General features: G+C 42.5%; 1 pseudogene across 1 annotated transcript; it reads right to left on the bottom strand.

Annotated features, from left to right (window-relative positions):
* Nucleotides 1-17328: 17328 nt before the first annotated feature.
* On the bottom strand, nt 17329-605245 carry LOC309548078 (lamina-associated polypeptide 2, isoforms alpha/zeta-like; annotated as a pseudogene). Its single transcript has 2 exons — nt 604493-605245; nt 17329-17505 (listed from the first exon to the last, which is right to left on the bottom strand). The product of its transcript is annotated as a lamina-associated polypeptide 2, isoforms alpha/zeta-like (transcript).
* Between the last annotated feature and the right edge of the window lie 548188 nt (nt 605246-1153433).

The raw sequence follows: 1153433 nt of genomic DNA on the forward strand, positions 1-1153433 counted from the left end.
CACCTTTCCAAGTTGTTGAGGTTCATCTCATACTTCTGAAGGTTTGAGGGTGCTGCCTGTTCCATACTCCCCCTACTCCTAGCCTTTTAGGGGTACAAACAATAGTAATTGGGGCCTAGTGTGGTTGTGTACGTGTGATATACATACACTTTTTTGGGATCATATTTTCTATTCCGCTATTTAATCAAAAACCTTTGGGGATCAGTTAAATTGGGGGATAGTCTGTGTTGGTACGTGTGAGAGAGATCCACCTTTCCAAGTTGTTGGGGTTCATCTCATACTTCTGAAGGTTTGAGGGTGCTGCCTGTTCCATACTCCCCCTACTCCTAGCCTTTTAGGGGTACAAACAATAGTAATTGGGGCCTAGTGTGGTTGTGTACGTGTGATATACATACACTTTTTTGGGATCATATTTTCTATTCCGCTATTTAATCAAAAACCTTTGGGGATCAGTTAAATTGGGGGATAGTCTGTGTTGGTACGTGTGAGAGAGATCCACCTTTCCAAGTTTTTGGGGTTCATCTCATACTTCTGAAGGTTTGAGGGTGCTGCCTGTTCCATACTCCCCCTACTCCTAGCCTTTTAGGGGTACAAACAATAGTAATTGGGGCCTAGTGTGGTTGTGTACGTGTGATATACATACACTTTTTTGGGATCATATTTTCTATTCCGCTATTTAATCAAAAACCTTTGGGGATCAGTTAAATTGGGGGATAGTCTGTGTTGGTACGTGTGAGAGAGATCCACCTTTCCAAGTTGTTGGGGTTCATCTCATACTTCTGAAGGTTTGAGGGTGCTGCCTGTTCCATACTCCCCCTACTCCTAGCCTTTTAGGGGTACAAACAATAGTAATTGGGGCCTAGTGTGGTTGTGTACGTGTGATATACATACACTTTTTTGGGATCATATTTTCTATTCCGCTATTTAATCAAAAACCTCTGGGGATCAGTTAAATTGGGGGATAGTCTGTGTTGGTACGTGTGAGAGAGATCCACCTTTCCAAGTTGTTGGGGTTCATCTCATACTTCTGAAGGTTTGAGGGTGCTGCCTGTTCCATACTCCCCCTACTCCTAGCCTTTTAGGGGTACAAACAATAGTAATTGGGGCCTAGTGTGGTTGTGTACGTGTGATATACATACACTTTTTTGGGATCATATTTTCTATTCCGCTATTTAATCAAAAACCTTTGGGGATCAGTTAAATTGGGGGATAGTCTGTGTTGGTACGTGTGAGAGAGATCCACCTTTCCAAGTTGTTGGGGTTCATCTCATACTTCTGAAGGTTTGAGGGTGCTGCCTGTTCCATACTCCCCCTACTCCTAGCCTTTTAGGGGTACAAACAATAGTAATTGGGGCCTAGTGTGGTTGTGTACGTGTGATATACATACACTTTTTTGGGATCATATTTTCTATTCCGCTATTTAATCAAAAACCTCTGGGGATCAGTTAAATTGGGGGATAGTCTGTGTTGGTACGTGTGAGAGAGATCCACCTTTCCAAGTTGTTGGGGTTCATCTCATACTTCTGAAGGTTTGAGGGTGCTGCCTGTTCCATACCCCCCCTACTCCTCATCTAGCCTTTTAGGGGTACAAACAATAGTAATTGGGGCCTAGTGTGGTTGTGTACGTGCGAGATACATACACTTTTTTTGATCATATTTCCTATTCCGCTATTCAATAAAAACCTTTGAGGATCAATTGAATTGCGGGATAGTCTGTGTCGGTACGTGTGAGAGAGATCCACCTTTCCAAGTTGTTGGGGTTCATCTCATACTTCTGAAGGTTTGAGGGTGCTGCCTGTTCCATACCCCCCCTACTCCTCATCTAGCCTTTTAGGGGTACAAACAATAGTAATTGGGGCCTAGTGTGGTTGTGTACGTGCGAGATACATACACTTTTTTTGATCATATTTCCTATTCCGCTATTCAATAAAAACCTTTGAGGATCAATTGAATTGCGGGATAGTCTGTGTCGGTACGTGTGAGAGAGATCCACCTTTCCAAGTTGTTGGGGTTCATCTCATACTTCTGAAGGTTTGAGGGTGCTGCCTGTTCCATACCCCCCCCTACTCCTCATCTAGCCTTTTAGGGGTACAAACAATAGTAATTGGGGCCTAGTGTGGTTGTGTACGTGCGAGATACATACACTTTTTTTGATCATATTTCCTATTCCGCTATTCAATAAAAACCTTTGAGGATCAATTGAATTGCGGGATAGTCTGTGTCGGTACGTGTGAGAGAGATCCACCTTTCCAAGTTGTTGGGGTTCATCTCATACTTCTGAAGGTTTGAGGGTGCTGCCTGTTCCATACCCCCCCTACTCCTCATCTAGCCTTTTAGGGGTACAAACAATAGTAATTGGGGCCTAGTGTGGTTGTGTACGTGCGAGATACATACACTTTTTTTGATCATATTTCCTATTCCGCTATTCAATAAAAACCTTTGAGGATCAATTGAATTGCGGGATAGTCTGTGTCGGTACGTGTGAGAGAGATCCACCTTTCCAAGTTGTTGGGGTTCATCTCATACTTCTGAAGGTTTGAGGGTGCTGCCTGTTCCATACCCCCCCTACTCCTCATCTAGCCTTTTAGGGGTACAAACAATAGTAATTGGGGCCTAGTGTGGTTGTGTACGTGCGAGATACATACACTTTTTTTGATCATATTTCCTATTCCGCTATTCAATAAAAACCTTTGAGGATCAATTGAATTGCGGGATAGTCTGTGTCGGTACGTGTGAGAGAGATCCACCTTTCCAAGTTGTTGGGGTTCATCTCATACTTCTGAAGGTTTGAGGGTGCTGCCTGTTCCATACCCCCCCTACTCCTCATCTAGCCTTTTAGGGGTACAAACAATAGTAATTGGGGCCTAGTGTGGTTGTGTACGTGCGAGATACATACACTTTTTTTGATCATATTTCCTATTCCGCTATTCAATAAAAACCTTTGAGGATCAATTGAATTGCGGGATAGTCTGTGTCGGTACGTGTGAGAGAGATCCACCTTTCCAAGTTGTTGGGGTTCATCTCATACTTCTGAAGGTTTGAGGGTGCTGCCTGTTCCATACCCCCCCTACTCCTCATCTAGCCTTTTAGGGGTACAAACAATAGTAATTGGGGCCTAGTGTGGTTGTGTACGTGCGAGATACATACACTTTTTTTGATCATATTTCCTATTCCGCTATTCAATAAAAACCTTTGAGGATCAATTGAATTGCGGGATAGTCTGTGTCGGTACGTGTGAGAGAGATCCACCTTTCCAAGTTGTTGGGGTTCATCTCATACTTCTGAAGGTTTGAGGGTGCTGCCTGTTCCATACTCCCCCTACTCCTCATCTAGCCTTTTAGGGGTACAAACAATAGTAATTGGGGCCTAGTGTGGTTGTGTACGTGTGATATACATACACTTTTTTTGGATCATATTTTCTATTCCGCTATTTAATTTAACTGGGCCTCCATGCGAGACCTGTGTGCCTTGTTGCGCTGTTTTGAGTACTCCACCAACATGGCCAGTGGCAATGACGCCGTTCTCAGCTTAACTATCCCACTTCTATGCCTCCTTGAAAAAACAATTCGGGCGATGATGGAAGAGGATGTGGCACAGGATGAGGAGGAGGAGGAGGATGAAGAGGTAACATTTCCAAGGCTTTCAGGGCAGTCATTCGCAAGGGGCTCCGAGGGTGGGTTCCTGCACACGCAAACGCCAGGGACGCAATTGTCCAGCAGGGGCACAGTTCTGGAGGATGAGGAGGATGAGGAGGAGGAGGAGCTGGAGGAGGAGATGGAACCATGTTCACAGCAGGGTGGCACCCAGGCCAGCTCATGGCCATCACTGGTGCGTGGCTGGGGGGATACAGAGGACACGGACCATACACCTCCCACAGAGGACAGCCTTTCGTTGCCTCTGGGCAGCCTGGCACACATGAGCGATTACATGCTGCAGTGTCTCCACAACGACCGCCGAGTTGCCCACATTCTAACTTGTGCTGATTACTGGGTGGCCACGCTGCTGGATCCCCGTTACAAGGACAACGTACCGTCCTTAATTCACTCACTGGAGCGCGATCGCAAGATGCGCGAGTACAAGCGCACGCTGGTAGACGCCATGCTGCTGGCATTCCCATCTGACAGCGGGGCCACAGTGGAAGCACAAGGCAGAGGAGGAGGAGGAGGAGGTCGCCAACGCAACCAGGGCACCGCCAGCACCTCAGAAGGCAGGGTTAGCATGGCCGAAATGTGGAAAAGCTTTGTCAGCACGCCACAACAAACAGCAGCACCAGCAGCTCAGATGGAACGTCTTAGCAGGAGGCAGCATTTTACCAACATGGTGGAGCAGTATGTGTGCACACGCCTACATGTAGTGAATGACGGGTCTGCCCCCTTCAACTTCTGGGTCTCCAAATTGGGCACATGGCCTGAGCTTGCCCTTTACGCCTTGGAGGTGCTGGCGTGCCCTGCAGCCAGTGTATTATCTGAACGGGTATTTAGCACGGCTGGGGGCGTTATAACAGACAAGCGCAGCCGCCTGTCCAGAGACAATGTGGACAAGCTCACGTTCATTAAAATGAACCAGGCATGGATCCCACGGGACTTTTCCGTACCTTATGCAGAATAGCAATGGATACTGACCTTACCCACCCATTGTTCCATTTTTGCTCTTTCTCACTCTTTTGGGGTGTACCCTCATTTAAAATTTGTGAAAAGAAGCAGTGTTGGCTACCTCGTCCTCCTCCTCAGGGCCAGATTAATGTAGGGGCTATTGGAGCTGCAGCTCCAGGCCCCTACCTTTTATATAGGCCCCGGGTTGGCCATATTCACTGTTACCGCTCTTCTGTCACTTGTAAACACAGAAGTCTGGCTTCTATGCTCGCTTCCCCAGGCAGCACCCTCAGAACCTCCCCACACAGCGTGAAGGCCGGACAAGGAGGGACAGTTGGCGATGCATGGATGTGTTTATGGGCTTCAGAGACAGCATCCCATGTTGAATTAGGCATGCATGGCTGCACCCTTCCTCCTCTGGGTGCATGGCAAGGCACGGCCCTAAGGCCCTTCAAAATCCTCAGCACCAAGCCCATGATGCTGTTAATCCGGCCCTGGTCCTCCTCCACCGCCGCTTCCACCTACACCGCCCATAGGTGTGCGCAGCCTATTGCATTAAGGTGTGCACCCCAAAGTTGAAATACACATGCATGTGTTTGCCAGCAGGGAGAGTAATGTATCGGGGCCATGTACCTGTAGGCAAGGAGAAATAGAGCAGAGCAGGTCCCAGGGAGATCTTTCCTATCTCCTCACTGGCAATGCTATGTGCCCTAGGTGATTAGGGTGTGCCCAGGCACACCCAGCACACCCTGTGCGCACGCCTATGTCACCGCCACATCCACCACCACCTTAACCTCCCTCCTACTCCATATGGGCCTCGTCCTTCAGAGATGAAGAAGAACATTGTTTTATTTTTCTGTTTTTTTTTGTTGTTTTAAGTTATTTCCCTATCCACATTTGTTTGCAGAGCACTTGCCATGCTCTTAATTACGTTTTGCTGCCATTTGCAGCACTCTAGCCCTTTCCTTTGGTGTTTTAGAGCCATTTTAGTGCCTTAAAGTTCGGGTCCCCATTGACTTCAATGGGGTTCGGTGTCCGGGAAAAGTTCGGTAAAAGTCCGGGACACGGACCCGGACTTTTTTTTAAAGTTCGGCCGAACCCGTCGAACACGGACATCTAGGTGTTCGCTCAACCCTACTCTTCACTGATGGCAGCCTCGTTGGGGTTGTGTCTCACCCTCACCCAAGTCATGTCATCATCTCCTCCATCCTCATCATCACTGGAGCCAACTTGGCAATACGCTGCAGTTGGGGGAACATAACTGCCAATTTGTTGTTTACTAGTGTCTCCCCTCTCTGTAGGCTCATGTTCCTACCTTCCCCAGCCTCAGAACCAACATCAGAATCAAATAATGCCTGTTCATTGTCAAGGAGCAAGTGGTTGATATTGTGTTCAAAAAACCAAGCTGACTCCTCCATGCATGATGCTGGGGCTCTGGCAGGAGTAACTGTGGGGATAAGGAGGCAGAAAAAGCCACTCTGGCAGCTGTGGTGGACTGCACAACAGTCTCTGCTTTGGTGATAGAGGATGAGGATGATTTTGTAAGCCAGTTGACCACCTTCTCTGCATGATTTGGCTGGATAGCACAGGCAACATCACTAAACAAAGGAAATGGTGCCCTGCCTGAGGAAAGACCACGTCCACCTTTGCCTGTGAACACATATCCATCTGGCCCCCTCACAGTGCCATGGGAATGTCTACCTCGCCTTGTTGTCTCCCAGGCATGATAGCGGGGCTTTTTACCGAGATGGAATAGAGACAGGGAAATGTGTACTTGGATGCACTTTAATCAATGGAAAGTGGTGTTTGGTGCACTTTAACATGAGCACTAGCTACACAGACACACTCAACTGAGGCACTACAATATATTGCAGTAAAACTGCACTAATGCACTTCAATATACTTCTGAAAAAGTGCACTAATGCACTTCAATATACTGCAGTTCCTATTCCTAAAAGCCAAGTAAGCCTAACCTATTGGTGCATGGCTGCCCCAATAGCACAATGCTATGTTCACTAGCCAGAAAGTATAGGAGGTTGAACAAAGGGGGAAAAAAAGATTACCTGTGGTCTGAAAAGATAATGGTCCAAGAAACAGGCAGATACATGGTCAGTAACAGCCAAAGGAATTGCCCAGGCAGCAGACAGGAATATGTTCTATAAACATGCCAGAGTCAGTACAGACAGCATGCAGAGATATGGTCAGCACTGCCAAAGTATAGGTCCAGGCAGCAGGCAGGAACATCAGGCTTTGGGCCTCGTTCAGGAATAAATGGGCACAGGGGTAGAGGCTTCTTCTCCCCACCAAATCTCATCGAAGCCTCTGGCCTCTAGACCCTAATCTGGGAATTACAAAACGCAGTGATAATCAAAAACAGTTTTTCTCTACTCAGAACACTATTCTGCACTATAATGCATTATACATGGCCAAATAATAAGGTAAAATGAAAATTGTTTGTACCAGAAACGGGACCGTCTTTTTACTAAATAGGGCTGTAGCATCTGATTAAAATCTATCCCCACCATGTAGAGATTATAATTTTGGATGGGACCGTGTCTTCCAGGGATTTCCACCAAGGTGTCATTGTGGATGGTGGATAGGATGTATTCAGGTCAGGGTTTTCTGGAGGTACAGGTTGCATAAAAGGGGCGGCAGACTTGTATAGAAGTTATCAAGGTAAATATGATAAGCCTTTTTGAAAAGTGAAAATGCCAGGTCCCAGACAATTTTTCCACTTGTGTCGATGTAAATTGGCACAGGGCTGGAGCTGGGAATCTTTGCCTTCGTACACATGCAATGCATACAAATATGATGTGGCTCTTTCACAAAGCTTTTAGAGCTTTATGACAATATCTGGCCCTTTTACTGGGAATGTATTGCTTGATTCCCAGCCAGCCAGTGAAGTGGACAAGGGACTTATCCACTCAGATGTTTTGGTCAGGGAATAAAAAGGTTCAGAAAATCTTTGGGAAAAAAATTAATAAATGGGTGCATTTTGTATAGTTTGTCATAGTTAGGATAAACTCAGGGAGGGCACTGGGCATTGTCACTGAAATGAAGGAAGTGAATGATCATTTCATAGCATTACCTGAGCATTACAGAAGAATAAATGGGCATGTGATGATGGGGTGAGTGGACCGATAAGCATGTCCAAAAATAACTTTAACTTCTCCACTGAAAGATATCTCTATTCAAATGGGACGGGTATAGGATTAATTAGAGTTGTTTGCAATTTCTTGTTGGGCAAAAGGTTAGTCTGGTCCACAATAAACTGAAGTAAACTGTCAGGCAAAAATAAATGAAAAATCAATTTCTGAAAAATTCTCAGAAAGATTTCTGGCTGTGTGGTGAAAGGGGAAATACTTGCTGATCCTGAGTTGAAGGGGAGCCATAATTGGTTCCCCAGTGCATCTGGGAGAGTTGTATGGACACTAATTCTTGGGGGGGCTGGTGTGATATTCCTGGGCCTATCATCCTGGGGTCTAGCCCTATTTGTGTTTGCCGAATGACCATTGGGGTGTATGGCACTGCTGATGGCTACCTGATTTTCAGAGCACCATATCCTTTTAGGAGTGGACCCTTTCCTTCTCTCATTCTGATTCTACTTTTGACCGGTTTGTATACCAAATTAGAATTTTTTCTCATCAGGTATACTTAGGATCTGAAATGCCTCCTCACTAGTGTAAACTGCTGATGGTGGCTGTGTGATGGGTAGTTTGGTGATGGGCGGCACTGATGGGTGATGTGGTACAGGTACACTGCTGATGGGCATTAGATTGGAAAATTATTGTAAATAATGTTACATATTACATGACATGAAAAGGACGATACAAAGTGCAGAGTTTACTTCCTTTTTAAATCATTTTTCCTTGCTTATTAGCTTTGAAAATAGACAGTATTGATTTTTCCAGATTTCCAGGACTTCAATGGGGTTTGCATTTAGATTCTTAAAAATAATGGTGCCTTGTTCCTAAACAATTATGACCAATTGTGATAAATTATGACAGACATTAAAAATAATCAGCTGAATCAAAAAGTGCAAATAAATAAACTTAGGCAGGTGAATCAAAAAGTGCAAATAAATAAACTTAGGCAGGTGAGTGCATATATCAAACTAAAATAAATGTAAACCACAAGGTGCATGAATCAAATATATACACATACTACAATAATATAAACTTATGCATAGATAAGGGTTTCAGTGCATAGTATGAAAAAAATCATATATTAAGTCCACAACTTCCCCACAAACATTTACTGTACAAACTAAGGTACATAGGTATGGACAATAGAGTGAGTACCTGGATTAAAAGTTGGCTTCAGGGGCGACTCCAAAGGGTGATGATAAATGGGGAGTACTCTGAATGGTCTGGTGTGGAAAGTGGGGTCCCTCAAGGATCTGTCCTGGGACCAATCCTATTTAATTTATTCATAAACTACCTAGAGGATGGAATAAACAGCTTAATCTCCGTATTTGCGGATGATACTAAATTAAGCAGAGCAATAATTTCTACGCAGGATGTGGAAACCTAACAAGAAGACCTGAACAAAATAATGGGGTGGGCATCTACATGGCAAATTAGGTTTAATGTTTTAATGTAAGGTAATGCATTTGGGTGCCAGAAATACAAACACAAGTTACTCACGAGCCTTTGGGAGAATCTAAGATGGAAACTGACCTGGGGGTCCTAGTAGACAACAAGTTCTGGGCACTGGTCCTCAGGAAGGATGTACTAGAACTGGAGAGAATCTAGAGAAGGGCAACAAAGCTAAAAAAGGAACTGGAGGATCTCAGCTATGAGGAAAGACTTCACGCATTGAACTTATTCTCTCTGGAGAAGAGACGCTTGAGAGGGGAATATGATATCAATGTACAAATACGATCCTGGTGACCCTAGCATAGGGAACAAACTATTCAGCGAAAGGGAATATGAAAGGACTCATGGCCATTCGCTAAAATTAGAAGAAAAGCATTTTAACCATAAACTGCATAAAGGGTTCTATATGATCAGAGTGGTAAGGATGTGGAATTCTCTTCCACAAGCAGTGGTGTCAGCGGGGAGCATCAATAGCTTTAAAAAACCACAACATGCAGGGGTATATAATGTACTATTGACATAAATACTTATTATACACACACTCATCATAGGTTGAACTGGTTGGACTGGTGTCTTTTTTCAACCTCACCAACTATGTAACTTCATGACAGTTCACATCTCAAGTAAAAAGAGTTCATAAATACTGAATATTCTGCTCCGTGTTCACCAGTGGTCTGAAATTGAGAAAGGTGCTCCTTCAACCAGATAAATTGGCCTCTTACTGAACACAATCGATCCCTATTACAGAGATCAAAGCCGCTTAGGAGGGAGTGACCACAGATGCAGATAATTCAAAAGCCGAATCTCCAAAATCTTGTAGAGATAGGCTCCATATATCCAGAGATCAAATATAAAAGCCTATCCCGCTGGACACATCCCACACTGCAGTACTGCATGGCCACAAGAGCCTCAGATAACAAGACTGCCCAGACGCACCTGGAACATCTCACATCCCTCCACAAGCTGGAGTTACACTTAAAATGCACTGTTCTTACAAACAAATTCAACCTAAGAACAAACCTACAGTCCCTATCGTGTTTGTAACCTGGGGACTGCTTGTACTTTGCTAAGTCACAACTCCATGGAAATATTTGCAGGGTAGCTTGCCTTGAGATATATAGCTTTGCTTCAAAATCTTCCCAGGCCTGCATTGTGTTCCCCTCAATGCCAGACTTAAACTCCATGCATATATACACTGTAACATATAATGATATTGTACACTTTTGTAAATGTTATAGGAGGAATGGCATTTCCAATCTCCAACTGTGAAATATATTTAAAATTCTTACATTACCTATGTCCACATACTGTACATAAGAGTGTGAAAAACAATTTATAGCTAGGATCTCCACAAATATTATGTAACATGCTTACACAGTTAATATCAGCTGTGCGATACCGCAGTGGTCGGTTTAGTATTTTCACTGAGCACTTGCAAATTGTGTCTATAGACCATCATTTCACATATAATTCTACAAATAATTTAGTTTGCTGAATAACATTGTTTTTGTTATATTTTTAGCTAACACGGTACAGAAAATATTACATACATAGATTAATACAAACATACTGTTTACATACACAAAAATAAAAAAATCAGTTTTTCCATAATTTAAATCAGATCTGAAGCTTCATTTATGTTTGCATGTGCAGATATTTAACTCCTCATGTTTTTTTTTTTTCCAGAGAACAATGCATAAAATATAAGACTAGCCCCGTGTTCTGTGCACGGCACACAGCAGAGATATTCTGCATTGGCAAATATTTATTGATTCAGCTTCACAGAACTCATTTCAGTAGAAAATACATACCTAAATCAGCAGCTGAATAATAATTTGGTTTGATTAGCATATCAACACAATCCTGAAAAATCAGCATGCAGGATGTTTTTGCAAGTGGAATGAAGTGTGAAAATATGGGGGATCTATAAAATGTTGGTCATTCTTTTTACACACATCAGTTAATTACCTTTTTTTAATCACAGTTTTATGGAAAAAAAATATTCATAATATTACGTATGGTTCGAAAATATTTTTTTTTACTATATAGTGCATGAGGGACCATCCATGTGTGTTCCTATGTTGCACTGGCACTCATTTATCTTCTCTGGGAGTACCTAGGTACTATAGATGTTCTTCCTTTTGGAATGTTTCTCCTTTTTATAGTCTCTGGCAATTCAACTAATGAATTTCTAACTAAAACACAATTAATGATTTATCCTTCTGTGGGCTGAACTTACCTGCTGGCTTTGTGTGTGATATTTAACTTACAAGCCTCTTTTGTAATATTTCTCTTTTAACCACTTAAGGACCGGAAGGTTTTACCTCCTAATAACCAGGCCATTTTTGCGCAATACGGCACTGAGTTATTTTAACTGACAATTGCACTGTACTGAAAGAAAATCAATGTCCTTTTTTTCCCCACAAATAGCGCTTTCTTTTGGTGGCATTTGATCACCTCTGAGTTTTATATTTTTTGCGCTATTAACAAAAAAGAGCGACAATTCTATTAAAAAAATCAATTTAGGCCAAAAATGTATTCTACCACATATTTTTGGCAAAAGAAATCCCAATAAGTGTATATTGATTGGTTTGCACAAAAGTGCAACCTACAAACTAGGTGATAGATTTATGTCAATTTTATTATTATATTTTACTAGTAATGGCAGCGATCAGCGTTTTTTAGCGGGACTGCGACATAGCGGTGGATAGATCGGACACCTAACTGACACTTTTGACACTTTTGGGGGGACCAGTGACATTACTAAAGTAATCAGTACTATAAATATGCACTGTTACTGTACTAATGACACTGGCAGGGAAGGGGTTAACACCAGGGATGATCAAAGGGTTAAGTGTGCTCCTAGGGAGTGCCATATAACTGTGTGGGGGTTGTAACTCACTGGATGAACATAGAGACCCGTGTTCCTAAATAGGAGGAACACAGGATCCCTGTGTTCATCTCTGACAGAACAGGGATCTACTTTGTTTACATAGGCAGATCGCCATTCTGTCTCCATGGGGAGTGATCGTTGGTGGCCGACGGACATCAGGTCCTCCGGACCTGCTGATTGACTCCCCCTATTGCCAATCAGCCCGTGTGCGCACGCCCCCACTATCTGTTACACAAAGCGATGTACAGGTACGTCGTTTCGCATAATAGAGCCGACCTGCCACAGTAAAACTACGGCGGCTGGTTGGCAAGTGGTTAATGACTGTACTGTGGGGATTTGTGGCTGCAGATCCTCTGCAGGCAATATTGCAATCCACAACTACTCTGCTTTCATGGTGGTTTCTGTTTTCATTTTGTGGTCTCTCGATAAATTTGAAAGGATTGATTTGGCTGTATTCATGAGTCAAGTTTTAGGCTATACTTAAGGATATCTGTTAATTTTAAATACTTTATCCCACTTAACCACTTTAAGACCGGAAGGATTTGCCCCCTTAATGACCAGGTCCTATTTTGCAATTCGGCACTGCGTTACTTTAACAGACAATGTCGCGGTCGTGCGATGCTGTACCCAAACAAAATTTACGTCCTTTTTTCCCACAAATAAAGCTTTCTTTTGGTGGTATTTTGATCACCTGTGCGATTTTTATTTTTTGCGCTATAAACAAAAAAAGAGCAACAATTTTGAAAAAAAAAAAACAATATTTTTCACATTTTGCTATATGACATTGTCAAAAAAAAATATTTAAAAATCAAAATATTTTAACATTTTAGGCCAATTTGTTTTCTGCTACATATTTTTGGTTTGCGCAAAAGTTATCGCGTCTACTAACTACGGGAAAGATTTATGTAATTTTTATTGTTTTTTTACTAGTAATGGTGGTGATTTTTGATTTTTTTGCGGGACTGCTACATTGCGGCGGACAGATCGGACCCCTGACTGACATTTTTGACACTTCTAGGGGTACCAGTGACATTACTACAGTAATCAGTGCTAAAAATATGCACTGTTACTGTAATAATGCCATTGGCAGGGAAGAGGTTAACCCTGTGTGTGATCAAGGGGTTAAGTGTGAGCCTAGGGGAGTGATTCTAACTGTGGGGGGGGTGTGGCTTGTGAAATGATCATAGAGACATGTGATCCTATATAGAAGGATCACATGATTTCTATGATCATCCCAGGGAGAAGAACAGTCAGCTGTGTTAACAACAGCCGACCGTCCTTCTCTCTCAGCGAGTCTCCCTGGTATGTCCCTGAGCTTGTCATGCAGAACCCTTAAGTTGCCTAAGGAGCAACTACGAATTGAACATGCATTACACACCTCTACCATCCTCATGAAGAAGCAGTCTTTATAGCAGCAAGATGTCTAGAGTGTTCTCCATTCCACCAACTGCTCTATTTAACTGAAAATTAGCTGTATGGAAATATAAGATTTGAATACATATCGTTTAACCTTTGAATATTAAAATAAAAGTGACCTTTTATTGATTGTATTGTGTAGTAGATACCTCAAAAGTCAATTTTTCTTTTTTTGAATTGCTATTTGGTAGTGGTGCCCATCATAATGATCTGTCCCATAATTATACCAAAAACTATAGCAGTCTGGAAAGTTGGTTGGTGACTGCTAACTGGGTACAATTTAAAACCAAAACCACACCTATTATACCATGTAAGTATTGGGGTTGTTACTAAAGGCAAATAGGTCAATATTTCCTATAACCTAGTGAAGAAAGTGAAGCTCTGCTAACTTCCATCATTAGTTCTTGTGCTAGTAAAAATACTGTTTTTTCATTTTAGTTTTCTTAACTAGGTATTCTGAATATAGAGATAAAATGGTGCCTCCTATAAAGCTCCAAATTTCTCATCAAGCAGCTGCCATCAATTTTGATATGTGACCAAGAAATGCATAAAAATCTTGTGTTGAGGCGCTAGCTATTAAACCAAAAATATATCCACATAAAAAAACCAACATAAAAACGGAAAATTGTATCATACTTACCGTAATTTTCCTTTCCTGGTGCCTATCCATGGCAGCATACTAGTGATAGAGCTCCGCCTCGACTCCACCTTCAGGATCAGTGAATAGCATAAATTAAAAGGTATAGCCCCCCCCATCATTCTCCGTAAATAGGAAAACCGAGGGAGGGATCGTATGCTGCCATGGATAGGCACCAGGAAAGGAAAATTACGGTAAGTATGATACAATTTTCCGTTTTCCTGGTGCCTCCATGGCAGCATACTAGTGATAAATAACTAGCTTACACGGGTGGGATAATGCTTAATCAAAAAATAAAGTTTAATTAGACAAAGACATTGCTGCTTGAACAACTCGTCTTCCAAATTCAACTGTCGTTAGAGCCCCTGGATCAACTCTATAGTGTCTGAGAAACGTGTGCTGTGACGACCAAGACGCCGCCCTGCATATTGTCTCCAATGAGACGTTTGCTCTCGTTGCCCATGAAGTTGACACTGCTCTTGTTGAGTGTGCGTTCACTCTGGAAGGAACATCCATGTTTTGTGCAGTATAGGCTTTTTGAATGGTCTTGACTACCCAGGATGCCAAGGTCCTTTTTGAGGCTTCCTTTCCTCTGTTTTTACCCCAAGGAATCACGAAAAGCTTTTCCGAATTCCTGAAGGCTGCTGTCATTTCCAGATAGGCTTTTAGTATCTTGGGAACATCTAGTTCCTGACACGAATCTGAGAAGACTGGTAATGCCCATGGTTCACTTAAGTTGTCTGGTGTAGTCACTTTCGGAGTGAAACCTCGAAGAGGCCGTAGCTCCACCCTGTCAGGGAAAAACGATATATGCTCCTCCCCTATTCCCAGGGAGTGCAAGTCTGAAATTCTTTTGCCGGACGTGATCGCCACTAGAAAAACTGTCTTCAAAGTCAGGTTCCATAGCGAAATTTGTTCCACCGGCACAAAAGGGTGTTTGGACAGCATCTCCAGAATCAGAGGAAGGTCCCACTGAGGAAAGGGACTTCTACTTGGAGGACGAATCTTAAGAACTCCTCTGAGAAAGGTGATTACCAGCGGATTATCTGCCCATCTGATGCTGGTTGCCGCTGAAATCGCTGACACCTGAACTTTAAGTGTACTCAAGCCGAGACCCCTGTCTAGGCCAGACTGAAGGAAGGCCAATACGTTTGAAACAGAAGGCGTGATGGGATCAAATTCTTCTGTTTCCGCGTAGGACACAAACCTATTCCAGATCTTAGCATATACGGAATTGGTTGCTGGCTTTCTGGCTTTGAGGAGAGTATTGATGACTTGCTGGGAGCATCCTAAGGATTCAAACCGCCTCCTCTCAACAGCCATATTCGAAGGTTCAGAGTCTGTGGTCTTGGATGGAACCTCCCCCCCTGTGATAGTAGGTGAGGAAAGGGAGGAATCTTGATCGGGGAGCATACGCTCATGCGTAGGGCCAATGGAAACCAAGGCCTCTTCGGCCAATACGGAAGGATTGCCAGTATCTGTACTGGTTCCCTCGTCAATCTCAGTAAGAACCTGTGAATTAGGGGACGTGGTGGAAAGGCGTAGCCTGTCGTGAACCGCCATGGGCAGGACAGAGCATCCACTTCCTCCGCTTGCGGGTAAGGGAGACGTGAGAAGAAACTCGGGAGCTTGGAGTTCTCTGGAGTTGCGAATAGATCCACTTGTGGGAGATCCCATAGGCTGAGGATCTGCTGAAAAATGTGCGGATGTATTGCCCATTCGTTGGCGTCCTCGAAGTCTCTTGATAAATGATCCGCCACTGTGTTCAATCTGCCTGGTAGATAGGCTGCTCTGAGGGCCACCAGATTCCTTTCTGCCCAGATCATAATGGGCTCTACTTCCCTCAGGAGGGTCCTGCTGCGGGTCCCTCCCTGCTTCTGGATGTATGAAACCGCTGCCCTGTTGTCTAGGCGTAGTAGGACCCTCTGCGCCCTCACCTGAGGAGCTAGTGAGGTTAGTGCCATGAATGCCGCCCTCAGCTCTAGAATGTTGGAAACCAAGTCTTTCACCGGAAAGGACCATCTCCCCTGAATCTGTATTGTTTCGCAATGCGCTCCCCATCCCTGGCTGCTCGCATCCGATGTGATCATGGTCCAGGAATGAGAACCCAGATGGTGAGGTTTGGCGAGATTCTCCGGATCTGTCCACCAATGAAGGCCTCTGCGCATTATCGATGTTATCTGGATCGTTTGCGAGAGTTGACGTGTGCGCCACTGGGACAGGAATCCCGACTGAAAGAACCTCAGGTGCCAATGTGACCATGGCACTAGAGGGATGCAGGAAGACATTGAGCCGATCAGACTCATACATTGTGAAGCTGACATGTAGTCCCTTCCTATGGCATGAAGTGTCTTTTGAATTATTGCTGTTGCCTTCATTTGGGGTAGAGAGACCGTGCCTCTGGCCGTGTTGAATTCTGCCCCTAAGTATACCATCACCTGGGTTGGAGATAGTTGACTCTTCTGCCGATTTACTAACCACCCTAGATCCTTCAGGGTTTGTAGTAGAATGTCCCTGTGGAGAATCAATTTCCGTGGACAGTCGGCTAGGAGGAGGATATCGTCCAGGTAATGATATACTCTTAACCCTTTCTCCCTTAGGGGGGCAAGGGCCGATATCAAGACCTTTGTGAAGACTCTTGGGGATGTGCACAGGCCGAAAGGCAGAGCTTGAAATTGTAGGTGGACATGACCTACTGCGAACCTTAGATATTTTTGGAAGGCGGGAAGTATAGGAATGTGTAGGTAGGCATCTTGCAGATCCACAGATATCAACCAATCCATAGGCTGTACTGTTTGGATTATTGTCTGTAAGGACTCCATCTTGAATCTTTCCAGATGAATATAGCGGTTTAGACCTTTCAAATCTATAACCGGCCTCCAACCCCCTGTCTTCTTCTCCACCAGGAACAGGGTTGAATAGAAACCTGTGAAGCGTTCCCCATAGGGTACCGGTACCGCCGCTTGTTGAAGTTGAAGTGAAACTAGAAAGTCCTTTAAGGCCTGTGCCTTCTGTGGGGATGATGGTAGTGTCGTCTTTTTGTAAGTCGCCCGAGGTGGTTGCTGTTGGAATGTCCAGAAGTGACCGTAACGGATGGTAGAAAGGACCCAAGGGTCCTGGCATTTTGTCATCCAATTTGGTAAGAAGTGGCGAAGTCGGGCTCCCACTGTATCGGTCACTTCTTTTCTGGCGTCAAAAGGACTTTGTCTCCCCTTGTGGGGTAGTGAGATTTTTATTTTTTCTGGATGCCAGAAAGGAAGACTGGGTACCTTTCCAGGGCCTCTTATTGTCCCTAAATGGACGGGTCTGTCTGTAGCCTCTAGAATTTGACTGGCGGAACCTTGAGAGGAAACCCCTTGTTCTGCGTTCCTTCCTATCTTGTGGAAGAATACCAGTCTTTCCTCCAGTGACCCTGGAAATGGCCTTCTCCAATCTTTCACCAAATAGCGATTTACCATCAAAAGGTATTTTGCACCAGCTCTGCTTTGATGCCAAGTCAGCCGTCCAAGGCCTTAACCATAGTGCCCTCTTAGCCATCACTGAGTGGAGCATTGAACGAGAGGCGCACCTAATTGTGTCAATGGCGGCTTCTCCCACGAAGTCTGCCGCTAACTTCAATTCCTCAAGTGACTTGATAATATCCTCTTTAGGGACATCCTGTCGCAGAGCTGTCTCAACGTTGTCAGTCCAGGAATGAATGGCACTTGAGACTGAAGTCAGCGCAATAGCGGGCTTACAAGCTGCCCCTGCGGCCAGATAGCATCTTTTTAGGTCAAGATCAATGCGCCTATCCAATGGATCTTTAAATGAAGTTGAATCTTCCATTGGAAGGGTCATGTTCTTCGCTAGACGCACCACCGCTGCATCCACTACTGGCATGGAGGATAAGGCTTGTATTCCTTCTTCCGGCAACGGATAAAATTTATTCACTCTGTTGAAGGAGAATTTTTTATCTGTCTTACTCCATTCATTCTCAATCACTTCCCTTATTTCTCCCATTAAAGGGAAAGCGACTTGTTTCCTCTTGAGGAAAGGGAAATATGACTTTGACTTAGGCCGGGGTTCCGCTGGTTCATCCCAGGCGATGGCCTGCTTAACCGCCTGAATAAACGGCTGAACTAAAGCAAAGTTGAAACCTGAAGGCTCTTCTTCATCTGAAGATTTGTCCGAATGTTCCTCCGAGGAAGGATCTCTAGTGGCTGGAACTGCGCTAACAGTGATAGCGGAAGGACCTGCGATCACCGGATCCGATTCCTGTGGCTGAGAAGCCTGTGGTATAGGACGAGCTGGGATGGTGGACACCAACTCTGCAATTGAGTCCTTCATTGTTTGTTTAAGTAGATCAACTACTTGGCGGCTCTCCGTGTCACAACTGGCCGCATAATCCCTGAGACAGTCTTTACAGACCAGCTTTCTCGGGAGGGGTTCCGCGCCACAAGACCAGCACTTTTTTCTTGAAGAATAATGTGGTGAAGGAGAGCGATAACGGCTTCTGGATCTTGATCTCTCTGGGTATCTTGAGGAATGTGACCTGCGATCAGGACTGTGGTCATCCCGTCTTCCCGATGATTTTTGAGATCTCTTCGATGGTACTGGACTGTGACAAACCAAAAATAATGGATGTCAGTGGCGCACTCTTTTTTTTTTTTTTTTATACTCACGAAAAGTTGGTCCCATACCTATTACGGTCAGGTGGATCTTGGTTTCGTGAGGAATGACTCATGGTAAGGGCAAGAGGATCAGCTGAAAAAGGAAAGATTATAGTAGAAAAACATGTATACATATATATATATACATATACACACATACACCTATATACAGAGAAAGAGTAAGAACCAAAGCATAAAAACCACCTACCGAGAGAGAGCAAACCAAAATGGTCTGCAGGGCAAGGCTAGTTGAAACCGAAGACACCGCCTCTCTAAACTTCCTGGTTTAAGTACATCAGGCTCCACTCCACCTGAGCCGAAGCACCAATAGAAAGGCAGGGAAACCATTGACTGGATTTTTTTTTTTTTTAAAACAACACTGCCCCTTTAAGACATAATTTGTAAATGTGCTGCCCTATACCTGAGCCAAAACCTAACTTCCTGTAACTTTTTTGAATTCTGCCTTCTTCAAAACAACACTACCCCTCTTTATTTCTTTATACTGCAGCTTTAAATAAATTATTCATTTATATACATATATTTTTTTTTTTTTTTTTTTTTTTGAGACCACGGCAAAATGGCCGCCGTTGTCTCTACCGCGCATGCGTCGTCCCGCAATTCTTACTGCGCATGCGCCGCAACCCGACATGTCGCCGCACAGAGACTCCCACCGAAAAGATGGCCGCTGTGGGAGTCAATGCGCATGTGCCGGCCGCCGCGTCATCACGGCGCGACCCGGCGCGAACAGGGGAACAGGACGCCGTAGCCATTAGAATGCTGCGTGGGGGAATCGCCCCCAATTGCCCAAACGCCAGACAAGGTAGCCATAACACACGCAATTAAGAATATAACTGGGAATAAACATCACAATCAGTGCCCACAAAACTATGCATAGTGATGGAAAGACAGAGAAGTGTAGAAGGGAAAGCTGATCTCTCTGCCACCATGAATCCCCACATTATACATGTATCCTTATCCACATACTCATGAATATTATATATATATACATATATATTTTATGAAAAGACGGCATATTTGTTCCACATTAGGAAACGCCGTTACTCACAGACCCCAGAAGATCCACAGAAGGGGTTCCCAGTCTTATTAGCGCGTTTAGCGGCCCAAGAACAGGGACTGCACACGGGAGAGGCTGAACCCGGTGGAAGCTGCCCGTTTTCACAGGCAGAGGTAGGGACATACTGCTGCAATCTTCACTGTTCAAGAGGTTTGAGGAAAAAAAGGAGAATGATGGGGGGGGCTATACCTTTTAATTTATGCTATTCACTGATCCTGAAGGTGGAGTCGAGGCGGAGCTCTATCACTAGTATGCTGCCATGGAGGCACCAGGAAAACCAAATACATAAAAGTAAAACAATTTCATGCTGTTGATAGTAATAAGTAAATATCCTGTAATCAATTACAGCAGTGACAGTTCTTTATGCAATTTCTATTGACACCATGTTCATTGGTGCTCCATGCTTTTCTTACCTAAAAGTGCTCCTTTTTATTAATTACTTTTTTATAATGCCTTCCTGTGAAATGCACTGAGATCCTAGTAGCAGTGATATTTCCCGTTTTCGTCACGTCCGACTTGCCAGCTCTAGATATAAGTGGCGAGGATTGTATATTGACCATGCGATTTACAGTGGGTGCAGCTTCATGGCACAAGGACATTTTAGTTTACTGGCTTATTTTTTTTATGGGAAATTTTTATAAATAAACATATTGCACAATTATCCATTATTGTTTTTTCATTTTGGGATACCCCTGCTTGTGACACTTGATGTATGCTGAGCCCATACCAACACAAAGGAATTCCATATAAACTGTAAGGGTCCTGGTGGCCCAAAGCCATTTGGTGAGTGGCCCCTCTTATTACAGGTGGTGGAGTACATTTATAAAGAGGGGCACTTTTAAGTAAGAATAGCATGGGGCACTAATGAACACATGGTGTCTAATAGAAATTGCATAAAGGACTGTCAATGCTGAAATTGATTACAGCCAGGATATTCACTTGCTATCAGCAGCACGGAATTGTTTTACTTTTATGTATTTCGTTTTTATGTTGGTTTTTATGTGGATATATTTTTGGTTTAATAGCTAGCGCCTTAACACAAGATTGTTAACTAGGTTTTCATTGCAAAGGTGAAATCAAAAAAAGACCAGGAGCTGGGGTACTGTCCCTGCTGAGAGAATGTTTGTCAGCTGCTGGCGGGACGCTGCTAACCCAAACTCAGTACCAATGAGATCAGTGAAACAGCAACAAATTGAGAAGGAAAGAGCTGTCCCATGGCAGAATGAACAAAGAATACCAAGTAAAAGTTCAGAATGTCAATTTTAATAAACGTGAAGAATGTCAATTTTAATAAAGAACCCATGGAGGGGGCAAGCCACTGATGTACATTGTAATGGACCACAGCAATGCAGGGGCTAGCTCTTGATCAGATAGAGTAGAAGGTACTGAACAGCCAGGAATGGTGGAAGAAGATAAATATCCAGGCAGGGAATGATCTCAAGGACCGGAATCCTGTGCGCTGTGGCGGCCATCTGATGGGTGCAGGTCAGAGACCCCTTGGGTATTAACTCAATAACTAAACATAAAAGTCCCTGCTGTTCCTGCCGTGGTGGGTTAAAACATGGTGGGGGACACTATGCAGATTTTTCCCTTTCTTGTTGAGCCGGCGGTGTTCACCAATCTGAGTGCGGAGGTGCCGAATGGTGCGACCCACGTATAGGAGATTGCAAGGACACCGGAGGCCATAGATGACAAACTGGATGCAACAAGTAATAAAGTGGTTAATGGAAAACCTATTCCCAGAAATGTGACATAAAGAATCTTGGCCATGGGAGATAAATTGACAGGTGAGACAACCTATCTTTTTACACTGAAACACACTCACCCTATTATCAAAATCGGTTCTGATATCCATACTCCTCACCTGTTTGGTCAGTTTGCTGGGGGAAATCTGGTTCTTGACAGTGCGAGCTCTCCTAAACACCACATTGGGGGCCGACGGTAAAACCGGGCCCAACTTGGGGTCTGCAAGTAAAATAGGCCAATGCCTCTTAAATACTTGAATGATAGCTTTAAAATTATTGTTAAAACCTGTAATGAACCTGGCCTGAGATATAGATGGAGACTTTTTTTTCAAGGGCCTTGTTACCAAATGTCAGGTGTGTCTCTAGGCATTAGGAGAAAGCCTCTTGAAGAAGCTCCTCTGGATAACCCTTCTCATGAAATTTAGCAAACAAAGTCTCATTCTGGGCAATAAAATCTTCCTTATGGGAACAGTTCCTCCGGAGCCTAAGGAACTGTCCTTTCTGGATGTTTTTCTTCCAAGTTGGGTGGTGGCAACTCCCAAAATGTAAATAGGAGTTGCCCCCAATTGGCTTGGAATGATTGAGGGTAATAATAAAGCCCTATGCATGTGTGAGCTCCAAATTAAAAAAAAAAAGACGAACTTGGTCAAGGATATGAGTAAACCTCAGCCCAAGGATGTTAGAATTACAATGGGTAACAAAGGCCTGAAAGGCATCGGTGTCACCATACCAAATAATAAGCACACCATCAATGTACCTCCCATAAAAGACAATATATCACAAAATGATTGTTGTGCCAAATGTTATGTTCCCCCGAGAATCCCATCGTCAGATTGGCGTAACAGGGCACAAAACTTGCCCCATGGCTGTGCCTCTAGTCTACAGATAACACTTTTCAAGAAAGGTAAAATAATTATGTTCAAGGCAAAACGCAGGACCTGCCAAGAATTAAACTGAGCTTCTTTGGTAAGTAAATGATTGAGAGCCTTCAAACCAACCTCACGAGGAATAGAAGTGTAAAGGGAGCACACGTCTGAAGATGCCCATAAATAGCAATTCTCCCATGTGTAGTTCTGAAGGATGTCTAGAACATGGCTGGAATCACAAATATAGAAAGGGAGTTGTTGCATTATGATTTGGAGAAACCAATCAATATACTGGGAGAGTCCACTAGTGAGGCTGACTATGCGTCTCCCAGGAGGATTCACTGTGACTTGTGGACCTTAGGGAGATGATAAAAATATGGGGTGCTGCAGATGGTAGGTAGCAGGAACTGACCTTCTTTTTTGCTAAGCACTTCATCATAGATTTCCTTTTGTATGAATGTACGGCCTAAGGGCCAGTTGAAAATCAGGGAGGGGGTCAAGAGGTAAGGTAGAATAAGGACTCCTGTCAGAAAGAAGTCTAAGGGACTCCTGGATATAGGCTGTACGATCTTGAATAACAACCCCCCCCCCCTGTCTGCCTGTTTGACAATAATGTCAAAGTTGGATTCCAGGGCTTTAAGAGCTTGCTGCTCACAGGAAGAGGAAAGGTTCAACTTCCGTTTGGGGGCATTGTCACACATATCGATTAAATCCTTGTATAACACATGGTAGTAAGTTTCTAGAAAGTGGCCTCTTGATTGGGAGGGATAAAAAATGGATCGGGGATAAAAGGACGTGTGTTGGACAGGGGGATTGAAGCAAGCCTCTAGGGGCTGACTATCAATGTGTCCCTCCTCCCATAGGTCCCATAGGTGCTTTAAGGTCGAGAGGTCATAATTGTCGGTGCTGGCACTTACATCAAGACTAGTTGTGATCTCAGGGGATGTTTGCAATGGAGTTGTGTCATGATTAATGTAATGATGCTGCACTGTGAGATTCCGCATGAAACGGTTAAGATCTTTAAACAGGTTAAACTTACTGGCCTTGGTGTGTGGTGCAAAGCTAAGGCCCTTGGTGAGAAGAGAATTCTCAGCCTCACTAAGGGTATGAGAGGAGAGGTTATACATTTTGATAGTACTCATACTCATTTGCTTTGTCTCCATCCCATCTTTCTTGTCTTTTTTGTTCCAGTTCGTTGCAATTGGAATTTTCCCCATATTCACTAAGCTAAAGAAAATTTCCATTACAAAGTACAAATTCTGTTGCACAGTGGCTATCCTATTTGTTTTTTATAAATCAGCCCCAGTGATTGCTCTCTTATGACACATAATGATCACAATTATATCCTATAGTTGGATGACTAGATCTAAAATTTAAAACGTATGAACTCACTAAAATATTTCAATTTAAAATGTAATTATTGTTTAATAGATACACTTTCAAAGGTGACCATTGTAAGCAGCCTTTGTAGAGTTACAGCTTGTCTCAACTCTTGAAATGTTATCTATGTTATGTTACATTATGCAAAATAAAAAAAAATATTAGTTATACTAAATATAATTACCTAATGTTTTAACACTGTTATGATATCAAAATACAACATTTGTTCTCGATAGTGGCCCTTTCAGTAATGCACAAGACATTGACAAATCATAAAGCTCATAAAGTGTCTAATATTCAGTCTGCTCTGTCTATTGTAAAGATAATGCTTTAGCCCTGTCATTCCATAAAAAGAGCACTCCATGATCAAGTGGTTAAAATCAATTTTGGCAAGGGAGTGATTTACTAAAGGCAAATAGACTGTTCACTTTGCAAGGAAATTTTCCCTTAGCTTAGTAATTGAGGTAAAGGTCCACTGAATTCCATCATCCAATCATATGCAAGCAAAAAACATGTTGAGTATTCTTTGAAAAGATACGGGTATTCTTTGCACATTCACCAAATTAGGAAAAATTCACCTGCAAAGTAAAAAAGTGAAAATCCTATTTGCCTTTTGTAAATCAACTCATTATGTCTTAATGATTGACTTCTATAGTCATATTAGGATTGGCCAGACAGAGCTTTGCAAGAGCAAAACATCATATATAGAAGCAGGTATTTCTTATCCTACTACTTTTCATGGGAGCTTCCTTCTTCCACTTTCAAGGTCTTTATGAAAGGATGACCTTAGCAATTAGTGACATCACCTGGCCCCATTCAATTTCTGGCCAGAAATATCCTTCAATGTAAACAAAGCAGCTGGTTAAAAAAAAAACCTGCTTGGGATTCTTCCCATGATTTATACCAGGCATTTCAGGTCTGGTATGAATTGTAAGGGGGGCCCCCATGCAAAAATCAATAAAAAATGTGGGGTTTCCTCTTAGGAGTCCACACCAGACTGCTATCTGAGCATGCATCCTGGAAGACCAAAAAGGAGGAGAGGGGAGTGTACTTACCGAACCATACCAGGCCACATGCTCTCAACATTGGGGGTACCTTTGGGTGGGGATCCTAATTAACATCTATACCAGTCCCTTATCTATGATACCAGGGTCTGGAATAAATGAAGGAAGCCTTTGTCCGTTTGTTTACAAACAGAAGTAAAGCAGCTAAAAGTGTAATTTACCCACAATTTAACTGCTTGCCACCCTCCCCCCCACAGTGCATTTACTGCGGACGGGCAGGACAGCCAGGCTAGGCAATGTACTGGTGTGTTGTCTAGTACATGCACACTAGTGCGCCCCATCGGGTGTGCAGCGGTGCCATTCCCTGACCTCCATGTCAAGCGGTGATCGGTACCCAGCTGCTTTGAGTGGCTGGGGTATCATGCGTGATCACTATGACTGGTCATAGCGATCAGGTGATTATAATGTGAACAAAACAGTGATGAATGGCTTCCATTCTGGACTGTATTGTGACGCTGTGATTGGCCTACAGCTATCACATGGTACCTGGGCCAATCAAAGCACCCTGTACCATGTGATTGCTGTAGCCAGTCACATCATGTCAACAGTAAGAAAGCTGTAATGAAGCCATTCATGACAGTTAACTTTTGCTTATAACAGTGATCATCACTGTTATAAGCAATAATAGTGTAAAAAAAAACCTGATCACCCCCCATGGTGACACTGAACTACTCTGATAAAAAAAAAAATATGTAAAGGCAAATTGTAAAAAAAAAACAAAAAAAAATGTTAAAAAAAACAAAAAAAAAGTTTAATAAAAAGTTTTTTTTTTTTTTTTTTTTTTAATACTGTCACCATTCAGTGTTCCTGGTTTTCACCACAACAGTCATATGATGTATTGCACTGGTTACAGTATGCAAAAAAAAATGTGAACATTTATTTATTTTCTTCATTTAAAAAAAATAGTGACAAAAATTACAACTTGCAAAAAACTTGCCATGCCAATTACCTAAATACCTTGGACTGCATACTTTCCAAAAAGTGGGGATTTGAGGGGTATATGTACTGTCCTGGCATTGCAGGGCCTCCAGAAATAAGATAGGCCATCAATACATTGGGACTGATCAATTTTCAAATATATTTACCATAGCTTGTAGACTCTATAACTTTCACATAGGCTATGTAATATACACTGATATTGGTTATTTTTTCCAAAGAAATGTAGCAGACAACATTTTGGCCTACATTTATGAAGAAAGATTGTTTGATTGCAAAATGTATATCAGACAAATTTTTTTTTTTTTCAACATTTTTAATATTTTTTCATTTATATCGCAAAAAACAAATAAACAAAAACACACACAGAAAGCTCTAATTGTGTTAATAAATTATAAAATGTATTTTGCGTACAGTATTGCATGACCACACAATTGCCAGTTTAAAGTAGCTGTATCAGTGCTGAATCGCAAAAAATGCCCTGGTCATGAAGGGGGTAACTACTTTTAGAGGTCAAATTGTTAAACAGTATTTTTTTTTCCTTGTAAATGTCAGTGTTGCTGTAGTAGATTGTATACATTGTAAAGATGCGTCACTTTACTGACAGCTTAAGAGCTCTGACTATAATGGGGTTTGTATTAGGCACCCAAACTTCAGTAATGTTTGCTGAACATACGTCCAAACCCAGGTACATTTTGCTTATCCCTAATTAGGACTAGTACATAATTTAAAGTATTTACACACACAAAAAACAATTAATGTTTTATATTCAAGCATACAAGTCCACGCTGCATTAGTTTCCCTTTTTTCCTTACATTTTCTGGTGATCCTGCGGCTAACATGCTTCCTGTCCTAGACTGAACATGCTTCCTTCCTGTACTGTATCCAGGGCCACTGATAGGGGGTAGCACTGGTCCTCCTGAAGGGGGCCCAGGAACACAGCTCACACTGTTTTAGAACCACAAGTCCTAGCTAACTTCTGCTAATCTTCCATAGAACCAATATTCTGTATATATTGTATATAGAACTTGTACAGTATTGTGGCCTTAACACTGTCCTGATGTGAGCTCCCTGACCGCTTTTTCTCCTTCCTTTAGGGTTGTCACCCAGACAATCCAAGTTTTGAATCATATGTCCAGGTCTCAGTCTGCCTGAAACCTGTACACATTATTAAGACAAGACCAATGGCATAGCTCTAGGGGAACGGTGTGGCTTCCCTGTCACACCTGAAAGGAGGGTTAGTGGCGGTGGCATTTACTGGAACCAATTGGCTGTTTTTTTCTCCTGAAGCATTCAGCCGCTGCAGAGGGAAAATACAAGTGACTGGTTCTAAAAAATGTCCCCCCTCTTATCCAGCTTCCTCTTCCTTCTGCTGTTCCAGGCCCCTGTGTGCTCCCCTGCCCCCCCCCCCCCAGCATGCCTGGCTTCCCTCCTCTCCTCTCCCGATGGCTGCTGTGGGGGATGTTTCAGGGGGTAATTGGGGAGAGTAGGGGAAAGGAGCTGGTAAATATGTAATTTATTGGACCCCTTCCTTTTCTGAATGGACACAGTGAGTGATCGGTACCAATCCCCCATTGTTTTTATTTATAACTGAAGTATAATAAGTTATATTTATGTCTGCTAATAAGGTCTTTAGTGTATTTTTAGTAAAAATATCATCTTGATATTTTTTTTTTGGGGGAGGGGGTCTGTCTGGTAGGCTGTACTGGGCCCCATAATTTCTAACAGCAGAACTGACTCTATCTATAGAGGAGCAGGCTTGTCACCATAGGACAGGACTATAGAACATTTTCATACCTCCTCCTCTCCATAACATAGAGGGTGGGTGTTTTGTGGTTCACAGAAGAATTTTTTCAGGGCTGATAATGTTGCTTGAGATTTCAGTGCATTAGAGGTAGGGAACACAAGAGGTTAGAAATTTACTGAATTTCTAGCAGAATTAATAGGTTCTTTTAGAACTTTAAAATAGATATAACACAATTTGTCGGTGAGGGTGGAATTTAGTGGAACTGATCTGTATTATCCTCCTGGCACAGCTGAAAGTAGGCTTCTCCTCCTCTCCCTCTCGCTGACATTCAACTGCCACAGGAGGAAAATACAGGAGATCTGTACAAATATATGCCCCCCTCACAACTCCTTCTGTCCTTGTTCCTCTTCTTTCTGCTACCTGGGTCCCCATGTGTGCTCCCTTACTCCCCCCATTGTTTCAGGATGGAGAGCCGGGAGGAGGCTGGTAAATATGTCGCACACGCATATGTGTTGGAGCTTTGAGGTGCACATACTAATGCAATAAGCTGCGCACACCTAAGCACAGGACCAAGACCAACATGTTTTTTATATTGTCTGGGTGTTGAATCCTGGCATTTGTGAGTAAGATCTACTCATATGTTTTTTGTTTCACAATCCAACATATCTGCACTACAAGTGCTGCCTGGAGGAGTGCATATGTGTTTGTCTGTGGTGCAAATGACTTTGTCCTTACATGTCAAGTCATGTCTATGGTGAGTATAAGGTATCAGTGCAAGTTCACATCAGATGTGTGAAAGCAGTGTAATAGTGAAACCTAGCAATACTTTGACAGATCACATTGCACTATTATTACAAGCTACCCTCTGTCCATGACCTTTTTGTCTTCCATAACTTTAACCTATTTACAATTACTGAAACCTCTCTGTTGCTGCCCTCTTCCGTGGAGGCCTCCACTGGACTCACTGACCCAAACTCAGTGGATGGAAAGAAGGTGAAGTTGGTTTGCTTCTATCCTTATTGAGTACCTTTAAAGTCCTTCCTACTCCTACCTCTCTATCCTTCTCTTCTTTTGAGACTCACTGTATTTGTCTTTTTTCTCCAATTTCTCTAAGGATTGGGAAGTTTTGATGCATTTGGTATGCGTTGGATGACTAGCCAATTTGGGTTCTCAAATATTGGGATTTTTCCTATATTTAATTTGTGAAGGATTATTTATATCTTTTCCTTCCTTTTCGTTTGATAGCCTTGTTGATAGCGCTGCATTTAGTGGATGGCTGTAATCTCTGCAGCCAGGTTAGATTTGGGGAAGTTCTATGAAAGATGTATATGTCCCCGAGTTGTCCTATGGATGTTTAAAGCACTTCCTGGTTGTGGTTAATGTTGTGGATAAAGTTATTGAGGGAGGAGGAGGAGCTGGCTGGAACGTATGCCACTCTCCCTCTTCCGGATTCATCGGCCAATAAAAGTGAGCAGATTGCGGAGGCTAGCCACGCCCCCTGAAGACGTCACCTTCTGACGAAACCGGTAGGGGAACCGGCATCTCGTGCATCTCTCCGGTGTATTGGCTTGGGTTGGAGTTATCAGCTATCCACGGTTTACTAACCACTCAAAGGGAACACCTCTGCAGGACATTGGTTATGCTGATTATGTTATCATGACATGTGAGTGCAAAATCTCTTATTCATTAAACTGAGTGTCTCTGCATACTTCACCATGAGGAGTTTATCTTTCTTTATCTTTGATAAACCCATATGTTATCTGCCCTGGTGAGACCATCCATGAGGGTTTAAATTGATTCAATTTGGAAAGTATCCCTGGAGTGTGAGCGGGTCTGAGGATAGGAGACAACATCTATATGGTTGATAGTTGTGCCCTGAGGTTAATTACCATTGGAGCTGGTGTGGATCTCTGTCATGGGGATCTACATATTCTGGTAAGCTGCCACACTATTTTAATATATTACTTTAGATGGTGTTCATTTCATTTTGGGATCATATGTGTATATTATTTAATAGTCATTGCGCACAGCTTGACTAACCTTTTGTTTGGTTTTATATTGAGCGCTGCACACCTTGTTATTATTTCTAGTGTTCAGTTGGGATTCAACAACTTTATGTGCCGGCTGCTAATATTTGCCAAAACCATTTATATACTTTTAGATATTGATCAAGCGCAGTGATTTATTGTTTTTTAAGAATAATCATCACTTAGGCGCGGTCATATTTTGCATTTTTTTCATACTCAACATCGTCTGGGGTGTGGAGCATTGTGTCCAGTCATTGGGTTTATATAAATTTAGCATCCAATGGAAATCAGAAATCATCCGTTTGGTATGACGGTAATAGCAAACTAGGATATATCATCCCGTTTCCCCAATAGTCATCAAAGATGGTGCCGAACATGCATTTCAAGCTTTGCTTTCGGCCCTCAATAGAGGTAATGGTAGTCTAAGATGGCACAAGACGTGCATGTCAAGCCTCACTTTTGGCTCCAGTTAAAAATAGTAATTATCTAAGATAAGGTAAACGTGCATCTCAAGTCTCACTCCAGAGACCAATTGCATCCACGGAGCGCCCGTTTCAATCCTCCTAATAGAGGCTCTTAAACCAGCGAGGACACACAACAAACAATCAAGGCACCAACTCCAATGAAAAGCGGGCATCAGCAGATGAAAAACTATATTTATAAAAAAAAACATTACTAGAAAACCTGGGCACATCAAAAAGTTAATTTAAATTATAACACTCAATTATATTAAAAAAGAATAGCGCGCAAATGCAAAAGAAATAACTACCAAATCTGAAGACAATCCATAAATAAAAATGGGGGTTTGGTCCCACCATATGGCCATATCGTGCTCAAGCCCACTACTGCGTCAAAGTACCCCATTATCAGTGGGTCCTACACTATCCATGAAAAAGAGATGAATCCAGCCTTTCTAACCCTTGGAGATAATACTCCTTGCTGGGAAGGATGTGCAAATGCACTACAGGGGACTCCTCCTATATCCACTTGATGGTGGACACTGATTGAGTACAGGTGTGTGTGGGGAGGTGGGGAGGGTTGCTCAACCTCGATAGTCTGGTCAGACCGAATACATAATAAACAGGCAAAAAATTTGGGGGAGCATACCCATATATTTCTAAAGCTGCTGCAGCCATGAACCAAAAGACATGTATATTAAAAAAGAATAGCGCGCAAATGCAAAAGAAATAACTACCAAATCTGAAGACAATCCATAAATAAAAATGGGGGTTTGGTCCCACCATATGGCCATATCGTGCTCAAGCCCACTACTGCGTCAAAGTACCCCATTATCAGTGGGTCCTACACTATACATGAAAAAGAGATGAATCCAGCCTTTCTAACCCTTGGAGATAATACTCCTTGCTGGGAAGGATGTGCAAATGCACTACAGGGGACTCCTCCTATATCCACTTGATGGTGGACACTGATTGAGTACAGGTGTGTGTGCGGGGGGGTGGGGAGGGTTGCTCAACCTCGATAGTCTGGTCAGACCGAATACATAATAAACAGGCAAAAAATTTGGGGGAGCATACCCATATATTTCTAAAGCTGCTGCAGCCATGAACCAAAAGACATGTATATTAAAAAAGAATAGCGCGCAAATGCAAAAGAAATAACTACCAAATCTGAAGACAATCCATAAATAAAAATGGGGGTTTGGTCCCACCATATGGCCATATCGTGCTCAAGCCCACTACTGCGTCAAAGTACCCCATTATCAGTGGGTCCTACACTATACATGAAAAAGAGATGAATCCAGCCTTTCTAACCCTTGGAGATAATACTCCTTGCTGGGAAGGATGTGCAAATGCACTACAGGGGACTCCAGCAAGGAGTATTATCTCCAAGGGTTAGAAAGGCTGGATTCATCTCTTTTTCATGGATAGTATAGGACCCACTGATAATGGGGTACTTTGACGCAGTAGTGGGCTTGAGCACGATATGGCCATATGGTGGGACCAAACCCCCATTTTTATTTATGGATTGTCTTCAGATTTGGTAGTTATTTCTTTTGCATTTGCGCGCTATTCTTTTTTAATATACATGTCTTTTGGTTCATAGCTGCAGCAGCTTTAGAAATATATGGGTATGCTCCCCCAAATTTTTTGCCTGTTTAACACTCAATTATAAACTGTATCAATTGGATGTATTATCAACTAGCAAAGATATAATGAACTGTCATCTAATGGTCGAAAGGCAAATATTACACAAAAACCTGATAATAAAAAGGGGCATAAAGAATGGAAAATGCATAAAATTACCAAAAGGTGGAAAATGTCCATCGTATTAGGTGAATTAAACATATCCCTAACCAATGACAATATAAATTTCTATATCAAGACGTTGCAAAGAAAATTAATGTGACAGTGTGAAAATTATGTATGTAATAAAACTAAAAACATTATGAAAAAAAAAAAGAAAGGAGAAAGAGGAAGGAAAAATGGAAAAAAAAAATAAAAAAAATAAAGGGAAGAGACAATCAAGATATATTGATTAATGCATTGATGTGCCATTTCCCATTCATGCCAAAGGGAAAATAGAACTTAAGTTTGTGTATCCAATAGGTTTCTAACTGTGACACACCCCTTTTAAAAGAACCTTCCTTAGGGTCTTGGTTGTGAAAACAGGTACAGTGTTTGCATACACTATGTTGTTTTTGTCCTTTTTTTAATATTGTAAATGTGTTTGTTTACTCTAGTTGAAAAGGTACGAGTAGTCCTTCCCACATAGTGTTTGCCACAGGAGCAAGTCAAAGGATACACTACGTTTTTTTTTTTCTTTTTCATTTGTCCAAATTTATATTAGAACCAAAACAAATTTGACATGTCTACCAAGCAGCAAACTATTACCTGCAGAAACCTTTGCCACGTTAATCCTTTTCTTTTCTACTCTGCAAACACCCATCTTTATGACAAAATTTTCCTGCCCATTTCTGTCTACATCAGTTCACTCTCATCCACACTGGACTCTCTTGCTCCTCTCACTACATGAAGTATCAGGCCCCGACAATTACAACCTTGGCTGACTGAGGACACTAGAAATCTTAAGAGACATAGCTGTGCACTGGAGCGATTGTGATGTAAAACCAAATTCCTGCAATTCCTGCACTTAATATACTATAGACGCACAAATAAATTAACCACTTTACAACCGGAGGATTTTGCTGTCTTCCGTCCAGGCCACTTTTTGCGATTCGGCGCTGTGCGACTTCAACTGACAATTGCGCGGTCGTGCGATGCCGTACCCAAACGAAATTTACGTCCTTTTTTTCCCACAAACAGAGCTTTCTTTTGGTGGTATTTGATCACCTGTGCGATTTTTACTTTTTGCGCTATAAACAAAAAAAGAGCGTTTATTTTTAAAAAATAACAATATTTTTCACATTTTTTTATATGAAATTCCCCCCAAAAAAGATGTAAAAACCAATTTTTTTAAAAGTTTTTGGCCAATTTGTTTTATGCTACATATGTTTGGTAAAAAAAATCGCAATAAGCGTATTTTGATTGGTTTGCGCAAAAGTTATTGCGTTTACTAACAAAGGGAAAGATTTCTGTCATTTTTGGTGTTTTTTTTTTAACGCGTAATGGCGGCGATCTGCGATTTTTTTTGCGGGACTGCGACATTGCGGCGGACAGACCGGACCCCTGACTGACATTTTTGACACTTTTGGGGGTACCAGTGACATTACTGCAGTAATCAGTGCTATATATATGCACTGTTACTGTAAAAATGACACTGGCAGGGAAGGGGTTAATTTTATTGGAGAGGGAGGGGTTAATGTATGCCTGGTGCTTACTGACGTGTAGGGGGGGAGGTGACTATGTGATTCATGGACAGATCGGATGTCCAGCTATGCTGAACAGTCCGATCTGTCACTCCCTGTCACTATGGAGATCCGCCCGCTGTGTTTACACACAGCGGGCGGATCTCCAGACTCGATCCCCGACGATCGGGTAAGAGCAGCGGCGATCGCCGCTGCTCCTCCCCTGGCCCGACTCCCGCTGTGAATGAAAACAGCAGGAGCGAGCCTCCGGCGGCGCGCAAGCGCCGCCCAGAAGGGGGAGTGTCCAGTCACGTTAATACTACGTGGCTGGACGATAACGAACCACTCTGCCGCAGTAGTATTGCTGTGAGCGGTTGCAGAGTGGTTAAACATCAAATAAATGCTTATGCAAATAACCATAGGACTGAGTGACCAGTAGTGATTAGAAAAAGAAGAAATCCTTCTGCAGAAATTGAGGTGCTTTTAAAGTGACTGTGAGGGTTATACACTAAGCCTGCATGATGCAAAATCTGGTGCAGCTCTGCAGAGTATCCAATCAGCTTCCAGGTCTTATTGCCAAAGCTTAATTGAACAAGTTGAAGTTAGAAGCTGAGTGGCTACCATAAATACTTGCATCAGATGCTGAGTGCTCTACTTTTAGTAAATCCACCCCGAGTGTCTTCAATCAATTCAAATATCCTTGATAAACCGGGTAAGGTGCAAATAACAACCAGGATACAGATTTAAAGTGCTACAGTGACTAGTTGTGAATAAGTTTCACCAAGAAGAGCAAGCCCCAAAGGGGCAAGTGCAAGTGAATACTGAGTAGTATCCCAACTAGTAGTATAAATGTATATAAATAAGAAGGTGCTATTAGAGCAAATAATTAATGGTGCAATGTGACACAATTCTAAAATCGCAAAATAAACGGAAGAGGTGAGTAAAATCAAATACAACAGGACATGTCCAGTAAGTTATCGATCACTCTCTTAGAGTGAAGTATAACTCTCCAACATTGATATATAATAGTCCCAATCGCCCAACAAGTGCTCCAGTGCAGGGTTAAATCAGTGCAGCATTGCTTCAAAGGTGACTTATGTGCTTCCAGTGATTCTTCAAGTGTGGCCAGTGTGATGGGTCAGCTGTGCTCCCCTCACCCCCAGGACCGCACTTACCAGAAAGGGGAACCCCTACAGGAGTAATGGGCCTATATTCCGGGTTAGATGGGGTTCCTATGTCCCTCAATGGTCCTCCCTCCCTGGATTCCTCTGGATATACCATCAGTAGGGATTCTATCACCATGGATGAATGAGAACTGCCAGTGGGGGTCTTATCGTGTAGTGTCTCAATATCCAGATGTACTGTTAGGCCAAACAAAGTGCTTCCTCCACTGTCATCTCTACCATCTTCAGGCTTCAAACATGAAATTCTCCTAAATATACTCTTTGGTTGCAAATATTTACAATTACTTTCTGTCTCAGTGATACAGTAATATTACCCAGAGTTTCACTCTAAAATATATAATTATCTCTTCCACACAAGAGCTTAAGGGGAAAACTAAACCACTGGAAGATGGAATGGCAGCAGTGAGTAATTTTCTTGACTGTACCATGTTAGGCATTACCACCGCTTATACTATACATTGCTATCAACTTCAGCCAATTGGTCAAAATTAAAGTATACCTATGTTTTTACTATAAACTGTGGATTTGTAGTTTTATCCGCAGGGACCAGAAAAAAGCTAGTATGAAGGGTTAACTGTTTCTAGCAGCACAACTTTTTGGCTCCTGACTATGCACTTACAACTTGCTTTGTACTGAATACAATTCTGGGAAAAGTTTTAGTCCACGGAAAGAATGGGTGGAAGTTTCCCTTGATTATCTTCAAAAAGAAAAATCTAGCATGGCAATGGTCCGCAAAGCTGTAATGCCTCCATTGAAGGATTCTTTGTTGATCCAAAAGCTTAATAAGGAGAACAAATATATGAAAATGGAAAAAAAAAAAAAAGTGTAATGAGAATTTCAATCTATGGACTATGCAGACAGTTTAGAGTTTAAGTAGTACCCTTTACCGACTCATCTACATTGTTAACACATACTGTATATTTCAAATATTGCCACACAGTAAAATCAAATCCCACATAATCAGTGCAAATCTGAAACTTCACCAAATTCTCTAAAGCAGTAGTTTGACATGTCAAATTGCATGTCAAATCGGCCCAATGTGAACAGGGGCTTAAACGGGGTCTTCCCTTCCAAGGATACCCAGCCCTTCTCAATTCCTCTCCATCCAGGTAATCCATAGGCATATTTATAACAGATGCTAAAAAAAAAAAAGAATATTCATAGTGCGTTCTGTATATGTACCACTATTGTTAATAAAAACCATAAAATCCAAAAATATACTCAACTTTAAAAGTACACAATATTTAGGTGCACTGCAGTATTAGGGCCAGTTCACACTGGTATGGCATGAGCTCCGACTTCGAGAGCACAAGTCACATAACATATCAAAATCAATGGTTTCATATGAGAGTCGTGTTAACTGGTCCAACTTGTATTGGTCCGACTTTGAAAAAAGTTCCTGCACTACTTTGGTCCGACTTGGGCGGAATTTCAGTCCATTGATTTGAATGTAGGTCTCATACAAGTGGGATCATCATCTTAACTGATCCGACTTGGATTTGACTTGCATGCGACTTGTGCTCTGAGGATCTTGAAAGGGAACCCTACGCCAAATTTATTAAAACAAAAAAACAACAGCGTGGGATCCCCCCCAGATCCATACCAGGCCCTTTGATTCTGGTATGGATCTCGAAGAGGAAACCCCATGCCAAGATTAAAAAAAAAAAGCGTAGAGTCCACCCCAAAATCCATACCAGACCCTTATCCGAGCATGCAGCCCGGCAGGTCAGGAAAATGGGGGGATGAGCAAGCCCCCCCCCATCCCAAAGCACCATGTCCCTATGTCAGAGAGAAACCAATCAGCACCCAGTTTTTGCTTTGTCAAAATCCTATTTGAACTAGCTGAAGTTAGAAGCTTATAGGCTACCATGCACAGTTCCACCAGATTTTGCACACTCCAGGTTTATTAATTCAACCCCACAGTTCCAGAATTTTGGATACTCTCTTGCAGTGTGCCACAAATTGTCCCGCAGGATTCAGGGCAACAGTGCAGAGTAATGCCCCGTACACACGTTCAGATAATCGGACGAATTATTGTTCGCATTTTGTCGCATGATACTAACATCGAATTCAACAATGCGTACATACCGTATGATTTTTGTCATTCGATTCTGAAAAAGCTTTCTGGTTGCTTAGCTACGTATCAGATGGTGCCAAACAAAAACAATGGCAGCCAGGCTTTTTCCGTGCTATTTTAGTGTTTCTGAGCATGCGCGGTATTTGTCGATCGATTTTTAGCGGACGCATAGTGTACTGATGAAACGATTGTCGTTCGCGAGGCTGTTGTAGGACAGAAGTTTTCCTGTTTGTCCCTTTGGATTTTATTGGATGAACTGTCGGGATCGGCTGTCGAAAGCTGTGTACCAACGATCAGATTATCGTGCGATCAGGTCGAAAGCGAGTTTTGTCGTACGATTATCGGAACGTGTCTACGGGGCATAAGGCTCGGTGCTGGAACAATCTCTGGGGCACTTAAATAACACCAGTACTGTGAGGTGGAGTCGTTTCCCCCTCACAATGATTGTATAGTTTCAGCCTGACATCACTGGGGGAGAGACAACAGTGAGGGAGCTTGTGATCAGGTAAATAAAACCACTGAACAACACCAATGTGTGTGTGTGTGTGTGTGTTCGTGTGTGTTTAATATTACTGCCATGACCATATAATAAAAGGTAATTTTACTATTGCTGCTACTGCTCACCAATGAATGGTGGTTTGTTTTTGCTCCCACTGACCCTATTGTTTGGGGTTATTATTGCATCCACAGACAACTTTGTTTGAGGGTTTTATTATTGTGTCCACTAACACCAATTCTGAAGGTTAATATTGTGTCCACTGTCACAAATGCTGCCACCAATGCTGGGGTTTATTATTGCATCCACTGACACCACAGTTAGGGCTTATCATTGTGTCCACTAACGCCAATGCTAGGGGGTATTATTTGGTCAACTGATGCCATTTTTGGGGGTTTTCGTTGAGCCCTGACACTGATACTGAGGTTTTTTTTGTGTTCACTGACTTCAATGCTTTGATGCTGTCACTAACACCACCAAGTTTATTTTACTCTCACATGCATGCACTGATTAGTGACATCACACGGGGGGTGGTGCCACCAGGTGATGTCGCCCGGGGACTCTGCCCCTAACCTTATTAAGAACTGTCAGATTGCAGAGCAGGCAGACTGTGGTTAGCCTTTAGCCTTTGTCGCAGGCGGAGCTTTTTTTTTTTTTTTTGGTGCTGCGAAGGGCATCGTGATCAGGGGACATTGTTTGTTTTTTGTTTTTTTGTCAAAAACTGTGTGTATGTTTTTATTTCTTTTGTTTTCTTTTTGACACTTTTCTGGTGAATGAGTAGGGATACAATGTACCCCATACTCATTTACATAGGGGAGACCTGGGGGCCCCCGTGTTAAAGGGGGCTTCTAGATTCTGATAAGCCCCTGTCTGCAGACCCCGACAACCACAGGCGAGGGTTGTCGGGAAGAGGCTCTTGTCCCCATCAATATGGTGACAAGGCCCAAAGCACCCCCAAATGTTGAGGGAATGTGGCCTGGTATGGTTAAGGAGGGGAGGGCGCTCGCCCAGGCTGCATGCTCAGAGAAGGGTCGGGTATGGATTTTGGGGGGGAATCCAAACCATTTCTTTTTTTTTAGCATGGGGTTCCCCCTAAAATCTATACCAGACCCAAAAGGCCTGGTATGGTTTGAGGGGGGCCCACACTGTTTTCTTTACATTTTTGTATCGCTGACAATGGCATGCAGCTGGGAATATCTATTTAAGTTCTTTTTTTTTTTTTAAGGCAGACTAAGGGGACCCCCCAGGCACTATATTTAAAGGAATTTTTCATTTTTATTGTTTGACTTTAAGCATCATTAAAAACACTGTTCCTAAAAAACTTTTTTTTTTAAAAAATGTTTGCATTGATATATGTCCCCCCAGGGCAGTACACAGTACATAACATATAAGCCTTCAAAATGCGGACTTTTAATTTTTCAAGTTCGGGTCCCATAGACTTTAATAGAGTTCATGGCTCTGGTCCGAGCTTTTTCCATGTTCGGGAGTTCTGGCATGAACCAAACCGGGGGGTTGTTCACCCCATCACTAGTCTTGAATGCATCTACTCAAATATGTACAACTAATTACCCATAGTGGCTAAAATCAATATTGAATTTTTGGGCCTATATGCTGGTGAAGTGAAGCCTTAAGTGTCCTGTAAGAGACATATCAAAATCAGTTTAAAAAGGGACAGTCCCAGTCCCAGTAATACTTGGGATAGATAAATATTGCATACTTTAGTCCAATCTTATACTTTAGTCCAATCTTAGTGTACAGTCTCTTATTTTGGAAAGGTTTACCTAAACTCTGAATATATTTAGAGCTGAACTCCAGACACACAAATAAATAAGGATTTGAAATACATTTAAGTAAGCTATCTTATTACCCAAAATGTTTGTAATTATTTTAATTTTGCAGGCACCCCTGCCAGACAATATAACCAAATCTCTGATGCACAGTTGCAATTAAAGTTGAACTCAGAAAATAAAAATGAAGAGTAACAGAAATGATGGTGGTGGAGGGGGGTGGACTGGTTATTGACAGCCTGGATAGGACAGTGCTAGAAGAGAGCACACTTGTAAGGTCAGTGCACAATATGGCAGTACAGCATGAAGCACATAGCGGTTTAGTTTGGCTTTAGGCACCAAAGCTTGGTTAATAAACCCTCCTTTTTTTTCACAATACAATTTATTGCAAATTAGAATACAGGTACAAAAATCAGTACAATCCTTTTTTTCAGTTTGTTGATTGAGCAATAAGTGAGTAGAATCCAAACCGTGCTTGTTTTTTTTTTTTTCAAAGTGTTTTCACAATGTTAGATTAGTAGCTGTGGACAAAGAAATGGAGCCCTTTTTGGCTAATATACTTGCTGTGCAGGGGATTGCAGGAAGCTCATTTGAAGACAAACCCCATGTACTAATATAAGCTCCATATAAAAACACATTTAATAAAATAAATAAATACAAAACTAGATTATATGGTGTTTTTCTATTTGCCCTAACTAAATTGTATGCTCAGTGGAATCGTAATGATTCCAGCAGCTCTTAGAAAAAAAATTACTTTTTACTACAGTATTTACAGTTCCCGCATGTTACGCAGTTAAAAATGGTAAGTCGGAAGCTTTCCTTTCAAAAGAATGAAAACTGGTGTATGTCCAAAGTTCAGTCTTTTGTACAAGTACAAATGTAAAAAAATATAATTTTAATTTTTTAGGCAATGGAAGGATGCTGGCACCAAAAGTGAGTAAATTTTAATGAAACAGTGCAAAAATGACATCATTTACTCAGAAATCATTAATTTGTCAGCATTAATATTTCAACTACAACATTGCCTGTCATTGCTTGCCTGCAATGACTGATACATCTATAAAAGTATGCTGCTAATTTACTGAATATTTATGTACAGTGTCATTTGTAGAGGATTGGAATTTATTTCTGTCAGCAATCAGCTTTTGTACGTGCCGAACAAAAGCTAAAATGGAAAAAAACACTCAAATGAAATAACAATAGTGTGTCATTTACCCTGACTTAATACTTCCGATCCATCTGCAGACCAATATCTATCTATCTATCTATCTATCTATCTATCTATCTATCTATCTATCTATCTATCTATCTATCTATCTATCTATCTATCTATCTATCTATCTATCTATCTATCTATCTATCTATCTATCTATCTATCTATCTATCTATCTATCTATCTATCTATCTATCTATCTATCTATCTATCTATCTATCTATCTATCATGTAAATGTACACTATTTGGATGCTAGACATTAGTAGACAATTAAAATTCTGTTGACATGAATATGTTCTGTGTGTTAGTACATATAATCCAACTGATTTGCAAATACATGTGTGTTTTTGTGAGTATGTGTGTACATACATGTCTTGTGTAATGATATGCAGTCACTCAAGTTAGGGTGGGTATTCCTGTGTATCTGGCAGGTACAGTCATTTGCAGTTAGAGCAGTAGTAAACTTTGACCCATCCCACCTAAATTTCAAAGAAGGAATTAAAGTCAATCATTTTAAACAAGTGTGCAGCAAATTTAAGCCCCATTGCATGTTTCTTATCATTATTTTCTTTGTTTGTTCATTTGTCCTTTCCGGGTGCAGCCGCCACCATCCTAACTGTTGTCTTCCACATCCAATGCACTCTGGAACTCCACCCTTTCTTCTACTACCAGTCTTTAGCTCTGGTTCACATTGATGCTACTTTGAAATCATGCTACTTCACACAAAGTAGCATGATTTCAAGGTAGCAGGTCAGTGTAATTTCAGTTGCTACTTGAAAGACATCTGCACAAATTTTTGCACAGATGTCTATTGAAGTCGAAACCTGAAATCAGCAAAAGTAGTGCACAAATGTGGAGTTACGCTTTAAATGAAAGGGCTGAAATTGCACTGAACCCGGATTGCATGTGAATCGCACAGAATCGCCCAGCCCGTTCCTGTGCTATTCATGGTGTGAACCAGCCCTTAAAGAATTTGTTTTTTTTGCATTAAAAAAATGTATAAACTTGACTACGCAGTAAAAGCAATTGAATATTGACACTAGTGATGGGTGAACATCGGCCGGGGTGGTTCGCGAACGTTAGCCGCAAACTTTCTCAAATTTCCGTTAACCGCAAGTTTGCGGCGGGCCCCATTGACTTTAATGGGAGACAAACTTTAAAAACCTTTAGGTCATATTTGCAGCCACAAAAGACGTACTAGCTGTGCACAAATAGACCCATCACATGGACAATGTCATAACAGAAGTATTGCAATTGGAAAAGTTGTCCTAAATTTTATTTTTATTTTTTACAGCAAAAAACATTATTTTTCCTAAATCAGCCAGAACTGACAGCAGCCGGTAAATACATGTCAAATACATATAGGGTCCATTCACACATCTGTAAAATGGGTCTGCATCATTCCACAATTTGGCGGAACGTTTACAGACCCATTGATTTTCAATTCCAGTCTGAAAAATTAGGCATTCACAGGATAAAGAAGTAAGTGTCGGCCATTCCAGGCCCCAAAAATTATCCCACATGTGTTTACCTGACAGCTAAGAACGTTGTATTCTGTGGCTGAAGGTACATTAGGCATTCACAGGATAAATAAGTAAGTGTTGGCCATGAAAGGCCCCAAAAATTGGCCCACATGGGTTTACCTGACAGCTAAGAACGTTGTATTCTGTGGCTGAAGGTAAATTAGGCATTCACTGGATACAGAAGTAAGTGTCTGCCATAAAAGGTCCCAAAAATTAGGCATTCAATGGACATGAAATCCCTTTTTTTGTATTTGCCGAAGACAAGGACCATGAATTGTTGTGGGTGGATGGCGGTCTGGCGGATATTTGTGGCCTGTCATGAGAAATTTAAATGAAACATGGTCTACTGGTCACATGTGTTGAATTCCTTTAAAGATCCATGCCTCATTCATTTTATAAATGTGAGGTAGTCTACACTGTCATGAGCTAGGGGAGTGCGCTTATCGGTCACAATCCCCCCTGCTGCGCTGAACGTCCTTTCGGACAGGACACTGGCAAGCCAACAGTTCTATTGCAAATTGTGCAAGCTCTGGCCAGAGGTCAAACCTGCCCACCCAGTAGTCCAGGGGTTCATCACTCCTCGGAGCATCCACATCAGCCGTTAACCCGATGTAGACGGACACCTGTCAGTCTAGGCGTTCCCTGATGCTGGATCCAGAGTACAGCTGTCGATGGGTCGGCTGAAAGAAGGATCTCATATCTGAAGTGACCAACGCATCTTCAAACCGCCCTCTTCTTGCAGGCGCCGTTGGATTGCTACCCACAACTGTCTATCTGTGACTGGAAATTCCTCTGCCAGTGCATGCAAAAGCAGAATGCAGCATTTTTCGCAGCAAGGCCTGGAAGTGCTGCATTCTGACAGCCCTCTGTGATGGTGGTAACATTTCCGCCATTTTTGGTTTGTACCGGGGGTCTAAGTACGTTGCCACCCAGTACTGGTCCTTGCCCTTTATGCTTTTTATACGTGGGTCCACCTTAAAACACTGGAGCATGAAGGCCCCCATTCGCACTAAACTGGACACGGTGAAGCGGCCTGGCTCCAGCTCATCATCCAGGATAATCTCGTCCTCGTTCCCCTCCCCCATCCACGGACAGCACCAGGGATCCCAGACAGGTTTAAAGCATGCTCTTCTTGCTCCTCCTCATCCGCCCCGGCACCATCTTCCTGTTGCTGACTTGACTCAGATGGAGTAGCACCCCCTGGGAATTCATCCAACATTGCGACTTCCTCATCTTCCTGCTCCTGCTCCTCGATGGCTTGATCAATGACACGATGCAATGCATGCTCCAGAAAGAAGGCGTAAGGTACAATGTCACTGATGGCGCCCTGGCCGTGACTGACCAGTTTGGTGATCTCATCAAATGGCTGCAGAAGTCTGCATTCGTCGCGCATGAGCAGCCACTGGCAAGGTGAAAAAAACCCAAGCTCCCCAGAAACTGTCCTGCCACAGAGTTCGTACAGGTAGTCGTTAACTGCACGTTTCTGCTGAAGCAGCCTATCAAGCATAAGCACGTTGAGTTCCATCGCATCAGGCAGTTACAAATAAGATTGTGTCGCCGCTGAATGTCAGCAAGGCGAGCCATGGCTGTGTAAGATCTTCTGAAATGGCCCGAGATTTTCCTGGCCTGCCACAAGACGTCCTGGACCCCAGGGTATTTGGCACCGAATCGCTGCACGACCAAGTTCAGGACGTGTGCCATGCATGGCACGTGTGTTATTTTACCCTGTTTCAGCACGCTCGGCAGATTGGCACCGTTGGATCATAAATTGGGGTGTCAGTATTAATTAGATAGCACTAAATTATAAATGTACCACCTTCCCAATATTTTTGAAAGAAAAAAGGAAAATGAAGGAGGCTGGAGGACTTTGAAGGTACAGTAAAGTAGGGATATCAATTCATAAAATCATTTACATTTATTAAATTATATTTAGAAAAAATTTACAAAAGAGACAAATATATAGTAATAAATCTAAAAGTCAAGCATTTATGAAACAATATGCTCTCATGCTACCACAATAGACATATAGGTCCAATGTGTATAGGTCTTGCCCGACATTTTTCGCTGTCCGCTTCTTCAGGGGTCTTATCCTAACAGAAAGTTTGTTTCACAGTTTATACAGAGAGCTTGTATTCATATATAGCTTGATTATGATCCTGGAATTTACCAAATTCCAAAATGAGCCAGTCAGGCCCCAGGGGAAGAGTAGAGAGGAGCAGCCTCAAAAGCCAGGACAGATATCAAAAACGCCTCCCCATGGGAGTCTAAAAGTAAAAAGGCTCAAAGCATATAAAGAGAAAAGGGCCGAGAACTAATTTGATGACTGGGTAGACATAGACATATGAAAAGCTTGAAATAACGGCCAGTCAATAGGATGCCATAAAGAGCACTATGCAGGACAACCCTGTGATCCAAATATGGAAAAGAGGGTGTAGTGACTGCACCTCAGAAGGAAGAGAGGGGTATTTCACTCCGGTCAGATGAGTGGCGTAGAGGCAGGGTGGAAATAAGCTATGGGTTCCTTGTGTCATATCCAATAGTCGTGGCTGCTGAGTGGCGGCTGTTGCTACCTCCTCTTCCTGATCCGATGCCAACAATGGCTGCGCATGGCAAATGTCTTGTGATGCATCGGAAAATAATTCCAGTGACTCAAGTGGAGGGTATATGGTGGTGGTGTTGGTGGTGGTGTCTTTGGGGGTGCACACAGCAGAGAGTGAAGAGGGTGCACATAGAGAGGATGAGGAGGGTGCAGAAGAGGAAGGCTGAGTGAGCCACTCAACCAAGTCTGGTGCGTCCTTTGACGTAATCGAACGCACCTTCTGAAACTTCACACTTTGCCTCCGGCCTCCGGCCTACTGCTCCTGCCCTACCCCTACCACCCCTGCGTAAGGGCCTGCCTCTTCCTCTGCCTGTCATTTTTTAAATTACCAAAAGTCTCTAGAGACAAAAGTCTCTAGAGAAGCGCAGTATATGAGGAACAATGTATATAACACCCCGCTTCAATCTGTGGTTTTGGGGGGCCACAGGTTTATCACACCAGTTTTACAAATAATTGGCCAGTAACTGTTGTCACAGTGTGTAGCACAGTTAATGCAGCAAAAGAGGCCAAATTTTTGCAGGACTAAAATACACTCTTAGAAAAGTATACTGTTAAATAACACCCCACTTCAATATGTGGTATTGGGGGGCCACTGGTCTATCACACCAGTTGTACAAAAAATTGGCCAGTGAGTTTGGCCCTGTGTGAAGCAGAGTTAATGCAGCAAAAGAGACAATATTGTTGCAGGACACAAATACACTTATAAAAGTATACTCAGATAACACCCCACTTCAATATGTGGTATTGGGGGGCTACAGGTTTATCACACCAGTTCTACAAATAATTGGCCAGTAACTGTTGTCACTGTTTGTAGCACAGTTGAAGCAGCAAAAGAGGCCCCATTTTTGCAGGACTAAAATACACTCTTAGAAAAGTATACTGTTAAATAACTCCCCACTTCAATATGTGGTATTGGGGGGCCACTGGTCTCTCACACCAGTTGTACAAAAAATTGGCCAGTGAGTTTGGCACTGTGTGTACCAGATTAAACGCAGCAAAAGAGGCAATATTGTTGCAGGACACAAATACACTTATACAAGTATACTCAGATAACACCCCACTTCAATATGTGGTATTGGGGGGCCACTGGTCTATCACACCAGTTATAATACTTTAAAAGTGCTTTTGTCACTGTTTGTAGTATTGCTGCAGAAACGCTCACCACACCAGTCACAATGCTGCACAGTGCACAAAACAAATCCACTATAATATGCTTTCTATATTACAAAGTATATTATAAGTGGATTACACCCCTATATAGTGCACTGCACACCTATAACAAAAACCAGTCCTTAAAATGACTTTTGTGGACCTTAACAGAGCGATTCATGTCACTGATGAATCTGTCCCTGGTGCACACAGCAGACCTCTCCCTACACTGACAAAAAGCAGAATTTGAAATGGCCGCCAGCTCAGGTCTATTTATAGGGTAGGGGGTATGTCCATGTGCTGCAATGTTTCAATTGGCTGTCCCGTTCCACCTGATGGCTGTGTCATGGGTCAAAGTTCTCCCCAATGTAAACTAATATGGCCACCGCGAACATGTGTTCACAAAATCGATGGGCTGCGAACAAGCAAAGTTCGCCACGAACCGACCGGCGGGCGAACCGCAAGGCCATCCCTAATTGACACCGCCATGGCATCAATTGAAAGAATAGACACTGGGACATATCAGGTGTCACATCGATTAGATTTACGCAGAAATCTTTTTATTAAAAACATTTAGATAATTATACATACAAAAAAAATCATATGGCAAGCATTTTTAGGAACATCGCCTATAAGGCAACAATATGCCAGCAGTTCTGTGATTGGTGAAAGATATAACAATAACACAATACATTGTTACATTAACACAAGAAAAAACATGTAAAAATGAAATAATTATCTGTGATGTAGGTGGATATAGCTGTCCTCCAAAGGGATCTGTAGGTGTGGTCATCGCAGGTACATATAATTAGTAGCGTGTGAGCTAAAACACTCAACATGTTTCGCATATGTGCCTTATCTGGAGTTTGAGTTCATAATTCTGTACTTTGCTTGTAAACAGTATAAAAAGGACAAGGAAGGTGAGACCAAAGGAGCCGGAAGAAGCATAAAGTGACTAGGAATCGCAGAACACTAATTCCTGTCAGTTAGATGATGATGATTCATATATGTCACAAATCATATAGACCCTTAATTGTATTGTAAGTAGGGTTGAGCAAACCCGGACTGTATTGTTCGGGATCGTACCGGACTTTTGGGTATTCGGTACCCGGACCCGAACATTTCACTGTATGTTCGGGATACTGTCCGTTGTTCGGTATGTTTTGGCGCGGTTTTAATGGCGCGGTTTCAACAGGTGCAAGGCAGCCAATCAGCAAGCGTTTAACTAGTGTACCCTTAGAAGCCGTCACAGCCATGCCTAATGGCATGGCTGTGATTGGCCCGTGCAGCATGTGACCCAGCCTCTATTTAAGCTGGAGTCACATAGCGCCGCGCGTCACTCTGCTCAAACTATACTAGGGAGAGGTTCCTGATGCTGCTGCTGAGGGAGAGATAGGAGATTATTGTACGGTCAGGCTGGAGATTGCTTTGAGGGAAAGAATAGGAAGAATCTTCATTAATCAGACAGCGATCTACATTGATTGTATTGTGTGGGGGTGCAGTGCATGATCTTTATGCCCTGACCTGAGCCCAGTGAGGAGCATAAAGGAGAAAAAAAACTTTTTTCTCTAGCGCTCATTGACAGACGTAGTCCTCGGTGATACAGCACCTTCGGGTTATGTTGCCTCCACAGGAGCAGGACTAGACAGGAAATTAAAAAGCTCTGGCCACACCCTAGGGGCAGTCCCAGAGGGTATATCCTCTCTCTCTCTGCCTCAGCAAATCAGTTATTTTCTGTCTAGTTAGGAGTAAGGACCTAGATACCTTGCTGGGATCTTCGGTCCTGGCAAGATTTTTTTCTTAAAAGATTTTTTAGACAGCTCTTTTTCACAGTGTTCCTGTGAGATCTTCAAGCAAGAAAGCTGAACTGGGCGACGGGCTGGATGTTGAGATCCGGTGGTCACCCCAGTTCAGCCTACGAGCGCGTGCAGGCCATAGCTCCGCGCTGGGTCGGCCGCGACAAAGTCCCATTAAGGGACTGACCCCGCGAGTTAAACGTCTCGCTGAAACGCCAAAGACCATGAGTCACGGCGTCCATATCGGTCGACAGCCCTCCCGCCCCGGTGGAGAGGGGTACTGTCAGGAGTTGGTCCCCGCCTGGTTCCGGTATGGTGAGTAGTATGTTCCCCCTTTTCCCCTGACGGGTCTTGTGGTGAACGCGGGCCCCTCTCTGTATGGTAAGATAGAGTCCCTCTCTATCCTATAACATGACACAGATCCTCCTACTTTGAGTGTGATTTTATGTGCAAAAAGCCAGGAGGCTTGGTTTGGGAGCTAACAATCTAATTGTATACATGTTTAAAAGATTGTAATCAGTGGCATTCTGGGAATCTTACTGTGATAAGAATAAGCTACCTACCAGTCAGAAGTCACGGACATGTAGACTGCCTTCCTAAATCAGATCTCCAGCTATAAGCAGGCCTCCCGAACGGCCATGCGGTCCGCCAGGGCCGGTACCGCCAACCACGCCAAATCCCCATGCAGAGAGAGTGTTGTGTGCCCTGCAGCACACCGCTATTCAGTACAGGCCGCCGCCATTTTTTTTTGCTGGATTGCACGAGCCGCCATCTTGGCGTAGCCTCGTGTCTCCAGCATGGGGGCGGCCATGTTTGAGGTGATCCAAACACCTCGTAGAGCTAGGGGAGGCGCCGGAAGGCGTGCAGAGGGGCGGAGCCGCCTCCTTTCTTCCTGGGCAGCCAGCCAAAAGACTTCCTGTTTGTCAAGACAGCGCTGTAACCTGTTGCAGTTAAACTCTGAGCATCAAGTGGTGAGCCTGGGGGTCTATTTCTCTCTCTCTCGATCGATAGGGATCCCTAGCAGGTAACACTAAGGGGTTTTTTGTGGCGCTGGGGGTCTGAAAAAAAAAAAAGAAAAGTTTTTTAATTTTGAATTATATTATCCAGGAAGTGACTGGAATTATCATGGACCCTGCCACACATATTCCCCCACCTGTTTCCCTCGAGGGGGCCACGGGACCTGCCGGTGCACAGAGTGTAGAGTCATTTACAGCAATTTTGGAGTCTATGGTGGCTCGGGTGGAGGCGGCCTGTCAGGGACGGGGGTCAAGGAAGCGACCCCCGCCTACCCCTATACTATCTGACACCTCTGACTCAGATTCAGAGATGGTCACTGCAGTTGCAGGTCCCTCTGCAAGGGCTGTTATCTCAGGTAAAGCTCCCTCAGACAGTGAGGAGGACGTTTCTTCTCCCGCTATAATTCAGGAAGAAGCATTGGTGGACGCACTAGTTGTGGCAGTGCAGGAAACCTTAAAACTTGAGGTTTTACCGGCAGAGGCAACTGAAACAGAGATTCCTTTTGGTACTAATAAGCCCATCAAAACGGTGAAGGTTTTTCCTGTACCCAAGTGTTTCGGTAATAAGATTAAAGGAGAATGGGAGCATTCTAAACGTACCTTTACTATTTCCAAGCGTATTGCTAGACGCTATCCGTTTGAGGAGTCCATCATTAAGAAATGGACGGTACCACCAGTGGTGGATCCACCTATTTCCAGGCTGAATAAAGCCACGGTTATCCCAGTGGAGGACACTTCGTCCTTTAAGGATCCGGTGGATCGAAAGATGGAAGCAGAGTCCCGCACCATCTTCTCTCTGATAGGGTCAGCATTTAGACCAGTAATTGTTATTGGTCTAGTTTCCCAGACACTTACGGAATGGGCGAGAATGGTACGCCAAGACCTTAGGGGAAAAGATATTCCCCAGGAGACATCTGATTTGATGGAACAGATTATACAAGGGCTACAGTTTATCTGTGACAAAGCCTTGGACACTACTCCCCTATTAGGGCATGCATCTATGTCAGCGGTCATCCTCAGACGTGTGCTGTGGTTAAAATGCTGGTCAGCTGACCTAGGTTCCAAAAAGACCTTGACAAATCTCCCCTTTCAGGGGAATCGTCTATTTGGGGCCAACCTAGATGAAATCATTAAGGATGCCACTGGGGGCAAGAGCACTTTTTTGCCACAGGCTGCTAAAGCTAAGGGACCTCGCAACAAGCGAGGACCTTTCTTTACCGCCCATAAAGGGCGCCCGGCTGGAACAAGCGGGAAAGGCAAGACTCCTCCAGGAGGGTTCAAGAAGGGCTGGTCGGACAAACAGAGGACCAACCCAGCCAAACCCGAAGCAAAGGAGTACACAGCCTGAAGGTGCGCCCCCACCCGGTTTCAGGGTGGGGGGACGTTTTCACCGGTATTCAGGACATTAGATCGAGCATCAACCACTACTACCGGTGCGATTCTTCCCTTCCAACATTTAAGTACTACAGGAAGCGGTAGTTACCGTTCCCTGAATAGATCTTTTCCTTTACCTTTTCCTAAGATTAGTCCCTATACCTCACAGGAATCGGATCTGGTTGACCAGATAGGCCAAGAAGCCTTTAGTCGGGTGACTTCGGTCCCTGAGGTTCAACCAGAAAAGATCACCCTTCCTGATAACAATCAGGTATCTGATAAATGTGTGGGAACAGAAAACAACCAGACTTTCTCGGATGGTCGGGGCCAGATACCTCTAGGGACGCCTGGTTCAGATCCAATCAGCGCCAGTGGTCCTAGAAATTCTAGGCTGGCCTCGTCAAGCCGGCCTGGCCGACTTGGACATGCTAGTCGCAGACGTTCCAAGGGGAACTTCGTCTCAGGGAGTGTCTGTGGTCTCAAGGACCAATTTACCATCGTGCTTTACAGTCGCTGGTTTTAATGGCCTGGCCATTGAGACCCAAGTACTGAAGGACAGAGGTTTGTCTACTTCAGTCATTCCTACCCTTATTAAAGCAAGGAAAGCGACTTCCAGCAAGGTCTATTATCACACATGGAAGACTTATATTGCATGGTGCGAATCTTTAGGATTTCCTCCACGTACCTATTCGGTGACTCGTATATTGGCCTTTTTGCAACAAGGGGTTGAGCAGAAGCTAGCCTTGAGCACCATCAAGGGTCAAGTTTCAGCATTAGCAATCTTCTTTCAGAAGCCTTTAGCTACCAAGTCCTTGGTGCGGAATTTCATCCAGGGGGTGCGGCACCTGGCTCCACCAGTCCGCGCGCCCTTACCGCCCTGGGATCTTAATTTGGTTTTGTCGGTTCTACAGAAACCTCCCTTTGAAAACATCAGGGAGATTCCCTTGCTTACTTTATCCCAGAAGGTGGCCTTCTTGGTGGCTATCACTTCTGCTCGCAGGGTGTCAGAACTGGCTGCATTATCATGCCAGTCCCCATACCTAGTGATTCATAGGGATAAGGTAGTACTTCATCCTAAGCCATCCTTTCTTCCTAAGGTGGTTTCAGATTTTCATCTGAATGAAGATATTGTACTACCTTCCTTGTGTCCTCAGCCCAAGCATCATCGGGAACACGCGTTGCATTCCTTAGATGTGGTTCGGGCAATCAGGGTATACCTGAAAGCTACGGAATCATTCCGTAAGACGGATTCACTTTTTGTGATCACGGATGGCCCCAGAAAGGGTTTGCCTGCATCTGCCGCGACCATTGCCAAATGGATTAGACAAACGGTGGTACAGGCTTATTCTATTAAGGGTCAGAGTCCTCCGTTCCCTGTTAGGGCGCACTCCACTCGAGCGCTCAGTACTTCCTGGGCCTTTCGCCATCAGGCGTCAGTGGTCCAGGTATGTAAGGCGGCCACCTGGTCGTCGGTACATACCTTTACAAAATTCTATAAAATTGATGTGACGGCATCGGCGGATGCCTCATTTGGCCGCAAGGTTTTGCAGGCCGCAATTTGAGGAGACCGGTGGTCTACCTCGAGGGTTTTTTTCTGTTTGAAAAAAAAATAAAAAATTTTTCTCTTTTTTGTTGAGTCTCATCATTAAGGATGAGCATTGTAAACTTCTAGTTGGCACCGGTTGGGCCTTCTAGATTGGGATTTGATTTTCATTTTCCCACCCCTCATTTGTGATACTGCTCTGGGACATCCCGAAGGTGCTGTATCACAGAGGACTACGTCTGTCAATGAGCGCTAGAGAAAAATGGATTTTTGTAAAATCTTACCGTAAAATCCTTTTCTCTTAGCTCATTGACAGACGTAGTCCCCGCCCCTCTGTTTTTTGAGTTGGGTTGGGTTAAAATCTCTAAAGACTGCTTTTTCACATAACTGATTTGCTGAGGCAGAGAGAGAGAGGATATACCCTCTGGGACTGCCCCTAGGGTGTGGCCAGAGCTTTTTAATTTCCTGTCTAGTCCTGCTCCTGTGGAGGCAACATAACCCGAAGGTGCTGTATCACCGAGGACTACGTCTGTCAATGAGCTAAGAGAAAAGGATTTTACGGTAAGTTTTTACAAAAATCCATTTATCAGTCTGTTAGGTGGGCGGCGTGCGGTGTGTAGCAGCCATTTAATGCAAGCTCAGTGCATATGTGTCTGCTTAATCTGCATTTAAAAAAGAAAAAAACTTTTTTTCCTTCATATTTTACTTTGACATACAGTGTTTAGACAGACACAGCTTTTTCTAATCTGCTCTTCAAAAAGCACCAATGTAAGGGAAAAATAATTAATTTTCAGTATTTAGGGAAAAAAAATATTTTTCAGTTTTTCATTCAAATGGGTTTTTTATATTCAATAGCGGAATAGAACAACAACAGTATCCAACCTGTTAGGCGTGCGGTGTGTAGCGGCCATTTAATGGAAGCTCAGTGCATATGTGTCTGCTTTTTTCCTTCATATTTTACTGTGACTTACAGCGTTTAGACAGACATTGCATTTCAAATCGGCTATTCAACAAGCACCAATTAAGGGGACAATTATTTTTCAGATTTTCATTCATACGTTACAGATAGCGGAATGAGAATGAGTTAAGATAGCAGATCGTTTTCCTAGTGCCTCAATGGCAGCATACATATGGTAAATAACTCACTCATAGGAAGGGATACTGCATAGAAATATAGTTTATTAGGATTCACAAGACCGCTAATTGCAACGCTTTCTTCCCAAAATCACAGGAAGTTAGAGCAGCTGGGTCCAGGCTATAATGGACCATGAAGGTGTTAAATGAGGACCAACTTGCCGCGCAACAAATAATTTCCGGAGAGACCTGTGCTAGAGCTGCCCAAGAAGAGGCTATCCCCCGCGTCGAGTGAGCATTGATTGCTTTAGGCACTGGAAGACCGCTAGCCCGATAAGCCCTTTGAATCAGACGTACAATCCAGCTTGCGATAGTTCTTTTTGAAGCTGCCAAGCCTTTCCTACCTCCGTTTGGAATGATAAATAGGCGTTGGTCCTTACGGAAAGACTGTGTTAAATCAATGTACCGACGTAGAGTTCTTGCAACATCCAGTTCATGCAGCTTTGATGTAGCTGGATCTTCTTCAAAGGCTGGGAGAACCCATTCCTGATTACAGTGGAAAGCGGTTGGCACTTTAGGTATGAATTGATGGATTGGTCGTAGGACGACCCTGTCTGGGAAGAACGTAATGTACGGGTCTTGAGCCCCCAAGGCTTGGATTTCCAAAACCCTATGGCCTGAAGTGACGGCTACGAGGAAAACCATTTTAAGGGTAATATCTTCCACAGTACAGTCCTCAGTAGGAGCAAATGGAAGTGCTGCTAGGGTATCCAGCACCAAAGGCAAATCCCACTTCGGGTACAATGTTTTTCTAGGTGGTCTCAACCTCAATACTGCCTTCAGAAACCACTCTACCAGAGGATGTAAGGCCCATCTGATGTCTGTCAGGGCTGATAAGGCTGAAACTTGCACTTTAAGGGTGTTGAGCCCTAAACCTAAATCCAGACCTTTCTGTAGAAACAGTAGAATGTCCTGCTCACCTGGCTTCAATGGGTTAAATTTGTTGGATTTGGCAAATTCCGAAAACTTCTGCCATATTCTGTAGTAGGAGCTATTAGTGGACGATTTCCTGGCCTGGAGCAACGTTTGGATTACATCATGAGAGCATCCGCATTCCTCCAACCTCTTCCGCTTAACTTTCAAGCCCTCAGATCCAGGATTTCAGGATGCGGGTGGGTGTAGTCCCCCTAAGACAAGAGACAGGGTAACTTTGAAAGGACCAAAGGGTTGCAAAGCGATAGCTGGGTCAGCAGCGTGAACCAAGGCCTCTTCGGCCAATAGGGAATCACTGCCAGGATGGTCACTTCCTCCTCTGTTAGGCGCTGAAGGAAAATGAGAATAAGTGGGGTAGGAGGGAACGCATACCCAACTTGGAAGGACCATGGTTGCACCAAGGCATCTACTCCCGCTGACTTCTGGGCAGGGCATCTTGTGAAGAAACGAGGTGTTTTGGCATTCTGTGGGGATGCAAAAAGGTCCCACTGAGGATTGCCCCAGTGTTCACAGATCCACTGAAACACAGAATTGTGTCATCTTTTGGGTCGGATGAGCTGGCTCTTTGTATAATTTATTGGCCATCCGTACCTCCTCAGTGTGTCCAAGACCCGTTGTACATGGATCTTCAGGAGTTCTTTGTCCTGCGATAGGACAAGAATATTGTCCAGATAATGTAAGACAAGGACCCCCCCCCCTCCCGGAGAGGTGCTAGGATTGCCGCCAACACTTTGGTGAAGGTTCTGGGGGCTGTGGATATGCCGAAAGGCAAACACCAAAACTGCAGGTGAAGTTCCCTATCTTGAACTTTAGGAATGACTTGAAGTCACAATGTATTGGTATATGCAGATAAGCATCCTGAAGATCTATAGAGACCATTCAATCGTTTGGTTGCACCATTAGGATGACCGTGTTGAGAGATTCCATCTTGAACCGTTCGAGGCGGATAAACCTGCTTCAGATCTAGAACCGGCCTCCATCCTCCAGACTTTTTGCGTACCAAAAAAACTGGGGAATAAAAGCCTAAGAGTCTTTCTGAGTCCGGAACCGGTACCACTGCTTGCTGCTGAACTAACGTCTGGACATATTGTAGGAGAATCTTGCGCTTCTCCTCTGATTTTGGAATCCTGGTGGGTAGAAAGGAAAACCGGGGCGGTTGGCGTTTGAACCTCCAAAAATGGCCCTGAAGGATCGTGGAGGTGACCCAATGATCCGAGCAGGTTTCCACCCAAACCCGAGCGAATGCCATGAGACGGGCACCCACTGGGCCGGTTTGGGTGGGCAAGAAGTCAAAAGGACTTCTGGCCTTCCTGTTTAGAGGTAGCTGTCTTCTGTTTCCCCATTCTCATAAAAGTAGCTTGGGAGCCCTTCCAACCTCTTCTATATTCTCTCCCTGGACGGTATGTCCTGGCTTCTCTGTCTTTCTGCTGGAAAACCGCTCTTGCTGCAAACTTCTTTCTCTTATTCCTATCCTGAGGAATCAGGCCGCTCTTGCCCCCCATAACTCTGGTAATTGCTGTATCCAGCTTTTCGCCAAATAGGGCCTTTCCATCGTAGGGTATGCAGCACCACATTTGCTTGGAGGAGGGATCCGCGGCCCATGGTTTTAGCTAAAGTGCTCTTCTCGCTGTGACTGAATATAGCATGGCTCTGGCGGAACATTTCAGAGTATCAAAAGCTGCTTCTGCCACAAAATCTGACGCCAATTTCAACTCATCCAGCGCTTTCACGATCTGGTCTGTGTCTAGGCCTTGCTTGAGGGCCAACTCTATATTATCAGTCCAGGCACGTGCTGCTCTGGATACTAAGGTTAGAGCCACTGCCGGCTTGCAAGCCCCCCCGGCCGCCTGATATGCTTTCTTTAGATCAGCATCTATCCTTTGATCTAAGACATCTCTAAAGGAGACTGCATCCTCTAAGGGTAATTGCTGACTGGCAACACTCCTCCCACTTTGGGTCCAACTGGAACATGAGCTAGCGGCTGCTCCTCTGTTCACCCAGATCTGGATTCCCTCGAAGGCCAGAACCTTCGCTGCTTCTCTCTCCCCTCTTACCAGTTCGGTCTTCCGCATTTTGGATGCACTCCACAAGTCCCATAACCTCCTGTACAACTCTCCTCTTATGCCAATACTGGGCCACCAGTATTTTTTGCCGGGTTTACATAATCCATCTTTCCAACAGTGGCTCCCTCACTCTGCAATATATCACCTCCACAGATGGGATACTGCCTGCAACCAAATTGATCTGATCCATGTCTTTCATGGATTATTGGAAATATCATCAGCTGAAACAGTTTGTTAGAGTTCTCCCTCAACCACTGCATTCCTTACACTCTCTGAATCCAGTTGAGCAAATCCTAGCTCATACGAAACCCGCAAGGGGTTACTATCACAGTTCTACAAAGTCTTGGAAACGCTGGTCCCCTGTTCCATGGACTGTCCTTTTCCACGACACCAAGGTTTCACCTGCCCGCTACCGCAAGTCTATTACCCCCCGCCTGCTAAACGCGGCTAAAGCTCTCATCCCTAAGTACTGGAAACAAACCATTGCCCCTCCCATACACCAATGGTTGAAATCTACCACCTGGAAAACATGTTCTTGGACTTCAGGGGTTTTGCTCCACTTGCGCACAAGATTTGGGCCTGTTGGTTAGCATTCACCCATTCCTCCACCTATGCTGCATATGTCCGTAGATTCTCATTGAACATGTCACATACCTTTTAGGACACACCGTGGTAGATCTAGCAATGCATTATATCTAGATGGGCAGCCACCAATTGACACATGAAGTTGTCCTGCAAGACATTTCCTAGTGCATCAAGCCTGTCTACTTACATAGTTACATAGTAGGTGAGGTTGAATAAAGACAATAGTCCATCCAGTTCAACCTGTGTAGGTGTGTGTGGCTGTAATCATCTCACATAGCCCTGAATGTTCTGATCCTTTAGATGTACGTCTAAGAGTCTTTTGAAAGCCACCATACTACTACACCAAAACTTCAGGTTACTGATTCAGAAACAGACAACATGTTCCTCTATGTCTATGTAGAATCAAAATTACAGTAGCACTCACAATAGGCTCTTGTAAACTCTGGCTTTGGAAACTAAAGAAAAGCCTAATGCAGGAAGAACAGACCAAACATCTGGCTTCACAGCAGGCACAGTGATTCTGGGAGGTGTTTTCAATGTGACTTTGGATACTCTGATCAACGTTTCAAGGAGAGTTCCCAATCTAGTGTACTATTACTTGAAGAATATCAAAAATCAACCCTTCAGAGAGGTTGATGTAAGTGTGGCATATTCAAAATATTAATACTAAAGACTATACCTTTTACTCACCTGTCCACAAATTTAAATTGAGAGGGGTCTCTAATGTGATATCCAGATCCCTGCTTCAGTAATTTGTAGAGGGCAGAAAACCTCTTTCTGAAGGACAAGATTCATGGGCAAAAATTCAAAACGGCCAATGTATAGTTCTCTTAATTCCTTCCTGCTCAGTTTTCTAGAATTCTGCTTGGAAGATTGTTCTGACATCACAGAAGGCACATTGATTCTATGAAGCGACTTCAGATACTCTAGTTGATGTCTCATGGGGAGCTTTTCATCTGTCATGCTTTTATTTAAAATTGTAAAAATTCAAGTAATAAATTATGCGGTGTAGGGGCCATAGTAAAAATACACTGCACGATATTGCAATATAGTCCTTAGTTTAAAAGATCTTGTAATTGTGTGACCAAACATGCCAAGACAATCATCTTGCTCCCACCAAAGTTAAATGAGTTGTAAACCAGAGACCCAAAGTTTTCTTTGACTTTTTTAATTCGCTTTTTTTTTTCTAGAAAGGCTTGTTGATTATAAAAGCCTATAATGTTTTGTACCTTGACGATTTTCAGTGTTTAGGAATTAATTATTTATCTGCTATTAACATTGCATTATTGATTGCTAGCTCTTGATATGTTTATATCTCAACAAATGCATGTAGAAAATACATCTTCTGATCAGTTAACACTGATTTGTTGAACACTAGGAAAATCAGTAGCTGCAAAAACTTTATATTTTTAATATTTACCCATGTTTGCATAAAACATGCCTTCATTACTTCATCTCCAACACTTTGTAGATTAATGTTTATTAAGCAGGTTTGAGGAAGTTGGAACCAATTATCATCTAGGTGGAATTTAAAACTGTAGTTCTTGATACTTTGAAACAATCCAGATTTTGTATGGTGCAATAATTACCCCCCCAGTTCGGTTCATGTCAGAACTCTCAAACATCGCAAAGTTTCGACCAAACTGGGAACCCTAATATAGTCTATGGGACCTGAATTTAAAAAAATCAAAAGTGCCCATTTTAAAGGCTTATATGCAAGCTATTGGCTATAAAATGGGCATGGGGGCCCGGGTACTACCCTGGGGGACATGTACCAACATTATTTTTTATTTTTTTAAAGGAGCATTGATTTTAATAATGCCTAAAGTGAAACAATAAAAATGAAAAATTCCATTAAATATAGTACCTGGGGGTCCCTTTAGTCTGCCTATAAAGTGGTGCATTTGTACTATGTATAAAAAAATTACATCTAAATTGATTTTCCCTGCATGCTTTCTTTATTTTGTAAACAACGACTTGGGGTGCTAGTCTGTATGATGAGGCCACAATTTAGTGCACTCAGAACAAGATTAGAGTTTTTTGGGATGAATTCTGGCGTGTCTTTGGCAGACTTTGGATGAAAATAACAAAGTTTTGCACCATAGTGAGCAAGCCTTATGTGAAGAAGCCAAATTATAGTGCACTCAGGCCAAGAATAACAATTTTCCTTTTAGATAGTCTGGTGTCACTTTGGCAGACTTTGGATAGGAGTAACAGGTGCAGAAAAATTGGGCTTTGGGTGTTAGTGGTGTCTTCACACCGTAACCCTATAGAGGTACTCTTGAAAAAAAAATATGTTTAATTTTCTTAACAAAACATACAAAAACAATGTCCAACAATACCCTCAAAAGAGAAGTTCCAAAATACATTTACAAAACTGTTACCCGTAGGGTATATTTTGAGATTATTATATCTCAGATATGATTTGGGTTAAAAAGGTTCCTTTGACCATGAGCGAAAGCTTTAACACAACAACAGAATTTTATTGGTAAATAGCAAGGAGGCCTGAACGAATACACAGCAATCTATCTATAATACAGAAAAGAAAAAAAAATCATAGGAATTCTCGGGTCCTTTTGCAGGCTTTAAGGGTAGGGGGAACCTGTGCACCGCAAGTTTATGGAGGCATGAGAAGCAGAGTCCTTAGTGTCACTAAGGATTACAGTATCTGAAATTGCCTCCGCCAAGCCACGTGCTACTCCCAAGGTTTCTAAGGACCTAAAGCACTCCTCTGAGGTTTGACGTATGTCTTCCTCTGCTTTAAAGCCTCCAAGACTGCTAGAATCGCCCTCCTTTTCCTGCCTCTCTTACATAGTTACATAGTAGGTGAGGTTGAATAAAGACAATAGTCTATCCAGTTCAACCTGTGTAGGTGTGTGTGACCCTAATCATCTCACATACCCCTGAACGTTCTGATCCTTGAGATATACGTCTAAGAGTCTTTTGAAGGCCACCATACTTCCCGCAGAAACCACCTCTCGTGGTAGAGAATTCCACAATCGTGTAGCCCTAACAGTAAAGAACCCCCTGCGTTGCCTGAGGTTAAATCGCTTCTCCTCGAATTGCATTGTATGCCCTCAAGTCCTCATGCAATCCCTTCGACTAAATAGCTTTTTTTCTATGCCGAGATCAACATTGAGATATTTATAAATTGCTATCATGTCCCCTCTCAGGCGTCTCTTCTCCAGGGAGAATAAATCAAGCAATTGCAGACACTCTTCATAATTAAGGTCCTCCAATCCCCTAATTAGTTTAGTTGCCCTTCTCTGGATTCTCTCCAGCTCCAACACATCCCTCCTGAGGACTGGCGACCAGAACTGGACAGAATACTCCAGATGCAGTCGGACCAGAGTTTTATAAAGTGGAAGGATTATAGTTTTATCTCTGGAATACATCCCTTTCTTTATGCATGCTAATATTCTGCTAGCTTTGGCAGCTGCCGCTTGACATTGCATGCTATTGCCTAGTCTATCCTCTATCAAGACTCCCAGATCTTTCTCCATTTTTGATTCCCTCAAGGGTTCCCCCCCTAACGTGTATTGTGACTTTTTTTTATAAATGGTATTTTTATTGAAGTATAAACAAGTACATTGAACAGACAAGGGGTGGGTTACCCCAAAAACAGAACATTGCAAAGCAGTCCATAGCAGTCCCAGTAGGTAAATGCACATAAAAGAGAACAAAATAATACAGAGCATGCAGCAGGCCAGAAGGACAAATAGGTAATTCACAGGGTGAAATGAGAAACTAATCAGCAGTGAACACAGGTACAATCCTATCACATTTGAATCTTGAAGGTCCCAATCTGCCAAGATAGCATTGAAGCGAAAAACTTAATCGTGTACTGTGGCTGTCAGGAATTCCATTCTCCGTATCTCCATCACCAAGCGATGAAAAAGAGCAGCGTAAGGAGGCCCCGTATGGTGCCAACATAGCGGGATTGCTCTCTGGACCGCAACCAGGAGGTAAGAAATCAAGCGCCTGTTGTGTTTGGAAACCCGGGGAAAGGAAGGCCCAAGAGATAATGAAGAGGGTCAAGCGGGAAGGACAGGCCCATCACCGATTGTATCTTGGACCCCACCATGGCCCAAAAGGGTTGTATGAGAGGACATTGCCAAAAAATATGATACAGCGTGCCCAAACCAGCATTGCAGCGCCAGCAAGTGTCCGGACATGATGGGTCAATTTTATGCAACTTAGGCAGGGTCTCAAAAATTTTAACGTTGTCTCTCTGCACCACACATCTGGAGGACTTGAAAGCCGCAGACCAGATTTTGTCCCAGAACTGCAGTGAAATGGGTTTCTGTAATATTTCAGACCATTTGCGCATATAGAGGTGAGTATCCTCCGCTAATGGCTGAGCATCATGTAAAATATTGTATATAGTAGATACCATGTGTCTCTTGTGGGGACCCTGAGCCACCAATTGTTCAAAGGCCTTAGGCCGCTCCAGAGTCAAGGACCTCATCATGGAATGGAAAAGGTGACGAACTTGCAGATAAAAATAAAAAGTGTGTTTAGGGATGTTCAATTTCTCCTTCAAGGTTTCAAAGGAGTAGAGTGTGCGCGAGACCGGGTGGACAAGATTGCGGAGCTGATATAGAGGAGCCCGCGTCCATGCCCACACCCGTCCCATCTGCAAGCCATCAGGTATAGAGTGGTTAAACAAAACGTTAGCAAGCGGTGGGCATGGTGAAGAGAAAGAGAACTTACAATAACACCTGAGCCATACATCTAAAGAACAGAGCATGGGTGCAAGGCACATACCCGTAGTATTTTATCCGTGTGCAGAGTGGCTGACCACAATAAAGAGCAAGGATGGACTGGAAAGATCGCACCCCGTTCTATCTCCGACCACCGGTTGGGAGCCATCAGGGAAGACCATGAGGCCGCCACCCGGAGGTGGGATGCAAAAAAATATTTAACTATATCCAGAGCCCCCAGCCCTCCTCTCCGTCGTGGGGAGAAAACTACCGAACTAGCTATTCTGTGCACCTTATCATTCCAAATAAAATTCAGGAAACTACGCTGTAAGGTTTTTGACATAGGAACCTGAACCGGCAGTGTGTCAAAGAAATAAAGCAGTCTAGGCAGGATGGACATTTTAAGGACATTGATCCGGCCCAATAGCGAAAGGGGTTATCCCATCCACTGATGCAGGGAACCCAAAATCTCCCGAAACAAGGGGACAAAGTTGTGCTTATATAGGGTATCGTATGAGGGCGTAAGTTTAATCCCCAAGTATGAAAGAGTGGACGTGCACCACCTATAGGGGTAAGACCCCTGAAATTGGGACAGGAGATCCTGGGGTATATGGAGTGGCAGTGCTTCTGTTTTTGTAGTATTAACTTTATACCCTGAGATGGCGCTAAAAGAGGACAACACAGCATGGAGGGATGGTAAAGACAGCAACAGATTGGTCAAGGTAAGCAGAATGTCGTCTGCAAATAATGATAAAGTATACTCCCTCTGTCTCATAAGCACCCCGCTGATGTCCGGGTGCTGTCTAATGGCCTCCGCCAGGGGCTCCAAGCAGAGTATAAAGAGCAGGGGGGACAAAGGGCACCCCTGACAGGTACCATTATGCATAACAAAGGTGGGAGACATAAATGCAGACGACATTCGTACCTGAGCCGTAGCAGGCGAGTACAAAGCCTCCAATGCCCTGTAAAAAGAGCTATAAAAGCCAAATCGCTGCAGGGTCGCAAAAAGATACGGCCAACTCAAGCGGTCAAATGCCTTCTGGGCATCCAGACTCAGCACCAAAGCCGGGCAGGGGAACCTGTTAAGGAGGTCGATCAAGTCTATAGTGCACCTGGTATTGTCACCCGCTTGCCGGGACAAAACAAAACCTACCTGGTCTCTATCGATCAATTTGGGAATAAGGAGCGACAACCTATTTGCGAGGATTTTTGTGAAAATGTTGTAGTCTGAGTTTAGCAGGGCTACAGGGCGATAATTGTCGGTGAGGGTCCTTCCCGGGTTTCGGGAGGATGGAAATGTACAAATGGATGAATTGGGGGTGTGGTTTTCTCCCCTGGAGCAGGGAGGTGTATAACGCTAATAAATGAGGTGCCAAAATGGGTTGGAAGGTTTTATAATAAAGGTACTGTAAGCCGTCTGGGCCAGGGGATTTTTGGGAAGGAAGCTTCTTAATCGTAGCAGCTAGTTTCTCCGCAGTTATGTCCACATTCAACTTAGATAGAGCAGAGGCGGACAACCTGGGAAGGGACAGATCCTTAAAAAACTCATCAAAACGATCCTGGGCAAAGGTAAAGCGGTTCTCAGGAGTGAGTCAGTTATAGAGTTTCCTATAGAAGGTACCAAACACTTTAGCCATACTATGGGGACAGTGCGTAGGGGTACCGTCCGGCAGAACTAAGAGATCAGGGACCGAGTGAAAGGGACGAGGTCTAAGTTTATTAACTAACATCCTATGAGGTTTGTTTGAGAATTCGTAAAATTTCTGCTTTGCTCAGGTCAAAGATTTGGCAATCTTTGACACGTCTAGGGACTTAATGCGTTCCCGAAGGTGCAAAACTTTCCTAAGCTTCAACACCGAGGGGGAGCCCACAAGCTGAGTTTCTGCTGATCCCAAATCGGCCAGCAGGGAGGCCCGGAGGCATCCGGCCTCCCTCTTCATCCTGGAGCTCTCATCTTCATCCTGGAGCTCTCAGCAATGCAAGAGCCCCAGAAAACAGCCTTGTGCGCCTCCAAAGCGTGGAAATATCATCCACAGAGCCCTCATTAAGAGTGAAAAATTCCGCCAGTCCAGTGGTCAGTCTATCACGGATGACCGGGGTCTGGAGGAGGTGGTCATTCAGACTCCAATGACAAGCCCTCGTGGAGGTAGGGGAGAGAGACAGGTCTAAGACCACAGGTGCATGGTCTGACCAGGTAATCAGGAATATTTCACAGTTTACTGTACAGGGGATCAGGGGGGAGGAGATAAAGAAGTGGTCTAGCCTGGAGTGCATTTTATGTGCTGCCGAGCAAAAGGTAAACTGTTTAGATGTAGGATGTTTAACCCGTGTATTGTGACTTTATGTTTTTAGTCCCCAAGTACAAAACCTTGCACTGTGCAGCATTGTGACAGGTGTGGTGACTAAGCGTTGCTGTAACAATACTACACACAGTGACAAAAGCACATAATGTATTATAACTGGTGTGATAGACCAATGGTCCCCTCAATACCACATATTGAAGTAGGGTGTTATCTGAATATACTTTTACAAGTGTATTTGTGTCCTGCAACAATATTGCCTCCTTTGCTGAGTTAAGTCTGATACACAGTGCCAAACTTACTGGCCAATTTTTTTGAACTGCTGTGATAGACCAGTGGCCCCCCAATACCACATATTGAAGTGGGGTGTTATTTAACAGTATAATTTTCTAAGAGTGTAGTTTAGTCCTGCAAACATTTGGCCTCTTGCTGTGTAAATTGTGCTACACACAGTGACAACAGTTACTGGCCAATTATTTGTAGAACTGGTGTAATAAACCTGTGGCCCCCCCAATACCACATATTGAAGTGAGGTGTTATTTAACAGTATAATTTTTTAAGAGTGTATTTTAGTCCTGCAAAAATTTGGCCTCTTGCTGTGTAAACTGTGCTACACACAGTGACAACAGATACTGGCCAATTATTTGTAGAACTGTTGTAATAAACCTGTGCCCCCCCAATACCACAGATTGAAGCGGGGTGTTATCTGAGTATACTTTTGCAAGTGTATTTGTGTCCTGCAACAATATTGCCTCTTTTGCTGAGTTAAGTCTGGTACACACAGTGCCAAACTCACTGGCTAATTTTTTTGAACTGTTGTGATAGACCAATGCCCCCCCAATACCACATATTGAAGTGGGGTGTTATCTGAGTAAATGTTTACAAGTGTATTTGTGCCCTGCAACAATATTGCCTCCTTTGCTGAGTTAAGTCTGATACACAGTGCCAAACTCACTGGCCAATTTGTTGAACTGCTGTGATAGACCAGTGGCCCCCCAATACCACAGAATGAAGCGGGGTGTTATCTGAGTATACTTTTACAAGTGTATTTGTGTCCTGCAACAATATTGCCTCTTTTGCTGAGTTGAGTCTGGTACACACAGTGCCAAACTCACTGGCCAATTTTTTTGAACTGCTGTGATAGACCAGTGGCCCCCCAATACCACATATTGAAGTGGAGTGTTATTTAACAGTATAATTTTCTAAGAGTGTATTTTAGTCCTGAAAAAATTTAGCCTCTTGCTGTGTAAACTGTGCTACACACAGTGACAACAGTTACTGGCCAACTATTTGTAGAACTGGTGTAATAAACCTGTGGCCCCCCAATACCACAGATTGAAGCGGGGTGTTATCTGAGTATACTTTTGCAAGTGTATTTGTATCCTGCAACAATATTGCCTCTTTTGCTGAGTTAAGTCTGGTACACACAGTGCCAAACTCACTGGCTAATTTTTTGAACTGGTGTGATACACCAATGGCCCCCCAATACCACATATTATAGTGGGGTGTTATCTGAGTAAACGTTTACAAGTGTATTTGTGTCCTGCAACAACTCAGCAAAAGAGGCAATATTAAGTCTGGTACACACAGTGCCAAACTCACTGGCCAATTTTTTGAACTGGTGTGATACACCAATGGCCCACCAATACCACATATTGAAGTGGGGTGTTATCTGAGTAAACCTTTACAAGTGTATATGTGTCCTGCAACAATATTGCCTCTTTTGCTGAGTTAAGTCTGGTAAACACAATGCCAAACTCACTGGCCAATTTTTGAACTGGTGTGATAGATTAGTGGCCCCCCAATACCACATAGTGAGGTGTTATGTAACAGTATAATTTTCTAAGATTGTATTTTAGTCCTGCAAAAATTTGGCCTCTTTTGCTATGTTAACTGCTACACACAGTGACAACAGTTACTGGCCAATTATTTGTAGAGCTGGTGGACTGACGGACCAGCAGATAGGGAGGAGAGGCAGGCAGAACTTGCATTGCACAAGAGGTAAAAAGCAGACTGCAAATGTATCAGGAGCGAGCCATCAACCATGTACAGTCACATCTGGCGCTACCAGGACGTCGTCACATGGCTCCGCAGTGTGGGCTTTTTTTAATGTGTCCGTTGCTGACAACAGTGTTGCCATCTGCAGCCTTTGCAGTCAACGCATAAGTTGCGGAAAGCCCAACACTCACCTAGGGACCACCACCTTAAGAAGGCACCTGAAATACCATTACCGAGCCCAATGGGAGCAACACCATCAGAACCCACAAAGCCACACTCCAGGCTCTCACTGTCCAGCCTCTTCTCCTTCTCCTGTCTCCTCACAGTTGTCCTATACTCCACCTTCCATAATGCCGTCATCACGTTGTTCTGGAAAAATGCAGGCTTCTGTGGCTCAAATGGTAGAGCGTAAAAAAAGGTGTCCGACAGGTGTCCGACTACATTGGGTTAACGGCCGATGTGGACGCTCTGAGGAGTGATGAACCCCTGGACTACTGGGTGGGCAGGCTTGACCTCTGGCCAGAGCTTGCACAATTTGCAATGGAACTGTTGGCTTGCCCCCCGTCCAGTGTCCTGTCCGAAAGGACGTTCAGCGCAGCAGGGGGGATCGTGACCGATAAGCGCACTCGCCTAGCTCATGACAGTGTAGACTACCTCACATTTATAAAAATGAATGAGGCATGGATCTCTGAAGAATTCAACACATGTGACCAGTAGACCATGTTTCATTGAAATTCCTCATCACAGGCCACAAATATCTGCCAGATCGCCATCCACCCACAACAATTCCTGGTTCTTGTCTTTGCTAAATACAGCGGCATAAAAGGCATATCATGTCCATTGAATGGCTAATTTTTGGGGCCTATACAGGCCGACACTTACTTCTGTATACTGTGAATGCCTAATGTACATCTAGCCATCAAATACACTATGTTCTTTGCTGTCAGTTAAACCGATGTGGGGAAATTTTTGGGGCCTATACAGGCCGACACTTACTTCTGTATACTGTGAATGCCTAATGTAACTCCAGCCATCAAATACACTACGTTCTTTGCTGTCAGTTAAACCCATGTGAGCTAATTTTTGGAGCCTATACAGGCCGACACTTACTTCTGTATACTTTGAATGCCTAATGTACCTCTAGCCATCAAATACACTATGTTCTTTGCTGTCAGTTAAACCCATGTGAGCTAATTTTTGTAGCCTATACAGGCCGACACTTACTTCTGTATACTGTGAATGCCTTAGGTACCTCTAGCCATCAAATACACTATGTTCTTTGCTGTCAGTTAAAACCCATGTGAGCTCATTTTTGGAGCCTATACAGGCCGACACTTACTTCTGTATACTTTGAATGCCTGATGTACCTCTAGCCATCAAATATACTACGTTCTTTGCTGTCAGTTAAACCCATGTGAGCTAATTTTTGGAGCCTATACAGGCCGACACTTACTTCTGTATGCTGTGAATGCCTAATGTACCTCTAGCTATCAAATACACTACGTTCTTTGCTGTCAGTTAAAACCCATGTGAGCTAATTTTTGGAGCCTATATAGGCCGACACTTACTTCTGTATCCTGTGAATGCCTAATGTACCTCTAGCCATCAAATACACTATGTTCTTTGCTGTCAGTTAAACCCATGTGGGCTAATTTTTGGCGTCTATACAGTCCGACACTTGCTTCTGTATATTGTGAATGCCTAATGTACCTCTAGCCATCAAATACACTACGTTCTTAGCTGTCAGTTATCCACTTGCCGACCGCCGCACGACTATTTACTGCGGCGGTCAACCCTGTACAGGCAAAGTGACATAGTACTATGTCGCTCGCCTGAGAGCCTCTAGGGGGTGAGCGCGCACCGCTGGAGGCACGCTCCTGCCACTGCTTGTTCCCTGACATGTCCACGCGTGTGACCGGCGGACCTGATGTCCGCCGGTCACTCGTGATCTCTCGGTGGAGAGGGAGAATGGCAGGTGGCTGATGTAAACAAAGCCTCCTGTCATTCTCCCTGATCTAACTGCAGAGATCATATGATCCTGCTATGTAGGATCGTATGTCTCTGTGGTTACATCACTAGCCACACCCCTTTACAGTTAGAAGCATGCCCCTAGGGACACACTTAACCCCTTGATCACTGATAAAGTTAACCACTTCCCTGCCAGTGTCATTTTTACAGTAACAGTGCATATGTATAGCACTGATTACTGTAGTAATGTCACTGGTACCCCCAAAAGTGTCAAAAATGTCAGTCAAGGGTCCGATCTGTCCGCCGCAATGTCACAGTCCCGCAAAAAAAATCGCAGATCGCCGCCATTACTCGTTAAAAAAAAACAATAAAAATTACAAAAATCTTTCCCTTAGTAAACGCAATAACTTTTGCGTAAACCAATCAAAATACACTTATTGCGATTTTTTTAACAAACATATGTAGCAGAAAACAAATTGGCCTAAAATGTTAAAAAATTTTGATTTTTACATTTTTTTGGGGGAATTTCATATAAAAAAATTTGAAAAATATTTTTATTTTTTCGAAATTGTCGCTCTTTTTTTGTTTATAGCGCAAAAAGTAAAAATTGCACAGGTGATCAAATACCACCAAAAGAAAGCTCTGTTTGTGGGAAAAAAAGTGCATCAATTTCATTTGGATACAGTGTCGCACAACCGCGCAATTGTCCGTTAAAATCACGCAGTGCCGAATCGCAAAATAGGGCCTGGTCAAGAAGGGGGTAAAATCTTCCGGGGCTTAAGTGGTTAAACCCATGTGGGCTAATTTTTGGGGCCTATACTGGCTGACACTTACTTCTGTATCCTGTGAATGCCTAATGTACCTTCAGCCACAGAATACTACGTTCTTAGCTGTCAGGTAAACCCATGTGGGCTAATTTTTGGGGCCTATACTGGCTGACACTTCTGTATACTGTGTGAATGCCTAATGTACCTCTAGCCATCAAATACTATGTTCTTTGCTTTCAGTTAAACCCATGTGAGCTAATTTTTGGGGCCTAGACAGGCCGACACTTACTTCTGTATCCTGTGAATGCCTAATGTACCTCTAGCCATCAAATACACTACGTTCTTTGCTGTAAGTTAAACCCATGTGGGCTAATTTTTGGGGCCTATACAGGCCGACACTTACTTCTGTGTACTGTGAATGCCTAATGTACCTCCAGCCATCAAATACACTACGTTCTTTGCTGTCAGTTAAACCCATGTGAGCTAATTTTTGCAGCCTATACAGGCAGACACTTACTTCTGTATACTGTGAATGCCTAATGTACCTCTAGCCATCAAATTCACTACGTTCTTAGCTGTTAGTTAAACCCATGTGGGCTAATTTTTGGGGCCTATACTGACTGACACTTACTTCTGTATCCTGTGAATGCCTAATGTACCTTCAGCCACAGAATGCATGTGGGCTAATTTTTGGGGCCTGGAATGGCCGACACTTACTTCTTTATCCTGTGAATGCCTAATTTTTCAGACTGGAATTGAAAATCAATGGGTCTGTAAAGGTTCCGCCAAATTGTGGAATGGATGCGGACCCATTTTACAGATGTGTGAATGGACCCTATATTTATTAGACATGTATTTACCGGCTGCTGTCAGTTCTGCCTGATTCATGAAAAATATATATATATTTTTTGCTGTAAAAAAAAAAATGTAGGGCAACTTTTTTAATTGCAATAATTCTGTTATGACATTGCCCATGTGCTAGGACTATTTGTGCACAGCTAGTACATCTTTTGTGGCTGCAAATAAGACCTAAAGGTTTTTAAAGTTCGCCTCCTATTAAAGTCAATGGGGCCCGCAGCGAACTTGCGGTTCGCAGGCTTTTGAGAAATTTTGCGGCTGACGTTTGCGAACCCCCCCCCCGGCTGATGTTCGTCCATCTCTATTAACCGCTTCAATACAGGGCACTTTCACCCCCTTCCTGCCCAGGCCAATTTTCAGCTTTTAGAGCTGCTGCAATTTGAATGACAAATGCATGGTTATGCAACACTGTACCTAAACCAAATGGATGTCATATTTTTCCCACAAATAGAGCTTTCTTTTGGTGGTATTTGATCACCGCAAGGTTTTTTATTTTTTGATAAACAAATAAAAAAAGACCGAAACGTTTGAAAAAAGTTTTTTGGTTTATGTTATAAAATTTTGTAAATAAATAAGTTTTTTCCTGCACTGATGAGGCCGCACTGACAGGCATTGATGAGGAGGCACTGATGGGGTGGCACTGATGGGGTGGCACTGATATGTAGCACTGATGGGCACTGATAGGTAGCACTGATATGCAGCACTGGTGGGCACTGATAGGTGGCACTGAGAGGTGGGAATGATGGGCACTGATGGGCACTGCTAGGCGGCACTGATGGGCAATGATGGGCAGCAACTATAGATGGCAATGATGGGCACTGGTGGGCAGCACTGATAGATGGCAGTGATGGACAGCACTGATGAGGAGGGCACTGACAGGCTCCCTGAGCACTGATTGGCATCCCTGGGGGCCATGGGTGGGCAATCAATGCTCTGATTACCAGCACAGACCCCCCCCCCCTGTCATTAGAGCTGCCGATCGGCTCTCCTCTACTCACGCCTTTCAGGCATGAACTGAGGGACACAGCTGGTCACATGGTAAAGAGCCTACAGCATAGGCTCTTTACCGGGATCGGAGATGCAGTGTGTCAGAGTGACACACCGCACCACAGATCGCCTTCATATGACGCCCAGCCAGGATAAAGCAACCACTTTGCGGTCATTATTTTGCTATATAACGGGCGGGAAGTGGTTAAACAAGTGTATGCGTGGTTGAAACCCACCTATTAACAAAGACATGTGGCTCGTTCCTGAGTTTGTAAATATGCTTATGCAGTGGTAAGTTGTTATTGATCATTTTTTATAAATCTCAAAAGTAGGTGGAGAGGATCCCTTCCATGTTAGGAGCAGTGAGACAAGTTCATCTAGAGCAGTGGTCTCCAAACTGCAGCCTGGGGGCCAAATGTAGCCCTTTGCCTGCTTTTATTTTTCCCTTGGGGCATTATTCCACCCCTACTGCCAACAACAGTGGAGCATAGTTCCTACCATGATTAAAACACTATTCCTTCCACTGACACCCATGATGAGTAACTATTCCTACCATCGATACGAACGATGGGGCACTATTCCTTCCACCAACCCCCATGTTGAGGAACTATTCCTCCTATCGATACCAATGATGGGGCATTATTCCTCTCATCGATACCTATGATGGGGCACTATTCATCCGATCAATACCAATAACGGGGCAGTATTCCTCCCATCAATACCAATGATGGGGCACTATTCTTTCCACTGAAACCTATGATGGGGCATTATTCTTTCCACTGACACCTATGATGGGGAACTATTCCTCCCATCAATACCAACGAAGGGGCACTATTCTTCCCACTGACACCATTGATGGGGCATTGTTTACTTTCACTTGCCACAGTTAAAACACAAAGGACAGTAAACTGAAGTTTGGAGAGCCCTGATCTAGAGCTTAGGGTGAACATGCCAACTTGCATCCCCACCAAGATGTATGAGCATTATGTGTCAGCAAAAATCCCCAACCCCCCAAAAAATAGAGAGCTAATCTTCATGCATACCCCCTGCTCAAATCCCCCCTCCTAGCACAAATCTTTGCCCCCCAAACCCACCAGCTATAATCCTCTCATTTCCTGTGAATCTATGCCACCAGCATAGATTCACCTCGCCCCCCCCCCCCCCCCCCGAAAAAACAAAATTAATCTCATAGTAAAAATCCTCTAAACCTCAAATTTTCCCTCTGAGCACAAATCCTCTCCCCTCACTCCAAATCCGCCCCAGCATGAATTCTTTCCAATCCCCAATCCTAGCACAGATCCCCACCAAAATTGCGCAAATACCCCAAATTAATCCGGCTAGCACAAATACCCTCACCCCCCCAAAAAAAAATTCCCCTCAAAGCACAAACCCCTTCCCTCCAACCATTTTACCTTTTCTAGCACAACCACCTCCCAACATTCCCCCTCCTAGCACAAATTTTCTTACCCCACCCCCCTCCCAACACAAATCCCCCCTAGAACACCTCTTCAAATTTCCCTCCTTGAACAATTCTTATCCCCTGCTGCCCCCCAATTTCCACCTCCCAACACAAATCCCCTCCCCCCAACCTCCATGTGGTGCCCCTCCACCTCACATGATACCACAATGCCCAGGGCAGCCGCTCCTACTGCCACCCCTTTTCTCAGCCCTGGTTAGGAGGATTGTCTTCCTAGAATAAAAAAAGAGTGTACAAAGTGGTACTTTAGCTTATTTAGAAATTGATAAGTCTCTAATATTGCCCATAAATAATAAACCAGATCTTAGGAAATAAAGTAATTGACCTTTATCCACAAATTTTGGACATATTGACAGATCCAGAGGCAATGGATCTGCAGTATCTGCATCACTGGAAGCAAAGTGCAGAAGGGAATAGATCCATTTTCTGCCACCTAGTAAGTTTAAAGTGGCTGCATTTGAACCGTTTCAGCTGTAATACTTAGTCCCTGAGCCCTTATATGTATCCTATAATTTCAATCAGCCTTGGTTAATGAGCTGAAGAGCAGGCAAAGACCACTTGAGTTGTGCTTGTTGATATTTGGCCGTAGAGATGTTAGTAAGAGTAGAGTAGTAAGCAGAGATTAGTTTCATGATATCTTCTCTTCTCAACAGTTGTTTAAAGGGGGTAATAATTGCACAGGTATTAGAAGTTCCTATACGTTCCAAGTTGTATACAAGTTGTGTAACAAACTTGACAATACTGAAATAAAAAAAATTGGAGGGGAGTTTGAATTCTTCCTCCGGTTGGGGGAACTACCCAAATTCTTGTATGACATACAAATGGCATAAAAATGTTATGCCAAATGCAGACTCTGCATCTCTGCACTCTATAGATTGAGGTTCTTGTAAACAGGGATTTGACCACAGGAAATTGGCAAGTTTGACCATTGTTCCCCAAAACATTTCAATATGCAGAGAAATATAGAAAGAGAGGTGTTTAACATAGTTCCTGGGAAAGGGGAGAACTGTACGTCTGTAATCTATGTTGTGAAGAGACATATAGGAGAACTGGCAGCTTCATTGGTGGTACTTGCATTGGATGTTGTTGGACTGAGCCAATCATGAATATTGACTAATTATGCAGCCAGGTAGTAGGCTTGGAAATCTGGGAAGGCCAATCCTGTCATGTGAGTGGAAAGCCTAAGTATTTCGAAATCAACCCTAGGGTTTTGCTTCTGCCAATGAAAAGTAGAACAGATAGCGACAATGTTTTAAAAAAGTATGTGTATAGGTATATTACAACGAGTATTTGCTAGGATGTATAACATTTTAATTAAGAAAATCATTTTTGTCAAATTGGCCCTACCCATGTGATCTAGAGGGAGATATATCCATTGCTTGATTTTCTGCTGTAATAAGGACATCAAAGGTTGGATATTATTATAAATGTAGGATTTGCAAGTGTACTTGTGCCACTGTCCAAGATATTTAAAGGAGTTTACAATTGTAACTGAGAACCCAGATGGCCTGTTTGGACAGCAGTATCACCTATCGGGAAGTGATTGGATTTCTCCCAGATAACACAGAAACTAGGGCATAAGCAGCATAATGAGTGTTCTTGAAAAAAGAAAAACAATTTTCCATACTGGCCACCTAACAGAAACAAAAAAAATATTTCTAATTTAAACCTATCATTTTTTTCTTCCTTTGTTTTTAGAAGTGATAAACACATATAGTGCAGGGCATTAGAAAATAATAGTTTACAATTTTTAAGGCTCATGGCTGTAATAAGTGGAGGTAAGGATTGAAATACAGCATGAGAGACAGATGCATGGGTGTTTTGTTTAGGCTTATGAAGATAACAAAATTCCCAAAGCCATTACCATAAGAACCTTAGTAAACATATTAAGTTACAGGTTTTTGTGTTTTTTAACCTCAAAATTTAGGTATAGTCTACAACAGAGTAAAAAAAAATACTAAATACTAAATGTGCAGCATGTGTGTTAGAGAGTTTAGATATGATAGCTATTGATTAAAGGAGACAGGTTGAATTGATTGCTGGCATTCATTTGATATCTTGGCTGAGTGAATAAGACTGGATTTCAAGCTTTACATGCTAATTGAATAGTATGTCTAATGAAAAATGCTAACTAGCCTTGAAAACTTAACTTGCAAGGCTAAAAACAGCAATTCAAGAGTTACATACAAAATAACATAGATTTAATAAATGGCGTCCATGGCTAATTTTTATCATGGGGTTGTACTATTACCTTTGCTAAGTTAAGGAAACAAATATCTATTTGCATATTTTTGAGATAGAAGTTCACACATTCTAATCTTGTGAAATCAAAAATTTTTTTTTTATCTTGAATAAATATTATCCATATAAAAACACAGATACATTGTAAGGCTGGTAACATCTGTCACAAATGTCTCATATACAATTTACCACATGTCTTATATTCAACATGCTAATGACATTTCAAACTGCATGCAGGGCCGGCCCTACCATGGGTCCCACTGGGTCCATTGGACCCAGGCGGCACTTTAAGAGGGGTGGCAAACTGATGCCCAAGTAGCAGTGGCGTATCATTCATGCGTGCGGTGCACACAGCGTTAAGGGCAGGTGGTCCCACTGACTTCTCTAGTTAGCTCGGGTTGGGAGAGGGAAACACTGCACCGCACAGCAGGCAGCTTACACAGCCTCTCCGCCGAGTCTGCCCAGTTATTTGTTCATCTGCATTCAGACCCGGTAAAGTAAAGGGGGAGAAGCTGGAGGAGCCCTGCAGGGTGCGGGGAGCCAGTAAATGCCGCTGACAGCTCCAACTAAAGTAGGAAGGACAGGTGAGAGAACTGGCCCAGCCCGCCCAGAACAAGTGCAGAGGACCGCTCGGTCCTGTCAAACGTATAGGTACCAGGGCTGGCAGCAGTGAGGGACATGGGGGGCGAGAGACCCTGGGACTCCTGAAGTGGGAATCCACAGGGGACAGTCCAGACTCACTAGATGAGTGAAGCTACCGGCATGAAACCCAGAGCTGCGGGCAGAGGATCGGGTGGCTGTGGAAGGTGTCAGAAGCCTTGGAAGGGCTAAGGCTCAGCTTGGGGGGCGGACAGGTGCATCTCCTTGCCCGGGAAGTCGTGAGCCTATCCAGGGGAACCGCATAGGATGGACCGCAAATCAGTTCACCAGATACAGTAAAGAGGGAGGAGCTGGAAAAGGTTGCAGATGCTGTGTAAAAGACCCAATCTCCTAATAGGTATCTGCTGAGCGGAGGGGCCTGAGAGACAACGTTTGCAGGGGAAAAGGAGTGTAAAACAGAAAGTAAGTGTCACTGATCTTAGCACCCAGCACTGCCAACCAATCCCCACCACCAAAGCTGCCACTGATGCCACCCCCCCCCAGCACTGCCCCTGATCCCATCCCCTCCCCCCACCACCACTGTCACTGAACCCATCAACTCCCCAGCACTACCACTGATCAAAGTGATGATCTGTGATGGGGGGGATCTGTGATAGAGAGGGGTCTGTGATTGGGGGGGGGGGGTCTGTGATTGGGGGGGGGTCTGTGATAGAGAGGGGTCTGTGATAGGTGGGGGATCTGTGATAAAGAGGGATCTGTGATAGGTGGGGGATCTGTAATAGAGAGGGGTCTGTGATAGGTGAGAATCTGTGATAGAGAGGGGTCTGTGATAGGTGAGAATCTGTGATAGAGAGGGGTCTGTGATAGAGAGGTGTCTGTGATAGGTGGGGGATCTGTGATAAAGAGGGGTCTGTGATAGGTGGGGGATCTGTGATAGAGAGGGGTCTGTGATAGGTGGGGGATCTGTGATAGAGAGGGGTCTTTGATAGAGAGGGGTCTGTGATAGGTGGGGGATCTGTGATAGAGAGGGGTCTCTGATAGAGAGGGGTCTGTGATAGGTGGGGGATCTGTGATAGAGAGGGGTCTGTGATAAGTGGTGGATCTGTGATAAAGAGGGGTCTGTGATAGGTGGGGGATCTGTGATAAAGAGGGGTCTGTGATGGGGGGGGGATCTGTGATAGAGAGGGGTCTGTGATAGGGGAGTAAATGTGATAGGGAGGGATCTGTGATGGAATAGTCTGTGAGGAGGGGAGTCTGTGATGGGGAGGGGGGGGGATCTGTGATGGGATGGTCTGTGATTAGGGCTTCTGTGATGGAGAGGGGTCTGTGATAGGGAGTTTGTGGTTTGGAATTGAACATAATGGTAGGTCATATAATTTTGCATATAGACAAGGTGCTGTTGCATGTAAATCTGACTTCCTGATACGTGTAATTTTTTTAATTATCATGACATAAAATAATAGATGTGTGGACATTTTAGTGGGCGTCATTTTTTTTTGTTTGTTTTTTTTTGTTGGGGGGGGGGGGGGCAGCATTTCATTCTTGGGCCAGCCCTGACTGCATGTATTGTGTGTATTCATTTAATAGAAATGTAGTAACTGTCTACACGTTACATGAAAGGCATTCACTCCTTCAGAATAGTGTAAGTATATGGTAGGTATCTAGAAAAATAAAAACAAAGCTACTATAAACATATTCTTCCTTTTTGATAAATCATGTTATTCCACAGCTTCATTTCTGTGTAAATACGCCTATGTCCTTATACATATCTATACCAATGCAATCACAAATGTATAAAACATATACTTACATGGACAATCAGCCTTAATGTTAAAAAATGACATGCTGTGTCTACATACAAAATATTTAATATGTTTTATACATTTTTTTTAGCTAAGAGAGAGAGATATTACTTATATAAGTAAACTATGGGATTTATTAAAACTGAAGAGTGCAAAATCTGGGGCAGCTGTGCATGGTAGCCAATCAGCTTCTAATTTCAGTTCAATTAGGCTTTGACAATAAAATCTGGAAGTTGATTGGTTTCTGTGCAGAGCTGCATCAGCTTTTGCATGCTTCTGTTTTAGTAAATCTCCCCCTATATGCAACGAAAAGGTATTAAAATGATTTTATCAATCAATACTTATTTCTGAAGAAATTCCTCTTTATATCATGTCCTTTCTGAATGGTAAGGCCAGCCTTCATTATAATCAGCTGAGCAATCTTATTTTTGACGTGACTGTATCTTTTTAGAGGTGGAGAGAGTCTCACTAAAAAAGTCCTGCCTCCCTACCCTTGGGGCACACTCCTCCAGTCCAGATATGGTCAAAATTGCCCAAGGCAAGACACAATAAGCTTTCACAATGTGAGGCAAGATTGCACTGTCAGCCATGCATCTGGGAAGTCTTTCTCCTTCTTTGTCTCTTTAGGATACCTGCACCTCACCGTCTTTGCTACTTCTTCTTCTCCACTAACACCAAAGTTCAAGCCCTCCATACTTTATTCACTGCCATATGCTGACATGCAGAAAGCGACCCCAGTTGCAGAGATCCGGAGGACCAGCTTGCAGAGTGCCAGGAAGAACCCAACCTGGTATTATGGATTTAGTCCAATACTGTGAAGTTGATTTTCCTAAAAATAAATAAAGTAAATAGGCTTTCAAGAGAAGTTGCACTTTGTAAAGGAATACTGTATTCCCCAGAGAATACTGAATGTGGTAAAATTTTACTTTGACAAGAATACCCAATCACGTGCAAGGAATATAAAAAACACAGTGTTTGCTTGCAAATGATTGGATAATGGAAGTCATCAGAATTTCCTTGCAAAGTGAACAGCCTATTTGTCTCAACTGCACTGTATTTGATAGCATCTCTAATATTTGCCAGAGTATTTGCCAAATCAACCCCTCACACTTCACCCTAGCCTCACCAATATAAAGAGTACATATTGATTTATCCATAATTAAACAGGATCCAAACCATTTGAGGGAAAGGGCTACTGAAATAAAAGGTAGAATTAATTTACTAGAGAACACTGTTCATCTGTTGTCTTAGGATACTCAAATACTTTTAACAGAACTCTCAACTTGTAAGCATAATTTAGATGACCTGGAGAGCTGTTAAAGGAGAAATAATTTAAATTTTCCTGAGCAATTTGAGGTAGAAATGCGCAGAACAGGAAAATCGGTTTTGTTTAGTTTCGGATAGATTTGTTATGTTACTAATTTCCTTTTGTTGATTTGTTTAGTTTAGTTTCATTTTTGTTAAATTTTGTTTTAATAATTCATTTTCTAATTTCAAATTTTCGGAATGATTCAAATTTGGTTTGGTCAAAAAACGTTTGACCAATTTGAATTCTTTGTGAAGAATAGCTAGTTGTCAAGCAGCAGATCAGGAAGCCAGCTGCCATATCTTTAACAACCGATGACCCGTCAGCTGTCAGCAGACTTCCCCGCTTAGAGCTGAAATGTAAACAAAAGAATGCTGGCAATAGAAAAATCTGAAATCCATACCAGGACCTTACATGAGCATGCAGCCCGGCAGGCCAGAAAAGGGGGGGGGAGGGGTGAGCAGGGCCCCTTCTTCTGAACCATATCAGGCCACATGGTCTCAACATGGGGGGCCACACCAAAGTATCTTGTCTGCATGTTGATGGGGACAAGGGAATCCACTTTAAGCAGCTCCCATGGGGGCAGTGCTACATTGGTCACAGCAGCTCTACCCATTACAAATATGACTTTTAGTGCCGGTTCACACTTATGCGATGCGGGAAGGCTGCGAATTCGCAGCCTGTTCCCGCATCGCAAACGCACCCTTGGCAGTTCACACTGCCATATGCGATACGCTGGGGGTGTCAATGAATTGTTAAGGACACCCCCAGTTTGATCGCATATCACAGTGCGATCTTTACAGTTCGCACAGGATCGGATCGCACAAGTGTGAACCACTGTGCGATCCGATCCTGATGCGGCTGAAAAAAAGGGTCATGTGTGACTTTGCTGCGAGTGCAGTGCGAATTTAGCCATACAAAGTGTATGGCTGAATTCGCACCGCACAGCCGATCGCATGTAATGAAGGAGCAGTGCGCTCCGATATTACATGCGATCACCGCAGCCACACTAGTGTGAACCGGCACGGAGAGATCAACTTGGATTATAATGTTGCACTCCTATCAGCTGTCCGTTTAAGCAACATTTTCACATCCTGGTAAGGCAAATAACAAGGCCTGAAAGAGCTGGCTTCTAAGTAATTTTTACTGTTTTTAAAAAAAATATTTTTCTAAATGATACAAAGCCAGGAAATATCAATAAAACCACTACTGTAAAAAAAATCTATTCTGCAGGGCTGCCACAGAAGTTCAAATATAAAAAAAAAAAAAGCATTTCTCTCTTTATGCAACCACTTTTTTAACAAACATATTGGGACAGTAGACAGGACTTTCTTACTTAATCTAATACTTATCTTATATAAAAAAGATGACACTCAGACAAACTGTTGGATTGAAAAAGGCCGCGGCCGTTTATTATTTATTTAAATAACATTAAAACTCATCAAAGCTTTCAGCTCATAAATAATAAACCCGACACTACGATCCAGGTTTATAATAATAAAATATTCAATAAAAAATATCCAAATCAAATCAATCATATAACTTAAACATATCGTCCCCCTTTGCAGCTTACAAAGGTGACCCAAAATAATAAAACTGGCCGCGACAAAAACAAAAGGGGAGGGGGGGAGGGGAACCGCTCGCTCCAGGCTTCTGAGGTGGTCTGAGGGTCCCGCTACCTGTGCGCCCCCTTAAATAAGGCTGGGCTGAGGTAAAGAAGGCGGGAAACTTATCTGGAAAAAACAAGTACCTTACACAATTTCCCTAGCTACCTAAACCTCTAACTATGATAGGGGCTTATTCAACCAATCAGCAACTGTAAATTTATTATTCCCCCTAGTAACTCAATTCTCCTCACAAAAACCAGCCAAACTGAATTCCTGTCATAGCTAACTGCCTGTCACTGTCCCATATAGAAAAGGGGCTTATGAAACCCCTTTTCTTTCTATTTTATTTGTAGAATTGTTTTAAGGACACAAAACACATATTAAAAACAAACTCTGATAGAAAGAAATTGTTGACTACACCTTAAAGCATAAATACGGTATATAATTATAATAAATCATAATAAGGGTAGGGGATGTATCACATAATGCAGAGATTGGATGCCCAGAAGTAGGATAAAAATCAGGACACTGTAGCGAGCAGCAGGGAGTGTTGTGACTGAATTGTATGAGATTTAGCATTTGCTCTGCAATGTGCATTATGCTGAGAGCATTGATTTTGTGGGTGCAATTTAAATTTTCCTACTTTATCAGTGTAACTTTGGATTGAGAAATGATTCTACTGCTGATGGAGTTGTAAACATGCCTAACCTAACTAATAAACATTTGTTTATGTCCAGGCACGAGGGTGAGTGGGATACCAAAAGGAGACATTTTGAGCGGTTTGGAGCGCAAACATATTGGATTATGTAAAGCACTGTGGAAGAAAGAAACTACACAAAGGGATTATTTTGTGGACTTGATATATGCACTTGATTCACAGTTTACCCATTTCAGCCCTGGAAGGTTTTACCCCTTAATGACCAGACCGTTTTTGCGATACGACACTGCATTGCTTTAAGTGACAATTGCGCGGTCGTGCAACGCTGCACCCAAATAAAATTGATGTCTTTGTTTCTCCACAAATAGAGATTTCTTTTGGTGGTGTTTGATCACCTCTGCAGTTTTTATTTTTTGCGCTATAAACAAGAAAACTGACAATTTTGAAAAAAACTATATTTTTTACTTTCTGCTATAAAACATTCCCAATAAAAAAATGTAAAAAAATGAATTTCTTTATCAATTTAGGCCAATTTGTATTCTGCTACATATTTTTGGTAAAAAAAATCCCAAAAAGCGTATATTAATTGGTTTGCGCAAAAGTTATAGCGCTATAGCGTACAAACTAGCGGATGGATTTATGGACTTTTTAAATTGCTTTTATTAGTAATGGCAGCGATCAGTGATTTTTAGTGGGACTGCAACATTGCGGCAGACAAATCTGACACGGGAGTGACAGTTTTTGGGGACCAGTGACACCAATACAGTGATCAGTGCTAAATAATATGCACTGGTACTGTATAAATGACACTGGCAGGGAGGGGGTTAACATCAGGGACGATCAAGGGGTTAAGTGTGTTCCTAAGGAGAGTTTTCTAACTGTGGGGGGATTGGACTAACTAATTACTAGGAACACGCAATCTCTCCCTTCCTGTCTGAGAGAACAGCCACCTGCCTTGTTTACATAGGCCAATGGTCGTTGTGTCAGTCTCTTTGACAATGGCAGGAGGCCGGTGGTGATCGCGGACGTCAGTCTCGCGAACTGGCTACCGATGTGTTTAATAACAGCAAAAGCACGGCTCTGGCGGTGCGTGTGCGCACCCCCTTGAGCCTTAAAGCAAAATCATGTACAGATATGTGCTTTTGCACTTAAGGGCTGCCCTGCCGCAGTATATGTACAGTGGGCGGTCCTTAATAGTTCTTCACTTTGATAGTGTCTGTGTACAAATGTTTTTGCTTGAATAATGTTGTGGACATAGGTGATCTAAATTAATAGTAGGGAACGCACTGCACTATTCATATATTATTATTTATAAAAACCAGCTTTCAGGACTAGGAGCTTTATTGGTGTTATGTGTCACCACACAACTTGAGCTGTGATATAGCTACCATGCTTAGACCACAGAGTATTGCATCCCACCGCTCATGAAAGGAACTTTTAAAGTTACAAATATTCATAATCTGCATTCATGTGATTATAGCACCCTGGATAATAGAACAAAAACAAGTCTATTTGCACCCTCATTGATAGTGGGAACTGGAAACTGGGTTAGAATTTACAGTGCTTGCTCATGTTCATCCCTAAGGCATGCATCTCCTGCATTTTACCTCTTGCAAGATTTGTTAGTAATAAGCTGAAATTGTTGTTAAATCTAAAGAAATTTGTCTTCCTCCAAAACCTAATGTAGGTATCATACTGGGTTAAAAAAAACTCTCACAGACTTTACTTTTTTCACCCGAAGCCAGCTCTTTCTATTGGTCTTGGATGGGCATTGTTTAAACATCAAATATGACTGAAAGACTTTGACACAGGCTTCCATATATTTAGTAATGGTCATTTTCTTTCAGGAAGTAACATAAGATAAACATTGGAGGTGTTAGCCTCTGCAGGGGTGACTACATTGGTGTTGTTTTGGAGGTCAGGGACTTGTGGAGAAAGAACGTTGTAAAATCCCCTCTGATGATGATACAATTTCTGGCTTGCTAAGTAACTATGAGTTGAAGTATTTCCTGGAAGAAAATGTATTTTTAGAAAACAAGAAAGGTTCATGCTAAACTTGGAAAAAATGGTACCACATCCCAAACAGTGTAGTACATTCTTGAATGGGATTTTATAGGGTCCAAAACAAAAAAATTCATAAAACATTCTTTCATTTTATTGATACAAAGCAATTAAAAACAACGATATGTCAAACGATACAACATCTGGTTAAAAACAGACCACTAATTTTGTCGTCATGTGACAAAAAATCATGGCTTTTACAACCATTGTTTGTATAGAGCATGAAGATCCCATTGCGTTTCAACTCAAAGGAGTGTTCATCGGAGAAACAACATGTTGGATTCTAAAATACAAACATAGGATCAAACATAATAAAGTACACATGAATTGCATGAATCATTTTATAATATATATAACAATCATAGAAATGATAAAGACAAATAAAACTAGAGCTCTCCCTCAAAGACTGCCCCCCCCCCCCCACAGCATAAAATGATATGAATGCAAGGGAGGCAATGTATTGCAGAATAAATGGTATATCATAAATAGTGTTGAGCGAACACGGACTGTATTATTCGGGTCTGTACCGGATAATTGGACTTTTGCTACCCGGACACGGACCCGAAAACTTTACTGTATGTTCGGGTTTAAAATCTGTGTTCGGTAATTTTATTTCCTGTTTTGTATGTAATGGCATGCTTTTAATGGCGGGCTTTCAACAGCCAATCAACAAGCGTTTAACTGGTGTGTCTTAAGCCATCCCAGCCATGCCTACTAATGTATTAATAGCTGTGATTGGCCATCTGAAGCATGTGAACCATGTCTTTCTAAGCTCGAGAGACACAGCGCGGTGCGTCAATCTGCTGTAGTGTAGGGAGAGAGCACACATCATACGTGCTGGCTGCTGCTGATTAGGGACAGACAGGGAAAAACAACATTGTGCCCGAAAAGAATGCAGGGACAGGTCGGAGTGTAGGCAGGGAAAGATATTTGAGCATTTTAGGGACAGGCTGGAGAGACTAGGCAGAGACAGATAGGAGACACACGATTTTGCTGTGTGGGGGGTGGTGCAGTGAACGATCTTTTTGCCCTCACTTGAGCCCACTGAGGAGGAGGAGGAGGGAGAAAAATATATATATATATATATTTTTATCAGTCTGTTGTGTGCAGCGTTCAGCTATATTTTACTAAAAATTGCTGTTCTAATCTGCTATTTAAAAATTACAAAGTTAAAGGGGAATTTTTTTTTTTCCCTTCATAGCCTGCTGCTGAGCTGACGTGACATAAAACATAAGACACTGCTGTGTTCACATGTGCTATTGAAAAATCACCAATTTTATATACATTTTTCTATTCCACTATTCAATATACACCCTTTTGGGTGAAAAAAATTAAATTGTGGCATAGTCTGTACTAATCTGCTATTTAAAAATTACAAATTTAAAGGGGAAATTTTTTTTTTTCCCTTCATAGCCTGCTGCTCACCGTGACATAAAACATAAGACACTGCTGTGTTCACATGTGCTATTGAAAAATCACCAATTTTATATACTTTTTTCTATTTCGCTATTCAATCTACACCCTTTTGGGGTAAAAAAAATTAAATTGCGGCATAGTCTGTACCGGTACGTGTGAGATACACCTTTCAAATTTTTTGGGCGCATCTTACACCGCCGAGGATTGCAGGGTGCTTCAGTTTGCCTCCTGTTCCGAACTCCTCCTACTCCTCATCCTCATCCTGCCTTTAGGGTACAAAAAATTGTAATCTGGGCCTAGTCTGGGTTTGTACGTGTGAGATACACCTTTTTATATCATATTTTCTATTCCGCTATTCAATCTACACCCTTTTGGGGTAAAAAAAATTAAATTGCGGCATAGTCTGTATCGGTACATGTGAGATACACCTTCCAAATTTTTGGGGCGCATCTTCCACCGCCGAGGATTGCAGGGTGCTTCAGTTTGACTCCTGTTCCGAACTCCTCATACTCTTCATCCAGCCTTTAGGGTACCACAAATTGTAATCGGGGCCTAGTCTGGGTTTGTACGTGTGAGATACACTTTTTTATATCATATTTTCTATTCCGCTATTTAATCTACACCCTTTTGGGGTAAAAAAAATTAAATTGCGGCATAGTCTGTATCGGTACGTGTGAAATACACCTTCCAAATTTTTGGGGTGCATCGTCCACCGCCGAGGATTGCAGGGTGCTTCAGTTTGCCTCCTGTTCCGAACTCCTCCTACTCCTCATCCTCATCCTGCCCTTAGGGTACAAAAAATTGTAATCGGGGCCTAGTCTGGGTTTGTACGTGTGAGATACACCTTTTTATATCATATTTTCTATTCCGCTATTCAATCTACACCCTTTTGGGGTAAAAAAATTAAATTGCGGCACAGTGTGTATCGGTACGTGTGAGATACACCTTTCAAATTTTTGGGGAGCATCTTCCACCACTGAGGATTGCAGGGTGCTTCAGTTTGCCTCCTGTTCAGAACTCCTCCTACTCCTCATCCTCATCCTGCCTTTAGGGTACAAAAAATTGTAATCGGGGCCTAATCTGGGTTAGTACGTGTGAGATACACCATTTTATATCCTTTTTTCTATTCCGCTATTCAATATACACCCTTTTGGGGTAAAAAAAATAAAATTGCGGCATAGTCTGTACTAATCTGCTATTTAAAAATTACAAATTTAAAGTGGATTTTTTTTTTTTTTCCCTTCATAGCCTGCTGCTGACCGTGACATAAAACATAAGACACTGCTGTGTTCACATGTGCTATTAAAAAATCACCAATTCTATATACTTTTTTCTATTCCGCTATTCAATATACACCCTTTTGGGGTGAAAAAAATTAAATTGCGGCATACTCTGTATCGATACGTGTAGATCCAGACCGCGAGCTGAGAGCGTCTCCTTCCACAGGAATATGACAGTGGAGCAAGCACTGTACATTCCAACCCAGTTTCCAGTTCCCACTATCAATGAGGGTGCAAATAGACTTGTTTTTGTTCTATTATCAGGGAAATTACATAATAAACATGGACTACATGGCAAACTGGTAAAGCGTCCTTAAAAACACATGCGGGCATCAAGGCTTACCAGTGTCTAGGATCAATATGGCATGCTTCCAACAGACAACATGAGGGACAACCTATATCACAGTACATAGGCACCACCCAGATCATTTATGGGAAAAATCCCAGTCAGGTGTCTATATTTGACCAATAGAAACAAGAATCAAAATTGCACTTGCCAATCCGAGAAGTAAAATAATTAGCCCAGCAAAAATTAGGCTTAGGAATATGTATCTACTGCTGTCTGATACAGGAGATGCAAACTCCATCTGGTGTCCCCTGCCTTCCCAGCACTCGCAGATGCGACAAAGGAGGCGCAGTCATGTGTAGGACATCCCAATCCACTGCCGCATGCCAACTAGAAATATGGGAGATGGAAAAAGATCCATCCATTAGGCCAGGAGGAAAAATCCCCACTTCACCAAGCAATTTCCCGCAGTGCAGGGGCAGTGCATGCCGGGCACTCAATCAGACCACCTAGGGACCAGCAGGTAAAAGAGAAGAGGGAGCTCTGCTTACATCACAACAAAAATAAAAAAACTAAGCAACATAGAATACAAAAATAGTACATAATTGCAAACCAATTCAATATTAATACTTTGACATTATGAATCCTACTGTAAAACTTAATATCTCATTAAGCCCAGGCAGGTCTTTGGCCCTCAAGGTGTTTATCCAGCAGGTTTACTTTTTGCAATGGCTCCTTATTCAAAGTCCCACAATGCATGTGAGGAGGAACACATTTAAAGGCCCAAAATACAAATTTTGGCATATCCTAATAGTGTGTGAAGGCAACATGTCTCCCAATAGGGGAGTATGTATTGTCCAGGGCGGCCTGAGTGTGCTCATTGACCCTGCACAAAAAAAAACTTTTTGTCTTGCTTATGTAAAAGGAGCTGCAGGGGCAATTCATAATATAGATGAATCCGGAGTTTAGCAATTTTTCAAAATGCTTAGGATGCAATAGTTTGCCATTATGTAAACGGGGATGCCATGCTGAACGAATGAATTAACAACATTTACAGGCACCACAAGGTTAAGTTCCTTTCATATCGGTTACATTTTCGTCTCTTTCTGAAGAGAACACACTAGGCACCAACTGGTCAGGCAAGGAAGGAGCTCGTCGGTATATAAACTGAGGTCTTAGCGGAATTACTTTCATAATTCAGGAAACAGATGTTAAAAAATTACAATATTTATGAATGCATTTGATGACCAAGGAATGTTTGTTATAATGATATGTAATGGTTGCCTGGCACCAGTATTGGTTTTGGCACCAAACAATTTGGTTCAGGATCTGTGAAAGGCCATGCAAAGACTTGATTTACACTATCCACATTCTAACAGCTAAAGTTTTAGTTCATAAGCTGCCTCTGACCTCTTGACCTCTGGAAGATTTACCTCCTTTAATGACCAGGCCCATTTTTGCGATACAGCACTGTGCTACTTTAACTGGCAATTGGGCAGTCATGTAACAATGTACCCAAATAAAATGTATGTCTTTTTTTCTCTACAAATATAGCTTTATTTTGGTGGTATTTGACAAAACAAAAAAAGACCAACAATTATAAAAAAAAAAAACAATACTTTCTGCTATAAAACACATTCAATAATAAAAAATAATAATAATAATAATAAAATGTCTTGATATATTTTTGCCAATATGTATTCTGCTACATGTTTTTGGTAAAAAAAATAGCAATAAGCGTATAATGATTGGTTTACATGAACATTATAGCATCTACAAACAATGGTAAATATTTATGAAATTTTTATATTAGTAATGGTGGGGATCAGCGACTTATAGCAAGATTGCAATATTGCGACAGACAATCAGACACTGAAACGTTTGACAGTTTTCAGGAACCAGTGACACTAATACAGTAATCGGTGCTAAAAATATGCACTGTACTAATGATACTGGCTGGGAAGGGGTTACACATCTAGGGTGATCAAAGGGTTAACTGTGTGCCTAGCCAGTGTTTTTGTGTACTGTATGTGCTGTTTTTACTAGGGGAAGAGATACATTTTATTCCCTTTGCAGGGAGAAAAAAATCCATCCCTTTCCCCCCCCTCAGAATGGAGATCTGCCTTGTTTACATAGTTTTACTGATGATTGGCAGGTGCTGGTAGACATCCAGTGCCTTGCACCTGCACATCGGCTTCTGCTGTAATAATCACAGCACAAGTGGCCCCGCCAGTGGTGTGCATGCCTCCTGAAGGCAGAAGTGCAGAATTACGTATATATATGTGATCCTGCACAGGAGGGCCACCCTGTAGCAGCAAATCTGCTATAGGGTGGTCCGGAAGTGGTTAAAGTGATTATAAAGTACCGTTTTTTTGTTAAAAAATACCAAAATTTTCATCATACTTACCTGCTCTGTACAGTGGTTTTGCACAGAGCAGCCCAGATCCTCCTCTTCTTGGGTCTCTCTTGGCACTCTTGGCCCCTCTTTACTGTTGAGTGCCCCCACAGCGAGCAGCTTTCTATGAGGACACCTGAGCTGAGCCGCAGCTCCCTGTGCCCATTCATACACAGAGCAGCAGCCTGGCCCGATCCCCTCTCTCTTTCCTCATTGGCTCAATGAACTTGATTGACAGCAGCAGGATCCAATGGCGCCGCGCTGCCGTCTCAGTCAATGAGGAGGGAGAGTCCCGGGCAGCTGAGTGAATCCAGCAATTGCTGGATCGAGATGGGCTCAGGTAAGTATTAGGTTGGCTGAGGGTGGCTGCTGAACACTGAAGGTTTTTCATCTTAATGCAAAGAATGATATAAAAAAAAAACCTTCTGACTTTACAACCACTTTAAACTTAGAGTCACCATCACAGTTTCGATGCAATCTCAAGTATTGCGAATATGGAATGGATCTTATAAGTGGCTAGGGATTAAAACTGTTAACCCTTAATATTGTGTTTCCTGCTGTGAGTTTGCAGAATATGTTGCTGGTAAGTATACCTTTCTGATTTATCTCTATTACAGCATCAAGGAATGTTGTTTTTTGCTGATCAAATAACATGGTACAAAACAAATTACAGTATATGCATTTGAATTCAAAAATTCTAGACACCTCTTCAACAAATCTACCGGACCATCTCAAACCAAAAAAGTTTCATTTAACCTCTTCCTGCCCATGCTATAGCCAAAAGACAGCTACAGTGCGGGCCTAAATTGCCAGGAGGGCGTCCATGTACTTCCTCCCATGCATGAGCTGACTGCGGTACCCCTGCAGGGCATGTGTGGCTCACTCTGTGATCAGCGAGTCCATGATCCCGGCCCCTTACCACAGTCAATGACAGCTGATCACGTGATGTAAACAGAGGCGGTAATCAGCTTTTTTTTTCTTGAGGAGAAAAAAAAAAGGCGATCACCGGCTTGTGTCAGATGGACATCGGTCCCAAAGTGAGAGAGGCACTGCCACCTCATCTGTGCCCACCAGTGCCCCCTACCAGTGCAAATCAGTACCGCCTATCAGTGCCTATAAGTGCCACCTACAAGTGCCCACCAGTGCCACCTATCAATGCCCACCAGTGCCACCAATCAGTGCTGCCAATCAGTGCCTCATCATCAGTGCTGCCAAAAAGTGTCACCTACCATTGTCCATCAGTGCCATCTATCAGTGCCAATCAGTGAACATCAGTGCCATCTATCAGTGCCATGTATTAGTGCCCTTCAGTGCCACCTATCAGTGCCGCCCATCAGTGCCTATTGGTGCCACCCATCAGTGTGAAGGCACCACTGATACCCAAAGCCCAATTTTTGCTTTCATCAAGATTACCTCTAGTCATTTCCTGCTCTCTCCATGTGTGTTCTCGAGAATTCCGAGGCAGCTCCAGTGGCAGAATTAGTTTGCCACTAAACCCAAAACCATTCCTTAATGGCCTTACTGGTGGTAAACTGAAGTGGGGTATGGAATACAAGGGATACCTGGTCTCTGCGGATGGCTACATGAACATGCAGCTCACGAATACAGAAGAGTATATTGATGGGACATTGTCTGGATATCTTGGAGAAGTTCTAAAAAGGTGTAATATCGTATTGTATATACGAGGGGTAGAAGAGTTAGTTTTCTAAATTTATTTTGAAACCTCTCTTTTGAGGTTATTGTTGGACATTGTTTTTGTATGATTTGTTAAGACAAATAAACAGATTTTATATATAATTTGGCTTCTTCACATAAGGCTTTCTCTCTGTGGAGTGAAGAGCAAAACTTTGTTATTTCCATCCAAAGTCTGTCAAAGAGACACCAAATTGTATCCAAAAAATCTCTAATCTTATTCCAAGTGCACTAAAATGTGGCCTCATCATACAGACTGGCCCCCCCAAGCCATTGTTTACAAAATAAAGAAAGCTTGTAGAGAAATTGTCATTTTATTTCTTTACAAATGTCATTTTCACTACAACAGGTTCTATACACAGTACAGATGCACTACTTTACAGGCAGACTAAGGAGATTCCCCAGGCACTATGTTTATTGAATTTTTTCATTTTTATTGTTTAACTTTAAACATCATTAAAATCACTGATCCTTTAAAAACAATATTTTAAAAAAAATATTTTTGCATTAATACATGTCCCTCAGAGCAGTACCTGGGCCCCCATATCATTTTTACTGCCAATAACTTGCATAAAAGCCTTCAAAATGGGCATTTTTTATTTTTCTAGTTCGGGTCTAAGGCTCCATGTACACGGGACGTTGTAAATGGCCGTTTAGGAGCAGTTGGGAGTTTTTTTTAGAAGCCCCTGAACCCATGTACATGTTATCTTATCTGTCCATGTACACAGGGTCGTTTACAGTCATTTGCAGGCAGTTGAGTTCAGGGACGTTTTTTGGTACGCAATTATTTGCGTTCGAACGTGTGTTTCCCGATGTTTCAAACGTTTTTTTTTCTTCCATTCAAAATCAATGGTTCCCTATGGGAGCCTATTGATTTGAATGGAAGTCGCACCGCAAGTCGGATCAGGATGATCCGTCCTGCGGCGCGACTTGCGCTGTGAGAATCTTAAGGGGGATTTTGGTCCCCCCCAAAATCCATACCAGACCCTTATCCGAGCATGCAGCCCGGTAGGGCAGGAAGGGGGAGGGGACGAGCGATCGGCCCCACCCCCCCTGTACCATACCAGGCCACATGCTCTCAACATGGGGGGTGTTGGTGCTTTGGGGCAGGGGGAGCTCTGCACCCCCCACCTCAAAGCACCTTGCCCCCATGTTGATGAGGACAAGGGCCTCTTCCCCACAACCCTGGCCGGTGGTTGTGGTGGTCTGCGGGCAGGGGGCTCAACGGAATCTGGAAGCCACCTTTAACAAGGGGGCCCCCCAGATCCCAGGCCCCTTACACTGTACCCCTACCCATTCACCCCATAAAAGGCAGTGTGTGTAAATAACGACAGGAGACGTTTTGGAAAGTTTATTAAAAATCTTCATCCGGTCTTCTCCTGCTCTGGTCTTCTGGTCTTCTCCCTCTCCGGTCTTCTTGTCTTCTCCTCTTTTGCTGTCCGCTCTTCTGCTGTCCAATCTTCTGCTCTTTTGCCTCCTCTGGTCTTCTTCTTCTTCCTCCGGTCCTCCTCCGACAATGTCTCTGGTGATTATGCCGGTCTCCGGTTTCTGCAGCTTGTTATATAGCCATTGTGGGCGTGGCCTCGCGATGACGTCACCGGAAGGCCCCACCCTCTCGTGTCACAGATGACGTCATCTGTGACACGAGGGGGCGGGGCCTCCCAGTGACGTCATCGGGAGGCCACGCCCACAATGGCTATATAACAAGCTGCAGAGACCGGCATAATCACCGGTGACATCGTCGGAGGAGGACCGGAGGAAGAAGAAGACCAGAGGAGGTAAAAGAGTAGAAGATTGGACAGCAGAAGAGCGGACAGCAAAAGAGCAGAAGACCAGAGCAGGAGAAGACCGGATGAAGATTTTTAATAAACTTTCCAAAACGTCTCCTGTCGTTATTTACACACACCTACCAGGCTGCATGCTCGGATAAGGGTCTGGTATGGATTTTGGGGGGGACCCCCACGTCGTTTTTTCGGCGTGGGGCTACCCTCAAATTCCATACCGGACCCGAAGGGCCTAGTTTGGAACCTGGGGGGGGCCCCCTACCCCGTTTTTTCCCATTTTTGGCGTGGAGTTCCCCCTTAAGATTCTCACAGCGCAAGTCGCGCCACAGGTCGGATCATCCTGATCCGACTTGCAGTGCGACTTCCATTTAAATCAATAGGCTCCCATAGGGAACCATTGATTTTGAATGGAGGCAGAAAAAACGCTGCTAAAAGCAACGTGGCCAAACGTGCAATAACGCCAGTGGAAAAAGCTACTGAAAGCACGTTTGACAGCTGCTTTTTCTTGGCGTCAGAACTGGCTTTGCAGCACGTTCTTTCTAACGTCCCGTGTACATGGAGCCTTAATTTTTTTTATTTTTAATATTTATATTGGGCATGTTTTATGATATTTTTAGTGTATATGTATGTATAATTTTTAAACATAGGCACCAACATTGCAGTCTAATTTATTCCCAGGAAAAACAACCAGATATTGTAGTGAGCATGCTCTAAGTTTTAATTAATTGGCAACCAAGCACCAGTTTTAATCAGACCGCCAACAGGCACCTTTAAATGTTGAAATTAAATATTAGGTGTTATTATGTATACAAAAAAACACCTCAAATGATTGTTTTACCTAAACTCACAGTAGTAAGTTATTGACACATGTTCCAATTTAAACAGGGCCCCAACTTACTTAATTTACTTACAAAATACCCTCCCCCCCAAATATTGTAGTGAGTATAATTCCAGGGTTGATTATTTGTACTCTAGCTCCAGTTTCAATAGGACTTCCTATGTTTAATTCCTGAAATCCAAATTTCTATTGTCAAATATTAGCATAAAAAAACACTGCAAAAATGTTGCCTATGCTCAGTATTACAGTTTTGGTGCCAGACCCCAGTTTGAATAAAATTCCCAACAGCCACTGTTAAATGTATGAATTATTACAATTTCATTTATTATCAGAAAGAAAACACCCTAAATTTTTTAGTAAGTACTTTTCCAAATTTGATGTCTTTACAATTAAGCCCCAGTTCAAATAGAACCACCAACAGCCATGTTTAAATCTACAAATCAACATTAAACTTTGATTTATTCCTAGGAAAAAACTAAAACATGTCCCCTCAAGCCCATATTTGAATAGGACTCCCAGCAGTCATTTTTAAATCTATAAATCAAATTTAGAGTGTCATTTATGTAAATAAAAAAATGCCCCAAAGGAATGTATTACATACACTTGCATTATAATATTATTGGGACTAGGCCCCCAATTTAAACTGCTCCCCCAACATTCACAAACCCAAATACTGTACTGAGTACACTGCACTGTTAGCAAAGGATACACATCAGCTAGCTTTTACTAAATTAAGTCCCAGTGTTTTTTTTAACTGACAAAAAAAAAATGGTTTTGTGCGTAAATGCAGTCTTCAAAAACTACAACCCCCACCCCCATTTTTTAAAATCTAGGTGAAAAAAATGAAATCAGTAACAGAAGAAGACCCCTCCCAAAAAGTGTGTGTGTGTGTGTGTGTGTGTGTGTGTGTGTGTGTGGGGGGGGGGTTAAAATAAAGTAGCCAAGCAGCAACTGAGGTTGGTATGTAACTAACTAACTAACTAACTGTCCCCAAGTATTGAAATTCTCTCCCTGATCTGTTATTACAGTGTGAAGTACTGTAAGTGTGTCTTTGACTGCATGTAAAAAATGCAAACATTAACGAAGGAAAACCCCCCATAAAAAAATGTGTATGGGGGGGGGGGGGGGCTAAACTAGCCAGGCAGCAACTGAGGTTGGTATTTAACTAACTGTTCCCAAAGTACTGAAAATCTCTCCCTGGTCTGTTATTACAGTGCAGATTTCTATGAGTGTGTCTTTGACTGCATGTAGAAATAGAGATACATTTTTTCACCTTCTCCAGTTTCTAACTTTCCCAGATAAAGCGCCCATTTCTCTCTTCAATCTGCCAGACACTTGTACGACACACACTTTGTGTGTCTGTGACTGCATGTAAACATTGATTTTTTTTCACAAGTACTGAGCACCAGCAGGTTCCTTTTGTGAGCTTTCTTATCTAATCCATATCTGTTGCAGTGCACTATGAATAAAGGCTCTTTGAAACATGGGTTTTTATAGGGAGGGGCTGGCATTTTGGAAAAACCCCATGCATGGTCTTTACAAGTCAACTGACCACAGTTCAGAGGCCAGAGTAGTAACATTTAAACATTTTTGACAATCTTAGAAAAATAGAAAAATATGCACACTAAGATGGAAAAATTATTAGTTTTCATTTAGTTTAAAAAAAAATATGTGCTTGTTTCAGGCATTGCCACTTTAAAAGTGACCGATTAAAGATTTACATATTTTTAGCCAGTCGTGGTCCATTTCAAGCTGTTCTTCTATTTTGCAGTTAGAAGGTATAGGTAACTATAGCACAATATTTAAATTGTAGTGTCCATTTTCCAGCTTTTTTTTTTTTTTTCACTTTTGAGAACCCCTATCTCAAATTAACAATGAAGGAAACTAAGATACAGTATTCTATGGTATATGGAAGTAGGTGAATTTATTTCTAGCAAAATTTACTACATGTAGACAAGCAAATTTGAGCCGTTTTATTAAAAGACTCCTGATTTAGGTTGACCATCTAATTTCTTGGCTATTACAGTAGTTGTATGTCTATGATCATAATCTCTGAGTTTTAAAGCTCACTCATATATAATGGAATATGGCATATAATTTATATAAACGTGCTACTAATACCAAATGGATTAATTAGCAATAGTTATATTGCACTGACTATTAAATGAATTAATAATATTATAGCAGAATGCTTAACCTAAAATGTTTTGGCAAATGTCTGTCACATAAAATTCTAATAGTAACAATTCATGTCAAATTGAGAGAATGTGACTTTCTAAAGCACCACTGAAAATTTTGTTTTAATGCCTTTTTTTTCTAAAGAACCATTTTTATAGATCTAGAATTAACTTGGCAAAGAAGGAATGTTTTACACAATATTTAAATAAACACATTGGCAAAAAAGCATTGCCAAATATTTAATAATCATGTTGACCTGAACATTTATGTAACGGTCTCCTGGACTTAAACTTTGGAATTAGTATACTTATTATGATTATTATATTTATTACTAATCTACATGCAAAATATTCCAGAATAGGTTAAATTTTTCTTTCTCAAAGGGACTTCACTAAACATACACAGGCCCAGATAGGTAGTTTTACTACTTTAGACGATGCACCTGTATCCCAACAATTGAATTTCCCTAATGTGGAGTTTAAGCACTGTAACAGCATCAGTCAGGGCTACTCACCTACTTTCTAATGGTCCAATCTCCCAAGGTCCCTTGCCAGAGCTGGCATCTTCTCCCCAACTTGACTGGCTGGTGCAGGATGATGTCACCCCCGTGCATGCACTGGCACTGTGCCAGAAATGTAAACAGAGATGAACAAGAGCAGTTCCGTGTAAATTTTGCAGAGGATTACAAACAGGTAGGCAAGTGTATTTTATTGTAGAAGAGCCATTGCATGTTTCTTCTGCATAAAGAGCCTGGATGCTCACAATTTTCTTCAGCCTCCATTTTAAATCTAACATTATTGACAGATGCTTGTGCCCAACCCAAGATCTCAGAATCTGTGACCACTTTTTCAAAATCAATGACACATCCAAATTTTCTCTAGTGAGTATGAGAAGCTCATAAGGGTTAAATTAGAGGGGAGGAATCTATTCAGCTTAAAAAAATAGAAACACTCTTTGACTCTTTATCAAGAAAATAGACACTTTAGAATAACTGCTCAAACAAGCCCTGGAGTAAGCAACCCTAACTGAATTAACTAACACTAGATAGGAACTTGAAACAACTGTCTAGGAAAATACACAGGTCACGTACCTACCATGATCATCTTTATTACAAATTGAGAAATAAAAGAGGATACTTACTAGCTAGGGCCATAACATCAAAACATATTCAAACTCATGTCTAATTGATTAAAACCTCTAAGGACATTCTGGCCCAGTGCCCCTAAGTAATTGTGACTGCATTTCATAACTAGTTCTCGTTATATATCCTTTCTATATCTTCTCTTTTTAGTGACCCTTCCACAAATTACTAGCTAAGAGAGGATATCCTGCAATTTCTCCAAAAAACAGGATGCAAAAAGTAAAGATGCTCATTATTTAATCCCTTAAAACTCCAATCATGGTTGAAGAACTGTTCTTTGCAATAGAACAAACTAATTGTTGGAAAATTCTGGACCCAGACTGACTCATTTCTCAATACACTAAAATGTTTGAAGACAATCTGGCCCTGTATTTTTTCAAATCATTTAACAGTTTAACACAGGACAATTGTAATTCTCTGGTCCCGTCATCAGAAAATGGAGACAACATTCCTCTCAACACACATGGAGAAGACCTTTCGGCAGGGTAGCATGCTGGCAATACTCCACTTTTTCAGGCAAAAAACAAATGTTAAAGTCAATGGCATTCTGTTCAATGCTATTACAATCTCAAATGGAACAAGACAATAGTTCATAAGTGCAGCGAAAAAAAATCAGCAGGTGATTCTATTGATGGAGGTGCCCAAACTTATTTGACGTGTTTGAGAATGGGTGTTTGAGAATGGGTAGGAGTGGTCCTCTTTAATGAACACATTTCTTTATATCAACAACTAAAACATGATTTATGGCTTTAAATCACCACTTTCTCAGTTCAGGGTGATACAATTCATGTTGCACATGAAGCGGTGATATCATCCAGTGAGGATGGATCTCCCTGAAATGTGTAAGTGTAATAAAAAAGTTCATGTTCATTAAAGCAGAGGACTCCTACCCATTCGTAGACACATATCTCCAGGCACCTCTGCTGATCAGACCATCAAGGGGCTTTTTTCACAGCACTTACAAATTTCCTACAACCCCCTGAGAATCCCACTGAGGACCCAAGATGGGAACCTCTGTGGCATAGAGAGCGAACATCTTTAGGTGGAATACTACCTTGAAGCTATTCCTCAATTTAAGCAGCGCATATCTTACCATACAAAAATGTGCATTTAAATTTAATAAATAAATACCTCTATGTGTTAATAAAGTGCTATAGTGACATTTAACGGGGTGATCTCCTATCTGTGATACCAATCCATTTTAAAAATTATATAATAAAGTGCATGTGTATCAATCAAATAAAGTGCTCTATTATAACTCAAATGATATACCAATCTTAAATGCATAAATACTCAAATGAATAAAAAGTAAAGTGCATACACATCAATCAATAAAGTGCTTATGTGCTCTGTGCAACTTAGATTGATCACTCAAAGTCCAGTGCATATATATTAAATAATGTACCAGTGAGGTATTCACGACCATACAGGGGAACAGTGGTGGTGGTTGTCTCCTATTCACTCATGCAGGGATGGCCAGAGTATAGGCTTACCAGATAAATCTGATCCCTGTTACCTTATGGCAACCTGGATCTTGTAACGCTTTTGGGGATATCAGATGTCAAATAGCCCTCTTGTCCACTTTCCTAGGTACCAGGGTCACCTGTATATCTTGGGGTGGGTATTTAGAGAAGAAACAAGGGACTCCTCATGGTGTAGTAATTTTGAACAATCATTCCATTTATTAAAAATTTATTAAAATCTTATACACAACAATAAAATGTATCAATGCCTATGTAGCATTAAGCTGTACAGGCCGCATGCACTATTACCGGGTGGAAGAAAGTAGCGAGCTCGTCAGGATACAAGTTACGTTGTTCCCTTCTGGCCTGCAGTCCACCACCCGGCGTGCGTTCCACGGCTATACTCCACAGTGAGGCGACGTGCGTGTCAGCTTGACATGTTTCGTCATTACGTTGACGTCTTCGGAAGCTGACACGCCATTGCCCTAGTCTATTACTTATACCGTGCCTCATTATACTATCTCCTCCCTTATTACTATAGAGGCATCCACCAGCAGATACACCTCACAGAGCTATCTGGGACTTATTCCTTTACATATTACGCAGCTATTAGGGGTTGTAAAACGGCTTTCACTCTATCTGTATATATTGCATTACATATGTTTGCATTAACGCATATATATGTTATTAATATTTTGGAATCGATATTTAAGAATCATATTGACTTACTCAATTACATATAATAATGTCATTTAAAATTTATTATCTAAAACCAATCATTTATGAATTAATTCTACAAGTTATAAAACTAAATTTAAATATAATCTGCTTCCTATTTCTGCTGACAACTTTATATTGCGTGATTTTTTATTATCTTTGGTTGCTGAGCAACACCACTCTATGTACAAGATGTTAATTAACCCTGTGCTATGTAGCACCTTTTATGTATATGATGTTACTTACATCTGTGGATAGTGGGTATGTATTAAGTATAATTATTTTAATTTATTTATTATTAATATTATTATTATTTCCCAATAGGACAGGGAGGTGTATACGTTACAGTAAAATATATAATATTATTATAGATTATTTTTAACCAAATATTCAAATATTAAAATATATAAAAATATTAAAAATCCGAAATAAAACAATTTATGTCAACATCTATGTCCATACCTTGCGGCTGAAGTGTGCCCAACTCATAAATCCAATATGTTTAGTTCTGCGATACGGCCTTACACATATCTTTTCCTCTCCAATTGTTCTCTATTCTATCTATTCCACAGAACGTGAGTAATCTCGGATCTTTATTGTGCTTGATTCTAAAATGGTTAGAGGCGCGAGTGTTATTATTTGCATCTTTAGCTGGAGACAGGTTTTCTCTACATGTCCAATCAGAAGGTTGTGTCTTTCCAACCCTCTTTCCAACCCCTTTGGGTGACCACAGAATCAACAGTTGTAAGTCATTTTTCAACTCTTTTCTTGCCACTGTTGAATCGTGCCTACTTATCTAGCTTTCTTGAAGCAATTTATTCTCTTTGAAGCAATTTACTACACTATAAGGGCTCTCCTGCCTTCCTCTTTTGTTTTGCGGTGGACACCCCGAGCCACACCAGAGACTCTGGGTCAGCTTTATAAGACTGAACCCTTTAGGCCAATTGTTGACCATCACACTATAGACCCTACAAGACAAGGGTGCCTCTTGTTGACGATTATCTTTATTTTAACCCTGGAGCTTTTCTTGGTTTGTTAGAAACAATCAACTCAACTTGTTTAAAACCTTGACAGAGCTTCGGAACTTAAGGTTTCAGAAGCCCTTAAATTACTTCTACCAAACTTTATTACCTTACTTACTTATTTACTTATACTTTACTTATTTACTTACTTACTTATTACTTTATTTATCTTAAAGCTTCTTTTTTTGTCAGTAACACTCCCTGCCTTACTTATCGATATCCACTCTTTATAAGGCAAATTATACCCACTTTTAAAAATTAGAAGAGAAGATGAACTTGTGGTCTACCTACTCTCATTTGTGGGTTGGCAGAAACACTATCCTAAAAAAAGACTTTGCTATCAAGAGTGTTGTCTTTCCACAATTTACCCAGCAACATTCCCCCGTTGCCTAAAGACCCTTGTTTGACCCCAAATCTTTTGGAGTTGTGGGAATCCTAAATCTTCCACAATATTTTAGGGTGGCAAAAACTGGCTCAATAAACACAGGTCTATACTACTGTCTACAAATATGATTGGACCAATATTGAATCTAAAGCAGATTCTCCTCACTAGGGATGATCGAACGGTTCGGGTCCACCATCGGTTCGGCCCGAACATTGGGTGTTCGAGGTTCAGCAGAATTTAGAACTTTTTGCCCAAAAAGTTCGGAATTCGGCAACCAGAACCGACCAAAATGCAATGCTTCAGGAAATGGGTTTTAAAAGCCGGTGATTGGACCAGAACCATTAGCAAAAGCCAATTGAGGGGGCAGGAGAATGCTAGGAATGTGATTGGAGTGACAAGGGGGTCCCTAGACCAATCATTAGTGAATACGCCCCCCAGTATATAAGATCGCCCCCGCCATATTCCTAGCATTCTTGTACGGGACATGGAAGAGAGTGGAAGCAGTTCTGTTAATTTTACTTTAAAAGTGTCATTTAGCTATTTTTAGTGTGAGGAAAGGGATATCTAGTGTAGTTAGAGTGCTCCTTTACACTTAAGTTAGCTTCAAAAATTTAGTTTCTGTAGGGAAAGTGTTAAGTGTAAGGGGACCGTAGTGTAGTGTAGGGTTAAAAAAATGCCAAAAAAACGCTAGCGTCAAAAACAAAATGCCCAGGTGTGTTTTTGCTGGCATTTTTTGGCGGTTTTTGGAGGCAGGCAAAACATCAGAACTTGTGCACAGTACCACTATACACAAGTTCAGATGTTTTTCCTGACTGCAAAGAACCCAAAAAAATGCCTTCTATTAAACCGGCAAGGTGTTACAGCAGCGAAGCCATACTCCTGTGCTGAAAGTTTTCTAATACAAACAATCTTTTTTTTAAAAATCAAAAAATCTCTTTTTTTTTTTTTTAATTTTTTCCAATAATTGGCTTTTTTTATCAAAAATGACAATTTTTAAGAACTTTTTTTGTGTGATTTTGTGTCTGGGGGGTCTAAAAGGTGTACCTGTGAAGTTTCAGCTCTGTAGCATGTCCAGAACCAGAAAAAAAAAAGGATTGTTTGTATTAGAAAACTTTCAGCTCAGGGGGTTAGCTTCTCTCCTCGGTTTTCACACCTTGCCGGTTTCAAAGCAGGCATTTTTTTGGGTTCTTTGCAGTCAGGAAAAACATCTGAACTTGTGTATAGTGGTACTGTGCACAAGTTCTGATGTTTTGCCTGCCTCCAAAACCCCCCAAAAAATGCCTGCAAAAACACACCTGGGCATTTTTTTTTTGACGCTAGCGTTTTTTTTGGCATTTTTTGGGGTTCTTTTGAGGCAGGCAAAACAACTGAACTTGTGTATAGTGGTATATATACACACATAATTATATGTATATAGACACCTAGCCATATATAGGTGTGATAGTAGCAGAAATATATTACTGTAAATGATTTCATTAGCGCAAGCATATATTTCTGCTGCTATCACACCTATATATGTCTAGGTGTGTATATAAATATATGTATGTGTGTATATACACCACTATACACAAGTTCAGATGTTTTGCCTGCCTCAAAAGAACCCCAAAAAATGCCCAAAAAAACGCTAGCGTCAAAAAAAAATGCCCAGGTGTGTTTTTGCTGGCATTTTTTGGGGGTTTTTGGAGGCAGGCAAAACATCAGAACTTGTGCACAGTACCACTATACACAAGTTCAGATGTTTTTCCTGACTGCTATTAAACCGGCAAGGTGTTACAGCAGCGAAGCCAACCTCCTGTGCTGAAAGTTTTCTAATACAAACAATCTTTTTTTTTATGGTCCTGGACATGCTACAGAGCTGAAATTTCACATGTACACTTTTTAGACCCCCCAGATACGAAATCCAAAGTAAAAATCAAAAAATCTCTTTTTTTTTTTTTTTTTTTTCAATAATTGGCTTTTTTTATCAAAAATGACAATTTTTAAGAACTTTTTTTGTGTGATTTTGTGTCTGGGGGGGGGGTCTAAAAGGTGTACCTGTGAAGTTTCAGCCCTGTAGCATGTCCAGAACCAGAAAAAAAGATCATATAGGTGTAAAAGGAGGGTCCCACATCCCTGTTCTACTGAAAAAGTATTTTTTTTTTCATGGTTCTGGACATGCTACAGAGCTGAAACTTCACATGTACACTTTTTAGACCCCCCAGATACTAAATCCAAAGTCAAAATAAAAAAAATCTCTCTTTTTTTTTTTTTTTCAATAATTGGCTTTTTTATCAAAAATGACAATTTTTAAGAACTTTTTTTTTGTGTGATTAATAGTTAATGGGGCATGACCCAGAACCCTAGGCACTTTTTAGGGGCATTTATTGGGTTTTAGGGCTTAAAAATTGTGTTTTTTGATTACCGAAGTTCGGGTCCCATTGATTTCAATGGGGTTCTGAAATCCGGGCCGAACTTTCGGGAAGTTCGGATGTTCTGGCCGAACCGAACTTTTCAAAAGTTCGATCATCCCTACTCCTCACCTCATAGATCCCTTCATTTGGCTTCACCCTAATTTCATAAAGCAATTTTATGCCTTATGCTTTCCCACTCATTACACTTCTAGAATAATACTTGCAAATAATACTTGCAAATTATCCTTGGTTAAATCACTACACAACCTAGTAGCCCCACTTTTTAACAATCCTGTGTTTCTACCTAGCCTACATCCTAGACAGTTTAAATAGGTGTTTAAACAAAATACTAAATACTAAATACTGTACACCTTTCCTCAGCCCCACAAAGGGGTACGGCCCCTAAAGTACTTCTCTCAAATGCTTTAAACACCCCCCCCCCCCCCCCCGAGACCTATCAAAAGCATTAAAGCCTCCATTTCTTATATACCATCAATTTTTAAATAAACAATATCATCATAAGGTATGTCTTTGAGAATGGTTGCCTGCAAGATACTAGCCAAAAATGTGGCATTTTAGGTGTTGTACCAGTTAGTCTCCACAATTTCCTCTAAACTCCCTTACAGCTTTGTGTGGGTTTAAGATTTATATTTAGAGATCAGTGAGATGTACTGGACCTGTTGAACTAAAAAAATAAGCAAATGGATACCTTATATGACCCTAATTAACCATCTCAGTACCTGACACTTTCACCTCCTTCCTGCCCACGTCAATTTTCAAATTTCTTTGCTATCACACTAAAGCTCCATTCACACCTGATCATATTGTTTTCAGGCATTTTTTTGGGGCTTTTTTTCAGGGGTTTTTTCAGGCGTTTTTCAGGCGTTTTTTGCAGGTGTTTGGAGGAAGGCATTGACATCTAACAAAATGCTTGTAATCTGCCAAAAAGAAGCTCATGTACTTTTTTGAGCTTCAGGCGTTTTGCTTCAGGCGACAAAAACGCTCATATGTGAACAGGGGCCATTGAAATGAATAGGATTTTGCAGTTGTTGGGTGTTTTGAGATTTTAGAGATGAGCATTTGACAAGCTGAAAAATGCTCAGGTGTAAACAGGGCCTTAGATTGACAAATACTCAGTAATGCAACACTGTAACCGAACTAATATTATATAATTTGAGCGCTGTTGCACCTTGCAAATAAATAATCTGTCTTCACAAATATAAGCCAAAATGTATTCTGCTACATTTGTTCAGTAAAAATAACCCAAACCAGTGTAAATGATTTATTCTGTGTAAAAGTAATAGAGTCTATAAACTATGGTATAGATATTTGAAAATGGGAAAATAAAGAATTTAAATAACACTTGCTTTTTTTTTTTTTTTCTGTTTTTCACAAAGTTGTCTTTATTTCTCACACACAGCAAAGGCATACTTAGAATTACACCTCAAAACAAATTCTGCTATGCCTTTTGAGTATGAGAATACCACATGTGTGAGAATTTTTCACAGCCTAGATGCATAGAGGGGCCCAAAATCTAAGGAACAGCATCCAAATTCCTGACTACCTAACACATTTTCAGAGGCCCTGGAGCATCTGGATAGTAAAAACACCCACAAAATTACCAAATGGATTGTGATGAGTAAACACCCCAAGGTATTTTTTAGGAGGCACGGTGAGTCTTTGGAAGACTTAATTATAGTGCCACAAGTTTCTGGAAATTGCGGAAGGAAATTAAAGTAATTTTTTAAACAAAGTTGCCAACTAAATAAGGTATTTCTCACAAACATCATGAGCATACATATAATTTCACCCAAAACACATTCTTCTACTCCTCCTGAGTATGGCAATACCACATGTGTAAGACTTCTTCAATGTCTGCACTAATTGTGTACCGGACATTGTATCTTGTATATCACACAAATCAACCAATTGTGTCAAAACCAATGTACTGTAATGATCACTTCTATATGAGTGGTCAGGGAATATAGTGTAGTGTAGCATCACCTATAGCAGTTTTACTACCTATTGTGATGGAACCGTCCAGCACCCTGCTTTGGTGTTTCCGTCAGTATACAGCTACCTCCAGGCTGGACATAGGAACCAGATATTATAGCTGCAGCATTCAAGACTACCTGGCAATGGCTTGTATGAGAACTGGAACTGTTTATTAAAAACTCACACAGAATTTATATACCATACCAGGTCAGGTGAGCCTAATTACATCGTATGCAAAGGAAATTGTATACAGAAATGTAATTAACATAACTAGTGTTGCCTTATAAAGGGGGTTTAGATGTAATCTCCATTAGAGTGTTGCCTGATGAGGAGTTATGTATAAATCTCCTATAGTAATTGTAAATAGATGGATGTAAATATTTATTCATAGTCATTTATTTTTCAAGATATTGAGTGTTGATGTCAAACACATAGATGAATATTAGTGTAGACTTTTAAGTCTGACCAGCAATAGTAATTTGATTAACAAGTCCGTTTGAAATGCCAGCCTGCTATTTACACAGGAAAACAAACTGATATGCAGAATAGTACCTGTACTTAAGTTCCTGTTAGCCAGACATTCTGGGGCCAAGGCAATAGTAATAATACTGTGGGCCATGTCATTCCCCTTGATATATCTTCGAAGACTCAGTCTTTAGATATGCAATGAAGTTGATTGTCTGTTCAGGGATGGGCAATTTTCCCAGCAGCTGACCTAGCATGATTAACCCCCCCCCCCCCCCCAGAGAGGAGGGCTATTGAGAGGCCGGGTTATGCTCAATATAGGGGATGGGGAAATTGTCCAATCCTGAATAAGATACGCCCAGAGGGAGGAGAAGGGTAGGGTTGCTACACCAATCAGCACGGCGATATGGATCCATATTAGTGAAGATGGGAAGGGGAGAAATTTCTCTTACAAGCAGACTAGGATGAAACTCTCATGGGGATGGTAAATATGGACAGGCATCATGTCCCAACCTGGAGTGGCAAGGTAAACTGACTCCCTGCTTATACATACATTGTATTGTAAATATGGCTAGTGTGGGTAATTTGTAAATATCATATAAGTCAGGGGATTTATACTAATAATGTGTTGTAAATACTGTTTGGTGTGTAATTTGTATATATATATAATATGTAACCCTTTCAATAAATGTGTATTGTGGATTGAACTACCTCTTTTGTGTAAAGATCTCTCAGGATCTAGATGTGTATAGGTGCATGCTACTACAATGGTTGGGGTGTATGCACATTTACACATAACAAAAGGCAACACTAGGAAACAGCCAACATAAACTATGCTAATTCACCTCTAGCAACTAATAGCTGACAGTGAACTTAAGCTAATTAACTAGGCACTTATACCAACCTAGGTGGTGGGGACAATAGTAGCAGACAGACAGAAACAATAGGACAATGGGAAAACACACAGAAGAGGCACATAATGGAGAAATGATTCAATGAGACAAATACACATAACACCTTAATAAACAGGCTCTAGCAATAGATCTACTTACAATAAACACATTATGACAGGGGACCCCAGTAGTTTGAGAAGATTACATTAACATCTACAGTCATTGCTGGTTTGAGGCACAGAGGCCCCAAATATGGCTATTGAACCTCCAGTTCCAAGAGTCTGCCTGTTTTGGGGAGACATGAACTTGAAACAGAAATAAGGCCCGTCCACGGATCCCCCAGGCACTCACCTCTGCCGCGGTTATTAAGGAGTGGGTGGCATTGATTGAGGACACTGTGTGTGGATTGCAGTGTTTAGGACACTATGAGTGGGTGATGGTGATTAGGAACACTGATTGGTCTGACAGTGATTAGAGACACTGACTGGCAGCAGCCATTGTACGTGATCACCGCCATTGCAGTACATTGTCACCATAGTGACATTGCACTTGCTCTGGTGACAGTATGTTCACAAAAAAATTTTGTACAGTTTTTTTTTTTACACATTGTCTGCAGAGCAGTGCAGTGCATTGCAGTGTTTTTACACTCTGATTTCTTATTATGGTGATGATCGCTATATAAGCAATCACCAACACTGTTCAAAGGTTTCATTCATTCGTAATTGGTCACAACTATCACAAGGTACATGGTCATTGTGATCGACTTTGGTACCATGTGATTACTGTGACCAATCAGAGAGATCACACAGTAGTAAGCAAGGCATCATGAATGACAGCCTTGTTTACTACTGTAACTGTGATCACTGTGATTAGTCAATGTGACCACATGGTACTAGTGGTCACATGGTACCAGGTCAGCTCACACCAGCCTGGTGCCATAAATGGTGAACCACTGTGTTGATCAGACACAGTGATCATAGACTACGCCCCTGCACACCCCAGGGGGCACACACTTCTGGGAGGACAATCCCCCACCTTGAATATATTCCCACCCCCTCGATACCTCCCACCTAGCACTAATCCTCTTCTCCTACTGCCATCTAGCACACTCTCATCCCTCAGCATAAATGTTTCTTATTCTGCTCCCTCCCCCGTGTACCCAGTGCAATTCCCCCACCCTCAAACACACAGACCTCAGATGCAGCACTGCAGATGGCTGTGTGATGTCCTTCCTGCTAGGCTCCTCCTCATTTTGGCATATCAGAGTTGAGGAGGAGCCTAGGGCAAGCTAACTTTTGACAGGCAGCAGGCTGGGAGAGATGACAGCTGCTGCAGGGGTATGGGATCGCAGCTCAGGGCACCACTGACTGTCAGGTCAGAAATTCACAGTGTTTGCTTACCTTCTCCCACCCACGTTCTTTGCTAGGAGGAGATGGGGGTGGGTAAGAAAACCCTGAGCAAACCTGATTTAACAGTCCAGATGCAGGAGTGCAGCAGTGGCAGCAGGAGGAGCTGGAGGAGACAGAGAGCACAGCCTGCACCTCCTCCCAGCTCTATTCTCCTCTCCAGATTCAGCTTGTCACTTAATAGTTATGCTACTGTCACTTAGATTCATGATTACATTGGTGTGTTTGTATTAGTGTTTATATCAACTTCATATTGAATTCAGCATCACCATGTTCCTTCAAACACACATAGGTAAGGAATCTCTGCCTTTTTTTTCCAGCAACCAATTTGACATTGCCATTTTATGCAGGTACTAGGACCTTGTATTTGGCTGTCAAACCTACCTAAAGTTAAACTCCAGGTAGGTATACAACTCTTTTAATGCAGGGGTATGTTCATATAAAAAGTTAAAGTTGACTCTTGATATCAGCCTCCTCTTATTCCCCGAACAGCACATCTAAAGATGGATACACACTATACAATTATCTTTAGATTTTTTTCCTTTAGATTCACCAAACCATATAATATGAGATCAGACCTAAACACTTTTATTTTGTATACAATTAGACAGGCTCTTGCACTACATAGTTGAAGGCAAATCTGTAGGAAATTGAACAACAAAAGTTGTATAGTGTGTATCCAGCTTTAGACTAGGAGAGGGAGGAATAGCATTAGGAACCAATGAAGCTACACTACATGCATATGTGCTGAGTGATTAGGGGCATGCTGACAGAGGTGTATAAATCACAATTGTGGCTGGGCAGAAATAAAACAGTTCACATACGAAAGTTTCAACTGTGTATTTAAGCTGTTTGAAATCCAAAATTTGAGACTGCACTCAAGGTATATGATGAAATCAAAAAGGTTTCTTTATTCCCCATGTATAAAGTAGACAGACAGTGTGCAAACAGACGTGCCTGGTTGACGCGTCAACCAGGCACGTCTGTTTGCACACTGTCTGTCTACTTTATACATGAGGAATAAAGAAACCTTTTTGATGTCATCATATACCTTGAGTGCGGTCTCGAATTTTGGATTTCTTCAGTTCTCGGATGACGGATCTGACCTGCACCGGGTTTGGAATACACACCTGAGCGGCTTTCCCCTTCTCATTGTTTAATTAAGCTGTTTGCCTGAAATTCAGATTTAAATCATTTTACGTTTTTTTTTTCTTTAGCAACCTGTATTGGTTATGAGTACCTACCAAACCATGGTTTCTCAAAGTACCATTAAAGGTTCAGATTTAAGAACAAAAACAAATGATATATTTACCTGCTGTGTGCAGTGGTTTTGCACAGAGCAGCCTCAATCCTCCTCTTCTCGGGTCCCCCGCCGGTGCTAGGGTCCCCCAACAGCAAATCGCTTGCTATAAGGGCACTGGTGTGTGCTTGTTCCTGAGCCTGGCTCTTTCTATCCATGAGACACAAAGAGCTGCAGCTCGGCTTCATACCTGCTCTCTCCTCATTGGCTCACTGGCTATGATTGACAGCAGTGGGAGCCAATGATGTTCACTGTTGTCTCAGCCAATGAGGAGAGGGAGGCCAGGGACAGACAGCAGTGGGGGCCAATGACATTTGCTGTTGTCTCAGCCAATGAGGAGAGGGAGCCCCAGGACAGCTGAGTCTCTCGTTGTAACGCTCTTGCGTTTTTTGTTAGTGAATGGATTTGCAGCTGCAGAATTATTACACTCAGTAGTCATGTAGAGATGTGTTGAACAAACATATCCAACTCTCAGGACTCATCACCGTACACAGCCTGCTTTATGCAAATATACATACACTCAATATGATGTTCCTGGAGTGATAGGATGTATATGATAGTATAGAGGTGAGAGACAGGCGTTAGAAATGGTGAGCACTCAGTAGTAATATTCAGGAGAGTGGTAGGTGATGATAGGTAGTATGCAGATAGGTTTAGCAATCATGTATAGTAACAGGTGGTAGGGGACAGCAGATGAAGTATACAAGAGAGAGTAACCTAGTGCAATGATGTAGATGATGGTAGGCTCAAGAGCTAGCAATCTATGAAGTTATGCAGATGATAGAAATAGTGCTTACATAGTAACAGTCCTTTAGTATGCAGAGGTAGATAGTGTAAGTTAGTTAGGAAGAAATCCCCTGTGGGGTACTTATCACTAGTTGGGTTAGTAGTAGCAAGGTCCAGTAGCAAGAGAGTGATCTGGTAGCGAGATACGGGATCGGTAGCGAGGTTCCGGTTTTGTTCAGGCAAAGGAATAGCTAGAAGCTCCGGCAGCATAGGACAAGACTGGTCAAGCATGCGGTTTGAACGAGCAATGAGTGAGAGAAAACCGGCGATTGAAATAGCCGCTCATAGCGGCGCTCGGCGATGATGTCATCGTTCTTAAAGGTGTATGCGTTCCACCTAGTTAGCAAGGTAGGACGCAATATTAAGGTAGAAATGGGAAATAAGGGTACCAAAGGTACCAGAATCTTACACTCGTGCACATCACTGGATCGAGAGGGCATCAGATGAATATTTTGGGGGGGCTGTGGGGGGAGCAGCATGAAGGTAGAGAGCCTTCAGTCTCTACCATCACTATAACCACTTGCGGACCACCAAACATACATTTACTGCAGCAGGGCGGCCGCTAGTACATGATCTGACACCTCCGGGTCTGGGGTGCACGCCAACACTGCCAGTGATCTGCTCCCACTGTGATAGGACACCATGGGAGTCAATCAATTGATTTTCCAGACAACGGCAATCATTCAGGACACAAGCAGAACAGTAGTCTGCCAATGTAAGCAAGGCAGACCGCCGTTCTGACAGAGGGGAAGGTACCAATCCTGTGTTTCTGCTAAGCAGGAACACGGATTATTGCCTTCCCCTAGTCAAAGCACCTCCTTCACAATTAGAAAGCACAACTTAGGCATACCATTTACCCTTTTGTTGCCCCTGCTGTTAATCCCTTCCGGGCCGGTGTCATTAGTACAGTGACAGTGCATATTTTTTAACACTGTTCACTGTATTAGTGTCACTGGTCCCCAAAAAGTGTCAATAGCGTCAGTTAGGTGTCCGATTGGTTCTCCACAATATCACAGTCCCACTTGAAGTCGCTGATTGTCGCCATTACCAGTAAAAATATAAATAAAAATATCCCATAGTTTGTAGATGCTATAACTTTTGTGCAAACAAGAAAGTGTATGCTTATTGGGATTTTTTTTTACAAAAATATATAGCAAAATACATATTGGCCTACATTTATGAAGAAATTTGATTTTTTACTGACCGAAATGGATATATTCCTCTGAGCAGTTGTCATCATAAAACGTGGCTCTGCAACATATCCAGAGGTCAGTTTATTTGCCTAAGGTGAAATTGTTCCTCTGAGGCAGATTTTTTGTCACAATGTAATAAGTTGTCGGAAAGGTTTGAGCAGAAAGGATACAAGAGGGGGGAATTGGAATTAGAAATAGGGAAGGTGAAAAAAAAAAAAAAAGAAAAAGAAATAGGGAAGGTGAAATCATTGGATAGGGCTACGCTCATCATGGGTTTAGAGGATCATTTCTGAGTACTGGGACATTTTGCTGAGGGACAGAGTGTTGGGGCCTGTTTTACCAGCTCATCCTCACTTTATATATATAGGAAGGCTCCAACCTTGAGGGACAAGATTGCCCCTGGGGTTGTTGACCCCCCCCCCCCCCTGAGCAGAGGCAAAATAGACTTTTTTCCTTCCTTTCGGGCTTTTACGCATGTGGACATTGCCCAGCATGTAAACAGTCTAATAGCAATATGAAGAAGAGAAACGATTTTACTGTAGCAGCTACGGAATAAGAACCAGATAAAGGAGCTCATTACTTGTTAAACACAGGGAGTTGTATACATGCTTGAATGCGATTGTGGCCTCCAATATGTAGGAAGAACTTCAAGGGCCTTACATGTACGCATTGGTGAACATGTTAACAATATTAAGAAAGGCAAACAAACCCACAATGTCTCTAAACATTTCAGACTTGTTCATAATAGGGACCCTAAAGGGCTAAGGTTCCGGGGTATTGAGAAGGTCGGGGTGGTCACTTTATCAGACACCTTAGCCAAAGGGAGTCGTATTGGATATATAAGACTAAGATGTTCACTCCAGTTGGATTGAATGTTGAGTTTGATCTGAACTGCTTTATATCGGATAGATAAGTATGTTGTATTGAGTCTCCTTTTCTGTGTTCATTTTAAATGCCTTTTTTTGCTGAATATTTTGTGTGTTTCAATTGTTTTTAATGTGTGATTTTTATCTGTGTAATACATTTTTTGATTAATATTGGAGGAATTTTATGAATTTATTTATCTTATAAGGATATTATTTTTCTGAATTTTATTGTAATTGCTTGACACAACAGCGGGTGTTTACTAATTCTTTTTTTATTATTTATATAATTTTTAAGGCATTGATTTTAAATAATCAGGTGAAGTACCTGTTTTTGGCCACAAGATGGCCGTCTTTTACACCTGTGCTTTGTTTCTCTCCTGTTCACATTGTAGTCATGGCAGCGGTTCTATTACTTTAATAGACGGGTGACTGATTGACTCCACCCCCGCTGATGAAGTCCCATAGGATGTAACGTGTACGGGAGGTGGAGCTAGTGACATCACCCGCTGCTGTCTCATGGGCCGAAGGAGGAAGCATCGGCTCCCAGCTCAATTTCTTTTTATGCTGCAATATGAGGAAATGTTCTGTAAGTGCAACAATACATCAATAAATGTGGAAGCTTTATATAGTATACACTTAGATCTTCTCCTTTGTGTCTTTTTTGATGCATTGGGTTTCTCATCTGAAATGTGGAGGAATATACCTCATTAAAGTGGAGGCTTTACCGTTTTCTGGACATCTCCCTGTACGATTATCTGAGCCTGTTTGACCCACTGGTGACACAGGGGGTCATACATTGAGGTGAGCGCATTGGAGTGCTTCTTAGTGAAGGGATTGTCACCGTATGTGAACATCTTTCTGGCACCCTACTGTGGTTTTCAACTGTTATTCTTCAGAAAGAATTTGAATGAACTTTTTAGATGAGCTTTTTAGATTATATTTTGTGCTGCACTGTTTTTCCTACAATGTCAGTCTGGGCTTTTCTGTAATGTACCTGGGTTAGTGTTCAGCTTGCAGATTTAGGTACGGTTAGTAGTGAATGCGCTAATTGGTTTGTTCTTTTCCTGGTGAACTCCATGCCCAAGAGAGTTAAGGCAGTGCTGGAAAATAATGATGGCCACACAAAATATTGCCACTTTGCGCCCAATTTGGAAATTTCCACTTAGGGGTGTACTCACTTTTGTTGCCTGCGGTTTAGACATTAATGACTGTGTGTTGTGTTATTTTGAGGGGACAGCACATTTATACTGTTATACAAGCTGTACACTCACTACTTTACATTGTAGTAAAGTGTCATTTCTTCAGTGTTGTCACATGAAAAGATATAATAAAATATTTAAAAAAATGTGAGGGGTGTACTCACTTTTGTGAGATACTGTATATACCGCCAACAGTTTGCGCAGCACTTTACAATATAAAGAGAGACAATACAGCAACAATACAATTCAATACAAGAAGGTTAGGAGGGCCCTGCTCCTGCGAGCTTACAATCGAATAATAATACTATTTACTAAGTGAGACAGGCTTTGCCATCACCTTTAAACAATTTTTTTTATTTTTTCCCTATACTACCTACCATCATTTTTGAGAAGCATCATTTTATAACTCTTGAAGGTATTATTATTTGCATTTGTTGCATTCCTTTCTTATTTTTTTTCTTCATGTTTTGCATATTTTTAAATTTTTTTACTTCTTACGCACATAATAACTGATCATAGGCAACTTGTTATTTTTTTTCCCATAAATATTTAATTATGATGGTACTGTTATTTTTTTTCCCTTAAACATTTTATTATGATGGTACAGATACAAGTAATACAGACACAAGTAAATTGCAATAACAACAAAACAATAGATTTCATCTCCCAGTGAGGGAGTCATCAGTGGAAACTTTAGGAAAAGGGGCTAAACAGACACAAAGATAACATTGTCCAAACCAACATTCAGAGCTCCAATCATCATACAGCCACACATAAAAAGTGATAATTCTATGTCATGGAGCATGAGGTTATCTATCAAATACAATTGCCTGCATCTTTTAGGTCCAAGGAGAAAACTGTTAAAGAGGAGCAGCTAGCTGTGAGCCTAAGAAGTATAAAGATAAGGGGAGGAAAAAAAGTAAAAAATGGAGAAGAGAATGAAACAGGGTACATACATAAATCCTTATATATACAAATATCACCTGTGGCATCCTGAATAATGTGATTCCATTAGTCATACATGAACTGATCCACCTCTATTGGTTTCTACTTAGGATAATTGGAATATAGATGAGCCAGATAGAGTTGCTAATCAATTCAAAGAACAGTCACATGGCAGGGGAGAGTCACATGATAAACAACATAAATCACGAGGGTGTTTAATTTGACCAATAAGAGAGAAGTTCTAAAAGTTGTAGCTTATAACAACACCATTAATGGAAAAATACAAGGGAAATAAACATCAAAAAGCAAATTTAAACCAGTTGCCGACCACCTGACACAGTTTTACAGTGGCAAGGTGGTTCGGCTGCGCCAACCAATATAACTGTACGTCAGTTGTGTGCGCCCGTCCCCGCGATGTGCTGATTCGGTTTAGAACCGATCAGTCATCAGGTGCAGGCCAATGATTTTTGGCCTGGAGCTGGTGATCGATCCTGACCAATTGTAGAACGTCTTGTGCCTGTGCAATTTAAACACAGGCACAGGAAATTATGCAATCTTCTCTCCTGGAGCCCTTTTTGGTTCCAGCGTGAGTGAAGAAAGCATCAGACAGTGAGTACACAAGCACTACACTGACACCAGTACACATAGGCACATTTGTCGACCCCTGATCACCCCCCAGTTAACCCTTTCACTCCCTGTCAGAGTGTCACTATATACAGTATATAGATAATTTACTGCTCACTGTATTAGTGTCACTTGTGACATCAGTTAGTTTGAGAGGCAGTTAGTGGTAGTTAACGGCAGTCCCATATAGGTATAGGGTACTCGCTATATATCCCCTAATAAAGATTTAACCCCCTGATCACCCCCGTTAACCCCTTTATTGCCCTGTCACAGTGTCACTATTATAGTGTACAGATCTTTTTTCTGATCACTGTATTAGTGTCACAGGTGATATCAGTTAGCATTAACGTTAGTTAGCATCAATCCAGAACAGTGTCAAAATGCCCACTATATATTTAGTAATAAATTTAACCCTTTAATTGCCATTTACACACACGCACACTAAACACCTCCATTACTAGTATAGTGTCTGAACGGATCAATATCTTGATCAGATCAGAACTATACTAGCGTCCCCAATAGTTTAGTATAGTGTTCCCAAAATGCAGCGTTAGCAGGATCAGCCCCGACACCTGCCAGCACCTAAGTTTAGCCCCTCCGCCCCCAACCCCCCCCCCCCCAAAAGTGCAGTATCAGCAGATTACTGTCACTTCCAATACACAGCACACTAAACCGCAGCGTTAGCAGAGTCAGGCCTGATCTCTGCTAGCATTAGTAGTTACATTTTTTGGTAGTGGCTCAAACAGTCCTTGACAACCAGATGATTTTTTACCTGTGAGTCACACTAGATACCTATAAAATGTATTGGCCAAAATGTCTAAACAGAGGTACACTAGTGAAGAGGCCTACATGATGCTGAGCATGACAGATGAGAGTGATTGGGAAGCCTCACTGTCAGAATCAGGCTCAGTATTCAAACCTGTAGAGAGCAGCGGCACCCTGACAGATAGCTCTGACGACAGAGAAGTGGTCCCTGGAAAAGGTCAGGCATACTTGACCCTGTTGCTGAGGTGCAACAATCACAGGGTTCTCGTATGCAGCAGAGTGTCGGTACTAGTGCCGCTCAACCTTCTGGTGACCTGGCAAGCACCAGTGGCCGAGTACATCCTGGTCCTAGTCAAACCAGCACTGCAGTAACACTTGGTGACGTGGCAAGTCCCAGAAGTGCAGTTCAAGTTGGTGCGATGGCTAGCACAAGTAGTGCCCCACAGCCACCAAGAATTTGAAGACAGGCCTGTAGAATGCATAGTGTCCTTCCTAATGCGCTTGAAAATCCTGATTGGGAGCCCACCACTTCTGCAGAGCCTGTACTTCGCACATTTACTAGGCAACCCATAATTTAGGTGGAAACAGACAATTTTACCACCCCTGGTTTTTATGAGCTGTTTTTCACTAAAGATCTTGTTGACCAAAGCAATTTGTATGCTGATCAATTCATCGCCCCAAAAGGCTAGACTCTCTTCGATTAACCAAATGGAAAAAAAATTCCATGTCATTTATAATTCAACAAAATTCTATGATAACAAATGGGAATCTTGGTTTGATCACTCTAACATTCTATTTCCACCAATGGCTTCCTAATCACAAATCTATCTATACGACGTGAATGTGAAAGATGTAGTTGGTAATTTGTAGTCATTTTGTATTTAACGATATGTTCTCTATATACTCTTGAATATTTACTGCTTCATGCAGTATTGTTGAAATTGCCATAGGTCCGCTACTCTGTACCACTCATACAAAGTCTTATTTTTTCTTGATCCTGTTGTTTAATTATATTTGACATAAGAACTTATACATACTTTCTGTAACAATGACTATTGTTTGTTGTTTACCCCACTGTTAATATATGCTTTTGTACCACAATTTTTTCACCCTAATAAAATAGTTTGTATACAAAAAAGAAAGCCTGAAGGCGGTTTTCAGGGTCCTGTACGCAGCTAGACTGCTAAAACGTCTTACACATGGGGTATCCCCATACTCACGAGAAGCAGCAGAATGCATTTTGGTGTGTCATTTCACATATACCCATGGCATATGTGAGCAATATATCATTTAAGTGACAACTTTGTGTAGAAAAAAATAAAACAAATTGTGTCATTTTCCCAAAACTTGTGGCAAAATAAAAAATATTCCATGGACTCAACATGCCTCTCAGCAAATAGCTTAGGGTGTCTACTATCCGAAAAGGGGTCATTTGGGGGGGGGGGGGGGGTGGTTGTGATATCTTGGCATTTTATGGCCTCTGAAACTGTGATAGGTAGTGAGGAGTGAAATCAACAATTTACGCCCTTAGAAAGCCTGAAGGCAGTGATTGGTTTTTGGGGTCCTGTACACCGCTAGACTGCCAAAAAGTCTCACACATGGGTTATCCCCATACTCAGGAGAAGCAGCAGAATGTATTTTGGGGTATCATTTCACATATACCCATGGCATTTGTGAGCAATAATAACATTTAAGTGACAGCTTGGTGTAAAAAAAAAAACATATTTTTTGTTTGGTCATTTTTCAAACACCTGTGACCAAAAAATGAAATATTGGATGGGCTCAACATGCCTCCATAGGAAATTAATTGGGGTGTCTACTTTCCAAAAAGGGGTAATTTGGGGGGGGGGGGGTTGTACTGCCCTGCCATTTTAGCACTTCAAGAAATGAGGCAGTCAAAAAGTAAAAGCTGCGTAAATTCCAGTATATACACCATAGTTTGTAGACGGTATGTCTTTTGCGCAAACCAATAAATATACGCTTACTGAGATTTTTTTTTATCAAAGATATGAAGCTAAAAACATTTTGGCCTAAATGTATGGCAAAAATTGGGTTTGGGTTTTAGGAATATCTTGTATAAGAAAAAGTAGAAAATGTATTTTTTCCGTTTATATTGCAAAAGAGGTGATCAAATACCACCAAAAGAAAGCTCTATTTGTGGGGAAAAAAGGACATCTATTTTGTTTAGGTACAGCATTGCATGACTGCACAAATACCAGTTAAAGTCATGCAATGCCAAATTGCAAAAAATTACCTGAGATTGAGATTCGGCACTGCGTTGTTATTTTAATGGACAATTGTGTGGTCGTGCGATGCTATACCCAAATAAACTTGATGTCCTTTTTCCCCACAAATAGAGCTTTCTTTTGGTGGTTTTTGATCACCTGTGCGATTTTCATTTATTACGCTATAAACAAAAGTTGAGCGACAATTCTGAAAAAAAAAACAATATTTTTTACTTTCTGCTATATAACATTCCCAAAAAAATTTAAAAATCTAATTTTTTGCAAATTTGTATTCTGCTACATATTTTTGGTAAAAAAAATCCCAATAAGGGTATTTTGATTGGTTTGCACAAAAGTTATCGCGCCTACAAACTAGGGGAAAGATTTATGTCATTTCTATTATCTTTTTTATTTTACTAGTAATGGCGGCGATCTGCGATTTTCAGCAGGACTGCAACATTGTGGTGGACAGATCTGACCCCTAACTGACATTTTTGACACGTTTGGGGAGACCAGTGACATTAATACAGTAATCAGTGCTAAAAATATGCACTGTTACTGTAATAATGACATTAGCAGGAAAGGGGTTAACCCAGGGGTGAATAAAGGGTTAAGTGTGAGCCGAGGGAAGTGTTTTCTAACTGTATGGGGGAGGGACTTGTGGAATCAACACAGAGACCCTAAATAGAAGGTATCTGCGGCGGGTGGTCGGTAAGTGGTTAAAGGGGTAAAACCTTCCGGTCCTTACGTGGTTAAGCAGTATAACCCATACAAGACAGTTACATGGTAAGATAATTACTATACATTTATAGTGTACTAGCTCAACACTGGAGCATTTATGAGACTGTTCTTTCACCTTTGGCGGTCCATGGCAGTTTAAATGTATTTATTGAAAAAGTGTTAAAAAGAAAGTATGAAGATTACGATAGGGGCTGCAAATGATATATTGTTGAATATTAGTAAATATAATGATTAATGAGGTGAGGCCCGGGGACCATTGTTACACGAGAGATCAGTGTCTGCTCTGCTTATGGTTGATGTATCTGGTGGGGTTGCTGGGTCGGATTATTGTATATTTTCCTGTTGCATATGGGGATCTCTGTTGGTAAACATGTATGCTATCACTGTGGGCTTTTCCATGCACTTGAGTATTGTACATGTTCTGGACTCTGTATTTCTGTTCTTTTTTTTTGTGTGTTGATGTTTTGTTTGACATCTTTAATAAAATTTTTGCCTGATTTAAAAAAAAAATATAATGATTAAAGTTATTATCACAACTAACAATGTATATAGTGAGTAGGGATGATCAAACGGTTCGGGTCGACCATCGGTTCGACCCAAACATTGGCTGGTCGAAATTCGGCCGAATTCCGAACTTTTTGTGGTAAAAGTTCGGAATTCGGCCACCAGAACCGCCCAAAATGCAATGGGACAGGAACTGGGCTTTAAAAGCCCGTGATTGGCCCAGAAACATCAGTAAAAGCCGATTGGAGTGACTAGGGGGTCCAGAGGCCAATAACGAGTGAATATGCCCCCCATACACCCCCCAGTATCTAACATAGCCCCGCCAAATCTCTAGCAGTGAAATAGAGAGGCTGTGGAATAGAGTGGAAGCATTTCTGTTACTCCTGCTGCTCCAGTGTCATTTTGCAATTATTAGTGTGAGGAAAGGGATATGCAGTGTAGTTAGGGTACTATATACCACTATAGTTAGATTCAATAATCTAGTTTTTGTAGGGAAAGTGTTAAGTGTCAGGGTGGCCATAGTGTAGTTTAGGGTGAATTGACTCTACTATGCCAGGGTGACCGAACTCTTCCATATTAGGGTGACCCTAATGTAGTTTAGGGTGAACTGACTCTGCTATGCCAGGATGACTGAACTCTTCTATGTCAGGGTGACTGTAATGTAGTTTAAGGTGAACTGACTCTGCTATGCCAGGGTGACTGAACTATATATATATATGGAATCAAAAAACACCATTTTGAAGCCCTAAAACCCAATAAATGTCCCTAAAAAGTTCCTAGGGTTCTGGGTCATGCCCCAGGGACTATTAATCACACAAAAAAAAGTTCTTAAAAATTGTTGTTTTTGATAGAGAGCCAATTATTGAAAAAATTATTGAAAAAAAATAAGATTTCTTTGGATTTAGGGTCTGGGGGGTCTAAAAGGTTTACCTGTGAAGTTTCAGCTCTGTAGCATGTCCAGAACCAGAAAAAAAAGATAATTTTTCTTAGAATTTCAGTAGCGCAGGGATGGTGTTACCCTCCTTTCACACCTGGGCGTTTTTGTTTCAGGCGTTTATTGGGCGTTTTTTGGGCGTCTTTGGAGGCAGGCATGACATCTGAACTCCTGTATAGGGATATATATATATATATATATATATATATATATATATATATATATATATATATATATACAGACACTAAATCCAAAGAAATCTCTTTTTTTTTTTCAATAATTTTTTCAATAATTGGCTTTCTATCAAAAACGACAATTTTTAAGAACTTTTTTTTGTGTGATTAATAGTCCCCGGGGCATGACCCAGAACCCGAGGCACTTTTTAGGGGCATTTATTGGGTTTTAGGGATTCAAATTTTGTTTTTTGATTATATATATATATATATATACATATACATATATATATATATATATATATATATATATATATATATATATATATATACACACACACACATATATTTATATATATATATATATATATATGTATACACATATATATGTATATATACACACACACACACATATATATATATATATATATATACACCCCTATACAGAAGTTCAGATGTCATGCCTGCCTCCAAAGACGCCCAAAAAACACCCAATAAATGCCTGAAACAAAAACGCCCCAATTCTAAGAAAATTATCATTTTTTTTTTCTGGTTCTGGACATGCTACAGAGCTGAAACTTCACAGGTACACTTTTTAGACCCCCCCCCCCCCCAGACACTAAATCCAAAGAAATCTCTTTTTTTTTTTTCAATAATTTTTTCAATAATTGGCTCTCTATCAAAAACGACAATTTTTAAGAACTTTTTTTTGTGTGATTAATAGTCCCTGGGGCATGACCCAGAACCCTAGGCACTTTTTAGGGCCATTTGTTGGGTTTTAGGGCTTCAAAATTGTGTTTTTTTGATTCCAGAAGTTTGGGTTCCATTGATTTCAATGGGGTTCTGGAATCCGAACCGAACTTTCGGGAAATTCGGGTGTTTTGGTCGAACCGAACTTTTCAAAAGTTCGATCATCCCTAATAGTTAGTGCACCACATTTACAAGCAGCTAGCAGTCAAGGTGACTATACAACCCTTGTAACCAATATACTCAATCAATTAGCATTGCACATTTAATTGAGTATACAGTTATCAACAGGTTTGTTTTTGCTTAATTCATAAACAGCATTGTGAGTTTTTGCAGCCATTTTTATTTAAAGCTTGTGCCACTTAAAATTATTTTTTTTTTTAGGCAAAACTTTTTTATTCTTTCTTTTTATATTGACGTTCTTGGCAATTTTGATGAACCACACTACTGAACATATGGCAATTTACTCCATCAAAATACCTTCTTTTTTTCTGTCATCATGAACTGGTTGGTAACATCCTGACAGGTGACTGACAAAGAATAGATCTTTAAAAAAATAGAAAAGCTAGTAAATGTTCTACCCATAATTCCCCGGGTTAAGCTATATCAGTCAATCTCAGGACTAATTCATGTCAGTGCTTGTTTCCAATCTCCTTGAGTCTCGAGCGGAAGGTTGATAAAATTGAAGTGGAAATGAAGTTGGTTGCACAGGAGGATACATACAACAATAGTCTTGTGAAATGGGTTTGTATCCCTGATGTACTCTGTGGAGCATCAGGGTTCCTTATGACCTTGTTTGTGTCATTGGCAAATATATGTATTTTTTATATTCTACATTGAATTAATCAGTGAGATTCCGTGCCTGATTTTTGTATAGATGTAGATACAAATGTTTTTACACTGCAATATATGCATGATCTGTGGAAAGAAAGAGCTCATTCATGAGAATAAATATGTATAGAACCAAGTATAAATGTGTTTTTCGTCATTTTAATCCCAGGTTAAGAACACATTGCAAAATATTTAATCCTAGCTTGTGAGGAATTCAATCTTTGCAGTTGTTGTTAGTTTGAAAATGTCACTTCTCTGCTCAAATCTATTTCATATTCATAAGTTAGGCAGGGAGTGACTGCTGTTTAGGATGAACAGGGAACTGCTGTGAAATCTGAACCACGTTGTATGTGACACAGAATGTTTTAGATTGATATTTATATTATATAATTCAATTATATTTTCCACAACAAACTCTCCCTTGGGTATATATGTTACATCTATTATATTGATCATTCTATTCATTGTTTCAGCTTATTCAGTTGTGCTGAATTACTTAAAGTACATGGTATTTAATTTGTTAAAACACACATTTTCATTGCTTTTTTTTTTTTTTTTTTAAATAAAATGCTATTTTTCTCTTTTTTATCTTTTGTTGTATCATGTGGTTTCCTCATTAAGACAAAAGTGGGCAATGTCTGTCTAATGTGTGTTAAAAAGATAAATAAATATTCATCGCTGACCTTTACACTAAAACGTATCTGAATAACGTGGATCCAAAAAAGGGGGGAAAAGGAAAAATGGTGCTGCTAGGTATAGGATAAATAAAGTAAATAGTGGATGAATGATAGGACTAAGTATGCATAAAACTAAAGTGTAGGATCAGAATGTTGGAGTAATGGAACCTCATATGTAGATCACAAAAGGGTAATATTAACCACTTGCCGACCGCCGCACGACTATATACTGCGGCGGTCAGCCCCTCCTGGGCAAAGTGACGTACCGGTACGTCACTCCCCACGAGCCTGTAGGGGGCGAGCGCGGGCCGCCGGAGGCACGCTCCTGCCCCCGCTCATTCCCTAACATCCCCGCGCGTGTGACCGGCGGCTCTAAGTTCTGCCGGTCACTCGCAATCTCCCGCAGGAGAGGGAGAAAGGCAGATGACTGATGTAAACACAGCCATCTGTCATTCTCCCTGATGTAAGTACAGAGACTATACGATCCTGCTATGTAGGATCGTATGTCTCTGTGGTTACATCACAAGCAATGCCCCCCCACAGTTAGAATCATGCCCCTAGGAATACATTTAACCCACTGATCACCAATAAAGTTAACCCCTTCCCTGCCAGTGTCATTTTTACAGTAACAGCAACAGTTTATAGCACTGATTACTGTAGTAATGTCACTGGTACTCCCAAAAGTGTCAAAAATGTAAGTCAGGTGTCCGATCTGTCCGCCACAATGTCGCAGTCCCGCAAAAAAATCGCAGATCGCCGCCATTACTAGTTAAAAAAAAAACAATAAAAATGACATAAATCTTTCCCGTAGTTAGTAAACGCAATCATTTTTGTGCAAACCAATCAAAATACGCTTATTGCAATTTTTTTTACCAAAAATATGTAGCAGAAAACAAATTGGCCTAAAATGTTAAAAAATTTAGATTTTTAAATTTTATTTTTGAGAATTTCATATAAAAAATGTGAAAAATATTGTTATTTTTTCAAAATTGTCGCTCTTTTTTTGTTTATAGCGCAAAAAGTAAAAATCGCACAGGTGATCAAATACCACCAAGCTCTGTTTGTGGCAAAAAAAAGGATGTCAATTTAATTTGGGTACAGCGTCGCACGACCGCGCAATTGTCCGTTACAGTCATGCATTGCCGAATCGCAAAATAGGGCCTGGTCTTTGAGTAACCAAATCCTCCGGAGCTTAAGTGGTTAATAACTTAGTACATCAATATGGTAGTGCAATAAGAATGTTAAATGAATAATAAAGAAAAACAATCAATGCATAAAATCAAATAAATCACATGTAGTACTTGCAAGGCATAAATACAAGAAGGTGAAAAGTGCCATGGTCTGAGCTGCAAGAAGATCAGCCCAGTAAAGTGACTAAGTGATTAGTGCAGTGGACTAGTGCAGTAGACTGGAAGGTCAGCCCAGTAAGGTGAATGTGTGACATAAATTAAAAATGGATAGTGTCAAAAAATAGCTAGTGGGAGGTATAGTAATAAATAATACTAGCTCAAAAATTGATGTGGCAAAAAACTGTGACAAAACAAAGAGGAATGGAGGGGAAATATATCCAGTGTTGGATAGTAATATAAAGTGACTAGTGCACCAGTGCAGCACCAATAATTAATATCTCAAACAATTCACAAAGGAATAAGTGCCAAGTGAATAACATACAAAAGTGGCATGTGCATATGATCCAATATCTAATCAATAGCCACTCCAGGTGGGGTGATTAAATGCACAGTGAAATATATAGTGCATAAATCATGGAAATAAAGTCCATAAATGGGGGTGTTCAATCTTCATGCGGCAATCCCAACGTTAAACGTGATACAAAGGAGGGTACCCGGGATAGCTCTATTGTAGATTGCACTCACCAGAGTGCCCAACCCTACACAGGGGTATTGGGCAGGGGTTAAATATACACTGTATAAACAGTGTGATGATGACTGGTCCTGTGGGTCCTGGGTGATGCTCCTACCTTCATAAAAATCTGGAATCAGAAGGGGGGGAAGATATTCCTCAACAACCGATATGTTCAAAGGTTAAACTCCAGCCACTCCAGCCATGGTGTATATGAAATGAACAAGGAGGGGACAAATAGTGTAATACTGCAACATATAGTGTTTATTGAAGAAGCAAAGTCGGGTACCCACATATAGATAGTAGTTTACAGCGTAAATAAATAGGGAACAGTGACAGATCAGTCAGAAGTGTAGAACTCCGGAACGCCGTGCATTCCACGATGAGATCAGGAAGTGATGTAACTATGCTGTACGCGTTTCGTCATAGATGTCCTCAGCAGCGTCACTTCACTTCCTGGTCGCTGCTATATGTACGCTGCGGATGCCCGGCAACTAACCAAGTGGAGTTTCGTGAGTCCGTGGTATCCGTAAACACGGAAGTGGGGCCATATACTATAATCGTACATATTGGGTGCATATTTATGTGAAAATGAAATGGCTAATTTCTGCAAAAGAGATCAAAGGTGTAAGAAAGAAGGATCACACCTGATCAATATAGACAGCCCATAGTTATATAATATACTAATGCAGCGCACATAATATTAACCCCATACATTGATATAATCACATGATCAATAAATAAAGAATAAAAAACAAATATAGACACATATAAAATATATATGTATATGAAAATTATTTATTATTTACAGTGGGTACGGAAAGTATTCAGACCCCCTTAAATTTTTCACTCTTTGTTATATTGCAGCCATTTGCTAAAATCATTTAGGTTCATTCTTCTTCCTCATGAATGTACACATAGCACCCCATACTGACAGAAAAACACAGAACTGTTGACATTGTTGCAGATTTATTAAAAAAGAAAAACTGAAATATCACATGGTCCTAAGTATTCAGACCATTTGCTCAGTATTTAGTAGAAGCCCCCTTTTGATCTAATACAGCCAGGAGTCTTTTTGGGAAAGATGCAACAAGTCTTTCATACCTGGATTTGGGGATCCTCTGCCATTCCTCCTTGAAGATTCTCTCCAGTTCTGTCAGGTTGGATGGTAAACGTTGGTGGACAGCCATTTTTAGGTCTCTCCAGAGATGCTCAATTGGGTTTAAGTCAGGGCTCTGGCTGGGCCATTCAAGAACAGTCACGGAGTTGTTGTAAAGCCACTCCTTGGTTATTTTAGCTGTGTGCTTAGGGTCATTGTCTTGTTGGAAGGTAAACCTCCGACCCAGTCTGAGGTCCAGAGCACTCTGGAGAAGGTTTTTGTCCAGGATATCCCTGTACTTGGCCACATTCATCTTTCCCTCGATTGCAACCAGTCGTCCTGTCCCTGCAGCTGAAAAACACCCGCACAGCATGATGCTGCCACCACCATGCTTCACTGTTGGGACTGTATTGGACAGGTGATGAGCAGTGCCTGGTTTTCTCCACACATACCGCTTAGAATTAAGGCCAAAAAGTTCTATTTTGGTCTCATCAGACCAGAGAATCTTATTTCTCACCATCTTGGAGTCCTTCAGGTGTTTTTTAGCAAACTCCATGCGGGCTTTCATGTGTCTTACACTGAGGAGAGGCTTCCGTCGGGCTACTCTGCCATAAAGCCCCGACTGGTGGAGGGCTGCAGTGATGGTTGACTTTCTACAACTTTCTCCCATGTCCTGACTGCATCTCTGGAGCTCAGCCACAGTGATCTTCCATTTGAGGATTATGGAGGCCACTGTGCTCTTAGGAACCTTAAGTGCAGCAGAAATCTTTTTGTAACCTTGGCCAGATCTGTGCCTTGCCACAATTCTGTCTCTGAGCTCTTCAGGCAGTTCCTTTGACCTCATGATTCTCATTTGCTCTGACATGCATTGTGATCTGGAAGGTCTTATATAGACAGGTGTGTGGCTTTCCTAATCAAGTCCAATCAGTATAATCAAACACAGCTGGACTAAAATGAAGGTGTAGAACCATCTCAAGGATGATCAGAAGAAATGGAAAGCACCTGAGTTAAATATATGAGTGTCACAGCAAAGGGTCTGAATACTTAGGACCATGTGATATTTCAGTTTTTCTTTTTTAAGAAATCTGCAACAATGTCAACAATTCTGTGTTTTTCTGTCAGTATGGGGTGCTATGTGTACATTCATGAGGAAGAAGAATGAACTTAAATGATTTTAGCAAATGGCTGCAATATAACAAAGAGTGAAAAATTTAAGGGGGTTTGAATACTTTCCGTACCCACTGTATATTAAAATTATTTATTATTTGTATAAAATTAATATTAAAATTAAAAAAGAGGTATGGTTTAAGTATGTGGATATGGGCCATAGTGGTAAAGAATTGTATAAGTACATCTATATAGGAGGGAAGACAATCCTTTAGAAAAAATTGAATTAAATATAAATATATTAAAAAATCTGAATAAAGATTACCAGCTGAACACTCAAGGGCAATCACATAAAACCTCCAATGGAACATAGGTAAGAAAGTGCAGCGCAATCATATAAAATTACACATTAAAACAACAATATATAAGAGCTGGTGCATCCAAGTCCACTTATAAGGAGACAGAATCTCCAATAAATCACATAAAAGGTGAGTGCAAAAATCTTCAACACATGAACTCCAATCTGTAAAGTGCAGGGATAGATGTAAGGAAAGTCCTTCCAAGATGGCCGCGGTGTCACTTGACTTCCCCCGTATGCGTTACGTCCTTGTGTGGGCAGGACTTCATCAGCCTGACTTCACCAGGGACTTCATCAGGCTGATGAAATCCTGCCCACACAAGGAAGAAATCCAGGAACACGTTGATGCACACCTTGTCTGCTGGTTTTATGCTTATATTCAATGTTTTAATGTAAGTGCAACCTTTACTTTAATAAAAAATCCTTCAATATACGGAGAGCGTTAGATCTTCTCTTTTCCCCTGCATATACCTACTGAGGAAGAGGTCCGGGATAGTTATCCCTAGTGGATGAGGAGTCTTATCAGGATACCTGGTTCAATGCTGTTTGACCCTGTGGGGTCTGTGTTTGAAGGTGAGAGGCAGAGAATGCCTTGGTGGTGGGATGATATGAGCACATAAAATATTGATTGCATGAATTTGTCAACAGCACCTTGGTCTCTGCTTCCTAAACCTAAGGAAGGACTTTCCTTACATTTATCCCTGCACTTTACAGTTCATGTGTTGAAGATTTTTACACTCACCTGTTATGTGACATATTGGAGATTCTGTCTCCTTATAAGTGGACTGGGATGCACCAGCTCTTATATATTGTTATTTTAATGTGTAATTTTATGCACTTTCTTACCCAATGTGTGTTAAACAAGCTTTTTTTTAGTCTCAAAGTGATGAGAAAGGGAGACAACACAGGAGCACAATTGGGTGTTGTTACCCTATGCAGGACATACCAAAACAAGACCCTTTATGGAGGGATCACCATGTATTATTTTAATAAACTGCTTTTTCAAATATTTGGAAAATACTTTTGAAATTACATTAACATGTTAATGCTTGCATGAGATTTTGATTGGATATTCTAATACTTTAAGGGGAAAAAAAAACATTTTACATTACTGTAGTCTGTGACCACACATACCAATGGTTCAAAGAAATAAAAAAAATTAAGACAATGAAAATAGTCCTTTTTGAGTGTGCCAAGTGGAAATTGGCCAGTGCTGAAGTTCTTTTGTGAATCAGATCTAATGTTTCTGCAAAATACAAAATCTGTAAGGATCAATACCTACATTTAAAATACAGAATATTTAAATCAACCCAAACACATATGACCCAACAACCTAACAGTAAGTGGCACTGTTACTTGCCAAGAGGAAAGCAGAAGTTCTGTCACTGAGACAGTGTGGTGTGGAGTGAGAGCTGCTGCTTGCCGGACCCCCCCCCCCCACTGAGAGCCCCCACCAAGACTGAGAGGCGGCAGTGGCTGTGGCTGATGACCCGGGGGAGGCAGCAGTGGTGGATGACCAGAGGACCAGGAGTGGCAGCAGGAGACCTTGGGATCAAGTGCGGCAGAAGTGACAGCGGGGTCTGGGAGGCCAAGAGGTGAAAAGCTGACTGGGGCGGCCGGTAAGTGATATTGCTGAGTAGGGGAGTGTGGAATAGTGACAGGCAAAGGTGGCGGGAGCAGAAAAGCAGGCTGACTGAGGGAGAAGGAATCCGTTGACAAGCCCTGCAAGTGTCTGTTTATGGGGGTGGCTGAGCAGGAACACAGAGACACAAACTAGTAAAAAAGACTTAGACTGTGACTGTGAAGACTGACTGTGTGTAGTGGGGACGCTGGCTGAGGACGGTGTAGTGTGAGTGCCTGAGTATTGTGAGTATCTGAGTATTGTAAGTATCTTAGTATTGTGAGTACCTGAGTAGTGTGAGTATCTGAGTATTGTGAGTACATGAGTATTGTGAGTACCTGAGTATTGTGAGTACCTGAGTAGTGTGAGTACCTGAGTAAGGTGAGTACCTGAGTAAGGTGAGTACCTGAGCATTGTGAGTATCTGAGTGGTGTGAGAACCTGAGTATTGTGAGTACCTGAGTAGTGTGAGTACTTGAGTATTGTGAGTACCTGAGTAGTGTGAGTACCTGAATAGTGTGAGTGCCTGAGTAAGGTGAGTTCCTGAGTATTGTGAGTATCGGACAATACTAAATTAGGCAGGTCAATAACTTCTACGCAGGATATGAAAACCTTACAAGAAGACCTGAGCAAAATAATGGGGTGGGCATCTACATGGCAAATGAGGTTAAATGTTGAAAAATGTAAGGTAAGGCATTTGGGTGCCAGAAATACGAACACAAGTTACTCACTAGGGGGAGAGCCTTTGGGGTAATCTAAGATTGAAAAGGACCTGGGGGTCCTAGTAGACGACAAGCTCAGCAATGGCATGCAATGTCTAGCTGCTGCAAGCAAAGCCAACAGAATACTGGCATGTATTAAAAAGGGGATTCACTCCAGAGATAAAACGATAATTCTCCCACTCTACAAGACTCTGGACCAGCCGCATCTCAAGTATGCCGCCCAGTTCTGGACGTGCTGGAACTGGAGAGAGTCCAGAGAAGGGCAACAAAGCTGATAGAGGGACTGGAGGATCTCAGCTATGAGGAAAGACTACAAGCATTGAACTTATTTTCTCTGGAGAAGAGGAGCTTGAGAGGAGATATAATATCAATGTACAAATACTGTACTGGCAACCCTAGCATAGGGATCAAACTATTCAGCGAAAGGGAATATAAAAGGACACAGGGCAATTCACTAAAATTTGAAGAAAAGTGGTTTAACCTTAAATTGCATAAAGGGTTATATACAGTCAGAGCAGTAAGGGTGTGGAATTCTCTTCCACAAGCAGTGGTGTCAGCCGGGAGCATTGATAGTTTGAAAAAACTATTAGATGGCACCTAACGATCACAACATACAGGGATATACAAGGTCCTATTGACATAAACACTTATTATACACAGACACAAATCAAAGGCTGAACTGGATGGACTGGTGTCTTTTTTCAACCTCACTATGTAACTATGAATCAAGAGAACCATTGATTCATTGCTTTTAGAGTCCCTTAAATAAATGATACAAATTACACCTAATCACGCTTTATAAATTGTAGAATTCTTAGCAAATGGGCCATTTCCATTACTGAATTCATATTGTAGTGATCAGAGCTTGAAAGGAGTGCACCTGCATGTCAGGTGGCATTTCAAGGCTTATTGCCCACCTTTATTTGTCCCCAAAACAAAAACACAAAAGTCCACCCTCTCAAAGAATATTATAATACAAAATTCCTGACCTTCTAAAGGTTCATTAAACTGTCAGCTCCGAGTCACAGCTTGTTCCTGGCACAGATCAGCTCTCCCTCTCCAGACTCTCACTATTACACTATATTAATCAGGTATGTAAAGGGGCGTTCAGCTGTTAATCCCCATCAACTGCTAAAAGCCAAATTGCAAGGGGTCAACTAGTTTACCTGATAAAACACAAAGGTCTGGGTCACACATACATGACCATGCCCTTGACTAACTTAGGCTATCATTCCCAATATATTTAGAAAACCAAAAAGTATTTGCTGATTTGCTTGGTTAACAGCCAAATAGCTCATGACTACTTAAAGTCATCATTAACCAGTTAATGATATGCTACACTGATAGCCACTGAAATGCTACACTGATATGCTGCATTAATTTGCTGCACTGATGGGGCTGCACTGATAATCAGGGCACTCATGATCATTGCCCTGATTATTAGTGTACTGTAAATTTCCCCTGTCAAAGGAAAGCCGCTTATTATTATTATTATACAAGATTTATTTAGCGCCAACAGTTTGCGCAGCGCTTTAACACAGAAGGGCAGACAGTACAATTACAATACAATTTAATAAAGGAGGAATCAGAGGGCCTTTCTCATTCTTTTCCTTACACACTGACAGCGCAGAGGAAAGGAAATGCCAATAATCAGCATTTGTTTACATGGGATCAGTTGTGATTGGACACAGCTGATCACATGGTAAAGAGGAAATATCACTGGCTCTTTACCCTGATTGGTGATGTATTGTGTCTGAGGGACGCAGCTCATCACTAATTGCTGCATTGTGCCCCCCCCGGAGGCACACATGAGTGCCATGAGGATGTCATATGATGTCCACCCAGTAGGAGGAGCGTCCTGCCCGGCCGTCAATTTGCTATAGGCCCTTCAATGCAGCATATAAGTGCATCATATGAGTCCATCAGTGCAGCATATCAGTTTATATTAGTGCCACTTATCAATGCCCATCAGTGTTGCATTATCAGTGCAGCCTCTTCAGTGCCCATCAGTGCTCATTAGTGCTGCCTCATCAGTGCCCATCAATGCAGTCTCATCAGTACCCATCAGTCCAGCCTCATCAGTGCCCATCAGTGCAGCCTCATCAGTGCCCATCAGTGCAGCCTCATCAGTATCCACCAGTCCAGCCTCATCAGTGCCCACCAGTGCAGCCTCATCAGTGCCCATCAGTGCAGCCTCATCAGCACACATCAGTGAAGAAGAAAAATTACTTATTTGCAAACATTTTTTAACAGAAACAAAGACATTTTTTTTCTTCCAAATGTTTGGTCTTTTTTATCTGTTTAGCAAAAGCTAAAACACCCAGTGGTGAATAAATACCACCAAATGAAAGCTCTATATGTAAAAAAAATGCTAAAAATTTAATATGGGTACAGTGTTGCATGACCACGCAATTGTCATTCAAAGTGTGACAGCACTGAAAGCTGAAAATTGCCCTGGACAGGAAGAGGGTAAAAGTGTCCAGTAGGCAATTGGTTAAGATTAAAGGAGAAGTACAGCCCCAAAGCTTGTTCAGCAGACAGTGGGCTGAAGCCCACTTATGGCTGATGTCACAGAACAGGTCCAGGCTGGGTAAGCGATCCACTGAGAGCCTGAGCCAGCCGTTCCCACCCGCTCCAAAGCCCAGTGATCCTGTGAAACTGACAGTCACCAGCTCTCTGCTCATGGAGCTCTGAGAACCAAGCGATCAGCGGTGTTTGATCCCTCTGTTCTCAGTCTTAGAGCCAGCAGGGGACAGAGGCAGCATTGGAGGGATGCAGCATCCCCCTAGGCAAGTATAGTACTTAAAATAAATCCCTTACTTCTCTTTTAAGTATAAAAAAAGTGCTGTAATAGATATATCTATTTGTATTGAAGCAGGTGGCTTTTGTGGTCTTAACTTCCAAGAATACATGGACATTAAAATGATCCTAAATACAGGAGGCCAAGCAAACTTAAGTTTAGAATGTAAAAGTGCACAGAAGGGAAGAATTTAGCCGGATATACATGCATCTAATTTTGGCTGGTTCAGCAGGGACCAGACAAATTTCGATCCATGTATGGTCAGGCTGGTTATACAGAAGTCGATCTACTGACAACCAGCCTTTTGGAAAATTCCCTTACTATCAATGCCCCCGGTTATAGCCAGCAGTGCTGATCTGTGTTTTTTGATGGTGGGAAGGTTTCTCACCATCTGAACACAATAGCTCAGCAGGAGTGATTCCCCCATCCACCTCAAGTGTATGGTGTAATTTTTTTCAGTAAACCCATTGATTGAATGAAAAAAGAGTCTAATGTATGAGCTGCCTTTCTTTATACTGTTTCAGTCAATGAATGTTCCAAAACATTTCTCTTGTTGTGTGTTTTAGGTTATCTGATCTTTTCAATATAAAATATACTGCCTGAATAAATAGAGTATAAAAGAAAAACACATAATCCCTGAAGGCAAACCTACACTGAGTGGACTACATAGACTATCTTTGCTAACCTCCCTGTTTGCCATGCTGATCCAAAGGCTTCAACAATTTTTTATTTTCAAAACATTTTATTGAAATTTCAAAATGAAGACATATATAAATTGCCAGGCTAATCCAAAGGCTTCAACAATTTTTTATTTCCAAAACATTTTATTGAAATTTCAAAATGAAGACATAGATAACAAGTCAACCAGCATTTGATAACAACAACATTACAATGGTGTGAGAAGGAACAACAAGGGGAGATACACAAAAATTATTACAGATTTCCTCTGTCGTTACCTTGAGAATTATGAACTAGAACCTTAAGTAGGGGGATACATACAGTAGATGCTAACACAAATAGCATTGCGGAGTCTGGCAATGGTATTTCGTCTATAGCTCAGATATCTAGAAGCTCGAGAGGCTTCAGCAATTTTTAAGTGACTGAAGTATAGTTAAGAAATTTCGACATACTTCTAACTGATGTATTGCACTTTTGCTCCAGTTCAGTGACCTAAAAAGAATGTAAGCCAGAGACCGCCAGAAAACAAGCAGTTTCAGAAGAAGGCTAGAAGTGGAAGCCCATAAAATCTCTCAATGCAGATCTCTTTCATTACACTCTCAGCACTTACAATATGATTTAAAATGTAAAGGTAGATGCATAACACAACATATATTGCAATTTATTTTAAAGTAAATAAAAATCTAAAAACATTAAAAATGCTATTTTTAATTAACTATAGATTAACTTAATTAGATATTCTGTCACTATGCCATGGCAATAATATCATTTTCCCAAGATTTTATGCTTTATAATGAAATTTGAATGTAACTTTGGTAGCAGATAGTCTTTCTCCAAAGCTGCTGTTATGGATCATGATACAGATAGCATTTTAGTAGCTAGTAAGGAAAACACCGCATTTAGAAGGCACAGGTGTTTTATTTGCTTTCATTATATTGGATTTGTGCATTCTGATTAAAAGTTGTACCCTATCTGGTCCAGTCGTCTCTTATTACAAAGAACTTGAGTTAGCTAATAAGAACCAGCTGTTTTGCCCTACTTGGAGAGCTGTGAGAAACTGATGACAACCTGTTTGAACCTTAACCTTTGAACTTGGCCTCTTGCTAATACCTTCAGCTGCTGATTGTTGTGGAAGTCTGACAGATCCTTTTGTCTTTTTGCAGTTTTGCACTGCAGACAGATAAATCATTTCTATTTGTCCTTTGGCACAACAGAAGATGTGATCAATACAGCCCAGGAATGATGTCAAGGATTTGACGCTACAGCTTATGAATGAGAAACCACTACCCAAAAAAAAAAAAAAAAACACCTTTTGGGGCAAAAGATGGAAAGGTGTAAAGGCTTATTGATTTTTTTTTTCTGTTTCTGAAATAGCAACTGGAGCCACAATAGAAAAAAAGAATGCTTTGTGTGCTAAGAAGTATAGAAAAGCTTGCTTGCAAACAGTGATTAGATCTAATGCTACTGCATTTAAGTATTGTGTCGGTCTTGAAAACGTGTGACTGCTCAATTTTTCCCCAGGATTTTCGGTAATTTTACTTTCTATTTCTGCTTCTCAAAGAAACTTTTTTCCATTTATGTCCAATAAAACAAAACCTATTTTGTTCCATTCACGTGATAGGAAACCTTTTGTTTAAGGAGAATTGTGCTATATAGAATATTGTGTACATTAAAAGAACTATAGATCACCTTGCAAGTGCAACCCCATAAATACGCATACAATGTTAGTAGAAATATGTGAAAATGTATATTATTATTGTGTGAGTACAATTAGGCGAAGCTGTCACAGAAAATGGGGAATTTAAATTTTTATAAACTTGTGTTAGAGTTGGAAGACTGGCACTGATATTTTTCAAAATTAGGTTCTTGTCACTGGCAAACCATGCAAATAATGGAGCTGACCAGTATTTTATCCTTTGCAAAAAACACAACTAACATTTAACCCATTAAGTGAGCTCCTAACATAAAGTCAACCTTTAAGCTGCATTTTCGAATGGGGGGGACCTTGAATTTTAAACACTTGCTGCAAGGCATCAATTTCTTAAAAATTATCACACAAATATTAAAATCTGCATTTTTGCCAGAAAATTACTAATAAACACCAAACATTATATAGTTTCTAAATGCAGGGCCTAGGGAAATAAAATGGTGGCTGTTGCAATGTTTTAATTTCACTCGATATTTATGCATCCATTGTCAGGAAAAAGAACACTGAAAAAAACATTAGCACACACATACACAATATAGCACTATTTGTTGGTAAAATATAAATGAGGGCACATCAAGTAAATACAGTCAGGGAAAAAAGTATTTGATGCCCTGCTGATTTTATACATTTGCCCACTGACAAAGAAATGATCAATCTATAATTTTAATGGTAGGGTTATTTTAACTGTGAGAGATTTAATAACAACAAAAATATCCAGAAAAACGCATTTAAAAAAAGTTATAAATTGATTTGCATTTTAATGAGTGAAATAAGTATTTAATCCTCCTATCAATCAGCAAGATTTCTGGCTCCCGGGTGTCTTCTATACAGGTAATGAGCTGAGATTAGGAGCACTCACTTAAAGGCTGTGCTCCTAATCTCAGCTTGTTACCTGTATAAAAGACACCTGTCCACAGAAGCAGTTAATCAATCAGATTCCAATCTCTCCACCATGGCCAAGACCATAGAGCTATCCAAGGATATCAGGGACAGGATTGTAGACATACACAAGGCTGGAATGGGCTACAAGACCATCACCAAACAGCTTTGTGAGAGGTTGACAACCATTGGTGCGATTATTTGCAAATTGAAGAAACACAAAATAACTGTCAATCTCCTCGGTCCAGGGTTTCATGCAAGAGCTCACCTTGTGGAGTATCAATGATGGTGCTGCAATCCCTGTGGCACTTTAACAGTTACAATCTCCCTAAGGGAATGGCAGCTCTGCACAATCAGCACAAAACACAGAGACTCCAGGCTGCACTACTCTGCAACAGCTTTGCAAAGTCTAAATCCAGGACTGCAAAGCATCCTTTGGGACTAGAAGTGAGTAATTTATATAACTCCCTAGATGATACTAGAGATTTAACCACTTGCCAACCAGCCACCGTTGCGTTATAGTGGCAGGTCGGCTCTGTCCCGCGAAACAACATACCTGTACATCGCTTTGCAGGACTTCTAGTGGGGGTGCACGAGCGCCAATTGCCCACAGGGGGAGCCAATCAGTGGGTCCAGTGGCCTCGATTTCCGCCGGGCACCCGCGATTGCTCCCCGTTGAGACCGCTGTTCTGTCAGTAATGTACACAGGGATCCTGTGTTCCTCTTATTTAGGAACACAGGTCTCTGTGTTCATCCAGCAAGCCCATCCCCCACACATTTAGAAAGCACCCCCTAGGGACACATTTAACCCTTTGATCGCCCCTGGTGATAACCCCTTCCCTGCCAGTGTCATTAGTATAGTAACAGTGCATATTTGTAACACTGATTACTGTAGTAATGTCGCTGATCCCCCAAATGTGTCAGTTAGGTGTCCGGTCTGTCCGCCGCAATGTTGCAGTCCCGCTAAAAATAATTGACACTGATCGCCGCCATTACTAGTAAAAAAAATTAAATAAATAAAAATGACATAAATCTATCCCCTAGTTTGTAGACGCGATAACTTTTGCTCAAACCAATCAATATACACGTATTGGGATTTTTTTTTACCAAAACATTTGTAGCAGAATACATATTGGCCTAAAATTAAGAAAACAATTGATTTTATTTTTTTATTTATTTTTTTATTGGGAATGTTATATAGCAGAAAGTAAAAAATATTGTTTTTTTTTCAGAATTATCGCTATTTTTTTGTTTATGGCGCAAAAAATAAAAATCGCAGAGGTGATCAAATATCACCAAAAGAAAGCTCTATTTGTGGGGAAAAAAGAACATCAATTCTGCTTGGGTACTGGCGTTGCATGACTGCGCAATTGTCAGTTAAATTAACACAGTACTGTATCGCAAAAAATGGTCTGGTCATTAAGGGAGTAAAACCTTCTGGTCCTTAAGGGGTTAAATTACAAGCCGGAAATCCCCCAATCTAATCAGCCACTTTGGATAGAATGCTTCTGTCTCCTAAAAGCTTTCTTATGCTGACATGATGTCCATAATGAGGAAGATTCAAAATGATGTTGCAGATCTGGGTGGCAGGGTAGATCATATCAAATAATCATAGCGAGGTGGTAGATTTACATTACAAAATAACCACCTGCCTTCTGGGGCAATTTTATTTTTTATACATTTTTTAGTAGAAAATTACTTAGAACCTCCACACATTATATTTACGTTTCTGAAAGCAGAGGCCCTGGGGAATAGAAGTGTTGATGTTGTAATCTTTTATGTTGCATGATTTTTGCGCAGCCATTTATCAAATGCAAATTTTCAAGATTAAATACACTTAAATGAATTTTAGTGCACATATACACCAAATAATGCTCAATTTAAAAAAAAAAAAAATATATATATATATATATAAATAAAAGAAAAAAACATAGTGAAAAACAGTGCAGCACAATTAAATATTTTCATGCTATATAAAAACATTCCAAATGCCTGAGCACTAGTTAAAAAAAGCCTTCCAGAACTGATTATCAGAGTGTAACAGTCCGTAATTTAGTAGAGATATCCGCATGAATGTAAAGAAATCCACTTGCACCCAGAGTGACTACGAGGCAAATGGCTTGCTCACCCCATAAGGTTGACCCCTGAGTAAACAAGGATGGTCAATAAGCGCTTGTCCCACCTCGGGGTATGCACATAGGAAAGAGAAGCTTCTTGAGGTTTACACACATCCCAATCACATGTAAAAAGATAAATAAAACAAAGCGCCTAATATAAAATCATAGATTTTAAAAGAAGGTAAAACACTCACAAATAATCCTCTTTATAAAATGCATGTAGCTGTAAACAGAGTGCCGATCTCGGGTCAGCAAGTCAGGATAGCAGCAGGTGACGTTGTAGCTCTTCCTCCCGAATTTTATTTTTAGTTTGAGATTATGTGAAGTTATCCTTCAGCTTGCAATATTACTCAAAATTTCTCCATAGGTGTATGTTGGCGTTGATTGTTTTCTGTCTGAAAACATAAAAGATGATGTTGCACAAAGTAAATAGACACCAGACATGTCAAGATTTAAAATTCCACATGCCACATGTGAATTGGTGACAAACTATGCTACCTAAAAATGTTCATAGGCAACAGTTTAAAATGTTTTACAGATTATTAGTTTAAAATTAAATGTCAGCTTTGGCACTAGATTTAATGCTCTCACTCTGACATTTGTGGTGATACCTTCCATGTGTGGTGCAATCACTGTGTACATATGAACTGACCTATGTGCGTGTTTGCATTTGCGCATGAGCACGGGGTGATACATTTATTTTTTTTTTACTTGATTTAATTTAAATTGTATTTGTTTATTTATTTTTTTACACTTTTTTTCTTTATTCAACTTTATTGCCACCACAATGGGTGGACACAACCCTTATGATAGCTTTGTGCAGTGACTTGTACTCTTTATGAAGTCCTCTGCCTTCCAAGGCAGCTGTTTAACCACTTCCCGCCATATAGCAAAATGACGGCCGGGAAAATATGACATCCAGCAGGATAGACCGCTCTACGCGCCCCCGGGGGCGTGCAGAGCGGCCATCGGTGGTGTGGTGTGTTACTCTGACACACCGCATCTCCAATCCCAGTAAAGAGCCTAATGACAGAGGCTCTTTAACATGTGACCAGCTGTATCCAATCACAACTGGTCACATAATAAATAGGAAGTGCTGTTGATCGGCTTTCCTCAGTTTGTGCCTGACAGGCACGAGTAGAAGAGAGCCGATCGGCAGCTCTCCTGATAGGGTGGGGGTCTGTGCTGGTAATCAGAGCATTGATTACCAGTGCAGACCCTTGGGGGGATGCCACTAGAGCCACCAAGGATTGCCAACCCATGGCCACCAAGGATTACCCACCCATGGCCACCAGGGATGCCCACCCATGGACTCCTGGGATGCCAATCAGGGCTCAGGGACCCTTTCAGTGCCCTCCTCATTAGAGCTGCCCATGATTGCCATCTATCAGTGTCGTCCACCAGTGCCCATCATTGCCATCTATCAGTGCCGCCCACTAGTGCCCATTATTGCCCATCAGTGCTGCCTATCAGTGCCTATCAGTCCCGCTTATCAGTGCCTATCAGTGCCCATCAGTGCCACCAATCAGTGCCCATTAGTGCCGCCATTTAGTGCCCATAAGTGCTGCCTATCAGTGTCCACCAATGCTGAATATCAGTGCTATCTATCAGTGCCACATATCAGTGTCCATTAGTGCTTCATATCAGTGCCCATCAGTGTTGCATATTAGTGCCTCATCATCAGTGCCACCCTATCAGTGCCTCCTCATCAGTGCCTGTCAGTGCAGTCTCATCAGTGCTCATCAGTGCAAGGAAAAAAACGTGTCTATTTACAAAATTTTATAACATAAACAAAAAACTTTTTTTTTTCAAACTTTTTGGTCTTTTTTTATTTGTGTACCAAAAAAGAAAAAACCTTACAGTGATCAAAAATGACCAAGAGAAAGCTCTATTTGTGGGGAAAAAATGACATCAATTTGGTTTAGGTACAGTGTTGCTTGACAATTGTCATTCAAAATGCAACAGCACTAAAAGCTGAAAATTGGCCTGGGCAGGAAGAGGGTGAAAGTGCCCTGTATTGAAGTGGTTAAACAGAGATCTGTTTGATTAGCTGCTTTCCTGGCTGGTAACACAGCACTGAAACCAGCAGTGACAAAATCCTTGTCCCTATAGTCATCACACAGGAGATCATGTAATGGATGTTTCCTCCATTTCCTCTGTGGGCAGCCAAACTGACCACTTATAGTGGTCCCAGGCTCCCTGGGGGCATGGGAGAGCCCGGAAATAGTGGTGATAGGGGGTGATATGGATGCTGTAAAATTGCTTTGATTACTTTTTCATGAAAGCCAATTGCTGGCTCTAAAAATAACAATACAAGGATCATGGCAGCAGCTGCAACCAAAATCCTGATAAAACTGTTTCCTGTTCAGGGCGTGAATATCTATATATATATATATATATATATATATATATATATATATATATATATATATATATATATATATATTACCATTCAAAAGTTTGGGGTCATGTAGAAATATCCTTATTTCTTAAAGAAAAGCACTGTTCTTTTCAATGAGGATTCGATTATACTCTCAAAATGGCCAGAAAAAGAAAACTTTCTTCTGAAACTCTACAGTCTCTTCTTGTTCTGAGAAATGAAGGCTATTCCAAGTGAGAACTTGCCAAGACACTGAAGATTTCCTACAACGGTGTGTACTACTCCCTTCAGAGAACAGCACAAACAGGCTCTAACCAGAATAGAAAGAGAAGTGGGAGGCCCAGATGCACATCTAAGCAAGAGGACAAGTACATTAGAGTCTCTAGTCTGAGAAATAGAAGCCTCACAGGTCCTCAACTGGCAGCTTCATTACAAAACCCCAGTCTCAACATCCACAGTGAAGAGGTGACTCCGGGATGCTGGCCTTCAAGGCAGAGTAGCAAAGAAAAAGCTATATCTGAGACTGGTCAATGAAAGGAAAAGATTAAGATTGGCAAAAGAACACAGACATTGGACAGAGGAAGATTGGAAAAAGTTTTATGGACTGACAAATCTAAGTTTGAGGTGTTTGGATCACACAGAAGAACATTTATGAGAAGCAGAACAAGTGAACAGATGCTGGAGGAGTGCCTGACGCCATCTGTCAAGTATGGTGGAGGTAATGTGCTGGTAAAGTGGGAGATTTGTACAAGGTAAAAGGGAAAAGGAAGGCTGTCACTCCATTTTGCAACACAGAAAATTAGATCCAGTAAAACCATGTTTTGGTAAATCGTTCATTTGTGTTATGTAACCAAATGGTTAGACTTTACATTTGCCCGATATCTTCCACTTTAAGAAGGTATTGCCGTAAAGTAGGTGGATAAGGTGATTTCCAGAGGAGCAGAATACACACTCTAGCAGATGTAATCAAATGTCTCACCACCGATTTCTTGTAAGGATGTGGGATCTACCACGTGGTGCAGTAGGTAAACGGAAGGTGTGAACAGTAGATATCTGTCAGTACATTTTTGTTTAAAAGAATATAAACCGTTGCAAAATGTGCTGAGCACTGGATGATCAGCTTTTATTAATTTATTCAAATAAATAAGGAAAATAAACTGTTTGCTGTAACTAATTTAACCACTTTGCCACCGGAGGATTTTGCTGTCTTACGTCTGGGCCACTTTTTGCGATTCGGCACTGTGCGACTTTAACTGACAATTGCGCGGTCATGCAATGCGGTACCCAAACAAAATTTACGTTCTTTTTTCCCACAAATAGAGCTTTCTTTTGGTGGTATTTGATCACCTGTGCGAATTTTACTTTTTGCGCTATAAACAAAAAAATAGCGACAATTTTGAAAAAATAACAATATTTTTCACATTTTTTTATATGAAATTCCCCCTCAAAAAAATGTAAAAATCTAAATTGTTTATCATTTTGGCCAATTTGTTTTCTGCTACATATTTTTGGTAAAAAAAAATCGCAATAAGCGTTTTTTGATTGGTTTGCGCAAAAGTTATTGCGTTTACTAACTAAGGGAAAGATTTCTGTCGTTTTTGGTGTATTTTTTTAACGAGTAATGTCGGCGATCTGCAATTTTTTTTGCGGGACTGCGACATTGCGGCGGACAGATCGGACCATTGACTGACATTTTTGACACTTTTGGGGGTACCAGTGACATTACTACAGTAATCAGTGCTATAAATATGCACTGTTACTGTAAAAATGACACTGGCAGGGAAGGGGTTAATTTTTATTGGTGATCAAGGGGTTAATGTATGCCTGGTGCTTACTGACGTGTGTGGGGGGGAGGGGACTATGTGACACAAGGACAGATCGCAGGTTCAGCTAAGCTGAATCCTGCAATCTGACCCTGCCTGTCACTTTGGAGATCCGCTCGCTTGTGTTTACACAAGCAAGCGGATCTCCACACTCCATTCCCCGCCGATCGGGGAAGAGCAGCGGCGATCGCTGCCGCTTCTCCCCTGGCCCGACTCCCGCTGTGACTGAATACAGCGGGAGCGAGCTTCTGGCGGAGAGAGGGGAATGTCTGCCGACGTAGGTCTACGTCGCCAGACGTTATCGAGCCACTTTGCCGCAGTAGAGCTCTAGTGAGCAGCGGCAAAGTGGTTAAAATATTAGATGGAGCATCAGTCTGTTACTGTATTTAAATCTGTTAGTACATTCAATGTTCCCCTCCCCCAGACTGACAATGCTGCTGTACAAAGGTGCCCCTGTGCTCCTCATCCAGAGTGGGGCCACTCTAATACAAGAGGTTTGTTATTTGCCAGATCACCAGGGGAAAACAGAGGGAAAAAAGCATAAGAAAAGGAAAACTGATGCAGCCCCCCACATCTAATGGTTGATAAGCTGCAACATACTGCATTACATTTTTGGTTTTGGGTTTAATACCACCATAAAGAAATATTAAATAAAAAAAAATGATTAGCACTAGTAAAGTCCTGTGTGGCAATTATATTGCCTAGAGATTGTGTTTTCCCATTAAGCTCAATACTATAAAGAATGGGAAATCCATGTTGTCCCCTCCATTGATGAGGGATTCAGTTGCTGAAAACATGAGGCATCGCATCAATTACATGCCCCTGTGCAATGATACTAACCAAGTATACAAACATCAGACTGGTCAAATAGATGGAGATAATTGACGCATAACAATTTGGGTACCACTTTTACCAAAACACGTTTTATGTAACTTGCAACAATTGCACTACTTTGTCCTGCTGCTGGTACTATTTCTTACCATCTGAGACTTTGCATATGTTGCCAAGATTGGAAGTGTACAATCTTTGCAGAACCTAGATGCATAGATCATTCACCTATGCATATCAATAAACATACACATGTGTTTACACCAAGGGTGGGGAACCTTTTTTCTGCCAAGGGCCATTTGGGTATTTATAAAACCATTCGGGGGCTGTACAAAATTATCACCTTAAAAATTAGCCTGTTATATTTGGTCAAACATTTAATTAACTCACCCCTAATGTGATGGCTGCAACTGCTTCTCTTTGGTGAGGTGTGTGAGGTTAGCTGGTATTGATGATGTTGCTACTCGCAACAGGTTTCCCAGGTTTGCGTCAGTCAGTCTGGAGCGCAGTCAACTTTTTTGTGGTTGTAAGTTTTGAAAAGAACTGCTGGCAGGTACTGCTGGTAGGTACTGTTGGCTCAGGCTGGTACTGCTGGCTTGTACTGTGCTGCGCCTGCGAGTACTGCTGGATGGTACTGCTGGCTCAGGCTGATACTGCTGGGGGTACTGCTGGCTGGTACTGCTGTGGGTACTGCTGACTCAGGCTGGTACTGTGCTGTAGGTACTGCTGGCTGGTACTGCTGTGGGTACTGCTGGCTCAGGCTGGTACTGATGGCTGGTACTGTGCTGTGGGTACTGCTGGCTCAGGCGGGTACTGCTGGCTCAGGTGGGTACTGCTGGCTCAGGCTGGTACTGCTGGCATGTACTGCTGGCTGGTACTGTGCTGTAGGTACTGCTGGCTGGTACTGTTGTAGGTACTGCTGACTCTAGCTGGTACTGCTGGTTCTGCTGTGTGTACTGCTGGTTCTGGCTGGTAAAGCTGGATAGGAGAAGTGTAGCAGCGCCACGCTGGAGGAACAGGTGATGTTTCCTATATTGGTTACAGGCGGAGTGCATTTGATATCACTCCGCCTGTGACTCACTCAGACTGTAATAACGGAGCAGGAACTTTATAGGAAGCATCGGCTCCATTCTGACAGATCAGCTGAGAGACACAGACTCAGCTGCATGGGGGGCCGGACCAGATGACTTCGGGGGCCGCATACGGCCCCCGAAACGTAGGTTCCCCACCCCTGGTTTACACTAACCATGATATGTTTAGAGGTGTGAGAGGTGTGTCTTTATGCATGCACTTGCATTTCTTTTTTTTTTTTTTTTTTTTTATGGAAAGCACATGAAGCAAAAACACAAAGGTGTGAATCTGACCTAGTCATTTACTGACTGTAGGTTGTGTATGATAGCCCAAACTCTCTAACATAGGGAAAACCTTCTGGTATGAAACATCAAAAATGCACCTCAAGCCAAATGGTTAAAGTAAGTCACCTAGGTCTAGTCTTAGTCCTTTCTTAAAACATAATTTTTATACAGATTACTGTAAATTACATTGATTGAGCTGTTAATTATATAAATAGAAAAATGATGTAAGTGACAGTGACCACAGAAAAAAAATGAGTAGTCCATTGAGTCTGCCAGTTTGTTTTTGATTGCTTTTTCTTTTTGTTTTTTTGTTTTTTTTTTGTTTGTCTTTTGTAACTTTTTTGTCTGAGTATAGATCTACAGTATGTTTGTCTCAAGCATGTTTGAAGCCATTTATTGTGGACAGTTTCACTACTTCTGCTGGGAGTTTATTCCAAGCATCAACTGCCCTTTTAGTAAAATAATACTTTCTAAAATTAGTTTTGAACTTTCTTCCAGTTAGTTTGAGGTCATGTCCCCGAGTTCTTGATTTTGGTTTCATATTCAAAAAACTGCCCTCCTGAACCTTATTCACCCCCTTGATGTATTTAAAGGTTTCAACCATGTCTCCCTTTTCCCTCCCTCCCTCCAGACTATACATGTTAAGTTCCTGAAATCGCTCTTGATATGTTTTATTCCCCAGACCTTTCGCCATTTTTGCTATCCATCTCTGGACTCGTTCTATCTTATCAATTTCTGTAAGTGAGGTCTCCAGAACTGGACTCAGTATTCTAAATGAGGTCTCACTAAAGATCTATATAGTGGAATCAAAACCTCCTTCCTTCTGCTGGTGATCCCTCTAGTAATGCAACCTAGACGTCTACTGCATTTGCTTTTCCGCACTTCCTGGCCACACTGTTTGCTCATTTTGTAATCATCTGAAATAAGTACCCCCAAATCTTTTTCTTGTGTAGTGCTGGCTAACAGTATTCCCACAATGTTATCCTCTCTCAGGGGATTATTGGACCAATCTTCCAGCAATGCCAAATCATGTTCTATGTTACAGACACCTCCAGGGATATCAACCCTAATACACACCTTGGTATTATCAGCAAAAATACATACCTTACCTGGCTTGTTCTTAATGCATAGATGTATCATATAGAGACTTATGATATGATCATGAATAAGTACAGAAAGGATGCATTTTTTCCCCCTATCATTGATATTAAGACATCTTACAACATTCCACAACATTCTGTAGAGAACAATGAATTATCCACATTAATTTATTCCCCTGGAAAAATGTACTGTCTTTAACCAAAATCTTATAGACATACACACTAGGGATAATTTGGACTAGAAAGAAATTGTCCTGTCATACATTTTGGACTATGTGAGCAAACTTGTATACATCACACATACGGACAAAATTATAGAACAATAATCCAACAGAAAAAATTAACTACTTCCCATCCATAGGTCATACCTGTACATCCTGGATCCTGATGGAAGTGGTTATACTGGGGCCATGGCTGCAGCTTCAGTCATGACCCCAGTATGAGTGTTTTCAGCCGGAGTTGCTGAATTGATTAAAAGTGATCCTAGCAGCTAAAAAGCTGCTTCATTTCTTTTACAGGTATATGTGTTGGAAGGGATCTTCCCACTCCCACTGCCTTCTGATGCCTTTCTGAGCTATCCTGTTCCACCAGGGAGCCCCCCGGGACTGGAGCCAGTGGTTCTGCCATCTTACCATAGAGATGACCAAGGACTGAAACTTTCCCGATCATCTCTAAGATCTAAGAAGTGACAAGGAATTTGTCACTACTGCTTTCGTTTGTAAAAAAAACATTACTAGCTTGTGAAGGCATCCGATCAAACCGACTCAAATGTGGAGTCATTGATGTACTAAGGGGTTCTCACCTATGCAGGGTGAGGTGTTACCAGGAAGTATGGTTAACAGAGAGGACTGATTTTCAGTGCTATCTTGTTTGATGTGTCTGTGTTGTTAGTCACGGGCTACTATGCTTCGTCATCACGCGCACTTGTTGATCGGCAGGAGAGTCCGGTGCAGCCACACAGCTTGCTGCTTTTTGGTAGAGCAATTATATCTGTTTTTATTGTTATATGCAAGTTTTTAAACCTATTGCCCAAGGATTTGCTTAGTGTGATTCCCTTTGCAATTTACACTTTTTTATGGGTTACACTATGGGCGTATATGCTTTTTATTTTTCATCCTGCTGATGAACCAACCCTGACTGGATCGCGTTTGGTGCTTTGGAGATTCCCTTCATAAGGAGATTTAACATGGGCATTATTTTTCATCCTGCTGATGAACCAACCCAGACTGGATCGCGTTCGGTGCTTTGGAGATTCCCTTCATAAGGAGATGTAACACGGGCATTTGACCATACTATATGGTGGTCCACAGGTTCTGGTAAGAGGCTTTAATACTTGGTGTCACCTGGTGGTGGAACCACTACGAATTTTGATTGTGGGGACACTGGTGGAGCAAGTAAATCGTGGACAATTTGTTTCCTTTGGACTTTCTCATTTCACATATATTTTTCCTTTTCAGCCCTTTTATATGGGTTCTTATGGACACTATTTATATATTTGGTGTGATTTCTTTATACACATTTTTCACCTAAAAAAGTTGATGTTATTATATTGATTATTTTTTGTGTTTTCCCAATATTGAGTTACATTTTTTAGCGCTGCTTCATATATTTATCACAATTCTTGCATCTAGTGTCACAGATTGCTTAAGCAACTTCTCATTTGTTTTATTTTATGTTTTAGCGCAGATATCCTATATGATTTTTGTCTGTTTTGAAAAAAATTTGGAGGTTCAGAGAGATCTGAGTGGGAAGAACCTTCAAACCCTGACTACCAGGACTCTGGTTCCAATGGAGTTAAATCCCAGGCAGGAGAGGCTTGAAAGGCAGCAGTGGGAAATCAGCACCTGTTTCAAGGAACCAGAGTGGAGAGAGAGGCTCACAAGCTGTGAGTAAGGGCCTTTCACACAGTGGAGTCCATCGGGGGACTCAGTTTTTCTCAGCCGGGGATAGATCCGCCGATCCTCTGCTGAGCAGGCGGATGGCAGCTGTGTCTCTGCTCTGTGTGCGGAGACAGAGCTGTCAGGTCCCGCTGTTCTCTATGGGGGAATCAGATGGGAACCGACCATCTGTCCATTCTTATCCGATCCGCTGGATGGATGAAAAATAGGGTTTCCATCCGTCCAGATTTGACGGACTGGAACAGATCGGATGTCAGCGGACATGTCTCCGCTGACATCCGATGCCCCATAGAGATGCATGGGGCATCCGTTCAGATCCGCCAAAAAAACTGACAGGCGGATCTGAACGGTCCGCCTGTGTGAAAAGGGCCTTAAGCATGAGCTCTCATACAAGCTGAGACCCTGGTTTTTGACCCCCCTTGTGGTCTGTCTGGCACCCTTGTCATGGAGGAACCCTACCCCAGTTCAGGTTTAAAGGTTTGGCGGTCAGACTGCTGTTTAGTTTGTTTTATCTGGACTTTGGATTGTTAACCTGTTTTTGCTGAACAAAGCTGTTTTTGGTTAACCATTTTTTAAAATAAATGAACTAGTAGCTTTTACCAACCAGCTGGCTACCATTCATGAGCTACCTCAGATCAAAATATATATAAATAATTTTTAATGCTTTTTAAACATGCTTGTCATACAGGCACCAAACATCACAGCCAGGCTAATCACCCCTAATCAACCCAGGCTGTTCGCAGTTTGCAAAACAGATAAACTTAGAGCATCTTCTTTCCAAAAAAAAAAAAGGGTAATTTGTGTGAATTTTGCACTGCCCTAGCATTATTATTTTTACAGAAAGTAAGAGAAAAATAATTTGTAGACCATGTTGCATAATGAAGTAATTGTCAGTCAAATGTAACAGCAATGGAAAAATGGCCCTTTAATAAAGGGTATCACAGACTCGTACTCATGTAGTAAAAGGAAATTTGTGGTTTGAATATTGTCCTTTAAAGTGGTTGTAAAACCACTTTATTATAATGATGCAATCCTCTCAGTTAAATAAGGACATGTGCCCCACTGCAGGTGTTTTATAAAAAAAAATATGCAGATTTCTACTTGATTTCAGAGCACTTCCAGGCGCTCACGTAACGGCTCGCCGCTCTCCTCTCCTGGGCTGACAGCTCCAGCAGGTGATGCAGATAATGGAGGCACGTAAAATGACCACGGCTTTAGGGCTCAGCAGCCATGATAAACAGTGGTCAGTTTACAGGGGGAGGGGACAACCATGCAGGATCATCTAGGTAGTTTAGGTTACACAAAGGCCTGAGTTATATAGCACAAGCAATGTGCTGTATAACATACTTTAATGGAACAGAATTATTATTTTTTTAGGGTAACAAACACTTTAAGCTCTATTAAAAGACCTGCTATTTTTTTTTTTTGGTATATTTCACCTATGGCAGTGATCATCTACCCATGTCATTTTTTACTGAAAGCTTGACATTGGCCTTACAACTACAAGATGTGACTCCCATACACTTTTGCTGGTTTTGGGCACTTTGTACGGGTGTTTGGGAATTTCAGGCTGGGTGCACTGATCCTCTTGCAAACCAAACACAGCCAGTTCACTCATTGCTAGTGATGTCAGCAGCCCCTGCTGACCCAGAGCTGTCATTCAAGTGACACTTCAGAGTATTCCACTTTGCTCCACACTCTGTAGTTGCATGAAAAGCTATGTATGGAGGTAAATCAGGGCAGACAGCAATTAAATACTTCCAGAGGTGGTCATATTTTATAACAAAAGCATTAGGCCTCTTTCACACACGGGAGTCTGTCGGTGGACTCCGTTTTTCTCAGCGGGGGATCGATACGCCGATACCCCGCTGAGCAGGCGGATGGCAGCTCTGTCTCTGCGCTGTGCCCCGCTGTTCTCTATGGGGGAATTGGATGAGAATGGACCGCCTGTCCATACTCATCCGATCCCATCTGATCCGCTGGATGGATGAAAAATAGGGTTTCCATCCGTCCAGATTTGACGGACTGGAACGAATCGGATGTCAGCGGACATGTCTCCGCTGACATCCGATGCCCCATAGAGATGCATGTCAGTTTTGCAGACGGTCCGCTAGTGTAAAAGGGGCCTTAACACTGTATTTTTGTTTTTCTACTTGTTTTTATTATCATTTGTTGGTAAATAAAAAATATGCTGACCTATGAACAGATCTGAAACCCAAATATTGCTAACTTATTAGGATTAAAAAATTATTCTGGAAATGTTACATACTTGAGGACATTATGACGTCTCTAGGTCCATCCCTACAGTAGGTTATGGAAACTGAAAGCTGTACATCTACAAGTTTAAGGCACGTTTATAAAATATGCATGCTATCTACAGTACATAATATAGAAAACACATACGCATGCATGTAAACTAATTACAGATTATCATTATAATAATAATTATAATAATTATAATAATAATATTAAAACATTTTCCTAACACCACATTATAAATTCAATTTCTGTCTGAAATGCAAAATACCATTTTAAATAGGCTGTATGTATTTTAATAGCTATGTTAACAGCAGCCTAACTTGTTAAGCTCATTGCTATAAATATATACTTTCAGAATATCAGCAAGGATTTTCTTCATTCTAGAAAAAAGTAAAAAAAAAAAAAATGATAAGCAGCATGTGTTTACTGAGAACCGTGAAGTCACTTTACAAACCTGAATCTACATTTACATTGCATTTTTTATATTCAAAGAAATATTTTTTGCACAGAAATGCTGCCATTCTTCAAAAGAGCTATATAAATGTTTCTTTCACATACCTCAAGCAAGCAGAGTGTGTTCTAGAGAAAAACTGTTTTAAATTATAGGGCTCCATAACAGTACTGGAATACTTGTACAGTATACGTTTCAAGCATTAAATAAAAACTGGAATAAGCTACAGGCACATCTTAAGGTGCCCATACATGTGGTAACTATAAAAGTAGATCAAGGTATTGTATGCTTAAGAAGAAATTCTAGCTCTGCAGCCAACTACATATTGTATAATGTAAGGATTTTTTGAAAACATGTTCCTGAATGCTTTTGTACTGATGGTACTCCTTTTCTCTACACTGAAAATTCATTATAAAAAAAAAAAAAAGATTCTATAATATTCCAGAAAGAAAGTCAGTGCAGGGTTTCTTTAGTCAGTCTCGCATTACTAAAACTTTTTAGAAACTTCTGGATTAGTTGCATGGAAATGTAACCCTGACCAGCTCAAAACCGATTTGGTTTATTAAAGCAAGGTGATTGTTTATGGTATTTATTTAAATTATTTTTTTAACCAAGAAGGAAAATATTATTAAATGGAATGACCAGGAAACACAATTGTATTATGGTCAGATATATCAACATACCGGTATGAGAGCATTATCTACCCTTTGTCAACTGTTGTCCAAATAAATATAGATGCACAACTAGATGTAGGGTTTGAAAAATCCTTATTCCAGAAGATTCATTTCAGCAACAATTTTCTCATAAGACTATATGCTCATGTAACTCAATTTAGGCATGATATCGACCTGTGAAAGCCTCACTTGCTTAGATATTCAAAAGCTATGAGACTACTGCTGGGTGCCGATATCTTAGATGTGATGTCAGTAGTCCAAGCAGACTTAGAGCTGCTACTTAAGCAACAATCTGTAGTATTTCTCTTTGCTCTCCCCCCCCCCCCTCCCCACATCCGCATAAAATGTTATGTAGGAAGGTGAAGGGAGAGCCAGAAAAACTGGGCCAGCACTCTCCAAAGAAAAAAGGGCCATGATTTGCAAAGGGGCTGTACTAAGGAATTGACTCTTCCTAAAGCAGTCAAACTGAACAAAAAAAAATAAAAATAATAATTTCATTAGGCTGAAAGCTGCCAAATGTGGAAGTGATAGAAAATCTGCTTTATATATGATGCTTGGCTCCCGCTGACTAGGGGGGCAAACATTCAAAACATTGTTTGTTCAAACAACTGAAAAAGCCAAAGTTTGTTCCTCGCCTAGGTTTAGACTGAATCATTGAACCAGATTGTTGAAAGCCTATAAATAGTCAACTATTACAGGGTACCAGCTTCCAGATGATAGACTATATCTGAAATGGGGTATGGGGATAAGAGAGACCTCAAGCTCCCCAGATCAAGAGGTGCTCAATGGGGTAAGGGAAGGGGGATGGGAATTGTTACTGGATTTTTGGGTACCGGTATCTATTGATTGTAATTCAACATAACATATAGATAAAAACAGTCTTTTATTTCATAAAAAAGTTGATACACAGACATACATAATGAAAAAACAAAAACGAGATTGGTATACAATCAAAATTAACTAAGGTTCATCTGACAAAATATTGAACTGTGGGGAGTAGTCGGGATGTCTCCACGGTTGATTCTCTACATGTTTCGCGGGCTGAGCCGCTTCTTCAGGAGAAACAATAATTAATTAAAAACGATTCTATGGAATAGAACAAAATTGAGTAAGTCACAGCATAATTTGTATAGATATTCACATCAACATCAAGATATGGGAGCCCATAACAAAGTGGGGAGAAATGTCCAAGTTACCTGAGGTCACCATAGGGCAGGATTGGCCAATGGGGGCGGCAGGATCATCACAAAGTCTCACCGGCGAGTATGGGAGACCTTAATATTATTGTATGAAATAGATATTTAAGAATATAAATTCGATATTGCTGTAAGTTATATCAATGTATAGGAAAAAGAGGGGGGGGGGAGAGGAGACAGAATAGAAAGGGGAAAGAACCAGGGAAGAAAAGAAAAGGAAATGGAAAGGGGTTGGAGAATAGGAAGGAGAGAAGAAGAAGAAAATAGGGGGAAAGGGGGAAAGAAGAGGGTAGGAGAAGGGAAGGGAGGGAAAAAAGGGGGGGAATGGGGGGGGGGGGAATAAGGGTGAGGATCAAGGGCAAGGAAGGGAATAGAGGGGGAAGCAGGGGAGAAGACAGAGTATACATTGACAACTCATATTAGAATATGATAATAATCACCTTTCAAAGATATCACACAAGTTACAACCATGCAGAGAGGGTGTGAGGACTTGATAGCCATGAGGTATAAGAGGTAGTTTAGTGTTCCAGCTTGAGAGTCTGGTCAATAGAAAGGCCTGGGGGGGCCCCCGTGGACTAAGTCCAGCCAGTAGTGACCCCTGAAAATAGCCTATTCTTTGTCAGCCCAAATAGCCATACAATGGTCCATTAATTTTCACAGTATCCCAAATAATTCAAAGAAAAGGGGATAATCCTGTAGAGAAATAGGTACACCGAGAATTAGTGGGATATCCCACAGTAAGAGGATGAATGTAGCTTGGGCAATGTCTATATATTATATTACCTGATGGACTGCCTCACAGTCATCCTCTCCGCATGGTGCATAAGACGCCGACGCCGCCATGATGGCCGCGTTGGCCTCTTATGTGTCTCCAAGCGTCTGTGACGTCATGACGCCGCTATCGCGGCGTCTCAAGTCACGCGCCCAGTCCCTCCTAAGTGTGCATGCTCATTGGTGCAATTGAACTCCGCCGGATATACGGCGGGACCAGCGGATGTCCGCTGGTAAGGGGGGACACATACCCGTCGAAGAGACCGGATCCAGCCGCAATGTCCCCAGGGCCCCATATCCAGGTGGCAACAGGAAACATCATAAACCATAGAAAAAGTTTTTAAAACAGTACAGCCCACAATACAACAAAATCATATGGATATGAATATGTATATAAGTGGATATAACATGCATTAACACTTGAATTAGTCCAAATACAGAGGTACCGATATTTGAAATTGACATTAATACAATGTGCGTAGTTAAGACAAGCGTATATAAGGGCTCATTGAAAAAACAAAACACTTATATTATGTTTAGACATCCATAGGAAAGACAATAAGGGAAAACGAAAAGGGGGGGATATATATATAAGAGATACATATATATTTGACGGAAGGAGGAAGAAGATAAGAGGGAGGAAAAGGGGGGAAAAAGGTGGAGAATCAAGTCTGGTCCCAAAACCTAATAAGGTATTTAAAGAAAGGGCTTGTATGAAACAATTTCATTCAAGCCAGGGGGGGTAGTGGCGTTCAACCTTTCAATCCACTGGGTCTCTTGTTGGAGCAATTTTTGGTCCCAATTGCCCCCACGTGGATCCTCTGGTATGGCATCAAGAACAAAGAATTTAACTATCTCAGGGTGGTATCTGTGATATAGGCCAATATGGAGCCCAACTGCTGTCAATTTGCCCCCTAAGGAATAATACAGGTGGTCTCCTATTCTCTGGCGCAGTTCTCGTCTTGTTTTTCAAACATAAAAAGAACTACACTGACAGATCATTAGATAAGTGACACCTCTTGTCCCACATTCATTGTGGCAATGAGGTGTCCACAGTTCCCCATTGGGGAGTCGGTATGTGGAACCCTCTAGTATCCAAGGGCAACGGGGGCAGTCCGACAAGGGAAGGTGCCCCTAGTGCCTATGGAACGAGGTCTGTCAATGGTATAGTGGCTATGGACCAACTGGTCACGAAGTGATGTAGCCCTTCTAAAGACCAGTTTTGGGGTTTCCCTAACGTAGTTCCTTAAAATGTGATGGTCAGTGAGTAGGTGCCAGTGACGGGTAATCACTGAGCGTAGTTGTTGATGATGGGCTGAATATTTAGTAATCAGTTTGACTGTTTGGGGTGTATTAGGTTGTCTGGATGGGTACAGTAAAGACGATCTGCTCCTGGCTCGGGCCTTATTAAAGGCCTTCCTAAGTATAGTGTGGGAGTAACCCCTTTGAAGGAGGTGCTCCCGAAGGGCATTGGCTTGTGTATGGAAATCATCATCTCTCGTACAGTTTCGCCTTAGGCGTAAATATTGAGCGAAAGGAATACTTTGTATTAATGGTTGAGGATGTGCGCTGGATGCATGTAATATAAAGTATTACCTGCAGATGGTTTTCGGTAGAGGTCCGTAAAAATAGTCCCATCCTCGGATTTTAAGATGGTGAGATCCAAAAAAGTGATTTGAGATGTATGATATACATATGTAAATCGTAGATTCCAATCATTTCTATTTAACTTCTCCAGAAATACATGTAGCATCTCAGTAGGGCCTGTCCAAGCCAGGAGCAGATCGTCTATATATCTGTACCAAAAGGGCACAAATATCAGGTAGTCTGCATAATTATCATTGGCAAAAATGAACCTCTCCCAGCCCCCCAGGTAGAGATTTGCATATGACGGTGCACATGTGGTCCCCATGGCCACGCCCTGCCTCTGTAAAAAATATATATGTATCTCTTATATATATATTCCCCCCCCCCCTTTTCGTTTTCCCTTATTGTCTTTTCCTATGGATGTCTAAACACAATATATGTGTTTTGTTTTTTCAATGAGCCCTTATATACGTCTTAACTACGCACATTGTAATAATGTCAATTTCAAATATCGGTACCTCGGTATTTGGACTAATTCAAGTGTTAACGCATGTTATATCCACTTATATACATATTCATATCCATATGATTTTGTTGTATTGTGGGCTGTACTGTTTTAAAAACTTTTTCTATGGTTTATGATGTTTCCTGTTGCCGCCTGGATATGGGGCCCTGGGGACATTGCGGCTGGATCCGGTCTCTTCGGCGGGTATGTGTCCCCCCTTACCAGCGGACAGTCGCTGGTCCCGCCGGATATCCAGCGGAGTTCGATTGCGCCAATGCGCATGCGCACTTAGGAGGGACTTGGTGCGTGACTCGAGACACAGCGATCGCGGCGTCATGACGTCACAGACGCTTGGAGACACATAAGAGGCCGACGCGGCCATCATGGTGGCGTCGGCCTCTTATGCACCATGCGGAGAGGACGACTGTGAGGCAGTCCATCAGGTAATATAATATATAGACATTGCCCATGCTGCCTTCATCCTCTTACTGTGGGATATCCCACTAATTCTCGGTGTACCTATTTCTCTACAGGATTATCCCCTTTTCTTTGAATTATTTGGGATATTGTGAAAATTAGTGGACCATTGTATGGCTATTTGGGCTGACAAAGAATAGGCTATTTTCAGGGGTCACTCCTAGCTGGACTTAGTCCACGGGGGCCCCCCCAGGCCTTTCTATTGACCAGACTCTCAAGCTGGAACACTAAACTACCCCTTATACCTCACGGCTATCAAGTCCTCACACCCTCTCTGCATGGTTGTAACTTGTGTGATATCTTTTGATTATTATCATATTCTAATATGAGTTGTCAATGTATACTCTGTCTTCTCCCCTGCTTCCCCCTCTATTCCCTTCCTTGCCCTTGATCCTCACCCTTATTTCCCCCCCCATTCCCCCCCCCATTTCCCCCCCCCCTTTTTTTCCCTCCCTTCCCCTCCTCCCTTCCCTTCTCCTACCCTCTTCTTTCCCCCTTTCCCCCTATTTTCTTCTTCTTCTCTCCTTCCTATTCTCCAACCCCTATCCATTTCCTTTTCTTTTCTTCCCTGGTTCTTTCCCCTTTCTATTCTGTCTCCTCTTCCCCCCCCCCCCCTCTTTTTCCTATACATTGATATAACTTACAGCAATATCGAATTTATATTCTTAAATATCTATTTCATACAATAATATTAAGGTCTCCCATACTCGCCGGTGAGACTTTGTGATGATCCTGCCGCCCCCATTGGCCAATCCTGCCCTATGGTGACCTCAGGTAACTTGGACATTTCTTCCCACTTTTTTATGGGCTCCCATATCTTGATGTTGATGTGAATATCTATACAAATTATGCTGTGACTTACTCAATTTTGTTCTATTCCATAGAATCGTTTTTAATTAATTATTGTTTCTCCTGAAGAAGTGTCTCAGCCCGCAAAACATGTAGAGAATCAACCGTGGAGACATCCCGACTACTCTCCACAGTTCAATATTTTGTCAGATGAACCTTAGTTAATTTTGATTGTATACCAATCTCGTTTTTGTTTTTTCATTATGTATGTCTATGTATCAACTTTTTTATGAAATAAAAGACTGTTTTTATCTATATGTTATGTTGAATTACAATCAATAGATACCGGTACCCAAAAATCCAGTAACAATTCCCATCCCCCTTCCCTTACCCCATTGAGCACCTCTTGATCTGGGGAGCTTGAGGTCTCTCTTATCCCCATACCCCATTTCAGATGAATCATTGAACCAGTTGGCTTATCCCTAATATTTACCAAAAACTCTTATCCCCACCCTAATCATGAAAAATGTGCAGAACCCCCGATGTAGCTGCAAGTACCACTGAACAAATACAGTGCAGTCCAGCTGTTTTGATAAAACTTAAAGTATAACTGTAGGCAAAAATAAACTTTTTCTTCTTTTTTTTTTTTTTGGACAGAGTGAAGAGGCACTAGAACACCTGCCAGTTTTTATTGCTGTCTGTGCCGTTAATGTGTTCCTAAACCCACAACAGTAAATCGGTCTGTATTTGCAGTACAGCATGCTTGTTATACTCACTATGAAACCTAAGGGGTTAATCCTACACATTGTGTAAAAAGGCTGTTTGATCATGTCTTCTCTGATCCTCCCCTTCTTCCACTGTCCCCTGATAATTTCCTGATAACACACAGTCTATGGAGTCAGGCTGCACATGCTCAGTTTGGTGTGTATTACTAGTGAAGTGTTTTTTTCTTGGGAGAGTGCATGTGATCAGCACAGGACCAATAAGCACTGTCCAGACAGAGGGTCAGTGGTCTTTCAGTCTCATAGGACAGTCAGAAAATTCCTCCTACAAGCTTTAACCCGTGCTTGGCTGGACACTGATAGAAGTCACTGCTCTAACTGCTGATGAGAAAAGGTATTTAGCAGATTAAATTTACTAAAATAACTGCATTTCCATGTTCTGTGTATTGTGGGAGATCAGATATAGTGAATGCAGGTTCTGGGTCTTATTAACACGTTAAGGAGATTCGCCCTCTCTTTTTGTCCTGCTTACAATTATCAATGAAAGTGAAAGTAAAAGAAAATCACAAATTTTGAATTGTCCCCAGAAAAATAATAGAGGGGAAATCTTCCAATGGGGACACTAGTTCTAGTGACCTGGGGATCCCCAATGTCCTGTCCCATTGCCTGTTTGCCTATGGGACAGGACATGAAGGGAGATCTCCTAAATAGAACACAGATGGCAAAAAAAATAAAAATCTGCCAGGGGTTATAACCCTCCCTTACTCTATCCAAAAAATAAATAAAAGTTTTACCTATAATTCTACATTAAATTCACTATATATAATACAATCTGATTGTACAAGTTCTAGACAGGTACATGAATTTGGTGCATGTTGCTTCTCTTTTGGAGTGCACGTGATGTGTGCACTATGATGTGTATTTTATTTTCCTCAAATGTAAACCCGAGCTAGAAAGCATAATAAATATTTGTGCCTAACTAGCAATTATTCCTAGATTATGCATTATGTGGTCTATGCTGATACACACTTAAACAAACAGCACCTGGCAGTCCAGGGATAAGGTCATGGATAGAGTTTACATGCTGCCTAGGTTGTGGAGTTTCATAAGATTAATTGCTTGCCGTATTAAGTCTTTAGCGGTATACAGGGAGCTTAGCATTGACCACACCTTTTCCCCTCACTTTGGACATAGGTTTTCTTCCCCTGTGATGAACTGCAAGGGTGTACTGGAAAAGACTGCATGTGGGCTGTGCAGAAACATGTCTGCAAGTCTGAGCAGACCCAATGTGGTCTCATAACTAGAGAGGAGGCTAAATAACTATCTGTTGTTTATTTAGCTGTGATTACTTACCCCTGTAAGGGAATCTCTTTGGGTGTGTTTACTGCAATGCTGATGAACAAGCATGAACAGGAAGCCCTTAAACACACTTTGGCATCTGTATTACCTCTCGACCTGAAGCTGTCCACACAAAACACCAAGAAAAGCATGATATTTCTCAAGCATCTGTTTTTTTCTTGTTCAAAGTATTTTATTAGAGTTATGTACATACAATAGATACAACAGAAGTGTAAAAAGGATACAACAAAAATGTAAAGAAGATAGAGTCCAAATATAGAGTGGGCAAATGGTATACAAGATATAGAGAGAGTCAATGAGAAATAATGAAAAGTTAATAAGTATAATAAATAATGTAGAAGTGGAAGTCAATGGGGTTGCAATAATAGGAATAGCGTGTCCGTGTCCTCCCTATGGGTCACCCCTAATGGGTTCAAGCTGTGACCCAGAAGGAGAACAGGTAATGGGAACCTTTTACAATTAAAGGATCTTCGAAAAAGTTACATATCTTGACTAATAAAAGTATCTCATAGAACATATGGAGAACAGCCTAATATAGCATGGCACATAGTCATGCAATTGTTCAAAATAAACGAGGACTCAAACCTAGTAGAGAAAGTAAATTGTTGTATCGAAAGATTACTAGACACCAAATAATAATAAAAAATAAAAATAAATAGAGGGAAGAAAACAGAAGGCAAGAATGCCAGAAAGGAAAAAGAGTGGAAGATAGAGAAAAGAAGTGGGAACAATTATCGGGAATAAGGCAAGGCAGAAGGAAACAATGTAATAGGTTGTGTAGGAATGTTACCAAGAAAGTAAAACAGCTTCATTGAAGTCTGGGGGAAGCATCTTGTAAATCCAAGGTTTCCAAAGAATGTCAAATTTATTCAAAGTGCCATTATCCAAGGCCGATATCTTGGCATGTATCATCGAAATGTTAACTCGTTGTTTAGTTTCACAAAATTTTAAGGAAGAGGATTTCCATGCTTTGGCAATAGTCTGTTTAGCGGCTGTTAAGAGTTGCATAAGGAGTTTAAACTGAGTGCGTGTAAGAATGTCTGGTTTTGCATTTAAAAGTGCAATCGTTGGGTCTGGCAGTAGTGGTATATCAAACAGCTTAAAGGTCAATCAAAAGACTTCTCCCCAAAACGAGGAAACAATCGGGCATAGCCACCAGGTGTGAACGTGGGTACCAACCTCCGAACAGTCGTGAAAACAGAGTGCTGAGAGTTGTGGTGAAAATTTAGCCATTCTGGAGGGCACCAAATACCAACGCATGAAGTCTTTATAAGAAGCCTCTAACGCAATAATGTTGGTGGAAGAGGATTTTGTATTAGACTATATATCAAACCATTCTGTGTTGTTCAAAAGGCAACCCAGATCAGATTCCCATTTTACTACATAATCAGGGGGTCCTTCTTCAGGTTTAACAAGAAGTTACAAGTATAGTTGCAAAATAAGGCCCTTAACGTGGGGTTCTTTATAGCAAACTCGTTCAAATGCCGAAAGCTGATTCAGAGGGCCAGTTCCAGATGGAAGTGGGGAAAAAAAGTTTTTAATTTGTAAAAATCGAAAACGTTCAGAGGAAGTGAGAGAAGTTGAAGCACTTAAATCCGGAAAATATATGAAATCGGATGCAGAGTCCAAATTGCAAAGTCTAGTTAGTCCCGATGTGACCCAGTTGCGGAAAGATGACGGGGATACCCAGGCTGGGTAGAAGTAAGGATTTCTAAGAAAGGAGAGTAAAAGGTTATGTGTTGATTAGAGGCTGTATGGTGTTTTCATTCTGTCTGGATTGAAAGAGTGTGTTTGATAATAGGGTTGCGAATAAGTGAACGAGATTTGGATTTTAGTCATATAAGATTGGAGATCAAGAGAGGATCAATTTCAGTAGATTCAATAGCAACCCACAATGGTATTTCCTGTGTTGCATGGTATTTGGTGACCAGTGCAATCTGAGCAGCTATATAGAAGGTATTAAAGTTAGGGTACCCTAAACCACCTCCAATTTTCGGAAGGAATAAAGTCTTACTAGCAATCCTTGGTCTAGTACCACCCCAAGGGAAATTCAAAGTTTCCCTTTGTAAAATACGGAGAAAATGAGCTGGTATTGGTATCGGAAGGACTCTGAATAGATACAGAAATTTAGGAAGTATCGACATTTTAATAACTGCAATCCTTCCAAACCAGGATAGGGGAAGAGATGTCCAATATTTAAAGAGATCATAAATCTTTTTCAGCAAGGGGGGGGTAGTTGGCCGAGAACAAACTAGATATGTCAGCTGTAAGTTTGATTCCAAGATAAGGAAGGTGGTGTGAGGACCAAGAAAAGGGTAATGTGGACTGGGTCAAGTGGAGTCCTTCTGTGGATAAGGAAATATTCAATGTTGTAGACTTATGAAGATTCACATATAGGCCTGAAATGTTACTAAATTTGTGCAAGTATGAATTAGGTTGGGTGCTGAGATATGAGGGGAAGAGAGAAATAGAAGAACAATATGGCCCCCCAATTCGATCCCTATGATAGAAGGGTTTAGTCTGATGTGTTGGGCGAGTGGTTCAATTAATAGGGCAAAAAGTAGGGGTGACAAGGGACAACCTTGTCGTGTACCCCTTTTCACAGGAAAAAGTTCAGATTTGTATCCAGCGTATTTTATGCATGCTCTAGGTTCATAGTATAAGGCAGCCACCCATGTTAAAAAATGAGGGCCAAAACCCCATTTAAGTAGGGCACAATCCATGTAAGACCAGGAGGAGACCGAGTCAAAAGCTTTTTTATTGTCTAAAGATAGGAAACAAGTGGGGATGTGTCTCTTTCTAGCAATGTGGGAAAGTAGTAACGCTCGACGAATATTATCACCTGCTTGACGGCCAGGAATAAAACCTACTTGGTCTCTGTAAATACGTTTTCCGATAATACTATTTAATCTTAAGGCTAGAATTTTTGCCAAGATTTTAATATCCAAATTTAAGAGGGATATAGGATGGTAGTTAGACCAGGTAGTGTCATGAGTATGAGGTTTAAGTATCATGCATATGGAGGCTGTGAGAGATTCTCCTCTAAAGGATGCACCATATAGAAGGGAATTAAAAGCATTAGCCAAAAGAGGAGTCAAAGTAGAGGAAAACGTTTGGTAATATAATGTAGAAAACCCATCTGGACCCAGTCTTTTATTAGGTTTGATAGCTGCTAATATTTCATCTTGTGAAAAATCTAGTTGTGGAGAAGGGATAGTAGGAAGATTTAGGTCAGAGAAAAAGGAATTTGCTCGGTCAAGGTCGAGAGAACCTCTGGAGTTATAAAGGGCAGCAAGATGAGATCTAAAGTTAGCTAGAATTTTAACAGGATTGCTAGAATAGGAATTGTCCGCAATCTTGAGTTTGATATGTTTGGAGGGATTGTGAGCTTTATTTAGCATGCATGCCAAAAGGGTATCAGGCTTATTAAATTTAAGATAGAAGTGGTGTCTAGCTCTACGAATTGTTTTGTCAGCCGTTTCGTAAGAAATAAATCAAATTCAAGCCTAGTGTTATCCTGATCATGTTTCCGGGCAGGTGTGGGGTCACATTGGAACGCAAGATAGCATTTGTTAAAAGTAGATTCCAATTTATCCCTAAAGGTTTTACATTATTTTTTCAAACGCAACATCTGTCGCATACAAATACCTCTTAGTACCGGTTTATGTGCTTCCCATAGGGTTAAGGGTGGGGTTTCAGGTAGGGAATTATGAGCTAAATAGTCTGACAAGGCATTAGCTATTTCGGAGCAGTGAGTCGGATTCTTAAGTAAGATGTCATTCAAATACCAAGTAGGGTCATGATGAGCTTTAGGGATGGCAGAAGCAAGAGTGGTGCCAACCACACTATGATCAGACCAAGGGATGGGGATAATGTTAGAAGAGAGGAGTTCTGGGAGCATACCAATGGAAAGGAAAATATGATCAATACGCAAAAAGGAGTTGTGGGGGATGAGAAAAATGTGTGACATTTTTTTTAGTTGGATTGGATTCTCTCCAAGAGTCAGCAAGGCTATATTGAGAAAGTAAACTGGACAAAGATAGTGTTCTCGAAGGGGATGAAGGAGCAGGTGGTGCCTTATCTAGAAAAGGTGAAATGACCTGGTTTGAGTCGCCAGCCAACAGAAGTGTACCTATTTTATGGGAGTCTATTATTTGTAAAAGTTGTGATAGAAAGGGTAAAGGGTTCTTATTGGGAGCATAATAAGAGACAATGGTGACAGCAGTGTCTAGAAGGTGCCCAGTTAAGATCAGGTATCGACCTTCAGGATCTTTTATCTCTTTAAGGACTAAAAAACGGTGTATTGTGGCAAAAGGCTATAAGAACCCCGCGTTGTTTAGTATCTGCAGAGGCTGTGTAAACCTGTGGAAATTTAGAGTTGAAAAATTTGGGAGTAGAATGGATTGAGAAGTGGGTTTCCTGAAGACACAGAATATGGGATTTCAAGGAGGCTTTGGTACGTTTATGCAGATTATTTAATCCCTGCACATTCAGGGATAAAATAGTCAGCGGAGCCATTTTGTATTAGTAAACATTATGACATTAAAATGTACATTTATAACAAGTCCAAAAGGTAAAAGTTTTATTCCCAAGGTCAAAGATAAGAGCAAAAGAGAAGGGAGGAAAAAAAGAAGAAGCAGAAAGGAGAAAAGAACAAAAAGTGATAATAAAAGCATATAGAAAAATAAAGACATATATAAATTTACAAAGAAAAAAGAAGAAAATAAGAAGAAAATTAGATGTCCATTAGTGGGAGAACAATGGTCCCCCACTAAGGGAAAGGAGGACAACGTCAGGAGTTCCGTGTAAATTGCAAACTCCTGAGGGAAACCGGTGGGAGCACACGGAGCAACCCTGGCAGAGACAGATAACCGAACCGTGATAAACAATACCAATGATAAGCTATGAAGGCAAAGCAAAAGAGAACACCCAAACTATGCCTATAGACCTTGATATATCACCTCAGGATCCCAAAGAGGGCTTAACAGGTTAACGGGGGTCTAAGGGCCTATACAAAAAATAATATTAGTAAAATTGGAGAAAGGGTGGTGTGGCATGGGGTTTATTGACCTGGGGTATAACAAATAGCTTTAAAAAAAACCCTAAAATGTAACCAAAAATGTGGGTTTAAAGAAGTCAAAGCTAGTATCAGCGAATGATGTAAAACAAAAAGTGTTGCATATTCACTATAAAAAATAGTGGGAAGAAAAAAAGAGAAAAAAGGATCCTTCAAACAAAGGGTTACTGAAAAATGACAAGCATTTATGCAAGAAATTTAAACAAGCAGGAGCACTATCAAAAGGGTGTAGCCACAAGATAGATTGAAATAACTCTGAGTCTGCTGGATCAGGTGTATGAGAGATGAAGCGGCCGCGCTTGTTTGGAGTTTGTTTGCCTTTCTTCTAATTCTTTCTGGGATGATTCTGTGGGGAATTCGAAGATGATCTGTGATGAGAGTTATCACTGACAGGTGGTGATTCAATTAACTGTAGATCATGAAGCGTGGATTGTAGGTCTTCAGCTGTGCGGCATACTTATTTAGTACCTTGGAAAGTGAAGCGAATGGAAAAGGGGGAAACCCCATTGATAAGGAATGTGGTGTTGCTGCAGTATTAGAAGATGCGGTTTCAGGGCTCTTCGCCTGTTAATGGTGATTGGAGAGATGTCTGCGAAGATTTGATAAGTATAACCTTAAAAATTCGGAATTTTTTTTCCCTTGCTGCAGACATGAGTTGTTCCTTAGTGCGATAATAGTGGAACTTAGCAATAATGTCGCGAGGCATTTCCCTGTGAGGATAAATTGTGGTTAAACTGATGAGAGAGTGACCCAGAGATCTGAGGAGAAATGGAACACTGGGCAGGCCTCACAGAGCGTACAGGCACACCTGCAGCAGCTGAGGTATTAGCTATAGCCGCTGCCATTTTAACAGGAGAGCGGGACAGTGTCTCTTTAAGGGATTTCGTTTTAATTTTGTGCCGGTTCCCAACTAAAACCATATCACCGTATTGACTGTTTTAGCTACCTTTTAGGGCAAATTGAGTTGAATTTTGCAATCAGTAGTCCTCTGTTCAATGTCGTTATCTTCCTGTCAGGAGCAGAGCTTCACCAAGACATTGCCGCCTCCACGCATGCAACCCCGCATCTGTTTTTTTCTTTTTTTTCTGCTGCAGTATATATTAGAACAGAATGGATCAGTTTAGCGTATAATAATTAAAATATAAGAGATAATCTGATAAATGCAAGACTCTGGGTCAATAACAATAAAGTACTTTGGCCAAAAACACCTGAATAGGGTTGAGCGAACACGGACTGTATTATTCGGGTCCGTACCAGAAAATTGGATTTTTGTTACCCGGACACGCACCCGAAAACTTTACTGTATATTCGGGTTTAAAATCCATGTTCGGTAATTTTATTTCCTGTTTTGTATGTAATGGCGCGCTTTTAATGGCGTGGTTTCAACAGCCAATCAACAAGCGTTTAACTGGTGTGCCATAGAAGCCATCACAGCCATGCCTACTAATGGCATGGCTGTGATTTGCCAGCTGAAGCATGTGACCCAGGTCTTTATAAGCTAGAGAGAGAGCGTGGTGTGCGTCAGTCTGTCTAGTGTAGGGAGAGAGCACACACAACAGTGCTGGCTGCTGCTGATTAGGGACAGAGACAGGAAAAAAAACATTGTGGCTAAAAGAATGTAGGGACGGGTCGGAGTGTAGGCAGGGAAAGATAGAAAAGCATTTTAGGGACAGGCTGGAGAGAGTAGGCAGGGAGAGATTTGGAGACACAGGACAGAACAATCGTCCGTTAGCGATCTACATCGATTTTGCTGTGTGGGGGGTGGTGCAGTGAACAATCTTTTTGCCCTCACTTGAGCCCACTGAGGGCTTAAATTTACAAATTTAAAGGGGAATTTTTTTTTCCCCTTCATAGCCTGCTGCTGACCGTGACATAAAACATAAGACACTGCTGTGTTCACAAGTGCTATTGAAAAATCACCAATTTAATATACTTTTTTCTATTCCGCTATTCAATATACACCCTTTTAGGGTGAAAAAAATTAAATTGTGGCATAGTCTGTATCAGTACGTGTGAGATACACCTTTTTATATACTTTTTTCTATTCCGCTATTCAATATACACCCTTTTGGGGTGAAAAAAATTAAATTGCGTCATTGTCTGTATCGGTACGTGTGAGATACACCGTTTTATATACTTTTTTCTATTCTGCTATTCAATATACACCCTTTTGGGGTGAAAAAAATTAAAATGCTGCACAGTCTGTATCGGTAAGTGTGAGATACACCTTTTTATATACTTTTTTCTATTCCGCTATTCAATATACACCCTTTTGGGGTGAAATAAATTAAATTGTGGCATAGTCTGTATCGGTACGTGTGAGATACACCTTTTAAATTTGTTTGGCACATCTCCTTCCACCGCCGAGGATTGCAGGGCGCTTCAGTTTGCCTCCTGTTCCGAACTCCTCCTACTTCTTTTCCTCACCCTCATCCTCCCTTTAGGGTACAAAAAATTGTAATCAGGGCCTAGTCTGTGTTTGTACATGTGAGATACACCGTTTTATATACTTTTTTCTATTCCGCTATTCAATATACACCCTTTTGGGGTGAAAAAATTAAATTGCGGCATAGTATGTATCGGTACGTGTGAGATAGACCTTTTTATATACTTTTTTCTATTCCGCTATTCAATATACACCCTTTTGGGGTGTAAAAAATTAAATTGCGGCATAGTCTGTATCGGTACGTGTGAGATAGACCTTTTAAATTTGTTTGGCGCATCTCCTTCCCCCACCGAGGATTGCAGGGCGCTTCAGTTTGCCTCCTGTTCCGAACTCCTCCTACTCCTCTTCCTCATCCTCCCTTTAGGGTACAAAAAATTGTAATCGGGGCCTAGTCTGTGTTTGTACGTGTGAGATACACCGTTTTATATACTTTTTTCTATGCCGCTATTCAATATACAACCTTTTGGGGTGAAAAAAATTAAATTGCGGCATACTTTGCATATTTGACTGTGAGATACACCCGTTGTATTTTTATACTGTTTTTCTATTCCGCTATTTAATAAACACCCTTTTGGGGTAAAAAAAATTAAATTGCGGCATAGTTTGCATATTTGACTGTGAGATACACCTGTGGGATACTGTTGTTGTTTTGTTCCGCTATTCAATAAACACCTTTCTAGGGCAAGACCATAAATTAAAAAAATATGAGGAGAACGTCAAATAGGGGCCGTGGCCTGGGTCATGGTGCTGCTGGTAGAGCTCCTGTTGCAAGGAGAGGACGTGGTCTACCTGTGCCAGCTACACGCACAAGTGAAACACCTTCCTCAAGTGTGAGTAGGCGACAGAACCTGCAGCAGTATTTGGTAGGGCATCATGCGCCTCTACAAGTGTTGAGGCAAGAACAAGTACAGGCGATAGTAGATTGGGTTGTTGACAGTGCCTCCAGTTCCTTCACATTGTCTCCCACCCAGTCTACTGCAGAAAGGTCAGAGTTGGCACCTGCAGCCGATGTCCAACCGTCTTTCACCTCACCCCCTTGCAAATCAGGCAAGCAGTCTGAGCCCCAAGTCATGCAGCAGTCTCTTCTTTTTGATGACTCTGTCAGCAGGGTTTCCCAGGGCCATCCACCTAGCCCTGCCCCAGAAGTGGAAGAGATTGAGTGCAGCGATGCCCAACCACTTATTTCTCAAGATGAGTACATGCAAGGACCATCGCAGCACGTCTCCGATGATGATGAAACGCAGGTGCCAACTGCTGCGACACTCAGAATTGTGGAGACCGACAAGGAGGGCAGGGGTGAAGACTGGGTGGAAGATGATGTGGAGGACGATGAGGTCCTCGACCCCACATGGAATGAACGTCATGCAGGTGACCTGAGTAGTTTGGAGGAAGAGGCGGTGGTTGCACAGAGCCACCAGCACAGCAGAAGAGGGAGCAGGGTGCAGAAGCAGAGCAGCCGTGCCCTAGACACTACACCTGCTACTGCCCACACAGCAAGGGACCGAGCGCACCAAAGCCAGGTCAAAGGAGTTCTCTAGCGTGGAAGTTCTTCAGACAATGTGCTGATGACAGGACACGAGTGGTTTGCACGCTGTGCAATCAGAGCCTGAAGCGAGGCATAAACATTTTCAACCTGAGCACAACCTGCATGATCAGGCATCTAAGTGCAAAGCACGAGCTGCAGTGGAGTAGACACCTTCAAAACGAAGAAAGGTCTCTGGCTCCTCCTGCTTCCTCTTCTGCTGCAGTCTCGGCCTCTTCATCCACCTCTGTAGTGATACCGGCACCTGCCACCCCGCAAACAGAGGATCTGTCAGCAACACCACCACCTGGGTCACCAACCATCTCCACAATGTCCCGTGGAAGCGTTCAGCTTTCCATCTCCCAAACACTTGAGAGGAAGAGGAAGTACCCCCCCTACCCACCCGCGATCCCTGGCCCTGAATGCCAGCATTTCAAAATTATTGGCCTTTGAAATGCTGTCATTCCGTCTGGTGGAGACGCACAGTTTTAAAAGCCTTATGTCGGTGGCTTTCCCACAGTACGTCGTGCCCAGCCGCCACTACTTTTCCAGGCAAGCCATCCCTTCCCTGCACAACCAAGTGGGGGGAAAAATCAGGTGTGCACTGCGCAACGCCATCTGTGGCAAGGTCCACCTAACTACCGATATGTGGACCAGTAAGCATGGTCAGGGGCATTATATCTCCCTAACGGCACACTGGGTAAATGCAGTGGCGGCTGGGCCTGAGGCGGATAGCAATTTGGCGCATGTCCTTCCACCACTGAGGATTGCAGGGCGCTTCAGTTTGCCTCTTGTTCCTTACTCCTCCTACTCCGCTTCCTCATCCTTTACCGCCTCTTTATCCGGTCAGCATAACACCTTCACCACCAACTTCAGCACAGCCAGGGGTAAACGACAGCAGGCAGTTTTAAAACTTACCTGTTTGGGGGAAAACCACACACCGCGCAGGAGTTGTGGAGGAGCATGAAACAGCAGACCGATGAGTGGTTGCTGCCAGCGAGCCTCAAGCCCGGCCTGGTGGTGTGCGATAACGGGCAAAATCTCATAGCAGCTCTGAACCCCCCCCCCCCGGTTCTCCACATCCCATGCTTGGCCTGGCGCATGTGCTGAATTTGGTGGTGCAGAGGTTCCTTAAAAATTACCCCGATATTTCAGAGCTGCTGCAGAAAGTGCGGGCCGTCTGTGCGCACTTTCGGCGTTCTCACCCTGCTGCTGCTCGCCTGTCAGCGCTGCAACGTAACTTCGGCCTTCCCGCTCACCGCCTCATATGTGACGTGCCCACAAGGTGGAACTCCACCTTGCACATGCTGGAAAGACTGTGCAAGCAGCAGCAGGCCATAGTGGAGTTTCAGCTGCAGCACGCACGCGTGAGTCGCTCTGCGAAACAGCACCACTTCACCACCAATAACTGGGCCTCCATGCGAGACCTGTGTGCCTTGTTGCACTGTTTTGAGTACTCCACCAACATGGCCAGTGCCGATGACGCCGTTGTCAGCTTAACTATCCCACTTCTATGCCTCCTTTAAAAAAATGATTTGGGCGATGATGGAAGAGAATGTGGCACAGGAGGAGGAAGAGTGATCATTTCCAAGGCTTTCAGGGCAGTCATTCACAAGTGGCTCCGAGGGTGGGTTCCTGCACCCACAAACGCCAGGTACACAATTGTCCAGCAGGGGCACAGTTCTGGAGGATGAGGAGGATGAGGAGGAGGAGATGGAGGAGGAGATGGAACCATGTTCACAGCAGGGTGGCACCCAGGCCAGCTCATGGCCGTCACTGGTGCGTGGCTGGGGGGATACAGAGGACACAGACGATACACCTCCCACAGAGGACAGCCTTTAGTTGCCTCTGGGCAGCCTGGCACACATGAGCAATTACATGCTGCAGTGTCTCCACAATGACCACCGAGTTACCCACATAATAACTTGTGCTGATTACTTGGGTGGCCACGCTGCTGGATCCCCATTACAAGGACAACGTACCGTCCTTAATTCACTTACTGGAGCGTGATCGCAAGATGCGCGAGTACAAGCGCACGCTGGTAGACGCGATGCTGCTGGCATTCCCACCTGACAGCGGGGCCACAGTGGAAGCACAAGGCCAAGGCAGAGGAGGAGGAGGAAGAGGTTGCCAACGCAACCAGGGCACCGCCAGCACCTCAGAAGGCAGGGTTAGCATGGCCGAAATGTGGAAAAGCTTTGTCAGCACGCCACAACAAACAGCAGCACCAGCAGCTCATATGGAACGTCTAAGCAGGAGGCAGCATTTCACCAACATGGTGGAGCAGTATGTGTGCACACGCCTACATGTAGTGAATGACGGGTCTGCCCCCTTCAACTTCTGGGTCTCCAAATTGGGCACATGGCCTGAGCTTGCCCTTTACACCTTGGAGGTGCTGGCGTGCCCTGCAGCCAGTGTATTATCTGAACGTGTATTTAGCACGGCTGGGGGCATTATCACAGACAAGCACAGCCGCCTGTCCAGAGACAATGTGGACAAGCTCACATTCATTAAAATGAACCAGGCATTGATCCCACAGGACTTTTCTGTACCTTGTGCAGAATAGAGATGGATACCGGCCTTACCCAGCCATTGTTATATTTTTGATCTTTCTCACTCTTTTGGGTTGTACCCTAATTTAAAATGACTAAAAAAAAGCAGTGTTGGCTACCTCGTCCCCCTCCACCGCCACTTCCACCTACACCGCCACATCCACCGCCACCTCAACCTCCCTCCTACTCCATACAGTATGGGCCTTGTCCTTCACAGATGAAGAAAATCTTTTTATTTTTCTGTTTTTTTTTGTTGTTTTAAGTTATTTCCCTATCCACATTTGTTTGCAGAGCACTTGCCATGCTCTTTACTACATTTTGCTGCCATTTGCAGCACTCTAGCCCTTTCCATTGTTTTTTTAGAGCCATTTTAGTGCCTGAAAGTTTGGGTCCCCATTGACTTCAATGGGGTTCGGTGTCCGGGTCAAGTTCGGAAAAAGTCCTGGTCACGGACCCGGACTTTTTTTTCAAGTTCGGCCGGACCCACCGAACACGGACATCCAGGTGTCCGCTCAACTCTACACCTGAATCTCATGATATGACTAAGTAGATTAACAATGTTTAATACTTAGATGTAGTGTTGAGCGAACACGGACTCTGTTTTAAATCCAATAATTGGATTTTTTTACCCGAACACTTTACTGTATATTCGGGTAAAAATCTGTGTTCGGTCGTTTTATTTCCGGGTTTTGTATGCTTTGGCGCGCTTTTCATGGCGGGCTTTCAACAGCCAATCAACAAGCGTTTAACTGGTGTGCCTAAGCCATCCCAGCCATGCCTGCAAATGTATCAGAAGCTGTGATTGGCCGTCTGAAGCATGTGACCAAGTCTTTATAAGTTCGAGGTAGCGCCGCTGCGGCGTCATTCTGCTTTTTAGATCAGGGAGAGAGCACACATCAACGTGCTGGCTGCTGATTAGGGACAGACAGGCAGGCAAAACTCATTTGTGTCCGCATAGAATTGAGGGACAGGTCGGAGTGTGTTAGGCAGGGCGAGTTGTAGGCATTTTAGGGAGAGAGTCTGCTGATTTTAGGGACAGTGCGTTCTACAAACTACAATCAACATTGCTGTGTGGGGTGGGGTTTGCAGTCACCCGATCTACGATCTTATAAATCCTGTTAGGGAGAGAGTCTGCTGATTTTTAGGGAAAGTGTGTTCTACAAACTACAATCAATATTGCTGTGTGGTGTGGGATAGGAGATAGGCAGGTGTCAGTGGTCCACATCCATTTTGCTGTGTGTGGGCTGCAGTGAACACAATCTTTTTGGGGTGCAATGAACACAATCTTTTTGGGGTGCAGTGAACGCAATCGTTTTGGGGTACAGTGAACACAAGCTTTTTGGGGTGCAGTGAACACAATCTTTTTTGCCCACTGAGGAGGAGGGAGAAAAGTATTTTTCTATCAGGCACTGTGTGCAGCCTATTTCCTTCAGCTGTGCTGTGCTGATTGACTGATCATACACTGCTGTGTTCAGTTCACATGTGCTAATATTGAGTTGGTTCAAAAATCATACACTTTTTTTCTATTCCACTATTCAATATACAGCCTTGGGTTAAAAAAAATTAAGTTGTGGCCTGCAGCAGAGCTGAATGATATTTGGGGTTTTTGGGGTTCATCTCATACTTCTGAAGATTTGAGGGTGCTGCCTGTTCCATACTCCCCCTACTCCTCATCCAGCCTTTTAGGGGTACAAACATTAGTAATTGGGGCCTAGTGTGGTTGTGTACGTGTGATATACATACACTTTTTTTGATCATATTTTCTATTCCGCTATTTAACCACTTGCCGACCGAGTACGGTAATAGTACTGCGGCAAAGTGGTTCGTTATCGTCTGACGACGTAGTATTAACGTCGTCAGACACTCCCCCTTCTGGGCGGCGCTTGCGCGCCGCCGGAGGCTCGCTCCCACTGTTTTCATTCACAGCGGGAGTCGGGCCAGGGGAGGAGCAGCGGCAATCGCCGCTGCTCTGCCCCGATCGCCGGGGATCTAGTGTGGAGATCCGCCCGCTGTGTGTAAACACAGCGGGCGGATCTCCATAGTGACAGGGACTGACAGATCGGACTGTTCAGCATAGCTGGACATCCGATCTGTCCATGACTCACTCAGTCACCTCCCCCCCTACACGTCAGTAAGCACCAGGCATACATTAACCCCTCCCTCTCCAATAAAATTAACCCCTTCCCTGCCAGTGTCATTTTTACAGTAACAGTGCATATATATAGCACTGATTACTGCAGTAATGTCACTGGTAACCCCAAAAGTGTCAAAAATGTCAGTCAAGGGTCCGATCTGTCCGCCGCAATGTCGCAGTCCCACAAAAAAAATCGCAGATCGCCGCCATTACGCGTTAAAAAAAAAAACACCAAAAATGACAGAAATCTTTCCCTTTGTTAGTAAACGCAATAACTTTTGCGCAAACCAATCTAAATACGCTTATTGTGATTTTTTTTACCAAACATAGGTAGCAGAAAACAAATTGGCCAAAAATGTTTTAAAAAATTGGTTTTTACATCTTTTTTGGGGGGAATTTCATATAAAAAAATGTTAAAAATATTGTTATTTTTTCAAAATAAACGCTCTTTTTTTGTTTATAGCGCAAAAAGTAAAAATCGCACAGGTGATCAAATACCACCAAAAGAAAGCTCTGTTTGTGGGAAAAAAAGGACGTAAATTTCGTTTGGGTACGGCGCAATTGTCAGTTGAAGTCGCACAGCGCCGAATCGCAAAAAGTGGCCTGGACGGAAGACAGCAAAATCCTCCGGTGGTAAAGTGGTTAATCAAAAACCTTTGGGGATCAGTTAAATTGGGGGATAGTCTGTGTTGGTACGTGTGAGAGAGATCCACCTTTCCAAGTTTTTGGGGTTCATCTCATACTTCTGAAGATTTGAGGGTGCTGCCTGTTCCATACTCCCCCTACTCCTCATCGAGCCTTTTAGGGGTACAAACAATAGTAATTGGGGCCTAGTGTGGTTGTGTATGTGTGATATACATACACTTTTTTTGATCATATTTTCTATTCCGCTATTTAATCAAAAACCTTTGGGGATCAGTTAAATTGGGGGATAGTCTGTGTTGGTACGTGTGAGAGAGATCCACCTTTCCAAGTTTTTGGGGTTCATCTCATACTTCTGAAGATTTAAGGGTGCTGCCTGTTCCATACTCCCCCTACTCCTCATCCAGCCTTTTAGGGGTACAAACAATAGTAATTGGGGCCTAGTGTGGTTGTGTACGTGTGATATACATACACTTTTTTTGATCATATTTTCTATTCCGCTATTTAATCAAAAACCTTTGGGGATCAGTTAAATTGGGGGATAGTCTGTGTTGGTACGTGTGAGAGAGATCCACCTTTCCAAGTTTTTGGGGTTCATCTCATACTTCTGAAGATTTGAGGGTGCTGCCTGTTCCATACTCCCCCTACTCCTCATCCAGCCTTTTAGGGGTACAAACAATAGTAATTGGGGCCTAGTGTGGTTGTGTACGTGTGATATACATACACTTTTTTTGATCATATTTTCTATTCCGCTATTTAATCAAAAACCTTTGGGGATCAGTTAAATTGGGGGATAGTCTGTGTTGGTACGTGTGAGAGAGATCCACCTTTCCAAGTTTTTGGGGTTCATCTCATACTTCTGAAGATTTGAGGGTGCTGCCTGTTCCATACTCCCCCTACTCCTCATCCAGCCTTTTAGGGGTACAAACAATAGTAATTGGGGCCTAGTGTGGTTGTGTACGTGTGATATACATACACTTTTTTGATCATATTTTCTATTCCGCTATTTAATCAAAAACCTTTGGGGATTAGGTAAATTGGGGGATAGTCTGTGTTGGTACGTGTGAGAGAGATCCACCTTTCCAAGTTTTTGGGGTTCATCTCATACTTCTGAAGATTTGAGGGTGCTGCCTGTTCCATACTCCCCCTACTCCTCACCCAGCCTTTTAGGGGTACAAACAATAGTAATTGGGGCCTAGTGTGGTTGTGTACGTGTGATATACATACACTTTTTTTGATCATATTTTCTATTCCGCTATTTAATCAAAAACCTTTGGGGATCAGTTAAATTGGGGGATAGTCTGTGTTGGTACGTGTGAGAGAGATCCACCTTTCCAAGTTTTTGGGGTTCATCTCATACTTCTGAAGATTTGAGGGTGCTGCCTGTTCCATACTCCCCCTACTCCTCATCCAGCCTTTTAGGGGTACAAACAATAGTAATTGGGGCCTAGTGTGGTTGTGTACGTGTGATATACATACACTTGTTTTGATCATATTTTCTATTCCACTATTTAATCAAAAACCTTTGGGGATCAGTTAAATTGGGGGATAGTCTGTGTTGGTACGTGTGAGAGAGATCCACCTTTCCAAGTTTTTGGGGTTCATCTCATACTTCTGAAGATTTGAGGGTGCTGCCTGTTCCATACTCCCCCTACTCCTCATCCAGCCTTTTAGGGGTACAAACAATAGTAATTGGGGCCTAGTGTGGTTGTGTACGTGTGATATACATATACTTTTTTTGATCATATTTTCTATTCCGCTATTCAATCAAAAACCTTTGGGGATCAGTTAAATTGGGGGATAGTCTGTGTTGGTACGTGTGAGAGAGATCCACCTTTCCAAGTTTTTGGGGTTCATCTCATACTTCTGAAGATTTGAGGGTGCTGCCTGTTCCATACTCCCCCTACTCCTCATCCAGCCTTTTAGGGGTACAAACAATAGTAATTGGGGCCTAGTGTGGTTGTGTACGTGTGATATACATACACTTTTTTTGATCATATTTTCTATTCCGCTATTTAATCAAAAACCTTTGGGGATCAGTTAAATTGGGGGATAGTCTGTGTTGGTACGTGTGAGAGAGATCCACCTTTCCAAGTTTTTGGGGTTCATCTCATACTTCTGAAGATTTGAGGGTGCTGCCTGTTCCATACTCCCCCTACTCCTCATCCAGCCTTTTAGGGGTACAAACAATAGTAATTGGGGCCTAGTGTGGTTGTGTACGTGTGATATACATACACTTTTTTTGATCATATTTTCTATTCCGCTATTTAATCAAAAACCTTTGGGGATCAGTTAAATTGGGGGATAGTCTGTGTTGGTACGTGTGAGAGAGATCCACCTTTCCAAGTTTTTGGGGTTCATCTCATACTTCTGAAGATTTGAGGGTGCTGCCTGTTCCATACTCCCCCTACTCCTCATCCAGCCTTTTAGGGGTACAAACAATAATAATTGGGGCCTAGTGTGGTTGTGTACGTGTGATATACATACACTTTTTTTGATCATATTTTCTATTCCGCTATTTAATCAAAAACCTTTGGGGATCAGTTAAATTGGGGGATGGTCTGTGTTGGTACGTGTGAGAGAGATCCACCTTTCCAAGTTTTTGGGGTTCATCTCATACTTCTGAAGATTTGAGGGTGCTGCCTGTTCCATACTCCTCCTACTCCTCATCCAGCCTTTTAGGGGTACAAACAATAGTAATTGGGGCTTAGTCTGCGTCTGTACGTGTGAGATACATACACTTTTTTTGATCATATTTCCTATTCCGCTATTCAATAAAAACCTTTGGGGATCAATTAAATTGCGGGATAGTCTGTGTTGGTATGTGTGAGATCCACCTTTCCAAGTTTTTGGGGTTCATCTCATACTTCTGAAGATTTGAGGGTGCTGCCTGTTCCATACTCCTCCTACTCCTCATCCTGCCTTTAGGGATACAAACAATAGTAATTGGGGCCTAGTGTGGTTGTGTACGTGTGAGATACATACACTTTTTTTGATCATATTTTCAATTCCGCTATTTAATAAAAACCTTTGGGGATCAATTAAATTGCGGGATAGTCTGTGTTAGTACTTGTGAGATCAACCTTTGCAAGTTTTTGGGGTTCACCTCATACTTCTAAAGATTTGAGGGTGCTGCCTGTTCCAAACTCCTCCTACTCCTCATCCTGCCTTTAGGGGTACAAACAATAGTAATTGGGGCCTAGTGTGGTTGTGTACGTGTGATATACATACACTTTTTTTGGATCATATTTTCTATTCCGCTATTTAATCAAAACCTTTTGGTATAAACAATTAAATTGCGTGATAGTCTGTGTCGGTACGTGTGAGATACACCTTTCCAATTTTTGGGGCGCATCTCATACTGCCGAGGATTTGAGGGTGCTTCAGTCTGCCTCCTGCCTGTTCCGAACTCCTCCTACTCCTCATCCTGCCTTTAGGGTAGAAAAAATTGTAATCTGGGCCTAGTTTGTGTTTGTACGTGTGAGATACACCGTTTTGTAAAATGTGTCCTATTCCGCTATTCAATATACACCTTCTTTGAGTGTAAAAAATTAAATTGCGGGATAGTCTGTACCGTTACATGTGAGATACACCTTTTTAAATTTGTTTGGCGCATCTCCTTCTACCGCCGAGGATTGCAGGGCGCTTCAGTTTGCCTCCTGTTCCCAACTCCTCCTACTCCTCTTCCTCATCCTGCCTTTAGGGTACAAAAAATTGTAATCGGGGCCTAGTTGGTGTTTGTACGTGTGAGATACACCGTTTTGTAAAATTTGTCCTATTCCGCTATTCAATATACACCCTGTTTGAGTGTAAAAAATTAAATTGCGGGATAGTCTGTATCGGTACATGTGAGATACACCTTTTTAAATTTGTTTGGCGCATCTCCTTCTACCGCCGAGGATTGCAGGGCGCTTCAGTTTGCCTCCTGTTCCCAACTCCTCCTACTCCTCTTCCTCATCCTGCCTTTAGAGTACAAAAAATTGTAATCGGGGCCTAGTCTGTGTTTGTACGTGTGAGATACACCGTATTATAAATTTTTTTCTATTCCGCTATTCAATATACACCATGTTTGAGTGTAAAAAATTAAATTGCGGGATAGTCTGTATCGGTACATGTGAGATACACCTTTTTAAATTTGTTTGGCGCATCTCCTTCTACCGCCGAGGATTGCAGGGCGCTTCAGTTTGCCTCCTGTTCCCAACTCCTCCTACTCCTCTTCCTCATCCTGCCTTTAGAAAACAAAAAAATTGTAATCGTGGCCTAGTCTGTGTTTGTACGTGTGAGATACACCGTATTATAAAAATTTTTCTATTCCGCTATTCAATATACACCCTTTTGGAGTGTAAGAAAATTAAATTACGACATAGTCTGTATCGTTACATGTGAGATACACCTTTTAAATTTGTTTGGCGCATTTCCTTCCACCGCCAAGGATTGCAGGGCGCTTCAGTTTGCCTCCTGTTCCCAACTCCTCCTACTCCTCTTCCTCATCCTCCCTTTAGGGTACAAAAATTTTTAATCGGGGCCTAGTCTCTGTTTGTACGTGTGAGATACACCGTTTTTTTATCCTTTTTCCTATTCCGCTATTCAATATACACCCTTTTGGGGTAAAAAACATTAAATTGTGGCATAGTTTGCATATTTGACTGTGAGATACACCCGTGCGATACTGTTGTTGTTTTGTTCCACTATTCAATAAACACCTTTCTAGGGCAAGATCATAAATTACAGAAATATGAGGAGACCGTCAAATAGGGGCCGTGGCCTGGGTCGTGGTGCTGCTGGTAGAGCTCCTGTTGCAAGGAGAGGACGTGGTCGATCTGTGCCAGCTACACGCACAAGTGAAACACCTTCCACAAGTGTGAGTAGGCGACAGAACCTGCATCAGTATTTGGTAGGGCATAATGCGCCTCTAGACGTGATGAGGCCTGAAGAAGTACAGGCGATAGTAGATTGGGTTGCTGACAGTGCCTCCAGTTCCTTCACATTGTCTCCCACCCAGTCTACTGCAGAAAGGTCAGAGTTGGCACCTGCAGCCAATGTCCAACCGTCTTTCACCACACCCCCTTGGAAATCAGGCAAGCAGTCTGAGCGCCAATCCATACAGCAGTCTCTTCTTCTTTTTGAGGACTCTGTCAGCAGGGTTTCCCAGGGCCATCCACCTAGCCCTGCCCCAGAAGTTGAAGAGATTGAGTGCAGCGATGCCCAACCACTTATTTCTCAAGATGAGTACATGCAAGGACCATCGCAGCACGTCTCCGATGATGACGAAATGCAGGTGCCAACTGCTGTGGCGTTCAGCCTTGTGGAGACCGACAAGGAGGGCAGGGGTGAAGACTGGGTGGAAGATGATGTGGAGGACGATGAGGTCCTCGACCCCACGTGGAATGAACGTCATGCAGGTGACCTGAGTGGTTTGGAGGAAGAGGCGGTGGTCGCACAGAGCCACCAGCACAGCAGAAGAGGGAGCAGGGTGCAGAAGCGGAGCGGCCGTGCCCTAGACACTACGCCCGCTACTGCCCAACGCAGCAAGGGAACGAGCGCACCAAAGTCAGCTCAAAGGAGTTCTCTAGCGTGGAAGTTCTTTAGAAAATGTGCTGATGACAGGACACGAGTGGTTTGCACCCTGTGCAATCAGAGCCTGAAGCGAGGCATAAACCTTCTCAACCTGAGCACAACCTGCATGATCAGGCATCTAAGTGCAAAGCACAAGCTGCAGTGGAGTAGACACCTTCAAAACCAAGAAACGTCTCTGGCTCATCCTGCTTCCTCTTCTGCTGCAGTCTCGGCCGCTCCAGCCACATCTGTAGTGATACCGGCACCTGCCACCCCGCAAACAGAGGATCTGTCAGCAACACCACCACCTGGGTCATCAACCATCTCCACAATGTCCCGTGGAAGCGTTCAGCTTTCCATCTCCCAAACACTTGAGAGGAAGAGGAAGTACCCCCCTACCCACCCGCGATCCCTGGCCCTGAATGCCAGCATTTCAAAATTCTTGGCCTTTGAAATGCTGTCATTCTGTCTGGTGGAGACGCACAGTTTTAAAAACCTTATGTCGGTGGCTGTCCCACAGTACGTCGTGCCCAGCCGCCACTACTTCTCCAGGCAAGCCATCCCTTCCCTGCACAACCAAGTGGGGGAAAAAATCAGGTGTGCACTGCGCAACGCCACCATCTGTGCCAAGGTCCACCTAACTACCGATACGTGGACCAGTAAGCACGGTCAGGGGCGTTATATCTCCCTAACGGCACACTGGGTAAATGCAGTGGCGGATGGGCCTGAGGCGGATAGCAATTTGGCGCATGTCCTTCCACCACCGAGGATTGCAGGGCGCTTCAGTTTGCCTCCTGTTCCTAACTCCTCCTACTCCGCTTCCTCATCCTCTACCGCCTCCTCATCCGGACAGCGTAACACCTTCACCACCAACTTCAGCACGGCCAGGGGTAAACGACAGTAGGCAGTTTTACAACTTGCCTGTTTGGGGGACAAACCACACACCGCGCAGGAGTTGTGGAGGAGCATGGAACAGCAGACAAATGAGTGGTTGCTGCCAGCGAGCCTCAAGCCCGGCCTGGTGGTGTGCAATAACGGGCGAAATCTCATAGCAGCTCTGGGCCTAGCTGGTTTGACGCACATCCCTTGCCTGGCGCATGTGCTGAATTTGGTGGTGCAGAGGTTCCTTAAAAACTACCCCGATATGTCAGAGCTGCTGCAGAAAGTGCGGGCCGTCTGTGCGCACTTTCGGCGTTCTCACCCTGCTGCTGCTCGCCTGTCAGCGCTGCAGTGTAACTTCGGCCTTCCTGCTCACCGCCTCATATGTGACGTGCCCACAAGGTGGAACTCCACCTTGCACATGCTGCAAAGACTGTGCGAGCAGCAGCAGGCCATAGTGGAGTTTCAGCTGCAGCATGCGCGCGTGAGTCGCTCTGCGGAACAGCACCACTTCACCACCAATAACTGGGCCTCCATGCGAGACCTGTGTGCCTTGTTGCGCTTTTTTGAGTACTCCACCAACATGGCCAGTGCCGATGATGCTGTTCTCAGCTTAACTATCCCACTTCTATGCCTCCTTGAAAAAACAATTCGGGTGATGATGGAAGAGGATGTGGCACAGGATGAGGAGGAGGAGGATGATGAGGAGGTAACATTTCCAAGGCTTTCAGGGCAGTCATTCGCAAGGGGCTCCGAGGGTGGGTTCCTGCACACACAAACGCCAGGGACACAATTGTCCAGCAGGGGCACAGTTCTGGAGGATGAGGAGGATGAGGAGGAGGAGCTGGAGGAGGAGATGGAACCATGTTCACAGCAGGGTGGCACCCAGGCCAGCTCATGGCCATCACTGGTGCGTGGCTGGGGGATACAGAGGACACGGACGATACACCTCCCACAGAGGACAGCCTTTCGTTGCCTCTGGGCAGCCTGACACACATGAGCGATTACATGCTGCAGTGTCTCCACAACGACCGCCGAGTTGCCCACATTCTAACTTGTGCTGATTACTGGGTGGCCACGCTGCTGGATCCCCGTTACAAGGACAACGTACCGTCCTTAATTCACTCACTGGAGCGCGATCGCAAGATGCGCGAGTACAAGCGCACGCTGGTAGATGCCATGCTGCTGGCATTCCCACCTGACAGCGGGGCCACAGTGGAAGCACAAGGCAGAGGAGGAGGAGAAGAGGTCGCCAATGCAACCAGGGCACCGCCAGCACCTCAGAAGGCAGGGTTAGGCCGAAATGTGGAAAAGCTTTGTCAGCACGCCACAACAAACAGCAGCACCAGCAGCTCAGATGGAACGTCTTAGCAGGAGGCAGCATTTTACCAACATGGTGGAGCAGTATGTGTGCACACGCCTACATGTAGTGAATGACGGGTCTGCCCCCTTCAACTTCTGGGTCTCCAAATTGGGCACATGGCCTGAGCTTGCCCTTTACGCCTTGGAGGTGCTGGCATGCCCTGCAGCCAGTGTATTATCTGAACGGGTATTTAGCACGGCTGGGGGCGTTATAACAGACAAGCGCAGCCGCCTGTCCAGAGACAATGTGGACAAGCTCACGTTCATTAAAATGGCTGCACCCTTCCTCCTCTGGGTGCATGCCAAGGCACGGCCCTTAAGGCCCTTCAAAATCCTCAGCACCAAGCCCATGATGCTCTTAATCCGGCCCTGGTCCTCCTCCACCGCCGCTTCCACCTACACCGCCCATAGGTGTGCGCAGCCTATTGCATTATGGTGTGCACCCCAAAGTTTAAATACACATGCATGTGTTTGCCTACATGTACATGGCCCCGATACATTACTCTCCCTGCTGGCAAAGTGAAATAGAGCAGAGCAGGTCCAAGGGAGATCTTTCCCATCTCCTCACTGGCAAACAGAGCGATAATGCTAATGTGCCCTAGGTGATTAGGGTGTGCCCAGGTACACCCGGCACACCCTGTGCGCACGCCTATGACACCGCCACATCCACCACCACTTCAACCTCCCTCCTACTCCATATGGGCCTCGTCCTTCAGAGATGAAGAACATTGTTTTATTTTTCTGTTTTTTTTTTGTTGTTTTAAGTTATTTCCCTATCCACATTTGTTTGCAGAGCACTTGCCATGCTCTTAATTACGTTTTGATGCAATTTGCAGCACTCTAGCCCTTTCCTTTGGTGTTTTAGAGCCATTTTAGTGCCTGAAAGTTTGGGTCCCCATTGACTTCAATGGGGTTCGGTGTCCGGGAAAAGTTCGGCAAAAGTCCGGGACACGGACCCGGACTTTTTTTTAAAGTTCGGCCGAACCCGCCGAACACGGACATCCAGGTGTCCGCTCAACTCTACTTAGATGCAATAATTATTTTCCTGATTTCTTGTCCCCACAAAGACTGAACAAGCCCACAATGTTTAAATTATCTATAGGCTAAAATGCATAAATTCAACACATAAAAGCCTTGTCCCATATTTATGTTATGTGTATTTTTTAGACATCTATTTATTTCAGTTACATTTTTTTTTATATTTAATACAGTTTGAGTTGAGGGATCAGAGCCTATTTAATTATATTCATCATCTCTATTTCATCTTCTATATTAATGTCAAATCCTGTACTCATTATATGATTTTGTAAAGTTGTATTGGATATTCACTGAGAAGAATGAATAACATCATTAAAGTGGACCTGAATTAGAAAAGTGAATACTTGATATGTTATAGGGAACATCTAGAAATATCAAAGTGTCTCTCAAGGCAAAAGTAAGAAAAAATCATGAGCAAGTTTCAGATAAAATGTGGACATTACATATAAGTTCATTTTTCACAGCTTAAGGACATGCAAAGCAATTACCTTGTGATTCTACTGTTTCCCTGCTAAGACCCATATTTCCAGCCCCAGTGTGATAATGCTACTCAGCTGCTTTTGAAATGGCTTATTCCCCCAGCTGTGTTGGGACATGGGGGTTGTGGTGCTTCATTATCCATTAATAGCTGCTGGGCTTTTTGTTTGTTTTGCATGCGCTTAATGAAGAGCAGACCTACAGCTAGTGTGCATGTGCTAGTTTTGCTCCGCATAGCTCACAACAGTGCAGGCAACAGCTACTTTTAGCGAAACGCGTAGTTCCAGCAACAGTTTGATCTACATACAGCCCATGTGGGCTTACCCAAATACAATGAGCAAATGGTCTTCTTGAAAATCTCTGTATTTCGTGTGACAATCACAGATTATTGTCATGTCTTTATATGTATGTTTGTTTTTAATGTATATTTAATACATTTTGTTATTCATTTAAAAAAAATGAGTTTTATGTTTGATATGGTCTTTTCAGAGGCACACTCAAATCCCCTTTGGTTCTAACTCCACCCGCCTAGGGTGGATTTAGAACACCCCCCCCCCCCCCCCCCCGGTTCTCCACAGTTTGACATTTATGGGGAAGGTGCCAATATATCCTAGCCTTTGTTTAAAGCCAATCGCTTCCCCTCCACAACCAAAAGCAACAGCTACTTCCCTCTTGACAGTGAAAAGAGAAAGCTCTGCCCACTGTTGGCAAAGCCAACAGTGATCAGTAGTGGTCAACTGGCCGCAAAGAGGAAACATCAAAACAAGGTATTTGAATGCCAATTTTTGACATAAATATCAAAGCAATGCTGGATGTAGCATTTGGAAGACTGTTTATATCTTTTCTTCTTCTTTTATTGTGTCCTAAGCACAACCAATCATTATCTTTGAAAAGAGGAAACAAAACCTTACCTTTACTAAGGAAGGCCATACATGGAGCAAATTTCTTTCCTGCAACCACGGACAGTGTTGATGCAGGAATCCCGCCTGCCAAGCTGTTCTCTTCTCCTGGCTGGGGGGGAGCCATCCTCAGCGAGAACAGACAGTGATTATTGCTAGTGGCTATAGCAGCCACTAGTGATAATCACAGGTAAAACCTAGCATGCTGGTTGTACTCAAGTTGATCGATTGATCAACTTGGTACATTCAACCTGCCCATACACTGTTTGATTCTCAACCGGTTCTTGCTGTACCACCCAAGATTCAAACTATGTTTGGCCTGCCTAAGATTGGTGCCTCCACAAAAAGACAGTGCAGAACAAAGTATGGGAAGTCAGTAATGAGAACACTATCAGCTGCACGAAGATCACAGGCAATACTGGTGTTAGGACCTGTTCAGAAGGATCTTTGCTGGTCAGTTTCTTATTTGCTCACTCACGCAGGGACATTGTACAGATGTCTGAGCATGCCGGTGCATGGGCATGCATGCCCAATTCCAGACTTGCAATTAAATGGCCAAAAGAACAGAGTTGACCTTGGAAGTTGCTGGATGATCTTCAGCTTTTTCCTTGTGATCCAAATTTACATTTGTTCCTTTGATCTGCTAACCTGTTGCTTACCCAGCTTGCCTCTGGTCTGGAATCTTCTCCTCTCTAACCTCTTTTTGTGATCTGGCCTAATGCTGATCTTGTCTCATCTGCCTACCCATTGCTGACCTGAATAGTTCTTTGCCTATCTTTGCAGATTTCCCAGTTCTGACGTTGGCCTGCCTCCTGACCACAGTTCTGCAGATTTCCTGGTTCTGACCTTGGCCTGCCTCCTGACCATGACACTGCTTTCTGTCCTGCCTGATACCTGTCTGGTGGCTTACTGCTCTCTACTGCAGGCTCCACTTTCAGCCTGTCATGAGTTCCATTGTTCCTGCCAGATCCTCTGCCTGGGAGCTTCTCACCTTCACCAAGGTCTTGCTTCTCTGTTGCATGCTCACTTCACCTGGTTCCTAGTTCAAATTGTCTACCTGAACTGAACACTAGCACCCATGCCACTTTATGCCCTTTTACTCCCTGCTACCTCCCTGCTGCCATTCCATACGTATTTGATCTAGAGGTGTAAGCAAGGCCCTCTTGTTACTTTGGCCATCCCCTGCCATGGAAGCAAATGAGTAAGGAATAGGGCCCTACATCATTGTCTAAATATGGCCACATGGCCATATTTGGTCCATGATTTTGCCACTTTTTCTGTCTCTTCCTTTATGAGGCCAATGGCAGCTGTCAATTGGCTAGTGTCACTGTTGGGGATCAGTCATCTTTGGTGGGTCATTGAGTTTTTTTTTTTCCTCAGAAGTGGGAATCATGATTGATGATGGATTTAGGACGAGGGACTTTTTAGCTTTTTTTTAAGGACTTGGTAAATGGTGCCTTTTGTTTCATAAATGAGGAAGCCTTCCTGGCTGGTGATCTCTCTCTCATTCTGGGGACTCCTACTTTGGAATACATATCTTTGTGGCACTTGGGCTGGGCTGCCTTTGCTAAAACATTGCCCCTCCAGGTGGGTGCATAAGTATTGTGTGGACTCCTTGGCATTTTTTGCTCTGCTGTAGGTTTCTCCCTTACTGGTATGCTGATGTCCTTTGCCAGCACATTAGAATGTCTCCGTTCGCAAAACGCGTCCGTATTAAATAGCTGTGCTAAAGATTAATCTTAATCTCTCCATTTCTGGAAGGCTTTAATTTGTTTCATACTTATGAGAGGGTATTAGATGTGCAATGGTGTCTGATATCACAAATGCTGTCAATAGTAGTACAGTAGTAGTTATCTTTTATATGTTTTTAATCCTTGTACATGATAAAAGGTGGGGATTTTATATTTTGTGTGCTGTCCATTCCTGAAGTCATTTTTGCACCTAAAAAGTCTAATAAATGTATGATGACATTTTTCAAATGTGCTACAGTAAAAACAACATTCACAAAGAAAAAAATGACAGTTAAATTGCTGTAGGAACTTTATTGCTGCCTAATTAAAAAAAACAGCACACAGACACCCTCCAAGTTCCCACACCATAAATAACAGTTTGGGGGACCCTAGGGGTCTGTGTGCCATTTGTTTCTCTTAAAAAAGAAGCAAGAGGTTGTTTGCATGCAATTTAAAACTGTTTGTAAATGTCAGTGCTAAAAAAACATGGCATTTTTTACATGGGTACATGGGTTCCTCAGGGTAGTTCCTACGCATTCCTATGCATTTTGAAACTTGAAGTTTGGTGAACACTGCCGAACTGAACTCAGGGCAATTTGACTCATCACTACTGATGACTATTCCTTTGCCTTTTTTGGACAAAGTACTACCAAAGTTTATATTTTTAATTATTGAAAAAAAAAGGCCCATGCTATCTACGTACAAACTTAAGACTGCACCTTACTTAAGTGTGTTAATAGACAGTACATATATTACAGCATGTGAGATCTGCAAAATGTGTTTAACCAAACTGCAATACATAGGCATCCACAAATTAAATTTAACATCAATCCCTAATAATTACACCAGTTTCTGAAATGGATAAATTACAGAAATATAATTTTTTATTAAACTGCATTTTTCACATTTGCTGGTTTATTAGAGATTTCACTATGGGGAAAAATGGAAGTATCTCCAAGTCCATGGTGGTAAGTTTGATGAAATTTGACTCAGACGCTTCCTTGCAACCCAGTTATTGCCACAATGTGAACTGGCATCTTACCTCTGATCCAGTTTTAGGAAGATGAAGCCAAGCTGTCACTAACAACCCATACTACTAATTAAATTTTGTTCTTCTTGTGACAGTTGTGTGCCACTGTGCTCTGCAGTCATCAGCAGGCTGGGGGAAAGTGGTTAAAAACGGATATTGACTTTTAATAATTGTCCATTTTTGAAATGGGTAAATTACACATATATAAGTTTTTACTAAACTGCATTTTTCACATTTGCAGGTTTATTAAGGATTTTACTATGGGGGAAAACAATGGAAGTATCTCCAAATTCATGGTGGTAAGTTTCATGAAATTTGGCTCAGACGCTTACCTGCAACCCAGTTATTACCACAATGTGAACTGCCATCTTACTTCTGATCCAGTTTTGAGTAGATGAAGCCAAGCTGTCACTAACAAACCAAACTACAAAGTAAGTTTTTTGTTTTTCATGTGCCACTGTGATCTGCTTATTGACTTTTGGTAATTGTCAAATTATGCATGATAGCAACACTGCTGCTTAATGTGCTTAGGCTACATGCATGTCTTGGAGATGTTAAGAATGTTTTTAAAAAGTTGCTGAAGCAAAACATCAAGGTACCACTATGTTGACATTCTTTAAGATTAGAGAGACTCACTTTAGGGTAACAGAGGTTTTGTGCCATGTCTGTATGTATGGTCAGTAATATAAATCTGTCAGCAATGGTTATGTTCAGTAATGAGTTACATTCACCTTAATAAAACACATTTTTTCCCCCAACTGTGTAGAAAGTATAAATGTTCTATTTAGAACATTAATAACTCTGGAATTTCTGGAAGACAGAACAAGACATTTCAGTCAATTACATTACGGTGGAAAACTGTCCTTTTCTATAATGAAAACATCTGGAATCTGGTCAAAAGCAACCTGTTACTATGAAAGTTTCTGGAAAATACTTGTTATTGTCACTTGCTGTCCGTTTCACATTATTTTATGCTATAATGAAAAAGGGTTGTACAGTCTAGATTATTCTTCAGTGGCTGTGCGCTGGGAATATCGGCTTACTTTAATAATTAAATTTGGAACATCTGCTGCTGCTGGATTTATGTATCATGTTTTGGTTGGACTTTCTCCTTTTACAGCACCCAATTTCAGTGCTTGTGTCAGCTATCATTATGTCCAAAGTATGAAAGCATTTGTCTTAACAATTGTTCAGGGTATTTTGTCTGTGAGAAACAGTCTCAATTAATCTGCTGTGATTATCATAATCAGAAAGACATCTGAAAAAACATAGTTAAAACTGAGATGGTAATTCAATGACTGAAAGCGCCATTTATGCACAATAATATTACATCTCACAGAAAATATTTATTTAAATCTTGCTTAGTTTTTGTCCTTAATTTATTGATAAAGCTAAACTTGTAACCTAAAACTACTACCCCCTAATTCATAGTTTCTTTATATGAACGCTATGAAGTTTTAAATGTGTTCTTTAAATAGTTTTTTTTAGGTGTGACTGACACATGTGTAAGACTTTAAATCACAGGAAAGTTGGGAGCTAAAAGTGAGGCAAAAAAACCCCACAAACTTTATTTTCCTCTGTATTATTCCCATAAAAATGTAGTTATACCATTATAGTAATACAAATATACAATGGTGATCGAAAGTTTGGGCTCCCCAGGTAAAAAATTGTATTAGGTGTACTTTTAATAAACAGAGAAAAGCCGTGATCCTCAGGACTAATCTCTGGTGAGTACCGGTTCAGGTAGCTGAGATGAGGAGCAAAGAACATTTTCTTCACTTCTCATCACAGTACATGACCGTTCTGACACAAACGGCCAGTTTAGAAAAGTGAGATCTGAAGATCTCACAGCCGTTTCTCTGAAATATCTCCATTTCAGATTCTCCAGCTCAGAGGTGGAGAATCAGGGGGAGAAGCTGGTGCGATCAGAGGAAGAAGACTTCTTTCTTCCCAAATATCAGCACTGGTGGGTTCAAAATTAATAATATATATATATATATATATATATATATATATATATATATATATATATATATATATATGTGTATTTATTGTGTGTATGTATGTATGTATGTGTGTTTGTGGGTGTATGTATGTATGTATATATATATATATATATATATATATATATATATATATATATATATATATATATATATACTGGTGTGTTTGTGTGTGTATATATATATATACTGTATGTACTGGTGTATATATACTGTATGTACTGGTGTGTATGTATATATATATATATATATATATATATACTGAACGTACTGGTGTGTGTATATATATATATTACCTGGTGTGTGTATATAATATATATACTGTATATATATATATATATATATATATATATATGTGTGTATATATATATATATATATATATATATATATATATATATATATATACTGTGCATGTGTGTGTGTATATATATTTTTTCATGTGTCAGAACATGTTATTACGAGTTCTTTTAAACTTTGGTTATACTTTTTAAACTTAGCGGCACTGTAATCTCACAATATCTCGTGAGATTACAGGCAGTCCACCCAGTTATACAGGGATCTCGGCCGTTTTCAGAGGAGTCTCCTCTGATCACCCTGTGAGAAGTGAAGTTCTCCGCCTTTTAAACTGGGTGCCAGAGGAGATATTTTTTCTCTGAGAACTGCTGAGAAGTGAACTGAGAGAAAACTTTAAAGTTTTAAGTTTATTAAACGTACACCTATATGTGCATAAAGAAGCCAAGGAAAGATGGAAAAATCTCCAAAAGGTATCAAATAACAGATTAGACATTCTTATAATATGTCAATAAAAGTTAGATATTATTTCCATCATTTACACTTACAAAATTACAGAAAACAAAAAAATGGTGTCTGCAAAAGTTTGGGCACCCTGCAGAGTTAATATCTTGTACTGCCCCCTTTGGCAAGTATCACAGCTTGTAAACGCTGTAGCCAGCCAAGAGTCTTTCAATTCTTGTTTGAGGTATCTTTGCCCATTCTTCCTTACAAAAGTCTTCCAGTTCTTTGAGATTTCAGGGCTGTCTGTCACACACAGCTCTTTTAAGGTCTATCCATAGATTTTCAATTATGTTGAGGTCAGGAGATTGTGAAGGCCATGGCAAAACCTTCAGTTTATGCCTCTTGATGTAATTCCCCATGGATTTCGAGGTGTGTTTAGGGTCATTATCCATTTGTTTTAACTTCAGCTTTTTCAAAGATGGCATCAAGTTACCATCCAAAATTTGCTGAAATTTTATTGAATCCATTTTTCCTTCTACTCGTGAGATGTTCCCTGTGCCACTGACTGCAATACAACCCCAAAGCATAATTGGTCCACCCCCATGCTTAACAGTTGTACAGAGGTTCTTTTCATTAAATTCTGTACCCCTTCTTCTCCAAACGTACCTTTGCTCATTCCGGCCAAAAGGTTAAATTTTAACCTCATCGGGCCACAGAACTTGTTTCCAAAATGCATCAGGCTTGTCTATATGTTCATTTGCAAAGTTCAAACGCTAATTTTTGTGGTGAGGACGTAGAAGAGGTTTCTTCTAATGACTCTTCCATGAAGACCATATTTGTACAAGTATCTCTTTATAGTGGAATAGTGTACCACAACTCCAGTGTCTGCCAGATCTTTCTGGAGGGATTCAGTCCAACGTGGGTTTTGAATTGTTTTTCTCACAATCCTGCAAGCTGTTCTGTCTGATATTTTTCTTGGTCTTCCAGATCTTGCTTTAACTTCCACTGTTGGATGACTGCCATTTCTTACATTTCTTTCTTAAATTACATTCTGAACAGAGGATATTGACATCTGAAAACGCTTTGCTATCTTCTTATAGCCTTCTCCAGCTTTGTGAGCGTCAACTATGTTCAGTTTCAGTTTTCTAGACAACTGCTTAGAAGATCCCATGGTGCTGATTGTTGGGGCAAGGTCAGATGAGTCTGGGCATTTAAAGGGGGCAGTGCATGCTATAAATTCTGCAGGGTGCCCAAACTTTTGCAGACGCAAATTTTTTGTTTTCTGTAATTTTGAAAGTGTCAATGATGAAAATAAAATCTAACTTTTGTTTGACATATTATAAGAATGTCTAATCTGTAATTTGATGCCTTTTAGAGATTTTTCCAACTTTCCTTGGCTTCTTTATGCACATTAATACAAATTTTTACCTGGGGTGCCCAAACTTTCGATCACCACTGTAAGTGCTCAAAGTGTGCCTTTTAGCTTTGAAAATGAGGAGAATGGAAGCATTAGCTTTTGCAATTCTTCTTTTCAATTTTTGTGACAAGTTTGGCAAAAATTTTTAAATAAATAAAGTATAAAACTCCCTATACAGAACCCTAGACCCACAATTTATTCAGAGGTAGCCAAAAAAAACCTTACATAGCATGGTCCAATTTGCTGTAATGGGAAAAAATTCCCTCTTGATTCACTAAGTAAATCAGAAAATCCTTGGATCAAAAATCTCTGGTGTTGTTACTTTTAAATGTTGATAGCTAGTACGGTATATTTAGTGCATCCAGCTTAAAAAAAAAAAAACAGCCGATTGAACTGGCTAGAAATAGCTCCTGAGAGAGTCTTTTCTACTTTTTCACAGAGACAATTGAGTACTGCCTGTGATACTTTTCTTATTTGCACTAACATACAATTTTTTAGGACAAGTTTTTGGGGTATGTCCCCTTCCTCAAGATTCAAGAAGTACTGATTCGACCTTGATGAAGGGGACATACCCCGAAAGAAAGCTTGTCCTGAAAATTGTTTATGTTAGTGCAAATAAAAAAGTATCACGGACAGTACTCAATTGTCTCTGCCACAAGTGCACTAATACGGCTACAATCATGTTACTTTTCACAGAACTTATTGTGAAAAACAGGGATGAGTCAAACATACCTGGGTTCAGTTGAAGGGAGGTTCCCTAAACATTACTGAAGTTTGGCTGCAAAATTTTTACCACAATTAAATTAATCAGAGCCAAATGTTAAAAAAAGAGTGATAACCTTTTTTTTATATCGATTAACAAGGGATTGTCAAACAAATGGCCCATAGCTGGGTAAAATCTGCAAAATCCTTTATTATAACATGCCTCGGACACGGCCTTAAAGTAATACTAAAGTCTAATTTTTTTTTCTTAGTTAAAAATAACCTATCTATACCAGCCCTTTATCCTAGATGAGGGTCTGTTATGGATGTTAAGGGGAAGCATCACAAAAAAATAAAAAAATAATAAAAGTGCCATGGTACCCCCCCCCCCCCAAAAAAAAAAATTAATACGAGATCATATGGTGAAAACAAAAACAAGAAAAAAGCTTTTGGTCCGCCACAAAAATCTATACCAGGCCCTTATCTGAGCATGCAACCTGAAAATTCAGGAAAGGAAGGGACAAGCGTGACGCCCTCCCCCTACTGAACCATACCAGGCCACATGTCCTCAAAATAGAGGGGAACCTTGTCAGGAGGGATCCCCTGGCATAGCCTGTTGTCCCCATGTTGATGAAGACAAAGGCTCTTCCACACAACTCTGATCCAGTGGCCATATTTAGTCAGTGATTTCAGATCTTATCCTAGATGGAGGTTCTGGTATGGATGTTAAGGGGAACCATCACAAAAAGAAAATGCTGTGGTACCCCCCAAAATTTCATATAAGATCATATGGGTATGGTAAAAAGAAAACAAGAAAAAAGCTTTGGGTCCACCACCAAAATCTATACCAGGCCCTTATCTGAGCATGCAACCTGGAAAGCCAGGAAAGGAAGGAACAAGCGTGATGCCCTCCCCCTACTGAACCATACCAGGCCACATGCCCTCAAAATAGAGAGGAACCTTGTCAGGAGGGATCCCCTGGCATAGCCTGTTGTCCCTATGTTAGTGAAGACAAAGGCTCTTCCACACAACTCTGGTCCAGTGGCCATATTTAGTCCGTAATGTCAGTGCTATCCCTTCCCCTTTTTTAACCACTTTAGGACAGCTTGCAGCCAATTTACTGTAGGCAGGTGGCATGGTCCGGCTGGATCATATACCTGTACATCATCCAGCCTGTTCAGGGTTAGGGGCACATTGCGTACCGTTCCTGTAAAGGCTGTGTCCACTGGACTCAGCTGATCACAATTGCCGCAAACTGGGTATCATGTGATCGCTATGATGGGTCAAAGCGATCACATAATACCAAATGTAAACAACTATCATGACTGGATTTCCATTCATGAACAGCTTGCTTACAGTTGTGATCTGTGATTGGCCCACAACAAACCTGGCTACCTGTACCATGTCACTAGTTATAGCCAACCACAGATCACACCTGTGACACCTAATTCTATTGCTTATACAGTGTTCATAACAGTATAAGCAATAACATTGTAAATAAAAATCCATGATCATCCCCCCAGAGTAGTATAGTGTCACCATGGTGACACTGAACTACTCTGATGACAGGATGAACAAAAAAAAAATAGTACAAAAAATGTTTAAAAAATGAAATTAAAAATTAATATGATTATTATTATTAACATACTGTAACCAGTTGTATCTCTGATTACCATCACACCAGTCATTTGATGATTCTGAACTGCACTGGTGGCAGCATTTAAAAAAATTGTAGAAAAAAAAGTTTTTTTTTTTTAGTTTTCCAAAAAATTACGACTTCAAAAACCTTGCCATGCTCCTTATTAAATACCTCAGAATATATGAATATTGGGTAAATTATCCTTAATACACAGAATAAAGTGCCTCCACAAAGCTATCCCAACATCCAATCAAAAATCTTTACCTCGGTGCTAACGGTGACCACCACCACCCTCAATACACCACACTCACCAAATGAAGTTACCTCTCATTTTGCTGATCGGTATATCTCATTTTGTTTGCACAACTTTTGTAGGGGGATCTTCCAGGCCAATACAATCACTTCTAATTGGAGAACATCTTCATTTCTAAGGCTCAAACAAAATGGTCCACATGGTGTAATCCCATTCAGACACTTTATTATATTTTGCACTTAGGTTTTAAAACACTCACAAAATTCAAATAAAAAATGCTCATTATTCTCTCTATATACATTGTAATTTAATCATGCAACATGGCTTGTGACGACAGCGTCTCACCATATCTGCCCTTGCTGCAGCTCCAGCGGTCCTCTTCACTTGCAGACAGTGTGCATCGGTTGACACATGGCCGCGCCCTGATGTGTTTCATCATTACAACTTCCACTGATGGTGTGGTCATACGTTCTACTTGGCTAGCATTTTAAGAGATCCATGGTCAGTGCTTACCATTTTAAAGCCTTCGGTACTTGAACAACTGAATTTTACAGCAAGGCCATCTAGTTTGCAAACACTGCATTGCACTTATTAATCCTTATTTCAAGGATTGAAGCCGATATACTTGTCAAGCACCGGCCATTCCCAGTTTTTCAAAAAATCCCCCTTCCTCTAATTAATGTTACTTGCTTTAAAAACTGCAGATTGGCATTGTAAGCTGGTAATAAGTCTATGATCTACCAGAACATGTACTCCATCTAGATATTTGATACATATATATTTTTGGCTTGCATTGTATAACATTATATGTAGAAACATTAAATCTTATTTCTCACATAATTACCCAATTCAAACATTGCATTCAGACCTGCTTGTAAGTTCACTACATGGATGTATTGATTTTCATTACATAGTTTGGTGCCATCTTCAAACACAAAAGTAGCACTTTTAATTCCAAACTCTATATTATTTATAAATAGGTAGAAAATAAGGGATCCAACACTGAACCTCGGGGTACTTCACAAACAACTTTAAACCATTCAGAGTTATTAAATATTCTCTGAATACGGCCTTTAAACCAGTTTTCTATCTAATCACAGTCTGAATTTTCCAAGCCTATGGACCTTAACCAGTTGTCTAATCGGCACTGTCACCCCCCTTCCTGCCCAGCTCAATTGTAATCTTTCAGTGCTGTTGCACTTTGAATGACAATTGAGCGGTCATGTAACACTGTACACATTTGACATTTTTATCATTTATTTTAGACAGATAGAGCTTTAATTTGGTATTTACCACTAGGTTTTCTTGTTTATCTTTTGCTAAACAAACAAAGAAAAAATGTAAAAAAAAAAAAAAAAAACACCTTTTCTAGAGTTGAGCGGACACCTGGATGTCCGTGTTCGACGGGTTCGGCCGAACTTTAAAAAAAAGTCCGGATCCGTGTCCCGGACTTTTGCCGAACTTTTCCCGGACACCGAACCCCATTGAAGTCAATGGGGACCCGAACTTTCAGGCACTAAAATGGCTCTAAAACACCAAAGGAAAGGGCTAGAGTGCTGCAAATGGCAGCAAAACGTAATTAAGAGCATGGCAAGTGCTCTGCAAACAAATGTGGATAGGGAAATAACTTAAAACAACAAAAAAAAAACAGAAAAATAAAACAATGTTCTTCATCTCTGAAGGACAAGGCCCATATGGAGTAGGAGGGAGGTTGAGGTGGTGGTGGATGTGGCGGTGTCATAGACGTGTGCGCACAGGGTGTGCCGGGTGTGCCTGGGCACACCCTAATCACCTAGGGCACATAGCATTATCACTCTGTTTGCCAGTGAGGAGATGGGAAAGATCTCCCTCGGACCTGCTCTGCTCTGTTTCTCTTTGCCAGCAGGGAGAGTAATGTATCGGGGCCATGTACATGTAGGCAAACACATGCATGTGTATTTAAACTTTGGGGTGCACACCCTAATGCAATAGGCTGCGCACACCTATGGGCGGTGTAGGTGGAAGCGGCGGTGGAGGAGGACCAGGGCCGGATTAAGAGCATCATGGGCTTGGTGCTGAGGATTTTGAAGGGCCTTAAGGGCCGTGCCTTGGCATGCACCCAGAGGAGGAAGGGTGCAGCCATGCATGCCTAATTCAACATGGGAGGCTGTCTCTGAAGCCCATAAACACATCCATGCATCGGCAACTGTCCCTCCTTGTCCGGCCTTTGCGCTGTGTGGGGAGGTTCTGAGGGTGCTGCCTGGGGAAGTGAGCATAGAAGCCAGACTTCTGTGTTTACAAGTGACAGAAGAGCGGTAACAGTGAATATGGCCAACCCGGGGCCTATATAAAAGGTAGGGGCCTGGAGCTGAAGCTCCAATAGCCCCTACGTTAATCTGGCCCTGAGGAGGACGAGGTAGCCAACACTGCTTCTTTTCACAAATTTTAAATGAGGGTACACCCCAAAAGAGTGAGAAAGAGCAAAAATGGAACAATGGGTGGGTAAGGTCGGTATCCATTGCTATTCTGCACAAGGTACTGAAAAGGCCCGTGGGATCCATGCCTGGTTCATTTTAATGAACGTGAGCTTGTCCACATTGTCTCTGGACAGGCGGCTGCGCTTGTCTGTTATAACGCCCCCAGCCGTGCTAAATACCCGTTCAGATAATACACTGGCTGCAGGGCACGCCAGCACCTCCAAGGCGTAAAGGGCAAGCTCAGGCCATGTACCCAATTTGGAGACCCAGAAGTTGAAGGGGGCAGACCCGTCATTCACTACATGTAGGCGTGTGCACACATACTGCTCCACCATGTTGCTCAAATGCTGCCTCCTGCTAAGACGTTCCATCTGAGGTGCTGGCGGTGCCCTGGTTGCGTTGGCGACCTCCTCCTCCTCCTCCTCCTCTGCCTTGTGCTTCCACTGTGGCCCCGCTGTCAGATGGGAATGCCAGCAGCATCGCGTCTACCAGCGTGCGCTTGTACTCGCGCATCTTGCGATCGCGCTCCAGTGAGTGAATTAAGGACGGTACGTTGTCCTTGTAATGGGGATCCAGCAGCGTGGCCACCCAGTAATCAGCACAAGTTAGAAAGTGGGCAACTCGGCGGTCGTTGTGGAGACACTGCAGCATGTAATCGCTCATGTGTGCCAGGCTGCCCAGAGGCAACGAAAGGCTGTCCTCTGTGGGAGGTGTATCGTCCGTGTCCTCTGTATCCCCCCAGCCACGCACCAGTGATGGCCATGAGCTGGCCTGGGTGCCACCCTGCTGTGAACATGGTTCCATCTCCTCCTCCAGCTCCTCCTCCTCCTCATCCTCCAGAACTGTGCCCCTGCTGGACAATTGTGTCCCTGGCGTTTGTGTGTGCAGGAACCCACCCTCGGAGCCCCTTGCGAATGACTGCCCTGAAAGCCTTGGAAATGTTACCTCTTCATCCTCCTCCTCCTCCTCATCCTGTGCCACATCCTCTTCCATCATCGCCCGAATTGTTTTTTCAAGGAGGCATAGAAGTGGGATAGTTAAGCTGAGAACAGCGTCATCGCCACTGGCCATGTTGGAGGAGTACTCAAAACAGCGCAACAAGGCACACAGGTCTCGCATGGAGGCCCAGTTATTGGTGGTGAAGTGGTGCTGTTCCGCAGAGCGACTCACGCGTGCATGCTGCAGCTGAAACTCCACTATGGCCTGCTGCTGCTCGCACAGTCTTTGCAGCATGTGCAAGGTGGAGTTCCACCTTGTGGGTACGTCACATATGAGGCAGCGAGGGGGAAGGCCAAAGTTACGCTGCAGCGCTGACAGGCGAGCAGCAGCAGGGTGAGAACGCCGAAAGTGCGCACAGACGGCCCGCACTTTCTGCAGCAGCTCTGACATATCGGGGTAGTTTTTAAGGAACCTCTGCACCACCAAATTCAGCACATGCGCCAGGCAAGGGATGTGCGTCAAACCGGCTAGGCCCAGAGCTGCTATGAGATTTCACCCGTTATCGCACACCACCAGGCCGGGCTTGAGGCTCGCTGGCAGCAACCACTCATTTGTCTGCTGTTCCATGCTCCTCCACAACTCCTGCACGGTGTGTGGTTTGTCCCCCAAACAGGCAAGTTGTAAAACTGCCTGCTGTCGTTTACCCCTGGCCGTGCTGAAGTTGGTGGTGAAGGTGTTACGCTGTCCGGATGAGGAGGCGGTAGAGGATGAGGAAGTGGAGTAGGAGGAGTTAGGAACAGGAGGCAAACTGAAGTGCCCTGCAATCCTCGGTGGTGGAAGGACATGCGCCAAATTGCTATCCGCCTCAGGCCCATCCGCCACTGCATTTACCCAGTGTGCCGTTAGGGAGATATAACGCCCCTGACCGTGCTTACTGGTCCACGTATCGGTAGTTAGGTGGACCTTGGCACAGATGGCGTTGCGCAGTGCACACCTGATTTTTTCCCCCACTTGGTTGTGCAGGGAAGGGATGGCTTGCCTGGAAAAGTAGTGGCGGCTGGGCACGACGTACTGTGGGACAGCCACCGACATAAGGTTTTTAAAACTGTGCGTCTCCACCAGACGGAATGACAGCATTTCAAAGGCCAATAATTTTGAAATGCTGGCATTCAGGGCCAGGGATCGCGGGTGGGTAGGGGGGTACTTCCTCTTCCTCTCAAGTGTTTGGGAGATGGAAAGCTGAACGCTTCCACGGGACATTGTGGAGATGGTTGTTGGTGACCCAGGTGGCGGTGTTGCTGACAGATCGTCTGTTTGCGGGGTGGCAGGTGCCGGTATCACTACAGATGTGGCTGGAGCGGCCGAGACTGCAGCAGAAGAGGAAGCAGGATGAGCCAGAGACGTTTCTTGGTTTTGAAGGTGTCTACTCCACTGCAGCTCGTGCTTTGCACTTAGATGCCTGATCATGCAGGTTGTGCTCAGGTTGAGAAGGTTTATGCCTCGCTTCAGGCTCTGATTGCACAGGGTGCAAACCACTCATGTCCTGTCATCAGCACATTTTCTAAAGAACTTCCACGCTAGAGAACTCCTTTGAGCTGACTTTGGTGCGCTCGTTCCCTTGCTGCGTTGGGCAGTAGCAGGCGTAGTGTCTAGGGCACGGCCGCTCCGCTTCTGCACCCTGCTCCCTCTTCTGCTGTGCTGGTGGCTCTGTGCGACCACCGCCTCTTCCTCCAAACTACTCAGGTCACCTGCATGACGTTCATTCCATGTGGGGTCGAGGACCTCATCGTCCTCCACATCATCTTCCACCCAGTCTTCACCCCTGCCCTCCTTGTCGGTCTCCACAATGCTGAACGCCGCAGCAGTTGGCACCTGCGTTTCGTCATCATCGGAGACGTGCTGCGATGGTCCTTGCATGTACTCATCTTGAGAAATAAGTGGTTGGGCATCGCTGCACTCAATCTCTTCCACTTCTGGGGCAGGGCTAGGTGGATGGCCCTGGGAAACCCTGCTGACAGAGTCATCAAAAAGAAGAAGAGACTGCTGTATGGCTTGGGGCTCAGACTGCTTGCCTGATTTGCAAGGGGGTGAGGTGAAAGACGGTTGGACATCGGCTTCAGGTGCCAACTCTGACCTTTCTGCAGTAGACTGGGTGGGAGACAATGTGAAGGAACTGGAGGCACTGTCAGCAGCAAACCAATCTACTATCGCCTCTCTGTGTTCTGGCCTCATCACTTCTAGATGCGTATGATGCCCTACCAAATACTGATGCAGGTTCTGTCGCCTACTCACACTTAAGGAAAGTGTTTGACTTGTGCGTGTAGCTGACACAGATCGACCACGTCCTCTCCTTGCAACAGCAACTCTACCAGCAGCACCACGACCCAGGCCACGGCCCTTATTTGACGGTCTCCTCATATTTCTGTAATTTAAGATCTTGCCCTAGAAAGGTGTTTATTGAATAGCGGAACAAAACAACAACAGTATCACACGGGTGTATCTCACAGTCAAATATGCAAACTATGCCGCAATTTAATGTTTTTTACACCAAAAGGGTGTATATTGAATAGCGGAATAGGATAAAAAACTGTGTATCTCACACGTAAAAACACAGACTAGGCCCGATTAAATTTTTTTCTACCCTAAAGGGAGGATGAGGAAGAGGAGTAGGAGGAGTTGGGAACAGGAGGCAAACTGAAGCGCCCTGCAATCTTTGGCGGGGGAAGGAGATGCGCCAAACTAATTTAAAAGGTGTATCTCACACGTATCGATACAGACTATGCCGTAATTTAATTTTTTACACTCCAAAAGGGTGTATATTGAATAGCGGAATAGGAAAAATTTCATAATACGGTGTATCTCACACGTACAAACACAGACTAGGCCCCGCCGATTACAATTTTTTGTACCCTAAAGGCAGGATGAGGAAGAGGAGTAGGAGGAGCAGGCAGGAGGCAGACTGAAGCACCCTCAAAACCTCTGCAGTATGAGATGCGCCCCAAAAATTGGAAAGGTGTATCTCACACGTACCGACACAGACTATCCCGCAATTTAATTGATCCCCAAAGGTTTTGTTTGTACCCCTAAAAGGCTGGATGAGGAGTAGGGGGAGTATGGAACAGGCAGCACCCTCAAATCTTCAGAAGTATGAGATGAACCTCAAAAACTTGGAAAGGTTGATCTCACACGTACCGACACAGACTATCCCACAATTTAATTGATCCCCAAAGGTTTTTATTGAATAGCGGAATAGGAAATATGATCAAAAAAAGTGTATGTATCTCACACGTACACTATCTTTTTGGGGTGCAGTGAACAAAATCCTTTTGGGGTGCAGTGAACACAATCTTTGTGGGGTGCAGTGAACACAATCTCATACTTTGATTTGAGGGTGCTGCCTGTTCCATCCATCCTTTTAGGGGTACAAACAATAGTAATTGGGGCCTAGTGTGGTTGTGTACGTGTGAGATACATACACTTTTTTTGATCATATTTCCTATTCCGCTATTCAATAAAAACCAGTGAACACAATATTTGTGGGGTGCAGTGAACACAATCCTTTTGGGGTGCAGTAAACACAATCTTTGTGGGGTGCAGTGAACACAATCTTTTTGGGGTGCAGTGAACAAAATCCTTTTGGGGTGCAGTGAACACAATCTTTGTGGGGTGCAGTGAACACAATCTTTTTGGGGTGCAGTGAACACAATCTTTTTGGAGTGCAGTGAACACAATCTTTGTGGGGTACAGTGAACACAATCTCATACTTTGATTTGAGGGTGCTGCCTGTTCCATCCATCCTTTTAGGGGTACAAACAATAGTAATTGGGGCCTAGTGTGGTTGTGTACGTGTGAGATACATACACTTTTTTTGATCATATTTCCTATTCCGCTATTCAATAAAAACCTTTGGGGATCAATTAAATTGCGGGATAGTCTGTGTCGGTACGTGTGAGATCAACCTTTCCAAGTTTTTTAATTTCATCTCATACTTCTGAAGATTTGAGGGTGCTGCCTGTTCCATACTCCTCCTACTCCTCATTCAGCCTTTTAGGGGTACAAACAATAGTAATTGGGGCCTAGTGTGGTTGTGTACGTGTGAGATACATACACTTTTTTGGATCATATTTCCTATTCCGCTATTCAATAAAAACCTTTGGGGATCAATTAAATTGTAGGATAGTCTGTGTCGGTACGTGTGAGATCAACCTTTCCAAGTTTTTGGGGTTCATCTCACACACCCCAAAAGGATTTTGTTCACTGCACCCCACAAAGATTGTGTTCACTGCACCCCAAAAGGATTTTGTTCACTGCACCCCACAAAGATTGTGTTCACTGCACCCCACAAAGATTGTGTTCACTGCACCTTAAAAGGATTTTGTTCACTGCACCCCAAAAAGATTGTGTTCACTGCACCCCACAAAGATTGTGTTCACTGCACCCCACAAAGATTGTGTTCACTGCACCCCAAAAGGATTTTGTTCACTGCACCCCAAAAAGATTGTGTTCTCTGCACCCCACAAAGATTGTGTTCACTGCACCCCAAAAGGATTTCGTTCACTGCACCCCAAAAAGATTGTGTTCACTGCACCAAGATTGTGTTCACTGCACCCCACAAAGATTGTGTTCACTGCACCCCAAAAAGATTGTGTTCACTGTACCCCAAAAAGATTGTGTTCACTGCACCCCAAAAATATTGTGTTCGCTGCAGCCCACACACAGCAAAATGGATGTGGATCACTGACACCTGCCTATCTCTTATCCCACACCACACAGCAATATCGATTGTAGTTTGTAGAACACACTTTCCCTAAAAATCAGCAAACTCTATCCCTAACAGGATTGATAAGAGATCGTAGATCGGGACTGAGTGCAGACCCCACCCCACACAGCAATATCGATTGTAGTTTGTAGAACACACTTTCCCTAAAAATCAGCAAACTCTATCCCTAACAGGATTGATAAGAGATCGTAGATCGGGACTGAGTGCAGACCCCACCCCACACAGCAATATCGATTGTAGTTTGTAGAACACACTTTCCCTAAAAATCAGCAGACTCTGTCCCTAACAGGATTGATAAGAGATCGTAGATCGGGACTAAGTGCAGACCCCACCCCACACAGCAATATCGATTGTAGTTTGTAGAACACACTGACCCTAAAAATCAGCAGCAGCCTCGCCCTAAAATGCCTACAACTCGCCCTGCCTAACACACTCCGACCTGTCCCTCAATTCTATCCGGACACAAATGGTTTTTTCCTGCCTGTCTGTCCCTAATCAGCAGCCAGCACATTGATGTGTGCTCTCTCCCTGATCTAAGCAGCAGAATGACGCCGCTGCGGCGCTGCCTTGAACTTATAAAGACTTGGTCATATGCTTCAGACGGCCAATCACAGCTACTGATACATTTGCAGGCATGGCTGGGATGGCTTAGGCACACCAGTTAAACGCTTGTTGATTGGCTGTTGAAAGCCCGCCATGAAAAGCGCGCCAAAGCATGCAAAACCCGGAAATAAAACGACCAAATGCGGATTTTTACCCGAATATACAGTAAAGTGTCCGTGTCCGTGTTCGGGTAACAAAAATCCAATTATTCGGTACGAACACGAATAATACAGTCCATGTTCGCTCAACACTAACCTTTTCTTATTTTCTGTTATAAAATTTTGCAAATTAGTAATTTTTCTTCTTCACTAATGTGCGCTGATGATGCTGCACTGATGGGCAATGATGAGGTGGCACTTATGTGCACTGGTGAGGCGTCGGGTGGCACTGATGGGCACTAATGAGGCAGCACTGATGGGCACTGATAAGCTGCACAGCTCTCTTTCGCATCCTGTCATTCGTTTAGAATTTTTGCAATCTTGTTTTTCTTTTTAAATCTTTTGTTTTATTCTTTGTCTTAAAAGTTTTTCTTTCTTTTTTAATTTTCTTAATGCTCGTTTCCTATTTTTTATAATTGTTTTACATTTTTTGAGCTTTGTAGGTTTTACTTTGAGCCTGGGTTAACACTGATGCGGTGCGGGACACCACATGTAATTCACACAGAAATCGTAGCACTTTGGGAACTACATGCGGTGTCTTTGTGGTGTGATTTGAGCCACAGATTTGTATGGGTCAAATCGCACCGCATTCGCACCAAACCCGTGCAGGACCTTTTTTTTTAACGCACCAGAATTGGATCACATACTGTAGGTGTGAACACCCATGCGATCTGATTCTGTAAATCGCACTGCATTTTGCAAACTGATTTCGGGTTGTCGATAACTTAACATACACTCCACAATTGGTTTGCATAAATGAGTTGCCATTTAGATGTGGTAAAGAATCCGTAGCGAATTTGCTGTGAATTCGCACTGCATCAAGTGTGACCTGAAGCTTATCCATTTAAATGTACTGCTACCTATATCACACCTGTAAACACCTAAAAATCCTAATTAGCAAACTTAAAGGGTAAGTTTACCTTTTGAAACAAAAATAATAAATGCAGATTTTTTTTGCAGGTTAAAAAAAAATGTGTATTTATTTATATTTTTTTCTAAAGAGTCTGCAGAGCATTGCACCCACATACTCTCGGAATCGGTGTCTGCCCGTACTTCCGATACGGGCAGTAGTTACTTGAGAGCAAGAAGATCAGTGAACTACAAGAGCACTCACCAGCACCATCAATGTTCATTGAGAACTACTAGCTGTCTGCTGCAATGACCTGTAGTACTTGTAGTCTATTCATTCACAGGAAACTGTGAATGAATGATGTGGCCTTGCGCTGTTTTCAAATTGTGACATTGGATGCAGAGAGAGTATTGCCCCGCTGCTGACAAAGGGGGGGGGCTACACATGTTACACCCTAAATATGGGTGAAACAGCTATGTTCATGTTCAGAAAGGTGAACTTAGCCTTTAAAGGAAGAAAAAAGTGATAAAAAATTAAGAGGGTAAAAAGTTAATAGTAAACACTACAAAAAAAGAAAACAGGTACCAAGCTTTCTGAAAAAAAAAAAAAAAAAAGTACAACCTTAGATTGTAAGCTCCTTCAGGGTAGGGACTGATGTGGATGTACAATGTATATGTAAAGCGCTGCGTAAATTGACGGCGCTATATAAGTACCTGAAATAAATAAAATAAATAAACTCCTGTGTTATTAGCTCCACCTATCCTAATCTATTTACGCCAGCCATACATGGATCAAAATTAGGCCGGTTCAGCAGGGGTAATGATGTATAAGCACTGTGGTTGTACAGATGTTGATCTACCGATTGACTTCTGTACAACACCTCTGTCAGATTTTCCCAGCTTCATCAGACTATAGCCTGCAACGCTGATCTGTATATTCTGAAGGTGAAATTCTCCCCACTGTCAGAAGACAATTTTGCAGCGGGTAGGATAACCTCATCCACCGCAGATATGTAAATAGTGGAAATGGGTCACTTTTTTGTCATTTGACACGCTGGTTAAATAAAAAAACAAACTCATCTATGGGCCACCTTGGTTCAAAACTCCACTGTGAGCCATGTTTCTGATTGTCCCATATTGCACTAATGCATCGTATAGCAGGTACATTACAGCAACATAAAAGTGTAAATGTGCTCCTAATATTTTATAGTCCACCTTATTTTTTTTTTTTATTTTTTTTTTTTTTATCTGCTTGTTCTATATCTAAGCTATATCATACTGAAGCCATACATATTTCTGGTTATAAAGTCAAGCATAAAAAGTGGCTTGAGTAGAAACCTATGATGAAATCCAGTCCTGTTCTAAACAGGTGCAATTTATTCCTTTCACACAAAGCAGAAATGGTTTCTCACGCCTCTCATTTCTGCTGAAGAAGTGCTACTTGTCAGGCTGGAGAGTGGTGGCCATAGCAACCTTATTTATTCAAGCGATACCTTTAATCAGAATTCTAGTTCAGTGGTTTAAAAATATATGTTTTCCTTTTTTTGGATATTATTATTATTATTAGCTTTATGTCCCACTGGTGGCTTGGCACAGCAGATAGTACATGTATGCTTTATATTTAAATGACAGAGACCATCCCATGCTTGTTCAATAGCACCCAAGCTTGTACTTTTATAGCTGTCAGCATATTAATACTTTATATTAAATGTGCCTTTCTTTACCTATGATAAAGAAGAGGAAAGCAAACCACTGTATTCTATATCTGAAATTTATAAATGATTTGTGATTCAAATACATACATCAAAACATACCTCCAGACATAATATTACCTTGTAAACTTTTGTAAGTGACCTAATATATATTAATAAACTTTCTAGTTTAAAGTGTATAGTAAATTTTTTATTTTTGTTATTGATAAATCAATATAAAATGCTTGGGCTAATATTATTAAACATTCAATACTATATTACTTTAGTCTTAGCAAAAAAAGCATTTGTAAACAGCTTACATGTGCTTTAAAAATATCGGAAAAATAATGCTTCTAATTTTCTCTGTATTAAATATACAGGAATCCAAGAGTTGGTCGAGAAAGCCTAAAAAATTTAAATGTGCTGCAAGAGGAAAATTCATCTTCTGCCTACAACATGGGTGAATACTGCAGATTAAAGATTATAATAATAGACTCCAACTCTATAAGGTATCTATCAAAATATTCCAATAGCTAAAGCGAAACCTCAGAACACAAGCTGGTGCTAGTCAATCTTTCTTTCAGTGCCTTCAAGAATCCCAGGTTCTCTTTCAAGTACTTGGGTAGAATAAAGAACAGAAAGGGATTTAACCATTTTTCTAAACCTGACGTGCAGCCAAACACATGTGCAACATTGTGCATTATGATTCATTCTGTAGCATTTTTTGCAGGTCTTTTGGACTTGGCAAAATATAGTAAAACTGACAGAAACTATATTGGAAATATCAAAGGTACAATTTGTACACAGGCTAGTGTTTTCCTTGATTAATTTTTACAATTATTTTTTGTTATTAAAGTTAATTATTATTTAAGGTAATTAAATGTTCAAAATTCAGCTCATTAGAGCATCCTGGAACCCTGTTGGGCCACCCTCAGGGTCCCTTCAGGCACACATTTGTGTTTCCCTATTGCAATATTATAACAAAGATATCTAGCAGTCTACTGTAATGTGTCTTAAGTTTATTACCGTCTCCTGAAGCATGTCTCCAGCAACTCCTATAATATAAAATAATATAATATAATATGTTCACAGACAGTCTTCTGCAGCATGCCTGTAGTCTCTGAACATATCTTGTATCATGCCTCTAGTGTCTAACCATCTCTTGTATCATGTCTGCAGACTCTGACTATCTCTAGTGGCATGCCTGTAGTCTCTAACCATCCGTTGTATCAAAGCCACCACTGCAGACTCCGCCCTGACATCTTTCATTCACTAGAACATCTTTGGCATCCCTTTGAAGACGTTTTTGTAAACCAAACATGTCAGGGTGGGGTCTGTAGCAGTGGTGTCATCATGCAGGAATGACTCAGTATTTTTGAATTGTAAATGCTTTGAATGCTGTGTTAAATTGTGAGTAAAGTTTTATTAATCAATAAACGGATCGTCTCATTCTCTTTTTCTGAGTCACATACGGTGAATGTTGGACATTGGAGAAAAGTCTTTCTTGGCATGTCAGTCTCTCACCCTTATAGATTTGTGGATGTTCCCTAATGCAGTCGAGCATGTGGAACCATTCATTGACAGGATTGAGGCTTCTGGCATGGTTTGACCTTCACGTTTGTGGGTTCTGAATATCTGGTAAGAGCATGCTGTTGGTGGAGGTGTTCACTGCATAGTTGGTGAAAATTTAGAAATATCATCACACCAATGGATACATTTTTTATGGATGGACACAAACACTATTATTTATTTAATGGACTTGTCATTATTTATTTATTTTTTCCCCAAAGTATTTTATTGGAATTTACAGAGAAAAAAGAAGTCAGTACAAAAATGGAGTTCTGTATATAAGCAAGCATAGAACAACATCCAAATAAAATAAAATGAGAGGGATAACAATGGCTGACATCTATGTGCCAAGTAGCATTAAGTAGGATGACATTTCAATGGCTATAATAACACATAGAGAAATAACCGATACTGAAGAAACCTTGTTTCGTGAGTTTTTCATTGCCATGAGAAGAGTGGGTTGTATTTGGGGTAGCATAAGTGCTAGTTTGTGTTATTTTCTGTCTAGCCCTTATATTCAGTCTTGACAAGTTATAGGGTCATGTGAGTGGTGTCAGGTACTGGAGTAGGGCTCAGTTTAAGTGATTGAAGGGAAGTCGAAGTTTGTGGCACTTTGTGAGTTAATTGTATCATTAAAAGAGAGGGGGGGGTTGAGGGTGCAATGAGAAGAGTGAGGTGAGAGTTTGCAGTATGTAGAGTGAGGGCGTGTGTTTATATGAGTCACTGTATTCATATGTTCAGGTCAGTAGGCCTGACTAAACTCGTGCACCCCCTAATTCAAACATGACCCACCTCTTTCTGCCAAGGCCACACCCCATCCTATTAAGGCCCCCACCATCATCTAAAAACCACACCCCTTCCTCTTTAGGCTTCACTAATGCAGCCGCTGGTGTAAATGGTGTTGAGAGACTTTTGCTTGCTTCAAATAGGCTTTCCATACCTATGCAAGTCTATTGGAATGCAAAATTTGCATTAAGCACAGGTAAATGCAGGTCAGAAGGAAGTCAAGTGCACCTCTCAATGAATTCTGAGTGATCACTGAAACATCTCAAATGGATGTCAGAACAACTGCCAGTGTTAATAAAAGCATTTCCAGTGGTGGAAGTGCTCATATTCACCTGCTAAAATACCCCTAAATGACATCACATTGGGCCAGCTGATAGGGTTGGGCTAAATCCATATTTGTGGATTATTGGACATACAATGCTGATCTGACAACACATGTACTGCTCTTGGCTGTCAGTGCCACTTATCCTAGGCGTAACACAGGGGATGGGGAATCTGCCCAACTGCAGTTCCATTTGAAGGTGGTCATGTGACATTCACAAACCAGTTTAAAAGTCAAAGCATTAGGATTCAATCAGGCCAAAAATTACCCCAAAATATGTCAGCACACAGACTGAAAGATCTTTTACCTGTGTATGTTTAATTACAATACATTTTACTAAATAAAACAGGATTAACTGACATTAAGATTTTCCTATAGAGAATAACCTAAGACAAATCAGCAGATGGCAAAAACCATGAGCAAAAAAAACTATATGTTCCAGCTTTACTTCTCATCCAGAAGACTACAAAAGCCTGGTATGCCGCAGAGGAGGGTATGCAGAGGCTGCTAAGACATGCTGCCAGTGCCACACTTACTAGTATTGGCGGCCGGCAGTTGTAATAGGTACGGTCGCCATTCTGTCCAAATGTCAGGCCTGTCATCGGCCACCAGCCAGTGTTATCATACTGGCTGTAGTGCAGCCGCTTTATGGGGGCGTCAGACCGATTTGCCTCCTAGTACTAGCGTCTACCGTTTTGTCCTGCACTCACAGTGTGTATGTATTATATTTTGCCGATTGCTTGATGTGGAATAAATACACTCCATTTTTGATCTTTATCGGAAGTGCGGTCATTTCTTTTTGCTTCATGTTCCTAGGCAATGCCACCCGGCCCAGTCTGACCCACTAAAAGTGTAGCGCAAGCAGTGGGGACTTTTTTTTTTCATGCAAGAGACATCAGAGAGGCTTTTTTTTTCATGCGGGGGCTACTTTTTTGTCACCCCCCCCCTGCAAAGTGCCACCCTAGGCCTGGGCTTTGTTGGCCTAGGCCAAGATACAGTGTTGGTTTAGGTAGGAGGAGGAAAACAGGTAGCTCAGAAAGTTTTAGTAGCCATTGTCATTATTTATTTTATGGACTTGTGATTATTTGTTTGAATAATTAGGATACTATTAGTGCAACACATTAAAAAGACTATTTGTTATTTATATGCTAAGGTGTTAAGGTACAGTATTTGTGATTGTGGCTGCAGGACTTGTACATTTGATGGGATATATGTTTGGCACTGAATTTCTACACGGAGTGCAATTTCTATAGACAATAACCTTTTGTGTGTCTGCTGTCTCTGAGACTGACTATTCACCTGATTTTATTTGTGTGGCCCTTTCATGACGCTGGGGGTTGCACTTGTGGCCACCACTGTCTACTTCAGAATCTACTCCTCTAATATATCATATTCCTTGTGTATTCACAAATATGTGAAATAGTCTACAAGTCTTGCTACCTTACAGAACATACATCTAGAAGTATAAAACAGAAAGAGCAAGGGAAAGGCATGTAGGTATATGTCCAATTTAATTTCATTATTTTCATGGTAAGGAAACTAGCTAGCATCAGGTCAATATATATTTTTAAATCTTATTCATTATCAGATAAACATATAAAAAATGTTTACATTTTACGATGTGTGGGTAAAACATTTTTGAACAGCATAAATACCTCAAAGTTTTAGATTAAATTCAGAAAACACAAACAATACATTTACATTATTTCCAGAACTACAGAATGCCTCCTCTTTATTTTATGGAGACGAGGAGAGGAGAGTTTTTGTAGTCCTGTCCTAAGGTCACAATGCTGCTTCTCCAAAGATACAGTACAGAAAGAGAGCATTGTCACCCTAAGACAGAAAGTGTGTTACTGGAGAAAACAAAAGTTGGAAATAAAGAAAAAAACATAGCACAGATAAGTTATTGAGTTTAGATACATTTGAAAATCCATATTTCAGGGGCAGTAATGGGCATTATGAACAGATTCTAGACAATATATTTTTACACATGCATGTATGAAGCCTCAGAAACATACTTGCTAAGACCCCTTTCCCATTTGCAGACTGAATGAGTCCACCTATCAGTTTTCAGGCTTACCTGATCAGGCTCTCTATCTTATATGGAGCTGTGAATGTAAAGGAACATGTGCCTGTTTACACCCAGTGATATCCAATCCGCTAAAAACAGATGGATGGGATCTGTCCCCCATCCATCTAGAGGATCGGATGGCAGTTGGATGTAAACTGACAGGCAGTCCGTTTACATCCTACCACCCATAGAGGAGACCGATGATTTTTGGTCTGGACCTGCTGATCTGTCCTGACCAATCACAGACCTAGCTGTGCCTGTGTAATGTAAACAGGCACAGAAATGACCCTCTCTTCCCTCCCCAAATCCTTTTTTAATTCCAGCGCGAGAGGAGAGAGGATCAAACTGTGAATACTGCACCAAGCACACACACACACATGTAGATAGGCACATTTACCCCCGAACACCCCCCGCCCACAGTTAACCCCTACAACCCCCTGTCACATTGCACACTATACACAGTATATATCGTTTTTTTATATTTCCGTTATAGTGTACCTTGTGACTTAGTTTAGTGCTAGCGACCATTACTTTTAGGCTTAGGATACCCGCCACTCCCCCATAAAGATTTAACCACCTGATCACCCCCAGTTAACCCCCTTCACCCCCTGTCACATTGCACACTAGATACAGGTATATAGTGGTTTTCTGTGTAGCTGTAATAGTGTGATTGTGACTTCAGTTAGCGCTAGTGAGTTAGTTTCTGTCCCAAGTAGGTTTAGCATCAGTCTGTTACAGCGCAGATCCCCGCCGCATAGTTATAAATATTAGTTAATCCCTTGATTACCAGTAACACATACACCTCCATTTCTAGTATAGTATAGGAACGGATCAATATCTTTGATCTGATCAGAACTTTATTAGTGTCCCCATTAGTTTAGGGTTCCCAAAACGCAGCGTTAGCAGGATTGGCCACGACACCTGCCAGCAGCTGCGTTTAGCCCCTCCGCCCAGCACTGCAGTAAGACTTGGTGACGTGGTGAGTCCAATAAGTGCAGTTGAAGCTGGTGCGGTGGCTAGCACAAGTAGTGGCCCGCAGCCACCGAGAATTCAAAGACAGGCCCGCAGAGTCCATAGTGCCCTCCCTCAAGCGCTGGCATATCCTAACTGGCAGCCCACAGATTCTACAGCGCCCGTATTTCCCCCATTCACTGCCCAACCCGGAATTCACGTGGAAACAGCAAATTTTACTCCACTTAATTTTTTTTAGCTGTTTTTCATGGAAGATCTTTACAGATCTATTGTGGACCAAAGCAATTTATATGCTGGTCAATTCATCGCCGCCTATCCAAATTCGCCCCTTGCCAGACCATTCAGCTGGAAACCTATAGCGGTTTCAGAATTTAAGACTTTTCTGGGCCTTTCCCTCAACATGGGTATAACTAAAAGGAGTGAGTTGCAGTTATATTGGTCCACTAACCCAATTCACCATATACCCGTGTTCTCTGTTTCCATCGCCAGGGTGAGATACGAGCAAATTCTACGGTTCATGCACTTCAGTGACAATGAACTATGCCGTCCTCGGGGGGAGACCCTGGATATGACCGGCTCCACAAAATTGGCCCCTTGTAAACCACTTCAATCAGCAGTTTGCAGCCTTGTTTACCCCCAACAAGTTGTCTGCGTTGATGAGTCCCTAATTAAGTTTACTGGCCACCTTTCTATCAAGCAGTATCTCCCCAGCAAGTGTGCCAGATATGGGGTCAAGCTGTATAAGCTGTGTGACAGGGCCACAGGCTATACAGTTAGTTTCCGTGTTTACGAGGGTAAACATAGCACTGTGGAGCCCCCCAACTGCCCAGACTACATAGCGAGCAGTGGCAAGATAGTTTGGTACTTGGTGTCACCCTTATTCAGAAAGGGGTACCATTTGTACGTAGACAATTTTTATTCAAGTGTGCCACTTTTTAGTCACCTGCTTGAATTTCAAATTGGCGCATGTGGCACTGTGTGACCTAATCACCGGGCCTTCCCCCAACGGCTTGTAGATTCCCAACTTAGTCAGGGGGGGTGAGAGCCTGCTTGAAAACTGACAAATTGCTTGCAGTGAATTGGAGGGATACACGGAATGTTTTCGTTCTGTCCTCCATTCACACAGATACAACGGTCCAAATTTATACGGCAACTAGTGTTTTGGAGAAGCCCCTCTGTGTCCACGAATATCACCTTAATATGGGAGGGGTGGACCTCAATGACCAGCTTTTGGCGCCATACTTACTTGCCCATAAAGAAAGACGCTTGTACAAAAAAGTGCGTCAGTGCACTTTTACTGAATTATATTGTAGTGCGTCAGTGCACTTTTACCAGATTATATTGTAGCGCGCCAGTGCACTTTTACAGCAGTATATTGTAGTGCGTCAGTGCACTTTTACAGCAGTATATTGTAGTGTGTCAGTGCACTTTTACAGCAGTATATTGTAGTGCATCAGTGCACTTTTACTTCAGTATATTGTAGTGCATCTGTGCACTTTTACTGCATTATATTGTAGTGCATTAGTGCACTTTTACTGCAGTATATTGTAGTGCGTCTGTGCTCTTTTACTGCATTATATTGTAGTGTGTCAGTGCACTTTTACTGCATTATATTGTGGCGCGTCAGTGCACGTTTACTGCAGTATACTGTAATGCTTCAGTTCACTTTTACTGCAGTATATTGTAGTGCGCCAGTGCACTTTTACTGCATCATAAAGTGGCGCATCAGTGAACTTTTACTGAATTGTATTGCGGTGTGTCAGTGCACATATACAGCAGTTTATTGAAGTGCGTCAGTGCATTTTTACTTCATTATATTGTGGTGCATCAGTGCACTTTTCCTGCAGTATATTGTGGTGCGTTGGTGCACTTTTACTGTAGTATATTGTAGTGTGTCAGTGCAATTTTACTGCATTATATTCTGGTTCATCAGTGCACTTTTACTGAATTTTATTGTGGTGCGTCAGTGCACTTTTACTGCAGTATTTTGCAGTGGGTCAGTGCACTTTTACTGCATTATATTGTAGTGCATCAGTGCACTTTTACTGCATTATATTGTGGTGCGTCAGTGCACTTTTACTGCAGTATATTGTAATGCGTCAGTGCAGTTTTACTGCAGTATATTGATGTGCATCAGTGCAGTTTTACTGCAGTATATTGTAGTGTCAGTGGAGTTTGTCTGTGTAGTGCAGTGTTTTACACCGCATTATATAACATTTAGTTTTAAAAATAAACAAAAAGTGTAATTGCACACTGCTATGTTATACTAAATTAATTTTCTGTAACAACAGTTAAAACATCTATGTGTTAATAGACAGATTGCTGACATCTATACACACTCTCAATACGTATATCAATGTACTAGATTATAATCATAAGTGGTGTAGCGCTCCTAAACCAAACAGTGTTAATATCTCTTTAAATCTATATACAAAAAAAACTATTTGCATAAAGACAACAAATCAAAAACATATCAGTGAAAATACATCGATAAATCAGTCTATAAATCATCTTTTAGTGCATACTTGCTTGCTTGCACTTGATATTTCATCAGTAAAACTTGTAATCACATCCAAACTTGTGTTTCCTTAATTAGTGTTCACCACTGTGTGATCCAATCATCCGCATGTATTGGTGATTATGCTCCCATCTGATGTGCCCTCACCTGGGGAAAAGACCAACCCATAATCTAAATGTGCTTTTTGTCCCTCTCTTGTGATTTATGTTGCAGTTGCATTTCTCTGATGGCAGCCTTAGAGTTAAAATCCTCCTTTATGCTTATCTCCATACATCCATGTCATAAAAAGAAAAAGCTGAACATAGTGCACATCCTTTAAAATAACCATTTTTTTTAAATGCTAAGGTATAAAAACACTCACATTTTTTAGATTGTAAACAGCATGCAATCCTCATGATACAGATAAAGCAGTGAGTTACCGCAGTATGCTCTCCGTGCGCACCTCAGTGTGATGTCAGACTGGCCCCTCCTCTGGGGCATCACACTGAGGCATGCATGGAGAGCATATTGAATACTGCACCCTCCCAAGTTGAGGGCAAGCAGTCTGGTATGGTTTTGGGGGGGGGGCGCTCGTTTGTGCCCTCCCTTTCTTGACCTGACTGGCCCACTGATATCTGAGGACTCACCGGTAGTGTTGAGCGAACACGGACTGTATTATTCGTGTTCGTACCGAATAATTGGATTTTTTGTACCCGAACACGGACACGGACACTTTACTGTATGTTCGGGTAAAAATCCGTGTTCGGTCGTTTTATTTCCGGGTTTTGCATGCTTTGGCGCTCTTTTCATGGCGGGCTTTCAACAGCCAATCAACAATCGTTTAACTGGTGTGCCTTAAGCCATCCCAGCCATGCCTGCAAATGTCTCAGTAGCTGTGATTGGCCGTCTGAAGCATGTGACCAAGTCTTTATAAGTTCGAGGCAGCCGCAGCGGCGTCATTATGCTGCTTAGATTCAGGGACAGAGCACACATCAACGTGCTGGCTGCTGATTAGGGAAAGATAGGCAGGAAAAAACCATTTGTGTCCGGATAGAATTGAGGGACAGGTCGGAGTGTTTAGGCAGGGCGAGTTGTAGGCATTTTAGGGATAGAGTCTGCTGAATTATATAGGGTCAGTGTCTTCTACAAACTACAATCGATATTGCTGTGTGGGGGGTGGGGTCTGCACTCAATCCTGATCTACGATCTCTTCTCAATCCTGTTAGGGACAGAGTCTGCTGAATTTTAGGGAAACTGTGTTCTACAAACTACAATCGATATTGCTGTGTGGTGTGGGATTGGAGATAGGCAGGTGTCAGTGATCCACATCCATTTTTCTGTGTGTGAGCTGCAGTGAACACAATCTTTTTGGGCTGCAGTGAACACAATCTTTTTGGGCTGCAGTGAACACAATCTTTTTGGGCTGCAGTGAACACAATCTTTTTGGGCTGCAGTGAACACAATCTTTTTGGGGTGCAGTGAACAAAATCTTTTTGGGGTGCAGTGAACACAATCCTTTTTGGTGTGCAGTGAACACAATCTTTGTGGGGTGCAGTGAACAAAATCCTTTGTGGGGTGCAGTGAACACAATCTTTTTGGGGTGCAGTGAACAAAATCCTTTTTGGGGTGCAGTGAACAACATCCTTTTTGGGGTGCAGTGAACACAATCTTTTTGGGGTGCAGTGAACAAAATCCTTTGTGGGGTGCAGTGAACACAATCTTTTTGGGGTGCAGTGAACACAATCTTTTTGGGGTGGAGTGAACAACATCCTTTTTGGGGTGCAGTGAACAAAATCCTTTTTGGGGTGCAGTGAACAAAATCATTTTTGGGGTGCAGTGAACACAATCTTTTTGGGGTGCAGTGAACACAATCTTTGTGGGGTGCAGTGAACACAATCTTTTTGGGGTGGAGTGAACAACATCCTTTTTGGGGTGCAGTGAACAACATCCTTTTTGGGGTGCAGTGAACACAATCTTTTTGGGGTGCAGTGAACACAATCTTTGTGGGGTACAGTGAACAGAATCTTTGTGGGGTGCAGTGAACACAATCTTTGGGGGGTACAGTGAACACAATCTTTGTGAGGTGCAGTGAACACAATCTTTGTGGGGTGCAGTGAACACAATCATTGTGGGGTGCAGTGAACTCAATCTTTGTGGGGTACAGTGAACACAATCTCATACTTCTGAAGGTTTGAGGGTGCTGCCTGTTCCATACTCCCCCTACTCCTCATCTAGCCTTTTAGGGGTACAAACAATAGTAATTGGGGCCTAGTGTGGTTGTGTACGTGTGATATACATACACTTTTTTGGGATCATATTTTCTATTCCGCTATTTAATCAAAAACCTTTGGGGATCAGTTAAATTGGGGGATAGTCTGTGTTGGTACGTGTGAGAGAGATCCACCTTTCCAAGTTGTTGGGGTTCATCTCATACTTCTGAAGGTTTGAGGGTGCTGCCTGTTCCATACTCCCCCTACTCCTAGCCTTTTAGGGGTACAAACAATAGTAATTGGGGCCTAGTGTGGTTGTGTACGTGTGATATACATACACTTTTTTGGGATCATATTTTCTATTCCGCTATTTAATCAAAAACCTTTGGGGATCAGTTAAATTGGGGGATAGTCTGTGTTGGTACGTGTGAGAGAGATCCACCTTTCCAAGTTGTTGGGGTTCATCTCATACTTCTGAAGGTTTGAGGGTGCTGCCTGTTCCATACTCCCCCTACTCCTAGCCTTTTAGGGGTACAAACAATAGTAATTGGGGCCTAGTGTGGTTGTGTACGTGTGATATACATACACTTTTTTGGGATCATATTTTCTATTCCGCTATTTAATCAAAAACCTCTGGGGATCAGTTAAATTGGGGGATAGTCTGTGTTGGTACGTGTGAGAGAGATCCACCTTTCCAAGTTGTTGGGGTTCATCTCATACTTCTGAAGGTTTGAGGGTGCTGCCTGTTCCATACTCCCCCTACTCCTAGCCTTTTAGGGGTACAAACAATAGTAATTGGGGCCTAGTGTGGTTGTGTACGTGTGATATACATACACTTTTTTGGGATCATATTTTCTATTCAGCTATTTAATCAAAAACCTTTGGGGATCAGTTAAATTGGGGGATAGTCTGTGTTGGTACGTGTGAGAGAGATCCACCTTTCCAAGTTGTTGGGGTTCATCTCATACTTCTGAAGGTTTGAGGGTGCTGCCTGTTCCATACTCCCCCTACTCCTAGCCTTTTAGGGGTACAAACAATAGTAATTGGGGCCTAGTGTGGTTGTGTACGTGTGATATACATACACTTTTTTGGGATCATATTTTCTATTCCGCTATTTAATCAAAAACCTCTGGGGATCAGTTAAATTGGGGGATAGTCTGTGTTGGTACGTGTGAGAGAGATCCACCTTTCCAAGTTGTTGGGGTTCATCTCATACTTCTGAAGGTTTGAGGGTGCTGCCTGTTCCATACTCCCCCTACTCCTAGCCTTTTAGGGGTACAAACAATAGTAATTGGGGCCTAGTGTGGTTGTGTACGTGTGATATACATACACTTTTTTGGGATCATATTTTCTATTCCGCTATTTAATCAAAAACCTTTGGGGATCAGTTAAATTGGGGGATAGTCTGTGTTGGTACGTGTGAGAGAGATCCACCTTTCCAAGTTGTTGGGGTTCATCTCATACTTCTGAAGGTTTGAGGGTGCTGCCTGTTCCATACCCCCCCTACTCCTCATCTAGCCTTTTAGGGGTACAAACAATAGTAATTGGGGCCTAGTGTGGTTGTGTACGTGTGATATACATACACTTTTTTTGGATCATATTTTCTATTCCGCTATTTAATCAAAAACCTTTGGGGATCAGTTAAATTGGGGGATAGTCTGTGTCGGTACGTGTGAGAGAGATCCACCTTTCCAAGTTGTTGGGGTTCATCTCATACTTCTGAAGGTTTGAGGGTGCTGCCTGTTCCATACTCCCCCTACTCCTCATCTAGCCTTTTAGGGGTACAAACAATAGTAATTGGGGCCTAGTGTGGTTGTGTACGTGTGATATACATACACTTTTTTTGGATCATATTTTCTATTCCGCTATTTAATCAAAAACCTTTGGGGATCAGTTAAATTGGGGGATAGTCTGTGTTGGTACGTGTGAGAGAGATCCACCTTTCCAAGTTGTTGGGGTTCATCTCATACTTCTGAAGGTTTGAGGGTGCTGCCTGTTCCATACTCCCCCTACTCCTCATCTAGCCTTTTAGGGGTACAAACAATAGTAATTGGGGCCCAGTGTGGTTGTGTACGTGTGATATACATACACTTTTTTGGGATCATATTTTCTATTCCGCTATTTAATCAAAAACCTTTGGGGATCAGTTAAATTGGGGGATAGTCTGTGTCGGTACGTGTGAGAGAGATCCACCTTTCCAAGTTGTTGGGGTTCATCTCATACTTCTGAAGGTTTGAGGGTGCTGCCTGTTCCATACCCCCCCTACTCCTCATCTAGCCTTTTAGGGGTACAAACAATAGTAATTGGGGCCTAGTGTGGTTGTGTACGTGCGAGATACATACACTTTTTTTGATCATATTTCCTACTCCGCTATTCAATAAAAACCTTTGAGGATCAATTGAATTGCGGGATAGTCTGTGTCGGTACGTGTGAGAGAGATCCACCTTTCCAAGTTGTTGGGGTTCATCTCATACTTCTGAAGGTTTGAGGGTGCTGCCTGTTCCATACTCCCCCTACTCCTCATCTAGCCTTTTAGGGGTACAAACAATAGTAATTGGGGCCCAGTGTGGTTGTGTACGTGTGATATACATACACTTTTTTGGGATCATATTTTCTATTCCGCTATTTAATCAAAAACCTTTGGGGATCAGTTAAATTGGGGGATAGTCTGTGTCGGTACGTGTGAGAGAGATCCACCTTTCCAAGTTGTTGGGGTTCATCTCATACTTCTGAAGGTTTGAGGGTGCTGCCTGTTCCATACCCCCCCTACTCCTCATCTAGCCTTTTAGGGGTACAAACAATAGTAATTGGGGCCTAGTGTGGTTGTGTACGTGCGAGATACATACACTTTTTTTGATCATATTTCCTACTCCGCTATTCAATAAAAACCTTTGAGGATCAATTGAATTGCGGGATAGTCTGTGTCGGTACGTGTGAGAGAGATCCACCTTTCCAAGTTGTTGGGGTTCATCTCATACTTCTGAAGGTTTGAGGGTGCTGCCTGTTCCATACTCCCCCTACTCCTCATCTAGCCTTTTAGGGGTACAAACAATAGTAATTGGGGCCCAGTGTGGTTGTGTACGTGTGATATACATACACTTTTTTGGGATCATATTTTCTATTCCGCTATTTAATCAAAAACCTTTGGGGATCAGTTAAATTGGGGGATAGTCTGTGTCGGTACGTGTGAGAGAGATCCACCTTTCCAAGTTGTTGGGGTTCATCTCATACTTCTGAAGGTTTGAGGGTGCTGCCTGTTCCATAACCCCCCTACTCCTCATCTAGCCTTTTAGGGGTACAAACAATAGTAATTGGGGCCTAGTGTGGTTGTGTACGTGCGAGATACATACACTTTTTTTGATCATATTTCCTATTCCGCTATTCAATAAAAACCTTTGAGGATCAATTGAATTGCGGGATAGTCTGTGTCGGTACGTGTGAGAGAGATCCACCTTTCCAAGTTGTTGGGGTTCATCTCATACTTCTGAAGGTTTGAGGGTGCTGCCTGTTCCATACCCCCCCTACTCCTCATCTAGCCTTTTAGGGGTACAAACAATAGTAATTGGGGCCTAGTGTGGTTGTGTACGTGCGAGATACATACACTTTTTTTGATCATATTTCCTATTCCGCTATTCAATAAAAACCTTTGAGGATCAATTGAATTGCGGGATAGTCTGTGTCGGTACGTGTGAGAGAGATCCACCTTTCCAAGTTGTTGGGGTTCATCTCATACTTCTGAAGGTTTGAGGGTGCTGCCTGTTCCATACTCCCCCTACTCCTCATCTAGCCTTTTAGGGGTACAAACAATAGTAATTGGGGCCCAGTGTGGTTGTGTACGTGTGATATACATACACTTTTTTTGGATCATATTTTCTATTCCGCTATTTAATTTAACTGGGCCTCCATGCGAGACCTGTGTGCCTTGTTGCGCTGTTTTGAGTACTCCACCAACATGGCCAGTGGCAATGACGCCGTTCTCAGCTTAACTATCCCACTTCCATGCCTCCTTGAAAAAACAATTCGGGCGATGATGGAAGAGGATGTGGCACAGGATGAGGAGGAGGAGGAGGATGAAGAGGTAACATTTCCAAGGCTTTCAGGGCAGTCATTCGCAAGGGGCTCCGAGGGTGGGTTCCTGCACACGCAAACGCCAGGGACGCAATTGTCCAGCAGGGGCACAGTTCTGGAGGATGAGGAGGATGAGGAGGAGGAGGAGCTGGAGGAGGAGATGGAACCATGTTCACAGCAGGGTGGCACCCAGGCCAGCTCATGGCCATCACTGGTGCGTGGCTGGGGGGATACAGAGGACACGGACGATACACCTCCCACAGAGGACAGCCTTTCGTTGCCTCTGGGCAGCCTGGCACACATGAGCGATTACATGCTGCAGTGTCTCCACAACGACCGCCGAGTTGCCCACATTCTAACTTGTGCTGATTACTGGGTGGCCACGCTGCTGGATCCCCGTTACAAGGACAACGTACCGTCCTTAATTCACTCACTGGAGCGCGATCGCAAGATGCGCGAGTACAAGCGCACGCTGGTAGACGCCATGCTGCTGGCATTCCCATCTGACAGCGGGGCCACAGTGGAAGCACAAGGCAGAGGAGGAGGAGGAGGAGGTCGCCAACGCAACCAGGGCACCGCCAGCACCTCAGAAGGCAGGGTTAGCATGGCCGAAATGTGGAAAAGCTTTGTCAGCACGCCACAACAAACAGCAGCACCAGCAGCTCAGATGGAACGTCTTAGCAGGAGGCAGCATTTTACCAACATGGTGGAGCAGTATGTGTGCACACGCCTACATGTAGTGAATGACGGGTCTGCCCCCTTCAACTTCTGGGTCTCCAAATTGGGCACATGGCTTGAGCTTGCCCTTTACGCCTTGGAGGTGCTGGCGTGCCCTGCAGCCAGTGTATTATCTGAACGGGTATTTAGCACGGCTGGGGGCGTTATAACAGACAAGCGCAGCCGCCTGTCCAGAGACAATGTGGACAAGCTCACGTTCATTAAAATGAACCAGGCATGGATCCCACGGGACTTTTCCGTACCTTATGCAGAATAGCAATGGATACCGACCTTACCCACCCATTGTTCCATTTTTGCTCTTTCTCACTCTTTTGGGGTGTACCCTCATTTAAAATTTTTGAAAAGAAGCAGTGTTGGCTACCTCGTCCTCCTCCTCAGGGCCAGATTAATGTAGGGGCTATTGGAGCTGCAGCTCCAGGCCCCTACCTTTTATATAGGCCCCGGGTTGGCCATATTCACTGTTACCGCTCTTCTGTCACTTGTAAACACAGAAGTCTGGCTTCTATGCTCGCTTCCCCAGGCAGCACCCTCAGAACCTCCCCACACAGCGTGAAGGCCGGACAAGGAGGGACAGTTGGCGATGCATGGATGTGTTTATGGGCTTCAGAGACAGCATCCCATGTTGAATTAGGCATGCATGGCTGCACCCTTCCTCCTCTGGGTGCATGGCAAGGCACGGCCCTTAAGGCCCTTCAAAATCCTCAGCACCAAGCCCATGATGCTGTTAATCCGGCCCTGGTCCTCCTCCACCGCCGCTTCCACCTACACCGCCCATAGGTGTGCGCAGCCTATTGCATTAAGGTGTGCACCCCAAAGTTGAAATACACATGCATGTGTTTGCCAGCAGGGAGAGTAATGTATCGGGGCCATGTACCTGTAGGCAAGGAGAAATAGAGCAGAGCAGGTCCCAGGGAGATCTTTCCCATCTCCTCACTGGCAATGCTATGTGCCCTAGGTGATTAGGGTGTGCCCAGGCACACCCAGCACACCCTGTGCGCACGCCTATGTCACCGCTAGGCTTGTGACGGTATCAGATTTTCATGCTGCGATTAATTGATTAAGGTTTTGCCACGGTATACGGTATTATCACGGTATTCTATTATTAAATTTAAATTATTAAATTTCCACCTCACTTCAATTTCATTGCTGAATTTAGGGGCTTTGGTTCACTTATGCACATTATTATATAGTCAGTCAGTACAGACTCTGTGAACCAGGCCTAAAATAGGTCATCAAGCAGTGTCTGGCCTAACTGGTGATAACTGGTTCTGGCGCTCGGCTCCGATCCGATGGCCTGGTCATTAAGAGGGCAAATCCTTGTGGTCAAGAAGTGGTTAAACCTGAAGGAGGTGTTGTTTATAAATTACTTTACTATTGCTTTAGGCCTGGTTCACATGTATGCGGGTTGGTGGTTCACATTTGCACAGGCATAGCAGCCCATTGATTTGAATGGGCTGCTATGCCCTCATTTTCCGCAGAAAAAAGGTGCATGCAGCATTTTTTTAAAATTCAGTGGCCTTGAAATCCATCCTGCTTTTGCACCATGCGACTAACCTGCAGTTCCTGCTCTGGCAAGCTTTCTGCATTTTTTGTATACGTGGGCACGGCATTTAAAAATAAACAGTTTGCGTGTGCAGCAACGGCAGGTAAGTCGCATGGTGCAAAAGAAGGATGGATTTCATGGCCACTGCATTTTTTTAAATTCTGCATGCACCTTTTTTCAGCTGAAAACGCAGGCATAGCAGCTCAAGCCCATTCACATCAATGGGCTGCTATGCCTGTGCAAATGTGGGCCCCCAACCCGCATACATGTGAACCAGGCCTAAAGCAATAGTAAAGTCATTAATTGGTTAAACCTGCAGGAGGACCGGTGTTTTTATCTATTAATGACTTTACTATTGCTTTAGGCCTGGTTCACATGTATGCGGGTTGGGGGCCCACATTTGCACAGGCATAGCAGCCCATTGATGTGAATGGGCTTGAGCTGCTATGCCTGCGTTTTCAGCTGAAAAAAGGTGCATGCAGAATTTAAAAAAATGCAGTGGCCATGAAATCCATCCTTCTTTTGCACCATGCGACTTACCTGCCGTTGCTGCACACGCAAACTGTTTATTTTTAAATGCCGTGCCCACGTATACAAAAAATGCAGAAAGCTTGCCAGAGCAGGAACTGCAGGTTAGTCGCATGGTGCAAAAGCAGGATGGATTTCAAGGCCACTGAATTTAAAAAAAATGCTGCATGCACCTTTTTTCTGCGGAAAATGAGGGCATAGCAGCCCGTTCAAATCAATGGGCTGCTATGCCTGTGCAAATGTGGGCCGCCAACCCGCATACATGTGAACCGCAAACCCGCATACATGTGAACCACCAACCCGCATACATGTGAACCAGGCCTAAAGCAATAGTAAAGTCATTAATAGATAAAAACACCGGTCCTCCTGCAGGTTTAACCACTTCTGGATCGCAAGGATTTGCCCCTTTAAAGACCAGGCCATCGGATCAGAGCGCCAGGACCAGTCATCACCAGGTAGGCCAGACACTGCTTGATGGCTATATAATAATGTAATGTGGGCTGCTAGGCGTGTGTGTGTGTATATATATATTTATTAGAGCTGCACGATTCTGGCCAAAATGAGAATCACGATTTTTTAGCTTGGAATAAAGATCACGATTCTCTCACGATTCTCTGTGTAACAAAAAAAAAAAAAATTGGGATAACTTTACTGTTACGTTTTTTTTTTTTTTTTTTATTCATTAAAGTCTAATCATTGCGTTTGAAAGACTGCTGCGCAAATACAGTGTGACATAAAATATTACAACAATCGCCATTTTATTCTGTAGGGTCTCTGCTAAAAAAATATATAAAATGTTTGGGGGTTCTAAGTACTTTTCTAGCAAAAAAAAAACTGATTTTAACTTGCAAACAGCAAGTGTCAGAAAAAGATCCAGTCTTTAAGAGGTTAAACTTCCTTTCTCCCTGGCAGAGGGAAGGAAAAGATACAAATGTAATCATTTTTGTTTATAGTTAGGAGACTTAATGCTGAAAGGTGTTAGCTGAGTGAGTGAATGAGTCATCCAGCTCACTGAAATGTATCAATTCACAAGTCAGGCAGACTTGACAGAGAAACTCGGTATTTTAAAAATGCCACAATAACAATACCGTGGCTATGCAATACCGCGATATATCGAATTACCGAAAACCGGCATATGTCTAGTCACCGCCACATCCACCACCACCTCAACCTCCCTCCTACTCCATATGGGCCTCGTCCTTCAGAGATGAAGAAGAACATTGTTTTATTTTTCTGGTTTTTTTTGTTGTTTTAAGTTATTTCCCTATCCACATTTGTTTGCAGAGCACTTGCCATGCTCTTAATTACGTTTTGCTGCCATTTGCAGCACTCTAGCCCTTTCCTTTGGTGTTTTAGAGCCATTTTAGTGCCTTAAAGTTCGGGTCCCCATTGACTTCAATGGGGTTCGGTGTCCGGGAAAAGTTCGGTAAAAGTCCGGGACACGGACCCGGACTTTTTTTTAAAGTTCGGCCGAACCCGTCGAACACGGACATCTAGGTGTTCGCTCAACCCTACTCACCGGTTGTTAAGGACGCGGAAGCTGGCATCCCGGCCCTTTTCTTAGCAACCAGCTTTATACAGTGTTTAAAGGGGAAAAATAAAGAATGCAAAACACACTTAAAAAATCATCACAAACACAACACTTGCGTTTCTGGTGCGATTCCATTGAAGTCTTTTACGCGCAAAACCTGGGAAAAAAGACCCAGACCCTTTCCTAAAATGTGCATGTTGCAAAAGGCATAGATGTGAACGCGTACCATAGCAAATTATGTTAAATGGACTGTAGTGTGTTTCTGCAAACTGCAAAATTCACTAAAACATGCATAGGTGTGAATGAAGGTTTAAAGAGATAATAATACCTTTTGGTTTAAGAGCACAGCACCACTTATGATTATAATCTAGTACATAACATTTAGCGTTGTATACAGGGCTGTACGCCCTTCTTTTTTTTTGGGGTTACTGCATGTTATCTGTCAGCGGCAGTCCTCATGTTAAAGTGTATCAAACACTACTTTCCATTGAATAAAGTGCATCCAATTACACATTTCCCCATGTCTATTAGATTTCGGTAATATGCCCCCCCCCCCATCATGTCTGAGAGGCCAGCAAGGAGAGGCAGGTGCTCCCGTGCCACTGTGAGAGGGCCTGCAGCATTTGTGTCCACAGACAAATGTAGACGTGGTCTGTCCTCAGGCAGGGCCCCATTTTCTCTGTTTAGTGATGTTGCCCGTGCTATTCAGCCACAGCATGCAGAGGAGGTGGTGGCCTGGCTTACTACACCATCCTCATCCTCCTCATCCTTTATTACCCAAGCAGAGATTAATGCGCAGTCCACCACACCTGCCAGATGCTTATTCTGCCTCCTTGTCCACAGCTACTCCTACCATAGCCCCAGCATCATGCATGGAAGAGTCAGTTGAGTTTTTTGAACACAGCGTCAGCCACTTGCTCCTTGATGATGCCCAGCATCTAAATTCCAGCTTGTGCAAATTTCTGGGTTTACTACTCCTGAGTCCTGACTTTCCATCTGGTGGATTCTGCCCCCTTCGGTGAATTTTCAGAATGTGCTGTACCACAATGGTAGGTTCCCAGTCACTATTTCTTTACACATAGGGCCATTCTAGCTTTGTACAGGCAATGTTGTGGCTTCATTGGGCAAGGCACCCAGCAGCAAGGTCTACGTTACTACTGACACGTGGTCCAGCAAGCATGGTCAGGGAAGATATATTTAGTTCACAGCACACTGGGTAACTATGCTTGCAACTAGGAAGGATGCAGGACAGGGCTCAGTGCTGGAGCATGTTTTGCTACTACATCTCCATACAGCTGGTGGTGATGATGCGAGATTTGTCAGCTTCACTGCCTCCTCCTCCCCATGCCCTTCTCTGCTGAATTGTCCTATAAACCAACAGTACCCTCTAAGCAGTCAAGGGGCTATTCAACGAGTCAGGCTAAAAGATGCCATGCAGTGCTTCAGCTGGTCTGTCTAGGGGACAGGAGCCACACCAGAGTAAAGATTCTTTCAGCTCTGTGGGGGCAGTTCCAGAGGTGTTTCATGCCATGCGATGCCAACTTGAGCCAGGAATGGCACTTACCTCCTGTCCACCCTTCAACAGCGAAAGTTGAAACATATGCCATGCCTGACACATCACCTCAAATTGGTGGTGCAGCATTTCTTAAACAGAGACCTAGGGTTGCAGGACAGAATAGTCTGTGGCCATGTCAGGTGGTCATATACAGCCAGTGCTCAGTTCGCTGAAATTCAGTGGGAATTCCCATAATTTGCCACTTGCCATCTTATTTGTGACATACCCATCAGGTAGAACTCAGCTTTGGCAATGCTGCAGTGGCTGCACATGCAGCAGAGGGCTGACAATAAGTACCTGTGTGAGCTTTTTTCCCCACGCTAATGGCTGCTGATAAAGGATGCATGCACTGTACTGTCACCATTTGAGGATGTGACCACGATAGTGAGCCATGGCAATGCATGTATCAATGACACAATCCCTCATGTAGTCCTGCTAGACCATACTTTGCATGGCATTATGGATAGGGCACTTGAGGCAGAGCAGCGAGAGAAAGAGGAGGACTTCCTTTCCTCTTAAGGCCCACTTTATGCAGACACCATTCTTGCATCACCACAAAACACAAAAGAGGAGAGGGAGGAGGAGGATTCTGGCAGTTTTTGAGGCATCAAAGTGGAGGAAGACATACATCAAACCTTAAGAGATGGTTTTCTGTCCCCAGAACCTTTGAGAGTAGTACGTGGCTGGGAGGAGGCAGTTCCAGATACGGTGATGCTCAGTGACCCCGAGGTATCTGCTTCTCATGCCTCTGTAAACTTGCGGTGCATGGCCTCCCTTTTGCTTCAAAGTCTGCGAAAGGACCTGAGAATTCATGGCATCAAGGAGAAGGATCATTATTGGTTGGAAACCCTCCATAACCACTGTTACAAGGAAAAAGTCTTGGAACTCATCCCATCCCCACAGAGGGAGCAGAGGATAAAATATCTTTAGGACACCAAAAAGAAGAGTTTATGTAACACCTTTCCAGTCTTTGTTAGGTTACAGTCTCACAGAAAAGCTAGTTTTCAAGGGAGGAGTGGTGGAGAAGGGGGCCGCCTCAGTAATAACTTTCAAAATGTTTTAGTCCTCGGTGCCCAGGGCTGTCAGCTTCCACATCCCATCAACAACATCTGCATAATATGGTGGAAGATTTTCAAGGGGCGAAAACTGACATGAAGAGCTTTCCATTCGATGATCCACTGGGTTACTGGGTCATGAGAATAGACTACTGCCCAGAACTTACCCAATATGCAATTGAGATGCTGAGCTTCCCTGCTTCCAGGATGTTTTCCGAACAGGCATTCAGTGCTGTCAGAGGTTTTAGGATAAAAGGTCTCATCTGTCCACAGACTCCGTTGGCCAGCTGACATTTATCAAAATGAATCACTCCTCGATTAGCAGCAGCTATCAAGCCCATGATGTGGATGTCACCAATTAAGTGTTTTTGGTATGTTGAATCTGTGCAAGACTGTTTAGGCTGCCTAGATTTGTAGGTGTTGATTTTATCGGGAAGACATTTTTTGGTATAGGTTTCATGGGCACATTTATCACCCAAGGACCAATTTCTCCACACCTGTTTGACAGGTGCATATAATTTTAATTGTTTACAGCAATGGCAATTCTTGCTTTAATAAAAAGTACTTCTATAGGGTTAAGGTGTGAAGGCACCACCGACACCCAAGCCCAATTTTTCAGCACCTGTTAATACTATCCAAAGTCTGAAAAACAGACACCAGAATTTATCCAAAAAATCTCTAATCTTGTTCCGAGCGCACTAAATTGTGGCCTTCTTACCATAAGTTATATTTTGAGATTTAATATATCTCAGATATGATTTGGGTTAATAGGAGTTCCTTGACCATGAGTGAAAAGAACAACAGGAGTCTATTGGTGAATAGTAAGGAGGTCTAAACTAATATACAGCAATCTATCCATTGTACAGGAAAAGGAAAAAAATCATAGAATAAATGAACTAATACAAAGTATATTATTCCATACATTAATATACAAAGAGCAAGACAGATAACACATAGGACAAGCATGTATACAAGTGCTAGGAGAATTCCTGATATTTACCAGTGATGTAGTATGAGACTGGTTGAATGTCTCCTTCCTTCCTCTCTCTCTCCCAAACTTAAACTAATATAGACCTATCTCTCTCAGACTTGCCCGGGGCCATTCTCATTGGTGGAACTATATTCCCCTCCCCTACCTCTGGGCATATCTCATCTAGGATTGGACAATTTCCCCATCTCCTAGATTTAGCCTAACTCAGCCCCTCAATAGCACCTCCTTTTTTTCTTGAATGGGGCATTAGTTATGCAAGGGAAAATTGTCTCTGAACAAATGGGCACCACATTGCATAACTAAAGAGAGCATCCTTTGAAGTGGATAAAAGAGAGAGAGGAGAGTGCCTCTTAGTGCAATTGCATTTAATATTGACAGAATAAACAGTAGTAACTCACATAGTGGTAACAAACGTTGCTCATCTAAGGATGTCCAATGATGCCGTGTAACCCACATCGAGACACTGTGTGCTACTTCAGCCATTCCCTGAAGTCACATGCCCTTACATCGCGGTCTGCGCCTCCCGCTGATACCAGCCCGCCTGGAAGACGCAGAGTGCCGGCTCCCTCATCGTCTCCTGAAATCCCGGGCTTTGCGGACTCGGTGTGGGCTACACCGCATCATTGGACATCCTTAGATGAGCAATGTTTGTTACCTCTATGTGAGTTACTACTGTTTATTCTGTCAATATTAAATACGATTGCACTCAGAGGTGCTCTCCTCTCTCTTTTAACTACATATCCAGAGTTGGCTTCGCTCTCCTGGAGAGCTTTTGTCCTTTGCTGCTGATCTGATACAGTCCCTTACATATGTTCTTCACCTATGTCCCTTATATATGCATATGGGTATTGATACAGTCCCTTTTATAATTGTCTTTTACTTATGTCCCTTATATGCTACCTTGAATTGATCTAACTTGCATATACACCTTGAGCGCTAACATTATTTTTTTTATTTTTTTTATCCTTTGAAGTGGATGTAGAGTTAATGAAGGGCCTTTAAAAGGCATGGTCTAGATATATACTTCGGCCATGTATAATCTGCAAAAAGGAACTTAATTTAGGTGTTGTCCTTTCTCCCATATCAGTTTATGACAGGTAAATAAAAAAGCATCCTCTGTGGCACCTAACATGTTTAGCCATCCTAACATTCCTGCACTTCAAAAAATACTGGCAAATCAATCTGGTTTTTAAACTAAAGCCTGTAAATCTTGTTCTTATAGATGTGTACATATACCTATTAACCCATAAAAAAATATCATATCTCTAATCCTTGCTACTTATTTAAAAATATATATACAAATGTTTACAGTTGCTAATGGAGATTACACATAAACTCCTCATAAGGCAACAGCCTCATCATACAGACTATAACAAAGTAAGCCGCGCTAAACTGTGAATCTATGCTATACCACACAAAATATTGAATATTGTGAAAAACCAAGTTATGCACTTGAAAATATGAAGTGAATAAGAATATAACTCAAATTGTGACACACACCCAACTTATAATGGGTATGTGTAAACTAAATAAATAATAATCAGCTGCGCTGAATTAATACTACGTGCCATGCTCACACGTGTAAATATAAAGTCCCAATAGTCTCTAGATATAGAAGTATTCTTTGATATACACAGATCTTCAACTGCTATAGGGCCTCCTCAAGTGATTCAATCTGCTTACCAGATTTAGGTGAAAATTGAGCCAAAGAGTTATTTCCAATGACGCCATAATGTCTCCCTCGTTAAGATGATCAGTTGTGTTCCCAAAAACGTGGGACCTCAAACGATGTTGGATCGTACATGTGGAAAAAGAAAGGATCCCATAGCGTAATACTGATAATGCATATACAAAAATAGGGAACCCAAAAAGTGCACATGTATAGTGTATTGTTCACACCAGAATTGTGATAAGACCAAAAGGAATAATGCAAAAAGTACACCAATAGTCCCACCACCAAGTGTACCAACTGCTTACCAGAACTGTAAAATAATACGCCAAACAGGATGATGACCACCATCGAAAGCACGATCTGCTTACCAAAACTAAAGATATTATAGCTAAACAGGATGATGACCACCACCGAAAGAACGACCTGCTTAATAGAATCAATAGTAAAAGAGCAGGATAAAAATATTATTATTATTATGGACCATCCAGAAAGTGAGCTGGACTACATCAATAGTGGATAATGACCATCACCCATTAATGCCAACCGCTTACCAGATGTTAATAAAGATATAGCCAAACAAAGGGAGATGACTTCAAATCCAGGACAATCCAGTATTTATGACCCGATATCCAATCCCTCCAGAGATGATAGATGGATCTCACAGGGTGGGCATCAATCCCCAGATCACATATGTAAATGAATATACAAACACCCCATAGTGTAAAACTGCTAGGTTTAATATTATAAAATAAAGAATAAAACTCACAAAGTATCAGTGAATGGAGAGCGTAAATGTAACAAGCTGCCGGCCGGTCGGCTCCTCCGCCCGTCCTAGTCTCGTTCCGATAACGTCAGCATGCCGTGACCGATGTACGTTTTGTCAAATATGACGTTTTCAAGGTGCGGCGTGCTGACGTCATCGGAACGAGACTAGGATGGGCGCAGGAGCCGACCGGCCGGCGGCTTGTTACATTTACGCTCTCCATTCACTGACACGGTGAGCTTTATTCTTTATTTTATAATATTAAACCTAGCAGTTTTACACTATGGGGTGTTTGTATATTCATTTACATATGTGATCTGGGGATTGATGCCCACCCTGTGAGATCCATCTATCATCTCTGGAGGGATTGGATATTGGGTCATAAATACTGGATTGTCCTGGATTTGGAGTCATCTCCCTTTGTTTGGCTATATCTTTATTAACATCTGGTAAGCGGTTGGCATTAATGGGTGATGGTCATTATCCACTGTTGATGTAGTCCGGCTCACTTTCTGGATGGTCCATAATAATAATAATATTTTTATCCTGCTCTTTTACTATTGATTCTGGTAAGCAGTTCGTGCTTTCGGTGGTGGTCATCATCCTGTTTAGCTATAATATCTTTAGTTTTGGTAAGCAGATTGTGCTTTTGGTGGTGGTCATCATCCTGTTTGGCATATTATTTTACAGTTCTGGTAAGCAGTTTGTACACTTGGTGGTGGGACTATTGGTGTACTTTCTGCATTATTCCTTTTGGTCTTATCACAATTCTGGTGTGAACAATACACTGTACACGTGCACTTTTTGGGTTCCCTATTTTTGTATATGCATTATCAGTATTACGGTATGGGACCCTTTCTTTTTCCACATGTACGATCCAACATTGTTTGAGGTCCCACGTTTTTGGGAACACAAAAGATCATCTTAACGAGGGAGACATTCTGGCGTCATTGGGAATAAATCTTTGGCTCAATTTTCACCTAAATCTGGTAAGCAGATTGAATCACTTGAGGAGGCCCTATAGCAGTTGAAGATCTGTGTATATAAAAGAATACTTCTATATTTAGAGACTATTGGGACTTTATATTTACACGTGTGAGCATAGCACGTATTATTAATTTAGCGCAGCTGATTATTATTTATTTACTTTACACGTTATAAGTTGGGTGTATGTCACAATTTGAGTTATATTCTTATTCACTTATTTTCAAGTGCATAACTTGGTTTTTCACAATATTCAATATTTTGTGTGGTATAGAATAGATTCACAGTTTAGCGTGGCTTACTTTGTTATAATTTGTGTTTAAGTGCCGGTTCACACTTGTGCGGTTTGCGAGATCGCATGTAATTCGGAGCGCACTGCTCCTTCATTACATGCGATCTCATGTGCGGATGCGAGTTCAGCCATACACTTTGTATGGCTGAATTCGCAGCGCATCTGCAGCAAACTCGCACATGAGGCTTTTTTTGAGCCGCATCAGAATCGGATTGCACAGTAGTTCACACTTGTGTGATCCGATTCTGTGTGAACTTGCAGATCGCACTGCGATATGCGATCGCAACTGGAGGTGTCGTTAACTTTTAATTGACACCCCCTGCGTATAGCAGATGGCAGTGTGAACTGCCAGATGTGCGGATGCGATGCGGGAACACGCTGCATATTCGCAGCGTTCCCGCATCGCACAAGTGTGAACCGAGCCTAAGTGTTTGTCACGCTATAGGCTGCTGCTCTTAGGGACATTAGCTTAGCGCGGTTATCCTTCAAACTTTCATCATACAGACTGGCTCCCCAAGCCATTGTTTACAAAATAAAGAAAGCTTGCAGGGAAAATTTATTTTTATTTTTTTATAAATGTCATATTTGCTGCAGCAGGTTATTTGCACAGTGCATATGCAGCACTTTACAGTCAGACTAAGGGGACACCCCCAGGCACTATATTTAAAGGAATTTTTATTGTTTAACTTTAAGCATCATAAAATCACTGCTCATTTAAAAATAAATTATCTTTATTACAACCTTTTTTGGATTGATACATGTCCCTTAGGGCATTGCCCGGACTCCTTAACCATTGTATGCCCAATTACTTGAATATAAGCCTTCAAAATGGGCATTTTTGATTTTTCCAGTTCAGGTCACATAGGCTTTAATGGGGTTTTAAAGTTCTGGCCCGAAACCGAACAGGGAGGTGTTCGGACCCATGTATACAGGAGAGACTTCAAGAAGCTAAAATCAGGACAGATTCAGAAACGTACATTATATAGTTTGGATTTTAAAGCCCTTCTCAGACTAGTTGTGCTATAAAATCTTGTATAATAATATTCTTAATTTGCATTTAAATATGCATATAATTATTTCTCATGAATATAATGAAACTGTGTGATTTATTATCCTACCTGGAATTCAGATTTAACTATCCACAATTAAAGTAGTTCTTTTTGTTTTATACATTAATTGTTTATTATTTAGTAAAGTTGTTCTCATTATCTTTTCAATTGTACTGTGAAAAACATGTATGAATTACTTTCCTGACTACTTCAGGGTGATTGCATTGCCTGTCAATGAGGATTCTTTAATATGGCAAGGGCAGTTTATATCTCACCACCTCATTTGGCTACTCTTATTTTTTTTATTTTTTTTTGGGCTTCCTTCTTTAGTAGCAACATTCCCCTGAGTGCGGGTTCACACTGAAGCGGCACGACTTCGGGGGCGACCTGTGAAGTCGCGTGCACCACGACTTCGGCACGACTTGCACGGACTTCATAAAATTAATGTCTATGCAAGTCGCTCCAGGTCGCCCCGAAGTAGTACAGGACCCTTTTTATAAGTCGGAGAGACTTGTGTCGCTCCTATTAGAGCGGTTCCTGTAGCAGTCAATGGACCGCTAAGGTGCGTGACTTGTCAGGCTGACCAAGTCGCCTGACAAGTCGTACTAGTGTGAATGGAGACTTATTATCTTCGTGATGTGTTTTCTGTTTGCTAGAGCTTTAGCTTCTTAGCTTTTTTCTGCTGCATAACATTCTTAGCAAAACACAGCAGGAGAGATCTTGTGTGCAAATAGAGGATTGTTACTTGACTTCTGTCATCCTTACATTGAATACAAAACTGATAATGTAATTCTTGATCCTGTTTTGATTTAAATCTAATGTATAGAGAAGAGAATTTACTAACACTGGAGGAGTTGTGCAAGGGAACAAATCCAGTCTTATAGTTTATTTCTAAATTAAAATTTAAATGAAAGATAAAACCTGGTTGCCCCCCCCCCCCCAAAGAATATCTAATGCTCTCAATTCTTTCTTTTCTAATGTGTACCAACAACTGAATTTTGCATATAAGAACAAAATATAATATGGGGGAAATGGGGATTATCAAAACTGGAGCAGCAAGAATCTTGAGCAATTGTGCATGGCAATAAATCAGCTTCTATCTTCAGCTTGTTCAGTTGAAGTGGTTGTAAAGGCTGGAGGTTGTTTTACCTTCATGTATAGAATGCATGAAGGTAAAAAACCTTCAGTGTGCAGTTCCCCCCTCAGCCCCCCTAATATTTACCTAAGCGGGATCTCACTACAGCAATGTGCACGAGACCCAAGGCTCTACTAGGTCTCCCCCTATTTGACTAGTGAATCTATCACAGCCAGCAAGGCGGGAGCGGGGGGCGGGGCTGAGCCAGGCTCTCTGTGTCTTATGGAGAGCCCGCTCGGGAGCGAGCACGCACAAGTGCCCCCACCAGTGGCGGCCGGTCAATAGGGGGCGCAGGGGCACCGCCCCCCAATCATCTTCAAAGAAAAAAAATTACCATGTAAAGTCCACTATGGGGCGCGGGACCTATTGCTGGCTATGGGGGGTGGGGTTTGGCATCCCACGTGGTGCCAGGCAGAGGCGCCGATTGGCGGCCATTCTGGGTGTCACCGGTGACACTCCCCACTAGTCCTGTCCTGGCTGTGATTGGTCCAGACTCCAGCCTGGACCAATCATTCAGGACATCCCAGCTGACGTCGTTGGGGGCGGTGCCAGTGTGTGCATCAGTCACTCACCATCACCGCCCGACTCCGTCACTTTTCCGCTGGTTCCCGCCGCTGTCAGAGCCGTCAGAGAGAAGAGAGAGGAGCAGCATGCCGTGGATGTCTCGCAGAGTGTGGAGTCACAGGACAGGAGTTTAGTCAGCGAGTCAGCGAGCCAGCCCAGGAGAGCAGGTAAGTGAAGAGTGATTGAAGCCGCTGCAGTGCGATGCCGTGCCCTTACCATGACCTGTGACATGCCTGTACCATGACCTGTGACATGCCCTTACCATGACCTGTGATGTGCCCTTACCATGACCTGTGCCATGCCTGTACCATGACCTGTGACATGCCTGTACCATGACCTGTGACATGCCTGTACCATGACCTGTGCCATGCTCTTACCAGTACATGTGACATGCCTGTACCATGACCTGTGACATGCCTGTACAGTAATCTGTTCCATGCCTATACCATCACCTGTACCATGACCTGTGACATGCCTGTACCATTACCTGTGACATGCCTGTACCATGACCTTTGACATGCCTATACCATCACCTGTGCCATGCCTGTACCATGACCTGTGAAATGCCTGTACCATGACCTGTGACATGCCTGTACCATGACCTGTGACATGCTTGTGCCATGACATAAGCCATGCCCTTACCATGACCTGTGACATGCCTGTACCATGACCTGTGACATGCCTGTACCATGACCTGTGCCATGCCTGTACCATGACCTGTGCCATGCCTGTACCATCACCTGTGCCATGCCTGTACCATGACCTGTGACATGCCTGTACCATGACCTGTGCCATGACCTGTGCCATGCCCTTACCATGACCTGTGACATGCCTGTACCATGACCTGTGACATGCCTGTACCATGACCTGTGCCATGCCTGTACCATGACCTGTGTCATGCCTGTACCATGACATGTGCCATGCCTGTGCCATGACCTGTGCCATGCCCATACCATGACCTGTGCCATGCCCGTACCATGACCTGTGCCATGCCCTTACCATGACCTGTGCCATGCCTGTACAATCACCTGTGCCATGCCTGTACCATCACCTGTGACATGCCTGTACCATCACCTGTGCCATGCCTGTGCCATGGCCTGTGCCATGCCCTTACCATGACCTGTGACATGCCTGTACCATGACATGTGATATGCCTATACCATCACCTGTGCCATGCCTGTACCATGACCTGTGACATGCCTGTACCATGACCTATGACATGCCTGTACCATGACCTGTGACATGCCCGTACCATCATCTGTGCCATGCCTATACCATCACCTGTGCCATGCCTATACCATCTTCTGTACCATGACCTGTGACATGCCTGTACCATGACCTGTGACATGCCTGTACCATGACCTGTGCCATGCCTATACCATAATCTGTGCCATGACCTGTGACATGCCTGTACCATGACCTGTGACATGCCTGTACCGTGACCTGTGACATGCCTGTACCATGACCTGTGACATGCCTATACCATCACCTGTGCCATGCCTGTACCATGACCTGTGACATGTCTGTACCTTGACTTGTGCCATGCCTATACCATCATCTGTACCATGCCTATACCATCATCTGTGCCATGACCTGTGACATGCCTGTACCATGACCTGTGACATGCCTGTACCATGACCTGTAACATGCCTATACCATCATCTGTGCCATGCCTATACCATCACCTGTGCCATGCCTATACCATCTTCTGTACCATGACCTGTGACATGCCTGTACCATGACCTGTGACATGCCTGTACCATGACCTGTGACATGCCTGTACCATCACCTGTGGCATGCCTATACCATCACCTGTGCCATGCCTGTACCATCACCTGTGACATGCCTGTACCTTGACCTGTGCCATGCCTATACCATCAACTGTGCCATGCCTATACCATCACTTGTGCCATGCCTATACCATCTTCTGTACCATGACCTGTGACATGCCTGTACCGTGACATGCCTGTACCATGACCTGTGCCATGCCTATACCATCACCTGTGCCATGCCTGTACCATGACCTGTGACATGCCTGTACCATGACCTATGACATGCCTGTACCATGACCTGTGACATGCCCGTACCATCATCTGTGCCATGCCTATACCATCACCTGTGCCATGCCTATACCATCTTCTGTACCATGACCTGTGACATGCCTGTACCATGACCTGTGACATGCCTGTACCATGACCTGTGCCATGCCTATACCATCACCTGTGCCATGCCTATACCATAATCTGTGCCATGACCTGTGACATGCCTGTACCATGACCTGTGACATGCCTGTACCGTGACCTGTGACATGCCTGTACCATGACCTGTGACATGCCTATACCATCACCTGTGCCATGCCTGTACCATGACCTGTGACATGTCTGTACCTTGACTTGTGCCATGCCTATACCATCATCTGTACCATGCCTATACCATCATCTGTGCCATGACCTGTGACATGCCTGTACCATGACCTGTGACATGCCTGTACCATGACCTGTAACATGCCTATACCATCATCTGTGCCATGCCTATACCATCACCTGTGCCATGCCTATACCATCTTCTGTACCATGACCTGTGACATGCCTGTACCATGACCTGTGACATGCCTGTACCATGACCTGTGACATGCCTGTACCATCACCTGTGGCATGCCTATACCATCACCTGTGCCATGCCTGTACCATCACCTGTGACATGCCTGTACCTTGACCTGTGCCATGCCTATACCATCAACTGTGCCATGCCTATACCATCACTTGTGCCATGCCTATACCATCTTCTGTACCATGACCTGTGACATGCCTGTACCGTGACATGCCTGTACCATGACCTGTGCCATGCCTATACCATCACCTGTGTCATGCCTATACCATCACCTGTGCAATGCCTAAACCATCATCTGTGCCATGCCTTTGCCATGCCTGCACCATGACCTGTGCCATGACCTGTGCCATGCCCTTACCATAACCTGTGCCATGCCTATATCATGACCTGTGACATGCCTATACCATGACCTGTGCCATGCCTGTGCCATGACCTGTGCCATGCCTGTACCATTACCTGTGCCATGCCTGTACCATGACCTGTGACATGCCTGTACCATCACCTGTGCCATGCCTATACCATAATCTGTGCCATGACCTGTGACATGCCTGTACCATGACCTGTGACATGCCTGTACCATCACCTGTGACATGCCTGTACAATCACCTGTGACATGCCTATACCATGACCTGTGCCATGCCTGTACCATGACCTGTGACATGCCTGTACCTTGACCTGTGCAATGCCTATACCATCATCTGTGCTATGCCTATACCATCACCTGTGTCATGACCTGTGACATGCCTGTACCATGACCTGTGCCATGCCTATACCATCACCTGTGCCATGCCTATACCATCTTCTGTACCACGACCTGTGACATGCCTGTACCATGACCTGTGACATGCCTGTACCATGACCTGTGACATGCCTGTACCATCACCTGTGGCATGCCTATACCATCACCTGTGCCATGCCTGTACCATGACCTGTGACATGCCTGTACCTTGACCTGTGCCATGCCTATACCATCATCTGTGCCATGCCTATACCATCACCTGTGCCATGCCTATACCATCTTCTGTACCATGACCTGTGACATGCCTGTACCATGACCTGTGACATGCCTGTACCATGACCTGTGACATGCCTGTACCATGACCTGTGCCATGCCTATACCATCACCTGTGTCATGCCTATACCATCACCTGTGCAGTGCCTAAACCATCATCTGTGCCATGCCTTTGCCATGCCTGTACCATGACCTGTGCCATGACCTTTGCCATGCCCTTACCATAACCTGTGCCATGCCTATATCATGACCTGTGACATGCCTATACCATCACCTGTTCCATGCCTATACCATCACCTGTGCTATGCCTGTACCATGACCTCAAAGTCACGCAATTTTTCACCACGTTTTTTGACATGAAGCAATACCTATTACATTTTTCTTTTTGCGCTCCCCCAAAAATTTTGAGCACCTGCTGCCACTGGCCCCCACATCAAGTTGTTTGCTATGGGGGCACTCGGCAAGGGGGAGGGGCCCAAGCATTGGCGGGGAACACGAGAAGAGGAGGAACGGGACTGCTCTGTACAAAACCACTACACAGAGCAGGTAAGTATAACATGTTTTTTTTCTTCTTCTTTACAATCACTTTGAACTTTGAAAATGAAATGATAGAAGCTGATGGTTGCAATGCAGTGCTGCTCCAGATTCTGGCTGCTCCAGTTTTGCTTTCTTCTGTGTTTTGTAATGTGACAACAAAATAGCAAACAACATAAATAGTTACATTGAAAGTTCTTTTTGTGATGATGTACCAAGAAGAGATTTGATTTTTTTTATTTAGAGATCATGATGCAGCAGGATAAGCAAATAAACTAAGGCTCCAGCACCAGTGATCCCCTTTGAAAGTATAATAGGACAAATGCATGGAGCATGGAGAGATGGTGTACACAAAAAGAAGTGGAAAGTATCTAAGTGAGGCTGGGGCTAAAGAGACACAATCTATCCTTCCAAAAATGTACAATCTTTATCAATCAGTGAAGCTGATACCCAGAAAACCTACACGAAGGTCTATATATACACTTAAAATACACACTTAATTACTTCCATACAGAGCAGTTAGACCCCTTCCTGCCCAGACCAATTTTCAGTTTTCAGCACTCTCACACTTTGTATCACAATTGCTCAGTCATGCTACACTGTAACCAAACAAAATTTGTATCATTTTTTTTCACACAAATAGAGCTTTCTTTTAGTGATATTTGATCACAACTGAGTTTTTTTTCGTGATATAAGCAAAAAAAGAGCAAACATTTTGAAAAAAAAAAAACACTTTTTTTTAGTTTCTATTATAACATTTTGCAAAAAATTTATTTTTCTTCATACATTTGGGCCACAATTTATACTGCTACATATCTCTGGTACAATTAAACCGAATTAGTGTATATTATTTAGTCTGTGTGAAAGTTATTGAGTCTAGAAGCTATGGTACCAATTACTGAAAATTGATCACACCAGATGTACTGACGGCCTATCTCCTTTCTTGAGGCCCTTGAAATTTCAGGACAGTACAAATACCCCCCAAATGACCCCTTTTTGTAAAGTAGACAGTCCAATGTATTTAGTAAGAGGCATGGTGAGTTTTTTGAAGTTATAATTTTTTCCCACAATTCTTGGGAAAATGAAGAAAACCTTTTTTTTTCATTTTTTTCCCCACAAAGTTGTAAATTTATAAGCTATTTCTAACACATAGCATGTACACAGCAAAAATGACACCCCAGAAGACATTCTGCTACTCCTTCTGAGTATGGTGATACCACATATGTGAGACTTTTACACAGCCTGGCTACAAAAAGAGACTCCACATCCAAGTAGCATCTTCAGGCATTCTAGGAGCATAAATACACATAAAACTTTCTTACTACCTATCACAATTTTGAAGGCCCTAGAGCACCAATCCAATGGAAAAGTCCACAAAATGACCCCATTTTGGAAAGCAAACACTCCAACGTATATTCTATGAGGCATTATGGGTCGTTTGAACATGTCATTTTTTTCCACAAATTTTTGGAAAATGTGGGAAAAAAATGAAAACTTTTTTTTTTTACACAAAGTTGTCAATTTATAGGATATTAATAACACATAGCATGTACACAGCAAAAATGACACCCCAAAATACATTCTGCCACTCCTCCTGAGTATGGTAATACCACATGTGTGAGACTTTTTCACAGCCTAGCCATATAGAGGGGCCCAACATCCAAGGAGCACCATCATGCATCCTAGCCACTTGCCTAGGCCTATTTTTGACATTTGGTGTTTACAAGCTAAAATCAGTTGTTTTTGCTAGAAAACTACTTAGAACCCCCAAACATTTTATATTTTTTTAGCAGAGACCCTAGAGAATAAAATGGAGGTTATTGCAATATTTTTTATCACACCGTATTTGCGCAGCGGTCTTCCAAACGCAATTTTTTTTTTAAAAATTCATTTTTGAATAAAAAAAATAAGAAACCAGTAAAGTTAGCCCAATTTTTTTCCATAATGTGAAAGATAATGTTATGTCGAGTAAATAGATACCCAACATGTCATGCTTCAAAATTGGGCACGCTCACGGAATGGCAACAAATTTTGGTACTTAAAAATCCCCATAGGAGACATTTTAAACATTTCTACAGGTTGCCATCTTAGAGTTACAGAGGAGGTCTAGGGCTCAAATTATTGCTCTTGCTCTAACGATCGCGGCGATACCTCACATGTGTGGTTTGAACACCGTTTACATATGTGGGCGGGGTTTCCATATGCTTTCGCTTCTGTGCGCGAGCCAACGGGGACAGGGCGCTTTAATTTTTTTTTTTTACTATTTATTTTATTTATTATTTTTTATTTTTACACTGTTTAAAAAAAAATTGATCATTTTTATTTCTATTACAAGGAATGTAAACATTCCTTGTAATAGAAATAGTCACGACAGGACCTCTTTTTGTGAGATATGGGGTCAAAAAGTCCTCAGATCTCACAAGTACACTAAAAGACAGAAAAAAATAAATAAAAATAAAATGAAAAAAAAAAGGACCTTTAAACGGTTGCTAGGCAACGACGTTTGCCGTAGCTCCAGTCCTCCAAGACCATAGAGTTGAGTGAGGGCAAGCTTGCCCTCACTCGACATCCTGTCTGTGAGGATCCGGGACTGGATCGTTTTCCCCGCTGCCGGCGGGTCCGGTAAGTGGGGAAAAGGACCGGAACGCGGTGGGATGGGGGGGGCCACCTCTTCTGCCATCCCGGAAGGGTGATCCCGGGGCGAATCCGCCACTAGGACCACCCTTATCGCAAAGCCAACCGTCCACCATTTAAAAAAATACCAGGGTTATGGCAGCTATCTGCTGCCATAACACCGGTATTTAGGTTGATCAGTTCTGATACTGATAGGTGATAGGTACTGATGGGTACTGATAAGTACTGATGACTAGTGATGGGTACTGATGAGCAGGCAGCAAGTACTCGGGTAATTCAGGCGTCAGGTACTCTGATGAGCAGGTGGAAGGTACTCGGGTACTATGATGGGTAGGTGACAGGTACTCGGGTACTCTGATGGGTAGGTGACAGGTACTCGGGTGCTCCGATGATGGGTACTCCGATGACGGGTACTCGGGTACTCCGGTGACAGGTACTCAAAGTACCCAAGTACCTGTCATCAGAGTACCCGAGTACCTGTCATCAGAGTACCCAAGTACCTGTCATCAGAGTACCCGAATACCTGACACCAGCCCATCAGAGTACCCGAGTACCTGTCATCAGAGTGCCCAAGTACCTGTCATCAGAGTACCCGAGTACCTGACACCAGCCCATCAGAGTACCCGAGTACCCGTCATCAGAGTACCCAAGTACCTGTCATCAGAGTACCCGTCATCAGAGTACCCAAGTACCTGTCATCAGGGTGCCCGAGTACCTGTTATCAGAGTACCTGTCATCAGAGTACCTAAGTATCTGTCATCAGAGTATCAGAATACCTGTCACCAGCCCATCAGAGTACCCGAGTACCTGTCATCAGAGTACCCAAGTACCTGTCATCAGAGTACCCGAGTACCCGTCATCAGAGTACCCAAGTACCTGTCATCAGAGTATCAGAATACCTGTCACCAGCCCATCAGCGTACCCGAGTACCTGTCATCAGAGTACCCAAGTACCTGTCATCAGAGTACCCGAGTACCCGTCATCAGAGTACCCAAGTACCTGTCATCAGAGTATCAGAATACCTGTCACCAGCCCATCAGAGTACCCGAGTACCTGTCATCAGAGTACCTGATGGGCTGGTGACAGGTACTCGGGTACTCTGATGGGCTAGTGACAGGTACTTTGATGGGCTAGTGACAGGTACTTTGATGGGCTAGTGACAGGTGCTCTTTATTGGGGGGGGGGAATCAGTGTGTTTTGGGGTGCACTGTAATTGGTAACTAGCTGTTACCACAATCTCCTCCTCACACAGGATCAGTGTGTGAGGAGGAGAACATGGTGACAGCTAGTTACCATGTTCTCTGTTGACATTCTGTGATCAGCTGTGAATGACAGCCGGTCACGTGGTAAGAAGCCAATTTCATTGGCTCTTTACCTAGATCGGGGATGGGCTCTGTCCGAGGAACTAGCCTCATCCCGAATCGCCGCGCTGCGCGCCCCGGGGGCGCGCATTGAAGAGAGAACGAGCGGCTCGCACTGGAGCCGCTCATGTGATCGGCTGTGATTGACACACCCGATCACTTGGTAAAAAGCCAATTTAATTGGCTGTTTACCTTGATCGGGGTTGGGCTCAGTCCCAGGGACAAGCCTCACCCCCGATCGGCGCGCTGCGTGCCCCCGGGGCGAGCAGTAGCGGTGAGAGTGGGCGGACATCATATGATGGCTGCCTGGATCTACAAAGCCACCCTGCTGGCGTCATTTGTCTATACGCCGGTAGGGAAGTGGTTAATATACATTTTTATCTTTTTTATGACAGATGTTCAAGCTAATGATTTAAAGTCTTGATCCTAGAGTAGGTTAACTAGACTTTCGATACATTAATTATGAAACTTGAATGTTCCTTATTACACCTTTTATTGCATCTACACATACTTTGACAGCAACAGAATTTGGGAAAACATGTAAAGATTGCAAGGCTTACCTAGAAATGAAAGCTTATTGAAAGTAAAAAAAAGTTGAGAATAAAATGACTGTAATTAAGATGAATGTTGGTTCATTTAGTTGAATCTTGACCTCTTGGCTTTTTGACATTATTACTACTTCAGCCTCAGAAGGTCTTTGGCTCGGTTTCCACTAGTGCAACTTGCTGTGCGACTTGACACATGTCAAGTCGCACAGCAAGTCAAAAGCCATTGATTTCTATCTGGCCCGTTTCCACTGCCGCGACTTGAGTTGCGGCGACTTCAAAAGTAGTTTGTGCACTACTTTTGAGCCGTCTTCAGTGCGACTTCCCTCTATAATGAGGGACAAGTCTCACTGAAAGCCGCAAACAACTTTAGCTACGAAGTTGCGCTAGAAGTAGCACGACTTCGTAGCCGCACTAGTGGAAACCGATCCTTACCCCCTTCCTGACCAGGCCATTTTTTGCGATATGGCATTGCGTTGCTTTAACTGACAATTGCGCGGTCTTGCGACACTGTACCCAAATAGAAATTTATGTCCTTTTTTTCTCTCACAAATAGAACTTTCTTTTAGTGGTATTTGATCACCTCTGTGGTTTTTATTTTTTGCACTCTAAACAAAAAAATACAGACGATTTTGAAAAAAAAAAACACAATATTTTTTACTTTCTGCTATAAAACAAAACCAATAAAACAAATGTAAAAAATCTAATTTCATCATAAATTTAGGCCAAAATGTATTCTGCTACATCAGGGTTTCCCCACCAGGGTTCCGCGGAACCCTAAGGTTCCTCCTGAGGTTGCTAGGGGTTCCTTAAGTAATGGGCAATTTCTGCCTCTCAGATAAGTTCCCAATGACACCTTTGTTCCTTTTAGCTATCTGTAAGGCGGTAATTCTTCCCACCCAATGATGACAAGAGTAAGGAGCATTCTTCCCACTGACTGTCACAATAATGAGTTGTAGATTTTTCATTTTTAGCAGGGGTTCCCTGAGACCAGAAATGTATTTCAAGGGTTCCTCTGTGTTGAAAAGGTTGAGAAAAGCTGTTCTACATGTTTTTGGTAAAGAAAATCCCTTTAAGTGTATATTGATTGGTTTGTGCAAAAGGTATTGTGTCTACAAACTATGGGATAGATTTATAGACTTTTTTAGTTTGTGACATTGCAGCGGACAAATCTGACATGGGTGACACTTTTTGGGGACCAGTGACACCAATACAGTGATCAGTGCTAAAAAAAAATGCACTGTCAATGTATAAATTACACGGGCAGAGAAGAGGTTAACATCAGGGGCGATCAAAGGGTTATATGTGCTCCTAGGGAGTGCTTGCTAACGGTGGGGGGAATGGATGCACTAGAAGAAAACAGAGATCCGTGTTTCTGCTAAGCAGAAACAATAGATCTGCATTTTCCTCTGTGACAGAACGGCGGTTTGCCTTGTTTACATAGGCAGACCGCCATTCTGCCTCTCCTCAGAACTGATTGGCTCTCGCTGTGTCCCAGATCTCATGCACAAAATCACGTACATGTACGTGATTTTGCGCAGCCAATGCCGCTGTGCCACAGTATATATGTGGCAGGCGGTCCGGAAGTGGTTAAAGCAGTTATAGAAACTATTACAATACCTTGAGGTAAGTTCCTACTTTACCATTACTAAAAATGAGTGGTTTGTAAGAATGGCATAAATTGTCCGTTTTGAAAAATACATTGTACAGAGTATGTACATTTTGCCAAGTACATGTTCACTTGTCATAGTAAATTACATGAAGATGTGGTCACTTCAATTCTCCTAGTATGTGCTATCAAAAGTCCTGTTTTATTTTTAATTTATTTTTCTTGTGATTGGGTATTTCAAGTGAAAACAGCTTCACCTTATTTACTAAACATTCACTTTGATAAGAGAACAGCTTATACTCCTTTAGCAAATCAACATTACTGTCAATAAATCTTTAGAGGTTGGTAGGAATCAGCAAAACTGAATTTGTTGGTTTAATGACCTCTTAGAAGATAAATATGATAAAGGGGTGAAAAGACATTGCTCATAGAAGTCAATAAATTAATGTAAATGGTAAAGCAATATTTTCCATGGAAACATGGAAAAATATTAACTTATTCCTCATAAGTAGGGATGAGCGTCAGGTTTAGGTTAAGCCCACCCAGTCTGCTGGCAGTTCAGCAAACAAGCACACAAGCTAATCCTTAACATTTTTGGCAAGTTCACTGCTCTGAATCCCCGTAAGATGTTTGCAGCTTTGCAACCAAAAATTCTGGTATGGGTCAGCCTGTGTCTACTTAATAATGGTGTCAATGCCTAATAGGAAGCCATTAGCGGTTATGGTCCACTATACCAGACATTGATGATGTGCAAGAAACAAAAATGACATGGACTACCCCACAAAATCAATACTAAACACTTATCCAAACATGCAGCCTGGATAGCCAGAAAAAGGATTGGCAACAATTAGGGATGATCGAAAGGTTCGGGTCGACCATCGGTTCGACCCAAACATTGGCTGTTCGAGGTTCTGCCGAATTTAGAACTTTTTGCTGAAAAAGTTCGGAATTCGGCAACCAGAACCGACCAAAATGCAATGGTTCCGGAAATGGGCTTTAAAAGCCCGTGATTGGACCAGAACCATCAGTAAAAGCCAATTGAGGGGGCAGGAGAATGCTAGGAATGTAATTGGAGTGACTAGGGAGTCCATAGGCCAATAATTAGTGAATACGCCCCCCAGTATATAAGATAGCCCCCGCCAAATTCCTAGCATTGTTATACAGGGACATGGAAGAGAGTGGAAGCAGTTCTGTGACTTTTGCTACAAAGTGTCATTTAGCATTTATTAGTGTTATCCACTATAGTTAGCTTTAATTATTCAGTTTCTGTAGGGAAAGTGTTAAGTGTAAGGGGACCGTAGTGTAGTGTAGGGTTAACTGACTGTGACTGCTATGGCAGGGTGACAAAACCCTTCCATAGCAGGGTGACCGCTATAGAGAAAAGATTGTTTCTCTTGTGTCACTTTCAGAGCACTAATATGGCTTCGCCCCTGTCAGCATTCTTTTTGCTGCAGGCGTTGATAGTGCTTTTTTGAGAACATGTTTGGAGTGCATGACATCTGAACATGTGTATAGGGGTATATATACACACACATGTCTGTGTATATATACACCTGCACATATATAGGTGTGAAAGGAGCAGAACACTATACTTTTGCTAATTAAATAATTTGCACTAATATGGCTCCGCTCCTAACACACCTATATATGTGTAAGTGTAAAATACATATAAGTGTGTGTGTATATATATATACCCCATACAGAAGTTCAGATGTTTTGCCTGCCTCCAAAGAACCCAAAAAAATGCCAAAAAAAATGCCAGCGCCAAAAAAAATGCCCAGGTTTGTTCTTGCAGGCGTTTTTTTGGGCATTTTTTTGGGTTCTTTGGAGGCAGGCATGACATCTGAACTTCTGTATAGGGGTATATATACACACCTACACATATATAGGTGTGAAAGTAGCAGAACACTATACTTGCGCTCATGAAATAATTAGCACTAATATGGCTCCCCTCCTAACACACCTATATATGTGTAAAATACAAATAAGTGTGTGTGTAAATATATGCCCCTATAAAGAAGTTCAGATGTTTTGCCTGCCTCCAAAGAACCCAAAAAAAAAGCAGCGATCACACCACACATGTGAGGTATTGCGGTGAACATCAAAGTGAGACTAATAATTCTATCTCCAGATCTCCCGTATAATCCTAAACGAGTAGCCTGTAAAAGCTTTTAATGTGTCACCCATGGGGATTTTAAGGTACCATAGCTTGGCGCCATTCCACGGGTGCAATTATAAAGCGTGACGCGTTTGGTATCTATTTATTCGTTGTTACATCATCTTTTATATTTTACCAAAAAATTGGGTATTATATTGTGTTTTTGTGCATTAAAACTCATTAACCACTTGCCGACCACTGAACGACCATTTACTGCGGCGGTCAGCCCCTCACAGGCAAAACGTCGCTAGCCTGTGAGGCTCTAGGGAGCGAGCGTGCGGCGCTGGAGGCGCGCTCCCGCTCGCTCACGGACCCCCCCGCGCATGTGAGCGGCGGACCCAATGTCCGCCGATCACTTGCGATCGGCCGTAACACCGGGAGAAAGGCAGGCGGCTAATGTAAACAAAGCCGCCTGTCATTCTCCCCTGTGTAACAGCACAGATCATGCTATGTAGGACCGTAGATCTCTGCTGTTACATGAAAAGTCACATCCAATCACAGTTAGAAGCATGCCCCTAGGGACACACTTAACCCCTCCTTCTCCAATAAAGTTAACCCCTTCCCTGCCAGTGTCATTTTTACAGTAACAGTGCATATGTATAGCACTGATTACTGTAGTAATGTCACTGGTACCCCCAAAAGTGTCAAAAATGTCAGTCAAGGGTCCGATCTGTCCGCCGCAATGTCGCAGTCCCGCAAAAAAATTTGCAGATCGTCGCCATTACTCGTTAAAAAAAAAACAATAAAAATGACAAAAATCTTTCCCTTAGTTAGTAAACGCAATACCTTTTGCACAAACCAATCAAAATATGCTTTTTGCGATTTTTTTTTAACAAACATATGTAGCAGAAAACAAATTGGCCTAAAATGTTAAAAAATTTAGATTTTTACATTTTTTTGGGGGGAAATTCATATAAAAAAATGTGAAAAATATTGTTATTTTTGCAAAATCTTTTTTTGTTTATAGCGCATGATCAAAAAAATCGCACAGGTGATCAAATAACACCAAAAGAAATCTCTGTTTGTGGGGAAAAAAAGGACGTCAATTTCATTTGGGTACAGCGTCGCACGACCGCGCAACTGTCTGTTAAATTCACGCAGTGCCGAATCACAAAATAGGCCCTGGTCGGGAAGGGGGTAAAATTGTTAATCTGTCCTATTACTTTTGGTCCCTTAAAAAGTGGGAGGCACATATACAAACTGTTGTAATTCCTACACTTCCTTTTACCTGATTTGGATGTAAATACCCTCAAATTAAAGCTGAAAGTCTGCAGTTAAAGCACATCTTGTTTGTTTCATTTCAAATCCATTGTGGTGGTGTATAGAGCCAAAAAGATTAGAATTGTGTCGATGTCCCAATATTTATGGACCTGACTGTATATGCCTGCTTCACTTTTTCTCTGGTAAGGAGATCGGATTAACATTGTGGTGTGGTGTGCTGTAATCTCACACTGAAGCTGGTGCAGGTATCCCATCTCTTCCTTTCATCATAATATATGGACTACTTTGTTTTTTGCATTTTAGTGCTGCATATGGACCATTTTATGTAGCTTTATGGAGATGCTGATCGCCTCCATGCCACACCACATTGATGCAGTAATTCATGCAAAAGAAGCCCTGACGAAGTGTTGAGTGCATACTATACTGTACATGGACATACTTTTCAGTAAGCCAACATTTCTGTATTAAAAATCCCTTTTTTTATTGGTCTTATGTAATATTATATTTTTCTGAGATACTTAATTTTTGGGTATGTAAGCCATAATCATCAAAATTAAAAGAAAGAAATGCTTGAAATATATCACTCTGTGTGTAATGCATCTATATAAAATATATGAGTTTCACTTTTTGAATTTTATTACCAAAATAAATTACTTTTTGGTGATATTGTAATTTTATGAGATGCACCTGTGTATATCTATAGATATATTTTTAAGTTGATTGATAAAATATGTTTACATACTTTATTGTTTGTTTTTGTTTTGCATTCATATAAAAGATTAACACGAATTTAGGAACATTAAAATACAAAATAAGGTATGCGCAATTATCACTTTTATTCTGTGATTGATGTAACAGAAAAAACACACAGAAATATCAATAGAGAAATATTGAAACCTGGCATTGTTCCTGGAAATCAGGGATCAGATTGCAAATATGCCTTGAGGCATAACTAGGCTTTGTATCCTCCCCTCTACAATTCATTAACACCTTTTACATGTTTTACTCCAAACACAAAGCCATTCATAAACTACATTAATAAAATGGTCAACGTCTCAAGTCATAGACTGCAGCAATAATTTAAACTAAATCAATATCCTTTGGTGCACCACTGAGAAAATAATTCACTGCAGGATATTAGGTTAGGGTGATCAATTAAACAGACTCTAGTAAAAATTAATTTACTTTTACCATCTCATTTTTTCTTTTTGATCATGTGTGTTACATGAATTATCGGCATGTTTTACATTTTACATACTTCTAAATAATTTATATGTAACAATAATTTTATAGAATTGAAGTACTGTTGTAAAGATATACAGTTGTTCGTAAAAAAAAAAAAATGCACTTTATAGTTTCCATAATATTTTTGTAAAGAGAGAATATCTTGATTTTTTTTTTTTGTTGTTGTTGTCTTTAAGACATAGTTTTTTTCAATGGTGAATGCAGCAATAAAGACTCAGTTTCTAAAATTATCTTCATATATTTTTTTTTATTTTACCTGCAGAAAATTCTTATTGTCAGTTGGAAACTTGTCTTGGACTCTTGAAATGAAAGCACACACATTTTCCTATCCACAATTGTTATTAGTGGCCACCAAATAATTATACTACTTCTCTATTCTATTCTCTTCTCTTCAATAATATTATATGGCATACTGTATCTCTGGCAATGATCATATGCATACTTGAAAAAAGCCTTCGTAGGACTTATGATACCTATTTGGTCAATATCAATATTTGCAGCTTTTTTACTTTTTACTCTGAATATGGATCATTCAGTGGATATTCACATTGTCCTGCCATTTTTAATTTAACAAAAAGTAAGGTAAAGGTGTTTTTGTAGTACAAATTAAAAACTCCAGTAGTTATTTAAGCCCTCTTCCTTTCCAGGCCGTTTTTTCAGTTTTGTTAGTGTGTGTGTGTTTAGTCTCTGTGAAGGTTTTTAATATAGTATATACTTTATATTTAAAATTTATCAGGCCTCATTTTTTGACTATTTCAATTTTTGAGGCTCTAAAATACCAGGATCATACAAAAATGCCCAAAAGTATGCATTTTTGGAAAGTAGACATTTCAAGATATTTATTAAGAAGCACAATGAATTGTTGAAGTTGTAATTTTCTGTCATGATATTTTGGAAAATAAAGAAAGTAAATAAACTTTGATTTTTTTTCACAAACTTTTCATCTTAACAGGTTATTTCTCACAAACGTATTCCCCAAAACACATTCCTCCACTTCTCCCAAATATGGGGATACCACATTTCCAAAACCCAAGGAGCATCTGTAGACTTTCATGGTGCATTTAGAATGCATCTAATTTTATGACAACCTATCACAGCTTTTGAGGCCCTGAAGTGCTAGGGCAGGAGAATTCCCCGCAAAATGATTACGTTTTGCAAAGTAGACTCCCCACCCTAAAGCTGAGTTCCAGCCTCAAAATCGAAAAAATCGATTTTGGGCCATCCGCTTACTGAGGGTCACCTGAAAAAGAAATGGATATTGCCGATTTTTTTTGGTTACTTACCTTATTATAGAAGAAAATATACTCACCTTCCTTTCACTTCCTCCCTTTACGGCCGCGGCCCACGCCGTCTCTTACGGTTTGCGATGACTCCTGGGAGCTGAACGTCATCGCTCCCAGGAATCAATGTGCCTGCACCGGCCCCGCTCGTCACTTCCAGTGCAAGCGTGGCAATCCCTGCTAAACAGCTTCTGGGCATGCCTATAAGCTGTGCAGGGATGCTGCGCCTGCACCGGAAGTGACGAGCGGGGCCGGTGCAGTGCATTGTGGGACTCCAATGTCACGGAAGAGGACACGAAGAGGGACGCTGCGGCTTCAGCTGCCCACACCTGAGATGGCAGCGCTGGAGAAGAACTTTTCTAGGTAAGTATTTCTTCTTACAGGTAAGTGCGACCCGGGACAGTTCAGAGCTATCCATTATGGAATGTACTAGCCCTGACTGTCCCGGGGGTATTTTTAGCTAAAATTGACCCCCGAGGCCGGAACTCCGCTTTAATTAGAGACATGATTAATCTTTTTTTAGGATCACTTTTTTCTGCTACAAGTTTACAATAAAATTGTGTGTGTGTTTTACATACAGCTGCAAATTGAAAAAAAAGATATTTCTCACACACAGCTTTGGCATATTTAGACCTACGTCACCAAACATTCTCTGCTATTCCTCTCGAGTATGCCGATACCACATACATGAGACTTTTTGCAGCCTAGACACATAGTGGGGACAAAACTTCAAGGATCACCTTCAAACTTTCAAGTGGCATAAATTAGACATCTAATTTCCTGACTGCCTATTACATGTTAAGAGGCCCTGGCCTCAGTTTTGTTGTAGTAGGGATTATACATTAAACAGATCAGATACTTCACAGTCAGCTTCAGGACAACCACAGAGATTTTATTTGAAATAATTTAGCATTTTTAATGTTTCTCTTAAATCACTGATTCCACCCCCTCACCAATATTCATATATTAAAAATTGTTTAATGTTTTTTTTTTTTGCTTTGCTACATGTTCCCCAGGACAGTGCCCAGCCACCATATTATTTGTTTGACAATCCCTTATCTATTAGCATAGAAAATGGGCTATATTGTTTTTTAACATTAAGATCCCTTTGACTTCTATAGGGTTCATATTCAGCACCAGAACTGCCATGATGGTTCCTTATATATGGAGGGTGATTGCTAAAAGTCCATCCCCAAACCGCATCCTCCACCATAATCATGGCAGTATATGCAACGCGATTGAATATGACACTAAGCAGGCATGGTCAAAGAAACTGGATATGCTCAGGGGTGGTGGGGAAGCATTAAGAGAGCCTGCTGAACTTCCAACTTGCTCGCGATATCCAAGAGTCAGAAGCCGCCTAGAGGATGGTTAAAAAATTGATGCTCACATTCTGGCCTGGTGTCTTTGTGGCTTCCAATTTAAAAATCCATTTAGTCTCTAATTGGATGAGTAATTTATTGGAGCCTTATATATAGGGAGTGATTGCTAGAGGTATGCCCCAACCTATAAAACAATAACTGTGGCGCTAAACCCTATGTAAAAAGTCCCAAATGAATGAGAACAAAAGCAGTTCATACAGATGTATCCCCACGTTTGTAGACAAATGAAGCCACTCCAGAGCTGAAGAACCACCACCAGAAAAGCACTCCAACACCACCACTGCTTACCAGCTGTAGTTGACCCCTATAACAGAGGTCACAAATGCCAAAAACGTAGGTTTGGAGACAGGGAACTTCTCACTCTGATCCCCGATAGACAGGCTCAAAAGATGGTATGATATGTGAAAAAAAGGGCAGGAACATCACATAGCGCAGACTGCTGTTAACATTTTATTCCCACACAAAGAATTGCACTTACAGAACATATAAGGTAATCTCGCATCCATAAATTATCATGTATTATGGATGCGAGACATCTGTATGGACTGCTTTTGTTCTCATTCATTTGGGACTTTTTACATAGGGTTTAGCGCCACAGTTATTGTTTTATCGTATTGTGATCTGACATATTCCAGATTAGTGTGGCTGCTTTACCTTTCTTTTTTAGTACGGACGATTCGTAATACAATTTATATGCATTATTTTTAGCGCAGCAATATTGTGTTTTTTATGCCCCAACCTATGTCTGCCATAATAACCATATATCCGGGGTAGTTGCATATGCTACCCAGCATGCACGGTCAAATAAATCGGACATGCTCATTGCTCAGTGGTGGTGGGGGAACATTGAAAAAAGTGCCCGCCAAACTTCCAACTCGTTCGCCTTACCTGAGAGGCGGAAGCTGGCAGGAGAATAGAGACATGTGGTGCGTGCACACGTCATGGGCCCCAGTGACCAAGCAACCAGGATGCCCCCAGAGGGGTGTGGGAGGGGAGGCGGGATACCCCACAGCCATGTCCTGCCATGAACCGTCTCACCCCTACTCATCGCACAATCCTAGATGCAAAAAAACCCCCAAAAAAATGATAATTTTTTTGAATGATAATTTTAAACAAATACATTTAAATGGATCAATCAAATAATAAAAAAAAGACAAATATATAGAACCACTCAACAGAAACAACCACAGTGGGAGAGAGGGAACATAGGCAAAGCTCACACCCCCCCCCCCAAACACAAAGCCCAATTCCCCAGGAACAACCACCCAAGAAGATGCGGACCTCTTCTCTAGTCTGTGCAGCAGTGTCACCCTTACAAAAAGGTCAAGCAAATACCGACATAAACCAAAAAAAAAAAATGAATGTCAAAAATGAATACTAAAGTGACCAAATGGTCACCAAATAAATAGATAAAATGCTTATTTCACGAACCAAGTATTAGGCTTCAATGTGGTAACTGATTTGTAACTGATGAGTCCACTGGATGAGACCACTGGCAATTCACCTATTAGAGGAATGGTTTGAAATTGATGTTTACATACTAGCCTGGTGTCTTGGTGGCTTCCAATTTAAAGATCCATTTAGTCTCTAACAAGATAAGTAATTTATTGGTTCCTTATATATAGGGAATGATTGCTAAAGGTATGACCCCAACCCGCATCCGTCATTATATTCATGGTGCTATATCCGGGCCAGTCAGATGTGCCACCCAGCATGCACAGTCAAAGAAACCATGCATGTTCAATGTTGGTGGGGGAACATGGAAAAAAGACCACCAAATTTCTCGATATCCGAGAGTGGGAAGCCGTTGGAAGCATGGAGACACGTGGCATGCTCTCATGCATGTTCCCCCACCAACATTGAACATGCATGGTTTCTTTGACTGCATATGATCATTGGCACACACGTCTATGCTGGTTAGACTGCAATGTAAATGGTGACAGACACAGGTTGGAGGCGGACCTCTAGCAATCACTCCCCATATACTTTCTAAGGAACCATCATGGCAATAGAGTTGTCTGCTTCATTTCAGATGGGGAGTTGTACCATTACTGCTGTTAAGGATAGAGGTAACTATAACTTGTAGCTCTGTGGGATCTCTGCTAAGCAGAACTAAGCTAAGGTTATCAAGATGATCTTGATTGCCTCTTCCTTTCTTTTTTTTTCTCTTTAGAATTTGAGTTTATCCTTTTGCCTTGGAACTTACCAGTGCATGGGATTTCCTTTCCAGCAGCATGTCTCTCCCCTCTGTGACCATGTTCCTATAGGATTTGCCTAGTACAATATATGTAATTAGATTTATTTAAGCCCATTTTTTGTCATATTTCATCAATGGGATGGCAAGATGTGACATTACTAAGGTCTGAGCCCCTTGACACCTGCCTGCCCACCCCCCGGGTTGATATGGCCTTGGCTTTCACTCCTCCTCTGTCTTGTGATTGTGCAGCACCACCTATCTTTGTTCACATATGGTCTTTGTGAATGATTTCTACATTGATGGACATTATGTGATCAATTGCTTTACATATCATGGCTGCATGTTGCTTTTAATGATATATACTTCACTGTTACCATTACCTTTAAGTCTCCTGAGGATGCGCAATCTGTGAAACACATTGAGGCAAAGTATCCCATTGTCCTCCACTTCTTAACAACACCGGAGTTGTGTTTGTTACTTTGTTTAACATCTACCATATGTTTATGTGTTTATTGAATTATTTACATTGTAGTGGGTGAAATATGCAAGGTGTTTGATCTTACAATATGAAAACTTTGGGGTTAATTTACTAAAGGTAAATAGACTGTGTACTTTGCAAAGTGCAGTTGCACTCTTCAAGTGCAATTGCTACAGAGCTTAGTAAATGAGCAGAAGCTCTGCTGACTTCCTTCATCCAATCATGTACAAGCAAAAATTCATTCTTTTTTAAATTTTCCCTGCATGTGATTGGGTATTCTTTACAAAGTATAGATTACCCTCATTTACTAAGCTCTAGAGCAACTGCATTTGCAGAGTGCACAGTCTATTTGTGTTTAATAAATCAACCCCTTTATGTGGCCTTCATGCACATTTTAGCCTTTTTTTGATTGTGTTTTTGACTACCTTGGTTCTTACTATATAAAACGTTGATAAATTATATTACATTTTTAGTATTGTAAAGATTTGTGTTCATGAGGTTGTAAGCACCTTTAAAATCCCACACTCTCTCTACTCATGGATCTGAAACTAAAAATACTCAGAGCCACGTGCTTCTGGATTCAGTCTAGACCAAAAAATAGAGGTTCCTCTATCTCCTTCCACCTATCATTCTGAGACAGTCTATTGTGGTCCTGGGCTCCCGAGAAGAGGGATAGAGCCTATGAAACACAGCCAGGGCGAGGGGGGCTAGGGGGGATCTACTGTTGCTGCCTGTTGTATGCTTCATAAAATCTGCATGGAACAGCACAAATCCCAACACTTCACTGAGCAAATGATGACAGAACTGCACCAGCTGCCTTCAGATTGCCAACTTCTTTACATTTATGTACTGATTGTAAGGATTTCATGTTATAATTTGACTTAACCTACAAATGTTTTGCAATGCTGAAGCCACTTTATGGGGTGTATTTGTTAAAACATTTGCCTAGAAAGTGCATGTACATTGAATAGAGGAAAAAATAAATGTTATATGGGCTATTTCTTGTGCTGGTTAAATATTTTTCATCTAAGCATTTGGCCACTAGTTGGCACTAAGTATCATATGGATTTTCTATGAATGCAAAACATTCGACCAGCACAGTAAATAGACTATTAACCTTTTTTTTTTTTTTTTTTGCCCTATTTTCAAAGAATGAACGTACATACATTTTCAATGACAACATTTCTATGCAATTTTATTTATAAATTAATCCCTATGTATTTGTCTTATAGGAACACAAACAATCTGCTCTATTTGTTTCTCTCATTCTCGTGCTGTCATTCTCTCATGCTCTTTTGTGCCGGGAAGGGGTTAAACATCTAGGGTGATCAAAGGGTTAAATGTGTGCCTAGCCAGTGTTTTTGTGTATTTGTGTGGTGCTTGTAGTAAGGGATCTGATGGAAATCAATCACTTCCTCCCTATCAGGATGGAGCTCTGCCTTGTTCATATGCGGCCTTTCTTCCTGAAGATCGGCGGGTGCTCGCAGGCATCCATTGGCCAGCACCCGCTGATTGGCTTCTGCTGTGACTAATCAGCAGAAGCGACATGCGCTCCCTAGAGTATATATACTGATTCTGCACAGAATGGCCACCCTGTAGCAGTAAATCTGGTTAAGCCCTGGGAAAATGCTCAAGATTTTTTAAATAGGTGGTATTTAACACCTTATAGGTTATCTAAGATGTTCTCTTCTTGTGATTCCACGTGTTGGAGATGTTAATGCCAAATAGGTATCCTACATTGTATTTTTTGGAGTTGTAAAAATATTCAGGGTTTCTGGAATTCCATATCATCATTTATAGTGTCCCTCACCAGTGTTATAACCCCACTTACACCAGCAATAGCACTCTTAAGCTTAAATCTAAACTTATACCCAATTCAACTTAGAACTATTGTTATACAAGTACTTATTGCTGCTAGATTTAAAACCCTGAGTCTGTGGAAATCGAACATTACACCTAATGTATACAAGGTTATAGATAGATTGAATACTCAGTGTAACTTTGAACTCTTGCATGTAAGAATTATAAACGTAATACATTTAAATTAATATGGCAAGTATAGATCTCTCATCTCAAAGCTTCTAAACAATTTAGAGAGCTTGGAAAAACATAATACAATTTCCTTTTCAGCTTTGCTTTACTTTTGTTGAGGAATCTTCTACCAATTAGGATACTTTCCTTAATTAGAATGATGTTACTTGTTAATCTAATGTATATTTCTTAACGTCAGATATACCTGTTACAGTGTGAGCCTGTTGGGGTAACAGGTATTTACATTACATTACATTATCATTCCTTATTGAAACTACCATGACACTTACGACTATTATTGTCTTGGAAAAATGGTTTAGGGATATAGTGTGATAAGCAATATTGTGCAGTCTGCCAGCATCCTAAATATAACTGAAAAAATACGAAGATGCACACCATGCATAAACACCTCATGGACTTTGAAGGCAGAACCACATATCAAGTTGTATCATTAAACAATATATATTTTATTTAGAAGACATCAGAAAAAACATCAGATAAAAAAAAGGAAATACTGTATAGTCCTAATGATAGGACATTGCAGTAGCATATCCAAGCATAAATATACTCATATACCCTAGTACATCATCAGATACATCCAAAGGACTGCTAATACTGGAGACCTGGTGCAGCCCTTAGGAATAGAAAAGATAAAGACCCGACATGTTTCCAACTTGTAGTCCTTCCCTAAAATATAGACATATAATAATCATTGATTACATAGAGATAAATCATTACTTTGTACATATTAGTAGGAACTTCTGTTTTTCTTACAAAAATATGTCACAACGTTAACAACAGTGTACATAAAACCAGATTGCACCCTGCTTGTCAGATTAGCTGTGTGATGGTACCCCAGATGGACAAAAATGTTGGGGGGCAGTGTGCAGAAAAGCGAGCACTCACAGGGACACAAAGGGGGCAGATTAAGCCCCTATGATGTCAGCCCCAAATAATAGAGTCTGTAATCAAGAAGTATATGTATACTGATAACCAGAGTTTGAGGGTAATATAGTGCATCCTTAGAGGGCCATATAAACAGTGATGGGGCCCATTGTATTATTAACCACTTAAAGACCGGAAGGATTTGCCCCCTTAATGACCAGGCCCTATTTTGTGATTCGCCACTGCATTACTATAACAGACAATTGTGCAGTCGTACAACACTGTACCCAAATAAAATTGATGTCCTTTTTTTCCCACAAATAGAGATTTCTTTTGGTGGTATTTCATCACCTGTGCGATTTTTATTTTTTGTGCTATAAACAAAAAAAGAGTGACAATTTTAAAAAAAAAGCAATATTTTTTACATTCTGCTCTATGACATTTAAAAAAAAAATAATTAAAAATCTAAATTTTTTAACATGTTAGGCCAATTTGTTTTCTGCTACATATTTTTGTAAAAAAAAATTGCAATAAGTGTATTTTGATTGGTTTGCACAAAAGTTATGGCATCTACTAACTACGGGAAAGATATATGTCATTTTTATTGTTTTTTTTTTTTTACTAGTAATGAAGGCAATTTGCAATTTTTTGCGGGACTGCGACATTGTGGCGGACAGATTGGACCCCTAACTATAATTTTTGACACTTTTGGGGATACCAGCGACATTACTACAGTAATCAGTGCTAAAAATATTCACTGTAATAATGACACTGACAGGGAAGGGGTTAACCCTATGAGTGATCAATGGGTTAAATGTGAGCCTAGGGGAGTTATTCTAACTGTGGGGGGGGGCGTGGCTTGTGAAATGACCATAGAGACATGTGATCCTATATAGAAGCATCCCATGAGCTCTGTGATCATTTCAGGGAAAAGGATGGTCGGCTGTGTTTACAACAGCCAACCGTCCTTCTCTCTCAGCGGGGGGCGATCACGGGTGTCAGGCAGCAATCGGAGCCCGCCTGGCCCATGCATCAGCTTCCCTGCTGCCGAGTGGGGGCAGGAGTGCGCTGGCGGCGGCACGCGCTCGCCCCCCAGCTTCCCGCGCAGGACCGACGTAGGTCTACATCGGTTTACGCAGGAGAGCCACCCTGCCGCAGTAAAAAAGCGGCGGTTGGTCGGGAAGTCGTTAATCATATGATAGTATATGTGTACAACAGACAATAACAAATGTGAACATTTCTTCATATCAAATAGTATAATATCAATGGTTGAATATCAAATTACATGAACCTGCTAATAGTCAAATTTGCAAAAATAAGATGCCCCAATAAAAAACGTCCTATACATAGGGAAATGAAGTAAATATATTACATTTTGGTGAGGAATAGATTGCCTGCTCTTGGTCAGCCTGCTCAAACCGTGACTGACCATCAAGGCTAAGTGCTTTAAATACCTATTCAATGTGGTAGGGGATTGCAGCAATCATCATAGATGCAGAAAAGCTGAGCATCACGGCATCTCCATGCAACCTCGGAAGGAAGAGGCCAGAGGTGGCATGGTGCATAGGTCCCCAGGCATGGCGGCGCACAGTGGGACCCCACCCATGGAGAGTGGAGCAGCATCCCACGTCATCAAGCCACTGACGTGCCAGCCCAGCCATTCTAGCGCTCCAGTGAAAAACAGAAGAGCACCTCTAAATGCAATATTTTATTGTTCATAAATAAGACAATCAGCCAAGTGACAGCTCACATGAAATACAGAAAACGCAGCCTCATCTGTAGTGACACTCCAGCAGTGGGGAGATCCATGCGTCCAGTCTGAGGGGTATGGAGCCGCCATATGGCGTGTACTCACCAGCGAGGATTAGGTGAATACAGTGGTGATCGAAAAGTTTGGACACCCCAGGTAAAAATTTGTATTAATGTGCATAAAGAAGTCAAGGAAAGATAGAAAAATCTCCAAAATGCATCAAATTACAGATTAGACATTCTTATAATTAGGGATGATGGAACTGTTCAAAAGTTCGGTTCAACCAGAACACCCGAACTTCCCGAAAGTTCGGCCCGGATTTCAGAACCCCATTGAAATCAATGGGACCCGAACTTCGGTAATCAAAAACACCATTTTGAAGCCCTAAAACCCAATAAATGCCCCTAAAAAGTGCCTAGGGTTCTGGGTCATGCCTCAGGGACTATTAATCACACAAAAAAAGTTCTTAAAAATTGTCATTTTTGATAGAGAGCCAATTATTGAAAAAACTATTGGAAAAAAAAAATGAGATTTCTTTGGATTTAGTGTCTGGGGGGTCTAAAAAGTGTACCTGTGAAGTTTCAGCTCTGTAGCATGTCCAGAACCAGAAAAAAAGTTTGTTTGTATTAGAATTAATACAGAACAGGTTAGTAGTTTCGCTACTTTTACACCCGGCTTTTTGTTGCAGGTGTTTTATTGGGCTTTTTTGAGGACATGTTTGGAGTCAGGCATGACATCAGAACTTCTGTGTAGGGGTATATATACACACACACATGTATGTATATATATATATACACATACACATATATAGGTGTGAAAGTAGCAGAAACCTATGCTTGCGCTAATGAAATAATTAACACCCATATGGCTTCTCTGCTATCACACCTATATAAAGACCCCCCAAAAAATGCCCAAAAAAACACATTTTTTGGGAGTCTATGGAGGCAGGCGTAACATCTGAACTTCTGTATAGGGGTATAAATACACACACACTTATATGTATTTATACACATACACATATATAGGTGTTACAGCAGAGAAGCCATATGGGTGTTAATTATTTCATTAGCGCAATCATAGGTTTCTGCCACTTTCACACCTATATATGTGTATGTGTATATATACATACATGTGTGTGTGTGTATATACCCCTACACAGAAGTTCTGATGTTATGCCGGCCTCCAAAGAGGCCCAAAAAATGCCCAAAAAAACGCCAGCTACAAAAACGCCCAGGTGTGTTTTTGCAGCAGGCGTTTTTTTTGGTCATTTTTTGGGGGTCTTTGGAGGCAGGCAAAACATCTGAAATTCTGTATAGGGGTATAAATACACACACACTTATATGTATTTATACACATACACATATATAGGTGTGATAGCAGAGAAGCCATGTGGGTGTTAATTATTTCATTAGCGCAAGCATAGGCTTCTGCTACTTTCAAACCTATATATGTGTATGTGTATATATACATACATGTGTGTGTGTATATATACCCCTACACAGAAGTTCAGATGTCATGCCTGACTCCAAACATGTCCTCAAAAAAGCCCTATAAACGCCTGCAACAAAAAGCCGGGTGACAGGGGTGAAGCCACTATCCGATTCTGTAAGTGTTCTAAGAGAAACAGTCTATTCTCTATAGCGGTCACCCTGACATGGAAGGGTTTTGTCAATAGATTATTAAATCTAACTATAGTGGAAAATAGTACCCTAACTACACTAGATATCCCTTTCCTCACACTAATAATTGCTAAATGACACTTTGAAGCAGAAGTAACAGAACTGCTTCCACTCTCTTCCACAGCCCTGTATTAAAATGGTAGAGATTTGGCGGGGGCTATCTTATATACTGGGGGGCGTATTAACTAATAGGGATGATCGAACAGTTCGGGTCCACCATCGGTTCGGCCCGAACATTGGGTGTTCGAGGTTCGGCCGAATTTAGAACTTTTTGCCCAAAAAGTTCGGAATTCGGCAACCAGAACCAACCAAAATGTACATATATTTATATACACCCCTAGACATATATAGGTGTGATAGTAGCAGAAATATATGCTTGCGCTAATGAAATCATTTACAGTAATATATTTCTGCTACTATCACACCTATATATGGCTAGGTGTCTATATACATATAATTATGCGTGTATATATACCACTATACACAAGTTCAGATGTTTTGCCTGCCTCAAAAGAACCCAAAAAAATGCCAAAAAAACGCTAGCGTCAAAAAAAAAAATGCCCAGGTATGTTTTGGCTGGCATTTTTTGGGAGTTTTTGGAGGCAGGCAAAACATCAGAACTTGTGCACAGTACCACTATACACAAGTTCAGATGTTTTTCCTGACTGCAAAGAACCCAAAAAAATGCCTGCTTTGAAACCGGCAAGGTGTGAAAACCGAGAAGAGAAGCTAACCCCCTGAGCTGAAAGTGTTCTAATACAAACAATCTTTTTTTTTATGGTTCTGGACATGCTACAGAGCTGAAACTTCACATGTACACTTTTTAGACCCCCCCCCCCCCCCAGATCTGAAATCCAAAGTAAAAATCAAAAAATATATTTTTTTTAAATTTTTTCAATAATTGTCTTTTTTATCAAAAATGACAATTTTTAAGAACTTTTTTTGTGTGATTTCGTATCTGGGGGGTCTAAAAGGTGTACCTGTGAAGTTTCAGCTCTCTAGCATGTCCAGAACTCGGCGATCGGCGGGGGAGAGGGAGAATGTCAGGCAGCTTGTGTAAACAAGCTGCCTGTCATTCTCCTCGCTGTAAAGACACTGATCACATGGATCTACTATGTAGATCCGTTGATCAGTGTCCTTACAGCTCAAGCCACAGCCAATCACAGTAGAAAGCACGCCCCTAGGGACACACACAGCCCCTCCCTCCCAAATAAAGTTAACCCCTTCACTACCAGTGTATTTTTACAGTAACAGTGCATATATATAGCACTGATTACTGTAGAAATGTCACTGGTAACCCCAAAAGTGTCAAAAATGTCAGTCAAGGGTCCGATCTGTCCGCCGCAATGTCGCAGTACCGCAAAAAAAATCGCAGATCGCCGCCATTACGCGTTAAAAAAAAAACAACAAAAATGACAAAAATCTTTCCCTTTGTTAGTAAACGCGATAACTTTTGCGCAAACCAATCAAAATACGCTTTTTGCGATTTTTTTTACCAAACATAGGTATCATAAAACAAATTGGCCGAAAATGTTAAAAAATTTTGATTTTTACATTTTTATGGGGGGGAATTTCATATAAAAAAATGTGAAAAATATTGCTATTTTTGCAAAATTGACGCTCTTTTTTTGTTTATAGCGCGTGATCAAAAAATCGCACAGGTGATCAAATACCACCAAAAGAAAGCTCTGTTTGTGGGAAAAAAAGGACGTCAAATTCATTTAGGTACAGCGTCGCACGACCGCGCAATTGTCCGTGAAAGTCACGCAGTGCCGAATCGCAAAATACCCCCTGGTCGGAATGGGGGTAAAATCTTCCGGGGCTTAAGTGGTTAATATCTTGTACTGCCCCCTTTGGCAAGTATCACAACGCTTTTTGTAGCCAGCCAAGAATCTTTCAATTCTTGTTTGAGGTATCTTTGCCCATTCTTCCTTACAAAAGTCTTCCAGTTCTTTGAGATTTCTGGGCTGTCTGTCACGCATTGCTCTTTGAAGGTCTATCCATAGATTTTCAATTATGTTGAGGTCAGGAGATTGTGAAGGCCATGGCAAAACCTTCAGTTTATGCCTCTAGATGTAATCCCCCATGGATTTTGAGGTGTGTTTAGGATCGTTATCTATTTGTAGAAGCCCTCCTCTTTTTAACTTCAACTTTTTCACAGATGGCATTAAGTTACCATCCAAAATTTGCTGAAATTTTATTGAATCCATTTTTCCTTCTACTCGTGAGATGTTCCCTGTGCCAATGGCTGCAATACAACCCCAAAGCATGATTGATCCACCCCCGTGCTTAAAAGTTGGACAGAGGTTCTTTTCATTAAATTCTGTGCCCCTTCTTCTCCAAACATACCTTTGCTCATTCCGGCCAAAAAGTTCAATTGTAACCTCATCGGTCCACAGAACTTTCCAAAATGCATCAGGCTTGTCTATATGTTCATTTGCAAAGTTCAAACGCTGATTTTTGTGGTTGAGGTTTTCTTCTGATGACTCTTCCATGAAGACCATATTTGTACAAGTATCTCTTTATAGTGGAATAGTGTGCCACAACTCCAGTGTCTGCCAGATCTTTCTGGAGGGATTGTGCAGTCGAACGTGGGTTTTGAATTGTTTTTCTCACAATCCAGAGAGCTGTTCTGTCTGATATTTTTCTTGGTCTTCCAGATCTTGCTTTAACTTCCACTGTTCCTGATGACTGCCATTTCTTAATTACATTCCGCACAGAGGATATTGACATCTGAAAACGCTTTGCTATCTTCTTATAGCAAATCCAGCTTTGTGAGCATCAACTATTTTCAGTTTCAGTTTTCTAGACAACTGCTTAGAAGATCCCATGGTGCTGATTGTTGGGGCAAGGTCAGATGAGTCTGGGCATTTAAAACCTTTGAGATTGACATCACCTGGTCTTCCCAGATGATAATTGAGAACAATCCATGACACTGGCAGGTCTCAGCCTTGCAAAGGGGGCAGTGCATGCTATAAATTCTGCAGGGTGCCCAAACTTTTGCAGACGCCATTTTTTGTTTTCTGTAATTTTGAAATTGTCAGTGATGGAAATAAAATTAACTTTTGTTGACATATTATAAGAATGTCTAATCTGTAATTTGATGCCTTTTGGAGATTTTTCCATCTTTCCTTGGCTTCTTTATGCACATTAATATACATTTTTACCTGGGGTGCCCAAACTTTCAATCACCACTGTAGGTGATCTTTTACTACAGATGAGCCTCCTTTTTCTGTATTTCATGTGAGTTTTCACTTGGCTGATTTTCTTATTTATTATGAACAATAAAATATTGCACTTAGAGGGGCTCTTCTGTTTTTCTCTTTACACTCTATCCAGAGTTGGCTTCACTCCAGAGGGGAGCTGTGCCTTAATGTATATTGATTATCTACAGCCAGGTTTACCAATTATAAATGGATATTATAATGGACTTTATGGACCTCTGATACCGTTATTTTTTCACGTCTCGAGTGCTAGCATTTTTATGTTTGTTTATTGTAGCGTTCCAGGATGGAATGCGAAGCGAGGAGGAGAGTGCATTGCGGAGTAGAGACTTCAGCTCACAAAAGCGAGGCAGGGGCAAACAAGTGCCCCCTCCCCCTATGGCTGAAAAAATAAAACCCCACCAGTTCAGACCAGGCCCAGAGGGATATGGCACGTTGGGTGACAGCACTGCCACACCTCTGCAGTTCCAAGTCCAACGAGGGGGAGAGAAAACTGAAGGAACATGATATGCAATGTGGTTCTGCCTTCAAAGTCCAATGGGGGGGTTTATGCATGGTGTGCATCTTCGTATTTGTTCAATTATTGTCTTGGAATGTTTGTTATTACCTTATTGTTTGTTATGAAATCTTTCAATACAAATGTATTCTTTAAAAAAAATTAAGCAAAATATTAAACAAAAATAGCTGTAACGTGACAAGCATCACAATTGCTTGCCAAGCAAAGACGCGTGCACATGGCAACCAAAGATGCAGGTCTAAAAAGCCCAAAGACCATGCTGTTGGAGTGTTTGTACAAGTATTTATCACTGTAAACCTGTTCAGAGGCAGCAGCATATGAAATTAAACACACATTTGTTGTGACGACAGTTTGCATATTGCCTCTGAACTGTATGTCCACTGTAACCCCTGCCCTCCCGACACTATGGATTCTTAAATTTTGTTGCTTTGTTACAGTCACCTATGTACTGTTATATTGTTCCTATGTGGGATGAACCTATATAATATCGAAGTATAAAAAATGTGGACCACTGATTATGCCACATCTAAATGTATATGCAAAGAACAAAAGGAAAACAGAGCCCCATCCTGTATCAGGAGGGCTTTACTGGCAGAGGTGTGAGACTATATCAAACATGTTGAATTATCAAAAAATATAGTTATTTGAACACATTTAAAAATGTATCACATGACATATAATCAAGCATTGATACATAATAAAAACATATGACAATAATACAGAAAACATATAGAACCTATGACCTCAAGGGGCCAATTGTGACACCTTCCCCAGGTAGGGGTAGTATCTTGGAGAACCCCGAATGGTGGTGTCTATAAGTAGAAATTACCTCTGTAGGTCGAATGGATTCTTAATTTTTGTTGCTTTGTTATAGTCACCTATGTAGGGTTATATTGTTCCTATGTGAGATGAACGTATAAAATATCTACAGGCAGTATCCACATGCATCGTGGACATATATTGGGGGGATATTTACTAAACAATAGAATCTGGTGCAGTTGTGCAAAGTAACCAGTCCACTTCTAGGTTTTATTGTCAAAGCTTAATTGAACATGCTGAAGTTAGAAGCTGATTGGTTACTCTGCACAGCTGCACCAGATTCTGTGTGCACCAGGTTTAGTAAACATCCCCCATAGTAAAGCTTTAGAAAATCAGGCTCAGTGCGTTTATGGGGAATCCTGTTGGGCTCCACAACAAAGAGAGCTTCATTTAACTAATGTAAAACACAAAAGAAAGACTAATCCTTTCCTTTGTGAAACATACAATGTATTAATTAAAATATAATTAAATGCATCTGTATTAAAATAACTTGAACTGGGTTTGAATTGAATTATAACATAAACATTCAAAATACTTAATCTCCATCATCTATGCACATGTAAATATATTTATATCATTTACTCACTTTACTATTCTGAGAAAATTGACTTTTGTGCAAACATAGCTCCGGTTTTCAAAGCCACCCATAAAATGTTCTGTTTTCATTTCCATTTTTTGCTGTAATGACACCTTTCAGTGGATTCTCTATGTCAGAATAGCATGATTGCGCATAAACCCTATGATTTTCTCTAAGACAGGTATTAATAGATAACATATTCTGATATAATTAGGGAGGCTGTGGACATTTCTATTCTTTAGAATTAATGTTATGCTTTGGTGTTTTGCCTTTTGCCTTTCACATATCGCGTACAAAAGTAACTTTATTGTGTAAATCTATTAAAAATTCTTTAGGATTTATTATGAGTAATTATGAAACACATAACACTATGTGGACAAAACACATTTTTTAAAAAAAATATTGATGCAGTTAGGTGTTGTACCATGCAAAAAAACAAAAAACAAAAACAAAGGTAATAAGTGCAACTTAAAAATCCTTTTATACTATAATGCAAATTAACTTTTATAAAACATTTTGCAAGATGCTGTGTTGAAGGATAGTCCTGGAGAGCAGATGGCTTTTCAAACCTTTTTTTTTCTGTAAGACTTAATCTTACACTAGCTGTAAATGTCAAATTTAAATTCATACTTAGTACCACCTTTGATTTCAAAGAGGATTACACCTACTTGCTGAAAGCAAAGCAACACCAACGTTACATGAAATGGAATTACCACTACTTAGGCCTTTTTTCTTGCTCTTTATATTGTTAACTCCTTCCAGTTCATTAAGTCTAATCCTTATTAGTCTAAGTAACACACATATGAATAGACAAGACTGGACACTAGAGCATATGTGCCTATTGTATCACCCCCTGCTTAATTCAGAACCCAGTGTGAGTACAGACACTATAGTGCATGACTGGCTGGTGCTCTTCACTGGGACTAGCAATGTGCTGCTCTGTGGGGCACCTCAGAGGGGTTCTGTGATTAGACAAACAAAATACATTGCATTGCGCTTCTTTGTTAATCAATCTGTCTTGCATAATGTAATGAAATTCTAGGCCAGTAAACAAAAAACATTTATATTACCTGCTTAAATGAAAAGATAAATAAGTAGTAAATACATAAATATTTAAGAAGAAATTATAGGCAAGATAATATATATATATATATACACACACATATATATATATATATATATATATATATATATATATATATATATATATATATATATATATATATACATAATGATGTCTATCAAAAGCATTAAGATGGCAGGGTTTTTTCTTTCATGTAAAAGCTTTTGACCCATTAATCCTGCTATTAAATTCATTGGTTGGGCCAAGCTGTCAATCAAAAGTGGCAGTTGGAGGATTTGAGGCAAACCATATTACACTAGAACGGTTGGATAACATCAAACAGAAATCTCCATCCCATGTAGCTCTTGCCCCATGCCATATGAACCCTGGATGCAAACTGACCACCTATGCTCACTGACTAGAAACAAATAGGAAAGCCAGTGCACACCGGATGTATCACAAAAGTCCTCATATATTGTTTAAATCATCCAAAAATATAGCAATGACAGTCCCACCCCTAAGGCAGTATAAGTAATTGGAATCCAAGGAGGCTGCTGGTTGCCTTAGATACCAGCTGGTCCCGCCTATTGCACACAGGAAAGAGGAGGAATTCATGTAAGTGAATTCTCTATATAGATGGGTCTGCTGAATGAAAGACCAGCTCTGAGGAAGGGAGCGTGACTCCTGAAACGCGTCAGCAGTCCAATTACAGGGACTTGTTCTTTTTCACATGGGGTGGACTCTCTAAATGCAATTTTTGCTCTTCATGTCTGTGAGTATGTTTTTGGCATTTTAATAAACTTTTTAAAGGTGTCCACGGGTAATGCACTAGGCGTTTGCACCTCCTTTTCCCTTTCATGTCCACCCCTTGATATCTCTGTGAGTAATCCCTAATTGGGTGAAATGTTTCAGAGTGTGGTCCCAGGGCGGGGGCTGCCATTGCCATGTGCAGCAGTTTACCTCTTTCACATTGGCATGGTGTTGAAAATGATACATTTTTTATTCATATAGTTTTAAGTTTAGTGAAATAAAAAATGAAACATCAGCTTAAATGATAATACTTACATTCAATGCAAAGTTTTGCTTTTACTGCTGGGCTTGTGAGATGCAAAGTTTCCCTCGTACTTCTGGGCTAGTGAGATGCAAAGTTTCCCTTGTACTGCTGGGCTTGTGAGATGCAAAGTTACCCTTGTGAGAGCACTGATCGGCAGACTTTTTATGGTCATGTCCCTTCGTCAGAAATGGAGCTAATGACCGGCTTTGGTCATACTGGCTGCAGTACACAGGGGCTGAATGTTGGCTAGTTTCAATTGAAGCAACCTATGCTGTCCAACATTTTGCCCATGTGTTTTTAGCTTAACCTCTTCACGCTGATGGAACGCAAATATGCGGCCTCAGATTCATGGGGTTGTGTCGGGGTGATGCCTGCAGCTAGAGGCATCACCCTGGTACCATTGTTTAGAGCTGACGGTTGGCTTTCTTGTAATGACAACCAATGTGGCTCAGCAGCCGCTCAGTTGTCATTACAAAGAGCTGAAAGGGACATCACCCCCCCTCCTGCCGCCTTCTGCGGCTTGCCAGGGTCTCCCATTCTGCGGGGAGACCCGAGTGACCAGCCGACACATCCGCCGGCTGGCTGAAGACGCGAACAAAGCCAGATTTGGCTCTGATCAGGTCTCCGATGTAAAATCCCAGAAGCAATGTCATGATATCACTTCCGATAACTGGAGCCTTAAAGGCCTTAAAGGAGCCAGATTAAAAAAAAAAAAATGACAGCATTCAAAACAGCCAAACTTGGCATTTTGAATGCTTTTAAGTGCAGAGGATGGGTTTGGGGTCTTTTGGACTGTCACAAGGGATGTTTACATTCCTTGTGACAGCAATAAAAGTGAAAAAATATCAATGATCTGATTACCAGTGCCGACCCCCCCCCCCCCTGTCAGGAGAGCCACAGATCGGCGCTCCTATACTCGTGCCTGTCAGGCACATACTGAGGAAAGCCGATCAACAGCTCTTCCTGTTTACTATGTGACCAGCTGTGATTGCGGGGAGTCAGACTGACACACGGAGGGGGGGCGTGCAGAGCGCATTATCCTGCCGCCGTCACATGACGTCTGGTCAGGATAATGCAACCACTTTCCCGACGTCAAACGCCTATAGGGTGGGTGGGAATTGGTTAAAGCTACATGTTCATGGCCATTTTTTGCTATTCGGCACTGCGTTATTTTAACAAACAATTGCGCGGTCGTGTGACGCTGTACCTGAATAAAATTTTTTACCACAAATAGAGCTTTCTTTTGGTGGTATTTGATCACCTGTGCGATTTTTATTTTTTGCGCTATAAACAAAAAAAGAGCAACAATTCTGAAAAAAAAAACAATATTTTTCACTTTCTTCTATATAACATTCCCAAAAAAAAAATGTATAACTCAAAATGTTTTAACATTTTAGGCCAATTTGTTTTTTGCTACATAGTTTTGGTAGAAAAAAATCGCAATTGGCATATTTTGTTTTATTTATTATTGTCAGGTACCTTGGTTGAGGCCGAAGTGCTGAGAGGGCTTCCCTTGCAGCTCGGTGCGGATCACCCCTGGAGGTGAGACAGGAGATGACACGTCCCAAGGAGCATTGGATGCTGGTGAAATCCGGCTGGATGGATGGTATGGTATGGACACCCAGGACCGCTTCCAGGAGATCTAAAGGTGCTCAGTGGAAAAAGACACAAGGTTAATGCCAGGCCGAGGGTCATACACAGTTAATCAGTCCGGAAGTAATGAGACAAGTGGAAGGTAGCAAAGGGGCAAGACAAGAGAGAGTCCGTGAGATCCAAGCCAAGGTCGGTACACAGGACATCCAGCAGGGGTGTCAGAGCAAAGAGTGGTCAAGTGGTCAAGGTCGATCAAGGGAGAAGATTCAGACAGGTTAAAGAAGCAAGCTGGGTCAAAACAGGAACACAGGTAAATGGACAGGTCACGGGTACAGGAGCTGACGATAAACCAGCACTGGAGCACACCGGAAGAGCGTCTTATATAGGGCCAGGGCTGGGGAGATGGGCGTGGTGACACACCTGCTCTGCATCCGGCGATCTATTGCTGCTGAATGGTGATTCCTTTCCTGACAATTATTTTATTGTATTGTTTTTTTTTGTTTTTTTTTTTACTAGTAATGGCGGCGATCTGCGATTTTTAGTGGGACTGCGACATTGCGGCAGACAGATCGGACCCCTAACTGACATTTTTGAACCTTTTGGGGGACCAGTGACATTACTACAGTAATCAGTGCTAAAAATATGCACTGTTACTGTAATAATGACACTGGCAGGGAAGGGATTAATACTGTGGGTGATCCAGGGGTTAAATGTGAGCCTAGGGGAGTGATTCTAACTGTATTGGGGTGGGGCTTGTGAAATGATCACAGAGACCTGTGATCCTACATAGAAGGATCACAGGCACTCTGTGATCATTCCAGAGAGAAGAACGATTAGCTGTGTTTACAACCATTCTTGTCTCTCAACAGGGAGCGATCGCGGGTGTCAGGCGGCAATGGGAGTCCCTACTGCCCCCTAGCTGCAGGCGCGCGACCGACGTATACCTATGTCGATTCACGCAGGAGGGGCTGCCTGCCGCAGTATAACTGCGGCGGGCTGTTTTTAAGTGGTTAAATATGATTTACTAAAGTACTTGAGAATGTTTGCTCAATAACCTGTGTGTTGATTCACTTCAAGTATTCAATCATTTGCAGATGAAATAAGTAAACTGTAGTTTTCTTTTCACAAGATTACATAGTTGCAGTGAATATTCACACTATTTACAAGGTGAACATCATCAACTCCTTTAGCAATTCAGCCTATTTTAGTTATGGCCCATGAGAAAGTTGATTGGATAAAATTAACTGGGGTCAGGCACAGTAAGTTCCCAGTATCAAAGTAAAACTAAACCAAAGAGTTACACAGAAGAGACTTTTATAGGTTTTAAAAATGAGAACAGGCTTATTTGTTGTCTGTTCTTAAGCTGGACTGTTGCTTTTAAATAAATGTTCATAGGCTAAAGGCTACTAAACTGTATTATTACACTGCTGCTGTAGTAATAAAAATGTTATCCTTCAAGACTTAAAAGGGCATAACAACAGGAGAAAAGTTGTGTTAAAGAAAAGTCTTGACATTCTACAAGTAATTCGTAAATGCAATTCGTTTTTTAATTTTTGTTCATGTTTTATATTTACAAAACCTACTGTAATTTAGAAAAATAAATGGTCTACTTTAGTATTCCAAGTAATTATACACAGACTGCTGAAAAAAATCCATCTTGTCAACAATTTTTTTGGGTGCTTCCAAAACAGAGTATCCAATTTTTCACCATGAGCCCTTAAAAAAGAAGGAAATAAGTACTTTTTAAAAATATTTTCAATGTTTAGGTACAATGCCGGCACAATAAAAAACATAAGAGCTTAAGAACATAAGCACATAAGTACTAGTAATAGTAAAATAGTATTAGTAAACACCTGTTTGTTTGACAGCATGCTATTCCAAGTAATAGGAAGTATGATAATGATCATATCCTTGTTCTGCTATTGTTCAGATGCATTCCACGATAAACGTATTTTCATTTACAGTTATAGAAGTACAAAAAATTGTTGGTGATCCTACCCTTTACTACCAAAAGCAATGAAAGTTAATTCTTATAAGAAAAATGTTTCTACATTTACACTGGGAAAAGGCAAGGTGGCTAGGGAGGGAACAGAATTGCTTCCCATCTACTATAATTTCATATTCACTTCAGAAGGGTCCCTGTTTCTCTGCTGATTAATGAATAGCAGGGGTAACTGGCTAACAAGCTGTTTATCTCAGTCAGTCATAAAAAAATGTAATTGCCCCCACTTCCACCACCACCCTGCACCTGGCAATGTCTATCACTGCCCCTGCGTCCATAGACTTTCTACTATGCACATCCTTCTGTTCCCTGAGTGCCCTTTGATTCCTACTGCTCTCACCCCGCCTGTACTGGTGGAGACAGCAGGTTTTGAAGTGTGGGCATTGGGAGATCAATCTAGGAAGGTGAGTAAAGAATTGGTAAATGCTTACCAATCCCTTCACTTCCGGTGTTCAGTACTGTTCACTTCTGTCTTCACTAGTAAGTGCAGGATGGTAGAGGGGAATGAAACTGGGGACTGTGAGATTTCCTCAAGGCCCCCTTTTGGCAAGCAAAATATATCCAAACATAAAATGCACTAAAGAAAAATCACCTAAGATTGTATAAACAGATATAAAGAGTATGTCAATTAATCTTTGTGGCACAATATGGTATAAAATACTCAAGGTACAGGGTTCCAGAAGAGTCCAGAATCCACAGCAAGTGAGGGGATATAGTCTGTTTTGTTGTGGTAGGACAGGCGAATGACATATCTTGAAACCTGATGCTGTCTGACTCTATCATAGTTCTGTGCGCACCTTCTTAATGTAAGCATATAGTGAATATTTTTAGATGTGGAAAATTTCTTATTAATATAATAATACACATCAGGTTGCTTTCTGCATTATATTTAATATATATATTTTAATATACAAAATATATAATATATATAATATATAATATATATATTTTACTTGTGATGGTCCGAACACCCCCCTGGTTTGCACCAGAACATCTCGATCTGGGGAAAAGTTCTAGCAACATTCGAACTCTATTAAAGTCTATCGGACATGAACATGAAAAATCAAAAGTCTTAATTTTAAAGGCTTTATAAGCAAGTTATTGCCATAAAAAGTGTATGGGGGTCTAAGTACTACCCTGGGGGACATGCATCAATGCAAATAAATGTTTTTAAAACCATTGTTTTAAATGAGCAATGATTTTAATTATGCTTAAAGTGAAACAATAAAAATGAAAAATTCCTTTGAATATCGAGCCTGAGGGGTCCCATTAATGCGCCTGTAAAGTGGCGCATCTGTACGATGTATGGAGCCTGCTGCAGCAATACTGAGATTTCTAAAGGAAAAAATGTCATTTAAACTTGCTCGCAGCTGTAATGTATTGTCAGCTCCCGGCAATACAGATAAAAAAAATATGAAAAAATGGGGTAGGTCCCTCCCTCTTTGGGTCTGGTATGGATTTAAAGGGGAACCCTACGCCAACATTTTTTTAAAAAAAGGTCCCCCAAGCTGTTTTTACCCCATTTTTTTTTCATTTACATTTTCTTTTTACAATTATTTTTTTTTTTTAATTCAGCTCTCAGCAGAGAAGCCTTGCTTTTTTGTTTAGCACTATTTACATGTTAATAATAATATAAAAAATATAAAAAAATGTAAAAAGTAAGATAAATAAACAGGACCCTCCCCCCCCCCAATACACACCCTTACACACACAAGTACGTACACATAACACATACAAAAAAACACATAAACGTGTGCACTACATGCCTTAGGGAGGATTTGCTAAAACTGGTGCACACAGAATCTGGTTCAGCTGTGCATAGTTACCAATCAGCTTCTAAGTTCAGCTTGTTCAAATAAGCTTTGACAGTAAAACCTAGAAGCTGATTGGTTACTATGCACAGCTGGACCAGATTCTGCGTGCATCAGTTTTAGTAAATCTCCCCCACTGTGGTAATGCACTGTACATATGTTTTTGTTTTGCATTGAACCAGCTCACTAAGTGCCCATTCACTCATTGGACTCATTCACACCAGCAGGTGTGTGTAATGTTGTGCATAACACGCCAACACTAGTATACATTGTGAATAGGTGTTGCAGTGCATTGTTAAAGCACATTACAGTGCCACCTGAGGTTAAAAGTAGTGATCGTCAGATTATCGGCAACACCGATATATCGGGGGCCGATATGCACTTTCCCCGATATATCGGAATGGGCCTTTTGATTTACAGATATTGCCGATATTTCGGGAAAGTGCTGTACCGGAGTGATGCCTGCAGCTAGAGACATCAGCCCGGTACCGGTGTCCATAGCCGCTGGTCGGCTGTCTTGTAATGATAACCGATGCAGCTGAGAAGCCACTCGCCTGCCATTCAAAGGAGCGGGAGGAGACGTCCCCCCCTCCCGCCGCCTTCCGCAGCTCACCCGGGTCTCCTGTCTCACCGGGAGACCCAGGAATCCTACCTTCACCGCCGCCGTCTGACCAGGTCTCTATTTCTTCGAATTCAGTGCTGCCAAGTACCCGGAAGTGATGTCATGACATCACATCACATCCAGGCGCCGAATTAAAAAAACTTAAAGCATTCTAAACAGCCAAACTTGGCATTTTGAATGCTTTTAAGTGCAGAGGAGGGGTTTGGGTTCTTTTAGAGCCCCAAATCCCTCCACAAGAGTACCTGTAGACATAAAAAAAAAATATTGTAATGTCCGAAAATATCGGCTAATATTGGGCGATACCGATACCCGATGACCAAAATATCGGTATCGATGGTAAAAAAAATGATATTGGTCGATCAATAGTTAAAAGTGGAGAGCAAGGCATGGAAGTGAAAGGGTTAAATTAGCATGGTGGCCTGGCAACCTACATATTTCTCTCAAGGCAAGTTTCCTTTCAAGGGAATTTGATCTGGCCCAAAAAGTACATATTATAGTGGCATTGCTGAAGTGCAAGCCTAGACCTAGGCCCTGCTCCCTTTCACTGAAGTATCTATGACTATATATACTTAGTGGGCAGTATTAGCCCCACACTTAACAATTTGAATGATAGGGTCGGGGCTTAGTGCCAAGGGGGAAAAGCCTAATTTTAATTTGGAGAGATGTCAAGGCTAGGTGAAGAATCTGTACTAGTATGAAAGGGGCACAGCTGATAATAAAAACAGGCTTTTGCATGAAAATCAGTGGCGTATCATCCATGTGTGCAGGGTGTTCACTGCACATGGGCCCCGGAGGCCAACACTGCACACATAGATCGTCCCCTGGTTTACAGCTGGGGATGATCAATGTGGCGGGAGGGACAGCTGTGAGCACCGATCTCCCTGCAAGGCTTTTCAGCTGACAGCCACTTCTACTCCTTTCCCTCCCACAGCTGTCAGCTGAAAAGCCATGCAGAGAGAGATCGGTGCTCACAGCTGTCCCTCCCACTGCACCAATCCCTGGCTGTTTACTGTGTCCTCCTCCTCTGGCCCCCCTCTTTTTTCTCCTTCTTTTTCCCCTGTGTGCTCCTCTGGCCCCCTGTGTGCTCCTCCAGCCCCATGTCCTCCTTCTTTAGCCCACTCTGTGCCCTCCTCCTCCTCCAGCCCCCTGTCCTCCTCCTCCGGCATCCCTGCCCCCCCCTTGTCCCCCACAGCCGGCTTCCCTCCTCTTCTCTCCCCACATCTGCTGGGGGGGGATGTGTCGGGATGGAGAGCAGAGGAAGGAAGAAAAGACAAACTGAAAAACATTACCAAAATCTGAATTACAGGGCAAATAGATATTGACCAAAATGTAGATACTAAACGAATGTGTAAATATTTATTTGCTTTCAATGCCTGCTTCATATAGTACTTGTATTTCTTTTTATGTGTGTTAGTTTATTGTCAGATTGGTTTAGCTTATTTTATTTTAAAAATTAACATATCACTGCATGTTATCTGCTTTGTTATTTGAGCTATGCTTTAATTTAAAAAAATGAATAAAAAAAGGTTACGTCCACAAAAGTCTTACTTTCTTTTAAAAATGTTAGTTGCCTGGCTGTCTCTGATTTTAATAGAGGGTGATTTTCCTAAAGAAGTTATGAAATCTTAATTCAATAAAGTTTTGCTACGTTCACTTTAAATTCTCAATCATGTACAGATGGAAAAAAAAGAAAGAAACTGAAATGTGCTTTTCACCTAATTGGATAATTGAAGTGAATCTTCACTTAGGGCTCTTTCACATGGAGCGGACCGCATTGCGATCCGCTCCGGCACTTTTTTTTTTTCACCGAGTGGATGACACTTGTGTCATCCGCTCCATATGTCCGCATATCATCCCATCTGTTTGCGGATGATATACGGACATAGTGTATGTCTATGGGATTGCGGATGTCAGCGGATGACACCGCTGACATCCGATTTTGCATCTGTTCCGTTTTTTAAACGGAACACAAATAGGGTTCTGTTCCGTTCCAGAAAACGGAACAGAACTGAAAGGATGAAAATCGGATGTCAGCGGATGGTCATCCGCTGACATCCGCAATGCCATTGACATACATTATGTCCCTATATCATCCGCAAAAAAATAGGATGATTTACGGACATGCGGAACGCCCGTGTGAAAGGGCCCTTAGTCTATTGCTTGAAGAATCTCAACTTCTTTTGTAAATTCATTGACCTGGAACAAGCAGATTAGTAAATAAGTATATATTTTATTTAAATGTGGCCCCATAGTTACAACATTATATGGGTTTCATCCTCTTTTTTATATTGTTGGCAATGAAAGTACTGTATACAGTTCCTAGAAAGATAACCTAACCATAGCTTATTATACCATGGGTGTAAGCCTAAACACCTGGATCTGTGGATAGATATGTTGTCAAAAGAACCACAAGCACACTTGGACTGATTTTTTTTAAAGAAAAATAGGCTATTCATTTTGCAAATTAAATTTCTCTTGGCTTAACAAATGAGGGAAAGTGCTATTGACTTCCATCCTCCACTCAAGTGCCAGGAAATACAGTTTTTTTTTCATGAACATGAGTATTTTTTGAAACGTGTTTTTTTACCACATTCACTAATATAAGGGAAATGACATTGCTAAGATAAAATTCCCATGCTAAGGAACAGCTTTTTTGCCTTAGTAAATTAAACCCATTGTCTCTTTCCCTTGTAGAAAGGGGCTTTATGTGTAGTTACAGTAGGACAGACTAGAATTTTTGTTACAGGGTGCTTTTATTGTTAAAGGTAAATATTTCCTTTCCTTTTCAATCTACAGCCGCTGTAATTTTCTGAAAATGCAATGCAATTTGGCTACCTGGGGGTGTTCTGTACACAGAATGTGTACTGATCACACCCCTCAGAAACATAATTTCCTGCTTGTATGATTGGCTCACCAATTTTCCCAGAAGTCTGCACTAAGATACAAGTCAGATTTCTGGTATCCCCTGCAACAAAAATGTCATTTTTGGTGAGATACTCCCAATAGGAACACATCTAAAGGGATGCAGGCCCAGCAGATTTCCTCATTAGTGCTCTGCAGCTGCACAGCTGGTTGATTAATATGAAATCACTCCCATTGGACCCACTCAGCACAGAGGAACAAACAGGGATTTCTTCAGAATAACAAAAGGTAGAAATCTGCAATAAAGGTTGTTATGATCCTTGCAATGTACAGAGATCACTCAGAGGGGAATATTTTTTTCTCAACAAAAGTGGAGTTACCCCTTTAATCTGAACCGAAGTGTGGCCTCTCCATACATATGTAAAAGTGTTTTTTTAGGCCACTTACCTCAAGTGGTTTCAAAGGCAGGGGTGCAGGTATTACAGTACATTTAGTAAACATTTACAATAGCTGTCAGTAATTGCATAACAGTGTGCATGCATTCATTTGAATTTTTATTTGCAAGCTAATGTGTTTTACAAATGGTAGTTAAAGTGGTTGTAAACTCCCAATTCCACCTTCAGCTCATTTCAGTCCTTATTATTAAGGCTACTGATCCCTGCCTTTCAAAGTCTTCCTACTTGTTTTTTTTTTCTCGAATTCCATTCCCCAATGTTTGATTATTTCACCAACGCATTCGCTTTCTGTCCTCCGATTCATGGAATGCTCTGTGAGCTGTTCCACCTTCAACATCATACCATGTCCGAGAGTTATGCTCTCTGCGGCACAGCTTAAAAGACACAGGGAGACTGGGCGGTCATTCACATCTTCCTTGCTTGGTTGCCATAGTAAAGTAGATTGGGAAGGAGGCTTGTAAAATCATGATCACGCATGCGCGGGATTTCAACAAGGACAAACAAGGAAGGGTGGAAATGACGTCCACAGGGGACTCAAAAAACAATACGCAAGATGGTGCAGCCTAATCCCAGAAGAAGAAAAACCAACTAAAATACAGTAAGTAAGAAGCGTTTTAAGATACATTTGACTGGGGCTAAGAATATGATCTGGTAAATCCCAAGCGTAATAATAGCATGATATGCCAAGCTGCAGTTTCCAAAGCAAGCAAAGTCCTTTCTTGTATTAACCGCTTGCCGACTGCGCACAGTATATTTACTGCGGCAGTCGGCCCCGGCCAGGCAGAGTGACGTAGGTCTACGTCGCTCGCCTGTCACTCCTTCCAGAGCCAATAGCGGGCGGGCGCGCGCCCGCCGAGGCGCGCGCCCGCCTCGGCTCGTTCACGGAGGAGTGCGGGAGTGTGACTGGCGGACCCGATGTCCGCCGGTCACACTACGATCGCCGCTACAGCGGGAGAAAGACAGAGCGGCTTGTGTAAACAAGCCACCTGTCAGCTCTCCCTGTGTAAAAGTGAAGATCAAACAGTTCTACTATGTAGAACTGTTGATCTTTGTTTTTACACTAGTAGACCTGTCCCTACACAGTTAGAATCACGCCCCTAGGACACACTTAACCCCTCCCTGTCCAATACTGTTAACCCCTTCCCTGCCAGTGTCATTTTTGCAGTAACAGTGCATATGTATAGCACTGATTACTGCAGTAATGTCACTGGTACCCCCAAAAGTGTCAAAAATGTCAGTCAAGGGTCCGATCTGTCCGCCGCAATGTCGCAGTACCGCAAAAAAAATCGCAGATCGCCGCCATTACTCGTTAAAAAAAAAAACACCAAAAATGACAAAAATCTTTCCCTTTGTTAGTAAACGCGATAACTTTTGCGCAAACCAATCAAAATACGCTTTTTGCGATTTTTTTTACCAAACATAGGTAGCGTAAAACAAATTGGCCGAAAATTTTAAAAAATTTTGATTTTTACATTTTTTTTTGGGGGAATTTCATATAAAAAAAAGTGAAAAATATTGTTGTTTTTGCAAAAATTACGCTCTTTTTTTGTTTATAGCGCGTGATCAAAAAATCGCACAGGTGATCAAATACCACCAAAAGAAAGCTCTGTTTGTGGGAAAAAAAGGACGTGAAATTCGTTTAGGTACAGCGTCGCACGACCGCGCGATTGTCCGTTAAAGTCACGCAGTAAAAAATCGCAAAATAACCCCTGGTCTTTTAGCAGGAAAATCCTCCGGTGGTAAAGTGGTTAACAGAGGCATGGACTCCAGAGAGAGAGGCATAATTTTGCCCCTGTACAAATCATTAGTAAGACCTCATCAGGAATATGCAGTTCAGTTTTGGGCACCAGTTCTTAAAAAGGATATCGGGGAAGTGGAGAAAGTGCAGAGAAGGGCAACCAAACTGATAAGAGGCATGGAGGAGCTCAGCTATGAGAAAAGATTAGACAAACTGAATTTATTCTCTCTTGAGAAGAGGAGATTAAGGGGGATATGATCAACATGTATAAATACATAAGGGGTCCATATAGTGAATCTAGTGTGGAGTTATTCAATTTAACCACTTTAAGACCGGAAGGATTTACCCCCTTAATAACCAGGCCATATTTTGTGATTCGGCACTGCATTAATTTAACAGACAATTGCACGGTCATGCGAAGCTGTACCTAAATAAAATTCATGTCCCTTTTTCCAAAAAAATAGAGCTTTCTATTGGTGGTAATTTTGAAAAAGAAAACAATATTTTTCACATTCTGCTATATGACATTCCCAAAAAAAATAAAAATGTAAAAATCAAAATTTTTTAACATTTTAGGCCAATTTGTTTTCTGCAACATATTTTTGGTAAAAAAAATCACAATAAGCATATTTTGATTAGTTTGCGAACAGATCAGACCCCTAACTGACATTTTTGACACTTTTAAGGGGACCTGTAACATCACTACAGTAATCAGTGCTAAAAGCATGCACTGTTACTGTAATAATGCCATTGGCAGGGAAGGGGTTATCCCTGTGGGTGATCAAGGGGTTAAATGTGAGCATAGAGGAGTGATTCTAACTGTGGGGGGGCATGGCTTCTGAAATTACCATAGAGTAGGGCTGCGGAATATAATCAAAAGATCGATGCATCGCGATTCGACCCTTCGCGATTCTGCATAAGTATATAAACAGTAAGAAAGCGAGGCCAGAACACATTGGCCCCATAAAAGATGACAAAGGAAATATGGCCACTGAGGATAGAGAAAAGGCGGAAGTGTTAAATAATTTCTTCTCTTCAGTCTTCACAAAAGAATCGGGGGACTACACAAACCTAGCTTGTAAGGCCGAACTAAACAACACACCTCAGGAAATACCGCCATGGCTAACAGAAGATAGACTTAAAACTAAACTAGAGAAACTTAACATAAATAAATCACCGGGACCGGATGGCTTGCACCCGAGGGTTCTGAAAGAGCTCAGCCAGGTGATTGCCAGACCATTATTCTTGATCTTTAACGATAGTTTACAGACGGGTATGGTGCCAGCTGATTGGAAAAAAGCCAACGTGGTACCAATATTTAAAAAGGGGCCGAGATGTATCCCGGGTAACTATAGGCCGGTCAGCCTAACATCAGTAGTCTGCAAGATTTTAGAGGGGATGTTAAGGGACCACATACAAGACTTTAGTAATGAAAACTGTATTATTAGTAGTAATCAGCATGGATTCATGAAAAATCGTTCTTGCCAAACCAATCTATTAACCTTCTACGATGAAGTGAGCTGCCACCTAGATAAAGGAAAGCCTGTGGATGTGGTGTATCTGGACTTTGCAAAGGCCTTTGACACCGTTCCCCACAAACGCTTACTGTACAAACTAAGGAAGGTAGGTATGGACCATAGGGTGAGTACCTGGATAGAGAACTGGCTCCAGGGGAGAGTCCAGAGGGTGGTGATTAATGGGGAGTACTCGGATTGGGCGGGTGTGGAAAGTGGGGTCCCCCAGGGTTCTGTCCTGGGACCAATCCTGTTTAATTTATTCATAAATGATCTAGAGGAGGGGATATCTAGTACAATCTCAGTATTTGCGGATGATACTAAACTAGGCATGCCAATATCTTCTATGCAGGATGTGGAAACCTTACAAGTGGACCTGAACAAAATAACGGGGTGGGCAACTACATGGCAGATGAGGTTTAATGTTGAAAAATGTAAAGTAATGCACTTGGGGGCCAGAAACCAGAAAGCAAGCTACTCACTAGGGGGGGAACCTCTGGGTGAGTCTAGGATGGAAAAGGACTTGGGGGTACTGGTAGACAACAGGCTTGGGAGTGGCATGCAATGCCAAGCCGCTGCAAGCAAAGCCAACAGAATACTGGGATGTATAAAAAAGGGGATTCACTCCAGAAATAAAGAGATTATTCTCCCGCTCTACAAGACTCTGGTCCGGCCACATTTGGAGTATGCTGTCCAGTTCTGGGCACCGGTCCTCAGGAAGGATGTGCTGGAATTGGAAAGAGTCCAGAGAAGGGCAACAAAAATAATTAGGGGAATGGAGGACATCGGCTATGAGGAAAGACTACAAGCACTGAACCTATTCTCTCTGGAGAAGAGACGATTGAGGGGGGATATGATATCAATGTACAAATACTGTACTGGCGACCCTAGCATAAGGAACAAACTATTCAGAGAGAGGAGATACAATAAGACACGTGGCCATTCACTAAAACTAGAGGAAAGGCGGTTTAACCTTAAAATGCGTAAGTGGTTCTTCACTGTAAGAGCGGTAAGGATGTGGAATTCTCTTCCACATGCAGTCGTATCAGCTGGGAGCATTGATAGTTTCAAAAAACTATTAGATGGGCACCTTGGAGACCACAACATACAGGGGTACACAATGTACGGTTAAAAGCAAACACACACACATCATAGGTTGAACTGGATGGACTGATGTCTTTTTTCAACCTCACTAACTATGTAACTATGTAACTATCGATGCGGGTTGCCGGCATAATCGATTAGGAAATGACGTCATCAGCCGCGGCCACGCCCTATCGCGCAAGGGAGAAAAAAATCACAAGATCGGCAGCTGATTGGTGGGTTAGTGGTGGGAGCTTAATAAAAAGGCTCCGCCCCTCCCCTTCCGTCTCTTTGACTCGGGCCGAGGCGCAGCAAGACATCCCCCGCGTGTATCGGCGTCCCACCTGCGGCCTTGCAGCCAAGAAGCCAGCAAGCCAAGCCACAAGCCAGAAGCCAGTCCACACTCCACACACAGGAGCCCCAAGTGCGTCCCCTTCGCAGCCAGCCAGTGCCGCCAGCCTCACCGTAGCCGACCGTCCCAGGCCCAGCCGCCATGCCACTGCCAGTGACGCCAGCCGCCCGCCACAGAGCCCAGAGAGCAGCACAGCACCTGTCCTCCTCTGCAATGCAGTGCACAACAACCCACACAGTCACACAGTAGCAGGTATGTAGTCCGAACAAATAATTGTATAATCATTCATGGGGGTCCCGTCTGTATCTCTGGGGGATGTCTGTGATGGGGGGGGCCTGGGACAGGGGACGGTCGGTCGGGGCCCGGGGGTACTGTTCTGCTGTGGCAGTCTGGCAGCCAGGGGGGCTCTCTCTGAGTGTCAGTGGGGGCTTGGGGGTCTCTGTCAGTGTCAGCTGTGGGGGTCTGGGCAAGGGGGGGACTCACTCAGTGTTTGTCAGTGCTGTGGGGGATTGGGGAAGGTGTGGGACAGTGGGACATCCAGGTCTCTGTCAGTGTCAGCTGTGGGGGTCTGGGCAAGGGGGGGACTCACTCTCAGTGTTTGTCAGTGCTGTGGGGGATTGGGGAAGGTGTGGGACAGTGGGACATCCAGGTCTCTGTCAGTTCAGTGTGTCAGGCTGTCAGCTCAGCTGTGGGGGGAGGGGGGTCTCTGTCAGTGTCACTGTCACAGGCAGATGTGGGGTAAGGGGGGGGGGGCCTGGGGGTTTTGGCTCAGTGCATGCATAAGAGGGAGTCTGACAGACAGACAGACAGACAGTCATATTTTATTAAAGATGTTGCTTGGTTCACTTGTTGCGGCTTAGTTTACAAGTGGTATTTTTTTTTTTTTTTTAAACACTGACAGAGTTTGGCAACTTACGTCATCCGTCTCCGTCACATATGTGGTAGTATGGTAATGGCAGAAGGAGAAAAAGATTGAGAGATAAAAAATGCACCTAGCGTTTTAAGAGCAAACATCTGGGCACATTTCGGATTTTAAGAACACACAGGGAAGCGTGAGTTGGACAAGACACACGCCGTATGTAAAGCCTGTCACACAAAAATTAAATACCTAGGGAATACTACGAACTTGAGAAACCATGTTAGCCGTTTTCACTCTGAGTTAGTAACACCTGTCGCCACCAGCAGTGCCACCACTGCCAAGGAAAGACTGCTAGACCCAGATCAGCCAAGAATTGATGCCATACTGTCAACTTATCCGCCCAACTCAGAAAAAGGGAAGAAACTAACCAAAGCTGTGGCAGCTTTCATCGCCAAGGACCTACGGCCTTACTCAGTTGTGGACAACGCCGGGTTTCGCTACCTTGTGAAGACGCTAGAGCCACGTTATAAGATCCCATCACGCAGTCACTTTACAGAAAAGGTTATACCTGTCCTGCACTCTACCATGACACCAAAGCTCAGGTACTTGCGTCAATGAACCAAGCCAGTTGAGTCGCAATAACGTGTGATTCATGGACTTCAGTCACAACGGAGTCCTATGTTACAATAACAGCACATTACGTTACTAAGGACTGGCAGGTCTTGTCACGTGTGTTGCAAACAACAGCCATTTATGAGTCTCACACAGGTGCTCATCTGGCAGAGCTACTGTCTCATGTCGTGGAAGAATGGCAGCTGTCTGATAAATCTGTAGTGCTTGTGACCGACAACGCGGCGAACACGATAGTTGCAGCTCAAGTTGGTAAATTTCCTCATGTTAAATGTTTTGCCCATACACTCAATCTTGCATGTCAGCGGGCACTGAAAGGGGCCACGCTCTCCAGGCTTCTCGCCAGAGTGCGACGAATATCCACATTCTTTCATCGCAGCACTAGAGCAAGCCACTGTCTAAAAGAGAAACAGAAATGTCTGGGCCTGAAGAATCATAAGCTAATAACTGATGTGCCAACAAGATGGAACAGCGCATATGACATGGTCGAAAGGTTCTTAGAACAACAACCTGCAGTTTGTGCCACCTTGCTGTCTCCAGAAGTCAGAAAAGGAGAGTCTGATCTCTGCACTCTCAATGAAACAGATGTGTCAAATGCAGAGGACGCTGTGAGTGCATTAAAGCCAATGAAGGATGCAACCTTGCTGATGTCAGAAGAGCGCAACCCAACAGTGTCTCTCATTGCCCCTCTAAATGCACAACTGCTCCAGAGCATGAAAGACACCATGGGAGACACAGCCATGACCCATGAGATCAAGAATGGCATCAAAACAGATCTCCTGAAGAGGTACAGCAGTGAGGCAGAGAAGAAGATCCTTCATACAGTCTCTGCACTGGATCCTTGCTTTAAAGGACTGCCTTTTATTCTCACAGAGGAGGAGAGATCGGAGATATACAGAGGAGTGACTGAGGAGGCTGCATCTTTGGAGGTAATTAGCAATTCATCATGTTTCCTCCCAGACAGATAGAAGCTCAGCTACATTGTGTTGTGTAATAACATGCCCTGATTCACTGATGCGGTGTGGGAAGTGGAACTGTATGGTATGGATTACAGTGCAGTTTCCCACACCTCATAAATGAATCACACTCTTAGTCAGTTCAGCTCTTCTTATACTATTATCTTTTGTTCAAACACACAGATTATATCTAATAGAAGGACAAATGTGGATGAAGTGCCTAGGGAAAAAGCAACTGTGGAAGAAGAAACACCCATTGAGGACAGCCATTCTCCTCCCAAAAAAAAGGCCACAACATCGCTGCTCATGACTTTGCTGGGCCAGTCTTTCACTGATGGTGCAATAGAACCTAAGACCCCCTATGCCAAGGCAGAAGACGAAATGGAAAAATATTGTAAAGCCCCACCTCTGCCTCTCACTGAGGACCCTTTGAAATGGTGGCGTGAGCATGAGGTCATATTCCCCCTCCTCTCTCAGCTGTCAAAGCAATACTTGTGTATCCCAGGTACAAGTGTATCTGCAGAGCGGGTTTTCTCTACTGCAGGAGATGTTATAACAGCGAAAAGAAGCAGTCTGAAACCTGTGCATGTGGATCATCTAGTGTTCTTACAGAAAAACCTACATTTTCCCAAATGCTAAGCACTGAAATAATTACTAATTCATGTTTTTAATGAATTAGTAATTACTAATTCAGTCTGCCGCCAGTCACCAGTCAGTCACACCACCAGTCTTGTTTTATAGCTTTATAGCACTGATGGTTTGATTTTGAAGATTGTCCTGTCCAATGTGTCCATTTCCAATCCATAATCCGTTCCGTTGCTTCACACTAAAAGTGTCTAGGCAAGTAAGCAGGGGTTCATTTAACCCTCAACCAAATAAATAATATTAAAGTGTATTTTCTTCTAGACAACTGACTGACACCAAGCCAGCCATGGTGCAGCATTATAGGAAAGAAAATCATTGAGAGAAATAACTTGTACATTTGAAGCTTAACCTCGAGTAAATCTTATCTTATTGGATCACAAATAAATACACCAATTGTGGATTCTTGTGTAATATACTATATTTGTGAGTTTGTGAATGTGACCCCCATAGGATTTCCTCAAGGTTAAGCTTCAGTTTACAATTTATTCTCTCAAGGATTTTCCTTCCTCTAATGGTGGCTTGTTGGATAGCTTGGCTTCAGTTACAGATGTAATCGACATGGTAGAGTGCTTCTCAGTGCAGTGCAGGTAAAGTTTTCTTTCTGTAACGTGACTGACTGACTGTCGTGACAACTCAAGAGCTTATAACGCAGCTCTAGCATTAACTCAACACACACACACACACAGTGTGTGTGTGTGTTGAGTTGATGCTGAGGCTGTGTATAAGCTTATGAGTTGTCACAAGTCACGACACACACACACTGTGTTTAGTTGACTGGCAATGGCAGGGGCAAACACAATCGCAGTGAACCTGGAACATTTTATATTTTTTACAGCTTTTCTGGCACTCGAGAGATGGAGAATGGCTTGTTTTCAAAATTGGTCCATTCACATAAGTGAATTGATATTTAAGCTTAAGCTTATATTTGTATAACTCCCCTCTAACAGCCATCAACTCACTTCACTTGAGTTGACTGGCAGTTGGAGGGGGAAACAAACATCACGGTGAACATGGAAGTTATGCAGCAGTGCACTATTGCCAGGTTCACCCTTGATGTTTGCTACTAGTCAGGAAGTGCTCTGTTTTGTAGAGGACAGGTTATGGCACACACCTGGAATTTATTGCAACGCATGTTTGTCTGCTGGTGTCTGTTGTACTCTGTAGCAATAGCAAGTGTAGGGGATTCCCTCAACCATACAAATACTAAAGGTAAAAGTGTATCTAGACAACTGAAGGCAAGCCAGCCACGGTACAGGAAAGGACATCCTTGAAAGATTAAATCAATCATACATTGAAGCGTAAAACCTTGATTAAATCTTTACTGGATCACAAATACACACAAACCTGACCTAACCTATATGCCTTGAGTTGTACCAGTGTGCCAATGCCAAACCTTTCTTCAGTTCTCATGATTCTGATGCAGACTGTTGTGTGTTTTTTTGTGATCCCATGAAGATTTACTCAAGGTTTAAGCTTCAGTTGGTGATTTACTCTGTCAAGGGTTTTCCTTCCTCTAATGGTGGCTTTGGCTTGGCTTCAGTTGGGTTTAATCGTGGTAGAGACAGAGACTGTCTGCAGGACAGGTAACGTTTTCTGTAAAGTAAGTGACATAAAAGTGACATAAGCGAATTGATAAGCTTAAAGCTTATATTTGTAACTCCCATCTAGCAGCCATCAACTCACTTGAGTTGACTGGCAGTTGCAGAGGGAAACAAACATCACGGTGAACATGGAAGTTATGCAGCAGTGCACTATTGCCAGGTTCACCCTTGATGTTTGCTACTAGTCAGGAAGTGCTCTGTTTTGTAGAGGACAGGTTATGGCACACCTGGAATTTATTGCAATGCATATTCACATAAAAGGATTTATATATAATGTTTTGTGGGAATTTATGATGACCATTTTCACAAGAATATTAGCTTGGCTGGCTGGCTGGCTTCTTCTATCTTGGCTTGCCTTTAAAGTACAACTATAGGCAAAACTTTATCCAAAATCAAAAAAGTTTTGCCTTTAGTTGTACTTTAAATGGTGGTAGACCTGGCTTATATTAATATTTTCTTTTATGAAGCAGTAAACTGCACTACTACCGTTTTTTACTAATTTCACTGTTACTTCTAGTAAAATACTAGTGTTTTTGTCTGTCTCTGCTATGCTGTTTGCATTTTCAGACCTTCCTATATGTTTGCAGTGCAAGTGCACTAAAGTATGCAGGGCTTGCAGGCCATGACAGGGTCCAGGAAAGTGTCCTTTGAAGCAAATGAAAATAAATAAATAATTTGTGACTGCTTGATTGTTTGTTTTTTTTAATAAAGTTTTGAAAACCATTGGGCAGGGGCTGGGCATGGGCATTGGGCAGTAATCGTAATGCATCGTGATGCATCGCGGAATCAAATCGTATCGAATCGCGACCCTAATAATCGTAATCGCATCGAATCGTGAGGTAAGTGAAGATGCGCAGCCCTACCATAGAGACCTCTGTTCCTATATAGAAGGATCACAGGGGCTCTATGATTATTCCAGGGAGAAGAACAGCTGACCGTTCTTCTCTCTCAGTGGGGAACGATCGCAGGTGTCAGGCGGCAATCAGAGCCACCTGCCCGCTGCATCAGCTTCCCCGCTGACAAGCGGGGGGTGGGGTGCGTCGCTGGTGGCGCTCGCTCGCCCCCTAGCCTCCTACTCATGACCGACATATACAGTGGGGATCAAAAGTTTGGGCACCCCAGGTAAAAATTTGTATTAATGTGCATAAAGAAGTGAAGGAAAGATGGAAAAGTCTCCAATAAGGCATCAAATTACAGATTAGACATTCTTATAATACGTCAACAAAAGTTAGATTTTATTTCCATCATTGACACTTTCAAAATTACAGAAAACAAAGAAATGGTGTCTGCAAAAGTTTGGGCACCCTGCAGAATTTATAGCATGCACTGCCCCCTTTGCAAGGCTGAGACCTGCCTGTGTCATGGATTGTTCTCAATCATCATCTGTGAAGACCAGGTGATGTCAATCTCAAAGGTTTTAAATGCACAGACTCATCTGACCTTTCCCCAACAATCAGCACCATGGGATCTTCTAAGCAGTTGTCTAGAAAACTGAAACTGAAAATATTTGACGCTCACAAAGCTGAAGAAGGTTATAAGAAGATAGCAAAGCGTTTTCAGATGTCAATATCCTCTGTTCGGAATGTAATTAAGAAATGACAGTCATCAGGAACAGTGGAAGTTAAAGCAAGATCTGGAAGACCAAGAAAAATATCAGACAGAACAGCTTTCAGGATTGTGAGAAAAACAATTGAAAACCCACGTTTGACTGCACGATCCCTCCAGAAAGATCTGGCAGACACTGGAGTTGTGGTACACTATTCCACTATAAAGAGATACTTGTACAAATATGGTCTTCATGGAAGAGTCATCAGAAGAAAACCTCTTCTACATCCTCACCACAAAAAATAGGCGTTTGAACTTTGCAAATGAACATATAGACAAGCCTGATGCATTTTGGAAACAAGTTCTGTGGACCGATGAGGTTAATATTGAACTTTTTTGCCGGACTGAACAAAGGTATGTTTGGAGAAGAAAAGGCACAGAATTTAATGAAAAGAACCTCTTTCCAACTGTTAAGCATGGGGGTGGATCAATCATGCTTTGGGGTTGTATTGCAGCCAGTGGCACAGGGAACATCTCACGAGTAGAAGGAAAAATGGATTCAATAAAATCTCAGCAAATTTTGGATGGTAACTTGATGCCATCTGTGAAAAAGCTGAAGTTAAAGGGAGGATGGCTTCTACAAATGGATAATGATCCTAAACACACCTCAAAATCCATGGGGAATTACATCAAGAGGCGTAAACTGAAGGTTTTGCCATGGCCTTCACAATCTCCTGACCTCAACATAATTGAAAATCTATGGATAGACCTTAAAAGAGCAGTGTGTGACAGACAGCCCAGAAATCTCAAAGAACTGGAAGACTTTTGTAAGGAATAATGGGCAAAGATACCTCAAACAATAATTGAAAGACTCTTGGCTGGCTACAAAAAGCGTTTACAAGTTGTGATACTTGCCAAAGGGGGCAGTACAAGATATTAACTTTGCAGGGTGCCCAAACGTTTGCAGACACCATTTTTTTGTTTTCTGTTATTGTGAAAGTGTAAATGATGGAAATAAAATCTAACTTTTGTTGACATATTATAAGAATGTCTAATCTGTAATTTGATGCCTTTTGGAGATTTTTCCATCTTTCCTTGGCTTCTTTATGCACATTAATACAAATTTTTACCTGGGGTGCCCAAACTTTTAACCCCCACTGTAGCTGCGTCGGTTTTCCCAGGAGCGGCTGCCTGCCGCAGTATAACTGCGGCAGGTCGTGGTAAAGCGGTTAAGGTCAACACAGAGGACAAGGGGGCACTCTTTGCATCTAGAGGAAAACAGATTTCGTCTCCAAATGCGGAAAGGTTTCTTCACTGTAAGAGCTGTATAAATGTGGAATAGACTCCCTCCAGAGGTGGTTCTGGTCGGCTCACTAGATTGCTTTAAAAACTCCTGGATTCTTTCCTAGGTGTACATCATTTAAATGGGTACTAATTTATATATAGGTAAAGTTGATCCAGGGAATATCAGATTGCCTCTCGGGGGATCAGGAAGGATTTTTTTCCCCTGCTGTAGCAAATTGGATCATGCTTTGCTGGGGTTTTTTTGCCTTCCTCTGGATCAACTGCGGGTATAGGAATATGTAAATGGGATTGTATGGTTGAGTTTTCTTTACTGTTTTTTTTTTTTGTTTGAGCCAGATGGACTTGTGTCTTTTTTCAACCTGACCAACAATGAAATTATTGTAAACAACGTTACATATTACAAAACAGGAAAAGGGTGATACAAAATGCAGAGTTTACTACCTCTTTAATACTAATGACTGAATACATTATAGTAATCATTTGTGCAAAGTAAACACATGTGCAAATATCCAGGTACACTAAAAAAATATGTTTTTACACTTTTGCTGTTCAAAAAACAATTCACATTTAAATTTAACAAAACCAACAAAATGCACAGACTTAAACACACCGAAATAAGGAACAAAGGAAGAAAAAGAATTATGCCAAAAAAGAAACTGGCAATTTAACCTAGCTTGAGACCATCCTCACATAGAAATAGAGTGTTTAACCTTTTATTTGTATCATGTACCAAATTGTTGCTTGATATGAAAGAAGGTCAACATGAGGTCACGTTCGCAACCACAGCCAATCACTCTAAATCATCCAGACTGTGATTAGGCTCTGACCAGAATGGTACAAGATCTGATTTCACAAAACTCACTTTCACTGCTGTTAATGGTGTTGGAATGATGATCAAGCAAGAGGAGTATGCTTACCCCAAGTACTTCAAGGAAAAATTGGAATAATCAGGAAGAAAGAAAAATCTTTCTTACCACGTTGGTAGTTTATATATCAACAGCAATTCTACAGGTTGTTTTATTCATCATCAGGTATCATTATGGTAAATAAAAATAAATGGTGTGTGCACAGGGAAGGGGGTTTACACAAAATAAACCAAATGCCATGAGAAAATAAAACATTTCTTATTAAAGAAGTTTATAAAAATGTATTCTAATCCAGGAATTTTCAACTCCAGTCCTTGAGAGCCCGAATTCAAACACAATAGAAAGTCCACAAAGGGACAGGGGGGATTGGGACTATGCAATACCAAGTGAAGAAAAATGTGATAAAAAATAGAAATATGTAATTTTTTGGTTGATATTCTAAAAAATAATTTTATTGGTATAAAAAACAGTAAAATACCTCAATGAAAGACCATTGTTAGGTAGTTAATAAAAAACCATGAAAGCATACAGAGAGACGTAAATATACATATATGGGGAAACCCCTGATGTAAATATAAATACAGATGTTGAAAGTAGTGGACACAGAAGCCTCAACACATTTCAACCTGAAGTCTTCTTCTGGGGGTAGATGTCCACTCTATACAGTTTTCAAAAATTATATATAAGAATTCAAACACATTTTTTGTATTTCTCCAACAGACAGGAGTACATTTAGTAAGGTATGGCTCACAAAGAATTTTAAAAAATCCAAATAAAGGACTAGAGTTGGACACATCTTCTTTAGTCAGTCTATAATATGGAGGCTTCTATGGGGTTGATTTACTAAAGGCAAATAAACTGTGAACTTTGAAAGTGCAGTTGGATTTTTTTCCCCCAGAGCTTAGTGATCGGGGTGAGGCTCTACTGATTTTCATCGTCTAACCATTTTTCTATTTTTCATTTCTCCTTGCACCTGTTTGGCTATTCTTTACAAAGTGATGCTTCACCACATTTGCTAAACTCTGGGGAAAATAAGTAAAACTGCACTTGCAAAGTTCAACCCCTATACCTTCCATAGCACCCTAGTAAACAAAACAGGATCTCAGTCCCACATATGTTTACATTGCTTCCAGTAAGTACACAGGAGGATTTGCTCACTAGTGAAAAGGCAGGGGGCTTGCTGAGGATTAAAACAGTAGGAATAGGATAGGTGCTGTTGTCAGAGGCTGAATGCGGGGCTGTTCTGGTGGCTGTAAATTACTGTATGGGACGCATATATTGCTTAGCATTGGAATATATGTGAGGTATGTGATTTTAGGGAAGAAGAAGATTTATATTGCAGGAAGGGAAAATAGAGCCGACATTTATTATGATGTTGGCTGATTTATGTATATCAAATCTCTTTGGCTGGATTGACAGGGAGTTTAAAAATGCTGTTTTTATTGTGTTTCTTGCTGCACTTTACTATGTGTTGCATGCTATCTTCTGTGTTTTAATGTTTAGGAAAACATGCAATAAAATGAAGAAATGCACATTAAAAAGCATGCATAGTAATGCAGCACTTAAAAATAATGCTGCATAAAACCAGCATGTATGGCACACCTGCTTGTGGCGATAAACAGAATTCAGTGCCATAGGTTTTGTGTACGGACACCAGCAGCCTTCCAGTAATGTTATCCATATGTCATTCTTAGGCAGGCAATACATTATGCAATTTTCTTTCCTTTAACCCCAGGTTGAAGTAAAGAAAATTGCTTGATTTTCCCATCAACACAGTCAGTGTTGATGATGGTATACCTCCCGCAGAGCTATTGTGTTCTGCCAGTGGGGAGCGTAGGAAGTCTTCCCCACCGGCAGAATACAATGATTAATACTGGTGGCTATAGCCACTGGCAGAGATCATGCAAAAAAAAAAAAAAACACAGACAGGTTGGTTGTACTAAAGTCAATCAATGGATCAACTTTAATACAATCTGCCTTCCCACAGATATATCGCAACTCATCCGGTTCCTGTTGAACCAGTCAAATTTCAATCCATCTATGGCCAGTCTTAGTCATGACTACCACAATCCCCTAACCTGGTAAACAACAACAATATAAACTCCCCTACTCTATGACTGATAGCTACATCCCAATTTCTCTTTTAGACTATTATCTACACCCCCCCCCCAGACTAAGGAATATTGGCTTTAAAAAACAGCTCAATGATCCCAGGAAAGACCCCACAAACACATGCCCCTTTGCCCCTATAGACTTATGGAGGTCGATTTAGTAAAGGCAAGTACACTGTTCATTTTGCAAATGAAATTTCCCATGCGCAAGGGAATTTTTTCCCGAGCTTAGTGAATATGTTAAATTTTTTACTTTTTAAAGAATACCCGATCATATGCAAGGCAAACCAAAAAAGCCGTGTGTTTTCTTGCACATGATTGGATGATGGAAGTCAGCAGAGCTTCACTTAATTCCCTAAGCTCTGAGAATAATCCCCTTGCAGAGTGCAACTGCACTTGGAAAGTAAACAGTCTATTTGTCTTTAGCAAACCAACCCCATGGTGACATCCTGCAGCCCCTGGATTTAAGGCATTTTTATAAAAAGGGCATATTATTCAAGAAATGTGTACCATATTTTTAAAAATTGTATTAAATATAGCAACACAAAAATTATGTTTAACATTAAGACTTTTATTTTTTTAACACACATGCATTCTTTTTTTTTCTTTCATTTTTCTTTATGCCTTTACCTCTCGATGAACAGATACACTTTTGCTAGTCATTTTTATAAATGTGAGCAAAGGCATTTATTAAGCAATGAAAGATGGCTTTACAAAACACACACACAAATGGGGTTGAATTTTTATATTTTCTATGTGCTCTTACTTGATGGCGTTGTCGGAGATATATTCATTATATTTGGCTAGATAATTATAGCATAAAATAATTTTAGCATGTTGACAGTTTGATAGAGTGTCATTAAAGGGAATGAAACATACTGTTTGTGCTAACAAAGAAAACACTTGTTTAGATTCATTTGAAAACTCAGCTCCAAAACTGAATATGCATATTTTATGTTGCTGTTTCCCGCACCTCCAATAATTTGTATGGCAGCAAAGGAAGCTAATCCTGAATCTGAAAAAAAACTATGTGATGGAGGATTTACAGTATTAGAAGGCAAACAGTGACAGGAGTAATTAGAAGAAGAATTTGTCATGCTCTTGACTCTGGTAGAGAATGAAAGGTCTGCAATAGCAATCTCCCAAGTGTTTACTCTATGTGAGCACACAGAAGATGGAAAGCACATTTCCGACCACGGACAGATTAATATTTGATGCCAGAAAGAAAAATGCATGCTGTACATGTTTATTTAGGATATTGTGAAATACAGTGAAATTTGCAATTTTATTGGATTTGCAGTTCCTTGTTTTTGCAAAGAGCTAAGCAATGTGATATAAGATGCACGCTGGTACAGTAAATGTTGATACTTGCTTGCCCCACATACCACATAAGTTTCCTTCAATTTAAATTAAAGAGCAGCAGGTGGATATTGTATAACCATAAAGATAGATGTCTGCATCTCTAAACACTAATTTTTGTGGCATTCGCGTGACAAAAGAAAACAAATCAGTTAATCAATGTTATACTGTCAATCAACTAAATTTTGGAGCTGTGGGTGCATTTTGATGGATTAAGCTGACATGCCTATTAAAATATGATATTCTCCTCTGCACAACAATGTCATTTATTTCATTTTAAGCATACTGTCACCAGCTGAATCTGCATTTTCTTAGCAAAGTTTTAAAACCTGTTCAATGAGATGTACTGCTATATCACTATGCCCAAATAAATAATCCATCATATTACTGCTACTCAACAGTGATGTATGACTGAGGATACTTGTCTGCCTTGTTATGCAGGTAAGTGCTGATAATATAAATGAAAACTGTTCACAATGAAAAGCTGTGTCACAAATACCAACAGGGTATTTTAGGGTTTTAAAAAAAAAAAAAAAAATCCATGTAAAAAGAAGAATAAGCTACCACTGCAGCCTTTGCCATTGCTCAGGACCACAAAGCACAAGAGAACCTATTATGTAAGCTGTCAAGAGTGAAAGAAACCCAACAGCAAGCCTCTTTATTAAAAGCCCGAACTCTAATGAAGATTTAACCTTAAGGGAGAACATTGGCAAGTCCACCAAAGAGTAGGAACTCATGGGAAGATTGATAACCAGAAACAGTGTGACATCACAGGTCTCACATGCATCACAGCAGTAAGGGAGTCATTTAGGTAGATGAAATGGAACAGCAAAAAAGTGGTGACTAGAATGTGCTTAAAGTGCATCTGCAGGCCTGACATTCCCCTTCCCCATCTCTCCTCACTCCCACCCACCTCTCACCCATTCTCTGGCTTAAAATAAAAAAAAATACCTTCTGTGTGTTATATAAGACTCAACTAAGTTCACCGATTAAGTCTTATACTGGAGCTGCTTCTGAAAGTCACAATAAGGGATCTAGTCCTGCAGTCTATAACCATCCAACAGTCACTTGTTCTTGATGTCATCTTTCAACTGCATCCTGAGAGGACCCTGCACTGTATGGCCAATAGGAAGTGTCACAGACATAAGAAAAAGAACCCTACTGGAAGGAAGATGAGAGAAAACTTGGAACCCAAATTGTCACTTGACTGCAGATATAGGTGATTATTTGAGACATTTAGATTAGGTTTTATTTTAAAATAACACAGCAACTTGTTTTTGGTGGTGGGTCAAAGGATGGGCAGAGGAGGAGTGACCAGAGTTTAGCTTTAAAAATGCAACAAGAATTCCAAGCAAGTTCTGATAGGATAGGCATCTGTTGCTACAGGTATGTTATCTTCATTTGGTTTGTATTTTCTCACCTTTATGCAATTTTTTCCCTGACCATCCAAATAGTTAAACACAAGGATAGAGTACTTGCAGTGCAAGCTATCCAGGGGTCAGGACAAGTGTATTTGATTTAGTGCAAAAAGCTCAGGTATTCGTTAGCCTCATGTATATGAGTACAATTAATACTGAGCTTTTTTTTTGTTTTTTTTGTTTTTTTAGAAAAACTGTAATGGGCTTTGATATGGACCAAACCATTGTTGTATACATTACATCCTACTGCTCCATAACATGATGGAGGTGATTGCATTATTGTCAAATGCTACTTAAAATTAAAATATTAAAATACAATTTTTTATTTGTTTTCTGCCAATTGTGTAAACTTGTAAAAATTGACCATTCATTTTACTTCATGTTCTCCTCAAATTTTCTGCTTAGAAGAGTATTCCAAACTTTCATTATTTATTGTTGCAGGATTGCTTTTCTAAAGTCTGTTCATTTAGAAAAATGTATGATCGCTCTTAAAAAATGTATGCTAAAATGAATAATAGTAAATACAGTCAACCTGTGTTCAATTTGAATACCCAACTCACACAGTTGCTATGGGGCATGAAAGTGGAAAGGGACTCCATTAAGGAAATAATCGAGAGAAAATTTGCAGTCTAAAAATTATCAAGATTGTTGCTCATCACAAATCACCTTTCTTTACATGCATGGTTAGTAGAATTTGTTTTGCTCTCTTTACAGTGCTAATTTATTGCCCTCAAAGCTTCTACTGCAGTCCAGACACTCTAAAATTAACCCTGTATTCCTAAAGCAGTCTTCTCGAGGGAGTCACCTCAGCTAAACCTGATAAGAGTAAAATTTTCTATGTGAACCCCAATGCTTTGCAGAACTGATATAGAGCCTAATTCACTGTACCTCCAACACTGATCTAGTTCTACTTTACCTCAATTTTGACTATTTTAAGGTGCAAATGCAATTCACTATACCTCCATCAGAAACGTTATGAGCAATGTCAAATTCACTAAGATCAAATAACCTCAGGGCTGGAGCTAAAAACAGTCCAGCTAAAAAATCTAAATCACAAAATATGGCAGGAAAAAAATAAAAAATGCTTGGGAAAGATGTGTTATAGGATCTTGAGATAAACTGCTTTTAAACTGTGTGAAAAAGTTAAGTAGAAAAAAAGATTTTAATAAAAGTGTAAAACGCAAAAATAGCTCCGGAGTCTATTTCTGGCAGATAGCCCAAGTGCGTATGCTCCATACCAAAAAGTAGGCTAAAAATAACGTTTTAGAAAACGTTAGTGGGAGTTATAGTGAATTGCGGCAAATACCGCGGTCAAAAGGCGTTATTCAGGCACTAAAGAGAGAAATGCACATATCTATGTATGTCTGTACATATATATATATATATATAAATCTCCAAAAAAAAAAATATATATATATATATATATACATATATACACACATATACACACACACACATATATATATATATGTAGATGCCAAAACAAATAATTATATATATATACTGTATATATATATGTTTTTTTATTGTTTTGCCTATGTGTATATATATATATATATAAGGAACACTAATATGGCTCCTCCCCAAAAATAAAACATTATATTGTGTGAAATTAATATATTTTTGGCTTGGTTAGATATAGAAAGTAACAATAATATATTGTTTTTTGCATATGCATATATATATATATATATATATATATGCATATTTGGGGAGGAGCCATATTAGTGTTGCTTGTCATATAGAACAACAGAGACAGTTGTAGGTAGTTCAGGGATTTGAACACCCAGGTACACTGTTGCACGGCAGATTTGCTAACCACTTAGCCACCTAGTGCTCATGACATTTCTGAAAAGCATGTGTGATTTGTGATTTCTTTAAAAAAATAAAAAAATATATAAATATCTATATATATATATACATATAGATATACACACAGATATATATATACATATAGATTTACACACAGATATATATATATATATATATATATATATATATTTTGCTTTTTTTTAACCACTTAAGCCCCGGAAGATTTTACCCCCTTCCTGACCAGGGAGTATTTTGTGATTCGGCACTGCGTGACTTTAATGGACAATTGCGCGGTCGTGCGACACCGACACTGTATCTAAACAAATTTGGCGTCCTTTTTTTCCCACAAACAGAGCTTTCTTTTGGTGGTATTTGATCACCTGTGCGATTTTTTGATCACGCGCTATAAACAAAAAAAGAGCTTCTATTTTGCAAAAATAGCAATATTTTTCACATTTTTTTATATGAAATTCCCCCCCAAAAAAATGTAAAAATCAAAATTTTTTAACATTTTCGGCCAATTTGTTTTATGCTACCTATGTTTGGTAAAAAAAATCGCAAAAAAGCGTATTTTGATTGGTTTGCGCAAAAGTTATCGCGTTTACTAACAAAGGGAAAGATTTTTGTCATTTTTGTTGTTTTTTTTAACGCGTAATGGCGGCGATCTGCGATATTTTTTGCGGTACTGCGACATTGCGGCGGACAGATCGGACCCTTGACTGACATTTTTGACACTTTTGGGGTTACCAGTGACATTTCTACAGTAATCAGTGCTATACATATGCACTGTTACTGTAAAAATACACTGGTAGTGAAGGGGTTAACTTTATTTGAGAGGGAGGGGCTGTGTGTGTCCCTAGGGGCGTGCTTTCTACTGTGATTGGCTGTGGCTTCAGATGTATGAAGAGTGATCAACGGTTCTACATAGTAGAACCGTATGATCATCCTTCATACACCGGGGAGAATGACAGGCAGCTTGTTTACACAAGCCGCCTGACTTTCTCCCTCTCCCCCGACAATCGCAGAGTGATCCAATGTCCGCCGGTCACACGCGCGGGGGGGGTGCGTGACCACGCGGGAGAGGGAGCACGCCTCCGGGGGCGCACGCTCGCTCCCAAGACCCTCACAGGCTAGCGACGTAGACCTACGTCGATTTGCCTGTGAGGGGCTGACTGCCGACGTAGATCTGCGTTAGGCAGTCGGCAAGTGGTTAAAGAAATCACTGGATTTCCCTACATGTTTTGGAATATTGAGAATTCCTTTTTCAAGCGGAGGTGTGATGAGCGCAATATACCTAAACTATGCTATAAACGTAGACACAGATATATACGTGTATGCAATCATTTAGTATGAAAATAGTATCATTACAGGTACATTCACATGGTTAAACACTGCCTATAAAATCCCAATGGGGGTTTCTTTCTTTTGTACAGTATATAGGGATGTGGCAGAGGGTCTTTGACTCATACAAACACTGAGCTTGACCTTCCTTTTTTTAATGATTTTATTATTCTCCACATACAGTATAAGTGTGTTTCCAACATCTATGCATATGATAGATATGCATCTGTATATATGTAAACAGTACAAACACAGATTACATTTGCCAGTGGATATTCCTTATATATTAACTGCCACACAGATGGGTGGCTTGTCACTTTTTGAAAGTGACAAACTTTATTATGTGTCCCAATATGGAGTGCTAAGGAAAAGAGTATTTGAGAAGTACTGCCAGGGATGAAGCAGCCAGGTAGCAGTGACCACTACGCAAAAGGTAATAACTACTTCTAGATACAGGGACCACAGCTAGAAAATAAATTACCGCTGTATATATTAACTACCGCAGCTAAGGTGTTTAATGGTCTGTACTTTTGCCCTTTTGTGCTAGAACACTATCTCCTTGAAGTTTGTACGGTCTTCCTTTAATCGTGTGGATTCTACTAGGTACACTAAACTTTTATTTTAACCAGATTTCAGTATGTAAATTGGCTTCTATCCCAACTGGTCTAGAATGCATGTCTATGACTGCGGTATGGACTTTAGAATGTGAGTTCTTTAGCGCTATGTGAATGAACACCTAATATATTTAAACATTCGATATCTGAAGGAGGACAATTTTTATTTTTTTCTTTGTGGTGTGGCACCTTATGTATGCTTTGTCATTTAAGATATAAAATATAAATAAACATTTAAATAAAACACATAAATATATAGTTCAAAATTAGTTTTCTGATTTTTTGTGGGGCACTTATGTTAAAAATGTTTTTTTTGTCTATAGAAAGGCTATAGGTTCTACTTTCCACTTCAATCTCCTGCATTGTGTTCTGGATGAACATCACAAACTATTAACAATTTAAGACATAATTTAAGACATAATTTAAAACTGATTTAAAAATACCTCCTGAAATAAACGCAACATTGGTATAAACAATGGATTCTTTAAAATAGGTTAATTATTACATTTGAAGGTGACCTTTGCTATAGTCTCAAGAGCTGATCTTATACCCCATGAATTGCCTTGTTAATAAATATCACCAGAGTATAAGTATTGATCTGGAATATAGATTTATATAAAGTAATCATATCTGCTCTTAGGTGCTCTAGTTCTATTATAAACAAATCCAACTGGGACTTTAGTTTCATATACATATAACATTAAACTCTTTTCATTAATCTGCTTATCATTCTCTGAACTTTGCCCTCTTCATAAATGTACAATTGTATATATTTTGTGTTCACTAAATCACCATTTACATGTTTTGTTTGCAAGGATCAACCATATTTTGTAACCAATAATTAGCATGCCACATATGAAAAGCACAGTTGAAGAATGAAGATGAAAGATATTTGCATGTAAAAATAAACAGGTTGCTTTATTTCCCTCTTTTTACTATGTATAATTTATATATTTAGGTTTATAATTTATAATTTAATTTATAATTTATGTATAAATTGCTATGTACAATTTAAGGGTCGATTTGTTAAGTGAAATATTCTCTGGAGTTATTGAAGTATGTTATATGTATAAAATATGTATTATTATTATTATAATAATACAGGATTTATATAGCGCCAACAGTTTGTGCAGCTCTTTACAACATAAGGGCAGCCAGTACAGTTACAATACAATTCGATACAGGAGGAATCAGAGGGCCCTGATCAGTAGAGCTTACAATCTAGGCGGGAGGGTCAAGTGATACAAAAGGTAATAACTGTGGGGGTAAGCTGATGGAGAAAATCAAAGTACAGTTGTATGGTGTGGGCAGTATAGGCTTTTCTGAAGAGGAGGGTTTTCAGGGATCTCTAAAAGTAAACAGAGTAGGAGATAATCAGACAGAATGGGTTACGGAGTTTCATAGGTTGGGAGAGGCTCTGGAAAAGTCCTGGAGGCAAGAATGGGAGGAGGTGACGAGGGAGCTAGAGAGCAGGAGATCTTGGGAGGAACAAAGAGAAAGATTAGGTTGGTATTTTCAAACTAGGCTAGGGATGTAGGTGGGGGATGAGTTGTGGATGGCTTTGTAAGTTGTTGGATGCCAATGGAGGGATTGGCAGGGAGTAATAGCAGACACGGAGCAGTTGGTAAGGTGAATGAGCCTGGCAGCACCATTCATGATGGACTGAAGGGGGGATAGCCTAGGTAATGGTAAGCCAATGAGAAGGGAGTTGCAGTAGTCGAGGCGAGAGATGACCAGGGAGTGAACTAGAAGCTTTTGTGATGTCATTTGTTTGAAAGGGGTGTATTTTGGAGATGTTGTAGAGGTTGAGATGGCAAGATTTGGACAGGGATTTGATGCGGGGCCTAAAGGATAGATCAGAGTCCAGGATTACATCTAGAACCTTGGCATGTGGGAATGCACTTATAGTTGTGCCATTGTTCTTGACAGAGAGATCAGGGGAAGAAGCACGTGAGGGTGGAATTATTATTAGCTCAGTTTGGATAGATTGAGTTTGAGGAAGTGGCACGATATCCAGATTGATATGTCTGTTAGTATATTAGTGATACATGAGGAGACTGAAGGAGTGAGCTGAGGGGTAGAGAGATAATTTGGGTATCGTCGGTGTAGAGATGGTATTGGAAGCCATGGGAGGCTGTATAAAAAATGTTATGCTGTACTAGCCTGCATGGTAAATGTGGCACTGATGTCAATTGATACTAAATAGATCAATCGACATCCAAATATTTTAAAATCTCAAATGAGGATATCTTTAAATTCTGGTCTTGACAATCCAAACAATGGAAAGCTTTGGCTGACCCTACCTCTATTAAAGCAAAACAATATCCTTTTTTCATTAAGCTGTACCAATATATTGCCTAAGAATAGCAATTCTATTGGTACATATAAAACAGCTGGGATATTTGTCCTACAAATAATTAAAATATACCTGCTTTATACCATTAGAATTATACAGCAGGACAAACATACAGTATATATACTGTATATGTATATGTATATATATATATATATATATATATATATATATATATATATATTGTGTGTGTGCCTGCGTGCTTATTACAACTTATTACCTGTCGATGGCAAAAAATACAAATAGGTAAACACTAAAATATTCTCTATATTTTAAATCAGAGAATGTGAATCTGCCAAATAATAGATCCAAGCAACCTTTCAGTCTCTCTTCTGCTGAACAGATACTATCAGATAGCACCCATATGCCACTAGTATTTTATCCCAAACCTTAATAACATACAGTAGATCCAAGTTCACTAGTCATCAAGGACTCTACACAATTACATGTGATTCCTCCTTCCCTGTACATTCTTTTCTTTTTTTTACATTTCTTTCTTTAATTGTTAGATCTTGGACTAATATTTTAATAAAACAACCCCTTCTAAATGCAGCCAAGAAGAGTGGTTTTAAAAACAACATAAAACAGACTCAAGACTCTTTTTTAGCTAGTGGATTGGAACAATTACAAGCTCAGGGACATACTCTTAAGAACTGTTTGCACTCACCTCCTGTTAGAAGCTCCTGAACTTTTGTATCTGTGGTCAGATTCCAATCCAGGTTGCATTCCTTGAATTCAGGAGATACTTTATTTTAACCCCCTAATGCTGCCTCCCAGCTACCCTTTAACCACTTGCCGACTATTTACTGCGGCAGTCAACCGCTTACAGGCAAAGTGACGTAGGGGTACGTCGCTTGTCCATGAGACTGTAGGGGGTTAGCGCGTGCCGCCACCAGCACGCTCCCACCCCCGCTCGTTCCCTGGGGAGCCAGCGCATGTGACCGGTGGCTCCGATGGCCGCCAGCCACTAGCAATCTCCCACAGGAGAGGGAGAAAGACAGACAGCTGATGTAAACACAGCTGTCTGTCATTTTCACTAAAGTAATCACAGAGGCTATGCAATCCTGCAATGTAGGATTGTATGTTTCTGTGATTACATCACAAGCCATGCCCCCCCACAGTTAGAATCACGCCCCTAGGGACATACTTAATCCCTTGATCACCAGTAAAGTTAACCCCTTCCCTGCCAGTGTTATTTTTACAGTAACAGTGCATATTTATAGCACTGATTACTGTAGTAATGTCTCTGGTACCCCCAAAAGTGTCAAAAATGTCAGTCAGGGGTCCGATCTGTCCACCACAAAGTCTCAGTCCCACAAAAAAAATTGCAGATTGAAGCCATTACTAGTTAAAAAAACTAGTTAAAAAAAACAATAAAAATTACATAAATCTTTCCCGTAGTTAGTAAACACAATAACCTTTGTGCAAACCAATCAAAAATTGCTTATTGCGATTTTTTTTACCAAAAATATGTAGCAGAAAACAAATTAGCCTAAAATGTTAAAAAATTTAGATTTTTACATTTTTTTGAGAATTTCATATAAAAAAATGTGAAAAATATTGTTATTTTTTCAAAATTGTCGCTTTTTTTGTTTATAGCGCGAAAAAAAAAATTGCACAGGTGATCAAATGCCACCAAAAGAAAACACTGTTTGTGGGAAAAAAAGGATGTCAATTTCATTTGGGTACAGTGTCGTACGACCGCGCAATTGTCCGTTAAAGTCACACAGTGCTGAATCGCAAAATAGGGCATGGTCTTTGAGCAGACAAATCCTCCGGGGCTTAAGTGGTTAAGTGGACTTTAATTTCCTGGAGATGGCACAGCTTCTGGGTTATGTGACATCTGTGATTGGCTCACACAGGTATCCCATGATTGGGAGCCCATTCTTTTGTATCCCCATCGGAAGCCCTGACCGAGAGCTGTCGGTGACTGTCGGTCAGTGTCACTGCTGGAAGTTTGCAGCGGTTGCATTCATAGCACACAACTAGTGTTGAGCGAACACGGACTGTATTATTCGTGTTCGTACCGAATAATTGGATTTTTTGTACCCGAACACGGACACGGACACTTTACTGTATGTTCGGGTAAAAATCCGTGTTCGGTCGTTTTATTTCCGGGTTTTGCATGCTTTGGCGCTCTTTTCATGGCGGGCTTTCAACAGCCAATCAACAATCGTTTAACTGGTGTGCCTTAAGCCATCCCAGCCATGCCTGCCAATGTCTCAGTAGCTGTGATTGGCCGTCTGAAGCATGTGACCAAGTCTTTATAAGTTCCAGGCAGCCGCAGCGTCTTCATTCTGCTGCTTAGATCAGGGACAGAGCACACATCAACGTGCTGGCTGCTGATTAGGGAAAGACAGGCAGGAAAAAACCATTTGTGTCCGGATAGAATTGAGGGACAGGTCGGAGTGTTTAGGCAGGGCGAGTTGTAGGCATTTTAGGGATAGAGTCTGCTGAATTATAGGGTCAGTGTCTTCTACAAAGTACAATCAATATTGCTGTGTGGGGGGTGGGGTGACTCTGCACTCAATCCTGATCTATGATCTCTACTCAATCCTGTTAGGGAGAGGCTGCTGCTGCTGAATTTTAGGGAAACTGTGTTCTACAAACTACAATCGATATTGCTGTGTGGTGTGGGATAGGAGATAGGCAGGTGTCAGTGATCCACATCCATTTTTCTGTGTGTGAGCTGCAGTGAACACAATCTTTTTGGGCTGCAGTGAACACAATCTTTTTGGGGTGCAGTGAACAACGTCCTTTTTGGGGTGCAGTGAACAAAATCTTTTTGGGGTGCAGTGAACAAAATCCTTTTTGGGGTGCAGTGAACAACATCCTTTTTGGGGTGCAGTGAACACAATCTTTTTGGGGTGCAGTGAACAAAATCCTTTGTGGGGTGCAGTGAACACAATCTTTGTGGGGTGCAGTGAACACAATCTTTTTGGGGTGCAGTGAACAACATCCTTTTTGGGGTGCAGTGAACAAAATCCTTTTTGGGGTGCAGTGAACACAATCTTTTTGGGGTGCAGTGAACAAAATCATTTGTGGGGTGCAGTGAACACAATCTTTGTGGGGTACAGTGAACACAATCTTTGTGGGGTGCAGTGAACACAATCTTTGGGGGGTACAGTGAACACAATCTTTTTGGGGTGCAGTGAACAAAATCCTTTGTGGGGTGCAGTGAACACAATCTTTGGGGGGTACAGTGAACACAATCTTTTTGGGGTGCAGTGAACAAAATCCTTTGTGGGGTGCAGTGAACACAATCTTTGGGGGGTACAGTGAACACAATCTTTTTGGGGTGCAGTGAACAAAATCCTTTGTGGGGTGCAGTGAACACAATCTTTGTGGGGTGCAGTGAACACAATCTTTTTGGGGTGCAGTGAACAAAATCCTCTTTTGGGGTGCAGTGAACAACATCCTTTTTGGGGTGCAGTGAACACAATCTTTTTGGGGTGCAGTGAACAAAATCCTTTGTGGGGTGCAGTGAACACAATCTTTGTGGGGTACAGTGAACAGAATCTTTGTGGGGTGCAGTGAACAAAATCATTTTTGGGGTGCAGTGAACAACATCCTTTTTGGGGTGTAGTGAACACAATCTTTTTGGGGTGCAGTGAACAAAATCCTTTGTGGGGTGCAGTGAACACAATCTTTGTGGGGTACAGTGAACACAATCTTTTTTGGGGTGCAGTGAACAAAATCCTTTGTGGGGTGCAGTGAACACAATCTTTGGGGGGTACAGTGAACACAATCTTTTTGGGGTGCAGTGAACAAAATCCTTTGTGGGGTGCAGTGAACACAATCTTTGTGGGGTGCAGTGAACACAATCTTTTTGGGGTGCAGTGAACAAAATCATTTTTGGGGTGCAGTGAACAACATCCTTTTTGGGGTGTAGTGAACACAATCTTTTTGGGGTGCAGTGAACAAAATCCTTTGTGGGGTGCAGTGAACACAATCTTTGTGGGGTACAGGGAACAGAATCTATGTGGGGTGCAGTGAACACAATCTTTGGGGGGTACAGTGAACACAATCTTTTTGGGGTGCAGTGAACAAAATCCTTTTAGGGTGCAGTGAACACAAACTTTGTGGGGTGCAGTGAACAAAATCCTTTTTGAGGTGCAGTGAACACAATCTTTGTGGGGTGCAGTGAACACAATCTTTGTGGGGTACAGTGAACACAATCTCATACTTCTGAAGATTTGAGGGTGCTGCCTGTTCCATACTCCTCCTCCTACTGCTCAACCATCCTTTTAGGGGTACAAACAATAGTAATTGGGGCCTAGTGTGGTGGTGTACGTGTGAGATACATACACTTTCTTTTTGATCATATTTTCTATTCCGCTATTCAATTAAATCCTTTGGGGATCAATTAAATTGCGTGATAGTCTGTGTCGGTACGTGTGAGATCCACCTTTCCAAGTTTTTGGGGTTCATCTCATACTTCTGAAGATTTGAGGGTGCTGCCTGTTCCATACTCCTCCTCCTACTGCTCAACCATCCTTTTAGGGGTACAAACAATAGTAATTGGGGCCTAGTGTGGTGGTGTACGTGTGAGATACATACACTTTCTTTTTGATCATATTTTCTATTCCGCTATTCAATTAAATCCTTTGGGGATCAATTAAATTGCGTGATAGTCTGTGTCGGTACGTGTGAGATCCACCTTTCCAAGTTTTTGGGGTTCATCTCATATTTCTGAAGATTTGAGGGTGCTGCCTGTTCCATACTCCTCCTCCTACTGCTCAACCATCCTTTTAGGGGTACAAACAATAGTAATTGGGGCCTAGTGTGGTGGTGTACGTGTGAGATACATACACTTTCTTTTTGATCATATTTTCTATTCCGCTATTCAATTAAAACCTTTGGGGATCAATTAAATTGCGTGATAGTCTGTGTCGGTACGTGTGAGATCCACCTTTCCAAGTTTTTGGGGTTCATCTCATACTTCTGAAGATTTGAGGGTGCTGCCTGTTCCATACTCCTCCTCCTACTGCTCAACCATCCTTTTAGGGGTACAAACAATAGTAATTGGGGCCTAGTGTGGTGGTGTACGTGTGAGATACATACACTTTCTTTTTGATCATAATTTCTATTCCGCTATTCAATTAAAACCTTTGGGGATCAATTAAATTGCGTGATAGTCTGTGTCGGTACGTGTGAGATCCACCTTTCCAAGTTTTTGGGGTTCATCTCATACTTCTGAAGATTTGAGGGTGCTGCCTGTTCCATACTCCTCCTCCTACTGCTCAACCATCCTTTTAGGGGTACAAACAATAGTAATTGGGGCCTAGTGTGGTGGTGTACGTGTGAGATACATACACTTTCTTTTTGATCATATTTTCTATTCCGCTATTCAATTAAAACCTTTGGGGATCAATTAAATTGCGTGATAGTCTGTGTCGGTACGTGTGAGATCCACCTTTCCAAGTTTTTGGGGTTCATCTCATATTTCTGAAGATTTGAGTGTGCTGCCTGTTCCATACTCCTCCTCCTACTGCTCAACCATCCTTTTAGGGGTACAAACAATAGTAATTGGGGCCTAGTGTGGTGGTGTACGTGTGAGATACATACACTTTCTTTTTGATCATATTTTCTATTCCGCTATTCAATTAAATCCTTTGGGGATCAATTAAATTGCGTGATAGTCTGTGTCGGTACGTGTGAGATCCACCTTTCCAAGTTTTTGGGGTTCATCTCATACTTCTGAAGATTTGAGGGTGCTGCCTGTTCCATACTCCTCCTCCTACTGCTCAACCATCCTTTTAGGGGTACAAACAATAGTAATTGGGGCCTAGTGTGGTGGTGTACGTGTGAGATACATACACTTTCTTTTTGATCATATTTTCTATTCCGCTATTCAATTAAAACCTTTGGGGATCAATTAAATTGCGTGATAGTCTGTGTCGGTACGTGTGAGATCCAGCTTTCCAAGTTTTTGGGGTTCATCTCATACTTCTGAAGATTTGAGGGTGCTGCCTGTTCCATACTCCTCCTCCTACTGCTCAACCATCCTTTTAGGGGTACAAACAATAGTAATTGGGGCCTAGTGTGGTGGTGTACGTGTGAGATACATACACTTTCTTTTTGATCATATTTTCTATTCCGCTATTCAATTAAAACCTTTGGGGATCAATTAAATTGCGTGATAGTCTGTGTCGGTACGTGTGAGATCCACCTTTCCAAGTTTTTGGGGTTCATCTCATACTTCTGAAGATTTGAGGGTGCTGCCTGTTCCATACTCCTCCTCCTACTGCTCAACCATCCTTTTAGGGGTACAAACAATAGTAATTGGGGCCTAGTGTGGTGGTGTACGTGTGAGATACATACACTTTCTTTTTGATCATATTTTCTATTCCGCTATTCAATTAAAACCTTTGGGGATCAATTAAATTGCGTGATAGTCTGTGTCGGTACGTGTGAGATCCACCTTTCCAAGTTTTTGGGGTTCATCTCATACTTCTGAAGATTTGAGGGTGCTGCCTGTTCCATACTCCTCCTCCTACTCCTCAACCATCCTTTTAGGGGTACAAACAATAGTAATTGGGGCCTAGTGTGGTGGTGTACGTGTGAGATACATACACTTTCTTTTTGATCATATTTTCTATTCCGCTATTCAATTAAGGGTGGGTTCCTGCACACACAAACGCCAGGGATACAATTGTCCAGCAGGGGCACAGTTCTGGAGGATGAGGAGGATGAGGAGGAGGAGGAGCTGGAGGAGGAGATGGAACCATGTTCACAGCAGGGTGGCACCCAGGCCAGCTCATGGCCATCACTGGTGCGTGGCTGGGGGGATACAGAGGACACGGACGATACACCTCCCACAGAGGACAGCCTTTCGTTGCCTCTGGGCAGCCTGGCACACATGAGCGATTACATGCTGCAGTGTCTCCACAACGACCGCCGAGTTGCCCACATTCTAACTTGTGCTGATTACTGGGTGGCCACGCTGCTGGATCCCCGTTACAAGGACAACTTACCATCCTTAATTCACTCACTGGAGCGCGATCGCAAGATGCGCGAGTACAAGCGCACGCTGGTAGACGCCATGCTGCTGGCATTCCCATCTGACAGCGGGGCCGCAGTGGAAGCACAAGGCAGAGGAGGAGGAGGAGGAGGTCGCCAACGCAACCAGGGCACCGCCAGCACCTCAGAAGGCAGGGTTAGCATGGCCGAAATGTGGAAAAGCTTTGTCAGCACGCCACAACAAACAGCAGCACCAGCAGCTCAGATGGAACGTCTTAGCAGGAGGCAGCATTTTACCAACATGGTGGAGCAGTATGTGTGCACACGCCTTCATGTAGTGAATGAGGGGTCTGCCCCCTTCAACTTCTGGGTCTCCAAATTGGGCACATGGCCTGAGCTTGCCCTTTACGCCTTGGAGGTGCTGGCGTGCCCTGCAGCCAGTGTATTATCTGAACGGGTATTTAGCACGGCTGGGGGCGTTATAACAGACAAGCGCAGCCGCCTGTCCAGAGACAATGTTGACAAGCTCACGTTCATTAAAATGAACCAGGCATGGATCCCACGGGACTTTTCCGTACCTTATGCAGAATAGCAATGGATACCGACCTTACCCACCCATTGTTCCATTTTTGCTCTTTCTCACTCTTTTGGGGTGTACCCTCATTTAAAATTTGTGAAAAGAAGCAGTGTTGGCTACCTCGTCCTCCTCCTCAGGGCCAGATTAACGTAGGGGCTTTTGGAGCTGCAGCTCCAGGCCCCTACCTTTTATATAGGCCCCGGGTTGGCCATATTCACTGTTACCGCTCTTCTGTCACTTGTAAACACAGAAGTCTGGCTTCTATGCTCGCTTCCCCAGGCAGCACCCTCAGAACCTCCCCACACAGCGCGAAGGCCGGACAAGGAGGGACAGTTGCCGATGCATGGATGTGTTTATGGGCTTCAGAGACAGCATCCCATGTTGAATTAGGCATGCATGGCTGCACCCTTCCTCCTCTGGGTGCATGGCAAGGCACGGCCCTTAAGGCCCTTTAAAATCCTCAGCACCAAGCCCATGATGCTCTTAATCCGGCCCTGGTCCTCCTCCACCGCCGCTTCCACCTACACCGCCCATAGGTGTGCGCAGCCTATTGCATTAAGGTGTGCACCCCAAAGTTGAAATACACATGCATGTGTTTGCCAGCAGGGAGAGTAATGTATCGGGGCCATGTACCTGTAGGCAAAGAGAAATAGAGCAGAGCAGGTCCGAGGGAGATCTTTCCCATCTCCTCACTGGCAATGCTATGTGCCCTAGGTGATTAGGGTGTGCCCAGGCACACCCGGCACACCCTGTGCGCATGCCTATGTCACCGCCACATCCACCACCACCTCAACCTCCCTCCTACTCCATATGGGCCTCGTCCTTCAGAGATGAAGAAGAACATTGTTTTATTTTTCTGTTTTTTTTTTGTTGTTTTAAGTTATTTCCCTATCCACATTTGTTTGCAGAGCACTTGCCATGCTCTTAATTACGTTTTGCTGCCATTTGCAGCACTCTAGCCCTTTCCTTTGGTGTTTTAGAGCCATTTTAGTGCCTTAAAGTTCGGGTCCCCATTGACTTCAATGGGGTTCGGTGTCCGGGAAAAGTTCGGTAAAAGTCCGGGACACGGACCCGGACTTTTTTTTAAAGTTCGGCCGAACCCGTCGAACACGGACATCTAGGTGTCCGCTCAACCCTACACACAACCTCTTGCTACTATGGACACATAGACTCACTGGTCACTTTATTATGTACACCTGTTCAATTGCCAAGTAACACAAATTGCTAATCAGCCAATCACATGGCAGCAACTCAATGCATTTAGACATCTAGACGACTTGCTCTAGTTCAAACCGAGCATCAGAATGGAAAAGATTTAAGTGACTTTGAATGTGGCATGGTTGTTGATGCCAGGCAAGCTGGTCTGAGTATTTAAAAAACTGCTGATCTACAGGGATTTTCATGCATAACCATCTCCTGTGTTATCAGAGAATGGTCCAAAAAAGAGAAAATATACAGTGAACGACAGTTGTGTGAATGAAAATGCCTTGTCAGAGGTCAGAGGAGAATGGCCAGACAGGTTTGAGATGATAGAAAGGCAAGAGTAACTCAAATAACTAATCGTTCCTTGAAGCAGAAGGGCTACAGCAGCAGAAGACCACACCGGGTATCACTCCTGTCAGCTAAGAACAGGAAACTGAGGCTACAATTCCCACAGGCTCACCAAAATTGGACAATAGAAGATTGGAAAAACATTGCCTGGTCTGATGAGTCTCGATTTCAGCTGCAACATTGAGATGGTAGCGTCAGAATTTGGTGTAAACAACATGGAAGCATGGATCTATCCTGCGTTGCATCAATGATTAAAGGTTCAGGCTTGTGGTGGTGGTGTAATGGTGTGGGGAATAGTTTCTTTGGGCCCCTTAGTACCAATTAGGCATTGTTTAAATGCCATGGCCTACCTGAGTATTTTTGCTAACCATGTCCATCCCTTTATGACTGCAGTGTACCCATCTTCTGATGGCTACATCCAGTAGGATAATGCATCATATCACAAAGCTCAAATCATCTCAAACTGGTTTCTTTAACATGACAATGAGTTCACTGTACTCCAATGGCCGCCACAGTTACCAGATCTCAATCCAATAGAGCACCTTTGGGATGTGGTGGAACAGGAGATTCACATAATAGATGTGCAGCCGACAAATCTGCAGCAACTGCATAATGCTATCATGTCAAAATGGAACAAAATCACTGAGGAATGTTTCCAACACCTTTTTGAATCTATTCCATGAAGAATTAAGGCAGTTCTGAAGACAAAAGGGGGTCAACCCAGTACTAGCAAGGTGTACCTAATAAAGTGGCCGGTGAGTGTATACAGTCGCAGGGTATTACATCCCACCTTTCTTGCTGCAACATTTACTGTATGCATTTTGTGGTCAGCAAAAGGTTATAGGCAACATGAAGAAAAAAATATCAAGATTTTACTATTTCCAGTTTTAAAGCAACCAAAATGTTTGTAGATTTAAAATACAATTTCTTTTTTTGCTATTTGTTGTGTTAATATTTACAAACATAAAATTCAAACAAAATATAGGAAATTTGAACTTTATTTTTTTAAATATAAATTTTAATGCAAATTAAAATGAGAGTGCAACAAATGTACATTTTAAAGATATCTGTATACTAGTTGTATAAAAAGATTTTAAAAATGCAGAAAAACTAGCTAACAACAGAGGGGTATATTTGCGTTAATTAAAAGTTATATAGGGTTAAATAGGAAAAATATAATGAAAACACAAGACAATTCTGTGATCTGCACAGTTAAAGAGGTTGTAAACCTATTAATTTTTTTTTTTCAACCTGAAAGAGAAACACATAATGAGCTAGTATGCATCGCAGTGCTACCTATCAGTGCTCATCAGTGCTGCATATCAGTGCTGCATATCAGTGCCCCCCCATCAGTGTCTCCTCATCAGTGCCTGTCAGTGCGGCATCATCAGTGCTCATCAGTGCAGGAAAAAACATATCTATTTACAAAATTTTATAACCTAAACAAAAAAACTTTTTTTTTTTTTTCAAACTTTTCAGTCTTTTTTTATTTGTGCACCAAAAAAGAAAAAACCTGACAGTGATCAAATACCACCAAAAGAAAGCTCTATTTGTGGGGAAAAAATGACACAAATTTGGTTTAGGTACAGCGTTGCATGACCGCGCAATTGTCATTCAAATTGCAACAGCGCTAAAAGCTGAAAATTGGTCTGGGAAGGAAGGGGGTGAAAGTGCCCTGTATTGAGGTGGTTGAACTATTCAACAATTTTACAAATTAAAAAATTAGTATTGCAATTTACTATTATAAATGGCACACAAAAATGTGGGCACTTAAAGCAGCATTCCACCCAAAAGTGGAACTTCCGCTTTAAATACTCCTGACCGCCTGACATGCCACATTTGGCATATCATTTTTTTTTTGGGGGGGGGGGATCGGGAACATAGATTTGACAGGTACCCGCTCCCACTTCCGCAAGCAATCACAGCCGGGTGCCCATGCTAGAGATGCCGGCGCCCCTGAGAGGATTGAGGCTTCGGGTGGCCGCATCTCTGGATCGTGGAACAGGTGAGCGTGTGTTTATTATAGGTCAGCAGCTACCCTTTTTGTAGCTGCTGACTTTTAATAAACACAAAAACTAGTAGAACTCCACTTTCAGGAGCACAAACAATATAGAAGTGATCTTCTAACTTATACAAGCACCCTTGAGGCTTAAATGAAGTCCTGTGGCACATTTATGTGAATACTGAATATTATTTTTCCATTTTAAAATCATTTGCTTTTAACTAAAATCATTTGCTTTTAAGTCTAACCTACTTTTGATTTTATTAATATAGATCAATTTACATGTACAGTCATTTGCATGCACAGTATATATGTTTCTAGTTCAAACATGTAACTCTGCATTAGAAGGGCAGATATTATTTTTTTAATTTATCACATTTTTTTTTGCTGTTGTTCACAACTTCTGAATGTTGGTGTATTATCTGGCTTTAATGTTGACATATTTAGAAAAATATATACAGTATATAAAAAAAAATATTGTTTATGTTAAAAAACAATATTGTTAATAGTAAACTCTGTGGTCCTGTCATATGGTCTATAAAAGTGTTCAATTAGTTGATGTGCCAGAATGGCTCACACATAAAAATATGCAGCTAAAACAAAAATCAGTTGTGTGTTATTGAAATTTATAAAAGTGGCACAGAATGTTCCCAATTGATATGGCTCTATGGTAAGAGCAGCAGCTGACCTTATTTTGTAAGCAGCATTCTGTTGATGGACTACACTTTAGGGGGAATAACCAGCACCACAGCTACAATACACATCCATAAATAAATAAATAATAAAGACAAATGGAGACAATGACGGTCATATTTTAGAAAAATATTTCAAAAAATATTCTCTGCACATATTATAGAATCCATTTAATTTAATGGTGGCAGACAATGGAATGTATTTACCAGTATATTAGTATTAGCACATTTAAATTTACCTTATATGGTTTCAATGAAACATTTTAGACAATGATTCAAATTAATTTTACCATCTTCTGGCCTCATATCATATATCAAATGTTTCAAACTTTTATCTCAGAAATTGAGGTAACTTGTAACAAAAATGGAAATGGCAGATCACATGAGCTGCAATCATTTTTCTTTAATGATAAAAAACAACATTAGTTGAGCTGATTTGCAATTGTAATGGCAATCTACAAATTGGTATGAAATTGAAGCTGTCAAAGCACAATGTAAAAATGCACTTGTCAACGAAGTGTTCCCATAGTCACCTCAGGCAAACCTCTGCCCAACCCTTTTCAAGTGACCTCCACATATTAGATACATCATTAGCAGGCTAAAAATGTTCAAGTGATTTTCATTCAAAGAATGAATAAAGCAAAACTCAGAGATGGTAATCCATTTGGAACATTTCCCCATTCCAAATAAAACACTCTGTCAGTCATTTTTTCTTGCACCAAACATAACAAACAGACTAAACCTAACTTAAAAATAAATTTGCAAGTCAATGTATAGTCTTTGTTTTGAAGGATCGGCCATATTTTGTAACCAAAAATCAGCATGCCACAATTTACAAACTCAGTTGAAGAATAAAGTTCAGATTTTTGCATGTAAAAATAAATATGCTGCTATATTTCTTTTTTGTTACCATTAGAGATGGGCAAACATTTCGAGCTATGCATAAGTTTGGCCCAAAACATTGCCTGTTCTGCGAACACCCTAATTTGCGGGGTGGCACAGTGCATTCTAAGCCCTGATTGGGCAAAGTGAATAGCTGGTTGTTAAGGAGTAGGGATGATCGAACTTTTGAAAAGTTCGGTTCGACCAGAACACCCGAACTTCACGAAAGTTCGGTTCGGATTTCAGAACCCCATTGAAATCAATGGGACCCGAACTTCTGTAATCAAAAAACACCATTTTTAAGCCCTAAAACCCAATAAATGCCCCTAAAAAGTGCCTAGGGTTCTGGGTCATGCCCCAGGGACTATTAATCACACAAAAAAAAGTTCTTAAAAATTGTCGTTTTTGATAGATAGCCAATTATTGAAAAAATTAAAAAAAAAAAAAAAAAAAGAGATTTCTTTGGATTTAGTGTCTGGGGGGTCTAAAAGGTGTACCTGTTAAGTTTCAGCTCTGTAGCATGTCCAGAACCAGAATTACAGCATACCAAACCTTCAAAAATGACTTTTTTGCTTAACCGCACCTTTCTTTTGCTCCTAATCAACGGCTCAGCCAATGTGTATGATGGGGACATAATGCAGTGCACTGGGAACAAGATTAGAGGTTTTTTTGGAAAAAGGTGCTGTCTCTTTAAATGTGCATATAATTAACGGGTGTATTTCCACAATGGGGCTTTTATTACCAAATGTTTCAAGAAGTCCAAAGATGTATGTAATTGCACTTTATTTCATGTAAAATGGTGTTTGGTGCACTTTAACTTGAAATCTCACAAGAAACAGACATATATGCACGGATACATTGAGGGTTAGGGGTAGGGGCCACAATGTAGTGCAGAGTGAACAAGATTAGAGATGTTTTGGATGAATACTGTTGTCTCTTGACTTTGAATAGAAGTAAAGGATGCTTAAAAATTGGGCATTTGGTGGTGCGGACGATGCCTTGACACCATATCCCTATGAAAGTGCTGGTAATGAAAGCAATAATTGCCTTTGTAAGGAAAAAAATTACAATGATATGCATCTGTGTGACAGGTGCGCAAAAATTGTTGTTTGGGTGTTGGCGGAGCCATACCACTGTAAGCCCAAAGAGCTGGTGTTGAAGAAGGCGTAAAAATTATGAAGGTGTGCACCTGTGGAACAGGTGCGCAAACATGGTAGTTTTGGTGTTGGCGGAGCCTCCCCACCATAACCCCAAAGAGCTGGCTTTGAAGGAGGCCCAAAAATTGTAAAGGTGTGCACCTGTGGAACAGGTTCGCAAACATGGTAGTTTTTGTTTAGCATAGCCTCCCCACCTTAACCCCAAAGAGCTGGTGTTGAAGGAGGCCCAAAAATTGTAAAGGTGTGCACCTGTGGAACAGGTGCGCAAACATTGTAGTTTTTGTTTTAGCATAGCCTCCCCACCTTAACCCCAAAGAGCTGGCGTTGAAGGAGGCCCAAAAATTGTAAAGGTGTGCACCTGTGGAACAGGTGCGCAAACATTGTAGTTTTTGTTTTAGCATAGCCTCCCCACCTTAACCCCAAAGAGCTGGTGTTGAAGGAGGCCCAAAAATTGTAAAGGTGTGCACCTGTGGAACAGGTGCGCAAACATTGTCGTTTTTGTTTTAGCATAGCCTCCCCACCTTAACCCCAAAGAGCTGGTGTTGAAGGAGGCCCAAAAATTGTAAAGGTGTGCACCTGTGGAACAGGTGCGCAAACATTGTCGTTTTTGTTTTAGTATAGCCTCCCCACCTTAACCCCAAAGAGCTGGTGTTGAAGGAGGCCCAAAAATTGTAAAGGTGTGCACCTGTGGAACAGGTGCGCAAACATTGTCGTTTTTGTTTTAGCATAGCCTCCCCACCTTAACCCCAAAGAGCTGGTGTTGAAGGAGGCCCAAAAATTGTAAAGGTGTGCACCTGTGGAACAGGTGCGCAAACATTGTCGTTTTTGTTTTAGTATAGCCTCCCCACCTTAACCCCAAAGAGCTGGTGTTGAAGGAGGCCCAAAAATTGTAAAGGTGTGCACCTGTGGAACAGGTGCGCAAACATTGTCGTTTTTGTTTTAGCATAGCCTCCCCACCTTAACCCCAAAGAGCTGGTGTTGAAGGAGGCCCAAAAATTGTAAAGGTGTGCACCTGTGGAACAGGTGCACAAACATTGTCGTTTTTGTTTTAGCATAGCCTCCCCACCTTAACCCCAAAGAGCTGGTGTTGAAGGAGGCCCAAAAATTGTAAAGGTGTGCACCTGTGGAACAGGTGCGCAAACATTGTCGTTTTTGTTTTAGCATAGCCTCCCCACCTTAACCCCAAAGAGCTGGTGTTGAAGGAGGCCCAAAAATTGTAAAGGTGTGCACCTGTGGAACAGGTGCGCAAACATTGTCGTTTTTGTTTTAGCATAGCCTCCCCACCTTAACCCCAAAGAGCTGGTGTTGAAGGAGGCCCAAAAATTGTAAAGGTGTGCACCTGTGGAACAGGTGCGCAAACATTGTCGTTTTTGTTTTAGCATAGCCTCCCCACCTTAACCCCAAAGAGCTGGTGTTGAAGGAGGCCCAAAAATTGTAAAGGTGTGCACCTGTGGAACAGGTGCGCAAACATTGTCGTTTTTGTCATAACCAAAATGAGGTTCTGTGAACGTAAAGAGAATGAGAGGAGGGTTTGAGGGTGGCACCATGGTCCAGGCTTAAACTGAGGCTCAACTGCCACATCACAACGATAGCCTAGTCTACAAGGTCTGCATCAGGTGCATCAAAGCTTGATATCCACGACTGATTCATCTTAATGAATGTCAAACGGTCGACTGAGTCGGTGGAGAGTCTAGTTCGATGGTCTGTGACGAATCCTCCTGCTGCGCTGAATGCCCGTTCCGATAGGACACTGGAAGCAGGGCAGGCCAACAACTCCATGGCATACTGGGCCAGTTCTGGCCAGTGGTCTAATCTTAAGACCCAGTATGCCAGTGGATCGGATTCGTCACATGAAAAGCCCTCTGTGTCACTTTGTGCCCTCACGTAATCGTCCACCATGTGATGCAGACGGTGTCGATGCGATGTGGCAGCTGAGAGGCCTGGGCGGTGAGGACTAAAAAAAGACCGAAAGGCATCCGTCAACCGCACGCCTTCTCCAACGCTCCTCTCGTGACCACCAGTAGAATCCATGGTAGGTTGTCCCCGCCCCTGCACCCTACGGGAGTCGGGGAACATGTTCACCAGATTCCTCTTGAGACTGTCCTCAAGGGATTTGATCCTGTGGACTCTATGGGTGGATGGGAAAAGCTCCGAGACTTTACACTTGTACCGGGGGTCAAGTAGGGTGGCCAACCAATAGTGGTTAGTCTCTTTAATGGCCTTGATTCTGGGGTCCTTTCGCAGGCTCTGGAGCATGATGTTTCCCATGCGTCGCAAATTAGCGAAGGCCTGAGAAGCTGACTCCTTGGGGTCACTCATAACGACATTATCTTCAACGGGCTCCTCCTCCTCCCAGCCACGTACTACTCCAAAGTGTCCCAAGGGAGTCAAACTAGGCCTTGCAGATTGCTGCATGTCTTCCTCCTCCTCCTCCTCAAACCCTGCAAAAGTTCCCGCAGAATCGTCCTCCTCCTCCTCTTCCACCCCTGGATCCTGCTCGGGCCTCTGGGAGCTAGGCATAATGGGGTCAGGATTCTCAGGATAAAGGGGGCCTTGAGAGGCAAGGAAGTCCTCCTCTTCCTCCTGCTGCTCTGCCTCCAGTGCCCTGTCCATAATGCCACGCAGAGTGTGCTCCAACAAAAACAGTACCGGTAGGGTGTCACTGATGCATGCGCTGTCCCGGCTGACCATCCTTGTGGCCTCCTCAAATGGCGAGAGGACAGCGCATGCATCCTTAATCAAAAGCCACTGCCGTGGTGAAAAGAAGCCCAGGCGCGCAGAGCCAGTGCTGGTGCCGTACTCGCATAGGTATTCATTGAGGGCCCTCTGCTGCGTGTACAGGCGCTGCAGCATAGCCAAGGTGGAGTTCCAGCGGGTGGGCATGTCACAGATGAGGCGGTGTACCGGCAGGTGAAACTCGCGCTGCACTTCGGCCAAACGTGCAGTGGCACTGTACGACCGCCTGAAGTGACTGCACACCCTTCTTGCCATCCTTAGCACATCCTGCATTCCCGGGTACGAGTTCAAAAACCGCTGTACCACGAGATTCAGGACATGCGCCAGGCATGGCACATGGGTTAACTTTCCCTGACGAAGGGCGGCCAGGAGGTTTGACCCATTATCAGTAACCACCATCCCTGGCTGCAGCTGGCGTGGTGTCAACCACCTCTGGGCCTGTGCCTGCAGAGCCCCAAGAATCTGAGGGGCAGTGTGCTGCCTGTCCCCTAGACACACAAGCTGCAGCACTGCGTGACACCTTTTGGCCTGAGACATAGAATAGCCCTTTGAACGTTTACGTGGTATCTCATCATATTCAAAGGACCATTCTGCAGAGGAGGGCATGGAGGAGGTAGAGGAGGAGGAGCAGGAGGGGGTAGAAGTGATCGATCTACCCGGATCAGCGACACCACCAGCTGTTTGCAGACGTGGGGGCAACACTGGCTGCAGCACCGAGCCCTGGCTACAATCCCTTCCACTGGCAAGCAGTGTCACCCAGTGAGCAGTGACAGAAATGTACCGTCCCTGCCCATGTTTGCTTGACCAAGTGTCAGCCGTCAAGTGTATCTTACGGCTGACTGACTTGGCCAGGGATGACACTACATTGCCTTCCACATGTTGGTATAGGGATGGCAGGGCCTTACGGGAAAAGTAATGCCGACTTGGCACCTGCCACTGTGGAACTGCACATTTTGCGAAGTCACGGAAGGGAGCAGACTCTACCAGGTTAAATGGTAATAGTTGCAGAGCCAGTAGTTTAGCCAAACTACTGTTTAGACGCTGGGCATGTGGGTGGCGGGGAGTATACATTTTTTTTCGTTCCAGCATGTGTGGAATCGAAATTTGGCGTCTAGATGATACAGCTGGTGGTGTGCTGGAGGTAGATGCGACACTGCCTGCTATATCATCATCCCTGCCAGTGGAGGCTGCCAACAGGTGACGAGTGACTATAGCAGGGCCAGGAACAGACTGATGTGCAGGTGGAGCAGGTGGAGCAGATGGAGCATGAGGAGGAGTGCGAGGAGAACTAGGAGGCCAACTGACCAATCTTTGGCCCTTTTGTGGGTTCTTTAAATGCTCCTGCCAACGGGCCGAGTGGTGGGTTGTCAAATGCCTGTTTAGGCAGCTTGTACCCAGGTGGTTGACATTTTTGCCACGTTTTATACCCTTCTTACAAATCTTGCAGATCGCAACTGTTTTATCTGCATGGGATGTCTCAAAAAAGGCCCAGCAAGATGAGGTGTGTATAGTGGCCCGGGAGACAACAGGTGCGGCCTTAGATGGAGTAGGCCGTCTGCTCTCCCCTCTTGCTTGCTCTGCCTCCTCCTCAACCTCAGACCCAACATCTGACTCCATCAAAGACTGAGCATCAGGCCTGGCCTGGGAGACAACAGGTGCGGCCTTAGATGGAGCGGGCCGTCTGCTCTCCCCTCTTGTTTGCTCTGCCTCCTCCTCAACCTCAGACCCAACATCTGATTCTATCAAAGACTGAGCATCAGGCCTGGCCTGGGAGACAACAGGTGCGGCCTTAGATGGAGCGGGCCGTCTGCTCTCCCCTCTTGTTTGCTCTGCCTCCTCCTCAAACTCAGACCCAACATCAGACTCCATAAAGGACTGAGCATCAGGCTGGAGTAGATGGCCGACACTGTGGTCAAACAGCTCAGCTGACTCCTCTGCCATGTCTGAAATTGGGTCTAAGGGAGGACATGAGGTGGACATGGACTCATCTGTATTTGTTCTGACAACTGCAGAAGACTGACCACTTTTCTCTGCCTGGGTCACTGTAGTTGCAGATGATGCCGATGATGAGGGTTTGTTCATATAGTCCACCACCTCCTGTACATACTGTGGACGTATAGCTTGGCCACTGCCGGAGAACAATCCAAATGGTGGCCTGGCTGAGGACTGACCACCACGTCCACCCCTGCCTCTAGACACCTTAGAAGCTGTGCCCCTTTCCGCAGCAGGGCCACGTATGCCTTTTCTTGGTCTACCAGGCATATTTCTCAATGATGCGTTGGCAACTGTGTGCGGTGAAAAACGCACACTGCTATGCGACCCACAGTTGTCGCTGGATACAGCACAGCAGTTGCGTGTCACGCACAGTTGCAAAGGCTTTTGTACAGTGCACCTAACGCTTTGAACAACAGGCGTTAAGTTGTCACTGTATTTTGCTGCCTAGCAAGCACGTATACCTGCTGTGATAGAGCAGCACTGTGCCACGTGCTCACTAAACAGAACCCTCACACTTTCCCTACAGAAACTAAATTTTCAAATCTAACTAATGTAGTACAAAGTTCCCTAACTACACTAGATATCCCTTTCCACTAAATAGAAAGCTCCATACAGCAGAAGACTGACACTGTCCCTTAAGTTTTTTTTTTTTTTTTTTAACTCTAAGAACCAGCACAATCGCTGTATCTAACTACACTGGCTGTAAGCTAAATACAATTCTGCTATATGGAGCTTTAGAACCACTCGATATGTAGGAAATGTAGTGTAGCAAGCAGGAGTCAGACAGAACTGCTTCAACTCTCTTCAACAGGCTCTGGATAACTGTGCTAGGGGTTAGGCGGGGCCATCTTATATAGTGTGGGGCGTATTCACTCCTGATTGGCCTCTGGTCCCCGTAGTCACTCCAATCACGTTCCTAGGAGACTCCTGCCCCCTCATTGGCTTTTGCAGACGTTTCTGGGCCAATCACGGGCTTTTAAAGCCCAGTTCCTGTCCCAGTGCATTTTGGGCGGTTCTGGTGGCCGAATACCGAACTTTTGCCGCAAAAAGTTTGGTATTCGGCCGAATATCGAACATCCAATGTTCGGGTCGAACCGATGGTCGACCCGAACCGTTCGATCATCCCTATTAAGGAGTGGGCCAGAAAGCCAGCTGCGGCATCCTTAACAAAAAATGAGTCATCAGCTGTCAACGGGCTTCCCTGCTGACAGCTGAATAAAAAAAATAAAAACATTGCTGGCAATAGAAAAATGTTGAAAAAGAAAAAAGCATGGGGGCCCCTCCAATCTATACCAGGCCCATTGGGTTGGATTTGGATTTTAAGGAGATACCTCATAACAAAATTGTAAAAAAAAAAAAAAAAAACAGCACGGCCCCCCCCCCAATCCATACCAGACCCTTATCTGAGCATGCAGCCTGACAGGCCAGGAAAGGGGGGGGGGGTGGGCGCCATACCAGGCCACATACCTTCAAAGTGGGAGGTGCTTTGGAGCAGAGGGGCTGATGTTGATGGAGACAGGGACCTCTTCGCCACAACCCTGGACCATGCTTGCGGGGGTCTGCAGGCAGGGGGCTTATCGATATCTGGAAGCCCTCTTCAACAAGGGGGCTCCCAGATCCCAGCCCCCCATGTGAATGAGTATGGGGTAAATTGTACCCCTATATTGTACCCCTACCCATTCACCAAAAAAAGTATGCACCAGCATGCACCTGTCGGTGACATCACATAGGGGTGGTGCCGCCAGGTGACATCGGAAAGGTGGCCCTTCCCCTTAACTATATAAGAACTGTCAAACAGCGGAGCCTGCAGTGGGTGGTTAGCCTTTCTCACAGGCAGAGCTTTTTTTCTCTTTTTTTGGGGTCCAGCGGTGACAGCAGCACCGTGATTGATGTTGAATCTACATCAGGGGACATTGTTTTTTATTTTTAATAAAGGTATTGTCAAAAACCCGGAAGGGGAAGAAGGGGCAGGGGGTGGGCTCCCAGCAGAAATCAACCAGCCCTTACTAATAGATTTGAGGTCCTTAGGGGTTATGAGCAATCCCCGGGTGACCGGTATATTACACAACACCCCAACAAAGGTTGGAATAGGCAGGATGATTATCCAAGAGACTATGAGAATTATGATGCATCCGGAACCCCTCCATATAGGGGTACCCCTAATTTTAGGAGACCCTATCAGGATAATTATAGGACTGACCCAACCTGATGATAGATCGTATGCCCCCTCAGGTCATGGTAAAAAAGGAAAATTAATGCTGCGCTATGGTGATAAGTAAACTAAATCCAAAAGTGCTGCTGTGCATAAAAATCAAAATGATTTTGAAAGTACAAATATAGTGAAGACAGTGCAGATTTGGGTATGATAATAATAATAAAGTGCTTGAAGTGCTAAGTATTGCAAATATAAATAAATACCACATAAAGTCTTAAATCAACAAAATGATACGCAAATAAATATCTAGATAAATAAATATATATGAAAATCCCTTAACATATATATTAAAAAGTGCAAATCACCACCTAATATATAGTGCAATTGATAAAAAACAAAAAATGACATATAGAAGTCCAATATCAAAAGCCAAAAAGTGCAGTAGCCAGCAAGTGGCAAGTGAAAGTCTTTAGGTTGTAAAAATAACCAGAAAAGGTGCTCAGGTGCTGGGAATAAGTGCATGCAACAATAGTGCGATGGTGATGATCCTCTCCTCTAGGTAGTTGACACTTACCGGACAGTGTGGACCCCTAAACTATACAGCGTAAGGGTCTCACAGGCTTGGTCCGGGTAAAGTACTGTGGATGCAACTAGCTGTCAAATGCGGGTTCACTGTGCAGTCTCACCGGATGGTCTCCATATGAAAGGAAAGGAATAATCCCAATAGCGTAATATTGCTTAAAAACTTGGATTTATTGGTCTCAACACAAGAATAAAACTCACATTTTAGTTGATAAAAACAGGCACTTTACAGAGCAGTAGATCCCTGAGATGACGGTGCGCAGCGGGGCTTGGCTCCGGCGTGCGTTCCACCGCTACCGGAAGTGACGTTTCCAAGGGGCTCGTAGCCGGAAATTGCGTCGGCGCGTTTCGCCTCCCACTGGGCGTTATCAAAGACGTATTTCCGGCTACATGATGGGTCATCTTATTTATACCCCTCCTTGTTTGATCTAGTTACACACTTCCTGTTTCCTGTTGGGTGTACCTGGCCTCATGTGCACCCAAAACAGGAAATCGTCATAGGTACTATTTATATACGGCTAAAAAATACTTACATATAGAAACAGATAGTTGGAAAACAACTTATTGCATCCTAACTAGGGTTGAGCGGACACCTAGATGTCCGTGTTCGACGGGTTCGGCCGAACTTTAAAAAAAAGTCCGGGTCCGTGTCCCGGACTTTTACCGAACTTTTCCCGGACACCGAACCCCATTGAAGTCAATGGGGACCCGAACTTTAAGGCACTAAAATGGCTCTAAAACACCAAAGGAAAGGGCTAGAGTGCTGCAAATGGCAGCAAAACGTAATTAAGAGCATGGCAAGTGCTCTGCAAACAAATGTGGATAGGGAAATAACTTAAAACAACAAAAAAAAACAGAAAAATAAAACAATGTTCTTCTTCATCTCTGAAGGACGAGGCCCATATGGAGTAGGAGGGAGGTTGAGGTGGTGGTGGATGTGGCGGTGACATAGGCGTGCGCACAGGGTGTGCTGGGTGTGCCTGGGCACACCCTAATCACCTAGGGCACATAGCATTGCCAGTGAGGAGATGGGAAAGATCTCCCTGGGACCTGCTCTGCTCTATTTCTCCTTGCCTACAGGTACATGGCCCCGATACATTACTCTCCCTGCTGGCAAACACATGCATGTGTATTTCAACTTTGGGGTGCACACCTTAATGCAATAGGCTGCACACACCTATGGGCGGTGTAGGTGGAAGCGGCGGTGGAGGAGGACCAGGGCCGGATTAACAGCATCATGGGCTTGGTGCTGAGGATTTTGAAGGGCCTTAGGGCCGTGCCTTGCCATGCACCCAGAGGAGGAAGGGTGCAGCCATGCCTAATTCAACATGGGATGCTGTCTCTGAAGCCCATAAACACATCCATGCATCGCCAACTGTCCCTCCTTGTCCGGCCTTCACGCTGTGTGGGGAGGTTCTGAGGGTGCTGCCTGGGGAAGCGAGCATAGAAGCCAGACTTCTGTGTTTACAAGTGACAGAAGAGCGGTAACAGTGAATATGGCCAACCCGGGGCCTATATAAAAGGTAGGGGCCTGGAGCTGCAGCTCCAATAGCCCCTACATTAATCTGGCCCTGAGGAGGAGGACGAGGTAGCCAACACTGCTTCTTTTCACAAATTTTAAATGAGGGTACACCCCAAAAGAGTGAGAAAGAGCAAAAATGGAACAATGGGTGGGTAAGGTCGGTATCCATTGCTATTCTGCATAAGGTACGGAAAAGTCCCGTGGGATCCATGCCTGGTTCATTTTAATGAACGTGAGCTTGTCCACATTGTCTCTGGACAGGCGGCTGCGCTTGTCTGTTATAACGCCCCCAGCCGTGCTAAATACCCGTTCAGATAATACACTGGCTGCAGGGCACGCCAGCACCTCCAAGGCGTAAAGGGCAAGCTCAGGCCATGTGCCCAATTTGGAGACCCAGAAGTTGAAGGGGGCAGACCCGTCATTCACTACATGTAGGCGTGTGCACACATACTGCTCCACCATGTTGGTAAAATGCTGCCTCCTGCTAAGACGTTCCATCTGAGCTGCTGGTGCTGCTGTTTGTTGTGGCGTGCTGACAAAGCTTTTCCACATTTCGGCCATGCTAACCCTGCCTTCTGAGGTGCTGGCGGTGCCCTGGTTGCGTTGGCGACCTCCTCCTCCTCCTCCTCTGCCTTGTGCTTCCACTGTGGCCCCGCTGTCAGATGGGAATGCCAGCAGCATGGCGTCTACCAGCGTGCGCTTGTACTCGCGCATCTTGCGATCGCGCTCCAGTGAGTGAATTAAGGACGGTACGTTGTCCTTGTAACGGGGATCCAGCAGCGTGGCCACCCAGTAATCAGCACAAGTTAGAATGTGGGCAACTCGGCGGTCGTTGTGGAGACACTGCAGCATGTAATCGCTCATGTGTGCCAGGCTGCCCAGAGGCAACGAAAGGCTGTCCTCTGTGGGAGGTGTATGGTCCGTGTCCTCTGTATCCCCCCAGCCACGCACCAGTGATGGCCATGAGCTGGCCTGGGTGCCACCCTGCTGTGAACATGGTTCCATCTCCTCCTCCAGCTCCTCCTCCTCCTCATCCTCCTCATCCTCCAGAACTGTGCCCCTGCTGGACAATTGCGTCCCTGGCGTTTGCGTGTGCAGGAACCCACCCTCGGAGCCCCTTGCGAATGACTGCCCTGAAAGCCTTGGAAATGTTACCTCTTCATCCTCCTCCTCCTCCTCATCCTGTGCCACATCCTCTTCCATCATCGCCCGAATTGTTTTTTCAAGGAGGCATAGAAGTGGGATAGTTAAGCTGAGAACGGCGTCATTGCCACTGGCCATGTTGGTGGAGTACTCAAAACAGCGCAACAAGGCACACAGGTCTCGCATGGAGGCCCAGTTATTGGTGGTGAAGTGGTGCTGTTCCGCAGAGCGACTCACGCGTGCGTGCTGCAGCTGAAACTCCACTATGGCCTGCTGCTGCTCGCACAGTCTTTCCAGCATGTGCAAGGTGGAGTTCCACCTTGTGGGCACGTCACATATGAGGCGGTGAGCGGGAAGGCCGAAGTTACGCTGCAGCGCTGCCAGGCGAGCAGCAGCAGGGTGAGAACGCCGAAAGTGCGCACAAACGGCCCGCACTTTCTGCAGCAGCTCTGACATATCGGGGTAGTTTTTAAGGAACCTCTGCACCACCAAATTCAGCACATGCGCCAGGCAAGGGATGTGCGTCAAACCGGCTAGGCCCAGAGCTGCTATGAGATTTCGCCCGTTATCGCACACCACCAGGCCGGGCTTGAGGCTCGCTGGCAGCAACCACTCATTTGTCTGCTGTTCCATGCTCCTCCACAACTCCTGCGCGGTGTGTGGTTTGTCCCCCAAACAGGCAAGTTGTAAAACTGCCTGCTGTCGTTTACCCCTGGCCGTGCTGAAGTTGGTGGTGAAGGTGTTACGCTGTCCGGATGAGGAGGCGGTAGAGGATGAGGAAGCGGAGTAGGAGGAGTTAGGAACAGGAGGCAAACTGAAGCGCCCTGCAATCCTCGGTGGTGGAAGGACATGCGCCAAATTGCTATCCGCCTCAGGCCCATCCGCCACTGCATTTACCCAGTGTGCCGTTAGGGAGATATAACGCCCCTGACCGTGCTTACTGGTCCACGTATCCGTAGTTAGGTGGACCTTGGCACAGATGGCGTTGCGCAGTGCACACCTGATTTTTTCCCCCACTTGGTTGTGCAGGGAAGGGATGGCTTGCCTGGAAAAGTAGTGGCGGCTGGGCACGACGTACTGTGGGACAGCCACCGACATAAGGTTTTTAAAACTGTGCGTCTCCACCAGACGGAATGACAGCATTTCAAAGGCCAATAATTTTGAAATGCTGGCATTCAGGGCCAGGGATCGCGGGTGGGTAGGGGGGTACTTCCTCTTCCTCTCAAGTGTTTGGGAGATGGAAAGCTGAACGCTTCCACGGGACATTGTGGAGATGGTTGTTGGTGACCCAGGTGGTGGTGTTGCTGACAGATCGTCTGTTTGCGGGGTGGCAGGTGCCGGTATCACTACAGATGTGGCTGGAGCGGCCGAGACTGCAGCAGAAGAGGAAGCAGGATGAGCCAGAGACGTTTCTTGGTTTTGAAGGTGTGTACTCCACTGCAGCTCGTGCTTTGCACTTAGATGCCTGATCATGCAGGTTGTGCTCAGGTTGAGAAGGTTCATGCCTCGCTTCAAGCTCTGATTGCACAGGGTGCAAACCACTCGTGTCCTGTCATCAGCACATTTTCTAAAGAACTTCCACGCTAGAGAACTCCTTTGAGCTGACTTTGGTGCGCTCGTTCCCTTGCTGCGTTGGGCAGTAGCGGGCGTAGTGTCTAGGGCACGGCCGCTCCGCTTCTGCACCCTGCTCCCTCTTCTGCTGTGCTGGTGGCTCTGTGCGACCACCGCCTCTTCCTCCAAACTACTCAGTTCACCTGCATGACGTTCATTCCATGTGGGGTCGAGGACCTCATCGTCCTCCACATCATCTTCCACCCAGTCTTCACCCCTGCCCTCCTTGTCGGTCTCCACAATGCTGAACGCCGCAGCAGTTGGCACCTGCGTTTCGTCATCATCGGAGACGTGCTGCGATGATCCTTGCATGTACTCATCTTGAGAAATAAGTGGTTGGGCATCGCTGCACTCAATCTCTTCCACTTCTGGGGCAGGGCTAGGTGGATGGCCCTGGGAAACCCTGCTGACAGAGTCCTCAAAAAGAATAAGAGACTGCTGTATGGCTTGGGGCTCAGACTGCTGGCCTGATTTGCAAGGGGGTGAGGTGAAAGACGGTTGGACATTGGCTGCAGGTGCCAACTCTGACCTTTCTGCAGTAGACTGGGTGGGAGACAATGTGAAGGAACTGGAGGCACTGTCAGCAGCAAACCAATCTACTATCGCCTCAACTTGTTCTGGCCTCATCACTTCTAGGGGCGTTTGATGCCCTACCAAATACTGATGCAGGTTCTGTCGCCTACTCACACTTGAGGAAGGTGTTTCACTTGTGCGTGTAGCTGGCACAGATCGACCATGTCCTCTCCTTGCAACAGGAGCTCTACCAGCAGCACCACGACCCAGGCCACGGCCCTTATTTGACGGTCTCCTCATATTTCTGTAATTTAAGATCTTGCCCTAGAAAGGTTTTTATTGAATAGCGGAATAGAAAATATGATCCAAAAAAAGTGTATGTATATCACACGTACACAACCACACTAGGCCCCAATTACTATTGTTTGTACCCCTAAAAGGCTAGATGAGGAGTAGGGGGAGTATGGAACAGGCAGCACCCTCAAACCTTCAGAAGTATGAGATGAACCCCAACAACTTGGAAAGGTGGATCTCTCTCACACGTACCGACACAGACTATCCCGCAATTCAATTGATCCTCAAAGGTTTTTATTGAATAGCGGAATAGGAAATATGATCAAAAAAAGTGTATGTATCTCGCACGTACACAACCACACTAGGCCCCAATTACTATTGTTTGTACCCCTAAAAGGCTAGATGAGGAGTAGGGGGGGTATGGAACAGGCAGCACCCTCAAACCTTCAGAAGTATGAGATGAACCCCAACAACTTGGAAAGGTGGATCTCTCTCACACGTACCGACACAGACTATCCCGCAATTCAATTGATCCTCAAAGGTTTTTATTGAATAGCGGAATAGGAAATATGATCAAAAAAAGTGTATGTATCTCGCACGTACACAACCACACTAGGCCCCAATTACTATTGTTTGTACCCCTAAAAGGCTAGATGAGGAGTAGGGGGGGTATGGAACAGGCAGCACCCTCAAACCTTCAGAAGTATGAGATGAACCCCAACAACTTGGAAAGGTGGATCTCTCTCACACGTACCGACACAGACTATCCCGCAATTCAATTGATCCTCAAAGGTTTTTATTGAATAGCGGAATAGGAAATATGATCAAAAAAAGTGTATGTATCTCGCACGTACACAACCACACTAGGCCCCAATTACTATTGTTTGTACCCCTAAAAGGCTAGATGAGGAGTAGGGGGGGTATGGAACAGGCAGCACCCTCAAACCTTCAGAAGTATGAGATGAACCCCAACAACTTGGAAAGGTGGATCTCTCTCACACGTACCGACACAGACTATCCCGCAATTCAATTGATCCTCAAAGGTTTTTATTGAATAGCGGAATAGGAAATATGATCAAAAAAAGTGTATGTATCTCGCACGTACACAACCACACTAGGCCCCAATTACTATTGTTTGTACCCCTAAAAGGCTAGATGAGGAGTAGGGGGGGTATGGAACAGGCAGCACCCTCAAACCTTCAGAAGTATGAGATGAACCCCAACAACTTGGAAAGGTGGATCTCTCTCACACGTACCGACACAGACTATCCCGCAATTCAATTGATCCTCAAAGGTTTTTATTGAATAGCGGAATAGGAAATATGATCAAAAAAAGTGTATGTATCTCGCACGTACACAACCACACTAGGCCCCAATTACTATTGTTTGTACCCCTAAAAGGCTAGATGAGGAGTAGGGGGGGTATGGAACAGGCAGCACCCTCAAACCTTCAGAAGTATGAGATGAACCCCAACAACTTGGAAAGGTGGATCTCTCTCACACGTACCGACACAGACTATCCCGCAATTCAATTGATCCTCAAAGGTTTTTATTGAATAGCGGAATAGGAAATATGATCAAAAAAAGTGTATGTATCTCGCACGTACACAACCACACTAGGCCCCAATTACTATTGTTTGTACCCCTAAAAGGCTAGATGAGGAGTAGGGGGGGTATGGAACAGGCAGCACCCTCAAACCTTCAGAAGTATGAGATGAACCCCAACAACTTGGAAAGGTGGATCTCTCTCACACGTACCGACACAGACTATCCCGCAATTCAATTGATCCTCAAAGGTTTTTATTGAATAGCGGAATAGGAAATATGATCAAAAAAAGTGTATGTATCTCGCACGTACACAACCACACTAGGCCCCAATTACTATTGTTTGTACCCCTAAAAGGCTAGATGAGGAGTAGGGGGGGTATGGAACAGGCAGCACCCTCAAACCTTCAGAAGTATGAGATGAACCCCAACAACTTGGAAAGGTGGATCTCTCTCACACGTACCGACACAGACTATCCCCCAATTTAACTGATCCCCAAAGGTTTTTGATTAAATAGCGGAATAGAAAATATGATCCCAAAAAAGTGTATGTATATCACACGTACACAACCACACTAGGCCCCAATTACTATTGTTTGTACCCCTAAAAGGCTAGGAGTAGGGGGAGTATGGAACAGGCAGCACCCTCAAACCTTCAGAAGTATGAGATGAACCCCAACAACTTGGAAAGGTGGATCTCTCTCACACGTACCAACACAGACTATCCCCCAATTTAACTGATCCCCAAAGGTTTTTGATTAAATAGCGGAATAGAAAATATGATCCCAAAAAAGTGTATGTATATCACACGTACACAACCACACTAGGCCCCAATTACTATTGTTTGTACCCCTAAAAGGCTAGGAGTAGGGGGAGTATGGAACAGGCAGCACCCTCAAACCTTCAGAAGTATGAGATGAACCCCAACAACTTGGAAAGGTGGATCTCTCTCACACGTACCAACACAGACTATCCCCCAATTTAACTGATCCCCAAAGGTTTTTGATTAAATAGCGGAATAGAAAATATGATCCCAAAAAAGTGTATGTATATCACACGTACACAACCACACTAGGCCCCAATTACTATTGTTTGTACCCCTAAAAGGCTAGGAGTAGGGGGAGTATGGAACAGGCAGCACCCTCAAACCTTCAGAAGTATGAGATGAACCTCAACAACTTGGAAAGGTGGATCTCTCTCACACGTACCAACACAGACTATCCCCCAATTTAACTGATCCCCAAAGGTTTTTGATTAAATAGCGGAATAGAAAATATGATCCCAAAAAAGTGTATGTATATCACACGTACACAACCACACTAGGCCCCAATTACTATTGTTTGTACCCCTAAAAGGCTAGGAGTAGGGGGAGTATGGAACAGGCAGCACCCTCAAACCTTCAGAAGTATGAGATGAACCCCAACAACTTGGAAAGGTGGATCTCTCTCACACGTACCAACACAGACTATCCCCCAATTTAACTGATCCCCAAAGGTTTTTGATTAAATAGCGGAATAGAAAATATGATCCCAAAAAAGTGTATGTATATCACACGTACACAACCACACTAGGCCCCAATTACTATTGTTTGTACCCCTAAAAGGCTAGGAGTAGGGGGAGTATGGAACAGGCAGCACCCTCAAACCTTCAGAAGTATGAGATGAACCCCAACAACTTGGAAAGGTGGATCTCTCTCACACGTACCAACACAGACTATCCCCCAATTTAACTGATCCCCAAAGGTTTTTGATTAAATAGCGGAATAGAAAATATGATCCCAAAAAAGTGTATGTATATCACACGTACACAACCACACTAGGCCCCAATTACTATTGTTTGTACCCCTAAAAGGCTAGATGAGGAGTAGGGGGAGTATGGAACAGGCAGCACCCTCAAACCTTCAGTATGAGATTGTGTTCACTGTACCCCACAAAGATTGAGTTCACTGCACCCCACAATGATTGTGTTCACTGCACCCCACAAAGATTGTGTTCACTGCACCTCACAAAGATTGTGTTCACTGTACCCCCCAAAGATTGTGTTCACTGCACCCCACAAAGATTCTGTTCACTGTACCCCACAAAGATTGTGTTCACTGCACCCCAAAAAGATTGTGTTCACTGCACCCCAAAAAGGATGTTGTTCACTGCACCCCAAAAAGGATGTTGTTCACTCCACCCCAAAAAGATTGTGTTCACTGCACCCCACAAAGATTGTGTTCACTGCACCCCAAAAAGATTGTGTTCACTGCACCCCAAAAATGATTTTGTTCACTGCACCCCAAAAAGGATTTTGTTCACTGCACCCCAAAAAGGATGTTGTTCACTCCACCCCAAAAAGATTGTGTTCACTGCACCCCAAAAAGATTGTGTTCACTGCACCCCACAAAGGATTTTGTTCACTGCACCCCAAAAAGATTGTGTTCACTGCACCCCAAAAAGGATGTTGTTCACTGCACCCCAAAAAGGATTTTGTTCACTGCACCCCAAAAAGGATTTTGTTCACTGCACCCCAAAAAGGATTTTGTTCACTGCACCCCACAAAGATTGTGTTCACTGCACACCAAAAAGGATTGTGTTCACTGCACCCCAAAAAGATTTTGTTCACTGCACCCCAAAAAGATTGTGTTCACTGCAGCCCAAAAAGATTGTGTTCACTGCAGCCCAAAAAGATTGTGTTCACTGCAGCCCAAAAAGATTGTGTTCACTGCAGCTCACACACAGAAAAATGGATGTGGATCACTGACACCTGCCTATCTCCAATCCCACACCACACAGCAATATCGATTGTAGTTTGTAGAACACAGTTTCCCTAAAATTCAGCAGACTCTGTCCCTAACAGGATTGAGAAGAGATCGTAGATCAGGATTGAGTGCAGACCCCACCCCCCACACAGCAATATCGATTGTAGTTTGTAGAAGACACTGACCCTATATAATTCAGCAGACTCTATCCCTAAAATGCCTACAACTCGCCCTGCCTAAACACTCCGACCTGTCCCTCAATTCTATCCGGACACAAATGGTTTTTTCCTGCCTATCTTTCCCTAATCAGCAGCCAGCACGTTGATGTGTGCTCTGTCCCTGAATCTAAGCAGCATAATGACGCCGCTGCGGCTGCCTCGAACTTATAAAGACTTGGTCACATGCTTCAGACGGCCAATCACAGCTACTGAGACATTTGCAGGCATGGCTGGGATGGCTTAAGGCACACCAGTTAAACGATTGTTGATTGGCTGTTGAAAGCCCGCCATGAAAAGAGCGCCAAAGCATGCAAAACCCGGAAATAAAACGACCGAACACGGATTTTTACCCGAACATACAGTAAAGTGTCCGTGTCCGTGTTCGGGTACAAAAAATCCAATTATTCGGTACGAACACGAATAATACAGTCCGTGTTCGCTCAACACTAATCCTAACATCTATATTTTAGAAATGAGCATTCCACTCGGAGGCACATACAAATAGTTATGTGACACCGATGCTATAATAAATATAGAAGATATAGAAAAAAGCAAACGGGGATATGCTCATCCACCTCCCCCAGGGTGGGATTGTAAGTAATAAGGGATTTTCATATATATTTATTTATCTAGATATTTATTTGCGTATCATTTTGTTGATTTAAGACTTTATGTGGTATTTATTTATATTTGCAATACTTAGCACTTCAAGCACTTTATTATTATTATCATACCCAAATCTGCGCTGTCTTCTCTATATTTGCACTTTCAAAATCATTTTGATTTTTATGCACAGCAGCATTTTTGGATTTAGTTTACTTATCACCATAGCGCAGCATTAATTTTCCTTTTTTACCATATTTCTCTCAGTTTCTACTGAGCGCCTGCTGCAGCAATGGAGGTTTTATCTTTTATAACAGCAAGAAAAATTGATGCTGATGAACTCTTTTCAAAAACCACCACAAATAATGATTTGACACAACACTTTAGACAGCTCAGAAATACTCTAGACAAACAGGTCAGAACATGGTGGGACATCTTCACCCTCAAAAAATATATTAAAGAGGGGATGACACCAAGGAGACTTAGGTGGGAAGTGTCCCCCAATGACGGCATGCTGGGTAAGGATTTAGAAGACGAGTGGTATGGGTTTTTTAACCACTCTGAAAGGAAATTATTACAACTGATAGTCTCTAGAAAAGAAAAAAAGCTCAAAACATTGGAAGAGAAGGTAAAAGGTCTCAAAGAGACTATGACCCCTTTTGAAGAAACAGGGGAATACAAAGATAAAATGAAACTTCTCCAGAACTTTATAGGGAAAGTAGATAGGGACACCCAAAACAAAAAAATAAAATTCAATAGGGACACTAATGACTACCTCACTAAAAAAGTATACAAATGGCAAGCTGATCCAGCTGCACCCCCTGAAACCTCTAGGACATCTGTGGTGGAGATGAGTTCACCTCCCCAACAAACACCTGTACCTAGGGGGCAGACTGTCCCAAGAACTACTAGCGATAGTAGTTCTAGTAGTGATGATGTTTTTACTACCCCACATTTTGGGAGATACCCTAATGATACTCCCTATCCAGAAACATCCCACTACAGAGAACGACAGCTAAGCACCCCGCAATATAGAGTACCTGTTCACAACAGATTTGATGCCCTCAGACAGGTGGTTACTATTATGGCAACCAGGGAGGTTTTCCCCCTCAACATCAATATGGTAACCCTAGGGGGAGAGGGAGAGGAAGAGGAAGAGGGAAACAACATGGACCGCCCAACCAAGGATATTATCAACAGTATAACCCACCGCCTTGGAATTATAATCAACCCCGGGGGGGTTTTCCCCAGAGGGGCCAAGGGGGACCCCCAACGAGAGGGAAAGGACAGACCCAACCTCGGGGGAGAGGTGGGCAGACCCGGAATCCACCGTGGGAAGAAGAGTGGACCCCATGGCAATATACGCCAGTACCGAACAGGGATACAGAGAAAAGAAACAGAGAACAAGAGGATGCAGAGGAGGTCGCAGGAAAAAGAAAAAGGGAGCACTAGGCCTAGGGATCTTTAACCTGAGTAATGCCACATTTACTGAGGAGGAACTCAAGGTTCTAGAACTAGGCCTTAAGTTTGCTCCAAACAAACAATTAAACAAATTCGAGGTTTTTATAGATCTGCAAAAGTTTTTACGGAAGATTAATATCAAAAAACATTTTTTTAACAAAGGAGATTTTAAACAATTGAACAATGGAAAATACAAGTACACGGAATTAAGGAACAAGTCAATTTTTAATCCCAAAACCAAGAATCCTGAATTCAGTGAGGTTTTTAAACCTTAGTAGAACAAGAGATTGAACTACTTAATACCAAAGCTGGGAAGAAGCAAGGAGACATAGACCTTGGAATCAAAAAGTTAGAGAATAAAAAGAACGTGGTAATCAGACCCGCTGACAAAGGGGGAGGTCTGGTCATTCTTAACAAACAGGATTACCTTGATGAACTCAATAGGTTGGTGGGAGACCAGGAAACCTATGAGAAACTCAAAGGAAACCCAACCAACAAAAATCGAGCTAAATTGAAGAGAATGATCAAGAGGGTGTTACATGATGAGCTTATCACTAAAAAAGAAGCAAAATATTTAGTCCCAAGTGCACCTCGAATACCTGTCATCTATCAGATTCCCAAGGTCCATAAGAACAAAGAAAAACCTCCAGGGCGACCAATCGTCAGTGGAATCGAGTCCGTATTTAGCAGACTAGGGGAATATTTGGATTGTTTTTTACAACCCCTAGCAAAAACCTTTCCGGCATATCTACAAGACAGCAAGGAGGTCATACAAGCATTGGAACAGATTGACACTAATCCACAACAGATTTTGGCAAGTGTGGATGTTGATTCTCTATATACCAACATACATCAATCGCACGCATTGGAGGCAGTAAAATGGGCCCTGAATAGATCCGAGATGTCTGAGGAACAAATCGATTTTCTTCTACAAGCCCTGGAATTGGCCATGAGCGAGAATTATTTTTGGCATAGTGGCAGCTATTACAGACAAAAAAAAGGCGTAGCCATGGGCGCCAAATATGCCCCATCAGTAGCGAACATCTTTCTTAGCAAATGGGAGGAAGAGGTCATCTATAGCAAGGATAGACCGCAATTACGTCTATACAAACGCTATATAGATGACATTTTAATTGTGTGGGAGGGGAGTCCTGAATCCTTCCAAGAGTTCATGGATGAGATCAGAACCAATGAGTATTCTATCTCTTTTTCCGACACTTGGAATAAAGATAATATTAACTTCCTCGACCTAACCATTTGCAAGAATAATGAAAAGCTATGCACTAGAACCCATTTCAAAGAAGTTGATCGAAATGGGTATATCTCAAAACATAGCTGCCATCACCCTAGATGGCTGAATGCGGTACCCAAAAGCCAACTGATTAGAATCTGACGGAATTGTAATGATGAAAACGATTATAACAAACAAGCCGATACAATTATTAGAAGATTCGAAGAAAAAGGATACAGCTTGCAACCCTTACTAAACACTAAGGAAGAAGTACGCCAACTTGACAGGAAGGAGATGATTAAGACCAGGACCAAGAATAAGAACAATACATATGGAACTGCCTTTATAACTGGTTTTTCCCATCAATATAGAGATTTAGAAAAAATAATCAACAAACACTGGCATGTATTACAAAAAGACACTATTTTTGAGAAAATATTGCCCAAAAAACCGCACTTTATTTATACCAAACCCACCACCCTAAGACATAGGCTTGCCAAGAATGTAGTCAATCCCCCTAAACTTACAGGGACATTCTTGGATTTGGTAGGGTTTTATTCTTGTGGTAGGTGTGTCATGTGCAAAACCTCTAGAAATAGGGTTAGGAAAACTACTTAATTCAGATCTACCAGCAATGGTAGAACTTTTGAAATTGACAAATTTATAACATGTAATACAACACATGTAACCTACCTATTGGAGTGTTCTTGCAAACTACAGTATGTGGGCCGTACTACCCGCCCACTAGGGGTTCGGCTAAGAGAACACGTAACTAACATTAAAAATGGTTTTAAAAAACATAGCCTCTCCAATCACTTTCGATTGGTCCACAATAGTGATCCCACTGGATTGAAGTTCTGTGGGATTGACAAGGTAGTACCCAATTGGAGAGGGGGCAATTTAACCCAGGGGATTTCACGTAACGAGGGGAGATGGATTTATTCTCTAAAGACCCTCGAGCCTCATGGGTTAAACAAAGACTTTGATTTGAATTGTTTTTATCCAATTGGTAGGGATTTTTAAATCATTTTAACATCTTTTGAATCGTTTTATTGTTCCATTAGTCTGGAAATTTTTTACATTTCGATGTTTGGATTCCTTCTGTTTTCCATCTTTTAGATATTTTTTATACAACAATTTTATATATATTCATAACTTGTTCCATTTTTTGGGATTTGTCATTTTGACGTCCCCATGCACTTTTAGGGATTTAGCCATAGTTCATAGTGTCCTTTGGACCTTTTCGTTATTTAAACCATTAATATTTTTATTTACATACTATTTATATTTAATTGATGTTGTTTCTTTTACGGTATTTCCTAGCAGATATATACACACCTCGAGTTGAGCATCTGCCGTAGTCATTCAATGTACCCATGAATTTTTACATGTCAAATGGAGATGGGCATTCCATTTCAGAGAGCCCACCCTGATTCTATTTATTAACTATTGTTTTGTAATTTATTGTATATTATATATTTTTTGTGTCTAATTACTTACAATCCCACCCTGGGGGAGGTGGATGAGCATATCCCCGTTTGCTTTTTTCTATATCTTCTATATTTATTATAGCATCGGTGTCACATAACTATTTGTATGTGCCTCCGGGTGGAATGCTCATTTCTAAAATATAGATGTTAAGATGCAATAAGTTGTTTTCCAACTATCTGTTTCTATATGTAAGTATTTTTTAGCCGTATATAAATAGTACCTATGACGATTTCCTGTTTTGGGTGCACATGAGGCCAGGTACACCCAACAGGAAACAGGAAGTGTGTAACTAGATCAAACAAGGAGGGGTATAAATAAGATGACCCATCATGTAGCCGGAAATACGTCTTTGATAACACCCAGTGGGAGGCGAAACGCGTCGACGCAATTTCCGGCTACGAGCCCCTTGGAAACGTCACTTCCGGTAGCGGTGGAACGCACGCCGGAGCCAAGCCCCGCTGCGCACCGTCATCTCAGGGATCTACCGCTTTGTAAAGTGCCTGTTTTTATCAACTAAAATGTGAGTTTTATTCTTGTGTTGAGACCAATAAATCCAAGTTTTTAAGCAATATTACGCTATTGGGATTATTCCTTTCCTTTCATATGGAGACCATCCGGTGAGACTGCACAGTGAACCCGCATTTGACAGCTAGTTGCATCCACAGTACTTTACCCGGATCATATGCCGGACCAAGCCTGTGAGACCCTTACGCTGTATAGTTTAGGGGTCCACACTGTCCGGTAAGTGTCAACTACCTAGGGGAGAGGATCATCACCATCACACTATTGTTGTATGCAACTATTCCCAGCACCTGAGCACCTTTTCGGGTTATTTTTACAACCTAAAGACTTTCACTTGCCACTTGCTGGCTACTGCACTTTTTGGCTTTTGATATTGGACTTCTATATGTCATTTTTTGTTTTTTATCAATTGCACTATATATTGCATTTTTTAATATATATGTTAAGGGATTTTCATATATATTTATTTATTTAGATATTTATTTGCATATCATTTTGTTGATTTAAGACTTTATGTGGTATTTATTTATATTTGCAATACTTAGCACTTCAAGCACTTTATTATTATTATCATACCCAAATCTGCGCTGTCTTCTCTATATTTGCCCCTCAGGTCATGGTCAACATTTTTTTCCCGAGGGAAAGAACAAATTCAAAAGAAGGCTAGACCAAAACGAGGGAACAGAGGGGGCAAACGACTCAGGGCAAAAAAGAACAAGGCGGGCCTGATTGATCAAGGCCTTTTTTTAACTTGAGCGATGCAGTACTGTGTAGTGAAGAAAAACTTGTTCTTGGAACGGGTATGAAGTTTGTACCTCCCCGTAGCCTAAACAAGTTTGATGTTTTCATTGACATACACAAGTACATTAGAAAATTGCACGTTCAGAGGTACTTAACTTCGAATCCTATAAGGAGCATCATTCCTAATGCGGATGGTTTTGAGCATTCGTCTCTGGCTAACGCATCCCTTTTCAATCCGCCAATGAATCTCCCCCCGTCCCTTAGTGTGTTTCGAGACGTGGTGGTTGCAGATTTGGAAAAGGCTAATTGTAAGAGGGTTTTTATGGATCCTAAATTCAAGGTGGGAATGGACTCCCTAAGGAAACGCAGTGACATTATAGTCCGCCCAGCTGATAAGGGCGGGGGGGTGGTTATTCTGAAAAAGACAGACTACTGTGCTGAGATGCACAAGATTCTGTCTGATCGGGACACCTACCGCCCTTTACCAGGGAATCCCACTACCAACTATAAGAAAAAACTAGTCTTACTAGTGGAGAAGGGCTACCAACACCAGATCCTGAATAGGAAGGAGAAGGCATTTTTGGTACCTGCAGCACCTCCCATACCAATTATGTACTATCTGCCGAAAGTCCATAAGGACCCCCTCCATCCTCCAGGACGGCCCATAATTAGTGGCATCAATTCTACAACGTCTAGAGTAGGGCATTACATTGACCACTATCTCCAGCCTATTGTCACCAGTATGCCTTCGTATATCAAGGATATGACACAGGTGGTTAGAACGTTGGATGCTTTCGAGTGGAGAGAGGGCCTGCTGCTGGCCACAGCAGATGTGAGCTCCCTCTACACTATCATCTCCCATCAGCATGGTCGGGAGGCAGTGCAATTTTTCCTTCGGGAGGATGCTTCTCTCCCTAGAAGGCAGCAAAATTTTATTCTTGAGCTCATGGATTATGTGATGGGGCATAATTTCTTTTGGTTCGGGGGTAACCACTACGTCCAATACAGAGGTGTGGCCATGGGGGCAAAATTTGCCCCTTCAATGGCCAACCTATTTATGGCAAGGTGGGAGGAGGAGGTGATTTATGAACCTAGTATCCCTGAACTTCTCTACTGGGGGCGCTATATCGACGATATATTGCTGATTTGGGGTGGAGATAGGGACTCCTTGGAGTCCTTTTTTTCCACTCTGAACAGCAATGATCGTGGTATAGCCCTCAAATATGACATCAGTGGGGAAGAAATATATTTCCTGGACTTGAAGATCCGGGTCCAGGATAATACACTCATTACATCCACGTTCTTCAAAGAAACGGATCGTAACAGGTTTATTAGTCTGGAGAGCTGCCACCACAGACCATGGCTGAAAGGAGTACCTAGGAGCCAATTTCGGCGACTTAGGAGAAATTGTACGTTATTGCAGGACTATCATGCAGAGGCTCAAGTCTTGAGGGAACGGTTTCTGGACAGAGGCTATGGTTCGGATGAACTTGACTCTTATCATCCAAACGGTGGCAGAGACTGATAGGAATCTGATTCTAAATCCAGTAAGGGAGAACCTTTCAAATGATACGATAGTGGCTGAATCCTCCAGGTTTTCGCCCAGGTTCTCTTTTTTTACATCTTTTTCTTCACACCATTATATGGTAAAGAGGATTCTGACTAGGCATTGGGACATTCTGAAGGGGGATAGGGTTCTGGGACCTATTATCCCGGATCACCCATCTGTAATTTTTAGGGGTGCCCCCCCTCTGAGGTTGACAATAGCTCCAAATATCATTGAGCCTCCTGTCAGACCTAAATTCTTTGTTGATAAAGATGGTTTTTATCCCTGCAGACATTGTGCCGTCTGCTCCATCAACCATTTGAAGCAGAGGAGGTACACCCAATTTTCGTGCAATAAGACCAGCATAACATATGACATCAAATGTTTTGCCACTTGCGCAACTAAAAGGGTGGTGTATTTGATAACTTGCCCCTGTGGGCTACACTACGTAGGGCGTACAATTAGAGAATTTAGAGTGCGAATGAATGAGCACATTGGGAATATCCGGAGGGGATTCCCGAAACACAATTTGTCTAAACATTATGACAAGCACCATGGGAGGGACCCCTCGGGGACCTCTTTTATGGTGATCGATCTCTTCCAATCCAACTGGAGAGGAGACCACCTACGTAGGGGTATCTCGCGGTTGGAGACTAAATGGATATATCTTCTAAAAAGTCTTAGGCCGTCAGGCCTCAATGTCGAACTTGACATCAATTCTTTTATCAACAATAGCTGATTCTGATTCGTTTAGTGTCATGTACTTACTGGTATTTTATATATTTATGATATATTTATATATTTTAATATTTTTATTCATGATATTTCACATTATGTCTTTTACATTCTTATGTAATGTGACAGATTTATGATATGTTAATAATGTGTGTCTTGTTTTGTTATAAGATTTCTTGCATTTTCCTGCTTGTGACCTCGTCCCTGCCACATGCTATATGTTTTCACTTTTAGCCTTTTAAATATATTAATTGCGGTCCACCAATTCCTTTTATTCCTTGTCTGTGGTTTAGAAGTAGTTCCGGGTCAAGGGCTCTAGCGGGCGTGTCCGGATGTTTATGCTTCCTCTTTCCTGTTTCAATCACTGTGGTTTACAGGAAGTTCCGGGTCAAGGGCTCCAGTGGGCGTGTCTGGATGTTTATGCTTCCTCTTTCCTGTTTCAATCACTGTGGTTTACAGGAAGTTCCGGGTCAAGGGCTCCAGCGGGCGTGTCCGGATGTTTATGCTTCCTCTTTCCTGTTTCAATCACTATTTAAGACGTCTCCCGATGCCGTTCCCTCCCCCCCTGATGACGCAGTTGCCTGCGAAACATGTAGGCGGAGCTTCAGCACGGTTCGACGTCACAAGCTGGAAGTGCTTTACTGCTACAGTGGTTTTATTGATTCAAGGCTGTTTTATGATGATGTATCTGGTGAGTGCATTTTACTTTCAATAAATATACACCTGTGAAAATGTACTTCACCATGGTCTTCCCCCTGTTTTTTAACTTTTGGGAGTGACTGTGCCTGGCTACTTCTACTTTGGGATCCGACATTTGAATTGGGAGCACCTATTGGAAGGCATTCAGGGTCGATTATCAATCTTTATAACAACAAGCGCTGTGTGACCATTGTGAGAGCGGTGGTCATACCCATCTGGTAAGAGGGCAGCAGGCTACTTTGTGTGTGGTGGAGGTCTTCACTGTCCCTGTGATTTCATAGACGGATTGTCACACATTAAGGGTGTTGTCGGTGGACTATACAACTCATTTCAACAGCTTGAAGTGGACTTTCATATATTCATTTACACCATATGTTATTCTATGAGCGCTGCATTTTTTGTCTATTGTCAAAAACTGCTTCCTGTCTTTATTTTTGACACTTTTTTAATAAATAGGTAGGGGTACAATGTACCACGTGCTCATTCACATAGGGAGGGGGCTAGGGGGATCTATGGACCCCCTTGTTAAAGGGGACTTCCAGATTCTGATAATGACCCTCACAACCACAGCCCAGGGTTGTTGGGAAAAGGCCCTTGTCACCCATCAACATGGGGACAAGGTACTTTGGGGTGGGGGTATAGCTACCCACTCCAAAGCATCCCCCCATGTTGAGGGCATGTGGCCTGGTATGGTTCGGAGGAGCGCTCACTTTTCCCCCCTTTGCTGAGTTGCTGGGATCCATGCTCTTGTTGCCTTTCGTTCTGTGTACCTGTGCATACACCCCCATTATTTTAGTAGCATGCACCTATACACATCTAGATCCAGAGAGATCTTTACACAAAAGAGGTAGTTCAATCAGCAATACAAATTTATTGAATGGGTTATATATATATATATATATATATATATATATATATATATATACAAATTACACACTAAACAGTATTTACAACACATTGTTAGTACAGATCTCTTGGCTTTTCAATGTTATTTACAAATTACCCACAATAGCCCTATTTACAATACCATGTACGTATTGAGCATGGAGTTAAGTTACCTTTTCACTTCAGGCATGGTGCCTGCAGTGTGTATTCAAACACTAATGAGAAAAAGCATGTATACATTCTAAGTGTGAGAGGTATCATCTATATTTACCATCCCCAGTATCTTCATCCTAGTCTGCTTGCCAGAGAGCGATATCTCTCCTCACCTATATTAATATAGACCCATCTCGCCTTGCTCAGAGCCATTCTGATTGGTGTACCCTATATTTAGCATAACTCAGCCTCTCGATAGCCCTCCTCTCTGGGTGGGGATTAATCATGCTAGGTCGTCTCCTGAGCCAAATTGTCCATCCTTGGACAGCCAACCAACTTCATTACATATCTAAAGAGACAGTCTTTGAAGTAGAGGGCTAGATAAAGGAATGACCTGTCATGGAAGATTAGCAATTATTTTCTGGCCCCGTAATGTCTGGGGAAAAGGAACATAATTACGGGGCTGTACTACCGTTTGTTTATCAGTGGAAATAGCAGACCCCTCCTAGGTAGCCCAGGCATGCATTTCAAACATACTTATCCATTTGAAATCAATACTCAATATCTTGAAAAATAAATATTTACATCCATCTATTTACAATTATTTTAGGAGATTTATACATAACTCCTCATCCTCACAACACGGTAAGGGAGAATACGCCTAAACGCCTAAGGCAACACTCTGATAAGGGACTGGTATGAATTTTGGGGGGACCCCACGCTTTGTTTTTTTAATTTTGGTCTGTGATTCTCTTTAAAATCCATACCAGACTCTAAGGGACTACCTCCTCGTTTTTTTTTTAAACATTTTTGTATTGCCGGCAATGTTAATGTAATGCCGGCAATTTAAATTACTTTTATAATGGTCAGTTTTGCTGCAGCAGGTTTTATACATGGTACAGATGCGCCACTTTACAGGAAGACTAAGGGGACCCCCCAGGAACTATATTTAAAAGAATTTTTATTTTTATTATTTCAAGTTAAGCATCATTAAATCCCTGCTCCTGTAAAACAATACTTTTTTAAAGTTTTTTTTTGCATTGATACATGTTCCACAGTGCAGCACCCAGGCCCCCTTTTATGTCCAATAACTTGCATAAAGCCTTAAAAATGGGGACTTTTGATTTTTCAAATTTGGGTCCTATAGAATTCAATGGGGTTCAGGGATTGGGTCTGATCTTTTCCAATGTTCAAGAGTTCTGGTGTGAACCAAACACAGGGGTGTTCGGCCCATCTCTAGTTACAATATATACACAATTTAAGGGTCGATTATGTGGGTGAAGTATTCTCTGGAGTCACTGAAGAACATGGATAACTTTTATATTAAAATATGCATCAAATAAGTTTTATGCTACACTGTATATAAGCCTACATTAAACTTTAAATATAACTAATTTATGGAAATCCACTACTCAGCCTGCTTGGTCAGTGATAATAAAAAATGTCAACAACCAATGTATGATGGAGAAGATGTTGGCATTCAAAAACAACACCTATAACACATTTTTACTTGCTTGAAATGTATGGACACATCATCTGTATAATTCAATAATTACAAGGTTCTCCTACTAAGAAGACTGGATTCAGCTTAGTTGGTAATGGATATATTGCATAGCAAGGGCATTTTTATTATGTGCATGTTAATATAGTGTGACAGGAAGTCAGGTAAATCTGGGAATGTAGTCACAAAGAGGAGACACATTCCCACCTGCTTTGGAAAGTTCACTAATTACTATAGGGTGTCGGCTGCCAAAGGCAGCAGGAAGGTGTAAAGAAGTTGAAAGGCCTTCAGCTGTTCAGAATGAGGAAATGAAGGCTTCTATAATTTGTCCAAAGGAAGTCCTATTGATTGCTGCCTCCTGTCGCTGTGTGAGCTGGGAAGAGGAGGGCAGACATACGTGTGCCTCCCGACGCTGTGTGGGCATGGGAGAAGGACTGCTGCCTCCTGTCGCCGTGTGGGCTGGGAGAGGGGGACAGTCAGATGTGTGCCTCCCGACAAGCTGGTGAGCATGGGAGAAGACCCCCTGAAGTGATATGCGCTAAGGAGGGTAACCAAGTGTGAAGACGTCTCAAAGGTGAGGACATGGACTGTTTTGCTATGTGGAAAGAAAACAAAGGGACATGTTCCATGTGAAGAGTGTGAAGAGTAAAGGGACCTGTTAAATGAACTGTGTTCAATGTGAAGAGTCTGAAGAGTAAAGGGACCTGTTATAAATGAACATGTGCTGTGTGAAGAGATAAAACATGGACTGTTGAGTATCCACTGGAGGATAAGAAAGTCTGCCCAACAGTAGGTTGGGGACAGACTCTTAGGTAGGTTCCAGCGTGAGAAGGTAGCCGCCCACAGAGGCAAGGATTAATTTTGTCTTTTATTTTATTTTGGCTGTTTTGACGCTTGCAATTGTGTGAAGTAAATTGCATGAATAAATCAGTCTTGTTTGCAACCTCTGCTCGGCTATCTCTCTGTGAAAACGCACCCCCAAAGGGGTCATCCACGCCTACTACCGAGCTAATCCCTTACATATGGTGGAGGTATGCAGTGGGCAGAAGCTGAGATCCCTGCAAAGAAGTGCATATGTTTGATGAACTTTGTCTGGTGCACGAGATTGCACAATCTATGTGTGCAGGAGAGAAGATCCTGAAAGAAAAAAAAAAAACGTGTTTTAAAGAGACAGCGGTCTCAAAATTGTTGATGAACTTTGTTGTGTCTGGTGCAAGGGACTGCACAAACTGTGTGCGCAGGAAAAGAGATCTTCTTGCAAGAGAGAGAAAAACTACATGTGTTAAAGAGACAGTGGTCTGAAAATATTTTGCTGGACTGTGAAAAATTTGTTTGTGGAGTTATTGAAGATGGGGCGATCCAAACGCCTTAAAAATGCAAAGATAGATGAAATGAGAGACCGGATTCTATGGATGGAGGGGATGCTACCGTTTGAACCAGCCCCATCCATACCTAAAGAGAGTCTACTAAAGAGGAAGGTTGTTGTCCCTAGCAACACTGATGAAACTGCTATGGAGACGCAGTGTGCTCAGATGAAAAGTAAACTCAAAATGGGGGAGATGCTGAAACAGCGGAGCTTTGCAGCTCAACAAAAGGCTCGCCAAGAGAGCATGGCAGGCTGGAAACAGAGACGCCAGCAGCCAATGGAGGTCATCGGTTTGGAGGAAACCGAGTATGTGTGCAGGGCTGAGTTGGATGCCTTGCAATGTAAAATGGAAGAAAAGGAACGAGCCCTGGAGTTGCTTAGGATGGAGCATAGAAACGTGCAGGCTCAGGTGTTCCAGTGGAAAGAATCCACTGCTCTTCTTTTTTCCGAGTTGCACAAACGCAGAGAGACTATAATGGAGAAAGATACCATCCTCATGGAAAAGGAAAGTGAAATTCAGACTTTGCAGAAGCAAGGTATGTGTGATATGTTGGAGTTGCGTAATCAGCTGGAAAAAAGTCTTCAGTGTTTGGAAGCTACAAAAAATGACCTGCAGGGGGTGCAGGAACAGAATGTCGCTCTGAAAACGACAGTGTCTCTCAGCGACAAGGAGAAAAGTGAGAGAGAGGCTAAATTACTGAGTACTGTGTATGAGCTCACCACTTTGAGCAATGTGGTAGATGAATTACGTGCAGACTGTGAAAGTTGGAAAGGTGAAGCCCAACGTTTCCAGCAGCAGTTAAAGGAGAAAGAAGCCTATGTGGCAGAATTACAGTCTCATTCCCAGAAGCTAGCCAATGAGTTGAAAGCTCTTATGCAGGGAAAAGGAGATTGTGAACATAAGAGGGAAAAAGTAGAGGCACAGCTTCTGGAATCGCAAGTCAAGGTGTCAGAAGGTGATCGAGTGTGTGCTAAGCTGTCAGAGAAGGCAAACCGACTGCAGGTTGAGCTGGACAATGTTACAAATCAGCTTTCTCAAGCAGACAGCAAATCTAGAGAAATTGCGGAAGATTTTTCTATCTTGGAATCGCAGCTGCAAGACACACAGGAACTCTTACAGGAAGAGAGGTGTCAAAGGCTGAGTTTTAGTACAAAGCTCAAACAAATGGAAGATGAGAAAAATGGCTTCCTGGAACAATTAAAAGAGGAGGAGGAAGCAAAGAAAAACCTATCAGAGCAAGTCGCAACATTGCAAGCTCAGATAGCGGATATGAAAAAACGCATGGAAGAAAGCGTTGGTTCATTAGAGTGTGTTGAAGATGTGAAAAAGAAGTTTGATCAGATGCTTGGTGAGGAGAAGACTGTGTCTGCAAAATATGCAGAAGAATGCGACCGTGCAAAAACGGAGGCGCGTGATAACGAGAGCAAAGCCCTGTTCTTGGCTCGCTCCTTGGAGGAAGCTTTAGAGTGTAAGGTTGAACTACAAAGAGTTAACCAACAGCTGTGTACAGAGATGGAAGAATTGGTCAGCTCCAAGGATGATGTTGTGAAAAACGTTCAGGAGCTAGAAGAGTCTAAGCGAGTCTTAGAACAGCAAGTGGAAGAGATGAAGATTCCGTTGCAGGAACTGGAAGAGGAATTACAGGCAACAGAGGATCTGTCCCAAAGAGGGGATAGTGTGCCTGATGCAGTTTTTAAAAGGATCAGTGTTTTGGGGTCTGTCCTGAGTGAGCCTCAGAAATGTGATGACATGTGGCTGGAATCACCCCTTTGGAATAAACCGTTCCTTCAAAAACTTCAAGCATTGGAAAATGTATCATTAGAGCTTCAGCAAACAAAGGAGCTGTGTAAGAAATGTGATGATTTCTCAGTTCAGGCTGAAAACCTAGTGGAGAAAACTAAAGCGGAGAAAACTAAAGCAAGTGATATAAATCTGGGAGAAAAAAGCAAACGCCACCTAGTGGAGAAAACTAAGTCTGTTGGTGAAAACGTGAAGCAAATGAATAAGTGCCTTTCAGGGAGTGTTTCCAAAATGGAACTGGTGAAAGACGGGTGGCAGAAGTTTGATCGTGATCTTGAGATGCATTCCATGTGGAATTCAGATAGAGAAAAGGAACTAGGTGACCTTGAGCGGTCAAATAGTTCAGCAGAAAGTGCATTGAAGAAACCTGTAAAAGAATGTGTTGCAGTTCCATGCTTCTTCACTGATGCAGAGAGGAGGTCTATAATGGATACCACCCAGATCGCTGGGTTCAACTGTGTTGTTGCCTTTGACCCATATGATGATGGAAGGAAAGTTGATAAAGTACAGACATTTCTTGGAACAAAGCTAAGTGAAGCAGAGGTTCTCAAAGTGTTGTGGAAATCATTTGTTGATTGCAGAGAGAGGCGTCTTAAGAATGTTGAAGACTTTAAGACTAGCAAAATTGAGTTGCCTATGGATCACGGTCCTCCATGGTGGATAGGACAGACGGTTATGAGGGACAAGCTGTCTGACATTTATGAGAAATCTGTCAATGAAGATGACAGAAACGAGAAGGAGCAAAATGATGCCAAAAATGCAGTTGAAGAATGTGTATATGAGATGAGAGACAAACTGTGTGGCATTTATGAGAAATCTGTCAATGAAGATGACAGAAACAGTTTCATCCGGAAGCTTGAGGATACTAAGAGGCGTATCAGTGAGTGTCAAGAGCAGTGCCTGACACGTGCGCGTCTGGAAATATGTGTCCCAGCCCTAGGGTTGAAACAAGAGGGGGGGGGGGGGTATGTGACAGGAAGTCAGGTAAATCTGGGAATGTAGTCACAAAGAGGAGACACATTCCCACCTGCTTTGGAAAGTTCACTAATTACTATAGGGTGTCGGCTGCCAAAGGCAGCAGGAAGGTGTAAAGAAGTTGAAAGGCCTTCAGCTGTTCAGAATGAGGAAATGAAGGCTTCTATAATTTGTCCAAAGGAAGTCCTATTGATTGCTGCCTCCTGTCGCTGTGTGAGCTGGGAAGAGGAGGGCAGACATACGTGTGCCTCCCGACGCCGTGTGGGCATGGGAGAAGGACTGCTGCCTCCTGTCGCCGCGTGGGCTGGGAGAGGGGGACAGTCAGATGTGTGCCTCCCGACAAGCTGGTGAGCATGGGAGAAGACCCCCTGGAGTGATATGCGCTAAGGAGGGTAACCAAGTGTGAAGACGTCTCAAAGGTGAGGACATGGACTGTTTTGCTATGTGGAAAGAAAACAAAGGGACATGTTCCATGTGAAGAGTGTGAAGAGTAAAGGGACCTGTTAAATGAACTGTGTTCAATGTGAAGAGTCTGAAGAGTAAAGGGACCTGTTATAAATGAACATGTGCTGTGTGAAGAGATAAAACATGGACTGTTGAGTATCCGCTGGAGGATAAGAAAGTCTGCCCAACAGTAGGTTGGGGACAGACTCTTAGGTAGGTTCCAGCGTGAGAAGGTAGCCGCCCACAGAGACAAGGATTTATTTTGTCTTTTATTTTATTTTATTTTGGCTGTTTTGACGCTTGCAATTGTGTGAAGTAAACTGCATGAATAAATCAGTCTTGTTTGCAACCTCTGCTCGGCTATCTCTCTGTGAAAACGCACCCCCAAAGGGGTCATCCACGCCTACTACCGAGCTAATCCCTCACAATAGCAATAAATGCAGATCTTGCTAGTGTTATTGAACATAATTGAAGGTTTTTAAATAACTGGCAACTCTTAATTGTTTATGAAAGCAACTTGAACTGAGAAAATTGCCTCATTCTCTCATCAATGAACATGTATCCTATCTTATTTATTTTACTACCTTTTTTATTTTTTCTGCCATTTTTTTTGAAACTTAGAAAAACATTGACAACTACAAGACTTGGTGTTTTAGCTCTTCACTGTTCCGAATTGCCACCTTTAACCCTTTTTATTACCCTTCCAATCTTTAAATGGCAGATCCATCCTGTCTCTTTGCATGTGACCTGTATTTTAACCACTTCACCCTTTATTCTCACATCTGACCTTTAACCCTCTCATCTCCATCCTCCCCATGACCTGCACATTATCCCCTTCACCTCCTTTCTCTGTGTATGAATTTATTAACTGTTTACATTTTATTTGTGAATGAGTAGTGGAACTATGTACTTATTCACATAGGGTAAGGGGCTAATATCTAGATGCCTCCTTTTTGTTAAAGGGAAATTTTAAACACTGATAAGCCCCCACCTCCCAGACACCCATTACAACTGGGCCAGGGTGCAAGCTGGGATAAGGGTCTAGTGTAGGTATTTGAGGTGGCCTGATGCCATTTTTTGTGTGGGGTTCACCTTGACATCAATAGCAGACCCTCAAAAAAGATGGAAATGATGACAAAAGGGGTATGGGATAAGGACTACTGGTACCAGATTAAGATGCCGTGTATTTTTATATTAAAACAGCAAATATTTATTACAAAAACATAATAGAATAATAATAATAATACAATAATACAAATTATTGTTAAAAAGAATACATTGTTGTACTCTCATAGTGTATATACAAAAAGGATAAGAAAAATCTCTATTGTAACATCCAAGAGGCTGACTTGTTTCACAAAGTCTGCTTCCTCAGGACCTTTTATCTTGGTAGTAGAGATATATCCTGTTCATACAAAAATAGTTTTTTTTACAAAATTTAACAAATAATGACAGTTACAATTTAAAGAACTATACATCTGTATGCTTCTGACCATCGCGCTTAGCATCAATAACATGACTTACATGACAACAATGGCCAATAGGTGCAACATCTAAAGTGCATAAGATAGGATATATTTGTTTTACACCAAATAGTTTCCTAAAAAACAAAAAATGACAAATCATAATAATAGGATTCAGCCAATATGTTTTTCTGTACTTGAAGCTAGCAAAAACAACCAGAAGAAGTACAATTCTCACTATGCCAGCCAGGGAAAAACAAACACTGGGATAAGGAAAAAAGAACATTTTCTATGGGCAAAATGAAGCAGCAAAAGGAAATAACAACCAGACATAATAGGTAGTGTTGAGCGAACACGGACTGTATTATTCGTGTTCGTACCGAATAATTGGATTTTTTGTACCCGAACACGGACACGGACACTTTACTGTATGTTCGGGTAAAAATCCGTGTTCGGTCGTTTTATTTCCGGGTTTTGCATGCTTTGGCGCTCTTTTCATGGCGGGCTTTCAACAGCCAATCAACAATCGTTTAACTGGTGTGCCTTAAGCCATCCCAGCCATGCCTGCAAATGTCTCAGTAGCTGTGATTGGCCGTCTGAAGCATGTGACCAAGTCTTTATAAGTTCGAGGCAGCCGCAGCGGCGTCATTATGCTGCTTAGATTCAGGGACAGAGCACACATCAACGTGCTGGCTGCTGATTAGGGAAAGATAGGCAGGAAAAAACCATTTGTGTCCGGATAGAATTGAGGGACAGGTCGGAGTGTTTAGGCAGGGCGAGTTGTAGGCATTTTAGGGATAGAGTCTGCTGAATTATATAGGGTCAGTGTCTTCTACAAACTACAATCGATATTGCTGTGTGGGGGGTGGGGTCTGCACTCAATCCTGATCTACGATCTCTTCTCAATCCTGTTAGGGACAGAGTCTGCTGAATTTTAGGGAAACTGTGTTCTACAAACTACAATCGATATTGCTGTGTGGTGTGGGATTGGAGATAGGCAGGTGTCAGTGATCCACATCCATTTTTCTGTGTGTGAGCTGCAGTGAACACAATCTTTTTGGGCTGCAGTGAACACAATCTTTTTGGGCTGCAGTGAACACAATCTTTTTGGGCTGCAGTGAACACAATCTTTTTGGGCTGCAGTGAACACAATCTTTTTGGGGTGCAGTGAACAAAATCTTTTTGGGGTGCAGTGAACACAATCCTTTTTGGTGTGCAGTGAACACAATCTTTGTGGGGTGCAGTGAACAAAATCCTTTGTGGGGTGCAGTGAACACAATCTTTTTGGGGTGCAGTGAACAAAATCCTTTTTGGGGTGCAGTGAACAACATCCTTTTTGGGGTGCAGTGAACACAATCTTTTTGGGGCGCAGTGAACAAAATCCTTTGTGGGGTGCAGTGAACACAATCTTTTTGGGGTGCAGTGAACACAATCTTTTTGGGGTGGAGTGAACAACATCCTTTTTGGGGTGCAGTGAACAAAATCCTTTTTGGGGTGCAGTGAACAAAATCATTTTTGGGGTGCAGTGAACACAATCTTTTTGGGGTGCAGTGAACACAATCTTTGTGGGGTGCAGTGAACACAATCTTTTTGGGGTGGAGTGAACAACATCCTTTTTGGGGTGCAGTGAACAACATCCTTTTTGGGGTGCAGTGAACACAATCTTTTTGGGGTGCAGTGAACACAATCTTTGTGGGGTACAGTGAACAGAATCTTTGTGGGGTGCAGTGAACACAATCTTTGGGGGGTACAGTGAACACAATCTTTGTGAGGTGCAGTGAACACAATCTTTGTGGGGTGCAGTGAACACAATCATTGTGGGGTGCAGTGAACTCAATCTTTGTGGGGTACAGTGAACACAATCTCATACTGAAGGTTTGAGGGTGCTGCCTGTTCCATACTCCCCCTACTCCTCATCTAGCCTTTTAGGGGTACAAACAATAGTAATTGGGGCCTAGTGTGGTTGTGTACGTGTGATATACATACACTTTTTTGGGATCATATTTTCTATTCCGCTATTTAATCAAAAACCTTTGGGGATCAGTTAAATTGGGGGATAGTCTGTGTTGGTACGTGTGAGAGAGATCCACCTTTCCAAGTTGTTGGGGTTCATCTCATACTTCTGAAGGTTTGAGGGTGCTGCCTGTTCCATACTCCCCCTACTCCTAGCCTTTTAGGGGTACAAACAATAGTAATTGGGGCCTAGTGTGGTTGTGTACGTGTGATATACATACACTTTTTTGGGATCATATTTTCTATTCCGCTATTTAATCAAAAACCTTTGGGGATCAGTTAAATTGGGGGATAGTCTGTGTTGGTACGTGTGAGAGAGATCCACCTTTCCAAGTTGTTGGGGTTCATCTCATACTTCTGAAGGTTTGAGGGTGCTGCCTGTTCCATACTCCCCCTACTCCTAGCCTTTTAGGGGTACAAACAATAGTAATTGGGGCCTAGTGTGGTTGTGTACGTGTGATATACATACACTTTTTTGGGATCATATTTTCTATTCCGCTATTTAATCAAAAACCTTTGGGGATCAGTTAAATTGGGGGATAGTCTGTGTTGGTACGTGTGAGAGAGATCCACCTTTCCAAGTTGTTGGGGTTCATCTCATACTTCTGAAGGTTTGAGGGTGCTGCCTGTTCCATACTCCCCCTACTCCTAGCCTTTTAGGGGTACAAACAATAGTAATTGGGGCCTAGTGTGGTTGTGTACGTGTGATATACATACACTTTTTTGGGATCATATTTTCTATTCCGCTATTTAATCAAAAACCTTTGGGGATCAGTTAAATTGGGGGATAGTCTGTGTTGGTACGTGTGAGAGAGATCCACCTTTCCAAGTTGTTGGGGTTCATCTCATACTTCTGAAGGTTTGAGGGTGCTGCCTGTTCCATACTCCCCCTACTCCTAGCCTTTTAGGGGTACAAACAATAGTAATTGGGGCCTAGTGTGGTTGTGTACGTGTGATATACATACACTTTTTTGGGATCATATTTTCTATTCCGCTATTTAATCAAAAACCTTTGGGGATCAGTTAAATTGGGGGATAGTCTGTGTTGGTACGTGTGAGAGAGATCCACCTTTCCAAGTTGTTGAGGTTCATCTCATACTTCTGAAGGTTTGAGGGTGCTGCCTGTTCCATACTCCCCCTACTCCTAGCCTTTTAGGGGTACAAACAATAGTAATTGGGGCCTAGTGTGGTTGTGTACGTGTGATATACATACACTTTTTTGGGATCATATTTTCTATTCCGCTATTTAATCAAAAACCTTTGGGGATCAGTTAAATTGGGGGATAGTCTGTGTTGGTACGTGTGAGAGAGATCCACCTTTCCAAGTTGTTGGGGTTCATCTCATACTTCTGAAGGTTTGAGGGTGCTGCCTGTTCCATACTCCCCCTACTCCTAGCCTTTTAGGGGTACAAACAATAGTAATTGGGGCCTAGTGTGGTTGTGTACGTGTGATATACATACACTTTTTTGGGATCATATTTTCTATTCCGCTATTTAATCAAAAACCTTTGGGGATCAGTTAAATTGGGGGATAGTCTGTGTTGGTACGTGTGAGAGAGATCCACCTTTCCAAGTTGTTGAGGTTCATCTCATACTTCTGAAGGTTTGAGGGTGCTGCCTGTTCCATACTCCCCCTACTCCTAGCCTTTTAGGGGTACAAACAATAGTAATTGGGGCCTAGTGTGGTTGTGTACGTGTGATATACATACACTTTTTTGGGATCATATTTTCTATTCCGCTATTTAATCAAAAACCTTTGGGGATCAGTTAAATTGGGGGATAGTCTGTGTTGGTACGTGTGAGAGAGATCCACCTTTCCAAGTTGTTGGGGTTCATCTCATACTTCTGAAGGTTTGAGGGTGCTGCCTGTTCCATACTCCCCCTACTCCTAGCCTTTTAGGGGTACAAACAATAGTAATTGGGGCCTAGTGTGGTTGTGTACGTGTGATATACATACACTTTTTTGGGATCATATTTTCTATTCCGCTATTTAATCAAAAACCTTTGGGGATCAGTTAAATTGGGGGATAGTCTGTGTTGGTACGTGTGAGAGAGATCCACCTTTCCAAGTTGTTGGGGTTCATCTCATACTTCTGAAGGTTTGAGGGTGCTGCCTGTTCCATACTCCCCCTACTCCTAGCCTTTTAGGGGTACAAACAATAGTAATTGGGGCCTAGTGTGGTTGTGTACGTGTGATATACATACACTTTTTTGGGATCATATTTTCTATTCCGCTATTTAATCAAAAACCTTTGGGGATCAGTTAAATTGGGGGATAGTCTGTGTTGGTACGTGTGAGAGAGATCCACCTTTCCAAGTTGTTGGGGTTCATCTCATACTTCTGAAGGTTTGAGGGTGCTGCCTGTTCCATACTCCCCCTACTCCTAGCCTTTTAGGGGTACAAACAATAGTAATTGGGGCCTAGTGTGGTTGTGTACGTGTGATATACATACACTTTTTTGGGATCATATTTTCTATTCCGCTATTTAATCAAAAACCTTTGGGGATCAGTTAAATTGGGGGATAGTCTGTGTTGGTACGTGTGAGAGAGATCCACCTTTCCAAGTTGTTGGGGTTCATCTCATACTTCTGAAGGTTTGAGGGTGCTGCCTGTTCCATACTCCCCCTACTCCTAGCCTTTTAGGGGTACAAACAATAGTAATTGGGGCCTAGTGTGGTTGTGTACGTGTGATATACATACACTTTTTTGGGATCATATTTTCTATTCCGCTATTTAATCAAAAACCTTTGGGGATCAGTTAAATTGGGGGATAGTCTGTGTTGGTACGTGTGAGAGAGATCCACCTTTCCAAGTTGTTGAGGTTCATCTCATACTTCTGAAGGTTTGAGGGTGCTGCCTGTTCCATACTCCCCCTACTCCTAGCCTTTTAGGGGTACAAACAATAGTAATTGGGGCCTAGTGTGGTTGTGTACGTGTGATATACATACACTTTTTTGGGATCATATTTTCTATTCCGCTATTTAATCAAAAACCTTTGGGGATCAGTTAAATTGGGGGATAGTCTGTGTTGGTACGTGTGAGAGAGATCCACCTTTCCAAGTTGTTGGGGTTCATCTCATACTTCTGAAGGTTTGAGGGTGCTGCCTGTTCCATACTCCCCCTACTCCTAGCCTTTTAGGGGTACAAACAATAGTAATTGGGGCCTAGTGTGGTTGTGTACGTGTGATATACATACACTTTTTTGGGATCATATTTTCTATTCCGCTATTTAATCAAAAACCTTTGGGGATCAGTTAAATTGGGGGATAGTCTGTGTTGGTACGTGTGAGAGAGATCCACCTTTCCAAGTTGTTGAGGTTCATCTCATACTTCTGAAGGTTTGAGGGTGCTGCCTGTTCCATACTCCCCCTACTCCTAGCCTTTTAGGGGTACAAACAATAGTAATTGGGGCCTAGTGTGGTTGTGTACGTGTGATATACATACACTTTTTTGGGATCATATTTTCTATTCCGCTATTTAATCAAAAACCTTTGGGGATCAGTTAAATTGGGGGATAGTCTGTGTTGGTACGTGTGAGAGAGATCCACCTTTCCAAGTTGTTGGGGTTCATCTCATACTTCTGAAGGTTTGAGGGTGCTGCCTGTTCCATACCCCCCCTACTCCTCATCTAGCCTTTTAGGGGTACAAACAATAGTAATTGGGGCCTAGTGTGGTTGTGTACGTGCGAGATACATACACTTTTTTTGATCATATTTCCTATTCCGCTATTCAATAAAAACCTTTGAGGATCAATTGAATTGCGGGATAGTCTGTGTCGGTACGTGTGAGAGAGATCCACCTTTCCAAGTTGTTGGGGTTCATCTCATACTTCTGAAGGTTTGAGGGTGCTGCCTGTTCCATACCCCCCCTACTCCTCATCTAGCCTTTTAGGGGTACAAACAATAGTAATTGGGGCCTAGTGTGGTTGTGTACGTGCGAGATACATACACTTTTTTTGATCATATTTCCTATTCCGCTATTCAATAAAAACCTTTGAGGATCAATTGAATTGCGGGATAGTCTGTGTCGGTACGTGTGAGAGAGATCCACCTTTCCAAGTTGTTGGGGTTCATCTCATACTTCTGAAGGTTTGAGGGTGCTGCCTGTTCCATACCCCCCCTACTCCTCATCTAGCCTTTTAGGGGTACAAACAATAGTAATTGGGGCCTAGTGTGGTTGTGTACGTGCGAGATACATACACTTTTTTTGATCATATTTCCTATTCCGCTATTCAATAAAAACCTTTGAGGATCAATTGAATTGCGGGATAGTCTGTGTCGGTACGTGTGAGAGAGATCCACCTTTCCAAGTTGTTGGGGTTCATCTCATACTTCTGAAGGTTTGAGGGTGCTGCCTGTTCCATACCCCCCCTACTCCTCATCTAGCCTTTTAGGGGTACAAACAATAGTAATTGGGGCCTAGTGTGGTTGTGTACGTGCGAGATACATACACTTTTTTTGATCATATTTCCTATTCCGCTATTCAATAAAAACCTTTGAGGATCAATTGAATTGCGGGATAGTCTGTGTCGGTACGTGTGAGAGAGATCCACCTTTCCAAGTTGTTGGGGTTCATCTCATACTTCTGAAGGTTTGAGGGTGCTGCCTGTTCCATACCCCCCCTACTCCTCATCTAGCCTTTTAGGGGTACAAACAATAGTAATTGGGGCCTAGTGTGGTTGTGTACGTGCGAGATACATACACTTTTTTTGATCATATTTCCTATTCCGCTATTCAATAAAAACCTTTGAGGATCAATTGAATTGCGGGATAGTCTGTGTCGGTACGTGTGAGAGAGATCCACCTTTCCAAGTTGTTGGGGTTCATCTCATACTTCTGAAGGTTTGAGGGTGCTGCCTGTTCCATACCCCCCCTACTCCTCATCTAGCCTTTTAGGGGTACAAACAATAGTAATTGGGGCCTAGTGTGGTTGTGTACGTGCGAGATACATACACTTTTTTTGATCATATTTCCTATTCCGCTATTCAATAAAAACCTTTGAGGATCAATTGAATTGCGGGATAGTCTGTGTCGGTACGTGTGAGAGAGATCCACCTTTCCAAGTTGTTGGGGTTCATCTCATACTTCTGAAGGTTTGAGGGTGCTGCCTGTTCCATACTCCCCCTACTCCTCATCTAGCCTTTTAGGGGTACAAACAATAGTAATTGGGGCCTAGTGTGGTTGTGTACGTGTGATATACATACACTTTTTTTGGATCATATTTTCTATTCCGCTATTCAATAAAAACCTTTCTAGGGCAAGATCTTAAATTACAGAAATATGAGGAGACCGTCAAATAAGGGCCGTGGCCTGGGTCGTGGTGCTGCTGGTAGAGCTCCTGTTGCAAGGAGAGGACATGGTCGATCTGTGCCAGCTACACGCACAAGTGAAACACCTTCCTCAAGTGTGAGTAGGCGACAGAACCTGCATCAGTATTTGGTAGGGCATCAAACGCCCCTAGAAGTGATGAGGCCAGAACAAGTTGAGGCGATAGTAGATTGGTTTGCTGCTGACAGTGCCTCCAGTTCCTTCACATTGTCTCCCACCCAGTCTACTGCAGAAAGGTCAGAGTTGGCACCTGCAGCCAATGTCCAACCGTCTTTCACCTCACCCCCTTGCAAATCAGGCCAGCAGTCTGAGCCCCAAGCCATACAGCAGTCTCTTATTCTTTTTGAGGACTCTGTCAGCAGGGTTTCCCAGGGCCATCCACCTAGCCCTGCCCCAGAAGTGGAAGAGATTGAGTGCAGCGATGCCCAACCACTTATTTCTCAAGATGAGTACATGCAAGGATCATCGCAGCACGTCTCCGATGATGACGAAACGCAGGTGCCAACTGCTGCGGCGTTCAGCATTGTGGAGACCGACAAGGAGGGCAGGGGTGAAGACTGGGTGGAAGATGATGTGGAGGACGATGAGGTCCTCGACCCCACATGGAATGAACGTCATGCAGGTGAACTGAGTAGTTTGGAGGAAGAGGCGGTGGTCGCACAGAGCCACCAGCACAGCAGAAGAGGGAGCAGGGTGCAGAAGCGGAGCGGCCGTGCCCTAGACACTACGCCCGCTACTGCCCAACGCAGCAAGGGAACGAGCGCACCAAAGTCAGCTCAAAGGAGTTCTCTAGCGTGGAAGTTCTTTAGAAAATGTGCTGATGACAGGACACGAGTGGTTTGCACCCTGTGCAATCAGAGCTTGAAGCGAGGCATGAACCTTCTCAACCTGAGCACAACCTGCATGATCAGGCATCTAAGTGCAAAGCACGAGCTGCAGTGGAGTACACACCTTCAAAACCAAGAAACGTCTCTGGCTCATCCTGCTTCCTCTTCTGCTGCAGTCTCGGCCGCTCCAGCCACATCTGTAGTGATACCGGCACCTGCCACCCCGCAAACAGACGATCTGTCAGCAACACCACCACCTGGGTCACCAACAACCATCTCCACAATGTCCCGTGGAAGCGTTCAGCTTTCCATCTCCCAAACACTTGAGAGGAAGAGGAAGTACCCCCCTACCCACCCGCGATCCCTGGCCCTGAATGCCAGCATTTCAAAATTATTGGCCTTTGAAATGCTGTCATTCCGTCTGGTGGAGACGCACAGTTTTAAAAACCTTATGTCGGTGGCTGTCCCACAGTACGTCGTGCCCAGCCGCCACTACTTTTCCAGGCAAGCCATCCCTTCCCTGCACAACCAAGTGGGGGAAAAAATCAGGTGTGCACTGCGCAACGCCATCTGTGCCAAGGTCCACCTAACTACGGATACGTGGACCAGTAAGCACGGTCAGGGGCGTTATATCTCCCTAACGGCACACTGGGTAAATGCAGTGGCGGATGGGCCTGAGGCGGATAGCAATTTGGCGCATGTCCTTCCACCACCGAGGATTGCAGGGCGCTTCAGTTTGCCTCCTGTTCCTAACTCCTCCTACTCCGCTTCCTCATCCTCTACCGCCTCCTCATCCGGACAGCGTAACACCTTCACCACCAACTTCAGCACGGCCAGGGGTAAACGACAGCAGGCAGTTTTACAACTTGCCTGTTTGGGGGACAAACCACACACCGCGCAGGAGTTGTGGAGGAGCATGGAACAGCAGACAAATGAGTGGTTGCTGCCAGCGAGCCTCAAGCCCGGCCTGGTGGTGTGCGATAACGGGCGAAATCTCATAGCAGCTCTGGGCCTAGCCGGTTTGACGCACATCCCTTGCCTGGCGCATGTGCTGAATTTGGTGGTGCAGAGGTTCCTTAAAAACTACCCCGATATGTCAGAGCTGCTGCAGAAAGTGCGGGCCGTTTGTGCGCACTTTCGGCGTTCTCACCCTGCTGCTGCTCGCCTGGCAGCGCTGCAGCGTAACTTCGGCCTTCCCGCTCACCGCCTCATATGTGACGTGCCCACAAGGTGGAACTCCACCTTGCACATGCTGGAAAGACTGTGCGAGCAGCAGCAGGCCATAGTGGAGTTTCAGCTGCAGCACGCACGCGTGAGTCGCTCTGCGGAACAGCACCACTTCACCACCAATAACTGGGCCTCCATGCGAGACCTGTGTGCCTTGTTGCGCTGTTTTGAGTACTCCACCAACATGGCCAGTGGCAATGACGCCGTTCTCAGCTTAACTATCCCACTTCTATGCCTCCTTGAAAAAACAATTCGGGCGATGATGGAAGAGGATGTGGCACAGGATGAGGAGGAGGAGGAGGATGAAGAGGTAACATTTCCAAGGCTTTCAGGGCAGTCATTCGCAAGGGGCTCCGAGGGTGGGTTCCTGCACACGCAAACGCCAGGGACGCAATTGTCCAGCAGGGGCACAGTTCTGGAGGATGAGGAGGATGAGGAGGAGGAGGAGCTGGAGGAGGAGATGGAACCATGTTCACAGCAGGGTGGCACCCAGGCCAGCTCATGGCCATCACTGGTGCGTGGCTGGGGGGATACAGAGGACACGGACCATACACCTCCCACAGAGGACAGCCTTTCGTTGCCTCTGGGCAGCCTGGCACACATGAGCGATTACATGCTGCAGTGTCTCCACAACGACCGCCGAGTTGCCCACATTCTAACTTGTGCTGATTACTGGGTGGCCACGCTGCTGGATCCCCGTTACAAGGACAACGTACCGTCCTTAATTCACTCACTGGAGCGCGATCGCAAGATGCGCGAGTACAAGCGCACGCTGGTAGACGCCATGCTGCTGGCATTCCCATCTGACAGCGGGGCCACAGTGGAAGCACAAGGCAGAGGAGGAGGAGGAGGAGGTCGCCAACGCAACCAGGGCACCGCCAGCACCTCAGAAGGCAGGGTTAGCATGGCCGAAATGTGGAAAAGCTTTGTCAGCACGCCACAACAAACAGCAGCACCAGCAGCTCAGATGGAACGTCTTAGCAGGAGGCAGCATTTTACCAACATGGTGGAGCAGTATGTGTGCACACGCCTACATGTAGTGAATGACGGGTCTGCCCCCTTCAACTTCTGGGTCTCCAAATTGGGCACATGGCCTGAGCTTGCCCTTTACGCCTTGGAGGTGCTGGCGTGCCCTGCAGCCAGTGTATTATCTGAACGGGTATTTAGCACGGCTGGGGGCGTTATAACAGACAAGCGCAGCCGCCTGTCCAGAGACAATGTGGACAAGCTCACGTTCATTAAAATGAACCAGGCATGGATCCCACGGGACTTTTCCGTACCTTATGCAGAATAGCAATGGATACCGACCTTACCCACCCATTGTTCCATTTTTGCTCTTTCTCACTCTTTTGGGGTGTACCCTCATTTAAAATTTGTGAAAAGAAGCAGTGTTGGCTACCTCGTCCTCCTCCTCAGGGCCAGATTAATGTAGGGGCTATTGGAGCTGCAGCTCCAGGCCCCTACCTTTTATATAGGCCCCGGGTTGGCCATATTCACTGTTACCGCTCTTCTGTCACTTGTAAACACAGAAGTCTGGCTTCTATGCTCGCTTCCCCAGGCAGCACCCTCAGAACCTCCCCACACAGCGTGAAGGCCGGACAAGGAGGGACAGTTGGCGATGCATGGATGTGTTTATGGGCTTCAGAGACAGCATCCCATGTTGAATTAGGCATGCATGGCTGCACCCTTCCTCCTCTGGGTGCATGGCAAGGCACGGCCCTAAGGCCCTTCAAAATCCTCAGCACCAAGCCCATGATGCTGTTAATCCGGCCCTGGTCCTCCTCCACCGCCGCTTCCACCTACACCGCCCATAGGTGTGCGCAGCCTATTGCATTAAGGTGTGCACCCCAAAGTTGAAATACACATGCATGTGTTTGCCAGCAGGGAGAGTAATGTATCGGGGCCATGTACCTGTAGGCAAGGAGAAATAGAGCAGAGCAGGTCCCAGGGAGATCTTTCCCATCTCCTCACTGGCAATGCTATGTGCCCTAGGTGATTAGGGTGTGCCCAGGCACACCCAGCACACCCTGTGCGCACGCCTATGTCACCGCCACATCCACCACCACCTCAACCTCCCTCCTACTCCATATGGGCCTCGTCCTTCAGAGATGAAGAAGAACATTGTTTTATTTTTCTGTTTTTTTTTGTTGTTTTAAGTTATTTCCCTATCCACATTTGTTTGCAGAGCACTTGCCATGCTCTTAATTACGTTTTGCTGCCATTTGCAGCACTCTAGCCCTTTCCTTTGGTGTTTTAGAGCCATTTTAGTGCCTTAAAGTTCGGGTCCCCATTGACTTCAATGGGGTTCGGTGTCCGGGAAAAGTTCGGTAAAAGTCCGGGACACGGACCCGGACTTTTTTTTAAAGTTCGGCCGAACCCGTCGAACACGGACATCTAGGTGTCCGCTCAACCCTAATAATAGGCCATCCTGCAATATAATGGCATGGGAAGTAAATACATGAAAGATAAACAAAAGCTATTAAGCCTTGGGTAAGAAAATGACCTAAAAAGTGTGGATATCTTATAGTTAATGCCTGTAAATATCCAGAAGAGGGGACTCAAGCTACAGATCTCGCAGATAAATAAAAGACACCAAATATCAATAACAGTGCCAAACAGCAGGGCCCCCAAATGAATCTATATGCACTCCTACATCCAAAAGCATATCTGTAAACAATAGAAACAGAAACTGTCTGTAGAAGCAAGGATCAACGATTATATCTTCCCTTAATACTCACAGCCTCATGCCTACCTGTTCGATGTGCACCATATCTTCGGCCATAAACATTGCCAGAGCTCACAATCAGTGTTTTTAATACCTGCATGGCACCAAATTGTGGCATCATCATTTTATGCCACAGTACGTGACTATCATCAGTCCAATGAGGATAGTAGCGGGCCCATCGTTTCCATGAGGAAAGACTAGAAGCAATGAACTTATTCTCTCTGGAGAAGAGACGCTTGAGAGGGGATATGATATCAATGTACAAATACTGTACTGGTGACTAGAGATGATCGAACGGTTCGGGTCGACCATCGGTTCGGCCCGAACATTGGGTGTTCGAGGTTCAGCCGAATTTAGAACTTTTTGCCCAAAAAGTTCGGAATTCGGCAACCACCCAAAATGCCCAAAATGCAATGCTTCAGGAAATGGGCTTTAAAAGCCCGTGATTGGACCAGAACCATTAGCAAAAGCCAATTGAGGGTGCAGGAGAATGCTAGGAATGTGATTGGAGTGACTAGGGGGTCCCTAGACCAATCATTAGTGAATACGCCCCCCAGTATATAAGATCGCCCCTGCCATATTCCTAGCATTGTTATACTGGACATGGAAGAGAGTGGAAGCAGTTCTGTTAATTTTACTTTAAAAGTGTCATTTAGCTATTTTTAGTGTGAGGAAAGGGATATCTAGTGTAGTTAGAGTGCTCCTTTACACTTTAGTTAGCTTCAAAAATTTAGTTTCTGTAGGGAAAGTGTTAAGTGTAAGGGGACCGTAGTGTAGTGTAGGGTTAACTGGCAGTGACTGCTATGGCAGGGTGACAAAACCCCTCCATAGCAGGGTGACCGCTATAGAGAAATGATAATTTCTCGGAATTGCTTCGGCACACCCATATGGCTTCTCACCAGCCAAGCATTTTTTATGCTGCAGGGGCTGCCACTGCCAGTGCTTTTTTGAGGATATGTTTGATGTCAGACATGACATCTGAACATGTGTATAGGGGGTATATATAGACATATATGTCTGTATATATACCCCTAGACATATATAGGTGTGATAGTAGCAGAAATATATGCTTGCGCTAATGAAATCATTTACAGTAATATATTTCTGCTACTATCACACCTATATATGTCTAGGGGTATATATTCAGACATATATGTGTATATATACCCTCTATACACATGTTCAGATGTTTTGCCTGTCTCAAAAGAACCCCAAAAAAATGCCAAAAAAACGCTAGCGTCAAAAAAAAAAAGCCCAGGTGTGTTTTTGCTGGCATTTTTTGGGGGGTTTTGGAGGCAGGCAAAACATCTGAACTTGTGTATAGTGGTGTATATACACACATCCATATATTTATATACACACCTAGACACTATACACAAGTTCAGATGTTTTGCCTGCCTCAAAAGAACCCAAAAAAATGCCAAAAAAACGATAGCGTCAAAAAAAATGCCCAGGTGTGTTTTTGCTGGCATTTTTTGGGGGGTTTTGGAGGCAGGCAAAACATCTGAACTTGTGCACAGTACCACTATACACAAGTTCAGATGTTTTTCCTGACTGCAAAGAACCCAAAAAAATGCCTTCTATTAAACCGGCAAGGTGTGAAAACCGAGAAGCCATATTGGTGAGCTTAAAGTTTTCTAATACAAACGATCTTTTTGGATTTCAGATATGGGGGGTCTAAAAGGTGTACATGTGAAGTTTCAGCTCTGTAGCATGTCCAGAACCATAAAAAAAAAGATTGTTTGTATTAGAAAACTTTCAGCTCAGGGGGTTGGCTTCAGTGCTGTAACACCTTGCCGGTTTAATAGAAGGCATTTTTTTGGTATAGAAATACTATGGAAAGTGACACATGAGGGTGAATGCATATAGAGGATAGGAGTACTAATTGAAGGTACCAAAGGAAACAATGAGATTTTAAGAATTACATAAAATAAATAAAAAATAAAATAAAATAGATGATAAAGAAGTGTGGGTTCAACTGTGGGATTGAGTGATGAAGAGGGATATTGTAATCTGGAGAGAGAATGATGATACAGTGTACCGAGATACAAGACCAATGCACGGGACTAAATGTGTTGATCTCAATTTCTTTATTTAGACCCACAGGGGACAAGGAGTCCAGATCGAAATTCCGAATGTTTCTTTTTCACATCGTTTTTTGAAACGTTAAGTTGGAGAGTATATTTGGAGATAAATTTGATGATCCAGGCACACAGACCTTCTGTGGATTTCTTACGGAATTAAACAAAATGTCAGGGTATGCTATATTTGGGGTTCCCTTCTTCTATGAATCTCTTATGTTCCCCTGAATCTGGCACAATTCTGCCGAAGTAGAAGGACACAAGGGCATGTTAGGTAATAGATTATGAATTGGGATGAGCAATTCTCAAAGGTGGTGATGAAGTAAATGTTCCCATTGGCTTTAAAAGGTCTTCTGTCCATGTTGAATATGCTTACATTTAAGGCACTTACATTTTTTTGCATTTATACATCCCAGTGAGATGTCTAAAGTGATGGGGTAATGTGGTGGATTCAGGAGCTGTTCTACTAAACCGCTGCATGGTCTTGGCCACCGTGCTGCAGCTCAGTTTCAGGGTCTTGGCAATCTTCTTATAGCCTAGACCATCTTTATGTAAAGCAACAATTTTTTTTTTTCAGATCCTTAGAGAGTTCTTTGCTATGAGGTGCCATGTTGATTGTTGAACTTCCAGTGATCAGAATGCGAGAGTGAAAGCGACAACACCAAGATTAACACAGCTGCTCCCCATTTACACCTGACACCTTGTAACACTAACGAGTCACATGACACTGGGGAGGGCTAATTGGGCCCACTTTGGACATTTTCAGTTAGGGGTGTACTCAATTTTGTTGCCAGCAGTTTAGACAATATTGGGTGTGTGTTGAGTTATTTTGAGGGGATAGCAAATTTATACTGTTATACAAGCTGTACACTCACTACTTTACATTGTAGCAAAGTGTAATTTCTTCAGTGTTGTCACATGAAAATATAGAATAAAATATTTACAAAAAGGTAAGGGGTGTACTTACTTTTGTGAGACACTGTACCTTATGATGTCTGATTTCTAAAATGTGTTCATTTTGTGGCTGTGTCTACTGTACTGGATTTCCACGGCCTCCAAAAACAGATAATCAGGAAATTACGTGCACAATTTATGCCTCTTGAAAGCTTAAAGTGGTTCTAAAGTCCAAATGTTTTTACCTTAATGCATTACGGTAAAAAATTCCCCACTACTTATCCTACTCCTACTTGGTAACATTTACCTGGCTCCAAGTCACTGCTCCAGTGCTGTCTCTGCCCCTTCCGCTGCTTCCTTCACTTCCTGCTTTCAAAGGAGAAACTGAGGGCAGCAAATCCATAGGCTCCTGCTGCTGGCGGTCAAACTTCTGTGATGAGGGAGCAGGGATGTGGCTTATTGGTGCTGTGTGTCTATAGACGCACACAGCCCAGCTCAGGTGTGAATATGCATGGGTGCCTTAGTACCTGACTTGCTACAGAAGCACCGATAGAAGGGAGAAGCTGACAACATCAGTAGGAGACTCCCCGAAAAGAAAGAAAGTGATCTTTCTGCGCAAAATGACTACACAGAGCAGTTACGTATTACCTTTAAATAATTTGTTTTAAAAATTGAGGTCTTTAGCATAACTTTAAAGGTGCTAATTGTATTTTGGGTCCCTCTATGAAGCTGACTGTGAAAAATGCTTACACTCCTTTCAGGAGGAGTAACAGAATGTATTTGGGGTGTAAGTATAATAGTACGCTCAGTGCCGGGAAAAGGTCATCCAGCGCCCAGGGCAAAGATGCCAAACTGCGTCTCCCTCCTTCCCATAGGGTTAGGATCAGGGCGCCCCCATCCCTGCAATACACTATTGTGCCCAGAGCAGCTGCCCCTCCTGCTCACCCCTTGTCCTGGCCCTTAGTATGCTCATGCTTTGCGTGGGAAACAGCTTATGTAACTTCTGTGTGTAACTGTGCGTAGGAAGTATCTTTATATTTGACAATTTTGTGTAAAAAAAAAAAATATTTTTTATTTTCTTTATTCATTTTCCAAAAACATGTGGTAAAAAAATGTGCTCTTTAAAAGAGTCACCATTGAAATATATTGGAGAAGCTGCTTTGAAAAATGCAGTCATTTTGTGGGTGTTTTTCTTGTCCTGGCATTGTCAAGGGCATCAAGAAATGTGACAGGTAGTTGGTTAATCAGATGCAAAATGGATGCCCCTTGAAAGCCTAAAGGTGCTCCTTGGAACCCTCTATGCATCCAAGCAGCAAAAACATCTCAAAGATGTGAAATTCTCTTGGGAGGAGCAGGAGAATGTGTTTTGGAGTGTAATTGTAAGCATGCCCATGCTGTGTGTGAGAAATAACAAAGCCTTAGCAATGAATTGTTTAGCAGCTGTGAAAAAGAATACCAACATTTTAAACTTATGAAAAGAGACACAGTTGCTTTTTTAAATTAACAAATACTTCTCCTGAGTCTACATTATTCAGGTGGCCTAAAACAATGGCTACTTGCAGATATATTTTAGTTCAAAATGCATAGGCCACAGGAAGCTCCCACTAAATATGTTTTCAAATATCAAGATCTGGACAGCTGTGAAAGCACATTGAGGGGTACCTGGGCAAAATTAGGTACAATCTTGAGTGGAATTTGAAGTTCATCTCTAATACATGGACATTTTAATTGTAAGATTTACTAGTCCCTCAAATTTGTGTCCATATTTCAACTCCCAAAGAATCATCCAAGTCAGTTTCCTATTTTGGGACTTACATCGGTTGTGGACTTTGAGGAGAAGTCAGCAATGATAAATATAACTTGGGCTGTGCAAGTCATTCTGACATTTCAGTTCAATTTGTACAACGGTATTGCAGGTTAGATTAGTGGTAGCTAAAATAAAATTCCAAATCTGAAGATAAGAAAACAGTAGACATGTGCAGAACGGAAACATTTTTTTTTGTTTCTGATAGATTCGTTATGATACTAATTTTGTTTCATTGATTCATTTTGGATTTTTTTTCTTTTAGTTTTGTTTAATTTCATTTTGTTTATATACTTTCTAATGAATTACAAATTTTCAGAATGATTAAAATATGGATAGGTCAAAAAATGATTGACCGATTCAAATTCTGTGTGAAGAATAGCTGGTTGTTAAGGAGCGGGTCGGGAAGCCGGCCACCACTTCCCTAACAAATGATGTCTCATCAGCTGGGCCTTTCCTGGCCTGCTGGGCTGCATTCTGGGATACGGACCTGCTATAGATTGGGGGAAAGACTCCACGCTGTTTTTTTTTTCTGAATTTGATTGATTGCCAGCATTCCTTTATTTACATTTCTTCTGTCAGTGGGGAAGCTAATGGGTCATCGATTGTTAAGGACACAGCGGTCGGCTTCCCGGCCCACTCCTTAACAACCAGTTATTCTTCAGACAGAATTTGAATCCGTAGATCATTTTTCACCCGATCCGAATTCGAATGCTTTCGAAAATGTGAAACCCGTTATAAAATGAATATACGAAACAAAATTAAATGAATTTTAACTAAATTTGTTACTACTTTATTCAGGGATTCGGATACATCTAAATCTCAGAATACCCAAAAAATTGTCCGAATTTATATATAGACTGAAACATATTGCACATGTTTATAACACAGCTCCATATAACAAAGCTGAAATTTATCTTGGAACCCAAAGGATAAGTTCACCTTTTAGGGCAGAATTTCACTTTCACCTTTTTGGGCAGAATTTCACTTTTCATAATAAATAAAACGCCATTTCTGGCTCAGCTATCCCAATGTGCTTTTCTCTCACTTACCTTATCCACGGGAGGTATAAAGTTTGTCAGTTTATTTGAATTTTTTAAATCATTTTCAGATTCCATCACTTCCTGTAGATCGTCTCTCAGCATTCATTTCCTGTAGGTCTTCTCCAAGAAGCTGTTACTTTATTGTTGCATCACAGAATAGGGCGTGTTCACCACTCTAGACCACACCTTCCTCATTTCAATACCATGTTCCACCCACTTTCTATACAATCTGATTGCAGAATCACATTTCTCCCATTAGCTATGTAGTACAAGGGCCTGCCTGATTTGATACAAATTGAATGGATTGGTCAGGTGGGTCATCCTATTCCATAGTTCAGTTAAATCTAAAGGAAATTGTACAGAGATTGTACAGTCAGGTTGCATAGCGTATGGCCATTAGTGATGGACGAACTTCGGCCGGGGTGGTTTGCGAACGTCAGCCGCAAATTTTCTCAAATGTCCCGGCGGTCCCCATTGACTTTAATGGGAGGCAAACTTTAAAAACCTTTAGGTCATATTTGCAGCCACAAAAGACTTATTAGCTGTGTACAAATAGCCCCACCACATGGACACAGAAGTATTACAACTGGAAAAATTGCCCTAATTTTTTTTTCTTTTACAGCAAAAAAAATGCATATTTTTTTTCATAAATCAGCCAGAACTGACAGCAGCCGGTAAATACATGTCAAATACATATAGGGTCCATGCACACATCTGTAATATGGGTCCGCATCCATTCCACAATTTGGCGGAATGTTTACAGACCCATTAATTTTCAATTCCAGTCTAAAAAATTAGGCATTCACAGGATAAAGAAGTAAGTGTCGGCCATTCCAGGCCCCAAAAATTAGCCCACATGTGTTTACCTGACAGCTAAGAACGTTGTATTCTGTGGCTGAAGGTACATTAGGCATTCACAGGATACAGAAGTAAGTGTCGGCCATGAAAGGCCCCAAAAATTAGCCCACATGGGTTTACCTGACAATGCGTATTCTGTGGCTGAAGGTATATTAGGCATTCACACAGGATACAGAAGTAAGTGTCAGCCAGTATAGGCCCCAAAAATTAGCCCACATGGGTTTATCTGACAGCTAAGAACGTAGTATTCTGTGGCTGGAGGTACATTAGGCGTTCACAGGATAAAGAAGTAAGTGTCGGCCAGTATAGGCCCCAAAAATGAGCCCACGTGGGTTTACCTGACAGCTAAGAACGTAGTATTCTGTGGCTGAAGGTTCATTAGGCATTGACAGAAAAAATAATTGTAGGCCATGAAAGGCCCCAAAAATTAGGCATTCAATGGACATGAAATGCCTTTTATGCCACTGTATTTAGCGAAGACAAGGACCAGGAATTGTTGTGGGTGGATGGCGGTCTGGCAGATATTTGTGGCCTGTCATAAGGAATTTCAATGAAACCTGGTCTACTGGTCACATGTGTTGAATTCCTCAAAGATCCATGCCTCATTCATTTTTATAAATGTGAGGTAGTCTACACTGGCATGAGCTAGGCGAGTGCGCTTATCGGTCACGATCCCCCCTGCTACGCTGAACGTAATTTCAGACAGGACACTGGACGGGGGACAAGCCAACAGTTCCATTGCAAATTGTGCAAGCTCTGGCCAGAGGTCAAGCCTGCCCACTTAGTAGTCCAAGGGCTCATCACTCCTCAGAGCGTCCACATAGGTGTCCGACTACATCGGGTTAATGGCCGGTCAGTCTAGGCATTCCCTGATGCTGGATCTGGAGTACAGCTGTCGATGGGTCGGCTGAAAGAAGGATCTCATATCTGAAATGACCAAGACATCTTCAAACCCCCCTCTTCTTGCAGGCGCTGTTGGATTGCTACCCGCAACTGTCTCTCTGTGACTGGAAATTCCTCTGCCAGTGCATGCAAAAGCAGAATGCAGCATTTCTAGCAGCAAGGCCTGGAAGTGCTGCATTCTGACCACCCTCTATGATGCTGGTAACATTTCTGCCATTTTTTGTTTGTACCGGGGGTCTAAGTACACTGCTACCCAGTACTGGTGGTTGGCCTTTATGCTTTTTATACGGGGGTCCCCCTTAAAACACTGGAGCATGAAGGCCCCCATTCGAACTAACCTGGAAGCGGTGTAGTGGCCTGGCTCCAGCTCATCATCCAGGATAATGTCGTCCTCGTTCTCCTCCCCCCCATCCACGGATAACACCAGGGATCCCAGAAAGGTTTAAAGCATGCTCTTCTTGCTCCTCTTCATCTGCCCTGGCACCATCCTCCTCTGATTCCTCTTCAGACTCCTGTTGATGACTTGTCTCAGATGGAGTAGCACCCACTGGGAATTCATCCAACATTGGGACTTCCTCATCTTCCTGCTCCTGCTCCTCGATGGCTTGATCAATGACACGACGCAATGCACGCTCCAGAAAAAAGGCGTAAGGTACGGTGATCTCATCGAATGGCCGCAGAAGTCTGCATGCGTCCCGCATGAGCAGCCACTGGCAAAGTGAAAAAAACCAAAGCTCCCCAGAACCTGTACTGCCACAGAGTTTGTACAGGTAGTCATTACTTGCACGTTTCTGCTGGAGCAGCCTTTCAAGCATATGCAACATCACTAGGGATGATCGAACTTTTGAAAAGTTTGGTTCGACCAGAACACCATTGAACTCAATGGGACCCGAACTTTGGTAATCAAAAAACATCATTTTGAAGCCCTAAAACCAAATAAATGCCCCTAAAAAGTGCCTAGGGTTCTGGGTCATGCCCCAGGGACTATTAATCACACAAAAAAAGTTCTTAGAAATTGTTGTTTTTGATAGAGAGACAATTATTGAAAAAATTAATGGGAAAAAAATGAGATTTATTTGGATTTAGTGTCTGGGGGGTCTAAAAAGTGTACCTGTGAAGTTTCAGCTCTGTAGCATGTCCAGAACCAGAAAAAAAAGATAATTTTTCTTAGAATTTTTATTAGCGCAGGGATGGGGTTCCACTACTTTCACCCTGGGCATTTTTGTTTGAGTCGTTTATTGGGCATTTTTTGGGCGTCTTTGGAGGCAGGCATGACATCTGAACTTCTGTATAGGGGTATATATACACACACACATATATATATATATATACACATACACACATATAGGTGTGAAAGTAGCGGAACCCCATCCCTGCGCTAATGAAATTATTTGCAGGGATGGAGTTCCGCTCCTATCACACCTATATGTGTGTATGTTTATATATACATATATGTGTGTGTGTATACTGTATATATACCCCTATAATACAGAAGTTCAGATGTTATGCCTGCCTCCAAAAATGCCCAAAAATGGGCGTTTTTGTTGCAGGCGTTTATTGGGCATTTCTTGGGCGTCTTGGGACCCGAACATTGACTGTTCGAAATTCGGCCGAATTCCGAACTTTTTGGGGGGGCCACATGTTTATCACACCAGTTCTACAAATAATTGGCCAGTAACTGTTGGTACTGTGTGTAGCACAGGTAACACAGCAAAAGAGGCCAAATTTTTGCAGGACTAAAATACACTCTTAGAAAAGTATACTGTTAAATAACACCCCACTTCAATATTTGGTATTGGGGGGCCACTGGTTTATCAAACCAGTTATTCAAAAAATTGGCCAGGGAGTTTGGCACTGTGTGTATCGGAGTTAACACAGCAAAAGAGGCAATATTGTTGCAGGACACAAATACACTTATGAAAGTATACTCAGATAACACCCCACTTCAATATGTGGTATTGGGGGGCCACTGGATTATCACAGTAGTTGTTCAAAAAATTGGCCAGGGAGTTTGGCACTGTGTGTATCAGAGTTAACACAGCAAAAGAGGCAATATTGTTGCAGGACACAAATACACTTATGAAAGTATACTCAGATAACACCCCACTTCAATATGTGGCATTGGGGGACCACTGGTTTATCACACCAGTTGTTCAAAAAATTGGCCAGGGAGTTTTTGCACTGTGTGTATCAGAGTTAACACAGCAAAAGAGGCAATATTGTTGCAGGACGCAAATACACTTATTGAAGTGGGTTTTATCTGAGTATACTTTCATAAGTGTATTTGCGTCCTGCAACAATATTGCCTCTTTTGCTGTGTTAACTCTGATACACACAGTGCAAAAACTCCCTGGCCAATTTTTTGAACAACTGGTGTGATAAACCAGTGGCCCCCCAATACCACATATTGAAGTGGGTGTTATCTGAGTATACTTTCATATGTGGTATTGGGGGGCCACTGGTTTATCACACCAGTTGTTCAAAAAATTGGCCAGGGAGTTTTTGCACTGTGTGTATCAGAGTTAACACAGCAAAAGAGGCAATATTGTTGCAGGACACAAATACACTTATGAAAGTATACTCAGATAACACCCCACTTCAATATGTGGTATTGGGGGGCCACAGGTTTATCACACCAGTTGTTCAAAAAATTGGCCAGGGAGTTTTTGCACTGTTTGTATCAGAGTTAACACAGCAAAAGAGGCAATATTGTTGCAGGACACAAATACACTTATGAAAGTATACTCAGATAACACCCCACTTCAATATGTGGTATTGGGGGGCCACTGGTTTATCACACCAGTTGTTCAAAAAATTGGCCAGGGAGTTTGGCACTGTGTGTATCAGAGTTAACACAGCAAAAGAGGCAATATTGTTGCAGGACACAAATACACTTATGAAAGTATACTCAGATAACACCCCACTTCAATATGTGGTATTGGGGGGCCACTGGTTTATAACACCAGTTGTTCAAAAAAATTGGCCAGGGAGTTTGGCACTGTGTGTATCAGAGTTAACACAGCAAAAGAGGCAATATTGTTGCAGGACACAAATACACTTATGAAAGTATACTCAGATAACACCCCACTTCAATATGTGGTATTGGGGGGCCACTGGTTTATCACACCAGTTGTTCAAAAAATTGGCCAGGGAGTTTGGCACTGTGTGTATCAGAGTTAACACAGCAAAAGAGGCAATATTGTTGCAGGACACAAATACACTTATGAAAGTATACTCAGATAACACCCCACTTCAATATGTGGTATTGGGGGGCCACTGGTTTATAACACCAGTTGTTCAAAAAAATTGGCCAGGGAGTTTGGCACTGTGTGTATCAGAGTTACCACAGCAAAAGAGGCAATATTGTTGCAGGACACAAATACACTTATGAAAGTATACTCAGATAACACCCCACTTCAATATGTGGTATTGGAGGGCCACTGCCAGGTTTATCACACCAGTTGTTCAAAAAATTGGCCAGTGAGTTTGGCACTGTGTGTATCAGACTTAACACAGCAAAATAGCCAATATTGTTGCAGGACACAAATACACTTATGAAAGTATACTCAGATAACACCCCACTTCAATATTTGGTATTGGGTGGCCACTGGTCTATCACACCAGTTGTACAAAAAATTGGCCAGTGAGTTTGGCACTGTGTGTATCAGAGTTAACACAGCAAAAGAGGCAATATTGTTGCAGGACACAAATACACTTATGAAAGTATACTCAGATAACACCCCACTTCAGTATTTGGTATTGGGTGGCCACTGGTCTATCACACCATTTGTACAAAAAATTGGCCAGTGAGTTTGGCACTGTGTGTAGCAGAGTAAATGCAGCAAAAGAGGCAATATTGTTGCAGGACACAAATACACTTGTGAAAGTATACTCAGATAACACCCCACTTCATTATGTGGTATTGGGGGGCCACTAGTCTATCACACCAGTTGTATAAAAAATTGTCCAGTGAGTTTGGCACTGTGTGTAGCAGAGTAAATGCAGCAAAAGAGGCAATATTGTTGCAAGACACAAATACACTTATAAAAGTATACTCAGATAATACCCCACTTCAATCTGTTGTATTGGGGGGGCCACAGTTTTATCACACCAGTTCTACAAATAATTGGTTAGTAACTGTTGTCACTGTGTGTAGCACAGTTAACGCAGCAAAAGAGGCCAAATTTATGCAGGACTACAATACACTCTTAGAAAAGTATACTTTTAAATAACACCCCACTTCAATATGTGGTGTCGGGGGGCCACTGGTCTATCACATGAGTTATAATACATTAAAAGTGCTTTTTTCACTGTTTGTAGTAGTGCTGCAGAAACGCTCACCACACCAGTCACAATGCTACGCAGTGCACAATACAAATCCACTATAATATGTTTTCTATATTACAGAGTATATTATACTTGGATTGCACCCCTATATAGTGCACTGCACAATCATACCAAATAGCAGCCCTTAAAAGGACTTTTGTGGACCTTAACAGAGCGATTTGTGTCACTGACGATCTGTCCCTGGTGCACACTGCATACCTGTCCCTACATTGACAAAAGACTGCACACCTTTACCAAATAGCAGCCCTTAAAATGACTTTTTTGGACCTTAACAGAGCGATTTGTGTCACTGACGATCTGTCCCTGATGAACACAGCATACCTGTCCCTACACAGAAAAGAGACTGTAGACCTATACCAAATACCAGCCCTGAAAAAGGACTTTTGTGGATCTTAACAGAGCTATTTGTGTCACTTGCAATCTGTCCCTGATGCACTCGCCAACCTCTCCCTACGATGACAAAAAGCAGAATGTGAAATGGCCGCCAGCTCTGGTCTATTCTTAAGGTAGGGGGCATGTCCATGTGCTGAAATGCTTCAATTGGCTGTGCCATTCCACCTGACGGCTGTGTCATGGGTCAAAGTTCTCCTCAATGTAAACTAATATGGCCGCCGCGAACAACACCATGTGTTCGCAAAATTGGCAGGCTGCGAACAAGCAAAATTCCCCGCGAACCAACCGCCGGGCGAACCGCAAGGCCATCGCTAATGGCCATCTATATGACCAATATATAGGAGGAAGGGGACGGAGACACTCAGTTGTCAGGCCTCATTCACATCTCCAGGTAATGAAAAACTCACATTCCTACATGCATTTTTTTTGGGGCGTTTTGGAGTGTTTTCTCTCATAACTCATAGGGCAGCCCATTCACTTGAATGGGCTGCCCTATGCACGACAATTAAACAGAGAAGTTGCAGAGCTTTTTTTAGAGTGTAGCAGGTAATATTTGGTTTCAGCAAATCGTTAAACATGGAGGGAAAACATGGAGGGAAAACTCAATGGGGTTGATATACTAAAGGCAAAAAGACTGTGAACTTTGCAAGCACAGTTGCACTTTGTAAGGAAATTTGCTCCAGAGTTTATTTAAATAAGTGAAGTTCTTCTGACCTCCATCATCCAAGCATGTGCAAGTAAAAATATATATATTTTTTTGCATGTGATTGGGTATTCTTTGGAAAATGAAGCTTCATCTCATTTACTAAGCTCTGGGGCAATTTCTCTTGCAGAAAGCAACTGCACTCTCAAGTGCACAATCTATTTGCTTTTAGTAAGTCAAACCCTATGAATTCTTAGCAAATTGAAAACAACTCAGTAACATATAGTGTTAAAGTGGTATTAAACCCAAAACCAAGTGGCTGAGTTTGTTTTCTTTTTTAGGCTTTTTTCCTCTGTTTTCGCCTGGTGATCGGGCCAGTATTACACCTCCTTTATTAGAGTGCCTACATTATAGGTGAAGGAGCAAATGGGCATAGCAGACAGCAGCATTGTTAATCTAGGGGGAGGGAAGTGTTAGATGTACTAGCAGATTTAGATACAATAACAAATTAAAGCCAAACTCCCGCTCATAGTGAAGTTACACAAGCAGTTACAGCAACAGTTTTTTTTTTTTTTGGGGGATAAAGGTTTAGCACAAATAAATACCTGATCATTGTAAGCACCCCTGTCGTTTGCAAATGGTTTGTCTCCACACTCTTAATTGATATGTTTGCAGAGCTTGTTCTGTCAAAAATCAGCAGATTGAATGGCTGGATCACCATGTGAAAAAAAAAGGAAGCCTAAAAAAGAAAACTTGGTAAGCTGCAATATAGTAAATGTTTGCTTTTGTGTTTAATACCATTTTAAATATACATGCATACAGTAAAACTGTGTTTAAAAAAACATTATTTACAACAAATACATAATTTAGCAAGTACAACGCCAGTGAAAACAACTATTTCAATTTTTTTAAATTGGTTACATGTTAACTAATATAAACAACTAGGAATATTTTAGTTATTGGAAGGAAAATTATTTAGAGTCCTGAAGTTTAAGCGCCCTGAAATGAATAGAAGGAATGCATTAAACTTTAAAAAAAATCAAGTTGAAAGCTAAAGAAAACAGATCGCTAATATTCAATAAATTGACAAAACATTGTACACCTATATAAACAGTAAATAAAATGAATGATAAAAGAGGCACACTAAATGATAACTGAGGAAACATAAATTTAGGCTATAAAAATGGTGACGCTAGATAATGTAATAAAGAGACACAGTTAATGCTCCCAATTCAACATTATTTGCCTAACACAAGCATCTACAGTACATCTAAACAAAATTAAGATAAATAAAGCACCTGGCTTTGATGGCATTGGTAATTGACAGATCACTATATCTCATTTTCTTAGCCCGTCTTTAAACTTTCTCAGTTCTAGAAGGCTGGTGTATGACTGATTGTTGAACCATAAATTAAGATGGGTAAAAAGCCAGAACTGAGAATTTTATGTAAATGATTTGGAGTACTAAGAGATGATGTACAAAAAATATCTTGTGGAATTAACTAATTACAGATAATCAGCATGTTGTATAACAGGTAAGTCATCATGTCCAGCCTGTGTGTGAAATAGTTTCAAATATGAGTGTTGGAAAGTCAATTCACATGCTAAATTTGGATTTTGCAAAGCTATTGATAATGTTCTTAATAGCCTGATTGGATAGTTAAACCAAGATAATGCAAAAATAGCTGGTTAAAGAAAAAGGCTAGCTGTAAAAATAAGATATTTGAATTAAGCTGTTTAGAGTTTAAGAGTTTTGCAGGTCTGTACCACTTAGTTTGGTATGATGCTCCGTTCTTTTCTTAGATAATGGAATAGATAATATTGTTACATAGTTACATAGTTAATCAGGTTGAAAAATGACACAAGTCCATCTAGTTCAACCAATAAAAAATAAACAAACAAACTAAAAAAAACTAACCATACAATCACATATACATAATCCTATACCCACAGTTGATCCAGAGGAAGGCGAAAAACCCCAGCAAAGCATGACCCAATTTGCTCCAGCAGGGGAAAAAATCCCTCCCTGATCCCCCGAGAGGCAATCAAATATTCCCTGGATCAACTTTACATATAAATATTGGTACCCAGTTATATTATATACACCTAGGAAAGAAGCCTTTTTTAAAGCAATCTACTGAGCTGGCCAGAACCACTCCTGGAGGAGGTGTTGCAATTTTGCTGACTATTCCAAATTATGTAAAACTTATTATTTCAAAAAACTGTCAACATTGACAATTTATTGCAAATTTATTTAGTGTTCAAAAAACCAAGGTTAGACACCTAGGCCTTGCATATACCCATTTTACCATATGCATAAAAAATATACAGTTAGGGAAAACACCTAAAAAGTACTGAGGATTTATAGTTAACATAATAAGCTTGATCAGGGAGCTCAGTCCCGCCCTGGCCCGAATTCTCCCCCTCTGTAGCCGGTATACAGCACAGCCCCGTACCGCAAAACCAGCCCACGACTCCAGAGGGACTGGGAAACATCCCTAAGCCCATGGGGCAAGCTAGAAGAGACCTCTCCTGTCAGCTGGGATCGACTCTCCCTGCCTCTGATGCCTCCAAGATGGCGGCTGCTCAGCAGCATGGCGAGGCAGCAGCAGGAGAGGAAGATATAGCAGATGCAGCCCCTGCACCGCTTGACAGGTCAGTCCTCTCCAGCCCCACTCTAGGCACCAGTGCCCTGGCCTTCTTTTCACCAGCCTCCACTGAATCCCTCCTCAAGAGGACCCTAGATGATCTGCTTCAGTCCCCCTCTGGAGACTTTATGGTCAGCCTTGCCTTCACAGGAGGCCTACCACCGAACTGCCCACTGAGTTCCACTGATTTCTCCTCCATTATGGCTACCTTTTCCAAATTGCTAGCCAGAGGTCTCACACAGGCTGCCACTCAAATCACCACAGCCATTCAAGCAGGTCTCCAGAATTAAGGGACAAGGATTGAGGCCATAGAGCAAAAAACAGACCAGGCTGTAGCAAGGGAAATGGCTGGGCTCTTCTAGGGTTGGGGAATTTACGTTTTTTTCTTCTTGCACTTTACTACCTCTCTTCTCTTTCCTTTTCCACTGCTCTCTTTCTAGTCCTTTCCTCACCTTGGTCTCTCCTTGCACTCGGCGTCTGGGGCTTGACTCCTGCTTCCAGCTCCCGGGCTCTACAGGTTTTGGATCCTCTCATGAACTCAGTTGCAACTGAGTCAAGTGTCCTTCATCTTCAGCACTCCCCCCATCTCCAGGTCCATGCTCTCACATGATCCAGTCAAATCCCATCTGAAGATAGCCTCCCATAATGTGCAAGGGCTGAACTCTCTGGTCAAGAGACGTAAGCTATTCCGACTGTATCATTCCCAAAAAAATAGATGTGCTTCAACTTCAGGAGACACATTTTCCTATATCGTATAGTCCTTCATTTACCCACCACAAAATACTCACAGTTCTATCTAGCAAATGCAGTAGATAAGACTAGAGGGATAGCAGTATTTTTTGCCAAACATCTGACTTTCTCTCTCACCCGAGTTATCAAAAACCCTAACGGGAGATATATTCTCCTTACGGGCTCCATTGATGGCACGGTCTACACATTTCTTTCCCTTTATGCCTTTTAACTGCGATCAAGCAGCGTTCTTCTCCTCTCTATTTCCGATCATTGCATCCCATGCAGAAGGCATAACAGTTCTTGCTATAGTCCTCCTATCGCTCACATGCTCAACGAACCTCAAAGGCCCATTTTGTTGGTGTTTTAATGAGTCCCTACTTAGCGATCTGGTCCAATGCACTGTCTTAGAGAAGGAACTTAAAGACTACTTTTTCACAAACGATTCCGGAGATGTCTCTCCAGAAACCCTTTGGGCAGCTCATAAGGCTGTAATCACAGGTAAAATTATTCATATTTCAGCTAACCTTAAGAGAGAGAGAGAGGAGATCAAGGATAAACAAGCTAGAGAAAGATTTTCAAAAATTGAGTACAGCACATAAAAGAAACCACACACAAACCTCATTGGCCCAATTGGATGAGACTTGTCTTACCTTAAACCTAGCCATGACTACCTAAGCCAAGAAAAATCTTCGGTGGTCTGGTGCTCAATATTATTTACCTGCTCACTCACTCCACTTTTTTTTATTTCCTATGGGATTCATATTTAACTGTGGATCATAAAAGGATGGCACAATCAAAATATGGTTTAATTGTAAATTTATTATATTATATACTTTTTATATACTGTATATATAATTTGTAAATAAGTAAAGAAATAAAATGACCCCTGTTTAAAAGTCTGCATACCCTTAGTCCTTAATACTGTGTTTTGCCTCCTTTAGCATAAATGATAGTGTGAAGTATTTTGTAATGTTTGTCTAAGAGGCCCTGAATTCTTGCAGGTGGTATAGCTGCCCATTTGCCTCTAGGTCATGCAAAGTCTTTGATCGTCTTGCATGAACCGCACGTTTGAGATCGCCCCAGAGTGGCTCAATGTTGTTAAGGTCAGGAGATTGTGATGGCCACTCCAGAACCTTCAATTTTTTTCTGCTGTAACCACTGGAGGGTCAACTTAGCCTTGTGCTTAGGGTCATTGTTGTGCTGCAACATTCAAGAACGTCCCATGTGCATCTTTCTTGCAGAAGAATGCAAATAGTCTTCAAGTATTTTCTGATAACATGCTGCATTCATCCTGCCAATAATTTTCACAAGCCTTTAGAATTCACACTTCCCCAAAACATAAGTGAGTCACCACCATACTTCACAGTGGGGATGGTATTCTTGTCACTATAGGCCTTGTTGACCACTCTCCAAACATAGCACCTATGGCTGTGACCATAAAGCTCTATTTTGGTCTCATCACTCCAGATTACAGTGTGCCTGAAGCTGTGAGGCATGTCAAGGTATTGTCAGGCATATTGTACCAGGCTTTTCTGTGGCATTTGTGCAGTAAAGGGTTCTTTCTGGCAACTTGACCATGCAGCTCATTTTTGTTCAAGTATCATCGAATTGTGCTCCTTAAAAACAACCATGCCATTTTTTTCCTCAGCAGCCTGAGGTTACCTGAGGGTTTTTCTTGAAACCTAAACAATAATTCCTGCAATTGTGGCTGCAGTCTTTCTTGGTCTACCTGACCTTAACTTTGTATCAAGAAATACCCAAATCTTCAACTTCTTAAAGTGGAAATAAACTTCCATCTCTGACTTTAACCTATTGGTAAGCCTAAAATAAGGCTTACCTACAGGTATTGTAAATGTCTACTAAACCTGCACCGTTTAGGAGATATTTACTGTACATGCAGTCAGTGACATCACTAGCACATGCCCTCTGAAGGAACGGCCACCCATGCGAGCCCAGAAGCAAGATGGGTGAAGATGGGAGCGCCTGCAGCTCTGACATCTTGGCGCTGGAGGGGCTTCATTTTAAGGTAAGTTTAACATAATGTGCTATACAAGCACATTATGACATTACCTTGCAGGGTACGAAAGGGAAAAAAAAAAAACAGCCAGCGGTTTTCCCCCGCTTTATTAAGAGATTGAACAGTACTGACTGGCATATTCAAGGCTTTGGATATCTTTTTATATCGTTTCCATCTTTATAAAAATTCCATTACCTTGTTATGCAGGTCTTTTGACAGATTTTTTTTTCTGCTCTCAATGGCTCAGTATCTAGCCTGCTCAGTGCATTCACGTGAGGCCTAACAAACTCATTGAGTTTGTATATGCAGACAATAATTGCAATTTAAAAAGTCACAGATGTGGGAAATTAAACTTTAATTGTCATTTTAACATGTGTGTTTGTCACCTTGTGTGTCTGTACCAAGGCCAAACATTCCTGGGAATGTACACTTTTAAACAGGGTCATTTGGATGATTTCTGTTATCATTATAATTTAAAAAGGAGCCAAACAACTATGTTTTTATGATCACTAACCTTAAATAAAAGACCTTTGTTAGTATGATCAGTTGTAATTTCAATGTCAATGCCAAAATCTTGCTATTTTTTGCCATGGTATGTAAACTTTTGAACACAACTTTTATGTACAACTGGTGGATAATAAGCCTCCCCCCCCCCCCCCCAAAAAAAAATAAATGACACCAATGTCACACCAAAGCAGGCTGAATCCAATAGAGAGTAAGAGATCACTTATTATTAGATCACTGAATGGACCTCTAGACCCACATTGATTTGTTTGATATTTATCAGCCCGCCTAGGAATTGCCATTTGTGGCGAGAGTGTGATGGGAGATATTGTTGTAACACTATTTATCATGGCCACAGGTGGTAAGGGCATCACTCATTGTGACAGACAATAGATCTACATCACTGGATGACATGATGGGCATTAGATCTACAATAGGGGGCTATGTTTATGTATTTATTTTAATAAATTACTTTTTTTCTATTTAACTTATTGTAAATGAGTAACAAGGGGTAATATGTATCCCCTACTCATTTACATAGGGAGAAAAACAGATATCTGGGGGTCTTTTATCTTAAAATGGGTTTCCAGATCTCAGTCCCACCCACAGACCTTCAAAGCCGCTGGGATAGAGATGTGGGAAGGAAGCCCTTTGCCTCTCAAAATGGCAATAAGCTGCTTTGGCAACATTGAGGGAATATTGCTTGGTATGGTTCAGGAAAGAGGGTTTTCATGCTTGCTGCCCTTCCCTTACAAGGCCAGTCAGGTTATAGCACTCACCTTTTTTGGGAGTTTTTCATAGGGTCCTCCTTGAAATACACACCAGGCTGTCATTCAGAAAGCAGCCTGGGTGAACAGGAAAGGAGGGGGCAGCAAGCATGCAGCACATATAAAAAAAAATGGAGTGCCAATTCTAGATAGGGTTTTGGTATGAATTGTTAAGGGGAACCCCATGTAAATACACAAAAATCATAGCATGTGATCTAATATGAGTTTGAAATCCCCTTCTAGAATAGGTAACCCTTCTGTGAAGGTGATCATTTTCTTGAGCATGCAGTCTAAAAATTGTATTTTGTTCTGGTTGAGAAGGTAGATGCCAAGGTCAATTTTTTGTACAAATGTAGCCTTTATACCTCGGTATCTTTTTACCCATCGATGATTGCTCAATTAATTGATTAAGCAAGGAGGATGCCCACTCCTCTTGAGTTTTTGAAAAAGGAACCAGAGTGGAAAAAGAAATAGTGAAGTATTGATCAAGGTGACAACGCAGGGAAATGTGCTTCCTGGAGAAAGGCTATCTTAAGCTTCTGTTTGTGAAACGAAAGGCAGAGGGACCAGGAGAAAAGACAGGACAGTAAAAAAAGAAGAGGTGGGGTTGAAAGTGAAAGGGGTGGTATCCAAACCATCAGTGTCACACTTACCTGTTCTATGCTTCATCTTCAGAACTTCTCCCCTGTGCCAGATGACTGAAGTGCAGCCAATCAGCAGCCACCAGCACCTCAGCCAATCCATAGCCAGGTTCTGTCTTAAAGAGCCAGTGTGCATGTGTTTTTATTGTTCACAAACTATTGTTTGGGTCTTTAGGATTATCATTAACCCTGTACCTGGACTGTAGCTTGATCATATGATACAATTAAAGTATTACTAAACCCAGGATCCTGCATTCACTATGTCTGGTCTCTCACAGTACACATAACATGGAAATGCAATTATTTTAGTAAATATAAACGGATAAATACCTTTTTCTCATTAGCAGTATATAACAGCCTTGTGACTTATATCAGTTCCTAATAAGGAGTATTAAGCCTGAAATGTATAGCAAACCAGGTAAAGGTTTTTTTTTTAAATAATTTTTTATTCAAAACAAAGAAACATAATCATTAAAAGGACAATAGTCCAACAATAGTTACAATGTATTGAAAGACACAAGTTGGCTGGTCGAAAAAAAACGAAAGTGCAATAAGAAACTCAAGCGTGCATTCCTCTAAATGTTTCACGGATTGACCGCTTCTTCAGGAGGATAAATGCGCACTCTGAATGACGACAACAATAGGACAAGATAAATGTTATATATGACATAGAAGACAGATATTGGAAATTGCAAAGATACAATGTTTATTATACATAAATATGTGGGGACGAGTTTGGGCTCACCTAAAGACAGCACGAATCACTGACCATTTAGATCGGTCAGCCACCAAACGCTCTCATCGGCGAACATGGCAGACACTAATAATGAATAAATAGCGGTGAAATATTTATTTTGATCCAAATCAATACCCATGGCTGGAATTCAAACAGGGGGTCAAAAATGAAAGTAATGAACAAAACAAGAAAGGGAGGGATAGAAAAAAGGGAAGGGGGAGAAGAAAGGGGGGGGGAAACACAGGGAGAAAAGGAAAAGAAGGTGGAACGGGGAAACCCAGAAGGAGGGGGTACACAAGAGGAGGATAAGGGAAGGAAGGAGGGACAAGATGGAGAGAGGGGAGGGGGAAAGAAAAAGGGGGGGAGTTCCTAGTAAAGCTTGTAGGAGGAGTTTTCATTCTCCCCTGATCATTTTTCATTCTCCCCCAAGAAAAAAAATTCTCTAGCAATACACAGCAAACTGAGCATGTGCAGCCTATCTGCTCTGTAAATATCAGGTTATTTTTGGAGACAGTGAAAGAAGAGCAGGATCAGGAGCAGAGAGACATGATCAAACAGCCCTTATACACAATCCAAAGTATTAATCCCTTAAGTTCCATGGTGAGTATAACAAGCATGCTTTACTGCATATACAAACAAATTTTACTGTTGTAGGTTTAGTAACACTTTAACTTTTTACGGTTATAAAAAATGCCCCCTTATACACAAGCTAGTATTAGGATTTCTGTTAGTGTCACTGATTTGCCAAGCCTTTACCCACTCCTATGTAGACGAAACTGGAAGTTTATAACACATATGACTCACTAACATTGGAAGAAGAACTACCAACTGCATGCACCAAGTTTTCAAACAACTCTAATAGGTTTGAGGTGTCTCAATCATCACATCCACATTTCTTGCAAACTGACAGTACTGTTTGTGAATATTTAGTTAGTGAGTAAAAACGTAATTTTTCCAATGTCCAAGATCTACATTATTTTTTGATAATTCAGTACCAGTTTTCCGATGTCTGTCTGCAGGATGTCCATGCTAAATCTGACACAGTTTAATCTCTACAATACAGCTGGTACCATACTGTTTATCATTCTTGCTATTCCAGTTAGGCAAGGGGAGTCAGCATTTTTATTCATAAAGATGTCCAGTTCTGCTGCATGCAGGCAGAGGTAGATAAATTAGGGAAACATATATTCTTACATTTCATGATTCTTAACAGTGTATGTATATTGGTAAATATCTGTAATTCCCTATTCTGGGAAAGCACTGTTAAAATATTCCGTTGGTGATTTCTTCAAGGTAATGAATCCAGTCTTAGCATTAAATAAGACTCTAGAAATTGGGAAGGTTGAATTCAGAAAGAGATTTTGCAGCTGATTCGCTGAACAATGTCAGAGTGCAGCCAAAGATCCTATTAATAAGATAACCCAAAAAGAAAACAGAAATGTCTTTTTTGCACAGCAGCGGTATTTCAACAAAGGGGAAAAACAGGATATCGGGTTGCTCCCCTCTGCTATTTCCAGAACCCTACAAACAGCAGCATATATTGGCTAATAAATTCCTAAAAAATGAATGTGTTTTCTAATGTGAAAAAAGTATTAACAATGGTTTACAATGATCTGTGAGACTTCCTAATCTATTTTAATTTATGGGATTTTAATATTTACCTGGACCAAATTTCAATGCCAGCATTTGATCTAGCAGAAGGCAAGCTTTTAGATGCTTTAGACTTAGAATTTGTCAGCCTGTAACAGGAAGTGTTGTTACTGGCAGGATCACCAGTAAGAAACTCTGCAACAAATGACAAAATGCAAAAGAATTTCACTTAAATAGAAACTGAGTGGTTATATTATTTAACCACTTGCTGACCGCCTGCTGCAGATATACTGCGGTAGGCTAGCTCGACTGCGCGAACCGCCGTACCTTTTCGCAGGAGCACCGCCTGAGGCACGTGCCCGCCCCCATTAGGAAGCGGGGAAGCCGATCCACCAGATCTACTGCCGCGATTGCTGCGGGGCACCCGCGATCGCTCCCAGTGGAGAGAGAACGACAGTCTGCTGTTGTAAACACAGCAGACCGTTGTTCTCTCTGGCATAAACAGAGGGCTTCTGATCCTCCTATTTAGGATCACAGGTCTCTATGTTCATTTCACAAGTCCCTCCCCCATACAGTTAAAAAACACTCCCCTAGGCTCACACTTAACCCTTTGATCACCCCTGTGTTAACCCCTTCCCTGCCAGTGTCATTATTACAGTAACAGTGTATATTTTTAGCACTGATTACTCTAGTCACTGGTCCCCCAAAAAGTGTCAAAAATGTCAGTTAGGCGTCGGATCTGTCTGCCACAATGTCACAGTACAGCTAAAAATCGCAGATCGCAGCCATTACTAGTAAAAAAGAAAAAATAAATAAAAATGACATAAAGCTTTCCCCTAGTTTGTTGACTCAATAACTTTTGTGCAAACCAATCAAAATACGCTTATTGGGATTTTAGTTAACAAAAATATGTAGCAGAATACAAATTGGCCTAAAAGGATGCAAAAGCTTTGATTTTTTTTTTTTAAATTATGTTATATAGCAGAAGGTGAAAAATATATTTATATATTTTTTATTTTCAGAATTGTCGCTCTTTTTTTTTGTTTATAGCGCAAAAAATAAAAATCGCACAGGTGATCAAATACCACCAAAAGAAAGCTATATTTGTGGGGAAAAAAGTACATCAATTTTATTAGGTTACAGCATCGCACGACCGTGAAATTTTTGGCCTGGTCATTAACCTTTCTAGCAGTATTCCCGAGCGTGGCTCGGGGTTAAATTTCAGAGCCAAAAGCAGGTAACCCCGAGCCACACTCGGGGTACCGCCAGAAGCATCGCTGGATCCTGTAAAAGAGGTTTCTTACCTTGTCACCGGGATCCAGCGATGTGTCCGGCGGTGTCTTGTGGCGGTTCTCCCTCCCGATCCTCTCCGTGCCCCGGCTTCCGTCTCCTGCGACGTGACGTTCGCAGGGGGGTGGAACCAGCGGCAAATTCAAATGTAAAAACACACCAAACACACTGATACCATTCAAAATAAAAAAAATCACATTAGTTTGCCCCCCAGTGCCCTTTCCTGCAGTTTTACTGTACTTTTTATGTAAATATATATATATATATATATATATATATATATATATATATATATATATATATATATACAGTATATATATATATATACACATATATATATATATATATAATATATGTATACATAATATATGTATACATACATATATATATATATATAATATATATAATAAATGTATACAGTTGGTTTGGGCTGCTCATTCACAAGAATTACATGCAAAATAATGGTACCGCTTTCAGCACCTAAAATTCAAAAGAATCATACCGCCAGGGAGGTTAAGGGGGCAAAACTTTGCAGTCCAGAAGTAGTTAAATTTTTTTTTACATTTTAAAACAAAGTCAAGTATACTAGCTATATATTCTTTCTTTTACAAATAAACATTCCATACAGGAACCACTCATGACACAGAGTTCCAAGACCACCATGTGTTTTCTAAAAAGAGAACACTGCAGTATCTGCTTCCTTTTAAACATGCTGTCTTTAATTGTAAACTTGTACAGAGCTAGAGTTAGAAGGATTACCCAACCACTTGAATGCGTAAATTTGAGCTAGAGCTATTGAGCTATGTTAATATGTTTTTTTTTTTCTATTAAAATCATTCACACACAAGCCATAATGCAATTTAATGTTATTAAGTTTACAGAACCTAAATTTTAAGTTTTTTTTTTTCAATCTGCAATACAGTAATGTTCTGTAAAATGCAATGCAATATGGCAACCTACAGAGTTGGTGTAGAGAACTTCACCAGAAATGTAATTTCCTGCTTGTTTGCTCGGCTGTTTTCCCAGAAGTCTTCACTAAGATACAAGTCAAATTTTAGGCATTCACTGTAGCACATTTTCATTTTTTGTGAGATACTCCCAAAGGGTAAATTGCTTATAAACAGATGCAAATACTGCAACTTTCCTCATTAGAACACTGAAAGTGCGTTAGCTGATTAATAATGAAAAATTAACTCTCATTCAGATTCTCTCTGCAAATTGACATAAATAATCACACAGCTTTTTCCTCAGGACAAAAACAGGTAGGAATCTGCGACAAAATTTGTTAAAATCCTTGCACTGCAATTTGATTTCCCAGAGGGGATTGCTCTATTGTCAACAAAGTGGAGTTACTCTTTAAATACTCTTTTTAACTGTGCCCATAATAAATAAACAAAACATACAAAACCTTTATATGTAAGGGTCACGCTTAAAAGAAGGACAACCCTGTAAAACATGGGTGTCCTTTTGGCTTCTCCGGGCCACAATGAGTGTAGAGAAATTTTCTCGGGCCACATATAAAATATATACTATAATTAAGGTATAGAAGTAATAAAACGCCACCCTGCACATGCTGGGATATTTACAGTTATGTGCTGGGGGCTAGCTGCACCCCTAGCACATATGACTTAGGCAGCCAGAAAATGTCATGTCCTTATTCATACATGTGTGAACAAGGACATGACATTATGACAAAACACAACTAGTTATTAAAAAACATATTGCAACAATTTACACATGCTAATGCACATATCTTTTCTACTTATTTTGCAGACTGCTGGCGGTTACTTCTTGCGGGTACTGCTGGTGTGGTTACTGCTGGCGGGTACTGCTTGCCATGCGGGTCCTGCTGGTCATGATGTCTGGTACTGCTGGAGGAAGCAGCGGCTGCAGCAGAGAGCAGACCTGCTGCTTCCTGTATGGCTCCTGTCACAGGCGTAGTGCATTTCATATCAATCTGCCTGTGACAGAGCTAGAACTATACAGCTCTGTCAATGACTGAAGACATCCTAAGTCTCCCGCAGCAGCTGGGAAATCATACAGGGCACTTGCAGCCTAGTGTGTGCCCATACAATGCAGCCTAAACAGTGCTCATCAAATGTAGCCTCACCAGTGTATGCCCATCCAATGCAGCCTCACTGGTGCATGCCCATCCATTGCAGCTTCACCAGTGCGTGCCCATCGAATGCAGTATGATCAGTGCCCATCCAATGCAGCCTCACAAGTGCATGCCCATCCAATGCAGCCTGATCAGTGCCCATCCAATGCAGCCTCACCAGTGCATGCCCATCCAATACAGCCTGATCAGTGCCCATCCAATGCAGCCTCACCAGTGCTTGCCTATCCAATGCATCCTCACTGGTGCATGCCCATCCAATGCAGCTTCACCAGTGCGTGCTCATCCAATGCAGCCTGATCAGTGCCCATCCAATGCAGCCTCACCAGTACATGCCCATCCAATGCAGCCTGATCAGTGCCCATCCAATGCAGTCTTACCAGTGCATGCCTATCCAATGCAGCTTCACCAGTGCATGCCCATCCAATGCAGCCTCATCAGTGCCCATCCAATGCAGCCTCACAATTTCATGCCCATCCAATGCAGCCTGATCAGTGTCCATCCAATGCAGCTTCACCATTGCATGCCCATCCAATGCAGCCTGATCAGTGCCCATCCAATGCAGCCTCACAAGTGCATGCCCATCCAATGCAGCCTGATCAGTGCCCATCCAATGCAGCTTCACCAGTGCATGCCCATCCAATGCAGCCTGCTCAGTGTTTATCCAATGTAGCCTCATCAGTGCATGCCCATCCAATGCAGCCTGATCAGTGTCCATTCAATGTAGCCTCACCAGTGCATGCCCATCCAATGTAGCCTCACCAGTGTGTACCCATCCAATGCAGCCTCGCCAGTGTATGCCCATCCAATGCACTCTCCAATGAAGAGAGAGGAGAGCCACTGGACTACACAGAGCGGGGATCTCCCACTTACCCGGTGACTGCTGTCATATGAAGTCCTGCCTCCTGGACTGGCTCCTATGATAGACAGCACCAATGTGCTGTCTATCATAGGAGCCGGTCCAGGAGGCAGGGCTTCGTATGACAGCGGCCGCCGGGTAAGCAGGTGATCCCCGCTCTGTTTGTAACCTGGCAGAGCTTGCCCCCCCTCCCCTCCAAAGGCAGCCTCTGAAGAAAATAAATTAAATGTTCCCTGCAAGCTTTCTTTATTTTGTAAACAATGGCTTGGGGAGCCAGTCTTTATGATGAGGCCACAATTTACTGCACTAGGAACAAGATTAGAAATTTTTTGGATAAAGTCTGGTGTCAGTTTCACAGACTTTGGATAGAAGTAACAGGTGGTGAAAAATTAGGCTTTGGGTGTTGGAAATGTCTTCACACTGTAACCCTATAGAGGTACTGTTGATTAATCAAGTAATGCCTGTCCATTGTCAAGGAGCAAGTGTCTGACGTTGTGTTTAACTCAGCTGACTCCTTCATGCATGATGCTGGCGCTATGGCAGGAGTAGCTGTGGACAAGGAGACAGAATAGGATGCTCTGGCAGCTGCAATACACTGTGCACTAGTCTCTGCTTGGGTGGTAAAGGATGAGGAGGGTGAGGATGGTTTAGTAAGCCAGTCCACCACCTCCTCTGCATGCTGTGGCTGGATAGCATGAGCAACATCACTAAACAGAGAAATGTCCACCTTTGCCTGTGGACACATACACTGCTGGCCCACTCACAGTGGCATGGGAACATCTGGCTTTCCTTGTTGGCCTCCTAGACATGATGGGGGGAGGGACTTATAACAGAAATGTAATAGAGACAGTGAAATGTGTAATTGGATGCACTTTAATCAATGGAACGTGGTATTTGGTGAACTTGAGGACTGCTGCTGACAGAAATGTCAAATTAATAAAAAATAAATAAAACAGGTGCAACAACAGTACTGCAGTCTGAAAACTGTGGCTCACAATTTCAAAAAAGGGGAAGGCACAGGACAAGAAAAAAAAATAAAAATAACACGCAGCTACCAAAAAAAAAAAAAAAAATGGGGATATACAGCCCTGTATACAGCACTAAATGTTATGTAATGTAGTCTAAAACACTACACTACACAGACACACTCCACTGACACTACAATATACTGCAGTAAAACTGCACTGATGCACTACACTGACACACTTCAACATACTGCTGTAAAACTGCCCTGACATACTACACTGACACTACAGTAAAACTGCACGGACACACTACACTGATGCTGCACTATTACTATATTCACACTACACAGACACTTCAATTACAAAAGAATCAGAATAGCACACTATAGCATACTAACTTGTAGCAATAAAAAGAGCCCCGTTCTATCTATCTCCACTCCAACATCAAACTGAAAAGGGCTCCTCTGGGAAGGAACCATTTATAGTGTGGGGTAGGTCTATGAGCAATGAGCCATGATTTGGCAAAGTCATCATGGCTTTCTCCAATCATGGCTCTAACCATGCTCTGTGCTCTGATTGGGCAAATCCTTCATTGCTTCAGCTAATCAGGGCTTATAATGCACTGTGCAGTACGCAGTGCATTATGGGGCCCTCAGCAGGCCGAACAGACGGTCGAACGTCCTGCCTTCCGGTGTTCACTGAACAGGCGAACAGCCAATGTTTGGGCTGAACTTTTGCTTGGCTCGAACTAACACTAGAGAGGAATAACTTTCCAACTTGGAACCTATCTAAGAGGGGAATTCCTCTAATTTTATAGAGAAATCTTAAAACTTTCTGTTGTGTCTCTGGTACAGAAACTAAAGGCAAATCTCCCAAACCAATAGGCCCCAGACAAAAACATTTAAAAAAACAACAGGGGTTTTAACCATTACCAGCTCTATTAATAAAAAAAGTTTTGGTTATACATACACTTTACATAAACCTTAATATATGTAAAGATTACCTTCTAGGTCAGAGGTGGTTAACCTTGTTTTAAATTAATAATTTTGTGTTTTCAGGGAGTGCATACTTTGGTTATTATTTCAAGGTTTACCTTAAAGAATATGTTACCCTGATATTTGTGAAAAGTATCCTGTTGTCTTTGTATTACTTCCCTCATGTGTCAAATACCTAGTGATCCTGCCAGTCCCCCTGCTCTCCTATTTCAAACTGACCATACGAGGCATGAGAGCGCATCCTTTCAAGCGTGGTCTTCCAATGATCAGACTCCTGCTGACATACCCCCCTGTACAGCCATTTATTGGTAAAAATCAGAGTTTAGCTATTTCTCCACCCCTATCTCTAATTCCCTTATGCAGCTGAGAACAGAGATGATGCAATCACTTATAAAATAAGTCTCTATCTCTCTCTCTCTCTCTCCCTATCTCTCTCTCTCTCACATAAATATATATATATATATATATATATATAGATATATATATAAATATATACACACACACACACACACACAATATATACACATATATATAGTATCACTGAAGGGGACAACACTGAAGAAATTACACTTTGCTACAATGTAAAGTAGTGAGTGTACAGCTTGTATAACAGTGTAAATGTGCTGTCCCCTTAAAATAACTCAAACCACACAGCCATTTTTGTCTAAACCGCTGGCAACAAAAGTGAGTACACCCCTAAGTGAAAATGTCCAAATTGGGCCCAATCAGCCATTTTTCCTCCCCGGTGTCATGTGACTCGTTAGTGTTACAAGGTCTCAGGTGTGAATGGGCAAAAGAAAGAGAAAGAAAAAAAAGGGAATATTAGAAGTGGGAATTTTTAATCTGAGTAATATTGAATTTAGTGAAGAGGAGATGAAAATCCTAGATCTGGGTTTGAAATATGCCCCAGATAAAAATCTTAATTAATTTGAAACATACATAGACCTTCAAAAATTCACTAGGAAGCTAACTATTAAAAAAAAAAAATGAAATAAAAAATAAAGGGGAAACTATCCAAGGAGACACAAAATATCAATATACAACTCCACGTTCAATCCCAGAAATCTGGGACATAGAGCATAGAGGTGTTTAAAAGGATGGTGGAAGAAGATATTAAACAGGAGGAAAAATATATGAAAAAGTGTGGAAAACAATCAAAACTATTAAAGACATAGAAAACAAAAAGGAAGTAGTAATCAGACCAGCTGACAAAGGAGGAGGGTTAGTTATTCTGAATAAGGCAGATTATGAGATAGAAATGGAAAAAATACTTAACATGGAGGGCATATATAAAAAATGGAGTAACAACCCAAAGAAAATGTATTAAAAAAAGTTAAAAGACTTTGTGAAGAAAGGTAGAGACAAAGGACTATTAACAAAAAAGGAGGCTAAGTACCTGGTTCCGGAGGCTGCCAAAACACCAGTTATTTATTATGTGCCCAAAATATATAAAAACCAACAAACACCCCCGAGAAGATTCAGGTGAATACCTGGACCAATTTCTGCAACCAGTTGTAAAAGAGGGCAAATCCTATCTAAAGGACAGTAGGGAACTGATCTCAGAGATAAAAAAAAATGTAATAGTGGAGGAATATTAAATATTAGTTACAATTGATGTAAATTCGCTATATATGAACATAGTGCAAGATGATGGACTGAAAGGAGTTAAATGGACGTTGCAGAAACATATGGACCTAAAGCAGGAGCAAATAAAATACATTGTTGAAGGGCTTAATCTGGCTATGACCAGTAATTATTTCTGGTACAAGGGTAAATACTATGTACAAACCAAAGGAGTGGCTATGGGAGCCAAATATGCCCCAAGTGTGGCAAACCTTTTTATGAACAAATGGGAAGAAGAACAAATATTTAATACACCAAAACATGAATTAAAATTTTATCGAAGGTTTATAGAGGATACTGTACTCATTTGGAAAGGTACAACTGAAACTGTACAGGAATTCTTTGAGGGAATTAATCATATTGCTTATTATAAAGGGTGTGTAGTCAACTACAGGGAGATGTGTTACCATAATCCCTAGACAAAGGTTTCAAAAAGGAACCCCCATAGTGTGGTGTTGGACTTTAAGGGTAACAATAAATTATATAATTAAAGTTGTTATTTCTAAAAGTTTTTATTTTGTTTTAAAGACTGAAAAATATTTGTATGTCTTATAGCACTAATACCTCAATATCACAAAGTACAAAATGGTGTAAACAAAATGGCCATATAACAAAAAATGGCTCATACATGAAATTGAAACGATACATGATACAATACAAACACAGTGTTGCTGTAGGAGTGGTACATTATCCAACGCGTTTCGATACATATGTGATAAATGACATTGATCTTTGTCAGGCATTTCTGAATCCACTCCTAGAGGAAGGGGGTACAACATCATATAAGCTTAATGAAATAATTTGCTTAGGCATAAACAACAAAATACTATGCATCTGTTATTCTTTCCTAGGGATCATCAGAGAAAGAGAGAAGTAAAAGAGAGAGAAAAAATGGAGAAGGGAGGAACAGAAGACCAGAAAGGAAACCACATACCTGACAACCCACACCTTGCCTTATCTCCTGTTGATATCCTTATATTGCTTATGGGATCACCTTCACAGGAAACTGGAGTCACAGGAATGTAAACTATTTGGATCTGCAAATTTATAAGAACAATAAGAGATTGGGAACAAGAACCTTCTTTAAACAAACTGACCGCAATGGATATATCCCTATAATGAGCTATTACCATCCAAAATGGATAGGGAACATACCCAAGGGACAATTACTAAGGATAAGGAGAAATTGCAGTACTCCTACTGACTATGACAACCAGGCCAATATCCTCAAAGGAAGATTTGCAGAGAAAGGATATGACAGAAGAGAACTGGAAAATTTAAAAGAGAAAATAAGAAATATGGATAGAGAGGCCCTTTTACAAGGAAAAAGTGAAAATATAGAAAAAAAACAATGGAATGGACATGGCTTATATTACAGTATAAGGATCTGGAAAAGATTATATTACAGTATAAGGATCTGGAAAAGATTATAAGGAAGCATTGGGGTATCTTAAGATCAGATAAAAATCTCCTGTGTACGGAGTATAGAGCGCTGAAAACGGCTGTTTTCTTAAGCCTCGTACACACGTAACGATTGGCCGTCTTTTGTCCAGTGTTGTTGTGTTGGTTGAAATGTGCTCTAGACTGCACACGAATTTTCTCGGCCAACAAAAACCAACTTCAGAAGTGATGTCATGTGCTGGTTTACTTTCCGTGTGTTTTTTCTTCTCTGAGCATGCCCATTCTTGGTCATCAGATTTTTGTCTGCCGAAATCTGTACTGACTGACGGAAAATCGGCCGTTCTGTTGACCGCCAACAAAAATTTTATAGCCTGCACACCAGATTTTGTTCGGCCGAAAAGTCGGAGACGGTTGTAGAAAGCATCATACTAACAAGCCGAAAATCGGCCGATCGGATGTGGCTGAAAATTCACGGCCAGCTATCAATGTGTGTGTACAAGGCTTTAGTGTATCTGTTTACTTAAATAAATTTAATTATACTGGTACACTATGGGCTATTGATATTGTCTTTTCCATGCAAACTAGCAAAACCCGCAAAACCCACTAAGCACGGACCCTAAATGAGAGACCCGGACACCACCACTTTGTTGAAGGGCTTGAGACCCTCTTGTGGAGTGTGGGACCATTGTGGGAGCACCATTTGATCACCATTTCATCACTGCAAACACAGAATATGTTCTTGAAGCGCTGTGAAGAGCACATGTCACTTTATTTGCTGATATAGATGAACTATTAATACCACCCATAATTACATTGGTTTATATTTTTCATTATCGTTATTTGGGACTGGTTGTTTACTGTGAGCACAGATATAATTTTGAAGCACTATGAAGAGCACTTGTCACTTTTATTTGATGATATAGATGGAATACTAACATTACTTATATTCATATATATTTACAGTGCCTTGCGAAAGTATTCGGCCCCCTTGAACTTTGCGACCTTTTGACACATTTCAGGCTTCAAACATAAAGATATAAAACTGTAATTTTTTGTGAAGAATCAACAACAAGTAGGACACAATCATGAAGTGGAACGAAATTTATTGGATATTTCAAACTTTTTTTAACAAATAAAAAACTGAAAAATTGGGCGTGCAAAATTATTCAGCCCCCTTAACCGGTTGCCGACCGCCGCACGACTATATACTGCGGCGGTCAGCCCCGGCCAGCCAGAGTGACGTATGGATACGTCACTCGCCTGTCACTGACTTAAGAGCCAATTGCGGGCGGATGCGCGCCCGCCGCGGCTCGTTCACTGACAAGTCAGTGCGTGTGACCGGCGGACCCGATGTCCGCCGCTCACACTACGATCGCTCCGGTGAAGGGAGAAAGGCGGAGCGGCTTATGTAAACAAGCCGCCCATCATTCTCCCTGGTGTAAAAATGAAGATCAGACGGTTCTACTATGTAGGACCGTTGATCTTTGTTTTTGCACCAATAGCAATGTCCCTATACAGTTAGAATCACGCCCCTAGGACACACTTAACCCCTCCCTGTCCAATACAGTTAACCCCTTCCCTGCCAGTGTCATTTTTGCAGTAACAGTGCATATGTATAGCACTGATTACTGCAGTGTCAAAGTGTCAAAAATGTCAGTCAAGGGTCCGATCTGTCCGCCGCAATGTCGCAGTACCGAAAAAAAATCGCAGATCGCCGCCATTACGCGTTAAAAAAAAACACCAAAAACGACAAAAATCTTTCCCTTTGTTAGTAAACGCGATAACTTTTGCGCAAACCAATCAAAATACGCTTTTTGCGATTTTTTTTTACCAAACATATGTAGCATAAAACAAATTGGCCGAAAATGTTAAAACATTTTGATTTTTACATTTTTTGGGGGGGAATTTCATATAAAAAAATGTGAAAAATATTGTTATTTTTGCAAAATTGACACTCTTTTTTTGTTTATAGCGCGTGATCAAAAAATCGCACAGGTGATCAAATACCACCAAAAGAAAGCTCTGTTTGTGGGAAAAAAAGGACGTCAAATTCGTTTAGGTACAGCGTCGCACGACCACGAAATTGTCTGTTAAAGTCACGCAGTAAAAAATCGCAAAAAACCCCCTGGTCTTTTAGCAGCCAAATCCTCCGGGGCTTAAGTGGTTAAGTTAATACTTTGTAGCGCCCCCTTTTGCTGCGATTACAGCTGTAAGTCGCTTGGGGTATGTCTCTATTAGTTTTGCACATCGAGAGACTGAAATTTTTGCCCATTCCTCCTTGCAAAACAGCTCGAGCTCAGTGAGGTTGGATGGAGAGCGTTTGTGAACAGCAGTTTTCAGTTCTTTCCACAGATTCTCGATTGGATTCAGGTCTGGACTTTGACTTGGCCATTCTAACACCTGGATATGTTTATTTGTGAACCATTCCATTGTAGATTTTGCTTTATGTTTTGGATCATTGTCTTGTTGGTAGAAAAATCTCCGTCCCAGTCTCAGGTCTTTTGCAGACTCCATCAGGTTTTCTTCCAGAATGGTCCTGTATTTGGCTCCATCCATCTTCCCATCAATTTTAACCACCTTCCCTGTCCCTGCTGAAGAAAAGCAGGCCCAAACCATGATGCTGCCACCACCATGTTTGACAGTGGGGATGGTGTGTTCAGGGTGATGAGCTGTGTTGCTTTTACGCCAAACATAAAGTTTTGCATTGTTGCCAAAAAGTTTGATTTTGGTTTCATCTGACCAGAGCACCTTCTTCCACATGTTTGGTGTGTCCCCAGGTGGCTTGTGGCAAACTTTAAACAACACTTTTTATAGATATCTTTAAGAAATTGCTTTCTTCTTGCCACTCTTCCATAAAGGCCAGATTTGTTCAGTATACTACTGATTGTTGTCCTATGGACAGAGTCTCCCACCTCAGCTGTAGATCTCTGCAGTTCATCCAGAGTGATCATGGGCCTCTTGGCTGCATCTCTGATCAGTCTTCTCCTTGTATGAGCTGAAAGTTTAGAGGGACGGCCAGGTCTTCGTAGATTTGCAGTGGTCTGATACTCCTTCCATTTCAATATTATCGCTTGCACAGTGCTCCTTGGGATGTTTAAAGCTTGGGAAATCTTTTTGTATCCAAATCCGGCTTTAAACTTCTCCACAACAGTATCTCGGACCTGCCTGGTGTGTTCCTTGTTCTTCATGATGCTCTCTGCGCTTTAAACGGACCTCTGAGACTATCACAGTGCAGGTGCATTTATACGGAGACTTGATTGCACACAGGTGGATTCTATTTATCATCATTAGTCATTTAGGTCAACATTGGATCATTCAGAGATCCTCACTGAACTTCTGGAGAGAGTTTGCTGCATTGAAAGTAAAGGGGCTGAATAATTTTGCACGCCCAATTTTTCAGTTTTTTATTTGTTAACAAAGTTTGAAATATCCAATAAATTTCGTTCCACTTCATGATTGTGTCCCACTTGTTGTTGATTCTTCACAAAAAATTACAGTTTTATATCTTTATGTTTGAAGCCTGAAATGTGGCAAAAGGTTGCAAAGTTCAAGGGGGCCGAATACTTTCGCAAGGCACTGTATATTTCTACACATATTTATTTACTATTATTGCTTATTCTATTGGGAACTGTGTATCTAGAGAACCTCCAGGAAATCTCTAATGAGTGGTGAGATTTCCAAACACAGGTATAACATTTAAAAAAAACATTTTCACATAAGCACTCACTTTACATGGAATAATATATATTATATTTAGCACTTTTGCATGTATAGCATTTTGGAGCACATAGGCACTTACAAATATACTCAAGCACTAGGAACCTTTGGGTTTATTTATAGTAGCACTGCATAAAAGAATAGACCTATACAGTATAATAACCATAGACATTTACCCATTGTTTGGACATTTCATATAGTTTTATATTTTTACAACACATTAACTGGACCACAGTAGGGGGGATATTAACCCTCACTTTTTATAGCAGCACCATAACCCATTAACTTTTTATTTTACTATTATACTTTCTTTAGAGGAAGTAGACAGGTGGGCAGCAGCTTTATTTTATGCACATTTATACACCTATACCTTTTGCTTTGGATTAAACTCAACTAATTATGTTTATAGAATAGCATCAATTAAAATTATTTGTTAAAAGAATCAAATTGTTGGGTCCTTCACCCATGATTTGAAGTAGCACATATAGAGACATCTGATATATAGCCCCTGCTGCTATACTGTACTTTCTTAACCCTATCAGTTTTTTTTTTTTTTTTTTAAATTACACTTGTCACCATCTATATGATAATTAGCAACAATACTCATGGCAGGATAAGGACTAAGGACTGAGCCGTTTCTTTTTTTTTTTTTACATGCATTTTTTAGAAATCATTAGAGAGTTCAGAGATACTGTTAGACAAAACAATTGAATAATATCATTATAGGACTTGGACCCATATGAACATACATTCTCAAACTACTTGTGAAGAAACCAAACTTATAACAGCGCTTACCACCTACGTGTGTATAAAAAATCTTTAAAGTGCAATCTTACCAATACATGTGCAATGAAGTATGCAGCTGCTGTACATCCAAACAATGATTGGAAAAACGTATGTGAAATAAATTAAAACAGCGCTAGGACTTGTAGTATCTGAGCTCCAATAATTCCTCCAAGGTATAGGAAGTACCTCTAATGGGATCGCTCCAATGGGGTATAGATCGTATATCCGGATATATAAAAATGAAAAAAGGGGCCAAGAGCTCAGATATTACAAGTCCCATCAGTATACTTCAAGCGCTGTCATTCCCACAGTGTGGTGAGTAGGGGACCTGGAGGGTCACTTATGAGAGCACCTTATTTATTCGGACGGATTTGCACCTGAGCACTTTTTTATCTATTACACCAAAGACTAAGGATTTGCACCTGAGCACTTTTACCATAGAACAAAGACTTTTTATAGCATTTTATCATTGTATATACAGGAAATAAATTATTATTATAATATTGTTTGTAACATTTATATAATATAATATTATTTGTGCTAGTGCTGTTTTAATTTATTTCACATATTCTCAAACTACTGGTCATTGACAGATCACACATACTGTATGGTCAAACCAATATTGTTGCTACTAACATTTAATTACCATTTACTAGAAGTACATATTGTTGTGAATGTGGTGAATGCTGCAACATCCAACTTAAAGCCCTCTGATTTGGGCCACAGGAAGGAAAATTCGTAATACTGAAAATGCAGTGATCTACAAAAGATTAATACCTTAGCTTACTGTCACAGCCAAAATGTTCCTGGCATTTCCAAAAGTTACAAAATTACAGTTTTAAGTGCAAATGGCAGTATTTAAGCTACAAACGAGTACAATATGCAATTAGCAATGTGAGTTAGGGTAGATATTAAGGTAAAAAACATATCTCTCATGTTATTTTCAATATACTAGGAGAGGGTTATTATAAGGGATGAGGGTGGTCCTCAGGGGATCTCCGGGGATGAGTGTGTCCCTCAGGGTAGAGGGCGGTCCTCAGAAGACCATCCTCAGGGGATTTCCAAGGATGAGGGTGGTCCTCAGGGGATCTCCACAGATGAGGGGTGGTCCTCAGGGGATCTCTAGGGATGAGGGTGGTCCTCAGGGGATCTCCAGGGATGAGGGAGGTCCTCCAGGGTATCTCCCATGACACAGAGGCCCTTTGGGGATCTCCAGGTGATTGGGGAGCTCTGAGAGTCTACTGGAATAGGCAGGGTCAGGTTAGAAGCCTGTTCTATCGTGTTTCCCGGCCTATAAAAATTCTACCATAGAAAATATGACAGATTTTGTCATAAATTTAAATTTTTTTTTTTGCATACGTCTAAAGATCAAATTTAAAAAAATGTTTATCCATTTGAAATGTTGTAAAATCTATATCCATTTGAAATGTTGTAAAATCTATTGAACAATAATTAAAACATGACCATAAAGTAAAATTTTTTTATTGATCAGATGTTTAAATTGCTGTATTTTGGGGTGCAATTTTGCTATGTACATGCTATGTGTTAGAAATAATGTATAAATGGACAATTTTTTGTAAAAAAAAGAAAATGCGTTTTCATTTTCTTTCCACGTTTTCCAAAAACTTGTGGAAAAAAATTACATGTTCAAAAGACTCATTATGCCTCAAAGATTATATGTTGGGGTGATTGCTTTCAAAAATAGGGTCATTTTGTGGGTGTTCCAGGGCCTTCAAAAGTGTGATAGACTTTCTAGGAGCATAAATTACACATATATTTTATTGACAACCTGACGGTACTACTTGGATGTTGGGCCTCTGTATGTGGCTAGGCTGTAAAAAAGTCTCACACGTGTGGTATCGCCATACTCAGGAGGAGTAGCAGAATGTATTTTGGGGTGTAGATGCATGTATACATACGCTGTGTGAGAGAAATAACCTGTTAATATGACAATTTTGTAAAAAAAAAAAAAAAAAAAATCTTCATTTTGAAAAGAATTGTGAGGAAAAATTACAACTTCAAAAAACTCACCCATGCCTAATGCTAAATACCTTGGAATGTTTACTTTCCAAAAAGGGGTCATTTGGGGGATATTTGTACTTTCCTGGCTTGTTAGTTTCTCAAGAAATTAGATAGGCCTTCAGTACATCAGGTGTGATCAATTTTCAATGATTGGCACCATAGCTTGTAAAACTCTATAACTTTCACAAAGACCAAATAATATACACTTATTTGGGTTATTTTTACCAAAGATATGTAGCAGTATCCATTTTGGCCAAGATTTATAAAGAAAAATTGCTAATTTGCAAAATATTATGACAGAAACAAAGAAATTATGTTTTTTTTTTTTTTAAACAGTGAGTTTTATTGATAGTTTGGTACAGTACAAAAAGAAATATAAATTGAATTCTTGCAAAGGTACAAAAATTGACAAAGAAGACATATAAAAAACTGTACAAGCACATATGGCAGGAAAATTGTCTAACAATATGCAGTCGATTATATAAATAGTAGTGAACATGACCATCAAGGGACAGCAATATCCAGTACTACCGGCCCGCATCCGGGCTTTGCACCCATCTGTCCCAGATCTTATTGAAATTTTGGGGACATCCCCTGTGTTTGTATAGGAGTTTATGGAAAGGGAGGATATTATTTACTTCCTTAAGCCAAAGTCCAAAAGTAGGGGGAGTAGTCCTCATCCACTGTCTGGCTATCAGTTTACGTGCAACGAACAGTGTTTCCTATAAGAATATTGTAGTGGATTTGGGCATCTCCGCATCAGGGTAAACCCCTAGGAGGCACTCCTTAGGGGAGAGCTGTAAGGGAGATCCCATTTTATCGTGGAGGAAAGTGACAATCTGGCGCCATAGATCCTGCAGTTGGGGGCAGCTCCAAAGTAAATGGAAAAAGGAGGCCTCAGGGTTTCCACACATAGGGCAAGAGGGGGCTAGGTTGGGTTTATATTTCGTCAGCCTAAGGGGGGTGAGATACGCCTGATGGAGTATAAAGGTCTGGGTCAAGCGGTCCGACAGCTTTGGCGAAACTCGTCGACATGTCTCAAGGGCATCCTCCAACTCCTCGTCCTCCAAAGCCCTCACACTCCGTTCCCATCGAGTCTTATGAGCATATGCTATCTTGGTGGAAGAGGGAGTGTAATTGCCATTCATAGTGTGAGAGCACTGAAAGCTGAAAATTGGTTTGGGCAGGAAGGGGGTGGAAGTGCCCTGTAATGAAGTGGTTAAAGTATATATTATTGAAAGCATTCTTACCAGGGCCGGTGCAAGGATTTTTGACACCCTAGGCAAAACTTAATTTTGGCGCCCCCATTGGCTCCGCCCCTGACTCCACCCCCTTGTCAGTGTTAAATGGTTTTATTCAACCCTCTAACTGCTACATCTGCAAGACGGCTTGTTCTTTTAAAAAACAATTGACTTACTAGCAGGATCAGTATGTGAAAACAAAAAAGTGAGAAAACCTAAAAGCAAGAAAGAAAATGAATGCAGCCACCCATCTAAGAACTAGTAAGCTGCAGTACTTTGCTTTACCACTTGCCGACTGTAAGCCGCAGTTTTACTGTGGCAAGCTGGCTAGGCTGCGCAAAACAACATAGCTCTAGCTCTATGTCAATCGCGCGCGTGGTGCTGGGGGCAAGCACGCGCTGCCATTGGCGCGCTCCCCTACTAGGCAGCAGGGATGCCAATCCATGGGACAGGCGGCCGTGAATGCCGATGGGCACCCGCGATTGGTCCCCACTAAGAGAGAAGAACGCTTAGCTGTTGTAAACACATCCGACCGTTCTTCTCTCTGGAATGATCACAGAGCGCCTGTGATCCTTCTATATAGGAACACATGTCTCTATGATCATTTCACAAGCCACGCCCCCCACAGTTAGAATCGCTCCCCTAGGCTCACATTTAACCCTTTGATCACCCTTCCCTGCCAGTGTCATTAGTACAGTAATAGTGCATATATATAGCACTGATTACTGTAGTAATGTCACTGGTCCCCCCAAAAGTGTCAAAAATGTCAGTCAGGGGTCCGATCTGTCCTCCACAATGACGCCGTCCCGCTAAATATCGCAGATCGCCGTCATTACTAGTAAAAAAATAAATAAAAATGACACAAATCTTTCCTCTAGTTTGTAGACGTGATAACTTTTGCGGAAACTAACCAAAATACGCTTATTGGGATCTTCTTTTACCAAAAATATGTAGCAAAAAACAAATTGGCCTAAAAGGATCAAAAATTTCGATTTTTAAAAATTTTTTTGGTAATGTTTTATAGCAGAATGGGAAAAATATTGTTTTATTTTTTCAGAATTGTCGCTCTTTTTTGTGTATAGCACAAAAAAATTAAATAAATCGCAGAGGTGATCAAATACCACCCAAAGAAAGCTCTGTTTGTGGGAAAAAAAGGACATCAATATTATTTGCCCAGATCACATGCAATGTCTGTGTGATGTGATTTCAGCCATACAAACTGTAATGCCCCGTACACACGTGCAGATTATCTGAAGACTTTTGTCTTCAGATTTACCTTTTCTATGTAGTGCAAGGGCCTGCCGGATTGCATACAAATTGAAAGTGTTTAGGTTTTGACCTCATATTATATGGTTTTGGTAAGTCTACAGACAAACGTCTTCAGATAATCTGCACGTGTGTACGGGGCATAAGGCTGAAATTGCATCGCATTTGAACCGAAATGGTGCAGGTCCCTATTTTTGGTCCACACTGGAATCGGATCGCTTAGATGTTCACACCTATGCGATCTGATTCCTGCACCATTTCACAGTTTGCACTGCTATCTTTGAACCAATCTGGGGGGTGTCATTAACCTTACATTAACATCCCCAGCGATTCGCAGATCTCAGTGTGAACCAGTGTGCAATTCTGATGTGATGCAGGAACTGTCACTGAATCGCAGGGTTTCCCGCATCGCACCAGTGTGAATTGGGACTAAGTGCCGGTTCACATTTGTGCGATGCGGGAACGATGCGAATATACAGCGTGTTCCCGCATCGCATCCACACCTCTGGCAGTTCACACTGCCATATGCGATACGCAGGGGGTGTCAATTAAAAGTTAAGGACACCCCCAGTTGAGATCGCATATTGCAGTGCGATCTGACAGTTAGCACAGAATCGGATTGCACTAGTGTGAACCACTATGCGATCCGATTCTGCTGCAGATAAAAAAAAAGCCTCATGTGCGAGTTTAGTGCGGATGCGGTGCGAATTCAGCCATACAAAATTTATGGCTGAAATTCGCACCGCACATGAGATCGCATGTAATGAAGGAGCAGTGCGCTCCGAATTACCTGCGATCTCTGTGATCGCACTAATGTAAACCGGGGCTTAATGGATAAAGTTAATAAAGTTATTCTGTACTAATACATCAATGTATAGGGAGATGATGGGAAGGAAGGAGTTTATTATTAACATTAACAGAAAGGGGTAAAGGTATTTCCAGTGCTGGCAAAGACAGAGAGAGAAGGGGGGGGAGAGGGGAGGGGGGGAGAGAACGGGGGGAGAGAAGGGAGACAGGGGGGGGGGATTTCAGGAGACAGGGAGAGAAGGGGGGGCAAGGTCTGGAGGGTCTGGTCAGTGAAAGTGTTACCTCATGTGGAATGATCCCCGGGCTCATTCAGCAGCTTCTCAGTGTGAGTGTCAGCTTGGCTTTTTAATCTTCCCGCCCACCTTCCTTCACAGACGGAGCTCAGCACACAGGAGGGGGAGGGGGGGAGAAGAGATGTGAGTGAATGCTGCAGCCGTGCTGGAGTGGAGCAGTGAGAGATACACAGACTGTCACCTCTCTCTCTCTCACTGATAATCATAGAGGCGCGGCACCGGCCGCCTCTGTTCTTGCACGGCACATCTCAGACGGTCAGGGACTCGGAGGGAGACCCTGATGAGTCTTTGCAGAGCTGAACGGAGAGGAGAGTGAGGGACATACTAAGAGGGGGAAATCAGCGGCCAGGCGCCCTAGGCGGCAGTGCGCTCTAGGCGACTGCCTAACTTGCCTAGTGGTAGCGCCGGCCCTGATTCTTACTATACAACATTTCTTTATACCAGCCTAAAACATTTGCCCAGTACTGTAAATCCTATTGCTATGATAATTCACTTACTTAATATAAATAAGAGTAAAGGAAGGTACTCAAAAGAAATAGTCACTACTATATGCCAGTGTAGGTTAGTGAGATTTCTGCAGGTTATTAACTAGCACTATCCATCATCAAAAATAGTTCCCCCAGCATATTTGTAAAATGAACCCAATGGGTATAGCAAAACTACAATTCCCCTTACAAAAGTACCTAATTAATTAAGTCTATAATAAAAGTGTACCTTTAGAGTCCAATATTGTAGAGGAACACATTTTGGTTGTCTAATTGAGGATAGGGTTTATTGTTTATATGGATATGGTACAGCGGAAGTTCAATAATATGTATTTGGAAAACAATGTTAATGTTACAGGTTGGTTCATTTATTACAGAACCAGTTTTAAGTTCCCCATCAGAAAGAAATTCTGAAAGAACTAACACAATCCATAAAGCTATACTGTTCAAAGAGGTTGCTATTTGTAATCATGATTTAAAGCTCAATGTTTGATTAAACAGATTGTACACTTCCAAATGTTTTTGCTGTTTTAACTAGGTATCCATGTAGATATATTTCCTGTGTTGTTTATTTGCCTTACCTTGTACTGATGGGTTCACATGTAGTGACTGCAATTCTAGGTGTCATGGCTGATCAATTCCCCTATGTTCTTGTATTAATTTACCTAGCTTGTCTCTATTCACTAAAGGGACAAGTAACTTCTTGTTCTGGATCATGCCAATCTATGACTGGTCATTTCCTTTGTCTTGCATCACAAAGGGAGTGCAAATGTTTTTAAACACATATTTTCCTTCATTGTTCAGCCTGCTTGAGCCTGTTTTGGCTATGCTAATTACTATGCAGCTTTCACTTTCAGAACTTGGACTGCGTGTAACTTCAGCTCTCCATCTCCTTTTTTCTGTCTGCTCAGACAAATTTCATACATTCTAGACTATGAATGGATGCAGTGAAAATAATACTGTAGATAAAGATGTACAACTTATGTAGGAGGATTTGTTTCATTTCTGTGTATCACCAGATGCCAGTCACTTCATTGGGTGTATGTAATGGTTTACAACCCCTTTAAGTCCTGGAAATCATCTATCTTTTGATATTTGTGTCCATTTTGTTTATGTTTTTAAGAGGAGGCATCAAATGAATGGTATAGTCCTTTATATCTACTGATGTTTTGATGTTACCTTTGGAAATCAAAAAAAAATCAAATTCAGAATAGTGTTTTAGGCAATGCAAGTACCTATCATAAGATATAAAACTCCCACAGTTTGGCAATTTATTTGGTATTTGGAGATCCATTTCAGTAGTTCCCATCTCAACACATTCTCCTTTAGTCCATGGGCATTAATTGAATGCCTCCCATACATAGATGCCTTTCCTTTCGTAAACATCTGAACACGTCACATACATCCATTGATCAAAGGCACCTGAGTAGAAGAGTAGATTTTTTTGAAAGAATATTGAAAAAGGGATTTTGATGGTGCGACAACACATAAATTATTGTAAAAACATTTTTATTTTGATCAAATTTAAAAGGATATGGGGCATAAAGTTCCTCCCCAATAGAATATTTCATAAAAAAGTTTTTTTCCCTACACAAACATGCAAACATATAGATACTATGTCAATCACAATGCTTGTTGAAAAAACAACTGTAAGGAAACAAAAGGGCTATATCGGTGCTGGACAACCAACTCTGGGAGACAAAACTGACTAGTTTGTATATTAAAAATATATTTTATTTGATACAATACTAATAAAATACCATACAACAATAGTACAGTAAAGACATGACAAAAACAAGTGTAAACCGCTTAATTCCACCCTGCCCTACCAAGCCCCACACAGGTGCACAAAGAAAATGCCCCAGGAGATGGCACAAGGCTAGGGAATCCAATGCATTTCATCTATAAGGCTTCCTCAGGGAATGATGGGTGTAGAGGATTCACAATGTCAATATACTAGAAAATGAAGAGAAAGAAAACAACAAATATAATAATAAGAAGAAAAAAGCAGACAAATCAACATATGGCGTAATCTCGAAAGAGATAGGCCATATACATAACATATGTTATACATATAACCGATTTTATATGCATTAATCATATATAATCATAAAATAATGATACTTACAAATCAGATATGGTCCCATATTAAAAGGAGCAAAAACCACTTGTAATAAGTTTTTGAAGCTGGATCGCCAGTATAAGAGACCGACTCACAGTTGTCCCAGAAGTTGTTGTAATAATTATATGATAATATTCATCGCCACCAGTACAGGGTAGATTGAAAAAGGGGATAAGAGGGGTCTCTCTAGATAAATACTCCACTGTAGTCAAAAACAGCATAGGGGAGAGCAGGAGCGCACGTCCAGGCGCAACATATAATTAATTCATTCTATCAATGGCCCATATGGTACCCTTATCAGGTACCCCTAAAAATAAATAAATAAAGCCACGTGGTGACGGATAACCGTGCATGCGCAGTAATGGCGGGACATGCGGTATCCTCTCCTCTGTCACCCGTTCTCACTAGGAGCCCGGGGAAAGACAGGGAAAGAGGGAATAGCCACCACGTCCCGCCCCAAGCCCGAAGGGGACACAGACACCCGCCGGAAACCGCCCGGATGCATAGCCTGCAGAGCCCAGCAGGAAATCCCCCTCCTCATACACAGGAAATGGAACAAATCAATAGAGAAGGGGGAACACATCCCCAAATAGGACACAATGCCCTCCTGTGGCAAAACAGTAAACTGCTCAACTAAGCCATCACCAAACTCCGCAATGTGCATACATACAAAGGACAAGGCCATACAACTGAACACCCCAACCTTATTAAAATTAAGTAGGTTCAATACCCCCACCCTGTAACATGTGAGGTCAGCCCACTCCCCAAGGGGATACATTAACACCCATGAAGGCTATTCTCAATGATCTAATATGGGGGTAATGAGAAAACTGTCATCCTTAATGTACTTAAATTTAATGTACTTAAATACTTACACCTTAAAAATGAAAAACAGTGGAGAAATGTGCAAAAGATCATATCTTCCTCTATAAATATCCCAAAGCAGCCCTGTAGGACAAAATTAATCTCTGAAATAAAAATAGATTAAGTATTGTCGATCTCAGTCCTGAAGCAATCCTGGTTAATTATACGGGATTTATAATAGTAAATGAGACCATACCTGATAAGTAGTTACATAGCCATACAGTGAACAATCTAATACATACACTGTTTCATTGGAGACAAGATACTCCTCTATTTGCCTAATAAGGTGACAGAGATAGAAAACTTCACATCTTCATATATGACTAATAGAAAATGTTAAAGGCTCATAAAAAGCATTTAAAGCTTATATATTAATTTAGGCCTGGAGACCTCGTGACATCCAAAAGGAAAATCCACTGGGTCTCCAATTGTAAGAGTTTCCAATATATGTCACCCCCCCCTAGGTGGCCCTTTTACATGCTCGAGAGGAAAGAATTTCATGCAGTCAAGTTATAAATTGTGGTAAAGTCTGATGTGGTGACTAATCGCTGACTCAATTTTCCCCGTGCTAATCTCATAGACATAGTCCCGTATACACTTCTGGAAGGGTCTCTTAGTCTTTCCAACATAGAAGGCCTTACACAGAGAACATTTCATAAAGTAGACTGCACCTACAGTACGACAGTTAATGAGCTCCTGAGGAGACCATTTTTGACTGATGGGTAATTGGATTCTCTCACTCTCCCAGATCCACTCACAATAATTACAGCTACCACAGCTAATAGTGCCTCTTGGGCGATCATGACTGGCTGTCCTAATTTCTGATTGTAGATGGCTGTGGGTCAGATGATCCCACAGGGATTTTGCCCTGCGGTATGTGATCTGAGGCTTTTCTCCTATATATTTGGTGACAATAGGATCATCCTTGAGGAGATGCCAATGCTGTGATAGAATGTGCTCAATCTGTCCATGTTTGTCCTAATATTGGGTGATAATCCGAGTCGGTTGATTAGTATTGGATTTCTTGTGTGTGTATAGGAGGGAGTCGCGAGATCTTAATTTGGTTTTGTTGAATGCCTTTTTTAGGCATTTCTTACTGTAGCCTCTTTCCAAAAGGTGGTTCTGTAGAAGTTTTGCTTGATGGAGGTTTTCTTCCTCTTTACTACAGTTTCTTTTGAGCCTCAGGTACTGACCGTATGGTATACTGTTTTTTAAAGTGCGCGGATGAGCACTAGAAGTATGTAGAACAGTATTGGCCTCCGAGGACTTACGAAATAGGTCCGTGCTTAGATTTCCCTTGTTGCTCAACTTGTTTTGCTTTTCTGCTTCTTCAGGGGCCATAAACCATGTGTAACTACAAGGAAACAAATACAATCAATACAATAAAACACACAGATAATCCAAATTCTCATTCATTACTGATATATTTTTTATATATATATATATGTATATAAGTGTAGAAATAAAAGATGCACGAATCAATAGAAATAAAGTAGAAGCAGCACTGAAAATAGTGATAAGATAGATGTAGAAAATATAATAAATAACGAATATAAATTATATAGAGTGCGCTTCAAAATATTGCCAAACAAAACTTTGTTCAAATCTCAATGTGGTAAAAACATTGTGATCACCAAGAACAACACAAAAGGAAAGTCTCTCAAATATAAAGGATGTCTGCGTCAACTTCAAATCAATGGTGAAGAATGAATCCGTGCCAAGGTGATGTGAAAAAAATGCAGACAAAAAGTGCTTCACAATCTTAAATAGTTGCTGTGCTCGGGTGGCCACTTACCGCAAACAAATCCAATAGTGACATAATAACTGGTGAAGTGGAAGTGCAGTGGGGAAGATGACACCCTGTGATGAAAGTGGATTCTTACCAAAATAAAGGGAGAAATGAGCTTAATACTGTTGTGGCAGAAGATCCAGTTGCTGGTCAGCTTGGAGTGATGTACTCTCACTGGGATGAATGGATCTACCCACTTCTCAAATGTATGGATCCGAAGTTGCTCAGGGTTCAAACGCCAAAAAGAAGTTCCCACAAGAAAGAGAGGGGGACTAATAGTGTATTACCCTTATAACTTTATTTAATAAAAAGGCAAACACTTACATAAAGTCCGTAGATACAATTGAGGACAGTGCTCTTTAAAAGTACATGGCCGCCTGCAGTGCGGTCCGTGGCGTGTGACAGTGCGGCTTGCTCCCTCCATCGCATTTCCACTAAGGAGTCGGCTTCTGGGATTGGAGCTAAAACCACACCGTCAATCTCCCTTGTTAAATATCTGTTTTGATGGAGGCTTCCGGTCCGGCCGTGGCGGGGTCCCGGAAGTGTGATGACGGAACACTTCCGGAGCTAAAACCAGCTGACGCCATGAGACGCAACCAGGTAGTAAACAACAGAAGGGCAATTGTGAAGCTGAGAAGAAACTGAAAAATAAAGATGTAGAAAACACTTCTCGCTGTTACACCAGGAGCATAAAGCCTGTGTAGAATGAATTGCCCTATTGAATGCTGATCCTACAAAGAGTCTTAAAGACTATAAATAAAAAACCAGGAAGTTGTTTACTTCCTGGTTGTGTCTCATGGTGTCAGGTGGTTTTAACTCTGGAAGTGTTCCGTCATCACACTTCCGGGGCCCCGCCACGGCCGGACCGGAAGCCTCCATTAAAACAGATATTTAACAAGGGAGATTGACGGCGTGGCTTTAGCTCCAATCCCAGAAGCCGACTCCTTAGTGGAAACGCGTCGAAGGGAGCAAACCGCGCTGTCACGCGCCACAGACCGCACTGCAGGTGGCCGTGTACTTTTAAAGAGCACTGTCTTCAATTGTATCTACGGACTTGATGTAAGTGTTTGCCTTTTCATTAAATAAAGTTATAAGGGTAATACACTATTAGTCTCCCTCTCTTTCTTGTGGGAACTTCATTTTGACGTTTGAACCCTGAGCAACTTCGGATCCATACATTTGAGGAGCGGGTAGATCTATTCATCCCAGTGAGAGTACATCACTCCAAGCTGACCAGCAGCTGGATCTTCTGCCACAACAGTATTAAGCTAATTTCTCCCTTTATTTCGGTAAGAATCCACCTTCATCACAGGGTGTCATCATCCCACTGCACTTCCACTTCACCAGTTATTATGTCACTATTGGATTTGTTTGCGGTAAGAGGCCACCCGAGCACAGCAACTATTTAAGATTGTGAAGCACTTTTTGTCTGCAGTTTTTTCATGTTTGGCAATATTTTGAAGCGCACTCTATATAATTTATGTTCATTATTTATTATATTTTCTACATATATATGTATATACTGCAAAAATATATATTCCATGGAATACATCAAATAAATAATAAATTATTACATCAAAATCAAAGACCTTTTCCATTACCCTCAATGATAGCCTGAGCGCAACACAGAAAGGCAAATGGTAAAGAAGCATTCACCATATGTACTGTATATATCACAATCACTCTATTAAGCACTGCTAGGAGTCCAAGAGTTGATATAAGAAGGAGGGCCAGCACCTAAGGTGGCAATAGATCATAGGGAGAGCACACCAGGCTAGTGTGGCTGAAAAAAGTTAAAGGATATATGTATATGTATAAAAATATATACGCGCAAATGAGCCCCAATCAGTTGGACTCAATCTCATAAGTGAAGGACACCAACTGTATACATATATCTTTAAACACCCTAAATACCTTTATATTCATCCCAGATATAGGGAACAAAATTGAAAAGTCTTAGGATGTCCATCCAGAGGTAAACAAGTTGTTACGAGAATAATAGTTGAAAGCAGAGCGGTCAGCAAAGCACACTCAGATAATCAAAGGTGTTCCATCTGATGGTAAACAAAGATCACAAGGAATGCAGTATGTAAATGTGTTCATAGAAAGCTTTAACAAAGCAAAATAAATCCAAATCCTACACTGCTCACCAATACAACAGGCATGGAGATATGACAGCACCCTTCGGCTCCAGGCAGGCACTAGGGCAATCGCCAACAGTGCTGCCTTATATTCTTCCCCCTGATCTGCCGGCGTCTGACATGCGTTCGCCCCAGCGCATGTGAGAACGTCACCATCTGATGACGTCATACGCGTACGCCACAAGTCCTCCACTGCCATCTTGGAAAATCCACCCTGAAAAATTGACACTTCCCAAATAGGAAATTGGAACAGCCAAGTACAATGGGGAAGGGACCAGGGCGGGAACATCCAGCCAGCAGGTCTAAACTCCGACCACTGCCCTGGACCCTTAGGGACCGGCAAGGACGGCGCAATGGGCAATGGTGCCCACCTCAAACAGGGTAGAGAGTACACCCCAAGGGTGCCACAGCCATCCTGCGAGGAGAAACACCCCGCGTGCCCGTACAATTAATGACCCCCCCCCAACCAGCGGTGGCTCTAATAAATAAAAAATAAAATTCAAAAACTAGAGCATATATATATAGGAGATTGCCACTAAATGAAACCTTCTGACAATCAAAATGAGAAGATATCATCCTTTTCCGTTTAAACGGACCTGAATGGAGGAACATGGATGTAAGCTGAGGATGTTAATATTTGCATTTATGTTTTCAACCATTTTTTATATTGGGTATTAGAAACACATATGGCTATGCATACTAGTGTGAACCTAGGTTCAATAGATGTAAAGGAGCCAACTTCCTGTCTCCCCATTTCATCTTCTAAGAAGGTAATCCTTTTTTTCATTTTTTTTTTAAATTTGAGTTTAAACCTGTTTGACCCCATGTAAGCCGCAAAGTTGTTTTACTACAAGTGTCTGTCCAGATCAAAAAACATTGTCGATGTACCTGTGCCAAGCTAACACATGGCACCGGTACATCTACATTGACTCATCAGAAATCAGACAATTTCACACACCGTCCAGGTGCAGTTTGGCATAGTAAGGGTCACAATGTGTCCCATTGCCACCCTCTGTATCTAGAGGTTCTTGAAGTCCTGAAACAAAAATATGTTTTTTGTAGGAATATGCCTAAGTAGTTCAATACAAAGGAATTATAGTGCCAGGAAGACTGCTCTAGTTTCCTCAGAAAATCTGCTATCACTTCAATTCACTTTTTGGTGCAAAATAGGACTATCCCGTGCCTCAATATCAATGGCTACTAGCCAGGACACCACTCAAATTTAAATATCTTCTATAATTTTGTCCTTTTGTATCTTTCACATTAAAGTGAAGAGAGACAGCATAAGACCTCAAGTGATTCACTACTAGCATGCTGGCATTTTTGCTCTGGCAACCATTGCTTGACATAATAGGTTGCCTTCTGTCTTATTGCTGATGACAGCTTGGGGAGCTGTCTTTTGATGAGTAGTATTGTCACATTTGATAGTTGGATTTTTTTTATTTTTGGGGTTTTAGTACTGTTATTTATGAGGATCTGCACTGTGGAGCTTTTTTTTTTTTTTTTTTTTTAAATAAAGGACTTGTCAAAAATGTGTTTTTTTTTTTTGTGTGTGTGTTTTTTTTTTTTTTTTTACACTTTACATTTTGTTTGTGAATTAGTAGGGGCATTAAGTACTCCTTATGTCTTCACATGGAGGGAGGAGGGGTGTTATCCGGGTGCCTCCTTATTGTTAAACATTCCCAAAATTGCTGCTTCCAGCCAAATGGAATTTTTACATTATTTTTCCTTTGGTGCTTGTACCACAGGGTAATGCCCTGCTCTCAATGCCATTTGTTTGTCAATCCCTTGCCTATTAACCTAAAATATTCCCAGAACTGTAAAACATTCTGCCCGCATTGATGTCATTGAGGTTCAGACTTGGCACTCGAACTTTAGTACTGTCCATTGAACCCTGCTTAAACATATCCCAAGTACCCAGATACTTCTTTTCAGCTACTGAGATAGTATTTTAAAAGCTTTCTTGCTGCATTTTGTCTTTCCATAAATTATTTTTAATTCACTTGCAATATTCCTCTAAACCTACATACAGTTTTGACTACTTCAGAAATGTAAAAGAAAAGGGATAGGAGGTTTCAAGATCCCCGGCCCCTTTTCTCATGGGACTGCAGCAGCTGAGGGGTTTCAAGGCTCCCTAAGAATAAGGTCACACAGAGGTAATGGGGTACTTTGTGACTGCTGTTTGGGGGAGCCTCAAAACTGATAGTCACATGGGCCAAAAAGTTCTAGAAGCCTTTGGGAGCCCTATAAAAGAGACAAGGCTTAACTGGCAGTCGTCTCAGGAAGTCTTCAGTGGCAGAGCTCTGCAGAAGAGCTATAATACTGTCCTTCTGGCGCTAACTCCTGAGGCGACATAAAGACTTTACTTCAGCAGCTGCTGAAACAAGCAGAGGCAGAAGGAGGGGACACCTGGATTCGGAAGTGCCTCACCTTACCAAATGGGCTGGAAACTGTAGGCTTGGCAGACAAAACAAGCGGTGGCAGACCGAGAAGAGACTGTGGACTTAAAGAGGAGGCCGGTGCAAAAGACAGCTACCTTCCAGTACCAGGTCAGCCAGGTCAAAATGCAGGAGGAGCTGGTGACTTTGAATGGCGGGCAAAAAGAAGGGGAAAGTCCCGGCGGCCGTACAGTCCCCCAGCGGCTGGACAAGGAGGTGCATCTGGGAGGCTGGCCTCGCCGGAGGCGGGGCAGACAGGGAGCAATGTCACTGAAGGCGTTGCCCCCGGAAGAGGCAAGGTCAGAGCTGAGTAGAGGTGGAAAGTGAAAGCCGGTTCCCTAGGCAACCGCAAATGCCAGAACAATGGTCTATTGCAAGTGGCGCCTGCAGTGACCCTGCAAGCAGACAGGAGAGTCCAGTCAGGCTAAATCAAATAGTAGAAGAAAAGGGTACAGAAATTCCCAGCTGCAGAGAGATGCCATTGGCTGCTTCAGAAGTATCTGGTGAGTTAATTAATGCTGAAGCTCTGAATAATCTTTGAATGCCTTTATCTCAACTAGTATCTTCTATATCAACTATAAAAGGACTATCAGTTAATGCAGTTAACAATAACATACAGGATGTGTTTAGTGTATGGGTAGTGCCAGAACAGCAAACCAATGCTGTTCCTAGAGCTGCAACTATTGCAGCTCCAGGTTCTGTACATCTAGACAGAAGTAATGTTAATATGTATGGTGTGCCAGAAATTTGTATAAAAGAAAGCATGCCTTGCACTCCATCACCATTAGGTTTTCATTTATTAGCAACAGTTAAAGAAAAGAAATAGAATGAAGAATGTATTGATTTATTATCATTACTTCCATCTAGCAAGGAATTTTTTAGACAGGACAAAGACAAAAATGAGGATGATAGAAGAAGGCCTGTGGCCCGATCTTTTAAAAACTGGCTTCAGGCTGTATTTATCCAAGTATTATCAGTGAAAAATTCCCAGAACACAGCACTGGTCTATTTCACCATATCAATATAATTCTGGAGGCGTATAAACATTTTGAAAGTTTGGGTTGGTTTAGTTATGATGAATCGTTTAGGCAAAAACTGGCTGAGCACAAAAACCTTATTTTTCTTTGTGGGAAGCAAAGATATTGGGTTATGGTAAATCTTGTATTACCACAAAAACCTCCAATGGTACGTCAACAGAATTTGCAAGTCAAAAGTAACACTGTATCATATAAAAAAAGGAATCTGTTTTACTTTTAATGATGCACAATGTAAAAGGTTCATGAATTGTCAGTATAGACATGAGTGTGCATTCTGTTTTGGCTCGCATCTCATCATGAAGTGCTTAAAGAAAATGTCTTCTTCTATGCAATCGCAGAATAAGGGATTCTTTCTTAAAGGCTCCATCACCGGTGATTCTGCCAAACATCCTGCCATGGCTGCGCAAGCATCCAGATCAGCAGACGACAGCACTCATGTGATTTTTCATTTTAAGGCTCTTCAGGGTCAGTGGATTGTCTACATTTGTTGCAGTTATTTTATGATACTTGTGAGAAATTTGGCATTCTGCTAGCAAAATAAAAATTGGAAAACATTTCTGGTTTACTAATAGGTTTAATTTGTAGGGAAAATGTATTATTACAAGAAATGTAGATTTTATTTGATTCATTAGCATTCGCAACTAGAGTTCTGCCTGGGGGTAGAATTTTTTCTAGAATTCTCTATTCTTCAATAGCAGGTTTAAAGAAGCCTTATTCACATGTGCGGGAAGACATGTTAGTAAGAATTCCATTTTTGGCACACTTCAATGGCAGAACTATTTTGCAGCATGAATTTATTTCAATTAAAGAATTTTGCTTATTTACTGATACGGCAGGTTCTGTTGGTTTTGCTGCAATATGGAGGAATCATTGGTGTGCTGAAAAATGTCCACTAGAGAGGAAAAATCATGGTTGGGTAAAAAATAGTATTTATTAGAGCTATTTCTGATTGTTGAGCGCTATAAATGTGGGGTAAATATTTCAGAAACCACCCCCTTCTTAAATTGTTTATCATCCAAATCACCACCAGTTACAACATTGCTACGTTATCTGGTGTCTAAATGTCTAATTCTAAATATTTGGTCATAGGCAAAATACATTCTAGAGAAAGATAATATAGTAGCAGACGCTCTCTCTCAGTTGCAGATGACAATTTTTTTTTACCTTCTCCCGAACGCAGACAAAATTGGTATGGTATGCCCACAGCATCTGTGGGAGATAATTAAATAAATAAAAATATAAAGAATTCCTTGGCGCCTGCCACGTGGCTTGGATATTCATCGGACAAACAAAAATAAAAATTCCCAGTTCAATTTGCTAACCAGTTTGCTTACCAACCAAATTAACCTGTCTAACAGTTTGCGTCAAAACAGGGGTTTAGATAGCACACATTTGCAAACGCATGTATAAGCTGCAGGGCCACTCCACGGCACCCTGTATTACCTGCAGTCCTAACTCTAGTAAATTTCTGAGAGTCTTCACAGTGGAAGCACAAGCATGCTAATGGATAGATAAGGGGCAGGTGAGCCTGAAGGTGACCCATCCCTCCTAAAGGTACTTGGGGGCATAATGGAAGCCCAGCCAGTGGTATTATAGCAAAGGCATCCAGTATGTCCACTCACCAGTATACATTAACAACAAAGAAAATGGCCTCTGCCCCCACCTATAACTGGCCTAGCAAATTGAACTGGGAATTTTTATTTTTGTTTGTCTCATGTGCGTTGTCCTTCCATGTGTTCTTTGCTATAAAGGCCAGTTATAGGTGGGGGCAGAGGCCATTTTCTTTGTAGGATATTCCTTGGCCTGGTTTTCATGGATAGCTTTTCCTAACGGAAAACATATTCCTTGATCATCTTTGGATGAGCGCTTTCATTTCTCAAATCATTATTATAAAAAAAAGTGTGGCTCTTGCCATAAATCTTGGCAGCTGATTATCTGCACTTACTCACTGAGCTCTCTGCCTGCGCTGCATTAAGTTCAAAAACAAGTGCATTTAGTGTTAAATGTACTTATGTACAGCAGTAGGGATGATCGAACTTTTGAAAAGTTTGGTTCAACCAGAACACCCGAACTTCCCAAAAGTTCGGCTCTGGATTCCAGAACCCCATTGAAATCAATGGGACCAGAACTTCGGTAATCAAAAAACACAATTTTGAAGCCCTAAAACCCAATAAATGCCCCTAAAAAGTGCCTAGGGTTCTGGGTCATGCCCCAGGGACTATTAATCACACAAAAAAAGTTCTTAAGAATTGTCGTTTTTAATAGAGAGACAATTATTGAAAAAATTATTGAAAAAAAAAAAAAAGAGATTTCTTTGGATTTAGTGTTTGGGGGGTCTAAAAAGTGTACCTGTGAAGTTTCAGCTCTGTAGCATGTCCAGAACCAGAAAAAAAAGATTGTTTGTCTTAGAATTGCAGTAGAGCAGGGATAGGGCTCCGCTACTTTCACACCTGGGCGTTTTTGTTACAGGCGTTTTTTTGGGCATTTTTTGGGCGTCTTTGGAGGCAGGCATAACATCTGAACTTCTGTATAGGGGTATATATACACACACACATATATGTATATATACACATACACACATATAGGTGTGAAAGTAGCAGAACCCTATGCCTGCGCTAATGAAATTATTTGCAGGGATGTGGCTCCGCTGCTATCACACCTGTATGTGTGTATGTGTATATATACATATATGTGTGTGTGTATATATACCCCTATACAGAAGTTCAGATGTTATGCCTGCCTCCAAAGACGCCCAAAAAATGCACAATAAACACCTGCAACAAAAACGCCCAGGTGTGTTGTTGCAGGCATTTTTAGGGGCATTTTTTGGGCATCTTTGGAGGCAGGCATAACATCTGAACATCTGTATAGGGTGTAAGGGATTAGCTCGGTGGTAGGCATGGATGACCCCATTGGGGGTGCGTTTTCACAGAGAGATAGCCGAGCAGTGGTTGCAAACAACACTTTGTTTTATTCATGCAATTTACTTCACACAATTGCAAGACTCAAAACAGCCAAAATAAAATAAAACAAAATAAATCCTTGCCACTGTGGGCGGCTACCTTCTCACACACTGGAACCTATCTAATGAAGTCTGTCCCCAACCTACTGTTGGGCAGACTTGGCTGGTCATACAGCAGACTCTCAATAGTCCATGTTTTATCTCTTCACACAGCACATGTTTATTTAACATGTCCCTTTTCCTCTTCATATGGAACATGTCCCTTTGTCTCTTCACACTCTTCACATTGAACACAGTTCATTTGCTTGTCTCTCCACATAGCAAGCAGTGCATTTATTTCTTTCCACATAGAAATAGTTTCTCTTCTCACCTTGAGACGATCCAAGACCTTACTTCGAGTAGTCTTCACACTTGTTTACCCTCCTTAGTGCACATCACTTCAGGGGGTCTTCTCCCATGCTCACCAGCTTGTCGGGAGGTACTCATCTGTCTGTCCTCCTCTCCCAGCCCACACGGCGACAGGAGGCAACAGTCCTTCTCCCATGCCCACACGGCATCGGGAGGCACACGTCTGTCTGTCCTCCTCTCCCAGCCCACATGACGACAGGAGGCAGCAATCCATAGACTTCCTTTGGACAAATTATAGAGGCCTTAACTTCCTCATTCCGAACAGCTGAAGGCCTTTCAACTTCCTTAGACAGTTCTGGCTACCTCTGCAGCTGACACCCTATAGTAATTGGTGATTTGTCTAACCCAGGTGGAAGTGTAGCTCCTGTCTGGGACTACATTCACAGATTTACCTGACTTCCTGTCACAAGGGGTATATATACACACACACACATATATGTACAGTACAGACCAAAAGTTTGGACACACCTTCTCATTCAAAGAGTTGTCTTTATTTTCATGACTATGAAAATTGTAGAGTCACACTTCAAGAGGTAGTCACCTGAAATGGTTTTCACTTCACAGGTGTGCCCTGTCAGGTTTAATAAGTGTGATTTCTTGCCTTATAAATGGGGTTGGGACCATCAGTTGTGTTGTGCAGAAGTCAGGTGGATACACAGCTGATAGTCCTACTGAATAGACTGTTAGAATTTGTATTATGGCAAGAAAAAAGCAGCTAAGTACAGGAAAACGAGTGGCCATCTTTACTTTAAGAAATGAAGGTCAGTCCGAAAAATTGGGAAAACTTTGAAAGTGCAGTCACAAAAACCATCAACCGCTACAAAGAAACTGGCTCACATGCGGACTGCCCCAGGAACCCAGAGGAGCCCAGAGTCACCTCCACTGCGGAGGATAAGTTCATCTGAGTCACCAGCCTCCGAAATCGCAGGTTAACAGCAGCTCAGATTAGAGACCAGGTCAATGGCACACGGAGTTCTAGCAGCAGACACATCTCTAGAACAACTGTTAAGAGGAGACTGTGTGAATCAGGCCTTCATGGTAGAATATCTGCTAGGAAACCACTGCTAAAGAAAGGCAACAAGCAGGAGAGACTTGTTTGGGCTAAATAACACAAGGAATGGACATTAGACCAGTGGAAATCTGTGCTTTGGTCTGATGAGTCCAAATTTGAGATCTTTAGTTCCAACCACTGTGTCTTTGTGCAACGCAGAAAAGGTGAACGGATGGACTCTACATGCCTGGTTCCCACCGTGAAGCATGGAGGAGGAGGTGTGATGGTGTGGGGTGCTTTGCTGCTGACACTGTTGGGGATTTATTCAAAATTGAAGGCATACTGGACCAGCATGGCTACCACAGCATCTTGCAGCGGCATGCTATTCCATCTGGGTTGCGTTTAGTTGGACCATTTATTTTTCAACAGGACAATGACCCCAAACACAACTCCAGGCTGTGTAAGGGCTATTTGAACAAGAAGGAGAGTGATGGGGTGCTGCGCCAGATGACCTGGCCTCCACAGTCACCGGACCTGAACCCAATCGAGATGGTTTGAGGTGAGCTGGACCGCAGATTTAAGGCAAAAGGGCCAACAAGTGCTAAGCATCTCTGGGAACTCCTTCAAGACTGTTGGAAGACCATTTCAGGTGACTACCTCTTGAAGCTCATCAAGAGAATGCCAAGAGTGTTCAAAGCAGTAATCAAAGCAAAAGGTGGCTACTTTGAAGAACCTAGAATATGACATATTTTCAGTTGTTTCACACTTTTTTGTTATGTATATAATTCCACATGTGTTAACTCATAGTTTTGATGCCTTCAGTGTGAATCTACAATTTTCATAGTCATGAAAATAAAGAAAACTCTTTGAATGAGAAGGTGTGTCCAAACTTTTGGTCTGTACTGTATATATACACATACACACATATAGGTGTGATAGGAGCGGAGCCACATGCCTCCAAATAATTTCATTAGCGCAGGCATAAGGTTCCGTATATATACATATATGTGTGTGTGTATATATACCCCTACACAGAAGTTCAGATGTCATGCCTGCCTCCAAAGACTTCCACAAAAAAGCCCAATAAACGCCTGCAACAAAAACGGCCAGGTGTGAAAGTAGCGGAGCCCTATGCCTGCTCTACTGCAATTCTAAGACAAACGATCTTTTTTCTATGGCGGTCACCCTGACATGGAAGAGTTTGGTCACCCTGCCATAGCAGTCAGAGTCAGTTCACCCTACACTACACTACGGTCACCCTGACACTTAACACTTTCCCTACAGAAATAAGATTATTGAATCTAACTATAGTGGAAAATAGTACCCTAACTACACTAGATATCCCTTTCCTCACACTAATAATTGCTAAATAACACTTTTGAAGCAGGAGTAACAGAACTGCTTCCACTCTCTTCCACAGCCCCTGTATTATAGTGCAGAGATTTGGCGGGGCTATGTTATATACTGGGGGGTGTATTCACTACTGATTGGCCTCAGGACCCCCTAGTCACTCCAATCACATTCCTAGCATCCTCCTGCCCCCTCAATTTGCTTTTTACTAATGTTTCTGGTCCAATCACGGGCTTTTAAAGCCCAGTTCCTGTCCCATTGCATTTTGGTCGGTTCTGGTTGCCGAATTCCGAACTTTTTCTGCAAAAAGTTCGGAATTCGGCCGAATTTCGAACAGTCAATGTTTGGGTCAAACCGATGGTCGACCCGAACCGTTCGATCTTTCCTATACAGCAGCACTCAAAAAACACTCAATACCAGTGCACTATATAAAAATACCACTTATTTGTTATGCTGTCCGTACGAAATGTGACATAGATGACAAAGCGCATTGGGGAGGAGCCTGTGCCTAAGCCATGACAACGCCCAGAATAGTGGCAGCGGCACTTTCTGTACAATACAATCTTGCACAATTTGTGAGTAGTTTATGGTATCATTCTCATTAAACTCAGAGGTATTATACTTTATGATTTATGTTTTCTTTACTGGACCTTTGCCTGTGATATGAGCCAGGAAGGTGATTGAAGGGGAATTTATCTGAAGTGAGCTGAGGTTCTCTGCTTCCCAACATATAGCTTTGTTGTGTATTCACCGATTTAAGACCTGCCTACAATTTGGAGGTCTTAACTAGCGATAAGAGGCAGAGTATAGCAGTGGTGGTGGAACTCATGTGGGAGAGCATTAGGATTAAGATTTTTTTTATGCACAATTTGGCTGATTGGCTTATTAATTGACTTTTGTTGATTTTTTTTGTCTATTATTGTTTTATATTAAGTTTCATACTGATAGCACAACAAATAAGTGATTATATACTGCTGCATTCTTATCAGTTACAATGCTCCTTGTTATCTCAGATTACAGAACCATGCCCCTGCATGTTGTGGAAAAAGAGAGGGGAAGGTTCCTGTAGCTTTGCCTTGTTTCTTGTGGCCTTATACAGTATGGGAAAAAGGGAAAAAAGGTTAAAAAATGAAGCCACCACACCAAAGTACTAGTAAACTTGCAATATGTATACATTTTTGTTTTTGGATTTATATATGTTTTATCAGCACAAAGGTAGCATATCTCTGTTTGCTAAACCTCCTTTTGTAAGTGAAACAGACACCACTGAAACTATTTAATAAACCAATGCAGAAATTTATGTTAGAAAAAAACATAATGGATTCCTACTGATTAGTTTTTATGTTTTATTGTACTTTACACATTGCTCTTTCCATTATTTAATAAGGCCTTCTCTGTAGCAAACATCAACGTTTGCATGTCAGCTGCCATTTATTACATTTAACCAAATGATTACTATTGGGTGGGTCGCCAAAATATTGTTACAGTGAATCTTTGCAGAGCCTTTTGAAAATGTATTCTACTTTCAAAATAAATGAAGATTTGTTTTGCTGGGTGCAGGCAGAAAATAGAATTTAAACTCCATCACATCCATAACAGCAATTAGCAGTAAACAGGAGATCTCATTAATGCTGCAGTAATTTACCTTAATATTCCACAAGCAAATTAATCACTTGTGAATTGATTAAGTAATGTCATCAGATTCTCTATTTAGCTTTTAAAATATTATAAAACATAAAAAAAACACGTTCAACATAAAGAATCCAATACATTTATTATGCTAACCATGTATACTGTAATAGCAGAGAATGATAAGCTATTAATTATAGCAATCTAACATAAGATATTGTAAAAAATAACATTAAAAAAAGTATTTTCTTTTCTTTATACACAATAGTCTTTTACTGACATGGCAGTAGAGCGACTTTTCCATGAACCCAGAGCAACCAAAATTAATATGAAAATGGAGGTGTTTCATAAAAAAAGATATGTAGGTGTCTCTAAGTGCCATTTTATTTCTCGGTGAGAGGATAAAGTGTTTTTTTTCTACATAATTTCTGATGTAGCAGCTAAATTAGGCCCAAGAAGAGGGACAATGCAACTTTACACATCATTAGTATTCAAGCTACATAACCCAACCAACAGCAGTTATGTATTTTTGCAAGTATGCATATAATTTATTGTGGAGAACACAATTTACATGGGTAGTCGATGCCTGTTTTATAGCCTCACAAATAGATGTATGAACTCAAGCATATAATGGCTCAACCAGCAGGCGCAAATACGTTCTAAATCTTCTAAATGTGCTTCACAAAAATGTAACTGAGGAATATAAAAGAGATCAATTCTTGCATGTTATATATTGGTTTTTGATTTACAAATCTAATCTGGCAAATTTCTATAGAAAATGAATGGATTTTCCGCAGAACTTCGTCTGTGAAGTTTTTTTTTTTTTCCATTTAAAGATGTTCTCCTTACAAATGCACAGACACACATACACACACTTATGCATGTTTTGTTCAGTGTGTTACTAAGTAAAATGCATGAAGACAAAATTGCGTATATGAGATCTGTTGCAGTTCTTGAATATAGATCTACAGGATTGCTAAAAAGAAAAAAAAATAAGTAAATTGGTTTCATGGATATACAGAAGTAGGAAGCATCTTTGCTAGGGGAATCACAATACAAGTCCAGCCTCTCACTCATCGAAAGCCTCGATCATTTTCTGGGCAGGTATTACAAGATATAAAAAAGATATAAAAAACCACAAGAACAAAAATTTAACATTTTGTGGCTTACTATTCCTGTTAAAGGGAAGTGAAGGTTATTTTGTCATCTGCCTCCCACTTAGGAGATTTCTTTTCATTTCTTGTCCTATAGCCAAAACAGGAAGTGAGAGGAAATCCCTCCAAATTAAGGAAAATCCCTGGTAGTCACCAGGATCACCAGAATTAGTGTCCCCATTGAAAGACATTCCCCTCTATTACTAGTGACCACTCCAGATTTGGGATCTTCTTTCAATTTTACTCTCAGTGAAAACTGTAAACAGGACAAATAGAGAGGGTGAATCTCCCTAACAGGGATACAGACAGCAATTAAAACCCACCAGACATTCCTTTTCTTCTCCACTCTTTAATAAACAAAAAAAAAATGATTTTGCCTTTAGTTAAAGTACCCGTAGTGACTTCGTTATTTTTCTTTTTTCAGCTAGTACAGAAAATTCCTGATATCATTTCAGAAATGCAGTGCCCATGTCACTTGTTCTGTGAACTAAACTAAAAGCACAAACAGTGTAAGCCTTCATAATATTTGTGTGTGTAATTGTGTTTTGGGGTTAAAATACACATTAGGAGGAAATCCAAAGCATCCATAGGAATCAAAGTTTCTAAGCTTGTTTGGAAATTCACAGTTTTAGCCTTCAGAGCTCAATTTTTTATTTAGGTAATGTGTAGACTTTTGAAAATTGAAGAGCTACTGTATATAAAGAGAGCAAAATTATGTAACTTTTCTTATCAAAGTTTCTCAATGTTTACCATAAAAAACCTTGTTTCACTTGTCTCATGTATAATACAATAAAAGAAATTGAAAATCAAAAAAAGAGAAAGCACTCAAAGTACATATAGGAAGGCTGACCAGCCTATTATGTTTAGTAATCTTTCCATTTTGGATTTTGGGCTGGATGGGGCTCTAAGTAATTTCTTCCCTGTTGATTGTCCCAACCAATCATAGAGCTTGGTGCTCTTACATATTCTCGTTCCCCTGAGGAAGAAATGCAGTCTATTCAAAACGCGTTGGGAGTGAAGAGAACTGTACATATTCTGATCATTATCATGGCCTGATATATTGTTTTTATTGTTTTTCTATGTTATTTTTATATATTTTTTTTAATCAATGACACTTTATAAAATTACATGTGTGTGTAAAAGCAGAATGCCTGAAAAGTCTTATCTAAACACAGTGTCATTTCACTATCACCATTATGTGGTATTTACCTCAAAAAGCAAAAACACTCAATAATTACCTAAAAAAACTGTGTTAAAGTCTATTCACTAAAGGAAATAAATAAATAAATGCATGAGTTAAATAAATAGGGCTCCAGGCTTGCGTATTTAACCACTTGGTGACCACCAGCAGTACATACACTGTGAAAGGGTAGCTCTGTCCCGCCAAATGATGTTACTGTACGTCAGTTTGTGGGACAGCTAGTGGGGGCACGCGCACAATTGGCTACAGGGGGAGCCAATGAGTGGGTCTGGCAGCCGGGATGTTCGCTGGGCACTCGCGATCACTCCCCATGGAAACAGAACTGTGATCTGCCGTTGTAAACAAGATAGACCATTGTTCTGTCAGTGATGATTACAGGGATCCTGTGTTCCTCTTGTTTAGGAACACAGGTCCCTGTGTTCATTCAGTAAATACATCCTCCCCACAGTTAAAAAGCACCCCCTAGGGACACACTTAACCCTTTGATCACCCCTGGTGTCAACCCCTTCCCTGCCAATGTCATTAGTACAGCAACAGTGCATATTTCTAGCACTGATTACTGTAGTAATGTCACTGGTCCCCCCAAAAGTGTTAAAAATGCCAGTTAGTTGCCATATCTGTTCACCGCAACCTCACAGTCTCGTTAAAAATTGCTGATCGTCGCCATTACTAGTAAAAAATAAATAAATAAAAATGACTTAAATCTTTCCCCTAGTTTGTAGACGTGATAACTTTTTGCAAACCAATTAATATACACTTATTGTGATTTTTTTTACCAAAAATATGTAGCAGAATACATATTGGTATAAAATGATGAAAACATTTGGTTTTTTAATTTTTTTTATTGGGAATGTTTTATAGCAAAAAGTAAAAAATATAGTTTTTTTTTTTTTAGAATGTTTTTGTTTATAGCACAAAAGATAAAAATTGCCGAGGTGATCAAATACTACCAAAAGAAAGCTCTATTTGTGGGGAAAAAAAGGACATCAATTTTATTTGGGTACAGTGTCGCACGACCGCACAATTGTCAGGTAAAAAAAAAGCAATGCCATTTTGCAAAAAATGGCCTGGTCATTAAGGGGGTAAAACCTTCCGGTCCAGTGGTATTTTGTGTTTATTTTTTTATTTTAGCTGTTTTTGATACGCCGCACCACGTGTGTCCTGTAAAACAACAACTTCCCTTTGAGTGGTATTCCAGTCACTTTTTTTCTTTTGTATTAATATTTATGCTGCATGAGATAAATACCTCACATTTCAATGAAATGCTGCATGCCTTATTTTAGTCATTTCTTATTTATTTGTTTGTGAATTGAGCCAGTAAGGTATATTTAAAGATTCAGGGATATGGACATTCATAATTGAGGTGTGACCACTTGGTTATTGTGTCCGGTGATGCTGGAGCTTATTATGCATGATGAGATTACATCTTCAAGCACCTACAAAGCTAAAGTCCGATTACCAGATTTTTAAAGTGAAATGTTTAACCATACCCACAAAATCACACCTCTTTTTAACCATTTTCCCCAGGTTTACATCATATGACGTCAGGGACTTGAAGCTGGAATCATCATCCAAATATCATTCTTTTCATCTGGCAATTTCTTGCACAGTAAAAACAATTATAGCAGCTGTTTCACCGTTTTTACAGGTGGCTAGAAAGGATGTCCGCCACTCTCTGGTGCTTCTTCGGTCTCGCCCGCGTGATCCGATAGCCAGAGAATGAACCCATTGGCGGTGAAAGTTTACCATAGAGCTGACTGAGGACCAGATGGTCCCCAGTCATCTCTATGACTTTCAGAGGCCAGAAGTGACTTCATGACATCACTTCCAATGCCAGCAGATGCAAACACTGACGTTTAATTAGTTAGAAAGCCTGAGATTGATTTTTTTCTCAGGCTTTCCAGCCTAGAGGAGAGATCTGGGGTCTTATGGTTCCTCATCCTCAACTGCGCCTGGTTCCCTAGAGTTATCAGTCTAGTGTCCTTCCCCCCACCCCTTTTCTTTCCCAGGAAAAAGGCAGAAATTGCCCAGGCGCCAGCAGTTTCTGGCAAGCATCAGGCAGGTTTTTCAACCATGCAGGTTGAAACCCTTTCACTTTATCTTGTCCTTCCCTGACAAGAGGCAGAGTCTGCAGAGGCACTTCCACAATATAACGATATAAGATGAGTGGCAGGCAAGGTTTTCAACTATGCAGCAACACACCTGATATTGCAGAGAAGCTTTGCCATAATGAGTTGGTGTCTGTGCAGTGTGGCTGTTGAGTTGGTGCTTGCGCAGTTGTGATGATTGCTGTATATAGTTTACAGTGATTGCCTTTGTTCAGGGATAGAGATGGTAGAGGGCTGGCACCGATGCAGTGTGACTGTTGAGTTGATACCTGCTCAAAGCAATATTTATGCTAGACTGCAAAGCAGTCAGAAACATTTATTTGCAAGGGGAAGACCTCTTAAATGGGGACTGCCCTCAGCAAACAGGAATATAATAGTAACTATAGGCTAAAGGAGGGCCAAATAGTAGACAAAGAACATGCATAATTAGGGAAATTAGCAGGTCTTTTCAAGTAATAAAAAGAGTAATTTATAGAATATGGAAATCCTCTTAGAGCCGGTTCACACTAATCCGACTCAAAGTTGCCCCAACTTCGGGTGACTTTGAAGTTGCCCATACAGCGCAAAATCATTGCGGCTTGCAAACGACTTCTCATAATAGACTTGAGTCGCTCTGATTAGAACGGTTCCATTGCACAGCATTGGGAGCTAATTGTCAGGCGACCAAGTCACCTGACAAGTTGAAGTAGTGTGAACCGGCTCTTAAAGTGATTGTAAAGTGTTGTTTTTTTAGTTAAAAATAACAAACATAGTTACATAGTGAGGTTGAAAAAAGACACCAGTCCATCCAATTCAATCTATGATGTGTGTGTGTTTACAGTTAACAGTACATCGTATACCCCTGTATGTTGTGCTTGTTAAGGTGCCCATTTAATAGTTTTTTGTAACTATCGATGCTCCCTGCTGATACCATTGCATGTGGAAGAGAATTCCACATCCTTACCGTTCTGACAGTAAAGAATCCTTTATGCAGTTTAAGGTTAAATCGCTTCTCTTCCAGTTTTAGTAAATTCCCTTTTGCTGAAAAGTTTGTTCCCTATGCTAGGGTCGCCAGTATGGTATTTGTACATTTATATCATATCCCCTCTCAAGCGTCTCTTTTCCAGAGTGAATACGTTCTAAGCTTGTAGTCTTTCCTCATAGCTGATGTCCTCCATTCCCCTAATTATTTTTGTTGCTCTTCTCTGGACTCTCTCCTGTTCCAGCACATCCTTCCTGAGGACCGGTGCCCAGAACTCGACGGCATACTCGAGATGCGGTCTGACCAGAGTCTTGTAGAGTGGGAGAATAATCTCTTTATCTCTGGAGAGAATCCCCTTTTTATACATGCCAGTATTCTGTTGGCTTTGCTTTCAGCAGCTTGGCATTGCATGCCACTGCGGAGCTTGTTGTCTACTAGGACCCCCAGGTCCTTTTCCATCTTAGATTGCCCCAGAGGTTCTCCCCCTAGCGACTAACTTGCGTTCCTACTTCTGGCACCCAAGTGCATTAACTTACATTTTTCAACATTAAACCACATTTGCCATGCAGATACCCACTTTGTTTAGGTCTTGTAAATTTTCCACATCCTGTGAAGAAGATATTTCCCTGCAAAGCTTAGTATCATCCGCAAATACTGAGATTGTGCTGGTCATCCCATCCTCCAGATATTTTATGAATAAATTAAACAGGATTGGTCCCAGGACAGATCCTTTGGGACCCCACTTTCCACACCCGACCAAACCGAGTACTCTTGATTTATTACCACCCTCTGGACTCGCCCCTGAAGCCAGTTTTCAGTCCAGGTACTCCCCCTATGCTCCATTAGGCACCTTAGTTTGTACAGTAAGCGTTTACAAAGATGTTTGATACAATTACCCACAAAGTCCAGATACACGACACCTACAGTCTTTCCTTTATCTAGATGGCAGCTCACTTCTTCATAAAAGGTTAATAGATTGGTCTGGGAGAATGTTTCTTCATGAATCCATGCTCATTACTACTAATGATACTGTTTTTATTTCTAAAATCTTGGATATACTGTACTCCCTTATTATCCCCTTGCAGACTATTGATGTTAGGCTAACCTGCCTGTAGTTCCCAGGGATATATCTCGGCCCTTTTTGGTGCCACGTTGGCTTTTCTCCAATCAGCTGGTACCATTCCCGTCAGTAGACTGTCCTTTAAAAATTAGGAACAATGGTCTGGATATTTCTGAGTCTGTCTTCTGTTAACCATGAGGGTGCTTCCTGTGATGTGTTATTAACTTTAACATTACAGTCTAAGTTACTGTATCCCCCCAATTCTTTTGTGAAGACTGAGGAGAAGAATTTATTCAGAACCTCTGCATTCTCTCTGTTCTTTATAGCCAGATTCCCTTCAATAACCTTTATGGGGCCAATATGTTCTGGTCACACTTTCTTACTATTTATATACTTAAAGAATGTCTTGGGGTTTTTCTTACTCTCTTCTGCTATGTGCCTTTCGTGTTCTATCTTAGCTGCCTTGATTGCACTCTTATATTTCTTATTGCATTTTTTGTAGTGCTGGAATGCTGCCAATGACCCCTCTGCTTTGTAATTCTTAAAGACCTTTTCTTTTGTTTTTATATGCATTTTTACATTGGAGTTTAGCCACCCAGGGTTTATTTTAGCTTTTAAACTTATTCCCTGTTGGAATGCACTGGCCAATACTTTTATGAGGTATGTTCTTAAAGCACTCCCATTTTTCCCCAGTGTTATTTGTTCCCAGGATTTTATCATATTTAATATCGTCTAGCATAGCGTGCAGTTTAGGGAAATTGGCTCTTTTGAAGTTCAGTGTCTGTTTGTCTCCCATTTTTTGGTTTATACTGAAACTAATTGACCTATGGTCACTGTTTCCTAAGTTGCTCCTTATTTCTAAATCCACAATCAGGTCTGTATTATTCGTAATTAGTAGGTCTAGTAATGCATTATTTCTCGTTGGTGCGCTCACCATCTGACCCATGAAAGTATCCTGCAAAACCTTAAGGAAATGGCGAGCCTTAGAGAAATGCGCAGTTTCTTCTGCCCAGTCTATATCTGGATAATTAAAATCCCTCATTATAATGACATTTCCCATCCTTGCTACCATTCCAAACTGTGATAGAAGGTCCGACTCCCCCTCCTCCCTCTGGTTGGGGGGCCTATAGCATACACCCAATATTACTTTCCCCCTAGTATCTTCCATTTGAAGCTCTACCCATAGGGATTCTACCTCCTCCCTAGCTCCATTAGTGATATTGTCCCTCATATGCACTGGCACATCATTCTTAAAATACAGGCATACACCTCCCCCTTTTTTACCTTCCCTATCTCTGTAAAAAAGGGAATACCTCTGAATGGTTGCCAGCCAATCATGAGAGCTGTCAAACCAAGTTTCTGAAATTCCCACAAAATCAAAATCCTCCTCATACATTAGCAGCTCTAGTTCTCCCATCTTGTTAGCCAGACTTCTAGCATTAGTATACAAACCTCATAATTTTGTCCGGTTGCATACTATACCCTTGTTAGGATTATTGGATTTGTCAACTTACCTACCTTGGGTTTTGGTTCTATGGTCACCCTACCACTAATGCCCCCAATATTGCCTGCTGTACCTTGTTCCCCGCTGGCTAGCTCTACATCCGGACCTTCCCCCCCATCATCTAGTTTTAAAGCCCCTCTAACCTTTCGGCCATCTTCTCCCCCAGTACGGCTGCACCTTCCCCATTTAGGTGCAGTCCGTCCCTTCTAAAAAGGCCGGTAACCGAAGTCGGCCCAGTTCTCCAGGAACTCAAACCCCTCCTTTCTACACCAGTTCCTCAGCCACTTGTTAACTTCCCTAATCTCTCTGGCATGGCTCGAGGTACAGGTAGTATTTCCGAGAATACTACCTTAGAGGTCCTACTCCTCAATTTAGCTCCTAAGTCCCTGAAATAGTTTTTTAGGACTCTCCACCTTCCTCTAACTTTGTCATTGGTACCCATGTGTACCATAACAGCTGGGTCCTCCCCAGGCCCACCCAATAATCTGTCCACCAGATCCATGATGTGCCGAACCCGAGCCCCCGGTAAACAGCATACTGTTTGGCACTTACGGTCTTTGTGACAGAATGCCCTCTCTGTCCTTCTAATAATTAAGTCCCCTACCACCAGAATCTGTCTATCCTTACCCTTAACCCCGCTCCCGTTCTCACTGGAGGAGTTCTTACCTTGGCAGCTAGGGGCGTCGCTCTGCTCCAGCAATGCTGGTCCCTGACTGGTTTCCCCAACATCACGCAACAGGGGTCTACTGTAGAAGTCATTGCCGATGTAACGCGTATAGGGGACGGAGCCTGTTTGTCCATTTGACTATGGCCACGAGAGTTATCTGATGCCTGTAAAGCTCGCACAGCTGTTTGTGCCTGTCCTGTGAGTACATACTATTTGAATAAACTGTACGGTGATTTTGAATTTACGGAGAACACTCGATTTTTCTTTCTGCTGTATATGTGGATCATCATAGTTTTTCTATGAGAAAACTGCTTAATCTGACCCACTGGTAAAACAGAGGTCAGATAGTGAGGTGAGAGATTCATCTTTAAGGGTGGTGGAGAAGCACTGAGCACTTAGTGTTTTTGTGGATTTTGCACTGAAGTATCACCCACGGGAAATATCACTTTATGTTATATGGACTATTTTTGCACATTATCGATTCAATTTTTTTATGTCATTTATTGATAAAGTATTACTGTCAGCACTTTGCACCTATTGCACCTTATAGACTATATTTGCACATTATTGATTTATTTTTGATGTTTGTATTGTTAAATTATTAATTGGTAGCACTTTCTCTGGCACAGCATAATTGGATATTTATTATGTTCATGTGAAGTGGTATGTACATTTAGTTTTGGCAGCCAGATATTTATGCACTACACATTTTACAGTCACTTATTCGGTATTGTTTTTGATTGCGCTGATTGTACTTTTTATCTAGATTTAACTAGCTACCTGACTCAAATTTCTCAGCGCACAGTTACTCCACAGTCACAGACAGTTACTCAGCAGTATTCAACACTCAACAATAATCAGTTACGCCACAATACTCTACAATACACAGGTACTCAACAATACACAACAATGCACAGGTACTCGACAATACTCAGTCACTCGCAATACTTACAAAATACTCAGATACTCAACACTACTCCATTACTCAACAATACCCAGTACTCAACAATACTCAACAATACTCAGTTACTCAACCCTACTCAGTTACTCAATACTCCTGAACAATACACAGGTACTTAAAAATACACAGGTACTAAATTCTACTCAACAATACACAAGTACTCATAAAATACTCAGTTACTCAACAATAATCAGTTACTCAACAATACACAGATACTCAACAATACACAGGTACTAAATACTATGCAACAATACACGGGTACTCAATACTACTCAACAATACACAGGTACTCAAACAATACTCAGTTACTCAACAATAATCAGGTACTCAACAATACACAGGTACTCAACAATACTAAGTTACTCAACAATAATCAGGTACTCAAAAATACACAGGTACTCAATACTACTCAACAATACACAGGTACTCAACAACATACAGGTACTCAACAATAATCAGTTACTCAACAATACACAAGTACTCAACAATAATCAGTTACTCGATAATACACTGGCACTCAATAGTACACAGGTACTCAAAAATTACTCAGGTACTCCGCAGCACACAGGTACTCAACAATACTCAGGTACTCAGCAGTACAAAGGTACTCAAAAATACGCAGGTACTCAGCAGTACACAGGTACTCAACAATACTCAGGTACTCAGCAGTACACCGGTACTCAACAGTACACAGGTACTCAACAATACACAGGTACTCAACAATGCTCAGGTACTCAAAAATAATCAGTTACTCAACAATACACAGGTACTCGACAATACACAGGTACTCAACAATAATCAGTTACTCAACAATACACAGGTACTCAACAATACACAGGTACTCAAACAATACTCAGTTACTCAGTCAACAATAATCAGGTACTCAACAATACACAGGTACTCAACAATACTAAGTTACTCAACAATAATCAGGTACTCAAAAATACACAGGTACTCAATACTACTCAACAATACACAGGTACTCAACAACATACAGGTACTCAACAATAATCAGTTACTCAACAATACACAAGTACTCAACAATAATCAGTTACTCGACAATACACTGGTACTCAATACTACACAGGTACTCAAAAATTACTCAGGTACTCAGCAGCACACAGGTACTCAACAATACTCAGGTACTCAGCAGTACAAAGGTACTCAAAAATACGCAGGTACTCAGCAGTACACAGGTACTCAACAATACTCAGGTACTCAGCAGTACATCGGTACTCAACAGTACACAGGTACTCAACAATACACAGGTACTCAACAATGCTCAGGTACTCAAAAATAATCAGTTACTCAACAATACACAGGTACTCGACAATACACAGGTACTCAACAATAATCAGTTACTCAACAATACACAGGTACTCAATAGTACACAGGTACTCAACAATACTGAGGTACTCAGCAGTACACATGTACTCAACAATACTCAGGTGATCAGCAGTACACAGGTACTCAACAATACTCAGATACTCAGCAGTACACCGGTACTCAACAGTACACAGGTACTCAACAATACTCAGATACTCACAGTACTCAGTAGTACTCAGTTGCTCACACTACTCCTCCTCAGCCAGGGTCCCCACTACACACAGTCAGTCAGTCTTTTCTATATATGTCTATCTGCTCTTGCTCAGCCGCCCGGTAAACTGACACTTGTCAGCAGCTTCTTTTGGTCATGTTATACTTACCTGCTCTGTGCAGTGGTTTTGCACAGAGCAGCCTTGATCCTCCTTTTCTCGGGTCTGTTTTTGGTGCTCATGGCCCCTCCCTCCTGTTGAGTGCCCCCACAGCAAGCAGCTTGCTATTGGGGCACCCAAGCCAAGCCACAGCTCCCTGAGTCCATTCAGACATGGAACCGTGGCCCGACCCGGCCCGGCCCGGCCCCCTTTCTCTGCTCACTGGCTGACTGACTTTGACTGACAGCAGCGGGGGCTATATCAGCCAATAAGCAGGGAAGTCCCAGACAGCCGAGTCTCTCGTGCAACATCGCTGGATAGAGATGGGGCTCAGGTAAGCATTAGGGGGGCTGAGAGGGGCTGCTGCACATGGAAGGTTTTTATCTTAATGCATAGAATGCTTTTAATATAAAAAACCTTCTGCCTTTACAATCACTTTAAAGATGCACATATGTATTGGATATAATGAAAAATGAGCAGTAAAGCTATATTTGTCATTCATGCCAACAATACTGCTTTAATAATTCTCCCAGTCAATAATAGTATGTGTTTATAAGTGTGAAAATTGAACACAGTCGTTTACTCCAAGTAGCAATTACAACCAAACAACCTCTTGCCCCCCACTGAATTTTGATGCTGGATTTGTCCATAGATGTCCACAGGAGACAAAAACAAAATTGAAGGTAACAAAATAATCATTATTCTAGACATGTGCAGAACAAAAAAGTTAGTTTAATTTCTTTTTGGATCGATTCGTTAAGTTACTTGGTTACCTTTTTAAAATTGCATTCGTAAAAATGCATCTGGATTGTCCCAGAAACAATGTTTCTTTGGATTGTGAACACTTGTGTTGGTTTGGTGTGCTGCAAGCACCTGTAAAGAGTAAGTTCCCTGTGATTTATTTAATAAATGCAATTTTAAAAAGGGTTTAAGAAGCACTATTGGCTTTTCTTATCTTTCAATCAGTATATCGGGATACTACAATCCATAATGAGAGGAAAACACAGGAAAAGAGGAAACCGCTCAATTGAATAAATGTCCTGAATGATCAAGCAGGGTGCTGGTTAGGTCCGCAAACCATGGTTATGACTAAGCGAAAGTGATTTCGTGAAACGCGTCAACTGTGTTTGTCCCCTGTCTCTGATCTTGTCACTATGGATTGTTTGGATCAATTGGATCTTCAATAAATGGATTTTATCATTTCATACCTTCAACCTGGAGTGCGGTTGCCTTTTTCAATTTATGTACATAATGAGAGGAGCCTAGAAGGAGGTTGGAGAAGTTAGATATAGCCAACAGTGGGCTAAAAAGCTGGTTTGGATCATGCTTAATAACGGTGATCACCTTACCCCAGGTGAGAATACTCCTGGTGAGTGGGACACACTATTGTTTTTTGCACTGAGAAGGCAGAACAAGCACTGTGTGTTTTTTTTTGATTTTTTGACTTTTGCTTTATATTTTCGTTGCAAGCAATCATTTGCATGGACTCTTTCATTGTTACATGGTGTTTGGACAATATTTCACTATATGTTGGACAATTTTTCACTAAATGTATGCACTTTTTAATATTGTTTTGATATTGTTATATTCTGGTTGTACAGTAATTTAGCATTCACATAGTGCAGCATTTATTGTGTATTCAAAGGAGGTAACCATTTGAATTTGTTGAGCACATGGAGGTAGAGTTATGTGGTCAATTAAAAAGGGAATGATATTTGCGCTTAAGACAGAAAAATACTAAGACTATATAAAATATATGTACACAAGGCTGCTAGCTCAATAGGAAGATCACAGTCCATATAAAGTAGTAGATGTATATTAGGAGCTGCGCCAGACATATATTAAACAATCTATCACAGTAATACAGTCCATGAACAATCTAATGGAGTAGAACTGCAGGTAGAAAGAAAGGACCCGATCCAATCAGCCAATCACCAGTGAATAGTGAGACAGATGAGTTACACCCTGTGCTGACACCCGTAGCCTCTAACCGGAACTTTTGACCCTCCTGTCACAGAGTGGTCAAACAGACATAAAAGCAAACAGCGCTCAGCGTAAATGATGGTTCCTAGTCACATTCCTCACCTTCATAGTAGACATCATATAACAGCATCAATGGATAAAACCGCGGTATGTAGCGTGCTCAGCTCCGATACGTCTGCCTTACGCGTATCGTCAAACATCTATGACATCTTCAGAGGCGTGAAGATGTCATAGATGTTTGACGATACGCGTAAGGCAGACGTCTAGGAGCTGAGCACGCTACATACCGCGGTTTTATCCATTGATGCTGTTATATGATGTCTACTATGAATGTGAGGAATGTGACTAGGAACCATCATTTACGCCGAGCGCTGTTTGCTTTTATGCCTGTTTGACCACTCTGTGACAGGAGGGTCAAAAGTTCCGGTAAGAGGCTACGGGTGTCAGCACAGGGTGTAACTCATCTCTCTCACTATTCACTGGTGATTGGCTGACTGGATCGGGTCCTTTCTTTCTACCTGCAGTTCTACTCCATTAGATTGTTCATGGACTGTATTACTGTGATAGATTATGTGGTCAATTGCCAACAAGGCTGATTTATTCCATGTTATATAAAAACACTGAGAATAAGCCAGATTTGGATATGAGAGACATAATGGCCTGTTGGAATTCAGAAGCATTACCCAAATATAAAAGTGCATTTTCAAAGAGATTAAAAGAGATATTTTCATCCATTTGCCCTCTATGAAAGCCTATAATTTCAGTACAATCTCTAATTCTGGCAACTAGAGATTTCAATGCCAAAACGAACTGAAGGGGCTATAATGGGCATCCTTGTCTTTTTCCTCTCTGCAAAGAAAAGGGGTCAGATTAAGTAAAGTATTTGGAAACCTGCAGGCAGACTGTGTTTACCACCTATTTTGTCTGGTAGCTGCTTTCAAAATCTTTCTGGAATTGCTGCACAGTAAACACATTATCAGAGATCTGTAGACTATGCTTAAATTAGGAATCAGCAAGGTATTTTTGAAATCAGAAAATATTTTTATATGTTTGGACTAGTTCTTTAACCACTTAAGCCCCGGAGGATTTTCCTGCTAAACGACCAGGGGGTATTTTGCGATTCGGCACTGCGTGACTTTAACAGACAATTGCGCGGTCGTGCGACGCTGTATCTAAACAAATTTGGCGTCCTTTTTTCCCACAAACAGAGCTTTCTTTTGGTGGTATTTGATCACCCGTGCGATTTTTACTTTTTGCGCTATAAACAAAAAAAAGCGTACATTTTGCAAAAATAACAATATTTTTCACATTTTTTTATATGAAATTCCCCAAAAAAAATGTAAAAATCAAAATTTTTTAAAATTTTCAGCCAATTTGTTTTATGCTACCTATGTTTGGTAAAAAAAATCACAAAAAGCGTATTTTGATTGGTTTGCGCAAAAGTTATCGCGTTTACTAACAAAGGGAAAGATTTCTGTCATTTTTGGTGTTTTTTTTTTAACGTGTAATGGCGGCGATCTGCGATTTTTTTTGCGGTACTGCGACATTGGGGCGGACAGATCGGACCCTTGACTGACATTTTTGACACTTTTGGGGTTACCAGTGACATTTCTACAGTAATCAGTGCTATACATATGCACTGTTACTGTAAAAATACACTGGTAGTGAAGGGGTTAACTTTATTTGGGAGGGAGGGGCTGTGTGTGTCCCTAGGGGCGTGCTTTCTACTGTGATTGGCTGTGGCTTGAGCTGTAAGGACACTGATCAACGGATCTACATACTAGATCCGAGTGATCAGTGTCTTTACAGCGAGGAGAATGACAGGTGGCTTGTTTACACAAGCTGCCTGACATTCTCCCTCTCCCCCGCCGATCGCCGAGTGACCGGCGGACATCGGGTCCGCTGGTCACACGCGCGGGGGGGTCCGTGACCGCGCGGGAGCGCGCCTCCGCGGGCGCGCGCTCGCTCCCCAGAGCCTCACAGGCGAGCGACGTAGAACTACGTCACTCTGCCTGTGAGGGGCCGACTGCCGCTGTAAATATACTGTGAGCAGTCGGCAAGCGGTTAAAAGATGAAATCTGCAAGCAACTCACCAAAACTCACCTTACTGCATACATACTTTCATTTTATCAGTCCCTCATGCGTTTATTCTCCTAAACATTTATGTAATTATTTCATTTTTTCTTTAAACGTAAAGTCTAAGTTTAAAAATACTAAATCAGCACAAGTTCCTTGTGCTTCTATCTTTCAGTTCAGTAAATCTTCTGTCCTCCAATGGTCCACCACCCCCATCCCACTACCACCACAGTAGTTTTCTGGTGCAGTGGGAATTAATAAAACTGAGGAGTTGTCACAAGCTGCCATCAAGAGTGCCTGCCTAGGCTCATCTTTTTTTCACCTAGCTCCTCTATTCATAGAAGCCATAGATGAAACACGATCTATGAATTGAGGGGAACATCTTTCATCCAATTGCCCATACTTCACTCATAGATCAATCAGACCACAGTCACTGTACTGCTGTGTGTGTTTTATGAAAGAAATCAACCCTGACATCCTTTTAAATGTGCTTGCTCCTTTCTTTAGATGCGCAAAATGATTTCTATTGGCCACTGGGTGGTGCAGACTTTAGCTGTACAATTTGCTGATCAATTCCTTGATTAAAATCTGACATAGTGTAAAAGCAACTGATTAGCAGATTGCACAGCTAAAGTCTGTACCATATAGTGACCATCAGGAAGGATCATGCATGTCTAAAGAGATGCCAGTTTTTTTTTTTTGTTAATATTCAATAACACTCAGGCTCCAAGTTGTAGTCTTTAACACTTGACCTCCAAAAGGTCTTACCCCCTACATGACTAGGGATGATCGAACTTTTGAAAAGTTCGGTTCGACCAGAACACCCGAACTTCCCGAAAGTTTGGGTCCGGATTCCAGAACCCCATTGAAATCAATGGGACCCCGAACTTCGGTAATCAAAAAACACCATTTTGAAGCCCTAAACCCCAATAAATGAACCTAAAAAGTGTCTAGGGTTCTGGGTCATTCCCCAGGGACTATTAATCACACAAAAAAAGTTCTTAAAAATTGTCGTTTTTGTTAGAGAGCCAATTATTGAAAAAAAATATTGAAAAAAAAAATTAGATTTCTTTGGATTTAGTGTCTGTGGGGTCTAAAAAGTGTACCTGTGAAGTTTCAGCTCTGTAGCATGTCCAGAACCAGAAAAAAAAGATAATTTTTCTTAGAATTTTTATTAGCGCAGGGATGTGGCTCCGCTCCTATCACACCTATATGTGTGTATGTGTATATATTGTGACAGGAAGTCAGGTAAATCTGGGAATGTAGTCACTGAGAGGAGACACATTCCCACCTGCTTTGAAAGTTCACTGATACTATAGGGTGTTGGCTGCAGAGAGAGCCAGCAGGAAGTTGAAAACCATTCAGCTGTTCAGAATGAGGAGATCAAGGACTCTATAATTTGTCCAGAGAAAATCTATTGAGTGCTGCCTCCTGTCGCTGTGTGAGCTGGGAAGAGGAGGACAGACATACGTGTACCTCCCGACGCCGTGTGGGCATGGGAGAAGGACTGCTGCCGCCTGTCGCCGTGTGGGCTGGGAGAGGGGGACAGTCGGATGTGTGCCTCCCGACAAGCTGGTGAGCATGGGAGAAGACCCCCTACAGCGATGTGAAGCTAAGGAGGGTAACCACGAGTGAAGACGTCTCAAAGGTGAGAAGACAAAGTGTTCCATGTGAAGAGTGTGAAGAGTAAAGGGACCTGTTAAATGAACTGTGTTCAATATGAAGAATCTGAAGAGTAAAGGATCCTGTTATAAATGAACATGTGCTGTGTGAAAGAAAACAAAGGGACATGTTCAATGGACAATGTTTGTGCTGTGTGAAAAGCAAACAAATGGACATTTGAGTGTCTGCTGTAGGATCAGCAGTGTCGGCCCAACAGTAGGTTGGAAAGACTTCTTAGGTAGGTTCCAGCGTGAGAAGGTAGCCGCCCACAGAGGCAAGGATTTATTTTGTCTTTTATTTTATTTTGGCTGTTTTGATGCTTGCAATTGTGTTAAGTAAATTGCATGAATAAATCAGTCTTGTTTTCAACCTCTAATCGGCTATCTCTCTGTGAAAACGCACCCCCAAAGGGGTCATCCACGCCCGCCACCGAGCTAATCCCTTACATATGGTGGAGGTATGCAGTGGGCATAAGCAGAGATCCCTGCAAGGAAGTGCAAATGTTTGATGAACTTTATCTGGTGCATGAGATTGCACAATCTATGTGTGCAGGAGAGAAGATCCTGACAGAAAAAAAAAAAAAAAAAAGTGTTTTAAAGAGACAGCGGTCTCAAAATTATTTGATGAACTTTGTTGTGTCTGGTGCAAGTGACTGCACAAACTGTGTGTGCAGGAAAAGAGATCTTGCAAGAGAGAGAAAAACTACATGTGTTAAAGAGACAGTGGTCTGAAAATTTTTTGCTGGACTGTGAAAAATTTGTTTGTGGAGTTATTGAAGATGGGGCGTTCAAAACGCCTGAAGAATGCAAAGATAGATGAAATGAGAGACCGGATTCTATGGATGGAGGGGATGTTGCCGTCTGAACCAGCCCCATCCATGCCTAAAGAGAGTCTACTAAAGAGGAAGGTTGTTGTCCCTAGCAACACTGATGAAACTGCTATGGAGACGCAGTGTGCTCAGATGAAAAGTAAACTCAAAATGGAGGAGATGTTGAAACATCTGATTATATCAAATGCAGCTCAACAGCAAGCAAATGCAGCTCAACAGCAGGCAAATGCGGATTTTCAGCAGAGCTTTGCAGCTCAACAAAAGGCTCATCAAGAGAGCATGGCAGGCTGGAAACAGAGACGCCAGCAGCCAATGGAGGCCATCGGTTTGGAAGAAACCGAGTATGTGTGCAGGGCTGAGTTGGATGCCTTGCAACGGAAAATGGAAGAAAAGGAACAAGCCTTGGAATTGCTTAAAATGGAGCATAGAAACTTGCAGGAAATGAATGAACTACTCAAGTCTCATGTGTTACAGTGGGAAGAATCCACTGCTCTTCTTTTGGTCGAGTTGCAAAAACGCAGAGAGACTATAATGGAGAAAGATACCATCCTCATGGAAAAGGAAAGTGAAATTCAGACTTTGCAGAAGCAAAGTATGGCTGATATGTTGGAGTTGCGTAATCAGCTGGAAAAAAGTCTTCAGTCTTTGGGAGCTACAAAAATAGACCTGCAGGAGTCGCAGGAACAGAATGTTGCTCTGAAAGCGACATTGTCTCTCAGCGACAAAGAGAAAAGTGAAAGAGAAGCTAAATTACTGAGTACTGTGTATGAGCTCACTACTTTAAGCAATGTGGTAAATGAATGGCGTGCGGACTGTGAAAGTTGGAAAGGGGAAGCCCAACGTGTCCAGCAGCAGTTAAAGGAGAAAGAAGCCTGTGTGGCAGAATTACATTCTTATTCCCAGATGCTAGCCAATGAGGTGAAGGCTCTTATGCAGGGAAAAGAAGATTGTGAACATAAGAGGGAAAAAGTAGAGGCACAGCTTCTGGAATCGCAAGTCAAGGTGTCAGAAGGTGACCGATTGTGTGCTAAGCTGTCAGAGAAGGCAAACCGACTGCAGGTTGAGTTGGACAATGTTACAAATCAGCTTTCTCAAGCAGACAGCAAATCTAGAGAAATTGCGGAAGATTTTTCTATCTTGGAATCGCAGCTGCAAGACACGCAGGAACTCTTACAGGAAGAGAGGTGTCAAAGGCTGAGTTTTAGCACAAAGCTCAAACAAATGGAAGATGAGAAAAATGGCTTCCTGGAACAATTAAAAGAGGAGGCGGAAGCAAAGAAAAACCTATCAGAGCAAGTCGCAACATTGCAAGCTCAGATAGCGGATATGAAAAAACGCATGGAAGAAAGCGTTGGTTCATTACAGTGTGTTGAAGATGTGAAAAAGAAGTTTGATCAGATGCTTGGTGAAGAGAAGACTGTGTCTGCAAAATATGCAGAAGAACGCGCCCGTGCAGAAACGGAGGTGCGTGATAACGAGAGCAAAGCCCTGTTCTTGGCTCGCTCTTTGGAGGAAGCTCTAGAGTGTAAGGCTGAACTAGAAAGTGTTAACAAACAGCTGCGTACAGAAATGGAAGAATTGGTCAGCTCCAAGGATGATGTTGTGAAAAGAGTTCAGGAGCTAGAAAAGTCTAAGCGAGCCTTAGAACAGCAAGTAGAAGAGATGAAGATTCCGTTGCAGGAACTGGAAGAGGAATTCCAGGCAACAGAGGATCTGTCCCAAAGAGGGGATAGTGTGCCTGATGCAGTTTTTAAAAGGATCAGTGTTTTGGGGTCTGTCCTGAGTGAGCCTCAGAAATGTGATGACATGTGGCTTGAATCACCCCTTTGGAATAAACCGTTCCTTCAAAAACTTCAAGCATTGGAAAATGTATCATTAGAGCTTCAGCAAACAAAGGAGCTGAGTAAGAAATGTGATGATTTCTCAGTTCAGGCTGAAAACCTAGTGGGGAAAACTAAGGCTGTTGGTGAAAACGTGAAGCAAATGAATAAGTGCCTTTCAGGGAGTGTTTCCAAAATGGAACTGGTGAAAGACGGGTGGCAGAAGTTTGATCGTGATCTTGAGATGCATTCCATGTGGAATTCAGATAGAGAAAAAGAACTAGGTGACCTTGAGCGGTCAAATAGTTCAGCAGAAAGTGCATTGAAGAAACCTGTAAAAGAATGTGTTGCAGTTCCATGCTTCTTCACTGATGCAGAGAGGAGGTCTATAATGGATACCACCCAGATCGCTGGGTTCAACTGTGTTGTTGCCTTTAACACCTATGTTGGTGTAAGGAAAGTTGATGATGTTCTGGTTGACTACTTCTGTGAAGAGTTTGGCAAGAAATATAAACTGAATATCAAATCAAATAGTAGGCCTTTACTGCGACTCGCTCAGGAGGGCGAAAAGTTTAAGAAGTTGATGAGTGCAAATGCTTCCGATCTGCCTATGAATATGAAATGTTTGGTGAATGATATTGATATCTCTGGGAAAAGGAACAGGGGTCACTTTGAAGAAATGTGTGACAGCCTGTTGTCTCAATTGGAAAATCCTCTGCACAGCATCTTAGAGCAAGCAAAGCTCAAGAAGGAAGATCATTCCCTTTTACAACAAAAAGTCAATGATTGTGTACAGATGTATGGAGAGGCAACTCAAGTCACAGAGGGATGTCAAGAGTCCCTACTTGGAACAAAGCTTAGTGAAGCAAAGGTTCTCAAAGTTTTGTGGAAAACATTTATGGATTGCAGAGAGAGGCGTCTTAAGAATGTTGAAGACATTAAGACTAGCCCAATTGAGTTGCCTATGGATCACGGTCCTCCATGGTGGATTGGACAGACGGTTATGAGGGACAAGCTGTCTGACATTTATGAGAAAGCTGTCAATGAAGATGACAGAAACGAGAAGGAGCAAAATGATGCCAAAAATGCAGTTGAAGAATGTGTATATGAGATGAGAGACAAACTGTGTGGCATTTATGAGAAATCTGTCAATGAAGATGACAAAACAGTTTCATCCAGAAGCTTGAGGATAATAGGAGGCTTATCAGTGAGTCAGCAGTGCCTGACACATGCGTGCCTGGAAATATGTGTCCCAACCCTAGGGTTGAAACAAGAGGGGGGGGTATGTGACAGGAAGTCAGGTAAATCTGGGAATGTAGTCACTGAGAGGAGACACATTCCCACCTGCTTTGAAAGTTCACTGATACTATAGGGTGTTGGCTGCAGAGAGAGCCAGCAGGAAGTTGAAAACCATTCAGCTGTTCAGAATGAGGAGATCAAGGACTCTATAATTTGTCCAGAGAAAATCTATTGAGTGCTGCCTCCTGTCGCTGTGTGAGCTGGGAAGAGGAGGACAGACATACGTGTACCTCCCGACGCCGTGTGGGCATGGGAGAAGGACTGCTGCCGCCTGTCGCCGTGTGGGCTGGGAGAGGGGGACAGTCGGATGTGTGCCTCCCGACAAGCTGGTGAGCATGGGAGAAGACCCCCTACAGCGATGTGAAGCTAAGGAGGGTAACCACGAGTGAAGACGTCTCAAAGGTGAGAAGACAAAGTGTTCCATGTGAAGAGTGTGAAGAGTAAAGGGACCTGTTAAATGAACTGTGTTCAATATGAAGAATCTGAAGAGTAAAGGATCCTGTTATAAATGAACATGTGCTGTGTGAAAGAAAACAAAGGGACATGTTCAATGGACAATGTTTGTGCTGTGTGAAAAGCAAACAAATGGACATTTGAGTGTCTGCTGTAGGATCAGCAGTGTCGGCCCAACAGTAGGTTGGAAAGACTTCTTAGGTAGGTTCCAGCGTGAGAAGGTAGCCGCCCACAGAGGCAAGGATTTATTTTGTCTTTTATTTTATTTTGGCTGTTTTGATGCTTGCAATTGTGTTAAGTAAATTGCATGAATAAATCAGTCTTGTTTTCAACCTCTAATCGGCTATCTCTCTGTGAAAACGCACCCCCAAAGGGGTCATCCACGCCCGCCACCGAGCTAATCCCTTACAATATACATATATGCGTGTGTGTGTATTGTGACAGGAAGTCAGGTAAATCTGGGAATGTAGTCACTGAGAGGAGACACATTCCCACCTGCTTTGAAAAGTTCACTGATACTATAGGGTGTTGGCTGCAAAAAGAGCCAGCAGGAAGTTGAAAACCATTCAGCTGTTCAGAATGAGGAGATCAAGGCCTCTATAATTTGTCCAGAGAAAGTTTATGCATTGCTGCCTCCTGTCGCTGTGTGAGCTGGGAAGAGGAGGACAGACATACGTGTACCTCCCGACGCCGTGTGGGCATGGGAGAAGGACTGCTGCCGCCTGTCGCCGTGTGGGCTGGGAGAGGGGGACAGTCGGATGTGTGCCTCCCGACAAGCTGGTGAGCATGGGAGAAGACCCCCTACAGCGATGTGAAGCTAAGGAGGGTAACCACGAGTGAAGACGTCTCAAAGGTGAGAAGACAAAGTGTTCCATGTGAAGAGTGTGAAGAGTAAAGGGACCTGTTAAATGAACTGTGTTCAATGTGAAGAATCTGAAGTGTAAAGGATCCTGTTATAAATGAACATGTGCTGTGTGAAAGAAAACAAAGGGACATGTTCAATGGACAATGTTTGTGCTGTGTGAAAAGCAAACAAATGGACATTTGAGTGTCTGCTGTAGGATCAGCAGTGTCGGCCCAACAGTAGGTTGGAAAGACTTCTTAGGTAGGTTCCAGCTGTGAGAAGGTAGCCGCCCACAGAGGCAAGGATTTATTTTGTCTTTTATTTTATTTTGGCTGTTTTGATGCTTGCAATTGTGTTAAGTAAATTGCATGAATAAATCAGTCTTGTTTTCAACCTCTAATCGGCTATCTCTCTGTGAAAACGCACCCCCAAAGGGGTCATCCACGCCTACCACCGAGCTAATCCCTTACATATGGTGGAGGTATGCAGTGGGCAGAAGCAGCAAGATCCCTGCAAGGAAGTGCAAATGTTTGATGAACTTTGTTGTGTCTGGTGCAAGTGACTGCACAAACTGTGTGTGCAGGAAAAGAGATCTTGCAAGAGAGAGAAAAACTACATGTGTTAAAGAGACAGTGGTCTGAAAATTTTTTGCTGGACTGTGAAAAATTTGTGGAGTTATTGAAGATGGGGCGATCCAAACGCCTGAAAAATGCAAAGATAGATGAAATGAGAGACCGGATTCTATGGATGGAGGGGATGTTACCGTCTGAACCAGCCCCATCCATGCCTAAAGAGAGTCTACTAAAGAGGAAGGTTGTTGTCCCTAGCAACACTGATGAAACTGCTATGGAGACGCAGTGTGCTCAGATGAAAAGTAAACCCAAAATGGGGGAGATGCTGAAACAACGGAGCTTTGCAGCTCAACAAAAGGCTCATCAAGAGAGCATGGCAGGCTGGAAACAGAGACGCCAGCAGCCAATGGAGGCCATCGGTTTGGAGGAAACCGAGTATGTGTGCAGGGCTGAGTTGGATGCCTTGCAACGGAAAATGGAAGAAAAGGAACAAGCCTTGGAATTGCTTAAAATGGAGCATAGAAACTTGCAGGAAATGAATGAACTACTCAAGTCTCATGTGTTACAGTGGGAAGAATCCACTGCTCTTCTTTTGGTCGAGTTGCAAAAATGTCAAGACACTATAAAGGAGAAAGATACCATCCTCATGGAAAAGGAAATTGAAATTCAGACTTTGCAGAAGCAAAGCATGTGTGAAATGTTGGAGTTGCGTAATCAGCTGGAAAAAAGTCTTCAGTGTTTGGAAGCTACAAAAATAGACCTGCAGGAGTCGCAGGAACAGAATGTCGCTCTGAAAACGACATTGTCTCTCAGCGACAACGAGAAAAGTGAAAGAGAGGCTAAATTACTGAGTACTGTGTATGAGCTCACCACTTTGAGCAATGTGGTAGATGAATTACGTGCAGACTGTGAAAGTTGGAAAGGTGAAGCCCAACGTTTCCAGCAGCAGTTAAAGGAGAAAGAAGCCTGTGTGGCAGAATTACAGTCTCATTCCCAGAAACTAGCCAATGAGGTGAAGGCTCTTATGCAGGGAAAAGGAGATTGTGAACATAAGAGGGAAAAAGTAGAGGCACGGCTTCTGGAATCGCAAGTCAAGGTGTCAGAAGGTGACCGATTGTGTGCTAAGCTGTTAGAGAAGGCAAACCGACTGCAGGTTGAGTTGGACAATGTTACAAATCAGCTTTCTCAAGCAGACAGCAAATCTAGAGAAATTGCGGAAGATTTTTCTATCTTGGAATCGCAGCTGCAAGACACGCAGGAACTCTTACAGGAAGAGAGGTGTCAAAGGCTGAGTTTTAGCACAAAGCTCAAACAAATGGAAGATGAGAAAAATGGCTTCCTGGAACAATTAAAAGAGGAGGCGGAAGAAAAGAAAAACCTATCAGAGCAAGTCGCAACATTGCAAGCTCAGATAGCGGATATGAAAAAACGCATGGAAGAAAGCGTTGGTTCATTACAGTGTGTTGAAGATGTGAAAAAGAAGTTTGATCAGATGCTTGGTGAAGAGAAGACTGTGTCTGCAAAATATGCAGAAGAACGCGCACGTGAAGAAACGGAGGTGCGTGATAACGAGAGCAAAGCCCTGTTCTTGGCTCGCTCTTTGGAGGAAGCTCTAGAGTGTAAGGCTGAACTAGAAAGAGTTAACCAACAGCTGTGTACAGAAATGGAAGATTTGGTCCGCTCCAAGGATGATGTTGTGAAAAGAGTTCAGGAGCTAGAAAAGTCTAAGCGAGCCTTAGAACAGCAAGTAGAAGAGATGAAGATTCCGTTGCAGGAACTGGAAGAGGAATTCCAGGCAACAGAGGATCTGTCCCAAAGAGGGGATAGTGTGCCTGATGCAGTTTTTAAAAGGATCAGTGTTTTGGGGTCTGTCCTGAGTGAGCCTCAGAAATGTGATGACACGTGGCTTGAATCACCCCTTTGGAATAAACCGTTCCTTCAAAAACTTCAAGCATTGGAAAATGTATCATTAGAGCTTCAGCAAACAAAAGAGTTGTGTAAGAAATGTGATGATTTCTCAGTTCAGGCTGAAAACCTAGTGGAGAAAACTAAAGCGGAGAAAACTAAAGCAAGTGATATAAATCTGGGAGAAAAAAGCAAACGCCACCTAGTGGAGAAAACTAAGGCTGTTGGTGAAAACGTGAAGCAAATGAATAAGTGCCTTTCAGGGAGTGTTTCCAAAATGGAACTGGTGAAAGACGGGTGGCAGAAGTTTGATCGTGATCTTGAGATACATTCCATGTGGAATTCAGATAGAGAAAAGGAACTAGGTGACCTTGAGCGGTCAAATAGTTCAGCAGAAAGTGCATTGAAGAAACCTGTAAAAGAATGTGTTGCAGTTCCATGCTTCTTCACTGATGCAGAGAGGAGGTCTATAATGGATACCACCCAGATCGCTGGGTTCAACTGTGTTGTTGCCTTTAACCCCTATGTTGGTGGAAGGAAAGTTGATGATGTTCTGGTTGGCTACTTCTGTGAAGAGTTTGGCAAGAAATATAAACTGAATATCAAATCAAATAGTAGGCCTTTACTGCGACTCGCTCAGGAGGGCGAAAAGTTTAAGAAGTTGATGAGTGCAAATGCTTCAGATCTGCCTATGAATATGAAATGTTTGAATGATATTGATATCTCTGGGAAAAGGAACAGGGGTCACTTTGAAGAAATGTGTGACAGCCTGTTGTCTCAATTGGAAAATCCTCTGCACAGCATCTTAGAGCAAGCAAAGCTCAAGAAGGAAGATCATTCCCTTTTACAACAAAAAGTCAATGATTGTGTACAGCTGTATGGAGAGGCAACTCAAGTCACAGAGGGATGTCAAGAGTCCCTACTTGGAACAAAGCTTAGTGAAGCAAAGGTTCTCAAAGTTTTGTGGAAAACATTTATGGATTGCAGAGAGAGGCGTCTTAAGAATGTTGAAGACATTAAGACTAGCCCAATTGAGTTGCCTATGGATCACGGTCCTCCATGGTGGATTGGACAGACGGTTATGAGGGACAAGCTGTCTGACATTTATGAGAAAGCTGTCAATGAAGATGACAGAAACGAGAAGGAGCAAAATTATGCCAAAAATGCAGTTGAAGAATGTGTATATGAGATGAGAGACAAACTGTGTGGCATTTATGAGAAATCTGTCAGTGAAGATGACAGAAACAGTTTCATCCGGAAGCTTGAGGATAATAGGAGGCTTATCAGTGAGTCAGCAGTGCCTGACACATGCGTGCCTGGAAATATGTGTCCCAACCCTAGGGTTGAAACAAGAGGGGGGGGTATGTGACAGGAAGTCAGGTAAATCTGGGAATGTAGTCACTGAGAGGAGACACATTCCCACCTGCTTTGAAAAGTTCACTGATACTATAGGGTGTTGGCTGCAAAAAGAGCCAGCAGGAAGTTGAAAACCATTCAGCTGTTCAGAATGAGGAGATCAAGGCCTCTATAATTTGTCCAGAGAAAGTTTATGCATTGCTGCCTCCTGTCGCTGTGTGAGCTGGGAAGAGGAGGACAGACATACGTGTACCTCCCGACGCCGTGTGGGCATGGGAGAAGGACTGCTGCCGCCTGTCGCCGTGTGGGCTGGGAGAGGGGGACAGTCGGATGTGTGCCTCCCGACAAGCTGGTGAGCATGGGAGAAGACCCCCTACAGCGATGTGAAGCTAAGGAGGGTAACCACGAGTGAAGACGTCTCAAAGGTGAGAAGACAAAGTGTTCCATGTGAAGAGTGTGAAGAGTAAAGGGACCTGTTAAATGAACTGTGTTCAATGTGAAGAATCTGAAGTGTAAAGGATCCTGTTATAAATGAACATGTGCTGTGTGAAAGAAAACAAAGGGACATGTTCAATGGACAATGTTTGTGCTGTGTGAAAAGCAAACAAATGGACATTTGAGTTTCTGCTGTAGGATCAGCAGTGTCGGCCCAACAGTAGGTTGGAAAGACTTCTTAGGTAGGTTCCAGCTGTGAGAAGGTAGCCGCCCACAGAGGCAAGGATTTATTTTGTCTTTTATTTTATTTTGGCTGTTTTGATGCTTGCAATTGTGTTAAGTAAATTGCATGAATAAATCAGTCTTGTTTTCAACCTCTAATCGGCTATCTCTCTGTGAAAACGCACCCCCAAAGGGGTCATCCACGCCTACCACCGAGCTAATCCCTTACAGTATATATACCCCTATACAGAAGTTCAGATGTTATGCCTGCCTCCAAAGATGCCCAAAAAATGCCCAAAAAAATGCCTGCAACAACACACCTGGGCGTTTTTGTTGCAGGCGTTTATTGGGCATTTTTTGGGTGTCTTTGGAGGCAGGCATAACATCTGAACTTCTGTATAGGGGTATATACACACACACACACACATATATGTATATATACACATACACACATATAGGTGTGGAAGTAGCAGAACCCCATCCATGCGCTAATGAAATTATTTGCAGGGATGTGGCTCTGCTCCTATCACACCTATATGTGTGTATGTGTATATTTACATATATGTGTGTGTGTGTATATATATACCCCTATTCAGAAGTTCAGATGTTATGCCTGCCTCCAAAGACGCCCAAAAAATGCACAATAAATGCCTGCAACAACACACCTGGGCGTTTTTGTTGCAGGCGTTTATTGTGCATTTTTTGGGCGTCTTCCCCATCCTGCTCTACTAAAAATTCTAAGAAAAATGATCTTTTTCTTATGGCGGTCACCCTGACATGGAAGAGTATGGTCACCCTGGCATAGCAGTCAGAGTCAGTTCACCCTACACTACACTACGGTCACCCTGACACTTAACAGTTTCCCTACAGAAACTAGATTATTGAATCTAACTATAGTGGTATATAGTACCCTAACTACACTAGATATCCTTTCCTCACACTAATAATTGCTAAATGACACTTTTGCAGCAGGAGTAACAGAACTGCTTCCACTCTCTTCCACAGCCCCTGTATTACAGTGCTAGAGATTTGGCGGGGCTATGTTATATACTGGGGGGCGTATTCACTACTGATTGGCCTCTGGACCCCCTAGTCACTCCAATCACATTCCTAGCATCCTCCTGCCCACTCAATTGTCTTTTATTGATGTTTCTGGTCCAATCACGGGCTTTTAAAGCCCAGTTCCTGTCCCATTGCATTTTGGTCGGTTCTGGTTGCCGAATTCCGAACTTTTTCCGCAAAAAGTTCGGAATTCGGCCGAATTTCGAACAGTCAATGTTCGGGTAGAACCGAACCATTTGATCATCCCTATTCATGACCAGACCATTTTCTGCTATTTAGCACTGTGCTACTTGCTAACTGTCAATTGCAGATTGATGCAACACTGTACCCAAATTAAATTTATATAATTCTTTCACACAAATAGAGCTTTCTTTTGATGGTATTTTATCACCACTGGGCTTTTATTTTGTTCTATTTAAACAAAAAAGAACAAAAATTCTGAAAAAAAAAACCCAATATTTTCAACTTTGTTAAAAACCATATCCAATAAAATCAGATTTTGTCATAAATTTAGCGCAACATGTATTCTGTTACATGTCTTTGGTTAAAAAAAAAAAAAAGAAGATCCCATTAAGTGTTCAATTATTAGTTTGTGTGAAAGGTATAGTGTCTACAAACTACATCTTTTCATGCTACAACACTGAAGAAATTACACTTTGCTACAATGTAAAGTAGTGAGTGTACAGCTTGTATAACAGTGTTAATTTCATAGTCATTAATTTCTAAACAGCTGGCAACAAAAGTGAGTACATCCCTAAGTGGAAATGTCTAAATTGGGCCCAAAGTGTCAATATTTTTTGTGGCCACCATTTTTTTACTGCATTGTCTTAACCCTCTTGGGCATGAAGTTCACCAGAGCTTAACAGGTTTCCACTGGAGTCCTCTTCCACTCCTCCATGAGGACACCAGAGGGTTGGTAGATGTTAGAGACCTTGCGCTCCTCCACCTTCCGTTTGAGGATTCCGCACAGATGCTCAATAGGGTTTAGGTCTGGAGACATGCTTGGCCAGTCCATCACGTTTGCCCTCAGCTTCTTTAGCAAGGCAGTGGTCGTCTTGGAGGTGTGTTTGGGGTCATTATCATGTTGGAATACTGCCCTGCTACCCAGTCTCCGAAGAGAGGGGATCATGCTCTGCTTCAGTATGTCACAGTACATGTTGGCATTCATGGTTCCCTCAATGAATTGTAGATCCCCAGTGTCGGAAGCACTTATGCAGCCACAGACCATGACACTCCCACCACCATGCTTGACTGTAGGCAAGACACACTTGTCTTTGTACTCCTCACTTGGTTGCCGCCACACACGCTTGACCCCATCTGAACCAAATACGTTTATATTGATCTCATCAGACAACAGGACATGGTTCCACTAATCCATGTCCTTAAGTCTGCTTGGCTTTAGCAAACTGTTTGCAGGCCTTCTTGTGCATCATCTGTAGAAGAGGCTTCCATCTGGGACGACAGCCATGCAGACCAATTTTATGCAGTGTATGGCACATGGTCTGAGCACTGACAGGCTGACTCCCCACCCCTTCAACCTCTGCAGCAATGCTGGCAGCACTCATACATCTATTTCCCAAAGACAACCTCTGGATATGAAGCTGAGCATGTGCACTCAACTTTCTTGGTTGACCATGGCAAGGCCTGTTCTGAGTGGAACCTGTCCTGTTAACCACATAACAACCGCCCACCGCAGATAAACTGCGGCAGGCATCCGCTGCTGGGCAAAGTGATGTAGGGGTACGTCACTTGCCCATGAGCCTCTAGGGGGCGAGCGCGCACCGCCGGAGGCACGCTCCTGCCCCCGCTTGTTCCCTGACATCCCTGCACGAGTGACCGGCGGTTTCGATGTCCGCCGGTCACTCGCGATCTCCCCCTGGAGAGGGAGAGAGGCAGATGGCTGATGTAAACACAGCCGTCTGTCATTCTCCCTGATGTAACTGCAGTGACTATACGATCCTGCTATGTAGGATCGTATGTCTCTGTGGTTACATCACAAGCCACGCCCCCCCCCCCCACAGTTAGGATCATGCCCCTAGGGATACATTTAAGCCACTGATCACCAATAAAGTTAACCCCTTCCCTGCCAGTGTCATTTTTACAGTAACAGTGCATATGTATAGCACTGATTACTGTAGTAATGTCACTGGTACCCCCAAAAGTGTCAAAAATGTCAGTCAAGGGTCCAATCTGTCCGCAGCAATGTCGCAGTCCCGCAAAAAAAATCGCAGATCGCCGCCATTACTAGTTAAAAAAAAACAATGAAAATTACATAAATCTTTCCCATAGTTAGTAAACGCAATAACTTTTGCGCAAACCAATCAAAATACGCTTATTGCAATTTTTTACCAAAAATATGTAGCAGAAAACAAATTGGCCTAAAATGTTAAAAAATTTTGATTTTTACATTTTTTGGGGGGAATTTCATATAAGAAAATGTGAAAAATATTGTTATTTTTTCAAAATTGTCGCTCTTTTTTTGTTTATAGCGCAAAAAGTAAAGATTGCACAGGTGATCAAATGACACAAAACGAAAGCTCTGTTTGTGGGAAAAAAAGGACGTCAATTTAATTTAGGTACAGCGTCGCACGACCACGCAATTGTCCGTTACAGTCAAGCAGTGCCGAATCGCAAAATAGGCCCTGGTCTTTGAGCAGCCAAATCCTCCGGGGCTTAAGTCTTTAAACCGCTGTATGGTCTTGGGCACTGTGCTGCAGCTCAGTTTCAGGGTCTTGGCAATCTTCATATAGCCTAGGCCATCTTTATGTAGAGCAACGATTTTTTTTTCAGATCCTCAGAGAGTTCTTTACCATGAGGTGCCATGTTGAACTTCCAGTGACCAGTATGAGAGAGTGAGAGCGATAACACCAAATTTAACACACCTGCTCCCCATTCACACCTGAAACCTTGTAATACTAATGAGTCACATGACACCGGGGAGGGAAAATGGCTAATTGGGCCCAATTTAGGCATTTCCACTTAGGGGTGTACTCGCTTTTATTGGCAGATAATCTCAAATGATCCCAAACACACCTCCAAGACGACCACTGCCTTGCTGAAGAAGCTGAGGGTAAAGGGAGGGGGTTGGGGTGATCAGTGTGATCAGGGACTTTCTTTTGTTTTTTACACTTTGATTGCTGTTACAGTGATGATCACTGTAACAGCAATGTTTTGAACTGTCATAAATGGATTACAATTATAACAGCTGTGATTACTATTCTGTACTGTAATTGGCGCACAACTATCACATGGTACAGGGTGCGGTGCCTGGCCCAGGTGTTATGTGATAGCTGGGGGCCAATCGCAGCATCACAATACTAAACACAGCTGTTATAAATGAAACCCATTCATAACAGTTGTGTTTACATTGTGATCACATGATTGCATAGCTATCACGTAATACCCTGGGAGCTCAAAGCCCATAAGCTGGTTACATACACGTACATAATCAAGCCTGCCTGTGCTTCCCACCTGCAGTAAATGTCCTGTGGGCAAGTGGGAACTGGTTAATGTGGTTAATGTTATTGTTTTGTATATAAAGGTATGGATATATGTAATTACAGTTATAGATGTATCTTGTTTAAGTGCTTCCTTATGATTTTTTGATTTGCCAATCAGTTTTGAGCTAAACACTTCCTCTAGGCAATTAAGCACATAATCCCCCTCCTCAGTCTGAACACACATGCTGATAAATAATAACCTTTTTTTAATATTTGTGAAAATTCATCCTGTTACTTAAAACAAACAATTTGAATCTAGATTCAAATTTAAACTTTTATGTTTTAACTTATTAGGTTACCGTAATTATTATTTCTAATTCAAAATGATAAAGGGCCCAGTTGCATTTTTTGTGTTGCAGTGACATGTAGTAAAATACAGGTTTTTTCATGCACACCACAACAATGTGTTGCAGTTAAATTTATATTGAATGACAATGAAGCACACTTTTACAATAACGAGCAATGCACCCACACTGCAGCGCAACACAATGCACATGCAGTACTTTGTGGTTTGCCGCATAAAAGAAAAAAAATGGGGAGGTTTCCAAAAAAGTAACACAATTTTATTAGACATTTACTGCCACATTGATGGTGACAAATAATCAACCATGTGTAGGGTTGAGCGGACACCTAGATGTCCGTGTTCGACGGGTTCGGCCGAACTTTAAAAAAAAGTCCGGGTCCGTGTCCCGGACTTTTACCGAACTTTTCCCGGACACCGAACCCCATTGAAGTCAATGGGGACCCGAACTTTAAGGCACTAAAATGGCTCTAAAACACCAAAGGAAAGGGCTAGAGTGCTGCAAATGGCAGCAAAACGTAATTAAGAGCATGGCAAGTGCTCTGCAAACAAATGTGGATAGGGAAATAACTTAAAACAACAAAAAAAAACAGAAAAATAAAACAATGTTCTTCTTCATCTCTGAAGGACGAGGCCCATATGGAGTAGGAGGGAGGTTGAGGTGGTGGTGGATGTGGCGGTGACATAGGCGTGCGCACAGGGTGTGCTGGGTGTGCCTGGGCACACCCTAATCACCTAGGGCACATAGCATTGCCAGTGAGGAGATGGGAAAGATCTCCCTGGGACCTGCTCTGCTCTATTTCTCCTTGCCTACAGGTACATGGCCCCGATACATTACTCTCCCTGCTGGCAAACACATGCATGTGTATTTCAACTTTGGGGTGCACACCTTAATGCAATAGGCTGCGCACACCTATGGGCGGTGTAGGTGGAAGCGGCGGTGGAGGAGGACCAGGGCCGGATTAACAGCATCATGGGCTTGGTGCTGAGGATTTTGAAGGGCCTTAAGGGCCGTGCCTTGCCATGCACCCAGAGGAGGAAGGGTGCAGCCATGCATGCCTAATTCAACATGGGATGCTGTCTCTGAAGCCCATAAACACATCCATGCATCGCCAACTGTCCCTCCTTGTCCGGCCTTCACGCTGTGTGGGGAGGTTCTGAGGGTGCTGCCTGGGGAAGCGAGCATAGAAGCCAGACTTCTGTGTTTACAAGTGACAGAAGAGCGGTAACAGTGAATATGGCCAACCCGGGGCCTATATAAAAGGTAGGGGCCTGGAGCTGCAGCTCCAATAGCCCCTACATTAATCTGGCCCTGAGGAGGAGGACGAGGTAGCCAACACTGCTTCTTTTCAAAAATTTTAAATGAGGGTACACCCCAAAAGAGTGAGAAAGAGCAAAAATGGAACAATGGGTGGGTAAGGTCGGTATCCATTGCTATTCTGCATAAGGTACGGAAAAGTCCCGTGGGATCCATGCCTGGTTCATTTTAATGAACGTGAGCTTGTCCACATTGTCTCTGGACAGGCGGCTGCGCTTGTCTGTTATAACGCCCCCAGCCGTGCTAAATACCCGTTCAGATAATACACTGGCTGCAGGGCACGCCAGCACCTCCAAGGCGTAAAGGGCAAGCTCAGGCCATGTGCCCAATTTGGAGACCCAGAAGTTGAAGGGGGCAGACCCGTCATTCACTACATGTAGGCGTGTGCACACATACTGCTCCACCATGTTGGTAAAATGCTGCCTCCTGCTAAGACGTTCCATCTGAGCTGCTGGTGCTGCTGTTTGTTGTGGCGTGCTGACAAAGCTTTTCCACATTTCGGCCATGCTAACCCTGCCTTCTGAGGTGCTGGCGGTGCCCTGGTTGCGTTGGCGACCTCCTCCTCCTCCTCCTCTGCCTTGTGCTTCCACTGTGGCCCCGCTGTCAGATGGGAATGCCAGCAGCATGGCGTCTACCAGCGTGCGCTTGTACTCGCGCATCTTGCGATCGCGCTCCAGTGAGTGAATTAAGGACGGTACGTTGTCCTTGTAACGGGGATCCAGCAGCGTGGCCACCCAGTAATCAGCACAAGTTAGAATGTGGGCAACTCGGCGGTCGTTGTGGAGACACTGCAGCATGTAATCGCTCATGTGTGCCAGGCTGCCCAGAGGCGACGAAAGGCTGTCCTCTGTGGGAGGTGTATCGTCCGTGTCCTCTGTATCCCCCCAGCCACGCACCAGTGATGGCCATGAGCTGGCCTGGGTGCCACCCTGCTGTGAACATGGTTCCATCTCCTCCTCCAGCTCCTCCTCCTCCTCATCCTCCTCATCCTCCAGAACTGTGCCCCTGCTGGACAATTGCGTCCCTGGCGTTTGCGTGTGCAGGAACCCACCCTCGGAGCCCCTTGCGAATGACTGCCCTGAAAGCCTTGGAAATGTTACCTCTTCATCCTCCTCCTCCTCCTCATCCTGTGCCACATCCTCTTCCATCATCGCCCGAATTGTTTTTTCAAGGAGGCATAGAAGTGGGATAGTTAAGCTGAGAACGGCGTCATTGCCACTGGCCATGTTGGTGGAGTACTCAAAACAGCGCAACAAGGCACACAGGTCTCGCATGGAGGCCCAGTTAAATTAAATAGCGGAATAGAAAATATGATCCAAAAAAAGTGTATGTATATCACACGTACACAACCACACTAGGCCCCAATTACTATTGTTTGTACCCCTAAAAGGCTAGATGAGGAGTAGGGGGAGTATGGAACAGGCAGCACCCTCAAATCTTCAGAAGTATGAGATGAACCCCAAAAACTTGGAAAGGTGGATCTCTCTCACACGTACCAACACAGACTATCCCCCAATTTAACTGATCCCCAAAGGTTTTTGATTAAATAGCGGAATAGAAAATATGATCCAAAAAAAGTGTATGTATATCACACGTACACAACCACACTAGGCCCCAATTACTATTGTTTGTACCCCTAAAAGGCTAGATGAGGAGTAGGGGGAGTATGGAACAGGCAGCACCCTCAAACCTTCAGAAGTATGAGATGAACCCCAACAACTTGGAAAGGTGGATCTCTCTCACACGTACCAACACAGACTATCCCCCAATTTAACTGATCCCCAAAGGTTTTTGATTAAATAGCGGAATAGAAAATATGATCCAAAAAAAGTGTATGTATATCACACGTACACAACCACACTAGGCCCCAATTACTATTGTTTGTACCCCTAAAAGGCTAGATGAGGAGTAGGGGGGGTATGGAACAGGCAGCACCCTCAAACCTTCAGAAGTATGAGATGAACCCCAACAACTTGGAAAGGTGGATCTCTCTCACACGTACCAACACAGACTATCCCCCAATTTAACTGATCCCCAAAGGTTTTTGATTAAATAGCGGAATAGAAAATATGATCCAAAAAAAGTGTATGTATATCACACGTACACAACCACACTGGGCCCCAATTACTATTGTTTGTACCCCTAAAAGGCTAGATGAGGAGTAGGGGGAGTATGGAACAGGCAGCACCCTCAAACCTTCAGAAGTATGAGATGAACCCCAACAACTTGGAAAGGTGGATCTCTCTCACACGTACCAACACAGACTATCCCCCAATTTAACTGATCCCCAAAGGTTTTTGATTAAATAGCGGAATAGAAAATATGATCCAAAAAAAGTGTATGTATATCACACGTACACAACCACACTAGGCCCCAATTACTATTGTTTGTACCCCTAAAAGGCTAGATGAGGAGTAGGGGGGGTATGGAACAGGCAGCACCCTCAAACCTTCAGAAGTATGAGATGAACCCCAACAACTTGGAAAGGTGGATCTCTCTCACACGTACCAACACAGACTATCCCCCAATTTAACTGATCCCCAAAGGTTTTTGATTAAATAGCGGAATAGAAAATATGATCCAAAAAAAGTGTATGTATATCACACGTACACAACCACACTAGGCCCCAATTACTATTGTTTGTACCCCTAAAAGGCTAGATGAGGAGTAGGGGGGGTATGGAACAGGCAGCACCCTCAAACCTTCAGAAGTATGAGATGAACCCCAACAACTTGGAAAGGTGGATCTCTCTCACACGTACCAACACAGACTATCCCCCAATTTAACTGATCCCCAAAGGTTTTTGATTAAATAGCGGAATAGAAAATATGATCCAAAAAAAAGTGTATGTATATCACACGTACACAACCACACTAGGCCCCAATTACTATTGTTTGTACCCCTAAAAGGCTAGATGAGGAGTAGGGGGAGTATGGAACAGGCAGCACCCTCAAACCTTCAGAAGTATGAGATGAACCCCAACAACTTGGAAAGGTGGATCTCTCTCACACGTACCAACACAGACTATCCCCCAATTTAACTGATCCCCAAAGGTTTTTGATTAAATAGCGGAATAGAAAATATGATCCAAAAAAAGTGTATGTATATCACACGTACACAACCACACTAGGCCCCAATTACTATTGTTTGTACCCCTAAAAGGCTAGGAGTAGGGGGGGTATGGAACAGGCAGCACCCTCAAATCTTCAGAAGTATGAGATGAACCCCAAAAACTTGGAAAGGTGGATCTCTCTCACACGTACCAACACAGACTATCCCCCAATTTAACTGATCCCCAAAGGTTTTTGATTAAATAGCGGAATAGAAAATATGATCCAAAAAAAGTGTATGTATATCACACGTACACAACCACACTAGGCCCCAATTACTATTGTTTGTACCCCTAAAAGGCTAGATGAGGAGTAGGGGGGGTATGGAACAGGCAGCACCCTCAAACCTTCAGAAGTATGAGATGAACCCCAACAACTTGGAAAGGTGGATCTCTCTCACACGTACCAACACAGACTATCCCCCAATTTAACTGATCCCCAAAGGTTTTTGATTAAATAGCGGAATAGAAAATATGATCCAAAAAAAGTGTATGTATATCACACGTACACAACCACACTAGGCCCCAATTACTATTGTTTGTACCCCTAAAAGGCTAGATGAGGAGTAGGGGGGGTATGGAACAGGCAGCACCCTCAAACCTTCAGAAGTATGAGATGAACCCCAACAACTTGGAAAGGTGGATCTCTCTCACACGTACCAACACAGACTATCCCCCAATTTAACTGATCCCCAAAGGTTTTTGATTAAATAGCGGAATAGAAAATATGATCCAAAAAAAGTGTATGTATATCACACGTACACAACCACACTAGGCCCCAATTACTATTGTTTGTACCCCTAAAAGGCTAGATGAGGAGTAGGGGGGGTATGGAACAGGCAGCACCCTCAAACCTTCAGAAGTATGAGATGAACCCCAACAACTTGGAAAGGTGGATCTCTCTCACACGTACCAACACAGACTATCCCCCAATTTAACTGATCCCCAAAGGTTTTTGATTAAATAGCGGAATAGAAAATATGATCCAAAAAAAGTGTATGTATATCACACGTACACAACCACACTAGGCCCCAATTACTATTGTTTGTACCCCTAAAAGGCTAGATGAGGAGTAGGGGGGGTATGGAACAGGCAGCACCCTCAAACCTTCAGAAGTATGAGATGAACCCCAACAACTTGGAAAGGTGGATCTCTCTCACACGTACCAACACAGACTATCCCCCAATTTAACTGATCCCCAAAGGTTTTTGATTAAATAGCGGAATAGAAAATATGATCCAAAAAAAGTGTATGTATATCACACGTACACAACCACACTAGGCCCCAATTACTATTGTTTGTACCCCTAAAAGGCTAGGAGTAGGGGGAGTATGGAACAGGCAGCACCCTCAAACCTTCAGAAGTATGAGATGAACCCCAACAACTTGGAAAGGTGGATCTCTCTCACACGTACCAACACAGACTATCCCCCAATTTAACTGATCCCCAAAGGTTTTTGATTAAATAGCGGAATAGAAAATATGATCCAAAAAAAGTGTATGTATATCACACGTACACAACCACACTAGGCCCCAATTACTATTGTTTGTACCCCTAAAAGGCTAGATGAGGAGTAGGGGGAGTATGGAACAGGCAGCACCCTCAAATCTTCAGAAGTATGAGATTGTGTTCACTGTACCCCACAAAGATTGAGTTCACTGCACCCCACAATGATTGTGTTCACTGCACCCCACAAAGATTGTGTTCACTGCACCTCACAAAGATTGTGTTCACTGTACCCCCCAAAGATTGTGTTCACTGCACCCCACAAAGATTCTGTTCACTGTACCCCACAAAGATTGTGTTCACTGCACCCTAAAAGGATGTTGTTCACTGCACCCCACAAAGATTGTGTTCACTGCACCCTAAAAGGATGTTGTTCACTGCACCCCAAAAAGATTGTGTTCACTGTACCCCCCCAAAGATTGTGTTCACTGCACCCCACAAAGATTGTGTTCACTGCACCCCAAAAAGATTGTGTTCACTGTACCCCCCAAAGATTGTGTTCACTGCACCCCAAAAAGATTGTGTTCACTGTACCCCCCAAAGATTGTGTTCACTGCACCCCACAAAGATTCTGTTCACTGTACCCCACAAAGATTGTGTTCACTGCACCCCAAAAAGATTGTGTTCACTGTACCCCCCCAAAGATTGTGTTCACTGCACCCCACAAAGATTCTGTTCACTGCACCCCACAAAGGATTTTGTTCACTGCACCCCAAAAAGATTGTGTTCACTGCACCCCAAAAAGGATTTTGATCACTGCACCCCAAAAAGGATGTTGTTCACTGCACCCCAAAAATGATTTTGTTCACTCCACCCCAAAAAGATTGTGTTCACTGCACCCCACAAAGATTGTGTTCACTGCACCCCAAAAAGATTGTGTTCACTGTACCCCCCAAAGATTGTGTTCACTGCACCCCACAAAGATTCTGTTCACTGTACCCCACAAAGATTGTGTTCACTGCACCCCAAAAAGATTGTGTTCACTGCACCCCAAAAAGGATGTTGTTCACTGCACCCCAAAAAGATTGTGTTCACTGCACCCCAAAAATGATTTTGTTCACTGCACCCCAAAAAGGATTTTGTTCACTGCACCCCAAAAAGGATGTTGTTCACTCCACCCCAAAAAGATTGTGTTCACTGCACCCCAAAAAGATTGTGTTCACTGCACCCCACAAAGGATTTTGTTCACTGCACCCCAAAAAGATTGTGTTCACTGCACCCCAAAAAGGATGTTGTTCACTGCACCCCAAAAAGGATTTTGTTCACTGCACCCCAAAAAGATTGTGTTCACTGCACCCCACAAAGGATTTTGTTAGCTGCACCCCACAAAGATTGTGTTCACTGCACACCAAAAAGGATTGTGTTCACTGCACCCCAAAAAGATTTTGTTCACTGCACCCCAAAAAGATTGTGTTCACTGCAGCCCAAAAAGATTGTGTTCACTGCAGCCCAAAAAGATTGTGTTCACTGCAGCCCAAAAAGATTGTGTTCACTGCAGCCCAAAAAGATTGTGTTCACTGCAGCTCACACACAGAAAAATGGATGTGGATCACTGACACCTGCCTATCTCCAATCCCACACCACACAGCAATATCGATTGTAGTTTGTAGAACACAGTTTCCCTAAAATTCAGCAGACTCTGTCCCTAACAGGATTGAGAAGAGATCGTAGATCAGGATTGAGTGCAGATTCACCCCACCCCCCACACAGCAATATCGATTGTAGTTTGTAGAAGACACTGACCCTATAATTCAGCAGACTCTATCCCTAAAATGCCTACAACTCGCCCTGCCTAAACACTCCGACCTGTCCCTCAATTCTATCCGGACACAAATGGTTTTTTCCTGCCTATCTTTCCCTAATCAGCAGCCAGCACGTTGATGTGTGCTCTGTCCCTGATATAAGCAGCATAATGACGCCGCTGCGGCTGCCTCGAACTTATAAAGACTTGGTCACATGCTTCAGACGGCCAATCACAGCTACTAAGACATTTGCAGGCATGGCTGGGATGGCTTAAGGCACACCAGTTAAACGATTGTTGATTGGCTGTTGAAAGCCCGCCATGAAAAGAGCGCCAAAGCATGCAAAACCCGGAAATAAAACGACCGAACACGGATTTTTACCCGAACATACAGTAAAGTGTCCGTGTCCGTGTTCGGGTACAAAAAATCCAATTATTCGGTACGAACACGAATAATACAGTCCGTGTTCGCTCAACACTAACCATGTGCTGTGAAGAAAATTTGTTCAAGTCTCGCCTCTCTAACTAAGTAACCTATTAAAGAATTCATAAAGGAACTCAAGCCCTTGTACATGTCGTAAGACTTTACATCCAACGTATCCATGGACCAAGTCCTATAAATAATTTACCCTTGTTTAAAATATCAACAAAATCAATTTAAATCAATGGGAACTTTGGCTGTTGTATTAACTATAACCTAAAGTACCTTGCTTCACTGTAAAAGGATATTACATTTCCTATAACCTAAAGTACCTTGCTTCGTTGTAAGGGGATATTACTCTTCTGATTAAGAGGTTAATGGCTAGAATAGTAATCCTATTACTAAGGTAAGTAAAGTAAGCAGGAAAAAAAACATGGGGTAAAAAAGGAGAAACGGAAAAAGGGAGGGGTGGGGGGGGGGCTGGTGAATAGGGAAGGAAATAGTATTTATAGAACCTGAAAAATGATTTAAATTGTTAGTCGATAGAGAGACAGTTCTTGTATTCCTAGGCATATATGAACTCTGACCAGTAGAACTGCTTTTATCCTCTTGATGGTTTTCTGAAGCAGTGAGATATTTCATAAGTTTAATTTAATTTATTTTGGAGATCCACAAATTGAGGGGAGGGATTATGCATTTAAAAGGTGTATCACTTACAATTTATGATATCTAACCAACCCTACCCTACCCGATCTATAACCCATCTCTTGGGATAGATAGAACAGAGAAGACCTATAATTAAAGTGAAAACATCTTGACTTGTTCAGAAGAAAAAAATAGGCCAAGATCTCAGTTTCCATTTGGTCAGAAATGGTTGTCCAAGGGATTAATAAGGAGGTTCTAAGAAAGAGATATCAAGTGTCTCAGCGCCCCATATTCTGAACACATATGTTCAATGTCTGTTATTTTAGTCATTACATGACCTTTTGCTGTGAGTGTTTGCAGAAACTGTGCTAACTGGTTCAGCTTCCACTGAACCATCCTCCTCCATCAAACATACCCTATATCAGATACGTTTTAAGGAGCTTCCTGATGATGGCCCTTCTGATTGGCTGAAACGCATCGAGGCTTGATCGCGTGATCACAACAATACTTCCGCCCTTGTCATATCCGGGACAGTGTTGAGTCTTCAAATTGTGGTATTCACTATATACCGGCCAGAGTTACTACGTTTTGCATATGCTGCATTTACAAGGTGCCAGGTTATAGACACCTTAAGATGTGAGTTCATTTACGTTAGTTTTTACTTCTGAATACATTTTATGGTTTTACACTATGTGGTTTCCCTAGACTATTTTTCCCCATTTACATCTGAGGATTAACCTATTGAGGAGCTTGGCCACCCAGGGGAGGATTCCCCAACAAGCGCAAGTGACCACACTAGAGATAGATAGTCAATATCTAGTGCACATCCATGTGGGACACTTGATCTGAGCACAAGTGGAGCACATATTCTTATTGAATGTTATGAGCATGAGCACTTTATATAGTTTAGCACTTTTTGAATTTCAATACAACTATGGACTGATGGTTAAATAATGTCAAACACTACACTTCATGCAGTGTATATTTACACATGGCACTGAAGTTTTAATATTATCTTGGGGGGCATAATCCTTCAATTGGTATTTATTTTTCATCCACAATTACCTAAAGCAGTTGTTGGAGATCCCTGGTGTGAAGGCTGGGTTTCCTACTATAGGTATCATCCCTGTGGGCATTACCATAAAGTTTTAAGTACAAAAAACTGCTGTTTTCAGTGGGAACTATAAAAGGATGAACAAGTATATTTTTTTATTTTTTAATAATATGCCCAAGGAAGGCAGAGATATCTACATTTGCCTGTCCTAATGTGATCTGTTTACTTGTAGAATTTTAGCACCATTCAAGAATCCTAATATTTTATACGCTCCGAAATCCAATACCTCTGTGATCTTTGGCTAGTGTGAGTAGTTTATCTAAAACTCTCAAGGGGGATTTGTGCTAAAGGAAATGCAGAAATCATTGATTTACAGATACTAAAAAAGCAAGAGGTGTTTGTATTTAGAGCGTCTGAAATAAATATAATATTTGCAAAAGTATGGACATTTTCAAAATAAAATTTCTGCTGAAACAGTTGTGGGACAGTTTGTCCCAGGATTCTGTATCAGGTTTAATACTGTAAGTCAGTTAGAAAAAAAAAAAAGAAACAGGTCATCCATGAATGTTGCGACCAGTGGATGCAGATGCCTGCAATATTAATGTTTTGTCTGATATGGCAGAGGAGGGGCTCTATAATATATAAATATATGTATAAATATAAGGGGGGCAGGGGACGCTCCTGTCTAGTGCCATTTCTCAGTGATAAATAGGTAGACATAGCTTAGTTGGCCCTTAAGTACAGCTGTCGGGTAAGAGTAAATAGTGTCCAGCCCATGACGCTTACCCTGTAGAAGTGAGAATTTTGTAAAAAATGTAAATTAGTGTTTAGAAAAGAGATAGGGTGATAGTTTGCCCACTGTGAAGAGTCTTTCTCTGGCTTTGGTATGACTGTTATATGAGCTTGCAATGTATCCATATTTGGGTGCAAGAATATTGACTAAGGTCCTATAATATCTACCTGGAAGGTCTTTTGGACCTGAAGCCTTCCCCATTTGCATACCTTTATAAAAGTTTCTGTCGTTTATTTGCTTGGGACTTCCCACACTTTTAGAATCTGACATTCCTTAGTTTGAGAGTCCTGAGGAAGTCACATCCCAGATAGCAAGCAATTGTGCTGCAAGTTTGAAAATGACTTGCTAAGCTATTGCTACACTTGCCAGGCTCCACAAATTTGTTGCGCAATTGCAGCAAGTCTGCATTGCATGACTCCAGGTCAACTTTGTTTGCAAAGATTCTGCAAGTCTGCTGCAAGTTCTGGTTCAGTTATTTTGTGCCATAGTCATCCCACCACAGGGGTCACTGTGGCTATATTTTCATGCTGTAGACTTGCAGAGCTCTTGCTTTACAACTTTGCTCTTGCTAGAAGCTTGACACACAAATTTGCTACAAATTGCAAAAGTGTCAGCTAGAACTTATGCTTCAAGTGCTGTGCACGTGTACAACTTGTCAGTGAAAATGTGCAGCAAGTTAACAGGCTTATAATTCAACATGGCCACACATTTTTGACAAGTTATCCTTGCTATCTGGGATATTCCCTAATTGTTCTACCCTCTTATTTGTTGAATTGGGGTTCCTTGAGGAAGGTAAGTTATAAAGAGTGGTATAGTATTCACTAAAGTACTCGGCTATATCCTGGGAAGTATGAGCTACCTGACCCCTCCCTGTATTTTTGTGTGAAATGTGGTTTTTCAAGAAAGCTATTTTTAAGGAATTAGCCAGAGGTTTGCTAGCTTTATTGCCAAATTCATAAAAAAGATGTTTATATTTGGTCATTTGGGTCTTAGTTTTTTTGTACGGTAATATCAGGGAAGAGAAGTTTCCCTCTTCTGCTTTAGGTTCTATTGCTTCTGCCACGGAAAGAGATTCATTGTGTGAGGTTTGCCTTTTGCAGCACAAGAAGTTTATTTTCTTCCTGATGTCTTGCTTTTTTAAGTTCTGTACCTTTGTGAATAAACACTCCCCTCATCACACATTTATGAGCTTCCCATATCACTGGAGGTGAAAAATTAAGCCCTTAATTTTCACAGAAATGATAAGAGAGCTCGCCCTCAATTTTCTTTTAAAGTGATCCCTCCTGTAAAGGTGAGTCATTAATTTTCCAGTACCAAGGTTTGGGTGAGTTTAAACTTGTGGAAATGGTGAGGAGAGTGGTAGAGATGAAGAAGCATGATTATCGAGCACTGTCCAGTCTACAATAACCAAGAGGGTAACCTTTAAAATGTCAAAGACAGCTGCTAGTTTCCCCAGTGATTGAAGAATGAGGATGTAGTTGTCTTTTCGAATTTGTAAATGGGAAGCATAGTCCCATTGATAGCTCCCTCCAGGCGAATTTATAGTTTCCAACAATGGTTTTAATAGACTTTGCATCACCAGTGTCTGCCTCAATAAATCACAGAGAATCTGTAAAGTAGCACCCTCAAATTCAATAGTTCCTTTCAACCAAACCTTAAAGTAAATCTATAAGCAAAACTTTTTTTTTCATTTTTGATAGAGCAACGAAGGGTTATAACCCCATTCAGATTTTAATTCTGCATCTGTGTCCCATTGCAGAGATTTCCCTTCACTTCCTGTCCTATAGCCAAACAGGAAGTGAGAAGAGATCCCTGTAAATTAGGGGAATTCCTTAGGGACTCCCAGATTACCAGAATTAGTGTCCACATTGGAAGATTTCCCCTCTATTACTTTTCTAGGGACAACCTAAAATTTGGGATTTTCTTTTACTTTCACTTTCAATGATAATGGTACACAGGACAAATTGGGAGTGTGAATCTCCTTAATAGGGGCACAGACAGCAATAAAAACTGACAAGCCTTCTAATCAACCTTTTACCAACTATGAAACTATAAAACTATAATCCATCTGCACTGTATCCAAAACTACTAACATTTTTTTGCTTTTTGTTATACATTAAGTGGCATTTCTTCGTTGAGTGTGTTCACATCATAGGGTATTTCTGATCCTCGACACATCCACATTGCAGGGGAAATGGAGACTCAATGTACTCTAACTAGCTCAGTCTCTGTAGAATATCCAGAACCCTGTTGTGGATAGCCTGTACAGAGGTTTTTTCGATCCACCCCTCCTGTCACTTCAGGGATCCCCCTGATTTTCAGATTGCTCCACCGCTTCTATTCTCAAGATCATTTTGATGTAGTTGCAGGGAAAGGAGTTGTTGATCTTGTTGCTTGTTTACATCTAAACATGGACTGAACACCCCCCCTGTTCTGTTTGTTTGCAGCAGAACTCCCGAACAGGGTAAATGTTCTAACCCGAATGGCAAACCCCATTAAAGCCTATTGGAGCTGAACAGGAAAAATCAAAAGTGCCCATTTTGAAGGCTTATATGCAAGTAATTTGCCAAATATGGGGGACTAGGTACTGCCCTGGGAGACATGTATCAATATTTTTTTATTTTTTTTTAAAAACAATTGTTTTTTCAGGTGATTTTAATTATGCTTCTAGTACAACAATAAAAATGAAAAAATCCTTTAAATATAGTGCCTCGGGGGTCCCCTTAATGTGCCGGTAAATCTGTTGCATGCAAAAAACACGCTGCAGCAAAAATTAAATTTCTAAAGAAGAGTCTAATCCCATTTAACGTGACTCGTGGTTACAATTGCTGGCAATTATATTGAAAAAATAAAGAAAAAAATGACATAGGCACCCACAGTCCATACCAGACCCTTCGAGACTGGTATGGATTTGGAGGAGAACCCCACGTCAAAATTGAAAAACCCCCTCAAACCATACCAGGCTACCTGCCCTCAACATGGGGGTGGGTGCTTTGGGGTGAGGGACTCTGCCACCCCACCTCAGAGCACCTTGTCCCCATGTTGATGGGGACAAGGGTCTCTTCCCCACACCATGGGTGGTGGTTGTGGGGGTCTGCGGGTGGGGGGCTTATCAGAATCTGGAAGGGCCCCCAGATCCCGCCCCCCCTATGTAAACAAGTATCGGGTACAATGTACCCTACCTATTTAACAAAATGTGTAAAAAATTAATAAGCACAAGACACAAACTCAAAATTAAAAAAAATTGCGTCCCTTGATGTAAATCCTTTGCTAATCACGCCGCCCGCTGACCCAAGAAATCAAAAAATCAAAAAAGCTCCCACCTCCTGGGAGGTCTCCCACAGTAGGTCTGCTCTGTGCTTTGAATTTTCTTATATAGGTAAGGAGGGATGCCACCGGTTGACGTCACAGACTGGTGCATGCTGGGCAATCTTGCTCCCTCAACTCCATGTCACGATTATTCCTGGAAGCTAGAACATGGAATGTTGGGAAGCAAGGATTTTGTTGGCACTCGAAGTAATTAAAATGTAATTTATTTCAATTCACATAAAAACAGAAAAAGAAAAAGGACATATTACATATATATATATAAAAATGTGGCTTGCGAGCAAGCTCACAATCATATACAGATTATACAGCAGTTCTTAAATGCTCAATTTCATACAAAGATAGAAAAATATTATACAAATCCTTAAAGGAATGAGGATGTTTTGGCACCAGGAGAGTCCTGCCGATGGATTGCAAAGGGAACAATCACCGTCCAGCTAGGTCAGCTGATGTTGTATTTATGTACAAGTTCAATTGCTCAACATGTTTCGCCTTTTTCAAAGCTTCATCTGGAGCTTATATATGAATAAACTCTGTACGATTGCTGTGAACCAAGACACATATCTCAGCAAACTTTTGTAATTAATTGCCAAGGAGTGGTATATACCTGGCTGACATCAGTAAGTCAATGCCACTAAAGGACTCCCGTATGAGCCCATAGGGTAAGCACTTATATGTGCTCTGATCAGGTGTCCATGAACGTCCTCTCCGGATGGCGGCGGTTCCCCATTCGGAGAGGACGTTCATGGACACCTGATCAGAGCACATATAAGTGCTTACCCTATGGGCTCATATGGGAGTCCTTTAGTGGCATTAACTTGCTGATGTCAGCCAGGTATATACCACTCCTTGGCGGTTACACGTCCAAGGCTATTTCTACCCCTCAAGGTATCAAGCTCTGACAAATCCATGACTTCCTCTCCGTTAATTACAAAAGTTTGCTGAGATATGTGTCTTGGTTCACAACAATCGTACAGAGTTTATTCATATATAAGCTCCAGATGAAGCTTTGAAAAAGGCGAAACATGTTGAGCAATTGAACTTGTACATAAATACAACATCAGCTGACCTAGCTGGACGGTCATTGTTCCCTTTGCAATCCATCGGCAGGACTCTCCTGGTGCCAAAACATCCTCATTCCTTTAAGGATTTGTATAATATTTTTCTATCTTTGTATGAAATTGAGCATTTAAGAACTGCTGTATAATCTGTATATGATTGTGAGCTTGCTCGCAAGCCACATTTTTATATATATATATATATATATATATATATGTAATATGTCATTTTTCTTTTTCTGTTTTTATGTGAATTGAAATAAATGACATTTTAATTACTTCGAGTGCCAACAAAATCCTTGCTTCCCAACCTTCCATGTTCTAATAATTTTTAAGGATTTGGCATCAATAACAGATAGCTCATATGCTCAGACTGCTGCTGTATGAAGGCATATTCTCTTCAATATTCCTGGAAGCTTTCGACTGTGCCTCTGTCAGGGAGCTCCTAGTTTACTCATCTCTGTCCCCACAACTACTTTGTATTAAATCAGAATGACGCCGCTGTGCTTGCGCTGTAGCTGAGCTCCCATTTGGGCTGAGGAACAGCACGCTCTTCACAAAGATGGCTTCTTCATTAGGCTGCCTAGCAGTGAATCAGGTAGCAAAATAAGTTGCTGCCACTGCACCATATAACACTCGTTAGGTTCCTGATCAGTTATTGGGTCAGTTTTATCAGATTATTGAGTTAGCTAAAGCTAGAGGGCATAAGTATGTAATAAGTCGGCTGTTGCAAAGCTCCATAGCCTTACACCACCATTGCAAGGCCAGTTTGAGATTTTTATTAGTGTGTTAAAGTGCTCCACCAGCCTGTCAACATGCATTAATGAATGATAACATATACTATTAACAGACCCTGTCTTAAAAAAAATAATCTAAAGCATTAAAAAATCAAGTAGTTTAAATGCTTGCTTGCAAAAAAAAATGTTTTATTCATTTTCCATGTGCCTCTTAACTTACCAGCAAATAGCAAATTTGAAAACTTCAAGAAGATTAATTTCCCTAGCACAGCCCCATTCCTGCTTGAACATCATAGACCTATCCTCTTGTGGGAATGTCCAATTACTCAACGCTAACCAAGCTCATCTGCCTATTCCTTTACCTACCTACATAACCTTTTATGTTGTAGCTAGAGAATCAGAAAAAGGGAATACTATAAAGTGTTGATATGAGTTTGCTGGGCTGCTGACATCACATCCAAGTTGATAGTAACCAGCAGCTTTTTGTACACAAGGGAGGCTTTTACAGATAATCAACCTGTCTAAAATACATTAAATGCATATACTCTATAATGTTATTGAAAGACTAGAAATATTGCTTTTAAAATGGATGGGCTGGTCTGTGTGTCTTTAACGTATGTGCTATAATGCAAAGCCTAGTCAAACTGTTCATTTGAAGAAAAAAACAATAAGTGTAAAAATAATATGCACCTAAACCATGTCACAATACATGGCCTTCTGTACCTCCCTATCCCCACATACAAATAATTTTTTGTAAAAAGATTTTATCCTGCAGTGGGATATAACCACCTCTGTTGCTGTCCAATTTTATATTGCTGTGTCTTCTGCAGTCTCCTAATTCTCTGCAGTCTCTTAAAACCCCTATCTGTTCTCTTTGCTTGTAGTAAATTTGGGCCTAAAATGTATATTTTAACGTGGTCTATTGCTGAACAATTTTACATTGCTTTGTCATCTGCAATCCCCTAATTCTTGTAGTAAAACCCCTACCTGTGCTCTATAATAAAATGATGGCCAATCGGTAGCGCTGCCATCTTGGGTGGACTTCATATTACGTCCTCCCAGGATTGCTCCATGGGTCACACTTCAGCACGATCTATCATATGACACATGGCAATTGTATGCAATGAATCGTAAAAAAAAAAAATTAAAAACAAATGTTATAAAAAAAGAAAAAAGTTGAGAAAAAAAATTAATAAAAGTATTAATGTATTTTTTTTTTTTACATACTGTCACCAGTCAGTGTCCCTGATTACCGCCAAACCAGGTATATGATGGATGGAGTGTCTATATACAAAGCTAATTGATCTCATCTGTGAGGTAAGCAGGTTTTCCAGTCAGTGGTGGTGTGCACTTTTTGGTGTCATTAAGTGATTAAAGAACACCGCGGTGGATCACTCTTTATGTTGCATTATTTTTATTTTTTTTACACATGAACTTTGTTTTTAGAGGGTAGATTTATGTATTGTTTGGAGGGTAGTTTTATGTATTGTTGACTTAAAAGGACTTTGATTGAAGACACACAAATTTTTATTATTTATTATATTTTTATTCTATTACTTTATATGGTGATTTTTGGGAGGGACCCCTACCGAGGAAGTCATAGCTGAGAGAGCGCTGACTTAATGCGTATAGGAGGCGGAGCCTGCATACAGGACGTCACATCCCTTCCTCAATTGATACGAGATGGTTTGACATGCATGCACTGCTGAGTGCTTTTTAATGTAAGTGCGGCCATTTGCTGTTAAATTTACCATATCAAGCAAAGCAGAGAGCACTAGATTTATTCCTTTTACTACCTATATACCCTGAACCTTCTGAGACCGGAGGAGGGACCCTGGATTACTCCCCTGCGTGGATTGAAATCATAACCCCCTAGTGAGGGAAAAAGCTGTTTTGACCCGGGGTGATTCTCGGGTCAAAGAGTAAAGTGAGAGGCCCCTTTAGATGGTGAAGGGGACCCTGACACGTTCACGGAGGTGTTATCATATCAATTGGATTATGGGACTTATTTGATGGACATTTTTCTGGTCACTTTATTTTGCAGAACATATGATTTGCACCCATTAAGGACATTATATTGTTTTAGAAAGTGTGATTTTTCACTTATATATCTTTACTTTTTATGTGCACCTATACAAACACCTTTACATGCACCTTGACCAGGGCATGGACTTTCTTATGGGTAAAAATAAACCAAAATGTAACATTTACATATTTAGAAATTTTGTTTTTGTGTTAAAGATAAAATAAATGACTTCCTGCGCACCCCCTGTGTTGTGGAAAGATGGCAGATTTTTTTTGTTTATTTTTTCATTTATTTATATTTTTGTTTAACCACTTCCATACCGCGTCATTAAAAAATGACGGCGGCAGGAAGTGCTCCTCAATCCGGGCCGATGTCATATGACAGCGGCCCGCTCTCGCCACTACTGCGCGCCCCCCGGGGCACGCAGCACGGCGATCAGGGATGAGGCTCGTCCCTCAGACTGAGCCCATCCCCGATCAAGATAAACAGCCAATGAAATTGGCTGTTTACCACGTGATCGGCTGTGTCAATCACAGCCGATCACATGAGCGGCTCCAGCACGAGCCGCTCGTTCTCTCCTCAATGCGCGCCCCCGGGGGTGCGCAGCGCGGCGATAGGTGACGAGGCTCGTCCTTCAGACAGAGCCGATCCCCGATCTAGGTAAAGAGGCAATGAAATTGGCTTTTTACCATGTGACCGGCTGTCAATCACAGCCGGTCACAGAATGTCAACAGAGAACACGGTAACTAGCTGCCACCGTGTTCTCCTCCTCACACACTGATCCTGTGTGAGGAGGAGATTGTGGTAACAGCTAGTTACCGATTACAGTGCACCCCAAAACACAGTGATTGCCCCCCCCCAATAAAGAGGACCTGTCACTAGCCCATCAAAGTACCTGTCACTACCCCATCAAAGTACCTGTCACCAGCCCATCAGAGTACCCGAGTACCTGTCACCAGCCCATTGGGTATTCTGATGACAGGTACTCAGGTACTCTGATGGGCTGATGATAGGTACTCGGGTACTCTGATGGGCTGGTGACAGGTACTCGGGTACTCTGATGACAGGTACTTGGGTTCTCTGGTGACAGGTACTAAGGTACTCGGGTACCTGTCATCGGAGTACCCTAGTACCTGTCATCGGAGTACCCAAGTACCTGTCACCAGCCCATCAGGTACTCTGATGACAGGTACTCGGGTACTCTGATGGGCTTGTGACAGGTACTCGGGTACTCTGATGACAGGTACTCGGGTACTCTGATGACAGGTACTCGGGTACTCTAATGGGCTGGAGACAAATACTCGGGTACTCTGATGACAGGTACTCGGGTAGTACTCTGATGACAGGTACTTGGGTACTCTGATGACAGGTACTCGGGTACTCTGATGACAGGTATTCGGGTACTCTGATGACAGGTATTCGGGTACTTTGAGTACCTGTCATTGGAGTACCCGAGTACCTGTCATCACAGTACCCGAGTCCTGTCATCAGAGTACCCGAGTACCTGTCATCAGAGTACTTGTCACGTACCTGGCGGATAAAGCCTGAATATGCTGAGGAAGGCCTCTCTAACACCTCTGACTCGGGGCCCCTAGTAGTGTAAACAGAAGGCGCGGGAGTACAGAGTCGTACGAGTGCCTGATGGCGTGCAATTGATAGTAGGACGTCAGGTGGCCGCAGAACTCCAGCAGAGAAAAGGCAGAGGATGTGACTGGGAGCTTCCATAAACTGAAAGTAAGCAGAGTTAAACAAGCCGGGTCATACACAGGAAGAGCAGATCAGATGAAATCGGTGGTGCAGGAGAATGGTCAAAGTCAAGCCGAGGTCGATGCAGGCAAAAGGCAGGAATGGTCAAGAGCAAGCCGTGTCGGTATTTCACAGGTAGAGACAGGTAGCAGAGGCAGGAATAACAGGGGAAGCTGAAGACGAGACAGCACTGAACCTGTGTGCTGATCCAGATTAAATAGTGCTTTTTCTTGATGAGAAGGGTGGAGCCGGGATTAGCCTGTGGGTTTTAACTCATCCTCTGCCAGAGCCTTCCTGACAGTACTACCCGAGTACCTGTCATCAGAGTACCTGAGTATCTGCCTCCAGCCCAGAGTGCCCGAGTACCTATCTGCACCCCATCAGATTACCTGAGTACCTGTCTCTAGCCAAACAGAATACCCAAGTACCTCTCTGAAGCTCATCAGAGTACCCGAGTATCTTTCTGAAGCCGATCAGTGTACCTGAGTACCTATCTGCACCCCATGCCTCCTAGATTATGTGTTGGGGTGTTTGCTTTCCAAAATGGGGTCATTTAGTGGGGGTTTCCATTGTCCTGGGGTTCCAGGGCCTTCAAAAGTGTGATTGGTTGTAATGAAATTATATGTGTAATTTATGCTCCTAGAACACCTGATGGTGCTCCTTGCATGTTGGGTCTCTGTATGTGGCTATGCTGTGGCAAAGTCCCACACATGTGGTATCGATATACTCAGGAAGAGTAGTAGAATGTATTTTGGGGTGTCATTTTTGCTATGTACATGCTATAATGCTGTAAGAAATATCCTATAAATTGACAACTTTGTGTAAAAAAAAATGCGTTTTCATTTTCTTTCCACATTTTCCAAAAACTTGTGGAAAAAAATGACATGTTCAAAAGACTCATTATGCCTCATAGAATATACATTGGGGTGTTTGCTTTCCAAAATGGGGTCATTTTGTGGGTAATTTCATTGTCCTGGTGTTCCAGGGCCTTCAAAAGTGTGATAGGTCGTTAGGAAATTCTATGTGTAATTTATGCTCCTAGAACACCTGACGGTGCTCCCTGCATGTTGGGCCTCTGTATGTGGCCAGGCTGTGTAAAAGTCTCACACATGTGGTATCAGAATGTATTTTGGGGTGTAATTGCAAGTATGCATATACTGTGTGTGAGAAATAACTTGTAATTATGACAATTTTGTGTAAAAGAAAAATATGATTTCTTCATTTTCCCAAGAATTGTGGGAAAAAATTACAACTTCAAAAAACTCACCATGCCTCATACTATATACCCTGGAATGTCTACTTTCCAAAAAGGGGTCATTTGTGGGGTATTTGTACTGTCCTGACATTTCAGGGCCTCAAGAAATGACATAGGCCGTCGGTACATCAGGTGTGATCAATTTTCAATGATTGGCACCATAGCTTGTAGACTCTATAACTTTCACACAGACTAAATAATAACCACTAATTTGGGTTATTTTTACCAAAGATATATAGAAGTATAAATTTTGGCCAAAATTTATAAAAAAAATCACTTATTTGCAAAATGTTATAATAGAAACTAAAACAAAATGTGTTTTTGTCAAAAGTTTCGCTCTTTTTTCACTTATATCGCAAACAATAAAAAAAAAAACAGAGGTGATTAAATACTACCAAAAGAAAGCTCTATTTGTGTGAAAAAAAATGATAAAAAATTTGATTTTGTACAGCATTGCATGACTGAGTAATTATCATTCAAAGAGTGAGAGCACCGAAAGCTGAAAATTGGTCTGGGCAGGAAGGGGGTATAACTGCTGTGTATGGAAGTGGTTAAAAAAACAGACATGTTATACTTACTTGCTCTGTGCAGTGGTTTTGCACAACGCAGCCCCCAGCCTTCTCCTTTTGGAGCTCCTGCCCCTCCCTCCTGCCTAGTGCACCCAACCAGGCTCTCTCCTGAGCCGCTGCTCTGTGTGTCAATTCACACATGAAGTGCGGCTCAGCCCTACCCCCTCTTGCTCCTCATTGGTTCACTGGTTGTGATTGACAGTAACGGGAGCCAATGGCTATCACTGCTGTTTCAGCCAATGAGGAGGGAGAGACCCGGGAGAGTCCAGGCTCTTGTGCACATCACTGGATCAGGATCTGGCTCAGCTGAAGCTGCAGTTTTTTTTAGAGCTGCAAAGATCTAAAATTATATTATATTATATATATATTATAATGATATCACCTGTTTCCCCTTTTACATTTAGCTTTCAGACAGGGAATCTCCCAGAAGACAGATAAATGTGGTAAGGAATACAGCACTGTGTGGGAAACTGTCACATACATGACACCTACCCATCACAAACACTGCCTATTCTAGATACCGACGAACGCCAGCTCACAGTTGGTGTAAAGTGTAACTAAGTGCAAAAACATTTTTTTCATTTTGGATACAATAAGAGAGGGTTTTTTTTTTCTTTTTTCCATCTGTGTACCATTGGGGTGATTTCCTTTCATGTTCTGTCTTAGTCAAAACAGGAAGTCAGCAGAAATGCCTGCAAAGTGAAGGAATCCTGGTGTGTCCCCAGGGTCACCAGAATTAGTTTTCCTTTTGGAAGATTTTCCCTCTATTAGTGTTCAGATGTCAACCCAAAATTTGGGCTAATTACCACCAGTTTCCTAATCTGAGAATTGGCAGTCCTTCTTTAAGAATTTATTGGCGTCCCAGAGAAAGGTTCCTAAAGTTGCAGTAGTAAGAATTGGTTGGTAATATTACTGACTCTGGCACAGATGCTTGTCTGAAGTAAGTGATTCTTAAAGCGAAACTAAATATAACATAAACATATACCTCTGTTCCAACATATACCTCCGTTCCAGCAAAACATATACCTCTGTTACAACAATCCGATGCCCGCAAGGTCCCTCGTCTGTGCTGGCATCTTGTCCCCGACTTCTTCCAGGTAATTTATGTTCTTGATTGACTGGCAAGGAATGACGTTACTTTGGCTGGCAAGGGATGCACATGCAGTCATCCCAGCACACAGTAAGGCTTCATGTACACTAGCAGCTCTTAAACTTGAATTTAGGAACTTTTGGTGTTTTTTTTGCCAAAGCTCCTAAACTCAACTCCATAAAAGCATATCAATGTAGGTGAGGTTCAACCTCCCTCAACCTCCCTGTCCTGAGCGTAGAAGAATCATGTTCAGTATAGGAACTTTTTGACCGCTGGCCGTAGGAAAATACAAAACACGGCAAAACCGTGGCAAAATTGCATCCCCTGGCCATGGTAAATGATGGTCAAGTGTACATGAAGCCTAAGTATGAACTGTGCATGCATAGTTCAGTGTCCATTCTACAGAAGAGTATAAACAGACAGGTAAGTGTATTTTATTACAGAAGAGAGATTGCATGTCCCTTCAATAAAAAAAAAAAGTCCGCCTGCTCACAATTTTTAACCTTTTGCCTTTAGTTCCATTTAAAGGAAACTGCTGCCAGAAAAATACCATCAGAGCTGTTTTTAATTTCCATGATTGTATATTTGACAGATTAATTTTATACTCTTTTATAATTTTTTATATATTTTCTTGTTGCGGTAAAGAAGAGTGACCCAGTCTTTAAACTGTAAGAGAGAATACATGAAGAATGATCAAAATTGTGCTTATTTAATAATCAATAGACTTTTCAGGACACATCATATAAGGTGATTAATATCATTTTAATCTTTGGTTAATTTTGTAGTGAAAGCAATACACATAATTGTGATTATTTTTATATGTTTGATTACAAAATTAATATTTCTGAATCTTGGTGCATACACACTCAGCCAGCCTTGAACAGACATTATTTGTGGATAATCAATACTGTGACCAGCCTTGAACTGCTTGCCGCTATATCTTGTTTCATAGCCTATTACTTTTCTTTGAAATGTTTTATTTCTCCTCTCTATGTGTTGAGGCAGCCTTGAACTGACATGTTTGACCATTCAGATTCCTTTGGAGAAGGTTTTATAGTGGGCTATCCTTCTTAACTACCTCAACATAAAGTTTTCTTACTTGATGAATTGGTTTTGCATACATATCTGTCTATATGAATTTGTGCACACACATTAATTAATAACCAGAATACATGACTGGATAGATAGATAGATAGATAGATAGATAGATAGATAGATAGATAGATAGATAGATAGATAGATAGATAGATAGATAGATAGATAGATAGATAGATAGATAGATAGATAGATAGATAGATAGATAGATAGATAGATAGATAGATAGATAGATAGATAGATAGATAGATAGATAGATAGATAGATAGATAGATAGATAGATAGATAGATAGCAGGACAGCCAAAATGTTTTTGCTGAACAAGCATCTGCATTAGATATTTACGGTTTTGTACAGGTTTTGAAAGTTTCTCTCATCTGTAGTCATGTTTTTAGAGTTTGAAAATTGTAGTCACAAACTTAATACCCATGTTTTATAATATCTTACAGTCACAGGTACTAGGAAGATGAATAGCTTTATACATCAAAATGTCAACAAAAGACATACCCTTGCCAACCCCTCGTAAAAAAAAAAAAAAAAAAAAAAGCATTGCTTTGTTAATAAAACAAATACATGACAACATACAATGATCAATGTTACCAAACATGAGAAATTTTCCTTGGTTTGTAATGATTACATACCGTACAGTTTATTTGGTTTATGTGTAAGTGTTTTAGCCTAAAGTTACAATTCTTTCTTGATTAATTGCTGTGTGTTTTAGCCTGTTCAAAATACCTTATGTGCTGTGGTGTTTCCTTGTCTTTTGTCAATATTTGCATGGAAGGAAGTGTTTTGGAGGTGTCATTGCTATAGTTTTGTATGTTTACAAGCTGTCTAGACTGTAGCCTAGCATGGTTAGAAAATACATGTGTTAATGCGACTTTCACTAAAGTGTATTGTTGTCTTGCCTTGCCTCAGTGTTTGATAGGGAGGTTATTCAAATTGCAGAATCTATAAAGAGATGAGGTTCAGGTATGGAAAAAAGAACTATGCTTCTAACATGACTTGTTACATGACTCCATTGATCACTTTTAGATTAGGCCATATACATGTATAGAAATTCACTGGTATTTAGAGGATCAGAGTGATTGTGATAAGTCTACGAGAATACCTATGTAGGAATATGTTCGTCTCACTGTGTAATTGTTTCCTTTATTTTACAAAGCCTTTTGCAGATTAGAGTACTGTGCTTAGGGACCCTTGGCTCTCCCCTTTGACAGAGATATTCTGCTGCTGAGAGGTTACAGGGCTGGAGTCAGGGCCTAGATGACTTTGCCTGCTTGCAGGCTATGTGCCTGGAACTGTATTCCTAATGGAACAGGCTCTATGTTTGTGGAAAAAGGCTGTGTGCCTGAAAGTGTTCAATGCTGCAGTCAGAGAGCTGGAACAGAGGTACTTGAGAACCTCCTGTAATGTATCTGATCCAATGGTAGCTGTGTGCTTCTGGATGCTAAGACCCAACAGTTACTGGCAGCCAGAGAATTTGTAAAAGTTGTGGATCAGATGTAGGTATTCCACCTTTTCTATCCTCTACAGGTTCTGCATTAAAGTGTTATAATTTTAAGATCAATGTAACATTGATCAATAGTGAATTTAAACACTCACTATTAACATTGGACTTTTAGATTCCAGGCTCCTAACCACGAAAACAACATGTAATTACATTTTTCTAGAAAGTAGATTTTTTTTTGCAATTTGCAATACTTGTTGGCTTTGCTGCACACATAGAAGGAGCATAGGAAAACAACTGTTATTGAAGCACATCCAATACACCAAGAATAACTGGAATATATCTGTTGACACCTGAAAGTAATGGTTCTGCTGCTTGGAAAACAACTTGGATATAGCAAGTACTGTTGTTACATATAGGAGTAGAAGAGAGTTACATTACATTAAGAAGGCCACTCCAAAAGAATTTGGTTTAGAACAGAAAAACTCGGCACATGAATCACTTGTTGACCTGACAAAGATATTTTTGTCACCACTTCACATAAGGCTCAGACTGATAAAAAATGTTCTGAAAGTGATGAACACGAAAGGTGAAGGTCTTTGTTACTTCAGACAGATGTTTCCAGGGATAACTGATGGCAGGTTTAACCACTTTACCACCGGAGGATTTTGCTGTCTTACGTCCAGGCCACTTTTTGCGATTCGGCACTGTACGAATTTAACTGACAATTGCGTGGTCATGCAATGCCGTACCCAAACAAAATTTACGTCCTTTTTTCCCACAAACAGAGATTTCTTTTGGTGGTATTTGATCACCTGTGCGATTTTTACTTTTGCGCTATAAACAAAAAAATGCGACAATTTTGAAAAAATAACAATATTTTTCTGATTTTTTTATATGAAATTCCCCCCCAAAAAAATGTAAAAAATCAAAATTTTTTATCATTTTAGGCCAATTTGTTTTCTGCTACATATTTTTGGTAAAAAAAATCGCAATAAGTGTATTTTGATTGGTTTGCGCAAAAGTTATTGTGTTTACTAACTAAGGGAAATATTTCTGTCATTTTTGGTGTTTTTTTTTTTTAACGAGTAATGGCGGCGATCTGTGATTTTTTTTGTGGGACTGCGACATTGCGGTGGACAGATCGGACCCTTGACTGACATTTTTGACACTTTTGGGGGTACCAGTGACATTACTACAGTAATCAGTGCTATACATATGCACTGTTACTGTAAAAATGACACTGACAGGGAAGGGGTTAATTTTTATTGGTGATCAAGGGGTTAATGTATGCCTGGTGCTTACTAACGTGTTTGGGGGGAGGTGACTGAGTGACACAGGGACAGATCGCAGGTTCAGCTATGCTGAACCCTGCAATTTGACCCTGCCTGTCACTTAGGAGATCCGCCCGCTTTGTTTACACAAGCGGGCGGATCTCCACACTCGATTCCCCGACGATCGGGGATCCTCCCCTGGCCCGACTCCCGCTGTGACTGAATACAGTGGGAGCGAGCCTCCGGCGGCGCGCGGCGCGCCACCGAGAGAGGGGAGTGTCTGGCGACGTAGGTCTAAGTCGTCAGACATTATCGAGCCACTTTGCCGCAGTTAATTAAGTCATTAGTTAAAGCATTTGTGTTGGTCCACAGATAAAATGTGTCATCAATAACATATTAATTTTCCTGAAAAGCATTCAAAGATATTGTTGAGAAATTTCATTGCAACTTTACAATGCCAAAATTTTTATTCAGCTGGTCAACAAACCTCTTTCAGCATACAAGACCATGAAGTGCAACATGTTACTAAAGTTTAGTTTTCTGTAATCCTACTTGGACTTCTTTTTCAAAAATCTAGGTGCAATCAATGACAAGCATAGTAAAAGGTTTCACCAAGACATTGCCACAATGGAAAAATGGAATCAGGGCAATTGGAATCCATCAATGCTTGCTGACTTTTGTTGGACACAGCAGTAAGATGTACTGGACACTGAGTATAACTGAAAATCAACAGTAAAACATGTTTTCCCCTGTTGAACTCATGCAACATATTGGAAACATTATGCAATTAAATACATTAAAAGTTCATGTCATATTTACTAATGTCATATTTCCCAATATATTTCTATGTGCTACAGTCACTTTAAAATTAAATCTGTGCTCAGTTAAAGGGGTCTATCATAGCCATCAAACGTTTTTCAGGAGGCAAAAGTTTGAAAAAAATTGTCCAGTGTAAATAATCATTATTTAACATTATTTCAATAAATGTTAAAAATACATAATTTTAAAGGCGCCAAAATTAATAGCCTAAACCCACTGTAAACACTCTGTAAACATTGTATTTAAACGAGAAGGTATTAAAAAGTGGAAAATACACCAGTGTTTTGGCAATGGCAGCCATACATGAGCAAGTGGAGCATAGGGCTCGTTTGCAGAGAAGAGAATAATAAGGGCCTGTGTCAGTGGGCTTTTCACACATCCATTGGAATGCAAAAACAGCTTGAAATAGGTTCATGCAGGTAGAAGGAGGTCACATTATGAAATGACAAAAGAGCGCTGGAAATTTAAACTTAAGCTGCAACCTTAGATCCAATAAGTAAACAGTAGTGATAAATGAAAAGCAGGTCCGCTAAAACTTATGTATAAATAAATACCAAAACTGGTGATATTGCAAAAAGAAAAAGGTGTGTCACGCAAAGGTGTATTATCAAAATATATTGTTATAGAGTAGACAGTAGGTGAGTGAAAATGGTGATAGTTAACAAAGTCCAAAAAAGTCTAATAACTTCGCTTCAGCTCCACAAAGGTAAATTGTGTGGATATCCCATAACCACTTAAAGACTAGCTTCCCTTACCAAAGAAAATGTGTATTAGGGCGTGATATTGTACAAATCCAAGTGCTCAGGTGAATGAAGGGATCAAATGGAATTCTTCTCTCCTCTCCTTTCCAATCTGGAAACATTGAAACAAAACAGCTACTTCAGAAGGCATATACCAACAACTAGAGGGGTCCTATCCAGCTATCAAACAGGAAGAGAGGGGGACATCTATAGTTGATGATTACCTACAAGCAGTTATATTTGTTTTTCTGGTAAGAGGCTTCTCCTTCCCCTCTTGGAGAGGAGAGAAGAATTGCATTTGATCCCTTACTTCACCTGAGCACTTGGATTTGTACAATATCACGCCCTAATACACATTTTCTTTGGTAAGGGAAGCCAGTCTTTATGTGGTGATGGGATATCTGCACAATTTACCTTTGTGGAGCTGAAGCGAAGTTGCATTCAGTATCAACACTGACTACTTTGGACTTTGTTGACTATCACCATTTTCACTCACCTACTGTCTACTCTATAACAATATATTTTGATAATACACCTGTTTATTTGTTGTAAAAACCACCACCAAGGTATATTCACCCACTTGGTATGTTTCTGGTGACAGATTCACAATAGTGAATAGGTGGACATTTATATTGTGATTTTTCACTATAAGATTTATTTTGGTTGATGTAATTTTTCGAAGGAGGTCACATGCATGTCAGGAGGTCAGCTGCAGGTTACAGCAGATCTGTCTTGTCAATGAATGTGAATAGTCTTGGAATTTTTTAACACTGATGTCATGTGCAGGTCGAACTCACCTAAATCAAGCTAGTTTTTATCCATTGACAGAAGCCATTGCTGTAAAATAAAGACAAAAACACTAGCCTGTAATTATGTAATGCCATCACAATAAAAAACAGAAAGAACAAAAAGAAAAAAAGTAATATATACAAATTGGACTAGAATGATAAATGAAAAGGATGAGGTGTAGTTGATGACTTGTAGAAGGGTTTTTTTTTACAATAATTTTCTTTTACAAGAGTAATTGGAAAATTAGAAAAAGGGATAAATAAGTATCTAGTGCAATCTAATATAGTACAGGAATAACAGTGTACAATTAAGTATGTACTATTCTTAACTTGTTAGATCAGAATGATTAGAATAGTTAACCCTGAGATCGATTGCACATCAGTGTTACATATGTTACACAAGAAACAGTTTACAGGTTTCAATATGCAGCATAATAAAAGCCTATAAAATGTTGGTTCCTAACATTTGTTTAAGAGTTCACACATATGCAGAGCTTGGGACTCGAGAGAACACAGTTTTTACAGCTTTCGCTGGATTTTGGTATTCCTGGACTGCATTGCAAAGTCTGAAGATTTAAAAGTGTTTTTAGGAGGAAAGAAATCTCCAGCCCAGTGTCCTAGATGACAAGCAGGATGTGTGTCCAGATGCACATGGTCCTTTTTATGATAGGCTTGGGCAAAGTTCCAAAACTCCTGTTAGGAGACACAGGTTTGAGTATCCAGGTCTGTCAAGTCTGGCAGACAGGTGCCTTGTGCAGTCGGACATCTGATAATGATAGTGTGGGACAACATGGTGTGCTGGGGAACACTGGCCCACACAGTCTCTTCTATTTTTCCTGAAAAGAAACAGAAGAAGCTTACTTCAACAAAGAAGCAAACAACATGCTTAACTTCAAAGCAAATAGAAAGAAAGTGACATTTTCCTTTGTAGTAAAGGCAGAGGATGGGCAACATTTAATTCTTACTGAGTAAATAGCCTTTCCTTATTCTATAAAGTACAACTCCAGGCACAACAATTGCTGTTATTTTTTTTTCCTTTTAGAAGCTCTCATTAAACTCCACTGACATTGGTTGATATACAGAGGAAGCCAAATTCAGGCTCACTGCTGCATGGGTTTGTGAACTACACCAGTTCTGGTGATGTGCCTCCACTCCTTTGCTCAGCTGCGCCATTTATAAAGTATAGATGAGTGATGATGTTTGTAATCACCAAAAGAAAATAAAGGGGAAAATAAAACAATGCTGCCATTGCATCTGAGGGCTAGTAAGTGGTAATTTACTCTACCTTGCATTGGCAAAGGAAATGTTCACTTTAACCCCTTCCTGCCCACCCCAGCATTCCTTTAAGAATTTATGAAAGCCCAGGGGGTGGGAAGGATCAGCTATCATTTACCAATATCACAGTGGTCACATGATCAGGAGACCGTTCCACCAGTTACTGACGGTTAGTGGGGACCAAGAGCTGTCTTTGACATTTTGGACTCTGTGCTAGGAGTGTGCAGTGAGCATGCTCTCAGTACAGAAGAATCAGACACCCAGCAATGCACATGTGCAGTGTGAGCTTTAAAGCCCAAGCTTTTGGCGCTACACGTGTGTTATGCGGGCGGCAGAAGTTTAACCACTACAGCTCCGATACGTTTTACCCCCTTCCTGACCAAAGCACTTTTTGCAATTTGGCACTGCGAAGTTTCAATTGCTTACCGACCAGCCGCCGTAGTTTTACTGCAGCAGGTCGGCTCTGTCCCACAAAACTACGTACCTGAAGGTCGCTTCACGGGACTGCTAGCTGGGGCATGTGCACCCATTGGCTACAGGGGGAGCCAATCAGTGGGTTCAGTGGCAGCAATTGCCGCCAGGCACCCATCATCACTCCCTGTGCAGACAGAATGGCGGTCTGCCATTGTGAACACGTCGGACCACTGTTCTGTCAGTTATGAACACAGGGATCCTGTGTTCCTCTTATTTAGGAACACAGGTCTCTGTGTTCATGCAGCAGGCCCATCCCCCCCACAGTTAGAAAGTGCCCCCTAGGGACACATTTAACTCTTTGATCACCACTGGTGTTAATGTACTAATGACACTGGCAGGGAAAGGGTTAACAGTGCATATTATTAGCACTGATTACTGTAGTAATGTCACTGGTCCCCCCAAAAGTGTCAAAAATGTCAGTTAGGTGTCCGATCTGTCCGGGGCAATGTCGCAGTCCCGCTAAAAATCGCTGATCGCTGCCATTACTAGTAAAAAATAAATAAATAAAAAGGACATTAATATTTCCCCTAGTTTGTAGATGTACACTTGTTGGTATTTTTTTTTTTTTACCAAGAACATGTAGCAGAATACAAATTGGCCTAAATTGATGAAAAAATGTAATTTAATTTTTTTTTTTACTGGGAATGTTATATAGCAGAAAGCAAAAATATTGTTTTTTTTTTCAGAGTTGTCGCTATTTTTTTGTTTATAGCATAAAAAATAAAAATAGCAGAGGTGATAAAATACCACCAAAAGAAAGCTCTATTTGCGGAAAAAAAAGGACATCAATTTTATTTGGGTACAGTGCCGAATGGCCACGCAATTGTCAGTTAACCGGTTGCCGACCGCCGCACGACTATATACTGCGGCGGTCAGCCCCGGCCAGGCAGAGTGACGTATCGGTACGTCACTCGCCTGTCACTGACTTGCGAGCCTATCGCGGGCGGGCGCGCGCCCGCCAAGGCGCGCGCCCGCCGCGGCTCGTTCACAGGCAAGTCAGTGCGTGTGACCGGCGGACTCGATGTCCGCCAGTCACACTGCGATCGCTCCTGTGAAGGGAGAAAGACAGAGCAGCTTGTGTAAACAAGCTGCCTGTCAGTTCTCCCTGTGTAAAAGTAAAGATCTGACCGTTCTACTATGTAGAACGGTTGATCTTTGCTTTTACACCAATAGGAATGTCCCTACACAGTAGAAAGCACGCCCCTAGGACACACTTAACCCCTCCCTGTCCAATAAAGTTAACCCCTTCCCTGCCAGTGTCATTTTTGCAGTAACAGTGCATATGTATAGCACTGATTACTGCAGTAATGTCACTGGTAACCCCAAAAGTGTCAAAAATGTCAGTCAAGGGTCCGATCTGTCCGCCGCAATGTCGCAGTACCGAAAAAAAAATCGCAGATCGCCGCCATTACGCGTTAAAAAAAAAAACACCAAAAATGACAAAAATCTTTCTCTTTGTTAGTAAACGCGATAACTTTTGCGCAAACCAATCAAAATACGCTTTTTGCGATTTTTTTTACCAAACATAGGTAGCATAAAACAAATTGGCCGAAAAATGTTAAAAAATTTTGATTTTTACTTTTTTTTTTGGGGAATTTCATATAAAAAAATGTGAAAAATATTGTTATTTTTGCAAAATTTACGCTCTTTTTTTGTTTATAGCGCGTGATCAAAAAATCGCACAGGTGATCAAATACCACCAAAAGAAAGCTCTGTTTGTGGGGAAAAAAGGACGTCAAATTTGTTTAGGTACAGCGTCGCACGACCGCGCAATTGTCCGTTAAAGTCACGCAGTAAAAAAACGCAAAAAAACCCCTGGTCCTTTAGCAGCCAAATCCTCCGGGGCTTAAGTGGTTAAAATAATGCAGTGCTGTATCGCAAAAAATGGCTTGGTCATTAGGGGGGTAAATCCTTCCGGTCCAGAACTGGTTAACTGTTAATTGCGTGGCCATGCAATGCTGTACCAAAACAAAATTTGCATTACATAAATAGAGCTTTCTTTTGGTGGCATTTGATCACCACATAGATTTTTTTTTTTTTTTTTGCAATATAAATTAAAAAAAGACCGAAAGTGTTTTAAAAATATATTTTCTACTTTTTGTTATAAAAAATCCAATAAACTCAAATTTTTGTCATATATTTAGGCCAAAATGTATTTACAGTAGTCACATGTCTCAGTTAAAAAAAAAAACTCTAACAGCGTACATTTATTGTTTTGTGCAAAAGTTATAACGTCTACAAACTATGGTACATTTTCTTGAATTTAAGCAGCTTTTCGTTAATGACTGCCTTTCTTATTTCTTGAGGGACTAAAATGTCTGGGCAGTACAAAACCTCCCCAAATTACCCCTTTTTAGAAAGTAGACACTCCAAGGAATTTGCTGAGAGGCAAGTTGAGCCCATTGAATATTTCATTTTTTTTGTCACAAATGATTGTGTAAAATTGAAAAATGACAAAAAAATTGTTATAATAATTTTACACAATCACTTGTGACAAAAAAATCGTAATAATAAAGTTATCACTGAAATTATATATTTCTCACACATGCCATGGATATATGTGGAATTACACCCCAAAATATATTATGCTGCTTCTCCTGAGTATGGGAACTTCTCACTACCTATCACAGTTTTGGATGCCATGAAATTCCAAGATAGCACAAAACCCCCCCCCAAATGACACATTTTTAGGAAAGTAGACACCCTAAGCTATTTGCTGAGAGGCATGATGAGTCCATGGAATATTTTATATTTTGCCACAAGTTTTGGGAAAATGGCAATTTTTTTTTTTTTTTTTTTACACAAAGTTGTCACTAAATGATATATTGCTCACACATGCCATGGGTATATTTTGAAAGTCACCCCAAAATACATTTTTCTGCTTCTTCTGAGTACAGGGATACCACATGTGTGAGGCTTTTTGGGAGCCTAACCATATACAGGACCCTGAAAAAAACAATCACCACCTTCGGAATTTCAAAGGACGTAAATTGTTAATTTCACTTCCTCATTACCTTTTATGGTTTCGGAGGCCATGAAGTGTCAAGATAGTACAAAACCCTCAAATGATCCCATTTTGGAAAGAAGACACCCCAAGCTATTTGCTGAGAGGCATGTTGAGTCCATGGAATTTTTTATATTTTGCCACAAGTTTAGTGAAAATGACAAAAGATTTTTTTTTTTTTTTTTTTTATGTTTTTTACACAAAATTGTCACTTAAATGCATTGCACATGGCATTGCTCACACATGCCATGGGTATTTGTGAAATTACACCCTAAAATAAATTTTGCTGCTTCTCCTGAGTACGGAGATACCACATGTGTGAGACTTTTTGGCAGTCTATCTACAGTACATACAGGACCCCGAAAACCAATCACCCCCTTCAGGCTTTCTAAGGGAGTAAATTGTTGATTTCACTCCACGCTACCTATCACAGTTTTGGAGGCCATGAAATGCCAAGACAGCACAAAACCACCCCAAATGACCCCTTTACGGATTTACGGAAAGTAGACACTCCAAGCTATTTGCTGAGAGACATGTTGAGTATTTTACAGATCTTGCTTTTTGTCATCAAGTTTTGAAAATTGAAAAAATAAAAAAAAATACATCTTCCTTTTTTTTCTTCATTTCCAAAACAAATGAGAGCTGTAAAAAAGTGCTTCCAGGGCCTCCGAAACTGTGATAGGTAGTGAGGAGGTAAAATCATATATATATATATATATATATATATATATATATATATATATATATAGTGACAACTTTGTGTTAAACAAAAAAAAGTGTAATTTTCCCAAAACCTGTGCAAAATATTAAATATTCCATGGACTCAACATGCCCCTCAGCAAATAGCTTGGAGTGTTGGAGTGTCTACTTTCAAAAAAGGGGTAATTTGGGGGGGTTGAACTGTCCTGGCATTTTATGCCAAATATTAGAAGCTTATGCCACACATTGTGTATGCAAATAGACCAACGTGCTAACCAAATAATGACTAAAATAACTAGAAGTGAATATTAATGAAAAGTGAAATGATAGTGGCCAATTAATTGTAGTGTCACCACATATGATAAGATAGATATATTGATAAAAATTGGCGCTAAAATGGGTGTAGAATCCAACACAATCAGAAAGTGTAGTAATAGGGGCAAAAACATTCACTAATAAATATATAATAAACCTATAAGATGGAGGATCATAATGAATAAATACATGAAATAGATTGGTGAGACAAATAGTAAAATGTATGTGTGATAAACACAAATAAAGTGCTATCAGTGTAAAGCAAAATAGTCCAAAAACTGTTTTAAAAAAAGGGGAACCACAAAATGTGCAGATAAAAGTGAACTGGAATCAATGTCTATAAAGTCCAAGTAAAATCTGTGATGGTCATCAAAGTGAAATTAAGAAAAAGATGTATCACCTGTGACAAAAAGATTCCCATAAAGCCAACAAATGATGGACCACCTAAAGGTGCAATGGCTGCTCACCTCACTGAGGATAAAAAAAATAACATTCCAATTAATCCAACTCAGGAGACATGATCCTCCTCATGGATGGTGATAAGGCAAAGGCAGAAGCAGAGATGGAGACTTTTATGGGATCAATTCCTGTAACAATGGCGAATCCTCCACAGCTGCTCATGCAAGAAAAACGAAGGGCTCCATAGTGCAGTAAATCAGAGTAAAATATTTATTAAAACGAACCACTTACATTTAAAATCAGGTAGTACTGAATTAAAACAGAGACCAGCGGGGTCTCCAGGAGGTATAGTAAATTTCCGGTTTCGGCTATCAACCGGAAGATGTGTCACCCGCCTCCTTCCGACGCGTTGCATCACAAATGACGTGACTTTATCAAGGGCTTGGAAGCAGGGTGACAATTCTGGGATGTTTATAACAGGGCTGTCGCTATGGGCTGTCGCTATGGGAGCAGCTCTCATTCAACCACTGACTCATATTTAACACTTCACGGATCTGAATATCGGGCTATATGGCGGTTTCAAAGGAGGTGATCAAAAGCAAATAATAACCACCATCCATATTTGTCAAACAAGATTACAAACAAGTAGGTGATATAGAAAGTATTTTTAGAAAAATGAGACATCTCACAGAGAAGAAAATCGATGCCTCGTGGGACATAGTTAAGCATGAAAAATATTTAAAAGATAAAATAGTACCAAGGAGACTAAAATTGGATGTGCCCATTAATGATGGTTTGATGGATAAGGATTCCACCAAAGAGTGGTTTAATTTTTTCAACAACCAAGGATTAGATTTGTTACAATTCCTCATCAAAGGGAAACAACGTAAAATCAGGAAAATTGATGTGCAATTATGTTATATGAAAAAATTTTTAGAACCATTAAAAGAACTTCGAGACTTTATTAGCCTGTCTACTAAACTTAATAAAGATATGGAGCAGAAGGATAAAGATACAGCATCAAGGAAAAAGAGGAAATATCTTGGAGATATTAACAACTATCATGGCGAGACAGCCTATAAATGGCAGAATAATTTAAATATAGCATCTGCAACTACAACACCTGAAAAAGATGCAAAGCCAGAAGATCAAAGCAATAAGATTAAACATCTAAACCGCCATATAGCCCGATATTCAGATCCGTGAAGTGTTAAATATGAGTCAGTGGACCATATAGACAAGGCCATTATCTCCAAACTCCTAAAAATTAAGGAAGGGCCTGTCCATCAGACCATACTACGCCCTACGAACAAATGAAACCATACTGGAACAATCAAGGGAAAAAAACTATTTTGGAAGAAAACATGGTACAATAAGAACCAACCCCACAAAGGACAGCCATACTACCATCAACAGAGAAGAACCCGACCTTACTACCATAATCATAATGATCATTATTATAATGAGTAGAGAACTAGAAGTCCAGCCTACAATCATTATGATAGTAGGAACTCACCTCCACCTCATACTTCTCCTTATAATCATTATCAACAATATGAAGATAGACGAGATCCGATTTTAACATCTAATAGGTATGAAGTATTAAAGAAGTATTAAGAAGAGAAGAACATTATTATAGATCACCACACCATTATAGAGAAGATAACAGTAGAGAACATCAAGATAATTCTTGAGATCAGCGTTTTTTTAGGGGACAGACCATCAGGCTCCCCCTGAAGATCAGATGGAGAAAACGACAACAGGAGATCACCACCACCAGCCCCGAAAGAAGAGAGGATGTAGAGCAGGCTTCAAAAAACAAAAGGAAAAGAGAATAAGAGGAAGTGGCATCTTTAATCTGAGTGGTATGGCATTGACTGAACAAGAAATAAAAGTGTTAGATAAAGGTCTGAAATTTGCCCCGATCAAGAATTCTAATAAATTTGACACATATGTAGACATCCTAAAATTTACACAGAGAATGAACATAAAAAGGTATATGTTTTTGAAACCAGGGGAGAAGTTGACAAATGGACCACCAGCTAGTATGTATTTATATACCGCTTTAATAAATGACTTTTTAATCCGCCAGCGATGAATGAGAATCATAGTGATGTTTTTAAAAAAATTGGTTGTGCAGGATCTAAATAAGCTCAAAATTAAAAATATCTGGAACAAAGAAAGAATATTGTGATTAGACTTGCAGATAAAGGGGGGTCTATTGTAATACTCTTAAAAGAAGCTTACATGATTGAAATGTCTAATCAATTGAATGATTCCTCCACCAACATTTATCTAGGAACCCAACTTTGATGTAAAAAAAGAACTTGAGAAGTTGATCCAAAAAGGAAAAGAAAAAACTTCCTAAATGACAAGGAGGCTAAGTACCTTACATCAAATACGTGTCATATTCCAGTTATCTACCTCTTACCCAAGATACATAAAGATAAACAGAATCCACCTGGGAGACCTATTGTCATTGAGATAAATTTTGTTGGATCAAGATTGGGTAAATACATTGATTGGTTTTTGCAACCTATGGTACAAAAAACTAGATCATACTTAAAAGATACAAAACATCTTATCCAATTATTAGAGGATATCAAACTAGATTCCGAGATGATTCATCTAGCGACTGCAGATGTAGCAAGCCTATATACCCTTATTGACCATCAGAAGGAAATTTATACAGGAGTGTTTAAACTATAGGCTAGAAAATAATTATTTTTGGCATCAGAATGATTATTACCAACAAATAAAAGGGATTGCTATGGGAGAAAAATATGCTCCAAGCGTAGCAAACCTATTTATGTCACAATGGGAAGAAGCTACTATATATGGGAATAAACCCAGCCAGCTACTTCTTTATAAAAGGTTCGTTGTCATATGGGCAGGAGATGAGGACAGTTTGATTAATTTTGGCCAATTATTGAATTCAAATGAGAAGAATATTGTCCTATCCTGGGAAATAAGTAAAGAAAAAAATAATTTTTTGGACCTTGAAATATGGCATGAACAAGGGAAATTAAAAATCAAAACACACTTCAAACCAGTGGATAAAAATAGTTATCTACCTATAAATAGTTGCCACCATAAATCATGGCTTATTAACATCCCTAAGAGACAATTTATGAGACTGCAGAGAAACTGTACTGAGAAAACCATCAACAAGCCAAAATATTAGAGACTAGATTTTTGAATAAAGGCTATAAGAGTGCATTCATAAAACAAAATAGATGAAGTGGGGAATCTTGGAAGAGAAGCTTTATTAAGCAGAGAAAGAAAGAAAGAAAGAAAGAAAGAAAGAAAGAAAGAAAGAAAGAAAGAAAGAAAGAAAGAAAGAAAGAAAGAAAGAAAGAAAGAAAGAAAGAAAGAAAGAATGAAAGAAAGAAAAGATAATCATCAACACCAGGAACTCAACATGATATTTGATTATAGTATCCAATGTAAAAAGCTGGAAAAAATAAAAAAAAAAACATTGGAAGGTCCTATTGGCGGATAAATCCCTTACACAAATACTACCCAAAATTCCTAGATTCACATACAGGAAGACACCTAAATTAAGAGACCGCATAGCAAAGAATGTCATAGACCAACCCCTGAAGAGCCTTGTTAGTTTTTTTGAGGGAAAAGGTTTCTTTCTGTGCAAAAAGTGCTACGCATGTAGACACACTAAATTCAGCAAAAGAAAGAAAGAGGAATTTTGTTCCACAGGCAAAAACTATAATATCAGGGACTTCATATCATGTAGCATGGAGGGAGCTGTATATATGCTGGAATGTCCATGCCACTTCCAATATAAAGGAGGAATGAAACAACCGTTATGGAAACGCCAAAGAGAACACAACCAGAATATCCAAAAAGGCTATCTAAAACATAGTATTTTGAAACAATTTGCTGAATATCATCAGAAAGATCCATCCTCCCTAATGTTTTGGGGTATAGAAAATATAAATCCCACTGGAGAGGAAGCAATTAAATCATTACGTTGAGTCAAGCTGAATCTCGTTGGATTTTTGAGATGCAGCCTCTTTCACCCTTAGGGTTAAACATTGAGTTTGGCCTGAACTGCTTTATATCTGACTATTAACCCCCTTATTTCATGAGATACTGATCATATTTATTATCTTTGATCCATCTATCTACAATACCCGACACTAATTATGACCACTTTATTTAGTAGTGGCCTCCTTTAATTGTCTGGGGGTGGTTCATTGTTACCTTATAATTTTTTTTTTTTTATTCTATTCTATTTGTCTTTATATATCCCTTTATGTGTCTTTAGATATGTAATTTAGGCAACAGCAATGAGCATGACATAATTAATCAACATTATCATCTGCATTTATATAAAACATTTTTTTCCTCAGATTCGGCATTTAGTCACTAGGAAAACTGAGTGGCTGTGTTGTGGGTGGTGGTTATTATTTGCTTTTGATCACCCCTATTGATACAGCTATTATTTTCTCCCCGTAGGATTATGTACCATATAGCCCGATATTCAGATCCATGAAGGGTTAAATATGAGTCAGTGGTTGAATGCGAGCAGTTCCCATAGCGACCTCCCTGCTATATACATCCCGGCATCGTCACCCTGCTTCCAAGCCCTTAATAAAGTCACGTCATTTGTAACGCAATGCGTTGGGAGGAGCTGGGTGAAGTCAAGTTTACTATTTAATGCGAGATACCTCCTGGAGACCCCGCTGGTCTCCGTTTTAATTCAGTACTACGTAATTTTTAATGTAAGTGGTTCTTTTTTACTCTGATTTACTGCACTATGGAGCCCTTCTTTTTCATGCATGAGCGGGCTGTGGAGAATTCGCCATTGTTACAGGAATTGATCGCATAAAGGTCTCCATCTTTGCTTCTGCCTTTGCCTTATCACCATCCATGAGGAGGATCCTGTCTCCTGAGTTGGATTAATTGCAATGTGATTTTTTTATCCTGAGTAAAGTGAGCAGCCATTGCACCTTTAGGTGGTTCATCATTTGTTGGCTTTCAGGGAATCTCTTTGTCACACGGGATACATCTTTTTCTTATTTTCACTTTGATAATCATCACGGATTTCACTGGACTGATTGCACTTTATTTGTGTTTATCACACATACATTTTACTATTTGTCTTAACAATCTATTTCATTTATTTATTCATTATGATCCTCCAACTTATGGGTTTTTTATATATTTATTAGTGAGTGTTTTTTGCACCTATTACTACACTTTCTGATTGTGTTGGGATCTATACCCATTTATTGCATTTGTGATTTTAGCACTGATTTTTATCAATATAATTAGTCCACATATCACCCACTCTTCTATCTACTTGAAGACCAAGCCCTTTTTGATACTTTTTGTTTACATGAATAAATTATTTTTTTTTGTTAGAAAATTACTTTGAACCCCCAAACATTATATATTTTTTAAAGCAGAGGCCCTACAGATTAAAATGGTGGGTGTTGCAATTTTTTTCACACATTATTTGCACATCGATTTTACAAACGCAATTTTTTGGGGAAAAAAACATTTTTTTTTATTTTAATGCACAGAAATGCACTATATTGCCCAAATGTTAAATAAATATAAAAGATGATCTTATTCCGAGTACATAGATACCAAAGAAAATTGCCTCTGCCCCCACCTATAACTGGCCTTCATAGCAAAGAACACATTGAAGGGCAACGCACATGACACAATACAGATAAAAATTTCCCAGTTCAATTTGCTAACCAGTTTGCTTACCAACCAAATTAACCTGTCTAACAGTTTGCGTCAAAACAGGGGTTTAGTTAGCACACATTTGCAAACGCATGTGTAAGCTGCAGGGCCACTCCACGGCACCCTTTATTACCTGCAGTCCTAACTCTTGTGAATTTATGAGAGTCTCCACAGTGGAAGCACATGTAAGCTAATGGATAGATAGGGGGCAGGTGAGCCTGGAGGTGGCCCAACCCCCCTAAAGGTACTTGGGGGCACAATAGACGCCCAGCCAATAGCACAAAAGCAAAGGCATCCAGTGTGTCCACTCACCAGTATACACGAACAACAAAGAAAATGGCCTCTGCCCCCACCTATAACTGGCCTTCATAGCAAAGAACACATGGAAGGGCAACGCACATGAGACAAATACAGATAAAAATTTCCCCGTTCAATTTGCTAACCAGTTTGCTTACCAACCAAATTAACCTGTTTAACAGTTTGCGTCAAAACAGGGGTTTAGTTAGCACACATTTGCAAACGCATGTGTAAGCTGCAGGGCCACTCCACAGCACCCTTTATTACCTGCAGTCCTAACTCTTGTGAATTTATGAGAGTCTCCACAGGGGAAGCACATGCAAGCTAATGGATAAATAGGGGGCAGGTGAGCCTGGAGGTGACCCAACCCTCCTATAGGTACTGGTTAGCAAATTGAACTGGGAGTATTTGTCTACATGGATACCAAACACGACATGTTGTGCACGCCAGTGCAGTGGCGACAAACTGCACACATTTTCAAAAACCTTTAGAGATTACCACTTTAGATTTACAGAGGAGGTCTACTGCTAGAATTACTGCCCTTGATCGCGGTGATACCTCACATGCATGGTGCAACTGCTGTTTACATATGACACGAGACCGATGCTTGCGTACGCCTTTGCGCGTACGCAAGGCGTACGCAAGCATCATTTATTTTGCCTTTTTAGTTTATTTTTACACTGTCCCTTTCATTTTTTTTTATTGTTATCATAGGGAATGTAAACACCCCCTATGATAGCAATAGGTAGTGACTAGAGTTGAGCAAACACCTGGATGTCCGGGTTTGGTGGGTACGGCCGAACTTGAAAAAAAAGTCCGGGTTCGTGAACCGGACTTAAGCCGAACTTTACCCCGATTCTGAACTCCATTGAAGTCAATGGAGACCCAAACTTTTGAGCACTAAAATGGCTCTAAAATAAACATGGAAAGGGCTAGAGGGCTGCAAATGGCAGCAAACTCATCTTAAGAGCATGGCAAGTGGTCTGCAAACAAATGTGGATAGGGAAATAGCTTAAAATAACATAAAAAACATAAAAATAAAAAATAATCATCTTGATCTAGGAGGACGAGGCCCATATGGAGTAGGAGGTTGAGGTGGCGGTGGATATGGCGGTGTAGGTGGAAGCGGCGGCGGCAGTGGAGGAGGAGGAGGACGAGGTAGCCAATACTGGGTTTGGTTTTTAATTAAAATTTTTTTTAAATTTGGGTACACCCCAAAAGAGTAATAAAGATCAAATACAACAATGGCTGGGTAGGGCCGGTATACGTGTCTATTCTGCACAAGGTCCGGACAAGTCCTGTGGGATCCATGCCTGGTTCATTTTAATGAACGTGAGCTTGTCCACATTGGCTCTAGACAGGCCCAAGTTGAAGACCTAGAAGTTGAAGGGGGCAGACCCGTCATTCAGTACGTCTAGGCGTGTGCACACATGCTGCTCCACCATGTTAGTGAAATGCTGCCTCCTGCTAAGACATTCCATATCAGCTGCTGGTGCTGCTGCTTGTTGTGGCGTGCTGACAAAGCTTTTCCACATTTTGGCCATGCTAACCCTGCCTTCTGAGGTGCTGGCAGTGCCCTGACAGTGTTGACGACCTCTTCCTCCTCCTCCCCTGCCTTAGCCTTGTGCTTCCACTGTGCCCCGCTGTCAGGTGGAAATGCCACCAGCAGCGCGTCTACCAGCGTGCGCTTGTACTTCCGATCACGCTCCAGTGAGGGAATTAAGGACGGTACATTGTCCTTGTAACGGGGATCCAGCAGGGTGGCCACCCAGTAGTCAGCACAAGTTACTATGTGGGAAACTCGGCGGTCGTTGCGGAGACACTGCAGCATGTAATCGCTCATGTGTGATGGCCATGAGCTGGCCTGAGTGCCACCCTGCTGTGAACATGGTTCTATATCCTCCTCACTCCTCCTCCTCATCCTCGTCATCCTCCAGAACTGTGCCCCTGCTGGACAATTGTGTCCCTGGCGTTTGTGGGTGCAGGGACCCACCCTCAGAGCCACTTGCGAATGATTGTGTCCCTGGCGTTTGTGGGTGCAGGGACCCACCCTCAGAGCCACTTGCGAATGACTGCCCTGAAAGCCTTGGAAATGATACCTCTTCATTCTCCTCCTCCTCCTCCTCCTCACCCTGTGCCACATCCTCTTCCATCATCGCCCAAATAGTTTTTTCAAGAAGGCATAGAAGTGGGATAGTTAAGCTGAGAACGGCGTCATCGGCACTGGCCATGTTGGTGGAGTACTCGAAACAGTGCAACAAGGCACACAGGTCTTGCATGGTGGCCCAGTTATTGGTGGTGAAGAGGTGCTGTTCAGCAGATCGACTCACACGTGCGTGCTGCAGCTGAAACTCCACTATGGCCTGCTGCTGCTCTCACAGTCTGGCCAGCATGTACAAGGTGGAGTTCCACCTTGTGGGCACGTCACATATGAAATGGTGAGCGGGAAGGCCGAAGTTACGCTGCAGTGCTGACAGGCGAGCAGCAGCAGGGTGAGAACGCCGAAAGTGCGCACAGACGGCCCGCACTTTCTGCAGCAGCTCTGACATATCGGGGTAATTTCTAAGGAACCTCTGCACCAAAATTCAGCACATACACCAGGCAAGGGATGTGTGTCAAACCGGCTAGGCCCAGAGCTGCTACGAGATTTTGCCCGTTATCGCACACCACCAGGCCGGGCTTGAGGCTCACTGGCAGCAACCACTCATCGGTCTGCTGTTCAATGCCCCTCCACAACTCCTGCACGGTGTGTGGTTTTTCACCCAAACAGGCAAGTTTTAAAACTGCCTGCTGTCGTTTACCCCTGGCTGTGCTGAATTAACTTTTTTCCCCTAAATGGGTTTTTATTGCAATGTGCAATACAACAGTATGCAATGGGTGTATCTCACTGTAACATATGCAGCCTAGGCCGCAATTAACTTTTTTTCCCCTAAATGGGTTTTCATTGCAATGCGCAATACAACAGTATGCAATGGGTTTATCTCACTGTAACATATGCAGACGGGGCCGCAATTAACTTTTTTTTCCCCTAAATGGGTTTTTTATTGCACTGCGCAATACAACAGTATGCCATGGTTGTATCTCACTGTAACATATGCAGACAGGGCCGCAATTAACTTTTTTTCCCCTAAATTGGTTTTTATTGCAATGCGCAATACAACAGTATGCAATGGGTGTATCTCACTGTAACATATTCAGCATAGGCCGCAATTAACTTTTTTTTCCCCCTAAATGGGTTTTTTTTGCAATGCGCAATACAACAGTATGCAATGGGTGTATCTCACTGTAACATATGCAGACAGGGCCGCAATTAACTTTTTTTTCCCCTAAATGGGTTTTTATTGCAATGCGCAATACAACAGTATGCAATGGGTGTATCTCACTGTAACATATGCAGACAGGGCCGCAATTAACTTTTTTTCCCCCTAAATGGGTTTTTTATTGCAATGCGCAATATAACAGTATGCAATGGGTGTATCTCACTGTAACATATGCAGACAGGGCCACAATTAAATTATTTTTCCCCTAAATGGGTTTTTATTGCAATGCGCAATACAACAGTATGCAATGGGCGTATCTCACTGTAACATATGCAGCCTAGGCCGCAATTAACTTTTTTTCCCCCTAAATGGGTTTTTTATTGCAATGCGCAATACAACAGTATGCAATGGGTGTATCTCACTATAACATATGCAGACAGGGCCGCAATTAACTTTTTTTTCCCCTAAATGTGTTTTTTATTGCAATGCGCAATACAACAGTATGCAATGGGTGTATCTCACTGTAACATATGCAGACAGGGCCGCAATTAACTTTTTTTTCCCCTAAATGGGTTTTTTATTGCACTGCGCAATACAACAGTATGCAATGGTTGTATCTCACTGTAACATATGCAGACAGGGCCGCAATTAACTTTTTTTCCCCTAAATTGGTTTTTATTGCAATGCGCAATACAACAGTATGCAATGGGTGTATCTCACTGTAACATATGCAGCCTAGGCCGCAATTAACTTTTTTTTCCCCCTAAATGGGTTTTTTTTGCAATGCGCAATACAACAGTATGCAATGGGTGTATCTCACTGTAACATATGCAGACAGGGCCGCAATGAACTTTTTTTCCCCCTAAATGGGTTTTTATTGCAATGCGCAATACAACAGTATGCAATGGGTGTATCTCACTGTAACATATGCAAACAGGGCCACAATTAAATTATTTTTCCCCTAAATGGGTTTTTATTGCAATGCGCAATACAACAGTATGCAATGGGCGTATCTCACTGTAACATATGCAGCCTAGGCCGCAATTAACTTTTTTTTCCCCTAAATGGGTTTTTATTGCAATGCACAATACAACAGTATGCAATGGGTGTATCTCACTGTAACATATGCAGCCTAGGCCGCAATTAACTTTTTTTCCCCCTAAATGGGTTTTTTATTGGAATGCGCAATACAACAGTATGCAATGGGTGTATCTCACTGTAACATATGCAGACAGGGCCGCAATTAACTTTTTTTTCCCCTAAATGGGTTTTTTATTGCAATGCGCAATACAACAGTATGCAATGGGTGTATCTCACTGTAACATATGCAGACAGGGCCGCAATTAACTTTTTTTTCTCCTAAATGGGTTTTTTATTGCAATGCGCAATACAACAGTATGCAATGGGTGTATCTCACTGTAACATATGCAGACAGGGCCGCAATTAATTTTATTTTTTCCCTAAATGGGTTTTTTATTGCAATACGCAATACAACAGTATGCAATGGGTGTATCTCACTGTAACATATGTAGACAGGGCCGCAAATAACTTTTTTTCCCCTAAATGGGTTTTTGTTGCAATGCGCAATACAACAGAATGCAATGGGTGTATCTCACTGTAACATATGCAGACAGGGCCGCAATTAACTTTTTTTTCCCCTAAATGGGTTTTATTGCAAAGAGGAATACAACAACAGTATGCAATGGGTGTATCGCACTGTAACTTATGAATGAATAATAGTCCCCTTAATTGGTGCTTGTTGAATAGCAGTTTTGAAATGCAGTGTCTAAACGGTGTAAGTCACGGTAAAATATGAAGGAAAAAGGTTTTTTCTTTTTTAAATGCAGATTAAGCAGACACATATGCACTGAGCTTGCAGGAAATGGCAGCTACCCACCGCACGTCTAACAGGTTGGATACTGTTGTTGTTGTATTTCACTATTGAATAAAAAAAACCCATTTTAATGAAAAACTGAAAAATAATTTTTATTCCCTAAATACTGAAAAATTATTATTTTCCCCTTACATTGGTGCTTTTTGAAGACCAGTTAGAAAAGCAATGTCTGTCTAAACACTGTATGTCAAATATGAAGAAAAGTTTTTTCTTTTTTAAATGCAGATTAAGCAGACACATATGCACTGAGCTTGCATTAAATGTGCAGCACCGCACGCCACCCACCTAACAGACTGATAAAAGTTGTTTTTTTCTCCTTTCTCCTCCTCACTGGGCTCAGGTCAGGGCATAAATATCGTGCACTGCACCTCCACACAATACAATCAATGTAGATTGCTGTCTGATTAAAGAAGATTGTTCCTATGCTTTCCCTCAAAGCAATCTCCAGCCTGACCTTACAGTAATCTCCTATCTCTCCCTCCCGGCAAAAAGATTGTGCACTGTACCCCCACATAATCAAATCAATGTAGATCGCTGTCTGATTAAAGAAGATTGTTCCTAAGCTTTCCCTCAAAGCAATCTCCAGTCTGACCCTACAGTGATCTCCTATCTCTCCCTCTGGGCAAGAAAGATTGTGCACTGCACCCCCACACAATCAAATCAATGTAGATCGCTGTCTGATTAACCACTTGAGTCCCGGAGGATTTTCCTGCTCAAAGACCAGGGCCTATTTTGCTATTCGGCACTGCGTGAGTTTAACGGACAATTGCGTGGTCGTGCAATGCTGTACCCAAATGAAATTGATGTCCTTTTTTCCCACAAGTAGGGCTTTCTTTTGGTGGTATTTGATCACCTGTGCGATTTTTATTTTTTACGCTATAAACAAAGAAATGCGTAAATTTTGAAAAAATAACAATATTTTTCACATTTTTTAATATGAATTCCCAAAAAGAAATGTAAAAATCAACATTTTATTAAATTATTCAATTAACATTTTAGGCTGTTTTCTGCTACATATTTTCTGTAAACAAAATCGCAATAAGCGTATTTTGATTGGTTTGCGCAAAAGTTATTGCGTTTACTAACTAAGGGAAAGATTTATGTCATTTTTATTGTTTTTTTTTAACTAGTAATGGCGGCGATCTGCGATTTTTTTTGCGGGACTGCGACATTGCGGCGGACAGACCGGACCCCTGACTAACATTTTTGACACTTTTGGTGGTACCAGTAACATTACTACAGTAATCAGTGTTATACATATGCACTGTTACTGTAAAAATGACACTGGCAGGGAAGGGGTTAACTTTATTAGAGATCCAGGGGTTAAGTGTGTCCCTAGGGGCGTGCTTCTAACTGTCAAGGGGCGTGGCTTTCGATGGAACCACAGAGACATACGATCCTACATAGCAAGATCGTATGATATCTGCAGTTAAACCAGGGAGAATGACAGGCGGCTTTGTTTACATTAGCCGCCTGCCTCTCTCCCTCTCCAGCAGGAGATCGCGAGTGACCGGCAGACATCAGAGCTTGCCCCTAAAGGCTCTTGGGCGAGCGACGTAGTACTACGTCACTTTGCCCAGGAGGGGCTGACTGCCGCAGTAAAAGTACTTGGCAAGCGGTTAAAGAAGATTCTTCCTATGCTTTCCCTCAAAGCAATCTCCAGCCTGACCCTATAGTAATCTCCTATCTCTTCCTCAGCAAAAGCAGCAGGAACCTCTCCCTAGTAGAGTTATAGCAGAGTGACGCGCGGCACTATGTGACTCCAGCTTAAATAGAGTCTGGGTCACATGCTGCACTGGCCAATCACAGCCATACCATTAGTAGGCATGGCTGTGATGGCTTCTAGGGCACACTAGTTGCTGATTGGCTGCCTTGCACATGTTAAAAAACACCCCATTAAAACCGCGCCAAAACATCAAATAACATTACCGAACAACGGACAGTACCCGAACATACAGTGAATTGTTCGGTTTTGGGTCCGGGTACCGAATACCCAAAAGTCCGGTACGAACCTGAACAATACAGTCCGGGTTCGCTCAACCCTAGTAGTGACAGATACTCTTTTTGAAAAATTTGGGGTTTATTAGACTCTAGAATTCTACTTTGCCCTCAAAGCTTCTGACCACATCAAAATTGGTGTGATAAGATGCTTTCTTCATTTCCCCAATGGTGCTGTTTATATCCAGGGAAACCGAAGTTATGAAATGCTGATAGCTTCCAGTTTCTTAGGCCATTGAGATGATTGGAGCTGTTCTGGTCTCCAATCAGCTCTATGGTCAGAACCACCAGCTGCATTCTCGGGTTCCCCAGTGGGCCAGTGGGACAGGAGAGCCAGAGAAAACCATGGAAGGTGGGGGGGGGGCGTCCCCTCTCACTTCTTGTAAAAGCAGTCCAGCAGCTAATTCACTGCTAGGATTGCTTTTACTTAAAAGCCGACCGCCGGCTGAAAAAAATGGTCTCAAGATGATATCTAAACCTGCAGGCATCATTCTGGTATAACCACTCAAAGTCCAGCAACATACAAGTACGTTGCTGGTCTTTGTCGAGCATGTATTGCAATGTTCTTTTTTTCATGCAGCCTGTGGGCTGAATGAAAAAAGAGAACCTAACTGTTTCCTCCATTCTGTCATGTACCTGGATATCCTTGAACTGGAAGGTTCCTTGTTTCGTAGCTTGCAGCCTTACCTGTTGTGCCACAAAGAAGCTCTGGAGTTTGGCAGTGATTTTTCCAGCCTGATGCTTGCCTTGGAATCACTAGCCCCACCTGCTGTCAGCTGAGAACGATGTGCAATTTACCCAGCTGTGAACAATGTGCAATTTTTCCAGCATTTAAATAGCAGCACTTCCTGTTGCTGAGTGCCCGTTTGTTTGGAATATCTTCCTGGGTGTGCTACTTGCTCTTTGATAGACTTTCGTGTATGAACTTTTGCCTGTATCCTTGACCCCTCTTTAGCCTGCCGAATCTGTATTTCACCGCCAGCTTGTGTATGACTTCTGCCTGCCTGACCATTCTTTGGATTACGTTTGGATGCCACTTTGCCCGATCTGTTGCCGACCTAATCTCTGACTACATTTTCACCTGAATCCTCAGCACTCAAACTCCACTTCGGACTTTACCTAACAGGTACCTAACATAATAAACGGGCCATATTGTCAGTGGACCCTGCTGAGATTGTTAAGGCACTTACGCACCAGGAACAATTGATTGGAGCTCATGAACAGCATATTTCTTCTCTGGACGCTAAGCTAGATGAACTTTGTGCTATGCTAAAATCCTGTTTGCCTGGCTCCTCTGTATCTCTGCAGACTCCTGCTCCAATCCAACCCACCTCTTCTGTGCCCCTCAAACTTCCCTTACCTGAAAAGTGTGGTGGTGACACCGAGGACTGCAGAGCATTTTTAAAAGTTTGTCGTTTGCACTTCCGCAACTACCCTGGGGCTTTCAGTACTTCTTCTGCCAAAGTGACATTTGTAATTTCATTGTTAAAAGGGAAAGCCCTGGCATGGGTCTCTCCTTACCTGGAACGCAATGATCCTGTGCTGCAAGATGCTGATAGATTTATGGCTTCTCTTCAGACTGTATTTGACAAGTTGGATAGAGCTTCTGCAGCCGAATGCTCACTTTTGGACATACAACAAGGTAACAGGACTGTGGCACAGTATGCTATTGAGTTCCGTACCCTGGCGGCTGAGACCAAATGGGACTCAGGGGCATTACGTGCAGCTTTCCGTAAAGGTCTTACAGATCGCATTAAGGATGAATTGGTCTATAAGGACTCCCCAGAAGATCTTGAAAAATTCATAGAGTTGTGTGTCCGTCTGGATCTCCGGTATCATGAAAGGTGCCAGGAGAGACTCAGAACTTGTAAGCTTCCAAGGCCGGCATATCGCTTGGCCCCTAACTTCCAAGCACCACCTCAGCCTGAACCTGAAATTTTTGTTGAATCCAAGTCTCCTGTGGAACCCATAGAAGTCAGCCATCTCCACCTCTCAGAATTGGAGAGCAGTGTTAATTTTGGCAGCAAATTTCAATTTAGCTTTAGTCTTAGTCTTAGGACTAAAATGGCATTTTAGTTTTAGTCCCATTTTAGTCTTCTGCAAGTGTTTTAGTTTTAGTCGTATTTAGTCGACTAAAACTCCAGTATATTTTAGTCGACTAAAACGCCCTACATTTTAGTCGACTAAAACTAATTTTAGTCATCTATAATCGAATGGGTGTAGTTCAATTGTAATTTGTAATGCATTATTTAAGCATTTCTCTACAATTTCCAAACTCATTATATACTACTGCTGGTCCTGGAGTGAAAAATCTAATATGTTATTATTTAAGCTTTGAGCATGCACCAGTGTTAATTTTTGGCAGCAAATTTCGATTTAATTTTAGTTATAGTCTTTAGACTAAAATGCCATTTTAGTTTTAGTCGTATTTTAGTCTTAAGACTAAAATGCCATTTTAGTTTTAGTCGTATTTTAGTCATCTGAATTGTGTTAGTCGACGAAAACGTTTTAGTCGGTTTTAGTCGACGAAATTAACACTGTTGGAGAGACAGGAGGCGTGCATTGGGCTTATGCTGTGGACTTAAAGGACATTTGCTATCTGGTTGTCCAACCCGTCCAGTAAAAGGCAGGGTCTAACCAGTGTCGGAGGAACTGGGTTAGACCTTACAAGTACTTCCTCCAAAACCAAGACTACTGTACCCGCAACTTTCCACTTAGCCTCTAAACTTGTCTCCTGTGAGGCTTTTGTAGATTCGGGAGCCGCTGGTATATTCTTGGATTACAATTTTGCTAAAGAAAATAACATCCCATTTGTTCCAAAGTCTAGACCCCTGAGTATTACCACCCTGAATGGACAAGCGTTGGGAGATGGCCTTGTCAAGTTTGAGACCACCACTATCACCCTTCTGGTAGGCGCACTCCATAAAGAGGAAATCATTCTGTCTCTTATTAATTCCCCACTTCTGCCTGTTATCCTTGGCTACCCTTGGTTACAACAACACAACCCTTCCTTTGATTGGGTTGAGGGAGAATTAACCTCTTGGGGGTCTTCCTGTTATTTGAACTATTTATCTTGACCCATAAGACTTTCTACTTGTCTGTTGGCTTCCGCAGCCACCCCTCCTACCTTGCCTCATGAATACCATGAATTTGCAGATGTGTTTTGCAAGAAAAAGGCAGAGGTTTTACCTCCACATCGTCCTTTTGACTGTGCAATTAATCTGATCCCTGGAGCACCTCTTCCCTAAGGAAGGACCTATCCCCTGTCTCTGCCTGAACAAAAGTCCATGGAGGAATATGTCAAGGACAACTTGGAAAGAAGTTTTATTCGACCCTCTTCTTCTCCAGTAGGGGCAGGTTTCTTCTTTGTCGAAAAGAAGGATGGGGGTCTCCGACCATGCATAGACTATCGAGGGTTAAATCAGATCACTGTAAAGGACTCCTACCCATTACCTCTTATTCTAGAGTTATTTGATGTGCTTAAGGGAGCCATTCTCTTTACCAAACTTGACCTCAGAGGGGCTTATAATCTGGTTTGAATTAGAGAGGGTGACGAGTGGAAGACAGCTTTCAACACCCACAATGGACACTATGAGTATCTGGTTATGCCATTTGGACTCTGTAACACTCCTGCTGTCTTCCAACGTTTCATGAATGACATCTTTCATGACTTCAGTAACCGTTTTGTGATAATCTACCTGGATGATATCTTAATTTTTTCCAAGACTCACCTTGAGCACCACTCACATGTAAGGCAAGTATTACAGCGGCCGAGAGAAAACCACCTTTATGCAAAGTTTGAGAAATGCAGTTTCCATCAAAACCAGATATCTTTTCTTGGATACATCATAAATAGTTTTGGTTTCCAAATGGACCCACAGAAACTCTCTGCTGTCTTGCAATGGCCCCAACCGACCACTTTGAAGGGACTCCAAAGCTTTCTGGGGTTTGCAAATTACTACAGGCGTTTCATCAAGGGTTTTGCCTCCATAGCTGCCCCCCTTACTGCTATGACTAGGAAAGGCACCAAATGCAAACTGTGGCCCTCTGAAGCAGAATCAGCTTTTCAGCTTTTAAAGGGTATGTTCAGCAAGGCTCCAATTCTTCAGCATCCAAACTCTGATCTCCAATACATTGTTGAGGTGGATGCCTCTGATGTAGGAACAGGTGCTGTGTTGTCCCAGAGACAACCTAAGACCGGTAAGATTCATCCAGTGGCGTTTTTTCTAAAAAGTTTTCTCCAGCGGAAATGAATTATGATGTTGGGAATCGAGAACTACTTGCTATAAAACTTGCATTAACGGAATGGCGACATCTTCTGGAAGGGGCTATAAAGCCTTTTTCTATCCTGACCGACCATAAAAACCTGCTGTATCTTCAGACTGCTAAACGTTTGAATTCACGTCAAGCTCGATGGGCTCTGTTCTTTTCCCGTTTTAATTTTGTCCTTTCCTATGTCCCTGGTCATAAGAACAGGAAGGCCGATGCTCTTTCCAGACAGTTTGTTACTTATGAAGAAGATCAACCTACCGAACAATATATTATTCCACCTCACAAGATTGTCGCACAGATCTCTGCAGCTCTTTCCCAACGGTTACAGGAAACCCAGATTTGTGTTCCTCAAGGGCTGAAGGTACCACCAGGTCGCGTGTTTGTAGCCCCCAGCCTCAGGAGACCTGTACTCCTCCGGGCACATGATGGAGTGTTATCTGGTCATCCAGGTATCACAATCACTCTTAAGACCTTGCAGCGTCATGTTTGGTGGCCTCATATGAAAAGAGATGTTACAGACTTTGTGGCTGCCTGTCCAACCTGTGCTGCTCAGAAGGTACCTCGCACATTGCCTGCTGGGCTATTACAACCGCTTCCTGCACCTCGTCAGCCTTGGACCCATTTAACTATGGACTTCATTACAGAATTACCCAAATCAGATGGCATGACTGCTATATGGGTTATAGTGGATCGCTTTTCAAAGATGTCTCATTGTGTACCACTCTCTGGATTACCTACAGCGGAAGCTCTGTCTACCCTCTTCCTTTCTCATATTGTGAAACATCATGGTATACCTACCAATATAGTCTCAGACCGCGGATCTCAGTTCATTTCCCGATTCTGGAGAGCATTTTGTAAGAAACTGAGAGTAACGCTCTCACTCTCTACCTCACATCACCCGCAAACAGATGGTCAAACCGAACGCATGAACCAGACCCTTGAAACCTATCTTTGGCATTACATCAACTCGCTACACACCAATTGGTCTAAATATTTGCCCTTGGCTGAATTCGCCATTAACTCTCATTGGCACAGTGCCCTGCATACCACGCCATTCTACGCAGCATTGGGCTATCACCCTCAGACCTTTCCACTACTTCAGCCTTCATCTGGTGTACCAGGAGCAGATCCACGAGTGAAGAATATCTTGTTACAATAGAAAAAGATTTGCTTATTGCTACGGAAGTCAGCAGGCAGATATGAATGTTTCTCCAACAGACGACGACGCCATTAACCTCCATATGCGGTGGGGGACAGAGTTTGGCTGTCTACCAAATACATAAGACTGAAGCAACCCTCTACCAAATTGGGCCCTCGATTCATTGGTCCTTTTAGGGTAATTGCTAGAGTCGGACCAGTCTCCTATAGGTTGAAATTGCCTTCCTCACTCCGGTTACACCCTGTGTTCCATGTTTCTCTCCTTAAAAGGGCAATCTTCAATTGTTACTCCAGAACTCAAAAACTACCTCCTCCTGTTCTTGTTGATTGACAACATGAGTTTGAAGTCTCTAAGATTCTGGATTCTAGAAGGTGGGGTCGTGGCCTACAATATCTGGTTCATTGGAAAGGATACCCCATCACAGACCCTTCCTTGGTTCCAGCTGAAGATTTGCATGCCCCTGCTCTCATCCAAGACTTTCATGCCACCTTTCCTGCTAAGCCTTGCTAGGCCCCTGGAGTGGTCCATTGGAGAGGGGGTCCTGTCATGTACCTGGATGTCCTTGAACCGGTTTTGTAGCTTGCAGCCTTACCTGTTGTGCCACAGAGAAGCTCTGGAGTTTGGCAGTGATTTTACCTGCCTGATGCTTGCCTTGGAATCATTAGCCCCACCTGCTGTCAGCTGAGAACGATGTGCAATTTACCCAGCTGTGAACAATGTGCAATTTGTCCAGCATTTAAATAGCAGCACTTCCTGTTGCTGAGTGCCCGTTTGTTTGGAATATCTTCCTGGGTGTGCTGCTTGCTCTTTGATAGACTTTCGTGTATGAACTTTTGCCTGTATTCTTGACCCCTCTTCAGCCTGCCGAATCTGTACTTCACCGCCAGCTTGTGTATGACTTCTGCCTGCCTGACCATTTTTTGGATTACGTTTGGATACCGCTTTGCCCGATCTGTTGCCGACCTGATCTCTGACTACGTTTTCGCCTGAATCCTCAGCACTCAAACTCCACTTCGGACTTTACCTAACAGGTACCTAACACATTCACATCGATTGATGTGAATGAAGAAATCTCTGCCAAGAAAAGTGAATAAAAATATATGTCAAAGCATAGGGGAGATCCGCCCTCTGTGTCCACCCCATGCCCTAAGCTTCAGCATATATGCTTTTTTTTAACTGCGGTGGTGAAATCACCTCCTACAGCACTGGAGTTGCTAATTTTACCTATGTTGAAAGCAAACCATGTTGCTGTCAAATTAAGCAAATCAGTGCTGCAGCTGTATGGCGTACCTGCAGAGCAAACAATGGTTAACAGTAAAACACAGTAACAGTACAGTAAAACAGTAGAATGACATACCTGCAAAGCAAGCAATAGTTAACAAAAAAAAAAAACACAGCAATAATAAAACAGTACAGTATAGCATAAAATACAGCAAAACAGTAGGAACAATAAAACGACAACTAGTTTTGGCTTTTTTATTTTTTATTTATTTTAAAAAAAATTATGTTTTTTTTTGTCTTTTTTTTTACACTTTTATTGTAACTCTAAACGTTCCAGGTTAGGGTCTCTCAAAATGTGATATCCATCTAACATTTTTTGAGACCCTGTTTTGAAAGTGTGCCCTAGACTGTGCCATGCTGTACCCTGTACTAATACTCCACTAGTGTGTGGTAGCGACGGAAACAGTCACTTATGCAGAGACCAGGTTGGCCAGGACAGGAGAGACAAAAATAGCGGGTGTAATGCCTATATCCGTGCTTGCTACAGACACAGCATCTTTTTTGTGGTGTTCTTTAGGTAGGGATACCAGGGAGGATATCCAGCAAAATGCCTCTCATGCTGCCGGCTCACTGCATCTTCATTGGGAAATTGAGCCACAGCACCTTCTGGATACAGAAGGGCTGTGATGATCTCTTCCTGGAATTTTAGAAAGGATCCATTTCTTCCAGACGCTTTGTATATAGGTGTTGAAAAGAGCCAATTGAAATAAGTATACAGACTTGTATCAGCATCTGGCCTTACGGGCAATTAAGTACAGCTGCCTCATCTGGTCATTGAAGTTCACCCCTCCCATTTTACAGTTGTACTTGTGGACACAGAGGGGCTTCTCAACAACATCAGTCACCATTGTAATTTGGACTGCTGTGTCTGAATTGAAAGGGATATATAAAGACAAATAGAATAAAAAAAAAAAAAAAATATAAGGTAACAATGAACCACCCCCAGACAATTAAAGTAGGCCACTACTCAATAAAGTGGTCAGCCATAATTAGTGTCGGATATTGTAGATAGATGGATAAAGATAATAAATATGATCAGTATCTCATGAAATAAGGGGGGTTAATAGTCAGATACAAAGCAGTTGAGGTCAAACTCAATGTTTAACCCTAAGGGTGAAAGAATCTGCATCTCAAAAATCCAACGAGATTCAGCTTGACTCAACGTAATGATTTTATTGCTTCCTCTCCAGTGGGATTTATATTTTTCTATACCCCAAAACATTAGGGAGGACGGATCTTTCTGATGATATTCAGCAATGGCGAATGGAAGACAAAACAAAAACGTTCCATTTGTCCCTCCACTTCACTGCAAGCAATTCATTGCACCTTACGCAGGCTCTCTCCCCCTGACTATGTGGGGCATTTACGAGCTGTTGGGGGAAGCCCCAAGAAATAGATCGCACAGTGCCACATGCACCAATTCCTAATTGAAAGAGGTGCATAAAAAGTGTCACGCTTGTTTAGAAGTTGTCCACGTATAAATGGTTCCCCTTTCCGAATAAGGGTGACACCAAGTTCCAAACAATCTTGCTGCTGCTTCCTATGTAGTCTGGGCAGTTGGGGGGCTCCACATTACTATCTTTTCCATCATAAACCATAAAACTACATGTATAGCCTGTTGCCCTGTCACAGAGCTTATACATCTTGACCCCATACCTGGCACACTCGCTGGGAAGAAACTATTTGAAAGCAAGGCAGCCAAAAAAAAATGTAATCAGGTACTCTGGGGGAAAAACAAGGCTTCAAATCTTTGATTAAAGTGGTTTACAAGGGACCAAATTTTGTGGAGCCAGTCATATCCAGGGTCACACCGAGGACTGAAGTGCATGAACTGCAATATTTGCTTGTATCAAGCCCTGGCGATGGCAGCAGAGAACACGGGCATATGATGAATTGGGTCAGTGGACCAATATGACTGCAACTCACTCTTTTTAGTAAAGTCCATGTTGAGGGATAGGCCCAGAAAGGCTTTAAATTTGGGAACCATTATAGGTTTCCAGCCAAATTGTCTGGCAAGGGTCACATTTGGATTTGTGGCGATAAATTGATTAGCTTACAAATTGCTTTGGTCCACATAAGATCTGTACAGATCTGCTGTGAAAAACAGCTCAAAAAAATCAAGGTAAAATTGGCTGTTTCCACCTTAATTCCGGGTTGGCCAGTGAATGGGGGAAGTACGAGTGCTACAGAATCTGTGGGCTGCCAATCGCATCAGGAAGGGCACTATGGGCTCTAGGGGCCTGTGTTCGAATTCTTGGTGGCTGTGAGCCACTACTTGTGTTAGCCACCACATCAGCTTGAACTGCACTCATGGGACTCGCCACATCACTAAATGATATTGCAGTTCTGGTTTAGGCCTTTGGTGCTCGTCAGTTCACCAAAAGGTTGAGCAGCACTAGTACCGGCACTCTGCTGCATATGAGAATCATGCAGTTGTTGCACCTCAGCAACAGAAAAATGTGGTCGGGTATGCCTGACCTTAGCAGTGACCTCTACTCAATCGTCAGAGCTATCTGTCAAGGTGCCGCTGCTCTCTACAGGTTTGTATACTGAGCCTGATTCTGACAGTGAGGACCCCCCCCCCCATTGCTCTCATCTGTCATGCTCATTATCCTGTAGGCCACTTCACTAATGTGCCTTTCGTTTGACATTTTGGCCAATAAATTTACAGGTACCTAGTGTGTCACGGGTAAAAAAGCACTTGGTTGTTGAGGACTATTTGAACTGCTACGAAAAAAATAACTGCTAGTGCTAACAGAGATCAGGCCTGACTCTGCTAATGCTGTGGTTGTGTGTGCTGTGTATTGGAAGTGACAGTGATCAATTGATACTGCACCTCTTGGGGACTGGGCAGAGGGGCTAAATGCAAGTGCTGGCAGGTGTCAGGGCTGATCCTGCTAACACCGCATTTTTGGGAACACTAAACTATTGGGAACTTTATTATAGTTCTGATCAGATCAAAGATATTGATCCATCACTAAACTATTGGGAATGTTATATATTGATCCGTTCAGACACTATGGGCCTGATTCATAGTACGGCGAATTGGCGTTTCGGCGGGATTTTGCGAACCGGCGATTATTTAAGTCTGAAATTGGCATTCAAAGAACGGCGGGCGGAAAATAGCGCCTAGTGTGAGATTTATTAAGATGCAATATGGTCAGAGCGCGACTTAAAACCACGCCAGCTAAAAGCTCGACTAAAGTTTAGCCAAATTTTCCCCTGTACCCCCAAAAAAGGTGTGGAAGTCAATTTGGAGATGACTTGCGTTTAAAAAATCTCAAAAACTGACTTAGAAAGAGAGATATCTGCGAAAGTGTGGAAAGGTTAAACAGCTCCTCCAGCCCCGAGCTGCGAAAGCGCGAATGTGCGCATGCGCAACGCCAAATAGGCTCAAAAAATTTCGCCAGCGCGATTTTGGGTCAATTTTTTTTTGAATACCGCTTGCAAATCCGCTGTCTCGCCCATAGAAAATGGCAAAAACCGGCGGAATTGGAAAAACATGCACACTTCCAACAAGGGATCCCTTAGTAAACACCATCACATTCCATACACCTTTCCTGCTAACTCCGAAATCATAGCAGTCAAATCTACAGTGTTTATATAGAACCTCCACATTATCTGAAAAAACCCACAAAATATTACATTGGGGAATTGGTCGTCAGATATAAAAAAAATAGATGTAAAACATATTTCAAAGAAAGATTATTAGCATTTCACACATATCAAGGAAATGTCACAATTTTGACAATATTTTATGTGTTTCCAAAGAATGTTTTTAGAAATATATTGCAAATACTACCTTTTCTTCCATATGGGTATGGCCAAGTGTTACCATTTTACTACACATTTAACTGAAGGTATATATATATATATCCCTTATACTTGGCTAATTAGCAAAGTATGCCCAACAAACAAATAGAGCTTTAGCTCACAATATTGCTACATATTGACTTTATGTGGCATCTTTTGTATTTTGTTCATGTCTTTAGATTAAAAGTTTGCTGATACACATGCCTTTTTCAAACATGAACAAAATTAATGATGTCAACATTTGGAGGATTGGAGATATCCAAGTGTTGCCCATACAGAGGGCTCCTTCCGGATTCGAACTTACAAACCTACAGCAGGAAGGCAGACTCCCTAATCATTGTGCTATTTCTCAGTGAGCGTTGGGTGTTTTCCTCATGCCGTCAAAATGCTCACATGGGAACAGGGGCCATTGAACTGAATAGGATTGGATTTTTTGCCTGTTTTGGGAGCTGATCCTTGAGCTGGACAAATCCCCCTCAAACGCCCCCAAACGGGCTACGTTCACATGTACGTGTTTGTGGTCTGTTTTTGGGGCTTTTGTAGGTGATTTCATATAACAATGCCTGCCCAAAAAATGCATGTCAAAACGCCTGTGAAAACGCCAGCCAAAATGCACATAAGAACGCCTGATATAATTGCCACGCCAAATTTAGGGATGTTCATGAGTGATGAGTCAGATTGTTGGCTTACATATCTGGTCAATTGTCACAATCTCACTTCCCAAATCCCAAAAGGTGTGTTTCAATTGTTTACCTAAATATATATTTCTCTCTCTCTCACGTAATTGTATATATATGTATGTATTCCTGTATCTAAACATTCTAAATAATGACTAGCAAACTTGAATAGAGAATTTTTTCAATTCACATATACTATACACACCTACATACATTTCTATTCCTCATTTCTATTTCCCTTGTTTTGGCAACTGAGCATGCTCCAAAACACACAGGACACACACAGTTAATTTTTGGACTGGGCGTTACCATTCTGGGTGTGTGTTTGCTTGGATTATATATAGCTCACTCAGACATCAGGAAAGATTTGACCTACGAAGAGGTCCAATATATTTGTGTGTCACATGCTTTATGGGTAACATTTTTGGCCCTTTGTTATTTATGGAGGTGAGATTTGGCTGTGTTGTGTGTTGACTCTCTGTAAGTATTTATTGCTGTTAACATAATTCTGTCAATCTGCACATGCATCTGTTGATTATGGGCTCTTTGTCGATGTATATGGTCTAAATGTTGTACAAAGGTTGTTTTTGTTTGAAAAATACAAATGTAATAAACAGCATGTTTCCAATTTTTTTTTTAAAATGTCTTCATGTGTCTAAATAAAGTTTTCTGGTGTCCACAAATGTATGTATTTGTATTTCTTTTTCTAAGTTAAATCTGCTTAATGGTTGTGTATGTTGACTATTCGCGAATTCGCGAATATACAAAACCGCGTTCTCACATTTATACATGAAACCGGAAACGAAACTTTTGGTGCGTGCACACGTTTCCGGAAATTGTCCAGGCCCTGTCGTAAGTGTGCATCATGGCTCCTGCACTGTTTACTGCCGAAATAGTGGCATTTGTGTGTAAGGTAAGGAGGGGGTGTGAATGTGCAGGGTGCGGGATGGGGGATGGTGGCTGGGGGGCTGGGTGGGTCGCTTATCTAGCGGGTGTGCAAGAAACTTTTGGTCTGCTGATCTGCGCATGCACTTTCTGCCTATTAGACGTGATCTAGAAGCTTCCTGTTATAGAAACTTCCTAGATGTGAACCTGTTCCCTATATATATATATATATATATATATATATATATATACAGTGGGTACGGAAAGTATTCAGACCCCCTTAAATTTTTCACTCTTAGTTATATTGCAGCCATTTGCTAAAATCATTTAGGTTCATTCTTCTTCCTCATGAATGTACACATAGCACCCCACACTGACAGAAAAACACAGAATTGTTGACATTGTTGCAGATTTATTAAAAAAGAAAAACTGAAATATCACATGGTCCTAAGTATTCAGACCCTTTGCTCAGTATTTAGTAGAAGCCCCCTTTTGATCTAATACAGCCAGGAGTCTTTTTGGGAAAGATGCAACAAGTCTTTCACACCTGGATTTGGGGATCCTCTGCCATTCCTCCTTGCAGATCCTCTCCAGTTCTGTCAGGTTGGATGGTAAACGTTGGTGGACAGCCATTTTTAGGTCTCTCCAGAGATGCTCAATTGGGTTTAAGTCAGGGCTCTGGCTGGGCCATTCAAGAACAGTCACGGAGTTGTTGTGAAGCCACTCCTTCGTTATTTTAGCTGTGTGCTTAGGGTCATTGTCTTGTTGGAAGGTAAACCTTAGGCCCAGTCTGAGGTCCAGAGCACTCTGGAGAAGGTTTTTGTCCAGGATATCCCTGTACTTGGCCGCATTCATCTTTCCCTCAATTGCAACCAGTTGTCCTGTCCCTGCAGCTGAAAAACACCCCCACAAAATGATGCTGCCACCACCATGCTTCACTGTTGGGACTGTATTGGACAGGTGATAAGCAGTGCCTAGTTTTCTCCACACATACCGCTTAGAATTAAGGCCAAAAAGTTCTATTTTGGTCTCATCAGACCAGAGAATCTTATTTATCACCATCTTGGAGTCCTTCAGGTGTTTTTTTAGCAAACTCCATGTGGGCTTTCATGTGTCTTACACTGAGGAGAGGCTTCCGTCGGGCCACTCTGCCATAAAGCCCCGACTGGTGGAGGGCTGCAGTGATGGTTGACTTTCTACAACTTTCTCCCATCTCCTGACTGCATATCTGGAGCTCAGCCACAGTGATCTTTGGGTTCTTCTTTATCTCTCTCACCAAGGCTCTTCTCCCCCGATAGCTCAGTTTGGCCGGACGGCCAGCTCTAGGAAGGGTTCTGGTCGTCCCAAACGTCTTCCATTTGAGGATTATGGAGGCCACTGTGCTCTTAGGAACCTTAAGTGCAGCAGAAATCTTTTTGTAACCTTGGCCAGATCTGTGCCTTGCCACAATTCTGTCTCTGAGCTCTTCAGGCAGTTCCTTTGACCTCATGATTCTCATTTGCTCTGACATGCATTGTGATCTGGAAGGTCTTATATAGACAGGTGTGTGGCTTTCCTAATCAAGTCCAATCAGTATAATCAAACACAGCTGGACTCAAATGAAGGTGTAGAACCATCTCAAGGATGATCAGAAGAAATGGAAAGCACCTGAGTTAAATATATGAGTGTCACAGCAAAGGGTCTGAATACTTAGGACCATGTGATATTTCAGTTTTTCTTTTTTAATAAATCTGCAACAATGTCAACAATTCAGTGTTTTTCCGTCAATATGAGGAGCTGTGTGTACATTCATGAGGAAGAAGAATGAACTTAAATGATTTTAGCAAATGGCTGCAATATAACAAAGAGTGAAAAATTTAAGGGGGTCTGAATACTTTCCGTACCCACTGTATATATATATATATATATATATATATATATATATATATATATATATATATGTGTGTGTATGTGTGTATATATATATATATATATATATATATATATATATATATATATGTGTGTGTATGTGTGTGTATATATTATATACAATATATATACATTAGATACATTATAGAATATGTTATATACCATATATTAGTGTATATAATAGGGAACAGGTTCACATCTCTGAACTTTCTATATAGATATAGATAGGCATACCCTGCTTTAAGTACACTCACTTTATATACAATCGTGAGTAAGGACACAGCTTGTTCAGCTTGCCATGACACTGCTCACAAACCATAAGTGACAGGGATAACAAACTTAGGGAGCAACGACAGGGTACCCAGGTACCCAGGACTACACCATATCCATTTTGTGGCTGGCCAGCTTGCCTAGGTAATCTATCATGTCATAGTCCTGGCTCCCCTTAACATGCTCCCACATGGTTTGGGAGTAAGGCTATGTCAATGTGGCCAAAATTTACAATGGAGCTGGTGTATTTTCATGCATCGAGAAAAGAAAAAAGGGATTGCTTCACTTTAAGTACATTTTCAGTTTACATACATGCCCTGGTCCCATTGTGTACTTAAAGTGGGCTATGCCTGTATATAGATAGATAGATTTGATTCGTTTCAACTTTTACACAAAATGAAACACAATTATCTGTGACAGATTGCTCTGACGCTTTGGAATCTGTCTCGATAAAGACAAATGTATTTACCCTTTTCATATATGCAAGATTAGAAACATTATATTCCCTAAATGCATAATGCCAAAAATTATTGCCTTACATACATCCATACACACTGCAAGCTCGGCCCCGTTTGTCTTGTCTGACACTCTTACCATCATAAGCTGGATCTGCACACAGCAGCTAATTGGTTCACCTGAGATGGAATCAGTGATCACAAAAATCTGGAATGGTTATGTCTTCAAAGGATTGCCTTGAACAAATCACCCATCTCACACTGCCATATGATAATGAATGGGGGTGTCCATTGCAAGTTAAATACACCCCCAGATCACATTGCTTTGTTAATTGACAGATCTAACTGGAATCTGATGGCACTGCTGTGAACCACTATGCCATCAAATTCTGCTGGGGACCTTTAAAAAGGATTATGTGTGATTGTGTGGATAATTATGCCACCTTAAATTTGCATCTCCCACATACCATGTGCAACTCTTGCAGGAATTGTGAATCAAGGATAATTCAGCACAGCTTAATGAACAGACACATTGAGGAGTGTAGGAACACACCGTCAGATTACCCGATCACACTATGGGGTTTTAACTCCTCCATAATTTTGCCACTTTGGAAACCAAGTGCTTACTTTATGTATACTTTTTAGACGGAACTACAATTTCTAGTAGGGTGATATCATTGCATGAGATTTTCCCTCACTTCCTGTCTTAGTGTCACCAAGACAGGAAGTGAGGGGAATATCACTGTGGGGAAATAGCTTGCAATTGTTGCCTTATAATGTCCATAGTATATATAAAAGGAAAGAATTGCTGGCTATATCCCCACGGGAGATTCCCTCACTTCCTGTCCTGGTGACACCAAGACAGGAAGTGAAGGGAAATCTCCTGCAATGATATAACACTGTTACATGTTCTAGTTATGTAGCAAACTTAAGAATATACAAAGCAAACATCTTTTTTTTTCCATTTTGGCAAAATCATGGATTAATTAAAAAACTATCTTTGTTTGTCCCGTGGCTTGCAGGAAAAACATTTTGCCTTGATTCCACCATCCACACAGACAGGGGAAACCCTCCTGCGGAGCCATTGTGTTCACCCGGTGCTGCCCCTGCCAGGAAAACACAGTGATTATTGCTAGTGGCTACAAGAGATGCTAGCGATAAGTGTGTGTAAAATCTGACAGACTGGTTGTACGTTGTCCTCCAGGTGATCGACCAATCAACTTGGGTACCTTCAGCCTGGCCATACACAGTTTAAATCTGCATCTCAAATGAAGCAATCCCATTTACATATAACACTCCATAAAGGAGAATTGAGGGGCTTATCAGGTCTGCGTCAAAAATTAACAGCCACACCCAATCAGACAGCTCGTGTTAAAAGGGACCTGAAAAGCAATCTGCATGGCTTGCTTTTCCAAGCATTGGCTAGTTTAGTGAGCCTGGACTAATAACAGTCACTGTAATGCTACCCATACTGCTGTCCTTTTAACATGGTGACAAAAGTTGATACCTATGCTACATGTGTGTAAAGTTACTTGCACCCTGCTAAATGGACAGCAATAAGGTTGTAAATACAGTGACTGCCTGTCCCCCCCTGATGGCGGCCCTGGGTGTGTCATGAAAGGCCAATTGAGAAAATGGCTATATCATGTAGAGGAAATCACCAGTGTGGGGCAACCTATGTCATGGAGGTAGATTTGGACATCGATGTATATGTATCACCAGAAATGGAATTCTTTGTTCTACAATATCTCAAAGACGACCTAGCATGTTATTTGAAGACTGTACTATTTTGGACATACTTGGACTCAAACATACACTGCTCTTTCCACAGCTCCTCCTCCTCTGGGGGTATGATAAAGTTTATACGCATCTTCACCAAAAGCACAAGATGATGTGTCGTCTCCGGATGAGGCTGCAGCGGAGATTCATGTTCCTGCCTGAGATAGTGGATCTGCAGCGGGCCTGGAGTGATGCCAAAAGGCGCTCACCCAGGCTCCTGCTAAAGGCTGTGGAGCAAATCTCCGGTAAGTAAAAATATACATTACATGTGACCAGATAGGTTACAATTTTTTGGGTAGGTGGACATGTGTTTAGCTATGCAACAACACTAATACCAACACCCCCCCCCCTCCCTCTCGCTCCTACCTTTCCTACCTCCATCAAGTGTCTCTTCACAACCTTTAATACTACTATGTACATTCGTATTTTTTATGTTTCTTTTTTTTCTTCTGCTTCTAGCCAAAGCGGACGGCCGGCACCCTCTTGTGCTTTTGGTGAAGAAGGGGAGGAGGAGGACGGCCACACTCCAATATGCATTCAGAGGCAGCGAGCCATTTGAGCAACTGCAAATTGTGGATCGTAAGTAGAAAATAAAAATGTTAGAAATTTCTAATCTCTAATCACATTTTACAGAGCCCCCTTTACATCGGAGTCTCCAGACTTACTACACTGTAAGAGGGAAGTGTGAAGACTCTGATATAAGGAGAGTTTGGGAACCATTATTTGAGGGGGGAAGCTGGGGACTCTGGTGTAAAAGGGAACTCTGTGGTCCCCAAAGCTCCCCCATACATCTGAGCTTACAGAGACCCTCTTACACTTCCCTTCCTCAGTCCACCACAGTCAAGGGCACAACAAGTCCCACTGCAGAAGGCTACCTGCTTGGACTTGTAATCCTCTCTGTAGGGGAATGAGGAAATACTGCCTGCTATGCTAAGACTTGTAGTGCCCTCTGTTAGGGACTAAGGATTCCTCAGTCCTCAACATTCTAGGGCACTATAAGTCTCAGCATAGTGGGCTGTCATACCTCAGTCCCTCACAGCTCGGGGCAAAAACAACACAGTTAAACATCTAAAGGACAACTCCAAACAAAACTACCAATAATGGACAGAGTCCATATGCTCTATAATGTCAAAGACCCGCTACCACTCACCTTCCACCTCTGGTGCTGTCATTGTGTAGGGCAAAGGGCTCCATCTACACCATGTTTGGCTTTCAGGTCAGATAGGCAGGACTTGCTCAGCTCCACTCTCTTCCTTGGCAATTGACTCTGGCATCATTGTGGATCTTTCCTCCTCTAGAAAACACCCAGGGGCCCTCTCCTTGTCCCCCAGCCACCCAGGGCCTTCTTCTCCTCCTCCTCCACCAACCATTTTCAGACTCTTCCAACTTCCCTTGGGCAACTCAACCCCTTTGCATAGTGGACACAACAAATCTATGACCAGCCTGCAAAATATCAAGTCTGGGCCTGGTTACCTGTATGTTCCGGGTCCAGGGCGGAGCTCTCCTCCCAGAGCAACAAATGATGATAGCAGAGTGAGTTGACCGGCCAGTCACTTCCTACTGGTGCAGGTACACACCTACCGATTCCTCCACATCTTAGGATAACATGATCAGACGGCCAATCCCCAGTCAGAGAAGGAGGAGTAAGTGTCAGCGGACAACAGACACCTGGCAGACGCAGTGAAGGGACTGCAGCACACTGCTGCAACTTTTTGATCCGAGGATTGAAAGCAATCTTTTACTTGGGAGATTTCCCTGACTGCGCCCTTCGAAATGTTGGTGCTCTGCCACTGGCCGCAAGGCCCCTGTAGGTGTGAGGCCTTAGGCGCCCGCTTAATTTGCATGGTGCCCTCCTGTTTTAAAACATGGTCAATGCATCTCATTGGTGTAAGTGCACTTCTATGTTCTGAATTGTAGGGGCATTGAGTATGCTAGCATGATGAGAGGTTACTGCCTATTTGTGTCCATAAATAATATATAATGTTTTTCTTTTATTTTAGAAACCAGTGATCAGGATGTGGAGGCTCAGCCTTCTCAGGCCCCCTGTAAGTAATGTGGATGTGCTGTTGTGTTGTGTATTAGGTCGAACTTGGAGGAATGATTGTTTGTTTTGTTTTCTTTTGTGGTTGATGTAACTTCAGCAAGAGAGGAGCCTCAGGCAGGGCCAAGTCGCCTGGATCCGGGCCAGGAACACATTGGTGCCCAAGAAGAGGCCAATTGGTCTCAACCGGATGAGGACCTGGGCTCTCCTCAAATGGGAAGTAAGTATTCTACATGTGTTTGTGTGTTCAATGTGTCCTGGGAAATCTAAGGGCTGTAATATATATATTTTGCCATTGGGGTTATGTAGCAGATGACATTGAGGATGTTAGTTGTGGAGGACTGGGGAAGAGGGGCCGCTGCTTACCCAGTCCAAAGTAACTACTACCTTCAATGTTTCCCAACTACTTTCTGTGTGCCTTTATCAAATAGCTTTGGTTCAAGGATTGTATTTGTGTCTTTGTGTTTCTAGGAGATACGACGCCATCCCCCCATGAAGGGACACCATCCCCCCATGTAGGGTCTCCCCCATCCTCCCCCACTCCAGGCTCCCCTGAACTAGTCTGTAAGTACCTAAAATTAGATTCTCACATGAATTGTGTGTGCTAGGATGATGTGTATCTAGGATAATCTAAGTTGGAGTCTAAGCAAGTGTAGTTTTGCTATATGTGACAGGAAGGTTGGTCATGAAACACTCTTGCTTAACCTTCATGTTTGAAAGGTGGTTTTGGGCAGCTTTACAGGACATGTTATCTTTTGTAAGTTATCTCAAGCCACCCTATTCTAAATTGGTGTTAGTTTCTCTACATTGGAAATGGTGTGCTTTGTACTTGTAAATTTTTTGTGGACATTGTAATTTAATCATGTCCTGATTTAGTCAACACTGAAAATGTGTGTTTGTCAATCTTTCATAAATACTCTTCCTCGGTAATGTACCACATTCCAGGTAACAATTTGTGTTCTTTTTGTGCAGTTTCTCCCGAGCCAGCCACGCCATCAACTTCGGGGGCCCAAAAAAAAACTGATGATGGTAAGTTGTGTGCTTTTCCAGTAATGTGTCTACTTAGTAAGTGGAGAAATGCTAACTGTGTATGTCCCCGCTCAGGCTTCAAGTTGCTCTAAAGGCAGCAGGTTCTTTATGTGAATGCATTCTATGCATTAGTATTCCAAGTGATAGGTGTGCATATTCCCCCTAAGACTTACTGGGACCATTTTTTACTGTCCAAATTTTTGCACTAATACTTGTCTGGAACAGACTCCCCCTCCTCCTTAACTGAGGTGACAGCATGCCAATATTGCCTCCTGATGCTGTCACTCCTAATCATTGAGACCATCGGAAGGGAGGGGGGCAAGGCTGGCTCACAGCCTAGTGCCTGAACAGGCACAGGGTGCTTGGCTTCATCTCATGTGCCTCCATAGCAAGCTGCCTGCTGTGGGGTCAACCAACAGGAGGGAGGTGCCTAGAGGTGTGTACAGGGGCCATGTAAAAAGGAGGATTGTTATTTCTCTTGTCCCCAAAAACCTAGAGAGTGTAAGTCTAACCTGATTAGTTTTCCACAGCCCTCCCAAAATGATATGTTTCCAACACTTAGAACAGGCAGGGCTGAGGCACAAAAAACATCCGAAAAACACAATCAGCACAAAAGCAGGGAGTACGTATCCTTAACGCTACAAGCTTCACCCAGTAGAATGACGCTTGCACTGTACAAATCTGCATCACCACCATATCAAAGTCTAAATAAAACTTTCAGGGAAATGTGGAGGGGTAATGAGTGGGTGTTAGAGCGTTTTCATGACTGCCTAACCTACAGTTAGCGTGAGTCCATTTGTTGATAAACTTTTTCTTCTCTCTTAACACAGCTGGGATGGCGGAAAGGAGATCAGGGGAGCAGACACATCTGCTCCGTCCAGAACTGGCCCTCCGAATTCCAAAGGGTAAGTCTCTACTATGTGTCAGGTTCAATCTATAGACAGTAAGAGGGAGAGAGAACGCTACACAAACTCCAATGGTGATAGAGATAAATGTGTGCACATGTATCGTGTTGACCAATTGAACCCAAAACACCTTACATTCTTCTAAATGATTGCTTGTGTTGACATGAAGAAAAGCCTTTTACTTAGCTTTGGTGGAACTGCTACTAACATTCCAAGCCATCTTATGTAACCTTTTGAACAATTTGCTGTGAAAGTTTGAGTTTAAGGTTTACACCAGCAATTTAGCATATTTGCTTCAGAGTGTTGATAAAAGCCAACCAATAGACTCCTAAGCATATTTGTTGAGGCACATTAATTACAATCGTTGTTTGGATCATTTTGCATAAAACTAATTGTCATGTCTTTTTCTACCCAGGACACACCCACCTCACCTATGAGGTCCTTTTGGAATATGTAACATGGTGCATAGACCGAATATTAGTTTTGGAAGACACTTATGGGGCGGATCCAGCCCCTCAGGAGCCATTTGTCAGGAATGTCTCACCCTTAAAAAGATTTTAGTTTTTATTTTTTAATTTGTTTGGTTAATTTTCCAATGTTTTTTAAATGGCACATTTCGACATTCAAAAAAAAAATATAACAAAAAAATATAAAAATTAAAAACCCTTTTTTTTGGGACCAAAAAAAATAAAAAAAAACAAAAAACCCTCGTTTTTGGGACCAAAAAAAATAAAAAAAACAAAAAAAACCCTCGTTTTTGGGACCAAAAAAAATAAAAAAAAACAAAAAACCCTCGTTTTTGGGACCAAAAAAAAATATAAAAATTAAAAACCCTTTTTTTTGGGACCAAAAAAAATAAAAAAAACAAAAAAAACCCTCGTTTTTGGGACCAAAAAAAATAAAAAAAAACAAAAAACCCTCGTTTTTGGGACCAAAAAAAATATAAAAATTAAAAACCCTTTTTTTTGGGACCAAAAAAAATAAAAAAAAACAAAAAACCCTCGTTTTTGGGACCAAAAAAAATAAAAAAAACAAAAAAAACCCTCGTTTTTGGGACCAAAAAAAATAAAAAAAAAACAAAAAACCCTCGTTTTTGGGACCAAAAAAAATATAAAAATTAAAAACCCTTTTTTTTGGGACCAAAAAAAATAAAAAAAACAAAAAAAACCCTCGTTTTTGGGACCAAAAAAAATAAAAAAAACAAAAAAAACCCTCGTTTTTGGGACCAAAAAAAAATAAAAAAAACAAAAAAAACCCTCGTTTTTGGGACCAAAAAAAATAAAAAAATTAAAAAAGCCTTGTTTTTGGCAAACAAAAAAACCACAAATGTTTACAAAAAAGCCTTGTTGTTTTTATGGCAACCGACAAAACCACAAATGTTTACAAAAAAGCCTTGTTGTTTTTATGGCAACCGACAAAACCACAAATGTTTACAAAAAAGCCTTGTTGTTTGTGGCAACCGAAAAAACCACAAATGTTTACAAAAAAGCCTTGTTGTTTTTATGGCAACCGACAAAACCACAAATGTTTACAAAAAAGCCTTGTTGTTTTTATGGCAACCGACAAAACCACAAATGTTTACAAAAAAGCCTTGTTGTTTGTGGCAACCGACAAAACCACAAATGTTTACAAAAAAGCCTTGTTGTTTTTATGGCAAACGACAAAACCACAAATGTTTACAAAAAAGCCTTGTTGTTTTTATGGCAACCGACAAAACCACAAATGTTTACAAAAAAGCCTTGTTGTTTGTGGCAACCGAAAAAACCACAAATGTTTACAAAAAAGCCTTGTTGTTTTTATGGCAAACGACAAAACCACAAATGTTTACAAAAAAGCCTTGTTGTTTTTATGGCAACCGACAAAACCACAAATGTTTACAAAAAAGCCTTGTTGTTTGTGGCAACCGAAAAAACCACAAATGTTTACAAAAAAGCCTTGTTGTTTTTATGGCAACCGACAAAACCACAAATGTTTACAAAAAAGCCTTGTTGTTTGTGGCAACCGACAAAACCACAAATGTTTACAAAAAAGCCTTGTTGTTTTTATGGCAAACGACAAAACCACAAATGTTTACAAAAAAGCCTTGTTGTTTTTATGGCAAACGACAAAACCACAAATGTTTACAAAAAAGAATTGTTTTTGTGAAAACCTTCAAAAAAATGATGTCAAAACATAAAAAATGTTTAAAATGTTTATCTAAATTAAATTTAAGTATGTTGCTCTTTGCAACACAAATGTTACATTGGCAATTTAGTTCATTCTATTATATATTGTAATATATTTTTTGTACGCTACAGTTGGTAGACACCCACATGTGTTATTAAAACATTTATTTTATTACCCAAGTTTTCTTTTTGGTGTACACATCGAATGTCTTTTGTGTTGTATTTGTTTAGTTGAGTGGTGTGGTCTGTAATTGTTAGTATGTTGGCTTTGGTTTATGTTAGCCTTGAGACTTGTTTTGAAGCTACATTTGAAGGGAGACCTTTTCTTGGGTCGTTATGTGAACATTGAGTTATCTAAATTTACATGAAATCATATGTTTGGAGATAGAGAAGCACGTGTGTATAAATGCCTACATTAACCAGGGCCATTACTTGGCCACCAACACTCCTAAAAAACCAAAGAGAAAACACAAACTAATCATTTTGCATAAAATTTTATTTCATCCCCAAAAGAAGCACTATAATAAATCATATTGTGCCACCCTCAAATTAAAAAAAAAAATGGCCCAACAAATTGGCCAATGTAACAATCATTAACAAAACTAAACCAAATTAAACAAAAAAACAAAAAATCAAGTTGGTGGTGGTGCCTGAAGCAGTGTGGTGAGCACTGTTAAGTTTCCTGCCATCAAATGGTGGGCCAATAGTTCCATCTGGTCTGGGGTTAGCTGTAGAGTTGTGGTCAAGTGGCCCATTAGGATCATATCTTGTGTCTGAGGCTGCTGATGATGCAGGGTGTTGAACCTTGGAAATGTCCCAGACAGAAGATGTTGTGCCAATAGTCTCATCTGCTCTGGGGTCAGCCTAAGAATTTGGGCAACGTGTGCCATTAACATGAGATGGGATCGTTGCTGCTCCAAGGCTATTTGATGCTGCTGGTGGTGCAAGGGTTGTGAAGATGTGTGGGGAGTGGTGGTTGATTGGTTGTTGTGGTCCACGGTGCGGGGGCAAACGACATGTCGCATTGGTGACAAAAAAGAAGAACGGCCTGGGGAGGAGTGAAGTGATAAAGGTGTGGAGGGAATGTAGTCAGGTGGAAGGGGTACTGTGGAACCAGTGCGCATTGAGGTTGTGCAGGAGGATTGCTCATTGAGGGGTGTGGGAGTCCGAACGGAGTGTGAAGTGCTAGGAGTGGCTACAGGAGGAATTGTCCCATCCCCAGCTGCCTGACAAGTGGCCAACACTGGCATTACCCTCCCACTACCACAACCTGCAGTGGCAGGTGAGTGAGATGTTTGGGAGGGCTCTGCCAATGGGGCATCTTCAGATCCAAACAGGCATTGGCGTGTGGCCAGCACCTGAGTGTCAACACTTTGCCGATCCCGTTGATGCTGGTCTGCTAAACTTACCAAGCTGTTACGCATATCCTGTTGAACCTGTAACATATCCTGGTGAACCTGTACCATTGTTGCTACAGATTCCTGTATGAGCCCGAGCAGACGTACTGCCTCAGTAGATTGCTGAGTACGCCTCCTTAACTCATTTTGGACCTGATACTCATCAAGCAGCCTCTCGGCTACATCCAGCATAGATGGACGAAGTTGGGTAGGTGACAATCCCTCTGCATCTAAGGCTACCTGAAAGCAGAAGAAATAGACCAAATCATTATCAAACATCAGGACTAAATATTTCAGATTAGTTTGACAACTTAACACCCCAAGCAGAACGTTGAAAAGTTTGATGTGCTTCTAATGAGTACTTGTTCATTGTAAGATTATCCAAGCTAGCAACACTTCTGATAATGGGTACATATTATATTGGTAGGACTAATATGACAAAGGCAAAAAAGATTCAACATGAAGGTGTTCCCAATTAACCCTGGTGTGGTAGGTTGTTTATGCTTTTGGTAAATCTGTTACTACACCAATGACTTTATACATCTACGTATGTTGTCTAAAATCTTGCCATCAATTGGCTAGAGGACAACCCAACCAAACGATACCCATGAATTTGGACCTGGAAAATCAAAGACGGGCCGGACTTTAAAGATCCTGGATGTTTTTGGAACATTAGTGGCACACCAAATTATAACATAATTCCCTGATGTTCAAGATAGAACTCTTGTTGTGCTGGTGCATCGTCAGACTGTCATAGCACTAATTTAACACACACAATGTAAGCCACATCTAGTCCAAAATCAATGCTACCATTGAAATGTTACATGTGCACCTTGTTCCCTTATATCACATACCACAGCACTGAATGCAGAATCGTCGCCAGCTCCTGATCCAACTCCAGCTGCAACGTCAAGAGGGGCCTGATGTTCTTTGAAAAAAAAAAAAAAAAAAAACATGTTTAGTACATAACCTTAGTCAGTAATGATTATGGCCAGATTGCCCTCCTAGCTTCATAAATGAAGCATTGAGGCCAAACATTCAAAAGTGCTTTCCTGGGCTCATAGGACACTTGCTAAACCCTCCCAAAGGTTAAGAAGGCTTGGTCTGCCTACTAATGACGGCACCCATTAATGCTGTCAACTGTGTTTTGCAGGGTAAACATCTAAAAGGCAACACTCTTTCATAAGAAAAAACATGTGTGTTAATGGGGTTAATAAGATTCCAAAAAACATTATTTGGCTAGACATACCAACACCTTCCTCCAGGCCTAGCTGCACTGGGTGTGTTCCCTGCTGCGGATCTTCTGTAAAGGACATAGCAATATGAGCTATCTTGGAAAAAAAAAACATCTACATTGTTTGGCACAGTATGATATTGGACCTACCAGGAGGAGGGTCAGCACTGATGTCAACACCTGTGAGTCCGTCTGGTTCGCCAAGCTGCATGGGCTGTGGAGGGGCTGAGATCCGTGCTACAGATGAACAAATTGCAGGTTGGGGAAAACAAAAAAAGGACAATTGGAAGGGCAAGTATCACATTCTATTAATGTCACACATAGGATAGTAGTTAATCTTTTCCAAACAACTCACACAATTGACATCCAAGATAATATCCTACCTCGGTGCAAAGCATCCGAATCTAAGTCCTCTCTGGTAAAGATGGTATCAGGTCCTATGATGTTCAAGAAAGGTAATTGATAATCCCAGAGAGAACTTCGTGCACGTTCATCCAGCCGACCTTGTCGGTCATAAAGACCCTCCGCAGCCCATGCAATTAGCTTCTTCGGAACGGACCCACAGATGTCGTTGACCTTCTTCCGCACACTGTCACGGTGGCGAGGTGCTTCACCCAGTGCATTTACAGCATCCCGGATTTCATCCCACAATCTGTTCTTCTCTGTTACTGAGTAAGACGCGGCCCTGGTCCCATGTATCGCCTGATATCTGGCCATATAGGCGTGGACCAGGGCACAGCACTGATTGTGGGTGAAACGGGGAAGCCGGGGTAATGTGGACAAGCTGACTCTGGTGGACGGACCCGCTCCAGGACTACTGTCAGAAGAGCCAGCTTGTCCACTTGGTGTGTTACCACCTCCCCCGGCTTCCTCCTCCGGGATGGGGATGGTGGACTCCCTCATGGATACAGCTGGAGCCTCCCTCACACCAGAGCCAGACGATCTGCCCCCCCTGCCCCCCCTGCCCACCCTGGCCACCCTGGCCACCCTGCCCCTTCTCATCCTTCCAGTGGGTGGGGCCATGGGAGCACGAGGTGGGCAGAGAATCTGGCTGTCCAGCAGCAGCAAAGAGCCCCAAACTCCTAAATCTGAAATGACAAAAGAGAAAACAGAAAAAACAGGATTTGCAGATTGCTCTTCATATACAGTATAATTAGTGAACAGTTACAGAACACACTTACCTAATGGCACAAACAGACTTGGTGGTGGTGGTGGTGGTAGTAGTGGGCAAAGAGCAGAAGAGGCTGCAAAGAAATGGAAAAAAAAAACACATAAGAAAACGCATATGGGTACAAATCACACGAGGCCCTCCAAACACTTACCTAATGGCACAAACACGGTGGTGGTGGTGGTGGCAAAAAAAGCAGAAGAGGTTGCAAAGAAATTTAAAAAATAAAATAAGAAAACGCATATGGGTACAAATCACACGAGGCCCTCCAAACACTTACCTAATGGCACAAACACGGTGGTGGTGGTGGTGGTGGTGGTGGCAAAGAGCAGAAGAGGCTGCAAAGAAATGGAAAAAAAAAACACATAAGAAAACGCATATGGGTACAAATCACACGAGGCCCTCCAAACACTTACCTAATGGCACAAACACGGTGGTGGTGGTGGTGGTGGTGGTGGCAAAAAAAGCAGAAGAGGTTGCAAAGAAATTTAAAAAATAAAATAAGAAAACGCATATGGGTACAAATCACACGAGGCCCTCCAAACACTTACCTAATGGCACAAACACGGTGGTGGTGGCAAAAAAAGCAGAAGAGGCTGCAAAGAAATGGAAAAAAAAAACACATAAGAAAACGCATATGGGTACAAATCACACAAGGCCCTCCAAACACTTACCTAATGGCACAAACAGACTTGGTGGAGGGGGGGTGGTGTAATCCTTTATAGGCAAAAGGAGGCTGCAAACATTAAACATACATGAGAAATCGCATGACCTACATACGTGCACATAATAAATTACAGTTATCAGGAAAGCAAAAATGGTGTCTTTGGAAGCTGGGAAGGTAAGGGGGCAGGTTTAGATGCCAAATCTAGACTGCACACCTTTAACAAACATGAGAAAACACATGTCCAAACCACATGCACATGGGGCCAACTGCCAATGATTAAAAGACACTTGAGGGGTTCCCAAGCTATTGTGGGTTGGAGGGGATTCACCATAGACAACTTAAGCACACCCAAGATAAGTACAAATTCTCTCCTTCCTTTTTTTTGGGAGAGAGAGATACAATTGTCTTACCTCCAGATAATGTAGGTTGTGGGTCACAGGGTCTTGCTAGCACATAAGAAACATCGATCTATAACATCCAGCAGCCATATTGGCCATGTGCTCCTTTTATAGCTGGCTCACAGGTGTGATAATTAGCGGCCGTTTCTATATATATCTGCGCATTCGCGAATTTGCGCGTTCAAAATGGAGGACGATATCCCAGACGCATTAGATGGTGCAATGCTGGCATTTATCGGTGCCTTGTTTGAGGAGGCCCTGGCACAGGAGGCAGCAGAAGGTGGGGAAGCTGCAGCAGCAGCAGCAGCACCTCCAGCAGCAGCACCTCCAGTCCGTGTGCCCTTACCTCGCCAGCCACGCATTTTTGCTCCAAGGATCTATTTGGACAAGCTGCGGGATTCTGATGTCAGGAGGAAGTTCCGGCTCGAGCGAGGAACTATTCTACACCTCTACCAGCTCATAGCAGAGAAAATTGACCCGGACACACAGCGCGGCCATGCGGTGCCCGGCATGGCCAGATTGCTGGCCACTTTGTATATTTTAGGGCGTGGCAGCTTCCAAGCCACTTCGGGAAGTATCATGGGCATTAGCCAGCCCACAGTTTCAAGGGTGTTCATGTTGGTCATTAATGCCATAGTGGATATAGTGCCCAATTTTATCCACTGGCCACAGAATGAAAATGAGTGGAATGAAGTCAAGTTGGGTTTCTACCTGCGGGCACACATGCCGCAAATCCTAGGGGCAATCGATGGCACCCACATAGCCATTAGGCCCCCAAGGAGCCACGAAAGTGAGTACCGGAACCGCAAGCAGTACCACTCCGTGAACGTCCAATTAGTGTGTGATGCCAAACAGCGCATCATGAGTGTCAACACTGGTCACCCAGGGTCGTGCCATGATTCCAGTATGTTAAGAACAAGTACTCTGTACGAGGTGTTTGAAAGTGGACAAATGCCCGAAGGGTGGCTTATTGGTAAAGTATTTTGTCTTAACAACATAAACTGTAAGATTACATAGACATAGGAATAAGCTACATCGGTGTACACCCTGATTTAAGCAAAGCCTACCTAAAATGGATGTGTTAGGAGTTGTCAGGCTGTTCACACACAACCAGATCAGCAGCTTAGCAGCTCACAAAAGAAAGATTTGCAAAGTTGTCTTTGAGTCCAATGAAGGTGGTTAACCAATGTGTAAATGGTGTCCTCTAGCCACCCAAAGAAAACCTACAAATGATTCCAATGGTATTGCCATATCCCCAAAGTACTTTGCATAAGTGAGTCAATATTGGTTTCCTCACTCTAGTTGCAGATATATTCCAGAAGTAAGACCTAGGCTAATGTAATAGGAACAAAATAGGGGCCAAGTTGGAACTTGCAAGAGAAACCCACCACTTTGTGTGTCCTTTTTCCCATTTGTATTAGTGATTTAGGCAGTTAGACAGAGTTGAGATGTTTCATATGATTTTTTGCAAACAGACGAGCAGGTTGTTTAGTAAAATGCCTAATTGTCTCCCATTTTGAGGAGTCATCTAAAGTCACATGATAGGAAGAACTAATGTATATTTTTCTTATTTTTCAGGGGATGCTGGTTACCCGCAGCTGACGTGGCTGATGGCTCCAATCAGGTACCCCCAGGGCCCAGCAGAGAGGAATTACAACAGGGCCTTGCGGAGAAGCCGGAGTATCATTGAGTTGACCATAGGTCTTCTCAAGTCCCGGTTTCTCTGCTTGGCCCGGCCTGGGGGTGAACTCCTGTACTCTCCTACAAAGGCTTCCAAGATCATCCTGGCGTGCTGCGTGTTGCACAACATGTGCGTTGCCCGGGATGATTCTTGGGAGCTGACGGAGGAGAGGGAGCCAGAGGTCCGTCAGCCGGCGGCCCCCAGGCGGCGGAGCACCGCTGCCGGTATGGCCACCCGGAATACCCTGGTTGCTAGCCACTTTACATGTAAGTACTGTAACCGGTCAAGATAGGGCATGTGTATTAATTAGCTAGTTAGCAGAGGTGCCACTCACAGGGAGACAGAGGGTGATTATCATCTGCCAATGACACTTGCCATTGTAGATAAAGTGTAGTCAACATTGGTAAAATTGTGTTACTTGAGCAAAAACATGCACCTCTAACCATAAACATGTTGGTATTGTGAATAGTGTAAAGGGCTGAGAAGAGCTGGCAGGTGTTTATTTGTGTCTATGCCACCTGTGTAGTTATTGATAACATGAACGGCTGCTTGGTATCTTATGGTGTTGTAATTTTCCAGAACATCAACATCTTGGAATCATGACACGTACCATGGGAAGCCTGTGGTGATGGGCTGTCTGGCGTCACAGGTGTGTATTCAAATGTTTACATTAATGATTTCTGGTTTGTGTAAGTTGGCATAAAATGTGTTATTTCACTCGTGATGTCGAAATTAAATGAAGTTCAGAATGAAGCAAACAGGCATTAAGATGTGATTTTCATAATGAAATGTCTTATCCTTTGTTTTATTTTTCCAGGAGTGGTACTGCTTGCGGGTGTAGGTGGTAGAAACCCACCTTGATGGACTCCACTCATTTTCTTTTGTGGTCAGTGGATATTTGGTAAGGCACATGGCCAATGACCAACATGAACACCCTGGAACTTCGAAAGCGGCTTGGAAGCTGACCAGCAACCTTGCCATTCCTGTCCCCTATGAGCTGGTAGAGGTGCAGAATGGATTCTGAACTCTGCCTGAAGTTGTGGAAGACATCAGAATCCCGTAGCCATGGAGCAAAGATCGTGGTCTGGCGCTGTAAAGGCACACGGACTGGAGAGTGACAATATTATTTTGCTGCATCCCTCCTTCTGCTGTCATTCTCAAATAAATAAAGACTTTAGAATTGAACATGTGTTTTTTTTGTTTTGTGTGGGTGCCTACAGACAAAAGGGCCATCCACACTGTAAGATTTAGAGAAGACTTTATCCTTCAGATTGACATTTTCTATGTAGTGCAAGGGCCTGCCTGATTGCATCCAAATTGAAAGTGTTGAGGTTTGAGCTTATATTATATGGTTTGGTTAAGTCTACAGGAAAAAGTCTAGACAAATTGTTAGTGTATGGCCCATTAAGCTGCCAAGGCCGGAGTTTTGCACTTTGCATGCTGCTTGTACTGGTGATGTGAGGGGTTGTAATGTAGAGTAGGGATGTGACAGTGTTGTGTTGAGGTGTGAGGCAAATGTAGTGTTGGACTATGAGGGTCTGTGTTGTTGAAATATGGAGAGAGTCCAATATCAGACACCTATGTTTATTGGTCAAGAAATTGTAAGAACCATGGTAAATATGTAAAGAATTGCATCTCGATAAAACTAGGACCACACTCATAAAATCAAAATTGTGTTGTTTCCATTGATGTGCTTGAAATTTGGGTAGGACACCCCCCCCCCCCCCAAATTCAAGATAGTTAAAAAAACTGTTAAAAAAAATGAGAGTGAAAAGAGATCCCAAGTGTAGTGATGTGATTTGAACCCATGACGTTGTTAACTGCAGTGAAGTTGCAAAGCACTTAGCTATTGTGCAGAATAAAGCTGTATGGTGGAAAAAAAGGAGTGTGTTAAGGCTAAAAAGCACATATAGCTAAAGAACTAAACATTGTATGGAATGTGGGAAGAAGACCATGGTAAAATTGTGAGGTTTCATCTTGCCCTGAAGTAGGGTAGGGGTTTGGTCACTTGCCTTTGGTACTTTCCATCATAAGATCGATTCGACACACAGACAAGATCAAAAAAACACTTAAAATGGTGTAAGCTTGCAAGCGCTTCTGAGTGTAACATTATTTAGCAATATATATGATGTAATCCGTTACATTTTAGCAATATAAACAAAAAAAGAAAATAAAAAAAGTAGGTGGAGATGGTAAGCCTCGAACCTACAGCAGAGGGAGATGAATTACAGACGTGTGATGTGTGCACTTATCCACTAGCCCACATCGCTATGTGAAACTGCTATAAGCACGAAGACATAAGTTTGCGAATTGGCGAAGCCGCGATCGTAAGTGAATCCCGCTGACGGCGGAATTCATTATTGCTGTTTCACTAGCCAATTCGCCGCAGCGCCAGTTAATTGATTTGAACGCGGCGAAACTGAAACACGTCATAGATGTTTGAAGCTGCAGTTTCTTTAAATCCGGCCCTATACTACTAATGGAGGTATATAGTGTATATGTGTTAGTGTTACTGGCAATCATAGGGTTAAAATCTAACGCTATCTGGGATTGACCCTAACTGACGCTGACTCTAACTAACTGGTGTCACCTTTGACACTAAGACAGTGATCAGAAAAAAAGATCTGTACACTTTACTAGTGACATTGTAACAGTGAGTGAACGGGTTAAATGGGGGGGCGATCAGGGGGTTAAAACTTTATTAGAAAATATGTGGCAGGACCCTGACGCTATACTAAGACTGACACTCACGCTAACTAGCATCACCGTGACACTGATACAGTGATCAGTAACGAATCTGTATACTGTATATAGTGACACTGTGACAGAGCAGTGAAGGAGTTAACTGGGTGTGATCATGGGGTTAAACCTTTATTAGGGGATAGATGGCAGGTACCCTAAACCTATCTGGGACTTCCGCTGGCACAAATTGGCATCACCGGTGACACTAATACAATTATCAGTAAATTATCTGTATACTGTAAATGGTGACACCGTGACAGGGAGTGAAAGGGTTAACTTGGGGTTGATCTGCGGGGTGATCAGGGGGTTAAATATGTGCCTATGTGCACTGGTGTCGTGCTTGTGTGCTCACTTTGATGCTCTCTTCTCTCACTCTGGAACGGAAAAGGGCTCCAGGAGAGAAGATTGCATAATTTCCTGTGCCTGTGTTTACATTACCCAGGCACAGGATGTTCTGCAATTGGCCAGAACTGATCAACAGGTCCAGGCCATAAATTATTGGCCCGGACCTGATGAATGATCAGTTCTGAATCGAATCAGGTCACTGCAGGAACTGCGGGCGCATGTGCTTCTGACCCGCAAGCGCGCTTTACGTACCTATACGTAATTTTGCGTAGCCGGGCCACCCTCCGCATTATATATGCGGTGGGTGGTTCGGAACTGGTTAACCACTTAAGCCCCGGAAGATTTTACCCCCTTCCTGACCAGGGGGTATTTTGCGATTCGGCACTGCGTGACTTTAACGGACAATTGCGCGGTCGTGCGACGCTGTACCCAAATTAATTTGACGTCCTTTTTTTCCCACAAACAGAGCTTTCTTTTGGTGGTATTTGATCACCTGTGTGATTTTTTGATCATGCGCTATAAACAAAAAATTAGCAACAATTTTGCAAAAAATAACAATATTTTTCACATTTTTTTATATGAAATTCCCCCCCCCCCCCCCAAAATGTAAAAATCAAATTTTTTTTACATTTTTGGCCAATTTGTTTTCTGCTACATATGTTTGGTAAAAAAATCACAATAAGCGTATTTTGATTGGTTTGCGCAAGTTATTGCGTTTACTAACTAAGGGAAAGATTTTTGTAATTTTTGTTGTTTTTTTTTTAAACGAGTAATGGCGGCGATCTGCGATTTTTGTTGCGGTACTGCTACATTGCGGTGGACAGATCGGACCCTTGACTGACATTTTTGACACTTTTGGGGGTACCAGTGACATTACTACAGTAATCAGTGCTATACATATGCACTGTTACTGTAAAAATGACACTGGGAGGGAAGGAGTTAACTTTATTGGAGAGGGAGGGGTTAAGTGTGTCCCTAGGGGCGTGTTTCTAACTGTCATTGGATGTGGTTGTGTGTGTAACAGCACAGATCAACGGTCCTACATAGCAGGACCGAGTGATATGTGCTTTTACACAGGGGAGAATAACAGGCGGCTTTGTTTACATTAGCCGCCTGCCTTTCTCCCTCTCTACCCGACGATCGCTAGTGACCGGCGGACATCGGGTCCGCCGGTCACACGCGCTGGCTTCTTCGGGTACGAGGGGGGGCGGGAGCGCGCCTCCAGCGGCGCGCGCTCGCCCCCTATTCGCTCCCAGGCTAGTGACGTACCGGTAGGGGCTGACCGCCGCCGTATATAGTCGGGCGGCGATCGGCAAGTGGTTAAAGAGTAGAGACTCAAGTAGACTGGAGATAGTGAAATGAGGATAGTTGGAGCTATTTTTATTGTTTATTTCTGGTCACCCTTTAACTAATGAATGGATTTTTTTTTTCCTGAGAACCACTGGACTGAATGAAGGTTCAAAGGATACAATTAAAAAGGATGCAGATGCATTCATGCACAGAAAACACAGAATTCGGATGCAGTTATAAAGTACGTATAAGATTTCATATAAGAATATGTCAGGTTATTTTGGCAAGTTTGGCTCTGTCGGTGTTTGTATGAACACATTCTCTTTTATTCCATTCCACAGGAAAGTTGGCAAAAGAATGACAAAATTTGTGTCATAGTGTTTCTGTATTGTCAGCATTAACCTTTCCCATGGTTATTTGTTCTGTGTAATGTTACACTTGTCTTGCTGCAACACATGAATAGCCGAGCCAATTTTGTGATGCAAATTAATTCAGTTGGATTGTAAATTGTGTGAAGGAGCAGTGGTTTCTTCAACAACCTGCCTGCGTGCATCCAGCTGATTTCTCCTATTCACACTAAAGTGCACTGTTTTCTTGTTGAACCTGAAAGTACATCCAGAAAACCTTTATTTTGCAGAGGTTTTTACATTATTATTTATTTATTCAGTGTCATACAATACTTTACTAACAAAACATTCTGCTCTGCAATCATAAATAAAAATACCCGTGGACATATTTATATTTATTGAGGTCATAAACGAAGCTTGTATTTGAATGTGCTGAGAAATTGAGTGATAATAAGTAGCTATAAGGGGCTTGTTCCTGGTGTCATTTTTCATGAAGTGAATTGTTACTTCTCAGTTACATGGCGGACTGTCGCTTGTCTAAGATTTAAAAGTGCTTTTTTACAAATCTATCCCTGTTTGAAGCAAAATATTAAAGATATGTAAATCATGTATGGTATAGTATTGTTTCTTTTGAGAAAAACTGGAAATATGTAGCCCTTTATACCAATCTTTCTCAATTAGGATCTCTGGGACCCCAAGGTTCCTCCAGAGGTTGCTAGGGGTTTATTGAGAAATGTATATCTCTGAGATATGTTAGCAGTGATATTTTCTTGAGGAATGTGTGCTTCTCAGATTAATTAAAATTTCCCTGGAAATGTATATGTAAGAGTGCCTTTCTTCCCAATGAACGCTAATGCTAGGAGCTTTCATCTTACCAACCACCAACATAAAAAGCATTCTTCCCACTAACCATTAATGTAAGGCTCATTCTTCCCACTCACCACCAATATCAAAAGCATTCTTCCCACTAACCACCAATATAAGGCTCATTCTTCCCACTCACCACCAATGTCAGAAGCATTCTTTCCACTAACCCCCAATGCTTATAAGGCTCATTCTTCCCACTCACCACCAATATCAGAAGCATTCTTCCCACTAACCACCAATATAAGGCTCATTCTTCCCACTCACCTCCAATGTCAGAACCATTCTTCCCACTGACCACTACTGTAAGTAGCATTTTCCCCACTCACTACCAGTTTAAGGAGGGCCTCTCCCACTAACACCCAATGTAAGATCTTTCCTCTCACCACCAATGTAAGGAGCTATATTCCCACCTACTACCAGTCTAACCACTTACTCATTGGGCACGTATACCCCCTTCCTATCCAGATCAATTTTCAGCTTTCAGTTCTCTCACATTTTGAAAGACAATTACTCAGTCACGCAAAACTGTACCCATATGAAATTTTTGTCCTTTTTTTTCCCACACAAATAGAGCTTTATTTTGGTGTTTTTTTTTTTTTTTTCATTACTGGGTTTTTTTTTTTTTGTACTATAAATGAAAAAAAGACCAACATTTTCTAAACAAATGCATTTTTTTTAGTTTCGGTTATACAATCCTGCAAATTTTGTAATTTTTCGTTATATATTGTGGCCAAAAGTTACACTGCTTTGGTAAAAATAACCCAAAGAAGTATATATTATTTTGGTCTTTGTGAAGGTTATAGAGTCTACAAGCTATGGTGCCAATCATTGAAAATTGATCACACCTGATGTACTGCTGGCCTATCTCATTTCTTGAGACACTAACAAGCCAGGACAGTACAAATACCCCCCAAATGACCCCTTTTTGGAAAGTAGATATTCCAAGGTGTAATGGTGTTCACTGTCACTGACAGATACTTGGGGGACGCTGAGAGAATGGTTTGGATGGCTTCAGATGGGGCAGTAATATTTGTCAGCAATATCTTCATATAGAAATATGAAGATTTAATCCCACTTTACACTGTGAGACCTAGACTGCTGTAGAGCCTCGCCATGAAGTCTTTGACTCCTAAATGATGTGTATTCCATGTACTAAAATGTGGAGGACACACAGACTGATACTGGTGTCTCTTCCTATTGTTTGTGTATTGAGATAATGTGTAATTTTGTATTTTGCTTTAGCTTTGTTGCCGGCAGTCTTGTCATCCCAATCTGGTTTAAGTGCGCTGAGTTAATTAGCATGTTAATGAATACTTTTGCAAGGCACTGTAGATGGGATTAGCCATGCGTCAGCTGTACCTCGTTATCTAACCATTGTGTGATGTTTTGGGTAATTATTTGGGTCAGTGTTCATGTAGTGACTGACATACTTCTCAAGTGTATATAAGTTCTGTGTGACTGTTCAATAAAGTGTGATTCTAGTACAAGCTAAGTGTCAGGCTAGCTTTGTATGGAGGGCGGCTGGAATATCTATATATGTTCATGACTGTAAGGAAGCCGTATACTGACAGAAGACCACAAGTACAGTGTGGGTCAGAGGTTCCGTTACACAAGGTATTTAGTAAGAGGCATGGTGAGTTTTTTGAAGTTGTAATTTTTTCCTACATTTCTTTGCAAAATTAAGATTTTTTTTTTCTTCCACAAAATTGTCATATTACCAAGTTATGTCTCACACACTGCATAGGCATACTTGCAACTACACCTCAAAATACATTCTTCTACTCCACCTCAGTATGGCGATACCACATATGTCAGACTTTTACACAGCCTGGCCACATACAGAGGCCCGACATCCAAGTAGCACCTCCGGGCGTTCTAGGAGCATAAATTACACATATAATTTCCTGACAACCTATCACATTTTGAAAGCCCTGGAGCACCAGGACAATGTAAATGCCCACAAAATTACCCCATTTTGGAAATCAAACACCCCAACATATAATCTAGGAGCCATTATGAGTCTTTTGAACATGTCATTTTTTTTCCACAAGTTTTTGGAAAATGGGGAAAGAAAATGAAAATGCATTTTTTTCCACAAAGTCGTCCATTTATAAGATATTTCTAACACATAGCATGTACATAACAAACATGACACCCCAAAATACATTCTGCTACTCCTTCTGAGTATGGCAATACCACATATGTGAGACTTTTACACAGCATGGCCACATACAGAGGCCCAACATTCAGGGGGCACCGTCAGATTTCAAATCTAATTTCCTGACTACCCATTACACATTTGTGAGGCACTGTAGGGCATTGATAAGCACTGTAGTGGCACTAATGTGGCATGGATGAGCACCGATGTGGCACAGATGACGCACATATGAACACTGATGTGGTATGGATGTGGCATGGATGAGCACTGATGTGGCATAGATATGGCATGGATGAGCACTGGTGTGGCATGGATGTGGCACAGATGAGCACTGATGTGGCATGGGGGAGCACTGACGTGGCATGGATGTGGCACAGAGGAGCACTAATGTGGTATGGATTAGCATGGATGTGGCATAGATGAGCATGGATGTGGCATAGATGTTGCATGGATAAGCACTGATGTGGCACGAATGAGCACTAATGTGCCATGGATGTGGCATGAATGAGCGCTGATGTGGCATGGATGAGCACTGATGTGGAAAAGATGTGGCATGGATGAGCACTGATGTGGCACGGATGAGCACTGATGTGATATGGCTGAGCATGGGTGGGCATAGATGAGGCATGGATGTGGCATGGATGGGCATGAATGAGGCACAGATGGGCATAAATGAGGCATAGATGAGGCACAGATTGGCATGAATGAGGCATGATTGAGGCACGGATAAGGCACAGATGGGCATGTCAATCATGCCCATTTGTGTCTCACCCATGCCTCAATGTATGGATGGGCATGATAGAGGAATAGATGAGGCACATATGGGCATGATTGAGGTTAGATTGGCATGAATGAGGCATGATTGAAGCACAGATGGGCATGATTGAGGCAGGGGTAAGCAGTGCTGCGGTCTCCCTCCTCTCCTTGCACGCTGTACTGATCGGTGTGTACAGCATGCAAGGAGAGGAGAGAACTAAACCGGACATACACCAGTTTGTTGACAACTGATCTCTCAGTCATTGGACGGAGCAATCACGTGGTAAAGGGCCGCTGTCATTGGCTCTTTACCTCAACCCGTTATGCACCGGGTCCGGTGAACCCGGCACGCACGGACACTTCCATGTGCATAATAAAGGAAAAAAAATCTGATATTGCGCTAACCATAAAAAGAAAGCTGCCAGCACTAAATAACTGAAATACAGATTATAAAAAGAACATGTAAATAATATGTACGGCGCTAAACACTGTGATATGATAATAAAAAATATTCACAAAAAATATATATCACATACTAAATGAATGATATAATAAAGTCCATAAGAAATGTGATGGGTGACATATATAACTGATTGTGACATCAACAAAGTCCCATGTGAAGGTGAATAATAAAAGTCACAACAAGTGAAAAATTGGTCCAGTTCAGGAAGAAGATCCACAAAGTAAATATAGGAAATTAGATCCCATCACCAGATGGAACAAGTAAAAATGGGCGCTCACCAGATAATATGGGTCTGTGATATCATATGACATACAGACCAAACAGGCTTTAAGATATGCTCCAAGATTCCTCCTTAGGCTGACCATAGATGTTGATCCAGGCTCACAGGAAATGGGGAGAGTATGTGAGTCCCTCATATACCAAACCACATGAAAGCCAAAAGAAAAGGGCACATAGTGTAAAACTGCTTAAATAAAATTAAATAACAAGCAGATGGTGCACTTACAGAAATCCAGCAATACAATCAAAGGCAGATATGGTCTACAAGGAGAGCCTGGACATCGCAACGTCACATCCAGTTAACCCCGGAAGTGAGGTAGCGCCAAAGGGATCACAGAGGAAGTGCAGAACCACGCCGGGTAGACAGAAAGCCGAGAATCATACGGGAAAAATTACTCTAAGCGAGGGCTATTCTGATACAAATTAAGAATGCCATACAAATAACATATGCAAACAAATAAGTATAAAACATCGAAACTTCCATGTGCATGCCCCAGGGGGTGCGTGGGAAGCACAATTTTGGGAGGACGTCATTTTACGTCCTCCCAGAATAAGCTGACCGTGCTGTAGCCGTCATTCGGCTATGGCCCGGTCGGAAAGTGGTTAAGTGGTCCTTCTCCGATTGAACCCCAATATAAAGTGCATTATTACCCCTCACCACTAATGTAAGGAGTATTATTCCCACTCAACACCACTGCAAGGAGCATTCTTCTCCCTTACAACCAGTTTAGGGACTCCTTCCCCCACTGACCCTAAATGTAAGATGCATTCTTCAATTTCCCATCAAGGTAACGAACATTCTTGCCACTCACAACCATTTGAAGGGGTCCTTATTCTACATACCCCCCAATGTAAGGTGCATTTCTCTCCCTCACCTCCAAAGTAAGGAGCATTCTTCCCATTAATCACCAACATAAGAAGCACTCTACCCACTGACCACCAGCATAAGTAGCTTTTTCACCATTGACCACCAATATAAGAAGCATTCCTCCACTCACCACCAGTTTATATGGTCCTTCTCCCCCCTATTTCCACTGTCAGGGGTTGCTGTATTCACTATGAATGTAAGATAACACTGCTCAACATCAGTGTGAGGAAGTACTAATTTTATTTTGTTTTTTATTAATTATATTTTTATTTCAATTTAAAAAGTACAACAGTTACAGCAATGAGCGAAGTACTACCATTTTCCCGTGTTTGCTTTTCTTTCCTACTATTATTATTTGTTTTCAAATTATTATTATTAATAAAACTAATTTTTTTTAATAGAGAATTCCCGGGTGCCATTTTTTATTCTTACACGTACAGCTTACTGCTCATGCTAATGTCCTCTGAGCTGTATCAATAATATTAATTATCAGGTGTTCCCTAAAAGTTATTCCAAATTTGTTCTTATGTGTTAAAAATGCACATTTTATACACAGCCAGTTATGGGGATGAGGCCACGGAAACTAGATATTACCAACCAGAACTTTAATCTGTGCTCCAAGTGGACTTATAGGGACAAGGTGCTACAGGAGTGTAGAATGTTGATGTAGAAAAGTGAATAAGGTCAGGCTGTGATCATTTTAATCATTAAATTATGTCATTTTTCCCCTCTCCATATAAGTTAGTATTCAAAGTGAACACAGCATTACTTTATTTACTAAGCGAAGCACCTTTAATAAACCCACACCAGTATGTGTTGCAACAATATAGGCTGTATCTTCAGTATGTATAAATAGTATAAAAGCTATCTATCTGACTGTCAGCAACAGGGGTCAAGGATTTGCCATGAAACTGGAGGGTTTTTCTCTGGAGAAAAGCTTCACAGAAATAAATGTTTGGTAAAGTATTGCTCTGAGTTAGCACTCCAATAACTGGAAAGTTGATACAAACTAAAAATATATTTCAACCACATAAACATTCCACTACTAATGCATAAGCTTTTTTCTTTTTTAATAATTTAGAGAGACTTTTAGAATACACTGTGTGTGTGTATATATATATATATATATATATATATATATTTTTTTTTTTTTTTTCAAAATTTGATTAATAAAGGGATTTGATTATTAAACCCAAATTAAACCCAATTATTAAACCCAAAACCCAAAATGTAATATATTGCAGCTTACCAATCATTAGATGTGGTTGCTGCATTTGTTTTCTTCTCTTATGATTTTTCCCTTCTGTTTTCACCTGGTGATCTGGCCAGTAACAAGCCTCCTGTATTAAAGTGCACCACTGTGGATGAATCAGCACAGGGGGCAACTTTGGACATCAGCATTGTCAATATGGGAGGAGGGGAGTGTTAGGTGTACTAACAGATTTAGATGCACTAACAAATTGAAGCCAGACTCTGGCTAATACTGTATAAGCAGTTTCAGCAAACAGATGTTTTTCTTTTGGGATAAAGGTTTTACATAAATAAATAAAGTTTGATCTAGGTAAGCATCCCTGTCAGTGATAGATGGTTTGTCTCCTCTCTGTAACTTATACATTCTACTGGAGAGCTTGTTCTTTTGAAAAACAAAAGACTTCCTGGCTAGATCATCCGAAGAAAATAGAAGAAAGAAAGACTAAAAAAAAAAAATGAATGCAGGCAATACTTCTAAGAAATGATAAGCTGCAATATAGTAAATGTTTACTTTTACAGATTCAGACATAAATACTGTATGCCCAGCAGTCAAGCTGCCATGGCTTTTATACAAACTGGTGGTACTTTACTTCTAATTCAATTATCATAGAGGGTCAGTCATGCTTTGAAAGCTTTGTGGACAGTCTGGGAATGACCTGTGATTAGTTGCTGACTATTGTCCTAGTATTAATTCATGCCCTTCTTTAAATGATTTTGCTACTTTACAGTTTAGATTCCAAATACATAGCCAGAGAGAAAAGCAACGCCTGGAAATGTGTCAAGTTTTTAAGACTTTATTCACTTTATAAAAATGTTTTGTTGTTGTTTGTGGAAGAGCCATTGTGTTTCATTTTTCTTAAGATTATCTACTCATGTGTTTTAAGAACACGGCTGCATACATACCACTTGTTTACTAAGATGGTAGAGGTGTTTATCTGTGATATGTGTCTGGAATATTTTCCATATTAGAAGTATGCTGGTTTTTCAATAATCCAGTTTTTTTAAAGTAATAAACAATTCCTTTGTGCGATTACCAGTATTTTGATGAAGAATGCTTCAAAGCACCATTGAAAGCAGTCAAATGATTGACTTTAATATTGTTTTATCATTTTATACTTTAGCTTATAGTTTTACTTTTTTCAATTGACATCCAAAATCATAATATACAAACAAATTGTATCTAAAAACAAAACCATTTTTTTTTTTCTTTTATATATATATTGCATAGAGGGTGGACTGTAGGTTTCCCATTGGGAAGATTTTTCCTTCACTTAGTGCTGTGTAAACACAGCAGGTAGTAATGGGAAACCTCTGCCAAGTGAAGGTAATCACCTCTTAGACAGCTGCCACTAAAACAAGTATATCTATTAGAAGATTTCCCTTCTATTCCTATTCTGATGACAGCTAAAAAAATCTAGTTTACTTTTACAGTAGCTATGGGGACAGTAGTCATCAGGGCAAATAAAGAAACAGACACAGAAAGCAATGAAAACCTGGCAGGATTGTCAATTGTCAAAACAATCCCAAAACGTAAGATGAACTTTAGCAGTAGCTTGTGCAGAATATTTGTTTTGCAAGCAACCATGTATGCATAATTTACAGTGCAAGGAAGCTATGCACATCTTTCACATGTACTCATCTGTATGCCTATTAGCTCATTTGTTTCAAGTTGAAAAGCTGAGCTTTTTGTATTTTTTATACACAAAACCAATATTGGCCCATGGGACTTTAAATAAGGCATAATACAAAAGTCATAAAATATCAATTTACTGTACAAGGATTGGACACATAGATGTATAAAGTACACATAAAAATGTTGGCATATCAAGCCAATGGGTAACACACAATATATACTGTACATCAAGCTGGTAAATTTTCAAATACATGCTTTACATAACCAAGATGATTGCAATATGAGAGGGGAATTCATTTTGTATCTCGATGCGTTTCATGAATACTTTCACTTCTTCAGGAGTAGATGCCTACCTCCAACAACAGAACCCTATAAAACCAGCTTGGAACTTGATAAAATGTAGCATCTCCAAATAGTGACCGCTGCTCAGTGTCTGACACGGGGAGTAGTGGAAGGGGACTAGGGCACTCAATGGGAAAACCAATGAGGTGGCACAAGACAGATCATGCCTGTGGTAAAAAAAATGTATATACCAAAATGCCAAAAACTATCCAAACTAGTGTTTGCAGAGGTGGGTGATGATTCTACAACTAAACAGATCATGAAAAAAAAAAGGAAGGAACATTTTTTTTTTTTTTTTTACCACACACAGACCTGTATAAATACACATACAGTAGACTTGCATCTGCAAGAAGTAAGACACTCAAAAACGTAAAATGTTTCATTCCTGATCTGAATTTTTCTCCTGTTATGTTTGTGTGCCACTTGCAATACCTCAGCTGATATCTGTTCTTTGGTGATCACTTGGTAACGCATACTGTATTTCTTAGGGTAGTCACTTTTATTTCCAAAAGATAAAGCCAAAAATAAGATCTAGAAATGGGCTGTGCAGTGAATTGATATGTATACTTTGGTAATAGAAGAGTGCATGTCCAATGAGCAGCCTAATTCCTCATGATGTTGTACTGTAGGTTTTTAGTTTTATGATTAGATGAATTAACTGATTTTATTTCCTAATTTTTATCAAGTGACAACAATATGTCTGGGCATAGTGAAGCATTCTTTGGCCCTTTTCACACAGGGTCTCCAATCTGGTCCGCCTGTCAGTTTTTCAGGCGGACCTGATTTCATGCTCATTGCAGCCCTATGGAGCAGTGAATGTCAGCAGAGACATCTCTGCTGACACCCACTGCTATCCGATCCGATCCAATCCTGTCTGTGAAATCCAGACAGATGGAAACCCTATTTTCCATCCGTCTGGAGGATTGGCTAAGATCGGATGAAAACAGATAGGCGGTCCGTTTTCATCTGATCTCTCATAGAGGAGAGTGGGGCTCTGACAGCTCCGTCTATGCAAAGTAAGCGGAGACAGAGCTGTTATCCACCTGCTCATCGGCGGATCAATCCCCGCTGAACAAAACGGAGTCTGTCGGGCACACCGCCCATGTGAAAGGTGCCTAAAGCTGGCCATAGACAGATTAAAATGTGTCTGGTTAAGCAAGGACTGTCTGAATTTTGATCAGTGTATGGCTGTCCTTGTTTGATAGATGACAGTCATCGAATTAATAACTACAATGAGGGGGGCAAATTGGGACTTTAAAGGTGCAAATGATGGAGAAAAATCTGAATTCTCAAAAATTGAACATTTTATTACACAAAGGAAAAGGAACAAGACAGGACATTAGATAAAATGTTAAAAGCAAAGGAATGCACTCAAAAATATCAACTCTACATGTTTCGCCATCTTCATAATAGCTTCTTCAGGAGTTTTGCCAGATATTTCTTGAGAGTGAACATTTCTAAATTACAGAAAAAAAAAAAGAACATAAACAATAGAACAAAGGAATAACTACTGGGGCATAAACCAAAAGGTCCTAAATTTGATGCCCTCATACACTTCACAATTTTAGCACTAATTTCAAAAAGGTACCTTTATAAAGACCTGACCCCTTTCTTTTGCCGGAGGTGAACACAACGTAGGCGCCGGAGACCAGGTGAATGAGGAGGGAGGAACTTGAAAGTTGACCCATAGAGAGGGTGATAGCCAAGCCAAGGATAATACGTATTGAGAATGAGAGACTGCAATATAGGAATACATTAAGAACAATATAGGTTTTGTGACTTATAAATATCACATTCTTGAATGGGAATATACTGTATTTACCTATTCTGAATTAACAATGAAATATACTTCGAGGTTGTTCCGATATCAAAAGTGGGGAGGGAGAGCAAAGACTATCCCATATAAATCCCCAGGAAGAAGTATCCCTTTAAGAGAGACAAAAGAAATATATATATATATATGGTGTATAGGTACACCTCAAATTGTAAGAAATATGTTAATGGTAAAATGACCAAGAATATTTACCCTTATGAGGCAATATTGAACACATGGAGTTCCATCCACACTGATATGTGATCAGACGCCAAATTGCAAAAAAACTTTCCCAATGGGGTGCTCCAAAACAATGCTGCACAAGAGCGAAAGAGGGGCATAAAGCACGAGGTAATTTAGTTAGCATATATAAGCCCAAAAGGAATCAGTAGAGTAATAAGAAGGAGAAATGTTCCATTACCGCAGAAATCTTCAAACGCATATGTCGTTCCCCGGTGGTCTAGTGTAATACTGACCATGTTGTGCCGGCATTTATACACCCTCTCCACTCCCGCGACGTCTGACGTCACCGCGGGAGTGAGAGCGAGGCATGCCCGGCGATCCAATTGAAGCCAAGCGGGAAGTGCGTCATACAGACGCGACCGCATCACATGATGCGGCCCGGAACCGGAAGTCGAGGATGACCACATCCGGTCCGGTGTTCCGTGAGAATTACCTACCCGTGAGAAAAACCTACCCCTCGTCACTTCCGGCCAGGAACAGCTGAGCAGCGCAGCAGTGTGCATGCTCACAGCCCCGGATACCTAATGGAAGAGCTGAGGATCAGACTAGTGCGCATGCGCACTAGTCTGAAACGATCTCGGTGTCCGTTAAAAAAACCTACCGACGCGGCGGTGACATAAAATAGCTGTGCTGCACTATGAGTCATCTCCGCTCCTGTCCCGGTCACTTCCCTGATCTTGGCTAGTAAATATAAAAGCGGCTGGCGGCTCCGTGATTTATCTTTTCATACAGCCGCCGCCGCTTTTATATTTAATAGCCGAGAGCAGGGAAGTGACCGGGACAGGCGCAGAGATGACTCATATTGCAGCACAGCTGTTTTAATGTAACTGCTCGCGTTACACAGACTGCCGTGAACCGGAAGTGACGAGGGTAGGTTTTTCTCACGGGTAGGTAATTCTCACGGAACACCGGTCGCCATGTATGCAGAGGAGGTAGATTGAGAAGGAAACAAATAGTCCGAAATAGGTTCAACACTAAGATCGGCCCAAATGACGCTAATTAAGCAATGATACTTACCTGAGAGAATCTTAAAAAATATAAAGATATAAAGAAGATTTTATAGGACACAGTCACATACAAAAATCTGCCTTAATTACTCTCTCGTATCTATAGTAAGAAATATGCATTCATCTGCTAAAAGAAAGATGTAAAGAGAAAAAAGATGTAATGTAAGGCTCCAAAAAGGAAATCCGCCGGGAATAAAGGGCGGTGCTGCTACTAACCAGGCCGGACCAATTTACCTGGAAAAATAAGGTAGGGCACTGCGAGTGCCCATATGGGCAACAAGAACAGAGGCAAGAAAGAAGCCCAGTTCGAATTACCTCTCAATCTGATGGAAAAAGGTCACCCGATCAGTTCGGCGCCCCCAGTCATGCTCACCTACCGGCAAAGATCAGGAATTGTTGAAAGCAATATGATAAAAAAAGGAGAAATTCCTTGTTCTTTTGTGAGTAGAAAACTGCATCTGAAAAACATGATACAATCAATTCATATCAACACTGTATAAATTACTAATGCATAAAGCACAAAATAAAGGATATGCAGATCCTTGCCGGTAGGTGAGCATGACTGGGGGCGCCGAACGGATCGGGTGACCTTTTTCCATCAGATTGAGAGGTAATTCGAACTGGGCTTCTTTCTTGCCTCTGTTCTTGTTGCCCATATGGGCACTCGCGGTGCCCTACCCTATTTTTCCAGGTAAATTGGTCCGGCCTGGTTAGTAGCAGCACCGCCCTTTATTACCGGCGGATTTCCTTTTTGGAGCCTTACATTACATCTTTTTTCTCTTTACATCTTTCTTTTAGCAGATGAATGCATATTTCTTACTATAGATACGAGAGAGTAATGGAGGCAGATTTTTGTATGTGACTGTGTCCTATAAAATCTTCTTTATATCTTTATATTTTTTAAGATTCTCTCAGGTAAGTATAATTGCTTAATTAGCGTAATTTGGGCCGATCTTAGTGTTGAACCTATTTCGGACTATCTGTTTCCTTCTCAATCTACCTCCTCTTCATACATGGCGACCGGACCGGATGTGGTCATCCTCGACTTCCGGTTCCGGGCCGCATCATGTGATGCTGTCGCGTCTGTATGACGCACTTCACGCTTGGCTTCAATTGGATCGCCGGGCATGCCTCGCTCTCACTCCCGCGGTGACGTCAGATGCCGCGGGAGTGGAGAGGGTGTATAAATGCCGGCACAACATGGTCAGTATTACACTAGACCACCGGGGAACGACATATGCGTTTGAAGATTTCTGCGGTAATGGAACATTTCTCCTTCTTATTACTCTACTGATTCATTTTGGGCTTAGATATGCTGACTAAATTACCTCGTGCTTTATGCCCCTCTTTCTCTCTTGTGCAGCATTGTTTTGGAGCACCCCATTGGGAAAGTTTTTTTGCAATTTGGCGTCCGATCACATATCAGTGTGGATGGAACTCCATGTGTTCAATATTGCCTCATAAGGGTAAATATTCTTGGTCATTTTACCATTAACATATTTCTTACAATTTGAGGTGTACCTATACACCGTATATATATATATATATATATATTTCTTTTGTCTCTCTTAAAGGGATACTTCTTCCTGGGGATTTATATGGGATAGTCTTTGCTCTCCCTCCCCACTTTTGATATCGGAACAACCTCGAAGTATATTTCATTGTTAATTCAGAATAGGTAAATATATTCCCATTCAAGAATGTGATATTTATAAGTCACAAAACCTATATTGTTCTTAATGTATTCCTATATTGCAGTCTCTCATTCTCAATATATATTATCCTTGGCTTGGCTATCACCCTCTCTATGGGTCAACTTTTAAGGGGCTAGATGTCTCAGTTCCTCCCTCCTCATTCACCTGGTCTCCGGCGCCTACGTTGTGTTCACCTCCGGCAAAAGAAAGGGGTCAGGTCTTTATAAAGGTACCTTTTTGATATTAGTGCTAAAATTGTGAAGTGTATGAGGGCATCAAATTTAGGACCTTTTGGTTTATGCCCCAGTAGTTATTCCTTTGTTCTATTGTTTATGTTCTTTTTTTTTTTCTGTAATTTAGAAATGTTCACTCTCAAGAAATATCTGGCAAAACTCCTGAAGAAGCTATTATGAAGATGGCGAAACATGTAGAGTTGATATTTTTGAGTGCATTCCTTTGCTTTTAACATTTTATCTAATGTCCTGTCTTGTTCCTTTTCCTTTGTGTAATAAAATGTTCAATTTTTGAGAATTCAGATTTTTCTCCATCATTTGCACCTTTAAAGTCCCAATTTGCCCCCCTCATTGTAGTTACTATTTATCATAGGGATGTGGTGCTTTTTATCTTATCTCTAGCAATATTTTCTAAAAGTCATCGAATTAACTTCTGTCGAATGAACAAGCTGGGAAAATTTTTGTTGATCAATAGCTGCAAATGCTGATCAATGTATTCTGAATGGCGGAACCTATTCATCTATGGGCAGCCTAACTCTCTCTGCCTATTGACAGCAGGTTTTGCAACACTATTTTGTCAGGTTATCACTGTCAAATGACTTTAATAACCTGCTTGGTCTTTACCTACCAGCCCTATCACTTTAACCATGGCTGCTAATAACAGCCTGGTGAAAGAAAATGTTGACCTCAATAGTAACTCCTGTGAGTATGCATGCTACTGTGGGGACATGAGTACTTTGTGGGATTCCACAATTTACTGAACAGGGTAACCAGGCTCCAAATGTATACCGTATTTGCATTTGGTTGGTGCTTTGTAAGTAGCTATACCTTAAAAATTAAAAACTTCCAATTGAAGACTATTCATATTCAAATTATACAAAAAAATGTTTTAAAATGTAAAATATATATGCAAATGTAAACAGAAATAAACCAAATAAAAAAAATGTAAAGATATAGGCAAACTTGAAAAATGTTGTGCCATCTACTAAAAAAAGTGTAACAAATACATGCTGTTGCAACATGTTTGCAAAATGCTTCCTATATACTGAATGCAACCAACTAGATACCTTTGGGGAAAGCATTGCAACTTTGTGCACTTCCAGCAATACTCAGGGTAAATATCAGTGGTATTTCCACCTGAATCAAGCTAATCTTTAATCTGATAAGCAAAATGTACAGCTCCCCTGCCCCCCTCCCCTTCCCCAGAAAAAAATGTTTTCCTTTGGAAGCATTCTTGATCATATAGCATAGATTGAGAAAATGATGTAGTTAAAGGGATAGCTAGAGCTCCAGTCCCAAGGAATACAGGCTGTGTTTTTTGTTATCCCCGATGTCAAATTAGGATGAATTAATTAAAAGTAAGGTCATCTATAGATCATTTTCTGTTCTCACATACCTCATAGCACCACTTGTAAATGCCACAGTTCTTACATGACACTGGAACACATACAGTACTACTTCCATGTTTGTATATTAACTAGTTCAGTACAATGCCTAGTACAATCTCCCTGTGAGATAATAAAAGTATCCTACTTCCTGTTGTGCTCATTGCTTTCCTGCAATACATACAGCACCCTTGATAGTTCCTAACAAATCGCCAAACTGGGACCATGTCTTCATTTTACTGAGCCATCCATAGCTAGCTGTAAACCTGAGATGACACAGTAAATATGGGTGGTGATTGTCATGCCTATGGTGAAACAGCAGACACCTTCAGTGAATCATCAAAGGGAACATGCTATGTACACTAGACTATCCTTAAAACAGTATTAAACCCATAAAGTAATATTTTATATATTGTAGCTTGCCCATTATTAGATGTGGTGGCTGAATTCATTTCCATTTTTATGCCTTTTTTACCTTTATTTTCACTTGTCATTTTATAGCTTCCTTTACCAGACCAAGCTGGCCAGCAAAAGGGACAGTAAGAGGGTTGGGAAAAAACATTTAACATTGACAGGGATGATTACAATGGTCAGATTTTATTCATTTATGGAAAACTTTTATCCCAAAAGGAAAAAAAAAGTTATGGTAGCTGGAGTTTGGCTTTTATTTGTTAGTCAAATTTATGTACATCTATCTGCTAGGTCACATAACTAGGGTTGAGCGAACACGGACTGTATTATTGGATTTTTGTTACCCGGACACGGACCCGAAAACTTTACTGTATATTCGGGTTTAAAATCTGTGTTCGGTAATTTTATTTCCTGTTTTGTATGTAATGACGCGGTTTTAATAGCCAATCAACAAGCGTTTAACTGGTGTGCCGTAGAAGCCATCACAGCCATGCCTACTAATGGCATGGCTGTGATTGGCCAGCTGAAGCATGTGACCCAGGTCTTTATAAGCTAGAGACACAGCGCGGTGCACGTCAGTCCGTTCTAGTGTAGGGAGAGAGCACACACAACGGTGCTGGCTGCTGCTGATTAGGGACAGAGACAGGAAAAAAAAACATTGTGGCTGTAAGAAAAGAATGTAGGGACAGGTCAGAGTGTAGGCAGGGAAAGATAGAAAAGCATTTTAGGGACAGGCTGGAGAGAGTAGGCAGGGAGAGATTAGGAGACACAGGACAGCACAATCATCCATTAGCGATCTACATCGATTTTGCTGTGTGGGGGGTGGTGCAGTGAACAATCTTTTTGCCCTCACTTGAGCCCACTGAGGAGGAGGAGGAGGAGGGAAAAAAAATATATTTTTATCAGTCTGTTGTGTGCAGCGTTCAGCTATATTTTACTACAGATTGCTGTTCTAATCTGCTATTTAAAAATTACAAATTTAAAGGGGAATTTTTTTTTTTAAATCACTTGCCATGCTCTTAACTACATTTTGCTGCCATTTGCAGCACTCTAGCCCTTTTAAATTTTTTTTTAGAGCCATTTTAGTGCCTGAAAGTTCGGGTCCCCATTGACTTCAATGGGGTTCGGTGTCCGGGTCAAGTTCGGAAAAAGTCCAGGTCACGGACTCAGACTTTTTTTTCAAATTCGGCCTCACCCACCGAACACAGACATCCAGGTGTCCGCTCAACTCTACACATAACACTATCCTCTTCCCAGATTAACAATGATGCTGTCCAAGGTAGCTCCATTGCTCCTCCACCCAGAGCGGAGCCACCCTAAAACAAAATGTGTGCTACTGATCAGATCATAAGATGAAATTAAAGGAGAAAAGCCTAAAAAATGTTTTGAAAAAATGAGATGAGATGAGCTCAAATGCTGCAACCCAGAGAAAGAGGCATACACCCATTCAACCTGTAGTTAATGCAGTGTGTAGATGTTATGCAAGCCAAAGTACTTTGACTTCGTACTGAAAAGCTGTGTTTTTTTTCCTGACAATTAACTATATTCTCCTTCACCTATGATGTAAAATTTTATCATGGCAACACAACTTTACTGGGAAAAATAAATACAGAAGAGGAATAAAGAGACAAGACAGAGGATGACGATCCATCTTCATAGAAACGAAATAATGTGCTATGAGAAGATTTTTAAATGGAAGTTCATTGTTGCATACATCATGCAATGCATTCCCAAAACACAATGTCACACTGCTAAAAATCTGTTTTATCAAATATAAATAAAATATACAAACAGTCAAAACCCTAATCCTTAAAAACATTGAAAATTCTCACACAAAAAAATCCCCACAAAAATCCATAATGACAACCTTCTAAATGACAGTAGTCATTCAGCTGTAGAATATATGTAGATAGATACTGTATACAGTATTTAGAGGAAATACTACCTGTAATTGCACATAAGGAAACACATATGATATAAAATATAAAAAACTCTCCCAGATGGTAGGATGCTTTGTTAGTAATTAGAGGTGTAGAGGTGAAAGAATTGGGGGTGGCAAGACAGAGAAGGGAGAACTGTTTCCATTTTATAAAAGTCAAAATATTGGTTGAAGTTCTCCTTTTTAAAATGCAGACTGTATTAAATGCTTGCTGGGGGGAAGGCTTAAAGGAATGTTGGCACTACCTTGTTTTTCATATTATAAAGGTTTTATTGCATTTTGAAAAGTAATGCTTACCCAGTCCTTTTTATTGCCCAGAGCAATAAGTATCACAGCCTTTGAAATTAGCAATCCCTTCTAACGGAGCTGACTTTATCAGGGCAGCACTGTATTGTCCTTTGCAAGAAGGCATTGAACGTGACCAAGTACATAGTGCTGCATTTCTGTGTTCATATTCATAAAAGTGGTATTTTTTAAAATAAATGACTCTTTTTACCTTTTTTTTATTCTTTTTATGTCTCAGGGCTGCTGATCTCCTCCAGTCTCTTTCACTTGAGGCTTAAGGCTCCATGCACACAGGGCGTCATAAAAACGTGCTCCAAAGCTGTTTACATAACGCCGGGAAACAGCAGCTGTAAAAACGTGCTTTCAGTAGCTTTTTCTACTAGCGTTATTGCACGTTTGGCCACAGTAGCTGTTAGCAGCGTTTTTTCTGCCTCCATTCAAAATCAATGGTTCCCTATGGGAGCCTATTGATTTGAATGGAAGTCGCACCGTAGGTCGGATCAGGGTGATCCGACTTGCGCTGTGAGAATCTTGAGGGGGAACTCCACGCCAAAATGGGGAAAAAAAAACGGCGTGGGGTTCCCCCCCAGGTTCCAAACCAGGCCATTCGGGTCTGGTATGGAATTTGAGGGTAGCCCCACGCCGAAAAAACGGCGTGGGGTCCCCCCCAAAATCCATACCAGGCCCTTATCCGAGCATGCAGCCCGGCATACCAGGAAAGGGGAGGGGACGAGCGAGCGACCCCACCCCCCCTGGATCATACCAGGCCACACGCCCTCAACATGGGGGGGTGTGGGTGCTTTGGGGCAGGGGGGGCTCTGCACCCCGCACCTCAAAGCACCTTGCCCCCATGTTGATGAGGACAAGGGCCTCATCCCCACAACCCTGGCCGGTGGTTGTGGGGGTCTGCGGGCAGGGGGCTCATCGGAATCTGGAAGCCCCCTTTAACAAGGGGGCCCCCCCAGATCCCGGACCCCCTCCCTATGTGAATGGGTATGGGGTACACTGTACCCCTACTCATTCACCCCATAAAATGCAGTGTATGGAAATAATGACAGGAGACGTTTTGGAAAATTTATTAAAAATCTTCATCCGGCTCTTGTCCTCTCCGGGGGGTCTTCTGCTCTTTTGCTGTCCGCCCTTCTTGTCTTCTCCTCTCCGGGGGTCTTTTGCTGTCTTCTCCTCTCCGGGGGTCTTCTGCTGTCTTCTCCTCTCCGGGGGTCTTCTGCTGTCTTCTCCTCTCCGAGGGTCTTCTGCTCTTTTGCTGTCGGCTGTCGGCTGTCCTTCTTCCTCCGGTCCTCCTCCGACGCCGTCTCCAGCGATTATGCCGGCCTCTGGTCTCTGCAGCTAATTATATAGCCATTAGGGGCGTGGCCGCCAGATGACGTCATCGGGAGACCACGCCCCCTTGTGGCACAGATGACGTCATCTGTGACACAAGGGGGCGTGGTCTCCCGATGACGTCATCTGGCGGCCATGCCCCTAATGGCTATATAATTAGCTGCAGAGACCAGAGGCCGGCATAATCGCTGGAGACGTCGTCGGAGGAGGACCGGAGGAAGAAGGACAGCCGACAGCAAAAGAGCAGAAGACCGGAGAGGAGAAGACAAGAAGATTGGACAGCAGAAGGGCGGACAGCAAAAGAGCAGAAGACCCTCGGAGAGGAGAAGACCGCAGAAGACCCCCGGAGAGGAGAAGACAGCAGAAGACCCCCGCAGAGGAGAAGACAGCAGAAGACCCCCGGAGAGGAGAAGACAAGAAGGGCGGACAGCAAAAGAGCAGAAGACCCCTGGAGAGGACAAGAGCCGGATGAAGATTTTTAATAAATTTTCCAAAACGTCTCCTGTCGTTATTTCCATACACTGCATTTTATGGGGTGAATGAGTAGGGGTACAGTGTACCCCATACCCATTCACATAGGGAGGGGGTCCGGGATCTGGGTGGGCCCCCTTGTTAAAGGGGGCTTCCAGATTCCGATGAGCCCCCTGCCCGCAGACCCCCACAACCACCGGCCAGGGTTGTGGGGATGAGGCCCTTGTCCTCATCAACATGGGGGCAAGGTGCTTTGAGGTGCGGGGTGCAGAGCCCCCCCTGCCCCAAAGCACCCACACCCCCCCATGTTGAGAGCGTGTGGCCTGGTATGATCCAGGGGGGGTGGGGCCGCTCGCTAGTCCCCTCCCCTTTCCTGGCATGCCGGGCTGCATGCTCGGATAAGGGTCTGGTATGGATTTTGGGGGGGACCCCACGCCGTTTTTTCGGCGTGGGGCTACCCACAAATTCCATACCAGACCCGAAGGGCCTGGTTTGAAACCTGCGGGGGAACCCCACGCCATTTTTTCCCCATTTTGGCATAGAGTTCCCCCTCAAGATTCTCACAGTGCAGGTCGCACCGCAAGTCAGATCACCCTGATCCGACCTGCATTGTGACTTCCATTCAAATCAATAGGCTCCCATAGCGAGCCATTGATTTTGAATGGAAGAAAAAAAACGTATAACGTGGCTTAACGCACGTTAAGCAACGTTATGGAGCCTTTAGCAGTGTCAGACGTTTTTTGCAGCTTGACGCTGGAGCTCCTGAACCCACAGTTCCTGGGTTTTTTTTGGAGCTGTAAAACGCCTATGCCACTTGGAGCTCCTAAAAGCTCTATGTGTGCATGAGGCCATAGAATAACATGGATGGGCGTTCTGCAGCTGCAAAAAAAAACGTCTGACGCTGCTAACAGCAGCTGTAAAAACGTCCAGTGTGCATGAGGCCTAACAACTCCATGGCAAAGTAACTTTACTGATATCCCTGCCAGTATTATTGAGTATACCTGTGGGGGAGCATAACTACGTTTCCAAGAGGACCCAATGGGGGCTATCCATAGCAGCACAAAGCAAAGTGAGTTGTGCTCCTTTGGACGCTTGATAGTATTTAATTGTGTGAGTAATCTGAGACACCTCAGCACTCCGGTCTTAAAGGAATGCTTTTTATTGTCATAGCTTAGTTTGTCCTAAACACATTTTAAAATCTATCTTTGAAACTTATACTGCCCACAGCTACAAAGGGGGTTTTATTTTACCCAGCTATAGGTTGTAGTCTTTCCATTGTTTGGCCATGGAGTTGTTGAAAAAGTTAGGGGTAGTTAGCCTGGTAGCGTAGGGAGAACTTTTAGAAGGAAAAAAATGAATGCTGGATTAATAAGCAGAGCATCATCAGCAATAATTAAATTTTTGATAGTGACCAGCCTCTTCTATGCCAGTTAAATCCTTATCTTCTTTTTAAGTGTGCTAACGGTACAATTGCCAGCACAAAAAGGACTAGAGAGAAAGCACACCTTTAGGTGTCTCTAGCTTTTGAAAAGGCAGCTGATCTTTGACCACAATATTTAACAAAGGCATGGATGCATATACCAACCCACAAAATAAGCCTCTGGCCAAAGCCCCAAGGGACACAAGTTCAGATCAAATGCCAAAGGTTTAGGACATAGAAAAGATTTGATATTCTCATGAGAGCGATATAAATGCATCTCTAATATTAAGTAATAATTGCATGGTGTGGAGAGATCTGTCTCTGCATGTATGAGATATTTTGTTTAAATGGATTTTAAGTGGAGGGGGTGGAGCGACTGCTCAGCTATGATGGCCGCATAACCCTGCAGCTCCGTGAACACCCTGGGGGATACTAGCATCCACGGCTGCCTGTCACCGGCTCAATCGACTCAACAGCATCTGGAATATTTTCTGCACTTGTAGGTATGCTGCAATGCTGAAAGGACTCACCCTCGCAATAAAAACTGTCAGGTTTCTTTCCGACGCAGTTGTGGAGTCCACTCCAAAATGGTGGCGGGAGACTGCATGAAGGAGCCGCTGCAGGACCTCTAGTGGATGCCTCTCATCAGCTCTCTGAAGCCATAGCAGCCTCAATTGGGCACTCAGCTGAATATAACAGCTCACCACTGTCCTCCCTCAGCTCCAGAAGCCCTGCAAAATCCAAGCCCATTTAGGACACAGACAATGATCAATCTGCCAGTCACTATAATAATATATGTCCTATAGACAGCGGTTTACCTGCAGACACCACCCGTCCAGATCCATTCACAGCATTTATCACTACAGGCCAGCCAGTGTCTAATATCGTACTGAAAGACACGTTGTGGTCCCTGCATTCTTCCCTTCAGGATGACATGCGAGTGTGCTTCCATAAATTCACAGCTGAAATCCAAGATTTGGGGGATAGAGTTAACCATTTAGAAGATGGTGTCAGTGCATGTATGTCTTCAATCAACAAGATGGTTGACGCCCACGTTCAACATAGCAATGATATTAATTAGCTGAAGTCAAAAGTCGCTGATTTAGCGGATTGCTCAAGATGTAACAACTTAAAGATCAGGGGTATTCCTGAATCAGTGCTGCCATCTCACCTACCTCACCATGGCCGAGACCTTTTAAGGCAGTGGTCCCAGACCTATCCCCCGAATATCTCAAAACGACAGAAATCATCTAATTCTTAAGCAACCTTTCCTACTACAAGATGTTCCCAGAGATGTCCTGCTGCGAATCCACTACTACGGGGCCAAAAAACGCATCTTGTCCACATTCCGTAAAAGGAATTAATTGTCTGAACAAGCCCTCCCACTCCAAGTCCTTCCTGATCTCTCAGCCCATACTCTACAAGGTTGCAAAAATTTGGCGACCATTACGAAAGCTCTGCAGAACCACAACATCCACCATCAATGGAAGTATCCAGGGACATTGAAGATTATGCAAGACCGGCGTACATCCACCCTAACCTCACTAGAAGATAGCGTAGACCTTCTTTAAACCTGGAGCATCATCCTCGAACATCCTCCTTCAGGCCCAGCGAGAATGCCCCAAAATGGGTCTACTGGCTGGTGACGGGTCTCTGTTAGCTCAAATCTTGTCAGGAGGCAATCACGATGATATTACAGCCCTTCAGTTGCTAACCCCCCTTTTCTAGATAGTGAATTCACCCCCGTCCGGCCGGGAGTTATGACAACACATAGCACTCAAACGTAGTGCAGTCACAACTAATTTTATTGCAGGTGAAGCTCATATTTAAAGCATGTTTGAGCGGGAAAAAACTGATCCAAACTGGTTTACAATTCATCAGTCAATAGTACATATCAGACAGAATAGTACATAAAAGGGCCTTTGCTTTCGCCATGCATTTGTGTCAATATGAGGTGTTCCCGTATCTGAATTTGTGTCCTGTGAGAGTCGCCCCGTCTGCATTCAGTTGTCATGTGTTAATGTAAGCAATTGTCAATTGTTTATGGTGGTGTCAGTCTCTATGCAAAATGTCTTGTAATCTAAATGCTAAGCCTTAACTCGTTAAGTGTCTGAATGAATGAATGGAAAAGTGTTGAACATGTCAATGTCTTTTCATCTATATGCAAAATACAGCTGTCTGCTGTCCAAGGTTGTTATGAATAGGTGCTAGTCTGGCTTGTTAAATCTGTAATTGCAGGGGGCCACAGTCTATCGTAGAATGAGCATAAACTGAAATATATATCTGAAATATCATAAGGCATATTAATACAATCTTTCAGTCTCCTCCAAGAAAACATCCCATCCGCACCCAGCGTCCGGCCTCACAACCTGAAATCTGATACACCATTCCCCACTTTCCCCCATGGGTGTTACCTACATGTTTTAAATATCTCCCAATTTTCTACCCTTGTATGTCGGCAGCCTGGCTGCTTCTGGTTCCATATAGGACCTAACCTTTTTACGATTTTTCATTTTTTTCCAACACTGGAGTGTCCCGTTGGCACTCTTCTGTTTGTTCTTTTGATGGTTCATCTGGTCGCCACCTGGCTAGCAGAAGATTCTTCAAATATGTGTTCTCTCATTTATCACATACCCTTAACGCTCAAGCTTTCTGTTTGGAATCATACCTCTCTAAACGCTCATTACATACCTTTACATCATCTACTACGAACCTCATACGCGATGTGTGTCACCCTTATACTCATTCATGACTTTTTGCTGGGATGACCTTCAAAATTTTCTCACTTAATGCCCGTGACCTAAACCACCCGGCTAAGAGATTTTCACTGTGGAAAGAAGCCATAGCCTCAAAAGTGGATATTCTTGTAGTGCAAGAAACGCATTTCCAAGATTCTTCGGCTCCAAAATGCCAACACAAGGACTTTCCCCACATCTTTACAGTCAATTACACAGTCAATTACACCTCTTAAACCGCATATGGTGCTGCAATACCAAAATACTTAAAGAACCTGATACAAACGTTGTGATCCTTCAAAATCTCAAGGAATATTTTTGTCTCAACCCAGAGTCTGACACTGACTCTTTTACTGTGTGGAACGCCCATTAAGCTTATATACGCTGTATCTTAATTCAATTGGGCGCTCTGGAAAAAATCTGCAAAGATGCAACAGATACTCTCCTCTATTTATATACTGGAAGCCCAAAATAAAACTTCTCCTAATCCCACCATAGCTAGCTCCCTCACCAAAATGAGACTTGAATTACGTACACTCTTAAACGATTATCACGATTGGATGTTAAGGCAAATTAAACTTAAATACTATGCCCAAAACAACAGAGTGGGTACAAACCAGGGAAAGAACCTGATCCCCCCCCCCGCAAACTTTAGACCAATCTCCCTCCTTAATTTGGACGTTAAATTATATGCTAAAATTATAGCTTGCCGCTTGTCAACCATTGTGCCCAAACTAGTGCAAACTGATCAAATAGGGTTTATACCAGGCAGGTAGACCTCTGCGCCAAAAGAGGTATGTTGAACATCATTTACCATGTGGAGCAGAGTCAGACACCTTCTCTCCTTCTTTCCATAAAAGCGGAGAAGGCATTTGACCAGGTCCACTGGAGTGTATGTGCCAAGTCCTTTATAAATTTGGGTTTCAGGGTATGATTCTCACAACTATGCTTGCCCTTTTCTCTGCTCCCTCCACTCAAGTATTTACCTCTAGCCTTCTATCCAAACCTTTCCAAATTACAAATGGCACCCGGCAAGAATGTCCTTTGTCTCCCCTAATTTTCAATCTAATGATTGAACCCCTAGCAGAGAGTATCCGCTCCAGTCCACATATAACCAGTTTCAACCTAGGAGGTCGCAAACAATTAACCTGTTCGCCAACGATGTTATCTTGATGTTAACTGGCCTAGAATCATCACTTCCCAACGCACACAATTTGTTGACTGAATTCAGCTCGATCTCCTCTTAAAAAAGGAATTACACAAAATTTCTAGTCCTAAACCTAGGTATTGCCTGCCCCAGATCCCTTCTACTGCAAGCCCAACTTCCATACACATGGACTGAGAAGAGCAGCCCCTATCTAGGAATACATGGTAGCCAAAGCGAATTACAAACCCTTTATACTTAAACTAGGAATGGAACTCAACAAACTAGGAATGGAACTCAACAAACTAGCATAAGTAGAAATGTCATGGGCAGGAAGACTGGTAGCCTTCATGATGCTCATTCTTACCAAAATCGTATACTTATTTCGGACTATTCATATTCCCACTCCCCACTCATACCTAAAATCCCTGACTTCTCCCCTGAAAAGTTTATCTGGCAGGGAAAAAGAGCTAGGTGTCCTCACTCCTCACTAAACACAGATCCGTTGGTGGTATGGGGATGGTGGATATCTATGACTAGCATGTAGTGACACATTCTGATCAACTGAAGTACTGGTTCCACACTTAGGAAACTCCGCTTTGGGTTGATCTTAAATTCCATTTCACTAAAACTGCTGTATTAACAGATCTACTTCTAGCGGACCTTTGGAAACCGCTTTGAATCAAAGACCTACCCATTACCACCGGGGCATTTGTTTTAGCGCGGAGAGCTCTACCCCATAATGCCCATACCCCCGAGCATCTTCCCCCAGTCAACCCCCCCAAACACAGTTAGCAAGCACTCCTAGGGAACACATTTAACCCTTTGATCACCCCTGATGTTAATCCCTTCCCTGCCAGTATCATTAGTACAGTGACAGCGCATTTTTTTTTTAGCACTGATTACTGTATTAGTGTCACTGGTCCCCAAAAAGTGTCACTTTTGTCCACCACAATGTCGCAGTCCCGCTAGAAAATGTTGATCACCGCCATTAATAGTAAAAAAAAATTAAAAAATTCTATATATAGAATATATTAACAGTGTACAGTATCTCACAAAATTGAGTACACCCCTCACATTTTTGTAAATATTTTTGTTAAGTAGTGAGTGTACAGCTTGTAAAACAGTGTAAATTTGCTGTCCCCTTCAAATCAGTGGCCCACTGGAGGTCATTTTGTAGGGCTCTGGCTGTGCTCATACTGTTCCTCCATGCACAAAGGAACAGATACCAGTCCTGCTGATGGATTAAGGACCTTCTACAGCCCTGTCCAGCTCTCCTAGAGTAACTGCCTGTCTCCTGGAATCTCCTCCATGCTATTGAGACTGTGCTGGGAGACACAGCAAACCTTCTGGCAATGGCACGTATTGATCTGCTATCCTGGAGGAGTTGGATTGCCTGTGCAACCTCTTAGGGTCCAGGTATCGCCTCATGCTATCAGTAGTGACACTAACCCTAGTCAAATGCAAAACTAGTGAAAAGCAGTCAAAAAACTAATTTCAGTGGCCTTCATCTGTAAAACCATTTCTGTTTTGGGGGTTGTCTCATTGTTGCCCATCTAATGCACCTGTTGTTCGTTTTATTAATACCAAAGCAGCTAAAACTGATTAACAACCCCCTCAGCTACTTAACTGACCAGATCAATATCTCAGGAGTTTAATTGACTTGATGCTGTACTCTGAAAAAAAAGTGCTCCTTTATTTTTTTGAGCAGTGTATATTTTACAAACAGACTTGCCACTCAATATTGTAGTAAAAATTGCACCATTCATTACAGTAGCACACCCAATCAATAGTTAGCAAGGGGAACACTATTGAGTGCCAAAATTTTAGTCACAACTTTTTAAAATAATATTAATATTCTTACTATTCAGTGGTGGTGATGGTAGTGGTGTTGCGGTTTAAATATCATTCACATTCTGCTAGTCAGAGGTCATCTATATTTCACTATTAATACTATATGTGCCTTGTTCCTTGTGCCTATCTATAATTGTTGCAACTACTTTGTATTATTTGGTTGAAGAATATCCTTAGGTTAAAACAACCTTAGCACCATGGCTATTCTAAAGAGAGAGCACAGAAAATGTTGCCTCTATTCAGACACTTGGTCTGATTGAGATGCTGGATAGACCTATAAATTGGGGGAGTGAGAAAGATGACTTGTTTAGCTCTGTCCTTTACATCTCAGCTTGAATTGCAGGCAAAAATTATAAAGCATGGAAGGGCCTACATCTCCTCTAGCTGGCAAGATGTGAGAACATATAATATTCAAATATTTAAAAAGTTAAAGAAAAATCTGTTAAAAAATGAATGCATACATAATTTTAAAAAATATTTTAGTACTGGCAATGATAAAGAAAATCTTTACAACGCAATTACAGTATATGTTTCCTGTAAGTAGTGTTTAATACATTTTACACCCAGTGTTCCATATTTTGATGACTCAAAGATGAGGGTCACAATGAAAAGAGTAAATCACATATTTATTTAAATCTGACATCAGATAACATCAAAATTTTCCTTTCTAACTACGTGATCTGCAGCTCATCTAAACCTTATTGACTTATCTTGTTAATGGAGGAGTCCCACTAAAATATTAGTACAAGTATTGCTACAATACACTTTTCTCTTAGGGAAGGGTGACCAAAGACAGTGTCATAAATATTATGTGTAAATATTGATCTTCTTACAACCTGCTAAAAGCAATAGCGAGTACCACCCATGGTCAGGGGTACTTGTTATCATGAGGGTAGATTTTACAACTTCAATAACAATCTTGCTTTATCCTGGCCAAGTTCTTTCTACTAGTGAGACAGAATCTTGGCAAGCTCTAGCTTTGAAGTGACTTGTGTGAGGATAGGGAGATATTTCGATACCTGTTTTTCTTAAAGAGAATTTTTCCATGATTTCTCTCTTACTTGAACCTCAAACTTAAAAGTTAGCTAGCCTCCTGCTTTAGGCTACGTTCACATCTAGGCATTGCTATTTTATAGGCGTTTTTCAGATGTTTTTATAGGCGTTTTGACAGGCGTTTTTACAAGCGTTTTACATGTAAAACGCCTGTAAAAGGCTCTATGTCGGCTTTCCAGGGTTCGCATTAAGTCTATGGGGCAAAAACGTCTGTAATCTGCCCAAAAAGAAGCTCATGTACTTTTTGGAGCGTTGGGTGTTTTGCTCAAGGCGTTGGAACGCTCAGATGTGAACAGGGGCCATTGAAATGAATAGGATTTGTCTTGTTGGGCATTTTTTGAGCTGATCCTTAGAGCTGAAAAACACCCCAAAATGCCTAGATGTGAATGTAGCCTTACAGATTTCCACTGGGGATGTTGTTTCATTTTTTCAAATTAACCTTACATTTTACTGTAGATTAGTATTTCTCTCCTGATGTGCCCTTCGCTCCATAACTCCCAACTCTGACCCAACAACATGTCATTACAAAGTGTCATGATCTTTCTGCCCAATTCTACACTGATATGTATTTTAAATTATAGATAATCAACAGCTTTTTCAGCTTTGTAATGGATGAAAGACAGTAACTTGAACTTCTGGTGAGGGAAAGTTGTAGCTACAGTTGAAAACAGATAGCACCTAAAATAACTTGATAGAGTCCACCCAAATAATAAAAAAATTTCTTTGCACAAAATAGTCTTTTTTAGTGCATCAATAGTGAGGAAGTATGGAACTGTTATTAAGAACATTTTAAGCAAGTACAGAAAATACCTGCCAGAAATTTGAATTTAACTAAAATACTAATGTCAGGATCCGGACTGGCGGCAGGTGAGGACACAAGGGGTGGATCCTCTGTGTCAGTGAGGGAATGGCGTGGACCGTACCAGAGGACCGGTTCTATGTTGCTACTGGTTTTCACCAGAGCCCGCCGCAAAGCGGGATGGTCTTGCTGCGGCGGTAGCAACCAGGTCGTGTCCTCCGGTAGCGGCTCAACCTCACTGACAGCTGAGACAGGCGTGGTACAGTAGGACAAGGCAAATGCAAGGTCAGACGTAGCAGAAGGTCAGGGCAGGCGGCAATGGTTCGTAGTCAGGGGCAACGGCAAAAGGTCAGATACACAGGCAGGGCAATACACAAAACGCTTTCTCAGGGCACTAAGGCAACAAGATCCGGCAAGGACAGGAAGGGGAAGTGTTTTTTTATACAATTTGCACTGATTGGACCAGGCACCAATTAGTGGTGCACTGGCCCTTTAAATCTTAGTGCAGCGGCGCGCGCGCGGCCCCGCTCCCTAGGGAGGAGGACAGGACGGGACCCGGCAGGTAAGTGACTTGGGATGCGTTCCGCGGACGGGAACGTCCCGTCGCGCGGACCGCATCCCTGCCACAAGCAGGGGGACAGCGCTCACGGTCGGGGACGATGACCGGAGCGCTGCTGCCCGCAGAACGCCACAAGCTCTCCGGGGAAGCCGCGGGACCCGGAACGCTCGGCGTGACAACTAACAATGTATAAGTTCCTTCTACACTGTGTTCTGCAAACTCATCACCATGGAATGGAAATGAAGAGAGGAAGATGTGTTTGCAGTGCTGCCCTACGATGACAAACATGTCTCCGTCCATGGATACAGTGAAGTAAGTGAGCATTGTAACCCTAAAGACGACCATAGATGGATTGATTTGATCCATCTATGGGCAGACTGATTGTACCCAAGTCAATCCATTGATTAAATAGTGTACAACCAGCATGTCAGATTTCTAGCATGCGATTATTCCAGCGGCTAGCAGTAATCACAATGTTCTCCCAGCAGGGAAAACTCCCTGCTACGTCCCCTGCTGGGACAGCTCTCTGCTAACGCCCCCTCCCCTCCTGCATGTAGAATACAGTAAACAATAGCACCACAGGAAGGCTCCCCCATTCACAGACAATATTTCCACAGGAGGGCTCCCCCATTAACACTGATTGTGTTGGTGGGGGACCTGAAAAGACATGCAGAGCCACTCAAAGCTGGAGGTAAAGTTTTCTCCACTGGTACTCAAAATGAGGGAGTGGGCATCCAATTACACTAATCCAGGAGTGTAAGCATGGGGAAGGCAGGATATTGCTATGCTGACCTAAAGCACGTTATAGTGTATGGCCTTAGCCAGTGCTGCTCCACCAGCCATGCCTCCTGATGATTTTTGCCCTGCCCACTGGGTCTAAATGTGCAAGAGGGCATCACCAGTGGAGCAGCGCTGGCTGAGGCCATACACTAACAAGCATCAGGGTGGTTGAATGGCACCTTGCCTTCCTTATGTTGATGGGGGAATAAAGTTATTTTCTGTCCTTCCTTCTGTGGTGGAAGGAAAGAAAATCAAATCATCTATGGGTTCATTAAGGCAGGATATGTGTTGTTCATAAGATTACAAGGGGAAAAAGGTAAACAAAGGCTTGAAAAAAGAGAAACTAACACAGGCACCACATATGTTGTAGTATATTATTTTTTGTGTGTGTTAAGCTAGATACACACTATACAACTTTTTTTTTTATTTCCTTTAGATTTACCTTCAACTATGTAGTGCAAGGGCCTGCCTGTTTGCATACAAATTGAAAGTGTTTTGGTTTGACCTCATATTATATGGTTTTGGTAAATCTAAAGTAAAAAATCTAAAGAAAATTGTATAGTGTGTATTAAGCTTAGGGATACACTTCAAAGACCATTTAAAGCTACCAAAGCATCTAAGACTATCCCGGTAATAACATATCTGTAATGTTTTACTGCAGAATGAACAGCATTGTAGCCCTGTTAAAGAAGACATTTAAACAAAACAGAAAAAAAAAACATATCTACTGGCAGGATCAATAAGTAATAAATCTACAATATGTTACAGTAGGGAAAAATAAAAACTTCTGTGTTAATGCTAGTGACATATTGCATCATAAATGTTAGTCTGATTTTGACCATATTTGGGGTCTATTTATATTTTATTTTCTTAAGATTCACATATATTTCTAATTGAACTCAATTAGAAAATGTGTGAATCCTGAGTGAAAGTTGTGTGAATCTTGTTTAAAAACATTTATAGAGCCCTTAAAGTGCATCTTAGAGTGGGATTACTGTGCTAGTGATCCACCTAGTGGATGCCAGTAAAGAGGGGGAAGGGATCCAATACTGCAGCTTTTCCACCAATGTGGTCAATCGATTATTTTAATTGCTAATAACATTTTTCTAAAATTGATGTAGAAAAATGTACTGAAAGCTGCAGAGAAGGCTATAAGTCCTCATTGCCATCCCAATCTGCTTACTATTATTCTTTATTGTGGAACACCATATGAGTTGCAACGTGCAGACATCCAGAAATTACATATAGCTTTATTAGCATATACTCTTTGTGCCCGTGGCCTTTTTAAATGAAGACTATGTAAAAATAAAGGAAATAAAAGTTAAACGATTCAAACTCTTGCAAGAAAACATTCAAATACATTTTCTTTGTTTTAGACGTTTTCTACAGGCAAGCTTTGGGAATGGAGCAATCAATACACAGTCAATGTTGGTCACTTCAGTGTAAGCTTTCTTTATATTTATTGTCAGCCTTTGAAGTAAATAGGTCTTAAGCTTGTGGCATTTCATTATAACTTTTTCAAAATAATGATGCTGCCCTCAGTCTTTTTTTTTTTTTTTTAGCTATAATTTATGTTCAATGCACTAGTCCTAGTCACACAATACTGTAGAGCCTGCAGAGGTGGAGATAGCCCTTAATGAGAAGAGGTTTCGCCTTTATCTCTTTTATACTTCAACCATTATCTTCCCCTGTCTATAAGCATGTGGTTACCACTGACAATAATGCTCACAGGCAACAAATGCTGATGAGTTTTCTATGCAGTCCTCACAATAAGTCTATCAAAACAACCTGGAAAAATTATGAACCACAGTGACAGACAAATAGAACCAGCTCCAGCATGAATTTACAGTCCAAATGCAATGTCCCTTTTAATTCTTCAGGCTTTTCTTATCTCTGCTGTTGCTCTTCTGGCTTGGAGATAACAGTAATTCTTGTGTGTGTGCTATTTTTTTTTCCAACTGAGTAAGATGTTCCTTGTGTCTTTCTGCTTGCTAAAGATAAAGGGTTAAAGACCAACTTGTGTTGGTCGCTTTGTGTTGGGAAAAAAAGTAATCAGTATTCAAGAGATTGTTATCAGTGGTACAGCGTACAGAACAGTAATTTTGCCTGCTTCGGTTCTTTTTTTTTTTTTCCTCTTTTTTTTTTATGAATGCACATAATGCCTGGAGTGTTGGGGCCAGATAAAAGAATTAGTGTTAGCAGAGGAGGACGGAGGCACAAAGTACAGCAGAGAATTAGAATGTCTATCTTTGTCTCTTGCAGCTCATCCAGCCAGCCAGGGTTCTGAGCTTGTAAACAATTTAATCTTTTTGCTACAGTTGAAACATAAAGACGGCAACCTTCTTTCCAAATGGAGATGGGGAAGGAGGAGGGAAAGGAATGGAAAGAGCTGATGGTAACTTTTTGCAGCTGATTTAACCCTTGTGGAGGCTTATACTGATCATTTGCATCAAGTATGCATGCTACATAAATTATCAATGCATGCATTTTATATTTTTTTCAAGGCAGTGCATTTTTAGTATATATGTATATGAATATATAAAAATACAGTATATATATATATATATATATATATATATATATATATATATATATATATATATATAAATTAGAATACAAAGAAACATAATACATAATAACAGGGTAGTTAACCACATATACTGCGGCAAGTCGGCTCTGTCACATACGTCGCTTCACGGGAACATTAGTGGAGGTGCACGTGCGCCGCCAAATTGGCTACAGGGGGAGCTAATCGGCGGGTCCGGCAGCCGCGATGTCCGCCAGGCAGAGTCGGCTCTCTAATTAGGCAAATTAGGCAGTCACCTAAGGCCTCACGCTTGCAGGGGCCTCGCAGCCAGTGGCGTCTCCCCAGTACAAGATTGCTTTAATTCCTTGGATACAGTAGTTGGAGCAGTGCACTGCAGTCCCTTCACTGTGGCCGCCAGGTTTCTATTGTCCTCTGACACTTACCCCGCCTTCTCTGCCTGAAGATTGTCTGATCATGTGATCCTGGGATGTGGAGGAGTCAGTGGGCATGTACCTGCGTCAGTAGGAAGTAACTGCATGGTCTGTCTGGTCACTCTGCCATCATTGGCTGTTTGCGAGTCCCGGGCTGTGAGGGTTACCGCGCTCGTAAACGGGATCCTACAATAGCTGATGAGCACAAGGAACACACCTTCTCTAGGGAGGAGATCTCCGCCCTGGCCTGGGAACTTACAGTTAACCAGGCCCTGACTGGTAACTCTCTGCAGGCTGTTCATATGTTTGTGGTGTCTACTGCGCAAAGGGGGTGAGGAACCCCAGAGTGGCTGTAGGGGCCCTAGAATACTTGGTGGAGGAGGAAGAGAGGAAAAAGGCCTCTGGGTGGCTGGGGGAGGAGAGGATGGCTGGAGGAGGAGAGGGCCCCTGGGTGTTTATTGGCTAGGGGAAAAGGAGAGGGTCCCTAAGTAACTGAAGGAGGAGTGCCTGGAGGAGAAGAAGAGGATGCCTGTGTGGCTGAAGGAGAAGAAGAAGACCCCTGGGTGGTTGGGAAGAAGGAGAGGACCCCTGGGTGGTTTGGGAGAACGAAAGGACCCCTGGGTGGTTTGGGAAAACGAGAGGACTCCTGGGTGGCTGCGGTAGAAGAATAAGGCCCCTGGGTGGCTGGAGGAGAAGAAGAGGGCCCTTGAATGGCTGAAAGGGGAAGGAGAGGGCCTGTCAGGAAAGGAATTACCATTCAGCAACAATAGAACGCTGGAGGCAGAGCAGGTGTGTCACCACGCCCTTCTCCCCAGCCCTGGCCCTATATAAGGCGCTCTCTGGCTGTGCTTCAGTGCTGGTTTATCATCAGCTCTAGTACATGTGACCTGTTTGTTTATCTGCGTTCCTGCTTTTGACCCGGCTTGCTCCTTGACCCATCTGCACTTCTCCTTGTTTGACCTCGGCTTGCCTGACCACTCTTTGCCTGAACCATACCTCTGCTGGATATTCTGTGTACCTACCTCGGCCTGGATTCCACGGACTCTCTCCTTTTCTTACCCCTCTGTACCTCCATTTCCTCAGACTGATTCACTGTGTATGACCCTCGGGCCTGGCATTAAGCTTTTGTCTCTTGTTTCAAGCATCTTTAGATCCTCTGGAAACGGTCCTGTGAGTCCACACCATACCATTCATCATACGGAATCCACCCACATCCAGTGCTCCTTGGGACATGTCATCTCCTGTTCCACCTCCAGGGGTGATCCACACCGAGCTGCATAGGAAGCCCTCTCAGCACTTTGGCCTCCACCAAGGTAACTGACAGGGCCTCTTGGTGACTGGAGGAGAAGGAGAGGGCCTCTGGGTGGCTGGAGGAGAAGGAGAGGACCCCTGGGTGGCTGGAGGAGAAGGAGAGAGCCCCTGGGTGGCTGGAGGAGAAGGAGAGGGCCCCTGGGTGACTGGAGGACATGGAGAGGGCCCCTGGTTGGCTAAAGGAGAAGGAGAGGGCCTCTGGGAGGCTGGAGAAGGAGAGGGCCCCTGGGTGGTTGGAGGAGAAGGAGAGGACCCCTGGGTGGCTGGAGGAGAAGGAGAGGGCCCCTGGGTGGCTGGAGGAGAAGGAGAGGGCCCCTGGGTGGCTGGAGGAGAAGGAGAGGGCTCCTGGGTGGCTGTGGGAGAATGAGAAGGTCCTTGGGTGGGTGGAGGAGAAGAAGGCCCCTGGGTGGCTGGGGGAGAAGGAGAGGGCCCCTGGGTGGCTGGAGGAGAAGGAGAGGGCCCCTGGGTGGCTGGAGGAGAAGGAGAGCGCTCAGAGAAGGAGAGCACAGTCTCTGACTATCTCTTGTATCATGTCTGCACAGTCTCTGACTATCTCTTGTATCATGTCCACACAGTCCTTGACCATCTCTGGTATCATGTCTGCACAGTCTCTGACCATCTCTTGTAACCTGTCTGCCCAATCTCTGACCATCTCTTGTAACCTGTCTGCACAGACTCTGACCATATCTTGTATCATGTCCACACAGTCTTTGACCATCTCTTGGATCATGGCTGCACAGTCTTTGACCATCTCTTGTATCATGTCCGTACAGTCTCTGACCATCTCTTGTATCATGTCTGCACAGTCTCTGACCATCTCTTGTATCATGTCCGCACAGTCTTTGACCATCTCTTGTATCATGTCTGCACAGTCTTTGACCATCTCTTGTGTCATGTCCGCACAGTCTCTGACCATCTCTTGTATCATGTCCGCGCAGTCTCTGGGGGGAGCCTACAGAGGAGTAAAGAGCGGGAGTGCTACCAGGACAGGGGTCACGGTTGAATTTAGATGTGTGTGGACTGTGGAGGAAATATAAGATGAAACCAGAGCCGCCAAGCTGAAGCCCAGAGAGGACCATCTGACTGAGCCCTGCACAGTGCACCTGAGAGGAGGTCAGTGACAGCGCTGCCAGGCCAGTCTGGGGGGGTCACTGATGTAAGGGAGGAGTGAATACAATAAGGTAAGGGAGCACTGATATAAAGGTTCCACCTTATATCAGTAACCCCCTTACCTTAGTGCAATAACGCTGTTGAAGGTGGTCTGTGATCACCAGTTCCAGCCGCCCCCCCCCCCCCGCCCACATCATAGTTCCCATTGGAACTCTGTGGACCCTGATGTAAAGGAGAACTCTAATGTAAAGGGGAATGCTGTGCACTCTGATATAAGGTGATCTCTGGTCACCAGAGCCCCCCCTTACATAAAAGTTCCCCTTTCAAGGAAGTCTGCAGCATTCCCCTTTACATTAAAGGCCCCCTTGCACTGTAAGGAGGAATCCTGTAGACTCTGATGTAAGGGGGAACTCTGTCCTGGCTGGGTCATTGTAACCTGACTTTCATGTAAATGGAGAAACATGAGTTTTGACTTTTGTTGCTAGTTGCAGCTGCACACATTTTATCTATATTTGTGTGCGTATAATGTATATATATATATATATATATATATATATATATATATATATATATATATATATATATATACACACACACACACACACACACACATACCTGATGTTTAATGATCATTGATTGAATTGAAGAATTGGTTAGAGAAAATCCTAGAAACTGTGAATTCATAGTTCAAAGGATTTAAGGCTCTTGATATATGCGATTTATACAGTTCATTTTAATTATTTTTCCCATTATGGGCGTGAGTGGGGCCTAATGTCCAAGTTTTGCCTTAGGCCTCACAAAGCCTAGAGCCGCCTCTGCCGCTAGGAACCCATGATAGCACCCCGTGGGGACAGGACAGCGGTCTGCCATTGTAAGCACAGCAGACCGCTGTTCTGTCAGTAATGAACACAAGGCTCCTGTGTTCCTCCTATTTAGGAACACGGGTCTCTGTGTTCATTCAGCAAGCCCATCCCCCACACAGTTAGAAAGCAACACATTTAACCCATTGATCACCCCTGGTGTTAACCCCTTCCCTGACAGTGTCATCAATAATAAAATCAGTAATAGTGCATATTTTTGGCACTGATTACTGTAGTAATGTCACTGGTCCCCCCAAAAGTGTCAGTTAGGTGTCCTATCTGTCTGCCGCAATGTCGCAAAAAAATCACTGATTGTCGCCATAATTAGTAAAAAAAATATATATATATACAGTATATATATATATATATATATATATATATATATATATATATATATATATATAAATTACATAAATATTTGCCCTAGTTTGTAGACTAGCGATGTCGCGAACCTAAAGTTTGCCGTTCGCGAACGGCGAACGCAAACCTCCGCGAATGTTCGCGAACGGGCGAACCGCCATAGACTTCAATAGGCAGGTGAATTTTAAAACCCACAGGGACTCTTTCTGGCCACAATAGTGATGGAAAAGTTGTTTCAAGGGGACTAACACCTGGACTGTGGCATGCCGGAGGGGGATCCATGGCAAAACTCCCATGGAAAATTACGTAGTTGATGCAGAGTCGGGTTTTAATCCATAAAGGGCATAAATCACCTAACATTCCTAAATTGTTTGGAATAACGTGCTTTAAAACATCCAGTGTGTGTATACGATCAGGTATGATGTTGTATCAATCAGGTATAAGGGTTACGCCCGCTTCACAGTGACAGACCAAACTCTGACAGACCAAACTCCCCATTTAATAATCAGTCAGTCAGTCAGTCCATTTGCACAACCGCAAACTCCCCATTTGCACAAGGTTGGATACCAAGCTAGCCATGTCCCGTTCCTTGTCCTCACTGACATCATTGAAGGTCTCTCCCTCCACCCAGCCACGTACAACACCAAGGGTCCCCGAAAGGTGACAACAAGCCCCCTGGGACGCCTGCTGTGGTTGGTCTTCCACCTCCTCAAAGCCACCTTCCTCCTCTGAATTCTCTTCTTCAGACTCCTCTCTCTGCGTTGCCACAGGTCCAGCAATCGACAACAACAAGGCTGCTTCTGGTGGTGATGGGGACCACAACTCTTCCTCTTCATGCTCATCTACGGCCTGATCCAGCACTCTTCGCAGGGCACGCTCCAGAAAAACCGCATATGGGATGAGGTCGATGATGTTGCCTTGGGTTTGACTGACCAGGTTTGTCACCTCCGCAAAAGGACGCATGAGCCTACAGCCATTGTGCATGAGCATTCAGTAACGTGGCCAAAAAATACCCAGCTCCGCAAAGGCTGTCCTCTTTTTTTTTTAATTAAAAAAATTTGTTCTTATCAGTTTAATCCCTGTTACGTTACGTCCCCTATCAGGGGCCGGTGTATGGAATAGATTTTAGGAACCGGGAGATGGAAAAAGATGGTTGGTCTGTCCTCTTACTTCCAATTTTGGGCACTGCGTGTGCGCCGTGCAATGTACTGTGCCATCCTATATGAGTGGTGTGTTAAGTAGTACTATTCTTATCAGTTTAATCCCTGTTACATCCCCTATCAGGGGACGTGTATCGAATAGATTTTAGACAACCGAAAAGAGTTGTCAATAGTTGACACACTCATGACATAAATTTTATTCCTCTATGCGTCAATCTTGCTGTAGTGATGACTGTGCTCATGCGCACGTTTGGGAGATTGCAGGCGATGGTGGTTTTTCAAAGCCTATGGTCGTGCTGAGGTAATTCAGTGGCAATTAAGTGACCCAGAAAACAATGATTCTGCAGTGTGGGCCCATTGTTGGCCTAGTAGGCTTTAATGATCACTCAAGATGATCATAAAGAAAATGTATGTATTTTCTATGAAAAATTATCCAGCGGATCGCTTTTGGTCTGTTCACAATGAAGCAACGACCTTATCATCTGGGGTGTGCCAACATTGCCAACACACTCCTAGAGGTGATCGCTTCATTGTGATACGCAAGCCCTTTCACCACAACAAGGTAACCATTACGAAGGGGAATTGACACATGTATGTGCCTTTTTTTTTTTGTGTTTTGTTTTTTGCAGCCACAGTGTAGCACCAGAGGCCAGAAAAATTAGGCATGTACACATGCCTGAAAAAGCAGGTATTGTTGCAGCCGCTGCTCTAGTTGGTGGCGGAGAAGTCACGTAAGTCATCCGGCATGCAGAGATTAAATACAGCAGCGTGTGGACCATTTTTAGCCCAAGGCATCTCATCAGGCCTTTTTTAGTCAAATGCATCCCCCACTGTCAGTCCCTTCGGGATCCATGCCTCATTCATCTTAATAAAGGTGAGGTAATCTAGACTTTTTTGACCTAGGCGACTTCTCTTCTCAGTGACAATACCTCCTTCTGCGCTGAAGGTTTTTTCTGACAGGACACTTGAAGCGGGGCAGGCCAGAAGTTCTATCGCAAATTGGGATAGCTCAGGCCACAGGTCAAGCCTGCACACCCAGTAGTCAAGGGGTTCATCGCTCCTCAGAGTGTCGATATCTGCAGTTAAGGCAAGGTAGTCTGCTACCTGTCGGTCGAGTCGTTCTCTGAGGGTGGACCCCGAAGGGCTGTGGCGATGCTTAGGACTTAAAAAGCTCTGCATGTCCTCCATCAACAACACGTCTGTAAAGCGTCCTGTCCTTGCCGGGGCGTGGTCGTGGTAGGAGGAGGATTACTTTCACCTCTTCCCCTGTTAGATTCCCGTTGTGCTGTGACATCACCCTTATACGCTGTGTAAAGCATACTTTTTAACTTGTTTTGTAACTCCTGCATCCTTTGCGACTGCCGGTAATTGGGTAACATATCAGAGACTTTCTGCTTATACCGGGGGTCTAGTAGCGTGGCCACCCAGTACAGGTCATTCTCCTTCAGCCTTTTTATACGAGGGTCCCTTAACAGGCATGACAGCATGAAAGACCCCATTTGCACAAGGTTGGATGCCGAGCTACTCATGTCCAATTCCTCATCCTCACTGATGTCATTGAAGGTGTGTTCTTCCCCCCAGCCACGTACAACACCACGGGTACCAGATAGGTGACAACGAGCACCCTGGGATGCCTGCTGTGGTTGGTGTTCCTCCTCCTCAAAGCCACATTCCTCCTCTGACTCCTCTTCCTCAGACTCCTCTTCCGGCGTTGCCGCAGGTCCAGCAAGCGATGATAAGGCTGTTTCTGGTGGTGATGGTGACCACAACTCTTCCTCTTCATGCTCATCTATGGCCTGATCCAGCACTCTTCACAGGGCACGCTCCAGGAAGAAAACATATGGGATGATGTCGCTGATGGTGCCTTCAGTGCGACTGACTAGGTTTGTCACCTCCTCAAAAGGACGCATGAGCCTACAGGCATTGCGCATGAGCGTCCAGTAACGTGGAAAAAAATACCCAGCTCCGCAGAGGCTGTCCTAGCACCCCAGTCATACAAATACTCGTTGACGGCTTTTTCTTGTTGGAGCAGGCGGCCGAACATTAGGAGTGTTGAATTCCAACGTGTCGGGCTGTCGCAAATCAAGCGCCTCACTGGCATGTTGTTTCACTGCTGAATATCTGAAAAGTGCACCATGGCCGTATAGGAACGCCTGAAATGGCCACACACCTTCCTGGCCTGCTTGAGGACGTCCTGTAAGCCTGGGTACTTATGCACAAAGCGTTGTACAATCAGATTCAACACATGTGCCATACACAGCACATGTGTCAACTTGCCCAAATTCAATGCCGCCAACAAATTGCTTCCGTTGTCACACACCACTTTGCCGATCTCCAGTTGGTGCGGGGTCAGCCACTGATCCACCTGTGCGTTCAGGGCAGACGGTAGTGCTGGTCCGGTGTGACTCTCTGCTTTCAGGCAAGTCAACCCCAAGACAGCGTGACACTGTCGTATCCGGCATGTGGAATAACCCCTGGGGAGCTGGGGGGGGTGCAGTTGGTGTGGAGCAAGACGCAACAGCAGAAGAGGACTCAGCCAAGGAGGTTAGCAAAGAGGATGGAGTAGGAGGAGTAGAGGAGGTGGCAGCAGGCCTGCCTGCAAGTCGTGGTGGTGTCACCAACTCCTCTGCAGAGCCACGCATTCCATGCTTGCAGCCGCCAGCAGGTTTACCCAATGCGCAGTGTAAGTGATATACCTGCCCTGACCAGCTATCAGTAGTGATGTCGCGAACCTAAAATTCGCCGTTCGCGAACGGCGAACGCGAACGGCGAACGCGAACATCGGCAAATGTTCGCGAACCGGCGAACCGGGCGAACCGCCATAGACTTCAATAGGCAGGCGAATTTTAAAACACACAGGGACTCTTTCTGGCCACAATAGTGATGGAAAAGTTGTTTCAAGGGGACTAACACCTGGACTGTGGCATGCCGGAGAGGGATCACGCAAAAAAAAGTTCTTAAAAATTATAATTTTTTGATAGAGAGCCAATTATTGGAAAAATTAAAAAAAAATAAAAATAAAAAATTTCTTTGGATTTAGCATCTGGGGGGTCTAAAAAGTGTACCCGTGAAGTTTCAGCTCTGTAGCATGTCCAGAACCCCTAAAAAACAGCATTTGTCTTATATTTTCAGGAATATGGCTTCTCTGCGGCTGGCTTTTTCTCTTGCAGGCATTTATCGGGCATTTTTTTAGGCAGGCATGTCATTTTTTGTATTTAGTGTCTGGGGGGTCTAAAAAGTGTACCTGTCAATTTTCAGCTCTGTAGCATGTCCAGAACCCCTAAAAAACAGCATTTTTCTTATATTTTCAGGAATATGGCTTCTCTGCGGCTGGCTTTTTCTCTTGCAGGCATTTAGCGGGCATTTTTTTAGGCAGGCATGTCATTTTTTGTATTTAGTGTCTGGGGGGTCTAAAAAGTGTACCTGTCAAGTTTCAGCTCTGTAGCATGTCCAGAACCCCTAAAAAACAGCATTTTTCTTATATTTTCAGGAATATGGCTTCTCTGCGGCTGGCTTTTTCTCTTGCAGGCATTTAGCGGGCATTTTTTTAGGCAGGCATATCATTTTTTGTATTTAGTGTCTGGGGGGTCTAAAAAGTGTACCTGTCAATTTTCAGCTCTGTAGCATGTCCAGAACCCCTAAAAAACAGCATTTTTCTTATATTTTCAGGAATACGGCTTCTCTGCGGCTGGCTTTTTCTCTTGCAGGCATTTAGCGGGCATTTTTTTAGGCAGGCATGTCATTTTTTGTATTTAGTGTCTGGGGGGTCTAAAAAGTGTACCTGTCAAGTTTCAGCTCTGTAGCATGTCCAGAACCCCTAAAAAACAGCATTTTTATTATATTTTCAGTAATACGGCTTCTCTGCGGCTGGCTTTTTCTCTTGCAGGTATTTATCGGGCATTTTTTTAGGCAGGCATGTCATTTTTTGTATTTAGTGTCTGGGGGGTCTAAAAAGTGTACCTGTCAATTTTCAGCTCTGTAGCATGTCCAGAACCCCTAAAAAACAGCATTTTTCTTATATTTTCAGGAATACGGCTACTCTGCGGCTGGCTTTTTCTCTTGCAGGCATTTAGCGGGCATTTTTTTAGGCAGGCATGTCATTTTTTGTATTTAGTGTCTGGGGGGTCTAAAAAGTGTACCTGTCAAGTTTCAGCTCTGTAGCATGTCCAGAACCCCTAAAAAACAGCATTTTTCTTATATTTTCAGTAATACGGCTTCTCTGCGGCTGTCTTTTTCTCTTGCAGGCATTTATCGGGCATTTTTTTAGGCAGGCATGTCATTTTTTGTATTTAGTGTCTGGGGGGTCTAAAAAGTGTACCTGTCAAGTTTCAGCTCTGTAGCATGTCCAGAACCCCTAAAAAACAGCATTTTTCTTATATTTTCAGTAATACGGCTTCTCTGCGGCTGTCTTTTTCTCTTGCAGGCATTTATCGGGCATTTTTTTAGGCAGGCATGTCATTTTTTGTATTTAGTGTCTGGGGGGTCTAAAAAGTGTACCTGTCAAGTTTCAGCTCTGTAGCATGTCCAGAACCCCTAAAAAACAGCATTTTTCTTATATTTTCAGGAATACGGCTTCTCTGCGGCTGGCTTTTTCTCTTGCAGGCATTTATCGGGCATTTTTTTAGGCAGGCATGTCATTTTTTGTATTTAGTGTCTGGGGGGTCTAAAAAGTGTACCTGTCAAGTTTCAGCTCTGTAGTATGTCCACAACCCAAAAAAAACAGCATTTTTCTTATGATTTTTAGTAGAAAACTAATGCAGTGTCTTTCCAGCTGTCTTTTTTTCTTTCTGGCAAGCTGAAATATGATATGCCAAGGCAAACATGCCTATCAGTTGAGCTATGACACAGACAACACTGCACACATGGGGAAATATGTAAAACAAAAAACAGGAAAAGGAAATTAGGTGACGGTCACAAAACATGATATTGTGATTGGCCAAATAAAAAGTCACCTCGCGATGAGGTCGCGCCAAAGTCGCGCTAAGTCGCGCCAAAGTCGCACTGGAAGCGACGCTACTTTAGTGGTAGCGGCAGTGTAAACCAGCACTAAAACATCCAGTGTGTGAATACGATCAGGTATGATGTTTTATCGGTCAAGTAGTGTAAGGGTTACGCCCGTCGCCCGCTTCACAGTGACAGACCAAACTCTGACAGACCAAACTCCCCATTTAACAGTCAGTCAGTCCATTTGCACAACCGCAAACTCCCAATTTGCACAAGGTTGGATACCAAGCTAGCCATGTCCCGTTCCTTGTCCTCACTGACATCATTGAAGGTCTCTTCCTCCACCCAGCCACATACAACACCAAGGGTCCCCGAAAGGTGAGAACAAGCCCCCTGGGACGCCTGCTGTGGCTGGTATTCCACCTCCTCAAAGCCACCTTCCTCCTCTGACTTCTCTTCTTCAGACTCCTCTCTCTGCGTTGCCACAGGTCCAGCAATTGACAACGACAAGGCTGCTTCTGGTGGTGATGAGGACCACAACTCTTCCTCTTCATGCTCATCTACAGCCTGATCCAGCCTGATCCAGCACGCTCCAGAAAAAACGCATATGGGATGAGGTCGATGATGTTGCCTTGGGTTCGACTGACCACCAGGGTTGTCATCTCCGCAAAAGGACGCATGAGCCTACAGCCATTGTTCATGAGCATTCAGTAACGCGGCCAAAAAATACCCAGCTCCGCAGAAAGAATGAAAGAAAATGAATGTTTTTTTTTATGAAAAATTATCCTGCGGATCGCTTTTGGTCTGTACACAATGAAGCAACGACCTTATCATCTGGGGTGTGCCAACACAATCCTAGAGGTGATCGCTTCATTGTGATACGCAAGCCCCTTCACCACGACAAGGTAACGATCACGAAGGGGAATTGACACATGTATGTGCCTTTTTTTTTGTTTTTTGTTTTTTTGCAGCCACAGTGTAGCACCAGAGGCCAGAAAAATTAGGCATGTACACATGCATGAAAAAGTAGGTATTGTTGCAGCCGCTGCTGTAGCAGCGGCCTGAAAAATTGAGGTTTTAAGGCAGAAAGTGCACTAAAACATTGCGGCTTGAACCGTAGTTGGTGGCGGAGACGTCACGTAAGTCATCCGGCATGCAGAGAATGATTATATACAGCAGCGTGTGGACCATTTTTAGGCCAAGGCATCTCAGTCATCACCAGGCCTTTTTTAGTCAAATGCATCCCCCACTGTCAGTCCCTTCGGGATCCATGCCTCATTCATCTTAATAAACGTGAGGTAATCAAGACTTTTTTGACCTAGGCGACTTCTCTTCTCAGTGACAATACCTCCTGCTGCGCTGAAGGTCCTTTCTGACAGCACACTTGAAGCGGGGCAGGCCAGAAGTTCAATGGCAAACTGGGATAGCTCAGGCCACAGGTCAAGCCTGCACACCCAGTAGTCAAGGGGTTCATCGCTCCTCAGAGTGTCGATATCTGCAGTTAAGGCAAGGTAGTCTGCTACCTGTCGGTCGAGTCGTTCTCTGAGGGTGGACCCCGAAGGGCTGTGGCGATGCATAGGACTAAAAAAGCTCCGCATGTCCTCCATCAACAAGACGTCTGTAAAGCGTCCTGTCCTTGCCGGCGTGGTTGTGGTGGTAGGAGGAGGATTACTTTCACCTCTTCCCCTGTTGGATTCCCGTTGTGCTGTGACATCACCCTTATACGCTGTGTAAAGCATAGTTTTTAACTTATTTTGTAGCTGCTGCATCCTTTGCGACTGCCGGTAATTGGGTAACATATCACAGACTTTCTGCTTATACCGGGGGTCTAGTAGCGTGGCCACCCAGTACAGGTCGTTCTCCTTCAGCCTTTTTATACGAGGGTCTCTCAACAGGCATGACAGCATGAAAGACCCCATTTGCACAAGGTTGGATGCCGAGCTACTCATGTCCAATTCCTCGTCCTCACTGATGTCATTGAAGGTGTGTTCTTCCCCCCAGCCACGTACAACACCACGGGTACCAGATAGGTGACAACGAGCACCCTGGGATGCCTGCTGTGGTTGGTGTTCCTCCTCCTCAAAGCCACATTCCTCCTCTGACTCCTCTTCCTCACACTCCTCTTCCAGTGTTGCCGCAGGTCCAGCAATCGATGGTAAGGCTGTTTCTGGTGGTGGTGATGGTGACCACAACTCTTCCTCTTCCTCTTCACGCTCATCTACGGCCTGATCCAGCACTCTTCGCAGGGCACGCTCCAGGAAAAAAACATATGGGATGATGTCGCTGATGGTGCCTTCAGTGCGACTCACTAGGTTTGTCACCTCCTCAAAAGGACGCATGAGCCTACAGGCATTGCGCATGAGCGTCCAGTAGCGTGGCAAAAAAATACCCAGCTCCGCAGAGGCTGTCCTAGCACCCCGGTCATACAAATACTCGTTGACCGCTTTTTCTTGTTGGAGCAGGCGGTCGAACATTAGCAGTGTTGAATTCCAACGTGTCGGGCTGTCGCAAATCAAGCGCCTCACTGGCATGTTGTTTCGCCGCTGAATATCTGCAAAGTGCGCCATGGCCGTGTAGGAACGCCTGAAATGGCCACACACCTTCCTGGCCTGCTTGAGGACGTCCTGTAAGCCTGGGTACTTCTGCACAAAACGTTGCACAATCAGATTCAACACATGTGCCATGCACGGCACATGTGTCAACTTGCCCAAATTCAATGCCGCCAACAAATTGCTCCCGTTGTCACACACCACTTTGCCGATCTCCAGTTGGTGCGGGGTCAGCCACTGATCCACCTGTGCATTCAGGGCGGACAGTAGTGCTGGTCCGGTGTGACTCTCTGCTTTCAGGCAAGTCAACCCCAAGACAGCGTGACACTGTCGTATCCGGCATGTGGAATAGCCCCTGGGGAGCTAGGGGGGTGCAGTTGGTGTGGAGCAAGACGCAACAGCAGAAGAGGACTCAGCCGAGGAGGTTAGCAAAGAGGATGGAGTAGGAGGAGTAGAGGAGGTGGCAGCAGGCCTGCCTGCAAGTCGTGGCGGTGTCACCAACTCCTCTGCAGCAGAGCCACGCATTCCATGCTTGGCAGCCGCCAGCAGGTTTACCCAATGCGCAGTGTACGTTATATACCTGCCCTGACCGTGCTTTGCAGACCAGCTATCAGTGGTCAGATGGACCCTTGCCCCAACACTGTGTGCCAGACGTGACATGATTTCCTTTTCCACAATAGAGTACAGGTTGGGGATTGCCTTTTGTGAAAAATAATTTCGGCCGGGTACCTTCCACTGCGGTGTCCCAATAGCGACAAATTTTTTGAAGGCCTCAGACTCCACCAGCTTGTATGGTAAAAGCTGGCGGGCTAAGAGTTCCGACAAGCCAGCTGTCAGACGCCGGGCAAGGGGGTGACTCTGCGAGATTGGCTTTTTACGCTCAAACATTTCCTTCACAGACACCTGACTGTGGGCAGGTGACGAGCAGGAACTGCTGAAGGTGAGAGGCGGAGGGGCGGGTTGTTGATAGGGGGCATGGAGGACAGCAGTGGTTGACGTGGCTGAAGATGCTGGACCAGGAGGAGGATGGTGGCTTTCAGTTTGTGTGCTGCTTTTACTCATGTGTTGATCCCATAGGCGTTTGTGATGTGAGATCATGTGCCTTCGCAAAGCAGTTGTACCTAGGTGGGTGTTGGACTTCCCACGACTCAGTTTCTTTTGGCACAGGTTACAAATGGCATCGCTGATATCAGAGGCAGACACACAAAAAATATGCCACACTGCTGAGCTTTGCAAGGACGGCATTCTGGTGGTGGCAACAGCTTGCGTTGATTGGCGTGCTGTCTGGCTGACCCCGGGTGCCGAATCTACATGCTGTCTGACTGCGCCACTAGCTCCTTGCGATGACCTCCTCCCCCTGCTTCCAACTCGTCTCCTCCTCCTCTCTGTCTCCCCATCTGAACTTTCCCCCTCTTCTTCTGCTCTTCGAGCAGGCACCCAGGTGACATCCACAGACACATCGTCATCATCAGCCGCTTCACTTGACAACTCAGCAAAGGCAGCAGCAGCAGGTACAACATCATCATCATCACAATGTACGTCCATGTGTATAATGCTGCCTGACTGAGACATATCCCCGTTATCTACATCCTCTGGCACTAATAGTTGCGCATCACTTATTTCTTCAAACTGATGTGAAAATAACTCCTCTGACGGATCAAGTGAAGCGGCTGTGGTGCTAGTGTTGGTGGTGGTGCCGGCGGGCTGGCGAGTGGTAAATTGAGAGGTGCCCGAAGCTGAGCTGGAGGAGGATGGTGCATTAAGGTTCCGAGCGGAAGCTGTAGACGATTGGGTGTCCTGTGTAAGCCAGTCAACTATGGCCTCAGAATTTTTTGAGTTCAGGGTCTGTGGTGGCCTCTGAACACTGGGCATTATTCTAGGGCCTAAGGAAATCACAGCACCACGACCACGACGGCCCTTGCGGGGTGGCCTGCCTCTGCCTGTCATTTTTTTTTTAATGTGTTGTTACTGTTGTACTATAAGTGCAAGCTGCTGTGCCACCTTATATATCAGTGGTGGGTGGGCAGTGGCACAGTACACTCTCTGTGGACCTGACAGCAGTCACTGGCACCCAGGCAACTGCAATTTAAAAAATATATATATTTTTTTTTACTTTGCAAGCTGCTGTGCCACCTTATATATCAGTGGTGGGTGGGCAGTGGCACAGTACACTCTCTGTGGACCTGACAGCAGTCACTGGCACCCAGACAACTGCAATTTAAAAAATATATATATATTTTTTTACTTTGCAAGCTGCTGTGCCACCTTATATATCAGTGGTGGGTGTGCAGTGGCACAGTACACTCTCTGTGGACCTGACAGCAGTCACTGGCACCCAGGCAACTGCAATTTAAAAAAAAATATATATTTTTTTTACTTTGCAAGCTGCTGTGCCACCTTATATATCAGTGGTGGGTGGGCAGTGGCACAGTACACTCTCTGTGGACCTGACAGCAGTCACTGGCACCCAGGCAACTGCAATTTAAAAAAATATATATATTTTTTTTACTTTGCAAGCTGCTGTGCCACCTTATATATCAGTGGTGGGTGGGCACACAGTGGCACTGCAGTGGGCACAGTACACTCTGTGGACCTGACAGTCACTGGCAGCCCAGGCAACTGCAATAATAAAAAATATTTTTTTTTTCAATTTATTGCAACAAGATGCTGTGCCAACGTATATATATCAGTGGTGGGCAGTGCACTGCAGTGGGTACTGTGCACTCACTGCAATTATGACAGAGGAAAAAAAAATATTTTTTAAAATGCCAGGTACTGTGCCTGTGCCACCCGAAATGAGTGTGGTGTGCACACAGTACAGTCTGTGGTAGGTCTGTGGCCTCTCACACACAGCGGGCAGGCAACTGCAGTGTACAATAGATATATATAGATATATATATAAAGAAAAAAATCTATTACCTTACCAGCCCTTAAAAGGGCTTTTGGGGACACTATATATATATATATATATATGTATATATATAAATAAAAAAATCCTCAATTACCAGCCCTTAAAAGGGCTTTTGGGGACACTAGATAGATATAGATATATATACATATGAAAGAACAACTCAATTACCAGCCCTTAAAAGGGCTTTTGGGGACGCTAGGTATATATATATATATATATATATATATATATATATATAAAAAAAAAAAAAAACACAAATACCAGCCCTTAGAAGGGCTTTTTGGGGTGCTGATATTACAGCAGTAGTGGACCAAGAACACTGCAAGACCAGGAACACTGACTAACTGTCCCTAGCTTAACAGCAGCAGCAGCAGCTCTCCCTACTCTCACTACACACACTGCTTCAGAATGATCTAAGATGGATGCTGCCCTTGCTTATTTATAGGAGGTGGGAGGGTGTGGGAGGGAGGTACGCTGATTGGCTGGAAATGTGTCTGCTGACTGTAAAGTTCAGGGTCAAAGTTTGCCTCAATGATGTCTTATGGGGGGCGGACCGAACATCGCATATGTTCGCCGGCAGCGGCGAACGCGAACATGCTAAGTTCGCCGGGAACTGTTCGCCGGCGAACAGTTCTATACATCTCTAGCTATCAGTGGTCAGATGGACCCTTGCCCCAACGCTGTGTGCCAGACATGACATGACATCCTTTTCCACAATAGAGTACAGGTTGGGGATTGCCTTTTGTGAAAAAAAATTTCGGTCGGGTACCTTCCACTGCGGTGTCCCAATAGCGACAAATTTTGTGAAGGCCTCAGACTCCACCAGCTTGTATGATAAAAGCTGGCGGGCTAAGAGTTCCGACAAGCCAGCTGTCAGACGTCGGGCAAGGGGGTGACTCTGTGACATTGGCTTCTTACGCTCAAACATTTCCTTGACAGACACCTGACTGTGGGCAGATGAGCAGGAACTGCTGAAGGTGAGTAGAGATGTCCCGAACTATTCGCCGGCGAACCTCGCTTGTTCGCGTTCTCCTCGGCGGGCGAACATATGCGATGTTCGGTCCGCCCCCTATACATCATCATTGAGCAAACTTTGACCCTGTACCTCACAGTCAGCAGACACATTCCAGCCAATCAGCATACCCTCCCTCCCAGACCCTCCCACCTCCTATAAAAAAGCAAGGACAGCATCCATCTTAGATTCATTCTGAAGCTGCAGAGTTAGTTAGAGCAGGGAGAGTGCTGCTGCTGCTGCTGAATTAATAGGGAAATCATTAGCTAGGCCAGTGTTCTGTGTCCACTCCTGCTGTAAGGACAGCATCCTGACAGCACCCCAAAAAAGCCCTTTTTAGGGCTGGTATATCAGTCTGCTTTTATTTATTTTTTTTCTATATATATATACAGACTGTACTGTGTGCAAACCACTCATATCGGGTGGCAGATAAAGTCATTAAATTTTTACCCTTTAACCACTTAAGCCCCGGAAGATTTTACCCCCTTCCTGACCAGGGGGTATTTTGCGATTCGGCACTGCGTGACTTTAACGGACAATTGCGCGGTCGTGCGACGCTGTACCTAAACAAATTTGGCGTCCTTTTTTTCCCACAAACAGAGCTTTCTTTTGGTGGTATTTGATCACCTGTGCAATTTTTTGATCACGCGCTATAAACAAAAAAAGAGCGTCAATTTTGCAAAAATAGCAATATTTTTCACATTTTTTTATATGAAATTCCCCCCCAAAAAAATGTAAAAATCAAAATTTTGTAACATTTTCGGCCAATTTGTTTTATGCTACCTATGTTTGGTAAAAAAAAAATTGCAAAAAGCGTATTTTGATTGGTTTGCGCAAAAGTTATCGCGTTTACTAACAAAGGGAAAGATTTTTGTAATTTTTGTTGTTTTTTTTTTAACGCGTAATGCGATCTGCGATTTTTTTTGCAGTACTGCGACATTGCGGCGGACAGATCGGACCCTTGACTGACATTTTTGACACTTTTGGGGTTACCAGTGACATTTCTACAGTAATCAGTGCTATACATATGCACTGTTACTGTAAAAATACACTGGTAGTGAAGGGGTTAACTTTTTTTTAGAGAGGGAGGGGCTGTGTGTGTCCCTAGGGGCGTGCTTTCTACTGTGATTGGCTGTGGCTTCAGATGTATGAAGAGTGATCGACGGTTCTACATAGTAGAACCGTATGATCAGCCTTCATACACCGGGGAGAATGACCGGTGGCTTGTTTACACAAGCCGCCTGACTTTCTCCCTCTCCCCCGCCGATCGCCGAGTGACCGGCGGACATCGGGTCCGCTGTTCACACGCGCGGGGGGGTCCGTGACCACGCCTCCGGGTGCGCGCGCTCGCTCCCTAGACCCTCACAAGCTAGTGACGTAGCCCTACGTCACTTTGCCTGTGAGGGGCTGACTGCCGACGTAGATCGGCGTTAGGCAGTCGGCAAGTGGTTAATATTATTGCAGTTGCCTGCCAGTGTGTGTCAGGCCCACTGACTGAACTGTGCCCACTGCCAGTGCCCACCACTCATATAGGGTGGCACAGCACCTTGCAGATAAAAAATTCATTTAATTTTTCCTCTGTAATATAATTGCAGTTGCCTGCCAATGAGTGTCAGGTCCACAGACTGTACTGTGCCCACTGCCCACCACTCATTTAGGGTGGCACAGCACCTTACAGATAAAAAAGTAATTTAATTTTTTCTCTGTAATATAATTGCAGTTGCCTGCCAATGAGTGTCAGGTCCACAGACTGTACTGTGCCCACTGCCCACCACTCATATAGGGTGGCACAGAACCTTGCAGATAAAAAATTAATTTAATTTTTCCTATAATAAAAAATAAAATGCATCCAGAAAAAACAGAAACTGGCTTTTTCATCCGAATTTCAGTAGCGCAGGGATGGTGATAATCTCTTACCAAATAAATAGGATGATAACATATACCAAAATATATAAATCAGATGTGATAAATTTAAGCATAAAATCATAAATACATAAAAGCATGAAATCACATTAATAGGAGTCCATAGGTATCTGAATTTCGGATACGTCTCCCAGCACTGTGTGGTGGTGGCAAGCAAGGGTGGTCCCCATAAGTTGCACCTGTGATCCTTCATGTTTGCACTTTCATTGCTCTATGCACTTGGACTTTTATGGACTTTATGGACTCCTATTGATGTGATTTCATGCTTTTATGTATTTATGATTTTATGCTTATATTTTTCACATCTGATTCATATATTTTGGTATATGTTATCATCCTATTTATTTGGTAAGAGGTTATCACCATCCCTGCGCTACTGAAATTCGAATGAAAAGCCATTTTTTTCTGGATGAATTTTATTTTTTACTATATTTACTCATTTAAGTAGCAGCAATTTGTGTTATTTGTGTTATTCTGTCAGGTTTGTGCTACCTGTATTTCCTAAAGCGCAGTGGATTACAACATCGTCTATTAATTTAGTACAAGTAGTGATATTTATATATTTAATTTTTCCTCTGTAATATAATTGCAGTTGCCTGCCAGTGAGTGCCATGCCCACAGACTGTACTGTGCCCACTGCAAATGGACTGTTTGCGGTTGTTTGCGGTGCGTTAAATGGGGAGTTTGGTCTGTCAGAGTTTGGTCTGTCACTGTGAAGTGGGCGTAACCCTTACACTACCTGATCGATACAACATCATACCTGATCGTATTCACACACTGGATGATTTAAAGCACGTTATTCCAAACAATTTAGGAATGTTAGGTGATTTATGCCCTTTATGGATTAAAACCCGACTCTGCGTCAACTAAGTAATTTTCCATGGGAGTTTTGCCATGGATCCCCCTCCGGCATGCTACAGTCCAGGTGTTAGTCCCCTTGAAACAACTTTTCCATCACTATTATGGCCAGAAAGAGTCCCTGTGGGTTTTAAAATTCGCCTACCTATTGAAGTCTATGGCGGTTCACCCGTTCGCAAACATTTGCGGAAGTTCGCCATCTCTACCTAGTACTACAGAACACCTTCTAAAAGAGGAACGGAGAGGTGCCTCTAAGTGCAGACTGACAATAACATTTATTTAGCAGAATAGGAGAGCAACTCACATTTGAGTGGGTAAACCAAGGCATATAGATAGTCCACCGTCTATGAGACAACAGTCATGCTGTACTGCTGATTTACCCACTCTGCTGGGTCTGGAAACCAGCTGAATGTGTATTAGGATCCAGTAGAGAGGTTTGGAAGGCTCTTGGAGCACAGTGTCAAGCGTGATGACGTCACAGTACGTGCGGCGTTGCATTTCCGAACATGCGCACTGGTGATAGCTGATCAGCGTGCGCTTTTTTTCAAGCTCACTCAGCTTAACAAAGGAGCACACACTGACCGGCCCTCTCTCCTGAATCCCTCTACACATCCAGCAGGCTTCCAGACCCAGCATTAGGGGAAATTAGCGGTACAGAGCGACTGTTGTCCCACGGATGGTGGACTATTTATATTCCTGGTTTAATCACTCAAATGTGAATTGCTCTCCTATTCTGTGCTAAATAAATGTTATTATCTGTCTACACTTCAAGGCACCTCTCCATTCTTTTTCTTTTACACGGTCCTGGAAATTGCTTCTACTTCCTCACCAGAAGCTTGCCCTGAGTCCTGGACATTTTTGAGCCCCATTATTGGATGGACTAATTGTAAATTACTTCTTCTTTGCCACCCTGGCTATATAAATATACATACAAACTAGTGACTATTGCACCAGTTTTATCTTTTTTTTTTTTTTTTTTTATTGCACCAACATCTTCTCGCTTCCATAACATTGAGGCATAGAAGGGAGGTGTTCAGGGCTAGTAACAATGTGTGAAATTTTGTTGGAGCATTGTCAGCTCACCAGAGGGAAGCTGTGAGCTTATTGATTTTTTTGGCAGGATCAACTGGTATTTTTTTCTTTTTTGCATGTATTAAATAGATGTAACAAAACACTTTTTAAATGGTATCATTCACAGAAAAAAGGGTTCGTATATGAGAAGTTCATTTAACCACTTCTATGGTTAAAATACCCCCTATTGACCAGGCCATTTTTTGCGATACAGACCTGCGCTACTTTAACTGACGACGCTGTACCCAAAAAAAAAACTTGATGTCCTTTTTTTCCCACAAATCGAGCCTTCTTTTGGTGGTATTTGATCACATTGCACAATAAACAAAAAAAGAGCAACAACTCTGGAATTCTGGAAAAAAAAAATTTCCTGACAGACTCCATGGCAGCACACGTATGGGTAGGCTCCGCCTCCTCTCCTACCCTATAGGACCCCACTCCCATAAATTTTTGCTCCAAGCCAGGAGCCGTGTTCCTTTTTTGTCCTCCTTCCGCAAGAGAAGTCTTACCTTATAGGATGCGTTTTCTTACATACCTGGTGGCGTGTGGCTTTCCTGGATGATGCCTTTCTACCTTAGTCCAGCAATCTCAGTACTACTGGGTGGACCCGGGCAATTTGAAATGATGCCGGAAGATGCCATAAATCCTGAATGAGAGGTGGGCTGCATCGCTTGGCCAAACGTCCTTGCTACTAGCGGGAGGCCCTTATGCCCTGACGCACACGCTAGTCTCCGGTTGAGGAGCGTTCCAGGTCCTTCTGTCGGTATTGGTGGTAATGTATTGCTTACTTTATATTTTATATCGTTTTGCTTCCTGGTTAGTATGGCGGCTGGAGCGCTCCTGCGTTCCAGGCCGTCGCTCTCGGCTCCTCCCCCTGCCTCCTGATTCCCAGTTGGGTGTTCATTGTGAGGCTTGGTTCCTAAGTGGTCTGCGCATGAGCGCACGACACTTCCGGTCCTCCATGACGCGGTGGCGTCGGGGGGGCGTGGCTTTACGGCTCCCGGGAAATTTAAACAGCTGATGGAGCTGTCATTCTTGGGATGTCTGTGGGCTTTTGCGGCGGCCTCCCCACGCTGTGTCTCTGCCTGTGTTTGGTAAGTCCTGTGCTGGGTCAGTCCTGTTTGAATGGGGGAGGGGAAAGGCGGCTATGGGAAGGTAAGATTGAGTTCTTACATCCTTCCTATTGCAGGTTATCTCGCTGTGATTTGCAATGGATGCCTCACCGCCCCCCGGTGGCCAGTCCCTGCGCAACAGGTGAGCTTTAGCTTTTAACTCTCGCTTGTCTGCCAGCTGGCTTACTGTAGCCTGAGCTTTTCTTTCCTTTGTTTTCAGCCCTTTTAGGTCTGACCAACGTCCTGCATCGGGATCAAAGGATAGATCACCTTCAGGCCATCACCATGCATCATCCAAATCCAGGCACCATAGATCCAGGTCTAGGTCTAGACGCCATGATGATTGTCCAAGCGGGTCTTCCTGCCATGCTGACCGCCCCGCACACAAATCTTGCTGGGGTTGTAGGGCTGTAGTCCCTGAGGATAGATCCTTGTGTGATGCCTGCTATTCTCGGGCAATCAAGGAAAAACAAGTCCCAGATCCACCAGTGGAAACCCTGGTCAGGCGGATCGTGCAAGAATCCTTAAGGGATTGGGATCCCAACCGGCTGTCTGGTCATACAGCTGATACTCCAGTTCTCCCTCAGAGAGCCAGGCACTTCCCAGCCGAGTCGCTTCTCGGATTCCTCTGAAAGTGAGGATGACCTAGAAGACCAAAGTTCAGGCTTTGATTTTGCCATGATTTCTCCGCTAGTGAGAGCGGTAAAAGAGGCATTAAAATGGGAAGAGCCAGCAGATTCCCCGGCAAAACAGAAAAAATACTTTAAACACCTCAAGAAAGAACGGGATCATTTCCCTTTTCTGAGTGAGCTGGGGGAAATCATTACAGACGAATGGCATGGAGTTGAAAGAAAGAATTCCTTATCGTCCAAATTTTCCAGGTTATATCCTTTTAAGACCGACAAAGTGAAGCATCTTGATTCTGCACCTACAATAGACGCAGCCTTGATGAGGCTAGTCAAACACGTTACCCTACCTTTGGAAGATTCCGTCTCATTTAAAGATGGTCTGGATAGACGAATTGATACGGATCTCAAAAAGATCTATCTGTTAGCTGGTATGACCTGCAAGCCAGCCCTAGCCCTTGCAGCCACATCCAAAGCTATGGAGGCTTGGGTAGATAACATGGAGACCACACTGCAAGGTGTCTCAGAGGAAGCAGCCAGAAGCTCGGCTGTGTATGAACTAAGGTTGGCAACGGCCTTTTTGGGAGAGGCTTCCATTGATATCATTCGCCTGGTGGCGCGGGTCATGCTCTCTTCTGTCACGGCCAAACGTGCTTTATGGTTACGTCCCTGGCTGGCCGATCCTGCTTCCAAACAAGCCTGGTGCAGGATTCCGTTTGAGGGTGCGTCCCTTTTTGGCAACAAACTGGACAGTGCCATTACCCGTGCCACTGGTGGTAAATCAGGTTTCCTCCCTCAGGATCGCCGTTTGCTTGACCGCAGAAGATTTCAGCACAAACCAAGTTCGGATCGATCCAGAGAAGCTCGCTCTTACAGGCCTGGACGTGAGTTCAGAAAGAATTGGAAAAGATCTCAACCTACAGGTCAGAAGTTCAACAAGGGAACACCTTCTAGTGGTCGGGAGACCACAAAGTCTTTTTGATATCAGGCCTGCTCAAGCGTTGCGAGTAGGTGCTCGTCTACGTCAGTTTGCGCACATTTGGGCAGCCTCGATTACAGACCAGTGGACCGTCAAGACCGTGTCTCATGGTCACGTTTGGTTTTTCGAAGAAACTCCAATTTTGCGGTTCATCCCTACGGCTCTACCTCGCGTGGAAGAAAAGAAGTCAATTCTTCTGTCATACGTAGATTCCCTGATCTCTCAAGGTGCTGTCATCCCAGTTCCGGCCGAAGAAAGGTTTCAAGGCCTTTTATTCACCTCTATTCATGGTGCTAAAGAAAAACGGTTCTTGGAGGCCGGTCATAGACCTGACTCATCTGAACTCTTTCATAAAGAAAGAGAGGTTCAGGATGGAGACACTCTTCACTATCCGCCAAGTGGTGCAACCAGAAGATTGGATGATCTCCATATATCTAAAAGATGCCTATTTCCATGTCCCAGTGGCAGCAGAACTACAAAAATTTCTTCGCTTTGCCGTGGGTCAAGTGCATCTCCAGTTTACCTGTCTCCCTTTCGGGCTTACCACCTCACCTCGAGTCTTTTCAAAGATCTTACTGGCTATTGTAGCTTTGATCAGATCGAAAGGGATCCGACTGTTTCACTACTTAGACGATCTGCTTCTTCTTTCTCAAGACCAAGCACAGATTCTGCAACACAGATCTCAGGTAATCTCCACCCTTCAAGAATTCGGGTGGCTCTTGAATCTGGAGAAAAGCCATCTGGATCCGACAAAATCCTTGATCTTCCTGGGGGCACTCTTCAACACCTCCAGAGGCACCATCTCTCTTCCAGTGGAGAAGATTCCGGTGATCCGCAGCAGAATACAACCGGCAATGTCAACCCCTTATCTTCGGGCATCACAGTGTCTGAAAATAATAGGGACCATGGTCTCCACGGCCCCCATGGTCAAGTGGGCACAGTGGAGGATGAGGCCCTTTCAAATCGGTTTCCTCCGCCAATGGAGCTCCGGGAATCCAGACACTCCTGTACGGATAACATCCTCTATGAGGGCGAGTCTGTCTTGGTGGCTACAACGGGAAAATCTCCTGAATTTGTCATTCGATCGTTCCCGTTCCTTGGATCGTTGTGACATCGGATGCCAGCCAGACGGGCTGGGGTGCGCACTGCCTGTCAGAGGTGGCCCAGGGCAGGTGGGACTTTCCCACCCTTGGGTTGGTCTCAAATGTCCTGGAGCTTCGGAGAGCTTTTCGTGCCATCATGGCTTTCCGTCACTTGGTGAAAGGGTCCTCGGTCCTTCTACGGCTAGACAATACGACGGCAGTCGCATATATCAAGAGGCAAGGGGGCACCCGCAGTTCCTCCCTTCTGGAAGAAGTGAAACCGATCATGGCATGGGCCCAACGGAATCTTTCCAATCTATCAGCTGCTTATCTTCCAGGAGTCCAGAACGTTCAGGCAGATTTTCTGTCAAGAACCAATCTAGACAACAACGAATGGTCTCTTCATCCAGAAACCTTCAAGTGGGTCATCTCTCAGGGGATTCTTCCGGAGGTAGACCTGTTTGCCTCTCCAAACAATGCCAAACTGTTGAAATTCTACTCGAGATGGCGTTACCCCCAAGCCTACGGGGTAGATGCTCTGACGGACCACTGGAAGTTCCACAAAGCATATGCTTTTCCCCCGGTCCCAGTGATATTCAAGTTCCTGCAGAGACTCAGGAGAGAGAGGGTAGAAGTCATAGCAATTCTTCCGTTTTGGCCAAGGAGGCCCTGGTTTCCTCTGCTGCTCCAACTGAGCTTTCGGGATCCTGTTCCCCTGCCATTCAGGTCGGACCTTCTATCTCGGGGTCCAGTGCTGCATCCATGCCCAGCGCAGTTACATCTCATGGCATGGTCCTTGAGAGGGAAAGACTAAAAGCTCTTGGCTGTCCAAGTGCGGCAATGTCCACAATGATGAGTGCCAGGAGACCGGGCACCAACAAAGTCTACGAGAGGATCTGGTCTAAGTTTGAGGATTACATGTCTAATGAGTCCGATTCCATCACTAATCCTAAGATCCATCACATTCTGGGGTTCCTCCAGACAGGCTTAGACCTATCTCTGGCTGTTGGCTCTCTCAGAGTACAGATCTCAGCAATCTCTGCCTTCACGGGGACCTCATGGGCAAAACATCCTCTGGTCCGGCAGTTTTTCAGAGGTGCGTCAAGAATGAGACCTCCCAGGAAACCCAGGTTCCCCAAATGGGACCTTCCACTAGTCCTTGAGTTTCTCTCAGCAACAGTTTTGGAACATGGAGATTCCTTCTTCCTTAAGAATCTGTCTATGAAGACGGCCTTTTTAGTAGCCATCACATCGGCTAAACGTGTCTCTGAAATTAGTGACCTGGGTTGCAAAGAACCTTTTCTGACATTTTTTTTCCTGATCGGGTTGTCCTGGTCCCTATGCTAGGGTCCAATCCGAAGGTAAATTCAGTTTTCATGTCAACCAAGAGATTGTTTTACCTACATTCAAGTCTCAAGATGACCAGAGTACACATCCATTGGATGTGGGCGAAGTCCTTCAAACATACTTGAAGTTCACAGCTTCCTTTCGCAAGTCAGACTATCTATTTGTTCTCTTTTATGGAAAGAACAGAGGCAAGAGGGCTTCTTCCAGAACAATTTCTAGCTGGATAGTTCAGACCATCCAGTGGGCATATAGAGCCAAGGGACTGGCTCCTCCGGAAGTGGTGACGGCTCATTCCACCAGAGGGATTTCTACGTCTTGGGCGGCTTCCCTTCATGTTGCACCAGATGTCATTTGCAGAGCGGCCTCATGGTCCTCAATTAACACTTTCATGTCACACTATTGTGTTGAACCTGCTTCTTTATCCTCAGTTGATTTTGGTTTAAAAATTTTGTCTGTTGATGGTGCAAATTAAACCTATTTCTGTTTGACCAGCAGTTGCCCACCCGGGTGTGTATGGCTAGTTATTTCCCATACGTGTACTGCCATGGAGTCTGTCAGGAAAACGGAAAATTTATATCAATACTTACCGTAATTTTCCTTTCCTGATAGAACTCCATGGCAGCAGGAGTTCCCTCCCATCTGCTGGAGTAGTCTATATATGGAACACGGCTCCTGGCTTGGAGCAAAAATTTATGGGAGTGGGGTCCTATAGGGTAGGAGAGGAGGCGGAGCCTACCCATACGTGTGATGCCATGGAGTTCTATCAGGAAAGGAAAATTACGGTAAGTATTGATATAAATTTTCCGTTTTATATATATATATATATATAGTAGGGATTGAAAGTTTGGGCACCCAGGTAAAAATTTGTATTAATGTGCATAAAGAAGCCAAAGAAAGATGGAAAAATCTCCATAATGCATAAAAATACAGATTAGACATTCTTATAATATGTCAACAAAAGTTAGATTTTATTTCCATCATTGACACTTTCAAAATTACAGAAAACAAAAAAATGGCGTCTGCAAAAGTTTGGGCACCCTGCAGAATTTATAGCATGCACTGCCCCCTTTGCATGGCTGAAACCTGTCAGTGTCATGGATTGTTCTCAATCATCGTCTGGGAAGACCAGGTGATGTCAATCTCAAAGGTTTTAAATGCCCAGACTCATCTGACCTTGCCCCAACAGTCAGCACCATGGGATCTTCTAAGCAGTTGTCTAGAAAACTGAAACTGAAAATAGTTGACGCTCACAAAGCTGGAGAAGGCTATAAGAAGATAGCAAAGCGTTTTCAGATGTCAATATCCTCTGTTCGGAATGTAATTAAGAAATGGCAGTCATCAGGAACAGTGGAAGTTAAAGCAAGATCTGGAAGACCAAGAAAAATATCAGACAGAACAGCACGCAGGATTGTGAGAAAAACAATTCAAAACCCACGTTTGACTGCATGATCCCTCCAGAAAGATCTGGCAGACACTGGAGTTGTGGTACACTATTCCACTATAAAGAGATACTTGTACAAATATGGTCTTCATGGAAGAGTCATCAGAAGAAAACCTCTTCTATGTTCTCACCACAAAAATCAGCGTTTGAACTTTGCAAATGAACATATAGACAAGCCTGATGCATTCCAACAAGCCTGCATTTTGGAAACAAGTTCTGTGGACCGATGAGGTTAAATTTGAACTTTTTGGCCGGAATGAGCAAAGGTACGTTTGGAGAAGAAGGGGCACAGAATTTAATGAAAAGAACCTCTGTCCAACTGTTAAGCATGGGGGTGGATCAATCATGCTTTGGGGTTGTATTCCAGCCAGTGGCACAGGGAACATCTCACGAGTAGAAGGAAAAATGGATTCAATACAATTTCAGCAAATTGTGGATGGTAACTTGATGCCATCTGTGAAAAAGCTGAAGTTAAAGAGAGGATGGCTTCTACAAATGGATAATGATCCTAAACACACATCAAAATACACGGGGGATTACATCAAGAGGCGTAAACTGAAGGTTTGGCCATGGCCTTCACAATCTCCTGACCTCAACATAATTGAAAATCTATGGATAGACCTTAAAAGAGCAGTGCGTGACAGACAGCCCAGAAATCTCAAAGAACTGGAAGACTTTTGTAAGGAAGAATGGGCAAAGATACCTCAAACAAGAATGGAAAGACTCTTGGCTGGCTACAAAAAGCATTTACAAGCTGTGATACTTGCCAAAAGGGGCAGTACAAGATATTAACTCTGCAGGGTGCCCAAACTTTAGCAGACATCATTTTTTTGTTTTCTGTTATTTTGAAAGTGTAAATGATGGAAATAAAATCTAACTTTTGTTGACATATTATAAGAATGTCTAATCTGTAATTTGATGCCTTTTGGAGATTTTTCCATCTTTCCTTGGCTTCTTTATGCACATTAAAACAAATTTCTACCTGGGGTGCCCAAACTTTCGATCCCCACTGTATATATATATATATATATATATATATATATATATATATATATATATATACAGTATATATTTTCCATTTTTGCTATAAAACATTCCCAATAAAAAAAAAAATAAAAATCTAATTGTTTCATCATTTAAGGCCAATATGTATTCTGATACATATTTAAAAAAAAAAAACAATAAGTGTATTATGATTGGTTTGCGCAAAAGTTATTGCGTCTACAAACTAGGGGAAAGATTTATGTCATTTTTATTTTTTTTATTTACTAGTAATGGCGGCGATCAGCGATTTTAAGCGGGAATGCGACATTGCGGCAGACAGATCGGACCCCTGACTGACATTTTTGACACTTTTGGGGGACCAGTGACATTACTACAGTAATCAGTGCTAAAAATATGCACTGTTACTTTACTAATGACACTGGCAGGGAAGGCGTTAACACCAGGGACAATCAAAAGGTTAAATGTGTTCCTAGGGGGTGCTTTCTATCTGTGTGGAGGATGGGCTTGCTGGATGAACACAGAGACCTGTGTTGCTAAATAGGAGGAACACAGGATCCCTGTGTTCATTGCTGGTAGAACAGCGGTCTGCCGTGTTTACATTGGCAGACTGCCGTTCTGTCTCCACAGGGAGTGATTGCGGGTGCCCGGTCGACATCGCACGCGCCTCCACTAGCTGTCATGCGAAACGAAGTACAGGTAAGTGATTTTCGCAGGACACAGCTGACCTGCCGCCGTATAAGTACTGTGGTTGGTCAGCAAGTGGTTAAACACTTTAGGGATTGTTATCTAGCTAAAGACAGTGGTGTAGTTTCCAATTACAAATTGTTCCCAAGTGTTCCTTACGGAGGCATGATGACTCTTTTCAAATCAAATATCCCCGTCCTTCTTTCCCCCCTCATTTGTCCCTCCCTGTGGACTTATAAATAGACCACCATAAAAATGTATTAATTAAGAATTTGAAAAAAAAATGTATTAATTAAAGTTTTAAGCCAAAACTTTTTTTTGGCTTGACATACACTTTATCTACCCAGAGTAGTATACACATAGGGGTATCTTTATAAAAAAAGAAAAACTTAGAGCTTTTCATTTCTGTGAAACTGCATGTAGATTCATTCTGTGCGAATGGGAGCAAGAACCTATTTAATTAGGCTATTTTATCTCCAGGTCAAAAGTTTTGCATTTGTAAAGAATAAAGTAAATAAGGAAAATGCACTATTATGGCCACTAGGTGGGCCTGACGATCATAGTAGATAAGTATTTATTTCCTATGATCATCAGCTTGTTATCTGTCTGCCATAATGCAGTATTTTCCTGATTCACTTACTCACTCACAAAAAAACATTAGACCTAGATAGAAAATAGCCTAGTAATGTTCCATTTTGCCGCCACCGGTTCAGAACGAATGTACATGCAGTTTCACAGGATGAATAGCTCTGCAAATGTTTCATAAACACACCTCTTAACCTCTGATTATCTAACATCCGACCTCTAAATTACTATATTTGTTATTTTGAAAATTTGTATCAGTAAAAAAGAGCTGAAAAGCAATTAAAGTGAACTAAAGTCCACAAAAACTCAACCTTCATTATGGCCGCAAGCTCCCTTGCCAGCCAGGAAATCTGAAAATCCTCACATGCGGGGGAGCTGCATCCTACAAGGGTTGAATGAAGGCCCCTTGACCCCATCATCTAGGGAAAGGGAGCCTTGACTGCTGGAAGCTTGGCAGCTATGTGGGCGTCGTGATAAACGGGGAGTTTAGGTGGATTTGACAGGATTGGCCACTAAGACACGAGGTGATGGGGTGGAGCCTGAACTCTAGAAAAGAGGCTACGCAAGGGCACGTCCCACCACTCTGAGGAGATTCTAACGTCACAAGAATTGCCCACCCGCCCGTTGAGAAGTTGTCACAGCTTTATTGGCGGTTTTACCTTGCCAGCAATGGATATTCCTTTATGGGCCATGCCCTCAAGTTTAAGTCTGGGATCAGTTTAATGCCTGTCTCGCACTGATGGTGGAGACAGGCCTATTAGACTATCTATGTTTGTTATGATGCTCATGGTATAGACCATGACTGGTATCATTATGTGGTAATTTAATATTGTTACAGTTGATAAGTTCAATAAAGCTGTGGCCTTGCCCTAATTCCAACTTAAACAAGTCTGTGTGTCTTTTCTGGGGGGCAAAGTCTTGTGTTGGTAATACCTGGTCAGAATATGCCTAAGCTTATCAGCAGTCATGCTAATTTATACTAGTGGAGAGTAAAAGCACAGAACCCTCCACTCCCCTGGCAGTTGGTGCTCACCCATGTTCTAGTGGTAAACTGTAGCATGTGGGAAAATATACTGCACAGACCAGTCTAGCAGCATAAAGGAGCAGAGAATCCGGTAAGTACATTTTCCTTTCTGTGCCTCCTAGCCCTCTGGATTTTCCTACCTTGTCGAGAGGACACTCCAGAGGAACCCAATGGATGATGTCACATGCCAGGGGACATTCTGGGGGGTGTGGTTTTGTGTTTATGGCATTCAAGATGTTCCTGCCTCTTTGTCAAGCCAGGTTTGACAAAGAGACAGGGGCACCTTGAAACATCTAACCAAAGCCACAGGATGCCCCAGGAATATGACAGCATCCACTGGGCTCCTCTGGAGTCTCCACCCAACAGGCAAGTGCTCTGAGCTTCCTATGCCTACTCTGCCAGCGGCAGTGCTGTACAATCCCTGGACTAGATGCATGTGCTACAGGGTTCCCTGGATGTCCTGATTTCTTATGCTCCACATGCCTCCTCAAACTTATTTCATGTGAGTTGTTAATTTGTTTTTATCATACAGTCATCTATTTGATATTAGCAATCAAGGTGAGGGGATCCCCCCAGTTTACCCATAAATATGTGTGCTCAGGGCTTTTTTTCCTCAGAAAATAGGTGCAGGAACTCAATCACGACCCCAAAACCAACCTCCCCCCAGACAAACACCCTCCACGATCTGCTCTGCACCTGCATCTCCCTTGTCCGCTCAGGAGATCAGCTCTGTGAGAGCCATTGGGAGACAAGCTGTCACTTGTAAACACAGAAGTCGGACTTCTGTGTTTACCATTATAATGGTGAGCAAGGAGCAGAGGGCCTAAGCCAGAGGTGGTGGAACTGAGTTCCACCAAGTTCCAGCTGAAATAAAGCCCTGTAGTGTGCTCGTTTATATTATGGGTTTTAATTACCCGGATCTATCTGAATAGCACATACCATGATTTGTTGTTCTAATGTAGATCTATTGACATGTATTGATAGATTTGTGTATTAATATATTGCTCTTTTGTAGTTAACTGTTATGCAATACTCTAGCAAAATCTCCTGAAGAAGCCATAGTCTGGTGAAACATGTAGAGATGAACATACTGCAACAGTACTGTATGGATAACTTCTTTATAGATGTTTTTATTTGATTTAATTGTAGTACTGCCTCCTAGAGGACTGCTGAGAATTACGATTTCTGGATTCCCCTGGGTTACCCTTAGCAACTGATAGCAGACAAACAGCATTGAAAGTCCTTGGCTCAGTCAATAATCAACCCAGGGGATGTTGATTTTTGTGTTTTTATTGAGAACTGGGATAGGAGAAGGGATGAGTGGGATACTCCAACTATGAACTATGCACAATCTTGAGGACAGCTAGCTGTAGTGTGCGGCAAGGTCGTTGCTTCACATTGCCACTGAAGTGAAGATAGTTTTAAAGGTTCCTGTTTTAGTTATTTTCTTCAGGGTCCTGTAACTGGCACCCCTCTCAACACCAGTGTGCTAACGCCTGTCTGCTGACCCTAGCTTCTGTAGTGGTCCCCTTCCTGGCAGACCCCTGGGGCAAGTTCTTCTGTACTCATGGACACTGTTTTTCCAGAGTCACCGTTGCCTCCAAATTACACTTGTCAGCATCCACAGGACCTCTGCGTTCAGCAACACCTTCAGGGTCACCAGGCCGGCTGCCTGTGACCACCTTTCCCAGCTGCAGAAGGAGAAACAGCCGTACTCTCCTTCTGGGACTTGGCTTCCCACCCAAAGACCCCCTGTCACATGTGCCCTTGGCTTTTATAGCCTATCCCAGGATGCACCACGGTCTGTGCCAGCCCACTGAGATAGCCAAAAAAGTCTGTGTGTCACTGGCTGGGTTTCCTCATCTGTCCAACAGGCCTCCCTATTGGATACAGTGGATACAGTGGGGACACTCCCTCAGCCCAGATGAATCACACCCTGGACACATGTAACAGGCCTGACTAGAAATCCTGCTCTCTGATAAGCAGAAAGAGCCACTAGGTTTTACCTGTCACTCTCCTGATAAGCAGGCAGAGCAAATATACACTACCTACCTAGCACCTATCTAGGAGGGTTCTACATAATATTTTTAATGATTATAATAAAAATAGATTTTTACATTATATTTTGTGTCTGGCATTTTTAAAATCTACCTCCAACCATTTTGTTTTTATTAGAGATCGAGCAATTATGGACAAAGTCAATATATCGAGGGCCGATCTGCAGTTTCCCCAATATATCGGAATCGGCCTCAGAGGTTACTGATATTTCGGAAAAGTGCTTGTACCGGAGTGATGCCTGCAGCTAGAGGCATCACCCGGTCTTGGCTTCCATAGCCAACGGTCGGCTGTCTTGTAATGGAAACCGATGCGGCTGAGAAGCCGCTCCCCTGTTATTACAAGGAGTGGGAGGGGATGTCCCCCCTCCCACCGCCTTCCGCAGCTTGCCCGGGTCTCCCGTTCCACCGGGAGACCCGGGCAACCATCCTGCATGGCCGCCGAAGAGAAGACCCAATCAAAGCAGCATTCGGCTCTGATCGGGTCTACATGTAAAAACGCGGAAGTGAATTAATGACATCACTTCCGGGTACTCGGCGCCAAATAAAAACATTCAAAACGCCAAGTTTTTTTTTTTAAGTGCAGAGGAGGGGGTTTGGGGTCTTTTAGACCCCCAGATCCCTCCACAAGAGTACCTGTAAAGTAATGTAATGCACGAAAATATCGGCCAATATCGGCCGATACCGATATGCATTGCCCAAAATATCGGTATGGGTGATAAAAAAAACAATATTGGTTGATCACTAGTTTTTATCATACGATAAATGTTTTGATGCTGCACCTAGATGGCACCCTCCGCTGTGTGTGTTTTTATGTCTTGATTCAGAGATTTCTTCCATCCCTCTAGAGGAGCTGCATCTTGTCAAAGGAAGCTTTTGGGAATCTACCACTGACATATCTGATAATGACTGGTTTATTGTACTCATGGTTATGCATCCCAGTGTTTTTTTTTTTCTTTGTTATGAGGAGGTTACCCATACACTACTTGCACCATAAAGACATTTCTTTTTATGTTTTAGTAAATAGAACTGAATGAGCCCCCAGTGACAGCCCACTGATATAGATCAACGAGAGGGTGATGGCTTCTTCTAAGCCCCAATTACATTAAGCAAACCGAAAAGGCTATTTAAGTTTCAGCCATACCTACAAGTCTTCGGCTATTTCACTATCAGTTATCATAATGTTCTCCTCAAACACACACTTGTAACAGCGCACTGTCTATCTGGACACATCCTCTGGCTCAATACCACCGTGCAGCTTTGATCAACGGCAAAAGGTCAGCCATAGGTGTTCATCCACCGGTTAAAGTCTTCATCTCATCTTCCACAACAAGTTTTCTTAATAAAAATTCTGAAGTGATATACTGATAATAACGGCCCTCAAAATGAGTTTTTTTTTTTTTTTAACCACTTTACCCCCAGCCCTATTTCGGACACTTTTTGTTCACAAAATAAAACCAGTATTTTTTCCTAGAAAACTACTTAGAACCCCCAAACATTATATATATTTTTTTAGCAAAGACTCCGGAGAATAAAATGTCGGTCATTGCAAAATTTTTTGTCACGCGGTATTTGCGCTGCGGTCTTTAAAACGCCATTTTTTTGGAAAAAATTTGAAAAATCACATTTCACTAATTTTAAAAAATACTAAACAGTAAAGTTAGCCCATTTTTTTTGTATATTGTGAAAGAACATGTCACGCCGAGTAAATAGATACCAAACATGTTACGGTTTAAAATTGCGCCCCCCCGTGGGATGGGGACAAACTACGGTCAATAGAGATCTCAATCTGCGACGCTTTAAATTTATTTAACGGTTACCAGTTTATAGTTAGAGTGTAGCTCTTTTTTTTAAATTATTGCCCACGCTCTGGCAATCGCGGCGATACCTCACATGTGTGGTTTGAACAGCGATTTCATTTGCGGCTCGACTTGCGTATAAGTTTTTTTTTTGTGCGCGAGCTAACGGTGACGGGGGCGGCTAAATTTTTTTTTTTTTTTTCCTATTTATTTTTTCTTTTTTTTTAACTTTATTACAGGTTTTTTAAAAAAAAAAAAATCTGATCACTTTTATTGCTGTCACAAGCAATGTAAACATCCCTTGTGACACCAATATGTAGTGACAGGTACACTTTATGGAGGGATCGAGGGTCTAAAAGACCCTAGACCCTTCCAGTACACTTCCCTGTATGCAAAACGCCGAAAACGGCATTTTTGCATACAGCCGTTTTTTAAATCTGCCGCCTTTTGCAGCACAGTAAGCCGGATGTGACGTCATGGATGCCGCCTCCGGGTTACGTCATCGGAGACCCGATCGATGCCGTTTCCGGCATTCATCGGGACTCCATCCAGCCGGCGGATGCGCCGGCTGGGTGCTCGGGGCTCCCGGTGGGACGGGAGCCCCGAGCAAAGCCGCGGAAGGCGGCGGGAGGGGGGCGGACGTCCCCTCCCGCCCCCCCGGGTAACGATCGAGCGGCTCCCGAGCCACATCGATCATTACCGACGGAAAGCCGACCGTCGGCTTCAAACAACGGTACTGGGATGATGCCTCTAGCATCATCCCGGTATAACCACTCAAAGTCAGCCGACGTAGATCTACGTGGCTGGTCGTTAAGTGGTTAAATAAGCTTTTCTTTTTTTTTTTTTTTTCCAATGGATGAAGAAAGATTGGGTAGAATTGACTTGGTGTAAAAAAAAAAAAAAAAAGGTGGTATCGCATCACAATTATGCGTGTCAGCCTTATGCAGGGACCACGCTAAACTTCTCAGTATTGATACCAATTTATGTATGTCTTTGGCCGCAGCCGAAGCTGATGTCCCGACCAAGACATTAAAACGGAAAATTGTATCATATTTACCGTAATTTTCCTTTCCTGGTGCCTATCCATGGCAGCATATAGGGGATAGAGCTCCACCTCGACTCCTCCCTCAGGACCAGTGAATAGCATAAAAGAAGACCTGGCCCCCTATCCCATCATTCTCAGTAATATAGAATACCAAGCGTATTCTGCCATGGATAGGCACCAGGAAAGGGAAATTACGGTAAATATGATACAATTTTCCGTTTTCCTGGTGCCTCCATGGCAGCATACAGGTGATAAATAACTAGCTCAGACGGTCGGGATAATGCTGAACTTAAAGTATTTTAATTGGTTATAGACATTGTCGCTTGGATTGCTCTCTTTCCTAACTCCACCGTTGTGAGAGCACCTGGATCGATATGGTAGTGTCTCAGGAATGTGTGGCGAGAAGACCAGGTGGCCTCCCTGCATACTGTTTCCAAGGAAACGTTAGCCCTTGCTGCCCAAGAAGCCGAGACTTCTCGAGTTGAGTGAGCATTCACCCGCACCGGAGGGACCATGTTAGTCGACTTGTAAGCTTTTTTAATCAATTTTACAACCCAAGAGGCTAACGTTCTGCTGGTTGCCTCTTTTCCTCGGTTTTTGCCAAAGGGAATCACCAAGAGTCTCTGAGATTTCCTGAAGGATCTAGCAGATTCCAGGTAGGCCCTTAGAACTCTAGAGAGGTCCGAATCCTGACATGCCCCTGAATCCGTATCCAAAAATACCGGTAATGCCCAGGGTTCCAGGAGATGACACGGGGTTGTGGCTTTAGGCGTAAAACCACGCAGAGGGCGCAGTTCCACCCTGTCTGGGAAGAAAGAGATGTGGTCCTCACCTATTCCCAAGGCGTGTAGCTCCTAAATCCTTCTCCCTGAAGTAATGGCCAACAGGAACGTGGTCTTCAGGGTCAGGTTCCACAGTGACGTATCTTCTGAAGGGGAAAAAGGTTTATCCGATAAGGCTTGCAGAACCACCGACAGATCCCACTGAGGATATGGATGCCTTACCGGTGACCTGATTTTCAGGACTCCCTTGAGAAATGTTATCACTTCTGCCCATCTCCTGTTGGTTGCGGCTGAAATGGCTGCTACTTGTACTTTTAACGAGCTTAGGCTCAGTCCTAGGTCGAGACCTGTTTGGAGGAAGTTGATTATATCCGTTGTGGAGAGCGAGGCTGGATCTACCCCGCGTCCCGTGGCAAGGATAAGAATTTGTTCCATATTCTTGAATATACCACATTTGTGGATGACTTTCTGGCCTTTATTAGGGTAGCTATAACCTCTGAGGAACAACCTAAGGCCTGAAACCTCTTCCTCTCAAGTTCCATATTCGCAGGTCCAGTTTCTGGGGATATGGATGGGTCAGTCCCCCTTGAGATAGAAGGTGAGGGAAGGGGGGGGATTCTGACTGGAGGGCTCATCGAGAGATACATGGCCAGGGCAAACCAAGGTCTCTTCGGCCAAAATGGTAAGATCGCCAGTATCTGTACATGCTCCCTCAGGAGCCTCTGAAGAAACTTTAGTATCAACGGCTGAGGAGGGAAGGCATATGCTGTTCTGAACTCCCACGGGCATGAGAGGGCGTCCACTGCCTCCGCCTGGGGATGTGGTAGCGAGAGAAAAATCTTGTTAGCTTTGTGTTCTCCGCTGCGGCAAACATGTCCACCTGGGGGGTTTCCCAGAGTTGGTAGATCTGGCTGAAAATGTGGGGATGTAATGACCATTCGTTGAAGTCCACAAATGTTCTTGACAGCCTGTCTGCTTCTGAATTTGTGCTGCCTGGGAGGTAAACCGCTCTCAGGTCTACGAGATTTTTTTCCGCCCAAAGTATTACCGGCTCCACTTCCCTGAGCAGAGATCTGCTTTGGGTTCCTCCCTGCCTCTGCAGGTAGGGGACTGCTGCTCTGTTGTCTAGTAAGGATGATCGAACTTTTGAAAAGTTCGGTTCGGCCAGAACATCCGAACTTCCCGAAAGTTCGGCCCGGATTTCAGAACCCCATTGAAATCAATGGGACCCGAACTTCGGTAATCAAAAAACACCATTTTTAAGCCCTAAAACCCAATAAACGCCCCTAAAAAGTGCCCAGGGTTCTGGGTCATGCCCCATTAACTATTAATCACACAAAAAAAGTTCTTAAAAATTGTCATTTTTGATAAAAAAGCCAATTATTGAAAAAATTAAAAAAAAAAAAAAAAGAGAAGTTTCAGCTCTGTAGCATGTCCAGAACCATGAAAAAAAAAAGATAATTTTTCAGTAGAACAGGGATGTGGGTCGGGACCCTCCTTTAACTTTAACACCTATATGATCTTTTTTTCTGGTTCTGGACATGCTACAGAGCTGAAACTTCACAGGTACACCTTTTAGACCCACCAGACACAAAATCACACAAAAAAAGTTCTTAAAAATTGTCATTTTTGATTAAAAAAAAGCCAATTATTGAAAAAATTAAAAAAAAAAAAAAAAAAAAGAGATTTTTTGATTTTTTGGATTTCAGATCTGGGGGGTCTAAAAGGTGTACATGTGAAGTTTCAGCTCTGTAGCATGTCCAGAACCAGAAAAAAAAAGATCGTTTGTATTAGAACACTTTCTTTCAGGACAGGTAGTTAGCTTCTCTCCCGGTTTAATAGCAGGCATTTTTTGGGGTTCTTTGTAGTCAGGAAAAACATCTGAACTTGTGTATAGTGGTACTGTGCACAAGTTCTGATGTTTTGCCTGCCTCCAAAAACCCCCAAAAAATGGCAGCAAAAACACACCTGGGCATTTTTTTTGGACGCTAGCATTTTTTTTGGCATTTTTTTGGGTTCTTTGCAGTCAGGAATAACATCTGAACTTGTGTATAGTGGTACTGTGCACAAGTTCAGATGTTTTGCCTGTCCCCAAAAACCCCCAAAAAATGGCAGCAAAAACACACCTGGGCATTTTTTTTTGGACGCTAGCGTTTTTTTGTCATTTTTTTGGGTTCTTTTGAGGCAGGCAAAACATCTGAACCTGTGTATAGGGGGTATATATAGACATATATGTCTGAATATATACCCCTAGACATATATAGGTGTGATAGTAGCAGAAATATATTCCTGTAAATGATTTCATTAGCGCAAGCATTTATTTCTGCTACTATCACACCTATATATGTCTAGGGGTATATATTCAGACATATATGTCTATATATACCCCCTATACACATGTTCAGATGTCATGTCTGACATCAAACATGTCCTCAAAAAAGCACTGGCAGTGGCAGCCCCTGCAGCATAAAAAATGCTTGGCTGGTGAGAAGCCATATTCCAGTTACGAAGCTATTCAGAGAAATGATCATTTCTCTATAGCGGTCACCCTGCTATGGAAGGGTTTTGTCACCCTGCCATAGCAGTCACTGCCAGTTAACCCTACACTACACTACGGTCCCCTTACACTTAACACTTTCCCTACAGAAACTCAATTTTTGAAGCTAACTTAAGTGTAAAGGAGAACTCTAACTACACTAGATATCCTTTTCCTCACACTAAAAATAGCTAAATGACACTTTTAAAGTAAAATTAACAGAACTGCTTCCATTCTCTTCCATGTCCAGTATAACAATGCTAGGAATATGGCGGGGGCGATCTTATATACTGGGGGGCGTATTCACTAATGATTGGTCTAGGGACCCCCTAGTCACTCCAATCACATTCCTAGCATTCTCCTGCCCCCTCAATTGGCTTTTGCTAATGGTTCTGGTCCAATCACGGGCTTTTAAAGCCCATTTCCTGAAGCATTGCATTTTGGGCGGTTCTGGTTGCAGAATTCCGAACTTTTTGGGCAAAAAGTTCTAAATTCGGCCGAACCTCTTACACCCAATGTTCGGGTCGAACCGATGGTGGACCCGAACCGTTCGATCATCCCTATTGTCTAGACGGAGCACTACTCTTTGACCCTGTATCAGCGAAGCAAATGATGTTAGCACTAGGAAGGCTGCTCTCATCTCTAGGATGTTCGAGACTATCCCCCTCGTGGGGTAGGACCATCTCCCCTGTACACTGACTTCCCCGCAGTGAGCTCTCCAGCCTAGGCCACTGGCATCGGACATAATTATGGTCCAGGGGAATGAGCCCAGTTGACGAGAATTGGATAGGTTCTTCCAATTCGTCCACCAGTGCAGGCTCCTGCGCATCAAGCTGGATAGAAGAATCTTCTGAGAGAGACACAGTTTCTTCCATTGCAACAGGAAGCCCGTCTGAAAATATCTTAAGTGCCAATGGGCCCATGGAACCACAGGAATACACGCTGACATTGTGCCTATGAGGCTCAAACACTGGGATGCCGTTATCTGGTGGGCTGACATAACCATCTTCATTCTTTTCATAATGACCTCTATCTTCTGGAGGGGCAATGACACAGTCCCCCTCTGTGTATCGAACAGTATGCTCAGATAGATCATCTGTTGGGAGGGGACGAGATGACTCTTGCATGTTTTACGAGCCAACCTAGTTCCACTAGGGACCGTAGCAGTATGTCCCTGTGGGAAAGGAGCTGTGCTGGGTTGTTGGCTAAGAGGAGGATGTCGTCCAGGTAGTGGTGTACTCGTAAGCCTCTCTCCCGTAACAGTGCCAGCGCTGAGATGAGGATTTTCATGAACACCCGAGGTGAGGTGCAGAGACCAAAAGGTAGAACCTGAAACTGCAGGTGGGTCTGTCCTACCACAAACCTCAGGAATCTTTGTAATCTTGGATTGATCGGAACATGCAGGTAGGCATCTTCTAAGTCGACCGAAACCATCCTGGTTGCTCGTCTGCAACGACTCCATCTTGAAGCTCTCCAGACTTATATACCTGTTGAGCCTTTTCAGGTCTATGACAGGTCTCCAGTCTCCTGTTTTCTTCTGCACCAGAAAAAGAGTGGAGTAAAACCCTGTGAAGCGCTCTGTAGCTGGCACTGGAATAGCTGCCCCTTGTACCTGAAGCAATTTTATGTACTGAAGTAAGGTTTGAGCCTTCTGAGGCGATGTTGGAATTCTTGTTTCTTGAAATAAGGATTGAGGAGGAAGATGACAGAAACTCCAGGAGTGCCCTGAATGAATTGTAGACAGGACCCAGGGATCCTGACAATTCTGGACCCACTTTGGCAGAAAGAATCGCAATCTTGTTCCCACCTGAAGGTCCAGCGCACTCCTGGCGTCAAAAGGGCTTAGCGGGTTCTTGCAGAGCCGATAGGGTTCTGTTTTTACGGGAAGTCAGGAAGGTAGACTTATGCCTCTTTTTCTACTGAGCGGAACGGTTCGGGTCTGTACAGTTTGGAATGGTTACAATGGTCCGGTCTATTCAGGTGAGCGTTTCCACTGCAAGTCGGGCCACCAGGGACCATGCAGGGTTTACACCAAATGAGGTGTTTGTTTTGCTCTTTCATTTGACTTGAGCATTGAAGTTTTCCTGTCCGCCAATCAGTGGAATCTATCGTGTGACGCCAGTAGCTCCGCCCTAACCGTACCGTACCATTTCCTATGACCCTACATCTGAAGCAGGACCAGGAATGGTGCGGTTTGGTTCGGTTGTATGGGCCACTTTCATAATGGAAACACTCAAATTAGCGTACCGTACCGAACTGACCCGAATCGATCCGCTCAGTGGAAACGAGGCATTAGTGCCCCTTCAGGGTCTTCTACCGTCACAAACAAAGGTACCGTGTAGATAGGCCCTTACCCCTAATATGAGTAATAAAGAAATGGGATTGAAAAAGATGGGGCTTTACGGGCCAGTGGGAGTAGAAGGATCATACACAAAACCAGTTTATATAAAACAATAACATTTTATTGAGTCAAGAATAAAAAACATGGGCGAACGTGCACATGTTCACACGGACAACATGAAAAGAAATTCATAAAATCAATCAATAAGAGTCATTGGAAATATAGAAACACATCCCGTTAGGGAAAAACCAAAAGCCGACGCGTTTGCTGGAGACCTACATCGACCGCATTCTTCCACTCTGAGACCTATTCTCCATCCTACACAGGCTTTTGGTTTTTCCCTAACGGGATGTGTTTCTATATTTCCAATGACTCTTATTGATTGATTTTATGAATTTCTTTTCATGTTGTCCGTGTGAAAATGTGCATGTTTGCCCATGTTTTTTATCCTTGACTCAATAAAATGTTATTGTTTTATATAAACTGGTTTTGTGTATGATCCTTCTACTCCCACTGGCCCGTAAAGCCCCATCTTTTTCTATCCCATTTTTTTGGTCTTCTACCGTCTCTGTGAGGTCTTGGGTTTCTGAAATCACTGACATTAGTTGGACGAAATCTTGCTGTATGAGCTCTAGGATTTCTCACCTTTCGATCTTGAGGTAAAAGACCTGATTTTCCTCCCGTTACTCTTGAGATAGCCTGGTCTAGTTTTTCTCCGAAAAGAGCTTTACCATTGAAAGGTATCTTACACCATGACTGCTTAGACGTCATGTCGGCCGCCCAGGGTTTTAGCCAAAGGGCTCTTTTAGCCATAACCGAGTGTAGCATAGCCCTGGCTGAGCAGTGAATTGTGTCGATGGCTGCTTCACCAACAAAATCCGCTGATAGTCTGAGCTCCTCTAGTGCCTTGATTATATCTTCCCTGGGGATGTTTTGTCGCAAGGCTGTCTCAACGTTATCCGTCCAGGTTCTGATAGCGTTTGAGACTGAGGTAAGTGCAATTGCTGGTTTGCATGCTGCCCCCACCGCGAGATAGCCTCTCTTGAGGTCTAAATCGATCCGTCTGTCCAGGGGATCTTTGAAGGCGGCAGAGTCATCCAAAGGGAGGGTGACATTTTTGGCCAGACGGACTACAGCCGCATCTACCTCCGGCATGGAATTCAACATTTGAGAATCGGATTCTGCCAGCGGATACAGTTTGTTGAGGCGGCCTAGAGAGAACTTTTTGTCTGTTCTCTGCCACTAATCCTGGATTACCTCCCTGATTTCTCCCATCAACGGGAAAACAATTTGTTTCCTTTTGAGAAAAGGAAAATATCTCTTAGATGTTTGAGGAGGTTCCTCTGCGTCTTCCAAATCAATTGCCGTTTTAACCGCTTGAATGAAGGAAGGATTCATCGTATAGCTGAACCCTGAAGGTTCCGATTCTTCTTCCGACTCCTCTGAGTGTTCCTCTTGACGGGGTTTAGGAGGTAGGAGAGGGCTGGCTGATGACGGGCCTGGTGCTTCGGAAACTGCCTGCTGATTCTGGGTGCCCGGTGTGAGTGTCTGAGCGGGAACCAAGGCGGCCAGAGGGAGTCCCTCATTGTCTGTTTCAGAAGGTCAGCAATTTGTTGGCTCTCTGACTCTCGGTCAGCCGCGTATTCCCTAAGGCAACTCCTGCAGACTAGTTTGTCCGGAAGCGGGGTACCTCCGCAGGCCCAGCACTTCTTCCCTGAGGAGCGGGAAGGAGGTGAAGGAGAACGGTATAGGTGCCATGACCTTGACCTGTCATGGGATCTGTGCCGAGATGATCGGGATCTTTGATCCGGGCTGTAGTCCTCACGCTGTCTGGAGGATTTTCCAGATCTCTTGGAGTGTGCAGGACTGGAGAAAGAACAGAATGAATATCTCCATCAGCCGTGCACTCTTTTTTTTTTTACTTACCGATAGTTGGTCACATACCTATTGCAGGGAGGATCTTGATTGCGGGATGAATGGCTCATGGTAGGATGGCCGGAGGGTCAGCTTAAAGGATAAGAAAAGAGAGCGAGAAGGAACAAGTAAGAATTTGTCCTGATATTACTGGTGGAAAGGAAGAACTATTTCCTCCTTTCCATTTCCCCATATGGCCCTGAACTGCTCCCTGAGGTTGCTTAAATATACTAAGGATACTAATTAGGGGTGGGGGAGGAGGTCCAGGAACCACTTCATTTTAATTAGTAGCTTTTAAAAGGGAAAAAGAGCAATCGCCCTTTTTCCCTCATCCAAGATGGTGGCCGAAGCATCCCGTGACTGAGCAAGGAGGAGGCAGTGCCTCGGATCAGGAAATGTTGGAGAATGGAGCTGTAAGCTGCCAGAGGGGCATCTATACGTGCTGCTGCGGCCTTACAGAGGTATACATACCTGAATTCAATAACTTTAACTTATGTAAAGCCTAGGAAATGATCCAGAAAGGAGGGAGGTAGGAGGGAGGACTAACAGAAACCCCCCTGTAACAAAGGAAAGGGAAAGACAATGATAAAGCTGATCCTCCAGCGATCCCACGCTGCCAGACATCCAAAAAGAAAGGCAGGATGGTGTTCCTTTGAGGAAACCCTGCAAACAATGCCCCAAAGATAAACAGAAGGGGGCTCCCAGTCTATTTAGTGCTTTGAGTGACCCGAGAACAGGGACTGCTCACTGGAGAGGCTCAACCCAGCGGAAGCTGCCAACGGCAGAGGTATAGACGTGCTGCTACTCTTCACCAGTCAAGAAGGTATGAGGAAAAAAAGGAGAATGATGGGATAGGGGGCCAGGTCTTCTTTTATGCTATTCACTGGTCCTGAGGGAGGGGTCGAGGCGGAGCTCTATCACCTGTATGCTGCCATGGAGGCACCAGGAAACAGCTTTTCTTTGTTCTTCCTTCTATTTTTGAGGAGGTCATAGAATGGAGGGAAATAAACATATCCATTCCTCTGCTCTAGGCAATGAAAAGCTTGAGCCTTATCCCTTGTCATGTTTTTCAAACACTTAATATAAGTGTTTTTGTAAAAACATGATTCAACCTGCCATCTTTTTTAAAAAATATATACAGTATATATAGAGGAAATGTTTCAACCATCAGCGTTCTTTTATATTAGGGCCTTTCCTTTTCATTGTCACTTGCTCTGGGTGATGCATTATATTTTTCTGTAGACATCCCAACCTGCAAAAACTCATTTCAGGGAGGTGGCACTCCGCGCCCCCCCCCCCCCGCTCCCCCCACCAATTTAACACAACTAGAAGATGATCAAATGAAATGGAATCAGTATACAGAGGCGTACTTCTTCTGAGAGATATTACCCACTTTAAGACTGGAAGATTTTACCCCCCTTTTGCGATTCGGCACTGCATTATTTTAACAGACATTTGCACGGTCGTGCGACACTGTATTCAAACAAAATTTAAAGCGTATTTTGATTGGTTTGCGCAAAAGTTATCGCGTCTACTAACTACAGGAAAGATTTATGTCATTTGTATTGTTTTTTTTTTTTACTAGTAATGGCGGCGATCTGCGATTGTCCGAATGCGCCATTGCGGCGGACAAATCGGACCCTTAACTGAAATTTTTTACACTTTTGGGGGTACCAGTGACATTAGTACAGTAATCAGTCCTATAAATATGCACTGTTACTGTAATAATGACATTGGCAGGGAAGGTGTTAACCCTATGGGTGATCAAAGGGTCAAATGTATGCCTACGCTTACTGACGTGTGTGGGTGGGTTCTGTGACACAGACGGAGATTGAAGGTTCAGCTATGCTGAATCCTGTGAGCTCTCCCTGTCTGTCACTGAGAAGATCCGCCTGCTTTGTTTACATAAGCAGGTGGGTCTTCTCACACTTTCCCAGACGATCGGGGAAAGGAAGGCGGCGATCGCCGCCTCTCCTCTGACTCGACTCCCGCTGTGTCTAAACACAGCAGAAGCGAGCGTCTGGCAGCACGCGCGCCGCCAAGACCACTAGGATTCCAGCGATGTAGGTCTACGTCACTCGACCAGGGGAGCCGACCTGCCACAGTAGGATTACTGTGAACGGTCAGCAAGTGATTAAAGGAACACTCTAACCACCATGACCACGTCAGTGATTTGAGTCAGAAACACTGCACATGCTGGGATACTTACAATTATGCTTTACTGCTGGTGGTTACTGCTGGCGGGTACTGCTGGTGGTTAGTGTTGGCGGGTACTGCTGACTGGTACTGCTGGTGGTTACTGTTGGTGGTTACTGTTGGTGGGTACTGCTGGTGGTTACTGTTAGCGGGTACTGCTGACTGGTACTGCTGGTGGTTACTGTTAGCGGGTACTGCTGACTGGTACTGCTGGTGGTTACCGTTAACGGGTACTGCTGACTGGTACTGCTGGTGGTTACTGTTAGCGGGTACTGCTGACTGGTACTCTTGGCGGTTACTGTTGGTGGGTACTGTTGGCGGGTACTGTTGGCAGGTACTGCTGGTGGGAAATACTGGCTCCTTTGAGACACACGATCAACGGACTGTGAGGATCGGCTATGGAGGAAGCATGCAGAGCCGATGCTTTCTGTTTCTCTCCCCACAGGAGGAGTGCATTTGATATCTCTCCACCTGTGACAGGACAGAGCCGGAACTATACATGCGGCATCGGCTCCATTCTGACAGCCAGGATATTGCGCAGCACTTGCGGGTGTCAGGGAGCCGCAGCTCAAATATGGGAGACTCCCGCACCTCGCGGGAGGCTTGGGATGTCTACTATCATGTCCCCTCTCAAGCGTGTTTTCTCCAGCGAGAACAAATTTAGTGCCTGCAGTCGTTCCTCGTAATTGAGTCCCCTTATTCATTTTGTTGCCCTTCTCTGGATTCTCTCCAGCATGTCCCTTCTGAGGATTAGGGATGATCGAACGGTTCGGGCCGACCATCGGTTCGACCCGAACATTGGCTGTTCGAAATTCGGCCGAATTCCGAACCTTTTGCGGTAAAAGTTCGGAATTAGGCAACCAGAACCGCCCAAAATGCAATGGGACAGGAACTGGGCTTTAAAAGCCAGTGATTGGACCAGAAATGTCAGTAAAAGCCAATTGAGGGGGCAGGAGTCTGCTAGGAATGTGATTGGAGTGACTAGGGGGTCCAGAGGCCAATCAGTAGTGAATACGCCCCCCAGTATATAACATAGCCCCGCCAAATCTCTAGCACTGTAATAGAGAGGCTGTGGAATAGAGTGGAAGCAGTTCTGTTACTCCTGCTGCTCCAGTGTCATTTAGCAATTATTAGTGTGAGGAAAGGGATATGCAGTGTAGTTAGGGTACTATATACCACTATAGTTAGATTCAATAATCTAGTTTCTGTAGGGAGAGTGTCAGGGTGACCGTAATGTAGTTTACGGTGAACTGACTCTGACTGCTATGCCAGGGTGACCGAACTCATCCATGTCAGGGTGACCGTCAGAGAAAAAAGATAATTTTTCTTAGAATTTTTAGTAGAGCAGGGATGGGGTTCCGCTCCTTTCACACCTGGGCGTTTTTGTTTCAGGCATTTATTGGGCTTTTTTGTGGACGTCTTTGGAGGCAGGCATGACATCTGAACTTCTGTATAGGGGTATATATACACACATACACACATATAGGTGTGAAAGGAGCGGAACTCCATCCCTGCGCTACTGACATACTTTCAGTAGCGCAGGGATGGGGTTCCGCTCCTTTCACACCTATATGTGTGTATATGTGTATATATATATATATATATATATATATATATATATATATATATATTATATGTGTGTGTGTATATATACCCCTATACAGAAGTTCAGATGTCATGCCTGCCTCCAAAGACGACCAAAAAATGCACAATAAAAGCCTGAAACAAAAACGCCCAGGTGTGAAAGGATCGGAACCCCATCCCTGCGCTACTAAAAAATTTAAGAAAAATGCTGTTTTTTAGGGGTTCTGGACATGCTACAGAGCTGAAACTTCACAGGTACACTTTTTATACCCCCCAGACACTAAATACAAAGAAATCTCTTCTTTTTTTTTTTCCAATAATTTTTTCAATAATTGGCTCTCTATCAAAAACGACAATTTTTAAGAACTTTTTTTTGCCTGATTCATAGTCCCTGGGGCATGACCCAGAACCCTAGGCACTTTTTAGGGGCATTTATTGGGTTTTAGGGCTTCAAAATTGTGTTTTTTGATTACCGAAGTTCGGGTCCCATTGATTTCAATGGGGTTCTGGAATCCGGGCCCAAACTTTCGGGAAGTTCGGGTGTTCTGCCCGAACCAAACTTTTCAAAAGTTTGATCATCCCTACTGAGGACTGGTGACCAGAACTGAATGGAATACTTCAGATGTGGCCTAACCAGAGTTTATAAAGTGGCAGGATTATCGTTCTATCTCTGGAGTATATCCCCTTTTCTATGCATGTCAAAAATCTGCCAGCTTTGGTATCTGCAGCTTGACTTGCATGCTATTGCTCAGTCTGTTATCTACTTAAGACCCCCAGATCTTTCTTGATGCCCCCAGAGATTCTCCCCCTAGTGAGTAGTTTGCATTTGTTTTTACCCCCCCAGTGCATGACCTTACATTTCTCCACATTAAATCTCATTTGCCATGTAGTTGCCCACCCTATTATTTTGTTCAGGTCCTTCTGTAAAATTTCTATATCTTGATGTGAAGTTATTGCCCTACTTATCTTTGTGGCGTCTGCAAAAAACGGAGACTGAGCTATATTAATCCCCTCCGCTATGACATATATGAATAAATTAAACAGAATTGGTCCCAAGCAGAACTTTCCCTTATGGGTGGAGCTCTGTTTTAAGTCTAGTACACATTATTAGAAAATCAGAGAAACAATTGTCCAATTTCTCCTTAAGGCCCCTTTCACACATGGGAGTCCGTTGGCAGACTCAGTTTTTCTCAGCGGGAGATCGATCCGCCAATGCCAATGTGTGCGGAGACAGAGCTGTCAGGTCCCCTCTTTCCTCTATGGGGGAATAGGATGAGAACGGACCGCCTGTCCATTCTCATCCGAATTCATCCGATCTGCTGGACGGATGGAAAATAGGGTTTCCATCCATCCAGATTTGACAGATCGGATCGGATGTCAGCGGACATGTCTCCACTGACATCCGATGCTCCATAGAGATGCATGGGGCATCCGTTCAGATCCACCTGAAAAACTGACAGGCAGATCTGAATGGTCCGCAAGTGTGAAAGGGGCCTTATATTCATGCTGTGCGGAAAACAAGAATGCCATTAAAGTGGTAGTAAACCACACCAACGCTTGTGCTGGGTAGCTAGGGCTTCATATTCCTTAGTTTTGGCAGTGATCACCTTGTGAGCTTTCTTAAAGCGGAGTTCCACTCAAAAGTCACAGCCGGGTGCCGGCACCCCGGGGAGAAGAGGGGGAGAGAACCGGGGCTTCCGCCGGCTGCATCGTTGGTTCGTGGGACAGGTAAGTGCGTGTTTATTAAAAGTCAGCAGCTGCACTTCTGCTGGAACTCGCTTTAAATCTGGACATCAACTGAATCAGAAAACCCCCAAACAGAAGCTTTGTGTGCCACTAAATTGATGGCGGGAGTTGTGCCCTCTGCCCTATTATTATCAAAGCAAGCTTTCAATGGGTAATATCTAAGCAGTAAGATTCATTACTGAGTATAGATTTGTTTAATCGCCAGTGTTACTTAGCCAATTTAATTGTCAAATTAGAGAACGATAAAACTACGACGTTGTGGTTGGCAGTACATTGTTTAAGCACTGATCACTGTATTAGTGTCACTGGTCCCCAAAAAAGTGTCAGGTGTCCAAGTTGTCCACCGCAATGTCGCAGTCGCGTTAAAAGTTGCTGATCACAGATTATTTTAAAAAAAAAGTTGCTGATCACCGCCATTACTAGTAAAAAAAAAATAAATAAATAAAAATTCTATAAAAATATCCCCTAGTTTGAAAACGCAATAACGTTTGCGCAAGCCAATCAATATACGCTTATTGGGATTTTGTTTACCAAAAATATATAGCAGAATAAATAATGGCTTAAATTGATGAAGAAATTGGATTTTATATTTTTTAGTTTTTTTATTGGATAGGTTTTAGACCCCGTTCACACTGGGGTGACGCTACTTGCCAGGGCGACCTCACAGGTCGCGGTGCGCAGCTCGCACCGCGACCTCGGAGCGGCCGGCACGGACTTCATAGCATTGAAGTCAATGCAGGTCGCTCCGGGTCGCCCCAAAGAAGCTCCGGACACTTTTTCTAAGTCGGAGCGACTTGTGTCGCTCCTATTAGAACGGGTCCACAGCTTCTCTATGGCAGGCGACCTACGGCGACCTGTTAGGCGACCAGGTCGCCTGACAGGTCGCCCAAGTGTGAACAGGCTCTTATAGCATAAAGTAAAAAATATTATTATTATTATTATTTTTTTAATCAAAATGGTCACATTTTTGGTTTATAGCGCAATAAATAAAAAGCACAGAGGTGATCAAATACCACCAAAAGAAAGCTCTATTTGAGGAAAAAAAGGACATAATTTATTTATTAATTTGGGTACAATGTCGCATGTCAGCGCCACTGCCAGGTAAAGTAACGATATGCCGTATCCCAAAAAATGGCCGGTCATAAAGGGGGGTAAACCTTCTGGGGCTTAAGTGGTTAAAGCCCCACTCCAGGCTACTTTTACATTTACCCATGTAGTTGGAACCCCCAGCCCTACTCCCAAGGGTTAAATGCTCTTTTGACTGGTGGGGGGAGTTGAATAAATTGAAATACTTACCTTCTCCTCCCATTCATGAAGCCAATGCCTGCTTGTGCCTCGCAGCTCTCCATCATCATCATGTACAATGCAACACCAGAACGAACTCCTGTAGGGTACATGAGAACGGTGAGGGTCCTCCTACAACAATGAAGATCAGCGGAGAGCACTGGTGAGGAATGGGGTAAGGGTTAGTAATTATTACAGTCCCCCCTATCTAAAAAGACATTTACCCATACAAGGCATACAATGCTGGAGGAGGGGGGCACCACTGCATGGGTAAATTTAACAGAAGCCAGTGTTTGACCTCAATCACGTTATTATTGCATATTCCAAAATCAAGCCAATCAATTCAACATGAATGGTGGCACAATGCACCACTGTCTACTAGCATGCATGTGGAGCCAGTCCTTGGAAAACTACAGAAATTACCAATTAATTACCTTTGTTGTTATAGTATATCTCTATAACTAACTGGTAGAATTATTTCCAGAAAATAAACTTAAAGTAGAACTATGGGCAAACCCTTCCTTTTTTTTCTCATTTTGGATAGAGCAAAGTAAGGTTATAATCCCTGCGAGAATTTTTCTTTTTTTGCTATGTGTCCCTTTGCAGAGATTATCCTTCACTTCCTGTCCCATAGCCAAACAGGAAGTGGGAGGAAATCCCTGCAAATTAAGGGAATTCCTTGGGGACCCCCAGGTCATCAGAACTAGTGTCCCCATTGGAAGATTTCTATTACTTTTCTGGGGACAACCCGAAATTGAGGACTTTCTTTTACTTTCACTTTGAATGATAATGGTAAACAGGATAAAATAGAGAGGGGATATCTCCCCATCAGGGACACAGACAACAATAAAAACTGACAGGGATTCCAGTCCCTCTCCACGCAATACACATTTTTTTTTTTTAAAAATGTGCTTTTAGTTTTACTTCAGGCTCCATTCACACGTGAGCGTATCGCTTTAAGGCTTTTTTTGGGGGGGCGTTTTTCATGCGTTTTTTTGCAGGTGTTTGGAGGCAGGCATTGACATCTAACAAAAACGCTTGTAATTTGCCAAAAAGAAGCTCATGTACTTTTTTTGAGCTTCAGGCGTTTTGTTTCAGGCGACAAAACGCTCATATGTGAACAGGGGCCATTGAAATGAATAGGATTTTGCTTGTTGGGCATTTTGAGACTTCAGAGATGAGCGTTTTACGAGCTGAAAAGCGCTCAGGTGTGAACAAGGCCTAAGCACTCAGCTGCAGCCAGATTTGTACCCTGTACTAACCAATGGCCAATGCTTCCCTTTTTTGCATGTTCCTGTTCATTCAATCACTGATATCAGTGGGATGAACTAGTCCCCACTGTTGGTGTCATAATGAGTAAAAACAAGACCCATTATTGGTGTCAGTGGGAATATAAATAAGCCCCATCATTGGTGTCCGCAAGTGGGTAATAAACCTTTTCGCTGGTATCCGCCCATATCGGGGGTGTTAGTGGGAGGAAAAGGGCCACACATTGGTAGGAGTGGAAAGACCCTATATAGGTGAGGTCAGTGGGGAAAGAATAAGCCTCATCACTTCATCACTGGTGTCAGTGAGGAGAAAAACCTTGTCACTGGTGTTGGCAGGAGTAAAAGGAAAGGAAAATAAGCCCCATATTGTTGGTGACAGTGGGGGAAAAAAATGAGCCCCGTGATGTCCATGTCAGTGAGAGTAAAATAGGCCTCATACTGTTTGTGTCCCAGAAAGAAAATATGCCCCATAATCCTGGCGTCAGAAGGAATACAAATAACCCCTCACTGATTTCACCTTCAATGGTGTCATTCATAGGACAAATAAGCCCTGTTATTGGTGTCAGTGGCAATAAGAATAAAATTTAAAACCCGTATTGTTGGTGTCAGTGGGAGTAAAATGGGCCCCAAGTCATCAATGTCCTGGTGAGTGAAATAAGTCCCATTGTTGGTGTCATTGTGTAGAAAAAGAAAAAAGCCCCACTGTTGGTGTCAGTGGGAATAAAAATACGCCCCATCATTGGTGTCAGGGTGAGTAAAATAAGTCTCATTGTTGGTGTTACTGGGAATAAAAATAAGCTGCATTGTTGGTGTCAGTGAGGATAAAATAAGCCTAAACCTTAATGTAATTTGGGATAAATATACAGTGGGTACGGAAAGTATTCAGACCCCCTTAAATTTTTCACTCTTTGTTATATTGCAGCCATTTGCTAAAATCATTTAAGTTCATTCTTCTTCCTCATGAATGTACACATAGCACCCCATACTGACAGAAAAACACAGAATTGTTGACATTGTTGCAGATTTATTAAAAAAGAAAAACTGAAATATCACATGGTCCTAAGTATTCAGACCCTTTGCTGTGACACTCATATATTTAACTCAGGTGCTTTCCATTTCTTCTGATCATCCTTGAGATGGTTCTACACCTTCATTTGAGTCCAGCTGTGTTTGATTATACTGATTGGACTTGATTAGGAAAGCCACACACCTGTCTATATAAGACCTTCCAGATCACAATGCATGTCAGAGCAAATGAGAATCATGAGGTCAAAGGAACTGCCTGAAGAGCTCAGAGACAGAATTGTGGCAAGGCACAGATCTGGCCAAGGTTACAAAAAGATTTCTGCTGCACTTAAGATTCCTAAGAGCACAGTGGCCTCCATAATCCTCAAATGGAAGACGTTTGGGACGACCAGAACCCTTCCTAGAGCTGGCCGTCCGGCCAAACTGAGCTATTGGGGGAGAAGAGCCTTGGTGAGAGAGTTAAAGAAGAACCCAAAGATCACTGTGGCTGAGCTCCAGAGATGCAGTCAGGAGATGGGAGAAAGTTGTAGAAAGTCAACCATCACTGCAGCCCTCCACCAGTCGGGGCTTTATGGCAGAGTGGCCCGACGGAAGCCTCTCCTCAGTGTAAGACACATGAAAGCCTGCATGGAGTTTGCTAAAAAACACCTGAAGGACTCCAAGATGGTGAGAAATAAGATTCTCTGGTCTGATGAGACCAAAATAGAACTTTTTGGCCTTAATTCTAAGCGGTATGTGTGGAGAAAACCAGGCACTGCTCATCACCTGTCCAATACAGTCCCAACAGTGAAGCATGGTGGTGGCAGCATCATGCTGTGGGGGTGTTTTTCAGCTGCAGGGACAGGACGACTGGTTGCAATCGAGGGAAAGATGAATGCGGCCAAGTACAGGGATATCCTGGACAAAAACCTTCTCCAGAGTGCTCTGGACCGAAGGTTTACCTTCCAACAAGACAATGACCCTAAGCACACAGCTAAAATAACGAAGGAGTGGCTTCACAACAACTCCGTGACTGTTCTTGAATGGCCCAGCCAGAGCCCTGACTTAAACCCAATTGAGCATCTCTGGAGAGACCTAAAAATGGCTGTCCACCAACATTTACCATCCAACCTGACAGAACTGGAGAGGATCTGCAAGGAGGAATGGCAGAGGATCCCCAAATCCAGGTGTGAAAGACTTGTTGCATCTTTCCCAAAAAGACTCCTGGCTGTATTAGATCAAAAGGGGGCTTCTACTGAATACTGAGCAAAGGGTCTGAATACTTAGGACCATGTGATATTTCAGTTTTTCTTTTTTAATAAATCTGCAACAATGTCAACAATTCTGTGTTTTTCTGTCAGTATGGGGTGCTATGTGTACATTCATGAGGAAGAAGAATGAACCTAAATGATTTTAGCAAATGGCTGCAATATAACAAAGAGTGAAAAATTTAAGGGGGTCTGAATACTTTCCGTACCCACTGTATATATAAAAAAAAAAAAAAAAAGTTCCATTGTTGGTGTCAGTGGGAGGATAATAAACCTTCTGTTAGTGTCAGCAGCAGCAAAATGAGTCCCGTGTCATTGATGTCCGTAGGAGGAAAATAGGACTCAAATTGGTGTCAGTAGGAGTATAATTGGTATCCTGGAGAGGTAAATAAGCCCCATATCGGTGTCAGTGGGAGGAAATAAGCTAAACATTAAAATCACTGGGAGCAAAATGAGACCCACCATTGGTGTACGTGAAAATAAAATAGGCCCCATGTCCTTGGTGTCAGTGACATAAAATAAGTCACATATCATTGAGTGGGTGGAGTAAAATAAATCCCAATGTTGGTGTTAGTGTGAGTAAAACGGAAAATTGATATCAAATACTTACCGTAATTTTCCTTTCCTGATGGACTCCATGGCAGCATACGTTCGGGTAGGCCCCGCCTCCTCTCCTACCTCATAGGACCCCACTCCCATAAATCTTTGCTCCCTTTCAGCATCAGTGTTCTGTAACTAGCCTACTCAGGAATTGGGACTCCTGCTGCCATGGAGTCCATCAGGAAAGGAAAATTACGGTAAGTATTTGATATCAATTTTCCGTTTTCCTGACAGACTCCATGGCACCATACGTTCGGGAAATAACTCGCTATACACTCCCGGGTGGGAAGATGCTCCCATTGGATAGCCTGAACGATCCATGCAGCCACTGCTCTAGAAGAGGCACGCATTCCTTTCTTTTTGCCATGGAGAAGAACAAAAAGGAAATCCGATTGGCGGAAGGAGGATGTGGCCTCCAAACATTGACTTAGAGTGTTGCCCACGTCTAGAGGATGGACTGAAGATTCCTCATCAGTTCTGAAGGTGGGAAGAACTATCTCAGCATTTTCGTGGAAGACAGAGGTCACTTTTGGATTTGACCCCAGCATAGGGATTAGGACCACTCTGTCTTGAAAGAAGGTCAGAAAAGGCTCTTTGTGACCTAAATTGTGTATCTCAGAGACCCTCTTAGCGGAGGTAATGGCCACCAAAAATGCTGTCTTCAACGTAAGTTCCTTGATTGACATGGAGGCAACTCCCTTTGAAGAGAAAAAGTCCAAAACTAATGGAAGATCCCATTTTGTAAATCTCGGTCTTCTCTGAGGCCTGAGCCTGACTGCGCCCTTAAAAAATTGCTGAATCAGATGATGACTTGCCCACTGAATTCCGGTGAAGGCTGAAATGGCGGAGACTTGCACCCGGAGAGAACTAACCGAGAGGGACAGATCCAGACCAGATTGCAAGAAACTTAGAATCTGCTAAATAGTAGGTGTACCTACTGGACCTAACCTCTGGGCTTGATGACTCATGAACCTAGCCCATATCCTTTCATATACCCTGTTGGTGCTAGCTCTTCTTGAACTCATGAGAGTCGGGATCACCTCTTCTGGACATCCGAGAGCCTCCAACCTCCCCCTCTCAAGAACCAAGCCCTGAGGTGCAGACGTGCAGGGCATGGGTGCAGAGTAGGACCCTGAGATAGAAGGTCCGACCTGAGAGGTAGAGGGATTGGATCCCTGAAGCTGAGAAGGGACAGCAGGGGAAACCAGGGCCTGTTGGGCCAGAAGGGAATTATTGCTACGATCTCTACTTCCTCCATCTTCAGTCTCCGCAGGAATTGGAGTACTATTGGTACTGTTGGAAAAGCATAAGCAGACTGGAAGTTCCACCTGTCCGTGAGGGCATCCACTCCGAAGGCTTGAGGATCTCTGAACCTCGTGTAGTACTTCCGAAGCTTCTTGTTGCGTGGACTCGCAAACAGATCCACTTCTGGCGAAATCCCCAGGGACAGGACCCAGTTGAACACCTCCTGATGGAGGGACCACTCGTTGTTGTCTAGTTGGAAACGGGATAGGAAGTCTGCTTCCACATTCAACACTCCCGGAACAAAGACCGCTGAAAGATTGGCCAGATGATGCTGAGCCCATGTCATAATCGGCTCTGTTTCTTGGAGGAGAGACATGCTCCCGGAGACTTGCACCCGGAGAGAACTAACCGAGAGGGACAGATCCAGACCAGATTGCAAGAAACTTAGAATCTGCTAAATAGTAGGTGTACCTACTGGACCTAACCTCTGGGCTTGATGACTCATGAACCTAGCCCATATCCTTTCATATACCCTGTTGGTGCTAGCTCTTCTTGAACTCATGAGAGTCGGGATCACCTCTTCTGGACATCCGAGAGCCTCCAACCTCCCCCTCTCAAGAACCAAGCCCTGAGGTGCAGACGTGCAGGGCATGGGTGCAGAGTAGGACCCTGAGATAGAAGGTCCGACCTGAGAGGTAGAGGGATTGGATCCCTGAAGCTGAGAAGGGACAGCAGGGGAAACCAGGGCCTGTTGGGCCAGAAGGGAATTATTGCTACGATCTCTACTTCCTCCATCTTCAGTCTCCGCAGGAATTGGAGTACTATTGGTACTGTTGGAAAAGCATAAGCAGACTGGAAGTTCCACCTGTCCGTGAGGGCATCCACTCCGAAGGCTTGAGGATCTCTGAACCTCGTGTAGTACTTCCGAAGCTTCTTGTTGCGTGGACTCGCAAACAGATCCACTTCTGGCGAAATCCCCAGGGACAGGACCCAGTTGAACACCTCCTGATGGAGGGACCACTCGTTGTTGTCTAGTTGGAAACGGGATAGGAAGTCTGCTTCCACATTCAACACTCCCGGAACAAAGACCGCTGAAAGATTGGCCAGATGATGCTGAGCCCATGTCATAATCGGCTCTGTTTCTTGGAGGAGAGACATGCTGCGCGTTCCTCCCTGCCTCTTGACATAAGCCACTGCCGTGGTGTTGTCCATCCTTAGCAGCACTGAGGCCCCTTGCGTTACATGGTGAAAAGCCTGAAGGGCTTTGAGGGCAGCTCGTAGTTCTAGAATGTTGGACACAACTCCGTGACCGGGAAAGTTCCATCTGCCTTGTGCCACTTCTGACAGACAGTGGGCTCCCCAACCGGTACTGCTGGCATCGGAGGTTATCGTAATCCAGGAAATTGGAGCGATTGAGTGGCAGTTGGTCAGATTTGTACGGCGTAACCACCAGGGAAGGCACCCCTTCATGAATGGGGTCAGGTGAATAATTTGTGACAAGTTCTCCATCATCCATTGTTGGAGAAACCCCTTCTGGAAGGGTCTCAGTTTCCACATAGCCCACTTCACCATGGGTGAGGTGGCTACGAGCGTCCCTACTACCTTTAGACACTGACGAGCAGTGAGACGAGAGGCAGTGAGAGCGAGAGCCACCCTGCTCTGGACTACTGGAATTTTCTCTTCTGGCAGGGAAATGGTGCACTTCACCGTGTTGAACAGTGCCCCGAGAAACACCAGCGACTGCATAGGCACCAGATGGCTCTTTTCTAGATTCAGAATCCAGCCGAATTCCTGAAGCGTAGAGATCACCTGCTCCAGATGCGAGAGTAACTGAAGTCTGTCCTGAGACAGAAGGAGGAGATCGTCCAGATAATGATGCAATCTGACACCTCTGGTCCTGATGAGAGCCACAACCGCCAGCAAGGTCTTGGAGAACGTGCAAGGCGAAGTTGAGAGCCCGAAGGGAAGACACGTAAATTGCATGTGAGCATGACCTACAGCAAACCGGAGGAACTGATGGTACTCTCTTGCCACAGGAACGTGGAAGTACGCATCTTTTAGGTCGATCGATGCCAACCAATCTCCTGGGAGAATCAAATGCTGTATTGTGACTAGGGACTCCATTTTGAACCTTTCTTGATGGATAGACCTGTTGAGATATGTAAGGTCTATTACCGGGCGCCAGGTGCCGTTCTTTTTCTGGACGAGGAACAGAGGTGAATAGACTCCCAAACCTCGTTCTGCATCGGGAACTGGCACAACAGCTCGCTGAGCCAGTAAGGTGTCCACGTAAGCGAGAAGAACCTCCGGTCACCAGACGAAGAGCCTTTTGAGCCTTTCTGGAAGGTGGATTGCCTTGACTTCCAACCTCTTCCGTAGGACTTGCCTGGTCTGTAGCTGCGTGCTTCCCTGGAACAATTGGTGGTTTGTCTTCTCGGGAAAGAGCGCTTCTGAGCGCCTGGGCGTTTATCCTGAGGGAGGAACCCAGATTTTCCACCCGTGGCCCAAATTATGGCTGCATCCAATTTGTTCCCAAAGAGGGAAGAACCCTTAAAGGGAATCCGGCACCATGCCTGTTTGGAAGCAGCATCAGCAACCCAAGGCCTAAGCCAAAGGGCGCGTTTAGCCGTGACAGAAGCCAGCATAACTCGAGCCAAAAGGCGAATGGTGTCTAGAGACGCCTCTCCCAGGAAGCCCGCAGCCATCTTCAGCTCCTGGATTGGGGAGCTCTGGAGCACTTCTTCCGAAACTCCTCCAAGAGTGCCCTCGAGGGCATTAATCCAGACTTCCATGGCTTTTGAAATTGTAGCCAAAGCCAAAGCTGGCTTACAGGCCATGCCAGCTGAAAGGTATGCTCGTTTAAGGTCAGCGTCGATCCTCCTATCCAACGGATCCCTAAATGAGGCTGTATCCTCCATTGGAAGAGTGACATGCTTGACCAAACGCATCACAGCTGCATCCACACTTGGGGAAGATTCCAGGTACTTCACCTTTTCTTGTTTAAATGGATACAACTTCGCCATTTTTGTGGTCAGGGAATTTTTCCTTTCCACTTTGCTCCACTCTTCTGAAATTATATCTCCCAGCTCCCCTAGAAATGGAAAGTCCAAGCGCTCTTTGCATAGCTGCTTGAAATATTTTCGTTGTTTCGGGGAGGAGACAGCTGGTTCTTCCCATTCAAGGGCTTCTCTCACCGCCTTCACTAGAGGGGAGACAAGGCTGAACTCAAATCCTGAACCGGAGTCATCTGAATCAGATTCGGACTCTGACGGAAGGATAGAAGGATGGCTGGGTTGGGAGGACTCAAAAGGATCCTGAACCAGAAGATCTCTTTCCGGAGAGCGGGATGGCCCTGCAGAAGTACTTGGCTTCTGTAACTCAGCTAGAGAGTCTTTGAGGACTCTGCGCACCACCTCCTCAATATGATGATCCAACTTTTCCCTTTCACCCATGGCTTGGGTATAACAAGGTTTACACAGAGAGGAGCCATCTGTTACTATGGTACCACATCCCCAGCATTTCTTCCCGTGCAGGTGCTCTGAACGGCCATGATGTGTTGAACCAGAAGATTTGCCATCACGTCCCCTATTATGGGGGGAGCTGCGCCTGGACCTAGATGAGGAGTGCCGGTGATGCGACTTTGAATGTCTGTCTTCGCTGCGTGCGCTAGGCTGGTGATCAGACCTGGAAGAGCTGGAGACAGACACATGTAGATATATATAAGAGAAACACACAGACCCCCCCCCCCCCCTAAATGCCCAGCACATACCTGGTATGAGCGGGCTGGCCACTAGGGGGCGGAGACGCGTCCATGATCGATACAACAGAAGGGGCGAAGAAACTCTTCACAGCTAAGCAAAAAAAAAGAATACATATAGAGCTAAGCCTTACCCCAAGCAAAACCGCCAATAAGCCTTTTAAAATCGTATTCTTACCTTTAAGAACGATAGTCAGAGTCTGGGGGAGGCTGTATGTATGTGCCGACCTTCCCACCAGCTCTGACATACTAAGGGCTTTAAATATGCCGCCTCGCGGCCGCCGATCGCTACCGCGAATGCGCGAGTGACGTCACGAGTCACTCCCACGCATGCGCACCGAATCCAGTGCCCGGCGGCTACCGCGCATGCGCAGAAGCGGCGGCCGCGATCGCGGCCGTGGCGGGACCGGGAGCCTCCGGACAAGATGCAAGCAAGAAACAATACGGCGGACTGAAGAATGGAAAAACCCGCCAAAACACCAAACAGTGAGTAAAAACGGCCTAACGACGCCTTGACACATGAGAATAGCATACAAGTAACAAAGAAACAGTGAGAATAAACAAAGGAAAGGTCCCATAACAGGGCTTACCACCCTGCCTGAGCAGAGAAGGGTCCCAGAGGCGCACCACCGGACTGTATCTTCGGGCAAAATTAGGCCACCCGCGGCAGCTGGGCTCTCTCGGCCAGACCACAGAGCTCCTGCTGAGGGTCTCTTCTATTGCCCCCTCCATACCCTGCTAATAGCCAGGGCTTAGCGGAGGCTCCACGACCCATTCTGCTTCCAGGTATAGGACTGAAACAGTAGGAACATAAAATCGCATGTATGAGGAGGACGAAAAAAGAACACTGATGCTGAAAGGGAGCAAAGATTTATGGGAGTGGGGTCCTATGAGGTAGGAGAGGAGGCGGGGCCTACCCGAACGTATGCTGCCATGGAGTCTGTCAGGAAAAAAGGCTCCATTGTTGATGTCCGTGGGGATAAAATAAACCCCACCATTGGTGTTAGTGGGGGGAAAATATACCACATCACTGGTGTCAGCATCAGCAAAACAAGCTCCAAGTCATCAGTGTAAAGAGAAAAATAAGCCCCGTAATTTTGGTGTCAGTGGAAGGAAATAACCCCCATATCTTTAATGGGAGAGAAAATGCTCCATTGTTGGTGGGAATAAAAAATAAGCCCCATGATGGTGTCAGTGGGAGGAAATAGGCCCCATTTTTGGTGTTGGCGCCAAAAAATAAGCCCTATATTGGTGTCAGTGAGAAAAAGGATCAGTGGGATGAAACGTGGCCCACATCGGTGTCAGTGGGTTTAGATGAGCCCCACATCAGTGTTAGTGAGCCTATCAGTGTCGTTGGGATGAAATGTTCCCTACATCGGTGTCAGTGGGAGGAAAATAGCCCCATCAATGGTGTTGGTGGAAATAAAAAAAAAGTCCCATAATTGGTGTCAGTGTAAAAAAAAAAAAAAAAACAATCCCTATCGCTGGTGTCATTGGAAGTAAAAATAAGCCATGGTGTTAGTTGGTTAGTGTCAGTGAAATAAGCCCCATGTCACTGGTGTAAATTTGTGTTTATCACTTGCTTTCCTAATTACCCGCTCTTGTTGTGATGCCTCTTTTTTGAAGCCGTGACTATACCTTGACTACAGTGACAGGCGCTCTGCTTTCCAGCACCCGTCACCCCACTGACTCTGTGAACTTTGCATACAATGAGACACCCTGCAGGACATGGACCTTGTAGAACAGAATCAGCAATGGTCTGTCCCTGCAGAACACTTGGCACGTCATGTAGTAAGTAACCCATAGCAACCAATCAATGTTCATATTACTATACCATACCTCCCAACCATCTCAGATTCGCCGGGACTATCCAGGGATTTTAAGTAAATCCCAGTGTCCCGCAAATTTAGGCTAAATTCCACAGCGGAGCCCAACAAGTTTCAGCACTTGACTCCACCTGCCAGTGTGCGCCGTGCTGCAGCTGTCAAGGTTGAGATTGATACGCTCAGTGCTGACCCAGCACAGCCCCCCCCCCCGGGTGTTTTCTGAGACCACCTGCTCTCCCGCCTTCCCTTCCACTCTACATTCCGTATGAAAGAAAGAGGAGGGAGGCTGGGTCTGCTCCACCTCCTCCCCATGTCCCCCTGTGTCTGCTTACAACCCCCGCTGTGTAGCCAATCCTGTGCCTTTGAAGGGGTTTTATGGGTGGGAATTTTGAAGCAGTGCACCTGATGTCACTGCCTGAGCCTCTGGAGCCGAGCCAACCCTGGGTGAGTGAATACAGTCTGTGATTGAGCTCACCCCTCCCTCTCTTCCTTCCTTTCTTCCACAAAATATAGTGATCCTTCCTGCTTTCTATTTGCCTTAGTGATCCTTCCTTCCTGCCATCCATGTGCCTTAGTGATCCTTCCTGCCTTCCATGTGCCTTAGTGATCCTTCCTGCCTTCCATGTGCCTTAGTGATCCTTCCTGCCTTCCATGTGCCTTAGTGATCCTTCCTGCCTTCCATGTGCCTTAGTGATCCTTCCTGCCTTACATGTGCCTTAGTGATCCTTCCTGCCATCCATGTGCCTTAGTGATCCTTCTTGCCTTAGTGATCCTTCCTGCCTTCCATGTGCCTTAGTGATCCTTCCTGCCTTCCATGTGCCTTAGTGATCATTCCTGCCTTCCAAGTGCCTTAGTGATCCTTCCTCTCTCAAATCTCTTTTTCCTAAAGGTTGGTTCACGCTGGAACCCAGTACGGGAAATGGGCGTTCCATGCGCATTTCCTACACTACATGCCACTATGCTGTCCTTGTCAAACACATGCGGGTGCCATTACTTGTCTTTGCGGCCACCAAACCACATGGTACTGCTGTATTATGTGTTTTTGGTGTGGTACGATTTGAAAAAGTAGTGTTTTGCAGAGCGTCCTTATTCACTTGAATAGGTCACGGTCAGTGGGCAGTAGTGCCCGCCAGTGCATCAGGGGATATAACTCTGGCTGCAGCCACGAAGCAAGGCATTGCACCTGCAGCATATGCACACCCCGGCTGCTGCCTCTGCAGCTAAAGTGGGAGCACTTGGTGAGGTGGTAAAACCCTGTGGTTGCACCACGGTTTTACCACCCCTACAGCCACTAATGTGAGATATGTTGCATAATTCTGACATTTTGAGATAAGATTTCCTTCCGATGTTCATTTGTTCAAGCAATGCTGCACTGTATACAGCAACTAGGCTCAGCTTCTGTCTAGGCTACACTGATGAGGTGGCACTGACCTGAAGGCACTGATGGGCACTGATCAGAAGGCACTGATGAAGCTACATTAATTGGAGGCACTGATTGGCAGCACTGATAGGAGGCACCGATGGGCACTGATTAGCAGTACTGATGGGCACTAATAAATAGCCTTGATTAGAAGCACTGGTAGGCACTAATTAGCAGCACTGGTGGGCACTGAGGGGACCGATGTCCCTCTAACAAAAGTCGGTTAACGGCTTTTTTTTTCCAATAACCGGCTTCTGTTTACTTCCGCGATCAGCTGTCAATGGGTGACAGGTGATCACGTGGTAAACGGCCCGCTGCAAATGGCCCTTTACCCCGATCTGTAATCAGCCAGGTCCCAAGGATTCTGCGATCACAGAGCGCACCGCCCCTGCACAGCAGGAGGCGAGGGGGTAGCGTGAGAATGGGAGGGCATCCATGGACGCCCTCCTGGCATTTTAAGCCTGCGCTGTAGCCGGCTTTCGTCTATAGCGTGGGCTCCAAGTGGTTAATCATCCCTCTGGTTCCACCTGCTGACCGCCCATAGCAGATCTAATGTGGCAGGCTGGCTTGGCTGTGCAAATCGTCATAGGGGTACGTCGGTTAGCGGGAGTGGTGCTGGGGGGGGGGGGGCGAGCGCGCACTGCCGGCGGCACGCTCCCGCCCCCACACGGAACCTGCTGACAGAGAACACAGTGTAAACGCAGTCGACCGTTCTCTCTGAAATGATCACAGAGCGCCTGTGATCCTTCTACAGTATATAGGATCTCTATAATCATTTCACAAGTCCCTCCCCCATACAGTTAGAAAACACTACCCTAGGTTCACAATTAACCCCTTGATCACCCCTAGTGTCAAAAATGTCAGTTAGGTGTCCGATCTGTCCGCTGCAATGTCGCAGTCCCGCTAAAAATCACAGATCGCCGCCATTACTAGTAAAAAATAAATACAAATTACATAAATCCTTCCCCTAGTTTGTATAACTTTGGCACAAACCATTTAAAAAAACGCTTATTGTGATTTTTTTTTTCTTTTCCAAAAATATGTAGCAGAATACAAATTGGCCTAAAAGGATGAAAAATACAAACTGTATGGCTAAATTTGCACCGCACAGACATCGCATGTGATTTTAGGAGCAGTGCGCTCCGAATCGCATGCGATGTCTGTGATTGCAATAGTGTGAACCAGCACTTACTGCACCTTTTGCTTCTGTAAACCATGAGCCCTGGTTCACACTGATGCGATGTGGGATTTACTGCGTTTTTCCCACATCGTACTGCATAGCAAATGCACAGCGTCCATGTGATCTGCTGCGGGTGCCAATGTTAGATTAGCAACACCCCAAAACAGATCGCAAAACACAGTGCGATTGCCATAATTGCATCTCATGGGTGTGAACACCGATGCAATGCGATTCAGGTGTGGGGTATAAAAAAGGGTCCTGCACCCTTTTTGGTGAGGATGCAATGCAATTTGAGCCATACAAATTGTATGGTGCGATTCCTGTGCAAATCACATATGGTGCGATTCCTGTGCAACTCACATGTGGTGGATTCCTGTGCAAATCACATGCTGTGTTTAGCATGCACCAATGTGAACCTAGACTCAAACAAAAATGTAGGCATGTTTAATTGGGGTAATGCAATAAGCAACACTGAAACTGGGCAATAAGGGGTTAACATTTAGGATGTGTGTCTGTGTCAGCTGACCTTAATGTTTCTAGTTCATCATGACTTTTAATTTTTTCTTATTTTACATTTTATTTCCTTTTCCCCGCACCTGTACAGAAATAGTGACACATCTGGGCACTGATTTTCAAAAGGAAAATTTGTTTTCAAACCTTTTTGAGAGTTTGTGAGCTTTGTCAGTTTTGTGCTGATACAAATAAAGTTGGGTAAGGAAAAAAATGGCTGATTACCCATAAATACCCTCACCTGTGCACAAATCTACCCTTTCACCAGCACATGGCTTGGTAAGCAGAGATTGAATGCCATTATGGCTGCATTTTAAAGCTACAGTCTAACCTTATTTTTTCTTTTTTTTCTTTTCTGCACTTTGTTTAAATGTGATAAATATGTTACACTTTTATTATATGATGGCTTTTTAGTTTGCTATCAACTGTTCTATATTGTGGCTTACCTATATGTCTGTATGCAAACAGGCTGATCTATGCAGTGCAATGGCTTGCCTTTATCTGCCTTTTAACTCCAGGGAATCCCTGCTAAAACCAAATCATTGATCAGTGGAAAGCATGCCTCCATCTGTACTGGTGATTAATGTGAGGTATGCGATTGGCTTTTTCAGCTCCCCATGTGATGCGATTGGCTTTTTCAGCTCCCCATGTGATGCGATTGGCTTTTTCAGCTCCCCATGTGATGCGATTGGCTTTTTCAGCTCCCCATGTGGTGCGCGGATGGCTTTTTCAGCTCCCCATGTGGTGCGCGGATGGCTTTTTCAGCTCCCCATGTGGTGCGCGGATGGCTTTTTCAGCTCCCCCTGTGGTGCGCGGATGGCTTTTTCAGCTCCCCCCTGTGGTGCGCGGATGGTTTTTTCAGCTCCCCCCTGTGGTGCGCGGATGGCTTTTTCAGCTCCCCCCTGTGGTGCGCGGATGGCTTTTTCAGCTCCCCCCTGTGGTGCGCGGATGGCTTTTTCAGCTCCCCCCTGTGGTGCGCGGATGGCTTTTTCAGCTCCCCCCTGTGGTGCGCGGATGGCTTTTTCAGCTCCCCCCTGTGGTGCGCGGATGGCTTTTTCAGCTCCCCCCTGTGGTGCGCGGATGGCTTTTTCAGCTCCCCCCTGTGGTGCGCGGATGGCTTTTTCAGCTCCCCCCTGTGGTGCGCGGATGGCTTTTTCAGCTCCCCCCTGTGGTGCGCGGATGGCTTTTTCAGCTCCCCCCTGTGGTGCGCGGATGGCTTTTTCAGCTCCCCCCTGTGGTGCGCGGATGGCTTTTTCAGCTCCCCCCTGTGGTGCGCGGATGGCTTTTTCAGCTCCCCCCTGTGGTGCGCGGATGGCTTTTTCAGCTCCCCCCTGTGGTGCGCGGATGGCTTTTTCAGCTCCCCCCTGTGGTGCGCGGATGGCTTTTTCAGCTCCCCCCTGTGGTGCGCGGATGGCTGTGTCAGTGTGAACCCAGGCTCAAACAAAAGGTTAGGTGTGTTTTTATTAGGGTAATTCAATAAAGCAACAATGAAACTGGGCAATGATGGGGTAATTTTTAGGATATGTGGCTGTGTCAGCTGACCTTCAGGTTTCTAGTTCATCATGACCATTTTACATTTTATTTCCTATTCCCCCGCACCTGTACAGGAATGGTGACAAATCTGGGCACTGATTTCAAAAGGAACATTTTGTTTTTAAACCTTTGAGAGTTTGAGCTTTGTCTGTGTTGTGCTGATACAAATAAAGTTGGCAAGGGAAAAAAATGGCTGATTACCCATAAATACCCTCACCTGTACACAAATCTACCCTTTCAACTGCACATGGCTTGGTAAGCAGAGTTTGAATGGCATTATGGCTGCATTTTAAAGCTACAGCCTAACTTTTTTCTTTTTCCTTTAAATGTGATAAATGTTGCACTCTTATTACGATTGCTTTTTAGTTTGCTATCAACTATTAGTGGCTTCTGTATATGTCTGTCCGTATATGTCTGTATACAAACAGGCAAGCCTTTGCACTGCATAGATCAGCCTTTCTCTGCCTTGTAGCTCCAGGGGAACCAGAATGCCTTCTCTACCTTAAGCCATTTTTGGCTTGCTCTGTATTCCCACAGCTTTTTTAGGTTGACTGTTCATGGTTTTAGAAATTGGCAGGGGGAGGGGGAGGGGGGGGGATCTACATTCTCAGGAAAAATGTAAGAGCTGCAAAATGCTACTTGCCTGGCTCTTAGCCTACTGTTGCACTCCAGTGCTTTGAGGCAGGCTTCACTTAGGCCCTATTCACACCTGAGCTTGTTTCAGCTTGTAAAACACTCATCTCTGAAGTCTCAAAACTCCCAACAAGCAAAATCCTATTTCAATGGCCTCTGTTCATGTATGAGCTTTTTTTTCTGCTGAAGCAAAACTCCTGAAGCTCAAAGTACACGGGCTTCTTTTTCGGCTGATTACATGTGTTTTTTTGTTTTGGTTTGTCAATGCCTTCCTCCAAACACCTGCAAAAAACGCCTGAAAAAAGCCAGAGAAAATTATACGCTGGTGTGAATGGAGCCTAAAGCTGGATACACACTATCCAACTTTTGTGGTAAGATTTCCTTCAGATTTACCTTTTCTATGTAGTGAAAGGGCCTGCCAGATTGCATACAAATTGAAAGGGTTTAGGTTTGACCTCATTATCTGGTTTTGGGAAATCTAATGGGAAAAGTCTTCAGAAAATCTTGGTGTGTATGGCCCATAAGTCTCAAATGTTGTTCACCCTTTTGGAAGATGCGCTTTGAAAGAAATGTAGAATTTAGAATATATTTTTAGCGCTAGTTTGTACCCTAAATTGTAAATGTACGTATGTTTGCACTATATTAAAGGTGAACATTCAGTCTTTCCTTAATATTGTGGCAGGCTGCAGCCATCACACACCTCCCCTTCAGACCCCCTCTCATCCTCCATTATCTTACTATAGTGGTTGTGCAGGTGTGGCAGTGGTTATTGCTTTTTGTATAGCAAGGCTTTGTATGCTGCTGCTTATTTGGCCTTTGAATGCCTTTAAAACTCTTTGTGTGGTGTCCTTTCTTTTTTTTTTTTGAAGTGGTTTTATGTGACAACAATGCTAGTTGCCTGGCTGTCATGCTGGTGTTCTTTAAATCCAGGCAAGTATGCAGATTGTGACTTTTTATCCAATATATGCATACTTGACAAGAGGTAACTTGCAGCCAGATCTAAGAAACCAGCCTTTTCAGTAGACCAGCAATGCTAGATCCCACATTTCTCATAGGTTTCTCGTATGAGTTTTTTGATATAAGCATTCGATTTCAGTGGGAATGATGGCTTTTTTTTTTTTTTTTAGTTCCTGCAGTAACCAGGCTCAAAGCAGCGTGGAATCTCTTCTGTGGCCCTGCAGTGACAAATGGTAGGTTCCCATACAAACACTTGGGTGAGTTGTGAGCTTTTAGCTTTGAAATCCTTTTCCTCTTGGGGGGAGAAGGGTTTGACACATGCCACTTCCACAAAATGGCAGTACTTCAACCATTTCATTGGCTAGCTTCAAGGTTTAAATGGTTAATGATTTGAAATGTATTATGAAGCTTTACTGCTTGTTCACACCTAATGAAAATGATTTGCTCTTTTCGAGTCAATAAGGTTTGATTTTCTACTGTCTGTTTGAAAGACTGAACTGTCTACTACAATTTTGGGGAGTTTCTAAAGTGCTTACAGTGATTTACATTTTCTATGTTTTATGGGGTTCTCATGCCTACATTTATTCTTGTAGCCGCTGAGGTGCCCAAGGCTGAACTATGGCAACACTGAACAGATGAAAACTTTGAGGTATGTATTGAATTTGACTTATAAAGGCTGTAATCTATGGGACCATTTAAGTGGAATGTGTTTTGATAGTGTGTGCATTAAGATCAAAAACCTGTGTAGCAGCCTCCCCAGCACTCCCTAATACTTACCTGAGGTCCGTCTCTGTCCCAACGATGTCCATGAGGCAGTTGGGGACTCTCCCTCCGGATTGGATGGGACACAGCCGTGATGCCATTGGCTCCCACGGCTGCCAATCAGAGAGGGGGCAGGGCTGAATGGCAGCCTCATGTTAATGGACCCACTGATCAGTAGCTTGGCTCGGGTGCACCCCATAGCAAGCTGCTTGCTGTGGGGGCACTCGACAGGAGGGAGGAACAGTCAGGTCAGCAGTGAGCCTTTCTCATGTCATGTTTTTAACTTTGTATTTTTTAACCTCAACCTCAACCTCATTTTATCTCTAAGTAGACCCATTGCCATTGAAAATGTGATCTTTCCATAACTAGTTGGAAGCCTTGACCACTGCAAGTTATAGGCTGTGAACGCTCCAAGCAAGATGGAATCCCTTCTCTTTTCCTGCAGCATTAGTGGATGGTGGGTACCCACCTAAAACGCATTAAGGATGATAGCCTAGCTTGGTTTGCTATGTTTCACCAGAGTTACGAGCTTCTATTGTAACTTATGGCTTGGGTTAGCCACACTTTTGTGGACCCACAAATTCATTTAGGAGGATAGATGATAGTCTAGCTTGGTTTGCTAGGTTTTACCAGAGTTATGAGCTTTTATTAGAACTCTTGGCTTGGGTTAGTCAGTTTTGTGGACCCACAGGAATTTACTAACCAGTTTTAGTCCATAACCTGCTATAAATCACCAGACTTGGTTATGAACTTTAGATCATAACTCGATCGTATCCATCATATCCCTTAGTTTGGGGTCGAAGAGAGAATGAATTGTTCTGACGGAAGTCTCTGGGAAGAAATGGGCTCCTGGATTGTGGATTGAGCTTTGCTGTAGCAGGGCGGGGCATTGCATCACTGCTACTTCAGACTCTCCATCCACATTTTGTGCTTACCCTGCAGGTTACCGGTTTCTGGGAGTTCGTTCTGCCATGTACAGGGATGGATGGAAGAGCAAGGATTTCACTCTGAAACCTCTTGGGAAGTCTACAGAGAGCAAATCTGCTCTCTGGAAGTAAAGGGTCTGCTGTTCTTAGATGGTCTTGCCTTTCCTTTTGTGGGTTATGATTGGGTCACTGGGCTGGTGAATGGGCTTTTCTGTAGCAGAGGACTTGGAGACTGGGTCAATCTCAGTCCTGGCTGAATTGGGGGGCGAGTGCCCAGTCCTTCATGAAGGACGGGGCTAGGGGAGATTCTTTCTTTTTGCCCTCTGCTGCAGAACGGCTTGGGATCCAGTCCAGGGGCTCAATTACAGCTCATGATTGGAATGGGAGGATTATCTTTGACTGCACATCCTTTCTTCCTGGGAATACAGAGTGTTGATTTGGACTGCTCCTGGTATTTCTTGGTTAGAGTATGAGGGCACCATACTAGAGTCATCAAATGCTTGGACCAGGCCAACATCAATACTCCTATTCTTGGGTCAGACTTTTTGGTATTGCGTTAGAATCCTTATGCCCTTAGGGGAAAAGGGTCTAACACATGCCACTCCCACTAAACACAATTGGGTTTAAATCATTGGTTTACCTGTTAAGCTCCACTAAGGTAGTTTAACAGTTTGCTCATCAAATTTGGTTTTAAGGCCCTTTTAGCCCCACTGAACAGTTCCAGAATATGTAGATTATTCCCTTGTAGATCACTGAAGCCCAGTCTAGTTGCATTTTTATACCGTGCCAGTGATTCCTCTTCGCTGGTCATTTTATGTCCACCCTGGTGCAGTAAAGGATGTGAATGTCTGTCTGTTTTTTTTTTTTGTTTTTTTTGTTTTTTTTGTTTTTTTTTTGCAGGCTTTGTGGTCCCACAAAGAGCCACGTCACTTTTGTTTTTGCTCGGACCCTAGAGCAGTTTAAAATATTTAAAAATATTACATTTATTTAAATTTCTTAAAGTTGATCAATGGTATAAAATATTGTTCACTGTTTCTTCAAGAGCCCAGTCAGGAATGCATTTCATGGTTTTTACAATGTCTGGTTTGTCTACTGTTCAGGTTCACACTGCACTTCAAAGTTGTAAAGTCCATGCAAATGGTCCAAAAGTAGCGCAGGAACCTTTTCTAGTTTGTTTTTACAGTTTAGAACAGGTCCATTGAACAGATGTGTTAAAAGTTGATACTCAGGCTTAAAGGCACTTAATCATCCTCTGTGTTTTTAATGGTGCCTCCATTTTATTCAGATGACTGGATGAGCAGCACGGCTAATTTCTAGCAAGACACTGTTGGTGTTGGAATTTGGTAAGCATTATAACCTTTTGTAGTACTAACAATTTCAGGAAATCTATGTACTGGATACAATAGGATGTAAGTAAAGTGTTTATTTCTTTTGATCTAGCTTAACACAAGCATTGGGGGAGCGGGGATTCTGTTGGCTTGAGTGTCTGGTCCATATGCTCTCCTGTTTATAAATGAACTGAAGAAAGCTAGTAATGAGCATTTAGAAAATAATTCTAGACACCCCTATACCTGGAACCAGAGTGCATATAGACTATTGTAGCACTGAGCACTTTCAATACTTTCAATATCCTTTTTATAGGGTAATGGAGATTTCCAGGAACTCTGGTACAGTGTAGCTACTCTACTTTATTGTGGCCACTATTGTACAATATTTCCATTAATTTGGTTAATGTTTTTCTGGATTTTTTGTTGTATATTTGTGAGGTGTTATAATATGTTTAACTATACATTTTCTACACAATGGATTTAGCACCACTCAATTTGTTTTCATTTTCAGGTTCTCTTTAATGACCCCCTGCATGTCTCCCCTATGCTCCACTGAATGTAAAGCAATGCACATCTCACTGCATTACTTTCTTTTGTGGCCTTGATGGCTGGGGAAATTGTCAATGGGGACCCGGAAGTTGTCACACGTCCCTTCTGAGTTGGCCACCAGAAGGGGGGAGGAAGAGCGCATGTGACCCACTATGCTGGTCTTAGGCCTGCATATGGGCAAGCAGAGCCCAGGATACTTGGGGTGGGCAAGTGCTGTTTGTGTGGAGCATTTGGTTGGCAGCCTAAACACCAGGATGCAATTTCTTTGGCCATGCTGACCTGGTTCCCTGGGGTTCATCTAGTCCTCTCTTAACCATGAGAAGAGTACAGAGGCTGCCACTGCTGGAAGACTACTTTTTTGAGAAGGTTTGTTCTGGCCCTCTGCTAATTCTTTGGCCCCAATGCTTTAAGTGTCTGACCTGAAAAATAAGGAATTCAGATGCTCACCGACTGCTTGTTTTCAGACTAACTTTAAGTTAGCAAGGCAACAAGTCCATTGCTTTTGTGCTGTTCAGTATACCATTGCAAGGTAGAATTGAAGCAAAAAAATCTTGACTCTAAGTATAGAATTACCTAGGGTAGGTTTTTTTTTTTTTTTTTTTTTTTTTTTTTTTTGGGACTAGAAGCATAGGAAACAATGGAGGGTTCTGGAAATTTCACTTGCTTGGCTGTGGTACTGAAGCGCTTAACCAGGACAAGTATGGAGTGACATGAACACCTAAAGCCAAGTGTTAAGCATAACAGCAGGTCAAGAATTTTACAAAAGAATTTTACGTCAGCAGTGAGCCTCATGTCTTAACTTTTGTATTTTTAACCTCAATCTCAAATTTTATCTCTTAAGTAGACCCATTGCCATTGAAAATGTGATTTTTTTCCATAACTAGTTAGAAGCCTTGACCACTGCAAGCAAGTTATAGCCTGTGAACACTCCCAAGCAAGATGGAATCCCTTTCCTTCTCTTTTCCTGCAGAATTAGTGGACGGTGGGTACCAACCTAAAACGCATTAAGGATGATAGTCTAGCTTGGTTTGCTAGGTTTTACCAGGATTATGTAGCTTGGTTTGCTAGGTCTTACCAGAGTTATGAGCTTTTATTAGAACTCTTGGCTTGGGTTAGCCACACAGTTTTGTGGACCCACAGGAATTTACTAACCAGTTAGTCCATAGCTTGCTATAAATCACCAGACTGAGTTATGAACTTTAGATCACAACTCTTATCTTATCATATCCCTTAGATTTTGGGGTCTAAGAGAAATTCTTGTTCAGACGGAAGTCTCTGGGAAGAAATGAGCTCCTGGATTGTGGATTGAGCTTTGTTGTAGCAGTGTTTTGCCCCGCCCTGCTGCTTCAGACTCTGTTGGCCTCCTTAATCCACATTTTGTGCTTACCCTGCAGGTTACCGGTTTCTAGGAGTTCTTTCTGCCATATACAGGGATGGAAGAGCAAGGATTGCACTCTGAAACCTCTTGGGGGGAAGTCTACAGAGAGCAAATCTGCTCTCTGGAAGTAAAGGGTCTGCTGTCTTGGATGGTCTTACCTGCCCTTTTGTGGGATATGATTGGGTCACTGGGCTGGTGAATGGGCTTTTCTGTAGCAGAGGACTTGGAGACTGGGTCAATCTCAGTCCTGGCTGAATTGGGGGGCGAGTGCCCAGTCCTTCATGAAGGACAGGGCTAGGGGAGATTCTTTCTTTTTGCCCTCTGCTGCAGAACGGCTTGGGATCCAGTCCAGGGGCTCAATTATGGCTCATGATTGGAATGGGAGGATTATCTTTGACTGCACATCCTTTCTTCCTGGGAATACAGAGTGTTGATTTGGACTGCTCCTGGTATTTCTTGGTTAGAGTATGAGGGCACCATGCTAGAGTCAACAAATGCTTGGACCAGGCCAACATCAATACTCCTATTCTTGGGTCAGACTTTTTTGGTATTGTGTTAGAATCCTTATGCCCTTAGGGGAAAAGGGTCTAACACATGCCACTCCCACTAAACACAAATAGTTTTAAATCGTTGGTTTACCTGCTAAGCTCCACTAAGGTAGCTTAACAGATTGCACATCAATTTTGTTTTCAATTTTGTTTTGCGGCCCTTTTAGCCCCACTGAATGTTTCCAGAATATGTAGATTATTCACGTGTAGATCACTGAAGCCCATTCTAATTGCATGTGTATACTGTGCCAGTGACTCCTCTTCGCTGGTCATTTTTGTGTCCACCCTGGTGCAGTAAAGGATTTTTTTTTTGTTGGTTGCAGTCTTTGTGGTCCCACAAAGAGCCGCATTATTTTTTTTTTTTGCTCATACCCTGAAGCAGTGTTAAATATAATGTCAAATATTAAAACTAAAATATTACATTTTAAATGTTGATCAATCGTAAAAAAATTTCACTCCTCGTACTTCAAGAGCCCAGTCAGGAATGCATTTCATGGTTTTACAATGTATGGTTTGTCTACTGGCCCAGGTTCACACTGCACCCAACTTCAAAGTTCTATCATAAGTCCATGCAAGTGGTACCAAAGTTGAACCAAAAGTAGCATAGGAATCTTTTTCTAAGTTGTTGCGACTCAAGTTGCACTGATAGAACAGTTCTATTGCGCAGAATAGGCAGAATTGTGAACAGATGTTTAAAAAGTTGTTACTCGGTCTAAATGCACTGTCATCCTCTGTGTTTTTAATGGTGCCTCCATTTCATTCAGATGGCTGGATGAGCAGCATGGCTAATTTCTAGCAAGACACTGTTGGTGTTGGAATTTGGTAAGCATCCATATGTAACCTTTTTGTAGTACAAATATTTCAAGGAAATCGATGTATGGGGTGCAATGGGATGTAAGTGGAAAGGTTTTTCATTCGATCTAGCTTAACAAAAGCATTTGGAGAGGGGTGTTCTGTTGGCTTCAAGTGTTTTGTCCATATACTTCCCCGTTTTTTGAATTTTTCTAAATACTACTCCACCCCTATGGCTGGAAGTGGAGTGCATATAGACTATTAGCAGTGAGCCAATATTGGCACAGGTATAATTAACCATTTACACTTTCAATATCCTTTATAGGGTAATGGTGATTTCCTGGAACTCTGTTTGGTACAGTGTATATTCAGACCCCATAAAGAGAACCTCACAAAGGGCATGCAGGGATTTTTAAGAAGGTAAAGTACTTTCAAAATGTATTTAAATATTCACTTTCTAAGGTATGCTATAGTAATTGCAACATTTAAGGAATATAAAAAGTGGGTGTAATGTGAATATGGCTGTAAATACACTTTAAAGGCCATGCTCAGAAATGTCTGGTTTCTAACCCTATCTTTACTCTTTTTTTTTTTTTTTTTTTTTTTTTTTTTTAGCTGCTGCCTCCATTCTGCTCCCCTATACTGGCAGTGTTCGTATGCAAGCAAAGTCAAGGTGAACTCAGGAGGCCAAGTGACGTTGACATCCTTGGAATGACTGAACATTGTAAAAAAAAAAAAAAAAATAGGCCCTGTAACATTGTAAAATATATTGTACAGAATTGTGAAGAATAAACATTGACATGATTATTAAACATAAGCAGTGTCTTCCATCTTTTACCATGTGTTTTAACTAGATGATGGTGGGCAGTGTGCTTGCACTTGGATTAAAATAAAAAAAAAAACCCCATCTGAATTACCTTTTTTAATCTATTCTATGTATTAAGCTAAAAAGCCTTCTGTGTGCAGCAGTCTCCCTAATGCTTACCTGAGCCCATTCTCAAAGTGCCTCAGCTGTCTGACTCTCCCCTGTTTGGCTGAGATGCAGCAGCATCGCCATTGGCTCCCACTGTTAAACTCGGTCAATTGGGAGAGGGGGTGTGGCTGAATGGCAGCTTCATGTGCATGGACACAAGGAGCTGCAGCTTGGCTGTCCCCATAGCAAGCTGCTTTGCTATGGGGGCCAAAAGCTATAGCCAGGGACCCAAGAGGAGGATCCGGGCTGCCCTGTGCAAAACCACTGCACAGAGCAGGGGAAGTATATTTTGTTTTGTGTTTAAAATAACATGACTAACTTCTGAATTTACAACTTTACCATAAAGAGAAAATGTGATCAGACTTGACTGGTACAGAATAAGTAAATGCACATAATGGTAATACTAGTAGTATTCCAGCTTTGTTTTTAAAATTTAAAATGCATTGCATGATCTTAAATTTATAACTAATACCCTGCAGCATACCATGCACAACATTGGCTTAGTATTTGACCACTAAAGTATACAATTAGGCCTTGTGATGGTGGGTCCCCTTAAAGTTGTTGTTTTCTCAACTTTAAGAAGAAAATGCAGGCAGGTAGGTAAGTGATGCATACTAAAATCATAGAATCAATTTGAAACAAGATTACATATAACCTTAAAACTCCTGAATGTTCATTGGTTACCTCCCACCTGGCTAATGCACACATGCCTGGGCTGGACGGGCATCATTCTAAAAGGACATACCAGTGCATCCTTGGTGTCGATGTGTAGTGATATCAGTTCTGTGGACATGGATTACAGATCCCCGGTGTATTGGCCCACTGTGATTGGCTTTGAAATGCGATTGCTGTCTGCTCTGATATCACTGTATATTAGTGCCACCAACTGTCTGATCACTGCCACAGCAGTACAAGACCAGTGCTGCCAGTCAGTATCCCTAATCGCTGCCACATCAGTCAGTGTCTTGATTGCTGCCATACTAGTCCCCAATGTCTTCAGACCAGTGTATACCAGCAACCGTGTAGTGTTGTCTTTGCCTGTTTATCAGCCACAATTCTGCCTGGACTGATCTATCTGCACATCCTGCTGACTACATTATTGTGAGATGCCAATCCTAGCCATCCCCTGCATGCCTGGAACCACAGGAGCTTTTTCCTTCAGCCTCCTGAACTTCTGGCCCGTGAACACGGCATTCTTGGGGGTAGCCAGGGCCGCTGATAGAAATCATGGGGCCCCATACAGCCTACCTGACGGGGCCCCCTTCAGCCCCTCCCCAGACCCTGCCTTGAAACAAAGTGCAGGTTTGTCTTCAAGTGATGATTTGTCATACCACGCCATGCCATTCATAGTAAATATGTGCAGAGCGCAGTACAATCACCACACTATGCCATGTTGGCATCCATAGTAACTCTTTCTGTCTCGGGCCTAACTCAGAGCTGAGCGGAGGAAGATCACTCTGCAAGGGAAGAAAATAGACGGCAGGCAGCCGGGACCTGAAATTGAGCCACCATAAGGATTGGGCCCAGAATACACATGCGTCCGAAATATCTAAAGTCCCTCCACTTGCACCAGCACAGAGGTCTGAGAGGGGCCCAAAATGGCAATTACACCCATGCTAGTAAGAGTCACTAGGGTTGGTGTCACCCCCCCCCCGAGCTCTCTCTTCTTGCAACAGAGACTGAAAACATGCTACAGGAGACAACCAGAGAGTGCAGGCATCATACAGCAGACAGCCAGAGACTGCAGGCATACAGGAGACAGCCAGAGACTGCAGGCATAGTACAAGTACTGTGGGTGGTGTGGTTGCAGTGTAAATGGCTCTGGAGAAGCCTGTGTGACCCCCCTCTCCCCCCCCCCCCCCCTCTGTGTGCAGCTATGGCAGGAGCTCTTCTCACTTACATTAGTTGTCCCATCCAGATAGCATGTCTCCTCACACTCCCAGCCCTTCTGTTGTCAGTGGGAAGTACAGCAAAGGTGGAGGTGGAGCAGCTCAAGACAAGAAGTTACAGCTTCCTTATCCTGGGGTCTCCATGCACCTGATTAGTTGCTGGACTTGGACCTTCTGGGAGCTCTGCAATTGATGCAGGCATTTACCCGAAGACTTCAGACTGTCTCTTAAGCTGCCTGGGCCCCCTTGCTGAGCTGAGGACACGGGGCCCGGGACAACAGGGCCAGTTGTACTGGCCTATCAGCGGCCCTGGGGGCAGCCATGTACCAGTAGGGTAAGCTTGCTAGACTTGTAGGAACTGTGACATTACACTACACTAAATTCCTTGACCATTACAGTACATTTGGTTGTTTTGTAATACACAAGATGCAATATCTGGTCCATAATGACTATCACACGTGGTATCCCCATACTCAGGAGTAGCAGAATCTGTTTTAGGTTGTAATTTTAAGCAGGGCCACTGATATGCAGTACAGCCAGCCCTCCTGTACTGGGCCCAGGCACCATCTGTTCAAGAGGGAGGGTCAGGCACCTGATGAGCAGGAGGGAAGGCTGTATGGTCTTATTGCAGCCCCGTTCCTTCTCTGCCACCCCCTGGAGCGCTGCCAGCTTCTCTTCCTCTCCTGCAGGCACAAAGGGATATGTTCCAGGATAGATATTGGGAGGGGTTAGGAAATATAATTTCCTGGCCCTTTCCATTTCTGAGTTAAGTAACTAACTGATCGGTACTAATCACTCCTGTGTCCACTTTTCTCTCAAAGAATGGTAAACGGTGATTACAATGCTTCAGTTTGTGACTGAGCAGGAAGCCTCAGAGCGTTTCCCATTCATTGATCTGTGCTGGTGAGGCTGCAAAGAGACTGATAAATGTCCATAACTTTCAGCCAGGAATGGGGGGGCCCTGTCAGGTAGGCTGTGTAGCAATATATCCAGGCATTGGTCTGATGTGGGTCTGCCATGGTCACCGGTAACACCAACAGCATATTTAAGTTGATTGCCCAAGTGTGAGATCTGAGTCAAAGAACAGTCCTGCATCTTTTGTTTGTTTTATATGGGGATGGGAGAAGGGAATGAGTGGGATACTCCTCTGGGTCAACTAGGTACATTTGAGAAAAAATGCTTTTCAGCGCTGACTTGACGCCGGCTGGATGCTGACCCAACGCTTGCTGGTGCTTGAATCACTGACTTGCTTGCACTGTACTCAAGCCTGACTTCTGACACTCTGGTTAGCTCAAAAGTCCTGAACACTGCTCCCTCCAGCCCTTCACTGATTGAGGTAGCCTTTGTAAACTGCTTCTGCTGCAACACTGTACACTGCACACTTGACACTTCAGGGCCCAACCGCTGGCACCCCCTTTACTCTTCAGGGTCAACACTGGCTCCACTTTCTTTTGCTCCTGCACCAGCTATCTAGCTCCTGGATCCCTCTGACCTTCTTCGGAGTGGTCCCCTCTCACTAGGCAGACCCCAGGGGCAGTTTGCAGTACTCACGACTGGGAATGCTTTCCTGAAACCCAGCTCTACTGGTCCCCAGCACACCGGATCCTCTCTGCAGCTCAGCCCTCTGTCCCCTCAGGCCAGCAGCCTGGGACACCCGATTAGTCTTGACAGGAGGAGAGACAGCCATACTCTCCCTCCTGGGACTCTGCTTCCTGCCAAAGATGCTGCGCCATGTGCTCTCAAAATTATACCCACTCCCAGAATGCTCTGCGGCAGAATCTGCCTTTCTGGGGTAGATGCAAGCCTGGGTGTGCCATTGGCCTGGTTTCCTCCACTGCCCAATGAGAGCCCTCTTTGAGCACAGTGGGAGACTCCCCAGTCTAAACAGCCACACCTGGGAACCATGACAGCCCAGCTGAAAATCATGGCCTAAGACTATTTGCCTTCAGTGAATCAATTCCTATTTTTTTTTCTGGTTGCCATCTGTGTCGTTTCTGTCCCGGTGTTAGAAAAAAAAAAAAGTAAAATCAGAAAGACAAAGACATAATGAGCTAGTATGCATCGCATGAAATACTTACCATAGAATGAAGCCCCCACAGTGCCGCCCGCTTACCGGTAACAGGGCAGACATGTATGGTCGTCCTTCCATGTTTGCATCCTTCAGCCATCTGATTGGCCGGAGGCGTGATTACATCACATCATATGTGTGGGAGCCGATGTTGACGGCACATGGCTCTGAAGGCACGACAGGGGTGGCTGTTCCTTCAGAGCGCATGCACCAATGAAGTAATTGGCTGCATGCAATGTAAATATCTCCTAAACAGTGCAAGTTTAGGAGATATTTACAGTACCTGTAGCAGACATCCCAACCTGAAAAAACTCATTTCAGGGAGGTGGCGCTCCATGCCAGCTTCCCCCAGAATTCATCAACTGGCAAACTTTTGTAGTTTGGCACTAGTCCTTCAAGGTTAGTTGAGACATAATCCATGACTTCCAAGCAGTGGAGGCCCGTGCATAGGGGGCGCCAGAGCGCCGCCCCCCACCCCCTAAAAAAAAAAAAAAAAAAAAATAGAAACAAAAAAAATTACAAAAAGAACAAAAAGTTTTGAAAAAAAAAAAATCGTGTTCGCAGGCCTATGCGCTGGGCCTGGTGGCTATGGGGGGGGGGTGGGGTTTACGACCCAGAAGAGGCGCCGATTGGCTGCCTTCTGGGGGCGTAACCTGGTCGCAGGACAAAGCGCTGAGCCACCCCCACCTTCGTGATATCCTGGCTGTGATTGGTCCAGTCTCCAGCCTGGACCAATCATCATCCAGGACATCGCTGACTCGCAATGGGGGCGGTGCCGGTGCGTGCGTCAGTCACGCACCGTCACCGCCTGATCTCCTTCCCGCCGCCCGGACCGGAAGACAGAAGACTGAAGAGGAGGACGTCCACGGCGCTGCTCGTCTCGGTTCCCGGAATCCCGCCGCCGTCAGAAGGTAAGTGATTGAAGCCGACCTGTGCCATGCCTATACCATCACCTGTGCCATGCTTATACCATGACCTCAAAGTCATGCAATTTTTTTTACTGCGTTTTTTGCCACAAAGCAATACCTATTACATTTTTCTTTTTGCGCCCCCCCCCCCAAAATTGTTTTGGGGATCTTTCAGCCTTTTCTGAATATGAGCTGACTTCTGATTCTCACTGTTTGACTGAAAATATGAAAGACAAGCTGGTCACTGGTAGAGCAGATGGTCCAAACCTTTTCCTAAAGAAAGCCAGCGTGTAGGACAATGCTTTTGGACTCTCTGCTGGGCAACATTGCAAAACTCTTAACTCTTCTCTTTATTCGGAACTTTCTCAAAGTAGTAGTATGTCAATGAGCAGTTCCTCAGGTGACGCTGAGAGCTCCTTACCGGCAGTTTTGGTGCAAATGTTGACTAGGTGATTTGGACAGCCAACACTGTAAATATGAGGGGCTGTGCTTTCACTCTTGTCAATAGAGAATTGAGTAATGTCCGTAATACTTTTTTATTTGCACTAACATACAATTTTTTTCAGGACAAGCTTTTGGGGTATGTCCCCTTCAAGGTCCAAGCAGTACTGTTTCACAAAATTGTTTAGCAGAATGGTAAAAAAAAAAAACCACAATCTCTTAAGTTAAAGGAAAAAAAAGAGAAAAACAAATTTAACTGGCAATGGTAATAAAACTAGCATAGTGAGATAAGACAGAGGGAGAGCTGAAGACACTTGTCAATAGTTAGAAAAAAAGAGGTTTAAGGATTGTAAGAGGTGCATGAAAGTCAGCCAGCCCCCAGTCTGATGTACTCACCCTCCAGTCTGTCACCAACCAAATAAAACCTGTCTCTTGGTACAAAGAACAGGGGTTTAGTTGACACACATTTGCAAACGCATGTGAAAGCTGCAGAGCCACTTCACGGCACCCTGTTTAAATCTGCAGTCCTACACTCTCAATTTAGTGTCCTCACACTGGAGACACATGGCCGCTAATGGGTGGATGGGGGACAGGTGAGAGGGAGACAGCCCAACCTCCCCCAACCCATCCCCATACACGACTGGCTGTTGTCTCAAAGACTCAAATAATTAGGTTATAACCATGGTGCAAACTGGAAAAGACCAGCTGAAAAGCATTACACCTCCATCCCCTTGGTAGATGCAGTATATAGATAGGAAGGGATTTTATGTATGGGGCATGGCCTGTAAAGTGTTTTCCGTAGACAGGGATGGAGACCAATAGCATGACCTGCTTGTCTCATATAAAGTCCCAAAAAGGAAATTAGGGATTTCAAAGGCAGTGTGCTTTACAAGCCATGCCCCATACATAAAATCCCTTCCCATCTATATACTGCATCCACCAAGGGGATGGAGGTGTAATGCTTTTCAGCTAGTCTTTTCCAGTTTGCACCATGGTTATAACCTAATTATTTGAGTCTTTGAGACAACAGCCAGTCGTGTATGGGGATGGGTTGGGGGAGGTTGGGCTGTCTCCCTCTCACCTGTCCCCCATCCACCCATTAGCGGCCATGTGCCTCCAGTGTGAGGACACTAAATTGAGAGTGTAGGACTGCAGATTTAAACAGGGTGCCGTGAAGTGGCTCTGCAGCTTTCACATGCATTTGCAAATGTGTGTCAACTAAACCCCTGTTCTTTGTACCAAGAGACAGGTTTTATTTGGTTGGTGACAGACTGGAGGGTGAGTACATCAAACTGGGGGCTGGCTGACTTTAATGCACCTCTTACAATCCTTAAACCTCTTTTTTTCTTGATATAGGGATGGAGACGCCGGGCAACACCAGCTTGGGTCTCATCTAAAGTCCCACCTAGTCCAATATGTTTGACTTGTCAATAGTTATTTTTTCCAATCATCACATTGCAGTTGCCACTGCTAAATCCTACACAATTAGACCATTCAAGGCCTTTGTCATGCATGGATGATGCAATGCAGTTAAAAATGTTTTCAGCTTTGGCATCATTGCACACTGGCATGTCTAAAAATCTACCTGTCCCCTTATCCAATGTTTCTTTATATTACCTGGCTAAAATGGCACATTCTTTCTCACACATGATGATATGGATTTCGTCAACCAAAAATACCGTATGGCCTTTTTTCCTGATGAACCTGTATAGATTTTCTGAATGTGACGGTACTAGCCGTCACTATGGGTGACGGATCACCCTGTCCCTGGATTGTAAACCCCTTTGTGTCATTTTCTTATGAGTTTGGGACATTGCATTTTATTTTCCCTTTATTCATCCTCTGAACAACTGACTCATGGCATTGAGTTAATGTAATGTAATGTTACAACCCATCCCCCCCCCCCTCCTGTTTCTGTGTCTAAGTGTGTGGATTCATGGCAGACAATGGTCTGAGTTGGAGACATCTCTCCGCAGGGGGTGTGTATTAAGACTGCATGTTTCAAATGTACAAATGTTCAGTTCTCATTGGTTGGTCCCTGTTCCCTTCCCCCCCTTCTGTGGAAAGGCTAAGGGGAGTTTCCCTAACTGTATGTAAAACTGTTGTCTTGGAATGTAATAAACAGTTTAAGCTCTGCATGGCTAACCCTCAACACCTGTGTGGATTGTCTCGTGATTGAGGGGTTACGGGCTGGATATGGCTTCTCTGCAGGCTGTGGGTGCGTTTGGAGGACAGGAGACACAGATCCGGCGGATGTGCCCACCTGGGGTACAAAGATCCGTTACACTGAACATTTCAGGTTCCAGTGCCATGTTCACAATAGCTGCTGTCTTGGTTGATGAGCAGGCATAGTTTTTTTTGCTATTTCTGAATCTGGAAACATTTTCCTGAATAGCTTGCCTGTGTGCTTACACACCTGCAATGGCAGGTTATGAAAGATCTAAAGTACACCTCAGCTTTAGTGACCTTCTCTGTCAGACTATGTTTTTCTGCTGAAAAGAACTTTGAAATGCTTGAGCGGCCTTCCCTGCGCTTAGCCTCCCTAATATGTTGTGGTCCCTAAAGAGAATAAGGATACACCTATCTTATGCTTTTTTCTTTGTCCTTACAATAATCTGTCATATCTGCATAATATATACTTAACTTATTTTGGTGTACGTTTAGTAACCGGTGTTAAATGGGTGTTAAGTGGTGTTAGGCTTTATCACAGAGAATCAAGGTGATAATTTCCTAAGACGTGTTTAGTAAACCGTGTTAACTAAGGTAGGAACCAAATATCACGTCTCTTCACCTTACGGTGTTGTCTCTGTGATAACTACAGTGTTAGTATAGTAATGTACCTGTTTAGTAACCCGTGTTAGCTCAGAAGAGTCTTAGAACCAGTGTAAACTTGGTGTTAAATCTCCTGAATTTAACACCTAGTTAGACCAGGTGTTAAGGCTTTTTTTTCAGTGTAGAAGAGGAATTTTACTGCTCATTGTGGTCAGTAAGTGCTTCAGGACAACACTATTGTAGACTGCAGGGTATGTGTTCATCTAGAACCCTGTGTCTGCAGCATTCACATATCACGCATATATAATGGCAGAGCAGAGTGGACATCTGTGCTGAGAAAGGAGAGCAGTACACCTCAATGACCGAGAGGTGCATATTTCTTACTGCATGAGACCACTATCTTAACCACTTAAGCCCCGGAAGATTTTACCCCCTTCCTGACCAGGGCCTATTTTGCGATTCGGCACTGCGTGATTTTAACGGACAATTGCGCGGTCCTGCGATGCTGTACCCAAATGAAATTGACGTCTTTTTTTTCCCACAAACAGAGCTTTCTTTTGGTGGTATTTGATCACCTGTGCGATTTTTTGATCATGCGCTATAAACAAAAAAATAGCGACAATTTTGCAAAAATAACAATATTTTTCACATTTTTTTATATGAAATTCCCCCCCCAAAAAATCTAAAAAATCACATTTTTTTAACATTTTAGGCCAATTTGTTTTCTGCTACATATGTTTGGTAAAAAAACAAAATCGCAATAAGCGTATTTTGATTGGTTTGCGCAAAAGTTATTGCGTTTACTAACTAAGGGAAAGATTTTTGTCATTTTTGTTGGTTTTTTTTAACGAGTAATGGCGGCGATCTGCGATTTTTTTTTTTTTTGTGGGACTGCGACATTGCGGCGGACAGATTGGACCCTTGACTGACATTTTTTACACTTTTGGGGGTACCAGTGACATTACTACAGTAATCAGTGCTATACATATGCACTGTTACTGTAAAAATGACACTGGCAGGGAAGGGGTTAACTTTATTGGAGAGGGAGGGGTTAAGTGTGTCCCTAGGGGCGTTCTTCTAACTGTGATTGGATGTCACGAAATGGTCCAAACAGGAATTATCTTGGATAGGTAGAATCAATGCAATTGAAATGACTCTACTCCCTAGGATCCTTTATCTGTTTCAGTCACTACCCATTCCAATCAATAAGACCCACCTAAATAAACTTCAGTCCACCATTATTAAATGTGTTTGGGGGAAGAAAGGGCATCGTTTTAACAAAAAAAAAAACTTTGTCGATCTAAAAAACAAGGAGGACTTGGCCTTCCGGACCTTTGGCACTATTATCAAGCTGCACAATTGGCTCAGATTTCCACAGTTTACTCTAAGGGAAGAAACCCTGATTGGATGAACATTGTAATGCAAGCAATACCCCAATTTACGATCAATTGTCTTATATGGAGACACCGCAAGTCCTGGCCCTGTATTCTTTCACCTACTCTCTCTCACTCTTTTGCCCTCTACAGCTCCATACATAGGTCCAATAAAGTGACTTCTCATTAGCACCCTCTTGCTAACATCTTCCACAATCCAGAATTCCCCCCAGGGGAAAATATACGGGCCTTCAAATGATGGACGGACAAGGGTCTATACAGAATTGGCCATTTCTTTTATTCCAATGGTCCTTTCACATAAAGCCAATGTGTTAATATAGAATGGGATTGGTGCAGCGCTAACACAATTGAATCCACAGTCCATACAAATGTTCAAATGGATCAAATACAAAAGTGCAGTAAACAAAAGTTCATCAGAGAGTGCTCCAATAAAGAAGGGAAACTGTCCACCACTTCAAACTTGGAAAAAGCCCCGAGTGCAGGAACCGCCACCAAGATAATAAATGGCCTCTTACCAAATTGCAATGACCCCCATTACAAGGATCAAAGACAGCCTGTGTGATCAAATCAGTGCCCAGATCGGCATGTATCGATTCCCAGTGTTCCCTCAGCAGCTCCGACCGGAACAAGTGAACATAAGGAAAAGAGGGACAACTCCAATAGTGAAGTACGTTCACAGGTTTATTCAGTAAAAGCAGAGTGGCAACTCACGTTTGCATGAAGAAATCACAGCATGTCTCGGAGCTATACTCTCAGAACCTTTGTTTCCAACCAATAAAATGGCCGCCGTGTCTCCTTGCTGGCCTCAGCACGACGAACCGCAGGCTCCTCCAATAGGAGGAGGAGTTGCAAACGTGAGTTGCCACTCTGCTTTTACTGAATAAACCTGTGAACGTACTTCACTATTGGAGTTGTCCCTCTTTTCCTTATGTTCACTTGTTCCGGTCGGAGCTGCTGAGGGAACACTGGGAATCGATACATGTCGATCTGGGCACTGATTTGATCACACAGGCTGTCTTTGATCCTTGTAATGGGGGTCATTGCAATTTGGTAAGAGGCCATTTATTATCTTGGTGGCGGTTCCTGCACTCGGGGCTTTTTCCAAGTTTGAAGTGGTGGACAGTTTCCCTTCTTTATTGGAGCACTCTCTGATGAACTTTTGTTTACTGCACTTTTGTATTTGATCCATTTGAACATTTGTATGGACTGTGGATTCAATTGTGTTAGCGCTGCACCAATCCCATTCTATATTGCTATTTAGATCTGGTATTTCTGATTCTAGATCAGGTGCTGGCTGCTTTCATTTGGTCTGTTGACTTTTTATTCATGTACGTTTTTATCTTTACATTTTAGCGCAGCAATATCCCCATTTTTACAATGTGTTAATATATTGAAGATGCCACCTTCGGAGAGATTTAGATTCACTCAAATCAATCATTTCCTACATCACATTGCCAGGGACAAAATAGACACCTGGCGGGTCACCCCATATGAGCAACGGTGCTCAAGACATTAGGAGATGAGAAGAGGGATATCGCTAATTTACACCTCTTTGATGGAGGAGACTGAAAAAGCCGCTTATAAGCTAAACTGGGAACAGGAACTAGGCTTTTTCCGGGACCTAAACATCTGAAACCAATGTTCTGAATATACTATGAAGGGAAGCCTAAACATCTCACTGATGGAGGCAAGCATAAGAGTTTACACTAGATGGTATCTAGTACCATATCGTTTGGCCAAATTATATCCTGACTCCTCACCTTTTTGTTTTAGGGGCTGTTCTCATGTCGGGACAATAGGCCAAATATTCTGGCAATGTCTGAAAATCAGGGGGTTTTGGAACCACATCTTCAGTATTATAAACAAGGTTCAACAGTCTCCAGAATTGACACTCTTAAACCTTCGTATCCCACAAATCCCCAAAAATACCCAATCTCTGATTTATTTTATTTTACTAGGAGCCAAAATCATGATAGCCCGACAATGGAAGAAACCTTCAGTTTCCATAACCATAGCCAAAAGTAAGATCTCATGGATTATGGCACAGGAAAAAATAGTTAGTATCCTCTTAAACTTCAAAGAAAAATTCAAAGAAGCTCCAGCGGGTTGTTTATTACACTTTCAGGGGGCTTGGCCATCCATGCCCCTTAAATACAATCTACTGCTTCCCACGTGGAACATACCAGATCTCACATTATTATTTTGTCTATAAGTCTCAGATAACCTAGTAATCTTGAAGACTACGCAAACTCCTATCGACCCGTGGAACAAGTGTTAAGAAAGAGTTTTTATCTTTGTCATATCTAGCTGCAAGTTGTGATATTGTATGATATTTTGCTTCCAGGTGTATAATTGAACTATCTTGGTACTAAGTTTTACATGTTATACTTGTTTTTCTGAAAACTCAATAAAAATTTTTGAAAAAGAAATTAAATGATCAAAGACAAAAGGTAGTTTACAGAAACAGCAATACACAAGTTTTGGGTTGAACGCTTTTTCAGGCAATCAGCAATGCACTATTTTTTCAAAAGCAAAATAATATTCTTTGTCCCACCTACTTGCACACTGCAGGCTAACTGGAATGATTTCAAAAGTGCTATTTTGGCACTTGTGTGTCAAAGATTGTGGGGTTTTGATATGGAATAGTAATTACTAGGCTCTCCAAGATAACTGACTGGAGCCCATATTAGGAGACAAATTAGTCAGACACAACACAATCTTCAGGTTGACTGACAAACTGCAGGCCAGTACCTGCCTACAAGCAGAGTTACAGAGCTGCAATGAGATCACAGAGGATGCTATGATGCAGAAATGCTAAGGATAACAGGGGCAAACATGGAGAAAATCTAAAAAAACATCAGGAAACATTGAGACCCAGCAGCTAGCGTGTTCAAGTGTGCTAAGACAGTTTTAAGATAGCCCTAGGCTGTAGATTGGTTGTTGCACTGGCGGTCTTTGATTTACTGTATGCTAGCGGACTCACACAGAGGGAAAGAGCAGTTGCTGGAATGAGACACAGGCAAGCGTGCCAATTGGCCAAGGTTCAAACTTATAAGTGTGGATTAAAATGTTAATTCTGTCTTCACAATACCTACCATGAAGCCTTATGATAGTGTTATGTAATGGTATCAGCCAAATGATGAGACCAGTGGTGATGTGCAATTTCTACTTTACTTAACAATGAAAATCAACTTAGATTACACAGGAGATCATGTGAACAGGGGTTTGCAGTACAAAACGGCAGCATAAGGAGTGGGGAAACAGACATAAAACATATGAAAACAATTCTACTGCAGTTCTACGAATGGCCACTGGATGGCAACAGAGTGCTCTGAGTTCAGTTTACTGATAGGATAGAGAGCTAGAGAAATCTCACGTAACCCAAGATGTTAATCGTTCATTCAACAGACTGTGAGCTGAGGGATTTTCTGCTGGCACAGACTTCACACTGGCAATGCTGATGCTGACTTTGGTCAGGAGGCTCTGGGGGCCATAGATAGGACCACCCCACTGCTTGGACAACTTCTCCACATGGAATGTAACAGAGTCCTCTCCAGTGACTGGGGCTTGGATAGATGCTGCGAGCTCTTGTGCTCACTTCTGGTGGCCCGCACACCAGACTTGGCAGATGAGGACCCAGCACCTGGGGCAGCTCACTTGCCCAGTCACTGCTGTCCCATCAGGCAGGATCTCTCTGAGCACAGGAAGCTGGGAGGAGCTGGCATTTATACTCTCTGGGCGTGTCTAGGAACACAGGGGATGCTGGGAGCCCAGAGGATTGAGGGGAGTTGAGTTAAAGGGACTTGCACCTGAATCTGGATAATAGGGCACACCACTACACTCCACCCCACTTGAACTTGCGATTCCAGGCGAGTTCACAGACCATACAAAGTTCTCTTGTGCAAAGCGTTCAGGTGGTTTCCCAAAGTTGTGCCTCTGAGAGAATCTCAAGGGTTGAGGTTCAGTCTCTTCTCCAGGAGCAGGCAAAGGTATATCCTCACTTTCAGGCCTCTCCGTAGACAGTGGGTCAGAGGGCACCTCAGCAGGAGTAGGAATCTGAGCTGGGCAATCATTGGGCTGCACGGTATCGTCTGTACCCGTAATCTCTCCTGAGAGACTTGGAGGTAGCAGTGGGGGAACAGGGAATAGCCAACACTGATTCTCTGTTGGGGCTGCTACTGGTGGCTCTGAAACCTGTTCTACTGGCTCTCTAGATGAGCTCCCAGGAATCTCCCTGTAGCTTTCAATAGGTTTAAGGAGCCTGCTGTGTAGCCGTCTATGCCTGTCTTGAGTATTTTGCTTCTGGATGTCATAGACTGGCACTCCTGGGATGGGCTGCCATAACACAACTCCAGGCACTTCCTCCCATGGAGTTTGTAGCTTATCCTGCTGATGTGTAGGGATGATCGAACTTTTCAAAAGTTCGGTTCGGCCAGAACATGTGAACTTCCCGAAAGTTCAGCCCGGATTTCAGAACCCCATTAAAATCAATGGGACCCGAACTTAGGTAATCAAAAAACACCATTTTAAAGCCCTAAAACCCAATAAATGCCCCTAAAAAGTGCCTAGGGTTCTGGGTCATGCCCCAGGGACTATGAATCACACAAAAAAAGTTCTTAAAAATTGTAATTTTTGATAGAGAGCCAATTATTGAAAAAATTAAAAATAAAATTAGATTTTTTGATTTTGACTTTGGATTTAATGTCTGGAGGGGGGGGGGGTCTAAAAGTGTGCCTGTGAAGTTTCAGCTCTGTAGCATGTCCAGAACCATAAAAAAAAAGATAGTTTGTATTTTGTCACTTATAGAACAGGGATATAGCTCCGCTCTTTTCACACCTTGCCGGTTTAGTATCAAGCATTTTTTGGGGGTTATTGGAGGCAGGCAAAACATCAGAACTTCTGTGTAGGGGTATATATACACAAATACTTATATGTATATATACCCATACACATATATAGGTGTGAAAGTAGCAGAACACTATACTTTTGCACTAATATGGCTCCGCTCCTAACACACCTATATATGTGTAAGTGTAAAATACATGTGTAAGTGTGTGTGTATATATATATATATATATAATGGAAAATTGTTACCAATACTTACCGTAATTTTCCTTTCCTGGCCAGTCCTCACGTCAGCACACCTGGGTTTGCTCCTCCTGCGAACCCTCAGGACCACCCTTATCCTAGCTTATAAGAGAGGGCCCACCCATTCCCTCTTGTTCTATATTTAGCGGCGACAGGCCACTTAGGGAGGGTTCCAAGGTTGTGCTGATGTGAGGACTGGCCAGGAAAGGAAAATTACGGTAAGTATTGGTAACAATTTTCCATTTTCCTGGCCAGCCCCACGTCAGCACACCTGGGATTTACCTAGCTATGTAGGGCGGGATAATGACATAAAAGAACAGTCCATTTTAATGCTCTATGAATAGACTTTATTTCGTCTGTAAAGGTGCCGTCACTACTGCCGTTCCAAATCTTGTTGTATTGGTTGACATCACGTCCAAGTTATAGTGTCTGGCGAAGGTCCCACAGGAGCTCCAGCTGGCTGTCTTGCATATTTCCTCCACCGACACTTTGGCGAGTGCTGCCCATGAGGTCGCCACACCTCTAGTTGAGTGCGCACGTAATATTTGTGGAGGAGCTAGGCCCTGTTGCTTGTATGCCAGGTTAATTGTCCTGGTAATCCAAGTCGATATGAGTCTTGCTGATGCAGCTACCCCTCTTCTAGGACCTGCTGGCAGAATAAATAGGCCATCTGACTTTCGTTTTGCTGGGTGCGTTGTAGGTATGTCGCAAATAACCTGACCATATCTAGTGGCCTCAGGTCTAGCTCATCTGTCTGTTCTGGTGGTTATGTGAAACTTGGTAGGATCGATTTCCAATTTAAGTGGAACTCTGAGACTACCTTAGATATTAAGGCTGGTGAGGGCCGCAGGATAACTTTGTCTGCCAGAACAAGACAAAATGGCTGTCTGCAAGAAAAGGCTGCTAGTTCAGAAACCCTTCTGGCTGATGTGATAGCTGTAAGAAAGGCTATCTTTGATGTTAAGAACCACAAGAGGCATGTCTCGGTGGGGACGAACGGAGGTTGGAGAAGGGCTTTTAGCACTATGCCCAAGTCCCAAGTTGGGAAGTGGTTCTTTCTCGGAGGCCGTATTCTCATTGTCGCTTTGAGGAATTGTCTTATTAGGGGTTCTTCCGCCCACCTGTGACCTGTGAATGCTGATAATGCAGACACTTGTACTTTGATTGTATTGTAGGCCAAGCCCATCTTCTAGGGCTGTTTGCAAGAAGCTTAGTACATTCTTGATCTCTGGCATGGACGGGGAAAAGCCCTGTTCTGTAGCAAAGGTTACAAATTTCTCCCACACTCTTGTATATGTAGAATTTTTAGATGCCTTCCTTGCCCTCAATAATGTGGTGATTACTTCCTCTGAGAGTCCCTGCGACCGCAATCTGGCCGATTCAAGAGCCAAGCCGCTAGTTGCAGCCTCCCTGGATTCTGATGTGTCCACTCTCCTTGTTTCAATAGGTCTTTCTTCAGGGGCAGAGCTATTGGCGGGGCTGCCGCCATCTGTAATAGCAATGGAAACCAGGGTCTTCGAGGCCAGAAGGGTAGTATGAGGATGGCATGTGTCCCCTCTTTTGCGATTTTCAATAATATCTTCAAAGTGAGTGGAAACGGAGGGAAGATGTATACTAGTGGGAACGTCCATGGAATTGAGAATGCATCTTGTGCTATCGCTTTGTGGTTCTTGAACCTTGTTACAAATTTTGGCAGCTGTGCATTCTCTGATGTTGCCATTAGATCCACGAAGGGTGTTCCCCATTCGGAGAAAATTGGTTCCAGATAGCATCTGTTGACTGCCCACTCGCTGCTGGTGGGGAAATTCCGACTCAGCTGATCTGCAAGGATGTTCTGTCTGCCTGGAATGTAGATCGCTGTCAGGGCCTCCAGGCGTGTCTCGGCCCAGACAAAAATCCTGGTTGTCAATTGCAGTAAAGAGAGACTTATGGTTCCTCCTTGTCGGGCTATGTAGGAGACTGCCGTTTGATTGTCCAACCTTAGTTGGACTTGGGCTCCTTGAATCAAGTCTTCGAAAGCACGCAGGGCTAGGAAGGCAGCTTGCAACTCCAGGAGATTGGAGTGTCTTGTCTCGATTGTTTGCCATCTGCCCTGAATCTGCCTGCCGAGGCAGTGGGCCCCCCCAGCCCCGGAGACTGGCATCCGAAGTTAATGTTATCCACTCCCCTGGGCTGAGGGGCATGCCTCGCGACAGGCTGTCCAGTGAACTCCACCATACTAGGTTCTGGCGGATTTGAGTTGGCAACCTGATCCTCTGATCTAAGGATGCGCCATCCCACTGACAAAGGAATGACGTCTGAAAAGCTCTTGCATGGAATCTTGCCCAAGGTACTGCGGGGGTCGCTGCCGTAAACATTCCTAGAAGTGTCATGCAGTCTCTTGCTGATAGTGCAGGAGCACTCATTATGCTGTCGATAGTCTGGAGACTTACTAGCGTGTGACCTGCTCGGAGATTGAGGCGCCTGGCTAGAGCGTGGTTCAGGTGGAGGTGAACCAGATCGTTGGCGGGTCTTTTCCTTATGCGAATGCTTCTTTTTAGGGCTCTTGCTCCTAAAAGACAAACACCCTTTAAATATGGTGTATGCACTCTTTTCACCGTCTAGTCCCTCGTAGCCCCCTCCTACCTTTCCGACGATCTTCGTGCCCTCTGTGGCTGTGGCGAGCTCATGCTAAAAAAGAGGAACATAAGATAAGCCTATTTCCTCTGTTTCCCCTCACCCTAACTATCTCTAACTTAATAACATATAGATTAAATATGTTAAATACACAGAGATAAGAAAAATAAAAAGACACTTTTTTCTAGCTCCATCTCTCTTTTTTTTTTTTATAAAAAGATACTGCTTACCTGTATAGAAAAGACAGCACCAGCAGGTGGCAGCAGAGAGTAGACGAGCTTGAAAGGAAGAAACTGTCAAGTCTGAGAACCACTGGGTGGCAGCAGAGAGCTACTACAAGGCAAACGAGGATAGGAGAGGGAGGGAGAGAGAGTGTGAGTCATAGGAAGTAAACACAGCCATACGGAACCTAGTTATCTCTCTGCACTGACCTGCACATGGACAGAAAATGAAATAGCTCTTTGCATCGCTGCCATTGCGGCTTCCCCTCTTATGCAGGGCGGTTGCTAGGCTACACCCACCGCCCACAGCTCCACCTCCTCTGATATCACTGCCAGTGAATATATCAGCCAGGGAGAGCGCCCGGTGCATCCCTAATAGCTGCAAACAGGTGAGGGGAAACGAGCTGAGCACACCACAGCCTCTCCCCCATACTCTTAGGCTCTTTAAGCCATTCATGCCCGCGGCCCCGGCACTCAGGGCGTCCAGGGTTTTAGGAGGATTTACCTCTATCAGTCTGGACCTACCAATCCCAGGAGAGGCTAAACCTGGGTGGGAAGGTTCGGTAGGGGGGATCCATTCTCACTTGTAGCTTGCTTCAGGTGGCCTGGAGACCAAAAAAAGGAGAACAAGAGGGAATGGGAGGGCCCTCTCTTATAAGCTAGGCTAAGGGTGGTCCTGAGGGTTCGCAGGAGGAGCAAACCCAGGTGTGCTGACGTGGGGCTGGCCAGGAAATACCCCTATACAGAAGTTCAGATGTTTTGCCTGCCTCCAAAGAACCCAAAAAATGCCCAAAAAAATGCCCAAAAAAAATGCCTGCAAGAACAAACCTGGGCATTTTTTTTTTGGCGCTGGCATTTTTTTGGGCATTTTTTGGGGGTTATTGGAGGCAGGCAAAACATCAGAACTTCTGTGTAGGGGTATATATACACACATACTTATATGTATATATACCCATACATATATATAGGTGTGAAAGTAGCAGAACACTATACTTTTGCTAATGAAATAATTTGCACTAATATGGCTCCGCTCCTAACACACCTATATAAGTGTAAGTGTAAAATACATATAAGTGTGTGTGTATATATATATATATATACCCCTATACAGAAGTTCAGATGTTTTGCCTGCCTCCAAAGAACCCAAAAAACGCCTGCAAGAACAAACCTGGGCATTTTTTTTTGGCGGTTTTAAAGGATGCGGGCCTCTTCAATCTAAGCACCGCACATATTTCTAACAAGGAGAAATTTGTTTTAAACCATGGGTTGAAGTTTGCTCCTCCTAAGCAGTTGAGCAAATTTGATACATTTATAGACTTGCATAAGTTCGTTAGAAAGATGAGTATTAAAAGACATTTGCTTAGTAACCCTTTGAACCCTAGGACAGAATATGTCATGGGTGTCAAATCTACATCCTTTTCCAATGCCTCCACCTTCAATCCTCCCGGTCCATTGGCTCCTTCACTTATGGTGTTCAGAGATCTGATGGCCAGGGATATTGATTCCCTGAAGATCAAGAATACTGGCACCAATCTTATGTTTAGGAAAGGTTTAAATCGTCTTAACCCTCCTCTTATGTTAGGGTCAGAACCGACCCGTTTTCAGGTTTTGAATGTCTATAAGTATCACATAAATTTGTTTATTGCATCAAGATTTTTTTTACTTTGTCAGGAACCTCTATTTAAACAATGTAATAGAAAAATAATCATTTTCACTAAATTATAAAATACTGTGGTGAAAATTAAGATGTTTATGGTGTTAGGGTCAATTCTGACCCAGTTATAATATAGGATTTTAGGACACTAATAAGTGCCAAAACTGAAATCATAAACACTCTCTCTGCTTAGTAACACTGACAGCCAATCACCTCTCAACCCTGTGAGCTGTAGTTAGGGAGGGGCCTATCTCTTTGCCTGCTTGTCTGCTTCTCTAAATAAAGTAAAGACACATAGGACCAATACATTTCAGAGTTGCTGACTTTATTTTACCATTTTTTAAATTTGAAAATGAGAGGTATGCTATCAAAATAAAGGTCTAAGGGGGTCACACCAAAAATATTAAAACCAATCTTTTCAAGGATAAAGAAGCCTAACAAGGTAACCAAGAGGTAAGAAACAAATTGGATGATAAATAATTGTTCAGAGGGTATTTTATGGCTGATTTAAGACACGGGTCAAAACCGACCCGTTAACATCATGGATAGTAACAGAAATCTAACATAAGAGGAGGGTTAAGGACAGGGATGATATAACAGTGAGGCCAGCTGATAAGGGTGGAGGTATTGTGATTTTGGACTCCATTGCCTATAATAAGGAGATGTGCAGACTACTCTCTGATAGGGAAACCTATGAGGTCCTACCAGGAAATCCCACTATTAAATACAAGAAGGAATTAAGCACTTTGGTTGAATATGGATTTCAGAACAAGCTTCTCACTAAGAAGGAAAAGCTTTTTCTGGTACCTTCGGCGCCAAGAACTCCTGTGGCATATTATTTACCGAAGGTACATAAAGATCCAATCAACCCACCCGGGAGACCTATCATCAGCGGCATTGATTCCTTTACAGCCCGGGTGGGGAGATACATTGATAACTTCCTACAACCACTTGTCGTTAATAGAGTTGAGCGGACACCTGGATGTCCGTGTTCGACGGGTTCGGCCGAACTTTAAAAAAAAGTCCGGGTCCGTGTCCCGGACTTTTGCTGAACTTTTCCCGGACACCGAACCCCATTGAAGTCAATGGGGACCCGAACTTTCAGGCACTAAAATGGCTCTAAAACACCAAGGGCTAGAGTGCTGCAAATGGCAGCAAAATGTAATTAAGAGCACGGCAAGTGCTCTGCAAACAAATGTGGATAGGGAAATAACTTAAAACAACAAAAAAAAAAACAGAAAAATAAAACAATGTTCTTCATCTCTGAAGGACGAGGCCCATATGGAGTAGGAGGGAGGTTGAGGTGGTGGTGGATGTGGCGGTGTCATAGGCGTGCGCACAGGGTGTGCCGGGTGTGCCTGGGCACACCCTAATCACCTAGGGCACATAGCATTATCACTCTGTTTGCCAGTGAGGAGATGGGAAAGATCTCCCTCGGACCTGCTCTGCTCTATTTCTCTTTGCCAGCAGGGAGAGTAATGTATCGGGGCCATGTACATGTAGGCAAACACATGCATGTGTATTTAAACTTTGGGGTGCACACCCTAATGCAATAGGCTGCGCACACCTATGGGCGGTGTAGGTGGAAGCGGCGGTGGAGGAGGACCAGGGCCGGATTAAGAGCATCATGGGCTTGGTGCTGAGGATTTTGAAGGGCCTTAAGGGCCGTGCCTTGGCATGCACCCAGAGGAGGAAGGGTGCAGCCATGCATGCCTAATTCAACATGGGATGCTGTCTCTGAAGCCCATAAACACATCCATACATCGGCAACTGTCCCTCCTTGTCCGGCCTTCGCGCTGTGTGGGGAGGTTCTGAGGGTGCTGCCTGGGGAAGCGAGCATAGAAGCCAGACTTCTGTGTTTACAAGTGACAGAAGAGCGGTAACAGTGAATATGGCCAACCCGGGGCCTATAAAAAAGGTAGGGGCCTGGAGCTGCAGCTCCAATAGCCCCTACGTTAATCTGGCCCTGAGGAGGAGGACGAGGTAGCCAACACTGCTTCTTTTCACAAATTTTAAATGAGGGTACACCCCAAAAGAGTGAGAAAGAGCAAAAATGGAACAATGGGTGGGTAAGGTCGGTATCCATTGCTATTCTGCACAAGGTACGGAAAAGTCCCGTGGGATCCATGCCTGGTTCATTTTAATGAACGTGAGCTTGTCCACATTGTCTCTGGACAGGCGGCTGCGCTTGTCTGTTATAACGCCCCCAGCCGTGCTAAATACCTGTTCAGATAATACACTGGCTGCAGGGCACGCCAGCACCTCCAAGGCGTAAAGGGCAAGCTCAGGCCATGTGCCCAATTTGGAGATCCAGAAGTTGAAGGGGGCAGACCCGTCATTCACTACATGTAGGCGTGTGCACACATACTGCTCCACCATGTTGGTAAAATGCTGCCTCCTGCTAAGACGTTCCATCTGAGCTGCTGGTGCTGCTGTTTGTTGTGGCATGCTGACAAAGCTTTTCCACATTTCGGCCATGCTAACCCTGCCTTCTGAGGTGCTGGCGGTGCCCTGGTTGCGTTGGCGACCTCCTCCTCCTCTGCCTTGTGCTTCCACTGTGGCCCCGCTGTCAGATGGGAATGCCAGCAGCATCACGTCTACCAGCCTGCGATTGTACTCGCGCATCTTGCAATCGCGCTCCAGTGAATGAATTAAGGACGGTACGTTGTCCTTGTAACGGGGATCCAGCAGCGTGGCCACCCAGTAATCAGCACAAGTTAGAATGTGGGCAACTCGGCGGTCGTTGTGGAGACACTGCAGCATGTAATCGCTCATGTGTGCCAGGCTGCCCAGAGGCAACGAAAGGCTGTCCTCTGTGGGAGGTGTATCGTCCGTGTCCTCTGTATCCCCCCAGCCACGCACCAGTGATGGCCATGAGCTGGCCTGGGTGCCACCCTGCTGTGAACATGGTTCCATCTCCTCCTCCAGCTCCTCCTCCTCCTCATCCTCCTCATCCTCCAGAACTGTGCCCCTGCTGGACAATTGTGTCCCTGGCGTTTGTGTGTGCAGGAACCCACCCTCGGAGCCCCTTGCGAATGACTGCCCTGAAAGCCTTGGAAATGTTACCTCTTCATCCTCCTCCTCCTTCTCCTCATCCTGTGCCACATCCTCTTCCATCATCGCCCAAATTGTTTTTTCAAGGAGGCATAGAAGTGGGATAGTTAAGCTGAGAACGGCGTCATCGGCACTGGCCATGTTGGTGGAGTGAAATACAAAAAAACTATCAGCGCAAACCTATTATATGTGATAAAATAACTCAACACCAATTCACTGTGCATAAATCAGGTGTGTGAACTTATAAATCAATAGTGGTGTCCGGCAGCATGCACCAATCATGTTTCACAAATCACAATAAACTATAAATCATACAAAAATGTAATGCGCCAGAAATATAAAATCAAAAAGTGATGACAATAAATCATATCCAGTTCATAAGGCACATAGCAATGTGTGTGCTTCCAATAAAATGATATAAAGAGTGTCCCGTGTTCAGATGAAGAAAATCCAGTGATGAAAACAACTTGTAATCACCAATATAGTGAATCCCTCCACCAGGTGAATCAGCCTCTCACCTTTCTGAAGGACCCAAACGGGCCAGCAATCACATGTATCATTGATCAGACTTCCAGGAAAGAGCCACACTATATTGCACCTCGAGGGATCCCGGGACATATAGAAAACAGATGAAGAAATCTAGTGCTCTCCGCTTACTAATGAGGGTATGCTTTATTAGAGAAAGGCAGATCAACTCACATTTGTCGGGCACTCAGCTGTGCCTGCTGTATAATCGATGTCAGCGATCTGTTACCAGAGAGAGACTCTGCGTCGGCCACGCACGCTCCGCCCCCCTATACGCGTTACGTCGAGCGTAATGCTCCTTTGACTTCCTCGGTAGGGGACCCTAAAGGGAGGATGAGGAAGAGGAGTAGGAGGAGTTGGGAACAGGCGGCAAACTGAAGTTCTATTTATGGCAAAGTGGGAGGAGGATGTCGTCCGAGATGTGCCTGGGAAGGAGCTGGTGCTCTGGCGCAGGTACATAGACGACACCCTCCTCCTTTGGGATGGAGATCAATCCTCTCTAGAGTCATGTATGGCCAGCTTGAATGCCAATAATAAAGGCATCATACTTACCTTCGAATGGAGTAAGGAGGAAATCCATTTTTTTGGACCTCAATATTAATAGGTCTCCCGGTTGGTATTAATATTAATAGGTCTCCCGGGTGGTAGATGGGCAGATAATCACCTCGACCTATTTCAAGACTACTGACAGGAACGGATTCATTGATGTTTCCAGCTGTCATCATCCATCTTGGCTGAGAACTGTTCCTGTCAGTCAGTTCTTGAGGTTGAGGCGTAACTGTTCTAGGCATGAGGACTTCATTAAGGAAGCATCCTCCTTAAAATCTAAGTTTTTGGAGAAGGGGTATGGAGAGGTAGAGTTGGATGAGGCTCTTGTACGTGCGAGCGCACAGAATAGAGAAGATTTACTGGTACCCCGAGTAAAAACTAAGGATGACACTTACCAGCATGCTTTCTTCTCTACATATTCTACCCAACATTTTTCTGTTAAAAATATGTTGCGTAAACACTGGCACGTACTCAAGACCGATAGTGTTTTGGGCCCTGTCCTGCCGGATGTGCCTGTGATTTTTAGGGGTGTGCCCCCATTGAGATTGCAGGTGGCGCCGAACATTCGGAACCCCCCCAAATGGGTTTCTTTCTTCCAAGACATGTGTGGATTTTTTCCATGCAGGTCTTGTAGGGTCTGTAAAAACAATATCGCAGGTCGGAGGAAAAGTGAAGAGTTTGTGACTGGTGTGACTAAATTCACACATAAAATAAAACCATTTATTTCGTGCACCACGAGATATGTAGTATACCTCATTGGGTGCCCGTGTGGAAAGGAGTACGTGGGACGCACCACGAGGATGCTGAGGGTAAGCCTTAATGAGCATATCACAAACATCCTAAATGGTTTCCCTAAGCACAGTGTGTCTCGCCATTATGACGAAAGTCATAATAGAGACCCTACGAGCACCCTGTTCTTAGGGATTGATAAGTTCACTTCCAACTGGAGGGGGAGCAATCTCACCCGTGGGGTGTCCAAGCTCGAGACAGCTTGGATCTATAGATTAAAGTCCTACACGCCATATGGATTGAACATCGAGTGGGATATTAATGCCTTTATAACAAATTCTTAAATCATATCTTTTTATTCCATTTCTATTCCATTCTGGTCTATAAAGCTGTTAAAATTTTTAAATTTTTAAATTTTAAATTCTTGGTATATATATGTGCATCAAGATTTTTTTAATTACCTTACCATTTTCTGTGTGTTATATGATTTGTTTGTTTTGGGCAGTGAAGTGTGACTTCCTTCCTGTCAATTTGTAAACACAGTTCTATTCCTCTTCCGGGTGGTGGAACGCTTAATGGCTATTTCCGCTTCCGGTTTTCGGCCAGCCAATCTCGTAGCCTCTATTATGATAAAAAGGCGCCCGACAATAGCGGGGCCACGCCCCTGAAGACGTCAGTCAAGTGTGACGAAACGCCGCGTCGGGCTGCCCTCGATGGACGCCTAATGTAATAGAGGACACTGGCTACCACTTTGCTGTCCAATTTGGAACCACGCAGGTCGGCGTGAGATTTGCTTGTTATACCCTTTGGAAATGTGAGTGCTGTACTTTATTATACTTTCATTAAAGCATATGAGAATATACTGCACTATGAAGGGTTTATGAAGTGGCTCCTATGAGATCTACTGTTAAGGTATCAGCTTGGGGAATCACCTGTGTGAAGAGGTCCGGTCTAATTTGTCACCAAGTGTGTTGCAGTCTGAGGACAGCATAAAGCCTAATACTTCCAATTGTCTGGTAAGCGTGTTTAAACACTCTTCTTGGTGGTGGATCTTCTTCACTTTACTACAATTGGTGGCAGTGCAACAACAATGGTGGAAATGGACTATTGATGGACTTTTTTACAGCATTTTAGCGCTACATATTATATATATTTATCTGGCTTCTACATACGATCAGTGTATGATTTGAGTGTAGCAGCTTTTAGAAATAATTTATTGTGAGCATTTGCTCAACTTTTAAGTTTTTAGCGCAATTTCATATACCATTTTATTCCCATTTTTTTTGGCGCTGGCATTTTTTTGGGCATTTTTTTGGGTTCTTTGGAGGCAGGCAAAACATCTGAACTTCTGTATAGAGGTATATATATATATATATACACACACACTTATATGTATTTTACACTTACACATATATTGGTGTGTTAGGAGCGGAGCCATATTAGTGCAAATTATTTCATTAGCGAAAGTATAGTGTTCTGCTCCTTTCACACGTATATATGTGCAGGTGTATATATACAGATGTGTGTGTATATATACCCCTATACACATGTTCAGATGTCATGCCTGACTCCAAACATGTCCTCAAAAAAGCACTATCAAAGCCTGCAGCAAAAAGAATGCTGACAGGAGCGGAGCCATATTAGTGCTCTGAAAGTGACACAAGAAAAACGATCTTTTCTCTATAGCGGTCACCCTAATATGGAAGGGTTTTGTCACCCTTCCATAGCAGTCACAGTCAGTTAACCCTACATTACAGTACGGTCCCCTTACACTTAACACTTTCCGTACAGAAACTGAATAATTAAAGCTAACATAGTGGAAAATAGCACCCTAACTACACTAGATATCTCTTTCCTCACTCTAAAAATTGCTAAATGACACTTTGTAACAGAAGTCACAGAACTGTTTCCACTCTCTTCCATGTCCCTGTATAACAATGCTAGGAATTTGGCGGCGGCTATCTTATATACTGGGGGGCGTATTCACTAATGATTGGCCTATGGACCCCCATCACTCCAATCACATTCCTAGCATTCTCCTTCCCCCTCAATTGGCTTTTACTGATGGTTCTGGTCCAATCACAGGCTTTTAAAGCCCATTTCCTGAACCATTGCATTTTGGTCGGTTCTGGTTGCCGAATTCCAAACTTTTTGGGCAAAAAGTTCTAAATTCGGCCGAACCTTGAACAGCCAATGTTCGGGTCGAACCGATGGTCGACCCGAACCGTTCGATCAACCCTACCGATGTGCACCTTTGCCTTGGATCAGGACCCTGTCTCCAGGTTTCAGGTCATAGACCTCCAGTGCTGACATATCTGATCGATCAACTGGAACAGCCCTACACACATGGCTTGCCTTTTGAACCAGGCAAACGTCTTGTGGACACCCCAATGTCCTCCTTCCACATGGATTCTTTCTGCCACTGGCCGGGCTCTGGCCCATGACAGTACGACCTGCCAGGTTACCGAAGAGTCATGGGGGAACAGTACTCTGCGATACAATATGCCACCACTCAAGAGGAGACATGACCATTCACTCAACAGTTTCTGTGTTTCTGGTAGCAGTTGCGATCTTTCTCTTCTACTGGGCCATCGCCGTAACTGCAATGCCTCTATTACTGGGGCAATCACAGGGTCATCCTTCTGTGTTTCCGCCCAGTTATACTCTTCCAATACATGGATGAGGTCCACCCGTGGTCGACTCTTAGGTCTAGCCCCCATTACGGATGGAATTTCTTCTTCTTCAGCCTCTTCATCCACATCTCGTTGAGGTTGTACTGAAGGATACCGTGATAGGGCATCGGCCACGTGGTTGTCCTTTCCCGGGTGGTAATGCAGGGAGAAGTCAAACTTTGCCAGACGTGCTGCCCAACTTTGTTCCAGAGCACCAAGTTTGGATGTCTGGAGGTGTACTAAGGGGTTATTGTCCGTCCAGACCTCGAACTTAGACCCTGTGAGATACTCTGCGAAACGTTCTGTGACAGCCCACACCAACGCTAACAGTTCCAACTTGAAGGAGCTGTAATTTGTAGGGTTCCTCTCGGTTGGATGAAGGCTGCGACTGGCATAAGCAATAACCCGTTCCTCACCATCTTGCACTTGTGAGAGCACGGCCCCCAGGCCCTGGTTACTGGCATCAGTTTTTAACCGGAAGGGAAGGGAGAAATCAGCAAAGGCCAATACTGGGGCTGACGTTAACTTTTGCTTCAAGAAGTCAAACGCTTCTTGTTGTTCCAGTCCCCATTCCACCCTCTTGTGACCTCCTTTCTGGTCTACTCCATGTAGTAGTTTCTGGATTGGAGCAGCATGATAGGCATAATGCTTGATGAACTGTTGGTAGTGCCCTGTTAACCCTGCGGCACGCCACGCTAGGACACACGAGGGGACGCGGCGGCCATTTTCTTGGTTGGAAACCAGATCCTAAAGGCGATTTCTGAGCGAGACATGCTGTATTATCTGCTACGAAATGTGAGTTGCCAATTTTTATACTAGTGCATCAATAAACACACTCGTGACTGTACTTCACTATGGGAGTTGTCCCTCTTTCTTCACATATGTACCTATACCTGTGCCTTCAATGATTGGAGCTGATTTGGATATCGCTATGAGCCGGGTACTGTCTACAAGGGTCATATAGATGTGTGAAATGAGCTGGATCTGATCTCTGTAGTGGGGATCCATATATTGCGGTAAGGGGCCATCTTTTCTCTTGGTGGTGGTCTCTCTGCACAGATCTGTTGGAGTGTGAAGTAACGGGCTACACCTTTGGGAGCACGTCTTTCTGAATGGACTTCTTTTCCTTCCAATGATTGATATATTTGTATATGGACTGTGGAGTTCATTTTATCATATAAGCGCTACACCATATACCCTTACATTTTAACCCTAGGAAGGCTCTAACCTCAGTCACGGTCGATGGGACCTTCCATTCTTGTATTACCTTGATTTTCTCCGGGTTGGGGAGCACACCTTGTTTTGAAATGACATGTCCCAAATATTCAATCTCACGTTTGAACAGGTGGCATTTTTTTGGCTTAAGCTTCAGTCCATACTGATGTAGCCAGGCTAGAACAGCATCTAGGTGGGCGAGGTGTTCCTCAAAGGTGGCAGAGAACACCACTATATCATCAAGATAAATCAGGATGCTATCCAAATTCATATCTCCAAGACAATGCTCCATTGTCCTTTGGAAGGTAGCAGGTGCATTGTTCAACCCAAAAGGCATTCTCTTGAACTGCCATAGCCCCATAGGGGTGATGAAAGCAGTTTTTGGACGGTCTGCTTTGGCAACAGGGATCTGCCAATACCCACTGGCGAGATCAAGTGTGGAAAAGAACTTGGCTTTCCCTAGGGCAGCTAGGGACTCTTCAATCCGCGGTATGGGATAGGCGTCTCTTGTATTGACAGCATTCAATCTTCTATAATCTACAAAGAAGCGGAGGGTGCCGTCCTTTTTCCGCACTAATACAATGGGAGCTGCCCATGGGCTCTTGCTGTCTTCGATTACGCCTTGTTGCATTATCTGTTCCAACATCTGCTTGACTTCCTGATAAAGGTGAGGGGGTATGCTTCGGTAGCGATCCCAGATGGGTGGATTTTCTCCTGTTGAGATCATATGTTCAATTCCATTGCTACAACCCAGGTCGAAATCTCCCCGTGAAAACACCTCTGACCACTTATCCACCAATTACGTTACTGCTTCTGCCTGAGTGGGTGTAAGTTCCTCAGTGGACAGCTGTAGAAGTGGAAGTATCTGTTCTCCTACTCATGCTTGGTCTGCTCCTGCTGACCATTTGGCAACATTCACTCTAGCTACATAGTGTCGTCCATGAAATTTCTGGAGCTCAATGTGGTCCACTTTAGGAGCAACCACACCTGTAATTAGGGCCAGTTCTGCCACTGGTGTCCCCGGGGGCAGGTGAAGTGGAATCGCCTTGATATTCCGCACCCTATCTAGTACGGTGCCTTGACGAACTACTGTGAGAGTTCTAGCAACAAATGGGGCCATATCTGAGGGTAAGGGTTCCATTAGCACTGGGACGCCTTGCAGTCGATGGCATGATCCGACATTCATGGGAAGTACAAGTTCTTTGCAGGGAGGTATTACAATTTCTGTCCCAAAGGGAACCCTCACAATGCCAGCCTCTTCCTTAATGTTTGCTATGCTTGCATCGGAGACCTTTAGTGCTGCTAAGGTAAGAAGCAGTTTCCTGACTTCTTTAGGTGGTCCTAGGTGTGTAGGACATCGTTTCAACAGCTCAGGCCTCAGCCCCTGGATAATATTCATGCCCAATATCACCTGCGGCTGTCCTTTTCCGGATGCTCGTGTAACCACCACACCTTTTTGGCCAAGGTCCTGTCCCCAGAGTTTTACTTTCATCCAGGTAATCCCGACCACTTCTATAGGAAGTTCATTGGCAGCTGTCAGTGAAATCCATGGGTTATCCTGACTCATTTTCTTCTTTGGGAAGTATCGCTGGAACAAAGGTTCTGGTAGAATAGTGACTTGGGACCCAGTGTCGAAAAGACACTCGACCTCTTGGCCATCGAAGTACCCGTTTACTACAGGACAATCAACCACCGCATTCTTAATGTGTGACTGGGGAGTCATTTTGCTGGGTCGCCCCACTGCTTGACTCCTAGCGGCTGGGCGCCCTGGGTTTAAAGGCCCCCTCGGTATTCAATCAGGACAGTCCCTCAAGCGATGTCCCTTTTTTCGACAGCCACCTACATGGGGAGGGTGACCTCTCCCTTCTTGGTCATCTGCGGGACGGTGATCGGTTTCTCCATGAAGGGGTGTTCTCCCTTGGCCCCCTTGGATTACCTTGCTTGCGTCTTAGCATGGCAAGTTATGTCTGGAGCTGGGCCATTCCTTCTGTTAGCTTGCGGATGGCCACTTCCCATGGAGCTGTTTGTTCAGATTGGGGTGGTTTACATGGTTTATCTCCTGTGCTGGCCATGAGAACTTCCGCACTGGCATGTCTGGGCTCTGAATATAGGACAGCTGCTTCTAAAATTTCGTGGGATTTTAAGTTTGGGTTACTTCTGTCCTTTTACTGTAACTTTTCCCTGACTTTGTCAGACAGAAGCCCATCCACAAACTGATCCTTCAGCCACCCGTCTGTATCACTCCAGCCAGCACGTCCTGCTCTCCTCCTCTCATTGCGGCGGATCTCGGCTGCTATATCCTGCAGTTCCAGAGCGTACTGTGGAATGTATTCTCCCACTCTCTGTCTTCTACTGATAAAGTGAGCCCTAAGATCCCCTAATGCAACAGTTTGGGTGTACACTGCTTCCAAGCGGCTGATTATCTTGTCTAGGGAATCCTGGTCCTCTGCTGGAAGGTGTAGAATTAACTTTCTTGCTTCCTCTTCAAGGGCATTAATGGCCAGGTCTTCCTGCTGGGCGGGTGGGACCCCATATGACCGGATCAAGCCCCGCAACCTCCTAATCCAATCATCCAAGTCCTGATCTGGCCCTGTGTACTTAGGCAGTTGTTGTGGTAGCAATCCTGCCAGCAATAGGGAAGCTATGGCAAACTGTTTGACACCCTCAGTGCTGCTGCTGACTCACTCTGCCATTGTGCTGCTTCCCTCACCACTGACTGACATGGCTAATCCTGTACGTGACGCCAAGTGTTATGTAATGGTCTCAGCCAAATGATCAGACCAGTGGTGATGTGCAAATTCTACTTTACTTAACAACGAAAATCAACTTGGATTACACAGGAGATCATGTGAACAGGGGTTTGCAGTACAAAATGGCACCATAAGGAGTGGGAAAACAGACATAAAACATATGAAAACAATTCTAATGCAGTTCTACGAATGGCCACTGGATGGCAACAGAGTGCTCTGAGTTCAGTTTACTGATAGGATAGAGAGCTAGAGAAATCTGACGTGTCCCAAGATGTTAATCGTTCATTCAGCAGACTGTGAGCTGAGGGATTTTCTGCTGGCACAGACTTCACACTGGCACTGCTAATGCTGACTTTGGTCAGGAGGCTCTGGGGGCCATAGATAGGACCACCCCACTGCTTGGACAACTTCTCCACATGGAATGTAACAGAGTCCTCTCCAGTGACTGGGGCTTGGATAGATGCTGCGAGCTCTTGTGCTCACTTCTGGTGGCCCGCACACCAGACTTGGCAGATGAGGACCCAGCACCTGGGGCAGCTCACTTGCCCAGTCACTGCTGTCCCATCAGGCAGGATCTCTCTGAGCACAGGAAGCTGGGAGGAGCTTCCGCATGCATTTGCAAATATGTGTTAACTAAACTCCTGCTTTTAACTTTTATTGTTAGACAGGTTTATTTTGGTTTGTTAGCAGACTGGTGGGTAAGTATTTCAAACTAGGGACCGGCTGTTTTTCACACACCTTCATTTATCCCATCTTGCTTTTCAATTGACTATTCACAGGGATGGAGACACTGAGTAGTGCTCGACAGTTATCACATAAAGTCCCAAATTGCCCATTTCTTGTATCTTACTAGGGATGGAGACGCTTGCTTTACAGGCGGGTGTCTCACTCAAAGTCCCCATTTGCCTATAGCATCTTTATTAAAGGGATGGGGGTGTGTGTCTCCCAGCTGATCACATTTAGTTTACACCCCATGGTTTTTTTTTATACAGCCATGCGTTTTTCATTGCCAGTCATGGATTGGAGCAGGTGGGGGAGGATTGGGCGGTCTCCAATCCCATCTGTTTCCCATCCATCTATTAGCAAGCATGTACTTCCCTTTGTGAAGACACTTGGACACTCAGGTTGAGTAGTGTTATTTAGTGTTAGGTTCTGCAAGAAACGCAGGATGCCTTGTCGTCGGCCTTGCAGCTTCCGCATGCATTTGCAAATATGTGTTAACTAAACTCCTGCTTTTAACTTTTATTGTTTGACAGGTTTATTTTGGTTTGTTAGCAGACTGGTGGGTAAGTATTTCAAACTAGGGACCGGCTGTTTTTCACACACCTTCATTTATCCCATCTTGCTTTTCAATTGACAGTTCATTGAGGGAACCATGAATGCCAGCATGTACTGTGACATACTGAAGCAAAGCATGATCTCCTCCCTTCGGAGACTGGGCTGCAGGACAGTATTCCAACATGATAACAACCCCAAACACACCTCCAAGATGACCACTGCCTTGCTAAAGAAGCTGAGGTTAAAGGTGATGAACTGGCTAAGCATGTCTCCAGACTTAAACCCTATTGAGCATCTGTGGGGCATTCTCAAATGAAAGGTGGAGGAGCGAAGGTCTCTAACATCCGTGATGTCATCATGGAGGAGTGAAAGAGGACTCCAGTGGCAACCTGTGAAGCTCTGGGGAACACCATGCCCAAGAGGGTTAAGGCAGTGCTGGGAAATAACGGTGGCCACACAAAATATTGACACTTTGGGCCCAATTTGGACATATTTACTTATGGGTGTACTCACTTTTGTTGCCAGCGGTTTAGACATTAATGGCTGTGTGTTGAGTTATTTTGAGAGAACAGCAAATTTACACTGTTATACAAGCTGTACACTCACTAGTTTACTTTGTAGCAAAGTGTCATTTCTTCAGTGTTGTCACATGAAAAGATATAATAAAATATTTACAAAAATGTGAGGGGTGTACTCACTTTTGTGAGATACCGTATGATGAAAATGTATATTATATGCATCAATTAAGTGTGTCCTGTGAGCTGTTATAATATGTTCATATATATGCTGCAATCACTCTGTGCTTTCTCTATACACATACAAACAATATTATATAATTATAGTGCTGCGCACACACAAATATGTGACTGATGGGTGAATAACGGTGATATTATAATGTGAGATATGCTAATAATCTATACAAAAAATCCTGTGCTATGAAATCAGAATCAACATACCTTCAATGTATGTTGATTCTGATTTTATAGCACAGGATTTTTTGTATAGATTATTAGCATATCTCACATTATCATCGTTATTCACCCATCAGTCACATTTGTGTATGCGCAGCACTATAATTCTATAGTATGTTATATGAAACTGTCCCTGTAATGTTTACATTCAAAGTGATTGTAGAGGCTCAATTTTTTTTTTTGTTTTTCTTAAGGTGGCTCACAGCAGGTGTCCAGTGCATCCCTGTTCTCTATTTCAGGGACTAATCAGGCCCGAATTTGTGGCTGAATTTGGACCTGAAATGGAGCCAAAGACGCACAGGACCTGTGCAATCCACTCCACAGCCACCCCGGAGATGTGTGAACTGGCTCCATTGAGACCCGGTCATAGTCTCCTGTCATGCAAATTCACATAAGTGTGAACCCAGCCTAAAAGAAAAAAAATGTTATACTTACCTCTTCTGTGCAGTTGGTTTTGCACAGAGTCGCCCGGATCCTCCTCTTCTTGGGTCACTCTTCTGTGTTCCTGGCACCTCCCTCCTGCTGAGTGCCCCTACAGCAAGCAGTAACGTCACAGCTCCTTGTGTCCATTTAGACATGGAGTCAAGACTCGACCCTGTCCCCTCTCTCTTCTGATTGGCTGACTGGCTTTGATTGACAGCAGCGGGAGCCAATTGTGCCGCACTGCTGTCTTAGCTAATGAGGAGGGGAGTCCCGGGCAGCTGAGACACTGTTGCAACATCGCTGGATAAAGATGGGCTCAGGCAAGTGTTAGGGGGGCTGAAGGGGGGCTGCTAAACACAGAAGGTTTTTTTATGTTAATGCATAGAATGCATCAAGATAAAAAAAAAATCTTCTGCCTTTATAATTACTTTAAAAACAAGTAATTTGCTAAAGAAGTTTTTTTAATGCTGGTTCAGTGAGCCTGTGTTCTATTCAAGCATTTGGTCAGGCTAAGGGTTTAAATTTTATACTAACTTAATTCTGCATAAGCTGATATTTTTTGCTGCAAACCAACCCTTTTGTAACATCATGAAAAACTCTACATTACAGAATGAATTTTAGCAGTTTGCTTGTACGCCTTCACTTAGCTAGTATCTCTTAATCTTCCCACACAAAGCACTGCCGCCTTGTCAGAACAGCAAGGAATGAGCTATGTTCAGTCAAAGACAATTACAGATAAAAATATCTTGAAAGGCCTACAACACTTATTTCTGTGTCATTTGTGAAAGACTGAGGATATTTTCTAAACAAACTTCACAGCAGGGCCATATTGGTTCTGTGTTTGGTGTCAGGTCAGGTAGGCCTATTTGATCTCCTTTGTTCAGGAACAGCCAGATGGGAGGTGGATAGGGTCAGCTTTGGCAGACACACACTCTATAGTGTGATCACTCCAGCGTGAAAAATGTCACCCTTGTTGGTTTTTCACACAGCTGTTAATGAGACGGTTTGTTGCCGCTAAACAAATGCATGCAGGCATTCATACTGCTTCAGGCTCCAAGCAAAATAGCGGGGAGAGAATCCAATGTGGCACCTCTGTTGTAAACATGTGGAAGACTTGTGTGCCAGTGATTGGTAGGTGGCCTATGTTTGTTTTGAAATGTCTTGTCAAGTTCATTTACACATTGCCAGCATTTCATGTACACACAGCCTTTCTCCCTGATGGAAAAAAAAAAAAACAATTAGGGTAAAAACAAATAACAGCAAGCCTGTCTCAAAGAGACATGTAACTATCTGCATCATTAAAAGATTTCTGTTCTCAAACTTAAGTTTGCAGTGAAAGAAAATATCAATATCTAAGTTGATTATTGGTAAAATATCCAATTATTATATAATCAACAGCGCTGCATAATATTTAACCTTTATACAATTAAATAGTCTCAAATATATTGCTATAAAGTGCAAATAATAAGTGCAGCGCAATCACTCATTCATTATAATTGAGTAAAATAATAAACAAAACAAGGTTACGACAACTGATATAGTTGATGCAATATACAGTATAACAGTGCCAAAAAGTATGCTTCACCGCTGTGATAACTCAAAGTAATAATTCATATAATAATATCCATTGTGTTCAGTGACCACCACCTCCAAACATCCAAGACCTGCTGAAGAAGCCCTGCTGAAGAAGCTACATCTCAAAGTGATAGTTCATATAATATCCATTGTGTTCAGTGACCACCACCTCCAAACATCCAAGACCTGCTGAAGAAGCCCTGCTGAAGAAGCTACATCTCAAAGTGATAGTTCATATAGGTGTCCTTTTATGAACGGGTGAATTTTTTTCTCCATTGGCTTCTCTACAGTTCTCCGGGGAAAATGATCACATCTGGCACCCCTTTTATGAATGGGAGAACTTCAGTTCGCCCAGGGTGATCAGAGGAGAACAGTTTTCTCGGAGATCTGTGTAGAAGTCAATGGAGCGTCTGTAATCTCGTGAGACAAAGCGAGATTACAGTAGTATGAAAATCCCTCGCGCGCTTTAACAAGCAGAGATAAATTATCACTGCTGAGTACACGAGGTTATAAATAATAGTCCCCTTACATAAATATGTATATATATACACTGAATACACACACACATACATTGTATATATATATACACATTAAATATATATCTACATTTATATGTGTATATATATACATATATATTTATACATAAATATGGCAGGGGGACATGATTACTGTGTTGGGGGGTCTGAACGAGGAAGAAGGAAGTCCATAATCTTCCTTTTTCCCCCTCAGTTCTCCCCCGATTCTGTCTTCACTCCCCGCTTCACAAGCTCCAGGCTGGTGAACCCGGGAGTGTGAATTCTGGCACAGATCGCCAGTGAAGTGCGGGGATCGCAGCTTCATAGCCTGGCCATTTCTGTGTCAGGCAATGACAGATTCCCATGTGAAGAGATGATCAGCGGAGAACATGTTCTCCTGCGATCATTTCTGTTTCATAAACTGAGAATGATCGGAAATGAGCTGTGATCAGCAGGATCACTGCTCATCTCCATTTCATAAAAGGACACCATAATATCCAATGTGTTCAGTGATCACCACCTCCAGACAGATTGCCTGCTAACCTCCAGTCTTTGACCACACTACAGAGTCATAATTGCCCTAATGTACTCCATTCAGGATGGTGCTGGAATGCTCCTGCAAGGATCGTCCCTTAAAAACACGCTATTTCACTTCCTACATCTCAATCAACCATGTAATACCATAGAATAGAAATGGAAAAACCATTGTGCTCTCTGTTTCAAATTATTTATCAAAACTGAATAAGGGGATTAAAAACACTCACATAGATATGTGCAAAACAAGCATATAATCAGCTGATACACAAGTAGTGACGTCATGGACAACAGCTCCTCCCATCTGTGTGCGTTACGCCCCCCAATTGGGCTTCTTCAGCAGTTCTTGGATGTCTGGAGGTGGTGGTCACTGAACACAATGAATATTATTATATGATTTATTACTTTGAGTAATCACAACGGTGGAGCATACTTTTTTGACACTGTTATATATTGCATCAACTATATCAGTTGTCGTAACCTTATTTTGCTTATTATTTTACTCAGTTATAATACACTGCTCAAAAAAAATAAAGTAACACTTTGAAAACACATCAGATCTCAATAGGGAAAAATATTATGCTGGATATTTATACTGATATGGACTGAGTAATGTGTTAGGAATGAAAGGATGCCACATCGTTTGATGGAAATTCAAAAACACCCTGAAATTCAAAGTGAAAAAATGATGCAGCAGGCTAGTTCATTTTGCTGAAATTTCATTGCAGCAATTCAAAATGGTAGTTTTTATGGCTCCCACGTGCTAATATGCATGCCTGACAACATCAGGGCATGCTCTTAATGAGATGACAGATGGTGCCCTGGGGTATTTCCTCCCAGATCTAGACCAGGGCATCACTGAGCTCCTGAACACACTGAGGTGCAACCTGGTTGCATCAGATTTAGGTCAGGTGAGTATGGGCACCTTTCAATGGTATCAATTCCTTCATCCTCCAGGAACTGGCGCATACTCTCACCACATGAAGCTAGGCATTGTCATGCAACAGGAGGAACCCAGGACCCACTGCACCAGCATAGGGTCTGACAATGGGTCCAAGGATTTCATCCCAATACCTAATGGCAGTCAGGGTGCCATTGTCTAGCCTGTGAAGGTCTGTGCATCCCTCCAGACCATCACTGACCCACCATCATTGTAAACAATGTCCTTGTGAACAATGTTACTAGCAGCATAATGTTCTCCACTGCTTCTACAGATCCTTTCATGTCTGTCACATGTGCTCAGGGTGAACCTGCTCTCATCTGTGAATAGCACAGGGCCAGTGGTAGACCTGCCAATTATAGTGTTCAATGGAAAATGCCAATCAAGCTCTACAGTGCTGGGTAGTGAGCAAAGGGCCCAATAGAGGACGTTGGGACCGCAGGCCACCCTTATAATGTCTGTTTCTGATTGTTTGGTCAGAGACATTCACACCATTGGCCTGCTGGAGGTCATTTTGTAGGGCTATGGCAGGCAGTGCTCATCCTGTTCCTCCTTGCACAAAGGAGCAGATACCGGTCCTGCTGATGAGTAAAGGACCTTCTATGGCCCTGTTTAGAGTAACTACATGTCTCCTGGAATCTCCTCCATACTATTGAGACTGTTCTTGGAGACACAGCAAACCTTCTCTAAATGGCACGTATTGATGTTCCATTCTGGAGAAGTTGGACTGCCTGTGCAACCTTGATAGGGTTCAAGTATCGCCTCATGCTACCAGTAGAGACATTGACCCTAGCCAAATGCAAAACTATTGAAAAACAGTAAGAAAAGATGAGTAGTAAAAAAAAGTCAGTGGCCTCCACCTGTAAAACCACTCCTGTTTTGGAGATTGCTTCATTGTTGCCTATCTAGTGCACCTGTTGTCAATTTTTTTAACACCAAAGCAGCTGAAACTGATTAACAACCCACTCTGCTACTAACTGACCAGATCAATATCCCAGGAGTTTAATTGACTTGATGCTAAATTCTAAATAAAAAGTGTTCCTTTAATTTTTCTTGAGCGGTGTATATGAGTGATTGCACTGCACTTATTGGTGTGAACAAAGACTGGTGACACACTCTGGAAGGTGTTAGCAGCAATCTGTGCCTCACTATTAGGTGAAGAGAGTGAGATATGTGCACATATTAGTTAGTCATTATTTGCGCTGATTATATTTTATTTTATAGTTCAAATGTATTGCTGTCTGCACAATCCTTTGCAATTTTGTCAGCATCAACAAGTATTTGGTATGCAGAATGATAGTGGTTCCTAAAATATTACTATCGCCACATATCTACAACGTTTTACATAGTTATTCTGGTTGAAAAAAGACACAAGTCCATCTAGTTCAACTAATAAAATGGAAAAAAAAATCATACAATCTTATGTACACAATCCTATACCTACAGTTGATCCAGAGGAAGGTGAAAAACCCCAGCAAAGCATGATCCAATTTGCTCCAGCAGGGAAAAAATTCCTTCCAGAACCACAGAGAGACAATCAAATATTCCCTGGATCGACTTTACCTAAAAATATTAGTATCCAGTTACATCATGTACATTTAAAGCAATCTACTGACCTGGCCAGAACCAGCTCTTGAGGGAGTCTATTGCACATTTTCTCATGTTATTGTTTATATTGTATACATTTTACCTTTAAAGGAGAACTAAGCCTGAGAACAAAAATACATTTTAAGTTATTATATTGCAGCTTACCTGTCCTCAGATGTGGTGGCTGCATTTGTTTTCATTTTTCAGTCTAAGAACATTTTCAGCAAGTACAGAAAATACCTGGCCTGTTGGTCTTTGGCACCTAATGTAAGTTGAAGGCAAAAACAATCTTATCTTTATTCTGTAAACTATTAATCCCATCAGCTCCCATATAATGGGAATGAACAAAAGCTGATATGTTTGAAGTTTAGTTTGGGTGACACCCATGTCTCCCTCCATAGGTACATGGAAATGAGTGAGCATACTGTAGCTACAAAGGAAAAGTGGATGTGTAATTTGCAGAATTACCAGGTTTATGTATTTTAACTTACCAGTAATTTTATTAGATAGCTGCATTAGTTTTTTTTTTTTTCCTGGTGTTTTCCTTTTATTTTTACCTGGTAATTCTGCAAATTACACATTTATGTTTTAAAGTTGAAAAAAATCCCACCAATTACTGGTTTTGTAGAGGCACCCCTAGTAAAATAGTGTGGAAATGGCTGTAGAAGTTTTGAAGTCATAGTAGATAAAGAATTAGAGTTAAAAAATGAGATTTATTAATTACATCAAAGGCAAATTTCATAATAAACAGTGCATTTATCAGTGCGAAGGGGAAATGCAAAATCCTGTAATACATGAATATCATAAAAATCTCGAAAACGATATGTATAATTAATTAATTTAAAGGTTTTTGTACTACTGTATATTCAAAGATGGTCCCCTGCCAAGAAGAAATAGCCCATTTAAAAAAAAAAGAACATTCTAAATAGAGTACAAGGGAAATTACTCCCTCATTTGTCCATAGAAATAGGGGAAGGAATTCAAGACATGTAATGAAAAGATTCATAATATAAACAAGTAAGTAATAATATAATTAGACAAATAAATAAATAGTAATTCATAGGCAACCCCATTTTTAACACAGTAAAAAGGGATTTTTTTTTATATAAGAAGTATTTTTATGACGTTTATCCATTTTTTAGATTTGTTGACAAAAAACCTTTTTACTGTGTCCATAATGGGTTGATTGCTATCTAGTTATTATCTGTTTATTTGTTCATTCATTAATTATTTATGTATTTATTTTATGAATCTTTCTACATGAGATGTACCCGGATATATGAGGGAACATTTTCCCTTTTGCTGTGTTCGGAAAGGGTTTCCTGAAAAGAAGACTATTCTCCCTATGGCAGATGGCCATCTTTAAATACAGTACAAAACACATCTTAATCCTTGAAACTTATCTACTATGACTTGGAAGCTTGTATAACCATTTTCACATTTCATATGGGATTACAGGTGCCTATGCCCCTCCAAGAATTGACAGTTTTTTTTTTTGTTTTTTTTTTTTAACCTTAAAACATTCCACACACCATTCTTTTCCCTGATGAGGATTGGGTTTCCCCTCAGCATCAAGATTGACCTCATCTACCCAATATGGAGACAAGAGCATTCTATATAAGGGCACTCTTGGAAGGTCATGTCTACCATCTTGTGGTGACTTATGGTTTGGTTATTACTAGTAATATTTGGTGTAGTAAGAGATCACAAGGGCTCTTCCATTTCTACCCTTCTTCCCCTTTTTTCTTCTGGTGGACACCCCTGGAAGTTGTCTTCAATACTTACCTTCAAGGACCACCACTTACAGACAACTTACACATTTAATTTTCTTTGTGATTATGTTAACTCTCCGGTACCTATTGAGAGAGACATGTGTAGCACCCAGATTACATTTCAAACATGCAGGTCTTTGTTCACATCCATTACATGGGGCTGATGAATTTATTTGATTTAAGATCATTTCAGGTATTTCTGTACTTGATGAAAATGTTCTTTGCCTGAAAAAAGAAATGTAACCATCTCGACCCCTAGAGTCTCCTGAGCGAGCAACGTAGTATAACGTCGCTTTGCCCAGGAGCGGTGGGCGGTCGTTATGTGGTTAAAGTGGAAGTAAACTTCCACTGATTTTCTTGTACCTAGAGTTAAGCCTGTACTAAAGCTTGCCTATAGGTACTGTAAATATGTCTTAAACGTGTACCATTTGGGAGATATTTACTGCATATGCTGCTGATGACGTGATTGACGCATGCATTCTGAAGGAACGGCCACCCATGCTGTTTCTTCAGAGCCTGTTGCTGTGCTCCACCTAGTCACACAGCCAAAGTCCGTGAACCCGGAAGGAAGACGGGTGAAGATGAATGTGGCCTCCAATGGTGACAATGAGCGCTTGCAGGTACATTTCCCATAATGTGCTAGTATGCATTGCAAACTAGCACATTATGCCTTTACTTTGCAGGTAATGGGGAAAAAAGCCAGCACTTTACTTCCTCTTTAAGCTAGTCATATGCAACACTATTTGATGAAAATTTTACATCAGGATGTCAAAATATTAACCACTTAAGCCCCGGAAGATTTTACCCCCTTCCTGACCAGGGGGTATTTTGCGATTCGGCACTGCGTGACTTTAACGGACAATTGCGCGATTTTTTGATCACGCGATTTTTTGATCACGCGCTATAAACAAAAAAAGAGCGTCAATTTTGCAAAAATAACAATATTTTTCACATTTTTTTATATGAAATTCCCCCAAAAAAAAAAGTAAAAATCAAAATTTTTTAAAATTTTCGGCCAATTTGTTTTATGCTATATATGTTTGGTAAAAAAAATCGCAAAAAGCGTATTTTGATTGGTTTGCGCAAAAGTTATCGCGTTTACTAACAAAGGGAAAGATTTTTGTCATTTTTGTTGTTTTTTTTTTTTTAACGCGTAATGGCGGCGATCTGTGATTTTTTTGCGGTACTGCGACATTGGGGCGGACAGATCGGACCCTTGACTGACATTTGTGACACTTTTGGGGTTACCAGTGACATTTCTACAGTAATCAGTGCTATACATATGCACTGTTACTGTAAAAATACACTGGTTGTGAAGGGGTTAACTTTATTTGAAAGGGAGGGGCTGTATGTATCCCTAGGGGCATGCTTTCTACTGTGATTGGCTGTGGCTTGAGCTGTAAGGACACTGATCAACTGATCTACATACTAGATCCGTTTTATCAGTGTCTTTACAGCGAGGAGAATGACAGGTGGCTTGTTTACACAAGCTGCCTGACATTCTCCCTCTCCCCCGCCGATCGCCGAGTGACCGGCGGACATCGGGTCCGCTGGTAACACGCGCGGGGGGGTCCGTGACCACGTGGGAGCGGGAGCGCGCCTCCGGGGGCGCGCGCTCGCTCCCTAGACCCTCACAAGCTAGTGACGTAGCCCTACGTCACTTTGCCTGTGAGGGGCTGACTGCCGACGTAGATCGGCGTTAGGCAGTCGGCAAGTGGTTAAGAATATGGGAAGGTCATAACTTTTTTAACTATGGTAAACTACATAGAAAGCTTATCCCTTTACTCTTGCGGAAAAGCAAGAAAAATATTTCATACTGGGGGGATTTACTAAAACTAGAGCATGCAAAATCTGGTGCAGCTTTGCATAGAAACCAATCAGCTTTTATTGTCAAAGCTTATTTTAACAAGCTGAAGTTAGAAGGTGAGTGGGTAACATGCAAAGCTGCACTAGATTCTGAGTGCTGCAGTCCTAGTAAATCCCCCCCCCCCATTCAAAGTCTCAACTCTTTTTTCTTTTCCCATTGAACCAGGGATGGAAGTACTTGGGCTATCCATGAACTTCATTTAAAGTCCCAAACCTCTCTCTTTTTGCAGAGGGGAAAATCGGTAGCTTGAAATTTCAATATATACAAGTCACAGCAATCATGAACATCATTGACTCAACTAAATTAAGAGGCTTAGGCTAAACATTTCTCAACATTAGGATGACTTAGCCTAAAAACTGACTAGTTTAATCTAGTGTAAGCAAATTATCCTTTCAAGGCGTATTAGCAAAGCAATACTTTATGTGCAACTATCTAACCAAATCACTATATTTTCTTTTCATTTACAAATGTTTTTCTTGAAATGGCTTTTTCTTAAAAATTGTGGGTTACAATATCCTATTTAGGCGGGAAATGTGTTTTATTTAATTTCCTTGTTGTCAGAAATGTAATGGCATAATCAAGAGTGACTTTGTAGATCATTCCCTTAAGAATACAGTTAGAATAATGCGTCAAAGTGCCTAAATGGGTTGTTAATAGGGTCTTTTTCAACTGTTCCTTCAAACATTTTTCCTTTGTATCTATATCTTATGGCAGTAATGATCTGTCTGTCTAAACTTTACCAGTATAGTGAAATAGTTACAGTGGTCAAAACTGCAAGTTATTAAATGATGCTTCAAATGCTACACTTTGATGGGGGTGTCCCTGTTCCATTATTCTTTTTTCGTTCATAAACACAGAGGATTCATCCAATACTCTGAATCAGAGGAGTTGCAACCATCTACAAGAGTGAATGTTTTTGTCAGGAGCATGTAACTCTCCTGCTCCTCAATCCAGCATCCTGATTTTAGCTGTAGCATTCTCCTTGTCTGTCTGTCCACATGGAAGGTGATGATGTGGCCAGTCTCTGGGTGGAGACCAAACCGGATTTAAGCCATCCAGGCTTGTGACTGTAGCCAAGCCACGGCTACAATCACTGTCTACAGTGATCTTGGAGCCTAGAAAGATAAAATGTGTCACTTTTTCCATTTCTTCTCCTTCTGTTTGCCAAGGAGTGATGGGACCGGTTGCCAAAAAAACAATATCTCAGTATTAATCATTACTAAACATAAAGTGCCAAGTCCATAATTCGGTGTATTCTCCACTTCTGCAAAAATAATAAAAAATTTAAACAAAATATATAATAATAATAGTCCACCTTTTCTTCCACCTCAGTAAAAGTTCATGAACAAACATGCACAAGTGAATAATCTAATGCAGTGTTTCTCAACCTTTTTTTCAGTCGGGGCGCCCTTGAAAAGTATTTTCAGTCTTGAGGCACCCCTGCCCAAGGTTTGATTCACGTTACTGTGTACCGCAGAACACACGTAGAATCGTGCTCGTTCCTGACACACAGACAAATGCTCTGCTCTTTAGGGTTGCCATTAATTCTTAATGGCACCCCACACTTTGGCAAACATGGAGTTCTTTGGGTGCGGCACAAGTTTAAAAAAAGGGTCAGGGACTTTTCTCCCTGCATTTCTGCTGGTAGGGAAGCCCATTGAAGCCCTACACGCAGCACACATCCACACAGGGCTTGTTCACATGTCAGGTTGGAGGGGCAGTAAAACCACATGGTTGAGCTGTCTTTTCTACCCTCATCTGCTCCCCCTTTAGCTGCAGAGGCAGCATCTGGGGATGTACACATGTGGTGGCTGCAGCTGGAGGTATACCCAGGGTGAATGGGGCTGCACTGCAACCACCCTGCAACTGTGTGCATGGTTGCAGTGTGGTGGTGCTGCATTTCCGGGCTTAAAACAGGAGGTGAGAAGCAACATATTGCCTCTTTACTGCCTGCCAAATGCCTCTGAAAAGTGATCTAAGCAAGGATTGATTTTCAAGGGAGCAGCAGCCCTTGCTGCTATCAGAAACAAGCCCTAAAAAGCAGTTCTGACAGTACAGGAATGGGGAGTCAGGATTAAAAGTAACATACACACACACACATACACGTACACACACACATGCATACACATGCACACATACAAACACATGCACACACACACAAACACATGTACAAACACACAAATACACACATACAAATGCACACACATGTATACACGCACACATACAGACACATGCACACATACAGACACATGCGCACACACACAAACACATGTACAAACACACACATACACACATACAAATGCACACACATGCATACACATGTATACATGAACACACAGACACATGCACACACACACAAACACATGTACAAACACACAAACACACACATAAAAATGCACACACATGTATACATGCACACATACAGACACATGTGCGCACACACAACCAAACACATGTACAAACACACACACACACACACACACACATACAAATGCACACACATGCATACACGTGTATACGTGAACACACAGACACATGCGCAAACACATGTACAAACACACACACACATACAAATGCACACACATGCATACACATGTATACATGAACACACACAGACATATGCGCACACACACAAACACATGTACAAACACACATACATACAAATGCACACACATGCATACATATGTATACATGAACACATTGACACATGTACACAGACACAAACACATGTACAAATACAAACACATGTATACATGCACACATACAGACACATGTACACACACACACACACATCAAACACATGTATACATGTATACATACACACATATACACAAACTTTAAAAGTTCTAGTACAATACCTTTCCTTTCCTCACACAGCCGGGTACTGCACTGTAGGGGGAAGCAGAAAGCACAACACACTCCCCCTCCCTTTACTTTCACTTTGCTGAGGCTGACGGAGCTCCCTCACAGCACCGCCGATGTACAGCAGGGGATCGAGAGATCGGGCTCATCTGACAGCCCTTCTCTCCCATGATCCCGCGGCACACCTGAGGACCTCTGGCGGCACACTGGTTGAGAAAGGCTGATCTAACGGATCACCACCACAAAAGTGTCTCCTCCACCTTACAACCAGGCCTCTTTCCTCATAACTAGGTCAATATGCGCCTTGCCTTTTAAAAGGGTTCTGTCTCCATGCAAAGGAGAAAAAAGGAACTTATTGTGCAATATATCAGCTCACTAAAATAAAGGGTTAGAATGTCACTATCACGTACCTGGTGAAAACCGAAATGTTGTGGAGGCCTCTCTTGCACCTCCCACCCAACACCCCTGAAGGTGGGAACAGGGAGTGCAAAGGCAAGGAGTGGCACAAGTGTCGTAACAGCTAGCTGGTGATGTTCACTCTGTAGGTGGGTAGAGCTGGTAGTCGCAGTCCTCGGAACTGGATGCAGTAGCAGCTTGGCAACAGAGCATGGGACGGGAGTAGAACCGCGAGACAAGCAGCAGTCAATGGCAACCGGGCAGTGAGGTACCGAATCAGCAAGCAAGTAAGTCCAGAAAATAGGCCAAGGTCGTTAACAGCCGGGCAATGCAGTACAAGGTCAGCAGGCAGATCAAATCCGTTAAGCAAGCCAAGGTCGAAGTATTAGGTAACAGAGCTGGAGCCAGTGTTGCCAACCGCCCGTAGATTTACGGACAGCCCGTAAAAAAAGGGCACTTTTCTCCTGCCCGTAAATGCCCGTAGCAGGAGAAAAGTGCCCGTAAATCTACTGCGGCGGCGGCACTGTCAGAACTGCGCATGTGCGGCGCGCAGTTCCGGAGATCCCCGATCAGACTGCCAGACTCGCACTATTCGTTGGACGAGTGCCACTGCACTGCCCGCCTGCGCCCGCCCCTGCCTCCGCCCCCGCCATAATTTAAGTTTTCCCGCCGCCGCAGCCGGCCGCCAGCTACAATGCAGAGTCACTCACTCTGTCTATCTGGAGTGGACTAGGAGATGCTGCCGCTAGATGGATGCCTGGTGGAGTGGACAGAGCAGTCGCAGACTGACAGCTGAGGCAGAGGACTGGTAAGTGCTGGGGCTCCGAGCCTCCGACAGCTAGCAGGAGCAGACTGAAGTAGAGAGATGAGTCAGGGGGCAGAGGACATCAGTGTCCTGCTCCTGTGCCCCCTTCACCTCTCCACAGGCAGTGTCACAGCTTCACTCACTCTGCACTAGTAATGTCACTGATGTTTGTGGCTGTGGAGAGGTGAAGGGGACTTAGGAGGAGGACACTCATGTGGAGAGCTCTGACCATCTCCTGTACCATGTACACAGTCCCTGACCACCCCTCTGTACCATGTCCGCAGTCCCTGACCACCCCTCTGTACCATGTCCGCAGTCCCTGACCACCCCTCTGTACCATGTCCGCAGTCCCTGACCACCCCTCTGTACCATGTCCGCAGTCCCTGACCACCCCTCTGTACCATGTCCGCAGTCCCTGACCACCCCTCTGTACCATGTCCGCAGTCCCTGACCACCCCTCTGTACCATGTCCGCAGTCCCTGACCACCCACTGTACCATATCCGCAGTCCCTGACCACCCACTGTACCATGTCCGCAGTCCCTGACCACCCACTGTACCATGTCCGCAGTCCCTGACCACCCACTGTACCATGTCCGCAGTCCCTGACCACCAACTGTACCATGTCCGCAGTCCCTGACCACCAACTGTACCATGTCCGCAGTCCCGGACCACCACCTGTACCATGTCCGCAGTCCCTGACCACCAACTGTACCATGTCCGCAGTCCCTGACCACCCCTCTGTACCATGTCCGCAGTCCCTGGCCACCCCTCTGTACCATGTCCGCAGTCCCTGACCACCCCTCTGTACCATTTCCGCAGTCCCTGACCACTCCTCTGTACCATGTCCGCAGTCCCTGACCACCCCTCTGTACCATGTCCGCAGTCCCTGACCACCCCTCTGTACCATGTCCGCAGTCCCTGACCACCCCTCTGAACCATGTCCGCAGTCTCTGACCACCTCCTGTACCATGTCCGCAGTCTCTGACCACCTCCTGTACCATGTCCGCAGTCTCTGACCACCTCCTGTACCATGTCCGCAGTCTCTGACCACCTCCTGTACCATGTCCGCAGTCTCTGACCACCTCCTGTACCATGTCCGCAGTCTCTGACCACCTCATGTACCATGTCCGCAGTCTCTGACCACCTCATGTACCATGTCCGCAGTCTCTGACCACCTCCTGTACCATGTCCGCAGTCTCTGACCACCTCCTGTACCATGTCCGCAGTCTCTGACCACCTCCTGTACCATGTCCGCAGTCTCTGACCACCTCCTGTACCATGTCCGCAGTCTCTGACCATCTCTTGTTTTTTATCATGTCTGCAGGGGAGTCTGGACTCTGGAGAGGAGTCAAGAGTGAGAGCGCTGCCGGGATGGGGTGTTACGGGAGAAGTCAGATGTGCGGGGCCTGCGGAGTGGAGACAGGGGCCATCTGACTGAGCCATGCACAGTGCACCTGAGAGGAGGTCAGTGACAGAGCCGCCAGACCAGTCTGATGGGGGGGTCACTGATGTAAGGGGGCACTGATATAAAGATCCCTCTATATTAGTAACCTCCCCCCCATATCTTAATGTATTCACTCTGTGTAAGGTGGTCTCTGGTCACCAGATTGCCCCCCCACATCAGAGTTCCTGGCGTTCCCCTTTACATCAGAGTCTGCAGGATTCTCCCCTTACAGTGCGAAGGGGGAACTCTGCGGACCCTGATGTAAAAGGGAACTCTGATGTAAAGGGGAATGCAGTGGACTCTGATATATGGGGGAACGCTGTGCTGGCTGGGTTATATTAATCTGATCTTCATGTTAATGGAGAAATATGGTTTTTGACTTTTGTTTAACCTAAACACATTGCTAATAGCTCTATCTACATGTTTATAGTTTAAGTATTGATATTTGCACGGTTTAGCACTGAAAACAGCCTGTATATGTACATTTTTGCAGTGCCAGTAAAAAATTGGTGCCGTCCGTAAATTTTGGACGTTCTGCCAGTAAATTTCCCTCTCGGGGGTTGGCAACACTGGCTGGAGCACAGGCAGAGGTAAGCAATTGCGTGATACACAGGTAAGCAGAAACAACAAGTCAGATCCCAGGAACACAGCAACAAGCTAAAGACCATTCAGCAACTGCTCACAGTAATAGAGCAGTTTAAATAGTCCACTGGGAGCCAGGTGCTAATTGGTATGTGCATGCATGCGCGCACACATTCACAATCGCGAACGAGCGTCCGCACAAATATGTGCGCAATGAACTCGTAATGCAGAAGGGACATTGGTCTTTGGCTTACAAATATTAACACATGTGCAATGTGCACGAGCATAAGCATAAGTCTGCCATGGCCTTTTGGTGGAAGAAATCTTGTTTACCTTACACTCACTCACAAAATAACTTCATCCAGTGCACGTTTTCATTTTATCTTCACTGGTGTGGGAACACATGACAACTGCTGAAATCATTTATTCATTTATATAATTTCTTGATTTTGTTTGACTTTTCTGTAAGGTAGCACAAGAGATTCTGGTATAGTATTTTGTTACCTTATACTTTCATATATGCTTCTTTTAGCATAAGTAACTCTGAACTATATACTCAGAGGCTTTACAATATAGCTAGAGGCAAAACTTTGTTTATTGATTTTAGCTTTGGACAGAGTGGAGATGGATTATAACATCTTTTAGGTTTTTATGGTGGTTTGTGCCCCTAACCTACAGCTCAAGATTCCCCTTTTTTTGTCTTGCCATTATCAAGGAAAGTGAAAGTAAAATAAAATCTCAACTTTTGGGTTGTCCCCAGAAAAGTAATAGGGGGGAAATCTTCCAATTGGGACACTAGTTCTGTTGACCTAGGGGACCCAAGGGATTTCCCTAATTTGCAGGGATTTCCTCTTACTTCCTGTTTTGGCTATGGGATAGCAAGTAAGGGTAAATCTGCCCAATGGCACACAACTGGGAAAAAAAAACGGACAGGACAGGTGTTATAACTCTCCCTTACTCTATTCAAAATTAAGATAATGTTTTGCCTATAGTTCTAATTTATTGAATAACAGGTGCTATATCTTGAATCATAATTCTTTTCAAACTAGTTTAACTTCACTGGAGTGCATTCTCATTGGTCGCTATGGATTACTGAACATTGGAATTATCACTCAAGAACAAGTGCTCTGTATCCAATAAGACCATTTAATTGACAAACACAGTGAATTATTTAATCTTTCTACCTAATTTATAATTTGACATATTTTTTGAGCACTGTTTCAACCATTTAACCACTTGCCGACCGCTTACTATATATATAAGCCGGCAGAGTGGCTCCTACAGGCAACAGCACATATCGGTACGTTGCTCGCCTGGTGGCGGCTAGGGGGCGAGTGCGCACTCATCGTCAACGGGGAAGCCAATGCGTGTGTCAGGAAGATCTGATTGCCGCCTGACACCTGCGATCGCTCCCCGCAGAGAGAGAAGGACAGTCAGCTGTTGTAAACACAGCCGACCGTCCTTTTCCCTGAAATGATCACAGAGCTTATGTGATCCTTCTATATAGGATCACATGTCTCTATGGTCATTTCAAAAGCCCCGCCCCCCTACAGTTAGAATCACTCCCCTAGGGTCACATTTAACCCCTTTATCACCTATACTGTTAACCCCTTCCCTGCCAGTGTCATTACAGTAACAGTGCATATTTTTAGCACTGATTACTGTAGTAATGTCACTGGTACCCCCAAAAGTGTAAAAAAATGTCAGTTAGGGGTCTGATATGTCCGCCGCAATGTCGCAGTCCCGTAAAAAATCACAAGCCATTACTAGTAAAAAAATAAAAAAAACAATAAAAATGACATAAATCTTTCCCGTAGTTAGTAGACGCGATAACTTTTGCGCAAACCAATCAAAATACGCTTTTTCAATTTTTTTTACCAAAAATATGTAGTAGAAAACAAATTGGCCTAAAATGTTAAAAAATTTCGATTTTTACATTTTTTTTTTGAGAATGTCATATAGCAGAATATGAAAAATATTGTTTTTTTTTTAATTAAATTGTCGCTCTCTTTTGTTTATAGCTCAAAAAAATAAAAATCGCACAGGTGATTAAATACCACCAAAACAAAGCTCTATTTGTGGAAAAAAAAGGATGTCAATTTTATTTGGGTACAGCGTTGCACAACCACGCAATTGTCCATTAAAGTAACATAGTGCCGAATCGCAAAAAAAGGGACTGGTCATTAAGGGGGCAAATCCTTAAGCTCTTAAAGTGGTTAATAAAGGCTAAGTACACAAACACAGTGGATTTCTGTATGAATAATAATTTTTACATTGCTGATCCCTTGTTTTAACTACATACTGTATTTATTAACCACTTTAGCACCAGCCACCGGAGATGTTCTGCGGCAGGCTGGCGCTCCCAGGCAAAAGCCAGTACATGTACGGTGCTCCCCTGGGAGGAGCTAGGGGGCGATCACGCGCCACCAGAGGTGTGCTCCAGCCCCCGCTGGTCAGCGGGGAAGCTAGTGTTGCAGGCAGCTCCGGTGGCCACCGGCCACTCGCGATCTCCTGCCGCTGACAGAGAAGGAGGGACGGCTGACGTAAACACAGCTGTCCGTACTTCTCACTGAAGTTATCACAGCTGTCATGCGATCCTGCTATATAGGATCACATGTCTCTGTGATGACTTCACAAGCCAAGCCCCCCCCCCCTGTTAAAATCACGCCCCTAGGGTCACATTTAACTTCTTCATCACCAAGAGGGTTAACCCCTTCCCTGCCAGTGTCATTTTTACAGTAACAGTGCATATTTTTAGCACTGATTACTGTAGTAATGTCAACGGTACCCCCAAAAGTGTCAAAAATGTCAGTTGGGGGTCCGATCTGTCTGCCACAATGTCCCAGTACCGCAAAAAATCGCAGATCTGCGCCATTACTAGTAAAAAGAAAAAACAATAAAAATGACATAAATCTTTCCCGTAGTTAGTAAACGCAATAACTTTTGCGCAAACCAATCAAAATACGCTTATTGCAATTTTTTTTACCAAAAATATGTAGCAGAAAACAAATTGGCCTAAATTGTTAAAAAATTTAAATTTTTTTAAAAATTTTTTGGAGAATGTCATATAGCAGAATGTGAAAAATATTGTTTTTTTTTTTTTTCAAAATTGTCGCTCTTTTTTTGTTTATAGCGCAAAAAAAAATCGCACAGGTGATCAAATACCACCAAAAGAAAGCTCTATTTGTGGGAAAAAAAGGACGTCAATTTTATTTGGGTACAGCGTCGCACGACCGCGCAACTGTCAGTTAAAGTAACGCAGTGCCGAATCACAAAATAGGGCCTGGTCATTAAGGGGGCAAATCCTTCCGGTCTTAAAGTGGTTAATAAAGGCTAAATATACAAACACAGTGGATTTTTGTATGGATAATAATAGTTACATTGCAGATCCCTTGTTTTAACTGCATACTGTATTTATTAGTGTTCAGTTATTAATTATTAACCATGACAAAATAAGAAAACCTTATTCATGAGTGTGTTAGAAAACACACTCAGACAGACAGACAGATAGAGACAGACAGAGTTGACCCACAGTGACCATCCTGCTTCTCTCTTCCATTCTCGCTACAGATGAAGAATTTGACCATTAACTAGATTAGACCATCTAAAACAAAACTTTCATACATGTTTAAAAATAAGGGCCACTTTATCCTAATATCTACCTCTACACCAGCATAAAAATTTTCATCTCCCCAAAAATAATTTTAATCACACCCTTTCACTAAAAGAGTGTGCTTAAAATTAATTAATTTCTGTATGAACATTTTTAAGCTATTCAGCCATGGTGCAAGAGATTTTATACCACTAAAAAAGCAATTAATGAATGCAATAAATTAGGAAATACATTATCAAACCATATAGTGTTTTAACTAATAAAGGTACTTTGTGAAATATGTTTTTTATTATTTATTAATTGTAATATTATTATTTAAAAGCAGTCTTACTTTATGATAATGGGATCAGTGGAATATATTTGTTCAAGATAATTGTGAAGGCATGATAACTGTTAATATTTTTTCTAGTTAAAAGGGTTTTTTGTACTGAAGAAAGCAAGATTGACTGGCTGAATTACAAATGACTAACAGAGCTACATGCCATTAACCAGATCTATGTTTCCTCTAAACTGAAGAGGAACAAAATTAAACTCAAAGGTTTTACTTGCACTGTTAAGTGCATATTGAAGATTTAAGTAATAATTAAGGTTAGAGACGTAGATACCAGAGACAGCATGTTTATTTCCATAGCTGAAAAAAAAAAATAAAGAAAAAAGCAATTATAACAGAAAAAAAAAATCAAAACATGTTTCAATACAAAACCAGTGCTAAGAACATTTGAACACTTGTAAGAGAGAAATTACTGTAACACACTGTTTACATAGCAAAATTCAGGGGAAATTATGCTGTCACACTGACATCTGTAGAAGGCAGGCGATTTTAAAATTACACCGTTCAACACCTTTAATGATTTGTAACACAAGAGGTGTGGCTATTCCTATTAAATGTGTTGCCAAATCAATAAAAGGCATAATTGGAGTTGTTAGAGCAAATTATAGCACCACTGTTATGTTGCAATACAATGTTCCGTTGTAAACTGCTATTACAAGCAAAGCTGTATTTCTCTCATATTTGGCTGTTTTGAAATGAGTTGGCATTTTGCTCCATAATAGTTCCTCTTTCTTTTATAGAGCTTTCACTTTTACTTTCCTCTTTTGTAAAGCCTATAATTTCCTATCTCTTCTTATTTCTAGGCATATTTGAAAGTTGTATGGAACTGGTGTAATAGCCATGATGCTGTCAACTATATTACTTAACCACTTGATTGCCAGTGTAGTGTATGTTCTTTAATATTTTTTTTTTTCTTCCACTGCTGAATTTTATGGCAGCTTGTGGAGAAGTGTTTTATTATCCTCACTTAAAAAGAGGAATGTGTCCTAACTTTTGTTAAAATGGTTTGGAAGAAATATGTTATTTGATTGGATCTTTTTATTGTTGAGAACTAAAAAACGAAGAAAACATCACTTCTTCAGATAGCTTGCCATGGGTTTAAAAGAATGAGTCTGCATCTGTGTCATTTGGGACTGGTAAACTGCAGTCAAGCAGGAGATTTGTTTCATCAACCATCTGCACAATTGTACTTGGATGATGAAGTTATCAGCTACTTGATTGTTCCGGTAAACAGTTGTCCAAGTATAGCTGCTGCCAATATTGCATGTACCATATGACAGAAAACGTTTATATATTTCCAAATTGGGCAATGACCCTTATGACCTCCTCACCTGCCAGTGAACTTCAGCGTAATAATTACAGGTTAATATAATATGCATTTACATACTGGTAAAAACCTAGCAAAACATGTATAGGGGATTTATTAAAAGGAAAAAACAGTATACTGATTCAATAACCCTGTATTTACATCAAACACTAGTCAGGTCTAGGTATATATCATGGGTTGTTGGGTACTGCTCTACAGGACATTCACCAATGCAGAAACAGTTTTAAAAAGTGCTCTTTAGTGGTAATCAACTCTTTTAATAATGCTTATAGGGTAACAATAAAACTGAAAACTGTCTTAATTACCATACTTGGAGGATGCCCTTAACCTGCCTGCAAAGTTACACATCAGTAAGATGTATACAATGTACTACAGCAAAAGTGACATTTACACATATAAACAAAGCAGCTTGGTATTCCCTTCATCTATAACAGACCCTTACCCTAGGTGAGGCTCAGGTGTACATGTTAATAGGGGATTCCATAGAAAAAAAAAGCATGGAATGCCCTCTAAAAAACATAACAGACCCTCCTTCTTGATGCAAGAAAAAAAAAAGTGGGGGCCCCCAGATTCCTTACCAGACCTCTCAGGTCCCCTGAACCATACTATATGTCCTCAACATGGGGAGGGTACCTTCCCTTTGTTGATGAGGACAAGGGCCTCTTCCCCCATAGCCTTGATCTGTTGGTTGTAGAGGTCTGCGGAAGTGGACTTATAAGAATTGGAAGTCCCCTTAAAAATGAGGGGTCACTCAGATACTGCCCCCTACATTAATAAGTAAGGTGTACATAGTACCCCTAATGACTCATTCACAAAAAAATAATAAGAAAAATTGAAAAGTAAATAAACACACACTTTTAGCAAAGTCCTTTATTAAAAAAAAAATTGCTTGCAATGTAAATTTAGTTTCATTCACGGTGTCTAGCAATGCAGATCCACGTCAATCATGATGAACACTGCCTGCCAAAACAATAAACATTCCAACATGCTGACATATCAATTCCTGCTGGAAACTTGTCATGAATGACAGCCCTCAGCAGGGAGAATGGATCTCCCATCATGTCATAGTCATGTTCCTATTTGGTCAATGATATCACTCAGGAAACATAGCCTCCTTTGCTAAAATTATGCTGCAGTTGGGGACCTCTCTTTTGTAATGATGTTTTGCTGGTATCAGATGCATGGACAGATTAGTGTGTTTTTTTTTTTGTTTCAGAGGGTCAGCAGGCATCATTCATCAGGCTTCACATGGAACTGCATCACTGGATGATGGGTGATGATGGATTTTACATTGTGGAACTTTTTTCTGCATGTGTGGGCAACCAAGGGTACTATATACCCCTTACTCAAACATTTGAAGTGGGTGGCATTCAGGGGACCCCTTTTTTAAAGGTAATTCCAGATTCTGATAATTTTCCCCGTGCAAACCCTCCACAACCACTGGGTTAGTGTTATGGGGAAGAAGCCCTTGTCCTCATCCACATGGGGACGAGGTGATTCTTTTGGGGAGGCCCTCTTTACAAGGTACCCTCCCCATATTAAGGTCATGTGGCCTAGTAAGGTTCAGGAGTGAGGGGGACTGCATGCTCCCTGTCTCCCCTTTCCTGGACAGCCAGGATAAATGCTCTGCTAAGAGTCTGATGTGGATTTTAGGGGGACCCTATGCTTTTTTTATTTTTTTGGATGTAGTATCCCCCTAAAATCCATGCCCAACCCAAGGGGTCTGGTATAGATAGTAGGGGAAACCCTATGCTGTTTTTTTATTTGTGGGGTCCCATCCTAAAATACATACCAGACAATAATCTGGAATAATGGTCTAGTCTAGAATTTGAAGGAAACTCCACATTTTTTTATTTTTTAGTATGAGCTCCATGCAAAAAAATTAAAATAAAAAATGGCGAGTGGACTTCCCTAAAAACAACAAGAAAAATTATTAATTCCACCAATAAATTAACGACTTTCAGAAGTAGAAGGCTGTGTGAGCTGGCAAACTGGTCGAATTGATAAAAAAGCTGGTCAAATTGTTGAGTCTGTCTGCAAACCCCAAACATGGAAAGTTTGGGTTGAACCTTGAATTAGGCCCTGAATTGGTTTCATAGTTTGGGACAGATATATTTTTGAAATAGATATATTTTATATTCATATCTTTTCATAAAGGCCGATATACACTGCTTTCACATGTTTTGTAAAGGCAATGACAGAATGCTTGGGAGACTTTATTCAGTTCTTATAACTGATGCATGTTTCTGCGTTGTTCAGGCTTTGCCGAGGAATGCCGGCATGGATTCTCGATCTTCCTTCCATCCTACAGCTCTTTTTAACCAACTTTTTGAAATAAATAGACAAGTTAATTATAATTTAACCACTTGCCTACTGTGCACTTAAACACCCTTCCCATCCAGGCCAATTTTCAGCTTTCAGTGCTGTCACACTATGACTGACAATTGTGCGGTCATGCTACACTGTACCCATATGAAATTTTTATCATTTTTTTCACACAAATAGAGCTTTCTTTTGGTGGTATTTAATCACCTCTGGGTTTTTTATTTTTTACAAAAAGAAAAGAAAAAAGACAGAAAATTTTGAAAAAAAAAAAAGTTTTTCTTATTTTCTGCGAGTAAATTTTGAAAATAAATTTTTCTCCCTCACTGATGTGCGCTGATGAGGTGGCACTGATGGGCACTGATAGGCTGCACTGATGGGCACTGATGAGGTGGCACTTATGGGCACTGATGAGGTGGCACTTATGGGCACTGATGAGGTGGCACTGATGAGGTGGCACTAATATGCTGCACTGATGAGCACTGATAGGCGGCATTGATAGGCGGCACTGATAGGCGGCACTGATGAGCACTGATAGGCGGCACTGCTGGGCACTGGGAGGCGGCACTGACGGGCGGCACTGATGGGCACTGATAGGCGGTACTGATGGGCACTGGCGGATGGCACTGATGGACACTGACGGGTGGCACTGATGAGCACTGATTGTGGGCATTGATGGGGGCACTGATGGCGGGCACTATGGGCACTGATGGGGGGGCAATGTGTGTGGTTTTTTTACCTTTAGTAATCAGGGCACTTGTGATCAGTGCCCTGATTACATTTCTCTGTGTCCCCAGCGGCTGTTGGCTCCCCCTCCTTCCTCACACTGCAGTGTCTGTGTGAGGAAGGAGCGCCGGCGATGAGAGATGATCTCATATGTTTACATATGAGATCATCTCTCATTGGACGGCTTGATCACGTGGTGAATGGCCGCTGTGATTGGCCATTCACCACGATCTGTGATCGGCCGTGTCCAAGGGACACGGCCGACACAGATTCCCCCCGATGCGCGCTCGCGGGAGCGCGCGGGGAGAGTCTTTCTGGGAGGCCGTTTAAAAACGGCCTCCCGAAAATTCAAGTCCGCGCTGCAGCCGTATATAGGCTGTAGCGCGGATGGGAAGGAGTTAAATATAGAAAGCCTAGCTACAAGCTAAAACTCACTAGAAATATAATTAACCCTTTAACTTCTAGATGGTAGCTAAAAATAATATTCTATATTTGTTAAACAATTGCTAAATTGGCCATAGTGAGCCCCCGTTCACACTAAGGCGACCTGTGAGGCGACCTGGTCGCCTCACAGGTCGCCGTAGGTCGCCTTCCATAGGGAAGCTGCGGACCCGTTCTAATAGGAGCGACACAAGTCGCTCCGACTTAGAAAAAGGGTCCGGAGCTTCTTTGGGGCGACCCGGAGGCGACCGCCATAGACTTCAATGTTATGAAGTCCGTGGCGGCCGCTCCGAGGTCGCCCCCCGAAGTCGGATCGCCCCTATGTGAACGGGGCCTCACACAATTCTTTTTCCTAACCATTACACAAAACCCCTCCTTGTTTACAGAAAGTGAAATGCATGTCAACAAGGTACTTACTGGGTAAGGTTTAAAACATCTGTCAGGTTTTAACTGTTTGTTTCCATTTCCGTTTCTTTTTACTTCCTGCTTTGTCTCTCACCCGCTATAGTGACAGGAAGTACAATTGCTGTGAAGAATTTAAAGCCTGATTTTGGGAAGTTAAATGTTGAATAATCTTCTATGTACTGAAAGAGGCCAGTGCAAATGGTTAAGGGGAGAAACAAAGTTCCTGAAAAAGGAGGAGAGGTGTATGGATTCAGTTATAGTATTCATAACAGATAAAAGGAAATCTAGCTTGTTCATGGAAGATTAAAAAATCAGTTGTTACAATAGTCAGGATAGGATATGATTACAACATGCGCCAGTGTTTTAGGGATAACATGCATGAGAAAGGGACAAAGGTGGCAAGTGATTATTAGTGCCAGAATGTGCAAAGAGAATAATATGAAAAAAATATCCCTAGGGAGTGGGATTAAGTGGGATCACATGTTCAAATGGGGTCTCTATCACTTATCTTTTTGAACATGTGATGTTGGTCAGTTTGACACCCTTGGATATCATTATTACCTCCATGATGGTGATATTTAAATATATTATATTGTATACCATGAGGAAGTTATAGAGAACAGGATGAATAACTAACTCAAAAAGAAGACACTGGATGTGATGTCTGAGAGATAGGAAATTCATGGTAGTAAGAGGTTTATATATCTTAAACCCAAAACCAAAAACAATAAAACTATACACTGTACATATGTATATGTGTGCATATATATATATATAGAGAGAGAGAGATATGTATATATATATATATATATATATATATATATAGAAAGAGAGAGATAAAGATATATGTGTGTATGTATATATATATATATATATATATATAGAGAGAGAGAGAGAGAGATAGAGAGATATGTGTGTGTATATATATAGAGAGAGAGAGAGAGGGAGATAGAGATCTATATATTTATATGTATATATCTATATATACATATATTTCAGCTTATCAGACCTTAGATGGAGTTTCTTTTTATTTTCACCTGGTACTCCTGAAAGTTGCACACTTGCTGTCCTGGCTACACTCATTTCTCCACTGTATCTATTGAAGAAGAAGCTATTGATTTTACACAAGTTGAACCTCAAAACGCCTATTTTTATTCATCTCTTTGTATAGTGGATTGATGGGACAACAATTTTACACAAGAAAAAAATTATGTCTACACTTTCTTTTAAGCTCATAGGAAATAAAGACATTACATTTCTGACAGGATCAACAGTTATTTATTTTTCTTACGGAAAGTGTTTTTAGTCCTCACATCTAAAGGCTGATAATTTGCCTTATATTATTATTTTTTTAAAGTTTGAGTATGCTTTAAAGTGTACATTACCCCAACATTTCACATTCCTGATTTGTGGTTGGGGTACCATGTATTTGTATTAAAAGGTATCCTGTTCTCTTTGCTTTGCTTGATGAGAAGCAAATCTTGAAAATTAATTATTTTTTTCATGGCTATTAGAGAAATGATTGCCATACAAAAGGGTTTCGAGAGCTGGCCACTGACCTGGGGACCTGAACCCATGGGGGAAAAAAAAGGTTCAGCTAGGAGCAGCTCTTTTAATGGGGACTTAATGTGAAACTTACAAAACTCCTTAAAATACCATACCCTAATGCCTAATAAATGTCTCTGAAATGGAGCACCTGTAGGCACCTCATAAGCAAAAGTAACATTTTATAAAGAAGAAAAACATTAGCTGCTAAGTTAAATTATTCTGCCAGCTTCTCTTCTGAGTTAAAAATGTCAAGGGACCCCCCAAAATCCTTGCCGACCCTTATCCAAACATGTAGCTTGGCAGGGGAGAAATGGAGAAGCAGGCGTATTACTCCCCTATTTAACCATACCAGGCCACCTGGCAAAGCACCTTGTTCTTATGTTGATAAGGACAAGGGCCTTTTCCCCACAACCTTGACCCAGTGTTTGTGGGGGTCTGTGGGTGGGGGCTTCAGAATCTGGAAGCCCCTTTAACAATAAGGGGGTAACCAGATACCACCCACATGAATGGGTAAGGGGTGTACTTTTTCATAAAAAATATATATTTTCAGAATGTGTCTTTCTTTACATTTTACAATTATACAGCATATATCCACTAAAGCCTTTTGCGCTAATTCAGCAATTAATCGTCATCTATGATTAGGCTCTGAAATAGCACGAAATGTGTTACCTGTATAAGCTGTATCCCCTTGTTGTGAAGATGTTTACTAATGAGGATTTCTGATAAAGGTGATTTCTTTGGATGTGCAGCCACCCAGAATTTGTCTTTTACATGAAGACTGCAGGGGGCAGAGCTTGTACCCATTAAAGTAATTGATGGGCACTGATAGGCAGCACTGATAGGCAGCACTGATGGGCACTGTTGGGGCTGCACTGATAATCAGAACACTGATATTTAGTGCCCTGAATATCAGTGTGCATGTCCCTTTTAGAGAAGCCAGTTAACTTATCAGCTCTCTTCTCCTCTTCTTCTCCTGACAGCATGAGGAAAGCAGTGCTGAAAGCCAGCTTCTGTTTACATCAGCTTCTGGTACACTGATCAGCTGTGATTGGACACAGCTGAGCACATAGTAAAGAATTGCTGATTAGCTTTTTACCTCAATCCATGATCAGCAGTGTCCTCCGTGTTCCAGAACTAGCCGGCAACATTGTAGCCATCATTTGGCTATAGGGCTGTCCGCAAGTGGTTAAGCATGAGCAAAACTGATGCTACCCAGTTTGACAATACTTAGCATATTAGCCTAGAAAAAGTTACTGTTTTTAAACATTTTTATTTCAATGGGGTTGAGTCCTATTTAAGGAACCTGTCTCAAACCAAACCCAGGTAGGTTTGGCTCATCACTAGTAAGTTGTGAATTGGAGAGGTTAGAGTGTTTGTTTTGTTGGGTGACTATAATTTGTAGCTGATTACAGGGGACAAAGAGAAGGCAAATTTATTAAATAAAAATATTCTTCAACTATGTGTATACAAGGAAAATGGCAGAGCTCATGTCCATACTAGGCATAGCAGCCCCAAAAGAACCACAATGGCTCAAAACTGAGATGCTCTAGAAACATTTAGACAAAATAAAGGCTTAAAATAAAGCATCTGAACCAGATAGCTTACACCCACGTGTCCTCAAAGAGATGAGCTCTGTTATTTAAAAGCAATTGTTTCAAATGTTTCTAGAGACTCTTTAATGACTGGTGTGGTACCACTGGATTAGTACAAAGCCAATGTGGGGCCTATATTTAAAAAGGGATCAAAGGAATCAAGTAACTACAGAATGGTTAGATTCATTTCTGTGGTTAAGTTTAGTAAAAGACCACAAAGTAAATTGTTTTGTAGCAAAATTATTTCTAAGCAATGGACAGTATGAATTTCTGAAAGGCCATTGCTTAAAAAATAAAATAAGTAAAATTTGCACTTAGTGTACCCAGTAAAAATTGCGACATTTTAGCAGCCTACAGCATTTGACTACTAAATATAGGAGTAATATATACCAAATAGATGTGCATTTACCTTTAACCACTTTACGACCGCTTACATTGCTGCTACTGCAGCAGTGCGGCTATCCTAGGTCTGATGACGTAGACCTACGTTGCGCACATTCACGGCTCCAGGACGCGCGCCCTGCGAGCCCGATCCTGGTGTGACTGGGCTCAGAACCCATCAGTCACCAGATGCAAACCAATGATTTTTGGTCTGGATCTGGTGATCGGTTCTGCCCAATGGCATCATGCCCCCTGCCTGTGTAATGTAAACACAGGCAGGGGAAGTGATGTAATTTTCCCTCCTGGAGCCCTTTCGGTTCCAGGAGAAGAAGGAGAGACAGCTAAACATGATTTCCACTAACACTACACTGACACTAACACACACAGGCACACTTTTGACCCCTTGATCACCCCCCAAACCCCTCACAGTGTACACTATATACAGTGGTATACAGATCTTTTACTGATCTGTGTATTTAGTGTCACTTTTTAACCCCTTGATCACCCCCAGTTAACCCCTTCACTCCCTATCACACTGTGCACTAAATACAGTATATAGGTAACTACTGATCACTGTACTTAAGGTCACTTGTGACCATAATTTGCGCTTGCGCTAGGCCCAAATAGGTTTAGGGCACCCGCCATCTATCGCCTAATAAACTTTTAACCCCTTGATCTCCCCCAGTTAACCCCTTCACTCCCTATCACACTGTGCACTAATATACAGTATATTAGCTAACTACTGATCACTGTATTAGTGTCCAGTTTGTGCTTGCGCTAGGCCCAGATAGGTTTAGGCCACCCGCCGTACATCCCCTATAAAGGTTTAACCCCTTGATCTCCCCCCAGTTAACCCCTTCACTGCCCTGTCACAGTGTTCACTATATACAGTGATTACCGATCACTGTATTAGTGTCACGGATGACGCTAGTTAGGCTAGTTAGCGTCAGGGTCCCACCACACCACCGTTATTTAGCATCAGTTAGAGTCAATTACACTAACACACATACACACACACACACACATTCATACACCTTCATTACTAGTATAGTATTTGAAAAGATCAATATCTGATCTGATCAGAACTATACTAGTGTCCCATAGTTTAGTGTTCCCAAAATGCGGTGTTTGCGCGATCAGCACTGATTCCTGCCAGCACCTGCGTTTAGCCCCTCTGCCCAGCCCACCCCACCCAGGCAAGTGCAGTAATCAATAGATTACTGTCACTTCCAAAAAAACACAAAACACACAAAACCGCTGCATTAGCAGAGTCAGGCCTGATCTCTGCTAGCACTAGCAGTTTTTTTTTTGTAGTGACCAAATAGTCCTCGACAACCAGGTGCTTTTTTACCTGTTAGTCACACTAATGTACATGTAAATTTAGTGGCTAAAATGTCCAAACAGTGGTACAGTAGTGCAGAGGCCTACAGTATACTGACCATGTCAGATGAGAGCGATGGGGAAGCCTCACTGGCAGAATCAGGGTCAGTATACGAACCTTTAGAGAACAGTGGCTCCCTGACAGATAGCTCAGACGACAGATAGGTCCCTGCGAAGGTCAGGCGTACCCGACCCCATTCTGGAGTTGCTGAGGTACAGGAATTGGATGTTTCTCATATGCATCAGAGTGCCAGTACTAGTGCCGCTCAACATTCTGGTGAACTGGCAAGCACCAGAGGCCTAGTACACCCTGGAACTAGACATACCAGCACTGCAGTAAGACTTGGTGATGTGGCGAGTCACAGTTGAAGCTGGTGCGGTGGCTAGCACGAGTAGTGGCCCGCAGCCACCGCATATTCAAAGACATACCCATAGAGCCCATAGTGCCCTCCCTGAAGCGCTGGCATATCCTAATTGGCAGCCCACAGATTCTACAGCACCCGTACTTCCCCCATTCACTGTTTTTCACTGAAGATATTTACAGATCTATTGTGGATCAAAGTAATTTGAATGCTAACCAATTTATCATCACCGCCAATCCAAATTCATCCCTTGCCAGAGAATTCAGCTGGAAACCTATAAAGGTTTCCGAATTTAAGACCTTTCTGGGCCTATCCTTCAACATGGGCATTACAAAAAAGAGTGAGTTGCAGTCATATTTGTCCACTGACCCAATTCACCAAATGCGCATGTTCTCTGCTGCTATGTACAGGGCTCGATACAAACAAATATTTTGGTTCATGCATTTCAACGACAATGAACTCTCTCGTCCTCAGGGAGACCCTGGATATGACCGGCTCCACAAAATTCGGCCCCTCGTAAACCACTTCAATCAGCGGTTTGCAGCCTTGTTTATCCCCGAACAAGATGTCTGCGTTGACGAGTCCCTGATTAAGTTTACTGGCCGCCTTGCTATCAAACAGTATCTCCCCAGCAAGCGTGCCAGATACGGGGTCAAGCTGTATAAGCTGTGTGACAGGACCACAGGCTATACAGTTAGTTTCCGTGTTTACGAGGGAAAAGATAGCACTGTGGAGACCCCCAACTACCCAGACTACATAGGGAGCAGCGGCAAGATAGTTTGGGACTTGGTATCACCCTTATTCGGACAGGGGTACCACTTTTACGTGGACAATTTTTATTTGAGAGTGCCCCTTTTTAGACACCTCTTTCAATTACAAATTGGCGCATGTGGCACCGTGCGATCTAATCGCCGGGGCTTCCCCCAACGGCTGGTAAATTCCCCACTTAGTCACTTCCCCACACCTGCTTGAGGTGTGATGAATTGCTTGCAGTGAAGTGGAGGGACCAACAAAATGTTTTTGTTCTGTCCTCCATTCACCCAGACACGGCAGTCTATATTACTATCCACGACTATTACTGTCCACGACTAGGGTTGAGCGAACACGGACAGTATTGTTCATGTTCGTACCGAATAATTGGATTTTTGTTACCCGAGCACGGACGCGAAAACTTTACTGTATATTCGGGTAAAAATATGTGTTCGTCATTTTATTTCCGGGTTTTGTATGCATTGGCGAGCTTTTCATGGCGGGCTTTCAACAGCCAATCAACAAGCATTTAACTGGTGTGCCTTAAGCCATCCCAGCCATGCCTACAAATGTATTAGTAGCTGTGATTGGCCATCTGAAGCATGTGACCAAGTCTTTATAAGTTCGAGACGGAGCGCCGCTGCGTCATTCTGCTGTGTTAGTTCAGGGACAGAGCACACATCATACGTGATGGCTGCTGATTAGGGACAGACAGGCAAAAACCATTTGTGTCCGGATAGAATTGAGGGACAGGTCGGAGTGTGTTAGGCAGGGCGAGTTGTAGGGCATTTTAGGGCGAGGCTGCTGATTTTTAGGGTCAGTGTTCTACAACCGATATTGCTGTGTGGAGGGGTTTGCAGTGACCGATCTTATCAATCCTTTTAGGGAGAGGCTGGAGATAGGCAGGTGTCAGTGGTCCACATTGATTTTGCTGTGTGTGGGGTGCAGTGAACACAATCTTTTTTGCCCACTGAGGAGGAGGGAGAAAAGTCTTTTTCTATCAGTCACTGTGTGCAGCGTTTTTCCGACCTTCAGTGCTGTGCTGTGCTGACTGTGATCATACACTGCTGTGTTCAGTGTTCACATCATGTGCTATTATTGAGAGATTTCAAAAGTTATACACTTTTTTCTATTCCACTATTCAATATACACCCTTGGGTTAAAAAAATAAATTGTGGCATAGTCTGTACTAATCTAGTTAAAAATTAAAAACTTAAAAAGGGGATTTTTTTTTCCCCTCCATAGCCTGCAGCAGAGCTGGTCCACATCGATTTTGCTGTGTGTGGGGTGCAGTGAAAACAATCTTTTTTGCCCACTGAGGAGGAGGGAGAAAAGTCTTTTTCTATCAGTCACTGTGTGCAGCGTTTTTCCGACCTTCAGTGCTGTGCTGTGCTGACTGTGATCATACACTGCTGTGTTCAGTGTTCACATGATGTGCTATTATTGAGAGATTTCAAAAGTTATACACTTTTTTCTATTCCACTATTCAATATACAGCCTTGGGTTAAAAAAATTAAATTGTGGCATAGTCTGTACTAATCTAGTTAAAAATTACACTTAAAAGGAGAATTTTTTTTCCCCCTCCATAGCCTGCAGCAGAGCTGAATGATATAAGACACTGCTGTTCACATGTGCTATTGATAAATCACACCAATTTTATATCATATTTTCTATTCCGCTATTCAATAAAAACCTTTGGGTATAAACAATTAAATTGCGGGATAGTCTGTGTTGGTACGTGTGAGATACACCTTTCCAATTTTTGGGGTGCATCTCATACTTCTGAAGATTTGAGGGTGCTGCCTGTTTCGAACTCCTCCTACTCCTCATCCTGCCTTTGGGGGTACAAAAAATAGTAATTGGGGCCTAGTCTGGTTCTGTACGTGTGAGATACATACACTTTTTTGATAATATTTTCTATTCCGCTATTCAATCAAAACCTTTGGGTATAAACAATTAAATTGCGGGATTGTCTGTGTTGGTACGTGTGAGATACACCTTTCCAATTTTTGGGGTTAATCTCATACTTCTGAAGATTTGAGGGTGCTGCCTGTTCCGTACTCCTCCTTCTCCTCATCCTGCCTTTGGGGGTACAAAAAATAGTAATTGGGGCCTAGTCAGGTTCTGTACGTGTGAGATACATACACCTTTTTTTGATAATATTTTCTATTCCGCTATTTAATCTACACCTTTGGGTAAAAACAATTAAATTGCGGGATAGTCTGTGTCGGTACGTGTGAGATACATACACCTTTTGATATCATATTTTCTATTCCGCTATTTAATCAAAACCTTTGGGTATAAACAATTAAATTGCGGGATAGTCTGTTGTCGGTACGTGTGAGATACACCTTTCCAAGTTTTGGGGCGCATCTCATACTGCCGAGGATTTGAGGGTGCTTCAGTCTGCCTCCTGCCTGTTCCGAACTCCTCCTACTCCTCATCCTGCCTGTAGGGTACAAAAAATTGTAATCGGGGCCTAGATTGTGTTTGTACGTGTGAGATACACCGTTTTGTAAAATTTGTCCTATTCCGCTATTCAATATACACCCTGTTTGAGTGTAAAAAATTTTATTGCGGGATAGTCTGTATCGGTACATGTGAGATACATCTTTTTTAAATTTGTTTGGCGCATCTCCTTCTACTGCCGAGGATTGCAGGGCGCTTCAGTTTGCCTCCTGTTCCCAACTCCTCCTACTCCTCTTCCTCATCCTGCCTCTAGGGTACAAAAAATTGTAATTGGGGCCTAGTTTGTGTTTGTACGTGTGAGATACACCGTTTTGTAAAATTTGTCCTATTCCGCTATTCAATATACACCCTGTTTGAGTGTAAAAAATTAAATTGCGGGATAGTCTGTATCGGTACATGTGAGATACACCTTTTTAAATTTGTTTGCCGCATCTCCTTCTACCGCCGAGGATTGCAGGGCGCTTCAGTTTGCCTCCTGTTCCCAACTCCTCCTACTCCTCTTCCTCATCCTCCCTTTAGGGTACAAAAAATTTTAATCGGGGCCTAGTCTGTGTTTGTACGTGTGAGATACACCGTTTTTTATCCTTTTTCCTATTCCGCTATTCAATATACACCCTTTTTGGCATAGTTTGCATATTTGACTGTGAGATACACCCGTGCGATACTGTTGTTGTTTTGTTCCGCTATTCAATAAACACCTTTCTAGGGCAAGATCATAAATTACAGAAATATGAGGAGACCGTCAAATAGGGGCCGTGGCCTGGGTCGTGGTGTTGCTGGTAGAGCTCCTGTTGCAAGGAGAGGACGTGGTCAATCTGTGCCAGCTACACGCACAAGTGAAACACCTTCCTCAAGTGTTAGTAGGCGACAGAACCTGCATCAGTATTTGGTAGGGCATCATACGCCTCTAGAAGTGATGATGCCAGACCACGTAGAGGCGATAGTAGATTGGTTTGCTGCTGACAGTGCCTCCAGTTCCTTCACATTGTCTCCCACCCAGTCTACTGCAGAAAGCTCAGAGTTGGCACCTGCAGCCAAAGTCCAACCGTCTTTCACCTCACCCCCTTGCAAATCAGGCAAGCAGTCTGAGCCCCAAGCCATACAGCAGTCTCTTCTTCTTTTTGATGACTCTGTCAGCAGGGTTTGCCAGGGCCATCCACCTAGCCCTGCCCCAGAAGTGGAAGAGATTGAGTGCAGCGATGCCCAACCACTTATTTCTCAAGATGAGTACATGCAAGGACCATCGCAGCACGTCTCCGATAATGACGAAACGCAGGTGCCAACTGCTGCGGCGTTCAGCATTGTGGAGACCGACAAGGAGGGCAGGGGTGAAGACTGGGTGGAAGATGATGTGGAGGACGATGAGGTCCTCGACCCCACATGGAATGAAGGTCATGCAGGTGACCTGAGTAATTTGGAGGAAGAGGCGGTGGTCGCACAGAGCCACCAGCACAGCAGAAGAGGGAGCAGGGTGCAGAAGCGGAGCGGCCGTGCCCTAGACACTACGCCTGCTACTGCCCAACGCAGCAAGGGAACGAGCGCACCAAAGCCAGCTCAAAGGAGTTCTCTAGCGTGGAAGTTCTTTAGAAAATGTGCTGATGACAGGACACGAGTGGTTTGCACCCTGTGCAATCAGAGCCTGAAGCGAGGCATAAACCTTCTCAACCTGAGCTGCATGATCAGGCATCTAAGTGCAAAGCACGAGCTGCAGTGGAGTAGACACCTTCAAAACCAAGAAACGTCTCTGCTCATCCTGCTTCCTCTTCTGCTGCAATCTCGGCCGCTCCAGCCACATCTGTAGTGATACCGGCACCTGCCACCCCGCAAACAGAGGATCTGTCAGCAACACCACCACCTGGGTCACCAACCATCTCCACAATGTCCCGTGGAAGCGTTCAGCTTTCCATCTCCCAAACACTTGAGAGGAAGAGGAAGTACCCCCCTACCCACCCGCAATCCCTGGCCCTGAATGCCAGCATTTCAAAATTCTTGGCCTTTGAAAGGCTGTCATTCCGTCTGGCGGAGATGCACAGTTTTAAAAACCTTATGTCGGTGGCTGTCCCACAGTACGTCGTGCCCAGCCGCCACTACTTTTCCAGGCAAGCCATCCCTTCCCTGCACAACCAAGTGGGGGAAAAAATCAGGTGTGCACTGCGCAACGCCATCTGTGGCAAGGTCCACCTAACTACCGATACGTGGACCAGTAAGCACGGTCAGGGGCGTTATATCTCCTTAACGGCACTCTGGGTAAATGCAGTGGCGGATGGGCCTGAGGCGGATAGCAATTTGGCGCATGTCCTTCCACCACCGAGGATTGCAGGGCGCTTCAGTTTGCCTCTTGTTCCTAACTCCTCCTACTCCGCTTCCTCATCCTCTACCGCCTCCTCATCCGGACAGCGTAACACCTTCACCACCAACTTCAGCACGGCCAGGGGTAAACGACAGCAGGCAGTTTTAAAACTTGCCTGTTTGGGGGAAAAACCACACACCGCGCAGGAGTTGTGGAGGAGCATGGAACAGCAGACAAATGAGTGGTTGCTGCCAGCGAGCCTCAAGCCCGGCCTGGTGGTGTGCAATAACGGGCGAAATCTCATAGCAGCTCTGGGCCTAGCCGGTTTGACGCACATCCCTTGCCTGGCGCATGTGCTGAATTTGGTGGTGCAGAGGTTCCTTAAAAACTACCCCGATATGTCAGAGCTTCTGCAGAAAGTGCGGGCCGTCGGCCTTCCCGCTCACCGCCTCATATGTGACGTGCCCACAAGGTGGAACTCCACCTTGCACATGCTGCAAAGACTGTGCAAGCAGCAGCAGGCCATAGTGGAGTTTCAGCTGCAGCACGCACGCGTGAGTCGCTCAGCGGAACAGCACCACTTCACCACGAATAACTGGGCCTCCATGCGAGACCTGTGTGCCTTGTTGCGCTGTTTTGAGTACTCCACCAACATGGCCAGTGCCGATGACGCCGTTGTCAGCTTAACTATCCCACTTCTATGCCTCCTTGAAAAAACAATTCGGGCGATGATGGAAGAGGATGTGGCACAGGATGAGGAGGAGGAGGAGGATGAAGAGGTAACATTTCCAAGGCTTTCAGGACAGTCATTCACAAAGGGCTCCGAGGGTGGGTTCCTGCACACACAAACGCCAGGGACACAATTGTCCAGCAGGGGCACAGTTCTGGAGGATGAGGAGGATGAGGAGGAGGAGATGGAAGATGAGATGGAACCATGTTCACAGCAGGGTGGCACCCAGGCCAGCTCATGGCCATCACTGGTGCGTGGCTGGGGGGATACATTACACAGACGATACACCTCCCACAGAGGACAGCCTTTCGTTGCCTCTGGGCAGCCTGGCACACATGAGGGATTACTTGCTGCAGTGTCTCCACAATGACCGCCGAGTTGCCCACATTCTAACTTGTGCTGATTACTGGGTGGCCACGCTGCTGGATCCCCGTTACAAGGACAACCATCCTTAATTCACTCACTGGAGCGCGATCGCAAGATGCGCGAGTACAAGCGCACGCTGGTAGACGCGATGCTGCTGGCATTCCCACCTGACAGCGGGGCCACAGTGGAAGCACAAGGCAGAGGAGGAGGAGGAGGAGGAGGAGGAAGAGGTCGCCAACGCAACCAGGGCACCGCCAGCACCTCAGAAGGCAGGGTTAGCATGGCCGAAATGTGGAACAGCTTTGTAGCACGCCACAACAAACAGCAGCACCAGCAGCTCATATGGAACGTCTTAGCAGGAGGCAGCATTTCACAAACATGGTGGAGCAGTATGTGTGCACACGCCTAGACGTACTGAATGAGGGGTCTGCCCCCTTCAACTTCTGGGTCTCCAAGTTGGGCACATGGCCTGAGCTTGCCCTTTACGCCTTGGAGGTGCTGGCATGCCCTGCAGCCAGTGTATTATCTGAACGGGTATTTAGCACGGCTGGGGGCGTTATCACAGACAAGCGCAGCCGCCTGTCCAGAGACAATGTGGACAAGCTCACGTTCATTAAAATGAACCAGGCATGGATCCCACGGGACTTTTCTGTACCTTGTGCAGAATAGTGATGGATACCGACCTTACCCAGCTATTGTTCTATTTTTGCTCTTTCTCACTCTTTTGGGGTGTACCCTCATTTAAAATTTCTGAAAAAAAGCAGTGTTGGCTACCTCGTCCTCCTCAGGGCCAGATTAACATAGGGGCTATTGGAGCTGCAGCTCCAGGCCCCTACCTTAATATAGGCCCCGGGTTGGCCATATTCACTGTTACCGCTCTTCTGTCACTTGTAAACACAGAAGTCTGGCTTCTATGCTCGCTTCCCCAGGCAGCTCCCCCAGAACCTCCCCACACAGCACGAAGGCCGGACAAGGAGGAACAGTTGCCGATGCATGGATGTGTTTATGGGCTTCAGAGACAGCATCCCATGTTGAACTAGGCATGCATGGCTGCACCCTTCCTCCTCTGGGTGCATGCCAAGGCACGGCCCTTAAGGCCCTTCAAAATCCTTAGCACCAAGCCCATGATGCTCTTAATCCGGCCCTGGTCCTCCTCCACCGCTGCTTCCACCTACACCGCCCATAGGTGTGCGCAGTCTATTGCATTAGGGTGTGCACCCCAAAGTTTAAATACACATGCATGTGTTTGCCTACATGTACATGGCCCTGATACATTACTCTCCCTGCTGGCAAAGAGAAATAGAGCAGAGCAGGTCCGAGGGAGATCTTTCCCATCTCCTCACTGGCAAACAGAGCGATAATGCTATGTGCCCTAGGTGATTAGGGTGTGCCCAGGTACACCCGGCACACCCTGTGCGCACGCCTATGACACCGCCACATCCACCACCACCTCAACCTCCCTCCTACTCCATATGGGCCTCGTCCTTCAGAGATGAAGAACATTGTTTTAATTTTCTGTTTTTTTTTTTGTTGTTTTAAGTTATTTCCCTATCCATATTTGTTTGCAGAGCACTTGCCATGCTCTTAACTACATTTTGCTGCCATTTGCAGCACTCTAGCCCTTTCCATTGGTGTTTTAGAGCCATTTTAGTGCCTGAAAGTTCGGGTCCCCATTGACTTCAATGGGGTTCGGTGTCCGGAAAAAGTTCGGCAAAAGTCCGGGACACGGACCCAGACTTTTTTTTTAAGTTCGGCCGAACCCGCAGAACACGGACATCCAGGTGTCTGCTCAACTCTATCCACGACTATAACCATAAAATGGGAGGGGTGGACTTCAACGAACAGATGATGGGACTGTACTTATTTGCCTGTAAGGCCAGACGCTGGTACAAAAAAGTGTCTGTATACTTATTTAAATTGGCTATTTACAACGCTTTTGTCTTATACAAAATGTCTGCCAGAACATTATCCTTCCTACACTACCAAGATAATCAGAGCCCTTCTGTATCCAGCAGTTATTCCTACCCAACTTCCCCAACCAGATGCAGTGAGCCAGCTGCTTGAGAGGCATTTTCCGGAATTCCTCCTGAGTACTCCCCCCTAAAGATACCCCAAAAAAAGAGGCCGTGTCTGCAGCATGGATTTAGGTGTGACACCCGTAATTATTGTCCCGACTGTCCTTACTGACCTGGTTTTTGCCACAGTGACTGTTTCCGTCGCTACCACACACTAGTGGATTATTAGCGTAGGGTACAGCACGGCACAGTTTAGGGCACACTTACACAGGGTCTCAAAAGATATTTGATGGCTATCATTATTTTGAGAGACCTTAACCTGGAACTTTAACGTTGAAGAAAAAAAAAGTGTAAAAAAATAAAAAATTACAAAAAAAAACATAAAATAAAAATTACAAAAAAAAAACAAAATAAAAAAGACAAAAATAGTTGTCGTCTGAGTTATTTTTCTGTTCTTACTCTGCTCTTCTACTTATACTCTTCCTACAATTGTTTTTCATTGGTACTTTTCAGGTACCAATGTAATATTTTATGTTTACTGTTCACTTTGCTTTGCAGGTACACTCATCAGCTGCCACACTGATTTATATATATTCTGACACAAACAGCGTTTGCGCTCAGCATATATGAAAATCTCTGATGGCAGCGCTGTAGGAGGTGATTTCACCACCACAGTTAAAAAAATATTAGGTATACATGGCGTTTGGTCACATATACCCATCATTAGAAAGTGAATTTGGATGTTTTGGGCGTCTAATGATGGGTGTACTTCACCTTTTCTGGTGGATATTTCTTCATCCACACTGATCAATGTGGCTGAAGGAATCTGTTAGGTTCTCTTTTTTTCATTCAGCCCACAGGCTGCATGAAAAAAAAAAATACAATATATACCAAACAAGGACCAACAATGTATTGGTATGTTGCTGGACTTTGAGTGGTTATACCAGGATGATGCCTGCAGATTTAGGCATCATCTTGGTATCGTTTTTTTTAAGCCAGCGGTCGGCTTACATGTAAAAGCAATCCTAGCAGATAATTAGCCGCTAGACTGCTTTTACAAGCAGTGGGAGGGGACTACCCCCCCCCCCCCCACGCCTTCCGCATTTTTTCTCGGGCTCTCCTGTCCCACCGGTTAACCCAAGAGTGCAGCCAGTGGTTCCATTATCTGACCATAGAGCTGATTGGAGACGAGAATGGCTCCAATCATCTCTATGGCCTAAGATACCGGAAGCTACGAGCATTTCATGACTTCTGTTTCGCCAGAAATAAACAGCGCCATTGGGAAATTGGGAAAGTATCTTATCACACCAATCTTGGTGTGGTTAGATGCGTTAAGATCAAAGGAGAGATCTAGAGTCTAAACTACCCCAATTTTTCATAGGGGATATTTAAATTCACTGTGATAACAATAAAAATGTTTAAAAAAAATGAAAATAAAGGTGTCGGAATAACATAAAAAAGCAAAATAAAAAAAAAAATAAAAAAAAAATTCAAGCCTCCCCGCCCCCCTCCCCCTCCCATGCTTGCACGCAAAGGCACACGCTAGCGTTGGTCTAGTGTCATATGTAAACCATAATTTCAGCATGCATGTGAGGTATCGCAGTGAATGCCAGGTCAAGGGCAGTATTTCTTGCAGTAGACCTCCTCTGTAAGTCCAAAGTGGTAACCTGTAAAGACTTTTAAATGCTTTTAAAAATGTACATAGTTTGTTGCCGCTGCACGGGCGTGCGCAATTTTAAAGCATGTCATGTTTGGTATCTACAGTATATACTCAGCATAAGATCATCTTTTAAATTTTACCAAACAATTAGGAATTATATAGTGTATTTCTGCATTAAAGTTAATTAAAGTGTTTTTTTCCCACAAAAATTGCATTCGGAAAAAAAATTGCAACATACACCATTTTGTTCTGTAGGGCCTCTGCTTTAAAAAAAATATATAATGTTTGGGGTTCAAAGTAATTTTCTAGTAAAAAAATATTTTTTTTCATGTAAACAAAAAGTCACAGAAAAGGCTTGGTCTTCAAGTTGTTAGAAGAGTGGGTGATGTGTGGCTAAGATTGAGCATAAAATGCCAGGAGAGTTCAAACACCCCCCAAATGACCCCTTTTTGGAAAGTAGACACTCAAAGCTATTTGCTGAGAGGCATTTTGAGTCCATGGAGTATTTTATATTTTGCCCTAGGTTTCAGGAAAATGACAAATGTTTTTTTTCTTTTTTTACAAAAATTGTCACTAAATGATATATTGCTCACGCATGCCATGGGAATATGTGAAATGACACCCCAAAATACATTCTGCTGCTTCTCCTGAGTACAGGAATACCACATGTGTGAGACTTTTTCGGAGCCTAGCTGTGTACGGGACCCTAAAAACCAATCACCACCTTTGGCTTATTAAGTAAAAATTGCTTATTTTACTTCCTCACTACCTGTTACAGTTTCGGAGGCCCTGACATTTCAAGATATTTTTTGCAAAGTAGACACTCCAAGCTATTTTCTGAGAGGCATGGTGAGTCCATGGAATGTTTTATATTTTGCCACAAGTTTCGGGACAATTAAGTTGTCACTAAATGATATATTGCTCACACATGCCAGGGGTATATGTGAAATGACACCCCAAAATACATTCTGCTGCTTCTCCTGAGTATGGGGATACGCCATGTGTGAGACTATTTGGCAATTTCATGGCCTCCAAAAGTGTGATAGGTAGTGAGGAGTGAAATAAACAATTTCCTGTGCGTGGCTAGACTTCCAAAAAATCTCACACATGGGGTATCCCCATACTCAAGAGAAGCAGCAGAATGTATTAGTGACAACTTTGTGTAAAAACAAAAAAACATAAAAATAATAATTTTCCCGAAACATGTGGCAAAATATAAAATATTCCATGGACTTACATGCTTCTCAACAAATAGCTTGGAGTGTCTACTTTGCAAAATTGGGTCATTTGTGGGGGTTTTGTGCTATCTTGAAATTTCAGGGTCTCTGAAACTGTGACAGGTAGTGCGGAAGTAAAATGCACAATTTACGCCATTAGAAAACCTGAAGGTGGTGATTGGTATTCGGGGTCCCGTAGAAAGCTAGGCTCCCAAAAAGTCTCACACATGTGGTATCCCTGTACTAAGGAGAAGCAGCAGAATGTATTTTGGGGTGTCATTCCACATATACCCATGTCATGTGTGAGCTATTTATCTTTTAGTGACAACTTTGTGTTAAAAAAAAAAAAGAAAATGTAATTTTCCCAAGACTTGTGGCAAAATATAAAATATTCCAAGGGCTCATGATGCCTCTCAGCAAATAGCTTGGGATGTCTACTTTCCAAAATTGGGTCATTTGGGGGGGGGGGGGGTTGTGCTATCTTGACATTTCAGTGCCTCCAAAACCGTGATAGGCAGTGAGAAAGTTCAAAGAGAAATTTACGCCCTTTGAAATTCTGAAAGGTGGTGATTGGATTTCGGGGTCCCGTACACAGCTAGGCTCCCAAGAAGTCTCACACATGTGGTATCACTGTACTCAGGTAAAGCAGCAGAATATATTTTGGGGTGTAATTACACATATGCCCATGGCATGCGTAAGCAATATATCATTTCAATGACAACTTTTTGTAAAAAATAAAACATTTTTTTTAGTCATTTTACAAACACCTGTTACAAAAAAATTAAATATTCAATGAGCTCAACATGCCTCTCAGGATGTCTAATTGCTAAAAAGTGGTAATTTGGGGGGGTTTTGTTCTACCCTGCCATTTTAGCACTTCAAGAATTGAGATAGGCAGTTAGAAATTAAAGCTGCGTAAATTCCAGTATTTATACCATAGTTTGTAGACGCTATAACTTTTGTGCAAACCAATAAAAGTACGTTCATTGAGAATGTTTTTATCAAAGACATGTAGCTAAATACATTTTGGCCTAAATATATGACAAAATTGAATATATTGGATATTTTTTAACAGTCAAAGTAGAAAATGTTATACATGGTGTACCTCAAGGTTCAATGTTGGAACCCCTACTTTTTACATATGTATATGATATAGAGTTTGGGGGGTAAAAGTATAATTTCAGTGTTTGCAAATGACATCAAGCTATTTAGTGTAATAACATCTTTTACAGAATGTCTCCAACCTCACGTCCTTATTTAACTGCGCAACTATGTGGCACATGAGGTTTAATTTTGATAAATTAAAAGTTAAGCTATTGGGGGCTAAAAACATGTATGCGCCATGAATTCTAGGAGGGGAATAACTGGGGAAGTCCATGGTAGTTAAAGATCTAGGTGTTCTTGTAGACCAGTGACGTAGATAAAACATGCAATGCCAAGCTGCAGTTTCTAAAGCTGGCAAAATACTTTCTTGCATTAAAGAGGTAAAGACTCAAAAGAGAGAGAGAGGCATCATTTTGCCCCTGTACAAATCATTAGTAAAACCTCATGTGGAATATGCAGTTAGGTTTTGCATACCAGTTCACAAAATGGATGTTGGAGAGCTGGAGAAAGTCTAAGAGAAGGGCAAATAAACTGATAAGAGGCATGGAGGAGCTCAGCTAGGAAAAAAAGATTAGCTGATCGAAATGTATTCTTTCTTAAGAAGAGGGGATTAAGAGGAGATATAATCACTATGTGTAAATATAAAATTGGTCCATATACAGTAGTGAGTTATTCACTTTTAGGTCATTATAGAGGAGGGGGCACTCTTTACAACTGGAGAAAATATATTTATTACCCGCATACGGAAAGCTTCCCTCAAAACTTATTCAGGCCAATTCAGTAGATTGTTTTAAAAAATAGCTGGATACATTCCTCAATGCATAAAATATGATTAGACATTAACATTTATAGATAACAACATCAGAGATGGTTGGTTCAGGGAATATTTGAATGCGTCCTCGGGGATCAGGAAGGATTATTTGCCCTGCTGTAGCACATTGAACCATGCTTCAGGGAGTTTTTTTTGCCTACCCCTGAATCAACTGTGGGTAAAGGATTGAGTATATGGCGGTGTTCTATATATTTAGGGTTTCTTTTGGTTAAACTTAATGGACTTGTGTTAAACTTGACTAACTATGTACGACTACTAGTCATATTATTTGGATAATGATCAACAGACAGCTACTGTCAAGAAATAATGTGCTCTTTTAAACAAACAGGAGAGTTTTCAGACATACTGTATCTATCAAGTTATTGCAATAAAAGGATAAGTTTGCCTTTGGTAACATGTTATATGTTACACCAGTATTTAGGGTGCGATATGTAACCTGTTACCAAAGAGCACCTGCCTTTGTCCCTGTGATCCCCCTGCTTTGACAGCTGGCTGAGGATCTTCTCTTTGCCCCCACTGTCACAATTTAAAAAGAGGGCGCTGTGCGGGGCTGTGAATGAATGAATTACAAATACCATCTGCCGTTGCGGCAGACAGCTTGTAGTTCTAAACTGTACAACTGAACTGTAAAGGCACTGATGAACGCTTCAGCAGTTCATTGATCTTTATGCTCTCCAGTAACTGTCTGCTCATACAGAAGGTACGAGCAGACAGCTATATTGAGATTCTGTAGGAGCCTGACACTGAACCTGTGATCTGCTGATTGTGGGTGCAATGCTCTGCAGGCTAAAAAAATAAATTATAAATGCACACTTTTTTACCTGCAAAAATATGTGCATTTATTTTTTTTGGTTTACAAACTTTTTATTCAGGGTTAAAAAAAGGTGGTACAAGTATATGCAAAACAGTAAACTTAATATATTGTGATATTATAATGGAGATTGATAAGACATAATACATTATCAATGTGATTCAGCCAGGTTGGCATTTATTATTTTTAAGAGGTGAACTTAGCCTTTAAACAAAATCATTGTACTTAGCAGCCAATCAGCTTTTCAAGCTAAAATCATCTTTTATGATCATTATGAAATGATTACCTGCAATTAGTTATTCTGCTTAGTTTGGATCCCATTCCCCAGTAATTACTCTCTGTCTCCTCTGGCTATTTTCACTGACACCTTGCAGTCCATGGTGATGCTAGCCCCCTCTCAAGCTGACAAATTTTACAAAGGAAGCTTGTACAGGGTGCCTAGAGGGTGTGTCTAGAGCCTGCTAGGTGTAGTAATCTCAGGAGAAAGTGACATCACATCCCCGCCTCCTATTTTCTGGATGGGCAGAAAGCACAATTACAGATGGGACTTCAGATGGTTGCCTGTGAATGATAAGTCCATAGATAATCATTTTAAAGTAGCCTAACAGCTCCAGCAATGATTACAAGACTTCCTCTGATTGCCCGTGGAGGAAATTGTCATTTTATCAGCTCTATTCTCCATGTCAGTCAATCAGAGGAAGCCTTGTATTCATTGAGAAACAAGGCTTCTCCTGAATGGTGGGAAAGAATCTAGCCAGATTTGATTTTTGTTTTGACTGCAGACAGAAACTCACCTGTGCTGCTGCAGAACACAGCACCACATACAGTAGGTAGCCAGTGATACTGCAGCACTATTTAGTACATGAGTAGAACCTTCTCTGCTCTTATGATACCTGTATCTTTTCAATAAGGCTACCTACAATTAAATACAAAGACAAGGAAGACTCACTGCTCCAGGTGAATCAAGAAGCCTGATGATGTACAGGTGCACGCCTCGGCTCGCCTCCCCAGATAATCAATATAGAAGGAATGGCTGCACTCCAAGTATCATCACAATTATGGTTTATTAACTGAACATCCCAATGTGGCAAACAACAGGTAGAAGCGTTTCACACACTAGCAAGTGTGCTTAATCATGATTAATGATTAAGCACACTTGCTAGTGTGTGAAACGCGTCTACCTGTTGTTTGCCACATTGGGATGTTCGGTTAATAAACCAGAATTTTGATGATACCTGGAGTGCAGCCATTTCTTCTATATTGATTACCTACAATTAAACCCAACATTTACTGTTTGATACATGGTTTGTGTGCCAATATGTCTGAGCCTACCAGGACAAGTACTTCTGAAAATGATTCTGCTAACTATTTACTGGTCTAGAACAGAAATACACAACATTCTTGGGGACGCACGTGTATAAATTTACTTAGGAAGAATAGAGGCAATTTGTTTCCTTAATACCCCTTCATAATACATTCTTTAAACTATTCCTAATTACCAATGTTTGTAGTGTAATGTTTTTGGAAACAATGGTTTCTTCTTAGAGTCTAGATAGCACAAAGTAAAATGCAGACTGAAGAAGAATTCATGTTATATCTTCAGGATAAATACCTTGTAAGGCTGCAGGGTCATGAAGTCACAAGCATTTACAGGCAATCTTCTGCTTCTGTAAAATCACCTGTGAAAATCATGTGGACTGCAGATTTTATACAGGAGTTGCTTATTGTGTGCAATGTGCTCTGTACATTTTTATATCATAAAAAACTGAGCCTGGTGTAAATTTTAGTTCCGATTTCAGGCAAAACTATGTAAAAGTGTCTCTTTTCAATGTACTTACTAGTGCCTATTCACTCACTATAGATATTGCTACACATGTGTTATGTGTAGCTATTTGGGTCTCTTTGTCATGAATATATATTGTACACCACATTTGGTCCATTTTTTTTTCCTATAAGTTAAAACAGATTTGCACACATACTGCAAGTATGTAATATAAGCAAGTGCACCTCAATGAAAATGTGCAAATGACACTAACCCATTGCTTACAGATTTCACATTTTCCTATGGGTGCAGTCATGTGAAATGTTATATGGCACTCACATTTAGACAAATGTAATAAGGCAGCTTCAAATGTAGAAACCTTCAGAAAGAAATAATATTAATGTGATTCGTAAATGTTAAGCAGAACTCCAGGCAATTTATTTTATTAAGACAAGTTAAATATTTGTTACACAAAAATTTTTTCCTTAAGTTCTGCTTTAACATAGCAAGTTACTTTTCTTTAACCACTTGCCTACTGGGCACTTTTACCCCCTTCTTGCCCAGGCCAATTTTCAGCTTTCAGCGCTGTCACACTTTTGCATGGTCTTGCACCCAAATTAAATTTTTTTTAAAACATTTCCACACAAATAGAGCTTTCTTTTGGTGGTATTTAATCACTACTAGATTTTTAAATGTTTTGCTAAAAAAACTAAAAAAAAAAAAACTACAATTTTGAAGAAAAAAAAAGTTTTTCATAGTTTGTTATAAAATGTTCTCCCTTACTGATGTGCACTGATGAGGTTGTACTGAAAGGCACAGATGGGCACTGGTGGGCACTGATGTGAGGCACTGATGAGGCTGCACTGATAGGTGGCACTGATGGGCACTGATAGGTAGCACTGAAGAGCATTGATAGGTGGCACTGATGGGCACGATAGGTGGCACTGGTGGACATTGATGGTCAACACTGATGGGCACTAATGAGCACTGGTAGATGGCTCTGATAGGCAGCACTGATTGGCAGCACTGATGACCACTAATTGGCAGCACTGGTGGGAACTGATTGGCAGCACTAGTAGACACTGATTGGCAGCAGTGGTGGGCACCACTAGTGGGCAGCAATAAAAGGTGACACTGATGACAAGGCACTGATGGGCACTGATTGGCAATACCGATGAGCCCTGATTGGCAGCACTGGTGGGCACTGATTGGCAGCACTGGTGGGCATCACAGGTGGGGACTGATTGGCAGCACTGGTGGGCACTTTTGGGACTGCACTGATAATCAGGACACTGATAATCAGTGCCCTGATTATCAGTGTACATGTCCCTTTTACTCAAGCCGGTTATTGTCTCTCCTCACGCTGTCAGGCTTGTGTTTATATTGTGATAAGCTGTGATTGGACTCAGCTGACCATGTGGTCCTTTACCCTGATCTGTAATCAGCAGTGTCCAAGTTATCACAGAAGGATGTCATATGACGCCCTCCCAGAACTGGCTGGCCACGCTATAGCAGTCATTCGTGTATTAAAAACAACATTAAAAGGGAACCTGTCCTTTGCCCATGCAATGAAAGTAAAAGATCAATAGCAGCCTGCTTCTTAGCAGTATACACTCTCTTTTCTTCACTCCAAAACTACTCATTTAGGCTGCCAGGATTAGGTAAAGAAAGCCTTATGTAGGTCCCAGACTGACTGTTTGGAATTTACACAAGGCTATGGATTCCTTCCCCACGGGCCCCATGTGACAGTGCAGGGCTAATCAAAAGGCACTAGGGATGTCAAATGGAAGAGGGGGAATGGGTTTCATGCTCACCCATACTTGAAAGTGTCAGGTTTTCTACTGAATTCTAGGTGGCTAAATGGTTAAAAGTACAACTGAGCCTGTTGGTTTTTCCACCTGGAGCATTCCAGTGACATGAGTTTAGGTTGGCTGTTTTTTTTTTTCACACAAACAGTACCTGACTTTTCCTCTAGAAGCAGTTGCAAAATTGTCATGCTCCAGACCACTAAAAGCAGTTTCACCTTATAAAAATACTTGCAGTGTATGAAAAAAATGCATTAAAAAAGTAAATTAATGTTAATAGTTTTACTGGTATATCCAATTCCATTGAGATTTATACCTAAGCAGGTAGAATTCATTTAATCTAAAATACAATTAGTATTGGTTCTTTAATTGGGTAGTTATTTAATATTTATAGTTATTATTTTAGGCTATAATTATAATAGGTAATATAGTTCAATAAAAGTTTAAATTATATGTGAACCCTTATCTTGTAAAACAACCCAGTTTATTATAGAAATTAAAGTCAAAACAGTTGTTTAACAGGACAGGTTCCACTCAGAACAGGCCTCGCCATGGTCGACCATAGAAGTTGAGTGTACGTGCTCAGCGTCATATCCAGAGGTTGCCTTTGGAAAATAGACGTATGAGTACTGCCAGCATTGCTGCAGATGTTGAAGGGGTGGGGGGTCAGCCTGTCAGTGCTCAGACCATACGCCACACACTGCATCAAATTGGTCTGCATTGCTGTCATCCCAGAAAGAAGCCTCATATAAAGATGATGCACAAGAAAGCCTGCAAACAGTTTTCTGAAAACAAAAAGAATAAGGACATGTATTACTGGAACCATGTCCTGTGGTCTGATGAGACCAAGATTAACGTATTTGTTTCAGATGGGGTCAAGCGCGTGTGGCAGCAACCAGACGAGGAGGACATAGACAAGTGTGTCTTGCCTACAGTCAAGCATGTTGGTGGGAGTGTCATGGTCTGGGGCTGCATGGGTGCTGCTGGCCCTGGGGAGCTACAGTTCATTGAGGGAACCATGAATGTCAACATGCACTGTGACATACTGAAGCAGAGCATGATCCACTCCCTTTGAAGACTGGGCCACAGGGCAGTATTCCAACATGATAACGACCCCAAACACACCTCCAAGACGACCACTGCCTTGCTAAAGAAGCTGAAGGTAAAGGTGATGGACTGGCCAAGCATTTTTCCAGACCTAAACCCTATTGAGCATCTGTGGGGCATCCTCAAATGGAAGTTGGAGGAGCATAAGGTATCTAACATCAACCAGCTTCAAGATGTCATCATGGAGGAGTGGAAGAGGACTCCAGTGGCAACTTGTAAAGCTCTGGTGAACTCTGTGCCCAAGGGGGTTAAGGCAGTGCTGGAAAATAATGGTGGCCACACAAAATATTGACACTTTGGTCCCAATTTGGACATTTTAACTTAGGGGTGTACTCACTTTTGTTGCCAGCGGTTTAGACATTAATGGCTGTGTGTTCAGTTATTTTGAAGGGACAGCAAATTTACACTGTTATTGTAATGTTCCGGTACCTTTGGTACCCTAAATTACTCTTTTCACAAGTGTATGCGCCCCACCATTCTCTTTTGGAAAGGTGCGCATACACCTTTAAGACGCTGTCATCACTCAGCGCCGGACTAGATGGCTATTTAAATCGCCGGTTCTCACTCACATGTGTTCGTTCAAACACCCTTACCTGGATGCTAACTTGGCTTGAAGCTTTCGTGCTTGCAAGCATACCTCGCTGACGGAACCTCGCTGCGCTGATCCCTGCATCCCGCTTCCGGATCATCCGCTCCTCCTGAACCAACCTTCGGCTGTATTGCTATTAGTGCTAAGTACCCCACAGGGGAACCCTCTATAAACTTATACTAAGCTTACACTATCTAGCTCTGCATAGTAAAGACTATTTATCACATCTGCATATCTAGATTGCTAGCTCTTAAGACTACTGCTACTTATTCCTGCACTGGGTTGATCTCTCTTGTATGTCCACCTGCTACTCTGTCATCTGCTACCATACATGATTGCTAAACCTATGTGCATCCATCTGCTACTGTCTTACCTTCAAGTGTCTGTCACCTACCACCTCCACTCAACCTGTCTCTTAAATCTTCATCACTGTGTTACTACATACATAAAGTCACTCTAGGAACCAGCTTGTTGAGTGTGTGTATTTACTAGCTGAATTAAGACCTTCCACACATGATGAGTCATTGAGGTTGGGAATGGTATCTCAGCATCTCTCTTACATGACTACTGAAGTGGAATATTTCTGCAGCTGAAAATCCACACCATACATGAAACGCAGGAGCGTTACAGATTGAACGAACCCACAAACGGATTCAGCAGAAATAACCACTCAGGTGACACAATTAAAACAGCAAGTAACTGCGTTAATACACGCACTTGCTGAATTAAAAGAAGACAATCAGGCTCTGTCGCAGCAGGTAATTAGACTGACACAACTTACCTCTGCTCAGTCCCCTGAACGCAAGATAAATCCCCCTTTGGTATTTACAGGCGATCGCAAAAAATTTCGCAAATTTAAAAACGCATGTGAGTTACTTTTTTTGCTAAAACCTCGTACCTACCTTACTGATCACATTAAGGTTTGTACTATTATTTCTTACCTAACAGGCGATCCTCGAGCCTGGGCAGACTCTCTTTTTGAGAAAAACGACCAGCTTCTCAACTCCTATGCCTTGTTCCTAGCAGAACTCACTAGCCTATATGATGACCCCAATAGGCAGAGTACTGCCGATCTTCAATTAAGATCCTTGAAACAAGGAAGGAGGCCTGTAGAAGACTTTGTCGCGGAATTCAAGAGATGGACCCTTGATTCAGAATGGAATGATGCATCTCTGAAAACCCAATTTAGGCTTGGCCTATCAGAAGCCGTTAAGGACGAGCTCGCCCGAGCGGATCTACCAAAAACCCTGGATGCATTAATACAACTCAGTATTACCATAGATAGAAGACTACGAGAAAGAAAGGCTGAGAAAATGGGAATGCCATTATCCGTTTCCTCTCGGATTCCGGCCGTTAACCCCGTTCCTATGGAGGTAGGAACCATACGCCCACCGCTATCAACTATGGAAAAAGCCAAAAGACGATATGAAAATCTCTGCTTGTACTGTGCATCCCCGGATCACAAGATAAATGTCTGTCCCCTAGTCAACAAAAAGAAGGGTGAGTGTTCACATGTCCTCCTAGGGGGATTGACAACTTCATTCACTAACCCTTACATTTTTGTTTGTTTGACATTACAGTGGGACCAGAACAGGATTACTACTAAGGCCATGATTGACACAGGATCTTGTGGAAATTATATTGATATATGTTTTGCTGCTTCAAATAAAATTCCTATTATTTCTAAACTTAAACCTGTCTCAGTAAGTCTTATTACCGGTGTTCCGTTATCCTCTGGTCCGATCACCGATCAGACACAAGCACTTCTAGTCACTATTAACGAGTCTCATAGGGAGACTACTACCTTCGATTTAATACCTTCACCCCACTTTCCCATTGTGTTGGGACTTCCCTGGTTACACACACACCAACCAACCATAGATTGGAAGGAACGGTCCTTGGCCTTCCTCTCTTGCTATTGCGAGGATACGTGTAACCTCCCGTCTTCCGGGAAGATTCTGTCTATGGTGACAGATGAGATTGCACCACTATGTTATCAGGATCTTTCTGAGGTTTTTCTTGAGAAAAATGCTCAAGCATTACCTCCTCATCGAGACTATGATTGTAGCATTGATCTACTCCCAAATAGCAAATTGCCGTTCGGTCATGTTTATCCTCTTTCACAGGATGAACTTTCCCATCTCAAAACCTATTTGGATGAGAATTTGGAAAAAGGTTTTATTAGACCTTCCACTTCTTCCACAGCAGCAGGACTCTTTTTTGTTCGCAATAAGGACTCAAGTCTCAGACCTATCATCGACTACAGGAAATTGAATGCTATCACAATAAAAGATCGCTATCCTCTACCGCTTATCCCTGAGCTCATTGAGCAGGTGCGTGGAGCTACCTATTTTTCAAAATTGGACCTGAAAGGAGCATACAATCTCATTTGAATCCGTGATGGACACGAGTGGAAGACTGCATTCAGAACCAGATACGGATTGTTCGAATATCTTGTGATGCCATTCGGGCTATGCAACGCCCCTGCAGTTTTCCAACGATTTATAAACGATATTTTTAAAGACTTACTAGATGTCTGTGTTGTGGTATATCTGGACGATATACTTATATATTCACGATCCCTGTCTGAACACATAAGACATGTAAGACTTGTACTATCGAGATTGCTTGCACATAACCTTTATGTGAAACTGAAGAAATGCTCGTTTCATAAAGACGAGGTACTCTTTCTAGACTACATCATATCCAAAACAGGAATCGAGATGGACATGAGTAAAATATCCTGCATTCAGGATTGGCCTACACCAACCACACGCAAGGCGCTACAGCGATTCCTGGGATTTTCAAATTTCTACAGGAAGTTCATTAAAAACTTTTCTGCTATTGTGAGACCCCTCACACAGCTCACTAGCATAAAAAAAACATTCAAATGGTCAGAAGAAGCCAATAAAGCTTTTCACTTGTTAAAGACAAGGTTTACTTCCGCTCCCATATTACACCATCCAGACCCATCCCTCCAATACATTCTGGAGGTAGATGCGTCAAACATGGCAGTAGGAGCAATACTCTCCCAACGACCAACCCACACTTCACCACTTCATCCAGTCGCCTTTTTTTCTAAATCCCTAAGCAGTCCCGAGATAAATTACCCCGTGGGTGAAAAGGAACTGCTTGCTATAAAATTGGCTCTGGAGAATTGGCGACATTTACTCGAAGGCACCCAATTACCAATAATTATATACACGGACCATAAAAACCTCCAATATCTTCAGACTAGCAAAACTCTCTCGCACCGACAGGTACGATGGTCACTATTCTTTCTAAGGTTTAACTTCCTAGTGACTTACACACCTGCAGATAAGAACAAAAAGGCGGATGCACTATCACGACTAACTGAAGAAAACTACTTTGAAATCCCTTCCGTTCCTATAATACCTCACAAACGCATTATTGGAGTTGTCCGTTCCTTGAAGGAAGAGGTTTTGCATGGTATAAGTTTGGATTCACCCCCACCACAACTAAATACTGATGCAGAAGGCTTCCTCTACTACAACGACAAACTTTACATACCACCTACCCTACGCACCAAGATCTTGGAATTATCTCATGATGTGCCTATGGCAGGACATATGGGTATGACAAAGACTCTTAATTTGATTTCCCGGCAATTCTGGTGGCCTGACATGAAAACATCTATACAAAAATTCGTCTCTTCATGAAATGTCTGTGCCAGGTCCAAAATTGACACTACGAGACCATCCGGTCTACTATGCAGTCTACCAATACCCCAAACTCCATGGGAAGTTTTGTCCTTGGACTTCATCATAGAATTGCCTCTTTCCAAAGGATTTAATACCATCTTGGTGTCAGTGGACCATCTGACAAAGATGGCACATTTCATTGCTATTCGCAGACTACCTTCGTCCAAACAAACGGCAGAACTCCTGATGAAACATGTCTTTAGATTACATGGTATCCCAAAAACTCTTCTGTCTGACCGTGGATCCCAATTTATTTCTAAGTTCTGGCAAGAACTATGTCACATACTACGGATCGAGCGGAAGCTCACTTCTCCTTACCATCCGCAGACCAACGGACAGACTGAAAGAGTCAACCAATGCATCGAGCAGTATTTACGTTGTTACACTTCTTACCAACAGGATGATTGGGTGGATCTTCTCCCTCTGGCAGAATTTGCCTACAACAACGCAACCCACAGTACAACCAAGCAGAGTCCGTTCTACTTGAACTATGGGTTTCATCCCTCTATTCTTCCACCACGCATCCTTCCTTCAAACAACCCAGTAGCCTCAGACTATCTTACCCAAATAAAGGATTCTCTGGGTTTATTAAATACTACCATTGCACACGCTCACAGTCAACAAAAGAAGTACTATGATCTTCGCAGAAGACCTTCTCCACAGTACACTATCGGGGACCTCGTTTGGCTCTCAACAAAAAATTTAAGACTGAAGATCCCTAGCAAAAAGCTTGGACCTCTGTTCTTGGGACCTTTCCCAATCAAAAAACTTATTGGAAAAGCTGCAGTACAGCTTACATTGCCAATAGACCTAAAAATCCATCCCATTTTCCATGTGTCGCTACTGAAGCCCCATGTTCCGGACCAAGGAATAAGGCCAAATATTCCACCTCCGCCTCCTGTACAAGTTTAAGGTGGAGAAGAATACGAGATAAAAGAGATTCTGGATTCTCGTATCTACAGAAGAAGACTTCAGTACTTGGTTAGATGGAAGAACTATGGGCCCCAAGACGACACCTGGCTAAACACCTCTGAAATACATGCCCCTAGATTAATCCGCAATTTTCATGCGAGATACCCAGACAAACCAGCTCCAGAGGCCTTCAGGAGCCGGCCTTAAGGGGGGGGTATTGTAATGTTCCGGTACCTTTGGTACCCTAAATTACTCTTTTCACAAGTGTATGCGCCCCACCATTCACTTTTGGAAAGGTGCGCATACACCTTTAAGACTGAAGCTGTCATCACTCAGCGCCGGACTAGATGGCTATTTAAATCGCCGGTTCTCACTCACATGTGTTCGTTCAAACACCCTTACCTGGATGCTAACTTGGCTTGAAGCTTTCGTGCTTGCAAGCATACCTCGCTGACGGAACCTCGCTGCGCTGATCCCTGCATCCCGCTTCCGGATCATCCACTCCTCCTGAACCAACCTTCGGCTGTATTGCTATTAGTGCTAAGTACCCCGCAGGGGAACCCTCTATAAACTTATACTAAGCTTACACTATCTAGCTCTGCATAGTAAAGACTATTTATCACATCTGCATATCTAGATTGCTAGCTCTTAAGACTACTGCTACTTATTCCTGCACTGGGTTGATCTCTCTTGTATGTCCACCTGCTACTCTGTCATCTGCTACCATACATGATTGCTAAACCTACCTGCATCCATCTGCTACTGTCTTACCTTCAAGTGTCTGTCACCTACCACCTCCACTCAACATACATAAAGTCACTCTAGGAACCAGCTTGTTGAGTGTGTGTATTTACTAGCTGAATTAAGACCTTCCACACATGATGAGTCATTGAGGTTGGGAATGGTATCTCCGCATCTCTCTTACATGACTACTGAAGTGGAATATTTCTGCAGCTGAAAATCCACACCATACATGAAACGCAGGAGCGTTACAGTTATACAAGCTGTACACTCACTACTTTACATTGTAGCAAAGTGTAATTTCTTCAGTGTTGTCACATGAAAAGATATAATAAACGATTTACAAAAATGTGAGGAGTGTACTCACTTTTGTGAGATACTGTATATATAAATTATAAATGCCTTTTCTTTTCCTTTTTTTTATTTTAAATGGGCACATAAACTATGTTCTCAGCTGCATAAGGAGCTTTGAGATGCAGGGGTGGGGAAACAGCAGAACCCTGATCTCCCTAGGGAATGGTTCTGCTGATGAAAGGGGGGCATGTCAATACAAGTCTGATCATTGGAGGAAGGGCAGGCTGTTATCCCAGCACAGCTAGAAAACTGACCACATTGGGATGAATGTGCTCTCACGCCTATGTAGTCAGTAGAAAATAGCAAAACAGGGGGACTGGCAGGATCATCATGAATTTCAAACAAAGGAAGCAATACAAAGAGAACAGGATACTTTTTAACACAAGTACATGCTACAACAGACACTAATCAGGAATATGAAATGTTGGGGTAACCTATTCTTTAAATCAGCAACAATATATCATTAGCCTAACCAAAAATTGATTTTTAACCTCTTCCTGCCGAGAGGACACATATATGCAACCCAAATGTAAACATTTCACTGCTGAGAGCTTGTCCCTTACGTGCTCCCAGCACAGTTACCGGCAGGTACCCAAAAGCTCCTGCTGCCTACTTGTGATCGGGAGCTTTATGATCACGTGACCGCTGTGACAGCCAACCACAGCAGTCACATAATCGAAATGCCCGCCTCTGCCTCTGCCTCTTGACATTCAGAACTTCTTAAAGGGCTGGGAAACGGTGGCAGGAAGGGGTTAAGCCTATTTAACTGTTGCTATGTTTGTATTCTTATTTCTGCTCTTATTTCTTAATATTATATGTTGCTTTTTGTAACTGGTTTTTAATACTGTTCCTCCTTGGTACTGGTGGCGGCTGCGTCTGCTGTACTGTTTGCAGCGTGGTTTATTTGTCTTATTTATTGCTTTCAAATTTAATAAAAATTATTGAAATAGAAGGAAAAAAAACATGAGCACAATATTTAGAAAATAATTTTTTTTTTTTAGCTGTTTCTGTTTTTTTTTTTCTGTATTGGTATCATAAGAATAATAGCAGGCACAGAACTGGCTTTGTCTTGGTACATACATCTACGTTACACAGAGCCTGAACAACAAAGATACTACACATTACAATAACAGTCATACGCATGAACATACACAACATGCGAGGAGTGGGAGAAAGGCACAAACCTACGGGTACAAGCTAAAAGATTGGTTTCCGGAGCAGGTACATTGATGACATCCTCCTCCTATTTAGAGGGGATGAATATTAATTACATAACTTCATTGGCCGGTCTTAATTATAACAATGTGGGTATTAAACTATCCTACATTTATGAAACAAAAAAAATTATCTTATGAATTTATTCAGATTGAGGTATTCTAGACCTTACCATCATGATTAGGAATAACCAATTCCATAAAAAAATTTCTTTGGGAAAACTGTAGGAATGGATACATTTACAGTTGCCACAACCCCTTGTGGCTAAAAGCAATACCTAAAGGTCAATTCCTTTGATTACGATTATTCCTTAGATTTTCATTCACTGGTCAATGTTTTAAATTTACAGGCTATTAGAAGGGTCAGTTAGTGGAACATATATAACAAGTTTCTTCGATGGATCGGGATTTGTTACTTGATGATTCAGGGCAGAAATATACAACTAACAATTCAGACTGGACTTCGATTATGACCTTTTCCACTCAAAGAAATTAATCAATAAATAGTAGCATGTTCTCAAAAATGACAGAAAAGCTGGTCATTCTTTTCAAGAAGGTATCCTCTTTGAGGAACAAAGTGGTTCTCTGTTTGGTGGAACAAGCAAAAAGAATAAGGCTTTTAAAGGAATTAAACATTTTTTTTCCTGTAGATAGTGCAAGATCTATCGGTAGGCTCTAGTATATTGAAATCTTCTTCTTTCTGTTATAAAAAATTAGCTGTGCTTATGACATTCACAATTGCATTATACAGGATGTTGCACACGCAGTTTATTTACTAAGTGTGCCTGTGCAGTCTGCAGTATATTGGTAAAACTACCCAAAATTTGGAAACTAGGATAGGGAAACATAACATGAATATAAGGAAAGGATTCAAAGGTCATAGCTTGCCCACACAATATACCTTAGTACATAATAAGGATATAAAATGATACATTGAAATGGATATATAGTATTAAAACATATAGCATACATATAGAATGAGACATACATTGTTTTATTAAGAAAAGTTGAATGAGGTCTCTGCTTGTAAAGGAGGAATCCATTTCCTTTCTGCTATTCCCCACCTTTTGTTATACAGTATTAATTAAAGCGGAACCAAAGGCTTAATACTTACCTGTCCAATGGTCCTGTGCCGGAATCTTCTTCTCAGTGCCAGTCTTCAGGCTTCTTCATTGGCTGGTGAGGAAAGATGTCACTTCTGCAAATGTGCAAGGCTGTCATCCAAGCACTTAGAGATAGGCCCTGTGCTGTAAGCTGTGCTGTGCAAGTGCAGCTCCGTTTACAGTGCCAAAAAAGACAGGGGGCATGAAGGCAGAGTCATTTTATTGCAGATGAGACATGTCTTTTTATTCACAAAAAAGCTTGCCTGCTCACTGTTTCTTACTGTGAAACTTCAGTTCTGCTTTACTTTTTACACACTTTTTATATATACAGTGGTGATCGAAAGTTTGAGCCCCCCAGGTAAAAATTTGTAATGTGTATAAAGAAGCCAAGGAAAGATGGAAAAATCTCCAAAAGGCATCAAATTACAGATTACACCTTCCTATAATATGTCAACAAAAGTTAGATTTTATTTCCATCATTTACACTTTCAAAATAACAAAAAACAAAAAAATGGCGTCTGCAAAAGTTTGGGCACCCTGCAGAGTTAATATCTTGTACTGCCCCCTTTGGCAAGTATCACAGCTTGTAAACGCTTTTTGTAGCCAGCCAAGAGTCTTTCAATTCTTGTTTGAGGTATCTTTGCTCATTCTTCCTTACAAAAGTCTTCCAGTTCTTTGAGATTTCTGGGCTGTCTGTCACGCACTGCTCTTTTAAGGTCTATCCATAGATTTTTAATTATGTTGATGTCAGGAGATTGTGAAGTCCATGGCAAAACCTTCAGTTTACGCCTCTTGATGTAATCCCCCGTGGATTTTGAGGTGTGTTTAGGATCATTATCTATTTGTAGAAGCCATTCTCTCTTTAACTTAAGCTTTTTCACAGATGGCATCATGTTACCATCCAAAATTTGCTGAAAATTTATTGAATCCATTTTTCCTTCTACTCGTGAGATGTTCCCTGTGCCACTGGCTGCAATACAACCCCAAAGCATGATTGATCCACCACCCCCATGCTTAACAGTTGGACAGAGGTTCTTTTCATTAAATTCTAAGTTTCTTCTCCAAAGTACCTTTGCTCATTCCGGCCAAAAAGTTCAATTTTAACCTCATCGGTCCACAGAACTTGTTTCCAAAATGCATCAGGCTTGTCTATATGTTCATTTGCAAAGTTCAAACGCTGATTTGTGTGGTGAGGATGCAGAAGAGGTTTTCTTCTGATGACTCTTCCATGAAGACCATATTTGTACAAGTACTGTATCTCTTTATAGTGGAATAGTGTACCACAACTCCAGTGTCTGCCAGATCTTTCTGGAGGGATCGTGCAGTCAAACGGGGGTTTTGAATTGTTTTTCTCACAATCCATGCTTAGAAGATCCCATGGTGCTGATTGTTGGGGCAAGGTCAGATGAGTCTGGGCATTTTAAACCTTTGAAATTGACATCACCTGGTCTCCCCAGACGATGATTGAGAACAATCCATGACACTTATTAATTGATTTATGAGTCAGCGACATATGTGGCTGAGTATTGTATAAAGTTTGTATTAGTATCCAAATTAGAGTCCGATATGGACATATGGGTGATAATAACTATATGATAGGCTGCTAGGATATTATGGTGCAATATAACATTATTATTGTGTGTTGTTAATATATTGTAGGTGTGTTGTATTTATTTCTGTATGTAATGTACATGTATAGGGACAATCAGGAAGGAGAACCGGAACTGGACGTTTTTTGTTTTTTGTTTTTTGATTTTTGATTTTTGATTATAGATACGGTCAAAATAGTTTATCGTTCAGTATATTATACACACCATATGCGTGGCTGGGTTGGCTTAGCCACATATATATATATATTTTGCATATTTCCACTATATACGGCTTTGGTTCCGGGTGGACTAAGATGGAGTATGACAGTCGACAAAATGGGGTGAACTAAGATGGCGGCGTTCCATTTCCGGTCTTCGTCATTTCCGGTCCGATGCAGGTGTTTATGGTAATTTTAAATTGTGAATGATATATATAGTAGTACGTGTTCGTGACGCCCTCGCTTTTGAGAACGCTCTGATTGGCGGAGCGAAACGCGTCAAGCCGTCCGAACACGTAGTACGTCATTTCCGGCTGCAACCTCTTCCGGCTTCCGGCTTCCGGTTACACGGGTGGAACGCACGGCCATTCGTTTGGCGTCCCGTGGGTTTGCTAAAGGCGGATTGATTCTTTTTTGTTTTGTAAGTGTATCTTTTTATTGCGTGAAAAATAAACCTTTTAGAATATACTGCACGATGATGGCCCTTTTCTTTTTATGACATTGGGGAGCATCACCTGGATATTTACCTGGATATAGAGGCACAGGAGATCTACAGCTTATATCTGTTGGTGATCCATAAGAGGCGGTTACCTTATACAACCAGTTTTTAAGGCGATATTACTCTCTGCTTCTGGTGAGTGTGGGACCGAGAGGGGAGCACTAACTCACAAGGACTGAGCACCGGCACTTTATCCATATACCTTGAGCACGGAGCACTTATAGTAGCACAAGAGACTTGCACTTTATTCAGTTTGGAAGATATTTACTGTTATGAACTTTATATTTAAAATTACTTTTGATATATGATATGTCACACATATGAGTTTATTTATAATATTTATGCTGTTATATTTATTATATTTATATACACAGTTGCACAGTTATTCGCACGAGCACTTTATGATGTTATTTATTTATTAGCACAACTGATATATGTTTATGGTTTCGGTTTAAGCAGCGCAGGTACTCAGTTTTTTAGCATTGTTTGAAAGGTATCACCTTCTCTACCTAGCAGCAGCTTATGTATTTAATTTATTAATTTATTACCTAGTTATTATTATTATTATTATTTTTATTTATATTCACCGAACCGAGGTTTCCTAAGCGCAAGCCCCTCACACTCTAATCCATGACACTGGCAGGTCTCAGCCTTGCAAAGGTGGCAGTGCATGCTATAAATTCTGCAGGGTGCCCAAACTTTTGCAGACGCCATTTTTTTGTTTTCTGTAATTTTGAAAGTGTCAATGATGGAAATAAAATCTAACTTTTGTTGACATATTATAAGAATGTCTAATCTGTAATTTGATGCTTTTTGGAGATTTTTCCATCTTTCCTTGGCTTCTTTATGCACATTAATACAAATTTTTACCTGGGGTGCCCAAACTTTCGATTCCCACTGTACTTTTCAATCAGAGTATAGCATCAAGTCAATTAAACTCCTGGGTTATTGATCTGGTCAGTTAAATAGCAGAGGGGGTTGCTAATCAGTTTCAGCTGCTTTGGTGTTGCCCATCTAGCGCATCTTTTGTGAAATTAACAAAAGATGCGCTAGATGGGCAACAATGAGATGACCCCCAAAATAGTAATGGTTTTACAGGTGAAGGCCACTGAAAACATTTTCCCTACTCGTTTTTTCTGACTGTTTGACCCTAGCCAAACACAAAACTAGTGAAAGTGTCACTACTGATAGCATGAGGCAATACCTGGACCCTATAGAGGTGGCACAGGCAATCCAACTCCTCCAGGATGGCACATCAATATGTGCCATTGCTTAAAGGTTTGCTGTGTCTCCCAGTCTCAAGAGCATGGAGGAGATTCCAGGAGACATACAGTTCTGGACAGAGAGAGCTGGACAGGGCCGTAGAATGTCCTTAACCCTTTAGCAGGACCGGTATCTGCTTCTTTTTTCAAGGAGGAACAGGATGAGCACTGCCAGAGACCTACAAAATGACCTCCAGCAGGCCACTGGTGTAAATGTCTCTGATCAAAAAATCAGAAACAGACTCTATGAGGGTGGCCTGAGGGCCCGACGTCCTCCAGAGAGCCCTGTGCTCACTGCCTGGTGCCATGGAGCTCGATTGGCATTTGCCATTAAACACCAGAATTGGCAGGTCCACCACTGGAGCCCTGTACTTTTCACAGACGAGAGCAGGTTCCCCCTGAGCACATATCACAAATGTGAAAGCGTCTGGAGATGCCGTGAAGAATGTTATGCTGCCTGTAACTTCCTTCAGCATGACCAGTTTGGTGGTAAGTCAGTGAAAGCCTGGGGAGACATTTCCATGGAGGGATGCACAGACCTCTACAGGCTAGACAATGGCACCCTGACTGCCATTAGGAATCGGGATGAAATCCTTGGACCCATTGTCATACCCTACGCTGGTGCAGTGGGTCCTGGGTTCTTCCTGGTTCGTGACAATGCCCAGCCTCATTTGGCGAGAGTATGCAGCCAGTCCCTGGAGGATGAAGGAATTGATACCATTGAATAGCCCCCATGTTTGCCTGACCTAAATCCAATATAACATCTCTGGGACATTATGTTTCAGTCCATCTGCCGCCGCCAGGTTGCACCACATGCCCTGGTCCAGATCTGGGAGGAAATACCCCGTGACACCATCCGTCATTTCATTAGGAGCATGCCCTAACGTTGTCAGGCACGCATACAAGCACGTGGGGAGGGGGCATACAAACTACTGAGTACCATTCTGAGTTGCTGCAATAAAATTTCAGCAAAACGGAGTAGCCTGCTGCGTCATTTTTTCACTTTGATTTTCTTTAAATTTAGGCCTCTGTAGGTTGATAATTTTAATTTCCATCAAACGATGTGGCATTCTTTCATTCCTAACACATTACCCAGTCCATATCAGTATAGATATCCAGCATGATATTTTTCCTTATTGAGATCTGATGTGTTTTCAAAGAGTTCCTTTAATTTTTTTGAGCAATATATATATATATATATATATATATATATATATATATATATATATATATATATATATATATATATATATAACTTTTATATCATCATTTTGTACAAAATTTTTAATCTTGATTCTACTTTAAATAAAGTTGATATTGTAGTTTTGGATAAGTTGATCTTCCTGGTATTGCTTATGGTTAAAAAAGTATATATTTTTTTAAGGTTTAAGGTTTTTTTAACGTTTTGGTAGCAATATAGTCATTTTTGTTTTTTGTAACTAGATAGATTTTTCCTTTTTTTTTTTTCTCCTCAGGGCATTAACACGATCAGGGTGGTTAACCCCTTCCCAATGATCATATGTACATAGGCGGCCTCACAAATTGTTTTTTCTTTTACATGGAGCTGCATATATGCATATCTCTCTTTGTGCTAAAAGCTCCCCGCACAGCGCACTCCCAGCACAGAGACCAGGCTTTACCCGAGAGCCCTGGGTTCCATACTAGCGTTCGGGAACTGGGGACTCCACGTGTCAGTGTGTTTTTGGCAGGAATTTAAAAAACGTGAATCATTGTTTCTGGGCCCTACTACGGGTATAAACAATACCTAACATACACATATGTGGCATCACTGTGATTTTCATAATTTATTTGGGTTGCTCTTTGGTGGTAAAACATAGTAATAGCAAGAAATGTACAGCTACTTTTTAAAAAAAAAAAAAACATTTGTTTTACTATTTTGGGCCAGTTTTCCTTTGATAATAAAAAAAGCAAGAGATTTTACTTACCATTCACCAGCAAAAGGAAGCCCAATTTCTCCTGAAAAAAACAAGGTATAATCCACCTGGATACACAATGTAGTTGTAAATATATGTACAGCTTTACAAACACATGTCAAAGTTGCAAAATTGTGCTTAGGCACTTGCATTTGCAAGGTGCATTTGTTTTACCCTTAGGCAGGAAGGGTTAAACTTAAAAATGAAATAATAAAACTATTTTTGTGTACAATTTTAATTAGGAATAGCATAATTTTCATGGAGGATTCATTTAATTTTCATTTCAATATTGCTGGAGAACAGAAAGAGGGAGTAGCTTCCATTTCTGGTGTTTTTTTGGTCTTTATAATACACTCCATTGTAGTCAGATCCTGTGTTCTGAGTCCCCTGATGATGTCAGTTTTGATGAAACATGTAAGGCGGGCACACATTTTTATGTCATTGTGCATGCATGTTAAGTGGTACAATATGGTGTACATTCTGTTTCATTGCACAACTTTATGAGTCAATGCCATGTTGAATAAAGTTGGATCATTCTTTCTGGGTTTATGCTATGTGGGTTTGTCTTTTTCTTGATTGGGCCATGGTTTATACTGATGTTTTGAAGCTATTCTGAGGAATAGAGAGTCTGTTTATGGAATCCGCTGCCTATTATACTTTACTCTGTGATGAGGGTTAAGCGCACCTGGCCTCTTAAAATTAAGAGATATCGTCTCTGTAACCAATGCATGATCTGTGGTGGATAAGAGTGTCACCTTGCTGCATCATACACAGTGTTTGTGTACCTAATTTCTTCACCATTTATTTTGGACTATTTACTTTATGTATAAGGACATTCATTACCCTGTGTTGCATACCCTTTTGTTTGATTACCTTTGTTTAAGTGGATAGCACCATACATTATTATGTAGAACACTTTTAAAGAATTACAGTAACATTTGTGGGATGAAGAGTCAGACAACTGAACTGCCAATGAATCCATTTATGGTTGACATATCTTAGAAAATTTTGTGGGCAGACCCTACACATGTAGATTATCTCGTATTTTGGAAGGTCTAAATTGACTTGAGGAAAAACTTGCTTTACACTTGGAGAAGCAACATTTTTCTGACCAATGGCCTTCCTGGTTTGAAAGAAGAGAGAGTCTTAACATAATATGAGTATAAGTAAAAGGTACAAAGTAAGTTAGAATACACAATAGACCCAAATGGGTTTCTAGCACAGTGAGCAAACTATTTCAGAAGGTGACAACTTGTAGGCAGGTCAAAGACTTATGTAGCACATCTGCTGATGTATAACCTCACCTTGAGCTTTGGACATGGGACCCACACCTTGAGCTTTGGGCATGGGACCTAAGATCCATAAGATGTTTTTTAGCTGGTGTATCATGCAGGTGATGAAGAAATGTAAATTCTGTGAATTTGTCTGGACTACTGAATAAATCTTTGAACCAGGTGTAATGATATCACGTACTGGACACACAAAAAGCTGTAGCTAGTGGCCATGTTGTTCAGTTATCATAGATCAGCCATGACAGTCTTGCGGAACAGTTACACATTGCTGCAGTGATCTTACCCCCTCCCTTCTCCTTGAATCCATGGAATGGATAGGTTTTATACTTCAAAAGAGCCATTATCTCAACTCAGAGACATCAGAAACCAGCGCTTAGGCCTGTGCAGAGCTGTAAACAGCTTCTTGAGTCCTGGCAGGATGTCTGTTTCTACTGTCCAGGCCTTTCAAAAAACTATGACCAAATCCATTAAGGATACCCAGAACTAATGGGGATCGTAAAAGGCAATCAGAGAGCTCTGCCCAATTCAAAACTTAAAAAATCCACACATGATTCATAAACTCAGACAGGAACATGACACATTAATTATAAGTATATATTTGAATTAGGAATGTCGTACTGAAGGAATTAAGGTCATACATGACCACACTAGCACATATAGATAGGGAAAATAGCTGTCAGATATTCCCTGGGTGACAAGTTGATCTGAGCTAACCTGTGTTTAGTATCCCTCGACGTGAAGTTCAATGATGAACAATAATCTATCAGTTTTAAGAATGCAACAGGTACATATTTATAGTTATGAATTGTGGTATAAAACCCTGTGTAAAGGAGGGACATGATATTGTCATAAACACAGGACAGCCCATGGAAACTCCGTTTTATTGGTCATGGGCACCTGTCAATACCCATTTGATCCAAGCAGGAACATCTGTCAAGCTTGAGAACTGATAACACCTGGCTCATCGAATGAACTCTGATAACACCCAGGACATTTATTGCAAGTATTCTTCCTCCTCAGTTCTACCTTATTTTGCTATTTCTGAATTATGTCTCTATTTCTTTGAAACACCTTTTTTTCTGTAAATATTTTATTTGCACCAATTTTGACCTTTTTGTTATTACAGCCTTATTTTGAAAAATGTTAACTTGCCCCTAAGCTTTTAATACAAGCCAAAAAAAGAACCTGTCTCTTAAAGAGTGCTACTGTATAGGATAAATCCTATGAACTTACCTGTCTGTGGTGACAGTGTGTGTTACAGACGATTATCCTTAAATCATAATTGGTATTGCTAGAATTCATGAACTTCCTCTTGCTCAGTCCAGAAACGGGGGTAGTGGCATTTAAAGGGTTAATTGCTTAATTAGCCCAGTGACAATCGCTCTCAGGCAGCTGGCACCTAGATGGTGGTCCCGCGAGCTGGAAAATCTTTGTGCAGGGTGCAGCTGAGATTGGCATTGTTATGTAAGTGACAGCTCGGTGTGAGATTGCCCGGTCCTTTGTCATGTGTTAGTGAGAAGGGCAGGAATCTGATACTGTGTCTGTCACACTAGGTGTCAGTAACTTGATCTCATCCATCCTCTGTAATGTTGAGTATACTGTAAATTGGAACAATTTCCAGTGGGAGTTCACAAATAGGTTAGCTTCTTTAGCTTGCAAATATTTATAGAACTTTGTGGTGAGTTTGGTGTGAGCACGGGTGTACAATAGTTCCAAAGAAGAGGTGGATAAAGCACCAAATTAAGTCCTAATGTCATGGCATAACATCTGCTATCTCTTCCCCAGTAATCTGTTTGTCCAGTCACTGTCTTGTGCCTGAATGAGTTGTTGGAGGGGGAAAGGTCAAAGGAAGGCATCAAAAAAAGACTTTCAAGATTGTTGAGTGACTTTGCTCATAATAGTGGGCAAAGATGGTACTGATTTCCCAGGGACCCATAGAATGGACCCATGGAATGGTCTGACAGTGTTTGAGTCATATAAGAGATATGCTCCACCCAGGGTAATCAGACTTGGACGGGGCCCTATATGAGTTATGGTCAAGTTGTTGCTTCTATTAATATACCAACATCTTCAAATTTAATTAAATACTATATTAATTTATATTCATTTTGCACTTCTAAACTGATCATGGTTAGGCTTCTTTAACCACTTAACGACCGGCGCACGACGATCTACGTCGGCGCTCAGCCCCGGCCAGGCAAACTGACGTAGGCCTACGTCAGCACTTTTTGCCGGCCCTGTGCGCGCTCCCGCGCCCCGCCGCCGCCGCCGATGACTCGATTGGGTTCAGAACCGATCAGTCATCAGGTCCAGGCCAATCATTTTTGGTCTGGACCTGTTGATCGGTCCTGCCCAATCAGATCTCCCTCTAAGCCTGTGAAATGTAAACACAGGCTTAGAGGAGATGTGCCCTCCCCTCCCAACGGTCTTTTTGGATCCAGCATGAGAGGAGAGCACATCTTACTGTGAGTAATTGCACCAAGCACATCACACACAGCTAGATAGGCACATTTCACCCCCGATCGCCCCCCCAATTAACCCCTACAGCACCTGACACAACACACACTATATACAGCATATAGCATATACCTATATACCTGTATAAGTGTGATTTGTGAACAGGTGTAGCCCTTGCGACCCCCCCTTTTCCACTCAAATTACCCCCCACCCCCCCCTAATAAAGATTTAACCCACTGATCCCCCCTGAACCCCCCCTGATCACCGCCGTTAACCCCTACACCCTCTGTCACATCAGCACTAATACAAACGCAATATACGGTGTTATTGTATTTTTGTATTAGTGTCATTGTGATCAGAATTAGCGCAGGCGACTAAGTTTCTGTCCCAAGAAGGTTTAGGGTCCCCGCCACCCGCCCAATAAAGATTTAAGCCCCTGACCCCCCCCTGATCACCCCTACACCCCCTGCCATAACACACACCGTATACAGTATATAGCATTTTGCTATATACCCGTATAAGTGTGATTTGTGGTCAGGTCTAGCGCTTGCGACCCCCCCTTTTCCACTTGAATTACCCGCCACCCCCCCCTAATAAAGATTTGAGCCCCTGATCCCCCCTGATCCCCTCCTGATCACCGCTAGTTAACCCCTACACCCTCTGTCACATCAGCACTAATACAAACGTAATATACTGTGTTTTTGTATTTTTGTATTAGTGTGATTGTGATCAGAATTAGCGCAGGCGACTAAGTTTGTGTCCCAAGCAGGTTTAGGGTCCCCCCCACCCGCCCAATAAAGATTTAATCCCCTGATCCCCCCCTGATCACCCCTACACCCCCTGCCACAACGCACACTGTATACAGTATATAGCATTTTCTATATACCTGTATAAGTGTGACTTGTGACCAAGTTTAGCGCTTGCCACCGTTCCTTTTATCCTTAGGATACCCGCCAGCCCCTTCCAATAAAGATTTAAACCCCTGATCCCCCCCTGATCACATCCCGTTAACCCCTACACCCTCTGTCACATTAGCACTAATACACACATAATATACTGTTTTTACTGTATTTTGTATTGGTGTCATTGTGACTTGAGGTTGTGCTAGCTAGCTAGTTTCTTTCCCAAAGGAGGTTTAGGGTCCCCGCCACCCCCCCCAGATCCCCAGCGCATAGTTTAGAAATAACCCCTTGATTGCCACACACACACGCACGCACCTACACTTCCATTTCTAGTATAGTGTTTGAACAGATCAATATCTGATCTGATCAGAGCTATACTAGCGCCCCCATAGTTTAGGGTTCCCAAAACGCAGTGTTTGCACGATCAGCACTGATTCCTGCCAGCACCTGCGTTTAACCCTTTCACCCAGGTAAGTGTAGTAATCAACAGATTACTGTCACTTACAAAAAAACACAAGACACAAAACCGCTGTGTTAGCAGAGTCAGGCCTGATCCCTGCTAGCATTAGCAGTTTTTTTGGTAGCGCTTGAAATAATCTTCGACAACCAGGTGCTTTTATTACCTGTGAGTCGCATCACTGTACGGGTAAATTTAGTTACCAAAATGTCTAAACGTTCGTACAGTGATGAAGCTATTTACAGTATAATGACCATGTCAGGTGAGAGCGATGGGGAAGCCTCACCGGCAGAATCAGGGTCAGTATACGAACCAAATGACAGCAGCGGCTCCCTGACAGATAGCTCCGACGACAGATGGGTCCCTGTTAGACCCAGGCGTACCCGACCCCATTCTGGTGTTGTTGAGATGCAGGAATCGCAGGGTGCTCGTATGGAGCAGAGTGTGGGTACTAGTGCCGCTCATCCTTCTGGCGACCTGGCAAGCGCCAGCGGCCTAGTACACCCTGGACCTAGTACAACCAGCACTGCAGTAAGACCTGGTGACGTGGCGAGTCCCCTAAGTGCAGTTGAAGCTGGTGCGGTGGCTAGCACAAGTAGTGGCCCGCAGCCACCGCGTATTCGAAGACAGGCCCATAGAGCCCATAGTGCCCTCCCTGATGCGCTGGCATTTCCTAATTGGCAACCCACTGATACTACAGCGCCAGTACTTCCCCCATTCACCGCCCAACCTGGAATCCACGTGGAGACAGCTGGTTTTACGCCCCTGAACTTTTTTGAGCTGTTCTTCACGGAAGATCTTTTCAGATCTATTGTGGATCAATCAAATTTATATGCTCAACAATTTATCGCCGCCAACCCAAATTCGCCCCTTGCCAGACAATTCGGCTGGAAACCTTTAACGGTTTCCGAATTTAAGATCTTTCTGGGCCTTTCCCTCCACATGGGCATAACTAAACAGAGTGAATTGCGGCTATATTGGTCCACTAGCCCACTTCACCATATGCGCATGTACTCTGCCTCCATGTCCAGGGCGAGATATGAGCAAATTCTGCGATTTATGCATTTCAGCGACAATGAAATCTGTCGTCCTCGGGGAGACCCTGCATACGATCGGCTCCACAAAATTCGGCCCCTCATAGACCACTTCAATCAGCGGTTTGCAGCCTTGTTTACCCCCGAACAAGTTGTCTGCGTTGACGAGTCCCTGATTAAATTTACTGGCCGCCTTGCTATGAAACAGTACCTCCCCAGCAAGCGTGCCAGATACGGGGTCAAACTGTATAAATTGTGTGACAGGGCCACAGGCTATACAGTTAGTTTCCGGGTCTATGAGGGAAAAGATAGCTGTGTGGAGCCCCCCAACTGCCCAGACTACATAGGGAGCAGCGGTAAGATCGTTTGGGACTTGGTGTCACCCTTATCCGGAAAGGGGTACCATTTGTACGTGGACAACTTTTATACAAGCGTGCCACTATTTAGTCACCTGCTCGAATTACAAATTGGCGCATGTGGCACCGTGCGACCTAATCGCCGGGGCTTCCCCCAACGGCTTGTAGATTCCCGTCTTAGTCGGGGGGCGAGAGCCTGCTTGAAAACGGACAAATTGCTTGCGGTGAAGTGGAAGGATACACGGGATGTTTATGTTCTGTCCTCCCTTCACGCAGACACGACAATCCAAATCACTACGGCAACTGGCGTTGTGGAGAAACCCCTCTGTGTCCACGAATATAACCTTAACATGGGAGGGGTGGACCTTAACGACCAGATTTTGGCGCCGTATTTAGTTGCCCGTAAAGCCAGACGCTGGTACAAAAAAGTGTCTGTTTATTTATTCCAATTGGCGATGCTGAACGCCTTTGTCCTATACAAGGCGTCAGGACGAACTGGATCTTTCCGGGAATTCCAGGAAGAGATCATCCTTGCCTACCTGTACCCAGGAGGCATGCCTGCCCAACTTCCCCTTCCAGATGCAGTGAGCCGGCTGCATGAGAGGCATTTTCCTTATGCCCTCCCGAGTACCCCTACCCAAAGATGGCCCCAAAGAAGATGTCGTGTCTGTCGCAGGCGCGGATTTAGGCGTGACACCCGTTATTATTGTCCCAAATGTCCTGACCAACCTGGTCTCTGCATCGGGGAATGTTTTGAGCGCTACCATACACTAGTGGAGTATTAGTGTAGGGTACAGCACGACACAGTGTAGGGCACACAAACACAGGGTCTCGAAGGATGTTGGATGTCCATCGACATTTTGAGAGACCCAAGCTGGAAGAGAAGATCGCAGAAGATCGCAGTCCCAAATCAAGACATGAAGAAACAGTTAGAAAGAAAAATAAAAGGATCCAAAAACTGTTGTTGTGTCAGTCATTTTATATGTCCTTCTACTCTTCTTACTGTACATTTAAATGTCCTTTGTTTGTTTTTTCATTCTTCTGTGACCTGTTTCTCCTGCAGGTACTCGTCGGCTACCACGCATTGATTTTATATATTCTGACACAAACAGTGTTTGCGCTCAGCATATATGGATACCTTTGCTGATAGCAGCTGTGGTGATTTTCTGATTTCAGCACTGCAGTTAAAATCCTATTTTGGTATACGTGGATAGCGCCGTGTATACCCATCATTAAATTCAGTGGGTGGTTGTTTGGGCGGTTAATGATGAGAATCCAAAAACTTTTGTTGTTGTCAGTCATTTTATATGTCCTACTCTTCCTAATGTACTTTTTTTTAATGTACTTTGTTTTTTCATTCTTTTGTGACCTGTTTCTCTTGCAGGTACTTGTCGGCTACCACGCATTGATTTTATATATTCTGACACAAACAGTGTTTGCGCTCAGCATATATGGATACCTTTGCTGATAGCAGCTGTGGTGATTTTCTGATTTCAGCACTGCAGTTAAAATCCTATTTTGGTATACGTGGATAGCGCCGTGTATACCCATCATTAAATTCAGTGGGTGGTTGTTTGGGCGGTTAATGATGAGAATCCAAAAACTTTTGTTGTTGTCAGTCATTTTATATGTCCTACTCTTCCTAATGTACTTTTTTTAATGTACTTTGTTTTTTCATTCTTTTGTGACCTGTTTCTCTTGCAGGTACTCGTCGGCTACCACGCATTGATTTTATATATTCTGACACAAACAGTGTTTGCGCTCAGCATATATGGATACCTTTGCTGATAGCAGCTGTGGTGATTTTCTGATTTCAGCACTGCAGTTAAAATCCTATTTTGGTATACGTGGATAGTGCCGTGTATACCCATCATTAAATTCAGTGGGTGGTTGTTTGGGCGGTTAATGATGAGTAATACTACGCATTATTCTTGTGCTGATTTCTGATAGGTTCTCTTTTTTTCCGTTCAGCCCACAGGCTGCATGAAAAAAAAAAAAACCTATATGCCAAACAAGGACTAGCAATGTACTGGTACGTTGCTGGACTTTGAGTGGTTATACCAGGATGGTGCCTGCAGATTTAGGCATCATCTTGGTATCGTTTTTTACAGCCAGCGGTCGGCTTACATGTAAAAGCAATCCTAGCAGGTAATTGGCCGCTAGACTGCTTTTACATGCAGTGGGAGGGGCCTCCCCCCCCCCACCGCCGCCTTCCGCAGCCTTCCGTGGTTTTTCTCGGGCTCTCCTGTCCCACCGGTTAACCCGAGAGTGCAGCCGGTGGTTCAGTTATCTAACCATAGAGCTAATTGAAGATTAGAATGGCTCCAATCATCTCTATGGCCTAAGATGCCGGAGGCTACGAGCATTTCATGACTTCTTTTTCGCCAGAAATAAACAGGGCCATTGGGAAATTGGGAAAGTATTTTATCACACCAATTTTGGCGTGGTCAGAAGCATTAAGGTCAGAGGAGAGATCTAGAGTATAAAAGACCCCAATTTTTAAAAAAAAGAGTACCTGTCACTACCGATTGCTATCATAGGGGATATCTAAATTCACTGTGATAGCAATAAAAATGATTTAAAAAAAAAAATTAAAGGAAAGGTGTCAAAATAACATAAAAGAGCAAAAAAAAAAAAAAAAAATCGAGCTCCGCCCCCTTTCCCCCGTGCTTGCGCGCAATGGCACACGCAAGCGTTGGTCTAGTGTCATATGTAAACCGCAATTTCAGCATGCATGTGAGGTATCGCCGCGATCGCCAGATCGAGTGCAGTAATTCTTGCAGTAGACCTCCTCTGTAAGTCTAAAGTGGTAACCTGTAGAGACTTTTAAAGGTTTTTAAAAATGTACGTACGTTTTTGCCGCTGCGCAGGTGTGCGCAATTTTTAAAGCATGTCATGTTAGGTGTCTATGAACTCGGCATAAGATCATCTTTTAAATTTTACCAAACAAATTGGAATTATATAGTGTATTTGTGCAATAAATTTAAAAAAAATGTATTTTTTTCGCAAAAATTGCGTTTGGAAAATCTGTGCGCAAATACCGTGTGACAAAAAAAAATTGCAACATCCACCATTTTATTCTATAGGGCCTCTGCTTTAAAGAAATATATAATGTTTGGGGGTTCAAAGTAATTTTCTAGTAAAAAAAAAATATTTTTTCATGTAAACAAAAAGGCACAGAAAAGGCTTGGTTTTCAAGTGGTTAGAAGAGTGGGTGATGTGTGGCTAAGATTGAGCGTAAAATGCCGGGACTGTTCAAACACCCCCCAAATGACCCCTTTTTGAAAAGTAGACACCCAAAGCTATTTGCTGAGAGGCATGGTGAGTCCATGGAATATTTTATATTTTGCTACAAGTGTCGGGAAAATTATTATTTCTTTTTTTTTTGTTGTTTTTTTACAGAAAGTTGTCACTAAATGATATATTGCTCACACATGCCATGTGTATATGTGAAATGACACCCCAAAATACATTCTGCTGCTTATCCTGAGTACAGGGATACCCCATGTGTGAAACTTTTTTGCAGTCTAGCCGAGTACAGGTCCCCGAAAACCAGTCCCCACTTTCAGGCTTTCCAAAGGCGTAAATTGTTGATTTCACTCCTGACTACCTATCACAGTTTCGGAGGCCCTAAAATTCCAAGATAGCACAAAACCCCCCCAAATGACCCCATTTTGGAAAGTAGACACCCCAAGCTGTTTGCTGAGAGGCATGGTGAGTCCATGGAATATTTTATATTTTGCCACAAGTTCCGGGAAATATATATATATATATATTTTTTTTTTTTTTTACACAAAGCTGTCAGTAAATGATATATTGCTCACACATGCCATGGGTATATGTGAAATGACACCCCAATATACATTCTGCTGCTTCTCCTGAGTACAGGGATACCCCATGTGTGAGACTTTTTTGCAGTCTAGCCGAGTACAGGACCCCGAAATCCAACCTCCACTTTCAGGCTTTCCAAGGGCGTAAATTGTTGATTTCACTCCTGACTACCTATCACAGTTTCGGAGGCCCTAAAATTCTAAGATAGCACAAAACCCCCCCAAATGACCCCATTTTGGAAAGTAGACACCCCAAGCTGTTTGCTGAGAGGCATGGTGAGTCCATGGAATATTTTATATTTTACCACAAGTTCCGGGAAATATATATATATATATATATTTTTTTTTTTACACAAAGCTGTCAGTAAATGATATATTGCTCACACATGCCACGAGTATATGTGAAATGACACCCCAAAATACATTCTGCTGCTTCTCCTGAGTACAGGGATACCCCATGTGTGAGACTTTTTTGCAGTCTAGCCGAGTACAGGACCCCGAAATCCAACCTCCACTTTCAGGCTTTCCAAGGGCGTAAATTGTTGATTTCACTCCTGACTACCTATCACAGTTTCGGAGGCCCTAAAATTCTAAGATAGCACAAAACCCCCCCAAATGACCCCATTTTGGAAAGTAGACACCCCAAGCTGTTTGCTGAGAGGCATGGTGAGTCCATGGAATATTTTATATTTTACCACAAGTTCCGGGAAATATATATATATATATATATATATATTTTTTTTTTTTACACAAAGCTGTCAGTAAATGATATATTGCTCACACATGCCACGGGTATATGTGAAATGACACCCCAATATACATTCTGCTGCTTCTCCTGAGTACAGGGATACCCCATGTGTGAGACTTTTTTGCAGTCTAGCCGAGTACAGGACCCCGAAAACCAACCTCCACTTTCAGGCTTTCCAAGGGCGTAAATTGTTGATTTCACTCCTGACTACCTATCACAGTTTCGGAGGCCCTAAAATTCCAAGATAGCACAAAACCCCCCCAAATGACCCCATTTTGGAAAGTAGACACCCTGAGCTATTTGCAGAGAGGCATGTTGAGTGTTTTGCAGATCTCACTTTTTGTCACAAAGTTTTGGAAATTGAAAAAAGAGGAAAAAAAATGCATTTTCCTGTTTTTTCTTCATTTTTCAAAAAAAATGAGAGCTGCAAAATACTCACCATGCCTCTCAGCAAATAGATTGGAGTGTCTACTTTGCAAAATGGGGTCATTTGGGGGGTTTTGTGCCATCTTGGCCTTTTATGGACTTCAAAAGTGTGATAGGTAGTAAGGAGTGAGATCAACAATTTACGCCCTTAGAAAGCCAGAAGGTGCAGATTGGTTTTCCGGGTCCTGTACGCGGCTAGACTGCAAAAAAGTCTCACACATGGGGTATCCTTGTACTCAGGAGAAGCAGCAGAATGTATTTTGGGGTGTCATTTCACATATACCCATGGCATGTGTGAGCAATATATCATTTACTGACAACTTTGTGTAAAAAAAAAAAATATATATATATATATATATATTTCCCGGAACTTGTGGCAAAATATAAAATATTCCATGGACTCACCATGCCTCTCAGCAAATAGCTTGGGGTGTCTACTTTGCAAAATGGGGTCATTTGGGGGGTTTTGTGCTATTTTGGAATTTTAGGGCCTCCGAAACTGCGACAGGTAGTGCAGAGGTGACATGAACAATTTACGCCATTAGAAAACCTGAGAGTGTTGATTGGTTTTCGCGGTCCTGTACACAGCTAGGCTCCCAAAAAGTCTCACACATGGGGCATCCCCATACTCAGGAGAAGTGGCAGAATGTATTTTGGGGTGTCATTCCACATATACCCATGTCATGGGTGAGAAATTTATCTTTTAGTGACAACGTTGTGTAAAAAAAAAAAATTAAAAAAAAAAATTGTAATTTTCCCGAAACTTGTGGCAAAATATAAAATATTCCATGGACTCACCATGCCTCTCAGCAAACAGCTTGGGGTGTCTACTTTCCAAAATGGGGTCATTTGGGGGGGTTTTGTGGTATCTTGACATTTCAGGGCCTCCAAAACCGTTATAGGTAGTGAGAAAATGCAATGAAAAATGTACGCCCTTTGAAATTCTGATGGTGGTGATTTGTTTTCCGGCTCCCGTACACAGCTACGCTCCCAAAAAGTCTCACATATGTGGTATCCCTGTACTCAGGAGAAGCAGAAGAATATATCTTGGGGTGTAATTACACATATACCCATGGCATGTGTGAGCAATATATCATTTCAATGACAACTTTGTGTAAAAAAAAAAAAATAAATTATTTTTGTCATTTTTCAAACACCTGTGACAAAAAAATAAAATATTCAATGAGCTCAACATGCCCCTCAGAACATTCCTTAGGATGTCTACTTTCCAAAAAGTGGTAGTTTGGGGGGGTTTTGTACTGCCCCGCCATTTTAGCACTTCATGAAATGAGATAGGCAGTCAGAAATTAAAGCTTCGTAAATTTCAGTATTTACACCATAGTTTGTAGACGCTATAACTTTTGCGCAAACCAATAAAAATACGCTCATTGATTTTTTTTTTGTCAAAGACATGTAGCTAAATATATTTTGGCCAAAAAAAATGACATAAATTGAGTATATTGGATATTTTTTAAAAGACAAAGTTGAAAATGTCATTTTTTTGCAAAATTTTCGCTCTTTTTTTATTAATATCGCAAAAAATAAAAAGCGCAGAGGTGATCAAATACCACCAAAAGAAAGCTCTGTTTGTGGGAAAAAAAGGACGTAAATTTCGTTTAGGTACTGCATTGCATGACCGCGCAATTATCAGTTAAAGTCACGAAGTGCCAAGTTGAAAAAAGGGGTCTGGACCTTTAGCAGCCAAATCCTCCGGGGCTTAAGTGGTTAAAACAGACTTAAAAGAAGCAAGCAAAGATGTCAATACTGTACAAACATCCACATGTCTTATTGCACTTACTCACTGCAACTAGTCAAGAGTCATCTTTCATTTTTCTAAGTAATCTAAATTCAATATATATATATATATATATATATATATATATCATATGTATACAGTATATATATATATATATATATATATATATATATATATATATATATATATATATATATATATATCATATGTATACAGTATATATATATGATTGCTTTAATATACTAAAATATTTTATTAGATAATATAAATAAATGGATAACTATTTTTATTTTAATGTTTGTTTAGCACTTTCTACTGTTAAACCTGAGTTTGTTTGGGAGATACATCACATTGGTTTTCCTAACAAATAATAATTGATATTGTGACTTGCTGTTTTTTTTTTTTTTTTTTTAAAAGCATTTTAATGCTGCTAAAATTACCATAGTTTATTTCATTTTTGTAAACTGTTAAAAGATGATGCTTAACTTATTGCAGCTGTCATGATATTTACAGGCTACATCTAAAATATAGGATTTTAAATACATACTCAAAGATATCGCTAGTTTCGAGATGCATATCAATTTATCATTTATTGCCTCAGAGATATTATCAGCCCTTTTCATCTACTTCCTATACCTCCTTATTTTCTGCCTCTTATATTTCTTCTATCCACCATTTGCAAGCCTATGAAAAATCAGCAAATAAAAAGTTACATTAACCCCACCCTGACCTCTCCAACATAATACACTATGGGCTGATAGGCTGCCTTTGGAGCTCTGTTGAAAAGCTGTCACTCTTTACCATCCCAAGTGCAGCCTGGGGAGCATTTACTGGATAATTAATATATTAAATGCATGAAAAATAGTTACACAGGGTCCACTCCCTGCACCGTGATCTTTTCAAGGCAGGGGACGCATGCAAAAGATAGATACAGCATGTACACCATCAATATAGAAGCATCCTCTGAATAGCCATCATAAAAACTGTTCATAATTTTATAGCTTCATTCGTGGTAGAGCACCATAAAGGCAGGCCATATTTTTTACACTCTGGATGCCTCGTAAAAAAGGCTGGCAAAAGCATCAGGAGACAGCAACACACCACAGGGTGAAGGATGAAGAGGGCATGCAGTTGTCCTTGATGACCTGAGTAGCTCTGAATCTTGATGAAACCTTCAGGATAATTATTAATTGGCAGGCATTATCACTTTTTATTTGCTGACTGCATATTTGCCTTTTATAAAGATGATGGAAGGATAACTAAACACGTCTGCCCTACAGTACATCAATGTCCTTCATTCTTTAGGAAAAGGCACATTTTCAAGTAGGCCAGATAAATGGTAAAATACATAAAATCTTTTTTCACAAGTATACATGTTCTTTGATATTATATAACTAACTGTCTGATTATTTCCCCTTATATCCCTCGTCATCCAATTTTGCTTGTTTGCATAAATAATGCCAATATTCTCCACTACAACATTCTTTAAAAAAAAAAACAGTTTTTAATTGGTATATATGTTGTATAATAAATATATATACACTGCTCAAAAAAATCAAAGGGGCACTTTGAAAACACATCAGATCTCAATGGGGAAAAATATCATGCTGGATACTGTAAATATACTGATATGGACTGGGTAATGTGTTAGTAGTGATGAGGGAAGTTTGCCCGCCGATGAGCACCCCTTACTTCACTGCACGTTTGCAGTTCATTAAGTGCTTGTGATTGGCCAAAGAATGCACCTGACCTGTATGCTTCAGCCAATAACAGCACAATGTCCTGTCAGAGTCATGATTGTCCAAAGGCAGGGTGCCTTTAGCCAATCATGGCTCAGGGGCTAGGTCCAAGCCCCACACTATATAAGGCTGCTTACACTGCAGCCCTGTGTAGTGTGTTAGTGGAGATTAGGAGTGGAGATTAGGCGGGGTAGTTTGTGGATTGAGCTTTCATATTTAATGCAGTCAGTGCAGTGTAGTGTAGGGCTGATTCTTGTGTAACACAGTGTAGTACAGTCAGTGTAGTGTATCGCTGTGCTGATGCATCTGTGTAACACAGTGTACTGCAGTGCAGTGTAGTGTAGGGCTGAGTCTTGTGTAACACAGTGTCGTTGAGTCAGTGTAGTGCTGTGCTTTGATTCTTATGTAGCACAGTGTAGTGGGGCCACTGAAGTGTTGGTGTATACAACACGTCTGTGTCACCCCACTGATCGCCATTTTTCTTTTTTTTCATTGATATATTTTTTTTTTTCTTTTTAAGGTTCTGTTGCTGCAATATTAGTACTCCCCCTTCTGTGTCGAAAGTGCTATTCCTTCTGCATCAGCAGTGGGGATTTTTTTGGTGGTGCCACAGCACTTATTTTATTTAGGGCATAATTGCTGTCCCCCTTTTTGTGACACAGGTGCTATTCTCTCTGCGTCAGCAGTGGGTTCTTTTTATGTGGTGCAGCAGAACTAATATTATTTAGGGCATAATTGCTGTCCCCCATTTTGTGTCACAGATGCAATTCGTTTTGCATCAGCAGTGGGTTTATTTTAGGTGACGCAGCAGCACTTATTTTATTTAGGGCATAATTGCTGTCCCCCCTTTTGTGTCAAAGGTGCTATACCTTCTGCGTCAGCAGTGTTTTTTTTGTGGCGCAGCAGCACTTATTTTATTTAGGACATAATTGCTGTCTCCCCTTTTGTGTCGCTGGTGCTATTCCTTCTGTATCAGCAGGGGTTTTCTTTTTTTTTGGGCTTTTTTACGTTTTTCTTTATAAAAAGAAAATATCTATATTAATAAAAGCCCTGTGTCCCTGCGTCCGTCCCTGTGTCCGTGGATTGCGCTACTGCGCATGTGCACCACGGACAGCCGTTGTGATTGGGACACAGAGAACACTGGGCGGTGCTGGGTGAGGATCCCCGCCCACCTTTCAACATCCGCCGGTGAACTGCAGTACACCGGCCCTGGCTGGGGGTGGCGTTCCGATCTGTGGAGACTGCCACCCCCCGGAGTGCGGAGACTGCGGCCGGCCCGCGCCTTTAGGAGAGGCCGGGGATCGGGCCTGCACGGGGTGCGGCGCCCAGGATGACGGACACCCGGAGGAGGCGCCGGCAGGACTGAAGAGACGCGGGAAGCCGGGGACTGAACGGAAGAGAAGGTAAGTGCACGGGGGGGGGACGCAGGGAACGCTGGCATCTCTGCATTGATTGGGGGCATCGCTGTGGGCACTCTGCAATTGGGGGCATTGCTGTGGGCACTCTGCAATTGGGGTCATCGCTGTGGGCACTCTGCAAATTGGGGGCATCGCTGTGGGCACTGCGATTGGGGGCATTGCTGTGGGCACTGCGATTGGGGGCATCGCTGTGGGCACTGCGATTGGGGGCATCGCTGTGGACACTCTGCTATTGGGAGCATCACTGTGGGTACTCTGCTATTGGGGGCATCGCTGTGGGCGACGTCACGCGAGAGCCGCTCGGTCAGCTCTGCACGTGTCCCCGATGTTGCTAGGGCAACAGGGACGCTATGCGCAGAGCTGGCTACGTCATGCGGCTCTCGCATTGTTAGAAAAAAAGAACGAGATGTCCTCGACGTTGCTAGGGCAACAGGGACGCAGAGCTGACAGAGGCTCTCGCTTAACTGGAACAAGTCTGTTTTTACAAATGTTTGACCACATATGTTCTAGCGCCCGTTAATTTAACGGGCTTAATGTCTAGTATATAATAAAACGGTTTATAGTGCACAAGTACAAAAGTATTGCACACAAGCACCATATTCCCTTCCCACACTCTATAATAAAAAGTTATAAAAATCCCCGCCAAAAAATAAAAAGCAATAATAAAACGATTTATAGTGCACCAAGCACAAAACTGTGTCACCCCACTGATACCATTTTTTTTTTTTTTTTTAATTGATATTTTTTTCTTTTTCTTTTCAATTTCTTTTATTTTTTGAAGCATCAGGTTTTGTTGCTGCAATATTAGTACTCCCCCCTTCTGTGTCGAAAGTGCTATTCCTTCTGCATCAGCAGATTTTTTTGGTGGTGCAGCAGCACTAATTTTTTTTAGGGCAAAATTGCTGTCCTCCTTTTAATGTCACAGATGCTATTCCTTTTGCATTAGCATTGTTTTTTTTTTTTTGTGGTGCAGCAGCACTTATTTTATTTAGGGCATAATTGCTGTCCCCCTTTTTGTGTAACAGGTGCTATTCTCTCTGCGTCAGCAGTGGGTGTTTTTTTTTTTGGTGGTGCAGCAGCACTTATTTTATTTAGGGCATAATTGCTGTCCTCCCTTTTTGTGTCACAGGTGCTATTCTCTCTGTGTCAGCAGTGGGCGTTTTTTTTTGGTGGCGCAGCAGCACTTATTTTATTTAGGGCCTAATTGCTGTCCTCCCTTTTGTCTCACAGGTGCTATTCCTTCTGCATCAGCAGTGTTTTTTTTTTATTGTGGTGCAGCAGCTCTAATTTTATTTAGGACATAATTGCTGTCCCACTTTATGTGTCGCAGTTGCTATTAGTTCTGTGTCAACAGTGGGTTCTGTTTTTGTGGTGCAGCAACACTAATATTATTTAGGACATAATTGTTGTCCCCCATTTTGTGTCACAGATGCTATTCCTTCTGCGTCAGCAGTGGGTTCTGTTTTTGTGGTGCAGCAGCACTAATATTATTTAGGGCATAATTGTTGTCCCCCATTTTGTGTCACAGATGCTATTCCTTCTGTTTCAGCAGTGGGGTTTTTTTGTGGTGCAGCAGCACTAATATTATTTAGGGCATAATTGCTGTCCCCCCTTTTGTGTCACAGGTGCTATTCCTTCTGCGTCTGCAGTGTTTTTTTTTTTTGGTGGCGCAGCAGCACTTATTTTATTTAGGGCATAATTGCTGTCTCCCCTTTTGCGTCATAGGTGCTATTCCTTCTGTATCAGCAGGGGTTTTCTTTTTTTGGGCTTATTTAAGTTTTTCTTCATAAAAAGAAAAAATATATAATAAAACGGTTTATAGTGCACCAAGTACAAAAGTATTGCACATAAGCACCATATTCCCTTACCACACTCTATAAAAAAAAGTTATAAAAATCCCCGCCAAAAAATAAAAAGCAATAATAAAGCGATTTATAGTGCACCAAGCACAAAAGTATTGCACATCTGTGTCACCCAACTGATCCCATTTTTTTTTTTTGATTGATATTTTTTTCTTTTTCTTTTTAATTCCATTTATTTTTTTTTTTTTGCAGCATCAGGTTTTGTTGCTGCAATATTAGTACTCCCCCTTCTGTGTCGAAGGGGCTATTCCTTCTGCGTCAGCAGTGGCGGTTTTTTTTGTGGTGCAGCAGCACTAATTTTATTTAGGGCATAATTGCTGCCCCCCTTTTTATGTCACAGGTGCTTTTCCTTCTGCATCAGCAGCGGGGTTTTTTTGTGGTGCAGCAGCACTAATTTTATTTAGGGCATAATTGCTGCCCCCTTTTTGTGTAACAGGTGCTATTCTCTCTGCATCAGCAGGGGGTGGTTTTTTTTTGGTGGTGCAGCAGCATTTATTTTATTTAGGGCATAATTGCTGTCCCCCCTTTTGTGTCGCAGGTTCTATTCCTTCTGCGTCAGCAGTGGGTTTTTTTGTGGTGCAGCAGCACTTATTTTATTTAGGACATGATTGCTGTCCCCTCTTTTGTGTCATAGGTGCTATTCTTTCTGCATCAGCAGGGGGTTTTCTTTTTTTTTTTTGGCTTTATTACGTTTTTCCTTTAAAAAAAAAAAAAAAAAAAAAATATATATATATATATATATATATATATATATATATATATATATATAATAAAACGGTTTATAGTGCACCACGTACAAAAGTATTGCACCCAAGCACGATATTCCCTTCCCACACTCTATAATAAAAAGTTATAAAAATCCCTGCCAAAAAATAAAAAACAATGATAAAACTGTTTATAGTGCACCAAGCACAAAAGTATTGCACCCAAGCATCATATTTCTATCCCACAATCTATAATATAAAGTTATAAAACCCCCCATTAATCCCCATCATGTCCAAAAGGCCAAAAAGGAGAGGCAGACGCTCACAGGCCACTAAAAGAGGGCAAGCAGCCTCTGTGTTCACAGTGAAAGTGGTGGCCATGGACATGGTGCATCCTCTGCAGGCAGGGCATGCTTGTCCTTTTTTCTCGGTGCTGGCCGTTTTATTGAGCCACAACATGCAGAAGAGTTGGGGGAGTGGATAACTAAGCTGTCCTCATCCTCCTCATACTCTGTCACCCAGGCTTATACTAGTTCGCCTTCCACCACAGCTGCCAAAGCGGCCTATTTCACAGGCTCCTTGTCTACAGCTACTCCTTCCATAGCCTCACCATGATGCATGGATGAGTCACCTGAATTATTTCATCATCATAGTGTCAGTTACATGATGCTGGAGGATGTGCAGCTATTTGAATGCTCCGATGTTGGTTCCCAGGTTGAGGAAGGGAATAGCTTGAGGCTAGAGAGAGGGGGTGACAATTAAGGACAAGAAACTAGCAGTCATGTTCCCCCAGCTGCGGCATACTGCCAAGTTTGCTCCAGTGACAAGGAGGGAGGTAATAATGAGGTCACTGACCGTATTTGAGAGAATAGAGGAGAAAAGTGAGGAGGAGGCGGCACAACTCCAACGAAGCAGGATGTCCTCCAGGGGCTGGCTTAAGGGCAGCCACCCTATTGCATCATCACACCACAGAGCTCCACAGGTGCTGCTACCTCCCTGCTGACTTCCAAAAGTTCATTGGTGTGGACTTATTTCAAGACATATGCAGCAGACCGCAGCATTTCTGTTTGCAAAATCTGTCTGAAGCAGATCAAGCGTGGCCAGAACACCAGCCGCTTGGGCACCACATGCTTGATAAGACATATGACAACCTGCCCTACAGTCCATTGGTAACAGCACCTGAAAGATCCACATAATAAAATGCAGACTTCTCCCTGCTCCTCATCTGGTATCTATACCCCTACTATATCTCAAGTCCTCTTAAAAACCTGCACTGAGAGAGATGATGGTATAGCAATGGGTGCCACAGGTACTTGCACCCAATCTGCTAACAGTACACCACCTGTTGATTTGACCCACCTGGCAAATATTGATGAACCGTAAAAAAAAATACTATCCTAGCCATCCACATCCTCAGCATTTAAATGCAAAAGGAGAGGTTTGGGACTTTATATGAGGCGTGGGACCAACATGACCATATAGCAAAAAATAAATAATTTGAATATATATATGCGTACAAAAATAGGCAAAGAAATGGGATAAAAGCAAAATATCAATTGATTTATTGGTATGTGGCGGAAAATGCAATAATGGAAGATGGTAAAAGCAGTCAATAGCATATATATGATTTAAGAACTTGTAGACAAATGTATAAAGATAAACTGAATAGTAAGAGATTGCATCCATATTGCTCTACGCATTTCGTGTTTCTACACTTCTTCAGGAGCTGGTACAATCGGTAATCTACAAAGGAATAATATACAGATTACAATGTATCTAAGGTATACATGTAAATACCCAAAATGAGCAATATCTGCCACAAAAATCAAATTGCTTGCAAAATCAGTCCAAAATGTTGCCTCAAGGGACTGGCCATAGAGGGTCCTCTGGTACCGTCTAACCCAGGAACTGAGGGAGCACAGCCATTCACAGATGACGTTAAGAAAAAAAGAATGCATAGTGGAAGCCATTTTGATAGAGGGATATCATTTCTCAACTATACGTCCAATATAGTATCTATAAATATAATATAGAGCTTATATACTAATATGGCATGTACATAGTATATAATGAAGTATGATGGCTGATGATGTGTGCTGAGAACTAAAGTAAAATCCCAAAGCCAAGGGAAAAAGAAATAAAATAAAATAAAATAAAATAAATGACCAGTGTTGGATAGTGTGTCCATGAGAAGGGGATAAACCCCAGAAAGAATGTGTGGAAGAGTGAAAAAGGAAAAAAGTGCAGAGTCTATCAAGCATGAAAAAAAGAGAAAGGAAGAGAGGTGATAAAAAATGAAGTGGCTAACCACTTGACCTCCGGAAGATTTACTTCCCCTCATGACCAGGCCATTTTTTGCGATACAGCACTGCGTTACTTTACCTGACAATTGTGCGGTCATGCAACTCTGTACCTAAATAAAATTTATATACGTTTAAAAAAAAAAAAAAAAATGAAGTGGCCCCATACCAGGTGAACCACTAAGGTGAAAAAGACAAAAAATAAATGTGATACTGCCAATATGAGATGCCGTAATAGGGCACTATAAAGTGTTTACCTCGTGAAAGAAGGTGATTCCTAGTGCAGGATTCGGGAGCAGAGTGTGCCTAAAAGAAATACCAAGTGGCATCCCTAGGAGAGGAGGTACATATATACCCCCTCTTACAGGTATGACGGGATAGCTCCCAGCATCACGCGGGCATTACAGGAGGGGGAGTGCATCCACTTCCTGTCGGCACACAGAGCCGGTAATTTGTGCCCAAACTTTCCTCGTGGGTAACACTGATGACTACAAGCAGCGTGCTGGTATCACAGCCACACAAGAGTGACGTAACTTCCTGCATGGAAGGCGGCGTGCCGCCGTTGAGTTGTGGCCAACAACCCGCCCCCACCTCCGCGTCAAAGGACGAGGGATGAAGGAGAGGGCAGCCGGAGCGCATCGCAGTTCCTGGGAACAGGGGAGTGCAACCCCTCCAACCGGCGAGTCAAAAGAGGCAACACCATAATGGAATGTGGATCATCATAACAACAGTACAATCAAAAAATTGATAGTCATAAATGTACATACATAAAAAATTATATCATTTAATTTTATAGCCGACCCAAAAATTTGCATAGGGCCAGCCCCTTGGATGTAAAAAAAACATCAACTAAGTAGCAGGGTATCATCAAAGGTGGACACATGCCTCCATCCCTAATTCAGGTATATGGAGAAGGAAGGTGGGACTTTAAATGAGGTTACAACCAAATGTTGTACCTCCATACCTGGAAACAGAAGCAAAAGGAGAGGTTTGGGACTTTATATGAGGCGTGTGACCAACATGACCATATAGCAAAAAATAAATAATTAGAAAATATATATGCGTACAAAAATAGGCAAAGAAATGGGATAAAAGCAAAATATCAATTGATTTATTGGTATGTGGCGGATAATGTGATAATGAAACATTATCAGCGTCTAAATGCTAGCTTGGCCAAATTGCTAGCACTACAATTGCTGCCTTCTCATCTGGTAGACTCTGCCCCCTTTTGTGAATTTGCGGAATATGCTGTACCCCAATGGCAGATTCTAAAAAGAAATTTCTTTGCACGCCCATTGTAAGGCCATTCCAGCTCTGTACCATAACGTGGAAGGCAATGTTTTGGCCTCATTAGACAGAGAGCTCAGCAGGAAAGTTCACATTACCGCTGACTCTTTGTCCAGCAGGCATTGTCAGGGACATTACATTCCCTTCACAACGCACTGGGTAACTCTGCTGGCAGCTGGGAAGGATGCAGGACAGGGTTCAGTGCTGGAGCTTGTTTTGCGACCACTCCTCCAAAAAACGAATGGTAATTTTGCCACATGTTTCTTCTCTGCCCCTCCTCTTCTTCTTCCTCTATGGCCTTTTCTGCTGAATTTTCCTCTGAACTAGCAGAGCTCCCTAAGCAATCAAGGGGCTACGCAAGCAGTCAGGCTAAAATATGTCATGCAGTGCTTCAGTTGGTCTGTCTAGGGGACAGAAGCCACACCGGGGCAGAGATTCTGTCAGCTCTTCAGGGGCAGGCTGAGAGGTGGTTGAGCCAGGAATGTTTGTATGCGACAATGGCACCAATCTTCTCTCTGCCCTCCGACAGGGACGCTTAACACATGTTCCATGCTTTGTACATGTCCTGAATTTGGTGGTGCAGCATTTCTTTAACAGGTACCCGGGCTTACAAGATCTTCTAAAGCAGGCCAGAAAAGTTTGTGGGCATTTCCGGTGGTCCTACAATGCCAGTGCCCACCAGGTGGAACTCAACATTGGCAATGCTGCGGTGACTGCACAAGCAGCAGAGTGCCATCAATGGGTACCTGTGTGAGTATGGCAAAAGGACAGGTTTAGGGGAGCTTGGCTTCTTTTCGCTACGCCAGTGGCTGCTGGTAAAGGATGCATGCACTGTTCTGTCACCATTTGAGGAGGCCGCAAAGATGGTGAGCCCCGACAATGCATGCAACAGTGACACAGTTCCTCTAGTCTTCCTGCTGGAGCATTTCGTGGAATCATGGACTGGGCATTTGTGGCAGAACAGTGGAAAGAACAGGAGGACTTGCTTTCCTCACAAGGCCCCTTTTTGCAGATCCCATTCCTGCAGGGCCACAAAACACACAGAAGAGGAGGAGGAGGAGGATTGTGGCAGCATGGATGTAGAGGATAACATACAGCAGTCTTTAAGGGATGGTTTTCATTCCCCAGAAACCCCAGGAGTTGTACGTGGCTGGGGAGAGGTTGCTCCAGACAATGTCATCCTTAGTGACCCAGAGGACCCAGAATCTCATGCCTCCTCAAACTTACGCTGAATGGGCTCCCTGATGCTGTAAAGCCTGTGAAAGAACCCAAGGATTCATGGTATCAAGGAGAGGGATCATTACTGGTTGGCAACCCTTCTTGATCCACGTTACAAGAGTAAAGTTGCAGAGCTTATTCTGTCTCTGCAGAGAGAGTGGAGGATGAAACATCTTGAGGAGGTCTTGAAGAAAATTTTATGCAACACCTTTCCAGATACTGGTAGGTTACCATTTCCTGGACAAAATGTTTCTGAGGCTTTGTTTGGTCAAAGGAAGAGCAGTGGAGAAGGAGGCCGGCTGACCGATGCCTTTAAACAATTCTTTAGTCCTCAGCGCCCCAGAGCTGTTAGGTTTAAGCAACCATCAGCATCGTCTGCAGCATATGGTGCAGGATTATCTAGAGGCAAGAGCAGACTTGGAGACCTTTCCATCTGAGCATTCTCTGGGTTACTGGGTCTGGAGGTTGGACCACTGGCCAGAACTTGCTCAATATGCAATGGAGCTACTGGCCTGTCCTGCTTCCAGCATGCTTTCTGAACGGACATTCAGTGCTGCTTGAGCTTTTGTGATGGATAAAGGAGTGCATCTGTCCACAGACTCCATTGACAGGCTGACATTTATCAAAATGAATCAGCCCTGGATCTAGTGGAAAATCTGGTGCAGCTCTGTATAGAAATTCATCAGCTTCCACGTTTTTTTGTTAAAGCTTCTTTAAACAAGCTGAAGTTAGAAGCGGATTGGTTATAATGCACAGCTGCACCAGTTTCTGAATTCTCCAGTAAATCTCCCCCATAGAGTTTTTATATTAAGATCTTTCTCCAATTTTGCAATTTTCCAATTTTGCAAGTATGCAGATCAGGATCTCAGATTTACTTCATTCACTTTGAATGCCCCATAAAAAAAGACTCACAGAACTTCTGGCTCTAGCGCCACATGGAGAAGCAAAGATTCTCCTCAGCTCCTGCTCATCCCAGCTAACATCCCCATGCTACATCAAGTAAGTCCCAGGGGCATACATTTCTCACAGCCCACAAACTTTACAGAGACTCATGGACTGCTTTTAAGCTGAGTCCCATACCCACCCAGAATCCCTCCCATGTCGTCTCCAGGACATAGACATTGCCACGACTTCCAAGACAGCCGTAGAACCAGACACCACGGACGATAGTGGGCGCTCTCCCTCAACAATACTATTGGAAATGGGAGAGGACTCAGAACACACAAAATCTCCCAGGCTGAAGTTAAGGCAGGCATAAAATTACTGAGGCAATGGACAAGACTATTTCCTTGGGTATGGAGCAGCTCTGTAGAGTTGTTAAGGAGCAGTTCCAAAGAATCACACAAATGGAAGAGTGAATCTCCTCATTAGAAGATGAGCTACACCAGGCTAAAACTGACATCTCCATATACACAAGGGCACAGAAACCGTAGAAAACTTGGAGAACCACTCTAGGGAAAATAATCTCTGGATATTTACTGAATCTTACAAACTCATATCTCTTGCTGGTATCTATAGAAAGCATATTGCAGAAGCTCCGGAATTAGACCCCGCATGATAGAGCACATTGTACAGGGCCCTATTCTGATGATAGGAACATTACCTAGACAAGTGGTTCTCAACTCCAGTCTTCAGGACACACTAACTGGCCAAATTTTAAGTATTACCTTGGGGAGATGCAGACTAGAGTACTGCAATCACTGTGCAGCAAATTATATCACCTGTGATGTATTTCAGTTATATATTAGTGGGTCCTGAGGACCTGCGTTTAGAACCACTGACCTAGACGTATAATAGTGCGTTTCCTCAATTTAACTTGATGGCCACAAGTTGTTGCTTTTTGCAGATTATTGTGCTGTCGTCACCCGCCAACAAAAAAAAAACATTTACCACTGCCTTTATTACCCTATTTCGCCAGCATATCAAGATCACTCTTACTTACCTGAAAATGCTGCACCTCCAGTTGCCCACTGAAAGAAATCCGACCTTTAAGACACGAGCAGATACAGAAAAGCTTTTGGAATCTCTCCCTAACTCCACTCAGGGAAATAATGACATTCATGCTCATATGTCACGCTTTCCTATCTTCCCTGTTACCTATTCTCCTAAGGCACAAGGAATTCCACAAAAAACCTCCCTCCAAATGTCTCAAGTACTCTTACAAAGCAGGACAGACTAGATCTCATTGATAGCTACTTGTCCTGTCATTAGGGATGGGCTTTATGTTCAAGTCGAACGTAAGTTCAACTCGAACCTCAGCTGTTCGTCTGTTCGCTCAACACACGGACAAATGGGGCGCTGTTGCAGTGCAATGAGTGCTAATGATTGGCCAAAGCATGCACCTGACCCCAAAGCACCCACCCCCCATGTTGAGGGCATGTGGACTGGGATGGTTTAGGGAAGGGGGCGCTCACTCGTCCCCTCCCCTTTCCTGCCCTGCCAGGCTGCCTGCTCAGATAAGGGTCTGGTATAGATTATTATTTCTTTTTTTAATTTTGGCGTGGTTCCCCTTAAAATCCATACCAGACCCGAAGGGTCTGGTATTGACTTGGGGGGGGGGGACCCTACACTGTTTTTTCATTTTTTTTATCTGTATTGCTGGGAGCCTGCAATATATTACAGCCATGAGCAAGTTTAAATTAAATTTTTTCCTTTAGAAATGTCAGTATTGCGGCAACAGGCTACATACATCGTACAGGTGTGCCACTTTACAGGCACATTAAGGGGACCCCCTCAGGCACGATATTTAAAGGAATTTTTCATTTTTATTGTTTCACTTTAGGCATCAATAAAATCACTGCTCCTGTAAAAAAAAATTTTTTGCATTGATACATGTCCCCCGAGGGCAGTACCCGGGTCCCCATACACTTTTTATGGCATATAAGCCTTTAAAATGAGGACCTTTGATTTTTCACGTTTGTGTCCCATAGACTTTAATAGAGTTTGCATGTTCGCTAGAACTTTTTCCCTGTTCGAGATGTTCTGGTGCGAGCCAAACAGGGGGGTGTTCGGCCCATCACTACCTGTCATGCTTGGTTTTCTTTACGGCCTCCTTACCATATCCTTTGATAAATTGGATACTTGATACCTGATATCTGTTTGTTGCCATTATAGACCTGTACTATCCTTTGGTTTAGCATATTGTCAGCATTATATATCTTCTTCATGTATTACAGGAAATGTATCAGCCTTTGGCCTCCGGTGTAAAATCTTTATCTCTGATATCTGTTCCCACACCTCTACAGTACCCCCAGGGCACTGAACTACATTTTTTATATGCTTAACATAGGGCTTTATTGGAGGATCTAACTGTGCAGAGAAAGTTGAAGTTCATACTAGTTTACTGTACTCTATAATCACTGTTGTGTATTTTTGTTTTTTATGTTCTTTAAGTCATTGTTCACTTATCTACTTACCTACCTTCCCAGGGCTCAGTTAGCTATTCTATGGTCAACAAATTTAACTTTAACTGGTATTAGACTACAGAATATCTCTAATTCCTATTCCTTTTTTTTATACTCCTTGTATGAAAATAGTATCTTGAACTGTCAAAAGGGCTGAAATTGCCCATTAAGAGGATGACACGTCCTACGTCATCTGTGACAACTCCAGGGGACACACCTATCTGGAACCGATATCCAGCAGCTACGTAAACTATGGGAAGGGGAGATATTAGCAGCCGTAGGGTGCAAGGCCGGAGTAGCTATACTTTTACATAAAAGCCTACACAATAGTTTAGGTTAGCACAAGTTAACAATTCATTGCTATTACCAATATCTATGCCACAAATTCCTTCTATAGAGATTTATCTACATAGATAACAAAATCTACTGAATCTTTGCATATGATTGGGGGAGATTTTAACTCAGTTATGGACAGTCCATGACAAATCATCTCCTTACACAACCCTAACTAAAAACTTAGGCGTGTAAAACCCCCTCCCCCCACCCCTGTGTTTCATATGACTTTAACCCCTAATTTGCCTGACATATGAAGGTTGCAACACCCCACTGAAAGCGAAATAACTTTATTACTGCCCACTGCATGACTTCTTCTCTAGATTGGCTTCTGCTCCAGATTTCTTCTGCTCTCTCTCTCTCTCTCTGTTCTACGCTATCGAAGCCGGAGATTCATGATATCATTTTTTGGACCATAATCCTATCTTCTTAGTTCTTGAGGACCCCAAGCCTCGAGGAAATGCCAGATTGTGGAGATTTCCCTCCTATTTAGCTAGTCATAAGGACTTTTGTCATACTATTAGATGAATATGAAATATCCAATAATGCCCAGATAACCAAATCCCAAAGTTCTGGAAAGTGGGCAAGGCCTATTTAAGGGGCACAATTATATCGTACTGTACAAAATTTTAAAAAATTATCTTGAGCAGTATCGATAGGGCTAGTGAGTCCCTATGCATAGCCCAGACCCATTTAACACATAGTCTTACCTTACAACATAGGCAAGCTTGGCACAAGGCCAAAAAGCAATTCAATATGTGAGCTAATTTGCAAGAACATTTAAGGATAGGATCCTATGCAACACTTCAGTTCTATAAATTTGGAAACAAATCCGGTAAACTCCTTTTAAGGCTCTGTAGCAGCCCTTCCTAAGCCACTCATATTACTTCCTCCAAAGTAAATAAAATTATGGTGGCCCACTACACTAATCTGTATTCTTTAGATTCAACTGATCAATCTACTACTACTACTTTATTCCTAAATGGGCTTTGCTTAGCTCATTTAAATATTTCCCAGTTAGAAGATTATAAAGTTCCCATCACAATAGAGGATGTTGTGGTCACTGTTAAAATCTAGCTGATGCCAAGGCTCCTAAACCCCATGGATATTCATCATAATTTTATGAACTAACTCAAGAATATTGCCTCTCTTTTCAAAACCCATGTCAATAACTCCACTCTTTATCAGAGTGGATTCCATGGGCATTATACTGTATAATACTGTGTTTATGTAAGTACATTATTATACCCAGAGTTTTGGATTTCCTCGGTTTTTGTATTTATTTAATTATTTTAACCATTAAAAAAAGCTGGCAAAGCATCAAGAGACAGCAACACACCACCTTTTGGCTTGCTCCAGGATACAGTTTATGTTAGACATTTTAAAGTATTCAGCTCTGTTTATACAAATGGAACCTGTGAAGCTGATGTAAAAAAAAAAAATACAAGTGGTATCAAAACAACATCAAATGTACCACAAGGTGGAATATGGATATGGAATAAACAGAAAAAATAAGTGTGAATAAATCAATGAACCATATGGCTTACACTCCCAAGTCCTGAAAGCTCAGTGAGCTCAGTTATTTCTAAGCCATTTTTGTTTAAAATGTTTAGATATTTATAAAACAGAACAGCAACCCAAAGAAAAAAAAATTAATGGTGCACCAAAAGATAAACAAAACCAGCTTTTCCTGCAATTCACCATTATTCCACACATTCCTCCTACAGTACTCTTTTATGCCATAACATGCCCTCTGATGGCTGGGATCATTCAACGCACTTCAAATGAGCCCAGGTCACCCTGGACCTGCCCCAGGAGAATTAAAACAATGATGAGGTCATTTCTTTGTCACTCTGCTTTCTCTTCCTCTCAGCATATTTTATGTCAACACTTGAACTGATTGGTTCCGTGTACTGTTTCTTCCTCTCATATTCCAGATCTGCTAAACAGGAATGCAAGGAGCTGACACCAGGTCGAATTCACTGCATTAAAAAAAAAAAAAAAAAACATGAATGATGTACTATTGATTACACTGCTGCAGGAATGTGTGTATTTTAAATCCTCCTAAAATTCAGCAATACAGTGATTGTAAAGTCTTTTTTTATGAAAATAGTAAACAATACATAAAAAATACCTGCTCTGCACAATGGTACAGCACAGAGCGGTCTTCAACCCCTTCTTCTGGGGTCCCCTGCCAGAAATCTGGGCTCCTCCTCGTCTGTGTCTACCCCCATAGCAAGCCGCTTGCTACGGGGGGCGGGACTTGTTGGCTGGCTCCCAAGCCGCACTGTGTGTGTCCATTGACACACAACATGGCTCAGTCTCATCCCTACTCCCTCCTCACTGAATTTGATTGAGAACAGCAGAAGCCAATGGCTCCCACTGCTATCTGCAAAGCCCATGAGACCGGGAAGAGTAGACTTGCATCCAGGCACATTGCTGGATCCATAAAGGTCTCAGGTAAGTGTTAGGAAGTGGTAGGGGAGAAGAGACAGTGCAAGGTAAATTTGGTGCCTATATAACAAAAGGATAAAGGTCTCTGCTGACTGACTAATAACCTATAAGTTAAGCATCAATAGTAGGGAGAATATTTAAGAGTTCACTAAATGACCACATACAAGAGTACAGAAACTAAGCAGAATCCTAAACAAGTGAGAGCCAGCACTGTATTATAGTTTGGTTTTGATAAAGCAAATTAGCCCAGAAATTGGAATTTTTTATTTGACAGATTTAACTTCTACTGATTTTAATACGGTTTTTTAATAGGGTTCGAGTTCAGCATCCGCGCTTCTTTGAATTTCACTGAACCAAATCCAGGGCAGTTCCAACTCATCACTATTCTCAACTTCTTTAGTAAATCTGCTTTCATGATCTTTTGCTATGCAAACTGTGCTGTCCCCAGTCAAGCAAATCTGTTGAAAAATGAATTGGTCTTATATTACTATAATCCTTCTGAGATAAGGCTCAAATCTGAGATATCTACGTAAAACTTGCTGCATATTCAGCCAACACATTGCACCAACCATTTTCAGAAAGGTAATTTTCATGGTTAGGCCTTCCAACCATCAGGTCATGTATTTATGGGGAAGTACAAATTAGATATGTGTTAAGACCAGATTCAATCAAGCTATAGTGTATATTAAATTATTACATGTCTGATAGCCATTCATTCTGGTATAGTGTTGAATCTTGATTGCATAGTCCTTCACTTTCCCATACATTTACAATATTCTGTCCATTCTTTCCTAGTCGAAAAATTCCTTTTCACAAAGTCACATTTTGTCCATGAAACTATGGCATAGATGGTAAAAAATACTTGCCAATGGAATGACTTTAATTTTACACCAGAAGCCCTTACATATTAACTTCTTTCAAAAAGAGAATGGTCAGTTTTGACCATGACATATGCCTTCTAAACTGTACAAAATTCTCTGGGTATGTTGCACATTTTATAAGATATATCTCATTGGTCTACATTAAGGGCTTTTACAATAATCATGCTTGAGATAAACAATATAAGCTACTTTATGATTGCCTGATAGTGACTTTGCATTTTAGGCATGTCCTAGATCAAAATAACCTAACTTATCTTTAGTATAAATTTAGTATTCCCAACAGCTATATATGAGTACTTTGCTGTATGAATTTTCCTGTATTTGGAATCTATACTTGTTTGTAATCAATACCATAGATTAACTAATGCAAAAAGAATCTAACAGTATCATCTTATGTTTCAGCACCATACACTGCTTCATAATTACATTGTACTGCCTTCTATTTTCATGGAACATTAACTTGAAATCAAGTGACTTAAAAACGCCTATGCTTTGCCCAACAGACCCCTATAGACCTTCACATTGTTAATAATCCAATTCATTAAATATTACTTTTCCTGAATTAATGGCATAATATTGGCCTGGAGATAGGAATAGTCAAAAGGAATAAATTAAATTAATTCTGTAGAACAAACGCCCTAATTCAATGCATTCTATTTTATAACACTAACATTTGAAAGGTGACACAAATGAAATGTGAAAATGTGACACAAATGGAAGGAAACATAATTTGAAATAAGAAAAATACAGGCCTTGACCCGACATGTTTTACATCACAGAAGAATTAACCAAAATATGTTATAAGATTAAAAAAGGAAGGGTAGTGCAAGTGCACATTTCCCCTAAAGTTTAAAATATAAATGCACACTGGAACCTTTGTATTTCTGTATGTGTGTTGTAACTCAGTTTGCTTTGGAATAAAAATACAAAATTTGAAAAAAATATCAATGCAAAATGCATACAATATTCAAATGATTTACAAATGGTCAAATATACAATTAGAAAATTTAAATAATGAATTTGCACATATTAATCAGTAAAATACACTAATTTTAAAAACAACATTTTGATTGAACTCAATGAAGGGAATTCATTAAAAACTGGAGCCAACATAATCTTGAGCAACTGTGCCAGGTACAGAGGTGATCGAAAGTTTGGGCATCCCAGGTAAAAATTTGTATTAATGTGTATAAAGAAGCCAAGGAAAGATGGAAAAATCTCCAAAAGGCATCACATTACAGATTAGACATTCCTATAATATGTCAGCAAAAGTTAGATTTTATTTCCATCATTTACACTTTCAAAAAAACTGAAAACAAAAAAATGGTGTCTGCAAAAGTTTAGGCACCCTGCAGAGTTAATATCTTGTACTGCCCCCTTTGGCAAATATCACAGCTTGTAAACGCTTTTTGTAGCCAGCCAAGAGTCTTTCAATTCTTGTTTGAGGTATCTTTGCCCATTCTTCCTTACAAAAGTCTTCCAGTTCTTCGAGATTTCTGCACTGTCTGTCACGCACTGCTCTTTTAAGGTCTATCCATAGATTTTCAATTATGTTGAGGTCAGGAGATTGTGAAGGCCATGGCAAAACCTTCAGTTTACGCCTCTTGATGTAATCCCCCGTGGATTTTGAGGTGTGTTTAGGATCATTATCCATTTGTAAAAGCCATCCTCTCTTTAACTTCAGCTTTTTCACAGATGGCATCAAGTTACCATCCAAAATTTGCTGAAATTTTATTGAATCCATTTTTCCTTCTACTCGTGAGATGTTCCCTGTGCCACTGGCTGCAATACAACCCCAAAGCATGATTGATCCACCCCCATGCTTAACAGTTGGACAGAGGCTCTTTTCATTAAATTCTGTGCCCCTTCTTCTCCAAATGTACCTTTGCTCATTCCGGCCAAAAAGTTCAATTTTAACCTGATCGGTCCACAGAACTTGTTTCCAAAATGCATCAGGCTTGTCTATATGTTCATTTGCAAAGTTCAAACTCTGATTTTTGTGGTGAGGACGTAGAAGAGGTTTTCTTCTGATGACTCTTCCATGAAGACCATATTTGTACAAGTATCTCTTTATAGTGGAATAGTGTACCACAACTCCAGTGTCTGCCAGATCTATCTGGAGGGATCGTGCAGTCAAACGTGGGTTTTGAATTGTTTTTCTCACAATCCTGCGAGCTGTTCTGTCTGATATTTTTCTTGGTCTTCCAGATCTGGCTTTAAATTACACTGTTCCTGATGACTGCCATTTCTTAATTAAATTCCAAACAGAGGATATTGACATCTGAAAAAGCTTTGCTATCTTCTTATAGCCTTCTCCAGCTTTGTGAGCGTCAACTATTTTCAGTTTCAGTTTTCTAGACAACTGCTTAGAAGATCCCATGGTGCTGATTGTTGGGGCAAGGTCAGATGGGTCTGGGCATTTAAAACCTTTGAGATTGACATCACCTGGTCTTCCCAGACGATGATTGAGAACAATCCATGGCACTGGCAGGTCTCAGCCTTGCAAAGGGGGCAGTGCATGCTATAAATTCTACAGGGTGCCCAAACTTTTGCAGACACCATTTTTTTGTTTTCTGTAATTTTGAAAGTGTCAATGATGGAAATAAAATCTAACTTTTGTTGACATATTATAAGAATGTCTAATCTGTAATTTGATGCCTTTTGGAGATTTTTCCATCTTTCCTTAGCTTCTTTATGCACATTAATACAGATTTTTACCTGGGGTGCCCAAACTTTCGATCACCACTGTATAACCTCTTCAACTCTTGCTTCACATGCCTAATTTTTGTAAAAAAACAATACTTAGGAGTGTATCACAAAAAACTAAGGGCTGGGACTTTTAATAACCACCAATATACAGTTTTTTCAGGAAACACAAAAATCCTGTCATTTATTAAAAGACACAGAAAGGAAAAACTGTGTTATACTGCTTGCTACAGCAGTAATTGGACACTGGAACACAAATGAATATTGGCCACCCAAGTATTATCCTTCCCACTTTCACCGTGTTTCGTTTTTTTGCTAGTGTCCTAGGAGAAAGGACAGCTTTTTCTCCTTGGAGCAATATTTACCTTTTTTTTTTCATTTTATCAAGAATATTGTTCTTCAATTGCGATTCTTCATTATGCTGCAGAGCTGAGCTCATGTTTCAGTTATCTGGATCAGCTAATCCACAGGACTGCCTTTAAGGCTGTACCCAGACTTACCCTGAAGAAGATGCAGGGCCAACCTGTACTGTGACTCTCAGGCACAATGCTTTGCTATCTATCAATATGTGGAGATCTATATGGCTAAAATCCTGGCCTGCAGTGTACCAGTGCAAGAAATGACTTGTCCAAATGCCTTTTACTGGTACATGTCTCTTTTAATTATTCTCTGGTAATAGCATCATTTTGCCCTTTATATATTAAGCAAGAGGAATGCACTTACACATTATTTTCTCTGTGTCAAGACATGCAGGCCATGTTTTGACACAAGCCAACTATATTCTACTTTTCTACTTAACCACTTCCCGATCTCCTGCGCAAACCGACGTAGATCTACGTTGGTCGCACGCGGGAAGCTAGGGGGCCACTCGGCAGCGGGGAAGCCGATGCACGGGTCGATTGCCGCCTGACACCTGCAATTGTTCCCCACTGAGAGAGAAGGGCGGTCAGCTGTTGTAAACACAGCCAGCCGTTCTTCTCCCTGAAATGATCACAGAGCTCATGTGATCCTTCTATATAGGATCACATGTCTCTATGGTCATTTCACAAGCCACGCCCCCTCACAGTTAGAATCACTCCTCTAGGCTCACATTTAACCCATTGATCAACCATAGAGTTAACCCCTTCCCTGCCAGTGTCATTATTACAGTAACAGTGCATATTTTTAGCACTGATTACTGTAGTAATGTCACTGGTAGCCCCAAAAGTGTCAAAAATGTCAGTTAGGAGTCCGATCTGTCCGCCGCAATGTCGCAGTCCTGCGAAAAATCGCAGATCACCGCCATTCATAGTAATAAAAAAACCAATAAAAATTACATAAATCTTTCCCGTAGTTAGTAGACGCGATAACTTTTGCGGAAAATCAATCAAAATACACTTATTGGGATTTTTTTTACCAAAAATATGTAGCAGAAAACAAATTGGCCAAAAATGTTAAAAAAATTTAGATATTTACATTTTTTTTTAGAATGTCATACAGCAGAATGTGAAAAATATTGTTTTTTTTATTTTCAAAATTGTCACTCTTTTTTTGTTTATAGCGCAAAAAATAAAAATCACACAGGTGATCAAATACCACCAAAAGAAAGCTCTGTTTGTGGGAAAAAAGGACATCAATTTTATTTGGGTACAGCGTCGCACGACCGCACAATTGTCCGTTAAAGTAACACAGCGCCGAATTGCAAAATAGGGCCTGGTCATTAAGGGGGCAAATCCTTCCGGTCTTAAAGTAGTTAACAAAAGGAGGGCTGATGACTCCTTGCTATGTTAAATCATAGCCTACATTACAAGGCAGTGGCAAGTTATCAAAATGCCTCTCACAATGCCCAATTAAAGAGGGGTATAATATGTTCTGAGAAAATGGTGGTATCAAGAGCATCACCCCCTTTTTTTTTTTTTTAACAATACTCTCTTTAAGAGAGACAAGGTAGGAGTGCAACATTACTATTTTAATTATTACTGTGTCAGTGTCAGGAATCATTATTCAGGGAGGGCACAGATGTGGAAAAAGTAGAGGATTAGGAGGGTCATCATGATGTATATTTCAAAGGGAGAAGGAGCAGGAGGAGTAAGCTACATACACTTTGCAGATGAGGCTGACCCTTGGACTAGCAGTTGTGTTGGTGCTGCTGTTTCTGATAAGGGATAAGATTCAAGTGTGGCAAAGCTAACTCATTTGTGGTCTTGGTGAATTAATGCGGTAATTCACCTGCCATAATACATTGTAATATTAATGCTCTGCAAGAGCATTTGAACATTGGACAGCTGGCTTAGAAGGGCCAATAACAGGCCAGCCTCCTCACTATAAAAAAAAAGTGCATGAAACAGCCAAAGTGTCAGTGTATTGGAAGCTGTTGCAGGAGAAGCATTTAAACTGAAAAAGGGAGAAATTTAGTGTATTGGAAGCTGTTGCAGGGGAAGCGTTTAAACTGAAAAGAGAGAGATTTGTGTTGATCATTAAACTATGTTTTAATGCTAATTGCTAGCTCTTTGGGCAATCATCCCCTTTGATGCCCTTTTTTTTCTTATTATTGTTGCTTTTAAAATTATTTTTTGTAATTTCGTCTGATTGGTTGATTTGATTTGGTTGATTTGAGCTCAGTGATTTCTTTTAGCATGCTGTCCTATCCATAGCAATCTTTTGAGGACATGGTAACATAACAAACTTCCCTTTCAAAAAATTGTGCTTTTGTTAAAGGGGTGCAGCATTTTTGGATTTTCATTTATTTTTAGGGCCTTTGTTTCTGGTAAAACTTATTTATTTTTATTTTTTGCAAGCATCCCCTTTAAAAAGTGGACTTTTGTCTCAGGGGGTATTATATTGGATTTTCATTTGCTTTGTAAGTATATTTGTTTTTGTTCTTTGTCAGTAGGCCTTTTTTGTTAAATGTTTTTTTCCTTGCTGCAAGACTTGTTTCTTTTAGGGGTTTTTACTTTATTGTGATAGGACCTTTTTTCAAATTTGTGCTAAAAGTGCAGCATTGACTTGTTCCTGTTCTCCTGTTCTTTAGGCTGTCTTTTGATGGCAGCATGCCATTTCATTGTTCCAAAAGTAAAAAAAAAAAAAAAGTCAACAACAGTATTTACCTAGACCCCCCCCCCCCCCCATTATATCACTCACATTGAATGCACTTCCATAGATAAATCAAAAGTTAGGCCTACACCACTTAGGCTGGTATAAAGTATAACTAAAGACAAAACTTTCTTTTTTACCTTTGGATAAATTGGAGAGGGATTGGAACACCCAGTTTTTAATGCTGTCTGTGCTCCCGTTAGGTGTGTCACCCTCTCTATTTGTCCCCCTAAAATTCCACCCAGACCATTGCCCAGACAGGCAACCTGGGTAGTCAGGAAAGGGAGGACATTAAGCATAAGGCACTCCATTCCTGTAAAAGACCAAAGAACATGCCTCTAAATATTTGAGGGGTGGGGATCTTTGAAAGGGAGGTGGAAAAGCCAAGGGTCACTTTACCACCTCCAGTGTTCAAGAAGTTGTTTTTTATACCATTGTATAAAAATATGATTTAAAAATGTTATTAATGTCCCCAAATCTATTTCAATGTCAATCAAGATGTCCAGCGATCACAAGGGTCTCCCTCCCCTCCTCCTATCCCCTTAGCCTGTGTTTCCTTCCTCCCTTCCCTTTCTCCCTTCCCCTTCCCACCTCTCCCCTTCCTTCTTCCTATCCCCCTTCTCTATTCCCTCCCTCTCTCCGTTCCTCTTCCCCCTACCTCCTCCCTTCCCCCTCCTCTACCCCACCCTCCCTCCTCCCTCTCCTCCCTCTTTCCCCCCTCTCATTCTCTTCTTTCCCTTCCCCTCCCCCTGCTCCTCGTATTCCGGCTCTACTTCCCTTCCTTATTTTCACCAGGCTCCTCCTCTCCTTCTTTCCCCCTCCCCTCCTCCTTCCCTTCTCTCCTCCCCTCCTTCCCCTTCCCCCTTCCTCTTCTCCTTAGGCCCTCCCTCTTCCTGCCGTCATCCCCCCCTCCTCCTCTTCCTCTACTTCCCTCTCCTCCATCCCCCCTTCTTCCTCTTCCCTCCCTCCCCACCCTCCCTCCCTTCCCACCTCATCTCTCTCCTCCTCCCTTCCTCCTCCTCCCCCTTTTTTCTCCTTTTCTTTCCGCCTCTTCCCCTCCCTTCCTTTTCTTCTCCCTCTTCTTCTTCCCTTTCTTCTCTTTCCCATCCCTCTGTTCCCCCCCCCTTCTTGCTGACCACAACCACTATCTCCGTAATTATCTATGTTGGAAGAAGAATATTGTAAGGTATGATAGGTTGCCTCACAAAAGGCATACCTCAGGTCCTTGACTGTATATGTATTTATGCCGATAACACATAATGTTCATATTCGTGTTGCAATATGTACCTCTTTTACTTTGTCATGCTATGTCATATTCTGTATTGTTCCTTTAAATTTAATAAAAAACTTTAATGAAAAAAAAAAAAGATGTCCAGCGATGTAATCCTTTCCAGATACAACAACCTGTCACCTGCGGATATTTACCTGCTGCATTCTCGTTGCTAAATGACAGATCCCTGGTGCTGCAATAATGATGCTGTGTTTATCTTACTGCAGCACTGGAGATCTATCATTCAGAGGTGCACAAACATTGAAAGGAATCAAATCATCATGACTGATGTGGATTTACATCACTGGAAATCATGACTGGTGTGGATTACATTTCTTGAAATTGTGATTGATGCTGGATTACATCAGGGGACATTAATGCACTTTTTTCTAAATTATATGTTTGTTGTGCTCTTATTAAAGAACTATTTCTAGGGGTATGTGTTATTTACATTTATTGTAGGCATTGGTAAGAGGTACTAATGTTCTCCTGTATTTATTCTCTGGGGGAGGTGGATATCTGGGGGCATCTTAAAATAAATGAGACTTCTGGATTCCACTATAAACCACCCCTTTTTCAAGCTACCTCCCGATGTGCTATGGATTTGTACAAAAGGGGGGGGGGGTTTACACTTGTTGCCCTCTCTTTCCTGGCCACCCAGACTGTATACCTGGATATTGGTGTGGGAGGATATTAAAAGGGGGATCCAATTCCTTCTTTAACCACTTTAGCCCTGGAGGATTTGGCTGCTCAATGACCAGGCCCTATTTTGCGATTCGTCACTGCGTGAATTTAACAGACAATTGCGCGGTCATGCGATGCTGTACCCAAACGAAATTGATGTCCTTTTTTCCCATAAGCAAAGCTTTCTTTTGGTGGTCATTGATCACCTGTGCATTTTTATTTTTTGCATTATAAACAAAAATAGCGACAATTTTGATAAAATAACAATATTTTTCACATTCTTTTATATGAAATTCTCTCTCTAAAAAAAAGGGAAAAATCTAATTTTTTTTTAACATTTTAGGCCAATTTGTTTTCTGCTACATATTTTTGGTAAAAAAAATCGCAATAAGCGTATTTTGATTGGTTTGCGCAAAAGTTATTGCGTTTACTAACTACGGGAAAGATTTATGTCATTTTTATTGTTTTTTTTAACTAGTAATGGTAGCGATCTGTAATTTTTTTTTTTGCAGGACTGCGACATTGCAGTGGACAGATCGGATCCCTAACTGACATTTTTGGGGCTACCAGTGACATTACTACAGTAATCAGTGCTATAAATATGCACTGTTACTGTAAAAATGACATTGGCAGGGAAGGGGTTAACATTACTGGAGATCAAGGGGTTAAGTGTGACCCTAGGGGAGTGATTCTAACTGTCAGGGAGCGTGGCGTGTGAGATCATCACAGAGACATGCGATCCTATATAGCAGGATCACATAGCCTCTGCGATAATCTAAGGGAGAATGACAGACGGCTGTGTTTACATCACCCGTCTGTCCTTCTCTCTCAGCTGCAGGAGATCGTGAGTGGCCCCCTAGAGTCTCCTGAGCGAGTGACGTAGTACTACGTCACTTTGCCCAGGAGCGGCTGCCTGCCGCAGTAAAACTGCGGCGGGCGGTGGCGATGTGGTTAACAACTTTTAACTACTACTTTGTACTGTCCTGTAACACCATACCAGGCACTTTCATCCCCTTCCTGCCCTTGCCATTTTTAAGTTTTCAGTGCTGTCACATTCTGAATGACAACACTTTACCAAAATTACATTTTTATCATTTTTTGAGACAGATAGAACATTCTTTTAGTGGTATTTATTCACCACTAGATTTTTTTATTTTTTGCTATATAAATAAAAAAAAATACCCAAAAAGTTTTTCTAAGTTTCTGATTAAAACTTTGCAAATGAATAATCGTTTTTCATAAATTTAGGCCAGAATGTATTCTGATACATTTGTTTGGTAAATAACCCAAACCAGTGTATATTGTTTTGTGTGAAAATTATAGAGTCTACAAACTGTGGTATAGATATATTTGAAAATTGATTCATCCCTAGGTACTGACTGCCTATCTCATTTCTTGTGGCCCTAAAATGCTAGGACAGTACAAATACCCTCCAAATTACCCCTTTTTGGAAGGTGATAGTCCATGTTGTTTAGTAAGAGGCATGGTGAGTTTTTGAAGTTGTAATTTTTTATGACTATTTTTTTTTTTTAAATAAAGAAATGATTATTATTTATTTATTATTTTTATTTTTTACAAAGTTGTCAATTTAAGTTTTTTTCTCAAAGACAGCATTGGCATAATTATAATTACTCCCCAAAATACATTCTGCTATGCCTCCCAAGTATGGGAATACCACACGTGTGCACAGAAGGCCCTAAGATCTAATAAGATCTTTGGGCCTTCAAGGTAAATAAATGACACATACTTTAAATTACGCATCTATTTCCTGACTGCCCCTCACATTTTAGAGGCCCTGAAGCACCAACTCACAAAATGACCCCACAATGGAAAGCAAACACTCCAAGGTGTTTTCGAAGAAGCATGATGAGTCTTTTATCACTTCCAGACTGCCCGCTCACTTTTTCAATGTTTGGTTTTGATAGTTGGTTAATTTGGAGGATACAATGTCCAGTATATAATCATTCCAATGTACTTAAATAAACACCTCTATAGGAGTGGTCAGAAAATATAGCTTGGTATAGCATCACCTATAGCAGTCCCTGTTCCTTTGACCAAGCAAGCCCAGCCTACTGGTATGTGGCTGCCCCCAGGAATGTCATATTCACTAGCCAGGAAGTACAGGAGGCTAAATAAAGGAAGAGCAAAAGTGTTCATGTGGTTTCAGGAATGCAATTGTCCACAGGGGATGGCTGGGACTGGTGTCTCACAGGAACATAGTCAGTGGGATTTTCAGATGGGTCAGTACAGGTGCAGGCAGAGACTTGATCAGCAAACAGGCAAAGGAATGGCCCAGGCAACAGGAAGAAACGTAATCAACAAAAAGGCCAGGTTTAGTACATGCCATGGCTGCCATTATAGCCCCTGTATTCCCCCCCCCCCCCCCGATTGTGACCCATTTAAGTAAATAGAGTTGCTCGAGGTGAAGTAGGTGTTGAGGAAGCTGGGTTGGTTCTTCCACCAGATTCCTGAGGCAAAAAACTGAAGGTTCTTGCTGCTGGAAAGACTGGGTCATGCAATTAGCAACAGGTGCTGTTCACATGCAGCCACACACAGAACGGCAAACTCCAGCGTAAAATCTGGTTAGCTGTGGTTTGGGACAGATGTCCGAGCCTGGATGCAGTTGACTGAGTTCAGGCTCAGACATCTATCCCTATCCGCAGCAAATCAGATTTTATGCTGAATTTAACGTACCTCCCACAAGCCGAGACTAGCCACTTTTGATCTTCCCTAATCAAAATAATGATAGAAATGGAATATTCCAGCTGGTAGCAAAGATAGTCGCAGTTCTAAAAATTAAATAACAACTTAGTGGGTATGACAAATGGTATGCTTGCTTGTTTTCAGAATAAAAGAAATTGAAAGAGATGATGATTAGGTAGCCACTCTTTTTTTAAAACGTAACTTTCATTCATCAAAACAAGCTAAAATTTCAGCTTTCACAAAAAAACAGAATCTCTTCCTTTTAATCTTCTGCTACTTTGTTTTCCTTATCACCTTTCTTGCTACCCAACCTCTTTCCTTAATATTCCATTGGACTGATTTACAAGAAGACAGATCATACTGTTCATTAGACAGTGCAATTGCACGTACACCCTGTGGATAAGGTAGTCTTAGATTGACACGTACGTTGTAGTTTTAGTTTTAAAAAAGACTTTTAAGTGTATGTCAAGGCATACACCAAAATTACAAGAAATGTTGTCATCACTACCTATCCCTCCAGTGATAACCTGCCCTATACTGAAACAATGAACTTGGAACTGTTGAAATGAGCTTTATTAATAGGAAAAACCCTGAAAGGAAAGATGGGTTAGGCAATAAATAATAAAAGAATAATAGGTCAACACAGGCAGGATGAGCACACCGTCAGCTATTGGCACAGGCAATGGCAGACACTAGCACAATTGACAAAAGACTTATGCATAAGTGCTGTCTGCTGCATGCCAGTAAGTACTAAAAGCTTTACATTTTTAAGTAAAGGCATAATATCCCTGACCTTGGTAAAACCCTGTATTTTCTTACAGTGTGGAGCTTTATACCTTTATATTAAAATACAAAGGCTTTATACCTTTATATATATGGAACATGAATGAATTAACCTGGTGACAAAACAGGCATGGAGTTATTATGTGAAAATATGGATTTATAAATAAAAACTCATTGGGTAATTGAGGTAAAAACAAGCAGAAAGGCAAAAAAGAAACTGCAAAAGGATGTTGTTTTAAATGCTACCTTTGAGCTTGGTCTTATCATGTGATATTAACATGTATAGTATTTGTGCTGTGGTATCATTAAAGTTTACAGTGTGATTTTGCAAACAATGATTTTTTCAGATGGGGTACCTTAACAAGCCACCAGCCAGTCAGTAATGGTAATGTATTAAGCAGCCTATCTATGAGTAGAGATGTACCGAACTGTTCGCCGGCGGACAGTTCTGGCAAACATTGCTAGTTCGCGTCCGCCACTGTGGGCAAACATATGCGGTGTTCGGTCCGCCCCCTATAATTCATCATTGAGGCAAACTTTGACCCTGAACCTCACAGTCAGCAGACACATTCCAGCCAATCAGCATACCTCCCTCCCACACCCTCCCACCTCCTATAAAAAAGCATCCATCTTAGATCATTCTGACGCAGTGTGTTAGTGAGAGCAGGGAGAGTGCTGCTGCTGTTAATAGCTAGGGACAGTTGTTAGTCAGTGTTCTCGGTCTTGTTAGTCAGTGTTCTCGGTCCACTCCTGCTGTAAGGACAGCACCCTGACAGCACCCCAAAAAGCCCTTCTTAGGGCTGGTATTTGAGTAATTTTTAATATATATATATATATATATATATATATATATATATATACTTATTGTGCAGTTGCCTGCCCACTGTGTGTGAGAGGCCACAGACCCACCACAGACTGTACTGTGTGCACACCACACTCATTTTGGGTGGCGCAGGCACAGTACCTTGCAGTTTAAAAAATATTTTTTTTTTTCCTCTGTCATAATTGCAGCGAGTGTCAGGTCCACAGAGTGTACTGTGCCCACTGCACTGCCCACCACTGATATATATGGTGGCACAGCAGCTTGCAAATTAAAAATATATGTATATTTTTATAATTGCAGTTGCCTGGGCTGCCAGTGAGTGACTGTCAGGTCCACAGAGTGTACTGTGCCCACTGCAGTGCCACTGCCCCCCACTGATATATACGGTGGCACAGCAGCTTGCAAATTAAAAATATATATTTTTTTTATAATTGCAGTTGCCTGGGCTGCCAGTGACTGTCAGGTCCACAGAGTGTACTGTGCCCACTGCAGTGCCACTGCCCACCACTGATATATATGGTGGCACAGCAGCTTGCAAATTAAAAATATATATATTTTTTTATAATTGCAGTTGCCTGGGCTGCCAGTGACTGTCAGGTCCACAGAGTGTACTGTACCCACTTCCCAACACTCCTATAGGGTGGCACAGCACCTTGCACTCATAGTACCACAAATCTAAAAAAAAATCACAGGCAGAGGCAGGCCACCCCGCAGGGGCCGTCGTGGTCATGGTGCTGTGATTTCCTTTGGCCCTAGAATAATGCCCAGTGTTCAGAAGCCACAGACCCTGAACTCAAAAAATTCTGAGGACATAGTTGACTGGCTTACACAGGACACCCAATCTTCTACAGCTTCCACTCGGAACCTTAATGCACCATCCTCCTCCAGCTCAGCTTCGGGCACCTCTCAATTTACCACTCGCCCGCCCGTCGACACCACCACCAACACTAGAACCACAGCTGCTTCACTTGATCTGTCAGAGGAGTTATTTACACATCAGTTGGAAGAAATAAGTGATGCGCAACCATTAGTGCCAGAGGATGTAGATAACGGGGATATGTCTCAGTCAGGCAGCATTATACACATGGACGTACATTGTGATGATGATGATGATGTTGTACCTGCTGCTGCTGCCTTTGCTGAGTTGTCAAGTGAAGCGGCTGATGATGACGATGTGTCCGTGGATGTCACCTGGGTGCCTGCTCGAAGAGGAGAAGAAGAGGGGGAAAGTTCAGATGGGGAGACAGAGAAGAGGAGGAGACGAGTTGGAAGCAGGGGGAGGTCATCGCAAGGAGCTAGTGGCACAGTCAGACAGCATGTATTGGCACCCGGGGTCAGCCAGACAGCACGCCAATCAACGCAAGCTGTTGCCACCACCAGAATGCCGTCATTGCAAAGCTCAGCAGTGTGGCATTTTTTTTGTGTGTCTGCCTCTGATAGCAGCAATGCCATTTGTAACCTGTGCCAAAAGAAAATGAGTTGTGGGTCCAACACGCACCTAGGTACAACTGCTTTGCGAAGGCACATGATCTCACACCACAAACGCCTATGGTATCAACACATGAGTAAAAGCAGCACACAAACTCAAAGCCACCATCCTCCTCCTGGTCCAGCATCTTCAGCCACGTCAACCACTGCTGTCCTCCTTGCCCCCTATCAACAACCCGCCCCTCCGCCTCTCACCTTCAGCAGTTCCTGCTCATCTGCCCACAGTCAGGTGTCTGTCAAGGAAATGTTTGAGCGTAAGAAGCCAATGTCACAGAGTCACCCCCTTGCCCGGCGTCTGACAGCTGGCTTGTTGGAACTCTTAGCCCGCCAGCTTTTACCATACAAGCTGGTGGAGTCTGAGGCTTTCAAAAAATTTGTCGCTATTGGGACACCGCAGTGAAAGGTACCCTGGTCGAAAAAAATTTTCACAAAAGGCAATCCCCAACCTGTACTCTATTGTGGAAAAGGAAGTCATGTCATGTCTGGCACACAGCGTTGGGGCAAGGTTCCATCTGACCACTGATAGCTGGTCTGCAAAGCACGGTCAGGGCAGGTATATCACTTACACTGCATTGGGCAAACCTGCTGGCGGCTGCCAAGCATGGAATGCGTGGCTCTGCTGCAGAGGAGTTGGTGACACCGCCACGACTTGCAGGCAGGCCTGCTGCCACCTCCTCTACTCCTCCCACTCCATCCTCTTTGCTAACCTCCTCGGCTGAGTCCTCTTCTGCTGTTGCGTCTTGCTCCACACCAACTGCACCCCCCCAGCTCTCCAGGGGCTATTCCACATGCCGGATACGACAGTGTCACGTTGTCTTAGGGTTGACTTGCCTGAAAGCAGAGAGTCACGCCGGACCAGCACTACTGTCCGCCCTGAATGCACAGGTGGATCAGTGGCTGACCCCGCACCAACTGGAGATCGGCAAAGTGGTGTGTGACAACGGAAGCAATTTGTTGGCGGCATTGAATTTGGGCAAGTTGACACATGTGCCGTGCCACGATATGGCCATATGGTGGGACTAAACCCCCATTTTTATTTATGGATTGTCTCCACATTTAATAGTCATTTCTTTTGCATGGTTGCGCTATTCTTTTTTAATATGCATGTTGCTTGGTCCATAGCTGCACCGGCTTTAGATATACATGTTCAGGGTTTGCTCCCCCAATTTTTTGCTTGTTTATTATGTATTCAGTCTGACCAGACTTCTGTGGTTGAGCATCCCACCCCCCACACACACCTGTACTCTATCAGAGTCCACCATCAAGTAGATACAGGAGGAGTCCTTTGTAGTGCATTAGCACATCCATCCCAGCAAGGAGTGTTGTCTCCAAGGGTTGGAGAGGCTGGATTCACCCCTTTTGTATGGATAGTGTAGGACCCACTGATAATGGGGTACTTTGACGCAGTGGTGGGCTTGAGCACGATATGGCCATATGGTGGGACTAAACCCCCATTTTTATTTATGGATTGTCTCCATATTTAATAGTCATTTCTTTTGCATGGTTGCGCTATTCTTTTTTAATATACATGTTGCTTGGTCCATAGCTGCACCGGCTTTAGATATACATGTTCAGGGTTTGCTCCCCCAATTTTTTGCTTGTTTATTATGTATTCAGTCTGACCAGACTTCTGTGGTTGAGCATCCCACCCCCCACACACACCTGTACTCTATCAGAGTCCACCATCAAGTAGATACAGGAGGAGTCCTTTGTAGTGCATTAGCACATCCATCCCAGCAAGGAGTGTTGTCTCCAAGGGTTGGAGAGGCTGGATTCACCCCTTTTGTATGGATAGTGTAGGACCCACTGATAATGGGGTACTTTGACGCAGTGGTGGGCTTGAGCACGATATGGCCATATGGTGGGACTAAACCCCCATTTTTATTTATGGATTGTCTCCATATTTAATAGTCATTTCTTTTGCATGGTTGCGCTATTCTTTTTTAATATACATGTTGCTTGGTCCATAGCTGCACCGGCTTTAGATATACATGTTCAGGGTTTGCTCCCCCAATTTTTTGCTTGTTTATTATGTATTCAGTCTGACCAGACTTCTGTGGTTGAGCATCCCACCCCCCACACACACCTGTACTCTATCAGAGTCCACCATCAAGTAGATACAGGAGGAGTCCTTTGTAGTGCATTAGCACATCCATCCCAGCAAGGAGTGTTGTCTCCAAGGGTTGGAGAGGCTGGATTCACCCCTTTTGTATGGATAGTGTAGGACCCACTGATAATGGGGTACTTTGACGCAGTGGTGGGCTTGAGCACGATATGGCCATATGGTGGGACTAAACCCCCATTTTTATTTATGGATTGTCTCCATATTTAATAGTCATTTCTTTTGCATGGTTGCGCTATTCTTTTTTAATATATGTGTTAAATCTGATTGTACAACGCTTTGTGCAGAAGTACCCAGGCTTACAGGACGTCCTCAAGCAGGCCAGGAAGGTGGGTGGCCATTTCAGGCGTTCCTACACGGCCATGGCGCACTTTTCAGATATTCAGCGGCGAGTGAGGCGCTTGATTTGCGACAGTCCGACACGTTGGAATTCAACACTGCTAGTGTTCGACCGCCTGCTCCAACAAGAAAAAGCGGTCAACGAGTATTTGTATGACCGGGGTGCTAGGACAGCCTCTGCGGAGCTGGGTATTTTTTTTGCCACGTTACTGGACGCTCATGCGTAATGCCTGTAGGCTCATGCGTCCTTTTGAGGAGGTGACAAACCTAGTCAGTTGCACTGAAGGCACCATCAGTGACATCATCCCATATGTTTTCTTCCTTTGAGCGTGCTCTGCGAAGAGTGCTGGATCAGGCCGTAGATGAGCATGAAGAGAAAGAGGAAGAGTTGTGGTCACCATGACCACCAGAAACAGCCTTACCATCGCTTGCTGGACCTGCGGCAATGCTGGAAGAGGAGTCTGAGGAAGAGGAGTCAGAGGAGGAATGTGGCTTTGAGGAGGAGGAACACCAACCACAGCAGGCATCCCAGGGTGCTCGTTATCACCTATCTGGTACCCGTGGTGTTGTACGTGGCTGGGGGGAAGAACACACCTTCAATGACATCAGTGAGGACGAGGAATTGGACATGAGTAGCTCGGCATCCAACCTTGTGCAAATGGGGTCTTTCATGCTGTCATACCTGTTGAGGGACCCTTGTATAAAAAGGCTGAAGGAAAACAACCTGCTACTAGAGCCCCGGTATAAGCAGAAAGTGTCTGATATGTTACCGAATTACCGGCAGTCGCAAAGGATGCAGCAGCTACAAAATAAGTTAAAAAGTATGCTTTACACAGCGTATAAGGGTGATGTCACAGCACAACGGGAATCCAACAGGGGAAGAGGTGAAAGTAATCCTCCTCCTACCACAACCACGCCGGCAAGGACAGGGCGCTTTACAGACGTCTTGTTGATGGAGGACATGCAGAGCTTTTTTAGTCCTACGCGTCGCCACAGCCCTTCGGGGTCCACCCTCAGAGAACGATTCGACCGACAGGTAGCAGACTACCTTGCCTTAACTGCAGATATCGACACTCTGAGGAGCGATGAACCCCTTGACTACTGGGTGTGCAGGCTTGACCTGTGGCCTGAGCTATCCCAATTTGCCATTGAACTTCTGGCCTGCCCCGCTTCAAGTGTCCTGTCAGAAAGGACCTTCAGCGCAGCAGGAGGTATTGTCAATGAGAAGAGAAGTCGCCTAGGTCAAAAAAGTCTAGATTACCTCACCTTTATTAAGATGAATGAGGCATGGATCCCGAAGGGACTGACAGTGGGGGATGCATTTGACTAAAAAAGGCCTGATGAGATGCCTTGGGCTGAAAATGGTCCACACGCTGCTGTATTTAATCTCTGCATGCCGGATGACTTACGTGACGTCTCCGCCACCATCTACTGTTCAAGCCGCAATGTTTTAGTGCACTTTCTGCCTTGAAAACCTCAATTTTTCCAGCCGCTGCTACAGCAGCGGCTGCAACAATACCTACTTTTTCATGCATGTGTACATGCCTAATTTTTCTGGCCTCTGGTGCTACACTGTGGCTGCAAAAAAACAAAAAACAAAAAAAAGGCACATACATGTGTCAATTCCCCTTCGTGATCATTACCTTGTTGTGGTGAAGGGGCTTGCGTATCACAATGAAGCGATCACCTCTAGGAATGTGTTGGCACGCCCCAGATGATAAGGTCGTTGCTTCATTGTGAACAGACCAAAAGCGATCCGCGGGATAATTTTTCATAGAAAAAACATTAATTTTCTTTAATTTAAAAAAAAGAGGACAGCCTCTGCGGAGCTGGGTATTTTTTGCCGCGTTACTGAATGCTCATGCACAATGGCTGTAGGCTCGTGCGTCCTTTTGCAGAGGTGACAAACCTGGTCAGTCGAACCCAAGGCAACATCATCAACCTCATCCCATATGCGTTTTTTCTGGAGCGTGCCCTGCGAAGAGTACTGGATCAGGCCGTAGATGAGCATGAAGAGGAAGAGTTGTGGTCCCCATCACCACCAGAAGCAGCCTTGTCGTTGTCGATTGCTGGACCTGTGGCAACGCAGAGAGAGGAGTCTGAAGAAGAGAAGTCAGAGGAGGAAGGTGGCTTTGAGGAGGTGGAAGACCAACCACAGCAGGCGTCCCAGGGGCTTGTTGTCACCTTTCGGGGACCCTTGGTGTTGTACATGGCTGGGTGGAGGAAGAGACCTTCAATGACGTCAGTGAGGACAAGGAATGGGACATGGCTAGCTTGGTATCTAACCTTGTGCAAATGGGGAGTTTGCGGTTGTGCAAATGGACTGACTGACTGTTAAATGGGTGTCAAGTCACCTGTGGCCAGGTGACAACTGCACCCTGTTGGAGGCAGGGGCGCAGCGCAAGGTAGGGAACCTGATAGCAGACTGCTGCGGATGGACCGTAACATGAGCCCAAGATTTCCCAGGGCGCGGAATCTAAGACCCAGCAGGTGTTCACCAGAGCCTCTAGTGGTGAGGATGGACTTGGCTGCAGCTGGGCCCAGGTCGCGGCCCCTGGGGTCCCCCAGGTCACGCTCCGTAGGGATAGAAGGGAAGCAGGACACACGGAATGGTGATGGGTAAGCCGAGGTCGGGGTAACAGGCAGACAAGGGTAACCACGGGACAGGCCAAAGGTCAGGGTAACAGCCAAACAGGAACAGTAAGAGACAAGCCAAAGTCGGTACACAGAACAGTAGATCATGCACACAGGAAACAGGAAACTAGCAACAGGGAACAGCAAAGCTGACCTGCAGTGCACTGGTTAATATAGACTTCCTGGAATGGCCTGGGGTGGAGCCAAACAGGGAAGAGAGATGATAAAAGCAGCCAGAAGGAAGAGTCTGGCCCTTAATGCAGACATGAGGATGAGGAACAGGTAAACTACCAGACATTTATTGCATGTCCATGACAATGGGGAGTTTTGTCTGTCAGAGTTTGGTCAGACTGTCACTGTGAAGCGGGCGTAACCCTTACACTACCTGATTGATATAACATCATACCTGATCGTATACACACACTGGATGTTTTAAAGCACGTTATTACAAACAATTTAGGAATGTTAGGTGATTTATGCCCTTTATGGATTAAAACCCGACTCTGCGTCAACTACCTAATTTTCCATGGGAGTTTTGCCATGGATCCCCCTCCGGCATGCCACAGTCCAGGTGTTAGTCCCCTTGAAACAACTTTTCCATCACTATTGTGGCCAGAAAGAGTCCCTGTGGGTTTTAAAATTCGCCTGCCTATCAAAGTCTATGGCGGTTCGCCCGGTTTGCGAACATTTGCCCATGTTCGCGTTCACCGTTCGCGAACGGCAAATTTTAGGTTCGCCACATCACTATCTATGAGTCCAAGTCCTTGACTAGCCATTGGTCAGTGAATAAATGGAGTTCTGCTGCTGCTGGGAACTTTAGCTATATATGGAGCACTCACTCTTAAATTAGAGATTTGTAATCCACATGTAGAGTAAGTATTCCAATACGTTTTTTCAGAACTCTGCTTTTTAAGACAGAAATTTAGCAACAATATCTAAACAGCTCATAAAGAGGCCAAATGGGTCTCTCACTACTCCTGTCTTTGGATGAAGTCCTTTTAGACATGGGGAAGGCCTCCCTTACACCTCTGAATCGTGACGTCTGGTAGTGTAAACAGGAGTACAGGAGCGGCTCAAGTGCCTGTAAGTATTACTAGCAGCAGGGCAGGTGTACACGCTGGGCAGGTGAAGTCATCAGAAGGCTCCAGTAAGCAGGCAAGCTGGTAGACAGTTGGTAGGCAGCAGACTGAGGAAGGCTGGTACTGGCGACAGTGGGCAGCTGAGACGGTTGCTGGTAGCAAACTGGAGGTTAATCCTAACAGCAGGGTAGTAGGCAGGTACACAGATAGCAAGCAATTGTTCTGCAAGTTTGAAAATGACTTGCTAAGCTATTGCTAGACTTGTCAGCTTTCACAAATTTGTTGCACAATTGCAGCAAGTCTGGATTGTATGACTCCAGATCAATTTTCTTTGCAAACATTCTGCAAGTCTGCTGAAATTTCTGGCTCATTTATGTTGTGCAACGGTCATCCCACCACAGGGGTCACTGTGACTGCAGAGTCTACAGCATGAGTGCGGAATGTTTTGAAAATCACTCAAAAAAGGGAATTTTAGTGCCACAACACAATAATTTTATAAAAACATAACTTTATTTCATTCCAAATTTTAAAACTTGGGGTATTCAGTCGCTCCCCAAGAGATTTATTTTTAAAAAATGTTTTTTTACATGTATAACACACACACATATACAGATACTGTGGTAATCACAATGCCTGTTGCTTGACATGTTTCGTTTTTGTTTCTTCTTCAGGAGCTGGAAAACTTGTGTAACAATAAGAAAACAAATGCAATCAATACAGAACAAAAACTAACAATATTTACAGATATTTGCATATGCATATATTGACCATATATTGCATGCATTAATCTCAATGAAAGTCTGAGTGCAACACAGAAGGGCATACAGTAAAGAAACACTCACCATCTGTATATACCACAATCATTTGAATATCCACTGCTAAAAAAATCCTATAGTTGGTATAAGAAGGTGAACCACCACCGATGTCGATGAGAAATCGTAGGGAGAGCACACAAAAGCCAGTGTTTCTGTGAGATATAGAAAAATGTATGTATAAAAAAAAAAGGAAGTATATATATACACGAACCCAAATAAATTTGACTAAAATCAGTAAATATGGGCTTAAAGCCATAGGGATACCTCCCATCCACTCACCCACAAAAAGCCTCTAATACCTCAGATTGCTGTTTAACATTGCTGAACTCATCAACAAGGACATGTAAGGGAGAATGGCACCATCCAGGGACATCCTTCCACAATAACTAGGCTATGTTGTCATCATATGTATGCAGTTGGTAAAGGTGAGTAAATCAATAAGATCCTTTGCAATAGTCACAGAGCCCCATCTAATAATCAACAAACACCAAAGAAACATCAATACAGGCATCACAGGATCCCAAGGCTCGGAGCAGGCACTGAAGAAATTGCCAACAGTCCCACATGATATGCTCTCGCTGATCAGCTGGTGTCTCCCTGGTCACTGGCCGATCGTGGACGTGCTGTGGCCTCAGTGCATGTGCGATCATCAACGGCCAATGACATCACACCCATGTGCGGTGGACCCATCTTCGCCATCTTTGAAAGTCCATCCAATAGGATGGACATTTCCCAGACTGTGAGCCCCAATGGTCACCAGGGCCAGTACAAAGGGGAGGGCACTAGGGCGGGAACTAGATTCAGCCCCAAATCCAATCTCCAGACCAATGGCAGGACCCTGGAGGGACTTGCAATGCTGGCACGGCAGGCACTGTTCCCCACCTCTGGCAGGGCTAGAAGCACCACCAGGGGCAGAACATCCATACTGCGAGGGGAAACATCCCAAGTGTCTGTATGATTACCAATCCTCCACATAGTGGTGGCTCAATAAAGCAAAAACATGTTACAAAATACATTCACCGAATAGCAGAACCTACTGTATACAGAACCTCACCTCACTCTTTAGGAGTTTTTTATCCACATCACCTCTCTTTCATGAGGAGGAATATGATCCAATGCAAAAAAGTGGACTTTGGACAAGTCGAATCCATGGTACAATCCTATATGTCTGCTAATGGGAGTTTCCATTTTCTTTTTATAAATAAGAGAGACATGGTCTCTGATACCATTGAAGAAAGGTTAAAAGAGGAACCACAATTACATTTCATTATGTATACAATGCCAATTGTTAGACAACTGGCAAAGAATCGTGACTTCCAGACTGTGCCATTAGGTAACACAATTTGGCAGGAATTAAGGGCATATGTGCAAAAATTGTACCTACCACAAGGAGCGGTGGCTACCTTATTGATTTTCCAGGGTGCCTTTCCTATATGGTGACTATGTGCTAACTGGTCCCTTAATGACTGGGATCTACAAAAAGTAATTTCCGGATAAGAATTATTGTATTTTGAGACCACCTTATCTGCCGTCAACAGATGCCACTATCTCTCCATTATGGGTCTGAGTTTTTGTGTTGTGCTGAATACCTAGTAATTAGCAGAGTAGTTGATGTACAGAGCTCATGCTGTAGACTCAAAACTGTAACTTTGCTCTTGCTATGCAAGTTTACTACGAATTGGAAAAGTCAACTAGAACTTGTGGTTCAAGTGCTCTGCAAGTGTACAACCCAGTGAAAATGTACAGCAAGTTAACAGACTTACAATTCAACACTGGCACAAATTTGTGGCAAGTTATCCTAGCAGAGTCAGGCAGGCCGGGTCATACACAGAAAGGGATAGATCGAGTACAGGGCGCAGACAGGAGTGTGGTCAGAAAACAAGCCAGGTATGGAACTGATCAGTGAAGCAATGGAGGAGACAGAAACTGAGGTCAGGATACAAGCTGAGGTCAGTGCAGGTGGGACTCAGAGAGTAGTCAAGATAAGCTGGGTCAGCAACTGGAACCAGGCTACAAAATCACAGGACCACAGGATACACAAGAGGCTAAAGACAAATCAGCACTGATCCTGAGCACTAACCCAGCTTACATAGCCCGTTTGGCATCAACATCTGTCACAAGTGCACGTGAGCACTGGCACGCACAGGTATGCGCACTCATACATGTGCATTAGCATGTGCCCAATTCCTGCTACCGCGAGAGGGAACATGTATTAGTATATGCACAAAAGTCCATCCAGAGGAGCCATTTAGTCTATTGGCATGCTCTTCCTTACACTAGGCTGCAGCTTCTGAGTTGGATAAAGCAACAGGCTCTCTAGCCTGTGCTTCTTGGTCTATCTGCAGTCTGCTTGTTCCTCAGAGCACATCAGCTCAAACTCCAGTAGCACATGGTCCACTCACAGCAGGAAATAAAAACAAGGTGGATAAACCACCTATCTCCTGCGCTCAGAAAAGCCGACTCCTTGACTTCACTGTCCACGGGACTTTCAAAATGGCATCTTGGATGGCTAGGATCATGCTGCCTAAAAGGACTGGGGCAGTCCAACAATACTGCAAACAAGAAACACAAAGAAAAGCGCATCGACCTAGCGCATTATCCTCAATATGGGCTTTATTGTTAAAACATTAAAATGGCTACTCACAAGCAAAGGTATAAATCAATCACATCGGACTCAAAATCTTGAGTATCGAGAGAAGTCCATACGAATGTCCCTTGTCCTATTAGGATGACAGCTGACGCATTTCAAGGCATACGCCTCTTCCTCAGAGCCCCTCAGAGGACAAGGGACATTCGTACGGACTACTCTTGATACTCAAGATTTTGAATCCGATGTGATTGATTTATACCTTTGCTTGTGAGTAGCCATTTTTATGTTTTAACAAGAAAGCCCATATTGAAGATAATGCGCTAGGTCGATGCTCCTTTCTTTGTGTTTCTTGTTTCCACTCACAGCAGGACTGGGACATTAGTACCAAGCACAGCACATGGTCCTGGAGGTACACAAGGCAGCTCACAGTCCTGTTAAGTGACACCATCTCTGGTGGGCACAGTAGCTGGCAACACAATATGGCAGTATAGGGTGACTTGGGGCTCTTTTTGCACACTTATCACAGATGCAGCATTACAGTCACATATCTCTCAGTAGCAGCACTCTGAAGCCCCTTTACCTAGGCTCACAGAGCACCTCCAGGCACCCAGACCTACACCTGCTTTGTTCCTGATATGGACCTGCTAAAGCTGTTTGGGTGCACACATCCACTCTCCCCATGGGTCCTGGTGGCTTTCCTCTTTCATTTGGGTGATGGATGGGCTTAACATAAAGCCACAAAATTAATTAGGAAACCACCCCATCCCATTACTAAGGGCTGGCACAATCTACAGCTGCAGCAGCAGCCAAACATAATCCTATATTCAGCCTTTTCTCTCTCTGTACTCTACTGTAAACTGAAGTTGATGGTGATGCTCTTCCATGTAGCTTAAAGGGGTCCATTGGAGGGTGCCACAATAAAAAATGTATTCCATTCTCCTGATCTCCACAGCATGAAAAGCAATTGTTCCATAGTTCAGGATAAAAACTGGAAGGGCTGATTAGGCTTCTTAAGACTATACAGGTAGGGTAAACAGGAAAAATTACAGCTCTTAATTTATGGCACAATCAAAAGATATTTCTGTCATTTTCAAACACATGTAACAAAACGCAAGAGACCAAAAAGATGCAAAGAAAAAGAGAAGTTCAAAGTTAGGGTGTACAAACACTTTGAGCAAAAACCAAACATATTACAGCCAGAACTAACTAACTTCTCCAGCTAACACTTTAAAAAAAGTTACAACCGTTTTTGTTTTTAAGGTTTTGAAAAAGGTTTAAACCATATGAACACATACTGATCAATGTAAACACCCCTGCCAATGTTCAATATATTTTGTCACAACCCCTCTAACTGAAGCGTTTTCTGGACATCCCCACCTGTGGCAGGAGGTGTAAAAATACAGATCTACTGGCAGGATCATTTGGTAATAAAAATGTGTTACAGGGAGAAATCAGAAAAACTAAATTTGTTGGTAATGCTTTTGACAGACTGCAGCATATACATATATATATATATATATCAATTTTTATTTTACTAATAGTTACACTTCAAGCATTAAAAAGCTGAAGTTTAATCAGCTTATATGTAGCCTTCCCTGACCCTCCCCTCCCATCAGCATGCTACTTAAATGTTTTAATCAAACCTTTTTAATTTTCATTACACGTTGACATAGATGTCAGTCTGGAGGAGTGGGAGTTCCTATGCGGATTGGAATTGCATGCAATCCACTAACATGCAAGGTTGAGCCTCAATAAATAAAAAGGTGGACTAGGGAAAGTAAGGCTGGGGAGAAAAGTAAAAGATGAAGCTAGACATCCTCTTGCCAGGAAATTAGGTGGGCTCTATCTGGTTCTCTATAATTTAAAATGCACAATCTGAGAAGCCCACAGTGTGCAGTGAAATTACAAAACGCAAATTTTATTATGAGGAGGAGCCTGTATAACCATGTAAGACTGAAGGTAAGGCTGGATTTTAGCATTTCGGCATTTCATGGCCAACAAATTGCATATTTTTGTTACTTTTTGTGTATTACGCTTTAAAACGTATTTATGCATCCCTTAAAAAATACTCCTTTGGGAACATATGTTTAAAAAATTCTACTAAATTCTAGTGACCATAGCATTGATTCTGTCCCAAAACATAACCACCCTGTGACCTAAGCATTTGGACATTGGTTTCTACTACTTGTGATGTATGTTTAAATGCTATGAAGAAAAAAATAATAGGCATATTCAATGATGTGTGACAGTTGCCCTTTAATGCTCTGCTTTTTAAAGATCAGGGTTGAGTTTAGGAGGCATAGATATGAAGGTTTAATGATTTAATGGGGGCAGCCAGGGAGCTAAAATGGGTAATACACCCCTGGGAACAGTGTTTCCTCATGCATATTACCTAAGTATAATGACCTATAAATGATCCATCTGCAGTGTCAGTGGTTCTGTTATATAATTTCTTCATTACCAAATAAATTGCCTAAGTGCCCCATGAAAAGATATAGCTATTATTTCAATTTCTTTACAGTATTTACCAAGCTTATATGAATTTCTAAAAGAATATTGAAATATTCATACAAGGATTAGTGGATGATGGTCCTTTGTACTGTATGGATGCATTTTGATGGCCAGTTGTCTTTATTAGTTTGCTTCATTCTAGTTTTATTGGAGTTTTCAAAATAATCAGTAATAGGATAGATCTGCACTTTGTTATAAAAATGATGAAAAAATCTAATGAAATAGAAGTGACCTCCCTATGGTTCTTTATTTGAAAATGTTCCAATCCATCCTTTGGCTTGCTTTGTGCAAAACAAAAAAAAAAAGCAAAAAAATCTCTCATGAATACATGTTTCCAATATGAGCTTTAAAAAGGAATAAATATATTTTTATCTGCTCTAAAGACAATATTCATTCAAAATTTTCATTATACTACCTATTTTCCAGCTATGGGCTGTTATAGAGTTAAAATAGTTTTTAGCATCAGTAAGCATATGGATCTACAAGACAACTTGATTCATATATTTTTGTGGATCGTTAAGAGCCACCTCTTCCTGATAAAAAAAAAAATGGTTATCTAGATAGAAAAATCTATGTGTACATGTAAAAAAAAAAAAAAAAAGAAATATATACAGTATATATATATATATATATATATATATATATATATATATATATGTATATATACATTCACATTTTTTTATTTAGATCACCCATTCCAGCTGCTGCAGCTTCATTTAAAGAAAAAATTGTATCTGAATTCATGGCAAAGTAACAATGCCCTCTGATGAAGGTCCACCACCCCCTACCAGTAAGTAAAGGCCCGTACACACGTACCGATCGTTGGCATACAAACGTCGGTGGACGAAGGATCTGCCGATTGTACGCGTGTTAGTATGGTGCCTCCGACAGATGTCTGCGCACAATCCGCGGACAAAAGTCTTTCGTGCAAACATGAAAATATTTGTATGCCGACACCAGAACGGACGATTGTTCGCCTGTCAGTACACAATTCGGCCGACAGACCGCAGATTTGCAAGACTGGGCATGCTCAGAAAATAGAAAACACAGGGAAAGTTAACCATTACATGACATCACTTCTGCAGTCGGCGGACAAAATTCTTGTGCTGTCCTTGTGCTGTCTTTGCACTTTTCAGCAGACACCGACATCCCGGGGAGAAAAGAGGAACATTTGTAAGCCGACCATCGGTACGTAGGGGGCTTTATGCTAACCCATCTACACTTCCTCTGCACCTCCCCACTCTGAGCCCTCATTCTATTTCTTTAATGGAATGAGGCTTCTGTGTACAGGGGAACATGTGACCAACCCCATATGACAATGCTCAGGTCCGAGAGGTCCAAACATGATTATTATGTGAAGAGGCAGTTAATTCATTATCCTAGGCAAGCTCCAACACTATCTTACACTGGATCTAACCCATGGTGGACCTCTGTAATAGGGTGTCTGTGAAGGAGCATATACTCCTGTCATGGCTCACAAATGTAAATTAGTCATATAAAAATAAAAAGACAATGTTACCTTGATAGACATGTATCATTTTCCAATCTAACTATGCAACTATGATAAAGGACTTTACCATGGTAAAGATAGCTTTTGCATATTGTAAACCAGGGCTCAAAATTTAAAATCCTGAGCTACTAGCCAGGCCTTAAAAGTTACTCGTCACCAGTTGCCCCACCCAACTACTATCCTGCCCTGCCCCTAATTCAGCTCCTAAACACGTCCTCATAAATTATTGTAAATTATGCTGTTAAATGTTTTATGCAGAATAAAGTTACAAAAAAAAAATTAACAACCACAACTTTAACAATAATAACACAAAGCTTATCAGTACAAATCAGTGCAGTCCCATCAGTGCCCATCAGTGCAGCATCTCAGTACCCATCAGTGCAGCTTCTCCAGTGCCCATCAGTGCAGCCCCATCAGTGCTGCATTATCAGTGTAGCCTCATCAGTGCCCATCAATGCAGCTTATCAGTGTCCATCATTTCCACATCATCAGTTGCTATTGGTGCATCCTCATCAGTGGCCATCAGTGCAGCATATCAGTGCCCATCAGTGCAGCATATCAGTACTGGCTTATCAGTGCAGCCCCATTGGTGAAGCTTATCGGTGCTGCCTCATCAGTGGCCATCAGTGCAGCCTCATCAGTGACCATCAGTGTAGCCTATTAGTGTCCATCAGTGCAGCATATCAGTGCCAATCAGTGCAGCATATCAGTACTGCCTTATCAGTGCCGCCTCATAAGTGCCCATCAGTGCAGCCCCATCAGTGCCCATCAGTGCAGAATATTTGTGCTGCCTTATAAGTCAGCTTTTTCATTGCCAATCTGTGCAGCCTCATCAGTGCCCATCAGTGCAGTCTATTAGTGCCCATCAGTGCAGCATCATCAATGCTGATCAGTGCAGCCTCATCAGTGCCCATCAGTGCAGAATATTTGTGCTGCCTTATCAGTCAGCTTTTTCATTGCCAATCTGTGCAGCCTCATCAGTGCCCATCAGTGCAGTCTATTAGTGCCCATCAGTGCAGCATCATCAATTCTGATCAGTGCAGCCTCATCAGTGCCCATTAGTGCAGCCTCATCAATGCCAAAAAGTGCACCCTTACCAGTGCACATCAGTGCAGCCTATCAGTGCCCATTAATGCAGCCCCAATAGTGCCCATGAGTGCAGCCTCGTCAGTGCCCATCAGTGCAGCATCATCAGTGCCCATCAGTGCAGTCCCATCAGGGCAGCATATCAGTGCTGCCTTATCAGTGCAGCCTCATCAGTGCGCATCAGTGCACCCTATTGGTGTCCATAATTGCCCCCTCATCAGTGACCATCAGTGCCACATCTTTAGAGGCCATCAGTGCAGCTTCATCAGTGGCCATCAGTGCAGCCTATTAGTGCCCATCAGTGCAGCATATCAGTGCCCATCAATGCATCCTATCTGTGCCCATCAGTGACTTATCAGTGCAGGTCCATCAGCGCAGCTTATCAGTGCCATCTCATCAGTGGCCATTAGTGCCACCTCATCAGTGGCCATCAATGCAGCCTCATCAGTGTTTATCAGTGCAGCCCCATTAGTGCAGTATACTGTATCAGTGCTGCCTTATAAGTGTATCTTCATCAGTTCCCATCAGTGCAGATTATCAGTGACCATCTTTTCTGCCTCATTAGTAGCCACCAGTGCTGCCTCATCAGTGCCCATCAGTGCAGCCTCATCAGTTCCCATCAGTGCAACATATCAGTGCTGCCTTATCCATGCAGCCTCATCGGTGCAGCTTATCAGTGCCAAATATTGCTGCCTCATCAGTGACCATCAGTGCAGCCTATTGGTGTCCATCAGTGCAGTCTATCAGTGCCCATCAGTGCAGCATGATAGTGCTGCCTTATCAGTGCAGGTCCATCAGTGCAGTTTATTGGTGCAGATGCCTCAGTGGCCATCAGTGGAGTCTCATTAGTGCCCATCAGTGCAGCCTCATCAATGTTTATTAGTGCCCATCAATGCAGCCTATGAGTGCCCATCAGTGCAACCTATCAGTGTCCATCAGTGCAGCCTCACTAGTGCCCATCAATGCAGCAGGGATCACCAACAGAGATTGGGAGGACTGCCAGCTGGATTACACAGAGCGAGGATCTTCCACTGTAATACAGCTTGGAGCTGAAACGGCCACCACTGTCAAACAAAATCCCTCCTCCTGGACCAGCATTCTATGTGCTGTCTATCATAGGAGCCGGTCAAGGAGGCGGTACTTTGTTTGACAGAAGTCAGCAATTCATATCCAAGCTGTAACAACAGGAGATACCTGCTCTGTGTGATCCAACCTCCATCCAGCTCTTCTCAGGACAGTTTCCCGGCTAATCAATTAAACCCCCCCCCCCCCCGGGCTGATCTGATGCCTGTAAAAAAGGCTGCATCGCTTCTGCCAGATCCAGACAGCCCCTGCTTCACACTCGCCATCAGCTAATTTCCACCCGCCAAAAGCGAGCAGGCGAGTGGAAAAATTGAGGGCTGTTGTAAACTACTAAAACACTCCTGTATCAAGACAAAATACAAGACTTCACCTTTAGCAAACTGACTCACAATGTTTTGATGTTCTTCATATACTGTAGATACAGTACTGTTTATGGTTGCAAGCAATTTTAAACATATGGAGGAAAACCTATTTTGCATGAATAGCCGAAGTTTCACCTTCAATGAGTCTTCCTCATCTGGACTGGACTTTCTTTTTAAGTATAACTGGAGGAAAAACTCTTTTTTGTATTTTTTTGGATACTGTTGAGAGGGTTTAGAACACCTGTCAGGTTTTTATTGCTGTCTTTGCTTCTGTTCTATTTGTCCTATTTGTTGCATATTTGGAGGGAATCCCTACCTCTTGAGGAGCTGACTGTCTAACCATCACCCCAGCACCCTGATTTGGATTTTTTGCATTTTCCATCAGTAAGGATCTGTCACCCTTAGGATCATCGCATGATCGAAAAGGACTTCTGCACAGTTGAGGTTCATGTTCCTTGTTTGCCCTGTAACATCTTCATTGTCATTTATTTATATCTATTCATATTTAATCATTTTTCATTTGTATCAACAATTTGTGATTTATATCTGTGGCACCACCAGTATGTGGTTCCTTCCATTGTGGTACAGTGAGCGCTGATTCACTGATTTAGGTCAGTGTTTTTTGTTTACCATTCTATTTGTCCTGTTTACCATTATCACCAAGTGAAAGTGAAAGAAAATGCGAGGCTTTGGGTTATTACCAGAACAGGAATAGATGGGATATTTTTCAATCTGAGGTTTACAACCTCCTTAATGACTGGAAGGTTTTACCCCCTTAAAGAGGTTGTAAACCTCAGAAAAGAAAACTGAAAGACAAAGCCATAGTGAGCTAGTATGCATTGCATACTAGTCTATTATGAAATACTTACCTTAGAAGGAAGCCCCCGCTCACAGGTGACACGGCTGACATGTTCGACCATCCTGCTTCCTGGTTCGCCTCCTCCGGCCATCTGATTGGCCGCCTTTCACAGCACAGGGCTCTGTAGGAACGACATTTCATCATGACATGACGTCATCTGCTGCTTGAAATGTAAATATCTCCTAAACGGTGCAAGTTTAGGAGATATTTACAGTACCTATAGGTAAGTCTTATTAAAGGCTAACCTAAAGGTACAAGTTAACAGAGTGGGTTTACAACCTCTTTAATGACCAGGCCATTTTTTGCAATTTGTCACTGCACTGCACTGTAACTGGTAATTGCACAGTCATGCAATGCTGTACCCAAACAAAATTTATGTCCTTTTTTTCTCACAAATAGATCTTTCTTTTGGTAGTATTTGATCACCACTAGTATTTTATTTTTTTGCGATACAATCCCGCACATTTTAAGAAAAAAATGAAATGTTCTACTTTTTCTTATAAAAAATATCCAATAAACTACATTTTTTTCATACATTTAGGCCAAAATGAATTTAGTTACATGTCTTGGAAAAAGAAAATCTCAATAAGCGTATATTTATTGGTTTGCGCAAAAAGTGTAGCGTCTACAAACTATGGTGTTGGTGTATATACTGGAATTTACGCAGCTTCTACTTTCTGACTGTCTATCTTATTTCTTGAGGTGCTAAAATTGCAGGGCAGTACAACCCCCCCCCCCCCCCCCAAATAACCCTTTTTTGGAAAGTAGACACCCCAAGGAATAACAAAAAGAAAAAAAAAAACGTTTTTTACATAAAGTTGTCATTGAAATTATGTATTGCTCAGGCATGCCATGGGTATATGTGAAATTACACCCCAAAATACATTCTTCTGCTTCTCCTGAGTATGGAGATACCACATGTGTGAGACTTTTTGGGAGCCTAGTTGTGTACAGGACCCGGAAATCCAATCACCGCCTTCAGGCTTTCTAAGGGCGTAAATTGCTAATTTTACTTCCTCACTACCTATCACAGTTTCGAATGCAATGAAATTCCAAGACAGCACAAACCCCCCCCCCCAAATGACCCCTTTTTAGGAAATTAGACACCCTAAGCTATTTGCTAAGAGGCATGTTGAGTCCATGGAATATTTTATATTTTGCCACAAGTTTTGGGAAAATGACAATTTGTTTTTTTTTTACACAAAGTTGTCACTAAATTATATACTGCTCACACATGCCATGGGTATATGTGGAAATACACCCCAAAATAAATTTTTCTGCTTTTCCTGAGTACAGGGATACCACATGTGTGAGACTTTTTGGGAGCCTAGCCATGTACAGGACCCCAAAATCCTATCACCACCTTCAGGCTTTCTAAGGACATAAATTGCTAATGTTACTTCCTCACTATCTATCACAGTTTTGGATGCCATGAAATGCCAAGAAAGCACAACCCCACCCCCCCTAAAAGACCCCTTTTTAGGAAAGTAGACACCCTAAGCTATTTGCTGAGAGGCGAGTTGAGTGATTCTAAGTAAATCCTAAAGAAATATAGCAAAAATCGCAGAGTTACTATCCTGTATCACCTTGCCCTGGAAGATCCTGGATTTACATCATGCTGCCTAAGGCTGATTTTTATTAATATCTCAAGGCACCTTTGATCACTGTGCGAACAGTGATCATTAGGATCTGGTAAGAGGCCAACTGTTATTTTCTGTGTGGTGGAGGTGCTGATTGTTCCATCTCTGTACACTATTGCTGTTACATCTTCACGTGTCAAGGTGTCCTCTGTGACTCTGCGCTTTTGGATTCTTCACATGCCAAAGTGTCCCTTAAGTTTCTGTGACTTTGGACTTTTTTCACATATTATCCTAGTGTAGATTTGTATTACACTGTGGACTTTACTAAGCGCTGCATTTTATTTATTTACATTACTTTATCATTCTTTGATTAATGCTGACTGCTATATATTTTGGGAAGCGCAGATATTCTTCTTTTTTCAAGTTGAGTGATTGGCAGATCTCGCTAATTGTTACAAAGTTTTGAAAACATTTTCCTTTTTTTTCTTTATTTTCCAAAACAAATGAGAGCTGCAAAATACTCACCATGCTTCTTAGCAAATAGCTTGAGAGTCTACTTTCCTAATTGGGGTCATTTGGGGGGTTTTGTGCTAGCTTGACATTTCAGGGCCTCCGAAACTGTGATAGGTAGTGAGGAAGTAAAATTAGCAATTTACGCCCTTAGAAAACCTAAAGGGGGTGATAGGTTTTCAGGGTCCTTTACACGGCTAGGCTGCTAAAAACTCTCACACATGTGGTATCCCTGTTCTCAAGAGAAGCAAAAGAATGTATTTTGGGGTGTATTACCACATATACCCATGGCACGTGTAAGCAATATATCTTTTGGTGACAACTTTATGTATAAAGAAAAATTTTACTATTCCCAATACTTTCCAAAAAGGGGTCATTTGGGGGTTGTTTGAAATGTCCTGGCATTTTATGCCCAATATTAGAAGCCTATGCCACACATCACACACTCTTCTAACCACTTGAAGACCAAGCCTTTTCTGACACTTTTTGTTTACATGAAAAAATTTGTGTTTTTTAACTAAAAGAATATTTTGAACCCCCAAAAATTATATATTTTTTAAAGCAGAGGCCCTACAGAAAAAATGGTGGGTGTTGCATTTATTTTTGTCACACAGTATTTGCGCTGAGATTTTCCACATGCAATTTTTTGGGAAATTTAATGCACAAATGCACTATATATTGCCCTTTGTTAAAATATAAAAGATGATCTTATGCTGAGTACATAGATACCAAACATGACATGCTTTAAAATTGTGCAAGCCCATGCAGTGACGATGAACTACGCACATTTTTAAAAGCCTTTACAGATTACCACTTTAGATTTACAGAGGAGGTCTACTGCCAGAATTACTGCCCTTGATCTGACATTTGCAACAATACCTCACATGCATGGTGAAATTGCTGTTTACATATGACACGAGACCGCTGCTTACGTTGCGCGCAAACACGGGAGACAGGGTTTTTTTATTATTTATTTTGCTTTTTTATTTTTTATTTATACACCTTCCTTTTCATTTATTTTATTTGTTTTTATAACTTTTATTGTTAGCACGGGAAATGCAAATATCCCCTATGATACCAATAAGTGGTGACAGGAACTCTTTTAAAAAAAATTGGGGTCGATTGGATGCTAGATCTCTTCTCTGCCCTTAAAGTATCTGACCACACCAAGATTGGTGTGATAAGATGCTTTCCCAATTTCCCAATGTTGCTGTTTATATCTAGTGATGTCGCGAACCTAAAATTCGCCGTTCGCGAACGGCGAACGCGAACATCGGCAAATGTTCGCGAACCGGCGAACCGGGCGAACCGCCATAGACTTCAATAGGCAGGCGAATTTTAAAACACACAGGGACTCTTTCTGGCCACAATAGTGATGGAAAAGTTGTTTCAAGGGGACTAACACCTGGACTGTGGCATGCCGGAGAGGGATCACGCAAAAAAAAGTTCTTAAAAATTATAATTTTTTGATAGAGAGCCAATTATTGGAAAAATTAAAAAAAAATAAAAATAAAAAATTTCTTTGGATTTAGCATCTGGGGGGTCTAAAAAGTGTACCTGTGAAGTTTCAGCTCTGTAGCATGTCCAGAACCCCTAAAAAACAGCATTTGTCTTATATTTTCAGGAATATGGCTTCTCTGCGGCTGGCTTTTTCTCTTGCAGGCATTTATCGGGCATTTTTTTAGGCAGGCATGTCATTTTTTGTATTTAGTGTCTGGGGGGTCTAAAAAGTGTACCTGTCAAGTTTCAGCTCTGTAGCATGTCCAGAACCCCTAAAAAACAGCATTTTTCTTATATTTTCAGGAATACGGCTTCTCTGCGGCTGGCTTTTTCTCTTGCAGGCATTTATCGGGCATTTTTTTAGGCAGGCATGTCATTTTTTGTATTTAGTGTCTGGGGGGGTCTAAAAAGTGTACCTGTCAAGTTTCAGCTCTGTAGCATGTCCAGAACCCCTAAAAAACAGCATTTTTCTTATATTTTCAGGATTACGGCTTCTCTGCGGCTGGCTTTTTCTCTTGCAGGCATTTAGCGGGCATTTTTTTAGGCAGGCATGTCATTTTTTGTATTTAGTGTCTGGGGGGTCTAAAAAGTGTACCTGTGAAGTTTCAGCTCTGTAGCATGTCCAGAACCCCTAAAAAACAGCATTTGTCTTATATTTTCAGGAATATGGCTTCTCTGCGGCTGGCTTTTTCTCTTGCAGGCATTTATCGGGCATTTTTTTAGGCAGGCATGTCATTTTTTGTATTTAGTGTCTGGGGGGTCTAAAAAGTGTACCTGTCAAGTTTCAGCTCTGTAGCATGTCCAGAACCCCTAAAAAACAGCATTTTTCTTATATTTTCAGGAATACGGCTTCTCTGCGGCTGGCTTTTTCTCTTGCAGGCATTTATCGGGCATTTTTTTAGGCAGGCATGTCATTTTTTGTATTTAGTGTCTGGGGGGGTCTAAAAAGTGTACCTGTCAAGTTTCAGCTCTGTAGCATGTCCAGAACCCCTAAAAAACAGCATTTTTCTTATATTTTCAGGATTACGGCTTCTCTGCGGCTGGCTTTTTCTCTTGCAGGCATTTAGCGGGCATTTTTTTAGGCAGGCATGTCATTTTTTGTATTTAGTGTCTGGGGGGTCTAAAAAGTGTACCTGTGAAGTTTCAGCTCTGTAGCATGTCCAGAACCCCTAAAAAACAGCATTTGTCTTATATTTTCAGGAATATGGCTTCTCTGCGGCTGGCTTTTTCTCTTGCAGGCATTTATCGGGCATTTTTTTAGGCAGGCATGTCATTTTTTGTATTTAGTGTCTGGGGGGTCTAAAAAGTGTACCTGTCAAGTTTCAGCTCTGTAGCATGTCCAGAACCCCTAAAAAACAGCATTTTTCTTATATTTTCAGGAATACGGCTTCTCTGCGGCTGGCTTTTTCTCTTGCAGGCATTTAGCGGGCATTTTTTTAGGCAGGCATGTCATTTTTTGTATTTAGTGTCTGGGGGGTCTAAAAAGTGTACCTGTCAAGTTTCAGCTCTGTAGCATGTCCAGAACCCCTAAAAAACAGCATTTTTATTATATTTTCAGTAATACGGCTTCTCTGCGGCTGGCTTTTCCTCTTGCAGGCATTTATCGGGCATTTTTTTAGGCAGGCATGTCATTTTTTGTATTTAGTGTCTGGGGGGGTCTAAAAAGTGTACCTGTCAAGTTTCAGCTCTGTAGCATGTCCAGAACCCCTAAAAAACAGCATTTTTCTTATATTTTCAGGAATACGGCTTCTCTGCGGCTGGCTTTTTTTCTTGCAGGCATTTAGTGGGCATTTTTTTTAGGCAGGCATGTCATTTTTTGTATTCAGTGTCTGGGGGGTCTAAAAAGTGTACCTGTCAAGTTTCAGCTCTGTAGCATGTCCAGAACCCCTAAAAAACAGCATTTTTCTTATATTTTCAGGAATACGGCTTCTCTGCGGCTGGCTTTTTCTCTTGCAGGCATATATATCAGTGGTGGGTGGGCAGTGGCACAGTACACTCTCTGTGGACCTGACAGCAGTCACTGGCACCCAGGCAACTGCAATTTAAAAAATATATATATATTTTTTTACTTTGCAAGCTGCTGTGCCACTTTATATATCAGTGGTGGGTGGGCAGTGGCACAGTACACTCTCTGTGGACCTGACAGCAGTCACTGGCACCCAGGCAACTGCAATTTAAAAAATATATATATATTTTTTTACTTTGCAAGCTGCTGTGCCACTTTATATATCAGTGGTGGGTGGGCAGTGGCACAGTACACTCTCTGTGGACCTGACAGCAGTCACTGGCACCCAGGCAACTGCAATTTTAAAAAATATATATTTTATTTTACTTTGCAAGCTGCTGTGCCACCTTATATATCAGTGGTGGGTGGGCAGTGGCACAGTACACTCTCTGTGGACCTGACAGCAGTCACTGGCACCCAGGCAACTGCAATTTTAAAAAAATATATTTTATTTTACTTTGCAAGCTGCTGTGCCACCTTATATATCAGTGGTGGGTGGGCAGTGGCACAGTACACTCTCTGTGGACCTGACAGCAGTCACTGGCACCCAGGCAACTGCAATTAAAAAATATATATATTTTTTTTTACTTTGCAAGCTGCTGTGCCACCTTATATATCAGTGGTGGGTGGGCACACAGTGGCACTGCAGTGGGCACAGTACACTCTGTGGACCTGACAGTAACTGGCAGCCCAGGCAACTGCAATAATAAAAAATATTTTTTTTTTCAATTTATTGCAACAGGATGCTGTGCCACCGTATATATATCAGTGGTGGGCAGTGCACTGCAGTGGGTACAGTGCACTCTGTGGACCTGACACAGCACTCACTGCAATTATGACAGAGGAAAAAAAAAATATTTTTTAAAATGCAAGGTACTGTGCCTGTGCCACCCGAAATGAGTGTGGTGTGCACACAGTACAGTCTGTGGTGGGTCTGTGGCCTCTCACACACAGCGGGCAGGCAACTGCAGTGTACAATAGATATATATAGATATATATAAGGAAAAAACTCTATTACCTTACCAGCCCTTAAAAGGGCTTTTGGGGACACTATATATATATATATATATATATATGTATATATATAAATAAAAAAAAATCCTCAATTACCAGCCCTTAAAAGGGCTTTTGGGGACACTAGATAGATATAGATATATATATATATATATATATAAGAAACAACTCAATTACCAGCCCTTAAAAGGGCTTTTGGGGACGCTAGGTATATATATATATATATATATATATATATATATATATATATATATAAAAAAAAAAAAACACAAATACCAGCCCTTAGAAGGGCTTTTTGGGGTGCTGATATTACAGCAGTAGTGGACCAAGAACACTGCAAGACCAGGAACACTGACTAACTGTCCCTAGCTTAACAGCAGCAGCAGCAGCTCTCTCCCTACTCTCACTACACACACTGCTTCAGAATGATCTAAGATGGATGCTGCCCTTGCTTATTTATAGGAGGTGGGAGGGTGTGGGAGGGAGGTATGCTGATTGGCTGGAAATGTGTCTGCTGACTGTAAAGTTCAGGGTCAAAGTTTGCCTCAATGATGTCTTATGGGGGGCGGACCGAACATCGCATATGTTCGCCGGCAGCGGCGAACGCGAACATGCTAAGTTCGCCGGGAACTGTTCGCCGGCGAACAGTTCTATACATCTCTATTTATATCCAGCGAAACCGAAGTCATGAAATGTTCATAGCTTCCGGTATCTTAGACCATAGAGATGATTGGAGACAATATGGTCTCAGATCAGCTCTATGGTCAGCTGATGGAACCACCAGCCGCAGTCTCTGGTTACCCGGTGGGACAGGAGAGCCCGAGAAAATCGTGGAAGGCGGCGGGAGGGGGGGAGTCTCCTCTCACTGTTTTTAAAAGCAGTCTAGTGGCTAATTAACTGCTAGGATTGCTTTTAGGCCTCATGCACACTGGACGTTTTTGGAGCTGCTGTTAGCAGCGTCAGATGTTTTTTTTTGCAGCTGCAGAACGCCCATCCATGTTATTCTATGGCCTCATGCACACATAGAGCTTTTAGGAGCTCCAAGTGGCATAGGCGTTTTACAGCTCCAAAAAAAACCCAGGAACTGTGCGTTCTGGAGCTGCAGCGTCAAGCTGTAAAAACGTCTGACGCTGCTAAAGGCTGAATAACATGGCTTAACGTGTGTTAAGCCACGTTATACGTTTTTTCTGCCTCCATTCAAAATCAATGGTTCCCTATGGGAGCCTATTGATTTGAATGGAAGTCGCACCGCAGGTCGGATCAGGGTGATCCGACTTGCGGCGCGACTTGAGCTGTGAGAATCTTGAGGGGGAACTCCACGCCAAAATGGGGAAAAAAACGGCGTGGGGTTCCCCCCAAAATCCATACCAGACCCTTATCCAAGCATGCAGCCCGGCATACCAGGTAAGGGGAGGGGACGAGCGAGCGGCCCCACCCCCCCCTGGATCATACCAGGCCACACGCCCTCAACATGGGGGGGTGTGGGTGCTTTGGGGCAGGGGGGGCTCTGCACCCCCCATCTCAAAGCACCTTGCCCCCATGTTGATGAGGACAAGGGCCTCATCCCCACAACCCTGGCCGGTGGTTGTGGGGGTCTGCGGGCAGGGGGCTCATCAGAATCTGGAATCCCCCTTTAACAAGGGGGCCCCCCAGATCCCGGACCCCCTCCCTATGTGAATGGGTATGGGGTACACTGTACCCCTATTCATTCACCACATAAAAGGCAGTGTATGGAAATAACGACAGGAGACGTTTTGGAAAGTTTATTAAAAATCTTCATCCGGCTCTTCTTGTCTTCTCCTCTCCGGGGGTCTTCTGCTGTCCGCTCCTCTCCTGGGTCTTCTGCTCTTTTGCTGTCCGCCCTTCTGCTGTCCTCTCTTCTTGTCTTCTCCTCTCCGGGGGTCTTCTGCTGTCCGCTCCTCTCCGGGGTCTTCTGCTTTTTTGCTGTCCACTCTTCTGCTGTCCTCTCTTCTTGTCTTCTCCTCTCCGGTCTTCTGCTCTTTTGTGTCACATGTGACACAAGGGGGCGTGGTCTCCCGATGACGTCATCTGGCGGTCACACCCCTAATGGCTATATAATAAGCTGCAGAGACCAGAGACCAGCATAATCACCAGGAGACGTCGTCGGAGGAGGACCGGAGGAAGAAGAAGAGCCGACAGCCGACAGCAAAAGAGCAGAAGACCGGAGAGGAGAAGACAAGAAGAGAGGACAGCAGAAGGGCGGACAGCAAAAGAGCAGAAGACACCGGAGAGGAGCGGACAGCAGAAGACCCCCGGAGAGGAGAAGACAAGAAGAGCTGGATGAAGATTTTTAATAAACTTTCCAAAACGTCTCCTGTCGTTATTTCCATACACTGCCTTTTATGTGGTGAATGAGTAGGGGTACAGTGTACCCCATACCCATTCACATAGGGAGGGGGTCCGGGATCTGGTGGGCCCCCTTGTTAAAGGTGGCTTCCAGATTCCGATGAGCCCCCTGCCCGCAGACCCCCACAACCACCGGCCAGGGTTGTGGGGATGAGGCCCTTGTCCTCATCAACATGGGGGCAAGGTGCTTTGAGGTGGGGGGTGCAGAGCCCCCCCTGCCCCAAAGCACCCACACCCCCCCATGTTGAGGGCGTGTGGCCTGGTATGATCCAGGGAGGGTGGGGCCCCTCGCTCGTCCCCTCCCCTTACCTGGTATGCCGGGCTGCATGCTTGGATAAGGGTCTGGTATGGATTTTGGGGGGGACCCCACTCCGTTTTTTTGGCATGGGGCTACCCTCAAATTCCATACCAGACCCGAAGGGCCTGGTTTGGAACCTGGGGGGGAACCCCACGCCGTTTTTTTCCCCATTTTGGCGTGGAGTTCCCCCTCAAGATTCTCACAGCGCAAGTCGCGCCGCAAGTCGGATCACCCTGATCCGACCTGCGGTGCGACTTCCATTCAAATCAATAGGCTCCCATAGGGAACCATTGATTTTGAATGGAGGCAGAAAAAACGCTGCTAACAGCTACTGTGGCCAAACGTGCAATAACGCTAATTGAAAAAGCTACTGAAAGCACGTTTTTACAGCTGCTGTTTCCCGGCGTCAAGTAAACAGCTTTGGAGCACGTTTTTATGACGCCCTGTGTGCATGGAGCCTTACATGAAATACAACCACTGGCTGTAAAACACAATACCAAGATGATGCCTAAACCTGTAGGTATCATCCTGGTATGACCGCTCAAAGTCCAGTGACGTACCAATACGTTTATTGTCCTTATTGGGCATAAATTGTAAGGTACTTTTTTTTATATGCACCCTGTGGGCTGAACGAAAAAAGAGCCCCTAACAGATTCCTCCATTCATATAGATTGATGTGGGTAAAGAAATCACAGCCAGAAAGTGTGTGGTATGCCCACCATTGGACATCCCAGCATCCACCCACTTTTAATAATGGGCATACATGCAATGTTCTTTTTTCTCATTCAGTCCATGGGCTGAATGAAAAAAATAACATAACAGATTATTCTATTCACATCAGTCGATATGGATGAAGAAATCTCTGCCAAGAAATGTGCTAAAAAATATATGGCAAAGCATAGGGGAGATCCGCCCTCTGTGTCCACCCCATCACCTGTGCTTGGCCGTATATGCTCTTTTCTTTAACTGTGGTGGTGAAATCACCTCCTACAGTGCCGCAATCATTGATTTATGTATATGCTGAGAGCAAACGCTATTGCTCTTAGGATAAACAAATCAGTGCTGCAGCTCATGGGCGAACCTGCAAAGAAAACAATGGTTAACAATATAACAATATAACACAGTAATAATAAAACCTTACAATATAATAGTATACAGTACAGCAAAGCATACTATACAAAAACAAAAATAAAGAGAAAGTAGGGGTTGTTGAGGACAATTGGGAGAGGGAAGACCAGGATGCAAACAATTAAAATAAAACAGTTTATTGAAGTATAATAAAAAAAATTGTTTATAGATGAGGGATACAAAGAGGGAAAATCCCTCATATATTCACCAATATATTAAAAACAACAGCACAGAAATATATTACTACTAAGGGACTAATACATGCTTCAAGTTGATGGTGACAAAAGAAGTCTTTGATGGTATTCGGTTTGAAGGTCCCAATGAACCAACGCGTTTCGCATCAGGCTTCGTCAGGGCCAGAGAGACCGAGCAATAACCAATATTTCTCGCTGCGTGTGGGAAAAATAAAGGCAAGAGGGAAGACCAGATCCCTATGACACAATGTATGACTGTGGTGACGGCTGTGAATATAGGACAGTGTCCATAATATTTCCTCAAATGGATGATGTGATCCCACCGTATCGTTGTGGCATTACTTGAGTATATACCTCTATGAAGGTTTCTCTCCTTTCCCAGAATCAAGAAACCAAAGGGGAAAAATAATGGAGCTCATTTATTCTTTAGTCCATTTTGTTGAAGAGTTGTATGTCATGTATAGCGGTGGACGTAGTATACTCCGGATTTATGTGGGAAAAGATAGCAATGTGGAGCCCCCCCACTACCCAGACTACATAGGGAGCAGCAGCAATATTCTTTGGGACTTGGTGTCACCCTTTTTCGGAAAGGCGTACCATTTATACGTGGGCAATTATTACACAAGCGTGCCACTTTTTAGTCACCTTGTTGATTGATTTTGCTCGCTTCAGAAACCGCAGCTTGGCATTGCATGCTATTATTAAGCTTATGATCTACCAAAACCCCCAGATCCTTCTCCACTATGGATTCCCCCAGTTGTACTCCCTCTAATATGTATAATGCATGCATATTCTTAGCCCCCATGTGCATAAGTTTACATTTATCAACATTAAACCTCATTTCCACATAGTCGCCCAATTTAACAGTGCTTTGAGGTCGGCTTGTAAGTTGGAGACGTTCTGTAAGGATGTTATTCCACTGCATAACTTGGTGTCATCTGCAAAGACTGAAATTGCATTTTTAATCCCAGGCCCTATATCATTTTTAAAGATATAAAAAAGTACGGTAAGTGTCCCAACAATGAACCTTGGGGTACACCACTAATAACCTTAGACCATTCAGAGTAGAAATCATGAACCACTTCTCTCTGTCTTTTAGCCAGTTTTCTATCCATTTACAAATGGATTTTCCAAGCCTGTAGATGTTACCTTACACATTAGCCGCGTGTGGTTGAACTGTGTCAAAGGCTTTTGCAAAATCCAAGTATACTACGTCCACCGCTATACATGACATGCAACTCTTCAACTAATGTTTAAGACAAGCCAACTATTAGGACTACAAACTAACCAGAGCAAAATGCTGATATTGTTAATACATTGGAAAGATAAGGACATGCAAGCATGCACCCTTGATGTCCACAGAGTACCAGAAAGGCATTCTGATAGTGGGAGGCTAGGAGTGGCCTAGTGAATTCCTTCCAAACATTTTCGACATAAATGAAGATATTGGTAATTTTTCACTAAAGGAAAATACGTTCACTTTGGAAGGACATTTTCTCTTATCCTGATGAATGTGGTGGAATTTCTCTTTTGCAAAAAATAGCAAATAAAAAGCAAAGAAAAAAGTAAAACTGTATTTTGCTTGTACATGATTGGATGATAGAAGTCAGCAGAGTTTCACCTCATTCATTAAGCTAAGGGAAAATTCTCTTGAAATAAGGAACATTCTATTTATATTTAGTTTTTAGTCTTTCAGATACTGGATTGGATGATTGCCCCCTTTTGCTTTGAGAACAGAGAACCGTATTGAGTAGAATCATTCCTTCACTAGAACAATGGCAATGAAAGAGAAATTTTGCCAAAGCAGCAAGGAGATCTGCCCGTGTTTGTAGAGAGGTTGGCAGATGAAGCAGGGTGGAGACGGAGACTGAAATTCATGCATGTATCTCCTTGATACTATATCTTTTACCTATGCACCTGAAATGCTTTGGTCCAAATGGTGGCAAAGGCTAAATGTTTCCCCCTAGTTTATAAAGTAGGGCATTCCCTCATTGTGAGGAGGACTTATCTGCAGGTGTAGAAGATTTGGGATCCCAAGATTTGCAGTGCAACTGGGTTTAGACTTGGACCTAGAGGCTTAGGAGAAATGAATGTATTCTTTTTAGCATCAAAAAAGGAGGTTTACAAAGCTGAGGCTTATGTTTTTTTAATGGTAAACTGTGGCACAAATACATTGGCAAGCTACCAAATGAGACAAATTCCAAATCATAAGTGGATAGTTATTGGCATTGTGTAGGCTAAAGAAACTTCAGTGACATAGTGGAAAATTAACCTTTAATTATTTATCTGATTGATGGAATTGGATGATGACATATTACCAGCTATGTTTACTAATTATTACATTGATTTATCCACACCTTAATAATTTATTCGTACGTAAATCAAATTATTTTTTTCTTGATTTACTGATATAGGTTGTGGTTTACTATTTATCAAGTACTGAATACTACATATGCAATACGTTTTTATGAAATTAATAAAAATTTGTGAGAGATATATGGTAGTAATACTTTGTTATGCCATTTGAAAAAGACCCGCCGAGAAACTTGTGCTGAAAATGATGGACTTTAGAGGCACAATGCAAGATGTATCACTTCCATATAAAAAGACAATACTTTATTGTGAACATGGCTAAAATCCTATGGGTATAAAAAATTTAAAAAAAGTTCATAAGAGGAATATACTCCCTCTATGTAAGCATATTCCCCTCAAATAGATGCGGGACAGCAGTGACCATCAACACAAATAGTGGAATCACTCTGTATAGTCCAGATGATATAGTCCAGCTTGCAAAGGTCAACATGTTTCACTTATAAGCTTCTTCAAGACAATGTGTTTATGAGGGGGGCAAATATTATTATTATTAAAATGTTTTTTTTTTTAAATTATATACAATTGTTAGATCATCTTGTAGTTACAGTACATCAATCGTATTCTCAATAGATATAAAGACTGCATCACTTACACAGATATGGTGACTAGGGTTGAGCGAACACCTAGATGTCCGTGTTCGACGGGTTCGGCCGAACTTTAAAAAAAAGTCCGGGTCCGTGTCCCGGACTTTTACCGAACTTTTCCCGGACACCGAACCCCATTGAAGTCAATGGGGACCCGAACTTTAAGGCACTAAAATGGCTCTAAAACACCAAAGGAAAGGGCTAGAGTGCTGCAAATGGCAGCAAAACGTAATTAAGAGCATGGCAAGTGCTCTGCAAACAAATGTGGATAGGGAAATAACTTAAAACAACAAAAAAAAACAGAAAAATAAAACAATGTTCTTCTTCATCTCTGAAGGACGAGGCCCATATGGAGTAGGAGGGAGGTTGAGGTGGTGGTGGATGTGGCGGTGACTAGACATATGCCGGTTTTCGGTAATTCGATATATCGCGGTATTGCATAGCCACGGTATTGTTATTGTGGCATTTTTAAAATACCGAGTTTCTCTGTCAAGTCTGCCTGACTTGTGAATTGATACATTTCAGTGAGCTGGATGACTCATTCACTCACTCAGCTAACACCTTTCAGCATTAAGTCTCCTAACTATAAACAAAAATGATTACATTTGTATCTTTTCCTTCCCTCTGCCAGGGAGAAAGGAAGTTTAACCTCTTAAAGACTGGATCTTTTTCTGACACTTGCTGTTTGCAAGTTAAAATCAGTTTTTTTTTTGCTAGAAAAGTACTTAGAACCCCCAAACATTTTATATATTTTTTTAGCAGAGACCCTACAGAATAAAATGGCGATTGTTGTAATATTTTATGTCACACTGTATTTGCGCAGCAGTCTTTCAAACGCAATGATTAGACTTTAATGAATAAAAAAAAAAAAAAAAAACGTAACAGTAAAGTTATCCCAATTTTTTTTTTTTTTGTTACACAGAGAATCGTGAGAGAATCGTGATCTTTATTCCAAGCTAAAAAATCGTGATTCTCATTTTGGCCAGAATCGTGCAGCTCTAATAAATATATATATACACACACACACGCCTAGCAGCCCACATTACATTATTATATAGCCATCAAGCAGTGTCTGGCCTACCTGGTGATGACTGGTCCTGGCGCTCTGATCCGATGGCCTGGTCTTTAAAGGGGCAAATCCTTGCGATCCAGAAGTGGTTAAACCTGCAGGAGGACCGGTGTTTTTATCTATTAATGACTTTACTATTGCTTTAGGCCTGGTTCACATGTATGCGGGTTGGTGGTTCACATGTATGCGGGTTGGCGGTTCACATGTATGCGGGTTGGCGGCCCACATTTGCACAGGCATAGCAGCCCATTGATTTGAACGGGCTGCTATGCCCTCATTTTCCGCAGAAAAAAGGTGCATGCAGCATTTTTTTTAAATTCAGTGGCCTTGAAATCCATCCTGCTTTTGCACCATGCGACTAACCTGCAGTTCCTGCTCTGGCAAGCTTTCTGCATTTTTTGTATACGTGGGCACGGCATTTAAAAATAAACAGTTTGCGTGTGCAGCAACGGCAGGTAAGTCGCATGGTGCAAAAGAAGGATGGATTTCATGGCCACTGCATTTTTTTAAATTCTGCATGCACCTTTTTTCAGCTGAAAACGCAGGCATAGCAGCTCAAGCCCATTCACATCAATGGGCTGCTATGCCTGTGCAAATGTGGGCCCCCAACCCGCATACATGTGAACCAGGCCTAAAGCAATAGTAAAGTCATTAATAGATAAAAACACCGGTCCTCCTGCAGGTTTAACCAATTAATGACTTTACTATTGCTTTAGGCCTGGTTCACATGTATGCGGGTTGGGGGCCCACATTTGCACAGGCATAGCAGCCCATTGATGTGAATGGGCTTGAGCTGCTATGCCTGCGTTTTCAGCTGAAAAAAGGTGCATGCAGAATTTAAAAAAATGCAGTGGCCATGAAATCCATCCTTCTTTTGCACCATGCGACTTACCTGCCGTTGCTGCACACGCAAACTGTTTATTTTTAAATGCCGTGCCCACGTATACAAAAAATGCAGAAAGCTTGCCAGAGCAGGAACTGCAGGTTAGTTGCATGGTGCAAAAGCAGGATGGATTTCAAGGCCACTGAATTTTAAAAAAATGCTGCATGCACCTTTTTTCTGCGGAAAATGAGGGCATAGCAGCCCATTCAAATCAATGGGCTGCTATGCCTGTGCAAATGTGAACCACCAACCCGCATACATGTGAACCAGGCCTAAAGCAATAGTAAAGTAATTTATAAACAACACCTCCTTCAGGTTTAACCACTTCTTGACCACAAGGATTTGCCCTCTTAATGACCAGGCCATCGGATCGGAGCCGAGCGCCAGAACCAGTTATCACCAGTTAGGCCAGACACTGCTTGATGACCTATTTTAGGCCTGGTTCACAGAGTCTGTACTGACTGACTATATAATAATGTGCATAAGTGAACCAAAGCCCCTAAATTCAGCAATGAAATTGAAGTGAGGTGGAAATTTAATAATTTAAATTTAATAATAGAATACCGTGATAATACCGTATACCGTGGCAAAACCTTAATCAATTAATCGCAGCATGAAAATCTGATACCGTCACAAGCCTAGCGGTGACATAGGCGTGCGCACAGGGTGTGCTGGGTGTGCCTGGGCACACCCTAATCACCTAGGGCACATAGCATTGCCAGTGAGGAGATGGGAAAGATCTCCCTGGGACCTGCTCTGCTCTATTTCTCCTTGCCTACAGGTACATGGCCCCGATACATTACTCTCCCTGCTGGCAAACACATGCATGTGTATTTCAACTTTGGGGTGCACACCTTAATGCAATAGGCTGCGCACACCTATGGGCGGTGTAGGTGGAAGCGGCGGTGGAGGAGGACCAGGGCCGGATTAACAGCATCATGGGCTTGGTGCTGAGGATTTTGAAGGGCCTTAAGGGCCGTGCCTTGCCATGCACCCAGAGGAGGAAGGGTGCAGCCATGCATGCCTAATTCAACATGGGATGCTGTCTCTGAAGCCCATAAACACATCCATGCATCGCCAACTGTCCCTCCTTGTCCGGCCTTCACGCTGTGTGGGGAGGTTCTGAGGGTGCTGCCTGGGGAAGCGAGCATAGAAGCCAGACTTCTGTGTTTACAAGTGACAGAAGAGCGGTAACAGTGAATATGGCCAACCCGGGGCCTATATAAAAGGTAGGGGCCTGGAGCTGCAGCTCCAATAGCCCCTACATTAATCTGGCCCTGAGGAGGAGGACGAGGTAGCCAACACTGCTTCTTTTCAAAAATTTTAAATGAGGGTACACCCCAAAAGAGTGAGAAAGAGCAAAAATGGAACAATGGGTGGGTAAGGTCGGTATCCATTGCTATTCTGCATAAGGTACGGAAAAGTCCCGTGGGATCCATGCCTGGTTCATTTTAATGAACGTGAGCTTGTCCACATTGTCTCTGGACAGGCGGCTGCGCTTGTCTGTTATAACGCCCCCAGCCGTGCTAAATACCCGTTCAGATAATACACTGGCTGCAGGGCACGCCAGCACCTCCAAGGCGTAAAGGGCAAGCTCAAGCCATGTGCCCAATTTGGAGACCCAGAAGTTGAAGGGGGCAGACCCGTCATTCACTACATGTAGGCGTGTGCACACATACTGCTCCACCATGTTGGTAAAATGCTGCCTCCTGCTAAGACGTTCCATCTGAGCTGCTGGTGCTGCTGTTTGTTGTGGCGTGCTGACAAAGCTTTTCCACATTTCGGCCATGCTAACCCTGCCTTCTGAGGTGCTGGCGGTGCCCTGGTTGCGTTGGCGACCTCCTCCTCCTCCTCCTCTGCCTTGTGCTTCCACTGTGGCCCCGCTGTCAGATGGGAATGCCAGCAGCATGGCGTCTACCAGCGTGCGCTTGTACTCGCGCATCTTGCGATCGCGCTCCAGTGAGTGAATTAAGGACGGTACGTTGTCCTTGTAACGGGGATCCAGCAGCGTGGCCACCCAGTAATCAGCACAAGTTAGAATGTGGGCAACTCGGCGGTCGTTGTGGAGACACTGCAGCATGTAATCGCTCATGTGTGCCAGGCTGCCCAGAGGCAACGAAAGGCTGTCCTCTGTGGGAGGTGTATCGTCCGTGTCCTCTGTATCCCCCCAGCCACGCACCAGTGATGGCCATGAGCTGGCCTGGGTGCCACCCTGCTGTGAACATGGTTCCATCTCCTCCTCCAGCTCCTCCTCCTCCTCATCCTCCTCATCCTCCAGAACTGTGCCCCTGCTGGACAATTGCGTCCCTGGCGTTTGCGTGTGCAGGAACCCACCCTCGGAGCCCCTTGCGAATGACTGCCCTGAAAGCCTTGGAAATGTTACCTCTTCATCCTCCTCCTCCTCCTCATCCTGTGCCACATCCTCTTCCATCATCGCCCGAATTGTTTTTTCAAGGAGGCATGGAAGTGGGATAGTTAAGCTGAGAACGGCGTCATTGCCACTGGCCATGTTGGTGGAGTACTCAAAACAGCGCAACAAGGCACACAGGTCTCGCATGGAGGCCCAGTTAAATTAAATAGCGGAATAGAAAATATGATCCAAAAAAAGTGTATGTATATCACACGTACACAACCACACTGGGCCCCAATTACTATTGTTTGTACCCCTAAAAGGCTAGATGAGGAGTAGGGGGAGTATGGAACAGGCAGCACCCTCAAACCTTCAGAAGTATGAGATGAACCCCAACAACTTGGAAAGGTGGATCTCTCTCACACGTACCGACACAGACTATCCCGCAATTCAATTGATCCTCAAAGGTTTTTATTGAATAGCGGAGTAGGAAATATGATCAAAAAAAGTGTATGTATCTCGCACGTACACAACCACACTAGGCCCCAATTACTATTGTTTGTACCCCTAAAAGGCTAGATGAGGAGTAGGGGGGGTATGGAACAGGCAGCACCCTCAAACCTTCAGAAGTATGAGATGAACCCCAACAACTTGGAAAGGTGGATCTCTCTCACACGTACCGACACAGACTATCCCCCAATTTAACTGATCCCCAAAGGTTTTTGATTAAATAGCGGAATAGAAAATATGATCCCAAAAAAGTGTATGTATATCACACGTACACAACCACACTGGGCCCCAATTACTATTGTTTGTACCCCTAAAAGGCTAGATGAGGAGTAGGGGGAGTATGGAACAGGCAGCACCCTCAAACCTTCAGAAGTATGAGATGAACCCCAACAACTTGGAAAGGTGGATCTCTCTCACACGTACCAACACAGACTATCCCCCAATTTAACTGATCCCCAAAGGTTTTTGATTAAATAGCGGAATAGAAAATATGATCCAAAAAAAGTGTATGTATATCACACGTACACAACCACACTAGGCCCCAATTACTATTGTTTGTACCCCTAAAAGTCTAGATGAGGAGTAGGGGGAGTATGGAACAGGCAGCACCCTCAAACCTTCAGAAGTATGAGATGAACCCCAACAACTTGGAAAGGTGGATCTCTCTCACACGTACCGACACAGACTATCCCCCAATTTAACTGATCCCCAAAGGTTTTTGATTAAATAGCGGAATAGAAAATATGATCCAAAAAAAGTGTATGTATATCACACGTACACAACCACACTAGGCCCCAATTACTATTGTTTGTACCCCTAAAAGGCTAGATGAGGAGTAGGGGGGGTATGAAACAGGCAGAACTCTCAAACCTTCAGAAGTATGAGATGAACCCCAACAACTTGGAAAGGTGGATCTCTCTCACACGTACCAACACAGACTATCCCCCAATTTAACTGATCCCCAAAGGTTTTTGATTAAATAGCGGAATAGAAAATATGATCCCAAAAAAGTGTATGTATATCACACGTACACAACCACACTAGGCCCCAATTACTATTGTTTGTACCCCTAAAAGGCTAGGAGTAGGGGGAGTATGGAACAGGCAGCACCCTCAAACCTTCAGAAGTATGAGATGAACCCCAACAACTTGGAAAGGTGGATCTCTCTCACACGTACCAACACAGACTATCCCCCAATTTAACTGATCCCCAAAGGTTTTTGATTAAATAGCGGAATAGAAAATATGATCCAAAAAAAGTGTATGTATATCACACGTACACAACCACACTAGGCCCCAATTACTATTGTTTGTACCCCTAAAAGGCTAGGAGTAGGGGGAGTATGGAACAGGCAGCACCCTCAAACCTTCAGAAGTATGAGATGAACCCCAACAACTTGGAAAGGTGGATCTCTCTCACACGTACCAACACAGACTATCCCCCAATTTAACTGATCCCCAAAGGTTTTTGATTAAATAGCGGAATAGAAAATATGATCCCAAAAAAGTGTATGTATATCACACGTACACAACCACACTGGGCCCCAATTACTATTGTTTGTACCCCTAAAAGGCTAGATGAGGAGTAGGGGGAGTATGGAACAGGCAGCACCCTCAAACCTTCAGAAGTATGAGATGAACCCCAACAACTTGGAAAGGTGGATCTCTCTCACACGTACCGACACAGACTATCCCGCAATTCAATTGATCCTCAAAGGTTTTTATTGAATAGCGGAGTAGGAAATATGATCAAAAAAAGTGTATGTATCTCGCACGTACACAACCACACTAGGCCCCAATTACTATTGTTTGTACCCCTAAAAGGCTAGATGAGGAGTAGGGGGGGTATGGAACAGGCAGCACCCTCAAACCTTCAGAAGTATGAGATGAACCCCAACAACTTGGAAAGGTGGATCTCTCTCACACGTACCAACACAGACTATCCCCCAATTTAACTGATCCCCAGAGGTTTTTGATTAAATAGCGGAATAGAAAATATGATCCCAAAAAAGTGTATGTATATCACACGTACACAACCACACTAGGCCCCAATTACTATTGTTTGTACCCCTAAAAGGCTAGGAGTAGGGGGAGTATGGAACAGGCAGCACCCTCAAACCTTCAGAAGTATGAGATGAACCTCAACAACTTGGAAAGGTGGATCTCTCTCACACGTACCAACACAGACTATTCCCCAATTTAACTGATCCCCAAAGGTTTTTGATTAAATAGCGGAATAGAAAATATGATCCAAAAAAAGTGTATGTATATCACACGTACACAACCACACTAGGCCCCAATTACTATTGTTTGTACCCCTAAAAGGCTAGATGAGGAGTAGGGGGGGTATGGAACAGGCAGCACCCTCAAACCTTCAGAAGTATGAGATGAACCCCAACAACTTGGAAAGGTGGATCTCTCTCACACGTACCAACACAGACTATCCCCCAATTTAACTGATCCCCAAAGGTTTTTGATTAAATAGCGGAATAGAAAATATGATCCCAAAAAAGTGTATGTATATCACACGTACACAACCACACTAGGCCCCAATTACTATTGTTTGTACCCCTAAAAGGCTAGGAGTAGGGGGAGTATGGAACAGGCAGCACCCTCAAACCTTCAGAAGTATGAGATGAACCCCAACAACTTGGAAAGGTGGATCTCTCTCACACGTACCAACACAGACTATCCCCCAATTTAACTGATCCCCAAAGGTTTTTGATTAAATAGCGGAATAGAAAATATGATCCAAAAAAAGTGTATGTATATCACACGTACACAACCACACTAGGCCCCAATTACTATTGTTTGTACCCCTAAAAGGCTAGGAGTAGGGGGAGTATGGAACAGGCAGCACCCTCAAACCTTCAGAAGTATGAGATGAACCCCAACAACTTGGAAAGGTGGATCTCTCTCACACGTACCAACACAGACTATCCCCCAATTTAACTGATCCCCAAAGGTTTTTGATTAAATAGCGGAATAGAAAATATGATCCCAAAAAAGTGTATGTATATCACACGTACACAACCACACTGGGCCCCAATTACTATTGTTTGTACCCCTAAAAGGCTAGATGAGGAGTAGGGGGAGTATGGAACAGGCAGCACCCTCAAACCTTCAGAAGTATGAGATGAACCCCAACAACTTGGAAAGGTGGATCTCTCTCACACGTACCGACACAGACTATCCCGCAATTCAATTGATCCTCAAAGGTTTTTATTGAATAGCGGAGTAGGAAATATGATCAAAAAAAGTGTATGTATCTCGCACGTACACAACCACACTAGGCCCCAATTACTATTGTTTGTACCCCTAAAAGGCTAGATGAGGAGTAGGGGGGGTATGGAACAGGCAGCACCCTCAAACCTTCAGAAGTATGAGATGAACCCCAACAACTTGGAAAGGTGGATCTCTCTCACACGTACCAACACAGACTATCCCCCAATTTAACTGATCCCCAGAGGTTTTTGATTAAATAGCGGAATAGAAAATATGATCCCAAAAAAGTGTATGTATATCACACGTACACAACCACACTAGGCCCCAATTACTATTGTTTGTACCCCTAAAAGGCTAGGAGTAGGGGGAGTATGGAACAGGCAGCACCCTCAAACCTTCAGAAGTATGAGATGAACCTCAACAACTTGGAAAGGTGGATCTCTCTCACACGTACCAACACAGACTATCCCCCAATTTAACTGATCCCCAAAGGTTTTTGATTAAATAGCGGAATAGAAAATATGATCCCAAAAAAGTGTATGTATATCACACGTACACAACCACACTAGGCCCCAATTACTATTGTTTGTACCCCTAAAAGGCTAGGAGTAGGGGGAGTATGGAACAGGCAGCACCCTCAAACCTTCAGAAGTATGAGATGAACCCCAACAACTTGGAAAGGTGGATCTCTCTCACACGTACCAACACAGACTATCCCCCAATTTAACTGATCCCCAAAGGTTTTTGATTAAATAGCGGAATAGAAAATATGATCCCAAAAAAGTGTATGTATATCACACGTACACAACCACACTAGGCCCCAATTACTATTGTTTGTACCCCTAAAAGGCTAGATGAGGAGTAGGGGGGGTATGGAACAGGCAGCACCCTCAAACCTTCAGAAGTATGAGATGAACCCCAACAACTTGGAAAGGTGGATCTCTCTCACACGTACCAACACAGACTATCCCCCAATTTAACTGATCCCCAAAGGTTTTTGATTAAATAGCGGAATAGAAAATATGATCCCAAAAAAGTGTATGTATATCACACGTACACAACCACACTAGGCCCCAATTACTATTGTTTGTACCCCTAAAAGGCTAGGAGTAGGGGGAGTATGGAACAGGCAGCACCCTCAAACCTTCAGAAGTATGAGATGAACCCCAACAACTTGGAAAGGTGGATCTCTCTCACACGTACCAACACAGACTATCCCCCAATTTAACTGATCCCCAAAGGTTTTTGATTAAATAGCGGAATAGAAAATATGATCCAAAAAAAGTGTATGTATATCACACGTACACAACCACACTAGGCCCCAATTACTATTGTTTGTACCCCTAAAAGGCTAGGAGTAGGGGGAGTATGGAACAGGCAGCACCCTCAAACCTTCAGAAGTATGAGATGAACCCCAACAACTTGGAAAGGTGGATCTCTCTCACACGTACCAACACAGACTATCCCCCAATTTAACTGATCCCCAAAGGTTTTTGATTAAATAGCGGAATAGAAAATATGATCCCAAAAAAGTGTATGTATATCACACGTACACAACCACACTGGGCCCCAATTACTATTGTTTGTACCCCTAAAAGGCTAGATGAGGAGTAGGGGGAGTATGGAACAGGCAGCACCCTCAAACCTTCAGAAGTATGAGATGAACCCCAACAACTTGGAAAGGTGGATCTCTCTCACACGTACCGACACAGACTATCCCGCAATTCAATTGATCCTCAAAGGTTTTTATTGAATAGCGGAGTAGGAAATATGATCAAAAAAAGTGTATGTATCTCGCACGTACACAACCACACTAGGCCCCAATTACTATTGTTTGTACCCCTAAAAGGCTAGATGAGGAGTAGGGGGGGTATGGAACAGGCAGCACCCTCAAACCTTCAGAAGTATGAGATGAACCCCAACAACTTGGAAAGGTGGATCTCTCTCACACGTACCGACACAGACTATCCCCCAATTTAACTGATCCCCAAAGGTTTTTGATTAAATAGCGGAATAGAAAATATGATCCCAAAAAAGTGTATGTATATCACACGTACACAACCACACTAGGCCCCAATTACTATTGTTTGTACCCCTAAAAGGCTAGGAGTAGGGGGAGTATGGAACAGGCAGCACCCTCAAACCTTCAGAAGTATGAGATGAACCCCAACAACTTGGAAAGGTGGATCTCTCTCACACGTACCAACACAGACTATCCCCCAATTTAACTGATCCCCAAAGGTTTTTGATTAAATAGCGGAATAGAAAATATGATCCAAAAAAAGTGTATGTATATCACACGTACACAACCACACTGGGCCCCAATTACTATTGTTTGTACCCCTAAAAGGCTAGATGAGGAGTAGGGGGAGTATGGAACAGGCAGCACCCTCAAACCTTCAGAAGTATGAGATGAACCCCAACAACTTGGAAAGGTGGATCTCTCTCACACATACCAACACAGACTATCCCCCAATTTAACTGATCCCCAGAGGTTTTTGATTAAATAGCGGAATAGAAAATATGATCCCAAAAAAGTGTATGTATATCACACGTACACAACCACACTAGGCCCCAATTACTATTGTTTGTACCCCTAAAAGGCTAGGAGTAGGGGGAGTATGGAACAGGCAGCACCCTCAAACCTTCAGAAGTATGAGATGAACCCCAACAACTTGGAAAGGTGGATCTCTCTCACACGTACCAACACAGACTATCCCCCAATTTAACTGATCCCCAAAGGTTTTTGATTAAATAGCGGAATAGAAAATATGATCCAAAAAAAGTGTATGTATATCACACGTACACAACCACACTAGGCCCCAATTACTATTGTTTGTACCCCTAAAAGGCTAGGAGTAGGGGGAGTATGGAACAGGCAGCACCCTCAAACCTTCAGAAGTATGAGATGAACCCCAACAACTTGGAAAGGTGGATCTCTCTCACACGTACCAACACAGACTATCCCCCAATTTAACTGATCCCCAAAGGTTTTTGATTAAATAGCGGAATAGAAAATATGATCCCAAAAAAGTGTATGTATATCACACGTACACAACCACACTAGGCCCCAATTACTATTGTTTGTACCCCTAAAAGGCTAGGAGTAGGGGGAGTATGGAACAGGCAGCACCCTCAAACCTTCAGAAGTATGAGATGAACCCCAACAACTTGGAAAGGTGGATCTCTCTCACACGTACCAACACAGACTATCCCCCAATTTAACTGATCCCCAGAGGTTTTTGATTAAATAGCGGAATAGAAAATATGATCCCAAAAAAGTGTATGTATATCACACGTACACAACCACACTAGGCCCCAATTACTATTGTTTGTACCCCTAAAAGGCTAGGAGTAGGGGGAGTATGGAACAGGCAGCACCCTCAAACCTTCAGAAGTATGAGATGAACCTCAACAACTTGGAAAGGTGGATCTCTCTCACACGTACCAACACAGACTATCCCCCAATTTAACTGATCCCCAAAGGTTTTTGATTAAATAGCGGAATAGAAAATATGATCCCAAAAAAGTGTATGTATATCACACGTACACAACCACACTAGGCCCCAATTACTATTGTTTGTACCCCTAAAAGGCTAGGAGTAGGGGGAGTATGGAACAGGCAGCACCCTCAAACCTTCAGAAGTATGAGATGAACCCCAACAACTTGGAAAGGTGGATCTCTCTCACACGTACCAACACAGACTATCCCCCAATTTAACTGATCCCCAAAGGTTTTTGATTAAATAGCGGAATAGAAAATATGATCCCAAAAAAGTGTATGTATATCACACGTACACAACCACACTAGGCCCCAATTACTATTGTTTGTACCCCTAAAAGGCTAGGAGTAGGGGGAGTATGGAACAGGCAGCACCCTCAAACCTTCAGAAGTATGAGATGAACCCCAACAACTTGGAAAGGTGGATCTCTCTCACACGTACCAACACAGACTATCCCCCAATTTAACTGATCCCCAGAGGTTTTTGATTAAATAGCGGAATAGAAAATATGATCCCAAAAAAGTGTATGTATATCACACGTACACAACCACACTAGGCCCCAATTACTATTGTTTGTACCCCTAAAAGGCTAGGAGTAGGGGGAGTATGGAACAGGCAGCACCCTCAAACCTTCAGAAGTATGAGATGAACCTCAACAACTTGGAAAGGTGGATCTCTCTCACACGTACCAACACAGACTATCCCCCAATTTAACTGATCCCCAAAGGTTTTTGATTAAATAGCGGAATAGAAAATATGATCCCAAAAAAGTGTATGTATATCACACGTACACAACCACACTAGGCCCCAATTACTATTGTTTGTACCCCTAAAAGGCTAGGAGTAGGGGGAGTATGGAACAGGCAGCACCCTCAAACCTTCAGAAGTATGAGATGAACCCCAACAACTTGGAAAGGTGGATCTCTCTCACACGTACCAACACAGACTATCCCCCAATTTAACTGATCCCCAAAGGTTTTTGATTAAATAGCGGAATAGAAAATATGATCCCAAAAAAGTGTATGTATATCACACGTACACAACCACACTAGGCACCAATTACTATTGTTTGTACCCCTAAAAGGCTAGATGAGGAGTAGGGGGAGTATGGAACAGGCAGCACCCTCAAACCTTCAGTATGAGATTGTGTTCACTGTACCCCACAAAGATTGAGTTCACTGCACCCCACAATGATTGTGTTCACTGCACCCCACAAAGATTGTGTTCACTGCACCTCACAAAGATTGTGTTCACTGTACCCCCCAAAGATTGTGTTCACTGCACCCCACAAAGATTCTGTTCACTGTACCCCACAAAGATTGTGTTCACTGCACCCCAAAAAGATTGTGTTCACTGCACCCCAAAAAGGATGTTGTTCACTGCACCCCAAAAAGGATGTTGTTCACTCCACCCCAAAAAGATTGTGTTCACTGCACCCCACAAAGATTGTGTTCACTGCACCCCAAAAAGATTGTGTTCACTGCACCCCAAAAATGATTTTGTTCACTGCACCCCAAAAAGGATTTTGTTCACTGCACCCCAAAAAGGATGTTGTTCACTCCACCCCAAAAAGATTGTGTTCACTGCACCCCAAAAAGATTGTGTTCACTGCACCCCACAAAGGATTTTGTTCACTGCACCCCAAAAAGATTGTGTTCACTGCACCCCAAAAAGGATGTTGTTCACTGCACCCCAAAAAGGATTTTGTTCACTGCACCCCAAAAAGATTGTGTTCACTGCACCCCACAAAGGATTTTGTTCACTGCACCCCACAAAGATTGTGTTCACTGCACACCAAAAAGGATTGTGTTCACTGCACCCCAAAAAGATTTTGTTCACTGCACCCCAAAAAGATTGTGTTCACTGCAGCCCAAAAAGATTGTGTTCACTGCAGCCCAAAAAGATTGTGTTCACTGCAGCCCAAAAAGATTGTGTTCACTGCAGCCCAAAAAGATTGTGTTCACTGCAGCCCAAAAAGATTGTGTTCACTGCAGCTCACACACAGAAAAATGGATGTGGATCACTGACACCTGCCTATCTCCAATCCCACACCACACAGCAATATCGATTGTAGTTTGTAGAACACAGTTTCCCTAAAATTCAGCAGACTCTGTCCCTAACAGGATTGAGAAGAGATCGTAGATCAGGATTGAGTGCAGACCCCACCCCCCACACAGCAATATCGATTGTAGTTTGTAGAAGACACTGACCCTATATAATTCAGCAGACTCTATCCCTAAAATGCCTACAACTCGCCCTGCCTAAACACTCCGACCTGTCCCTCAATTCTATCCGGACACAAATGGTTTATTCCTGCCTATCTTTCCCTAATCAGCAGCCAGCACGTTGATGTGTGCTCTGTCCCTGAATCTAAGCAGCATAATGACGCCGCTGCGGCTGCCTCGAACTTATAAAGACTTGGTCACATGCTTCAGACGGCCAATCACAGCTACTGAGACATTTGCAGGCATGGCTGGGATGGCTTAAGGCACACCAGTTAAACGATTGTTGATTGGCTGTTGAAAGCCCGCCATGAAAAGAGCGCCAAAGCATGCAAAACCCGGAAATAAAACGACCGAACACGGATTTTTACCCGAACATACAGTAAAGTGTCCGTGTCCGTGTTCGGGTACAAAAAATCCAATTATTCGGTACGAACACGAATAATACAGTCCGTGTTCGCTCAACACTAATGGTGACGATTGGTAGAATCTATTTTTACTTAATTTGCTTTTAGTTAAAAGAAGTTACATATTATTATTATTATTTTTTTTTTTTTTTGATCAAGGTGAGAAATGTATTGCTCCTGGTGTGACCTCTCAGACCTAGATACACCAAAGACATCACCAGGGCCACCAGCTGTGCACTTTGACCATTGATTAAATGTTAGTATCTCTTCCTCCTCTTAACTCAATTGGACTATGAGAGAGACTACCATAAAATAATAGAAAGTAACAAAACTAGAGAACAATGCTTACAGTGGCTGGGAAGAACTAAGCAGTAGCCTGCCTCCAAGTGAGATATTCATCATCACCTTCATGATGCAACTGATAACACAAATGTGTTTCCCAGACATTGACCATAATGCCAAACACCTAATTGGTATTAATCACCTGCTGATACTGCAAAGCAGTTTCAGGCACTTCTTGCTTGTCTACTGGCAGTGGCAAGGCTTTGCATCCACATAGAGCATTTTATGATCTTTTAAAAGCAGGAGATTTATGAATGACACCTTTTGATCTCTGTGGCTGACATCATCCTCCCTTCCAGCATTATTATCTCCTTCCCAATACAACATTTCCATTGTAGGTGGTCCTGGAATCATAAATTAAGTAAGTATGTAGCTTTGAGGATTAACTTAATGTAGGGAATTAAGTTATGGGTTAGGTTACTTTTATGGTTAAGGGTTAGGTCATTATGTTTAAACGTTAAGAGGAAACCTTAGGATTTTGAGTGCAAGTTAAAGGTTAGGTTACCTGTTAGGTTGAGAGTTAAGAGTTAGGCTGGAAAACAGTGGCGGCCGGTGCATTGGGGGCACAGTGGCGCTGCCCCCCCTATCCATGCATCCGGCCCCCTAATCTACATGTGGGGCGCCGGACGCATGGAGTTCAATGGGGCTTTTTTTATTTTTTTTAGTCACCTTATTAGGGCCAGAGGCTCTGATAGGCTTCAGTAAAGGGTGGACCAGGGGCGCAGAGCAGTGCGCCCCGAGCCCACCTATTATGTGACAATAGCAAATGAAAATTCGCTATTGTCACACGGATCCTCCTCCTGGCCAATCAGGAAGCGGGTCTGATACGCACTTCCTGATTGGCCGAAAGGCAAACCCCATGCCATTGGCCGAGGAGGAGGCGGGAGGACTGAGGACTCGAGGAGACGCGGGGGACTGAAGAGAAGCCGCCGCTACAGATAAGTGCACTGGTCTGGGGGGGGCTTGGCACACTGTTCACTCTGAATTGAAAGGGGGCAGGCTGGCATCTCTGCATTGAAAGGGGCATGCTGGCATCTCTGCATTGAAAGGGGGCACGCTGGCATCTCTGCATTAAAAGGGGGCACGCTGGCATCTCTGCATTGAAAGGGGGCACGCTGGCATCTCTGCATTAAAAGGGGGCACGCTGGCATCTCTGCATTGAAAGGGGGCACGCTGGCATCTCTGCATTTAATGGGGGCACAGTGATCTCTGCAATGAAAGGGGGCACGCTGGCATATCTGCATTGAAAGGGGGCATGATGATCTCTGCATTTAAAGGGGGCACGCTGATCTCTGTGCATTGAAAGGGGGCACGCTGGTCCCTGTGCATTGAAAGGGGGCACGCTGGTCCCTGTGCATTGAAAGGGGGCACACTGGTCTCTGTGCATTAAAAGGGGGCACGCTGGTCCCTGTACATTGAAAGGGGGCACGCTGGTCTCTGTGCATTAAAAGGGGGCACGCTGGTCCCTGTGCATTGAAAGGGGGCACGCTGGTACCTGTGCATTGAAAGGGGGCACGCTGGTCTCTGTGCATTAAAAGGGGGTACGTTGGTCTCTGTGCATTAAAAGGGGGCACGTTGGTCCCTGTACATTGAAAGGGGGCACGCTGGTCTCTGTGCATTAAAAGGGGGCACGCTGGTCCCTGTGCATTGAAAGGGGGCACGCTGGTCCCTGTGCATTGAAAGGGGGCACGCTATGCCTTAATTACTGAAGGCCCCTTTCACACTTTAGTGACCTCAAAGTCACGCAATTTGTTACAGCATTTTTTGCCGCAAAGCAATGCCTATTACATTTTTCTGTTTGCGCCCCCCCCCCCCCCCCAAAAAAAAAAAATTTGAGCACCAGCCGCCACTGCTGGACAACACTTACCAATTGCTGACCATAAATTGAGCATTCCAAACAATTAGAGGTCAATGCAGGTCAAGCTAGCCTAATATTATGACAACCTGCTAATTATTTTTATCTGATTGATGTTCTTCACTGAATCAATATTTAAAATACAAAAACTTCTAGAACTAATATTGATACGGATACTAGCAATACAGCCATTGTATTACAGTGACAGTAAATGTACAGTAAATTATATCTTTATTCTGGAAAAATAATCTTACATATCCACTACATAATAGCCCTGTAATGTATTTTTCATGAGATTTTTTCTTACCGGGTTTTCCTGTCTCCTTGTAATGTTATGCATCAGCTCCCAAACTTCTTTTGTCCTTCAATTCAGTTTGCTTGGCACAAGCACTGTGCATTAATTGTGTCATGTGTACTGCTCTAAGAGCACTACAATTCCCATAGTCTATGGTCTCTAGTCCATCTCAAGAGTGAGCACTGGGAGACTATATTCCTAGATACAGTGGAGCCATAGAGAAGTAATGCAGCCACCCTCTAAAAGGAAGTCAATCACAGCAGCGAAAAACAAGACATTTGGAGATTTGCTCTGACAATAGATGGTAGAGTAGAGTTTAGTGTCACTGGTTAATATAGCTTAGAGTCACTTTAATTCTACAAATATATATTTCTCCTATTTAACCTAATTTTCATATTTCATTAAAAACAGTATTTTTCCTACCCCCATTTTACTTAGAAATTAACAAGCTCAAATAAATGGAAACATGACATAAGTATGTCTGAAAAATAAATGCTGCCAAGCAGCATACAAATGGAAATATTAAAACAGAATCCTAAAATTCAAGTCTGGCTCCATGCCCCCCCCCCCCACCTCTCCTCCAGGGGGCAGGATCATGACACCCTACATTCCTAAGCTGTTCTCCTTGTGTTTGCGTGGGTTTCCTCCAGGTACTCTAGTTTCCTCCCAAACTCCAAAGACATGCTGGTAGGATAATTGGCTCCTGTCTAAATTGGACCATGTATGTATAAATGTTGGTTAGGGACCTTAGATTGTAAGCTCCTTGAGGACAGGGACTGATGTGAATGTACAATATACTGGATATATATGTGTGTATATATATATATATATATATATATATATATATATATATATATATATAAAATATGTAAAGCGCTGCCTAAATTGACAGCGCTTTAAAAGTACCTGTAATGAATAAATAAAATAAATACTGGTAGATTTTCAAATTAATGTTTGTATATAAAATCTAAGCAGTACATTTAATAATGATCAATGAATGTGGTTTGAAAGCACATCAAAATTCAATTTGATTTTAAGATTTAGGTATGAATTGAATTTCCTGAATGAAAACCACATACATGATTAGAAATTTGTTTGTTCACAAAAATTTTTTTTTCGATCATGTTACTTATTTTTTTTACCACAGTGACAGAAAAACTCTAACACTCATTTGACCCCTATAACCATTAAAGAGAATATAAGATATAGTTTAAATGATGTGTAATAATGGTTTTTGGTCCATGGTTAACATTCATCACCAATAGGGCATTTTTCCAGATGCCTGATTATATTCTACCATTTCTTTTGCACCATAAAGTTCATACTTATGGATAGGGCTGGGGTTTTTGTTGAGAAGGATTGCATAACATTCAGAAAGAGTCCCTCCAAACACACCAAGTTCATGACAGAGAGTTTAAAATGTTGTTAGTCTGCAAGAAAAAGAAGGGAGGGAAGCTACCAATCAAGAAAGCTGCGGTTGCCAGAACCTTAGTAGTGTGTGGAGGTGCATGTAAGGTGACCAAATGTCCGCTGAATAAAATGTGAGACTCTAAATTTACATCAACCATCGACAATAGACAGGGTCTATTAGGCCTAGTTGAATTGCTGGGTGTCCAATAATGGGGGTGAGGAAGTCAGCGAGATGTGATGCTCAAAGGCAAGATGGATGAACCTCCTTCTCCTTCTGCCTCACCTCAACCGACTGTCACCTATTAAATTCAAACAGTTTTGAGCCATTCAAGTCCATTTATCTTCACTATTCTCTCTGCTAAATAGAGAACAATTGTTTTTTTTTTTTTGCCCTTGCAGAACGTGTGCAGAAAAACTGATGTCTCTGCACATGGCGTGCATGAGGCCTTAAAGTGGACCTCATACAACCACCCTCTAACATAAGTGTAGTACTGTTTTTTTCCTTTCTTACGCAAAGTATTGTTCAAACCAACATTAAAGTATTTATCCGGAGTCTCCATTCACACTACCGCGACTTGTCAGGCGACTTGTCAGCCTGACAAGTCGCGGTCCATGCAGTGCTACAGGACCCGTTCTAATAGGAGCGACACAAGTCGCTCCGACTTAGAAAAGGGTCCTCTACTACTTCGGGGCGACCTCGCATAGACATTCCTTATATGATGTCCGTGCAAGTCGCGCCGAAGTTGTGGTGAACACGACTTCACAGGTCGCCCCCGAAGTCGTGCCGCTTCAGTGTGAATGCGGTCTGATAGTGTTGTTTTGTTTTTACATGCTAATACTTGGCAATGAAAAAATAATAAACACAGGTGCTAGAATTGTGGGGTTAAAAGTAAAATAATAGGAATCATAGTAGGACAATTTTTTGAATGTAACATTTTGTTCCTATATATTTAATTTTCCCTTGCTCTTTTCATAGTTGACCCTAACCCTATCCCAGCCCCTCCTGCCACTCTGTTTGTGGCACAGGCCAGCACAATAAACCTTATGCAAGCGTAGATTGCTAATAAGTAGGAAGACATTTAACACCCACTATTATTTGAGCACCATAATTAGTAAATAATCATGATGATGAATAAAAAGAGATCCAGATCCCATGTCATATAAAATTGTGTAGCAACATGCATGATGTCACATTTAACCAACTGCAGTAAAGCTGGGAAATCTAATATTGCCAAGTTTGGTCCAAGCCGATTGGAAAAATCTTTACTGAAATTATTGGATGAAAAGATAACTGAACTAAACAAAAATCGCTAACAGAAAAAGATACAAAACGATGATAGATGAAAGATAGAACCAGACAACCAAGTTGCTGTTATATTTCTTATTTTATTTGGAATATTTTTATTTGTTAATTTATATATGTAATGAGAAGGCAAGTCTTCTGCAGTTTTATCCTTAGCAGAGTTATACACATTCAAGTTATCACTATGATATTCAGCAGCAAATACACTGAAGCTCACGGTAATAGTTTTGGAACAGCTGGACGAACATACAGGTTAATATGAGATCGCAGTGATACTAAAGCTCCGGTGGGTCAAGGTTCAGAGTGCTTTTATCCTGTGTATTAACTTCAGAGGCAACAGTTTCAATCTGCAGAAAAATACAGTTATTACATCATGGCATTAGTTCACCTTTAAAAGCATATGGTAAAGCCTGATTTGTGGTTTCTAGCAGATGGGCTTCCTATAATTACAATTTGAACTGTTTCACAGCTCTGCCAACAGTGGATCTGTGATTAAAGTAGAAATCACAGGGTAAGTAGTTCTCTGACATTGTGAGTCACAACAATAATCAAAGACTAAACTCCCTGGTTTTGATGAAGTGGAGATAGTACAGTGATTCAAGTATGGGGCTGAGACTTAAGTGCTGCTTCTTGCAAGCAGGAAAAGAGCAGACATTCTTTAGTCTATGTTATTGACTGCCCCCAAGCAAATCTTTAACCTGGCATCGGAGAAAGAGCATGACTGTGCATCTCATTTCGGTAGAGCCCCAAGTGTTACACCTGAGGATCATAGACTTCTTGCCGTGTCTGGTTAAACATTCGTCTCAGTAACTCTTTTATCAGCAGCCTTAATAATGAAGGTTATAAATCCCTTAGTGTCAGCTATTACAAATGTCAAAACTTTGTGGCAGAATGAGTTTCTGTACTTTCTTCTTTTTTTTTCTTCAGAATATGAAATTGTACATAAACGACAGCATATCATCAGATGCTACATTTGACATATCTAAAATTGGTTATGTTTTAAATATCTATAAAAAAAAGAAAACATACTGTAGCACCCTCCTAGGTAGGTACTAGAGAGAGAAAGTATAGTTTTGAGTCCTGTCTGCTTACAACAGGGATTGCAGGTAAATCTATATTGTTCTCTGCCTACTAGAGAGCAGGATCTGTTAGGGAGGTCTGCTCAATGTGCAAACCATTCTGTCTGCAGAGTATTTTACACTGGTCCAATAGGGAGGCATGTTGGACAGTGGGAGGAAACCTGAGAAGTGAGTGCACAGGTGTTTGATACGGCCCTGGTGATTTTGCAGAGGAAAGTGCCTCATTGCATTCTAGGATACTGTAAAAATGCCAGGAGCACATGTGCTCGGGGTCTTTCGGCTGGATAGCGGAGTCCCAGGGGCCGGCTGTCTCCCACTCTGTAGAGGTGCCGTCAAACTGAGGGCCTGGAGAGTACTAGTGAGGAACTGAACCCAGAGGTACGGTGAAGCTGACTGAATAGGGTAGACAAGGAGCTGATTCTGCAGTACAGTTAGTACAGATCTGTGTCAAGGGGCCTGACCTGAGGGGGGCCTCCCCTGCAGCTAGAAGAGTCAGTGGACAGGTGTTAGTAAAGGGGATGCTAGTGAGTGTCCCGAAGATAATGTAGATTCCCCAAGTCTATTGTTGGAGAGAAATAAGCAAGGAGACTTGACCCTTTCCGTACATGTGGCAGTATGGATTAAGCAGTACTCTTACTTTGAATTAATGAAAGGAAAGTTTTTTTTTACAAACATTTTACCTGTCTTTAGCTTGTAGTTCATTATAATTTAACAACAACTCCAGCTCCCCTATCCTCCATTCACTGCAGCCCCCCTCCCCCCTTTAAAGCAATCATCACCCTTATGTATTTAAAAAAAATGACTCAACCATGACCCCCAGGGGTATTTTTGCTCCTACCTGTATTATAGATTTGATGAAAGATATTCAATAGACACCGCTAACCACCGCTGGTGCACCCTCTGTCCATTCCTTTTCTAGAGTCTGTTTGGGTTACCACGACCTGTTGAGAGTGGCAGCACAGCCGGGACAATGTCCATCGCATCTGAATTGCATTCCCAGGATACCTGTCCCTGGACAACCCCTCAAGCGCAGGAGTCATTTATTCTTTGTACATTGTGTGTTCTTGCCTGGCTTTGGAATCAGATGATCATATGTATCTCTTACAGACTTTACCCATTAAACTACCACAAATGTTTTTTCGGACAATCCGATCGGCCTTCATTAAATACGTATGGCAGGGGAAATCGTCTTGCTTCCAGAGGACCCTTCAACAGAGACCCAAACTAGCAGGTGGATTAGACCTCCCAGATTCTGCCCTATACTGTACTGCAGTACATATGACTAGAGTGATTGATTGGTGCAGGCACTCCTCTCATAAGCTTTGGGTTTCCCTGGAACAGGACTCAGTGCCATTTCCTATAGCTGGCCTTCTTTGGACAGGCGCCCACCTCTCTCGCCTCCATCAAGATCATCCCTTAATAGAACCAACGTTTAAAGAACTTAAAAGATATTTTAATTTAGCAGACATAAGCAGTTTTCTTTCACTGACGCCCATTAAAGGCTACCTATATTTTGCCCCAGTCTATGCGGCCAGGACCTTTAATCCAAACAGATTCCTTTATCGTCAGGGCATCTACGTTCTAATGTCCATCCGGCTGGGCCCAACCTTCAGATCTCTGTGGGGAGTCACTGGGCAGGTGGAAACTATTAAAATAGTCTTGATTTCTATTATGTCTTCCGAATCTGGCATGCTTTAACCACTTAAGGACTGGAGGATTTGGCTGCTCAATGACCAGGCCCTATTTTGCGATTCGGCACTGCGTTACTTTAATGGACAATTGCACGGTCATGTGATAGATGAGATATTTACAGTACCTATAGGTAAGTCTTTTTAAAGGCTAACCTAAAGGTACAAGTTAACAGAATGGGTTTACAACCTCTTTAATGACCAGGCCATGTTTAGAAATTTGTCACTGCACTACTGTAACTGGTAATTGCACAGTCATGCAATGCTGTACCCAAATGAAATTGATGTCCTTTTTTTCCCACAAATAGAGCTTTCTTTTGGTGGTATTTGATCACCTATGCAATTTTTATTTTTTGCACTATAAACAAAAAAACAGCGACAATTTTGAAAGAATTACAATGTTTTTCACATTCTTTTATATGAAATTCTCAAAAAAAAAAAATGGCAAAATCAAAATGTTTTAACATTTTAGGCCAATTTGTTTTCTGCTACATATTTTTGGTAAAAAAAATTGCAATAAGAGTATTTTGATTGATTTGCGTGAAAAGTTATTGCGTTTATTAACTACGGGTGACTATGTAATTTTTGTTGCGATTTTTTTTGCGGGACTGCGACATTACGGCGCATAGATCAGACCCCTAACTGACATTTTTTACACTTTTGGGGGTACCAGTGACATTACTACAGTAATCAGTGCTAAAAATATGCACTGTTACTGTAAAAATGACACTGGCATGGAAGGGGTTAAAATTACTGGTGATCAGTGGGTTAAATGTATCCCTAGGGACATGATTCTAACTGTCAGGGGGCGTGGCTTGTGAAGTAATCACAGAGACATGCGATCCTATATAGCAAGATCACATAGGTTCTGTGATCACTTCAGGGAGAATGACAGACGGCTGTGTTTACATCACCTGTCTGTCTTCCTCTCTCAGCTGCGGGAGATCTTGAGTGGCCGGCGGGCATCGGAGCCGCCGGTTACACGCACTGGTTCCCCAGCTGACGAGTGGGGGTGGCGCGAGCTCGCTCTCTAGAGTCTCCTGAGCGAGCGACGTAACATAACGTCGCTTTGCCCTGGAGCAGCTGCCTGCTGCAGTAAAACTGCGGTGGGCGGTCGTTGTGTGAAAAGGGAGAAAAAAAAAGGGCGAGGCACCTGTTAACCACATCTTTCCTCTCCCCTTAGAAACCTGAGGGTGTCACTCTCCCCATTTTTAAAAAATATTCTAAAATGCTTTTTGGTTTGCATTGACAAAATGGATATGATTGCTTGCAGGCCTTGTGTATAGGTTCTGAACTTAGTGGCAAGTGAAAAAAATTCAGAAGTACTATTTTTAGAGGTACAGTATGTACATGGGATTTAATGAGGGGTACAGTATGTACATGGGATTTAATGAGGTCTAATACTTTTTATTTCCATAGTAGTTTTAATTGGGAAACTTACCTTTATTGTGCAATTGACTCATTTTAAATTTTCTGTGCCCTCTTCTTTAATGGTTTTCTAAATCTGTATCATATTGTCTTGTTAATCATATTGTCTTGTTATGTTGTAATTGTTTGACGCATACCAATAAATAAAGAATTAAAAAGAAAAAAAAGGTTGATCATTAGTGATGTCGCGAACATAAAATTCAATGTTCGCGAACGGCAAACGCGAACATCGGCAAATGTTCGCGAACCGGCGAACATTGCGAACCGCCATAGACTTCAATAGGCAGGCAAATTTTAAAACCCACAGGGACTCTTTCTGGCCACAATAGTGATGGAAAAGTTGTTTCAAGGGGACTAACGCCTGGACTGTGGCATGCCGGAGGGGGATCCATGGTAAAACTCCCATGGAAAATTACGTAGTTGACGCAGAGTCGGGTTTTAATCCATAAAGGGCATAAATCACCTAACATTCCTAAATTGTTTGGAATAACGTGCTTTAAAACATCCAGTGTGTGTATACGATCAGGTATGATGTTGTATCGATCAGGTAGTGTAAGGGTTACGCCCGCTTCACAGTGACAGACCAAACTCCCCGTTTAACGCACCGCAAACATCCGCAAACAGACCACAACCGACCAAAATGGGACAGGAACTGGGCTTTAAGGGTTAGGGTTAGGGTTAGATTTAGTGTTAGGGGATAGGGTTAGGGTTATGGTGAGATACTTAGGGTTAGAGTTAGTAACCCTACCCCTACGCCTCTAACCCTAACTCTCTAACCCTAAGCACTACAAATAACCCTAACCCTAGCCCTAACCCTAACCCTAACCCTAGCCCTAACCCTAATTCTAATTTTTTTTCTGGTTCTGGACATGCTACAGAGCTGAAACTTCACAGGTACACTTTTTAGACCCCCCAGACACCAAATCACACAAAAAAGTTCTTAAAAATTTTCATTTTTGATAGAGAGCCAATTATTGGAAATTTTTTTAAAAAAGTAAAATTAAAAGGGCGTGGCTTGGCGCGCAGACGGCATGGACGCTTAGAGAAGGAGCTCCGGGAGATCACTCGCTTCACGGCCGCAATTGAAGCTATCAGTGAGCCTAAAATGGGAAGACTCTCTAAGCCTTCTACCAGCACAAAGCCACAACGCCCTTCTGGCTCTTCCTCTCAACGGAATATACTGGATATCTTCCAAACTAAGCAGACCCGCAGAAACACTATATCTGCAGGCAAGATGGCGACGGCGCGCCATGAGGAGGACTCGGGAGACGAATCACTAGCACCGTCGGAGGAACTGGTAAGAGACGTGGACCGCTCCGAGACTCCACTTACTCTAACCGAGATGACACACATTGCTGCAGATCTTAAGAGATCGTTTACCTCAGCTATCACCAAACTGCGATCAGACCTGCTAGCCCTGTCTGAGCAAATGGCGGCCCATAAGAAGATTGCAAAGGAGTGCAAAGGGACAGAGCCATATCCAGATTAGAGCAGGTCACTGAATCGCACTCTACCCACCTAATCACCCTTAACAGACACCTTGAGGACCTCGACAACAGAGGTAGAAGGCATAACATACGGGTCCGGGGATTACCCGAAAGTGTCAATGCTGAGCAAATAAGACCGGCCCTACAGTCTATCTTCAATAACTTGCTAGAAAGGCCAGAGGACGCAGCCATTGAACTGGACAAAGCTCACAGAGCCCTTAAACCTAGGTTGGCCGACAATGCCCCACCAAGGGATGTTATCTGCTGTGTCACCAGCTACACCCTAAAAGAAGAGATCCTCAGGAAGGCGAGACAAAATGAACTCATCACGTTTAATGAGGAGACTATCTTCCTCTACCAAGATTTGTCACCGATCACTCTTAATAATAGGAGAGCCCTGTGCCCACTCCTGAGTGCTCTCAAGGAAAAGGACATAATCTATCGTTGGCGCTTTCCATTTGCCTTACAAGCCACCTTTAAAGGTAGACAATATACCCTAAAAATGCCTAATGAACTAGCGGAGTTCTGCCACAATTTACAGATTCAGACTGTCGAGGTCCCGGAATGGTACGCAGAATTTAAACTGCCCGCACCAGCTCTAAGAGATGCACTATCACCAGAGAAGATGACCACCCCTAAATCTACACTTAAAAAGGACAGACAAAATAGACAGCATGGCAACAACCCGAGCTTTTCTTCTCCTAAATCCAAACAACCCAGATACAGGGATGATCAGGAGGACTTTTGATGAGGCTCTTGATACCTCTACACCGTGCCGATACTCCTCCAGAGTACTTTTTTCACCTCACTTTGCATTTACATGACTACCGACGCTAAGGATGACCCACCCAGAGGTCTCACTCTGCTTCCTCCCTATAGTGCCTAACCTACACTGCAGGGAACTTGGACGCTACGTTCTTCGACTAAGGAGATATGTGGGACTGACCGCCCCACACGCGGTCACCTAAGGAGCAGATTCGGCACTTTAGGGTGACTAAGGCGCTAATTGATCCAAGGGTCACCATACATTCACCCAAAGGTTCACCCTCAGAGTGTTACGGAACTCCAGAGTTTAACCGAGCCTCTTAGATATTTGCACTCTCTCATAGTTTTTCCACATGTTACCGACAGAACTTTACTGTTCGTTTGGAGCTGTTCCACATGAGAAGAGTACACGTATAAGAATACATGCGATCTAATGCAGAGTTTAGCTGGTTCACCCTGCCTTTTCTAGAAGTTACTTCTTTCCTACAAAGTTCACTTTTTTACTGTTATGGGCATATGCAAGGTTCATGAAAAGTTTTATTATTGCTCTCATAATACAAGCATGTTGAACTGCTCATTGCCTTATTCAACACTTGCGGCCGTGAGCGGGATAACATCCCGTGCCTTATGTTGGTGTACTTATAGTAGTTCCCCTAAATAACCGTTGATCGGTTACCTGGTATGTGTTCATATCCATAGCTATGGTATACGCCATACTTGGGATCTACTAAGGTTTGTACAGTACACCCTCCTCGTTACTGTCACCCCCCACTAACCCCCCCCCCCCTTTTGTGGTTTTGAACTACTTAACCATTGACCCAGTTGGTCAAAGGTTGTGTTAATATAACTCCCTGACTTTTTCTTAGTCAACCCCCTCCAAACCTCCCCCTCCCCCCCTTCTTCTTCCTTAACTCCCTGCACCTCCCTTTGCCTGTTTTCCTACATCTCTTGCCCTTCTTGCTTACCCTTCCCCCCATTTTTTTTTATTTCCTCTCTTCCTTTCTCTTACTTGTCTCTTTGCTAACCCTGGTCCTATCCCTAATTACGCCATGGCCTACTCCACTTCTTTGGGCAGAGACCCCCTGCTAATTTCACATAACATTAGAGGTCTCAATATCCCAGAAAAGAGGTCACAAGTCCTGAGAGAACTCAAGAAAATTCGTCCTAAAATTGTGTTCTTGCAAGAGACATATTTTAAATCCAACAACATCCATACCATCACAAATAACTATTTCACTAAAGCCTTCCACGCCACGAATCCCTTGGCTAAAACCAAGGGGGGTTTCAATCCTGCTAAGTAAAGATGCAAACTTCATGATAACGGATCACCTGGCAGATCCAGATGGTCGCTACTTGTTCCTGAAGGGGTCATGGGCAGGCAAGCCTATAACAGTGGCAAATGTATATTTTCCTAATAAGTCTCATATTTCTTTTTGTAACAGGTTGATTGATGAGCTGAAGGGGTTTGCCTCGGGGTGTGTGATTTTGGGCGGGGATTTTAATGTTCCATTGAATCCCCTTCAGGACACATCAGATGGCAAATCGGCAATTGCATACAAGGTCCTTAAAAGAATCAAGCAGGCATTAAGATCCCTTCTAATGGTGGACGCTTGGAGAATCCTCAATCCCTCAGGTAAGGATTTCACTTGTTTTTCCCCCCCACACAACAAATACTCACGTATTGATTATATCTTTATCACCCAAAAAGACCTCCCGGTTCTGCAAGACGCTCACATAGGCACCCAGACCCTATCTGACCACGCGCCTACTTCATTACACATGAATTTAGATGAAAAACAGGATAAAACTTACAACTGGAGACTCAACCCCGCACTACTACTAAACCCAGAGATCTTTACTGACATCTCATATACAATCAAAATATTTTTTGAGACAAACCCACCGGAGTCAACCTCACATATCCTTACATGGGAAACACATAAATGTGTAGTCAGAGGAGAACTAATCAAATGGGGAGCTAGGAAAAAAAGGGAAAAGCTTAAAAGAATTACAGATCTGTCCTCCACTATTGATAGTCTCGAAGCCTCTCATAAACAATCCCTGGCCTCAATTAGCCTGTCGAAACTTAATGATGCAAGAAGGGAACTTCGCGACCTTCTTGACGCAGATTACAAAAGGGCCCTCTTTTTCAGGAAAAGAGTTTACTACGAGAAGGGAGACAAGAGTGGCAAATTACTTGCCAGGGCTTTGAAGGAGGCCAAACTAGTGGAGAACATTTTCGGCATTAAAAATGAGAAAGGTGAAGTGGAACACGATACTCGCTCCATAGCGGACATCTTCCACAAATTCTACACCAAACTTTACAACCTACCTGCACAACACAGACCTGCCCATATCCCTCATGATAAATCGACTACCATCTCGGAATTCCTATCAAATAGTAAGCTACCACATCTCTCTGAATCGGAGGCTCAATTACTTGATAGACCCATAGAGACGCAAGAATTATTATGTGCCATCAAAAGTTTAAAACCAGGGAAGAGCCTGGGTCCTGATGGTCTAACCTCCCAGTATTTTAAATCTTTCAAGGACCTACATTTGGTACCCTTATGTGACACCTTTAACTCCCTTTCTGTACAACAGGACATACCTCCCTCCTTCCTCGGGGCTCATATAGCTGTGATCCCCAAGAAAGACAAGGACCCATCTGACTGTTCTAATTACAGGCCAATTTCGCTGTTGAACAATGATGTGAAACTGTTTGCAAAGATCATAGCGAACAGGCTCCACCCCTTATTAACAAGAATTATAGGCCCTGAACAGGTGGGATTTATGCCAGGCAGGGAGGCGAGGGACAATATTTCCAAAGCTCTCAATCTCATCTTCAAAGCACAACAGGGACACGTCAAGGGCCTTCTCCTCTCGACAGACGCGGAGAAGGCCTTTGACCGGGTATCTTGGGACTACATGCTTTCGGTATGTTCTCACATAGGACTTGGACCAAACATGCTCAGCAGAATTACCTCGCTATACCACCACCCCACTGCCAAAATTAAAGTAAATGGTTCGTTATCAGAAGACATCCACATTAAAAATGGCACGCGCCAGGGTTGCCCCCTTTCCCCTCTCCTCTTTATAATTTCCTTGGAACCCTTAATCAGAACAGTCAACTCCAATAGTTCTATACATGGCTTCAAGTTGAATGATAAGGAATACAAAATTGCCGCTTATGCCGATGACCTACTATTCTTTTTGTCCAACCCACACATATCCATCCCAAATTTGCTATTAGACTTTAAGACATTTGCGTTTATATCCAATTTCAAGATAAATTATACTAAATCTGAAGCCATGAATATTTCTCTGCCAATTAAGGACAAAGACAGAGCACAAAAAAATTGTAAGTTCCGTTGGGTCCACGATTCGCTTAAATACTTGGGCATATGGTTGACCCCACATTGGAAAGACTTATACAAACAAAACTATATGCCGTTACTAAACAAAATTGACTCGGATCTCAAGAGATGGAATGTGAAAAATTTCTCCTGGTTCGGAAGGGCTGCCATTATAAAAATGGTAATCCTCCCCAGACTTCTATACTGCATGAGTGCTCTCCCAATCAAACTTCCTCTTCTTTTCTTCAAAAAGCTTCAGCAACTCCAAAGGTCCTTCATCTGGTCACACCAAAAACCTAGGATAAAATTTCAACTTATCACCCGCTCAAAAAATTTTGGTGGCATGGGCCTACTGGACTTTAAACAATACTATTACGCAATCATACTCAGCAGGGTCATAGACTGGAACTGTCATGCTGATGATAAGGACTGGGTCAATTTAGAACACTCACACGCAGACCTACCCCTTTCCCTTTCACCTTGGATTACCAAATCCTTCTACTCGGACACAATGACAGGTCATCCACTTATCTCCAACACCCTGGAAATTTTTCATAAGTTGGCGAAACAATTTGACTTAGCTAATGTCCCTGGCCCATTATCCCCCATTTTCAAAAACCCTGAATTCCAACCAGGCCTATCCTCACCTCACCCGTTAAAAATGACAAATAACAAACCCTTATGGATAAAACACTGTCTGACAAATTCCAAAATTATCACTAAATCCGATTTACAACTTATCTGTAATAACACCAATATCCCGTTTTGGACCTACTTACAGATACACAATTTCCTTACCACACATAAGAAAAAAACTCAACTTTCACAAGAACTCACTGCCCTCGAAAAGATTTGCTTGGCAGGTAATCCTATTAGAAAGACCACATCTCTTGCATACTCCTGGCTGCAAGCTAAACATCATGAATCTCCGGATAATTTCAAGAAGCGCTGGGAATCCAAGCTAAGCTTGACAATCTCTGACGAACAATGGAACACAGCCTGTGTCCTAGCACACAAATGTTCCATTAGTACAAAAATGCAGGAATCCTCCTATAAATTACTCATGCACTGGTATGCTACGCAGGGCCAGATTAACGTAGGGGCTATTGGAGCTGCAGCTCCAGGCCCCTACCTTTTATATAGGCCCCGGGTTGGCTATATTCACTGTTACCGCTCTTCTGTCACTTGTAAACACAGAAGTCTGGCTTCTATGCTCGCTTCCCCAGGCAGCACCCTCAGAACCTCCCCACACAGCGCAAAGGCCGGACAAGGAGGGACAGTTGCCGATGCATGGATGTGTTTATGGGCTTCAGAGACAGCATCCCATGTTGAATTAGGCATGCATGGCTGCACCCTTCCTCCTCTGGGTGCATGCCAAGGCACGGCCCTTAAGGCCCTTCAAAATCCTCAGCACCAAGACCATGATGCTCTTAATCCAGCCCTGATGCTACGCCAGACAAATTACAAAAATGGTTCCCGCAGACAAATGACATATGTTGGAGATGTGGTCAAGAGAAGGGAACACTACAACACATCTGGTGGACCTGCCCATTAATAGCTGATTACTGGACGCAAGTCTGCAACCTAATACAAGAAATCTCAGGAGCTCAGACTCAAAATGACCCTGCTCGCTGTCTCCTCAATGTCCATTCCCACACTGTCTTACAATATAGGAACACCCTGACAAGACACCTACTAAATGCGGCGAAAATCCTAATTCCTAGGAAATGGAAGTCACAAGTTGTTCCTACCATAAAAGAATGGTTAGTGGAAATCAGGAGAGTCCATGAAATGGAAAAAACCCTCACCATGTCAGACGACAGCCTTGCCAAATTCAGAAACGTCTGGGCCAATTGGCAAATGTTTACTCTATCCGACCGTTACTCGGAGCTGATGCCTGCTTGATTCTTGACTCATGAGATACTTTCCACCTGAGTAGCCTATTATGACTATATTGATGTTATCCATGGTATGTAGAATTGTATCCTTGAATTCATGACAAGTATGAACAAGGAGCAATGTCTTATTGGGAGTTACTTTACCGTTCAGTACTTTATGCTCAATGACATTCCACTTTCTCCCCCTCCCTTCCTCCCCACCTTCCACATACTACCCTTATATTCCCTCCTCTAATTTTTTACCTCTTTTAGGGATGGATGCCATCCATTCTCTACATTCTCCTCTTCCTTTCTCACCCCCCTCATTCATCCACACTACCCACTACTAGCATCTTTTACTGCTCACTTTATTTTACTCAAGTTAACTTATTGGAAACAGTTTTAACATTATGACTTCGATGGTCACGAGGTACTGGTCGAGGTCTTCTCTATTCCTTACATTCAAGACCGAGGATTCATATAGTTTCCTCGCTTGCATTTTGCCATCTTCAACGCTAAATGTAATATATTTGAATTTGCTATTTTTGTTGCCTTGTTCTTGAACTGTTAACACTACAAAACTGTATTTCATTGTACCATTTGAAAATGTGCCTGTTCACCATTTATTCGTCCCTCTCTCCTAGAGGGACTGAAATGCTTTTGTTTTGTACTATGTTTGTTTTAACTCAATAAAACCAAATTGTTTAAAAAAAAATAAAATAACAAAAATAAAACATTTCTTTGGATTTAGTGTCTGGGGGGGGGGGGGTCTAAAAAGTGTACCTGTGAAGTTTCAGCTCTGTAGCATGCCCAGAACCAGAAAAAAATATGAATTAGGGTTAGGGCTAGGGCTAGGGTTAGGGGGTTAAGTTTAAGGTTAGAGGGTTAGGTTTAGGGTTAGGGTTATTTTTATGGCTAGGCTTAGAGGGTTAGGGTTAAGGTTAGAGGGTTAGGGTTATGGTTAGAGGGTTAGGGTTAGGTTTAGTGTTAGGGGATAGGGTTAGGGTTATGGTGAGATACTTAGGGTTAGAGTTAGTAACCCTACCCCTACCCCTCTAACCCTAACCCTCTAACCCTAAGCACTAAAAATAACCCTAACCTTAGCCCTGACCCTAACCCTAGCCCTAACCCTAACCCTAGCCCTAACCCTAATTCTATTTTTTTTCTGGTTCTGGACATGCTACAGAGCTGAAACTTCACAGGTACACTTTTTAGACCTCCCAGACAATAAATCCAAAGAATTTTTTTTATTTTTTTTTTATTTTTCCAATAATTGGCTCTCTATCAAAAATGACAATTTTTAAGAACTTTTTTGTGTGATTTAGTGTCTGTGGGTCTAAAAAGTGTTCCTGTGAAGTTTCAGCTCTGTAGCATGTCCAGAACCAGAAAAAAAGATCATTTTTCAGTAGAGCAGGGATGGTGGGAACCCTCCTTTTACAACTATATGATCTTTTTTTTCTGGTTCTGGGCATGCTACAGAGCTGAAACTTCACAGGTACACTTTTTAGACCCCCCAGACAATAAATCCAAAGAAATTTTTTTTATTTTTTTTTTATTTTTCCAATAATTGGCTCTCTATCAAAAATGACAATTTTTAAGAACTTTTTTTGTGTGATTTAGTGTCTGGGGGGGTCTAGAAAGTGTACCTGTGAAGTTTCAGCTCTTTAGCATGTCCAGAACCAGAAAAAAAGATCATTTTTCAGTAGAGCAGGGATGGTGGGAACCCTCCTTTTACACCTATATGATCTTTTTTTTCTGGTTCTGGGCATGCTACAGAGCTGAAACTTCACTGGTACACTTTTTAGACCCCCCCCCCCCCCCGACACTAATCCCAAAAAAGTCATGCCTGCCTCCAAAAATGCCTGATAAATATATAGAAAAAAAATACTCAAATACCAGCCCTAAAAAGGGCTTTTGGGGACAATATATATATATATATATATATATATATATATATATATATATATCCAAAAAAAAACTCAAATACCAGCCCTAAGAAGGGCTTACAGCAGGAGTGTACTAAGAACACTGACTAACAAGACCGGGAACACTGACTAACAACTGTCCCTAGCTATTAACAGCAGCAGCAGCACTTTCCCTGCTCTCACTAACACACTTCAGAAATGATCTAAGATGGATGCTGCCCTTGCTTATTTATAGGAGGTGGGAGGGTGTGGGAGGGAGGTATGCTGATTGGTTGGAATGAGTCTGCTGACTGTGAGGTTCAGGGTCAAAGTTTGCCTCAATGATGATGTATAGGAGGCGGACCGAACATCGCATATGTTCGCCCACGGAGGCGAACGCGAACATGCGATGACATCTGCGAACAGTTCGGGACATCTCTATTGATCATCTTCTGCATAGGTAGAATGGAAGCCTTAAAGATGGTGTTGTATAGTTTAAGTAGTCTGAGGGCCAAGGAATCTACATAGGTGACATTGAACGGTAAGCCATCTGTGGCCAGGCAACTTTGCCGTGGCAAATAAAGAGTTATTCATATGAAGTTATTTTTTCTTTTGACTCTTAAACCGCATTCACATTGATCCGACTTGTCAGACGACTTGTCACCCTGACAAGTCGCGGTCCGTCATGCTCCCATTGTGTAGTACAGGACCCGATCTAATAGGAGCGACACAAGTCACTCCGACTTAGAAAAAGAGTCCTGTACTACTTCGGGGCGACCTGGAGGCGACTTGCATAGACATTCATTTTATGAAGTCCGTTCAAGTCGCGCCGAAGTCGCGCTGCACGCGAATTCACAGGTCGCCCCCTAAGTCGGAGCGACGTAGTGTGAACCGACACTTAAGGTTAAACCTGTGCCTCGTCTACTTATGGAAGGGGGATCTGACTAAAATAGTGTAATATATTTTGATCCATTGGCAGTGTACAGAGACTTAAATAGGTTGATAGGTCAGTCACGAGTTTACCATCAGGAGACCTAAAGGCAATAGAGGGGTGATTTGTGTTCAAAATTGGTGAGATAAGCCAGGGTCTTCCTGCAGCTTTCCCCATGCTAGAATACACTTTCAAAAGAAAAACATTTTTTCCTGGTATTAGCAGAGTGGATTATATTTGTTAACCTAATCTGAAGTTTAAAGTATATGTAAACCCTCACTTCGTAAAACAACCGTTTCAGTTTAAAATAGAAATATGTATACTGTACATATGAAAACATTATAAATACCCTTTATCTTATAATCTCTGTTCTCAGCTGCACGAGGATCTTAGAGAGCTGGGGGCTGAGAAACAGCTGTACACAGCTGTAAAAGAAATCTGATCATTGGATGAGAGCAGGCTGAGTTCCATCACAGTTAGAAAATTGACCATGCTCCCATGCCTAGGGTGGTCAGTTTTTGATAGGAAAGTTGAAGGATTGACAGGAACACCAGGTATTTCACACAAATGATTCAATACAAAGGTAACAGCATACTTTATCATACAAGTACATGGTACAAAAGACACATATCAGGAATCTGAAATGTTGGGTTTACATATTCTTTAATTACAGCAGTGTTTGCAGGACAGGAGTCTTGACAGAACAGACTTATGCAAGTACATGCTTAGCCAAGATTTCTGCAGCGGCGGTGTGTTGTTTAATCTTGTTTTTATGTTAGGATAGGGTCATACAAGCATGCAGCTTAAAGGCTTCCCACATCAAAAGAATCCTGTTGAAAGAGCATTGCGGTCAAAAAAACAAGAATTCTCAGACACAATGTCCTTTCTAGACAGGACCAATAACCAAAATGGGTTTATTCACCAACATGGGGAAGGGGGGGGGGGGGGTTTGTCATGACTTAATTGAACAAGCTGATTGACTATCATCACCAAAATTTGGCACTCTCCACCTTTAGTAAGTAAACCCCTATGTATATTACTGTACAATGCTAAGGCATTACGGAGCTTAACTGCTTATACTGTGGACCCCCCTCCTAACCAAACTTAAAATGTTCATTGTAAGTGAAATCGTCTATCTTTTTTTTCAGATTGCTGTCCTTGAACCTTCTTCAGAACTTGTGTGACCTTTTTAGAATGTAATGTCGAAATTAATACGGTTAATGCGGTATGCTCCATATTCTGTGCCCTTACAAATCATTTTCAAAGGGACAAGACTTTGCATATACAGCTGTGCCTTGGTATTAAATTGTAATAGGTTATTGTTAACCCTTTCATGGCCAGTTGTTATGAAAACCTCCATGTCCAGGCCAAGTTTGCAGTATCAGTGTGCCTCGGTTAACTTGTAAATAATTTTACATTACAACCCTTTTATGAGGGGAAAAACAAACCTTAACACTGAGACCCAATTTTGCAACTTTGACATTTGTTAGGTTGTACATATGATCGCAAAGCTTTATTGAACAAGCTGAAGTTAGAAGCTGGTTAGCTACCATGCACAGCTGCACCAGATTTTGTACTGCTCAATTTTTGTAAATCAACCCCCATATGTCTTTGAGATGGGGAAGCAGTGGTTTACACAAAAAAAAAACAAAAAAAATCATATCAATTCCGCTGGCTGGTTGGAGTCCCGATCAAAGCCGGTTTCGGCTTAGATCGGGTCTCTGATGACGTAACCCGAAGGCGGCGTCCATGACGCACGTCCGGGTTACTCGGCTGCTAAAGGCGCCAAATTTAAAAAAGTGACTGTATTAAAAAAATGCAGTTTTCGGCATTTTGAATACATTGACGTGCAGTGAAGGGGTCTAGGGTCCATTAGACCCCCCCAATCCCTCCAAAGTACCTGTCACTGCATATTGCTTTCACAAGGGATGTTTACATTGCTTGTGACAGCAATAAAAGTGATCAGGTTTTTTTTTTTTAAAAAAAAACCTGTGCTAAAATTTAAAAAATAAATAAAATAAATAGGAAAAAAAAAATTTTTAACCGCCCCGTCACCGTGAGCTCCCACATGAAAGAAAACGTATACGGAAGTCGCGCCCGCAAATTAAATCGCTGTTCAAACCACACATGTGAGGTATGGCCGCGATCACCAGAGCGAGAGCAATAATTAAAAAAAAAAGAGCTACTCTGTAACTCTAAACTGGTAACCGTTAAAAATTTTGAAAGCGTCAGCGTGTGGCAATTCCGCGGGTGTGCGAAATTGTAAACCATAACATGTTGGGTATCTATTTACTCAGTGTGACATCATCTTTCACAATATGCAAAAAATGGGCTAACTTTACTGTTTAGTTTATTTTAAATGCAGTGAAATAAAATTTTTCCAAAAAAATGGCGTTTGAAAGACCGCTGCGCAAATACTGCGTGACAAAAAAATATTGCAATGACTGCCATTTTATTCTCCAGAGTCTTTGCAAAAAAAAAAATATATATATATATATACAGTGGGTACGGAAAGTATTCAGACCCCCTTAAATTTTTCACTCTTTGTTATATTGCAGCCATTTGCTAAAATCATTTAAGTTCATTCTTCTTCCTTATGAATGTACACATAGCACCCCATACTGACAGAAAAACACAGAATTGTTGACATTGTTGCAGATTTATTAAAAAAGAAAAACTGAAATATCACATCGTCCTAAGTATTCAGACCCTTTGCTGTGCCACTCATATATTTAACTCAGGTGCTTTCCATTTCTTCTGATCATCCTTGAGATGGTTCTACACCTTCATTTGAGTCCAGCTGTGTTTGATTATACTGATTGGACTTGATTAGGAAAGCCACACACCTGTCTATATAAGACCTTCCAGATCACAATGCATGTCAGAGCAAATGAGAATCATGAGGTCAAAGGAACTGCCTGAAGAGCTCAGAGACAGAATTGTGGCAAGGCACAGATCTGGCCAAGGTTACAAAAAGATTTCTGCTGTACTTAAGGTTCCTAAGAGCACAGTGGCCTCCATAATCCTCAAATGGAAGATGTTTGGGACGACCAGAACCCTTCCTAGAGCTGGCCGTCCGGCCAAACTGAGCTATCGGGGGAGAAGAGCCTTGGTGAGAGAGGTAAAGAAGAACCCAAAGATCACTGTGGCTGAGCTCCAGAGATGCAGTCAGGAGATGGGAGAAAGTTGTAGAAAGTCAACCATCACTGCAGCCCTCCACCAGTCGGGGCTTTATGGCAGAGTGGCCCGACGGAAGCCTCTCCTCAGTGTAAGACACATGAAAGCCCGCATGGAGTTTGCTAAAAAAACACCTGAAGGACTCCAAGATGGTGAGAAATAAGATTCTCTGGTCTGATGAGACCAAAATAGAACTTTTTGGCCTTAATTCTAAGCGGTATGTGTGGAGAAAGCCAGGCACTGCTCATCACCTGTCCAATACAGTCCCAACAGTGAAGCATGGTGGTGGCAGCATCATGCTGTGGGGGTGTTTTTCAGCTGCAGGGACAGGACGACTGGTTGCAATCGAGGGAAAGATGAATGCGGCCAAGTACAGGGATATCCTGGACAAAAACCTTCTCCAGAGTGCTCTGGACCTCAGACTGGGCCGAAGGTTTACCTTCCAACAAGACAATGACCCTAAGCACACAGCTAAAATAACGAAGGAGTGGCATCACAACAACTCCGTGACTGTTCTTGAATGGCCCAGCCAGAGCCCTGACTTAAACCCAATTGAGCATCTCTGGAGAGACCTAAAAATGGCTGTCCACCAACGTTTACCATCCAACCTGACAGAACTGGAGAGGATCTGCAAGGAGGAATGGCAGAGGATCCCCAAATCCAGGTGTGAAAGACTTGTTGCATCTTTCCCAAAAAGACTCCTGGCTGTATTAGATCAAAAGGGGGCTTCTACTAAATACTGAGCAAAGGGTCTGAATACTTAGGACCATGTGATATTTCAGTTTTTCTTTTTTAATAAATCTGCAACAATGTCAACAATTCTGTGTTTTTCTGTCAATATGGGGTGCTATGTGTACATTCATGAGGAAGAGGAATGAACTTAAATGATTTTAGCAAATGGCTGCAATATAACAAAGAGTGAAAAATTTAAGGGGGTCTGAATACTTTCCGTACCCACTGTATATATATAATGTTTGGGGGTTTTAAGTAATTTTCTAGCAAAAAATACTGATTTTAACTTGTAAACAACATGTGTCAGAAATGGGCTTGGTCCTTAAGTGGTTAATATCCATTGATCTTCGTACTTGTAACTAGGGATGAGCTGCCGGTACGAGCTGCTGGTTTTTGCTTGTTCTAGGTTCAGCAATTAGCCTAACAAAATAAATGTTCAGCTGAGTCAAACCTCCAGTGGATTTTTAGGGGAACCCCAAGATCTTTATTTTCTTTTGCATGAGGCTCCCCCCTTAAAATTCATGAAATTAATCAATAGGTATGGAATTTAGGGGGACCCCATGCTGTTTTTTTTCTTGTTTTGTGTGGGGTCCCCTTGATATTCATACCAGATCTTTATCAAGCATAAGGGTCTGGTATGTATTTTTAGTGGGAACTAGGGATGATCGAACGGTTCGGGTCGACCATCGGTACGACCCGAACATTGACTGTTCAAGGTTCGGCCGAATTTAGAACTTTTTGCTGAAAAAGTTCGGTATTCGGCAACCAGAACTGACCAAAATGCAATGGGCCAGGAAATGGGCGTTAAAAGCCTGTGATTGGACCAGAACCATTAGTAAAAGCCAATTGAGGGGGCAGGAGAATGCTAGGAATGTGATTGGAGTGAATAGGGGGTCCCTAGGCCAATCATTAGTGAATACGCCCCCCAGTATATAAGATAGCCCCTGCCAAATTCCTAGCATTGTAATACAGGGACATGGAAAAGAGTGGAAGCAGTTCTGTTAATTTTACTTTAAAAGTGTCATTTAGCATTTATTAGTGTGAGGAAAGGGATATCTAGTGTAGTTAGGGTTCTCTTTTACACTTTAGTTAGATGCAAAAATTTAGTTTCTGTAGGGAAAGTGTTCAGTGCCAGGGTGACCGTAGTGTAGTGTAGGGTGAACTGACACTGACTGCTATGGCAGGGTGACCAAACCCTTCAATATCAGGGTGACCGCTATAGAGAAAAGATTTCTCTTAAGTCACATTCGGTGCACTAATATGGCTTCTCGCCGGTCAGCCTGCTTTTTGCTGCAGGCGTTTATAGGGATTTTTTGAGGACATGTTTGGAGTCAGGCATGACATCTGAACATGTGTATAGGTGGTATATATACACACCCATGTATGTATATATACACCTGCACATATATAGGTGTGAAAGGAGCAGAAAACACTACTTGCGCTAATGAAATAATTAACACCAATATAGTTACGCTCCTATCACACCTATATATGTGTATGTGTAAAATACATATAAGTGTGTGTGTATATATATACCCCTATACAGAAGTTCAGATGTTTTGCCTGCCTCCAAAGAACCCCAAAAAATGCCCAAAAAAATGCTAGCGGCAAAAAAAAAAAAAAAACGCCCAGGTGTGTTGTTGCAGGCATTTTTGGGGGTTTTTTGGAGGCAGGCAAAACATCTGAACTTGTGTATAGTGGTATATATAAACACATACTTATATGTATTTTACACTTACACATATATAGGTGTGATAGGAGCTGAGCCGTATTAGTGTTAATTATTTCATTAGCGCAAGCATATATTTCTGCTACTATCACACCTATATATGTCTAGGTGTATATATACATATAAGTATGTGTATATATACCCATATACACAAGTTCAGATGTTTTGCCTGCCTCAAAAGACCCCAAAAAATGCCCAAAAAAACGCCTGCTACTAAACCGGCAAGGTGTGAAAATAGCGAAGCCATATCCCTGTTCTATAAGTGACATAATACAACCAATCTTTTTTTTAATGGTTCTGGACATGCTACAGAGATGCAACTTCACAGGTACACCTTTTAGACCCCCCCCCCCCCCAGATACTAAATCCAAAGAGATTTTTTTAGTTTTTTATTTTTTATTTATTTATTTTTTTTCAATAATTGGCTCTCTATCAAAAATGACAATTTTTAAGAACTTTTTTTGTGTGATTAATAGTCCCTTAGGTATGACCCAGAACCCTAGGCACTTTTTAGGGGCATTTATTGGGTTTTAGGGCTTCAAAATTGTGTTTTTGATTACCGAAGTTCGGGTCCCATTGATTTCAATGGGGTTCTGAAATCCGGGCCGAACTTTTGGGAGGTTCAGGTGTTCTGGTCGAACCAAACTTTTCAAAAGTTCGATCATCCCTAGTGGGAACCCCACACAGTTTTTTTCTTTTGTGGAGGTTCCACTTTAAAATCTATACCATATCATCTAAAATAAGGGTCTGGTATGGATACAAATATGGTTTACAAACAGAGGTAAGTGACTGGGAGCTGTTACTTTGCCAGCAGTTGAAACATTTTTTTCTTTTAATGTTATTTGTGTTGTAGTAGGTTGTATACCAAGTATGTATGTGCCACTTCACAAGCATGTTAAGGCACCTCCAGACACGTTATTTAAAAGAATTGAGCATTTTTAATGTTGACCTTAAAGCATTATTGAAATTGCTGCTCCTTGTGAAACAGAATAAAAAAATAAAATAAAAAAAAAAAATGTTTGCTTTGATACATGCTTCCTAAGGTAGGGCCCAGCCCATCTTGCCACTTGTATGATGAATGCTTGGGTAATAGGCCTAGAAAAAGGCCTACAAAAGTGAATCAGAAGCCAAACTTTAGTCTTGTTCTGTGAATCCACCTCCAACCAAGTGCAGGTACATTCAACCCATGTGAACCCACCTCCAACCAAGTGCAGGTTTATTCAGCCCATCTATACTTGTGATACCATGCATACACCAAATGCACTGTAGATGCTAGTTGACCAAGGTGAGTTACTGAGTGCACTTGGGCCTCCCAATTTTTGTGGGTGCATGCAATCGAGCACTGTGCAGTTGGTCTGTTCTGCTTCTTTTTGAGTCTAATAATAGGATGCAGTCCCCTAATAGCTGGTGTTTTTTAATTAACTCATAAAGCTGAATCCTGGGATCTGATGGATTTATGCTGGAGATCCATGTGCTTGGCAAGAGTTTTGAAGGATTATTAGTACCTGCTTAAAGGGATTGTAAAAGCAGAAGGTTTCTATGCATAAGGATAAAAAAAACCTTCTGTGTGCAAAAACCCCCGTCAGCCCCCCTAATACTTCCCTGAGCCCATTTTTATCCAGCGATGTTTTAGGAGTGACTCAGCTGCCTGGAACTCCCCTCTTCATTGGCTAAAACAGCAGCGCAAGCGATTGGCTCCCATTGCTATCAATCAAATTCAGTGAGCCAATCAGGAGAGAGAGGAGGTGGGCTGGGTCAGGGCTCCGCGTCTGAATGGACACAGGGAGCTGTGACTCGGCTCAGTGCCCCCATAGCAAGCTGCTTGCTGTGGGGGTACTCAACAGGAGGGAGGGGACAGGAGCACAAAAGATGGACCCGAGAAGAGGAGGATCTGGGCTGCTCTGTGCAAAACCAACAGAACAGAGCAGGTAAGTATAACATGTTTGTAATGTAAAGTATTGTGATTGTAAAGTATTTTTATTTTTAAATTACAATATACATACAACATGCTATCTGACTTTTGTAGTAGGGATTGACCAATTATCATCAACACCGATATATCGGGGGCCAATATGCACTTTCCCCGATATATCAGAATGGTCCCTGAGGTTACCGATATTTCCGATATTTAGGGAAAGTGCATGTACCGGAGTGATGCCTGCAGCTAAAGGCATCACCCCGGTACCGAAGTCCATAGCCGACGGTTGGCTGACTTGTAATGACAACCGATGCGGCTGAGAAGCCATTCGGCTGTCATTACAAGGAGCTTGAGGGGACGTTCCCCCCTCCCGCCGCCTTCCACAGACCTGGGCATCCTACCTACACCTCCACCGAAGAGAATACCCGATCAAAGCCGCCTTCGGCTCTGATCGGGTCTCAATGTAAAAAACCCGGACGTGATGTCATGACATTTGATAAAATGTGATTAATTAGCGCTAACAAACGAAAAAAACTACTAATACTCCAGTTAATAGCTAAAAAGCCAGATACAGGAACCAATGGCTGCCAACATAAAAGTGCATTCACCTAACACCAGAAACAATCCAAAAATATATAAATTATGTAGCGCCAAAGGATAAATAAATTCAATATACACAAAATGTGTCAATTAACAAAATGAATAAATACATATAAAAATGTATCATAATCAAAGTGCAAGTGCTCTTTATTAATGTGATAAAAAAATATTCAGGTGATAAAAAATATTCAGGTGATAAAAACAATAATATTTTTTATCACCTGAATATTTTTTATCACATTAATTAAGAGCACTTGCACTTTGATTGTGATAAATTTTTATATGTATTTATTCATTTTGTTAATTGACACATTTTGTGTATATTGAATTTATTTATAATTTATTTATCCTTTGGCGCTACATAATTTATATATTTTTGTGATGTCATGACATCACTTGCAGTTACTCGGCGCCAAATTAAAAAAAATTGACAGCATTCAAAACAGCCAAACTTGGCGTTTTGAATACTTTTCAGTGCCGAGGAGGGGTTTGGGGTCTTTTAGACCCCCAGATCCTCTTCCGTGTTAAACTGTGTTATTGTGTCACAGGCAAAATTCAGAGACAGTTCTGCAACAGATTCATAAACACCCTACCGCCATGTACACGAATTTGTAACAAGCTGCATCATTCTAATAAGACCAATTTTCAATAAGAATCTAGGACGTTCTTTATGACATTTACAGATTGTACTAAAAGAGTCACTGGAACTGTGTCTATATACTTTACACCATATCTCTACATGCTGATTAATTTTATGGGTACAAAAACTCTTGCTTCATTTTCGTGGAGGCCTTAGAAGTTTATAAATAAAGAACATTACAGAACATAATGAACTTGGTGACAAAATGCAGTACTAAAGTGCTTATAATCTAATGCACCATTTTCTTTTTTGCTGTGCATGTAATGCCTGTGTATAGATAAGTACTTAAATCAGAAATATCTGTATCCTCTGGGGAAAACATAGGCCACTCAGAGGAAAGGCTCAGAAATATCTCAAGAGAAGTAATACACTTTAAATTAGATTATTAATATGACCTGAAAATTATTTTAGGTAGCTAATTATGATGAGCAAATAAAAAGACTAATTAAATTTTGCTAATGTGTCATAGTACAGGTGACAAGCTGTCTCTACATAAAAATATAGTGATCTAAAAAGTCTATTCTATGAAATAATGTAGCTCAAGTCTTAGGCTAGGTTAGTAATAAAGGAGTGACCATTTTTAATGTGTTTTTGGTTCTGTACTAATTTTTCATATGGTGAGAATAATGTACTCACTGAAAAGGGTACACGCTTCTATGTGTCAACTACTATACAAAAAAGTGTGTTATCCTTTTTTTGAACTGCTTAAGCCGGCCATAGATGGAGCGATTTTCCCGTGGTTGCAGTAAAGAAAACCGCTCAATTCCCCCATCAACATTGACCACCAAGCTATTTTCTTCTCCTGGCGGGGGGCAGGGGTAGCTTCCCAGCTGGTAAAACACACTGTGATTATTGCTAGCTATAGCTGCTGGCAATACTTGCATTAAAAAACCAACAGACTGGTTGTACCCAAGTTGATCTATCAACTTAGTATGTCCTTCCATGTGTTCTTTGCTATGAAGGCCAGTTATAGGTGGGGGCAGAGGCCATCTTCTTTGTTGTCAATTTATACTGGTGAGTGGACATACTGGATGCCTTTGCTGTAATACCATTGGCTGGGCTTCCATTATGCCCCCAAGTACCTTTAGGAGGGATGGGCCTCCTCCAGGCTCACCTGCCCCCTATCTATCCATTAGCTGGCATGTGCTTCCACTGTGAAGACTCTCATAAATCTACTAGAGTTAGGACTGCAGGTAATACAGGGTGCCGTGGAGTGGCCCTGCAGCTTACACATGGCGTTTGCAAATGTGTGCTAACTAAACCCCTGTTTTGACGCAAACTGTTAGACAGGTTAATTTGGTTGGTAAGCAAACTGGTTAGCAAATTAAACTGGGAATTTTTATTTTTGTTTGTCTCATGCGCATTGCCTTCCATGTGTTCTTTGCTATGAAGGCAAGTTATAGGTGGGGGCAGAGGCCATCTTCTTTGTTACTTTTCTAGTGCCCTGCCTGTGCTTTTCCAGTGCTTTGTGCCTGGAAAATTTTGAACGACCATGGCGTCCAAAAAGCGTTCTTTTTGCGCAAAAGCGCTTTTAGAAAAACTGGAAAACAGCGACAGCAAAATGGAGTTACTTGAAGAACTGAGCGATATCGATTCGTGGGAAAATTCATAATCAGGTACTTTTTTTAAAGTATAATTTTTATTTAGAAAAGAAGGTTACAATGAATAGAGACAGATAGAAACAAAAAACCAACAGTGCAAAACAAGGGACGGTGCCCCCATGTTCAGAGCAGTACATTATCAGATTTGTCAATAAAGATAATACAAGGCACTTGAGATCACAGGGAAACGTGAGGGCTAAAAGGAAAACAACAAAATGTACCCAAGGGAAAAAAGATACAGGACTCAGCTCAATCCGGAGTGATAGAGATCCCACTCACGCATTAAATTTAGCCATGTCACCATGGACCATTGCAGTAAGGTGTTCCATCCCCCGGATTTCTGACATTAATCATAACAGGAGGGTTTTGTCAGGTGGACTATGTTGGAGCCAGTGAAGCGGAATAGCCCGTCTGGCTGCAAGTAATACAAAAGAAGACAATCTATTGGTTAATTTGGGCATACCAGGGAATGGAAGACCCAGCAGATAATGCAAAGGGTCCAGTGGTAATTGTAAACCAGTAACACCAGAGAGCAAGGACATAACCATGCTCCAGAAGGGTTGAATATCAGAACATTGCCAAAAAATGTGGGAAAACAGTGCCCACCTCAGCCCTACACCGCCAGCACAAGGCGGAGCTAGAAGGGTCAATTTTGTGAAAACGAGCTGGGGTTCTGTACCAAAAAAGGATAATTTTTAAGGTAGTCTCCCTCTGCACCACACATCTGGATGCCTTAAAGGCAAAAGTCCAAATCTTACTCCATAGAGGGAGGGGTATAGGATGATGCAAAATCCTGGACCATTTCTGCATGTATGGGTGATAGTCTTCGGTCAGGGGGATAGCATCGTGGAGAATTTTATAAATAGAGGACACTAAATGTCCCTGGTGAGGACCAAGGCACATAAGTATTCAAATGCCAAAGGCCTCTCCAGAGACAGAGGAGGTGATAGAGATCTAAAAAAATTGCGTATCTGTAAGTAGAAATAAAAGGTTTGATTAGGAAGTGCAAATTTGGCTCGGAAAGTCTCAAAAGAGAAAAAGGTGCAAGATACCGGGGGGGCTAGATTGCATAGTTGGAAGAGGGGGGGGGGCATGGGTCCAGGACCATACTCTTCCAATATGGAGACCATCCGGGAGTAAAGGGTTAAATAGGACACTGGTCAGAGGAGGGCATGGCGAAGAGAGAGAGAACCTGCGGAAACACTTGCGCCAGACCTCCATGGTGACCCTCATGGGAGCCAAACACATCTCCCTCAACACCCTATCGGTGTGCAGTATGGGTGACCAAGGGAGGAAGCAAGGGTGGACCGGGAAGATCGCACCCCGCTCTATCTCTGACCACCGGTTGGAAGCCACCAGGGATGACCAGGAAGACGCCACACGGAGGTGAGATGCATAGTATCAGGCGCCCCAAGACCCCCCCTCCTCTTCGGAGAGAACACCACCGCGGCAGCTAATCTGTGGGTCCTATCTTTCCAGATAAAATTAAGAAAAGACCGCTGCAGAGCCTTAAGTTGGGTCAGGGGAATCACTACCGGGAGGGTGTCGAACAAATAAAGCAATTTGGGTAAGATGGACATTTTTAACACATTTATGCGACAAAAGAGTGACAACGGGAATCCCATCCACTGTCGGAGAGACCTAGAAATGTCACCAAACAAGGGAACATAATTAGCACTATAAAGCATAGAGTGGGAGGGAGTCAGATGAACCCCTAAATACTTGAGGGCCATAGGGCATCATCTATAGGGGTACGAACTCTGTAGCTGGGTCAGCAAGTCTGGAGGGATATGTAAAGGCATGGCTTCAGTTTTGGAGACATTAATCTTATAACCCGATATAGCACTAAAAGAGGACAACACTGAGTGTAGAGAGGGCAATGATACCAGAGTGTTGGTCAGGGTCAATAGAATATCATCTGCAAACAAGGAAAGCTTGTATTCTCTGTGTCGCATCAGGACCCCAGTGATATCTGGATGGGAACGGATGGCCGCAGCCAAGGGCTCTAGGCACAAAATAAAGAGTAAAGGGGATAAAGGGCACCCCTGACGGAGTGCCGTTAGACATGGAGAACCGAGGCGACACAAAGGCAGAGGACAATAATACTTGTGCCGTGACCGGGGCATAAAGAGCCTCAAGAGCTCGGTAGAACGGACCATTCAGGCCAAATCTTTGTAAAGTGAAAAAAAGGTAAGGCCAGCTGAGGTGGTCAAAGGCCTTTTGGGCGTCTAAGCTGAGGACCACTGCCGGACGGGGGAATCGATCGAGAAGCTCGATCAGGTCCACCGTGCGCCTGGTGTTGTCACCTGCATGACAGGATTGTACAAAACCCACCTGATCCCAATCAATCCATTTGGGGATAATGTTAGCAAGTCTATTGGCCAAAATTTTTGTGAAGATTTTATAATCAGAGTTTAACAATGCTATTGGTCTGTAATTATCCGGGAGGGATTCATCCTCTCCTGGCTTGGGGATAACCGAGATATAGGAATGAGTAAAGTGAGGGTGGGGGGATCTTGCTTTTCAGCAGGGAGGCATAAAGCTCAAGGAGATGTGGAGTGATAGTGGGCAAAAAGGACTTATAATAAAGATAAGGCAAGCCGTCCGGGCCTGGTGCCTTATGTGAAGGCAAATGTTTGCAACGGAGCTATGTGCCAGAAAGAGACATCAGAATCGTCGCTGTCGTCGCTTTCCGTACCTGATGACGAATTTTCCCACGAATCATTATCGCTCAGTTCTTCAAGTAACTCAGTTTTGCTGATGCTGTTTTCCAGGGTGTCTAACAGTGCTTTTGCGCAAAAAGAACCCTTTTTGGACGCCATGGTCATTCTCAATTTTCCCGGCACAAAGAACTGGAAAAGCGCAGGCAGTGCACTGGAAAAGTCACCAGCTGCAATCCTGTGCTGAAATGGCATGATACAGTGTAATCCGTTAGGATCACAACTTTATATCATGTCATTTAGTGTATTTACATTTTTTTAAATTGCCGCTGGTTACCCCCCCCCCCCCCCTGCATCGAAATGCTCGCAGGGAAGGGAACTGGAAGACAGGTGCCAGCATCGGCGGAGCACACAGCGGGAGGACAGTGGGAGGACGGCAGGGGGATTGCAGGGTAAGGTGAGTTTTAAAATGTAAAACAACAGATTTCCATGCAAAAGAATGTACCGCTTTTAGCACAGAAATCTGGACATAATCATACCGCCTGGGAGGTTAATAACTTCGTCCAGCGCTAAAGGAGAGCCCACTGATAGAAGAAGACCTGGCAACAACTGACACAATCCTCTTCTGTCATTTACTCACAACCAAATGACATTTCCTTCACCCTCAAAGCTAAAAGTAAAAAAAGAGGCAGGGACTCCTGGGTGACTCCAGTGACCTAATAAGAGACATGATCATATTTAGTTAGTAACATCATGGGGATCTGAGTGAACATGATATACATGAATATAAACTATTTTGTTTAGGAAATGTAGAGAACAACAGTCACAAAATCAATATGTGCAAAATTATCTTGGACTGATTTGCTCTTTTTAAAATGATTCCAAGGGGGCCGTTGAAATTTTCTTATGCCAGTAGACTTTGAAGGCTGATTTTTTTTACCTTCATGCATTCTATGCATAAAGGTGAAAAACCTTCTGTGTACAGCGCCCCCACCAGCCTCCCCAATCCATATTGAACAGACAAGGAGTCACTGCTCAAGGTGGTGTAATTGCCTGATGACTCACACAGGTGCATGCCCCGGCTCGCCTCCGTGAAAACTTGATAAAAGAAAAGGAATTGGCAGCACTCCAGGTTGAGTCAAAATCCAGATTTATTGACTGGACATCCAAATATGACAATCGTGACAAGGTAGACGCGTTTCACACACTGACTGTGTGCTTAATCATTAACAATGATTAAGGGTATTAATGAACAAAGGTAATGATTAAGCACACAGTCAGTGTGTGAAATGCGTCTACCTTGTCACGATTGTCATATTTGGATGTCCAGTCAATAAATCTGGATTTTGACTCAACCTGGAGTGCTGCCAATTCCTTTTCTCTCCCCAATCCATACCTGAGCTCCCTCCGATCCAGCGATGTACACGAAAGCCTTAGCTGTCCCTGGACTCTCCTTTCTCATTGTCTGAGACAGCAGCGGGAGCCCAATGGCTCCTACTGCTGTCGATCACAGCCAGTGAGTCAATGAGGAGAGAGTGGGGGTGGGGCCGAGCCGCAGCTCTATGTGTCTTATAGACACATAAAGCAGTTGCTCAGGAGCGAGCATGCAGCGGTGCCCCTAGGGCAAGCAGCTTTCTCTGGGGGACACTGCTTAATGGGATAGACACTGCTTAAGATAGAGCTGCTCTGTGCAAAACCACTGCATAGAGCAGGTAAGTATAACATGTTTGTTTATTTTTGTAAAAAAATTAAGCTTTAATACCACTTTAATGTGTTTCAATGTTTCTTTACCACCTTATAGGTTTAGTATTATTAGCACTGTGAAACAAATGTTAAATATGTTCTCCTATTTTGTCACTACAATGTCCATTATATCCTTGACAGCTACCTTTTAGTCTCTCCATTTCCAACACTATTACAGGATAATCTCTTACCCTAATTTTCTCTTACATTCAGTTCACTGATAATGCATTCCACTCTAGCCATCTAATTATGAACTGTGGGCTTAAAGACAGTGGACAGATGGAAACTTGTACCCCTTTACACGTGATTACCTCAGATTTGTAATGTTTAGGTCAGAAAAAAATGGAAACTGCAAAATTGTTACATCTGACTGTCCATAGACTGACAAGGAGGTTCTGATAAGTTCCTGAAAAACTGAGAGGAAGATCCTATTGGACCATCCATGTGAAAGGGGTCTAAGACATTATGTTCCTGCTCCTAATTCTGTAATGTTTAATCCCCTCTTCACCAAACGATGAAACGAATTGTCACAAACATTTCTGCTGGAGGCTGTACAGTAGGGAGAACGGTGGAATAGTGTATCACAGATCTTTCAGCCTTAAAATGTATATGTGGAGGAACTCACTGTAGAGGGTCTAAGATGAAACAACTTAAGTCTAGGGATGAGCCCTGAGTTTGATTCAATCAGGGTTCAGTGTACATCAAGGAAGCTTGGATGCCAAACTCCATTGAAATCAATGGGAGGCAAACCTTTCAAATTAAAAATGCCTGTTGTCTGGTTTTCAGAAAAAAAATTTTTTTTTGGGAGGGGGGGGGGGGGGGGCTCTGCCCTGGGGGACATTCTTCAATGCATTTTTTTTTTCATTCTGTTCAGCCAGGAGCAGTAATTATTAAAAAAGCTTATAGTAAAAAATACCTAATTCCTTTACATTACATGCTTAGGGGATGTCCTAATCCTGCTTCTGAAATGGCTCATCTCCGTAATGTGCAGAAAGTGCTGACACTTACAGAGGAAAAAGAGTGTTTTAAACTGCTGGCAAATGGTATTTCATTGCTGGCTTCTTAAAAAAAAGAAAAAAAAAAAGAAACTATACGTACACCCATCCAAGGCCTGCTATGTAATTTGAGGTCTGTGTGCTGTCTTGTAATTTAATTGTAATGTAATTTGCCGGCAATTTAAATTTAAACTGTACCATTTTTTTTTCTTTAAATGTGAAATTTGCTGTAGCAAGTCTTGGTGTACATTTTACAGTTATATAGTAAAGTGCAGCGCAATCCTAAAACACACATTACATGGTAATGAATGCATATATTGTATGCTACAATAAGTCACATAATAGTTAAGTGCAAGGAGAGACTCCAAAAGATATAGTGCAAAAAGATGAAAAAATAGTCCTTCTGTGGATGTTGAAAGCAAAGACCAAAAAGATGGCACTAACTCCAGAAAGATGAAGATTTCAGGTGCTCATAACTTCCCAGTGTTTTTTTGATGCCTCTATTTGAATTCAACTTTTACATTTATTTGTAATTCATATCAGTTTCCAAGCATACCGAGCGCAGCTCTCCTAGGGATGAGCTGAACATATTTGGGTCTTGTTTTTGGCGGGTTCGGCAAACATTACAGAAGTTAGGTTGCTGAATCCTGACCCTATTGAAGTCAATAGGAGGTTGGAGTGTTATTCACTTCTGGACATTTTCTATGCTAATAGACAAGGGATTGACAAACAAAAGCACGGGTGATCTGGGCATTGCCCTGGGGAACAAGTGCCAAAGCGAAAAACTTTTTTTAAAAGCCTGTTTGAGGCTTACACTTATTTTGTAAAAAAAAAATTCCCCCTGCCATCATCAACATGGGGACAAGGTGCTTTGTCAGTGGGGACTCCCTTGGCATGGTAACCCCATTTTGATGCCATGTGGTCTGTATGGATGAGGGGGGAACACCTGCCCCCCCATTTCCTGGTCTGCCAGAATGCATACTCAGATAAGAATTTGGTATGGGTTTTTGGCCATTCAGAGAATACATTGCAGTACCTTTACATGGCCAGGAATTCCTGGCCAGTAAATGAATCTGGATGGTGACATCACTGGTTTCTAAAGAAATTGCAGGTGCAGATGCTGCAACCATATACAGCATAAGAAGGACACACAAACAATCATTAGCATGGAAAACAGGACAAGACCTAATTACTAACAGGAAAGCACTCAAACACTTTGAACACTCAAACACAATGGATTCCAAAATGAAAAGAAAGCTGTTTCTCAAAAGATCTATATACTACTAATATAGAGATAAAAGAGGCAAATACCTTGCAAAAGCACTAAAAGAAACAAAAATAGCAGGTAATATCCACTGAATCTGCAACAAGGATGGAAAACCAATCCACGACTCAAATAAAATAGCAGAACTCTTTCATAACTACTACACTAAACTATATAATATCCCTCCCCAAAATAAACCTGCAAATGTCACTGGAAACAGAGAACAAATAATCAAAGATTATCTAACCCAATGTAATTTGCCTACCCTCTCCCAGATAGTATCTGAATAATTATAGGAATCTATTTCTCCAGAAGAAGTCAGGACTGCCATTAAAAATCTAAAATCAGGGAAAAGCCCTGGACCGGATGGCTGCACATCACAATACTATAAAATGTTTGAACCTATACTTACTAAACCATTAACAAGGGCACTTAATTTTATTAATAAGGACCAAAATGTTTCCAAAGAATTCCTTCTAGCATAATTTTATTATTAAGGACCAAAATGTTTCCAAAGAATTCCTTTTAGCATACATAACAGTTATACCGAAACCTGACAAAGACCCCACTGATTGTGCAAACTATAGACCTATGTCCTTTTTAAATCTAGATTTAAATTTCTTAGCCAAAATATTAGCCAATAGAATTAGACCCCTTCTTGGAAGACTTATTGCTCCAGAACAGGTAGGTTTTATGCCAAGTTGTGAGGCTAGAGACAATATAATATAAGTAAAACTCTTAACCTAATTCACAGGGTACACCAGAAAAAGATTGAGGGCCTTCTGTTGTCCACCAACGCAGAAAAGGCCTTCGATAGGGTAGGATGGGACTACATGTTTTCTACCTGCAAACACATTGTCTTTGGCAATAAAATGATGTCCTGGATAAAATCCTTGTACATCAATCCACTTGCAAAAATTAAAGTCAACAATACCTATTCTCAACCGATAAAAATTCAAGGCTGCCTCCTGTCTCCTTTCCTATTCTTTCTTGCACTGGAACCACTAATAAGGACTATAAATTTACAAAAAGCGATTCATGGATTCTTTTTTTTTTTTAGGTAGAGAATATAAAATAGGGGCCTGCGCCAACGACTATTTTTTTTATATAACCCAACCTCACATCTTCATTCTAAATTTAAATAAATCCTTCTAATTATTCAAATATTTCTCTAACTTCAAAATTAACCACAATATATCTGAAGCAATAAGCTTAACACTCTCAAAAGAGATAGAACATCTAATGACAAAAAACTGCCCTCATAAATGGGAAAAGACTAAAATATCTTGGCATGACTCCAAAATTAGAGTTTCTTCATGACCACAATTTCCAACCATTATTAAAAAAGATAAAAAATGATCTAACAAATTGGAACATTAAACAATTTTCCTAGTATGGCAGGGCTGCCACCCTGAGAAAGACAGTATTGCAAAGATTACTATACCTATTTCAAGCACTACCAATAGAGATACCACCCACCTTTTTCAGAAGAATGGTAGCTGTTCAAAGGACTTTTATATGGGCCAACAAACGGCCTTGTATACAACTGAGATTATTACAACTCCCTCAAACAAAAGGTAAAATGGGGCTACCTGGCTTCAGGAAGTACTATTACACTACACACATGACTAGAATCATTGATTGGTCAAACCTCCACACACAATATCTACCATGGACATATCCCTCGCAATACCCACTTGCAATCAAAAAGCACCCTTTAATAAACACAACTTTAAAGGTATTCCATAAAATTGCATCCACACATAAACTTTCCACAAATCCCAGTCCCCTTTCATCATTAGCTAATAATCCGGATTTCCTTCCTGGATTAAATAATAAAACACTTTCCCAAGCTAAAAAGAATTTCCCAGTGTTAGCTCTTCACTGCTTACATAAAGGTAATTTTAAATCCTTTACAAGCTTAAAGAATGAATTTGATAAAAAAAAAATTAAACTTCTGGTTATACCTACAAATACACAACTTTATCCAAACAATAAAAAAGGAGATTTAATGACAAGACCCCTTACATACTTTGAACAAATATGCTAGAACCAAACACCAATATGAAAATCTACCTTACTCTCATACAGTTGGACCTTCACCAGTTAAATATACAAAAGTCTGGGAAGAGAAACTCAAAACAAAATTCTCAGATAAACAATAGGAAAAGGCATGTGTCTTTACCCACAAATGCTCTCTGAGTACTCGCACCAAATTTCCTTCAAAATATGTACTCAATGGTATGTTACTCCAGTTAAAATCAAAAGTTGTTTCCATCAGGAGTCAGACATTTGTTGGAGACGCAACAAGATTAGGGGAGTGTTTCTACATTTATGATGGTCCTGCACATTAATCCAAACTTACTGGAAACAGATTAAACAATGGATAGTTCACATTACTAGCACTCAACTCGAACTCGATGCAGAATGCTGTTTGCTGCATGTCAACGATTAAACCTATATAAAATATAAAAACTCTTTACACGACATCTTTTAAACGCAGCCAAAGCAGTTATACCCCAGTTTTGGAAAACAAGAAACATCCCGACATTAAAAGATTGGCTGCTGAATATTAACTCACTTTTCAAAATAGAAGAAACATTGGCCATTTAAAAAGGAAACCACAACACAATTTTACAAACTGTGGAGACCATGGTACACTTTCACCTTTTCAGGGATCTACAATAAAGTAACAGTTGATTAATCTTGTCCTGTAGGCAGACAAATTCAAAAGCTTTAAAATAAAAATATAAGACTAAACTAAGAAGTAAAAAACATCCTTATAATATCCCCTATTTTCACTCCTTTCCCCCTTTAAAATGCTATACGAAAAAGAGAGCAGGGTCTGAGACTGCTTAATAGGTAACACACCTCCATCCCTATTCGTACATAAAAAGAAAAGAAAAACGCCCATGGGACTTTAAATGAGGTGGGTACCGTAGGCCATAAATACTGCATTTTATTTTGTCATACAATACACAGTAGACAGGATCAAACAGTAAAAATACAAAAAAATATACATATAGGTCCATAACAGTATACATTGCATATTGGTACATAAACATTTTGAGGCTCAATGAATTTCGTGAGATTCGACTCACTTCTTCAAGAGCAGATGCGTATTTGGTCTATAAATATAATACAACATAGTATCAAAATACAATGCAGTAATCATAAAATTTTATTTTAAAATGGACCTAAAGGCGGATAAGTACTCACATTGGCTGAGCCGGGATGAGAGACCCGTGCAACCCCCAGGTAGCGGCGGCAAACACCTGATCCGGGAGTTGAAGGAGTGGAACAAACAGACAGCCTCTAAGGGGGGGGACATGTGGGAGATAAGTGTGGTATATCAAATGTGGGAAGATATCCATTGTGCTCCATAGTGGTTTGCTGTAACAAATATATGTGTATATGCGTATATAAGAATATGTAAAAATAATGAAATAAGGTCATCTACTATATATAGTAATGGAGTAAAGGAGGTAAATGGAGCAAGAGATAAAAAGATGTATATTGAAAAAGATGGAGACCAGGGAAGTGGAGGAAAAATAAACAATAATACCAATAGAGAGTGTGGCAAAAAAAAAGTAAAGAAAGAGTAAGAGATATATAGGGGTAGGAAAGTGTGAAATCCATATGGAATAAACGAATATACCAGAGTGAGTGGAAGTTTGCCAAGGTATACAAATGTGAAGCCAGTGATGTGGGATGATTCTCCTAGGTGACTGAGTAATTTAGACCAATTACGCATCTGCTCTTTAAGAAGTGAGTCGAATCTCACGAAACGCATTGAGCCTCAAGATGTTTATGTACCAATATGCAATTTATACTGTTATGGACCTATATGTATACTTTTTTATATTTTTACAGTTTGATCCTGTCTACTGTGTATTGTATGACAAAATAAAATGCAGTATTTATGGCCTACAGTACCCACCCCATTAAAAGTCCCATGGGCGTTTTTCTTTTCTTTTTATGTATGAATAGGGATGGAGGTGTGTTACCTATAATGCAGTCTCAGACCCTGCTCTCTTTATCACATTGAACCCAGGTGGAAGACACCTATTTGCCCATTGGGGTCTGATTCTGCCTTGGCCATAATTTCAACCTAGACCCATGGTTGATGCTCATTTTTTACTTTTTACCTCTCATGCAAACATGTTTTTATATTTATTTTGCAGCCTCATTGGTGGTATTATGCGTCTTCTGTGACCGTACTGATTGACCTGTGCTCCCTCTGGTGGTTGGTCTGGCCTGCTTCAGGAGTTGCGATGTGTGATTTGGGGAGATTTCTCTCCCCTGCTGTCCCCTCCCTTTCACTACGTTGACGGGTGGGGCCACCTTCACATCTGCGGCATGCACCGTGCCCGACGCTTGATGGTCACCCCAGTGATGCCATTGCGTCGGCCACGATTGTTCCACCTTTTGTAGGCTTGGGGAAACCGGAGTTTTGGCTCCATTTCTTCCCCTGAGACGACACCCGCCCACAGGCGTCTGTCCATGTCTCTCATTAAGTGGAAAATATGTGAATAAACTGCGCTAACTTAAAACTAATCTGTAAAGTAAAACACAATATAAAGCTGCTAACACTCCAACCGACAGTGATGGTGATCAAAATATTAAGAAAAATAGTGCAGCGCTAAAAATGTGTGAGTAAATGTGCACAACGGGTGTTTTTCTTTTCTTTTTATTTAAAATGCTATAAAACCCAATAAAATACTTTCTAGTCCAAACTCTTTATCTACTGTGTTCACTCAGAATGTTATCAATGTTTAACATATTTAGAAATTATTTATCATCAAACTTAACCATAAATATGTTTGATACTCCTAAAATTATTGAAACTAAGCAGTATTGTATACTCGATGTTCACATTTAGTTATGTTTATCTTTGTTTTTAAATTTATTTTTACCTTTTTTATGTCACAAATTATGTCACTTTTCTATAAGAAAAAAGAACATGAAAGAAAATTACTAATTTTGTAATTTTCTTTATTCATATAATAAACTTTTATTGTGCAAAAAAAAGAAAAAAGGGAGCTATCATACAGTATATATGAAAAACCTGCTACCATACTGTATATGAAGTTTGACTCCTGACGAATGGGTTAAAAGTCCGGTGTTTGGATGAATGCCAAAATATGCAAATTTTGGTCTGAATATGCAGTCGGGACAAAATGGAAGTTACTCTATATGATTTTTTGGTTTTTTTTTAGGTTATTCTGGCATCACATATTTTGCATATGTAATTTATATTTTTTCACTGTTGCGTTATTGCTTGGTTTAATACAGCAGCAGCACCTGAACTGATTTAATACAACCTGAAAAAGGGCTTTTTTTTTTACATAGTTTTAGTTGCAATTAGAATTGAGTGAACACCTGGATGTCCAGGTTCAGCGGGTCCGGCCGAACTTGAAAAAAAAGTCCGGGTTCGTGACACGGACTTAACCCGAACTTTACCCTGATCCCAAACCCCATTGAAGTCAATGGTGACCCGAACTTTTGAGCACTAAAAGGGCTCTAAAAAATACATGGAAAGGGCTAGAGGGCTGCAAATGGCAGCAAAATCGTCTTAAGAGCATGGCAAGTGCTCTGCAAACAAATGTGGATAGGGAAATAACTTAAAATAACATAAAAAACTGAAAAATAAAAAATAATCATCTTGAATGGAGGAGGACGAGGCCCATATGGAGTAGGAGGTTGAGGTGGCGGAGGATATGGCGGTGGATATGGTGGTGTAGGTGGAAGTGGCGGCGACGGTGGAGGAGGAGGATGAGGTAGCCAACACTGGTTTTGGTTTTTAATTAAATTTTTTTTTAAATTAGGGTACACACCAAAAGAGTAAGAAAGATCAAATACAACAATTGCTGGGTAAGGCCGGTATACATGTCTATTCTGCACAAGGTACGGACAAGTCCTGTGGGATCCATGCCTGGTTCATTTTAATGAACGTGAGCTTGTCCACGTTGGCTCTGGACAGGTGGCTGCACTTGTCTGTGATAATGCCCCCAGCCGTGCTAAATACCCGTTCAGATAATACACTGGCGGCAGGGCAGGCCAGCACCTCCAAGGCATAAAGGGCAAGCTCAGGCCATGTGCCCAACTTGGAGACCCAGAAGTTGAAGGGGGCAGACCCGTCATTCAGTACGTCTAGGTGTGTGCACACATACTGCTCCACCATGTTAGTGAAATGCTGCCTCCTGCTAAGACGTTCCATATCAGCTGGTGGTGCTGCTGCTTGTTGTGGCGTGCTGACAAAGCTTTTCCACATTTCGGCCATGCTAACCCTGCCTTCTGAGGTGCTGGCGGTGCCCTGGCAGTGTTGACGACCTCTTCCTCCTCCTCCCCTGCCTTGGCCTTGTGCTTCCACTGTGCCCCTACTGTCAGGTGGGAATGCCACCAGCAGCGCATCTACCAGCATGCGCTTGTACTCGCGCATCTTCCGATCATGCTCTAGTGAGGGAATTAAGGATGGTACGTTGTCCTTGTAACGGGGATCCAGCAGGGTGGCCACCCAGTAATCAGCACAAGTTACTATGTCAGAAACTCGGCGGTCGTTGCGGAGACACTGCAGCATGTAATCGCTCGTGTGTGCCAGGCTGCCCAGAGGCAACGAAAAGCTGTCCTCTGTGGGAGGTGTATCCTCTGTGTCCTCCATATCCCCCCAGCCATGCACCAGCCACCCTGCTGTGAACATGGTTCCATATCCTCCTCTATCTCCTCCTCCTCATCCTCGTCATCCTCCAGAACTGTGCCCCTGCTGGACAATTGTGTCCCTGGCGTTTGTGGGTGCAGGAACCCACCCTCAGAGCCACTTGCGAATGGTTGCCCTGAAAGCCTTGGAAATGATACCTCTTCATCCTCCTCCTCCTCATCCTGTTTCACATCCTCTTCCATCATCGCCCGAAGTGTATTTTCAAGAAGGCATAGAAGTGGGATGGTTAAGCTGAGAACGGCGTCATCGGCACTGGCAATTTTGGTGGAGTACTCGAAACAGTGCAACAAGGCACACAGGTCTCGCATGGTGGCCCAGTTATTGTTGATGAAGTGGTGCTGTTCCGCAGAGCGACTCATGCGTGCTGCAGCTGAAACTCCACTGTGGCCTGCTGCTGCTCGCACTGTCTGGCCAGCATGTGCAAGGTGGAGTTCCACCTTGTGGGCACGTCACATATGAGACGGTCAGCGGGAATGCTGAAGTTATGCTGCAGCACTGACAGGCGAGCAGCAACAGGGGGAGAACGCTGAAAGTGCGCACAGATGGCCCGCACTTTCTGCAGCAGCTCTGACATATCGGGGTAATTTCTAAGGAACCTCTGCACCACCAAATTCAGCACATGTGCCAGGCAAGAGATGTGTGTCAAACCGGCTAGGCCCAGAGCTGCTATGAGATTTTGCCCGTTATCGCACACCACCAGGCCAGGCTTGAGGCTCACTGGCAGCAACCACTCATCGGTCTGCTGTTGAATGCCCCTCCACAACTCCTGCACGGTTTGTGTTTTTTCCCCCAAACAGGCAAGTTTTAAAACTGCCTGCTGTCGTTTACCCCTGGCTGTGCTGAAGTTGGTGGTGAAGGTGTTACGCTGACCGGAAGAGGAGGCTTTAAAGGATGAGGAAGCGGAGTAGGAGGAGTTAGGAACAGGAGGCAAACTGAAGCGCCCTGCAATCCTCGGTTGTGGAAGGACAAGCGCCAAACTGCTATCCGCCTCAGGCCCAGCCGCCACTGCATTTACCCAGTGTGCTGTTAGGGAGATATAATGTCCCAGACCGTGCTTACTGGTCCACGTATCCGTAGTTAGGTGGCCCTTGCCACAGATGGCGTTGCGCAGTGCACTCCTGATTTTGTCACCCACTAGCTTGTGCAGGGAAGGGATGGCTTGCCTGGAAAAGTAGTGGCGACTGGGCATGACGTACTGTGGGACAGCCAACGCCATAAGGCTTTTAAAACTCTTCGTCTCCACCAGCCGGAATCCAGGAATTTTGAAATGCTGGCATTCAGGGCCAGGGATCGTGGGTGGGTAGGGGGGTACTTCCTCTTCCGCTCCAGTGTTTGGGAGATAGAAAGCTGAACGCTTCCATGGGACATTGTGGAGATAGTTGTTGGTGACCCAGGTGGTGGTGTTGCTGGTGGATCCTCTGTTTGTGGGGTGGCAGGTGCCACTGTCACTACAGATGTGGATGAAGAGGCCGAGACTGCAGCAGCAGAAGAGGGAAGCAGGAGGAGCCAGAGACCTTTCTTGGTTTTTGAGGTGTGCACTCCACTGCAGCTTGTGCTTTGCACTTAGATGCCTGGTCATACAGGTTGTGCTCAGGTTGTGCTCGCGTTTCGTCAGAGGGATGTCAACTGGATGCCGCTAAAGTTGACGTCCCTCTGACGAAACACATAGGGCGGAGTCTTGTTACGTACAACGTCACTTCCGGTTGTCAGCCGTGGAACGCGGAAGCATCCCGGCGCGCACCGACTTCATTCTGATCCTGATCATCGTAACCTAACAGTGAGTGTACTGCGTTTTTTTGCTGTACTGTATGGATTAACTATTCATTATGGAGCCTTCTCTCTGTGTGAGCATTTAGGGCGCAAGTGCCGGCTCGAAGTTGCTCCCTCGTCACAGAGAAGAGACCCCCATCCATATTGCTGCACAGGTTGTACTGGTAAAACGCCACCTAGTGGCCAGCTTGGACTTTATCTAGCAGCACGTACTCACCTTTATATCACATACTGCTGCACAAGTTTTTATTGGAAACGCCACCTAGTGGATAGTTTGAATTTTACCCAGCAGCAAATATTCACTTTTATATCACATGTGTGGCACATATATCAGGAAATTATATACCTGATAAATACACTTGTGGTTGTGGGATACCCCCCTTTTTTCTTTCACATTCACCACCATTGTATATGTTTATTTTGTACACCTATCACCATATTGGTTGTTTTTATTTGGAATTTTAATAAACACATTGGTTATTTATTTATTTCTTTTAGGAGTTCACTCACTATATATTGGTGACACTCTGATATTTGTGTGTTTTTATTTTAAACATTGTAAGGTAGCGCCGATATCAATCATCACATTTTATATTGCACTTTTTAGGGGCGTTTATTGGGTTCTAGGGCTTAAAAATTGTGTTTTTTGATTACCGAAGTTCGGGTCCCATTGATTTCAATGGGGTTCTGAAATCCGGGCCGAACTTTCGGGAAGTTCGGATGTTCTGGCCGAACCGAACTTTTCAAAAGTTCGATCATCCCTAGTCATCATCACATTGTCTGAAGAACTGCCACGCTAGGGAACTCCTTTGTCCTGGCTTTGATGTGCTCGGGCCCTTGCTGCATTGGGCAGTAGCAGGTGTAGTGTCTAGGGCATGGCTGCTCCACATTTGCACCCTGCTCCCTCTTCTGCTGTGCTGGTGGCTGTGCGACCACCGCTTCTTCCTCCAAACTACTCAGGTCACCTGCATGACGTTCATTCCATGTGGGGTCGAGGACCTCATCGTCCTCCACATCGTCTTCCACTCAGTCTTCACCCCTGCCCTCCTTGTCGGTCTCCACAATTCGGAATTCCGTAGCAGTTGGCACCTATGTTTCGTCATCATCCGAGACATGCTGCGATGGTCCTCCCATGTACTCATCTGGAGACAAAAGTGGTTGGGCATCAGTGCACTCAATCTCTTCCACTTCTGGGGCAGGGCTAGATGGATGGCCCTGGGAAACCATGCTAACAGAGTCATCAAAAAGAAGAAGAGACTGCTGCATGACTTGGGGCTCAGACTGCTTGGCTGATTTTCAAGGGGGTGAGGTGAAAGATTGATGGAAATCGGCTGCAGGTGCCAACTCTGACCTTTCAGCAAAAGACTGGGTGGGAGACAATATGAAGGAACTGGAGGCACTGTCAGTAACCTAATCTACTATTGCCTGTACTTGTTCTGGCCTCAACATTTGTAGAGGCACATTAGGCCCAGCCAAATACTGCTGCAGGTTCTGTCACCTACTCGCAGCTGAGAAAGGTGTTTCACCTGTGCGTGTAGCTGGCACAGATCGACCACGTCCTCTCCTTGCATCAGGAGCTCCACCAGCAACACCACTACCCAGGCCACATCCCTTATTTGACCTTCTCCTCATATTTATCGAATTTTGGATCTTCCCCTAAATGGGTTTTTATTGATAAGCGGAATACAACAGTATGCAAAAGGGTGTATCTCACTGTACTATATGCAGACTAGGCCGCAATTAACTTTTTATCCCCTAAATGGGTTTTTATTGCAAAGCGGGATACAACAGTATGCAATGGGTGTATCTCACTGTAACATATGCAGACTGGGCCGCAATTAACTTTTTATCCCCTAAATGGGTTTTTATTGCAAAGCTGTAACGTATGAATGAAAATCTGAAAAATAATTGTCCCCTTAAATGCTTGTTGAATACCAGATTTGAACTGCAGTGTCTAAACGCTGTAAGTCACAGTAAAATATGAAGGAAAAAAGTTTTTTTTCCTTTTTTAAATGCAGATTAAGCAGACACATATGCACTGAGCTTGCACGAAATGGCCGCTACAAACCGCACGCCTAACAGGTTGGATACTGTTGTTGTTCTATTCTGCTATTGAATTAAAACAAACCCATTTGTATGAAAAACTGAAAAATATGTTTTTTTCCCTAAATACTGAAAAATAATTAGTTTCCCCTTACATTGGTGCTTTTTGAAGAGCAGGTTAGAAAAACAGTGTCTGTTTAAACACTGTATGTCAAAGTAAAATATGAAGGAAAAAAGTTTTTTTATTTTTTAAATGCAGATTAACCACTTGCCGTCTGCTCACTCAAGCACTATTGCGGCAAAGTGGTTGGTTATCGTCTGGGGACGTAGACCTACGTTGCCAGACAATCCCCCTTCTCGGTGGCACGCGCGCCGCCGGAGGCTCGCTCCCACTGTGTTCAGTCACAGCGGGAGTTGGGCCAGGGGAGGAGCAGTGGCGATCGCCGCTGCTCTTCCCCGATCGTCGGGGAATCGAGTGTGGAGATCCGCCTGCTTGTGTAAACAGAGCGGGCGGATCTCCTAAGTGACAGGCAGGGTCAGATTGCAGGGTTCAGCACAGCTGAACCCTGGATCTGTCCTTGTGTCACACAGTCACCTCCCCCCACACACGTTAGTAAGTACCAGGCATACATTAACCCCTCCCTCTCCAATAAAATTAACCCCTTCCCTGCCAGTGTCATTTTTACAGTAACAGTGCATATATATAGCACTGATTACTGTAGTAATGTCACTGGTGCCCCCAAAAGTGTCAAAAATGTCAGTCAAGGGTCCGATCTGTCCGCCACAATGTCGCAGTCCCGCAAAAAAATCGCAGATCGCCGCCATTACTCGTTAAAAAAAAAAACACCAAAAATGACAGAAATCTTTCCCTTAGTTAGTAAACGCAATAACTTTTGCGGAAACCAATCAAAATACGCTTATTGTGATTTTTTTTACCAAACATATGTAGCATAAAACAAATTGGCCAAAAATTTAAAAAAATTTAGATTTTTACATTTTTTTTGGGGGGGGGGGGGAATTTCATATAAAAAAATGTGAAAAATATTGTTATTTTTTCAAAATTTACGCTCTTTTTTGTTTATAGCGCAAAAAGTAAAAATCGCAGAGGTGATCAAATACCACCAAAAGAAAGCTCTGTTTGTGGGAAAAAAAAAGACTTAAATTTCGTTTGGGTATGGCGTCGCACGACCGCGCAATTGTCAGTTAAAGTCGCACAGTGCCGAATCGCAAAAAGTGGCTCAGACGTAAGACAGCAAAATCCTCTAGTGGTAAAGTGGTTAAGCAGACACATATGCACTGAGGTTGCATTAAATGTGCAGCACCGCACGCCGCCCACCTAACAGACTGATAAAAGTTATTTTTTTCGCCTTTCTCCTCCTCACTGGGCTCAGGTCAGGGCATAAAGATCGTGCACTGCACCCCCACACAATACAATCAATGTAGATCGCTGTCTGATTAAATAAGATTCTTCCTATTCTTTCCCTCAAAGTAATCTCCAGCCTGACCCTACAATAATCTCCTATCTCTCCCTCCGGGCAAAAAGATTGTGTACTGCACCCCCACACAATACAATCTCTCCCTCAGCAGCATCAGGAACTTCTCCCTAGTATAGTTTGAGCAGAATGATGTGCGGCCCTATGTGACTCCAGCTTATATAGACTCTGGGTCACATGCTGCACTGGCCCATCACAGCCATGCCATTAGTAGGCATGGCTGTGATGGCTTCTAAGGGCACACTAGTTAAACGCTTGCTGATTGGCTGCCTTGCACCTGTTGAAACCACTCCATTAAAACTGCGCCAAAACATCAAATAACATTACCGAACAACGGACAGTACCCGAACATACAGTGAAATGTTCCGGTCCGTGTCTGGGTACCGAATACCCAAAAGTCCGGTACAATCCCGAACAATACAGTCCAGGTTTGCTCAACCCTAGTTGCAATACATATTTTTTTTTGTGTGTGTTCAGCAGTAATAGGTCTGAATAGAGCCTTTTAAATAGGAGCAGCAACAGATTTAAAAACTATAGAAAAGTTTACTCTTACAAAAATAAACCTAAAGCTCTTACCTTCATACAAATTAGTCACTGCCTCAACAATTTAGTTTAAATATTTCTTTATTCAGTTTCACTTATAACATTTATAAATCAGAGCAAAAATTGTCACATTGCAATGCTATAGAGAATTCAAACATAGAATAGGGTAGTGGAGAGGAACAAAGCCTGGTGGGGCAAGAAAGAGCATGTGGAATACAAGAAGGGATGGAGGGGACCAATGGTCAAACCTTGGAGCACTTGACAACCCAAGGCGATGGTGCAATGGAATCTTAATAGGGTTTCTACTATATAAACGGATATATAGGGTCAGTTTAAAGGTAAAAACAAACATTTTTCATATCTATTATTAATACAGTTTGACGTTTAAGAATGTATTTTACTGTTTGCTATAATGCTAGGAATAGAGAAGAAGGACATGTGCCAAGTGTTTCATTCTTTTTGGGTTTCTGTTTCTGCCACCTGTAGACAGCCAGGAAACAGGGCACATGGTCACAGTATAAAAACTGCAATATTCTCCTTGGTGAATAATTACCCTCCATCTTCAAAAAATAGATATATCAGAAGACATATTACCCACTCACATTGATCAAACTCTAACTAAAATATATTCATAATTACAATATTCTTTACATCTATTAGTTGAGAGTTTATATAAATTCAAATTTAACACTTAACAGCCCCATTATAGTGTCAAGCTTGCACTTAATTCGTAATGCTTAATTTTTGCATGCCTGGGGAAGATGGAAGGACACCAATGGTTACTCAATACTTTTCATAGGCAGAGTGTGATACAATTGCTGGTTAATAAGCTGAGCTGATGATCCAATGCTGTCAATATGGGAATAGTTGTTATCCAGCATGGCAATTTTAAATGTCATGTTTACATCTTCTCTACTTTGACAGTTTGAACAGTTCTCTCGGTCTGTTCAATAAGAACTACATTTTGTGTGCTAAAAATCATGTGATTCTAATAAACTATTAAAGATTTTAAAAAAACAAAGGGCCACTGTTTGATACAAACTCCTCTGGTTTTGCATGTCTATCATGTAGCAATTAAAATAAAATCAATGTATTTTTTTAAGACCTAAAGGAGTTGTAAAAGCAGAAGGTTTTTTTTTATCTTAGTGCATTCTATGCATTAGGATAAAAACCCTTCTGTGTGCAGCAGCGCCCCTCAGCCCCTCTAATACTTACCTGAGCCTATCTCTATCCAGCAATGTCCATAAGTCCCTCAGCCATCCATGACTCTCCCTCCTGATTCACTTAGACACAGCCACGTCACCATTGGCTCCCACGGCTGTCAATAAAAGTAAGTTAGCCAATCAGGAGAGGGGGGGGGGGTCTGAATGGCAGCTCTGTGTCTGAATGGATACAGGGAGCTTCTTGCTGTGGGGGCACTCAACAGGAGTGAGGGGCCAGGAGCAGCGAAGAGGGACCCGAGAAGAGGAGGATCCAGGCTGCTCTGTGCAAAACCATTACACAGAACAGGTACTGTAAGTATAACATGTTTGTTATTTATTTATTTATTTTTTAAATGAGACCTTACAATCACTTGAAATGAAAATAAACTTTGCTGTAATAGTTCACAACCCCAGTATCATTTGTATTGTACAACATAAAAAGGTCACATGCAATTTTTTGCAATGGCCATCTTTGTCATACATCTCGAATAAAAGGTTTCATGGGCATCTACATGCTGGGTCAACATTTGAGAACCTTTTACTCTAAGGGTTCTGTTTATACATTTTCCACACATGATTAACACGTTTTTCTTTTATTCCCCTAATCTTTATTTACTTTTGAGGAAATCATACACAGATAGATAAAAGAAATAATGTTAAAGGAGACAAAGTACTTAACGAGTTTATCAATCTACAAATGCTGTGAAAGCATACAGTGATAACCATATATTTTACCCCAGGGTAACCAAAAGAAATTGTCTAGATGAATAGGTGGGTTATTCTTTCCTTTTCAAATGCATTTGGCTAAATTATATGCAGGATGTTGATATCAATGTGTCTATTGCTAGTGTTCTTGCTGTCGTACCTAAGCATCTTGATCCAGAAGATGTTTGAGTTATCTGAATGGTTGTGGGTGGGTCAATGGACTGTGAAGGCTTAAGGGTATTCCCTATACTTTTCTATAAGAAAAAAGAACATGAAAGAAGAGAGGTGGTTGTTGAAGGGATATAGGGTTTAGGTAGTGGGAGTGAATGTTGTGTAAAAAAAAAAACGTAAATAGGCCCCTAAGTAGTAAATACTGACAAATAGAATAAAACCCAGACTCTGTTTTTACATTTGTCAACTTAAAGAAGATGTAGAGCCAAAGCTCGTTTGGCTGTACATCTCCTATGGATCACAGGAGTGCAGTTCGTTCTGCACTCCTGTGACCCGTTTTCAGCAGACAGTGGGCTTAAGTCTGCTCTCTGCTGATGTCACAGAAGTCGGTCCAGGCCCTGCGTCATCACAACAATGGAAGTCTGGATCCCCAGGTGCCTGGACTGACACCTGGTCAGCCTCTCAGCGAGCTGATGAGAGCCTGAGCCAGCCGTAAATATATTAAGTAGTAAATATATTGCATGGACAGAGAAAAAAAGTGGTAAATAATCCCTATTCCAGTGTTCAAAAAAACCTAAACATAGCAAATTTCCTAGAGTAATAGAATATTGAGGTTCACAACATCCATAGACTGTAATGATCAACAGTACTGAAGTAAATTATTATAGTCACAACATCATTGAACTTGACACGTATCGTGGACTAACTGTGCCACTTCATCAGGAGTATATGTCCAATCTATAAAAAATATGTATATGTAAGGAAATGGCAGATGAGGATAAATGAAGACTGGGAGGGAAGGGGGGAGAGAAAAAGACAAAGCTCTCAAGTCCCCAAAACTTACATAATGATAAGATGGTTGCTGATGTTGGGAAATAGACATGGCCTGGGGTTTCTCCCACGGGAGTTGAGGGAACACAGGACGGGCAAACAAGGCAAGGCACGTCACACACATGGAGAGCAGGGCTGGAATATGTTGAGTAGAAGGTATTGCCGATGGCAGCAAAGCAAAAGATGTCTCTAAATGTAAAAATTATTATATATAAAATAAGTATATATAAATAATGTGATCAGTATATAGGATAGATAGAGGTATCAAGGTGCTGCAACTGTACTGAGTCTGTGCAGAATATAAAAGGGTGGCGGGTGTGACACCAATTGGAAAGTGAAAAATAAAGTACCAAGTGTGGATAAATAAGGTGCCAATAGAGATCGAAGGTGAACCACGTGATGTAGTGGGAACTACAGTTGTAAGGTGAACCCAAAGAGGAGGGGTGAACCAGGTGCAAAAATAGGGAGAAATGTGAAGGAAAAGGACCAAACAGCCAAGGGTTTGGTGGGACACAGACGAGGGATGAGAACAGCAGATAAAAAGGAGAAACAATTACCCAAGATGGAAGCCCGAGCTGCTAACATGCGTGTAGTGTGACCGCCACTGTAGCCAGGCACTATGGTCCCAGCGCCACGCCAGTGCATACTGAGAATCACCACGGAGACGGTGAGCACAGAGGCAAACCATCCCGCAGGCTGTCTCTTATGCACTGGGATGGAAAACAGAACGTCAGCGCAGGGGCGCTGGCGCAGGGCATGGTGCTGATGCATGGCGGTACTGCCCACCCGACCCTCCACGTCAGGAGGTGGGGGAAGAAAGGGAGGGCGGCTGCCGTGCATCGCAACTCCCGGGAAGAGACGTCAAACGGCCAGCTGAACCAATGAGCCGGTATATGCCTAAATATAACATGTCAATGCAGTAGTAATAAGAAAAATGTAAGGTGTATATCTGATGGTAGCATATCAGTAAAAAACAGAACAAAAATCACCACCTAGTATAAAGGGGATTTGTGTAACATACCATATTGGACAAGGGAGCCAATAGGATGCAAGGGTCAATATATGCATATAGACCTGTTTGCCTAAGTCCTGTCTCTCCATCCCTAATCGCATAGCAGAAGGAGGGGGGGACTTTAAATGAGGCGCACGATGGGATGTGTCGTGCGCCTCCATCCCTAATCAGTAAAAATAAGAAAAAAGGTTGGGACATTGAGTGAGAGACATGACACGGCTTTCAGGGAAAAAATAACACATTTATTGACATGTACATACAAATAAAAACTATAACATAAAATGTAAGGTAGTAAATATATTGCAATCTATAAAAAATATGTATATGTAAGGAAATGGCAGATGAGGATAAATGAAGACTGGGAGGGAAGGGGGAGAAAGAGACAAAGCTCTCAAGTCCCCAAAACTTTCATAATGATAAGATGGTTGCTGATGTTGGGAAAAAGGCATGGCCTGGGGTGTCTCCCACGGGAGTTGAGGGAAACTCAACACTGGAAACTCTAAACACTGGAATGAGGATTATTTACCAGTTTTTACTCTGTCCATGCAATAAATTTACTACCTTACATTTTATGTTATGGTTTTTATCTGTATGTACATGTCAATAAATGTATTATTTTTCCCTGAAAGCCGTGTCATGTCCCTCACTCAAAGTTCCAACCTTTTTTTATTTTCGTCACTGTAAACAACGCTGATTAAAATTTTGACAAAAACGTTTTAGTTTCCAAAATAATACTGGTGCTGTCTGTAGGTCCTTTCTCACACTCTCTTTTCTACCTGATGCTGCCCATGTGGGACATTAACTTAGCCCCAGACTGTTAAGCTGGCACCGCACTGATAACATCAGCTTGGCTTTTGTGCTATTCTGACTGGCTTTGCTGCCTGAAGACTAGCATTCCCCACTTTTTCACTAAGACAGTTTGCATTAACTACTTATATACTCTCAAACCCCAGCTATACACTTGGTTGGCTCCTCTCACAAGGCAATAACAGCTATTATCCAAGTTGTCTTTAAGTTGTATATCACATAGCTTAATGCTAATATGCGTAGTCTACTGTATTATGAATATCTTTGTAATAAAATGTTGTCAGTGTAGGGCAGTTCCTCATGTAATGCTGAATTTATGATGATTTCCATCTCTCAGAGTCTTGTGGCCTCATAATGGGGTTGATTTACTAAAACTTAAGAGTGCAAAATCTGGTGCAGCTTTGCGTGGTAGCCAAACAGCTTCTAACCTCAGCTTATTCAATTAAGCTTTGACAAAGAGAACCTGGAAGCTGATTGGTTTCTATGCACAGCTGCACCAGATTTTGCACTCTTTTTGTTTTAGTAAATCAACTCCAATGTGTCACATGATCAGGAACATATTTAAACTTAAGTGGGAGACACTGTCACCACTTGATCATAGAGTCTAACAGCCATCTGTACTGTTTGTCCCAAGTCTGCCTGCTACAGTCTGCCCAGTCTTCTACAATCTGCCCAGTCTGCTACAGTCTACCCAGTCTGCTACAGTCTACCCAGTCCGCTACAGTCTCTGCCAGTCTACTAGAGTCACAATCAGTCTGCTAGAGTCTCTACCAGTCTGCTACAGTTTCTTCTGTTCTGCTACAGTTGCTACCAGTCTGCTATAGTCTCTACTCATTAGCTACAGTCTCACCAATCAGTTAGCTATAGTTCACCACTGTGTCTACTTTATAGGCACCTGTCTGCCTGCACATCTTTGAGTACCTGTTGGGTAACCTGGGGGATTGCCTGCAGCTAATCCCAAACCCCATGAAGGGTTTTTTCAACTATTTCTTAGATTCCACACCCAGGGGTCAAAGCCCTTTAAGCCTACATAGTACAATATGTTTAGATTCCTGAACACAAAACAATCAGCGCAGACAGGTGGATAAAACTCAGATATAGATGGAAATGCTGGCTGAACACCGACCCAGGACACACAGTAGAAATCCCAGAACAATATAGCAAACAAATTGATGCAGCGCAAATCCTATTGATACATGAAGAAAAGAGTCCCAAAAGATGAATAAAACAAGTCCTTAGGTCCAATCCATGTAGAAAGGGATAGAGGAGACAACGACTCCACACAGTGATCTCCCTCCACCAAGAAGCACACATATGCCCTCACCTCATATTTTGACCACTGTATTACCAGAGGCCAGAAAACGCAGTGGATATCCACATCAATCAGTCTGCTTCAGGTACACAGGCATGCACTCTTGATAGCTAAGGACCAGGCAGAGCTCATAAACCAGATGCCCCAGGTGATGGCATAAACAGAGATTCCAGGGAGTATGTACAAAAAGAGAAACGGGACCACTAAGTGCAGACTGTAATAACTTAATCCTTTAATAAGTAGAATTGCACTTACATTTCAGATGCAGAAAAAGGCACATCGATAAGAAACATCAGCGTTGTGGGCTCTGCATAGCAGCAGCCAGCCACACACGCTCGAGGCAGCAGCAGCGGGTGACATCAGAAGGAAGGTTTTTGTACATACTCCCTGGAATCTCTGTTTATGCCATCACCTGGGGCATCTGGCTTATGAGCTCTGCCTGGTCCTTAGCTATCAAGGGGTGCATGCCTGTGTACCTGAAGCCGGCTGATCGATGTGGATATCCACTGCGTTTTCTGGTCTCTGTTAATACAGTGGTCAAAATATGAGGTGAGGGCATATGAGTGCTTCTTGGTGGAGGGAGATCACTGTGTGGAGTCGTTGTCTCCTCTATCCCCTTTCTACACGGATTGGACCTAAGGACTTGTTTTATTCATCTTTTGGGACTCTTTTCTTCATGTATCAATAGGATTTGCGCTGCATCAATTTGTTTGCTATGTTTAGATTCCTGTCTGGACCATCTGCTCTCTAGGCACCACTTTGTTTAGATGTCAGCGCACACTCTTAGGAATTGCTACAATCACTGCACCACTCTCTTGATGCTTTAATCCCCCATGCACATACACAGAACAATTGTAGTCTTAGGGTGTTGTGTAAGGAGCGGGAGGAATGATTGTCCAGATACTATCCCCGCAAAAAAATAGGTTTAACAATCAGAATATGCAATGCTTTGTGCAACATAAAAGAGGTGATTGCTAAAGCTATAAGTGGTATTACTATTATTTTGTGAGTATAGGAGTCTGAGTGAACAGCACTGTGTAAAAGATAGGAGGGGTGATCTCTAAGACCACCCTGACCACCTATGCTACACCATCACCATATGTGCAATTACCATATCCTCGACTCTGCATTTTCCATCACCTCCCTAACTTTCCGGTGACCCTAAGGCCTGCAGGGGCTTTTTCAACCAGTGTGAAATTTATTTTGAATTACAGCCCCAGAGTTTTTCCACTCATTGATCCACGGTGACCTTCATGATCTCTGCTAGCCGATAGTGCTCTGGCTTGGGCCTATCCTCTCTGGGAGAAAAAAAGGTCACTTAATAAGTTTCCTGGGTTTCATACAACCTTTCATCAAATATTTATTGAGCCTGGATTCGTCTCTTCTACTGCTGGTTCTCTCCAATCACTCCATCATGGCAGTATGGCAGTGGACCAGTATGCTGTATAATTTCAAACCTTTGCAGCCTAGCTGGCCTGGAACCTCACGGCCCTAATGGACACATTTTGGCAGGAACTGTTTAATCAGATTAAGAATTAGTTTGCAGGAAAGATCTTCCCACTGTTTTGGATGATTTAATCTTTCTTGATGTCCGAATTGAAATCTAGTTCCAGGAGTGCTCCCAAGAATGTAACCACCAGCAACATTCCTTCCCCACTCCTTGGCTGTCTAAATGTTTTTGACAGGAGGTATCCAGCTCTTTGCATGTAAACTTCTTTGGTTGAGCCTATGTAACTGGGTCAAGATTGAATGTCTCTAGAGCAAAGAAAATACTGTTGGACCTGCATGTATTGTGGAAAAAATGGGCATTTTCTTCACCAGTACACTCTCACGTCTAGTACATATTTATGGGGGCCTACTAGACCATTCCTCTGTTCCCTCTACCCACATCCATAATACTTTTTTGAGTTGCAGAATTCTCACTTCCAGTTTCAGCTTTCATCGACTTGGGTACTGCAGCTAACTTTATAGGTGTACCTCTAGCCCTAAAGCTTTGACTCATACTAGAACCCATGTTCACTCCCCTATCCATCTCAGCCATCTATGGCTCCTTTCTTCCTTGTAGGTCCTGGCCCCTAGGTATGTCTGTTGGAGTGTTGCTTTGGGAAACACTCACCTTCCTAGTCCTGCCTCAAATTGCCTCATCCATCATCACTGGCTACAGCAACACTCTACATCTCTAAACTGTCCTGGGTTGGTGCCTGTTATTCTGTGTGCCTTCCTGGTTCTACTTTTATGAAAGTTGTACTGCTTGCCCATATGCCGACCCTCCACTGATTTCTGCCCTTAAGGCTGACTTCTCTGATATCACAGTTTCTTTGACTGTGCCGTTGACCTCAACCCAGATCTTCTCCTCCATGTGGTAGAACCTATTCTCTCCTAATTCCCACTACCCACGTCATGACAGAATATAATAGAAATTTAAAAAAAAATTTCATTTGTAAATAAACTTCACCCATCTGAGCCATTTTTTTTTTTTATTGGTCGCTATGATGGATGGGTTCTTCAAGGGTAAGTTCAAATTTTCATGAAAAATGAAAAGGTGAATTAACTCCAAATATCCTGGCCACTCCCCTAGACCCTGTTGCACATAACATCCATGATGCCCCATGCTGCTGGTATTGCAGCCCATGCACCATTCTTGGCAATACACAGCCCTAGATTGAGTATCAGCCATGATGTTCACAATGGTAAGCAACCACTTGACCGCCACAAACAATGGGAAGCACTTTGTTTCTTCTAGGACACCTTAACATAAGAAGAAGGCTCAGCTGCACTTTTCCATGGCAAGCACAGTAATGTGTCTGTGCTTACCAACGAGACCTTGCCATTGCTAGCATTATGATGGATACTCACTCTGGGACAGCTGCCATGTGCACTGGTGTTAGAGTATGGTGGTTTATGTGAAATCTCCATTAACTATGTAAATAATATTGTAATCATAGATATATTAAAACTCCGCGCTTATGGTCTATTTGGATATAAATAGATAAAATCGGTGTAACCAGGTAGTACCATCCCCCCTTTCCTTTCTCTACAGTGCATCATATTTGGTTTAGCACATCAGCACTTTAGTAGCATCCTACTACATTTCTTCCTTACTAGGCAGCGCCATTCCCCTACCTTTTCCTTTCAATATTGTAATCATGAATAGATGTTAGATTTTGATCAATGTAAGGGTGTAATATGTCTTCTGATATGTCTATTTTCTGAAGATGGAGGGTAATTGTGAAAGGCCTACATACAGTAGTAATTAATATAATATTCCCTTTGGTGAACAAATAGTCCAGTGCCTGAGTTTGTTTATTTGAATAATGGAACCCAAACCTCAAAGGTCTTTCAAAGGATCCTCTTGTTTAGATATGCAAAGAGGGTGGCCATCCTTTCATGAATATGTAATTTTCCTTCCAAAAAGCTCACAAACTTGTGCATACTTAATTTTCCCACCAAAAAGATTGTAATAAGGATTTAACTTAAAGCGGAGTTCCAGCCTAACCGCACACTCACCTGTCCCACGGTCCAGCGATGCGCCGTCTTCTCCCTCTCTGCTCCGCGGCGCCGGCATCACTGATGTGGGAACCCGGCTGTGACAGTTTGCGGCTTCACAGCCAGGTACGCACTCTGCGCATGCGGGAGTTGCGCTATGTGTGGTGATTCTTCTGGGACCTCTGACATGTCCCAGAAGATTGCAGGGAGGGAGAGAGGAGAACTTCCGCTCAGGGCGCCGCGGCGCTCCGAGCGGAAGTGGGAGCGGGTACCTGTCAAAACTAGGTACCCGCTCCCCCCCCCCCCAAAAAATGACTTGCCAAATGTGGCATGTCAGGGGGTTAGGACTATTTAAAGCGGAAGTTCCACTTTTGGGTGGAACTCCGCTTTAAAGGCGGCTGGCGTATGAGAGGATTGGGAATAGTCCAATCCTGAAAAGATGAGTCATATTTGAATAGATAGAATAGACAGTACCATCAAACAGGATTTCCCCATGCAAGCCAATACAGGTGAGGCCTATTTCCGTCCAGACACTTACAGGGAGAAGGAGGGAGAAGTCTTTGGAACACCAGATACTAGAATAGGACCCTTACACAGAGTTCAATGGAATATATTTCTGGCACTTATCCAAATGTTTGCCTTATGCCTTTTCATTCATACTGTCTCTATATGAGACTTTGTTGGAGCTCACTTATTAATTTATCTTTTCCTGTAACTATATTTATTGTTGTTTGTTAGATTTAGACCTTTTTACTATTTACAAATACAATATATTTCTGTTGTTGTGTTGAAGCTTTCACTCATAGTCAAGAGCTCTCATTTGCCAAATCTTATTAGAGATAAATTAAATCTCGAAAATATATAGATTTTGGTTAACAGAAATATGGCAGGCCTGTTCATGCACCAAAGCTTCAGCAATCTTCCTGCAGTTTGCCCAGTCTGCCACAGTCTACCAAGTCTGCCAAAGTCTGCCCAGTCAGATAGAGTCTGCCCAGTCTGCTACAGTCTGGCATGAGACATCAGATCAACACCCACATTTGTAACATGTTTACATATTAAATGAAGTGTGGCAGGATTTTATTGGTGGGGTTAAAAGTGGGCATGTTAAATATCCCTACATTTTTTGCTTTGAAAATATGGTCAACTTATACTGAAGTATACAGTACAATTAAGCCCTAACAGGTAGAGTTGGATTTCTTTGTCATCGCCTTCAGGAACTGCTAAAAAAATGTACAAGAAAACAGTAGGTAGTTTACCTCTCCATCATCACATTAAAGTAAAAAAAAAATTAAAGGAGGAATAACAAAAGCAATCAGGGTTTCAGATGTTACTGTGGTTCCCAATTCTGATTAGTTAATTACATAAATCTAATTAGCCAATTAGCTAGGCAGTGCATAGGAACAACAATGCAGACTCATGCATATGATGGTGCACTCAGTGCTGATCTGTTCCAAAATTATTTTGCCAGCTTCTCATCTGGCACTCTCCTGATCATGTAAGTCTTTTCCAGGTGCCATTAAAAATGGTGCCAAGCACTAATGCACGTAAAATTCTGTTGGAGCTGTTTTTTCAAACTTGACGCACCAGAAGAAAAAATTAACACTTCATCTGGCATTAGTACTCATACTGAGCCATCTGGTTTCATATACTCTCTCAGCTTAATTTCCATTTAAGATGAAAGAGAAATGCATTCAGAGTACCCTATTTTGACTAAACCGTATGGTAACACTTCAGGTCTTCCCCAACAACTTTTGCATGATCTTCCTGACAGGTGGGGCAACATAACATTGCCTTATTGTTGGAACCAGGGCTGTATTCACAATAGTATTGGTGGGCAAATTTATAGAATAGCAGACAGTAGCTGAGGCAGCACCAAGCCTCACAATTTACGATTACAGTTTAAAATGTTCCTTATTTTGGTAATCTCTTTTGTCCACCACAGGGCATGTGTTTAAATTCAGTAATAAAAAGAATTAAAAAAGATAGATAAATATAAATAAAAAAAATATATTGTTTAGTAGACAGATACAACAAATATAATGTTACGTAAATAAGTTCATTCAAATAAACATGAATACATTTATATTTTGAAAGGCAGGATATAAAATGTTCATTTGTGAAGCAGTGTAAACCCAAAATGGACTTATAATATTAAATGCTGACATGTGATTCTGCAAGACTGAACTGAAATGTGTATCTTTAAGGTAATGGAAATATGAATCCTGCTGATAAGAATTTTCACAGCTTCCTGCAGTTTACTTTTCCTGTCTGTTGTATGCTAATTAGATGAGTTGAAGACTTATTGATTTATAATTGCACTGCCGTCAGATCGATCTTGTGTTTAATATAATGCATTTCACACTCTGAGTCTGATTGGGGCTGGATCCTAATAACTATTAACAACAAAAGTATATCTTAGATCGACCAGCAAAAAAATAGGCTCCGATGGATAAATTCTTTCAATATAAATATATTGGGGTTGATTTACTAAAACCTGAGAGTGTAAAATCAGATGCAGCTGTGCATGGTAGCCAATCAGCTTCTAACTTCAGCTTCTAACTTGTTTAATTTAAAAAAAAAAAAATGGAAAAGTATTGGTTTCTACGCACAGCTCCACCAGATTTGCACTCTCCTGTTTTAGTAAATCAACCCCATTGTGTGTAAATCAATCCCATATCTATGTGTATGCGAACATCCCACTCTGTAGCTATACAGTATCTATCTATCTATCTATCTATCTATCTATCTATCTATCTATCTATCTATCTATCTATCTATCTATCTATCTATCTATCTATCTATCTGTCTATCTGTCTATCTGTCTATCTGTCTATCTGTCTGTCTGTCTGTCTGTCTGTCTGTCTGTCTGTCTGTCTGTCTGTCTGTCTGTCTGTCTATCTATCTATCTATCTATCTATCTATCTATCTATCTATCTATCTATCTATCTATCTATCTATCTATCTATCTATATTTATACAAAATGTATAAAAGATGTAAAATTACATACATATTTGTATGTATAAATGCATATATATGTAAGCTACATGCATACCTAGTTATTGCTGCAGATTTATTCCCTTAAAAGTTGTTGATAACACAGAATCCTAATTCAAATTTTCAAGCGTTCTCCAGTTTTGATTAGTTTGAACCTGACTCTAACCTTTACATGTGTTTGTTAATCATACATCCAAAAATAAACTGATTGAATATTCAATGACTGATCAAGCAGTGTCACCCACTGGTAACAAAGAACAAATCTGCTGTCTGTGATCAAAGAGAAATTTCTTTATTCTACAAGCTTTATCTCTTTTTTTTATACCATCTTTTATCATAGACACAGTAAGAATCTAAGACAATGTTCATATATTTTATTGAGTTTCAATATTTTAAAAAAATATTTAAAGTATATATATATACCTTAAAATCAGAAGTGTTTATAAACCAATGATGTTAATAATGTAGAAACCAAAAGCACAATAATAATATTTGCATTTAAACATTTTAACCACTTCTGGACAGGAAGGTTTTACCCCCTAATGACCAGGCCATTTTTTTTTGGCAATTTGGCACTGTGTGACATTAACTGGTAATTGCGCAGTCATGCAATGCTGTACCCAAATGACATTTATGTCCTTTTTTTTCCCCACAAATAGAGCTTTCTTTTGGCAGTTTTGTAATCACCTCTGCAGTTTCTTATTTTTTGCGATATAAATTTTTCTTATACAAAATATCCAATAAACTTTTGTCATACATTTCTGCCAAAATGCATTTAGCTACATGTCTTTGATAAAAAAAAAATCTCAATAAGGGTATATTTATTGGTTTGCGCAAAAATTATAGCATCTACAAACTATTGTGAATATACTGGAATTTACGCAGCTTTTACTTTCTGACTAATTTCTTGAAGTGCTAAAATGGCAGGGCAGTACAACCCCCCCCCCCCCCTTCAAATTACCCCTTTTTGGAAAGTAGACACCCCAAGGAACTTCCTGAGAGGCATGTTGAGCCCATTGAATATTAATTTTTTTTTTGTCACTGCCTCACAGGTGTTTAACCCCTTGCCGACTGCCGCACGACTATTTACGTCGGCAGTCAGCCCCTCACAGGCAGAGCGATGTAGGGCTACATTGCTAGCCTGTAAGGGTTTTGGGAGCGAGCGCGCGCCGCCGGATGCGCGCTCCCGCTCGGTCACGGACCCCCCCCCCCCCCGAGCGTGTGTCCGTGACAGCGGGAGAAAGGCAGGCGGCTAGTGTAAACAAAGCCGCCTGTCAGTCTCCCCTGTGTAAGAATGGTGATGAAATGGTTCTACTATGTAGGACCGTTGATCACTGTTCTTACACAGCAAGCCACAGCCAATCACAGTTAGAAACACACCCCTATGACACACTTAACCCCTCCCTCTCCAATACAGTTAACTCCTTCAATGCCTGTGTCATTTTTACAGTAACAGTGCATATGTATAGCACTGATTACTGTAGTAATGTCACTGGTAACCCCAAAAGTGTCAAAAATGTCAGTCAAGGGTCCGATCTGTCCGCCCCAATGTCGCAGTCCTGCAAAAAAAATCGCAGATCGCTGCCATTACGCTTTAAAAAAAATGACAAAAATCTTTCCCTTTGTTAGTAAACGCAATAAATTTTGCGCAAACCAATCAAAATACGCTTTTTGCGATTTTTTTTACCAAACAAAAAAATTGGCCTAAAATGTTAAAAATTTTGATTTTTACATTTTTTTTGGGGGGGGGGGGAAATTTCATATAAAAAAATGTGAAAAATATTGTTATTTTTGCAAAATTGACGCTCTTCTTTTGTTTATAGCGCATGATCAAAAAATCGCACAGGTGATCAAATACCACCAAAAGAAAGCTCTGTTTGTGGGAAAAAAAGGATGCCAAATTCGTTTAGGTACAGCGTCGCATGACCGCGCAATTTGCCGTTAAAGTCACGCAGTGCCGAATCGCAAAATAGGCCCTGGTCAGGAAGGGGGTAAAATCTTCCAGGGCTTAAGTGGTTAAAAAAATGACAAAAAAAAAATACTTTTTTTTTTACACAAAGATTGATAATTTGATAATTGAATTGTCATTGAAATGATATATTGCTCACGCATGCCATGGGTATATGTGTAATTACACCCTAAAATACATTCTGCTGCTTCTCCTGAGTATGGGGATACCCCATGTGTGAGACTTTTTGGCAGTCTAGCCGCATACAGGAGCCCAAAAACCAATCACCGCCTTCAGGCTTTCATAGGACAAAAATTGTTGATTTCACTCCTCACTACCTATCACAGTTTAGGAGGCCATAAAATTCCAAGACAACACCCCCCCCCCCCCCCAATTACCCCTTTTTGGAAACTAGACACCTTAAGCTATTTGCTGAGAGGCATTTTGAGTATTTTGCAGATCTCGCTTTTTGTCACAAAGTTTTGAAAATTAAAAAACAGAAAAAAAAAATGAAAGCTACAAAATACTCACCATGCCTCTTAGCAAATACTGTGGGTGTTTACTTTCCAAAAAATGGTAATGGGGGGGGGGGGTTTGTGCTATCTAGGCATCTCATGTCCTCCGAAACTGTGATAGGTAGTGAGGAGTGAAATCAACAATTTACGCCCTTAGAAAGCCTGAAGGTTGTGATTGGTTTCAGGGTCCCGTACGTGGCTAGACTGCCAAAAAGTCTCACACATGTGGTATCCCTGTTCTTAGGAGAAGCAGCGGAATGTATTTTGGGATGTCATTTCACATATAGCCATGGCATGTTTGAGCAATATATCATTTAAATGACAACTTTGTGTAAAAAAAAAAAAAACATTTTTGTAATTTTCCCGAAACTTGTGTCAAAATATAAAATATTCCATGAACTCAACATGCCTCTCAGCAAATATCTTGCAGTGTCTACTTTTCAAAATTTGGTCATTTGGGGGGTTTTGAGCTATCTTGACATTGCAGGGCCTCCGAAACTGTGACAGGTAGTGCGGAAGTAAAATAAGCAATTTATGCCCTTAGAAAGCCTGAAGGCGGTGATTGGTTTTCAGGTTCCTGTACACAGCTAGGCTTCCAAAAAGTCTCACACATGTGGCATCTCTGTGCTCAGGAGAAGCAGCAGAATGTATTTTGGGGTGTCATTCCACATATACCCATGGCATGTGTATGCAATATGTCATTTAGTGACAACTTTGTGTAAAAAAAAAAAAATTGTAATTTTACGGAAACTTGTGGCAAAATATAAAATATTCCATGGACTCAACATGCCTCTCAGCGTATATCTTGGGGTGTCTACTTTCCAAAAAGGGGTCATTTGGGGGGTGTTTGAACTGTCCTGGCATTTTATGCCCGATATTAGAAGCTTATGCCACACATCACCCACTCTTCTAACCACTTGAAGACCAAGCCTTTTCTGACATTTTTTGTTTACATGAAAAAAAATTTTTTTTTTTACTAGAAAATGACTTTGAACCCTAAAATATTATATATTTTTTTAAAGCAGAGGTCACATAGAACAAAACTGAGGGTGACATGACATGAAAAACCTCCAGGTCATATTTGCAGCCACAAAATACTTAATAGCTGTGCACACATAGTCCCACAACATGGACACTGACATACCAGAAGTATTAAGCGAATCTGCGATCGACAAGCATTCTTTTTTTAGGATAAAGAAGTAAGTGTCGGCCATTACAGGCCCCAAAAATTAGCCCACAGGCGTTCACCTGACAGCAAAGAACTTTGTATTGTGTGGCTGAAGGTACATTAGTCATTCGCAGGATAAATAAGTGTTGGCCATTAAAGGCTCCAAAAATGAGGCATTCAACGGACATAAAAGGCCTTTTATGCTGCTATATTTACCTAAGAGAGGGACTATGAATTGTCATGGGTGGTGGCCGATATTTGTGGCCTGTCATGAGGAATTTGAATCAAACATCGTCTACTGGTCACATGTGTTGAATTTTTCAGAGATCCATGCCTCATTAATTTTTAGAAATGTGAGTTAGTCAACACTGTCGTGAGCTAGGCGAGTGCGCTTATCGGTCACGATTCTCCCTGCTGCACTGAAAGTTCTTTCGCACAGGACACTGGATGAGGGGCAAGCCAACAGTTCCATTGCAAATTGTGCAAGCTCTGGCCAGAGGTCAACCCTTCCCACCTAGTAGTCTAGGGGTTCATCGCTTCTCAGAGCGTCCACATCGGCCGTTAACCTGATGTAATCAGACACCTGTTGGTCTAGGCATTCCCTGATGCTGGATCCGGAGGACAGATGTCGATGGTCGGCTGAAAGAATGATCTCATATCAGAAATTACCAAAACATCTTCAAACCGCCCTCTTCTTGCAGGCGCTGTTGGATTGGTACCTGCAACTGTTTCTCTGTGAGTGGAAGTTTCTCTGCCAGCACATGCAAAAGCAGAATGCAGCATTGCTCGAAGCAAGGCCTGGAAGTGCTGCATTCTGACAGCCGTCTGTGATGGTGGTAACATTTCCGCCATTTTTTGTTTGTACCGGGGGTCTAAGTACATTGCCACCCAGTACTGGTCCTTGCCCTTTATTCTTTTTTATACGGGGGTCCCTCTTAAAACACTGGAGCATGAAGGCCCATATTTGCACTAAAATGGAAGCGGTGTAGTGGCCTGGCTCCTGCTCATCATCCAGGATAATGTCGTCCTCGTTCTCCTCCCCCCATCCACGGACAACACCAGGGATCCCAGAAAGGTTTAAAGCATGCTCTTCTTGCTCCTTCTCATCCGCCCCGGCACCATCCTCCTCTGACTCCTCTTCAGACTCCTGTTGTTGACTTGTCTCAGATGGAGTAGCCCCCGTGGGAATTAAACCAGCATTGCGACTTCCTCATCTTCCTGCTCCTGGTCCTCGACGGCTTGATCAATGTCATGACGCAATGCACGCTCCAGAAAGAAGGCGTAAGGTACGATGTCACTGGCTGTGACTGACCAGTTTGGTGATCTCATCAAATAGCTGCAGAAGTCTGCATGCATCGTGCATGAGCAGCCACTGATGCAGTGAAAAAAACCAAGCTCGCCAGAACCTGTCCTGCCGCAGAGTTTGTACAGGTAGTCGTTAACTGCATGAGTTCCATTGCGTCGGGCAGTCACAAATAAGATGTCTGACGGGCAGGTTGTGTCCCTGCTGAATGTCAGCAAGGGGAGCCATGGCTGTGTAAGATGTTCTGAAATGGCCCGAGATTTTCCTGACCTGCCGCAAGACGTCCTGGACCCCAGGGTATTTGACAAAGAATTGCTGCACGACCAAGTTCAGGACGTGTGCTATGCATGGCACGTGTGTAATTTTGCCCTGTTTCAGCGCGCTCAGCAGATTGGCACTGTTGTCGCATACCAACTGTCAAATTGAACGGTGTTAGCCACTGATCTGCCTGTGAACGCAAAGCTGAAAGGAGTGCAGGACCAGTGTGGCTCTTAGCTTCCAGGCACAACAGATGCAGCACAGCATGGCAACATCTCACCTGGCATGTCAAATAGAAGAGGGGAGAAGCGCTCTAAGTGCAGACAATTTATTGCAAATAACAAGGCAGGTTATATACACTCACTAGACGTGAAGAATAAAAAGTTGTGTATGTCCAAGCAATCATGCAGCCATCCTCTGGAGGGTGTCCTCTGTTACAGGAAGCCGTGTGCAGTTCCAACACTGGTGGTGGGAGGAAAGGAAGCCGGCTGTCTCCCACAACATCAGCGGTGAGCGGTCAAGAGGCTCGGGTCTGCGGGTACGTGGTGCAGATGATGGATGGAGGCACTCTCACAGACAGGGATGGTGGGATACCACCATAATAATTCTGTTTTCTGTATAAAAGATTTTTGATATGGATTACCACCTAAGATACCGCATATCTGATGTATCGAGAAAAAAACCTTCTGATTTCTCAGTATTTTTCTCGATACATCAGATATGCGGTATCTTAGGTGGTAATCCATATCAAAAATCTTTTATACAGAAAACAGAATTATTATGGTATACATATGCATACCTACAGATGGTGTTTTATATCCACCCTCTATTTTCTTATTCAATACATGAGTCCTCCTAGCCCCCCCCCCCTCCCTTTTTTCTGTTTCATTCGTTTATATGATCCTCCATACCACAGCCTGTATAGGTATTATTCCGTCACTACATAAGCGATATACTGTGCATCTGTTTTTAAATATACCTTTTAAATATGCTTTTTATTACAATTTTTACATTTTAATGATTGTCTCCTTCTTAAACCTGGAATGTTTTATATGTTCTTCATATGCTTTGATGAACCCAGGCTTACCCCTATTTTTATTGCCTAACTGTTTGCTATTTACTGTGATAAGTGGTTGTCTAGCCCCCATACATGTGTATCTGAGGGCAGCCGACCGATCACACTCCACTTCCAAGTTGTTTTTAATTTCCTCCACAGCTACAAAAATGCCTGATTGGACAGGTTATTGCTCAATACTTTGGGCTGTTGCCATCCCCTTGTTTCAGCTGTGCTCAATTATCTTCCTGTTCAGCACTACAAAAGCCCCACAGAGACTACGGCACTCTAGCACCTGATGAAAGAGCGCGCAGGGTGTAGATGACCCTGCGCATGCTCAGAAACGCGTCGTGCATGCGTTAACACATTGGACAGATCCCACCATCCCTGTCTGTGAGAGTGCCTCCATCCATCATCCACACCACGTAGCCGCAGACCCGAGCCTCTTGACCGCTCACCGCTGATGTTGTGGGAGACAGCCGGCTTCCTTTCCTCCCACCACCAGTGTTGGAACTGCACACAGCTTTCTGTAACAGAGGACACCCTCCAGAGGATGGCTGCATGATTGCTTGGACATACACAGCTTTTTCACGTCTAATGAGTGTATATAACCTGCCTTGTTATTTGCAATAAATTGTCTGCACTTAGAGCGCTTCTCCCCTCTTCTTTTTATCTATACAGATTCTTCCTTCTCATCTGTGGAAGAGCAGCTCAGTGCCTACGGACTTTATCCCTTTAGGATCATCCACATATTTATGGTATCTCATTGTCCCCAATTGAATTGTACCATTTCATGCTTATGTTCATTTGTAGTAACATCCCATTTATTGCTAGTGCCTTTTTTTTTTCCCTTTTTCCTTCTCCCTTATCCCCCTCCCCCCCCCTCGCCTTCCCTGTCTCCAGCTGCTCATTAGATTTGTTCATCTACCTCTCATATGCTGGAGGTCTTCTTAGCGCTCTGTGTTTTGTTTTTTATGGCATGTCAAATAGGTTCTGGGGATCTTGGGCGGCGCAGCAGAAGAGACGGTAGCAGCGGAAAAGGAGGAGTCAGCCGAGGAGGAGAGGGAGGATGGAGTAGGAGGAGGAGAAGAAGAGGCAGGCCTGCATGCAATCAGTGGCGGTAAAACCAAATCTACACGGGTGCCAAGGGTTACATGCTTGACAGCCGTCAGAAGGTTCACCCAGTGGGCAGTAAAAGTTATATACTTTCCCTGCCCATGTTTGCTAGACCACGTGTCTGTGGTCAGATGTATCTTGGCTCCAACACTGTGTGCCAGAGATACATTCACTTGCCGCTGAACATGGCCATATAGCTCTGGGATGCCCTTCTGCGAGCAATATATCCTTCCTGGGACCCTCCATTGTGGTGTTCAATGGCAACAATTTTTCAAAAGGCCTTCGAGTCCACCTGTTTATATGGCAGTAGTTGGCAGGCTATCAGTTCCGACAAGCCAGCGGTCAACCATTAGGCATGAGGGTTATCCAGCATCATCATCTTTTACGCTCGAACATTTGGGCCATGGAAGCCTGCCTTTTTCCAGAAAAATGTGAGGACGGCATGATGGAAGGTGGAGTGGAGGACAATTGTGAGGAGAGAGGAGAAGGAGAAGAGGCTGGATGGTGAGAGCCTGGAATGTGGCTTCGTGGGTTCTGACGGCGTTGCTCCCACTGGGCTCGGTGATGGGAGTCCAGGTGCCTTCTTAAGGTGGTCGTCCGTAGGTGAGTGTTGGGCTTACCGGGACTTATGTGTTGACTGTAAAAGCTGCAGATGGCAACACTATTGTCAGAAGCGGACAAGTTAAAAAAATCCCACACTGCGGAGCCATGTGCTGGCGTCCTGGGAGTGCCAGATGTGACTGTACATGGTTGATGGCTCACTCCTGATACATTAGCAGTCTGGTTTGTCCCTCCTGTGCAATGTAAGTTCGGCCTGCTTCTCCTCCCTATTCTCCTCCAACGTCGATTTCCCCACCACTAACATTAGAGATCTTGGAGTAGGCAGCAACAGCGGGGACCAACCTCCTTGGGCTGATCTGGGTACTGTCGTCAGACTGCTGAGTGCCGGCTGTTGCTACCTCCTCTTCCTAATCCAATGCCAAGAATGCCTGCGCATCGGAAATGTGTTGTGATGGATCGGAAAATAATTCCAGTGACTAAGGAGGAGGGTATATGGTGGTGGTGGTGGTTTTGGTGGTGGTGTCTTTGGGGGTGCACACAGCAGAGAGTGAAGAGGGTGCAGATAGAGAGGATGCGAAGGGTGCAGAAGAGGAAGGCTGAGTGAACCACTCAACCAAGTCTGGTGCGTCCTTTGACGTAATCGAACGCATCTTCAGCAACTTCCCACTTTGACTCTGGCCTGGTGCTCCTGCCCAACCCCTACCAACCCTGCTGAAAGGCCTGCCTCTTCCTGTCATTTTTTAAATAACCCTGTGACAAAAGTCTCTAGAGAAGTGCAGTATATGTGCAAGAAGGTATATAACACTGCAATTCAATCTGTTGTTTTGGGGGGCCACTGGTCTATCACATCAGTTATAAAAAACATTTTCTAGTAACTTTTGTCACTGTGTGTAGCAGAGATAATGCAGCGAAAAAGACAACATTTCTACAGTACCCAAATACACTATTATGAAAGTATATTGTTATATAACACCCCGCTTCAATCTGTCGTTTTGGGGGGCCACTTGTATATCATACCAGTTATAAAACTTTTTTTGCCAGTAACGTTTGTCACTGTTTGTAGCAGAGGTAATGCAGCGAAAAAGACAACATTTCTACAGTACCCAAATACACTATTATGAAAGTATATTGTTATATAACACCCCGCTTCAATCTGTCATTTTGGGGGGCCACTGGTCTATCACACCAGTTATAAATAAAAATTTCCAGTAACCTTTGTCACTGTGTGTAGTAAAGGTAATGCAGCGAAAGAGGCAAAATTTCTGCAGTACCCAAATACACTATTATGAAAGTATATTGTAATATAACACCTCGCTTCAATCTGTCATTTTTGGGGGCCACTGGTATATCACATACTTTTTTTCCCAGTAACGTTTGTCACTGTGTGTAGCAGAGGGAACGCAACAAAACAAGCAAAATTTCTGCAGTACTTAAATACACTATTATGAAACTATATTGTTATATAACACCAAGCTTCAATCTGTCGTTTTGGGGGGCACTGGTATATCACACCAGTTATAATACTTATAATAATATATATAAGCCGTTGGGGGAAGGCCCCGGGGATCAGGTTGCACGGTGCAACATGCGCTAATTCCAGAATCAAAAAGGGGATTAAAAAGTGGCACGCTTGTGTAATAATTGTCCACGTATAAATGGTACCCCTTCCAGAATAAGGGTGACATCAAGTCCCAGACAATCTTGCCACAGCTCCCCATGTAGTCTGGGCAGTTGGGGGGCTCCACATTACTATATTTTCCCTCGTAAATCCGGAAACTACATGTATAGCCTGTTGCCCTGTCACAGAGCTTTTACATCTTGACCCCATATCTTGCATGCTTGCTGGGGAGAAACTGTTTGAAAGCAAGGCCTCCAGAAAATGTAATCAGGGACTCATCAATGCAGACAATTTGTTGGGGCGTATACAAGGCTGCAAACTTCTTTTCGAAGTGATTTACGATTGGCTGAATTTTGTGGAGCCGGTAATATTCAGGGTCACCCCGAGGATGACAGAGTTCATTGTCACTAAAGTGCGTAAACCGCAAGATTTGCTCGTATCTAGTCCTGGCCATGGCAGCAGAGAACACAGGCATATGATGAATTGGGTCAGTGGACCAATATGACCACAACTCACTCTCTTTAGTAATGCTCATGCGGAGGGATAGGCCCAAAAAGTTTTTAAATTCAGAAACAGTGATATGTTTCCATGCAAATTCTCTGGGCAGGGTCAAATTTGGATTTGCGGTGATAAATTGATCAGCATAAAAATTGCTAAATAATGAATATTAATAAATTGTTTTAAATTGTCATACAAATATATATTTAAAAGGAAATCTTAAACACTAAACACTAAAAAATGAGCATGTGCACTAGCTGCTAAAAATGATCTGCAAAATTCCCAAATGCAGTGGGGGACATTGACAGAAGAGGAGATAGAGAGCAGCAGGATAAAGCAGTTTTTTTGCAGATTTCAGAAAACGAATTCCATAGTGACTGAGTGAGAATGACCAGCATGTAATACAGCATGTACTGGTAGTTTTTAATGATGTTAGATTAATGAAACTTTAAGTCTAAAAATCAAAAATTATATTTAAGTGGAACTGGCTGTTTACATCTGTGTAAAATCTTTACAAAAAATTCACACGGCATGACTAATACTGAAGATTCCCAGGACACCACTGTAGGGGGGCGGAGGAAGTGCATTTTCCAAGTATTTCTTTTTTGGCATAGTACATTAAAAAGAAAACAGAATCTTGGTGTAGAGAGGTCTCTGCTCATTGTCCTGAATGCCCAATAAGGCTAACTCATCTGATAGCTGCACGGTCAACTTGTAAGTGGGTATTAATACAGCCAAACACCTCTATCCAGTACTTTGACACCCCAGGGCAGGTCCAGAACATATGGAAGTAGGTTCCAATGGTAGCTTGGCATTGGAGGCAATTTGGGGAATGCTGTGGATATATCTTGTGCAGTCTCTGGGGTGTTGATAAGTGAATTTAAACCCACGCTTATTAAATATAGTGATAAATACGTGAAAATTATATCAATATAAATACAAATAAATAAATGAATAAATGAATGATTGCAGCTGCTGTTCACCAAGTAAAAACTCGGAAAGATTAGTGAAACAAGAGAACACAGTGCTTGCAAAAATAATAAATATCTTCAATAACCAAATTTATAATAATATTCATTAAATATGTTCAAATATCCAGTGTATAAAGTGCAAAGTATGACCATAAATATGAATAAAATATGTTATTAATTAATAAATGTCCAATAAACTAATGATAAAGTCCAAAAAAATTGAAAATTCAAACTTCATGTGCACATAGGTGCAATATGTGACCAAAACAATGCAAAAATGAAATAAAGGTGCTTCAGTGCAAGTATTAAAGTGCTTAACATGATCACTCGTGCCAGGTGCCTTGAACCCCTTCAGGAACCCCACTCACCAGAAAGGGTGGACCCTTGTTAAGGGTCAAAATCGCTTGTATTATGAGGGATCATACAATCTGTATTCCTGGCTAGTTGAACATTATGACATGCCAAATCTTCTCCTTGTTGGAATATGGACTGAATGGTATCCCTTCAATTTAATGGCCCTGGGTGGCTCCTGCTTTACCCACCATACAGAGGATCTGCAGCCCTATCATCACTCTGTACACTGACAGCACATGCAATGGAGGCACACACAATGTGTAAAAACTTCGTTTGAACCCAACCACTAGCTGGGAGCTGTCCTCAAAGCACTCCTCCCATGTTTCCCTGTACAAATATGGGATATCCACCCTCCACTGCTTCTACAATGTATCCATTTTAGGCAAATCCACACTAAGAAGTCCTAAATACAGTCAAAGGATTCCTGTGCCAGAAGGCCCTCTATGGAGTCCAACTTTAGACTAGGAGCAGCAGGGAACTGTACTCTTGCAGCGTGATCCAATTGAAGGTAACAAAAGTGCATATATCTAGGGCAGGGGTGTCCAAACGATGGCCCTCCAGCTGTTCAGGAACTACACTTCCCATCATGCCTAGGTATGTCTGTGAATGTCAGAGATTTACAATGCCTCATGGGATGTGTAGTTCCACAACAGCTGAAGGGCCATAGTTAGGACACTCCTAATCTTGGGAATCTATATTTAGAGGAAAGGTAGCCTTGTGCTTTAAATATGAATCTTTTCATTGTAGAAAACCCTCAATTGCAACACTTACAATAAAATTAGTAGAAAACCTGTGCATATATTTTAGGCCTTGGCAATGCATGACACAAATACTATCCACTATCTTTATCCAGAAAGTATGTTGCATTGTCACTAACAGTAACTGATGCTGGAGTAAAATCATTTCAATGCATTCCTTATCTGTTCTCTCTTAGGGTTTAAAAACTACCTTGGCATAATGTTAAGCACATTAACCTACAGAAACCAATCATAACAAGATATCATCATTTTATCTTCTGCTGATCTGACTTCAGTTAAACCAAGTCTTAACCTTCATTAATATGTCTTCACTTTACACATCATTGCTCTTTTGCACTGCTCTGTTACATAGACCTGTTTACATTCTCATAGGAAAAAGAGTACTGAAACATAAAGTATTACAGACCTTTCACTTTATTTAAATGTTTTCTATACCTTGTAACCAGTAGCACTTTAATAATAATAGTCATTATCATCATCATTATCATTATCATAATATTATTAATAATAATAATAATAATACAATAAATAGTAATAATATAATACATATTAATATATAGCTGTATAATTAGGAAAAGACTTATGTATATCACTGTACAATGCTAAGGCATTCCAGAGCTTAACTGCTCTTACTGTGGAACCGCCTCCTAACCAAACGTATGATGTTCATTGTAGGTGAGATTTCCTATTCTTTTTATTAGATTTCTGCCTTTGAACCTTCTTCAAAAATGTTAAGTTTTACAATGTGATGTTCAAAATAATGCTGTGTGCTCTGTATTCTGTGCCCTTACAAATGATTTTCAAGGGGACAATTTTTACCAGCTGCTATCTATGCTTTCACCTGTCATTTTATACACCCCAAGACTTTGCTTATACAGCTGCGCCTTGGCATTAACTTGTAATCGGTTACCCTTTCATGACCAGTTGTTATGAAAACCTAGATGTCCAGGTCAAGTGTTGCAGCATCAGTGTGCCTCAGTTAACGTGTAAATAATTTTACATTTTAATGGCATATAAGGTTAGTATTTAGTGCATTGTTTTATTAAGTTCCCTGCCCATGTCTTGCTGTAAGCTGATAAATGGGCAAATTAATTATTTCACTTCACAAAGAAAAAAGCACAATGACAGCTGCAGACAACAGACCTATTTGTAAATAAACTCCACTTAGACACTTTGATTAAGAAAAAAACTGATTGGTCCCCTATCTGAAACAAGGTGCTGTCAGTAATAGTTTGGTCTCAGGACTAGGAGTGTGACATTGTGACTGAGAACATTAATTAATATTGTTCTTTTTAATTATTTAAAAGTTTCTCTTTTTTGCTTTTTTTTTTTTTTTTTGCCACACTGATGCTTTATTTAAAATATGAGCTTAACTTAACTAATGACACCATAATCTTGTTTCAAGAGTTTTAATTTTTAGTAATACATTTAACGTAATGGTTACTGCACATGTTACAAATTGTTTAAATATTTTCATAACCTGTCACTATTCTTTTGATTTTCAACTAAACACAAGCAAGTTTGTGCTATGAGTAAAAATGTCAAAGTAAAATTTTCCAATAACAAGATTATATATAACTAAACTGAAAAAAATTAAACTAGTAAATTGATACTATACTAGTTCTTGTGCTATACCACTGGTAACTTTAGTGTATTTCACATTCTAGGTTTTTACTAGTTTTTACTGGTTTTTACTTTTCCTAAATAATGGTACAGCAACAGCCAGTCAGTTTGTGAAACTGTCTGGTTTTAAAATAGAGATGTAGTGGTTATTATCTATTGAACCTAATTCCTTTAGCACACATAAATCGATGTCATCTCCCCAGTGTTCTTTATCTGTCCTATCTTAATTTGCTTAGAATTACCCACACCTCTTTGTGGTATGCAAATTTATGTGCTGATTCACCAAGAAGAATTTTTTTTAAATCATAATGTACTGCATGGCTTTTGGACTATGGCCAACAGGACACAGCCATAGTGTCCGTCATCTGAAAACTGTTGCCAGAAAAACTGACATAGGAAGATATTTTGGTTAGTTAAGAAATTTTATTTCTGATTGCTAGCTCTTTGAGAAATTGACCCCTTTGTTTTTTGTTTTTGTTTTTTTTATTGTTGTGGACATTATTTTTCATTTTATTTTTGGTGATTTAAAGTGGTTTTAAAGCCTACTTTTTTCTAAACTAACAAACGTGTTTTACTTACCTGCTTACCTGATATTGCACATAGTGGCCCTGAATCTCTTCTTCTAGAGTCCACACTGCACCTCCATACAAAGCCGCTTCCTATGGGGACACACGTGTGGGCTCATTCTCAAGCTGGGCTGTGTGCATCTATAAACTCACACAGCGCTGCTTGGCCCTGCTCCCTTCCCACAGAATTTGTGTGAAGTCAATGGCTTCCACTGCTCTCATTTAGTCTTGTGAGGAAGAGAAGAGAGAAAAGTGCTGCTGAACTCGGGCACAGTACTGGTTCAAGATAGGACTCAGGTAAGTATTTATGAAGGTGAGGAGGCAATATAAAAATTGGGCATTTTTTTACCTTAATGCAGTGAAATAGGGTTCTCAAAGTGGGACATTACATTGTTACCGATTATCTGTTTTTAAATCTGCCTTTTGTTCACAGCACTCAACTTCATCATTTGAAAGAATAAAAAACAAAATATAGGCTGCACCTAAACAACCTCACAGTATAACGTTTACACTCACTGCACCTGCCCCCCCCCCAGTCCCCCCCTATCCCTATAGATAAAATAGAAGTTAGGTATACACTAATTAGGCCTATTATCCCTAATACACCATTTAGGCCTCTTATACCTAATTCAAATTTTCACTACCCTAGCCTTTGAAGTATCCTAAAGTTTCATTAAACTCAGATTATGAAAAGCTCCCATTGCATGCTATACAACAGAGTGTTCATACTCACAAAGCCAGTAAAGCATTAATTTTTATGTATAGTTTAAAATACCTGGTTGATTCTGCCTTCAGCTGTCCCTCTCATCTCCTTTATGGCTCCAATGCAGGTTGAGATTGTGTAGACCAGCTGGTATCTGTAAAAGAGCATGCTCAATTTCAGTTCCCTTCAAAGCTCTTCATTTGCCCCTTTTTCTTATCTGTGCAGCCCCCATAACTATAGAATCACACATGTGGGCATATACACAGTGGTAATGACACTTCCCTCCCTCCTTCCCTCCTTCCCTCCTCCAACTCCTCCTCCTCCAACTCCTCCATCTCCTCCTCCTCTATGACCTTCTATTGCTAAGCACTATGGGGGTGGGATATAGTTTCTCATGAATGTAATCAGTCAGCAAACTTACAAACAAGCTTAGTTTTAATATAAATTAGTAATATATATATATATATATATATATATTTATATATAATTGCTTACACAATTTTGTGGGCACATTGAACCAGGCAGCGCCATTTACCTCCCCTCCTCTCCCTCTAACATGCGATTTCAAATTTGTATGGAATTTTTACCAGTAGGTCCCGTTCCTGCGCCCAGCAAGAGTAACTGTGAGGGCTTGGTTAGGGTGTTCAGGCACCAGCAACACCAAAGGCCCAATTTTTGGCACCTGTATGACAAGTACATGCGATTTCAAATTTGTATGGAATTTTTACCAGCAGGTCCTGTTCCTGCGCCCAGTAAGAGTAACTGTGAGGGGTTATGGTGTTCAGGCACCACCAACACCAAAGGCCCAATTTCAGTTTCACTTCCTGCCGATACTAAACTTCCAGGTCCCCATCACTCCAGCCGGTTTGCATAGCCGCCACCCAACCTTGGCTAGGTCAGATGACAGCACAGCGCCTCCACTAGATCACTGATAAGAACACATACAACACTTGATCTTTGCCAATTTCAAATTGGTATGGAATTTTTTAGCAGCAGGGCCCGTTCCTGCGCCCTGAAAGAGTAACTGCGTGGTGTTGAGGCACCACCAACACCCAAGGCCCAATTTTTCTGCACCTCTATGACAACTGACAAGTACATGTGATTTCAAATTTGTATTGAAATTCTTACCAGCAGGTCCCGTTCCTGCACCCAGCAAAAGTAACTGTGAGGGGTTGGTAACAGTGTTCAGGCCCCAGCAACACCAAAGGCCCAATTTTGGCACCTGGATGACAAGTACATGTGATTTCAAAATGTGTATGGAATTTTTAGCAGCAGGGCCAATTCCTGTGCCCAGCTAGAGTGACTACGAGGAGTTATGGTGTTCAGGCACCATCAACAACCAAGGCCCAATTTTTCTGCACCTGTATGACAAGTACATGCGATTTGAAATTTGTATGTATATTTGTATATGACATTTTTTCCTTTAGAAATGTCAGTATTGCTGCAGCAGGCTACATACATCGTAGAGATGCACTACTTTACAGGCACATTCAGGGGTTTCCCCAGACACAATATTTGAAGGAATTTTTCATTTTTAAAGTTTCACTTTAAGCCTCATTAAAATCAGTAAATCATTGCTCCTTTAAAAATGATCGCTTTTGAAAACTTTTCTGCATTGCTACATGTTCCCCAGGTCAGTACCCGGACCCCCATACACTTTTATGGGGCAATAACTTGCATTTTAGCCTTTAAAATTAGGCCGTTTGATTTTTGATGTTCGAGTCCCATAGACTTCAATGGAGTTTGTTTGTTCGAACTAACTTTTCCTCTGTTTGCGGTGTTCTGGTGCGAACCGAACCGGGGGGGGGGGGGTGTTCAGCTCATCACTAATGGGGAACTTTGCATACTTATAAGACATACTTCTCCTGTTTTCAGTACTACAGCTGTATCCACATAAGCTGTTATCTGATTGCTCAGCTCCTGCACACACTGTCAAATTAACTATCTATGCAAGAAGATTAGGTAGAAAAAAAAACAATGGTTGAGTATTTATTGAGAATGATGATCACTGATTGTATTGGAAATGCATGAATCTGCAGAGGTAGGAGCGATATTGTTAGAATACAATGTTCATTTGTATTTTATGTAACTGTACATCAGTATTTAGTAGAAATATATTGTTCAACAAGTAGATGGTAGTGTTTATAAGTTTGTAGCCGCTCTATGGTTAAATTCTGTCTTTTCTCTATAATAAAGTTCCTGTTTCCTGTCTGCAGTTAAGTAGCAGCAAAGCCCATTCTCAATAAATACTCAACCATTGTTTTTTTTTCTACCTAACCTTCTTGCATAGATCGTTCATTTGGCAGTGTGTGCAGGAGCTTAGCAATCAGATAACAGCTTATATGGATAGAGCCGTAGTACTGAAAGCAGGAGAAGTATGTCTTGGAAGTATGCAAAGTTCCCCATTAGTTACGAGCCAACCCCCCCCCCCCCCGGTTCAGTTTGCACCAGAACACCGCAAACAGAGGAAAAGTTAGTTTGAACAAACAAACTCCATCGCAGTGCATTGTGGTCATCCAGCAGGCTTAAATGAATGGTCGAACGGCCCGATAATTTGGGTGTTCGTTGAACATGTGAACAACCGATGTTCAGCTCGAACCCATGCTCTGGCTGAACCGTTCCCCCATCCCCAGCCAGGACAGGAGGGACAAAAATAGCAGGTATCACACCTATATCTGCATTTTCTACAGACACAACACCTTCTTTGGGATGCTCTTTAGGTAGAGCTACCAGGGAGGAAAATGCCTCTCATGCAGCCGACTCACTGCATCTGGATTATGAATTTGGGCCACAGTACCTTAAGGATACAAAAGGGCTGTGGTGATCTCATCCTGGAATTTTAGGAAGGATCCACTTCTTCCTGGCGCTTTGTATAGCACATAAAAATTTAGCAGAGCCAATTGGAATAAGTATACAGACACATGATGGGACGTATACAAGGCTGCACATTTTTGGTGACCTGGCTGTCAGGGACTGTTTGAACTGCTACCAAAAAATTAACTGCTAGCGTCAGCAAAGATCAGGCCTGTGTACTGTGTATCGGAAGTAACAGTGATCTACTGATATTGCACTTCTTGGGGGCTGGGTAGAGGGGCTGGCAGGTGTCAGGGCTGATCCTGCTAATACTGCATTGTGGAAACGCTATGCTATACTATACTATTGGCGATGCTAGTATAGTTCTGATCTGATCAAAGATATTGATCCGTTCAGACACTATGCTAGTAATGGAGGTGTTTAGTGTGTGTGTGTCACAGGCAATGAAAGGGTTAAAATGTATTACTGAATATTTGGCAGGCAATCTGCCACTGCATTATAGTTCAGTGCATTAGTGCATGTTTAACAAAGTATATTTCTGTTTGTTACTGCACATTTAACGCAGTATATTTCTGTGCGTTACGTGCCATTTATCGCAGTATATTTCTGTGTGCTATTGTACGTTCAACGCAGTAGATTTCTGTGCGTTATTGCACATTTAATGCACTATATTTCTGTGCAATATGTGCCATTTAATGCAGTATTTTTCTGTGTGTTAGTGCACATTTAACGCAGTATATTTCTGTGCTTAGTGCGCATTTAATGCAGTATATTTCAGTGCGTTACTGCACGTTTAACGCAGTATATTTCTGTGTGTTAGTGCAGGTCTTACGCAGTATATTTCTGTGTGGTACGTGCCATTTATCGCAGTATATTTCTGTGTGCTATTGTACGTTCAACGCAGTAGATTTCTGTGCGTTATTGCACATTTAAAACAGTATATTTCTGTGTGTTACATGCGATTTAACACAGTATATTTCTGTGCGTTAGTGCACGTTTAACACAGTATATTTATTTTTTTCTTATTCCATACGTTTTTAACGCAGTATATTTCAGTGCGTTAGTGCACATTTAACGCAGTATATTTCAGTGTGTTAGTGCACGTTTAACGCAGTATACTTCTGTGCATTACTACATGTTTAATGTAGTATATTTCTGTGCGTTAGTGCACGTTTTACAAAGTATTTACATTGTATTTTCTAGTTACTTCTATCCAAAATATGCGGAAGAGAAACCAGAATTTACTTAATAAATCTCTAATCTTGTTCCCAGTGCACTACATTGTGGCATCATACAGACTGGCTCCCCAAGCCGTTGTTTACAAAATAAAGAAAGCTTGCAAGGAAAATTTAATTTTTTTGGCTTTATAAATGCAATTATTTCTGCATCTTCTATACACAGTACAGATGTGCCACTTTACAGGTAGTCTAAGGGGTCCCCCCAGGCACTATACTGAAACAAATTTTTAATTTGAATTGTTATTTCTCATTTTAATGCTTTCACTTTAATCATCAGTAAATCACTGCTCATGTAAAAATGAAGTTTTTACAAACTTTTTTGTCATTGATACATGTTCCCCAGGGCAGTACTCGGACCCCCATAACCATTGTATGCCCAACTACTTGCATATAATCCTTTCAAATTAGTACTTTTGATTTTTACAGTTCGGGTTCAATGTGGTTCATTTTTCAGTTCCGAACTTTTGCGATGTTTGAAAAGTTCAGGTGCGAACCGAGCAGAGGGTCGTTCGGCCCATCACTAAGTCCTGGGCAACCTGGTCTCTGCATCAGGGACTAGTGGAGTATTAGTATAGTACAGCACGGCACAATCTAAGGCACACTTTCACACAGAAAATAAATAAAATATGTAGCACTAAAACATTATGAACAAAGTCCATAAATAAAGTCAATTTCCACCAGTGATATTGCACGGCACCAATTTGCAGTAAAGTGAAAGGAATCCACCACCAAAAGGAGTGTTCAAAACACGCTTACCAGATAGTTATGTATATTGGGCCTTGAACTATCATAGAACTGCAACACACTCGGTGACGAATTGGACCGGACCTCTTCACAAAGATGAATCCCAGAATTGATACCTTGACAGTATACCTTAAGGGAGCCACTCAAAAGAAGGAAATAAAACCCCTCATAGTGCAGTAATTTCCATAAACTTTATTGGATGTAAAGCAAAGATATATAGCACTCACATTTGAGAAGGGTATAGTGTGCGAATCACACGCCGACCTGCGTGGTTCCAAATCGGTTAGCAAGGTAGCAGCCAATGTCCTCTATTGCTTGTAGGCGTCCAGAAAGGGCGGCCCGACACGGCGTTTCGTCACATATGACTGACGTCTTCAACAACCAACAATGTCATCAGTTGATAAGGAGGAAGTCTGTCGCCCCACAGCATCCTCTTTGACCCTTCTCTGCCTCTCCCCCTCAGCACTGGGGTCACATTAGCTGACTGATGGAGAAAAATTGACGGAGAGAAAAAATATTGGAATGCTAGTCAGTACCAGAGTGCAAGAGTGTATTTGCTTTGGAAGAAAAAAATCCCCTCTAAGCTTGGGTGTCATACGTGTGGATGTTGCTGCATTATGTAAAACTATTAGAATAGTTTTTTACATTTTAGAAAAGGGTGCCTCAAGATTGTCCATAATTTTAAAGGGTGCCTTCAGATTGTCTGTAATTTTAAAGGGTGCCTTGACTGTAAAAAGGTTGCGAAACATTGATCCACGGTGAGTCACTTGGAATTTAGAAAGGAGTTTAAGGAGCTGGGCAAACTTATCAACACCATAGAAACCCAGGCTAATGCCATCATGGATAGAATCAACCAAAACACAAGATGCATTTAAGATCTGCAACGCCAACTGGATGGAGCTGTAGCTAAAATAGATGACTTGAAAATAGGTCCTGCCACTCTAACATTCACATACAGGGTCTTCCTGAATCAGTTACAGATTTTTAAAATGGCGGTTTAGGAACTGGTCACTACTCTTATTCCAGATATTACAGAGTACATGCTGGAACTCGATCATGCTCATAGAATGTTAATGGCCCTATGACTGATGGCACCCCCAGAGAAATAATTGTTCGCCTTCACTTTTATGGAGTCAAGGAGTAAGTCATGCAACGGGCCAGAGAGACTCCGGACCTTCACCTCACAAGACGCACTATTTAAATTTTTGACGGCATCTCCACCACTACAGTGCAAAAATAGAGAGCGTTTGTTTCTCTTTTACAGCCCCTGCAAGAAAAAAGAACTTTCGTGGGGAAAAAAAAACAGCAAATAAAGAAAAAACCATTTGGCATATACAATTGCGACACAAATCATATTGTAATTGAATGTTATTAAAAATAACCTTTCCTTTTCAATCTGCATTTGTTGTAATGTTCTGAAAATGCAATAAAATATGGCTACCTGGAGGTGTTCTGTACACTGAATGTGTCCTGACCACACCCCAGAAACATAATTTCCTGCTTGTGTGATTGGCGCACCAATTTTCCCAGAAGTCTGCCTAAGATACAAGTCAGATTTCTGGCATCCCCTGCAACAAAAATGTCATTTTTAGTGAGATACTCCCATTAGGAACACGTCTAAAGAGATGCAGGCCCAGCTGCTTTCCTCATTAGAGCGCTGAAGCTGCCACAGCTGATAGATAATTATGAAACCACTGCCATTTGTTTGTTCCTCTGTGCCTCTGTGCTGAGTGGGTCAATGATTTCTTCAGAATACCAACATGTAGGAATCTGCAACAAAGTTTGTTAAAATCGTTGCAATGTACATAGATCATCTAGAAGGGAATGTTTTTTTCTTAACAAAAGTGGAGTTATGCTTTAAATACCTTTAGTTTCTCCCCTTCGGACTGACCTTTTGATACCTAGGAAAGCCATATTCTTTTCCCACTTTCACAGATGGAAAGGCCATTCTACACCAGCTGGGTATTATCTCGACTTTTCTTTCTACCTCCGCGACAACGAGACTTCTGAGGCGGCTGCTCCTCTACCACCTTTGTGGAAATCAACAATGAGCATCCCCAAGCAACAGTCCCAGCCATCTTGAGTTTTCAGCTCTTTAGCAGTTTAGCATCCTAGGAGGTGATTCTAAACCGGCTCTCGACTTTTCCTGGGATAGATCCAGGCCCCATGGCTCCCAGGTCCGTTCCCCCACTAAATCTAGCACCAACGTGGCTAAATCCCTACACTGATTTGACCTAGTTGATGCCTGGAGAGACTTTATTGGCTCTAAATGAGATTATACAATCTATTCTAATGTTCATTCGACATACTCCAGGATAGACCATATCTTTACTCCCTCCTCTGTGATCCCACACTTTTTATCATCCAAAATATTGGAGGCCCCATGGTTGCACCATGCTCCTATTCTTTTTACAGTCTCTCAACTTGGTAGATGCCCTTTTGCATTTACCTTGCATATGAATGAGTCCCTAGTGCAATTTATAACATACAAGTGAAAGATCTAACACCAGCATGTCAGAAAAAAAAAAATAAAAAAACATTCAAAAACAGGATTACAAAGTTAGAAAAAGGATTACCCCCTTATGCCAGTATTTTTTTGAACCACATTTTGCTTTAATTTCAGCCTTTAGTCTGTTGGAATATGTCTCTACAAACTTTGCACTTCTAGACTTTTCTTTGCAGAACTGCTCAAGTTAAGGTAAACTTGATGGTGACCGTTTGTGGACTGCAGTCTTCAAGTCATTCCACAGATTTTCAATGGGGTTTAAGTCTGGGCTCTTACTAGGTCATTCACCTTTTTTTCTCCTTCAACCACTGTGTGATTATTTTTGATGTGTGCTTCGGATCATTTACATGTTGGAATGTAAACCTTATTCCCATTGACAACTTTCTGGCAGAGGGCAGCAGATTTTCCTCAAGAATTTGAAGGTATTTTGCCCTATCCATTTTTCTTCTATCCTGACAAGTGCTCCAGTACCTGCTGAAGACCCCCATTACAGGATATTATCACCTCCATGCTTTACTGTCAGAATGGTGTTAATTGGATGGTGGGCTGTATTGGATTTTCACCATACATATGGTTTAGTGTTGAGGCCAAATAAATACATTTTACTCTTATCTGACTAGCTTAAATGCACCTTGAAGATTCTGAAGCCACATGAAAAAAGGTGTTATGGTTAGATGAGACTAAAACTGAGTTATTTGGCCTCAAGGACTTTGAAGTGATTGTAAGGACTTGTGTTTTTTTTTTTTTTTTAAACAAACATGTTATATTTACCTCCTCTGTGCAGTTGGTTTTGCACAGGGCAGCCTGGATCCTCCTCTTCTAGGGTCCCTTTTTTCGCTGCTCCTGGCCCCTCCCTCCTGTCGAGTGCCCCCACAGCAAGCAGCTTGCTATGGGGCACCCGAGCCGAGCTGCAGCTCCGTATATACATTCAGACACAGAGCTGCCATTCAGCCCTGCCCCATCTCTCTCTTGATTGGCTAACTGAATTTGCTTTAACCATGGCCTTCAATCCTTGGAAGCATAGATACTGAAATGTACAGAGATGTACAATCTGAACACAAAACTTAGTAACAAGGAACATTTTCTCTCTAACTTTTTTAAAGCATAACTCCACTTCTGTTAAGAAATAAAACATATCCTTCTGGGTAAAACATATCCTTCTGGGTGATCTATGTACATTGCAGGGATCTTAATAAACGTTGTTGCAGATTCCTACATTTTCTTATTCTGAAGAAATCCCTGTTTGTTCATCTGTGCTGAGTGGGTCAAATGGGAGTGGTTTCATAATTATCTGTCAGCTGTGGAAGCTGTAGGACTCTAATGAGGAAAACTGCTGGGCCTGCATCCCTTTAGACATGTTCCTATTGGGTATATCTCACCAAAAATGACATTTTTGTTGCAGGGGATGATTGAAATCTGACTTGTATCTTAGGCAGACTTCTGAGAAAATTGGTGAGCCAATCACACAAGCAGTAAATTATGTTTCTGGGGTGTGATCAGTACACATTCTGTGTACAGAACAACTGCAGGTAGCCATATTGCATTGCATTTTCTGAAAATTACAACAGCTGCAGATTGAAAAGGAAAGGTAATTTTAATAACATTCAATTATAATATGACTTGTGCTGCAATTGTATACACCATATTATTTTTCTTTATTTTCTATTTTTTTTTCCCAACGAAAGTGGAGTTACCCTTTAAGTTTCCACATTGCTAAAACAATGAAATCTCAGCTAGATTAGGGGGTTTGGGTACCACCGCTTTATACTGTTTGTGTAGGTAACTTTCCCATTGTTCATGCACTGAGAAGTGTTCTTTCTTTCCTATGTTCTGTTCACACATTTGCAAGGGCAAACTATCTCAGTTGGGAAAGAGCATGTCTCTTCTGGGAACTAAGACCTGAACTTAACTGGTGAACATATATATTGTCCGAATAAAAACCAGACAGAATACTTATAAAATCTGATGGAGAAGCTAATGGATTTTTAAAAAGGTATAGTAATTTTGGCGGGAGACTTAAACTTTTGTATGAATCCACAAATAGATAGTACAGTAGGGAGAGACCGATATGGTTTTTTCAGGGCCAATACCAATATTTTGGTCACTACATATCGGTATCGGCTGATATTTTGTACATTTAAAGTTTTGAAAAATAAAGACAATTTTTGACACAAATCTGGTACTCAACATGTGGGGTAGGTCTTTTAGCTGTAATGTGCAGTCTTCCCTTCCCTCCCTGCCTGCCAGGAATCCCATGCGAACCTAATTTAGTGTAATTAAAATCCTAGAATCCACTTTATTAGTGTTTTATATAATGTCCAGTGTGTATTTTTGTAATAGAATAGTGGGAAATACCTTCATTACATCGCTGCTCCAGACTCTTCTCGCTAATCTCCCCCTCTTCTGTTTTCTCCTCTCATAGCTGTCAGAGGAGGATCTCAGCCCCTCCCCTCTGCAGTGTACACAGAAGTGCCGGGTATTAGATTAGAATAGTGTGACTGTGAAAGCTAATCTCCCACTCTGCTGTCCTTCTCTCTGCCCCCACTGACAGCTGGGGGTCACAGAAGGGCCGAGTAGCAATGTAACAAAGGTATTTCACACTATTACATTACAAAAACACACACTGGACAATATATAAAACACTAATAAAGTGGATGCTAGGATTTTACATACACTAATATTACATACACTAATATCGGTAATATTGGCAAGCTTCGGGGCCGATACCGATATATCGGTAAAAGTGAATATCGGCCCTCCGATAATCGGCTTTGCCGATAATCAGTCGATCCTTATAGTACAGTATCTCACAAAAGTGAGTACACCCCTTGCATTTTTGTAAATGTTTTAATTTTATCTTTTTATGTGACAATACTGAAGAAATTACACTGCTGCAATGTAAAGTGGTGAATGTACATCTTGTATAACAGTGTAAATTTGCTGTCCCCTCAAAATAACTCAACACACAGGCATTCATTTCTAAACCGCTGACAAATAAAGTGGGTACACCTCTAAGCAAAAAAGTCCAAATTGGGCCCAAAGTGTCAAAATTCTGTGTGGCCACCATTATTCTCCTGCACTGCCTTAACCCTATTGGGCATGGAGTTCACCAGAGCTTCACAGGTTGCCACTGGAGTCCTCTTCCACTCCTCCATGACGACATCACGGAGCTGGTGGATGTTAGAGACCTTGCGCTCCTCCACCTTCCGTTTGATGGTTTCATGGTTCACTCAATGAACTGTAGCTCCCCAGTGTCGTAAGCACTCATGCAGTCCCAGACCATGACACTCCCACCACCATGATTGACTGTAGGCAAGACACACTTGTCTTTGTATACCTCACCTGGTTACCGACACACACGCTTGACACCATCTGAACCAAAAAGGTTTATCTTGGTGTCACCAGACCACATGACATGGTTCCAGTATTCAATGTCCTTAGTCTGCTTGTCTTCAGTATTCAATGTCCTTAGTCTGCTTGTCTTCAGCAAACTGTTTGCGGGCTTTCTTGTGCATCATCTTTAGAAGAGGCTTCCTTCTGGGATGACAGCTATGCAGACCAATTTGATGCAGTGTGCGGCATATGGTCTGAGCACCGACAGGCTGACCCCAACCCCTTCAACCTCTGCAGCAATGCTGGCAGCACTCATACATCTATTTCCCAAAGACAACCTCTGGATATGACGCTGAGCATGTGCACTCAACTTCTTTGGTCCACCATGGCGAGGCCTGTTCTGAGTGGAACCTGTCCTGTAATCCACTGTATGGTCTTGGCCTCCGTGCTGCAGCTCAGTTTCAGTCTTTTCTTATAACCTAGGCCATCTTTATGTAGAGCAAAAATTCTTTTTTTCAGATCCTCAGAGAGTTCTTTGCCATGAGGTGCCATGCTGAACTTCCAGTAACCAGTATGAGAGAGTGGGAATGATAACACCAAATTTAACACACCTGCTCCCCATTCACACCTGAGACCTTGTAACACTAATGAGTCAAATGGCTAATTGGGCCCAATTTGGAAATTTTTACTTAGGGGTGTACTCACTTTTAAAACAAACAAAACAATCATCGCAAACAATATATGTTAAACAGGTGATATGCAAGCTGAACACCATCCCAGGAACATTATGTAGAGCCCAGATAGAAATATACAAAAAAATTGCAGCGCAAATCTATAACTGAGCAAATAATAAACTGAGCAAATGATAAATTAATGCATAGTCCATATGAGAAAGGTAAAGTCCCAAGATCCAAGCGAGAGGATGTAAATAAATAATAAATAAATGATAAGCAGAATCCACACAAAGTGCTGAGAAAGAAAGGCTACATCCAGTGTTGATCCCCTTCACCAAGAGCACACACATACGCTCACCTCAAAATTAGACCCCTGTAATACCAGCGGGTCTAATGAGCAGGAACATGGATTGCCGATCCAGCCAAAGTATATCAGCAGCAGAGGTTAGCACAAAATTCCGGGACCAACAACACAGATAAACCGTGATCCAGACCATATCAATTTTGAGCCAGTGTGGATCATTTGGGTCTGTATCATTACCATCCCCATTATGGACATGAGCTCCCCCATGATCCTTTGTATACACAGAGCTAAAGTAAGTATTTAATACATTTGCCTTCTCTTTGTCCCCAGTCACCCACTCTATAATATTTTGTAAAGGGCTTGCATGCTCAGACCTTATCTTTTTACTATTAATATATATAAAGAATGTTTGGGGGGGGGGTTGTCCTACTATCTTTTGCAATCTGTCGTTTGTTTAGAATTTGTGCGGCCTTGATTTCCTTTTTACATATTCTGTTATATTATTTCTAACATTTAAATGATACGAGTGTTCCTTCATTTTTATATTTTTTAAAAGCTCTTTACTTATTATTTATAGCTTTTTTAAATTTGGTAGTGGGTCACATACAGTAGGTTTTAAGTTTAGCCTTAAACGTATTGCCTATGAGAATATACCTTGCAGTAAGTTCACATTCAGTCTTTTTGAAAAGGGTTCATCGATGCCAATATTTCCTCCCAGTCTAAGTCTTGGAGAGCAGCCCTCATCCTTGGAAAAATGTGCTCTTTTAAGTTAAGTTTAGTGTTTTTATATTTCCAGTATGTGCTTGTTGCTTACAGATACCATTAAATTAAATTAAATCACGTTATGGTCACTGCTACTTAGATGATCTTTTATGTGAACATTGGTAATAAGCTCTGCATGGTTTGAGATTACCAGGTCCAGCAGAACATACTTCCAATTCGGGGCCTAGATGAACTCTACCTTAAAATTGTCTTGTCATAGGTTTATAAAAGTTTGCTCTTTAACTGTTCCAACAGTGCCATTACTCCAGTCAATTTCAGGGTAGTTAAAATCCCCCATTATCATAACTGTGCCAGCCCTTGCAGCCCTTTCTATCTGTGTAAGGAGTCTCCAACTCCTCATTAAAGTGGAGTTCCGGCCTCAGAAATGGTTTGGAGATAAAAATACCCCCGGACAGTCAGGGCTAGTACATTCCAGAATGGATAGCCTCTGAACTGTCCCAGGTCGCACTTACCTTTTAGAAGAAATAATTACCTTCAAAATTTCTTGTCCAGCGCTGCCATCTCAGGTGTGGGCAACTGAAGCCAGGGCATCCTCTTCGGTGTCCTCTTCCGTGTCCTTTTCATCCTAGAATGCTCCCGCACAGACCCCGCTCGTCACTTCCGGGGCAGGGGCGTCATCCCTGCACATCTTCTGGGCATGCCCAGAAACTGTTTAGCAGGGAATCACGCGCATGCACCAGAACTGATGAGCGGGGCAGATGCAGGCGCATTGACTCCTAGGAGCAATGACGTTCAGCTCCCAGGAGTCAACGCAAGCAGGAAGTGACGGCGCGGGCCGCGGCCGCAGAGGGAGGAAGTAGAAGGAAGGTAAGTATATGTTCTTCAAAAACAAGGTAAGTAAAAAAAAAAAATGGCACTATCCATTTGTTTTTTAGGGGATTTAAAGCAAGCGGATGGCCCAAAGGTGTTTTTGAGGCCGGAACTCCGCTTTAACACTGGATGACTTATAGTAAACTCCAATGATTAACTTTGTAGTAAGCACTAGGGATGATCGAACTTTTGAAAAGTTTGGTTCGACCAGAAGACCCGAATTTCCTGAAAGTTCGGTTCGGATTCCAGAACCCCATTGAAATCAATGGGACCCGAACTTCTGGAATCAAAAAACACCATTTTGAAGCCCTAAAACCCGATAAATGCCCCTAAAATGTGCCTAGGGTTCTGGGTCATGCCCCAGGGACTATTAATCACACAAAAAAAGTTCTTAAAAATTGTCATTTTTGATAGAGAGCCAATTATTTAAAAAATTATTGAAAAAAAAAAGGAGATTTCTTTGGATTTAGTGTCTGGGGAGTCTAAAAGGTGTACCTGTGAAGTTTCAGCTCTGTAGCATGTCCAGAACCAGAAAAAGAAAAGTTTGTTTGTATTAGAATTAATATAGAACAGGGATATGGCTCCGCTATTTTCACACCTTGCCGGTTTTGTAGCAAGCGTTTTTTTGGGCATTTTTTGGGGGTCTTTGGAGGCAGGCATACCATCAGAACTTCTGTGTAGGGGTATATATACACACACACATGTATGTATATATACACATACACATATATAGGTGTGAAAGTAGCAGAAACCTATGCTTGCGCTAATGAAATAATTAACACCCATATGGCTTCTCTGCTATAACACCTATATGTGTGTATGTGTATAAATACATATGTGTGTGTGTATATATACCCCTATACAGAAGTTCAGATGTTTTGCCTGCCTCCAAAGACCCCAAAAAAATGCCCCAAAAAAACGCCACCTGCAAAAACACACCTGGGCGTTTTTGTAGCTGGCGTTTTTTTGGGCATTTTTTGGGCGTCTTTGGAGGCAGGCATAACATAAGAACTTCTGTATAGGGGTATATATGCACACACACTTATATGTATTCATACACATACACATATATAGGTGTTATAGCAGAGAAGCCATATGGGTGTTAATTATTTCATTAGCGCAAGCATAGGTTTCTGCTATTTTCACACCTATATGTGTGTATGTGTACATATACATACATGTGTGTGTGTATATATACCCCTACACAGAAGTTCAGATGTCATGCCTGACTCCAAACATGTCCTCAAAAAAGCCTTATAAACGCCTGCAGCAAAAAGCAGGGTGACAGGGGCGAAGCCATATCGCTGTTCTATAAGTGTTCTAAGAGAAACGATCTTTTCTCTATAGCGGTCACCCTGACATGGAAGGGTTTTTGTCACCCTGCCGTCAGTCAGAGTCAGTTAACCCTACACTACACTACGGTCCCCTTACACTTAACACTTTCCCTACAGAAACGAGATTATTAAATCTAACTATAGTGGAAAATTATACCCTAACTACACTAGATATCCCTTTCCTCACACTAAAAATTGCTAAATGACACTTTGAAGCAGAAGTAACAGAACTGCTTCCACTCTCTTCCACTCTCTTCCACGTCCCTAGGAATTTGGCGGGGCTATCTTATATACTGGGGGGCGTATTCACTAATGATTGGCCTCTGGACCCCCTAGTCACTCCATTCACATTCCTAGCATTCTCCTGCCCCCTCAATTGGCTTTTACTGATGGTTCTGGTCCAATCACGGGCTTTTAAAGCCCATTTCCTGTCCCATTGCATTTTGGTCGGTTCTGGTTGCCGAATTCCGAACTTTTTCAGCAAAAAGTTTGGGATTCGGCCGAACCTCGAACAGTCAATGTTCGGGTCGAACCGATGGTCGACCTGAACCGTTCGATCATCCCTTGTAAGCACACCCATGTGCAGTTCTATTCACAATACTTAAGCCTCAACACACTCTCCATCAACAAGGTCCTCGTTTGTCTTTATGTGAGATGTGATCTCAAAGCAAGTATAGGCACCACAACCTTTTTTTTTTTTTACACTGTCTCTCCAAAATAGAGCATAGCCATAAATATTAATATCTAGTGTTGAGCGAACACGGACTGTATTATTCGTGTTCGTACCGAATAATTGGATTTTTTGTACCCGAACACGGACACGGACACTTTACTGTATGTTCGGGTAAAAATCCGTGTTCGGTCGTTTTATTTCCGGGTTTTGCATGCTTTGGCGCTCTTTTCATGGCGGGCTTTCAACAGCCAATCAACAATCGTTTAACTGGTGTGCCTTAAGCCATCCCAGCCATGCCTGCAAATGTCTTAGTAGCTGTGATTGGCCGTCTGAAGCATGTGACCAAGTCTTTATAAGTTCGAGGCAGCCGCAGCGGCGTCATTATGCTGCTTATATCAGGGACAGAGCACACATCAACGTGCTGGCTGCTGATTAGGGAAAGATAGGCAGGAAAAAACCATTTGTGTCCGGATAGAATTGAGGGACAGGTCGGAGTGTTTAGGCAGGGCGAGTTGTAGGCATTTTAGGGATAGAGTCTGCTGAATTATAGGGTCAGTGTCTTCTACAAACTACAATCGATATTGCTGTGTGGGGGGTGGGGTGAATCTGCACTCAATCCTGATCTACGATCTCTTCTCAATCCTGTTAGGGACAGAGTCTGCTGAATTTTAGGGAAACTGTGTTCTACAAACTACAATCGATATTGCTGTGTGGTGTGGGATTGGAGATAGGCAGGTGTCAGTGATCCACATCCATTTTTCTGTGTGTGAGCTGCAGTGAACACAATCTTTTTGGGCTGCAGTGAACACAATCTTTTTGGGCTGCAGTGAACACAATCTTTTTGGGCTGCAGTGAACACAATCTTTTTGGGCTGCAGTGAACACAATCTTTTTGGGCTGCAGTGAACACAATCTTTTTGGGGTGCAGTGAACAAAATCTTTTTGGGGTGCAGTGAACACAATCCTTTTTGGTGTGCAGTGAACACAATCTTTGTGGGGTGCAGTGAACAAAATCCTTTGTGGGGTGCAGTGAACACAATCTTTTTGGGGTGCAGTGAACAAAATCCTTTTTGGGGTGCAGTGAACAACATCCTTTTTGGGGTGCAGTGAACACAATCTTTTTGGGGTGCAGTGAACAAAATCCTTTGTGGGGTGCAGTGAACACAATCTTTTTGGGGTGCAGTGAACACAATCTTTTTGGGGTGGAGTGAACAACATCCTTTTTGGGGTGCAGTGAACAAAATCCTTTTTGGGGTGCAGTGAACAAAATCATTTTTGGGGTGCAGTGAACACAATCTTTTTGGGGTGCAGTGAACACAATCTTTGTGGGGTGCAGTGAACACAATCTTTTTGGGGTGGAGTGAACAACATCCTTTTTGGGGTGCAGTGAACAACATCCTTTTTGGGGTGCAGTGAACACAATCTTTTTGGGGTGCAGTGAACACAATCTTTGTGGGGTACAGTGAACAGAATCTTTGTGGGGTGCAGTGAACACAATCTTTGGGGGGTACAGTGAACACAATCTTTTTGGGGTGCAGTGAACACAATCTTTGTGGGGTGCAGTGAACACAATCTTTTTGGGGTGGAGTGAACAAAATCATTTTTGGGGTGCAGTGAACAACATCCTTTTTGGGGTGCAGTGATCAAAATCCTTTTTGGGGTGCAGTGAACACAATCTTTTTGGGGTGCAGTGAACAAAATCCTTTGTGGGGTGCAGTGAACAGAATCTTTGTGGGGTGCAGTGAACACAATCTTTGGGGGGGTACAGTGAACACAATCTTTTTGGGGTGCAGTGAACACAATCTTTGTGGGGTACAGTGAACAGAATCTTTGTGGGGTGCAGTGAACACAATCTTTGGGGGGTACAGTGAACACAATCTTTTTGGGGTGCAGTGAACACAATCTTTGGGGGGTACAGTGAACACAATCTTTTTGGGGTGCAGTGAACACAATCTTTGTGGGGTGCAGTGAACACAATCTTTGGGGGGGTACAGTGAACACAATCTTTTTGGGGTGCAGTGAACAACATCCTTTTAGGGTGCAGTGAACACAATCTTTGTGGGGTGCAGTGAACAACATCCTTTTAGGGTGCAGTGAACACAATCTTTGTGGGGTACAGTGAACAGAATCTTTGTGGGGTGCAGTGAACACAATCTTTGGGGGGTACAGTGAACACAATCTTTGTGAGGTGCAGTGAACACAATCTTTGTGGGGTGCAGTGAACACAATCATTGTGGGGTGCAGTGAACTCAATCTTTGTGGGGTACAGTGAACACAATCTCATACTTCTGAAGATTTGAGGGTGCTGCCTGTTCCATACTCCCCCTACTCCTAGCCTTTTAGGGGTACAAACAATAGTAATTGGGGCCTAGTGTGGTTGTGTACGTGTGATATACATACACTTTTTTTGGATCATATTTTCTATTCCGCTATTTAATCAAAAACCTTTGGGGATCAGTTAAATTGGGGGATAGTCTGTGTTGGTACGTGTGAGAGAGATCCACCTTTCCAAGTTGTTGGGGTTCATCTCATACTTCTGAAGGTTTGAGGGTGCTGCCTGTTCCATACCCCCCCTACTCCTCATCTAGCCTTTTAGGGGTACAAACAATAGTAATTGGGGCCTAGTGTGGTTGTGTACGTGTGATATACATACACTTTTTTTGGATCATATTTTCTATTCCGCTATTTAATCAAAAACCTTTGGGGATCAGTTAAATTGGGGGATAGTCTGTGTTGGTACGTGTGAGAGAGATCCACCTTTCCAAGTTGTTGGGGTTCATCTCATACTTCTGAAGGTTTGAGGGTGCTGCCTGTTCCATACTCCCCCTACTCCTCATCTAGCCTTTTAGGGGTACAAACAATAGTAATTGGGGCCTAGTGTGGTTGTGTACGTGTGATATACATACACTTTTTTTGGATCATATTTTCTATTCCGCTATTTAATCAAAAACCTTTGGGGATCAGTTAAATTGGGGGATAGTCTGTGTTGGTACGTGTGAGAGAGATCCACCTTTCCAAGTTTTTGGTGTTCATCTCATACTTCTGAAGATTTGAGGGTGCTGCATGTTCCATACTCCTCTTCCTCATCCTCCCTTTAGGGTAGGAAAAAATTTAATCGGGCCTAGTCTGTGTTTGTACGTGTGAGATACACAGTTTTTTATCCTATTCCGCTATTCAATACACACCCTTTTGGTGTAAAAAACATTAAATTGCGGCATAGTTTGCATATTTGACATTTGCATATATTGTGCCTTGTTGCGCTGTTTTGGGTACTCCACCAACATGGCCAGTGGCAATGACGCCATTCTCAGCTTAACTATCCCACTTCTATGCCTCCTTGAAAAAACAATTTGGGCGATGATGGAAGAGGATGTGGCACAGGATGAGGAGGAGGAGGAGGAGGATGAAGAGGTAACATTTCAAAGGCTTTCAGGGCAGTCATTCGCAAGGGGCTCCGAGGGTGGGTTCCTGCACACACAAACGCCAGGGACACAATTGTCCAGCAGGGGCACAGTTCTGGAGGATGAGGAGGATGAGGAGGAGGAGGAGCTGGAGGAGGAGATGGAACCATGTTCACAGCAGGGTGGCACCCAGGCCAGCTCATGGCCATCACTGGTGCGTGGCTGGGGGGATACAGAGGACACGGACGATACACCTCCCACAGAGGACAGCCTTTCGTCGCCTCTGGGCAGCCTGGCACACATGAGCGATTACATGCTGCAGTGTCTCCACAACGACCGCCGAGTTGCCCACATTCTAACTTGTGCTGATTACTGGGTGGCCACGCTGCTGGATCCCCGTTACAAGGACAACGTACCGTCCTTAATTCACTCACTGGAGCGCGATCGCAAGATGCGCGAGTACAAGCGCACGCTGGTAGACGCCATGCTGCTGGCATTCCCATCTGACAGCGGGGCCACAGTGGAAGCACAAGGCAGAGGAGGAGGAGGAGGAGGTCGCCAACGCAACCAGGGCACCGCCAGCACCTCAGAAGGCAGGGTTAGCATGGCCGAAATGTGGAAAAGCTTTGTCAGCACGCCACAACAAACAGCAGCACCAGCAGCTCAGATGGAACGTCTTAGCAGGAGGCAGCATTTTACCAACATGGTGGAGCAGTATGTGTGCACACGCCTACATGTAGTGAATGACGGGTCTGCCCCCTTCAACTTCTGGGTCTCCAAATTGGGCACATGGCCTGAGCTTGCCCTTTACGCCTTGGAGGTGCTGGCGTGCCCTGCAGCCAGTGTATTATCTGAACGGGTATTTAGCACGGCTGGGGGCGTTATAACAGACAAGCGCAGCCGCCTGTCCAGAGACAATGTGGACAAGCTCACGTTCATTAAAATGAACCAGGCATGGATCCCACGGGACTTTTCCGTACCTTATGCAGAATAGCAATGGATACCGACCTTACCCACCCATTGTTCCATTTTTGCTCTTTCTCACTCTTTTGGGGTGTACCCTCATTTAAAATTTTTGAAAAGAAGCAGTGTTGGCTACCTCGTCCTCCTCCTCAGGGCCAGATTAATGTAGGGGCTATTGGAGCTGCAGCTCCAGGCCCCTACCTTTTATATAGGCCCCGGGTTGGCCATATTCACTGTTACCGCTCTTCTGTCACTTGTAAACACAGAAGTCTGGCTTCTATGCTCGCTTCCCCAGGCAGCACCCTCAGAACCTCCCCACACAGCGTGAAGGCCGGACAAGGAGGGACAGTTGGCGATGCATGGATGTGTTTATGGGCTTCAGAGACAGCATCCCATGTTGAATTAGGCATGCATGGCTGCACCCTTCCTCCTCTGGGTGCATGGCAAGGCACGGCCCTTAAGGCCCTTCAAAATCCTCAGCACCAAGCCCATGATGCTGTTAATCCGGCCCTGGTCCTCCTCCACCGCCGCTTCCACCTACACCGCCCATAGGTGTGCGCAGCCTATTGCATTAAGGTGTGCACCCCAAAGTTGAAATACACATGCATGTGTTTGCCAGCAGGGAGAGTAATGTATCGGGGCCATGTACCTGTAGGCAAGGAGAAATAGAGCAGAGCAGGTCCCAGGGAGATCTTTCCCATCTCCTCACTGGCAATGCTATGTGCCCTAGGTGATTAGGGTGTGCCCAGGCACACCCAGCACACCCTGTGCGCACGCCTATGTCACCGCCACATCCACCACCACCTCAACCTCCCTCCTACTCCATATGGGCCTCGTCCTTCAGAGATGAAGAAGAACATTGTTTTATTTTTCTGTTTTTTTTTGTTGTTTTAAGTTATTTCCCTATCCACATTTGTTTGCAGAGCACTTGCCATGCTCTTAATTACGTTTTGCTGCCATTTGCAGCACTCTAGCCCTTTCCTTTGGTGTTTTAGAGCCATTTTAGTGCCTTAAAGTTCGGGTCCCCATTGACTTCAATGGGGTTCGGTGTCCGGGAAAAGTTCGGACTTTTTTTTAAAGTCCCCATTGACTTCAATGGGGTTCGGTGTACGGGAAAAGTTCGGACTTTTTTTTAAAGTTCGGCCGAACCCGTCGAACACGGACATCTAGGTGTCCGCTCAACCCTATTAATATCCCAATCATATGAAGAATGAATCCAAGATTCAGCAACACCAATTAAATCATAGTTCTCTTTGTGCACCAAAGCTTCCAACTCCCCTATTTTGCTTGGCAGACTTCTGGCATTGGTGAACAAACACTTTAATTCATTGTCACATTTTTTACCTGTATTTTGCATAGTACAAATAGTATAGTTGTTTGTAGCATGGGAATATTGTTATCTCCTATCAAAGCCCTCCTCCCAACTTCCCCCATTCCACCCACCATTAGGGAGTGACTACTGTCTGACCTTTCTGCCCCATTATAATCAAATTCACCCTTCCCCTCAATCCGCTGGTATTCATGTGTTGCGCATGGCACAGACATGCTCAAGCCCAGGGCTGGCCTTCTATTTCTGGGAGCCCCTACCACTCTCTTTGACTACAGTAATCCATCTTCCTACCTGATAATCCTCCTTGCTGGGTCTGCAAAGGGAAGAAAAGGCAGGTAGGGTAACTAATCCAACAAGTAACAGTGGCTTAAAGGCCAAATGGCAGTTTACAATGGCTTTTGAGAAGATGAATGGCAGATGAATCACACAGTTGATAGACTGAGGTAATTTATTCCGAAAAATGGACCAAATGTATCTGCTAAACCAATGCACCAAGTCCTATTCATTGCTGCTACCGACGTGCTTTCCACTGCTGCGTATTTTCCTTCCAACCTTGTATTTTGGATAGATAATGTACTATTTTATTCTATGTCCACTACCACCATCCATGTTTGTTTAAAACACCAGAAAGGTACTTGATGCAGCACACCTAGGAAAAACCCAAAATTGCTCTGTTTTCCTTTTTTTTCTTAGTTTCTTTTCCATCTGCGGCCAGTTGGGGAGACTTCCCTTCACTTCACACCCACCCCAAAGTACCTTGTTCCCATGTTGATGGGGACAAGGGCCTCTTACCCACAACCCTGGCCAGTGGTTGTGGGGGTCTGCAGGCGGGGACTTATCAGAATCTGGAAGACCCCTTTAACAAGGGGGGGCCATCAGATCCCACCTCCCCCAAGTGAATGAGTATGGGGTACATTGTACCCCTACTCATTCACCCAAAAAAAAAACACGGGACGGCGGGACCCAGTGAAAGATGTGGAGCTTTTTTTTTTAGGGTTTTTCGGCCGCATTCATTGTGATTTACATGGGGTGGGGTGCCAGGATCTGGGAACCCCACTTATTAAAGAGTGCTGGGAGTGTTGAGTATATGATTTTTTCTAATTTAATTTTGTGAGCGGCCAATTTGCATTTGGTTTTAACAATAAAGCATTTAACTCTTCTGCACTTAGTGTGCACACTTCTTGTTTATTTGTTTGTTTGCATGTCATTTGTAGATTTCCCCAATCTTGTGAGGAGCAGCACCAAAGGCAGCAAGAGATGTTTTATTATTTCTGATGATTCCAATGCCTGGATTAAGAATGTGTGGTTTAATCAATTTATGGAAGTTCTTTCATTTACATTTTTATAGTCAAGTATTTTGAGTGTGTTAAAAAGGTTTTTAGTTTTATTTTCATTGTAACAGGAATTGCCTGCACAAGGACCCTTGTGGCAAGATCACCAGGTATTTTTTTAAATACCACAGATTTAAAAATATTGAAAATTACTTTTCTAATTATAGTAACATATTAAAGCTTATATGAGATGTTAGCAGTTGGGTTTGCATATACTTTAACAAACTTAGTTCTAGCTTTGCTCACCATGTATATGTGAACAACCTAGATGACACATACAGACCCTTCACAACTCTGCCATCCAATGCCTGGATGTCTGGGAATGGCCAAAATATATACTATTCGGCTGTTTTGTTTTGTGCCAGCATTTCGGAAGTCTGGGTTAAATAGTTCACTAATAAATACTATGTAAATTCTAATGGTTTTCATTATGTTCCATTATTTTAGAAAATATTCCTGGGGACAGGGAGGTTTATTTACTAAAGGCAAATCCATTGTGCACTGCAAGTGCACTTGGAAGTGCAGTCACTGTAGATCAGAGGGGGACATGCAAGGAAAATAAACAACAGCATTTTTGCTTGCACGTAATTGAATAGATGATAGAAATCAGCAGAGCTTCCCCTCATTTCAGATCTAACCCCAGATGACCAGCGGACCCGATGTCCGCCAGTCACTCGCGTTCAACGGTTACACGGGGAGAAAGGCAGGCGGCTAATATAAACAAAACCGCCTGTCATTCTCCCCTAAGTAACAGCACAGATCATATGGTCCTGCTATGTAGGACCGTAGATCTGTGCTGTTACATCACAAGCCACATCTAATCACAGTAAGAATCACGCCCCTAGGGACACACTTAACCCCTCCTTCTCAAATAAAGTTAACCCCTTCCCTGCCAGTGTCATTTTTACAATAACAGTGCATATCTATAGCAATGATTACTGTAGTAATGTCACTGGTACCCCCAAAAGTGTCAAAAATGTCAGTCAAGGGTCCGATCTGTCCGCCGCAATGTCGCAGTCCCGCAAAACAAAATTGCAGATCGCCGCCATTACTCTTTAAAAAAAAATAAATAAAAATGACAAAAATCTTTCCCTTAAGCTCCGTACACACGCACTGATTGTCGGCCGAACGATCGGCCGTCTTTTGTCCGGTGCTGTCCTGTCGGTTGAAAAGTGCTAAAGACTGCACACAAATTTTGTCGGCCAACAACAGCCGACTGCAGAAGTGATGTCATTTGGTGGTTAACTTTCCGTGTGTTTTTTCTTCTCTGAGCATGCCCAGTCTTGCTCATCTGCTGTTTGTCGGCCGAATTCTGTACTGACTGAGGAACAATCGGCCGTTCTGGTGTTGGCCAACAAAAATTTTAAAGGCTGCACACCAGATTCTGTTCGGCCGAAAAGTCGCAGTCGGTTTTCGGAAGCATCATACTAATAAGCCGACAATCGGCCGATCGGACGGTGGCCGAATATTTACGGCCGACAATCGCTACGTGTGTACGGGCCTTTAGTTAGTAAACGCAATAACTTTTGCGCAAACCAATCAAAATACGCTTTTTGTGATTTTTTTTTATCAAACATATGTAGCAGAAAACAAATTGGCCTAAAATGTTAAACAATTTTGATTTTTACATTTTTTTGGGGGGGAATTTCATATAAAAAAATGTGAAAAATATTGTTATTTTTGCAAAATTGTCGCTCTTTTTTTGTTTATAGCGCATGATCGAAAAATCGCACAGGTGATCAAATACCAGCAAAAGAAAGCTCTGTTTGTGGGAAAAAAAGGACGTCAAATTCGTTTGGGCAGGACCACGCAATTGTTCCGTTAAAGTCACGTAGTGCTGAATCGCAAAATAGGCCCTGGTCAGGAAGGGGGTAAAATCTTCCGGGGCTTAAGTGGTTAATTGCCCCTAGGAACACAAAAAATTAACATAAGGTATTACAACAACAGAAGTTATAGTTACTTACCTCCTGCTAGACCTAATGTTAGTTTTGTCCTAAATCTAGACCTAATGTTAGTTTTGTCCTAAATCTACAATCACAATAACCTAACTCCTTAAAGTAGGTTATGACTTACAATACAAACAAATTTCCCATTTAATACTTAAAACATTTCTAAATCCAAGAACAAAAATATAATATATTGTAGCTTACCAGTCCTTAAAAGTGGTGGCTGTATTATTTATCATATTTTAGGCATTTGTTTTTGCTTTATTTTCAACTGTTGATCCTGCCAGTTGCATACATCCCGACTTAAGGTGACAACACTCACTCACTATCTATAAAGAAGCAGCCAATATTTGAAAGACTGGGGAGGTTCAAAACACTTTGTTCTTTTTTATTATTATTATTATACAGGATTTATATAGCGCTGACAGTTTGCGCAGCACTTTACAATATGAGGGAAGACAATACAGCTACAATACAATTCAATACAGGAGGATATAGAGGGCCCTGATCGTTAGAGCTTACAATCAAGTGAAACAAAAGGCAATAGCTGTGGGGGATGATCTGATGGATAAAATGGAGGTATAGTTGTTAGGTGTGGGTAGGATAGGCTTCTCTGAAGAGGAGGGTTTTCAGGGATCGTCTAAAAGCTAAGTAGGAGATAATTGGACAGATAAGGGTAAGGAGTTCCATAGGATTGGAGAGGCTCTGGTAAAGTCCTAGAGGCGAGCATGGGAGGAGGTGACGAGGGAGCTAGAGAGCAGGAGGTTTTGAGAGGAATGAATAGAGCGATTAGGTTGGTTTTTTTGAGACTAGGCTAGTGATGTAGCTGGGGGCTAAGTTGTGGATGGCTTTGTAAGATGTTGTTAGTATTTTGAATTTAATACGTTGGGTGAGCGGAAGGCAATGGAGGCCAATGGAGAGCGATTGTCTGAGAGAGAGTCTGGCAGCAGCATTCATGAAGGGGGGATAGCCTATGCAGAGGTAAGCCAATGAGAAGGGAATTGCAATAGTCGAGGCCTGAGATGAGCAGGGAGTGAACAAGGAGCTTTGTTGTGTCTTTGGTTAGAAAGGGGTGTATTTTGGAGATGTTGCGGAGGTTGAGGTGGCAAGATTTGGACAGCGATTGGATGTGTTCTTAGGTCAATTATTTTAAGATGCCATTCACATTGCAGTAACAATGGAGTTACTGTACACAGAAACGCACTAAACAAAGTGTTCATGTGTTACCATGCTATTCATTCTCAATCGTACCCCAACACACTAATGCAATGCACCTGCATTCATTGTATCATTAAGGTCTATAATGGTACACTGCATTCATCTGCCTTAAACAAATGCATGTTAACGAGCACCATAATGAGCGCTGATGCGCATGAGTTCAAGGCGTTTCAATGGATCGGCTAGGTGTGAATGTCCCCCAAACAGTCTCTCCAGACAAAAACACTAAATCTCTATGTCATTAGCATTAAACATTTAAGCATAACTAATAGTATGCTCATGCTTTTCCTCCATTTCTATCACTTTCATGTACCTGTTGATCCAACCAGTCCATTATAACCGTACTAAATTTCCTGTGGAATGTTAACACTTTCTGGAAGGCATTGAAACTGCCTGTGCATTATCTGTTCTCTGTTGCTTCTCTGATCATCAGCACTACATTATGTCGGCACTTTTTCTGATAGAATTGTGTTCTCATGCAGGAGAAAGTTATATTAGTGCCAAGGGCAGAGCAGCTCCTACAGCTCATCCCCTTCCTCAAGCCTCACTTTGGCTTTCAGGATAGGCAGAGGGCTGTAAGTCATTTCCTATCTTATTTTGGTCCCCCCGAAGGCTAATGGTTAGTAGTCACATGACTGCATATAAACAGATAAAAAAAATTGTGTTTTTTTTTTTTTTTACAATTTATTGCAGACCAACATAGCAATGGTGGAGGTATCATTTGACTATTTGACGTATATTTTAAACTTGACATGTCTTTGTTTTTTTTTTCTGCTACTGTTGTATCAAACTGTTTTCTTTATTAGGGTTAAATGTTGATGCGTTTGTAATGTAGATTTGTGAATTTAGGTAAGAGAATTTACCAAAAGTGTAAACATTTTGGCAATATAAATTAATATAAAAAATAATGAAAAACTATTTAAATCAGCCTTTCATATGTTGATAAAGTATCTTTATTCATCCTGATTTGAATAAGGTCATAGTCATGTTTACATTGCATGCTAATTCTCTGGGATAAAAGGTCAGTTCTAGGTGCAGAAGGTTTAAGATGCAGGATCAAATATGTCTATGTGGATGACAGTAAGAAACTAACCATGGATCCGATTCCTAACACCAGCTGTTTCCTTCTTTTCAATCCACAGTGCCTCAAGTCTAAGATGTACATCAGGTGACCTGCCATTACAGTTAAGGGCACATGCTCCTAAGATCTAGGTTCAGCATGCTATTTCATTCGAGCGTACGTGTAATGGAACAATTGTGGCACCTAGTGGACACAAGTTTACTTCTCACTATTCAGTAGACGATCATCTTACATTACATATAGGGATGCTGAGATACTGTTAATGATAGATAGATAGATAGATAGATAGATAGATAGATAGATAGATAGATAGATAGATAGATAGATAGATAGATAGATAGATAGATAGATAGATAGATAGATAGATAGATAGATAGATAGATAGATAGATAGATAGATAGATAGATAGATAGATAGATAGATAGATAGATAGATAGATAGATAGATAGATAGATAGATATTTTAGAATGATCAAAACTGTCCCGCCTTTTATGAAGCAGAAACAATTTTGCTAAGTAGGTGAAACCAGTTTCACCACAAGGAGGTTATTTGGGATTAAAGTATACATGATATACCAAGATAAATGAAAAACACAAAGGGGGAGATTTACTAAAAACGGTGCACACAGAATCTGGTGCAGCTATGCATAGTAAGCTTCTAACTTCAGCTTGTTCTATTAGGCTTTGCCAATAAAACCTAGAAGCTGATTGGTTACTATGCAGAGCTGTGCCAGATTCTGTGTGCACCAGTTTTAGTAACCCCTCTCCATTGAGAACGTTTAATTAATTTAATATGATAGTAATTGACTGTGAATAAAATATTGATGATAAGTAAACACCTAGAGGTGTCTACAGGTGTAATTATCTACCTTATATAATACTCCCGCTGTCTCCAAGGCTGGGTTATGTAACATGCCCATAGTAAAGTCATGTTTTTGCTCCTTCCCAACTCTCCTTTTTTGCCAATAAAGTGTGACCAAATCCTAGTGCAAAAATTGATAGTAAAGCCTTTGCTGTCCGGGGCAATTTTTTAATTTTCCACACAGGGTAAAAATTAGCATTTGTTAATAGAATATTGCCTAAAAGCCCCAATCATTATTTATTTTTTTTTAAAGCAGAGGCCCTGTGGAATAAAATGGTGGCTGTTGTATTTTTTTATGTCACATATTATTTGTGCAGTCATTTATCAAACATACATTTTCAGGAAAAAAATACACTAAAATGATTTTTGGCACACACCAAAACAATATAATAGCCAGTAGCCAGTGTGTTGGTAAAATATAAATGATGATGTTACCTTGAGTAAATAGAGTAAATAGATTCCAAACATGTCAAGACACAAACTACGGTACCTAACAATTTTCATAAGCAACACTTTAAAAGCTTTTCCAATTAATTGGGAATGACGGCCCAAGAATTACAGCTCTCACCCTCACATTTGTGGTGATACCTCACTGTTTACAACATCTAGAACAAGCTATATATATATATATATATATATATATATATATATATATATATACGTACCACAATCAGCAAGTAGTTAAAAGAGGGCAATTTCAATATACCTTTAGGTACCTTAAACTAGTTTCTTTAACATATTAGCTTAATGTTTTAATAAACACATGGCTGTCTTTCAATGGATAAACCTCTTCTGGTGACAACTGTCTGAGTGGGGAAATCCCCTTTTACTTCCCGCTATGTCTCTGGGACAGGAAATGAAGGAAAAAAAATCCTTTAGAGGACGCAAAAAAACCTAATAGGGGTATTAAAGTGGAGTTCCACCCTAAATTTATACTTACCTCCATCTTCTCGCTCCGGGTCACCTGAAAAACAAATGGATAATCGCAATTTTTTTTTTTTATTTACTTACCTTGTAGAGAAAATATACTTACCTTACTTCCTTCTTCCTCCCCTCGGCGGCCACGGCGATTCGTCACTTCCTGGGGTTTGCAATGATTCCTGGGAGCTGAACGTCATCGCTCCCAGGAATCAATTCGCCTGCACCGGCCCCGACGTCAGTTCCGGTGCGCGCGCGTCATTCCCTTCTAAACAGCTTCTGGGCATGCCCAGAAGCTGTGGAGGGATGACGTGCGCGCACCGGAAGTGACGGCGGGGCCGGTGCAGTGCATCGTGGGACCGAAGAAGGAGGAAGAGGACGCAGAAGAGGATCGCGCTGGCTTCAAGCTGCCCACACCTGAGATGGCAGCGCTGGAGAAAACTTTTTCAAGGTAAGTATTTCTCCTAAAAGGTAAGTGCAACCCGGGACAGATCAGAGGCTAGCCATTGTGGAATGTACTAGCCCTGACTGTTCCGGGGGTATTTTTATTAAAAAAAGTATCCCCTGGGTGGAACTCCGCTTTAACTTCTCTATTCTATCCAATGTTTTGGATTTACAGTACATTTCAAACATAAGAAAAGTATCTATTCCGAAATGTCCTCAAGTAAGAAATCACAATGAAACCTTTTTATGAGTGGAAATGGTCTACAATCTCTCATAAACATTGTTCAAATTGATCAGCAACTATAGGGAATAAAATTAGGAAAAGCTGTTGCTGCTAATCAAGGTTCTGCTACTTACCGATAAAAGGACTTACATATATTTTCAAGCCGGATTGTAAAACTGTAATCAGATTTCTTTTATTGTGACTCAGTTAAAGATCAGACCACAGTTCATGCAGAAATACAGATTATTCCAAAAGGTTTAAAAATCTTTTCTTGAAGCTGTATTAGTACTTGAAATTAAACAAAGTAATTTACTGGCTAACATTACTTGATATATGCAACAAGGAAAATGAATCTGAAAAAATTTACCAAAAAAAATGCATCTTTATTAAACTCAGAAATACTTAATGTAACCTTGTCCTAATTCTGTAGGTCTCACCATTCCATCCACTTCTTAGAGAACCTTTAGATGAAATTTATTACCTACGTATCAGTCTGACAGAAAAATAGACTAGTTAAAGCAAGGAGGTTTAGGCAGTGGGGAAATAAAGTGAGCCAGTCAGATTTTAAGGTTTTTGAAGCACTTGATTTTAAAGTAACAGCAGCAGGAGAGGATCCTGCACTATCCGAAATTAAATTCTGAATTCCAAACATGGTATGTTTTATATAGTTATAATTATGTATATACCATACCTGGCCGATGACCCTGGATCGCCCCTGGTCAGCTGCATGGCATGGGTGCCATTCAGAGCATGCTTTGAATTTTCTGAATGAATGCAAACCGCCCCCTGATTGGACATCATGGAAAGCATAACACCACCCTGCCTTTTCATCTTGTCCATTTAGAGAATGTTTGCATTAATTCAGAAAATTCAAAGCATGCTATGAATGGCACCCATGCCATGCAGCTGACCAGAGGCGATCCAGGGTCATCGGCCAGGTATGGTATTATATACATAATTACATTGATCCAGGCAGGACTAATGTAACTATATAAATATACCATGTTTGGAATTTAGAATTAAATTTCGGATAGAGCAGGATGCATCAGAATGGCCACCCAGCAGGGGACCCAGAAGCAAATGGAAAACACCGGAGTAGCAGTGTCTACAACAGTAATTTCCAGTTTCTACAGTAGGGGCATTGACCAATAATGTTATATACATAGTTACATTGATCCAAGTAGAGCCAATGTATCTATGGTAAAATATACCATACTTGGAATTCTTAAAAAACTTTGTGAAAAAAAGAGTTGTGCTTAAAGTAATTGTGAAATACAGGCAACTGTACTTATATACAAATTATAACTTTACATGTAAAGCTGAGTTGTGGCCAATCTCTTCCCACTTTCCAGTATTCTCTACTGGTAAGTGAGGCCACCTATCAGATTAAAACACCAGTAGTACCCTTTGTTAGTAAACGCGATAACTTTTGCGCAAACCAATCAAAATACGCTTTTTGCGATTTTTTTTACCAAACATATGTAGCATAAAACTAATTGGCCGAAAATGTTAAAAGATTTCCATTTTTACATTTTTTTGGGGAATTTCATATAAAAAAATGTGAAAAATATTGTTATTTTTGCAAAATTGACGCTCTTTTTTTGTTTATAGCGCATGATCAAAAAATCGCACATGTGATCAAATACCACCAAAAGAAAGCTCTGTTTGTGGGAAAAAAGGATGTCAAATTAGTTTAGGTACAGCGTCGCACGACCGCGCAATTGTCCGTTAAAGTCACGCAGTAAAAAATCGCAAAAAAAACCCTGGTCAGGAAGGGGGTAAAATCTTCCGGGGCTTAAGTGGTTAAAAATAACTGTTAAGATAAAGTTGACCCAAAACAGTTATACTTTGCTTTTATAGACTTTTTTTTCTCAGAAAAATTAACTTTAATCACAGACCCATTTAGTGTGTCATAGGTGATGAAACTTCCAACCAAGCAAAATTTACACAGGTGACTTTGTAATCTCTTGATGTATGTAACTTCCATATGATAAAAACTCACGCCAGTACTTTTTCCTATGTGTGCCACAATGCTAGGCAAGTTTGCCATCAGTCATCCTTAGCACAGATTTAAAGTAGTTCTAAAACCAAAATGTTTTTTATATTATTGCATTCCCTTCATTAAGGTAAAAACATTGTATGGCTTTCTGTCCTCCCCCTACCCTGTGTGAAGTGGAAGAGAGGGAAGAAGAGATCCTCTCTTCCTCTTCACACAGGCACTTGAACAGCAGCAGCAGCCATTGGCTCCTGCTGCTGGCAATTAAATAAAGTGGGGAGGAAGCAAGGGATTGGACTTAGCCCCACTGTGTGTGTCCATGGACACACACAGCTCAGGAGTGAGCAGGCACTGTATGCCACCATAGCAAGCAGCTTGCTATGAGGGCACACAAAGAAGAGGAGGAGCCAAGATCACCAGCAATGGACCCTAGAAGAGATGGTTCGTGGACTTAACATACCATTGCACAGAGCAGGAGAGTATACTGTAACGTGTTTAACCACTTTACGTCCAGTCGCCGCAGATGTACTGCGGTAGGCTGGCTCTCCCAGGCAAAGTGCCGTATATGCAAGGCGCTCACATGGGAGGAGCTAGGGGGCGATCGCGTGCCACTTGAGGCGCACTCCCACCCCTGCTCGTCAGCGGGGAAGCCACTGCGTGTGACCGGCGGCTCTGATGGCCGCCGGCCACTCGTGATCTCCCGCCGCTGACAGAGAAGGAAAGACGGCTGATGTAAACACAGTCGTCCGTACTTCTCCCTGAAGTGATCACATGTCTCTGTGATGACTTCACAAGCAACACCCCCCCACAGTTAGAATCACGTCCCTAGGGTCACATTTAACCCCTTGATCACCAGTACTGTTAACCCCATTCCCTGCCAGTGTCATTTTTACAGTAAGGCCTCATGCACACTGGACGTTTTTGGAGCTGCTGTTAGCAGCGTCAGACATTTTTTTTGCAGCTTCAGAACGCCCATCCATGTTATTCTATGGCTTCATGCACACATAGAGCTTTTAGGAGCTCCAAGTGGCATAGGCGTTTTACAGCTCCAAAAAAAAAACAGGAAATGTGCGTTCTGGAGCTGCAACGTCACGCTGCTAAAGGCTGAATAATGTTGCTTAACGTGCGTTAAGCCACGTTATATGTTTTTTTTCTTCCATTCAAAATCAATGGTTCCCTATGGGAGCCTATTGATTTGAATGGAAGTCGCACCACAAGTCGGATCAGGGTGATCCGACTTGCGGTGCGACTTGCGCTGTGAGAATCTTGAGGGGGAACTCCACGCCAAAATGGGGAAAAAAACGGCGTAGGGTTCCCCCCCAGGTTCCAAACCAGGCCCTTCGTGTCTAGTATGGAATTTGAGGGTAGCCCCACGCCAAAAAAACGGGGTGGGGTCCCCCCCAAAATCCATACCAAACCCTTATCCAAGCATGCAGCCCGGCAGGCCAGGAAAGGGGAGGGGACGAGCGAGCGGCCCCACCCCCCTGGACTATACCAGGCCACACGCCCTCAACATGGGGGGTGTGGGTGCTTTGGGGCAGGGGGGGGCTCTGCACCCCCCCACCTCAAAGCACCTTGCCCCCATGTTGATGAGGACAAGGGCCTCATCCCCACAACCCTGGCCGGTGGTTGTGGGGGTCTGCGGGCAGGGGGCTCATCGGAATCTGGAAGCCCCCTTTAACAAGGGGGCCCCCCAGATCCCAGACCCCCTCCCTATGTGAATGGGTATGGGGTACACTGTACCCCTACCCATTCACCCCATAAAAGGCAGTGTGTGTAAATAACGACAAGAGACGTTTTGAAAAGTTTATTAAAAATCTTCATCTGTTCTTCTCCGCTCTGGTCTTCTCCTCTCTTCTGGTCTTCTCCTCTCTTTTGGTCTTCTCCTCTCCACTCTTCTCCCCTCCGCTCTTCTGCCCTCCGCTCTTCTGCCCTTCGCTCTTCTGCCCTCCGCTCTTCTGCCCTCCGCTCTTCTGCTCTTTTGCCTCCTCTGGTGCCCCCAAAAGTGTCAAAAATGTTAATCAGGGGTCCGATCTGTCCACCGCAATGTCGCAGTCCCGCAAAAAATTGCAGATCGCTGCCATTACTAGTAAAAAAAAAAAAACAATAAAAATGACATAACTACTTTCCCGTAGTTAGTAAACGCAATAACTTTTGCGCAAACCAATCAAAATACGCTTATTGTGTTTTTTTTTTACCAAAAATATGTAGCAGAAAACAAATTGACCTAAAATGTTAAAAAATTTAGATTTCTACATTTTTTTTTGAGAATTTCATATAAAAGAATGTGAAAAATATTGTTTTTTGTTTCAAAATTGTCGCTCTTTTTTTGTTTATAGCGCAAAAAATAAAAATTGCACAGGTGATCAAATACCACCAAAAGAAAGCTCTATTTGTGGGAAAAAAGGACATCAATTTCGTTTAAGTACAGCATTGCATGACCGCGCAATTGTCCGTTAAAATCACGCAGTGCCCAATCGCAAAATAGGGCCTGGTCAATGAGCAGCCAAATCCTCCGGTCTGAAAGTGGTTAATATTTTATTAACACAGAAATTACCTTTAGTAACTGTTTAGGCAAATCAAATATTTAGGTAATTCAAGATCTAAGCCCTAGCTAGATAATGTCTGAGTTGTCAAAGTACAATCTTTGATAAACAATTGTGTTTTATTTTCATAAAATACTTTTTCACTTTCTTTCAGTTTTTTTTTTTTTGCATCTCAGTGTTTTTACTAGGAAGAGGCATGAATTCATAACCCTGCTTTGCACGAACACAGGATCTATGCCTTCCCAACTGACAGAATGGAAATCTGCCTTGTTCACATAGGCAGACTGCAGTTCCACCTCTCTCCTCAATCATCAGCGGGTGCAGGCAAACGTCGGGTCCACAGTTTCCACCATTGGGCTCCCAATGTATGCGTTTACAGTGGGAGCGAGCCACTGGCGCCCTACCTGGAAGAGCTGTAGCACAGATGCCACCCTGGAGCAGTAAAACTGCTATGGGTGGACCTGAACTGGTTATTCAAGAGGGTCGAGCCCTGCCTGCCCTTTGTGCCCAGCTGTTCCATTCAAAGAAGCTGTACCACAGCCTATTTGAATGAAATATGATTAGAAAAAGGACAGAGGGGATGTACCTATCAATCATCTGTCTGTTCTCCATTGATAGATCCTGTTGTATTCATAAAAGCCATAGTACAGTCTTCTGTGAAAGCGCAGCTGGGTTGAAAGGGTGGACATAGTTGAGCACTCTGGATGAGAGCCTGTCACAGCCCCTTAGTTCTATTAGCCCCAGAAGATTATGCTGATTTGGTGGGGGGGGGGGGAGAATTGGAGGAGGAAATCTTTGACCAAAGGAGGATGCATGCGCTCCCCAGACCCAAAAGAAAAAAAAGACGTACGGGTACGTGATTTCGCGCTGAAGGGCCCCATTTTTCTTTTTTTTTTTTCATTTTAGGTAAGCTTAGGTTTTAATTAGGAAATCAGTACCTCCAATAGGCCTACTGAATACATATTTAAATATTTTTTATAAAATATATAGCAAAATATTCTTGAATTTGGTTGTTCTCCATCTCTTAAAATGGTATCACAATGATAGATTTACTTTACTAAACGTTGATACCTTTATTTGTCAGCACTTGCCAAAACACACACACTGAACAGATATCATCATAACTACATAAACAAAAATATCGGTATTGCAATGTGTTTCAACAGGAGCTGACATAAAAAATGACTTCACTCCCCTGGCAGTGGTGTTTATAGCAAGTAATGATCCATTGTTTCAAATGAATGTGAATATTTCCTGGTTCTCTTCTACCAACGGAGTCATTATTAATCTTTTTGGCCTGTGTATATTCATTAGATTAATACTCAGAATGTGCTGTTGTTTATTGTCTGCACTGTACACATTATAACACTGAAAAGACAAGATGAATTTGACAGCTAATGTAAAAATTACAGAAGGCAATACATCTTGGATTTACGTGGAACACCAACATGAAACTTAATCAATAAAATCTTAAGTTAGGTATTGTATGAAATGGCACATCATTCATTACTGGGGGTTGGCGGAAAACTTGATTTACTGGGTTGATATATCGACCTTTCACCTACAAGACCTAGTTTCAAATCCAGTTCCATCCAAAGTGACTAAAGATTCCTCTAGTCTGACAGCTCTAAATGGATATTGTTGCAAAAGATTTATGTTTACACAGTTTAATAAATGGCATGTAGGCTATGCTCAAAATATAGCAGGGGAAGTTTTGACAGGGTTAACATCCACTGCGTAAATCTATGGAGTGATTAGCATCTTTTACTTTATGAAAACAACATATAATGTTAAAAATATTACACCAAACACAAAATGATGTGTCTAGGGTGACCCTGTGAATTAATACAGTCTGTCATATGCGTTTGCATTAACGTAACCATAAACTGTACAACAAAAGAGACTTAACCAAAAACTAGCATTGCTCCTGGATTCTTTCAGTGTATTAGGTATAAAAATTGCTTCATTGGTATTCTTATTTATTCCTAATGACAACATTAGGATCTATTGATCACAAGGTCAATGATATTGATTTTGCAGGCTACCATCTGCTTCTACAGCTTGTCATTTCACAAAGTGTTAAAGATATTTTGCATGTGAATGTTGAATGCGGTTAAAAGTAAATGTGTGTGACCTGGACATTCAGCAGATTTAGCATTCTGAACAACAGACATTTCTTTTCATATGTCATTCATGAAGAATTAGGTGTCTAGCTCAGCAGTTAACAGCTCTTTGCACCAAGTGCTGTCCCCTTATGTGGATGTCAATACATTTTGGAAGTAGCATGTACATACAGTATATGTGCGGAAAACATCATTAGTTTATATTAATGCAGCAGGGCTGTAGCCAAGAGAAGAATGTAAGGCAGCACTTAAAAAAAGGAATAGTTCCCCTCTGATATTGCTGTGTCTAATTTTTGCCAAGGAATAGTTCCCCTCTGATATTGCTGTGTCTAATTTTTGCTTTTTATTGGCAATGTTCACCTGGCATTCATCCACTGATCTGTGACAACATACTGCCAGTGATTTTAGGACTCATAAGAGAGTTTAGTTTCTAAGTGGAATCCAATAGGAGAAAGTTACAGTATCTCACAAAAGTGAGTACACCCCTCACATTTTTGTAAATATTTTATTATATCATTTCATGTGACAACACTGAAGAAATGACACTTTGCTACAATGTAAAGTAGTGAGTGTACAGCTTGTATAACAGTGTACATTTGCTGTCCCCTCAAAATAACTCAACATGCAGCCATTATTGTCTAAACCGCTGGCAACAAAAGTGAGTACACCCCTTAGTGAAAATGTCCAAATTGGGCCTAATTAGCCATTTTCCCTCCCCGGTGTCATGTGACTTATTAGTGTTACAAAGTCTCAGGCATGAATGGGGGGCAGGTGTGTTGAATTTGGTGTTATTGCTCTCAATCTCTCATATTAGTCACTGACAGTTCAACATTGAACCTCATGGCAAAAGACTTTCTGAGGATCTGGAAAAAAAGATTTGTTGCTCTACATAAAGATGGCCTAGGCTATAGGAAGATTGCCAAGACCCTGAAACTAAGCTGCAGCACAGTGGCCAAGACCATACAGCAGTTTAACAGGACAGGTTCCACTCAGAACAGGCCTCGCCATGGTCAACCAAAGAAGTTAAGTGCATGTGCTCAGCGTCATATCCAGAGGATGTCTTTGGCAAATAAACATATGAATGCTGCCAGCATTGCTGCAGAGGTTGAAGGGTTGGAGGGTCAGCCTGTCAGTGCTCAGACCGTTTGCCGCACACTGCACAGAATTGGACTGCATGGCTGTTGTCCCAGAAGGAAGCCTCTTCTAAAGATAATGCACAAGAAAGCTTGCAAACAGTTTGCTGAAGACAATCAGACTAAGGACATGGATTACTGGAACCATGTCCCGTGGTCTGATGAGACCAAGATAAACGTATTTGGTTCATATGGTATCAAGTATGTGTGGCGGCAACCAGGTGAGGAGTACAAAGACAAGTGTGTCTTGCCTACAGTCAAGCATGGTGGTGGGAGTGTCATGGTCTGGGGCTGCATAAGTGCTGCTTGTACTGGGGAGCTACAGTTCATTGAGGGAACCATGAATCCAACATGTACTGTGACAAGCAAAGCATGATCCCCTCCCTTCGGAGACTGGGCCGCAGGGCAGTATTCCAACATGATAACGACCTCAAACACACCTCTAAGATGACCACTGCCTGAGGGTAAAGGTGATGGACTGGCCAAGCATGTCTCCACACCTTAACCCTACTGAGCATCTGTGGGGCATCCTCAAATGGAAGGTGGAGGAGCGCAAGGTATCTAATATCCACCAGGAGTGGAAGAGGACTCCAGTGTCAACCTGTGAAGCTCTGGTGAACTCCATGCCCAAGAGGGTTAAGGCAGTGCAGCAAAGTGTAATTTCTTCAATGTAGTCACATGAAAAGACATAATAAAATATTTACAAAAGTGTTAGGTACTGTATGTGCAGAAAAAATTGTTAGTTCATATTAACCACTTCAATACCGAGTCATAGTAATATGACGTCGGCATCATGGCTTTAGCGATCCGGGCCGCCGTCATATGACGTCGGCCCGTTCTAGCTGCCAGTGCGCGCCCCCGGCGGCGCACAGCGGCGCGATCAGGTATGAGGCTCGTCCCTCGGACATAGCCCATCCCTGATCAAGGTAAACAGCCAATAGAAATTGGCTGTTTACCACGTGATCGGCTGTGTCAATCACAGCCGATCACATGAGCGGCTCAAGCACGAGCCGCTCGTTCTCTCTGCAATGCGCGCCCCCGGGGGCGCGCAGAGCAGCGATCGGGGACAAGGCTCGTCCCTTGGACAGAGCCAATCCCCGATCTTGGTAAAGAGCCAATGAAATTGGCTCTTTACCACGTGACCGGCTGTGTCCAATCACAGCCGGTCACAAATGTCAACAAACATGAGGGTAACTCACTGTTACCAGGCTCTTCTCCTCACACACAGATCCAGTGTGAGGAGATCAGCAAACAGTGAGTTACCAGTGCGAGTATTGTCACTATTACTGTGCCCTGATTGCCCCCATCAAATAAAGAGGACCTGTCACCAGAGTACTGTCACCTGCCCATCTGAGTACCTGTCACCTGCCCATCTGAGTACCTGTCACCTGCCCATCAGCGTACCCGAGTACCTTTTCCCTGCCCATCAGGGTACCCGAGTACCTGTCACCTACCCATCAGGGTACCCAAGTACCTGTCACCTACCCATCAGCATACCCGAGTACCTTCCACCTACCCATCAGAGTACCCGAGTACCTTCCAACTGCTCATCAGAGTACCTGACGCCTGAAGTACCCGAGTACTTGCCGCCTGCTCATCAGTACCCATCAGTACCCATCATTACTCATCAGTACCTATCAGTACTGATCATCAGTACCCATCAGTAACACCTATCAGAATCAGTACTACTCATCAGTACCCATCAGTACCTATCACCTGCCTGTCACCTGCCCATCAGAGTACCCGAGTACCTGTCTCACACATGTGGTATCGCCATACTCGGAAGGAGTAGCAGAATGTATTTTTGGGTGTAATTTTTGCTGTGTACATGCTATGTGTTAGAAATAGCTTATAAATTGACAACTTTGTGGGAAAAAAAAGAAAAAAAAAACTTTTCTTCATTTTCCCAAGAATTGTGGGAAAAAATTACAACTTCAAAAAACCCACCATGCCTCTTACTAAATACCTTGGACTGTCTACTTTACAAAAAGGGGTCATTTGGGGGGTATTTGTACTGTCCTGACATTTCAGGGCCTCAAGAAAGGAGATAGGCAGTCAGTACATCTGGTGTGATCAATTTTCAGTAATTGGTACCATAGCTTCTAGACTCAATAACTTTAACACAGACTAAATAATATACACTAATTTGGGTTAATTTTACCAGAGACATGTAGCAGTATACATTTTGGCCCAAATGTATGAAGAAAAATTAATTTTTTGCAAAATTTTATAATTGAAACTAAAAAAAAAAGTGTTTTTTTTTTCAAAATTTTTGCTCTTTTTTTGCTTATATCACGAAAAAAAAAACCCCAGTTGTGATCAAATACCACCAAAAGAAAGCTCTATTTGTGTCAAAAAAATGATAAAAATTTTGTTTGGTTACAGTGTAGCATGACTGAGCAATTGCCATTCAAAGTGTGAGAGTGCTGAAAGCTGAAAATTGGTCTGGGCAGGAAGGGGGTCTAACTGCTCTGTATGGAAGCGGTTAATAAAGCAGGCGTGTAGCCAAGAGGAGAACGTAAGGCAGCACTTAAAAAAGGAATAGTTCTACTCTGACATTGCTGTGTCTAATTTTTGCTTTTTATTGGCAATGTTCACCTGCAATGTTCACCTGGCATTCATCCAATGATCTGTGACAACATACTGTCAGTAATTCTAGGGCTCATGAGAGAGTTTAGTTTCTAAGTGGAATCCAATAGAAGAAAGTTACATCTTTATCTGGAGAAAAAGTAACCCTACCTTAACCACTTCTGGACCGCCCTATGCACATATACTGCAGCGGCTCCTACAGGCAAAATCACATACATGTACGTCGCCTGTTACTTCTGGGTTTGGCACGCACGCCGCCGACAACCTCCTCCAGATGTGATTGGACACAGCGGAAGCCAATAAGCAAGTCTGGCAGATCCCATGTCCGCCGGGACCCGCCGATCATTCCAGACAGAAGCAGAACGGCAGTTTGCCTATGTAAACAAGGCAGATCGCCATTCTGTGACAAGGGAAGACAGAGATCCTGTGTTTCTGCTAAGCCACAGTACAAGCACCCCCCACACAGTTAGTAAGCACTCCCTAGGAATACATTTAACCCTTTGATTCCCCCTGATGTTTAACCCCTTCCCTGCCAGTGTCATTAGTACAGTGACAGTGCATATTTTTTTGCACTGATCACTGTATTGGTGTCACTGGTCCCCAAAAAGTGTCACATAGTGTCCGATTTGTCCGCGGTAATGTCTAAGTCCCATTATAAGTTGCTGTTCGCCACCATTACTAGTAAAAAAAAAAAAAATACAAATTCCATAAAAAATGTCTCATCGCTTGTAGACTCTATATCTGTATAACTTGCAAACCTATCAATAAACGCTTCTTGGAATAGTTTTTTTTTACCAAAAACATGTAGCAGAGTACATATTGGCCTAAACTGATGAAGAAATTAGATATTTTATATTTTTTTATTTGGTATATTATATAGCAGAAAGTAAAAAGTATATACAGTATATATTTTTTTCTAAATTGTCGGTATTTTTGTTTATAGCGCAAAAAATAAAAAACGCAGAGGTGATCAAATACCACCAAAAAAAAAAAAAAACTCTACTTTTAGGAAAGAAGAGCATTAATTTTATTTGGATACAGCATCGCACGACCACACAATTGTCAGTTAAATAAAGCAGTACCGGATCACAAAAATTAGCCTGGTCATTAAGGGGGGTAAACCTTCTGAAGCTGAAGTGGTTAAAGCGGTTCTTCAGTCACTTTTTAAACTTCCTTCCAACAGCATTGTCTCCCCTTCTTTAAATATGAATGGATGACAAAAAAACTAATTTTCTAGCTGCAGATACCTGTTTTTCCATAGTTCTTGTCCACTTCCTGCTTCCCCTGCTTAGTCGAAAGACGTCAAACATCTTCTATTATTGACTCTTGGGATATTCTCATCAGAAATCCCAGGAGTCTTTAGGCTTTTTCTTGTTTGCGAAGGGGAGCTGGAGGAGGGTAAATAAAAGCTGAAAGATGGCAGAGAAGAGCTGGACAAGGATGGAGGACAGGTAGAGATGGGTGGAGGACAGACTCTGATGTATACTGAGCTTGTGTAGACTCGCTATGTGCCGCTGTACTGCGCATGCATGGATTTGCTATGTACTGCGAATGCGCAAACTCGTATTGGGGAAGAAGCCACATGAAATCCTCAGAAACTAAGGGTGCTGCCTTCAGCTGCCCTCAGTTAAAATGGCCACTGGGACATACACGATCAGTGGAGTTACAAGCTGTTTTTTACATTGCAGAATGGAGAATTAATAAGAAAAGTAAGTAGATAAGTCACATCACTACTGTTTTTAGATGCTGCTTGTATTTTTTTCCAGAATTTTTGCGGCGGTATTGAAGTTCCTCTTTAACATATTACAATAACAATAGCCACAAGTGAGTTTGACCATTTCTGTTGTCTCTGTTGAATATCTGACATGGGGTCCAGGAGCCTAGGAAATAAATGTTAATAAAGAATACTTTTATTTTATGTTATGTTTTATCGAAATTTAAAAAACACCCTGCGTAAAATGACTCTGTCACTTATCCCATTCCTGGCAGTCTTTACACCACACTACTCACCCCTCAATTGTTTTATCAGAGCAGCTGCAAAATATACAGTATGGGAGAGTATGTGACCATTTTTCAAAAGGCAGTGATTGGGTCTGAGCAGCCAATTACCAAGCATGAACACTCTCAGGTGATGATGTTACCCTGAAAAAGATTTAACACCATCTGACGCTGAGCCTACTGAGGCTAGGACTGTTGAGGACTGGAGAGTGGAGAAGATAAGTATAAACTAGTTGGCAGATGGGCTTTAAAAAGGCTCTCACAGGCAAAATCACTGATCCTTTTCAAATACCTCAACTGGGATTTTTTTATTACATTTTATGTAAATTATTATTTTTTTTTTTTTAAGTTTTCATAAAAATAATCCTGTTGTATTCCTAATACAACTGTAGCACTATGGGACTTTACGAAATATGGCTGCTGAGAAACATGCAAAAGCATTGCATAACAAAGGTAGGTTTCTCCATTCATTTTACAGAATTATTTTAGTTAGAAAGGGCCAGACCAAGGTTTAATATAATACTAACCAGCATCTAAATAGAATCTGTATCAGTCACAGGCAAATTGTGAGCACACTTGAGAAATGTTGCTGATGATACACTGAAATGACTATCCTTATCATAAGTGCCAGACATTTTGCTACCCCCGAAAATCTACATAAACAGTGGATAACAACACAGAGGCTGATAAGATAATAACCATTAATAAAGTGATGACAAGCATGAACCTTGGGAAGGGTGGGGAGAAAACTTGCTGGTTGGTTAGTCTCCCAAGTCAGTGCCTGTACACCCAAGTGTAAACGATGCTAAGTTGTAGCCAAGCCCACCCTTTCACACCCCAGCCCAAATCATAAACTACATTAAATTCTCTAAAACCTGCATAGCTATTGTAAGAGACTCCAGATGTATTTTTCTAATACTTCTTTGTAGCAGTATAGCAAGATTAGTAGTCACAAGCCTTGCTCTTTAAAAATGTTTTTCATACTGAAGTTTTATTGGATGAAAAATTATCAGGAATCTGACACTTCTAGCAGTGTCTAGGCTGATCCCCAGTTGTTGATCCTGCTACCTTACCCCCTGCTGTTACACCCTTAGGATTTGTGAGTGGCTCTCTCAGCATAGTCTACTGCTGAAGCAGCGTGCAGAAGTGTGCACATAGCAGCCAGATACAGTAGCTTTGTAAAACCCCTGATAGATTTTTATTGCTGGCTAGTACTGAAAGAGAAAATCCAAAAATGTGAACTGCCATTAGACAAAATGGTAAAATAGGGACACTTGTTCGGAGCACTTCTGTTTAAGAGGGGCTTTACCTCACTTTGGATATATTTCCCCTGTGGTGCCTACAGGACAGGGAATGATGTTCTAGTCTGCTATATTCTAACTACTTTAAAGTACACTGCCTGGCAAAAAATAAAGTCGCCACCTGGAATTAACTAAGCAACTAACTAAACGAAGCATGCAGCAACTAACTAAACTAAGCATGCAGTAACTATCCTATTGGATAGTTACTGCATGTGCCCAAAGACGTCAGCTGACTATCTGAATATACTGAATGACCAGGTTATTCCATACATTTTTTTCCTGATGGCACAGGCATATTCCAAGATGACAATGCCAGGATTCATCGGGCTCAAATTGTGAAAGAGTGGTTCAGGGAGCATGAGACATCATTTTCACACATAGATTGGCCACCACAGAGTCCAGAACCTAACTCCACTGAGAACCTGTGGGATGTGCTGGAGAAGGCTTTGCACAGTGGTACGACTCTCCCATCATCTATACAAGATCTTGGTGAAAAATTAATGGATGGAAATAAATCTTGTGACATTGCAGAAGCTTATTGAAACAATGCCACAGCAAAAGCATGCCGTAATAAAAGCCAACAAAATATTAGAGTGTGTGACCTTTTTTTTTTGGTGGCAACATTTTTTTTGGCCAGGCAGTGTACAAGTAAATGCAAAACTTACCTAAACTTGTCAAAGTTTTGGATTGAATAGAGATAAATTAAAACATCTGTCAGTTTTTATTGCTGCCTGTTCCCACCCATCAAGGAGATTCACGCTCTCTATTAGTCCTGTTTACCATCATCACCGAAAATGAAACTAAAACAAATTTTGGGTTGGCCCCACAACATGAATAGAAGGGATATCTTGCAAAAAGACAAATAAATAAATAAAATGTTGAAGCGCGCGTGTCTAAGCAGTTTGTGAGATTTCGAACAAATGCAAAGAGTCATTATTTTTACGTTTTAAATTACTATTGGTATAGTTGTTTCACTTCCAGTTCCCATCCTCCATTTTGTCCTGCTGCCATTGTGGGTTAGTCCACGTGACCGCTCGCAAGTTTCCAGACAGATGCCCCCAGATGTTTAGACCCATTGGTCTGGAGGAAACACACTTTTTTTTTTAAAGAAGCTCTGATGCTGGTGTTCCTTACTTCCCCCACATTTAGGAAGAGTCCTCTCAGGGGGAGTCAGTAGAAGCCCCTAAGCCCCATGGGCTAGTTCTTGAAGATATACAATCGTGGTGAGCTACATCTGATATCAAGGCTGATGCTTGGTATGTCAACAAACTCCATTGATGAGGTAATTTACCCATCCGAGGGTTTGACAGTGAGAGTGTCAACCTTGAGGGTGGAAATTAAACGCTTTTGATCTCTGTAAATCAAGATCACTTCTATTTAGTTAGAGGCCCCCTTTTTCTCCATGGAGCACTTTTGAGCGCTAGAGCACTTTTGTGTGAAAGTTTACAAGCACAGAGCACATTTGATTTAATATGGACAATTAGCGTATATAAACTTTTTTGATTTGAATTTTTTGTTTTGAACATTTTCATCAGTGTGTTTTATTGCACATATTAATTGTGTTAGATCATTTCACATTTGCTTATTTGCACTTTTTCATTGTTCATTATTGTTCATTGTTCATTGGAATTGTTCATTATTATTCATGTATTATTCAATATTCAAGTATATTCATGATATAGCCCCGTTCACATCAGTGCGGTTTGACAAGTCAAATCGCATGTCACATGACAGCCTATTGTCAGCAATGGGAGCGTCCAAATCGGTGTGACACCAACTTTGCAGCACCGCATCGATTTCCAAAAGTAGTTTCTGCACTACTTTTGGAGACTTTGGGGGGCTATTTTATTAGACATCTGTGCATGAAGCTGCACAGATGTCTTTCAAGTCGTCCCCAAGGTCGGACTGTAATGCGGCTTTGAAATTGTGTCATTTCAGATGAACTCGCACGATTTCAAAGCTGCGTTCAGTGTGAATGAGGTCTTAAAGAGTTGTGTAATTATTTCACATTTGCTTAATTGTACCTATTCATGAATTTGTTAACCATTTGTATATTTATGATTTTAAGGGACAGCACACTTTCTGTTTTAATATCTTGCAAAAAGGACACTACTTCTGGAGACACTGGTGACAACCAGAGATTTCCTCACTTTAAAGGGATTTTCTCTCACTTCCTGTTTTGGCTATAGTATAGGAAATTAGGAGAAATCTCCCCAGATGGTAAAAATAAACCTTACAGGGGTTATAGCTCTTCTTTACACTATCAAAAATGATAAAAAAAGGTTTTGCCTTTAGTTCTACTTTAATTCCTCAATCAAAGTCAATTAATCTCCAGAAAAAGCCATTTTTTCCATAGACGTATGCTGCATTGCACTTGCTTATGAGTCAAAAGCTCCTTTACATGCATCCTTAATCTCAAATGAGTAATCTGTAAATATAGCAAACAGGTGTATGTGGTTCCTGCACTGTCAGGGGTATTGGAGAGTCCTTAATGCTGCACCACTGATACTGATACTAAACAGTTCAACAAATACTATAGTGGGGGTAGTGGTGCGCTTTAAGGTCTAAACGTCGGTATACAAAATGTGGCAAAAATCAAAAAGAAATCTGTGTTTAGTGTTGGTGCTGGGTATGATTAAAAGAATCTGTATATATATATATATATATATGTTTGTTTTGAGAGGTGTAAATAAAATAAAGCTGGTTGAAAAAAGTGCTGAGTGCTTCAATTCTAAATATAAATCAATGAATAAATATGCAATTTCTATTGTGTTACAGACATAGTTGTGCTTGTAAAAGTGCTGTGTGCTTCCTAAAATCACCTAATTCATAGTAAGTAATCGATAAAACGTGTATCCAATTAATATCAAGGTGCACTGGTATAAAAATATTCCATCAAATAAACAAATAATATTGTGGCATACAAATAATAGTGCTCATCAAAAGTGCTGCGTGTTTCCTAGAATCACCTTATTAAAAACATCAAAAAACCGCAATAGATATAAATAAATGTTCATATATTCTTAAAAATCTGTATCAAAAATAAGTCCAAGACTGTTTCAAAGTTGTGTTGCAATCCTTTCTCTTATTGTGGACGCTCTTAATGTGAATATAGTGACTTTGTTTCCTCCACCTTGTGTGTCACTTCTAGGTGTACTAAACCCTCACCTTTACAACAAAGAAAATGCGCCTGTGGTATATTTCCAGGGTTTCTGGGATACTGGCTGACACTGCTCTCCTTTATCGATATCCACTTTCAATCCGGGTCTCCAGCGCAGGTTCCTAGTAGGTCAGGATCTCCTGGAGTCTTATCCACTAATTACCTTTAGGTCCGTTTTCCTCGCACTATCCTCCCTTTTTATCTCAGAAAAACAGGGCTATCATGGTGCAGTATTACGTACTTTATTCCCACACATTCAGAAATACACTTACAATTGATTCACTTGAGTTCAGCATATACAGAGATACGAACGCTGTGGAGATTGAGTTCCATCCGATACGTCACTTCCGGGTATAGGGCTCCTCCTGTAGCGTTCGTATCTCTGTATATGCTGAACTCAAGTGAATCAATTGTAAGTGTATTTCTGAATGTGTGGGAATAAAGTACGTAATACTGCACCATGATAGCCCTGTTTTTCTGAGATAAAAAGGGAGGATAGTGCGAGGAAAACATTTTTGCCACATTTTGTATACCGACGTTTAGACCTTAAAGCGCACCACTACCCCCACTATAGAATCTGTAAATATGTATAAATGTAGTTTTCCAGTTATGGGACCCATTGTACAAGTTGTATATAAATTAAAAGTACTGCAAAAATATTTTAGCAACCTGAAGGAACAACTTAGAGATGAAAGAGCATCTCAGAGTCAGACAAACTCAGATATGTGTTGGGTGGTAAAAACATAATACATAAGCCTTTTCTTGGCCTGATGTTTTGAATGTTAGGGAATTGGCTGTTTTTTTGCCTTGATACTTTACAATACCAGCTTTGGTTTTCTACCTTTCCTTTTTCCAATATACTATAGATGCTGGCTAAAATGTATTTACTAATATAATCTTTGTAAGCAAGCAGGAAAATAATACCTTGCTGATTTTATTACATTTTTCCTACTGTAGAAATGCTCCTCTGATTTTCAATGTCTGTCACATGCTATCATGGACCCTGTAGCCAGAGCCAAACTGTAACAAAATGTACTACATGTTACTGTCTGGGTAGGCTGTGTTGAGGCACTCCAACTGCATGTCGCTGCTGCAATAAACCTTAAAAAAGTGTCTTCTGGGGGTACAACCCAATATCTCCATAGGTGCCTATGCAAGGTATACCGTACTGTATATATATTAATTAGAACACTGTGACATGCAACCACACAAGCTGCATCTCCTCCACTTTCTTGAATGAGTAATAATAAGGATAATACAGTTGATAGTAGTTGATGTCACAGACTTCCCTAGTAAAATATTCTGCCCCTCTAAAGCACCCAAGTAAGTAATACACAACATTTATTAGCTGCCACTTCCTGTCTTAAAAAAACAAATATGCCATGCTTTGATAATGTTTTGCATAATGTATCTATTAACCACCTATTGGTGCTTGCAGCCAAGTTCAAGTAAGCCAAGTAAGTAAAAAAATGTTTTTAGGGGGGTGGCAAGTCACAAATCTACTTGTGTATGATTATGCTGTTTTCTCCCCAGAAGCCATTCAAGCCACCTTGCACATTTTGCTAGTCTAAGCTCTGCAGAAGTGAGTGGTGACATAAGGACATGCCAAAGATTTCTTGAAACACTGGATATAAATTTCGAGTAGAATTTTAGAATTTAGAACCATGATATTTAGAATGTGAGCAAAGCATGCATGGATTCCTCAAAATGCATTGTAATGACAATGTTCTTGTGAGTTGACATGTTTTAGTTGACCATGTTGCCCTCTAGAGAAGGTAGTAGAATCCTGTGGATTATTTGCTCCTGAAGACACTTCAACAACTTCTCCACTATGTGTCCTCCCTCCTCCAAACTCACTGGGTACAATGAGGAATCTCAGTGTGTCAAGATGAAGAGTACTCCTGTGAAAAAGGAGCTGAAGAACAAATATCTGCTGTTGGAAATTGGCCTGGGCATTAATGGCAGTTTTACCAGTATCTGTCATAACAATGCAATCTTGGTGCTGCGTACCTGCTAGAATATGGTTATGCAGATGTCCTGCCTCTTACCCTAGCTGCTGCTTATTTAGCATTCAAAGAACTTACTATGCTAGCAAGTTTTTACATTTCTGAGCATACAGTACAGCCTTCAAAGATGCACTTAATAAGTAAGCAGTAGATTGAATCCACTACTAGGTGATAAAGTACTGAAGGCTCCAATAGAGTTTTGCTGGGGTAATCTTATAGTTGCAAAGTTGACACCCAGAGCTGTTTTTTATAAGGATTTCTCCCTTATGGATGGATGAATTTGCACAGACATACCATCAAGGAACATAAAGAAGATAGTTTCTGTACACCTGTGGGAAATCATTTTTCACAACCGGACCACACTATAGAAGACCTCAATGTTTTAGTTCTTAAAGGGAATTCCAGAACTATCCAGGAAAGGAAAACTTTTGAATTAAGAATGATACTTCTTTTTGACACAAAAAATAATGGCTTAAATTTAGATATGGGTTTCCTTACTCATTATCGCACAGTTTTACGACCCCCTCTGTGACTATCCCCCCACCTTCTCCCCTGTCTTCAGGTCTCCCTCTGTCTTATCTCACTAACTATGCTAGTTTTATTACCATTGCCAGTTATATTTGTTTATGTTTGTTTGGTTTTCTCTTTTTTTTCCTTTGGCTTAGAGATTTTGTGTTTTTTTACCATTCTGCTAAACATTTTGTAAATCAGTACTGCTTGGATCTTGAAGAAGGGGACATACCCCGAAAGTTTGTCCTGAAAAATTGTATGTTAGTGCAAATAAAAAAGGTATCATGGACAGTACTCACTTGTCTCTAATTCCTTACCAAATTCCAAAGGTTCAATGTCTTTTTTTTAGCTTTCCACTCTTGAGCTATAACATGATTAACTTCAGGGAAAAATATTTTGCTACTTTTTTTTAAAAAAGAGATTGACTGTGGGAAAACAAGTAGAGCTGGGAACTTTGGCAAAAAAAATGCTTTAATGAGTTGATTGAATGGAACCTGGCTCCACGTCAGTATCACATTAAGGCTGGGTTCACACTTATGGAAATTAGATGTGGGAATCCCCGCAGCTCCGGGACGACTGCGGAGTGAATTGCACAGGAGTCCAGTGCGTCTTCTGGTCCGCTTCAGGTCTGAATTCATCCAAAAATTTGGACCGAAATCAGACCTGGAACGGTGAACAGGGATGCGTCGGACCCCTGCTGTGAGCCGCTCCACATGGAGGTGTGAACCCAGCCTAAAGTATATCTATCTGAATAGGATGGGTAGGGTTAAAATCACTGTAATTTTTGTTCAGCCCTTCATGTCTCATTAGGTAGATTTACTTTCACTTCTTGTCCAGCAGCTTCAAGGGGAAGTGGGAGAATATTTTTCCGATGTAAACAAAATTCCTCTAAGAGAGTTGTCACAGGAAAAACTGTCCCCATTGAAAGATTTACCCTCTATTCCTGGTCTGCTGACATCTCAAAATTTTGGATTAACCCTCAAATTCATTCGCAGTGACATTAGTGATCAGAACAAAAACAAAGAGTGAATCTCAATAATAGGAGCACAGCCAGCTATAAAACCTATGTGTAGGGAATAATACAAAAAACGTATATAGTCATTTATCTAAAGTTATAAAAAATTATATAATAAATAGTGTTGTAACCGCTCTAATGGAAAATGATTATAAATTGCTGCAACTTCAAGTGTGACCACGCCCTTACATAAATACAAAAAAATCAAGTCGTGCTCATCATTATATAGACCAAATCAATGTCCATAAACCTGGTGAATTAATTTAAGTGATATGTGAAAATCAAGAATCAATATTCAAGAAATAGTTCATTGATCATAGACCAAATAAATGTCCATAACAGTCCAAAAAATTGTGAAATTATAAATATTGTGTAGAAACAGTTGATGTCAATCGAGACTTCCAAAGGTAATACGCTTACCAGAACGTAATTTAAGTGAAGCAAGGAATCCAAATCAAGGATCTTGACAACTTGTCTGTAGAGATCCGTGGTAGGACTCCCAAAAATAAATGCAGTGGAATCATATATCAAAGAAAAGAAAAAACGCCATAGCGTAAAACCCCACAATATATGAATTGTACTAATGATACGTCGTTGCCATTAAAAAATATATAAATCACCAGTGAATTCAAACACCAGTGTGAACCAGAACAAAAAAGCAAAACAAAATCCTTAATAAGCCAAGGTGATTGGAAAATTGTGAATAAAGAAATCCACCACCAATAATCACGCTGCTTACCAGAACAAGAGATTCATGAGCAAAGGGTTTGCAATAGGGAAGTGAACCCAGTGTAGGAGAGGCACTTATAGGTACTCCTTACCAGAAGATGAAAAATGGTAGGCTTGTAGAACACACTAACAGAGAGGCAAGCAATCAACCACCGATAAATACGTCCCTTACCAGACTACAATCTTTACACTTGTAAATATCCTGAAGTCAGAAGGATGGCTGATACTTCCCACGAGATGCTCCAGGAATATAAGCCCCAATGTGTATCAACAACATGAAAGGGAAAGAGTCGCCATAGTGTAAAAACGTAACAAGTTTTAGTAAATAAAAGGTTATCAAACTTACATGCAGGAAGAGTAAATTCGCTTGGATAAGCCACTGGCCGGACAGCTGCGCACGTCCGCACTAGCTGGACGCTCCAGGAAATTACGTCAGCATGCCGTGACCTTACGCCGTTTCGTCACAGATGATGTTTTCAAGCATTATATAGCTTTATTGATTATCCATATAAAGTCATCATAATCTAAGAGAAAACTTTAGTATAAAACAGACAGGTTAGTAAGTCATGTAGTTTCTGCACCAAACCTACACAGCCCCAAAACATACATTATAATAATATATAAAATTTGTATGGTAAATATATATCAACTATATAAAGTAACAGAAATCCATGCTGAGAACCACTCATTGTGATCAAATTTCAACAATATAGCTGAAGAACCTTCATATAATAGAATTTTGTATTATGTGTAACTATTATTTGTATTTTGAGTTGTTGTTATAACATACTGAAGGATGTTCAAATATCTACATTGATAATTGATTATTATAGTTATATATAGGTAAAGTCGACAGAAGGATGACAGTAAACAAGATGGATAGATAGCATCATCGAAACAATGAGCATGAAGTTAAGCAAGCTCCGGGAGGCAGTGGAAGACAGAAAAGTCTGCCGCGCTATGGTCCATGAGATCACGAAGAGTTGGACACAACTTAATGACTGAACAACAACAATCACCTAAAATTATTAAAGAACCAATCCACCTATTGATTCAGTATAGTAATAAAATAAATTGTAAGAATTTGAATAGGACAAAGAAATTATACATTTCGAGTGGCCAAAATTACAACATATTTACATACTTAACCTGCAAAGATTTCAACTGATGATGGTATACAGTATACTAAAAATAAAGGCCCCATATTGCATGGTAAGAATTTTGTATTCCAGAAGCTTGATGGTTAAAGGACACCGCATGTGCAAATAGATGTATCTATATGCAGGACACATATATGTTGAAGCAACAAAAAACACCTTAGCTTAAAAACTGGCTGACAATAAATCCCCTTTCAGCAATAGTGTACAATGGGTTGATAAAAGACAGATCTGTAGTCAGAAACGTGTAAGAAAAGTTGCAACAGATTGATGCAACACCAAGAGTATGAATCAGCAGATGTATCACAAATCTCAGCAAATTGATATATTCAATCCCAACAGATTAATTGCAGCAGGCAAAAATATAGCCCAAAAGGGTGTATCATACATTCATACATTGCAAATAGCCAACTCAACCAAATCCATTGCTGGTAGACAAAAGTAAGATTCTGATTGTGAGGAAATATTATACATGTTTATATATATATATATATATATATATATATATATACAGTATCTCACAACAGTGAGTATACCCCTCACATTTTTGTAAATATTTTATTATATCTTTTCATGTGACAACACTAAAGAAATGACACTTTGCTACAATGTAAAGTAGTGAGTGCACAGCTTGTATAACAGTGTAAATTTGCTGTCCCCTCAAAATAACTGAACACACAGCCAATAACCACATTACCCATGACACAGTTGATACCTATTGTTGTTAAGTTTCTGAGGTACATGTGTATATTCAATATATTGTTACTTATGAATTTATGCTTTTCCAAGATAATTGAACTATGCATACTCCTGATGAAGTGAATTCTCACGAAACGCGTAGAGTCATACATAGGCATATCCTATCATTATCAGTTTTTATTTTGTATTGTATTATACGACCTTATTATTTGTTTACTATGCATCGGAATGTACCAGGATTACACTGTATTTTTCTGTATAATTATCGTGGACCATGTACACCTATATGTGTATCACGTATGTCTATCCCACTACCATGGGTTTAAATAATATTTGTGAGCAATTTAGTTTACTGTTAACTGGTCTATAGATTTTTAATAAACAGATGTATTATTACTCTTCTGGTCTTTCTTATGACATATTTTGAATTTATCTATTGCTGGTCACACCTCATATAAAGTCCCAACTTTTGCTTTTGTTTTTGCTTGCATGCATCAGGGATGGAGACTCATTTAAAGTCCCAAATTTCTTCCCCCTTCCCCACTGATCTGTGACAATATACTGCCAGTGATTTTAGGGTTTGTAAGAGAGTTTAGTTTCTAAGTGGAATCCAATAGGAGAAAGTTACAGTATCTTACAAAAGTGAGTACACCCCTCACATTTTTGTAAATATTTTATTATATCATTTCATGTGACAACACTAAAGAAATGACGCTTTGCTACAATGTAAAGTAGTGAGTGTACAGCTTGTATAACTGTGTAAATTTGCTGTCCCCTCAAAATAACTCAACACACAGCCATTAATGTCTAAACCGCTGGCAACAAAAGTGAGTACACCCCTAAGTTAAAATGTCCAAATTGGGCCCAATCAGCCATTTTCCCTCCCAGTGTCATGTGACTTGTTAGTGTTACAAGGTCTCAGGTGTGAATGGGGGGCAGGTGTGTTAAATTTAGTGTTATCACTCTCATTCTCTCATATTGGTCACTGGAAGTTCAACATGGCAACTCATGGCAAAGAACTCTCTGAGGATCTGAAAAAAAGAATTGTTGCTTTACATCAAGATGGCCTATGCCACATGTGTCAAACACAAGGCCCGCGGGCCGAATGCGGCCCCCCAAGCCATTTCATGTGGCCCTTGCACCTCTCTTACAGCTGCAGCACTCCCCTTGTCTCCACCCCCACCTTGTCTCAGCATTCAGCAGCAGAGAGGACAGAACTCCTCTTCCAAATTCTGTGCATCTTCGTGCAACCGCAGTTAGGCTCGTCTCTGCCCCCTATGTCTCAGAAGTGGAGGAAGGACAGAACTCCTCCTACAGATCCTGTACCTTTCTGCGTAGCCGCAGCATCCCCTCATCTCTGCTCCTCCCCAGTCTTAGTATTCAGCAGTCTCCAGCAGCTGACTTCAGCCCTCCTCTGATCCTCCTCCAAACCCTGCACTTTCTGCTTCCCAGCTCTGCCCCAGCCTCTTCCCGGCAGCAATACCAGGTAAGGCGGGGGGGTGCACCATCACGTAAGGGAAGGTAGGGGACTCTTGACTTCTGATGGCGAGGGTCTCATAACAGCTAATGTAAGGGGGGAGGGGATGGTTGGGGTGCTCTGGACATCATCTAGTCTTATAGATATAACTGGCCCTTTGGGGGCAACCATCATTTTGTTGTGGCCCACGATGAGTTTGTCACCCCTGGCCTAGGCTATAAGAAGAAATCCAAGACCATTAAACTGAGCTGCAGCATGGTGGCCAGGACCACACAGCTGTTTAACAGGACAGGTTCCACTCAGAACAGGTCTCACCATGGTCGACCAAAGAAGTTGAGTGCACGTGCTCAGAGGTTATCTTTGGGGAATAGACATATGAGTGCTGCCAGCATTGCTGCAGAGGTTGAAGGGGTGGGGGTCAGCCTGTCAGTGCTCAGACACTACAAAATCACACTGTAAATTGGTTCACGTCAAAGCTGCACTAGTGTGTGCCTAGCTTTAGTTTGCTTGCTAGAAAGCTTGATGCATCATTGGGATATATTTGCTGATTCATTCTCTTGGTGCTGTATCAATCTATAGGAAAATAATTTCTAAAGTGAATATAGGAGTCAGAAGTTATTTTGGACTGGCAAGAGATAACTAAGCATTGTGTAGGAACAAATCTTAGGTAAGCTTTTTTTTTTTTTTTTTTTTTTTAAACTTATAAAGTTGCTCTACTAATATAATGTGAAAATAAAATGTTGTCCACTTGATCTGTACATAATTAAAACAAAGTAAATACAATGTGAAGATACATATTTTTTCTAAATAACAGTTACATTTACAAACACTTGAAGTCCTAGATCTAATTTGGCAGCAATAGCAACTGATGAGATGCAGTGGAGGAAAAGGAATAGGACTCAAGAGATACACCCAAGGAATTGTGTTGAATCATTTTTAGGGTGTATCCCCATATTAGTGTTGGGGTAGTTACTCAAAAAATGTAATAAGTTACTAGTTACTAGTTACTTCTGTAAATTGTAATGAGATTACTTTACTAGTTACTGCATTTGAAAAGTAACTTCACTACTTATTACTTTACTCTCCTCTTTCTTAATTGACCGTGTAGAAGAAGATACATGACACTCTTTCTGCATAGAGTTTATTGTATAAACACAGGCTTTGGGAAACATGAGAACAAAACCTGAAAAAACAGAATAAAACATAAAGTGCAACAAAAAGTCATAAACTTCATCCCTCTCTATTCTTCGAAATAACAATTGTATCACACGGCTTGGGTAACGCAGGAAAGCGCGTTCCTATAGCCTAGTAAAGTAGTGTAGTTACCAATATTAGTATTGTAACTAGTTACTTTACTTAGTTACCAAAAAAAGTAATGTAGTTACTGTAATCAGTTACTTTGTAATTAGTTACCCCCAACACTGCCCCATATGCTCAAGATCCAAGACTGGCTAATCATAATCTTTCCCACGTGATTCTGGAAACAAATGGGTTTCCTGACTATTAGCTTCAGGCATTTGGGTAAAATAAATTGGGCAGCTGAACAGGACAACGTTTGGAATGCCACTTCTGTCCAGATGCCACAACTGCTGGTAGACTAATTGTTGGAGATTTTTCTATGTTCCCTCTAACTTACAACATGCGTGGACACTGGAAGAAAACACTGGGCTTAAGGTTGGTTTTTTTTACGCTTTTTCGAAAAGTTTACTATTGGGCACTATGTAAGAAGGAGATTAAAGTGGTTCTAAAGGCTGAAGGTTTTTTACCTTCATGCATTCTATGCATGAAGGTTGAAAACCTTCTGTGTGCAGTGCCCCCTCCCCCCTACAATCCTTACCTGAGATCCCCAGATCCAGCGATGTTCACTAGCCTCGGTTGTCCCGTGACTCTCTCTCCTTATTGGCTGAGACCATTGGCTCCCACTGCTGTCAATCACAGCCAATCAGCCAATGAGAAGAGAGTGGGGGCAGGGCCTATCCTATGGACATATAGAGCAGCGACTCAGGAGCAGGGCAAGCAGCTTTCTCTCTGTGCACTGCTTGAGGGGAGGAGCCAGGAGTGCCAGCGGGGCACCCAAAAAGAAGTGGATCGGAGCTGCTCTGTGCAAAATCACTGCACAAAACAGGTAAGTATACCATGTTTGTAATTTAAAAAACAAAAACAAACCTTTAATATCACTTTAAATGTCTTTTAAGGAGATACATTAATTCCCACCGACAAAAAAAAAAAATATTTACACAGGATTTATATAAGTCTCAACAAAAATGGCAATAGCAATGGTAAAAATGGCAATATAAAGAAAATGTAATATGGTATACAATAATTTTGTCATGAAATGTTTTCCACTGAAACTCAACTAATTGTGAAATGTGAAAAAATATATATTTTCAACTAGACATAGAAGTTAGAAACAAGCTTTACCCCCACCTTCCTCCTATGCTAAACTGTACAAGCAGAAATATAGCACCTAATTATTGAGAAGATAAAGCATTGATTGACTACTCAAATAAGGAGAACTGAGAAAAGCAGATCAGTTATTTTTGCTATGTCCTTGCCCTAAACTGTTCAATAAAACAACTAAACAGATAAATCACTATCTAATTTTGGTTCAGCAAATCTAACTTGGAATTTCAGAAATGTGTACTTTTTACGTTTTACATTAAAAAAAGTATGGGGAGTCTACTAAATGTCCAAAACCTCTACAAGTGAACAGAAAATGTCACTTTCCTGGCAGTCTCCATGGCAGCCTACGTGTGGGTTAACCCCGCCTCCTCTCCAATGGTATAGGACCCCCCTCTATAAATTTCAGCTTGCAGGCACAGCCAGTGTTCCTTTTTTGTCCTCCTCCAAGGACCAACTATTTGGATTATTTCCTGTTGGAATTTGGTCGGCTTACCTCAGAATGAAAAGTCGGTGTCTATGTCCAGGGCCCAGCCACGGGCGGGTGAGTGACATTTCAAAATCCCCTTTGGCTGATAACTGTGCGGTGCTTCGGATGGCCGACGGATATCCTGACAGGGTCTGAAGATTTGTCTCCTCCATGGCAGTGTTTTTGTTATGTTTGTTTGTCTCCAAACTATCTTTCTTTGCTATCCCTGGTGGCCCAATGGCGGCTGGAACGCTCCATACGTTCCAGCCATCTCCTTCCTGCTTCCCCTCCGCTCAGTCCGGCGGACGCATGCGCTGTATGGTAATGGAGCTCCGCTCGCTGCCTGCACATGCGCACTTCGCCGAGATCGGAAGCGAGGCCTGGTCCGCGCACGCGCACTTGCGATCACGGCCGGCCATCGCTGACGTCATCCTGGCGCGAAAATTTAAACGCCTGTCAGCTCCAGAGCATTTGGGAATGCACTGTGGGCATAGCGACGTCTTCCCGGTACCTTGTCCGTTTGTTTACCAGGTATGTGGGGACCGGATGCTGCATACCTTTTTGTGGTATGCAGGGGGGGGGGAGAGCGGTTGGATGCATATTAGGACAACACCTGAATGTTCCTTATTGCTTTGTAGTGATCCTTGTATGCTCTACTTCCTAGTGAATTTGTGGTTTTGCCTGAAACATGGATCCTGCTTCACCGCCCTCTTGTGGCCAGCCCTCTCACAACAGGTGAGTGCTGGTACATTTAGAGGGATATGAAGGGAGGGATGCTGGCTCATGATTCATGGCTAAATCCTGTGTCTCCCTGGATTTCTCTTTCTCCCAGCTCCTCCAGGTCTGGTCAAGAAAGAGACCCTGTCAGGCCACGAAGAGAATCATCTTCAAGGTCAAGACGCCGTGAGTCTCCATCAGGGAGCAGACATGAGAGGAGACGCTCACATTCCTCCTCCAGACACCGCACACACCGTCACAGTAGCCATATGGCCCAGAGAGCCTGTTGGGGTTGTGGGGCGCATGTCCCGGAGGACAAGTCCCTTTGCGAGCCCTGTTTCGCTCGTGCAGCTGGTGAAAGAGAGTCTGAAGATCAGAGATTGGAATCCCTGGTGAAACGGATTGTCCAACAATCCATGAAAGAGTGGAATGCTAGTCCCACACCTGGATCTGCTACTCCCAGCTCTCCTGCTGATGCTCCTGAAGAGCAAGGTCCCTCTCAGCCAAGCTTCACTTCCGGGAAATCCTCAGAGAGCGATTCGGAAGAAGAGGAAGGTGCAGTTGGGGGTTTTGATTTTGCCCTTGTTGCACCTCTCATAAGAGCAGTCAAAGAGGCTCTGAAATGGGAAGATCCCAGTACCCCACAAGTAAAACAGAGAAGGTTTTTCAAACATTTGGGGAAAGAGCGGCTAAACTTTCCGCTCCTGTCAGAGTTGAAGGATGTCATCCTAGAAGAGTGGAGTAAAGGGGACAGCAAGACCTCCTTATCCTCCAAACTGTCCAAGTTGTATCCTTTTAAATCAGAAGAAGTCAGTCACCTGGAATCAGCTCCTCTGGTTGATGCTGCAGTTTCCAGACTGGCTAAACACGTTACACTCCTGCTGGATAATGCGGTGTCCTTTAAAGATCCTCTGGATAGGAAGATGGACTTGGATTTAAAAAGAATTTATGTCACAGCCGGTGCGGCTTGTAAACCTGTGCTAGCACTAGCAGCTATGTCTAAGGCCATGGAAACCTGGGTTTCTGATGTTGAACTAAAACTAAGAAGTGTGTCTGAAGATGCAGTAGAGAACTCTCCTGTTCAGGAACTGAAGTTAGCTTCTGTGTTTCTTGGAGAAGCATCCATTGATGTGTTACGTCTCCTATCCAGATCCATGTTGGCTTCTGTCACAGCCAAACGGGCCCTGTGGTTGCGTCCCTGGCTGGCAGACCCAGCCTCTAAACAGGCTTGGTGCAAAATCCCTTTTGAAGGTTCCTCTTTATTTGGAAACAAATTGGATAATGCAATTACTAAAGTGACGGGTGGAAAGTCAGGTCTCCTTCCCCAAGATAGGCGCCTCTTTGGCCCTAAGAAGCAGCAACCAAGAAAGCAGTTTGCAGAGCGATCAAAGGATGCCCGCTCATATAGGCCTGGGCGAGATTACAGGAGAAATTGGAAGAGCAGCCAAGCATCCTCTCGTAGGCCGGTCAGAGGCTCAGCACCTTCCGGTCAAGAAACCTCAAAGTCCTTTTGAGATTGGGCCCGTTCAGACATGCCAGGTGGGGGCACGCCTGCTCCGCTTTCAGCGTGTCTGGGCGGCCTCAATCTCAGACTTCTGGACCATCAGGACAGTGTCCACAGGACACACATGGACTTTCTCAACAGATCCCGTGTCCAGATTTATTCCCACTCGCTTGCCTTCTCAGGACGAGAAAATAAATGTTTTGCTCGACTATGTAAGCACTTTGGTAGCTCAGGGCGCAATAATTCCGGTGCCCGTGCAGGAAAGATTCCAAGGCGTATATTCGCCCCTCTTTCTAGTACAGAAGAAGAATGGATCCTGGCGCCCTGTGATAGATCTCACCTATCTCAACAGGTTCATCAAGAACGAAAAGTTCAAAATGGAAACCTTATCTACTATCCAGAAAGCAGTACTTCCAGGAGACTGGCTAGTGTCAATAGATCACAAAGACGCGTATTTCCATGTGCCTATAGCAGTAAACTTCCACAAGTACCTTCGTTTCGCGGTAGAACATCAACACTTCCAGTTCATCTGCCTTCCTTTTGGCCTGTCCACATCCCCAAGGGTGTTTTCCAAGGTCCTTCTAGCTGTGGTGGCTCTAATCAGAACAAAGGGTGTACGTCTACATCACTACTTGGACGATCTTCTACTGTTGTCACAAGACCGGGATCAACTTTTGTCCCACAGGGACCTGGTCACTACAACTCTCATGGAGTTCGGGTGGTTGTTGAATCTTCAAAAAAGTCATCTGGAGCCCTCTCAACATCTGGTCTATCTAGGGGCTCAATTCAACACCGTTCAGAATACACTTTCTCTGCCTCTAGAGAAAATCCCGGTGGTTCGGGAGAGGATCCTTCCAGCCCTCTCATCCTCTTTTCTGACGGCATCCCAGTGTCTCAAGATCATCGGCACAATGGTCTCGACGGCCCCTATGGTCAAGTGGGCACAGTGGCGAATGCGGCCCTTTCAGAGGGGCTTCCTTCGGCAGTGGAATCCGGAAGATCACGATCAGCGTATCTTGGTTTCCCACAGCATGAGGAGCAGCTTATTATGGTGGCTCCAACGCAAGAACCTGCTCAATTGCCATTCTCTAGTCCCCATCACATGGGTCATCATTACAACCGACGCCAGCAACTCTGGCTGGGGAGCCCATTGCATGACAGAGGTGGCTCAAGGGAAATGGCCTCCGCAAGCCCACTCCCTGGTTTCCAACGTCCTGGAGCTTCGTGCGGCTTTTCTAGCTCTTCAAGCTTTCCATCATCTAATAGAAGGCAAATCCGTACTTCTTCGAATGGACAACACCACGGCAGTGGCTTATGTGAAAAGACAGGGCGGTACCAGGAGTCTCTCCCTTCTTCAGGAAGTAGACCCAATCATGACATGGGCCCAAGCCCATCTGTCCAACATCTCGGCGGCCTACATTCCGGGGCCACAGAATGTTCAGGCAGATTTCCTTTCCAGAGTACAGTTGAATCACAACGAGTGGTCTCTCCACATAGACTCATTCAAGTGGATTCTGTCCCTAGGGGTCTCACCAGAAGTAGACCTGTTTGCATCTCCATGCAACCACAAGCTAGTCCGGTACTTCACACGCAGCAAATGTCACCAAGCATGCTGAACGGATGCTCTGACCGACAGATGGGAATTCAGCAGGGCATATGCTTTTCCCCCATTTCCCATCATCCTCAGATTTCTTCAGAGACTCCAAGCAGAAGATGTGGAGATCGTCATGGTAGCCCCTCACTGGCCGAACAGGCCCTGGTTCCCACTTCTCCTGCAACTCAGCTATCGGAGCCCGATTCCCCTGCCCATCAAACCAGACCTTCTCTCGCAGGGAACAACATTACACCCCTGCCCCGCCTTGCTCAGGTTAACGGTCTGGTTCTTGAGAGGGAGAGGTTGGAGTCACTCGGATGCCCTCCTGGGGCAATCCCTACTTTAATGAACTCTAGGAGACCTAGCACGAACAGAGTTTACTGTAGAGTCTGGTCTAGATTCTTGGAATTCACGTACCCGGAGGGAAATCCTTCCCTGAATTTCGGAGTTCAAGAAGTCCTGAAGTTCCTTCAAGCAGGTCTGGATAAGTCCCTATCAGTTGGGACTCTCAGGGTGCAAATATCAGCCTTATCGGTGTTCTCAGGGTTCTCCTGGGCCAAGCATATACTCATACAACAATTCTTCAAAGGTGCGGTCAGACTCAGACCTCAGAGGAAGCCAAGGTTCCCAAAATGGGACCTTCCCCTTGTCCTTAACGTCCTTTCAAAATCTAGTTTGTCGGACTCCATTAGAGATCTTACCATTAAAACAGCCTTTTTAGTAGCAATCACTTCAGCTAAAAGAGTTTCTGAGATCAGTTCTCTTGGTCATAAAGAACCTTTTCTCACGTTCTTCCCGGACCGAGTAGTCCTAATTCCGATGCTCAATTCCAATCCGAAGGTATCATCGGTTTTTCATGAGAACCAGGAGATTGTACTTCCTACCTTTCGTTCTTCAGAGGATAATGAACCTCATCCCTTGGATGTAGGGAAAACTCTTATGGAATATCTCCAGTCAACGTCTTCTTTCAGACAATCGGATAATCTCTTCGTCCTTTTCTCAGGCAAGAATAGAGGGAAACGGGCCTCGTCAAGGTCCATTGCGGCCTGGATTGTGTCTGCCATTCAGCGAGCTTACTGTGTAGAGGGTTTGGCTCCTCCGGAGGCGGTGACAGCCCACTCGACGAGAAGCATCTCAACGTCCTGGGCGGCTTCACATCATGTTGCACCAGAAGTAGTCTGCAGAGCAGCTTCCTGGTCTTCTGTAAATACGTTTATGACACATTATTGTGTGGAGCCAGCCTCCTTATCTTCAGTTAATTTTGGCTTGACTGTTTTGTCTGCTAATAATTTGAAGTAAAATTTGATTTGAAACATTCCCACCCGTGTGGTTTGGGCTACTTATTTCCCACACGTAGGCTGCCATGGAGACTGCCAGGAAAACGGAAAATTCCTATCATACTTACCGTAATTTTCCTTTCCTGGTGGTCTCCATGGCAGCCGGAGTTCCCACCCTCTGGTCTTGGATTCGGCTAAGATATGGAACACTGGCTGTGCCTGCAAGCTGAAATTTATAGAGGGGGGTCCTATACCATTGGAGAGGAGGCGGGGTTAACCCACACGTAGGCTGCCATGGAGACCACCAGGAAAGGAAAATTACGGTAAGTATGATAGGAATTTTCCGTTTTTGGTACTGTAGTGCCTTATGTATATTTTTGCCTACAGAGAATCAGGCAGATCTGGAAAAACTATTAATTCACTTATCAGAATTTATAAATACTAAGATAGTATAGCAGTGTTGCCTTTTAATCTGTATTTTTTTTTCAAAGCCATTTATGCTTTGGAAATCATAGTTTATAACGCTAACTACACTATTCCCTTTTCAGTGCCGCACATTTCATCAATATCCAAGATAGCATTCAATGGTTTCATCTTTATTATTCCTGCGTACAAAAAAAATAATCAAATGTACAGATCACATTGTGCTAATAAACATTATATCTGCTCCTTATACACCATACTTTTTTTTTAAAAAAAGTAAAATTATAAAATGTCTTTAACAAAAATGAATTAAAAAAAAAAAACCTTTCTCATCTCATATTTTCTGTTCTAATTTTGCAGTATAAATGTAGTACTGATTTCACCTTGACCGCAATATATGAGGAATCTTGAGAAGGTGAAATATACATACATTTATTTGAACATTTATTGATTCAGAATCTCAGGTGTCTGTAATGAAATTCAGTGTACCATGAAGAAGTAGAAATATTGTTTTTCATTTTCAACACACTGTATAGAATCAAAGTATAATGTGCATGCTACAAGCTTAGATAACAACTAACCTTATTAGCCTAAGGGGCCTTGCAAGGCACCAAGAACATACAAATTACAAAATAAAAAATAATGGCAAGACGACTATTTGTTGAAAGGGAACCTGTCACAACGGCTTATATTTTTCACAACCAAGGCTCCCATTTGGAGCTGGAAGCTACTTTTCTGAACCCTTGGAAGTGATGGAAGCTCCATGATAGGACACGCTTATGTTATGGTTTGCATAGTGATGTGCCTACCTTGGAAATTGCATTGCTTTGCGTAGTTCAGAGAGGTGAAATTTCTAGAAATCAGAAGACTTGGTTTCCTCTAAATTTCCACTCCAGAATAGAGATATTCCCCCTACCACCCTCCTCTAACTGCTTACTTAAAGTGGTTCTAAAGGCTAAAGATTTTTTTGCCTTTATGCATTCTATGCATGAAGGTAAAAAACCTTCTGTGTGCAGTGCCCCCATCCCCCCAATCCTTACCTGAGCTCTCACCGATCCAGCATTATTCACGATAGCCTCGGCTGTCCCGAGACTCTCCCTCCTCATTGGCTGAGACAGCAGCAGGAGCCAATTGGCTCCCACTTCTGTCAGTCACAGTCAGTGAGCCAATGAGGGGGCGGACACACGGCTCAATGTGTCTTATGGACGCGTAGAGCAGTGGCTCCGGGAATGAGCACATAGTGGTGCCCCCAGGGCAAGTGGCTTTCTCTGGGGGCACTGGTCGAGGAGGAGGAGCCAGGAGAGCCAGCGGGGGAACCCAAAAAGAAGAGGATCCGAGCTGGCCTGTGCAAAACCACTGCACAGAACAGGTAAGAATAACATGTTTGTTATTTTAAAAGAAAAAAACAAAGCTTTAATATCACGTTAAATGCCCCTTTTAACTACTTTAACCCATGGTCATGTGAATGTGGGCACTTCCTATTGGATATCCCTTCCGCAGGTTCTCTCAGTATCCAGATGGGGACTGACAACAGTGGAGAGGAGGCATTTGATCCTAAATATTTTTTACAGCACTGGATTAGTGGCCCTACAGTTCCTACCAATAGCGTGGCCAGCAAGGCTTTAAAGCCTAATTCCAGGCTTTGTGTTACTAATAGTTCACATGGGCCAGGGCCAAAACAAACTATTTCATTTTCTAATACCTGGAGCCACAGTTGAATGAATACAAAGCTTCCCCAGATTGTCTGAAGTAGAGATTATTGAGTCTTTCACCCAACTCTCTACCTTAGCCAATCAGAGAAAATCTTGTTTTCATTTAAAAAAAACAAGGCTTCCCGTGAATGCCTGAGCAGCACTCAGCCTTATTTAGTTTTGTTCCAGCAGCAGACAGAAAGTCCCCATTCCACTGCCAGAGCACAGCTCTGTATACTGTATGTAGCTGATGATACAGCTCTGACAGTGGCCCTATTTCTTAGTAGCAGAAACACTTTGTTTGGGCCAGTTTGATCCAAACAAACTATTTAAAGTAACAAAAAACCTGGAGTTGGGCTTTAAAGTGACCCTATTGCTAGTTTCTACCACACTCAACTACTAAAGAAAATAGGACATTTCCTTCCTGCAGCACAAACTTCTCTCCTAAAGTAGTTCTAAAGGCTGAATGTTTTTTACCTTCATGCATTCAATGCACGTGTGCAGCTCCCCCCTCCTCAGCCCCCCTAATACTCACCTGAGCCTGATCCTGATCCAACAATGTGTCTTGTGTCTTCCACTCCAGTTCTTTCCATATTTTTACCTGGTGATCTGTTCTCCTAGTAGGGATGGCTCCCTGTGCCCCCTCACTGTGAGAACACAATAGCTTTTTGGGAGGGACAGTCAGTGTTGATGGGAGAATCGAGCGATATTCTTTCATTGCAGGTAAGAAAATCATCTCATCTATGGCCTACCTAAGTCTGTTTTTCAAGAACAGGCTCTCTAACAGATGTAGCAATTACAGGGATGAGTCAAACCATTTTCCACTGACAGGGATGCCTACAATGATCAACTTTATTTAATAGTGTTATATATAATAAAACATCAATATTTCAATATTGCAAGGTGAGTATACTATGTATGTTAAAAATCACTGTTGAACATAATAATAATAAAGGCCAATGATGCTCAAAGTCCAAAAAAAGTCAAAAAATTATTCAGTGAAGAAAATAAAAGGATGTGCTGCAGATAAGTTACACAAGCCGTCCACTGAATCCCCCAAAGGTGTGCTCTTACCTGACTGACTGACCTCAATACAAGGGCCAAAATTGCCTTTGGCTCTCAGATCTCAACAACTACCTCACGGACAGAAATTTTGGTCTTTAGGTTAAAATGGAAGTAGATGTAACTTTGTTATACAATATTACTGAGATAGAGTATATACATATATCAATAATCAATTCATCTTTAAAATACCTATAGTTACTGTACCTAACCTTGTATGTCCCCACAGTTTGGCACATGAACCAACGGCGGCCATTTCAGGATGCTCTTGTTGAAACAGGGTTTTAGTGCTGCAGTGGTGGTGTCTGCTATCCAAGTGAGTGTCTCCTGTGGGTATAGTCTAGCATACTACTGTGTTGTATTGTTCTGTTTTTCGCATATTAACATGCATGTTTATATTTTTTGTTTGAATAGATGCATTTAAGCTCCTGAAGAAGTGACTTTGTAGTCGCAAAACATGTTGAGCAGAGCAGAACACAAGGACAAGTATTATCCCAATTTTGAGGACCTATGTGTGTGTGTAGGCATTGTTAGTCTGTATGAAACAGCAACATAAACAACATTATTGCCTCTAGGAGACCCACTAATAGTCCAATGTAATTTTAGATATATGGTTTGTTATTTTTGATATACTTATGCAAGAAATCATACATATTTTAATGGCAATCAATAAAAAAATGTTTGCCTTTTATGTTACGTGCCGTTAAAGTCCATTATTTCCTAATTACCTCCCCTTCAAATGTGTTAGGATGGGGCACATGATACATAGAGGTGCCTTGTAGACACCAGAAGGCACCACATTAATTTGCATTTACAGTATTGAAACTTTGTTTTATATTTGTTGCTATATTTAATCAGTTAACACTAAATGCAGCACTTTCGTATAACTACCCCATATGGCAACCCAACGCTCTCCTAGGAAGCACATAAACCCCATATTCAAGGAAATTTTCATTAAACTTGGTTCAAAATGTAAACAAGAAAGAGGTGCTAAAGCTTTTAGAGCCGGTTCACATAAGGGCGACCCGACTTGCCGGGGCGACCTGTGAAGTCGCGGTGCACAGCGTGCACCACGACCTCGGAGCGACATGCACAGACTTCATATCATTGAAAAAGAAAAAATGTGCAGCGCTAATGATGATTAATAGAGTCCAAAAAACTATGAAAAGTCCAAATGTGAAAATTTCATGTATATAATGAAGGAAATCCAAGTGAAAAAAACTAGTAGTGCAGCAAATCCCGACACCAGTGAAGGTAAATGTGAATTGCGCTCACCAGATGGATGGGACCCCAATACCGTATAGTAAGGGGGTCAAACAGGCTTGAAAGAGTAATAGAATGTCCCGGCAGGTTACACCGACCTCTATGGATGGCGTGTAGATCCTTGACAGGTGTAATCAATCAGAATCTCCACTCCCAAATGATAGATGGTGTATCAGAAAGAAGGGGGACATACATAGCGTAATATTGCTAAAAACAGTTTATTTTAAAATTAGCTGGTACACTTACAAACATCCGCCCCCGCCCCCGCCCGTACCCATCAGCTCCCGCCCCCGCCCGTACCCGAAGAAGCCAGCGCGTGTGACCGGCGGACCCGATGTCCGCCGGTCACTCACGATCGTCGGGTGGAGAGGGAGAAAGGCAGGCGGCTAATGTAAACAAAGCCGCCTGTCATTCTTCCCTGTGTAAATGCACAGATCACTCGGTCCTGCTATGTAGGACTGTTGATCTGTGCTGTTACACACACAGCCACATCCAATCACAGTAAGAAGCACGCCCCTAGGGACACACTTAACCCCTCCCTCGCCAATAAAGTTAACCCCTTCCCTCCCAGTGTCATTTTTACAGTAACAGTGCATATGTATAGCACTGATTACTGTAGTAATGTCACTGGTAACCCCAAAAGTGTCAAAAATGTCAGTCAAGGGTCCGATTTGTCCGCCGCAATGTCGCAGTCCCACAAAAAAAATCGCAGATTGCCGCCATTACTCGTTTAAAAAAAAACCAATAAAAATGACAAAAATCTTTCCCTTAGTTAATAAACGCAATAACTTTTTGCGATTTTTTTTTACCAAACATATGTAGCAGAAAACAAATTGGCCTAAAATGTTAAAAAATTTAGATTTTTACATTTTTTTGGGGGGGGAATTTCATATAAAAAAATGTGAAAAATATTGTTATTTTTGCAAAATTGTCGCTCTTTTTTTGTTTATAGCGCATGGTCAAAAAATCGCACAGGTGATCAAATACCACCAAAAGAAAGCTCTGTTTGTGGGAAAAAAAGGACGTCAATTTCATTTGGGTACAGCGTCGCACGCCCGCGCAATTGTCCATTATTGTCACACAGTGCCGAATCGCAAAATAGGCCCTGGTCAGGAAGGGGGTAAAATCTTCCGGGGCTTAAGTGGTTAATCTCCATGGTGGAGGCTGCTCTCACATGTTGCTCTGAATGTTGGATTTTTTGCATGTTTGCATTTGGGACTGCCCCTTTCAGCAGTTTGTGGAATCTCTTTATTTTTATCATAATGTATAATTTTGCTGTGCATGATCATCTCATGGACTGATGGACTATTCGTTCATATACATTGTATACTTATAGCGCTACACCATTTTCTATTATTATTTGCTTTGATCTGGTTTCTCTGATTCAGGATCAGGTGTTGGCATGACAGCTGTATTGATTATCTCTCAATTATTAAGTGTATCATTCTTATTATGCGCAGGCAACAGGATGCCAAGATGTAAAGGCGCCTCCTCCCAAATGGAGATCGCATAGTGTGGCCTTTGCATGTCAGGTGCTGTCAGGAGGGCCCCACCAGGCAAAAAAATTAACCCCTAGTGGTTGGACAAGGGAATTGACATGAAGAGCCATACTTTTTTTTTCTAATAGAGCCATAAGTTTACCATCAAGTATGCAATAGCAAGTTTGAAAATCATTTAATATTTGATTTGGAACCATGCAGGACCCTTTACCAAAATTAATAAGTGCAGTGTAATGCCATGATTAAAACATACATCAAAAAGCAAACATAGGGCCCCTTATTTTTTGTTGCAGGAGCCTGTAAAGCATTGCCCCATTGATCAGTAGATTGCTGATGTCATGCAGGTCTCCTGCAGACCTGTCAGTAAATAGGTTTGCTCGTACCTCGTACGAGGAAGCCGATACATTCAGACAGGAAGAATCAATGAACCCTCACAGAGCTCACATGGTTGTTCATTGAAAACTACAAGCCGACAACTGTAAAGGATGTTGGGACATGTAGTTCATTTATACACAGAGAAGAGTGTATGAATTTGTTAAAATCACAGCAGCGCACCATGTTAATTTATTTATATATACAGTATATATATCTAATACTATTGCTACTTTCAGAAAACATGTCCTATTTTTGGGTATCCTGCTCCTAAACCCTGTCTTCTAGAATTGAGTTTAGCAGCAAAAGGTAAAGAGACTAAGGTGAGACCAGGGATCAGACATTCTACACTATCCCAATAGGACAAGTGCTACATGAGGTATGGTGTATATATATATATATATATATATATATATATATATATATATATATATATATATATATATTTTTATAATTATTCATTTTTTTATTAAAATCATTATTATGCATTATATGCATAAAGTAGGAACATGTAAGGGGGCACAAATCCACAATATTCTGATGTAAGTAGCAATATATCACCTGACCACCAACGAAGGGCTCTACCTCTCCTCTGAGCAAAAATGTAAGGGGGCACTTATCTACTAAAGAGCAATTTAGGGTAGCACTTCTCCACTGACCACTAACATAAGAAGGCACTTCTGTATTGACCACCACCAACATAAATGGGCATATTTCTGCTGACCACTAACATAAGGGGCTTCTCCACTGACCACCAACATAGGAGGGGCATCTTTCCACTGAATTCCAACACTACCAACATAAAGGAGCACTATTTCATTGACCACCAATGTAAGAGGCATTACACTGACCATAAATGTAAGGAGACAGTTCCCCCCTTCCTGGCCAGCCAGGTTGCATGCTCTAATAAGGGTCAATATATATTTTTAAAAACCCCCCAACAATGCTTTTTTTTTTCTTATCTTTTGTGTGGGGTAACCATTATTATTGTAGCACCCTACAGGTAGGTGCTAGATAAAGTAAAGTGGGCCTTGGCTGCTTAACAGCAGGGCCATGATTTAGGCTGGACTGTCATGTCTCCCAGGTGAGGTTACTGAGAGGGGAGTCTCCCACTGGCTCTGTGAGAAGATTCTCATAGGGCAGTGGAGGAACCCCAATCAGTGGCTCAGTCAGACTTGTATCTACCCGAGAAGGCAGATTCTGCCGCAGAGGATTCTGGGAGTGAGTATAAGTTTGAAGGTAACGCATGACGCAGCATCTTTGGCGGGAAGCAGAGTCCCAGGAGAGTCTCCCGGCTGGCAGCCTGGGAATCCAGAGAGTGTGAAGCTGAGCTGCAGAGGGGATCCGGTGTGCCGAGAACCAGCAGAGAAAGAGAGGGGTCCAGTTCCAGGAAAGCCTTTAAAGGTCGTGATTACTGTGGACTGCCCCTGGGGGTCTGCCTAGTGTCAGAGGGGACCACTCCGAAGAAGGTACTAGGGATCCAGGAGTCAGCTAGTGGTGAAAGGGGGTGCTTAGTCAGAGGACCCTGAAGTATTAGAGGCAGGGGCGTAACTACAGGGGTTGCAGGGGTTGCAACTGCAACCGGACCCCATGCTCCAGGGGGCCTGTGCAGCTCCCCTGTACACCTGAATAGGAGGGGCGGCATGTAGAGAAATCACTGTCCTCCTTTTTCCTCTTGTAGCTGCAGGAGGAAAATTGAGGAGATCAGGTCCTCTGTATGCTGCCCCCGCCACTCCTCATATCCAGTTAACTTGTGTTCTGCTGTCTCTGGGCCCCTGTGTGCTCCCCTGGTCCACCCCCCCTTACTGTGCCCCCCCTACTGTGCTCCCTCCCCTCTCCTGTTAGCTGCTGCAGGGGATGTGTCACAATAGAGAACCAGGAAGGGGTCAGTAAATATGTGTAGCACCCTCCTAGGTAGGTGCTAGGTTGGTAAAGGCTTAGCAGCTCTATCTGCTTATCAGGGGAGCCTGATTGTTAGTTCTGCCTGTTGCATGTGTCCAGGGTGTGATTCATCTGGGCTGAGGGAGTTTCCCTACTGTATCCAATGGGAGAGCCTGTTGGACAGTGGAGGAAACCCAGCCAGTGACACACAGGCTTTTGTGGCTGTCCCAGTGGGTTGGCACAACAATGGTGCATTCTGGGATAGGTCATAAACATGTGACAGGGCGTCTTTGGGCGGGATGCCAGGTTCCAGGAGGAGGGTGACGGCTGTCTCTCCTTCTGTCAGCAAGGAAGCTGGTCACAGGCAGTCGGCCTAGTGGACCAAGTGTGTAAAGCTGAGCCAGAAGGTCCAGGATACTGACGAGTGGAGCTGAAGGCAGAGCAACCCAGGGAAAAACTGTGTCCATGAGTAATGGGAAGCTTGCAAGGGGTCTGCCCAGGTAGGGGACCACTTCAGTGGAGAGTCAGTGGGCAAGGGCTAGCATGCACTGGAAGTGAGAAAGGGGGTGCCAGGTTAGGACCCTGAAGAGGAATTCATTCAGGAACATATATTTTACTTCACTTCGGTGGCAAGGTGAAGCAGCGGCCTTGCCGCACACACTACAGTCAGTTGTCCTCAGAAATTGTGCATAGTTCAAGTTGGAGTATCCCACTCATCCCTTCTCCCATCCAAGTTCTAAAATAAAACACTAAAACCAAATCCCCTGGACTGTTCATTGTCTGAGCCAAGTCTTAAAGTGATACGTTTTACAGACTGTTGCTATTAGTAACCCAGGGGAATCCACACTCAGCAGCTCCCTAGGGGGCAGTGCTACGTATTTAATTTACCAGCTCCTTCCTTTTCTGAATGGACAGAGTCATAGTCAGTGACATTGTAAAAAAAAAAAAAAAATTATAAAAAATAATACAATTAAAATACTAAAAAATAAAAACTACTGACTCCAGTGAGTGAACATCCAGGATCGCAAAGGTCACACTTGCAACTGGGCCCTGGCATTCCACCACCGTGTGGAGGCCCCAAGATGGCAGGAAGGGGGCCCACTGCAGAACTTGTGAAAGGGTCCCGCTGCGGGACCGTAATAAAGGGCCCCACAACGAGAGTAAAGGGCCCCAGGATCAGTAGGAAGAGCCCCAGGCTTGAAGGGAAGGGCCCCGGCCAGGGATCTAGTGGGGTACCTAGGTAGAGCACCCTGAAGTGTGAAAGGGGGCGCCTGTAGTTTGGGCCCTGAAGAGTCAGTGTACAGTGGGAAGTGTACAAGTTAAGAGTTACAGCAGCACAAGTATCTACACAGAGCTACCTCGGCCAGTGCAGGGCTGGAGGGAGCTGTTCAGTGACTTTTGAGCTAAAGCAGTGTCAGGAGTCAAGAGTTCTACAGTCCTGGATCTTCAGAGTTAAAGTTGAGGTTCCAGCACAGTTTCAGTACTACAGTATCTATAAGAGTCAGAAAGCGCTCGTTGGCATTCAGCTGGCGTCAAGACAGTGCCAACAGGCATTTTTCTTCAAGTGTCCCCAAGTGTACCTAGTTGAGGCAGAGGAGAATCCCACTCATTCCCTTCTCCCATCCCCTAATACAATAAAAACAAACAAACCAAAGATGCCGGATTGGTCATTGTCTCAGTTCTCACACCTGGGTTCACAACTCAAAAGTGTTGGAGATGTCTCCGGTAACAATGGCAGACCCATATCAGGCACAAGGCCTGGAAAAACTGCTACATTACCTATAGTAAATTCTCATCTAGGGTAGAGGTCTGGCAAAGAAGAAGGAAATTCCTGGCAGAATTGAGCTGTCATTTTATTTTTAAATGTCAGTGTTGTTGCAGTAGGTTGTATACATCACATGGGTGTACCACTTCACAGGCATGTTATTTAATGGATTTTTTTATGTTTTATATTTCACTTTAACCACTTAAGCCACAGAAGATTTTACCCCCTTCCTGACCAGGCCCTATTTTGCGATTCGGCACTGCGTGACTTTAACGGACAATTGTGTGGTCGCGTAACGCTGTACCCAAATTAAATTGACGTCTTTTTTTTCCCCACAAACAGAGCTTTCTTTTGGTGGTATTTGATCACCTGTGCAATTTTTTGATCATGCACTATAAACAAAGAAAAGCGTCAATTTTGCAAAAATAACAATATTTTTCACATTTTTTATATGAAATTCCCCCCCAAAAAAATGTAAAAATCAAATTTTTTTAACATTTTAGGCCAATTTGTTTTCTGCTACATATGTTTGGTAAAAAAAATTGCAATAAGCATATTTTGATTGGTTTGCGCAAAAGTTATTGCGTTTACTAACTAAAGGAAAGATTTTTGTAATTTTTATTATTTTTTTTTTTAACGAGTAATGGCGGCGATCTGCAAATTAATTTTGCGGGACTGCGACATTGCGGCGGACAGATCGGACCCTTGACTGACATTTTTGATGCTTTTGGGAGTACCAGTGACATTACTACTGTAATCAGTGCTAAAAATATGCACTGTTACTGTAAAAATGACACTGGCAGGGAAGGGGTTAACTTTATTGGAGAAGGAGGGGTTAAGTGTGTCCCTAGGGGCATGCTTCTAACTGTGAAGGGATGTGGCTGTTGTGTAACAACAGAGAAATACGATCCTGCATAGCAGGACCGTATGAGCGCTGTTCTTACACAGGGGAGAATGACAAGTGGCTTTGTTTACATTAGCCGCCTGCCTTTCTCCCTCTGCAGTGGGAGATCGCGAGGGACCGGTGGACATCGGGTCTGCCGGTCACACGCGCGGACTGCTTATGGAATGAGCGGGGGTGGGAGAGCACCCCCGGCGGCATGCGCACGCCCCCGGCGGCGCGCGCTCGCCCCCTATAGGCTCACAGGCTAGTGACGTACCCTTACGTCACTTTGCCTGTGAGGGGCTGACCGCCGCCGTAAATAGTCGTGCGGCGGTCAGCAAGTGGTTAAGAATCACTAAAATCAATGTTCTCAGCCACATAGAATTAAAAAAAAAATGTTTTTTTGCTTTGCTACTGCACTAAGCAGGGCAGTGCTCAGCCCTGCATACAATTCATTTGACAATCCATTGCCTATTAGACTAGAAAATAAACAAAATTGAGCTTTAACATTCAGATCCCATTGACTACAACAGGGTTTGGATTCAACACCCAAATGTTACTTATGTTAGACAAACCTTGCTCGAACCCAGATATATTTGGCCCATCCCTATTTTTAAATATGCCCCTTAGGGTTTCGAAGTTGCCAGGAATTGAGCATATTAGATTTTGTTCCATGCAGGGACTTATATTGTAAGCTCCAGTTAGCAGGGCACTCCTAACACACTTGTCTTAAATTGTACTGCAACGATATTGTCTCCCTTTTAATCTGTTAACCACTGCGCAAATTTGTGGCAATAAATGCATCCTGCATTATAATAATAACTAGACATTAAGCCCGTTAAATTAACGGGCGTTAGAACATATGTGGTCAAACATTTGTAAAAACATACTTGTTCCAGTACAAAAAAAAAGGGGACAACCATGCAGTTGATGTCTATCTTATTGTATTTATTCTTTAGAAATGTTAAAGAAGAATAATGTGAAAAAGTTCACTTTTCTATTTTTTTTTCTTGATGTAGTAAACAAAAACAATTAAGGTACGGTAAATGTTGCTTAGTTGCAAACCTTTTCAAACAATTGTAAATATACAAAATCAGTAGAGTTTTTTTTTTTTTTATATTTGTTCTTGTTTTTTTTTTTGGGGGTGGGGGGGGGGGGTTATGTTGAATTTCTAACATAATTTTCCTGTTCTTCAATAGATCTATTATCTATTCTTTGTCTTTTGGCCTTTGTAATGTTTAACTCATCTTGCTGAGTTGAACACTCTTCTTCTGAATTGTATACATGTATCTGTTTTGTTTAGTCCTATAGCCTCTATCAACTCTGTGTCCCTGTTGCCCTAGCAATGTCAGGGACATGTGCAGAGCTGACTGAGCGGCTCTTGCTTATCTCTTTTTTTTTTTCTAACAACGCGAGAGCCGCATGACGTAGCCAGCTCTGCGCATAGCGTCCCTGTTGCCCTAGCAACATCGGGGACACGCGCAGAGCTGACCGAGCGGCTCTCGCGTGCAAGCACGCACCCGCCGCGTGCCCGTGCACACCCGCCGCTTCAACATTTTCGACCGGCTGCCCGAAGTCTCGGCGCTCAAAGTCCCAACGGCTGTCAGTGGGGCACATGCGTAGTAGCGCAATCCCACGGACACAGGGACTGGACACAGAGACACTTGTACTTTATATAGTAAGATAGGTATTTTGTAGGGATGAACCAAACTGCCCTAGGCTTCAAATAAGTTCAGATGCTGAATCCCACTGGAATCAATGGGAGACAAATCTATCAATTTGAAAGGGCCCATTTTCTGGGCTAATAGGCAAGAGGTTATCAAAAAAATAGCATAGGGGAGTAGAAACAGCCCAGGGGAACATGTACTGATGCAAAACAAAAGTTTGAAAAGTGGAAAAAAACACCAAAAGTGTTAGCAACACCATATTCTGACATCACATTTCACATTTTGGATATTTTCAGGTTTTTTATAACTTTTACATTTAGCTCGGCTTAACTACAGCATAAACAACCTCAATCTGATTCACTACAACTTGAAGGAAAAAGGCTTTTTTTTTAGGTAGTTTTGACTGTGACACTTGATTTTGTGTCCAATAGTAATAGATCTGAATTGGCCAGATGGAAACGGTATAGGAAAGTTTACTCCTGAAAAATAAATAAATAAAGCCTTCACCTTCATAGAAAGTGGCCAGTGGCAAAACAGTTTACTAGTTTCTTTCTTTTTAAAAATTTTCCATTTCAAAACCACAACCTCGCATTTCACAAAAACCCTACAATCTCCATATCCCCTATTATTCCCAAAATATTCAAATTAACTATTTAATTTATGTATACTGTAGAGATCTGCAGATAGTTCATGAGCACTTGAATAGGCAGCAAATAGACAGAGAAGACAGTGAGAGTCTACTATCTAAAAAAATAATAGAAACCAACATTGGCCAAGCTCTGAGCAATGTTTTTATTTCAGCCTCACCTTGCTGCTTACACAGAAACAAAGTAGGGAGACAGGATGATCTTGTCCTGACATACAAATTAGAGTGTATTATTTGATATACATTAGGCAGAAACATTGTACAGTAGCTGTACAATACAGCACCAGATGGTAGTGGGCATCAGCCGCTATCAGGAGCTTCAAATGAGAGCTACAATATTACAACCCCTAAGTTCTGTGGTGTTAACCTCCCTTTGTCCACAATCTTTATGCCATGACCCCTCTTGAATAAGTTTCATGACCTGGTTTGCCTTAGAGTGGCATTTTTTATATGTATTTAGAATTTATACACTGGTCAAAAAAATTAAAGGAACAATTTGAAAACACATTAGATCTCAATGGGGAAAAATATGATGCTGGATATCTACACTGATGTGGACTGGAAAATGTGTTAAAAATGAAAGGATGCCACATCGTTTGATGGAAATGAAAATTATCAACCTACAGAGGGCTGAATTCAAAGACACCTCAGAAATCTAAGTAAAATCTAAGTAAAAAAAAATGATGCAGCAGGCTAGTCCATTTTGCTGAAATTTCATTGCAGCAACTCAAAATGGTATTCAGTAGTTTGTATGGCCCCCATGTGCTTGTATATATGCCTGAAAACATCAGGGAATGCTACTAATGAGACAACGGATGGTGTCCTGGGGTATTTCCTCCCAGATCTGGACCATGAGCTCCTGAACAGACTGAGGTGCAACCTGGCGGCGTTGGATGGACTGAAAAAACGTAATGTTACAGAGGTGTTCTATTGGATTTAGTTTAGGCGAGCATGGGGGCCATTCAATGGTATGAATTCCTTCATCCTCCAGGAACTGGCTGCATACTCCCGCCACATGAGGCCGGGCATTGTCGTGCACCATGAGGAACCCAGAGCCCACTGCACCAGCGTAGGGTCTGACAATGGGTCCAAGGATTTCATCCCGATACCTAATGGCAGTCAGGGTGTCATTGTCTAGCCTGTAGAGGTCTGTGTGTCCCTCCATTAATATGCCTCCCCAGACTATCTGACCCACCACCAAACCTCTCATGCTGAACGATGTTACAGGCAGCATAACATTCTCCACAGCTTCTCCAGACCCTTTTACGTCTGTTACATGTGCTCAGGGTGAACCTGCTCTTATCTGTGAAAAGCACAGGGCCTCAGTGGTGGACCTGCCAACTCTGGTGTTAAATGGCAAATGCCAATTGAGGTCCACGGGCCCACATGAAGTCTGTGTCTGATTGCTTGGTCAGAGACATTCACACCAGTGGCCTGCTGGAGGTCATTTTGTAGGACTCTGGCAGTGCTCATCCTGTTCCTCCTTACACAAAGGAGCAGATATGGGTCCTGCTGATGGGTTAAGGACCTTCTACGGCCTTGTCCAGCTCTCCTAAAGTAACTGCCTGTCTCCTGGAATCTCCTCCATGCTCTTGAGACTGTGCTGGGAAACAGAGCAAACCTCCTGGCAATGGCACGTATTGATGTGCCATCCTGAAGAAGTTGGACTGCCTGTACAAACTCTATAGGGTCCAGGTATCGCCTTATGCTACCAGTAGTGACAATGACCCCAGCCAAATGCAAAACAAGTTAAAAAACAGTCAGAAAAGCTCAGTAGGGGAAAAAAAAATGTTGGTGACCTCAACCTGTAAAATCATTCCTGTTTTGGAAGTTGTCTCATCGTTGCCCATCTAGTGCACCTGTTGTGAATGTCATTAACACCAAAGCAGCTGAAACTGAATTGACCAGATCAATATCCCAGAAGTTTAATTGACTTGATGCTATACTCTGATTAAAAAGTGTTCCTTTCATTTTATTGAGCAGTGTATATATTTTTTTTCTATGTTTTAATACTGATGCGGAGGTGGCACTGACCACAGTAAAGGTCAGGCATATTTGTAAATTCTCTGCTTTGCCAACATAATCTTTTACCTCCCAGACACTCAGCATTCAGTTGAATTTGTATATATATTTTTTCATTATAGTTAGATCACTGGAGAGATAACTGCAGTGGGAAAACCATAGGCTGAAAGCCCTTCCACAATGCAGAGGGAAGGGCAAGCAGCAGCAGACAAAAGGGGGAAATTCTATGGCCAAGGTGAAGGGCAGGCAGCAGAAAACAATTAAACATAGAATCCTACAATAAAACAAACAGGCAAATCTAGGTAGTAGGTGCTGCCACATGGCGGTGGAAGGTGTCATGCCAACCATTGCTAATGTAACTTCTTCTTTCTCCCCTTCCTTCCTTTCCTCTACCTCCCCTCCCCTTCCATCGTTACCCAACCTCCCCCACGTTCTCTGACCTCTACCCCTCCTCCCCTTTTTCATTTACCTCTACTCCTCCTCCTCTTTGTGTGATTATAGCATGAGCAAGATTCTGGGGACCTGGGAGCTTTTTTACCTCACCAGTAGCTCATCGTGCAGACAGTAGTCAGGTGACTGACCTCTTCTACAAAGTTAAACATAACCCTAACCATTGGCTATGAAGAGGCAGAAAAATGACTTGCTACTGCTAACCCCAGAGCTGGTCTTATGTGATTTACAATAAGGACCATTTTTAATATATTTATTGCCAGATCAGAAGAAAAATGTTTTTCCAAGCATTTTAATGCCAGTTTGGCAATACCGCTTTGCAGCTGCTCCATTTCAGCTTCTTAAATAACCTCTCTTGGCAAGCTTATGGCCTGTGCTACACCACAATTTAATGTACCCAACGGCCCTTATTTTGCTCAGAAAGCCATCCCTCAGCCACCATTATTTTGCCTAAGGCTCAGTTTCCACTAGTGCGGCTGTGAAGTCGTGCTACTTCTAGCACGACTTCGTAACGAAAGTAAACTGCGGCTTCAGTGAAACTTGTCCCTCATATATAGAGGAAAGTCGTACTGAAGATGGCTCAAAAGTAGTGCACGATTTACTTTTGAAGTCGCCGCAACTGAAGCCGCGGCAGTGGAAACGGGCCCCATTGAAAAAAATGGGTTTTGACTTGCTGTGCGACTTGACATGTGTCAAGTCGCACCGCAAGTCGCACTAGTGGAAACCGAGCCTAAAAGGCCATCCCTACACTCCAGAAATATAGGGAAAGGGGCAGTTTTCAAGGGCCACATTTCATCCTTCCAAACTCCAGGAAATATACGTAGGTGGGGGGAGATTGCAGGGAAATCAGGGTCCTCTGCTTCCAGCAGCTTTTTAGCAAATGGAGTCTTATGCTCAAATGCCTGAGCATGGACCCCAGAATTTGAGTCATTAAAGAGAGGAATCACTATTGGATGGCCACCTATGAGATCCCCGGCAAAATTAAGCTTACCCACAGGAAAGCCACAGGTACACTGCGCTGCACCCGCGGTGCTGGTAAATCGCAGCACATCAGTGTGAAAGCAGCTTTAGCCCCCTTTCACACGATCAGTCTGATTGAGTCCATCTGTCCTCTATGGCGCTGCAGATGTGAGCAGACTTGTGTCTGTTTACACCCGCCTAATTCCACTTCAATACACTAAAAGAACTGAAAGGGATCCATCCCTTTCTGTATGGGTGGATCGGATTGGAGAGCTCATATGCAGAGTGGATACAAACTTGTCATTCACCTGCTCCAGTCATTGTGGCCTGCAACTGGTTACCATGTCGCTTAAGTGGCCCTCGCTCTTCAAAAGGTTGGGCACCCCTGGTTTACATCTATTTTACCAGAGCTGCCAGTACCTACTAGAGATATTGTAATCTCTCCCTTTGCACTTTATCAGTAGTACTCCCTATGCTTTTCCGATCACAGGTAAAGTACATTGTATGGTTGTTGTGACCTCCCTATTTTATAGTGATGGGGGTTGGCTTTTTCAAAAATCCATTTCTTGGGCCTTCTAAAATAGCGGACTCATAATCAAAGGCTTTATGTTTACTAAGAATTCAGCCTGCTGAAATTCTAACAATAGGTCACTGAGTCCATGAACCTTGAACACGTAGAAGTCACCACAAACCTGAACCTCAACCCTACTCAGGAATCACATGAAGGCAGAAGGCAAAGCTCAAATTTAAAAACACATATAGATTAGGAAGTTAGGTCTTTCCAGAATATAAAACTGATAGGCATAAACCAAAATGACTATTTTTCGCTTCACCAAAAATTTAGACATTCAGGACCTTGTCAAAAATCATTGGATTCAATAAGGAAGGAAGAATGGCTCCTGCTGAGGGTTTAAAATATTATGAACTGGTTCTTATACCAAAAAAACATTTATTCATTAAGGACTCTTTCACACGGGCTTTCCATGTGAGAGCTCCGCTGCGGTCCTTTTTTTTTTTTTTTTTTCACGGAGCGGATGACATTTCTGTCATCCGCTCCGTAGGTCTGCATATCATCCCATCCGTTTGCGGATGATATGCGGACCTAATGTAAGTCTATGGGGATTGCGGATGTCAGCGGATGACACCGCTGATATCTGATTTTCCTTCCTTTCCGTTTTTTGAACGGAGGAAAAATAGGGTTCTGTTCCGTTCGAAAAAACGGAACAGAACTGAAAGGAAGGAAATCGGATGTCAGCGGATGGTATTCCGCTGACATCCGCAATGCCATAGACTTACATTATGTCCGCAAATCATCCGCAAAAAAATAGGATGATTTGCGGACATACGGAGCGCCCGTGTGAAAGAGCCCTAACTGGGAAACTGATGTAAAATACAGAAGAACAAAGATACATTAAAATTTCTTACTTGAGAAAAACTGAAATCAAAGAGTTACAATGCAATCGAACCGGATGGTACCTAGATACAAAATCTTGCATAAACATACCCATCTGAATGTCATAGCAAAAAAATAATAAATTGTATTATTGAATGTTTGTTTAATTATTGTCATTGCATAGGCTTGTATATTAAAGATTTATATTCATTTCTGAATAAGTTATACTTGCTTTATCAGGGCCTGGCACTTAAAGGTCTTTCTTAAAAACAACATTTGCTAAGCAAATGTCTCAACATGTGTGCAAGCCTAACGAATAATACCTGTAATGTTTGTAATATAGTTACGATAGTTACATCTAGTTACATAGTTAGTCAGGTTGAAAAAAGACACAAGTCCATCCGGTTCAACCATAAAAAAAAAAAAAAAAAACAGTATTGAAAACTCTACCATACAATCCCATATACACAATCCTATACCCGCTGTTGAGTGTAATCATTTTTTTTTGTTGCCTTTCCCTGGGCAAAAGCAACATTCCCTAGCATTTGAACCTAAGAGAAAAATAGCTAATAGGGACAGCCAAAAAGAAAAGTATGAAGTCCCCCCCAAAATCCATGCCAAATCCTTTCCTGAGCATATAGCCAAGGTGGACAGGAACCTTACCATGTTATATGCCCTCAACATGGTGGGGAGAGGTACCTATATTGATGGCCAACCCTGGCCAGGTGGTTGTAGGGATGTTTGGGTGGGGTCTTATCACAATCTTGAATCCCCTTTTAAAAATAACCCCCCCCCCCCCCCGGATATCACTCCCCTGAAAGTGAATGAGCAAGGGGTACATAGTACCTCCACTCATTCACAAAAAAAGAAGAAGATAATGATAAATAAACGCATACACTTTTTGACAAAGTTCCTTAATGTAAATCCACCACCAATCACATCGTTCAGCAATGCAGATCCACCTCAATCATGCTATCAACCCACTGGAAAAAAAAAAAAAAACACCGCCCTCTGACTTGTCCAACCCTGTTACTTGACTCCTGGTGAATTTCATCTTCCAGTCCCCACCACAGCAATAAAAGCAGAGGGACGAAAGTCTTGGGGTGTTGTCATGCCTATATTTGGTCAATGACATTATATGAATCCCAAAGCTTTGCGCTTTACCAGCAGGAGACAAGGTATTTCGTTACATTGCAGGTGGAGGTTTGTTCTGCTGAAAACCCTTGTTATGCTGTTCACACAGGATTCTCCATAGACAGTACACAGTGCAGAAGTCTCCCTCATAATATATTCCTTGATAGTTGAACGTTCTTAGCTTTTAGTGTTAGGCTCTTTTCCTAGTTGGTTGAATGCTCCTAAAGCTATTTTCCTATTAGGATCAAACTTTTTTACATTATCCGCCAAAAGGCAACAAGGAAACTATTATGCACACATTACAAATGGGGTTGAGCGAACCCGGACTGTATTGTTCCGGATCGTACCGGACTTTTGGGTGTTCGGTACCCGGACACGGACCGGAACATTTCACTGTATATTCGGGATACAGTCTGTTGTTCGGTAATTTATTTAATGTTTTGGCGTGGTTTTAATGGCGGTTTCAACAGCTGCAAGGCAGCCAATCAGCAAGTGTTTAACTAGTGTGCCCTTAGAAGCCATCACAGCCATGCCTACTAATGGCATGGCTGTGATTGGCCAGTGCAGCGTGTGACCCAGCCTCTATATAAGCTAGAGTCACGTATAGCCGCACATCACTCTGCTCTAACTACTGTAGGCAGAAGTTTCTGCTGCTGCTGAGGGAGAGATAGGAGATTATTGTAGGGGCAGGCTGGAGATTGCTTTCAGGGAAAGAATAGGAAGAATCTTCTTTAATCAGACAGCAATCTTCATTGATTTTATTGTGTGGGTGTGCAGTGCACAATCTTTTTGCTCTGACCTGAGCCCAGTGAGGAGGAGGGAGAAAAAAAAAACTTTTATCAGTCTATTAGGTGCGGCGTGTAGCGGCCATGTAATGCAAGCTCAGTGCATATGTGTCTGCTTAATCTGGATTTAAAAAAAATAAATTTCCTTCATATTTTACTGTGATTTACAGTGTTTAAACACTGCAGTTCTAATCTGCTATTCAACAAGCACCAATTTAAGGGGACAATTATTTTTCAGTTTTTCATTCATACTTTCCTGTGACACTGTCATACAGCGTTTAGACACTGCAGTTCTAATCTGCTATCTGCTATTCAAAAAGCATCGATTTAAGGGGACAATTATTTTTCAGTTTTTCATTCATACTTTACTGTGACACTGTGATACAGCGTTTAGACACTGCAGTTCTAATCTGCTATTCAAAAAGCACAGATTTAAGGGGACAATTATTTTTTAGTTTTTCATTCATACTTTACTGTGACACTGTCATACAGCGTTTAAACACTGCAGTTCTAATCTGCTATTCAAAAAGTACCAATTTAAGGGGACAATTATTTTTCAGTTTTTCATTCATACTTTACTGTGACACTGTCATACAGCGTTTAGACACTGCAGTTCTAATTTGCTATTCAAAAAGCACAGATTTAAGGGGACAATTATTTTTCAGTTTTTCATTCATACTTTACTGTGGCACTGTCATACAGCGTTTAGACACTGCAGTTCTAATCTGCTATTCAAAAAGCACAGATTTAAGGGGACAATTATTTTTCAGTTTTTCATTCATACTTTACTGTGACACTGTCATACAGCGTTTAGACACTGCAGTTCTAATCTGCTGTTCAAAAAGCACCGATTTAAGGGGACAATTATTTTTCAGTTTTTCATTCATACTTTACTGTGACACTGTCATACAGCGTTTAGACACTACAGTTCTAATCTGCTATTCAAAAAGCACCAATTAAAGGGAAAAATAAAACATTTTCATTCATACCTTACTGTGAAATACACCCATTGGATACTGTTGTTCTATTCCGCTTTTCAATAAAAACCCATTTAGGAAAAAAAAATTAAATTGCAGCCTAGTCTGCATATGTTACTGTGAGATACACCCGTTGGATGCTGCTGTTGTTTTCCGCTTTTCAATAAAAACCCATTTAGGGGAAAAAAATTAAATTGCAGCCTAGTCTGCATATGTTACTATGAGATACACCCATTGGATACTGTTGTTGTATTGCGCTTTTCAATAAAAACCCATTTAGGGGAAAAAATTGAATCGCAGCCTAGTCTGCATATGTTACTGTGAGATACACCCATTGGATACTGTTGTTGTATTGTGCCTTTCAATAAAAACCCATTTAGGGAAAACAATTAAATTGCAGCCTAGTCTGCATATGTTACTGTGAGATACACCCATTGGATACTGTTGTTGTATTACGCTTTTCAATAAAAAAACATTTAGGGTAAAAAAAATTAATTTGCAGCCTAGTCTGCATATGTTACTGTGAGATACACCTGTTCAATACTGTTGTTCTATTCCGCTTTTCAATAAAAACCAATTTAGGGGAAAAAAAATTAAATTGCAGCCTAGTCTGCATATGTTACTGTGAAATACACCCCTTGGATACTGTTGTTATATTCCGCTATTCAATAAACACCCATTTAGGGGAAGATCCTAAATTAGAGAAATATGAGGAGAAGGTCAAATAAGGGACGTGGCCTGGGTCGTGGTGCTGCTGATGGAGCTGCTGTTGCAAGGAGAGGATGTGGTTGATCTGTGCCAGCTACACGCACAAGTGAAACATCTTCCTCAGGTGTGAGTAGGCGACAGAACCTGCAGCAGTATTTGGCAGGGCCTGATGTGGCTCTACAAATGTTGAGGCCAGAACAAGTACAGGCGATAGTAGATTGTGTTGCTGACAGTGCCTTTCAGTTCCTTCACATTGTCTCCCACCCAGTCTACTGCTGAAAGGTCAGAGTTGGCACCTACAGCCGATGTCCATCAATCTTTCACCTTACCCCTTTGCAAATCAGCCAAGCAGTCTGAGCCCCAAGTCATGCAGCAGTCTCTTCTTGTTTTTGATGACTCTGTTAGCATGATTTCCCAGGGCCATCCACCTAGCCCTGCCCCAGAAGTGAAAGAGATTGAGTGCACCAATGTCCAACCACTTATGTCTCAAGATGAGTACATGGGAGGACCATCGCTGCACATCTCGGATGGTGACGAAACACAGGTGCCAACTGCTGCAGAATTCCGAATTGTTGAGACCCACAAGGAGGGCAGGGGTGAAGACTGGGTGGAAGATGCTGTGGAGGACGATGAGGTCCTCGACCCCACATGGAATGAACGCCATGCAGGAGACCTGAGTAGTTTGGAGGAAGAGGTGGTGGTCGCACAGAGCCATCAGCAGAGCAGAAGAGGGAGCAGGGAGCAAAACCGGAGCGGCCGTGCCCTAGACACTACGCCTGCTACTGCCCAACGCAGCAAGGGAGCAAGCACACCAAAGCCAGCTCAAAGGAGTTCCCTAGCATGGCAGTTCAAGAACCAATGTGATAATGACAGGACACGAGTGGTTTGCATGCTGTGCAATTAGAGCCTGAAGCGAGACATAAACCTTCTCAACCTGAGCACTACCTGCATGACCAGGCATCTAAGTGCAAAGCATTAGCGGCAGTGGAGTAGACACCTCAAAAACCAAGAAAGGTCTCTGGCTCCTCCTGCTTCCTCTTCCGCTGCAGTCTCGGCCTCTTCATCCACCTCTGTAGTGACAGTGGCACCTGCCACCCTGCAAACAGAGAATCTGCCAGCATCACCACCACCTGGGTCACCAACAACCATCTCCACAATTTCCAGTGGAAGCGTTCAGCTTTCTATCTCCCAATTACTGGAGCGGAAGAGGAAGTACCCCCTACCCACCCGCGATCCCTTGCCCTGAATGCCAGCATTTCAAAATTCCTGGCCTTTGAAATGCTGTCATTCCGTCTGGTGGAGACGCAGAATTTTAAAAGCCTTATGGCGGTGGCTGTCCCACAGTACGTCGTGCCCAGCTGCCACTACTTTTCCAGGCAAGCCATCCCTTCCCCGCACAACCAAGTGGGTGACAAAATCAGGTGTGCCCTGTGCAACGCCATCTGTGGCAAGGTCCATCTAACTACGGATACGTGGACCAGTAAGCACGGTCTGGGACGTTATATCTCCCTAACAGCACACTGGGTAAATGCAGTGGTGGCTGGGCCTGAGGCGGATAGCAGTTTGGGGCATGTCCTTCCACCACCGAGGATTGCAGGGTGCTTCAGTTTGCCTCCTGTTCCTAACTCCTCCTACTCCGCTTCCTCATCCTCTACCGCCTTCTCATCCAGTCAGCGTAACACCTTCACCACCAACTTCAGCACATCCAGGGGTAAACGACAGCAGGCAGTTTTAAAAGGTGCCTATTTAGGGGAAAAACCCCACACCGCGCAGGAGTTGTGGAGGGGCATTGAACAGCAGACCGATGAGTGGTTGCTGTCAGTGAGCCTCAAGCCCGGCCTGGTGGTGTGTGATAACAGGCGAAATCTCGTAGCAGCTCTGGGCCTAGCCGGTTTGACACACATCCCTTGCCTGGCGCATGTGCTAAATTTGGTGGTGCAGAGGTTCCTTAGAAATGACCCGGATATGTCAGAGCTGCTGCAGAAAGTGTGGGCCGTCTGTGCGCACTTTCGGCGTTCTCACCTTGCTGCTGCTCACCTGTCAGCGCTGCAGCGTAACTTTGGCCTTTCCGCTCACCGCCTCTTATGTGACGTACCCACAAGGTGGAACTCCACTTTGAACATGCTGGCCAGACTGTGCGAGCAGCAGCAGGCCATAGTGGAATCTCAGCTGCAGCACGCACGCGTGAGTCGCTCTGCGGAACAGCACCACTTCACCATCAATAACTGGGCCTCCATGCGAGACCTGTGTGCCTTGTTGCGCTGTTTCGAGTACTCCACCAACATGGCCAGTGCCGATGACGCCGTTCTCAGCTTAACTATCCCACTTCTATGCCTTCTTGAAAAAGCGCTTTGGGCGATGATGGAAGAGGATGTGGCACAGGATGATTAGGAGGAGGAGGAAGAGGTATAATTTCCGAGGCTTTCAGGGCAGTCATTCACAAGTGGCTCCGAGGGTGGCTTCCTGCATCCACAAATGCTAGGTACACAATTGTCCAGCAGGGGCACAGTTCTGGATGATGACGAGGAGGAGGAGATGGAACCATGTTCACAGCAGGGTGGCACCCAGGCCAGCTCATGGCCATCACTGGTGTGTGGCTGGGGGGATGCAGAGGACACAGAGGATACACCTCCCACAGAGGACAGCTTTTCGTTGCCTCTGGGCAGCCTGGCACACATGAGCGATTACATGCTGCAGTGTCTCCGCAACGACCACCGAGTTTCCCACATTGTAACTTGTGCTGATTACTGGGTGGCCACGCTGCTGGATCCCCGTTACAAGGGCAATGTACCATCCTTAATTCCCTTACTGGAGCGTGATCGGAAGATGCGCGAGTACAAGCGCACGCTGGTAGACGCGCTGCTGGTGGCATTCCCACCTGACAGCGGGGGCACAGCGGAAGCACAAGGCCAAGGCAGAGGAGGAGGAAGAGGTCGCCAACGCAGCCAGGGCACCGCCAGCACCTCAGAAGGAAGGGTTAGCATGGCCAAACTGTGGAAATGCTTTGTCAGCACGCCACAACAAGCAGCAACACCACCAGCTGATATGGAACGTTTTAGCAGGAGGCAGCATTTCACTGACATGGTGGAGCAGTATGTGTGCACACGCCTAGACGTACTGAATGACGGGTCTGCCCCCTTCAACTTCTGGGTCTCCAAGTTGGGCACATGGCCTGAGCTTGCCCTTTACGCCTTGGAGGTGCTGGCCTGCCCTGCAGCCAGTGTATTATCTGAACAGGTACAGTATTTAGCACAGCTGGGGGCGTTATCACAGACAAGTGCAGCCGCCTGTCCAGAGCCAATATGGACAAGCTCACGTTCATTAAAATGAACCAAGCATGGATCCCACAGGACTTGTCCGTACCTTGTGCAGAATAGACATATATACCGGCCTTACCCAGCCATTGTTGTATTTGATCTTTCTTACTCTTTTGGGTTGTACCCTAATTAAAAAAAAAAATGTAATTAAAAACCAAAACCAGTGTTGGCTACCTCGTCCTCCTCCCCATCACCGCCGCTTCCACCTACACCGCCACATCCACCGCTACCTCAACCCCCTACTCCATATGGGCCTCGTCCTCCTAGATCAAGATGATTATTTTTTTATTTTTATGTTTTTTATGTTATTTTAAGTTATTCCCTATCCACATTTGTTTGCAGAGCACTTGCCATGCTCTTAAGAAGATTCTGCTGCCATTTGCAGCCGTCTAGCCCTTTCCATGTTTTTTTTAGAGCCATTTTAGTGCTCAAAAGTTCGGGTCACCATTGACTTCAATGGGGTTTGGGATCGGGGTAAAGTTTGGGTTAAGTCCGGGTCACGAACCCAGACTTTTTTTTCAAGTTCGGCCAAACACGCCGAACCCGGACATCCAGGTGTTCGCTCAACTCTAGTTACAAACATTACAGGTTGTATTGCGCAAATATTGAAACATTTGTTAAGCACATTTTTATATAATTTATTTTTTTCTAAATAATAACCTATGATTTTATTTTATTTTTTTTTATCCAGGCATAGCTGTATTACACCAGTCCATCAAACAACATTTTTCTGGTAATCTAATTCTGGAATGGGCCTGCTTTTGATGCTAGATTTCCTGCTGCTGGGTCCTTGCTACTTCTTACACAGCGAAAGCGTAATGTAAAAAAATAATGTTATCACTAATAACTTTGTCACATTCCCCGATCAGACTGAAACCATTTGAGAAATGACATGCTTACCTCTAACACAAGTTCCCCGATTACATAGTTTACATAGTTAGTCAGGTTGAAAAAAGACACAAGTCCATCTGGCTCAACCAATAAAAAACAAAAACAGTAAAGAAACCCCAACCATACAATCCCATATAAACAATCCTATACCCGCAGTTGGTCCAGAGGAAGGCGAAAAACCCCAGAAAGCATGATCCAATTTTGCTCCAGCAGAGGAAAAAATTATTTCCTGATCCCCCGAGAGGCAAACGGATATTCCCTGGATCAACTTTACCTATAAATATTTGAGCCGATGACAGCTGAATGTAAAGAAAACATGCCAGGAATTAAAAATGATGAAAAAAAAAACCCAGCGTGGAGTCCCCCAATGCATGCCAGGTCCCTAACAGGAAGAAGGTTCTCCTCCAAGATTTTACAAAATGTAGCCCCATCCATTGCAGCAGTGCAGTAAAGTCAGTCTGTGCCTTTAGTAGAGAAACAGCCCCAAAGCATTATGTTTCCACCTCTGTGCTTGACTGTAATGCTGGCCATGCACTAGTCGAAAATCTGTCATTTGGTCAGTTCGTTCGTTTTTCGTACAGTTAATGGGCACAAATAGAAAATCGGTTTTAACTTTTCAGAGCTGAAAAAAATCGAAGGAACAGTTTGGAAAATTCTGCCGAACGAACGATAAATTGAAAGGGTAATGTGTTTCTCGCCCGAACTGTTTTGCACTGCGCAAACCAATCAAAATATGCTTATTGTGATTTTTTTTTACCAAAAATATGTAGCAGAAAACAAAATGGCCTAAAATGTTAAACAATTTTGATTTTTAATTTTTTTTTTTTTTGGAATTTTATATTTTATATAGCAGAAAGTAAAAAATATTGGGGGTTTTTTTCAGAATTGTCGCTCTTTTCTTGTTTATAGCGCAAAAAATAAAAATCGCAGAGGTGATCAAATACCACCAAAAGAAAGCTCTATTTGTGGGGAAAAAAGGACATCAATTTTATTTGGGTACAGAGTCGCACGATCGCGCAATTGTCCATTAAAGTAACGCAGTGCCGAATCGCAAAAAATGGCCTGGTCAATAAGTCCCGGTTCACACTATTGCGATGCAGGAACACTGCGAATATACTGCGTGTTCCCGCATCCCAACCGCAGCACAGATAGTTCACACTGCCATATGCAATATGTTGGGGGTGTCAATTCAAAGTTAACGACACACCCCAGATCAGATCGCATATCGCAGTGCAAACTTATAGTTCGCACAGGAATCGGATCGCTCTGGTGTGAATCACCATGCGATCTGATTCTGCTGGGGAACAAAAAAAGGGTCCTGTGCGTGTTCACTGCGATTGCGGTGCGAATTTAGCCATACAAACTGTATGGCTGAACTCGCACAGCACAGACATCACATGTGATTTTAGGAGTAGTGCCCTCCGAATCATATGCGATGTCTGTGATCGCATTAGTGTGAACCGGCACTAAGGGGGGAAATCTTCCCGTCGAGAAGTGGAAAATATTAGTATACCTTAATCATTTTCTGTGCGTCATGATGCATAATATAACCTAAAAATGTTTGATCACAAGCTGTTAAAAATAATTTTTTTCTTATAAGCGATAATTTACTTGAAGATAGCCTTAAGTGGTTTTACACAGCTTGCATGAAAACAAAGTCTGCCAAAAATTAGGCCTGTTCTGTAACGATGTAGCTTCCTCTTTCAGCCTCTGCTGCAGTTCATCCTGGTCTGTGCACAAAAATACTGATCAGTTGTTCCCTCTGTGTCATTATAAGCATACACTGTCAGTTCTCTCTGCTGTATGACTTTCTTCCCTTTCTATTGCTTTAAGCTTATAAACAAAAGTTTACATCTTTGCATTTACATTTTTATATATACATGAAAAAATGAAATAGTTTGAGTGGATACTATACGTTTTAATAACCTTTTGTTAAAATAATAGATATGGTTTAGTAAACAAAATGCATAGTTCTCTTCCACTAATGATTAATTGTCAAGCCCCAGACATTGCCTTTCATCATCAAACAACTGATTTCATACAGGAGACACTCCAAGCACAGGATCATCAAGCAGACATTTACTGTATGTCATATTGCCAGAACATTGACAAGCTACAAGAATGATAGTTCTGAGGATGTGAGTATTTGATAGCTACAGACAAAACCCATGGTAAACAAAAATGCCCTAAGCACTACAGAAATCGCAGCAATATGCTTAACACTAGACATGTGGATTTCGCTGACAGCAACTGCAGAATCATAATTGAGTAAAGGTGCACTCAACAGCAGCTCACCTAGACTCAGAATAACAGAACCCGACATGAAATGTACGTTCTTGGTTCCTTATTATGACTACATGGTCGCAGAAGCAAAACGGAAAAAAAAAGTTATCTCCTTCAGTGCAAACTCATCCAGCATATAAACACAGATAAACATTCAGGTATTTTTACATTGCACATTTGGGACCTATTTGTGTAATCTGGGTAATTAAACGTGGAGGGTATGAAAACATTCCATTGATGGGGCTTGAGCGTGTAGGTGGGGTGCAGCAAGGTGCGATGGCTGTAACACACACACGCAGGCCAAATGCGATGTAAAGAACTTAAATTCAAGTAATGCAAAGACAATTCACACTAAACCCAATGGGAAAACAGCCCAACGGGAACACTCATGGATACCAACAGTATGTGAGAGCAGGCTTCAGCTGAACTGGCAGTGTCTGTTAGGAGAATGCAGCATGGTCAATGCGTGCCCAAGCAGGAAGATGTCTAGAGACGTTGCAAACCCTACGCTTTCCCTCCCCATCAGGAACCCTTCCCTTCCTTTAGTTCTGTCCCTAACAAACGGACCACCTGTCCTTATTCTATCTCACTCCCAAATGCGTGCCAAGCCTGGAAGCCAGGGCCTTTAATAGGCTTTGCCTGACCCAAGGTGGCTGCTAGAGTCACTTGGGGTGGCAGCATCCAGTCAGATAGCTTTCCCAATTACCGAGGAAACCATAGACTAATCGTGTTTTTCTTGACTTCCTCCCAAACTGTAATGCCACTGCAGACAAGCACCACCTACAATGGAGAAAGTAGACTGCACCTGCCTAAAAGTAGGGCAAAACAGTCATTTAAATGCAATGTAGATGCAATTGAACAATAGTGTCAACGTATAGTAATGGTATCAATGCAAACAGTTCATTTTGATCCATAATGTTTAAAAAATAGCCAAATGCAGTTTATACTGCATTGGTCACTTTCACAAAAACTAGAATATCTGACTTAGTTTGTCAATTTCATTGAACCAACTAGATGTTTTAGCTGCATTGAAGGAAAACTTTCTATGCATGAACAAGTGGGTTCCATAAAAGTTAAAAATAATGTTTTGTTAAAACAGGCAAAGAAGACCTATGACTTCTACAAAAAAAAGTGAGCTTTAACACAATCACAATTTTTACTAATATGTATTATTTTTGTATTTATTAATTACTTTTCTTAGTTCGTTAACAATCTCAGTGAAAGTGAAACACGAAGACATACCATTATAACAAAACAGACAAGAATATATCTATACCAAACAAAGACAAATAATATAAGATCATTATCAAATGGTACCCATTTGGATGAGAGGCACTGGGTGAGATTATTGTACATGAGTTTCTCAGGACTGCGGAGTCAAAGTATCAACACCAGCACGTGTAGTCATGTCCGTGGGCCTGTGCATTGTTACTAAGATGTTAACTAAAATTTTGGAGAAGCCAATCATGCATGGGTTGAGCGAGAGGAATAAAAAAAAATTCCCCCATTCACAATAAACAGCATGGATGGAGGAATCTCTGCTGCCAGGTATTATATTCAATCAGCCATGACATCTGTGGTTGCATGAATACCCAAACAGTGTCTGCACCAGATATGACACAGTCACTGTTGACCAACAATTTTTCATCTGCCTCAATTTGTCAATCACAGTTTTTTGAGCCAGGTCATACCAACAAGACCACCGGTAGCTTGAATTGTGACCGATTCAGCTGAAATTCGCTCCCTGTGCAGCCAGCTTAACCAATTTCTGCCCATGCTGTAGCCAAAAGATGGCTACAGCATGGGCTTCCAGTGCCAGGAGGGCGTAAAATATGTCCTCCCATGATCGCTATGCTCACACACCCCCTGCTGTGCGTGGGCAGGGCACTTTGTGATCGTTGTATGCTAGGACAAAGATGAACTTTGGGAAGTAAAACCACCACTAAATAAATTACTTCATGTTACAGTAGCCAGAGATTCATGTGGGCAAACAATTCTGACTATTTTGATTTCCTGTTCCATGAACCCTGCAGGGCCAAGAACAAGAACTTCACCCCTAATAACGTGTTACACTGACCTTTACCATTTACCGAAACTAGGTAATGTGAGGACCTCCCTAAACATTTTACCCAGTATATATCCAGTCAAGGAGGAACTTGCATTACATTTAGTAATTCTTGGTAGATCTAAAGAAAATTGTACAACCCAGATTGTGATAGATATGGTCAGGTAAGGAAAGATGATTACCATAAATGTTGCCCTTGGAAAAAACGTTCTAGGTCTATTAAAATATAGTGCTGGGCTATCTACCCTTGCATTCTAATGTCCTATAGACTTGAATAGAAAGTTGCTACTGCCTTAAGGGTACGTTCTCTTTAAGGCATGGGCAGCCTAGCCCTAGATTTTTACCAGCCATGATGCACACAACCTCTATTGGAGGAGGTAGGTCAGCACTTGAGGGGGGTTGGTTCAGCTTAAGATAGTTTCAGGGGTTAGGGAGGGAAGCTGGGGGTGGGGGGTAGGTTATATAGTTGATGATCCCTAAAATAATATTGCTGGCCAAAATCCTGAATATGTTTAGGCTAGGCACTCTGTTACATGATTGTTCATAGTCTGTGACAAAGAAAAGTAAATGAAAAGTTGGATTTCTTTATTGGCATATTTCTTCCAGGTAAATGATAAATACATTGAAGCCAAAGCAACAGCATAACAGGTGTGCTTTAAGGAGCTGTCCTCATTCTTAAAAGAAATGTGGCCAACAAGGAACCTCCCTGCTGTTACTGATAATGTGATTTTAGAAGATTACCATCAATATTTTATTTAGGTGTGATATTACTCATGTCCATACCTGGAGAGATGCTGGTAACATACAGCCAGCATTCTATGTAATAAGGTGAAGCTTCAAGCTCTCCTGAAATCATTGCTATAACAACAAGGCAGCAGCTTCAAGAATCAAACTTTACTCAAAGAAGGATGTGAAAAATGTTAGCTCTAATCATTATTTACCAGGGATACCCTCATATGCTAGTAGCTAGTAAGTGAACATAGCAGCTAGAAATCTAGAACTGATAAGTGTCCTTAAGATACTTGAACTAAGTGTAGAAGGTGTGATTATTATTGACTGAATAACGCTTGTATGACTAAAACAATACTGTGCAAAAACATCTTGTCCGAATATGGAGAACACAATCCTAATTACAGAAAAATGGGCTATCCTTGACATTCTCTTTTAATAATATCGATGTTAATCAATGTTCCAACTCCTATGGATTAATCACAGTAAAAAAAAAAAAGCAAATGCTAAGTGAATTGACTGGCAAAATTGCAGAGGAAAAAAAGAAAAAATATATATAGATATATATCATATAAGGGGGTTATAGCACAGAGAGTATCATTTATGGCTTATATCAAAGAATAATTAAAAGCAACCCTGCCATTTAAATTACTGACCTGTTTAAAGTTTTTCTTTTTTTTCCTTCTGTAATTTTGCCAACCAGTCTAATATTCATTTACTTTTCTTTTTGTTTTACAGCATATTAAACTGACTGACAAACCTTATAAATGTCCATAAACAAAAATAAAGTCTCAAGCATTTGTGCACCCACTTGCTTGAAGGGTAGCAAAATGTATAATCAGAAAAATATCTGAGGACACATTGGCATTACTATCAATTGAACAAATATGTAATATTTAATAAAGTCATTTAAAAGCATTTCAATTGTACAAAAACATTACTATATTGAGGCCTCTTCCCATGCCTTTGGGACATATTAATTGTAATTGTATGCAGGTTCAAGGGCGGTGCATCAGTCTGCAGTGATTATTCTTTATGTCCTCCATGAACCCTCCATTTAATCAACTCCGTACTGACTCAACACATGCTAATAGTGATTACTAGGGATAAGCTCAATATTTGGCCCAAACGTAAGTTGGGACCAAACCCTGGCTGTTTAAACCGAACACTGACTGTTCAGATGTTCCTACAAATGCCACACATTTAGGGCATTCCGCATGAGCAAATGTGAGAGCTTTGGGCTTTTAATGGCTACTAAGGAAGCACCGGCTGCTTCCACCTAAGGCGTCCTTGACCACCATTGATGTCACCTGGTCCCTTTATTTGCATGGGCAGGAATTCCCAGCCACATAGGCAAATGAATGGGGATCAGAGGGGACTTCAACATGGCCTAAATATGGCCACTTGGCTAAATTTCGGCAAAAGCATTGCCCAAATCTGGACATGGCCATATTTGGGCAATGATGTCCCCACTTTCCCTGGCCCTACCTTACATAGCTGATGACAGCTAGGGAAGCTGTCATTCTGTTATGGGTAGCATCAGGACAGGTCATGTGCACAAGGTCATCAGATTTTTTATTTTTTTTGTTTTTTTGGTGAGTTACTAGGTGCCGTTTTTTTTCTTCGTGAATGAGTAAAAGTACTATGGTTAGGGTTGTGGAGAAGAGGTTATTATCCTCATTAACATAGGGGAAATGTGATTTTCCAGAGGGGCCCCTAGCAAGGACCCCCCCCCCATTGAAAGGGCATGTGATCTGGAATTAATCAGGAGGACAGGGAGCACATATTTATCCCCCTTTTCGAGCTCACGCATGTTTTTTCATTTTTTTTGTGTGTGGAGATCCCCCTAACATCCATACCAGACCTTTGAGTGTGGTATTTCATTTCCTGGGGAACCTCACATTTATTTATGGCTTTTTTTAATGATTTTTTTTTAAACCCCTTCAAAATCCGTACCAGACTGAAAAGTTCTAGTATGTATTTTTTTTTTTCATTCTTGCTATAAGATGCCCTGCCTCAAAAGTAATTTCCTGACAGACTCCATGGCAGCATACGTTCGGGTAGACGCCGCCTCCTCTCCTACCCTATAGGACCCCACTCCCATAAATCTTTGCTCCTTTTCAGCATCCATGTTCCTTTTTTTTCCTCCTCAGGTTGCACATACCTGTGTGTTTCCTATCCTTCGTTTGGACGTTTTGGATTGTGGATTTGGTTCAACATGGTCCTGCCTCCGATAAGCCCTTGCTATTAGCCGGGTATGGAGGGGGCAACCGAAGATTCCTCTGGTGACCAAAAGCCCATGCTGCTGCAGGTGGTCCTGTGTTGCCCGAAGCCCGGTGCACTGCGCCTGACCGTGTCTGAACTGAAACCGCAAGTACTTTTTATTTTCCAATGAATTGTTTCTCCCTGGTGCTAGTGTGTTTTCCTGTACCTTGTGCCTCATATTTGCTGCAGAGGGGGTCAGGTGTCCTTCCTGTCTGGTTTTCGGCGCTTCCTGTGTCACGATCGCCGGTGTTATGGTCTTCTGCGCATGCGCGGCCGGGTCCGAAAGCGAGGCTTGGTTAGCGCATGCGCAGTTCCGTACTCAGCGGCCATTTTGTGCATGCGCAGTTGCCGCGTTTGGCGATGACGTCATTTTGGCGCTAGATTTAAATGGGAAATTGCCTCTGCAAACTGGGAATGTCATTTCTGTTGGCAGCAGGCTTTCCCGGCGTCCGGATTCCTATACTAACAGGTTAGTGATTGGATTTATTGCCTCCCCCCCCCTCCTTGGCAGCTTAAGCACAAATACCTATGTCTATCTCCTTCTGTCTCCAGCGAATCGCTTCAGCCAGTATGGAGTCATCACCGCCCCTAAGTGATCAGCCCGCTCATGGCAGGTACTTTAGTGGGGTAGTTTTGGTGGGAGGTATCACGGATCTTATGTTTCCCGTGCTATCTTCTTATCATTTGTGTTTTTAGTTCTTCCAGATGCGATCCGCAGCATATTGCCCGCAAGGAAGATCATCAGTCCAAGTCGCAGCACCGGCATTCCTCGTCCACATCGAGGCGCAAATCCCCTTCCAGCTCTAGGCACCGTGGTGAAGAGAGGTCATCCCCTTCCAAAGGCCACGGTCGCTCGGGTCAACCCCGTAAAAATAAATGCTGGGGGTGTGGTCAGCGGGTCCCAGACGGAAAGTCTCTCTGCGACCATTGCTATGCTCAAGCCGCAGGGGAAAGACAGAACTCAGATCAGCATCTGGAGTCAGTGGTAAAACGGGTTCTGAAGGACTCTTTGAAAGATTTGGGAGTCTCTCACCAAAATATAACTTGTGCACAGCCACGTTCTCCAGATTTGGAGTCGCAAGGCCAGGATTTCCTGGATTCTTCCCAACCAAGTCGTCAACCCAACCCAACCATCAGACAGTGGTTCTGAGTCGGATGATCCCTGTGCAGGCTTTAACTTTGGGCTAGTTCCCCCTTTGGTGAAGGCTGTAAGGGAAGCCCTTGAGTGGGAGGAGTCAACAGTTCCCCCTCCAAAACAGAAAAAGTTTTTTAAACAATTAAATAAAGAACATCTCAATTTTCCATTCCTACGAGAACTAGGGGAAATAATCCCTGAGGAGTGGGGCAAGGTGGAGAGGAAAAATTCTATGTTTTCCAAGATGGCAAAATTATATCCTTTCAAACAAGAAGAGGTTAAACATCTTGAATCTCCTCCACTCGTTGATGCTGCAGTGATGAGACTCGTAAAGCACGTGACTCTCCCTCTGGAGGATACAGCCTCCTTTAAAGACCCATTGGAAAGGAGAATTGACTCTGACCTGAAGCGAGTCTATCTCACAGCAGGCATGGCCTGCAAGCCAGCCTTAGCTCTAGCTGCTACATCTAAAGCTATGGAGATCTGGTCTGAAGATATTGAGGAGACTCTCAAGAATGTCTCTGAAGATGTCGCCAAGAGCTCTCCTATCCAAGAGTTAAAGATGGCATCCGCCTTCCTGGGGGAGGCCTCTATTGACATGATCCGTCTTTTTGCCCGTGTGATGCTATCTTCTGTCACCGCCAAAAGGGCGCTTTGGCTTCGGCCTTGGGTAGCTGATGCCGCTTCAAAACAAATATGGTGTCGGATACCATTTGAGGGTTCTTCCCTCTTTGGCAATAAATTGGAGAGTGCCATCTCTAAGGCCACTGGCGGTAGGTCGGGGTTCCTCCCTCAGGACAGGCGCCAAAGTAACTTCAAAAGAGCTCCTCCTAGAAAGCAAAGCGCTGGCCATTCCAGAGACGCACGCAGCTATAAGCCAGGCAAAAGCTATAATAGAGGCTGGAAGTCTAGACAGTCCTCCTTTCAGAAGCCATCCAAGAGTGATTTGTTTGGTGATCGGGAGGCCACTAAGTCGTTTTGAGGGTGGGCCCGCTCAGGCATGCCAGGTAAGGGCCTGTCTGTTCCACGTCTGGGCGGCCTCAGTTCGAGACGCTTGGGTGGTCGACACAGTTTCGGTCGGTCACTCTTGGACTTTCAGTCGCACCCCGAGGCTCAGGTTTGTCCCAACCTCCATCCCTGCCTCAGAAGAAAAGAAACGGATTCTGTTCTCCTACATAGAGTCTCTGCTACTCCAAGGTGCAGCGATTGCCGTTCCAGACATCGAAAGGGGTCAAGGAATCTACTCCCCTCTGTTTATAATACGGAAGAAGAACGGCTCTTGGAGACCCGTCATAGACCTAACACATCTAAATCGGTATATTCTCAGAGAAAGGTTCAAGATGGAGTCTCTCCAAACAATCCAACTCTCAGTACAGCCGAAAGACTGGCTGATATCTATAGACCTGAAAGACGCGTACTTTCATGTTCCCATCGCAGAAAACCTTCAGCGATTTCTTCGCTTCGCCATAGGAGAAAGTCACTTCCAGTTTGTTTGTCTTCCCTTTGGACTCTCCACGTCGCCTCGCACATTCTCAAAAGTCTTGCTGGCAGTAGTGGCATTGATCAGGGTGGAAGGCATCAGATTATATCATTACCTGGATGATCTGCTCCTCTTATCTCAGGGCAAGTCGCAGCTCCTCAGACACAGAGACCGTGTCATTGAGGTCCTTCAAGAGTTCGGTTGGATCCTGAACCTTGAAAAAAGCCATCTGGTTCCCACCCAATCTCTCATCTTTCTGGGAGCTTTGTTCAACACAGAGAAGAATACTATTTCTCTTCCAGTGGAGAAAATTCAAGTGATCAGGGAGAGGATCTCTCTAGCCCTCTCCTCCTCTCATCTCACGGCTCGTCAATGTCTGAAAGTGATTGGGACTCTGGTAGCGACAGTTCCCATGGTAAAGTGGGCTCTCTGGAAACTGAGACCATTCCAGAGAGGCTTTCTCCAGCAATGGCAGTCAGACGATCTGGCCCAATGGATTGCATTGACGGCAGTCATGAAGAGGTGTCTCCATGGTGGTTGGTAGGAGAAAACCTTCTGAACTGTTACTCCATAGCCCCCTGGATCACGGTGACATCGGATGCCAGCTCCACGGGTTGGGGAGCCCACTGCCAATCCGAGACAGCACAGGGCAAGTGGGGCTTCTCTACCGTCGGGATTGTCTCCAACATCCTGGAACTCAGGGCAGCCTTCAAGGCACTCCAGGCCTTTCAACATCTGATTCAGGGTGCATCTGTAATCCTCAGATTAGTCAACACTACAGCGGTGGCAGGGCGGAACACGCAGTTGGTCTCTTACATAGTTACATAGTTACATAGTAGGTGAGGTTGAATAAAGACAATAGTCCATCCAGTTCAACCTGTGTAGGTGTGTGTGGCTGTAATCATCTCACATACCCCTGAATGTTCTGATCCTTGAGATGTAAGTCTAAGAGTCTTTTGAAAGCCACCATACTACCCGCAGAAACCACCTCTTGTGGTAGAGAATTCCACAATCTTGTAGCCCTAACAGTAAAGAACCCCCCACGTTGCCTGAGGTTAAAACGCTTCTCCTCTAATCGCATTGTATGCCCTCGAGTCCTCATGCAATCCCTTCGAATGAACAGCTTTTTTTCTAAGCTGGGATCCCCATTAAGATATTTATAAATTGCTATCATGTCCCCCCTCAGACGTCTCTTCTCCAGGGAGAATAAATCGAGCGATTGTAGACGCTCTTCATAGTCAAGGTCCTCCAATCCCCTAATTAGTTTAGTTGCCCTTCTCTGGACTCTCTCCAGCTCCAACACATCCCTCCTGAGGACTGGCGACCAGAACTGGACAGAATACTCCAGATGCGGTCGGACCAGAGTTTTATAAAGTGGAAGGATTATAGTCTTATCTCTGGAATACATCCCTTTCTTTATGCATGCCAATATTCTGCTGGCTTTGGCAGCTGCCGCTTGACATTGCATGCTGTTGCCTAATCTATCATCAACCAAGACTCCCAGATCCTTCTCCATTTTTGATTCCCCCAAGGGTTCCCCTCCTAACGTGTATTGTGCTTTTATGTTTTTAGTCCCCAAGTGCAAAACCTTACACTTCTCCACGTTAAACCTCATTTGCCATGTCGTTGCCCACTCTGTAATTTTGTCCAGGTCATTCTGTAGGATATCTGCTTCATGCTGTGCAGTTATTGCTCTGGCCAATTTTGTGTCATCTGCAAAAACTGATATCGAACTACTGATCCCGTCCTCAATGCTGTTTATGAATAAATTGAACAAGGTTGGTCCCAGGACTGAGCCCTGGGGCACCCCGCTTACTACCTCAGACCAGTCTGAGTATGCGCTGTTTATTACCACTCTTTGGACACGCCCTTTAAGCCAATTCCGTATCCAAGAGCAAACCCTGCTGTCGATACCTGCAGATCTTATTTTATAAATTAAGCGCTTGTGGGGAACTGTATCAAACGCCTTAGCGAAATCCAAGTACACCACATCCACTGGTCTCCCCCTATCTAGCTCACAGCTCACCTCCTCGTAAAATGTTAATAGATTGGTTTGACAAGAACGCCCATTTGTAAACCCGTGCTGATTACTGCTGATGATGTTGTTGTCTTTAGCAAACTCTACGATATAGTCCCTTATCATCCCCTCCAGAAGTTTACATACTATTGATGTCAAACTGACAGGCCTATAATTTCCCGGGATATGCCTCTGGCCCTTTTTGAATATCGGAATCACGTTAGCTTTCTTCCAATCCCCTGGTACATCTCCTGTCCTAATACTGTCAGCAAAGATCAGGAACAGTGGTCTGGATATAACCTTACTGAGTTCCTTGAGTACTCTCGGATGTACGCCATCCGGGCCTGGTGATTTGTTTGTGTTGAGTTTATCCAGCCTTTCCCTGATTTCACCCTCTGTTAGCCATAGTGGCAAGTCCTGTGTATTACTACTAACCAAACAGTCATGGTCAGTGTACCCCTCCGTTTCCTGTGTAAAGACTGACGAGAAAAAAGCATTCAGCACGGTTGCTTTTTCAGTGTCCTCTGTAACCATCCTCCCATCATTGTTAATTATGTGTGCAATATGCTCTGCCCTAGTTTTTTTGCTGTTGATATATTTAAAGAATTTCTTTGGGTTTTTTTTACTATCCTCCGCTATTTGTCTCTCAAAGTTGATTTTAGCCATCTTGATTTCTTGTTTACTTTTCTTATTTGCCTCCTTGTATTGCTCGAAAGCCGATACTGTGCCCTCTGATTTATACTTCTTGAAGGCCAATTTTTTTCCCCTAATAAGTTTTTTGACGCTACGGTTTAGCCAGCCAGGTTTGGCTTTGTCTCTTCTAAATTTATTTCCCATAGGAATGCACTGCAAGATGCCTTTGCCTAATATGTTCCTAAAGCATTCCCATTTTTCCTCTGTGGTCAGGGATCCCAGGGTTTGGTCCCAGTTTACCCTTTCCATCAATGAGTACAATTTTGGAAAGTTTGCCCTTCTGAAGTTTAGGGTTCTTATGTTCCCCACTTGCCTTGTTATATTGTTATTTATACTAAATGTGATCATCCTGTGATCGCTAGAGCCCAGATTGTCCTGGACTCCTACCTGCGAGATTAGGTCTGGGTCATTAGTGATCAATAGATCCAGGACTGCATTTTCTCTAGTCGGAGAATCCACCAACTGTGACATGTAATTATCCAGTAAGGTTTCCGTGAATAGGCGGGCCTTCTGTGAGTGTGCAGTCCCCTCGTCCCAGTCAATGTCGGGATAATTGAAGTCCCCCAATATGACGACTGATCCCAATTTTGCCACTTTACTCATTAGTGCTAAGAATTCCAGCTCTACCTCCTCCCCTTGGTTAGGTGGCCTATAGCAAACCCCCACAATTACTTTCCCCTTTTCTCCTTCCCTATGGAGTTCAACCCACACAGATTCTAAATCCATGCTCATCCCATCCGTAATGTCACTCCTTTCTATCACCTTTATATTGTTCTTGACATAGAGACATACCCCTCCCCCTCTTTTTCCTACCCTGTCCTTCCGGTACACCGAATACCCTTGGATATTGGCCAGCCAGTCATGTGAGGGGTCGAACCAAGTCTCTGTTATTCCCAAAAGGTCTATGTCCTCCTCATGTACCAATATTTCCAACTCATCCATTTTATTAGCTAGGCTCCTGGCATTAGCATATACCCCTCTTAGTTTTACGGAAGTTAAGCGCAATTGGCGGTTATGTTTATTCCTGTTTGGTCTGAGATTTTCCCGCACAGACCTGCCAATTGACATTGTGGACCTACTGTCGCTGCTGACCCTACAGCTGCCTTCAGTCCTCTGCTCCCTCCTGACTGACTCTACTTCTGAGCCCTCCCCCCCGTCTCCTAGTTTAAAAGCTCCTCCAACTTGGTGGCCATCTTTCTCCCCAAAAGAGCTGTACCGTCCCCATTAAGGTGCAGCCCATCCTTACTAAAGAGCCGGTAGCCGACTGAGAAGTCAGCCCAGTTCTCCAGGAACCCAAACCCCTCCTTCCTACACCAATTCCTCAGCCACTTGTTAAGTTCCCTAATCTCCTTCTGCCTCTCCTGTGTGGCTCGAGGTACAGGCAGTATTTCAGAGAAAACCACCTTGGAGGTCCTTTTCCTCAATCTATTACCTAAGTCCCTGAAATCGTTCTTAAGGATCCTCCACCTACCTTTAACTTTGTCATTAGTGCCCACATGCACCATGACCGCTGGGTCATCCCCAGCCCCCCCCATCAATCTGTCTGCCAGATCTGCGATGTGCCGAACTCGGGCGCCCGGTAAACAACAAACTGTTCGGTTCACGAGATCTTTTTTACAGATTGCCCTCTCTGTCCTCTTGATAATTGAGTCCCCAACTACCACAACCTTTCTAACCTTTCCTGAGTTACCGCCCCCCTTCTTCCTGGAGCCGACCCCCCCCCCTGGCAGCTGGGGGAGGGCGTGTTCTCCAGCTCTGCCACCCCTGAGTTGATATCCCCCTCAACCTGCAACTCGGCAAATTTGTTAGGGTGTACCAACTCAGGATTGGCCTCCCTGGCACTCCTCCCTCTACCCTTCCTAACAGTCACCCAGCTGCATACCTCTGCTGCTTGCGTCTCCTCTGTTCCTCCCTCCTCTATGCTGGCCCCTACCAGCGCCTGATAGGCAATGTCCAAGCTCCTTTCCAGGTTGTTGATGCCACGCAGTGTTGCCACTGTGTTCTGTAGGTCCAGGATCTGGTCTACCAGAGCAACAAGTCGCTCACATCTTGCACAGCAGTATTCGCCCTCGATTGGTTCATCAAGGAACGCATACATGCAGCAAGAAGTGCACTGAGTAGCATCCGCAATCCTGTTGGACATTATTACCCTCTACTCTATGGGGATAATATTAACGACCTGCTCTTCCTTACCTACACTACCTCTGTCTCCCCTGGTACTAAACCTGGGGTCCTCACCAGTCGCTAATATACTAACCAGTCGCTAAGATACTCACCAGTCGCAAAGATCCAACAGACGCAACGATACTCACCAGTCGCAAGGATACTCACCAGTCGCAAAGAACCAACAGACGCAAAGATACTCACCAGTCGCAAGGATACTCACCAGTCGCAAGGATACTCACCAGTCGCAAAGATACTCACCAGTGGCAAAGATACTCACCAGTCGCAAGGATACCCACCAGTCGCAAAGATACCCACCAGTCGCAAAGATACCCACCAGTCGCAGGATACTCACCAGTCGCAAGGATACTCACCAGTCGCAAGGATACTCACCAGTCGCCAAGATACTCACCAGTCGCCAAGATACTCACTAGTCGCAAGGATACTCACCAGTCGCAAGGATACTCACCAGTCGCCAATATACTCACCAGTCGCCAATATACTCACCAGTCGCAAGATACTCACCAGTCGCAAGATACCCACCAGTCGCAAGATACTCACCAGTCGCAGGATACTCACCAGTCGCAAGATACTCACCAGTCGCAAAGATACTCACCAGTCGCAAAGATACTCACCAGTCGCAAGGATACTCACCAGTCACAAAGATACTCACCAGTCGCAAGATACTCACCAGTCGCAAAGATACTCACCAGTCGCAGGGATACTCACCAGTCGCAAGGATACTCACCAGTCGCAAGGATACTCACCAGTCACAAGATACTTACCAGTCGCAAGGGTACTCACCAGTCACAAGATACTTACCAGTCCCAAGGGTACTCACCAGTCACAAGATACTTACCAGTCGCAAGGATACTCACCAGTCGCAAGGATACTCACCAGTCGCAAAGATACTCACCAGTCGCAAAGATACTCACCGGTCGCAAGGATACTCACCGGTCGCAAGGATACTCACCGGTCGCAAGGATACTCACCAGTCGCAAGGATACTCACCAGTCGCAAGGATACTCACCAGTCACAAGGATACTCACCAGTCACAAGATACTTACCAGTCACAAGGATACTCACCAGACTTCCCAGGTACTCTGTTGCAGAGACAGTCACACAGCAGTCAGTCGCAGCACTGTCAAACAGCTATTGATTTCTCACAGAGCTCAGTCACACAGCTTTCTCCCTGTTTGCAGCTGCTGCCTTACTCACAGCTGCTGCCACACACACACACACTGGGACGGATGTCTCCTCCTCCTCACTAGGCACGGACGGTCCTCCTCCTCTTCATGCAGGCACTAAGGGAGGCAGTTTCCGACCTCCCCCGCCGCGCTCTTCCTCGGTCCCTGCACCCGGTATCCTGGTGCGGTTGTTCACGTCCCTGCTGCCGCTCCCTCTGCTCTTCTAGCGGCTCCCGTCCTCCACCGCCGCTCAGTTGGTGGTTACCGGCCCCCTGCACGGTGCACCCGCACCCCTTGTGCGGCTCCCCCCGCACGTGTCCCCACAGCTCCTCTTCCTCCTCGCTCCCTTGCCGCACGTACACCCACTTCCGGTTTTCTCTCAGCGCCGGAAGTGTTCATGTGTGGGCATCGTGTGAACTAGCCCAAGCATGCAAGCCATGTGCTTTCATCTGCAGGAAGTAAAGCCAATAATGCTCTGGGCTCCGAGGTACCTAACCAACCTGTCAGCGGTGTATGTTCCGGGGATACAGAACCTGCAGGCAGATTTTCTTTTCTTTCTCGAGTGACACTCGACAACAACGAGTGGTCCCTCAACATGGAAGTTTTCAAGTGGATTCAGTCCCTAGATTTTCTTCCGGAGGTCGACCTATTTGCAGCTCCAGGCAACAAGAAACTTGCAAAATACTACACAAGGTTCCGAGACCCCCGAGCCATTGGGGTCGACGCTCTCACGGACCGTTGGAAGTTTCGCAGAGCCTACGCCTTCCCTCCAACTCTGATTATTCTCCAGTTCCTGCGGAGACTCAGGACGGAGGTGGTGGAGGTCTTAGCTGTGATCCCATATTGGCCCAACAGGCCATGGTTTCCCCTATTAACCCTGCTCAGTTACCAGACACCTGTAACAATACCTCTCATGCCGGATCTTCTGTCACAAGTCCCTACCTTTCATCCGTGCCCAGCTCGACTACACCTCAAGGTGCGGTTCTTGAGAGGGGGAGATTGGAGGCATTAGGATGTCCGGCAGAAGCCATCCCTACCCTTTTGAGTGCTAGACGAAGCAGCACCAATAGGGTTTACGAAAGAATCTGGGCAAAGTTCTCCAGTTTTTTGTCTCCTAGAAGTGGTCCTGATTAGTGTTGAGCGAACACGGACTGTATTATTCGTGTTCGTACCGAATAATTGGATTTTTTGTACCCGAACACGGACACGGACACTTTACTGTATGTTCGGGTAAAAATCCGTGTTCGGTCGTTTTATTTCCGGGTTTTGCATGCTTTGGCGCTCTTTTCATGGCGGGCTTTCAACAGCCAATCAACAATCGTTTAACTGGTGTGCCTTAAGCCATCCCAGCCATGCCTGCAAATGTCTCAGTAGCTGTGATTGGCCGTCTGAAGCATGTGACCAAGTCTTTATAAGTTCGAGGCAGCCGCAGCGGCGTCATTATGCTGCTTAGATTCAGGGACAGAGCACACATCAACGTGCTGGCTGCTGATTAGGGAAAGATAGGCAGGAAAAAACCATTTGTGTCCGGATAGAATTGAGGGACAGGTCGGAGTGTTTAGGCAGGGCGAGTTGTAGGCATTTTAGGGATAGAGTCTGCTGAATTATATAGGGTCAGTGTCTTCTACAAACTACAATCGATATTGCTGTGTGGGGGGTGGGGTGAATCTGCACTCAATCCTGATCTACGATCTCTTCTCAATCCTGTTAGGGACAGAGTCTGCTGAATTTTAGGGAAACTGTGTTCTACAAACTACAATCGATATTGCTGTGTGGGGGGTGGGGTGAATCTGCACTCAATCCTGATCTACGATCTCTTCTCAATCCTGTTAGGGACAGAGTCTGCTGAATTTTAGGGAAACTGTGTTCTACAAACTACAATCGATATTGCTGTGTGGGGGGTGGGGTGAATCTGCACTCAATCCTGATCTACGATCTCTTCTCAATCCTGTTAGGGACAGAGTCTGCTGAATTTTAGGGAAACTGTGTTCTACAAACTACAATCGATATTGCTGTGTGGTGTGGGATTGGAGATAGGCAGGTGTCAGTGATCCACATCCATTTTTCTGTGTGTGAGCTGCAGTGAACACAATCTTTTTGGGCTGCAGTGAACACAATCTTTTTGGGCTGCAGTGAACACAATCTTTTTGGGCTGCAGTGAACACAATCTTTTTGGGCTGCAGTGAACACAATCTTTTTGGGCTGCAGTGAACACAATCTTTTTGGGGTGCAGTGAACAAAATCTTTTTGGGGTGCAGTGAACACAATCCTTTTTGGTGTGCAGTGAACACAATCTTTGTGGGGTGCAGTGAACAAAATCCTTTGTGGGGTGCAGTGAACACAATCTTTTTGGGGTGCAGTGAACAAAATCCTTTTTGGGGTGCAGTGAACAACATCCTTTTTGGGGTGCAGTGAACACAATCTTTTTGGGGTGCAGTGAACAAAATCCTTTGTGGGGTGCAGTGAACACAATCTTTTTGGGGTGCAGTGAACACAATCTTTTTGGGGTGGAGTGAACAACATCCTTTTTGGGGTGCAGTGAACAAAATCCTTTTTGGGGTGCAGTGAACAAAATCATTTTTGGGGTGCAGTGAACACAATCTTTTTGGGGTGCAGTGAACACAATCTTTGTGGGGTGCAGTGAACACAATCTTTTTGGGGTGGAGTGAACAACATCCTTTTTGGGGTGCAGTGAACAACATCCTTTTTGGGGTGCAGTGAACACAATCTTTTTGGGGTGCAGTGAACACAATCTTTGTGGGGTACAGTGAACAGAATCTTTGTGGGGTGCAGTGAACACAATCTTTGGGGGGTACAGTGAACACAATCTTTGTGAGGTGCAGTGAACACAATCTTTGTGGGGTGCAGTGAACACAATCATTGTGGGGTGCAGTGAACTCAATCTTTGTGGGGTACAGTGAACACAATCTCATACTGAAGGTTTGAGGGTGCTGCCTGTTCCATACTCCCCCTACTCCTCATCTAGCCTTTTAGGGGTACAAACAATAGTAATTGGGGCCTAGTGTGGTTGTGTACGTGTGATATACATACACTTTTTTGGGATCATATTTTCTATTCCGCTATTTAATCAAAAACCTTTGGGGATCAGTTAAATTGGGGGATAGTCTGTGTTGGTACGTGTGAGAGAGATCCACCTTTCCAAGTTGTTGGGGTTCATCTCATACTTCTGAAGGTTTGAGGGTGCTGCCTGTTCCATACTCCCCCCTACTCCTAGCCTTTTAGGGGTACAAACAATAGTAATTGGGGCCTAGTGTGGTTGTGTACGTGTGATATACATACACTTTTTTGGGATCATATTTTCTATTCCGCTATTTAATCAAAAACCTCTGGGGATCAGTTAAATTGGGGGATAGTCTGTGTTGGTACGTGTGAGAGAGATCCACCTTTCCAAGTTGTTGGGGTTCATCTCATACTTCTGAAGGTTTGAGGGTGCTGCCTGTTCCATACTCCCCCTACTCCTAGCCTTTTAGGGGTACAAACAATAGTAATTGGGGCCTAGTGTGGTTGTGTACGTGTGATATACATACACTTTTTTGGGATCATATTTTCTATTCCGCTATTTAATCAAAAACCTCTGGGGATCAGTTAAATTGGGGGATAGTCTGTGTTGGTACGTGTGAGAGAGATCCACCTTTCCAAGTTGTTGGGGTTCATCTCATACTTCTGAAGGTTTGAGGGTGCTGCCTGTTCCATACTCCCCCTACTCCTAGCCTTTTAGGGGTACAAACAATAGTAATTGGGGCCTAGTGTGGTTGTGTACGTGTGATATACATACACTTTTTTGGGATCATATTTTCTATTCCGCTATTTAATCAAAAACCTCTGGGGATCAGTTAAATTGGGGGATAGTCTGTGTTGGTACGTGTGAGAGAGATCCACCTTTCCAAGTTGTTGGGGTTCATCTCATACTTCTGAAGGTTTGAGGGTGCTGCCTGTTCCATACTCCCCCTACTCCTAGCCTTTTAGGGGTACAAACAATAGTAATTGGGGCCTAGTGTGGTTGTGTACGTGTGATATACATACACTTTTTTGGGATCATATTTTCTATTCCGCTATTTAATCAAAAACCTCTGGGGATCAGTTAAATTGGGGGATAGTCTGTGTTGGTACGTGTGAGAGAGATCCACCTTTCCAAGTTGTTGGGGTTCATCTCATACTTCTGAAGGTTTGAGGGTGCTGCCTGTTCCATACTCCCCCCTACTCCTAGCCTTTTAGGGGTACAAACAATAGTAATTGGGGCCTAGTGTGGTTGTGTACGTGTGATATACATACACTTTTTTGGGATCATATTTTCTATTCCGCTATTTAATCAAAAACCTCTGGGGATCAGTTAAATTGGGGGATAGTCTGTGTTGGTACGTGTGAGAGAGATCCACCTTTCCAAGTTGTTGGGGTTCATCTCATACTTCTGAAGGTTTGAGGGTGCTGCCTGTTCCATACTCCCCCTACTCCTAGCCTTTTAGGGGTACAAACAATAGTAATTGGGGCCTAGTGTGGTTGTGTACGTGTGATATACATACACTTTTTTGGGATCATATTTTCTATTCCGCTATTTAATCAAAAACCTTTGGGGATCAGTTAAATTGGGGGATAGTCTGTGTTGGTACGTGTGAGAGAGATCCACCTTTCCAAGTTGTTGGGGTTCATCTCATACTTCTGAAGGTTTGAGGGTGCTGCCTGTTCCATACTCCCCCTACTCCTAGCCTTTTAGGGGTACAAACAATAGTAATTGGGGCCTAGTGTGGTTGTGTACGTGTGATATACATACACTTTTTTGGGATCATATTTTCTATTCCGCTATTTAATCAAAAACCTCTGGGGATCAGTTAAATTGGGGGATAGTCTGTGTTGGTACGTGTGAGAGAGATCCACCTTTCCAAGTTGTTGGGGTTCATCTCATACTTCTGAAGGTTTGAGGGTGCTGCCTGTTCCATACTCCCCCCTACTCCTAGCCTTTTAGGGGTACAAACAATAGTAATTGGGGCCTAGTGTGGTTGTGTACGTGTGATATACATACACTTTTTTGGGATCATATTTTCTATTCCGCTATTTAATCAAAAACCTTTGGGGATCAGTTAAATTGGGGGATAGTCTGTGTTGGTACGTGTGAGAGAGATCCACCTTTCCAAGTTGTTGGGGTTCATCTCATACTTCTGAAGGTTTGAGGGTGCTGCCTGTTCCATACTCCCCCTACTCCTCATCTAGCCTTTTAGGGGTACAAACAATAGTAATTGGGGCCTAGTGTGGTTGTGTACGTGTGATATACATACACTTTTTTGGGATCATATTTTCTATTCCGCTATTTAATCAAAAACCTCTGGGGATCAGTTAAATTGGGGGATAGTCTGTGTTGGTACGTGTGAGAGAGATCCACCTTTCCAAGTTGTTGGGGTTCATCTCATACTTCTGAAGGTTTGAGGGTGCTGCCTGTTCCATACTCCCCCTACTCCTAGCCTTTTAGGGGTACAAACAATAGTAATTGGGGCCTAGTGTGGTTGTGTACGTGTGATATACATACACTTTTTTGGGATCATATTTTCTATTCCGCTATTTAATCAAAAACCTTTGGGGATCAGTTAAATTGGGGGATAGTCTGTGTTGGTACGTGTGAGAGAGATCCACCTTTCCAAGTTGTTGGGGTTCATCTCATACTTCTGAAGGTTTGAGGGTGCTGCCTGTTCCATACTCCCCCTACTCCTAGCCTTTTAGGGGTACAAACAATAGTAATTGGGGCCTAGTGTGGTTGTGTACGTGTGATATACATACACTTTTTTGGGATCATATTTTCTATTCCGCTATTTAATCAAAAACCTCTGGGGATCAGTTAAATTGGGGGATAGTCTGTGTTGGTACGTGTGAGAGAGATCCACCTTTCCAAGTTGTTGGGGTTCATCTCATACTTCTGAAGGTTTGAGGGTGCTGCCTGTTCCATACTCCCCCCTACTCCTAGCCTTTTAGGGGTACAAACAATAGTAATTGGGGCCTAGTGTGGTTGTGTACGTGTGATATACATACACTTTTTTGGGATCATATTTTCTATTCCGCTATTTAATCAAAAACCTTTGGGGATCAGTTAAATTGGGGGATAGTCTGTGTTGGTACGTGTGAGAGAGATCCACCTTTCCAAGTTGTTGGGGTTCATCTCATACTTCTGAAGGTTTGAGGGTGCTGCCTGTTCCATACTCCCCCTACTCCTCATCTAGCCTTTTAGGGGTACAAACAATAGTAATTGGGGCCTAGTGTGGTTGTGTACGTGCGAGATACATACACTTTTTTTGATCATATTTCCTATTCCGCTATTCAATAAAAACCTTTGAGGATCAATTGAATTGCGGGATAGTCTGTGTCGGTACGTGTGAGAGAGATCCACCTTTCCAAGTTGTTGGGGTTCATCTCATACTTCTGAAGGTTTGAGGGTGCTGCCTGTTCCATACCCCCCCTACTCCTCATCTAGCCTTTTAGGGGTACAAACAATAGTAATTGGGGCCTAGTGTGGTTGTGTACGTGCGAGATACATACACTTTTTTTGATCATATTTCCTATTCCGCTATTCAATAAAAACCTTTGAGGATCAATTGAATTGCGGGATAGTCTGTGTCGGTACGTGTGAGAGAGATCCACCTTTCCAAGTTGTTGGGGTTCATCTCATACTTCTGAAGGTTTGAGGGTGCTGCCTGTTCCATACCCCCCCTACTCCTCATCTAGCCTTTTAGGGGTACAAACAATAGTAATTGGGGCCTAGTGTGGTTGTGTACGTGCGAGATACATACACTTTTTTTGATCATATTTCCTATTCCGCTATTCAATAAAAACCTTTGGGGATCAATTAAATTGCGGGATAGTCTGTGTCGGTACGTGTGAGATCCACCTTTCCAAGTTTTTGGGGTTCATCTCATACTTCTGAAGCTTTGAGGGTGCTGCCTGTTCCATACTCCTCCTCCTCCTCATCCATCCTTTTAGGTGTACAAACAATAGTAATTGGGGCCTAGTGTGTTTCTGTACGTGTGAGATACATACACTTTTTTTGATCATATTTCCTATTCCGCTATTCAATAAAAACCTTTGGGGATCAATTGAATTGCGGGATAGTCTGTGTCGGTACGTGTGAGAGAGATCCACCTTTCCAAGTTGTTGGGGTTCATCTCATACTTCTGAAGGTTTGAGGGTGCTGCCTGTTCCATACCCCCCCTACTCCTCATCTAGCCTTTTAGGGGTACAAACAATAGTAATTGGGGCCTAGTGTGGTTGTGTACGTGCGAGATACATACACTTTTTTTGATCATATTTCCTATTCCGCTATTCAATAAAAACCTTTGAGGATCAATTGAATTGCGGGATAGTCTGTGTCGGTACGTGTGAGAGAGATCCACCTTTCCAAGTTGTTGGGGTTCATCTCATACTTCTGAAGGTTTGAGGGTGCTGCCTGTTCCATACTCCCCCTACTCCTCATCTAGCCTTTTAGGGGTACAAACAATAGTAATTGGGGCCTAGTGTGGTTGTGTACGTGTGATATACATACACTTTTTTTGGATCATATTTTCTATTCCGCTATTCAATAAAAACCTTTCTAGGGCAAGATCTTAAATTACAGAAATATGAGGAGACCGTCAAATAAGGGCCGTGGCCTGGGTCGTGGTGCTGCTGGTAGAGCTCCTGTTGCAAGGAGAGGACATGGTCGATCTGTGCCAGCTACACGCACAAGTGAAACACCTTCCTCAAGTGTGAGTAGGCGACAGAACCTGCATCAGTATTTGGTAGGGCATCAAACGCCCCTAGAAGTGATGAGGCCAGAACAAGTTGAGGCGATAGTAGATTGGTTTGCTGCTGACAGTGCCTCCAGTTCCTTCACATTGTCTCCCACCCAGTCTACTGCAGAAAGGTCAGAGTTGGCACCTGCAGCCAATGTCCAACCGTCTTTCACCTCACCCCCTTGCAAATCAGGCCAGCAGTCTGAGCCCCAAGCCATACAGCAGTCTCTTATTCTTTTTGAGGACTCTGTCAGCAGGGTTTCCCAGGGCCATCCACCTAGCCCTGCCCCAGAAGTGGAAGAGATTGAGTGCAGCGATGCCCAACCACTTATTCCTCAAGATGAGTACATGCAAGGATCATCGCAGCACGTCTCCGATGATGACGAAACGCAGGTGCCAACTGCTGCGGCGTTCAGCATTGTGGAGACCGACAAGGAGGGCAGGGGTGAAGACTGGGTGGAAGATGATGTGGAGGACGATGAGGTCCTCGACCCCACATGGAATGAACGTCATGCAGGTGAACTGAGTAGTTTGGAGGAAGAGGCGGTGGTCGCACAGAGCCACCAGCACAGCAGAAGAGGGAGCAGGGTGCAGAAGCGGAGCGGCCGTGCCCTAGACACTACGCCCGCTACTGCCCAACGCAGCAAGGGAACGAGCGCACCAAAGTCAGCTCAAAGGAGTTCTCTAGCGTGGAAGTTCTTTAGAAAATGTGCTGATGACAGGACACGAGTGGTTTGCACCCTGTGCAATCAGAGCTTGAAGCGAGGCATGAACCTTCTCAACCTGAGCACAACCTGCATGATCAGGCATCTAAGTGCAAAGCACGAGCTGCAGTGGAGTACACACCTTCAAAACCAAGAAACGTCTCTGGCTCATCCTGCTTCCTCTTCTGCTGCAGTCTCGGCCGCTCCAGCCACATCTGTAGTGATACCGGCACCTGCCACCCCGCAAACAGACGATCTGTCAGCAACACCACCACCTGGGTCACCAACAACCATCTCCACAATGTCCCGTGGAAGCGTTCAGCTTTCCATCTCCCAAACACTTGAGAGGAAGAGGAAGTACCCCCCTACCCACCCGCGATCCCTGGCCCTGAATGCCAGCATTTCAAAATTATTGGCCTTTGAAATGCTGTCATTCCGTCTGGTGGAGACGCACAGTTTTAAAAACCTTATGTCGGTGGCTGTCCCACAGTACGTCGTGCCCAGCCGCCACTACTTTTCCAGGCAAGCCATCCCTTCCCTGCACAACCAAGTGGGGGAAAAAATCAGGTGTGCACTGCGCAACGCCATCTGTGCCAAGGTCCACCTAACTACGGATACGTGGACCAGTAAGCACGGTCAGGGGCGTTATATCTCCCTAACGGCACACTGGGTAAATGCAGTGGCGGATGGGCCTGAGGCGGATAGCAATTTGGCGCATGTCCTTCCACCACCGAGGATTGCAGGGCGCTTCAGTTTGCCTCCTGTTCCTAACTCCTCCTACTCCGCTTCCTCATCCTCTACCGCCTCCTCATCCGGACAGCGTAACACCTTCACCACCAACTTCAGCACGGCCAGGGGTAAACGACAGCAGGCAGTTTTACAACTTGCCTGTTTGGGGGACAAACCACACACCGCGCAGGAGTTGTGGAGGAGCATGGAACAGCAGACAAATGAGTGGTTGCTGCCAGCGAGCCTCAAGCCCGGCCTGGTGGTGTGCGATAACGGGCGAAATCTCATAGCAGCTCTGGGCCTAGCCGGTTTGACGCACATCCCTTGCCTGGCGCATGTGCTGAATTTGGTGGTGCAGAGGTTCCTTAAAAACTACCCCGATATGTCAGAGCTGCTGCAGAAAGTGCGGGCCGTTTGTGCGCACTTTCGGCGTTCTCACCCTGCTGCTGCTCGCCTGGCAGCGCTGCAGCGTAACTTCGGCCTTCCCGCTCACCGCCTCATATGTGACGTGCCCACAAGGTGGAACTCCACCTTGCACATGCTGGAAAGACTGTGCGAGCAGCAGCAGGCCATAGTGGAGTTTCAGCTGCAGCACGCACGCGTGAGTCGCTCTGCGGAACAGCACCACTTCACCACCAATAACTGGGCCTCCATGCGAGACCTGTGTGCCTTGTTGCGCTGTTTTGAGTACTCCACCAACATGGCCAGTGGCAATGACGCCGTTCTCAGCTTAACTATCCCACTTCTATGCCTCCTTGAAAAAACAATTCGGGCGATGATGGAAGAGGATGTGGCACAGGATGAGGAGGAGGAGGAGGATGAAGAGGTAACATTTCCAAGGCTTTCAGGGCAGTCATTCGCAAGGGGCTCCGAGGGTGGGTTCCTGCACACGCAAACGCCAGGGACGCAATTGTCCAGCAGGGGCACAGTTCTGGAGGATGAGGAGGATGAGGAGGAGGAGGAGCTGGAGGAGGAGATGGAACCATGTTCACAGCAGGGTGGCACCCAGGCCAGCTCATGGCCATCACTGGTGCGTGGCTGGGGGGATACAGAGGACACGGACCATACACCTCCCACAGAGGACAGCCTTTCGTTGCCTCTGGGCAGCCTGGCACACATGAGCGATTACATGCTGCAGTGTCTCCACAACGACCGCCGAGTTGCCCACATTCTAACTTGTGCTGATTACTGGGTGGCCACGCTGCTGGATCCCCGTTACAAGGACAACGTACCGTCCTTAATTCACTCACTGGAGCGCGATCGCAAGATGCGCGAGTACAAGCGCACGCTGGTAGACGCCATGCTGCTGGCATTCCCATCTGACAGCGGGGCCACAGTGGAAGCACAAGGCAGAGGAGGAGGAGGAGGAGGTCGCCAACGCAACCAGGGCACCGCCAGCACCTCAGAAGGCAGGGTTAGCATGGCCGAAATGTGGAAAAGCTTTGTCAGCACGCCACAACAAACAGCAGCACCAGCAGCTCAGATGGAACGTCTTAGCAGGAGGCAGCATTTTACCAACATGGTGGAGCAGTATGTGTGCACACGCCTACATGTAGTGAATGACGGGTCTGCCCCCTTCAACTTCTGGGTCTCCAAATTGGGCACATGGCCTGAGCTTGCCCTTTACGCCTTGGAGGTGCTGGCGTGCCCTGCAGCCAGTGTATTATCTGAACGGGTATTTAGCACGGCTGGGGGCGTTATAACAGACAAGCGCAGCCGCCTGTCCAGAGACAATGTGGACAAGCTCACGTTCATTAAAATGAACCAGGCATGGATCCCACGGGACTTTTCCGTACCTTATGCAGAATAGCAATGGATACCGACCTTACCCACCCATTGTTCCATTTTTGCTCTTTCTCACTCTTTTGGGGTGTACCCTCATTTAAAATTTGTGAAAAGAAGCAGTGTTGGCTACCTCGTCCTCCTCCTCAGGGCCAGATTAATGTAGGGTCTATTGGAGCTGCAGCTCCAGGCCCCTACCTTTTATATAGGCCCCGGGTTGGCCATATTCACTGTTACCGCTCTTCTGTCACTTGTAAACACAGAAGTCTGGCTTCTATGCTCGCTTCCCCAGGCAGCACCCTCAGAACCTCCCCACACAGCGTGAAGGCCGGACAAGGAGGGACAGTTGGCGATGCATGGATGTGTTTATGGGCTTCAGAGACAGCATCCCATGTTGAATTAGGCATGCATGGCTGCACCCTTCCTCCTCTGGGTGCATGGCAAGGCACGGCCCTAAGGCCCTTCAAAATCCTCAGCACCAAGCCCATGATGCTGTTAATCCGGCCCTGGTCCTCCTCCACCGCCGCTTCCACCTACACCGCCCATAGGTGTGCGCAGCCTATTGCATTAAGGTGTGCACCCCAAAGTTGAAATACACATGCATGTGTTTGCCAGCAGGGAGAGTAATGTATCGGGGCCATGTACCTGTAGGCAAGGAGAAATAGAGCAGAGCAGGTCCCAGGGAGATCTTTCCCATCTCCTCACTGGCAATGCTATGTGCCCTAGGTGATTAGGGTGTGCCCAGGCACACCCAGCACACCCTGTGCGCACGCCTATGTCACCGCCACATCCACCACCACCTCAACCTCCCTCCTACTCCATATGGGCCTCGTCCTTCAGAGATGAAGAAGAACATTGTTTTATTTTTCTGTTTTTTTTTGTTGTTTTAAGTTATTTCCCTATCCACATTTGTTTGCAGAGCACTTGCCATGCTCTTAATTACGTTTTGCTGCCATTTGCAGCACTCTAGCCCTTTCCTTTGGTGTTTTAGAGCCATTTTAGTGCCTTAAAGTTCGGGTCCCCATTGACTTCAATGGGGTTCGGTGTCCGGGAAAAGTTCGGTAAAAGTCCGGGACACGGACCCGGACTTTTTTTTAAAGTTCGGCCGAACCCGTCGAACACGGACATCTAGGTGTCCGCTCAACCCTAGTCCTGATGTGATTCCTACCATACAAGACATTCTGGGGTTCCTACAATCAGGCCTAGCCCTATCTTTATCTGTCAGTTCATTACGGGTCCAGGTGTCAGCAATCTCAGCCTTCACAGGAGTTTCCTGGGCAAGACATACATTGATTCGTCAATTTTTCAGAGGCGCTATGAGGTTAAAACCCCAGAGGAAGCCGAGATTCCCAAAATGGGATCTCTCATTAGTCTTGGATTTCTTCTCCGCACTAGAATCATCTCTAGGTAGACCTCTGTCAGTCAGAGAGCTTACACTTAAAACTGTGTTCCTGGTGGCAATTACGTCAGCAAAACGAGTCTCTGAGCTACAAAGTCTGGGGGTAAAAGAACCATTCCTAACCTTTTTCCCTGACGAGTAGTTCTTATACCTATGTTGGGTTCAACCCCGAAAGTGACCTCAGTATTCCACGAGAATTAGGAGATTGTTCTTCCCATCTTTAGAACAGATGAAGATTCTCAACATCATCCGCTTGATGTAGGCTATTCCTTACAACAATACCTGACAGCCACAGCTGGTTTCCGTCAGACAGACTTCCTTTTTGTCCTTCTTCACGGAAAAAAGAAGGAATGCGGGCCTCTTCGAGGGCTATTGCTGCATGGATCTTTCAAGCCATACAATGGGCATACAAATCCAGGGGCTTGGATCCTCCAGAAGTGGTGACCGCACACTCAACCTGGAGTGTCTCAATATCTTGGGCAGCTTCCAGGCATGTCGCTCCCGAAGTAGTCTGCAGGGCGGTGTCCTGGTCTTCGATCAATACGTTTATGTCTCACTATTGTATTGAACCAGCTGCCTTATCTTCTGTAAAGTTTGGTATTCAAGTACTATCGGTTGATGGTACCAATTGAAGTTTACTTTTGTTCAGCATCTTCCCACCCGGGAGTGTATTGCGAGTTATTTCCCGAACGTATGCTGCCATGGAGTCTGTCAGGAAAACGGAAAATTGATGGACTCCATGGCAGCAGGAGTTCCCTCCCAGTTCCTGAGTAGGCTAGTTACAGAACATGGATGCTGAAAAGGAGCAAAGATTTATGGGAGTGGGGTCCTATAGGGTAGGAGAGGAGGCAGGGCCTACCCGAACGTATGCTGCCATGGAGTCCATCAGGAAAGGAAAATTACGGTAAGTATTTGATATCAATTTTCCGTTGTTTACCAAGAAAAAACAGCACAAAAATTCCTTCAAGGATCCCCCAAAATGCATAGCAGACCCCTGGAGTCTGTGTGTGTGTGTTTTTTTTTTCCTTCTTTCTTTAAGAAGCTTGAATGAAATGTGGTTTGCTGGCAATTTTGAACACTTTTTTCCCTATTAAAATCAGTGCTGCTGCAGCACTTTCTGTACATCACAGAGATGTAACCCTTTACAGGCAGGATTAGGTCACCCCCCAAGTATGTTACTTAAGAGAATTGGTAATTTTTAATATTTCATTAAACATTTTAAAAAATCACAGTTCCTGGCCAAATGGAATTTTTTAAAACTTTTTTGGTATTGGTACATGTTCCCCAGCCTGGGTAATTCAGCTCATCCCTAGAGATTACATAGACCTATTGACATAATGACATTCTTGTACATATTGGAGATGTCTGGTTAGCTATAAATTAGTCTTTGGACATATTTAAAGCTGAGCATTTGGGTGGATTTGTTTAATACCTAATTTGAGTCATTTTTGTCCATATTTTACCATACTAATAGTTACTTCCCAAGGCCTCAGTTTAGCAAAATGTTAGTTTCTTTTTATAATTGAAATGCTATTACCTCAAGGAAGCTTCCTCCATATATGGTGATCATGCTCAATAGCCCAAGCCTTTTGGTCAATCCTATTAAATATGCTCTCCACTCTCTTCATCACTAGTGTTGAGCGAACACGGACTGTATTATTCGTGTTCGTACCGAATAATTGGATTTTTGTTACCTGAACACGGACCCGAAAACTTTACTGTATGTTCGGGTTTAAAATCCGTGTTCGGTCATTTTATTTCCAGGTTTGTATGTAATGGCGCGCTTTTAATGGTGGGCTTTCAACAGCCAATCAACAAGCGTTTAACTGGTGTGCCTAAAGCCATCCCAGCCATGCCTACTAATGTATTAGTAGCTGTGATTGGCCATCTGAAGCATGTGACCATGTTTTTATAAGTCCGAGAGCCCCAGCGCGCCGCGTCATTCTGCTGTAGATTAGGGACAGAGCACACATCATACGTGCTGGCTGCTGATTAGGGATGGTGATGAATAAGCGACACATCCAGTCGTGAAACGCGTCCACCGATTGTCCTGCACTCACAGTGTGTATCTGTATTTGCCGATTGATGTGGAATAAAGACACTCCTTTTTGAAACTCATCGGAAGTGCGGTCATTCCTTTTGTTGTATGAAGCTATCCTGGATTACGGATCCGACCGGCACCTGATTCCAGCCTCACCTAGAGCGGTCTTCCCTGTTTGGATTCTGCTGATTAGGGACAGACAGTGAAAAATTATATTGTGTCCGAAAAGAATTCAGGGTCAGGTCGGAGTGCAGGCAGGGCAAGTTATTAGGGCATTTTAGGGCGAGGCTGGAGAATAGGCAGCGTCAGTGTTCTACATCGATTTTGCTGTGTGGGGGGTTTGCAGTGCCAGTGACCGATCTTATCGATCATTTTAGGACGAGGCTGGAGAATAGGCAGGGTCAGTGTTCTACATCGATTTTGCTGTGTGTGGTGTGGTGCAGTGAACACAATCTTTTTGCCTGCTGAGGAGGAGGGAGAAAAAAAATCTTTTTTATCAGTCAGTTGTGTGCAGCGTTTTTCCTTCAGTGCTGCTGACTGTGATAATACACTGCTGTGTTTACATGTGCTATTATTGAGTGATTTTAAAATGTATACACTTTTTTCTATTCCACTATTCAATATATACACCCTTTTGGGTTAAAAAAATTAAATTGTGGCATAGTCTGTACTAATCTATTTAAATATTACAAACTTAAAGGGGAATTTTCTTTTTTTTCCCTTCACAGCCTGCAGCAGAGCTGACTGATATAAGACACTGCTGTGTTCACATGTGCTAGTGATTTTTAAAATTTATACACTTTTTTCTATTCCACTATTCAATATACACCCTTTTGGGTTAAAAAAATTAAATTGTGGCATAGTCTGTACTAATCTATTTCAAAATGACAAACTTAAAGGGGAATTTTCTTTTTTTTCCCTTCATAGCCTGCAGCAGAGCTGACTGATATAAGACACTGCTGTGTTCACATGTGCTATTGAAAAATCACCAATTTTATATCATATTTTCTATTCCGCTATTCAATCTACACCCTTTGGGGTAAAAAGAATTAAATTGCGGGATAGTCAGTATCGGTACGTGTGAGATACACTATTCCAGTTTTTGGGGCGCATCTCATACCGCCGAGGATTGCAGGGTGCTTCAGTTTGCCTCCTGCCTGTTCCGAACTCCTCCTACTCCTCATCCTGCCTTTGGGGTACAAAAAATAGTAATCGGGGCCTAGTCTGGGTCTGTACGTGTGAGATAGATACACCTTTTGATATCATATTTTCTATTCCGCTATTCAATCTACACCCTTGGGGTAAAAACAATTAAATTGCGGGATAGTCTGTATCGGTACGTGTGAGATACACATTTACAATTTTTGGGGCGCATCTCATACCGCCGAGGATTGCAGGGTGCTTCAGTTTGCCTCCTGCCTGTTCCGAACTCCTCCTACTCCTCATCCTGCCTTTGGGGTACAAAAAATAGTAATCAGGGCCTAGTCTGGGTCTGTACGTGTGAGATAGATACACCTTTTGATATCATATTTTCTATTCCGCTATTCAATCTACACCCTTGGGGTAAAAACAATTAAATTGCGGGATAGTCTGTATCGGTACGTGTGAGATACACCTTTACAATTTTTGGGGCGCATCTCATACCGCCGAGGATTGCAGGGTGCTTCAGTATGCCTCCTGCCTGTTTCAAACTCCTCCTACTCCTCATCCTGCCTTTGGGGTACAAAAAATAGTAATCGGGGCCTAGTCTGGGTCTGTACGTGTGAGATACATACACCTTTTGATATCATATTTTCTATTCCGCTATTCAATCTACACCCTTGGGTTAAAAATAATTAAATTGCGGGATAGTCTGTATCGGTACGTGTGAGATACACCTTTCCAATTTTTTGGGGCGCATCTCATACCGCCGAGGATTGCAGGGTGCTTCAGTTTGCCTCCTGCCTGTTCCGAACTCCTCCTACTCCTCATCCTGCCTTTGGGGTACAAAAAATAGTAATGGGGGCCTAGTCTGGGTCTGTACGTGTGAGATACATACACCTTTTGATATCATATTTTCTATTCCGCTATTCAATCTACACCCTTGGGGTAAAAATAATTAAATTGCGGGATAGTCTGTATCGGTACGTGTGAGATACACCTTTCCAATTTTTTGGGGCGCATCTCATACCGCCGAGGATTGCAGGGTGCTTCAGTTTGCCTCCTGCCTGTTCCGAACTCCTCCTACTCCTCATCCTGCCTTTGGGGTACAAAAAATAGTAATGGGGGCCTAGTCTGGGTCTGTACGTGTGAGATACATACACCTTTTGATATCATATTTTCTATTCCTCTATTCAATCTACACCCTTGGGGTAAAAATAATTAAATTGCGGGATAGTCTGTATCGGTACGTGTGAGATACACCTTTCCAATTTTTTGGGGTGCATCTCATACCGCCGAGGATTGCAGGGTGCTTCAGTTTGCCTCCTGCCTGTTCCGAACTCCTCCTACTCCTCATCCTGCCTTTGGGGTACAAAAAATAGTAATCAGGGCCTAGTCTGGGTCTGTACGTGTGAGATACATAAACCTTTTGATATCATATTTTCTATTCCGCTATTCAATCTACACCCTTGGGGTAAAAACAATTAAATTGCGGGATAGTCTGTATCGGTACGTGTGAGATACACCTTCCAAATTTTTGGGGCGCATCTTCCACCGCTGAGGATTGCAGGATGCTTCAGTTTGCCTCCTGTTCGGACCTCCTCCTACTCCTCATCCTCATCCTGCCTTTAGGGTACAAAAAATTGTAATCGGGGCCTAGTCTGTGTTTGTACGTGTGAGATACACCGTTTTGTAAAATTTTTTCTATTCCGCTATTCAATATACACCCTGTTTGAGTGTAAAAAATTAAATTACGGCATAGTCTGTATCGGTACATGTGAGATACACCTTTTTAAATTTGTTTGGCGCATCTCCTTCCACCGCCGAGGATTGCAGGGCGCTTAAGTTTGCCTCCTGTTCCGAACTCCTCCTACTCCTCTTCCTCATCCTCCCTTTAGGGTACAAAAAATTGTAATCGGGGCCTAGTCTGTGTTTGTACGTGTGAGATACACCGTTTTATATCCTTTTTTACATTCCGCTATTCAACATACACCCTTTTGGGGTGAAAAAAATTAAATTTGCGTCATACTTTGCATATTTGACTGTGAGATACACCCCTTGTATTTGTATACTGTTTTTCTATTCCGCTATTTAATAAACACCCTTTTGGGGTAAAAAAATTAAATTGCGGCATAGTTTGCATATTTGACTGTGAGATACACCCGTGCGATACTGTTGTTGTTTTGTTCCGCTATTCAATAAACACCTTTCTAGGGCAAGATCATAAATTACAGAAATATGAGGAGACCGTCAAATAGGGGCCGTGGCCTGGGTCGTGGTGCTGCTGGTAGAGCTCCTGTTGCAAGGAGAGGACGTGGTCGATCTGTGCCAGCTACACGCACAAGTGAAACACCTTCCTCAAGTGTGAATAGGCGACAGAACCTGCAGCAGTATTTGGTAGGGCATCATGCGCCTCTAGAAGTGATGAGGCCAGAACAAGCAGAGGCGATAGTAGATTGGTTTGCTGCTGACAGTGCCTCCAGTTCCTTCACATTGTCTCACACCCAGTCTACTGCAGAAAGGTCAGAGTTGGCACCTGCAGCCAATGTCCAACCGTCTTTCACCTCACCCCCTTGCAAATCAGGCAAGCAGTCTTAGCCCCAAGTCATGCAGCAGTCTCTTCTTCTTTTTGATGACTCTGTCAGCAGGGTTTCCCAGGGCCATCCACCTAGCCCTGCCCCAGAAGTGGAAGAGATTGAGTGCAGCGATGCCCAACCACTTATTTCTCAAGATGAGTACATGGAAGGACCATTGCAGCACGTCTCCGATGATGACGAAACGCAGGTGCCAACTGCTGCGGCACTCAGAATTGTGGAGACAGACAAGGAGGGCAGGGGTGAAGACTGGGTGGAAGATGATGTGGAGGACGATGAGGTCCTCGACCCCACATGGAATGAAGGTCATGCAGGTGACCTGAGTAGTTTGGAGGAAGAGGCGGTGGTCGCACAGTGCCACCAGCACAGCAGAAGAGGGAGCAGGGTGCAGAAGCGGAGCGGCCGTGCCCTAGACACTACGCCTGCTACTGCCCAACGCAGCAAGGGAATGAGTGCACCAAAGCCAGCTCAAAGGAGTTCTCTAGCGTGGAAGTTCTTCAGAAAATGTGCTGATGACAGGACACGAGTGGTTTGCACCCTGTGCAATCAGAGCCTTAAGCGAGGCATAAACCTTCTCAACCTGGGCACAACCTGCATGATCAGGCATCTAAGTGCAAAGCACGAGCTGCAGTGGAGTAGACACCTTCAAAATCAAGAAAGGTCTCTGGCTCCTCCTGCTTCCTCTTCTGCTGCAGTCTCGGCCTCTCCATCCACCTCTGTAGTGATACCGGCACCTGCCACCCCGCAAACAGACGATATGTTAACACAACACCACCACCTGGGTCACCAACCATCTCCACAATGTCCCGTGGAAGCGTTCAGCTTTCCATCTCCCAAACACTTCAGAGGAAGAGGAAGTACCCCCCTACCCACCCGCGATCCCTGGCCCTTAATGCCAGCATTTCAAAATTCTTGGCCTTTGAAATGCTGTCATTCCGTCTGGTGGAGACGCACAGTTTTAAAAGCCTTATGTCGGTGGCTGTCCCACAGTACGTCGTGCCCAGCCGCCACTACTTTTCCAGGCAAGCCATCCCTTCCCTGCACAACCAAGTGGGGGAAAAAATCAGGTGTGCACTGCGCAACGCAATCTGTACCAAGGTCCACCAATTTACCGATACGTGGACCAGTAAGCACGGTCAGGGACGTTATATCTCCCTAACGGCACACTGGGTAAATGCAGTGGCGGATGGGCCTGAGGCAGATAGCAATTTGGAGCATGTCCTTCCACCACCGAGGATTGCAGGGCGCTTCAGTTTGCCTCCTGTTCCTAACTCCTCCTACTCCGCTTCCTCATCCTCTACCGCCTCCTCATCCGGTCAGCGTAACACCTTCACCACCAACTTCAGCACAGCCAGGGGTAAACGACAGCAGGCAGTTTTAAAACTTGCCTTTTTGGGGGAAAAAAAACACACACCGCGCAGGAGTTGTGGAGGAGCATGGAACAGCAGACAAATGAGTGGTTGCTGCCAGCGAGCCTCAAGCCCGGCCTGGTGGTGTGCGATAACGGGCGAAATCTCATAGCAGCTCTGGGCCTAGCCGGTTTGACGCACATCCCTTGCCTGGCGCATGTGCTGAATTTGGTGGTGCAGAGGTTCCTTAAAAATTACCCCGATATGTCAGAGCTGCTGCAGAAAGTGCGAGCCATCTGTGCGCATTTTCGGCGTTCTCACCCTGCTGCTGCTCGCCTGTCAGTGCTGCAGCGTAACTTCGGCCTTCCCTCATATGTGACGTGCCCACAAGGTGGAACTCCACCTTGCACATGCTGGAAAGACTGTGCGAGCAGCAGCAGGCCATAGTGGAGTTTCAGCTGCAGCACACACGTGTGAGTCGCTCTGCAGAACAGCACCACTTCTCCACCAATAACTGGGCCTCCATGCGAGACCTGTGTGCCTTGTTGCGCTGTTTTGAGTACTCCACCAACATGGCCAGTGCCGATGATGCCGTTGTCAGCTTAACTATCCCACTTCTATGCCTCCTTCAAAAAACGATTCGGGCGATGATGGAAGAGGATGTGGCACAGGATGATGAGGAGGAGGAGGAGGAGGATGAAGAGGTAACATTTCCAAGGCTTTCAGGGCAGTCATTCGCAAGTGGCTCCGAGGGTGGGTTCCTGCACCCACAAACGCCAGGGCAGGGACACAATTGTCCAGCAGGGGCACAGTTCTGGAGGATGAGGAGGATGAGGAGGAGGAGATGGAGGAGGAGATGGAACCATGTTCACAGCAGGGTGGCACCCAGGCCAGCTCATGGCCATCACTGGTGCGTGGCTGGGGGGATACAGAGGACACAGACGATACACCTCCCACAGAGGACAGCCTTTCATTGCCTCTGGGCAGCCTGGCACACATGAGCGATTACATGCTGCAGTGTCTCCACAACGACCGATGAGTTGCCCACATTCTAACTTGTGCTAATTACTGGGTGGCCACGCTGCTGGATCCCCATTACAAGGACAACGTACCTTCCTTAATTCACTCACTGGAGCGCGATCGCAAGATGCGCAAGTACAAGCGCACGCTGGTAGACGCGATGCTGCTGGCATTCCCACCTGACAGCGGGGCCACAGTGGAAGCCCAAGGCAGAGGAGGAGGAAGAGGTCGCCAATGCAACCAGGGCACCGCCAGCACCTCAGAAGGCAGGGTTAGCATGGCCGAAATGTGGAAAAGCTTTGTCAGCACGCCACAACAAACAGCAGCACCAGCAGCTCATATGGAACGTCTTAGCAGGAGGCAGCATTTCACCAACATGGTGGAGCAGTATGTGTGCACACGCCTACATGTAGTGAATGACGGGTCTGCCCCCTTCATCTTCTGGGTCTCCAAATTGGGCACATGGCCTGAGCTTGCCCTTTACGCCTTGGAGGTGCTGGCGTGCCCTGCAGACAGTGTATTATCTGAACGGGTATTTAGCACGGCTGGGGGCGTTATCACAGACAAGCGCAGCCGCCTGTCCAGAGACAATGTGGACAAGCTCACGTTCATTAACCACTTTACCACCGGAGGATTTTGCTGTCTTCCGTCCAGGCCACTTTTTGCGATTCGGCGCTGTGCGACTTTAACTGACAATTGCGCGGTCGTGCGACGCTGTACCCAAACTAAATTTACGTCCTTTTTTTCCCACAAACAGAGCTTTCTTTTGGTGGTATTTGATCACCTGTGCGATTTTTACTTTTTGCGCTATAAACAAAAAAAGAGCGTTTATTTTGAAAAAATAACAATATTTTTCACATTTTTTTATATGAAATTCCCCCCCAAAAAAATTTAAAAATCTAATTTTTTTAAAATTTTTGGCCAATTTGTTTTCTGCTACCTATGTTTGGTAAAAAAATCATGATAAGCATATTTTGATTGGTTTGCGCAAAAGTTATTGCGTTTACTAACTACGGGAAAGATTTCTGTCATTTTTTGGTGTTTTTTTTTTTAACGTGTAATGGCGGCGATCTGCGATTTTTTTTGCGGGACTGCGACATTGCGGCGGACAGATCTGACATTTTTGACACTTTTGGGGGTACCAGTGACATTACTGCAGTAATCAGTGCTATATATATGCACTGTTACTGTGAAAATGACACTGGCAGTGAAGGGGTTAATTTTATTGGAGAGGGAGGGGTTAATGTATGCCTGGTGCTTACTGACGTGTGGGGGGGAGGTGACTTTGTGAGACAGGGACAGATCGGATGTCCAGCTATGCTGAACACTCCGATCTGTCACTCCCTGTCACTATGGAGATCCGCCCGCTGTGTTTACACACAGCGGGCGGATCTCCAGACTCGATCCCCGACAATCGGGTAAGAGCAGCGGCGATCGCTGCTGCTCCTCCCCTGGCCCGACTCCCGCTGTGAATGAAAACAGCGCGAGCGCCGCCTACAGGGGGAGGAGTCCAGCGACGTAGGTCTACGTCGCTGGACGGGATCATGGCAAAGTGCCGCAGTAGCCTCCATGTGAGCGGAGGTAAAGTGGTTAAAATGAACCAGGCATGGATCCCACAGGACTTTTCCGTACCTTGTGCAGAATAGAGATGGATACCGACCTTACCCAGCCATTGTTCTATTTTTGATCTTTCTCACTCTTCTGGGGTGTACCCTCATTTAAAATGACTGAAAAAAAGCAGTGTTGGCTACCTCGTCCTCCTCCACCGCCGCTTCCACCTACACCGCCCATAGGTGTGCACCCCAAAGTTTAAATACACATGCATGTGTTTGCCTACATGTATATTGCCCCGGTACATTACTCTCCCTGCTGGCAAAGTGAAATAGAAGTGTGTGGCACTTCTCTTATGGCAGAGCAGGTCCGAGGGAGATCTTTCCCATCTCCTCACTGGCAAACAGAGCGATAATGCTAATGTGCCCTAGGTGATTAAGGTGTGCCCAGGCACACCCGGCACACCCTGTGCGCACGCCTATGACACCGCCACATCCACCACCACCTCAACCTCCCTCCTACTCCATATGGGCCTCGTCCTTCACAGATGAAGAACATTGTTTTATTTTTCTGTTTTTTTTTTTGTTGTTTTAACCGCTTGCCGACCGCCGCAAGTAGATTTACTGCGGCGGTCAGCCCCTGCCAGGCAGAGTGACGTTAATTAACGTCACTAGCCTGGGAGGGTCTGGGGAGCGAGCGCGCGCCCGCGGAGGCGCGCTCCCGCGCGGTCACGGACCCCCCCGCGCGTGTGACCAGTGGACCCGATGTCCGCCGGCCACTCGGCAATCGTCGGGGGAGAGGGAGAATGTCAGGCAGCTTGTGCAAACAAGCTGCCTGTCATTCTCCTCGCTGTAAAGACACTGATCACACGGATCTAGTATGTAGATCCGTTGATCAGTGTCCTTACAGCTAGAGCCACAGCCAATCACAGTAGAAACCAAGCCCCTAGGGACACACACAGCCCCTCCCTCCCAAATAAAGTTAACCCCTTCACTGCCAGTGTATTTTTACAGTAACAGTTCATATGTATAGCACTGATTACTGTAGAAATGTCACTGGTAACCCCAAAAGTGTCAAAAATGTCAGTCAAGGGTCCGATCTGTCCGCCGCAATGTCGCAGTACCGCAAAAAAATCACAGATCGCCGCCATTACGCGTTAAAAAAAAAAACAACAAAAATGACAAAAATCTTTCCCTTTGTTAGTAAACGCGATAACTTTTGCGCAAACCAATCAAAATACGCTTTTTGCGATTTTTTTTACCAAACATAGGTAGGATAAAACAAATTGGCCAAAAATGTTAAAAAAATTTTGATTTTTACTTTTTTTGGGGGGGGAATTTCATATAAAAAATGTGAAAAATATTGCTATTTTTGCAAAATTGTCGCTCTTTTTTTGTTTATAGCGCGTGATCAAAAAATCGCACAGGTGATCAAATACCACCAAAAGAAAGCTCTGTTTGTGGGAAAAAAAGTACGCCAAATTCGTTTAGGTACAGCGTTGCACGACCGCGCAATTGTCCGTTAAAGTCACGCAGTGCCGAATCGCAAAATACCCCCTGGTCTTTTAGCAGGAAAATCCTCCGGGGCTTAAGTGGTTAAGTTATTTCCCTATCCACATTTGTTTGCAGAGCACTTGCCATGCTCTTAACTACGTTTTGCTGCCATTTGCAGCACTCTAGCCCTTTCCATTGGTGTTTTAGAGCCATTTTAGTGCCTGAAAGTTCGGGTCCCCATTGACTTCAATGGGGTTCGGTGTCCGGGTAAAGTTCGGAAAAAGTCCGGGACACGGACCCGGACTTTTTTTTCAAGTTCGACCGAACCCGCCGAACACGGACATCCAGGTGTCCGCTCAACTCTATTCATCACTACTTTACAACCAGACCCATCTGTGGCCCTGCTGAGCCTTAAACCACCAACTTTATCTCAGTGCCAATTCAAACTACTCTTGCAGATCACAACTGCAGCCAAACAAATCATCGCTAAGTGGTGAAAGACTCCGACACTCTGTGTCCTTGCGGTCAAAAACAAGGTCACACAAGCTATGATTCATGCGAAAATATAGGCTATCCTTGCTGACAGGTTTACTAAATATGAAACGCTTTGGTCTCCTTGGGTAACACATTTTCTCCTACCCAATTTTGATGAATCTCTTCTGCTCCAATAAATGGTATCACTCCCGATATGCACCCCATCAGGCTTACTGACTTGACCTAACACCTGGAGTGCCTCTCTCCCACCTCTCCCCCTCCCCCTCCCCCTTTCTCATCCCCTATTCCTCACTGTTCCCTTCCTCCCCCTTCCTAGACTCCAATTCCCTCCAGGGTGCCCCCTCCCTCTCTCTTTCTCTCCTTCTCCTCTCCAACAAGTCTTACCTCCTTCTCCTAGAAGCTAGTAAATCACTTATCTTCCCTTTCCTTGGCTTCAGGGTAAGATTAGCCCCAGGCTGATGCTAATCCAAATACACATTATTCACTCGCTTTACTGTTTAACCACAATGTAAAAATATAAAGTGTTTGTTACTTTGTTGAACTTGTGGATGAATTTTTCTGAGCTGGATGAGTACTTGGGATCTCTCAAAGTGACACTCGCCCAACTGTTTACCGACTTTGGTTACTATAATGTTCCCCTTTTAGGTTTCGGCCCTCTGTTTTTTTTTTTTGGGATATTAGACATTTTATTGAAAGGTGTAAAGTGGTACATAGTAATCTTTGATAAAGTTATTTAAAAGCATTTCTGTTCAAAGTGTATCTATGTTCAAATTGTAAAAACATTTATACATTTCCACAATGATTTTCAGTCATTTCTAGACTACTGCTATTAATGTGAATGATCTTAAAGATTGTAAAATGACTTTGTCCTGTGAGTAGACCCAACTATGTCTTAGAATTCACAGAGTTTGGCTTCCAAATTACAGAGGTGCTGAGAGGAGGAGGTCCAGGAGGCCGATTCAGTACAGGAATCACTACTTGCAGGCAGCAAGGTACCATGGGAAATGTGGTTCTTAGAAATAAAAAAATAAACAGGAGAGAGAAGCTGAAAAACATGCAGGGAATACAGGAAGTTGTGGAAAGAGGTGACCAGCAGGCAGGCAGCACTCACAACATGAAAGGAGATTTTTCAAGTAAGTTTAAATTGGTTTGTCAAAAAAAAACTTCTGTTTGTATCACTAGTGCAATGTTGATGTTAATAAATTAAAGTGTATGCTGTGACCAAATACATTTTCCCAGTATTTTTCATTTAATGTAGATGGCTCTAGCAAATGTCCAGTAAAAACTGGGGTGTTTGTTCTGCAATACACCTTTTTATGAAGGTCAGTTGCATCATGTGATTCCTCTCCTGCCTGTTTTTTCTCAGTCAGACTTTTTAATAAACAAAAAACTTCCACAATGTTGCACTGACAGCGTCCAGAAGTAAGGCTGCTTTTTCCTTCAAAAAAAATCCTGCTTGCAGTATTTATGGATCGCCAAAAATGCACCTTCCTATTGAAAGCAATAGAAAAGCGGTAAAAACATGGCATAAATACACCTGTGATGCGTTTTTGGTGCAATTTTGGAGTCACATGTCCTTTAAAAACCGCACTGCAAACGTGGTAAAATCGCTGTAAATTTTTTTACAGGTTTTGGCAGTGGATCAGTGTGAAAGTAGCCAAATGCTGGCCATGCACCAAAAAGTTGTTTGAAAAAAAACTGTTGGTTTTCTAAAGATCTGTTGAATTTGCATGTGATAATGCCAATTATAAGCAACAAATTATAAGTGAATGTTGCGCTTGTTCCAAAGTTTAAATAATAATGTCAGATGTGTATCTAAAAAACTTGATACTTGTGTGTAAGGTGTGTATCAAAAACGTATCAGTATCACCAATATATAATTATGAAAAGTGCACCTATTTTAGGCACAGTACCCACATTCGTTGAAAACCTACAAAACAACTTGCAAAAAATACTATAACATTATTATAACACTATAATAAAAAATATAATAATATGATGAATCATTGGTCACTATGGTAACTCATGAACATGCGACTGCTTATATTTCCCGGCATTCGTCACTGGCCTCCTATCCCTGAGGAAGTCATGTGAAAAGTGACGCAACAGGTCGGGTGGGGCCAGTGACATCATTTTAGGTGTCTCGCGGACCCGTAAGGTTGTGAGGAGGCGACCAGCTGAGCTTTTATACCCTGATACATATGCTGGTTTTAAGATGTTCATAATGTGAGTGCGATATACAATATTGTAAGCAAAAGTGGTATCATTGGCATTTCAGGGTGCCAGGAAACTAGACCACACGGGGATGCAGGTAAAATAAAGCAGTTTATTGGTGCAAACAGCAATAAATGCACAGCAAGAGTGAGGAAGTGAGAGCAGGAACAAGCCGGGGTCAAGTCCAGAAGCAGGTAGTCATCCAAGCCGGGGTCAAGTCCAGAAGCGGGTAGTCTACCAATGCCGGGGGTCAAGGGGCAGGAGAGTCATTGGCCAAGCTAGGTCATACACAGAGGAACAGGGAGAACAAAAGACTGCTTGCAGAGATGCACCTTGGAGCACAAATGCAAGGGCAAGGACTGCAATCCATCAGGTGATAGATATAGTCAGGTGCGCAGTATCATCACTGTGCGAAACCGAGGCAGCAGGCAAGTGATGACGCAATCAGAGTTTATAAGAGGCAGCAGTCTGCACATGTCCAAGATGGCTGCCAACAGGAGGGCAAGGTAAGACCTTGACATGGCAATGTTGCTCTATGAACTTCTGTTTGTATTTGAGCTTATAATGGAAGAGTAAGGAGTAGATCAAGCTAGCCCTAGCAAGTGGATCGCAGATGAGACAGATCCGAGCAGTTGGGAGCACATAGAACCTGGAGACTTTATTTAGATTAAAGAGCGTTTTTTGACCTTATGGTCAAGGTGAGCGGCCATTTTACTCACTGGTGGCTGGTGGTGGATATTCATTTTTACTTTAGAGGATGATTTTGGCATGTTAATTAATAAGAGAAAAAGAGTCTATTGATAGAGGAGCTTCACTTTTTATGAGAGCACTTACAAGAGTATTTGCAGACAGTTTTTTTTTTTCAATTGTCATTGTTTTTTTGCGGTTGCTATTTTTGCTTTTAGTTATTGTATACATGTTTGGATATTAAACGGGATGTTGACAATATATATCTGTGCACTATAAGGTATTATAGTATTTTTGTAGGTTTTCAATGAATGTGGTTACTGTGCCTAAAATAGGTGCACTATTTATTTTTATATTTGGTGATACAAGTTTTTGATACACAGCTGACATACCATACATGTATAACATTTTTTTGATACACATCTCTGCAAGGTAAAGTCATAATGTGCTAGTATGCATTGCATACTAGCACATTATGTGAAACTTACCCTAAAGCTAAGCTGTTCCAGCGCTGAGATGTCAGTGCTGCAGCCGCTTCCATCTTCACCCGTCTTGCTTCCAGGTTCTTTGAATGGCCGAAGCCATGATGACATCACTCCCGTGCATGCGTGCATAAGCCGCCATTCACAGCACAGGGCTAGGAAGGAGCGGCACGGGTGGCCATTTCTTTAGAGTGTACTTCGCCAGCGATGTCACTGGCTGCATGTATTTTAAATATCTCCTAAACGGTTCCCATTTAGGAGATATTTACACTACCTGTAGGTAAGCCTTATTATAGGCCTTCCTATAGGTAAAAGGCAGCAAAGGAAGTTTACTTCCTCTTTAAACTGTGGAACAAGTGCACTATTCACTCATATTTTTTTCTTTGCAAAGTGTAACTTCCCTTGCAAAGTGAATAGTCTATTTGCTTTTAGTAAATCAACTCTATTGTCTGTAGTAATATCCAGTCTGTTTTTTTAGTAGCCCCATTATTCCCCTGTTTCAGTCAAAGATTTAGCAAATTGGTCATTTTAATATTTCTGTTGTATGTAAATGGTTGAACCCCAAATACATTAAAGAGAAAATTAGCACATGTTCGTGAAAATTTGCGTTAAATAGATTTATTACTCAACGGTGGAGTTGAGGCCCTCATATACAGGATTCCTGATTAGCACTCTATGATGATCAATTTGTAGGATCCCCTGGAAGACATTTTCTGACAAAATATACAATATATAGTAGAAAAAAAGGAGAATGTTGCAGGGGCAGGACCCAACACACCCACCAGTAAACTAGCAAATGCAACACAATGCCAAGGTCCAGTAAGTACAATTCAGATAGGTGTGGATAAAAGTGGGTATGGCCAGTGGGATGTCTCTGAATCTTATTTTGAAAATCTGGTAACTCTAGTGTATGTGTTGGAATTATGGGATGCAGTCCACATCTTTTCTCCCTATACTCATGGAAGCGGATTCTATAGAAGATGGTTGTTTTTTTCTGTTTTATGGTAATATTCAGTGAGCTTTTTTATCATGCAAACTGTCATCAAAATAGGATAGCATTAAGTGTTTTCAAGTTTGAAGTTTGTTTAAAACCACTTCTGGACCAAAAGATTTTCCCCTTTAATGACCAGGCCATTTTTTGTGATTCAGCACTGCATTATTTGAATGGACAATTGCACGGTCGAGCGACGCTGTATCGAAAAAGAATGTATGTTCTTTTTTCCCACAAATAGAGCTTTCTTTTGGTGGTATTTGATCCCCTCTGCGGTTTTTATTTTTTGCACTATTAACAAAAAAAGAGCAACAATTCTGAAAAGAAAACAATATTTATTACTTTCTGCTATAAAACATTCCCAAGTATAATATTATTCTTGTTATACACGCTGTTGATTTTCATGTGTTATCTGAAAAAATTATAAATAAAAAAAAAAACATTCCCAATAAAAAAATCAAATTTCTTCATCAATTTAGGCCAATATGTATTCTACTACATCATATTTTTGGTAAAACAAAATCCCAATAAGCGTAAATTGATTGGTTTGTGCAAAAGTTATAGCGTCTCCAATAGATGGGATTTATTTATGGAATTTTAATTTAGTTATTTTTTTACTAGTAATGGTGGCGATCAGTAACTTATAGCAGGACTACGATATTGCGGCAGACAAATTGTGACACTTTTGACACTTTTTTAAAAATATGCACTGTCACTATACTAATGACACTGGCAGGGAAGGGGCTAACATCAGGGGCATAACCCATAACATCAAGAGTTAAATGTGTGCCTAGGGCAGTGATGGCGAACCTTGGCACCCCAGATGTTTTGGAACTACACTTCCCATGATGCTCAACTACACTGCAGAGTGCATGAGCATCATGGGAAATGTCATTCCAAAACATCTGGGGTGCCAAGGTTTGTCATCACTGGCCTAAGGAGTGTTTACTAACTGTGGGGGAGGTGCTTGTTACTGTGGGAAGGCAGAGATCCGTGTTCCTGCTTTGCAGAAACGCAAGATCACCACCTTCCCTAATGACATAACGACGATCTGCCTTGTTTACATAGGCAGACCGCCATTCTGCTTCTCTCCCAAGCGATCACCGGGTGCCGGCCGACATCGGGTCTACCGGACTGCGTGATTGGCTTCCACTATGTCCAATCACAGTGTAAGCAGGTGATTGGCTGCCCCAGACCCCGAAGTGCAGAGCCAAGTACAGGTACTTGATTCTGCGCAGAGGAGCAGCCGCCCTGCAGAAAATGTACGTGGGGCGGTCGGCAACAGGTTAACGAACACTCTTTTTTGCTTTAGTAAATTAACCGCATGGTATGTTGAGTGTATAAAATGTAAAGTATAGTAATAATCATAAATGCTCATATATTTCCTAATAATAAAACCCTCATTATCATTCTTTGTTTTGGCACTGTTAAGGTTCGGTGTTCTGTTTTTAAAGGCTAACATTTTTGACAAACAGTTAAATAAATAGAAAAAGTAAGATGCTTAACCATCTGACAATACTTTTCTTCAGTCTGCTATATCGACCCAGACTCAGACTCTCCTTTATTATATCGGAAACCCGTTAAAATTTCACACAATTTCCTGCACAGCAGTATATATATTAATGCTGGGAACCAATAGGTTTCTATAATTGGACCTGTAGTAAAGCATACCAATTAATTCTAGCCTTCTTCTGTGTTCCACTGATGTAAAATGACAGTGCTGAGAGTAATTGGATAGGAGGATCCTCTATCGCTTACTTTAAAGTATTACTGCTCTCTCCTGATTTAAAATTCACTAAGCAGCAGAAGTGACACAGAGACATGGTGTGTCAAGTACTAAGTAATCTGTATCATCTGCTTTGAAAGGAAACTTTTATTCGCTATTAATATAGTGCACTGTATATCACTTTCTATCCAGTATATCCAATGTATCCAGTTCTCTGTCCACCCAATGCCACCTTTAACACATTACAATTAACAGGAAATGGTACATTCTGAGCTCAAGAAATAAATTTATCTAGATAGGAAATGGGTTAAAACATTTAAGGTTATATTACATAGTGATGGAAAACAGGCAGCTAATTGTGTGTAATACATTTAAAGTGACTGCTTGAAAAAAACTATACGTTTTGGTATCACGGTCACCTACATTATTATTAGCTTTGATACATTAAAAGTGCTGTGGAACTGTAAATCCTTAGTGATAGAAATAATATGTATAATGAAAGTTAGAAATGTACTAGTCTAGTAAAAGGTAATTAAAAATTGAATCCAGAGAAATTTGTCAGCATCTATAATTGATCTTTTAAAGCTTACATTGCTATAGGTACTATTATCATTAAATTTAGTTCTAGAGGGTGTCGGAAAACAACATTTAGTTTACACCTCATCGCAATTGTATTCATTTTAGTTTCTACAATTTTTTTATTCTTTATTTTTTATTTTTTATTTCTATTTTTTATTTTTTCCTCTTAGATGACAAACTCATTTTCTCTAGCCCTATGAATGTATTACTTGGAAAGCATTTAAATATGTTTACCTTTATTTCTTCTTCCGTATATGCCATAATAATTTTCTGAAGCCTCATATAGGCTTTTACTAGATAATACTACACGTATACTGTAATATATTCTCTTAACCACTTAATCCCCGGAAGATTTTGCCCCCATTCCGACCAGGGTGTTTTTTGCGATTTTTTACTGTGTGATTTTAACGGACAATTGCGTGGTCGTGCAACGCAGTACCTAAATGATTTTGACGTCCTATTTTTCCCACAAACAGAACTTTCTTTTGGTGGTATTTGATCACCTGTGCGATATTTACTTTTTGCGCTATAAACAAAAAAAGAGCGTAAATTTTGCAAAAATAACAATATTTTTCACATTTTTTTATATGAAATCCCCCCCCCCAAAAAAATGTAAAAATCAAAATTTTTTAACATTTTTGGCCAATTTGTTTAATGCTACATATGTTTGGTAAATAAAAATGCAAAAAGCATATTTTGATTGGTTTGCGCAAAAGTTATTGCGTTTACTAACTAAGGGAAAGATTTCTGTCATTTTTGGTGTTTTTTTTTTAACGCGTAATGGCGGCGATCTGCGATTTTTTTTGCGGTACAGCGACATTGCGGCGGACAGATCGGACCCTTGACTGACATTTTTGACACATTTGGGGTTACCAGTGACATTACTGCAGTAATCAGTGCTATACATATGCACTGTTACTGCAAAATGACACTGGCAGGGAAGGGGTTACCTTTATTGGGGAGGGAGGGGTTAAGTGTGTCCCTAGGGGCGTGCTTTCTACAGTGATTGGCTGTGGCTACTAGTGTAGGAACAGTGATCAACGGTCCTACATAGTAGAACCGTCTGAACACTGTTTCTACACAGGGGAGAATGACAGGCGGCTTGTTTACATCAGCCGCCTGACTTTCTCCCTCTGTACCGATGATCGGCGAGTGACCGGCGGACATCGGGTCTGCCGGTCACACGCACTAACTTCCCTGTGAACGAGCCGCGGCGGGCGCGCGCCTCCGCGGGCGCGCGCTCGCCCGCTATTGGCTCACAAGGAAGTGACAGGCAAGTGACGTATCGGTACATCACTCTGCCTGGCCGGGGCTGACCGCCGCAGTATATAGTCGTGCGGCGGTCGGCAACCACGTTTGTACTGCCGTATATAAGAAGGGTGAAGTGATGTATGGTTATTTACCCAGTGCCTTTTATAAATGACACTGAATAAAGCACCTTTGGGTGACAGTTCCACCCAATAATGCAGATGAACCAGATGAAGTGGCTCTGTACCTTCAAATAAGTGTGATTGAGCAAGGGGAGATCAGGGTAGGCAAGACGAACTAATGGAAAAATAACTCATATCACTACATGGTGCTAAATAGTGGCTGTACACACGTAACCACTTTTCATCCGGCAATTCCTTTTCTGTAAAAGTGATCTGAGCATCTGAATAGCCTCTGATCCAGATACTTTTACAAGTAGCAGGAGAGGTCATCCCCCCCCCCCCCCCCCATCCTGCCACTCTCTGGTGCAGTTTTCTTGTTTCCCACACTTACCCATCTCACCTGGAAGCTTTGGATCTGATCCGGCTGTTGATGTGGCTGGCTATAGAGTAGAACGTCCTCAATCATCTCTATGGTATAGGAGACCAGAAGCGACAAGCATTCCACCACTTTCAGCTAGGGAGAATGTAAACAAGGCAATTTTTTTGGGGGGGAGGGAAAGCAACAGATCAATATTTATTTTTAATCTAAAGCTTTTAAGGGTAGAGGAGATATCTGGGGTCTTATAAACCCAAAATGTCCCCATAAAAAGGACCCATCATGCTTTATTGCTATCACAAGGGATGTTTACAGCAATAAAAGTGAGAAAAAAAAATTAAAGGGACAGTTTAATAATTTTTTTTAAAGAGCACCTGTTGCCCTGTGCTCGCGTGCAGAGAGGAATGCATACGTAGGTCAAGCGTGCATATGTAAACGGTGTTCGCACCACACATGTAATGTGTCGCTGCGAACGTTATAGCGAGAGCAATCATTCTAACTCTAGACCTCCTTTATAACTCTAAACTGGTAACCTGTGAAATTTTTAAAGAGTCACCTGTGGAGTTTTTTAAGTATCATAGTAGAGCCATTCCACAAGCATGCGCAATTTTAAAGCTTGACATGTTAGGTATCTATTTACTCGTAGCGTAACATCATCATGGATCAGAACATTCAGGGGTATGTGAGAAGAGTACAGCCACACACACCTACACAGGTTGAACTGGATGGACTATTGTCTTTATTCAACCTCACCTACTATGTAACTATATGTATCATCCTTTACATTTACATTTTACCAAAAAGTTGGGTTATATATTGTGTTTTTTTGCATTATAATTATAAAAAAAAATTGCAATTGAAAAACCACTGCGCAAATACTGTAGGTTTTTATTTTTTTGCCTAATAAATAAACAAACAAGAAATTTTGAAAAAAAAAGCTTTTTCTTAGTTTCTGTAAAAAATGTTGCATATAAGTAATTTTCTTCTTCACTGATGTACACTGATGAGGTGGCACTAATGTGCACTGATGTACACTGATGAGGCGGCACTGATAAGGCTGCATTGATGATGCGGCACTGATGGGCACTGATAGGTAGCGTTGATGGGCACTGATAAGCTGCACTGATTATCGGTGTAAATGCTGTACTCACTTTACCCCCACAGATCGGCTCTCCTTTCCTGACACACTATCTCTGTGTGAGGAAAGGGGAGCCAATAAGAGCCGATAACTAATAAACTGATGTTTATTTTGTGACAGCTGTGATTGGACACAGCTGATTATATAGTAAAGGGCTGCTGTGATTAGCCCTTTACCCCATTTTCTGATCAGCTGTTTCCAAAGCCCACAGCAGTCAAGCATGCATCAGGGGATGCGCAGGAGGTGCACATGCGGGAGGGCCAGGGACGTCCTCCCAGAACTGAAGAGCCACGCTGTAGCTGTCTTTAGCATGGGCTGGAAGAGGTTAAGTGGGCTGCACCATGTCTAGTTTTTCCTACTACAGGGCCCAGCACACCCAATACTCACCCTGCTCTCTTGGGAATGCCAGTAGGGACTCTCCTGCATTAATAGTAACAACAGTGAGCATTAGCTCTATCACTGTATCACCTGAACCCCAACCAATTGCCCAGGGTAACACCACAGGGAAAGCTATTTCCCTGGTCAGCCTCACATCCCAAGTATATAAGATAAGAGCAGACATTTTCTTTTTGTGCCATGGTTGGCAGAAAGTCAGAAAGTGCATCACTGCAGTGGAAAGCAGGGGTCAGCAACATTGAGGATGCTATGCCTGTGATCCAAAATGACACTGAATCAACCCTCCAACAACAGCCTTCCCTGAAAGAGCTGATGGTACAAATCCAACTATTTTCACTGAAATATGGATTACACCCTTGCATAAGGGGATGTACTGATAGCTGTGCTACTGATCTTAATGCAAAATTCAGAAGATGCATGTGCTGATGAGTGTTTATGTCCTTTTTTTTTCTTTGTAGTTTTGGATTGGATCCATAGTTAATAGTTGTTCCTTTCAATTACTCCCCAGCATTTGTTTTATTCTCACCTGGAACTTAAGCTCCACAGTCCATTGAACTGTTGTATAGTGATGTCGCGAACATAAAATTCGCTGTTCGCGAACGGCGAACGTGAACATCGGCGAATGTTCGCAAACCGGCGAACATTGCGAACCGCCATAGACTTTAATAGGCAGGCGAATTTTAAAACCCACAGGGACTCTTTCTGGCCACAATAGTAATGGAAAAGTTGTTTCAAGGGGACAAACACCTGGACTGTGGCATGCCGGAGAGGGATCACACAAAAAAAAAGTTCTTAAAAATTGTAATTTTTTGATAGAGAGCCAATTATTGGAAAAATAAAAAAAAAATAAAAAATTTCTTTGGATTTAGCATCTGGGGGGGTCTAAAAAGTGTACCTGTGAAGTTTCAGCTCTGTAGCATGTCCGGAACCAGAAAAAATTACGAATTAGGGCTAGGGTTAGGGTTAGGGTTATTTTTATGGCTAGGCTTAGAGGGTTAGGGTTAAGGTTAGAGGGTTAGGGTTATGGTTAGAGGGTTAGGGTTAGGTTTAGTGTTAGGGGCAAGGGTTAGGGTTACGGTGAGATACTTAGGGTTAGAGTTAGTAGCCCTACCCCTACCCCTCTAACTCTAACCCTAAGCACTAAAAATAACCCTAACTTTAGCCCTGACCCTAACCCTAACCCTAACCCTAGCCCTAACCCTAACCCTAACCCTAGCCCTAACCCTGATTCTATTTTTTTTTCTGGTACTGGACATGCTACAGAGCTGAAACTTCACAGGTACACTTTTTAGACCCCCCAGACAATAAATCCAAAGAATTTTTTTTTTTTAAGTTTTTTTTTTTTTTTTTAAGTTTTCCAATAATTGGCTCTCTATCAAAAATGACAATTTTTAAGAACTTTTTTGTGTGATTTAGTGTCTAGGGGGTCTAAAAAGTGTACTTGTGAAGTTTCAGCTCTGTAGCATGTCCAGAACCAGAAAAAAAAAAGAATTTTTCAGTAGAGCAGGGATGGTGGGAACCCCTTTTACACCTATATGATCTTTTTTTCCTGGTTCTGGACATGCTGCAGAGCTGAAACTTCACAGGTACACTTTTTAGACCCCCCCCCCCCCCCCAAACAATAAATCCAAAGAAATTTTTTTTTTAAGTTTTTTTTTTTTTTTCCAATAATTGGCTCTCTATTAAAAATGACAATTTTAAGAACTTTTTTTGTGTGATTTAGTGTCTAGGGGGTCTAAAAAGTGTACTTGTGAAGTTTCAGCTCTGTAGCATGTCCAGAACCAGAAAAAAAAAGAATTTTTCAGTAGAGCAGGGATGGTGGGAACCCCTTTTACACCTATATGATCTTTTTTTCCTGGTTCTGGACATGCTGCAGAGCTGAAACTTCACAGGTACACTTTTTAGACCCCCCAAACAATAAATCCAAAGAATTTTTTTTTTGTTAAGTTTTTTTTTTCCAATAATTGGCTCTCTATCAAAAATGACAATTTTTAAGAACTTTTTTGTGTGATTTAGTGTCTAGGGGGTCTAAAAAGTGTACCTGTGAAGTTTCAGCTCTGTAGCATGTCCAGAACCAGAAAAAAAAAGATAATTTTTCAGTAGAGCAGGGATGGTGGGAACCCCTTTTACACCTATATGATCTTTTTTTTTTCTGGTTCTGGACATGCTACATATATATATATATATATATTAAAAAAATACTCAAATACCAGCCCTCAAAGGGGCTTTTGGGGACAATATATATATATATATATATATATATATATATATCACAGAACAAAAAAAATTACACAAATACCAGCCCTCAAAAGGGCTTTTGGGGACAATATATATATATATATATATATATATATATAAATATATATATATATCACAGAACAAAAAAATTACACAAATACCAGCCCTCAAAAGGGCTTTTGGGGACAATAGATATATATATATGTATATATATATATATATCAAAAAAAAAACTAAAATACCAGCCTTAGGAAGGGCTTTTTGGGGTGCTGTCCTTACAACAGGAGTGTACCAAGAACACTGGCTAACAAGACCGGGAACTGTCCCCAGCTATAACAGCAGCAGCAGCACCAGCACTTTCCCTGCTCTCAGTAACACAGAAATGATCTAAGATGGATGCTGCCCTTGCTTATTTATAGGAGGTGGGAGGGTGTGGGAGGGAGGTATGCTGATTGGCCTGGAATGTGTCTGCTGACTGTGATGTTCAGGGTCAAAGTTTGCCTCAATGATGATGTATAGGAGGCGGACCGAACATCGCATATGTTTGCCCGCAGCGGCGAACGCGAACATGCGAAGTTCGCCGGGAACTGTTCGCCGGCGAACAGTTCTGTACATCTCTACTGTTGTATACATTTTAGGAATGCCACTGTCTCAAGGTTGTTCTCCTTTCCTTTTGGTTGATAATGACTGTTTTATTCTATCCTGTAATGTCAGAAGCCTGAGCAATGGGCAATATTTGATAATCTGTCTTACTACAAACCCATGATTATCTTCATGCAGGTGATCCATTTAACTGCTAACTCCTTTAGGTATCTTAAAACCAATAATGAACTTACCATTTACTCTTATCACCCCTCATACTCCAGAGGGGTTAGTATCCTGGTGGATCACAGTTTTATGTTCTCCTGCAGGTGAGTAGAGTTAGACGAATATGATAGCTTGCCATTCATGCATTGCTCCTTTTATGCTACTGACTACTGCTAACATCTACATTTCTTATTAGCTTTCCAATTAGGTCATCAAGCTACTGGCATCCTTTCTGGTCGATTGACTACAAATACCTGTCTTAGTGATGATTGATTTCAATAACATGCTTAACAACACATTGGAAAAATGCCCCATAACTGAACATGATACCCCAGGCTTGGTGTCCTCGCTGCATGGCGAATAGGGACTGATGTGTTTCTTTTTTTACCTATGCTACATCCCTCTGACAGAGAATATATTTGCTATTTTAATTTATTATCAAGGATTAACCTGGCACTGGGCACAGATGAGCTTATTCTCTTCGTTTTATAACTATTCAGAAGAGAAGTAACTTGGACCACTCTCCCTTGAAAGTGACCATTCACATTACACAGGGGAAGACCCATGCATTGTGGAAATTACCCTTATTGCCATTCACTGATTCTATCCCATTCTCATTTACAGTCACAACTAACCCTCTTTGAGTACACAAAAACCTCTACTTTGACCCAGAACACTATTTGGGACAGTTTAAGAGGGCTCTTTAATAATGAGATTAGTCTCACTAAGCAATTCTGCAGAAGGGAGGAGGAACATTTGCCCTAGGTTCCTGTCAGCTGAGGCAACCTATGTGTCTGATCCCATTAAGGTTATGCAGCCCATCAGGAAGTACCTACAACCCATGCTGGACACTGTATTCTTACAAAGGACCTTAATAAACAATGTTTGTAGAAACATACTGTAAATATTGGCCCGAAGGAGAAAAGTTGGGTGGCTTTCTAGTGCCAACAACAGAAAACAATAGTTTGATCAATAATATATGTTGGCAAAGTATTGTTAAATGACCCTTCTGATGTCCAAAAGGATTTTTGTTTTTATTTCAATCCCTATATGCCTTAAAGGTTTCATATACCTCAGAAGAACTTAAAGCCTTCTTAAATAGCTTACCACAACTGGCTTCAAAAGAAAGGGACTTTCTAGATGCTCCTCTTACATTGGACAATGTGGAGGCTGTAGTTACTAATTTCTCCAATGGGAAGGCCCTGGACACCAATGGCCTATCAATAAAAAATGATGTTGAACTTCCATGATTTAAAAAAAACCCACCAGTTTCTGAATTTTCCCGTTTAAGTAAATTCCCCCAAATGATTTATCTTCCAAACAGGGCTAGGCAGCAGCGTGATCAACATTGTGAATATGGGGTTTGCTGCTGATCTGCAAAATAAGTCTATTATTTGCGTACTGGGCTAAACTCTACATACCTGAATCTACACACTACATATGCAATTGATAGAGTGTTTTATACTGCTAGAAAACTAATAGCAATATTGTTTCTCTGCCCTAACCTACAGTTGGGGAATAGCTGAAAGAGAGTCACTCCAAAATGTCCTTCAATAAACTGGCATACACTAAGAGGGGCTGGGGCTTTGTCAGAAAGCTAGTTCAGCTAATGCTAATGCTCAATCCTGTGCAGCTAATGCACCATCACCATCATAGGTGCTGAATGTTCTTTAGCTTCCCCTGATCCATGTTCCTGTGTTCCTACTTGCTAACTGATCTTTCATTGCTGACCTGGCTTGTTCTCGGCCTTACACTGTGAATTCTGGATTCTGACCTCAGCTTGCCTCTGACTACTCTCTGCCTGATCTCCTGGTGCTGAGTTTAGCTTGCTTCTGGACCTTGCTTTGCCTACCGCCCCTGACCTGTCTCCTGACCACGCTGCTGCCTCACAGTGTATGACCCCAGCTTATCTTGACTATGTCCCTGACTGTGGCAATCAACTGCCATAGGTGTGCGCACAGGGTGTGCCAGGTGTGCCCAGGCACACCCTAATCACCCTGTGCAGCACAGATTCCCCCTACTGCCCTGGCTCCCCTCCCTCTTACCCCCACAGCTCTTCCGGCTTCCCTCCTCTCCTCTCCAGCCGGCTGTTGCTGTGGGGATGTTTTAGGATGAGTGTGGAAGGGGGCCAGTAAATATATAATTTGCTGGCCCCCTCCCTTTCTGAATGAACATCGTGAGTGATCGGTTTTGTGTGTTTGAGCTTTGGTGTGCGCACACCTATGTCAACTGCTATCAAGTTACCAGCACCAGTGCTTCTTTGAGCCTTGTACCTCTGTCACCACATTCAAGGGTGCCCGGACCAGAGCCGCAAGGGAAGCCCTCCCTTCAGCTCAGCCTCCAAACAAGGTACGTGACAGGCTTGCTCCGCGTTGCCAGCATTGCAATCCACCCCCCTCTTTTTTTTTTTTCTTTCTCTCTGCCTTTTTTCTCCCACTTCTCATCTGTTCTCTTACTGCAACCCATCCCCCTCTGCTAAATTGAAAAAAGGCAGCAAGTGGTTAGAGGCAGGTATGCCTGGAGGCAGCCCGTTACTCCTTAATAGGGTTGAGCGAACACCTAGATGTCCGTGTTCGACGGGTTCGGCCGAACTTTAAAAAAAAGTCCGGGTCCGTGTCCCTGACTTTTACCGAACTTTTCCCGGACACCGAACCCCATTGAAGTCAATGGGGACCCGAACTTTAAGGCACTAAAATGGCTCTAAAACACCAAAGGAAAGGGCTAGAGTGCTGCAAATGGCAGCAAAACGTAATTAAGAGCATGGCAAGTGCTCTGCAAACAAATGTGGATAGGGAAATAACTTAAAACAACAAAAAAAAACAGAAAAATAAAACAATGTTCTTCTTCATCTCTGAAGGACGAGGCCCATATGGAGTAGGAGGGAGGTTGAGGTGGTGGTGGATGTGGCGGTGACATAGGCGTGCGCACAGGGTGTGCTGGGTGTGCCTGGGCACACCCTAATCACCTAGGGCACATAGCATTGCCAGTGAGGAGATGGGAAAGATCTCCCTGGGACCTGCTCTGCTCTATTTCTCCTTGCCTACAGGTACATGGCCCCGATACATTACTCTCCCTGCTGGCAAACACATGCATGTGTATTTCAACTTTGGGGTGCACACCTTAATGCAATAGGCTGCGCACACCTATGGGCGGTGTAGGTGGAAGCGGCGGTGGAGGAGGACCAGGGCCGGATTAACAGCATCATGGGCTTGGTGCTGAGGATTTTGAAGGGCCTTAAGGGCCGTGCCTTGCCATGCACCCAGAGGAGGAAGGGTGCAGCCATGCATGCCTAATTCAACATGGGATGCTGTCTCTGAAGCCCATAAACACATCCATGCATCGCCAACTGTCCCTCCTTGTCCGGCCTTCACGCTGTGTGGGGAGGTTCTGAGGGTGCTGCCTGGGGAAGCGAGCATAGAAGCCAGACTTCTGTGTTTACAAGTGACAGAAGAGCGGTAACAGTGAATATGGCCAACCCGGGGCCTATATAAAAGGTAGGGGCCTGGAGCTGCAGCTCCAATAGCCCCTACATTAATCTGGCCCTGAGGAGGAGGACGAGGTAGCCAACACTGCTTCTTTTCAAAAATTTTAAATGAGGGTACACCCCAAAAGAGTGAGAAAGAGCAAAAATGGAACAATGGGTGGGTAAGGTCGGTATCCATTGCTATTCTGCATAAGGTACGGAAAAGTCCCGTGGGATCCATGCCTGGTTCATTTTAATGAACGTGAGCTTGTCCACATTGTCTCTGGACAGGCGGCTGCGCTTGTCTGTTATAACGCCCCCAGCCGTGCTAAATACCCGTTCAGATAATACACTGGCTGCAGGGCACGCCAGCACCTCCAAGGCGTAAAGGGCAAGCTCAGGCCATGTGCCCAATTTGGAGACCCAGAAGTTGAAGGGGGCAGACCCGTCATTCACTACATGTAGGCGTGTGCACACATACTGCTCCACCATGTTGGTAAAATGCTGCCTCCTGCTAAGACGTTCCATCTGAGCTGCTGGTGCTGCTGTTTGTTGTGGCGTGCTGACAAAGCTTTTCCACATTTCGGCCATGCTAACCCTGCCTTCTGAGGTGCTGGCGGTGCCCTGGTTGCGTTGGCGACCTCCTCCTCCTCCTCCTCTGCCTTGTGCTTCCACTGTGGCCCCGCTGTCAGATGGGAATGCCAGCAGCATGGCGTCTACCAGCGTGCGCTTGTACTCGCGCATCTTGCGATCGCGCTCCAGTGAGTGAATTAAGGACGGTACGTTGTCCTTGTAACGGGGATCCAGCAGCGTGGCCACCCAGTAATCAGCACAAGTTAGAATGTGGGCAACTCGGCGGTCGTTGTGGAGACACTGCAGCATGTAATCGCTCATGTGTGCCAGGCTGCCCAGAGGCGACGAAAGGCTGTCCTCTGTGGGAGGTGTATCGTCCGTGTCCTCTGTATCCCCCCAGCCACGCACCAGTGATGGCCATGAGCTGGCCTGGGTGCCACCCTGCTGTGAACATGGTTCCATCTCCTCCTCCAGCTCCTCCTCCTCCTCATCCTCCTCATCCTCCAGAACTGTGCCCCTGCTGGACAATTGCGTCCCTGGCGTTTGCGTGTGCAGGAACCCACCCTCGGAGCCCCTTGCGAATGACTGCCCTGAAAGCCTTGGAAATGTTACCTCTTCATCCTCCTCCTCCTCCTCATCCTGTGCCACATCCTCTTCCATCATCGCCCGAATTGTTTTTTCAAGGAGGCATAGAAGTGGGATAGTTAAGCTGAGAACGGCGTCATTGCCACTGGCCATGTTGGTGGAGTACTCAAAACAGCGCAACAAGGCACACAGGTCTCGCATGGAGGCCCAGTTATTGGTGGTGAAGTGGTGCTGTTCCGCAGAGCGACTCACGCGTGCGTGCTGCAGCTGAAACTCCACTATGGCCTGCTGCTGCTCGCACAGTCTTTCCAGCATGTGCAAGGTGGAGTTCCACCTTGTGGGCACGTCACATATGAGGCGGTGAGCGGGAAGGCCGAAGTTACGCTGCAGCGCTGCCAGGCGAGCAGCAGCAGGGTGAGAACGCCGAAAGTGCGCACAAACGGCCCGCACTTTCTGCAGCAGCTCTGACATATCGGGGTAGTTTTTAAGGAACCTCTGCACCACCAAATTCAGCACATGCGCCAGGCAAGGGATGTGTGTCAAACCGGCTAGGCCCAGAGCTGCTATGAGATTTCGCCCGTTATCACACACCACCAGGCCGGGCTTGAGGCTCGCTGGCAGCAACCACTCATTTGTCTGCTGTTCCATGCTCCTCCACAACTCCTGCGCGGTGTGTGGTTTGTCCCCCAAACAGGCAAGTTGTAAAACTGCCTGCTGTCGTTTACCCCTGGCCGTGCTGAAGTTGGTGGTGAAGGTGTTACGCTGTCCGGATGAGGAGGCGGTAGAGGATGAGGAAGCGGAGTAGGAGGAGTTACGAACAGGAGGCAAACTGAAGCGCCCTGCAATCCTCGGTGGTGGAAGGACATGCGCCAAATTGCTATCCGCCTCAGGCCCATCCGCCACTGCATTTACCCAGTGTGCCGTTAGGGAGATATAACGCCCCTGACCGTGCTTACTGGTCCACGTATCCGTAGTTAGGTGGACCTTGGCACAGATGGCGTTGCGCAGTGCACACCTGATATTTTCCCCCACTTGGTTGTGCAGGGAAGGGATGGCTTGCCTGGAAAAGTAGTGGCGGCTGGGCACGACGTACTGTGGGACAGCCACCGACATAAGGTTTTTAAAACTGTGCGTCTCCACCAGACGGAATGACAGCATTTCAAAGGCCAATAATTTTGAAATGCTGGCATTCAGGGCCAGGGATCGCGGGTGGGTAGGGGGGTACTTCCTCTTCCTCTCAAGTGTTTGGGAGATGGAAAGCTGAACGCTTCCACGGGACATTGTGGAGATGGTTGTTGGTGACCCAGGTGGTGGTGTTGCTGACAGATCGTCTGTTTGCGGGGTGGCAGGTGCCGGTATCACTACAGATGTGGCTGGAGCGGCCGAGACTGCAGCAGAAGAGGAAGCAGGATGAGCCAGAGACGTTTCTTGGTTTTGAAGGTGTGTACTCCACTGCAGCTCGTGCTTTGCACTTACATGCCTGATCATGCAGGTTGTGCTCAGGTTGAGAAGTTTCATGCCTCGCTTCAAGCTCTGATTGCACAGGGTGCAAACCACTCGTGTCCTGTCATCAGCACATTTTCTAAAGAACTTCCACGCTAGAGAACTCCTTTGAGCTGACTTTGGTGCGCTCGTTCCCTTGCTGCGTTGGGCAGTAGCGGGCGTAGTGTCTAGGGCACGGCCGCTCCGCTTCTGCACCCTGCTCCCTCTTCTGCTGTGCTGGTGGCTCTGTGCGACCACCGCCTCTTCCTCCAAACTACTCAGGTCACCTGCATGACGTTCATTCCATGTGGGGTCGAGGACCTCATCGTCCTCCACATCATCTTCCACCCAGTCTTCACCCCTGCCCTCCTTGTCGGTCTCCACAATGCTGAACGCCGCAGCAGTTGGCACCTGCGTTTCGTCATCATCGGAGACGTGCTGCGATGATCCTTGCATGTACTCATCTTGAGAAATAAGTGGTTGGGCATCGCTGCACTCAATCTCTTCCACTTCTGGGGCAGGGCTAGGTGGATGGCCCTGGGAAACCCTGCTGACAGAGTCCTCAAAAAGAATAAGAGACTGCTGTATGGCTTGGGGCTCAGACTGCTGGCCTGATTTGCAAGGGGGTGAGGTGAAAGACGGTTGGACATTGGCTGCAGGTGCCAACTCTGACCTTTCTGCAGTAGACTGGGTGGGAGACAATGTGAAGGAACTGGAGGCACTGTCAGCAGCAAACCAATCTACTATCGCCTCAACTTGTTCTGGCCTCATCACTTCTAGGGGCGTTTGATGCCCTACCAAATACTGATGCAGGTTCTGTCGCCTACTCACACTTGAGGAAGGTGTTTCACTTGTGCGTGTAGCTGGCACAGATCGACCATGTCCTCTCCTTGCAACAGGAGCTCTACCAGCAGCACCACGACCCAGGCCACGGCCCTTATTTGACGGTCTCCTCATATTTCTGTAATTTAAGATCTTGCCCTAGAAAGGTTTTTATTGAATAGCGGAATAGAAAATATGATCCCAAAAAAGTGTATGTATATCACACGTACACAACCACACTAGGCCCCAATTACTATTGTTTGTACCCCTAAAAGGCTAGATGAGGAGTAGGGGGAGTATGGAACAGGCAGCACCCTCAAACCTTCAGAAGTATGAGATGAACCCCAACAACTTGGAAAGGTGGATCTCTCTCACACGTACCGACACAGACTATCCCGCAATTCAATTGATCCTCAAAGGTTTTTATTGAATAGCGGAATAGGAAATATGATCAAAAAAAGTGTATGTATCTCGCACGTACACAACCACACTAGGCCCCAATTACTATTGTTTGTACCCCTAAAAGGCTAGATGAGGAGTAGGGGGAGTATGGAACAGGCAGCACCCTCAAACCTTCAGAAGTATGAGATGAACCCCAACAACTTGGAAAGGTGGATCTCTCTCACACGTACCAACACAGACTATCCCCCAATTTAACTGATCCCCAAAGGTTTTTGATTAAATAGCGGAATAGAAAATATGATCCCAAAAAAGTGTATGTATATCACACGTACACAACCACACTAGGCCCCAATTACTATTGTTTGTACCCCTAAAAGGCTAGGAGTAGGGGGAGTATGGAACAGGCAGCACCCTCAAACCTTCAGAAGTATGAGATGAACCCCAACAACTTGGAAAGGTGGATCTCTCTCACACGTACCAACACAGACTATCCCCCAATTTAACTGATCCCCAAAGGTTTTTGATTAAATAGCGGAATAGAAAATATGATCCCAAAAAAGTGTATGTATATCACACGTACACAACCACACTAGGCCCCAATTACTATTGTTTGTACCCCTAAAAGGCTAGGAGTAGGGGGAGTATGGAACAGGCAGCACCCTCAAACCTTCAGAAGTATGAGATGAACCCCAACAACTTGGAAAGGTGGATCTCTCTCACACGTACCAACACAGACTATCCCCCAATTTAACTGATCCCCAAAGGTTTTTGATTAAATAGCGGAATAGAAAATATGATCCCAAAAAAGTGTATGTATATCACACGTACACAACCACACTAGGCCCCAATTACTATTGTTTGTACCCCTAAAAGGCTAGGAGTAGGGGGAGTATGGAACAGGCAGCACCCTCAAACCTTCAGAAGTATGAGATGAACCCCAACAACTTGGAAAGGTGGATCTCTCTCACACGTACCAACACAGACTATCCCCCAATTTAACTGATCCCCAAAGGTTTTTGATTAAATAGCGGAATAGAAAATATGATCCCAAAAAAGTGTATGTATATCACACGTACACAACCACACTAGGCCCCAATTACTATTGTTTGTACCCCTAAAAGGCTAGGAGTAGGGGGAGTATGGAACAGGCAGCACCCTCAAACCTTCAGAAGTATGAGATGAACCCCAACAACTTGGAAAGGTGGATCTCTCTCACACGTACCAACACAGACTATCCCCCAATTTAACTGATCCCCAAAGGTTTTTGATTAAATAGCGGAATAGAAAATATGATCCCAAAAAAGTGTATGTATATCACACGTACACAACCACACTAGGCCCCAATTACTATTGTTTGTACCCCTAAAAGGCTAGGAGTAGGGGGAGTATGGAACAGGCAGCACCCTCAAACCTTCAGAAGTATGAGATGAACCCCAACAACTTGGAAAGGTGGATCTCTCTCACACGTACCAACACAGACTATCCCCCAATTTAACTGATCCCCAAAGGTTTTTGATTAAATAGCGGAATAGAAAATATGATCCCAAAAAAGTGTATGTATATCACACGTACACAACCACACTAGGCCCCAATTACTATTGTTTGTACCCCTAAAAGGCTAGGAGTAGGGGGAGTATGGAACAGGCAGCACCCTCAAACCTTCAGAAGTATGAGATGAACCCCAACAACTTGGAAAGGTGGATCTCTCTCACACGTACCAACACAGACTATCCCCCAATTTAACTGATCCCCAAAGGTTTTTGATTAAATAGCGGAATAGAAAATATGATCCCAAAAAAGTGTATGTATATCACACGTACACAACCACACTAGGCCCCAATTACTATTGTTTGTACCCCTAAAAGGCTAGGAGTAGGGGGAGTATGGAACAGGCAGCACCCTCAAACCTTCAGAAGTATGAGATGAACCCCAACAACTTGGAAAGGTGGATCTCTCTCACACGTACCAACACAGACTATCCCCCAATTTAACTGATCCCCAAAGGTTTTTGATTAAATAGCGGAATAGAAAATATGATCCCAAAAAAGTGTATGTATATCACACGTACACAACCACACTAGGCCCCAATTACTATTGTTTGTACCCCTAAAAGGCTAGGAGTAGGGGGAGTATGGAACAGGCAGCACCCTCAAACCTTCAGAAGTATGAGATGAACCCCAACAACTTGGAAAGGTGGATCTCTCTCACACGTACCAACACAGACTATCCCCCAATTTAACTGATCCCCAAAGGTTTTTGATTAAATAGCGGAATAGAAAATATGATCCCAAAAAAGTGTATGTATATCACACGTACACAACCACACTAGGCCCCAATTACTATTGTTTGTACCCCTAAAAGGCTAGGAGTAGGGGGAGTATGGAACAGGCAGCACCCTCAAACCTTCAGAAGTATGAGATGAACCCCAACAACTTGGAAAGGTGGATCTCTCTCACACGTACCAACACAGACTATCCCCCAATTTAACTGATCCCCAAAGGTTTTTGATTAAATAGCGGAATAGAAAATATGATCCCAAAAAAGTGTATGTATATCACACGTACACAACCACACTAGGCCCCAATTACTATTGTTTGTACCCCTAAAAGGCTAGATGAGGAGTAGGGGGAGTATGGAACAGGCAGCACCCTCAAACCTTCAGAAGTATGAGATGAACCCCAACAACTTGGAAAGGTGGATCTCTCTCACACGTACCAACACAGACTATCCCCCAATTTAACTGATCCCCAAAGGTTTTTGATTAAATAGCGGAATAGAAAATATGATCCCAAAAAAGTGTATGTATATCACACGTACACAACCACACTAGGCCCCAATTACTATTGTTTGTACCCCTAAAAGGCTAGGAGTAGGGGGAGTATGGAACAGGCAGCACCCTCAAACCTTCAGAAGTATGAGATGAACCCCAACAACTTGGAAAGGTGGATCTCTCTCACACGTACCAACACAGACTATCCCCCAATTTAACTGATCCCCAAAGGTTTTTGATTAAATAGCGGAATAGAAAATATGATCCCAAAAAAGTGTATGTATATCACACGTACACAACCACACTAGGCCCCAATTACTATTGTTTGTACCCCTAAAAGGCTAGGAGTAGGGGGAGTATGGAACAGGCAGCACCCTCAAACCTTCAGAAGTATGAGATGAACCCCAACAACTTGGAAAGGTGGATCTCTCTCACACGTACCAACACAGACTATCCCCCAATTTAACTGATCCCCAAAGGTTTTTGATTAAATAGCGGAATAGAAAATATGATCCCAAAAAAGTGTATGTATATCACACGTACACAACCACACTAGGCCCCAATTACTATTGTTTGTACCCCTAAAAGGCTAGGAGTAGGGGGAGTATGGAACAGGCAGCACCCTCAAACCTTCAGAAGTATGAGATGAACCCCAACAACTTGGAAAGGTGGATCTCTCTCACACGTACCAACACAGACTATCCCCCAATTTAACTGATCCCCAAAGGTTTTTGATTAAATAGCGGAATAGAAAATATGATCCCAAAAAAGTGTATGTATATCACACGTACACAACCACACTAGGCCCCAATTACTATTGTTTGTACCCCTAAAAGGCTAGGAGTAGGGGGAGTATGGAACAGGCAGCACCCTCAAACCTTCAGAAGTATGAGATGAACCCCAACAACTTGGAAAGGTGGATCTCTCTCACACGTACCAACACAGACTATCCCCCAATTTAACTGATCCCCAAAGGTTTTTGATTAAATAGCGGAATAGAAAATATGATCCCAAAAAAGTGTATGTATATCACACGTACACAACCACACTAGGCCCCAATTACTATTGTTTGTACCCCTAAAAGGCTAGATGAGGAGTAGGGGGAGTATGGAACAGGCAGCACCCTCAAACCTTCAGAAGTATGAGATGAACCCCAACAACTTGGAAAGGTGGATCTCTCTCACACGTACCAACACAGACTATCCCCCAATTTAACTGATCCCCAAAGGTTTTTGATTAAATAGCGGAATAGAAAATATGATCCCAAAAAAGTGTATGTATATCACACGTACACAACCACACTAGGCCCCAATTACTATTGTTTGTACCCCTAAAAGGCTAGATGAGGAGTAGGGGGAGTATGGAACAGGCAGCACCCTCAAACCTTCAGAAGTATGAGATGAACCCCAACAACTTGGAAAGGTGGATCTCTCTCACACGTACCAACACAGACTATCCCCCAATTTAACTGATCCCCAAAGGTTTTTGATTAAATAGCGGAATAGAAAATATGATCCCAAAAAAGTGTATGTATATCACACGTACACAACCACACTAGGCCCCAATTACTATTGTTTGTACCCCTAAAAGGCTAGGAGTAGGGGGAGTATGGAACAGGCAGCACCCTCAAACCTTCAGAAGTATGAGATGAACCCCAACAACTTGGAAAGGTGGATCTCTCTCACACGTACCAACACAGACTATCCCCCAATTTAACTGATCCCCAAAGGTTTTTGATTAAATAGCGGAATAGAAAATATGATCCCAAAAAAGTGTATGTATATCACACGTACACAACCACACTAGGCCCCAATTACTATTGTTTGTACCCCTCTAAAAGGCTAGGAGTAGGGGGAGTATGGAACAGGCAGCACCCTCAAACCTTCAGAAGTATGAGATGAACCCCAACAACTTGGAAAGGTGGATCTCTCTCACACGTACCAACACAGACTATCCCCCAATTTAACTGATCCCCAAAGGTTTTTGATTAAATAGCGGAATAGAAAATATGATCCCAAAAAAGTGTATGTATATCACACGTACACAACCACACTAGGCCCCAATTACTATTGTTTGTACCCCTAAAAGGCTAGGAGTAGGGGGAGTATGGAACAGGCAGCACCCTCAAACCTTCAGAAGTATGAGATGAACCCCAACAACTTGGAAAGGTGGATCTCTCTCACACGTACCAACACAGACTATCCCCCAATTTAACTGATCCCCAAAGGTTTTTGATTAAATAGCGGAATAGAAAATATGATCCCAAAAAAGTGTATGTATATCACACGTACACAACCACACTAGGCCCCAATTACTATTGTTTGTACCCCTAAAAGGCTAGGAGTAGGGGGAGTATGGAACAGACAGCACCCTCAAACCTTCAGAAGTATGAGATGAACCCCAACAACTTGGAAAGGTGGATCTCTCTCACACGTACCAACACAGACTATCCCCCAATTTAACTGATCCCCAAAGGTTTTTGATTAAATAGCGGAATAGAAAATATGATCCCAAAAAAGTGTATGTATATCACACGTACACAACCACACTAGGCCCCAATTACTATTGTTTGTACCCCTAAAAGGCTAGGAGTAGGGGGAGTATGGAACAGGCAGCACCCTCAAACCTTCAGAAGTATGAGATGAACCCCAACAACTTGGAAAGGTGGATCTCTCTCACACGTACCAACACAGACTATCCCCCAATTTAACTGATCCCCAAAGGTTTTTGATTAAATAGCGGAATAGAAAATATGATCCCAAAAAAGTGTATGTATATCACACGTACACAACCACACTAGGCCCCAATTACTATTGTTTGTACCCCTAAAAGGCTAGGAGTAGGGGGAGTATGGAACAGGCAGCACCCTCAAACCTTCAGAAGTATGAGATGAACCCCAACAACTTGGAAAGGTGGATCTCTCTCACACGTACCAACACAGACTATCCCCCAATTTAACTGATCCCCAAAGGTTTTTGATTAAATAGCGGAATAGAAAATATGATCCCAAAAAAGTGTATGTATATCACACGTACACAACCACACTAGGCCCCAATTACTATTGTTTGTACCCCTAAAAGGCTAGATGAGGAGTAGGGGGAGTATGGAACAGGCAGCACCCTCAAACCTTCAGAAGTATGAGATTGTGTTCACTGTACCCCACAAAGATTGAGTTCACTGCACCCCACAATGATTGTGTTCACTGCACCCCACAAAGATTGTGTTCACTGCACCTCACAAAGATTGTGTTCACTGTACCCCCCAAAGATTGTGTTCACTGCACCCCACAAAGATTCTGTTCACTGTACCCCACAAAGATTGTGTTCACTGCACCCCAAAAAGATTGTGTTCACTGCACCCCAAAAAGGATGTTGTTCACTGCACCCCAAAAAGGATGTTGTTCACTCCACCCCAAAAAGATTGTGTTCACTGCACCCCACAAAGATTGTGTTCACTGCACCCCAAAAAGATTGTGTTCACTGCACCCCAAAAATGATTTTGTTCACTGCACCCCAAAAAGGATTTTGTTCACTGCACCCCAAAAAGGATGTTGTTCACTCCACCCCAAAAAGATTGTGTTCATTGCACCCCAAAAAGATTGTGTTCACTGCACCCCACAAAGGATTTTGTTCACTGCACCCCAAAAAGATTGTGTTCACTGCACCCCAAAAAGGATGTTGTTCACTGCACCCCAAAAAGGATTTTGTTCACTGCACCCCAAAAAGATTGTGTTCACTGCACCCCACAAAGGATTTTGTTCACTGCACCCCACAAAGATTGTGTTCACTGCACACCAAAAAGGATTGTGTTCACTGCACCCCAAAAAGATTTTGTTCACTGCACCCCAAAAAGATTGTGTTCACTGCAGCCCAAAAAGATTGTGTTCACTGCAGCCCAAAAAGATTGTGTTCACTGCAGCCCAAAAAGATTGTGTTCACTGCAGCCCAAAAAGATTGTGTTCACTGCAGCCCAAAAAGATTGTGTTCACTGCAGCTCACACACAGAAAAATGGATGTGGATCACTGACACCTGCCTATCTCCAATCCCACACCACACAGCAATATCGATTGTAGTTTGTAGAACACAGTTTCCCTAAAATTCAGCAGACTCTGTCCCTAACAGGATTGAGAAGAGATCGTAGATCAGGATTGAGTGCAGACCCCACCCCCCACACAGCAATATCGATTGTAGTTTGTAGAAGACACTGACCCTATAATTCAGCAGACTCTATCCCTAAAATGCCTACAACTCGCCCTGCCTAAACACTCCGACCTGTCCCTCAATTCTATCCGGACACAAATGGTTTTTTCCTGCCTATCTTTCCCTAATCAGCAGCCAGCACGTTGATGTGTGCTCTGTCCCTGAATCTAAGCAGCATAATGACGCCGCTGCGGCTGCCTCGAACTTATAAAGACTTGGTCACATGCTTCAGACGGCCAATCACAGCTACTGAGACATTTGCAGGCATGGCTGGGATGGCTTAAGGCACACCAGTTAAACGATTGTTGATTGGCTGTTGAAAGCCCGCCATGAAAAGAGCGCCAAAGCATGCAAAACCCGGAAATAAAACGACCGAACACGGATTTTTACCCGAACATACAGTAAAGTGTCCGTGTCCGTGTTCGGGTACAAAAAATCCAATTATTCGGTACGAACACGAATAATACAGTCCGTGTTCGCTCAACACTACTCCTTAAAGGTTCAGGGACGCAATAAAAGCCCAGCAAAACACATTGGCAGCTGTGAGCATCAGAATGTCTCCATCCCAATTTCAGCAAGCTGTACAAAAATGGCATCCGAATGTATAACTAGCTTTAAAAAAGGTGCATATGGAGGGGCATTGCAGAGCACAAACAATCAAACAAACATTTTTAAGTGTTGTTAAAAAATTTATTAAATACAATCCCAAAAAATTTCCTCATTTAACCTCCCTGGCGGTATTCCCGAGTGTGGCTTGGGGGGGAGATTTTAGTGCCATTAGAGGTAACCCCGAGCCACACTCGGGGTACCGCCAGGGAGCATTGCTGGATCCCTGTAGAGGGTTACTTACCTTGTCGCCGGGATCCAGCGATGTGTCCCTTCGTCATACGGCGGCCGGATCTTCCGCCCGATGCTTGTGAGCCCCGGCTTCTGTCTCCTGCAACCTGACGCCCGCAGGGGGGTGGAGCCGGTGGCAAATTTGAAAAGTAAAAAACACCAAACACACTGATTTCATTACAAAATAAAATAAATTGATATTAGTTTGCCACCCCCAGTGCCCTTTCCTGCAGTTTTACTTTTACTCGATACCAACGGTATGGAGGAGATATACGGAGCTGTGGGCCTGCTGTCATTCGGGGAGAGACTAGGAGGGCAGGGAAACCTCCTCCTGGCTTGCATCTTGATGTTGTGAAAGGAGATAAACTTATAGAGGCACCGCATCTTTTGAGGACATCACAGTCACGATTGGCCCCCCTCAGGGATCGGAACATTGGGAGAGTCCGGAGCAGATTAGTCCTACAGGCTTTAACCAAAAAGCTATCTGGTAAGCGTATTTACTCGGGTGTCTCACGAGTGGTGAGGTGGAGGTTGCACACCGGACAGCACCATATGAGGAATACTGCTTGGTTTACCTTTATGGAATATTGGTGGTGATGGACTTTCTGTTTCACGGACTCTGACTTTTTATCTATACATTTTATAGATTTTAATGTATTTATATGCATTTAATATTGGTCATTCATTTGTTTTACCTATGCCAGATAGGTTTATGTGACTCACTCTGATTGACAGTTTGGGGTATAGCGCCGCTTGTGCGTATTTATATGCACCTTTTTTTCATATGCTTTGTTTATCTGGCGGCTGCTTTTTGTGCATAAGCACTGATTTTGATAAGTACAGAGCGCTGGGTGATTGAGCTTCGAGATTCCTTGGTGCTTAGTCCTTTTTTTCATATATATATATATATATATATATACACGTATATCTATATATCAGTGAAGGTAAAGCCCCTGTTTGCCCTCTCCAGGGCCCAGCACACCTCACCCAGAGTCTCCATGATGAGGAGTTCTATGCTGGTCGTTGTGTCCTGGCTCTTCTCCTTTAAATTCTCTACTGGGGTTCACAGAAGCTGCCATGAACTCCTGAAACCGCCAGGCCACCTGGTACTCCTATGACACCGAGGCTGCCGTCTCTGCTCGCTATAGCTGAGAGAATCCCGCCACCAGTCTAGCCACCACCACTGCCGTCAACAGGATGGAGGAGATGACTCTGCACCCCATGAACATATCCTACATAACAGCCCATATACATACTCACTGATGCAGGTATCCTCCTCGTGGGAAATGCAGACAAGCCTCCGTAAACTGCGTGGGCGGGGTCCTGAATCCATTGCGATTTGACTGCTCCACTCAGTAGTCATGTAGAGAAACGCTGAGATACCAATCCCAACTCCCAAGACTCATCACTGTGGATAGTCTCTGATTCAGCATACAAATATACACACTCAATAAGATGTTCCTGGAGTGATCTATGTATATAGTAGTATAGTGGTGATAGGCTGAAGAGACAGGTTTAAGTAGAGACAATAGTTGACAGACACTTGAGAGGAATGTTCTTGAGAATGAGATGGTAACAGGTAGGATGCAGATAGGTTAGCAATCATATATGGTAGTAGATGATAGGATAGCAGATGACATACAGGAGAGACTAACCCAGTGCAAGGATAGATGTTAGTAGGCTCAAGAGCTAGCAATCTAGATAGTGCAGATGATAGTAACAGTCCTTAGTATTCAGAGCTAGATAGTGTAAGCTTTAGTATGAAGGTTTATGGAGGATTCCCCTGCGGGGTACTTATCACTAGTAGCAAGCAGTAGTAGAGAGGTTCGGTATGAGCGGGTGATCCGGTAGCGGGATACAGGGATCAGCAGCAAGGTTCCGACAGCGAGGTATGCTTGCAAGCATGTGAGCTTCAAGGCAGGTTATGCGGCGTTGAACGAACAATGTTAGTGAGACCGCCGGCGGTTGAAATAGCCGCTCCTGCGGCGCTCAATGATGACAGCATCGGTCTTAAAGGTGTATGCGCACCTTACCAAAAGAGAATGGTGGGGCGCATACACTAAGGAAAGTGGAATTAGGGTACCAAAGATACCAGAACATTACACAGGCCCGCTCTCAGTGATTTCTGGCTCAGTGCGACCCACTCAAACCCAGCTCCTGACCCACAGTTTGGGAACTCCTGTAGTACACCATACTTCAGTTCAGTTGAAGGCATATAAAAAATTAGTAGTGAGACACTTAGTTAATGCTGCTCAACCCTGCATTCCTGCATTATGGAAGCCCTTGACCACACCTGCCCTGTCCATTTGTTCCACAGGATTGAGGACTGCTTTGAAAGGTATGTGGGTTTATTGGACAATATTTCTGTACGGCTGAATTTGAGCACATCTTTTCTGGCTGATCACCTTAAAAATGTAATACATGGTTCCATGATGTGATATATTATTCCAGAATTTGTGCTACTCACCTGTTTGGGCATGGAGTACCCTTGATGAACCTGGCATAGTGAAATTTCTGGTATCCCAGAAGCTGGGAGTATGGTGGGAGAGTAGAGCTCATCTTCTCCCACCCTTCCCCCATCCATGTTTCACTGTTTCACACACCCCCAGCTATCACCTTTATCCCCCCCTCTTTTTTATGTGTATGTCATTTGGTTATTTTTAGGTTTACTGTGACCCCCATACAAAGAAATTAAGGGTGCCGCTTCAGGCTCCAGTAGGACCCCATCAATAAGATAAGAAATAATAGCACGCAATGCCAAGCTGCCGTTTCCAAAGCAAATAAAGTGCTTTCTTGTATTAAGAGAGGCATGGACTCCAGAGAGAGAGATATAATTTTGCCCCTGTACAAATCTTTAGTAAGAACTCAGCTATGAGGAAAGGTTACATGAACTGAATTTATTCTCTCTTGAGAAGAGGAGATTAAGGGGGATATGATCAACATGTACAAAATACATAAGGGGTCCATATGGTGAACTTGGTGTTGAGTTACTCACTTTAAGGTTACATAGTTACATAGTAGGTGAGGTTGAATAAAGACAATAGTCCATCCAGTTCAACCTGTGTAGGTGTGTGTGGCTGCAATCATCTTACATAGCCCTTAATGTCCTGATCCTTGAGATGTAAGACTAAGAGTCTTTTGAAAGCCACCATACTACCCGCAGAAACCACCTCTTGTGGTAGACAATTCCACAATCTTGTAGCCCTAACAGTAAAGAACCCTCCTCGTTGCCTGAGGTTAAAACGCTTCTCCTCTAATCGCATTGTATGTCCTCAAGTCCTCATGCAATTCCTTGGAATGAACAGCTTTTTTTCTAAGCTGAGATCCCCATTAAGATATTAATAAATTGCTATCATGTCCCCCCTCAGACGTCTCTTCTCCAGGGAGAATAAATCGAGCGATTGCAGCCGCTCTTCATAGTTAAGGTCCTCCAACCTCCTAATCAGTTTAGTTGCCCTTCTCTGGACTCTCTCCTGCTCCAACACATCCCTCCTGAGCACTGGGGACCAGAACTGGACAGAATACTCCAGATGCGGTCGGACCAGAGTTTTATAAAGTGGAAGGATTATAGTCTTATCTCTGGAATACATCCCATTCTTTATGCATGCTAATAATCTGCTGGCTTTAGCAGCTGACGCTTGACATTGCATGCTGTTGCCTAATCTATCATCAACCAAGACTCCCAGATCTTTCTCCATTTTTGATTCCCCCAAGGGTTCCCCTCCTAACGTGTATTGTGTTTTTATGTTTTTAGTCCCCAAGTGCAAAACCTTACACTTCTCCACGTTAAACCTCATTTGCCATGTCGTTGCCCACTCTGTTATTTTGTCCAGGTCATTCTGTAGGATATCTGCTTCATGCTTTGCAGTTATTGCCCTGGCCAATTTTGTGTCATCTGCTTTATTATCACCCTTTGGACACGGCCTTTTAGCCAGTTCCGTATCCAAGAGCAAACCCTGCTGTCGATACCTGCAGACCTTATTTTATAAATTAAGCGCTTGTGGGGAACTGTATCAAACGCCTTAGCGAAATCCAAGTACACCACATCCACTGGTCTGCCCCTATCTAGCTCACAGCTCACCTTCTCGTAGAATGCTAAGAGATTGGTTTGACAAGAACGCCCATTTGTAAACCCGTGCTGATTACTGCTGATGATGTTGTTGTCTTTAGCATACTCTACGATATAGTCCCTAATCATCCCCTCCAGAAGTTTACATATTATTGATGTCAAACTGACAGGCCTATAATTTCCCGGGATATGCCTCTGGCCCTTTTTGAATATCGGAATCACGTTAGCCTTCCTCCAATCCCCTGGTACATCTCCTGTCCTAATACTGTCAGCAAAGATCAGGAACAGTGGTCTAGATATAACCTTACTGAGTTCCTTGAGAACTCTCGGATGTACGCCATCCGGGCCTGGTGATTTGCTTGTGTTAAGTTTATCCAGCCTTTCTCTGATTTCACCCTCTGTTAGCCATAGTGGCAAGTCCTGTGTATTACTACTAACCATACAGTCATGGTCAGTGTACCCCTCCTTTTCCTGTGTAAAGACTGATGAGAAAAAAGCATTCAGCACAGTTGCTTTTTCAGTGTCCTCTGTAACCATCCTCCCATCATCGTTAATTATGTGTGCAATATGCTCTGCCCTAGTTTTTTTGCTGTTGATATACTTAAAGAATTTCTTTGGGTTTTTTTTTACTATCCTCCGCTATTTGTCTCTCAAAGTTGATTTTAGCCATCTTGATTTCTTGTTTACTTTTCTTATTTGCCTCCTTGTATTGCTCGAAAGCCGATACCGTCCCCTCTGATTTATATTTCTTGAAGGACAATTTTTTTCCCCTAATACGTTTTTTAACGCTACGGTTTTGCCAGCCAGGTTTGGCTTTATCTCTTCTAAATTTATTTCCCATAGGAATGCACTGCAAGATGCATTTGCTTAATATGTTCCTAAAGCATTCCCATTTTTCCTCTGTGGTCAGTGATCCCAGGGTTTGGTCCCAGTTTACCCTTTCCATCAATGAGTACAATTTTGGAAAGTTTGCCCTTCTGAAATTTAGGGTTCTTATGTTCCCCACTTGCCTTGTTATATTGTTATTTATACTAAATGTGATCATCCTGTGATCGCTAGAGCCCAGGTTGTCCTGGACTCCTACCTCCGAGATTATGTCTGGGTCATTAGTGATCAATAGATCCAGGACTGCGCTTTTCTCTGGTAGGGGAATCCACCAACTGTGACATGTAGTTGTCCTGTAAGGTTTCCGTGAATAGACGGGCCTTCTGTGAGTGTGTACTCCCCTCATTCCAGTCAATGTCGGGATAATTGAAGTCCCCCAATATGATGACTGATCCCAATCTTGCCACTTTACCCATTAGTGCTAAAAATTCCAGCTCTTCCTCCTCCCCTTGGTTAGGTGGCCTATAGCAAACCCCCACAACTACTTTTCCCTTTTCTCCTTCCCTATGGAGTTCAACCCACACAGATTCTAAATCCATGCTCATCCCATCCGTAATGTCACTCCTTTCTATCACCTTTATATTGTTCTTGACATACCCCTCCCCCTCTTTTTCCTACCCTGTCCTTCCGGTACACCGAATACCCTTGGATATTTGCCAGCCAGTCATGTGAGGGGTCGAACCAAGTCCCTGTTATTGCCACAAGGTCTATGTCATCCTCATGTACTAACATTTCCAATTCATCCATTTTATTAGCTAGGCTCCTGGCATTAGCATATACCCCTCTTAGTTTTACGGAAGTTAAACGTGATTGGCGGTTATGTTTATTCCTGTTTGGTCTGAGGATCTCCCCCACAGACCAGGTCATCACAGAGCACTCTTTATGTCTAGAGGAAAAGAGATTTTGTCTCCAAATACGGAAATGTTTCCTCACAGTAATAGACTCCCTCCAGAGGTGGTTCTGGCCAGTTCAGAGGATTGCTTTAAAAAAGGCCTGGATTCTTTCCTAGATGTACATAAAATAACTGGGTAGTAATATTTATAGGTAAACATACAGAGAATATCTGATTGCCTCTCTGGGGATCAGGAAGGAATTTTTTTCCCTGCTGTAGCAAATTGAATCATGCTTTGCTGGGGTTTTTTGCCTTCCTCTGGATCAACTATGGGTATGAGATTGTGTATATGGGATTGTATGGTTGTGTTTTATTTTTTGTTTTTATTGTTTTTTTTTTTCAACCTGACTAACTATGTAACTATGTACTATGTGCAAACTGTGCCATTTTTTTCTGATACTGTATGTATTTGGTACTGTTACGTGTCTTATTCTCACTTGAGGACTCTATTATGTTGTCATTTCACCCAACTGGCTGATGTGTGCATGTCTTGTTTTTGGAATTGATTGTAATTTTCCTTTGGCAAAATAATCTCTAAATACTGTAAATACAGAATGCAAAAAAAAGAGACTGAGGCTGGACAATTGACAAGGATTTGACAGCAACTGTCACATTTCAGGTGTCCTCAAGTTAATGACTACCAAGCTAAAGAGTCAACTCAAGAGTAAAGCTACATATAGGACAAATATAAATCTTTTGTATGTAAACCCAAAGACAGCAAAGTGAGATCTATGCCTTATAAAAGTAAAGCAGCCACATTCTACACAAATACTACTGGGCACATTTTTTTGTGTTTCTCTACTCTATAAACACTCTCAGTCACTGCATCTGTTACATTATACCTTTTTCAGTGGCATGGAATGACCTTCCAGACTGACAGATATGAAAAGCAAAACACTTCTTTTTTTACCTTCTCCTGTACAACAGGAAATAAATATGTGCATTGTGTGGAAATACTATTATTCACAGCTTTGTGAAAGATTTCTCTAAATGTGTAAGCCACATATTGTTATTGTAACTCAAAAGTAGTGACCATTTTTTTGTTAGAATAATATTAGCTGCAGTTTTCTGTTTACTTAACTGTATGTGGCTCAGTTTAAAGGCAAAAAGGTGCAAGATGAAGCATATGAAGGGGAATCCATATGTAGTTTTGCTAAGCAACCTAAAGTATATCTAAAGCCGAAACAATTTTTTTTTATTTTGGATAAAGTAAGGAATAATTAAAACCCCGACCAGTTTACTGCCATCTGTTTTTGCATAAGGAAGATTTCCCTTTACTTCATGTCTTGTAGACAGAACAGAAAGTGGGACAATCTCTACAGAGTGAGGGGAATTAGTTGTCACCAGATCAAGTGTACCCACTAGAAGATTTCCCCTCTTTTCACAGTTTACACAGTGCTGACAAGAGATGCATGCATTCATCGAGAAAAATAGCTAATTTGGACCAGCTTGGTCTAAACAAACTACCTAAATATGAATCAGAGCTGAAGTTGGGCTTTAAAGAAAATCACTCTGGTCAACGCATTTCGTCATTAGGACTTCCTTTAGGCAATTATTCCTTAGTAATGACAAAACATGTTGACTGGAAGTGATGTCATCATGTAGAGTACCCGGAAGTGTCGCTCTTGATGCTAGTACCTGAAAAGAGCTATTGATTTTGTTTTATGTGAATAGCATTTTAAATAAAGAGCTTGTGTTTTTAACTCTATGAAAGTGTTTTTCTGGCTTAAGCTGAGGAATTTGATTACCTATCTGGAATTTGGAATGAAATGGGAACATTGAACTTTCTGCTTTAGGGGCAACCAGCAAAGACAGCACTAAAAAGGACCAGCCACCTGAATATGGAAAAAACACATTATGACTCACCTTAACCACTTCAGCTCCGGAAGGTTTTACCCCCTTAATGACCAGGCCATGTTTTGCGATTCAGCACTGCGTTGCTTTAACTAATAATTGCGCGGTCATGTGACGCCGTACCCAAATACAATTGATGACCGTTTTTTCCCACAAATAGAGCTTTGGTGGTTTTTGATCCCCTCTGAAAAAAAGCAATATTTTCTACTTTCTGCTCTAAAACATTCCCAGTAAAAAAATTTAAGAAACTAAACTTTTTTAACTAACTCAGTTTAGGCCAATTTGAATTTGTATTCTGCTACATTTGTATTCTGCTATTCTGCTACATATTTTTGGTAAAAAAAAAAATCGAAAAAGGCATATAATAATTGGTTTGTGCAAAAGTTATAGCATTTACAAACTATGGGATAGATTTTTTTTTTTATTTCTTTTTTATTAGTAATGGCGGCGATCAGCGATTTTTACCGGGACTGCGACATTGCGGCGGACAGATCAGACCCCTGACATTTTTGACAATTTTGAGGACCAGTGACATTTATACAGTATTCAGTGCAAAATTATATGCACTGTTACTGTATAAATTACACTGGCAGGGAAGGGGCTAACACTGGGGGAGATCAAGGGGTTAAATGTGTTCCCTATTTGTGCTTACTAACTGTGTGGGGGATGGATTTAACAGAGGCAGAGAGAGATCTGTAAATCAGCTTAGCTAAATCACATGATCTTTCCCTGCCTCTCTGACAGGAGAGCCGCTTTGCATTGTTTACATACCAGATGGCTCTCCTGTCAGTATTGCCAATGATCACGGTAGGTCGGCGGCGATAGAGCCCGCTCCTCCCATGGTCTGCCTTCCACTGCGTCTAATCACAGCGAGACCGCGTGCACAGAATTACATACATGTACGTGATTATACGCAGCCCAGCCGCCCTGCCACAGTAAATCTGTGTGGGGCGGTCAGCAAGTGATTAAAGGGAGTCAAATTTGTCTGGTGAGCCTCCCTTTCCTTATGATTTGTTGTTTGGTTTTGGATTTGAAATGGACAGTACCCCTTTCTGGGGAATTTTCTCTAACCCATTTAATTGGGATGATTAGTCTGATATAATGTGCTTTTGTGAGCAAAGCATACATTTTTCATTAAGTATTGGTACTAAGTTTGTATGTTCTCCCTGTGCGTGCGTGAATTTCCTCTGGGTACTCAATTTCCTCCCACATTCCAAAGACATGCTGGTAGGTTAATTGGTTCCTGTCTAAATTGGCCCCAGTTTGTGTATGCATGATTACCAGTTAGGGACCTTAGATTGTAAGCTCCTTGAGGGCAGGGACTGTTGTGAATGTACAATATATATGTAAAATGCCCCGTAAATTTATGGCACTATACAACCACCTGTAATAAATAGAGTAAATAAATATATATGAACATACTACAGTGTGGTATTGTTTCTTTTATTTTAGTACCAGTCCTGAGTAATATGGGGATTGAAATTAATTGTGCTGAATTGAAAGAAGGCACAAGAAGCTGGGATCCTTGGTGACAAGCCCTAAAGTACCTTCCTTTTTGGCAAAAAAAAATGGTGATAACTCAATTTGTGGGTCATTGATTTCTGGAAAGCCTTCATATCGAACATATTATTTGAGTCTCCATACTTTTGATAAGAGAATGCTATTTGTTTGCCTTGTGAGTATAACATTTTTAGATCTATCCAGTAATTCCTAACATACTACACTATGGAGATGTTTTTCTAAGTTTTTCTGGGCCAATCAGTAGATACAACTGACCACATACAGTATACTACTGGGGAATTAGCCTAATCAGTGAAGATTTGCATTTGACCATTCTGCCTGTATTGATGTATTTAGGAAAGTATTTTTGACCCACTTGTCCAAAAGTGGTTAAAACTTTCTGGCGAGCCTCCATTTACTATTTAACCGGTTGCCGACCGCCGCACGACTATATACTGCGGCGGTCAGCCCCGGCCAGGCAGAGTGACGTATCGGTACGTCACTCGCCTGTCACTGACTTGCGAGCCTATAGCGAGCGGGCGCGCGCCCGCCGAGGCGCGCGCCCGCCGCGGCTCGTTCACAGGCAAGTCAGTGCGTGTGACCGGCGGACTCGATGTCCGCCAGTCACACTGCGATCGCTCCTGTGAAGGGAGAAAGACAGAGCAGCTTGTGTAAACAAGCTGCCTGTCAGTTCTCCCTGTGTAAAAGTAAAGATCTGACCGTTCTACTATGTAGAACGGTTGATCTTTGCTTTTACACCAATAGCCATGTCCCTACACAGTAGAAAGCACGCCCCTAGGACACACTTAACCCCTCCCTGTCCAATAAAGTTAACCCCTTCCCTGCCAGTGTCATTTTTGCAGTAACAGTGCATATGTATAGCACTGATTACTGCAGTAATGTCACTGGTAACCCCAAAAGTGTCAAAAATGTCAGTCAAGGGTCCGATCTGTCCGCCGCAATGTCGCAGTACCGAAAAAAAAATCGCAGATCGCCGCCATTACGCGTTAAAAAAAAAAACACCAAAAATGACAAAAATCTTTCTCTTTGTTAGTAAACGCGATAACTTTTGCGCAAACCAATCAAAATACGCTTTTTGCGATTTTTTTTACCAAACATAGGTAGCATAAAACAAATTGGCCGAAAAATGTTAAAAAATTTTGATTTTTACTTTTTTTTTTGGGGAATTTCATATAAAAAAATGTGAAAAATATTGTTATTTTTGCAAAATTTACGCTCTTTTTTTGTTTATAGCGCGTGATCAAAAAATCGCACAGGTGATCAAATACCACCAAAAGAAAGCTCTGTTTGTGGGAAAAAAAGGACGTCAAATTCGTTTAGGTACAGCGTCGCACGACCGCGCAATTGTCCGTTAAAGTCACGCAGTAAAAAATCGCAAAAAAACCCCTGGTCCTTTAGCAGCCAAATCCTCCGGGGCTTAAGTGGTTAAGTATACTTGTATCATGGTGGATGAATTGTTGGACATGAAGAAAGAATATCTGTCACTAATATTGTTTCATGTGATCATAAATGTATGTTATGTGGATTTAGGGTATAGCGCTGGGACATATTAATTTGTATGACCAGGGCCATATTTGGTCTATGATGTAACCTAGGATCCCTGGTGCTGTTGTTTTAATTCTCAAGGGATTAATTAATTTAGCAGCAGTATTGCAATAGGCCATTCGGTGAACTGCAGACAGACTGGGTTTAGGTCAAGCCACATCTGGAAAATAAGAATTATTAGCATGTTTTGAGTCTTTTCATATTTTAAAAGGAAATACCCCATGGCAAAACTTCCATGTATCCACTAGCAGGCACAGGCTAATGATCACAAGGGTGCTGTTGGCAGTAGGAACATTGAAGAAGCTCACACTGCTGAACTGTTTATACCCAGGTTGGAGAAAACATTGGCTTCTATATTTGTGCTGTGATACTGCCAGATGCCACCATTATAAGATTAAGGAAGAGGAAGGTTTGAGAGCTGGAGTTGAGGAGAATGAAGGTGTAAAGGCCTTGTGAAGGGCTTTTCAAGCTCACTAAAACTTGGGCATTATACACGGGTGGGGTGAGTAGTTGGAGGACAATGGCATTCTCAGTGACATAAGTGTCACTGATAAAATTCCCTGAAAAGAAAGTTTGTTTTTTTACTGTAATGATTTAGATTGGGGTACTGTATATAAACTAATTGTAAAAGAAAAAAATTAATTCCACAACCAAAATTGTGATGACAGTGTACAGCTTTAAAGGCTAATTTTACCTTTTGCATAAAGAATATTAAATGCACCCATGTTGCAAACAACAAAAATATCTGTATTATTATTATTTTTTTTTTTTTTAAGCATTGCAAACCACAATCAGTGGATTCGGGTTTAAATGTCAGGTAGCTCTAAACTACTGAACATACAGTAAGCTTGTACCTTACAGAGTGTTATCTGCTTTCACCTACCTTATGCTCCCTAAGATATGAATAAAGGAAGAACTATTTGATACTTTAGCATTATGTTCTTGCAAGGACAATTTTTTTATTTTGCATACATTACTACATGTTAAAAAAATGTAAAACTATTAAAACAAACTTTATATTAAAAGACCAGCACTATTTATTGAAGAATAAGCTTGGATTGATGTAAATAATCAAACAATATTTCTGACAAGATGAACACAGGCCTAAAAATTGTACATGATCGCCCAGACATGAAAGGGTAAATTATAGCAGTGTCACAAAGTCTCATACATACTGCATAACATTTTTCACTGAAAAAAAAAACCCTATGCGTGTATATAACTTTTTTGTAATAGGCAAGCTTTGATTTGAATGTATAGTCTGAACCAAATCAATAGTAGCATAATAATACTCAGCATGCTTTATAATTTTTATATCATTAGTCTTCATTTTCCGCTCCCCATGCATCAAAAACTTACAACGTGCTCGTAAAATTTATTTAGTATTCCATGAATTCTTTATCAGTTTCATTTCATAATGATTCACAGCGGCCCTTGCCAAGGCCCTGGTGTCAAAAAATCAATAAAACCAAACTCTTTTCCTGATGGCGGCTACAAGGGATCTATTGTAGGGGAATTATGATTTATGTCTGGGCTGCACTACAAGCAGCAGCAAGCGACACGCGAGCTCTCAGCTGAGATGTTCGCCAATAATGATTTATGCTTCAGTTTTTCCCTATTCCCCTCCTCCACTTCATAATAAAGCCTCCCCTTATATATCTTTGTCACCTAGCATTTCTACTGACTAACCATACAGCAGATGACCAGTTTAACCACAGAGGGCTTCTGCCAATTGATAGTGTTTATTATAGGCAGCATCTTGTGTATAGAATCGTATGATCACCTGTTTACTATATAATATAACTTCAACTTTTTTCATAGAAGGGTAACTATTTTTTTTTTTTTTTTTTGCAATACAAAGCAGTAAAGGGTCAAATAAGTAGCATATGATAAAACTATATAATAGCTTTTATGTGCTACAATATTTGACCTATACTCACACTTGCTGTAAATGTTAAAGTATTAAAGACCAAAGTAGAGTTTCTTACTTTTCATATGGGCCATGGTACTAGCTACCCTGTGTTTCCCCAAAGGTGGTCCCTATACCCAACAGTCTCCTCAATATTTTAAAATGCTGTGATCTGTTCCCCTAAGAAATGGCCACCTCTTCAGCTGCTGAAAACATTGTCCTCCTCAAGTCATCCTGCTGATGGAAGGATGTCCCCAACACTGGATGCACAGCCCCAGAAATCCATGAACGAGTACTCCTGGCCTCGATCCCCACCCACGCATGTGCAGTCTGTTCTCCTTTACTCCCACAAAAAATGCTGTGCTGAGGGAGAGTGGACTGCACATGCGAAGGTAGGTAGAAAGGCTAGGGGTGCTCTTTTGTAGATTTCTGGGGCAGCGTATCTGGAACGTGGTCCATTCTGCCATCCTGACAAGGATTGGGGCAAAGAATCTATCAGCAGCAAAAGGGTGGGCATTTTTTTTTCTAGGAATGGAACACAGTGCTTTAATACTGTATATTGGGAACACTGTAGTGCACAGAAACCCTTTACAGGGAAGTGTAAAGCTGTATAAGTGGAGTAATCCTTTGAATTTGTGCTCAAACGTGCACCTCCTTATTTGAGGGGGCTATTTTTGAGTAGGCAGCATAAAAGTATGTTCAAACATAAAAATATATTAAGGTACAATATGCTACAGCAATTAGATGAGATTACAAGATTAATGTACCTTGCCTTGCAGTATTACAATTTTGCAAAGTGTTTCTATACCACTTTACCCCCCTTCATGGGGTTTTGCTTTTTGGCACTGTGTTATTTTAACTGACTATTGTACAGTCATGCAATGCTGTACATTAATAACATTTACATCCTTTTTTCCCACAAATAGAGCTTTCTTTTGGTGGTATTTGATCACCTCTGGGTTTTTTACTATAAAAAAAAACAAACAATTTTGAAAAATAAAAAACAATATTTTTTTACTTTCTGCTATAAAACATATCCAATAAAAAAAATGTAATCTTAGTCATAGGTGGGGTGAAACGCATCAGGGATGTGGCCGGCACTAGTCTAGGCTGAGAATGCTTCTACTCTTCATAAAAGGGTTTTGAGTGATGTGGGGCTCTTGGGGTTTCCTTTTTTTTACAAAGTTACATAGTTAGTCAGGTTGAAATAAAAAACAATAAAAAAAAAAAATTATTTCTAAATTACAGGCAAAATGTATTCTGCTAAATGTTTTTGGTAAAAAAAAAAAAAATCCCGATAGGTGTATATTGATTGGTTTACGCAAATGTTATAGCGTCTACAAAATATAGTATTTTTTTAATTATTTTTTTTATACTAGTAATGGCAGCGATCAGCGACTTATAGCAGGACTGCAATATTGCGGTGGACAGTCTGACGCTAACTGACACTTTTAACACCTTGTGGGAACCAGTGACACCAATACACTAATCACTGCTAAAATATGCACTGTTACAGAACTAATGACACTGGCTGGGAAGAGTTAAACATTAAGGATGATCAAAGGGTTAAATTGGTGCCTAACCAGTGTTTTTGTGTTTATTACATGCTGTTTTTACTAAGGGATGTAGTGGATTTTATCCCCTGTTTTGCAGGGAAACAAAATCCACCATTTCCCTGCTGACAAAACAGAGCTCTTCCTTGTTCACATAGGCAGAGCTCTGTTCTGTGTTTCTCTTGGCCAATCAGTGGGTGCCGGCGGACATCCATTGGTCAGCAGCCACTGATAGGCTTGTGCTGTGTTTAATCACAGCACAGTCGCTGCGCTGGTGGCGCTTGCGCATGCTCTCCACCCAGAAGTACCAGATTACGTACTAGCTCTGCTAGCTGTACTCCTATGTGAGGTGGTCGGCAAGCAGATAATATTCTCCAGACACAGATTTTGGTGACCAAAAAAACGACAGTTAGTGAATGCAGAATATAATAAAAAGAACAAAATGAAAAGCACAATGAGACAACCAAGCAATATGTGAAGAACAAAGGACAGGCGCCACTCAGTGAAGCAGAAGAGGTTTATTGCATAGCATACATAACAGACTTACATTAAGGCGATGGCTTATCCTTAAGGCTCCTGAGTCCCTTTAGTGGCTTGGTGCTTCCACCCTCCGGCCGAGCCAGCAGCCGGGAGATGACAAAACCTCAGGGAAGTCCAATGGGGGAGCCGGATCAGGCCGAGGTGTTTAAGTGCGGACCCTACCCTGATTGGCACAAGCGCCCAACACACCCTTCTCTGTTTCAAGCAATATGCGAAAGCAAATAGTATATTACAAAAGGTAGATATATTATTTTTGTTGTGGTTTTCTTTGAAACTAGGGTGTCTGATCATGCATATATATATATATATATTCCAGATGTATTTGGCAAAGTATTGCTTAAAAAAAAGTAAGAGGTTGAATATGCATGTAGAGTAGATAATGAGAAAATCAAAGATTACCTGTGTTCACTTCAGTCATCCTATTGTTTGTAGGAGAATTTATAAACCAGAACTGGACAAAAAAGGGTTATCCCAACCAAAGCACTTATACCTGATGCTAATGGGAACCAGGTCTTTAGCGACATGGTTTTCAGGAGGTAGTGTCTGCATTTGATGGAGGAAGGTCGTTTTGAAAGATAAGCATGAAGATTATATCAATATCACAAGAGTGTCTCCTCTCCACGCCAATAAACACACCCAGTATGTCAAACTTAACAGCTCAGGTTCCTGCACACATCATAAGCACGCATTTATAGACAAAGCTGGAATCTGATAACAGATTTTCACAACATTTTATTTAGTAAGACATAGGTGATCTGAGACATCCAAAAAAACTGGCAAAACTCAAATGTGTTTGAGTCGAGGCCTTAGTCATAGCTAGTTGGATTAGTCAGCTGGAATGTGTTTGATTCTGCTGGGTATGTTTGGATGATCCAGATTGTTTATCTTTTACCAAATAAAGTATTGTGAAGGACTGTTATTGGACTCCAGCTCTCTCTACAAATAACGTCATAAGGAGAAGAAAATACGTTGCCCCCATCCCTTTTGGCTTACTCATTCACCATTGAATTCAAGTTAGTTAATTGTTAAAGTAAATGTATAATATAATATATAACCCACTAATTGATATATTGTTTAAAATTTGTCCAGCAATGGGTCTTATTTTCATTTCCCTACTTTTTCTTTATTCTTAGTAGAGGAGTATAGGCTTCTCCCTCATTCATACCCGTCAGTCACCAGCTAGGAAATATAAAGGCCAAGTGCTGGCTCCTATACCATATCTAATATATTTCCAAGTATGGTTAGTTATTTTATTATTAACTCATTTACCATATTCGTTATTATACCAAACATGGTTCTATAGACCTCCCTGTTACATTATTTTATTTTCATTGAATTTAATAATATGTTACCTCAGCTATGTGCATGCATGCATGCACAGAATGAGTGTGCCCACTGCCGCCTGCAAACATTAAATACAGCTATTAAAAGGGTCAATGTTATAGTAAGCACCGTTATCACTCATTTACCCATTGAATAACAGGTGTCGGCAGATGCTATCCAACCCAGGGAAAATGCATGCAATGCTTACTACCAAATATGGTTTAAAGAAAAAAAGGACAAGTAGACCCCCATGGCAAATATTCAGAGAATGTTTTTATCAATGTGTTTTTAGGTCATAGATACTGTATGCTGTTATTTGATATGTTTACATGATGAACATTTTAAATTAAATCTCATTTACTTTATTAAAACAGTTTTCTACTCAAAGGAAAACACTTACAGCCTTCATACTTCATAGTTACAGTAATAGAAAAAAAAAGTGACAATGCATTTGAAAACCAATCAGTACTACTACATAAATCCATTTAAATATATTGTAATGACTAAAATTAATATAATAGTGAAAGGTAATAGACATTCAGCAGACATCCTCTAAGCATCATATTCCAGGCTGCTAAGAAGGGCAGATGCAAGGACATCTAATTTCCACCTTCCAATCCACTCCATCTAGTGAAAAAGATTGCCCAGCAGTCAAAAATCAAAGTCACACTGTCCTGGTGAGAGCCGGAATGGTAACAGGTCTTAGCATGCCAGGAGAACAGACATGCAAGCAAGTGAAAATTTGGTCTCTGCTAGGTGAGGAAAGTCACAGCACACATACAGTATATATATATATATATATATATATATATATATATATATATATATTTATATATATTATTTTTTTTATTCATTTTATCAAAACACAGAATTATATTGATTTGGTTAGAGTGATCATTTACAATATTTCTTAAAAAAAATAGTAAAAAAATAAAAATAAAAAAACATTTGTGCAACAATTGTGCAATAAAAAAACAAAAAAAACAATGTTTTTTAATAAATTACTGTATGTATAGTATATGTTTACTAAATTCTGGATACTATATCATTCTATATTTGTTTTGTTTTTTTCTTTCAAACTATAGGCCCAGAAAGGGATAACAATTTGAATGTCACTGGGCAATAATGGCAACATCACATTAAAACACTGTAAAAGACCTCTGCAAAAAGTAAAAGATTTTACTGACTTTTTTTCAAAGACTTTATGAACATCTTTATCCACTTAAAGGGTAACTCCACTTTCATGGGGGGAAAAAACAGCAAATAAAGAAAAAACAATATAGCATATACAATTGCGACACAAATCATATTGTAATTGAATGTTATTAAAAATGACCTTTCCTTTTCAATCTGCGGCTGTTGTAATTTTCTGAAAATGCAATGTTATATGGCTACCTGGAGATGTTCTGTACACAGAATGTGTACTGACCACACCCCAGAACCATCATTTCCTGCTTGTGTGATTGGCTCACCAATTTTCCCGGAAGTCTGCCTAAGATGCAAGTCAGATTTCTGGCATCCCCTGCAATAAAAATTTCATTTTTCGTGAGATACTCTAAAGCAGTGGTCCTCAACCCTGGCCTACAGGGCCCACTAGCAGGCGAGATTTGCAAGATAACTGAAATACATCCCAGGTGATATAATTTGCTGCTCAGTGATTGCAGTACTCTAGTCTGCATCTCCCCAAGGTAATACCTAAAATCTGGCCTGTTAGTGGGCCCAGCAGCTTTCCTCATTAGAGCCCTGCAGCTGCCACAGACAATTATGAAACCACTCCCATTTGACCCACTCAGCACAGAGGAACAGAGGAATAATGATTTCTTAAGAATACCAAAAGGTAGGAAACTGCAACAAAATTTGTTAAAATTCTTGTAATGTACAGAGATCACCCAGAGGGGAATGTTTTTTTCTCAACAAAAGTGGAGTTACGCTTTAAGGACCAAGCCTATTTCTGAAACTTGTTGTTTATAAGTTAAAATCAGTATTTTTTGCTAGAAAATTACTTAGAACCCCCAAACATTATATAGATAAGGAAACAAGTTGGCACATTATGGTCCCAAACATTATCTTTTATTTTAGCAGAGACCCTAGAGAATAAAATAGAGATTTTTTTGAATAAAAAATAGGAAAAAAGTAAAGTCAACCAAATTTTTTCTGTAATGGGAAATATAATGTTACACTGAGTAAATTGATTCTAAACATGTCATGATTCGAAAATAAGCATGGAATGGCGACAAACATTGGTACTTAAAAATTCCCATAAGTGACGCTATAAAAATTTCTACGGGTTACAAGTTTAGAGTTATAGAGGAGGTCTAGGGCTAGAATTATTGCTCCTGCTCTAATGATCGTGGTAATACCTCACATGTGTGGTTTGAACATAATTTACATATATGGGCGTAACTTGCATATGCGTCTGCTTCTGCGGGGAAAACTCGGAAGGAAGGGGCACTTTAATTTTTTTTTTATTTATTTTACCTTTTGCATTTTTATTTTTACACTGTCCCTTTAATTTTTTTTTATCACTTTTATTCCTATTGCAAGGAATGTAAACATCCCTTGTAATAGAAATAAGCAGAACAGGTCCTCTTTCATTTGAGATCTGGGGTCAAAAAGACTTCAGATCTCACATCTACACTTAAAAGCAAAAAAAAAATGTTGTTTTTTTTTCTGAAAGAAATAAAATGGGCCCTTTAAGGCCATTGGGAGGAAGCGGCGTATGACGTCACTCTGGACCTCCAAGGCCATGAAGTCGAGTGGGGGCCATCTTGCCCCCACTCGACTTCCTACCTAGGACCTGAAAGGAGCAGATCATTTTCCCCGCTACCGACAGCAAGAAAAACAACCAGGATTCAGAGGGAGGGGGGTGGGCACCTCTACCGCTGCCCATAAAAGTGGACCCGCAGCGAATCTGCCACAGGGACCACTTTTATCTGAAAGAGAATCGTGTAGAAAAATACCGGGGTTATGGCAGCTATCTGCTGCAATAACAACGGTATTTAACTAAATAGATACATGGTGGGTGGTCCGGAAGTTGTTAAGTAGCCTACATTTTTGCAGGCTTTTTCTGTTCAAAATCTAATTTATAAAATCTTTATAGACACCCGTAAATATAAAATAGGTCAGAATATATATTACAGCCTGCCTGGACATGAGATCCCGCTTCTAGAACGACCACCCCACCTGGAACACTTGGAAGAGAAACTGTATGTCACAGTCTTACCTGCAGATTTCTGTTTGTGAATTTATTACCTCCTTGCCACAGTGTTTTCCTAGTCCTCTCATTCCTTTTTCATGTGCTGTTGGCTTTTGCACTCACCTTTGGTTGTCGCCTGCTATATTGTCTGAGTTTATATTTTCTTTCCCTTCTATCACTTCCTGGCCTGCCTCCCAGTTTGATTCATTATATATACACATATGCTCAGTCCAGTCTGCATTGCCTGAGCAACTTCACAGTTCTCTGAGCTCCCGTCTGCTTACTACTTTGTGTATCCTGTGTGACTACCCATGTACTAATCCCAACTTTGTCTACTGTATGTGCTTGCCTGTCACCCGCCCTGACTTCAGCTTGTTTCCTGGTTTTCCCTTCAGTCTCCTGCTTTTTTACTCTGCACAAGCTAAGTGGCCTCTGCATTCTTTGCTGGGCATACCTGGGGGGCGCGATCTGGTTCCAGCTTGCTGCAAGTCCATCCCCACCATTAGGGGCCCTGGTAAAGAAGCAGGCTGGGGCTTAGACTCCTCGTCCTGGGGAACCTGGTGTTGGTGAACTACAAGGGCTCACTATTATAGACTCCTGAATAGGGATGATCGAACGGTTCGGGTCGACCATCGGTTCGACCCGAACATTGGCTGTTCGAGGTTCGGACGAATTCCGAACTTTTTGCTGAAAAAGTTCAGAATTCAGCTACCAGAACCGACCAAAATGCAATGGGACAGAAAATGGGCTTTAAAAGTCTGTGATTGGTCCAGAACCATCAGTAAAAGCCAATTGAGGGGGCAGGAGAATGCTAGGAATGTGATTGGAGTGACTAGGGGGTCCAGAGGCCAATCATTAGTGAATACGCCCCCCAGTATATAAGATAGCCCCGCCAAATTCCTAGCATTGTAATACAGGGACGTGGAAGAGAGTAGAAGCAGTTCTGTTACTCCTGCTTCAAAGTTTCATTTAGCAATTATTAGTGTGAGGAAAGGGATATCTAGTGTAGTTAGGGTACTATTTTCCACTTTAGTTAGATTCAAAAATCTAGTTTCTGTAGGAAAAGTGTTAAGTGCCAGGGTGACCGTAGTGTAGTGTAGGGTAAACTGACTCTGACTGCTATGGCAGGGTGACCAAACCCTTCCATGTCAGGGTGACCGCTATATGGAAAAGATAGTTTCTCTTAGAACACTAATAGAACATGGATATGGCTTCGCCCCTGTCACCCGGCTTTTTGCTGCAGGCATTTATAGGGCTTTTTTGAGGACATGTTTGGAGTCAGGCATGACATCTGAACTTGTGTGTAGGGGTATAACCCACACATGTATGTATATATACACCTACACATATATAGGTGTGAAAGGAGCAGAAACCTATGCTTGCGCTAACGAAATAATTAACAGGCATATAGCTCTGCTCCTATCACACCTATATATGTGTATGTGTATAAATACATATAAGTATGTGTGTATATATACCCCTATACAGAATTTCAGATGTTTTGCCTGCCTCCAAAGAACCCCAAAAAATGCCCAAAAAAAACGCCTGCTGCAAAAACACACCTGGGCGTTTTTGGCGCAGGCGTTTTTTTGGGCATTTTTTGGGTGTCTTTGGAGGCAGGCATAACATCAGAACTTGTGTGTAGGGGTATATACACACACACACATGTATGTATATATACACCTACACATATATAGGTGTGAAAGGAGCATAAACCTATGCTTGCGCTAATAAAAAAATTAACACCCATATGGCTTCTCTGCTATAACACCATGCATAAGCTGCAGGCCACGGCAAGGCACCCTGATACCTGCAGTCCCTAACTCTACAATTTAAAGAGTCTCTACAATGAGAGCACATGCATTTAATGGGATAGATGGAGGACAGGTGACTAGAGGGAGCCCACCCCTCCTTAAAGGCACATGGTCACACTGAACACCCAGCACATCGCACAATGGCGGCAAAGGTGTCAGTGCGTTGCCTGGCTCAATGTAGATATCAACGATAATGCAAAAAGTAGTCACTGCCTCCACCTATAACTGGTCTTAATGGTAAAGAGCACTGGAAGGGCGGACGCAGATCAAAAAAAAAACAAAGAGATTTCCAGTCACAACTTACCAACCAGCCAGCGACCAACCGAATTGACCTGTCTAACAGTATGCGTTAAAAACAGGGGTTTGGTTGCACACATTTGCAAATACATGCCTAAGCTGCAGGCCACGGCAAGGCACCCTGATATCTGCAGTCCCTAACTCTACAATTTAAAGAGTCTCTACAATGAGAGCACATGCATTTAATGGGATAGATGGAGGACAGGTGACTAGAGGGAGCCCACCCCTCCTTAAAGGCACAGGGTCACACTGAACACCCAGCACATCGATCAATGGCGGCAAAGGTGTCAGTGCGTTGCTCTATACCAGACCCTTGTTCACTTTTTTTTTCTTTGTAGATAGAACATCAAGTTAACCACTTCCCGTTCTTCTCCCTGAGATGATCACAGAGACTATGTGATCCTGCTATATAGGATCGCATGTCTCTATGGTCATCTCACAAGCCCAACCCCCCCCCCCCCCACAGTTAGAATCACTCCCCTAGGGTCACATTTATCCCCTTGATCATCAACAATTAACCCCTTCCCTGCCAATGGCATTATTACAGTAACAGTGCATATTTTTAGCACTGATTACTGAAGTAACGTCACTGGTACCCACAAAGGTGTAAAATCAATCAAAATATGCTTATTGCAATTGTTTTTACCAAAAATATGTAGCAGAAAACAAATTTGCCTAAAAAGTTAAAAAAATTAGATTTTTACATTTTTTTTTAGAATGTTATATAGCAGAATGTGAAAAATATTGTTTTTGATCAATTTTGTTCAAAATTGTCGCTCTTTTTTTGTTTAAAGCGCAAACAATAAAAATCACACAGGTGATCAAATACCACAAAAAGAAAGCTCTATTTGTGGGAAAAAAGGACGTAAATTTTTTTGGGGTACATCGTCACATGACCGCGCAATTGTCCTTTAAAGTAACACAGTGCCGAATCGCAAAATAGGGCCTGGTCATTAAGCAGGAAAATCTTCCAGTCTTAAAGTGGTTGAAGGCATCCCTCAAGAATAGTAAAAAAGAGCCAGAATAGTGGGACTTTAACCACTTAAGCCCCGGAGGATTTTCCTGCTCAAAGACCAGGGCCTATTTTGCGATTCAGCACTTCATGACTTTAACGGACAATTGCGCGGTCGTGCGACGCTGTCCCCAAATGAAATTAACGTCCTTTTTTCCCACAAACAGAGCTTTCTTTTGGTGGTATTTGATCACCTGTGCGATTTTTATTTTTTGCGCTATAAACAAAAAAATAGCGTCAATTTTGAAAAAATAACAATATTTTTCAAATTTTTTTATATGAAATTCCCAAAAATAAAATGTAAAAATCTAAATTTTTTAACATTTTAGGCCAATTTGTTTTCTGCTACATATTATTGGTAAAAAAAATTGCAATAAGCCTATTTTGATTGGTTTGCGCAAAAGTTATTGCGTTTACTAACTAAGGGAAAGATTTATGTCATTTTTATTGTTTTTTCTTTTAACTAGTAATGGCGGCGATCTGCAATTTTTTTTGCGGGACTGCGACATTGCGGCGGACAGATTGGACCCCTGACTAACATTTTTGACACTTTTGGGGGTACCAGTGACATTACTACAGTAATCAGTGCTATACATATGCACTGTTACTGTAAAAATTACACTGGCAGGGAAGGGGTTAACTAAAATAAAGATCTAAAATAGGATCTCTGGCAATATAAATTTCAATATAAAATATTGGTTATCAATTCGTAGTCTGTTGGAAATTGAAATATAACATCTGAGTGATATGTAGGCTCGACACGTTTCTTGGACCTCCGTCCATTCATAAGTATCTTTTGGATACAAAAAATGTATCTACAAAGAGAAGAGATTTACAAAGTACATTGAAACAGTGTTGCATCAGAACATCAAAGGTATGTAAAAAATATCAATTTTCAGAATAGAAAATACCTTGACTGTCTCAAAAGATAACTTGTCAGAGAACAAACCAAAACCGGGAGGGAAAAAATGGAGGCACCACGGGCATAGTCTCCCCCCCCGGGCTGAGGCACAGATGCTGACTCAGAACAAAGGGGATGATAATAGCCACGGTCAGAACAAGAAGCGGATGTCCAAAATAACAATCCCACAGTTGAGGATGAGGCACATTTGAACCAGAAGGTATCTAAACATAAATATACATAAGGGGTATTGAATATGGGTCAATCACAGACTCTGTATATATAAGGCAATATAATGGGGTAGAGAAACTGGTCCAAGAAGAGTGCCCAAAAAGTGTGGACTAAATTAATCATGTGAAAAGTGTCATTTGGTTTGTAGAGAAAAAGGAAAAGGAAAAGACAGAGTGACAAGTACCAAAGCAGGTGCATTAACAACAGAGTTCTTAAATAAAGTAAGGGTGCGAAAGAGGGAAGGATTGAAAAGCATGCCAAAGATGATAGTAACATGAGGAGGAGAATAGTCCCCAATGACAGGCCAACTGGTGAAAAGGAGAGCCGATCAGGCCCCAGCCGGGTACACCAATTTCCTGGGCAGGTCTGCGCCAGCGCCATGTGAACCGCCAAATATATGGGCGGAAACCCGTCCCTCCACATCCGGTCTGTACCGAAACTGGGTGGCGTCGGACTGCTCTGGGCGTGGATGGAACTTAGGAGGCTGTACCGGTAATGCGACGCAAGGGCTAACGTCGCACACCGGACAAATCTCACATGATGCCGATGGGCGGCAAGGAACTCCACCCCCCCCAGCCTGGATGGCCCCGCAGAGACAAGCCAGGGGGAGGAGCCCCAAACACCAATCGCAGCCCCGGGGGGAATGCCCAATGGAAACACACCAGGAGTCCACCCCAGTTCTGATGCAACAATGTTTCAATGTACTTTGTAAATCCCTTCTCTTTGTACCTTTGATGTTCTGATGCAACAATGTTTCAATGTACTTTGTAAATCCCTTCTCTTTGTAGATACATTATTTGTATCCAAACGCTCCTGATGAATGGACGAGTTCCAAGAAACGCGTCAAGCCTACATATCACTCAGATGTTTTATTTCAATTTCCAACAGACTACGAATTAATAACCAATATTTTATATTGAAATTTATATTGCCAGAGATCCTATTTTAGATCCTCCAATATTGTATGTATCTATTTATTCTTTCAATATGAACTGTATACCTTGCTATATGTTGTCTTTTTGTATTTGTTTTATCCATATGATTGATTTTCAGTGGTGTCAACATATGTTGATTTGTGAATAGAATCCCCCTTTTTCAATCGAAAATGCCTCATTTAAAGTCCCACTATTCTGGTTCTTTTTACTTTATATCCAGGGATGGAGGCAATTTGTTAATATCATGTCATGTGTGGCAGACCAGAATTTGTTTTTCATCCCTCAAAAAGCATATTTTGATTGGTTTGCGCAAAAGTTATCGTGTTTACTAACAAAGGGAAAGATTTTTGTCATTTTTGTTGTTTTTTTTTTAACGCATAATGGCGGCGATATGCGATTTTTTTTGCGGGACTGCGACATTGGGGCGGACAGATCGGACCCTTGACTGACATTTTTGACACTTTTGGGGTTACCAGTGACATTTCTACAGTAATCAGTGCTATACATATGCACTGTTACTGTAAAATGACACTGGTAGTGAAGGGGTTAACTTTTTTTGAGAGGGAGGGGTGGTGTGTGTCCCTAGGGGCGTGATTGTAACTGTGATTGGCTGTGGCTTGAGCTGTAGGAACAGTGATCAACGGTCCTACATATTAGAACCGTATGATCACTATTCCTACATAGGGAAGAATGACAGGCGGCTTGTTTACATCAGCCGCCTGCCTTTCTCCCCCTCCACCCGACGATCGCGAGTGACCGGCGGACATTGGGTCCGCCGGTCACATGCGCGGGGGGGGGGGGTCCGTGACCGCGCGGGAGCGGGAGCGCGCCTCCGGCGGCGCGCACTCGCTCCCCAGAGCCTCACAGGCTAGTGACGTACCCATACGTCACTTTGCCTGTGAGGGGCTGACTGCCGCAGTATATGTACTTGCGGCGGTCGGCAAGTGATTAAGTATAAAAAAATGACCACTGCCCCCACCTATAACTGCCTTTTGCACTGAAGAGCTCATGGAAAGGTGACACATGTCAAACAAAACCAAAGACAATTCCCAGCTCAACTTACCAACCAGCCTGCAACCAACCAAATTATCCTGTATCCTGTGTCCAGTATGCCTTTAAAACAGGGGTTCATTTCCACACATTTGCAAATACATACGTAAGCTGCTGAGCCACTTCACTTCAATATTTCTTGTAATTGAAGTGGCGACTTTCACTACCTTTTGGCTTCTTGATCCTGATGTGCTTTTAAAGCAACATCTTTTAAGACATCCCAAATAGTAACCATGTGTTCCAGATTATATAACTTGCAGTTGATTTTCCCTCCAGAAAAGCATAGTGTAGACTAACCAATGTTTCTCTGATTGCTGGGTACCTACAAAAAAAGAATATATGTATATATTTTTTTTTATAGTAAAGCAAAAATTAAGTTTAAGTTAATTATAGCAACCTCTATGTCATTTATGAGTCAGTTAAATAGAAAGTTCCTTATGGTACTGCACTAAAAAATCCATACGATTCCAAAGATATGCTATTTATCATCATCTGTCAACACCCTTTGGTCAGGCACATGTAACCAGTTTTCTATCCAGGTACATACACTCATCAATGCCAACAGACCTTATTTTGTAAATTAAGCATACAAAGAGGCCCAAGGTAGAGCTTCCCCAGTCAGAAGTTTGAGAATAAACATTACCTTTTCTCAGAAGGGAATGCAGCAGGATGCAGTTGGAAATAAAAAACACTGATTAAGGAAACCACTGTAATGGCGGAAGTCTCCATTAAACTTGAATGGTTAAGGCTGAGGAATAAGTGTGTTAGCCACAACATTTTCTATAGCGGCCTCCATGTTTGGGCCAGGTTATTCTGTCACAATCAGGGGGTCAGGCTTGAAGACCAGTTGCTATATCAGTAATGAGACTACCAGCAACCAGCAGGATAGGTAAACAGGCAGTCACACTGGCAGATGACACTGGATCACCTGAGGTGCGTAGTCTACGTACTAACTGGTGTTCACCAGAGCTTCAGATGGTGGAGATGGCTTTTGCTGCATACCAGGTCGTGGTTCTCAGGATCACACCACCAGTTGATAACAAGTGGTAGCACAAGGGTTGATAACAAGTGGTAGCACAATATGGACGGCAGCAGGGAAGACAAGAGCGAGATACTGGCTGAAGAGAGCACAGTAATCTGGCAAACAGGAAGTGCAGAGACATGGCTTAAATTAGGAAATTCATGGGAGGAGCAAAGAGTTCAAGGTACCGCAGGGGTCAAGGCACATGACGGAGTTGCCCAATGGATCATACAGGACACTGTCCAGCATCTCAGATGGCTCAGCGTGAAGAGTCATCGCTAGACACAGCAGAGGTCTCAGATTCAGGTCCAGGCCCTGAGAGGAACACTTCTCTAGGTTTCTGTATGTTAGTGAAGAGAGATGCCGTCTTCTGTAGTAGGTGATTGTGGCTGCAAACTAAATTTAGAGGAGCCGAGTGCCAGACACAGCTTGGATCTGTGGGATGAGGGGACTTGTTTAAAATCTCAGGATGGTTCCGGAGGATCTGGGATGGTTGGGACTCTGAGGTATACATACGACGGTTAGAAAGTGGTTAAACTACCACCTTGCTGCCAGTAATTTTTTTTTGAAGTGTCTTTAAAAGTATACCCGCTTTATGTTTAAATATTATCCCTCTTCAGTCTGCTCAGAAAACTTACCCTGCTTCTGTTCAATTTTTTTCTTAAATGTCTCTGAGATGATAAATCTCAAGAATCACAGATAGGAGTCTTGAGGGGTATGGGGATAAAGGAGGGCAGTCGATGCATGAGGTATCATCGCCTGTAGATAGTCCTTAGAAATCAGCCAGCAGGCTGTTTACTCCCTAGAACCCCAAAATTTCCATATCCGGACATAAGTAATATCCAATAAGCAAAACAACATACACACACTAATATCCAGGCTGCTACCACCCACTATTTACAGATTGACCTTACTCCTAACACCTCTGGTCAGCACACTTTCTGCTTAAGCAGACTAGCCCACAGGTTTTGCAGGCCACAAACACAGTGGTTTCCAGTTAGCTAAACCACGCAATATTATTTCTAGAGTTAATATGGCCACACACTCACTGTTTCTGACTGCCAGCCACCAATAGAGAATATCACCACAATGCAACTGGCTGGATATACAGGCAGATGCCAATCTCACATGTAATCTGGCCAAATCTCATGGCTGCATGGCAGCCAACTAAATTCCTCACACCTATGAGATTCCCCAAATTATCTGCAAGAATCCTAAGCAGTAACCATTCCCACTGCATGCACACACATCAGATAGACAGATCCATGTCTGGCATTGATACCTGTCCTATGATAACCTCCACAAACTGGTACTAATCTGCATGCAAACAGATTGGTCATCTGTGTCAGCCAACTGCTGTAATTACAGGGGATGTTAGAATGCAACCACGCAATGAAATTTTACACAGGTTAATAGTGACTTAATACCAAGCTTGTAGGCACTAATGATACAATACATTTACACACACGTCGGTTACACAGCATTATTTTAACATTTGTGTGTTTTTGAGTAATCAAAAGCCAGCCTATTAATATTTAAATTGAATATCTCTAATCAAGTAGTGAATAAAAATACAACTACAAAAAAGAATATAACTACAAAATGTAGTTACAAAAAGTTACAGACGGAAGGTGTACAAACGTGAGACAATACAAGCAAACAGTAATATTTTAGGACTGTGTGCTGCATGTGATGGGCTTATGAGCTATTGCTTTTTTTCCATGTTTTTATGAAGATTTAAATATACACATCTGTGAGGATTATTTTGGGATGCAGGCACATTAGTTTAAGTTTCCAGGGAGTGCACACAGGATCTTAATGAATTCCTGTTGTGCATTTGGCCTCTACTGACACTGAGTCTTAAAGCTGGGTTCCACCCAAAAGTGGAACTTCCAATTTAAGGCCTCCTCCCTGACTCCTGTTTATGAAACAAAGCTTTTGGGGAGGAGAGGAGAGCAGGCACCCGATTTTGACAGGTACCTGCTCCCACTTCTATTCCAGTCGCCTTAGGCAATCAGAAATGGAAGTTCTCCTTCCCAAAGTCTTCTGGGACACATGACAGGTCCTGGAAGGCTTCAGGACCAGTCACAGAGCACATCACTGTTTGCACATGTGCAGTGGGCACCCAGCTGTGAAACCGCAAGTTGTCACATCCATGTTCCCATAGTAGAGATGCCGGTGCCGTAGAGCAATGTTTCTCAACTCCGGTCCTCGGGGCACACTAACAGGCCAGATTTTAAGTATTACCTTGGGGAGAAGCAGATTAGAATACTGCAATCACTGAGCAGCAAATGATATCACCTGTGATATATTTCAGTTTTCTTGCAAACCTGTCCTGTTAGTGTGCCCTGAGGACCGGAGTTGAGAAACACTGCCGTAGAGGGAGGATGCGGTACATCGCTGATTCCTGGGACAGGTGAGTGGTTGTTTATTAAAAGTCAGCAGCTACACTTTTTGTACACTTTTTGTAGCTGCTGTCTTTTAATAAATAAAAAAATGACTGGAATGCTTTAACTAAATTTTAGCACTGTTTTGTGTGAAAGTTTTTCATGTCTGAATTAACATTTCCTTGGCTATTTACCCAAACCTACATTCTTTTTTGGCTGTATTATAACACATCTGTGTCATAATAGAAGTGTGGCACAGCTACAAATGAATTTATAAAGTAGCAAAACACCTGTTTTGGGGTTACAGCACCCTTCCCGCTGTCTCCCACAATCTCCTGTTTGTAAATCACCCTGTCACAAGAGAAACAATAGGCTGCTCTTCTGTTCTTACTGTAATGCATGTGGACAGGTATAGTCTGTAAAGAGGCTTCAGTACATATGCAGCATTAAGATGTAACAAAGAATGAAAAAAAGCCCCCCCCCCCCCATTATTAAATATACACAGCATTTTGCTACATGACATTCAGTAAGACTCCTTTTACATGAGCATTCCATATGTCTGTTTTTTATCCATCTCTTGATGGATAAAAAAGGACAGCAATTTGTTTCTATGGGCGAACAACTAATGATTATCTGTTTACATGCATTTACATTTACATCTACATCGGTTTAGGTTCATTTTTTAAATGGACCAAGGCTCCATCCAGGTCTGTTGAAACAGACTGGAATGGATGTAAAAGGATGTAAACAGAAAATGATCTGTTTTTGGATTTATTTTTGCATTGGCTATTAGGAGCTGGCACCCACCATCTCCCTCTCTTGAACCACACCAGGCATAATGCCCTCAACGTGAGGGGGTACTTTGACCCATGTTGATGGGGGCAAGAGCCTCTTCTCCACGATCATGGCTCGGTGATTGTGGGGGGGCAGGAGGGGGACTTGTGGGGGTTGGTTGTGGGGGTGCAGAATCTGAAATCCATTTTAATAAGGGCCCACCAAGATCCCTACTAATTTCCCAAGAAAAGTCAAGTGAAATTGGTACACTTTTTGACAAGCCTCGTCAATCGTCATCCAATGATATAGGTCCACGTCAATCACAATAAACGATGGCCACTGACCGGCATGAAAAAAACGCTGCCAACACACCGACTGCTTTGGTCAAATGATAACTCTGATTGCCACCCAGTGACATCACCAGATGACCCCGCACCACTCTGATGTCACTGACCATATATGAACACATATCATTGATGTCACTTTAGTGGCAGGGGAAGCAGAGTTGTCATTTGGGGACATCACTAGGTGACCTCAACCCCTTATATTGTCATTGAAACGTTAATGGAGGCAAGCAATGGGTGTGGTCAGGATCTGTGGGAGGTGAGTTTTTTTCGAACAGGTCTGCAGCCTTCGTTCATTGTGATTGACGTGGACCTAGATCACTGATAATTGATGATGGATGTACATCAGGATCCTTTTATTTATTTTTTTAACAAAAGACTTGTCAAAAATTGTGTCTGTGTTGTGTTTTTATTTTACTTTCTTGGTGAATGATTAGGGGTACTATTTACACCATGCTCATTCACACGGGGGGCCTCATGCCATTTTTTTCTTATTTTTGGCATGGGTCCCCCAATCCATATTAGACTCGAATGGCCTGGTATGGATTTATGAGGGGAGACCTGCATGATATTTTTCTTAATAATTTTTAATGGCAGCTCTTTTGTTTATATTCTGCTGGAATCCCCCACTGACAGCAGAGATGAGTTATGGTAGCTAAGGACGCTGGCGGGTGAATGTAAAAATGGATGTAAACTGATATAAACTGAACTGAACTGAAAAGTAATGTAAAAACTGATTTAAACTGATGTAAACTAAATCTGTTTTTTCTTTGAAAAAACGTGACTGAAGGGTGACGAACGTGTGACAGGGACCTTAGGGTTTACATCTACTTTAACAGATCTGCCAGTGCCTACAAGCCATACACTAATCTCTCCCATATGCAGTCTATATAAAGTCAATTTGGCACATTGTCAATATGGCTGCTCTGACTGCACCCTTTTATAGTGAGGGATCTGGCTCATCAAAAAGCCCCCTTATTAACCTTTTCAAGCCCAGTGACCAACATTTAAAGGCCAGGTAGTGCTTTATGGTTACACAGAATTTGGTCTGGGGAATTCCTGCATTCATTTGAACCTTGAACACACAGGACTAAATTACAACATGGAGTAGTGGCAAACTCACACCTTGTGCATGTGTAAGGGCTAATGCGTGTGTAGTGGTGTAAAGTAATTTCTACCAATATTTTCAAAAATGTGTCCTTCCCACAATGATCCTACAGTTTTTTTGCTTAAAAACAGCCTGACTGCAAGATGTTGAGACAGGCAAATAACTAATTAAACTCATGGCCTCCTTTTTTATTATTACAACATAATAGGATGTAAATTCCACAAAAGAATGCTTTTGGTCCTTTCTTTACTGTGGCATGCAGGGGCGATATCATATAGAAAATTGATGATACACATGTAAGCAAATATCTGCTCAAATTATCTCCTATTACCAAATGGGTTGTGATGCTTCTTATTCAAGAGTTGAGCTTTCCTTTCAATCTGCTGTGCTCGATCTGACACTGAAAATAAACAGCATAAGCCTGGAAAGGTTGTCGCAAGGGAAAAAGAGAACTTGTCAGGCGAGAGTGTGTGAGCTGGCCTGATGATAATGTGGCATGACATCTCTGAAATGAGACACCGGTTGCCATGGTGAAGAGTAGGGGGGAACCATTTCTCCAGAGGCCAAAATAAAACATGCTTTAAATTATGTTTGATTAGAATTTAGATCATGTAACTCTCTGACTGGACTTTTTTTTTTTTTCTTTCAGCTGCAGAAGAATTACACTTTGCAATAGCCTTCTACCTCATGTTGATTTATTTTACATAGTGTGTTCAGCAGTTAAACATTGCAGATTTGGGTTTTAGGCATCTACCCTTGAAGCTAATGCTACAGACTTGACAGACACACGCTGTTAAATGCTTTTATTATATGAAAATTCCATACACAAATTTAAAAGAAAATTACAGCCTAAAGGTCAGTTCATGTGAAATGCTTCCAAGTAGGAGTATAAAAAAGAGTGGAGGCATAAATGTGGGGCATAAAGCACAGCCAGGGCCACCGAAAGAAGGGTACAACTAGGGGAGCCCGATTAGGGATGAGGATCGGTTTGGTGGGGTGGGGGTTATTTAAAGTAAGGATGCCCTGTACGGCTCTTTGCAGCAGCTGAAAGCCGGTTTCACCCCCTCTCCATCTGGATGGCTTTCAGCTGCTGGAGGGAGAGATACTGTACAAAAGGCATAGTTCCTATAATAGCCCCCCACCCCACCACACTAATCCCCCTCCCTGTCCTACCTACATCGTATTTCCTCCTGTGTGCCCGACCCCCACACCCCCAGGCCCGCGGGCTTTTATGTCCCTCCAGTGGCAGGAGCATCTGGAAGGGGCCAGTAAATATGTATAGGGGGTGAAATTCTCGCGCTGTCATGTAGGTGTCTAAACGTTATATGCCTTCAATGCTGCAGGTACTGTTATTGGTAACCACACAATGCACAAGTTAAAGGGGGAGGAGTACCGCGCTTCAAAGGTGTATAAGTGCAATAAAGTGTCTTCGTGTGACTTAAATAAATATTCTTATGTGCCTGGTGTGTAAAAATTGCCTGGTGCTATAAAGTGTCTTAGTGTGAAAAATAAATGAATAATCAATATTCAATTAATGCCTGATGTATAAAACCATATAAATAATGCCTTAATGTTGATAGGTGTATAAAAATCACATTCACTATGTCATACACAAATCCATATAGATAAATATACACTCTAAAAATCTCTCAATGGATGGTGCTTATGGTGATATATAATATAAAAAAAATGCTCTGTGCTTAATAAACTCTATAGCCCTATATATGGATAGTGCTGCAAGTCTCCATATGCATTCACAGGTGGTTAAATGCTGCTATACATTCTAAAGTGCTCAAGTGTCCCAAATAATGATAACAGTGATCTGGATCTTCCTCCTATAATCAATGCATGCAGGTGCTCTTCGGTGCTCGTGACCACTAGGTGTGCTATATGCTCACCGCTCACCTCCATCTCTTTAATAATTAGCCTTTTAGTGTCTCTCAGGGGATATATGCGCCTTTCTCCTCTCCTCCTCTGGAGCCCTATATCAGTGATGGCTGCCGGTTTTCTCCTTTTAATGGGGATCGGCTTATGAGGTCATAGATGGGGCCTCGAATCTCCGAAATAAAGGGGCCAATATAGTGAAGTATTGCCAAATATTTTATTTAAATAAGAACTATGCACCGGAAGTGACGTAGCGGAGAACGGGCAAACACAGTCCCGCATCGGATAAGCGCAGTTTGGAGCAGATTTATGTGAGTGTTATTCTTCTTATTTAAATAAAATATTTGGCAATACTTCACTATATTGGCCCCTTTATTTCGGAGATTCGAGGCCCCATCTATGACCTCATAAGCCGATCCCCATTAAAAGGAGAAAACCGGCAGCCATCACTGCTATAGGGCTCCAGAGGAGGAGAGGAGAAAGGCGCATATATCCCCTGAGAGACACTAAAAGGCTAATTATTAAAGAGATGGAGGTGAGCGGTGAGCATATAGCACACCTAGTGGTCACAAGCACCGAAGAGCACCTGCATGCATTGATTATAGGAGGAAGATCCAGATCACTGTTATCATTATTTGGGACACTTGAGCACTTTAGAATGTATAGCAGCATTTAACCACCTGTGAATGCATATGGAGACTTGCAGCACTATCCATATATAGGGATAGAGTTTATTAAGCACAGAGCATTTTTTATATATTATATATCACCATAAGCACCATCCATTGAGAGATTTTTAGAGTGTATATTTATCTATATGAATTTGTGTATGACATAGTGAATGTGTTTTTTATACACCTATCAACATTAAGGCATTATTTATATGGTTTTATACATCAGGCATTAATTGAATATTGATTATTCATTTATTTTTCACTGCTAAGACACTTTATAGCACCAGGCAATTTTTACACACCAGGCACATAAGAATATTTATTTAAGTCACACGAAGACACTTTATAGCACTTATACACCTTTGAAGCGCGGTACTCCTCCCCCTTTAACCAGTAAATATTTAATTTACTATCCCCTTCCTTTAGTGAATGAATGGACATCGGTACTGACTGCTCCTGTGTCCATTGATAACTGAGCATAGTAAACTTTGTTTACTATGCTTCAGTTTATGAATGAACAGGAGCCTGAAGAAGTGGCCTCAATTCCTTTCTCTGTCTCAAAGGTGAGATGTCAGGGGTTTGTTTAGACCCCTGATATCTCACCAAAGACACCTCCCCCCTCACAACTGTGTTGTAAAAATGTATTTAAAAATGTAAAAAAATATGGGGCGTGGTCTGGACATGGCCGAGTAGAGACATGTGTCCTGTGAGCTCCTGACCCTCTCCTACTCACTCCGGCTTACTTTGCTCAATATCTAGTAGAGTGCTCTCAGTAAAGAGACGAAAGGCAAGGAGTAGCACCAAGACAACATGTGCATCCCGTGCATCTAAATCCAGGGGAGAAATACAAAGATTTTTCCCGAGCTCCCGACACCGACTCCCCTGATTCCAAGATATTGGAGCCATTCGGTTCTCACTATGAGACACCCACAGCCTTTGGACAAGGCTTACAGAGCTCTTCTCAGCCATCCCTGACTCTGTGGGCAGACAATGAGCTTAGGGAGCTTCTCCAGGCACTCCCGACTAAAGCAGATAAAGAGGCATTTATCAGCAGGCTAGAGGAGACACACTGGTAAGACTTGCAGGCAGTCAAATTAGATGCACAGTCCCTAACAGACTGTCTGTCATCTGGGGAGTCATCGCTTGCAACTAGGGATGATCGAACGGTTCGGGTCGACCATCGGTTCGACCCGAACATTGGCTGTTCGAAATTCGGCCGAATTCCCTACTTTTTGCGGTAAAAGTTCGGAATTCAGCCACCAGAACCGCCCAAAATGCAATGGGACAGGAACTGGGCTTTAAAAGCCAGTGATTGGCCCAGAAACATCAGTAAAAGCAGATTGGAGTGACTAGGGGGTCCAGAGGCCAATCAGGAGTGAATGCGCCCCCCATACGCCCCCCAGTATATAACATAGCCCCACCAAATCTCTAGCACTGTAATAGAGAGGCTGTGCAATAGAGTGGAAGCATTTCTGTTACTCCTGCTGCTCCAGTGTCATTTTGCAATTATTAGTGTGAGGAAAGGGATATGCAGTGTAGTTAGGGTACTATAAACCACTATAGTTAGATTCAATAATCTAGTTTCTGTAGGGAAAGTTTTGGTGTCAGGGTGACCGTAGTGTAGTTTAGGGTGAACTGACTCTGCAATGCCAGGTTGACCGAACTCTTCCATGTCAGGGTGACCGTAATGTAGATATATAAATATATATATATATATATATGGAATCAAAAAACACCATTTTGAAGCCCTAAAACCAAATAAATGCCCCTAAAAAGTGCCTAGGGTTCTGGGTCATGCCCCAGGGACTATTAATCACACAGAAAAAAGTTATTAAAAATTGTTGTTTTTGATAGAGAGCCAATTATTGAAAAAAATATTGAAAAAAAAAAAAAGAGATTTCTTTGGATTTAGTGTCTGGGGAGTCTAAAAATTGTACCTGTGAAGTTTCAGCTCTGTAGCATGTCCAGAACCAGAAAAAAAAAAAAAGATAATTTTTCTTAGAATTTCAGTAGAGCAGGGATGGGGTTACGCTCCTTTCACACCTGGGTGTTTTTGTTTCAGGCGTTTATTGGGCGTTTTTTTTGGCGTCTTTGGAGGCAGGCATGACATCTAATCTTCTGTATAGGGGTATATATACACACACACACACACATATATATATACACATACACACATATAGGTGTGAAAGGAGCGTAACCCCATCCCTGCGCTACTGAAATTCTAAGAAAAATTATCTTTTTTTCTGGTTCTGGACATGCTACAGAGCTGAAACTTGACAGGTACACTTTTTAGACCCCCCAGACACTAAATCCAAAGAAATCTCTTTTTTTTTTTTTCAATAATTGGCTCTCTATCAAAAACGACAATTTTTAAGAACTTTTTTGTGTGATTAATAGTCCCTGGGGCATGACCCAGAACCTTAGGCACTTTTTAGGGGCATTTATTGGGTTTTAGGGCTTTTTGATTTCAATCCGAACCGAACTTTCGGGAAATTCGGGCGTTCTGGTCGAACCGAACTTTTCAAAAGTTCGATCATCCATACTTGCAACCTTGGAGCAAACGGTGACAGCATTGGAATCCTTACAAGACTCCCATGTGGACGGGACAGTGGCCCTGGAGCTGCATTTAGAAAATCTGGAGGACTGGAGCCGCCGCAACAACCTGTGGCTTCGGGGGCTTCCAGAAGCCACAGATGCAGAGAATTTACCAGCAACGGCTGTTACTAATTTCCATAAAATCCTGGATGATCCATCCCCCCCAATCCTGGACTTTGACAGAATCACAGAGCCTTGGAACCCCGCTCAACAGATCCCCCTAGACCACGCAATGTCATTTGCAAGCTGCATCACTATAACCATAATGAGAACTTCTTTCGCAGGGCATTGAAGTCGGGCTCTATAGATTTTGATGGGGCTGTTGTCAAGATTCTCCCCGACCTCTCAAGGGCTGCTCTGCAACGTCGAGCCATGCTACTCCCTGTCCTAGAATTAGCCCGCAAGCTGGGTTTCACCTATAGATTAGGCTTCTCTCTTTCCACTACATTCCGCAAAGGCCTGTATTCCTTCACGCTTTGCACACCAAGAGACCTCACTGCTCTCTTTGCTTTCATGAAGACCGACCCCTGTCCATGTCCCAGACTGGCTGCAGCTTCTTCCGCGGTCGTCCAGCTGTCCAGAGATGTCGGTTTCATGGAGAAATCCCCCTCTAAGATCGCAGAGGATTTGGGAGTCATAACTAAAAAATGTCTGCAGTACTCCCACTGCCTTCTATGAGCAGCACCCGATGCACCAGTAACCTTTATTTTTTCTTGTCTTAAGACATATCGTCTTAACAAAAAGAAAGGTTGTCGGTGCGCCGTAATATCCCATGGTCGCTTGTTATATCTACCTAAATGTCTTAATGACTGCCTGTAGACTTGGTATCATGAGACAACTACCCAGTAGGTTAATTAGTATAGCACAACCAGCTGCATGACTGAACAATTCTGGATGTGCTATAGACTCCCGGATCTTTATCTGGAAGGGCTTTGTTCCTTAATGTTTGACACCAGGAAGGTAAGCTGTCAACCTATCTTCGCCTGAGAGTGGAGTCACACATCATCGCCATCCACTCGCCACGCTGTCTGATTGTATTCTTCACCCACCTCTTACTTGCCATGAATTACCCTGCATATTACCTATTATTAACCAAAGGACTTAGTGCCTTAATGTTTTTGTTAATGCTTTATATACTTGAGAATGAACTTACAGTCATAGTGGTTTTTATGTTCTGTGCAGTACATATATGCCTTTCTTGTGTACTGATTGCAATTAAGAATTATCATAGGTGAATGTTTATTATGGTAGGACTGACATGAAATGCTGGGTAGGTCCCTGCTCGGAGGGTGTGCTTCTCTTACCTCTTTTCCCTCTGGGGGGTTGGGGGGCATTGGCCCCGCAGGGGTTCCCCTCGCCGAGGGTTTTATGTCTAGGCGGGAAGTGGCTCCCCCCCATATTGGGAGAAGCTGCTTACATCTCTATACCCTCTCGAGACTGCTATTTTCCCTCTGAGCCTCTCTCTTTAAAACTCTAAGTGTTGTCGGAGCCTCGCCGATAGGACACTGGTGGACAGATTACCTGAGGGCCCATATATGACTTGTATACAAGCCTTACGGAATCCCCCAGAGTGTGGCTCACTGGAGATGGGTGTAATACGAGAATATGTTCTAAACGCCAACCTCACAGTTCAGTTTATTTGTGGCGCTGTTTTAAGGGATATAACCTTTCCTGGGTTACATGTTAACTTTGCATATTATACTCAGTTATTTGCACCTGTTAGCCTTGTTTTTTCATGCAAATGTGAATTTTTTTTGTGCAGAAAATTTTTTGAATTGTGGTTATTTTGTTTTAATTGTTTTTTTAATCTTCTCTTTTGTGATCATATTTACCAAAGCGCTAACAGTATTGTCCATCTCTCCCTGTCTGGGCGGTTTCTCCCTTTCACCTTTTGCAGGGGGTGGGGGAACCGCACAACGGGGTGACCGGGACATGCACACATGTTATTTTACAAGATGATTTGCATGTTGTCTATGCCTCTCATCGTCTCAAATGGGGTGGGTGGGACAGGTTGAAGCTGCTTCCTTTTGAGCTTGGTCTAACTGTCCCCCATCTAGGTTGATGCACACTCTCCCAATAGTGGTTGGTGTGCACTCTTGCAATATTTTGACAATTTAGATCTAGAGGTTATCTTGGTTTAACCAACTGACCTCTTTTTTCTATTCTCTGTCCTCTCTTTGTTTCCTTCCATTTACTTCCTAAATTTTCTCTTTGTTCCCCTCTTCCCTTATACACCTAACCTTAGTACTCTTCTACACCCTCCCCATTCCCCCCTTTTTTTTTCTTTTCTCTTTCCCCTTTGTCCTGATAAATATGGATGTCATAAAGGTGGTATCACTTAACTGAAAGGGACTAAATGTCCCCAAGAAACGACGTAAGCTTTTACATGACTTGAAACACCTACATGCTGATGTGGCGTTTCTCCAGGAAACTCACTTCAGAGATGACAAACTTCCTATCCTTAAAACAGGTTTTATCCTCTGACTTACAATTCTACTAACAGAGCCGCTAAATCAAAAGGGGTCTCCATACTATTGTCCAGTAAACTCCCATCATCCTGCCAACATGTCCTCATAGACCATGACAGGCATTTTATGTTTCTGAAAGGCTTGATCGTTGATGTTCAGATGACTCTGGCCACTGTATATGCTCCCAACGATTGTCAGGATCTCTTTGTCAGTCGTATCCTGGATAGACTTGTAGAATTTGCTGAAGGCCAGCTAATCCTGGGCAGTGACTTTATTGTTCCTCTGATTCCGTCGGTAGACACCACTTCTGAGTTATCCTCTATCTCTCCTGGTTCCTGCAAGCGCATAGCACAAGCTATACACATGGCTCAACTGGTAGATGTCTGGCGCCTACAACATTCAGGGGAAAGAGACTACACGTTTTACTCTTCCTCTCATAAGATCTATACGCGGATAGATTTCTTTCTTGTTTCTTGCTGTCAATTGCATGCCATGCGAGACTCCGCCATTGGCAATATAACGTGGTTGGACCACGCCCCTATAGTCTTGACATGGGGGGCCGGATTTAAAGAAACTGCAGCTTCAAACATCTATGACGTGTTTCAGTTTCGCCGCGTTCAAATCAATTAACTGGCGCTGCGGCGAATTGGCTAGTGAAACAGCAATAATGAATTCCGCCGTCAGCGGGATTCACTTACGATCGCGGCTTCGCCAATTCGCAAACTTATGTCTTCGTGCTTATAGCAGTTTCACATAGCGATGTGGGCTAGTGGATTAGTGCACACATCACACGTCTGTAATTCATTTCCCTCTGCTGTAGGTTCGAGGCTTACCATCTCCACCTACTTTTTTTATTTTCTTTGTTTGTTTATATTGCTAAAATGTAACGGATTACATCATATATATTGCTAAATAATGTTACACTCAGAAGCGCTTGCAAGCTTACACCATTTTAAGTGTTTTTTTGATCTTGTCTGTGTGTCGAATCGATCTTATGATTGAAAGTACCAAAGGCAAGTGACCAAACCCCTACCCTACTTCAGGGCAAGATGAAACCTCACAATTTTACCATGGTCTTCTTCCCACATTCCATACAATGTTTAGTTCTTTAGCTATATGTGCTTTTTAGCCTTAACACACTCCTTTTTTTCCACCATACAGCTTTATTCTGCCCAATAGCTAAGTGCTTTGCAACTTCACTGCAGTTAACAACGTCATGGGTTCAAATCACATCACTACACTTGGGATCTCTTTTCACTCTCATTTTTTTTAACAGTTTTTTTTAACTATCTTGAATTTGGGGGGGGGGGTGTCCTACCCAAATTTCAAGCACATCAATGGAAACAACACAATTTTGATTTTATGAGTGTGGTCCTAGTTTTATCGAGATGCAATTCTTTTCATATTTACCATGGTTCTTACAATTTCTTGACCAATAAACATAGGTGTCTGATATTGGACTCTCTCCATATTTCAACAACACAGACCCTCATAGTCCAACACTACATTTGCCTCACACCTCAACACAACACTGTCACATCCCTACTCTACATTACAACCCCTCACATCACCAGTACAAGCAGCATGCAAAGTGCAAAACTCCGGCCTTGGCAGCTTAATGGGCCATACACTAACAATTTGTCTAGACTTTTTCCTGTAGACTTAACCAAACCATATAATATAAGCTCAAACCTCAACACTTTCAATTTGGATGCAATCAGGCAGGCCCTTGCACTACATAGAAAATGTCAATCTGAAGGATAAAGTTTTCTCTAAATCTTACAGTGTGGATGGCCCTTTTGTCTGTAGGCACCCACACAAAACAAAAAAACACATGTTCAATTCTAAAGTCTTTATTTATTTGAGAATGACAGCAGAAGGAGGGATGCAGCAAAATAATATTGTCACTCTCCAGTCTGTGTGCCTTTACAGCGCCAGACCACGATCTTTGCTCCATGGCTACGGGATTCTGATGTCTTCCACAACTTCAGGCAGAGTTCAGAATCCATTCTGCACCTCTACCAGCTCATAGGGGACAGGCATGGCAAGGTTGCTGGTCAGCTTCCAAGCCACTTTCGAAGTTCCAGGGTGTTCATGTTGGTCATTGGCCATGTGCCTTACCAAATATCCACTGACCACAAAAGAAGATGAGTGGAGTCCATCAAGGTGGGTTTCTACCACCTACACCCGCAAGCAGTACCACTCCTGGAAAAATAAAACAAAGGATAAGACATTTCATTATGAAAATCACATCTTAATGCCTGTTTGCTTCATTCTGAACTTCATTTAATTTCGACATCACGAGTGAAATAACACATTTTATGCCAACTTACACAAACCAGAAATCATTAATGTAAACATTTGAATACACACCTGTGACGCCAGACAGCCCATCACCACAGGCTTCCCATGGTACGTGCCATGATTCCAAGATGTTGATGTTCTGGAAAATTACAACACCATAAGATACCAAGCAGCCGTTCATGTTATCAATAACTACACAGGTGGCATAGACACAAATAAACACCTGCCAGCTCTTCTCAGCCCTTTACACTATTCACAATACCAACATGTTTATGGTTAGAGGTGCATGTTTTTGCTCAAGTAACACAATTTTACCAATGTTGACTACACTTTATCTACAATGGCAAGTGTCATTGGCAGATGATAATGACCCTCTGTCTCCCTGTGAGTGGCACCTCTGCTAACTAGCTAATTAATACACATGCCCTATCTTGACCGGTTACAGTACTTACATGTAAAGTGGCTAGCAACCAGGGTATTCCGGGTGGCCATACCGGCAGCGGTGCTCCGCCGCCTGGGGGCCGCCGGCTGACGGACCTCTGGCTCCCTCTCCTCCGTCAGCTCCCAAGATTCATCCCGGGCAACGCACATGTTGTGCAACACGCAGCACGCCAGGATGATCTTGGAAGCCTTTGTAGGAGAGTACAGGAGTTCACCCCCAGGCCGGGCCAAGCAGAGAAACCGGGATTTGAGAAGACCTATGGTCAACTCAATGATACTCCGGCTTCTCCGCAAGGCCCTGTTGTAATTCCTCTCTGCTGGGCCCTGGGGGTACCTGATTGGAGCCATCAGCCACGTCAGCTGCGGGTAACCAGCATCCCCTGAAAAATAAGAAAAATATACATTAGTTCTTCCTATCATGTGACTTTAGATGACTCCTCAAAATGGGAGACAATTAGGCATTTTACTAAACAACCTGCTCGTCTGTTTGCAAAAACTCATATGAAACATCTCAACTCTGTCTAACTGCCTAAATCACTAATACAAATGGGAAAAAGGACACACAAAGTGGTGGGTTTCTCTTGCAAGTTCCAACTTGGCCCCTATTTTGTTCCTATTACATTAGCCTAGGTCTTACTTCTGGAATATATCTGCAACTAGAGTGAGGAAACCAATATTGACTCACTTATGCAAAGTACTTTGGGGATATGGCAATACCATTGGAATCATTTGTAGGTTTTCTTTGGGTGGCTAGAGGACACCATTTACACATTGGTTAACCACCTTCATTGGACTCAAAGACAACTTTGCAAATCTTTCTTTTGTGAGCTGCTAAGCTGCTGATCTGGTTGTGTGTGAACAGCCTGACAACTCCTAACACATCCATTTTAGGTAGGCTTTGCTTAAATCAGGGTGTACACCGATGTAGCTTATTCCTATGTCTATGTAATCTTACAGTTTATGTTGTTAAGACAAAATACTTTACCAATAAGCCACCCTTCGGGCATTTGTCCACTTTCAAACACCTCGTACAGAGTACTGGTTCTTAACATACTGGAATCATGGCACGACCCTGGGTGACCAGTGTTGACACTCATGATGCGCTGTTTGGCGTCACACACTAATTGGACATTCACGGAGTGGTACTGCTTGCGGTTCCGGTACTCACTTTCGTGGCTCCTTGGTGGCCTAATGGCTATGTGGGTGCCATCGATTGCCCCTAGGATTTGCGGCATGTGTGCCCGCAGGTAGAAACCCAACTTGACTTCATTCCACTCATTTTCATTCTGTGGCCAGTGGATAAAATTGGGCACTATATCGACTATGGCATTAATGACCAACATGAACACCCTTGAAACTGTGGGCTGGCTAATGCCCATGATACTTCCCGAAGTGGCTTGGAAGCTGCCACGCCCTAAAATATACAAAGTGGCCAGCAATCTGGCCATGCCGGGCACCGCATGGCCGCGCTGTGTGTCCGGGTCAATTTTCTCTGCTATGAGCTGGTAGAGGTGTAGAATAGTTCCTCGCTCGAGCCGGAACTTCCTCCTGACATCAGAATCCCGCAGCTTGTCCAAATAGATCCTTGGAGCAAAAATGCGTGGCTGGCGAGGTAAGGGCACACGGACTGGAGGTGCTGCTGCTGGAGGTGCTGCTGCAGCTTCCCCACCTTCTGCTGCAGCTTCCCCACCTTCTGCTGCCTCCTGTGCTAGGGCCTCCTCAAACAAGGCACCGATAAATGCCAGCATTGCACCTTCTAATGCGTCTGGGATATCGTCCTCCATTTTGAACGCGCAAATTCGCGAATGCGCAGATATATATAGAAACGGCCGCTAATTATCACACCTGTGAGCCAGCTATAAAAGGAGCACATGGCCAATATGGCTGCTGGATGTTATAGATCGATGTTTCTTATGTGCTAGCAAGACCCTGTGACCCACAACCTACATTATCTGGAGGTAAGACAATTGTATCTCTCTCTCCCAAAAAAAAGGAAGGAGAGAATTTGTACTTATCTTGGGTGTGCTTAAGTTGTCTATGGTGAATCCCCTCCAACCCACAATAGCTTGGGAACCCCTCAAGTGTCTTTTAATCATTGGCAGTTGGCCCCATGTGCATGTGGTTTGGACATGTGTTTTCTCATGTTTGTTAAAGGTGTGCAGTCTAGATTTGGCATCTAAACCTGCCCCCTTACCTTCCCAGCTTCCAAAGACACCATTTTTGCTTTCCTGATAACTGTAATTTATTATGTGCACGTATGTAGGTCATGCGATTTCTCATGTATGTTTAATGTTTGCAGCCTCCTTTTGCCTATAAAGGATTACACCACCCCCCCTCCACCAAGTCTGTTTGTGCCATTAGGTAAGTGTTTGGAGGGCCTGGTGTGATTTGTACCCATATGCGTTTTCTTATGTGTATTTTTTCCATTTCTTTGCAGCCTCTTCTGCTCTTTGCCACCACCACCACCACCACCGTGTTTGTGCCATTAGGTAAGTGTTTGGAGGGCCTCGTGTGATTTGTACCCACATGCGTTTTCTTATTTTTTGTTTTACATTTCTTTGCAACCTCTTCTGCTTTTTTTGCCACCACCACCACCACCGTGTTTGTGCCATTAGGTAAGTGTTTGGAGGGCCTCGTGTGATTTGTACCCATATGCGTTTTCTTATGTGTTTTTTTTTTCTATTTCTTTGCAGCCTCTTCTGCTCTTTGCCACCACCACCACCACCACCGTGTTGGTGCCATTAGGTAAGTGTTTGGAGGGCCTCGTGTGATTTGTACCCATATGCGTTTTCTTATGTGTTTTTTTTTTCTATTTCTTTGCAGCCTCTTCTGCTCTTTGCCACCACCACCACCACCACCGTGTTTGTGCCATTAGGTAAGTGTTTGGAGGGCCTCGTGTGATTTGTACCCATATGCGTTTTCTTATTTTTTGTTTTACATTTCTTTGCAACCTCTTCTGCTTTTTTTGCCACCACCACCACCACCGTGTTTGTGCCATTAGGTAAGTGTTTGGAGGGCCTCGTGTGATTTGTACCCATATGCGTTTTCTTATGTGTTTTTTTTTTCTATTTCTTTGCAGCCTCTTCTGCTCTTTGCCACCACCACCACCACCACCGTGTTGGTGCCATTAGGTAAGTGTTTGGAGGGCCTCGTGTGATTTGTACCCATATGCGTTTTCTTATTTTTTGTTTTACATTTCTTTGCAACCTCTTCTGCTTTTTTTGCCACCACCACCACCACCGTGTTTGTGCCATTAGGTAAGTGTTTGGAGGGCCTCGTGTGATTTGTACCCATATGCGTTTTCTTATGTGTTTTTTTTTTCCATTTCTTTGCAGCCTCTTCTGCTCTTTGCCCACTACTACCACCACCACCACCACCAAGTCTGTTTGTGCCATTAGGTAAGTGTGTTCTGTAACTGTTCACTAATTATACTGTATATGAAGAGCAATCTGCAAATCCTGTTTTTTCTGTTTTCTCTTTTGTCATTTCAGATTTAGGAGTTTGGGGCTCTTTGCTGCTGCTGGACAGCCAGATTCTCTGCCCACCTCGTGCTCCCATGGCCCCACCCACTGGAAGGATGAGAAGGGGCAGGGTGGCCAGGGTGGCCAGGGTGGCCAGGGTGGCCAGGGGGGGCAGGGGGGGCAGGGGGGGCAGGGTGGGCAGATCGTCTGGCTCTGGTGTGAGGGAGGCTCCAGCTGTATCCATGAGGGAGTCCACCATCCCCATCCCGGAGGAGGAAGCCGGGGGAGGTGGTAACACACCAAGTGGACAAGCTGGCTCTTCTGACAGTAGTCCTGGAGCGGGTCCGTCCACCAGAGTCAGCTTGTCCACATTATCCCGGCTTCCCCGTTTCACCCACAATCAGTGCTGGTCCACGCCTATATGGCCAGATATCAGGCGATACATGGGACCAGGGCCGCGTCTTACTCAGTAACAGAGAAGAACAGATTGTGGGATGAAATCCGGGATGCTGTAAATGCACTGGGTGAAGCACCTCGCCACCGTGACAGTGTGCGGAAGAAGGTCAACGACATCTGTGGGTCCGTTCGGAAGAAGCTAATTGCATGGGCTGCGGAGGGTCTTTATGACCGACAAGGTCGGCTGGATGAACGTGCACGAAGTTCTCTCTGGGATTATCGATTACCTTTCTTGAACATCATAGGACCTGATACCATCTTTACCAGAGAGGACTTAGATTCGGATGCTTTGCACCGAGGTAGGATATTATCTTGGATGTCAATTGTGTGAGTTGTTTGGAAAAGATTAACTACTATCCTATGTGTGACATTAATAGAATGTGATACTTGCCCTTCCAATTGTCCTTTTTTTGTTTTCCCCAACCTGCAATTTGTTCATCTGTAGCACGGATCTCAGCCCCTCCACAGCCCATGCAGCTTGGCGAACCAGACGGACTCACAGGTGTTGACATCAGTGCTGACCCTCCTCCTGGTAGGTCCAATATCATACTGTGCCAAACAATGTAGATGTTTTTTTTTTCCAAGATAGCTCATATTGCTATGTCCTTTACAGAAGATCCGCAGCAGGGAACACACCCAGTGCAGCTAGGCCTGGAGGAAGGTGTTGGTATGTCTAGCCAAATAATGTTTTTTGGAATCTTATTAACCCCATTAACACACATGTTTTTTATTATGAAAGAGTGTTGCCTTTTAGATGTTTACCCTGCAAAACACAGTTGACTGCATTAATGGGTGCCGTCATTAGTAGGCAGACCAAGCCTTCTTAACCTTTGGGAGGGTTTAGCAAGTGTCCTATGAGCCCAGGAAAGCACTTTTGAATGTTTGGCCTCAATGCTTCATTCATGAAGCTAGGAGGGCAATCTGGCCATAATCATTACTGACTAAGGTTATGTACTAAACATGTTTTTTTCTTTTGTTTTTAAAAGAACATCAGGCCCCTCTTGACGTTGCAGCTGGAGTTGGATCAGGAGCTGGCGACGATTCTGCATCCAGTGCTGTGGTATGTGATATAAGGGAACAAGGTGCACATGTAACATTTCAATGGTAGCATTGATTTTGGACTAGATGTGGCTTACATTGTGTGTGTTAAATTAGTGCTATGACATTCTGACGATGCACCAGCACAACAAGAGTTCTATCTTGAACATCAGGGAATTATGTTATAATTTGGTGTGCCACTAATGTTCCAAAAACATCCAGGATCTTTAAAGTCCTGCCCGTCTTTGATTTTCCAGGTCCAAATTCATGGGTATCGTTTGGTTGGGTTGTCCTCTAGCCGATTGATGGCAAGATTTTAGACAACATACGTAGATGTATAAAGTCATTGGTGTAGTAACAGATTTACCAAAAGCATAAACAACCTACCACACCAGGGTTAATTGGGAACACCTTCATGTTGAATCTTTTTTGCCTTTGTCATATTAGTCCTACCAATATAATATGTACCCATTATCAGAAGTGTTGCTAGCTTGGATAATCTTACAATGAACAAGTACTCATTAGAAGCACATCAAACTTTTCAACGTTCTGCTTGGGGTGTTAAGTTGTCAAACTAATCTGAAATATTTAGTCATGATGTTTGATAATGATTTGGTCTATTTCTTCTGCTTTCAGGTAGCCTTAGATGCAGAGGGATTGTCACCTACCCAACTTCGTCCATCTATGCTGGATGAAGCCGAGAGGCTGCTTGATGAGTATCAGGTCCAAAATGAGTTAAGGAGGCGTACTCAGCAATCTACTGAGGCAGTACGTCTGCTCGGGCTCATACAGGAATCTGTAGCAACAATGGTACAGGTTCACCAGGATATGTTACAGGTTCAACAGGATATGCGTAACAGCTTGGTAAGTTTAGCAGACCAGCATCAACGGGATCGGCAAAGTGTTGACACTCAGGTGCTGGCCACACGCCAATGCCTGTTTGGATCTGAAGATGCCCCATTGGCAGAGCCCTCCCAAACATCTCACTCACCTGCCACTGCAGGTTGTGGTAGTGGGAGGGTAATGCCAGTGTTGGCCACTTGTCAGGCAGCTGGGGATGGGACAATTCCTCCTGTAGCCACTCCTAGCACTTCACACTCCGTTCGGACTCCCACACCCCTCAATGAGCAATCCTCCTGCACAACCTCAATGCGCACTGGTTCCACAGTACCCCTTCCACCTGACTACATTCCCTCCACACCTTTATCACTTCACTCCTCCCCAGGCCGTTCTTCTTTTTTGTCACCAATGCGACATGTCGTTTGCCCCCGCACCGTGGACCACAACAACCAATCAACCACCACTCCCCACACATCTTCACAACCCTTGCACCACCAGCAGCATCAAATAGCCTTGGAGCAGCAACGATCCCATCTCATGTTAATGGCACACGTTGCCCAAATTCTTAGGCTGACCCCAGAGCAGATGAGACTATTGGCACAACATCTTCTGTCTGGGACATTTCCAAGGTTCAACACCCTGCATCATCAGCAGCCTCAGACACAAGATATGATCCTAATGGGCCACTTGACCACAACTCTACAGCTAACCCCAGACCAGATGGAACTATTGGCCCACCATTTGATGGCAGGAACCTTAACAGTGCTCACCACACTGCTTCAGGCACCACCACCAACTTAATTTTTTGTTTTTTTGTTTAATTTGGTTTAGTTTTGTTAATGATTGTTACATTGGCCAATTTGTTGGGCCATTTTTTTTTTTAATTTGAGGGTGGCACAATATGATTTATTATAGTGCTTTTTTTGGGGATGAAATAAAATTTTATGCAAAATGATTAGTTTGTGTTTGCTCTTTGGTTTTTTAGGAGTGTTGGTGGCCAAGTAATGGCCCTGGTTAATGTAGGCATTTATACACACGTGCTTCTCGATCTCCAAACATATGATTTCATGTAAATTTAGATAACTCAATGTTCACATAACGACCCAAGAAAAGGTCTCCCTTCAAATGTAGCTTCAAAACAAGTCTCAAGGCTAACATAAACCAAAGCCAACATACTAACAATTACAGACCACACCAATCGACTAAACAAATACAACACAAAAGACATTCGATGTGTACACCAAAAAGAAAACTTGGGTAATAAAATAAATTTTTTAATAACACATGTGGGTGTCTACCAACTGTAGCGTACAAAAAATATATTACAATATATAATAGAATGAACTAAATTGCCAATGTAACATTTGTGTTGCAAAGAGCAACATACTTTAATTTTATTTAGATAAACATATTTTGTGTTCCAAAATTTTTTTTGAGGTTTTCACTAAAACAAGTCTTTTTTGTAAACATTTTTGGTTTAGTTTGTTACCAAAAACAACAAGGCTTTTTTGTAAACATTTTTGGTTTAGTTTGTTACCAAAAACAACAAGGCTTTTTTGTAAACATTTTTGGTTTAGTTTGTTACCAAAAACAACAAGGCTTTTTTGTAAACATTTTTTTTTTTTTGGTTGCCAAAAACAAGGCTTTTTTTGTTTTTTTTTGTTTTTTTGGGTCCCAAAAAAAAGGGTTTTTTTAACTTTTTATATTTTTTTGGGTTGCCAAAAACAAGGCTTTTTTTGTTTTTTTTTGTTTTTTTGGGTCCCAAAAAAAAGGGTTTTTTTAACTTTTTATATTTTTTTGGGTTGCCAAAAACAAGGCTTTTTTTGTTTTTTTTTGTTTTTTTGGGTCCCAAAAAAAGGGTTTTTTTAACTTTTTATATATTTTTGGGTTGCCAAAAACAAGGCTTTTTTTGTTTTTTTTTGTTTTTTTGGGTCCCAAAAAAAAGGGTTTTTAATTTTTTTCTTTTTTGGGTATATTTTTTTTTAGAATGTAGAAATGTGACATTTAAAAAACATTGGAAAATTAACACAACAAATTAAAAAATAAAAACTACAATCTTTTTAAGGGTGACACATTCCTCACAAATGGCTCCTGAGGGTCTGGATCCGCCCCATAAGTGTGTTCCAAAACTAAAATTCGTTCTATGCACCATGTAACATATTCCAAAAGGACCTCATAGGTGAGGTGGGTGTGTCCTGGGTAGAAAAAGACATGACAATTAGTTTTATGCAAAATGATCCAAACAACGATTGTAATTAATGTGCCTCAACAAATATGCTTAGGAGTCTATTGGTTGGCTTTTATCAACACTCTGAAGCAAATATGCTAAATTGCTGGTGTAAACCTTAAACTCAAACTTTCACAGCAAATTGTTCAAAAGGTTACATAAGATGGCTTGGAATGTTAGTAGCAGTTCCACCAAAGCTAAGTAAAAGGCTTTTCTTCATGTCAACACAAGCAATCATTTAGAAGAATGTAAGGTGTTTTGGGTTCAATTGGTCAACACGATACATGTGCACACATTTATCTCTATCACCATTGGAGTTTGTGTAGCGTTCTCTCTTCCTCTTACTGTCTATAGATTGAACCTGACACATAGTAGAGACTTACCCTTTGGAATTCGGAGGGCCAGTTGTGGCCGGAGTACATGTGTCTGCTCCACCGTTTTATTTTCCGCCATCCCAGCTGTGTTAAGAGAGAAGAAAAAATTTATCTAAAAATCGAATCACGCTAACTGTAGGTTACACAGTCATAAACCGCTCTAACACCCACTCATTACCCCTCCACATTTCCCTGAACGTTTTATTTAGACATTGATATGGTGGTGATGCAGATTTGTACAGTGCAAGCGTCATTCTTCTGGGTGAAGCTTGTAGCGTTAAGGATACGTACTCCCTGCTTTTGTGCTGATTGTGTTTTTCTGATGTTTTTGGTGCCTCAGCCCTGCCTGTTCTAAGTGTTGGAAACATATCATTTTTGGAGGGCTGCGGAAAACTAATCAGGTTAGACTTACACTCTCTAGGTTTTTGGGGACGAGAGAAATAACAATCCTCCTTTTTACATGGCCCCTGTACACACCTCTAGGCACCTCCCTCCTGTTGGTTGACCCCACAGCAGGCAGCTTGTTATGGAGGCACATGAGATGAAGCCAAGCACCCTGTGCCTGTTCAGGCACTAGGCTGTGAGCCAGCCTTGCGCCCCTCTCAATGATTAGGAGTGACAGCATCAGGAGGCAATATTGGCATGCTGTCACCTCAGTTAAGGAGGAGGGGGAGTCTGTTCCAGACAAGTATTTGTGCAAAGTTTTGGACAGTAAGAAAATGGTCCCAGTAAGTCTTAGGGGGAATATGCACACCTATCACTTGGAATACTAATGCATAGAATGCATTCACATAAAGAACCTGCTGCCTTTAGAACAACTTGAAGCCTGAGCGGGGACATACACAGTTACCATTTCTCCACTTACTAAGTAGACACATTACTGGAAAAGCACACAACTTACCATCATCAGTTTTTTTTTGGGCCCCCGAAGTGGATGGCGTTGCTGGCTCTGGAGAAACTGCACAAAAAGAACACAAATTGAGAGCTGGAATGTGGTACATTACCGAGGAAGAGTATTTATGAAAGATTGATAAACACACATTTTCAGTGTTGACTAAATCAGGACATGATTAAATTACAATGTCCCCAAAAAATTTACAAGTACAAAGCACACCATTTCCAATGTAGAGAAACTAACACCAATTTAGAATAGGGTGGCTTGAGATAACTTACAAAAGATAACATGTCCTGTAATGCTCCCCAAAACCACCTTTCAAACATGAAGGTTAAGCAAGAGTGTTTCATGACCAACCTTCCTGTCACATATAGCAAAACTACACTTGCTTTGACTCCAACTTAGATTATCCTAGATACACATCATCCTAGCACACACAATTCATGTGAGAATCTAATTTTAGGTACTTACAGACTAGTTCAGGGGAGCCTGGAGTGGTGGAGTATGGGGGAGACCCTACATGGGGGGATGGTGTCCCTTCATGGGGGGATGGCGTCGTATCTCCTAGAAACACAAAGACACAAATACAATCCTTGAACCAAAGCTATTTGATAAAGGCACACAGAAAGTCGTTGGGAAACATTGAAGGTAGTAGTTACATTGGACTGGGTAAGCAGCGGCCCCTCTTCCCCAGTCCTCCACAACAAACATCCTCAATGTCAGCTGCTACATAACCCCAATGGCAAAATATATATATTACAGCCCTTATATTTCCCAGGACACATTGAACACACAAACACATGTAGAATACTTACTTCCCATTTGAGGAGAGCCCAGGTCCTCATCACTGGGTGTCAAATGGGCCTCTTCTTGGGCACCAATGTCCTCCTGCCCCAGATCCTGGCTACTTGGCCCTGCCTGAGGCTCCTCTGTTGCTGAAGCGACATCAACCACAAAAGAAAACAAAACAAACAATCATTCCTCCAAGTTAGACCTAATACACAACACACCAGCACATCCACATTACTTACAGTGGGCCTGAGAAGGCTGAGCCTCCACATCCTGATCACTGGTTTCTAAAATAAAAGAAAAACATTATATATTATTTATGGACACAAATAGGCAGTAACCTCTCATCATGCTAGCACCATACTCAATGCCCCTACAATTCAGAACATAGAAGTGCACTTACACCAATGAGATGCATTGACCATGTTTTAAAACAGGAGGGCACCATGCAAATTAAGCGGGCGCCTAAGGCCTCGCACCTACAGGGGCCTTGCGGCCAGTGGCGGAGCACCAACATTTCGAAGGGCGCAGTCAGGGAAATCTCCCAAGTAAAAGATTGCTTTCAATCCTCGGATATAAAATTTGCTGCAGTCCCTTCACTGCGTCTGCCAGGTGTCTGTTGTCCGCTGACACTTACTCCTCCTTCTCTGACTGGGGATTGGCCGTCTGATCATGTTATCCTAAGATGTGGAGGAATCGGTAGGTGTGTACCTGCACCAGTAGGAAGTGACTGGCCAGTCAACTCACTCTGCTATCATCAGTTGTTGCTCTGGGAGGAGAGCTCCGCCCTGGACCCGGAACATACAGGTAACCAGGCCCAGACTTGATATTTTGCAGGCTGGTCATAGATTTGTGGTGTCCACTATGCAAAGGGATTGAGTAGCCCCAGGGAATTTGGAAGAGTCTGAAAATGGTTGGTGGAGGAGGAGGAGAAGAAGGCCCTGGGTGGCTGGGGGACAAGGAGAGGGCCCCTGGGTGTTTTCTAGAGGAGGAAAGATCCACAATGACGCCAGAGTCAATTGCCAGGGAAGAGAGTGGAGCTGAGCAAGTCCTGCCTATCTGACCTGAAAGCCAAACATGGTGTAGATGGAGCCCTTTGCCCTACACAATGACAGCACCGGAGGTGGAAGGTGAGTGGTAGCGGGTCTTTGACATTATAGAGCATATGGACTCTGTCCATTATTGGTAGTTTTTTGTTTGGAGTTGTCCTTTAGATGTTTAACTGTGTTGTTTTTGACCCGAGCTGTGAGGGACTGAGGTATGACAGCCCACTATGCTGAGACTTATAGTGCCCTAGAATGTTGAGGACTGAGGAATCCTTAGTCCCTAACAGAGGGCACTACAAGTCTTAGCATAGCAGGCAGTAGTTCCTCATTCCCCTACAGAGAGCATTACAAGTCCAAGCAGGTAGCCTTCTGCAGTGGGACTTGTTGTGCCCTTGACTGTGGTGGACTGAGGAAGGGAAGTGTAAGAGGGTCTCTGTAAGCTCAGATGTATGGGGGAGCTTTGGGGACCACAGAGTTCCCTTTTACACCAGAGTCCCCAGCTTCCCCCCTCAAATAATGGTTCCCAGAACTCTCCTTACATCAGAGTCTTCACACTTCCCTCTTACAGTGTAGTAAGTCTGGAGACTCCGATGTAAAGGGGGCTCTGTAAAATGTGATTAGAGATTTGAAATTTCTACCATTTTTATTTTCTACTTACGATCCACAATTTTCAGCTGCTCAAATGGCTCGCTGTCTCTGAAGGCATATTGGAGTGTGGCCGTCCTCCTCCTCCCCTTCTTCACCAAAAGCACAAGAGGGTGCCGGCCGTCCGCTTTGGCTAGAAGCAGAAGAAAAAAAAGAAACATAAAAAATACAAATGTACATAGTAGTATTAAAGGTTGTGAAGAGACACTTGATGGAGGTAGGAAAGGTAGGAGCGAGAGGGAGGGGGGGGGGTGTTGGTATTAGTGTTGTTGCATAGCTAAACACATGTCCACCTACCCAAAAAATTGTAACCTATCTGGTCACATGTAATGTATATTTTTACATACCGGAGATTTGCTCCACACCCTTTAGCAGGAGCCTGGGTGAGCGCCTTTTGGCATCACTCCAGGCCCGCTGCAGATCCACCATATCAGCCTGGAACTGAAATCTCCGCTGCAGCCACATCCGGACACGACACATCATCTTGTGCTTTTGGTGAAGATGCATGTTCACCTTATCATACCCCCAGAGGAGGAGGAGCTGTGGAAAGAGCAGTGTATGTTTGAGTCCAAGTATGTCCAAAATAGTACAGTCTTCAAATAACATGCTAGGTCGTCTTTGAGATATTGTAGAACAAAGAATTCCATTTCTGGTGATACATATACATCGATGTCCAAATCTACCTCCATGACATAGGTTGCCCCACACTGGTGATTTCCTCTACATGATATAGCCATTTTCTCAATTGGCCTTTCATGACACACCCAGGGCCGCCATCAGGGGGGGACAGGCAGTCACTGTATTTACAACCTTATTGCTGTCCATTTAGCAGGGTGAAAGTAACTTTACACACATGTAGCATAGGTATCAACTTTTGTCACCATGTTAAAAGGACAGCAGTATGGGTAGCATTACAGTGACTGTTATTAGTCCAGGCTCACTAAACTAGCCAATGCTTGGAAAAGCAAGCCATGCAGATTGCTTTTCAGGTCCCTTTTAACATGAGCTGTCTGATTGGGTGTGGCTGTTAATTTTTGACGCAGACCTGATAAGCCCCTCAATTCTCCTTTATGGAGTGTTATATGTAAATGGGATTGCTTCATTTGAGATGCAGATTTAAACTATGTATGGCCAGGCTGAAGGTACCCAAGTGGATTGCTCGATCACCTGGAGGACAACGTACAACCAGTCTGTCAGATTTTACACACACTTATCGCTAGCATCTCTTGTAGCCACTAGCAATAATCACTGTGTTTTCCTGGCAGGGGCAGCACCGGGTGAACACAATGGCTCCGCAGGAGGGTTTCCCCTGTCTGTGTTGATGGTGGAATCAAGGCAAAATGTTTTTCCTGCAAGCCACGGGACAAACAAAGATAGTTTTGTAATTAATCCATGATTTTGCCAAAATGGAAAAAAAAAGAGGTTTGCTTTGTATATTCTTAAGTTTGCTACATAACTAGAACATGTAACAGTGTTATATCATTGCATGAGATTTCCCCTCACTTCCTGTCTTGGTGTCACCACGACAGGAAATGAGGGAATCTCCCGTGGGGATATAGCCAGCAATTCTTTCCTTTTATATATACTATGGACATTATAAGGCAACAATTGCAAGCTATTTCCCCACAGTGATATTCCCCTCACTTCCTGTCTTGGTGACACTAAGACAGGAAGTGAGGGGAAATCTCATGCAATGATATCACCCTATTAGAAATTGGAGTTCCGTCTAAAAAGTATACATAAAGTAAGCACTTGGTTTCCAAAGTGGCAAAATTATGGAGGAGTTAAAACCCCATAGTGTGATTGGGGAATCTGACGCTGTGCTCCTACACTCCTCAATGTGTCTGTTCATTATGCTGTGCTGAATTATCCTTGATTCGCAATTCCTGCAAGAGTTGCACATGGTATGTGGGAGATGCGAATTTAAGGTGGCATAATTATCCACACAATCACACATAATCCTTTTTAAAGGTCCCCAGCAGAATTTGATGGCATAGTGGTTCACAGCAGTGCCATCAAATTCCAGTTAGATCTGTAAATTAACAAAGCAATGTGATCTGGGGGTGTATTTAACTTGCAATGGACACCCCCATTCATTATCATATGGCAGTGTGAGATGGGTGTGTTGGGAATGTGATCCATTAAGAAAAGTGATTATACACTCATGTGTTTCTTTTAGAGGTGATTTGTTCAAGGCAATCCTTTGAAGACATGACCATTCCAGATTTTTGGGATCACTGATTCCATCTCAGGTGAACCAATTAGCTGCTGTGTGCAGATCCAGCTTATGATGGTAAGAGTGTCAGACAAGACAAATGGGGCCGAGCTTGCAGTGTGTATGGATGTATGTAAGGCAATAATTTTTGGCATTATGCATTTAGGGAATATAATAATGTTTCTAATCTTGCATATATGAAAAGGGTCAATACATTTGTCTTTATCTAGACAGATTCCAAAGCGTCAGAGCAATCTGTCACAGATAATTGTGTTTCATTTTGTGTAAACGTTGAAACTAATCAAATCTATCTATATACAGGCATAGCCCACTTTAAGTACACAATGGGACCAGGGCATGTATGTAAACTGAAAATGTACTTAAAGTGAAGCAATCCCTTTTTTCTTTTCTCAATGCATGAAAATACACCAGCTCCATTGTAAATTTTGGCCACATTGACATAGCCTTACTCCGAAACCATGTGGGAGCATGTTAAGGGGATCCAGGACTATGACATGATAGATTACCTAGGCAAGCTGCCCAGCCACAAAATGGATATGGTGTAGTCCTGGGTACCCTCTCGTTGCTCCCTAAGTTTGTTATCCCTGTCACTTATGGTTTGTGAGCAGTGTCATGGCAAGCTGAACAAGCTGTGTCCTTACTCACGATTGTATATAAAGTGAGTGTACTTAAAGCAGGGTATGCCTATCTATATCTATATAGAAAGATCAGAGATGTGAACCTGTTCCCTATTATATACACTAATATATGGTATATAACATATTCTATAATGTATATATTGTATATAATGTATATATTGTATATAATATATACATAGTATATATATTGTCTCGAATATATATATTTTCTATAATATATATTTTGTGTGTGTATATATATATATATATATATATATATACACACATACACACATTATATATATATATATATATATATATATATATATATATATATATATATATATAGGGAACAGGTTCACATCTAGGAAGTTTCTATAACAGGAAGCTTCTAGATCACGTCTAATAGGCAGAAAGTGCATGCGCAGATCAGCAGACCAAAAGTTTCTTGCACACCCGCTAGATAAGCGACCCACCCAGCCCCCCAGCCACCATCCCGCACATTCACACCCCCTCCTTACCTTACACACAAATGCCACAATTTCGGACGTGTAGAGCACAGGAGCCATGATTGCGATAAGGGCCGGGACAATTTCCGGAAACGTGTGCACGCACCAAAAGTTTCGTTTCCGGTTTCATGTATAAATGTGAGAATGTGGGTTTGTATATTCGCGAATTCGCGAATAGTCACCATACACAACCATTAAGCATATTTAACTTAGAAAAAGAAATACAAATACATACATTTGTGGACACCAGAAAACTTTATTTAGACACATGAAGACATTTGTAAAAAAGATTGTAAACATGCTGTTTAATACACAAATACACAGCTCAAACATTTCACATGACATATTTTTGGCACAGTCTCCACAGTATCCCATTGAAGCCACAGATTTGTATTTTTCAAACAAAAACAACCTTTGTACAACATTTAGACCATATACATCGACAAAGAGCCCATAATCAACAGATGCATGTGCAGATTGACAGAATTATGTTAACAGCAATAAATACTTACAGAGAGTCAACACACAACACAGCCAAATCTCACCTCCATAAATAACAAAGGGCCACAAATGTGAACCATAAAGCATGTGACACACAAATATTTTGGACCTCTTCGTAGGTCAAATCTTTCCTGATGTCTGAGTGAGCTATATATAATCCAAGCAAACACACACCCAGAATGGTAACGCCCAGTCCAAAAATTAACTGTGTGTGTCCTGTGTGTTTTGGAGCATGCTCAGTTGCCAAAACAAGGGAAATAGAAATGAGGAGGAGGAGAGAGACCTAAACTGCCCAAATCCATGTATGTATGTATGTAGGTGTGTATAGTATATGTGAATTGATAAAATTCTCTCTTCAAGTTTGCTAGTCATTATTTAGAATGTTTAGATACAGGAATACATACATATATATACAATTACATGAGAGAGCGAGAGAGAGAGAGAAATATATATTTAGGGAAACAATTGAAACACACCTTTTGGGATTTGGGAAGTGAGATTGTGACGATTGAACAGATATGTAAGCCAACAATCTGACTCATCACTCATGAACATCCCTAAATTTGGCGTGGCAATTATATCAGGCGTTCTTATGTGCGTTTTGGCTGGCGTTTTCACAGGCGTTTTGACATGCATTTTTTGGGCAGGCATTGTTATATGAAATCACCTAAAAAAGCCCCAAAAACAGACCACAAACACCTACATGTGAACGTAGCCCGTTTGGGGGCGTTTGAGGGGGATTTGTCCAGCTCAAGGATCAACTCCCAAAACAGGCAAAAAATCCAATCCTATTCAGTTCAATGGCCCCTGTTCCCATGTGAGCATTTTGCCGGCATGAGGAAAACACCCAACGCTCACTGAGAAATAGCACAATGATTAGGGAGTCTGCCTTCCTGCTGTAGGTTTGTAAGTTCGAATCCGGAAGGAGCCCTCTGTATGGGCAACACTTGGATATCTCCAATTCTCCAAATGTTGACATCAATAATTTTGTTCATGTTTGAAAAAGGCATGTGTATCAGCAAACTTTTAATCTAAAGACATGAACAAAATACAAAAGATGCCAGTCAATATGTAGCAATATCGTGAGCTAAAGCTCTATTTGTTTGTTGGGCATACTTTGCTAATTAGCCAAGTATGAGAGATATATATATATATATATACCTTCAGTTAAATGTGTATTAAAATGGTAACACTTGGCCATACCCATATGGAAGAAAATGTAGTATTTGCAATATATTTCTAAAAAAATTCTTTGGAAACACATAAAATATTGTCAAAATTGTGACATTTCCTTGATATGTGTGAAATGCTAATAATCTTTCTTTGAAATATGTTTTACATCTATTTTTTTTATATCTGACGACCAATTCCCCAATGTAATATTTTGTGGGTTTTTTCCGATAATGTGGAGGTTCTATATAAACACTGTAGATTTGACTGCTATGATTTCTGAGTTAGCAGGAAAGGTGTATGGAATGTGATGGTGTTTACTAAGGGATCCCTTGTTGGAAGTGTGCATGTTTTTCCAATTCCGCCGGTTTTTGCCATTTTCTATGGGCGAGACAGCGGATTTCCAAGCGGTATTCAAAAAAAATTTGACCCAAAATCGCGCTGGCGAAATTTTTGGAGCCTATTTGGCGTTGCGCATGCGCACATTTGCGCGTTCGCAGCTCGAGGCTGGAGGAGCTGTTTAACCTTTCTACACTTTCGCAGATATCTCTCTTTCTAAGTCAGTTTTTGATATTTTTTAAACGCAAGTCATCTCCAAATTGACTTCCACACCTTCCACAGTGATTTGGGATTTTTGGGGGTACAGGGGAAAATTTGGCTAAACTTTAGTCGAGCTTTTAGCTGGCGTGGTTTTAAGTCGCGCTCTGACCATATTGCATCTTAATGAATCTCACACTAGGCGCTATTTTCCGCCCGCCGTTCTTTGAATGCCAATTTCAGACTTAAATAATCGCCGGTTCGCAAAATCCCGCCGAAACGCCAATTCGCCGTACTATGAATTAGGCCCACAGTATCTCACAAAAGCGAGTACACTTCTCACATTTTTGTAAATATTTTATTCTATCTTTTCATGTGACAACACTGAAGAAATGACACTTTGCTACAATGTAAAGTAGTGAGTGTACAGCTTGTATAACAGTGTAAATTTGCTGTCCCCTTAAAATAACTCAGCACACAGCCATTACTGTCTAAACCGCTGGCAACAAAAGTGAGTACACCCCTAATTCTAGCCTCCTGTTTTGCATGTCACTTACAGCAAATAGTCCATCTAGACCAAGTAGGATTGATTCCATCAAGAGTAGCCCGAGACAATACAGTTAAAGTGCTGAACCTACTCCACATAGTCAATGTAGCACATACTCCATTCGTATTTCTAGGAACAAACGCTGAGAAAGCGTTTGATCGGATGAACTGGAGATTTATGTTTTCGGTTCTGCGCCATATTGGCCTGGGGACATGTTACATTGGATAGCTAAAATATACTCCACTCTGACGGCTCAAGTCAAGACCAATAGAGTTCTTTCTGACTCCTTCTCCATTGCTAATGGGACAAGACAGGGTTGCCCCCTATCCCCTCGTCTCTTTGACTTATCTCTGGAACCTTTCCTCTGTAAAATCCGCCTAAATACAGACATTACAGGGTATGAAGCTCTACCACATGCCCTAAAATAACACCCCTTGCTAGGATCTACAACTCATATATGCTTACATCTTTTCACTCAGTCCTCCCACTTTTCTTGCGGTTCTCCTTAATTCCGAATCTTAGGAAACCCACAATTTCGTCCGGGCCTTCATAAACAGGCGTTCCAGACCCTACACCAAGCTGATCGCTATTAAGCGCACCACTTCCTGACGATGCCTCTTGGCCTTCCATCAAATCATTAATAAAGAATTTAGGCCCTTTTTGCCTAACTTTTTGGAGAGCCCTTCAACTACATCCTTATTTACATTCTCTACCGAACCCAGAGGGTTGTAATGGCAGTCTGACCACTTTAGAGGAATATTGTTCAGGTGAAGGAACTCTACAAGTTTTTTCTAAAACTTACAACCTACTGATTACCTTTACTGAACAACCATACTTACCTTGTCTAAGGAACTGGGAAACAGATCTAAACCATGCTTTTACACTAGAACAACAAAACATTATTAGGTTTTCCCTAAAATTGTCCATTTGTACAAAGATTCAGGAAACCAATTTTAAAATTTTGACGAGGTGGTACTATACTCCTCATTTTTTACATACATTTTTTCCCAATACTACCGACCGCTGTTGGAGATGCCAGAAGGGAAAGTGAACGCTACTCCATATCTTTTGGTCTTGACCCAAGCTTAAATATTACTGGAAAGGTGTGGAATATTGTCCAGAAATCCACTGATTGTGAGATTCCTGACGGTCCTGCTTTTTTCTTGCTACATGTTTCAGCCATCTCTGCGAAAATCTATAAAAATGAATTGCTTGTCACCTGTTAACACCGCCAAGTCCTTTATCCCGCTTCTTTGGAAAAGCCCACAACCACCAACTATCAGTAGCTGGCTTCATAAAGTAGAAGAAAGCAATAGGATGGAAGACTTCATACTCACAGCTTTCTCTGAAGAAGGGAAAGCTCTACCCACCAGGCAAAATCCTTTGAATATCTTTATCAGTTATTGGCTCAAGATATCACCCTACACCACTACTCCCCCCCCCCCCCCTCCCTTCCCCGCAACCACCTCTCCCCACCTCATATATATATATATATATATCTATATATATATATATATATATATATATATATATACAGTCTCTTACAAAAGTGAGTACACCCATCACATGTTTAAATGTAAATTTTTTAATATATCTTTTCATGTGACAACACTGAAAAAATTACACTTTGCTACAATGTAAAGTAGTAGTAAACAACTTGTATAACGGTGTATATTTGCTGTCCACTCAAAATAAATCAACACACAGCCATTAATGTCCAAACCGCTGGTAACAAAAGTGAGTACACCCCTAAGTGGAAATGTCCAAATTGGGCCTGAAGTGTCAATATTTTGTGTGGCCACCATTATTTTCTGACACTGCCTTAACCCTCTGGGGCATAGAGTTCACCAGAGCTTCACAGGTTGCCACTGGAGTCCTCTTTCACTCCTCCATGATGACATCACGGAGCTGGTGGATGTTAGAGACCTTGCGCTCCTCCACCTTCCATTTAAGGATGTCCCACAAATGCTCAATAGGGTTTAGGTCTGGAGACATGCTTGGCCAGTCCATCACCTTTACCCCCAGCTTCTTTAGCAAGGCAGTGGTCGTCATGGAGGTGTGTTTGGGGTCATTATCATGTTGGAATACTGCCCTGCAGCCCAGTCTTCGAAGGGAGGGGATCATGCTCTGCTGCAGTATGTCACAGTACATGTTGGCATTCATGGTTCCCTCAATGAACTGTAGCTCCCCAGTGCTGGCAGCACTCATGCAGCTGCAGACCATGACACTCCCACTACCATGCTTGACTGTAGGCAAAACACACTGTCTTTGTACTCTTCACCTGGTTTACGCCACACACACTTGACACCATCTGAACCAAATAGGTTTATCTTGGTCTCATCAGACCACAGGACATGGTTCCAGTAATCCATGTCTTTAGTCTGCTTGTCTTCAGGAAACTGTTTGTGGGCTTTCTTGTGCATCATCTGTAGAAGAGGCTTTCTTCTGGGATGACAGCCATGCAGACCAATTTGATTCAGTTTGCGGCGTATGGTCTGAGCACCGACAGGCTGTTCCCCTACCCCTTCAACCTCTGCAGCAATGCTGGCAGCACTCATACGTCTATTTCCCAAAGACAACCTCTGGCTATGACACTGAGCACATGCACTCAACTTCTTTGGTCGACCATGGCGAGACCTGTTCTGTGTGGAACCTGTACTGTTAAACCCCTGTATGGTCTTGGCCACCGTACTGCAGCTCAGTTTCAGGGTCTTGTCAATCTTCTTATAGCCTAGGCCATTTTATGTAGAGCAATAATTCCATGGTTTACATGATATGCAGTGTGTCTCTGTAACACTTCTGTCTTGTGTCTCTGACATAATCAACTGTAATTTTTATTTATGGATAAAACATGTGTTGTCGCTCACTCTTCGGCCCAATAAAGAGGCATACATGCATACTAGTACATTATGACAGACTTACTCACAAGCGCAGCCCACCAGCACTGCGCTCTCACCGCTCTCCCTTGTCCTCCGCAGCTCCCATCTTTGCTCGCTTTTTCTTCCGGGTTTGTAATCTTCGGTCACTCAAGTGGCTGTGCCGGGGCAACCTCACTCCTGCCCATACGCTTGGGAGTTACATTGCAATGACACACAGAGTGGGCTGTAAATAGCAGTAAATGCGGTCTGAGCATCACATTACTTGCTGACAGTATGACTTTACTACCACTTTAAGTCCACATTGATAAAATAATCAGAACCAACCATTATCAAGATCAGTCCCCCTATAATCCTTTTGAGGCCTATATCCCAGCTTAAACTTCTTGGTACAATCCTCTTATCCTCTTATCAATATAGTTTTCTAATATATGCAAATTCCCAAAAAGTATTACATTTCACAAACCATAAGGTTCTAATGTGTGAACATACCCTCCAAATCAGTACATTGTTGTAATGACTAATCAAAGATTTCTCAAAGATCTCAACACAATAGTAAATTCATAAATAAACACTCATTTCCTATTAAAGCCAGCAAAATTGCTAAATTTTAAATAAAATAGCAGACTATGTAAAAAAGCAGGACCCCCACTGTGGAGTCCAGGAAAGTCATACCTAAGAATGTATCCACTTGCATCCAAAACTCAATGACACCTCCACCCAGAAGTGAAGGAAACTGCTTACGGCTTACAGTATAGCTTATGTGATCTCTTTTTCACAGTAGGACTGTGCTGTTAAACAGCACATTGATTGGAGTTTTTAAAAGATTAGACCATCAGCTTTCTATCCAAAGTAAGCCTCTAATTGTGTAACCCACAATGTCACCCAATTAGCCATCATCAGGGGATTTCACTCTGCTAGTCCTTGACAATGGAAGATGAAATGCATAGGGTAGAGTCAGCGAAGTGGCATGATGGAGTTTGAAACTTGTGTTTTTTCTATTTTATTTATAATATTATATGCAGGTTGGAGTCATTATTTGTGTTTCATATACTCTGCAGCTAGAGTATATTGGGAAGAAATGCCAAACTACACAGTTGAGGAAGGTAAATTTATTTCCTTTTCCGGCACCTATGAAGATTGAATGAGGACAACTTCCAATAATGCTGGATAGATAGCTGATTGTATAATCTTCTGAATAATCCAATCTATGCACTGTTTGAAAGAGGTCTCATACTCTGGTATGCTGCTCTTTTCACTTCTCAGTTATTGTATCACTCACTTTTCGGTGCAAAATACATACGGTATCAAAGTCAGACATCTACATTGATTCTCTGTATAATGTCAGCATTCCAATTATGATGACTTGCCAATTTAGCAATGTGCAGTACTGTGCAGGCCAGTCAAGTTCCTCCACCCTAAACTCGCTCATCCATGTCTTTATGGACCTTGCTTTGTGCCCTTATGAACAGTCATGTTGGAACAGAAAGGGTCCATCCTAAACTGTTCCAACAAAGTTGGGAGCATGTAATTGTCCAAAATTTCTCTGTATGCCGATGAAGAGTTCCCTTCACTTGAACTAAGAGGTCAAGTCCAACCCCTGAAAAACAACCCCACATCATTATCCCCCCACCACCAAATGATTTGGAGCAGTGCACAAAGCAAGGTCCATAAATACATGGATGAGTGAGTTTGGGGTGGAGGAACTTGACTGGCTTGACCTCAACCCGATAGAATACCTTTGGGATAAATAAAAGTGGAGACTGGGAGCCAGCCCTTCTCATCCACATTATTGCCTGACCTGACAAATGCGCTTCTGGAAGAATGGTCAAACATTCCCATAGACACACTCTTAAACCTTGTGGACAGCCTTCCCAGAAGAGTTGAAGCTGTTATAGCTGCAAAGGGTGGGCTAATTCAATATTGAACCCTACGAACTAAGACTGGGACACCAATAAAATTCATGCGCGTGTAAAGGCAGGCGTCCCAATAATTTTGGAAATATAGTGTATATTATATGGTTTTGGCTGCTGGCTTATTGCCTTTTACAGTTCACCCTTCACCATGTAAAAAGGCTTAATGTGGCCTTTGAATTCAAAAGTAGGCATGTTTAGGTGTCAGTAGCTGCCTCTTTTAACTTTCTGTTGGATCATAAAATATCCACCCATGCCCTCAACTGGATCATCATTTTTTCCCCTATTAACATCTCATGTTATGAAAGTGCTCATACACTATTCTCCTACACACCCACATCTCCTCAGACCTTCACTTTTCTCTAACAGTGTTACATATACTCCGGGTCCACCCGCACTTAGCCCTACATTGTCCATCCTACATTACACTTTACATTTTCTTTTGGCTAATCACTATTTACTCACTGGCTAGTAAGATGGTGGCAGAGGCAAGCTGGTGCTAGGCTCATAATAATGTCCCCCCCCCCCCCAATACTACACCATGGCCAACCAATGTCTCGCTACAGAAGTGTACATATACTTTCTTACCACACCTTTAAATACTGTAGATCTGTTACAGCGTAATAATTTATGTGAAACCTCCATTAACAGATGTAAATAATTTTGTAGTTATGAGTTTATTTTAGTTAAATGGGAATATATTTAAATCGTCAGTGGCGTTACTCCTTCCAGCTTCTCCAGCATTGTTACTTTTTCTAGTTAAAAAAAAAAACAATGACCAATTCTTTGATCACATTTCACATGGGTTGTAAACAACAGGCTTCTTTGAATCCTTCAATCAGGCTGTGCCAAATATACATTTGCTAGGTACAGTGACCAATTTTTACAAAGCTGTGCCTTCCCTTTGTCCTAGTACACACAAGCACTCAAAATGATCAGACCTGAAGCTGAGAGATAAACTAACTCCATATTTGTACTGTACACTGTATTGTAAATGTGGTTTTGTGTGTTGTAACGGACCGTTTCAGCAGACAAGGGGTTAAAATCCGTTTAGGCGATATGCCTCTTTCTGAGAGACAGGCACAGCTACTGCAGGACACCAAACTCCCGAACTGGATACAAAATAGCACTCCAACCTGGAACCTCACGAATAGCTGCTAGCAGACGAAGAGGAAAAGCATACATCAGCTTATACTCCAGGCAATCAGTCTCCAACAGCATACAGTGAGTCCCCCCAAGAACGAGACAAAGCTCCGAGTTGGGGGTAAAACAGGAACAACAACAACATTTATTGGAAGGATACAGCACACTTTTATACAGAAATTGGAACATCCTTCCCCCAACAACCGCTTTCCCATTGGTCAATTGCACAGTACCTGCAGTTCCCATTCAGGTCCTCTTTTAGCCATGCAAATGAAGAATTGAAAATGAGTCAAAAGGGATTGGTCAGATAGCTTTGATCAATGCAAGGAGACAGAAGCCCCAGGGGACAATCAATGTACACAATAGTCAGACACAGAACAATGGTTCCCTAACGAGCCCTCAATACACATTACTCTGAGTGTCAATACATCCCTTAGCAGACAACAGGTGAGGTCATTAGCACACCTGACAATAGATGAATGGAGAGCCACCTCAGACAGCCCGTCTCCTCAGAACTTCCTGTAATGACCATATTAGGAGTTGACTTCCTGTTCAGAGACCTCATGGCAAATGGGAACACAAATCTTCATATTACAAGGGAGACATTTTTCCTGAATATGACTGTCTCATTTGTAGTAGTCCAAACCATATTTTCAGTGTTCAACACCCTCCTGGTCACCCTGCATTCACCAAATCCATACTAATTAGAACCAGGGGCTGTTTGTTCGGTAGATAGAATCTACCGAACGGCTGTGCAGAAAGGGAGAAATAAATCCTTCTGCACCGTAAAATTAACCCTTTAGCTGCCGGTCCATAATCCAAAGGCAGCAGGCGGGTAACCAGGCTCCTCCAATGCAATGTGGCGAGGTTGGTCTCGTCACATGTGTAATATGTAAATATCATGTAACCCACTGTACTTATACTGTAGATTGCATTGTAAAACCATTTAGTGTATAATTTGTATATAATTTGTAATCTTATCAATAAATGTATTGTGCAGTTTGAACTACCTATTTTGTCCAAGAACCCTTAGATCTATCTGCGTATAGATAAATACAAACAAATGGCAACCACCCCCAACCTATAGCTGAACTTTGCAGCAAGGAGCACATGGAAGGGTGATGCATGTCAAAAAACAACAAAGAAAAAATTCCATCTCACTTATCAGCCAGCCTGCTACAAACCAAATTGTCCTGTCTAACAGTTCACGTTAAAGCCAGGGGTTTCATTTTCACACATTTACAAATATATGCATTAGCTGAAGGGCCACTTCATGGCACCCTACTGTAGTGTACTGCAGTCCTAACTCTATACATTTTGACAGTGGTGGAACTATCAGGGTCGCAGCAGTCGCACTTGTGACCGGGCCCTGGAGTTCTGCCACTGTGGGAGGGACCCTAAGACAGCAGGAAGACTTCACACAGGCACTCTACAGAGCTACAGGTACTTATTGCAGGGGAGTGTTGTTAAAGTTCTGACAGCTTGCATCCCACGGAGATGAGCTGCGCTACACAGGCGACCCGGCATCTGAGAGAATCTCAAGCGGCACTTTGGATCCTCCAGTAATATCCCTGGTGGGAGTGAAGACATGGAGGGCTCCGCACAGGTTGGCATCTGCAGAGCTCACTCCGCTCATGTGTTGGCTCCCTGTTTAAAAGCACAAACTGATCTGCAGTGAGTTCATCTCGTCCTGGATACACTTATGATATGTGGGCTCCCTGTTCCATCAGTAGCATCAGCTGTATCAGGCTACAACTCATTACAGGCAACAAGTTCTCAGGAGGGATGAAGTTCTGGTGAGTCTTCTAGTCATTGTTTACAGAAGAATTGCAGTCCAGGCATCCATCCAGCTTAGAGCACTTACAGTGAGCCTTTCAGCCATACACCTATAGAAGGGCAGTTGATACATTTTCTTAGCATTGCCTACACACTGTGAGCTCACCTGCTTCATATCCCTCACAAAGTGCAGATGAGCAATCCAGCCAGTTCAATCCTCCCATAACCTACATTGGCTCTCTGGCTATTGCAAGAGGTTCCTAGCCACAATCAAAGTTATCGATGGACTGGACCAGCTACATTTAGCCTTTCACCACTTTTTTGGACGTTTATCACAATGTGCATTTGCAAAATTTTACAGATTGTCCATAGAGACCTGGATTGCTGTCCATCCACCAGACGATAACTCTTTGGCATGCCATTTTTACATCACACTTTTAGTCCACATATTTTAAGGCTGGGTTCACACTTATGCGAATTGGATGTGGGTTTCCCGCATCAAATTCTTATGATGGAGAGTGTAACCAGCTCTCAAAGAAGCCGGTTCAGACACCTCCAGGGCAGCCGCGCTCCATATTTGGAAAGGGTCCTGTGCGCCTTTGGCTCCAAATCAGGTGCGAATTCAGGGAGAAATTCGGACCTGATTTGGTGAACAGGAACGCACCAGGCCCCCTGCTTTAAGCCGCAGCATGCGTAAACCCAGGCTCAATTGGGACTTGAATATAGTTGCCCCAGTTGCTATTTTGACAGAGGTATTAGTTGTTTACCATAATAAAGGGCCCCGCAACTAGAGTAAAGGGCCCTAGGACTGATGCAAGGGGCCCTGGGATGGGTTTAGGGGGCCCCTTCATGGTTTCTTGCAACAGGGCCCTGAAGGATCTAGATACGCCTCTGCATTTTGACAGTCTCCAGAGTTGGAGCACATATATAATACTGGATAGATTGAGGACAGGCATGCCTAGAGGGAGCCCACCCCTCCTAAAAGAAATAGGGACTCACTGGACACCCAGCAATAGCACAATGGTAGCAAAGGTATGCAGTGTGTCCCCCACCAATAACAATACAAAAAAATTGCAACCACCCCAACATATAACTGGCCTTTACAGCAAGGAGCACATGGACCCGCCGATCATTCGGTGGATCCTGTGTTCCTGTGAAGCAAGAAAATTCATCTATGTCTTAGTAGTAAAAGCACCTTTAATTTATATGCTGATCAATTCATCACTGCAAATCCAAATTTGACCCTTGCCAGAGAATTTGCACGGAAACGTATAAAACCTTTCTGGGCATATCCCTCATCATGGGCATTACTAAAAGAGTGAGTTGCAGTCATTTTGGTTCACTGATCCAATTCATCATATGTCAAAGTTTTCTGCTGCCATGGTCAGGACTAGATACGAGCAAATCTTACGGTTCATGCATTTCAATGACAATGAAAAGATAGCAACGTGGAGCCCCCCAACTGCCCAGAGTACATAAGGAGCAGTGGCAAGATTGTTTGGGACTTGGTGTCACCCTTATTTGGAAAGGAGTACCATTTATTTGTGGACAATTATTACATAAGCGTGCCACTATTTAGTCACCTTTTTGATTCTGGAATTGGCGCATGTGGCACTGTGCGACCTAATCGCCAGGGCTTCCCCCAATGGCTTGTAGATTCCCGACTTAGTTGGGGGGAGAGAGCCTGCTTGAAGTGTGATAAATTGCTTCCAGTGAAGTGGAGGGACACACAGAATGTTTTTGTTCTGTCTTCCATTCACGCAGATACGACCAAATGCATGACCTCTGTGTCCACAAATGCAACCTTAACATGGGAGGGGTGGACTTCAATGACCAGACGATGACGCCGTACTTAATTGCCCATAAGGCCAGATGCTGGTACAAGAAAGTGCCTGTATACTTATTACAATTGGCTCTGCTGAATGCTTATGTGATATACAAAGCGTCAGGAATAAATGGATCCTTCCTTAAATTCCAGGAAGAGATCATCACAGCCCTTCTGTATCCAAATTCACAATAGATATGGAGTGAGCCAGCTGCATGAGAGGCATTTTCCGGATGTCCTCCCTGGTACCCCTACCCAAAGAGCACCCCAAAGATGGCATGTCTGTAGTAAATGCGGATATAGGTGTGGCGCTCGCTTTTTTTTGTCCCTCCTGTCCTGGCCAACCTGGTCTCTGCATCAGGGACTGTTTCCGTCGCTACCACACACTAGTGGAGTATTAATATAAGGTACAGCACGGCACAGTCTAGGGCAAACTTTCATACAGGATCTCAAAAGATGTTAGATGGCTATCGCATTTTGAGAGACCCTAGCCTGGACTGTTTAAAGTTTTCTTTACAGTTACAATAAAAAGTGTAAACAAAAGTAACAAAAAATTAAATTTAAAAAAAATGTAAAAATAAAAAAAGCCAAAAATAGTTGTCATTTAATTTAATTGTAAGTACATTTTCAGTTCTTGCTGTTTAACTGTACTTTATAATATACTGTTATACTGCAATGTTTTATTGTTACTGCATTTTTCATTGCTGACCATAATTTGCTTTGCAGATACCACCATTCTACTGTTTTACTGCACTGTATACTATTATAGAGACTGAAGCTGGTAGTTCCGTCAGCTGACCATAGAGCTAATTGGAGACCAGAATTGGTCCAATCAACTCTATGGCCTAAGATACCAGAAGCTATGACCATTTCATGACTTCAGGTTCGCCAGATATAAACAGCGCCATTGGGAAATTGGGGGTATGGGTGGCTGTGGACGTAGTATACATGGATTTTGCAAAAGCGTTAAACACAGTTCCCCACACAGGGCTAATGTGTAAGGTAAAGTCTACAGGCTTGGAAAGATCAGTTTGTGAATGGATAAAACATTTGCTAAAAGATAGAAATCAGAGAGTAGTGGTTAATGATTCTTACCCTGAATGGTCTAAGGTTATCAGTGGTGTACCCCAAGGTTCAGTGTCGGGACCCTAACTTTTTAATATCTTTATAAATGATATAGGGTCTGGGATTAAAAGTACCATTTCAGTCTTTGCAGATGACACCAAGCTTTGCAGTGGAATAACCTCTTTACAGGATGTCTCCAACTTACAAGCTGACCTCAATGCACTGTTTCATTGGGCAACTATGTGGAAAATTAGTTTTAATGTTGATAAATGTAAAGATATGCACTTGGGGGCTAAGAATATGCATGGATCATACATACTAGGCATAGTAGAACTGGGGGAATCATTAGCGGAGAAGGATCTGGATGTTCTGGTAGATCATAAGCTTAATAATATCATGCAATGCCAAGCTGCGGTTTCCAAAGCAAGCAAAGTCCTTTCTTGTATTAACAGTGGCATGGACTCCAGAGAGAGATATATAATTTTGCCCCTGTACAAATCATTAGTAAGACCTCATCTGAAATATGCAGTTCAGTTTTGGGCACCGGTTCTTAAAAATGATATCAGGGAACTGGAGAAAGTGTAGAGAAGAGCAACCAAACTGATAAGAGGCATGGAGGAGCTCAGCTATGAGAAAAGATTAGAGGAACTGAATTTATTCTCTCTTGAGAAGAGAAGATTAAGGGAGGATATGATCAACATGTATAAATACATAAGGGGTCCATATAGTGAACTTGGTGTTGAGTTGTTGACTTCAAGGTCAACACAGAGGACAACGGGGCACTCTTTACGTCTAGAGGAAAACAGATTTTGTCTCCAAATACGGAAAGGTTTCTTCACCATAAGAGCTATGAAAATGTGGAATAGACTCCCTCCAGAGGTGGTTCTGGCTAGCTCACTAGATTGCTTTAAAAAAGGCCTGGATTCTTTCCTGGATGGACTTAATAAAAGTGGGTACTAATATTTATAGGTAAAATTGATCCAGGGAATATCAGATTGCCTCTCGGGGGATCAGGAAGGAATTTTTTTCCCCTGCTGTAGCAAATCAACTGCAGGTATAGGATTGTGTACATGGGATTGAATGGTTGGGATTTCATTACTGTTTTTTTTTTTTTGTTTTTTAATTGGTTGAGCCAGATGGTCTTTTTTCAACCTGTCTAACTATGTAACTATGAAATTGGGAAAGCACCTTATCACACCAATCTTGGAGTGGTCAGATGCTTTAAGGGCAGAGGGGAGATCTAGAGTCTAATAGACCCCAATTTTTTTTTAAAAAGAGTACCTGTCACTACTTATTGCTATCATCAGGGATATTTAAATTCCCTGTGATAACAATAAAAATGATTAAAAAATAAAATAAAAGGGAAGGTGTCAAAATAAAATAAAAAATGTGCACAAAGGTGAATGCAAGCATCGGTCTAGTGTCATATCTAAACAGCAATTGCACCATGCATGTGAGGTATTGCCGTGAACGCCAGATTGAGGGCAGTAATATATGCAGTAGACCTCCTCTGTAAATCTATAGTTGTAACCTGTAAAGGCTTTTAAATGCTTTTAAAAATGTATGTAGTTTGTCCCCACTGCACGGGCGTGCGCAATTTTAAAGCATGTCATGTTTGGTATCTATGTACTCGGCATAAGATCATCTTTTATATTTTACCAAACAATTGGGCAATATATAGTGTATCTGTGCACTAAATTTTAAAAAAGTGTTTTTTTTTCCCAGAAAATTGCATTTGGAAAATCTCTGCTCGAATACCATGTGACAAAAAAAAATTGCAACACCCACCATTTTGTTCTGTAGGGCCTCTGCTTTAAAAAAATATATAATGTTTGGAGGTTTAAAGTCATTTTCTGGTAAAAAAAAAAAAGGAATTTTTACATGTGAACAAAAAGTGTCAGAAAAGGCTTGGTCTTCAAGTGGTTTGAAGAGTGGGTGATGTGTGGCATAAGCTTCTAATATTGGTAATAAAATGCCAGGACAGTTCAAACACCCTCAAAATTACCCCTTTTTGGAAAGTAGACACCCCAATTTATTTGCTGAGAGGCATGTTAAGTCCATGGAATATTTTATATTTTTGCCACAAGTTTCGGGAAAATTACAATTTTGTTACCAAATGATATATTGCTCACACATGCCATGGTTAAATGATATATTGCTCACATATGCCATGGTTATATGTGGAATGACACCCCAACATACATTCTGGTGCTTCTTCTGAGTACAGGGATACCCCATGTGTGAGACTTTTTGGGAGCCTAGCTGTGTACGGGACCCCAAAACCAATCACCATCTTCAGTCTTTCTAATAGCGTAAATTGTTGATTTTACTCCTAAATACCTATTACATTTTCAGAGGCCATGAAATGCCAAGATAGCACTAAACCCCCCCCCCCCCAAATGTCCCCTTTTTGGAAAGTTGACAAGGTATTTGCTAAGATACATGGGGAGTATTTTTCAGCTCTAATTTTTTTTGGAAAATGAAGAAGCGGGGTCCCCCAAGGCTCAGTCCTGGGACCAACCTTGTTCAATTTATTCATAAACAACATTGAGGTCGGGATCAGTAGTTCGATATCAGTTTTTGCAGATGACACAAAATTGGGCAGGGCAATAACTTCACAACATGAAGCAGATATCCTGCAGAATGACCTGGACAAAATAACAGAGTGGGCAACGACATGGCAAATGAGGTTTAACGTGGAGAAGTGTAAGGTTTTGCACTTGGGGACTAAAAACATAAAATCACAATACACGTTAGGAGGGGAGCCCTTGGGGGAATCAAAAATGGAGAAGGATCTGGGAGTATTGGTTGATGATAGATTAGGAAACAGCATGCAATGTCAAGCGGCAGCTTCCAAAGCCAACAGAATATTAGCATGCATAAAGAAAGGGATGCATTCCAGAGATAAGACTATAATCCTTCCACTTTATAAAACTCTGGTCCGACCGCATCTGGAGTATTCCGTCCAGTTCTGGTCGCCAGTCCTCAGGAGGGATGTGTTGGAGCTGGAGAGAGTCCAGAGAAGGGCAACTAAACTAATTAGGGGATTGGAGGACCTTGACTATGAAGAGCGTCTACAATCGCTCGATTTATTCTCCCTGGAGAAGAGACGTCTGAGGGGGGACATGATAGCAATTTATAAATATCTTAATGGGGATCCCAGCTTAGAAAAAAAGCTGTTCATTCGAAGGGATTGCATGAGGACTCGAGGGCATACAATGCGATTAGAGGAGAAGCGTTTTAACCTCAGGCAACGCGGGGGGTTCTTTACTGTTAGGGCAACAAGATTGTGGAATTCTCTACCACAAGAGGTGGTTTCTGCGGGTAGTATGGTGGCTTTCAAAAGACTCTTAGACTTACATCTCAAGGATCAGAACATTCAGGGGTATGGGAGATGATTACAGCCACACATGCCTACACAGGTTGAACTGGATGGACTATTGTCTTTATTCAACCTCACCTACTATGTAACTATGTAACTATGTAAGAAAAACAAGGAAATTTTTTTTTCTTTTTTTACGTTTTAAAACTTTGCGACAAAAAGCGAGATCTGCAAAATTCTCAACATGTCTCTCAGCAAATAGCTTAGGGTGTCTACTTTCCAAAAAGGGGTAATTTGGGGGGGTTTTGTGCTATCTTGGCATTTCATGGCCTCCAAAACTGTGATAGATAGTGAGGAGGGAAATCAACCATTTACGCCCTTGGAAAGCCTGAAGGCAGTGATTGATTTTCGGGGTCCTGTACACGCATAGACTGCCAAAAATTCTCACGCATGGGGTATCCTTGTACTAAGGAGAAGCAGCAGAATGTATTTTGGGGTGTCATTTCACATATTCAATGGGCTCAGCATGCCCCTCAGGAAATTCATTGGGGTGTCTACTTTCCAAAAAGGTGTCATTTGAGGGTTTTGTACTGCCCTGCCATTTTAGCACTTCAAGAAATAAGATAGGCAGTCAGAAAGTAAAAGCTGCATAAATTCCAGTATATACACCATAGCTTGTAGATGCTATAACTTTTATGCAAACCAATAAATATAAGCTTATTGATATTTTTTTATGTATGACAAAAACTTTGTTTATTGGATATTTTTTTTAAGAAAAAGTAAAAAATTAAATTTTTTCTCAAAATTTTCGGTCTTTTTTTGTTTATATCGCAAAAAATAAAAACAGCAGAGGTGATCAAATACCATCAAAAGAAAGCTATATTGCGGGGGGGGGGGGGGAATGACATAAACTTAATTTGGGTACAACGTTGCATGACTGCGCAATTACCAGTTAAAATCACGCAGTTCAAAATTGCAAAAAATGGCCTGGTCATTAAGAGGGCAAAACCTTTCTCTCATTAAGTGCTTAAATATAGTGCCTGGGGGTCCCCTTAATATGCCTGTAAAGTGGCGCATCTGTAGCATGCATAAAACATGCTACAGCAAAAATGACATTTCTAAAGGGAAAAAAAATGAGTCAAATCCCATTTAAAATGACTTGCAGTTACAAAGAAAAAAATGGCGTGCCCCCCCCCCAAAATCCAAACAAGACCCTTATCTGAGCATGCAGACCAGAAAGTCAGGAAAGGGGAGGGGATGAGCCAGTGCCCCTCCCCCAAATCATACCAGGCCACATGCCCTTAACATGGGGCGGTGCTTTGAGGCGGGGGGGGCCCTGTCCAACAAGGCAAAAACATTGCCTTCCACATGAGCTGGAATGGCATTACATGAAAATACATTTATTTTTGGAACCTGCCACTGTGGTACAGCACATTCTGCAAATTCACGAAAGGAGTCTACCAGATGAAAAGCCAGCCGTTGTAGTGCTAGCAATTTGGCCAAGCTAGCATTTCAATGCTGAGCATGTGGATGGCTGGGGCAGTATTTATTTTTACGGTTCAGCAACTGGGGTAGTGAAATTTGCCTGGTGAAATCAACAGGTGGTGTACTGCTAGCAGATTCGATGCAAGTACCTGTGGCACCCATTGCTATACCATAATCCCTCTCAGTAGAGGTTTTTGAGAAGAGGTATAGAAGGGGTGGAGCTCCCAAATGAGGAGCAAGGAGAAGTCTACATTTTTTTAAGTTGTGGGTCTTTCAGGTGCTGCTGTCAACGGACTGCATGGCAGGTCATCGTATGTCTTGCCAAGCATGTGGTGCCCAAGCAGCTGGTGTTCTGTCCACACTTGATCCGCTTCAGACAGAGATTGCAAACAGCAATGCTGCGGTCTTCTGAACATGTGTTGAAAAAAGCCCACACCAATGAACTTTTGGAAGTCAGCGAGGAGTCAGCAGCACCCTGCACCTGTGGAGCTTTGTGCTGTGATGCAATAGGGAGGCTGCCCTTAAGCCAGCTCATGCTTTTCAATAAATGTGTTTTCGAGATTATTGGGAAGCTCCGCTGAGTGTTTTCTTTTTACTATGGATTTCACAGTGGAACTTTGACTTGTTTTCACTGACTAAAGGTCCCTAGCGCTGTTAACATAGGTATTCATATATTTGTAAATGTATACAACTAAAACGCAATTTGTTGAAAAGGGACATTTTCCTGCATTTCCCTGGGTGTGGGAAAGTGCCAGTGATTTTATGCAAGTGGACTTTGCAGCTTCTAGACTTTAATGTGAATGAGGCTTAAGAGATAGCAGATTTAACTGGTGTATGACTAACTTTTTTATCTATGGGAATAGAAGGAGTGTATGGTGGGAGGTATTTTAGGTGCTTACTGTTTTTCAGTTTACTTTTTGTTTTTTTTGAAACAATACATCAGTGTGCTGCAAACAAAATGCAATTCAAAATACAGATGATCAGGAGCATGTGAATACTGCACTTTGAACACCTCAGAAATCAAAAAAGCCGTGCGTACATAAAATAAAACTCAATTTATCCTCCAAATAAATTAAAATTGGCTACAGAAAAAAAAACAAAAGGTCCTAAAAGCATAAGATAAAAACAGTGGGGGAGCTCAAGTCCTTATTGGGGATTGTTTAGACATAGCCCCAAATGATCCACAATGGCTAAAAAATGTTCATGGTCCAGAAACACTTAGACAAAATAAAGGTGAAGAAAGCACCTAGACCTGGATGGCTTACACCTGTTGGTCCTAGAAGAGTTAAGCTCTGTTATTTCTAAGCCTATAAGGTAATACACACCAGGTATTTAACTTCTATAGTGCAGAAGTTACTTGAAAGTTTCATAGAATACCACGTTGATTTTTTTTATGAGGCGCTAAGCTAAAATGTAGACAAAGGAGTGCTTGTGGATACAGTATACTTGGATTTTGCAAAAGGGTTTGAAATAGATCTTGACATATGGCTAATATTAGGTAAAGCCTACAGGCTAATAAAATTCAGTTTGTAAATGGATAGAAAACTGGCTCAAAGACCGCATTCAGAGAGTAGTGATTAATTTTTTAAACTCTGAATGGTCTAAGGTTATTAGTGGTGTACCCAAAGGTTCAGTGTTGGGACCCTTACTTTTTACCAAATTTATAAATGATATAATGTTTGGGATTAAAAGTACCATTTCAATCTTTGCAGATGACACCAAGTTATGCAGTGGAATAATGTCTTTACAGAACGTCTTTAACTTGCAAGCCAGCCTCACTGAACTATTTAATTGGGCAACTATGAGGCAAATGACGTTTAATGTTAATAAATGTAAAGTTATGCAATTTGGGACTAAACACATGCATGCATCATACATACTAGGGAGAGTACAACGGGGGGAGTCATTCGTTGAGTGTTCTGTTAGATCATAAACTTAATAAAAGCATGCAATGCCAGGCTGCAGTTTCTTAACCTAGCATAGTACTTTCTTGTATTAAAGAGTGTAATATGGGGGTTGTTAGGTCTTGTGGTAGATGAGTTTGTGCAGTAAGTCCATGTCAAACAGGGTAGCCCACATTTTTTAAACAAAAATTAAGGGTCCATTCAGGATTCCCACGCAGGGGTTTCAATGTCACTCAGCAATGTTAACCACTTCCAGCCCAAGCCAATTCTGGCACTTCTCTCATACATGTAAAAATCATAATTTTTTTTTGCTAGAAAATTACTCAGAACCCATAAACATTATATATGTTTTTTTTACCATAGACCCTAGGGAATAAAATAGCAGTCATTGCAATTTTTTTATGTCACACAGTATTTGCGCAGCAATTTTTCAAACAAGATTTAAAAAAAAAAAAAGAAAAACACTTTTACACTTTCATGTATAAAAAAAAAAAAGGGGGAAGGGGGTGCTTTACTTATTTTTTAATTGTTTATTTTATTTTATTTATTTTTTGGATTTTACACTTTCGCTGTACATTTTTTTTAGCACTTTTATTCCTAATAAAAGGAATGTAAACATCCCTTGTAATAGGAATAGAGCATGACAGGTTCTCTTTACAGAGAGATCCGGGGGCTGTAAGTCCCCAGATCTCTCCTCTAGGCTGGAAAGCTTGAGATCAAAAAAAGCCTGAGATAAAAAAAACGGCAGTGTTCCAGTTAAAAAGACAGCAGTGTACATCTGCTGGCATTGGAAGTGACATCATGATGTTGCTCCCAGTCTATTAAGTCATAGAGATGGCCAGGAACCATCTGGTCCTTCGGTCAGCTCTATGGTAAATGGCCGCCGCCAATCACACGGGCAAGCCAGTAGAAGCAACAGAGGGCGGCTCAACAACAGCCACTATGATTGTTTTTACATTGCAGGGATTCCCCAGCAGTAAAAAAACAATATCTGAATGATGCCTGCAGCTGCAGGCATCATCCAGATTTACCAACCTAAAACACCCACATAAAAAACCAAGCCACTTGACTCTCCAGTCAGCAGTAATTCTGCTCTGTTTTGTCTCCCAGACCAATGGCTATTCAGGCTCTCTCTGGCTTAATGGCAGCACCTGGCTGTACAAGCCTATGCTTTGCCTCTTGACAGGGTTTTCCCAACACCTTGAGCATGTTGCTCCAAGGATTTTCAGATTCCCTCCAGCCCCCTGGACCCGCTAGCCACCTCAGATTTCTTGGTCTCCCAGACCTGCATAGCTGTCCTGACTCTTCCAGTCCTTGGGTAAGGAATCCTCCTCACAAAGAATGCTGTCTCCAAGAGGAACTTCCAGCAATCCTGACAGGGCTGTCTCCACTAGGGATGATCAAACTTTTCAAAAGTTCGGTTCGGCCAGAACATCCGAACTTCCCGAAAGTTCGGCCCGGATTTCAGAACCCCATTGAAATCAATGGGACCCAAACTTCGGTAATCAAAAAACACCATTTTGAAGCTCTAAAACCCAATAAATGCCCCTAAAAAGTGCCTAGGGTTCTTGGTCATACCCCAGGGACTATTAATCTCACAAAAAAAGTTCTTAAAAATTGTGATTTTTGATAGAGAGCCAATTATTAAAAAAAAAAAAAAAATTAATAAAAAAAAATTTCTTTGGATTTAGTATCTGGGGGGTCTAAAAAGTGTACCTGTGAAGTTTCAGCTCTGTAGCATGTCCAGAACCATAAAAAAAAGATTGTTTGTATTAGGTCACTTATAGAACAGGATAGTGGCTTCTCTCTTTTCACACCTTGCCGCTTTAGTAGCAAGCGTTTTTTTGGGCATTTTTTGGGGTCTTTTGAGGCAGGCAAAACATCTGAAATTGTGTATACGGGTATATATACACACATACTTATATGTATATATACACCTAGACATATATAGGTGTGATAGTAGCAGAAATATATATTTGCGCTAATGAAATCATTTACACTAATATGGCTCCGCTCCTATAACACCTATATATGTGTAAGTGTAAAATACATATAAATATGTGTGTATATATTCCACTATACACAAGTTCAGATGTTTTGCCTGCCTCCAAAGAACCCAAGAAAATGCCCAAAAAAATGCTAGCGCCAAAAAAAAAATGCCCAGGTGTGTTGTTGCAGGCATTTTTTGGGGGTTTTTGGAGGCAGGCAAAACATCTGAACTTGTGTATAGTGGTATATATACACACATACTTATATGTATTTTACACTTACACATATATAGGTGTTATAGGAGCGGAGCCATATTAGTGTAAATGATTTAATTAGCGCAAATATATATTTCTGCTACTATCAAACCTATATATGTCTAGGTGTATATATACATATAAGTATGTGTGTATATATACCCGTATACACAAATTCAGATGTTTTGCCTGCCTCCAAAAACCCCCAAAAAATGCCTGCAACAACACACCTGGGTGTTTTTTTTTTTTGGCGCTAGCATTTTTTTGGGCATTTTTTTGGGTTCTTTGGAGGCAGGCAAAACATCTGAACTTGTGTATACGGGTATATACACACACATACTTATATGTATATATACACCTAGACATATATAGTTGTGATAGTAGCAGAAATATATACTTGCGCTAAAGAAATCATTTACACTAATATGGCTCCGCTCCTATAACCCCTATATATGTGTAAGTGTAAAATACATATAAGTATGTGTGTATATATACCACTATACACAAGTTCAGATGTTTTGCCTGCCTCCAAAAACCCCCAAAAAATGCCTGCAAAAACACACCTGGGCTTTTTTTTTTGGCGCTAGCGTTTTTTTGGGCATTTTTTTGGGTTCTTTGGAGGCAGGCAAAACATCTGAACTTGTGTATAGTGGTATATATACACACACACTTATATGTATTTTACACTTACACATATATAGGTGTGATTGGAGCGTAACTATATTGGTGTTAATTATTTCATTAGTGCAAGTACTGTTTTCTGCTCCTTTCACACCTATATATGTGCAGGTGTATATATGCATACATGGGTGTGTATATATACCCCCTATTCACATGTTCAGATGTCATGCCTGACTCCAAACATGTGCTCAAAAAATCCCTATAAACGCCTGCAGCCAAAAAGCAAGCTGACCGGCGAGAAGCCATATTAGTGCAACGAAAGTGACTTTAGAGAAACTAGCTTTTCTCTATAGCGGTCACCCTGACATGGAAGGGTTTGGTCACCCTGCCATAGCAGTCAGTGTCAGTTCACCCTACACTACATTACGGTCACCCTGGCACTAAATTTTTGCATCTAACTAAAGTGTAAAAGAGCACCCTAACTACACTAGATATCCCTTTCCTCACACTAATAAATGCTAAATGACACTTTTAAAGTAAAATTAACAGAACTGCTTCCACTCTCTTCCACGTCCCTGTATTACAATGCTAGGAATTTGGCGGGGGCTATCTTATATACTGGGGGGGCGTATTCACTAATGATTGGCCTAGGGACCCCCTAGTCACTCCAATCACATTCCTAGCATTCTCCTGCCCCCTCAATTGGCTTTTACTAATGGTTCTGGTCCAATCACAGGCTTTTAAAGCCCATTTCCTGGCCCATTGCATTTTGGTCGGTTCTGGTTGCCGAATTCCGAACTTTTTCAGCAAAAAGTTCTAAATTCGGCCGAACCTCGAACACCCAATGTTCGGGTCGAACCGATGGTCGACCCGAACCATTCGATCATCCCCAGTCTCCACATCGCAGCAACTGCCCTGAGCTATGCTCAGATCTGGCTTATAAGGATCCTGACCACCTGTGCACTCACACAGCCTGTAGGCAACTAGCAAAGCCTGGATCCCAGATTGAAGGTTCCATCCCACTCAAGGCACTTTGGAACCTTGATGCTGCCAGCCCTGATCTGAAACTACCCGGAGAAAACATGGAGCACAGCTTTCTCAGTTCACCATAAAAATGGCAGAGCTTCTCATACTACACCTTTGATTATCCTGTGTCCTTTTTATACCATTTACATAGGGGAAGGGTCCCACACTGTCACAAGAGGTAAAGATTCCAGAGAGTGAGAGAGAGACATCATTTTCCACCTGTACAAATGTAGTAAGATCTCATCTGCAATATGCAGTTCAGTTTTGAGTACCAGTTCACAAACTGATAAGAAGCATGAAGGAGCTCAGCTAGAAGGAAAGATTAGCTTAGCTGAATGTATTCTTTCTTGAGAAGAGGCAACTAAGGGGGATATGATCACCATGGGTAAATACATAAGTTGTCTATAGAGTGAACTTGGTGTTAAGTTATTTGCTCTGGCAGATGCAGATTGTAACTATCAGCTGACTGTGAAGTTTCCACTTTGTAAATGTGAGCCCTCATCAACCCAACTTAATCCTTTCCAAATGTTACGCTAACTACTTACACAACTCTTTTTTCCACTATGCATTGCAGTATAGCGTCAAAAAGGAGGGAAAAAGTTATCTTAAGGTAAAATGCATACACTCACTTTAAAATAAAATATTAGTGTAACTTTTATGTAATGTAGCAACATGGTAAAGCTTAATCACCATGCTTTTTTTACTATATTTTGCAGACACACTGTTTATCAGCATAAGCAACAGCAAAAATAAATGTGGCTAAAAATAAAAATGACTGCTGACCCCAAAACAACCAAAAAAATAAAAGTAGAAATGACCCCAGTAATAAGCAAAAATAATAGTAAAGAGGTTGATTGCCCGAGGAGCTAGCAATCCAATCAGAATTAAATTACAGTTTACTAACTGAACCTGAATTGATCCCTATGCAGTTTGACAGTTTTTCCTATTCTTCCAATAGATTGACACAAGGGGGGCAGGGGGCACACAGCAAAATCAAATTAATGACCATTCTAAAGCAGCTCACCAAAGTCCAAAGGCACTCGTAATACGTTAACATCACAGTTAGTGGAGAGTGAAATGCCACGTTAGTTCTCCAGAACTGCTAACTATAAATGGCTTGGGTTTGTCTCAAACCCATGTTCTACCCCAACCTGAAGCCCATCTTTAGTAGGCACAAGCATATTAAGGTCAAAGCATGGAGATTTGCTGTACAATGTAGTCATGCCCATTAAAAGAAAAACATAGGTCTATGGGTGTGGCATGCAGACTTTACAAAGTAAAACAGATTTGCATTTGACAAATAATTTAGCACAATATCACCTTTAAGTCTTTCACTTCTTAGTGCACTCTGGTGCCTTTTCCAGCTGGCACTGCCCTTAAGTACCAGTGAATTAGTCCATGACTAGAAATAGCCCTGAGCATTGAAAACTGTATATAAAATTATTTGGAGGGGTACACAAAATAGTTTAGGCACAGAAAGATCAGGTTGAACATTTTTCCTGAATCTTAAAATCTTCCAGTTGGTCAGTACCTTTATAAGTACTTGGTAGTATAATAAATTAAACCGTCTGTCCCTTACATCTTATAGTAACATGTACCGTACTGTACTTGTCTTGCAGTGTTTTGGTGCATCACAATAACATTGGCATGTAAGCTGAAAATGGTAAGGCAGGTCTTTTTTACTTCCAATAATTTTTATTGAAGTTTCAAAAGACAAAGACAACAACAACAACATTAAAGTTGCAGAAACGATGCAAAGGTACAAACTTTTAATACAGGAACTGTGCCTAAGATTACACCATAGGCAGTCAGGAGGAACATGGTGAACAAAGATACAAGCATTCTTCAGTGCAAAAACCAAGGTAAGCAAAAAAGGGAAAAAGGGGTTTAAGTGGAGACAAACAGTCTTGGAGTGGATGCCTACCGCTTCCCGAGTAAGCATAAAGGAAGGGTGGGGAGGAAAAATGTACTCAACCAGGCCAGGCATCCCCCTGCCGGCCATCCGCCACAGAGGTCAAGCCCCTAGAAGGGGGCGACACATTCGGCCCCTGAGCAGGAAGCCAGCGGGGGAGCTCCCGCCAGGTCTGTAGAGCAAATACCAAGCACAATAAAGGAGAGGAATAGAAAAAAGAAGGAGGGGGAAGAAGGCAGGTCTTTTTTAATTCCTTCATTTGGGGATCACTAAATGATATGAACACATCTGAATGATTTTCTTTTAACAAATTGTATCCGCAGTTTTAATTGCTAAAGCATAATATAGATAAAGTTTGGTCCAGGGAATTATTCCAACTGCTTTTATACAATGAAAATGTTTTGCTTCTCTTAAGTTAACTAAGTAAATGTTTAACTGTGCAGCAATATTATGGGTAAGACAAGAAACAAGGACAAAAAAAAATCTGATTTGAACATTTTTAATTGTTTTTTAATGGCAGATTAGATAGGTGTAGTTAGGCATTACCTATTAAAGAAAAGAACAAAAATTTGGGGAGAGCCCTTGGGGATAAAGTCAAACACATTTATCTCTGTTATTTCCAGCCGTGTTGGATTATATTTATTTGTCCTCTTCTGCTGCTAAGTATTGTACAGACAGATATTCTGTATTTTTTTAAATCTGTGTCTAAATAAAATTTATATATTTTTTATACTCCCTGTGTCTTACCCATGTGTTTCATGTACCCTAAAAAGTCCCGCCCCAATACTGTTTGGAGATAAGGTTGTTGGACACCAACTTCCTCTCTCCTTTCTCTTCTTACACAAATAAAAGAACATGTATCTAAAATATAGTGTTGGCTATGGAAGTGAGAAAAAAATGGATCCTCCTTTGGGCATGTCCCTTCAGAGACCAGATTGTCTGTTTTTTTTACAGTATATTAAAACCCTAGCCAAAGAATTTAAAAAAATCTTCTTTATAAATGCACTGCTATCCCTACAAATGAAAATGTATCATAACTTATGATAAACAGAATTAATGATAAATTAGGAGAGTACATTTCAACCGCCTTTCAGGGCCTCATGGTAAGATATAAGCAGGACAATATTCATATATAAGAATATTAGTACAACCATAAAGGGCTGCCGAATATTAAAGAAAGGTGATGGAGAAATATGGTTTTGAAAGCTCACTGCTTAACAGTAGAAGTAATAAAGAAGCAATGAACAAGATCCCTGTGGTAAAAACTATTAGAGGCGGTGAATTATAAAACTATTAACCCAAATGTACTGTAACTCACAATTAAAAGATGATTTAAAAGAGGAATCTGATGCATGAATTTTGATTAAATAGAGTGTTATTAAGAGCCCTGGGAAACTAAGTTATTTTGTCCCTTCTAAAAGTTAAAAGGCAGTTTAGTATAAAAATTATAAATTAGGGTTAATAACTATACAATATGCCTTCCAGTGATAAAAAAAAAAGAATGTTAAATGTTTAATGGGAATGGGGTAAAAAAAGAGAATCATGGACACACACAGCAATAAAATACCATACAAAATGAAATTTGGAGATAATAGAATCATTTTTCATAGAATCTGCAAACTTTTGTTGAATATATTTTATACTGATAATGTACTGTACATGTATGTACTTTTGGGTGTATAATTCCATTATTGCTTCTAACTTTCACTGTGTTGACCCTTCCTCTTCTTTGTCTCTCTTTGCATGTTAATATAATTAGACACGTTTAATATGTTTTAAATCTGCAATAAATGTTACCTCTGCAAAGGGTAATATTGGGTGTTCCTGCAAAGAAGGCCCTTGTATATGCACCTGTTTTGGGGTGACAACATTCTGTCCCTGTCTCCCAACTGCACTGCTGTGTTGTCACCCTATCATAGGGGCATCTGATCGAGACTGCAAGTGAGACCACTTCAACGCACATAATGCAGAAGTGATCCACTGTTGTCACCATTAGAAAACTCACCCATCACTGTAGTGCATGTATGCAGACAAGGAAGTGTAGCACTGACCTTCCATAGAGGATGAAAGAAAGGTAAAAACAAAAATTGCATCTGAAAATATAAATTATTCATGATATACAATACTTTAGCAAATGAAATGTAAATTACCTGTACTTTACATCTACTTTAAAATCACCAAAACCTACTTTATTTATCTACTCATAAGTTTATTGTAAGAGCATTGCAAGTATGAGACAATAAAAGATTACAGTTTTTATTATAAGATTATGAGGATTACACTCATTTTTTCATACAAGGTACATGAAAGTTTGTCACCACACACATTTAGTTAGGAACAGCATCCTATAGGAGCATATCACTGACATCTAATTCTCCTGTTATAGCAATTTCCAGACAGGTGGAAGGAAAGATAACAGCAACTTAGTAAAGCATCTTTACAGCATTAGTATTAAAAATCCTAAATTGGTTCAATTTACAAAAATCTTATTTTAGAAAAGGGTAACTTCATTAACCTCTTACAGTTTTTTCTTTCCTATGGATACGCAGTCAGTGAGACAAAACTACAGGACACCTGTACTGAGAGATACTGTATATGCAGGCTATGACTGTCCACATTATAAAAAATGCAAGCTTCCAGTCTTTTGTTCTAATACCTTTTAACCACTTCTGGACCGGAAGGATTTGCCCCTTTAATGACCAGGCCATATTTTGCGATTCGGCAGTGCGTTACTTTAACGTACAATTGCGCGGTCTTGCGACACTGTACCTAAATAAAATTGATGTCCTTTTTTCCCCACAAATAGAGCTTTCATTTGGTGGTATTTGATCACCTGTGCGATTTTTTTTATTTTTTGCGCTATAAACAAAAAATAGAGCAACAAAAAAAAAACAATATTTTTCACATTTTGCTACATAACATTCCCAAAAAAAATGTAAAAATCAAATGTTTTTTAACATTTTGCGCCAATTTGTTTTCTGCTACATATTTTTGGTAAAAAAAATCACAATAAGTGTATTTTGATATTTTGATTGGTTTGCGCAAAAGTTATTGCGTCTACTAACTAAGGGAAACATTTATGTCATTTTTATTGTTTTTCTTTTTTTACTAGTAATGGCAGCGATCTGTGATTTTTTTGCAGGACTGCGACATTGCGGTGGACAGATCGGACCCCTAACTGACATTATTGACACTTTTGGGGGTACCAGTGACATTACTACAGTAATCAGTGCTAAAAATATGCACTGTTACTGTAATAATGACACTGGCAGGGATGGGGTTAACAGTGTGGGTGATCAAGGGGTTAAATGGGAGCCTAGGGGAGTTATTCTAACTGTGGGGGGGCGTGGCTTGTGAAATGACCATAGAGACCTGTGTTCTGTTACCCGAAAGATATGAGATTTAATTTACCTCAGACAATATTTGGGTTAAAAATGACTATGAATGAAAGCTTTAACACAGCACTTATTTTATTGGTATATAGTTTGAAAATCCTAAATTAATTTACAACAATCTAACTATTGTACATACTACAAAATGTAAAATATTCCTAGTTTAACTGAACAAATATAGAGTATATACTCATATACAAACACACTACGACCGACACAAAGAGGACAAACAATGTAAACCTTAATAAATACGTATAACATTCTGCGCTAATAAAAAGATGCCAATGGAGAAAATAGTGTAGTATTGAAAGTTCTACACTATTATATATAAATTTTGTGAATATAAGAAAAACAAGCTGCTGCACATAGGAATCATAGAAAGAACCCCTAATAACCAATGAGTAACAAAATTGTGCCGCTCTAAAAAAATTATTATAAGGTTAAAGTGTCATTAATTGTGACATTGGTGCTCAAATTTATACATTAAAATAAATAGATCACCAGAAAAAAATAATGTGAATTGCTCAAAAACGTTTGTAATAACAATCCATGCAAGAAAATGGAAAAAAAGAATTTTGAAATCCAAAAAGGAGTCCTCAGTGATGAAAAGTTCCGAAAATCAACCACAAGTCCCAATAATAGTTAAATCCGTAGGGTACTATGGGGATAAAAGGACCACCGATGTGCAAATCACCAGAAGAATAAATAAGTTGTCAGCTTACCAAAAGTAGTGGGTCACTCAAATTAATGAGTAGACCTATGTCAGCCTATTAGATGGTAATACCAGGAACGACCACCGGGTGTCACCTCACCGACTTAAGCAAGATTTACACATAGTGTAAAACAGGGAAAGATGACAGGGACATAGCGTAACTCCCTAAATAAAATCAGTTTATTTGTTATAAAAGAACAGTATCACACTCACGTTTTGGATGAGTATCACAAGCATAAAAGTTTGTAGGCAACCGCTAAGAGGCGAACGAACATCTCCTTAGGTTTTGGAACTTGGAAGCCGACTGTTGGGGGCGTGGTTGTGTCACGTCTGACTCACCCGACCGGTTTCGTCATACGCTTGACGTCTTCAGGGGCACGCGCGGCACAATTTTGTTACTCAATGTAAACCTTAAACCTTCATAGTTACCCTTCACTTGAGTGTTTCCTCCTGGTCTGCCATGCCAAACAGGAAGTCACTCTATTTCCACCTTTGCTAATATAGAACCGTATTGCATTGCCTTGTATAGGGCATTAGTGATTGGTTCAGCTATCCTGCTCTGTTCCTCCCTCTGGGCGTATCTGGTTCAGGATAGGACAACTTCCCCCTCCCCTAGGTTAGCATAATCCAGCCTCTTGCTAAGCCCTCCTCCCTGTTGGAGGGAGAATTTACTCCTACCTGTGGTGCCTTGGCTCCAGGAAGTCTGGCTCTCCGTAAATTAAATTACAGGGTGATACTATCAGTATGTGTATAATTGTAAATAGCAGTTGCCCTGGTAGCTCAGGCATGCATTTTAAATGGACTTGTTAATCAAGTTCCTAGTACTGACTGCATACTGAAGTCACACAACTCCATATAATGGATAATCATATCTCAACTAAATATAGGATCGAAACTCAATATCTCGTACATATATATATATATATTTACATTAATATTTACAATCTCTAATGGGGATTTATACATAACTCCTCCTCAGGCCACAGTAATGGAGATTACACATAAACTCATAATGCAACAGTTCCTATGTAGAAGGATCACAGGGGCTCTATGATCATACCAGGGAGAAGAACGGTCAGCTGTGTTTACAACAGCTGACCGTTTTTCTTTCTCATCGGGGAACGATCGCGGGTGTCAGGTGGCAATTGGAGCCACATGCCCGCTGCATCAGCTTTCTCACTGAGGAGCCCCCTAGCCTCCTGCGTGCGACCAACGTATTGCTACGTCGGTTTGCCCAGGAGCGGCTACCTGCCGCAGTATAACTGCAGTGGGCGGTCTTAAAGAGGTTAATATATGTTTAATTACTGACCAGAATCAAGCACACAGCCAGTTAAGTCAAAATCAGAATGCACAATCTCCTTTTTCCAGGTCAGACCTGGAAGCCAATTAACCTGGGTGATCGTCATTCAACTAGCATTTTCAAAAGGAATGGTCTTCAGAAAAAAAAAAAGTTTCTTTAAAATAAGTAACCGGTTTGTGACCTTGGCCAGATTGTGCATCATATTCAAAGTTCCTAATTTCTAAGTGCCACATGCACTAAATTAACATTATAACCTTAAGAGCATCTTCATCATGAATTAAAGTATATGTGAACTCTCACCTTGTAAAACAACCCATTCAGTTCAGAATGAAAATAAAAGGCATGAAAGGCAAAACATTTGTGCATACACAAAAAAGAAAAAAAATAGATATTTATGTTTTTTATAAGTGATCACATACCCTCTGTTCTCAGTGCATAAGGAGCTCAGAGAGCTAGAGGAGGAGAAACATTAGCACACTGATCTTCCCAGTGAATAATTGTGCAGGGGGGATGGGGAAAGTCTGTTCATTGGAGGAGAGCAGGCTTCACGTATCATGATTATGAAATGTTGGGGTAACATACTGCATTCTTTGAAATCAGCTGCGGACTATATGTCCCTGCTGATACTTCTTCAAGCTAAAAGTTGAACTCCAGAAAATTTTAAATCTATAGTTTAAATGCATATTTGATATTTTTTACCTTCTGAAGAATTTCTAACTCTGTTCAACAAGTATTGTGATGCAGACATCGCTAGCATACCATACAGTATGCTGCAAATCTTAACCTTGTGCCTACTTTCCACCTACTCTACATCTTATATACATAGTCAGAAGTCTAAAACACAGTTTAACTGAATATTACCAGCATTCTAAAATTGTGCTGCCTCAAATGTTTATCAGTGCAAAATAAAAAAAATAAAATAAAAATAAAACCTTGTAGTACAACTCTGCAACACATGCTCATTTATACAGGTTTTGTCATTCTATTTGTATTTTTTTGTACTTGCAGTGTTTTTTAAGGGTCAAAAAAGAAATGTGTGTGTATTGAAAAGATAGAATTTTTTTTGAGCCCCTGACATTTACTTTTACTCTGCAACCTAGTCTTTCTTCCCAGACCTCTTATCTGTTTACCCTGTAATATAATTCACTTCCTTAGCAGAACAAAGATTTTCTTCCCTACCCTCAGTTGTTTATTTAGGTTTTGTGCTGCCCTAGGCCTGACTAAACTCATTCACCCCCTAATTTAAATATGACCCACCCCTTCCTGTCAAGGCCACGTCCTTCCCATTTAAGACCCGCCCAGCTCAAGATTCCCTCTTCATCAGGGCTAAAAACAGTGAGCATGTTTACTGGTGCAGCATACAATCTTTCAAAGAATTGTACAAGCTAGTGTGGCAGCCCAGTTCTTTCAGCACTTTTGGTTAAAAGTTTGTGATAAAACAGAAACTTCCACATTTATTTGCATATGTGTTATTGAACTAAAACTTCTGTTTCTCATTCAAATTTTGATTTGTTTGTTCTGTGCAAAGTCCTACACATAAACCCCTAAATCTCACCCCCTTTGTCATACAATCTGATGCTCTCATCAATAAAACACCCTCCTTTGGGTGATCAATAAAAATTGCAATGATTTTAGAAAACTTTGTTGCAGATTCCTAACTTTTATTATTCTGAAGAAATAGCTGTTTGTTTGTTTGTTTGTTTGTTTGTTTGTTTGTTTGTGTCCATGTGCAAAATGAATGTGAATAGAAGTGACTTTTTCATTACTGATCAACTGCTGCACTTGCAGGGATCTAATTAGGAAAGTGTCAGGTTCTGAATCCCTTCAGACTTGATTAACCCTTTGGGGGTATCTCAACAAGAATACAATTTTGCAAAGAATGGCAAAGTCTGATTTGTATCTTGATGTAAACTTCTAGGGAAATCAGTGAGCTAATCACTTAAGCAGGAAATGACATATCTACGGGGTGTTCCATACAAAAACTGTGTATAAAATGCATCCAGGTTGCCATATTCCATTGAATTTTTCAGAAAATTACAGCCTTGCAGATTGAAAAGGAAAGGTAAATCTCAATAACATTCAATTACTACTTGACTTGTGTATCAATTGTATATGCAATATTATTTTTTTATTTGCTATTTTTTTCCATGAAAGTAGATTTCCCCTTTAAAGCTGAAGCTTAAGCATAGACTATTTTGCGTAGTCACATTGGTCTTCAAGCAATGTAAGTATGCATGTGCTATACCTTGCCCAAAAAGCTGGAACTCACTGTAGTAGGCAGTTCTATTAAAGTGATTGGCATTAGCGTTCAGTGCCAAGTGGCTGCCCTGATGCTTAATGAACATAGGAGGTCATGAGCTCTGTATAAGTGTCTTCCAGAGAACGCTTTCCATTTTCTCGATGAATGCAAATCATTTTCTGGGACAAGATGGAGAGCATTCATTGAGAAAATGAAAAGCGTTCCCTGGATGGTGTCTACACTGAGTGAATAGAACCAGGGAAGGAAAACGCTGCTCCAGGTGATGATAACCCTGATGGATTGGATAGGCTGGGTGCTAGCCCCGGCTCGCCACCATAGTATTGGGAAGAGGAAGAAAAAATTGGGCTGCACACCACCATCAATCCAATAATGATTTATTGTGTCAATATGACTGCCACCAGGACATGGGACACAGAAAGCAGGTGACGCATTTCACACTTAACTCATGCTTCTTTAAAATCTGGTTTTGAGGAATCATGAATTAAATGTGAAACTCGTCACCTGCTTTATGTGTCCCAAGTCCTGGTGGCAATCATATTGACACAAAAAAAAGGGTTTTTGGATTGAAGGTGGTGTGCAGCCAAATTTGTTCTTCCTCTGCACTGAGTGACTGACCTAATGTGTTCACTAAGCAGCTGCTTGGCATGGGATCAGAAGCTAGTGGTGATAATTGTAGTAGCAGTGCTTATTGCAGCGATTTCTGATTTCTGGCTTCCAAGCTGCAACATTGTACCGATACAAATATTCTATATGTAAACTTCAGCTTTACACTCATCCAAGTAGCTTTCTCAGTTCAGTACATTGACGTAAATAAATGAGAACCTTCAAAGACATATTCTTATTAGTAACTGATCCAGCAGTGCTACTTCAAGTGCTGTGCAACAATGACTCTAATTCATCACTTTATATATAGCTAAGTATTCCTTTACCTCCAATTTCTTCCTTATTCCTATTGTGTCTTGTAATGCTGTAAGCATTTGTATTATCTATAATCTTCTCATATACTGAATTTAGGGAGAATGTGAGAAAAGACAGCCAGCCATATACTCCTCTGCTGTGAGTATGTTTGTAGATTTATGGATGTCTCCTTAATTGCCTTTATTTTACGATAGGGAATATTCTAAATACAATAGGAGGGGCAAAGTGGGACTTTAAAGGTGCAAATGATGGAGAAAAATCTGGATTCTCATAAAAATCACATTTTATTATACAAAAAGGACTAAAGACATAACAGACAATACTTTAAAATGATAAAAGCACAAGAAAGCACTCGATTATGTCAACTCTACATGTTTCACCATCTTCATAATAGCTTCTTCAGGAGTTTGATAGACATTTCTCGAGAGTAAACATTCTAAATTAACAAAAAAGAAAAATAAGAATAACAAAGCAAAAAAAATACAAAAAAGCAAAAAGAAGGCATATATCAATAGTCCTATATTGAATGCCCAAATAAACCTCTAATTTCAATAAACATGACATTGAAGCATGAATAAAATGTACCTTGAGAGAAAATGGACCCTTAATTGCCGGGAATAGCAATGACGTGGATACAAGGGCAAAGGTGGGTGGAAGGGAGGAAGGCAGAGAGACCTGACCCCTAACGTTGACCCATAGAGGAGATGCGAGCCAAGCCAGAAGTGACAAAAAGGAAAAGAAGACTGCGGCTAGAAGATGGAAAAATAATTTTCATAAATTTCACAACCACACCAATAATGAAAGAGATATATTCAAATTCTAGATTGGCAATAAATTTACCCTTTACTTCCAGAATTTTGAGAAGAAGGTACACTTGAAGAGGCCTATTTGAGGTCATATGGGAAATAAAGCCAAAATCTCTACCATATCAAGGGAAGATGAACCCCTTTAAAGAAAGGGAAAAGAATCTTTTAAATATATAATCCATAGGCAAAATACCTATGGTACCACATGATGAAAAAATGTGTATATATGTGTATGAGATATTTACCCTGATGGTCCGGTGTTGCAAAAGGCATTGGTATAGATATAGCATAAGCAAATCCTATATAGGTTGCCTAATTCAAGGAGGCCCCCTCCAACATTCACTCCAATGCGGAGCTATAAGAGGAAAAAAGGCAAAAGTTATCCATGGAAAGTGGTGGAAAGCAATCAAAAATGAGAGCTGGAGGAGGAAAGAAATCGCCATTACCGCATGTATGTCCGTAAGACCGTCTTGTTCCCCGGTGGTCCAGTGGCGTACTGACCATTTGCACCGGCATTTAAGCATACCCTCCACTCGCTCGGCGTCTGACGTCACCGAGCGAGTGAGAGCAAGGCGCTCCACGCCGCCCAAACAGAACCCTGTATTGATGCGCGTCATCAAGACGCGACCACGTCCCATGATCGGACCGGAAACCGGAAGCGGGGAGAAGGAACATCCGGTCCGGTCCCCATGTTGCTGTCAAGAAGTGTCTTCAATCTAGGGAAAGCAGACAGAATGCAGAGAAATACTGTTTAGGAGGAAAATGGCCTACCAAACAGTAAAAAAAGGTTCCAAAATGTGGATTTAATCCTAGAAGAAAAAGTGCAATAGTGACACGTACCATTAAGAGCTGTGGTCCTTCATAGACAAACAGATCAATATTATAATGGATCTAATGGGAGCTAAATCACATACATAAATCCATACATGGACATAAATTATTGGATAGAAAAGCATGTTATGTCAAAGTACACATTTTAATGCCACATATCTATCGAGAAGAGGAAAGGAGGAAATTTCTTTTGGGATAATTAAGGGTTCAAGTTCATAGGGCAGCCATGGAAGAAGGGGGCGGTGTCTCTACTATTCAGGTCGGAACCTGGGCCTGAAAGAAAACGTAGGTCACCGCGAGTGCCCATATGGGGCAACAAATGGGGCAGGAAAAATTATACTCAACCCCCATCCCCCCCAAAAAGGAGGTGTCCCCACCTATTCCAAGCATCCCAAATCATGTCCATTTTCCGGCCGGGGTCAGGTATTGTAATTCAGGACTAATATTAGAGAGGATCTTCTGTTCGGTTTTGACAGATGATGAACATCTGTGAGATATAATGAAAAACAATACAAAATACATGCACGTATACAAAATACATTGAGCAAAGCTGAATATATGACAACTATCATATATCCAATTATTCAGCCTTCAACCTCGTTAAATAAGGAGAGGCTGAAAGAATTTAATTAGACATTTTCCTAGCCAAGGAAGGGTTTGAAACGTATGGACTCGTTTATACCAGGATACTGAGTGGCTGATAAATTGAATATCCATTTGGTTTCACGTTGCAATAAATTTTTATCTACACTTCCTCCTCGTTCATTGAGTGGGATGTATTCTAAAGCAAAAAAAGCCATCATTTTATCATTGAAGCCATGGTAAAGACCCATATGGCGACTGATGGGACTTTCAAATTTTTTGTTTTTGACAAGTTTGACATGATCTCTAATACGATTAAAGAAAGGCCTTTTGGTTTTTCCAATATAAAAAGCCTTACAATTACAGTACATGATATATACAACACCAACAGTTTGGCAATTAGCATAAAAGTTGGGTCTGTATATTTTGCCATTAGGAAGAATGATTTCACTTGTGTTTGACAAATATTTGCAAAAGTTGCATCTTTTGCAGAGATAGGTGCCTGTCAAGGATTTTTTGAGTTTTCCGGAAGAGGTGTAATGACTATGGACCAATTGATCCCTTAATGACCGAGATCTTTTGAATGTTATTTGGGGACGATCCCCAATGTGTTTGGATACTTTTTCATCAGCTTCAAGAAGATACCAAAACTTTTTTAGGATGGAACGTACTTGGTAATGTTGACCCGAGTAGCGTGTGATCAACCGCACTCTTCCAAAGTCCTTTTTCTTTTTTGTACCAAAAATCAGATCATTTCTATCTGATTTTTTAGCCCTATGATAGGATTTTTTTAAACAGGCCTTGCTGTAGCCTCTGCACAGAAGCCGTCTTTGAAAATTTTTGGCCTCTCTCTCAAAGTGCTCCAGTCTGGTACAGTTCCGCCGTAATCTAAGATATTGACTGAACGGTATACTGGATACCAACGGTTGGGGGTGAGAGCTGTCTGCTTTCAGAATTGTATTGCCCGCAGTGGTTTTGCGGAACAAAGTGGAGCCTAAGGTACCATCATCACTAACATATATCTTGATGTCTAAAAAATCGAGATATTCCTGACTGTACATGAAGGTAAATTTTAAATTGAAGTCATTAGATTTCAAAGCCTCAAAAAACTCCAATAGCATGGTTAGTGACCCTGTCCAAATCATAAAAATGTCATCAATAAATCTTCTCCAGAGGAGTACCTCCGAAAAAAAGATTTCAAGATTGTCCCTGGAGAAGAGATCCCGCTCCCACCCCCCCAGGTGCAGGTTGGCATAGGAAGGGGCACACTTGGTCCCCATAGCCACACCCTGCACCTGGAGGTAGTGGGAGCCATTGAATACAAAGACATTATTTGTGAGAATAAATCTAAGAAGTGAAATAATGAAAGCGTTGTAGCCCATTGAAGATCCACCTCTCTCGGATAAGAAGCCCTCCACAACTCTGACCCCACAATGATGTGGGATGGAGTTGTAGAGGGCTTCCACATCAATCCCTACTAGCCAGGCACCTTCGGGGACCCGGATTCCATCAATGGCATTGATAAGGTCACTGGTGTCCCGAATGTATGAGGGTAAAGCTAGTACATGGGGACGTAAGTAATCATCAACCAATTGGCTAGCTCGCTCAGTCAAACTCCCATTGACGGAAACAATGGGCATGCCAGGGGTTTTTTTTAGGTTTTTGTGAACCTTAGGTAAGGCATACATAGTGGGAGTCTTTGGGTCCTTGACATCCAAGAACTCCCATGTTTTTTTTTTTTTTTTTATTAATGCTCTAGAATAGGCTTCAAAAATAAGTTGGCAATATCTAATGACTAATCTCGTTAGATAAGTTTCTGAAATTTTACGGTACCAATCTTTGTTGTTCAAGATATCTAAGACCATAGCTTCATATCCTGTAGTATCCATCACAACAACGTTGCCCCCCTTGTCTGATGGCTTGATAGTCAAGGAGGGGTCGTTCTGAAGTGATTCAATTGCCCTAATTTGGTTTTCATTTAGAATGGAGGAATTTTAATCCCTCCACTTTGTTTTTTGTATTTCTCTGATAACTTGTTGGGTAAAAGCCCAAATATTAGGATTTGACTGCAGCAAAGGAAAGAATTGAGATTTTGATTTATATGTCGAGGGGAATGGAAAATCAAAATCTCAATTCTTTCCTTTGCTGCAGTCAAATCCTAATATTTGGGCTTTTACCCAACAAGTTATCAGAGAAATACAAAAAACAAAGTGGAGAGATTTAAATTCCTCCAATCTGAATGAAAACCAAATTAGAGCAATTGGATCACTTCAGAACGACCCCTCCTTGACTATCAAGCCATCAGACAAGGGGGGCAACGTTGTTGTGATGGATACTACAGGATATGAAGCTATGGTCTTAGATATCTTGAACAACAAAGATTGGTACCGTAAAATTTCAGAAACTTATCTAACGAGATTAGTCATTAGATATCGCCAACTTATTTTTGAAGCCTATTCTAGAGCATTAATAAATAAAAAAACATGGGAGTTCTTGGATGGCAAGGACCCAAAGACTCCCACTATGTATGCCTTACCTAAGGTTCACAAAAACCTAAAAAAAAACCCTGGCAGGCCCATTGTTTCCGGCAATGGGAGTTTGACTGAGCGAGCTAGCCAATTGGTTGATGATTACTTACGTCCCCATGTACTAGCTTTACCCTCATACATTCGGGACACCAGTGACCTTATCAAGGCCATTGATGGGATCCGGGTCCCCGAAGGTGCCTGGCTAGTAGGGATTGATGTGGAAGCCCTCTACAACTCCATCCCACATCATTGTGGGGTCAGAGTTGTGGAGGGCTTCTTATCCGAGAGAGGTGGATCTTCAATGGACTACAACGCTTTCATTATTTCACTTCATAGATTTATTCTCACAAATAATGTCTTTGTATTCAATGGCTCCCACTACCTCCAGGTGCAGGGTGTGGCTATGGGGACCAAGTGTGCCCCTTCCTATGCCAACCTGCACCTGGGGGGGTGGGAGCGGGATCTCTTCTCCAGGGACAATCTTGAAATCTTTCTTTCGGAGGTACTCCTCTGGAGAAGATTTATTGATGACATTTTTATGATTTGGACAGGGTCACTAACCATGCTATTGGAGTTTTTTGAGGCTTTGAAATCTAATGACTTCAATTTAAAATTTACCTTCATGTACAGTCAGGAATATCTCGATTTTTTAGACATCAAGATATATGTTAGTGATGATGGTACCTTAGGCTCCACTTTGTTCTGCAAAACCACTGCGGGCAATACAATTCTGAAAGCAGACAGCTCTCACCCCCAACCGTTGGTATCCAGGATACCGTTCAGTCAATATCTTAGATTACGGCGGAACTGTACCAGACTGGAGGACTTTGAGAGAGAGGCCAAAAATTTGCAAAGACGACTTCTGTGCAGAGGCTACAGCAAGGCCTGTTTAAAAAAATCCTATCATAGGGCTAAAAAATCAGATAGAAATGATCTGATTTTTGGTACAAAAAAGAAAAATGACTTTGGAGGAGTGCGGTTGATCACACGCTACTCGGGTCAACATTACCAAGTACGTTCCATCCTAAAAAAGTTTTGGTATCTTCTTGAAGCTGATGAAAAAGTATCCAAACACATTGGGGATCGTCCCCAAATAACATTCAAAAGATCTCGGTCATTAAGGGATCAATTGGTCCATAGTCATTACACCTCTTCCGGAAAACTCAAAAAATCCTTGACAGGCACCTATCCCTGCAAAAGATGCAACTTTTGCAAATATTTGTCAAACACAAGTGAAATCATTCTCCCTAATGGCAAAATATACAGACCCAACTTTTATGCTAATTGCCAAACTGTTGGTGTTGTATATATCATGTACGGTAATTGTAAGGTTTTTTTATATTGGAAAAACCAAAAGGGCTTTCTTTAATCATATTAGAGATCATGTCAAACTTGTCAAAAACAAAAAATTTGAAAGTCCCATCAGTCGCCATATGGGTCTTTACCATGGCTTCAATGATAAATTGATGGCTTTTTTTGCTTTAGAACACATCCCACTCAATGAACGAGGAGGAAGTGTAGATAAAAATTTATTGCAACGTGAAACCAAATGGATATTCAATTTATCAGCCACTCAGTATCCTGGTATAAACGAGTCCATACGTTTCAAACCCTTCCTTGGCTAGGAAGATGTCTAATTGAATTCTTTCAGCCTCTATTTATTTAACGAGGTTGAAGGCTGAATAATTGGATATGTGATAGTTGTCATATATTCAGCTTTGCTCAATGTATTATGTATACATGCATGTATTTTGTATTGTTTTTTATTATATCTCACAGATGTTCATCATCTGTCAAAACCGAACAGAAGATCCTCTCTAATATTAGTCCTGAATTACAATACCTGACCCCGGCCGGAAAATGGACATGATTTGGGATGCTTGGAATAGGTGGGGACACCTCCTTTTTGGGGGGGATGGGGGGTTGAGTATAATTTTTCCTGCCCCATTTGTTGCCCCATATGGGCACTCACGGTGCCCTACGTTTTCTTTCAGGCCCAGGTTCCGACCTGAGTAGTAGAGACACCGCCCCCTTCTTCCATGGCTGCCCTATGAACTTGAACCCTTAATTATCCCAAAAGAAATTCCCTCATTTCCTCTTCTCGATAGATATGTGGCATTAAAATGTGTACTTTGACATAACATGCTTTTCTATCCAATAATTTATGTCCATGTATGGATTTATGTATGTGATTTAGCTCCCATTAGATCCATTATAATATTGATCAGTTTGTCTATGAAGGACCACAGCTCTTAATGGTACGTGTCACTATTGCACTTTTTCTTCTAGGATTAAATCCACATTTTGGAACCTTTTTTTACTGTTTGGTAGGCCATTTTTCTCCTAAACAGTATTTCTCTGCATTCTGTCTGCTTTCCCTAGAATGAAGACACTTCTTGACAGCAACATGGGGACCGGACCGGATGTTCCTTCTCCCCGCTTCCGGTTTCCTGTCTGATCACGGGACGTGGTCGCGTCTTGATGACGCGCATCAATACAGGGTTCTGTTTGGGCGGCGTGGAGCGCCTTGCTCTCACTCGCTCGGCGACGTCAGACGCCGAGCGAGTGGAGGGGATGCTTAAATGCCGGCTCAAATGGTCAGTACGCCACTGGACCACCAGGGAACAAGACGGTCTTACGGACATACATGCGGTAATGGCGATTTCTTTCCTCCTCCAGCTCTCATTTTTGATTGCTTTCCACCACTTTCCATGGATAATTTTTGCCTTTTTTCCTCTTATAGCTCCGCATTGGAGTGAATGTTGGAGGGGACCTCCTTGAATTAGGCAACCTATATAGGATTTGCTTATGCTATATCTATACCAATGCCTTTTGCAACACCGGACCATCAGGGTAAATATCTCATACACATATATACACATTTTTGTATCATGTGGTACCATAGGTATTTTGTCTATGGATTATATATTTAAAAGATTATTTTCCCTTTCTTTAAAGGGGTTCATCTTCCCTTGATCTGGTAGAGATTTTGGCTTTATTTCCCATATGAACTCAAATAGGCCTCTTCAAGTGTACCTTCTTCTCAAAATTCTGGAAGTAAAGGGTAAATTTATTGCCAATCTAGAATTTGAATATATCTCTTTCATTATTGGTGTGGTTGTGAAATTTATGAAAATTATTTTTCCATCTTCTAGCCGCAGTCTTCCTTTCCTTTTTGTCACTTCTGGCTTGGCTCGCATCTCCTCTATGGGTCAACGTTAGGGGTCAGGTCTCTCTGCCTTCCTCCCTTCCACCCACCTTTTGCCCTTGCCCCGTCATTGCTATTTCCGGCAATTAAGGGTCCAGGTTCTCTCAAGGTACATTTTATTCATGCTTCAATGTCATGCTTATTGAAATTAGAGGTTTATTTGGGCATTCAATATAGGACTATTGATATATGCCTTCTTTTTTCTTTTTTGTATTTTTTTTGCTTTGTTATTCTTATTTTTCTTTTTTGTTAATTTAGAATGTTTACTCTCGAGAAATATCTATCAAACTCCTGAAGAAGCTATTATGAAGATGGCGAAACATGTAGAGTTGACATAATCGAGTGCTTTCTTGTGCTTTTATCATTTTAAAGTATTGTCTGTTATGTCTTTAGTAGGGTTGAGCGGACACCTAGATGTCCGTGTTCGACGGGTTCGGCCGAACT

This window comes from Pelophylax lessonae, assembly GCF_965119305.1.
Source record: "Pelophylax lessonae genome assembly, chromosome: 2".
NCBI lineage: Eukaryota > Metazoa > Chordata > Amphibia > Anura > Ranidae > Pelophylax > Pelophylax lessonae.